The 1,153,433-nt window shown below is 34.8% G+C and overlaps 29 protein-coding genes, 4 long non-coding RNA genes and 1 pseudogene across 66 annotated transcripts in view; 17 read left to right on the top strand and 17 right to left on the bottom strand.

The window, feature by feature from the left end:
- Positions 1-106,745, top strand: part of LOC126856976 (uncharacterized) — a 111,343-nt gene extending 4,598 nt beyond the window's left edge. The window contains exons 2-6 of one of the 4 annotated variants that reach the window (XM_050606027.1): positions 25,820-25,867; positions 104,892-105,262; positions 105,739-105,915; positions 106,073-106,187; positions 106,269-106,745. In XM_050606027.1, coding sequence (XP_050461984.1) covers positions 105,196-105,262; positions 105,739-105,915; positions 106,073-106,187; positions 106,269-106,383 — 474 coding nt within the window. In that variant the 5' untranslated portion in view covers positions 25,820-25,867; positions 104,892-105,195 and the 3' untranslated portion in view covers positions 106,384-106,745. Of the gene's footprint in view, positions 1-25,819; positions 25,868-101,604; positions 101,616-103,646; positions 103,705-104,891; positions 105,263-105,738; positions 105,916-106,072; positions 106,188-106,268 lie in introns of those variants that run through there. The other 3 variants (XM_050606029.1, XM_050606030.1, XM_050606031.1) reach the window with 3 other exon arrangements.
- Positions 45,221-47,440, top strand: LOC126856956 (ras suppressor protein 1). The gene is made up of 8 exons (XM_050605999.1): positions 45,221-45,445; positions 45,849-45,899; positions 45,973-46,093; positions 46,176-46,294; positions 46,365-46,447; positions 46,558-46,672; positions 46,745-46,877; positions 47,096-47,440. Exons 1-8 carry the CDS (start codon positions 45,298-45,300, stop codon positions 47,178-47,180), a joined length of 855 nt encoding a protein of 284 aa, XP_050461956.1. The 5' UTR covers positions 45,221-45,297; the 3' UTR covers positions 47,181-47,440.
- On the top strand, positions 48,270-51,332 carry LOC126856938 (tubulin alpha-2/alpha-4 chain-like). Of its 2 annotated transcripts, XM_050605961.1 has the most exons (4): positions 48,271-48,499; positions 48,572-49,401; positions 49,610-49,773; positions 49,858-51,332. In XM_050605961.1, exons 1-4 carry the CDS (start codon positions 48,322-48,324, stop codon positions 49,985-49,987), a joined length of 1,302 nt encoding a protein of 433 aa, XP_050461918.1. In that variant the 5' UTR covers positions 48,271-48,321; the 3' UTR covers positions 49,988-51,332. The 2 variants fall into 2 exon arrangements, with proteins under 2 accessions (XP_050461917.1, XP_050461918.1); XM_050605960.1 differs by having other exon boundaries at positions 48,270-49,401.
- Positions 50,287-108,364, bottom strand: LOC126856913 (protein neuralized). Of its 5 annotated transcripts, none has more exons than XM_050605923.1 (4): positions 108,212-108,364; positions 56,001-56,167; positions 54,783-55,351; positions 50,287-54,360 (listed from the first exon to the last, which is right to left on the bottom strand). In XM_050605923.1, the coding sequence occupies exons 1-4, from the start codon at positions 108,324-108,326 to the stop codon at positions 53,247-53,249; spliced, it is 1,965 nt and encodes a 654-aa protein (XP_050461880.1). In that variant the 5' UTR covers positions 108,327-108,364; the 3' UTR covers positions 50,287-53,246. The 5 variants fall into 5 exon arrangements, with proteins under 5 accessions (XP_050461880.1, XP_050461883.1, XP_050461879.1 ...); XM_050605926.1 differs by lacking the exon at positions 108,212-108,364 and adding an exon at positions 103,167-103,538; XM_050605922.1 differs by lacking the exon at positions 108,212-108,364 and adding an exon at positions 77,377-78,203.
- LOC126856985 (uncharacterized) lies at positions 106,956-107,582 on the top strand. Its single transcript, XM_050606043.1, has 2 exons — positions 106,956-107,117; positions 107,332-107,582. The coding sequence occupies exons 1-2, from the start codon at positions 106,956-106,958 to the stop codon at positions 107,536-107,538; spliced, it is 369 nt and encodes a 122-aa protein (XP_050462000.1). The 3' UTR covers positions 107,539-107,582.
- Positions 108,365-109,172: 808 nt separating the features above from the next.
- LOC126857182 (suppressor of fused homolog) lies at positions 109,173-112,420 on the bottom strand. The gene is made up of 7 exons (XM_050606375.1): positions 112,254-112,420; positions 111,570-111,662; positions 110,352-110,658; positions 109,958-110,193; positions 109,646-109,867; positions 109,358-109,565; positions 109,173-109,238 (listed from the first exon to the last, which is right to left on the bottom strand). The coding sequence occupies exons 1-7, from the start codon at positions 112,418-112,420 to the stop codon at positions 109,173-109,175; spliced, it is 1,299 nt and encodes a 432-aa protein (XP_050462332.1).
- A 2,718-nt stretch (positions 112,421-115,138) lies between these two features.
- On the bottom strand, positions 115,139-123,749 carry LOC126856940 (tubulin beta-1 chain). The gene is made up of 2 exons (XM_050605963.1): positions 123,557-123,749; positions 115,139-116,771 (listed from the first exon to the last, which is right to left on the bottom strand). Exons 1-2 carry the CDS (start codon positions 123,611-123,613, stop codon positions 115,485-115,487), a joined length of 1,344 nt encoding a protein of 447 aa, XP_050461920.1. The 5' UTR covers positions 123,614-123,749; the 3' UTR covers positions 115,139-115,484.
- Positions 123,750-123,880: 131 nt separating this feature from the next.
- On the top strand, positions 123,881-133,372 carry LOC126856994 (uncharacterized). Of its 3 annotated transcripts, XR_007688428.1 has the most exons (5): positions 123,881-124,167; positions 130,286-130,586; positions 131,027-131,888; positions 131,970-132,115; positions 132,863-133,371. It is a non-coding gene; the product is annotated as an uncharacterized LOC126856994 (long non-coding RNA). The 3 variants fall into 3 exon arrangements; XR_007688430.1 differs by lacking the exon at positions 131,970-132,115 and having other exon boundaries at positions 132,863-133,372; XR_007688429.1 differs by lacking the exon at positions 132,863-133,371 and having other exon boundaries at positions 131,970-132,374.
- Positions 133,373-134,461: 1,089 nt separating this feature from the next.
- Positions 134,462-188,439, top strand: LOC126856907 (protein CBFA2T2). 4 transcript variants are annotated; one of them, XM_050605908.1, is made up of 8 exons: positions 134,462-135,088; positions 165,835-166,204; positions 175,741-176,159; positions 177,289-177,435; positions 182,431-182,699; positions 184,494-185,134; positions 185,416-185,714; positions 186,145-188,439. In XM_050605908.1, exons 2-8 carry the CDS (start codon positions 165,856-165,858, stop codon positions 186,391-186,393), a joined length of 2,373 nt encoding a protein of 790 aa, XP_050461865.1. In that variant the 5' UTR covers positions 134,462-135,088; positions 165,835-165,855; the 3' UTR covers positions 186,394-188,439. The 4 variants fall into 4 exon arrangements, with proteins under 4 accessions (XP_050461865.1, XP_050461864.1, XP_050461866.1 ...); XM_050605907.1 differs by lacking the exon at positions 134,462-135,088 and adding an exon at positions 141,331-141,447; XM_050605909.1 differs by lacking the exon at positions 134,462-135,088 and adding an exon at positions 152,656-153,218.
- Positions 135,487-137,618, bottom strand: LOC126856955 (valacyclovir hydrolase). The gene is made up of 5 exons (XM_050605998.1): positions 137,371-137,618; positions 137,149-137,239; positions 136,399-136,719; positions 135,828-136,083; positions 135,487-135,744 (listed from the first exon to the last, which is right to left on the bottom strand). The coding sequence occupies exons 1-5, from the start codon at positions 137,485-137,487 to the stop codon at positions 135,642-135,644; spliced, it is 888 nt and encodes a 295-aa protein (XP_050461955.1). The 5' UTR covers positions 137,488-137,618; the 3' UTR covers positions 135,487-135,641.
- LOC126856967 (ubiquitin-conjugating enzyme E2 C) lies at positions 138,768-140,168 on the bottom strand. Its single transcript, XM_050606017.1, has 4 exons — positions 139,928-140,168; positions 139,452-139,566; positions 139,141-139,345; positions 138,768-139,061 (listed from the first exon to the last, which is right to left on the bottom strand). Exons 1-4 carry the CDS (start codon positions 140,029-140,031, stop codon positions 138,913-138,915), a joined length of 573 nt encoding a protein of 190 aa, XP_050461974.1. The 5' UTR covers positions 140,032-140,168; the 3' UTR covers positions 138,768-138,912.
- LOC126856974 (kxDL motif-containing protein CG10681) lies at positions 140,198-142,788 on the top strand. The gene is made up of 3 exons (XM_050606024.1): positions 140,198-140,948; positions 141,026-141,225; positions 141,316-142,788. Exons 1-3 carry the CDS (start codon positions 140,800-140,802, stop codon positions 141,489-141,491), a joined length of 525 nt encoding a protein of 174 aa, XP_050461981.1. The 5' UTR covers positions 140,198-140,799; the 3' UTR covers positions 141,492-142,788.
- Positions 188,440-188,565: 126 nt separating the features above from the next.
- LOC126856922 (nucleolar protein 9) lies at positions 188,566-190,826 on the bottom strand. Its single transcript, XM_050605939.1, has 2 exons — positions 190,707-190,826; positions 188,566-190,489 (listed from the first exon to the last, which is right to left on the bottom strand). The coding sequence occupies exon 2, from the start codon at positions 190,461-190,463 to the stop codon at positions 188,649-188,651; it is 1,815 nt and encodes a 604-aa protein (XP_050461896.1). The 5' UTR covers positions 190,464-190,489; positions 190,707-190,826; the 3' UTR covers positions 188,566-188,648.
- A 1,702-nt stretch (positions 190,827-192,528) lies between these two features.
- On the bottom strand, positions 192,529-193,792 carry LOC126856981 (uncharacterized). The gene is made up of 2 exons (XM_050606037.1): positions 193,744-193,792; positions 192,529-192,975 (listed from the first exon to the last, which is right to left on the bottom strand). Exons 1-2 carry the CDS (start codon positions 193,753-193,755, stop codon positions 192,568-192,570), a joined length of 420 nt encoding a protein of 139 aa, XP_050461994.1. The 5' UTR covers positions 193,756-193,792; the 3' UTR covers positions 192,529-192,567.
- Positions 193,793-196,646: 2,854 nt separating this feature from the next.
- Positions 196,647-200,143, bottom strand: LOC126856933 (feline leukemia virus subgroup C receptor-related protein 2-like). Its single transcript, XM_050605955.1, has 7 exons — positions 199,579-200,143; positions 199,268-199,499; positions 198,847-199,084; positions 198,013-198,224; positions 197,762-197,865; positions 197,533-197,643; positions 196,647-197,136 (listed from the first exon to the last, which is right to left on the bottom strand). The coding sequence occupies exons 1-7, from the start codon at positions 199,779-199,781 to the stop codon at positions 196,803-196,805; spliced, it is 1,434 nt and encodes a 477-aa protein (XP_050461912.1). The 5' UTR covers positions 199,782-200,143; the 3' UTR covers positions 196,647-196,802.
- Positions 200,144-206,718: 6,575 nt separating this feature from the next.
- On the bottom strand, positions 206,719-372,219 carry LOC126856888 (hemicentin-1). Of its 3 annotated transcripts, XM_050605864.1 has the most exons (22): positions 371,331-372,219; positions 273,255-273,444; positions 268,336-268,490; positions 256,793-256,963; positions 255,595-255,756; positions 247,724-247,908; positions 242,728-242,878; positions 240,057-240,168; positions 239,673-239,851; positions 238,937-239,287; positions 237,979-238,245; positions 237,260-237,616; positions 236,566-236,829; positions 235,936-236,193; positions 234,535-234,675; positions 231,995-232,031; positions 225,995-226,425; positions 224,338-224,448; positions 223,263-223,384; positions 214,187-214,783; positions 210,072-210,973; positions 206,719-206,870 (listed from the first exon to the last, which is right to left on the bottom strand). In XM_050605864.1, the coding sequence occupies exons 1-21, from the start codon at positions 371,434-371,436 to the stop codon at positions 210,074-210,076; spliced, it is 5,247 nt and encodes a 1,748-aa protein (XP_050461821.1). In that variant the 5' UTR covers positions 371,437-372,219; the 3' UTR covers positions 206,719-206,870; positions 210,072-210,073. The 3 variants fall into 3 exon arrangements, with proteins under 3 accessions (XP_050461821.1, XP_050461819.1, XP_050461820.1); XM_050605862.1 differs by lacking the exons at positions 224,338-224,448; positions 225,995-226,425; positions 231,995-232,031; XM_050605863.1 differs by lacking the exons at positions 214,187-214,783; positions 224,338-224,448; positions 225,995-226,425; positions 231,995-232,031.
- Positions 361,228-362,825, top strand: LOC126856998 (uncharacterized). Its single transcript, XR_007688435.1, has 3 exons — positions 361,228-361,952; positions 362,329-362,407; positions 362,693-362,825. It is a non-coding gene; the product is annotated as an uncharacterized LOC126856998 (long non-coding RNA).
- A 9,108-nt stretch (positions 372,220-381,327) lies between the features above and the next one.
- Positions 381,328-424,576, bottom strand: LOC126856935 (neuropeptide CCHamide-1 receptor-like). Of its 2 annotated transcripts, none has more exons than XM_050605958.1 (7): positions 424,408-424,576; positions 386,425-386,893; positions 384,190-384,382; positions 383,832-383,965; positions 383,486-383,659; positions 382,994-383,244; positions 381,328-382,698 (listed from the first exon to the last, which is right to left on the bottom strand). In XM_050605958.1, the coding sequence occupies exons 2-7, from the start codon at positions 386,767-386,769 to the stop codon at positions 382,389-382,391; spliced, it is 1,407 nt and encodes a 468-aa protein (XP_050461915.1). In that variant the 5' UTR covers positions 386,770-386,893; positions 424,408-424,576; the 3' UTR covers positions 381,328-382,388. The 2 variants fall into 2 exon arrangements, with proteins under 2 accessions (XP_050461915.1, XP_050461914.1); XM_050605957.1 differs by lacking the exon at positions 424,408-424,576 and adding an exon at positions 410,634-410,872.
- LOC126856941 (neuropeptide CCHamide-2 receptor-like) lies at positions 404,894-465,056 on the top strand. 7 transcript variants are annotated; one of them, XM_050605968.1, is made up of 9 exons: positions 455,853-456,035; positions 456,153-456,260; positions 460,024-460,266; positions 460,745-460,893; positions 461,393-461,592; positions 461,955-462,130; positions 462,279-462,493; positions 463,201-463,455; positions 463,879-465,056. In XM_050605968.1, exons 3-9 carry the CDS (start codon positions 460,024-460,026, stop codon positions 463,892-463,894), a joined length of 1,254 nt encoding a protein of 417 aa, XP_050461925.1. In that variant the 5' UTR covers positions 455,853-456,035; positions 456,153-456,260; the 3' UTR covers positions 463,895-465,056. The 7 variants fall into 7 exon arrangements, with proteins under 7 accessions (XP_050461927.1, XP_050461922.1, XP_050461926.1 ...); XM_050605966.1 differs by having other exon boundaries at positions 456,153-456,267; XM_050605970.1 differs by lacking the exons at positions 455,853-456,035; positions 456,153-456,260 and adding an exon at positions 404,894-405,020.
- A 494-nt stretch (positions 465,057-465,550) lies between these two features.
- LOC126856965 (uncharacterized) lies at positions 465,551-471,701 on the top strand. The gene is made up of 5 exons (XM_050606014.1): positions 465,551-465,874; positions 466,580-466,622; positions 466,892-466,954; positions 467,953-468,067; positions 468,874-471,701. Exons 2-5 carry the CDS (start codon positions 466,605-466,607, stop codon positions 469,308-469,310), a joined length of 633 nt encoding a protein of 210 aa, XP_050461971.1. The 5' UTR covers positions 465,551-465,874; positions 466,580-466,604; the 3' UTR covers positions 469,311-471,701.
- Positions 470,113-480,512, bottom strand: LOC126856929 (6-phosphofructo-2-kinase/fructose-2,6-bisphosphatase-like). Of its 2 annotated transcripts, none has more exons than XM_050605949.1 (6): positions 479,312-480,512; positions 474,486-474,650; positions 474,142-474,302; positions 473,565-473,948; positions 473,119-473,388; positions 470,113-472,902 (listed from the first exon to the last, which is right to left on the bottom strand). In XM_050605949.1, exons 1-6 carry the CDS (start codon positions 479,508-479,510, stop codon positions 472,474-472,476), a joined length of 1,608 nt encoding a protein of 535 aa, XP_050461906.1. In that variant the 5' UTR covers positions 479,511-480,512; the 3' UTR covers positions 470,113-472,473. The 2 variants fall into 2 exon arrangements, with proteins under 2 accessions (XP_050461906.1, XP_050461907.1); XM_050605950.1 differs by lacking the exon at positions 479,312-480,512 and adding an exon at positions 476,024-476,188.
- Positions 480,513-483,503: 2,991 nt separating this feature from the next.
- On the bottom strand, positions 483,504-619,054 carry LOC126856962 (transmembrane protein 147). Of its 2 annotated transcripts, XM_050606009.1 has the most exons (5): positions 619,044-619,054; positions 485,102-485,194; positions 484,880-485,018; positions 484,467-484,688; positions 483,504-483,890 (listed from the first exon to the last, which is right to left on the bottom strand). In XM_050606009.1, exons 2-5 carry the CDS (start codon positions 485,176-485,178, stop codon positions 483,639-483,641), a joined length of 690 nt encoding a protein of 229 aa, XP_050461966.1. In that variant the 5' UTR covers positions 485,179-485,194; positions 619,044-619,054; the 3' UTR covers positions 483,504-483,638. The 2 variants fall into 2 exon arrangements, with proteins under 2 accessions (XP_050461966.1, XP_050461965.1); XM_050606008.1 differs by lacking the exon at positions 619,044-619,054 and having other exon boundaries at positions 485,102-485,333.
- On the bottom strand, positions 488,780-501,474 carry LOC126856987 (mitochondrial pyruvate carrier 1-like). Of its 4 annotated transcripts, XM_050606047.1 has the most exons (4): positions 501,232-501,462; positions 500,718-500,818; positions 499,938-500,108; positions 498,803-499,430 (listed from the first exon to the last, which is right to left on the bottom strand). In XM_050606047.1, the coding sequence occupies exons 1-3, from the start codon at positions 501,288-501,290 to the stop codon at positions 499,939-499,941; spliced, it is 330 nt and encodes a 109-aa protein (XP_050462004.1). In that variant the 5' UTR covers positions 501,291-501,462; the 3' UTR covers positions 498,803-499,430; position 499,938. The 4 variants fall into 4 exon arrangements, with proteins under 4 accessions (XP_050462002.1, XP_050462005.1, XP_050462004.1 ...); XM_050606045.1 differs by lacking the exons at positions 498,803-499,430; positions 499,938-500,108 and adding an exon at positions 488,780-490,588 and having other exon boundaries at positions 501,232-501,474; XM_050606048.1 differs by lacking the exons at positions 498,803-499,430; positions 499,938-500,108 and adding an exon at positions 493,422-493,535 and having other exon boundaries at positions 501,232-501,471.
- On the top strand, positions 525,327-528,581 carry LOC126857181 (uncharacterized; annotated as a pseudogene).
- LOC126856995 (uncharacterized) lies at positions 531,347-537,676 on the top strand. Its single transcript, XR_007688431.1, has 3 exons — positions 531,347-531,685; positions 533,590-533,767; positions 534,221-537,676. It is a non-coding gene; the product is annotated as an uncharacterized LOC126856995 (long non-coding RNA).
- On the top strand, positions 547,429-550,477 carry LOC126857180 (gastrula zinc finger protein XlCGF46.1-like). Its single transcript, XM_050606373.1, has 5 exons — positions 547,429-547,542; positions 547,934-548,289; positions 548,584-548,665; positions 548,999-549,377; positions 550,212-550,477. The coding sequence occupies exons 1-5, from the start codon at positions 547,429-547,431 to the stop codon at positions 550,475-550,477; spliced, it is 1,197 nt and encodes a 398-aa protein (XP_050462330.1).
- On the top strand, positions 616,927-634,537 carry LOC126856997 (uncharacterized). 2 transcript variants are annotated; one of them, XR_007688434.1, is made up of 3 exons: positions 616,927-617,347; positions 633,472-633,595; positions 634,259-634,537. It is a non-coding gene; the product is annotated as an uncharacterized LOC126856997 (long non-coding RNA). The 2 variants fall into 2 exon arrangements; XR_007688433.1 differs by having other exon boundaries at positions 633,469-633,595.
- Positions 634,538-635,008: 471 nt separating this feature from the next.
- On the top strand, positions 635,009-757,408 carry LOC126856910 (POU domain protein 2-like). Of its 3 annotated transcripts, none has more exons than XM_050605916.1 (9): positions 635,009-636,911; positions 660,689-660,721; positions 697,065-697,280; positions 727,392-727,451; positions 746,839-746,975; positions 748,657-749,004; positions 751,948-752,258; positions 752,553-752,849; positions 753,002-757,408. In XM_050605916.1, the coding sequence occupies exons 1-9, from the start codon at positions 636,203-636,205 to the stop codon at positions 753,249-753,251; spliced, it is 2,361 nt and encodes a 786-aa protein (XP_050461873.1). In that variant the 5' UTR covers positions 635,009-636,202; the 3' UTR covers positions 753,252-757,408. The 3 variants fall into 3 exon arrangements, with proteins under 3 accessions (XP_050461873.1, XP_050461872.1, XP_050461874.1); XM_050605915.1 differs by having other exon boundaries at positions 752,999-757,408; XM_050605917.1 differs by lacking the exon at positions 727,392-727,451 and having other exon boundaries at positions 752,999-757,408.
- A 6,484-nt stretch (positions 757,409-763,892) lies between these two features.
- Positions 763,893-766,088, top strand: LOC126856952 (KRR1 small subunit processome component homolog). The gene has a single exon (XM_050605993.1). The coding sequence runs from the start codon at positions 764,027-764,029 to the stop codon at positions 764,945-764,947; it is 921 nt and encodes a 306-aa protein (XP_050461950.1). The 5' UTR covers positions 763,893-764,026; the 3' UTR covers positions 764,948-766,088.
- Positions 766,089-766,197: 109 nt separating this feature from the next.
- Positions 766,198-955,447, bottom strand: LOC126856924 (polypeptide N-acetylgalactosaminyltransferase 2). Of its 2 annotated transcripts, none has more exons than XM_050605943.1 (10): positions 955,196-955,447; positions 810,906-811,081; positions 810,186-810,305; positions 775,652-775,750; positions 773,192-773,259; positions 772,311-772,562; positions 771,931-772,146; positions 770,505-770,724; positions 770,018-770,228; positions 766,198-769,930 (listed from the first exon to the last, which is right to left on the bottom strand). In XM_050605943.1, exons 1-10 carry the CDS (start codon positions 955,283-955,285, stop codon positions 769,661-769,663), a joined length of 1,722 nt encoding a protein of 573 aa, XP_050461900.1. In that variant the 5' UTR covers positions 955,286-955,447; the 3' UTR covers positions 766,198-769,660. The 2 variants fall into 2 exon arrangements, with proteins under 2 accessions (XP_050461900.1, XP_050461901.1); XM_050605944.1 differs by having other exon boundaries at positions 810,906-811,078.
- A 1,210-nt stretch (positions 955,448-956,657) lies between these two features.
- On the top strand, positions 956,658-976,931 carry LOC126856878 (cubilin-like). The gene is made up of 53 exons (XM_050605796.1): positions 956,658-956,799; positions 957,098-957,227; positions 957,299-957,487; positions 957,746-957,802; positions 957,896-958,036; positions 958,104-958,207; positions 958,499-958,649; positions 958,770-959,012; positions 959,117-959,432; positions 959,792-960,114; positions 960,484-960,834; positions 960,979-961,132; positions 961,244-961,434; positions 961,507-962,026; positions 962,159-962,384; positions 962,584-962,901; positions 962,974-963,134; positions 963,499-963,834; positions 964,057-964,544; positions 964,644-965,036; positions 965,385-965,655; positions 965,761-966,027; positions 966,122-966,633; positions 966,928-967,123; positions 967,227-967,598; positions 967,692-967,888; positions 968,096-968,247; positions 968,408-968,596; positions 968,692-968,873; positions 969,028-969,246; positions 969,332-969,478; positions 969,593-969,668; positions 969,912-970,023; positions 970,109-970,268; positions 970,442-970,681; positions 970,897-970,970; positions 971,107-971,336; positions 971,402-971,614; positions 971,685-971,820; positions 972,044-972,377; positions 972,587-972,781; positions 972,971-973,127; positions 973,209-973,386; positions 973,551-973,802; positions 973,994-974,156; positions 974,422-974,636; positions 974,852-974,926; positions 975,059-975,123; positions 975,204-975,444; positions 975,590-975,752; positions 976,015-976,256; positions 976,490-976,601; positions 976,756-976,931. Exons 1-53 carry the CDS (start codon positions 956,732-956,734, stop codon positions 976,785-976,787), a joined length of 11,229 nt encoding a protein of 3,742 aa, XP_050461753.1. The 5' UTR covers positions 956,658-956,731; the 3' UTR covers positions 976,788-976,931.
- On the bottom strand, positions 976,713-978,954 carry LOC126856950 (transcriptional regulator ATRX homolog). Of its 2 annotated transcripts, XM_050605990.1 has the most exons (4): positions 978,654-978,954; positions 978,176-978,310; positions 977,095-977,936; positions 976,713-976,803 (listed from the first exon to the last, which is right to left on the bottom strand). In XM_050605990.1, the coding sequence occupies exons 1-4, from the start codon at positions 978,656-978,658 to the stop codon at positions 976,796-976,798; spliced, it is 990 nt and encodes a 329-aa protein (XP_050461947.1). In that variant the 5' UTR covers positions 978,659-978,954; the 3' UTR covers positions 976,713-976,795. The 2 variants fall into 2 exon arrangements, with proteins under 2 accessions (XP_050461947.1, XP_050461946.1); XM_050605989.1 differs by lacking the exon at positions 976,713-976,803 and having other exon boundaries at positions 976,997-977,936.
- A 4,807-nt stretch (positions 978,955-983,761) lies between these two features.
- LOC126856930 (sialin) lies at positions 983,762-995,568 on the bottom strand. Of its 2 annotated transcripts, none has more exons than XM_050605951.1 (12): positions 995,339-995,568; positions 990,242-990,334; positions 989,384-989,442; positions 989,013-989,218; positions 987,564-987,800; positions 987,248-987,332; positions 985,728-985,951; positions 985,494-985,643; positions 985,275-985,407; positions 985,035-985,190; positions 984,875-984,960; positions 983,762-984,761 (listed from the first exon to the last, which is right to left on the bottom strand). In XM_050605951.1, the coding sequence occupies exons 2-12, from the start codon at positions 990,256-990,258 to the stop codon at positions 984,543-984,545; spliced, it is 1,572 nt and encodes a 523-aa protein (XP_050461908.1). In that variant the 5' UTR covers positions 990,259-990,334; positions 995,339-995,568; the 3' UTR covers positions 983,762-984,542. The 2 variants fall into 2 exon arrangements, with proteins under 2 accessions (XP_050461908.1, XP_050461909.1); XM_050605952.1 differs by lacking the exon at positions 995,339-995,568 and adding an exon at positions 992,446-992,603.
- A 12,296-nt stretch (positions 995,569-1,007,864) lies between these two features.
- Positions 1,007,865-1,137,473, bottom strand: LOC126856895 (glutamate receptor ionotropic, kainate 2). Its single transcript, XM_050605876.1, has 19 exons — positions 1,136,688-1,137,473; positions 1,128,572-1,128,869; positions 1,064,073-1,064,234; positions 1,056,166-1,056,417; positions 1,051,252-1,051,427; positions 1,042,696-1,042,749; positions 1,039,823-1,039,990; positions 1,038,261-1,038,413; positions 1,030,766-1,030,969; positions 1,029,810-1,030,013; positions 1,026,498-1,026,602; positions 1,025,725-1,025,982; positions 1,018,462-1,018,659; positions 1,017,385-1,017,610; positions 1,016,693-1,016,857; positions 1,013,232-1,013,332; positions 1,012,402-1,012,591; positions 1,008,480-1,008,783; positions 1,007,865-1,007,940 (listed from the first exon to the last, which is right to left on the bottom strand). Exons 2-19 carry the CDS (start codon positions 1,128,642-1,128,644, stop codon positions 1,007,934-1,007,936), a joined length of 3,000 nt encoding a protein of 999 aa, XP_050461833.1. The 5' UTR covers positions 1,128,645-1,128,869; positions 1,136,688-1,137,473; the 3' UTR covers positions 1,007,865-1,007,933.
- Between the last annotated feature and the right edge of the window lie 15,960 nt (positions 1,137,474-1,153,433).

The following is a 1,153,433-nucleotide window of genomic DNA, read 5'->3' as shown; positions in this document are numbered from 1 at the left end:
TATTCAACTTTGTGTGGACCAAGAGCAGAGAGATAATATTTTAAATGATTTTCGTAAATCTTGTAGGTAGAATCTTTTGAGACCAGGTTACAGATTTATATTTCTCTATCGTGTGCAAGTCTCGGGCTTATTTATCGGAGAAGACTTGTGCGTTTCGAGGTTCGTTACGCACGTAGTTCCCACGCGGCGGTATCGGTAATGAATCTGACTGGCGCACGCTCGCTCCCTCGGTCGCTTTTATCGTTCGATTTAATTTAGCGTTGAAATACGGAGCTGGAAAAAGACCGCCGTACATCGAGCCCGCAACGAGCGGAGAATGCCAATTAGAGTTTCGCGTATATTTTCGATACCGAGCTACGTTTTCGCGAGCGGTTTAAGGATTCTTCGAAGCCTCGCGTAGACTCGTCGGTGCCGATCATTAAACGACGTTAGATTCTGCGACAGTGAATTAATCGTTATTAAAAATTCTCAAATTTGCGCGATCACATCTTTTGTTATTTAAGAAAAATTCTTTCATCCGTCAAAAATTCGTAATTTAGAGTTTTCCTTAAAGGGGACATACCCGTTTGAACTCTCGAAAAATGAAAAACATTTTGCAGATTTTTTTTTAAGCTGAAAATTTTTATTTAAATACTTAATAATATTGTAAAAGAATAAAAAATTTTTGTCGAATCATTGCGCTGCAAAAAAAAATCTAGAAAATGTATTCATTTTTCGAGCATTTTTTAAATCTCTCTTAAATCAATTTTTTTTTATCTTGCATTCTTATTTAAACATTTTTAATATTACTTGGATCATGGATTCCTCTTTGGTCACATCCGAGACTTAAACAGTAACGCTAGACGTGTATCAATTTAAAGCCAGTTCGTTCCCAATCGACGCTTCGCACTTTAATTAATAATGAAATACGAGTGGAAGGTGTCGTCGAGTCCGCGAGAGGGAAAGAGAAGATGTTATCGCGGTCTCCCTCTTCGCGACGTTACCCCAAGTGCACCCCAGGTGCCATCCTGGAGCCTTGAAAGAGCTGGTTCTATCGCGATCTACATAGTTGCATAACTTGAGGCCGAGCATCGATACTCTCGCGAGCGAGATGGCTTATACGGGAGGCCCGAGAGGATGAGGACCAAAGCATGATGAGGGCGGTGCACCCAGGCCCGATGTCCGATAACGAACCGGGGTCTCTACTACTGTGTACTCCGAAGAGACAATCTCTTCGCTCTTTCTCTTCCTCCTTCGTTCGTATTCGAATTCGGGTCTTACGTCACGGGGGCCCGGCAGACCAGACTCTCACGTACGTCAAGTGTACTTCGTTAGCTCGATCGGAAGTTAATTGAAAATCTGCATTTTTCGACGAGACGGCGCGATTAATTTCACGTATAATTGGATTCTGACGCGCGACCGTGGAAAGTTCTGCGAAGATGAATTATGGCACGGCATCTCCTTCTCCTTTTCTTTCTCCTTTCCTCTCTCGTTTCTCGATCAGAGGGCGATGATTTGCTGCCGCGGCTTTTAATTGGGCCCCGTATCACGTGCATACGCTCCTTTTCACGTGCATACGCTTTGCCTACTGGCCACTCTCGCTTTCGCGCGCTGTCACGAGGATCCTCGCTTTCTGCAGTAGGATGTAGAAAATGTTGGGTTCAACCTTCCACAAAACGACTTCCGCGTTGGCCGCATCGTAAAGGGTTATGCACACTCGTTCCTAAAATTACACGGAATTTTTGATATTTTATTATAATATTTTAATAAAAGTAAAAATAAATTATATTATATTAAATTAAATTATATCAAATTATATAATTTAATTAATATTAATATTAATATTATATTATATTATATTAATATTATAAATTATAATATTTTAATAAAAGTAAAAATAAAAATTCACATTAAATCTCTTAAACAAAAATACTCTATTATTTATGAGTAGCAAGCATATTTTAATTTAAAAGCGACTCACAAGAAATAAATTACATTCGTATGCAATTATATAAAAAATATAAAATAAAATAATTGATTAATTGTCGCTATAAACGACATACCCTGTGCATTACTGCTTCGCAGATTAGATCTAATCGTAGATCGCTCACCTCTTGTACAGAGGCCTTTAATACGTTTGATAGGAGGGACGTGGGCGCTATTTTCTTTGCAGTCATCGATTTTAATAAGGAACGACGACGACGACGACGACGACGGTGACGATGAGGAGACGCACAGTTATGACGACTCGAAGGTGATGCTGTAAAAGCGCGTGATAAAGATAGTGAGCGTCGCTCACTCCCGCGTCCCTACGTTCACGGTGAGGCTATCTACCGTAGAGATTGTTATTAAGTGTCGTAAAGTTTATTGCGGCGACTTTGCACCGGCCTGGCGGGTGTGGGTCGCGCGGATGAATTCATTGTAAAGTTGTCGGCCGCGGTCTACACGGCTTATGTTGCGCCTTCGTAATCCGGCCTGATTTTTCCGAGCACGCGGTGAAAGCTTGATCCCGGCCCTTCGCCAACCACCGTTAGCTTTTATTAGACGCGGAAAGGATTTTCAAGAGGAATATATTTTCTCGATACCGTACGAGCTTCGATAAAAGCCGCACAATTGGAGGATGATTCGGTAGATTTTACGAATAATAAATTTAGAAAGTTAAAAGATTAAATTATATAATTTAGATTCAATTTAAATTTCAAAATTATTCTTGTCTTATGTTAATTACGTAAGATTAAATGTCACGAGAAAAATAGATGGAGTATATTTACTTTAGAAAAACAAAAACAACTTTGTCAGGGAAGTGTTTGATATCGCTGCAGGCTTCGGGTCGATCATTTATTCTCGTTGGGGGGGCTTCTGTTCGAGAAAGTATCATTGATAATTATGCGCGTTGCCCGTTAACCCTGATTGGCACGTTGTTCCGTTGTAATGATGCGGCTGAACCGATCGATCATCGGCTACTGCAGCCGCAGACAGCGTCATCGCGTCCAGTCCATGGCCTGCTTCTTCGTAAAAACTTTTGGGTGGTCTAACATGCTTCCGAGTACATTAAAGAGCACACGCGTGTATTTATATAATCTCAATATTTTTTTATTTAAAATAGAAAAGTAAAAATACGTAGAAAAATTTGACGCGAGAATTTGAGAAAAGTCTAAAGGAGTCTGAAAGACGAAATACTTTAGAAAGCCTACAAGAGAGCCTAATGTCGCGGCCATATCGACGGATGGGGATTGTTTCAGGCAATCAAGGACTCTCTTGTGATCGCGCGTGCGAGTGACGTTACTGAAGATTTTTCCACGGAACGGCCGACGTTAAACGTTCTTTGTTGACCGGCAGAGCGTGCCACGTAAGGGACATTGATTAATGCTCAACGTCGGCTCACTTTGCCGCCATTAGTCTTGGCTCTCATCTTCATTATAATGTCACGGCACTAATCCCGGCGTCCATTCATGCGATCCACAAAGTTTCGTCGCGCGAGCGCCTTCTCGACAAAGATCCCTTCTTCTCGCACAGAGACGTGCACCTTTGCCTCCGAGTCGTCGCGCCCCTTAAACAGTCATTACAAACATCGTATTAATCTTAAGGATCATTTTTTATCTGGATGGTCACGCTTATATGAAAGCGTCCTTCTAATGGCTTCTATTATTATATAATTTTTTTTTAACGCTATTTTCTGGAATTTAAAAAATATGAATGTAATTTTTTTTTCTTTATATTTTATTACATTAATATAATATGAAAATGTTGATACTGTTTATTATTGTTTGTGAAAAATTAGATCGGCTCTTTAGATTTTCATCTGTCATAAGAAGAGATGTAAATTTTTTTTTCATTTATTTAAAAGATTTTTCTAATCGCTTATATTTTTAAATAATTATATATCAAGTTTTCTACATTTTTATATTATTAATTATTACGTTTCTTAATAAGAAAAATGATATAAATTATAATATGTTGCGTTATATATATATCCTTGTATTAGGCCCGAGGTAACGATCTTTGGATATGTATAAATTTAATTATATCCTCACGCCGGGTTGTATCCTACCTGACGTCTTTAAGGCGTCCTGCTCTCCTTGCAATATAGTTTGAAATAAGTCCTCGCGGATCGTGAAGCTGTTGTCAGTACCTGCTGACATTTCCAGCGCGAGACAAATTGTAAAGATCCTATCGTGCCGTGAGAAACGTGAGTTTCTGCGTTAGGTAGGCAGCAACTCGCGCGCCAGGAGTCCTCCATACGCAAAGATTGTATTTTATTTTGCAAAGTAAGACTGTTTATTATTCGCGAATCCGATACCGGTTGCCATTTGCAAGTGATACCGTTATACACTTATACGATTGCGTGCACTTTGAAATACCTTAGGCAAATTGAATACGATTATTATGAGCATTAACAAAGAGGATCACTAAGAAAAAATCAGTTTTAAAAAATAATTTTCAATAATTTTTAGATTATCAAATGTTCTTCAAATAGATAAATGTTTCACTTGTAGAAAGGAAACAATGAGAGTCCTTTGTATTTAAAGTGAGCTTAAAATTAAAGATACTCTCGCGGCCTCTAATCTCTCATCACGATGCTATGCATCTTGTCAGATATATATTTATACACAATGCGTATCGAAGCTTATCTCGGGGGATATTTTTATCGGTCGCGCAAGAGGCGGCTTTTGATCATCGAAAATAATATTTAAGCGCGGCGTGCAGAGATCGCATCGTGAGTTCGCCCTCTTCCCTCCCTCCCCGATGAGGATTCTCCTTTAATGTTCATGATTATCCTACCACTCGAGTATTATATCCCGTGGAATTATAAGGTCGACGAAATGAATCCTCACATCATGCTCGGCCGGGGTGTTGTACGAAATAAAACGTCAGGATACCCCGAGATTTTTCAACGCCTCTTTTTTGCTGCTCACAAAAATTTTCTCGTGTCGTCAATCTCATTTTTTTTTTTTTTCAGATAGATATAATTAATCGCGATAACGTAATAAGTATATGTCCCTCTTGTTCTTGATAAATTTGTAGCGTATATATTTATTTAATAACTCTCTTACTCTCACTTAAAGCTACGCAATGAAATTTTTTATGATATTACGTAAAGAGCTTTCTTACTGTTTGCCGTTTGCTAAAATCAAATTTTGTGGTGGATGATTTTTAGTCGATTAACATATTACATTGAAACAAGGATACGAAGTATAATACATATATAAATCACGGTACACAGCACTTCACTTAGCGAAACAAATATGTGAATAGTGGCTGATGAATCGAGTTCAGTGTCCTCGCGCTTCTTGCGCGTGTGTTTCTCGGCTTCGCGGTGAAAACTTGGTCCAAGGTCACTCGGTTGCTGATGGATGACAAGTAGATCTTGCCGACGGCAAACCCGAAGTACGCAAATATTGAATCAGTGCGAAGGGGAACACAAATTGCACAGTCAGAAAATATAATCTTCCATGAGTACATCGAGAAATGCGTTGGAAACTAAGTACAGTTGAAAAACGAATATGTGCTTGAAAGATTTACAAAGAAAAATTAATTATTAAGAATGACAAGTTTCAGGTTTCAATTAAGGGAGTATGTTTGTTCGAAAAATGAGTACATCTTCTAGATTTCTTGCAGCGCAATGATTTGATAAAAACTTTTGTTCTTTTAATTATATTAATATAATATTATTAAGTACAAAAGTTTTTAGCTTTAAAGAAAAATTTTTTTTCTAATTTTTCTTATGCAAATATTTGCAGATTTGTTTTTTCAAGGTGCGCATAAAAATGTTTGTTTATTATATATGATATTAAAAATACAATTTTTTTTATTAAATATATTAATAGTTATCCGAGTGTTTTCTCAAAATTTTAAAAAATAAAAAAATTGCGACGTTGAAAAAGTTTCGTTTAAAAAAAAATTCATTTTTTTTTTTGTTTATAACGTGCATGAAAACATAAATCTACAAATATTTGCATAACTTTCCAAAAAGAATTTTTTTTTAAGCTGAAAATTTATTCAAATACTTAATAATATTGTAAAAAAAATAAAGTTTAAATGGGCATAATTAAATAAGAAAAGAATTAAATATCTTACAGTCTAAAAATAATACTTGAGATAAAGATGTAAGAAATTTCGAACAATTAATATACATTTGACCGAATAAATGTTATGATCGCGAAGATCGCAGAATTGAAAACTTGGAAAAACTGTCGTCGGTCCTTAATAACACTCAGTTTCAAGAGCACGTGATTCCAGAATATCGCGGAAATCGTGCGAACAACGTGCGGCGGCGGCAAAAACTCTTTGGCGCCACGAATGCAAAGTCGTGCGCTGTCCTACGGCAAATATTGAATTTTGCGGTGACAGGACCGCGTTTAAAGCGTCCTCTCGAATCCGGGAGGCGGCCCCTCGCGCCGATTCGAAGAAGTATCCTCTCTGTAATTTGTCGGAATAACATCGCGGCTTCACGCGCGAGCAATTCGTAATGGTCCTTGGCCGTAACCGCGAAAAATATAACTTCGCGAACGAGCGAGATGCTCTCAAGGGTGTAAGAACGCGAGATTACAATAATTTAAGAAGGTAATCATCCGCGTGGACGTGCACGAGCGAGGATGCAATCGTTTACGATTTGGCAACAAGTCATTAAAGTATATAACAATAAATTCAATGATATACAGGGTAGGCTCAAACGTTTGGGCTCAGACTTTGAGATTTTGCAGAGAGATTTTTCAAGCTCGTCTGTGCAAGAAACCTTTTGTTCAGAATTAAATTTTTTATAAAATCTCAAAGCTGGAAAATCTCTGGCTGGAACGTTTAGGCCCACCTTATATACTTAGAAAACATGATAAAATTGAGAGATGTATTGAAAATATATTTGTATTATATAATTTTTGATAAAATGCAATAAAAAAATTGAACGATTAAAAAATGCATTCTCTTGGGAAAAGAAACGAAACGAGAAGGTAATTGCTTGGAAAAATCTTGGCTTTTCACCGTTTCATAAGCGATGAAATTATGATACAACTCGCGTTGTATTCACTTTTGCGGAAAGGAAAACGCGACGGACGAGGATCAATTTTCCAATTTTCAAGTCTACACGTTGATCGACGGTGTCGTGTCAATACGTGGCTACCGACAGGACAAGAATTGCACAAAACCAGTCCCCTGCAAAGTCTTATGACATTAGCTGCTTTCCTTGCGTTTCTCATTTCGCGTGTTTTATGCAGTCTAATGTGTTTCCAGCACTATTTAATTGAGGAAGTAATAAACTAATAAGGTAAACTTGAATTTCAGCTGATTCTTTTCACTACATGTCCGTATCTCCATCTTTCTTTTTCTTTTTTTTTCTTTTTTTATTATCCTTCAGCTTATCACCATTTAAATTAAGGCATTTGTGCGGGCGCCTTACAGACAGAAAACAAGCGATTAAATTTTAAGAAATTGAAATATAAATATTTCTTTTAAAACAAAAGACTCCCTTTTATACGTTTCAGTTATTATGCATTTCTCATACGAAGTCTCTTTATCGTGAATTTTGATTTTTAAATATGGAAATTATACCGGGGACGATATCATCTAATAGAAAATGCTATGTGTAAAAATAATTTGTACACACTCGACACACCATTGATAGGCGCGAACGGAATTACTTTCACGGTGCCGCTAAAATGCAATAGTCGGTAGGAATAGGCGCGGCCGGAAACGTCAATTTCGAGCCGAGCTAATCCTCGTCGAGGTATAGACGGGATCCTTTCTCACATTCGCAGACGAATTCAATTTAAACGCCGCGTTAATCGTCGACCGCGTAAATGGACGTACCGTTCAATGAATTGTAATTGTATTACGAATGCAATTTCCTCTGTATTCTCCAGGTGTTCCAGGCCCTAAGGACCTGACGCGCGATATCTGACACGCGAGGGATTTAAATGTTCGAGAGCCCGACAACACGCGTTTAAAAACCTGAGAGCACGAGAATCTAAGAGTCTAACAATATGAGATTCTAAGGATATATACAGGGTGGGCCACAAACGTTCCCGGGCCAGACTTTGAGATTTTATAGAAAATTTAATTCCGAAAATTTTCCTATAAATGTGGATCGAAAAATGCTTTTTTAAAAAGTTAGTGCCCAAAAAGCTCTGAATTCATAATTATTTTATACATTTTTATAAGTATTAAGGAAAGTATGCGTTTTTTTAACAAAAAGTACTGAAATAAAAATGATAGAGAATTAAGTTATCAAATGAGACCAAGTTTTTATTAAGTCATAAAAATAATTATCTTTAAACTAAAGTAGCAGAGAATATTTTCAAAATGAAGAGTACTTTTAAAAAGCTCTATCGTTGATAGACGAGACTTTTTGCGTTAATTTTTTAAGAAAACATTTTTTCACCCATGTTTATAGAAAACATTTTGTACAGAATTAAATTTTCTAGAAAATCTCAAAATCTGACCGGGATGTTTAGGCCCACTCTGTAGATCCAATCAACATATTCCTTAATCAAATATATTTACATATTTTTTATAATAAAAATACTGTTTAAACAACAGTATTTGAAACGTCAAGAAGATTATTTTTTAATATTCTTCAAAAAAAAAAAAAAGATTTCTAAAAATTATCGTCGTCTCGAAATATGTATATATTTTACCGCGTTAATTTTTTATTCACTCCGTTCTGCGCTATGAATTCTTCTTCATTCGCGAACGAACGTCCGGAGCCGGTGGAATTGTGTGGCACGGTATGGTAATCGAAGAAAGGCCGAAGGATACGTGAATCGGAATGGGGCCAGCGCCGCCCTTCGACCTCGCACACCCGCCGTCGCGATGCGATGCGATGCGATGCGTGGCCGTGGAGTGTGTTTGGTCGATCGCGCGCCAATCGATTTCGCATGAATCTCGATCGCACCATGACCTCGGTGCGGCGATGTGCAGTTTCGCGATGGTCCCCAATTATAACGGCTCACGCGAAAATGCAGTTTAAATTGCAGGTTCACATCATGCGCCTCGGTCGGAAGGCGAGGGAAACGATTTCGGCCGGCGCGGCCGCTCGGTTTCGAATGATCCAATCAAACGTATATACGCGCGGCGGCTGGCTTCTGCTCCGGCCGCGGTTCGGTAAATGCCAGACCGAGACACACACCGTTATATTTCATCACGAAGGAGCCTCTACACGAATCAGCGAACGCGGAAACACGCGCGTGCGTGTATCCCCGTAGCCGGTGAAAAGGAGAACGCGACATTATGCAAGCGATAATGCGTCGTCGACGCATTCTGGTAAAAGGAGAGAAAAAAAAAAAAAAAGAGAGAAATTTGCATCTCGCGTTGTGGAAAATCCGCGCCTCCATGTCTACGGTGAACCCTTCAATTTTAATCGAAGTCACGCCTATCGTCTCCGAGTGACAGATGGCCGGCCGAAAAGTCCATACGTTAATTCCGTGCTTTATATACGGTGGAAGAAAAGAAAGTTCAAGAGTTATGTTTACTCGCGCTCGTAACGCGTCGTTGAAATCTCCAGCGACGTCGACGTGTGCAAAGGCGGTAAGTTTGCGGGCGATTAACATTGATGAAAATTAAACTGCGTCCTCTCACATTGAAAAGTATTATAAAATCAGATGTGAGACATTACCTAATGAAATTTATTTCATTCACGCGATGTGAAAATGAAATTCGTGGAACGGTACCTCGAGGCGGGATCTCGAGGAACAGATTAGGTGCATCTCTTTCTTAATTTTAATATCAATAATTGTTTATTAAAAATATGGTATGTTTGAGTGTATAGTCGCTAAATCGTCGCGGGATAAAATTTCCAACAGTAGTTCTCGGTCGCAAACGACACGATTTTCCGCAGGTGGCACTTTAATCGTGTCTCTCCCATGGACGCGAGAGACAGAGATCGCAAGATCGGCGGTCCAGGACGGTTTCCCGCCATAAACCTCACCGTCGTCGTCGATCTATTGTTCGCTATACGCGGACGAGCGAGAGCGCCCATAAGTCATTACACGTCGAGGGCTTGATTATGATCTCCATTGTGGCGACCGCGTCGTGGGCATTGTTCGTCGTGCCACCTGTAACCAACAACTCTCTCTCTCTCTCTCTTTCTCTTTCTTTTTATCTTCCTTCTCCCTCTTACACACGTCCCTTTTCACGAGAGAATTGTAGTGTACCTTTTCTATCGAAAAATAAAAGATTATTTTTCATTATGTATTTATTAATTTTGCTATAAAATTGATCATAACATCGGTTATTCTGAAACTTTATTAAGGGAGCATATCCGTTTGAAATCTCGAAAAAGGAGTACATTTTCTAGCTTTTTTCGCAAACGTAACTAACTTGATAAAATTTTTTTTACGATTTTAATACAATATTATTAACCAATTAAATAAAAACTTTGTTCAAAAAGAATATTTTTTTATATTATGCAAATATTTGGAGAGCGCCTCCAATTTTATGTGCATGAAAACATTCGATTATCATATCTGAAATGAAAAATTCAAGTTTTCTTTTTATATTAAAAGTATTAATATCTGCTCTCCAAGCGTTTTTCTAAAATTTAAATAATAGAAAAATGGGCGCGTGTCGAAAACGAGTATTTTTGTTAAAGCTCTTTTTTTGCTTATAACAAAAAAAGTACATGAAAATATAAATCTACAAATATTTGCTTAGAAAAAAAATTTTTTTAAGTTGAAAATTTTTATTTAAAAACTTAATAATATTATATTATAATATTCTAAAAAAAATAAAAGTTTTTATCAAGCCATCACGATGCAAAAAGATCCAGAAAACATACTTATTTTTCGAGAATTTAAACGGGTTAAGTGCTTCCTTAAATGTCATGCAACTTTATTAAAGAAGCTAAATTAAATTTAATTTGCGTAAAAATCGAAGTTACTATAATCTTTTCTTGTTTGAAAAAATTAATTTCTACGATGGAATTATATTAGTAGAGTGTTTTTCTGGCCCGATCGTTCGCGAGTTAACAAGCGCTTTGGCGGATATCGCGCGCGACCGCAAAAGTCGCCGCTACTCATAAATTGTCACGATGCGAAAGACTTTCTTCCGAAAGTCCCACGAGGTATCCGGGCAGGAAGGGAAGGACCGTTAATCTTGTCGGATTCGAGAAGGCATTGTAACGCGCGCGAGGCTACATCGCTCGTTCGTAAACGAAGGAAAGCGCGCGCCTCCTTCCTTAATTTTTATTTGACGCGAAAGGAAATTTCACGCCGTCCTTTCAGCAACCGAGGCCATCCATTTGTATCTAACACTATCGATATTCTCCAAATGTATTTGACCATTAATTATGTAGGAAACACGAGTCGCAAACGCGACTGAAATCTTTTCAGTTTGACGAGAAATACAAACATCGTCGATTTTAATGTCGATTTCACCGCCTTCTCCCGTTTCCTTTTTAGCGAGTCGTCAAAAATTTTGGAATCGTCAATCACGTATATGTTAATCGAAAATGTTAAGAGAGAAAGTGCGCGATATGTCCGACGATAGCACATATATGTACATAGTAGAAGAAATTTGACCGGAATTAATGACGAAAATAATTATTTCCTTCTCGAGTCGTTTATTTTATTCATCATTTATTTCTCGCGAGTGAAACGAGTTGACCGGAAATTCGGGGAGGTGTCACCGAATGGGTAGCCAAATGGGCGTTTTTGATTTGGAGGTTTATCGACACCCCTCCCTTAAATTTTTGAGGTCGCAATTTATATATTTCAACGTGGTTTAGCTGTACCGGCCTAACCCGGAGAGATATCGCCATCTCTTTCCGGATCGGCCTCGCACTTAACTTATCCGCCTACCTATAGTAGTAGGATAAGAACAAAACGGAGACGGAGAATTTCTCCATCCATGGCCTGGCGACAAAACGTATTTCAAGTAGGCTGTCAAACTTTGTTTTTTTTACGTGTAAGACAACGACATATCGAAATGGCTCGTATAAAATAATATGCTTTTTATAGGATAACTGAAAAAGATGAAACATGTATAATATGGATTTTTTTCCAGTTTTTTTAAGGCTTCTTCAATTCTTGCATACGCAATTGTGAATAAGAAAAGCATTTTGCACAGATAAAAGAAATTAGATTAATATCGATAAACACTAATAAATAACACAAATTATTTTCTTCCATTTTTTACTCATTTAAATTAAAAAATATTTAAAAAAAAGAGCTGGAAAAATTCTTAATTATTCATACACGATATTCCACAGCTGTAGCTCAACCTTTATCGCAAACTCGAGCGGGGCACATCGTGTCGAGATACGGCAAACTCGTCGAGGGTTACAAAAATAATTGCGACGTGCGTCTCGCGGCGTTTTTCTTGGAAGCGGCGAGAAGAAATTTCAGCTTCTCTTTTTTTCTGTCCCTTGCTTTCTTTTTCTCTCTCTCTCTCTCTCTCTCTCTCTCTTTTGCGGCGCGATGAGTAACGAGCGGACGCTTCCGAGGAGGCGCGCGGCGGCGTCCGTCGTGAGTTATACGCGCGAGGGTGCGAAGAAGTGGTCAGACCAGTGTCAAATCTCGGCTTTCACTGCGTCTGTGTGTGACCCACAAAGGCGGCCGCGTGTGCGAACGCCCCGGCGCAAAAGCTCGTACGTAAAGGCTGACCGTGAATTATCTACCTACCTACACGCATACAGGCTCGCAGAAATGAGCCCCTCACTGAGCGCTACCGAATGCTCATTATCCGATAGCCGACCCGTTGCCAGGCTATATCGCTTTGTAACGAGCAAAAAATGGGAATAACCAAGCCCCGACTCTTTGTCAGGAGGGGAGGATTCTCGACCCGTCGTACTTCGTCCTGAAAAATCGTGCATGCCAATCGGACACACGGAGATTCTCGTGTGACTCTCTCGCGGATAGGATCGTATTGTTGTGTGAAAGAATGAAGAAAAAAAATCCGCGGATTTTACACATCGCTTTTACGCAAGTCCGTTAAGAGCCACTATTTTTCCATTAGTAAAGGTACAAAGGTGCGAGTATGGCGTAACCTCGTGAAGAGACGACGAGGCAGGATCGTAATCGAGAGAGAGAGAGAGAGAGAGAGGGATACGAGAAGGAGGGAGGAGAGGGAATCGTGCATGATCGATGGTATAAATTTCCTGTTGTCGGTTGCTGGGAAAACGGATTCTCCCTCATTTGGCATTCAGCGCGACGTACCTGCGTTCGTGCCCACGGTTTAGCGCCAATCTACCGCTAATCATCGTGCATCTGGAGGCATGGCATGCGGTAGAACCCGGAAGTAATCGCCGACACGGCGATATAAAATGGTCGGTCCGCCGTATGTAACATCTCGCCGTAATCCATCTCCGAGATATTTCCGCGACGATGGACACTCTCATTTCCATTCTCGAGTATCGCGTCAAATATAATTTTGTTACTCTCGAGTGTATTAAATTTTTAATTAATTTTTTATTTTACTTTATTATATTTTTAACGTAATTATTAATATTAAATAATTAAATAAATTAACATAATGCACGTACATATATCTTTTTATTAAAATTAAGAAAGATATTAATAACAATATATGTGTGCGCTTATAAAAAAAAAAAAATACGCTTAAAATTTTATATTTAACACTCGACCGATTTGGGATCTCTCCTTTCGTTCCGTTATGCGTGAATGAAAAATTCTCGCGGGCTTGACGCGAGAATAAAAGCCCCCGGCCGATGCGTTCTCCCGTCTCGTCGATGGACGATGCAACGTCCGGGCCCCGCATCTGCAATGAGCCCGGGTTAAGGGACGACACACGCGAGAACGCTCACGAATCGGCGCACGCGGATACGACGAGAGAGCCGCTAAAAATAGCCGCAGGACCTCTCTTTGTTCGCTCGTCCGAGCCAGGCATCTCGGCGCGCTTTGTTCGCGCTGCTCCGACCTCGGCAATTGCATTTAATTGTCACGAAACGAAATGACACTTAACCGGACGCGCGAGCACGTGGCCTTGATCGAGGACCGACGATCTTCGTCGGATTATGAGGAGAGGGGAATCCGGCGCTACGCATTTTTCCGGCCGCTTAGTGTCCTGTCAACCTTGCCTGCTTTAATCCTGTGGCGCCCAGCACTTTAGATAAATTGATCGAAAAGAGAAAGCTTAATTTTTCTGCAATTTTTTTTTTTTTTTTTGACACAAACGTACATAACTCGAAAGAAAAATCTCAATATTTTGATAAATTAATACGGGGAAAAAAGTATAATTTGATAATGTAATCAATCAGAGGAATATCTTCTCGTTATTAAAGGCGAGAGAATAATCATTGAACCCGCGTCGTTACGCGCATTGCCCGGAAAAGACCGTGAAATCAATCGGATCCGAGACTCCTACGAGAAGAGAGCGCGTCGTGTGCCGGAAGAAATCAATTAAGAGGCGAATCCGAAATAGCGAAAGGAGCAGGACGTAGCGAAAGGCAGATACGAACTCGCCGCACGCGAATCCGCTTCATCGGCGCAATTACTTCCGCGCTTCGAATCTCGAGGACCATCGGATCATTAAACATTCGAAACGCCGCGCCAGTTTCTCTTAACCTCGGTCGGAAAGCATAAATTAATCATCTCTCTCTCTTCACTTCTCTATAAATATATCTCTATAAAAACTACGTTTGAAAAATAAATTTTCCTTACCTACCAAATATATACTAGGTTAAAAAAATTAAAGGGCGATTTTCTTCCTTCTTGAAAAGACAATTTTGGAAGTAGCTGCAACTTCGTCGCATATAATATAAAAAATTAAATTTAATTTAAATTTAACTTTTGATAATCATTGTGTAATAATTTTTTTATTAAGTTTTGAACGCTCAAAGTCAATAGATCGATTTTACTTTAGTGAAATAACTCGGTGAAAAAAAATCGTGACATTTATAAAAAAGCAAATTAAAGATAAGAAAAAATGCTCTTTAAAATCCAGTTAAACGAAACTGTGCTACATTTTTTTTTTTTAACATTCTTTGGCAACTTTTTGAAAAATTTGGTCAATCGAGAGACGTCGCTTTTTTATAATGTAATTTTGTTAACAAATAAAAAGAATTAGACTTGATTAAAAGATTCTGAAACTAGAAACTTCAAGCTTTGTAACGCTTTTTTATTAATCTTAATCCGATTATGTGCAACGAAGTTGCAGTCACTTAATTTTTTTTCTTTTTTTTTTTTTGTAGAAGCAAGAAAGTGGCCTTTTAATTTTTTTTGTGTACTATACATATAATGTACGGGAAAGAATATAATAATATAGACATGACAAGTAGGTATCTGGTTTTCGGCATGGACGGCGTCTCATAAATCAAGACTTACAAATAAGCCGTAAATCAAGAAAATGAATCAAAGTCTACGAATTGTAAATGTGTAAATCTAAAATTGTGGGTCATACGTCAAAAGAGCTTGGAGATACTCTACGTTTCGCCACGTCTGATTAACGTTCGCGCAACATTGGATTTGCCGATTTTGTTGCGCGCTGCCAAGCCTCTTTGGAAAGTCGAGAGGTCGCGGTGGGACTTTGCGGAAACCACATACATATACGCGTATATGCAGGAGCGAGGGGCGCCCGGTCGCCCCATCGATCTCATTGGGATCGATGAATAGGATGATTAACGTGCACGTTGGAATTCCGCCGACCTTCCTCCTACGCGTCTCACGCAAGACGTACGAGCCTCAGTCGTGAACAATTAATTAACCGCCGCGACTCGGACAGGTTTCGTGGGAGAGTAATAGAGCGACGCGATAAAACGCGATAAAACTGTCGCGCATCCGCTCGCCGGTGAAATATTCCGACGCGACACGTACGCGGTGAAATTGAATTCCCAAGTTAGATGCATTTAACGTTACGCCCGCGTAGGAGGCGAACACCTGGATCGTAAAAGCGCGAATCGGCCGGGCACGTTTGACGTTTAATATGACGAGTGTCTCCCCGCATGCGACCGTGCATTGTCTTTCCTTTCGACGTGAGGATCACACGCCGGCGGCGAGAGGCAAGTGGGACGACGTGATGTCCCAATTTCTAAATTGGACTCGAGCATTAGACACCGCGGCGCGTTTATTTTCGCGTCGATTATGCGTGGAAATCGTTTGACTTTCCAAGTGAAAACGCGCCGCGGTGTCATCGTCGCCGGTGAAAACGCGAATAAAATGGATTTACATAATTTAACATGGCCACTTCCATGATAATGCAAGTTCGTGTATATCTCTCGCGAACGATGCACGTGCCCGCAAATCAGCTGATCGACTGACATCGCGTCGCGCTTCTAAAGCCGGCGACTTTAAAAAACGCGGCTCACTCGCCAATCTCGTATCCCTAATTAGCGCTTGCCAAATATGTAAATTACGAGCCGACGACTGCGCCGACGTCGAAACTCGGTCGAGCTCGCAGGCAAGGTAATTGCCTTTAAATTGCATCCGTCGTCGTTTGGTTTTAATTTTTTAAGAAGCCCGTTTCCAGAGAACCGATACGCGCGTTATCGATGTAGCACGATAATAATATTACGATATTATTGACACATCCGAGTTGCCAATTAGCGGAGTTTATAAATAACGTAAATAATTAAGATGTAGGATTATCGAAATTTTTATACGGGAAAATGTTTGGATATATGTTCGTGAGATGACAGATGGATGACAGATGGAAGGAAAGGGTAGAGATGAATAAATAGAAAAAAACAAGTCTTGTTTTTTTCTAGATTTTTTTTTAGATATTTAATATTTTTATATTTTGATTATTGCAAATTGATTTTTCATTATTTTTAATTTTTTCAAGTTTGATGTAATTTGCCGCAGAAGCCTCGTTAATTCATTAAAATTACTTTCTAAAAAAATTAATAAAAAATGTAAAAACTTTGATTTTTTTTATTATATTAACAAAACAAAATATAAAGAAATATAATATTATATTTTAAAAAATAATGGAAAAAAAATCAAATTTCTTTTCAATGAAAAACATCTTTTTTAATTATTTTTTTCTATTCTAGAAAAAAGCCGGTCTTTTTATATCACGACGGATAGGGGACCGGGGGGGGGAGGAGATTGTGAGAAAGCGAAGGACCAAAAGATCCGCGATAAATCGACGTTTCATTGTAACTGGCGCGTGTTTTCACTCGCGTAATAAGATTCGAGCGCGCGCTTTTCTTCCCACGAAGGCGCGCATATATGCTACCACGCCGTGTCCGTAATGAAACACGTAATCCTTTCGTCCCGCCACCGCACGTCCCGACGCTAAGATAATTGCGCGGGAAGAGCGACGTGTTACCGCGAAAAGTAATTAGGCGTTGCACAATTTTGCGCGCGGCCAAATAATTGAAAAAGCGAGATTCCTAAGCGGTTTTGCATCCCGGCCAGTTCGTTCTGCGCGGCTCAATTTCAGCCTCAAGCCGAAGCCTAATCTACGAAAATGCAATCACGAATCTTTGCGAAAGGAGGAACTTCCATCGTCCAGGTGTCCAAGTTGAGTCAATTAAGAGAGGGAGAGAGAAGGGGAATTAAATTTTATTCCCGGAGAAACGCCAGAATGGAAAATGACTGTAGACATTAGGCAAGTGTCGATCGGGGAGAGTACTTGGTTGGCGGTAATCATAAATTAGAGAGTACTCTTTTCGCGAACGCGCATGATCATTTGTGAAAATGATGGTTTTCCCTCAGCATTTTTTTTTATTTGAGAAACAACTTTGTAAATATCTCTGTGGAACAAAGTTGTCTCTCAAAAATTAAAATTATCCGGAAGTCATTTTCTTTTAAAATATCGAGGCTAAATAATGACTATCATTGGGAAGTCTTGCTCTTTTTTTTTATTACTTCTCTCTCGTACGTGCCAATTACGTAATCTGGCTGACATGACGGCGGCGCAAGCCGATGGCGATATCAGTGCGGAGACACGGCACTTTATTCATGTGCGTACTCGGCGAAAAAGAATCTACTTACAGGACGTTCTAGGAACGTCCGGATTCGTCCTTATGCGATCACTGTGGCGTACCAGGAAGTCGAAAGTCGATTACGATAAGGTGGTGGCGCCGTGGCCGATCGCTGTCGCGTCGCTCGTGTTCGGCTCGAATCCATTTCGAAACTAATAAGAGCATCGTGTCGCAAAAATAAATCCGAGTTCACCAAGTAATCTTTTTCACAGCATCCGGCAATGAGATAAAACGCGTCACTCTATAAAATCGTGTCATAAAATTATTATCGTTATCATTAGCATTGTTTTACGTAAAAGAATGACTGTGAAGAAAGTATTCGAATAAATTAATTTGTTATAGATGTATTTATTTCTTTTTTGCGTAAATTTATGTATAGATTATATAAAATAAAGTTATTTATAAATTTAAAAATTATATTTTGAAAGGAGGAAGAAAAAGAGAGAAAAAAGAGAGAGAAATTAATTTGTAATAAATATATTTATTGTTTTTTGCGTAAGTTTATATATATAGATTATATAGAATAAAATTATTTATAAATTAAAAAATTATAGTTTGAGAAGAGAAGGAGAGAGAGAAAGAGAGAAATCGCACGCTAAAATAATATTTTTATTTAGCTCCCCTATTAATTTAAATTACACTATATACACACGAGCAATTCAATTTAACTCTCGTCAATTAATTTAAACTTCTGTTAACGCAATGTCAATAAAACGTCATATTTCATGATGATCGGCAAGGATGTATTTTTAATCGTTGATGTAACAGCGCCAGAGACCTCGCTGTCAGTCGCGAGAGTCATCGATCATCGATGCTCTTATATGGCAGCTTGCGATCGCGTGGATTTAAAAGACTGATAAGACCAAAGATATGTAAGTGTGTAAATCAGATTAACAGCCGATATTGGCGGGCTAGTTTTCAGCGGCAATGGCAAAGGAACTTCCGTCAGTCTCGTCCCGCGACCTCAACCCTCGTCACTTTAATGATTCAATCGTTATTATTGAAATGTCAATCAGTACAAAAAAAAAATTATTATTAATACAACGTAATATATATAGAATAGAAATAATATGAAAAGATAATTTCTCTTCACTCTCTTCTATTAAGTTAAACCATCGTCGAGAAATTGGAGAACCTTGGAGAGCATGATTTAAAAATTGAGAAGTTTGCAGTGTATTCATAAATGTTTTTTTGCACACTCGAGTCGCAGACGCTCATACCTCGTGTCTCATGCGAGCGCGTATCGAGGTCTCGAGAAAGTTTCCCTTGTCTATCGATTGCCGTAAATGCAATATCGGAATGACGCAAGCGCCGATCGGGATGTGAGTGCGTCTCAAGATGTCAGCCGCGAGGCAAGACGAGAGTGCGCTTCGATGTCATGTCAGTAGTGGAGAGACGTCGCGCCGCGAAATTTCCATCTGACGACGACGACGACGACGACGATGACGTTAGACGAAACGCGACGTTGTTTCACGCCACCCGGTTTTTAATAACTTTCACCCACGCGAGACCAGCCTGGCTTCCTTATCTTTACGAAGACCCGTAAGATGCGAAATGTATAACGGGCACGTGTCCACTCAAGGTGAAATTGAAATCGCGCGCCTCGAAGAATGCATTTATGTTTACGCGTCGCGCTTTCAACTTAAAGCCGCCTGTACGTTATTTATCGGGGGCGTATTGTTAGGTATCACCCGGAACCACGGCGTCGTCTCGCATTTTTACGAACGCCGGATATATAACACCGGATGCCTCGGGATATTCGTGGCTGTGCGTGTGAACCTCCGGGGCGGGAGAAGTGATTTTCTGTGGGACCCCGTGGCGCTCGCGGAGTCCTGTGTACGTTAGATATCGCATTAATCCTGCGGGTACCTGTCTTACCACATGTCGCGCGTCAATTCGCAGTGTTCCGCGATGTTAAGTAACGATATGAATATTGAACGTAAGATGTGGTGCGTAGATTTCCGCGGCTAGAAAATCGTTGTCTTAAAGAGGCATGCCTGTTGGAAATCTTCGAAGAAAGAGTACATTTTCTAGATTTTTTTGCAGTACCATAATTTGATAAAAATTTTTTATTTTTTTATAATTTTATTAACAACTCCAATAATAATTTTCAGCTTAAAAAGAATTTTTTCTTTTAGATTGTGCGAATATTTGCAGAAATATTCCTCCAATTTTACATTGTGCATGAAAACATTTGTTTATTATATTTGAAATAAAAAATACAAGTTTTTTTTCATTAGACATATTAATAATTATTTACTTCAAGTATTTTTTTTTTAAATATAATTTAAAAATTTTTTTAAATATAACAATGGCGGTAGGTTGAAAAAAGTTCATTTTTTTGTAACAAAAAAAATAGAGAATTGGATTTAAAAAAGGCTTCATTAGTAGATGCGGAATCTTATTAGGAACTTGCATGCAAAATTTGAAGTCAAACGGAGTTTTCATGCATCGAGCAATCTGTAAATATTCATTTAAAAAAAAATTTCAGACTGAAAATTTTTATTTAAATACTTAATAATATTGCAAATTAGTTTTATAAAGAAATATAAAATTTTTATCAAGTCATTGCGCTGCAAAATAATTCAGAAAATGTACCTACTCATTTTTCAAGAGTTCAAACGGATATGCCTCCTGAACAGCTGGACTTGTCAAACGAAATGATTCTCGACGAGATGTATTACTGGCCGGGAAATGATCTTGTAAGGACGTATCAGTCGTGTCGAAGCAGCGTCTCGGAAAAAGTCGTTTTGTTTCATTCTATCGACCGCGTTACGTCAGAAATGAATTACGTATTTTACGACGACGTTTTATCGGCGCGTGGACAATTTCGCTCCGTCTTTATCCTGGAAAGTACGGGGCCAGCACCTCTTCCGTGCGTGGCGATTCTTAAAATCCGGCTCGCTTTCCACTTTTGTCTCGCTGCTCGCTACCGCTTTGCATAAAAGAGGTAATAAGGTCGCTAAAAGCGCACAAGTCGCCGCGAATAACGTAGAATCAATAACGAAAAGTATGCCGAGACTGATGAAAATATCGCGAAAAAAAAAAAAAAACTATAAAATCTCTTCAATCGGGATACCTCTCGCCACTCTTGCTTCTCGCGATTGAAAATTTCGCGTATTAAACATCCTGTCAGCCGCGCGTTCGGCCACTAATTTTAGAGCCGGTCTTTCCCCAATGACGGACAAACATTCGACAAGGAAAAAAAAGTTCGGCTTCTCTGGACGACGACGCGACGCCACGTCGCGCGTGATTTGCATACGTTATTCGGAACCGAGGCAGCCTTCTAGAGAGCCGAGAGCTGACGTAGGAAATTCGTCACGGCGAATTGCTCGCGGCTGGACGTTATATCCGCCGTTAAGATCACCGCGAAGTCCGGTTCTCTCTCGGGCTGCTCGCTCCTATCGTTGGCTGTTATGACAAGTGGGCTATTAATTTCGCTCTCGACTTAGCTCGAGCCTCGCGGGATCCGCGCTGCTCTCTTCTGTTAGATGCACTTCAGGAGAGACTTCTTTCCTCCCCTACCCCTCCCCTTCCCTCTCCCTCCCCTCGCCCGTCTTCCTCGGGGAAAAGAAACGTCGCTCGATTTCTGAGTGACGACTATATTTAAATCGTGCTTATAGAAAATGTATTTCGTGCATAGCGTTCTTAAAATACGATAATTGTAATTGTTATTAATATCGATGTTAATTATTAAGGATATTAATGTCATTTAGATCTCATACGATAATTGTAATTAATTGTTATTAATATTGATATTACTTGTTATAGGGTCATTGGATCTCATATAGACTGTAGTTTTGTTTATACAAATTAGGTTCTGTAAAATATTTTCCATAAATTATCTCTAGTCTTTTAAGGGAAAGAGAAAATTATCATTAAAATTCTCAAGTTTATCAAAATCTACGTAAGATTTTTGTATCTCGAAAAAATGCAGATACTGATATGACTTTACAAACAGCTGATTCGATTTACCCTCTCTCTCTCTCTCTCTCTCTCTCTCTCTCTCTCTCGCGTTTGACTAATCCCCGACGCGTACTCTCGGCGCGAGATCTAATTTACATTTCAATCCACGAAAATCAGAAGCACACGAGCAGCGAACACGCTCGTGGCGATCGGCGAAGCGATGATCGATCGCTCGCGCGAACAACGTAATTTGTAACGCCGCATATCCGGTCGGCGCGTGTCGTTTTCCAAGCGGATAATAAAGCACCGAAAGTCGGCCGTCAACCTATCGTTGCGCGGCAATCGGTCGATTCTTTCGATCGATCGCACTTTCGCTCGCGTGGGAAAAATACAGCAACTTACGTAGATCGGCGAGTGACGGCTCGGAGATGATTGGACACGGCGGAAGAATTTCAGTTTCACACCTCGATTTCAACTCTCGTTCGTAACTTGACGTAGCGTTCATTACGATTCTACGATGTTGAAATGTTCGATATTATCGCTGTCATATATATATAGATATATCTCTAGAGAGTTACCATTAGTAATGGGCATTTTAATTACATCTCTTGCAAATTTTCAATCAATTAAGTCATTGCTCTCTGATTCGAAGTTATACAATCTTGAAAGTCTCTGTAGGTCTTGAAAGAGAGTGATGCATCATTTCGATTTCTTATGTACCAACAGGTATTGATAAAAATTTTATTTTTAATAATTTAATAATTAATTTATTAATTTATTAAATCAATTAATTATTAATTATTGGAAATAAAATAATTAATGAATTATTGATTAATAAATTAATTATTAATAAAAATTAAATAATTATAATAATTTATTAATTTATTAAATTAATTTATTAATTAATAAATAATTTTTGTTTAAGCAAAATTTAATATTAATATGTCATATTTATTTGTTCAAAAAAATATTCTCCAATACTTTTTTTATATTCTCTTTCTCTCTCTTTCTTTCTCTCTCTCTCTCTCTCTCTCTCTCTCTCTAAAATTTATTAAAACATTCAAGACTTTTCAAGACTGAAAATTTTCAAGATTGATTATATAAATTCAAATAATATTCAAGAATTAATTAGAATATTTCATGAATTAATTCTATGCATCTCGAGTTCCATTTCCATTTACAATACTCGATATTTTTAACGCACTACACTTTTATAAATAAAAAAAAAACAATAATTGACTGTGTGCTTGAAAAAAAAAAAAAGCCTAGAATACAAACACACAGTAATACGATGTATGTATACGCAGGATAATAATTTATTCTTGCGAATAATTCACAGTTCGCGCACGGCAATTTATCGTCTCTCGAATACAATCGTCGTGCGTGAAATATACTCATTATCCGCGCTTTGTCATAATTACCGGCGGAAAGCGTCTGTCACGAATCCAGCAAGGAGCTCGCGCGAATGCTGATTTACGCGGTGCCGGTCGGGGGGAAAAATCGCGTCGAACGAAGGAGATCGATACCACGAGAGGGGGGGAGCGGCGACGATTTATTTATCGCTTTTCCGCCGATGCGATATCCTCGTTTGTCATCCGGCCGTGCCGGCGAGCAGGTGCGAGCAGGAAATGGCGCCGGTACGGTTCGTTCTCTCTGTACTTGGGTGTCGCTCACGCCATAGATCCAAGGTCAACGCCGATGTTATGCCGGCATCGGGAGTTGCATCGGGGAGAGGTCGTCGTGCTCGATCCTGATTAATGGCCTTCGAGATCGCGTCTGCGCTCCGCGAACTGTGCACTGCCGCGTCCAGGCCGTCCAGGTGCATTGACATCGTTGCGTTAAACGAGAGCCGAAATAAACATCAGTTGAAATTCAGGTTTCGTAATTGCGAACGTCGTCCCGAACGTTCGCGGCGAATCTGACGATTGAAAACATTATGTTGAGACAAATCTGATTTGCAAAATTTATTTATTAATTTTTTTTATAATATATAGATCATATCGTGTGATAAAATACCCGAGTATCGATCTTTGCAAGTCTATAAACTAATTAATGGAACTTAATGATATTAACTTTACATTGTATATGTTAAGCAAAATACATCACATAATTTTCAAAATCGCGTATATTTTTAGTTAAGTATATTTTTATTATTTCCTTTGGGGGGGTTGATATCTGGATTTATCCGAAAATTAAATGTTCGATAAGGAGACAGGTTGTCTAGTATGCGACGAAAATAGATTTAAAAAAAATTGTGCCCGTACAAGCGACGAGATTACAAACGTTAATGCGAATATGGCACTCTCTGGCCATGGACGACGAGAGGAGTAGCTTAAGAGAGGTCGTCACTCGATCCTGATTAATGGCCCTTGGTATCGCGCGGGGCTGTAAACAGTATTAATCAGGATCGAGTTTGCGGTGCGCGGACGCGTCACGAATCGCATTAATCAGGATCGCGGCCTGGCATGAAATGCTCGTGTCCACGTTACGTTACGTATGCATTGATTTACTCCGGATTTTCCGAATATCCCGCCGCCGTACTTCTTCTTACATGGGGATCCTTAATCCGATATATTCAATTTTTATCCATCTTTTGCGAGCAAAAGATAACCAGTGAGATATCAGAGATCTTTTTCTATAACAAATTTAATAAAATCTCTCTTAAACAAGTTATCGATAAGAGCAATTTGTAGGCTTGCACGAGATATCAATATTAGTTTTGATATTGCCTTGTCTTATCTCAAAATTCGAGACAATATCGAAATAAAATTTTTAATTAGTTATTAAAATAATACTAAGATTAAGATTGTCAAGATTATTGATTTAAAAAAAAAAAAACTAAAATATACATATATATGGTGTGTGTGTAAATTAGATGAGAAAAAATCACTATATTATACAAACTTAAAAAAAATGTTATTTAATAAATAAAAATATTTATGTATATTAATAAATTTAGAGATAATTAATACAATAATAAAATAAACAAAAAATATTCCACGATTATTTAGTTATATATATATATACAATAATATATATAATGTGTTTTGGGAAGTAAATGAATGACATAAATAGTAATAATTATCTTAAATTATTATATATTATTATATATTATATATATTAAAGATTATGACAAATATTATTTTAAACAATTGTTCAGTATTAGATAAAAATTATTAATAAAATCGAGACAAGACAATACAAGACGAGATATTTACTATCAAAATTCATACAAGATTTAAGTTTCCGAAATTTTCTATACAATATTTTTACAAATATTGTCTTGTCTTGAGTCTTGTGCAACTCTAGCAATTTGTAATCACTATTAAAAATGAGATAATGGTGTAAAGCTTCATGACCAAGTGGATTTATATATCCGCGGAAATTTAAAAACTAATTATCGAGCACAAACAACGGTATTTGTTAAGAGCAATATTATCATAGGTCGGAAATCACGGTCACATTTAAGCGTTAAACACGAGATACGATCTTGATCTTTCCATATTGCTCCATCGCGCCATGTGTCATGATATATCGCATATGTCATTATATGGCAAAGCGGAACTGGCGGGACATATTTGTGCCTATTCCAATATCAATTTTACAGCTGTCTGGCCGAAAGGACGAGCCTCTCGAGGCTATCGGCCTTGTTGTCGTTTCACACGTCCGTGACGAATGGATTTAGCAACGGGCGTGCCAGAAAATCCAACATTGTATATAGTTTACGGCTTACTGTCAAGATCAGTTTAGCGGCTGTCAAGGGGATTCAAAAATTCATTCGAATTGGCTTGGTCGCAGGACCGGCCAACAATTACGTTACGAATCGTAATTATCGCATTGGAAATTAAAAATGTCGATATTTTATGAATCGATATGTCAAATATGATCGACATTTTTTAAATTTCTTTTTGTGGATTCTTTATCGAGATGGATTTGACAGTTAATTTGATATAAAATCACAACTAAAATTAAAATAAAAAGTATATATATATTTTACGATCTGTTTCCGATTCTAAAAAGTGGCTGTCATTATAAATATTTTTCTCATTTACGTTTCAGAATTTACAGCGGGTAGAAGCAGTCATGGAGAACCTGTTCCTCCACTGGGTGAGTAAAACATTGATTCTCGATGCTTTGGCGAAAAGGACTGTTTAAGTAGAAACGGCGAGAACTGTTCGATCGGAACAGTTGCAACGTTTCCTTGACATCGTACGAGCGAGTCGCGTCGCTCGGCTCGAACGATCAAAAAATTTCGCGCAGCGGGATACCAGCAGACTCTTTCGATAATCCTCCGGCGCGAGCCTTCGATCGCGAGCACGCTTTCAAAGGCGGATTTTCCACTTCCGTCATTACACGCGGACGCCATGCGCGCGGAAACAATGGCTCAGTGGATTATTGTATCGTACGTACCTCCCCCTCGAATCGATCGATCGATCGATCGGCTTTCACTGATACTTCGATTCCCCTGCATTTTATAAGCCGTATTATTACGGGAGCACCGTAGCTTTTCCCGCTCACGGCCGCGGCAGCGAGTTCGGGCCTGCGGTGTGCTTAGCTCGTTTAGGTACTATCTCATTACCATATCACTTATGTTGTCTCGTAATTCACCGGCGTCATTTCTTTATTATTATGTCCCGGTACACCGGTCGTTTCCTCTCGCAGCCTCTCTTCCTGCATATACTAGGATATTCTTATCGCGCGCGCTTTAACCAGAGTGTCTATTCCCTGGAAAATTTCAATTTGGAATTCTCAGAGAATTTTTTTGCACATGGAGAAATCGCGGAATTCTCATGAAATTTTATTGGGATTAAGGGGAATTTGTAAAAAAAATTCTCTCTGATAATTTTGCTCTTGTAATTCTACTGCAAGTAGGAGGTAGTCTGTCAAAGCCATATGAATTATGTGTTTAAAATATATTATAAACATATTTTATATTTATTTTATATTTTATTATTTTATATTTATTTTATATTTATTTTATATTTATATTTATTTTATGTATATTTTATATTTACACTTTATTTATGTATTAAATGTTTTACCAAAATATTTAATATATAATTTATATATTCTTTATTTTAATTTTTAATAGGAAAAAATGAAAATGTTTTGCAAGTTGAAAATTTTATGTTAACTATTTAGTTTTTTTTTTTTTTTTAATTTGTAAATCTAGTACTTGAAAGTGGCTTTATATTTTTCCTTTATATGAAAAGCATTAAAAATCGCGTGCAATGAAAAATCTTATTTTTGGAAATTGCATTGAAAATTCTTTGAAATATTCTTTTTATCTAGAATTTTGAACGAAATTATTTGGAAAATCAGGGAATTTTTTTACAAAATTTTAGTAGACTCTGTTTGCATTTACCGCGAAAAGAAATAGCTTCGAATCAAATCTCTGTGTCTCCAAGTAAATATGATGCATTTCCTAGAAAAGACGATAATTCCTCGCGTCGCCTCTTCTTGGGATCTTGAAGTATATATCGAATATATTCAAGTGGATTTTATTAGAAGCGCAGCTTCTCACGTCTCATAAAAACTTCGAAAGTGAGAGCATGAGAATACAAGTACGAAATTGAATTTATAGCAATCGGATTACTACACCGGTACTTTTATCCTTTCGCGCGTACAGACAATTTACGCTCGCCCGGTATATCCTCGAGCACAAGAGCCACGGGTTTCAGGATCCGCGGGAGTCGTGGGGCGGAGGGGGAGGGTGGGATTCTTGTTGCATTGCAAAAAGCGAGACGCAAACGAGATCCGAAGACCCCGCGCCTACATCGTCCTCCTCCTCGGCGAGTCTTTGAGAGGGTGGCGGTTTAATTTGCGCGAAGGCTGTAAAAGCCCAGGCCAAACCGTCGCCGCTTCTCCGAAACCCCCGGTGCTCGTATATATATTCTCGGCGCGAAAGCAGTGTCGGGGGGAGGGGAGAAGGGGGCAGCCAGCGATGCTGGCTCGTCTAACTGCCGTAGATCAGAGCGACGGCGACGGTGGTGGTTAATCGGCGCGCTCGAAAGTGGCATTTCCATTTCGGTCCGCAAGCAGTAAAACACCTCCTCGCGCGAGGAGGGTTGATGCGATGTCCGTCCGGGGCCAACCCGATCATGACTTCTCGCCGTGCGCGCGATAATCGGCCGCGGCTGCCGCCGCCAAGAGGAGAGGTGGCAACTGGTTTTAATAACTCAGTGACCTTCGTTTGCGGTTTTCGAATCGTCCTCGTGAAAGAAAAAGGACAGAGCGGAGAACGCGATCACGCGATATCTAAGTAATGAGACTGATATACACGCATCATTGTACTTTAGGATTGATTTTTTTTTTTTTGTGGTAATGTAATATTTTGATTTTGTTTAAAGGGGCATATCTATATTTGAATTCTCGAAAAATAGGTATATTTTCTAGATTTTTTTGCAGCGCAACGACTTGATAACAGATTTATGTTTCCGTACACGATTTGCATGAAAACTCGAGCTGCGTTCGACGGATTGACTTCAAATTTTGCATGCGAGTTCCTAGTAAGATTTTTTACCCTTTTTAATCCGATTCCCCATTTCTTTGTTATAAACAAAAAAATGCACTTTTTTTTAAAAGAATGGAATTTTATTAATACATTTTCACGCCATTTTTTCTTTTTTAAAATTTTGAAAACATGTGTGGATAGCAGATAGTTATTAATATGTTCAATAAGAAAAAAAATTGTATTTTTTATTATAAATATGAAAATTTTATTATAAATGAATGTTTCATACCGTAAAATTGGAGAAACTCTGAAAATATTGGCCTAACATTCAAAAAAAATTTTTTCTAAGCTGAAAATTTTTATTTAAGTAGTCAACAATATTATATTAATATTGTGAAAAAGTTAAAAATTGTTATCGAGTCGTTGCGCTGTAAAAAAAAATCTAGAAAATGTCTCATTTGTTTTAAACTATATATATCTCCTTAATTAAATTTTGTATGTGTCTTAATATCTTGATCCGATGCAAAGCTGAAATAATCTCTCATCACACACAATATATTTCATTATACATTTGGATAAATTAAAATTTTACTTGTATATTCATTATTCATAGATTTTTTCGCGTACTCTAAATATTCTATTCATTAAGAATTAAAAAATTAAACTTTAAAACAATACAAATTTTAATATCAAGATTAAATCCTTGATTAGTACCATATGTTTAGGCGGTAATATATTTAATTATTCGCATTACACTTAACCGTAATTCCATTTTCCGGCATGTCGGAAAAATAATCGAGATAGACCAGCGGCTATGAATTCCGCGAGAATGGCCGACCATTGGCTTGGGAAAAATGCGGAAAGACGTCACGGTAGGCGATCGTTCTTCGAGTCCCCTCTCATAACAATGGGGACCATTGTACGCTAATGTCGCGTAATTACGCCCGCGATATCGCGATGGTGAACACGTGGGTGAAAATCGTGTCATTAGTCGGTGGCTGGCTGGCTGGCCGTTAGTTACGGTCCGTTAATTACGCCCGAGCGGTCACTCTTCAGTTGATATCGTCCTCGCCGCCGGAAATCTAACGTCTCGAGAAACATCGGACCAAACTCGTGTATGGTGTAGGTTTCGGCGAATAATCGAGCCCATCGAGTACACGAGAGCGAGATGAAGAAACATTGGCGCACGAGTCTCGCGAGAGATTTACAGAGACTTTTAGCTTGACATTAGTATCCGTATTTTCTCGACAGTCAAAGGCCATCGTAAAGTCGTTACGAAGCTCGAAAACTCCGCTTCGCTTGATATTTTATCATGAACGGTTTCTCTCGAGATCGAAGGTTAAGCAAACTGCTCGTTCGCGCGATGCAGTTTTCGACATCATCGCATTCCCCCCGTGGAAGTAACCCGACCGGGTTTACATACCATCACGCGCCGATGCGCCGCCACGTTAGCGTACTTATTATTATTGTTATTAGACCGCCAACTGCGGTATCATATTCGGTACGGGAAGCGGAAGGAAAGGGGAAAGAGGGGGAGGATGGAGAAGGGCAGACACACGCTACATACATCGTGTAGGTGTATGGGATGCCGTCCGATTGCGCTCGCTCGATCTGCATGCATGAAGAAAAACGGGGGCGGTCGGGCAATTTGCGGACGAATGTAGGCCACAAACGTGCGCACCGTGTCGAGATTAGGATAATAAATATATGGCCGAGGTGAAATCATCCACCGCGTGTCTTCTACGGCTGACCTTACCATAGGCCGTTTCCATACCGCGAGGAGGAAGAAGGTGAATGAGATGAAGGGAGAGAAAGAGAGAGAGACGGCACTCTACATCGGCTCCTCTCATCATATAGGCACCCTCGCCGAGCGTTTTACGTATAACCTACATTTTACCTACTCGTCTTTCGACGAGAAAGTCGACAGACGAGCGTCTTTCCTCTCTCGCTACAGATGTTCGGAATATTTTTATATTATATAACTCTATTATTATATTTCTTTTTTTTATAATATATATTTTTATATATCTTTTCATATAAATTCTATATAAATTTCTATTATTTTATACATTAATTTTTATTATTTTTATTATTTTTTTATATATAATATATTTTTTTTATATACATACATATATATTTTCTAAACTTGATTTATTCCTTTAGCATAAATGCTTTTTTTCACGATAGAAGATTAATTTTATTATTTTTATACATTTTGTTATATGATTACTTTGTGTATTAATTAAAAAAAAAAAAATTACAAAAATAAAATTTAATTTTTAAATTGATTGCAATAGTAAATCTCTCGATTGTCCGAGTCATAATGATCTTTGTGACGCTCCTTCCTTTGTTCTTCGCGAGAAATAAAGAAGAAAAAAGGAAGAGAGAGCGCGCGCTTATCCCGATAAAGAAAAATGCAAGAGGATAAATCACGCGGGCGCCTCCCGTGTTAATCTGAAAAAAAAAAAAAATATATCCCGGAGCAAAATCGACGGGAGGCGGAGTGCGAGAGCTGGACCAAAAAGGGACAGCAAATGCCGGCGCTCTCGCGCCGTCGTTGCGGCATCATGTCATTGTTTATTGCTGCGAATCGCGCGAGATAGTATCAATTGAATGGTCCGGAGAACGAGATTGATGCAGTCCCAGCGGGCAACGCGCCGGAACATCATCGAGGAGTTGTTCTCTATCGCACGCTCTCTCTCTCTCTCTCTCTCTCTCTCTCTCTCTGTGCTTCCTTCTTCGTCCTCGCTCCTTGTCGCCCGCAGCGTTAATTGTTTTCCTAATTCGGACACACCGGATAGGCATTATGTACATTTCCAATTACAGTGATACATTGGCAACACGCGACGCTCGACGCCTCCGCAAATACGCCGACTTTATTAACGTATCCCGCCTGTATCCTCCTCATTTTTATTAGTTTATTTTGCATGTTAATTTGTGGAGCCATTCCCTTCAAGGACCTCATCGGAATTCTCGACCCCTGCGGAGATAATGTTGCCCAGAATTATTGCAATTACACGCGCCTGATTTTCTTCCACGATTTCATGGATAAAAATAATTCTAATTTATGAATAATTGAAGATAATTTTCAAGAAAAGACGAGACGCACGTTATATATGCCGGTAATCTCAATTTAAGCTCTTGAAAAATCAGGAACGATCGTTAAAAAGGTTCAATCGTATTCTCCGCTCATTGATTTCACCTTAATCGCGAATCGATAACAAAACTTTTCCGTCGCATTCGTTTAATTAGAGGAGAATTTAATTTATCGATTGAAAAGCTGCTTCGATCGTTGCCTTTAATTACTTTTAAACGCCACTCTCGTGCGCTCGCGACCATCGCGATTAAAGGAAGATCCGAGTTTGAAGATAAGTTTTATTATATACAGGGTGTTTCTAAATAAGTGCAAAAAATTTTAGGAGATGATTCTTTGTCAAAAATCAAAGTCTTTTATATAAACATACATTTCTACATTTTTCCCTGAAAAATTACACTCCTCCAAAGAGGAAGGTGAAAATTAAATTTCTATTTTTTTTTTTTTTTTTTTTAGTTTTGAACAAGTTAGTAAAATGGAATTTAGTAAACACATTTTCCACTAGTAGAAGAGATACTTATTAATATTTTTTTAATCTTGTCATATTGTTATAAGGAGCTGAAACTGACAATCTATTCAATTTTTTATTAGAACTTTTTAAGATCGGAATGTGATCATCTAAAATGCATTAAAAAGCTTAAGTTCTTTAGAAGCTTTTTTAATTTTCTTATTTTTTCATAAAATCAAGTTCTCAAAAAAAAAAAAAAAAAATATTGGCCTATACAGCACTGTGCTAATAGGCTTTGATAAGTTAATTTTAGAATAAAAAATGCAAGCAAGACAAAATTATATTAAATGGAAAAAAAATGAAACGAAAACAACACAAAATTATAACTAAAAAAAAAAATCTGATTTTCACCTCTTCCTTTGAAGGAACTCCTCAGGGAGGAATATAGAAGTATATATTTATATGAAAGACCACTCTTAATTGTTTAATAAAGAATCGTGTCCTAAAATTTTTTGCACTTATTTAGAAACAGCCTGTATAAATCGATCGCTAACTCGCAAGACTCGTCCGATTGGATGTGCGCGTGCGAGAAATAATTTTTGCGATGCATCGTAATTGAGCTATAAAAAGCGCCGTCGACTAAAAGCGACGGATAGACAAGCCTGGAGAACGGCTCTATTGTTTCCTTACGTCAATCCTCGCGTGATCGATCAATCGTCGAACGCAATGATGCGGTACTTTTTTCCTCATCGCTCCGTCGACCTTTGAACTTCATCAAGATTCCCAAGCTGGTATAACACGAGAATCGGAGCAGCAATGAGTTAGCCAATCTTGTCAGAAAGAAATGCCGACTGAAAAGCAATCTAGCGGGATGTAGACTCGCTTCGGTTTCTCTTACAATAGATAACAATGTAATGCTGCGATGTCGGAATAATATTTCGAAAGTACAAGATTTAGATACGAGAAAAGAGAGGAGGACACATTTTAAAATACAATTAAGAATTTTTCCTCGGATTATTATATAAAATTATTATATATATATATATATATATATATATATATATATATATATATATACTCAAAATACTCTGAATTTTCCCTAAATTTAATTAATTTAAATTAAATTATCGACTTTAACACAAAATCAATTTTAATTCTTTTACATTTAATTCTTTCTTTAAATATTTCGCGCGAATCTAATTTTCACATTTTTCGCGCGCGTTTTGCGAAGCAGGTGTCACGAGCGACGCGGAAAGACAAGAATCGGAAAGAGGAAACGCGGGTGAAAGTGGTGCGATGCGCTACGATACTGTACCGAAAGATTAACCGTGTAAGATGACCGGCTAATCGAGGAACCGGAGGCTTCGTTATTACCTCACGAACGTCTAATGGGACACGCCTTTGCTCGGCGCAACAGCTACCATTAGCGCGCAATCTTTCTAACAGCGGATCGTTACAAAAATTATTATCATCATGTATCCGCGTGATTCTGATCTTATAGCTCTTTTTATTTTCTTTTATCCCCAATCGTATCATTAAAATAGACATTACTCTTTTTAATTGAATCCAATTGATTTGAAGTGTTTATTATGTTTTAGAAAATTCATCTTTTTTGAGAAATTAAAATAACGTAAAAGTACCATATCTAATATGTATTATTATAATAGCACAAATTGTGTTATATAACAAATTAAGAATATATATATATATATATATATATATATATATATATATATATATGATATTTATAAAGTAATAGTGATGAATATGAATTAATATGATATATGTATATGAAAAAAATATATAATCTCTTCTCTTTTTATTTAATTTATATTTTACTTAATTTATATTTTAATAATTTATATATAATACAATTTATATTTAATATACATATATTATATATATATATATATATATATATATATATATATATATACATATATATTTAAAATGTATATAATATTTTATATACAAATTAAATATAAATATATCTATAATATATTTATATTTAATTTACATATAAATTATATTTAATATATTTTTACAATGCAATATATTGGTCACGAAAAATGCAAGGAATTTCTAACGAAATGATAACCGCGGGACAAACACACACACACACACACATCGAAATGGGACAGATTATAGACACAGCTGTCTGACCAGAGCGAGCGCGCTCGTGACCGTAACTACTTCGCTCTCGCTGCGATTTTTGTTCTCCACTCGTACATTTTCGTACGCCTTTTCACCTTCGGCCCTATCGCGTCCGCTTCCGCCTACGTCCTGCCGTTCGGAGCGATCGGCCAAGCGTGTATCGCACGCATGCACGCGTATATAAAGCGAACGGCGTGGCGCCGGGGGGCGCCTTTTCACGGACTGACGCAGCCAGGCCGCGTGCAAAGCGAGCAATAAGGTAATGGGGCGTAACCGAAGCGGCTTTGCCTCGCGGTGAAAGTTAGCGCCGTGACGTTAATTGAGGAGCGCCTTATAGCGCTAAGGAATTAGGAATTATCCGGGGAGACCCCGCGCCGCGGCGCCTCTCTTGTAGGCGCCGCCGCTGATCGGATCGGCCTCAAACGCTTCGAATCGCGAGACTTATCTATCGCTAGATCACCTCGATGATAGGTATCTAAAGAACCGGTCATTCGACACCGACTGGATTTTTTTAGATTTGGAAGATATGTGACATTTAACTTATAGATTTTTTATATAGCCTTTGCGCGTATAACTTTCCGACGAAAAAAGTACGCTGAAATCTTTATCGATTTAATTATAATAATATCTTTAGAGTTGAATATACTTCTTTCGAAATGTATCTTAATTATTTGTCTTTCTCGAGAGAGAGAAAAAGAGTGGAAGATGAAAATTTTGTATTTTTTTTTTTTATTTTTTAAATAATTTTAAAGAGAGATAATTTATTTTCTTCGCTTGTTGTTTATTTGTTAAGGGGAGAAAAGCTTTTGAGCATTGTAGAAAATTATAAGTATACAAGGTGGGCCCAAACATTTTGGTCAGACTTTGAGATTTTATAGGAAATTTAATTCTGAACAAAAAGTTTCTTATAAATATGGATCAAAAAATGCTTCCTTAAAATTTTATTTTCATTGATTTTTTTTCAAGATATTTATTAAGTTTTATTTTATTTTTATTTCATTTTCTTTTCACCTTTTATATTCTTCCTTTCATTCTTCTATGGTGATTGATTTAAGCAATGCGGAAAAGTAAAATTTTTTAGTGAAATAACCAACAAGCAAAATAAATATTAAAAATTAGCTAAGGCCATAATATCATAAATAAAGAGCATTTTTAAGAAGCTCTACCGTCGATAATTGAAAAAACACTTTTTTGCTAGTTGAAACTAGTTGCAACTAGTTATCTCAAAATTGATGAAACATACTACAATTATTTCAATCTCATTTGAAAAATGATTTAATTTTCTACAGATACCTTTTGTTAAACAACGGAATTATTTTAAGGAATTAAGGAATTATTTTTCTCATGTTTTTCACAATCAAATTTCCTATAAAATCTCAAAGTCTGATCGAAACATTTAGGCCCACCCTGTATAGAGTTTAATGAGAAGAGCAGTCTCCAAAATATTATGTATACATATATCATGATTTATTTTAAAGCAACTGATATTTCGGCCCACCCGTAAATTCGCACTTTCACGACAAACCGAAAGAGAGGATTAGCGTTAATCCTGCGGTCGGAATTTCATCGACGAAAGTCGATTCTTCGCCTTCGCTTATTCTGGGTCACGGAAGCAGCTGGGGCGCTCATTAGAATAATGATGTGACAATTGCGTCATACAAGCGGGGAAACCTTTCCGTACGAAATCGACGTATCGATGCATTTTAATGTCATATCGTCGCAGTTGCGATTTGAAGATTTCTAAAATCGAAAATTCCCACAAATGAGACTTGTAAATTGAATGTGTAAATGCAAATGTAGATCGGGATAAGCGTCAAGTTACATTGTCTCTCTTTTTTTCCCAACGTTTAGTCTGGCGGAAAAATCACGACGATATCTAACGATATCTCTTAGATATCGATACTTTCTAACGGTTCTTCGTGGCATCGAATGTCCGCTCGCTTAAAGGAACCAATGTCGTTTTTTTTTCTTCCTTTTTTTTTCAACTTTCGACAATCACTCTCATCCGGGGAGATATATATCTACATACATAGAATTATACTAAATTCCAGTGTACGCGGCAATTTGGTCGGGAAACTCGCGCGTGTTTTTCCGCAATATCGGATAACGATTGCGAGAGACGAGCGTAATCGAGCATCTTATTTTGAATGCGTATTCCGCCGGCAAGAAAGGTCACACATAGCGCGAGTATCGCAACGTTGCGGATTCATTAATAATTGCATCGGCGGGCCGTTACTTCATACTTCAGGAGAGGGTACGCGTATCGATGGGAAAAAGAAAGAGAAGGAGAGAGAGAGGGAGATGCATTCAGTACACCCTCGTTACGGCAGGGCACTTGAAGACTTTCACATTCTGCCAACGGCGCGCACGATACCCATAAATCCTTATTAGCGATTAGGCCATCCGAAATGTAATATCGATTCACCGTGAGCGCCACCGGATTGTATCATTAGCCGATGATAGATGACGCGTTGCGCAATTAACAATTACCGGCACACGTTGAATGCCGGAACGCGCGGCGATAAGGCTGACCCCGCAGCCGCTCGCTATTGAAATAGCGAGTGTCTTGGCATTTCAATGAAAAGCGACGTTCCTACGATGAGATGCGCTTTTAATCGCATCTCATGAATTTATGAACAATATTACAACGGTTATCATAATGTATTATACGTGTGTATTGCACATACATGCACGTCGTACAGCGATGTTCCGATTAGAAAGTTGAATGAAGGAGACCATCGATCTCGCGGGTTTCTTAAATTTCCGATTAATGCTTCCTCATAAAGGAAGCTTTGTCTTTGTGAAAAAAAATTTTTTTTTTTTCAAATTTTGATGCCAATGTGTTTTAAAACGTCGAAAAAATATATTTTTGCAAAATGCCCGTATATATGTATGCGTGTATGTGCACAAAAAGGACGTGGTTGCTCTAAGTGCCATAAATTTTGAGATAACGGGCTAAATTTTTTTTATATGAATAGAGTATCGTTAAAGATTGGATCGGTGAAGGGAATTTTTGAATTTTTCCAAAAAAGGGTATTGTTGCTCTAATTTCCGCAAATTTTGAGATATCGGGCTAAATATTTTTACATAAATAAAATATCGTTAAAGAATGATTAGTATTGAATTTGATGAGAATTTGAGTTTATTTTTGAAATTTTTAATTTTTCTAAAAAAAAGATTATTGATATTATAAAGGAAAGGGAATAAAACTATGAAGAAGCAATGTGCAAGTTTCTAATTTGCACAATTTTTTACTTGTTTTTTTTGCTCGGATTATAGCACTGTAGGATATAAAAACTCGAAACTCGAGCCGCCTTCGATCGATTTGGCGATCATCGATCACTTCCGCTTGATTAAATCGCCGCCTGGTTCCGAAAGTCGAGACTCTCGGAGCCGGAAGGAGAGAAGCCGGGCACAATGTGCGAGAAATAATATCCTTTTCCTTTTTCCCCATTTGTAGGAACGCTGCAATTTATAATCCTCCGCTCTGTACTTTCGCCGTTAAATATATAATTCCGTATCGAATGTATATATAATACAATCTCTCTTTCCTACATGACGAAATGGCGCTCTCGTTGTTTGAAAATCCTAGAATGAGAATTAGACTGATGGACGGTGAAAATGGCGCGTGAAACTCCCGTTGGCATTTTCGAGAGACAATAATTATCGGCGCACGCGCGACAGGAAATATAATTTAATGAACCGTAAACCGCGCGGCGCCGACACTTGCTCGCACTTCGAAATTTCGTTTCTGCTTTCGTGCGCCATAAAATTCTCCTCGGTACGCTTCTTGTTTCTTTAATTGATCGAGACCGTAAATCTACCCTCGTCCCAGTTCACGCAAATTTAATAAGGTGCGAATTAAATAAATATGGGACGATCGGCGCGAAATAAGTGCTCGCTTTTATCTCGTATGTCGAAATTTATATTATGTCATATTTATAATTGCGCTAATGTACATGCATTATATTAAACGATAACGAGATAAAAAGCTACATATACTGAGAGATTCGTTCATCTTCATTATATTAAAAATGTATTATAATAATTAATTCATATTTTAAATTTTGCGATATTAGCTATGCATGAGCAAGCCAATTTTATGCTGAATATTTTCTCGTCATCTTTAAAAATCACACATAAAAATTAAATCTTATTAAAAAAAAATATTTTAACAGGTTTTTACAACGTATTAGTTAAGGGGATATATTCGTTTAAAACCTCGAAAAATTAGTGCATTTTTTAGATTTTTTGCAGCGCAACAATTTGATAAAAATTTCTAATTTTTTTATAATACTAATATAATATTGTTCACTACTTAAATAAAAATTTTTAGCTTAAAAAATATTTTTTTGAAAGTTATGCGAATATTTGCAAAGCTCCTCCTATTTTACGGTGCATGAAAACGTATGTTGTATCTGAAATAAAAAAATCCAAATTTTTTTATTAAACATATTAATAGCTATCTGCTATACGTTTTCTCAAAATTTTGAAAAATAAAAAAATGGCGGTGTATTGAAACAAAGTTTCATTTTTTTTACAGTCCATTTTTTTTGTTTATAATTAAAAAATGGGGAATGGGATTAAAAAAAAGACTTCGTTAGCAGATGGAGAATCTTATTAGGAACTCGCTTGCAAAATTTAAAGTCAATCCATCGAATGTAACCCGAGTTTCTATGCACACCGTGCATGAAAATATAAATCTGCAAATATTTGCATAACTTAAAAAAAGAAAAGTGTTTTAAGCTGAAAATTTTTATTTAAGTACTTAATAATATTGTAAAAAAATAAAAAAATTTTATCACGTCGTTGTGCTGCAAAAAATGTAGAAAATACTTATTTTTCGAGAGTTCAAACGAAATATGCCCCCTTAAATTCCCCTAAAAGTAAGTCTAGGTGCCACTTTAATACACGCTCTCTAACGTTTGGTGAAAGCAGAACATCCTTCAGATATCTGTGATTTTATGTAGTCGGGTTTAGCATGCGGAACGCAATAAGTTATTACATTATTTCGACCTTATTAATCCGATAGCTTTGGTGATAAATCTCAGCTGTTCGCTTCCTGAAACGAGCCCGGCAAACTGTTAAATTATCGAATTGTAATTGAAGTTGTTGCTCTACTCCCGATTTCACTGAATATCGTTGCATTTCTCCGATACCTTGTCGTGCAACCAATCAACTCGGGCAATCGAATCTCTCGGCGCAAAAAGTGACAACAATATTTCGCCTGCGGCGCAACACATCATTTTTCTGTCGCTGTTCGCATAGATCACCGTTAATCTTTACGACGCTTTTTTACTCCCGTGTCGGGAGTAAAAAAAGAAGGCTATTAGATTCGCTTGTATACGCTTGTTTGATGGAGAACTGCAAGGCGTGTTACGTAAGTCGCCGACTAGAATCTTAATCGCGATTAGCCGCGATTTAAGGATCATTAACGCTGGATATACGAGCGATTGAGTCGATGACGTTTCATTTCTCCAGCCTGCATCGTGGAATCTCGCGGCTAATTTATCACACTTGTCGATTGGACAGTCGTTGGTAATTCGTGAATGAGATTTTAACGATGTTTTGTATAAACAAAGCACTACCAACAATCCCAACGAATGAGAATGTACTTTCTCCGTTAATCCAACAACCGAGTCGCGCTGTCATCATCGCCGTACCTCGTAAGTCGCTATTGAGTGTCAAATTGAGTGTTTAAAAAAAAAAAAGGAAGATGGAAGAAAGCGCGCTCGCAAGTAGGTTAACTAGCGAAATCTCGTAGATTTGCGCCTCTTTGGATATTAAACGAGCGGAGCACTTTTCTTCGAATCCTCAAACATCTTTAATTAAAGAAGAATCGTAGGCAAAATTTAAGATACAATTCGCCGAGAAATTGGTCTTTAAAGTGACGCATTACTTATCCCATCATTGAACAGAAGGATTCCCGAGGCAAAAGGATTAAGAGGTTTTGTAAATTTGTCATTTATAATTTTTTGCTAATAATACAAAATCGATGATAAAAAATGTAATAATGACAGATGAATTTTATTGAGATATATATATATATATATTTTTTTTTTACATGTGTTACGTGCATCGATCAGGACACTTTACGCGTGTACTCTTACGCATATCCGTGTGGTTAGAGTCACGAATGAATTTATGCGTGGCGATAATTCATCCTAGACACGCAACGTTTTAATAATAAGCGCCACGATGATTAATTGGCAGAACTGCGGTTGGAGAAATTTGCGTAATAAATAAAGAGCGAATAAATAAATCCGTATTCGTGCGACAGGACGTTGTTGTTGTGAAACTATCGGACAATTTTTCCCAGGCTCGACGATACATGCAATCGATGTCGCGAATTAATAACTAATCAATGCCGAGGAAAAGAGGAGAGAGACGATGAAACGTTCGCTTAAATGTATCGCGGATAAATGTCAACGTTACTCGACAGACTTTTGTCGTTATATGAACTGTCGTAATCTTCGACAATTATCTGTTTTATTTAAAAATTATATATAATATAATATAGCTTCTAAAACAATTAAAAGTTGCTTTGAAAATATTTATTGTTTTTAAATAATTTTTTTTTTTTTTAAGAGATCTTTTTGACAAGAGATATTTTATTTACAGAAGATTTTTACTCTCTCTCTCTCTATTCTTTATTAAGCAATTAAAGGTGGCTTTAAAAATATTTGTTAAACTTTTTAAATGAAAAAAAATTTTTTTTTGTTAAAAAAGCAGTATCTTTTTGACAAAAAAGATTTTTATTCTCTCTATTCTTTATTAATGCAATTTTATGAAAAATGTGTTTTTTGAGAAAATAATATTTAATAAGGAATATTAAACATTTTAGCGAGTCCTCTGCATATCGATTAATAATACTGTGTTGTTTCAACACGAAGCAAGTCCTGACTTCTAAGAGCTCGAGTACACTTAGTTATCATAATACGTAACATTAAGAGAGACCTTTTATTCGTGCAGTCGGCAAGGTTACACCGCCTCTCGCCTTCTTTGCACTAGGTGCATGTTAGAAAATGCACGTGCACACGTACACGAGCGCAAGGGGAATCCAGTTTGCCGCGAGTTTTTGCAAAACTAGTGTGCTAGTGTGCGCGTCCAGGGCAGTGATTCCCGGACAACGTGACGCAATTATGCAACGAACTGGTCACCTCCCCTCCCCCTCCCCCTCTTCTCCGCCCCCTAGCCGTCTCCTCCGTCTGCCTCTTCGTTGCCCTCGAGCATACCCGCGATTATTATCGCTGACCTTGAAGCCCTTGAAGAGATCACACTCGCGGCCTTGTTGCAGCCTCCGCCGAGCCTGCCGTGCACGGATCACGTTCGGAACGCGAGCCCGCGGGTTGCTTACATTGTTGCGCCGCCAAGATAACTCAGTTCCCCTCAGCCTTAAAGAAGATGTTATCCCTGCGAAGGGGATTCCTTTTTGTGAAACGTATACACTGGCAAATTCGAGAATGCGTTACTCGGATGCCAGGAGAATCTTTCTCGTATACCTTTGGTTGCGAATGTCAGGATTGCATCGAGACAAAATCAAGATTTTTAATTAATTGTCAAGGCAATACCAAGACTATGAGTGTCAAGATTATTGATTTTTAAAAAAAGCTAAAATATTTGTATGCATATTAAATGAGAAAAAATCATCATATTATAGAGACTTGAAAAATTTTATTTAATATGTTATATTATATTATATCAAAATTCTAATTTATATTTAATATATTATATTAATATTAATATAGATAGTATAAATATAATAAAATCAGAAACTACGCAAAAATAAATATTATAAAAGAAAATATGTATATTATTAAATATTCTTTTAAACGATTGTTCAGTATTAGATAAAAATTATTAATAAAATCGAAGACAATACGAGATTTGTGCTATCAAGATTCATTCAAAATCAAGATAAGTTTGAATTTCCAAAAATTTTCAATACAACATTTCTACGATATATATAATATTGTCTTTGTCTTGAGTCTTGTGAAACCTTAGCGGATACGAGTGTCTTGGCGAGAATTGAAGAACGATAAAGACATTAAAGTGGGCTTTTTTGCCGGCATCAATGGAAATCAATACGTAACATAAAAAAAAAGGAAAGGAAGAGATGGAGCGCGCGACCTCGCTTCACATGTAACACCTGCCACTGGATGTCGTAACTCGTCCGACATCCTCATTGCCGAAAAACAGAAGCCGCCTTGTATCGGTCAGTTGCTTGCACCGGTATCTCATAACGGCTCGCGCCGCCAAAATTGCGTCTTAAATTGCACGGTTACATCGGCGCCTTATTAACGTCGGGACGCGTCGGGCGGGGAAGTTTCTGGGAAGTGGCACAGGAAGCATAGATTCGTGAGGATGTCCTCGGGCGTCTCTCGCTTCCAGCATCGTGGCACAATCATCGCCGTCTCGTCGTCATCTTCGCGCCATTAATATCGGTCATCATCGATCTTCGTAAGCGAAAATTCCGTCTTTATTATACGGCGTGGCGCGGGAAAGAGCAATCGATGTCGACAAATCTCATCAGTGATGATAAAGGAATGCTAGATTTTACACTTGAAATATGATTCGTCATTCTAAAAAGATTGCGTCGAAAATAAATCTCCATCATCAACGGTAATATCTGAATACTTTTTTTTTTTTACATGTACGAAAGCCTAGCTAACGTCGACACTAACAGCTTATCATTTCTTCGAGCGTTAATAATTATTATGACCAGTGTTGTGCAAAGATAATATTGAAATTATCTAGACAAAGATAAAATGATATATTTCGTGTTTATGTAGATAATAGAAATTATGAAGCTTTTTAGATGGTATTAAAATTGTTTTATAAAAAAATTATTAAGTTTATTATTAAATTATGTTTTATAAAAAATTATTAATTATTAAAAAATGTAACAACTAAAATAATATAAAACTTCAGTTAAGATGTAGATAATATATGTAAATAATCCTATTATTATTTAGATAAAGATGATATATAATGCAGTTGCCTCATCCAAATGATTATCTAGATAACTTCGTCTAGATAACGGCAAATATTGATTGCGGCACGAATTATTTGATCTTTAAAATACTAATTCCAATTCTTTCTTTTTTTTTTCCAAGCGCGATACATGAGGTACAGATGAGTTTTTCGTTCCCGCACACTATCGACCGCGTATGAAAGGAGACGGAGTGTACTCTTAGAATCTCTGCGGTCTGCTACGTCTATTTATAGCGCTCACCATACACACACGCGCGCAATGCACGCGCGTGTTGTGCCAAGCACATTGGTCGCCGTGCATAACGGGCTTTTATATACGTTGCACTGAATATTCCTCTCGCGGACGCCAGTCGCGAGTGTTACTTCTTTCTTCCTCTTTCCTACATATCGTCATCACATCCACCCTCTCGCTCCGCTCTCTCGTGCACGCGTACGGAACGCACGTGCGCTCGCGCACACGCGCGCCACACGTGTTCCCGTCCTTCCTTCGTCGTGTTAGACGTCGTTGTCTTAGGACGAGTCGGGGCGATTTCTCGAAGAGATTTTACTGCGAAATCTTTTTTAATGCGATTTCTTTCTTTCTTTTTTTTTTTTTTAACTAGACTAACGGCTTGTTTCGTCTCTTTAAAAAAAATCAGATTGTTTCGATTGTTTTTTTTTGCCAGACTCGAAAATGTAGAATTTATAGATTACACGATCTCTCTCTCTTTTTCTCTCCTTCTTCCATTCTAATTAGATCCACAAATTTATCGCGAAAGAGAGCAACGAGAGCAGAGAGTCTACAAAGTCTGCGCTCGCTCGTTATAAGGGACCACTGTGCGGAGGACAGCGGACTCGTTGTCCGCCGTTCGCGAGCGTCGCGTTTCGAAAGGCGATTGGCTTCTCCTCTCTCGTTGCGGTAACGAGATTTGCTTTTTCCGCGCCGTCCTGGCGCGGCGAGACCGGTCACGGCGTCAGTAAATTGACCGATAATGTTGCTTGGCACTGATTACCGGATAGCAATGATGGATACTCGAAGAAGGTGGGCGCCCTTCCCTCCCATCGTCGTCTCATCCCCCCCCTCGCGCGTCCCCCTCCACCCCCTCCTCCTCCTCCTCCCCCTACCCGCCCTCCCCTCTCGTCCTGTCCTTTGCCTTTACGTGCACGCCAAGGTCGCTAACCTTACGAGCCCTCGGGTGCTGTTTGGCGCCACACACTCCTCTCTCCGTACTTTTAGCCGCCGATAACGGAGTGAACGAAAGCGGGCACGTGGAGGAAACGGGCCGGCCCCGGATCATCGCACCGTCGAGATATTTATAGTTTTCGGAAATGCTACTGAGATTCCCCGTAAGGGCGTTTCTCTGCTAATTAAGCGACATTATATTTAAATTTGAATTTTTAAACGGCAAAAAATGCGAAATGAGAGATCTCTTAATGGAATACGGAAAGTGATAAGAAATCGAGGGATAGTCGACGGTATTAAATCTTTCCGAGTCTTGATCAATTTGAGGCAAGTGCAAAATTTATTTTCAATCGTGGAAACAGATCTGAGAAAATCCTAAATGTATCATCTGTTATCGATAATATATTGCGTAAGGCACGGTTGAGTGTTGCTACTTTATAAATATTGACGAATCGAGGAATGCACTATCCCCGATAATCTTCGATCCGCGGGTCAAATTATCTCAGCGCTTCAGATTCTTATCCCGGGTGAATTTCCTTTCCTGTTATCTTTAATGTCGCTGCTGATCTCGCATCGGCCGTCGTCGCGGAATGCGCGCCGCTCCGGTTTCAACCGCAACGAGCGGCAGAAAAATAAACAAAAAAAAAGAAAAAAAATGTTCAACGTTATTAAAACCAGTTTATTAAAACCGTGCCGCCATCTCTCGCGCGATTCTTTCTCGCGATCCCGTCCGTAATTACGCGCGATTTATTAACGCGACGCCGATCGGGCGCGGATCAGTTTCATCTCGCATTTTTCGGGGAGGCTTCAAACGAATCAGTTTTAACTAAACATTTTTTTGTTTTTTTATTAATTCGCATTTTAATTTTATAGAATTATACGTCTGTTCTTCGAGTAGAAAGAAATTATTAAAATTAAATAAATAATTTTTTTAATTGCGCTGCAAGAACAAAAAATGCATAAGGAAGTTTAAATTATTATTAAAATAAAAAAAAATTTATATACAACAATGAGAAAATAAAATTCCAAGTATTCTTATTAAAGGAGCGTGTCAGATAAGGTACAAGAACTGCCATCTGACGAGCAGAGAGAGGCCGTCTCCGTCGATCGGGACGACTTAAACAGAGTGCGCCGGAGTTAGTGCGCACGGGCGTGTGTTCACGCGCGCGCTCGCGACTCCGCGGCACTTCCTTTCGACTAAAACGTGTATCGTACGGCGATTGCGCGCGCAATGAATCAGACCGCGCCAGTGTCGTGTATTCCTGCAGGGAAGATGTCAAAGGCGAAGAAGGTGCTGGACGAGGCACGGGAGATCCAGAATCCCGAGCTGGATCTCGCGGACAAGGGTATCGCGACGTTCGAGGAGATGCCGGGATTGCGTGAGTCTCATCCTACAATGTGTCGCGCTCGCGCGCGTATCGCGCCAAATTAGGCAACTTGTCGTGGCTGGTTTCGTCGACCCGCAACCCGCACAGCGCGGCCATCCGTCAGCGCGTCCTCGACCACGTGGGCGTGACAGCGCGCGCGCGCACTCGCGCTGTCCTTTTAAATTTGACACTTGGTGCTTAACGTAGAATAATGTAAACGATAAGCGATGTATAAATTATATTCGCGATATCCAGAGTGTTTTAAGTTTCAAGTTGAAGCCAAGCTTTGTCAGTTGTATGAGTAGAAATATAATAATAAATAAAATTAATATCAAATAATCAACATTGCCAGAATTATAAATACCAAGCAATGGTAAATTTTTATTAAAATTACAGAGACTTTTTTATGTTCCAGTGAATATGATTAATGTAACGAGGCTGACATTAAGTCATAATAAAATTCAAGGTAATACAGCTTAATTGTACGCAACGTATATAATTCAATTGATTCATCAGATCGATAATTATTTTCGATATAGCGGTTCCACCAGGTCTCGCCAATCTAGTCAATCTAGAAATACTGAATCTCTTCAACAATTGCATCACCGAGCTGCCTATATCTCTGTCGCAAATGCCAAAGTTGAGAATCTTAAACGTAGGGTCAGTATAATTTGTAGGACACGCTAAGCTTTAATTGTGAATCACGTGATAGAGATTTACCAGAACGTTTAACTTTCGGCAGGATGAACCGATTAGATGTGCTTCCTCGAGGTTTCGGCGCATTTCCGGTTCTCGAGGTGCTAGACTTGACGTACAACAATCTCAGCGAAAAGAATTTACCCGGAAATTTCTTCATGATGGGTCAGTCGTAGTTTTTAAATTGCTCAACGCGTTTTTCCATAAATTGTACATTAATTTTTCTCTTCTCTAGAAACCCTAAGAGCGCTCTATTTAGCTGACAACGATTTTGAATATCTGCCGCCTGAAATCGGCCAGTTGAAAAATCTGCAAATTGTAAGAATTCTCGAATACTTTCGCAATTTTACGAAATTGGCTTTCATATTTGGGCCCACCCTGTAGATCTGTTGATTTTCGATGAAATTATCGAGATTAAAACGTTTTAGCTCGTACTGAGGGAGAACGATCTGGTCGAATTACCGAAAGAAATCGGTGAGCTGATTCGTCTTAGAGAGTTGCATATTCAAGGAAATCGTTTGACAGTATTGCCTCCTGAGATAGGTATGAATAGAAAAAATGCGGTAAAATGAATTTATCATTCTAGAAAGAGCGCTACATAAATTTACCTTACAGGCAACTTGGATCTAGTGAGTAACAAAGCGGTATTTCGAATGGAGTTCAATCCTTGGGTTACTCCGATTGGCGATCAGCTGCAAGTCGGCATATCTCACGTCATGGATTATATTCGCTCGGAAACGTATCGATAGTAGGTGTTTCTATCGCCATTAGAAACTGTCTTGCAGTTGCATTTCAGGAATTAAAATTTGAAATTAAAATTTGAATTAAGAATTAAAAATTCAAAAAAAAAAAAAAAATTTAGAAGCTTCAACTTCACGCAAATTTTTTACATTTAACATTATAATACAAAACTACTAACGTAGTTACTGATCGAGGAGTCTGGCCGATAATTGTCACTTTTTACAGCGTTTACAATCGTCACCAAAGCGCCAAAGGCCCGCCACCTCCCATCGAGACCGATAAGAGCAAGAAGATCTCACGTGCTCGTTAACGTGTGTTCGCATAATTTTGACTAAATAGTACTATCTCTGACTAATCTTGTTTTGGAGATTATTTTTATAAGCCATATGTACTGCCAATTAATCGTCCATTTGCATTAATTAATTCGAAAATTAAATGGTGCCTTTTAGAAATAGAAGTAATAACAAGAGCTAAGAGATGTACTACGCATTTTAATAATATTGTTATATTTTTTTAATTGTTTATTTAATATATGTATACGCACATATAAATATATTATACATATATTATATATATATATATATATATATATATATATATATATACATATTATTTTAAAAGAAATTATATATATTAAAAAGTTTTTCAACAATCTGTTTTGCGTTTTTTATTAAGAATATTATTAATAATCATAAAAGAGATATTATAATCGATGAGAGTAGAATAAAAAATTTAGGTATGCAAAGCAGATTGGATTCTACTGTTTAAAAATGCACTCAGCATTTTTATATAATTTAGAATTACAGTTTATTGTGAAATTTATGATATAAATCATTTATTTTAGTTGCAAATAATTGTAAAAAGATGCATTCTTTATATTATTTTTAAGAGATGATTTTTTTATTTGAATTCTTTTGCAATGCAGAATATAAACGATACGATTCTTTAAAACGATACAAAAAAAAAAAAAAAGTGTGTTTGAAAATCAAAGTTTATTAGATTTTTGCATCGCTGGTTTCTCTGGGCAACGGGAACAAAATTGCAAAACAAATCGTCTCGCCGTCAGTTTGCATCAAACCTTTTTGGTGTCAACATTGTTTGTTTATCCCGCCTTTCCGCTGCAAGCTAACGCATCTTCAAAATGGTGAATATCGAAAAAAATACAATTTAATTATCTGCAGACTTAGCGCAATTCGAAATTACACATTTTTTTCCGCATAATTAGATGTTGAGTCATTCAAGATAAGCTTTATCAACATCGAAAAAATTCCATGTTTGAATTGAAAAATTATAGATAAAAATATGGATTAATAAACAGGATTCATATAATTCCTGTTTATTACGAAAATATTTACATAACAAGAGATAGCGATTGGCGATAAGATAAGTTAATTAATCGGATTGAATAGCGCGAGGTACTTTCGGTTCACATTGGCCAAGGCGGTGTGCAGATGGGCAACGCCTGCTGGGAGCTTTATTGCTTGGAGCACGGTATACAACCGGACGGTATGTTGCCACCGCAGACCTGTAGTAACACCGACGAAGGTTTCCAGACCTTCTTCAGCGAGACGGGCGGCGGGAAATACGTGCCTAGAGCCGTTTTCCTCGATCTCGAACCGACGGTAATAGGTAAGGCTAAACCGGAGAAAGATACGAGTCGAAACGATAACGAGATATGCCAACATTCCTACCCTTACTTAGACGAGGTGCGTACGGGAACGTATCACCAGCTGTTCCATCCCGAGCAGCTGATCTCCGGTAAGGAGGACGCCGCCAACAATTACGCGCGCGGTTTCTACACCCTCGGCAAGGAGCTCATCGACCTCGTGTTAGATAGAATCCGCAAGATAGCCGACATGTGCGGCGGCCTGCAAGGTTTCCTCATCTTTCACGCTTTCGGCGGGGGCACCGGGTCTGGCTTCGCCAGTCTATTGATGGAGCGTCTGTCCATGGATTATGGCAAGAAATCCAAGCTCGAATTCGCCATATATCCGTCGCCGCAGATCTCCACGGCGGTCGTGGAACCGTACAACGCGATCCTAACGACTCACAACACCATAGACAACTCGGATTGCGCGTTTCTCGTTGACAACGAGGCGATTTATGACATTTGCCGACGTAATCTGGACATCGAACGGCCGACCTACACGAATCTGAATCGTCTCATCGGTCAGATCGTCTCCTCGATCACGGCGTCTCTGAGGTTTGACGGCGCTCTAAACATCGACCTCACCGAGTTCCAGACGAATCTCGTACCCTATCCCAGGATACACTTCCCTCTCGTCACCTACGCGCCAATTGTATCCAGCGAGAAGGCCTATCACGAGCAGCTCACCGTGATGGAGCTCACCACGGCCTGCTTCGAGCCGGCTATGCAGATGGTCAAGTGTGATCCGCGAAGAGGAAAGTACATGGCCTGCTGTCTACTATACAGAGGCGACGTGGTGCCGAAAGATGTCAACGCCTCGATCGCGATCATCAAGACCAAGAGGTCGATACAGTTCGTCGACTGGTGTCCGACGGGTTTCAAGGTTAATCGTTTGCTCTTTTCAGGAATATTCTTTATGATTCGAGAATTCATCAAAGGTTAATTCACGCACTGTAAACGTAAAACAGGACGAGAAAATTTTTAATCTAATATTTGGGCCTAGAAAATACCCTCTCTTCTTCAAAAAAATTTAAATATTATACTCTAATATATTAAATGGTATTTTATTAATTTCATTCGGGAATAAATAGGTAGGAATAAATTATCAACCGCCGACTGTGGTACCGGGCGGTGATCTGGCAAAGGTACAAAGAGCCATGGCCATGTTGGCGAATACCACAGCAATCGCCGAAGCGTGGGGGAGACTGAACAGAAAATTCGATCTCATGTTTAGCAAACGAGCCTTCGTCCATTGGTAATCTTTTATTTCGTAAAATTAAAATTAAACTCCTGAACTCCCGGTTTTCATTCACAGAATTTTATATAAACGCGCCATCAGGTACGTCGCCGAAAACATGGACGAGAGCGAATTTAACGAAGCCAGGGAAGATCTGGCGGCGTTAGAGAAAGATTACCAGGAAGTCGCAACGGATTCTGTGGATATCGGCGAAGGTGGCGAAGAATTTTAATCGCTGCCGAAAGAACTTGCACGCATTTTGGTGGGATAAATGAACCTTTTTTTTTTTTTTTACTCGATTGTACCGTTTTTATAGGATTTTTACATTGATTTTCTGTGCTGTCTTATATATTTTATGCATCGTTTTTATTTTAGATTAAAGTTTATGCGCGTCTTTGTGATAATAAAATGTTAGATCATTCACACTCTGTGGTATGATAATTCTTAATCAGAAACTTGGATCGTTAAAGGGGAATTTCTCGGGGGAGAAATTGGGGGGAAAGGAATTTAAGAAAGACGTAAGAGCGTACGTAGATATTATAGGCTTTTTATTGTATAGAACAGCACGCGGCTGCGCGAATTATATTACATATGTATAAATTTCCGTCGGCATCTTTACATTACGGTCGGAGAAACTCTCGCATCGCGCACGTAAAACTTTTTTGTTCTTTCCTCGAGTGTGTTAAGTGTGGTGGTAAAAATCGTGAACATTTCGTATTTGTGCATGTTACGCTGATACGTGAGAAACTTAAAATAGATATTGCAAAAAAAAGACGAAAGGAAAGAAACGCGTACTATCTCGCGGATGTATTAAACTTTGCGGAATATAAATGTCGAATTAAATAATCGTTAGTCGTATATAATTACGATGATAATAAGGGCGATAGTGTTGCGCAAATGATCGAGGCGTGGCCAAGCTGACGACAGAATAACATACGACAATTAATCACGCTGATCACAACGATAACGATGATAGGTTAATTATAAACATTCGTCGTAATTATTATCAAGCATCTCTCTTACTCTCTCTCTCTCTCTCTCTCTCTCCTTCTCGCTCTATCGTTTTTTTGGACTGGTTCTTATCGTTCATATCATATCAATAGAATAATAATAATAATCTATTGTTATATTTTTTTAATAGAATCTCGGACACGCCGTTGCAGGCAGACGCGCGTGATATAATTTGCATCTTCCTCCTCGTATCTATAAAATTTCTCCGTCTCCATCTCTCCCTGTATTCTACCTATCTCCCTCTTCCGTTTACTTAAAAGGAAAAAGGGGGAAACGCTTTTCTTTTTATCATACTTTTTGGATTGGCAGACTGAGCCTGCCGCTCGCTGGACTAGAGATTTTCACTACCGCTTTATTGCGCATCCGTTATTATAAGAGGAGAGCATTGCTCCTTCGCTTCTCGTTAAAAATTAATTCTTTAAAGGGCCAGACACTTCGCCCCCCTCTCTCTCTCTCTCTCTCTCTCTCTCTTTCTCCCTCCTTCTCTCTTAGCTCGAAAATCATTTCTTCCATTTTCTCTCGATTGTAGAAAATTCGTCGTCTTCCTCTCTCTCGGGCGAGACGAATCGCAAAATAATTTTTTACGATACTTGTCGTGGTCAACTTCGTTTCGTTTATAACGAACCAGAAGATGCCGTGCGAGTTTACGAAGATTTTTAGAGGCGAATTTTGCTTATAACAATGTCTTTTCGAGATGAAATTTTTTGCAAACACACAGTTAACAAAACACTGGAGGCACGAAGCATTACCTCGAAAATTAAGCAGAATTTTTCATCCGAAGGCTCAACACGAGTTGCGAAAAATAAAAATACAAAAGTAACGTGTTTGTCGGCGGAATTCGAAGCAAATTTAAGATTTTGATCGCTCCAAGCTCCGTCGAATAGTGTCCAAAACGAGATTTCACTATAAAAATTCGCAACGATTATGTCAGCTTTCAGATACAAACTGCTTTTGTAAAAAAATTGCGCTTACAGAGTCTGATTGTCAGATATAATTAATCAAACGCGTCAAACGCGAATATTTGTGCCACGATCTGTCTAACGTTTTAGCGTTTTGCAGCAAAACGGATGTCGTTCAATTAGATTTAAGCGAACTGTCATTCTCGGGGCTGCCCGCACACGAATTAAGTATCGCGAAGGGCGATAGGAGAAACAGACGCTTAGGATCTTTGGTAAAATCCCGCCTGAAATTGGGCGGCGATCATAAACGTTCAAGCGTTATCGTTGAAGGCGAAAATGACCGAAAGAACTAAAAACAGTTTTGTATCCCGGAGCCCATCACTTTCTCGTGACTAAGACATCAGGACGACAGACAAGAGCTTTTCGATCGTCCTAAAGGACGGCGGAATGCGCGAATAAGCTTTCCAAATGCCCTAGGCGTCGTAGATTCGGTAAAGTTCGCACTTAAATCACACCATTAAATAATAATCATGCTACGAGATAATGACTATGTTAATTCACCAATCATACCATAATCGGCAAATCATAAAAATAATAGCAATTGTGGCAAACAAAGCTGCTCGCGAGTAATTAAAGACAATTATAATGGTCGAATAACTAATAATATAATCGATAGTAACGATAGTATTAATATTAATAATAAAAATATAATAGTAATATAATGATAATGAATAATAAAATAATAATATTAAAGATTGGAAGAGTAGTATGATGAGTAATAGTAATAGTAATAGTGATAGCAGTAGTAATAGTTCAGAGCGGTACTAGTAATCGTAATAATTGTAGTGACAATTATGTCGCTTGTGAAAATATCTAGGATCGATCTGTCTCTTTTTGTCGATGACGTAATCGCACTCATTCACGCGTTTCTCACTCGCAGACTGACAGCATATCGATATACAAGCAAACTCAATCAACTACAGCGATTTGTCACTCATTCTCTCTCTCTCTCTCTCTCTCTTATTCGTTCGAATCCGCGGCGATTCATCTCCGTGTTCTCGCCCGATCACGGCGGCAGTGATCGTGATTTTGAAAGCACCGCTGCTTTCTTTTTTGTGCACGATGCGATGGTCCACCTATTGACATGTTAATTGACAGCGACGCGGTATCATTGGCACGTCGGGAACTGCTTAATTTTAATCCGTATAATCCTCGGATCGGCGCAATAGTGGGATCGCGATCCTGAAAAAGTTTGACGCGAGGCGTCTCGTTAACAAATAATTATGTTACTTTCTTCTATGTTTTACGCGCCTCGCGTTTCATTAGAAAAACAAGATATAGTGGCAGTGTGAAAACGGTGGGAAATCCGCTTCGATTCTACGTTCGTTTATTCGTTCCGCTAGTCGCGAGGGGACACAGGCGAGAAGGGCGACGGGGATGAAGCGCGGTGGATTCGACGCGGAAGGAAACCAAGACGACGGAAGCACAGATGACGGCCGCGGCGGCGGTGGAAACCGGGTATAAGCACATCCGCGACCTCTCTCTCCCTCTCCTTCTCACGTTCTCTCAATTCGGAAGCGTTCAAGAGCGGTAGATGCGGATAACGTCGCGGATCGGTGCCCGGCAGAGCGGACAGTGGCCGCCGCCCTTGCCACGCCATTGCTGAATCGCGCAGGTGTAACACATACACATGTGACCGCACATGTAGAGTACGCTGTCGATGCTGCGCTCGTAGCAGATCGAGCACTCGCTCGGCTGGCCGGCGAGGGTTGGCTGCAAGCCTTCGCTCCACTGCTGCAGGTGGGACGACGTTGCGTGCGTCGCGTGCGTCAAGGTGCCCTCCAGGCTCTGATAGGTGACCGGGTCGACGTACGTGGATGAGCCGGTGCTGGCCATGGTGCCGGTCAACGGCGGCGAGGACTGTCTCGAGGAACCAGGATGCGGTACCGGTGCGGGTGCGGCCGCGGAAAGATGCACCGGCTGCGGCGGCGGATTCCTGTGCGTCGCGGACGCATAGATCGGCTGCGGCGTGGGCGGTGGTGGCGTCGGGTAACCGGCCTGCGGTGGCAAGTTCACGACGAGTACGGTGCCGCCGCCCACGGCCGGCTTAAACTGCACCATTTCGGAGAATCTCGATAGTTCCGTGGCGGCGTTGCTGTGATTCGAATGTTGCTGTTGTTGCTGTTGAACGATGTTGGCAGGCGATGGGTTGCTCTGACGCTGTCGAGGCGGCGAGGTCGGCCTGCTGGCTAGCATTCTCACGCGTTGAGTACTTCCGTAAGCGTCTACAAATGCCCATAGCTGAAGACTCTGATCGACGTGCATGACGACGTTGGGCGGGCCACCGTTTTTGCTCATCTGCACCTCGCCATAGTGCGTGACCGTGAAGGCGATCTCGTCACCGGGCTGCGGACTCGATGCCACATCCTTGGAGACTACCCAGTACTCGGGGCGATCTAGCAGCAGGTCGCTGTCGTCCGGCAGATCCTCCGCCGTGAGTCGCGCCGGGTCGCACGAAGTCAAGCCTAGAGCTAAAGCGCCCACGTACATCGGCTCCGTCGAGAGAATCTGCACGACCAGTCGCTCACCCAGTAGCAACGGTCGACCCGTGAACGCGTAGCCGTGACAGAATTCCGTGTCGGTGCGCGTCGCCACGCACTGTTGGTTGCTGAAACGGATGTTTCTGCCCCGAGTGCTACGGAAAAACAAAACCAGGAAATAGTTAGTCTTGGGAAACCGTGAAAAGCGGATGGCGAATTAGTTCTATGTGGCTGAACGACGGTACAAAGAATCGTTCGTAGTTCCTGACTTAATGCCTTCTATTGTAGACCAATTGACTTTCAACTATTACGTCTTATCAATTATCATTTACGCGAGCTTCTTTGCAGAAAATCGCGTAAGGCGTTATTAATCCAACCAGACTTTAATCAGAAAACTTAATCGCGTAAATAGCAAATTCAAAGCGGACAAGTTACTTTGAGATAATTTTTTCTCCATTGTATGATTCAAGGCTGAACTAAAACTAGCGAGTGCCAGAATCCTTTCCACGACGCGTCGCGTTGATTAGACCTAGCTCATGGAGATAAGAAACGCGAACCTAGCGCGATCGATACTCACGAGTGGAAGGGCAAAGGAGTGAAGATGACGCCGGGAGGTTGAAACCTGAGTCCTGGTAGCTCGACGTCTGGCTCGTGATGGATCGACATGCTCTGCATAGACGGCACGATTATCCTCTCGACGTCTCGGCCGGCGTTGCTGGCGTCGTCCATGGCCGAGTGTCTGCTGTGCTGCGCATTGTCCTCGTTGCTGTGCTCGGCGCCCCTGCGGATGTTGTTGAAGTGCTGGCGATTCGGGTCGACGAACTCGATCGCCGTGCTGTTGCCGTAAACGTCGATGATCGCCCATAGGGGGCCACGGGTCTCGACGCCGCTGAAGAAGAGGCCCTTCTCCTCGCCATTGACGCCAAAATGAACGTCGCCGGCCGACGTGACGTAATAGAAGAGCACCGTGTCCCTTTCGGCGAATCGCTCGGCGAGCGCCTTAGCCCAGTAGCCGGGCTTGTTCGTCAAATCAGGACACGCGTATCTCGGCAGGCCGCTCCGTAAGTTGATGGGATCGTTGCTGGTGAAGCCGAAGCGAATCACGCCGCTCCAATTGTCGGAAATCTCCAGAAACTTGACGCAGACCTGCGTTGTTGCACAAAAAAAAAAAAAAGCAAACATGTAGCTCAGTCGTGTATTAATTTCTCAGTTGCGAGGGGAAAGGAGAAGGAAATGACATTACGAAATTACGGAGACGAGCAATCGAGCGATCCTAAAATGGAGTTTTATCCGAGGCATCCTCGCGAATTGTGTCAGAACACATCCCACGTGATAATAATTTTACCAGCGCGATTAGTTTCAATCCGTCGTAAAGAAACCGAAAATACGCCCACCCGCTCTATTAGCGATCGGTCATCGTACATTTCCATGAAGGTCTTGGAAGACTAGCTAACATCGTCGGGAATCGTTCAGTTTAAACCATCGTTTAGCGCGATTATACCAATCACACTCGTGTTATCTAACACTGCGAACAACAAGATATACAAGATAAACTCACGCGAATACCTCGTAATTCTAACACGGAACGATATGCAAAACAACGACTCGCGTGATAAAAAGCCCCCCCTCATCCCTCCCTTCCTCCCCATTTGCGGTTGCTGTTAATTCAGGTCCGTTCTAATATTCGAGAAATGCAATCGGCGAAGGTCTCTCGAGCGGAACGATAGTCGCCGGTTTCCCACAATTATAGCGGGATTAGATTAAAAGTTGCGGTCGCAAAGAAAAACCTCCTCACCTTCTCGCCCACTCGCACGGGTCTGGCGCTGAAGGTGACACCCTTGCAAAAGCTCTCGTGCCTCCGGGCGATCGTGCCGCCATTGCACAGCCTGATGTTGTCACCGTGGACGTGGTGGAACGTCAACGGCGGCAGGTTGTTGGTACCCGCGCTCGACGATCTGGGCGCTGCAACAGAAAGCGTCGATCATTAAATAGAGATACTTAATATTCGCGCGATATCCATGCAATTGTATATATTATCTTAGCGGATTGATCTATGCGAGTTTATACCCAGTTTCAATTTACTCGTTTCGCAAAAGTGCGTCGCTTCGTAATTTATGTACTAATCGCTGGAATGTGTGCATAATATGCATATATGTAATGTTTATTTTTACTCAAGGTCGTGGTGCGTGATTATGAGGAGCTCGAGAAAAATATTAACATCGACTTCCTCTTCCCCGGGATTTACTCGTAAACTTTAGAAACTTACGAAGGTGTTATATATTTTCGGGCGCTCCATATAAGACTTACAGATCCAATTCTAGCAGTAAACTAATGATTTTTAGGAATTTTTTTTTTTAATGTTAAAGGTCGATCTTTTTGACGTTTCACAGGTTTTTTATTGATGCTTAAAGACGCGTGATAAAAACAAAAACAAATATCCAAGATTTAAAAATACTGACGTACCGTTTAAACGTCAATAAAAATATATATAAAATGTCAAAAAAAGATCAACTCGTGACTGACAATCATTAATCTTTAATCTAAACATTGAAAAAAAAAATCGTTTCGATCGATCGCGCTACGTAGGCGTATCTACTTGATCTCTCTTTTTTTTTTCAAAGAAAGGAACCAAAGTAGCATTGCCGCAAGAAATAGGCCATCGACCATGTTGCAGCGAATTTCTCGGGAAATTCACTCGAGACGGATAACCACTTCGCGAATGAGGAACAAAGGTGTTCTGCTCCGACAGCGCAGGAAAAATAGGGAGAGGGATTTTCTTGCGGAAAACTCTCGGATACAAAAGCACACCTCTCATCGGGGCACGTCGAGCGTTTCCATTCCGGTATTTCATAATGCCGGCTCGTCGATCCGGAATGCGGAGATATTCCCGTAATATCTTGAGGCCAAAACGGTCGTATCAGTTGGTGCATCAACGTGAAGGGAGAATCTTTGTAGAATCGCGTCGATAGATCAGCTGATTTTTGACATTAAATAACAATCCGAGATTCTTTAAATATTAGACACCATCATCTGTCAAACACGCTTACTTTGATTTATCATTCGCAGGCACATAGATAATAATATTTATTAATAAATTGATAATTATATAAATATATAAATTTTGCAGGAGTGTGTATGAATACTTTGTAAGTCTTTGTGTCGTCGATTTGAAAGTAAACCGGGAGTGCCGCGTCGATTCGACCGACGCTCGTGAGAGCTTCGTTCTTACTGACTATCGATATGCCGAGGCGCGTAGCCGATATTGTATGCTCGCCGGAAACCGCACGTTTCGTACCGGAAGCGACCCGCGCGCGGATGCCAAGTATCGAAGTACGCGATCCGCTTTCTCCGCAAAACGGATGCGGCCCGAAAAACCACCGTTATGACAATGTACAAGCAAAGAGGAAGCTGTCGATTTACACCTTGATGACTTTGGTCGTCAACTTGCCGTGCTTCCCCTGTATTCGTACAAGTGAAAGGGAAACGCTTCAACATATCCGTGAATTAGTAACAATAAAATACTCGCGATATGTTGAAGAAATATTGTATCATGTCGGGAATCTTAATCGAATCTTAATAAAGGAGAATTATAAACAAATTTATATAAATTTATATTTAAATTCAATAGTCATATAAAATTTGTAATTAAAATTCTACTAACATTAATTAAATTAATTGCAACTCATTAAGACCTTAATTATTCTACGTTTTACGTTCTACGTTTTAGTTGGAATATAATTTAATTTAATTTTTTAATTTTCTTTTAATATAATTTTTCAACAATAATATGTAAAAAAATATTTTAATTAAGTAACCCCTCTCGTGGATTATTAAATTAATTAACAAGTTAATTATAATATTATAAAATATCGCCAAATTTTTTATCTTTAATGTTTCTACATTTATTATTTAAATTAAACTATTTTCCCCATAATAGGGTATCTAATTTTTAATAAAATTTATTTAAATTTATTCATATTTTAAATAAGTTTTCTTAATTTTATTATATTTCACTATAAATAAAAATTTTAAATTTATATAATCTTAAGTTTAACCGCAATTGCTGGCATTTTTATTTATTAACAATTGAATTGCAATTTCTATTAAAAATTGTCGTCCAAATATTTATTTCAAATATTAAATTTTAATTTTTAAAAATTAATTTACTAAGATTTATTATTTAAAAATTTATTTTAAATTAAAAAATAACTTTTAAAAAAAATTATCTAAAATTTTCTCTTTTTATTCATATAAAAATAATAAATTTTTCTCTTAAATAAAAACATTGAAGAGGATAGAGAATCTCAATAAAAGATGGTTAATATTCTGCGAGGAATTAATAGATAGTTGAAAATTGATCGTCTTACAAGTCTATTATGAGAATTGTTCGTTCATAAAGTGTGTTAGCAAAATATACATTTACATAAACAGTCTATTCGCGAGAGCTGTCAGGCATAATTAAACGATTCGAGGAAGTGTACACGATAACAAGTCAACACACGGCGGATAATCCCTAACGAGATCAATCCGCTAATCGAACGGAGTACCGTCGGCATCGACGGGATGATAATCGCGACAGGTAAAATCGATAAAAATCGCGAACCGCGCGTTCGATTTCTCACGCTCCCGGTAAGAAGGTGCGCGTATTAGGAAACGCACTAATTGTAATTTCTAATTCCTCTCGTCGAGAACGCGGTCGCGCTTTTTTTTTCCCTCCCTTTCCTCGCACGCGGAACCGTTACGGTGCGGTGTAAGAAGCGTAAAGCGCGGATTTCCAGGATTTTACGAGGACTACAAGTGTCGTTTCGACGCGAGGTCACGATGGCATGCCACGCAAACGTCGTAGTCCGATTCTTGTTTGACTCGAATTTCTCGCACAGTTTTCGACCAGTCACCTGAAAGTATCTCTCGACCAGGTAACATTGCGAAATCATATGAAGTCACCTAGGCTAGAGTTTTTTCCTGGAATTCGCGTATTAATCACGTAAACTAAATAAATCGGCCACAGATACATTTTATTACGCCATTACGGAGACTAATAAAGAAACCGGAATAAATCCAAGGATATTGTGAATGTGTTATTCAGAAATATTTGTCGCGAGAGGACACACGTTTCTAATTAATATTTTTTTTTTTTTAATATTACCCTTCGCATAAAAATGAATTGTGACATCTCCAGAATTGTAATCGCACAGAAAAAAAAATTGAAAATAAAAAATTCGAACAAAATTGAATAACGACGGTTTCAAAGTCGCGACCGTGCTAAAACAAGACCGTGATTTTCAAACTACATGGGAACGGGATAGAGCAAACGAAGCGAATCGCGCCGAAAGTATTATACAATCCCGCGGATTGTACGCGTCGTTGTTTAGCGACGATTAGTCACGCAAGACGTGATTCTCGAGACGCATCTCGGTCGGAAGAGACGCCCGGCCGTGGGAATGTTATGATGTATACCGTTGCATCTCTCGTCGGCGTTGGAGCAAACCATGACTCCATTTACCCCTCGCAATCGGCCACTTATTCGCCACTGCCGTACTTGAACGCGCTTGAAGGCGAGGAACGCTTAGCCGAGACAGATAAACTTGGCCAGTGCACACCTTCGCGAAATGCACTTTGATGTTTTTCGACAACAATTTTAAAATTCTCGGACGCAAGACTCGGACTTCTTGGCATTTGATTTAAATTTTTTTTTTATAATATTCCCGGCACCTTCGACATCGAATTTTTTCTTTCATCTAAATAATTGTTAGAAAAATCTTTGACAGCTATCAATTAAATTTATCAGCAATTCATCACATTTTTTGCTTTGGTTTTTCTCTTTACGAATTATTATCGGAAGGTCACGCAACCAAGGACTTAACGTGGACACTGAGAGTCGAGGATTAAATCGACCGCGATATGACGTATTGCCTGAACAGTTATGCGAACATCGGTAATCCGCTGAATAATCGCCGGCTCTGACGCCGATTCATCGTCGGTGAGCGTCATTAAACGCGTCACATGGCGGGCTCTTTTCCAGGGCGACCGATCTCTCTCTTCACGCAAATCGCGCGAGTCAACGAGAAATCTCCTTGGTCATAGTAATTGGTCTATGCCCGCGCCTATGCCGCCATTCGCCGGTACATCTCTCGTGGGAAACCCGTGACACACATTTGCGCGGAAGTGCACCTCCGTAGACTGCAACGCGGTGAATCTCTCGGCGCGTCCGATGAGCCGCCGCGATGCTGCGTCGCGTCAGGGATCGGGACCGTGTTTAATTAAAATCTCATTTCCAACTATGACTATGTCTTAGCCGGGAGCGAAATAACAGATGTTGCAAGTAGCGCGAGAAAATTGGAAATAAAACGATAGCCACATGGGTGCCTTGTAGGTCGAGTGTCTTTGCTTGTCATAGCTTAGGAAGAGACGCTTTATAGACATCTCATTGAATTTGGTCGATCTATTTATTTTCACTTTCGCGTCCCTTTACTTTACTCTTGCCACAGCGAGCGCACAACGTGCGTCATTTCTATTTTTATCGCTGCCTTTTATAATATTTTTCTTTAGTTATAATAAAATATAAAAATAAACACTTTATTTTATTCGAATAAAATCTCTGTGACATTTAAAAAATTATTTAACGCGCTCGCCACGTTATTGAAATAATCCTAATTGATTCGCGACTATTATTGTCGAGGTGAAAGTAATCCGTGCTGGGACCTTTGCGGGAAATCAGACTCCTTTACTATAACATCATGCATCATCGGTCGTCTGGACGATGTGAACGCGATGCACTTTGCATGATGTAAATAAACGAAGCCTTGACCAAGCTTCGTCCTCCCCCAGCTCATTGACTACAATCAAATCTGTTTCTGCATTAGCTACTATCAGCCTTGTAGAAAAAAGATGGACGTGCCGTGTAGTCTGATAAGTCGCCATAATCGACGCATCCTGGCGTGCTTTGGCTTCGTTCAAGTTCGACGAGCCGTGACGTAGAATAACTCGGTACTTTAATCGAATGAGTAGAAAATAAATAAGAGAAGCGATTTAAAAAAAATTTAATTTAAAAAAAAAATTCTTGACTCCAACACGAATAATAAGAAAATATAATTAATAATCCCGTTAGCTAATTGTTAAGTTACTTTATCTAACAGCCTGTTGCGAATTAATGATATCGAGGTCACGTTCAGGCCAGATCTCTCTGGCACGCGACCTTAGGCGAATCGACGTGAAAAAAAAAAAGGAAGAAGAAGGCGGAGAAGGTGAGACGCAGCAACAGGCTGCGGAGTCGCGTGCGCCTACGTAAGAACGACTTTGAACGAGGGGTTTAGGGACCGCACCGATAAGGCACTCGAGGTACTGTTAAGCAGCAAGCCGAGGAAGTCGGTGGTAATTTTCTCTGAGCGCGCGCGCTCTCACTCGCTCTACACAAGGCAAGGCTAGGCCTCGTAGCAGGAGGGGCCTTGTTCCCACGCCCGATGCCGTGATCTTTGCTTGAGCTACCTAGAGTCTTAGGAGAGGCGAGATCTCTCCCTCTCTCTCTTTCTCTACAAAGGAGAGCCCTGCTCCTCGTCCTTTCTCCTAGATAACTCCTGCCGGAGTTCCCCCCTCCTCCTCCCTCTCTCTCTCTCGTTCTTTCTCTTTTGCCTCCCAACATTATGCGCGTTACGTAAGGTGGCAATGTGCGAGTCTCTCGTCATGCTGAAATAATAATAACGCGTACACAGCTCAAGGCGAGAACGAGCGAGAGAAAGAAAGCGGGATGGATGAGAGAGAGAGAGAGAGAGAAAAGGGGAGAAGAAGCGAGACAGAAAGAGAAGGTCTACAGAAGGTGGCTTTGAGGCGCGCGTTAACATAATTATGGAAAGCATCTCGCGTGCACTTGATCGCATCGCTCGAGACATGCGGTAAACAATCGTATTAAGCTACTATCCACACGCGATTCGGAACGATGATTAGAAGCGGATAAGTAACGGGGAGCGAGATAAGGGTCGTCGAACTCTCCCGAGCGAGTCCTAATCGTCTCGATTCCGACGATAAGGATTGAGATTGCGATGACGTTACACTTGCTTCGATTCGATTAAGGAGAGTCACTTCGAGTCGTGTTAAGGAATCAGCGTAATGGCTAATTTTATAAGATTCTTTCATAATTATATACGAGAGGAGTCCTTTGGTGCCGCTGTCGTAAAAAAATACTAAAGAAAGAATATACGTATCGCGTTGCTCATAAACGACCATCTCGAGTTAGACTCGTGCTACGGATGGAATAAAGATCGGAGGAAGAAACGTAGTACACAGGTATGCGACGTATGTTGGGTACACGCTTGATGGAGGTACGAGATCTTTATCCGAGATTCTTTCTCCGTCTCCCTCTCGGGCGCGTAGCCTTTGTTGACCCTCTTTTTGACGACTTACGGAGGATTCACGCTCGGCGACCTCTCTTCTCGCTACGATTAATTTTCGACTATTTGGATACTAATGGCGACACAACAAAGCGTGATTCATACATGCTTTGGTTCGCCCGTGTCGTTAACGAATTTTCTGAAAGGACGATCGGAGACATTCAAGGGATTCGCGATCGAGATGAGAGAGACAAAGGCGCGGATAGCGATTTCGGCAGAAACGCAACGCGCCTCGCTGGAATATACTTAAGCTCCTTAAGCTACAAGTTTTTGAGGGGGCCCCCGCGAAACCCCACGACGACAAGTGTATATTCCCATCGCGATGCTTTTAACGCGACCACCACGGTTGAGGAACAATCGGATTAACGAAGTTAAACGAGAGGGTGGCCGCAGAAATCCCGCTCCCTTCGTTACGTTCGACTCGTACCCCAAAATTGGGGGGCGGAGGATGTGTCGCATCTGCCACGTTTCGCATCATATAGGATCGTCACGACGATTGCGGGGGTGTAGAAAACAGAGGAGACCAGTCCCTCGTTCTTTCGTGTTGCGTACCCCCGTGAACACGGGATTAATGGTTTTCAGACACACTCGGCTTGTTTTGCCCGAGGAATCGCGGGGGAGAGGGAGGGAGGGTAGGGGAGGGGAGGGGGACCCACCACTTATTGATCTTTCGATCCGTAAATAATGGAAGCCTACGACTTTTTTCTGTATTAAAATGCTCTCTTTATAATTGAAACAAAAAAAGGTATCAAATAATACACATATTACAATAATCTCTCTAAATTAAATGTGAAGGAGCTGAAGAGAATAAATTATTAATATTCGAATATATTAAATAATTAACTGCAGGGATTAATTAAAAAGAAAGATTCAATTTGAATGTGAATATGAATCTAGTATGGCACGGCAACTCGGGCTAATAAGCTAAGTATAGTCGAGCGATCGGAGTGCGCGCGGGATAACGTTGGTAATCCCGATGGACGATGAGAGTAAAGAAACAAGTACATTGGATAATTCAGGGTTGCGTTGGCCGCTACGTAGCATGCTCGCGTTTAATTAGATACGGAAAGTCCGTAGGAAAATATGGTATCTCGCGCGAGGTGCAATTGCGCTTAACGGTTTTCGCTGTTCGATCGGACGTGAAGACGCGCGGTGGTTGTTGAGGTACGGATATTTTACGCGAAACTGAAATCAAGTTTCCCTAATAAACAACGAGAAGGAGACAAATATGTACGTACATGGCGTCGCGATGACTCACGTGGAGTCGCGCTAATGAAATTCCGCTTCCTTCTGCGACAAAGAAACGCATGTTACGCGCTCGTCGTTAAGCGGAGTTCGTGCCCCGTGACGCTAATTCCGAGCACAAACCGGCTAAGGAAGCGTCCGTTCAAGTGGAATAATAGACTGGAAACACAACGGTTAGATAGCTGGTGACGTAAGCCTTTCAATAATTTCGAGAGCTCGTAAGCGACTAATCGCGATGGTTACTCGCGTCTGTATCAATATTTCAATAATTACAGTAGATTATAAATATTAATTAATATTCCTTCAATTTTTTCATAATTAATTTTCTGAATTTCGATATTAATTGTTATTTAATTGTGAATATTATTCTATTGTAAGAAATTAATTTCAACTTTAATATACTTGACATAAATTTAAAAAAAAATCTATTCTTGTTAAATTTAATTAGCGTAATTAATTTATCACATATGTAAATACAGAAATGGAGATTCTTCTTAAAATATGATATTGTATTTCGGTAGCGCGGAAACAGCAGCTGATTCTTAGCGGGGGAGTTTAGAGAGGGAGACTATGGTTAATGGAGGGGAAGATGCGAAGGAGAACGAATGCGTTTTTGTACTCACCGACAACGTGCGCCGACAGACGTAATCGTGCCACTCTCGTGGCCCTATTGACTGTCAATGGTCGTCTTGCCCGTTGGCAAGACAAAGACATCTCGATCTTATTGTTAGAGCAAGACAAAGACATCTTCCAATCTTGGAATATGATGATTGGAAATCGTAAAACACTTAGCACTTTTAGTAAAAAAAACGTAATTTTCTTCACGCGAAAACAGATCGCGAGAAAAATGTGAACTTTTCGATAAAGAAATCTTGGAAATCGATTACAAAATTTTTAAGGATATATCGGAGTGGGAGAAGATCTGATAAATTAATTGTCGAAGATAGCTCTTATTCTTTATGAAATCTCAAGAAAGCTAAATATGCAAAAGACGCGATAAATATTAAAGAAATGAAATTATATATGTCAAACACATTTTTTTTTTCTTTCATAATAAATTATTTATTCGATGATTCAAATAAGAGAAGTGGTAATAAAAAAAAAAGAATGGAATTTATTTAAACACAAGCTCGAGACAAAGAATTGATTCGACGAGTACTCACTAGCTAGACGATCGATCGATCCTCATCACTTAGGGCTCTTCAACACTATTCCAGATCTGGCGAAGGGAGGAGGGTGAAGGAAAGATGGTGGTGAAGGGTGGAAAGATGGCACGCGCGCGGTCACATTGTCTTCCGGACAATTCACCCTCCCGATTTTCCGGATCGGAAGAAAAACGACGTGTAGGAAAAAGAGAAAGACGATGGGGAAGAGAAAAGCGAGCGGTTTTAGAAACGGGAGTTGTCGGGAAAAGGCGGGCAGCTTGAACCACGCCGCTACAACGACTGGCTTGCAGAAGCAAACTCCCCATCTGCTATGTTGCTTGCTGCCCCGACCAACTCCCTGCTGTCATTATGTGTGTTTGTGTGCCGGTCTGTCGGTACACGCACACACAAGCATTGCTTCGGCCAAGCTGTGCATGGCAGCCGAGCATTCGAACCTCTCGAACGGAAAGACGGATATATCTGGAGGATCTCACCTTGCGGATACCGCGATAAGGCGTGGCCTTATCTGTCGATATTAACGAAAGACGAAACGGGCGATGATAAGAAGTTTCTCATGTTGAGACCGATACCGCATTACCAAATTGCATAATTGCTGAAGTTATGAAATTTATTCTCCAATTCTTGAATTGAAAATTAAATTAGAAATTATTTTCAACTCGCATCTCATTCTTTTACGCAATTAAAAATATTAATCAATTATCAAGTAATGATGATAAAGCTTGACACAACAGCTGATCGATTAAAAATAAACTCCTCGACGTTGAAAGTTATTAAGCACACTCGATACGCATCTCTCCGACAACGAAAATAATGAACACATATTTCTCAAGTATTAAAACGAAAGTTGTCGCGCGCGACCCTTAGCTAAGGAGGAGGGACACGCAACGCAATACGCGCGCGCGCGCGTTCGAATACGCGTCGCTGTTTATGTCACAGCTTGCAGCTGCTCGCAGAAGCGGAACACACGGCTTTGGGGATGGCGATGCATGCCGTAGCAACGGTTGCGCACCACCTGGCCCGACCAAGCCAGCCAGCATCGGCATTGGCGTAGGCCCTCTCGTCGACCAAAAGAACGAGCCTAAAAAAGGACTAGGACGGAGGGGAGGACACAAAAGGACCCTAACTTTTTGAATTCCGGCACCCTCCCTCGTCGATCCCGCTCGAGTCCTGAAAACCGATCGATGATCCTGAGGAAGCCGTATCTGCTCTACGCTTGGATATATATATATATATATATATTTGTTGACAGCATGGAAGAAGAACGAGCGATTTGAATTCGATTTTGTAAGAGACGCCAGGCGAATTTTTGATGGGAAAAGATGAATGAACGAAAGCGTCCCGAATGCGAAGTTTTATGCTCCGGCAATTTTCACGGGACATTAGCATACTTGATCGCCTACGTAGGTAGTTTTCACTCGATTAGGGGTAGCTCAAACAGCGTATCCAATATTACAGGGTTACACGTCGCTCCGCAACATTAATCATCGAATTAGAATTCTGATCGTATATTTGTCGACGTGTTGCTAAATAATTTAGCAGACTAAATTAAATTTAATATAAGTAATGAAAATAATTAGAATAAAAATAAAATTAATAAAGACGCGCATCGATAAAGGAATGCGAAGTTGCGAAGAGCGAAATCGTTAGTCGTTTGGCATGAATCAGCGGGCTTGAACGGTTGCTACGCGCGCGTTTTTTATTTATATATATATATATATATATATATATATATATATATATATATAGAATTTCCATAAGAGCGAGGGGGTGGCTCTCTGCGACGCGGGACTCCCCCACCATCGTGGCTGCTGTCGCCACCATATCCGCCTATGGGGTTTGCGCGTTGATATCGCAATAGAAGCTCTATCGATCCCGTCGCCAGACTGGCTGTTGTCAGGGGGGGTTGATAGCGATATGCAAGCTCTCTGCACGCACTATATACGCAGCTGCGCTAAAAGCTTCGAGCGATTTTAAGCTGAAAACGGCGAGCTGAAAATCAACCGAATCTCTCGACGGTGTTTGCTCGATTAATTTTCATTTCCCGCGCAAATTTTTCGATTAAATAAAATAATTAAACAAATGTGATGAATATATCGCGATGCTTTTATAAAAAAAAAAAATGGCTCGACAAGAACCAAGCCCTTAATCGCGTAACGCTCTTAGTATACGATAAGCTTCACGGTCCATCTGCTCCTAATATCCCGAAGGGAAGCCACCGGTTGCACCACCTTCGGCTTCCCCTCGTTGCGATCCCCGCGTTACCTTCCTTCCTGTTTCCTTCCTTTCCAGGGGAAATCGATCCTCCCCTTCGACAAAAAAAAAATATCCCGTCACAAGACTCCGCCAAAGTCTGTGGGAATTCACATGCAAATTCCCACACTATAAAAGAGCAATAATTAATACACCTATTCTAAGGTGTCTTTGTCTCGCTTTCGCGACGAGTCCTGGCGGGTCATGACGAATTACGCCAAGTCGCGCGGAGAAAGACGTAATTGGCCGAGAAAACGATTAAAGGCAATGACCTCAACGTCTTTAATTCATCCGCTCCGCTTGCTCTCGTTGACACGTCCATCGCCGTCATCGTCGGCGTGCTTGCCGAGTTTACACGAGAGGTCGACGATGCATCGTGATGGCTCTCAACCGTGACAGATGAAGCGGAAAATCTTACTCGTTCTACCGTTCTCCTCCCGACGGAACAATTCTTCCTTTTGTGCGCCGCGAGATATCATGTTGCTCGCGAGTTGAATTCGATTAGAACGCGAAGGATACCTCGATTCGAATATTACAGCTCGGTTTTGCATATTGAAAAACTGTTTATTATGGTGAAATCTCGGCTAATCGTGAGTTCGTACACACACGCGGAGGAGAAAATGGACGATTTTCTCTCGCTGAAATTGAGACAATGTCTGGGAGGCAGGAATGTCGCGTGGGAGAAGCTCGTTAAAGTGCGATCATCAGTATCGCCTCGGGATGCCGTCGATGTTAAATTAGACGCAAATTAGCGTTGGATGAGAGGAGCTTCGATAAGAAACGGCCTCCGCTTCCTCGCGGTAATTGCTACTTTAGAATCCGCTGCTGATTGTTTTCACAAATTCGAAAGAAAGAAAGCGGAACACACGCGTTTCAAGCATCTTTCGGAAACAACAATTTTTATTTATTTTATTAATATTTATTTTTTTATTATTATTTATTTTTAGATCTATTTTTTTTTAAATTCCGCGCAAGCAAATCTTTCGTCAATTTATTTGAAATCTCCATTCTTTTCCTTCCCCTTCACTAAAATACTGTAAAGTTACAAACTGGCTGAAACTCAGACAGACTCACGATGACCTCATTAGTTACCGCGCTCGAATAAACGCCTTGGGAAGATATCTGATGCGAATTTAACGATATACGATGCGATGATTTCGATTCCAGCCGTCGAGTGTATTGCGAAATTTTCGGCGATGCTGTGAAAACTGCGACGGTGAATCCGCGCCGTCGTAAATCACGACGAGAAAAGGGATTAAAAGTCGCTGAGAATTTAGCCATGTGTCGATAAACGCCGGTCGTTTACATACAGTGTGGTTTACAACGCCGGCGGTTTAGTTTATCGCGTAAAACCGGTACCTTTGCGATTCATCGACGCGCCATGTGGGTGGTTTCGAAGAAGCTGATTGCAGATAAATCTACCCGGCGTTCAACAAGATTGCGATGCAAAACCGATATCGCAAGTATTATTGCAAGTATCAATTATCTCGCGATTGCTTCGAATTAATCCGATTATAATTGTATAATTATGCCCAATTTTCGCGTTTGAATCCCGCTCGTTTGCCTTAATCGCAGCGATTATTCTATGAGAAATCGCGCTATCGTAATATACAGGGTGAGCCTAATTGTTCCAGGGTGAGACTTTGAAATTTTATAGGAAATTTAATTCTGAACAAAGAGTTTCCTATAAACATGGATCGAAAAATGCTTTCTTAAAAAGACTCAAAAATCACGATTATTTTATATATTTTTACAAATATCAGGAAAAGTATTTCAACAAAAAATATTTATTAGTTTTTTAACAAAAAAGAAATTTATTAGTTTTAAAAACACTTTTATATATTTTAAAAATTATCTCAAAATCTATGAAACGTACCACAATCATTTTAATTTTCTACAATTTTTATTTCGATATTTTTTTAACAAAAAAATACCGAAACAAAAGTTGTAGAAAATTAAATTATCTTTCAAATGAGATCAAAATGAATGTAGTACGTTCCATAGATTTTGATTAATTTTTAAAATATATAAAAGTGTTTTTTCGGGCTCTATCAAAGGCAAATCTTTTTAAAAGTACTCTTCATTTTAAAAATACTCTGCAGTGCTATTTTAGTTTTTGCTTAAAAAGCAGAATTATTTTATTTTTATGAAAGGAAAAGATTTTTATCTTTTATTTTTATTGATTTTTTTCCATGAAATTAATTTAATTTTTTTTTTAATTTCATTTTCTCTTCACTTTCTGCTCTTCCTTTCACTCTCCCATGGTGATTGATTTAAAATAATGCAGAAAAATAAAATTTTTTTCGGAATAATAAGCAAGATGAATATTAAAAATTAGCCAAAGCGATAATAGGATGAATGAAAAATGTTTTTAAAAAATTTTACATTTCTTCGTCGATAGCCAAAAAAATACTTTTTTGCACATTTGAAACCAGTTGCCTCAAAACCTATGAAACTATAATTATTTTAATCTCATTTCACTGATATTTATAAAAACGTGTAAAATAACCGTGTCAGAGTGTTTTGGGCGCTAAATTTTTAAGGAAGCAATTATCGACTCATGTTTATAGGAAACTTCTTGTTCAGAATTAAATTTCCTATAAAAATTTCAAAGTCTGGCCGGAATATTTGAGCCCACCTTGTACATCCTTACGAATCGGTCGAGCAATTAAATATGACAAGTTTTCGCGAACGTGTCGTCGCGCTAATTGAATTCAATCGCGGGGGTCAGTCGCGAACTTCCTGTGATTAGGACGCGTGGGTGGACCCGACGTAGAGAGGATGAGAGGCACTGATCAGACGACGACAGTCGACGAGGGATGAACTCTGACACTCGACAATTAAATCATTTCGTCATTCATTCATTTATTGAGTCGATCGTTGTGGCGCCACGTCGTGGCGCGAATTGCGCGTGGGTCGATCGCGTTGGACTTTTCTCCGCGATACATGGTTATTCTTTTCTCTCTCTCTCGTTTTTTTTTTTTTATACGATCATCTCCGCGATGCATCTCATCCGTGGGCGGTGAGGTTGCCTCTATCACAATCAGCGAGGAATTGCGAGGATCAGGCGACTTCCGGCGATTAGAGAGCCGGAGGGCAACAAACGCACGCGACGAGAGCTAACAAACGAGCGAGAATCGCTTTATTACGCGCATTCCGGATAATTTATTCGTATGCGAATGATTGAGTAATCGATATGCTCGACTGTTAAATAATGGTACGTTTCCAGGAATAAATTTTTATTTTCAATAAAAAATTCTGTTTCGAATTTAATTAATCGTATCTCTCGCCGAGAAAATTTCTAAATTAAATTATTAATTGTAGTTCGAGTTATTATAGAGACTTGATCGAAAAGCACTCGCAAAACCATCCATTTACCGAAGTTGCAACGGTGTTGAAGTCCTCAGAATAAATCGAAAGAAGGGTGTGGTTTCGCAACATTTGTTCCATTAAAGTCTAGAGGCGGCTCTCGACTCCCAGGAGTAATATGTGTACCGCAAGTGAAGGGCTCTAGGGGACTCCTTCCATCTCTCCCTCTCTCTTGTCCCTGGAAAAAGTCAGTCTCGAGCCAAGGGAATCATCGCATTGGATGTAACTAAGCCTACAATTTCGATTGGAAAAATGAATCATCGCGCATTACGATCGGTACATGTTGAAAATAAAGAAAGATAAAATAAATACGCGTAAACATTCGAGGCGTGCCTTATAGGTCGAGAGGTATTTCTTGGTTTTCCGAAAATAGTTTATTCCTTTGTTCTTCATTTATGCGGCTTTTGTCCTGATTTTCCAAAATTCTTAGCTGTCGTTGTGGTTTTATTTTTAACGCTACTCGAGGGGGCAACCGTACTTAGCTCGCTACTCCTAGTTCCGGAACTTTAGTTCCAGTTTCTACAGCAATTAACGAGTATCGGGTACGTGCCAAGAGCGAGGAAATGATTCGACGAGGGCTCTTTGAGTAAAGGAGCTACGCGACGCAGAGCGAGAAGCCCGGGAGAAGCTGCCGAACAAATGTTCGCGAATTAATAAACGTTCGGCTTCGCGCCGAAGGTGTCCCTCCGTCCTATTAAAAGTATGGCGAATGCACTTGAGTGCAGCAGAGCACATCCGTGGAGAAAGAGGAAGCCTTAAAAAGGCAGCTCCCCGATGAATCTCGACGAGGGGGCTGCCCCTCCGTAGCTCCGTGGCGTATTTAAAATTACACGCGGAGGAAAACGCATCGTTAGGACGTCTCGCCGCGTAATTAGAAGATTTATGCATAGAACGTACGCGTGAACATCGTACCGACAACTCTTCTCCACACGGCTTTGCTCCTCTTTTAACTCGAGCAAGTAATATCGAGTAAATCTCAAGTATACGATTTCCATAGAAGGTTTAATTTCTCTTAGAATTAGTTTTACACAGTAATATTCCTTCGATTTATTTCGCGAATTTATTAATAAAAAATATCGCTCTTGAAAAAAAAAAAGATCGAATTATGCGTTTAAAAATTAACTTGTGATTCGAATCGGCGTTTTCGCGTCTGCTTCTCGAAAAACTCGAGATATTTTTTTAATCGATGCTAGTTTATAAAAGACCGATCTTTCACTCGAGCATCCATTACGTAGAAGCAATGGCGGCGGCTAGCGAATGAGCTCCTCGAAAGCTCTCCTCACTCGTATCCTGGATCTTCTGGAAACACTTGACTTGACGACAGATGTTCGGCAGTTACTCCGATTTTTTTTCGACTCGACCGTGGAGATATATCGCGTATAGGAGTAACTTGCAACGGAGAATGTCTATTCATAACCACGAATACCAACGCGGATCAAAGAAGGTCGTTCTAACGCGAGCGCTAGCCTAAACAAGTAAAAAAAATACGTGCCTAAATTAGAGATGCATAAAATAGAAAAAAATCAACAAGCCTCTTTTTTTTTTAATTAATATATTTTTTTTTAATATTTAATATCTTTATATTTTGCAAATTATTTATTATAAATATATTTTGCAATACATTTATTGCAGATTAATTTTTTATTATTCCTAACTATTTTAGATAATAGATTTGAATTAAATATTATTTTTAATGTAGCTCGCATTATAATTGGCTATACCTATATAATTATGTAACTACTTCTAATTAATAACAATTTTTGTTATGCATCTAATTATAAATTATCCGAATCATGTCAAGTTTGATGTAATTTGCCGCAAAAGTCTCATTAATCCATTAAAATTACTTAAAAAAAAAATAAATTAAAAATATAAGAACTTTAGTTTTTTTACTATGTTAACAAAAAAATATAAAGAAAAATGTTATATTTAAAAAAATAATGAGAAACAATAAAATTTGTTTTTTTCTATTAGAAAAAAAAAAACCAATACATCTTTAGCCTAAATCCTCGTCGTGATTAATTCACATGCAGAGAAAGAGAGAGAGAGAGAGAGAGACGAGCTTGATGACACGTCGTTATATTTGTCGGGCGCAAAATTGAACGTTTAGAAAATTTTTTTTCAATCGCGTCACGGCAAGCTAGCTTTACGAATGCTTCACGCAACCGAGCACGTGGCGATGGACGCGCGAGTCTGCTTACGAGGCCGCGCTATTAAGACCACGGTAGTTACTTCCGGTCGCTGCGAACGGGGTGCTCACGCACCTTGCTTCCGTGAAGTTTCCACTTTCGTATCGCGAGATATGATCCCTTCGAGACGAAAATAGGAAAATAGCGGCTCTCGTTCGGCTTGTTAACGTGCACGATTGTTGTCGAAGACAAGGACGAGAGACAGACAGACATACACAAATATACGATGTGTAAACGTTGACGATATACAGAATATCCGTTATACGATGCCATTGTTGTGGACATTTTTATGTCGAAGGATAACTCGATCCAGGAGAGCATGATTCTCGAGTATTGTGTCGTCGACTGAAGACTTCCGTTTCCGAATCCGCACGCTTCCGCCATGCGGAAGTTACGGGCGATACCTGGCGAAATTAATAATCTTTCCGGAGAACGTCACGAACCGGTCAGGGGGAGTAGAACAAGCATGATTGCACGGGAAGAAAGTCATCGAAGATAATGGTAGGACGATGATGTCTATGTCGTTAGAACCTAAATAAACATATTATCTGTCGAGCGATTCTCGCCTGGCATACGCAAATGAGCGACATTCAGAAAATCAACTCCGTTCTCGATCGACACGAGTTGGAAACCTCGGCTCGTCCTGCGCGGTATTTATATCTATTTACGCGGAAATCCTGTCGAGATAAGGCGCGATAACCTTACTCAATGTAAAGACAGATTTCGACGCGCTTTAACACACACATCGGCGATAAATATCGTTATAATTCACGAACGTTATTCTCTGAGTATCATATAAGAAGGAATGCATGTGTGTGAAGGAAAAGGACTGTTTGGAGGCACTGTCCTGAGGATGATCGTCGAATCCTTAAAATAGGCGGAGAATTTCTCAATTAAACGGTCCGACCAGCTGACCGGGAATACTACGCGGAACAAGCAAACCGGTTCGCGAAACGCTTGTGGGAACAAAGACGGGTTTCGTCCGCGGCTCTCTCTGACGTCACACGCGAAGCGGAAAGTGGGTGGATGGGTGTGTGAGATTGCCGAGTCAGTGAGGACGGTCAGTGATCAGCCCTCGGTAGTTTAAATCTTCTTCTACAAGACGCGAACGACTCGCGGGAGACATGCGAAGACCGCAAGAAATTTCATTTCCAAGTACATGATTAGCGAAATGCCAGAGGAGATACACGAGATTGAGATTAATTGCTTTAATAAAATTCCATCAGCTTTCTACAAATTTAATATAATTCTTAAATTATTTTAATTTAATTTTTAATTTAATATTTAATTTAATGATTCTTAAATTAATTAAATTCATTATTTAATTTAATATAATTCTTTAAATTAATTTAATTTAATTCTTAAATATAATTCTTAATTGCTAAATTATTTATATACGATGAAAGAATTATTATTAATTTAATTAAAAGGAATTTAATTGTTTGCATCTTGAAAGCAATATAAATTAAATGATGTTTCGACCAATATTTGATTATCAAGTCTTACATACAATAACAATACAAATCGATAAGAATTAATTTTTTAAAATTTATTTGTATATTAAAAAATAAATTAATAACTAAATTCGCAAGTTCAATAAGAGAGCGATAAAGTAAAACGCAAGACTTAAACGTTGAATCACAACTGGCACAGATAGCGCATTGTTTGTATTAATCGAGCACAACATTATGCAATTTACATTGCAATAACATTTCGTCACGGTCAGCAGTTTAATGCGTCATCGATCTCTTTCAATGACTCAGATCGGTCGCGAGAGGAAGAAAGAGATCTTTCCTCAAACCATTAAATCAACTTTGGTCCAGTCATGACATCTGCAATTTTCGGAAATTGTTCTCGGACGAAATTTTCGGAAATGTTTTCTCGTATTTTATCGACACTCAATATATCCCGATTACAGGCAAAATAGAAAAATAAGATGAGAAAAATTGGTGACAAACGATGCGGAAAGAGAAAGAAGTGCAATATTTCAGCTGCGGCCGTAAAGAGAGAGAAAAAAAAAAGAGTGCGCGATGAGGATGAGAAAGTAAAGAGGCTGAGAATCTCTGCAACCGAGAAGTGAATGATTCACCAAGCCGCAAAAAGATGAAAAAAAAAAAAAAGAGAGGAGAAGCAGAGGAAGAGGAGCAAAGAGTGGTATCCCAGAAGCATCACGACAAGTTACTTTCTTCGTTTCGCTTATTCCGCGGCGCTAATCGCGACGAGAAAAACATACGAAATACTCAATCTTGTATTGGAAATATTTCCTCTATTTCTTTTTCCTTTCGATGCGTCAAAGTCCCGTATTCCGTGATGCGATGTGATGTACATGAAAAATGCAACACTTGCTATACTTTTAAATATTCCTGTCAGCTGAACCGGAGGTTTGCACGCGAGACAGGAAACGAAATAATTCCAAAAGACGGCAGCGTCAGCTGTTGACTCTAATTCGCTGCGATCGAAGAAAAAAGAGAAAGAAAGAGACGTGAAAGATATTTTCTTGAGTTCAAATTTGTCTGCAGAACATCATAACACATTACATTGTTTATTTATTTAATTAATATTATTGCTTAATAAAAAACTGCAACTTAATAAATTCTCTTGCAAACTCTTCTTTTTAATTAATTATTAAAGACATTAAATAAATGAATTAAATAAAGATAAAAAAGATATTATCAATAAATTAATTATTTTTATGTAAAATTTTATTATAATTAATAATAGAAGTATTATTTCGCTTTATAGCCTCTAACATAAAATATCTTAGCAACACGTATCCTTTCACAAATCTTTAACGGTTCAAAGCCCTCCCACAAAGGGTTCGCATTGCGTTGGTCTCTTGGAACCTCCCGGTGGAGAAAAATCATTAACGCGTAAAATTCATCGCGCAAGGAAAAGCCTTTAACCTCCATTTCCATCGGCAACAACTGACGCTTTGTCTTCTAGTAAAGAACTGAATGCTAGAAATCTTCTCGTTTATACGACCATTGGGAAATAGCCCTTAAGGAACTCGGTCATCAGATTACAGTGGAATGTAGATCAATGAGAACATAAATTTAAACGAAAAACCTCTTCGTAGAATCATATTGCGTAGAAAAATATCACGCATGCTTCTCCAAAATATATTAATATTATATATTATATAATCATGTATTAATATTAGACTGTATATAATTATGTATATCGTTTCGCTTAATTTTTTTTTTTTCATAAACTTTTATCGGAAATATTTTCCACGGCGAAATATTTTCCACGGCTTTCTCTTCGCGAAACTCATCGTGATAAGAATTCGCGAAAGATGGATATCAAGGATAAAAATCTCGCAAGCAAAAAGGCTGAGGGGGACTTTCCACTTACTTTGCGAGGACATTGTCGTCGACAATGCCAGGATTCGCAGAAGAGAGGATCATCGAAGGATATCCGATGAAAATGCCGCGAGGAGGCGGCCAGGAGGAGCAGGCCAATGAGAAACGATATCCTCTTGTTCCCGACTGCCTCGCGAAAGCCAACGGATTAACCATTGAAGGAAAAGTCGGTCAGCGATACATAGACCAGGTTCCCCGCGAAATGAGCTTTTACCAAATGGCAATGGAAATGAGCGCGATAATATACGACTCTGAAATCGGGACAGCCGGGAGGAAATGACGCTCCTTTGTGAAGCCAGTGCTTTTCAACCCATTTCTGTCGCATCGCATGTATCGATCCCAGATTATAGATTTATGATTATCCCCATGGGAAGTGATATTTATATCATTTTTTTTATCAGAAATATTTTTTTCTTTCGTAAAAAATATTTTAATCTGCTTATCGAGATGAACAGTTTCCTATCGCATATATGACATATTTTTTTTTGCAAAATTTTTATTTAATTTTGCAAATTTCAATTTAATTTAATTCAAACGGATATGGGAAAAAAATTCTATTGAGAACTACTCGCTCTACGAGTATTTTTAAAATATTGCTAGAAAATTGATAGTTCAACTTTTTTTCGAAATATAGCGAAAAGTTAAAGATAGTGGATGCGTCGTCAATTATTGGACTTGTGGTGCGATAAACCGCCGATGGACCGCAGGAAATAAAAGCCAAAATTGTTTCTCGCTCGTTCTAGAGTTTATAGATTCGTTCCTCGATGATGAGAGTTCGTTGCTCCACAATATTCATCGGAGCGATCGATAAATTCAATTTTACAACATCGATTTGAATGTAGATCACTTTGGCGAGGGTTTGCGCGATATACAGGGTGATGTATTGTACTAGTATATTAACATTCCACATTCGATGGACTTGTGGAAATCAATATTTTCTCAAATAAAGTCTCAAAATTAAAAAGAGCGAAAGATATGTAAAATACAAAAATATCAAAATTAATATCCATGTGCAACTGGCACAATATATTTCCTGTTCTGTCAATGTCAAAGGAGATCTTCCCGAATGTCATTGACCGATAAAATGGGACGAGATTCGCGTGACATCGCCTGTGATCGATCGATCGATCGATCGCATGGTCAGCTGTGCGATGACTGGAAAACAAGATCAAAGACAATGAGGGAAGAGATGGAGGTGTGGCTCACCTAGACCCATCTTGCGCTTGAGCTTCTTGAGCACTTTCATCTTGCTGCGCAAAGGTGCCAGGATGTTGTTGTCGCCGCTGTTGTTGTGCTGCGGCGACGCGCTCCCCGGTGCGTGCTTGCCGTGATGGTGATGATGATGGTGATGATGGTGGTGCTGATGATGATGTTGATGGTACGGCTCGCCGCTGGTTTGTTGCACGCTCGCGCCGGAACTGCCGACGTGGCTGCAGCAGTGACAGGGGTGGCTGCTTTTGCTGCCCTTGACCACGCACTCTCCGGACACCCCCATAAATGTGGTCGTGCTGCTGCCCGAGAGAGTCAGGCGCGAGAAATCCGCGGCGAGGTGTATGGAGAGATGGAGTGTCAGAAAGAGAAAGAGACAGAGAGAGAGAGAGAGAGAGAGAGAGAGAAACAGGAGGGCGATGAAGTTAAAGTATGACGTGACTCACTGACGATCGCACTTTCGTACACTGATCGTGAAGACGAAATTATTCCTTCCGTTTCCTTCACACCACTGTGCTCGACTATCGTGAAAAAAGCTACGTAAGGTTTCAGAGCGCGGGGAGATTCCCCGATGACAGGAGAACGACAGGATAAACGAGACGTCAGAAATTAAACGTGACTTGATTGATTCCCCTCTCGTCCTCTTCGAGATTAACGTCTGAACGGTTTGTTGTCCGGATCACTGTATATATTAACCTTTAAATCCGACAAGATAGAGAGGAGAGACTGCGTCGTGGAGGACCGCGTGTCACGGCGACGAGAGTGGCGCGTGAATCGCGACTCGCCTTGCATCTCCCGTCGAGCGCCCTGGGACGACTGACTGTTTTCCGTCGCGGTGCGCGATAGTATTGCCGCAACGCGCGCGAGCCGCCGTCCAATGATAACGCGCCGATCCCCACGCCGATCTCAAGGTGGTGGAAACACACATGGAGGGGTGAGCTGGCACCTGGTGGACAGCTGCCCCTTTTACCTGGCCGCGATGCACCCGGCCACCCCGTCGCGCCAGACCAGCACACACATCGGTCGCCTGGGGTTAAGATATATACGAGGTTATCGTCGATTGGACGAGAGAAACTTGGACTCATCTCCCCGTTAATTTCTCCGACCTTCAGGATCGGGTTCGCATACGATTCTTTTCCTCGTAATTTTACACAATTCTGTCCCGTCGGTCGAAGTTAATGAGCAAAAGAAACTAATTATATGGCAATTAAAAATGCATTTTAAGAGCGAGTCATCTGATCAGAAACTTAAACTAGTGAAACTGCATTGTCGTGTTTTAATTTTGCTAATGATATTTATCTTAGATTATTTTTAAAATATTATTAAAAATACTTTTTTTAATTATCTTTATAATTGTTTACAGAAGTAAATAACAGTAGCAAGTCAATGAAAGAGAGATCGCCGCAATAATCATTTGGTCTCGGAGCATATCCAGAGAAAGATCGTATTTCCATGAGACTCGAGATGCGTCTCTTATCCCATGACGGTACAAACCGTCGCGAACTACAAATTATGTAATAAAAAAAAAGGGGCAAAATGATATTCGTGGCGAAAGAAAATTTTATACAGGTACCCATATATTCCATTGTACTTTAAACTCGTTCAAAATTGCGTGCCTGGCGTCTCGTTTGATTTCCATACGGGCTCCTTTAGGGATGACGTAGAAACGATTTATATTAATACGATAATATAAAGAAAATATTTTTTTAACAGCGACCAAGTTAACGACGTTACAGCAGAGAATGTACGGCAGGTCCTTAGAGAGACCGTTGCGTCACTGTATTTTCTCCTGCAGGACGAAATTCAATTCGCGCGAAGAAGACACCGAATCGACTTACGCGCGAAAAGAAACGTCGTTATGGCCGGAGGCAATTGGATCTGTATCGAGTTGACGAGGTGAAATCGAAGTCCCGACGATCGATACAAGAATGTATACTCGCGAGAATCTCGATAGTTTTTATTTCTTATCCCCCTGATATCCCGCGGACGATAAAAAAATTAATAATTAATTAAGTGACATAAAATTGAGTTAATTGTTGATTCTGATTCTGATAAGAAGGAGCTATAAAGGGAAAATAATAATTATGACGCAGCTAAATATAGGTATAAAGTGCGAGGAAAGCGTAACCCTTCATATCGATGACCTCGTTCATACTTCTCGCCCCATTTCGCTTTGTGCCGTTAAATGACTTGTATTCTGCGCGACCCCATCATCGGTAACTCGAATTTCGCGTGGAAGAACCAACAGGTTGCGGTATCAGCGCAAGGTGCGCACGATATATTATGCACCCTTGCAAAGTACAAGCGCAATGGCCGTTATAAGAGATCAGATAACAACTATCGCCACTTATTGTTTTTCTTCGTCATTATTTATGGGAAAAAAAAATTTCGTAAACCGATCGATATTTTACGCGTGCTCGTAAAATAAATGCGTGCAAAAATATTAAGCAAGAGAGAGAGAGAGAGAGAGAGAGAGAGAGAGGGAAAAGTCGCAGGAAGAAAATTACCTGCATAGAATAAGACAATAGTCTGAACAGTAACACAGTAACGCCGCTTTATCAGCATCATTCATTGTTCTCGCGATGATAACGAGAAGAAACGTCAAACGCCACGGGACGTCAAGTGGAAATCAATGGGATTCTCCTTCTTTATACTTTGCGGGACATGAAATACGTGCTCGGCGCGGTATCTAGCGTCGAGAGTAAATAGGCGGGCGCGCATAAGAGTTCAGATCAAACAGACCAGACGTACCTAATACGGCACCTACGCGAGGTACGCGATTACCTCGGCGAAAAGAGGGCTTGTCACGCCGCGCGCTTTCCACGCACGATTCTCCGCTGCTTCGGCGCGCGTGCGCGTGTCACGCGGACATTTTATTCACTCTTGCATCCGCGTGATATTATATTCGTGCGGGAGTAGGAATAAGAAGAGAGAGAATAAGCCACGCATCCTCTCTCTTTCTCTTTCGTAAGATGGGAAATATGCCCACGGCACCGTGGCTGCCGCTTCCTTTCTCGCACATCCTTTTCGGTCGACAACGGCGTACCTATTGCGATTACACGCGTAGTAACGGGCGCCGTTTGTTCGTCTCGGATTCATTCATCAAACGAACAATCGATTCGAAAAGACTTAAAGCCGTCTTAAGTTTCGAAAACATTGTTTAAAACGCATGGAGATAATTTTACTTAAATGTAATAATAAAATGTAATATGTAAAAATAAGATAATATATATATATATATATAAATATATTGCATAAATATATTTAAACATGTGGAGACAATTTGGAGTTAATAAAATTTAATAAAAATATAATCAAATATAATAAAAATAAGATAATGTATGTATGTGACCTTGGTTAGTATCTGCGATTATCCGTTTCGATAGATACAAAATGTTTCATATTTATACGAAATCTATCATTCGGCTAATTCGTAAGTGTCGAACGATTAAACATCTAATTACGACGCAGTAGGAGAAAATAATTATGAGACGCCCAGAAAGAACTTTTTACGACGCTCCTTCAATTAATTCCACACTCGTATCTCATTATATCCCCCGCTATACGTGGGCACGCCATGTGAAAAGCGTGGATATTGTTCTCTGCACGTGAACGACTCAGTACACGCGTACGCACTGGATGGCCCGTATGCGGTTATTTATATGCACGCGTTCTCTTTGCACGTCGGTGTATGCGATGATGATAATGCATCTCGTTGACCGCGCACGCATAGACGCGTGAATTTCAGGATGTGAAAAGCAGAGCTGAGAGCAATATTATAAAAAAGAAAAATAGTTTGAAAGATATCTCCCGTCGTTCGCATAAAAAATCAATATGCAGAGTGTTCCAAGTCAGACTAATGAAAAGCTTCAGGATAAACTGATGAGATGAAGCTTCTTATAGAAAATTGAATTTGAAACAAAAAAAATTTTTATAAACATAGGTCCGGGGAATAGTTTCGTTCAAAAGTAGCTAATAAATTCTCTGTAAGTAATTTGTTATGATCAAAATTTAATAAGAATATTTTTATGTTTACACTACGAACATAATAAACACGAAGAAATATGTTTTTTTCAAGTTTCTGTTATTTTCGTTGTTTGATTTTTCTTTATTTTCCTTGGAACGCCTTATCAGAATTAAATGGAATTGGTGTAATTTAATTTGTTATTTAATTAAAACTCATCAGATTTATTTTCAAATGAATGATTTTGAAGTTATTTTTAAAAAAAACATGATTTTTCAAAGCTATACTTTTTAACGAAGCGTTTCCGGATCTATATTTATCGAAACTGTTTTGTTCCATACTCAATTTTCTATCAGAAGTTTCATTAACTATACCCTGTATATATATTGTCAATATATCGTACATTTAATATATAAATGAATTTAAATTTTATGATGATATATATATATATATATATATATATATATATATATATGCACAAGTGATTATAAAATTAAATAAGCAAACGAACACAATTTTGCATCTCTGTATATTTGATTTAACATTTCTTATATAAAACAAAATATAATAAAGTTATAATATCTTTTGCGTTAAGAATTTTTCGACGTCGACAAGTGAATGTTAATGTAACGTCTCGTTTACCCTTTATTCCCGATTTCGCGGGGGTACATGTAAGACCTCGCAAATCCGGCCACAGCCTCGAGGAAACGGAGACACGCCTCGGTAGCTCACTCGCCACGTTCACGGAACTTAAAATCCGACCGGCGATACGTTTTGGAGAACGCTCGAAGAAATACGTAACATATAATTTACTCGACGTTCTCGCAAAAGTGCTTGAATTCAGTATGAAAGTTTGATTCATAATATCTGCGAAATTTATTCTCTCATTTTATACGAGATAAAAAAGTTCTTCTAAAAGAGAGAAAATAATTAGTTTTGTGCGTCTCTTCTCGCAATTGCATTTATAAGGATGTGTATGTCATATGTCAAAACATTGACAAGAGCATGAAAATTTCATAGATTATTCTACTATTTCTTTTGAGTATCTGTGCAAAACCTGAGCACAATTTTCTTTAACGATTTGGAAATTAATTAAATTTAAAGTATTAATTTTTCTCGACAAACTTGACAAGAAAAAAATATATATTTCCAGTAGAATAAAAATTTTCACATGTATTAGAATAGAACTCTGATAAATACAAAACTTGATTCATTCATTCAAAAATTATTTACTAAAAATCGTAATAAAATGCTTATAATAATCCAAAATCTTCCTGTAAATTCCTCGTTTTTTTATTTCTTGCTGTTAATTTCAGGGAGTATTCACGACCAAAAAAAATGTCGTAAAGCGAAAAATGTCGTATAGCAAAAAATATTTAAAATTTAAATCTATTTTCTTTTACGAAGACATTAAAAATCATATTATAATCTTTTGTGATACTTTAATTCTTTCTTAAATCCAAATTTATTTATTTAATTTACTAAATAATCTAAAATAGAAATAAATGAGAAATAAATTTTTTTTTTAATTTCGATAATTTTGCACAGCCAAAAAAATCCTTAATTTCCCGATCACCCATTTTCAGTAAACAATCGAATGACAGCGAACTCGCTGCAAGGGGCCCGAGTGTCTTTTCGCAGAATATAAGGGGTTGCTCGGTCCGGCATCTGTCTGCCACGTCGTCTCGACATTCGCGCGACGTGCCCCTCAACGTGCAAGCAACGGCGGCGAAATCGCTCGGATCGCGGCGCAGATGCGTTTCCTTATAGGGATTCCCAGCGGCGAGGATGTCAGCGGCAGGGGCGGCGCGGCGACCCGTATGTATATAACGTAATGTGAAATAGCGGAAGCAAGGCGGATGGCAGGAAGTCGGAGAGACCGGCGCGTGCGCCGCGTCGCTCTCCCTCGCCCTCGTGAAAATATAGAAGGCGGAGGGAGCGGCGGAGGGGAGGGGGAGGGAGTAGAGAGGAGGTAGAGGGAGGGGAGATTTTAGAAGTGTATTGTCGGCTCGGATTACTATATACATATATATATATATATATATATATATATATATATATATATATATATATATATATCATACACGGCATCCCCGAAGAAGGGAGATGGATCCTCCAACGGTTGCTAACCTCCCCCGTGGCTCTCGATTTTCTCCGCGTCGCAGCTGATCCCGCGACCGCAATATTTCGATCGACCAATCTCATATTTCCAACGTAAATATATATATCTTTCGCGATCTTTCTCTCTGTCTTTCTCTACTTCGTCGAGTGAGTTGCGATGAATTCGTCACCGTATAATTATTATTTGAAGCTGTTTCGCAATGAAAAGACGACACGCGAATTTTATCGGGAATTATCGAATAAATTATAATGAATGAATTTGACGTAACGAGATTCTGAGACTTCGCGATCTCTCGCATTCCCTTTTAGCTAGCTTGGTGTCAAATAATGAGGCACAATGGTCGGCAAGGAGGCCTGGAATCTCCTCGTTGCTTCGAGCGAGGAAGCGGAGATACGCTTGGCAACACTTAGGTAGAATTGACTCTCGCGTCGAACCGGCAATGCGTCTGAAGAGCAATCCGTTCGAGTACGATAAGTTTGGGCACTATTATGCACAATCTCTCGTAAAAAGTATAGTGCAGTCTTCTTGGCAATGTTACGGTCCCATTCATAATTCTGCGTGTCTTTCGAAAGTTACGTTCCCGGAGAAGAAGCTACGCGAGCTCTCATTCAAGTTTTAAAATAATGGAAGAAGGCGCAAACGTGTTTTAGAGAATATAATATTAAATTTAGAAATTAATATTACAATCCACGAAACGAGAAAAGTGATTATTGCACGATGCTGAAATTAAATAGGCGTAAAAAAAAAATTACGCCTATTAAATATTTATATATTTTGACGTACATTCTTTTTTTCTCTTCGCTTTTATAACGCATACACATGCGACAATATTACAGATATTAAAGCACAATGTGTGCTTTGACATGCTGTGCGCTTTAAGAGGTACGGCACTGAAGACACGGGTCTCTAGATCAAGTTGACCTCATTGTACCACAATCATCCTATTATCACTCAATTTGTCGGTGTAGTACACGTGTACGTGATATTATAAAGAAAGTATCTTGTACTTAATATCATTGAAAATGTTGTTAGGAAAGTAAGAATAATTGCCTTATATAAGTAACTTGCATCTTATTTATATCATTAATTCTATCGATAAGACAACTTATTAAAGGTTATTATATATTTTATTATAGCATTTTTCAATCCATATATATAGGAAATTTTTTATTCAGAATTAAATTTTCTAAAATCTCAAAATCTGACCGGGCGTTTGAGTCCATCCTGTATATATATATATAATAATGAAAATTATTTTTTCGCAAAAATCAATTTGTGTTGCGAAGATAAATTTAATACTTAAATTATTATTCTTGTATGAAAATAAATTATATATCATATATTAGCGATTGAGATTAAATACCGATTGTTTTCAAGACACGCGTAGATATCTCTGCGAAACGCAAGCAATCTCTAGAAACGGCGTTTTAATTTTATTCGCGGTACAATTAAACACATGTGCCGGCAGCTGCATACGGGCGTTATCCTCTGTGTGTCGCGTAATGATCCTTCAGCTGTCACCATATCATTCGAGACGACGAAATGCCCGGTCTCTCATTGCCACGGACAATACCTAAGTGCACCTGTCCGGTGATGCCAGGAAACTCCCGACGCTATGTAATACTCTCTAGCGTCAATACATGAGGAAGGAGAGAGACTCTTTTTTCTCCTTCATGCGGGTCACGACTTTATCGGTCATTCGCTGATAAAATTCGAATGAATGAACCGACCGAATCGGCGAATTCAAATTCGAAGTGCGTCGTGAAACGAGGACTGTTATGTTGCGCATGAGACGTTGCTGATAAGGGCGGCTCGAGACTAAAGATTTAGGAACACATACAGCGCATAAATAAGGCGATGCTAAATAAACACGCAGAGATAGAGCGGCGACGCAAGAAGAGCAGCCCGAAAACACTAACATACGAAAATGTACGAGGGACGGTTTGTCGAGCGAGTTTAAAAGGCTTTCGCAAATGGGATTAAGTAAGGCGCGAGAAAAGCGCGCGAGAGATACGGACGACTATTAAGGAACAATCACGTAAGGCGTAATCGGCTTTTTGGTAGCGACAAAGGAGACTATTATCTCGTTGTTCAAATAAACCGCTTATCGCCGTCCATTATATAGACCAAAGGATAGGCTGACTCAAAAGTAATCTACAGAACGTCCAGCGTAATGATTTTTTTATCTGTTTCTCTAATCTGTTTCTAATCTTGCCTACTTATCGATATTTTAATAACACTTTCCATTTGACAAGCACGAATTTTTTTTCCAGTCGTCCAAATTCTAAGTCAAAGAGAAAGTGCATTACAAATATCTCTAGTTCAAAAGCAAAGAATTGTAGAAAATTATGTCGCTCTTCCAAAGATGATTCTTTTATGTACAAAAAAGGAGGATTTTATTTCAATAATAACTCTTCATAAAAATTTAAAATTTTTAATATCATTTACTTTGCAAAGATGTACTATAGGTATCGCGATATTTGAAGGTAACGGATATATATATATATATATATATATATATATATATATATATATATATAAATAATCAAAATTCACTTGAGCTTTGTCTCGTTTCCCGTGAATAATTCAGATGATCATGTTCGAGGCAATTCATTCAGGCTAAACGGTATTCAGGAAACATCGTCGAAAGGAGTAACATGGCCATGCCGTCCGCCAGGAAGTTCGAGCGCAGATCGCGTGATTATCGGTATATAACGTCTGCTAATAAAATGTAACATTCCAATAACCGCACGGAAAAGCAAGCACGTGCCCCGCAATAGTTACGCCACAAGTGAACGGCATATGTAGCTTCGTTGTTGTTGAGCGACTACTGATCCATTGCACCTGGCACGCGCGCCGCCAACAACGAAGAAAGTTTAACTGTTTTTTTTTTTCACGCGCCATCGATTAAGACACGAGCAACATTTTTTTTTTTTTTTTCAAGTCGTATATTAATGTAAATAAGGAAGTTCTCCTTATCGCTGATTTTCGTTCCATGTGTGTCAAGCGAATCTCATTTAGGTGTGTTAAAGGGACAGGAAATGAAGGGACGAATTAGAATTCCGAATTCTTTTTGGGAAATAATTTTTTTGAACGCCGATCACAGAAGGTGGATTTCATTCACTATGCGCGTTCTGGCGTAGTTACGCAAAGCAGATGTTCGAGATCTTAAAAGATGAAGACGGACTTCCCACCTTGAAAAAATGCTGGGACGATGAACAGGTGCTCGTAAAAAAATCTTTAGAAGCTCAGAATCGATCTTTGTGCGAGAAAGCCTAATTTTATTTTAACTCTGTCCCGTATATTTGTAAGTTTAATCGATGATTATTTTCAAATTATTAAACAGACAGTTCTAATTAAAAATGCGCAGAACTTTCGATGTGTCAGGTGCGCCCGCCTGACGTTAGGTTGCATCAATTTTCTTCTCGCACAGCTGGTCGCCTCTCGGCTTTTGTCATTCTTAAAGAAGAACGAAAAAAACTTGGTAGTCGCTGGTGGACCAACAAATCGTCCATTCAATAATAGCTTTTTAAATCGCTTCGTATAGTCGAAAATCTTTTATCTACGGACTTCTACCAAAAATCACAGGGCGTGAAGACGCAAGAACAAGATTGGTCTTTGCTAGAAACGCAGATGGATGCAGGTAGTTGCATTCGTCGAGCTATTATTCAAAAATCGTCTTCAGAAACCTTGGCACGTGCGTGAAAAATTACATTATTATATAAAATAATTTGGAAGCAAAGCAAGACGAAAAATAAAATTTCTTTTTTCACGCATTTCTTTTTCTTTCTTCCTTTTTTCGAGAAATTCATCGTGATTCGTCATATTACCTAAAATAGATGATCAAATAGGCGGGGAATCGATATTTATGATTAAGAAATATTGAAATCGTGCGGAATGCCAATGTATGAAAAAATATTAATTAAATTTCTCGATATTAAGTTTCGTAAGACGATAAGACATACGATACGCATCCCTTTTAAACGGCGGCTTTTTTTATACCTGCAAAGATGACGGAATATTTTTCAGGGCACGATGCAATATCTGTCCTCGACTTTAAATCACCGAAGCAGGTAAAAAGACCCGAGAAATCACTCCTCCAGCTCAGCTGAGTTTCCTATCAAAACAAAACTTTCTAGACATTTAACTGTGAACCGCTATTTTCTTTATTCATACGTAAATAATTTTTATAATCATTGCGCATAATTATCACGCAACGATTAATTATCAATAATTATCAATTATCAAAAATTAACGTTATTATCACGGTCATTATTAAAAAAAAAAAATTAACATTATTACCGTTATTCTTATTCCCTCGTGTTCACTGACCATACAATATGTACAAGCTTTCACACATAAAACTTTCTAATTAATAAAGCGCTCTTTTCTCGATTCCACGCCACACATTTTTCCAAACATTCATTGCTTCCTCAATTATAAATAAACTCTTAATCGCCCTGGATCGCGTTTCCACCACTCTTTAATCCCTCTCGGCTATTTCGCGTGGCGCGGTAGAACTTTCTTCCCGTGGCAAAAGTATGCTCCTTCGAGAAGCGGCTCGACAAAGGCTGCGTCAAAAAGGATGCGTGGCAGGTGCGTGCGCGTGCCCGTCGTCCAATAGTATTTGACCGTCGCGCACCACGCGCGTGTGCGTGTACATTACATTTTACGAGGAAGCACGCACATGGGACGACGAGAAGGAGGAGGAGGGGGGAGGGGGAGAAGGGGGGACGGCGGGAGGAGGACCGCGATGCACCTTGCACCGGCCTCAATTCCATTGACAGAATTGCCCCGCTTGAGTTTCCTTGTACGTAACGAAAAGGAAAAAGAGAAGGAGATTCCTTCGCGCAATTAATTGCACGCTCGGTGCAGATCGTCGCCGAAGATAAGCGACGGCGACATCGAGAATTCGCTTTCTTCGTGCAAGATGGAGAGCCGTTTCTTTTTTTCCATACTTCGATGTCCTTCGGGAGAAGATCTCGTCTAAAGACGCGTAGTTAGAGTAGCACATTTTGTTTGTTTACAAGCAAGAAGTTTGGATAAAAATTTTGACAACATTAATTATTCATGATTTCTGCAAATTATCGAAAATTCTTCTTAAAATTCTTTAAATTATCGAAGAAATATTTCACGGATAATTTCATCATATTTATGAATTATAATTGTCCACAGGTGACGTTACATCTACATTACATCTGTTATTAATAATGTACTGACATCACGTACTAATGTAAGCTCGATCGAAAAAATTGAAAACCTGAGATATTCAAACACATGTGTCGTCAGAGAAGCTATTATAATCTCTTGTAAGAATCCTTAAAATATGATTTATTTATAATTTTTATTCCTTGTCATTTTCTTGATAAATTAAGTGTAAATAAACTACGTGCTCGTTCAAGTTGCTCGTCTCCCTGCTAAATGATACCAAGGCCGCGATGTAAACATTAACACGCTATTGTTTACAATAGTCGCGAAGGCCATATACCGCGTATAATATTTGATAATTTGGAGATACTGGAACTCATTGGTTTTCTTTTTTTTCTACGATTCGGGAATTCGTGCCGAAACCGACCATACCTTAATGGGAATTGAGTCCGCGGACGAATCCGACAGGTGATTAAGAAAGCGATTAACGCTGAAACGGGAATGTTTATGCTATCCAGTTATCGTCCATCCGATATAGGATAGCGATCTCGTTGCAGGCTCTGTTTACAGACCGCTAAATAGCAAGCAGGCGTTTGATTGCATTGTATGATGGAATTTATGCGTGTAAAAAGGCGATCATCTTACGCCTTAGTTTGAGCTTGAAGAGAGAGCTGTTATTTATTTTTTTCGTATGGATAAAACGCTGAATTGACAAGGAACAGTATTATTTAATTTTAACGAATTTTTACGATATTAATTTTAACGATATTTAATTGAGAAAAAGGCTTGCAATTCTATTTTTGTTTTCTTGCACTATTTTCTTTATTTTCATATCACAATAAAAGTGTGGAGAATTTTTGTCGATCCCATGATTCATTATTATTGTCGCTAAATCTATATGTAAGTTACATAATGTAACATAAATATATTAAGCCTTGTAAATTTTTAAAATAATACAAAATTAAATGGAGAAAATATAATTATTCCTGTTATTTAATTATAAACCGAAGCTTGCAATTTTTAATCAGACAAAAAATGTCAATGTCACGAGATTAAATTGTCGTTAAATTGAAAACGCATAGGAATTCTAGATCATTGATTCAGTCATAGCGTGTATATCACGAGGGAAAAGCGCGGACGAGCATGAGGAGTCGGCACGTGCTATGCGAGCGTTCGTGCGGAGTTTATCAAGCGGTCGTTTAAACAAAGTTCATTACCTCAGGATCGCACAAAGAGCGCGGTTGAGTCACGTCGAGTATTTCGTCCGTCTCTCCTCGAATCCTCTTCATTCCGTAAGAAAGAACATCTCTCATTGCGTATTCACGAAGCAAAATCGTCGCGTCGTGCGCGGGATCGTAGACATTAAATCCCGGCGAGGCGACACGCGCGGTAGAAACTTTAACGCGATCCAAAAGTTATAGTAACTCTTGCCTAGCGAAAGAGCAGAACTGAATTTAACTTCGCGCTTAAAATTTCTCTCTATTGTAATGAGAATAAATGAATTCCGTATGTGTCGGCGATTTTCGCAGAAGAGATTTCTGTACAGATGTCTTCTCGCTCTTTTATATTTTCTAGATAGCAGCATAACGACTTGATAAGAACTTTTTATTCTTTTTTTTACGATATTATATATAATAATATTAAGTGTTCAAATAAAAATTTTCAGCTTAAAAAAATTTTTTTTTAGAACTGCGAATATTTGCAGATTTATATTTTCACACACAGTGTCCATGCGAGTTCCTAATAAGATTCTACATCTGTTAACGAAGCCTTTTTTAAATTCAATACTCCATTTTTGTTATAAACAAGAAAAAAGATGATTTTTTTTAAAGAAAGCTTTTTCTCAACATTTTCTTATTTTTTTAAATTAAAAAAAAAACGCTTGGATAGCAGACTATTAATAAAAAAAACTTGTATTTCTTATTTCAAATATAAACTTATTCACTGTACTTATGTACTGTGTATGAAAATATAAATTTGCAAATATTCGCAGTCAAAAAAAAAAAAAATTGTAGAGCTAAAAATTTTAATTTAAGTATTTAATAATATTGTATTAATATCATAAAAAAAAAAGTTTTTATCAAATCGTTGCGCTGCGAAAATATCTAGAAAATGTACTCATTTTTCGAAGATTCAAACTGGTATGCCCCCTTAATAAATTCTTGATAACGTATTCACGTTACATAATCAAAAGTATTAAACGGTGAATCCATGGAAACTCGCAGCGTGTTGAAAAGAAGCGCTCAGCTGGTTTTATTGGATTGCAGGGTTGACTGTGGAATTGAAAAGGGAACGCACGCTGCATAGCGTATGTACCACCTTTGGTTTATTCAAATATATTCGTACCCCTCTTTCCTCCCCTTCGACATTCCGATATAGTTCATCAAACGGGGAGCCATTCTGGCGCCAGATGTTCCCCGCCTTTTAACCCTCCGACCAGGCCTTTTGCCTGTTGCGCGTAGAAATTTTCATTATTCGCATGTCCATCGAGAAATTAATAAATTTAGCAGGATATTTTAATTGTAGTATCATTTTGATATTTTGAATATTCGCCGCGAAAATATAGCGTGTGTTTTTTGTAAATAATTGCTTGGCAATTAAAATAAATTTGTCATTACTATAAATTATATTTAACTTCCTAAATAAAGTATTTTTTACAAAACTACATATAATTCAAAAATTAATAATTCAATATGTATTTGTCAATCTTGAATAGAGAGAGCGATATGACGATATTTATTTAAATTATAGCAAAATAATAATTTTTTTTACAAATTTATCTGCATTATCTATATTTATTTAATTTATTTATCTATTATTTTAAATCTTTTGCATAAATATAGACGATAAAGAATGTTATTTTCCCGCGTATATAATTCCGAGAGACAAACAGTCCCTTGCGCGCCGTGAAATGCAAAATCGATAAAAGAAAATCGCGTGTCGGAGCGATTGAAAATGAAAAGCGGGATTCGGCATATGTTTACCAGGTGTCAATTGTAGGTAGCAGGACGCGCGAATAGAATCGAGATAGCCCCAGATGCCTAAAATTGTCCGCTGAAGGTGCTTTCAATAGATTCCGACGCGTTCATTGCACGCTGCTCATGCAAAAGCGATACAGCTGCGCGCAAGAAGACGAATTAGCAATGGATAAAGCGATCCTGTGACGTAGTAAGTTGTGCGATAAATAAAACTCGACGAGAGAGAAATTTATAAAATTATCTCAAGACAATACAAATGCAAACAATTGACTTTTCATCGTGCTAAGAAAAAAGCAAAAAGACGCATCAGGTTCCGGATCGTTAGGCACGCGATAGAACATTATAATAGAGGAACTCGAGAGATCCTCGAAGAAACATCTTCAATCCGAAGGCCAGCCACTGGCTGTTTGCGTACGTAATTATGTAGACGATATTATAAAAGAATGAGAAGTCTCGCTGCCCATGAACAGAGCATCATTATGGTCACAAAACTGACAGCAGCTTTACAGCTGTTTTACTGGATATATAATTAATAAATTAAGAGAATATCCGATTAATAAGATATAAAATACATAATTATAATCATTTATATAATCTGTATGCAAAACCCATCTAAACCTTCGAATAATCTTATGACGTTGAACAAGAAGTTTATTTAAATTATATACAAACATGGTTTCCAATATTTTTTTTTTACATTTGCATAATGCAATGATTTTTATCTGCGTATTTCAGAAATTTTTTAAAATTATAAAAATGTCTGCTTTCTTGCCTCTCTTTTTTTCTTTTATTTTTTTTTATATAAAACTATAAAAATATCCTTTTATTTTTTGTATAAAAATTTTTTAAATCTTTCGTCAATGAGTTATAGTAAACGTGAATTTTTTTTGTAAAGGACTTTTCGAATTCTACATTCTTGAGATATTCTTTTTTGTACGATTTATCTTGATATCGCATCGATAAAAATTTATTACTCGCCCCTTACCGCGGACGGAGCTAATGCTTCTTCGTCGCGGTCAGAGAATGTCAGCTGCCTCCTGGGGTACCCTCAGCGACGTACAAGCCAGACGCCATTGTTCGATTAACAATACTCAGCCGAACCGCTCACAACATATCCTATTCACATCATCCACCCACTTTATATTGCCCCCGTGCGCCTTCTTCTTTCGCTGCGCGCGACTGGCGGAAAAGTGGAACCGGAACTAGAGCTAACATTAAGTCCATTTGGTCTGCGGAAGAAGCTGTCACTCTTTCTGAGCCAGACACCCCGTCCTTTGAAAATATCTCTCCGTACTTTCTAATTTGCCGATTTATTCTTCGATGAGAAACAAGTATTTAATTAGTATTTTTTTTTTTAATATATTAGATGTGTATTATATAAATAATATATAAATTCCGATTAAAGTTATAAATATCTCACCGCGTGATTTGGGGGCAATGGTCGGAATCGTTAGGATCCGATTGTCCCGATTGTCCGATTGATCGTCTGGTCGTTTACGAGTTTGAGACAAATTGACGCATTGTCCGCGGGGCAGTCAGCGGTCAGTCAATAGATAGTGTGATTCTATCTTGAGCGTGGATCTTATTGTACCTACGTACACCGTGTAATGCGCTACGTAAATCGATACCCGTGGATCTCGCGCAAGGATCGCAAGGAGGAGGCAAAAAACTTCTTCAGGATACCTGTCTCAATATCATGATAGTCTCGTTAACGAAGCATGCGAAGAGACGAAAGTCGTTTCTCATAAAAGAGTGAGCGGCACGCGCCACCAGGTTGTCAGCTGGTGAAGAATGCCGATCGTTGCCCATACGCTTTCGATTTTGTTGCAGCAGGTTTTTATCTCGGCGCAATATCTCCCGTTCTCCGTCCAACAACTCGCTACCGACATGACGAAATAGACGATGATCCCTTTAAGAATTTTTCTTTGTGATCTTTTTTCTTTTTTTTTTTTGATTACATTTTTTATATTACAATTATTTCGATCACGTAGAAGTGAAAGAACGCAAACTAGAAGAGATGAAACTATTCCGAGTACCTTGAAAGCGATGTAATCGGAAACCTAGAAAAAGGTTCAACGCCCTTCGAGTTTTTCGGAGCCCGAGATCGCTGTCTGTCTCTCTCTCCCAGCATCTCCCTGCGCCATCATCATCATCTTAAGTATCTCCTACACCCTATATTTATCCCCACCATGGTGCCCATGCTGCCACGCGCCACCATGCTCCATTATTTTCTCACCAACGTCTCGTCTCTTTCTTTCCTTCTCTCCCAGCCATCCTTGCCACTCCCATCCCTTTCTTCCTTCTTTCACTCGTAGCCCGACAGAGGCCTGGCTCTTGAGGTCGAAATTCTCAACATCTGTCGAGCCTTCTACCACTGCCGTTAATACGTTCACTTGGTAACAGCACCGTCCCGACAACCCTCGCTTCCTGTAATCCCCCGAAGTTCTCTCTTCGGATGGGAGTCGGAACAAGAAGCTTCCGAGCTGTCTCGTCTGTACGAGGATCAGCTTGACTTCCAGAAGAGTTATTTAGTTTCTACACGCCCGAATGCTTCTAGATGTGAATGCACAAGAAACGCGAATCAAGTATAAGCGTAAAAAAGAGAGAATTTCTCCTTTATTGCTACTCAAAATTGATCGCGATCAGATTTTTAAATAAAAATCGATGTACTTCCAAGTTATTAGGAACTATAAGAGATTTCCAACTGATCGTGTTGCTTTGGCGGAGCAATCGTATAGGAATAAAGTTCCATTCCTCGCATGAATATCGATGTTGTTTACACGGCCGAGTTTATTTTCCGACCAGTTCAGCAGCTCCTCGCGATCGGGAGGAGGCGATTCGAGAACGTCGGTCAAGCCGGACCCGCTAACATCTGCCGGCTCGTCTCGTGGCAGGTGGCGACTTATCCTCTTTTCTCTTCTCTCGTAAACGCGCTCCCGCACTCGTACTTTCCTCGTCGTGCGCGATTCCCGTCGCGATCTCTCGTCCTCGTTGCTCTCGTGATCGTTCCGAGTTTCTTTCAGTACGGGACGACGAGCCACGCGACAACGGCACGGCAGGCACGTGTCGGCATCGTCACCATGGAGGGGGAAGAATGGCGCACAACCGTCTTAAGGGAGGCTGCTTGTACTGCCTGTTTGTCATTTTTATGCGCGACACCAATTCTCATTGCCATCGTCAAATTCATGTACGATTCTTACCTCGAAGCTTCATTGCGTAAAAAAAAAAGGAAAATAAGAAACAGACAAAAGACTCGTATTAGTTTGTCGATGGATCTGATATAAATCTTTCATGATACAAATTAACGGATCGCGAATCGTGAAATATATATTTCTCCTCTCGAATTCTTGAAACTCTATTCTATTCTCTTTCCTTGTTCCTTCGAGTTACAAAGTTAATTTTACCAAGTTTGCGAGAGTTTACGAGAAAACAACCTGGTTCCTTGAAATTTCGAGAGATGTTCGTTATCCAATTTACGGGCGAGAGATATTCTGCATATGTATGCGCGCAATATGACAGGTTCGCCAAACAGGTGGTTGGGAAAAAAACATTTCTCTTCGAGTCACTCGGTACACGATCGCCGCTTGAAGAGAGACAGAGAAAGATAGAGAACGTGCAATGTATGTGTCTCTTACAACCAGCCAACTGGTAATTAATTAAAATGTCAAACGGTAATGCTCGTATACGTGCGATGAAATGAGGCATTTGACTCAAATAAATTATTATTATTATTATTATTATTATTATTATCATTATCGTTCCGTTCCAACGTTCTATACGTTATACGAGATAAAATGTCGCGATCTTAGATACAAAATAAAAAGAAATGTATAATTAGGACAGTCGACAAGCGTGACGCTCAATATCTGCAGAACCGTAATCGTAAAAAAGATCGAAGAAACGTATTAAAGTATTTGTCATTGTTCATGTATCCGCACGTGGAGGAAATTATGTCAAGGAACAGTTGCTTGCCAAGGGATCGTCGATGCAATTACGACACGCGGTGCGAATAGAAAGTGCAGTGTCCAAGAGTTTTTTTAAGTGATCTTAAATTTAAACGAGATCACGTCGCATTCTAAATTTAGTCTCGTTCATATCGATTATTGCTCGCGCAAGAATTCCGAAAATTCATTCATTAATTTCCGTCTTACTCTTACGGCTTTTTCCAAGGAATTCCAAATAATTAGGCTCGCGAGGAGATGTTCCTACCAAAATTGGACGCAAAAATTATAAAATTCCGGTCTTTGCTCACAATTAGTACTGACGGAGCATTGGCGATGCTGCAAAGACACGATACAAAGGGTTAAGCTGAGAAGGGAGCGAAAAGGGATACACTGGACAGGGCTAATACGTCTCAGAACAGCGAACCGTGAATTTCCGAAGGGAGGATGAACGTGTACTTGAATGACGAAGGGGTTAATTCCGTGGTCATTAGCACTCGCTTGCTACGTGGACAATTGCGGTTGTTCCCACTGTTTGTTCCTGCAACCCCCGCTGACTCGATGAGTTATGACGTTTCGAATCTGTGCGTGCCACGCTTCGCGTCCTCCCTTTCGACGTTCTTCGAAAAAAAAATCGCAAAAAAATTGTGGGCCCACGTTTGCACGCAGATCGATACAACGTTCTGAGTCTTATTTGAGAGATACAATTTATACAAGGTGCTTTTAAATAAGTAGAAACAATTTTAGGAGATGCTTCTTCGTTGAAAAAGAAATCTTTCATGTAAACATATACTCCTATATTCCTCCCTGAGGAGTTACATTCTTCCAAAGGAGAAAATTAATTTTTTTTTTTTTTTTCAAATTTTGGATAAGTTAAAAAGGAAAGAAAGGTGGAAAAATACAAGAGTATATATTTATATAAAAAAACCCTCCCTTAATTTACAATACAAAGAATCATCTCCTAAAATTTTTCACACTTATTTAAAAACATTCTATATATATGCATGACAAATTATTTAATCGTTATCTATTTTTCAGAAGAAACGTTGACTTTATTTCTAAAATACCCATGCAAAAAAAATTAATATCGTGTATAGAAAATATTTTATATCTAATATAATTTAAATAAATTAAATATTACTAGCAAAATTTCGTACGTAAAATTTAAATGCGATTCTCGAGATCGCGATGTTGAAAAAAATTTCTGTCTCATGCTCGCCGCGAAAAAGGCATTGATCATCCTTGCCTTCGTATTTGTTTCTTTTCCTCAACCAAGCAGAAACTCTGTCTCGCGACCCCATCGAATTCGCAGAAGGGTGGTTTCTATAATTGCGAGGGTTTCGAGCGGCATGATATAACGAACGATAAAAGCCCTCCGCTTCTCAAGTTTTTTTTTTTTCTTTTTTCTATTCCATCCCCCTCGATCGATCCCGCCCGCGTACGTCGACCCTGACATTCACCCATACACGTGGAAACGTGCGCGTGCTTTAATTACGACGAGCGAGTAAGCTCGCATAATTAATCGCGAGGCAGGCAGAATAAAAGCTCACGTTTCGTCTGGCGGCTGGTTCACGCCAGATCCGACATCGATCTCAATGCACTTGATCCGAACGAAGAGAGGGAAAGTGATTACCTCGTTACTTTCATCTCGCGACGAACGAGCCTTGAATAAGCGAACTTTTCGAAAACTAATCGCATCGCCTCGTTTTGAAAAACACGGCGTTTCATTCAATCGTCGTCGCGAAAGCGAGAACAAGAAAGAGAAAACGGGAAGTGCGACAACAGTATAGTTCCCAAATCGTCGTTCCCTCTTAAAATTAATCCACTAGGGTGTTGCAAATAGCCGGTGCGTTTGACCTGCGGCCAATTGCGTCGCTCGCAAATCCCGCGGATGCCATCGCCACGCACTTTCGCCGCTTCTAACGAGCGATGAGCAGCGGCACGTCTACGAGAGGGATGATGAAGGGGGGGGGGAGGGCGCGAAAGGGGGGATGGGCGAGAAGAAAAGCCCCGTGGCTTTTGGCTTTCGCGACGAGAGACAGAGAGAGAGAGAGAGAGAGAGAGAGAGGGAATCGCGCCCCGTGGCACGACAGGAACCTTTTCCAATTGACGTCATAGGCATGCTCTTTTGCCCTTTTTTTCATCCCGCCCCCTCGCCCTACCGGACGGGTTAAGAATAACAGCGACGCGGCGGGATCGCACTATGTGTTGCAACGCACTGGGAATAGACGGCGGCCGACTACCGGCCACCGCGGCTCTGAGTCGTCTCTGTCGAGCGTGTTGCTGCTCGGATTACATAAAGTATCTCTTGCCGATAGAGATGTAAATAGAAAAAAAACAAAACTTTTTTTTTCTTTTTTTATTTCATAAAAAAATGGTTAAAATAAATTGATTTTTCATTATTTTTTAGATGATAGATTTGAATTAGCCATTATTGTTTTAAATGTAGCTCGCATTCTAATTAGTTGTATAGTTATGCGATTACTATTTTTAATTATTAAAAATGTTTGTTATGCATCTAATTGAAAATTATCCGAATCATGTCGAGTTTGATGCAATTTGATGTAAAAATCTCATTAATCCATTAAAATTACTAAAAAAAAAAAATAAAAATAATATAAGAACTTTAGTTTTTTTATTTATTATTGTTGAAAAATATGAAGAAAAATAATATTATAAAAATATTTAAAAAATATAATAAAATAATATTTAAAAAAATAATGAAAAAGAAACTTGTTTTTCATTATTTTTTTATGAAAAAAAGACGTACTTCTCAACTATTTTTATTTTATTATTAAAAAAAAACGGTTTTTTTTAAATCTCTATTTGAAAGATACATAATTTCGATGATGAATTTGAAGTCGATTTTTCCTTAATAAAGAGAGATATCGAGGCATCGATAGTTTCCAAATAATAAGCAAAGAGGGGAATTTTTTCGCGAATTAAGCTTTGAAAGCATAAGATCGTATTCTTTAAATAATTTCTGCTTAAATAAGCTTTTATATTTCAACATTTAATTAAATAAATTCTGATATTTCTCTCGTAATTAATTTGAATAGCCTTTACTCCATAATAGAATTTTAATTCAAAATTTAATTACATAAATTAAGATCTCTCTCGACATTCTTGCCGAGAAAAAATTTTCAATTTAAATTATCATGAGCCATTGAGTCTTACAGATACTGCACAATAAAATAAAAGTAAAGGTCCCGCAAAAAAGTCGCGTGTATATTATATCCATTTTCGATCAAGCTATATGTCTTCTGTATGAGATTTATGTTCTCGAGATATAGCAATGCAAGCGAACTCTCTCTTCCACACTATCGTTATGTGAAAAGAAGAGCCTCGGAATAGAAGAATGAAGGGGCGGATGCAACAACCGCGACCCGTGTGTACATCTAACGTCAAAAATAGTCGTCGCCTTTAAGGTACGGCACGCTTCATTACGCGTTCATACATGGACAAGATGCACATATGCAAGCCGCGTGCCGCTGAACTACGTATATACATACAGCGTCCATTTATTTCCGTATTCTCGAGGGAGTCGTTTCTTTAACCACGTATCGTCGGCTCCTTATCGATCGTAATTTGAAGAACGGTTACTTCAACTTTTACCGAGGGTTCACGGACGAACTTTACGTTCGTCAGGAAATAATGTGAAAACCGTAACAAATTTCGCCCAGTTTCGGTTTATCGAGATTGCACTTGCTTCAAATCATCAAGGGGATAAAAATAGCGAGAGGATTTTTCTTCCCCGAGCATCATCCGTAATGACCCATAATGCCGCGATATTCGGAGCGCCGGCAGTTTATTGACAGATCACCGTACGAAAATGGACGACGCATTTCGATTTAATGCAGCGTATGAGATGCGAGCGAATTTACACGTGGGTGAAAATCCGAAAATAAAATCTGCTTGCCGTCTGTATCTCATCGACGCGTACGGCTATTCCGTAATTTGGCATAGATATTTCCGTCGTATTTCTTTATTTTTCGACTGGATCGCTGCTATAAGTATTTTCCTCGTCGTTTCATTCGTCCTTGCAACCTTGAATACGGAGACTCTTGGCGAGGGAAAAACTTGGAAGAGGCTTCTCTCTCTCTCTCTACTTGTCGGTCTTTTCTCCACGGTGGAAGTTTCACGTGGATAGTAGTAGTCGTCGAGCTTTGCTCCAGCATTGCGTGTACCTGAGCTACCTGACCTAGTCGTACAATGGACCTGCTGCCTCTCGGTCAGGTTGAAAAACACAATTCTCTCGACTTGCGTCGTCGAGCTTTGCCACAATACGTTTTAGGTCTCTTTATATCGGTTCAAGGTATCAGTGATGCTTTTCCGAATTTCCCGTATATGCCGTTTTGCACAAAGAAGACTTTGGAAAAATCCAATCTTTAATAACGAGTTATTGTGCAACCTGGACCGAGATCAGCTGGACCGAGATCAGCTGCGCAAAGTCGCGTGAGAGAATCTTCCGATTAAGATTTATAGATCCCGTTTCGTCTTTCTCAGCATTGTCCCTTACAACTATCGGCCGAGTATTTGCAATTTGCGATCGTATGTGTATATGTGTGTAAATCTATATTAATTAAATATACAGATGGACCCAAACGTTCCGGCCAGATTTTGAGATTTTATAGGAAATTTGATTTAATTTAATTTAATTTAATTCTGAACAAAAAGTTTCCAATAAACATGTGGAAAAATGCTTCCTTAAAAAGCGCCCAAAAAATTCTGAAATTATTTTACATATTGTTAAAAATATCAGGAAAAGTTGCGTTTTTTAACAAAAAAGTACCGAAACAAAAGTTCTATAGAATTAAATTATTTTTCAAATGAGATATTTTTGGGGCGCTAACGTTTTAAGAAAGTATTTTTCTACTCATGTTTATCAGAAACTTTTCATTCAGAATTAAATTTCTTATAAAATCACAAAGTTTGACCGGAACGTTAGATCCATCCTGTATAAAAAAATTCCTATAAATTTAATAATTATTCATTAAATTTAATGAAATATTCTTGAGACAAGCGCGTAACTCCGTGAATTTTGCAGTCACGTGTCTCATAGACTCTGATTGATCTTCTGAGGTAACGAAATTATTTCAAAGTGCAGCTACACGACGGTATTCTGAGTTGCAACCGGAATTGAGTTTCCAGAGTCATTAGACTCGGAGTGCGTCCTGTGACGCACGGAGACGTCGCTTTTTTTTCCTTTCTCTCTCTCTCTCTTTCTCTTTCTACCATCATATTATCTCTCTTTCTCTCTTTAAGTCTCCAAAATGGCCACGCGCAACCGGCGTAGCGTCTTCTTGGTATAAATACATATGAGAATTGGGTCGCTGCCCTGAACCCCGGCCATCACGCACCGTCTACGATTCTCCTTCTTCGTTAATCCCCTTCCCCGGAAGTGTCGTCTACGAATTCCGAACGCGCGCGTACATCGCCATTTTTCTCGGGGGAGTTTAATGAGGGTTTCCGATATTTGATTATGCTATAGCATTTCCGAAGATTACGGCTAAGTAATAATTTAAGCGCGAAGATCGTTTCTCCTCTCTAATAACATAAAATCGATACATTTTTATTCTCACAAAAAAAAAAAATATTCTTGCATCGTCAACTCATATTTCGCTCTCTTTCCTTCTTTTATTTCGCATGTCAACTTTCCAGTTTCTATTCCTCTAATTTCAATTTCCAAGAGACGATATTTAACGAGCGTGATCTGTCATACTTGTCATTTACGCACTCGAAATGAATTCAGTCGGCACGCGTCGCGCATAATAAATGGTAATAAAAAAAAAAAGAAAAATATGTATACATGTCGCTCGACCAAACCGCTCGCGTGACGTCGATTAGATAATTGGGACGGTGAATCCGCGTCGAGTCTGTCGTGGATTTGTGCGGATGTACAATCGCGGTTTTACCGCCTCCGGAGGCTCGGCCCTGTGTGTCTGCCATATGACAATACCATCTGTGCGACCGAGCAACGCGGAGATACGGGGATCCTGGCGATAGGTAGACCTACGACGGGGGTGCGGGAGAGAGCATCTTGCAAGCCTCGAAACCCAACCATTACGAAACGGAATCGAAAGGTGCGGCGGACACGCGGAGAAACGCGCCCCGAAAAATGCAGCTGGCAAAATATATCGCATCTGAATGATCCGGATAGATCGACACGTTGGATGTTTCTATGCTTGATAAACAAATCTATAAAGTTCGAATAAATTTTATTTCCGTACGAAAAAAGGCGTAATTATAATAAATTAAAAGTAGATACAAGTGCCCATTAATCGTCGACAGTTTACGTCACAAAATTTGACAATCTCTCAGTCTTTTAACGAAGTATTATTTTAGATTGATTTGACTGAATTATATAAAGACGCAATTTTAATTAAATACACTTGCATGTTTATGCGTAAATAAAATTTTAATTAGTTGCAATAAAAAAAATTTCAATTATTTGAAATTAATTAAGTTTTTACATTGATTCGATTGAATTATATAAAGCAAATTTTAATTTTAATTTTATAAATGCAATTTTAATTGAAATTTGCATATTTCGTAAATAAAATTTTAATCAGTTGCAATACAAAAACTTCATTCTGATTTAGATTAATTATTGAGATTTTACATAGACTGAATTATATAAAGATGCAATTTCAATTGAAAACACTTGCATGTTTCGTAAATAAAATTTTTAAGTGATTGCAATAAAAAAACTTCAATTAATTGAGATTATGCTTAATTAATTATATTTCTAAAGAGAAGTCACACTTCATTCTATTACCAATAGAGCAGGATGGAGATCAAAGCAGATGTCGCTCAAAGACGGTGCTAGTAAAGGACAGGTCGATAACATTATGTGAATATTTATTTAAAAAAAAAATATGCACTCTTTTTATCATCCGTTCTTTGGATATATTAAATATTTAATATAAGAAGGATTAAAATAAAAAAGATTCAGTCAAGAATATATATTAACACCATATCTCCGCATTTATCTCATTCTTTCTATCTAATAACTATAATTTGTTTATTATTTAAATATTTTATAATTTTCTTTTTAATATGTATTTACCACACTTTCCATATGTGCTTTCACAATCGTTAACCAAGCAACGACTGACATTATTAATTGATTCTCAAGAGAGCATTTAAACTGGCCACGTGCAATTTTACGATCGACGTCTAAGCTTAGAAAAGTGTATCGCAAAAAACAACATGCTTTTGATAAGCTTTTCTTCTCGATAAGCTAGAGATTTAAAAAAGGCAATAACGATCCTCGTGGATGGTCCAAGTTATCGCGATCAATTATCCATTATCATTATCAGCTGGAATCGATCCGGCTCTCGAGAGGCAAATTCCCAAGAGAAATTTCATCTCGTTCTTCATTGACACGCCAAGAACTGACAGGAGATGAATTAAATCCTATCATGGATCTAACCTAACCTAACCTCCCTGGAGGAGATTCCTCGCAAAAGGTTCAGGTGCCTCGTCGTCGCCGCGATGTCGCCGAACTCTCGGCAACGATCATCGGCATCGCGGTTGACACATGTCAAAAGGGCACGCGCGCGCGCTCCCGCCGAGTAAAAAAACGAACGAGCCGGCGAGAACACCGATAATAAAATACGAAGGGGACTCACCGCTGTGTCCGGTGTTGCTCGACGATTGACCCATCGTCGTCGTTGTCGGCCCGGCAACGGCGGCGGCGGTGGCAGTGATAGGTAATGGTGTCGGGTGTTTGTAGTACGGCGTCGCGAGACGTACACGGCGGGCTCACGTGAAAAACCGGACGCATGGGAGCGCGTGAAACGAGCACATTTTTCGCAATAGCAGTCGACGACGGCGGATCACCGTCAGTCATGCAGACAGTGCATCTTGCATCCGCAGTGTCGCTGGGATGCCGACGGGGGGGACACACGGGAACGGACGACGACCGCACACCGCACAAGCTCCGCCGCGCCGCGATCAGCGCGAGCGGCGCGCGAGCTGATTGGCCCGGCGGCGAAGGCGCCGATTTTGCGCGTCGCTTTGAACGTGACGCAGCGCGGAAATTGATTCTCTCTCATATGATGCAGGTGTTGCCGCGGATGCTGGCCGCGTTTTCCCGCGTCTCGCGTCAGCGAGACAGCCAAGCGAGAAGAGGTTTCATGCTTAAAGTCTATTCAAGCAGAATAAAAAGTATATAATTTTTAAGATTTTTTTTGAAGAATATTAGAAATCGGTCTGTTTGACATTTCATACATGCTTAAGGGAATAGAAAAAATTTTTGTAAGCAGAACAAAATTTATTTTAAGCTGACAATTTTTATTTTAGTATTTAATAGTATTGTATTAATTGTTAATAATTAATTAATATTAATATTTAAAAAATTAAAGTTTTTTATCATTTCTCGAAAGTTCAAATAAGTATGCCCAGCTTGTTTTAAATAAAAAAAAAGCTACTTGCCCAAGATTTAAAAATATGTAAATAAATATTATATATGTTTAAATATTAATAAAAACATATGTAAAAATCCTAAATGTCATCAATCGTTCATACTGCTAGAGAGTCTAAATTAGAAAATTATCTTAAATCGATTTTTTCATTAAAAATGCAAATTGCTTGAAGCAATTATTAATGAAATATTTAATGAAAAAATCAAAAGATCATTCATTCAAATGCAAACAAAATACTATTTAACAGATAAACGCATATAATTTCTTTAATAGATATCTTGAGTTTTAAATATCTCATTTAGTATCTAATCTATATATGTTCAATATAAATATTTTATTAATTTAATTTTCTTATAAACAAAATATTTAATTCCATTTACAAAATCCTTTCTATTTTTTAACGTCCTATCCAACGTTCAATCATATGTAAATTAGCAGTATGTTTTATAATATTTAATTATAATAAGAAATTTTCCGCATTCTTATCATAGATCTAATTCCATTATTGATGTTGCCTTACCGAGGGGAGTGGAAACACTCGATGCCACTTGCGGGCCCGAATTCTCCGAACATCTTGGATAAAGGGCACCAGAAAAAAAAAGATATCACAACATGCTATAATCATGTGAAGAATGACGAAATTATTATAGGAATCGAATGTATGCAGACGAGCAGGTTTTCGAGAATCTCGCACTCGTTATAAATTCCAACTACACCCATTATTCGCGTGTCCGCACGTGCGTGTCCCGAGACGGGATGACGCGATTATAGCGTTCATAGAGTAGTCGCGTATAAAGATCGCGTGGAAGCCGGTTTCGCGGCGTCTTTCCTCTCTCGCTTGGACGGCAGAGGATGAAAAACTTATCGATTCCTCGCCACACCGGGGGCGCTCGTCCAAAGTCATCGATCATCCCTTAAATTTTTGCGTAGGCAAGAGATTGGAGGCTGTACACGGTCGTCGAGCCGCGGATCACCTTGGTAACCGGCCGTCAAAACACTACGTCGACGAGCGTCGTCGGGAAAGCTGGCTTCGCCAGACGATCATCGACGTCGTCTTATGGATCATCTTACCCTGCGACAATGATCGCGACGCTCGATCGGGATCGGAGAACGTCGTGTGCGCGACTGAGATGATCGTCGACGCGGTATCCGTTCGGTATCATCCGGAATGTAAAAGCTGACGACGAGGACGAAAGTGCGATTCTATTCGGGAATAAGCGCCTTAAATCGAAGCATGAACGGGGGGAATCCTTGGATCGTTTGCCTCGTGCTGCTGACCATCTTCGCCTTCTTCCAAAGAGGTAGATTAATTATATTTCGTTCCCCCTCCCACAATAATGACAATCTCTCTTTCTCTCTTTCTTTCTTTTGAGATTTATTTTAGATTATCAGATATAGATTATCGAAAATCGAGGAAACTATGTGTATCTAAGATAATCTAAGAGTAAGATCAATAACTGCTGAGCTTCGAGAACGCCACGTGTATAGTTTGTGCGTTTTTGTATAAAAATAGCCCATCTGGCGCCGCTCGAGTTCTCAAACACTTTGTCGATCGCTACGAGATCTTTTTTGCCACGCCGAGAGATGACGTAAACATCCTTGACGTTCTTACATCTTTGTTATTGGCGAATAAATTTTTATATCTGACATAATCAAATCATAGACAAAGTGAAAAATGTCCGCCCGGAAAATTTTAGAAAATATTTTATCTATCGCGTTCTCTGTCTCATCTCATGATTGCACGATAAACAGCGAGCGCAATCTCTCTCATCCGCAGGGTGGGCCATCGACTGTTTCAAGTGCGTCTCGATCGATGGCGATAACAAACCATGCGATGACCCATTTCACAACAATGGTAGCCTCGCTTTCTTAGAATCGCCCTGCCTTGGAGGTCGAAAAGGCCGGGACGGCCTCTTTCCGGCGACAGCCTGCATCAAGATTGCCGGGGTATACGGTAAAGTATAACTAGGGCAATCAAAATATTAACATCTTATATTTCTGAATAGTTTTCTTTTTTTTTTTGTACATTATTATAATCAATCAAAACCCAACCACGTGTCCAGAAATGTATCAAATCTTATATCTTAATCGATTATGTCTGATTATGTCAGATGAATCCGGGGTATCTCTCATGGTGAGGAGCTGCGCGTTAGACAGCGGAACTTTGACGACGGACTCTGAGATTATCAGAATGTCCCACTGCGGTGGTTTTTACTTTGACAACAAGTAAGACTTATAGCAGCACGATACGAATTAACAATTAAAAAAACGAATCAAAAGTGAATTTATATTGTTGTTTTTTTATAGGTACGTTCGCGGATGCGTGCAATCTTGCAGCGACGCGGACGCGTGCAATGTGTCGTCGAGGACTTTCACGCCATTGATTGCCTTAATATTGCCGATCCTCACGGGGTTCGCGTAATTTACGTCACGCGAAAATAGGAAAATTCGCGGATACGACGAAGTCATCACTCGAAGAACGAAGCAGTCTGGATATTAAAAAAATGTGGAGGGATTTTCTGATTACGGGATATAGCGGCAAACGTTGTAGTGATTATATCAATGTACAACCATAATTAATACGATGATCTTTCATTCGATTTCATTAAGTCTTTTACGATACTTAAAACAGACTATATAGTGAATACTGCCAGATTTTACGATTAAGCTCTACATTGTTATCATTAAAAAGTAGTTCACACGTCATTTATTCTGGCTATCAGTAGCTTTGCGTACGATACGTTAATTCCAGCTTGATATCAATAAAGCATATCTTGTCTTAAATTGTTAAACCTACACACACGCATTCTTTCTCCACTTTTCCTTGTCGCAAACATAGATAGTGCACGGACAATTTCAGGTAATCTCTCGTCGTTTTTTGTTTTGTCGAAATTAATCGATTCATTTCTTCAATTTTGTATAATCGACAGCTTTATATTCTGTTGATGAAATTTTTCTACGACGAAGTGTAAATTTTAACGGTAAGGATCGACCATGAAAAACTGCATGACCAGTGTCTCCGATCAATTTGTGAACTCCTTCTGGCGAGTCTTCTGTTGGCTATGGGAAACCTTCGAACTCGTCCTCATCATCATACTCGACTGCTTGGCGAGGCTAATTGAGCTAATACTCGTGACGATAAATCTAATATTTCAGGTGACGGATTTTCATTTCGAATATATCGCAATAATAATAAATAATAATGAATAAAATCTCCGAAGGAAGCGGGAGTTGTCGAATTTTTTGATTAAAAACGCATTTTTTAACTCATTTCGATTTTAATTATGAAATGATACGAGATATAAACTTTTCGAAGAAGGAATTCGCGAAAAACGACCATTAGCAGTAAGAAGTAATCGGATTTTTTTAGGTGATCTGCTTCCTCAGGGATTTATGCATCGACGCAATGCAGACATTTGCCAATATTTTCCGTGGAATCGTTAACATCATTAGCAATATCAATCGCGACGATGTCGAGGACTTTGCCTCTGCCTGCATCGTCGTCGTCTTATGCACCGGAGCTGTCAAAATGCTCATGGACTTTTTAAAGCAGGTATACATCACATGTATCGCGTGATAACCATTATGTCAATAATAGATAGACGGCGGCACGCCGATAATCGAGCGATTAACCGTCGCTTATGAATTAGTAAACAATTGTGCTTATCAGCCTTGAATTTTAAAAAGTATATAAAAAAAAGTCATTCGAAATGATCATTCTCGAGAATAAATATTTTATATACGAATTAGAATCAAAACAGAACATTTGCATTTCCAAAAAAAAAAAAAAGAAAAAAACGGTTTTATTTCTCATTTATATATATAATAATCCTCTATGTTTTCTAAATGTAAATAGAATCTTGCGTAGATATCCCGTCTTGGCAAACTATTTTCTACTATTTTTGTACGATACGTTTTGCAAATGTGATACTACTTTTTAGAACCGTCGGACACGACGAAGCGCAGGAACTTTAAGCCGTTCGTGCGCGTGTCTCGCGAGGAATATCACTGCCACGTGACGTGGAAGGTTGCGGTGCAAAAACCAGGTAAACTATTTTCTAAACTATTGTCTTGATTTTTATATGAGTTAAATCCTCTTGAAATTCATGTAGTCGCACATGTCTGTGTCTTTATCTGGTTTTTGATCCGACGAGAGTCGCGTTCAATTACATTTGTTTAAACGTTCAATGTCGCAAACGGTTTTAACGTTCTTGTTGATTACTTAAATTATGTATAAATGCAAAACTCACTTGATGATGAAAATAATTCGTCATGAAGATCGCCAGAGTATATAAAGAGTAATTGTGTCGTCGTAGCCATTCTATTATATGTAAAATAATATGTACACTCTCTGATTTCATACATCGAGATGATGATTCTTCGTACTTAACGTCTCGCGACTCGAACGTTGACATATATGACCGATCTCAATGTCATATCGATATTTCAGAATCCCCACACGAAGCTGTTCAATGTGTTTGGGCAAAGCGTGACTCAGATCGGTAATAATAATAATCCGACGATAAGGAGTCATGGGCAGAATGCATGTCCTTCTGAAAGGAAAACAGGCAGAAGGATAAGGCGAAATAATAGACGATCGGTCAGTACCAGAAAAGGATAATTAAGATTTTTTTTTAAGTATGTTTTGACGTATTTTTGCGAGGTATTTACATAAACATTTATTGTCCGTAACAACGTGTAAGACATGTATATCAAATATAACTTTACTGTAAAATATAGCATATAATTTATATTTTATCATATATACATTTTTAAATACGTGCGTGCAAAAAAATTTCACAACACTTAGTTAAATATTGTTTCTATAGTGATATTATCAAATTTAAATAACTTGAAAAGTGTTGCAGAAATTTTTTGACATGTATGTAAGCATCAATTTGTAAAAGAGAGACATTGAAATCTTTGTAGAAAAATATAAGATTCTGTACTATAAAAATTATATCTGGAAACACGCGCGCGCAAATCTCTGCTTTTACACATTGATGAATAATAATCGATTCTCTTAAACACGTAAAAAAGGATATAAATTACAAAATCTTACGCTATGTAGTCATGGAAAACATCGCCGTTATAAATAGAAAATTCGTTCTGCAACAAGATTCGATAATACTTTTATTGCATTGTCTTTAACTTAAATATATGCGAAACGATATGAAGAACGATTTTTGTAGATTATGCTGACGCACAGCTTTAATCGTTGATGATGGTGATGGCTAAATTATGTTCCGGCCAAGAAAACGTCTTTGGCAATTGAATCTGTAATGGAATATATCTATACATGTTGATGTTGAAATTAGAATTGAAAGATATTTTGACATCGACGTTCCGATTACGATAAGATACGCTGTATACCACCACTATTTCACACATATTACCTTATCCGATGCGTTCAAAATTTGAAATTCTTCGGCCATTCTTTCGGATAACTCTTCTGAGAGAAGCACTTGCAGCCATGGACCTTGAACAACGTACGGTCTGTCCTTAGACACGAAAGTACCTGTGACCGATGGCGCAACTATCGTGATAGCCGTATGGGACAATATGGATTTGAATGTGAAATGCCTCCCGTGCATCACACGGCCTCTGCAACGATAATTATTACATTATTCATCGGACGTCGTTGTCGAGCCGCTTGCAAAAATTCTACTTTTGTCATGACTAACTTTAATGCTAACGGCAGTAATGAGCCGGCTTCGAGGTTGAACGTTAGGTGTAATCCGGATAGAACTCTAATACAATTTTCATCAGAAACTGTGTCCTTCTGCTCGCACGGCGAAAGCCTTTCCGTTTTTACGATCGGTTTCACATTCTCCTCCTCATCGTCGGAATCGTTTCTTCTCTCCCTATATCTCTCCGCGCTCTTATCGTTCGTTATTTGCACCCACCTGCATAAATATACATTTTAAAATTAATTTCAAATTAATCAAATTGAGATTCTCTAATAATTTTTCAATTTTTTCAGTTCTTAAACTCACCAACATTTAGCGGATACACCACTTGTGTTTGATCCATCTCTCTCGATACCGCATTGTATCTTCTCCGCTATAGAAGGATCGTCTTCCATGGCGGAATGCATTCTTCTCATGTTCGTGAGTAACCACGGACCGCAATCTCGTGCGCTTTTTAATAAATTCACGACACCTGGACCGTTCCAATGTTGAGCCGCCTGCAGTTCCTCGGAAGTGACGCCGACAATTTGAACAAATGAAACCTAATAAGAGAATTATCTCATTTTTGATACTTGAACCGCACATTCGATCTATGCGATTTAGCCATTTAGTCAGAGATTACGGATTTTGTTTCTCGGATACGCGAGGAGCCTATTCTCAAGAGTCTGAAAATCTATGCGAGCTTGAGTCTTATACGTACGTCGCCGTGAGGCGTTGAAATCGTCGGCAGTTGCGGATCCTGTCCCATCAAGATCTGGGTGATACGACCGTTTCCGTTGTCCAACGGAGCGTGCCAAGAAACGTGGTCACCCGGCATCAACGTATTCCCGGAATTGAAAACATATTTGGCCAATTGCTGCATCACATTCGCCGGCCATGTGGGCGGCGTCATCTCGCCCCTTTCGCGAACGAGCCGGAAAGTTAACTCGAATCCGAATCCGCTGGGACGACCTGGACCAGGTTTAGGATGTAACCGACCGTCGCCGTGTAGATCGGACAATCCTAAACTGTAAATAAATAGATAGATTAAATAAATAGAAAAATATCAAGCGTGAGAATATAACAAAAAAGTAAATATCCTATATATTATATATGACTTCCCTTTGAGAAAGGAAAGTCATATATAATATAATCTCTGAATTCGATTGAAAAAGAGAGACGGATTGAGTTGGATAGTATTGAGCTAAGTACTGATTTCAGTAGTAATACGGGTGGCACGGAAGAAAAAGCAAGAGCGACCCTCAGCTGTATCCCGCAAAAAGTACGTAGACATTCGGTCAATGGCGATGTATAATTAGACGGCGCAGACGAAAAAGGGAAAGTCCGGCGCTTCTATTTCCGACTCCCCGCGCTTTAAACGACTTTGTTTTTCCTGCGCCCTACACGCTCTTTCCCTCTTTTCTCTCTTCCTCTCCCTCTTGGAGAAAGGAAGATGAAATGAGAGACATAGAAAGACGCGGAGCGGTATTGGGACAGCTGTTTGAAACTGAAGAAGCAAAGATCGTCCCGGCGCAGAGAAGGGAAAAAAAGAGCCGGCACCCTTTTGGCGAAAGGTCATTCGTCATTCGGTACACAGATTCCAATAAAATGTCCGAGAGAAATATATCCTCTTAGTAGCTCCATATGTCGTATCTGCCATAGTTTGCATTCCAATTAAATTTAAAACGAAATAAAATTTAAACGAATGCACGCGGTTCTTAAGCTTTATTTAACTTATAAACATATCTTAGATAATGTATTTGATTTTGTGTACAAAGATAAAAAACGCGATTTCTTCTTTGAATAACAGAGTAATAAATAAATAAATCGCATCGATTTTTCGAGACGAATTTTTAAGACAAATTTAATGTTTTTTTTTGTTTTCTTTAAAGATACTTTATATAAATGTTACATTTGACACAGATGTAATGATTCTCACCTGACATAGTGCCAATGTGGAGGTACTCCGAGCTCGGGACATCCTGGATTAGCGTACATGCTAATGTAGTCGAGGGCATCAGGCCCTCCTAGCCTAAATGAGAAAAATACGAAGAAAATTCGAATCAGCTGACACAGGACATCCGGTATGTAAAAGAGGGGGCTAAATATAGTTCACGTAATCGATGTTTCTCGCGAGGGAGGAATGGAAAAAAAACGAGTTTCTACGAATACTTTGTAAAGAAGTACACCTCATATTAACTGCAACATTAGCTTCATAAAATAATTAAATAAAATTCGATAAACATGAATATGAATATCACCTAGCAATCGGAAAAATAATATCGATGTGCATACATAATAACAAAGCCAAAAAAAATATGTATAAAAATTAAATAAAACGAGATTAATAAATTAATCAAAAATAATTTTGCAAAATATAATTTAAAATTGAAAAAAATTGAGAGAAATTAGATACAATTTAATTAAGTATTTATTAAAAAAAGAGCTTTGACGAGGCACGTGTGCGTAAAAAAAATCAATCATTATTAACGACTACCTGGCAAGGACACCAGTTGCTCCAAGTATTTTGGAGCGATTTAAAAAAATAATAAATAATTTTCCAGTATTTTAACGGCAAGAGCGACGCCACTTTTCGCGTGGCGTTGTTACCTTGCGTGCTTACCAATATTTCACGATTGCCGTGACCGTTAAGGGATTGATCTGTTCCGGATAGATCTGCCGACATAGGTTGTACAGAGCGTCGAGACCCGGGGCTCGTGGCGGCGGCAGCGGGGCCTGGACCGGCTGACCTGGCGGAAAACTCCTCGTAAACTCTTCGCATTCGCGCATGATGTTCGTGTTGTACATCAATCCGGTGGGATACACGCGCCTGCTATGCGCTTTGTTTACTCGGAACGGGTACACACGAAACGTTCACTGACATCAGCCACACTACTGACAAGACAAAAGCGCGATCGCCTCTCCAGCGAGGATTATACAAGCGCGAGATGGGAGGGCGAACGTAGAGGCACGGACGCATCCGCAGGCGGTGAAAGTTACTAGCCGATCGATTTCCGTGATTGGCTCCGCCATAATTAGTCAGACTCGTGAATATTTTCAAAAAGGATTCGATTTGAATGATTGATTGTGAAGTGATTAGAGCAGAATTCGATAAAATTAATATACAAATAAATATGTCAAATGTCAGATTGTCAAATGTCAAATGTCAAATGTCAAAAACCGAGCAGAATTTGTGGTTTTTAACCATTCGATTTAAATGGATTTAAAGAGTCTTGATTCTAACATTAAAATTTGTTTTTATAATTTTTTTTTTGTATTATGTAATTCTACCTAGGATGACGGAAAATGAATTCAATTAGTGCTACTATTTCAATTAGAAAAACTGTCTCACGAAAAACTGCAAGAAACAACATAAACATAAATATCATATGATTAGTTGTCAAATATAAAAATTTTAAGATTTTTAAAAATTCTCTATTTAAAAGCCAATGCATGTGTCGATTTATTTTCTTGCTAGAAAATTCCCAATGTTTATTGACCATTTAAAAATAAAGCCCTTTGATTGGTCGATTCTGCTAGTTACCCTAAACATCGATCGATATGACTGGTTGTGTCCAATCACACTGTGTGTCCGAATGTTCATACATATCTCTTCCAACGTTAGCAAGTCTGAAAAAATCTCGTAAACACAGATTAGTAGATAGCCAAAGGCCCGGATGAGGGCGAGACCAGTATTTTTCATTGGTTTCAGCGCCATACAGTAGTGGCCAAACCAGTAATTATGTTCCCAAGATAAAATCGCGTCGTTAACACGATAGTAATGCTTTCCATTTAAACAAAAACATTAAAAATTATTTATATTAAAATTTCTGTCTTTCTTCAATATCCACGTGTAAATGGAAAGCAACAAGGGATATGAGTATTATGTTTTAGAAAAATTTGGAAAACTGCTTTTTTAATAATTAATTATTTTATTTATAATTTCATAATAAACGAATAAAATATAATTATGCAATATAATTATGCAGAAATATATATATATATATATATATATATATATATATATATATGTATGTATGTATGTGCGTGAGTGTGTGTGTGTAATTTCTTTTATATGTGTCAATATATCACTTAAAAATAATAAAATTTTATTAATAATAAATTAATAATAAATTTTTATTGTTTAATAATATATTTATCTCTCTTTTACAAATTGTCCTCTCATCGCCCACTTGTCGGTAACAAGCTTGTAGCGAACGAGATGAGCATTGAGAATAAGCAAGATGAATGTATGAATGCGAGTAAGACAACATAGGAATGAGACAATCATAGAAGCAAACAAGAAGAAAATGGCAACGTCCAAAGAAGATACGAAGATCGTGCCTTTGCCGTCCTTTTTTAACTCGCTCTTATTATTGCCTCGTTCGCTTCTGATAATAAGACAATAAGAGTGAGCGAGACAATCACAGGAGTGAGCGAAAGAGGAATATTCATAAAAGCTCGATCTTGATCCTCGAATTTTCTTTGCACGTTGCTATTTTCCTCTCGCTCACTTTTGTCATTGTCTCGCTCATTCTTATCATTGTCTCAGGAACGAGCGAGACAATAAGAGGCAAGTCTTTCTCACAATACATTGGTCTCATGATGAATTAGCCTGGACTCGCACCAGGGGCAAAGTCTATTGATAAAATCAAAGGAATTTAGCCTGGACTCAAACTAGGGCAAAGTCTTTTGTTAAAATCAACAGAATTTAGCTCAAACTCAAATCAGGGGCAAAGTGTGTTGCACGGAAATGCCGGTCGCGCCTTCATGCGGGCCTTTGGCTATCTGTCTATTAATCTGTGACAATACTATTGTTTCTGACATTAGGTACGATGTCCAGAGGTTGAGACCGAGAAACATACTCTTTTTTTCTGCCAGATATATATATTGCGCATATCAGTTTAACACATGACAAGTATGCTTATGACATATGTACATGCGAATATGTCATTTATGTAGATGTACTGAATAGATAACATCTCCAACACCTAAACCTTCTATAAACTTATTTCTATACTTTTTGTAAATAAAAAAAAAAAAAAAATAAATGCGATTATATACTTCTGTATATCTATGTTAATTTAAATAGATCTTGATAAATATATATCTTTGTAAATATAAATAATAAATTATATTGATTTATAGAAAATAAATGTTCAAGACAAGAAAATATCTCATTTTAATTAAATTTTCAAGTAAATTAATATCATTTCAATGTGTAATAATTGCAATGTATTTAACATGAATATTGTTTAAGCAATAAATATCATTTGTAATTTCATATTTTAGCTTCTTTTACATGTATCAGATAATTAATTTGTCTAATTAATACTCTCATCTCGTACATTTCATGAATTTTTATTCACATCTATTTATCATAAGTATAAAATTGCATATTTGACAGACAAATATAAATATATATGAAGTCTCCGAAAATACAAAACTTAATAGCATTAAAGATCTAGAGGTCTGTGTAATAATCAAGAAATAGTGCGTGACGACGAATTCATATGATAATAATTTATTCAAATATGATAGAGCGGTCGCGCTCTCAGCACAATTATACACTTGGATGATAAGGGCGCGCGTATAAATTAATCGAAAATGAACAGAAATACATTCAAAAATAAAAAACTCTGAATTGTTGCACTAAGTGCGATAAAGGTAATTGAAAATGCGCGCACTTCGCGAAAGTTCGAAATAGAAATCTATAAAAAAAAGATACAAAAGAGAAATAACGAGGTAAGAAGCGAGAGGGTGAAGGACTGTGTTGCGTTATCGCTCGGTCGATTGAGAAGAGAGATTAGGGAGAGGGCGAAAGAGTGTCGCTGCGAGATAACGTCATCTTCTCTTAGTTCTCATCAACCTCGGCTTCCTGCTCTTCATCGAACTCGGCGTCCTCGTCCGCGGTAGCCTCTTGGTACTGCTGGTACTCGGATACCAAATCATTCATGTTCGATTCGGCTTCGGTGAATTCCATCTCGTCCATGCCCTCGCCAGTGTACCAATGAAGGAAAGCCTTTCTTCTAAACATAGCGGTAAACTGTTCGGAGATGCGCTTGAACAGTTCTTGAATGGCGGTGGAGTTGCCAATAAATGTGGCAGACATCTTGAGACCGCGTGGTGGGATGTCACAGACAGCGGTCTTGACGTTGTTCGGAATCCATTCGACAAAGTATGAGCTGTTCTTGTTCTGGATGTTGAGCATCTGCTCATCAACCTCCTTCATCGACATCCTACCACGGAAAATGGCGGCGACTGTGAGATATCTGCCATGTCTAGGGTCGCACGCGGCCATCATATTCTTTGCATCGAACATCTGTTGAGTGAGTTCCGGTACGGAGAGTGCTCTGTACTGTTGGCTACCGCGAGACGTGAGGGGCGCGAAGCCGGGCATGAAGAAATGAAGACGAGGGAAGGGTACCATGTTTACGGCGAGTTTTCTAAGATCAGCGTTCAATTGACCGGGGAACCTCAGACAGGTCGTGACGCCAGACATCGTGAGGGAGACAAGATGGTTCAAATCGCCGTATGTGGGCGTTGACAGTTTCAGAGTACGGAAACAGATATCGTAAAGGGCCTCGTTATCGATACAATAGGTTTCGTCGGTATTCTCAACAAGTTGGTGTACGGAAAGAGTGGCGTTGTATGGTTCGACGACAGTGTCAGATACCTTGGGTGACGGCACGACGGAATACGTATTCATAATTCTATCTGGATACTCCTCGCGGATCTTGGAGATAAGCAAGGTACCCATACCGGAGCCAGTACCACCGCCCAAGGAATGCGTAAGCTGGAATCCTTGCAAACAATCGCAACTCTCGGCTTCTTTCCTTACAACATCGAGAACAGAGTCGACCAATTCAGCGCCCTCGGTATAATGACCCTTTGCCCAGTTGTTACCCGCGCCGCTTTGACCAAACACGAAGTTGTCCGGTCTGAAGATCTGACCGAACGGTCCCGAGCGTACAGAGTCCATGGTGCCGGGTTCCAAATCGACGAGGATGGCACGGGGCACGTATTTGCCGCCCGATGCCTCATTGTAATATACGTTGATTCTTTCCAGTTGAAGGTCGGAATCACCGTGATAGGTGCCAGTCGGGTCAATGCCATGCTCGTCGCTGATAATTTCCCAAAACTGCAATGTAAAAAGAAGTTGTTTAGAATAAGAATAAGAATATTTTTATTAATATAGCATTATGACATCTCGACAAATATTATTATCGTAATGTGAACTCTAATATATTAAAAAAAAATTCAAAAAATATATCTGCTACTATGTTAATTCTACTCAATTGTTATTTTAATATATATCTTAATATTAAGACATATTCCTGTTTTTAAATTTCGTTTATTATAATATCCAAGTTTCAAAAATTAAAAAAAATCAATCGCGAGATGTTCGGTTAAGGAAATACGCGCATCGCATATTCTCTCGTTTAGCAAGTGTTTTATCCCTGCCGGAACGAATCATCGCTCAAAAATTAGATACGCGTTCCGACTCTCGCATCATTCGCGCGCATGTGCACGAGAGAAGGAAGTTTTGCGCACCGCAATGCTTTCTCTCCGCAATTATCCTCGCATCCGTTTCCAGCCTTCCATTGTATCGAAGCGTTAACGGAGTCGGTTCAACGACCTCGAAGCACGGCGAATAGCTCGCGTGTAATTAATCGTAATACGTCCGAGAAGCTTGCACATCGAATTATATGTTTCTTCTTTTTTTCTTTTTCAAAGCAAGAGCTCTTGCCTCTCGATCGAATTGCCCGAGCGATAATAGAGACTAATTAGTCAGCCCGGTAATAACCGTGAACACAGTTTCGTTTGCATCTATCGGAGCCGGTTGATCGTCGAAGCTCATCGTGATGCGACGATCACTTGCCACGTAATCTCGCGGAAGTCCTTGTTTCGCCACGGTAATCGCTCATAATCATTCGTTTTCATGCTGAAATGTCAATCGTTCGTAAGTGCCTCAATTTGTAATAAAGCGTTGCAACAACAAAGATTTCATAATTTATTAAACTGAATATTCAAACCTTTACGATAACTTTATTATATACTTTATTATAACGTTATTACTTTATTTCTTCCTGATTTAACTTGAAAATAAAGCAATTTTTGGAAATTTTTTTAAAGAAAAATATAGAACATATTAATTAATTCTAAACTTTGCACGTTTATTAAATAACATTTCAAGTATATTTTGAATTTTTTTCAATCAAAAATATTTGTTTCGGAGTTATAGTAATCCAAGCAGACTACCTAAAAAAAAATTGTTCATAGTAAATATGTTTCTAGCCGTTATAGTCATTTGAAATAAAAAAATCGAAGAGATTTACATTGTATGAGTGCAACTATCGCGTGGACTAGTAAAAAAAAAAAATATTAAAAAATTTAAAAAATGACAGCATCTTAAAGAAAAAAAATTCATTTTTTATCAAAAAAATTATTGCGAAATGTTTTTTAATAAACATGCAAAGTTTAGAATTAATATGTTTTACTGTTCTTTAAAAAAATTCTCAGAAATCACCTTCATTTTCAAAGCGTCAAATTAGGACGACTCCTTAATCATGGTATGATTGATATTATGCCTATAAAAGGCATCTCTCAAATAATTCAGAGCATCATCAAAGAAATAATCTGCTAATAAACAATTGTTTAAGTGTGCAAAGAGAGATATATAGATAGTTAATAGTGATAAAGAATTGATTATTAATCTCAAATTGAAAACTAAATGTAAGAGAACGTTTACAAGTATTTCCATTAGCGAGAGAGAAGATATTGGGCGTATCTGATTGTAATTTTGCAAACAAAAGAGAACGCTAATTATGAAATCGCCGCGTGCGGTCCCCGTTGCATCTCTCTATTCCCATCCCGGTAACATGGTTCAAAGACCCCATGGTATATTTCTGGAAATCAACGTGCGAAAGAGGCACGCGTGTATCTCCAAGTACAAAAGCGTGTAAATAACGGATAGCTAGACTAGCGTAATTATATCGCCTTAACAAGTCAGGTATAATGTAATCTTATCGTAGGTCCGGGAATATATACATCATCGCGCGACTTTATAACGGAGACTATGACAAGATACTAAATTATACGTTACTTGAATTCTCTCTCACAATAGAGATGCTCTTCGACGGAAATTGGCCGTTTCTATCAATTTATCCGTGTCCAATTATAAAACCGTACACACGCATGCGATGAGACGGAAGAGATTATTATTTCATTCTTGATTTGCAATTTTAATTAAACGTGCACTTTGTAAAAATACATCTCATTGTTAAATGAGCTACCTTGCTTAAAAAAACACATATTTCCCGCTAATCACTATCGTGCGTTTAAAAAATAAAATATATCTTCATTTAGTTTGTACATATATTTATATTTCTTTAATACTTTCTTAAAAAGAATATATCTCATGATAGCGATCGGATAAATATTAAATATGTAAATAATCACCGATGAAAAATTTTATCGCTGTTACGTTGGTGAGACTTTCATTCCGCGTCAAACTATTCCCCTTCTTTTTCGCGAGAAGATATCGAATAATCTCGAGGTCCGTATACAACTTGCGTGAAAGTCACTGCAAAAGCAACCAAGTCCGCCTACCGTTCGATATTACATCCCACGTGAAAACGATGGGTGTATTAAGAGGTGACCATATATGAGCATCGTCGACGAAAGCTAAGATCGCCCAACCCTATCTCTTCTCCCTCCCGCCCCTCCCTTCTCCCCGTTCCCTCTTACTCAGTCTGGCTGCAATATACGTGTATACATGTTAGAGATATACGTATATGAGTCACCAATGTCACTGCTATATATAGAGATGATGACCGTAAAACCAAGATACGGTCATGTAATTAACATAAGCCGCAATCGCACGGTTATGCACCGCGACAATTCGTTTGCCCTCATTTTAAAACCCTCGTCTCCTCTCGCTCACTGATTTCTCTCCCGATTTCAAAGTCAGTCTTGCCGAAATTTTCGCATTTATCTCTTTTTCTCTCCCTTTTTTTTCAGGCGGCAGATATTGTCGGCGTTTGCTATATCGGATACAGAGCGAAAAGTCGAAACCGTTATTCTAAATGTATTGTATGTGCCGTGTGTTGTACTTAAATATTGCATAATTATAGAGCGGACACAGATTGATAGACAAGCGGTCCTGAGGGTTCCGAGGATCCCGTTGATTTTTAATGAAGCCCATTTATGACAGAAGACGTTCAGCTAGAAAAGCTCAAATGCCTAAATTGTCTAAAATAAAAAAAAATTAATTAGGCAATCTCAAAAAATTATTACGTGCAAAAATTAAATAAACTTTTTAGGAAAAAGAGAAAAAGATTGTGCCTTTCAAATGTTATTTACGAATTTTAAAAACAGCAATATTCTATTTATATCTTCTAAGGAAAAAAAAACGCATCTTTAATGAATTCAAGTGCAATTGAATGCGCTTATAGATTATATATATCGCAAGGCTGATATCAGCCTTCAAATGTGATAAAACAATCTGACTTCTAATAGGAGATGAGAACTGTTATGGCCACTGTTATAAAATGCTCGCATCATAGCAATTGATTGTAACGCAATGTATTATTATTAAAGATATTATGTGAACATTTTTAACAAAATTTTAAACATAAAAAATAGATGCTATCTCAAAAATGTATTCGCATAAATATATTTTATTACTCTAGTAAATGAAAATAATGACTATAATTAAATATCCTGTTTAAATTAAATTTTGGGAATATCTTTCTTAAATTAATTAAGATAAGTAATTAAGGTGATATACAGATCATAAAGCTTCAAAAAATGAAGATTACAAACTGACCACACTGTCTAGAAAATAAATCTTGTTCACAAAATGCCTTCTGTTAACGAACTAGATCTTGAAATAGCGATATTGAATAGCATAAAAAGCAGTTAAAACTCATAACATTAAATTCATTATACTTTACAATCAGTAAAAATCAATGAAAAATTAATGAAGTTTGCTCACATTTACACCTAACAAGTCAAAAATCATTATATCTGCGATAAAAAATATTTTTAAATAAATTTATAATTCATGAATACATCCATCCGCGCGTAAATATCAGAATTAAAATAGAGATCAAAATTAAAGTCACAAAATAATAATCATTAAATCGCAACAGCAAACGAAATTCAGTCTTCTATACCAAGCGCGATCAATACACCTGGCTATATCCAGAGAGAGGGTCGGCAACGAGCAAAACGGTTGGAAACGGGCCGAGGTGATGCGAAGGAAAATGGCGAGAGGATATCACCTGGCTTCCTTTATTTGGGAACGTTGCCGCACTACGCGAGACTCGATGTCCTTGGACTCGAAGGCGTCCGCTGAATGAGCATTCGATTACACAACGACTTCGTCTAGTAAAATGTATTTACTGCTAGCATTACAGCTTTTTATTACATATACCTTTAAAAAGTGTATATTTTATTATTTGAAATATTTTTTTAATACTTTTAACATGCACACGAAGTTTTTCCAAGATATGTATATTTTAATCAATGATAGCTTTATTTGTTAATGTACTTTGATGATAAAATAATTTCTTTAAATTTCCGATAAAACATAAAATAATGAAACTTCAAATATATATATTTTAATATATAAAATATATATTTAAAATGTATTTAAAATTTTGGCATAAATGCGTTATTTAAAATGTCATTTATTTCTTATCAGATTAATCTTTCTTAGCGATAATTCAGTTATCAATGTTGCAAACAACTTTTCAGATAAAATGAAAATACAAAAGTACATTGCATAAAATTAATTAATAACAGAGCAGAGAAGTTACGTTTGTTTGTAAAAAAAAAAACTCTTATCAATACTTATTATAATAATTAAAAAACAACTTTTAATTATTATAACAAATTTGCTATAAAATGGTAGAAAATAATTTTTCATGTTATATTAGCATGACGCTAGATTGGTTGAGATAGACGATAGACAGTTTGAGAAACGGGCATTGACTTGATGTAGCAGCCTTAAAAATTACAAGAGCATGACGATGAACGTTGATCAGTTTCTCCTCGCACGATCTTTACCATTCTCATCATAATATTGTAAATTATTTAAATAGATTACTCGAGCACATCCTATTATAAGAAAAAAATCTTTCAAGTTAGATTACTCTATAAAAAATAAAAGCAGAATGCGATTAATAATTATATACGTATAATTAATATTTTCACACACATATACATATATATACATATATATATATATATATATAAATTTTAAACATTTTGTTGCTAAAATTTCTCTTCTCGTTAAATATATACATAATAACAAGTTGTTTTTTTAATTATATACACAATAACGTGAAGAATAATTTTTTTGAAGAATAATTATTAATACAAATCTTATATTTCAAATATATTTTTCTAATCACTCATACATAACGATAATAGCGATCGTGCATGTCGAGAAATTAACGTAGAATATAATGGAAAAAAAAAGGAATTGAGTCGTGCACGTAGAATGGAAATGGAGAACGTCGGATCCGCACGATTAACGAGAAACCGAGCGTCCGAGCGTATCGACTCGCGATAACGTAGTCCGCGTCCGTTAACGGACGTTGCTTGAAAATTTTAAAACACAGCCATCATGCGACGAACGCGTCGCACGCAGTTGGCGCGATCGTGACGCCGCACGGCCAACGGACGCAGGAATTCCATCTGCTTTAAGGGGCGCGCACACCGACGCATTTGGCGCGTTCCCATCCTGATCGCTTCCCGGTGCGATTAATCAAATATTCGAGAAAATTCCATCGACGTTAATCGCGAAATAGTCTTTTGTTCGACTAAAATTATGCAAGATGAGCGTTAATGTATTTAACGTAATAAAGCGCAGTCGTAATTCTTTTTCGTTCGGTGTGCATTCACCTTTAGCGCATGCAAGCGTGACGCGAAGACGAAGAGGGAAGAATGTTGAAGGGAGATAGCGAGATACGATGAGCCTCGTTATTTGTAATATCGAACGCAAATACAATATGAGTCAGAATGTGTGAAATGTCTATTAAATTCTCTTATCGCACTTTACAAATAAATAAATCGTCGCGCGCGCGATATTAACAAATCGACGTTTGAGAGAATTACAATAGGGACGAACAATAAGAGTGACAAAGGGCACCGGTCGGGACGAGAGAGAAAGAGATGCGCGCGCAGCCGGTCGATACCACCGCATAAAACCGATGATCTCTCGTCGCCGAGAGAGAGAGATATGCCACACCCAAGTCTCGGATTCCGAGTTTCCGCGAATGACAGATAATTTCGGCGATTCTCGTCGACTCATCTCCGTCGTCCGATTACTCGAATTTTCCGTCACGTATTTTTCGGTCACGACACGATCGGCTCAAGTAGGATGGAATGTTACACACACACATATACATGCAGAGAGAAGATGGCGGACAGGAACGCGGTGGTACGGCGAAAGAAAAGGATAGCGGGGAAAAAAAACCGTTACAGCCTCTGCCTGCATGCCGGCCGGCGAGCCTTGTCGCCATGACAGGTCTTCGACCGCCGCGCGGGCGAGGCTCGACCGTTGTTACATCCTCGCTTATTATTTCGAGTCGATGGTGTGTTTCAGATGCATCCTCGTTCCTCCCCCTTGGCGCCGCGAACCGACAAGGAACTCGGATTCCGCGTACTTATCTCTTTCTTTTCGCGAAGTAGAACGCTCTCGGGGATTATCTCCGCGTCGATCTCGCGAGATCTTTATACAAGTAGACGGAGAAAGGGAATCTTGAAAATGGAATCGTGATAGCTCGTGATTCTCGCGATCGGATCGACTAAACAATACTATCCTGAGAACAAAGGAAAAATATGCGCGCGCGCGCGCGGAGGACGCGTCTCGGTTCTACTATTAGATTCTCCTTTTTTTTTTTTTCCATTTACCTTTGCTCCAATTTGGTTACCGCACTGGCCGGCTTGGATGTGGACGATTTCCCTCATGTTGCTTGTACGGGCTTTACTGACGACCTCTCGATATAAGAAACCCTCTCTGGGTACGTAATGCGACGGGCGATTACGATCGAACTGACTTGGACGATTACAGACAAATGCGTCGCGAGAGCTCAGAGACGAGTGTGCGGCGGTTGCGATGTCCGTTACAGATTTTCAAGCCTCCCGAACGGCGGGGAGAGGGGCCGGTGGGATGAGGCGATGCGGGGTGTAGGGTGAAGGGGAGAGAGAGTTGCCCTCGTCTGATTGGCGGAGCCGCCACTGCGTTGCCAACTGCGCGTACTGCCGACACGTCGATTCCTGCCCGCTGCGCGGATCCCGCACGCTGCGCCGCCGCCGAGACGCCTTCGGTTCGGCTTCGATTCGACGAAATTCAAGAGGAACCACTACGACGCCTGGCCGCCAGGTTCGACCTAATATCGTCCGGAGCCCCAGGTGACGATTTTTTCGGGCGTGCCCTATATTGAGATATCTCTCTGATTGCTAACAATGGGAGTTTTTCTCGTTAATGAGATGAACATTGAAGACGTGTCTTGGATAAAATTGTATGTACTTTTACACTTTTTAATCTTTCTTCTTATTAATTAATGTCGGATTTGTTTAATGTAATGTTGCGTTATTGATTAGTCACTCTTGATAAATGTTAAATGGTAGAACATTTGTTCACTAATGTGTCTAATGATTGAATAATGAGTAAGGGTTGTTCTACCGATTTACTATGGCTCTACACAATAGAGTCTTTTATTAGTCATGGCTTTGAACAAATTTGCTTTAAATCTCCATTTACTCATACATGCAGTTTTCATTAAATTAAACCATCAAATTGACTTTTCAAATGTAGCATCACATTTAAATCGATTTTTTTTTATATCGTCAGCTAGAATAGAATGAAAAAAATTTGAATAAATTTTTTAATAAATTTATATATTCGAAGATTCTGTTTTAATAAAAAAAAAAACAACAATCATAAAAAGAGATAACTGAAAAATTATGCGAAAACAGTTTAATCACTACATGTAATCTATATAAAATTTTTAATATTAAAATTTTTATGTAAAATTTAGTCCTCAAATATTTATATAATTTATATTACGTGTGCTTGCAAATTTACAATACTGTAACTTATTTTTAAATCTCATATAATTAATATAATCTAAAATATCTCAAATCAAGCAAAATTTCCAAAAAATTGCAACAAGATAATCTACATATAACGCCACACTATTAACATAATACTGTATTTTGACCGTTAATTTTTAAATTCTGAAGCCCTTCAGATATCTGGAAAGGGCACCGATCCAGACATAATTGTGAGTGAAGCTAGGTTTCTCTACCCAAAGAGAGAGAGAGAGAGAGAGAGAGAGGCACAAGAAGGAGGGATCGTTCGATCGGTTACGGATGCGGATATTAATGCGCGAGTGATCTTCGATACAAGACGTCCATTATTTTGCCTCGGCGCAAGAAAGCAAATGTTCTAGATATGCCGCTGATGCTGATTTCGTTCCGAGATTTTCCGGACGTATATCTCGTGCAAGATACGCGCGCTTGCAGCGTGTATCGATTCGCAGGCGTGGCCGCTAAGAATGCAGATACTCTCCGCAAACAACCGCCTTGATTGGCGACGCTGATTTTGCCGACTTTTTCCCAAGAGAAACGATATTCATTAGAGACTGTTTCAATTAAAACTTTAAATCATGATTTAATTATCTCCAAAACATCTATCTCTAGATTCTTTCAAAGAACAAGAACATAAATACATATGATTAAAAAGCTATGAGATATCCAAGACATATTAATCTTTTAAATATTGAACAATTCTTTGGTTTTTACAAAATGATTTTAGCGCGTTTCATGAATGTTTTATAGAAAATATATAAATTTATAAAAAAATGTATATATATGAGAAAGAGAGAGAGTGGGAGAATTATATGCGAGTATAATAAGAATTATCAAATTTTTATTTATGTTTCTATCGCTACATTATTATATTTTTATAACGTTCAGTTACATCGTACGGATGAGACACAAGAAATTTACAGTTAAAATATTTCGAAGAATCTTCGCGACTGCGGAGATGCAGATTCATTGCAATATTGTATTCGTCCACGGTTTCATTCACGCGATATTACATTATCTTAACGGCAATCTCCTGACTTTTTTCTACGTAAAATCCGTTGGGTGGCCATATGTAACGCCTCCTCAAAAACGCGTCAAGTATAAATCCTGTTAAGAGACATTACATTATGCGTATGTAAGTGTGTACGATGTGAGCATTTATTATTCATACGCGTGATTACGTAAATAGCATGAACACGATAGAATATAGAATTTTGTGACTATCATAATTATTGATAATTACGAAATACAAGGTTTATAAAAAAAGAGAATATCTGTCACAATTTAGATTAAATTTTAAAAAATTTTCAAGTACTACTACATCTCTCTCTCTCTCTCTCTCTCTCTCTCTCTCTCTCTCTTTTCCTGTAAGATGTAAAATTTTAATTATTTTCAGTTTTTAATAATTGTTTAAGTTGTATTTTAAAGTTTTTTATTATATTTTATATTATATAAATATATAAGTGTGACAACTTTGCTAGTATAAAAACTTTTGGTACATCTCATCTAAGCTTTTATATTCAAGAAACTTACATTTAAATGGCTTTTTTTATTTTTAATTAAAATACATAAGCCTGTTATAAAAAATAGAAAATTGCAAAGGCTTTTAATGCAGATAGAAACAAGCCATTTGAGAAATAAGACGGATAAGTGTCGCTTGTTAAGACAGAGAGTTTACTGGAGTAGCACGATGCAGGTGGTTATCTTCAATGGCCTATTCCACCCTTACCCTAGTAGTTGCCTTAGATCTATCTTAAGTACCCTAATTCTGTTGTAGGAGAAAGTCGATAAGTGACTCACGAATACGTCCGCCGCAATCCAGCAAGCTTAATTAATGAACATTAATGGCCTACTCTGTGTATGAAACTACATCCATTCGTAATCTAATTAATTACATTACATTACATGATTATCTGCTTCTTCAGAAATATCTTGCGCATGAATCTATTCCAAAACAATCTCTCTGTAATATTTATAAGTACATCATGTAATATTCATGATCATGATATTATTTTATATAATATAATTATATTTTTTGTGAGATATTCTATTTAAAATGTTGATTCTAAAATAATATAGAACACACATATATAAGAATCTGAAACTATAACGCGTCTACATCATACGAAACAACTAACTATATAAATTCTATATATGTGAAATTGAAGGATTGATACATTTTACAATGATAACACATCTTATTACATCGACAGCACAGTATACAAACTTCTTCGTACTGTCACTTTATGACAACGAGGAATAGAATAGATTACATCATGGGCGGGTCAAACGCCCTTGCACAATGTTTAATATTACGTTATTCCTCGTTGTCGCGCACGCACACAATCTCTATATAATACGCACACGCACGCGATCAAGCGAGAAAGAGAAGGCGCGATCGACGACGATGATGACGGCAGGGTGTAGTCGGTCTCCTGCCTTGGTCGTTACCTTGTATGGATCAACCTCGCGCGCAGCTTCGCCAGAGACAGCCAGAGAGAATAAGAAAAAAAAAAGAAAGAAAAAGATCCCACATACGCGCGATCACGCGTGGTTTTTCGCGTGATAAACGATACGCGGTGCATGTAACGGGGCCGCCGCATTAGTATCACAGTCGATGATACAGTATATCCGCGGTTATCATAATTATATTATTATGGCTGGCACGATTTCCTTTCTCGCGTGGTGCGATGTAAGCGGTTGCATTCGACGTATAAGTGCATCGACCATTTCACGATGCTTCCGCGGATCTTTATACATTCTCTAGTGTGATACTCTGTCCATTAAACGATTTCGGTATACATTGCGAAAGTATAATGATAGGAAGAAAACAGAAACAGAGAGATAAGAGTAATACTTAGGAGATTGTGCTTAGTGCACGAAAAAGAATATAAAAAAATAATATAAAAAATTAAATTATTTTGATATAAATTATTTGTAATGTTTACTTATTATTATTTATTATGCTTAATAAATATTATATACACACACACACATATATATATATTATTAATAAATTATATATAATATAATAATTATGTATATAATTATTATACATATAATATGTATTATATATATATATAAAGTGATTACATCAGAGACTTTTGACGTAAATTGAAAAGATTTTCATCAATCTTATTGCAGATAATTGCATAATGCCTGACAAAAGAACAATCCACGTGGAAACGCTCAGCTTAATGTCCATTGTCCTTCGTTGGATGTGCTATTAAGCAGCGAGTTTGCGAGTATAAACGTCGGGTGACATCATGTCCAGTTTAGAACCACATATACATATATCCGAGCACGTTTCTGTGCGAGGAAAAAAAGAAGTATAACGTTGGCGTCATTACATGGCTATGTCGCGATAATTAGCAATCAATCTGTATTAATCGAGTATTATTTAATGCCACTTTTATATCACAATGCGAGCGCTGATAACGAGCTAAAATGCTCGTAACACAAGAGAAGTACGCGATAATATATTTCCGACACCATCGCATATATTTAGCGTTAAATCTGACTTACAAATCAGAATCAAAGCTGACCGCGACTTTCTTAATAAACTCTTATTGACTATCGATAATTCCATTAATATGTGTATGTGTGTGTATGTGTATTTATACTCTTTTTTTTTAAGAAATTTAAAACGATGATAATAAACTTCCTAAATAAAAGAAAATTATGATAAAATAAAATTTTTATTAATATTATAGCAAAAATATTCGTTAAAAATTTTTATCGCTTTTAGTGTAGAATGTAAATTATTTTTCTGTTGAATAGAGATTTGTTGAGAATGATGTATTACAATTACATAATGCAATCCATAATAATCTACAATATATTAGCAAATATTTTAATGATATATATAATTACATAAAACTTTTATTTATTACATGCGTAAAAATATTTTAGATTGAAAAATTATTTATTTACTATTTTGACTGCATTTTTATCAAATTAACAGATACATTATATTAATTTATGTGAAAGTTCGAAGTAGGAATTAGCTAGCGAAATAAAATTACGTTAATGGCATTTCCAATTCAGACGATTCTGATCGATGTGAATGCAATTAAATTCATTAATTTTCAGATTTTATTCGCAGAATATTTTTATTTAAATAGATATTTAAATACGTTCCTAATTAAAGACATGCTCTTAGCTTTAATTGAGCTCGATTCTATCGAGATTATATTTATCAAGCAAATATATTAAATCTAGATCATATAGCATAATTTATTAACTACGTCAACCCAAGTTTAATATTCCTATAATCAATCTTCTAATGTCAAAACTTGATCAATTGCGCGTCGACGCACATTGTGGATGTTGCTGGATTCGTACCTGGTAACAGGCGAACCTATGATATTTTGTACGCATGTCACACCAAGGGAGGTTCAACATGAGTCACGGTTATCGACCTCGGGGTGGATGGGCGTTCTTTTGCCTTGTAAATGCATTCCCACCCTCTCGTACGGACTATGCAGAATTTCCGCGAACCACACGCGAAATTTACCTCGATGAAACAAATGATCGCGATGAGGGGTTTGTCGTATAAAACTACCTTGATTCAGAAACAGCGAGCATTGAGTCATCGTACACGATCGATATCGTCTATATATATATAATATGCCGCAGGGTGAGTCGCGTGCGATTTCCATTTCTGAGGACTAGCCGACCAGCCGGTTAATGGCAATTTCATGTCTGACTTTCATATGTTGCGTATATAAAAGTAATTGAGCCGAGAATAAATTTTTCAAGGAAATGTAAAAAATTATATAATTTTGATAATTGATAAGCAAATCAACGTAAAATTTTAAAATCCATATTTAGATATTAAAATTATAAAAATTATAAAAATGAGGGCACATTGACGTTTGTCACGTGGTCAAGTTATTTTAATAAAAATATATGTATACAGATAAGATATTGTGTACACAATTGATGGCTAAAAAGAGGAGGGACCCAGACTAGACCTTGCCTCGCCTGGTACTTTATTGATCCTAAGAAGGTGAACGGCAACAGATACGCTTAAATGCTTCCGCAGGCCTGTTTATTTGTCTCATTACTGACGTAATCGATTAAATTGGGTGGTACCACATTACATTCCAAAATCTATTAGATCTCCAAAAGATTTCTTTTTAAATCATATCAAACAGATACATATATGTTCGATTAATTTTTTATTTATTAACAATCTTCAATTAATCTTTAGATTGCAAATTTAATTTTATATACATATAGTTTCTCTTAAATACGATCCATCATACATTAGCTTTATACAAAGATAATTAATACAAATATTATATAGTGACATTTTAATGCAAAAGTATTAAGTATTATTGCTAAAAATCCTGTAAAAATGCAAAATTACAGAATACAGTAGAAAACAAGAAAACAATTTTTATTAAAATGTGAAATATAACAGAACATATAAACTTATAATACACACATTCTCAAAGTCTCTTGACTGGAAACTTAAGGATTGAAAAAAATAATACAATCGACATTTGACACGATAGATTTATTGCTGTTTTTTTTTTTCAGAAAAATGAGATAAGTAGAACGGAATTACATTTTATCCAAGCCAACATTCGCAAAAAGCATAATTCACGGCGAAATCGTGTGACTCGACATTTCTGGAGACATCGCTGTTCGAGGGAGGATCTCTTTCATATATCCAGGCTAAAAGTTTTGAGATACGACCACTTTCTTATGGGATCGAACGATACGTGAGCTCGAAAACAGATGACAACGTATGTGTGTTTGCCGTAAATGGCTTTCCGTTGCGGAGGTCGCCAACGACGTGTATGCATTGCGACTCTTTTCTCGGCATTTAATTCTGGAGGTAGGATTACATCCGTTGCCTTGAAAAGAAAGAAATTGCATTCGCACGTTCTCGATTTTTAACAGAAGCAAAAATAGCAAAAAATTCGAGATTGTCATGTACACAAATTTACTTATTGTTAGAGAAATTAATCACGTTTTTATACTGTATAAAAAAGATAGAAATATATTTGACTGATATATATATATATAGAATATATAGCAATATGTAATTATATTTTCAATATGTAAAAATATTTTCAATTTATAACACTTATCAATATTTTATTGTATTATGCACAAGTAATATATATTGAAGTTACAATTTCACTTAATATAATGTTGTTTTAACTAATTAAATATTATTAATTTTTTCGTTTTACTTTGTATGTTTTTTATAGCACGCAAAATGATATGCCGATAATAACTATTATGATATTCATTTTTTTATTTGATTGCTAGATATTACGTGATGTGTCATATTGGTGGCATCGATGCCATTTAAAGGCAATAAAGGATCTCCCACTTAATCAAGAAGGAATCAAGAGTCAGAAGTTCTACGTTGGGTGGACCGTACAAGGCGATCTCGTTAGTCGTTTTTGTACTGTTACATCGGCAAAATACGTGGGGCAATACAAATTCAGAATGATCCATTATGGTATTCGATTATTCAAAGGAAGAGAGAGGAAGAGAGCTAAGAATTAAATCAGAAGTTAAATTAAATCACAAGAATATAATTCTTCGAACGCGTTCATAATTGATAACAAAAAATTATAATGATTATAGTTTATCATAAATTATTATTATATATATCGCATATTTTTTAAATTATATTTAATGTTTAATATTGTGTATTATTATAGCACTTTAAAGTTTATACTTACGCGATTTCTTTAAAAAGAATATCCCAAAAGCATAATTTCAACATTTTTGAAATCTACGAAATAGAACTGAATATTTCATTGTTACATGCCCGCAGTGTAATAACTTTCGTTAGTTTTCTCGTATGGTATTCGAGGGGACGACAATGTGTTTTAGCGTTATGGGATTCTCGAGATTAAAAACGAAAGGAAGGGAAGAAAATATGTAAGACGCATTCGCGCGAATCCTGATGCTTTTTTTAGGTATTCTTATTTCGTGTCGTTTCACGAAAGGTGAAAAAAAGTAAGTGAGATAGTATGCAAGGAAAAAAAAGAGGCAGAGGTTTACTTGATCGACGCGAGGAACCACTTGCCCATATTTGGCTACACCCGCTGCAATCTACATTCCGCCTTTTTTATTGCTTTTTCTTTCGATCGGCCGCATCTTCTCTGCTCTGCATCAGGTGAGAGTGTCTCTGATTTATATAATCTTTTAGTTTTTTATTGCGTCGATAACTTTATTAAATCTAACTTTTTTTTTCAAGATTACTGATAATCTATAATACATGCAAAATGTAAATCATAATCTGTGAAGGAAATGTGGACATTTATTTCGAATAATTTATAATCGAATAGATATTGATTCATAAGAAGAAGAGATTGAAGTTGAGACAGATCGTTGAATTAACAAGTAAATTTTTATTTTATTTTATTAGAAATACAAATTTAGCTTAGATTCGCGATAAAATTTAATTGATGGAGAAGACTCTAGAATATTCGAAAATACATGATATTCGGATTTGCACACATATCACACAGGCATATCTAATACGAAGAATTGAAACGCACGCTACCCACGTTTCGGGGAGCATGATTCTATGTTATCTCAGCGGAAATGTAAATGTCGATATAAAAAATAAAAAATTGTTTGCTCTTGTGTATAAGTGAAATACTGACCGCGACAATATAGTTATATATCCTGTTGTTTGACTTCTCTTATATTCACAAATTTTGAAAATATTTATCTTTAAATCTTTAACATTATAATCCACATTTTTTAATAATATATAGTTGTCAGATACAAGAGTGAAGCAAATCGATAATTTGTAAAGTTTATTCTAAATTTCATATGTGAATAACTTAAAACAGTTACAGCAAATTATAGATTTATGTCAATTCAAATACGTAACTTTCTATTAAAAATACATTTTTACAAATCATATTTTTATCATTTATTTATTATATATTTATCATTATTGTTGGGAAAAACGGCACGTTTCAAAATCATTTTGCTTCTAATCTATTTCTAATCTATTTTTGAAATAGGCTAAACTAGAGAAATTAAGCCTTGGGTTATCTCTTGATCGAAATAGGCTAGCCTTAAAAGTTCATGAACCACACCTTCGATTTAGATAATGGCGCATTATCTCTATTTCAGTATTGGCTTAGGAACCCCTACAGAGCGCTATTTAGGGTCGTAGATCGCCGTTTAATCGTCAGATAGAATGGAACAAAAACAGCGCTGGCCCTCTTTTGGATCTAAAGGCATTTGTACAATAAGTAGCACAAGACCGCTTTCTATCCATATGTGAAGGATTTCTCGGTATATATCTCGAATGCGACACGTTGAGCACATCGACAGGAATCTGCCGTAGGTCGACTGCGATCTTTGATTTTGTGTCTGGAGTCGCACATAAGATTCAATTTTTTAAATCATTTTTAGATTATTATAAAAATGTATTATTAGCTATTTTCTTGAAACATTCCAAATAGCATTTCGATTAATTATTTCAAAATTATATCCTAAAATATCAGAATATTATAAATATTTATAATTATGATATTCATAGTTATAGAACAGAATTAAATTGAAATAAAATATCAGGACATTCTTTTTATGCGTAAATAATTACATGTTAGAATAATTATATAGATGAAATTATATGTATTTGGTATACATATAATAAATTAAAATGAAAATGAAATATATATATAGCATAATTACACATTTATACAAATTAGTATAAGCAATTGAAATATTAAAATGATATGATGATTTCAATTGATATATACATATTTTCTTAAAGCAACATGTACAAATATCAAGAAAAAATTCTCAAAAACATTGTATTGATGATGTCATCGATATATTTAGTTAAAACAAAGTGCGAATACATATCGATATGAATAATAACTTAAAAACATTATTATCAATTATATTGCTATTAAAATAAAGATTTATCTCAACTTTTTTAAGACAAATTTTGATTGTTTTTTTTTTCACAATTTTAAACAAATAGAAGTGTTATCATGGTATTATACCGATTCAAAAAGTATATGATTAGTGGTATAAGTAATATCACATTTGCAGTAAAAAAATTGACCAATTTATTTATTCATTGTCATTTCAAATATGTATAATTGCATTTGTGCTGATCGATCGATATGCTAAAACGATTGCTTGTCAATTCGGCACTTCCGATATTTATTTGCACAGGACATTTAATTTAATCCTTCCAAAAAGCCTTTTAATATAATAACCAAGATACAATGATAGGGAGTTTTTTCATGTCATCGATTATCATTTCAATATTTCGAAGTTTTGCATTCTATTTATAACATTCACGATACGGAATCGCTCTATTATATTGAATAATTTTCCCAAAGGAAAGAAGGGGGAAGAAAAAAGCTATTGAGGGTATATATATATTTTGAAAATATTTGATTCTTTCAAGGTTAAAGGTACAATAGTCTCAGATGCCTTTTTACGCGATTATTTCAATATGTCGGATATTTAGACTCTCCCTACATTATTTTGTATACAGTTAATGTGACGTGATATTCAAAAAGTGAGCGAGTTGTTGCGATTGGCTCGCTGCGTCGATCTGTTTCGATTATCGCAAGCGTGTATCGAACTATCCACCTATGGTTGACTCGCTGCGACGAACCGAGCGCTGCGATTGGCCCGCTACATCGAGGGCATCGTCGCTTCGATAATCGCAAGCAGACTTCGATACATGGAGTAACGGAGCGGCTCGTGACGCGGCAGGTCGGATTCGAAAAGTGCTCCGTGTGTTTTTCGCGATTTCGTCTCGCCGAAAGTGAGTTTCGCGCGCGAACTATTGTCGGGAGTGCCGAGTGATGTGTCACGCGTTTGTCGTTACGTCAAATATACGCGGGTCGACATCGTAAATAAATCGGTTATGATTGATGTTAGGGCGGTATATTCTGTGTACTTATGGGCGATTCGAAATCGCAGTTAAATTCGTATCTCTTGTATTTTCATTCCGAAGAAATGGATTTCGCGCATAATTCGTCATCGTCGCGAGTGAAATATATAACACAGTGCAAAACGAGCAGCCTAGTAAAGTATCTACAGCAAAAGTGCATTAGTGTATACAGCGAGCTTTATTGTACGTGATATGTATTCAATTAGTGTGGACGAATTAATCGGAATCGCTCTGCATTTTGCTGAAATCATCACTTCGAATTCGTTGAAAGTGTAATAAGTGTTATCGATAGCCGATGGCAACGTTATTGGATGCTGTGGGATTCATGAGACTACTTGCATATTCCTGGAAGAAAATGTGGTGGAGGGGGAAGATACTGCTGTTAGTAGCAATTCCAAGAATTGCCGGGCATCGATGCAGTGGCGTCGCGAACGGTGAGTACTATTTACTTATCTCACTGTCGATAAAATCGTGCTTTTACTTTACCGTTTATGATGAATTTGAATGAGACATTTTTAATGGTCTGAATCATTATGAAATAATTATCTGCTAAATAATTTTTCTATATACAAAAATATTTGCTTATTTATCTAAATTTATAGATACATATAATGGCACCATTGAATTATTATAGCTCTATTTTATTCTATTAAATTATTATATAGTATTTTATTAAATTATTCTATTTTCATTTTCAACCAAATAAATGATATAGGTATATGTATGAGATAATCTTTTTAAATTAATATGCTAAATATGCCAAGTAAATCACTTAAACTGAAAATGTTAAAAGAAAATTTTGGATGAGACTTTTAAAATTAGAACAAGAAAAAATATTGCATTTATTATTATTACATTATTATAAAATATTCAGTATACAATAACATAATATAATAAACTCTGTCTTTGATAAAAATTATATAAATCTCCATCACCATCATCTATATATAATACATAAATTCATCATATAATGTCACAACAAATTTATTATATTTTTGATTGATCTAGCAAGAACTCCGTCACCAACTTATTAAACTCTTCAAAGTATTTCAAATGAAGATTATGTCCGCCTTTTTCGAAAATATGCAGGCTGTAATACAAGAAAAATTATATGTAGTAAACAAATTTCGTAGATCAATCTTAATTTTTTCAAATTTAAAAAGTGATACAAACTTTGAGTTGACGATGTTTTGCTTTAGATATTCCGGATGTTCCGGTAAGACTATCGGATCTTTGCCTCCGTGAATAATCAACGTCGGACACTTTATTTTTGACAGAACCTGTTTGCACAAATTACCATTTTGCTTTTCGTACAATCTTTGCACAGCGTCTACCCAACCTGACCAGGTTTTTTTAAAATAATCCTCGCCGTAAATTTCTATGTTAGATCTCCTCATTCTTTCTGACCAGTTGTTGATGTCTCTGAGATCTAATAAGAAGATTTTATGAAGATTTACTCGAACAAAAAAGAAATGAAATATTTAAAGTAATTAAAACTTATTTTGATAAAGCGAAATCTCTCATTTTTTTATAAATTTTAGGTAGTTAAAAAAATGATATTTCTTGAAATTTTAACAGTTTTTGTGATTCTTGGCAAATTTAGCAATTTTCTCAAATATTACTTAGTAAATTTTGACATTTTGTAAGAATATAATTCTTCTTAATATAATTCTATTAAATTAAATTACTATTAAAAAATAAGAGATAAGAAAATTTAGATATTGCAAATGTGATAAAATCGTACTTTCATAAATTTTTATCTCGTCCGGGTGTATGTATGCGTTCGCACCAAAAACCACCATCTTATAAATATTCTCGGGATATGTTGAGGCAAGTAGGAGCGATGTGATGCCGCCATCGCTCCAGCCGATCAGAGAAAATTTCGAGTAGCCGAGAATCTTCATCAGATTGTTAGCCAATCTTGCGTCGCGCTGAAAGAAATCGTCCGGGAAAGTCCTATCGGGTGGTCGCGACTTTCCATAACCGGGTGGGTCCCATGCCACTATGGTCAACTTGTCCGCATTTAGATTTTCGATCTGCGGTTTAAAATCAGTCCATATTGTTCCTGAAACATTTTAACAGTTTAATAAATAATAAATTTCTACAATCACTCTATATATATATATATATATACACACAAACAAATATATATTTTTTTTTATCATTTGTATTTTGTTAATTGTCAATTATCTATAATAATCCAAGAAACGCAGGTTTATTATAAATAATTAATAGCAACATAAATGATAACGAGAAAAATAGTAATAAAATGATAAAAATGATAAAACAAGATGGTTAAAATTATTATTTGGCGGGAAAATAATTTTGTCCTCGAACAGTTCAAACATTATACCGCAGGAATATTCACACCCGGTAGATGGCAGCAAATATCAAGAAAAGCATACGTTTGCTTCGAAATAATCTCTATTTCTCAGCATGTACAAAATTATATATTATATATTATATATTAGGTGTATATATGCACGTAACTTACCTAGTGCGCCAGGTAACAATAACACCGGATGATCGCCGCTGCCGATTCTGGCGTAATTTATTTCCGTGCCATTCACTTTGACTTTTCGTTCCTTTTAAACAATGCTTCTCTTGATAAAATTGACAGTATACATAAAAGTATAAAATGGCAGATCAACAGCAAAACGATAATAACGCGATCTGCCATTTTATATTTATATTCATAATATTTCTTTACACGTACCTCAATCTCACGAGTTCTAGTCGCCATTGCTGAAACTTGTCGAATCGACAGACTTCTGCTGGACTCTGCCGTTCTGCATAATGTACTCGCGAAACGAACACATGTGCTTGACCACATTGCACAGTTTACAAGCTATTCGCAGCTCTGAACCGCGGTATGTCGCTGAAAATAATGGTGCCTTCAGCAGAACAAACAAATCGCTTATAATTAGTAGCAATGAAATGTGACTGTAATATATTTATTGGTTCTTATTTTGAATGAAACAAATATGTATATATATATATATATATATATATATATATATATATATATATATATCGAATGTTGACAAAATGATAAGATGTTTTTAAATGAAGCAGATTTAATGACTCTGAGATTAATGACGTCATAAAGTCTGTCTTGGATTACTTGTATTATTAGATATATTAATGAGAAAATCAAAAATCATTTTCGAACATATAATATATGTTCGTGGCAAATTGGGTTTAATTGCTCTCAAAACGATTAAGTATGCTCCATTTAAAAACGTTATCACTGTCAGCAGTTGTTCTGCTGAACGCGGTCAATCAAGGCTTACATCAATTTTATCATTTTATGTTAACCATCATATAATGATATACTTAAAGTTTGAATATAAAAATTATATTTATAGCATCTCACATTTAAATATTTGACATAAATTATAAATATTAATATAAATTATCAATATTTTCGACATGTAAAAGCAAGAGATAAAAAGAATCGAATTATCTTGAGAATATTTAGTGATTAAATGGAATAAATATACAAGCTTATATAAAAGTTATTGGTGGGAAATTCGCGTATTAATCGCAACGTTTATATAAATAATTAACACATAAAAACATTTATATCTTTCTATTGATATAGATACACTCTTTCTTTTTTTTGTTATAAATATTATTTATTTATTTTCCATATAATACTAATTATATGTATATATGGTTGTATACATACATTTGTCGCATTGAAAAAATAGTACATAGAATTGTATCAAATATAGAATTAATGTTAAATTATAATTATGTTTCAAAGGGAATTGCGAATTGAACGACTGTACGGTCATTAAAATATTTATTTTTGAGAACTATTCACAGTAATGGTAGAAATGGAAACACACAAATATCAAGTGTAAATATTATATGTATAAAACATGAGCAATGACGGTAATGATAAAAAAAACCAATACATATGTTTCTAAACAATAAAAATAAATAAATGCAAATTCTTGTGCAATTGTCTTAATATCAGTGATTATATGAATTTATATATACGCTCTTAGAAAAGTTTTTAAAAATCTTGCAAAATATAAATTAAATGCTAAACATCAATTCATGAAGAATTTTGTTCATGTCCCAAAAGAAGAAAATTTAATTAAAAAATTTAACAGTACTTAATGATTCTTAAGAGAAGTACAGAAAATACAGAAAATTCTACTTAATCTTACATTCAATCCTATCATTGATAGGAATAATAATATTAAATGTGATTCACATAATATAGATTACAATACGTTATGGCTCATCATGAATCTTGATGGTTACGATTGCTCTGTGCTCGATCAAATGATATTCTTCCTCTATGATACTCTTCCATCAGATACTTTTTATATTTTGTCTGATTGTTCCATAGCTCTGCTGCTTCAAGATTAAGTGGACTCTCATTATTAGGCTCTATATAACAAAAGAGTGATTTAACTCAATATCAGTATTTATCACACAGCATTGATCTATTGCTTTATTTATTACTTACCACCAAGAAGGGACTGTATAGAAAGTAAAATAGTACGCACATCGTACAATGCGCTCCACTTATCTTTTAATATATCCAAACAGATGTTACCACCGGTATCTACATTTGGATGAAAGCAAGGCGTAGCAAAACGTACTATAGGAGCGCTATATGGATAACTATGTGGGAACTCTAAAGTTAATTTGTAGGTGAGACCAGCATATACCTGTAATGTATAAAACTTGCATTAGATCTTTTTTTGCTGTCATACTGTAACATTAATAACATTTAAAATTTCGTGATTTAGAATAGTTTATTAAACAATCTCTTACTGTGTCCCTTGGTCCTGTGATAGTTCCAATCCATTTAAATAAATTTTCTCCCTCTGGGAAGGCAGATACTCCTTGCTCAGTGCTCATCATAAGTACCATGAGCTCTTTTTGCAACCTAAACAATTAACAGTGAGATGATAAATTTCAACAGTAACATTTCCATGGGATAATAAAGTATGTATATACATTGCACAAGCTAGCCACAGTGAAGGAAAGAGAAAAAATTCTCAAAGCGAATCCCGCAAAATATTCCCGACGAACAATACTCGATTAGCGTCGTTTCAACAACATATAACAATCCGTTAATTATATAATTTACATCGAAAAAGGAACGCGATATTAATTATGCTACGATTTTCTAGTCAATCCATAATAATTTTTTTTGGTCGTTTGACGGTCGATTTTATTCATCCAATAAAAGACAAAACAGTCAACTTGCGTTTAAGGTGTCCTGTCAATGGATCCGATAAACATACCGTTTGCTGACCGCGTGATTATCCTTCGGTAAGCTCTGCTTTTCCTCGGTTGCTTTCGTCGGCGTATTTTGCGTCGAGCTGAAAGGGTTCACGTTCTGTGCCATCCCGAGCAGACTTTCAGTGAGAATCGAATAAAAGGTATCCTTCTCGCGAAGCTTCTCGACTCGTTGACGGTCGACACAACAGCACGACGGAAATTTGAATGCTACACGCGCTCTACTGTCCGACCTGAAAACATCCAGCGGCAAAACAGCTGTTGCGCTGACGAGCGACAACGGCGGCGCGTCGTGTGCGGACTTTTGTCTCTCTCAGTCGATCTCGCGTGTGTTGATCTCTTCGCGGATGTTAAGTCACATTATTCGTCTGGTATCACGCGCGTATAAAAAGCCGTATTCCTCTTTCGCGCCATCAATGATACTGCAGGAAGAGATTAATGTCATATCAAACGTTATTTAGTAAAATCAATAACTTCGCCGTCGTTGGGTTAGACGGTCTCTAACGAAATATTGTCCTTGGATGTTTCTTGCTCAAGATACGTTTGGAAAAAAATGCCAGAGCATTGAAGTGATAACGAAGCAAAAAAGGTCGATACAATAGACGTGCCATCGTAAATATCGATCGGTCATAATTTTTCTCTTAATATGACGTATTGGAAGAGATATGTGGGCAGGTGCAATCTGGATTTTTCAATATGTAGTACTCATCATATGTCATCCATGAGTCATCCAAAATAGATGTATCAACAGAAATTTTGTACGAACAAGCGATTTTATGATAGTTCTTATGCCGACCAGATGAGGCACAACTGCGTGATGGAATTATTTGATAATGAAAATAAATTTGAAGCCTGATAGTTTTGATATAATAAAACTATGGCAGCGGCGCAAGACACACCGGAATCGGATACCGGGAGTTTCGAATGTTTTAGAAATTACACAGCACCAGAAGTATTCATACAAGGCCTAGCTGGCATTGTTGATCAGCAGGATGTAGAATCTATGATACGTGCTCAAAAACAAATGTAAGTTTCATCTGATGTTTTAATTTTTTCCTTTATGTACTTGTATATATATTTATAATTTATAATTTATTACAAAGGTTGCAGAGGTTTGAAAAAACTAACGAGATGTTGACCAATTGTAATCAATTGTCAGTACATAGACTTAAAACAGCTGGCACAGAATTCAAAAAGCACATCGCTCTTTTAATCGAGATGAAGAGAGATCTGGATTATATTTTCAAAAGAATTCGTTTGGTGAAGAATAAATTGAGTCAACAGTATCCACAGGCATTCAATGGTAATTAATTATATGCATAAATTATATAATAGTTTTAATGAGAAACTATAAAGAAAGAGATATGTAATTTGCTCTATGATAAATATGCAGAGGCGGTAAGAAGTAGTTTGGCGGAGGAAGTCATTGTAGAGGATGTCGATTGCCCGGTAAAACCTCTCGAACCAGAAATTGTGCCATTGCCATCCGTTCACGGTGCTGCCGATCGAGATCCCGACTCAGATGGTAATGAAACCTCTACTAAAAATTGCCATATCGCTAAAGAGTAAATCTGATTTTTCGATGAATGTTCAAATATAAATTACTTAAAATTACCTACGGAACAAACGGGCAATTAATTCAGGTAACACATCACATTTCTAATCTGTACATTGGCGGAGATGAATCAAGTGTGTCTCTATGTTTTGTTGTAAGAGACTGAAAAGGGACACCTGTTTAGTCTGAATTGTTTAAATAGTCAGATGATTTTATCGTTGTGAAATGTAATATGTAAGTACATTACCTCTATATGAGAATGCACATAAAGAATATTTTGAAGAGAGTATTTCTATATTAGAGATCGATGTTAAACAAGAAGCGACGTATCTCGTTTCTCAAGATTGCGCTTTACCTGACAATTTGTGCACTTTCTCTCTCGTGGAAAACGTTAGTACAAAACCATTGTAGAAAGAATATCAACTGCAACGACGTTCCGATATTTTCCGATTATTTCCACAAATTTTGATTACTACTTGCATGTAAAATTCGATTGTCATATTACTGATGCAAGTTTGCAATACAAATGGTACAAAGAATAAATATTCATATTTATATATACCAGTTGATTTACGGAAATTAATGACAGAAAATATTAACGCGAATGGTATAAATAATTTTTTTATCTTTTAATTACGAATGAGTGAGAAATGCGTCATGTTGAATATTTGAAATATTATGTACACGTTAGAGACATGATGATGGCGCATTAAATACGGAAATTTATTACTTTAAATGTTTTCTCTTGATTACGTATTCACCGACTCGCGTAAGTATGTACATATCGAGTAACAACAACATGCTTTCAGTGTACGATGGCCGATCTATTGCTTCTCGCAGCGCATAGCAAAGAAAGCTTGTTTATGTGTTATATAGTGCATTATTGTAAATAAAGATCGTTCGTTGTCTACCTCGTCGCAGAGTTTCAATCTACTTCTTATAGGTACGTCTATAACGATTTATAGTTTGATCGAGAAACAATCCCGCGCACACAACCCATAATGCGACAAAACTTAATATATAGGAACGCGTAGCTCAGTTAATTAAAAGATTAAATTAAGTCGATGCACGTCGCGGTTTCGGATGCGAGAACGCGCGAAATGAAGCCGTTGGGTCGAATCTGTGATCGTTTCAGACTCGTTAACATTTTAGATAGTCTAGACGGTGCGCGATAATTCTGCATCTCGCAAATAAATCCATTACATGCGCATTCTTACTGTAAGACGATGCGATCTACATTGTAAAGATCGTTTCGGTCGGCCGAGAGAGAAAGAGAGAAATATATAAATGTTCTTTGTTCTCGTTCTCCTACACACGTTGCGATTTGACTTACCCCGATCAAGTTTTTTTATTCCTGTCCTATCTATATATATATATATATATATATAAAAGAAAAAAAAGCGAAATTGCAAACAGCGATAATTAGCCAGAAGACTAATGACATGACTTCCATTGTTGGTGTACAGTGCCGGTCGAGGAGTTTCAGTTCGCGAAGCTGCGCAAACGGCGAATAAAGAGTAACGACAGCTCGTCAACGGAGAGCAACAACGATCACAGTAACGCCGACACGTCATCCTGTACGTCCGACACCGGCTAAAAAAAAAGCCGAGCAGTATAAATGAGAGAAAGAGAGAGAGAGAGAGAGAGCGAATGAAAATGTTCATTATAATAATGTTGTTCCCCTCCCCTTCTCGTTATCTCCAAAATCTTATCATACTCCTTGCTTGAGAACTAATCAAACGATCAATCAATCAATCGATCGGAGAGAATCGGATGGCGCGATATTGAGATCGAGGCTATATATACATCATATCTCGATATCATTGTGTAAATTGCGGGCTTGTGAATACTGTCAATGTGAGCAAAATAAATTCTTTGTACACACGGTACAGCGATGTTGATCAATTCCATTCTAGTGAGAGTGTGCGAGCGGTAACGCAATGAGAGAGAGAGAGAGAGCGAGAAGGAAGAGAGCGTTCTTACTATCGGATAGCCGGGAGCTTTAATTCGCGAATCGAGTCGAGATTCGCCATCGGCCCATCAGCCACCTGGGGCATTTCATTAGCGTGGACGCAGCCGTCGCCGTCGTGAAATATTTCGTTTGTCCGGCTGGTAAAGGTGGCGCCGAGATTAATGCGAATGCTTTTCACGGGCTGCACCCGCGCAGGATCGCTATACTTAGTCGGCGTGACGTCTGGAAAAGATTCACGTGACTTCTTTCGGCGCGTTAATTTAGGAAAAAGACATTCGAAATGTCCACTGCACGTGTTCGGCGCTACGAGGTGTACAGTGAGCGACGTCGACGTATGTGAAACCGTGGTTTTAAAGGATGTACCAGAAATCACGCGCTTTCTTCCTTCGTTACTATTAAAGGATGATATAATTTCTTTTTTTTTTTAATGTAAAAACTTTATTTATGGATTTATATCCATATTTTTTTAATACGACAACCGATGTTGTATCGCGAAATTTGGAAATTCTCTTTATTTCAAAGTCGAAATCACATTCCACGAATCATGATTTTTTTCTTCGAAGTAGCTTTTGCAAAGGTTTAAAAGTAGCTTCGCTGAAGTTAGATTTTTTTTTTAAGTTTATTCGCGCATGTTCTTGCCTCGATTTCAAATATTTGTTCTACGATCTTCACTTCTCCCGGATTCTTCAACGAAGCGGCGTAATCTCCCGTGCTGTAACCAGGACACGTAGCGATCTTAAGATCGTAATTATTTACAGATTAACGGAATCTCCGAAAGTTGTTAGAGGGGCGGATCACCAGTTGCGAATGTTAATTTTTCTTCTCGTGGTTTGTTATCATGCCGCGTAAAATATTGTTGGGAATTGATTCTCTCTCTTTCTCTCTCTCTCTCTCTCTCTCTCTCTCTCTCTCTCTGGCTCTGCTTTCTACCATCGATGGTTTGTGCTATACACAGACGTCGCGTATACGTCGTACATACGCACGTGCAAAGAGTGCGACGCACCCTGCGTGCGCGCAAAGGAGATGCCAGCCGTCGCGATGCCAGAAACCAGCTGCGCTTCAGCTGTTTTCTATCCATTCTGTCTCGCTTCCTTTCTCCCGACGACACATCGCGAGATAAAATCCTAGAGAGACGCGACGTATTTGCGTTACGCGGAACATTCATTTTGACGATTTACGCGTAATTAAACTTGATACGCCATGTCATGTGCGCGATGCATCATAGACGCTAATTTCATAGATACGGTCATAGGATATTTGCGGAAGTTTTTTTTAATGCAATTAATACGTTTTAGAATTATGAAAAATTTTTCTAACGTGTGGTTCATTAAATTAATGCAATAAATTCGACTTTAGTCACTTTCATTTTACATTGATAGTTTTGTTTTTTTAATTATATTTAAATTTATTGCAATTACATTTATACGAAATTATATATATTATAATAAATATATTTATATTATATATTTATTTTATTGTTTAAATTATATATTTATTATAATTATATTTATCATATTTAATAGAATGGTAATAGAATGAAAGCTGTACTAGCTTTGTGGAAAAATAAAAAAAAATATTATTTATTTATATATAGCTTTTAAAATTATCTAATAAATAGTTTTATTTGTTTCAACTTTTTTGTTTTATCTTTTCCATATCACGATATACATACAAATGCAAAAAAAGTAATAAAAAAATGTGAAAACGTGTAATGGAATGAGATACGAAATATTTCGTGTATAGTGTTTATCGCACGCTTTTTAATGAGAACTATTTTCTCTCTTAAAGGTCGCGTCCCAACTGCTTGCGCAATTCATTTGCGACTATTGCACGTGCGTGCTAACGCGCCCGAGAAAGAATGCATTTCGAGAAAGAGAGGGATAAGGGGTGGGGAGGGGGGCGGGGGAGAGATGGAACGGGAGAGTCGATCGTGGCGGTTAACTGCACTCCCGATAAAATGCGGAAACAGCTGTTTAATCTTATCCGGTCCACCTGCGCCGCACGCTCGATATTTACTTTCATTCTTCCAGCGCGTCGCACGCGCATGCAGCACACGCCTCTGGGAGGAACACGCGTCCTTTGTTGACACAAGCATAACAAGACTTGTTTTCCATCGGTCGTGGAACACGTGTGACCATCACCGAAATAGTTTTCGGCTGAGCGCAAATTTGATAAGGACGCAACATATCTATTATCTTCTCTCATTCTCTTTCTTTCTCCCTCCCTTCCTCTCTCTCTCTCTCTCTCTCTCTCTCTCTTTCTCGATAGCTTGTAAAGAAATCTTTAAAATTGTCATTAAATCTATATGTGCGCGTGGTACGCAGTATCTACAGTATAACTTAAAGTTAAGTAAATGCACATATAAAATATATATTCCTATGTCTTTTGACTTTCTGAATCTGTTAAAATTCCGTAACTTTCTCAGATTTAATAATACAATACTTGAGAAATGTATAGAATTTTGCTTCTCTCTTTCTCTTTCTCCTTTTGGCGATACAAAGGAGAATGTATCGAGCGAGATGCTGCGGAGAACTCAATAAGAGCGGAAAACATAGGAGAACGCTAAAGCCTTTGAAAAGCCGAATGGTGTTTTTGAAGGCCCGGCGATATTCTCGTTTCCTTTTACGGGCGCAGACTTTAAGTCTAGTTGACGCGGGCACAACGGCGACCGATGCAAAGTAATACAAAAGCGTGCTTGGAGCACGCCCGCTAACTCGTCGCAGAGTGTCACCGGCAGCACTTCGGATTGAACTTTTCCAAGAGCCTCGGACAGGCTAAAGAAAACGCGCGGCAAGAGAAGAGCGCGGTAACCGGAAGAGGAGCGGCATGCTCGCGGGAGAGCAAAGCTCCCGGGACCGATTAAAATCTCGCCCTCCGGCGAGTTATCATGAGATACGAGAAGATATATAAGATTTCTATTTTTCTCTCCACCTCTTTTATAAACATGACTGGTGGAATATGGTTTAGTATCTTAGTAGCGTATACATTTAGCGCTAAATGCCATTTGATTCTCAGTCCAATACAATATTTTCTGAAATTTAAAATTTGCTGAGACGTGAGAAAATTTTATTCTTCGACATTATTACTAAAATATGTACGTACGTCTTTTTAAATGCTTCGTTCTTTGTACGGTTTTTTAACACTTGCTTTGTAAGCTGATTAAACTTTCTAAGCAACTAATGTAATTATCTTGTGATTTAAGATAATCATTATTTTTCGATTTTCCTCCGCGTTTATTTTTTTTTTTTTTATTTTTACTAGTTCTGTTATATAGGAATTTTCTTTTTAATCTAAAGTCGAAATCTAAGATGAAAGTTTTCTACAACAGTCAAGGAGATCTTGATCTCAGATTTCGAGTCCAGATGTTTGGCATACGGATATCGAAGTACCTGTTTTCCTGAATTCTAATTCTGGCTTCCACATGCGAAATGTCTGTTTTTTTTTAATCATAGTTCTGGCATTCAGGTGTGAAATGTTTGCTTCCGTTAATCAAAGGGGGATATTTAAAAATACACGTTTAGTGCTATGTGGACTAGATTTAAAGAATTTTTTTTTTTCAGATTATAATGATTTTTCACATGCAGGCACATTTAAATATTCTTTATATATACATAAAATAACTTTTATTACTAATATGACATATATTTCTCTCTCTCTCTCTCTCTCTCTCTCTCGCTCTCCTTTCTGTGTTTTCCGTGTGTCCATATATAATCTTTCGATATAATAAAATCTCGTCTCCCGAAGATGAAGGACTCCTCCGTCGCTCTTTCTTTCTCGACTAACGCTTTTTTTCCTCCAGCGCGTACGGGCGACAGAGCGGCGAGGGCTTTGTAAAATCGGCGGATCCGCGGCCTCTCCCTCGCCGGAGGAGTGACTTCGTGCTATTGACATCCGCTTCTCATGGTATCGACATCCCGGTACATGCCCGCCCGCGCCGGGAGCACGATCCGCGTCACTTCCAGAGAGCGAGAGCGCGAGAGAGAAACAGAGCGCTGAGAGAGAGAGAGAGAGAGAGAGGGAGAGGGAGAGCGTGGGATGCGAGAGAGGGTGCACTAGCCCGTTGGGACGATCACCGGCTCTGCGTCGGTGTAATTTTGCACGAGTGCGAAAATTACACCGCGCCGCGGCGCCGATAAGTCGTAAATTACGGGCACGTAGGTGGACGATCGCGTGTAAAACGCGGCCGTGGTCGGTCCTGCGATTGACGCCATCACCGCGCTCAAACTTACGGCCGTACGTCGAATAAATCGGAATTAGCGTTTAATCACGTACGTCCGCTCGATACGCGCCGCCGGAGAGTTGGTAATTGGGTCTCGGAAATTTCCGAGTTTGGTAAAATCGCGAATGGCTCGTCTTCGACTCGATTGCTATTGACGTTGTATTATTTTATTATGTTATACGAAGTTATTTTATTATGTTCATATATCGTTTTATGTTTCCCTCCTCCAACTATTTTTTTTTCATAGAATATAAAAATTATTTTCCTTTTTTTTCCTTATTTCTCTTAAATTTTTCATAGTTTTTGTTCTGTTTGTATCGTTTAGACATTTGCAACTTAGGAATGGCTCGAATTGTTCCACGCGATGAATTTCGAGTTGCGTTTAACGATACTTTCGTATGCGAAACATGTAGACTGTATATAATAATGTATCAAAATTAATTGATGTTACCATAATTTATAGACGAATTTATGGTACGTACCTTGCATTGTTGCAATGTTTATCTCACATAGAGAGTTGGCAAATATGAGGTAAAGAACATTTGTCACACATAACATATAATAATGTTGTTAAAAAATGACATAATAATCAAGGTAAAAATCGGTAACTTAGGACTCTGATCTTATTATAAAATAACTATTATATATATATATATATATATATATATATATATATATATATATATATAATTATATAAGTAGAAAATATTATTCAAATTATTTAATATCTCACATCTGTTCTATAAATTATAGAAAAATAATTACGTGTATATAAAATTTCACGTTAAAACAATTATAAATTGTTATAATATTCTTTTTAAACTATTTGCAAAATTCAATTTTAATAATAAATTTAAATTAGCTTTGACTTGTTTCAATAATGAATCAAACCGATTATAATTTATTTGGTGGGATTTTAATATCAATCCTTTCCTAACGCACGTTATTTTGCTAGAAAATATTGAATTGTAATTAAATGAGTTTTGAAAACTTCATCTACGGAGTTTGAGAAAGCGTCCATTCACGTCAGCGCCACTTGACATAAGATTTCTTCTACTTGCTAATGTCTCTCTTGCAGTCAGTTCTGGAATTGAAATCAATCAAATTTATCACAAAGTGCTCGGAATTTTCGGGAATTAATCGCGTGCTTCTATTATTAATTTAATTAAATCAAATTATTTTAATTAGTCTAATTAAATCATTATGTCATCGTTTGCAAAGATGTGAAGAAAAATAGAATTTAATAAAATTCTTTTTAAACAAAAATTTTTTAGTTTATCCGCAAGCTTACAAAAAATATTATAAAATTTATTATAATATATAATATTTATTTTCTCTATATGAAATAATTAAAATAATTTAATGTTTCTTTATTAATAGAAAAACTTTACGATTCAATAGAAAGAAAGTCATCACTCATTTTTCGAGCAAGTGAATCTCGAACTTTATTTGAGTATCTGGTGTAACAGTATTCAAGCCGAAAATTATTCATTCTTATTCTCTGTCCCTCATTCTTATTCTCGTCTCATTCTCGCTTTCGATGATCCGCTAGAAAGATTTATGGGATAATATTTGAACGATCCGCAGCTTTATTAACAAAAAAAAAAATCAATTTCGAATATTTTTCTGCTATTGAGAAAATATTATACTTATAAAGGATTTTTTTTTAATTACAGTTCTTAATTCATTATTCAGAAAGTAACTCTCTAATGTAAAAACTATTCAATTTTTTTTATATTATTAAGAAATAATAATTACATCCTATCGCTCTTTCTTTCTCTCTTCCTCTTTTCGTACATTTTAAATTATCAATCATAGACAGAAAGCAAAGAATTATCTTTGAAGGTTTCATGATGTCAAACGGACTTTTCGAAGTCTTCGCAAAAATCGTTCGAATTCCACGCAGCTTTGATTTACCAAAGCTGCGCAGACCTGATGATCACGCGTGCAGAATTACTGCTACGGCGAAGACTCGGCGGGGGAGGATCGTACGTAATGTCTGTATCAGGTCGAATGATTTGCTATTCGCGCGGCAGCGCGGTTCCGCCGAGGGAAACTTAGATTGCTTCGCCGACTAATTCCTATCCGAGCGCCCACGCTAATTCGACGTCGAAACTCGGAGCGCGTCATACCTGAAGCGGCTCGATAAATTACTCGCCGTCCATCCAATTACCGGCGACGACGTGCCTGCAGCCCCGCTTCGTCATTCCCGGTGACTGCGGCGGCAAGCTCGTTCGATTCTTGTTCATCACCCGGTTTTGTCGCTTCGGCGACGTACGTAATAGCGACGCACACTCTTACGGGGAGGGGGGAGGAAGGGACAATCCAGTTTCGGCTTAGAAGGTGGCCCACTCGGATATCCTCCGAGATATTCATTTTTATTTTATTTTTTATTATTACAAAATCCTTATCTCGCGCGTCCGGTCAACGCTTAATGAAGTCGAAGTTCAAGGAAAGCTCGATGTGGCACCTGGATTCGCGTGCAGACGGGACTTCGGAATCTCGCGTCAGCGCGCGTATGCACGAGTGTGTACGTGGCGATGACAGGGTGGCGTGACGGAGTGCTAATAATACGTATAATAGGTCGGCGACGTGGTGCGCGCGCGCGAATTTGTGCCGATAAACGCGCACGTCCATATACCGCCTGTAATCTCCGCTTCTACACACACACACACACATACATACGTGTCATTCTAAGCAACGAGGCACGCACGTGTCCGTGCATTCGGAAATGTTAAATCAGCGCTGCGAGAGAGAGAGAGAGAGAGAGTGAGAGAGGGTTTAGATTGGAAACAAATTCAATGTTGGATATTCGAATAATTTTTTCTATTAATTATATATTAATATGTTTTATATCGCACTGTCTTTAGATTTTTCGAATTTTTTTCAAATTCTTAATAAAATTTTACATTAAAATTCTATTTAAATAATATACACTCTTGAAATTAATTGTAGAATAAGGATTTTTTATATATAGGATGAGTCCAAAGGTTTTTCGGCATTAACTTTTTAAGGAAGCATTTTTCGATGCATGTTTATAGAAAACTTTTTGTTCGGAATTAAATTTTCTAAAAAATCTCAAACTCTAGCCGGAACATTTGGGCCCATCCTGTATGTAAATTAATTTGTGACAGATCGTTCACACACATGTTCAGTCGTTTATGATTCGGGAAGAAAGTTTGAACTTTTGTTAGCTTTGAATTATCCATAGAATTTCAAGATTTGTAATACAAGTCTCTTCCAGCACATTTATCATAAATATTTAAATTCTGCTACCTCATTTCATACAAATCGCGGATTAACTCGAAGCGACGCGACGAATGCAACGTGACGGATGGATGAGACGAATCTCGAGGATTCTCGCGTATAAACCGATCAATGCCGAACGTCGAAGCGGGTTGGATGGCACATCTTCCGTGTCCTCCACGAAGACAGCTGGCACGATTGTGGGTCGACGAGTATTCCTCGTCAGCGGCCGAGTTCGAAAATCGGTCACGGGTCAGTGCTCTCATGCTGATTCGCTCAAATTCGGGATGGACTTGCTCGATAAAAGAATGTCGATTCGGGTTTTCTTTTCCACGATATGGATACGGAAAAAATTGATTAAGTAATCTAAAAAGATCCCTTTTTTGAGTATCTTGATTTTCAATCTTGTGAATTTTGCTCCCAACAAATCTCGCAAGGTTTCGATCGTAATTTCTCGTGTCTAATTCGACAATTGAAATTCACGCGTGCAGATTCTCGAATCTTTCTCGATCGCGCTGAGATTCCACGGTGATCGATGTCGCGCCTCGTCTAAGAGCGTTAAAGGAGCGACGCAGAATTCAAAGTGCCGAGGTGAGGTGAGGCTGCATACCTCGGTGTCGAGGAAGGGGAGGCGAGGTACGGGAGGCCAAGCTATTTCTCAGCTTCAGCGGCAGAGCCTTTCTTCGCGGGAATATATCGACACGTCAGGAGCACACTGGCCCGTTTACAATATCGCGTATAGGAACGTGCGCGCGCCTACATTTCGGCCGTCTCGCACCTCGTCGGCGAGAGAAACATCGCTCCACGAATGATTTCGCATCGATCTCGCGCGGTTCTCTCGATCGAAAAGTAAAATCTGCGAGAAGCATTCAGGAAAATCAGTTCTTTTTTTCTCAATATTAAAACAGCTAAATTTATATTAGTTCATTAAAAGTTTTTTTTTTTAAATATTTATATTTATTATTTCATTTAAAGTTTCATTTAATATTTATATTTATTATTTCATTTAAAGTTTTATTTAATATTTATATTTATTATTTTATTTAAAGTTTTTAATATTTATATTTATTTTTTCATTTAAAGTTTTATTTAATATCTATATTTATTATTTTATTTAAAATTGTATTTAATATATTTATTATTTCATTTAATATTTTAATAATTTAAAAGAAAGTTATATAATACCACAAAATGTGTACACAAAATATCGGATATTATTGTTAGTCTGCAAATATTTATTTAAAAAAAGCGTGTAAAATGATATTTACTAAAAAATTAACTTTAAAATGCCTAATGACATAAGCTGTTCGGAAAATATGCTACTTTTCAGGAAAGATAGGTATAATAAAGACGTATAGCTAAAACGCGTTATGAAATCATTCTACCAAACATAAATTTCCGGCACTTGGAACTCTTTATTCTCGTATACGTCATCTCAGGACCGACCTGCTGGATCGTTTCAATTCGTGAAATCCGTGGGGCGCATGCCGACCTGAAATAACTCCGCCAGGTGCCTCGCGGAATTGTTTTCGTCGACGCGCAATTCCGGGGGATCTTCGCCGTACGCGTCTGCAGGATGAGGGTATAGGTTAAGGCCGGCCGGAGGTTGCGTGGTGGAGATTAGCAAACCACACGACCGCCTCTTCCTCTTTGCCTCCTCCGCCACCGGCTGGTTGGCCGCCCGCCTGGCGTCGTCCTTTCGGTTCTCCAGCGAGACTCTCAGTTGGCCGTCGACCGCCGTTCGTGCGTTGCGCTCGTTCGCGCCGCTCGAAGCACACTCTTCGTTCCTCGCTATCGTTCCAGTACCAACCCTTCGCGACCCTTCGCGTTTATTTAATGAACTTAATTTTTCCTCGCATCCTCTCGATCTTGTCACGAGATTTTTTTTGTCTATCATTCGCGTATCTTTCGTCGTTCAGGTTTGAAAATTTCGCCCTCCATGTGTTTTGAAAATTCTTTTTCGTACTCGCGCGTCTCGGAATTTCCTCTTGCATCTTCGCGTCGAGAGTCGTCGGGTTGGTTTTTTTAGAACGCGTTCGATCTACGACGTGTGGGACGCGCGCGCTTATCTCTCGAGACCGAAAGGCCCGCGAGAAGCGTGGCACGAGAAGCGTGCATCTTGGTATGATGAAGCGCAACGTCGACGCATCTCGCTCGCGAGAGCACCTACGGCGCTCGTGAAAATCCGCGATCATTGTGCGAAAATTGTGACTGATCGACAGGCCGCTGCCTTTCCTGGATTTTTTTGCGATTTAATCTGACACGCTGCGCGAGCATCGATCAAGAATAAAAAACAGGCAGAAGGTGAGAATCTGCTACAGTTATCTGTCACTTGAATTTTCTCGGGTAGTCTTTCTTTTCCGTGATAATTATTGTGCAGCGAAGATTTTTATAAAGCGATAAAAAAATTAAGATTGTGCAACACCTTTGACAATTTAAAATCAGTTTTTTAATTCAAAGATGAATAAATAAAATATTTGAATTTATTTCTAAGCATTCTCTCTCTCTCTCTCTCTCTCTCTCTCTCTCTCTCTTTTAGAAGAAAATATTTCTCTTAATTATGACATTACGATAATTGTGAATTGTAAATAATTTTCTTATTTTATATATATTATTCTTATACAAAAAAGATATTACATAATTTTATAGATAAGAAAAAGAGAGAGGATTATATTTATGATATTAGTAACTTTATGTTTATAAAATGAGTTAGATAAATTTTATACATACATAAAATAATATTATAAATTACTAGCATGACGATATGTGTATTGACATATTAATATGCATGATTTATACAAGAAATTATAATAATGAATTAATTATAATAATAATTATGAAATTATAATAATTAAATAATTATTTGGCAGAACGTCTTTTCTTTGTGACAAACGACGTGTAATTCCTCGAAATGTAGACTTGAATATTGAAGTAATGAAAATGACAGGTATAACCACACGTGTGCGACCACATAAAGCTCGCGTTACAAAGCTATGGGGCCTCGCACCGTGGGGAGAATGTGATAACTAGGAAATCGCGTGCCGCACAATACTCTCTACTGTCATTTCAGCCGTCATTGTAACGACTATGTTGCAACTTTTACCAAAAGAGCTCTACTGCTGCCATTATATCGATCAATCCTGCTATTAATTCAAAATATCGTATCTTGACCTTTTCAGTCGTTATTCAATCAATTTTTCATTGATTCGATACGTGAAACTACACGCAAACTACGTTATCGTTTAACACACACACACGCTATGCGTAAAAATAGAAAATCGCAAAAATTTGTTAATCCTTTTCATATCTGGATTAAAATGTAGATCGTGTTTTGTTTGTAATATATAGATATGTAGCTTTTGCGTGCACTCAAAAATATTGTCAAAAATTCCTAAACTGCCTGTATGATATGATGCTGCATAAAGTATCGGTAAAAAAAAATATTGCTCTTCAAAACTTTCGTTCCGAGAGAAAGACTTGTCAAATAGTTTTACTCCAGAATTACTCCAACTAAAGAACATCTTTCAAGTATTTCCTTGTTACAGAAAGATTTTTTGCTTCAATTAATAGAAAGAAAATTATCTCGCCTTCCCTCCCCCTCTTCCTACCCTTTTTTTTTTGCACGAGCGAGTGTCCGGACCTCACCTGAACATCTGGTCGACATCTGGCAGCGTTCTAGCTTTGATGCCGAAAAATATTCGCTCTTATTCTCTCTCACTCGCTCTTATTCTCTTCTTCCATTCGCGCTCTCGCTCTCGACGAGGCGCCGAGAGGATTTATGGGATAGATAGTTTGGAAGATAAGCTTCATTAAAACGATCGACACCTTTCGGCTAATGAGGAAATATTGTATTATCTTAATATATACTATATTTTCACGAAAAAAATTAAACCGTTTCATCGATCGGATTGTAATCGAGTCCTGAGAAATAATCGCTCGCGATATCAACGCCAAGCTGTCGTGAATATATCGTCGAGAGAATTCACCGTGTCGAACACACCGGAGAATCGAGCCATCGAAGCGCAAAGAGTACGTATATAATCCCCCGGCGAGGAAGGGGGGAGCTGGGTTGGCGAAGGACATAGGGGAGGGGAGGGGAGGGGGACTGAAAGTGGATGAATCGCCGCGGGGCCAAGACTACCGTAGGGAACTTGGAGTTTTCTTCGACGCGGCGGGGAGCGGCGGAGATAAGGACCGAACAAGCGCGCGACGAAAACTCCCTCCCCTCTGTCAGGTGCATCCTTTCGCACGGTGTTTGCCAATAATCGGTTCCACAGGCGCACGATTAACCGTGCGGCGGAAGCACGCGGCGGGTACGAATTCGCAGCGTGCTTTCCGCAATGTTGGCGCGAGCCGCGCTTGTGATCTTCGCGCTCTTCATCCCCCGCGCGTATATCGCGCGGCATGTCCCCTAATTTCCCCCCCTCCTCCTGCTCCCCTTTACTCTCCCGATATCTCATTTACATTGTACAAACAGCGCAATTGTTCCATCCCAAGCCCCAACTTATATACTTCATCACACACATAGGAATTTTATATATACATATATATATATATAATAAATAAAAGTATATAAGTTTTATTGTCAGTAGGAATTCTAAACTATACATATATAAATAATCTATACGTATATTGCTAATAATTTTCATCTCATATATATTCTCTTCTCTTTTATTCGCTATTATTTTAATTAGATTACTTTCCTCGTTAACAGAAAGACTTGTCGCTTTATTAACGAAAAGAAGATTTTCTTAGTTTTACGCGAGCGAGTTCCGAGTCTTATCTGATTGTGAGTATGACTGGCCGTCATCTGGCAGCGCCCTAGTTTTGTTTAATGCCGACAAAAATTGTTTGCTCTTATTCTTTTTCTTATTCTCTCATTCTTGCTCAACGCACGCTGCTCGAACCAAGACATCCACCGAGGTGTGTACATTATATATTTTAAACATTTTTCTGCCAAGCTAAATTTCAACGATTTTATTTGATAGATATTCTTATGCATGTTAGAAACTATAATAAAATCAGTTGTATTTGTTATGCAAAAAAAAAAAAAAGAAAAAATCGAGCCAGTAAATATCGTTGTACGTTTAATTAAAGATTATTATCCGAACGGGGTACATGTTTGATGCTATGTTAATAAAAAAAAACCTCAGCAATTTATTAAAATTATTTTCACATAAAGAGCACAAATCTAATTATTTAATATTTTATGTTATTTAATAAGTTATTTGTGAATGATTGCCAGCTGTTAAATGTCACATGTTTAAGTAAGACTCGAGACCTGCTCACTCGAGAGGCGAGGATGGGGCGGCGCAGGAGGGAGGAGGGGATGATTTTCTTTCTGTTAATGAAGCGAAAAGTTTCTTTCTTTTAACGAGGAAATACTGTATATCGATTAACTGTTGGCAACAGAAGAGAGGCGGAGGAAAGCTTGTCAGGGGCTGCGGCGTGGCTTTGGCTTTCCTATATTATTAATCTTTCTCTTTCTGCCTCCCTTTAGCTTTCTCGCGCACTCGCTTTCTCTCTCTCTCTCTCTCTCGCTCGCTCTCTCGCAGCCCACGCTTGGTGGTGGTTGCCTTCCGCTTTTGCCCGTCGTCTCTTCGCCCCTCACCTACCCCCGGTGAGCTCTGTCTGCCGCTGCTGCTCCGCTCGACCTGCCATATACGCGTCCGTCGAGTCAGTCAGGTGTTGCGGGCAGCTTCCGCGCTTCAAAGAGAATCAAGAGTTACGGCCGGGGAGAGACCCGGACCACCGCTCGTTCTCCCTCTGTACCTTCCGCAGTCTCTTTCGCCGGTACCTTTGGTTACATTGCGATGCGCACCGTACCATCCGTGAATTGCTCTTTCCGGATATAACATGTAATTAAGTGCGTGCATACAGTGGCACGCAAGTTATGCGAGACGATGACGTCTCCGTCGAGAGAGAGAGAAATTCCGGATCGCTCCGCGAATAAAACTCGTTCTCTAAGAGATTATAAAATGCTAAAACAGAGAAAAATTACATGGTAATTACAGTATGATTATTAAATCCAATAAATACTTTCGGAAATGAGATAATGTCTGTAAAGAGACAGGACCAACGTGAAATATGATCGCAGGAAATTGAGTAATTTTTTTTTCCCCCGATTTTATAACCCGCGGATAATTGAATCGCTGCATGTGCCGTCGAGATCGGGTTGCACAATTCGCAATGGCGAAATAGATTCATACCTCACTGGTCTATAGAAATGCCGGCAATTGTATCGTTATACTGTTTGCTACCTATTCTCGCACACCTAAACGTTTAACAACTCCCGCGTAGTTAACCACGTGTCCGACAATTTTCACTGACACTGACGAACCGGCCCGCACATTGGCGCACCTGTGAACGTCATCCGATATTTTCATAGATATATTAAGTATCGATCGATCGATTGTTGCGTCATTTACATGGATGAACAGATTAGAAAAAGCGAAACGCGCGATATAAATTATTATAAAATATATATTAGCGAATATAATTTTTATCTTTTTATATATTTTTTAAATTTTAGAGTAAGAGTTGTACACACGAATTAATTCTTTTTAAATATAATTTCTTTTTTCCTCCCTTCTTCCTCTTTCTATTATGAACGTGAAAATTATGAATATACATATTTAAATTTATTTAAAAATATAATAATTACAAGTCTTATAAAAAGTAATAGTAATTATAATTTATTCTTTTCTGAAATTAATAACTTTTCAAATTAGGGATATATAAAAGGATAGATAATACAATTTATTACTGTTTAAATTTCTCTTATATTATAAAATGTACAATAAATGTAAGTAAAACCATCATGAAGCCACGAATTCGTATTTATGATATGGCTATGACAGCTACGAAACCGAAATTGCCCGAAATTTGGGCTTAATTATCAGCGAGAAATGACGTACAATTACATGCGTCCTGCAATTTGTTGACTGTTATTGTTAGCATTGGATGATATGGTCTCTTTGACAAATTTAATAATGTTTTGTTCGAAAATAATTCAATATCTTTATTATGAATTAATTTCTGAGAGAAATATTTTTATGTATTAATATTTTTATGTAAAAATACATTAATTGTGTAATAGAAATCAATTTTTACATGTGTATATATACATATATATATTCAATTTTTTTTATTTAAAACAAAATTTTTTCACAATTTTTTAAAACAAGATGTAAATGATTAATCGTGGCATGCTTTTATGTAATCATAAATAATCATATAATATTACATGTAACCGAGTCTGAAAACAATTAGTCGTAGATCTCAGATTAGTGTATCTCTTATCCGCGAGATAGCTCGTTAAGATAAAGCAGATACAGAGCGAGACGGCGTGAAACGTTGATGGACCGGAGGCGCGATAGTAATTAATTATCTATACACGCGACGACGTCCTCGATTATCTTCTCGTTAATTCTAAGAAAAAAAAAAAGTTCATCCACTTAACACCTTTGTGCCCGGTTAACCCGATATATCTCATAAATGGGAGAAATTGTTTCGTTAATTGAAAGCGCAGATTTTTTGTTCGCGCCGAAGAATTAGGTGTGCGCGATGTGTCGAGTTTCCTTGGAAAAGTTACCGGCATTTTCGAGTACCATGGAAATTATTATCGGTTCGCGGGCGATTGTGCCGGGTATACATTGTACGTCGCGCGAGCGCGAATAAAAGGGTTAATTGCGAATATCGGAACAATATTCGGCGTCGCGAAATTCGTTTCCGTTTTAGCATTTCATAATTTCCCCGGCGTAGCCCCGGCCGTTCCGGTTTAACGCCAAGTGTGTATACAACGCAAGCGGGACGTCAAAAGCGGGTATAACTGCGACGTACCTGCGCATGACATCTTTGTAATGAAACCAAGCAGAACCTTCGCCAAGTAAAGCTTCGATACCATTAACGATGTAACGGTTTCAAACGTCGGCTCCAAAGAGCGAAGTATTTACCGTTTCGTTCATTTCTCTCTCTCTCTCTCTCTCTCTCTCTTTCTTTTTGTTTATCGCAAACTTTTTAATTCGCGAGGCCGATCGGCCGTTTGCAGTCTGTCACGGGAACAAAAATAGAAATCGAACATTGCGAAAGTACCCAAGTTGTAGCAGCTTCCTGTGCTCAACGACGTTAACAATTTATTCTAATTGTTATTGAAATTAAATTGCCAAATATCGCATCGATATTCCGACTTGTTAATGATTGGACATAAATAAGATAAAAAGCCAATCGGAAATCAATGCAATCTTTTAGTCGCTATTATCTTGATCTTAAAAATCCCACTCTTCGATCATGTTTCATTTATCGAATCTCGGTTGATTAGAGATTAGTCAGCCGCAGTCTTAAGATCGAGTCATCCGCGTCGCGAGGACGATGACAGGAAGGGAAGAGGAGAGAGAGAGAGAGAGAGATGCGAGTGAGGGAACGCATCGTCGAGAGAGGTCGACGACGGCGCGACGCGGCTCTGTGCGTGACATTTTTGTAATGAAACCATGCTAAACGCACGTCGCGCGCCCGCGCTCTCGACAGTCAGTACGGGTAGACATCTGGCCTGCCTCTCGCGCTTGGCCGTTCTAATATTGGAAATTTCAGAGAGAGACAGAGAGTACGTCTATCTCTCTCTCCACCCCCTCGCTCCTCCTATTCGGGGGGAGGGGGAGGGGAGCACCGTACCATGTGCGCGACATATGTATAAACATAAGCCCGAGTCTCGGCCGCGAGAGACGCCAAAGTCGTTTCCTTCAAAAGCGCGGGCCGCGATCGATCCACGATTATTCGTCTGTGCTCAGACTTTTTCTCTTCTGTTTTTTGCATCTCTCTTTCTCCTTTGCGTGGATGTTTTTATAAATTGAAATAGAGTATTCTCTCTCTCTCTCTCTCTCTCTTTCTTCCCCTGTATTGTTTGATTTACTTATTATTATATTAGCTTTATGGTATTGTTTGCGAATTAATTTTTTATACGATTTCCATGTGATCTGAAAATCGTACACGTGATATGAATGAAAATAATAGCGAATCTTTTAAATATTTAAATCGCTTCTAAAAATCCGATAGAATAAAGCAAAAGAGAGGACAATCGATATAGATCATCTCAGTAAACGATTCCTCTCTTTGATAGTCCTTTTTCTCTCTTGACTAAAACAGACTAAATCTATCTATCTCTATATTTATATCTCTCTCTCTCTCAGTCTCTCTTTCATCAATGCAGCTTTTTATCCACCGGCTGCGCTGTTCGGTATATAACGTTTTTCTTCTTTCTTGCGCCGCCGTTGAAAGTGGAGCGAATTTGGCGAAACGTTTGATAGAGTCATCCTTCAGTGAATCTTCCACTTTATTTCGAAAATCGCGAAACGATTCGGAGAATTGTGGAAAATATCTGTAGGGATGAGAAGAAGGGGGGAGTGCTCCCTCGCTTGTTGCCGTTGCAATTATAATAATAAATATAATCAATTAAATTCGGCCCACCATCAGGTTGTTAGGTAATATTATTCGCGACAATAAACGCCGTTTATAATTACATCAATTGCAAGTATAATTAATAAAATTAATTTGGTGCGCCGACATTATACATATATTTGCGATTCACCTCCTCCCCTCCCCTTTCATCGACATGACGGCAACAAGAAACGGAAAAAAGGTCGGCGAGAGTCGGGCATCGTCGATCCTCGACGAGGATCGCGCCCTAATGCAACAATTCGCGAGTATCGCGCGAGAGGGGAAGCTTTTAGATCCGCGCGTGTAACCACAGCTGCGCGCAATTACGTGCGGGAGAGCCGCGGATTTTCTGCCGCGGCACGTATATCACTTCGCGTAGCGGCACCGTTCTTGTTTGCTTAACTAAGCGTCTTAACGAATTGCCGGAGAGAGACAGAGAGAGAGAGAGAGAGAGAGAGACGCGCATCTCCGGCAAGTCGGGGGCCAAAGCTCACCTTAACGACGCGACGGGGATGAAGAGAGGTAGAGGGAGGAGGAGGAGGAGGAGGACAGGCTCTCCTCTCACGATGGTGACGATCGATCGCAGGTGACATCCGAGTTAATAGCGTTCTCTCTCAACATCGCGCCACGCGAAAACTGACTGCATCTGCGAAAATACTCGCGGCGTGGATGCGCGCTTGAATCGTGAGCCTGCTGCTTTAACGTCAAACGATCTCGTTGTGATTTATTTTCAAATGAATCAAGAATCCAATCACCGAAGGAGATTTAATCATTTTTTTATATAAAAAATATTTAAACGTTAATATTGAAAAATATTGTTTTATAAGTACAATCGATTGAATCCGCGCGTGGGTCAGCATTATATTGCGATGTAAACTTTGTAATAACCGACTTTCAATTACATTTCGCATCTAACTGCATCTTGTGTAACAGACAGCTGCATGACGGCGATATAAATGAAGGAAAAATAAATACCCTTTTACACAAACAAATGGCAAAAATCAAATTATTTGCAGCGTTGAACCAGGCAATTAAGCGAGCGATGCATCTGCGCGTTAAAGGTAGCTTTTATGTTTTATGTTTCAAAGCGCACGGCTTTGGAAAATCTCGCAATCGAATTAATCGCGCGATCTTTTAAGATTTGTATTAATTTTTTTTCATTGCTTGATCGTGCAACAAATGTTTCTCATTTGCTCCGAGTTTTAACAAATTCAATTATTTTATAAAATTTTTTTCCTTTTTTTTTTGAAAACATGCAAAATTATATTTTAACATCATTTTTTTTATTGCGTTACATCACCAATTACATGCATAATATATAACAGATCAATTTTAAACAAGATTATATAATATATAATAATCCTTATTATTAATTTAGTGTGTTCACATGACGTCATAATTAAAATATCTAGGCTACTGTTAAGTAGGGTTAATTCTCTTAATTAATTAAGAGGGAGGCGGATTCTATTCGTCAAGATTATAGCGCGTCTCTTATGGGAGAGTAACGGGAGATCGCAAATACTGCAAACACTCGCGCATGTGTGGCGAAACGGTTTCGCGGACAACTGTACAAACAAGAAGAAAGCGGCAATTAAAATTATTGCGACCATCTGTCACAATAAAGATCGACACGTTCGCGACCGCAGATTGTGTCGTGCGTAAATTCGCCGAAACTGCGTAGCGCAACCTTTTTCCATCGTTCGCACGAAATACAGGAGGGTGGTTTGATTGATGAACGACCGTAGAAGAATCGGAGAGCGTTGTTACGTGACCAGAATATGGGCTGTTGACGCTTTTATTACCCTGACGGTAATCAGAGCAGGACATTTCCAATGATTTCTCCGCAAATAGTTTAGTAATTAACGATGATGATTCGTTGATCGTTTTAAGTCGCGTTATAATTGCGTGCTAAATAAAAAAAAAAAAATTTTAATTTAGAGATTTTCCTTATAATAAGAATCATTTTATGAAAGATCGCCTCGAGGCTTGATAAAATCCATCATTACATAGATATTTTTTAATAACAACTATTGAATGATTCGATTAATTATTCTCTCTCTCTCTCTGTCGACATAAAAATTATGAGCTCATCTTAATTAATCGTGCTATGAGCGAGTAAGTTCGTTCTGGCTCATCTTAATTAAACGGAATGCGATAGGAATAATTATTACCAGCGTAGACCCTATCGTTCGGCGATTCGCCGGAAATCGAACGAAGACTCGCGTCGAATTTGCAGGTGCAATTACGAGCACGTTAAAACTCGATGGCATTTGGCGACGGCAATTTCGCGCGAAAAATTATAGCGAGTCATCCGAGCGGCCGTTTCTTGGACGCAGCGAAGGGCTCGTTTGCATTTCACGTTAATAACGGGACCATGTGGCACCGAAGGCAGCCTGCTGCCACAGCTGTGTATATATGTGTGTGTGTGTGTGTGTGTGTGCGCGCGCGTCAATAAAATAAAATTCCATCCGGTAGGAACGGCGCGGTGTGGTGCGCCACGTGGATCTTAAAGATTACTCGCGTTTCCGCATTCGTGCCATTTAATTTTCCCCAACGTGTAATTTTGCCCGCGTCGAATCGAAAATATCGCAGAGCTCATGCAAATCGGCCCCAAATCGGATTCGTACAAACGCGATTACAAATCTCGCTCGATCGAAGATCTTCTATATCTCTCTAACTTTTTTTTTTTCATAAATTAGAGACACAATTGCATGAATCTAGTCGATTCTATATTTTTTTGCCAGTTTACTTTCATCGATTAAATATATCGAGAGATTGGATATTATATAAATAATTTTCCTTTTTTCTAATTTTTTTAGTTTATTTAAAATCTATCGATTAAGCAGTGAAAGGTCTTCTCTATTCATAAATGTTTTTTTCTGGCAAAAAATAAACCGATTTTTGTGTATGTACGCGGAGTGAGCCGCGTGTAAGAGACAAAAATCGATTACTATAATCAAGTATAGAGTCAGCAAAAATGGTGCTGTCCGGTGAAGGAGAATTGTTCGTTATGATTATTTCCTTCAATGGGCATCAATTTCGTTACATGCTGTTTCCGCTGACATGTTTTTGTCTTCGGTCACCAAATGGCACAATGCAGTAGAAGCGATGCATGTGACTTTGCTGAGAATAATAATTGCATTTGGTGTATAATATTATTATGCGCGTAAGAAATACATTAGCCTTATTTAAGATTCACGTGCAGAATTTAATCTGTGCGAAATTAATGAACTGCCTTTTGTATGCAATATTAAATAAGTAAAATCTTAAAGAGATAACTATATGCTATAACTATTTCGGATTTAATTTAAGATTAATACTTAGTATATAAAAATGAAATAAAAATATTAAAGTCATATTTTCGCGTATCAGGAGATTCTCTCATTAATAAAAAATCCATCTCGTATGCAAAGTACACAACAATAATTTAGCAAGATGTAAAATTACGATAATTCGCGGGATAATTTATTTATACATTACATTTATTTCTGCGGAATTGTGAAAAAAAAAAAAAAATCACGAGCATGTTCGGTTACTTTTAATGCCGGACATAGCTGTTGGCGCTCTCGTAAAAGTCTCGGCGATGCGATTATCGTAATAAATATGAAACGAGATCTTGCAGCGTAAGCACGCGATAAAGAAGAGGAAGCGCGAGAGCGTAGAAAGGCCGAGAAAGGAAGTTAAATACGCGCGTTGTTGCGTACAAAACGCAAGACGTTTACGCGACGCATTTTGCAATGCGAATACCACCTGTTAGGCCGATGTGTAAATCTTCATAATGTTTACGACGCTGTTTGCAACTTGTTCCGGTGGTAAGAAAGATTGCTCTAGACATACGAAGAGCAGCATTTGGATGTAAAATAAAGCTCGGAATATCCGGGTACTCGATACATACGGGTTCGCGGGTACCCGTACATTACGTTGTTTTTGAAAATCAATTATTAGACTATTGATTTGAAAAGAAAATATTTTGATGACAAACGTCAGCTTTTTTAATGCCTTGTATTTTAACAGAATATCAATCTTTTTACTATAATTACTGATATTAATTATTTGCTTTGCGAAATTAATGTTTATTCGTGTCAAAAAAATCGATTAGACATTTATGCATTTATTTCATTCGGTTCTTAAAAAGTATTATTGTATATTTAATCTTCTGTTTATTTAATATTTTTGTGCGTTACAAAAATTTCAATAATTTTCATAAATATAAAGAATGTAACATATATTTGTAAAACTGAGATAAAATTAATTTGAGATTTTTCTCTGCAATTTTAATAAAATTATTACATTATTATACAGAAGATTTAGATATTACGTATCTACTTTAAATTGGTTTTCTCTCATTAATGGAATTTTGATTTAACTTTAAATTTCAAACTTTAAAAAAAAAGAAATGTCAAACGTCAAATGTCAATGTTAAAGCCAAATGATAAAAATGTCGGTTAATCAAATGTTTATACAAAAAATTAATTGCGCTTAATAAATTTATAAATGAAAAATTATTTGTATATATTAGTTGCATTCCGAGAGGAAAACACTTTGTGGAGATGATATGGTCGATGATATTTGTCGACCATACAGGTCGAGTGCGCCGAGCGCGGCGCGAAAATGATCGGCGGCGTGATTAGTTATGGATGGCAGCGTTCGCGGTTGCCCCAATAATTCCCGCGCTCGCTCCGATGACGGATCTTTGTTGGTTTGTAAAACATCCGTTTGCACATTCCATTAAAACGACCATCGGTATGCGCGGCGACGATCCCGTCTCGCCGGGCACGTAGACGAAACATGCGGCCGGCGCGACGCTCTCATGAAATGGAATCAATCAAATATGAATCGTGCGCGCGATGACGTGCATATGGGTGTCCCGGGGTCTCTCGTTGCTCGTTTTTCCCCGCGTCGTGTCGGGCCTGACGTGGTTGATAGCAGGTGCACGTTCTCGCGGAGACATCCCGCAGTAGGTAGAAGAAAAATGTTAATATTCAATTTTAATATTTTGGTGATGCGTGCGAAGATTCTTGTGTATTTCCTTCTTAAAGAGAAGAAATAAAGGGAAAGAGAGAAAGGGGATGAGAAAAGCATTCAATTATAGGACATTATTCATTTTCTTTTTTCTTCTTCTTAAATCTCAGTCATTTGAACTGTTTAAATCTTAGATATTTGATTTTTTATGTAAACTAATTAATTAAAATGTAGGCCTGTGTAAGTTTATCTTTATTTCGTATTTCATTGTATTGTAAATTTTCTTTTTTTCTTTCTTCTCACTATTCTTCTTTGCGTGATTATTATTTGTACATTCTCATATATGATTTTAATTTTGCTTAAAAGGGATCCTAGATCACGTTCAATAAAATGTGCATCTATCTATCTCTTTTTACTTTTTTCAAATTTTTCGGACGAGCTATTTATCATCATTACTGAGATAGTTATTACAGAGTTTTCTCATGGAAATCATTTAAGAGAATTTAATCAATATCATCGCCCGCAGGTGAGAAAACGGCCGGCGAGCATGAAAGTGGAGGGCGGAGCGGCAACAACGACGACGACGACGACGACGGCGGTCCTCCACAAGGTCAAGGTTAAGGAAGAGACAAAGGAATGCTGCGGCTACCAGCAATCCTCGCCGTCGTCAACGGCCGTCGCGACGCCCACCGTCTCGGCCGCGACGGCGATCACCACGACCGTCACCAACACCAACGGCATCACTACCGCGAATTCACCGTCGACGGTTACTACAGTCGTTACCGCCGCCATCCCCGCCCCGCAATCTTCCGGTATTATCTGTCATCCGCCGACGACCGTCCCCAATACCGTCGATTCTTTTCCGGTCGACCTCGATCTCAAGGCGAAGAATAAGGGTGAGTATATATTTCTTCTCTTATATGTGTCTCGCTGAAAAAAAAAATTATCGATCGCGTGATGCGGAGAAACAATGATGAATTAATCGAAACAAATGTATTTTCCATACGCATCTTTGAAAAGATATCATTGATCTGATTACAATTAATAATATTATTGATTATATTATATATATTTATACATTATATATATATATATATATATATATATATATATATGTTGATTTTTTTTAAATATAATATTAAGAATAATTTTTTTTCTGCTTTGTGGAACGATTCATGTTTTTTTAGAAACTTGTAGTCGAAGCTATCGAGATTTTTCTTAGAAGAATATTTCTAACTTTCTTGGGGAATGTTCGATCGAGCATGTTAGTCTGTTTGCCAAAAGTGTAAATATCAATTTGTATTGATCTATTGATTTCTCTGCGCGGTCTAGCCTCATAGTCTGTAATGTCATGCTTTGCAAAATGTACGTGGAAATATCGGCAGACTCTTGACATGGCGTTGCAAAATTAAGTATAGGGACTCACGAGGCACGTAGATGCATCAGAAAAGTTGTTATTGTCGCGGATAGATGTTATTGCAGAAAATTCTCTTCGTCGCATTAAAAAGCGCAAAAATATGGAAATCGCAATAGAAATTTTAACGGCCGCTATCAACGCGAGCGATGGTTGTTATTGCATCATGTTTAATTATAATTCGACCTAATCAATTATTCGAAGTATCTCGTTGCAACGAATATGTGACGTTCAGAGTTGTTAATACCTCCTTCACTTCCATCCCAGTCGGCAATATGTTGTAATAACTCGTCGGGGTGGAGTGACACGTGTCGTTTAAAAATTTACAACGTGATCACACTCTAGTCTATCTGATCTATCGCATGCCCGTAAAAAGAAAAACAAAAAAAAAACACAAACAAACAAAACACTCGGTAGAGCCCAGCTGAATAGCACGGGACGCTATTCTGTTAATTCGAGATATATATCGACGATTCTCGCTCGAGAGCACGTCGATAACGTATAGGCGCACAGGTGCGGTAAGTGCAGTTTATCTAATTTCAGATTCGCGTCTCTCTCTCACACGGGACATTATACATGTACGCTTTTTCTGTTAACTTAATGCGGATTTCACCGTTTAGCGCGCAGCTGTCAGCTGTCAAGCTGTCGCTTACAATCTGTCACTTGCCACAGTCAAGATTATGCCATGTGACAACCAATCTTTTAGAATTTACTAACGAAAATTAAGTTTTTAATTAAAATTCATACACAAGTAACAAAAAAAAGAATAATAAACGTTAATGAAGTTTTAATTAAAATATATAAAACTGCGTATAAACGCTTTACAGACTGGATTGACGTAAATCATGTTCAGCACGAACGCACGCATGCCAACTTTATAATCATTTTTCTTCAGCAATTTGCTATTCTCTGGTTTAAAAAAAATTGTATAATATAAGACCCTCTCCTGCACACGCAGATTAAAAATTATTTAAAAAAAAAAATACTTTTAATACGTCTGTGATTCTGATTCGCCCTTTCGGTGCGGCGTCGAAAGTTGACCCCGATCCTCGAAACTGAAAATTAAAAGGAACGAGCTCGCCTCGATGTCCGCGCGAGAGCCCACGCTGTGGGCGCGTCGTACATTAGTTCGGAATATTGCATGACGGTACCCGTATATCGAGTCCACGCGCGCTCGCTCTTCGCACTCGAATCGTACATTCAGCTCGAGCCGGTTATCTAGACGGGCGGCGAGCCCGCAGCTAACTTGAGAACCGAGGCTCGGGAAAAAAGCCCCTTCCGCACATCAAAGCCCCGTCATTTCGTCCGAGCGCGGGCTCTCTCTCTCTCTCTCTCTCTTCCTCTCTTTCTCTCTTTCCTTCTCTCTCTATTTATCCTAGAATCGATCAATTTTTGTTGATGCAACCCTGCTGAAAATTATTACCGAAGTGACTGATGAAATTTTTTTCTATAAATGCAAGGAGAAAGCTTCTAATGTATCATAATAATTTTTTGGACAAAAAAATCAATTTTATGTTAATCGAAAAATTTACGCGGTTGATGACTCGTTAATTAATGTTCTGCACGTATCGCAGAATTCTACACGCTTCATAGATGCAACAAACACACGCGTACAATGCGATCGCGATCGCGAGAGAGAGAGAGAGAGAGAGAGAGAGAGAGAGAGAGAGAGGGGGGGAGGGGCGGATGCTCCGTGGGGGATGATGGCGAAACTCCTGCGAGCAGTCAGTCAACTTGGTTGGCTGGCCCGGTGTGTGTCGGTTAGGTTCGTGCGCCGCCTGACTGCCTGGTCCAGACGCGATAAGGCACGTCCAACACTTCCACCGGGATTCTGCTCGGGGCTGATATCATATCCGCCGCGCCGTACCGGGGCATCCCCGGCGCGGCGCTTCGCTTCGAGGTGTATTTCGCGATAGTCGGCCCGCACACCGCGTGTACCGACCTATCTACGTATACCTACCGGATACGGCTTACGATCTGGTGCCCGTCCCCGGCGTATGCGCGATTTCCTCCTCCTCTTTCCTTCTCCTCCTCTTCTCTCCTTCTTCTCCGCGCGACTTTCATAAAACTGGAGGACCCGTAATACTAGACGGGGAATATATTACCGCGACACTGCCGGTTCGAAATATCGTTAGAGTAAATATATTAACGAATAGCTGGTTAATCCCCTCTCTCTGTTGAGACGATATTCCGCTAATTATGCTTGACACGTTCTTTTGGAATAATAATGAAAATATAATTTGGCCCGCAGAGTCATTTCTCTACAAACACAATTAGTTTGAATTAACTAGAACGTTTAACAAGGTTCTCTTTATGACTGCGATTCCCATAAAGGATAAAATTAAAATTAATCAAGCTTTGCTTAATCTTGTATCTCTTTATACATATAATTTTGTATTTAGGGGAGTCGTGTGATTAGTGTTAACATTTATGGGAAAGCGAAATCACAGAAAAAGATTCGAATTTATAAGAGAATTTTAGTTATTTTTCGTTCATTTGACTTTAAGAAAAAAAAAAAAAAAAAAAAAAACGTGTCAACTGTCAAGCGTGCAAGCAATCAGATTAGAACAAAATCGGAATAAAATCTTGATTTTCTTAGTTTGCGAGATGAAATCGAACACATGGAGTCGCGTGACGTCGGATCGAATCAATGAGGAGGAAATTCGCGGGAGGAAGGATGCGAGAAAAACGGCGGAAGAAAGAGGAGATCGCGGTACAGAGTGCGAAAGAGAGAGAGAGAAAGGAGGTGAGAGAACGGGTGGAGAGTGGGAAAATGGGGAGGGGGGGGGAGGGTAGGGATTGCGATCAAAGCCATCTGTTGCATTGTCCCGGCAATTAGGAGGCGACAGCTGAGTCCCACCGTACTTACTTCCAGCCAGGGACTCTCAGCCGCCGTGGAGCACGTGTGCTTTATCGATCTCGCTCCTCTTCGCGCGCTCCCGTCGAACGTCGCCCGCGGAGACCACCTTGCCCCTACGCGAAAACTTGCTTACTCGGCCTCGGGTGCGTAAATCCGGGATGCTAATTTCGATTGTACTTTCGAAGGAGCTGCGATTAGTGGTCGCGCGTAATTTTTTTTTGTCGGCGATCTCTCCGAATAAAATAATTGTCAAACTGACATTTGGGTGAAGACGTGACATTTAAACGCGAATTGATATTAATAATAAATTATAGCTTTTGACATCATCTTGCACGGATTATTTGATAAAAAAATGTCATGGACAGACATGAAAGTTTAAGGTTTCTTTATAAAATTTGCAATTTACATGTTTTCAGAATTTTGACTAATTTTTTTTTTTTTTGATTTTTGGTTTTTTGATACATTTCATAAAGAATCTTGTAAAAATCTTACAGCTCTATGAAATGATAAAAATTTTACTAAATAATATGACTCGCCGCTAATATGTATTACGGCTAATTGCGCGGATACTTAGGTCAGTAACAGTGTGCCGAAAGTAATTCGGGGAAGGAGCGGTTGATTGACGTAATAGTTTGCGGCGAACTTCTTCGTGGCTTGCGGGATATCTGGCCGTGAAATGTACCGCGTGAAACGAGGAGTTTCTGTAAGAAACAATTCGACGCGTGAGAGAGAAATTTGATGTATTAAGGGCGATTGTAAATATATATTCCATATAACTCAAATTTAATGTTTTCTGTAATGTTGAATGCGAATTTGATATCTGTCAGACAAAAATAAAAATGAGACCATTAGCGTTAAAAGCGCCGCATAAAGAAGACAGGAAAAATTTTGATGATAACCGACAGGCATCGATCTTATTACAAGTTCTAATAATTTTCTGATACACAGATTTATAGATACACTTATATATTGCCCAAATATGTAGACGATATCGAGGATATCTTTGTGAATAGAACATTCAAAGAAAGTTCGCTCGCGGCATCGGAGGACTGCGACGTGGCATCGAGTTGTGCACATATGTGTGTGTGCACGCGCATATGGTCCGCAAGGCCAACCCATATGGGTAAACTTTGATTTTCTGCCGTCACGAAGACAAACGGGTCTCCGCAGAAAAATAGCGAGCGCGATTATCTGAAATTTTTTACACACGCTCCTTCCCTCCTGAAATTCTACGGCATAATCTAACGATCATCGTATTTTTATCATATTGATTTCGAGAACGATAGAAATGAATTTTGCATTAGGCGAATTTTTACAAAATCGATACGTGGTGTAAAGATTCTAATTCCCGATGTTTCATATATTTTTTTCGCAACTTTATCCGCGCTCTCTAATCGCTATATTTTCTCCGGATCGTCGGCTTTTAACTTGAACCCCCTCTTCGTCCTCTATTATTACAATAAAGAATGGCAGACAGTATCCAGCAATATCGGACGCGGCGCGGATGCTCGTCACGATCAAACGAAATCGCCAAAGGAGAGTAGCGCCGCGTTCCGTTTCTTCTGATAAGCCTTTGGGACGACGGGCGCGAGAGAGAAGGACGGAGAACCGCTGTAGGAAGTAACAGCTGGCCGAAGGGATAGCAACATCAGCAACAGCAGCGACGGCGGCGGCAGTACCATTACCATCATCCGAGCTAGATATCTCCTCTCCGGGATTCTTGTACACACGAGTAAACGTATGCGCGCACATATGTGTGTCTGTATATGTATGCGCGATACCAGCGAAAGACGTATGTACAATGTTGCATCGTACATACGTCACGGAACTCGGCGGCAAGATCGCGGCAGAGTTGAGTGACAGTCGCGTGCAATCACAGCTCGACGCTGATTAAACATTCGCGCATATGCGCACGTTGACGGTCTTTAACCTTGGATATAAAAAATGTTGACAATATTTGTCTGCATTTGCACCTGCGTGTACCTGTGAGATCTGCGCGTATATCTAAGCTGTCTATCTAAGCCGTACATCTGATTCTGACATTTTGTCGATCTTTTTTTTTTTTTTAAGCATTTTTAATTATTAGAAGATTCTAACATATGATAATCACATCGCAGACACATGATACTACAGTTATTTTCATCGCCACAATAATGGAATAATATGGCGGTATGACAATAATCACGTTTGTTAATTACTTCATTATAATCTATTTACATATGCATTGTTTATGTATTATTTGCATGCGATTTGCGCCTTTTGCATAATTGTAATAATTTTATTTGGGATATGCTGTCGATACAAAATTTGCGAACTGGGGAAGGCTCTGAGAGGATAGAGAGAGAGAGAAAGAGAAAGGAAGGGGAGAAAGAGATAAAATCGAATTTTCTCGTACCGAGAATAATTAATCTCTGTTTCATCGCATTGTACGCCCACTTAATCGCCATTGCATTGAGACATCACGATTCAAAAATGGATGGATGCTTGCACCCGCATTCGTGCCATCATAATACCGCGGAGATGCATGGCAACGATTTCGTATCGTAAAGTCATTAGAGAGACAACCGCGCGTTCTATCAGCTCACTCGATTGTATTTAATCTCTCTGAATCGAAACCGGGACAAATTATATCGAAATGAAATTTGCCAAAACCCGTTTCGGATATGTAACATTAAAAAAAAGGAAACGTTTGAAGTAACTAATTAAATTTATAAGTAATTAATTAAATTTGTGTCTGGTGTGTTTTACTTTGACTTCCAATTGTCACGCGTGGAAAACAACGTATCAACGTTAATAAATCGATAATGTATAAACAGCAGCGGGGAGAACGGGCAACATTTATCACGCATTTATGGCGTATTACAATCGAATAATATTATTACAAATGTTACGATGTGAATTTACAAATCGTAATTAAACACTGTCCTATCTGCTCGCTTATCAACCAGCAAATTAATTCGTCGGGATAGATAACAGAAAGAAGCGCGTGACAAATTATTATTAAACCCACGGTGAGAATGATTTATATTCCTCGCGTACAATTTCGAGAAACGAGCGAGAGAAAGATAGTTGGTAAAAGGGCGAAATTGCTGATTCTTATCAATATCTTCACGGTTATATCTTTCTATTTTTTGATTTTTCAAATGCTATTATATGTACTGGGTGGGCCCAAACGTTCCGGTCAAGCTTTAAGATTTTATAGAAAATTTAATTCTGAATAAAGTTTCCTATAAACATGGATCGAAAAATACTTCCTTAAAAAGTTAGCGCCCAAAAACGTCTGAAATCACGGCTATTTTATACATTTTTACAAATATCAGGGAAAGTATACGTTTTTTAACAAAAAGTACCGTTTAAAAAAAAAACTCATTTTAAAAATACTTTATAATGCTATTTGAGCAAAAAAAAAAAAATATTTTAATTTTATGGAAGAAAAAGATTTTTATTTTTTATTTTTATTGATTTTTTCCATGATATTTATTAAGTTTAATTTTCTTTTTATTTCATTTTTTTCCATTTTCTGATTTTCATTTTCATGCTTCCTATTGGTTTAAACAATGCAGAAAAACAAAATATTTTTAGTGAAATATTCAACAAACAAGATAAACATTAAAAATTAGCTAAGCTAATCATAACTATAAAATAACCGTGATTTCAGAGATTTTTAGGTGCTAATTAAGGGAAACTTTTTATTCAGAATTTCTATAAAATCAAAGTCTAGCCAGAACATTTGAGCCCATCCCGTATACGTATAATCGCCATTCGCGATCTTCCTGCCGGCAGTTACTAGAAGCCATCGGAGGAGATTTTTCACGTGGGATATCACGACAACGCCCTGTGTAACCACGACCTCGCCCTTTATATGCAGGCGGCGGAAGGCGTCTGTGTATACTCAGGCTCCCCATCATATCGCGTAAGCCGAGGCAGCTTAGTTTGTCGAGAGTTCAGGTACAGGTAATTACCTACTGGCTACCGGCGTCAGGTGGTAGTGACACGGTAGCGTCGACCTCCTCCTCCTCCTTCTCTCGCTATTTGCCGCGCTATCTCTCTCTTTCTCTCTCTCTCTCTCTCTCTCTCTCTTTCCTTAGACACACCTCTACTTTATGTATTTACACGCACCTACGCAAAAATGCCTTGTGGCGATCACTTCCATTAGCTTAATGAGACCGTCTCTTCTACCTTTCCGCCAACAGATTGACCGTCTTATCTGACGGTTCTCTTGTGCGTTATTCTAGCGGAAAGTTCGAGTTTCGCATTAATTTGGCATCTCATTACACGTTGTTTAATCTGAGGATTAATTATTTTAACGATAGTTGTGAGAGATATGCAGTTCTTGATCTAATAATAAGATAATAATTGATTACAAGAAGTGTTATAATTTATGAAGAGCCTTAATAAGAATTTTGTATACCATTTAAAATATTTCGTATAAATCGATTATAACACCGATATGTGTGCGCATTAATGTATCAGTATTTCGACGTATTAGCCTCGCAATGTGCGTTTTAATGTACATTTATAGGATACCTGCGGCAGTTTTTTAATTATAAACGAGCCACGGCGCACGTGTATAGGTATATAGCGGTCAGAAAGTCAGAAATTCTTCGACATGCAAATTATGATGATAGTCATACTCTTCTCTTTGATTACAATTTTAGTGTTGCGATTGCATCATATTGGCATATTTTTAAAAATTTGACGAATCGTAATTGTTTCCAAACAGCATAGAAATTTTTACTAATTGTAGTTTGACAAATTTTTATTTTTTGAATACAACAACTTTGTTCATATTGTTTCCAATATTTTCAATATTTCTATAACTTTTTGATATGCGTATATATTACATATTTTAATATTTTTATATAAAATATTCTCTTGGATAAAAAAAATCATTTGAACATATATAAGAAATATATAAGGCTAAATATATTAAATATAAATAAATATTAAATATATAAATAAATAAATTAAACGCATGATGTATTTAATCAATTTAATGAATGGACAGAAAAGGATAAAGAAATCTTCGACAAATTAGAATTTAGGATTCTTTCTGTTTTGTGAAAGAAGGTTCTCTTTTACTCGAGCATAAATATTCATATAAGTTGTCAACAATCTATCGATCGATCGATCGATCGCGATAGTCGGGTGCGACGAAGGAGCTCGTCAGCGAGTGGCAGAATATCTCGTTACTGTTAATCGACGTTACACGAAATGCGCCACGGGGGTTTACTGTCTGTAACATTTCGTTATCGGCATACTCGGCATGCCCTCGTCGTTTTCGCCACGCATGCCGCGGGCGTTTCACGGCAGATAACGCGCTACGCGCGCGCACAGCGGAACAAGACAACGCGGATGACACGGCCCGTAATTGCATGTTATCCGTTGCATCCACGCGCGGGCGTACGCACGCACGCACGTACGCACGCGGGTATGCGACGTGCGCACAGTGTGCGTACGCGCGTATTTCCGCGGAAGAGTGCGTGCACGGTGCGGCCGGCTGCCCGTTCCACGTGCACCGCGCTCGACGTTCCCGGATATGAGACGTAAAGTGCGACGTTTGCCGCGCCTTCCCGAGCCCTTGTACGATTCCGCTTCGAGATGTGCGTGTATGTGTGCCAAGTGTAAATAATATTTCTGCGCTCCTCGCGAATTCGTCTGCGACTTTATCGAGCCTATCGTTAGTGTCATGGATCTCGAACCGCGCGATGAAATAGTTTTATCTTTGGTATCGATTAAAATATTATCCAATGACGATTTTTAATATAATGTAGATCTATATTGATAGACTTTTAAAGATTTTATCGGGAATATTTCGTATCAGAAATCTAAGCAGTTATATATTTATATTTTATTTTATTTTTATTATGTATTTTTTTTTATCTGAACAGATAAAGTTTGTATGCTCTTTTTTATATATATATCTCTCTCTCTCTTTATTATATATATATATTGTTTAGAAAATTTCTCATGATAAAAAAAAATTAATATACATACTTTATTCATATTTTATGTTAAACTGACAAGTGTCTAAAGAATATAAAGAATTAAACGCAATAATTTAAAGATAAATATATTTTTTTCTCACATAGAGAGCTAATTGAATTTATCTCTGAATAAAAGATATACTTGAATGTAAAACCTGATTCTTGTTGCAGCATCCTCTGTTTCACGGGAGAAATCCTCGCGGGAGGAAGTGGTTCAACCAGAGACGCACTCGCCCTCGTCTCAGCAACACCAAAGGCTCGGCCAGCAGAAACAAACAAACGGTTCTCGGTCGGAGTACAAAGGCGGTTGCTCTAGATCTTCTGACAACGACAGCCCTTTGCCTTCGCAATCAGTCAAGTCCGAGCTCGAGGAAGGGTCCGGTTCTGCCAATGCTGGGCCCAGGACGGACGATCAGAGCGATGGCCCCGCGCTGGCGAACGGTACCGGCAGTGCTGCATCCAGATGCGTCAGCAGCATCTTCGCCGGACACGGCAAGCTCAAGAGGCTGCTGGGCACTCTGGTACAATTCGCCACCGATATCTCGACGGACACAGGCGACACGGTGCGTGCGCTGGTGCTCGCGCTTCTGGTAGGTGAATAATGCTTCTATTTGCCCAGTACAATTGAAATATAAAAAAGAAAAACATTTGCAGTTATTTGAAATTTTAATTTTGCTACAATGTGTAATCAGAGAATGTCTCAAACCAGTAGATGCTCTTTTAATAACAGATTCTTCGATCAATTTGAAGATAATTTCCTCAGCGAAAATGTCGACTTTTTTTTTTAGTAATTTAATTAATTTTTTATTAATTTTTCAATAAATTTTATTAAGATACGCACTCTATGAAGTTATGTGATGCGAACCGTTAGCTCATATTCTGCAGATGCAATCTCGGTTGGCTTATCGCGCATGGCATCTGGTATTTGGTCAACTATCCTCTCAGGTGTACACGAGATTTTACCGAAGTTACAAACTCTTTCAGTACCAATAAGTAACGTACGCGTACCAGCTGACGGAATTTTCTGTGCTGAAACTGCAGAATTTGCGATACGCATCAACATATTTTGTGCAGATGCATTTATAGAATGTGTTGCAGTTATGTTGCCGGCTCTCTCTGCAATGGACATAATTTTGTTATTAAAAAATGAAAATAAGATTTTTCTTTATAAAACAATGATAAAAATGTAATAATATGTGATTTATTATTCATAAATGAAGAATTGATTGGAATAAATTTTGAAATCGATAATTTCTTAATTGTGGAAGGACACATTTGAATTACATAATTTCATATTCTGACAATGATAAAAATAAGATGATAAAAAATGATAAGATAATGAAAAATTTAGATCCAACTGCAACTAACAAGCATCAGATAACGATTTGGCGATCTGTACGCGGCTCGAGATGAGAAAAAAAGCATAGTTGATCGATGCCGACTGTCGTTAAACAGCTCGTAAATATTCAAAATACGTACATAATGCATAATGTCGTCGTGTGTACCGAGCGTGCATACGTCGCGGAAACGTGACATCTGGTGACTGTGCTTAACTGTAAAACGATCGCGGCACGTGACAAACGCAAAACCAAATCCGACCGAAGCCACGCGCGCAACTCGTTCCGGAAACGCGTTCCGGTTTCGCTCCACCGATCTTTTTGTCGACGATTCAATTACACGAAGCGGCGACTAAACGTTCATCGTCCCGTTAATTTTCAGAGCGGCAGCATGACCGCCGAGGAGTTTCACTCGGCGTTGCAGGAGGCGACCAACTTCCCGCTCAGAAGTTTCGTCTTGCCGTACCTTAAGCACACTTTACCTTCTCTACAGAGGGATCTGAGCAACGCGGCCCGAGCGAATAACCAGGTAAAATAAATTTTTGCATGTTTATTTTGAAATGAATCCATGCTGTAATATGATATATCGAGTCTTCTTTGCAAATATAATAATATTTTTATCATTTTTTCCAATTTATCTTGTAGTACATCGAGTTTTGTCTTGAGGGTTTATTTCGAAAGAGTCCACGCCTTTATAAAGTTTTGATTAATATTGGTGTATTGCAAGTCGTAAGAGAAAAGAATATTTTTTTTTTTAAATCGGCTCGGTGAGAATGTCATTGATTAAAGCAATGACAAGATTTCAATACTCACTGACTTTTAGTGACAACACTCATACACTTTGCTTCTTTGTCTTACTTCTATATTTTACTGATTATGACAGTAAGATCAAAAAATTAGCCAAGCACTAACTGATTCTTTTCATTCATCAGTCATATTTTACAGTGTTTTACTTATAATTGAAACAACTGCTATCAATATTGTTATCAATTCATTTTATTTATCTGGACAAGTTTTTTCCTACATTCGGCAAAATGTCACAAGAGTGTAATGAGAGAAACAGAGACGCCTGATCTTTGAGCAACCTGACGCTTTATTGGAACCATTACAACGATCATAAATCACTGCACTTGTGTGCATCGCGGTGCAGCGCGTAACGATGCATGAAGACGTGCATTCTCTGCACCGCAAAAATTCCTATCTATCTTGCGACCAGAGTCTGTCACAGTCAGAATAAATCGTTTATGTACAAATCAGAACAAAATTACATATTTTAATTCTTTTATAACCGTCATCAAATAATTAAAATTAACAAATGTTTTTGACATATAATTACACATGTAAATACTTTTCACATATATATCTCGCACAATTTATCTCTATCATTGTTTAAATAAATACTTTTGTGACATTTTAGGATTTTTTTCTGTTAAAAAAAAATCGAATAATTTGCTAGCGGTTGCATTTACAATTAGTACAAAAAAATTTATTATTTATTTATAACTATTGCATGCACTTTGCAGAACACGCGGCAATTTTGTTTTGCAATCACGCGTTTAATTAAGGATAGTGTTTTTAGCAGTGTTAGCAGTGTTTTTATTGCGCTCTCTGATGAATATCACGACAAAAAAGGGAGACGAATCCCGCGGGACATTATGCGGGACGGAATGCCGCTGTTGACAGATCGATGACATTGCACACGTGGCCGATTCTCTAGAGATCCGCCGCGGAATGCACGGGGGAATCTCGAAGAGAAGATCACTGTACGAGCAGTGTTTGTTATGCAGGGACTGGTCCACGTTCTCCCGAAGATGCCGCGCGTGTCTGATCTCTCTCTCTCTCTCTCTCTCTCTCTTTTACTTGGGTCGCGCGTCGGCCCATAAATTTGTATGCACTACTGCGCTTGGGCGAATGCAGGCGCAATCCCGAATCCTTTCACGTGTTTGCTTCACTATGACATTGTTGCTTGTATGCGGGAACACACAAAGTATGCCGTTCAAGATAATGGACGAGTTGTCATTATATGTTATTTCGCATAGCAGTGCGCTTTTATTTTCCTCCCTTCCAAATGTTCGAAGAAAAGTAAAAAGTCTTTTTATTTCATTAATAGTTTGGAAAGTAGAAATTATTCTTAATAAATAATAAATATATTGTGTAACCAAAATAATAATATAAATAATATAAAATGTAGTAACATAAAAAATAATATAAATAATATAAATTATAATAAAAGTGGAATAAATTTGTATCCAAGTCTTTGTAGACTTTGATTATTAACGCCATTATTTGTTAAATGAATGTTTTCATTTCTATTGTTACATGAAAACAATATATTTTTTAAATGTCACTGTAGCATAATGCTTGGATTTGCATCTTGTACGGAAAAGCATTGGTTAATTATTCATTAGTTAAATTTTAAACCGAGCTCTAAGCGGCTAGCACATCAGATGCCAGTTTCCCAGATTATAAAATTCATTTTCCAAACCAGCGACTGTGCCAGTGTATTCGCCACTTTATTTCTTTGTGATTTTGCAATTTTTTACTAACGCGACCGTGATGCGGTTAGGCAACAATGTTACAGAATTATACGAGATATTATTATAATATATAAATTCGAATATTGTTTAAGAGTAACGATTCTTTTTCAATTTTCCTCAATTCAAAGAATTTAATGTTGAATAACGCAGCAATTACAAGTGACTGTATTTCATTGTAGATCATTAAGGGAGAAACTAATTTTCAATAGGCCATGGAATCTGCGTGAGAAATTGCGTATTAGATCCAGGCTACTCTCCGTATAACGAGCGTGACGCAGAAACGCGGGAGGACCCGCGTAAAATCAACAGAGGCAAGGTTGGCCGGCTGGCGGGTTGTTTTATTTTCCCAGGCTACTTTCCGATCGTCGGTGGGAGCACGCCAGTCTGTTCCAAGATGGATGAACGGTTCGGAACGAGTCGAGCGACTCGGGAAAAAGCTCTATGATTTTTGCCTCCTGAATCTCTCGCAGTAGAAGATACATTACAATACATGCACACGAGATACAGAATTTGATAGACGCGATATTATGTATGATCCTGTATTAAGCAAACTGTATTTAATTTTTTGCTAATAGCGGGAAGAAATGCATATATATATATATATATATATATATATATATATATATATATATATATAGTTTTATTGATTCTTCGTTTATCAAATATTTTCTACGCGTTAAGTAAAAAGATTGCGAAAAGTTACGTGATTATAAATCCACTCTTTTTTAATGAAATAATTTAGGCTTTGGTGGAAAGAATTGCTCGGGGAAGAACCGATTAAATAACGCTGCATTTCAGAGAATTATACCGGAGAGCTCGGAACTGTTCGTCTGTAATGTATATAATCTCTCCTTAAAATTATCCCTTGCATGCAATTTTCCTCGTTAAATCCGTGGATGTACGATTTAATCCGGTCTACTTTGGCCATCCATGTACGCATCGGCTGGTTTGAATATCCGGTATATCTCGTAATTATTAATCTGCGTGAAAAAAAAAAATGAAAAGCAAAGACATGCAACACGTATTTTATATCGGGCGGTAACTTTTATGCGAATTCACGGGGAATTAACGTTAAAAGAAATGTGCGTTAGCGCTTCTTTATGCGTTTTCTACGGATATACACATACATACATTTCTATGGAATATTAAAACTAAGAGTATTTGCGAAACGAAATTTTTGGGACTTCACATACGCAGCGCATAAAATCAGGAAAGAGGGAGATATGGAATATTTTTGTATTATGAGAGATACACAAAAGAATAAAGATAACAAAGAAAATATTTTAGAAATATACAAAAGTAAAACAATTTAAAAGAAATGAAATAATCGAATGACAAGTAATGATGATTAATCTTTAAGGCGTAGAATTCTGAAAAAATTCTCTGCTAATATATTGGAATTATTAAAACTGAACGGCTTCGCGAATTCCGATATAAAGGAGTAAGCTCGTTATTATTTTCGCTAAATTGATACCGCATCGCATTGCGACTTTAATTTCTGCGACACCGCGAAATTCGGGCTGGAGGGAGTAATAGGATCCTTCCGCTAACGTTACTGTCCGCAGCTGTTGCCCGTCTCGAAGGCGAGTGAAACGGAAAGAGTGAGACGCGCCGGGCGACAGAGAGCTCTCGGTGAAGTATAACGAATTGCAAATTAATAGCGAGCATTTACATTTCTGCTGGCGCGATGAAGGTGCGCGTGAAGATCGGAAATCGCAAGGCGGAGCACGACGACTTGGTTTTCCGGTTTTCCCGGATCGTGAAACTTGCGTTATATAAATCCTAGAAATTTTTTTGCGACATGTGTATTTCTTAAAAATCAACGCGAGAGAAGTAAGAGTTTATATTAGCATGTTTTTGATGAGTTGATATTTTCAACGAAGAACTGACATATCACGTAATAAATGTATATTATCGAGATTTTTACGTTATCAGGTAACAAATTTTTAATCGGTTTTATTATTAAAATATCAGTGAGTAATATATAAAATATCAGCATAAAAAATAGAAGGATCAGAATATATTTTATATTAGTTACTGACGTATACATATATTTAGAAAAGATCTGACTTATTTAATTGTTTTATTCGCGCATAAAAGTGTCTCTCTTTCAAGGATCTCGTCAGTTTTCAAGTGGGAACGTTTAGGATCGGCCAAGTGCTGTTCGCGAATATTTTCACACACGCTGCACAAGTGGTCATCGTACGCGTGTACCTGGACCCCCGATCGATGATCGTTAATTGCAAGTCGTGAAAACGAAAGAGCTTGAAAGGAAGGGAACAAGAGATGGCGAGGGGAGTACGGGAGGCGGTACAGAAGGTACCGATATTGAATTAGAAGCGATAAATCCCACCCTGCCATGCCGACTTCTGAGTATTGGGGGCAAGAGAGGGTACGGCGGAATAAGGGGCTCGACGAGAAACTTCGACTAGATGTGCGCGAGTGGCGGGAACGGCGATAAAGAAAGCAGTGAAACGAATATTAAAAGTCGAAACCGATGCAATCAGACGAACCAATCAGTTTCAGGACTGAAAAGAATCTAACATACCTCTCAGCATTCTCTATAATGTATTGCAACTTTTTGCTAGTTCACAGATTACAATCTTATAAAAAAAAAATTGATGTAAAATTATAAAGTTATAATATATAATATTATAATTCGCGTGTGCATGGATATGTATGTGTGTGTGTGTATATGTGATATTCTTTCATGATAGAAAAACATTTATAATAGCATTTTTAATGACGGATTTAATAATTTTTTAAATATTATATGTGATATATATATATCAATTATTATAATCAAACATTCTAACAATTTATTATCATTCCCCTTTCTAGAAAAGAATTTTGACACTCTGAGAGATATATCATTGATAATAAGTAAATCTAAACATTTTCATCCCTTTGCATATTACAGAATAAATGCAGCGATTTGAAATGATGATAGCGAAAGGATTAACGCGATCCTTTTTTTACATTCGCAGAGCTGCGTGCAATTCCTTCGATCCAACGAGTCCGCCGTTTTGGAGACCGTGGGACTGGTCCCGTCCGGCGAGTCCGTCGAGGTGTTCGGCGAGCACGGGGGTGCGAACGGAATCGGCGGCGGTAATCAGTGCTCCGCTCATTACGCCATGCGCTCGAATTCTAATCCCGGCGTCGGTGCCATTCAGCACGCGGTCGGCAGCAACGCCACGGGCGCGTTGCATCATTATTCCGGCGCTCACACGACCAAGCGCCGCGCCTCCGACACCCCGTAAGTGTGAACACGCGTTATTTTTTGTGCATCCCTATCGATTCTCAAACGTGGATCGCGATCGTCAAGGATCTCAAGGAGACTGGAACGTCGCGACGATAGATTTTTGAATGGGTCGATCAAACTTTGTCTCTTTCCAATTCATTACGAGAGAGTTGATTGATAAAAAACCGTATTAAATGAAGTTCAGGCCAAGAAAAATTGGAGAACACTGATTCGAAAAGCAATTTTAACGATTTAGTATATATGTGTATATTGTTCATGATTTTATAATATTAGAGTATTTAAATTGAGAGATATTTGTCTCATTGTCAGGTATAAAATTCAAGTTATGTTTTTAATTATGTTTATCAAAATAAATTTATGTTTCATATATATATATATATACATACCATAAAAATAAAATTGGAATATATAAAGATCTTATATATTCTTCTTGATCGATGCAAGTAATTCAGCTATTAAAATGTAAAGGTATAATATTAATTATAATATCTGCGGATTGATTGTTGAAAGCGCAAACATAATAATTCTTTCCCTCTCTCTCTCTCTCCACGCACGATCGACGGAGAGAAAGAGACACAACGAGGGTGCGTATATTATCGCACAAATTGCATCTCGCGCGGCATGAATCGTGGAATCTTTGTCGGCTCATAGCGATAATTCACGCGATAACGAACACCACACATCTGCGCGTACACGCGCGCATACTACGTTTGCCAAGCCGCAAATGGTGCCGGTCGTTTCGGAAAAATCTTGGCTGCTGGCCTGCATTTCTTGCCGATATTTATCGCGATCAGGCACCAATTAATGCGAAATTGCCTCCTGTTCAACATTTCGTTGATATTGATGCCTCGCGCAAAAATGTTCCAACACGCATAATCAAGAAATCTCAGCGATCTCAAGCGACCGAAAACTCGCGATTCAAGAAAAATATATATTTTAAATAAATCTAAACAAACTTAAGCAAACTGTCTGGAAAAATTCAAATCGAGTTTTTCTTAATAGTCATTAACAGACGTCAATAGTCAAATTTTCGAATTATAAGCGATTGATAATGGATGTGAAAGAAAAAGAAATTATTATTTCGATCACCTTAACGCATAAATTCCACGTGTCATCTTCACCGCGCATCCGAGGTGTTGATGAAATCAGCACCGGCCAGGATTTCCGCTCTGGGTGATATGCACATGGATGGGAGGGAGAGGGAGACAACATGAAGCGAATACGAAGGCGACAAAACGCGGTGTGCGCCCTGGCAATGCCACCCTGGCCTCCTCTCAATATGTCTGCGAGTGACGTTTCCATATATCATCGGGGCACCACCTTTCCCGAACATCATCCTATCGCGTTCTTCCCCCCTTTCTCCCCACAGTTACCCCTTCGTCCACGAGTACCGGCGAACTTGCCTCGAGTGCTTATCGGCATCCTGCTAATACACATCGCATCGGCATGTCGGCACTCGTGGGTGTAGGCGTGTACACATAGACAGTCATCTTTGATTCGCAGGCACCCTCCACGCGATACTGAATGCCTAAACAATCCATCGTGTAAGAATAGAGGCGTTCTAAAACGAACAATACGGGAATCTGGCGAGTTGTTGAATACATGTTCGTGCCGATGATTAAGAAATGCATATTAAGTGTGTACATTGTCCTTTAATTTTTTCAATATTATTGTGATATTATAGATAATAATTAGAGATTAATCATATCGGACTCAAAACTGAGTTTTGTTTCATACTAACAGCATCGACTCCTATTTTCTTTTATTAATATTAACAAATTTTAACAGATATTATGAGAACGGTGTTCTTTTGGACGACATGCCAGTGTATGGCAAGAGATCTACCAACCCATGGAGCCATCATCATCAGCAACAGCAACAGCAGCAGCAGCCACCGACGGACCCATCCTACTGCTGGTACCATCCGTTGCACTCTGCGGGAGGATCGATTCAAGGTCACGCACACGGCCACGGTCCAAGCCCGGTACCGCCTAGCCTCGTGCAGATTAATCAGATAAACGCGTTCTCCACGCCGCATCATCTGACCCAGCAGTCGCAGCAATCAATGGGCCATGGTTTACAAACGCAGAACGGCGGTAGTCTTGATGATGAGTGGAAAAATATCCACGTGATGCTCAACTGCATCCTTGGCATGGTTGAGAAAACGAAAAGAGCATTGGCGATCCTGCAGCGACGGGGATGTTCCAGTCCAGCAGCCGCGGCGCCACCGCCAGGTGTGGTGGTCGCGGCACAGAACGGCACCAACGGCAATAACGGCAATGGCAACAATCCCTCGTCGACCAACGGCGCGCAAGTTGAATCGTCCACTGGTGATCGGGATGGCAATTTAAAGCGATTGTCCGGCGAGATTGTCGCGCAGACAATCAGAGCGACCGAAGACAGAGTGGCTGAGGTCAAACGAAGAGCCGGTATTTTCATAATAAATTTCACAAATCTTTGATTATATTAGAAAGTGCATGATACAAATTCTTCGAATTTTTACTAAACTTTTAGATGACGTTAAATATATATATATATATATATATATATATATATATATATATATATATATATATATATGCATGTGTGTTTATAAAAATATTACTTGAAATGAAATTGAAATAATTAAATAAAATGGAATTGAAATAGTTAAATAAGACGATAATATAAATAATATAGGAACGTTAATCAATTTTATTGGAATGTCCAGAGGAAGCTGTATTAGAAGTGAAAAGAGCTGCAGTGGCGGAAGTGCAGCGCGCCGTGGCAGTTGCAGTTGCGGAATCAAGGGCAAACGAACGTTTGAGGGTTCATCGGTTACTGGACCTTCCTCTATCCCAAAGAAATCACGGTAGTCTCCGTCAGGGTCCCTTTCTGAGAGTTCATGGGAGCTCGAGTACGGTGGAGACTAGTGCCAGGAATGTAACGACACCGACAACAACAACGAATTCGGCACCATCGACCACCGAAGATGAAAAAGATATCCATCTGACTAGCATAATGGGATCCGTAAGTTTAATCGCATAATTAGTCTTTTGGAAAAAATGTTACACGTACCAAAAATGTGAATGTACCTACATATATATATATATATATATATATATATATATATATATATATATATATATATATATATAGACATTTATGATACATCTATATTAATTAATTAAACAATCGATGTATGAAAATTCATTTTTATATTAATTTCAGATCAGTCATAATTACAATTAACACAATATAATTATTTCTCTTAGGTTTTTAATTAATTTTTTTATGCGATATGAAATTTATTTAATTTATCTAAATATTTTATTTTTTCCAGATTTTTATTTTTAAATTTTTATGTTGTTCAAAAATTAAATATTAAATAACTTAAATAGAAATACAGAGAATCTCATTGGTAGAGTTCCAATTAGGAAATTTTCCGTGCTCTTTCCAGAGTTGTTGGAATTGTGGTAGGCCTGCTCTGGAGACCTGCGGCGGTTGTGGAATCGCTCGGTACTGCGGTTCGTTTTGCCAACATCGCGATTGGGAGGCCGGTCATCACACGACTTGTAACAACTTGCCGCCGCGTGAGCCACGGAGATCAGCTTCGCGCAGTCCACCGCGGGTCGTTGCCGCGAATCTCTCCACGAGTGTCAACGAAGTCGACGCCACGCCAATGGCGTCCGTCTCGAAGGGAAAGTGACGTCGCGGTACTAAAAACAACCGATCGATTAAATCGATCGACTTCGAGTCGCGTTAATCGCAAATCCCACGAGGAGTCTTCTGTAAAAAATGGATGAATTGAAACGAATGGGAATTCATCCTGAAAATCTGAATATCTGATTCGAATCAATCTGTTAGATTTCGTTTTTCTTTTCATTTCCTAATTGAGAGAATGAAGATTAAGAGGAAAGAGGATAATAGAAAGAAATGTAACAATCCTATAAAGACAAATATTAATTTTTAGAAATATTAGGTATTTCAAAATGAATTCCTTCCGCTTCAATTCTCTTTAATTCGTCCATCTTCTGCAGATCCTTCACCGATCATACATCTTCTGCGTACTCTCATCGTTGTCCTTTTCTTTCTACGAAACTGAGATTTCTTTTGTAATATATCTGAAAATGTGGATGAGTCTGAACAAGAATCTAGTTCATTATAACTATGAGCAAATTGATTATTCGCTTGTGACAGAGAAAGAGAGCATTGAAAAAGTGCTAATTTGATATACGATCAATTATCCTTTGGATAGATACTCTCTAGTCCCGGCGTTTCAATAGGCGATAATGTATGATAGCAAATGATTATTTAATCGATTAGAAAAATACGAATCTTCATATGTGATCGATCAGCTTTGATATCTCTTTTTGAATTATAATATATAATAACATTACGATGATTCAAAAGATATTTAAAAGATATTATTGAAGCACATCTTCTGAAAATTTCTGAAAAATTCATTTTTTCAGGTAAAATACGATTTTTGCACATTTTGAGTGGAATATCAGTATGATAAAAATATTTGTTTTTAGAATTTATCAACTAATCACGCAAAATGAGCAACGATGATCATATCAAATAATGTAACTGATTACATAGATATTTGCATTTTTTCGGATAGATAACGCCGACGAAATATGCATTGTCATAAATGTACACATTTATCAGCATCATGTGCCAGCCGTTCCGCTTTTTATCATCTATCGAATCGTAAATTTTCGCAATCCATTTATTATCTAGGATTAAAGCAAACAATAGAAATAATGTGTGTCTTAAATGTTTTCTGCAATTGAAAGAATAATAGATAACAGAATGAATCTCTATATCTTCGATCAATGAATCGCAGCATTTCATATTGCTCCGAATTGACATTAGCAGTAAATGTAGTATTACGAAAATAATTCTTCCCGTTAGCGTAGACGTTTTCTTCGTTTCGCCATTAGCAATTTGAATTCTTCATATAAAAGCAAAATCCAATTGGCAAACTTTGTTTGGATGCAATTTAGAAAATGCTTTCTTTTGCTTACTTCTTTATAAGAATCTGACAAAGCACGAAATGTTCTTCACCTTCAATATTGGATTGAATCTATGATGCATGAAATTATGATTGAAGAATAGTTTCTATTCTTGTAAAATGAATGACTGTTATTTCACATGTGAATATATCTCAATATTACACAGCAGAATATTGTTATGAAAATAACATAAATGTATTGTGCAAGATAAAATTGATATGTACGTAACACATAAAGTTACACCACACAAAAAGTGATTTGATTTTATTGCGTACCTACGCTGCTCTCGATGTTTCATACACGAAAAAATGAATCACATCGACTTTCCTAGTCAATTGATAGATTTAATGATTGTAACGAGATTAATGTAACTTAGACTCTCGAATCTTTTACTTTACGCGCGCACACCTCAGGATATAATTATCATCTATATTTAAGTCTAGTCACACACAAGAAAATGAAGTGGATTTATCATACGCATTAGGAAACTTTGCTCAAATCTAGATTATGAATTATTGTAATTTTGCCTAGGCATATTGCGTTGCGGGGATGTATGATATGGATATTATAAAATGTATTTGTAAACTAACGAAATATATAATGATTATTCTATGTCAGAACGTAAACGAAATAATATCACAGATCTTTTCATTGTACCTACGACTTATTTAGCTAAAAATGGGATAAATTTAATTCTATAAGTCTGATTTTTTTCAATTAAACATTTTGCGCTCTTAATTTTAAATAATCATAAACATACATTATATTTTCCGCGAAAATAAGGAGATAACAAGGTATTATACTCGATTTTATTTACCCTTTGTGGAGAATTATATATAATTGATACCAAACAAACAATATACAAATATTTTACGATTTATTTAATAAATATATACAAGAAGTTGTTATATATTCTGACGTGCAATATTATATTTCCCAATTTTTATTTCCTAAGACTTTCCGGTGTCTTTCCGATAATACCTGCAAATAACGTTTTAGTTTTCTCCTCTTTACCTTGCGACTCCGACCAATTCTTTTTATTTCTTGCGAATAATGGAACATTTAATTTTGCAGAGATAATCTTGCCCGATTTTGTGGATTCTAAAGATTTGCCAGCCGCCGCTAGCTCCTCCATAATGAGGAGTTTTTGATTCATACGTGCCCATATCCACATTTTGTCAACACACCTAGATCCGTGCGTGCTTTTCGCTAATTCTGCCCAAATACCTTGCAATTTTTTACATAATTTCTCTCTGCTCTTTTCGCCAATGTATTTGCTGTCCATGAAAGCATCCAGGATTCGACTGCCCTTTGGATCGCTGAATAATTGCAATAATTCTTCATTGTTCATTTCCAATAAGGAATTCGCAATTTTGATGGGTTTGTTGAAATTCAGTATAGCTTGTATTATTAAACTTCCATGTAAATTGAGTGGTCGTGAATTATTTGGCATAGCTTTTAGTTGATCTGGATTTTTCAAAGTTACTAAGCACCATACGAGTTGTGTCTGCACCTCTGTAGATGTATCGCATTTCAGCAGCTTGATCATTGCGTTGACAAATGCACCTTGTTTTGTTTGCAATCTTAAACATGCATTTCCAGTACTGACTAATATCCCAGTGAAACCCTGTTTAAGGATTTCTGGAAAGTATTCTGACACTTTGTCAAATATTTCTTCAAAGAGTTCCTTAGTAATGCAATAATCTAATAATCTTTGCACACTAAAATTGGTATTCTGTGACAAACACAAATGTTTCAAATGTGCAGCAAAATATATATTATATAGTTTACTGAAAGTTTTCGGCTGTGCTACCATTAGACAAGCTTCCAATATTCTGCTAGAGGACTCTGTGTTAAATATATTTGGTAGTTTCTCGTTTTCTTCTGTTTTAAAACATTCTTGTATAATTTTGTTGATAATGGCTTTTGTTAAATTTTGGTCAATGTCTTTCAAGGAATACAAGATACATTGTACTAAACCAGAAGTAATTTCTTGCTGCCCAAATTGATGGAATTGTGGCCATTTTTGCAACCGATCACAACTTTGTATCAACAGATCTTTATAATCTTGTATCACAGGACGCCTATCTGCGAGAGATGGCACAGTAGATTTCTTATTATTTTCACAGTCCTCAATTAATCCTCCTAGACATTTGATAACTGTCCGTAACACATGATTTGCATAAGTATCAAACACAAACTCCTCTATATTATTAAGAAAATATTTGCTCAACTTCAGAACAATATTGTTGTAAGAGTCTACTTCAGATGGCTTAACTTCAACGACAGCGTCAATAGTTTTTCCAAATTCTGTCTTATTCGTTGCAACTTTATTTGACATAGAGACTTGATTGCCTCTATCAGCACAGACCATTATTATTTTTTGCAAAACATGACTAGCGGATTTGTCACTGCTCAATTGCCTCAGAGAGGATTCAAATGCCTGTATCAATTTCTGAACTGCTTCCAAGCTAGCGTATTTCAAAAGAGAGTCCATGACGTAAGATCCGATTTGATTTCGTGCACAATCAATTTCGCGACCTATCATCTCCTCATAAACGTTCTGTGCGAATATCAGTTTTTCCTCAGATGAAGAGAAATCTTTGCGCATCAACTCGACAATGCGAATCATGTATTGATAAGTATCCTGATCCAAATTGTTGCCAGAGTTTCTTTGACGAGCAAATTTTTTCACCATTTGCGTATGAGAACGTTTCTTCTTTCGTTTCATCCCGCGGCCCTCTTGTACTCCCGTCATATTCTTTGATTTCACAATCAATATACCTGATTTAGAAGAAAAATAGCTATATTTAGAGATATTAAATCAATATATATGTGATACGTCTCTTTTCTTTTACAAACTCTTTAATGTTGTATATTACTATTCAGATAAATGAAAATAAATTAATAAAAAAATACGTGCTTATATTATATATATATATATATATATATATATATATATATATATATATATATATATATATATATTGTGTATATTTACCTATAGATATATTTTCAAATATATTTATATATTCAAATATATTATACTATCTACGCGAAACAACATGTGCCTTCTACATGTGCACTTAACCTATTTTCGAAAACAAGTTAAACATGTGATATATCCGTTTAGTATAGTTCCATATAATTCCGTTTGATGCTGTAAAAGTTTCTAATCGTTTAATTGGCCAATCAGAACGAAAGTAGCTAAAACATTTTGGGCCAATCAGAGTACGCTTAACACGAACATCCTGTGGCGCTGCTATTTCGCGCCTAAAAAAATATTTCCCGCCGTGACGTCATCTCCGAGACGCGTATAACGTACATTTCGTCTTGTTCCGCGAGTGTGAGTTTAAAAAAGTCCGTAAAAAATGTGAACAAGTAAATATCTTTTGGGCTTCTGCATTGTTTTCATCTTTAGAAAACCACGAAGCTTTCTAAGATAATATTTTGTTGACTTTTTTCTTAATTGTTTCAGGAAAAGCAGCATATATATCGCAGCCTTTTGGGAAAGCGTTTAAAAATGTTCCTCTTCAGCGGCTTCTTCGACGATGCAACAAGTCTGTGAGTAAAGAAATGCAAATTATATAATTATTTGTATAATTATATATAATTATTTGTCAGTTCTTACATATTACACAGTATGTATTGCTGAATCTCATTTTCTTTTCTAAGACAATCTTGTTTATTAAACATGCTGACGCAAATGTATATATGATAAAATTTTATAATTGATTAAGCGATAAATGTTTTCTCTTGAAAAAAATTAATATTTGAAAAATAAATAAAGTTATTTTTTTTTATAATTTCTTCGTAGCTGATTGATATTTATAGTGATAATAAAATTACATACATAAAATAATATAATTATATAAAAATTATATATACATATATATAATAATTCGATTTTTGGAAGTGATTTTAATATTTATTTCTTGTTTGCATATCTTATTTCTATATATATTATTATTCTTATAATCGTGAATGTTGGTAATTACTTGAAAAATCCAATTACAACAAAAAATCAATTTTTTGTTATAACTAATCTCACATTAGTACTATCTGATTTTTCTTAAATTCATTGAATATGGATATTTACTTACATTTTTTGTCAGTTTTAAGAACATTTTATATATATATATATATATATATATATATATATATATATATATATAATAAATGATATTTGTGTCGAAATAACGCATGCAGAATATCTTTTGATATATCATTTCATTTGGTACATCATATTATTTTTGCTGCTTTATCTGCAGCAGTAATATTATCGACAATAATTTTCGATTAGATTTCCATCAAAGATAAATTTTTATACACGTTTTCTATGTTTATTATGAGTTTTAACTTTAGATATAATTTATTTTATGTCTTCAATTTACTAAGAATGAGAATTTTGTGTTTATTTTTTGAATACAAAATTTTATTTATATATTATATACATATTTTTTTATATTATACATTTCATTGTATATATATATATATATATATATATATATATATATATATATATATATAATTATATATTCTATTAAACATATATTTATCAAAAAAGATTGAGAATAAAAAATAAAAAATAGAAATAATTACAACAATAGAAATAACACAATCAAGGTAAGATATTTAATCATTTTTATGTTAGTTTTAAATAGTATGCCTTTAGAGAAAGTTGAGTAGAAAATTTTATCTTATAAATTTGTTTATGATAAAAACTATGTTTTTAATATATAATGATTAATGACACGCTAAGTAAATTTGATATTTCGAATCTGCAAAATTTCAAGAAGCAATTTTTCTCAATGATCAAAGAGATGCGTATTTTTATTATTCATTCTAGTTTTCATCTCGCGTCACTGCGTGATAATTTGAGCCGATAGAAATGGAAAAGTATTGTAAATATACACAGGTCGATTAAATGCGAAAGAATTCGCGATCGCGAGAGCGGGATTCGTATCGAAATCTTGCTCGGGTTGCTCGTTCACCGTCGTCGTTGGCTTTCTACGAGGCGTCGTCGTGGTTTTTACGGTGGTGGTGGTCCGTGGTCGCGGCGTCGTCGTTGTGGTGAAAAACGGATAGCGATAGCTGGCGGTGGTGTGGTCCGGAGGTTCGTAGCTTTGTAATCTCGGGGCACCATAATACGTATGCAATCGATTGTTATTGGGATTAAAGCGTCGGCCGTTAGGACGCCAACCTCTGGGTTCGTACCCCGATAAATCTGATGTCGCCGCCAGTCCGATATATAAGAGGATGAGAATAAACTGAAAAAGAAAACAGAAACGAAATTAATTTAAATAAGCCAAGAACGGTGTACGTTCGAATAAATCGAGTTATTATCCTCGCTTTATTGAGTATTCAAGAATGTTTATAGAAAGATATGGAAAAATGGCTTTTTTATTCGCGATGCTCTTTATTAGTCTAGAATGCATTTGTACACAAAAAAAAAATAAAAATAAACTTAATTATATATATATATATATATATGTATATATATAAAATACACTTTAAATAATATTATTAATATTAATTTAATTATTTAACTAAATAAATATTTTATTTTTATTTAAATGTTACTTTTGCATGTTATGTTTTTTTAAATTTTGGTTAACACGAGAGATTTTTTTTGTTATATATATATATATATATATATATATATATATATATATATATATATATAACAAAACATGCAAATGTTACATTTTTAAATTAATTGATTAGAGAGAAATATTTTTCTCTCTTCTTAAAATTTCTTTTATTCTTTTATAAAAATTTCTTTTATTATAAATTTTTTTTCAAGCACAAATTAAGATTTTATAAATAACACTTTAATTTATAAACGTTTTTGTGTAAAGCAATTATTTATTTTGACAACCAACAGCGAACTATCATTCTTGCAAATAACACTTTTGCACTACTATCATTATTATCATTTGATGATCGCGTAATATTTCTTGAAGCGCTTGTTAGCAAGACCGAGCGAAATACACGTATTTAACATCCTTCTCTATTCGAATGGAATATTATTTTACCGTCTTCCTCATTTTTATCGATGTTAAATACCGCTGTTGAGCGCGCACCGAAAATTTTTCGACTGCTCTTCGTTGAACCGCCAATTCCGTCTTTATATGCGAAGCGATGAGATTGGAGAGTCTAGGCTACGTGAATACGAAACAAGGTGAAGACGAAAACGATTTCGTTCTTCGTTTCGCTGCCGTTTCGTAATACGCTGTTACCCATATTACGTGTTGAGAATGTTCGTTGTGGCAAAAAAAATTTTTGTTGCCCGCCATTAGATTATTATTTAATCTATTTTTCACATACGTCAGTTTTATATCAAATCTACGTGCGGTTCAACTGATTTCATTTTGCTCGACGGAACGGACGATATAAAAATTGTATTTTATGATACGAGTCAGATATAATCGTATTATAAAATACATTTTTGAAACACGTTCTCGGCACGTCAATATATGTTCTTCGTAATTGTCAAAATTTCTACAATGCTTGATCCGCAAATAGACGGTGATAACACGGGATGTGATGTTATCTCAATAATGGAATACATTTCTACGGTTTCTCGCTGCATAGCAAATAAATAATTCAGGAAAATTGATAAACACGCTGCGCTTAAAATTTATAGCAGCGGCAGCAGCGAATTTTCAAAGAAAGCTAAAATATTTGAATTTGTACAAATAAATTATCGTTTTTCTTTTGAGTATCTGTTTAAGATAATGTTTAAGATTGTTAAAGTTTTGTTTAAGATCGTTTCAAATTTAAAATAAAAAGAGCATCCATTGCTTTAAAAATAGGACGTTAATCGAGTCATAAAATAAAAAAGTAAAATAAAAAAAAATCGATTAAAATAAAAAATTAATTTAACGTATCAATGAAACACGCACATACATATTTTTCGGACGCATATCGGATCAGTGTTTTTCACCAATGGGTGTTTTAAACTTGGAAGCGAGAACACGTCCATTGTAGTAACGGATGTTGTAATAGCTTATGTGAATTAAGAACGTGTCTGGAATTTAAGATCGCACGCACGACCGTAATGCATACTCTACGAATTCGCAAGATCGATGGACGTTGCTTGCGTTTGCCTGTATAAATTCGCTCGGGGCGATCCAGAAACGTGGCGGGCTAACTAATCGCCGGATTGACAGTTGAAGTTGAGCTGAGTGACGTTAATTGAGATTCCAAGTCTGTGTTCTACGCTTAGAACTTGTGCCGACAGTCATCGATCGCGCATAACAATATCCGCGATATTAACTCTTTATTCGTCAAAATTTCTTTATTGTTTGCATTTATTAGCTATATTTTTTTGAAAAATATTTTTTACTTACAAGTATTTTTTTTGAGAAACATTACTGAATATATATTTTATTTCTATAGAGAGAAATAAATTTTTAATGATAAATTCTTGAACACAAATTAGATTATTTCTTCTTTCATTTTTTCTTGAAAGAGAAAATCACATTAGCTTTCTTTACTCTGTAAAAATGTCTGTGCGTAAGATTTTTGCGAGCACGGGACCGTGAGTATTTACCGTAAATAGAAGGAAGCGATTCTATCTGTGAAAAAGTTCTGGTCGCCCGACTTGCGCGTTTGCGCGCGCGACGAGAAAGATAAATAGAAAAGACGGGCGTTATCACGCCACGCGAGTCACGCGAAATCGAGATAACAACGCTGTCGCAGGCAGACGGCACGAGTGTCGGGTTGATCGAAAGCATGCGATATAATAGCTCGCGCGTCGAGAGAACTTTTGTTCTCTGATTGAGTATATCAAGTATTCCGGTCGAGTAACAAGTGGTAGACGCGTTCGTCATGTCACGCGTCAAATGCAGCGTATTATGCGGCGTTCATTTCCATAGTTTTGTGTATAACTAAAAAGAGGATTCTGAGGTGTTCTCCTTCTCTCCCTCCCTCCCACCCCCTCCTCTTTCTCCTTCTCGATTAAAGATCCGCGCCGAAATGGTTGCTTCTGTTCGTCGATACGCGCGTGATCAATATGGTGAAATTTTCGCGTCCTTGCCTTATTTTTGGCTGGCCTGTTTGACAGCAATAATCGAGATGGAAATTTTTCAGAATTTGAAAAATTAAAAACTATACATATAATTTAGAAAAATCTTTTTTCGCAGAAAAATAGAGAGAGCAATATTTTTTATTAATTAATAGATATATTTATATATATATTTTCAGGACTACAATAAGCTTCAAGTTCTGAAATGTTTGCGTAAAATATTGGAATTAATGCAATGTATTCTGCGATTGTTGATTTATCTACATTTGAATGTAAAAATTTATTCATATTTAGATACCAATTAGTTAAAAATGCATATTAAAATCTCGTTGAGGTACATTTGTTCTACCACAATTTATATCCGTATTATTCTCATATTTTTCATTTTTCAATACAATATAGTTTGTTATTTTTTAAGCATATTGTTTATATAAAGAAAAAACAATCGAGCGATTTACGATATAATATCAAAGTTGAAATGCATGTTATGATATAAGATTCTTCGCTACCTAGAATTAATTAAACTCTTATTACATATAACAAGATAAAGCCAGAATATTATAAAAATATATTAAATATAAATAAGTAATAACTAAATATTAAATAAGAATATATTAAAAGTTAAATTTTTTTTTTAATTTATAATTTTCAAGAAAAAATCAGGTTTTAATTTCAATATGTACAAGCCCTTTGCTTATTCATTACTTTTTTAAATATTAGATAGTAAAGTTTTTCTCTCATAAAATTAATCTTATTAAAAAGCAATCTCATTACATTTTATTTGATAGAGATAATAGCAAAGTACGTTATATTACTTGTTGGCAAAAATTTATTTAGTTATTAAGAGAAAATTTAAAATACATGTTTCTATATATTTGCATAAAAAAAAGTACAATTTTTATTCGCCTGTGTGCAAAATATGAAATTATTTCTTATTTTCCTATTTATATTAACTGTAAATGTATATTTTGCTTAGAAGATGCAAAAGCATCGATCAAAAACCAGCATGAAATCACAATAGTTTGAAAATTTATATATACAACATGAACAATTTGTTTACATCTGTTAATTGTTATTATAAGTTAGTTGCTCGGTTTCTGGAACATTATCGAGCTTCGCAGTTCCTTCATGCTGAGCCTTTTTCCTTGCATCCTGTCGTCTTTGCTCGTCTTTCGTCAAAACAGTTAAGATGAAACCGAGCAACAAAGTCGAGCATAAGGCAATGTGCACCGGAATATCGCCGTACGCTTTCAATAATATTCCCAATATTATAATGAGTATTATGCCGTAAATGCTGTTTGTTATATTGAGGATTCCGGCGGATATATTCTCCGATTCCGGATATGTATATTCGGTGCACAATTCATATCCCATTGCAAAGTATCCCGACATGAAAAATCTATAATAAATATATAATATCAAGAAAGTAATTTATTATTTTTAGGAGTAACATAATAGCAGAAATGAGATAAGGAAAATTTTTAAATAAATTATACGTTTAAAATAAATTAAATTATACTTATAATAAAATAAATTATACGAAATAAAGTATAATCTGATAAAATAAAATAAAATAAAATCTGAAAATTTTTTTTGTATCATCATTTAGTTGCAAAATATCGTTATAGAAAAGTTACAATTATATTTTACTAAAAAATTTAATGAACTTTGGTTAACGATATACTTTGGCCAATAAATTATTTTAATTATTTAATTTATAATTTTTTAATATATTAATTCGTAAAATATTTGTAAAAAGAAAAGAGATGTTTTATTATATAAATTGATACGTTACCCTAAAAACATCGCCGATACATATACCATCCATTTAATGCCGACATAAATAAATACCGCGAATAGTATTTGACCGCACAATGTGAGAAAGTATACAGTCACGGCAGTCTCTCTGAAAATGTAAATTATTAATCGGCAAGGATGTATGATTTGTGACAACTAATAGCTTATGATTATCAGAGTAAATTAAAGTTGCATTTTCGAGAAAATTGTAAATATGTTTCTCTTACTTGAATTTATGTGTTTTATCAAGGATGATACCGAAACTGACGGCTCCGGCCATACCGCTGATAATCATAACTAATCCAATTCTGCCCGCATCTTCCTCTCCATTCTAGAACATGTCTTGACTTTAGATACATGTATGTAATGTAAAGGCGAAAATATTTTTAAATGCTGTTAGGATATAAAAATATTTGCTTGAATTTCTTTCTCCCTCTTTTCGAACTGCTACATTGAAATTGGAAATTCATTGGCTCACCTCAAAGTGCATGAGGAATATTTGATTGAGTAATGTACCCACAGCATTCAGCACACCGATGCTCAAACCGTGAGAATTACAGAGTAGAATAAAGCTTTTGTTTTTACAGAGTCTTTTAATCGGCACGAGGAATGCCTCCTCTTTCTTCATTCGATCCAGTTTTTGTAACGCTCGCGTCTCGCTTGGTGGCAGTTTCGGTTCTTCCTGAAATACTGATGCGAAAGCACTTTGAGAGAAGTAAAAATAATATAATATGTTTCCTGAAGCGCGCGAGTCATCTAATTAATTAGTTCGTATCTTCTGGCAATCGGCTAATGTAAATAAAAATAAATCCGGATGAAAGTTGGAATTAAAGTGAGTTATCGGTTATCGAAATATCTGGCCACATTGAACATTGAAAAATATTACATTGGAAAAAAGAGATATTGATAGATATTATCGAATTTTTCATTACAAATTTCCTTGAATGTATATTAATAAAATCATACCTCGATGTACATATGAAACTTTTGAATATACGAAATATGCATTGAAAGATTTTTTAATTTGTAAAAGATTATGTTATAATATTAAACTCTCAATTATTATAATTAAATATATAGAATATTGCATAAATAAATTTTATATTAATAAATTAATATTCAGAATGACTGTATGGGAATAAAAAATTGTATTTTTTACTTACATTAGATTAGAAAATGGTTATGAGAAACTATATAGAAATTAAAATATTATTTACATTAAACTCAGATCTATTTCAATTATAACAGATGAAAATTAAACAATCATAAAAGATGGACAAGCGTGTCTCGTTTACAATAGATTTTAACTTACATATGAGTACTAGACTAAATCCAATCGTGGTAACGATTGCAACGGTCCAGCATAAACGTGATAGATCGTTGCCAATGTCATCTAGATTTTCGTGATTCTTTACTATTATAGGCGTCAAGAGGAAACCCAATGCTACTCCAAATTGATTACCAAAAATACCCAAACTCGTGGCGGTTGAAAGTTCATTAGAAGGAAACCATTGTGCGGCTAAGCGTCCTGGTATCGGTAGGATCAGAGTCTGATAGAGTACAATGTAATTGTTATTAAGAGAAAATGTGATAAAAAGATAGAGAATATATATATATATATATATATATATATATATATATATACACACACAAGTATAGTAACATAAAAAAAGCCGAGAAAAAAAATACAACACAAGTATTAAAATCTTTTTAAATGAAATTAATAAAATAACCTGGGTAAATCCGACTACAGACTGCCCAATGAAAGTGACGTAGAATCTATCGGGGTGAACGGAAAAAGTTTTTATCCATGCACCCAAGCAGCTCAAACCGCTGCCTAAAATAGCCATCCATCGTAGACCGCAATTGTTTGACAATCGTTGCACTGGGAATACGAATACCGCGTAAAGCAGCATGAACACCATCGAAGTCCAATCGACCATTAACGAAGACACTCCGTAATATCTGAATAATATACAAGGGAAGACACCGATCCTCTTACATTTCACTTGACTGTTTAAATTTTAAGAAAAATGTGTGATACCTAGTGATTATGTTAGCTATAATCGAGTATTCTATCCATTGACAAGCGCTTACTCCGTTATAGATCATGTAGATGATCAGCATTATCCATCTTTTCTTATACGTTTTCAATTTTAACGGCTCGATGTCAGGCTGCTCGCCTAGCCGCGCAATCTTTGCCGAATTTTTTATAGTAAGCACTTCGTTTAAATTTGTATCTTCCATTTTTGTTCTCTCGCAAAATACGTTTTGCAGGAATTTTTGATATATTTGCTTATGCTACGGAGATTACAATCTCACAAATCTACAGTTAAAGATAGAAGATAATTTTCTCGATATATTTGTTTAATAAATTTTTTTAAGATGTTCACTCCCGACATTTGTAATATTACTCAAATAGAAAATATTATAACGTATTAGAGTTACACTTTTTAAAATTTCCTCATCAAATCTGGAATGATAAATTAGAGCGCGATTTTCGCACGTTTCGCAATTGTATATTTCGCGATTCAAACTTTTCCATTCCGCGAATTTAAGAATGAGAAAGCGACGCTCTCAAAATTGACGTTGATTGCCGTTGATAAAGTGCAACTGAGCTCCAGTAATTCTGAAATTCGTTACGAAGCCAGAACTTAACGTTAATAGCTGGTAATAAAATAATTTACCTTATCTATGTTCAAGATTAAATAGAATTATATTATTAGCTCAAAGATGCATAAGAAACCGTGGCAATCTGTATTTAATCTTATCACAATTTTTATCAGATTTATCTGCCGTACCTTGTTAGCACAGTTCTAAATGAAGCTGTACGACAGCATTCATCTTATATTTCTAAAATTCTGGAGCAATCAATTTTACAAATCGAGCAATTTATACCTGTATTTATATCATAATATGCTTTTCATCGCGATACGGAACGTTTTATAATTGCTTTTCTATACGAATATAATTTTGACATAAATCATATATGAGAAGACCAGCTAGATCCTATCGGATTCTACAGAGAGCGAAATGGGCGTCTGAATTACGTGACAACGGTATTCTGAGTGAATATCGCACTGACAATAAGATAAGATTCGCAGATTCGTGTAATTTTAGTGAGTTTCAGGATATATGTACCAATTGTAGGAGAAAAAGAGAGAGAGAGCGAGAGAGAAATGCATGACTAGTATTCTGTTATCGAGATCCAAAGTTCGAACATTCTTGCAGACATTATTGGTCGTAATCTACATTCTAAATCAAGAAGACTACTTCACATTTCCAGAATATTGTATGCGAGTAAGATTTTTATTAGAATTTTATTAAAATCTCCATTTTTTTGCAAAAATAATTAATCGTTAATTAATGATTATTATTATAATCAATGAACATGTGTTATGTTGAATTAAAATCATATAAAAACAATTTTATATCTGCAGAGTAAAATATGTTCTACGTTTCAACATATGAAATATACGTAATCATGTCAATGCAGGTAGAAATAGTTCCGTGGGGAGTTCATTAACGTCGGAACTACGGTATTATATACGATTGCTATGAAGTACGGCTTATTGTACGCTTAATTGTAAACACAATACGTATTTCACTTGGGAATTTGTTACCGCAAGAGAGAGGAAGGGGGAGAAGGAGAGAGAACGAAAATACCGCAATATTTACTTTTTGTTATTGCGGACAAAACATATGTTGTTCTATAGGAAAAAAATCTACGGAATATATTTTATTTCATGCATGAGAGACGAGCTACTAAATTTTATGCATTGTACAAAAGAAGGAGGAAAAGGAAAGTCTACCCCGACATCGTTTCTGCGTCTCATGGGTTCAGAAGGAGTGCACGTACGTAACACGTAATACATTTTCCATTAATGTGAAAATTTTTCCAGGTTGAAATTTTCTGGCATTGGAAAACTTATACAGCACATTTAATGCGATGATTTGGATATGAAACTGCGAACATCATTCACATTCGATTAATGACGAAAGAGATAAAACAATTCATGGCGTATCTTTCACGTTTAAATTTAGATTTTTTTCTTGTATCATTGAAATAAATATTTCAACAACCTTTTAAAAAGTGTAATCAAGCTCAAGACGATTTTATGACGTAAATTATGTACATATGATTTACGTAAAATGAATAATGAAATAATAATTATTCAAGTCAATTGAAAAAAAATGTAACATTCTTATATTAAATTAAAATTCGATTTTTTTTTCCAAGACATACGTTATTAGAATATTTGTATATTCAATTTATTATATAATTTATAATGTGATTACAAATGATTGAATAACCTTTTCTCTTCACTTCTTTATTTGAAATTATGGATAATTTAATACAAAAAAAAAAAACAATAGTCAGGTCTTCTAAGAACAATAAAGTATATCATTAACATGGCCAGATGAGTTGATCAGATTGAAAAAGTGAGAGAAACATTCGACTCGATATACGATAGTATATTATAGTAAGTATGTAGCTCTTAGGCGTGAGTTAGAATTCTGGAGAGATTCGTACAACGAGCTAGACTAATATTTCTCACTTCTGTCATCATTGTCAAAAGCATTTGGAATAATCAGGAGAAATAATACTTGAGCTCGGGATTTTCCGAAAACACACTCTCGGGCTCGACCTTGCTTTTTGTATCAATTTTTTCCTTTGCCATCTTCAACTATTATCTCTTTCTTCTCTCAATCTCTCTCTCTCTTTTATCATCTCGCTCATTATATATTTATTATTGGGAAAAAAGTGTATAATTATTATCTAATATTATAAAATATTTATTTATAAATTGTTATAAAATAATTACTTTTTTTTAGTAACTCGTTGGTCATCTGGGATATTGAGAAATGAATGTAATGCGTTGTATACAACAGAATTTTATTGGACGTTACACGTTAACAATAAAGGCGACGCAAATGTAATCCTCTTAATATTACATAAATCTAGAGTTTATTACAAAATTAAACATCTCTAATGTGTTATCCTTTTCTGCATTAATCCTTCCAAATCTTTTAAATGCAATGTTTTATTACTTTAGCATCATTGTGCATACAATGGTGTGTATCAAAAAGAAATGGCTGAAATCCGAAAAAAATCCTTATATTTTCAATGTAAAAATATGTAATTCGTGCTTCTTGCTTCCTGCGTATATAACGTGGTATATTATGTACGTCTAATACATTTTTTCGAAGAATTTTTATATTGTTAGTTATAATTTTTACTTTTTGCACACTTCTCCAATTACATAGTTCAAGGAAAAATAACTTTTTTTATGAAATACAAGAACAAGACTAGCCACTTTGCATAATTTTTTTTAATACTGTTCTGATTTAAAGTATTAAATTATTTCATTACCTCAATTTTGAGAAATTTGCAAGTTAAAGTTGCAAAATTTTTTCATAAATATTTTCATAAACTTACGCAAAAATCGAAAAATTTTAATTTGCAATCTTTCTGTAATATTTAACCATGAATATATTATGAATAATTGTCAAATTTCTCTTGAAAATAAATGGTCTGATGACATTCTTTTGATTGCAATAAAACTTTTTCAATATGTCACATATCTATCAGTCATAAAATATAGTCTTTTAACTGCAAATTTTTCAAAATTATAACATGATCGAGCAATTTGGAAAGCGAAATATTCAGCATGTCGAAAAAAAGCTGCGGAATGTGACTAGTATTATTCTAGGGTTTCTTTTTTTTTTTCTGTTAAACAGTATTATTTCTTATTTGTCTTCGACGGGGATCTGTGTAAATATGTTACAAATGATCGACCACTATTATTGTGGAATTTAGGAAAATGATCATGTGGAACTTCATAAATGTTCCATTAAATCTATACACATACTCTAACGCTTATTCGACTCTTATTATATGCGGTTTTACAATTCTTGAACGCTTGGGATCACGATTCGCGATACTAATCGGTATGAACGTATGTATACAATGCGCGTTACAAACTATTCAATTCACCGAGCAACAGTTCATAGAGTGATGTCTCGAATATAAAAAGTGGTGAAAAATCGCTTTACACTCTCCTAGCATAAGTTATACACATATACGTCCATGCAAGTTTAATTGCATTAGATGGCTAGTTTCGAACAGGTGTGTAGGTATGTCGTCGTCGATCACACGCGTTTCACGACTCTTAAATTAATTTCAAACACTTTCTTTATACTCTCTTAAAGAGGGGACTATTTTTATACATTTTACATTAACAAGACTGTAGAGTATCTCGTGGAATTTATGAAAGCGTAGGATATATTAATTGACCAACGATTAATAATAATTCTGACCACAAAACCAATAAATAATTGTAAATATTGGATAATTTAAATAATCATATTAGCCGCAAAATTCCGGCAGGCAAATGTGTTTCGATAAAGGAGATTAAATCGATATAGTGATTACGAGAGCGGCTTTTTATAAGATTGGCAGTGTTAAATGTACCAATATATATATAATGAGTTAAATTAAATTTTTATTTTTCATAAATTGTGTAACCGTCGCATAATATTTACATATTTGCAATGACAATAATAAACCATTGTAAACAATTAAATGCCGAATGAATATTTCGTGCGATAATTAATTATCGATGAAAGAAATATCCTCATGTTCCATCACTTCATTTAAATAATTTTCATACAACTTTAAAAAGCTTAATTGTTTTCAATGCAGTTACGTTTCGTTCCATTCATCTCATATTGCTGCAAAATACACATTCATCTCATATTTTAAAATTAAATTTGATATTTTCAATATAAGAACTTTCAAGAGCAATAAAATATTGGAAAAGTATGTCTTTTTGTCAGATGGAACTGTAGGATGGCAAACATATTTTTATATCTATAAAAAGAAAATGATTATTTTTTTCAGCATCTGTTCGAAAAAATTAAAAGCCATTCGATTTTTCACATACATGTTCGCATACAAATTCTTTGATAAATTTAAAATTAACTTTTTTCACAACAAAAGTTTGATAGATACTCACCTTTTACACATCATTGCAAATTTGATGGTAAAAAAAAAAATTTAAATTTCAATATGTTGTTAAGATTGCTTAATTTCAACTGGATGGTATTTCGTCAGAATTATAATCTGAAGCAAAGTTTGATGTTGAATATCGAAAAGTTGTAAAAGAGGGATGGCGCTAAATTGAATTTCCGCGATAAAATCGATTTTAAATTGGTCAAAGAATTCGTAAATGAAAAAAGGTACTGCGAGGCTCCTAGAGATATCTGCGGCACCCGGTATGTATATCAATGAACGGCGAATCTCGGAGACGAAGCTCCACGATTGAATCGTACGCGGAATACTCGCGTGCGATAAAAAAAGCACAATTTAATAGAGAAAATGCTGAAACGAATGAAAAAAATATGATGAGCAAGTCACATTCGGAAGTTCGAGGTTCGCTGCGTTTAATCTAACGTGCTTACGATATATAAACGATAACAAATAATGATTAATTGCAACGGTGGGCGTTATCGAATCTCGTTACAACATGTAATTTTATTACAGTACATCATCGAGAGAACATACGCATTATTTCCGTATAACTTACGCGTGTGTAAAATACTCGAACATTTCACAAATGATCGGCGATCGATTGGTTTCTCAAACCAACGCGGGGAAAGATATTATCATAACTAATCGCCTACGATCGATGAAAATGTTGATGGTATTAATTAACGGTTGTAAAGATATATTATTTACAAGATCATGATTTTTCATCACTTGAATTATGTCCGCGATCAGATGATGGCGTTCGATTTATAATCGATCATCGTGCACAAAACAACACATAGCTTATTCTTGTAAATTACAAATTTACAAACGCATGTAGGAAGATATCTGAGAGTATTATATCAACAAAATTATATACTCTAACGCTTATTAATAATTATATGTGTAACAATAATGTAATAATATGGAACGGAGATAGATGGGGATTTTAATCATATTTGGCTGCGATATGTTTCATTTTTTCTTTTTTTTCCATTTTTCTTAATTCATTATTTAACAAGATTTTATTTATCGCCATGGCTCGCGCGTTATTCCAATAATTTGATCCCAGAACACATGTCGATAGTTTATATAAATATATATCGTATCAATAATATTTTGTATAAAGATATTTATAAATTTACAATTATATCGCCCTTCTTGCATTTATCTCTTTTCTGTTTTTAAATTTTTGCTGCATATTTTAGCGAGTTTGTAAGTGGCTGTATGGTACGAGAAAGAATGAGGAGGAATAATTTACCGATCTTTGCTTCAAATGTTCGAACGTGTGCAAACAAAGTGAGCTAATTCCATCCGAGAGTCTTCAATTTTGCAATACAGATGTGATATGTGAAATGATAAAAAGCAACGTAACATAAATAATATCGGATTTCGTGCACGTATAAAGGGAATATATTAAGTGTACATTTATCTTGTACAGACTGTTCTGGACGTTCCTGTGGCACCAACGGGACATTGTGTAAACGTACTATTACAGATATGCGGCTATTGTGCATCTCAATTACCCGTAATACGAGAGATTTATGGCTCTTTGGATGCGAAATAAACCCTGTTCCATTTGTCTCAACGATATGCAGGGACTTTTAATGGGGCCATCTATTTCGCGAATGGCAAAGTTCAGATTTCGTTAAATAAGATACGAATAAAATGCGAGCATTACTTTTTTTTTTATTTCGCGCAATTTTATCCACGAAATTTTCGAGAGAGAAATTATATTATTCCTGGAATAAATGTTATGTTTCGACTTTTTGGATTTTCAATATTGTAAGCGCACATTCAATGAACAATTATGTGTTTCGATCGAAAAAAATTTTTTTTTATATGTATGCGCAGCAATCATGTTCGTGTGAACAAACACATTTACGCGGCGCAGGGTCGTAATTATAACTCGTAAAATTCTCCCTTCATGAGAATATATCGCAATCCTATAAATTTATTATGGCAACGCACCTCATAAAAATCGAATTTAGCGAGTAACTATCGAGATATATCTCGCTTACAAAACATATCTTATCATTGCATCTCCCCGAGAAGGCTAGAATAGGCTGGATTATTATTAAATCAACGAAGAAGGGAAAGGATTAAAGCAGTTCCTCGTTATCGTCCGAAGCACCATACATTTGCGGTCTCCTACTCAAAAGTCGCTGCTGCTGTTGAGCTTGCTGTTGCTGCTGCTGCTGCTGCTTCTGGAGGAGAGCGATACTGGCGGCTTTATAGTTAATCGGCCCGTATGATTTGTAATCCACGTCCGCATAATCGAGATCCGAGAATTCCGGCTTGAAGGGCTGCATAAAACAAAAATACGTGACGAATATCTCGGGACAAAAGTAATCTCCTTTTTCCAGACAATACAAATTTCTGGAGGACGTGTTCTGGCATCTCAAATTTCTTTTCTTATACATTTCGATTTATCTATTATCAGAAGAGTGATAGAATTTTTTGTGTATAAAATAAATAAAATTAAACACATTTTTTATTTGCAAGTAATTTTTCTTCTACATTGTATTACGTTTGTTTCATTATATTTTCAATCGTATAAAAAAGATCTTTTATATCCAATTATTTTAGAAAGACATTTTATAAAATTTCCATAAAATTAGGAATTTAGATGTCTCTTTAATCTTTGTATTGTTTGGATTCCAATCGTGCTGCGCGGACGATTACGCACACAATAGTTTCTACTAGTGGACTGTTGGCAAAGTTTTGTAACAGACCTGCTGTGCAAGCGTTCGACAAATGATCTGGTGTACCATTTCGGGTGTTAAAGCTTTCTCGTTCGTGATCGATGTCTGTCAATTAGACAACGACGTGCCTAGGGTGAGTTCGACAGAGGGTCTCATTGAAGGGCTGAGAGATTTACACAAACAGAGACGATTGACCATTAAACCTATCTAATCGATAATCCGTTTACGATCCCTCAGCTCGTCAATTGTTAAGATTAAATATAGCCTTGATGAATATTATCATGCTGCATGCTGGACACTCCACAAATATTAAACTAATATGCGTGATTCAGGATTAAGAGGATTATTATGCCGTTTTAATTATTACATTCTAATTGATTCGAAACTTTTACTGTTGCACGCAGCAAGAGCGACGATTATAATAAATTTGTAATCAATTGTGGATTCACATCATATGCGTAAAATATGAATATTGATGAAAAATGAACGGTCATTGTTTTTGGATTAACGTAAAATTTTGCGAATTATGCAACATAGAAGCCGTTATTCCGATATTTCAAAATTATTTCAACAGATATCCTCGTAATTTTCTCTCTCTCTCTCTCTCTATAGATAATAAAATACAAATTGTGTACACGCTTCTACAATGGAAGAGAAGAAATTTTATAACGTCTAAGGCTGCATGCAAGCGAGAATGGAAAAAAGTTTGCTGGACAACAGCGACAATGAATGAACAATTGTAATTCCGTAAGAAATTGAATCGTCGCAAGTCCGTGAACGAGCGAAGCGAGTTCGAGTTCTGTATCCCTCGCGAATGGACGACATCCCGTATTTATGGTGGTGCACACTCGATTTACGTTATGCGTGTAAGCGGCGTGATATACTCCGCACAATGTCCTACAGGACGCTTGTCGGACGCCAAATTGTCCTAGTAAATGTACGTATCGCTCTTTGTCAGCTGACCCTCCTACAAACAAACATTCAGAGATATACAAAATTGATATGGTGGACGCATGCAGCAATTCCTTCGGATCGTTCGTTGCGTCTCTTGTCAGTACGCTAGGCATGAGATACGCTCGCGAGAGATACGGAGGAGACATGCAAGATGCTACATATATATGTATACACAGCGACCGAGAGTTGCATTGACAATTTAATTCGGTTCAATCGCGATCGAAAGCAGCGCAAAATTACTTGGCAATTTGTTCGAGGAAATCAGAGAAACGTAAATAATTTTTTCACGAAAAGCCAAGATGGTATTAACGATTACAAATGATCTCACGATCAGTATTGTTCTGTATTCCATAAATTTTTCAAGACTTCAACATGATGGATAATCTCTATTGTATTTCTTTTCGTGTGTACGCCATTTTTTGTTGCAAAAAATTTATGGCGATCCGACAGTATTTATAAAAGTTTACAGAGATGGATTTTATATGTGAAAATAAAAGCAAGGAAATAAATCGTGTTAATATACACTAAACATGTACTGATGTTGTTTATTATACATATGATGTTTCAAAATTTGACAGTTCAAACCCGATAAATGCCAGCTTGTTATTATTGATCTAGTTTCTCGAGATATCCCGTTATATTCTATATTGGTTAACTATAGATGTTAAGTTGGATAATTCACTTTACGTAAACTACATATACGTGGTCGTGTATCTATTATGATGTTTACACAGTAGTTTGTTTTATGAATTTTGCGTGGTAGGGATGTTTAAACAGGTAACATTGACTTTTTTTGTTTGTCATATCTATTCGTTATTTTTTTTTTATTCGTCCTACGGAATACTTTACAGATGCGCACACAAAACTGTTTTCTTTCGGCGGATTGAATATTTTTGGATTGAATTTTAAATATTGAAAATATATCCCCGTGCTTGTCGTCTCTCGATTGGTTATAGGATGAGTGGTCTGTCTGCGTGTCGCGTGCAGTAATGTTTGATATCGCTCGGCATTACCAATTTTTTTTTTTTTTAAACATAAAGGTTTATTGCAATATTGATTTACAGCATGCGGTTTATCAAAGAGTAATCGCGGAGATAGTACCAGAGAGAGAATTCAAAAATGATATCGAATAAAAATTTATATGTAATATTGTGTCGACGATTTCGTTTCGAAACATTGAATCACGTTGCGCGTATCATCGAATGTAATAACGTATTTTTTTTTTCTCGAAAAAAGTGTTCAGAGCTGGTAATATTTTAATATTGATGTTATATGATTATTAGCTAGCTATCAATGAGAGAGAAATTAAAATATAAAATTACATGGAAGAAAATATGCAATTTTTCCATGGTATCAGAATTATTTTCTTACAACCTTGTGGAAGCTCGATCAAAATAGATATGCCACCATAATTAATATTGTTAATTAAAAAATGCAAGAAGAGAAAATATCTGTACAATCATTCTTGAAAATCGAACAAACGCAAATAAACATAAGCAACGGTAAAGCTGAAGACTATACAAGGCGAAAAGATAGCAATTAGAAAGATTTAAAGATTAGCATTAGAAAGACACACAGAGTAAGCAGAAGAAAAAAAAAAGAGAGAATTAATTTGCCCTACCTTTGAAAATGACGTACGTAGAGAACATCTTAAAGAATGTGTTTCATACGCATGGGTGCGTTACCTCTAAAGACGTAGCAGTGCCTGGGAGTCTTAAAACACACAAATTGCCACGGCAAATTCTCCTCGGAAAAAAATGCGTATCACCCGCGCCGTGCGTTCCCCGCAGATAGATAGGGAGGGAAGTTGCTGCGTCGCAGCAGCTGGATTGCCGCGGGGTCACTAACCTTTAGACATCGATCTCCTGACCGACATCCCGGAAGTGAAGCTCGGCGTACTGCATTATCGTGGGCGCGGAGGGTGCACGAACGTCGCCGAGGTTGCCCGTCGACAGCCTCGTCTTCGACATTTTGCTGCGATTTTTCGCGTCGTCCGCTGGAAATTGCGACGTATTATTGGCGACGCAACGATTCGATTGGCGATCCCACGACGGTGGCTGTTGCTGCTGCTGCTGACGCGTCACCGCCGAATTGGGTCGGTGATAATCGGTGGAACACTCCGCGTCCATGTCGTCCTCGTAATAATGCGGATACGAGATCTTGTACATGGTGGTCTCGGACGCGTCCAGATCCGGGATCTGGTGGAAGCTGGTCTCGCAATCGGGGGGCGAGACACCGTTGAAGGTAGCGTCGTTACGTCGCGGCGGAGGGTCTCCTCTCTGTCGGCTCTGCTTCGACTTGTTCCGATCGCCCGACGGTCGCTCGTGCTTCCGGTACTTCCGATTACGCTCGTTTCGCCGATTCGTCGACGCGTGCCGACGCGACGACGACTGTCTCGCGTTGTGATTGCCGTAATTTTGCTGCTGCTGCTGTTGCTGCTGCTGCTGCTGCTGCTGCTGCTGCTGCTGCTGCTGCTGCTGCTGCTGCTGTTCCTCATCCCGATGCACCGCGGGCAAGTGATTGCCGGTCGTGGCGGCGGTCTCGTGATGCACCAGGGTGGACGGCCGGCTGTTGTTAGTGTGGACGAGGGAGGTTTGCAAGGGACTAACTATCGAGGGATGATAGAGGTTGCGCGTTAGTGGCAGTGTTAGTTGATTCGAACTGTTGCTCGGTAAGGGGTAGCTGTACTGCTGCATCTCCTGCCGATGCTGTTGCTGGTAATGTTCTTTGTAGTTGTATAGGCTGTCGGTCTGCAACAGGCATGGTTAGTAGTTGGGACCAGGCGAAACGGGGATGCGAGCGATGTTAACGCGATGTAGATTCGAGAGAAAAAAAGTGTGCGTGAACAAATTGGACGGCTGAGACATTATGTCGGTTATGCAATTTTAGGAAGAGGGTGCATTTATGAATATATATAATGATCACATTTTTTATGAGATACGTAGACTTTTTGGATATTGCTTTCAATATAAATATATATGTACAAATTTATATAATTATAATTATATACATTTATAATCATAATTTAAGTATATTTATGATTATAATATCTTATTGATTTTTTTTAAATTGAAAAGAAAGAGCTTGAAATCAGTAAGTGTATGGGATTTCACAATTTGATGTGCAAACACTCGCCATTGATTCACATACAATTCTTATTGTGTTATTGGAACGATAAATAGTGAAAAGGAGCACGTATAGCTTCATCGCACTCTATATAATTCTGTAAAATCTCTTATTGATCTGAGATATTATTAGGTTATTTAGGTTGTTGCTATTCTCTTAAATTGAATTAATAAAAATACTGATTAAAGCGGTAACACAAAATTTCATTGACGATCAGTGAATATTTCATTGATCTTCAATAAAAACACACTTACACTTTGTCTTTCTGTCTTGTATTTCACTCATTATGTCTTGTAAGATTTTATTGAAAAATGAATAATAAATCATATATTTGCAAACTTTTAAAGCTTTTTCTCTTTAATTTAGATTAATTTTTGGAAGAAGCTTTTATATATTTGGGATGAAACACATATAACTAGTATTCAAATTCAAAATTATATATTTACAACCTTCTATATATATTATCGTTTCTGTTTTTCATTTTAAGATGTGATAAACTCACAAAAAATGAACAAAACTTTTGGTTAAAAGAACTTACATACATATTTCTTTAATAAAATATATTATTATAAATTCATACATATATGTTATATATGTCATACATATATAACATTATAATATATTATACATAAAATTTTAAAATATTACTGATTGAAATAGCTACTACCACTAGATTTTTTTTGTGAGATTTTATAATCATTTTATAATCAATAGATTTGCAACGCTATTTTTATTATTGAGATCATTAATATGGCTATTTACTGCTTTTCAAATATTCTGATTCCGTTTAAAAGAGTATAACATATTAAGTATATTTTGAAATGTAAAAACAAATTTTTATATTTTAACAACATTTATATTTCAAGACACACAAAGGATTTACATCAATTTTCTTTTACAATCCTCCGTTTAAAGTGTTCATTGGCCTATATCTGATATAGCGACATCACATAAAATGTGCAATAAATGTAGTTTATGTTATTGATCGATAAATGAGGAAAGATATTTTCGTCGTGATGAAACGAACAAATATACGCTGGAGAAAAGAGTTGCGACTGCAAGAAAAAAAAAATCTTCGAGATAATATCTCAGGCACGTCCGTGTTTCGAAACAATAAAGAGCTCGAGTCATTGGTTAAGCGTGTGTGACAGTGAAAACTTACTTGACACGCGGCCAACATGCACAAGGGCGGTCGCTACATAGATGCCCGGATCCAGCTTAGCAGGGAAAATATGATTTCCGATTATAACTCGGCTTCCAGCAACTCTACCTCCTACTTGCTCGAGAAGCTGCTGTTTTATATCTATTACGGACACGTAAATCGTACACATGCAGTAGGCGCGAGACGCTAATGTTACTCGGTGCTTATAGGGGAAACGGAGATTGACCTCTCGCTGGACATTGTCGCTTGTAATAACTTTCGTGATTACATACAGTTTGATTAAGAAAATTACAAAAGTCTCCGGTTTCAAGAATCGATTTAATGACGCGATGATGTTAGCGTGATAGATGATCTATAGCGCGTTCTACGAGAAAATTGCTATATAGATACGATGATGAATGCCATTAAGGAACTTTTAGATCTAACGATAAGTGACATCGAGGGAGCCATTTGAGGCACCAACATGTTTATTACTGTTATTACTACTACGATAATGCAAATACATCTATTCCAAGGAATGCTTTCTATCACAGACTAGCTCGATTACTATTATAGCAAATTAAAATCTGTAATGCAACAAATGGTTATATTATATAATACAAAATGCCTACAAGTTTCTTTTTAATAACACAAAATTGTTTTGTCGAATAAAATTATTTATCAAGATTATTAAAGTCATAATATATATACGTAAAAAACAGAAAAAATTGTATTTAAAATTTTACTAAAAAATGAGTGAGTTTCAATAAACTAATATCCTTTTAAAGAAAACTAATTATGCTAATTATATATGATTGATTATGGATGCCTTTTGTATCCAATTGTTCCACGTAGTTAACGTGGTCTTTAGTTGAATTTCATCGTGTTCTGTTTATAATTAATGCAAGTCATTATTCATTATAATGAAATGTTTTGTTTCACATTGTTTCAATTTGTATATTAATGACAAATATTTGGTAAAATAGTGATTAAACTAGGAGAAGTTATGGTCTACATGCCATTAATAACAACTCGATAATTACTCGATCAATTTATATGACAAAGACTAGAAAGTATAAATTAAATCAAAATTTTAATATACCTTGGGACACAAAATAATTTACATTTTAGACAAAACGGATTTTAATAATAATTTCTAATTTAATCACAAATACATATTCTTTTTAATTATTTTACTCTTTAAATAAATTCTAATATAAAGTCGTTATTTTGTGATTTCGAGAAGCATTGAAATATTTGATAAAAGAACAGCATTCTCTGAAAGAGTCTTGTATATATATATATATATAAACAACTAAAAAGTTTCCGGAAATATTAAATCCAATACACACACCCTCACGTATATATGTATACGTGTGTATTTCTTCTCAATTCTATCAAATACATGCCGGTACAAATATTCTTGGCTGTAAAAACGTAAATCGCGAAAAAATATTTATTTAACAATATTTAAGATTTTGTAAATTTTATAGTTGAAAAATACATTTTAAAATTGTAACATAAAAATCATCGTAATGATCACGATATCGACATTTTTACATCCGTGAATAGTCATTCGACAATACGAGTCGATCGTGACAGGATTGATGGAGAAAAGCTGACTCGCGACAATGTCCGCGAGTAACGTCATCAAATGCGGGGATTTCTTATCGTAGATTATGAATAATTGACAAACCTTAAGCTTAGGCAACGAAGCGTTTCTCGGCGGAAAAACGGGGAGAGGGAGATTTTGATAGGTGTGTTTGGACGGATCGATCTTCCTGGACGTCCTCGGCGCTGGTATTGGCGGCGTCGTCGGTGACGGTGGTATCGGCGTCGACGGCGCCGATCGGCTCATCAGGTTGATCGATCCCTGACTCAATGTCAGGGACGGTGTGTCCTCCATCGATCGGACAATCGTCGCGATCGTGGCTGTGCTGTCGCTTCTGTGCGGACACGTCCTATAGATCGGTATCGCGTACAACTCGTATTTCTTGCGGATGTTCTCGTGCCGGCGGCACAATCGTAGAGAATAAAATTGCTGCGAGTGCTTCTGCTTGCGTCTTCGCGGCTTCAGGGTGTTATACTTGAGCACCGGCGAACCGTTGCCCCTGGGCACGTTGTAAACATTGTAGTGAGGTCCCAGGTGGCTCATGGTCGATTCGTAGCCGGAACTACCGTCGCAGAGGCTGACAGCTCGGCTGGGTGGCCGCGAGGAGCACGGCGAGGTCGTGAAGGAATGATGCAACGTGCCATGCAAAGCCGAAACTCGGGCAAACTTAGGAGTAACCAACTAAAACAAAACGCAGCCAGCGGCCATTCGCATATACATCCTTCGGCTCGATATCTCGGTTCGGTTTGCTGATTAACGCTCGATTATCCGATAACGTCCGATGACGGGGGATTCGAGGCTAATGACGTTTCGCGATGACTTGATTAGCGACGCGAAGTCTCAGCTTCGTAGATTGGCCGAAACGGCATTCCTCGCCGTAGGACATAAGTAGGCAATCTATATCAATCTCTGAGTTGCTATTGGCATTTTGAACGACTACCACTGATATAATTATGTCGCTTCTATCCTTGTGATGATTACGGTCAATTTAACGTTATGCGCTTGATAACGACGTTTCCAGGATGTAACGTTAGCGGTGTAACAATATTATATGGTATATGATAGATATACCGATTGACATAGACATTTCAAACTATTAGAAATAAATAAAATAAAATTATATTAGAGATAATTATTATATATAATAATTTTATAAAATAAAACTAGAATACTATAAACGCGCCATTTATTTTATGTGCATGTGTATATAATTATTTATATATTAATTCTATTTTCGATTTTTTCAAAATAAATTAAATAAAAATTACACATCCACTTAATATTTAAACTATTAAATGTGTCGCTCAGTTATGACAAGCTTTTATTGATATAAAATAATGTTCAGTGCATCGTCGAGATAACCAATCACGAAAAAGAGATAACAATATTGCCAGTATCGATTTAATATGCTTTTTTTAAAAATAGATATTTCAATGAGGGCTGCACATTATTAGAATATTATACGCGTGTGTAAATGTGTGTGTGTGTTATATAAAATATTACAAAATTTAGTTTTTATAAATAATAATAGACAAAAATAATAAAAATATCACAGTATCTTTTGCAATATTCATTTAGTGGAGCATAAAAATGTTAAAAGTTTCTTTTATATCGTGGTGTGCTATCCAGATCGCTAAACGCGATCGCGACAAGGATCATAAAATAATTTGATATAATTAATAATTAATTATATCTCTCTCTATATCTATCTATCTATCTATCTATCTATCTCCTCCCTCCTCTCTTTTTCTCCTCGTCCCTCTGTTTCTTTCTCTCTAAATAACAGTTATTTCTTTAAAAATATTTAAAATTAAATATATTTTGTCCGATGCTTTATCGTTCGACTTTTCGATGATTTAAACATAATTCGAATTGAGAACACGCAATAAAATAGTGAAAACATAGATCCGAATAATTAATGATACGCTCCCTGATATATTAATCATTAATAATTTATCTATAATTTAAAATTCTTATAATTTATTATTCCGTTTAATTCCTTAACATCTTCCTATCTTCTTCTTTCCCTCCTCCCTCTTTCCCTTCTGTCTTTTTCTCTAATTGTAAGTAACAATTATTTCTTTAAAAATATTTAAAATTGAATATAGTTTATCCAATGCTTTATCGTTTAACTTTTCGATGGTTTAAATATGATTCGGATCGCGCAATAAAATAGTTGAATCGCAGGTCTGAATAATTAATGATAAACTCCGTAATATATTAATTGTTAATTTAATAATTGATAATTAAAAATACATGTATAATTTAATATTCCGTTTGTATATGCGTCATAGTGCGGAAAATATTTCGGCAAATTCGAATTTATCAAAGCATAACATAATGGTATACGGCCTTGGTGACGTCAACATTAGCGCGCTATTGTTAACGTGTTATGGCTTACGGCTTTATTATTCTCACCGCGACACTCGAACAGTAAGGAAGCAGAACGCGAGACACTGCATCAAATTTTTGTACTCAACGCGATCGCGTCAAATATCGGGAAATAATTTGATAAATAATTAATTATCTATCACACACTTTAAATTTTGAATAATACGTAATTATATCATAAAGAATAAATTTCGACGCGCGTATTTTGCGTAATGTTTTAATCAAGAATCAAAGTGATTAGAATGAAAATTGTAAATTATTGTTCTATCGCGATCTTTCTCTCTCTCTCTCTCTCTTTCTCTCTTTATAAACAATAATTATTTCTTTAAAAATATTTGATGTTTAATTATATTTCATTCGATAATTAATCGTTTGATTTTTCGACAATTTAAATATGATTCGGACGCGTAAAATAGTCAAATCGCAGATTTAAATAATGATTAACATAATAATAAGTTCCGTTTATTAAATAATTAATCTATAATTTAAAATACTTATATTATTTAATATTCGACACCGTATATACGCAACATATTTTCGGCTGCGAAAGTAATAACATTGTATTCGGCCTTGGCGATGTAAACATTAGCGCGCTGTTGTTGACGCTTTATAGCCTTGTTATCATTCGTACAGCAACGCTCGAGCAATAAAGTCGTGGTGCGACACGTTCCGTCGAATTTCTTTTCTAAATGCGATAGCGACAAATATTAAAATATAATTTGTCACGATTATTACAATTAACAACTAATTAACTTTTGAAAATAAAAAATAAAACAAAATAATTCAGCAATAGAGATAGCATTGCTATAACGAATGGGACATGATTTTGGCGTCGTGTAAATGTCGAACAAATAATATTTTTCGAGTTTTTCTCTTACGATATAATGAATTGTGTGGCTCGTATGATTGTCCCGCGATTGGGAGTGCCGATGCAAAGTATGCCGCGATCGTCGTATATTCGATTAATCGTAATTAAACTGTTTTTTTTTTCGAGTGAATGTGAATTTTTAAGAGAAAACGACAAGAGATGAATAAGAGAAGAAAAAGAGGTTCTAAAAAATATCCGACGATGGATGGACCAGAGATATGTGTGGTAAATAATTTATTTCTATTTGCCATCTATATTAATTTCAAAATATATACATTGTTCGTTCTTTTTTTGTTTCTTCAATAATGTAGACAGATCCAATCTAAATTATCGTATAATGTAACGTGTATATCATTTGTTTTTTCAAAACATATCTACATCGTATCTCTTTTAATCGAGAGGAAAGTGGGATTCAATATAGATAATTTATTCTCAAATTTAATTTTACCTTATACGTATATAATTTTGTAACGGGATTCGATCGTGCCAAAATTCGAAAGTGCGGGAGTGTCGTTCAAAGTATCGCGCGTACAAGTGCGGAAGTATTTTTTAATAAAAATGCGGGAGTGCCGTTTAAAGTAATCGCGCGTGTGAATCAATCTGAGAGGAGGAGGAGGCCTAGGAGAGGCATCCTGCACCGGCGGAGCAACCCAAGGGTGAGTATTATTATTTTTATATAAATTATTATAAATCCTGTACATGCATTAATTTGATTCGATCATTATTTGAATAATTTAAAATTCATACTATAGAAGTTTTTATTAAAAAAAATAGTTTTCTTTTTTAGAATTTATAAAATTATTTCATATTTATGTACCTTTTTATTATTATACGCATCGGATATGAAAATCGATGCGTACAATAATAATTTTTTTGAAATATTAATTATTTTAAGCGTTGCTATAATTTGAGTTTTATATTTGTGTGTTGCAGACAACGTAGCCTCAAGACCAAATCTCCGCTGTTGCGCATCAGTGCCGGTGAGTGATAAATTTTATTTTATTTTGAAGTGACGGATTCGTAGAAAATGTGGATGCAAATGTAGATAAATCCGTTGCCTCAAAATGGATGGGCTAGAATATATGGATTAAATTAAATAATTTTTTGAGTAGACTTTTTGAACATGCATTAAAACGTATTAGAAATATAATTTAAAATATAAATTAAAAATTTTAAAGAAATATAAAATATTTTTTTCAATTTTATTTAAATAATTATTTTCACGTTGCGCCAATTTTGTCACATTTTTCATAGCCCATCCATCTCTAATTAATCTAATGCCAAGTTAATAAAATTTAAAAATTATATAAAATAAATCAAACACATTTTTTTCTGTGCCGTGTGGATAATTTGGCGATAATATAGGATACGCGTAGCGTATCATAATAAAATTGCACCGGCAATAATAATTAGCCGGCAACGAAAGGAATTTTTTTCCTTCACTGATCTTCGATAGAGATCTCTGGTTAGATGTAACCAGAATGAATATGGCCAGAATCAACGAAAGGTAGGTTCATCTGGCCCAACGGAAGCAACGTCCTGTATTCTATTAGGGCACGCGAATAAGGCTCGCGAATAAGACACGCGGATAAGACACACGCGGTTAGGGCACACGGTTAGGGCACGCGGTTAGTCCTATAGTTTTATAATCTTTTATTTATACAGAGTTTTAATCATTAGCAGCATTAAATAATTCTTTCATGTCAATATAATGGCTTGTAGATCAGATTTTTGCAAAATATTATATGAAAAATCGAGATATGTTTTGCAATATTGGTTGAAGCGTAAAAATTAATAGTAAAAATTAAAATTTTTTTTTTATATTTTGTGGTGTGCTACACAAGATTTTAATTGAAGACTTTTAATTATAAAGCCGGAAATATAAAAAATCTACTTATCCTTCTTTATTCATACTTATCTAATGCGTGGATATATATATATATATTTATACGACATACGAAAAATTATGATGTCCAAAACGCGGAAATCTATTCTATTATATTTATTTTATTTTTCTATAGTTTCAACCTTGTGTTTAAATATAATATAATATAAAATTTATTTCATGATAATTTCTCTAATAGTTTAGATGCCTACGTCAATCGGTATCTATTATACCACGTAATATTGTTACATCGCGAACGTTACATCCTCGAAACGTTGTTACGAAGCGCATAACGCTAGATTAATTTGATCGTAATTATCACAAGGATACAAGCGATATAACTGTATATATCAGTGGAAGTCGTCCAAAGTGAAAATTATTCCTAAAAATAATTTTCTCTAATTTTTACTATTCATATAATAATTACACCTAAAAATAATTTCCTCTGATCCCTATTATGTGAGAAATAACTACAATGAATTATCACGAATTATTAAATCGTGATCGAACAAAAAAGTAGAACAATATAATTGTATTTTGTTAAAGTTTATCTATTCGATAAAAATTTTAAATTTAAATAACGCTTTGTCGGTAAAAAAAGATCAATGACTAAAATTTCTTCGATAACAATTTTTCGAAATAATTATAGCTAATTGGAATACAACGCGCCAATGCCAGAAAAATAGTGCGCGTATCGCAGCTATTGTCGACATGTTAGGGCCATCATCCATTGGGTATCGGCTCTAATTATCGAATGCCTCGTACCGGCAACATGGTGTGCTTATTGCCTCTCATCGAATTATTACCTTGATTGATTCAGATTGCGCTGGGATTGTGAATACTAGCGAATTAGGTAAACCGATTCGGCTAATCTCGCTTGGCTAACTTGCCGAAATGAGCTTTGTCTACCTGGATTTTGCGATGTCAAGGATGCTTTCCGTTAAACAATTCATGTTAATTGCAATCAAGAAATTACTACAAAAGCTAATTAATTAAGCACGTAATTACATCAATACAGAAATCTAGCGTCTTTTATCGAGAGTTTCAAACATTTATGGGATTTGTGATATCTTATGCATAGCTTATTATAAGCTGCTTCATTAATTATATATCTAAATAAATTTATTATATTTCTAGGTAATTACTTTTATAGATGCCATTTATATACAATGGAGATGTATTAAACTGAATTTTTTTTAGCTGAAATTTTAATTGATTTAAACAAATATTCTATACGTCAATCTGTACAAATTCTCACACACTAATTTAACTAAATAAATTCTATTATTCATTAAAATGGTAAAGTAAAAATCTACAGCAATTTTATTTATCCGTAAATAAAATTGCGATAAAACGCAGAGAATTTCATTTTTAAATTTATTTTAAAATTTAGAATATAGATAACGTTATTTTCTGTTTGCTGTTATTTAGTTGTTATAACATGAGACAAACGGATAAACCATTCGACCGTTAATCAGCACAAAATCAAATATATCGATTTCAATAAGAATAAAGCCGTTTCGTTTTAAGACACATGAATTATTGGAAACTCATTGCAACAATCGGTCCTTCTAAAAAACGTTAAAGTTCGAGCACAGTTAAGTTAGAAAAAAAAAGAAGGAAAGCGAGCAGTGAATTTATTTTCGCCAGAGTAGCAATGCTCGTTACACTCGCACAGCACTGAATTACCTGTCCACTACGATGTTCTTTTTTTCCACTACATTGATTGGGCTACGAGATTTCCTATCAAAAGTATTACCTAACAAAAGTATTCGACAATTTGCAAAAAATGTGTGTTGTGAAGAATTAACAGCACAATCACTTGTTACAAACTAATACAATTGCGTTTACTTTTTTGCAAATAATATCTTCACGATTTCATCAAACTCTGTTAAATTCTGTTAAAATATCGGTATTACAATTATCTGGAAGACAATCGATAGAACGTTATCGCTAGTATATAAATATTACACGAGAGAGATTACGTAACAAGCAGTATATAAAAGCAGCCATTTGTGAAGTGTATAAATATTTGAGTAATTAATTTAAAAAAAGATTCGAAAGTTGGAGAGAAAAATCATATAAAATTTGTGAAATTTGCTCGCGTCAATGTGACATATTTTTCAGGAGGAAGCGTGTGTATAAATTTTGATGAAAATTATTATCTGCTTTTAATCCTCAGTTATTGTTCGCTGCATGCAGAGTATCACGTCTCACCGAATAAAACACTTTGACGTCGTACTAAATAAATGAACGTTTCACTAGACATGCATTTTAGCAGCATGATTATCGCTAAAAACGACGCGATTACGAATCTCAACTCTGCAACCAACAATAATATCATTGACAAACAACAATATTTATTTAATCGCGAGATATAACGATAGCAAATTGTCAGTCGCTATTATTAATTGCTTTTATTTCTTTCCATCAATATTTTGATATTTAAATATTTCGATTTAATGTAATTTATGTTTAAATAGAAATAGAAAATTAGAAATTTTGTAAGTAAAATATAAGTACACAATATTATTATATATCGTAAAGAATTGTTTTCTATCAAGATATCGAATCAATCGCATTACTATCAAAATAAATCCTGATTCAAAGAGAGTTCTGTACCGTTTCTTCAATCGAACCGACGCTCTACAAAGTAGAATATCTTTTGTAAAATATTCGACGACTCAAGGGAGACCGAATATATTTATTCGCTTGAGAAACGCGACATGGTAGAATCGATTGAGAGACGGCAGAATTTACATCGTAAAGATCGACGTGATCGAACGCGTTTCTAAAGCAAAGGAGACTTAGATCATAATACCTCATGTATTATTGCGATACCTTATAACATTCTTCTTTCTAACGCGTTGTACATGATATTCTTTTCCGTTTAAGCGTACAAGGTAGCTAGAAATTTGTATCTATCTATGCTTTACTGAAATTTCTTTATGTATAACACTTAATATTCATCATAGTTACAAGTTCCGTTATCTCAAAAGATTTCACGATTCTTCAAGTATGTAATAAATTCACTTGAAAGACCTTTTTCGATGCTAATTATTCAAATTCAAACAGAAGCGCGAGTCGTTTGTGAAATGGCGGAATTAATTATTTTAATGTTTGCTTGAGGCAAATCAATTAACTGTAATAATTCGCGTTTAACGCAACGGGTGGATGATAAAAATGGACGAGGAGTGGGGAAGCGGGGGAGACGACGCGAACGCATTCGCGCGATGATTCGATAAAGCGAATGAGTACCATCAGCCTAGAACTGGTCTCTTAATTACGAAACAGCGATTTGGAAAGTCAGTGCGAAGTAACATTATAGCCTTACGAAGGGTCGAAAGAGGTTTCGGTGTAACCGAGCTCGGTAGGTAGATAGCTCTTACAAAGTAAAGCACGAGCAATACCGTAAGAGGAACCGTATGTCGAAGTGGTGAGGCACTTCAAAGTGCTTGCGGGCCTTCGAAGAGGGTTGAGCGACGCGAAGGGTCGTACTAATATCTACCCTCTTGGCCTTTCACCGCATTTCACTTCCTATCACCTCTCGAACATATTTGGCCAGAAGGAGGCAACGTTAATCGACGAACTATTCACGAAACTTGGCGGCTAACTGACAGAGATGTTCACGAGGGTATCGATGTATCAACTTAGATCGATCTTGTATGAATTTTCATCTAACATTATGTCGCTTTTTCGCTAAAATTCAAGTCGAAAATCAAAAAATTCTAAATACCATTTAAGTAGATGCATATCTCTCGCCATAGTTATTCAATTTTTTTTATGATAAATATTTTTTTTATTTTCTGTGATATTATTTTTTACTCTTAACGCTTCAACATTTGATCATTGCAAATTGATTCTTTGCGATCCTGATACATTTGCCATCGTTAGCTCCCTTTTTCTTTGACAATCACGCTAATGTGCATGTTGCAAGTCGAATGCTAGCTCTCATGCTGTCCGACAAAAAACTTTTCGCTTTTCTTTTTCTTCTGTACAATGATCATTATACTAACCTTGTTAGGAGGCGCTTGAATCCCGTGGAAAGGTAAATTTTCGTAGAACGTCTTCGTCCCCGAGTCGGGAAGAACTTCCGACACGCTGTTCACATGATTGTTATTCGCGGCTTGATTGGGATCTGCAATTGCAAAAAGAAAATGCTATTGCATAAATTGTCGCGACATAAATTGTCGGCGATGGCAATAGACTCGACGTTCCACGATCGACCAACACATTTTAACTTAATCCAATATAAAGACCAACTTTTATTATTGCACAGAATAAAGAATATAAAACATAACAAGAAAAAAAAGGCTGAAACAGATTGCAATTTCGAATTGGATTTCAGGATGTAACCGTGGGATAAAAAAATTCTAAGCAATCAATCGCGTAATCAATGCAATTTCTTTCTTGTGGAAGATTTCCATATTTTTTTCAATCCCGCGATTCGAGCCTATTTTTCAATTTATATTTCTATTTTTTATCTAATTTGTATTTTATAATTTAAATTATGATTACAGTCTTTTCTCGAAACATTAACACATAATAAAATAATGTCGTGTCATCATTGATAATTGTCATTATAACTTGTCTATTTATAACTTTACAAAATAATAAAATCTCTTTTAAGAGATTGTAATATACGCGATAAGAAATTTTATATGATTTTAATAAAAAAAAAAAAAATGATATCGCGAAAGAAATGCGTAAAATTATATGTATAGTTTCGAGTATAAATTAGACAATATTATTAATTTATCGTGATAAGTGAAATTTATGTGGTCCATCGCTGTGTGTATTTTCTGTTAATGCAAAACTATGAATTCTTGCGTGCGGCGTGTGTATGGATCGCTAAATTATAGCTAAATAATCCTCTATTTCGCATTAATGATTGCGGCATTCACACTGTGTATCTGTGTGCTCACATTAACATGTGTATTCCTTCCGTTCGACGATGTGTATTGGCGAAATAACATATAAATTGGGAAAGGAAATCCGTCCAAATTTTGGACAAGGATTCTAAGTCAAATTATACGAGCAAGAATCAAATCGCAGACATGCGTGTTGTTACGAGGAATATTTTGTACGTACCTGCCCCAGGCTTTTTTCGCTTACGAGAGGTATTGCCACGATGCGGCTCGCGAGATGGCTCCATGGTGTGCAAAATCCGCTGCCGTGGCACGATTCTTTTGTAAGTCACAGCTAAGAAACATACAACCAACAACGAGCGATGTCACAAACACATAAAGCCTCTCTCATGCGATAGCTCGATCAAACGTAATCGGATATTAAATAAATACAGGATATAGGTGTTTCATCTCCAATTTTAAGATAACGTATTATTACAAAAAAATATTTTATGTGTGGGGAACAAATCATATAACATTATCTCGAAATTAACTTGTTTTTATATTTTTCTTACAATTTGAGATGTAACACTTTATGAATTGTAAAAAATACAGAAATTTTTATTCTTACGACTTCTTTACTTTTTATCTTATAATTAAATTACACGTCTCTCAAATTAAATTATACATTTCCTATTTTAAAAAAGTATAAAATATCATTAGAAGTAGTATTATTACCAATTGTGCTAATTGAGAAAATAATAATGGGTTATCTTAATATAAAATTCTATAAAAGGCGAAATTTAATTTCTTCGTCAATTGCAATGAATTTAATTTTATGAATATAATTTAATTAATTTTAATGCATTGGATATTGATCTTTCTGGTTTCCAATATTGTCATTTTTTTAAAAATTTGCGTACTGTGTAACAATAAAACTCTGAAGTAAACATCGTTCTGGGGATAACAAGATTGAACACTTTCCTAGAATACGGAGTTTCTGCCGGCATGGAAAAGTTAGATGTTTAATTACGCGTCGTATATATTAGCTATGTGTTTAATGAGATTTCAAACTCGTCTACGAGATACGCACAGAACTCGTACTTCACATATCACATACTATCTAATAACACGACAACGTTTTCATTTCACTACATGAAAGCGCGTAAAAAGTTACAAAAGAGAAGTCACAGTTAATGGAAGATAACACGATAAAGTCTATTATTACTTGTGACGACAATCGAAAAAAAAAAACTGGAGAAAGAGTAATGCGAAACGAGTTGCCAAGAATGGAACCATAAAATCAATAACGTGAGATATTGGCAAGATAACTGGCTAGTATTACGGATTATATATTTATACGTATATATATATATATATATATATTGTATATGTGTGGATATACATATAAAGTATTCCATATTGAAAGATATCGACGAAATACGTGGTACTATGTATCCGTAAAGCTGATAATGCTCTCCGAGATTCAATGCGCGTCATTATTTTTTTACAGAAAAAAAAATAAACTAATAATATATGTACTGGCTCTGTATGTATAATATGCATATATCTTGCGGATGCAGGAGAGATCAAGAGGATATATTTGGTTTATTTTCGGTACGGAACAGCTATTTGTTTAAACCATTTGCATTTACAAATATTTGCCTCACAGCCGTGCGCAGCCGTGTATCTAGCTTATGTCGCTGTAAACGCGTCGGATAATTTTTTGTGTGAAATTAGAAATATAATATTGAAATATATTCTGCCTTAAGAAGCCTCAAGTTAAAAAATTGTGCGAAAAGTCGACGTCTTACAGATATAGAGATGCAAGGGATTGCGAAGAACAAGCGGTCGCGAATGTAAACGGATTAACGTTGGATCGCAGTTTGCGACTTCCTTACCTGTCTTCTCTCGAGATATACCGGGCAGGGTGGTCTGTTCCTTGAGCTGTACGCCAAACATGGCTTTTATTTTGTTAGCCCGGGCGAGCATACCGTCCTCGTGAAGACTGGTCATGCTGGTCGTCCTCTGAACGGCCTGATCTTTCCTACCGCGACGAAATACCGCGCGTGTCGGATTACAGCTGATCGGTGACAGCGGCGTCTCGTCTAGAAATCGCTGCCTGAACGGTTCGTCGCTCTGTTTGCCCAACTCGTTACGCAGATTAGATTCGTTCGCGCGAACGCTCAGGCCGCCGGATCGTAGGCTGTGAGTTCGATTGATGTGCACCAACACGCCTGGCTTCAAGGGCCATCTCGGTGCCGGCGTCGGCTGCGCCGGGCTTTGCACCGAGTGCGAGGATACCGTAGGACTGGGTGGCCCACCGTCTGGACTGTTATAACGATCGAGGTCATACGGGATAATTGAGCCAAATGAACGAGATGAATGGGACGCGACGCAGTGAGTCTCGGTGATAAAATTAGAGAAAACTTATCGAAATAATCGTTTTAGATTATTTAATAATGAATTAAATAAAGAAGGAATTTTTTATGCATTGCAATGATTTTAATTCAAGTTGTACTAAGTATATATATATATATATATATATTAAAAGTTATATATGTTTTTGGAAATGGACCAGCTTTAACATGAATAAATAAGTGAAACATGAATTAATATTTAATATTTAATATTTATTTATAAGAGAATGACATCTAATAAATTTAGAAACTTGATTGGAAACTCATTGCGTTGTTCAATTTATCCCAAGGATCTCAATTACCCCATTGACCCGAATTGTTGCGCGAGCGAGAAAGATGAGAAATCAAACGTGCGAGAGAACAGAAGAGACAGGAAGATGATTGCAGGAGTTCTCCTCAAGAATCAAGCTTACTGTATTTGACAAGATAAGAAATGTTTTTTTCTTATTTTTGAGACAAGAATACCGTTCCATATTTAAAATAAAATGTCACGCGAATTTTAATAAATCAAGTATATGTTTTGCGGAATGGAAAAATAATTCATTCGTGAAGTAAAATTTTCTGCAAGCTTCTTGACAATATGTTTTTGCGTTATCATATCATCCCGAATTGCATTATCTAAATGAGGAACGTTGCGTGGCATTGTCGTGTTTTTGGTAGGATCAGAGGACCTTTAAAGACAGAAATAAATTTCAGTGCAGAAAATCCGCCGGCTCAAGCACGTTTGTCTTTCTTCTCAGCTCGCGAAATAACGAAATTTTAGTACTGTAAAAATAGAAAGCTTGATCGATACTGAATCCCGAGAATAAATTAATATCTCCTTTATTGAGTATGTTCTCATGATTAAGTTTACTTACATAAGTTCGCGAAAAATAAAAATATAAATTTAATAAATATATAATAAATAATAATTATAAATTTAGTGTCTTATATATTTTCCGTTTTATGTGTACACACAGTTTAGACATTTTACTATAATGACATTTTATTATAATGAGTAAAGATCATAATTAAAAGTATAATTATTCTCTAAGCAAGTTATTGTACAAGAAGCGTAGTAGATAGAACGACATGCGTTTTAATTTAATTATAAATTTTCTTTCTTGAATAAGACAGAATAATCTTGGAAGTAAATTTTGAATGACGCTAAAAAATTGATTAATATTAAACTAAGGAAAAAAAAAAAAAACAGAATTGAGAAAACGAGAATAACATATTCTTATAAATAATAACAATTACATATTAACAAAAAGATATTTTTCTGGAATATCCTTACACAAAAAGATTATAATTAATCCTCGTCATCTTTATACGAAGTGTTTTCAATAAAATAATACGGTTCAATAAAATAATACGGTTTCCCTAAAATAATAAAATCATACGATTTTATATACCAGATTTCGGCTATCGTTCTGTATATGCAAACTTTTAGTTGACGCGAAATTTTCAAGGTCCGTGGAAGGAAGCTTAAGGAAAAGGCGGAAAAATATCGTCGAGAATAGAGGTCGTCGGGAAAGCGTTGTCAAGTATTGCCGTCAAGCGTACGTACGGTATAAAAGATTGCATTGCTAGAAACTGCGATTTCTCCAGCACGATTCACGCTGCGACGTTTTCCATTCGGTATATTTCCCGTCGCAGTGACGTAGCCAATGTTTGCGGATCCTTCCGGCATCACACATACACAGAGACAGATGAACTGCGGGGTTTCTTTGCCCTTCATTTCAGACAACATTGATCTTTGTCATCATCTTTCTATCTTTTTTATACTTTTTTCTTCCTTTTTCTTTATATTTCTTGCGTCATTTTATCGTTCATTCCTTATATTACTTGTTTTCCTTTTCCTCTTCTCTCTTGGTTTTTTTACTCTTCTTTTCTCTTCTTATCCCCTAGTTTCTTTTTTTCTTTGTGTTGAGTCCTTCGTTACACCATTGCTCGATGTTTTGAAGCTTTTCCAGCACTTTGCAGTTTTATTGCACGCTTCGTTTAAAGTCTCGTCGCAGAGCCTCCGTTACATCGCTCATGGATCGAACGGACGGCAATTATCGACGCGCGCGCGTGTATGTGTCGGGGCTAATTTAATGACTCGTGTCCGCTAAATCGGGCAGCACCTTTAAGCCCGTTTGAAATAAAATAATTCGTCAAATGCGAGCGGCATGCGATGACAAACGCACCTTTCCAGATGCCGCGCACGTGCGAATGCACTCGTGAGTGCGGCGACTATCCATCAAGACAGACTTATCGCGATGTCATACGTGAGCGTATTTCTCATTCGATCATGAATCGTTAATAAATAAGCGGCTCGAAAAGAAATTAACGACGAGATTTCATGAATCTGTGAAATTGCGCATTTCCAGAGAGCTCTATTAATAGAAGCGTACACGGTAAACCGTGAAATTGCGCGCGAGCTAATTTAGAAAATGAAACAATTATCGCCCGTTCGTTATACGAAATTAGAGTACGCGTGCCGCGGTTTAATGTTTGTTGCGTTCACGTAGCCAATTAATCTGGCATGTACAACGGGCGTCAATAATCCCTTTATATCCGAATATGCGACATTCCCGCATTATGTCTAGATATTCGCGCATAATGACGCTGTCGATTTTGATAAGAATCGATAATATTATAATCGAGTAGGAGATAAAAAAATATTATATTCGGGAATTCTCTTAAATGGAATCTGTGTATTATCTCCGAAAAGCAGTGAATAGTCTCTGACGGTTTCTTTTGTAAGTATAGCATTTGAGTGAGATTTTGCAGATCTGAAATCTCATTGAAAGATTTTATTATAAATTTAAAATCAGTAAAAAAAGTTATTAATTTTTTGCATAAATCAATCTATTTTATTTCTTCGTATTTATAATTTATTTAGATAAATTTCGAGAAAAATTCACGTAATGATATAAATTAAAAATTTTATGATCACAATAAATGTCAAAGTAAATTATAAAATATATATTTAAAATTATTAAATTTTTACTGAGTTTATTAAAATATGTGAATATGTTTATGACTAAAATAAATAAGTAAATGCATATTTAGAAAAGACATAATATTTTCTGTTTAAAGATGTCAATGCTTCTGGCTGCATCAATCGGTGATTTTTATCTTATTATTTTTATTTTTCGTTATATTTTTAAACTTTTAAATATTTACTACATACTCTTCGGGATTCAGTATCCTCTAACCTTATTTTTTATTGCGCTATAATACTTTGCTAATCAGAAAAGATATATCTATACACATGATAGTGTACTATTGTTAGTCTAATTTCAATTTGCAGTGAATAGATTCCTTAAATTTCATGCAAAAAATAAGTGAATCGTTCTACCATCATCCCGCTTTAAAATGCACGGGGAAACAATTTGCACAATGCAATCCCTTCTCTATCGTCATAAGTCACGCGACATTTCTTCGTCACGCGAAGGATATGATTGTGATGTGCCACATTCAACAACAAAAAACCTCGCGAGACCGCGAAGGCAGGATAAACACGTGTGTTTTGTTATTCTTTCCCCGAACAATTCCCCATGTAGGCGTTATTTTTTTTTCCAGCGAACCGACTTCTCGTCTCCGCGAATTGAGGGTGCGAGGTGCTATGTATTGTGGAACCGGTGTGTGCATTCGTGTTATATAAGCGATTGTTTGTAAGCTTTCTCGGAAATAGCAGGAGAGATATCCACGGGGGAGAACCAACACCGATAAGAGAAAGGACTAAATTAAATGTAAACTCGGCCGTGCAGTTTGTAGATTTATAGGAAGCGCGTTGCCGGTATCGTCCCTTGCATCAAAAAGATTGCGCGTGCGATGGACTAACATGACATTCTATGACGAAAATGTATGCGGATGCATTCTTTAAAAATATCGCGGTAAAGAGAGGCCTTGAGCGTTAGCGTTTAAAAATATTTTCCAGCGTTGTTCCTTTGTAGCAACGTAACTTGTAACGTTACCTTGCAAAAAGCCTGATAATGCGCTCGTGTGTTTTTCCACTGACAAAAGGTTACACTTCTAGAATATCAGCTGTAGAAAAGTAGGATAAATTTAATCTTCGTAAAATAATAGGAAAATTTTTTTCCACCACCGTGCTTTAATTATAATCCGCGCTTTCCGTACGCACAAAGGAGGATTAAAATATAAAAATCGAATCAAGACTTTACGTCGCGCATCTCGCGATGCAAAATTAATAATTTGAGCGTGCAGCTGATGGCACTTTGAAAATTTTTATCATAGATTTTTATTCTCCATCGAGATGGATAGGCCCAGAGAAATGTGTACTCTAATCCGTGCAAATCCCTCCACCTACCTTGTAATTCCGAAGATATTCTCCCAGCGACTTTGCATGGCCATTAACAAAGCCCGTATTAACGATTACAAGCGATCTTTGTTGAATTATGCAAGAAGTTACACACGCGATAACTGCAGTACGTGAAAGAGAGCCATGTAGAACACCTCGTTCGCTCTCCCGCGAACAATTATAACTACCTACCTCGCTTGTGTCAAGTTGACAATAACTACTGTAGACCGGAAGCGGTAGTTAAATTATGCAATAGGATATGTATTCAGGTGTTGTAGAGAGAGGATCATTTCCTGCGAGATTTCAGGTCGGAGCCAAACTTGCATGCTATCGTGGACGAGCGCGCCGATAGAACCGGCTATCCTTTATGCGCTTATCGATTATCAAGTGCATGATATTACGTTCGTTAGTGTTGGTGCAGGTGAGGTTGAGATAGATTATAAACAGTATACATATTTCTGAATAACTATAGTTAATAAAATAAAGTAAAGTAAACGATTAATTCGACAAATTATATTCCTACCGAAGAGGTTTGCCTAAGACCTAAGATAATACACGTAGTTAATAGTATATATATGTATATTTGAGTTTGTATTGCTAATTCATTAATATGGATTTTTCTCTATCTGTAAATATTTTAAATTCATAATAATAATAATAATATAAAATATATAATGTATATTTTTTAATCTTCAATACTGTCAATTAAAATGATATAAATCTTTAAAATTGTTTATTATTGTAAATGTAGTTCTAATTTAATTTTAATAATGATGAATTTTTTATTCAAAAATAAAATTATTAATATGTATTTTTTACCGGTTGCATTAAATTAAAATTATTATTATTATTATTATTATTATTATTATAATTCATAATAATAATCTATTATATGAATAATAATTTACAAGAACTACGTACATCGATAAAGATTATATAAAGCATAATTAGAATCAATAATATTCTATCTCTTCTACAATTGTGTATACAGAAAGCGTGTTTTATAAAGCGATAAATGCGTTTTATATTTTTAGCAAACTGACAACGTTCTTTTGCACCGTATTGCCTCTATCGAGCAAACCTAAATAAAGCTGACCAAATGCTGGCAAATGAATTGTACTGGCAAGAGCAATTGTTTAACTAAAATAACATGAACAAAAAAAACGTAATGTGCTGCGGTTTGTACTTACTGTTCGCGTTCCTCCAGCTCGACCACCCGGTTACTGTCTGTGTTTTGTTTAGCAAGTCCAAATTAAAAAGTAGAGCAGAAACGAATCAGTTTTGTGTTAGTGAAAAACTACTAAACAAACGCATGCACGCTGCCATAACGTGTTAATTATCATTAATTATGAACAAGGCTCGTGTGTTTTTTTTTAAAAATGCAACTTGTAAGGCAACATTATTTTGTAGTAATCTTTTTATATACTATAAAAATTTACTACACACAAATGAAAATAATTTTTTAAGCAAGAATATTGCATGGCATTTTTTTTTATTGTGCTGAAAATTTCGCAAAAACGATCATAATAGCATATATTAAAAATATTCTTTTATCAAATATTCTTTGAAATTAATTCATAAAAGAGCATAAACATTGTCCAAATTTATTTATTATTTTTCAAAATTATTTATTATTATCCAAATTATACCCAATTCTATTATCCCCTTTTATTTTTGCCGAACATTCACGTTTATTTAAAAAAAAATTACACATTGTTACAATTATATGCACACCATTAATTAAAGCAATTAATTTAATTGCGGAAGAATTGGAGAAAAAGGCGAAGGAAAAATTACTGACTTTAATTAATACGAACATATCCTTTGTCGCAATTATTACGGAACGGCAATTTTATGTTGCAGCGGTACTGAAAGTAGATTCTGAGCCGTCCTCCTTAACTAGTGCCATTAGACTTATTACAATTGGGAAATTGTAAATTTAATTTACGGAGTTGTATCCGATAAAGAATATTGTTCCATATACAAATGAGCTTATTTTGCATGTACATCGATCGTTGTTTATTGATGTCATCGTATTTTTATGCGCGCGCGCATTGACATTTAGAATCATACTTAAATCTTGTTAAAGTAAAAATCTTGTTAAAGGAGCTTAGACAATCTGTGTCACTAACCAAGTATCAAACATCTGTTGTTGTTATGTAATCTTATTTGTAACACGGCGAAAGAAAATGGCAATCATCTTTAATCAATATCAGTAACTATATATATCTGAAGCCTCGTATCGTTTTCTTTAATAGATTTATAGTATTAATCTAGGATAAATCCGGTTAAAGCAGGTTCTTTCAAGAAAAGTTTTTTAGTTTAACTAATTTCTTTAGACAAATTAACATTTATTTTGAAATAACTTTAACTTTAATCTTCACAAAAACAGATTGTGCCAAAAATAATAATACAATATTTATATTTTTAATTAACATATTTTTAAAACATTGTTGAGAATTATTTTAATTATTCTTATTCATATCTCATAAAATATTGCATTCTTGTAATTTACATCGTGAATTATATTTATAATAAAAAAAAGGATATTGAACATTATTACAATCGAATTAATCCGAATCGACATTATAGCAGCCGTAGCACGCGTTTGTCCGTAATAATAATTTATACATATGTATCTCCATCTAAATGGAAATCTCACGTTGTTTAGCTACTTTATACAAAAATATATCAAATAATGAGCATGCTTTTATTCTACTTGGCATAAACTAAAGATATATAATATAATTTTTTATACAATGTGTAATAATATATATCTACGTTTGTCTTTGCACGGACTGGGTTAACAGATGTTTTTTTTTGTCAAAAAATAGAAATTACTTTCTGGAACAAAATCTACTCTTTCAGCAAGTATATGTAAATATCAGATAGACAGACGAAACAGTTTAATGGATGTTTTACGGACTCATGTGGTAAGATAACTTTGATATACTTACGATTACGCGCGTTTCAAGCCATTATTTGTTACGAGAAGTAACCAGATTTGTTATCAGTCAAATTGAATTACGTTCACAAAGAAAGCACAAAAATTAACACAAGTAATTAATTAATAATTTTAAAAATACAAAACAATAAATTTGCATGTTTAGATCTTTCTTCGTACGTATCAACTTTTCAGGAAGATATTTTTTATATTAACGGAGGTATATATTGAGGACATAAACACAAAGACGATAACACAGTTTATTAGTGTGATTAAAAAATAATGTTAATATATATGAAACAAATATTAATGTCAATTGTATTCTTTTTCTGTGTTTAATTATAGCAATTATAGATTGCTTGTCAAATTATAGAAAAAATAGTTAAATAATTATTAAATATAATATAATAATATTTATTGATTAATTTATATATATATATATATATATATATATATATATATATATATATATAAATATATATACGTGTATATTTTTGAAGTTTTCTCAAAAATGTATTTTGATTGCAAATAATTCAAGTTTAATATTTAACGCGCAAAGTAAAATTTGTTAAATTTTTTTAATTTGTCAAAGATACTACAAAATAGAAGTGATTTCCGTGATGAAGTTTGGAAAAAAGAATTGATTTCTCGTATTCAAATATATATAATATACATTATCGATCCGATATAAGGAGGATCGAAGATATTTCGCTTTACGATCTAGTATGCCATGCAAGTCACCGATTATGTGATATATCAAATAGATGTTATATGAGGATAACTTACATTTCATCTGACTGCGTTTACGTCGGCACACGATGTAGATGGCCACGCAGATTAGTATTAGGACTAGTATCAGGACCACCACTACGATGATAATAATTAGCAGCAGATTACCCTCCATTTGATGCCACCAAGGTATGTGACCTGGAACGCGATAATTTGTATAATAATCGATAATGACAATCGATACAAATAGTGCTTTACGAAGAGAATAATGCACGCGCAAAGCACTTTCATTATTCATATCAAAATGTGGCAATATCACAATAACGTTACAACAAACAGAAAGGTAATAGCTTTGTTTCATGGTGCGATTAATCCATATAGCGACTTTTGTTGTAGAAATAGATGTATCGAGTATCATCAAAATTATAAAAAAAAAGTTTGAAAATATGCACTGAACTAGGGAGATGATAGAAAAAAAATCACAAATAATTGGAAAGAATAAAGTATATTGTGTTTCAAATTTATAAAATTGATCCATAGCTTACACAAGTATAATAGCATAAAGTTTAAAAAAAAATTTTGTTTTAATTTTATCTGTCACTTTATGCAGTTTGAACGTAACGCAATTTATTTTGATTAAAATCGCAGATAAATTATTATTGAAAGTTTTATATCGTGATACACAATTTAAATGCTAAATATGCTAATTACATGTACAAATAGTAATTACATTTAAAGTACATATTAAACGCAAGACCTGGATATAAACTTACTTTTCTGTCCATGGTGGGCTGTAAAATAACAAAATTTTTTTAATATTTATGAACGACGGATTTAAACCTCATCACTTTGCGATTATAAATTAAAAATGAATTGAAACCCATTACTTTAATGCAATTATGCAATGATATAAGTAATTTTGGGCAAACATGTTCCAAATCTTTAACACAAAAATATCACATATAATTATTGAACATAATATAGGATAAAAATATAGTAATATTACAAAATGGATTCTAGTTTTGTCAACATTTATATATGTATATATATTTATATATCAAATTATTTATATGTATCAATTTAGTATAAATTTTTTAAAATTTAGATTATATTTCTAATGTTATTGAAGATTATGTGATTTTATTATATCTTGGAAAATTCACTTGCAACAAACATACAATGAGAAACATCTTATCTTTTGTTCGTAACTTTTCATTTATGTCTATAAACTGACAAACTTTCTATACAACTGCTATAAAGAAACTTTTATATTATAATAATATATCTTTTTTATGTATATTTTTTTTTTTCGCGAATATGGAAAAAATTGTGTCCATAATATTTTTTAATCTAAAGTCCGTGTGTTAAAAACTTCTTGGTAAACACTTCTATTTCCTTCGTAAGAAAATATAAGCTCGGCGCTATTAGCGAACCGATGAAAAGTTTTGCTATACCAACCTGGTATGTCGCGCTCGCACGCTACGGAGTGTCCGATTGTGTTATTCGCCACACACACGTACGTCCGGAAGTTAGTGATTGAGGTATCGAGGAGCATGTAACTTCGCCCATTTCGCATTTCCGCAGTTTGCTCCAACGTGTCGTTTTCGTTCTTCAAAGACCAACTAAAGTCCGTCTCCTTCGGATTTGCGATGGCTGAGCAAACTACGTAATCCTGGCCATCGAATCGTTCCTTCTCTATGTGACATTCCGGTTTAACTATATATGGAAAATATAGTTTAGTTATATCGAAAACAATATAAAAATTGTGGGATTTTGATCTTAGCATACGATTAATAGCGTTATTTTTAAATAATTTAAAACGTTATCTTTTTAAACATTTAAAACATTACTTTTTATTTATTTATTTATTTTTTTTTAATAGATGATGGAATTATAATTAATAAGCGGAATTATAATCTGAAAAATTTCTCTTCAAATAAATTTAAACGATTAAAAAAAAATGAAAAAAAATGTACGATTAGTATTAATTATATTTGATATTCGCCTTTTTAAATGACTCTATTCAATAATTGAAGAATCTTCTTGAAATTGTTTGCTCATTCACTTGAAAATGCAGTGGAAGCTTACATTGCACATTCATAACCATCGAGATATTCAAAGAACCGTGACGATTCGATGCCTCGCAGTAGTAAGTGCCATTGCTACGTTTGGGTACCGGCATTTTCAAGTCGAGCACATGTCCCTCCGTAATAGTGTCGGCGGGCGAACCTTCACGGAACCACCGGAAGTTCGGTTTTGGTCGTGCTTTCGCGTCGCACTCGACGATTTCCGCGATCGTGTCCACTGTCACATTGATCATCTTCTTCGAGATTGTGATATCTTCCGGAGGGACTTTATAGGAAAAAAAAAAAGAAAATCGGATTTTTAATAATCTTTGGAAACAAGTCCCTTTTTAATTATAATATTTTCCCTTTTCTCAAATTTATAGAAATATTTTCTGTGCTTTAAACGATCTTAAATTACTGAAATTTATATTTTAATCAATTTCGTCAATGTATATCGAAAATTGAAATATATTAAATCAGCCATCTCTTACATCTGTACAAGTAGAAAAAAATATTTTCCAAATATCAGAAATATTTTTGTCTTTTTTATTACATAAAAAAAGACCAAAATACTTCTGATACTTGGAGAAAATTTTTTCTACTATCAGAAAACATTTCTCATGTTTGGCTTATAAAATGAATCTTTATACGATCGATTTATACAAGCGAGCAAGGATACGCATTCGCGCAAAAAAACAACTTTGAACGATACGTACACTCGACGTGAAAATGAGTGCTGCTCTCCACGCCCGGGCCAATCCCGTTGCTGCTGCTCTTGCAGGTGAATTTGACGTTATCCTCGTCACGGTCGAGCTGGCCGTTCGGCCAGACGGTCAGATTCCATACGAGGGTCGATTGGATGCTCTCGAAGTCGTTGGTCCTCGGGTCAGGCGGATGATAAACGTTCAACACGTAGTATCGATTCGTTTTCGAGAAGTCCATAGGAATATCATCCCTCAGCCAGGAAATATTGCAGATTGGAGCGCACTCGATCCAACACATGATGCTCACGTTAGGCGAGTTGTAGACGTAACCGCGATATGAGTGCAGCTTCTTGATGAATGTCGGAGCCGCTGATGAAAAGCGATAACTCTTGGTTAAGCATCTGTCATTATGAGAAACATCGGACAAAATCTATTTTATCGCGTACGTAGGGGAAACGGAAGGGCCATACGTTTAATATAAAACGTCAAATTAATAACACGGCAAAGCGACATATGTCGCATCGAATGTTATGCGAATTTTCCGTATTCCAGAATATCCGAGTTTAATTTCGATTATTCATACATAACGGACAAAGAGGGGGAGGGGAGAGGGGGGGGGAGGGTGGAAACAACTAAATTGTTTAAAGCCTTAAACGCCACTGTTGATCTGGTTTTGAAATGTCAATACGCAACTCGTTAAATTACTGGGCGCATTGACATGTGTCGCTCACCGGATACGTCGATAAACGTTGTGGCCGGGTCGCCGTCGCCGGCATCGTTGTAAGCCAGGCACGTGAAATTCGTCTCAGTTTCCAAATTAACCGACTCGATGAAGAGCGTAGCGTCGTTTTCGTCTGGAAGACGGTGCCAGCCGCGCAGCCACTTGAAGCCCGACACCTTCGGTCGTCCGGGATCCAAAACGAAGCAAGTAATGGATAACGGATGCTTCTTCACTACTTGCCGAGGTTCATACGTTATTGATGCCGGGCCGGGCTTATCTGTGGAAATATTTTAAGAATATACAGGAAAAAACTAGAGAGAGAGAGAGAGAGAGAGAGAGAGAGAGAGAGGGAATGAGAAAAGAAATGAGAGATGGACGCTCGCGCTAAATATAATCTGATTAATAAAACACGATATTGTTGGTATAACAACGCGACATAAAGATAATACGATAATCGATAATTTATTGATATCATTCTTATAATTAGCATCAAATATAAACGAACGCTTTTATAACGTTATTTGATATTGATGATAAAATTTTATATAAAAGCTTGCTATGTAATTTATATAAAATTTATTTTAAATCATCTATAATTCGTGAGAAATTTTGAAATAATATTTTATTTATACTTTTATATCATATGATGTAGGGGAATATTTGGAATATATTTAAAGCAAAATATGAGAGACATACAAAATGGCGAATAGCAGATTATAGATCGTCTAAATTGAACTTGATACCACGTTTTTTTCTCCCCTAAAAGATTCGTTAAAAAATAATATGAAAAAAAATTGCGTATATGTGCGAGAAGATACCTATTTATATCGAAATGCGCATGTGAAGTTGGAAACGCGAATAATGGACGTAACGAATTAGAGAATTCGGAACGCGTAATGGATATCTCGCCGACTTCTCTTCTATCATCGCATAACACGAATGATTGACGCGTGACAGAGAGGACTTACAATAAACTATGACAGGCGTGCTCGGTGAGATTGGTCCCCAGCCGGCCTCGTTCCTCCCCTCGCAGGAGTAGTTGCCATGGAAGGTACGGCCGACAGATTCCAGCAGCAGCTTGCTGGGGTCGATGTCGCAGAATCCCGTCGACGATTCCTCGGTTGTCGTTGTCGTGGCAGTGCTGTTCCTTGTCGGGCAGTCCGGAAGTTCTTTCAATAGATCACCGTCCAAATACCAACGGACGGCTGTCAGCATCGCCGGATTACCGGCATCGACCTCACACGTTAACGAAACGTTCTGACGATCCGCCTCGTTCACAGGTGTTTCCGGATCCATTATCACCTCCACCACCGGCTTGTCTACATACGGTATATGTGCGTATGTGTGTGATAAAAATTGCAATACACATCCGCGAGTATAAAAGGGAATAAAAAAATATACGTCGCGTGTCAAACTCTCTCTTCAACTTTATTCCCCATGTAAACGCGTAGCTTCCGATATAAAACCGTTGTGTTCTAGCAGAAGAATATTATCTAGTTGAAAATAATGTCGCGAGAAATGAGAGAGGATAAAGTATTTCTCCTATGAGACATCCTTCCGAGATTTAAATTTATCTAGAGTTATTATCTAGGGCTTTATTAATCGCGATTTAAAATTGTATCAATTTTTGAATTTCGCGATCAATTGCTCTGCATTAGATACATTCAGGAATTAAATGTCGCCGTTATCCATCTTAATACTTACAAAAGACCGAGACCTGCACGTCGTCGTCGGAAACGGATGAGCCGGCGTTGTTCTCCAGAATGCATTTGTAAGAACCCATGTCGCTGGGAGTTGCGTTTTTCACTGTGAGCGCCGTTTGTTCCGTGATACCGCCGTCGTAATGTTCTTCGTTTAATACTAATTCTTCGTCGTCTCGTAACCTACATCACCCGATTAGGAGAAATAAAACGAAGCTAGGGGCAATTTATTTTTTAGTAAGATATATAGAAATGGCGAAAATGTGCTAATTTCTGTTACTAATTTAATTCTAATAGAACGAGCATATATATCTAATTTTCGCAAAAAGATAATCGTTGTCCGAAAGGATTAATTCACGTTAATATTTTTGCATAAAAAACCACTCACCACGTCACCTTTATTAGCGTAGCCGGATTCGCCTCGTAGTCGCAGAATATTAAAAAGTCGTCTGTCTCATTAACCGTTATATTGTTTGGCTTCATTTTGATTATCGGCGGATCTGTGACAGGTAAAATGGTGACGTCATTACTAGCGATGAAAATATCCGTACAAAACTTTCAATCGCAGGGAAAACTCGCGAATGTAAAGAGAAAAGGAAGATATAAAAGATTAAATAATTCAAACTGGATAATGACATCTCTTTTTCAAAATTATTAATAAAATCACGGTTGCGAGAACATTTTACATTTTATACATTTTACGCTACTAATTATAATTGATGACTCGTTAAGCAGTTCGAGCTTTCTCGAAATCTTATTATCTTTCAACGGTACTACTTTTCTAATTAGTTTTCATTATTTTTTTTCTTTTGTATAATAAAAGCTTCTTTTCTTTCATTATTTTCATGTTTAAAAATGTACGGATTATTTTATCTTACATTTAAGATGTATAACGCGAGATTTAAATTGAATGTTAAATTTAGATTCGTCTGGATCACATAACACTATGCACTTAACGTGTAGCAGAATGAAGGATATAAAACAAAATTCCCGTAAGAGAGTAGGTTGTCACAGTGCTAGCCGGAACGTTGGAAACGTGCCAAACTCAATGTCTGGAGTTTCTCGTTTCCAATCCATATGGGTAGTCCTCGTTCCGGCTGCAAAACGAAAGTTTCTCCGCCATTTCGCACTGTAACTGGAAGCATCAGGGAAATACGCAACCGTCCATCTTCTCTTTTTGTTCTCGTTTCGCGCTCGCGCAATCAAGATATCGCGTTTTCCAGGAGAAAAAGACGCAACTGCACTGACTTGCGATCTGATTTCGGAATCAAGTCGTAAGTCTGCAATGATCGAAATATTGATTGGGCAAGTTATTTAAATATAATATATTATTGCAAAACGCTGGAGCAAGATAATGTTTTGATTAATTTGCGAAATTTAGTAACTAATTAATTTTTCTTTCTTCAATTGCGATTTTCAAATAGTTACTTTTTAATGGCTGTAAATATATTCACATTTTCGGATATTGTAATATAAAAAGTTATAAAATCTTTTGTTTCCTAACATATATATTTGAGACATTACGGAAATAAGAAAATTTCAAAAAATCGTTATTTTATCACGAGAAAATATAAAAGCATCCACGTAAGCAAGGTTTGTCCATCTTCAATATATCGTGCATCAAGTTTTCAAAGTACGCAATTGGAAAATAGTATAAACGTAGCACAACTTGTATGATCCACTCTTTTAAAAGAGCAAGCAGTAGTAAATATTTATGAAACGAGAAATATTCAATCCAACATTTTCGATTGCTTCTTTTGGCTTTTGCTTCAATTTCTTCAACATAAATTGAAGTTTGGACGATCTCCAATTATATATCCATACATTTATTTTCTTATTAAAGTCACGATTTATTTTTAAAACTTACTTTACTTTGAAAGTCGCCTATTTTGAATAAAAATTTAAATATTCGAAAGTTTATTGCAAAGGAATGATATCAAGAATAAATTTCCAATTTTATTACAATTTCTATTTTTATCTGACTCCTAAAGGTTATATTTTTAAATTGACTGTTTTTATCTAGACTGTGTATAAAATTTATTATTTTCTTAAAGGAAAAGACATAAATATTTGAATTCAATGGCAGCGTAAAGTTCTTCCGATTGCTCTCGCTGCAAAGTTAAATTAATTTACATAGTATTATGCTGATGAATGACGCGCACATGGATGTGTAGAGTTATTTATTTAAAGGATTTCGTTTATAAAAGCTAAGTGCATGCAAATGTTAATAATCGTCCTTGTGTGCTCGCAGTTTCGTGTCGACGTAGACTATATCCGATACAGTATGCAAATGCGTGAGTTTGATTACAACGCAATCTTGTTGCAGAGTTTCAATGCTATTAAACATAATTGTAAGTATAAAATATTACGGAATATAGTTTGTATAGTTTAAAATGTTATTACTTATGAAAGAGATGGAACATTATTTTACACATAATCTAATTGTGCCTGCAATGCTATTAAATATGTGTTCAAAACAGAGCACGTTTCATTTTTCTTGAAGCGAAATTTTTATTTTATTCAACATTATTTATTAAATATAATTTATATATATATATATATATATATATATATATATATATATATATATTTAGAAAAAATTTAAAATATATTTGAACATTTAAAATATATTTGAACAGAAAAAAATACAGAAAAAAATGTATTTATATAACACACTTTATATATAAAATATGTATATATAATTTTACATACATACATACATGTATATATAAAAATAATTTATTATTAATTTATTTATATATAGGATGATTGAGATAACTTTCTAAATAAATTTCTGTGAATAAAAAATACATAATTGCAAGATATTAAAAGAGTAACACTAATATTATATAATTATATAAAATTTATATTTATTTATCATATTAAAATTATAAATAAAATAATTATAAATAAAATTATAAGTAAAATAAAATAAAATAAAATTATATAGTAAAATAATTATATAAATAAGAAAAATCAACCAAAAAATTCATATAAAGAAAGAATTGCCGGTGGCAATAATGACTATCTCGTTTGTCATTTTGACTCGTAATACTTACATAACACTTCAATCGTTGTCGTTTCCTTCATCGGCTTCAAATCCTCGATACGGGTAACAGAATTCTCCGCATAACAATTGAATGTTCTGCCATTGTCGTATACCGATGCCGTAAAAGCGAGATAACTTACTGTGTCCGATGTACCGTCCGCCTGCAAACGTAAAAGTTGTTTGTTTTGAGCCGATAAAAATATAATGTCAAACTTCTATTATTTCATCAGTTTTATATCTTAAGTGTTTCAATTAAAATTATATCTGCTTACGAAAATTAATGGCTACTACTATCATGGCAGAATTATTTTCCGAGTAAGTCTCGTCGCGGATGTAATTTGGATCATTTTAAATCATCAATTTTATTACGATTAAGTTGTCGATGAATGAATATGTATTGAATATGTGTATTATAGGTTTTTTTTTTTTATAAAATTAGTCTTTTTATTAAAGTATCGAATTTTTATAGAATGACATGGAAAATTTAGAATATTCGTATACACACATACACGTATTATATTATTTTTATAAAATTTTACAAACATTTGCCGTTTGTAAATTTTATAAAAGAATCTGCAACACACATTTCCAATATATGATGTTACGAGTTAATAAATAAAAATTTAATAATATAAAAATGGAATGACAAGATTTCCGATATACTACGTAATTAATTCTGTTAAATCTCTCAAAACAGTTCGAGACTAATAGGATTACTAATTGGATAAATTAAGCGTGTATATTTACATATATAATTAATTATAAAATAATTAACGATAAAAGAGTTGAATTTTTATAAAGAATCATGTTTTATAAAAGTTAAGTTTTTTTATAAAATTAAATTTATAAAAAGATTGCAATATACATATACACACGTACATACACATATACAAATTATGTGGATCTGCGGTTTTCAGACAGCCAGAAGCAATCCAATTAATTTTGAATTATTTTAACAGATTTAAGAGTATTATATTGATTTATTTCATATATTGGGGATAATCATGTTATATTATTCATGTGTTATACAGATTTTTTTCATCAAATGTTTTTGATAAAAAAATTCTGGAATTTTGTCAGTTCCCAATTTGTGAAACATGAAAAAAACACATGCGACATTCAACATTTCGCATAATTTTAACGATTCCGTAATTCGTATAGTTGAAAATGTATTAATACATTAACACATGTAACGACAAAGTACAATTTGTTATTGTAATCGCGATAAAATTAATCAAGTTTTACGTCTATTTTCTTCTTTTGTGAAATGGTATGTTTCATTATTATTTATTTAATACATTATAAGTGATTGCAAGAGAAACAAGATTATATTGTCTCCAATAGAAATGATTATTTTAATGAAAGTAACTTTAATGAAATTTATATGTATAGCAATAAAAATTAAATTTCTAGAAGATATATTAATAAATCTCTAGTATATACCCAATAATCTTAATTTTGTTGTATGTATCTCAAGTTCACGAATCTGCAAAAATAATGTCATTTTAATTTCCAAAAGATTTTAGTTGTCGTTTGTTGTTTATTAAAAAGTTATTAAAAAATGAATATTTATGTAAATCAAGGTTTGAATATATATTTACAATAAAAAATTTAATATTGGACCCAATTTATATAAATATTATTATCCATACTACACACATTCACTCAAATAAATGTATTTAGATATTTTAATTATTTCAGATATTTTAAAAAATTGAGAAATGAATGTATAGGCGAGAAATAATTTCTATAACAGTTTGCAATTTTCCACGCAAAGCGCAATTCATCCTATATCGCCCGGTGCTTTCAGTTTAATGAAATATAATTATATATTTATAATATAATTATAATCATATAATTATATAATATTATAATTATATAATTATAATTACGTAAGTTTGTAATTTTATGCGTATATTAAAAATTTATATTCGTTTTTATTTTTGAACCTTGTTTTGCATTAAATGTTGCAAACTTATAATATGAATATTTAACTGTATAATCACATATTTTGTCGCATTAAAAATATTGGGATGGATTTTGCTTTGCGTAAAAAATTGCAAACCCATATGAAGCCCGTTCCATCTACATCTAATTTTCAATTTTTAATATTTTTGAATATTATATATATAGTTTTGTATGTTTGCTGATATGTATGAGCGTATATGTATATGTGCATATATATAAAGTACAAATAGTAATACCCATAAATCGTGTCTAATATTGACTTTTTTATGGTCAATCTACAGTCAAAGCTTGATTTGCCAAACTTTTATTAATTAACAATGAATGGACATAAAAAATGTTTTAAAAATAACTCAGACAACTTTTAATAATGAACGGACATAAAAAATGTTTTAAAAATAACTCAGACAACATTTGTCAAGAGATCAAGGTTAGTGGGAGTATATTAATGTAGAAATTTATTGATGTTTTTTATTATAACATTTTTTATTAACTATTTTCTAGAAAGATTTAATGTTAGAATCAAATGTTAAAATTTGATTTAATATGATTTTAACAAATATGACTTTAATATGAATTAAATTAAATTAATAAATCCTAAATAAAACAGACAACTGATTAGATAGAGATAGACGTAGCAGAAGAGCATGAGAAAAAATGTAACAATATATTTAATAAAATTAGAATTACCCAAAAATAAAATCAATATATTATATATTTTTTTATAGCGTTAATGATTAATGATGAATAGATTTCATATCGCATGCTCATTTTATCCTTTTTTTTCAAACATAATCTTTTTTCTCTTATAAATCTATTAAGTAACTGATTCTAGCAAAGCTGTTCTATTTATTTTCCAACTATGGTGCCAATCGAAAATTTGCAATTTATTAAAGCACATTAGAAAGAAAAATATGGAACAATATTTGCTGAAAAATCACTGTAAAATTTGAACGTGTAATATCCAGCTGTGCGCGACAAAAAGTAATCGACTTTAAAAATGTGATCCGTTTAATCCTGTTATGACGCAATGCTCATGTCGGTAGGAATTTGTGACATGTAATTGCTTGCCACTATGCAAATATCGTCTGCTATCATATGAAACGTCGCGAACGGGTTTAGTCGCGCGTCGCCGCTTCGTTCCGTAATCAGGCACTCAGTAAACAATGTTAATTATGATATCGCGATCAGGAATTGGAAATGATAGAAATACAAATTGTAATGAAGCAAACTATAATCAAAAAACGATTCGGTAATTTCACCGACGCGAGATGGTTTTTCTTCAAACAATGCTAATTGGCAGCGTAATATAAATTAATTTTGTACATTACATTTCGAATATTTATTTTTATGTTGACATTATCAAATAAATAAGTTTCTTTATTTGCAAACATATTATAAGGCAATATTTGATTTGCGCGCAAAATAACAAAAGCTCAGTTGTTCATATATAAATTATTACGTTTGATAAAATTGTGATCTTTTTTTAATTCAATCAATTATGTTTAATGGATTAATGACATTTTTAATTTAACGATATATTTTTGTATAATATTGATTGAATAGCTGCGCCGATACAAGGAGAGCAAGGTATAAACGATGAACATGGACGTTTCTGTTCGAGGCGAGACAGCATTTTTTGTGCATAAAGAATTTTTTGTTATCGAGAAATCACGCCGTTCCATCTACCTTATGATCTTTAATTACGGTGATATTTTTTTTCTTTTTTTTTTTTTACACTAATTGCATCGCGTAGGTGCGAGTGGTTCCGTATGCAGTCATTTTGCGTGCATGCCACTTTATAGTCTCAGATATTTCCGTAATGGATTTATGATAGCTGCGTGACGCCTACGACTTCTATATGCATTTACGTATACACGCGATAGCGCAGCGATATGTAGAAGGGCCTAATGATTTTTCGATGCCGCCACCGTCGCCGTGCAGCTACTTGTTCGAGCACAAAATTGATTTTTTTTTTTTTTTTACAAACCGAGAGTAAAACGGCGCTATGTGATTTGGAAGTAAATGACGATTCCTTGCGACGCGCTCTTTTTCTAAACTATACTTGCATTTCATTTTATTTTCTATCATCTAATCTTTGAAAGTTAATTTAAAATGGAAATTCTATTCTTAATGGAATCGGAAGACTTTAATTCCGTTTGATTTTTTCCGAAATTTCTACAAGCATTTCCTTATTAATCGCGTGCGCAAAAAACTTTTTTACGAAATAATGTGTTGAAAGAAATTGTTCAATTATTCCACTCAGACGAAATTCTTTCTTTTCCATAAAAGGATAAATCATTGATAAATACTTGTACACGAAAAAGAACGATCTCAAATAAATCTAGATTGCACCTAATAAAGACTACATATAACGTGAAGAGAGAAACTTCAAGAGGTAAATTGCATGGATCGCTTATAAATTGTCGAAGTTACCGCATTTTAAATTTGTTTATTCCACCGTGTTTCTCGAAATGAGCACAGTGAAAATTTGCTGCACCGCAAAAATATTCAATATGAATTAAAATGTACGTCAGATACCGTCCCGATTGTTTTTCCGGAACGGTAATTTTGCGAAGTTGTCGCGTGAGTCTGTCCATGCTCTCTCGCCGAAGTAAGTAAACGAATGAAAACTTTGGAAGCGCTATTCATTGCCACGTGCCATCAAATATTCTTTCTTTGAAACATTTATTTTGATGCAAATAGCGAGGTAGAATCGACAAGAAATTTAAGCGTCTTAAGAATTTACTTTAGGAATTCTACAAAGTATTAGTTGCATTTAGTAATGAGTATGGAAAAATCTTTCTTTTAAAAGCTAAAATTATCTTTTTTTTTATAAAAATGTAAAATGCTTTAAATCAATTTTGCGCCAAGATATTCTTGTAATTAATTGACTGAAAATTGAGTTATTTATTTGAATTGATATAAAACGATAAATAAATTAAATTATAGAGATTCTCTTTTAATAACGATCGGAAATTATTTTAATTAGAGCAGGTACTCATATTGGTTGTAACTTCAATATCACGATATTTACTCACATTTTCATTTATTTTCGTCTCAAACATCTCGAATCTCTCATTGCTCTCGCTTATATATTGCGTTCCGTTTTGCCAGGTCACATTGGCGGCGGGTCGCGCTCCTTGTACCTTACACTGTAATAAAATCTTCGTTCCCTGCACGACATGACCAACCACTCCTTCCAAATCCATCCTTAACGGGCGCACTGTAAAGATAATAGCAGTGTTAAAAAATCGGAACTGTTACTTGCTAACTGCGATGTCATTAAAACACGACTAATGCCTCTGTATCTCTATAACACTATTTGCTTAACAAGAGTATAGACACAACAGATTTGTCTTAAATTGAAGAAAAGAAAGTAGAAATATGATATACATTCAATTACATGTTTTATGCAATTTTGTATTTCAATGATAAAAAGATACATTATATATGTATAAATTGGCATTTATTATATTTTTCTATCTTTCTCTCCCTTTATTCTTCATATCAAATTTTTAATTCTTTTTATTAAATTTTTCCATTATTTTATATTTTCATCTTGATAGCAATATTGCAAAAAAGAAAGAAAATATATTTTTACATCGACGTGAGCTTAAAAGTTAATTTTTTTTTACGCAAAATTATACTTTAAAATGAGTTTCTATGGGCAATTTTTTATTATAATAAAATAAAACACAATTATTAATATCCAAAAAAGATTTTGAAACTGAACATTGCGTTGAATAGAATATATTACTCTTTTTTCGATTTCTCACCTTTTTCTCTTTCTCTCTTTATTATTATTAATTTAAATAAAAAAATAAATAATTTACTTTGATCATATTTGCTTGATTGACAAATATTTAAACATATTTCGCTTAATATGCGCGGTAAATAAAATTACAAAAATCGATTTATATTTAAATTTAATATTACAATATAATTTTCATCTTCGTTTTTCCTTTATAAATTAATCAGAATAAACTAAGAACGTATTCTTGCCAAGCGAGAATAATATATTAATAAACAAAGAAATATCAAGTGATATTATCCATTACTCTGTCCTTCTTTTTATTTACTTTTTTTCATTTCGTCTAGTATTGCAACTGAATTACAAACGCTTCTTTGCGGCTTAAACGTTCGTGATTTTTGAACACTGGAAGTTGTATCACGGAACGTTTGACATTTGACAGTCTTTTGTACTATGATAAAATTTCGCCAGGCCCGTGTTTGGCATAGCTGACTGTTCAATATTAAACGCACTGCCATCTCTATATACTATATGGTTATCGGACATACATACATAGAATACAGTCACTGGCAATCGGTTATAGATGTCATGCAATGATGATTGTGCGATATCTGACCTCCGCGTAGCACTAGGGCTAGCGACATTAGGGTTGGTGTGTATATAATCGAGACATGATCGGACGCACGTGCCAATCTCGATAATTTTGTATCCTTTCTGACGTCTTTTGAACAATAAAATTATTTCCGTGTAATTGATTTAGAAATGTGAAAATAATGATACATATATGGGAACAGTTTTTCGATGCATGATTCTTTTCGAAAATCATGTAGTAAAATAATTGTTAGTACTTTTAAACAGTGAAAAAATAATCAACAATAAAACGTAATTCAAATTTTTCGAAAAATTATTATAAATAATTTATAAATAAATATTTATAAATTGTTGTTAAAAATTGGAAGTCTCAAGATAAATATCTCGCGTTGTGACAAGAATCGTAATGATGTAATATATACTCGGATATATGAATTGTTTATCTAGTGGTCGAAATATCTGTATATCAATACAGCAGCATGTCGATAAGATGGATGACTTTTCAATGCTTATAGCGTCGTGTTTGCTTTGAAAATTCACATTAATGGAATATTTGAAAACTGTCGTTTCGGTATCGTTAAATCGATCCGGAAGTTCCTCTACGGGAATACATATTCTACGATAAAAATAGCTTATAGAAGCGCGTTAATCGTTGACGGTGCATGTGTATCCGTTGTTACATATATATATACATCCATTAACATCGATAGATATATTCTAACCGTCCCGTGCATCATAGCATGAGATTCGATCGAATTTTCCTCGAATTATTATCTGTACGTATATCTGTATTTTTATACTAGCGTTATCATAAATTTACCGGAGCTTTTGTACACAAAATACCTTGCAATAATTTATATATTACCTTAAATTAATTTATTGTACACGTATTAGATTGTCGAATATATCGTTGTTTTTTAATGAGTTATTTATAAACATTATTAGCAAAGAATATTTGATAAAATTTCCATAAAAGAAGAGTTTATTTTTTTTATTACTTTTAATAATGTTTTTAAAAATATTCTTTTTTAAAGTTAATATAGATATTTCCTTCAGAGAAAGATCGAATTTTTTGAAATAAATTTCTTTTAATCATATGTAAATAAAGCGTTAGTATGTACGTTATCGATTGTTTTCGTAAAGTCATGGAGGAAGCTTCGACCGATAATTCAGCGGCAAAACTCGATGAACGGTATTCAATACAAGAAGAATACGAAAAGAAAAGATGCAGGTACCGAACTGAGAGCGAATGGCGAGAATCTAATATCGGGAATTGCATTTGACTTCAATTGCACTCCCCCTACCTGATGGCACGGTGACAGAGATGGGGAAAAAAGATAAAAGTCACTTCTTCTTTGCGCAAATACTTTTTTTTTTTTTGTTGGAAAATGCGCTGACGCGCTTTTGATCCTGGGGCAAATCTGCCCGTCGACGTTTACTGTGAATCCATACGAATGATACCAGCATTATCGAATGTACTTTATCGTATCTACGAGAGGATGACGTGAATACATTAGGCATAAAGATATAAACTCAGTTTGTCGAAAATTTACAAGAGAATCGAGTTTTCATTTATCCTCTTACCGAAATATAATTATTTCTTTGAACAGAAAAGTTTTTATAATATCCAGACTTAATTTAACTGTTGAAGCAATTCAAGTTGCGTATCTGAATGTACTTATGCAAGTATTATATATTTATATAGCAACAGATGATAAGTAATAGAGAACAAATAAGCTCTGTATATATATATGTGAATTTTATGAGCATCTGTAGGCTTCAACAGTTTTTAAAAGCTAATTTCTATTTGAATAAAATTTTCATCTTAAAGCACATGTATAGAGTGTAATAAAACTCTTTTAATTTAAATATCGATTTTCTATAAAATATAATAATAATAATATAAAGAGAAATAAGTTTTACAAAAAACGCAAATTGTTCTTCTGCAGGCTGGCTTCAAAATTTATAAGATACTCTTTAATTCGCGCAGCCATTTTGAAAATATTGCGTTTAATACGAGGATAAGATTATCTTCCCTTGCTCATGAAGACTCGTCATTAAATTGATTTTCTCTTCGTCCGAAAAATTTCGAAGAGTTCGCAACTTGATAAGCCGACCGCGAGACTTTTTAAGTCTGTTGCCGATGGCAATGCGATTTCCTAGTTTTGTTTTCCTATAAGAAGCACGCTTGCTTGAATGCTCCGCCAGGTGCCCGTTCGCGAGTTCTCGTCACTCTCGGAAGCTTGCTTCCGCGACTTTCAACGAGCAGCTGCGGAATCGTGAGATTTTCCGCAGATATCCCGCGGGCATTCGTGACATTTCCACTTTAAATTCACCGCAGGTTGTTAGGAGCCGCTCGGTGGGAGTTTATATTTATATTTTCTATATATAAAAATATATTTCGAACTGGAACCCGCTCTGAAGAATTTCAAATCGCGCTTTACGTTGAATTTTGTCGGTATCGCTGTTATCTCTTTTCACCTTCTTAGAATTTTCGACGTTGTTCTATTTATACCTGCCTAGATTCTTGTCGTGCTGGCAGGCAATTTTTCACGATATGAGATCGAAACGAATCATGTCGACGTGATAGCAAAAGCGTTGGATGGTATGTTCTATGATCTTGTGTATTAATTACATCTTTATAGCATAAAAGTGATTGCGATAAAAAATGAGAAAGCAAAAATGTCATAAATTGCGAAGATACGCAAGCGGAAAGATATCAGGGATATATTATTGGAAAATATCTGTCTTTTGAAGCTTTTTAAAATTTAATGAAATAAAATGATTATCAGATATTGCATGCAGCACATGATTACAATTAATCCACATAAGCGAAGCGTTTTATAATAGGAATTTTTTTATATATTAATACATTTCTATAATTAAATAATATATATTATTATAATTTTTTTTAACTTTATTTTTATCTCTCTTTAATTATGTTTTTATTAGAAAAATCCACTCTCGTCTTTTGCTATTTATTTTAATATATAATAATTTCATGTTCTTTCTGTTATGTAAAGATTCTTTATATATGAATATATTCGATTATTGAGAATTAAATTTATCATTGCTTTTCAACTTAATAACTTGTAGCATTATTTTGTCAAATTGATTTATCTTTATTATAATAATTACATTGCATAAATCTAATCATAATCTCTCTTTTTGACAATATTAACTAATGATTAATATTGGGAAAGATTATGATTAAATTTATGCAATTATTAATTATTATGAGAGATTGTTTTATATACAACATATATAATTATAAACACGTACAATATAAATATTAAAAGCTCGTTTTACAAGATATTGATTCTCCGATATAATGTCATATCATTTAAATATGATAATTGCGCTAGTTTCAATAAATATGTGATATCATGATAAGAGATTAACGCGATAATTTAACAATTTTATTAACCAATGCATTTTCACACGATAGCAAGAAAATAAATCCCGATTTCAAAGTTAATAACGCATTTATTGATATGCCGACAATTATGCGGATTTGCGTATAATAATATGCGGATATGATATAATGAGATAATATTACATGTGTAAAATTTGATTATTGTTAATAAATTTCTAATCGCGATAAGACCGCAGCCTGTAAATATAAGGTATTATATAATTAATAATTTAATAAATTTATCTCTGTGTGTGGAAGTTTTGTCGCGTGAAAATGATAAACGTTTAATTACAATATGCAAAATTTGTACACATGAGCGGATCCGCAATCGTATATTAAAATAATAGATACTTGACAGCCCTCAGCGAATCATAATCGCAAGTATTGCCACAGTAATACACATACTTTGAATTATTATATTTGTGCATGACGATACATCTGTTATAAAAATAAATGTTAAAAAATTAACTAAATTAAATTTCTAAATTTTTTATCATTTTTATCTTAATAACGTTAAAAAATGAAGAAAAAATTATGTTTTTCTTGCTTATTATTTTATGTGTTCTTATTACATTGTCAAAATCATAGGAATATTTTGTCAGATTGTATGTACGTTTATCAAAAACATCGTTTAGTAATCTTGAGTAATTTATGATTACTTGCCATAATTGTAAATGTGTAATGGATCATTAAAAAGCTGCTCCAAATTTATATGAGAATGGTATTTTGATATACGAAGAAACAGAATACTCTTTTTTACTTAAATTTTATACTGGAGGATGTAATTAAAATAAGAAGATCCCATTAAGATCGTATCCTGATTTCGATCTTGGAATACGCGCATAATATATTACAATTTATACAATTAAATTAGATGCAATTTTTTCGTTGAGTAGTTAATAATACCAGCAGTCACACATAAAGCTTCACGCTTAAAGTAGTTTGATTCAATGACTTTTCCGTATTTTTGTATATTTTGATATACATTTTTTTTTCCAATACACAAAAGTTTAAGAAGTTATACACTGAATGATATATTATTTCTCATTTTTATATTATTTTAACCGGATTAACGATGTATAAAAAAAAATACATTACGAAAAAAACTCTCTCATCGCGATAGTAAACATGAAACAAGATTACATGACCATGATTACGTGAAATTAGTTTTTTATCTGATATATAAAAGATATACCCTGGAATGTAGAATTTCATGGAAAAATACATTACTTACTATTAATAAAAATTTAGTTTATAACTGATAATATGCATAGTGTTTTCGATCGCATAGAAATTCAAATTCAAGATGCAAAAATCACTTTTCTGTGCATTGAATTGAATTTCGTGGATATTCTCGCTTTAAACGAAGCACTGGCATATCTCTTTACGCGGATTTCGAAGATTTAAGCGCGAGGCCATCTCTCTCAAAGTGTCTAATAGATCGTCTGAATTGCGTTATTCGGTGATATAAAATATGAGAGGCATGTGTCACACGGTCGTTTTTTTCTCATCGATTTGCTTTTTACGGTTAATCCGGATGGCGGTAGTAGTGGTCAGCGAGTGCTTGGGAAATTCTGTAATAATTCTAACTCGGACAATATATTGTGCTGAATCTATGTGAGTATCGTCGAGACGCGCGAAATCTTCTCTTTAACTATGCTATTATATTGTGCGAGAAATTAAACAGATGAGATACTTGACATTACTGAATATCATGTTCCCAGACTATTTAATAGCACGTATATGTTTACATTTACAATATAGAGAAAGAGAAAGAAGAGAATAATATATTCTACTCAATTTAAAGTATCTATGCGTAACATTAACTTGATATGTTTTTGGATCAAATTATTATTAAAAATATTTTATTGCATACTTTGAATAAAATAAAACATGTGATATGCATGTATACTCTTACATATTATATAAGATTCAAAGTATTGTTAAATATAATATAATTTTATGTAAATACAATAAAAATGGCTTGGCGATTCTAATTTTCATCACATAAAATAAATTTAAATTATTTAATCAATATTTAAAATTGTACCATCATCACATATTGCAATGTGCGGCAAAACATTTATTTATAGAATTAATCCCGATTACGACTTATAATTAAAATATGATATCCAATATCTGCATGAAAGTGTTATTCAAAAATATCCGTTTAAAAACCAATATTAATATATTAATTTTCTTTAATTTTTAATATTTTCACGAATATCTTAAATTATCTTGATTAGTTGATTAAAACACAAAATGCAATTAAAAAATTTTGAAACAAGATTTTGTTTTCCATTAACAGAGAAGCACGATTCGCCGAAATCTTTTTTAATATTACATCAACCAAATTTGCTTGAGACTTTATTAGGTAATGCTAATTGACATCGAAACTTAAGCCAGTTTATATTCTGCAACGAATACATTTGACGTAAAAATTTTCCCTTGCTCGACCACATTGATATAGTGCTCTTTGGTTCTAGCACTATTCATATTCATATCTCGCGCATGCGAGTTCACCCCTTGCATCCATGTTTTTGATTTAATGAATAAATGATACCTGGCGGAATTATTGCAAATTTAGATCGAAGTATCCACTATTCATTTATTCTATTATTATGTTCATATTGAGTTTGTATCGACGATTATCAAATTATATACGTATACTGCATGCAAAATATATCGCGCGATCGAAATTGTACATTATTCTGGTCTATCTCCTCTTCTCTCTCTCTCTCTCTCTCTCTCTCTTTCTCTCCTCTCTCTCTTTCTCTCCTCTCTCTATCGAATATATAATCGATGCGAACGATGTTAAAATACGATAATCGATGCGTAGTCGGTACTTTAAATGGAAGTAGTAATTAAAGAACGTTTTTTTATTGACATAGATTGAAAGCTTGCATTATTGATACTACCTGGAACTTTATTATTAAAGTAAACAAATATTAGCTAAGAAAAATTATCAGATTAAATTAAAAATATAGTACGGAGAGGGAAGTTCTTTCGCGCTTGTCGTGTACAAGTTAGTAAAAATGACAAATAAATATATATATATATGAATAAAGGCGCAGTTTATAGAGACATTTTTTCCTCCAGCGTGCAGGAAGATCCTGCTACGTTAGCTTTGAGTTAGGTATATGCGTACTTACCGTGTACATCTGGTTTAATATCAACTGCGAGTGGCTCCACGAGGGCAATATTGTTGACTTTACACGTGAACGTTACGCCCAACTCTTCCCGTGTAATTTGCATCTCCAGCAAACTACTGCCAGTGCCTGACCCGGTATCAGTGATGGTGGACGATCTCGTCGCTGAAATAGAACAGTTCGTATTTCTTGACAAGCACGTCTCAAGAAAGATATGGATACCAGTTATATATTTTAAAAAGTCGCGCTAGTTTAGATTGAAATATATTTCGACATTTATTTTTACTTAAAAAACGCATATAAAATTAATAATTAAATAAAATTAGAGAGGAATGAATCTTTGATAATATTATCGTCATTATCGATAAACTGATTAATAAAGAATTAATAAATGCTAAAGTTTCCTTTGTCCTCCAATGTCCGCGTTTGAATAATTCAATGATAACGATACATTTTAATTCATATAAAATTTCACTGGAAGCAAAATTATAATTATATTATTTTAGTTTTCTTCACACACATACATATTTTAATTAGTATAGTAATATTATATGTTAGGTAAAGTTGCACTCGGTTTAGTTACGTTACATATCGAATAACTAGAAATATTAAGATATCAAGTCGCTATCATAAGTTTGCAAGTACACGAGTGAATTTATTATTATTGTATAATTTTATATATAAAATTATATAATATTATATAATATTATAAGTAAGAATTTATTATTATATAATCAATTTCTGATACAAATAGAATTAAAAATTTGCCAATTATATGATTGCAATTATATACTATAATTTCCCGACTATACTCTATATTAATTTAATTGATTAATTTGATAATACCTATTTTGTCAATGTAAATAAAATTATTAACTTTTTATTGTTTAATACATAAAAAAAGGTTCCTTAAATTAGGAACAATACGAATTATATAGTTAGAAATTTTGCTGTAAGCAATTCCACCAATTGAATTAATCACTGATTAAGTTAATCAGAATTTAGTCGAATTAAGTTAATATTAAATAAGGATTATAGTATTAAGGGGGATATATCTCTCTTATTAATTGAAAAAAATAAATTATGTGTGTTCTGTTTTATTATGTTTTCTTAGCTTGAATTTTTTCAGAAATACGCATAAATTTATAAACAGATTTATCCGTGTGGGGAGAGAAGATATAAGTTGCACTGTAAATCTTACCTTCAAGTGGTTGGTCATCTTTAAACCACTCCACTGTAGGTACAGGTTTGCCTTTGCCGCTCTCGCAATATAGAGCTATTGTCGATCCCTCATTTATAGGTCCTAAAGTAGCACCGGTACTCAGAGTATTCTTCGTATTTTCGTCGATGACACGTACATACTTTGGTTGCACTGAAACAAACACAAACGCATTTATATCGAAACTGCTTTATTCTACGAACTGTTACCGCTTATTTTTGCCTTATTTTTTAAGTTTAAGAATTTTATTGTAGCAAACACAATTAATTATAATATTTTTCTTTTCTTGACATTAAAAATATGTCTACGCGATAAAACAGTACATTAGTTTTCTCCTTCTCGTCCAAATAAATGCATTTTTTAAATAAGAGTCTTTTGATAAAATAAAATTTATTTTACAAAATTTCTTGACAAATTATTATTTTGCTTTAAATAACTGTTTTGCGAAAAACTATTTGTTTTGCTTTGATATTGAAGAAAATAACACGAATGCTCGAAAAAAATACTATAGTTTGATATATATATATATAAGTAAACAATTTATGGATATTAAACTTTTGCTCTTTTTTTTTCTCTTCTGCCTAAAGTTATATGCGAATTGATGGTTTTAAAAAATATCAACACGAAAATTTAATCTGTTGTTTTGCGTTTGTGTCCTATAAATAACGATATCCCGAGTGCAGTGTGGAAATTAATAAATGTACATTGTATCGGCATTTTTGAACGTTTCGTCTCGTGTAAATCGATACGATTTATATATATTTGCCTCTGGCTTAGAAAATAGATACAAATTCTATCATATCTTACATCTGTCGCGCAAATGTCATTTCCTTATTGTATCCGACAATATCCAGAATTTACTCTTTTTATAGAATATTAATTTTATGCAACACGTTGCAATTAATTTATTAAGATCTGATTATTATATAGTATATTAATTTACTGCAAAATGATAATTTTATCGATTCGAGAAACTTTTTTTTTTACGATATATATATTCTTACACAATAAGCGTATTTAGTTACGATAATTAGAAAAGTGTTAGGCAATCCAATTCATCTTGTCTACTAATTCAACACGTTCGATGTGACAGATCCTTTTCGCGCGACGGAAGTAAAGTGACAAGTATTGCATGCGGTGAAATTTTAAACCCGCTATATCGATTTTCTCGGCGCGCGAAGAGTGCCCTAACTTTCTACAATTCCTACGGGAATAAAGTGACTGCCACTTATCGAACAGGTGCCGTGTTCTTAGGACATTATAAATCAAATCCTGGGGAACACCCACTGAAAATGCACTCAGATCACAGCATTCTAGTATCCTGGCTGTCGATGTTACATTTACGAATGTACATACAAATGTACACAAACGCGATTTGCATGCTGCGTGCAAATACATCCGAGGTAGCACCACAGGAGTTTATATAAGCACGAATAATATTTTTAAGGACAATTATAGTGAAAAGTGAAATATGAAGAGTTATAATGGAAAGTACATTCATTAATATAATATAGCCACGTGCATTTGCATATAAATAATTTATAGACTAAGCTTTCGTTATATTTGCCATATTGATGCGAGAAATTATTCATCTGCTAAAAATATAATGAAGACGTCAGGAAATTTATATAGACACGATGTATAATACCATTCATGCATCTTTTAGTTTTCTCAGTATTATCGTTATATATGATGTGTGTCACACAAGAACTAAATTTATTTTGGTAGTGATTCTATTTTATATTGAAACATCGTGCCGTTTTAATAATTTACTATTTTAATTCAAACAAATTATTTTTGTTTCCTTACTAACAAACTTATACATAAATATTAAATTATTATAGCTGATATGGTAATTCCATATAAGTAAACAAATAAAATTCAAATATAGAATCTAGAAATACGCGATAAAAATCGTCTTGTATTTTTTTCTAAATCATTGTGTTATAGAAATTTCAATTTAGCGCGATAGTAAGCTATAGATGAAATTTTTAAAAAGTGATTGAAAGAACGATATAAGATATATTAGACCGTCAATTGTTTGATTTTTAAAATGTTAACAACAAACTTCCATATTATACCTAGACTGTTAACAATGATGTAACAATATAACTTTTATATTAAATATATGCGAAACTTTTATATTAACATTGCAGCTTTCTCTTCAAAAATAAGTATCGATTGACAGCCTGGTTATATTCTGCCCAATTATAAATGCTTGCCCTAGCTTCACTTATCACATTGCTGTTAGCAGTTTAATATATATAAAAGTTTTTGGTTAACAATAACTAACTAACTAAATAAATAAATTTAATATATTTCGTTCAAGTATATGTTATGAGCGTTCTAAATTTATGTTTATTATCGTTTCAGGAAAAGTTTGCAAATATATATTTTATATTATCACTATGATAATAAAATAGCACAGGAAATTTTTAATAATTAAAATTTTATTCCTGCATTTTCTAATTTAAATGCGGTTTCATAAATATTGTGCTTTAACATATATGCACATAGTAATAATAATTACGCTTTTTAAGCTTAAATAATTTTTAATAATTTCACGTTGTGTTTGTCGAATTCATCCCGACAGCAATTTTATATTAATACATGTATATGTAGATAAATATAAAAGTACACATATACAAATTTTTTTGTTTAGTAAATGGATTTTAAACAATTTCAGAGTTACTGAAGGATCTAAAGTACCAAGATATACTTTATTTCGCAAGAATAAATGTTGCATATTGTAATACATATTTTAATATATAATACTTTAGTCATCGTGGCAATATATTCGATAATATAAAATAAGGTCATCATTTTCAAGCTGAATATGCATTATCAATTGTTCAAATTTTAAAATCAATTCTCTCGAAAATGATGAGCTTGATACGAAAAGATTTTATTCAACATTTTCGATTTATTTTTACGCGAGAGTAATCACTTCTTTCTTGTATTATATTTTCTATCTGCATATATATGTGTGTGTGGTGCATTTTGTAATATCAAAATAACTCTTTTCAGCGAAACTCATCTCGCGAATTCGCGGGCGACGCTCTTGGCGAAATTGTAAATTTTTACGTTCGCGTTCACGTCATCGCGATGTAATTTTAATTTGCCTTGGTGAGTCGAGGAAATTACGTCAATGCGCCGCTGATACATGACAGAATGAAACAAAAGTTACTTCCCTTTGCTTTCCTGCAATATCGGAAAAAATTGCGTTTCCTTATCGAAATATGATATCAATAAGTTGGTACGGTTCAATATTTTTATATAATGATAAGCTGTAAAGATGAGACTTTTTGCAAAGATATCATATTTTGCAGAGCAAAAGAGAGATTTATTATAAAATGAACTAACGAGTTTCAAATTGTCAATCGATATATATGATGAAACGCGACACGCGCGGTTCGTTAAGTTCGTTAATTCGTTAACGAATTGCTACATAAACCTTTTATTTTTGCAGAACAATATTTTTTCCTTTTATTCAAATTTAGAATACAATAAATTAAATTAAATAACCTCCATACTCTATATCGTTAGAGGCTAATGCCTTGACGTTAAACATTTGAATTTATTCCAGTAGATTAGAAGTCTTCGAGAACGATTTTGCGTTAATTATACAACTCGCTATTCGAAATAACTCTTGACGCGTGCTTTAATAAAATGCAAATCACATTAAATCACAATGAGTTGTAGTTAATAGGCTATAACGGGTGCTCATCCAATCAGAAGCTCGCTGGCTAACTTTATGCTCCATATTCTCGAAGGCTACAATTTGCAGCTGTGGAGAAGGTTTAATTGGGTCGGTCGCGAGACAAGTGGTACTTCATAAGATTTGAATTGAGTCGAGTGGCTCTTCTAACCGATCGCAACTATTCGTATTCACCTTTACTTAATAAATGATTCAGCTAAATTGCAAACTAAATCATTGCTCGCGCGACACATTGAAAATACTTAGGCATGTCGTTGTAATAATTGATGATATCTTGTTAAATTTTTGCCATATTTTATATCCGAATTTTCAAAACCTGAAATTTTAAAATAACCTTTGTCTTTAATCTTTTAAATATTTTATGATTCCAAGCTATTACAGAAAATTAATCCATTAGGTGATGTTTAAATCATATAAAAATATATATTTTTGTAAGTAATTTTATGACAGTTATGTGTATGTAAAAAATATGCTGTTTTTTTTTTTTAATAATAGCTTTTAATTACAATATTTTTCTGCTATAAGCGTAAAAATTCAGAGAATAAAGATGTTATTTAAATAAGATATTTTATTCTAATTTTTAATGATATTTTTATCTCTTGCTGCCTTTAATTATGTTAAATTATTATACATCATACGAAAACATTGAAAAATATGTTTATTTCTTCGTGAATAATAAAAGCTTTCGCGGTTACAGGATTTTAAATTTATATATTTTAGCTGCATTAAAATATTAAAATATTAATATCTGATTTCAGGTTTATTTTTTAAACTCCCTTGAAAATTCTTTTATATATGTATATACATAAAAATTTTCTATAATGTTATTTTATTTAATATACAATACTTAATATACAATATACTTTTTTTTTTTAAATAAATAGTATTATCAAATAAAAGAGTGGAAGATTACAATAACTTTTTTTATAATAAATTTATATAATGAAACAAATTTTCTTTATATAATTATAATTAAAATTATTCAGCTGAAATAAGTTTTGATAAATCTGTTTCTCTCTTCTTTTTATTAATATTTTAAAAAATATGCTAAGTAAATTTGAGAAAATTATGGAAAAGTAGGTGATTTCTGTAAATTTAACAGCTCGTTTTTCTGAACATAATAGAGATACGTATTTCGTAAGTAGAGATACGATACAAATTTCTACAAAGATTAAATCGTAAAACATTACCTTTGTTAAATTAAATGAGATAAAGTTCGCTTGGCAAATGCCAAATAATGTAAATCTACCTGCGACCGTGAGAACTGTAGTTCGTCAAGCGGATTGTTCCCTCCAGGTGTATAATTCTGTAATACCGGGAAAAAAACGCTACTCTGCTATTGTAGATTAAAAATCTACTTAGTTAATGCGAGAACCGAGAATGTACGGCAGCTGGTGCGCATAGTTGCAAAAACGAGAAACTTTTGCATCTTAAATATACATATACACAATGTCAGCAGAAATGGAAGCAACATTTTTTTCTAAGTAAAATGATTTTATATTATTAATGTTAAAATTCGCAAAAATATCTTTTTTAATTATTAAAATCGATCGTTCGCTGAAAAATTGTCGCCCTATTATTACAAGACGAGAGAAGTCGCTCTCTCGACGGCATTAATTCTTGACCAGTAATTCGAATGGTCATTCGGTCGATTGTTTTCGCGCGATTGTGAATAGTTCGAAGTGGCGGTCACCGCAGTGGCCTGCTATAATGGATATTGGAAAACGCGCTCGCGTTTTCCGATTGTTTCTTGCATTACGGAAAATGAATGCGACTCGCTACGAATTAAGTAAATTCACTTTTGTCCGCCATCGCGGACAGTTTGTAATTATTATTTCGTTGTGGGCGACAAACCTCGGATGCGAAATATCGACAACTATCGTTGACATAGAGACAGCTGTGCGTTCGATGACAGCTGCAACGAAATCCCTGGTTCTTTTTAATTGCAAAAAGAAAGAAAGGAATTTCGAGATTTAGGTCGAAAATCTCTCTTCTCGCGCATCGCCGGATCCATAGCAGATTTGTCATTGCCACGTTCTGCCATTCTCAGAAAATTATGATAAAAGATGATTCGGTTCAAGCACTCCATCGGCGATAAAGTTTATGAATAATATACTTGAAAATGGCTTTTAAAGTCGCCTCAACGATCCACAGCTACAACGGCAACTTTGCACTACTGTAAAAAGAGATTACTTTGAGAATGGGGAAAGAGCAGGAGAGACGTCATTAGATCGCAAGTAGCTTCCACGATATTTGTTATAAGATGGTTTCTGTAGTATCTCGGGTATTTCTTACTCGGAATGAGAAAAGCGAGTTCAAAAGAAGCGATTATTTTGCGATCTTTTATCGTATGTCTTTATCAGGCAGTTAAAAATGATATTTCCTTAATTAACAATAGCAAAAGAGAGCGCAAAATTATTCTTTCTTCAACATCTATCCAATAGCACTGGATGAAATTCATTGATATTATAATTCACGATATCGCTTATAAGAGTACGAACTATACATAGCAATTCTGACAATAGTTTTGCTTAATATTCAGATACATATATTGTCTGATCTTTCACGAAAAGGCGAAGTGTATATAGAAATATATTCTATTGTTCTGTTAAAGGTTTATGTGTCTGAATTTCATCTCACCCTTTGGTTCCTTTTATATACAGTTTATCATTCCTTAATTATAATTTAAATGAATGGAAAATTGTATTACATAAAAATTTTAACTCTATATTAGTATTACAAAAATGTCGATCTTTCTCATTAACTTTTACAATTGATCAGAAATTTTCTTTGATATGACTTTTCCTATTCTTAGCGATAGCACATTGCGTAAAAATGCAGAATAACTACAGCAGTCTTTTCGATCTTGCTATAATAGATGCCGATGCAAACGGAAAAGAGAATCGATTTAAGAGAAATTTTTTTAATTCAACGAAACGAGAAACCGGACGTTTTACATTTCGGAATTCGCGAAGGTAACTTTAATATGACTTTCGTCGACGTTGAATTCACGACGTTCGGGTTCGACGATGTTTCAAAGGAAAATATCGCAATCATTCGTATCTTTTCGGACAAAAGAAGAAATAGCATTCTAGGGTCTAGTATATATTGTATTTCTCTCTCTTGTAAAATTTTCCATTTTATTGTAATAAAATAATTTAATTTTTCATAAAATTCGTATTGACGATATTAAAAAAAAAAAAAAAGATGGAATCTGAAAATCGTTATCTTTGTTCTAGTCCTACTAACATGCGTGTTCCTTACATTATCTATTTGACGATAAATCTGCTGAGTAATGTTTCTATTTGAAATGAGGTGTCGGGATAATTCCCGACGCGTGAATACACGCACGGATGTAATACGCGATATCGTTTCGTGCGCGCAGCTTCGTCCTGTGCTCCTCTATGTAGATTAATGTCGACGCCTGTCGCAGGAAAGCTCGCAAGCTACTTTTACATCGTCGCTCTACCTCGTTGCGTTATAATGGCTACGACGTATATCCCGTATTTTATCAAAATTGGCGCTATTTAGTCGCTCGTAAATATCAATTTTCGAAAATTAAGATGGATTGAGACTCCACCGTGGATCATATTAATTTTTTTTTTTTTGTAAACACTTTTACTTTTATCATCACTTTCGAATTTGAGACATCTTTCACGTTGATATATAAATACACAAATTATTATAATATTATATTGATTATATATCATATGTTATGCATACATACATATATTCAAGCTTCTTATATTTTTTTAAAATAAAACTATTTATCATTTTTAACTTTTTTTTTAAACAAAGAAATGTAACAACATGCTAGTTTTTATTTATGAAATTTTTATGAAAAATGCATGTCCATTTATTTCACATTTTATTTATTTTGTAGTTGGATATTTAAGCCAATAAATTGTGTATTTTTACTGCCATTAATTAAAATACATGGTTCTTTTTCTGTGCAGTTTTATCTCTATTTTGAACAAGATATAGTTATGGCTGTTAGAAATTGCGTTTAAAGAAAAATAATGTTACGTATTTTTCTTATTTTAACTTTTCTTTTTCTCTTTTCTACTACGCGACCGTGGTCATAATGCAAAACAATTGCCCTGCGCGCGAAGAAAACTAAGTAAAGCTTATTGAAATTATTCATCAATTTTGAACTGCTGATTTGACAATCATACCCAATTAAGTAAACGAGAATTTATGAGCAGCTTAACCAAACAACCTTTAGATAAATTTACGATTTCTTCTTTTAATGAGAACTTATTTAGACGTTGTTTGTTTTCTCAACTTATTATTTCATCTTTAAATATTAATCGAGTGTTTTATTAAAATAAAGTAACCTTGAGAAAGAAAGATAACAAGGTAAAAAGAACATTCAAAATGTAATATTCTTAAGATTAATTTTGCTTGAAAAATATCTTCATTCTTTTTAGCTTGCAATGTTTATTGAAAGTGATAACGCATATCTCTTGTACGTAATATCCGAGATATTGGAGCGCTTTATTTTGTCCTAAAATATCCGAAAACGCAGCAATGTTACATTCCGTGACAGAATTCAACACACGTCTTTACAGGAGAGCAGCTCGATATAAACTCGCAAGGCAGCGGTTTAAGTTCGAGAAATTGAGGTCGCGATCACTTATGCATCAAGAGCAACTTTTCCCAAGTTCTTTCGTGTTTCAATTGACTGTGCAATCAAAACGATAAAAAGTTTGGAGAAAATCTCCGGACATGACCGTACGAAAGAAACGTTCTTATTTAAAAATTTTCGTGATGAGAATTGATGATGAAGCTGTCCTTGTTCCTTTCTTCGAACAAATCTGCCATCTATTTCTCCTATTCATATATTTTTGCAAATTTGTGTAAGTAATAATGTAATAATGACAACAATAAATAATGAAAAATATAAAAGGACAATTGAATCATGTGAGTTTAAAACAACTCATGTCTACTCATCTAAATTTTTTAGTAAAAAGAAAACAATTTTTCAAGAAAAATACTAACGTCATATTTTGCAGAAAATTTATAGTATTTATCTTGACATTTTTAAACACATTTCAAAATGTAAAATCATGATTATATATAAAATAAAAATACATTTTATTAAAAAAAATTATCAACATATATTATTTTAACATTACATGATTTAATTGACAAATAAGATCCTTATTTTGTTTAATTTCCATTGCGTAAATTGAGAAATTTTAGGAAAAGTGCAGGAATTTATATTTTTAAGTAGATTCATATAAAAATTAATGGTGCTGCCTAGACACTCTTATGTGTGAAACTTGGGGAAGAATAGCATCTTTCATAATGGGGAATGAAAGTTCCTGAATAAAGCTTATGCGCGCGTGTGTATATAAGTACTATGTCGCGATTATACTTGAAAACTTCTCCGCCTTACTCGTTTAACTTGCCATGATATCGCGAGGCATGGCGCACGACAGCGAAGAAGACAGATCAGTAGCCGGAATCTCGGACATATATTGTACAATAGGTGATACACATGCTATTCACGTCGCGATGACGGCTCGCTGAAAATCGTTACATTTATTGAATAAACCGCGCCAGAGGAATTGTCTCGTTCTTCATAAACTTGCAAAGAGGGAGAGAGAGATAACTCGAGATAATATATAGAATAACTAAATGCAATAACTATATACAAAAACATTTAAACAGAGAATATCCCGGAAAAGCTCGTGGTTGGTAGAAGGAAGATTTTCTCTGATGAATTTAGGAAGGAATCTTTCCTTATCAAAAATTTAAATGGAAGTCTTATTACGGAGTTACTTAATAGCGCAATTAACCCTATAACTCCCGCAGGATAATTAGGAACCACTAATGCTCTTTCCGACGCTAATGTCTTTTCTGGCGCTTACGGGAGAGGAAGCTTGAATAATATTCGAAAAATAATATTTTTCATATTTATATATTTTTTTTTATTAATTTTTTATTAATTTGTTTTTAATAAAGTACATTTGTTAAAAATGTTATTCTCATAACAGCTTTTATTTGTTTTATCTCTGGTAAAAATATGTAAAATGTACACCTTACTTACCTTTTATATTTTCTCTATACTTTACTCGTCTCTATACTTTCAAATTAATATTTAAATTTTAATAAACATTTTCATGGAAAATTGCGCTCGCATAAAAGGCATACATATTGTATGCATATTAAATATTTAAACGTTTCGTAATTGCGCGTTTTGCCAAAATTCCTCTGACCCATCCCTTAATTCCCAAGAATTTCACTTTCATACAGATTTAATATGAGATTAGTTAGCAGAGAGGTAAACCGCGACCATAGTGATTACGACGCATTAACCTAAATTAAATAGTATTGCGCGTAAGTGATGCCTATCCGTCAAACGGATTTGTAAGGTAATGCGTTTATAACATTAATATAAACGTTAAATCAAGAATGTTGAAGCAAATGATTCCACTTATCCCGAGATACGTGAGATTATACGCCGACGAGAGAGTGTAACTTTGTTCCCAAAACTTGTCGATATTAACTCTTCGTTGAGTTAGAAAGTCATCGGGTCTAACTTGAGCTATCGATGTATAATTTAATGTGGGTTTAACCCAGATCGCCAACCATGGTTACAGCTTCCGTGAAAATTAACTACTTGGCGCGCTCGACTTGGTGTATGCTCTTTTATACTTTTCGATCTCGCGTGTTACAAACTGACTTAGCGCGGATAATCGTAGAAAAACATTTGGGACTAGGAGAAACTCTTGAGTCGAAGAAAAATCACACCGTAGATAAGTAAGTATTTCAAAGTTTGTAAAATATTTCAGGCACCGTCTGCGCATTTGATTATTTGTCTTTTAATATTATAAGAGCATTTTGTTTTACCTCGAATAATTGTTGTTTATACAATGAAAAAGAAAAAAAAAAACTTGATTCGCGAGAGTTATTGGTTGACGGCAAAGTGATCGCAAAATGTAAATGACATTTCTATCTTGGAAATACGAAAGTGTGCTGAGACGAAACACATCGTTGCTTGGCAATCCCGTAAAAGGTCCATCCGTAACGAGTTGTCCATCGTGTTCGAAGGTATCGTGTAAAATTGAAATATTGGCGAGAACGATCGCGTTTAACCGTTAGTGTGAAATAAACATTGCCTGATTTATTGAACGCGAAACCTTGCGCAATGTTCCGATTTGCACATGCTGTTTTCACCCTGTACTGCAGTACAGTGTAAATATATTTCCATGTACCATATGATACGCTAGAGGCGTGAATGGATTGTAATCTGTCACACGATATTATTTTCGAGAAATATCGCATCAAATTTACCGGATAATAACACGAGGAGGAGAGCAATGTAGTGTAATAAAAATAAAGTAGACAGATTTCCGAATATAAAAGGAGCGCGATATAAAAGGAGTTTTCTACAGCCTTATCGACAATGTAAGCCACTTGCAATCGCGTTGCACTGACTATGTCATAGTATTGTCAATGTATTAAAGAGATTACATAATAAACGGATCACGGTTTAGAAATATCAGCACTGATTTAAGACAACATCGCGCGAAAAGTTTTCTTGAAATGGCTTCAGAGTAAATCTTTCGGTATTACTCTCTTTCTATGAATTATCCGTAAAATCTTTCTATACTCCGTATAAAATGCCGGGGTGGGGGGAGGGGGAGGGGGGGTTCATGCTATCGCATATCTCCGTATCTTCTACATATTTGTGAGAGTACAAATTTCAATATTAATCATGTTCAATTTGATAAAAATGTAAATTTACTTCCGAAAATGTTAATCCGGTAGCGTTGTAGCACAATGTAATGCAGCTTACCCGTGATGTTAAGGATAATGTGCTGCACGTTGTTGCACTCGCGGTTGACCGCGAGATACGTGGCTTCGCACTTGTAGAGACCCTCGTCTTCTAGCCGGACCTTAGGTATTATCAGATGCGTTTTCGACGAATTCGCCGAATATTCTATGTCAGCCCTGAAACATTCATAACGGAATTTGTGAAGAATGATTTAGAAAATTGAAAAGAGAAACGTGCGCAAATGACTTGAAAATAAAATCAATAATTGCTTAAATTAACTTTTTATCGATGAGAAACTTTAATAACATTTGAAAGATTTGAAAGATTTTATACAATGTAACGCAGGTTGAATAATTCTGCAATTTTGTATCAAAAGAAAAAAATGATAATAAAATATGATGAAAACGTGATTTGGTTAACGAACTTTTAATTATAAACAAACACATTTTGCAAGTAATAAAGGTGTAAATAAATTTTACAATAAATCTCCCCCGGTACGGTATATCGATTAAAATTTTTGTGTAATTAGTATTGCTAATTATAATATTATATAATTTTCACATGAATACATTGAAGGTTCGTGCGTTTTATTAATGACGATAGATATTAGGCCGGGATACATGATTAATGCCGATGCAAGTATAATAACTTTACATAATGCCAATCTCAAATTGCGATTAACACCGGATAATAAATCGGGTAATCAATGAAATTAATCTGCTCGTTATCCCAACTGAGCAGTGTAATCCATTCACGACGATAAGGTGGCGATGTTATCGTCATATGACGCGCACTATTCCGTTCGATTCTATTTACATATTATCTGTACATGTTATATGTTCGATGTATCTACATGTGTGTGCATACATGTATGTGTGCGAGTATTATATTTTGAAAATATTAATGAGATACAATATAATTGGATGCATAAATAATTTGCATCTTTAATACAGTGCTGTGGAAATTTTTTGAATGCCCTCAATCAAACATAATGGCATTTTTGTAAATTAATATATGACAAGAAATAAATCTCAGCCGAAGGTCTCGTCATTTATGTGGCGTAAATGACGGTCAGACGAACAGTCAATGTATATATATAGGTCACGCTCGATATTCCGTCAATAGAATATGTCCCATAGACGCATATAAGTACAATAGTCGATACATTCAGCGTCTCTATTGAACTCGCCGTAGTTCGATTCAGTTTACATCTCCATCAAGTTGATTGCTCACAACCGCGCCGTCATGCAAAGACGTAAGTAAAGTTCGCAAGAACGCGCATTTTGCGGAGAAATAGCTTATATAAATTGCTTTTCTCTCTTTTTTTCATAAACATACGGGAGCACTTATTCAAAGTAACAATGGACATAGCCATTTTTACACGTTATATACATATATGACAATACATATATATTCTCTCTTTAATCGGATTAAAGTGATTTCCAAGTGCAGCCCGCGCTGCTTTCATTTCTCGTTTTTCAGATAAAGCGCATCGCGTGTGACGAATCATTGTTTTTGCAGGCCACGAATTCTGGTATGAAATGCAGGCGATCGTTAATTAACCGACATTTCGGCGTGTTGTTTGACCGACGGACCGTTTACGACGTCATTAGCGCATTGTTGGTACGACAATGTGTCGGATCGCTAATCATGCCGCATGAAACTGTATTCCCCTTGCGCGTCGAGCTTAATTCGATTATCGACGTTATTGAAGTAAGTATTTAAATAAGTTAATTTAAATATAAATAAGTATTTTAGAAATGATATCTCTTGATTATATATATATATATATATATTTTTTTTTAAATATACCTCGCATGTGTACAATTTAAAACAATTTTTTATATATTTATTATATATTTATATTTTTATATTTACGCAACATATCTTTTGGACACATGGAAATTTCCCTTTGAAGAAAATGCACGCAACATTAATAGTGATTTCGTATGAATAAGTGTGAATAACCGTGTTTTTCAAAAATATCATTCACATTTGTTTTTAATAATATTGTTAAAAAAAATATGTAATTAAATATTTTTTGTGATGTATAATATAATAACAATGCGACGATACGACATACATAAGTCAAGGTCCAAATCCAGATTCCATCTGGATAATAGTGCACCGTATTATAAAATATTTCACAAAAAAGAACACATATTTTGCATTTACATTGTAAGAGCGTAATATTTGCGTATTTTAACTAACATGATTTGCGATATTACAACTCATATCGTATCGACAAAATTTATTTCCTCTTGGACATGTGCCAAAATTTTTGTGTATTTTGATTTTATCTTGAATTGCAGGCATGTTATGTATAAATCGAATGATGAAAGACACGTACTTTACGCTTTACTAAACTGGAATATTCACTAAATTGTGGGGTATTGCAATTAAAAGGAAATTTTTACGCATCGTGTCCACCAAACTATATTGCGTTTCGATGGAACAAATGCAATGTGAATGCATTTAATTCACGAATACAATTACTGGTTATAAAGCTTCGCTGTAGCACGCGCGCGAATGATGTGCAGGGATAAATTTTGCCTGTAATTGCCTTTAATCCATATGACAGGGAAAATAAATTTACGCGGATAAAAAGGAAGGCATGACTGTTCCGCTATAATACCTGCAAAGTTTTAAATAAGTTTCATCTATAATATCCATCTTTTAATTTTTTTAAAAATAATAATTAATTATCAAGTTGCAATTTTATTGATAGTATTTACATCAATAAGTGCTTACAATTAAAGAGAGTTTTTATAATAAAAAGTCGAGATTGTATTAAACCGTGAAATTTATAATTAATTAATATTCTCTACCTGATATAATTAATATATTAATATTTTAAATGAAATATAATATGTTAAAATTTAATATAAAATACATAAAAAATTAAAATTTAACATTAATATATTAATTTAGAATATTACACAATGAATAGATAAAGCTTACAATATTATTTATTTATTATTTATGTAATACGGCAGTTTAATCAAATATCAATTCAATTATGCAAAATGCACTACAATGCAAATATCGCGTTTGACAATATCACTGCTGTTATAACATTTCATTAAAGGCTTTGACAGACCTATGGAATATATTGCAAAAGGAATTTAGTGTTCGTCACAAAGAATATTGTCTCTATCAAAGATCTTTGCCGCAAAATGTATCAAAGAGCTAAATACTAGCAAATAAAGAAGCAAGTCTTTTGTGAAATTACTATATTAGATCGTAATTGAAATTGATTCGAATATAATAGCATAAAATAAAATACCATCGAAGTATAAGACAATTTATCTTGTAATAAAAGAATTATATATATACTCATTATTATATATACATTAAAGAAGGTAAATCTCTCAGAAAAAAGTAAATACAAATTTGCAAGCAAAAACTTCATTATACTTCATGTACTGTATTATTAAAAAAAAAAAAATTAAAGGACATAGAAAGATTTCCATGAATTATCTTTCATCAACCGTTTATCCTTTGTGATCGTATCACTGCACATGATCTCTCGTCGTTATTTTTTGATGGATCTGCAGCGAGTATACGTTATGCTGAACAAATGACAGATACAGTGTATTCCGATTTTCTCATGTATGTGGAAATTCTTTATTCTCTTTCTCTGGGATTTAAACTATTGTTGCTAATATTTTTGTTCTCACAAAAAAGCGCAGTCGCGCGTATATTCGTAACTATGCGTATATATGTAACAATAATTTTTTATCGTATACTATAGGAATTTTTTTATTTTCTCTCTCGTGTAAAAACTGTTTTTGCTGATAACACTTGTGTTCCTACAAAAAAGCAAAGTGTACAGATCCAAATCCGACTATTCATGCGAAGTGAAGAGAAAGAATAGGATGATTGTTGAAAGGTGCTAATTGAATTAAATGAAAGCTTCCGTTTATTAACGGCTAATCTGACTGCGTTTTTCTATTAATTATATTAATCGTGTTACTTTAAATCGAATAGTTTGCCTGTTATAGGCATGGAAACCGCTTTAGTTACGCGAATAAGTATTCAAATTTTCCTATTTTTTCCAACAATAAATTTTATAATCATATTATAAATATTTGACAATGATTTTGTGTGCAAAATAGTATCGAGTCAACTGTCGGGATGTTATTCAAACAATTAAAGTTTGTGATAATTATCAATCGGGAAAGTTTTTTACGCTCTAAATACCTAAGTGTATACATATTTGTTTAACAAACATCACACATTGAAGCTAAAAGACTCAGTTGAGTTTTTCAAATATAGTCTGTGAACCACAAAATGCAATTACAGAGTAATGAATCTGGGCATAATCGTGATAGTAACAATTTCGTAGAAACCATAAAAAAGTACCAAAACCGTAGAGAGTTTAAAAATACGCGACTTTAAATGGTGTACATAGTACCTTTAACATCGTTTGGCGAAGCGATAGAAATTCTAGGAATGTTAACGAGAACAATAATATCTTGAGAAATTTTATAGACTTTGATAAAATTACATTCTGAGTACACCTGCATTACAATGAAAAATAAAAATTGTACGTGTTTTGAAATTTATCCAAACGTCTGTAAATATTAAAAACACATATTAGAAAGAAATTATATTTCTTTAATATAATAACATTTTGAAAATCCAAGAAGACACTTTTTTATTTGCTTTTCATCAGACATTACGATATTGGTAATAAAATCTGTACTGCAAGTATATTAAATTTATATCTTTTAGTGTATTTTTTACCGCAGTGTGCGATAAAAAAGTAAATATCGAGCAGCATTGAAAGTCTCTTCTTTCTTTAAAATATGCAACAGAATCATCTCTCTCTCTCTCTCTCTCTCTCTCTCTCTCTCTCTCTCTCTAATTAATTTAAGTCGCAAGCGCAGAAAATTCGTTTGCATTATGCATTTACGTCAATGTAATACTTTAATTACCTGGCAGCGATGTCGTTATTGCCGCGTATAATTCCAGCATCCTCGCTGAAAATGAAAATCCTCGTGGGTCCGCGGTACCACTTAATGCTGTGCAGACCCTCGCATTGCGGTGATTTCAGTACGCATGGTAGCTGAGCCTCCTCATCAAGTTCGACGTACTTTTCGCTTTTCAGCCACGGTTCGCCGCTACCTGGAAACATACACGGGCGGATTTAATGGTAAAATCTTTCGCGAAATTCAGTTGGCAATCTCTAAATATCGATATTGCTCTCGACGAAAACGTAATCAGGAAATAAATTGCTTTATCGCGCGATACACATGATCGTATTGAAGAGCTTTTATAATCATGTTTCATGTACCATAAGCTTTAAAATTCTATGAATTATTTTATATATATATATATATATTAGTTTTTTTATAATTTATTATATTTTTCCCCTCCCCTTTCTCTGTCAAGCGTTTATCTTTTTTAAAACTGCTGAAAGTCTTGCAAAAAGAAAGATGATCAAGAAATTATTTGATAATTAATATCCTAAAGAGGAAATAAAACTGATTTTTGTGGACACGAGATATACCCGATAAATCGCTTCGAGTAAGAATTGGATACTGAAACTATATAGTGTAGCACTGTGTAAATATTACGTCTAATGTAAGTGGGGAGTAATGGAGAACGTCGAGAAGAATCGCATTACGCTTTCTTCTTCGTTTCTCTTCTCGCATGTGTGTGAAGTTTGTTTAACCGCTCTCAGCTCGGGTATTACAGGATGACTCTTCATTCGCTTATCCCGCCTTGAAATGTTTCTTCGAAAGAGAAAATTCATCTCCGCACTTTGCACAAAAGTTTATAAAAAAAAAACACGGATTGTGCTTTTTCTTTTTTTCTCGAAATACATTTCCGATATTAACCATGATTTTTGCAAGAGCAGTTGCTGTTAACGTTGTCGACATACCGGATTGAATTGTAAAAACGTTGCGAGAGAAAAATCGTCGCGTTTTATATTAGCGATATTACGCTACGTAGTCTCGGGCTCTGAGGCTAACACTTTTGTAATATGAGAAAGTAATCATAATGACATAAAGAAAATGAGGTTCATTTTTTCCTCTTTAATCCTCTAAAGGCAAGTTATCGATCTAGAATATAATTTATTTTTTATAAGAAATTTTATACATTATTCATTATTTTTTATCAATATATACTTGTTACTCTTTCTCTCACTTTCTTTCTTTTATAAAACTATTTTCATGGATCTAGCATAGTATGATTAAAATGGTAAAATATAAATTGAAAAAAAAAAAAAAATGTATCCGAAAATAAATATATCCAAGGAAAGGTGAAAAAATAAAGATAGAAATATTCTTTTTTTTTCTATTTTTTTTTTTTATTTCTTTGTCTATCAAATTGTTTTTGTTATTGCACGAGAAAAATATCTATGTATGAATGTGTAAATAAAAATTTAATTTAAAATACTATCGCGCATGTGACTGGAGTTAAGATCGTTCTGATTCGTTTTTGATGATTGAAAATGAATACGCACAAAATAAATACACATCCGATTAATTAACAAACATTGGAAAAGTTTTTCGTGAGGAGGACTAATGGACACTAAGAGACGATACACGCCAAGTGTATATCCATTTTAAATATTAGCTCATATTGTTTTGGAAAAATGTATACGGGATTTTGGGAGAGATACATTCTGCAAAAATATAAACTTGATTGTTATGAAAAGAAAAATATGTATAATGTAAACAACGTACTACAACAATTAAATTCAACGATAGGAGCGAGTTTTAAAGCAAGGAACTATTGCAGTTTAACATCTTAAGTAAGAACAAAAATAACTCGGCAAACTTCTCGGCATTTTTTTTCTCGTCGTATAGACTTAATAAATTTCCCTTGTTTACCGAGCTGTCAAATCGTTTGTTTGTTTACTATTAATTCTGTCGATATCTGCAATTATGAAATCGCCACTACTCATCTTTCGTAGTTTTATTTTCCACTATGTTTTCTTTTTTTCAAATTATTGTGTCCGTCGAAAACGAATAAAGAAAAAAACATTTTCGTTATCTTACAATAGGTAGCGAGGAAGAGATACGGGATAACACATTCATAATAACTTTTCGTAACAGCCGATGCTCACGAGATCGAGAGAACGTATGCCATATCCCAGCATGGAAGAATTACGATTTATGGGCTCTGCACGAATATCTACAAACAGTGATTTATCGGTCGGACACGGATATGTCCATCACTGTCGATTGAATTTCTGCGGCCTTAGTATAGTTTAAGTGATTTTGGCTTTATGTATTCAGCTGCCGGGATTCATTGAAAAATCGACCGGAAATTTGCACCAGGTTAATCGCACGTATCTGCATCATTTATATTCTATTTTTATCTCGCTATAGAGATTCCAGCGAAACTTTTTTTGCATTAAGGTACGCGAAACGGCTGAGCAAATTTATGAATATTACATAGAATGATTGACTGAACTTCTCTTCGCGATACTATTCGTGATATTGATTAGAAAAAAAAAAATGAATAAATGAAACAGGGAAATTAAAAGAACGTAGTTATAGGCTCGTTTTGGACAATCTATAATTCGCAATAAAATTCAGGAATTTTATTTATAATTTTATATATTGCATATTTTAATATATATATATATATGTGTAACCTTGAGTATATTTTGTATATGTATATGTGAATTTCGTTACTAAAATTTTTTTCTGTATTTGTGAGAGGACAGATTCGTGCATGCTGTTAATAATAAATATTTTATCTCGATTTTTATCACTTTTTTGAATATTTTATAATTTGATTGTTCTAAAAATAGCTTCTCATTTATTTAAAATTGAATGCTGCAAATAAATATTAAAAGAATCAATTTGTCGGAAATATTGTATTGCTCTAAAATAATATTTCTAAATCTTTATCAAAGTACGGCAATATTTATATGCTAAAAAAGCATTTTGCTGTCGAGAAAACAGTCGGTTGAAAAGCTTGTCGAGCTTTAGTCGTATTTGACGCTACTGATAATTAGTAGCACGCTCGTAGTTAAATTCTGCCACGTATGCATAAAGTTTTTACGCTCACAGAAACGGGCTGTAACAATGGTAATTATTACACTTGATAGTACTCGCAGTTTCCCCTCGGTTTTCGTCGGCCGAAACTTCTTGCATGAAGGAAACCACGCAAATACGACATTGCAAAATATTACACGTGTATTTCGTCGTCTTTGTTAAGTGTAACGATTTGCTAAATACAGTGAGAGTTGTTAATGTACACTCCTTTATTAATAGCACATTTAATAGAATCTTTAATCTTAATTTTGGTAAAAAATTTAAAAAAAAGAAGTGATTATGTTTGAAGTAAAAGGTAAATGTATTTTTACTGTATCGTGGTTCTGTTGAAGCTTAAAAAAATTATAAAGAAAATAGCGAAAATTATGTTAAGTGTTATATATTGATACGTCAAATTATACAAATAAGATATAAATTTCTTTCCAAAATTTATTTTATCATATCCTGTAACGAGTAAAGGCCGGAGAGCTTATTTTTTCCAAGTTTTTACTTTATTTTAGATATTTTTCCACGATGAAAAATATCATGTTTGTTCTAAGAGCACGATTCGCCAGATATAAATTCCGCGCGTTAGAGAGAAATTTTTTCATTTCCGATATCATATATAGAATGATCCGAGGTGTATATCGATCATTTTCTATTTCGGATAACTATTGGAAGGAATGAACGATAACTGCGAATCAGTTTGTATATAATTACATCAATTATCGTGGCATCGTAACGCTTCAGTAGCCGCGCTTAATGCCGTTTACGCTATGTTTCATGATTGAAGTCATCAGCATTGAAATTCATCCGATTGGAATTGGTATCCTATTGTTGAACCGCGCATGCGATTATGGAAGATTATACGTCAAAGCCGAGTTTGCAACTATTCCGATTGTCTATAAAAAAAAAAAGTCGATAGAGAGAAGTGTATGGATATTCGCCGGGAGACTTGGCTCGACGTACGGTTACTCGTACGTCGGCGGGTTTACAATGGAAAGGTCCATGAAATTGGTGGCGTTTCGAGATGTCGACGTGGCTCCGGAGACATTAAAATGTAAAGTGAGTACTTGGGAATGAGCGTCGTTGCGGAAGAGCACGTGCAGATAACGACATTCTATCGCGGAGGAAAAAGTTATCGACCTCGGATGCTCCGACGCGTGCTTAACCCATTTCGAAATTATACAAATTGCAGCATGCATTAGCATGGAGGAGACTGGAGTAGGCCGAGACGGGAATTAATCTCCGAGATGCGGAGATTTAGCATCGCAGCAAACAAGATGCGCGTATAAATATCGGAATCGGATAGATTTATGACGCACATTGTACGAGCGTCGTTGCGTTTGAATAAGACACCCGAAACGTGGATCCGATTGACGAATATCCGATATGCAGACGCAGCGAATCTTGGTTTCATGGAAAAATGTAATTAGAAAATGTCGATAATAATGTATTTTGATATCCGCAGTAAAATACATAAAAAGGATAAAGAAATGTTTGCTTCAATTAAATTAATTACAAATAGCGATGCATATAATGCAATATCATCTGGCTAAATACCCCTTTTTTTTTTTTCGCAACGAATCGCGCTTTTCTCTCCCGCATCCTACATTCCACGTCGGTTTGCCGAATTCTTTATACCAGGTTCGCGCATTACTCCAGGAACGTGTGAAACGTGATGTGTTGACAGAGAGATGTTAAATAACAGTATTAAGCCAAAACAGAGAGAGATATGCGTAATGTTGAATCATCGCTTGGAATTGCTTGGAATAAAGAAATCATATTTCCTCGTAATTTTTGACATTAATAATAATTTATAATATTCAAAAAGTGATTAAGAGAGAGATTGTTTCTACAATTAAATCATCTTGTTTGCGCGACGCATTAATCTGTTTAACTTTTCCGCTATAATCCACCGATATCATATTGACGAATAATTTTCAAATCGACAAATAACGAAGGAAAATTGTTTATACATATATAGTGTACACGGAACATTTTGGAACTATGTCATAAATAATTGTGATTACAAGTAACAATTATAATTTTTTTTAGATTGCGATTTTACATCTCTTTTATCATTTTGTTTCGTTTATATCGTTTCTTCAAAAATCATAAAAATCGTAATTTTGCATTTAGCTGGAAATAGTTCCGTGGAAAAGATAAAAGTGTTTGCTTGAGATAAAAGCGTACATTAATTGTGCATTGTTACAAGGAATCTTACACAAATACGGATATACATATATATATATATATATATGCAGTTGCATTCGTTCATACTTGTGGTGCAAACTGTTATTATAATAGCTTGGAAGATTACTGAAATTAATATTCAGAAAGTCTTGCAGAATACTATAGTTTGTGAAAAGATTACGGAAGTTCTCCGATTTGAAATCTGATGGCTGTGATTTTTTCTTGCGAGATATCGGTGAAACTCAAAATGTGATAAGAAGAATTGGAAACCCATCATTTTTTGAATAAAAAGTTTCAAGTTTATATAAAAAACTTTTTTATCGATATTTATGCTACTTGATTTTATATGCATGTTGTTTCCAAGATCGATTCATCGCTCGCTTATTAATATCCAGATTTTCTATTTAATGCTTTTTTATTATTGATTATCATTCATGGTCAAGGACTTGAGAATGACTTTATATCACATCCGTACGTGCTACGCTTTGCACGATATGACCTTTTTTCTATAAAAATATTACGCGATAATATTAATATTATCCTTTGATAGTACGTCGCAGGCATTTTCCTTTGACTTTAATCATTGAACTTTTGTAGAGGCACGTAAGGGTTTATTATTGTGTTAGAGCTGTCGCACAGGACGTGTGCGTGTCCATCCGATCGAAGTGCTGCCAGAAATTAAGTGGCTACGCGTACTTTTGCAAAAAGAGCTCATTGCTGTCATAATGGAAATTAATAGTAAAATTGCTGTTCAAAGGTGATATATTATGGTCTACTTCTGGATTAATTGGCTTATACGGTCTATGAAAGGCCGCACCGTAAAAGCTTTATTAATGTATATTTCTACGTAGAGGCGAGATAAAATCGGGAAACCTCTGCACTGGAAAATCGTGAAGAGAAAAAAAAAAAACATAAATCGAAATTTGCATGTTGTTTACAATCAATTTATGTTTTACCAGAGCAAAAATACTGAAAAAAAGTATTTCTAAATATGCATCCATCATTTATATGTAAATTTCTAATTTTTTTTTTTTAACATTAAAATTTGCATCGTCAACGTAACCGTATTTTTTTATGCTCTTCGCATTTCTTTTTCTCCATATAAGTTAAGTGACTCTGGAGGGAAAATATTTTTGTTCTATTGAAAAAGCATTAGATTCGAACGAGTTAAAACAAGAAGGTTTCGAGATAAATCCGAGTCGGGCGATTTAACGAAATACGATGGAGCGTGAACGCGTGATGGCGAATTTATGTTTCGCCGTTATAATGTATCACTGATTTTTAAATAAATTGGACCGCTTGCGATGGGATTAACATCCCCAATCATATGTAATAGAGTTAAAATTTTGCTAACACGATCAATTCGATAAAATTGAATTGATGGCAGTAAAGCGAGACAGCTATTAAATAGCGTTTTGCATTTACATGAACATTACTCTCTGATAGATAATATGTATATGATAAAATTAATATATAGATGTGCAGTAAATTAACATTTATTAATGGTTACAGTTTTCTTGAAAATTTTTTATTAAAATATAATAAAAATTAAAAATTTTTTATCTATTATTGCAATATATTATCTTTTTTTATTATTTTTTAAATTTTTTATTTTATTTTTTTTTTAATTTTTGAAACATCATAAAAAATTAATTTTAACGCTACAAAAAAAGCATGTCATAGTTTCGTATAGTACACTATACTTTCAACCATTTCATTATTTTTACAACTGTTGGTGATGACGTGGCAAAAGTTGTGGAAGAAATACGGAAGTGCACGCGGAAACGTTTGAAAGTTCCTGTTTATTGCACACTGTAATTGAGACCACTTAATAAAATGTCACAATTACAGTTTGACCTACTATGCTGTTTTTTAGCAGCCGTTTCGCGGCAGGCAAGGTAATCTGAATCTCATATCAATTATCGTGTTTGTATCATTTATTATTATTTCGTTATCTCAGTGCTCTGCATTATATAAGATAATTAAAAATATTAATTTTACATGTTTTATATGCTTTTTATGCAAATATATGTTTTTTTAGCTTCTTGAATAAATTTCCGAATACTTAGAACTCTCATCTTTCTTTTCATTTTATTGTCTTTTCTTTAAAAGCTTCTCTCACATTGTTCTTTACATTCTCGCAGAGTTTATTGTTCCCAAAAGACCGTCGTGTGCTGGTACGAAAAGTTGTAGCACCAAGTTCGATTATTGATTTGTGTGAGGACATCAATTTTCCACCATTTTAAAAGCAAAGGCTTAACGTACACCGGCAAACATCTCAAACAATGGCGCGTATACATATATGCTCGTACCGAAAGTCCCATAAGCTTGGACTTAAGCTGCGGCGAAAAACTGCTTCTCAGAGATCCGATCGGTGGCTTAGACGGTGCTCCTTTCTTTATCAAAAGGGGTTAGACATGACAAAGGAGATAAGATTCAAGCGCGATATTTTTTAAAAATAGTCTTTAGGTCTCTTAATTTTAGGGACGGCAATTGTTCGCCCCCTCACGTTTTCCTTTCTCTCATTAAATATATAGATTATACTATTTTTTAAATATATGCAAAATAGAAGGAAATACATTAGCAAGTAGCAAGAAAATACATGTTGAATGCAGTGAATGTAAATTGCAATGACAGTAGCGTACCATGTTTCTTTAAAATACACCGTGCGCGATGATTTCCGCAAAATATAAATAAAATTCCACATAAATAAAATAAAATTCAACGATCCAGTTTTGGATCGCGAATATCAGTTTATTTTACGCCTAATTTGCATTTCTCATACCTGGGTGATACCCAGTTTGCAGTGAGCGCAGCGTTCCGTAAAACATTTTGCTTTTACATATTTTTCGCAATGATATTGCAAAGTCGTGTCAATTTTTCGAAGTCGTTTCATATAATGTGCACAAACTTTATGTCGCAACGCCTTGCACCTAAATCGATCGATTCCCCCGCGCACATGTCGGTTGATGAATTCGTAATTTTTTCCCGTGCAACTTTTATAAGAGCGATACTACCATTTCTAAAAGTCTAAAGTTTCTGAAAAAAGAAAACAAAAAGTTTAATGAGAGTTTCTGCAAGCAATCCACGTGAAAATTTATGTATTATAATTTCTGTGTTACATAATATAGTATATATATATATATATATATATATATATATATATATATATATATATTTATGTTATAATTTATGTATTTTCCAATTTTAAAATTTTTGAAAGAAGATTATAATATGTTAATTTTATTGTGCAACACACGGAAACTTATACAAAATTTACGCGTTTTAATTTTCGGAAAATTTATATATATTAATAACATGTCAACTAATTATTTTACTCTGAAGAAACGGCAATCATTTATTTATGCGTATTTTATCAGACGAATACAATTGGAAATATTAATCAAATTGCAAACCAAAATAATATATATTTTTTAGCGTACTGTAATTAGCATTATCAGCGAGCGTGAGGGAGAGAGAGAGAGAGAGAGAGAGAGAGAGAGAGAGAGAGAGAGAGAAGTTCTCCGAAATATTACAAATGTCAAAATGTTTCATCACAAAGTTTGACGCGTGTTTTCCGCATGTGCAATGCGATACATTTGCGTGATATGCACGATGCAATTAATTCGATGTTTATATACGCGCTATTATATATCAGTACAATTTTGTGTATACATAATCGTTGATAAATATGGCTGTTAAAATCTATTCGATTCATCGCCTTTCGAACGGTGGAACAATCTGCTATGTGTCACGCAAATAAGCTTTTGAAAATAGCGTTCATAATGAATCAACGGTATTCCTCAGCCGAGAATTTGCACCGGCTCTATCTAATTGGTAATCTAATTAGTAATCCGTAATTTCTCGTGTACAATATCGAACTCGCTTATATCGCTGGTATTCGAGAGCGAGGTATTCCCGCGGCGCTCATGGCATTAGGACGAGACTTTAGCAATCTTGGCGCGGCGTCGTTGCCGGGAATTTGAAAAGAAATACGATGCGTATTCCTTAAGAACACGCTTCGCCTTCCACAAGCTTCGCCTCTCGGCTGTACGTATTTTCGAAAGTTTACGGCACAGAGTTGTACGGAGAAGATCGACCATTCTCGAGAACGTGCGTGTGAACAACATGTTACGTAGCGGACGAAGTCTGAGGAGAACTTTTGCCGGTGCAAAAATTGCAGATTGTGTGCTCTTGGAATTAATTAAGATTTGGAGATAGACGGCATGTATGAGATTTCTTTGCTCGGAAAATTTACAAACACAGGGTTTGAACGGTTTTCGAAAAACTATCGAGAACCTCACTTTCATTTAGACTGATAAGCGAGATTTCGTCGGGCTAAAGAGTGCGGCATCTTTCAAGAGCGAATATATATATATATATATATATATATATATATATATATATATATATATAAGACAACTGTCATATATTATTAATAACATAGTATATAATTAATTAAATCCCTCTAAAAAGGGAATTGTAAGAAAACAAGAAAACAACATTAAGACTTATTATTTGGATTATTTATAAAATGTCTTCTTTCGATATAATTAGCCAAACAGTTTCATATATAATTTGGCTTTCTTGTTTGGCTAATTATATCGAAAGATAACATTTTATAAATAATCCAAATAATGAGTCTTAATGTCGTTTTCTTGTTTTCCTACGATTCCCTTTTTAGGGGGATTTGATTAATGATATACTATTATTAATAATATATGACAGTTGTTTTTTTTAAATGCATAACTTTATAAAACCCTATAAAAATAATTCGAATATTTTTGAATAAAATATTTGTATTATTTGAGAATTTAGCTCTTTTTTGAAATATAAATACATGTTTTTCACAATCATATAGACCTATTTTCAATACCTATGAAATTATCCATGTCATTAAATATTTATGTAATTTAATTTGCCGCGAAATGCTTGTTTAAATTTGCTTGTTTTTCGTGCTAATGCATTTACGCGATATCTTGAGTTGAATTAATGCTGCTTTAAATGCGAAAGTACATCTTGAAGGACAAAAAAGATATCAAAACTAAATTTAAAAGGACGTAAAATTTGTGTTTTTAAACGAAATTACACTTTTCATGATATTAAATCTAGCAAATTTATTAAAATTACTTTTTTCAAGATTAATAGCATATATACGATAATGAGAAAGAGAGAGAGAGAGAGAGAGAAAAAAAGAGAAATTATTTTTATCAATTATTTTTATTAATTATAAATATCAGAAATTAAACAAAAGGTATTATGTAAAAAGCGATATTTAATAAATACATCTCGGGCGCATATTTTTTATAAAAGCCTTTTAATAAAAAACAATCCTTAATGGACAGGTAGTAATAATAAACTGCATATCATATCTATCTGTAATGATGATTGTCAACTGACGATAAGATTGATCCTTTTTATTCTGTATATCCACTTTTTTTTTATAATATTTCCCTATGCTGGCGGACGTGCGTGAGCTGCATTCGCATCTAGGCTTGAAAAGATTTAACTTTGAGGTCTATGGCGATGACTTAGGGAGATGTAGACGAGTATATGAGGTAGATATTTTAGCGTCTTCGAGCTTCCAAGACGAAACCTCTCGCGTTACGACTTTCAAGCATCCGATACCACACGGCTTACTCGTTTTCGTAGTCGAGCCATGAGCGAAGGCATAGCTTACTCCAGTATGATCGGATTAGCTTGCAATGGGATACAGTTTCTAAAGCGCACCGCATAAAAGCGCACGTGGAGAATAACGTAAAATTACAAGTGAAAAAATCACGTCTTACATAAAGAAAAGTCAAAAAATTTTTATTTCTCGGTGTATATTGTGCGCATACTTTAAATGAATCTAATATTTAAATAAATATTATAAAACCGTGTATGCATTATTTAATGCATTCTAGTTAAAAAAATAAGAGTAAAACAAAAGGAAAAAAATATTATGTAAACTTTGCTGCCTAAAATTCTTCGTAAATCCGTTCTTCCGCATCGCAGGGTGGATTGCGTGTCATTTTCATCGCGTAGACTGCAATTTCGTCATTCCAATTCTGCTAAAAGTCATTCGATTATGTAGATGAAAGGTATTCGAATATGTTAAGAGCGCGAGACGAGCCGCAACCACGAATGCGCTAAAGCATTCTCTATAGTTGGCATCTGATACCGCGATTTTCACACTTGAGAGAGGAATCACTTTCTTCACTATTACGGTTGCCGGGAGGTACAGCGGTACAGCTGCTGAGCTTTTGTACTTTCTCGCGACGCGTTTTCGACTTTCAAATGCGCGTTCGCTAGCGTACCTATCCTCTCAAGCTGGCGGAGCGGCTTTTCATCCCTGAAATAGCCGCGAGGAAGCAAATCCATGTTTGACGCCCCCGCGATCGAACCGCACTCTCGTCTCGGAATTCCATTTGTGTTGCGCGTAACGAGAGAATATTCCACGAATATTCGTTGCTTTTGCATGTTTTTTCATTCACCGTGATCGTGTGTTTTTACATGTGTCAAACTCTTGCTCCGCGAGTTTGCACTTTATCGTTTAATTTTACGCGCGTCCAAGCACGTGTTCACATACAATTGGAAATTTAATAAAAGGAGAAGGAAGTTTTGTTTAGCTCAAAAATCTTCTCTTCTTTTATCGCCAATATTATATCGATGTTTCGTCGCCGTTTAATTTAATTTTCTTCCATGAAAAAAAAAAAAAAAATATTTTCTCTCAATATTTATAATTAAATGTTTGCTCTGTTTTACACTAATTATAAATAAATAAATTTGCGATGAAATAACGGGCCACACGATCTGTCTCGCGTAAACTGTGAGCGATATTAATTTCACGAGGGCGACTTGCGCGTAAAATATACATACGTGCGTACGTTTCGGAAAATACGGGGCGCTATATTAAGTTTGCCGTATTAAATGCTGTCTTCAGTGGCTTTCGCACTTCGTCCTTTGTTCGAACGCGTACCTTTGTCGATGTTAATGCGGAATTTCTTATTCAGGACGTGGAAGCGCCTCGGCGCAGTGCACGACCCTACCTTTCACGGAATATATCGCGTACCTGAATCTGCAAGGATCTCGAGAAACAAAAGCGCACTGCAGCTTCTAATGAAGGCCATCGTCTATCTGTTGAAAGGGAATTAAAGGTGTAATATAATACGTCGTGCATCGTTAACGATAATTTTCCGTTGTTGTTTCGATTGACGTCGCTTAGGCTTACATTACGACATTATTTACTGAATTCATTATCGCAATTCTATGCTCAAAATTTGATCTGCAAATGTATAAGCCTGTAATTTCAACGTGCAAAGCGTCAAATGAATGCACATTCGTCAATACACGCGCGTCATTAAAAAGAATTCCGAGTAAAGATGAACCAGCCTTTAATTATTCGCCTCTGTTATTTTTTAATGCCGCTTTTATCTATTCAGGCCTGGAGTCTAATGGTTTGTATAAATGCGAGATAAATCATTTCCAAAGAGATTAAATGTATGCTCGTGAGAGCGCGAGACTTTCTATTTTAATGAATAAGCAATTAAACTTTTCTTTCTTTAATTATTTGCATAATCGACGCGTAAAATGGATTTTAAAGCTATGATTTAATTGACTTGATGGTTGATATGTATGCAGATTTATTATACTCTTAGAAGTACAATATTTCATACAATTATATATTGTTTGGCCAATGAATATTATACGTGTCATAAATGATGACATGCCTATGTTACCCATGCTAAATTGTCGACATTGCTGACACATTCCTGTCATAGCGATGTACTGATTTCGTGCATATTCAATAAATAGCTCCTCCAGAAACGTTACTGTCGAGTTTTACTATAAATCATTGTTACTTAGTAAAGAAATATTTCAATAGTTTCAACAATTATATATATATATATATATATATATATATATATATATATATATATAACATAACACGAGATATAATATGAGATATTATTTTATACTAATCCAAATAAATTCTTAAAATTTGTTTGTTTTCGGATTCCGGATTTCCGGATTCTAGTTTTTACGGTTTTTCAATAAGCAATGATATTTCCGAGAAAAAAATTCCCCACGGAAAAAAAAAATCAAGTTTATATGATATTAGATTTAATTCGTACAAAGCAGGTTTTAAATATGTGGCCATAGAAGCTTATATATATATATATATATATATATATATATATATATATATATATAAAACAACTAAAATAATATTACTTTATTGATATTGCATCTGATTTGCAGTTATTGTTTATATATATAATATCCAAAATTATTAAAATATCAAATATTGAAAAAATATTAAATAATTATCTTTTTTGCAATTTTTTTTATCTTACATTTCTCGTGATTATTCTATTATGATGATGGCGTGTAATGAACAAGAATGCGCATCGCCTGTTTTTTTGATTTCTTACGGAACTGTATTTGGATAGGAGCCAATGCGACGATCAATCGTATTTTAGCATGCAACAAAATACTCGAGAAAATTTGTCCGGGCAACACGCCAGAATCCAGCAAAACATGATGTAAGCATGAAAAAAGGATTCCTAAGTAAGATTTATTTTATATAACTCCATTTAACTGGTTGGAAAATTCTTTCTTCCCAATTTGTTTTATATTTTTCTTATTTTATAATAAAGTTGTAAGTTTTTAGAACGCAATTTATATTTAAATTGCGCGATGCTAAAATATTTTATGATAATAATTATTATTACGTAAGTTTCGAGAGCAATAATTGGGGAAATTAATAGATGATATGAATGCAGTTCTAATATATGAAGAAAAGAAGTAAGTTTTATCTTTTATCACATTCGCCATAATTTCAGCGTTTCTTTACAGAAGTATATGTAAGTGCATGTAAGTGCATTGAAATTGCTAGTGATTCTTTCATATGTGGTGAACATATCGATGGTTGAGAGCGGAATCTTTTGAAGGCTTCCAATCGCATGGTATTCGAGCTCGCTACAATCCAATTTCGCTCTCGAATGAGAGAGCCGGACACGAAAGATTCCCAAGCCGTGTGCGTTCTCTGCTTGTAACTAAAATAAAATCCATGATGTGATTCGATTGATGAAACTCGAATAGTCGGGTATAACCGACGCGGCTATACTGCAGAGCCAATGACAGATGTGCCAGTCGTCCGGAACGTCGACTCTTCTCGAGCTAAGTCAATCATTTTAATTAAAATATAGTTGGTCTTTTGCGCGCCGAACGAGAGAGAGTCTAGAGAGATCAGTCTCGGCTTGTTTAATCTCTCGTTTTCTTTTTCCCGAGATTACGAGAGATCTTCGATGTAATCTCCGTCTTTTCACCGAAAACATCGGAGGAGTTTTAAAAGCTAGCTCCTTTCTCTCTTTTGCGCTCTTTAAAAAAAAATATTATAAAACTTTTATCTTACTGTTTTATAATCTTTTGATACAAGAGTGATATGAATATCGGTAGAGGATTAATTCATTGTCGAAATGTCAATTCTCTTCCGACATTTTCTTGCACGCACATTTCATGAAACATATCTCGATGTTTTGCTGAGAAAAATTTTTGGTGCGTTTGAGATTTTTTATTATTGCTGGACAACGAATACAATCCGGTCGCATAGGGGCATGTGTCTACATATCTATATATGTACATAGAATATATATATATATCCCGGTGTATCAAAAGATTCGACTGGGCTTTCCGGCACAAACATCCCGTTGGTCTGCGAGCGGGTAATAAGCTTTCTGAAAGTTTTGATCCTGTCTGTTATTCGCGGGGAAGGAGAAACGTATCGACGCGGCTAATTTCAAAGACAAGCAATTTTATGGAAAATTAATCCTCGCATCAATCTATTTATTCTATTCCACGTTGGATGAAAAATGTTCGCGATTCGTAATAATTTACGGATATTCATGGTTCGTCAATGTGGATCTCCCACATTATTCGCGAATCGTAATTCGTCATTGTCATTGATAATTCATCGTGATATTTGGGCAAGCATTTGCGCAGACGCATCAGATTAATTTTGCTAATTTATGGATGATCATGTTTCCATTTTATTTTTTTTTTTGTATTTTCCTAACATGAGCCAAAAAGATATACTAGCAATCACAAATCTGCACGTATAGTATAGCGCTGCATGAATCAATAGTTGAATGAGTTGATTTGCGTTCTTTGATATCGTTGAAAAACCGCTCCGCTGGCGAATCAGAGCGAATAACAAATCATGAATGCGAATTTGACGAATTTTTTCTGTATTCTATTCGCGAACTATTCACGAATCGCGAATCACGAATAGGCGGCAGCTTAAGAGAAAAAAGCGAATGAGTAACTGAGTGAGCGGATATGTGTATGTGAGAAAGAGAGAAAACATTAAATTTTTTATAAAATTAATTTTATACAGTTAAAATATTTGTGAGATTGTTTCATATCAATAAAATAACTTATAATTTTTCTAAGCTTTTAAATGAGTATAAAAACGGACAAATGAGAGCCATGCGCTGAAAATAGACGCTAAGTGTCAAATTCCATCTCCACAACGCAGGAATTATATTTAACGTTAAAAAGAAAATAAAATAAAATAAATAAAAATAAATAAAAATAATCGAGTAGGGTAAGAAATCTTTCAAGTCCGAAGTAGTTGCAACCAAAGGTGTTGTATTCGCATTTATGATTTGTCTTTAAACGAGACGTACTTGTCAACAATAATATAAATGATCTTTAATAAATAAATATGTCAGAGAAGAAGATGACGTTTAGCATTGATGGCAAGGTTGACATTTGGCATGTTTCGTTCCTTTCAACGACTGTCATATGGGAGCTTCTTTAAAGTAGAAATTCGCGATTGATTTCTCATATACTATTATTATTGATATCGTTTGCATAATTATTTCTTTTTATTTATTATTAGTAAATTATAGTGCTAATTAAATTATAAGTACTCAAGTTTTTTTTTATATTATGTTTTTATTTATTTTTGTATTTTTTGTATTCAGAATGGCCCGATGTGGGACCGAAACGTTTAGTTAATAAATGTAATTATATTTATGAAGAATCACATAATTTTGGCGCCTTTTTTTCAGCGCTCTTACTTGCCCGTTTTTATATTTATTAATATTTATTATTTAAAGTTTTATATATGTTATTTTTTAAATGAGATTGAAATTTGATCATATAAAAAAATTAGAACCGAAATTTCGCGAGATTTATTTATTATAACCGTTTTATCTTCCTCGGTAATAAATTATAATTACTTGCAAAATAATGAAGCCTTTTCTAATATTAAATAGATACGAATATCATTCTTAATATCGCGGTGACAGTCGCTGTGACGTTATAGCGTGACTAAACACGCTCAGTTTCGTGCTGAAAAAGGCAGAGTTGCCTTGTAACGGCTCAGTGCGGTTAATTAACACGCTATGTATTAGACTGAATTAATTCCATTAATTCCATTATTAGATGCCTTTTCATGTTACTAAAATAAAATTTACATTTTTTATATCTGAAATCCAATAATATCAATAATACCAGTAGTCTTGCTCGAAAACTTCGCTAGAGAATATATTTACGTGTGACTTTATTGTCCAATTTTTGCGCATTAAAGATTGTTCCTTTTAGAAGGGACCTAATAATGTTTTTTTTTTACTCGTGCGCAATGTACGATAGCGGTTTCTTTTTTTTTGTTAAATATTCACTTGAGTCACCGCGTCTTTCATACGAAGAATTGAAAGAACTGCAGGAGGCGCGAATCGATTTTGTATTTCTGAAATGGTGCGAAATCGAAGCAATTTCTCACGTCAGACAAGCTATCCTCTCCATCCTGTTTTGATTAACCGTTGAATAGGAGCGCGATGCAATTTTCGCGACATTCTGATTGGCGCGTCCGATAATGGTTGCGGATGTGCAATTATCCACATTGTTTGCTTCACTGCGATAGACTAAATGCCGATGATGGAAGAAAGGTATTTCAATGAATAACAAACGGATGCGTTATTCTTAGTATCTTTCTGTCAAACGACACGGGCACGCTTGGCGCGTAAAAAGAATTGGACAAAAAGGGCGCTCGAAATGAGGAACGGTCGTTGCCGCTTAGGAGGATTAAGGATAAAAACTGCCAAGTAGAACAGATTTGCTTTAAATTTTCAACGTCACGTTGAGCCTCGATCGGGTTTAGCATTGCGGACGGAACACGGGCGTGTCGTAATAAATTTCTCTTCTTGGAGAAACATCGCTTGCACCGTGTAATCCGCACCTCGATCTTCACGTCCCAGATTGCCACAATACTAGTCTAGATTATAGTAGACACCACTCGCAAATTCGTCGATAAATCTGGATCGCGTGTTCTCTTTTCAGTATTTTCTTCCCTCTTTAATATTGCGAAGAATAGATTTAATTAACTCTTAGCGTCTACAAGCGTTGCGTTAATGTTCTAACAGATGCACAAAAAATGTCCACTTATTGTTATGCGAATAAATAATTTTTGACGCATCGTATACTGAAATTGCTCCCTGCTTGATCTTCGTTGAAATGTGTGACACTCGGATTCTTCAATTCAATGCAAAATAATTTCACTTAGCAATGACAGTGACAATAGTCTACGTAAAGTTTACATGCTATTGAAAGTTCGAGGAAAATAGCGCCACAGCTAGACAATATTTCAGAACATCGACGGTTATTTCCGAGGGAATTCATTGCTTCGATTTCGAGACATAGCGTCTCTGAGAGAAATATTGCTTTTATATAGTAAATCTGACGTTATTCCTCTCTCCTTCTCGCAAATATGCAACGGCTTACAGTATAAATCACAAAGCACGATTTAAATTACTTTCTACATGTTTCGCGGTCGATCTTTTTATCCGTCTGTTCTTTCCTCTATTTGCGCCTGTTGCTTTGCATTTTCAATACGTATGATGGGTATGCCGTGTTTTTTTTTGACAAACCAAAATTTTCAGGTTTATATAAAAATACGTAAAATTGTTTTCAATTTATATTAACAATTTTTCTCGATACTTTCCTCATTGCATGGCAATAATACGATATGCGTTTTTAAAATTACACATAATTATGTACTAAGGACTACAGAGTTAAAGATATTAATCGGATATTACTTTAGATACTTTACGTGTAGAGTGATTTATATCGAAACGTGGATTTCATGAGATAATCCTATAATCGGATCGTTCGTCCGATTTTTTTACGATATAAAACTTTTAAAGCCGCAAGCGTCATTTAGCGACTTTGGAGACTGTTATTACTGCTAAACTTATCATACATTAAGCTTGTCGATTAAACGTGATAAAATTAGAAGATATTGAATTTATTATTTTCACGTATATAAATATATTACGCAGATGTAAGAAATTAAAAAAAGAAATTAATTAATTACGTTTTGAATACATTGGTGCAGAATTATAAATTGCATAATAAAAGATTACACACACGCACACAATTTATTTGATTTGACACAAGGTAATTAATTTTTTTTTTAAATTTTTGTAGAACTTTTTATAATCTATACAGGGTGTTCGGGTGTACAGAAACACATGTTTATAGGAATTTTTTTTTTTTTAAATAAGTCAATGAATACAGTTTGTGTGCTAACTTAGGAAATACCTTATATATGATGAGACGTCTGGTATATAAATATTTGATACTCGGCTTCTTTGGATAATAAAGTTATTTCACCTCACGATGCGCATCGCGCGCGCGCGCGTCTTTCACAATCGTGAAAAGTAATTTCAAACTTCTCGCTCAAGTAAAATAAGAACGCGTATTTTCTTATATTACTCGAGAAAATAATATTTTATTACACGAGCTCTGCAATCTTGGCAATATAGCAACAACTTTTTTCTCTACTACTTTCGCTTTAAGAAGAAATAACAATCATTATATGCACCTTCATAATTCTAATTTAAATCTTTCTCCAACAAATGTGTATAATTAAGAATGACAAATATTACACCAGAGCTTTTGTCACGTAGACTACACTCGGCTGCGCAAAATATCCACGATAGTGCATCGTCGGAAATACTAATTGAACTAATTCCACGGAGTGGGACGCTTGCACGAAAATTGCGCTCTCTCATATCGATTGGAAATCAAGATTAAATGAGAACAGGACGCGTTCATTACAACTCGATTCGAGCTGTTTCGTATTATATCACGTCGGCGTGGCGTGTAATGAGCGAAACTCATCGAGAGTAAAAGAGTAAGAGATCGTTATATGCACCTGCGCACGGTAAAATTGTTTTCGAGATAAGAAATCTTTGTACACGGGATACTTCGTAGCACGATTTCGAGTGCCTATAAACTATCGAGGATTCAAAAATTCCGCGTCTTTCCCGCCTCTCTTTACGATGCGTTTTGTTACATAAAAAATCCGGTAAAAAATGTTGACTTTATTTTAAAAAGCTACGCGACGGTCTACTCTCTGCGACATAAAATTTGCCATTCGACTAATTAATCTTATAGATTAGGTCTTTGAAATGTACTAGACGTTGAAAGGGCATATTAAATTTCCATTTCATTTATACTCTCCCTTCTATTCACTGATTGCTCACTCAGAGATGGTTTTGAAATGCTCGTGTATTCATCTCGCGCGAAATTGCTCGGCAAAATATCCTCGCGTAGGTTCATTCTCGCCATTGTGGCGCCGCGGGAAGGAGGATCGGAGGAACGGTGATACACGATCTGCTCACGAGCATCCGGAAAGGTGCGCCAAGATGCAAGGAAGCGGATTCGGACAGATATCGGGGGTGCAGATAGAAGCTGTAGCGAGTTGAAATTCTTCGTTCCACGCGAGCGTGCACATTTCCTCGACGCTCCCCGTGGCGCCGCGTTTTTCTATCAGCTGATACAACAGCTAGAGCCCGCGGTAGTATATCGTCGTTCTTACGGCCGTTCTTGAAAAGTTCAAGATTGCTGATTCCGGGAAAAAGGGCATTTTTATATAAATGCAAATCGCGCGCTTAACTAGATGTTGGCGCGATTAACTCCGTTTGCTCCCAATTTCGATCGCGGCGAAACGACGCTTTAAAACGTTGTACGCGTGACAGAGAATGAATTATTAATGCGACGAATGATTATCTCCAGCTTATACCAAAATACTATTATTGGCATTAATTAACATAAGTTGTATTGTTACGCGAAAGCGTATTAGTGAAGCGCAATTTAACCGGCGATCAGAGACTATATATTTGTTAAATGAATAAATTGTATAGTAATTTTGTAGCGCCAATTTTTTTATCAAAATATTTTATAATCGAATACTAGAGATTTGGCTGTAACTTTAAATGCCATGACACTACTATTTTCTCTCTCTCTCTTTTTTTAAATATATCGCTTTTAAAACGAAGCAGATGATCTGGAAAGAAAAACACATACAAAACATAAACATATTACATGAAATGAATTAATATGAGAATATAATTAAAAAGCAATGGGCGATGCTGCACTAGATATGTACTAAGATTAGATAAATCTCGCTCGGCCAATTTGTTTCACGCAGAACTTATGGCCAGAATCCGTATTAATTTTCACCTATATCCGATCGCATATACGTTCGAGTATAATCCAATTAAGTGTTACACTGAGTATCCTATAATAGACGAACTGCATTTTCGACAAAAGTTAGCAGAGGGAGTAATGCTAATGGGACTCTCTCGAGGCACGTGAGATCGAAGCAAGCTCCCGTACTTTTGCTCTCACGACGGTAAAAGAGATCAAATTTCACTTTCAAGTCCTTCGAAAGTTGTCCGAGTCCTTACGGAGTCTTACGGAGAGAGTGAGTGTTTCTTTCCTTCGTTACAATATTTTACCAAGCTCGATGATCCGTATAACATTTTATTCAACGTGTTTGATTTGTATGAATGTGCTTCAATGTCGCATTTGTATTTCAATATATATATATATATAATCTATTTATTTCACATAAAGTGCGCGCATTTTAGAGAATTATTTTACATAGATTAAATATCTCTGCTATAAATATATTTCGTTACACGCTATTAATAAATATCGAGTTTAAAAATCGTGAAACAAAATTTGATATTTTTCTTTATAGTTTTATATATATATATTGTTGTGCACGCTTATTGGTTCGTTACATTAATTTTCGTTACATAAATTTTGTTATATTGAAAAATTCAAAGGGAGCCTGGAATCCTCTAACTGCAGGCGCTCACGTGCTATCTTTCTACTTAATGGTATGCGATAAAGCAATTAACGCAGTCTATATACACAACTTTATTAATCCCATAAGGGGAAGTAATTATCAGAGGAGGAACATAATCTAACAAGTTCTACCACTTTGCAAGATCAGGGAATAAAGGATAATATTGAATTACTATGCATATATATATATATATATATATATAATATAATGCACGCTTTTGCGTTCCTTTCTTTTGCAACATTGTTGCACTTTGAATAAGCATTGCTTATTCAAAGTGCGTAGCTTGATTGCATTTCGATAATTAATTAATGTTCTATAATGCGATCGCGCGCATTGATTACCATAGCTACCATGTGACGCATGTACATATAGAATTGCGCGGAATGCATGGAATAATTATATAGCAAAGTTAGATATATAGGGTTGCCTTTTAAACCGTGTTATTCGATATAAAGTTACATTAAAATACGAGTTGGTGAAATTTTGGTGGGAACATTCTCCTTTGCCGACGATATAAATTTTGGATTTTTATTTTGATATAAAATAGCGTACGTGTTACTGTAATTGAACGCAATTCAACAAGGCAAATAAATATATATTATACTTTCCAATTTTGTTTAATCGTGGAAAATAAATTAATATCGCATTGCAATAGCTTTCGATTCCTTTTTGTATATAAAGTATGATTTCCAATAACGAATTCAATGCAAATATTTTAAAAGATTAAAAAAAAATGTTTTGTCAAAAACAGAGCTTATTGCAAAAAACAAGTGGGATTATTTTCGTAACAAAGGCAAAATCGGCTGAAAAGGAAAATACATCGAGAACTTATGCAAAACGCGCATACACATATGTATTGTAAAAATTTTTTTGCAATAACCTTTTATATACTTTTTTCTTTAAACACAATTGAACAATCAGCAGATTATATCGCAGCGTATCTCACTTCTTTTAATTCGAAATTATTATTGGATTGACTATCCCCGCAGTCAGCTGTTTGCAATCTTTCTTCTGGATTATGGCAAGTGTCGACTCAATTTTTTTTATTCACATACAGAAAATATATTTTAGCTTAATCCGATAGTCAGGGGTGGATTTCGATACATCGAGTGTCCCAAGTGTACGGGATGCACTCGATCTAGCGCGAGGAAACTCTCGGATCCGCCGGCATCGGTGCGAATTACATTTTATACGATACATACCGAGCGCGCGTTAGATTTCGGATACGTTTTATTTCAACGTCAGCGTTTCGCGAATGAGGTTTCGCATCATAGCGGCGCTTTATGGAGGCGAAATTTCGCATCGTAGCGAAATATTAGCGCAAAATAATATTGCACGTCGCCGAGTCGATGCACTTTTGGCACAAATGCGCGCGGTATTCTTATATGGAGGATCGTTATACACGTATATATGTATAGCACATATGTACACACATACGCACATATGTGTGTGTATATATATATATAGGCGAAGAGAGAAACCGACGAGACTGACAATGAGTAAGTGCGCAGCAGCGTCTGGCGACGCTGCAACGTTTGCCGTACATTTGTCGTGAGGGCGACATCGACACCGTCTTACGTTGGCAATCTCAATGAAACGGCTAAACGAGCTGCGCTTTATCTCTGCTGCAAGAATCCTCATTTCGACGAGATCGTTTAATCCTTCGCCGTTATTCATCCGCGATCGCGTCGCATTTCGTCGGACGGAGAATATAATAAAAATTTTTTTTATTAAGCGAATATGATCGTGTGCACGTTTCTTTTTTTTTTTTTGTTTTCAGATTGCAATTGAAAGAATCGAAAATCATGGTTCGATAGTTTGTCCTGGATACACGCAGCATGCATTACCGCTGGATACAAATGACAGAATAAATATTGTTGTATCCGCTTAAAAGCAAACATCGACTTTATTCTGCAACGTTTCGAACGATACAGGTTATCGTCGCCGATGCGAACGAGAATTCCATCGATCTCCGTGGAATGGCAGTTTTCCGACGAGCTATTCCATCATCGAGCTCACGTGTAGTCGCCCGAAGCAAGTATTAACGCGAAAGAATGCCAAACAAAACTCGTCGAGGCTGCATTTCCGTCGGCGTGAACGGGATATATATCGCCCTGGCCTTCCGTTATGTTTCGTTGCTCCGTGCGATTATTATTCTTCAAATATTACACTTTAAGTCTCCAGCATCTCGACTTTGACAAATGAATTTTGAATGATCTCCGAAATGCTTTTTCGTTCGAGCGAAGGTCTGTCGGATTGGTGACCTATATTCCGGACTTGCAACGAAATGCGTACTAAAATAGACGAAACGCTCTCTTGCCCGCGTTTCGAAATAAATATTTTAAAATGTAATAAAACAACAATTTCAAGTACAAAGAGACAAAGAGACGGACGTGTTTGCTTGCAAGGGAGTGACATGCACATTTTTCTATGAAATTTCTAAAGTGCGATGCAAGCCGCTTCTTTATTCATCGCTTGCATCGTAATACATCGTAATACATACATAATATCGAGTGCATGAATTTTGTAAAATCTTATCTTAGAATCACCGGATATATCGCGTCAAAAGTTACACATTTTCTCTCGTCTGGTTAAAAATTCTTTGTTAAAATATAATTGGCTGCTTCGGAGAGAAGGAACTATTCAGTTGATCGTGAGATAAAAAATTTTTTTACGCAATCAATAAAGGAGCGATATCAAAGTAATCATTGTCTCTTATAATTTGCTTTGATCGATAAGAGACACAGCATCTGCTCTGTTGATAGTATTATATATTGTTCCCTGTACATGCGCCTCGATGGTTTCATTTCCATCATACTTCTCATTTAAATGGAATCGTTTTGATCAATTGGCTCGTTTCGAGCACTCAATATTATTGTACAAGCGTCGCCTCAATTTCTCTAAAGATTGATTGTTAAGATTACCGGTGAGCTCTTTGTGCTAATTGCATTATTAATTTCGACGCAAATGGCATTTTCATTAATGATCGAAGTAATCTTGGAAAAGCATATTTCTTTAAATTGCTGGGTATTGCACACAAGAGTCAATAAATTTTGGAATAAAATTTGTAAATTAAATATATGAAATAATGTACGAGAGAATATTCTTCGTACTTTTTCTATAATAATCTTCCAAAAAAATTAAACTTATATTTATACAAATTCCAGCATTATTATTATAACTGCATATTGGTACAAGTATATATCAGAAATTTTGTTTTATCGAGTAACAACCGAGTAGCAAAGTCGATAATCCTGTGTTCTTCGTTAATTAATTAATATCGGATTATCGTCGGTTCACCGCAGAAGCGCTGTGCGAATTTTTGCTAAAAGTAGACAATAAGTGAATGATGATAACGTAAAAACTGTAATTTTTTTTTTCCCTCCGCCATCACATGCAGACTATCCATAATTGCAAAACATTTCTCGGATTCACGGATGCAACGGAGATTTCATGTTGGCGTATAATATTTCGCGTGTGTGTAAACGCCGCTCGTATATCGCTACGGATATCCATTGTTCCAAAAGAACCCGCGATGCACCAAAGCCCGCCATTGCGGCCCGATTGGAGAGCACCCAGAACCCCATGCACAACCTATTTTTATGCGACATGATCGCGACAGCAAAATGATTCATTTTCGAAATTTGAAAAGAGCTTGCCGTTGTAAAACCGATAATTTCTTTTGAATTGTGTTATGTTAAACAATGAAAAACATTTCAATGATCATGGAATTGTTCTTTCGCAACGCGATGATTTTTCTTTCTATATAATTATTTTGGCCTCTTATAAAAGATCTGTCAAACTTGGATGAGAATTTTTATTAACAGAACGACATATACTCTTTACTCGTGTGTAGTTAATTAAATGGCACTTTTCGCCATTTTTGGTTGGGTCGTTATAAGCAGTCGTAACTTGAAGGAAAATCAAAAAATTCACACGCATATTTTTCCATCCTCGATCTATTTGTCCTACTGCGCGAATACATCGCTGACCATTCATGATGAACTGTGTGGCGAGTTCTATCATGCCATTTACATCCCATCGTTGAATATATTCTTGTAAAGTTCAGTATTATTTCAACATTTGTTCGTGATCGCGAACTTCTATGCGAATGCGCTTCATCGCGATTACATTCCGCGTAAATGACTTTAATCAATCGGCTCTGCACAAGAACGGCGCGATAAATGATTGAAGTCATTCTAAAATTTTTCGATAAAAATAATATCCCTTTTTTAATCATTCGCAGAAAATTTCAGAGTCTTGTGATTTTCTGCTAAATACTTTTCATCAAAAATCTTCATTTTCTGAATTGAGAATAATTTCATATAAACAATTGAGACACTTTACTAATCTCTGACGTATAAATCTTTTCCGTCATTCCTCCATCATGCTTGTATCGACTATTTTTTATTCAACGAAAATTTAATTTTTGTCACAAAACCTCTCTTAATTTCACTCGATACTGTCGACAGCCGATCATATCCACTTTAAAAAAAAAAAAAACTTGTCGTAAAAGCATCGACGACTTGCTCAGAGACATGATACCGATAGACACTCGACTTTCTAGTCTGCTCTCGTACAAGTCTATCGGGTAGCCGAGAAAAATGCCCGTACTCATCGATCATCGTTGAATAACGGCGTTTGCATCAAGTACGTCTGTTCGCGTTACCAGGAGGAACCAGCAGGGTTTAGCAGTCACTCTCTTCTGTAACCCGACAAGCCATCGAGTTACACTGTACTTTCGTAACTTTCGTGAGCGAGAAAAATAGAAATTTATCTTGGGGAAGAGAGACAGAGAGAGATAACGATAGGGTATTCGTAGCGAGTTGCGAGTTGTTAGGACGCGTCTGAAATCTGCAATAACCCTTCGGCACCGAAACATCCACGACAGGGGAAACTTTTCCACTCTAAGTTGCCGGTTAAGCGACACTTGAGCAACAACATTGAGCAAATACGACGAACGTCGTCAAGTTATTGCGAGCTTTCCCGTAACAGTGTAAACTAGCTGCGCAAAATTTCTTCCTCGGCGCGAAATTCTCTCTCAATTAACTAACTTATCGGATGCAAACGAGGATGACAGTTGTGATCGATAACACGATTTTACAAATACGTATAATAATATTGTGAAAAAACATTAAGTTTTTACGAGAAGCCAAAACTTTTTTCGTGTACCTGGTGTTTTGGATTGATCGGTTAATGAAGTCGCGACTCAAACAAAATATTCTGCACGTTAGAATAATTTCAATATTTATTGGCGTTTTTACAGCCGATTTAAGCGCGAATAAAAGCGTCCAAGAGATGATAATTATTGCATTATATCGTCGTGTTTTAATTTCTTTGCGTATCGATGTACTTTGCTGTAATAATAAATAATAAATGAAATTATCACGGTTACGTTAATTTATAATTACATTTGCACTGTGCAAATATATATTTTTTTTTTCAAACATCTTAATAAATATATTGACAGATATTTAAAAGAATAATTTCCAGTTCTAATACAATTATATTAATTGCAAAAAGAAATTCAAGCTTTGTAGCTTCGTAATTATACACTTAGTGGCTAAAACAACCATTCTAGCTGTTTTAATGCTTGAAGCTTCTCTCGTGAGAAAACCGCAAATTCAACCAAAGTTTGGTACACCGCGTGTATTCCTCGCGAACGTATGTCCGCATAGGAAACGGGCAATTAAATTTGATTAAACTTTACAACATAAGCTGTTTTGCAACAGCCAGCGCTCTCGCGTGCGGGGATACACTTATATACCCACATTCCTAACTCGAAAAATATACGAATGATTTATCAATTTTTTTTTCTAGATTTGCGCGACAGTTACAGTGATATATGTCACTGTTCGACAATTTTTTTTTTTTTTGCGGTTGGCAGTCACTTCTCGATATCAGTTATTTATTTTATATACCAGAGACTTTATCTATATAACAGGAGAGGCGAGAATTTGCGATTACATGAATGGCGACGAGGAATATATTTGATTTCATATATTTTCCATGTATAAATATTATGCAAATATAATAAATAGAGTAGATACATAATATGTCAATAAATAGTTAAATTTTAAAGTGACATAATATTATATATATTAATAATTTTTTGATGGTAAGAGAGCACAATAAGACTTGAAAATATTTTACCACGCTTGCTTTCTTCTACTCTTTTCATTATAAAAAGTCTCCTTCCTACTTCATTACGAAATGCATAATGGTCGCGCAACTAGAAATTCAATGAATAATAAATAATAATTTAGTCTCGCGCTTTTTCCGTTTTTTCGCAAATTATAATACAATGAAATTGAGTACGACTACTCTGATTGTCAGTGCAAGAAAATGGAGTCATGTATGCAGAAATAACGTAATTTTCTAAATTATATCAAATTATATATTGTTATCACATTATCCAAAGAATTACATTATAATAAATCCACCATCGAGGACTCGACGATTCGAAATTGCGATATAATTAAAAAACACATTCTTAAGAGACCGCTACTCTGATCTAATTTTTGTTTACGATTAAGTGACATTATGGAGCATATTTGTTGTCTGCATCATTATGATGAAGAGCAGCAGGATTTTTCTTCCATTTCCGCGTGCAACGGCGTGCATTAAAGAGCAGCTGCTAGAAAAGTGAGAACCGTGGAAAGAGTTTCAACGTTGAGTAGAAGCTATCTCACGCTGGTTACCCCATCCGTTCTTTTAATCCCAGATACACTTATCTTCCACCAAGAATCCGCATCCATGCTATCTTTATAGAATATCTTTATCCAACATATTTAATGCATCAGACATATTCTAAGTGAAAAAACTCACTTTATCTAAAAATAAAATGAGAAATTAGTTTTAATCGATATTCGATTACTCAATTATCAATTATTAATTAATCCAATAAGTTTTAATAATTAAAGCTCTTTTTTTAGAGCCAGGTAAAAAAGATGCATATCTTTATCTTAAATTACATATAAATTGCAAATAATAATATTTTATATGTAAAATATAATAATAATAATAATAATAATAATAATAATAATAATAATAGTAATGATAATATTAATAACTTATTTGAATATGAAATAGTCACAAAGGAAGTAGATAAAGATAGTGCACACAAAGAATGGTACATTCACATCAAAATTATAGCAGAGAGAAGTACAAAAAAAAAAATAAAAAAAATACAAAATTTACCGAGAGATTAGTAATTGTTTTCTCATATTCTACAGTTATCGCTGAGAGAAACGCATTCCTAAAATAAAACATCTATTGTTACATTAATGCGGCGACGGTAGATTTATCCGATGTACATATATTTCGAGACTCCGCAGAGATTATACTTTTGATGGAATGGAAAAAAAAATCGCGTCGTATTTTGTTCCATTCATGCAAGGCTTTTTAAAAATTAGAGCAAAAGAGGCTACCCTGAATCGTGACAATTTATCGACGAAGTGGACGGAAAAATGAATTCGTTTCGAGATTACCAACAGAAGTGGATCTTTACATGACGCTTCTTTTTAATCGAATACCGCAAAAGTAAGGCGCCACGATTCGCAATCAAGCTTCTAGTATTCATAAAAGTGCTCCTTTCAATGTGCATCGCGTCGGCTTTCATCAAAAATGCTATTAACAGAAGAAAATCAAACTTTTGATTTTCGAACTCTCTATTCAGTACAGTTTGCGCGAAATCCCTTAAAAAATGAGAAGATATCGAAGTCAGTAACATATCACAGTCAAAGAGAATGTGTTAGGAAATAAATTATAACGACAATTGTTACAAAAGCGATATCAGTTGTATCGTATATTTACAGGAAGCCGCTAATCTAATATACGCTCCTTGATTCTGCTAAACTCTAATCAAGGTATCTAACATAATATAATGTAATTTAACAGAGGCCTTAGGAATAATACATATTTTTGAGATATTAGGACGTTTATATTCTACGGTGTTTACAATGTAAATGTAAACAATCTGTCAGCAGGTTCTTCTATATTAAGATCTACGCACACTATTCAACGTCAAATGTCTTCTCGTGTAATGCTAATTATCGATCGTCCTTATCATTTTAATTTTAATTTCGATTTTAATCTCCTGTTGAATGAGATTCTTGATTTTAATATTGAAACATTTCAGAGATAAAATTAAAATGAAGCAACTGTAGTGATTTTGGATGAAAATTAATCAATTAAATGATAAGCTATTAAATTATCCATTAAACATCACAAGAGATTTGACTTTGATGATGACGATGACAGTTGAGACAATACGTATGCATATATGGGACGATATGAAACAAAACGAAACATAACATATTTTTGTCGAGAATGTTTGACATTGAGCATCGGCAGTTTGTTCCTATGACAGTCAGTGTATTGCTCCATTTGAGATCCATATATTTGACGTTACGCATAACATGCATAGACCTTTACGTTTCAGCTGAGAGGATTTTCTATATCGGCTATTATTTTCTCGTTACAGAAAGCAAATTTAATTAATAAGTTAAATATTATGCAGCAGTATTATGCTATATATTCTCAATAAATATTATGACTAGATTGCAATAATATATATTATTGCTTCTACGTGTGTAAGCGAGTAAACTGCGCTTCGTATAATCCACGTATACATAAGATTACGTTTAACGATACTTTATCGCACTGTGAATAGGAAAATTTCTCTGATATTATAGTTTCTCTTTATTACACCGCAAATGATTATACATCTACTATTACATAATTATTTATATATCATGTATTAGAAATTTATATAACGTCACTTACTCAGATTGACGCAATGCGTCTTGACATTTTTCATCCCATTATCATTTTTTTTTTTCTTTTATTCGCAAAAGCATGATTCTATTTCTCGCAATATTCATATCATTATTAAAATATTAAAATAACTCGCTCGTTTATTTTTGAATAAAGATTCTCTGTGCTTTCCAACCTATTTTAGTTAAGGCATATCTGGGTCAGATAATACAATCCTTTGTGTTCAATAATGGAGTAAAAATACATTTTGCGTCGCGCGGAAAAACCGTCACGAATTATTCGCCGAAATTTTAGATTAAAAAGATTGGACTACCAGATATTGAGCTCTGACAGATACGCGCTTAGATTCGTATATAATAAATCATAGTTGCCAATATAAATCGCATTGAAGATACCGACAATATATTTCTTTCGTATATTAGTTATTAATGACCAAAATATTGTTCTTTCCATTGTTTAATGTATGGTACAATAATACTATTAAGAATTTAGAAAATAGAATCTATATTTTCGGATTTATAAGATATATGCAAATATATATTGTTTCATCAAAATATATGTGTGCGATATTTATTTTTTATTTCTCAAGTTTTTGTTAGCATAAAATCCCGCAATGTCTTTATGCTCTACAACGGGAAAATATTTTTGATTTGTTGGTAATTTTTTGAACAGAATTTTTTTGACGATAATCAAGCATATTAATTACAATGCATCATTGTACTTGGTTAAATGTAATAATTATGCAGGTGCACAGAAAGCGAATAATTTCGGCGCAATGCAAACAAGCGGAAATTGCATTATTCTTGAAAAGTCAATTGCAAACATTAATTGCTCGAACTTCCCTTGATTTTGTTTTGTAAACCGTTGTAAGTTTAACGGAATTTATAAATAATCGATTCACAATACGAGGTAGCTCTCGTTAAATACTCTTCGCAGCTTGATTTTCAGTTGGTGATTTCCAACTTTGACAATTAGCTGATAATCTTACGGGATTATTGCATTTGCTTTACACGCGAGGAAAGCAAGACGATAATAAAATTTTATGCTTCAATTTAACAGCAAATAAAAGTTAGCGTATAGCGCGAAACAATAATTAAGATTCTTCGAAAGTTATAATAATGGTATAAAGTTTTTTGCAAATTTCACAATTAGAGAAATTGTATTTTGCATTTAATGTCAAGTATCAGAATTATAATCGTAAACTTCTATTTTAACCGTAAAATATGCAAAGTTTAAATTTGCTTTGGAAAATAAACCTTGCATTTTTTCTCTTCTATATCATTGAAATAATTTTGCCGATCTACTTTGATATATATATATAAATACAATATATATTAAAATCTCATTGCTATTTTAATTTACAAATAATTATTGATCAATTAAATAAAAATAATCAATGTCGAGATATTTTGACAAAGGAATATTCAATTCTAAAATCAGACGAATTGAGTTAAAGGCCATAACGTGACAGTGTTTATATATAACGTGGCATTGTTTATTTATAATGCTACACTCGTGATGGAAGAACTAAGGTATGGTGATCGGAGGAAAAATATACACGTGGAAAAAAAGAGAGTTATGTCAGAAAAGCGCGTCGTCGCAGCTTGGTTGGCCGCCGCGATATATCAAATTTCTTTCGCGGATCAGCCGCATACATGATGCGTGAAGCCGTAACGGTGCGTACATATTATATGACGCAAAAAAAAACAGAGAGAAAGAAGGAGAGAGGGAGATGGTGGATACGCTCGACAACGTAGTTTACTCGTGGGAACAACGTGTGAGCCAAATGCCATTTGCCGAATGGCAGAGAAGTCCTTTTATTTCGGAGTCAATCGGCAGATATTGCACCGCCGGTTACCGTCCATGAACCGCCATTAAAGAGCAAAACGATTTTTCGAACCCCCCATGGCCAATATATCCTTGTTTCAGTATTCTAAATTGTACTATGTTTCTCGATCGTTGTCGTTCAGCAGGACCTATCCATTTTACGAGGCTATTTAAAAGAGCGCTGATATTGATGTGAATCTAATAAAGTTACTCTGAATTTAAATGATACTGTGTTTCTTCGAAAACAGGAATGCTGGAATGGAATAATATCTTTAATCAGGAAAGCGAAGAAAAAGGCATGTACATAGACTCGTCAAATTAATGAATTTTAAAATAACAATGCAAAATTTATATGTTTTAAATAATGATGAAAGATTCTCACAAATAATTGCAAGTGTTTTAATACGGACTCGTGATGGCTGTTCAAATAATTTAAAAATATTTGAAAGTATTAACTATAAAATAAAATACATATAATCAACTATAAAATAAAATATTTAAAACATTTATGCGCAAAAACATGCAAGATTATATTTTTCTTCAAATTCTGTCTTTTATAGTTGATAGTACTCGCTTAATTATTCGAATGTATCTAGAAAAACCAGCATGCGTATCATTATATAATATATATGTATTTAATAAAATATAATTTATATACTCTTATATAATAATCCGTGGTATAATAGAGATATAAAGATTTAAAAAAACTTATTAATTTAAAATACGTAATATATAGCTCGGGTAAAGACGTATTCCGTGTTAGAGCTCTCTTTGATGTTACAAACGACAGGTAACAGTGGGGACCCGGTTGACGTAAAGTAAAAGGATACGCGACGGAAATTATACGGTAACGCCAAGTCTTGAAGTAGCGTCAAACCGCAGCACCAAAAGAAGAACCATACATTAATCATCGTATTTGTAAAAATAATATAATGAAAGAGATGTTTTTCAAATATAAATCGGGTGAGACACATTTCGCAAGGAGCTTAACTTTTTATCAAATAATGTTTAAAGTGATTAGTATAATTTTTAACTTATAATATAAATATATTTTTTCTTTATTCTGCTTCTCGTGTACTTCAAGCTTCGTGTTGAACTTGTAAAATATTCCTCGACATAAAAGATTTCTCGAGTATTTATCGACGCTTATTTAAATCACAATAATATTTTAAATTATTTATTATTATTTATAATATTTTAAATTATTGATCATAATATATCAACGAGTTTATTGACGTATTTAATATATATATATATATATATATATATATATATATATATATATAAATACGATATTTAATATATATTATATATTTAATATATATTTAAATATTGTTCGAAATATTACTATGATTTAAATATATATATATATATATATATATATATATATATATATATATATATATAATTTAAATCATAGTAATATTTCGAACAATTTCAAACAAATATTTCGACGCTCATAATATCAACGAGTATTTCTTGACACTTATTTAAATCACAGTAATATTTCAAATACTTGATCATAAATTACTTATGTAAATTCTCGTTATAAGTTATGCTCTTCTATGATTATATAAACTTTTGCAATTAATTTTTGACTCAGATAAATGTCGACTTTCGCAGAATTATTGTCAAAGTCTTGACGCGGATACAATTCGATTAATCTCAATAGAACGGGTAGTAATCTCAAGTTCTCAATTGTGTTTCACAGCGAGAGGACATTGGAACTGACCGGAATTCGATAGAGGATATTACAGAGAAAATTATGCACGTGTAACAGCACGTGACTCGAATAGTTTAGAATAGCGCGTTCGATTTTTCCACGACGTTATTACGAAACTTTTATGTGATGCTCCTACGAACACTGCGATATCGTTTTTAATGTTCCTCTGCGCGTATGTGATCCAACATACTTTGTAGAAACTTGCATAATTTTATAAGTAGTAAAAAAAAAAAGGAAAATACTAGAGCGTGAGAGCGCGTCTCCCCACAAATATGGTCCGCTAACCCGAACGGAAGCTGTACTACTCCGGACCAGAGATACATTGAAACGATCGGAGAAATATGTGTATCTTTGGTTTCTTACATTCGCTCAATTCATGCGTATCTAATGTCTTGGAAAGTCGCAATCTATGCCATCGTTTCGTCCCTCATTGCAGTATTTCTTTCCATCTAGCGGTTTCCGGATTCTAAATGCGGTGGTTCCAACTCGTGGTATACTCGAGAGAAGTTGTTGCCAAGTCGCGATTATATCAATTCATCGGTGGCTGCGGGCTTTCCGGTATCAGAAAACCGAGATGCGCTCGCGTTAATATTTCAGATAAATCGAATAAAGTTGCAGTAGAATTCGATATGTCGAGGATGTGTACCGTAGCGTGGCTACGGTGCAGTTATATCGCGATCGATGGAAAGCGAGTTTTATTTAAAAGCAACATCTCAAAGCGAGAGAAGAAGTTTTTTGCGAAAACGTTAAATTGAATCGCAATCGTCAGTCGCCGGATGCAAATTCTTCTTTTAGCGTGCAAATTTTATCAGCGCACGGATATCTAGAGGAATGACACGTGCAAACACGCACCGAAAAGGTGTGTTGTCTGCATCGAATTAAGGACTAAGTAAGTTAGCGCATCGCACGGTCCTTTGCGTGACAATTTGCTTACGTCACTCTCGCGTCTGGTCATGAAATAATTAACGTTTTAATGAGTTTCCTGCAAATCTAACTGGTACATCGGCTCGGTCGGCAACCTATTTATTCTCACAATATGACCATTCCAACACGTTCGTTATTAAAATACCGCGTATATTTTTATTACCATAACGCAATGTCTTTTGTCTTGCGATGACCAGTTGAATTACCGAAAGCTCACGCATTTCTTTAATTAACTTTCTTAAATTGCCGAATATATATAATAAAACAAAATATATTATCAGTTCTTAAATTATTAAATATTAAATATTAAATTTTAATATTCCTAAATAATTTTTTTGCAACGTTAAACCATTTTTGTATTTTTTTACCAATAACAAAGAAATAATTCCGCAAAATTGCGGTAAAAATAAAACAATAAGATCACATCATGACGTTTAATTAAATTACTGACTTTTCTGATTTGCGCGAAATATAGATATCTAAAGAGAAAATATTAATTTATTGTGAATGTTTTTTGACAACGTGTAGATCTTTGAGAAAGATTTTTTAATTTTCCAATTATTTAAACAAAGTTGCTTTACTTTGATAAATTTTCTATAGATTGCGGAAAACTTTATCAATGTTATATCGCCAAATATTGAGCGCAAATATTTTATTAAACCATTTATGACCTCTCGTTATAATATATCGCGTTGAATGCATGTGGAATAATTAAGTAACCTGAATAATTTGACAAGTGATGGTGCGGAATAAATTTTTAAAGGGTATATAAATTTTACTGACTTTTCCGTCATACAATTCATTATGCCTAGCGTGTTATTATAATGTGTAATTAAAACTATGAAACTGAGATATATGAGCAGTAGTCATGCCGACCTGTAGGAAAAACTTTCTTTAGGTCGAGTCACGTATTATTATAAGAATAATATACGTTTATTCTTTGAATGTATAAGATCTTTTCTTTCTCTTTCTCTCTCTCTTTCTCTCTCTTTTTAAATCAATATAAAAAAGAAAAATATTAATATTTTTTTTTATTTATTATCTATTCAGATAAGAAGACATGTGACAAAATACAATAGAATACACGTGGAATATCACACACAGTGGCAATATCAATAAGACACTGATAAAGATTTTATGCACTCAAATTCGCAAAAAGCTCGAATATTTTTCCAACTATGTGAGATATCAAAAAGCTTTTTCGGATTATCATGATTCAAATAAGAATCTAAAATCTTATGTATGTGATTGCAAAATAAATGTACGAGATTATTGATCTTGATTCTTTTTTGTTTTAATTTGCAATTAATATATTTCTATTTATTAGTAAAAAAACAAATTCTTAAATAAATTATAAATAAAAAATTGATGGATGTTTGGATGGATATGTGATTTCGTTTCCGGATGAGAAAAACGTTGTGCGAATCGCGTAGCTTCGAGCGTCAAGCATAGATAAAAATTAGAGAGGCTGTGCTATTTTCGCGTCCACAAAATGCAGATGCAGCATCACGCAGATTGGCCCGCGTCCAAATCGCGCGCTCGGTCCCTCGATCGGCCGTGTGCATTCGCGAAGTTGGAATTCCGAGTGCTTTCATTGCTTCGAGAAGTTGAACAAGGAAAGGAGATCTATGCTCTGCCGCTGGCAGAAGGAAAGCTAATCAAGTTATATGGTCGCGATCGTTGCAATTGCGATTATTCGCTCGAGCACCTGCATCAAATCTTGATTAAAATTATTCCTCCCTATTAAGGAATGGGAGGAATAATATCAAGATTTGAGAAAATGCTTGATTTTTTAATGTGTTAGAAAAATAGTCAAATAATGTACATTTATCGCGTCAGTTAAATTATTAAAAATGGTTGAATGTATTATGGTGAGGGAGATTTAAAGTTTATTGTTTTGATTTATCTTTGCACGCACGAGAGTTCTCATTTAAAAAAAAAGAAAAAATTAAATAAAATTATTATTTGACTGTTAATGTACATTAAATATGTTATCACAATTTATTGATAATGTGAACATCTAGATTTTTATTAAAATGTCTCATTCAGAGATATATATTCATATCGCAAATACATGTATGTTAAATATTTTTTTCATTAAATATTTATCATTACCAACAGATTTTCTGAGAAAACAAAATTTTTCGATTATTATTTAATTGCGATGAAGACTTGTAAAGTCTTTTATAATAATAAAATTTGCAAAGATAATGCTACGCGTATATTGAATTACTTACATAATTACTTAGACTACTAAAATTAATGTTTGATAGCGTTCGATAATATTAGCTCCGTTATATTATTGATATTAAACGTGATTGCATTTAAATTAGTTAATTATAGTTAATTATATTCGCGGACGCAATGCGAGATAATACAAGCTTTAGTAAGCAAAATATTTCATAGGATAATAAGTGCTTCGATATATGTAAATATGATAATGTATATTACTACATATTTCGCAGATGAGTATTAAACTATTAAAATTTATACTAAAATTGCTACAAGTTGAAAACTAAGTTGAAATATGTAACTTAATTGTAGGATCTTACATATTGAAAAAAATCGTAGGATCTTATATATTGAAAAAAACAAAGTTTATATGTTTATTAGAAATAAAAATAAAAATTTAATCTGTAATGCATAATTATACTGATAAATTATTTATATTAATGACTATTGTGTATAATTAAAACGTTAAATAATTTTTTATAAATTTTATATGTAACAAATAGGATATAAAAATAGAAATCACAGTCATTAATTATAATTAAAAAAAACATTTTTGGAAAGTGTTTTATATAAAATTGCATGAAGAACATCTAACAATAAGAATGAATATAATGCTGAAAAATTAGCATTATTATCGTGGTTCCCTTATTTCTGTACTTCTATCAATTTTCTGGAAAGTATATTTGCACAATTTTTTCTTCAATGTTTTAATTTTCTATTATCTCACGGCTAATATGGATAAAGCGGATGCTAAATGAAAAATGAAATAAGCTATTATATAAAAATTTTTCGCGATATTTTAAAATTATATCGAAGCTAATTTTAATTCACTATGGAAATTTTTGATTTAAAATAAATTATAATATTTATATTTATATTTATATTTATATTTAATAAAATTTATAATATTTAAATTTTATTATATATATATATATATATAAATTGAAATTATGGATAATTCAAGTATGATATTTGGGTTGTTATTTATTTATATGAATAACGCAAATGTAAACTTTTGCATTAATGATATGTGATGTTATGCACACATCAACGGAATGTGTGTGTTTGTGATTATGAACCACCATGGACAGTTACAAATTTGCTGCTCTTTGATAAAAAAAAAAAACACTTTTCTCATGTACGTTACATTTATCAATGCTTATGGACATTATTGACGACACAGATAACGCCACACGCGAATTACCTTCATGATAATCCTCACGCGATTTCGCTATTCGAGGCAACGAGCTTAAAATTGTGGCGCAGAGCAAAGGCAACGCCTTTACCTCCAATGAAAAAATCATTAATGAACACAACTGAAGAATATATGTGTCTTGGATAAACACACGATGCTGCAACAGTATACATTTAGAAAGATCAAATTCAGAAATCAATCTTGTTGAAACACTCGCGTTACTTGAATTGCGTATGAAACCTGCTGTGTAAATTTATATGATCGATACGAGTAAAATATCGAGGTTTGGAAGAATACGAAAATTGTTTCGAATGAAATTTGCTCAAAAGAAACAGTGTTTGCCGTAGTCGGTTCTTTATTGGCTTTCATGAAAAACTGATAAAGTCTTCTTCAATAAAGTATTGAAAGATCCTTGTATATCCTGTTACCTATCACGTCAGATAAAAGGATAAACGAGAGTTGAATTAAATCGGTAGAAAATATATATGTAATTAAAATGTAATTTTCTTCATCTGCGAGATTGTCATAAAATCACGTTTCTTTAATAAAAGTAATTTGTCGCAGTTTCTTGGCAAGAATAATAACAATTTAAATATTCAGAAAATTGCTGGAAGAAATTGTGAGAATTATTGATTACACTGGCGGATTGATTTAAATTATTATCGAGTTGAAATCAAAGTTGCAAATCCTCAAGCATCTCACTTCTTCGTGATAAAAAAATCGATCCAAATGTAACATATGCATTAGCTTACATCGGTTGCGGTGGAATTATCTATGAGTCACGGTCACCGCTTCTCCAACGAACGCATAAAACGAATCCTTCAGAGTGGAGGCCAAGTAAATCTCTCTCTTCTGGTTTGCAGGATTTGCCGACCTGAAAGCGGAAGAGACCGGGCGAGCAAGAGTATCGATCCCCCGGCAGAGCCCCCGAAAAATGTTTTTACGCAAAAAGATTTCTTGTTGAAATCTACGCGAGAAAATGAGAGCGAGAGAGCCGTTAAAGCGATCGTACAAAATAGAATATACGCACGCATCCTCACGCGACATGTTCTCGTATAAAATCGCGCGACAAATATATTTCTGACACAACGGCGCGCCATCAGAGACACATGATGTAATCGACGTAATCGGCGACGGATGACAGCCACGGCGGTTTTGTCGAGCGATCGGGAGGTTTGTGGCGGCATGCCAATTTTTTCCTATACGAAAATAGATGGAGGTCGCGGACCAAAGGATGCAGAAAGAGAAGGAGCGACGATGATATATATGTAGAGAGAGAATAGTGTGTGTATGAAAGAGAAAAAGATGGAAATGATTCCACGTATCGGAGAACGTCGCATGCACGGCAGACCGCTATGAGACCGCATAAATGAACGATCGATATGCTTCTCTATAATCTGCGTATGTTTGATACCCTTTACATCTCCTTTAGTCAACAAATGCAGCGATCTGCTGCAGAATTGGATGCATTCGCGCGGATATTTCCTACAGGCGTGATGATATCTACATGAAAATCTCTCGTGTATCGCGTTGCAGTGCTTCAAAACTCAAAACTACATTTGCTTTTGAACAATATTTTTTTAAATTGAACAATTTTTTAAAACTATTAATCACATCTGTTTAAATATTAAAATTACATATAATTCTGTAACAAAATTATATAATTTATTTATTAAAAAAAAAAAAAAAGAAAAAATCTTTAAAATGTTCTTACTGATATGGCAGAATATGATATAAATATATATATATATATATATATATATATATATATATATATATATATATAATGGCAAGAGATAATAATACTTTATTATTTAAAATTGAATTTAACTGCATATAACATTGTTGAATTTAGAATATGATACAAGAATTACATCCGCGATCCAGAAAGATCAATATTGTATTAAAAATTTAATATTTGAGATCTGAAGATAAATACCAATATTACTTTTCGCCATTACAAGATTTCAACCTATTACTAATAATTCAACTGCGATAAAATTTTTAATAAAAATATTAAACAGACACAATTTTACACATTTAATATAATTCTGCACTTCCACATTATTTGATGATGTAATCAACACAAAGAAATCGATAGAGTCACGTTACCAAGATATTTTGCATAAAAAGAGAACAATTAATCTAGCTTAAGTAAGAACCAGTTAATAATCAGTCTGCTTAAGCAGTTTTTAATTCACAAAGCATCATCATAGTACTATAAAGAAATTTTAAAATGAAAAGGAAAAGAGAAAAAAGAAAAAAACTCTTTTTAATCTGCTTAACGTATATATTTTAAATTATGCAATGTGTTGGGCAACGTTAAAAACTAGTGATGTAAAATAAATTTATTTCTAATATTTCAATGTAGTTGGCAATTTTTTTCTCTATTACCAAAGTTTTCGAAAGTTAATATAAATGGAGTATTGGAAATATGCGCATGTTTCGATCAAAATAACCGCGAACTTTCTAAATGAAATACATTCAATGATATCGAGGGTTTATATTAAAAAGCAAACATGTCGAAGCTTATCTTTGCGCTTTATATATAGGTAAATTTATTACAAACCGGTTATTTTAAATCATTATAAAAAACGTTTTGTAAATATCTTACTATTATTTTACTGATGTTGAAAACTTTTTATTGCTGTTTAATAAATAGTCTCGCTAAATTTAATAATTTAATCAAAATAATCTTATTCTTTTTATACTTTTGAATAACAAGATTCTCATTTTATTATAAATTGAATGTCCTTCTATTAAAAGAAAATGTCAATTGGATATTCTTATCGAATATTTTTACAAAAAAAGATATTAGTCCTACAGAATTATTTTATAAAGCACGCGACAGTAATTTTGTAGAATCACAAAATAGCTACGGCCAGTTACATTTACATCTAATTACATTTAGATGACTTAATTACATGTAAATAAAGCTCTCTCTGCCGTGCAGATGGTGAGCACAGTTATACTATATCTACTTTGATGTGGATACACTGTGATGTGTCTTACTTGATATGCATGAAACCTGCTTTATAATTAGATAAATATATTAAATATGGCTGCTTCTATTGCGTAATAAGATAGTCATATGATAGATGTTATAAAAATTTTTAACGGAGATGCTTTTTCACACCCAAAAAAGACTCTTTTAAATCAATATAATTGATTAGTATAAATATATATACTCTCCCCCCTCTCCCCCCGATCCTCCTTGTTTTATAAATCATTTGCGGCTCAAATAATTCATACTATGACGAAATTGTTTCACGATATATACTAAAATGGAAACTGACACGTATGTTATAACCGGCTACTGTAGAACTCGTTACATACATTGGTATTATTATTGAAATGCAAAATCGATTATAGTGTTAAAGAATTCACTGAAACTTCTTCGGCAGAGGAGAACCGAAAAAAGATTTTTTTTATGTTTTTGAAAAATGTAATAAAATGTTGATTTTTTTATAAAGAGTTAATTTTGTATATTATAAAAAGATCTTGTCTGCTCTGTATTGAAATTTATAGAATTATGTAATTTACATTAAATATATAATAATTAGAGAGAGAGAGAGAGAGAGAGAAGAAGGGAAAGAGAATAGGGAAAGGAAAAGGCGGAGAAAGAGAGAGATAGAGAGAGAGAGAGAGAGAAAGAAATTTTGTGATATATGTATTTATGATGCATTCATTTATATTTACTTATATAATGTATTTGCATATTGTATTTACATGTACAATATTTAGATGAAAATTATTCCTCGAAAATGTACTCGGTTAATTTTACATGCTTGATTCATCACATTGAAATATGTATCATATGAAATATCAATATAGTATTATATCAATATAGTATACATCGTGTATGATTCAAATTTCATCTATGTACGTGATATTTATGCAAAACGTATCTCATATAAATGAATATAAATATTGTTCCAATTTTTTTCATACACACGGCTCTGTCCAGGCCGCAGAATTTCATTTATCTGAAATAGTCGGATGATATATTAATTTCCCAATAATCGGAAAATTCTCAGGGAATTCGTTCGACTGCCTTCTTCGCGAGTACTTAATTCCAATAATATAAATTCTTTCTACGACCATTACCGTTAATGGTCGTTTATAACCCACAGTGAACATTACTGTTATTATCCCAAAGATTATCCTGTCCTCAAAAAAAAAAAAAAAAAATTATGAATTGCCACTTGAGTAAGAGAGTATAGATATATTTTAAAAATTAAACAAAATGTATCATATTTTATTCGAGAAGTGATTCTTTCTTGCAAATATATCAAAATGTCTAATTGTCAAAAAACAATATTTTATTATTGTACATAAATTTTTCATAAATTGTTCAAAATATTTCATAAATTGTTAAATAAATTTTAAATTACTTGACACATGGTTGCTTTGCCGTGGCCCGATGCCTTCCTGGATCTCTTCTTTCTCTCTTGTTCTTATTGTTACTTCATGGCACACTCATTCGCAAAAATATAGTTAATTATGATCGCATGTGTACTAAAATAATTAATAGAATACGATTATCCTTTACATGGCACTTTTGTATTAATTGCATTTTATAATATTTTCGGAAGAGCACTTTGAAAAAATATAATTCGCTCAGCATTATATAATTAATAACGATTATATTAAATAAATAAACGCAAAGATTTAAGCATAATTTGTATTACTTCGTGTTTTCAATTTGCAAGACGTAAGCAGATTATATTTAAAAATCGAAAGTATTTAATTACATATTTTTAAAACAAAAAGTTTAAACAGTTCAATAATGCCAGATGTATTTGAAATGGATTAAATACATAATTAACATTAAATTCGGAATAAAATAGTAATTGTAATCACGTATTGAAGAATGGGAATTAACAATCACGTGAATTGATATAATCTGTACTTGTATTAATTTTAAAATTTATTCCACTTGACATCTTCTAGTAGTACTTATATATATATAAACACAATAACACGCTACGTCGAAGATGTTTATACATGTTATTGATATGCTTATGGAATGTGTATTGTTTATGTTAGACGCGCGAGATTCGGCATAAGCGTAACCTTGTCATTAGCGCGGTGAGTCTCGGGCAGGAAAGTAGTGGATCGAGTCGCTCCGTATGTTATAATAGTTTAATATCTCTCTAAATAATACGATTGCGCGATAAGTACTAGAAGATGATGTTCAGCGCGATAGTTGTTTAAAATTAATATAAAGCGATTATCAATTCGTGTGATTAATAAATTTTCACTTGTAAATGCATTGATAGAGAATTTGATTGGTTATCGCTACGAGAAATATTTACCGGAAAATAAATTTGTAGAAAATATTCTATTCTTTCATATGAATTACTAATTAACAGTGATGTAATTAGAACTTTTCATTACTTGATTTATTTGATTGGTCTATTATTGTACGCTCTCAATCCGAAAATGCCAAATGATATGTTTAAATTGGTGAACAGAACTCTGATAAATAGCGATTATTATGATATTAATACAAGTCTTTCATTGTAAAAGTTAATTAATCATACGAATTAATAATTATAATTATTAATTATATAATAAAATAATTGCGTTCTTGAAAGTATAATGCGACGAAGTGATGGAGAATCATAAATATTATATTATTATGATATTTTCGGGCAATAATTATTTCCTTAAATATGCTTAAAGAGAGTGAGAAGATTCAAACATATTTTGTGTTTTGGAATTTTAAATTTATTTCATTTACATTTGAATTATTATTTGTTTACGCTTATTATTTGTAATATACAATTAAGAACGTATAATAATATACAAATTGCAAAATTGAGTAATAAATAATAAGCGGCATCCTATACATTAATACTGATACATCAATTCTTGATTAATCATTAAAATTAATATTGAAAAAATAGAATATACTGCATAAATTCATTTTGTAGTGTGTTAAACATTTCGTTGTAATACCAAATTAATTTCCGCGGCATATATCACATGAATTTGATCGTGCGTTTTAGGCAGCCGTCGTTTTTTTTTCCATCATAACATAATAAAATATGCGATTTATAATTCGGAATATCGTGCAAAATATCGCGCGCAAATTAACCGTGATTTCGTGAGTGAATATTGTGCAAGTGCTATAACAACAAGGATGAGAATAGAAGGAGAAGGAGAAGCAACTTGTAAGGCACGAATAAGGTAAGCAATTTATAATTTATTTAATTAATTTGCGAGTTTAATTTAATTTATTTTCTTTCAATACATATATGGGATGTTTAACAAATTATTAAATGTAGAAATCATTTGGAATCATGGAGTTTTTTTAAATATATATAATGTGAAACTTGATTTTATACCATAAAAGAAAAAATAAAAGAATATAAGATCTAATCAATATTTTGTAGCAGAAAACAAAATATTGATTAAATTTCATGTTCTTTTATTTTTTTCTTGATAATATGTTCCTTGATAAAATCAAGTTTCACATTATCGATTATCAATAAATAGACAGACTAAAAAATATAAAATAAAAATTGGCGCATTATACAATAGATTACATAATAAATGATAGATACAATAGAAGACAATTATTAATCATGGAAACATTTTTTTATTAGATATATTAATTGAATTATGTTATACATCTTTTTATCTATAATTTATTATTTTTTCATTTATGATATATGAATATTAAATCTTTGACAATTTGTGTTGTTTTTTACTTGTTAATTTATATACCATTTAAATTTAGAAAGAAAGAGATAGGGAGAGCCTTGATTATAAAATAATAAATAATTTAATACTCACCGGTATGAATAATGAAGTAGTACATAATATTGATCTGTAAAAGACAAATATATATAAATTAAAGCAGTGGCCGAAATAATCAACATTCTGAAAAATAATTTTATTGCGTATAATTGAATCTTTTAAATAGATCATTTAAATAAATATTTAATAAAAAATAATGTAATTTACAAAAAAAGATTTTTTAATTATAAATTTATATAAAATATAATAAATAGAAATCTAATTTTTTACATAAATAATTTAAATTATTACAAATTTCTCTCTTAATCTTAAAAAATGTTGAAATTGTATTTTATATGCATTTCTGTACAAAAATATTCAATATATATTTAATTATTTTAAACGTTTTCTTTTTTTCAAAATAAACTCTATATATTTATACATGTTATACATAAAATGGATTACTATTGCTGAAATAAAAGAATAATATTTTAGTTTTAATAGCAATATTTTAGTTTTACAAATAATAAATAATAAATAACTCACTCCACGCTTTTGCTCTTCTATTTCCTGACGCTTCCCCGGGCTTTCTTCTTCTTAGTTGTTCATCTTTTGCTGCTCCCTCATGGCACTCACTCACGAAAACACGGTTAATTACAATCGCGTGTTCTAATCAATAGAACATGATAATCACGCAACAATTTGCACGCGGCACTCTCGACATTAATTACACGTGACGTGCACTTTATTATATTTATTATTTGATAATTAATGCACGCGCTAATAATTGTGTGTTTTCATGAGTGAATGTCTATGAAGAAGTGGCAAAAGATGAACGAGCAAACAAAGATGAAGTCCAGGAAGACGTCAAACAATTGCGAAGTAATTATGGGATGTGAGTTATTTATTTTTAATTTATTTATTATTTGTAAAATTAAAATATTTGTCAGTAACTAGAATATTATTCTCCAAAAATAGTAATCAATTTTATATATCAATGTTTAATATAATATATATAAAGTATTCTAGAGTTTATTTTGGAAAATGCTTAAAACATTTAAAATAATTATTTTTGTATAAAAAATGCATATAAAATACAATTCCAACGTTGAATTTAAGAAATTTATAATTATTTAGATTATTTATATAAAAATTAGAATTGTTATGTTTATTATATTTTATAAAAATTCATCTAAAAAATCGTTTTATAAATTATATATATATAATTTTTTATTAAATATTTCTGTTTAAAGAATAAATAAAAAATTCAATTATGTGCATTACAATTATTTTTTGGAATACTAATTATTTTGGGCACTGCTTTAATTTGTATATGTTGTCTTTTGCAAATCAACATTGTGTATTGCAACTCTGCTGTCTCATATCAGTGAGTTATTCCATTTTGAAATTGCAAAATAATATGGATTTGAGAAAAATATACGTATACATACACACACATATTCATAAACCAGTTATATAATAATTATTAACAAACAGCATAAAATACAATAGAATAAATATCTTCTCTCGTGCAAAATTAAAAATGAAATAATTTATAAGATAGAATGTAAACGTAAAGATATATGGTTAGCTATATAAATTTTTACATTTTCGATATGATACAAAATAAAATTCTTTTACAAATATTTTTACCTAAAATGTAAAGAGGACAGTATTGAATTTTTAACGACGCGCGAATATTTCGCTCTAAATGGAGTCTTTTTGAATCCTGACTTTTAACAAATTATATTTTGTCATGAGGGAAGATTTTATTATAAAAAACGCCACGATATAGTAACCAGGAATTTTTAAAACATATACGAAAAAAAATGCATAAAGAGAATATTAAACTGAACGAAACTTTTCTTTGTGTGTTTTGTTAAAGCTACTTTCTTTTATCTATTCTAAAGAAATCAATAGTAATTTTTGCTTTTTGTACAATGTTGATTTTTTTTTCATAATTTTATCGCTTTATATATAAGTAATGATTTCTTTTCTTATTATTAGAGCAAATATAAAATTTTCGTTCCAAAAATGCTTCACATTTTGAGATTTTAGATCTTCGTTATTAGATTATGTGTAATTCTAAAGTATTTCTCTCCTTTCTTTAAATTTATCAAGAGAAAAGTTTGTAGCGATATTAAATATAATTTAAGCCGACAGTGAAATTCTCATGGGCATGTTCATAGAATGGAGACGCTATATTCGCTCAAAGGCGGAAACGAAATTACCACGTTGCTATATATAGGCACTAATCAGTACTGACGTGAGAGGCTTTTGTGCAAGAAGAAACTTCTATTAATAGTCTTTCATTTAAATGTAATTATCCAGTATGTAATTATCAGATTGCAAAGGTCTGCGCAGTGTCAAAAATAAGAAGATAAATATTTCACAAACAAAAATGCGATTTTGCAAACTATCTGATGCATTATCTTATAAAAATTTAAATACATATATATATATTTAAATTTTTAAAAAATTTTTTTTCGTCTAAAATAATTGAATTTGCAAAGAGTCTGTGTATAATATACAGCAAATGACAAAATTTTTTTTCGGAAATAGGTTTTCTGCAAATCTATTGTGCGACATGATTCTACACTTGGTGAGAAACGCGCTTTAGTTGCTAGAGGCAAAACATGTTAGTTAAAATATATCGAATTTGAGATAGTTTTTCGATGATTCGTTTTTGATCTCAATTTGCCGTTGCGGTCGATATTCGAAAATTAATCGACGAGCGTTTTTATTGATTTTACAAACGCATCAGTGCATAAATTGTTTTACTTCTCTCAAATTGGTTTTTTTTTTTCATTAAATAAACAAGTGACATATCATCGTACGTGATCGTGCATTATACTGTTGCCTCATATCTATGAAAAATTTTCAGCAAATTTTATTCAATGTGTGTTCAATTATATCCGTAGATTCTATCATTTCATTCGTCAGAACTGAGACAATATTTTTTTTTTATAACTATAATTTTTATAAGCATTATTTCTAATTTATTCTCGAATATATCGTTTTATCGATGATTGTATTCTCCAACAAAAACATTGTTATTTATTTAATTTTTATTTAATTAATTCTATGCATTGTCTCAAAAAGCGTGGACGGAATGATATAATATCGAAACGTAATCACTGAATCTCGAAAATGATTATATTTTCATATAAGTATGTATAATGCATTCATCTGTCGGAGATACACAAAGTGACTCCCAGTACGAATATTTGTTATAATTCTTTTTTTGACACTTTTTTTTCTATTCAACGTCTTTGAACAAAATATTATTCTTCTTATAAAAATTTAATTATAATTTTTCTAAAAGCATTTCTCTCCAGAATTATTAAAGACACAAGTCACTCGAAATCCCCTCGCAAAAAAACCGTTAATCAACGGAATTAATTTAAAATTACATTTAATGTTAAAGAAAAAGAATGCACTTAAAAGTTCTAATTTTCTCGGTTAATTTCGAAAATATGTGCCTCACGTTTTTCTTTTTCTTTTTTTTTTTTTTGCAAAAGTGATCGTGAGTCAGACTGGTACTTAACACCGTGCGATGGCCAGTCTGACAGTCTCATTACGATGCGAATTGGACGAGATGTAGTCGCGAAACTTTCCGAAGAAACTTCCTAAGAAAGTACCACGGGAGTATTACCGGGTGTGGCCAAACTCATTTTCTTCGGACATAAAATATCCTTTCGTGGCGAGGAAATATCCGAAAATGTTCGCATATCTAGACGTTTGCATTAAATCATTTTAAGTTTCTTTTGATATATTTATTATCTATATTGGCCTTGTTCCAATCTTAATACGTTGACATCAATCTCTTACGCAATTTGCAACGTCATTGTGTTCATTACTTCATCCTTATATATACGTATATCATCATTATTGTTCTGGAAATAAATGGACCGTTACTCTTAGGTCTTTACGATCGAAGTGAGGTATACGCGATGGTAACAAATTGCACTTCGCACGTTCCCGATTTGAATTAAATTCTAAGCTACATCCTGCTGTGTAGCTGCAATATCGTGAGAAAATCAGCGCCATTGTTTCTCTTGTGCGGAAATTATGCCGGGATCAGCATTGAATACGTTTTTCGATTCAGATTGCTCGTCCTGCGGCGCGATGTTCAATAGGAACGAAACATTTCCATTATGCCTATCTGTCACTTTATCAATCATTAATGCAGTAGATAAATGTCATAAATGATGAATTTGTTGTCTTCATAAAATACTTTGTCGTTGAGGATTTTTGCGCGAATAAGTCTAACGAATTAATTAAAAATATCTAATTTATATCGACTTAGACACGGACTAAAAATATTACTTTAAAACTAATTAATTCAAAGTTACGTCGGTATGCGTGTTATCTTGATCTTGTTGTGAAGCACGGCTGCATAGAGAATTATGACGGAGCTATTAATGCCCTATGTGTGACTAGAATCTCCCCTCAAATTAGAAAACTTTCCGCCGTGTTGCGATGAAACGACATTCTGCATAGCTTGCAGCAAGAACAGTCTTTGTTCCGTGTCGGATGGATTCATCTCTCGGATGGAAACTGTTGCAGTATTGTTTTATTACCCCGAAGTAACGCAACTGTGATTGCGATTTCGCGGCGTGGATATCGACAGAGGTGTTAATCAAAATCCTTGGCAGTTTTAATAAGACATCCGGCGCGCTTCGCCCAAGTTTCTCTCCTAGTTTTCCAAGACTTATGCTTCCTAAATAACAAATCGTTCGGTGGTCTCACTGGAAGGACAGAATTTTAGTTAATTTTGAAGATATTATTTTGCTAGAGCGAATATGATCTTTCTCTCTCTCTCTCTGTTTTTTATCTACAGACAAGTTTCCTTTGTTCGCGACAAATTCATTTGGAACAAAAGGATATCTTAATTATAACGGCAAATTGATATCTCTCGTCAACGTTTTATTACTGCCTTGTCATCGCCAACTCGGGAACTTATTTTAATTGGCGATATTTCACTTTATCCGCGACACTATTTTCTGAAATACAGCGTACGGCGTCTATCACAGATTTTCTATATCCCGATTTGCATAAATTTCTTACGTAATTAAGGTTGTATAAATTTCCCACGAACGTTCCACGAATAATTTAGGTAGGTCCGTTCTTCCTACCCTTTTCACGCCTCGGCGCGGTTCGACTCTCGAAAAGAGCAAGAAACGAAGGAACGAGGCTATTAGTGACATGGGAGCAAATGGATAGGAACGGAACGTAGAAAGTTTGAGACAATTGGGACTATCTTCTCTAATGATATAATAGTCGCTTCCCGCCGCATTAGCCTTAAATTCTTAGCGATATTTATATGAGAATCTCTCTTTCTCTCTCTCTCTCTCTCTCTCTCTCCCTTTTTCTATTTTTTTGTATTTTTAAAAAAAATTATTAAAAATTAATATTTTCTTAATTCTTAGAGCATCGCGAACGTAATTTATTTGAAAAACTTTGTCATTATTATTATAGTTTGTCGCTTTGCCCTGATATTTTTACTTCTGTAGACTGTTCTTTTATTAATTTAATAATTTGTTTTTATTAAATTCTCGTTCATTTATTTTCTGTTTCTTATTGTTCCTAAGAACATTTGATTATTACAATAGAATAGAATCTTCTAACTCTCTTATTTTTTATTTTATCTTCTCTCAAAGAACTTTAAGTTTATAATACTTCACAACAACGCAGAAATTATCTTTATTACATTATATATACATGCATATATTCATTCTTATATTTAATTAAAGCCAACGTTTTATAATCTGTTTTCGAAGAGAATTTTCAGATTAATCTCAAAGTAAATATATTCAGTTATCTATTCAATTTATTCTCTTATTTCCATTTAAGCGTCTGGGTATGATCGAGATATACGGGTCGCGTATATGACTCGCGATCGGAATCTCACGTGTCGAACTCCGGTTTAATATTTCAGCGCGGACGTTGAAGGCTGTCAGAAGTTTCTTACGCATGGTCGTAGCACGTGGAAGGTATGTCGATGGGAACCGAGTCGAAGGAATCACGCTCGAGGGAGCACCGGTCTGACCCCTAGACGCGCGACTTTACGTGTCGTTGACTGCGCCCGAATATATACAGGAAGCTTATACGTGGGAACATCGTCTTCGCGGGTCGCCTTCCCTCAAGGAGGAGACCCCATCGCATCGGAACAATTACCGCTCCCATCGCTTCGTATGGTATCGCACATCGCGCGGGTAATAAAGTCATAAAAGCGAGTAGCCTAAGTCGAAGTAGAAGAAAAATAGAAAAAGTTAAAATTTTTCATTTTCCGACTTGGTCGATCTATCGTCTGTAGATTTTAGTTTTAATTAATTAATTTTTTTATGATTAATTAATATAACTTTTTTACTTTTATCTCGATTGATAGTATGAGGGATTATTACTTTTTGCGCGTGCAAAGAATAAGATGATAAATAAGAATAAAGAATAAGATGATAATAAAAATGGGAGAGAATTCATCAAAAAACGCGAGTTGTATTCGCGCAAATGTTTTTTAATTAAAAAAAAAAAACTATTCTATCGAGGAGCAATGAATCTTGAGTAAAAACTTTGATATTCAGTGGCTATCTTATAAATATGAACGCGCGCCCTTTTACTTCGATATAAGATTTAAGAAACTCGCGAGAGAGCAGTGAGTTTTTTCGTGTTCCCTAATGAAGCATTTATTGGGTCGTTAAGTGCGTCTGTCGAGCATCAGAAGGAAACTTTCCGGTTCGCACGGGAAGAAATGCAGGGAAGCCCGCAAGTGCTGTATCCGTCAAATTAAGCGCAACAAATTGCGCGCGATTCATAAACCCTGTACCTGCTTTACCTGCATAACCGCGAACATTAAAAGATAACGTTAATTTAATATGCAGTTGCAAATGTATATTACCTCGCCAAAATTATTATTTACGAGTGCTAGCTCTTTTAAAAATGTACATTTTGCACGGTAACATCCCTTGTTTTTTTGAACTAGTACAATACAATAATCTCTTGTATTTTTGAAATAATGTAGCATGATTTTTTGAAGATTAATTTTGTAATTGTTTGTGTTTTACAAACAATTAACTATAAGAACGTAGAACAAATTTGCTCTGGAAAACAATCAAAAGCTGCTAAATTATATAAATAATTGGTATTATCTTTTTATAAATATAATTGGATTTTTATAAATTTAATTTATATTAGCTTTTTGTAAATATAATAAATTATATTTATATTTATAAGAGAAATTTTTATATATAAAAAAAATATAAAAAATACATAAATTATTATATTATTTATTACATTAAATATTTATGCAGCAAAATTATAATATCCCATCGATAAAAAATATATTACATGATCACAATTTAATTCAACTAATTTGCGAAAACTCATTGTGGTTCCTTAAAAATACTGGCTTAGATGAAATTCGGAAGGACTAACTTACTTGATGAATGTTTAATGTTGTATGTCTCGCATTGACTTGGTAATTTAGGGTTAATGAGATGTCGTATTCTTCCCGAGAAGTTTCCAGTTCGCGTTTCTACTATTCTCAACTCGTAAATTAAAGTGAAGTAAGACTTTCGCACGGCTTTCCCTTACGTGGTTTAGCAGCGCGTTACTGCCTCAAGGCTTATGGAATATATCTGTACATCGCGAAGAGAGATGACCTTACAGAATTTCATGGATGTACGTTGAGTTTATAATTTATGTGTGACCAACGAATTTTAACATGTTGTGTTTATGCATATAAATATTATAATATTATAATATTATATTAATTTATTATTAATAATATAATATATATAATAAATATATTTATATATATATATATATATATATATATAATATATATATATATATATATTATTATATTAATTTATAATTATTATAATATTATAATATTATATTAAATATAATTTAATTATTTCTATCTAATACAAAATAAATATTTAATTCTAGAAACCATATTTTTGCACGACGTATATACGTTGTGAAATGTATTCGGTTTTCTAAGCAATTTTAATAATTGTTTATCATAACAATATGATAATCATGAAATAATGTTTTTCTTTAGCGACGATGAAGACAAAACTTGATTTGTCGTCGCTAAAGAAAAACATTATTTCATGATTATCATATCATAGAGGTATATTATATATAAAGAGGTTTCTTGATGAATATTTTCTACTAACAATAAGATGTAAATATAAAATTTTCTGTCACGGATATTTAATCAAAATTTTCATTATTATTTATAGATAAAATATAATATATGTTCTTAAATTGAAACGAGTTAAATCGCAGTAATTAATTGCATTTTATATGCATAATAATTCATTAAAAGTTTTTTGGCAGCGTTATAAAATATTTCAGCTAAAGGGCAAAATAAAATTAACTTCGTAATTATTACATTTCATATTCTATTCATCTCATTAGTTTAGTATTTAAATTATGTTTGCTTGCTACAGATTAAATACTTTGTAATATCTATCTGTATCGCGAAATTTGCAGTTAAAATTCCCTTTATCGAAATGACGAAATTATCGACGATCCGTGGCGCTGCAAATGGAAAGCAGTTGCCGAATTATTTCATCTATTCGCGCAATTTCTTCCGCGTGCTTTCGACGAATATTCGACTCTCAATGCTGTATAGCAGATTAATTTCATGCACGAGACTTCTCTCTCTCTCTCTCTCTCTCTACATATCTACCCCCAAATCGATCCGTTAGTTAGGAGCGTTTACCTCAGAGACGACACTTAAGTAAGTAAAGTATCTTACGGAAGAGTCAGAGAATAGGAGTCTGTTGCACACCCCGCGATACAAATCTTCTCGAAAATAGGAAATAGCTGAGAGAAAGAGAGCAAGAGAAAAAGAGAAAGCATGAGGGTATCCCTCAACAAGCACGCAAGACGTCACAGAGTGTTTTCCTGCACGAAGTTTCGCAAACAGCACCGAAACAAGTTTCCGCAGAAGACAGAGGCAAAAGAAACGAAAGATTGATTTAAGATGTCACTGTTTCCTGACGACCATCGCGCGAAGATCTTGCGCGAATTTTGCATCGCGTGTATATGATTATACGGCTGTTTGTTTTAGAATAGTTGAAAGCGTACGCAAAAATTTTTAATGAAATATTGACGGCTAAAAAGAGAGAAAGAAAGAGAGAGAGAACATTTATTTATTTATTTATTTATTTGTATTCTGACATTATTCCCTTAAGAGTATTAAGCAGCAATATACAGTATAAATTGTCGAATAGATCATTTAACGCGTAGAATAAGTATCACAATTTACAGTTTCATAATTTTACATATGGAATATCGCATAATTATAGTAAAAATTATTAATTTTTAATTATCGTAAAAAGTAGAGAACAAATGAATTAACCAGAAAACAAAATTAAATTAAATTAAATTAAAGAAAATTAAATTAAACATATTGAAACAATTTAAATTAAAATAATAAGTAAATTGCGAGAGACAAAGAGATAGAGAGAAAAAGAGAGGAGAAAATTCTAGCTAATATTTTATTATATTATTTATACTTTATTTCGCTTCGTTGGCAATATTTGGGGATAATTTATCGAATTTGACGAAACAGAGCGAACGCACACGATCAACATTACATATATGAATCAATGGAGATAAAATGCTGTTTGGAATTTAAGGATGTGGCGGTTCGGAGCGAGAACAATGCTGGTGGTAACGCAGATAATGCCGGCAACGACACGGCTAGAGGATTTATTGAAACATTTTGGGACACGTTACCGTGTAGTCCAATCGCAGAACTTGCACAGTCTCGCTGTGTGCCTGACTGATGAATTATTCATCAAGATAGAGCACAATCGTCCTCCGGAGGCTGCAACAAATCACGGTGCAGCGCGACACAATCCCGCAGACACATAAGGCGTGCTTTTATCCCTCCTCCCTCCAAATCCTTTCTTGTTTCGATTCTTTTGCCTTTCTTTGGGATCCCATCGATTGTCGCCTGCAGTATCGCGTGCTAAAACATGAATAAGGCTCGGAGCATCATTTCTAAGGGCGGCTGATGTAGCGAACGGAGAAACATTAATTTGACGCAAGGCGTAGTTGTAGAATCCAAAAACATGTTATCGATAAAAATCTAAAGTCGCTCATGTTTCCTGAATTCGACTTTACATTATCTGTAGATGAAAGGACACCAGGCATTGTATGTCAAAAAATTCTGTATTTTGAAGAGAATCCTTGCAGCCTCAGCAATCACGTAGAGCTCGTACATAAAGTGTGTCGGGCGCAAACCTGGCGGCATCAAAAATGTTACGTTACCCATAGAGGCGAGGATTTACGCGCATAAATTTGAAAATATCCTGAAAGTTATTGCCTGCGGTTCGTTTCGCGCGATGCGTTTAAATAAATAAACAATGATAATAGAGCGCAGATATATAAACAATAGTGGAAATGGCGTGATGTTGGCCTCGATCATTTAGCCTTATCGATGTAAAGGCGATCGGATGGTGTTACACATGCATTTGTTTCTTAATCGCATCACAACGCTGCCTAAATCGAGCTGGCTTAAACAACCGTTACGCTCTGAATCATTCAACTTGAGAGCATACAAGTGTCACCGTCCAAATTTATGCGATGCATTATTGGCTTGCACACACAGTTAGGGGTTGATACCTAAGGCTATGTAATTCATGTACTATATTAATGTGTTTCGTGTGTAAACATTTAATATAATATTCATTATTACATTGTAACGCGCGCGCTTAAAGGGACATAACCGTTTGAAACCTCGAAAAATAAGTACATTTTTTAGATCCAATGATGCAGTCCAATGACTTGATAAAAATTTTTGATTTTTTACGATATTATTAACTACTTAAATAAAAATTCTCAGTTCGATAAAAAAATTTTTTTTAATTTTTCTTCAAGTTGCGGCGCTGCAAAAAAATCTAGAAAATGTACGTATTTTTCGAGAGTTCAAATGGATATGCCCCTTTAATACATTCAGCATGTTCTAATATTAGAAAGAAAAATTTTACACACATCTATAATATATATATTCCTGATCAATTAATTTTATTAATTATATTGTATAATCAAGCGATGATTTTACTCGAGTCCAGTAGCATCAGCAAAGTCATCCAAATGTTCCAAATGTTGATGAAAATTTCGCGACACTCTCCTACTGTTTTGATATTCATAATCATAAATTTTCGCGCACACACAAAATGAATTCATCACGAAGCCATTTCTTTGATGCAATATGGCGGGAAAGTTTTTTTCCTCGGTTTGCGTTTAAGGGGTTGAAACTTTGCCAGACAGAGCGGCGCCAAACGGACTGTGCACTCAGGAAATCTACCTCGAGAGATCCGCCTTTTCTGCTCTTGCAATAACAAATGGCTTCAGGCTGAATCTCATAAGAACGTAATTGAATTAGTAAAAACCGTCGGCTAATCGCGCGAGATATTGCCTCGATTTGTTTGAGACTGCACGATCGTTCAGATTACAAGTAACGATCGCGGAACGAAAATCAAACGTTAACTCTTTAGAAAACGGATTCTTTGCTCTTTTTTTTTTTACATCAAAGTATACATTGAATTAGGGTGCGTAAGCGAAGAATAAAATTAATAATTGACAATAATCAAGAGCGTGGAATAAAATAAATCCGAGGTTATTAATATTGTTTATGTCAAATATAAAGTATATGAATGATATTAGACGTTTGAAGTACGAGGGAATCTCTTTGAATGAAGATAATTTTAGAGATGTTCTAAACGAGCAACTATTAATTTCTTCCGAGTAACGGACGATATGTCGTGCCAATATTATTTTAGCAAAATATTTGAATTTTCTAGCACAAGGTTTCATAATATTTTAGTACAAGGTTTTGGCTAAATCATATTTCATCAAAATAATTTTGAAAAGAAATTAATATTTTTTATCCACATACACACGTGTATAAATATGTAATATATATATATATATATATATATATATATATATATATATAATTATGATAATTTCTGAATTTAAAAATATTTATTATTACTTTAATTATATATATATGTGTATGTACGTTTATCTAAATTATTATTTGTATTCTCCAAAAATAATCTGACAATTAATAGTAATTAATTTTCGTAGTAATTACATGTGGAACAATGTGCAGGTAAACTGTCTCGTATTCTAAATTGGATAAAATAATTATTTTCGTCGTAAAACGAGCTTATCATTACAATTTATCTGTAATTTAAATTAATGAAATAAGGAACGGGAAAACAATCGTGATGGTTTTAAATAATCGATAATACGATTGCTAAATATATATATATATAAATATTACGTGCAATTATAATAACGCCTAAATATTTTCATAATTCTTATGATTGAATTTTGTTTTATTGTAACTATGTGCGTGAATGCGTGCCTTTGAATTATTTTTGAAAGAAGATACAGTAATATAGATGAGTATTTGCATATTTTTGTACTGTGTTGAGAAAGGAAAAATGTTCGTATGTTTGCGTTATTCTTCTTTAAACGTATAAATATAAAAATAATAATGCTGAAAAAAATTAATCTCCAATGGGTTGAGTATTGGAAGCAGAGAGATATAAAAATACAAAATCTTTGTTGAATTGTTCAATATTCTAGACAACAATTCTCTCAATTGTGCAACAAAGAAATCTGGCTTAATCCAATTTCACGTTGAGGTGCCAAATCGACAGAGAGCGATCATTGACCCACACACGCACGCGCTCCGATACATGCAACGTAATGCGAGGGAACTTCCAAAATTGATCCCCCTCTTCCCCGTCCCAATCTCGTGGGTTCACTGCAGGTGTACTGCAGTGAGCCGATATGTCACAATTCCTTCCTTTCGAGACACTGACCTCGCACAATTGACCCGACATTTCCGATCGTACGGAGGACAAAACAGATATATTTTCCTTTTTCCATTAAAAAAAAAGAAAAAATCTACAGTTGTGAGAAGTTAGTTTTAATAAAAATTGTTTGCTAAAACAATTCCGTAAAGAGTTGTGATTTTTATCTTACATAGATTTATATTGGACGATGTAATATATGTTTTTGTTTTCATTTTCGCAATAAAAAAAATGTAATAATAGTCGCGACTCTTTCTCTCGAGATCTGTAATAACGGCGGCTGCACCGACTTATATTAATCTAAAAAAATGTGTGTAATTTCGCCCATTCGACAAAGTAAGATTTACCGCTGACAGGGTGATATTTCAGGCGCTAAGTTGTTTTTAGGATTTCTGGTTGGTACGGCAATAAATCAGTACGTCAAACAAGATTCCTCCATTGGAATTTTTTTCGAGAAGCATTAACTTCTTTATAATTGACCTGTTTCTTTAATCTCTGCAAACTCATATCACATTTATTGCCGCCGAAGAATTGCTTTCCAATTACACGGCGATGTGTTTTGAACGTAATCGAAGAGTATCGTCTCGATGACTTATCTCGAGTGTGCAAAAACTATATTTAGTGCCTCTGATATCGTGATAAAATATCGCAATCATATCGCACTGCATCTTTAAATAATCTAAATAATCACAATCGAAGCATTATGGAGGAAAGATCGTCATTTATAGAAGATTAATACGATTGTTCTCAAATCCAATTTCTACTTTCTATTTCCTCGTGATTTTACGTGAAGACATGATTGCATTTTGACACACATCCAATGTCCGCGGTGTCGCCGAATAAATTCCACATGAAATTCGAATTGGATTGAAATTACTGGAGGCGAAAAAGAAAAATTTGGTTTTCGATCATACACGTTTGTCGGGTACATACGTGGCGTCTCGAAAATATAACGCGCATAGTTATGAAATTGCATTAAACGGATCTGAATTACGCTGAGCAACGAACGTGACTTTCACCGTGAGCTTGACCATACACTTTTAATTTTATTAACGGAATGAAACTATGAAAATTGTCATAAGTTGCAAATAAGCTCAGCACGTATATGAAGCTCCATGTATTTATATCTGTGTGTAATACGTGCTGGCGCGATCGCGGGGATGCAGATTCGCGCCTCGAGAATTCTGCAACGACAATTGCGAATAATATTCGCAGCTCGTGGCGCGAGTGTTTCTGTGTGTTCTGAGATGCAATAGGATCATAGCCAAAAATTATTCAAAAGAATGAAGATTTTTTAAACGTAATTAATATGTAATAATAAATATATAATATATAATATAATAATATAATATAATAATACAGACAAGGTGAACAAAGTGACAATTAAAAAAATTATTAAAATTATTTGGCTGTTATTTAAGAATATAAATGTAGAATCAAAAAAATCAAAACTGTTTTAAGTACAAGAAACCTGTCAATATTTTATTAGCATATAATACAAAAATTATATAAAATAATTTGATATATATAAATAAATTTTACATTCATAAAGAAACTAAATAATGATAATAAAAAATGATAGGTAAATTTGTATAAATTAACAATAAATTGGATAAATTAGATTTATGCTAAATTTCTATATATACTATGATGCACTATATTTGTCTTTCGCTCTTTATTTATGTGTTACATCAACAATGCAGCGTAAAGCTACACAAATGATTCGGGAGCGTTCTTGCATCTTGGCTACGCCCGCATGCGAGGGATTGTTTTACTGCAGTTAAAATCATCTCTTGCAGGTTCTATGCTTGACGACGTATTATGCAACGATGTCGTATATCCGTTTATCATCGACAAATGTGCTGTCAAATTTAGTTAAGGTTTAATCGTAATTTTGTTAGTGTCGCACATTTTTCAAAGAGCATATCCCTTTTACGTATCCTTTAAATTGAAATAGCATTCGCGTACACGTCTCGATGTGCATGCACACGCGAGTAGGAATTTAAATACATCCTTGTCGTCTATCTAAACGGAGAGCCAAAGTTGCTTTTACCGTAAACTGTCTGGAACTGACCGTCTTTGGAATTTCATTCGATTGTAATTTGAAATCGCGCAGAGAGAGAAGTAAATTTGCATTTTCAGCGCCAAACACCGCATTCAACAATCTCTTCGCCGGATGACTTTACCTTGTATATACAAGAGTTTCGCGTCCTTCGGGAATCGCGTTGGATAATTAAGGCGGCTTTGCTTTCAGGATGTTAAGTCGATGGCGTCGAATCGTGAAAGCCGATTAGTTCGTGCCATGAACGTATTCTTTTTTTTGCCACGGATTTCTATCAATCTTATTAAACGCGATGTCATGTTATATCGGAAAATAAAATTGCATTCATTAAATATAATAACTTGATGCGTAAATCGGGACGGGAATTACGCCAAGAATGTTTGCATTGTATTTTCATATTACTCAAGTTGCATGTTTGTTATGCATTATTTCGACTGCGTGTTGGGCTTTGTAAAGTATATTTCGCTAGTTGAATTTTACATTCAGAGTTCCTATATATTCCCTCGTTACGCGGCTTCGTCCTTGTTTGGCTTATTCATCAAAAGTTTTTATAAAAGATAATTTTTATAACTTGATTAATTTAGAACCGCAGAGATTTTTCCGTACAATGGCTACACGAATCTCTGCATAGACTTCTGTTATATACGCTTCTGTTCAGTTTAAACTGAATAATTTTTACTTTAGGATGTTTCCCGAGATATCAAGGGATACAGATTAATATACAATTTCAGCGAGATATTATTTTCGCTCTTACAATATCGCGGAGAATTTAGAATTTATTATGAATTTACACAAGTATTTGTGGAATTACCTGATCTTCGTTCTCGAAACTTTGCGTTTACATATCGATCGGGAAGGAACTCTTGCGCTTCGATCACTATGATCAACGCAACGAAATTCCGTCATACTTGATGCGTACGTCAGGGTCGAGAAGCATAGGTCAGTCTCATTATTCATAATTGGATGCGGCGAGATCCGACTCTCGTAACTCTAAATCAGACGCTCGTTAACGTGTGCTAATTTTCCAATTCCCGGTTTCAGGGTGTCTACACGTATGACTTAGCCGGCTCGATAACTCGGCAACCGTTGTATATACGCGTTGGATATCAGCGAGCGAGGGATATTAGTCTTGCACGCTCGTATCATCAATAACGCGCTCTCGCGTCGATTTCGAATGGGCGGAGACAAATCGCGACGACGACTTTTCGACGCGACGCGATAAATGACCGCGCGCGCGCGGAGACGCGCGCGGAAAAAAATGTATAACGGCGTGTAATAAAGTCGGGAAAAAATTTTTCATCGATCGGCCGGTTATATATATATAGGTCGACCGATTAAAGTTATACGGAATTATAACGAGACGGCAGCACGGGATGGTCGGTCCGAGCAAAGTTTCGCGTCTCCTCTCTTTCTCGATTAATTCGCGGTCCGGGGGGCTTGTTCGAGATAATTGAATGGAAAACGTTTCTCGCTCGCCATTTCGCACATTCACGCTCCCTTCGTTTCGAAAGAACATCAGAATGGATCGCGCGCGACCGGGAAAGAGAGCGATTTATTTTTTCGAGAAAGAGACAAATTATTTTTCCACCGCGATATTTCCAGCAGACATCTGTGTACACAACCAAAATTGGTTAATGCGTGCGATTAAATATTTTACGATTACACATTGCGTTTCATTTTATTTATATTTCCGGGAAATTTGTGATATATAAATATATGTATTATTATATATATATATATATATATGTATTTATATATTTTTTTTTTGTATAAAAAAATAGAGATCAATCGAGTAATGGCACAAGTAATAATAGAAAATAATTAATTAAATAATCATATTTGCAATAATATTTAAATAATTATATATTGCAATACGAAGTAAATCTCTGATCCTATGATTTAAGGTCTTACAACATCGGCTAATTGATATATCGCAAACAATTGAGCGGTTCTCTGTACACCGATAGAGAGTCATTAGCATGGATTAACTATTGATTGATCTTTCGGTCGAAACTGTTTAGCTGTTTAACTATTTACTTGGATGACATGCGGTGGATAAAGCACATCGTGGAAGGTATACGAAATCGTGGCGTGTTCCGTGAATGAGAACCGACACACGCGTATTAGACGTTCTACACATTTCTCTTTGACATTTTACTACGTGAGTATACGTGCTCGCTGCTATTGGCACTGCGAGCAAATTTAGGTTCGCAGGCTTGCGAATTAGTACGCATTCTGATCGAAAGAGTGTAACGTTAATGACGATAAAATGAGCGTTAATAAATTTCTCGCAAATATATGTCGACAAATAAACGACGATGAAAGATAGTAATTATTCATATCTGGCACGTAGACTATGACGGAACAAAATCTGGTTTAACTACTCAAGGAACATGTAATGAAGATCGTCTAATTTTGTTCGCGTTTCTGGATTAAGACGGATACACGTTGATAGGAATCCAGGAGGCCATTGGTAGAGAATTCACGACCGCAAGGACATTTTGTGTGCGCGAGAAATGTTGAATGCACGAAACGTGAGAATCCACTCTATGTATGCTGCGGTCTTACTATACTTTAGTATAATCTACGACATAATACGTAGTTACATAAATCTCCTTATTTTATTCGTTGGCATTCACTCTCCGTTATACATTTTTTATTTGCCTTGCAGTAGAATTTTTCCCTTGTTTTAATCATTTTTTCACACTGCATTTATTTATTTCACGCTTCTATTAATTTAGGTTCTAATTTCGCGACGGTTTTAATTTTTCGCGTTTAACACAACTAAAAATAGTATTAAATTTAAAAGTTCCTCTACTATAGGATAAAAAAATAAAATTGTACATTGCATTCAGAGCTCTTCTTTTTAAATAGTAACACTCGAGCGAGATCAATCTCGCATTCTTTACATCTCGTGGAACTTGCTCAGCGTATTTTTCATCTCTTTCTCATTGTTTTTCTTTATTGCTAGAATAAGTTTTTAAATATTGATTTGAAATATATATATATATATATATATATATATATATATATATACATATATTCAATCAAAATTTGCAATATTTATAAAATTATTTATTTAACAAAAATCGAAACCAATGCAATGAAATGCATTTGCGTCAAGACTGTCTGTCTGAAAAATTTTCGCCGTGTTCTATTTTCGCAAATTTACCTTCTCCATTCGAATCGCTTATGGAGTTTTCTCGTTAGTGATTTCTTGGATGCTTACGAAAGTAGAATATACCGCTCTTCTCTCCGAGCGCGAATGTGCTTTGCCGGCGTTGCGGTAGCTTTAGATCCTCGAACGGTCGACCGAAGATACAAGGGCGGTATACACGCGAATGCACTTTGACGCAGCTGCATCATCGTCTTTGAATAAACTAAAACGGTGAAGGTGAGCGCGCGTGCGGAGTCTGCACAATACGACTTTGCGGTAATGAATCGCGCTCATCTGTTTTTGATCTTTTCGTGATGCTGCATTTCCGTAATATTTCTCTGAGGGCGATGTGTATTGTTTTCGAGTTAAGGATGTTTTGCTTGTACAATAGTAGTAAAAAATAAAAAAAAAAAATAAACATATTTCTCACGTTTATATTATTTGAAAAATGAAATAAATAAATCCGAATCATGAAAAGAATTTAAGTATCACAAAATAATTTAGATTTTGACAGATCTTCGTAAAAGACAACAATTGTAATTAATATTTTTCTTAATTTATGGCAAAACTTTTGATCGTGAATATTCTTTGAAGTCAACTGCAAGAAACAATGAGAAACAAGTATTTGCGGAAAGAGAGAAATAGACAGATAATATTTTTCGTAAATACGCTACAATTTTTAGTAAATAAGTTTTAAACGATTAAGTGGATCTAAATCAGAAGAAATAGTAGAACAGTCTATAAAATTTTCATATTTTTAAAATATTTTTTATTAATATATATATGACACATACAGCCTTAATTCGCTGAAATTAAAATCCTCATAACTTTGCTTCAGCGAATCGATTCAGGATTTTTTTATAAGTTTCTGAACATATTTGGTCAAGTTCCTAATATTTCAAAAATAGATACAAAACATCCTTAATAATGTAGAAAAAATATATTGCAAAACGTTAGATTTCCGAAATCCCGTATTTCTTTCGCGAATGTCATTGCGTATATTATCGACGAAAGGAATTTTGAGAGAACTCATCTGCATGAGGCATATTGAAAAGTTGAAGGGCGAAAAGGCAGGCATCCTCTGATAAAAATATCGCTCGCTGAGGTATGCACAAGATGCACTCGCTCGAAAGGACGACGAGACAGTGAAAAATATGCAGTTTGTGCGAGAACTGTGCTCCGAACCATTTGTTTGATCCACGCGGATGCCATTGTCTACCAAACATTTTAGCGTTCACAAAACGTTATATACACGTTCGTAGAATATGTATTTTTGCAGCAAAACATAATAAATGAACACGCTATTCGGATTAAACAACATTTCATTGAACAGGCGCAGACTGGAATATTCCATTTGCCGTTATTTAACATTCGAAACAATTTTCGCAGCTTGTCTCATTCGTCGTTATAGTTTCATATTGCGCGAATCACCGCGCGTTTCATATTGGCGTATAAAATTTTTATCTCGCGATATATCCATTTCCGAGCGTTTCGACACACGAGTTTCTCGTGTATTACGACATGCAAATATCGGAGAGCAATTACACTCGCAATCAAAAGCGGCACAATCTCCGGCTTGATAAAAATTGCGTCGAGTTGATTCTTAATTAAATCGAGTCTCGTAGCATCGTCGATGGATTTTCCGATCACGCGTTCTCGGAGAAGACATTTTGACGGAAGATAAATAAGTAGAAACTGATAATAGCATAATTGCATGAGTGATTAAAATTCTGTGCGGTTATTAGCTCGTGACAACTTATGAAAGCTTTGATTCTTATCAACGCTTTCTCCTCTCTTTTCTCGTTTTTTCTATTCCGTGGATACTTTCATCTGTCATTATTTTGACGTTTCGTGATTACAGATAAATAAATCTCGCAAATGGCGCGGTTAAAATGAGCGTTTATACAGGGTGGGCTTAAACATTCCGACCAGACTTGGAAATTTTATATAGGAAATTTAATTCTGAACAAAAAGCATTTATCTTTTTGCTCAAAATTAAATTTTCTATAAAATGTCAAAGTCTAGCCAGAACGCTTGGGTGCACTCTGTATATCACGATAAGATATATTTAACATAGATCGCATGGCAGCATAATTAGAAATTTTCGCATCGTATCTCATCCCATAACGGCATGCAAAGACGATCTCTTTAATTGTAAGACATACACCCTTGCGGCGTTTGAATAATGATCCGCTATAATTTGAACCACGGCATTTAGAGCGGAGTCCGTATGGTGGAATTCAATTTTCGCGTAGCTGCCGGCTACGCACGTACAAGCAACCGGCATGATACAGCAATCGCTATCTGTTGCCATTTATGAATTCCGTTTTGACCATAAATAGCGAGAGCAAGAAAATTCATCTTGAACAATGTAACATCATAAATGTAAAATATCGTAACAATATGTGTTGCCGTAAATATTCCGTGTAATCTTATCGCAAGTTAAATATCTCGTTAGTGCTTTTCATTTTTGCATTGTATTCTTGCGCTCCAATTTGAGGATATAATCAGGATTAATGTTATATGGCATTACTGAGAGATGTGTTTTGCACCGAATGAAAATCGCGATCCGCTGGAGAAATACGTGTTTCTCCACCGGATCAACCACAATGTAGTCCATTTCCTACCATTTCCTTCCGGAAGTAGCAAGAGCAAATCGTGCACTTACTGACCGAATCAGCGAATAAATTTTATACCTCCATCTATTGCTTTAATAAGGTTCCGTTCGCGTTATATTTTCTCTGATCGTAATTGCATTAATATCTATTTAGTCAAATAGTTAAATAATCTCATATTGGGAAACTATAAAATATCGAAATTCCTAAATAAATTGAAAATAAAATACTGTTTACATTTTGTTAGATAAAAATCATGAATCGAAATTACAGTCACGAAAATTATCAACAAATGGAAATGGCGAAGTTATTTTCATACTCCGCTGCATATTGTTGCTGGAGTTGATTTATATTCGAGATGAATTCATACGTCATAGAATAATGTATGATATAGTGTAACTGTATCTGCGTGTGATACAGAGAGGGAGATCTCAGAAGAAAAATACATAAATCGAATACTAATGTAACTCGTTTGGCAGGAAATGTAGGAAGCTAATATAAGCAATTTATCTGATAGAAACAACATCTCTCCATCGTGTCGTGAATATTCAGACTGTTACACAAAGTCTCTGGTGTAAATATAACGATGAATACATTAAAATATACCTTTCTATCTAGTTCATCGCAGGCAAAGTAAAAAAATTTAATTTTTTTCTCCATAGATTTATGTATATTACATCCTAAAATGTATATTTATTTTTCTTTAACATTTAATATTAAAATATTAAAAAATTATATATATATAATAATATTATAACATAATATTATTATATAATAATATTAAAATATAAAGAAAAGAAATTTAGATTAAGAGAATTAATACTTTTTAAGAGAATTAATTAACTTTATAATTGTTGGAATAATTTTCAAAATTTTTTTTTAAATTTGAGAAGATTCATGAGCAAACAAATTATAATTTTTATTTATTGCCAAAATCAAAGTTTTTCATTTAAAATCCCATTGTGTATTTTTAACTTTTTGCTAAAAAATTCGCAATGTTTTTCTGAGATTTACGCTCGTCTCATGTTTTTAGTCACTCCATGCAATCTTCTTAAATATTGAATGAATTAATCGCAAAAATTTGATAGAATACGTTCGCATCGTTTGCAGATGGCAGATGCATTGCTTTTCAAAAATTGAAAATAGATTTAGAATAATATTGTGTTTTTTACATGTACGCTAAAATATTCGTGTGACCAACAGACGTGGCAACTTGATAACGTGCCGTTTCTAGTTTCGTGCGTTGCTGAATCTTTTATTAAATCACGTTGCACGAGTGCGCGGAATCATGGACTCGAAAAATTCTCTCGTCGCTTTTGAAAAGCGTACGATAAGTACCGGTAATTTTTGCATCGAGAGCAGACGTACATGAAATGATATTGCGAACAAGAATTACGCTGCTTTTGCATTAAAATTTATATACCGTTTTTTATGCCTGCAGAGTTAATTACTTTGATGAAAAAATGCATGAGAAAATTGTATGGAAAAAATATGTGCAAGCATACACGGTGTAAAATGAGAAAGTTCCGTGATAAATACCTTTCGTTTTCTGAATTTTTCTGAATAATATAGTGATAAAATGTTGAATTATTAACATTGTAATATAACTTTGATATTGTGTTCGAAGAGAGAGTGCGCGATGTGAATAAATATCTTTGCAATGTCACAATACTGTGCTTGAGAAAACGATAAAATCCTCCGGATATATGTAAATGAGTTTGCAAAAAAAAAAAAACAATAGGATATAATAAAAAGCATGATAAAAAAAGTATGATTATATATCAGAAATCAAAAAATATATAGCTATATAGATTTATTATCCGGTTCTTCTTTTTTTTTCTTTCGACATGAAATATTGAATCAATACCTAATATATCTCGATCATTTTAAAACAGCACTCGCAAACTTGTTTCATTATCAGTGTTAATAATTCAATTCGATTCTCCGCGCATTAAATAATTCATTAAAAAATATACAGATTGACTTTAAACACTTTTTAATGTTTCAGAATTTTACAACTACTTTTTTAAAATTATCTTTTTTAATTTCATTCAATTTAAATCTTTTAATTTAATCTGTGAGTGCAATAATAATTTATTAATTTTAGATTAAATCACATAATAGAGAATTCCGGGCATATAAATTTATTTTCGCGCAAAAATATAGATTTTAAAGCATTTTGAATTAAAAATAGATTTTCTCAACTTTTATATATATTTTTATTCTCCGGAAAAGTTTTCGTCGAAACCCGACATATGCTCCGTGCAGATTGCAGAATAATAGAGGAGAGAACACGATTTTGGCGCATCGCGTAAAAATACAGGCACGTGCATATACATCGGGCTCTTATCCGAGAAATATATGCGAGCACTTGCTCGTTACGTACTTGCTAATGAGGACGACGAAGCACTCCATTAAGTCAACTATGATGCGGCAAGTACGGCAGCAATGGAGAAAAGCCAGCATCAAAGAGGGGATATATTCTGTCACGATGGTCTTCAACCTGCGCGTTTCGCAGTGGTAATCAGTAACGCGTTTTTCTAGCTACTTTCCGCCCTTGTAATTAGATGGGAACCAGAACATCGCGACTGAAACGGGCGTGTGGAATTTAAAGGAAAAGTCCGCGATGTGCGCGATGTATTTGCTTTGCCCGCGAAACTTTCAGGGATTAATCATTACGCATCGAGAGATTTTAATGAAAGCGTTTTCCTAGAGATACGTTGACATAAATATCTGTTATTTTTTTAGAAAGAAATATTCGACAATAAATTTGAAAATCATTTAATGTTATTCGATTTATAATCAGAAATTTATTTTTATATCGGGATTTTATGTCGGGATTTCGCGATAGATGAGAAGAGTTAATAATGATAGCCGTATGTGGAAACATTTCTCAATCGCTTTTCACACCAAATTGTATATCGATGAATAAATGGATTCGTATCGTTGATATTTCACACAACGACAGTCCCTCGTATTTCTCCTACCTCTTCCCTAGATTTTTTACGCAGATTGATCCGTGCGATGTGGCAACGAATAGCACTTTTGTCAATCGCCGTCCAGACACTCGAGCAAATGCGATTATGTTTCGTGATAGCCTAGTTCGGGAGTGGCCGGTTAAAATTCCATTGCGTGCAAACTGCGAAATTTGCTCTTTCCATTGCGCCTACCGGATTACAACGGCGCGAACAATGACTCGCAACTTCATTCGATGAATCCAGACAGAAATGCGAATAATTTTATGAAACGTGTAAAAAAAAAAAAAAATTCAACTCTCCGTGAACGCCTGATTATATAATCTAATGACCTCGGCTTGTATATTTTTTCGCTGTATAACTGTCTGTTTTTGAATTTTATTTATTTCTGACATTTGCACTCATTGTCAGCGTTGCGATGTGAGAAATACGCGGTCACACAGCACGTAGCACTGGAAGTGAAATGTGGATACGGGCCTTTGTCAAGCCATGCGTGCGGAACTGTCGTGAGGTATTATAATGAACATTACCTTAGTTGCGTTCCACCTGTGATCAGTCAGAATGTAATAAATTTGCTTTAATTGGAGATGGTTTGCTAGCAATTACAATCTTTAATTAATTTAAATTATCTAAGGAAATTAAAATAACAATACACTATTGATATTAAATTGTAGAATTGTAAAGGCTTTTAATTAATTAACTTTCGTTACAGGAAAAAGTCTTATTCCACTCTAACATAATAATTAATTCATTCCGATTATTTATAATTACTTTGGCATTAAGTTTTAACGTTGCTTTTCACTTATTTGTATCTTTCACCTGATATTATCTACGGATATATAAATTTATTGCAGATATTTCTAAGTGGTATTAAAGTTCTACATCTTCATTCAGTTTCATTAGAAAGTTTTCTCAAGATGGAAATCATTTTCATAATTATAGTGACATAAAGCTATAGCTAACCTTTTATATTTACATGCTCCTTTTTACAAGATTGAATAAGATTTTTATCAATGTTTTTTACGGATTTACTGCTTCCAGATATACAGATATATAGATTCCGAAACGACAAGGCAAATAATCATAATAATTTTTAAAGGATTAAGTGATTAATATATATTTAGTATTTTAAAATATTAATAGCAGATAAATTATTAATAAAAATTACATGTATATATATATATACACACACATTTTTTTCATAGAGCTAATGGAATAGTTAAAGACTTATATTTATGTCTGTGATTCTTATAATTATGAAATATCTATGAAATATAGATCAAACATGTCTTGTATATATGCCAAATAATAAAAGTAAAAAGTCATGTTTTTCGATGTCACGCTTTATCGTTGTTTAAAAAAAAATAGAAATAGAAACCATATGTTTTCGCTAAAATCTATATACATATTTATATGCGGCATATCTGTCCACGCTATTATAAAGGATGAGTTTTTTTGACAAGTGTTGCATTGCTCCTAGCAAAATTAAAAAAAAAAAAGAAAAGAATTAAACTACACGAGAGCGAGTTAACGTGGCGTAGAATATTATAGTGAATATGATACAAAGTATCTACCAAAAGTATCTATCAATTTTTGTAATTGCTTGTAAGTGAAATTTTTTTTTCAATTTTATAAGAAATTGTAAAACAAATTGTTCATTGTTATATATAGGATATATCTCTAACTGTATTTAAAAAATTTTTATTTTTGTAATACAACACACATATACATACACGCACAAACACGTTTAAATACATACATACTTCTATCAATTCTAATTATAAAAGCTGATATATTATATCTTGTCTACATATATCAATAATTATGTTCAATCGGACGCAACGCACTATAATTTCATTAATAATTTCATCGGTTCACAATTAGCGGACATTTATCTGCATATGACAAGTTTAGAGATCGATGATTACGTGATATACAATTATTTGTAATAAATATTTTACACATGATTACTTCTCTACAGCGTGTTTCTTTCTATGCTGTAGTTAGTTTTGATACTAACTAAAGGTTAAATTATTTAGTTTAATATTTTTAAAATATTGATTATAATATCTTTCTCTCCCACCCACTCTCTCTCTCTCTCTCTCTCTCTCTCTCTCTCTCTCTCTCTCTTTCTATTTTATTATAAATCGGCGTGTCGTGCTGTTACTCGAGGTGTACATTCTCATGATGATACGCGAGATTCGAATTATTCTGTGTGTTTATTTGTATGCGATTCCTTCAAATGCATGCAAAATTATTCTCTACAAACAATTAGCGATTATCAGCTCGTATACAATTAATTAACCTCACGGTTCTCAACTTAAAAATAAACAAGATTCAGACCGTACTTATCAAAAATATTTTACGCAATTTATTTATTTAAAGTAAGCGAAGATAATGAGAATTTTAAATTACCGTCTTGTCACGATATTTTTTTACAAGTGATAATTATTTTTTTTGTATGATTTGTATTTTTCTAATTTTATTCTAATATATTTTACAGCGCGATTAATAATCGATTAACAATCGACCGAAATTAGTTACTAATTAAGTGATTAATAATTAATTTCTAATGCATTAAACAAAATATTGACACATGATTATTATTTAATCTATGATTACTAATCATTTGATTAATAATTAATTTCTTTAATATATAATTTTATTATATTAATTTTATAATTAAAAAAGCATATTTTATATAACGGTAAGGCTAATTGATCAGTTCGGTGCTCATTTTTTCGAACATATTTATATTAAATGCAATGCATCTCCTTTGTGCCAAGGAAACCGCAAACAATAGCGGTAAATAAAGTGCGATGAGAGAGAAAAATATTTATTCCCGATGCTAACAATCTAGACAATCTAGGAAATGGGTGCTCAATCTGTCATGTGAAAATCGTGCTAAGTTATCCTAGTCAACTCGTCAACATGATACACGTTACACCTACATTTACGTCATCAGAATATAGAGATACATTCAGCTACACCATCAGCAATATCATTTGGGAGCATGTTCTATTTTGATAAGCGGTTCGAATCGGTCGATTGCTTGATGAAGTTGGGATCGTCGTTTGGGTCCCTTCTCTTGTCTTGTCTAGTAACCATATGATCTTGTTGATGACATGTAGTTAATTCTATCCTTATATCTCGATGGTCTATAATAGTCTATATATATTGCGAGTCAATTAGAATAACTTAGATTGATTTTTGCACATGATGAGAGGTTGATAATTATTTAATTTTTAAGTTGTTTAAATTGTTAGCATTTGATAAATGAGTACTCTTCTTTTTTTCTTGTGGCTATCTATGTTATGATATTATGAGAGATAGTTGAATGCCCTAACTTTTATTTATTATATGTATTAGGGTGTATGTGTAATTCGAATACTTTATTATGTACTTAGTGTATACTTATATGCACTTAGTGTGTATGCTTTTTTATTATTAATTAAAACAGTTTTTTTTTATTATAAATTAATTTATATATTTGATAAAAAGGAAAATAATTCGAAAAGAGGAAAATAAATTAATGGAAGATATACTAAATAATGTTAATGCAATGAATAAAATTAATGTAGTTTCCACGTGGATGTGATACTATTTCAAGCCTCATGAGCATATATTAATAGATAATAGAGCTTTTTTGCCACCTTATCATCAAATTTTCACATTAAATTAAAATAACTTCATTAACTTTATTATATGCTTTTACAATGCAGATAAAAATAGATTTACATAATAAATTAAATAAGAATATATAAAGCGATAATTTCGGAATATATTTAGTATAAATTCCCGATATTATTATGACGATATTTTTACAAATTTTTATTTCGTCTGATCGACTAGGAAACTTTGAACTTTCCAGACACGTTGATGTGTTATTGCCTCAAACTGCGATTAACAAATTTACGACAGCTAGGAATTCGAAAGTTGAGTGAAAAGAAGCAGAAAATTAGATAAAGAGGAAATTAGATGACCAGAGTTCACTTTTGTTAAAGTTGTTTCCGAAGCTTTGGCTTCCGAGTACAATTGGGAATGGCAAACGAGGTCATGCGACATTCCCATCACGGTACACAGAGAAGTCATAGAATAATTCCGAACCACTTTCGGAAGTGATGCGAAGAGTGCTTCAATGGGAGATGTATTTGTTTAAGGAAATGAGTAATTTAGTCCTAGCAAAGAGAGAGAATATCTGCCTATTTGCAGCATAAAATTCCGCCTGTTGGCAGAGTAGCATATCCCAAACATTTACGCATATAACAAACACATGATTAATATCCGTGCTTGAAGTTGCGCGGAGTCTGCGAGATCGGAAATGCTGTTAGATGTTATAAAATTATGATGAAATTTCGCCGAGGCGGATCAACGGAACAATTAAGTAAAATAAAGGCAACTAAAAAAGAATTTAAAACGTGTTGTAAAATAAGTTGATGAGTGCGCGAAGCAAACATTAACGGCACGAAAAGCACTTTTTTATTATTTATGCTTCGCGCAAGGCTTGAGAGAGAGAGAGAGAGAGAGAGAGAGAAAGAATTCGAGCCTCGTTAAAAGTGTAATGTGAGAGAGGACTAAAAGATTCGTATAAATGCTTGTTGCGAATTTATTTTTAGATTAATATTTATTAATGCCAATAATCGGTATTCTAGTAATAAAGTATATAATAGTACTATCATAATAAATCAATATATATAAATCAATAATGCTACATTCGTGCATAATTGAACTGCCGCAAATCAAATAGAAACGATTATTAAATGTAAATAGAGCAATATCTATTTTAAACACTCCATAAATCACATATGGCACGCATATATTAGTATCGCTTTTCATAATACAATTTCTGGCATATCAGAAATATCAAAAGTGTAGAAAAATTCTATTAAATTATATATATGCACACATTCATTAAGAACTTTTTTAATATTTTTTTCCAACAGAAAGATATCATGTAGTGTTTTACTTTTAATAATCACATTTAATAACCATATTTCTAATAAATCTTAAAATGTCGAATCTCAATAATTGAATAAATGGAATTTCCATAATCGTATATTCAAATGTTTCAATCTCAATTCCACTGTGATTTTCTTTATTTATAGCACATGGATAGTTTATTGTAATGAATTGAAAATATTTTTATTATTCGCATTATTTATGGGATATTTATCAATTATCGGAACAATTAATGCACACGAACGTAATATATATTTGTATATTAGCAAGAAATAATAATAATTATATATAATATATTAGAAAAAAATTACATTATAAAATCCCAATATATATACCATTATATATTCATTACAATTTATTATATATATATATATATATTTAATGTTTGTATATAGTTGCATTTTTTGAGACGGATTTTTTCCAATCTCTCGCAACTTCATATATCTTACTAACATAAAGATCCATCATGAAAAGTATTCGAAGCAGCTGCCATTCTTCTGACATTCTCAACGCGGCAAAAAGAGCAGTTCTTGATTTTCGCATAGTGAGATAAATTCCGGGCATAAGTTTAGTATTTGGAGCATTTGAATTCTCTCTCTCTCGATCTCATAAAAGGAACAAAATATAAGGTAAAAGTGCTCGCGTTGTTTTGACGCAACTTTTAGAAATCTTTTTTTCGATAGATAGTAGAGGAGAGAGGAAAATTTATCCCTAATTATTTTATATCGCAATATTATGCATGTTTGCTTAAGAAATAGATTATGTCGATTTTTCAAACGAAATATGAATATGACGTTTTTCTGCATAAAGCGAATTACTTTGGCGCGCGGAAAACATACGCGAGCCATTGTCATAACTTCATGCGAATATCTGCTGACATTCACGAGATGTGTAACGGATATTACATTTCCGGTACGTCAGATTGATATTCAAGAACGCTGATTTCGGCCCTTTCAGATAGGGACATTTCGCGAAAGCCAACGGATCGAGCAGATGAAGCTGGCAAGGAACTTTCATCATATTCGTGCACATAACGACCGATATGTCGGAGAAACTAACTCTATTTTCGGCGCTAAGCTTGCGCTTGTAACGAAACATGTTTTCGCTAACTGGCTAACGGAATGCGCAATGGAATGTAGAAGTTCGCTTTTACGTATCGCATCACTTCGCGTGCATTTTTTTAGTACGTTAAATAAGTGGATGTATAAAATAAATGAAGTAGGCGCGTCGAAAAATGTTGATACTGTTCGCTTATGTTTGTTTCTATGAACGGTATTGTTTGAAAATTGAATTTATTTAAGAGAGGGCCATACATACATATACATTTTATGAAAAAAATGGGAAAAGCATTCGAATCTAAAAAAACAGGCGCAAATTGTAAAAGGCAAAGTAAAAGGCTCTAAATTAAATCATAAATGATGAAAAACGTGTGTTCATCCGTCGCTTATAATGAAAAAAATTATTTTTGTACTAAACTGCTTCGTTTATCGTTTAAATATTACAACGATGTACATATCTTATGTCAGCGTAACTTTGTGTTCCAAAGATATTAATTATGCTTGGAACTCTGTTACTGCCGATTTAAATCATCACTTTTTATTTATTATTTGTCTTCATTATCAATTTAGTCACGTTATTCATCAAAAAAAGGAGGATAATAATCTTTTATGTTCATCGTTAAAACATTTTAAAGTTTATTATTTAACGTGGAAAGTTTAATGCAGAATTAGAAAAAATTATCGTTGAAAGAGAGAGAGAGAGAGAAAGAAAATCCTAATGGAAATTCATTGGAGAAAACTTTCTGACTATAAATTATTGGAGGAAAATAAAATATTACTTCTTAATAGAAAGTCAACTGGGTCACGAGCGAATTAAAAACTGATCTACGATTATGGGTATTTAAAAAAAACCGTTTGAGTAATTATCTTTCAAATAATTAAATTTATGTTAAATATAATAATTATTGGATAACATGTTATGTTAGATATTCGTAAACTTTGTTAGTAAAACTTTGTTAAATTAAAAACTTTTGTAAAAAATGCGAACAATTTTATTTTCACGCGTCATAAAATAACATTCAAGAAATACGTCAATTACACGCGTACTTTTTTTGTTTTTTCAATATGTAATAAAATTTAAATTAAAAAATGCAAAATGTGCCTACAAGGCACGCATGTATATGCGTGCACGTGGAAAGTCGACGCGACGTATAAACGGGTTATAGTTCCCGTTTTGTTTTTACGAGGAACCATTCATCAGTCGACTTATGTACGGCGCGAATTCACGCGAGGAAAAAAAAAAAACGTGTGGGAGGAAACGCGTAAAAAATTTGCGATCGATTTATCGCGTCCGTGCGATCGGTTGAAGTTATACGCTCCGCGGGGGGCATTTTAATCCAGCGCGATTCTCGATTAGAGAATTTACTTGCGTCGGGATAAACGTCTCTGCGTTTATCTGGCGAATAACTAACACAGAGTTAAGCCGCAGAGAATGTATCTGTAGCTAGCACTGAGCCTAAAGTCCCCACTTTCTCACGGATAAAACTATTTAATTTCTAGAAACTTTGTTTCTTTTTGTCAAGAATAAACGGTTGCTCGTTATTGGCTGAATTTTCTGAGCAAGCACCTAAGTACGACATTCGGTTTCAAGTAACACAAGTGCAAGTTACACCTTATACTCGTTATCCTGTTGCGGAGCTAGTTTGAGCTAGGACAAATCCCTTTTGTTACGCCAACTTGCTGTTGGTATATTGTAAGATCAAGAGGAAAGAAGTAAAAGTAAACAAAATCTTATTTTGAGAAAAAGCAATTTAAATTTAAATAAAATCAATTTAAATAAAAATAAATTTAAATTTATTTTTCACTTAAACACTTAGCACTTTTCATTATCCTGCCATATTTTATAAAATTCATTTAGCATAATTGAAGATATGACATATGGCAAATAAATTCTCACTTTAAACATCACAAAATTTCAAGTGCGCTTTTTAAGCCTTTTTAAAAAATTAGTCGCATGCGAGGAGAAAAAGCACGTGCAAACTGATTCGTCATATTTATATACTGCCGGGCAGATGTGAGGATTTTGCGCGCAATCTTGATTTATTCATGCGCCATGATGCAGTTTACGTGCACGTACACTCGCATGTTCTAAATTGTGACCGAATGCTGCTGAATCGATCGCGATGAAGTCCAAATGAAATGTTACATATCACCGTACGTCGAGTGCGAAGATTAACTCATTAACAAGTGTTTTTCCTTTTTCTTTTTTCAAATTGAATTTTAGAATTTTGGCAAATTTACTCTTTTGCTATATAGACGTTGAAAAATGTTTCCTTTTTCGTTAAATAAATGAGCGAGAGTAATAGTCAAATTTAATTCAAAATTAAATAAGCACTAAATATATACCAAGTCTAGCATTGACATTTTTGTTTTTCATTTAAATGCTATGTTAATTTTCGTGATATTTCGGACATTTTTTTTATTACGAATAAAGATGTATTTTTTTCAGTTTCTGAAAAAGCTACATTTATTCTCAATATATTATTAATGATATGCGTCATCCCTTATAGTACAAACTATTTTCTCGAAAGAGCAAAACTGAAAATTTATATTGATTATTTTTTATCTATCATCAACTATTATATCTGTCTATACGTATAGAAAATAATAAAGAAAAAGATATGTTAGAATTGTAACAACCAACGAACTAACTTAATGATGTAGCAACGTTCTTCTACTCTACGCGAACCTAATTTTAACCGCGATAAACCTCTACTATAGTCGACGGACATACATGGTGTTCTAGAATTCTCGTCACGTATTATATGTATTTTTTAAATATTCTGAGACAAATTTTTAGTAGAAATAATTTTAACGCTACATCATTTCGTAATTTTTTAAATTTAATGTTTTAAGTTTATTTTAATCTCATTTTTACTTCATGTAAAGTTGCTGCGAAATCTGTAAAAATTAGTGAGAGAGATGGATATCTATACTTTCTCATACCATACAACTTAACATATGTTATAAAATCCTTTGTCTTCTGTTTATAATTCGGAAATTTTGATATCTTTTTCTCACGAAAAGACGTGAAAAATTTAATTTCTAGCTTTGTTGAGGAATACATAATGAAAACAATGGCAAAACTTTTAAGACACTCCGTACAGAGTTGGGTGAAGTCGACGCGATTGAGTGCGGCCCTTGTTCCTAAGTGGGTGGAGTACTCGCGGCGATTCAGAATTGAGTTCGTGTCTTGAGTTTCAACCGACTGAGAATTCAGCTATTCGTCGGCCGATAGCTTTTGGCTACGAGGTGGTAAGATTACACGTGAAGGGTTACATTCATTACGCTCGCGGTTGCCTACATCAATGCTCTGATGCGAAACATTTAGATTTCTGATGCTGCAGGAAGCATATTGTATAACTGGGCGAAGGATAAATATTTGTTTTAGACGAAGATAAGCACTCGGGATTTCTCATTATCGTGGCCTGATGCGTCGTTATTGCCTAAGTTCCAAATTACCGCAAATAAGGGTGCATTCGTGTGGGTGAGTGTCCAATGTCATTAAGACATCTTTAGGAAAGCAAGAAATTATGGAGGATGAAGTAGTGGCAGAAATACGCCGGGTAGCTTAAGACATTCACTCCCAGTCGTTATTTTGCAATTTGACTTTGCACTTCTAGCATTGCGAATATCTTATTCCCTGCTTTTGTTAAGATAAAACGTCGCTGAGGATAATAATGGAAACATTTGACGGGTGTTTTCGTAATCTGATATAATTTTAATTACTTTTTGCAATTTTATAAGTAAATTTATTGTCGCAGTTGTTTTATACATTCTAATTTATTTACGTAAATGACAAATATTTAGAGTCTTGATGGTTTATTCTGAATTTTCCGCGCTGCATCGCACAATAAATGACATTGGACGAGAGAGAGAGAGGAGCACCGAGCACTCCCCGGATTTCATTAAAGCGTCGCACGATAGCACGATTTACGTTTAGATTGTGTTGCAGATTCAACCGCCTCATATTTACGTATTCCCGTTCAGATAATATTGCCGCAGAGTAGAGAAAAATGACCGAAATTGTACATTACAATGTCATACATTGTCGTTTATGCATTTTTATATTGAAAGCGAAATATGTATTATTTACGCGCTCTCTCTCGTTCAAAACTATTATCGCTTTTACATACATAATAATTTGTAATTTTTATTGTAATTTTTATTTGAATTTAAGATTGCAAAATTTTCTTCCAATAATATATTTACAATTTTATATTTTTATAGATTTTTGATTCTATTTTTTATGCGTTACAAAAAAATTGAATTGCTGAGAAAAAAATAATTATTGAAGCAACTGAGGCTTTTTTATGAACAGTTTATATACATGTGCATATGAATAATGGAAGATTTAATATTAACAAGCTCGACGATTTATTGATAAAAAATAATACATTTTATCGGTTATTAAAAGCAAAATTCAACATTAATGACATATATTCGATTTATTGTAAAGAAAAAGTTATAAATTGAAAAAGTTATAAAAGAATATCTCTTTTTGTGTATTTATTTCTTGTTAATCGCATATTGCATATAATTAAAATTTGTGAAATATATAATTTTATATTTAAATTTATGACAATTATTAATTAAAGTTTTAAAATACAACAAAAACGACCGAAGTACTAATATTATGATTAAATACGTGTGATAAATCTACTTCTTACGCTTGGTTTTGTCACGAATGTATAATGAATAATTTATGCTCCACATTTAGTTGTTAAAATTGATGTTTTCTGTTTCGTCACTGAGAATAATAAATAAATCACTGGAAATTTAACCGACAAATTTCGATATATAAGCATGATATCTGACACGCATGTTATATAGTGTGAAAATAACGAGCACTTCGTAAAATTGATGCTATAGCAAAAAACAATTTAATTCGAGATGTAACACATTTCAAAATTCATTTAAAATTTCGTTTCTTTGTTTTGACGCGATTTCAAATTAAGTCTTAATAAGATTTGTAATGTTGAAGATGAAGATATTTGCACGGATCGTTAATCCAAATGAATCAGGACAATTTTGAACAGCGACTTGTTGAGAAGTCAAGACTTGATTAAATTTTCATTGAGAAATTAGAATTTATTCAAAATTTAAAAAAAATTATATATATATTGCTATACAAATAAAATAAAATTATTGAATTTTATTAAAATTTGTTCTCGCAGAAATCGAATTATTATTCAAATATAGAATTTTGAATAAACATATAGTCATAAAAGTCTTTTCTCAAATAGAATCGCGATGACCAAAAAACGAGCTCTTCCATCTACTACGCATACAATATCGAGAATTTATCCACGAAAGAGAGGTCAGTAGAATTACACATGTCAAAGTGCTTAACTAGGAAGCCCTAGTGCTTTCCTTGCGCGGGTTAGCGGATCGTTGCACTGAGAACTTGGGTCTTTCATTACATGTAGATTCGCCATTCAAAATTCATCATTTTCTCAATATCTCAACATCCCTATCTTCCGCAAGTCAGCGTGCGCAAGTAACCAGTTGAATACGTCGAGCTCAAATGGAATATATCTAGTAGTCATCATTTCAAAATTCCGCGTTAATTGTCTGCACTCTCGATAATGCGCAAATCATATTTTATTATTTTATGTGTAGCATATAAAATTAAATTTTACTATTTATTTAGACTAATAAAATTATAAGATAATAAAATTATTTTAAATTAAAATAATAAAATTGTTTTTGCATTTTTAAATCATATATATGTCATTAAAAGATGTAGCAAGAATAAATCGGAATTTTTGTTTGAAAAGATTTGCATCAATATTTGGTTATTAAAAATATACATATAATGCAAAAAAATATATGAAAACAATAAAGCATAAATAAAATAATAAGCATAAATAAATAATACAAGTAGAAAAGATAAAACATTTTACTAATGGAATAATGGATTTCAAATTTGTGTTTCGAAATATGTTTGTAGTATTTCAACCGATATCCTGCATGCTCGTTGCATCGAATGGTTAAAATTGGATCGTTAAATCTTCCTGTATACATTGTAGTATTTTCTCGTAACGTGAATCGATGAAAATCAAAATTCTGAATCGGGGTTAGCGAATGGCGCGATATCTGATGTGCCCAGCGCATTATTGTACTTATGAATCGATATAATCGCATCGATTTACGAACTTTCCCTAATGTTCTAATGGGGTTCCTCGTCGTTTCGCAATCTCCCTGCATCGAGCGTAGGCAAACTTCGCATAACAAAGTTCCAGGCTGGATTTAAACTAGCGTAAATTGTGACCTCATATCGGTCATTATAGGAAACTCGGTTAGCCCTTCAATTTTCTGGTGCAGTCTCACTAACTTACATAGAAAATAAATTGTTTTAATATGATTCTTATTCTTAGTTGAATTGCACCAAATATTTCTTTCTTGTATCAGTACGTATAGAGTTTAAAAATAATTACCATTATTGTTAAAAAGACAATAATGGTGATAATGTTATACATCTCGTTTGTAACAAGATAAATAATTTTCATACATTTTTATAGTAACAAATTTAACAATTATTTCTATTATGATCTTTAAATTAGTCATCAAATCAATTTTTAATGAAAATTAAAAAAAAAATGAAAAAGAATATTTTTAAGAATGTATATATATCGATGTTTAATATACTTCATTTATTATAGCGCATCTGTCTATTATGCCAAGCGTTATATCGCTTTGCAAAATGTCGCATCGATGTAATGAATGTGGAGAGAAACATTGATCAATGTACTAATCTCCCGAAAGCGACGATGCCGTTGTTAGCAATCGTATAATTGTACATCATACATATACATACAATGAAAATGTGTACTTATTATGTTCCAGCAGTTCCTGTCTCCTTTATTATTGAAGGACTATATTAGGAACATTTCGTATTATTTCACCAAATTTTCTGACCCCTACGCAGACCATATTAATTGGACTGTTTTCTGTAGAATTACCGCTTTCAGCTGTTGATTTTAGGATGTCGAGAAATGAAGTAAGTTGCAGCGCAAATTAGAAGAAAAAAGAGAAAGAGAAAAAGAGAGAATAAAAGGGAAAAGAAAGACACGAAGAATGAATAAATGAAGGAATTTATTTTACCCAGAGGAAGAAATTCACTTGTGAGATATATTGAGAGAAAACGCTCACATAAGTATAAAGTATAAAATTTTTAAATTTTTAAAAAGTAGAAAGAAATTGTGTAGCACGACATTAAAATAAAAATTAAAATTAGAAAAGAAGTTAAATAAAGAAATTAAGTTTTATGAATTATAAAATATTGTTAAATAGATCTAAAAATTAAAGGAAGAAAGTTTTAATAATTATACAAAGCTAAAGCTTCGTCAAAAGTTGATACGATAAAGGATTTGTTATATTTGTTGTATTAGTTTCCTAATTTTCATATATGTAGTTTTCAAACTGTTATCATTAATTAATCTCTGCTTTTACAAGCCAATCAAAATTAATGAGACAAGAAAATGTTTGCAAGATGACTATGTGATAAAGTTTCTTGGCTCTGACAATGAGTCTATTCAAAGAAACTTTATACAAATATTTCCTTATTGTGTCTATGCTGAATAAAATCGATATCTGATTTGCAGCTACGTACTTGTAATCTTGTCTCTTCTTTCTCTTGTACAAAGTTGCTGATAATAAAATTTTTCTAGAGCTCTACTTGTGCACGCGGTAATGTGAAAATATTTCTTTCAAAAATACATCCATTAAATCCGTTAAATCACCCAGCCGGTATTGAAAACAAGAAAATTTATTCACGAGTTTATGGTTAATGTTAGATTATACATTAAATGTATCCAATATTGCGTGGGTGGAAAAGGAAGAAATATAGGTGTTCAGAAAGAGACGCACGTGTTTTTATTCATAATCTAATTTAATTCTAAACCGTAAGCTTATAATATAAGAGAGTTTCTTAGTTCAAAAGTCGATGATTTTTTTTCTTATCCTCTTACAGGCAATGCATAGCAACAGTTCGATGCGAGATCATCGATTATGTAATAAATGAATTTGCTCATACTTTGCATGATTAATTCGCACGATCCATTAATATAATCATTAAGCAGGCTGTTCAGCACACTTGACAGTGCCGCTAGCTCGCAATTAACAGCATACATGAGACGAACGGGGCCACGGTTGACACGCTTACAAATTAACGTGTCAGCCGGGCGCCGAGAAATTCAACCCGACAGAAGCAAAATGGGATCGCGTGCATGGCACGTGACACACAAAAATTTTCAGCGTTAGGGAACGTCAAGTTGTTGCTGGATATTGTGGAAATTTTAAGGCACACGGGAGAATACAACGGACATATATTCGCCGACATTCACACATTTTTATATATATATATATATACGTATATAAAACGCGTGTGTGTGTACGTAATACGACGCTGAAGAAATAAAACGCATCGATTAGGAATCGTTGCGGTTGCAGTTTTCGGAAGTTTTCGCGGTATCATGGCATGTCCGATTGAATAACGCGCGTGTATAGATATTTTGATAGATTTTTGACGTCGATAATATCGATGAAAGCTTTAAAATTCCTGGATTGAGACAATTTCGTTCGGCGCGCGACGATAATACGAACAAATAGGACGATGAAAGCGCACTTCGTCAGAGATGAACGTGCTTTTTTGATAGCGTATAAAGTCTCCCATTAATACCTTCTTTCCCATCGATTTTGTCATTTTTTTCCTTTTATCTCTTCATGAACTCTCCATTATGACTCTCTCTCTCTCTCTTGTACAAAACGAATTTAATATACATATATTTCTGCTTTGTATTCCGAAAAATTTATGCAAACTTTGTATTTGTTGCGTTGCTGAAGTTTTCTTTCCTTTCATAAGTAATTATATGATTTTTTTAAAAGCAATATTGTTTTTCCTTTATTAAAAAAAAAAAAACACTATATTTGGTAGTATTTTGCAGAAATACATATGTATTAATTAAACACACATTGTTTTGATAAAATCTACATGAGGTTTGGATTTACGTGAATCGTGTACGATACAATAGACTTGCAATTAGCCGTATTGAAAAATATCATGCGAATAGTGCCGATAAAAATTGAATAGACGGGACACTTTAACAAATACTTCATTATTCTGGCAAAAAGAACAATGTCATTATATGCATTGGCATGTAACAATATTTGGGTAACTCGATTAAAAGCCGGCGGATATAAACCTTCGACGTGGCGTAATAGGATTTACGTTATACTATCTATCCCAGCTATCTTGTCCTAGCCTTTTAATTCGATATTTCTTGTGCATTATAAAATTAAAAATTAAAATATCTCTCTTAATTTTTTGTTTCTTATTCGGTAGATAAGAAAAATCTGGAAAATATAATCGTATCTTTTAGAAATAATAAAAATCTGTCATCGTCGACGAAAGTAGCGCAACTGAGCAAATCTCGAAGATAACTTTGAACATCCGAACTAAATCTTGACAAGGATAACGGATCTTGATAAAGCGAATTCCATAAGAACTGTGCAAAGAAGAACAGAAAGTTATGTTCTACAATTTCTCGAAAGTAATAGCGGGATTATTACTTTGCGTGGGGATCATCCCGCACTTTCCAGGTTTGTATTTTTACTTTCTCACGCAGAGCGCATTGCAAGAGGAATTTCAAAAGATATTATTACGACATCTAAAGCTTCGCTCGTGCATTTAAAATTAATCCATAAGTGCCGAAAGAGAGAAATATTAAATTATATGCGTCCATATGCAAATTTCTTGTTCGCGCGATTACTGTATTATAATAAATGAGAGACGGTGACGACAGAAAAGTCTGTAACAATTTTAATTCAAATAAATGCAATTTGCATTTATTCAAATTAAAATTGACAGTATATTTCAGAATAAATTGGTGCAGAAGTGATACATTTCATCACATTAATATGATCGTTATCTGCTCGTGTAAAATATAATCGAGCTATATATACATATATATATATATATTTTTTGAATCGATTAATAAAACCAATATTTCAATATAATATAATGAGACTGAGTCAACACACATGAAAATAAAAGAATAATTGTTATCTATTTTTTAACATATATAATTTATTTAAATATGTCTCTTAGAAAAAAAATTTATAACAATCCGTTATGGCCGTATGTAATGTTTCTCTTTTCGTCAGTAACATTCTTTCTTCCACCTGACATGAAATGTCAGGATACTTATAATCATTTATCTTCGGTATCACGATGACAAACACGCGATACAGTGAATGTGAAGTGTGAACATGCTTTATCAATTATCATGCTTTTATTAACTCATCAATCATTTACAGCGAGCGATTTGAACAATTACTTTTGCAAATTGAGAATACATATAGAATCAAATTATTAACGCGTATAAAAAAAAATTAATGTGTAGAAATATGCTAAGTTATTATATGATTAATTTCAAACCAACAATTTTCTTTAATATTTAATATCCGTGATAATATAAAATTGTCATAAAATAAATCATAAAATAGGGAGAAAAATTATGCATTTAAATTATCTTGATTTATTACGAATAAATTTACTAGTTCAATGACGTAGATTCGTTACACTTCATCGTACGATAACGCGAGAATGTCTGCGGCAATTATTCGATGTAAAGATGAGGATACCGGCGTCTGTAATCAACGCCTTCATTGTCACAAAACACGATCGGTATGCATTCGCGCGTGATAATAATATACGATGCACATATTGCAATCTGAACGTCTAATTCGTGGTTACGCGTCAACGCGACGCTGATAAGTATTATGATTCATCATATCAAGTTTGAACATGGAGCACAATAATTTCTGTATGTAGGAACGCGTGTTCTCGCTTTTACGTTAATTTTTCCTGAATATTTCAGTGGCATATTTGAGCGACGTAGCGCGCAAAAGTTTCGTTATTTATTTAAACGTATATTATTTTGTTCTGCGAGACTACTTATGATGTAGAGAGATTAAAAAAATTATTGTAATTTAATTAAATTTTAATAAAACTCTTATATATTCATATTTTAAATGGCCTTATAACAATGATGTATGATATGATTTGTGGAATATTTAATTTAGTATTATTAAAGAGATTAAAGAGATTAAAGAGTGGTGAATATTTAAAATTTTCTCTTACAGTTATAAGGACATATGTATTAAACATATATATATATATATATATATATATATATATATATATATATTCGGCAACGTAAACATTCGCTATTGTTTACGTATCACGGTTTTGTTATTCATACGGCGACACTTGAATAGAATTGTAGTGGGGTGAGACGCTCGAATTTCTTTGCTACGTATTATCATTCGCATGACAACATTCAAACAGTAAAGTAGCAGTGCGAGACGCTCCGTTAAATTCATTTTCCAAACGCGATCGCGACAAGTATCGTGACATAATTTAATAAGATTAATAATAAGTTATCTTTTGCTTATGTTAAATAATAATTATAATTTAATATTAACTAAACATAATTATATTGCTACGATAGGTCCTTTAACGCGTATTTCGAGTGATGTATACACATTTAATCAAGATCGGAATCAAAATTACGAATTATTGTTTTGTTGCGATCCTTATAAGCAATAATTATTTTTTCAAAAATATTTAAAGTTAAATATATTTCGTCCAATGCTTTATCGATCGCATGGTTCAGATTAAGATTATCGCGCAATTAAACAATCAAATTGTAAAATTGAGTAATTAACATAATGAAAGGCTTCGTGATACATCAATTGTTCAATTAATAATTAACCATAATTTCAAATATATTTTATACACTTTAATACTCCGCGTATACATATAATATGATAGCACGTAAAATATTTCGGCAACAACTTTTCAATAACATAGTGTTTGGGTTTTGCGGCCCTATTGTTTACGTTTACATATATGGTCTTATCATTCGTACGGCGCCATTCGAACAGTAACGAAGTGGTACGAAACGGTGCGCATATTCTTAAATATTTTTCCTAAATGATCGCGATTAATATTAAAATAAAAATCACTATTATGATTATTATAATTAATGATTTGTTTTTCTTTTAATAAAAGACACAAAACTGTAATGTCGATATAAGTAATTGTAAATATAAATCTCTTTCAAATTCTCAATTGCGATCATCCATTATTGTGAATAAAAATAATCGAATTAACAGAAAAATTGTATATTTTATTACGATCTTTTGATCATCGATCCTTACGGATAATAATTATTCATTTAATTAATTCTTATAGTCAAATATATTTCGTCAGATAATTATCTCTAAAATGCGAGCATAAAATAATTATTAATTAAAAGATTGTTATATTATTTTTGCAACGATACACTTGATTTTGGTCTTGTGTAAATGTTAAGCGGGAATTGTATCTTCTGAATTACTCTCCTGTGATATAATAAAATGTATATCTCATGTAATTGTTTCTCTATCGGGAGTGCCGTGCAAAGTATTGTACGATCGTTGTATATACGATTAACCATAATTAATTGTGTTTTCACGAGTGACTGTGAGTGTTATGATTAAACAGCAAAGAATGAACAAAAGAGGAAAAAAAGTCCGAGAAAAGTATCGAGCGATGTACGGAGCAACAGTATACAGTGAGTAATTTATTATATATTCTCTTTTATTTACATCATTTTTAAATATAATCTCACGTTATACGTATATAATTTTGTAATATGATATATATCATATTACAAAATTATATACGTATAATACCCTCCCAGGGTGTAACCTTGGCGTGGTGGGAGGGCATAGTACCCGGATGGTACCTTAAGGGCCTTAAAGGCCTCCTGAGGTTACTGAGAAGGGGAAACCAAGCACCCAACGCCGTCGTTGCTGTCAACGTGCCGCGGACGGCTCGTCGTATCGTTAATGCTGTCATCGTGCCGCGGACGGCTTATCGCGGCGTCGGTTCCGTCAACGTGTCGCGGACGGTTTCGCGTCGCGGCGCCGGTCCCGTGTCCCGTCATCGTGCCGCGGACGGTTTTCGCGTCGGTCGCGTCGCGTGTCCATACTGCATTGCCACGAGTCGTACAATGACTCATATGTGGTACGCACATCTGTGGAGGACTTAGTGCGTTGCCTTGTTGCTCGTCATCGGAGCGTACGAGCAACGAGAGAGTCGCGTAACCGCATAACCGCGTTTTCGCGTCGTCGCGTCTTCGCGTCGGACTTCTATCCCGTTTTCACGATTCGAGGATCGTACTTTGTTGCCGACTAACTGGGATATCTCTCAGCGTTGCTATCGGTAATATATTAATACTCTATTAATATAATTAATTTTATATGATATTAGGTAACGTTAATACAATATTAATGTTATATATATTATATAAATATTTATGTATTAATAAATTTAATATATTAATGGAGACGCAACGTTAAAACGCCTCAGTATCGCGGCTGAGGTGAATGCCGGCCGCGTAGCAACGTATGATCGTGCATAGTATAGATGCGATGATCGCGCGGTTAATCTTGAACTTCGGTTCGAGAATTGGCTGTTGGGGGCACGCTCTGCTTCGACGAACGGTTCGGCCCGAATCGGTTAGAATTCGATCGATTTTTGAATCGTCGTTCTCTCATCTTGTTCCGTCTATCAGCTGTACTGTATCGCATTGAGGACAGTTGGCTGTGTTTTATTAGGTTCGATTTTCGCTCGCTAGAGAAGCTGATTTCTCATCTTCTAAGTGATCTAAATTGTGAACACTTAGGACTTGGGTATCTTCATTCTCGACCCGTCTCTCAGCCTTATGATAAGCGTAAGTTTCAGTCTGTATGATAGAAACTTGGTGGTTCTCTGTGATCGTTCCTAATAAAGTTCAAGTCGGCCCTCGGTGAGAACAAGCACGGGCAAGAATTGAGCGTCGATTCCATCAATCGATTTCGTCTTCTTCCTTTGCTCGCTTAACCCTAGCTCGGAGTAATCGTGAATTCCCGACTTGTCGACTCGCAGTATGATTCTCGTGTGAAACGGGGTTCGATCGTGCCGAAATTCGAAAGTGCGGGAGTGTTGTTGAAAGTATCGCGCGTAAAAGTGCGGAAGTATTTTTTAATAAAAGTGCGGGAGTGCCGTTTAAAGTATCGCGCGTGTGAATCTACCTGAGAGGAGGAGGAGGCCTAGGAGAGGCATCGGGCATCGGTGGAGCAACTCTGTGGTAAGTAATTTTTTATTTTTATATTAATTATCTATTAATTGTATTTAATTATTAATTGCAAACGTGCAATTTAAATTGAGCAATTAATCGCGTAATTTAATTTTTTCTTTATATAATTTAAATAAGAGAAAATTAGAGAAAAAGATATTTATATATAAAAGCTATAATTTTGTAAAAGTTTCTACTTTTAGCTAATAGCTTTTGTATGAAATTATTACAGTTATTAGTAGATTTTTTCAAAATTTATAAAAGTATTTTATTAATCTGCTTATTATTACATGCATCAAATATAAAATTCAATGCATACAATAAATTTTTGGAAATATTAATTATTTTGAGCATTACTACAATTTGCATCTCCTATTTGTATGTTCAGATCAACGTAGCGACCCTGACATCCTGAGAGGAGGAGGAGGCCTAGGAGAGGCATCCTGCACCGGCGGAGCAACCCAAGGGTGAGTATTATTATTTTTATATTAATTATTATAAAACCCGTACATGCATTAATTCGATTTGATCATTGTTTGAATATTTTAAACAAGGGAGACTCATACTATAAAAGTTTTTATTTAAAAAAAATAGTTTTATTTTTTAGAATTTATAAAATTGTTCCATATTTATATACCTTTTTATTATTATACGCATCGAATATGAAAATCGATGCGTACAATAATAATTTTTTGAAATATTAATTATTTTAAGCATTGCTATAATTTGGATTTTATATTTGTGTGTTGCAGACAACGTAGCCTCAAGACCAAATCTCCGCTGTTGCGCATCAGTGCCGGTGAGTGATAAATTTTATTTTATTTTGAGGTGACGAATCCGTAGATATTGTAGATGTAGATTGCAAATGTAGATTGTAGATAGATTCGTTGCCTCAAAATGGATGGGCTAGAATATATAGATTGAATGAAATAACTTTCAATAGACTTTTTAAATATGCATTAAGACGTATTAGAAATATAACTTAAAACATAAAATTTAAAAGAAATATAAAATATTCTTCTCAATTTTATTTAAATAATTATTTTTTTGCTGCGTCAATTTTGTCACAATTTTTCATAGCCCATCCATCTCTAATTAATCTTAATGCCAAGTTAATAAAATAAAATAAATCAAACACATTTCTGCCGTGTGGATAATTTGGCGATAATATTTATAATAATAATAATTAATAATAATAATTAATAATAAATAATAATATAAGATTTAATATTTGTAATAATAATATAGGATCAAGTTTGATTTATTTTATGTAATTTTTAAATTTTATTTAATTTTATTTTATTGAGATTAAATATTATTATATTATTATAGTATTATTATGTAAATATTATTATATTATTATTACAAATATTAAATCTTATATTATTATATATTATTAATTATTATCATTAATTATTATTATTATAAATATTATCGCCAAATTATCCACACAGCACAGAAATGTGTTTTATTAATTTTATTTTATGTAATTTTTGATAAATTAGCATTAGATTGATTAAAGTTATATTAAAACGATGCATGACAAACATGCCATTAACGAGCATAAAATTATGCTCATATACCGGCGACAGTAATTAGCCGGCAACGTAAAGAATTTTTTTCCTTCATCGATCTCCGACAGAGGTCGAAGCTACATCTCTGGCTAAATGTAGCCAGAATAAATATGGCCAGGATCAACGAAAGGTAGGTTCAACTGGCCCAACGGAAGCCTACGGTGCACTTTATTAGGGCATTTTATTAGGGCACGCGAGTAAGACACGCAAGTAGGGCACGCGGTTAGGAATACGTTCTTCAAATCGCGGATTTCAGTCTTTTTTAAGAGTGGATCTTCACCGCCTATAATAACGTAGAATCAAACAACGTTTCATGTGTGTTTTATTCAACGTAATAACGTGAAATATTTTGATATTTTAAATATTTACGATATAATTTGTAATGATATAGTGATAAACGATATTTTGTCATATACACATAAACACTGTTTAACTTTTATTTTTGATTATGTCATAAATTCAACGCTGTCAAGAGACTTTTCATAATCGTTAATCATTTTTATCTGAGTCTTACGATTTTCACTTGATATTTTAATACACGTATTAAAAGTTGTAAAGTTTGTAAAGTATTTGCGAAAGATAAAATTTTATTATTTTTTTTGAAAAAATTAGATTATTTTGAAAAAATTAGATTATTTTGATATGTTACGCTTTAATGGCCGTGCGACTAATCATTAGCCCTTGAAACTATTTGCATAAACAAACATAATTACAAGCAAGTTTATGATACGGCTCTTTAGTGATTAACTGTTGATGTTTAATTAATTTCTTCGTTATCTCTTCAAAGCAACTTTGTTTTGCATTACGCCAGGTGTTGTACTAGAATAGTTCACGTTGTTAAAATGCGAAAAGTTGCTTGTAACGCGAGAATTACTTAACCGAGTGAGGTAAAATAAACGAGTTTAGTCTGTCCTGCATTCTCCTGCATTCTCAGAAAATAAATGTTCAGGTGCGACTGAAGTTGTTCTATAACAATATGTAGTGTCTTTCGGAAAATAGTGCCAGTAAAAGCTCGGAAACGTTAAAAGTTTTATTATCAACGTTTTTTTTTTTTCGCGATAAGAATTGCAGAATAATTTGTTTTAAATTTGTTATACTTTGTAAACATCTGATATATTATAAAATTGCATTCGATACTTCATCGTCTGTTCTCAAAGACTACAAATCATGGATTTGAATCTTAAACCTTCTTATGTCCGGGTGCATCTCACGCAGCCGTGATTTTCCGACTTGCAATATCCGTGACAACAGTTAACCGCGTTCAGATTATTAATTAAATTATTTCTCGCCGGTTATTAACCGCGAGCTTAAACTAAATTATTCCTCGCTAGTTATTAACTTTGTTTGAAACAACTATGTTTCTCATCACCTCCCAATATTACGGACTAAATCATACTTTTTTTACACGTTCCGGAATTTAATCACGACTGCTGTTGAAGGCGCATATGTTACAGATAGTGTACGATACTGAAAATTCAATGAAAATTCCGTATTTGATATGGCCTTTCGTAAGAAAAATTCTTTTCACGCGAATATATATGTGCGTACACATAATACCATCCTAAATTCGGGAGCAATGTTTTGCGAACCATTAACTTTCCATTCTTGTGAAGAATCGCGCGTATCTGTCTCTTCCAAATCGCAGCGGTATAAATTTATACACAGTTCCGCTTTAATCACGTTAATTCTTGCATAAGGCTAAACTTTAGTATCGTAAAAATTATGCAAACCATATGACAGCATAAATTATTATTGCATAAATTATTATAGCTTGATATATTCATTATATTTTATATTACTCATATATACATGTATAAAGAAAATATTTTCTCTTTTTAAATCACAATAATGATATTTTAAAAAATACACCAAATAATACTAGATAAATATAAATTTCTAAAAAAAAAAAAATAAAATTACAAATATTTTTGCGATTACTGCACAGAATTTTTCGTTATACTAAATTTAAATTTTTACGTGTGTCTTCCTCAACAGGAAATAATTTATAAATCAATAAATTTTTGTGCACTTTAATTTGGAAACTCGTTATTTTATAGTAACATATAATGCGCATGCGGGCTAAAGTGTACAGTTATGTCGATATAATCTGATTCTAGAATAGACACACATATCGTGAGACCGATTTATCGAATCTGCAAGTTAACTCGCTTTGCTCAGAATTTGCATCGACCGGAATCGATATCGTTCGATACGTTCTCGATAGGTTTTCCTTAAATGTAAATTTGTACACGGAAAACCGCGAAAGATCCCGTGTACCGTAAGTAGCACCACTCTAAACGAAGGTATTTGCTACGAAATTGCACGACTCGCGAAATCGGTGACATGCCCTCTTTACGTATCTCACGGTTTACTTTTTAAACTCTTGCACTGAATAACGAGAAGAGTTGTAATCGGTGCTTTGCGATCGCGTCCTTGTTATCAGCTGACACCCGGTAGATAGATAGAAACGCCGCGTTCTTCACGTTGCTATCGGACGCAAAAAGCGCACATGCCTAATTATTATTATCGTGTGAACCTACGGCGAGAGTAATTATTTCCGTCGGCAGTAACACACTTTCCGTGAAATGAGCCGGCACCGGCGTCGGCGCCGCCACGGGGATGACATTAAAGTTTTGTCAGGCGCATACATATGTGTATGCATATACATATACATACATATATATATCCAAAAACTTATTTCATTTAAACTTTTCAAGTTAACGGGATTGATAAGCGTGAAATGAAGTCATGATGTTTTTGCGTATTTCTGTTATGTAAGTGTGTGAGCGAACAGGGAAACTTGAGATCACCACCGACTGAAATATAATTATCTCATTCGAGTGTTCTCACGGTCAGATTGATAAGCGTACAGATCTGTTATACTTTAAATGCAGTTAAAAACTTTTTATTTTGCGCAGACACATAGATTTAAACATTTGGAATCGACAACAGTAAACAATAAAATCTTGTTCTTTAATTATTTTTTCAAACAAACTAAATTTTTGTGACGTTTCATTTCAAACATTAGTCGCAATAATTAAATTATTTTAATTATGACTTTTATCGAATTTCAAGCAGAAGAAAAAAATATGTAAATTGTATTCTCGCAAGCATCTGCGAGACTGAAAAGTTACTCGATACAGTTTAGAACACTACGTATAGAGGAATCCCTATTTCCAGACCCCGTTTATTCACGGTTCGTTAATTCGCGTAGTTATTTCGATCGCTCTGCTACTTTCTTAAGGGTGGACAGCATTTCTGTTAAGTACCTTATTAATGTACGTAAAAAAAGAAAAATACAGAGAAATATTATCGAGGGAATTCGTATTTGTACTTACCTTTATCAGCAAAAGTTTCGATGAGAAGAAAGTATATAGAGATTCATACTTCCTTTCACGGCGTGACTATTATTAATATCCCCCGACAGTATCCTTTTGAATGTAAATTGATAAAACTTTGCATAAGTTAACAGAACTTTTGATTGCCGCGAAACAAAGTCTGGAACAAAATTTGTGACAAACCATTTCTGACAAAAGCACGTATTATATATTACTTGTATATCGCGCGTAATAAACGAGGTAATATTTATTCTGATATTATATTCACACAATAGTCGCGAAAATGATTCCGCCATTTTTGCAATTAGAAACAAAGTTCGAGAATACGAAGCATCGGATAAATATAATATTAATGTGACGATAATGTTCAAGCTTTTCCTAATTAATTAAGCATGCATTTTTGCGAAAATGTTTGTTCGAAAAATAAGTTTTAATTCAATTAAAAAAATGAGCGGTTTTTATATTGATTCAAAAATTTACATTAACGCACTATTTAAAAATAATCACGTTTTATTCCAATTAAAAAATTGCGTCCGTTTGAACACATAATTTTTATTTTTATAATTTTTAATTGTACTTCGAGATCAATTGAATATTTCATGTTCCTCATTACCGTGTACTTGTTAACGAGTATAAGCGAAATAATATAACTAGTTACATTTTCATATTTTTCGACATTTTTATTGCCACATTTTTATCAAACTGGAAAGTTGGATCCTGAAAAAAGTATATCAGTTACACTCATGGATGTCACTAAGCTTGCCAGTTTCGGTGATGGTACACCGTGTAAATATGAGTAGAGAAAATATCAGGAAACTCCCATGCATAAAAAATATGAAAAATATATAGAAAAAGTAATAACAACTTTTATATATATATATTTTATAGTTGCAGAAATATACGTGAAAAATATTGATCGCAAATATGGAAATAATACAACAACAATAAATCTATATTTGCAAAATCAAATTGCAAAATTTTAAATAATAAATTCTATCGACTGTGTAATACATGCATATATCCATGATTTAATGAAATTGTTGATTGATTTAATAAAATTCAGCTCTTTTATTAAAATGTCTCTTTGAAGTATCTTGTTGCGCTTTATTTAAAAAAAAAATGTTTAATCAAATTTTGTAGAAATATATTGTGTGTATTGTATAACATAACAAGATAGCTTGAACAATTTTTAGATAATTAAATTAAACACATTTATATTCATATATTATCTTAGTAAATTCTATAAAAATTGACACTCTATTTTTACAATTTCTATATAATTGATAAGATTCTATAGCTCTTTTTTTTTCGTCAAAAAGTTTTTTTTTTTAAACGAATGATAAGAATTAAATTGGAGTATAAATAACGAACCAAAGATATGTTCAAATAAAATTTTTATATTTGTAAAAATCATATTTAACTTTCTCTAAAAAAATGTAATCTGCGATTAGGCAAACTAAACAATTATTTTTTAATGCTTATAAAAAATGCTTATAACATTTTTTTTTATATTAAACTGTATATTTTTGTCGGATTCGGCGGATTTCGACTTTTAATTTGCCACGCTGAGAAACGATAAGCGGTATAACTCTCGTAATTTGCATTGTTCCATAATATGTTTGCGTATTATCACAATGCGGACAATGTGCAACATATCGCGTTCCAAGCGGTCAGCGCCGGTTTTAGAAAGCTTCTGTTGCATTTGCCTCCCTTGTACTGGCCACATTAACGCGCTTCATGGCCTATCGTATGTTTGTTGGTTTTCGAGCAAGCGGTCATACGGATTTAGAACTTGCTTGGGACTTAGCCAAGCACGTGACGTGTTTCTAGATTACTAAAATTTGAAGTATTCCCGTAATTGCGCGCACACGGCATGCAAGTGCAGTGACATCACGTTATCTCATATAACGCATTTAAAATTTTATTGTACTATTGAGATAAACAGCGTCGTGAAGTAATTTTTTTTTTTTCAAAATGTAAGCTAAATATGTTAAGTGTACAATATTAAAGGTGAACTTAGAGTATCTCTCACAGTTTGATTATTAAATATATATTATTAATATATTATATATTATTTATTACGTAATATTTTTATATTAAAAAGAAAGAGATATTTTAATTGTAAATAATTAAAAAATTACTCATCAAAATATTTTTTAATTATATTATAAATTTCTTGTGATTAACGATTTTGTTATATCACAAATTATCGCATTCTTAATTTTAATCGTACCTTAATACGTATTTTGAATATAGGACAACACTTTCCTAAATGCAATTTACAAAAATATATTACACGCGCACGGTTCCGAATTGTTTCGTGCAACAAAAGTTAAGGAACATTAAAGTCGCATGATGGCCGTTAAATGATTTTCAGGGTGTCGTTTATATGCAAAGATAGATATCGGCAACAAAGGCAAATCTCGATAATTTATACATTTTTTTCTGCACAAGATAACATCGATGTATGCATCGTATAATAACGTAGATAAGGTCACAGCATAAATTTATTCTCGACGGGTATATTTAAAGAGTGCCCGTACATCGCAATATATATCGATGCGGCAGATGCGTGTATCGTTATTTTTAAATTTCGATTCTCTCTGAGATTCTTTCACGACGTATATTAAAAAAAAAAAAACAAACATATGCGACTTCAAATAAATACGTACGGTGTAAATAGTAGCGAAATGTCACGAGCGAAATCACGCTCGCGTGAAGGGGTAGCTCGTATATATTTGCGAAAACTGTGCTGCTAAATCCACGCCTTTAGCCGCGGCACAACCGGCACACGCATTTACATAGGAATTCTGGGATGCGAAAATATTTTTCGCTTTTCCATCCTCGCGATATCTGGGATGTTTGCGGTCGAAGCGCGATCAGGGACAGTCTTTCTTTTTTTTTTCACTCGATACGGCAAGGTTCGATTACTCACATTGGCTAGCAAGAGATGCGTGCGCGTTTATATTAATGTCGGGGTGTGCGCGGACGAAAATACGTAAGGCTTGAATTTTTTTCGCAACCTCTCAAGACGTGTGCGGATACTCGGGACGTTCGTTTTTTTTTTCCCTTTCATCTGATTTTCAATGGCCGTGCACATATCCGGGGGCTGTGGCTATTATTCCGCGGCCTTGAACACGCGAGGTCCCCGTTCTCGTGCACATTTACATCAAGTTTCTTTACATAGCTGCATACACAAAATGCACACATATACACACATAGGGAAAGAGAGAGAGAGAGAGAGAGAGAGAGAGAGAGAGAATATTAGACGAAGGAGAGCGTGCGTTTGCCATTCGTGCAACATTAAAATCTCGTTTCGCTGAATCGCAGCAGCAGGTGGGACAACGAGCGTTGCTTTATCACGGGGGAAATTATACCTGCGTTTAAAAAAGTGTTCCTCCCTGAATTTCTGCTCGCTGAGCATTATTGTTTTCCCAGCATGTCCGCCCGTTTCTTTCCCATGAGCTTCGCAACTCTTCAGGGAGACATTAAGGAGCCCAATCCACTGTATGCTTGTTAGTCCGTTGTACTGTATTTTTTACTTCGATTTTATAGATCATTTTCGCGAAGTTTTGCTCGTTGTATCATATATATATATATATATATAAAGATTTTTTATTTAATTTTTTTAAAATTATCTTTATATCATACTTCTTGAACACGCTTATTTGTATTTGTAATGCAAAGAAGTATATAAAAATATATTGTTGAATAATTTATAAAATTTATTAAAATGATCGAACATCTCGTCAAGAAAAATTTAAAAAAAATATAAATCAATAATATCAGGAAAATCAATAGTATCAGGAAGATTGACATTCAAAGTAACTTATATTTTAATATTTTTAATATAACACTATGTAATTTTGTTTTCGTTTTTTCTTTTTTGGCGCCGTTCGTCGTTAAATATTATAATACATATATTAAAGTATTAGTAAATGTGCGTATAATGGCAGCTTGTAGGCTTCAGAAATCGAAACCGTGTCGCAGAGAGTGACTAACAGTTACTAAGAAAGCTCCGCAAACAGCGTCATAAGCGTCTATTTATGGATGATAAAACGACTTTTATAAACGGCGGGTTAAGTACATTTCATGGCACAGTTTATTTCTGTATTGCAGCAGCTGCCTTTTGTTTTTACATCAGAAAAGTCGACGATAATTATTTTGTCGATGATTTTTAAAAAGGGCGCGATCTTCACTTTGGCGCCATAAAAACGGGACAAGAACAGAATCTCGAGAAAGTTTCGCCTTGAATTTTCTCTTTCATGTACTTTTTACTTTACTCCGTCATATCAGATCGAATTTATGCTCGCAAACTCCGTGCTCTTCAGCTACGTGCATATCTGTTTAGAGTTGTCGGCGTCTGTCAGATGCACGTGATGCATTATACACATGACGTCGACAGGTTACACAGAAATCTTAACGATAATCCCGGATTTATTCGCGTACCGGGCGGGAAATTTAGAACGGTGACTCACCCTCAGCTTCGCCTAGAAGAATGGATCCGCCAAGGAACAGGAAGATGATTGTCGCGATCGCTCGCATTCCCATAGCCCTGCGGAGGAGATACTGTCCCCGGTGCATGATTAAGAGAGAGAGAGAGAGAGATCCACCTGGGATCCGTTGACGGTATCTAAACTTTCCTAGCGCACCACAATCATCAAGGGAGCACCGTACACCGTGGCGTTCACCAAAATAGGCACCAGTAATTTCCACACAAAATCACGATCGGATTAGCGTAATCTCACTGTTTTATAAAGCTCGATATTGCTTGTTCTGTGCACCAGCACTTCGGTTTTAGGTTCAGTGTGATTTAAAAAATTCGTGCATCGCGAAATCGACGATCGGGGTGAGAGGACGGAGAACCGATCAAGGAGAAGAATGTGAGAAACACCACTTCTTCTTTTGGTAAAAAAACTGTATTTATCGGCGAAGGAGATTCTTCGCAAAAAGGAAGACTGACAGGAAGAGAAGAAACAAGGAAAAAATAGAGGAAGAAAACACGTGCGCGCTCGATAAAGGGTTCTCCGGGGCGTTGACAGCCAGTAGAATCCAAAATGATCGTTTTGGCGCAAGGGAAGATTATCGCGATTTACACGATCATCGACGAACGGATCGATGATGGAACGATCTCTTCCGATCTCTGGCGGCTTCGCGGCAGAGTGAGAATTCGAATTGGTTCACGACGACGACGAGGCCGGCGAGGGGTACAACCGAGCCGGAGACAGAGTCGCGAGCGACTGGCGTTCCCGAGGTGAGGTGGAGGCGAATCGTGCGCTTACCCGAAACTAAGCGATTCGCGGCCGTCCTCGGCGCAACGCGCACCTGTCGTTCCGCGGCTCGATGCGCATGTCCCTGTCCGAGAGAAGCCGACAACCGACTGCCGGAGAGAAGACTGTCCGTCCCTGAAGGGGATACGAACTGCTGGCGGCAGGTGGGAGAAATGCGAGGGACAAGTAAACGGGGTTGGCTTCCAAGAGCAGATGAAAAGGGACGGGGCGACTAGCGTAGCGGATTCCACGGGGTGATGAAAAGAGACAGGGTGACCAGCGCGGGATCCGCGGGGACCAAACATGCCGGTGTGTATTCGTGTGGATGCCAAATTAAGATTTTCCGTGCGATCCAGCTCTACTCAAGAGTGCGCGATTTCTCTCTCTTTCTCTCTTTCTCCGCCTTCCCCTCTGCGAGACTTTCGAACGATTCAAGTCACAAGCCGACTTTGGGGTAGGTCGCGACTCGCGAATGGGGATTATCGAACTGCGCAAGCTGAGATCAGCGAGATTGTGTTGCATTTAACGCACTACGTGATTATGTTGCTTTTATATATGTAACAAGGTGGTAAGATTTAGGTTTATGGATTTGCAATTTGCTATCAAATGAATGACGATGAAACATACTAATGAGCGTTTTAAAAATGTAATTAAAATTTAACAATGTAATTAAATATTTAATTTAATATTAAATACAAAAGAATATTTTTAGGAAAACTTTCTGTTATAATAAATATTTTAAACTTCAAATACTCTTTAATGGCATCGGGCATTGCGGAAGAGGTAAATATTTGAAAAGATTTAAACTTTCCTTTTAAACTTTAAACAGTATTTAATATCCTTAAAATGTGTATTAAAAAAAATTTTATATTTCGCTATAACTTTTGAATAATGGACAATGATATCGCAAGAAATTCTAATTTAAATGGAAGAGCTAGACGAGACAAAAACGTCATGAAAAGATCGTGAAAAACGTAAAGATGACAGAAAATGTAAAAAGAAATATATCAGCGCGTAATAAACAATATATTATAACAATATTAAATTTATTGTTAGGTTTTTGTGATCGAGTATCTGCTATAGATACTCGTTTGCGATTATCTTGCACTCGAGGACTGTCATCGTATTTGAAAGAATTGTTTTTCTACCGAAGACGGAACGTGAATATAATATTATGCTTTGTCAGACAGCCTCGAAATACATAAGAAATATAGTGAAAGACACGGCCATTAAATAGAAATTTTAATGGAGTATCTAAAATCCATTTTAAAAATATGGAATCTGAAATTTGAGACTTATCTTCAAAAACCAGACTTTTACATTTATTTATTTATGATAAAAGACACAGATTGAATAGAAAATGCAAGAAATTAAGCTGCTAATGCTGTAAATACAGCCGTAAATGCTGTTAATTAAATTGTTTATTTTTTTTTAACTCTGATTTATATTTAGCCAATTATATTTTGCATTATTATATTTACATATTCTATTAGTGTATTAAAAATTATTATCAAGGAAAGAGCCATAATCGAAAAAGCTTACGATATGAAAAATAGATTTACGCGGATTGACAACTGGACTTTTATCTCTTTTATCTATTTTTGCGAAGCTCAGCTGGGATTTAATAATAGCACAATCGATCATCGACTTAATTAGCACTGGGATAATGGAAAGCCAAGATAATAAATGTTTGCATAGCTGCGCTTTTACTTTAGCTTTGGACTGTATGTATATCTAAAATAAAGTTAAATAAATTAAGTATATAGAACATTCTCGGATTATCCACAAGAAAAAATAATATTTTTTGAACCTCGCGAGGCTTCCTAAAATAATCTTGCAGCATTATATTACAAACAGACGGCTTGAAATCGACGTTTTACTTAAGTAAAAAAATTTTAGTTATATATGAAGTATTGTTAAGAAATATTTTTATCGATCATAATTAATACTTAATATGCATTAAATCAGATTTAATTTAATTGCATTTTTAAATTATTTACTAGAATTATAATTTAATAAAAATAAATCTGTTGTTGATCTTAAAAATTTAGGATTATTGCACATACATATTTTTTAATCTTTCATTTATTTTACTTAATACAAAAAAAAATTGATAGGAAAAAATAATATTTTACAGATTAATAATACACCAAAAATTTGAATTAAATACTTTTTATAATGATTGCTTCACAGTTGATTCTTAAAGTATATATATCTGCATTGGCGGAATTCTACATGTAATGACTATATACAATGTGACATTATAATATTATACATTATTATTAAGAATATTGTTTAAATAAGTTTTAAGCTTCTTTGCAAAACTTAAATAATAGTGAGTACTAAGTACTGCGTGAAAATGTGTATCACGGCCTGAATACAATAGTATACGCGCTTCGCGTGACACGCTTTGTGACACTGAAAAATATTGTTAAAGCAAAAGAAAATCGGGCATCAGAGCCACATATAAAAGTGCATCCAGCCGTGGATACTCGCTTTCTGGACTGTTGCGCAAAATAGCGTCTACGTTCTTACGACACTAACTGCTCTCTGTATTTCAAATGCTTTCACAGCGGTATATATACTGCTGAGGTACTGTTGGAAGCGTTGAAAGTCCAACATGAAGATGCTTTTGTATCGCACTTGATGTAGAATAAAGCATATACACAAGATCTTTTTTCTAAAAATGTACAACTTTTGTTATGACTTACATGTAAATTTTTGATATAAATATTCTAATTTACAATTTAAATACAGACAGCAAATAATAGAGCTTATTTCAAATTTATTTAAAATATTTATTATGTCAAATTGCCAATAAATAGTGATAATAAAACAATTATTCTTTCCGAATCAAAAGTTTTTTTTCTATTTTTGTGCTCTCGCTGTAACATCTATTTCGATATTTTAAGCAGTCAGAGCATTCTATTTTAAAACTATTTAACGTAGAGTTCTTTTTGAAAGCTTCTTTTTTAAACCTATAATTATAAATGAAAAAACTGTTCGTTTACTGCTTATTTGAGGTATAAAATAGGAGAGAAGAGGACAATACAATTTCTATATAAATAAAACATCAAAATCATCCAGAATCCATAGATAATTTGAACATGGAAGAGTTTATCGCATCCGCGCGTCAATGTAACTATATTAAAATACATTATTAACAATAGATGCCGTGCGCATCAAGTCTATTTATTATTTACGTTTTGAAATGCATTTTGTATTCCGTGCATGTTTAAGTGGATGACACGTTTGATGATAAATTGAATATACAAAAAGTTTCATTTTTACATTACATTAATTCTTCGTTTATTATGCAAACAAGGAGAATATAAAAAATAATTATTTATTTTAATTTATTTTAAAATGTATGACGTAGAGAGAGAGAGGCTGACTAAAAGTGATTTTATTCACGCAAAAATACTAATATCGTCATAAAAATTAATATAGATATTCTCGCGCTCACATTGACAGAAAAATCATAGCGTGAGATATTGTTGGCGCTTAGAAAAGATATAAGAAGAATTAGGCCAATCATGATAAACACATGCCAGACGTAGCGACTTCGAACCCGGCAATTTTATCGTTTCTTTTTACCGTTCCATCTTCCACTTCTTTCGCGATTCTATATAAAGAGTTTTACGAACGTGCGCTGCACAACTTGTGTGTCACTGTGAGTGAGAGGTCGAACTATTTCACCATAATTCTAGTGTGAACATGCAGGATGTCCGGCAATTGTGTTCAGATAGTTTGCGGACAAACTTTGAATAGTCTAGCTACGACCTGGCTTATCCAACTTACACGAATAAGTTTGTATATGCAGATTTTCAAGAACAAAGAATCTCTTTTCAGTTTTTAATAAATTATATTTAATTTGTTGCCATCACGTATTAATTATGTATTAATTACATTGTTTATTACTTTGCTGATATATTTATTTGCAATGAAAGAGCCAGTATAAATGTCTTGTCCTACGTTTTTGTCTTCTCTTGTGTCATTATTTAAACGTAGAACGAAAAAGCATCGAAACCATGTTTCTGAAATAGTTTGGCCCGGTCTGTTGGCAATGTCGAGGGTGTTTCCGCCTGTTCGCCTTCGGTTAAAAACGGCAACATTCATGGTCGAATGACAGAATTCTTAGGAAGAGAATGGCGTGAAACACATTTTCTTCGCGACGTGTAATATAAGAATTTTATATCCCTAGTTTGTGTACCGTGTCAGAATCGCGTGTCAGTTTAAAATATGTATTATGCATGTGTGTGACATATTTGACAAGTGCCATTCGATGCAACAACATCCTATAGATATTTTATAGATTTTTCGGATATTGTATTTTTTTCCTTTAAATGCTTCTCAAGTCAGGATATTTTAAGAGACACCCTCGTTACCGTTAGCTAAAAGGTAGATTTTTCTTTTTTACATTATGAAACACGCGAGTGGCAAATGAAACTTCTCACATCTGTATGTTTCGAGATAATTTTCAACGCATTACATAAGACATTGGGAATGATAATCTTATCAGGATTATTTTTTTAATAATTAATCAAGACTCTGTTCAAATGAACAGAGTATATATTACGGTGCCTCCTTCTTGGATCGGATGCAATCTTATCGGGTTTCCCGTTTTTCACCACGTAGAGAAAGATTCTATCGAAATACTGCAGTCGGAGATGTCGACCGTAATCTTTCGAACCTTGGGGTGATCCTTAGGGATCCGGGCAAAGTGGTATTGGTGCAATTGTCGTGGCCGTAACGGAGAAATTCTCCTGAAAATGTTCCAATATTCTGATGTTCCCACCTCCGGCAATCGCAGCCGCTGATAAAAAGTTCCAGTCCAAGCTGTTCGTTCGGATGATTCGAATTACCAATAGCATAATGCAGCTTACGCGCGTAATTTACATCCATTCATTGAGCATTATTCATTGGGAGTATCCTGTATGTGCCTCGCTTATGTAATATTTGGTGAAGCAATTATTGGAGAAAATTAGAATGTACGATATGTTTGGTTAAAATTTCGGCAATTAGCTACTTTTGTTATTTTGAGGCAATTTTTTTTGCTACAAATATTTATATATTTAATAATTATTAATTTAATAATAAGAACTTATCTAATAATAAAAATTAGGATTTTTATTGGTTTTAATAAATGCTTTCTAAAATAAATGCACGTACAATGATATTATCGGGCAGGCAACTTTGATAAAAACACTTATGTTGTCTTTTAATGATATCTTCTAGTCTTGAACGACGATAATAGTATAGCGTGATGCACTTTCGTGACTTGCTCCTTAATGCTATCTTACTCTCTGCGCCGCACGTTTGCGTGACATTGTCGCGTAATCTATTACATATTATACGGAAGTAGGATGCAAATAATTTGCTCTAAACGCTTGTGATAATCTCCAGTGAAAATATTCACTTCGAAAAAGCTTAAGAAAGCTCTTTCGCTATCGCTTCTAAAGACTGATTTACACTCTTTCTCACGCATTTATTACTATAAGCATTATAAGCTCGCAAACATTTTGTGCTTTTAAAATATTATTTTATTTTATTATGAAAAAATTAAATCTTTCTTTATAAAAGAAAGGATCTGAAGTAATCCGGATTTACAATGCACTAGTTAATTAGTTCATTTCGAATATATTTCGTTAAACCAGAATTTCATTTATCCGAGCTAGTCACAGGCTAATGGATCCTAGCAATTTGCAGGATAAAAGATAGAAGGTGAAATGATTCTTCATCCTCGATGAACGAACCTAAAGCCGCGAAGGGAAGGCGTTGGACAATAAGAGCTGGATTCCAATTGTATCTATTCTAGATGCTATCCCTAAAACCGTCAGCTTTTGTCCACTCAAATCAATCGGCTAACAAGTTTCTACCCTCTTAACCATTCACACGATCGATTCGATGAAGCTGCGAAAAAAAGCTTCGATATCAGCCTTTTTCGGACGTAGCTGTGCACTTTTGTACGAATCGTACTTCACCATTTTCTTGAAGCGCGGAATGTTTTCATTGCGAAACTTGCGATACGATGTGAAATTTTTACTTGAATCTTACGGCGCAATTCCCTCGTGCAAAAGTGCGCTCCGACGAAAAACCTGTAGATATTATTGAAATTGTAAGCACGCTTTGGTCATGATATCGCTGATACGCCGCAACGGAATGAAAAATGAAATGCAAAATGCAAATGAAACATGTCACGCTATTATTTGATCCGGATGCTTATAGGAAGTTTCATTTTCAGCAGGAGTGTTTGGAGCTCTTGGGATAGTGGGAGAATTTAATATCACGCGTCCTAGTTCGCTAAAGCCGAAGCGAATACTCTTTACGTAAAGATAATTTAGTTATATTACATATAATATAACTTGCGTTGCGCGGCTAAGTCGTATTATTCGGATTTAATATTAATAAATTTTATGAAAGAAGTTTTAATACGTATTATAATATATTAAAGCGGCATGGTAGCTGTGATTAAACATCAAAGGCTTTATTCGTACAATTTTTTTTAAGCTAGAAATACAATATGCGGAATATGCAATCGAGATTTTTCGTTTTTAAGATTATCGATTTCTTCTTAAAAGTCTTGTAAGTGTTCTTGATGAGAAACATTGTGATCTCTTTACATATGCACATACAGAATAATTAATTGTATAAATATATGAAGGAAAACGCATTTCTGTCGATGTGTTCGTGACTTGTAATTTTAGAGCAATTCAAATGACATTTTCCAAGTCTATTGTCAAGTGCAGAATCAACAAGAACGTCACGATGGTTCTCTCGAAAATTTTTCGAAAGACAACAATGAAGCATCTGATGTGCTGTGATGCTTTTGAAAATGCGAAAATACGATTGACGATGAAAAACTTGTAAATTTTATACTGTAATTGTCTATATGTATATTTTCCTATATATTTATTGTAATATTATTTTTGATCTTTTATTTAGATTAAAATTGTTAATTATTTTTTTCAATTACCTTGTGATTGAAAATTACAATATATATATAAGATTATTCTCACCTCATTTGAATTTGCTCATCTTTCGATAAGTAATGTTTAATGAATCATAAAAATAATAATCATTTATTCCAAATTGCTATTTATTTTTATATTTTATGCAATTTTGTTGCAAAAGTAACTTACTTATTTTTGCTATATTATAAGATTATTATAATTTTTAAACTGCAAAATTTACAGATATGCATTTGATGTGGAAAAATACAACTGACAATTACCATAGCGTTGCCATCTGTTGTAGACTCTACGTATTTACAATATATATTATAATTTGTGAACAATATTACTTATAACTACAGTCTTTAAAATATTTTAATATATCTTTACATTTGTTAAGAAAGTATTTTTTAGTTTAAGAAAGTATTTCTTTTGGTTTATCTCGTCGCGATTTTTATGCAATCTCTAATCAAAGCTAGAGAAGCAACTATAATTGAAATCCGCTATACCTACAAAAGCTATCAAAAGCTATTGCCAAAAAAGCTCCATATAAAAGCTTTATAACACTTATACTTTGAAAGTGTAATTCTACCAACAGAGCTTATCTCGCACTGTACAGGAAGGGACCTGTTTGAAATATAAAGAAAATGCATAAAAATGCAATTAGCCAGTTGCTGCTAAACACTACATTATATGCAGCTACTGCAGATATTGACTGCATTAACAGTTAATAATTTTTGAAATAATTTCCTATGATAATTATTATGTATCCATAGCGTGATAATATCAAGCATTTCAATTCTGAATGATAACGTGCAACAGCTGTATTAATTGCATCTTTTCACGATTAAAATTACCATTAATATGTAAAGAAAACACAGAAATTATTTTATCAATTTGAGTTAATTGTTAATTTTATTTTATCGAAAGCGATATCGATTATTCATTTGTCGTAAAGCTATGCACAGTCTACGCTATGAAGAAATAATGAAAAATCTAACATATGTATTATAAATATTGTTTGTTATATGATTTATGTTCATTAGAGTAGCACTATTATTTAATGGAGAAGCAATATTTGACGCTTTACGAGTTATATTACGGAAATATGGAAATAAGAATTTGCATAGAAATGTAACATATTTGCAATTTTCTTAAATATTAAATTAAATTATGTAATAAACATCATTTCTTGGATATATGCAAATTTCTATTCTTAAAACAATACAGTTATGTAATGAATATATTCATGAGATGCAATTTTGTTGGAATTGCATAGAAATTTTCTATGCAAATATACAGCTGACAATTATAATCTTATAAATATACAAAGAAATTATTCAGAAAACTCTTTTGACTATACGTATATATTTTCTTTATAGAAACTTATATTTAAAAATTTTACATAATAAAATTTATTTTACATCAAAGAGATTTTACATTAATTGTGAATTAATAACATTCGTAAATATCGATTGTATTTTCTCTGTATTATTTTTAAAGCATACATTTAGTCTAATAATAATTAATAATATAAAAGATTAAAAAGATTTTACATTAATTGTAAATTAATAATATTCATAAATATTGTGTTTTCTCTATATTATTTTTGATACATATATTTAGTCTAAATAATTAATAATACAATAATAATAATGATATAATATAAAAGCTTAAGCAAACAAAGCATTATTTAATTTTTTAAATATTAATTATTTTAAAAAAATAAGAAATTTTATTACACATAAAATAATAATAATTTTATTGAATATTATATAATTATACAGCAAGAATAAAAGTTTATGATGAAAAGATTGTAATATTTCTCTTCGATTACATATACATATATAAATGTTGTATATTTTTCATGTGTACATTATTAATTTTTATTTCATCGCGTAAAAAAGAGAATTTATTTTATTTTATATTTAAAGTCTGCTCATTTTTATAAATTTTAAATAAGAAAATTATAATAATAAATAATAAATAACTTTTTTATTTACTTTTCTCACGATTGCAAACAAAGTAAAATTCTATATGGAAACTAAAATAATAAATTGAATTTTTTATTAAAAAATTTAAAAAATGATGTAACTCGTAGTTTATTCTTTATTTTAATATAAAAATTCAATTTCTCTCTCTCTCTCTCTCTCTCTCTCTCTCTCTCTCTCTCTCTCTCTCTCTCTCTCTCTCTCTCTCTTGTATATATAAAAAGTATATACAATAAAATATTTGAAAGCAAATGTATATAATTCCGGTTTACAATACTGTTTATTTAATTCGTATTCATATATATTTTAACATTTGTACTTTTTATTCCTAATTCTCGAATATCCCCTGTTTTTGTACAATTATAAAGTATAAAGTAACACATAATAAATATGTGCTAAGTATACATATATAATTATGTAGATACACATCATAAAAATATATAACTCGGTTGCCGAGTCGGAATCTCGGATTTTATCCAATTGAGATCAAGATTTGCAGACTTAAATAATTCTTTATTTACTTATTATACTATCTTTACAGTAATTATATAAGAATCGTTTGATAATACAATTTTGGCTTTTAACGCTTCTATTTACTTTCCTATACAAATAGTAGTATACATTAGCAGTTGCTTTTGCCTTAAAATCTTATTTTGTTTTACTTTTGTCTAAGCTATAAATTCTAATAGCATAATTTATTCGGCGGAATGTAGTATTTATTGGTCGGACAATACATTGAAATTCTTCAAAAAAGCATACGAAATCAGTTCTGTTTACTTTGCTTATCGTTAATTATCGCTGACACTATTATCAACACCTTATCATTAAATATGTCTCTTTATATATGTGAGAAACGCAAATATGTTTAAACAGAAACTTACGCGCGTGCGACATTATCTCGAATTGTGTTAAGGAACAATATGCCACCCTAATACTGTAACAGAGTAACTCAAATATCGTCGATTTTAACTTTCTACTTTAAGTAGCCGCGACTAGATAAATTATGGTTCGGGAATTAGTGAAAAGATATTAATTAAAATATAAATTCGATCAATATATTAAATGACACACACTGAGAAAAAAAAATTAATAATTTGACTAAATATGTTCAACTGATTATTATTTTTTTAATTGAAATATTTAAGTATTTAAGTCAAATACGTCATGTTAAATTTAATATGTCGTATCTAACTTAAATATTTAAATATTTCAATTAAAGAAATAATAATCAGTTGAACAGATTTAGTCAAATCAACAACTTTTTTTTCTCAGTGTAGAAATTATTTTACACTCACTTATGCAATGTCGTTCAGTTATTTTCTCTACGTGGGAACTAATCGATCTCGTACGTTTGGTTCTGTCAAAATTCGTTGACTTTTTAACGATTCGTCGACGCCGTTCGGATATGCTGACAGAGTGATAGTAGTTTCTTGCTCCTTGATCGGCATATTCGATCGCACGTCACCCGCCAGGATAGAGAGACGCATGACACTTCGTTGCTCCCGACGAGAATCGCCCAGATACTTTCTCGAACTGACAAGTGAGAAACTTTGCCCTCGTACGCGAGAACTTAGATCCGAATACCGTCGATTCCGCCTTCGCATCCTCTTCGTGGTGCAACACAATAGATATCTGACGCAAATTACAAAGTTGTTTGCACATGATTAATCAATGTGGCGGATGCATTTGTCCGAGGAGGAAGTTTTGTAAAAATTTTGAAAACATTTCAATTGAATTATTCAAAAATAAGCAATGATTTGTTTTACTTTTTAATACAAAGAAACTCGACAAATATGTGCGAAAATATTTAACAAATTTTGTAAAAAATTATTTCCCCGGCGAGTATAATAATACATTATTACAAAGTTATTATAAAAAATTCTCTTTGCTATTGTATAATGGTTTCTACATTTTTTTTTGAGCTTACCTGTCAAAATACTTTCTGAAAGTACCACTCACGCAGTAGAGAGCGATGGGATTAATACAGCTGTTGGTGAAAGCGAGGCAGAAACCCAAAATACGGAAATAATGCCAAAAGGCATTGTAATCCATTGGCGCAGTCGGATGAATGTAAAACCATAGCTTGAATACGTGCTGCGGTAAAAAACATACGGCGAACACAATGACGAAGGCCATCACCATCTTCGCTACTTTTTTACGGGCTTGTACTTGCTTCACCTGAAATATTAGCGCATGCATCGGCTTGTGCGCATATAAAAGTGCGTAATGTGTTTACTGGATAAACTAACTGAACGCTATAATAATCTCTCCATAAATCCTGACGTAATCTAAAATCGTTTGCAAGTGATAAGAGAGAATTTCGAGAACGTTCGAAAAAGGGAAGAAATTGAAAATTGAATTTGGACAATTGGATTTTTTTTCTACATTATAATTATAAGCACGTGCAGTGAAATTTTACCTGGCCCTGCATCTCGCCGATTATATTTTTCGTACTGCGCATTAAATGCCTGGCCATCAACATGTAGAAAACGGCGATGATGCTGAGGGGTATCACGTAGTAGATGAAGAAGCGGCATATCGCTAAAACCTTTGGATAATTTGGCCCAAACTCCTCCGGATACGGATAGCACGCCTTCAATTTGCACGAACATACATCGAAATTGTTAGGGGGATATTTGCTTGGCGTTTCATAGAGTAGGGTGAAACGGTCGTTCGCTCTTTAGTACTGTATATAGCGGTTTATGACTTTACACACAAGCTTGATCTAAAACGGGACTCGTTATGAACCCGACGATCCGACTTACGCAGAAGCTCACATTCCGGTTGACCTTGAAGACTCTGATATACGAGAAGGAAGCCGGGATCGCGCATACTATAGCCAAAATCCAAATCAGCACCGCAACCACCACGGTGAAGCGCGTCGCGCGTCTTCCGCTACCTTAAACGAATAATCGAGTCATTTAATAGCTTGTTCTTATTCCTCGCTCTTGAAGATGCAAGATATAAATTTTACCCGGTCCATCAAATTATTGATTGTTAATTCGAGAACGTTGCATATTTGTCAAAGAAAATTCTCATTTACGAATAATTTTCTCCGATATATTTTTTTCAATTCATGTTATTCGTAAACGAACGATCTCTCACGAAAGTATGATTATATACCTGTGACGTGTAATTTTCGCATAGGATCCACGATGGCGAAGAATCTGTCCGCTGAGAGAGCAGTCAGCGTGAAAACGGAAACGCCGATGGAGATGTCCTTGGCGCATTCGGAAAGTTTGCATAGTAATAGTCCGAAAGGCCAGGAATCCAAAATGTAGACGGTAAAGGTGAACGGAACACACGTTACTATGACCTATAGAATAAAATGAAGAATTGCTCGATACACATCGATCGAGAGGGAAATTGAATAAGAAAGATGTCCAACATCTGTCAAACTTTAATAATGTCTGGGAAAGTTCTCGACCGAGATTGGTTTAATTCAATTTTCATTGATTCGTTAAAAATCTTAAATCAATTTTTCGTTTCGAACAATTTATATTAAGATTGACTCGGCACCGTCGAGATTCTACTTAAAAGGTGACAAATAAATTCCTGTTAAATTTTAATAATAAATGTGTATTAAAAATGTACACGACCGTTTGTTTGGTCCATCTAAAAATATATAAAGATTACATTAGAATTTTAAAACTTGACACACATAATATTGTCAAATTCTGAATTAAAATTGATAATCAGAAAGGAAGACTGGAATCCGCATAGTGTCTATATAAAATAGTGGACAAACGTCATCGCCGCACATATATCCGTCAACAAAAATAATAATTTACACTACAATACACAATATATACTTGCCAATTTTCCCCACTTAATATAGAAAATAAGTTTGGGATTAATCGTGCAAAAATACGCTTGTTACATCTAAAAGCTGTTGCTGACATATCAGAAATGATGTCGTACAACTTGGTTAATATTACGGGCCGAAAATTCTGCCGGTATTTGGTATGCATGGTTGCGTGAGAAGAACATCCGCATTACATAAAATTGGCTTTGAAGTGACGATGCGAGAATCGACAATCTCGACTCATAGTAGCTCATCGATATTGCATGTATCGACGTCACAGCGAAGCCGATCGATATTGCTCTTTCATCCGATCTAACGATATGCACAAAGTTAATAACAAAATACTAATAGTTTCCTCGAAACACGCTGTGTTCATCACACACAGATACACAAATGCAACATTATATGTATACATACATGCATGCATGTATTATATGTATCAAATAAGTTTTTAAATTAACAACAAAATTAAATTTCAATTCTATTAATGCAGATGTTTGACAGATGAGGCGGACGAATCGATTGTCTTCCTAATCTTGTTGAATGTGTATGTGAGCAAAAGAGTTTAAAAGCGATTTACTTTCAAACGCGTTTATTTTGAAGAAACTGCATTGCAGTTTAAAGCTTCTGAAAGAATAAAGCTAAAGCTGTAGACAATAAGCTATCCGTTAAAAGTTCAATGTGACGTTATGTCAATACTTTATAACGCTTTACTTTTGTCGATGATAAATGGGCTGATCATGATCGATGCAATGTCATTTATTATAAATATGTTTTACGACGATAAATAACATCTATCTGAAAAACATTAAGATTTCTTTTTATTTACTCTATATCATATCGAGCAGATATTTGCATGTGTAAGAATATGCGTTTGCACATGTCAGGAATTTAATAATATTTATCTGTCAAAGTAAATTATCAAATTCTTGAGTTTACCCGAGTTTTAATGTTTCGTCAAATGATAGCAGCTTCTGATATATACATACACATTTAATTCCATTTATTACTATTAATAACATAGAAGGAGGCAAAGAGAATAATAATAATTTTAACGCAAAAATATGCAAAAAATATAACCGAGCGATATATATATATATATAAAGCATTTATGACACTTTATTAATATATAAATATTGACACAGGATGTAATAATAGAGAAAAATGTATGTAGATGTAATAGGAATGACATTTATAAAAATAAATATTTCTCCTCGTTTTATACACATGTTTCCATCCCATCTACGTACATTTTTTATTTTATTACTGTTTTATTTACAAATATTTCCGTTTGAATACGAGTTTGAAAAACTTATAAGTACAAATGTAAATTTATAAAATTTATAGAAATTCAAAAAAGCTTCCTTTGATAGATATTCACAGCTGCACAAATACTCGTTAGCATCTCAAATATTGATAAGCTCGCTTAAATCGATAGTCAGCGGATATACATACATGTATGCATACGTGCGAGCAGAGTGGCGCGCATTTTTGCATGTTGCGTCGCATATGCGGGAGATTTTCTAATCAAAAGAAATCAAAACGTTACGTGCCAGTAAATCGCCGAGCGCCAGCGACAGCACGTATGTGTTGGGTACGTTTCTCATATTCGTGTGACGTAGGATCGTGAGGGCTAGCACGCCATTTCCGGTGAGGCCGATCAGCAGGATCAGGAGGAAGATGATGGGTACGATGTACGTCTCAGGTCGATCGCTATACGGCATGTATTCCTCCTCCTCGTCGTCCACCTCCTTCGTCATATCGTCGTCGTGAACGATTCCGTTGGCCTTGGTATAATTCGACGTTAGTGCCAACGGTATTCGCGTTGTAAGCGTCAACATTATGAACGACGGAGATAGAGTAGAGCTCGTTGTGTATGGCCAGGAGGACATGGCCATTCCAATTCAAAGCGACAAATATTTTTCTTCTCCGTTAACGAGAATACAATCCCTTTTGCATTTTGCTCCTCCTCCTCTTCTCTGACCGAGCTATAAAACCTCCGGCGTCGGCAACATGCACCGACTGTAAAATAAAAAAAAGGATCGATGAAGAGCACTTTAATACGGATCTTATTGGAGCTTGAAATCAGTTCGTTTATTATCGGCTTGTATCTTTCGACGTGAAAAAGTACCATTTTTACATGTGATAAGAACAACCAAAGATAAATGATGCTCAAAATATGTTCAAAGCACATAGATAGTAGATATGTTTAAAGCGCAATAATAGCGATAATGTAATTTGATCTAAATATTAAATGTTTGATATTTAGGAAGTTTATTGTGTGTGTGACCGTGAGTCTAGTTTATCTCTTATGATATACATATTATAATTAACACGCTTTAATGTGATGTTAATTTATTACTATCATGTATTTGAGTTAATGCATAAAATGATAGTACAATATACGCAAGCTAAACATAAATGTATATGCAAGCTAAACATAAATATTTATATCTAAACGTCAATGGAAATAATTGGAGCACAAGACAGTTAGGCATTTTATGTCCATAATAATTGTGAAAGCTTTTAGAAAAAGGAATATTCAATTGAAAAATTCGAGATTACTATTTAACAGAAATATGGAAGAAACCAATTCATATTGCATTGTCGCATCGGGGCAGAGTCGTCGTCTGACGTTGGACAAATTAATCGCATATGCATGAGAAAAGAATTTAAAAATACACATACTTATTTATTAACGTGCCTATTCTTATATATGTATTAAATGATTATAGTTTGTCTTTTTAATTCAATATTTTATTTCAGAATCAAAACTTTCTTTTTATTTTCAACTTTAATTTTTTTATGTTTTATGTATATAATTAAAATATGAATATGAATATATAATTAAGATAAAAATTAAGCTCTCGCTTACTTTGTATCTCAAGTAGTAAACAGTTTTAGAGATTTAAGAAAGAAATTTTCGACAAAACTATAGATTAAATAGTTTTAAAAACTAAGAGCACTTTGAAGTTGCTTAATTTTTTGTTTCTTGAAAAACTTTTTCGATCATTACAGCTATCTAAATAGAATCAATTTCTTCTTTTAAAGATGGAGATTTTATTTTATTTTTTTGCATAATTTTCAATCATTTTTTTGGATTATTGATCATTGAATATAAAAAAATAAATTGTTTTTTTTTTTAATTTTCTAAAATGTAAACAAATGAACAATTTCAATGATTGTACATGGCATATAAAATTATATGCATATCAACATTATAAATAAGTTTACAAAAGAATTTACTTATTTATTGTAAAATATATTTAAGAATGCAACTAATCATTATACAAATTAGCTCAGATGAAACAAATAAACTAGATTTTGTGATTTGCTTTATTTTACCGCTTCTTGAAAGTAATTAAAATAAAAAAAAAAAAAAACTATTCAAAGCGATGTGACAACTTATCTTTATAATTAGTTCCTGCTCTAATTATCTCTAAATTTCTCATCAGTAGAAATTATGTTTGGAATTTTTAGAGCAAAAGGCTCAACAAAGTTTGTTTGCAAGTGCACTTATAATCAATAACGCTCTTTTGAAATCCTGTAAGAGACCGTCTCTAGAGATCTTTACATACAACTTATACATATATAGTTTCAAATGTAAATGCCATGAATCTCTCCTGCGTGTCAAAGCCCGTGTGGGAATAATCTTTCCATAGATGTATCGTTAGTCGTTAATCGTAATACGTTTCACACAATTCGCTTCAGGAGAGACATTGGCCGTTGGCTATATACAGGGACATCAGTCAGACAATGATAAATCAAGTCTCGTTCGATACTGATTGACAAATTGCGAAGTAAATTCTTCGTACTTTCGATATATCACGACTTCTCTTGAAAAAAAAAAAAGAAATTTGACAATAGAAAAAGCGCATTGGAAAATCTAATTAATAAATCCTGATGAAGATGAACAAAATAATTGATTTTTGGCTGATTGGGATTAACAAATTACATTCTGCAAAAATTTTAATCTTTAACAAAAGTCTCTAACGTTGGACATCAATCAGATATATTTCATTTTTGAAATCCTTAATTATATTTGAGGTATTTATATTTAATTGAATCATTTAAAATTAATATTTATATTTAACGGTAATATTTTGTGAGTTTTGTTGTGAAAACAATATGTCATTATTTAATGCTTAAAACATTCGAAATATATGACGATATTCATAGTCCGATCTTATACTTAGAGCGTCTTCAGTGTAGTTTTTGGTCGTCTTAAGATCCCATTCACTCAATGAAATGGCCGCACAACTTCTTAAGACGATCTTGAATATAAGAACGACCTATGAATGCCAATCTTAATCTAGATGCACTTAGAATGCAATGTACGTATTTTATTCTGTCGAGTAGCACGTGCGTACGCTAACGGAATCTACTTGCCTGTCGCGTATAAATCCGATTCAAACTTAGAAGCTGCAAACAAGACACAGATAAAATAGAATTAGAATATACAATAGGTAAATATATCGTTTAACAGATACGTTGATGTATATATTAACATCATCCCTACTTTTTCATTGATAACGTCTTAACAAATTAAATCAGTGAGAGATACGATCGGATATACAAAACGTCGTATTTTTGAAAGGCTAACAAGCTAGAATTAGATTAAAGAAATATTGAAACACTGTATAAATAAAAGATCTTTTTTTAAATGTGTTTGATATTTTATGGATAAAATTTAGGATAAATATTTTAGAATATATATTTTTGCCTAAACTTGCGAATAGTGCGAGAATTAATGATGCAGATAAATGGTGAACAGATTCTATTTCAGTTGTTTATGTGATTTGTGATTTAGCAGCATTCTAGGGTTGTATTACCAATTCTCATGTATAACTGATGAACGGATTAAAGGGAGAGAACAAGAGCGGCAGATAGTACACGTGATAAAATCGAATAGAATAGGGAATGGTTAATTCCTATGTTCAGCACATCGCGGAAATCCATGAAAGCGGTGCGATATATCTGCAGCTGAACTAGCTAGCTAGACAGTACTATTGTAGTAATATTGCATCTCTATTTGCCTTCAAATTTCTATAATTAATATAATTCTCACGATTTCTATTAATAATCTCTATTCACAACATCCTTGCAATTAGTGACTTGCATATAAATGCGCATATAAATGTATTTCTAGGTTTTTATATTATTTGCCGCAAATACTACTCTTTGAAAGAAATTACTCTCTGTCTTTCATCTGTCTAAAACGTCTGAAATGATTGCAATCACGTCGCGAAATTGAGTGAAAAACTCGGCTATTGGAAAAAAATGTGCAATTCAAGTAAAATTGCGTTTTGTGACGTTTACAAAAAAAAAATGATCTAAGAGCGCACCTACGATAATCTCAGGAGATAAGTTGTAGGTAGTTGTATTTAAATTGTGTATTAATGCGGGAGATTTGCAAAAAAACGTGGAAGCTTCGTGTAAGATTTAGAGTTGCTGAGCTTATATTATAAATAACCTACAGTTTTTACGCCTTTTACGTCAAGCATCGGGAAAATATCACGTGTAGATGTGGATATTTCTATCAAAATGTAAATATTTTCTGTGTTTATTTTTGTGCTTAATTAAACATTCTACATATGTACGTTACTTGTCACTTTGTAATCTTCGCTTCATGTCGACATTAATAATTCTTTTTTTTTTTTTGGAATAAAATAATTGGTTGCAAATGTTGCTTTTAATTTATTATTCTTATCGTGTGTTGCATTGCAATTGTATCTTAAAAATATTTTGTGTATTAACATTATAATATATTAATTTGAAAGGAAATATAATAGGAATATTTATATTATAGTAGAGGCCATCTATCGATGATGTGAACCATATGTGAACGTATGCAAGTGCATTTCATTGATCATATTATGATGGCACAGAATTATATGTCAGGAGATCCTGACACAATCTATAATAGAATATTTCAGATACAGCTGCAGAGACTCATGAATGCAAATGTTAGATTCAGATGAGATTTCTTTGAAATACAAAAAAAAAAAATTTAGAAAAGAAAAAATATTTTCTTCCAATAACACTGAAGAGTTTATATATACATTCGAGTCTCTTATTCGGGGCATTCTATTTTATATAAAATAGTGTCCTTCTATACGAAACCTCGATATTTCTTTAGAGCCAGCTGTGGAATACAAATTCTCAAAGGACAATCATTACGAATATTTCGTGAACGAAACTTCAATACAAAGCCTGAATCTTTCTACGAACAAAATCACTTCTCCTCGCAATCGCGGAATTCTGTTGTTGCCGCATTTCTTTGCAAGAACGTGGAATGCTCCCACGTGTAAAATGCGAAATCTCGGCTGGAGTCGTAAACATTTTAACGACCTATGACGAGAATCGTTTTAATCGTTTTCCTCTCGGGAAATGTATCAAATAGCGGCCGTTAATTGGATCGAGAAAATAATCAGATCCCGGGCACATGGCCCATGACGAATTTGCGCGGTTGTGATTGAATCATTCTACATTGTAACTATACATCAATAATTTATCAAATGTTACATTTTTGTTCTGGCTTACGCTTTAATTTACAAATCCAATGTGCGCATTTTGTTATCAGAATTCAGAAATATTATTGCAATCTGCATCCAGATATTGAATTAATATTTACGAGTCTCGCTTTTTTACGCTCTGATTATGTTTTGGTATAAATTATTCACATATTTTGATATATTTTGGAATTTCTTCTTCTTTTTACGACGAGACATTAGTGATTCGGCAAAATATAATCGCATATTCTATATTTATTCAACTTACACTATATTATTTCTTGCCCTTCTCTCTCTCTCTCTCTCTCTCTCTCTCTCTCTCTTTCTCTGCGATGTGTATTTTATCGTATTTACGTAAAAAGAACGCAGTAGAGCAATTGCTTTGAAAACATATTGACATTTATTAGATTATTTTCGTAGTTATCGAATCGTACCATTGAAAATGCGCGTGCTGCAAAGACATTAAGCAAATTTTCTTACATAGAATTATTCGCTTTTCGTACTCGATCGATACGACCGCTAAAAGAATTTTTTTTCATTAATACTCCAGGTTATTTTCTTTCGTTTACGATCTACCTGACCTCGTAATAACTCAACTACTATATCCATCGCAAATGGCGAGATTGACGTATTGACATCTCCAGTAACTTTCGTCAGTGAAAAAGTTAATGTTTTTATTGAAATTTAATTAATTCCCCAATTAAGGAGCATTTATGACGCGGATATAATTTCGATCATCGAATGAGTGTGTCAATCAAAAATTTTTCGTAAATATATAAAAAATGTAAACGATATATTTCTCTGATAAATTCAAGATATGTCTTAATATAGAAATATGGTGAAGGATATTTCCTGACAAATTTTCAATTTTTCTTAATAATTTACTTGAATGTATAGTGTGTAGGATGGAAAAATAATATGTGCGTATTCTATTTCTTTTTAGGATAATTTTACGCTGAAAAGAAATACGCGCTTTGTATCTTTTCAATGTATTTTAATACAAACGAGAACAATATATATTTTGATGAAAATGTTTTACAATAATATTTTTCCGTTTTGCATATATGCTATATAAAATTCTGTCAAGGTAGAATGCACAAATACGTTTCTCTTTATTCACTTTATAATTGCGTAGTTATTGAATATTAAAGCCGAACTAAACCTCAAAAATACAAATGTAAATAAATAACGCCATCTTATATTTTTTTCTAATACACCGCTTTTCAGCGCTTTCATTCAATTTCAACCGCTTAATCAGCAATTATAATTTTGTTCAAAGAACACCTTCATTCTGAGCAGTGCAATCTCTAAATCAATTTCCGCAACATTGATTATGTAAACTATGAAAGAGGAATTTATTATACACAACATGCCACACTGAAAAACTATAGCCGACAGCATTAAAGGAAAGCGCTGAGAGAATAGCAAAAGTATTCGAGAGAAAGAGAGATAGTGAGGAGGAAAGAGAGAGACGAATTAATCTTGCAAAACTTCGAAATTCTGATAGAATTTTCACAGTTACTATCGCGGAACAAGAGCGATTATTCGCATGCACGACGAGATATGCATACTTGATTCGCATATTTCAAATATGATAATTGCCTTAAAGTGGCCCTCGCTTCCGTTTCTTGAAATAGCATCTCGCGCAGATATACCTTTTTAGCACGAAAGTAATAGAGAACAGGGAGCTTATCGCCTAACACGCATGAGAAAATGAGAATAATTCGGCTCGATACAATTCTCTCTGCACAGACAATATTATTTTCAATTGACTTTTACGTCAGCGTGTCAATTTCTATCCTCTCATTATCGGCGATGGCAGGACCAATTTGATTTGTAAATAGATCATACATTGATAAAATTGCTAAATGCGTTACACGCGCGTCATATATAATCGATAAATGTAGCTTAATTAATGATATTACCGATTAACATTGGCATAAATATTCCAGCCGAATGCCGGCAGTGGCGGGAAATAGCTGTAGGATGTGTATCGGTAAATGTGTATGCATTTCCAGAATGCACATTTATTAGTCCATATATGTGGATATGCATGAGATACGTAAATCACGCTGATGCAAGTGACTATATATATATATATATATATATTCGGCACACGGCGACATTTACGAATGCACGAATGAACTTCATCTCGAGTGGATCTTGAGATATATTAGGTGCGTGCGTATCACGGGCAATATATGTCTGCTTCTCTCGATATATTTGGCGACGCCATGCACGACATGCAGAATGCCAGGGACTATCTTAAACAGCGTTATACGTTATACGAGAGAGAGAGAGAGAGAGAGAGAGAGAGAGAGAGAGAGAGGAATTCGAGGAACGTTATCGCCTTCCCGGGATATCATCGCTGCTTGTGAACGATTGAGTTTCTGCCTTATTGATCGAAAGCATAAGCCGGATCGTTCCAACAAATCCTGAAACATATGCTTTTCCGCAAAAATCCAGATAGAAGATATTTCAAAAGAGATTATTTCCAAAATAATCCCCGATACACACGTCATTTTATTTGCGTATGTGAGTATTTTGTTTATAATAACAATTATCTTTTATTGGAAAATTTTCGCCTGAGTTATATCTTCTTTTCTATGCAACAGTTTAGTTGAAGAAGAGATTTATACGATTTAATATCAGATGGCGGGACCGTTTGACGCATATTACGCATGACGGGATGTAAAAAATTGTTAAATTATTCAGTCTGATCTGAGACTCTCTTGTTCGACGGACCGTACTTTTCCAAAAGACATAAGACACATTCCAGTCTTATAATTACGTATATATTATAAATTATTATTTATATCGGTTTGTAAAATAGAAACAATTTTTGAAAATTGCATCTCCTCCGGAAGTATTAACAGTATAATCTCGCATTTTTTTTTTTCGATCGGTAGAATATTATTTGTAAACACTTTTGATTTGTTTAGGCTCTGAAATATAATATTATTTAAAATATATTATGCTTGGATTCGCTGAATAATCACTCGAGCGCGTGTCAACTTTACACAATGCCGCGACTGTAAAATGCCGATAGGTCATGCGCTCGCAGGAAGTTCGATATAATATAATAGCTTGTTGTTCTCCCATAGAACATGTGAACAAAAGTCTCGTGAAAACCATAATTATATGCAACTATAATCAACAATGTAATATCAAATAATATATAATTATTTTTATTTAAAACACAATTTATTCAATAAAGCAAATTGCAAGAAAGGAATATCAAACTCAATTGTACATATATCATATTGCGCTCATTTCACGTACACATACACAAAATCATTATTTCAATAAATAATTTAAAAAGCTTTTGGGTGGAGAAAGGATGACAACAATTAAATAAATAATTCATTGTTTCGAGACAAAGAAACAGAGAGAGAGAGAGAGAGAGGGAAAGAAAGAAAATTAAAATTTATAATACTAACTGAAAAAAAAAAAATTAATATGCAGAACGGCTTAGAGTGAATCATATCAAGCGTTAATTGATTATTCTCGATGATGTTGAAACAAAGGTAAAAAGGTTTATGAAAAGATAATTTATTTTTATAAATGTATATATCATGCCTAGAAAAATTCATTTCAGATATTTGATTGTTGTCTTCCTCTTTCTATTCAGAAACTCTTTCGATTATTTATTAGAATGATAATTAATAGATATGAATGCGTCATGATATATAATGGAGCTCTCGATATTCCTTCTTTGCAGCAACAAATATTTTTAAACGCCTTATTTTTTTAATATTGTGTGCATAGAGAGTTTGAATATATCTCTCTTCATATTCTTAAAAGTACAAAAATAATATTTTTTATAAAGAGAGAATTGTTTTTCTCTTATTTATATATAGTCTTTGACAGCGTTAATTGTATTTCTAGTGCTTTTAATATATAAAAATTAAATTTATGTATTAATATATAAAAATTTATTTTTATTTGCTATTTTGTGTTCTATTTTTGCATTTTATAAAAGATTTTATTTTATAGATTTTATATTCTTTAAATTAGTGAAACAGCAAATTCCCTTGTTTTAAAGATGAAGCGAGTGATACGAACCAAGGCGAAAGGAAACTTTGCATAAAATGTGACACATTTCAACTACGTGGCAAAACATGATAGAAATGTTATATGGAAAATCAAATATTGGCACAAAGAAATGTTCGCGTCTTTATAATCGGATCATATTTCGGCTTCTTGTATATCTTTAGTAGTAGCTTTTTCAAGCCGCTTACTAGAAATGTCGCTGCTCGTTTATTGATCAATGCTTTTGCGATAAATGATGGCATTAACGGGGCCGTTATATAACGAGAGCTTATATAATAAGGGCTTAAACATGAGATACGAACGAGAGATAAAAACGTCTATGTCAATTTTGCCGGTGTCTCCTTTAAAATAAAATTAAAGACCTATTATGTTTCGCGACTTATTTGTTCCGCAAAAACTCTTACTATGAGATGACTGCAAGCGCAACAAGTTTACGTAAGTGCAAAAGTACATTTGCAAAATGCATTAAGCATGTGAACACGGTTTTTAACTTTTTTTTTTTATATATGAGTATGTAGCGTTTTTTCCTTAAATCTTACTTCAAAAAAATAATTTTACTTACAACAGATAAGAAGAAAAAAGAATGTTATATTTATGTGTCTGCATATTATATTAAAAGTAGATATTAAGAATATTAAAAATAGATATTTATTATAACTACATTTTTTCTTTCCGACATAAAAATAATGATTCCACTGAAAAATTATATTAATTATTATATATATTATTTATATTAATGATATAAAATTATGTGCTGCAACGCCATGATTAAACATTAAATACTAACATAGAAATATAAAACTATTCAATGTAAAAATTAGGAGATTGTTAATGTGAGAATTATATGTATTTTAACGAAAAATTCATAAAGAAAGACTTGTTTTATATTCTTTTATGTCACAAAACTGTTTTATGTTTCAATTCAATCAAGTTCTTTTCTAGCACCAAAGAAAATCATCACTTTCCCATTCTTTCTTTTCTATCCATCCTATATACGCAATTATAACAGCGTGAATAAAAGTAAAGGCAAGAAATAAAGATTTAAAAATATATATAAATATATATAAAATATGTACACACACATAAATATGATGCTTTTATGCAATCAAAAAATCAAAAATCTTTGTGATATGTTTGCAATATTTTTATATAAAAATTAAAAGGTTAAAGACAACAATTTTTAAATATATTTTTAAAGATTGATACGTTTGTCCTTCATTTGCATTTCAATTTAAATATATACCTTGATATAATTAAGATAAATGCGAGAACTGTGCATCGCCATTAAAACTGACTCATAATAAACAAATTAATTAGAAGCGAAACGTGTTTTTGCCTGATGTAAAAGCATATGCGGCTAAGTTCTAGCAATGGAGAAAATAGAACCTTGCCACATTGGCACAACGATGGTTTTTATAATTGCCCTCTAGTGGTGAATCATCTCGATGATGTTAATGTATTCGCCTTGTAACTAAGAGCAAGTCGGATTATGAAACGCACTGAACGCGGTTCCTCTCTCGAGGGGGCTGACATAAAACCATCGTCGCCATTTGCTCCCGCGGGGCTGCCATAAAATTGCAAAAGCACCTGCTTCTGTTGGTCGTTTTACCTTACGTTATCCTTTCAACCATCCTTTAGATACATCCGTCTGCTTATCGCATTTCTACATCGCGAGTGATAAAAAGTTTCACGTTCTCTTCGGCACGTGTTCGAGCTATAATTAATTGATTAAAAGAGTTGTTTTTAAAATGGAACACAACAATGTCTAGTATAGTTTCAATTTTGATAAGTTTGTAGTTATGTTGAGTGACTTTTAAAACGAAGAACTTGCATATATACGTTTCATTTGGATTTAGAAATTAGGGAACGATTATTAAAACTATCGGAATGTACATGATTCTTATCATATGACGCCGGAGAATCTCATAAAATATATGTAAAAGAAAATTAGAATAAATATTTTATGATATTAAAAACATCTTACAACAATACAGATCTTACGAACGAATTTTTGTTCAAAATTCAGAACTAATTATACATATCTTCTTTTTTATTTTTTTCTCTTTCTCTTTCCTATTCTCCTTTTTTTTATCTCCTCTTCTTTCTCCATCATTCTTTCTCTTTTTTCCCTCGTTTTTCTTCTTTCCTCTTTTCTTTTTTTTTCTCTTTCTTTTCTTTCCCTTTTATTTTCTCATTTTTCATTTTTTGCTAAAAAATATAATCTAATCCGCACATAATATTTGCACATCTTTTACCAATTAAAGGTACACTTTAAAACAATATTAATACATTTTTTCTAAACATTGCGATGGCTAAACTTTAAAAATAATATTTATACGTGTCAAGTTAAAAAAAAAAAACAATTTATTGTTGAAGAAGTTTTACGTTGAGCAAATAAATCTTTCTTTATCCTTCGTTTGGAGTGTATTGCTGAGTTTTTATTATTTATTGAAAGTTGAAATAAGATAAGACTTTAATCTTATCATAGAAATTTCATATTATTGTCAAGGAAGTTTCTTAAATCTTTATTCCTGAGCAACTTTTTATTCTTATGCAACTTCTGGTATAACTTCTTAATAATAAATTATTAATACAAACACAAAGCGAACGTCAAACTATAAAAAAAGATTAAAGATACAAGCTGTAATAAGAAAAATATTTAAACACATATAATCTCCGTTGAAGAAGCATTTAAGAATATTTTTATATAGACTATAATTTGAAACTACGCGAGTTTTTATTTTATATGAACTGTCGCAAAATATTTTGACGAAAAAATGATCAACTCATCGAGAAATATACAATATCCTTCTCAAATTTTTTTCAATTTAAATATCACACGTATTGGTCACTTTGATCCGAATTTTTTTTTTTTGATACTGTAAAAATTTGTTTTCGCAATTTTTTTTACTCTTTTTTTTCTATATGGCAACTGATGTAACAGCAGTAACGGTGATTTATCTGAACATATACATGACGCGATACGTGATATATGTGTGATGCGGGGGAGTCGCAAAGTAGACTTGACGTTTGTTATATTTTTATGAATCCGTGTTTGTAAAGGCGCGCATTTTATGTGCATTGTCCATTGATATCGCTTTCTCGTCTTCAATCTTATTTGCTATTACTATCTATTATTATCTTTCTATTATTATTTTCTATCACATATCTATATGTATATATATTTGATAACAAGTATATGTATATCACATGTCGAATCTAAGATCAAAAAATTGTTTTACATAAAAGCGAAAAATTTGTGCATTGCAAACTTACTCATATTTATCTATCTCTTTTTATATCTCACTAATTATATACATGTTACAAATTATTCATCTTCTCAACAATAAATTATTCTATGTATAACTGTGATTCTCACATGGTTTAGCATTATTGTATAACTAAATACTCGAACCAATTTAATTAACATTTATTTGACATGCAGGTGTCACGATAAAACTGTATGATTGAAACAGTTATGTGCAAAGTTGTTTAAAATAAACTTTCAAAGCTATAAACTTTAATTGTTTACGACACAATAATAGTAGATAGATATCAAATATGGACGAGTAGTCCAATGTATTTTTAGTTTGTTTATTCAGCGCTATTTTAGCATTTTTTTGACATTTTTTCTTTTTTTTAAATAAACGAACTGCTGTATCGTGAATTAATTGCTAAAATTGATAAAACACATTTACAGCAGAGTTTAGAAATATAAAGCTATATATCGTAGAACGCTTTTAGCCGAATCTATGCACGCATGGCTATTATCGATCCTTCTGGACAAGATCAAGTAAATCAAGTGTGAGCACAAAGAAAATCTTTTTTTTTTTTCTATCTCTTTGATACATTGGCAAAGCACGCTGTAATGCAAATTAAAGCGGATAAAAAGAGATAAATATGTTATATGTTATATGTATTATATGTGTTTGCCTTATGTCGATAGATACACATATGATACGAACGCGAAATCATTTACATTTCTTCTGTTTATATGCCACGTCAAATATTTCAATACCGGAAAACCAACACAGAACCTACTATCCGCTTATCCTAAATAGCAAGTCACACGTAATGGACATTTCGAGAGATTGAAGCTTTGAGCTTCGACGAATTTGATGCGTAAATTAAATTCTGTGGGATATCAGAGTTTGTATCATGAAGCAAAAAGAATTCGCAAAAGCTCTGAGGATTGATTAAATGCAGATTTTAATTCAAGTGTCATAATGCAACAAAATTCGAATTATTTTTTATATAATTTTGGGTACTACTTTTTCTACAGATTTTTGAAGCAGATTATATTTGTACGCACGTATTTTTAATTTTCTTCCAATGTCAAAAGAAAACTTCCAATTCATATACAATTATCGAAACTCACTCGCATATTCAGATCAGAATATTACATAACTGCAGAATGCAGGATTTAAACTAGCCTATTGAAATATATATCATGCATAAGCTATAGATTTGCATTGGATTTGAAGCTTTTATGGAGAACTATCACCCACTCGAATTTAGGCAGAATATGCGCGCGTAATGAAATGTGATCATATGTGATTAAGCGTTGGTCGTACAAAATCTCTTTTTAAAAAGTAAGAAACTCGCAGCGAAACAAATGATACGGAAACTTAACTTTTGAAATCAATTTTAAATTGGAGAATTATTGTACGAGAAATATGTCGTTATTTGTTTCACATCAGCAACGATCGGCAAACATTATTTTCTCAATAATACGCGTATGTGGATATGGTCGGAAATGATAACTTTCGCCTCATCGGTTCAAATCGATCGTAATAGCGAATAGTGTATTATTGCAAACATGTCGAGAGACAAGCGAAGCTCTACGTTATTGATTTTGTACGCTAGAGATTCATGCTATATGATCGCGCCGATTCTTTTTCGTATTTATAATCAATTCGAATCTAGAAGAAGAATTCGCAAACATAAATTAATGCAAAATAACGTGTAGCCGTAAAATCGAGATAAGCTACTGTTTACCGATTAAATTGCATAGATATCAATCAGAAATATCGGTTACAAATAAAATCGCGAGGAAAAATACTGAATATACATTCGACTGCAAGCATCGATGTACGATTGCATTTAGCAATCAGAAGAAAATATATATTGCAACTCCATTACGTAATGAACCAAGAACTCTACAAATATATTTACATATGTACATACCACATAAATGTTTAAATAATGTTTAATAATTTTAAGAACGGAATTGCTATATTATTGCTCTTCCAATAATCAAAATAATTAAATTTTTATAGAAAGTCACTTTTACGTCCGATTTATGGAAATATTATTTTTTATAAATGAACATTTGATAATACCTTTGTCGGCATGATTTTTTCGTTATAAAATGCATAATCTATAATATAATAGATTAATAATATTTCTATACTATATTATTGGCATATGATGTATTTCCGATATTGGATTATAGAAAATAATATCGGAGCAAAAACATTTCTCTTATCATTCTCTTATGATGCATTTCATTGGTTTCCGTCGACGTGTTTCACTTAACGTTGCTGGAAAGCGGCATATAAATACAAGAAAGCCTCTACTGACAGGAATGACTATTAATTTTCTCAATGCTTAATCACGAATTTTATGTCTTTGTAGAATCTACAAGTCGAACAACTTAACGTCGTTAAATTCCGGGGAATTATACGTTTGAGGATCAAAAATATTAAAATTCATAATTAAAATAGAGTGTTCCTTCATCGCATTATGAATGTCGCGGCGATTAAAAGCTAAATTATGACGATGCATAATTACCATGAAATTGGACGTGGGTGTAATTAAGGAATCAAGAAAAAAATCGAGCTAATAATATACTCATTATATTTAGCAGTAATGCAAATATGTGGATCGTATAAACATGAATGCTTCAATAAACTTGGAGGACAACTTTTTTGTACAGAATAGCAAACAAGAATACTTCAATATTTAATTATAACGATTCTTATGTAGCATATGATACGCTCTTATGCAAGATAATGAATAAAACTTTAATATAACAAAAAAATTAATACAAAAATAAAAAGTCGCGAATAAAAAAAAAGAGTAAAATCCGGTTTCAGACAGTTTTATTATGATTTCTAAAGTTTGCTAGAGTCAATCTCTTATCTCGATTTTTAATATTTTTTATCTTATTCCGTTGCGTTTTAATCTTTATTTCTTAGGCGTAAGATCTATGTCGACAATAAACCGCTAATTTTATGAGAAACTTGATACCATTCTTCGATGCCTTTATTAGGTTTCAGATCGATATATTCTAAAGCTTCATCATTATGATCCTTATTATATCACCATAAATTCCCATAATATCAACATCATTTTTCTGACTACTATGATTTATGTCTTTTCGTTTAGTGAAACATTGTTTAAGTTATATTGCCTTTTGATAGGAACCGGTCAATTTATAATGAAAAGCAGATCCAGATTGAAAAATGTTGACGTACAGATTAAAGATAAAAAAGTAAAATAAGTAAATAAAATTGCATATATATTAGTAATATATATATATATAAAATTATGATATATATTTTTTAAATATATTTTATATTTTTCATTAACTCCCTTCTTCTCCGACTTTTGACAAACGTTTCAATGTCTCACTTATATCTCATTTGCTTCCGTTAAATTTCGATGATTTTCCGCAACTGTTGTGTACAAATTGATAACGAAAGGATAACAAAATTGACGGATAACGCAAAAATAGAACATACCATTTTAACCTTCGAACTTTCTACTCGGGATCAATTCGTTGCCCGAGAGCCATAGTTATGTCTATAAATAGAGGATAGGATTAAAGTTTTATCACACACTCCCCGCGTTGGCAGCTAAAAACATGCCGCTAAACTTTCGGATAAGGTGTGCGAACGCCGAGGCACACGCCCGGAGGCTGCGGTTTGAATGTAACACGTACGTGAAAGTTTTCGCGTTAAATTGGAACCGCGCCCCACGCGATTTACGTGCAAATTTGTCGGACGCGTTCCTACAATCTTTGTGAAATATTTGGGGAACACAAATGCGCGTCATTGTCTTTGCGAGAAGTGCGCATCGCGCCGGAATATTAATGAACGAAAAAGGAATTTCAAAGCATTACTTCCAGATTTATTATCAGAATCGCTTTGATATTTGACAGTTCAATCTTAATAGTATGCCAAAAATCCTGGAAACATTGTTGACGCTTTGTCGAAGCAGATTAATTTCCATTACGTGTCATTGAACATTCTTTAATTATTTATTTTTGCAAATAAACAATCGTTTTATTTTATCATTATGAACAAGAATCTCCCTAATGTATCCAAATATACTTGACTTTTTAATTAATTATATAATCGTATTTCATATATTCGATATATGCTTCCTGTCCGTTAATTTGTTACGATCCGCCGATAAATATTTTAAATTGCTTCACGTGTGGGGATATATATTAAAATACATAAATATGTGTATACGCAGTATATTCTCGTTTTGATATGATTTTTACGAATTCGCTTTCACAATCACACGTTATGCGATTTCCCCTACATTTAAACTGATGAGTCTACATATGAGATATAAATAAATAAATAAATAAATAAAAATATATATATATATATATATTTAATAAAATAATGATATTCTTGAAAATACATACACCGAATGTCACATTTTTCCACAATTTGAATGAAGTGGTTGGAGCGACAAAGCATTCAAACGGATTCTGAAGAGTATTGCATAACAAAAAAAAATATTGCACAAAAAGAAATCACGTCGACAAAGGAGTTGTTATAGTAACGCCTTGAGGAAACATCTATACGTACAAAATAATGTTCACGATTTGGAATCAATTTTATTTCAAAACTTATTCGCCGCAAACTTTAACAGACCGACAATTGCCATCTCAGTTTAAGTATAAAACTCGTTAAAAGGAATGAAAGTTTTGTATTTTATGCGCAGAATATTCCGGATGTTTACATACATTTCCTGCAAGTTATTTAATTATACGTAAGACGCGCTTGGTACGTGTGTGCGGAACGCTTTGCTTTATCTTTTGAGAAAATTGATAGTATTTGCATGCACTAGTTGGCGGATACATACAGAAAACAATAGAGTTGATTGCACTGGTTGGTGCGTCCGGCGAATTCAGGGAGCTCGAACGTGATCTCAGTTTGTGTAAAAATACAGGAATCGTCGCATTTTTATTCTATAGATCTTACATTGAATATGTATTTCAATATGTATTTCAATTTCACGAAGATTTATGTTATAAAAACATTGGTTGAAATTAAATCAATGAAGCTTTTGCATTAATACATTGTCTATTTCCTCGTCATTTTAATATAAAAGAAAAAAATAGAAAATAAAAATTCTTATAAAATTTTAATTTAATATAATTGACATATAATTTCACATATATATATATATATATATATATATATATATATATATATATATATAATATTGCCCATTTTGTCTTTTATTATTTTTATTTTACAAATTTTAAGAAGATCCGATTAAGAAGATTTTACAGCATATTAGAAGCAAATTCTACTAGGATTTATTATGCCTAAAGTATAATGAGATCAGAAATAAGATTTTTTTCACTTAAAGGTGCTAATAAAGAATAGAAAGAATATAATGGATAACACAATTTTCAACAAAGTAAATTTTTGCACAAAGTCTTGTAAAGTATCTTGTAATGTTGTAAAGTAAAAATTATATTAAAATGTCATTAAGTATGTAATTGCGTTTCAAATTAATTCTATCACTCCGCAACTAGGTTAAAGTCATTATAGCACTGCTTTGACTTGTGAAATGTCTAAGTTTTGCTATTAGAAATAAAATCTCTTTAATTATGCTGCATATGAAAGAAAGATAAAACTAATTAAATTACTTATATAATCGTTATATTGTATACATTGTGTTTCATTAAAAATAACCATTCTCTTTTATCTTTTAAATTAAAAGAGAGATAGACTATAATAAATATATATATATATATATATATATATATATATATATATATAAATTAAATCGTTCAAACTGAACTCTATTGTGAGCAGAGAGTTGCTTACAAAAGCTATCTGTGTTAACAAACGGAGAGATATGCTGTAACAGTATGATATATTCCTCAATATCGATGTGAACCGATCCGATAGAAATTCCCGCGAATGTAATTGGGAAAATTGATAAGATTATTGCAAATCAAACTATTGTAAAACAAACAGAGAGCATATAGTCTCGGTTGAAATAATTTAATAAGAAATTTATAGTTTAAACACATTCGACAATTGATCGAGATAATTGAGAAGGCGAGGTGTAACAGCGGGGTATAACAATGAGATGTTAGAACGAGGAGGGGACATCGAAATCTCCTACTATTGGCATATACATGCAATGAGTTGTCTGCAAAATCGCCACTCTGTGAAAGACAGTTCTATGTGAGACAGTTCACGGGTTTACTGAGAAGTTCTGGAGTTGTTCCCCCAAAGAAATCGCCACTATTAACCAGATTTTATAGTCAAGGTTGTTGAGAAGAATTATAAAATTGCGGAACTCGAAGTCGATTTATCAATGTATGTAAGTCATCATTATTAAAATTTATGATTTTGTTTAAGATAACCTTTTTATTCTACAGAATTTTTTGATTTCTTCATTTCGTTAGAATTTATTTCTAGAATTCTTCTAATTTCTCATCTTTGAGCTTCTTCCAATAACTATTATATTATTAATATTTATTAATTTTTCATAATTTAATTAGCGCTCATGTTTATTATTTCAGTTAACCATTGTGAGTTCTAACGGACGCGGCCGTTAGGTGGGCTATTTTTTATTATTTCAATAAAATTTAAATTAGTGAAATTATAATAAATGAAAAAGTACAGTCTGTCACAATGCATAATTTCTTTATAACAATGTAGATATTTTGATATAATAAAAATTGTAGCGCTATTCAAAACAAGTACAACAATGTATGATTTAATGTAAATTTCATCTAAATTTCATTTAATGTAAATTTTATTTAATGTGAATTTAATGTAAATTTCATATATTATACGAGCTTTATAAACTTAAAATATCGCAAGCGTCTATCTTTTCATTTTCGACCCTGCGATATGGCCAACTTCTTATTCGTGCTTTAGAGATCGACATACATCATGGATTTATGGACGGTATTCATAGTCTATATTTAAGATGGTTTTAAGTGTAATCTTGGGTCCTCTTAAAACTCTATTTAATCAGTGGAATGATCGCATCTTAAGACCTTACTTAAGACAATCTCTGATCTGTTTAAAAACGGACTATGAATGCTGTCCTATGATGTCATGTCATCATTTGATCATAGAATTAAATAATCACAAATCAGAATTTGGCCACATTGCAAAGCCGAAATTGAAAAGATATATGTGGCCTGTGATTGTTTTAAACCGATAAAATTCATATAATATGTAAGATATTTACATTAAAGCATACATCGTTGCATTCGTTTTAAATAGCACTAAAATTTTTATTTTACCAAAGTATCATATTGTTATAAAAAAATTATGCATACCTTTTTGTTCCTCCAAAACACAGATGGCTTTTGTAAGTAACTGTTATACTCACAATAAAATTCATTTTGAATTATTTAATTTAATATATATTTGTTATTAGTCTCTCTTAATTTTATATCTTTTAGTTTAAAAAATAAAAGAATGGCCACTCTTTTGATAAGGCACTCTATTATATACATTTTCTGCTGAATTTATTATATTTGTATATAATATATAAAATCAAATAATAATTTTTATCTTATAAGATAAAAATATATTTTTTTTTTATGAATTATGTAGAAAGATAATTAGCTGAAAGCATAGAAAACGGGTAGAAACATGAGATGACTAAAATAATGAGAATAGTGTCTTTATCAGATGTATCAACTTACTTTGTCCCCATTATAATCTTCAATTAACCGTAGATTGCTTTTCTCTGAGACCTTGACCCAGTTTATCATTCGAAGTGTTTGTTCGATAGATTGCGTCTATTGCGATTTCCCTTTTAAACAAAGGTAAGGGCACGAAAATTGGTAAAGGGATAGTAATTCAAATAGAAAATACAAGTATTTTAGTTATTTCTCCCAATTAAACTATAAATTTGAAAATTAATATAAAATAATTATTTGTATATTAATTAAAATTTTTGTAAACATCCATAAAATATTACACCTTTAGTATTATTTTGATTTTTGCATATATTATAATTTTATGTGACATACAATTTGAATCATATGGCGGATACTTTTGCTTTCTGAAATATGTATATCATTTTAAAATATTGCGCTTTTATTTGCAATTATATTTGACTTTTTCTACTGTTAATTGTGTTGCTTCTCTTTGTTTGACATTTTTCTATGTTTACGTACACTCCTCGCTCTTATGTCTTATTTTAAATACGGCTATATTATTGTCAATAAATGTAATTAAAAAAAAATAAAAATTAATAAACGAGATTTATAATTGTACGGTTACACACGGATTTGTAATTATTCGCGCAAAGCTGCAAGCTCACCCGTATCACTCGATGCTTTCAGTGCAAAAAAAAAAAAATCTATAATTATACTATTCCGTACCGATTCAATTTTCCGTGTTCCATCATTCGGTGCTTGAAAGCCATCCCTCTTTTTATTGTCTACCTTTGAATGCAAATGGTTTATCTCACTTTGTCTCGAAAAGTTATAAACCCATATGAAACTTTTTATAGATATTGTTTTGTATAACAAAAGTACCAACTGAAATCCGATGGAAAGTTGTAAATCCATGCGGTGCCTGCTCACATATTTACTTAAAAATTTTTGATACTTTAGAATACTATATATCAAGGTCAAGGTCATTGAAGTTAGCTCTGATAATCGAAATATTTATTTAAATTAGATTTAAAAAACTTATAATCAAAACTAAATGAGATTTCAATTAACTATGAAAAAATTACTTGCAAATTATAAAGTTAAAATTGCAATAGAAAAAAAATGCCAATATCGGTGATACATGCAATTGCATGAATAAAATTATAATATTGTAACAAATATTCTATATTTCTAATTAAATTTATCACAATCATCGTGTCCATTTGATCGGCAAACAAATTGGACAAATTAAAATATAATCTTGCCATTTAGCGACAGAATTCACAAACTGCTAAAATTTGAATTTGATGTTAAACGACAATACAAAATAAAATTTGCGAAAGTTGCGATAACGCTTTACTGTCGATATGGCTCGTGCGATTATATATTTAGGCGCGAATCTCTGTAACAGACGCTTTGACACGCGGAATACGTTTAATCGCAGCAAACGTAAACTTAACGAGCCCACATCCGACCTAAATGTACGAAAACGAAATTTAAGTATCTTAATTAAAAAAATTTATCGAACTTATTCGTATATACAGTATCACTCTGCCTGATGTAAAAAAATCCTGTGTTTATCATGAACGGCAACAAGACAAAGTTACGAGACCAACAAAAAAATTTAGAAATAAACTATATAGAAACAACTTTTTTCTGTCAAAATGATATATGTCTTCTTAAGCCTTGTGTTCGCGATTAAAACTCGGTCCGAGATCTTGGTCCGAGAAACGTGAAACCAATAAAATTTTTCCACTTTTCCGTAAAAGCTGCAAGTTGATTGGCTACACATTTCTCAACTCGCACCGAATTCTTGCATCGTAGGTACAAGGCTTTAATGAGAAATTATTACTTCGATAAATCTCTTTTAATATTTCCGATGCTGGCAAGGCATATAACGTAATAGACAAATATTTAGCAAAGTATCGAGAAGACGGCAATGACAATTACATTGAGATTCTAATCTCTTATAGCAGTGCAATCACATTTTCCTTCTTTTTTCGCAAAATATTAGAAGATTTAAAATAAAAGAGAGAGAGAGAGAGAGAGAGCAATGTGTATATTTATTTATATTTACATAAAAAGATAAAAAAATTTTAATTAAAAAGATTTATAAATTTAACAATAATTTTTTACCTTATATAATACACATTATTATTTTTTTATTTATCGTTTAATTTATAAATAATTATTACATAATTATGATGTAACAATATTCTGATTAAAAATAACTACATCTATTGAAATCCGCGACAGGAAATATTTTCTCGGAGTTATAAGTATATCTTCGTTCTTACATAAGATTTTTTCTTCAAACGATTCTATCCATATTTTCTATTTCACATTTTATTGAAACGCGCACACTCCTCCCTCTCTAACAAAGAGCACAAACATCATAGTATGAAACTGTCATTCCGATTATAATAAAATAGGATAGAAACAGAATTTTTCTTGTGAAAATAGCTTGCTTCTCTTTACATATTACGTGCATGAAAAACACGTTAAGAATTTTTAACGATGTTTCAATCGTTCAATCAACATTTTTAACAATAACATGTTAGGATTGTGCTTGCACAGAAGATCAAGAACAACATCTGATAAAGCATCAAGTGCAAAACGATGCGATTATTTTTATTCACGTTTAAAATGTGAAGTATAAATACACGTATGTTATGTATTATGACTATATGTATTTATGTGTATTTATTTATAATATATATTTATACATAAAACACATGTACATACATACACACGTACATATATATTTACATGCACATAAATCTCATATTAATTAAAGAATCTTCTATAATTTATATATACATATATAAGATTAAATTTTCTGTGTATGTATATGTGTGCGTGTATATGTATCATACATGTCATTAAAAAATGTTTTATTTAATATAATTTTATTTATTAAATACTTAGACTCTTTTACTGTATTGTATTTTTAAACACGAGATCCTCTTTGCCAAGTAATCTGTTACGTTTAATAATTAAAGGCAAAAAACAAGTATAATCTAGTTGTATATTTATTACACGAGCATAAAGTATACCGCTCTCTGCTGTGATCATCTATGCACGAATAATATAAAATTAATCTTTCCGCATATACTTATGTATGTACATATACAGTGTTTAGGTTGCGTCGCATCTCCTTTAATAAAAGATAGATAATTAAAAGATAGATAAATTAAATGGTTAATCCTTATTTTTCTTATTCTAATACTCTAATAGTGCGTATGCTTAATTGTATCATAATAATTAAGAATTAATTACAATTTATTGAATACGGAAAAGGTATGTAAAAGATTAATCAAGCTAAATTTGACTAAAAACGAAAATCGATTCTTTGAACTGATCAAATTATTCATGAATGAGAAGAAATACCGATAATATTGTTGATTATCCTGTATATATATCTACTTTAAATATGTTGTCCTGTATATATTCGACATATATATATAAACACATTGAATCATTTATATCTATGGCTGAATGGATATAATGAATAGCGTAGATATGCCGCACAAAAATCTATGACGTGAATAATAAATGTGCATAAATTTATCAAGATGCATAATGATGTAAGTTTATATTATTAAATATTCTATCAGAAAAATTTTCGAAAATCACGATATACATATTGAAAAGCGATGAGATATGCATAATTAAATATGCATTTTATAAATATATTAAAGCTTTTTTCTTTTATGCATAAATCAATACAGCAAAAATATTTTTTATTTAATGATTAAAAATGCGAAAAGCTAAATTTGTATTTACACATGTCTACCCAATTGTTGCATCTTTAATGCAATTTAATTTTAACTTCACTTTTTTAGATATTCTAACTTTAGACCTAAGACACTCGAACAAATAATACTTGTCAATTGCATTTTCTTTCTCACAACTTTTTTAGTCACCACTTGAACCGATTGAGTTATCATCCTTACGAATTTCATCGAATCAACGCGTAAACAAAAATTTCGATTCGTTGAAACGAATTTCTGTGAAAATAAAGGTCTCAAACCTGATAGAATTTCCGATGAGTTCAGATGTCAGATGTCAGATCTTTTGACATGTGAAAAATCTCTATATGATTTTTACATGGTAAAATGCGATGATTTTCACATATTTTTCCGTATTTCTCTCTCTCTCTCTCTCTCTCTCTCTCTCTCTCTATTTTTTTTTCTTTCGGCAATTTCTCAAGAGGAATTACCAAGGAAAAAAAAAACATATAGATACATATCACATATTAAACTTTTCTAAAACTTTTCTTTAATATTATCCAGCGTGTACTTACGAGATTGATGCTCACGGTCGGAGCAAAATTTGAAAATAGAACAAAAGCGGGGTTTGCAATGAGATCGGAAGGAGAGAAACCGCGCCGGCCCGGCACCGCGACGCTACTGGCAACGGCGTCGGCTTTATCGCGAGAACGAACGCATCGTCCGCCCTATGCGATCCACCTCCACTTACCTTCCCGTAACATATAGAATCAACCCTTTGTCGCTATTCTCTCTTTCTTTTCTCTCTCTCTTTCTCTTTCTTTCTCTCTTTTCCTACGCAAAGTACAAAGCGAAATCCTTTATCTAAACTACAATATCCTATCGACTATAACTTTATACTCATTGTAGAGCGACGCACGATTCCTCACAATCAGTACGGTTCGATGCTGGCATGGATCGATATTGGTTCACATAAGCGAAAGATCGTTTATTATCGTAATGGTTTAGATTTAAAAAAACTCATTTGAAAGGCTAGACTTGGAATTTATTTGAAAAGCTAAGCAACGAGATCGATCAATTTAAGTTCTTGCGTTTTTGCCTTCTTGTAGCTCTCTACAAGCGATTTTTATACGAGAAACGTATTTAACAATATAAATTTTATTTATGTATGCGTGTATGTACATCTATCTTATGTACGTGTATATGTAACTACTTTAATACTTACGTAAATTAAGTTTTAGATGTAGAACTTTTTGTTCTATACTCTCTCTATTGTAATTGCTCGTTTAACTTTAATAAGGGTCATAGGAAGATAATTATTAATTAAAAGCATATATTTATAAATATATATAATATTACAAGTTTTAATGCAGTAATGATAACGTTCTTATAACAAATTAAATAAATTTCCATGACCTTCCGCTTGATAAAAGAATTATTAAGTGTAGAATACATTTTTTATTTTTCTTTAAATTTTTTTTTTTTTTTGAATGCTTGATTAATTTTCTGGATGCTTTAATTAACAAATAATTAGCTTGATATCAACAAGTTATAATATATCAACAAGTTACAAGTTATAATATGTTAATCAATTCAAAGCAAAAACTAAATTAATGCTATGACTGAAAACGTGACGTTCAATAATGATATTCAAATAATCTTTCAGCAAAAAGCGTCGTTATTATGCGCGTCAACAAAATGCTATAATGAATATTACATTTATGGTGCTCAATGAAAGGATTATAATACTCGACCATAGGGGCAAGTTGATCAAAGAACATTAATAAATGTACATTAATAAATCTACTTGATTAATTATTAGCTTCAATTAAACCTATTAAATAAATAATTTTTACAATTTATATAATTATATTAATTTGTTAATAATTACTATATTCATATAACAATAAATTGATTGAGATTATTTATTGATAATTATGAAAGTTGAAAATATTATAAGATGTGTACAGATAATATGTACTGTCGTTTCAAATTTTTTTGACACAAATAAACACGCTTATAAATTTTATTTTTTTTTTTTATACTATTGGTATAATATAATAGTTTAGTTTTTAATACCGTAACAAAAATTTCAATAATATTATCTTCCTATATGTATAATACACTGTCTAAGAGATTATAACAGCGTCCTAATAATGCATCTATTCTAAGATCTACTATGATCAAGTTGCCATAATAATCTGTTCTGCATTCTCGATTAATTTACGATCAATATTATTGCCATAATAAATTAATTAACCTAGCATGCTTAGAGACATTGCACTTAATTGAAAATCCATTGTTGACTAAAGCCGCTTAAGTAGAATTTCCAGAGAGTTAATATTTGAGTGTTATTAACGTAACACAACATGCATATTTATGTCACTTATAAAGAGAAGGACAAAATGTTATAATAAAGTTTTGTGTGTGCGCAAGTCCTTTTATAAAGATACATACGTAACTCGAAAGTGTGAAATTAATGCAGAAATGAAATATAAAGAGTGAAAAGCTATTTTCTTATAATACAATAATTTAATTTTGCGACACACCGAGTTTACTTAAATTAACAATCTTTTTTTAATTACTATGATTTGTAAGAAAACACGTGTTTCTCGCAGCAATGCATTTTAATTATCGTCTTAATATATTAGAGAAAGATAAATCATGTTTTGCGTAAATAGTTGAAAAAAGAAGAATTATATTTCAGTGTTGTTACATTTTCCTTCTATATAAAAATGTGTTTTCATTTTGTAAAATTTTTCTGCGCTTTTATATTCATTATTACAGATATGGTGCAAAGTAAGTTATTTACGCTGAGATTTTTCGACGACAATGTCTCGAGTCGTTACGCAATGTTGTATGTGGAGAACCATGTCCGAAAAATTGTAGTTTACTATGCAGATCGAAATATTTTAAATAAAAATTAATTTGTTGCTTTTTTTTCATCCACTTATTGCGCGTTAAACATTTACATTTGCGAAGAATAGTTAAAGTATAAGTTAAGATTGCTGTAATTTTCATTTTTCTTATACATTACATTTTCACAACAATGTGAGATAGAATGCAAATGAAATTTTGAGATAGAATATAATTGGAATATGTAATAATATTTGTATGCGGAATATTTCTCATTTATATATAAGGTGTTAAATTTGTAAGGTAGTAAATTTGGTTTTAATGGTGAATTTATTTATCTTTCCTTAAACACATTATACGTTCTTATTTATGCTTATTAAAGCCTTTATCATGTTTGTAGCCTTCAAAAACTTGCTATTGTAATATTTTAAAATACGAGATATATATTTTGCAAAGGTTAAAATTAAAATAACTCCTAAACTAACAATTTTGAAGCATGATTTTATAATAATTTTTTGCAGAAGAGAAAAAACTCAATTAGCGTATTTATATAAAATATGGAATTTCACTCTTTCGAGAAATGTAATTGCATTTTATAACGGTACTCGTGCACAAAATAGCGTGAAATTAACACAGGAATATGAAGCATTTAAAATCATTTTTACTTACAGCATTTTTTCTATTTTCGATCATTTTAAAAATATAATTCCGCTTACAATAGTTGCTTGAAATACCCTGTGTATATATAAATTTAGAAACTCGTGCAATTTGATTTTAACTTTACGATATAATATAGCAAATAAATATTTAATTTATTCACGCATGCAAAACAATATTCTCAAAATCCTAGTTATTTGAGATTATATATGTTTAATATAATAATAATTTTATGTGCACATTGTTATTTAGTAATCATACGAAAATTATTTAATTGCAAAAGCATTTCTTATTAAAGGCAAAACGTTTTTTAGCATTTTCTATTAATTAATTAATTCTTATGTTATGAAACAAATAAACAGCCTTTTCATATTTCTTGGCTATTATAACGCGGAGAAAAAATGTAGATTTACTGTCAGTGATTTATTCAGTTTCTTTTCTTGAGAGAAAAGACGTTTGAAACTTTTTTTAAAAACTTTGTCATTAAATAGTACTGAATATTTGCTTTTGAAATTTTATCATACTTCTGCGATTATGCTTTTTACTTTCGGAAATTCTCAGTTAAATATTCAACATGGATAAAGAGAAATTTCCTCTGTAAACTCCTTATTAAAAATATCCGTGCATATAAATAAATATAGTATTGATTTACCACTTTGAGAAGTTGTTTATTTGATCTCGTTAATTATTATATTTGCAATTATTATTTGAATATTATATAATCACATTTTATTAATCAGTTTTTTTAACTTTACATTTGATGTTTTAATAAACTTTTAATTAATTTTATATTCGTAAATTTTATACTTGTATCATAATATTGTTATTATATAACATCATAACTATAAAGTTATAATGCAATATAATAATAATGTTACAAGAACATATTACATTATTTTACGCAGAATATTTATTCTGCATTTAAAAGTTTAAAAAATTTAAAAAAAAAGTTTAAGATGATTAATAAATGCTATATATAATCAAATTGATCTATATGTTTATAAATATTTTTGTGTTTCATCTTTAATCTTGATTTTATTAAAATCTAATTTTTGAAACTTTTTACAGCGCATATAATATCTGAAGTGAAAAATAATGAATGTCAATTAAATGATTGCAAGGGAAAATCTGTCTTAAAGTCGTCATGCAATCCTAAAGAGCTGTCACTTTTAGAAAACACGATATATTACAAATTGCGTCTGATATTTTATAATGTTTAGTTTTCTCTGTCCCTATACATCGATATAGCATAAGAAACAGCCCTCAATATAGTAGTATATATAATTTTTTTTTATATTAAAATGAATTATCTCCTTCTCAGTATTATAAAAAATTATACATTAATCTCCTTTCTTTACATTTTTATTGTTAAAAAAATCTCATTGGAATTGCCTCTAAGAGAATCACATGACAAATTACTTCACTTTATCCCTGTTTCTCTTGCCAGTCTCGACAGAGTATAACCCCATACACTAAATCCATAAAATACAGCGTTAGATGGAAAAAAGAGCGGGAAATGAGAAGATATGTACAATGTTGGGAAATGAGACATTGTATCTAATTAAAAGCGTAGTATATTAAGGACGTGCATACGAGGGTTATTTAAACGCCCGCCGAGGGTTATTTAGAGCGTTTTACGTCCGACTTACATATATATATAAAAAAAAATATATTAACTATGCAATTTATTTACTTACATTTTTTTTTCTTTTTCGTTGAATAAATAAATGAAGAAAAATTTTTTGCAAAAATTTGTTCTTCAGAATAAACTGTCAGATAAGATAACGAAGAACACACGACAGACTAACAAACTTAAATTTTTATGAAATATGAATTATTTGAACTAAAGGTACAAAGTTGACATTTTCATTTAAAATCACGATTTAAATACTAAGAGATTCTATAGGATATTTATTCATCTTTGAAATTATCCGCACGCAATGTACTTATTTAAAGACTTAAAATTAAATGCTTCGCGATAGAAGTCATTCAAAATATATATGTTACATATTTCATTGTCTATTATATTCTTTATAAGTCAATAATACGGTTTTATGACCCAAAAATCTTAGGCACGTTCGTGCCACTATATAAGTTTAATCAGCGATAATGATATTAGCTATCATAAATGGAAGCCGAATTATCGCCTGCTACTTTTGGTCATAGTAATTTTGATAGTAAGATATTTGATATGAAAAATTTAAGAGCCACAAAATTAACGTCTAACTAAATATTTACCAAGAACAAATTAAATCGATACAAAAAAGATGGACTTGTTTTTTTTTATAATTTTCCTTTTTTAGATCATCTATTTTTCTTCGGAAGCGAAAAAATAGTGTCTCTCTCTCTACCTTAACACTTGTATATCTTCATTCAGTTCTTTTTCGCACTATTTATATCCGAGCTTGTATATATTTCTGAAGATTCAATCGGGAAAAAACTCGCTTGCGTCTCAATTAGGTTTTATATTGCGTTATGTTCACTTTATTCACTCGCTCTTTCATTACAAGCGTATTTATGTACGCCCATACGTTATTAAAATATATTCTCTTTAATCACGGTAAACGGAGAAGCACCGCGTACACCACGTCGATTAAGTATTCAGATAAAACTGCGCTCATTATCCTCGGACGCTCTTATCTAAAAGCAAATGTACACGTGGATTCGCTACTGCACATAATCCATCGTGTTAATTGTTCTATTTCGAGATTAATGAATATTTAAGAAAACGAAAAAAGATGTATAAAGGTATTAAAGAAATGATTCAATGATTAAAATAGATATGACATTTAATAAAGATTTTTAGTATGAGTGTATTCAGGTTTATTCAGAATAAGAATTTAATCATAAACCATAAATATTTACTCGTTTGATAAGTAAAAATAAAGAAAATCTATTTCTTCATTTCTCTTAATGAAAAATTTTGTCGAAGAATTAATTTAATCTTATTATTTGTCCTGTATTTTTGAATAGTTATTTATTTAAAATAATAGTTTAAATTTGTTTTTTGATATTAGCTAAAACATGTGTAGATTATAATAGGAATATATATATATATATATCCAGATTGATTTAATGTTAAAAAAGAAAATAAAAAGAAGAAATACATTAGTACATTATATTATATTTTCAATTTCGTGCTTTATTTCGAATATCTCTTATTTTAACATTTTTATTGTTTATATTTCTGATACATCAGCTATTACATTATTATGATTTACGGCGAGTGATATAGTATAAATATAAAATATATTTTAAATATAATTAAATATAAAAATATAACTAAATATAATTAAACATAATAAAAATATTATGTTAAATATTTGTTATTTGATACACAATGTATTGCTATTTAAAAAATAATCAGAAATTTTTTAAATATATTAAGTAAAAAATCACAAAGATGTTTATAGAAAATGTTTTTTGTTTGCGGATTTTATTGTAATATTTGATAAAATAACGTCGAAGGAAGATTATGACATCATTACTAATAATGTCTTATTAATGTTGATGTTAAAGTACCAATTACATTTAAATTTTTCACGTCAGTTTTATGCATGTACGATAGCAGTATTAACGAAATGACACGTACCATATATACAAGATGTCTCACAACCTTTATATAATAGTAATTATTACTATTACAATAGTAATTATTAATAGTATATTGAAATAGAACCAAAAATCCTAATACAAAAATATAAGCTACAATTTTTGAATTATAATTAAAAATTTGCCAATCAAAAGCATGCATGCATGCATGTATATAGACATTCATATCTATATTTATACATATGTACTAGTACATACATGTATATATACATATATTTGAAAGATTTTAATATAATAAAAAAATAAAAGATAAAATGTTTATCAAATTTTGTATCAATCGTGTACCATAAGTAGAGCAAGAAACATTTGAGTTTATCGAAAGATATTCTGTACAAGCTCTTCCAAGCCGGCTGCGTTCCAATCATCGATCGTTCTTCCAATTATTTTAACAGTAGATAAGGTAGTTATAAATTACTAACAAAAATCTTCCATTGGTACTTTAACATCAACATTAATAAGACATTATTAATAATGAAGATATAATCTTCCTTCGACGTTATTTTATCAAATATTATAATAAAATCCGCAAACAAAAAACATTTTCTATAAACATCTCTGTGATTTTTTAGTTAATATATTTAAAAAATTTCTGATTATTTTTTAAATAGCAATACATTGTGTATTAAATAACAAATATTTAACATAATATTTTTATTATGTTTAATTATATTTAGTTATATTTTTTATATTTAATTATATTTAGTTTTTTATTATTTAATTCTACCAATTATTAGAAGCAGAGTTTATTTTTTATTTCTTTCTCTCAGTTTAAAGAATATTCTATAGATGGCCACATTGTAAAGCAAGTTTTTAAAAATTCATTATAACAATAATCGCAGTTTCTTCATTTTTATTTTTTGCAACACAAATGTTGTATGTGTAAAACATGCATAATAGATTTAATTTCAATTTATCAGAAGATGAAGAAAATTGACGCAATTCCAGGATATCAAATTTACATATTTAATGTATGATATCCTACTCATCATCGAATATTCGCATATAGTAGCAATATTAGTCTAATTATCCACTCAATATTAAAAAACTGTCATAATACATGCTTTATTTTTTTTTTAATTAAAATCAGTAAACAAATTTTCGCATCTATATACTCTTTTTATATTGAATTTTATTATAGAAGTATGTGTATGTAGCTATTACGTAATAGCTATTACATATAATAAAATTAAATTATTTTAAAATTGTTTTAAGATTATTTAAAAATTCTATAATAAAATTATTTTAATTAATTTCTTAACTTCCAAAAAGAATTAAATATCACACTTTCCAAGAGTTTCGTTATCCTCTTGCAAAAACGTATTGACACTTGCCTGGCATTCAATTACGCGAATACGCGAATGAGATACTAAAGAGACAGTTAAATAAAAAATAGTGGTAGTTTCGCTGCATTCACATATACTTTTATGAGTGTCGTTCGTAACTTAAGTAGTCCGGTGAATATATCACGTTTATGTAAACACTTCATCACGTCGTTCCGTTGAGTGAAATGCGAAATAATAAATTTTACCAGAGCAAATTATACGTGACACATATACACACACACACACAATTTTTATTTATTTATATAAATTTTATCAACAATCATTAGAGATTAAATATGATTCTACATGTGATGTACATTCTAAAAACACGAATTTTAATTTAACACTATTAATTAAACTATTATTATTGTGTATCGCTAATGTGACAATAAACGATAATTTTTTTTGAAAATCTAGTATGCGACGTAGTAATATGTTGTGCAAACTCCTTATATACAATACGTTTATATAAAACTCGATAAACTGTCCTCGTGGCGTTCTGGATCATAAATCGAAGATGGAAGGATCAGAAAAAAATGAGTTTTATAATGAAACGATATTATATATCGGAGGATTTATATACATATATATATAAAGAGAGAGAAATAGAGAGAGAGAGAGAAAGATATTATTTATTATTAAAATAATACGAAAAAGATAGAATGCAAAAAATATAAGTAAGATATATTATATTTAATTTATTTCAATTTATTTCTCTCTATGAATTACATATAATATTATATATTTTTTTCTGTATCTTATATAGTCTTTTATTTTCCGTACGCCGGGAATATCATCAAAGAAGAACACAATCAATAATCGAAAATGTTCGTCGAATTGTAATGCATCCAAGTATTTAAGCGATCTGATTGCTGACTCGAAAGAACTGCAAACTGCCGGAACTGAATGTCAAGTCAAGTGCACGATCCTTTGATTATGTACCGTGTAAAATTGCGCGCATTGAAACGATGTCTATTTATTTGAAGCCTTTACCATTTTCGCGATCTTTCGCGCAACTACTTCCTTTTGATGCCTCTGAGAATATGCGTCCATTTTATTTGTTCTCGAGGCACTTTTTTGGCCGCGCGTTACCTACCCATTTCGCTTATTTAAAGGTTTCGAAAACTAAGATAGCAAAATAAATTCATTCTTCGCGCCGCAACATGACTACTTTATTTTTTATTATTATTATTACAAATGACATTATAAGTCATAATATGACAGTTACATTATTATCTACATTTTTATTGACAATTTTTATTCAAAAAGCATTGCGCGGTTCTTTAAAAAGAGTCGATTAGATATTTAATGCGATTTTTCTTGTAGATTGACTCTTAATGAAGTTCTATAGAAATAAAATGCGGATTAAGCTGAATTGGTAAATCATGATTTTTTTATTTTGTTTCTTTTAAATTACAAATACCATGACGTCCAAAGCGCGAGAGAAAACACTTTTCTACTAATCTTTTCACCATTATAAAACTTTCTTGCTCTCTCTCCCTGAAACCAGTTTTAAAATATACATGCATTTGTTGTTGCTAATTATAGATTTATTATTGTTATTTTACAAGCTTGTATGCAGCTGTTTGACAGAAAAAGAGAAATAAAGAAAAGAAAGAGAAACAGCAAAAGAGAAAGAAAGAAATAAAAGAGAAAAAACAAGAAAGAGAGAGAGAAAGAACGTGCATCGTAATTGTTATTCAATATTAAAATAATACAAATCGCATAATTAAATTAAATACATTGTCAATATTGATTCCTTTCAATTAAAAAACGCATTCAAAAATTTGTCTTGGAAATTGTTTGCCGTTGTTATTTGAATAGTTAACAACATCGATACTACTGAAACTTTAAAGGTTTCTATAAATTTCATTTCGCGGACGAGCATGATTCAATCAAGCCTTTGTCAAAAAGAAACGATACCTGAAATTTTTTTCAATCACCCGACAAAATATTAGTGATAATATTTTCTTAGCGAAAAGTCATTATTACCATATTTCTTAAAATATTGCAATTAAAATTTATACAATTATATGATGTATTTCTTAGGTAATGACAAAGAACAATAAATAAATAAGAATAAATTAGAAAATAATTTTGAAAAAATTGAATTTGTTTGAATGACGTAACATTTTTTTTCATGAACTGCAATTGTATTATATGTATATATAATAAAATGTATAATCTGAGAAAAAATGTACATAATATATGTTTATATATTCTATTACAGAATGCGCTGTGCATGTTTTTTTTTCATTCAATATTTCATTCAGAATTTAATTTAATTCTAGAAAAAATTCTCGATAAAAATTCTCAATAGAAACCATTGAGAGAATTAAATTTTCAATCCACTTGACAATCTTATTATTGAAAACGATAAGAGAGATTCTAAGTAGATATGTACAATTTTATGACTAACAAGAAGTTGGAATCAGTTTTTATTTTTTGTGAAAATATTGATTGCACGTGAATCATTTAACACAAACATTTTAATCTCTTTTTTCAACATTAAAAATCTGTTATTGATTAAATCTACATATAGATTTTAGTTAATATATTTTCTAATTAAAAATTAATTAAATTGAGAAAGTAATTAAAGTGAGAAATTTAATCAAATCTTAATTTAACTAAATATTTTAATTTTTACTAATATTAAAAGGACATAAAAAACTTGTTTATGCTTTTATTTTAAATTTTTATCGAGAAAAATACAATACCATCTTTTCTTGAAGATATTATACTTGAAAAAAAAAATACACATATAGCAATGATCAAATAAAGTTTAAAAATGTCTGTCCAAATAAAAAACTTGAAAATTTAACGCGCAATATCTAATTGTCAGTTTCAAGTGATACATTTATTCATCAAATTTATTAACCATCTATTTAAGGGACAAATTAAAATATTGATCGCGCGTAATTATTAATTTTTCAAAATCAATTATTTTGGACACTTTTTTTTTATACAAAATAAATAAATTAAAGTATACTTTTGATTGTATTTGCATTTGTGATTGGCCTTCGTGTTTGTAATGGGCAATAAAGGAATTCAAGATTGTAATTTAATACGAACTATTTCTCTCTCCGTCTCTCTTTTAAAAAAGAATTTTGTTTTAACTTTTTATTTAATAATCAAGACATATAAATAAACATAAATAGATATTACATCAAGAAAGAAATTTATTAACTTAACTAAATGCATTTACATCATTACCATTTAGTCTTTTTACAATCAAATTTCAAAATCGAATAGTTAACATAATGAAAAGCCTTGTGACACTGTCAATCATATAATAAATAATTAATCTATAAATTAAAATATTTTTAGAATTTAATATTTGGCATGTATATGTTACGTAAAGTATTTCATGCGCGGCAACTATCAATAACAAGATATTCAAGCTTAGCAGCGTAAACAATACAGCGCTATTGTTTACGAGTTATGGTCTTGTTATTATTCACACAGCGTAACACTCAAGCAGTAAAATTGTAGTACAAAACGCTTTGGAAATTATTAAATAGTTTTTCAAAACGCGATTGTGACTAGTACCAAAACAAAATTAGCTATAATTATTACAATTAACAATTAATTAACTTTTGACATAAAAACTTGACAGATAAACGTAAAACTGTATCGCAACGATAAATCTTTATCAAAGCGCGATCATTCAATATTCAATACCAAAGCTATCATATACTGTGGCGAACTTTAATCTAAGTTATTATGATTGCATGTAAACATTGCTTGTATAAAACTTTTTAAATTGAAATAAAAAATTTAATTAAAATTTAAAATAAATTATTTTTAACTTTTAAGAAAATGGAAGAAAAACATATATTTTTTAAGCAGAATAAAAGAGGCTTTTCAGAAAAAATTTTTGAGCAAAAGAATTCGAGGATCCTGTAGATCAATGGTTTGCAGAAAAAGCAAAATCAAGCATAAGCTAAATATTCAATAAGCTGTGTAGCATGAAAAAGCGTGTATGTACATAGCAAATATTTTAACTCGCATTTTCACATGTAAAGGAGATTATACAAACGATTGAGTATAATACATACCATGCCAGTTTATCCCGCATAATCTCATTGTTAACATAGCTGACTGGGGAATTTAAAAGAGGAAGATATATAAAGAAATTCTCTATAATAAAATGCTTATTTGACTGTATTACGATCCCATGTTTAATGCGCGCGATTTATTCCGGGTTTCATAATTTTGTCAAAGCATTTACACAAAAAAAAAAAAAATACCTAGCAAAAATGTAGAAAATTCATGAGAGTACTTTGCCTAACATTATATATGCAGTACACAAATTCGATAATTTTCTTTTAATCCTTTTCGCATTTTTCCGCTACATGAGTAATTAAATGTTGTCATCATACATACAGAAGGCCATCGTGCATTGTACTATGTTTATTGATAAATTTATTTTTTAAGATGAATTTTAAATGTTTTATGGAAAATGTGTTTTTTATTAATGCAATGTATTGTAATTTTTAAATTATTTATTGAATAATAAAAGTTTTTAAATAGATAGATGTACATATTAATTTGCCGTTTACGTATTATGATATCTTTCTTTGTAAATAAGTTTGATGAGTCTAGAATAATTGAAGCTAGAAAAAATTTAACAGCGCATTTAATTACAAATTGAAAAAAAATTTAATAGCGCTACTTTATTTACTAATCTCAAAATTAAAGCGGATTACGTTGCACACACGCACATACAAATCGATAACAACGTGTAATTTTTTAGCCAATTTTTGAACAAACATTATCCATTTAGATGCAGAAGAGAGTATCGCGATTCGGATCGCCTTTATCGAAAAATTTAAATTTATTGCCTTTTAACTTTTTGCACGTAATAAATCTGAAGTGAAATAGTACAGTTAACGCATACTGCGTTCTCCATCCTTTCGCGGCGTTTTACTTGCTTTGACTGCAAGGTCTCGCAAGTTGAGTAAACAGTACATTATTTCACGTTTGTGCGACACATACTAGCGTTTGCGTGTTCTCGCTAAATAACAGCTCTTCAAGAAAATATAACGTGTTGCCTGTAAAATGTGCATATTACTTTTTCGATATAAATTATTTATGAAAATTGTATGAAAAAATTCTTCCCCCACCTTTCCTGCAATATACTCGATTAGATGGTTCAATTAATTGATTTAAATAAATATACGAAAGTTATATTTGTTGCAAATTTTCTATTATGCGGATAAATTTGCTTGTATCAAAAAGAAAAAAATTCATTATAGAACTTTTCTTTTGTTATAATTGTTCTATTAATTTTTCTGATATCGAATATGTGCCAGTAGCATATTTTTGAAAATTCTTATAAGCTATATGTTGTTACTAAAACGTCACAAAGAATACGCATATAATGACTCGTATATTATATCGCTCATACCATGACTAAAATGTTCTGTTTGTCTTATGCTCGATCAAACAGGTCTAATGATCCGCAAATAACCCATCGAAATTCTATTATTTCTTATCCCAAATACTTCTATCGCATTGTTTCTCAAACAAAAATTGTCGCAACCAGATTTTTTTATATCCATCGATTTCGGAAGAAAGTAAGAAATAATCAAATTTTTATGCTCTTAAATTACGCTTGATAAAAAACACACATATCATCATTTTCAATGAAATTACGATAATTCAATTTACCAAGACGTCCATGTAAAGTTTCAAATCTGAATCCGATATTAACAAAAGTACATCTGCATTTTTAATTATTATTTTTTACAAAAAGTCATTTTACGAAAAATCATTTATTAAAACCCCATCATTGTTCAATTTGACGTATCAAAATTCAAAATTCTTTTCTAAAAAGAAATCAATACGGACAAAAATCAAATATAAGAGGACTATAGAAAAAAGGTTCTTAAAAACTCACCCACGCATCGTTTATCTTCCTTTGCCTGGCCTTTTCCGCTTCTGTTTATTTCCACTAGTACTTCAACATATAATCAATCAAGGAAATACAATCTAGAGTATGTCGAATTGAATTCGTGAAAATCGAAACGTTCGCGATAAAACACTGACACACAAGAGCTCTTCGTAAAATAAAGGAACGAGGAAGATGATGCGCTTTGACACTCCGTACTCGAAATTGGGACCGAAAGAAGAAGATAAACGACGATTCTGGAAAAGTGTAAGCGCATACGCGGACTCGATGTACAGACACGTATCCTGGCTTGTTAGCTGTTTCACTTATCGTGAATATTCTAATTGCAATGCAAGTAGATTCACAAACGGAACGCCAAATGACCGAGAGTATTTAGTTTAGTGATCGTTTCTAGAATATCTCCTTTAAAGTCCTTCGATAGGAAGGATACCCGGAGGAAATTATAAGACGACACCGAGAGATCGCACAGAAATCGAAATCGCGCGAATAATTTATTATCGATGACGCACATAATTCATTCGGCAAACTCAATGATATATATATAAAAGGACGCTTTTCATGAAGCGCATAAAATTTATTCCTTCCTTTATAGATTAATAAAATGCAAGTGATGCATTAATTAATAATACAAATATTATATCTGTTATCAAAAAACTGTTTTAAAGAACTTTTCTCTATTGTCTTAATTCTGAAAAATTTTGAGATATTTAATAAATTATTTTAACTATATTTTATATCTACATGTGTGATTCAAATGTACGTGGTCAAATATAAATCAGACTTTTTCAAATCATTTTATTTAATCAATATATTTTTAGCGTACATGCAAGTCATTATTCTACATAGTTTTCACTAAAATATAAGCCTTTTTGCTACCGGTTTGATTTTTTTATTCTCCTGTTATAAAAAGTAGTGGCATCTAAAGCTAATCGTGCCCGGAAGAATTCGTGCGCAATCGGCTTTGGACACGTCCCACTATTTTTTATGACACGAAGATAAAAAAACTGCCAATCCGGTGACAAAAAAGCTTAGATTTTGGAAATTATATAGAAAAATGGCTTGAGTTTTCGCTAAAAATATTTTGATCGAATAAAATGTTTTGGAAAAAGTCTAATTTATATTTAACTTACCTGCATATTTAAAATAAAGCTTAAATATCATGGATTGTTTCTTATTTAAGAATCAGTACATAATTGTATACTATTTTATTTATATATTTATAGAATTTTATTTATATATTTATAGAATATTATTTATATAATTATAGAACATTCTGTTCTCTTAAAATATTATTTGTAAAAATGTCATTAATTAAAGTAATGTCTTTATGAAATATCAGTGATTACTTCACTGATTTTCAGTGAAAATGCTCACATTTTGCTCCACCATCTTATGTTTCATTTATTATGACAGTAATATTTTATTGGCAAATCAATAATTAGCATTAATAAATTTTCTCAATGAGGTTTCATTGTTTGCAATGTTATACTTATAACTGAAACCATTGTTGACCAGTAATAATAATGAAATGATAATAAATACTTTAAGAGGATGCAATGGTCAAGATATGATCGATAAATACATATGATAATATGTGTTCACGCATTTACTGCCAGTTTGAATAGGCAAATTTAATGTATATTTGACAAGCACGGATCAAACAACAGATTGCAAACGCAAAATTACAAATGCGAAATCTCGAAATCAAATCAAAATTTCCGTGTAACATTGCAATCCTTTTATGTATGTACCAAAGAAATATTAATTGAAAAATTAAAATTGTATTAATACTAATATTTAATATTAAATATTAATAAATAATATTAATAAAATATTTTAATAATATTTCTAAGTCAATAAAATGTGTCACATGTAAATGTTTCGTATGTACCAATAAAATATTAATCAAGAAATTAAAATTGTATTTAAATGTATTAATATTTAATGTAATAAATATTAATATTGATATAATTTTTTAATAAAATTGCCAGGCAAATAAAGTATAAATTAATAATTATTTATAGTAACAGACATATGTACACTTTCAATAATTTTAATCTTGATAAATATTTGAAGATACTGATTAATAGCTTATGTCTTAGTTTTATAGATAGTTTTGTATAATTTTTGAGATGTTTATATAAAAATTTTTATATTAAAAATATGTAAAAGGCTCTCTTATAATCAGTATCCTTATCTCTACAACATACGTCAAGGTCGAAATCTATCGGAGATGTATTCGTTAATGCAAATAATTACCAAAAATTAAAAATTTTTTTTACTATTAAATAAATAAAAAGATATAAAATTAATTTAAATAAAAATATGTTTGCAAAATATTTTATATAAAATTTTTTCAACCTTTTCTCTCTCATGTTTATTTATATACGTTTTTTTAATCTTATTAAAAAAAAAAAAATTTTTTTAAATCGGTTGGTATATGAAAGTAATCGCAGTAATAACGCGCTTATCTATCTATATAAATCCGCTTTTACTTAACATCTTATTCTTATACATGATTCAACTGAAATCGCGCTAATCAAAAGGCTGACAGTATTGCGATTGTGCAGTTTAACAATTGCTTTGCGCTCGGCAAACATTTTTCCCTCATTATTTTTCCCGTAAAGTGTGATTCTGTGCACCTCGAAAAATGATGGAACAAGGCAAAATGAGAAGTATGAGATAAAGGGAGAAAGATGGGAGCACTTGGCTGCAGTGTTTTGCGGCTGCGTCGAACGGACGTGGATCCTTCGTGAATCCGAGATTCCCTTCAGTTTATACTGCGCACCCGATCTGCCAAATTGGTACCCTGTTACTGTATATTATAAAGAATCCATAATATATAAAGACAATTCGTAATATATACCCTCCTTTGTAGAGTGTTCAAAATTTAATAATATAGTGTGTATTATTAATATAATTCATCGGTAGTTTTGATATTGATTGAAATGTTCCTTCCAGATAAATATAAAATTTCCGATTTCTGAAAATCGAAATTAACATATCGGTCGAACGTGCGAAATTTCTCCTGGAAGAATCGATTGCTGAGGTATTATTAAATATTATGATATAAATTGACATTTTATCACAATTTATGGTGGTTTTATTATTTATGTTAAGCATTCTTTTTATTCTTTATATCATTGATATTATAATGGCTCTTATATATTTCTGAATTTATTTTTATCTCTCTATTTTACTAATTATATTTATAATTGTGAAATCTTGATAACAAACGAGTGAGATAGCCTTATACAACAATTATAACAATTTAGCTTTATTTCAAGAAAACGCGCCAATTTTGTAAAACAGAGAGGAGAGAGTGCTTGTCAGGTAAGCGCTTTTAGAAAATTATTTTTTTAAATCTTTCTCAAAAATCTGGGTCAACAATAAGATTGAAAAATAAATTGGACAAGAGAAACAAAAATTTTTGAATACAAAATTTTGATTTTTAATAAAATTTTAAATGTGTGTATGTGTATATATTTAGACTTATTTTTATATAAAAAAGATCGCACATTCAACAGTTGTGGAATTACACTCTTTCTCTCTCTCTTTCTCTCTCTTTCTTTATATTACAAGTTACATGCAATAATCGATAATTATTTTTTCACACTAAAATGATTTTTATAAAATTATAATAAAATTTTATAAAAATTTTTTAGGTAATAATTAATTTGGAAGAAATTTAAGTAAAGTAGGAAAAATTATTTGAGTGTGTAATTTTAATAAACATTCTCTTAGGTTTTACACAACGCATCGATTCTAATCGCAGCTTGACAAATCTCTATTTCATTCGAGATCACATGCGCGTAAAAATGTATTATATTTAAGTTTCTTTTGATAACTCATTAAGAATGTAAGCATGTTAATTTGTTTCTGGATTTTAGCTTTTGCACTAACATGTGAAACATGAAAGACTTATAAAATGCCAGTATCTATAAATTATAAATAGCACCTTTTCGATATCGATAACTAGATAGCGTTAAGTAATTTCGAGAAATGAGATACTTTCAAGCTTGTTGTCTGAGCACTATTTGGCGCCTGTCATCTATATCGAACAGAAAGTTTCAAAAAGCCAGAGACATTGATATCCCAATGAATAGTTGCTATCGCTATTTGATACGTCGCAACTTTTTTGCAACATTTATTACGCAAGTTTTAATTTTTCCTTTTTGAATTGCAATGACACATTCATTTATAATAATTGCAAATTAATTATGCAAATAAATAAAAAATAAATTTGTTTTTAGAAAACTGCATGTTTATCCCCGAAAAAAAGACATATTGATATTATCGTTATTATTGTTAATTTCTTCACAATAATCGTAATAATAATAGAGATGTAATTTCTTAGCATCACAAGAAACATAGATAACACGGACTGCAGATTTTCATAGATAGATTTTATGAATATAATATCATTTATATGAAAGAAATTATTTATTATTTCTGTTTACACAATTATAATATATACTTATCAAAATTATGTAATTACTGTGACAAAATTACAAATACTATTTTTATGTGTCATATCTACACATAAGAAATGGCGTTCATTATTATTATTTAGATTGAGTATGCAGTCTTGTAAATAGAAATAATAAATGTAACTTTGTTATGTAAATGTGATACATCATAGTCAGTGGTAAATAGATGCAGTCACCCATTTGGCATCTAGATTCTATTATTGGATTTGATATCTCTATGTCACATATATTTAGCATAAATCTCCTTAATCAGAGCTATGAATATATATGGAATAATTAGTCGGAATCAAATTCAAGATCATTACCAGCCTTGCTTTTATCACGTTTCATTTTGTGAAGTGACATCGAGCATAATTGGATCTGGATCTATCGTTTATCAAACAAGAATTCTATCTACCAAGCAACTTATTATTAACCAGCCAAATATTATAATATTCTCTTAGGTTCTAAAACACATGTACACAAGACAGAGAGGAAAAGAAAATTTGAAACAATAATAATAGAAATAAATTTAAAGTAATAATGATACTAAATAATAAGTGAAAAAATTAAGACTGAGTACGCGGTAATTAAAGCACAAACTCTTTTATTATATTACAAAATATTCAATTTCTTTAACAAATTACATTAATTTATATATTTAATGTATATTGATTAATGAAATTGAATATTTTGCAATATAAGAAAAAAATTTGCGCTCTCTATAATCATCGCTGTTACGACTCTTATTTGTCAATTTTTTCCAGTTTGAAACAATTTCTACTTTGAAACGTTGATTAATCGCAAGTTGACATATTTTCATTTTATTTAGAGTAATATTTAAAAATACACACACACACACACACACACACACACACATACGAAAGTAGCGGTGTTTTGATTTGAAATTTATATAAGAATTTAAGCTAATTTGTTTCTGGATCCGCGCTAATACAAGTGGGACGGAAGGGGCTTATTAGAGGCAATGCCTCTAGGCATAGTATCAGTAACTAGGTTAATGTTAAGCAACTTTAGGTAACGCTGGGAGAAAGTAGAGATGCTTTCAAGCTTGTTGTAACGAGCACTATTTGGCGTCTGTTATCTATGTCAACCAGAAAGTTTTGACAGACTAGTAGATATTGATATTTGAACGAATAGTTGCTATCATTGTTTGCGATATCTATAATTTTCTTGCAGTCGTTATCAATTTCCATTGTTCTATCCCTTTGATAGAATCCCGTAAATTTCAGCGCAAGAATTGCATATTGCAGAGACATTTGTAATCCTCTCACTACAAAATTTTTATTGCTGTATTAAATACTATTCGAATTAATCTATAAACACATTTAATATTCTTGTCTAGTCTTACTTTACAAAGTGAATTTGAAGATATAAGAATAAAACGTAGAAAGGAGCAAAAAACAAAAAAGAATTACGTTAGGCGACTTGGGATCTCGCTGGTGACCCCATTAGAGGAGTAAAATGCAAACGTGACATGCAAAATAAATTTGTAATCTTCAAGGTTTGATAGTGAACATATTGAAATTTGTAGAACTATATCAAAGTTTATTATCTTGTTTAACTACAAGCATGTTAATAATGATAAAATATCCTATTGCAATCTGTTCCCAAATTTTCAGTTATAATGATATTAACTGGCTAATAATAATTATATTATTTATAGTCATAATTATATTATTTGTAGCCTATTATTATTTTAATAATAATAACGAGATATTGGTATCGCTATTACTTTACGTAAACGCAAAATTAAACATGTGCTTCAATTATGACATTTCTTATCTTCGAAAAGATTAATAACTTGTGATTTTTATTATTTGAATTATAAATAAAAAAACTGTGGTAATGTATAATAAATATCAATTTTTGAAAATACACGATATTTAATTCTACATTTGCAGATTTAATCTGTCTCATTTCTCAGTGCAATTATTTTTTTTTGTATAGAATTCTAATATTGCTTAGTAAAAACGGTCAAACTATTTTTATTATATATTATAATGAAATAAAGAAACGTTAATAAAAAATATTAAATTAAATAATTAAAAAATAATAGAATTATAGTTACAAAATACAAATGTGTGAAAATAATTATTTATCTAGCTTTTAAAACGAGAGTTGAACTAAAAATGCATCTTTGATTGTACAATCTATCTATAAAATTTTGAAGAATTATTTTGCATTTTGAAGAATTATTTTGCGTATTTACACATATAAGAAAATTTATTAAAAAAGAGGATTTAAGAGATTTAAGAATTTAAAAAATTTTCAAGAAGAAATGCAGAGCAAGTGGCATTTAGAAATCTCGAAAATGAGGTCGCAGGATTTATGCAAGATGTTTGCAGTTGAAAGTTTGATCCGGCTTTGTATTATAAAAATTCTACATTAGATTTTTCTCAGCGTCATTATTTTCTGCGAAATTTCAATTGTAGAATCTAAAAGCTGAGATCTTGCATGTAAGAGAATGTAATTTAAAAAAAAAAAATGTAGTTTTATATACATAGGATAGCACATTTTAAACATATATAAGATAATTTCTATCATTTTTACATATGTGCCATGAAAACGTTACCGCAACTTTTGATTTATAGCTCTTATTAAAAATTTGCTTTCCATACATATTTGAAAATATTTTCTTAATTATAATAAAATAGCATTTTTTTATCATCTCTTGATGTCACAATATTTTATAAGCTTTTTCATTGTAATATTACATATTTCTACATTTTGTAACATAATATTGTATATTGTTTGTATCACATAATTCTTTTTTATTTTGTCTCCAATATATGACACAGGTTACTAAATATGATTGTCAGAAAGAATATAAAAAATACAGCATAATTATACGATATAAGTTTCACATATTGTTTGAAACAAAGTCAATATAATATTATCGGTTTGCACATTTTGCTTTGACACCAAATTATGAAAACCGCAACTCGTTACTTCTTTTATAAAAGCGCGCAATTGTGTATTATTTTCAGTACAGCTGTCACGTATATCGGCATGTGTAAAATATCTCGTGTTTAAAAATATGAACAGCAGAACTCTCTTTTCATAATCTATACTTTATAATTTAATCAAGAAAATTGTTGTTGCATGAATATACTTTTTAATAGGATGAAATATTCTATAAAATAAAGCTTATTATTTATTTTAAATTAGATAATATGGGAAATTTGCCGATGAGGCTAGTAGCCAGTGGAAAATAATTAATGAAAATAATTAATAAGTTTTACGGATCATATAAATTAACTCTGCATGTTAAAACATGCACACGTCATCAAGAAGATAATTTTTTATATCATTGCTATACAATATTCGCTTACAAGAGTTTAACAATTTTATTTATATTTATACGATATAGATGTACACGAACGGTATAGTACAATTCATGAAATCTGTTTTTACACTTCCATTAGAATAACTTTTTACAAAATTTTATTATTACTATTTTTTTCTTTTTTTTTGTTATTTTATATGTCGATAATATTTTCAATATATTTGCGATATCGCGTTATCTACATCATTTCTAATAACGATATAAAACATTTGTACAAATTTAAAGAAGAGAGAGAGAGAGAGAGAGAGAGAGAGAGAGAGAGAGAAAAGAGAGAACAAAAGGGATAAGATATACGTGTATGTATTCTTTGGTATCAAGAGGCTTGACATGTGACGAGATGTGTCAATGTTCGGTTCGATTGTCAATGCTGGATAAGCATCACGTTACTACCATCAGGAGTGTGTGACAGCGCGGTATTGGCAAACAATATGAAATAACATCTCGATATCACGTTGATCAGCGTGTGCTTTAGCTGAAATTGCCACCGCGCTACGGTGTAGTTTGTTCTATGTACAGCTTCATCGAAACCATCCGGACCGCGACATTACCTTTGATTTGACCGCACTTCATATCGCAGTAAACCGAACAAAGAGATCCCCAAAGAGAAAGAGAGAGAGAGAGAGAGAGAGAGAGAGAGAGAGAGAACCAAGTTCTTATTTGTTTTCGAACAGATTATTATTATTAAAGCCACATCCAATAGAAAAGAGAAATATGTATATTGACAATGAGAAAGATCACGATACGCTTTTTTGTCGAGAAAAAAATCGATTGTCAATTAATCCAAAAATTCGTATGTGAAAAAAGAGAGTTTTTTTATCAGTCCAATAATAACCTCTTGTATCTCTTCCATTAGAGTAGCATTTGCAATTTGCTATTTTTCCAGAAAAAAAGATATTCATTGCTCAAATATTCGTTTAGATTTATTTCTCTCTTTTTATATACATCACGCGTAGATATATTTATATGTGTATGTTGTAACTAATAACTGCATTTTGATTTTTATGGCAAAATACTGTTGTTGTTTATTTGCATTCTTTATATATACAGAAACTATTAAATAGAGTCCTATATTAAATTTTCGTTATATCGCCTGAAATTGTTGCAGTTTACGTATTTACTAAAGAGCGATACACTCATAGATAACATTGACGTTTATAATAGTTAGAGTGTTATTGAACATAGTTCGAGATAGGTTTTCCATCAATTCTGTCTTGATAGACATAAACCAATTTTGGCATCAAAGTAGCTTTGATAATTTAGTTGAGTTATCATTGTAATGCACAAATCAAGACAATGGCATTAAGCTGCATTTCCAGAAACCTTCAATGAGCGAATCGAATTACGAACAATTCGTACATGCATATATTTAATCTATTGTCTAGCAAACAATACAAACAGATTATTATAATCGCCGTTTCCGATTCGTTTATGCAATTTGTATTACAAATGCAAAGATATAATTCTATTCATTAAATTTTGACTTAGTAACTATAATTATTAATTTTATTACCTACAATTTCTAACTTCCTATTATTCTTTAATGAGAGAACTTTATTAAAAAATGACATTATTACATTTTAATGTAATAACAAATTTTTGTCTTTTCTTCATTTATTTTTTAAATAAAAATATTTGAAAACTTTGCTATGCTAATAGATATAATGAATGTTGCTTTCAACACAGTCTATCTAATGTAATTATCGCCTCTCTAATGTAATTTTTATAATAATATTATTAAACTGACAATTCGAGAAATATTTTATAATTTTATAATTACAATTTTATTGTTTTATTAAGCACTTATATTTCTGCAAAACATAAATATTTTTTATTCATTAATGCCTGATTCTATTTATAAAAGCGTAATGTTTATTGATAGTTTACATTATCAAAATCTGGTAAAATTTCTGTTAAATAAAATTTTCATCAGCGATTATAACATGAAAAGAAATTCATGTTGACCCGAATCTTTCAATATTACTTTATCAGTCAAATAGGAAGGAAGAAGCTTATGAATCATGATTTTATTATCCCAAACTACTTGCTATACAAATCAGACTTGACTGCATCAAGTCAGATTGATCGTCGCTCGCTTTATATTCGATACTTAAAGTAGAGGATTGAAAACATTAAACGGAAAAAGCCTCTTTAATGAAATCACAGCTTAAATCAATCACAGCTTGAAAAATAATTTTCTTGATTACAGGTGCATTATTCATGGGAATAAATACCACATACAGACACATTACTAACATTTCGATATCCATTGTTTCCATTATAGAGAAGATTTTAATTAATTAAAACCGATTCAATTAGCTGATCTTTCATTTTCGCTAAAACGCTTTCGGAGTATAAATGAGAAAGGGTTTAAAAAGACATCATCCCTAACAAAAGCCAGAAACGACAAGAGTATCAAGAGAATTTACATTTTTTATGATCTTTTGGACTTAAACTGCCGACATGCATTATAGTGATAAAAAAAAAAAAATGAAATTCTATCATTATATCTTTTCTGTGCAAGTATAAAACGACAAGAATTTTTTATTTTTTAAAAAGTGCAAAATATATACTATTTATTATAAATATCTTTGAATATATATCGTTCAATATCACTTCTCTACGATAAGCAGGCTATTACAACTTATTGTTTATCACCTTTAATGCGATTATATAATTTAAAAAATTTTTTCAAAAATCAAAAAGATAGTTCCGAAGCTCTATTATTTATTGTACAACAACGTTAAACTGAAACCAGTGGTCACATCACTAAATCACTCTTTTATCCGACATACATCGTGTCGTAAATCATTTTGAGGATTGAGTCAGCAACGTTCGACGAACCACATATTCACAGATATTTGCATCTCTGCAAATGTACATTTCACGACAGCAAATATTTCGTGGACAGGTCTCGTACTAGTCTCATAGAACCGTATTACTTACGTCACAAATAATTAATATGATAAATGTCAATGCGCAATTAATTAATCATCAAAATTGCGTCTTTATGTACGTCTTAGGTGGTTAATATTGATTAGAGTGGAATTAATTGATTAAGCTACGAGATATCTTGTTTTAATAAATTCAGTGACACACGCACACGTGGTTTAGAAAAATAATTTAATTTAAAAGAGTTAAAAAAGTCCGAGTAAATGAAGTATAGAACTTTGAAAATGAAGTATAGAATCTATAAGTTTTTGGACGAAGTGCATTGCTTATTTCCAGAGTTTAGATTAATTCGTAATCGGCGTGTAGCTAGAATGTAACGGACTTATCGCTGGACTGTGGCTAAGGTGGATGTCTAATGAGAGCTCGCGTGCATGACATGGAAATCAAAGTTGCGAAGTAGCGAAGTTCTTTGGTGAATGATGTACGACTGTACGCGAAAGTTTCTCAGAAATACTTGAGAAGATATGTTAAACAACAAGTGCAACGGCTGAGAAAGATGACTTTTTTCAATTTTTACTCTTTGATAGCTACTTCTATTGGCGAGTGCTTCTCTCACGAGCAAGCGATTCTCGCGACGGGAGTTCGTTCGAAAGCTTTCGAAAATATTTTGCAATAAAATCTTAAATCCCTTCTAGTCCAAACTCTGGATTAATGAATATATTAATGAATAGATTATGAATATGCTAAACGAATGAATTGAGAGATTCGACGGCAATTTGGCGATGTAGGGTGGAGCGCGGGGGTAGGAGGGAGGGCGGGGAGTGAATGCTTTGGATGTTTAATTGAGCAATGTAGACTGTCAATCAAGATCATGCTTTCCGCCGCGCGTCGTTACACGTTAAACGCATGTGTGAAGACTAACGTAACTCTGACAGAATAAATATGTCAGAAGACAATGAAAATTTATGCAGGAACAGCTGTTGCGTTAAATGTATCGCTGAATGATTACGTGAATACGTACTTTTAGCACTTTATCGACGACGAGATTGTTTACGAGGTGAAATTTTAATAGATATATTGATACAATTTCAATAAATATGTTTATAATAAGATTATACTGCATATAGGATAACAGATCTGCAACATATGGAAAGCATATTAATGTATACAAGCTTGCGCATATATTGCTATGAAATCATATATTTTAAAAGCATATATTTTAAAAAGTGAACGTTACGTTAGAAATATATGCGCGACCTATAGACGTAAAATAGATACTTCTGACATTAAAGGATTTTTAGTATCGATTTAACGTCAGCTTACAGAAGCGTCAAGTAACATCGCGGATAAAGAGGAATATTTGAGCGATTACCGCTTAAGAGACAACCTAGTAAGGACAGGATTCTTCGCGACATCCAGTTTTTCTGATAATTTTTAAGTAATAAAAAAACAATAATCAATCATACTCGCGCGACATTGTATTATGAAAAATATTGCGGCGGAAATACATTAAAATACAAAAGAAGAATATCAATATTAATTTTATCGCATTGAAAACTATGATTATACAGTTATCTTTGTCATACGTTTTATTTTTTACACTTAAAATATTCTATATACATTAAATTTTTTTGAAAAAATTATGAAATAAAAGAATAATATAGAAATATATAAAAGAATAATATAGAAATATATAAAAATATTATTTATTTTGATACATAATAGCTTTGATACCATAGCTTTCAAAAAACGCACAGCTGATCCAAGTTTCAACAAGTATGACATATCTGTCAGATATAATTTGTCAATGTACCACATGTTACAAACCAGAAAGTACCCAGCTACGACAACGAATGCGGGTCAATATTTTTCCAAGTTCCTCGCTGAAACCTCTCGAAATCGCGTAAATTGTCGAAAGCGGTTTTCGTCAAGACGAGACGAGACGACCATGACCGGGTTATTTTTATCCGGCGGGTTACTGTTTACCAATCGACAGCTTCCAATTCCGCGGAATTCTGGAAAATGTTAGCTCGAGGCTGTGCGAGGGGGATGGATGCAAGGAAATTAGACTTGATGCAATAGCGAGGAGATAAGAAGAGAAATACGACGCGATCATATATAAAGAGGCGGATATATCTTTGATTAGAAAACATCTGAAGATTCTTGAGTTACATTTATTCGCCATTTTCGCGACATATTATACTCTTTGAGTAACTACTTATGTGCATCTCATATTTATCGTTCGTCTTTTTGCAGATTAATATCTTTTTGCAAGCGCTTTTGTTTAGTCTCTCGTATATAAGGCTAGAAATTTATATTGGAGACGCGCTCGTAAAGCAGTCGGTTATGTGTGTGTGTCAAGTTTAACGTAACATTTTTCCGAGAATATGAAGCAAAAAAGAAATACAAAATTATGAATCGCCTAAAGTATAATAATAATTGCGATCTAATATTCAACGTAATCATCTGTTTAAATATTTTTATATATTTATATATAAAAAAGTATATAAAAAAAAATATATATAAATTTTTTTATCTCTCGACGATATTTATATTTGTTTCAATTTTTTTACGCTTATCACTGAGCCTTTACGATGCACATCATCCTCGAATTCAGTTGTCTGCGAATTTTTGAGTTGCGAAAGTAATAACACTCTACTGCAATAGCGTTCTTCACGTACGATTGACTTCACTTACTCGCACTTGTCTCGGTTTTGTTCGATTTAAGTGTTCTATTATATACGTATTGCGTTGAGACAAATTTAATAGAAGCTTTATAATAAACTATTATTTTGAGATTATTATATTGAAGTATAAGTTTCTCGAAAATATGTCGACATTAATAATTTATTTATTTCTTTTTGCACACAATATTCTGAAATAATTTTGCCTTCTTTTTTATGAAATCTTTTGCATATCATTTTGCAAAATGAGATGACATTAATGCCTCTTTGCGAATTTTAATAAGAACACCAGAATGACATGGAAAAAAGCAAGAATGGCTGCATTATGAGAGAAGAAGCATCAAAATATCATCTCTTTTTGAATAGACTTTTGAAAAGGTTTAAAGCGATCTTTTTCTACTTATTTGCTCGTCCACACATTTTCTAAGAAATTAGGTTACGTCACTTGATTATCAAGAGGCAATAATGTTACGTTATTATTATGCACACTACTTTTATCGCAGGTAAATTTAGTGGATGTTTATAGAGAGTGTGCGTAACATTGTTACCCACATTTGTTATAATCCGCTGTAACGACTTAATGCAATATACATAAAATATAATATTACATGGGATATTGAAATATTTATTGCATTTTCTCTAAACTTTTCTCTCTCTGTATTACGTTCTTTGCTCGTGAGATTAAATCACAATACTAGATATAAACAATTAAATAACATAAAATAATTGAACAAATTGATAATTAAATATGTGAGAATTATTTTCAGATTTCTTTTAACTTCAATTATACATGTAGAGGGTGTCCTGTAAAGACCAACACTTGGTTTTTATGAGACCGGATCAACGTTTAAAAATAAATTTTTAAGATCATTTTAAGATGATCTTTTCTCAGCAAAAATACTGAGGTAAGTCATTATTTTTTCTAATTTTTTTCATTATATATCTTTACTAACGTAACTAAGCCTTAAATTAAAATTCTCTCTCTCTCTCTCTCTCTCTCTCTCTCTCTATTAGCGTAAATTCTATCTAAAATGAACTAAAGAATGTAGCTTTAACTCTCTATAAAGTTTAATTTGCAAAAAGCCCTTTTTTTTAAGCACTTATAACACGGAAATTATTAATGTCTCGATATTTTTGCTGAGAAAAAATCATCCTAAAATGATCTCAAGAATTTATCCAAGTGTTGGTCTAGTTTTTATAAAATATGTATTTTGTTATATTTTTCATACCTATTTTTCATAAGAAAATATATAAAAAAAGTAATTTTAAGAATATGTTTTTTTTAATTTTAGAAACGAAGCTGGACGCGAAATTATATCCTTAACGCTTAAAAGAACAAATGGTAATACCTTCAATTTGCAACGTTCTATTTACATTTTGTGCTTAAAGAGAGATTTTATTATATTCTTCGGCGAGATGGCATTGTTAGTGATTTTTGCATATGATGAATTTTAATAACGCTGTATGTAAAAACCGCAAGGATTGAAATCCGGAGATCAAGTAGGATAAAATAACTACGAAACCACCAACATGCACAAGATATTACGAAACAGTGTCAGCAAAGCGTTCACATGTTTATTTTGTATTACGAAGGAAGAGAACGTTTTAATCATATATGTACATACATACATATATTATAAATTCATGCATAATTTTTTGCATTATTTCTGGCTAAATTAATTCTGGATTTATTTAATTGAATATACATATTATCGATATCTTTATAGGACGTGCGAAATGTTCATTATTAAATAATGTAGTTATCAAAATAATATTAAAAATAATCTTTTATTAAATTTATCATTATTAAAAACGATGCGCGATACATTTAATTCTTAGATTTATATATATATATATATTTAACAATGCTTAACGAAATAAAATATTCAAGATAGAAAGATTTTATTGTACAATTTTTCTTTATGTTTAAAAACTATTCTTCAATGTTAAAAAAGCTGCCAGTTTTTAAACATACGAAGAAAAATTGTATAATAAAATCTATCTATCTTGAATATTTTATTCCGTTAGGCTTGTTAAAAAAATAAAGGTTTTAGAAACTCAGTCGCAATTTTATATTGTTCGAATATATTCGTCTTTAATCCTTAAATATTTTTTTGTTTTTATAATAATAAAAAAGATCTTTACAAATAAAGGCTTCTTGAATCATATTGTGTAAAATTAGACGCATTTAAAAAAAAAGAATCTTTTCTCGTAATCTTTGCCATATAAAGATATTTGTACACGATCGCGTCAAAGTAATTCTATCGATTACGTCGAATATTTTTATGTGACCTGCTTATACAGATTCGTTGAAATTTATGTAATGCATGAATGAGAGAGTGCACGAAGCGAGCTTACATCTGGTATTCAAAGAAGTTGCATAAAAAAAAAACGCATTTTTTTTTATTGATTTTCGCTCGCATTTAGATTTAAATAATGCAACATTCGCTCTAGAAGGTGATTTTGTTGAAATATATCGCGAGCAAACAGCATCTTGTGTTCATTCTCAAAAGAAATTCGGCGAAACGAAAGGGGTTAAGAGGTTTACGCCACGACAATTCGACACCGTTTCCAGTATTCTTTTACATTTCCTTAGAAAATCCGACGCGACTTATTCAACTTTGAACTCGGCATCGTGCACATATTGCGCCTGCAGCGATTAAATAAGGTGCAGGCGCGGGAAGAAGAAAATCCTTTACGCGAAATCCCTTGTCCTACTCTAAGCTCTTTCATTCTCCCACAGAAGATCCGAAATTAAAAAACTCTATTGAAATTATGCGCGCAATTCCTGTATTATTAACGTGGATTCGCGTGTTATTCTACTTACTGTGAATACGAGATGTCATATAATATTCGACCAGTTTTGGCGCATTTAAATTACACGAGGTATCGTAGGTAATAAATATTAATGTGTGTTACGTTATAATAGCATAGCGAGTTATGTTTACTCAAGAACGTAAATTTCATTCCATTCTCTTGAGTATATTACACACGTATGTGTACACGAGGGTATCCTCTAATAGCATCCTATATATGTAAGTTAATATAGCCCACGATCTACGATATGCATTGCGTATATGCATATCGAGACGAAATAACGTGAAATAAAATCGCTCCGCGATTGTTGTTTTGCGGTGGAGAGATAAGCCATATCTCGTTGATTCTTCGCGAAACGTTTTCATAAAAGCAATCTTACGATTAAACAGCTTTATTTCATTTCTTCTTTCTCTTCTCTTAACAGTTCACTGCCACGTAGTTTCTGAAGTAAAGTAATCTATTCATTTGGCAGTCTGCTCTGCCTTACTTAACTCTTACACGTGCGTATTTTATGTATGTATATATTCTTTTAAACAAAATTTATCATCTAAAGTGAGTTGTGTCTCTTTCTCTCTCTCTCTCTCTTTTTCTCTCCCTCTCTCTCCCCCTCTTTCTCTCGTCTTTTATTATATTATTTTATATATATATCGCAAATTTTCATTTCCTTCACTGTAAAAAAAACTATTTTGCCATAATAAAATCGAAAGATTTCTCTCACACGCAGAACAATTTATATCCAATAGAATTATCAATAGTGCGCATGTATTGATATTTCTATTGATTTTGTATGAACTCAGCAAGAATTTTCTTTTGCTGGATACGCTTCGGTTATGCTTCTATCTTACAGGTTTCCTTTGAAATTTTTATTGTTCTATTTTCTTTCTCGTGCTATTTTCTTTGCAGCAATGATCGTATAGCAAACGGGCGTTTCTAAAAAAACGAAGATCTTCGTCATCACATTCTGCAGGTTGTTGTAAGAAAAAGGCATGGAATTTGAATAATTCTATATCGCAAACGTTTTTTGTTTTAAGAAATTTAATTTTCTCTTTACTTAAAATCTTTTATTAAATTGTGAAAAAATTATTACATAAAGGCAATGAAGTTAAATCTATCAAAGACGATATTATCATTTTCGGATTCATTTCGACAATTGGGGATTAGAGTAAAAAACTTACTTTCATAATATAACCCAATTTAATGATTAATATCCGAACGTTTTTAATTAACAGTTTGATCGCCTTGAGAAAAATAGAAAGCAGTGTAAAGAATAATTTAATATTCCGTACACACAGTTAATCACGGAATAATTGATAAATGAAAGCGGCTTACAATGAAATATTGAATTTGAGATCCTTTCACTTTGAATATTCGTAGTCCTGGATTAGTAGAACGTGACATCATTGGAAATATCTGTATTATTTGAAATAAAATTATAATGTAGCTATATATGTATATCAACTTATCCATAGATTATATGCAATATGTCGATTTTATATTCGCCGATACTTATATTTTCTTCGGAGAATAAGTTACGTTTGTTATTTTCTCTAATTTTATTCTAATTTTATTCTTGTAGCTTTACTATATACTTATAATAGAAAAAACATTGCTATGTTAATTGTCAATTTTTAGAAGAATTAATAAAAAAATATTGTTTACTTGAGAAAAAAAATATAAAATTACGTCGAGCTACACTTTATTAAAAAATAGAGAGATCTCTTTTTTATTATGAACAAATATATTATATTTGATGGTGATACAGGAGGCAAATGGGGTACAGATGGTCCAGTTTATGTGTTGGTTATTGAACGACTATTCTATGCGAAACATCTCAAAATTTCATTTTGAATTGACATTGGCCCCGGGCCGTTTTTTTTACTTTTAGCGTGCTCAATGTGCATGCAGTTTTTGTAACAAATAAAAAGTAGAAAATACGTTATCAAATATTGTCAGTTACACATCTAGTGTAAAGTTCCAAATTAAATTCTATATCGTGAAAGTACTCCACGTGGTTTATCGACGTTGATGTCGATTTTATCAATGATAAAAATCTCCGTTGATGAAATTTGAATCATAGATAAGTGTGATTGAATGTACTTCACGGATATAATACAAAAGATAATTTTTCTCTCATAGATGTCAAAATCAGAAACGTATATAAATTTCACATCGACGGCGCGACACACACATACACACATATTTCGTGATTATCGATCAAATTTAAAAAGCGATGTCATCAGGCGATATCATTATATTACTTCGATTTATCTATCTTTCTATTGCGTCGTTTATTTTTTAATTATCTACCATCCATCGCGTATCTTCCCGAATATTTTTGCCAAATTTTTCTCGCTTCTGTATTCACTAGAACGATCAAATCATGCGAATTTCTCTTTCAGATACGCAAAATAATATATAAGCTGTATTTTTTTTGAGTTGCCATTTTGCATAAAGCTATGAAAAATTCCTCGCGATACAGGCAACTTGCATAGAAAGGAGGAATGTTTGTATATAGCAAACGTGCTAAAAGTAATACAATTCTCAGAAACGTCTAGTCATCTCCGTGCAACGGGTGCATAAATTCTTAGTGATATACACGATGACAAGCAATAAGTTAGCAAGATACTGGCAACCCGTGCGATTCTGAGATGCTTATTATAGCTCCAGTGAAAAGCTCTACGATATAAAGGTGATGACATTAGACGCTAAGAACTGTTGCAGTTTGTCGTACTTCAAAATCTCGAAAGTTTTACATCATATGCTTCAGATCAAATTCTTGATCTTTCAAGCGCAATTATTTCGCGCTAACCAAATGTACGCGCGAAACTTTCAAGTACATTATTATTATGTAGTAATTACCGTTAAATACTTCGTCAATATTTAAAATTATCCGACTACCGTCGATGCTTTAATAGCGATTTATAAAGCCAATATATTGATATAAAATATTGACATTAATAGAAATCGTTGATCAAAAATAGTAAAATAAAATAAATAAGATGTATTAAACAAATAAAATAATTAATTTTTATTTGGTTGAGTTGAAAAAAAAAACACTTGAAAATTTCTATATATCGACTTCTATTTCCAAAGTGGTATTGTAGGATATCAACGCTTGATTGATTAAATAGTTCTATACTTAAACGCGAATGCTATCGATTTGGCCAAGGAAGAGCGTAATAGACAATCGAGGCAGTTTAATGATGTGAGTAATATATTAAATAAAATATCATAAAATAATAAAAATAGCTAAAAGTGATACACATTATACACATACACAATTTAATCGCATTTAATGTCATAAAAAAAAATAAGCGGTTTAACTTTTCATTAAAAGGTTTAAGAAACATCTCGGGATCTTACGTTAGATAGAAGTGACGATCCATGATAAACCTGTGAAAGGTTTATAGAACTTCCAATGGCGTGACTCACACACATACACACACGCACACACACACACACACATATACTTCGTGAGAAAAATTTTGCTTTACATTTCATATTTCTCGTATATAAGCTTCTATATACATATATTGTACAAATCATACAAATGTAAATTTTTTGCAATATGAACAATACACTTGCATTCGCAGAAGATTGCCTAGCTCATCGTTATGCAAGAAAAAAAAAGTTATTGTTGCGAAATTGCATTGAATATCGATTTTACGAACATTTCAAAACAAATATTAATTTTGAGATAATAATCGTTGCTTTAGAAACAAATGTAATCGTTATTTAATGCAAAAAAAAAAAGTAACATTTTATAAATTACGGATATGGTAAAATTGTGTATGAAAGATTCATGCGTGTGAATTTTTTAAAATAGCAGTCAGAAGCAAAACATATAAAAAAAACCATGTAAAACATGTAAAAAATATTTATATTCACGTTATAAATATTTCTCCGATATTGATGCGTCGACATAAAATTAAAAAGCCATGAAAAAGAAATTATTAATCACTTATACACTTATACAATTAGAACTATACAGATTATTTTTAATTTAAAATTTATTTTATCGATACCGATTGATTAATTGATTTTCAAATTAAATTAGATTAGATAGATTTTCAAATACTTCTATTTAATAAATACATATCTAGAGAGATGAGCCTATTAAAAACTGTGCGATTGGTCAATTATTAAAATTATGCAACCCATCTACAACTTTAAACGCGATATACAACTGCATTATTCATAAAATTCCAACTTTGAGTAGCAGGCTTTGATAAGCGTGAAGTAGTTGACACAAGCTTGCGGCTGAACGCAATTAGACGGATATCGATCGTGTCGTAACGATAAATTAAGGTCTTTTGTCATTCGCTAATGTACCAATAAGTTAGTTACGTCATTAAAATAACGCGCACAATTTAATTGTAACCTGGTCCATGTTATATCGCGATCGATTTTTTATTTGCCCCACACGAGAGCATATTCATCTCACGATGCATCCGTGGATAAATTTCCTTTAAAAATGGCACAGATATCAAATATTGAATTCTTTTCTAAAGCGGATACGTGACGTCTTTTATACTTGGATCTAACTTAAATTTATCGTCATTCAAAATTTATTAACGTAAGAACGAACAGTTTATTTCGAATTCCCTGTTAGCTTGACACTTTAATTGATCGTAAAAATAATTTTAATAATAGAGATGCAGGAACAAATACATAGTCTAACCTTTTATGTATCCGCAATAAACTACAGTGGTATAAAATCTTTACATTTTTCACGCTGAATGCTTTTTAAAGGTTACTAAAAATTGTAACACATGAACTTTATATCGTGTGACAAATTCACAATCATTTTACAGGTATCAATTTACAATTGCTGTTAAAATTTCATACGCGTTTTAGATTCTTGCATAGTACGCGCGACGGCAGTGCAATCACAATATAGGATAAATACGATGTTAAATCGGAATGAAAGTTAAAGTTTGTGCACGAAGCGCATTCCTTCCGAAGCAAAATCACTGAAAATTGGGTTTGATTCAAAATTACTGCGGAAATTGAAAGTTGTCGAGAATGTGCCAAGGATATCGAACACTACCAAAGGAATTGAATTAATTTTTAAAAGCGACAAATCGTTAAATCGTGCCACTCTCGTGATATTGCGTTTAATTTTGGTCGAGACTAAGAAAAATTTTATACATGCAGACACCAGTTTGACAAGCGATTTTCTATCATAAATCTTACAAATTTGTAATAATCATTTTAAAACGTGCGATATCCATAACAAATCCATTTACAAAACTATTCTCAAATCAAATATATAATTATTTTATGATAAAAGAATAAAATCAAAGTTGAAAAATTTTTCGAGCAGAAAATGAATCCACTCTTAAAGAAGACACGTTAAATTGATACTTGCAAGTATTGTTGTTTCTTTTCCACAATGTTGATTGATTAACTCAATACTACGCTGCATTATTACTTCATATCAATAAAAGCCTGTCATGGCTGCGTATTTGACAATTCAAATATTAAGTATATGTGTGTAATTTTGATTTAATTGATTTTGAAAAAATAGAATAATTAGAGTTATACATATTATATATAACTAATTTTATAAATAGGTGTGTGTGTGTGAAAAATTAATTAACGCTATTAATGATTAAAATGGATTTGGTTAAAACTAACACAAGGTTGGAAATATAAAAAAATAATTATAATAGAATAGCTTTCCGCGTTTTGGACATTATAATTTTTCGTATGTCGTATAAAGATACATCCAAGCATTAGATAAGTATGGATAATGGAAGGATAAGTAGATTCTTTTATATTCCGGCTTTATAATTAAAAGTCTTCAATTAAAATCTTGTGTAGCACACCACAAAATATAAAAAAAAAATTATTAATTTTTACGCTTCAACCAATATTGTAAAAGATATCTCGATTTTTCATATAATATTTTGCAAAAATCTGACAGTATATCTGACCTATTATCGAGCAATTATGTTGACATGAAAAAATTATTTAATGTTGCTAATGATTAAAACTCTATAAAAATAAAAGATTACGAAACTATAGGACTAATAGTGTGTCCTAATCGCGTGCCTTACTCGCGTGCCTTAATAGAATACAGGACGTTGCTTCCGTTGGGCCAGATGAACCTACCTTTCGTTGATCCTGGCCATATTCATTCTGATTACATCTAACCAGAGATCTCTATCGGAGATCAGTGAAGGAAAAAAATTCCTTCCGTTACCGGCTAATTATTATTGCCGGTGCAATTTTACGCTCGTTTGTAGTCGTAAGATATTACGACGTTTGTGCATTGTTTTATTGTAATTTTACTTTAATTAATATAATGCCAAGTTATCAATTAAAATTAATTGATTGAGAAATTCTTATAATAATATAATATTATTTATATAATAGAACATAACTTATATTAAAATAAAATTAATAAAATATATTTATATTTTATATAACTTAATAGATCGATAATTTGGCTTTACATCAATTAAATCTATCTAATAATATAGATGAATGGGCTATACAAAATTAGAATAAAATTAGCGCAACATAGGAAAAAAATTTTACTATTTCATATAATTAATACGACAAACTGTCAAAGCTTCCATTGGATAAATGGGTTATGGAAAATTATAAATATTTTATATTTCTTTCAAATTTTTTATTTTAATTTATATTTTAAATTATATTTCTAATACGTTTTAATGTACATTAAAAAAAGTCTATTTAAAAAATGATTTGACTTAATCTATATATTCTAGCCCATCCATTTTGAGGCAACGAATCTATCTACAATCTACATCTACAATATCTACGGATTTTTCACCTCAAAATAAAATAAAATTTATCACTCACCGGCACTGATGCGCAACAGCGGAGATTTGGTCTTGAGGCTACGTTGTCTGCAACACACAAATATAAAATCCAAATTATAGCAATGCTTAAAATAATTAATATTTCAAAAAATTATTATTGTACGCATAGATTTTCATATCCGATGCGTATAATAATAAAAAGGTATATAAATAGGGAACAATTTTATAAATTCTAAAAAAGAAAACTATTTTTTTTTAATAAAAACTTTTATAGTATGAGTCTCCCTTGTTTAAAATGTTCAAACAATGATCAAATTGAATTAATGCATGTACGGGTTTTATAATAATTAATATAAAAATAATAATACTCACCCTTGGGTTGCTCCGCCGGTGCAGGATGCCTCTCCTAGGCCTCCTCCTCCTCTCAGGATGTCAGGGTCGCTACGTTGATCTGAACATACAAATAGGAGATGCAAATTGTAGTAATGCTCAAAATAATTAATATTTCCAAAAATTTATAATATGCATTGAATTTTATATTTGATGCATGTAATAATAGGCAGATTAATAAAATACTTTTATAAATTTTGAAAAAATCTACTAATAACTGTAATAATTTCATACAAAAGCTATTAGCTAAAAGTAGAAACTTTTACAAGATTATAGCTTTTATATATAAATATCTTTTTCTCTAATTTTCTCTTATTTAAATTATATAAAGAAAAAATTAAATTACGCGATTAATTGCTCAATTTAAATTGCACGTTTGCAATTAATAATTAAATACAATTAATAGATAATTAATATAAAAATAAAAATTACTTACCACAGAGTTGCTCCACCGATGCCCGATGCCTCTCCTAGGCCTCCTCCTCCTCTCAGGTAGATTCACACGCGCGATACTTTAAACGGCACTCCCGCACTTTTATTAAAAAATACTTCCGCACTTTTACGCGCGATACTTTCAACAACACTCCCGCACTTTCGAATTTCGGCACGATCGAACCCCGTTTCACACGAGAATCATACTGCGAGTCGACAAGTCGGGAATTCACGATTACTCCGAGCTAGGGTTAAGCGAGCAAAGGAAGAAGACGAAATCGATTGATGGAATCGACGCTCAATTCTTGCCCGTGCTTGTTCTCACCGAGGGCCGACTTGAACTTTATTAGGAACGATCACAGAGAACCACCAAGTTTCTATCATACAGACTGAAACTTACGCTTATCATAAGGCTGAGAGACGGGTCGAGAATGAAGATACCCAAGTCCTAAGTGTTCACAATTTAGATCACTTAGAAGATGAGAAATCAGCTTCTCTAGCGAGCGAAAATCGAACCTAATAAAGCACAGCCAACTGTCCTCAATGCGATACAGTACAGCTGATAGACGGTACAAGATGAGAGAACGACGATTCAAAAATCGATCGAATTCTAACCGATTCGGGCCGAACCGTTCGTCGAAGCAGAGCGTGCCCCAACAGCCAATTCTCGAACCGAAGTTCAAGATTAACCGCGCGATCATCGCATCTATACTATGCACGATCATACGTTGCTACGCGGCCGGCATTCACCTCAGCCGCGATACTGAGGCGTTTTAACGTTGCGTCTCCATTAATATATTAAATTTATTAATACATAAATATTTATATAATATATATAACATTAATATTGTATTAACGTTACCTAATATCATATAAAATTAATTATATTAATAGAGTATTAATATATTACCGATAGCAACGCTGAGAGATATCCCAGTTAGTCGGCAACAAAGTACGATCCTCGAATCGTGAAAACGGGATAGAAGTCCGACGCGAAGACGCGACGACGCGAAAACGCGGTTATGCGATTACGCGACTCTCTCGTTGCTCGTACGCTCCGATGACGAGCAACAAGACAACGCACTAAGTCCTCCACAGATGTGCGTGCCACATATGAGTCATTGTACGACTCGTGGCAATGCAGTATGGACACGCGACGCGACCGACGCGAAAACCGTCCGCGGCACGATGACGGGACACGGGACCGGCGCCGCGACGCGAAAACCGTCCGCGACACGTTGACGGAACCGACGCCGCGATAAGCCGTCCGCGGCACGATGACAGCATTAACGATACGACGAGCCGTCCGCGGCACGTTGACAGCAACGACGGCGTTGGGTGCTTGGTTTCCCCTTCTCAGTAACCTCAGGAGGCCTTTAAGGCCCTTAAGGTACCATCCGGGTACTATGCCCTCCCACCACGCCAAGGTTACACCCTGGGAGGGTATTATACGTATATAATTTTGTAATATGATATATATCATATTACAAAATTATATACGTATAACGTGAGATTATATTTGAAAATGATGTAAATAAAAGAGAATATATAATAAATTACTCACTGTATACTGTTGCTCCGTACATCGCTCGATACTTTTCTAGGCCTTTTTTTCCTCTTTTGTTCATTCTTTGCTGTTTAATCATAACACTCACAGTCACTCGTGAAAACACAATTAATTATGATTAATCGTATATACAACGATCGTACAATACTTTGCACGGCACTCCCGATAGAGAAACAATTACATGAGATATACATTTTATTATATCACAGGAGAGTAATTCAGAAGATACAATTCCCGCTTAACATTTACACAAGACCAAAATCATGTGTATCGTTGCAAAAATAATATAACAATCTTTTAATTAATAATTATTTTATGCTCGCATTTTAGAGATAATTATCTGACGAAATATATTTGACTATAAGAATTAATTAAATGAATAATTATTATCCGTAAGGATCGATGATCAAAAGATCGTAATAAAATTTACAATTTTTCTGTTAATTCGATTATTTTTATTCACAATAATGGATGATCGCAATTGAGAATTTGAAAGAGATTTATATTTACAATTACTTATATCGACAATACAGTTTTGTGTCTTTTATTAAAAGAAAAACAAATCATTAATTATAATAATCATAATAGTGATTTTTATTTTAATATTAATCGCGATCATTTAGGAAAAATATTTAAGAATATGCGCACCGTTTTGTACCACTTCGTTACTGTTCGAATGACGCCGTACGAATGATAAGACCATATATGTAAACGTAAACAATAGAGCCGCAAAACCCAAACACTATGTTATTGAAAAGTTGTTGCCGAAATATTTTACCTGCTATCATATTATATGTATACGCGGAGTATTAAAATGTATAAAATATATTTGAAATTATGGTTAATTATTAATTGAACAATTGATGTATCACGAAGCCTTTCGTTATGTTAATTACTCAATTTTACAATTTGATTGTTTAATTGCGCGATAATCTTAATCCGAACCATGCGATCGATAAAGCATTGGACGAAATATATTTAACTTTAAATATTTTTGAAAAAATAATTATTGCTTATAAGGATCGCAACAAAACAATAATTCGTAATTTTGATTCCGGTCTTGATTAAATTTGTATACATCACTCGAAATACGCGTTAAAAGACCTATCGTAGCAATATAATTACGTTTAGTTAATATTAAATTATAATTATTATTTAACATAAGCAAAAGATAACTTATTATTAATCTTATTAAATTATGTCACGATACTTGTCGCGATCGCGTTTGGAAAATGAATTTAACGGAGCGTCTCGCACTGCTACTTTACTGTTTGAATGTTGTCATGCGAATGATAATACGTAGCAAAGAAATTCGAGCGTCTCACCCCACTACAATTCTATTCAAGTGTCGCCGTATGAATAATAACAAAGCACGTAAACAATAGCAAATGTTTATGGTGCCAAGGCCGAATATCACGTTATTATTAATTCGCAGCCGAAAATATTTTGCGTACTATGACGTATATACAAGTGGAATATTAAATTATATATTTTAAATTATAGATAAATTATTTAATAAACAATTATATAATATATTACAGAATTTATCATTATGTTAATCATTATTCGAATCTGCGATTTGACTATTTTGTTACGCGTCCTTAATCCGTCAAAAAATCGAAGAATAAAGTATCGGATAAAATATAATATATTAAACATCAAATATTTGAAAAAAAAAATATTATTGTTTATAAAAAGAAAAAGAGAGAGAGAGAGAGACAGATCGCGACAAAACAATAATTCACAATTTTAATCATTTAAATTCTTTATTAAATGTATATGTCACACAAAATACGCGCTTTGAAATTTATTCTTTATGATATAATTACGTATTATTCAAAATTTAAAATATGTGAAAGATAATTATTTATCACATCAAATTATTTCCCGGTACTTGTCGCGATCGCGTTGAGTAGAAAAATTTGATGGAGTGTCTCGCGTTTTACTTCCTTACTGTTCGAGTGTCGCCGTGAGAATAATAAAGTCATAAGTCACAACACGTTAACAATAGCGCGCTAATGTTTACATCGTCAAGGCCGTATACCATATACAATATTATTGATAATTCGTTTGCTGAAATATTTTCCGTTCTATCACGTATATACAAACGAAATATTAAATTATACATGTATTTTAAATTATAAATCAATTACTAAATTAACAATTAATATACCGCGAAGTTTTTTTAATTACTCGGACCTGCGAGTCAGTTATTTTATTGCGCGATCATATTTAAACCGTCAAAAAATCAAACGATAAAGCATTGAATGAAATATATTTAATTTTAAATATTTTTAAAGAAATAATTGTTACTTAGAGAGAAAGACAAAGGGGGGGGGAGAGGAAGGAAGAGAGGAAGGTAGGGAGATCGCAGAGAGAATTAATTATTTCAAATTATCTCCTTGTCGCGATCGCGACAATATATAAAATTAAGATAAATTAAATTAATATATAAAATTAATCGGTTGAAATCAATTTAAAAATTGATTTCAGCAAACGAATTATCAATAATATTGTATATGGTATACGGACTTGACGATGACATTAGCGCGCTATTGTTAACGTGTTGTGACTTATGACTTTATTATTCTCACGGCGACACTCGAACAGTAAGGAAGTAAAACGCGAGACACTCCATCAAATTTTTCTACTCAACGCGATCGCGACAAGTACCAGGAAATAATTTGATGTGATAAATAATTATTAATTTAGAAAAAGAATTTGACGGAGTGTCTCGAACTAACTATATCACTGTTCAAGTGTCGTCGTGCAAATGATAAGTGGGAAAGGAATTCAAAGAAACGTTTCTCCCATTATTACAATACTATTCAAGTGTCACCATATGAATAATAGCAAAGCTATAAAACGTAAACAATAGCGAATGTTATTGTTAATTCGCTGCCGAAATATTTTCCATATTGTGACGTATATACAAACGGAATATTAAATTATACAAAAATTTTAAATTATAGATCAATTATTAAATTAATGATTAATATATCAGAGAGGGTATCATTAATTATTCGGATCTGCGTTTTGACTATTTTATTGCGCATTCTCAATTCGAATTATATTTAAATCATCGAAAAGTCAAACGATAAAGCATCGGACAAAATATATTTAATTTTAAATATTTTTAAAGAAATAACTGTTATTTAGAGAAAACGACAGAGGGGAAGGAGAAGAGAGAGAGATAGGGAAGGAGATAGATAGATAGATACATAGATAGATAAATAGATAGATAGATAGATAGATAAAGAGAGAGAATTAATTATTAATTATATCAAATTATTTTTTTATACAAAATAATATTTGCAAGCAAGAGTTAAGTAACAAAATATATTAGTTTGTGTCGATTCCTCTCAACCTTTCACTTCCATTTAGCTACTCGCATGAATTGAACAAGATAAGCGTGAAATTTCTTCTTCACGATATCATCAATTGGAAAAGTTATCTCATTCTGTCGAAGTCTCGATAAAATTTCTTATTGGGTTTTTATCTTCGTCTCAAACATACTTTTTCGATAATTCTTCATCGTAAAATTAACTTTTGGCAATATCTAAATGCGTAACATGAAAGAAAAGCACGAATAAGAGATACGCTTATGAGAAATATGAATATAAATAAGCAATGACAATTGTAAATTATTCTAAGAATTATATACTATTACTTTTTTAATATAAATTGATTCGATTTCTTCACTGCTTATCTGATTTACTGACTATGATCGATTAAGATTAAATCATAAGCATTTCCAACTGACATAGATCTATTGAAGTGAAATACCGTTTCTATAGTATAATTTGCTTTGTCGATCACCGAACCGTTTATGTGGAGGCGCGATATCGATCTATTATTGCTTTGCAAAGGTGTGGAAAGACGTAGAGCTTTATAAGATTTAGATTTGAATCAGGGATATGTTATAAGTTACAAGTTGTTATTGTATTGCAGCGATTAATAAGATTTTAATAAATTTGCAGTTACCTTTAACAAACGGAAACATTTAAACAGTAAATATATAAAATTAAGATAAAAATCTAAGTTCAAAATTGAATTGATATAAAATATCAATCTATGTAAAAAAGCCCTTGTAAATAAAATAACGCGTTTGAATTGACGTTAGATTAATGACGTTTGATTAATGTTAGTGGAAAATATTGCAATTCTTTTTTTAATTGTATTAATTTTTTTCGATTGTATAGCATTTAACTCTGAATATTTCATTAATATTTGATTTGATCGAGCCTTTCGATATAGAAATATTTATTTCTGTTTCATTTTTTGTAACAATTCCCTTTTTTTAAAGTGCAATAATAAAATTTTATAATTTTTTTTATAATTAAAAAATAATAGAAAGATGAAATTACATTTTCTTTTTAATTTTGAATATTAAAATTTTTCAAAATCTTTTACGTTATTTGATTAATAATTAGCGACAAAACTTTTTACAGCGTATTTACTTAGCTATTAAGTTTACGACATCCTATGAAATAATAATAAAAGAAAGATAAATAGTTGCTCTCTCTGGTAAACTGGTAAGAAGAAAGGAGCAACCTAACAACGTAGAGTATAATGCATTATTCTAATTAATTGATGTTTACGAGATATTGTCAATCAAGGTGAGACGTAAATATTACTGCGTGATAAAAGCGCTAACCGGAGATTAAACTAACAGAGGCTGCATTGTGCGACAGATGCGTTTTCTAAGCCGGCGCAATTTGAGAAAGATGCATCTTTTTTTCTATTAATAGAAAATAAGCTTGCTGAAAATCCGTAAAATTAACCCGTGTCTCGGGTAATTTTACCGAATTCCCTTTAATTGACAGTACAGGTTGACGTACCGCGTTAAGTACACAAACCGCAACTGCGTGCACGTTGAACGCAGTTGCTGCTAAAATTAATAAACACGAAAATAATTATGATCCCGGGGGTGTGTTTATCATTACATAGCGCGCCACGCTAACGAATGAATGAAAATGAAATTTGCAACGGGTTTTAATCCCCCGTTAACAGTAATATACATATCCTCACGTTCCTAACACATCCTAACAAATCCTCACGTTCAATTACGCCGTTAATTACTGCTGGCAGAGAATATTGATCAATCAATACATCGTGCCGAGGTACATTGCACGACACGATAAATTGTACGAATTGTACGTAATATTCTTGTGCGTTTTGCATTTGCATTTTTTCATATATTTTTCTGCGAATTAATTTGCTTGTCAACTATTATAATGGCAAATGATTCCTGATTAAACCGCTTAATTATATAATTAATGTTTTGCCCGCTGTTTATTATATTCAATAATGATATATACAACTTAATATGCGCATATTTAAATAGCGCATTAATTCTATTTAAAAGATCATCAAAAACAAAATAATTATTATTTAAAAAGTTGCTCAAAAAAATCAAATTTTATTACAGAATTTTTGTATAATAAAAAATATATTATATAGAGGTCAAAATTTTTTTACATAATTCTAATATATTAAATTCTTAAGATAATAATAATAATAATAATAATTATTATTATTATTATTATTATTATAACATGGGAAAATAATTCTTAAGAAAGTTTCGCCTGCTGCACCAAGACAAAATCTTACCTCTCAAATTCTTAAGATTTTGTTTGTGGTTATCAGATATTTCCTGAAACATTAACAGCATGCGTTCAGATTCTATTTATAATCGTACGTTAAACAGTTTTGCGAAGAGCCAGGAAGGAGGCTCTTGCAAAATTGATCGTAAATCTTAGTATCGACAGATGCTTTCATACAGTTTGTGTGCCAGGTGCATATTTATAACGATTTGAATGTCTCTCTCGTTGAACTCCAGTGGAGTCTTGTGTCGTTTGAACATGACACAAATAGCAAGTAACAAATATGTGTGTGTATATGTGTGTATGTGTGTTCAGCATAATAAGTAAGGAGAGAATCAAAGGCTTGCTCTCGGGGCTGAAGTCCATTTGACTCTGTGAAAGATCGCTCCTCGGGGAGCTGAATAAATAGATGGTATGCAACATCGCTTGGTCGTTTTAGTAAGCTTCTCATCGCGCGCGCATATCAGAGTTTATTAATAGCCGCATACACGAATAACAGATTGATCAAGATCTTTTTGTAAATGCGAATCGTCTACGGTTTTACGAGGTGAAGAGTTCAGCGAAAGAGACGAATAAGGGATAACGAGAGACAAGCGCGCACGTGACTAAATTTATTATAAATCTAAGTTTTATTAGAAGTTTATTAGAAGCTAAACAATATTCTGATATACAATTTTCTTTCTGGAACAACTTTACATCTTGCTTCGCTGATTTTCAGATAATATATACAACACTTTATTGAATCAATATTGAATCAACTTCGATCTCGTCGTCGAGTATAAACTTTATACTTTTGAAACTTTTGACGTAGAACTTCACACACGAGGTAAATGGTATGGCAAAATTTTGAGAAAATATTTTACCTTTGATACAAGAAAGCGTAAAATTACATCGTGCAAGAGATTAATCTTACAAAATATTAGAAAAGACATTTTGTTGTAATATTATAATAAATAATTAATTATGAATTTGTGTGAATTATAAACAAAATAAAGGTATTTGATTTAGTAAGAAAGATTTATCATAATGAATATATACTATGTTTTAATTACTGGTATATTCTTATCAAAGAAGATATTGATGCAATTTTGATGTCTGGTATGTTTGTTATTACATTATTGTATCGGAAATTAATAAACACAAATATCAAGCAATGTTTAATGAAAACTAATATATGTGTGAGTGTATAAATAATTATTATTATTGGTTGCATTTGGCAATAATAAATTTCCAATATAGTATAACAGACAATTATATTCATAATCAGTAAATTTATATTAATTTCAACGATATTCTTATATTGAGCAAAGTATAGCAATTTACTATATTTCTCCTGAAAAAAACAGAAAAATTCTACACTCTCTAATAATCGGTCGGCTTTAAGATTGCCAACGATGCATCACATCGAAACGCTTTGGAAAATGTAATTTTCCTCGGGATGGAAATGTCGGCGATCAAAAAATGATTTGCCAACTAGTCATCAGTAATTTTATAGAAAATGAATATTTTATTAATAATTAAACATTCACACAACATAGTAAGTTACACTTCTGATAATGTTTAATTAATACAAAACGTCTTTAATATTAGCACTTGAGCAAAATATTATATTACAGTATGCAATTTATGTGTTATGTTATTAGTCAGCCATTTCTGTTTCATTTATTAAATTTATTCAACAGAGATTAAATTATATTTATCTAAAAACAAAAGTTTATTTTATATTTATTCCATTTATTCCATTCAAATTTAATTTTATACAATTTATATTCCATTGTGTGTGAGAAAGAAGATGGTATTACATAAAAAATACAAATAACTAGAAATAAATTAATAATCTTGATACATACTAACCACAAAAGAATGTTATTATTACAATTTTCAAAATATTTTTCTCTCTTTAGTCTCAAACATTAGTAAATTTCGATAGGAAATTATTCAAACACAGAAATTAAAGTTACATTCTCGTACGCCCCGTTCGATCGCATGAGTACTTATTGGATCATTATTAATATTTCCAATTAATATATTTTAATTTATTTTAAAAGATAAATCACATTTTTCATTTATTTTGATATAAACATGATTTTTAATGCATACTAAAAGCTATTATAAATAAAATATGTGCAAGGCCATTTTTTATTTTATGTGACCAGAGGTATATTTATGTTCTTCAGAATAAATTAAATATTAAATTAAATAAATTTTTATATCTATTTTTATTAATCTCAACTTGATCAGTGATGCAAATGCAATATCTGTGTTCATATTTTGAGACATGCGTGAATATTATAATAAAATCCATAAAGGATATCGAAGCGAATCAACAGAATATGTAATAAATAATCGAACTATTCGACCATACTTTGATCGAGATTTTCCATTTAAATTGCTTCGCAAATTGCAGACTTTGAAATTTTAGAACTTTGAAATACGATGATGGAATAATTTCAAACGTGTTGCGCTATATGTCGACGCTTAGATTGAGACGATCGAACGATCGTCTTTTAAGGATCTCGTTACTTGATGGTAAACTTATATAATGATGGCGAGAAGCATGTCGAAGACGTGCAAAGACAGAAGCAAATTGAATTTATACTTTCATCGATTTTAGATTAAAAAGCAATACTTATCGAAAAAATTGTTGTAAATGATCTTCTTATTTGAGAATATATTTTCTTCTTCAGTTATTAATTATTTATATCCAGCAAGAGAGAGATTGAATTTTTCTACAATTGCTCTTTTTATTTTCTCTTAAAGATAAGAACAATACATCACTACAATGATAACTAGTTGTAATTGTTGCAATGATATCACGATAATTTTTATTAGTCTTCAGACGACCATTTTAAAATGATGGGTACTCTATTAAAAAAAAAAACCGGTCTATTTTATCTCATAGAATGAATCCATTTTACCTCATAAGTGAATAAAACTAATTAAAATCAAGTTTAGCAAAAAGTGTAATAAATTTCAAATTTTTGTCTATTTTCAAAAATTTGGTATTTTATTTCGTATAATGAATATTTTGAAATATTTTATTTATATTTTTATATAAAAGTCATTTTTTTCTAATTTTACTATAGCAACTATTTGATTTAAAAAGTCTGTCTTATCTTACTTTTTCCTACATATAACTATTAAAAAACATAATATTATTATAAAACATAATTTCTCAATTATATTTCTTAATTTTTATGTTTTAATTTGTACAATGGTATATTACTTTATGTAATACTTATGTATTACTTATTCTTTTATATGCTACAATTTCTATATTGTTTCAAGCGAGGTATTATTTTTTTTTATTGTTGCTCTAAATAATTCAAAAACAATGAAACTAACTTAACAATGCACAAAACTAATTATTAAATAATTAATACTTTTGCTAGCGATAAATCTACTTTATATTTGCCAAATAATCTGCAATAAGAAAATTGACAGATAAATAAGTCGGATTGCGCAAACATATGATGTTATTGAATATCTCTCTCTCTCTCTCTCTCTCTCTCTCTCTCTCTCTCTCTCTCTCTCTCTCTCTCTCTCTCTCTCTCTCTCTCTCTCTCTCTCTCTCTCTCTCTCTCTCTCTCTTTCTCTCTCTGTCCGCTTGACAATATCAATAAGCAATGTGAAAAAGCAAAATCGAAGCCCTTATTAGCTTACTATGTATGCATTTAGATTCTTTTTTAAAATAATTGAATAAACTGTACAAGGAGTTTTTCTTATATTAGATTTATTATAAATAAATTAATTTTTTTGTACAACTAAATATGACCATTTTTCGACTTGTTTGTTTTTTTAAAGATCAATGTTATTTATAGTAAAATAAAATAAATTATATTAAAAGCATTTTTAAATTTTAAAATTTTAAGTAACTAATAAAATAAAAAATATACATGAATTCTTTTCAAAAGAACTAAAATGGCGATATAATGCGGCTTTATAATATCATTTTTAATTATCCCTGACATTTTACCTTTGATTACTACATATGCGATTTCATCTGTGATAGAAATATTACGAGAAAAGGTATAAATTATATGTATAATGATAAAAAATTTTCATTTTGCTTTGTCACATTTTGAAGGCAAAAAACTGCATATGTTCTCTAACAATAAGAGATCGCGAAACATTCATCAGATTTATCATTATTATTTTTAATCCAGTATATTGTGTTATATTAAACGATCGTATCACATAGTCTGTATTTTGCATTACATTCATTGTATATAGAACGAAATAAGTTATATATTTATATAGCATAGCTATTAATTAAGAACATCATATCTTAACTCGCACAAATTATTTTATGACTATTTGCAAGGAAAGTAGGTTACGACAATATATTAATTTTTTCATTTACGATATTTTTGATGTTTAACTGCAATTAAATTCTGTTAATCAATGCTGTGAAGAAAAGGAGAAATTAAACATTATTTGCGTCACTAGCTTGTTTTTTATTAATTTTCGTCAACTATGTAATATATAATATAGTTTTCGTTTTGTTGTTTGATCGTTCTGACTTTTTCCATTTTATGTCGAACATTGAGAAATAAATATTGGTGATAAGAATATTTTCTCTTTTACAGATGATGGTTATAACAAGTGACGTTTTCAATATAAACATAAGCTCCGAAACAAAGGAATACGATTTAGATTACATACCGTATGATCAACGACCCGAAACTTACATTGTGCCAGCAGTATTTTCATTAATTCTGATTGTGGGTGTAACGGGAAATGGTATCTTGGTTCTTATCCTGTTATGCCACGCCAATATGAGAAATATACCAAACACTTATGTGCTATCTTTAGCTCTGGGCGATCTGTTGGTGAGCCTCTCGCCCCTCATTACTGTTTCCTTATTTATTGATATTCTTTCTAAAACAAGTAAATCTTTTGAAACGAATAATTCTTTATCATAATAAAATAACACTTTTCCTTCAAAAAAAGTACATGAATAAGAGAACAATCAAAATGCTTCTTTCCGTGATAATAAATTTCTGTAAAAAAATTTATTTATGTTCTCTATAATCAGAAAGAAAATATGTCACAATGCTTTATATTCTGCATGAAAATTTATAGTCTACAACTAATTTTTAATAAACAAGTGTTTATACGACGAATTTTTAATTATATAAAAATGAGAAATCAAAATACAGAGAAAATGCCATATTTGTCGATTATATTTTTACAATTTTTCTTCTTCTCTTACGTTTAGATAACTTATCATATACATATGTAAATATATTTTATAATATCATTTAGCTGCACTAAATCTAAAGCAACCAGGACAATTCTTTGTTATAGGTGATTGTGACTTGTGTACCTTTCACGTCTATTCTTTACACAATAGAGTCGTGGCCATGGGGGTTAACTATCTGCAAACTATCCGAATGCGCTAAGGATATTTCAATCGGTGTGTCGGTATTTACTCTAGCGGCTTTGTCAGCCGAAAGGTAAACATCTTATTTCGCCACGCAAATTAAATCAAGAAGTTAGATACAGTTGATGGGATCGCATAATGAATATCCGCAAGTTTGATTTAACTCATTTAATCGGACAACTAAATGAAATTTTAATATAATACATTTGAGCATAAAATACCTCTTAAAACTAACGCGTACCATGTAACTCATATCAATGGATAGAGGAAAATGTAACATCATCAGATTGTTTCATATAAAATTAATTGTTCTAAATTAATTTTTGATGACATTTACATTATGTTTAATCAAAATAATTTTAATTACATTTTTTTGACATTTTTCTAATTTTATAATATTATTTTGATCTTAAACTCAACATTAATTTAGATAATAACAACAATGTGCAACAATTTGACATATAATACAAAAGTTAATCAATTGTTTGTATATCTTAAGTAATTTATTTTCAAATTAAGTAAATTTATAAAATCTAATGTACTCTCGCATCTTCTCTCGATTCTTTCCGCAGATATTGCGCCATAGTGAATCCCATCCGTCGCCACATAGCAGGTTTAAGCGCAAAACCACTAACGATTTTAACGGCATGCCTTATCTGGCTCCTAGCGATTGTCTTAGCTATGCCCGCCGCGCTCTTCTCCAACGTTCCGGCTATACCGTTGCAAGGAAATCGCAGCATATTAATCTGCAGCCCTTTTCCCGAGGAGTTTGGTAAGACATAGTACGCCTATCTTGAAAGCAATCACAAATGTCGCTAACTGTAATTAGAAATGCGACAATTTTATATTGTTAAATCATTCATATAATAATGTTATTTTTTATCTGTCGAAAAAGATTATCCCTGATATTTTAAATATTGTTGGAAATTTTTTTTTTATATCATTTATTAATGACAAATTGTTAGCCAATAATTTTTGTATTTTTAGCATTGAATAATCATTTAGAGTCTCAGTTTATATCTGAAATTATTGTTAACACTGTATATGCAAGAAGACATATGTATATCTCAAGACATAAGATAAGACATAACGCAACGAGTAGGCACCGTGTTACGTATTATTTGTATTACACAGGTGAATACTATCAAAAAGGCTTAGTAATGTTCAAATTTTTGGTGTATTACGCGATACCGCTGTGCGTGATAGCCGGTTTCTATCTGGGCATGGCACGGCATTTAGCATTGTCCACTAGGAATATGCTAGGTGAATTCCCCGATCATCGCTTTGAACAGATAAAGGCGCGCAGGAGGGTATATGAAAATATAATTTCTTACAACCAAAGCGTTAAGAGCATGCCCTGCACGATTAAACAATATTTAATATTTTAATTTTTTTTGAAACGTCGATTATATTTATATTCATGATCCTATTTCTTTTCTTTTTTTGCTGCAATGACAGGTGAGCAGAATGGTGATGTGTTTCATAATTGTTTTCGTGATTTGTTTCCTACCGTATCACGTGTTTATGCTGTGGTTTCACTTCTCCCCCACGTCGCGGGATGACTATGATAATTTCTGGCACACCTTTAGGATAATCGGTTTCTGCCTCAGTTTCAGCAACAGCTGCGTTAATCCCATAGCCCTATACTTAATTAGCCGCACGTTTCGTCAAAGGTAAGCGCGTATAATTCTCGTATGTTATTTCTTGATCATAAAACTAGAAAAACTCATCAAAGTTATAATTGAATATTGCAAAAGTTTTAACTTATTCCATAGTTATTAATAAATATATATTATTAGATTTTTTTTATATAGACAAGTAAAAATATTGAGAAAAATCAATGGTGTACATCGCGCAAAACTTATTCTAGCAATCAAAATTTTTGCTGCTTACAATTCCAAAGTAATCTTATTAGCCGAACTTATTTGCGCTAACAAAAAAAATAGTAAATTTTTATTAATTATATATATTAGTAATTACGCGACAATTATGCATATTAGGGATGACTTCATAAATTTCAATAGCCTTGATATATTATCAAGGCTCTTATTATATCATTTAATATCAACTGTTATTGTCTGACTCTTTAAAATCTCATTGAAAGCGTATGCAAATTCTCTGCAGTTTTTTCTATGGAAAAACCGTTGATACATTTTCTTCCACAAGTAGCTTTTCTCATAAGCTGCTCGTTAAATATCGACTTATACTTCAATGCATGAAAATATTGTCAGATTTTTTTCAACTGCCATCATTTGTAATAATATTATCTGAACAAGATCGTAGACCTATATTAGACGAACTAAACGTATGAAAAAAAACTTGCCATTTAGAAACAATGCGACGATGTGCTTAATAATTTGCTGTTTTCTGTTTGATATAGATTTAATAAATATCTATGCTTCTGTCTACCGGGTGGCTCCCCCCTTTGCGGTGGAGGTCGAATAGAAAGAGGCAGAATTCGTGACAATGGTGGCTTTTCCCAAAAATATCGGGGTGATATGCGGGGCACGTTTTGCGAGACCAGTTTCCGTTCCACCTTCCGAAGACGTACACAAGAATTTAACTCGACCGGCGTGTTCGAGATGGGCAGCATAGAAACGACTAAACCTACTCCCAACGATCGAAAGTTGCTTTCGTAAGTAATCTGCTAATATTTTAAAGAAACACGAATGCTGATAAAAATTGCAGAGTGAGTGCAGTTGATAATGAATAATTAAAATAGACACGGCTTCCTCAAAACGGTTGCCTATTATACATCAGGCTTTATGTGAAAAAAATACAATGACAGATCTCAAAGACTCTATTCAGATAATTCATATTTTGACAATAGTTTCGAAAGTCATGATCGCTCGCTTGTAACTTTTTCGCGTTTAAAAAAAAAGAGATTAATTTAGAATTACACGCGAATATATGTACATCGCAATTTATTCTAAAATCTTTTCTTTTTATTTCTTTTATATATAATGTATTTATGAATTTAAATTGCAATTCGCTTTTCCGAAGAAAGACTTCTTTTAAAGCAGATTTTGTGGTAATCTATATTATACTTTCTTTTTAGGAGTGGGGGAGAATAATTGATAATGTACTGAATAATTGAAAGAATGATTTAGATTGTAAGACTCATTTAAATTCGCATTTTCTATTTCTGCAAAATGAATATTAATATTTATCTAATTTTAATAAAAGAAAATTTGAAAGAATTTTATTTTTTTAATAATTGTGCAAAAAAAATAAATCATATAAAAAAAGAATTTATTTTTTCTACTATTAAAATATGAAATATATAAAGCAGTACTTTTAAAAAACTTATTATACGTGTGCGATGTATATCCTACTCAATCAAGTTGTTATTAATTAGCAATTCTTATTTTTTTCATACGTTTCTCGTATTTAAAAAAATCAAAAATTTATCTTTTATAAAAAAATGGTAATAATTATTTCCTTTGTATAATTATTAATATCAAAAACAACGAAAGCTAACTTTGTTTATCAATGCAATAAATAAGCGATTAGCCATTAAAAAAAGACAAAACAGTAAGAAGTACAACGAGATACGTAGATATCCCTATCTACTTCTTATACGATTTTCTTTGTTATACTTCTTACAAGAGGACTGACTCACAGAATTAAATTAAATCTTACTCTCTATAAGATTATCATATGAGCGAAAAAAAGCGTACAAGTACGAAACAAATGTAAGACAAAACTCATGTCAAATCTTGATACTTTAATTGTAAATAGTTTTAATCTTATTTTATATTTTTTAATTATATAGAATTATATCTAAATATGAATTTGTTGAATAAAAATGAGTTCTCTATTCTATCGTTCGAAAATTTAAAGTGGTATAAACGTATTGGTGAGATTATATGTGATTATATGCAAGATTACATGCAATTTGAAGCTATAATTGATCTATCCATTAATCGATACAATTATATTTAGCAAATTCCTTCTCGTAGGATTATTTATATCTAAATTAGATTTGTATGATGTACGTTTCAGTCATTGATCTAATAGTACTTTAAAAGCGATCCAAATAATAAAAAGATCTCATTAATGTCTGCACTAAATACTAGATACTCTATGTCACTCTTTATGTACGGGATGTCTCAAAACTTTAAAATTATTATATTTTTTACTCAAGTAAAAATTGATCGAGAAGATTTAATGAACTGGTGATGGACTGGTTTTGAAACATCCCGCGTACGTACGTCGCTTATGCGTTGTACATTTCACAAGAAATAATTTTAAGGTATTTTGTACATTTTCCACATGTGCTTTATGTGGCTTGTGAACTTTAGTAATAAAGATAACTATATATATATATATATATATATATATATATATATATATATATATATATATATAATAAATAATTTAACATACAAACAATGTTGTCTCCTTGTTGTTGTGCAAATAAAAATTTTATTATTAAAACGTACACAAGCGTAAAAACATCACTGTACGTCAAACGTCATTTTCCAAGTCGAATAAAAATAATCGATGTAGAAGTTTTCGCTCGCACGTGCCACTCGTCCATTCTTTTCAACAGGGCACGCGCAGGGGGTAGAGCGCGATAAAGGGAACAAACGGGGAGAGGGGGGTCTTGCATCTGCCGTTCTGTCGGACCCTTACATGACGGTTAAACAGAAGGGTACCAATGGGTAAAAATGGACGAACTCCCTCGCGCACATGGGCCCCCCTCCCTCGTTTCTCAGACAACGGTTAGGAAAGTGAGGGGGTTGATAGACCATCGACGTTGGTCAACGGTTATTTTCATTGACAGTTCTTTGCGCGTCGTACGACGAGAGCGCACAAAAAAAAGTGCAGTTTCGCGAAAATAAAGCGGAAGAAAAGCGCTTCTTTTTCACGAGAAAGAATTTATCGAAGAAATTTTGCGCGCGGCAAAGGAATCATTAGTGCGCCTGTGTGAGAGAAAATCTCTGGAAAACATTCCGGCAGCGTCTGACGAAGCGTGATAAAACGGACAACCGATCCCGGAATTAAGAGACGAAGTTTGCAAACACGTTTCTATACGGAGGCGAAGACGTGTGAGTATCACATTACTTTTAGATGACGAAGCTGTAAGACAACCACCCGCACATATGCCAACTTTATAGCTCCTATATCGTTGAATCTATCCGTTCGCACAATTCTCGTCAATTTTATTGCAAGAATTACAATGTATTTAAGCATGCCGTTGAAACATAAAAGTTATTACGCGAAAATTTAATTAAAAGATTAATTAAATTGTACTCATCTCCTCTCCTTGTAGAGGAGAGCTACTAGATATTCTGAAATAATATTTTGGAACAATAAAACATTTGTAGATTCTTAGAAATATTTGACGTAAAAGATATCGAAGTTGGAAACAGATCCAATTAACTGAATTTCAATACATTAAAACAATTACATTGAAATAGAACGGATATTATACGGAGACGTACAATAGGTATTATTTCAAGTATAATTAATAATGTATTATCAACGTTCAATATAACATATTATGCTATTATTGTACATACTATTATTATATGTTATTTAAATAGTTGAGACAGTATGAATAATATTACACAAAATTGAAAATTGAAAAAAATAGACAAGTAGATTTTTTTTTATTTTGTAAGTAGACAGAATAAAACAGATTTTATTGAAATAATATTCTTGTGATTTTTTCAACAAAAATATATTTATTGCAAAAGAGAGGATGCGATTTTTCTAAAATATAAAATATTCTTATATTCACTGAATTACAGGTGGACAAGTGTTATATCAATCATAATGAAGAGATGTTCATCGGTAAGATGTTTATAATAACAATGAATATAAATATAAATGAATATAAAAATTTTGTTAAATAATGTATGGATTTTTATTATAATAGTAAGATGTTTATTATAATAATTGTATTGAATGTATAGAATAGAATGTTTTACTTACATATATGTCTATAATATAAGATGTATACATAAACTTTTTTTCAATATTGTAAGACAGAAGAAAGTAGATAATTATTTAAAAATACATAACTTAATAAAAATTTTTCATACCTTGTTCAACATGTATAGGCACCTTGTTTAGAAGACGTTGGCAGTGACACTAAAAGAACAAAAGGAATTACACAACATACGGTAAGATAAATTTAATTATCTCATTACCAATAAGACATAATAGCAAGCACACAGGTGACAATTTGAATTAAAAGTTAACAGTAAAAGTTGTTAGAATAACCAACAAAGTTGTTATTATCTGTTAGTATTTATCGGAATGTTTAATAAAGTTCAACAATGCTTATATAATCACTCTTTGTCCGTAATTATTATAATTGTTTTTACTTAAAAAGCGGTGTAACATCGCATTTAACTAAGAGTTGCTCGATCGTGTTATAAAGCGAAAATTGAATTCAGTTTCAACTTCTTGTGCAAATTTGCGAAGACAATTCAGAAAACAATTCACTAGAAGCAAACAGCCCAAGCGTTACCTCTCGAACTAGACTTTTGCGGTTGATGTGGTAAAAATACTTTTTTCGATATAAATTTTTTTATTTTGTATATATATATATATATATATATATATATATATATATATGTTATGCATTCGATATATTTAAAATTTTAATAGTTTTATATAATGAAAAGTTTATCATTTTAGATTTAATTATTAATTAAATATTTGCAAAAATTTAAAAATATTTTACTTGATTTTAAACTTATATAGAAACCTATATAAAAAATCACAATACAATTGCATTTGATAGTTTATTTTTTGTCGTACAAATTGTTGTAGCAAGTTTAACCACAATATGGTTTGATCGTGACAGAAGCCAAACATATCACCAACATGCATGCTATCTTTTAGACTTTTACATGAAATGTATACATTAAAATAAATTCTTTCATACTTTAAATGATTTTTTTTTAAAGTTTTATTGAAAATAAAGAGATAGAGTTTATATTCCATCTATTTTATAAATTATTAAATTGTCATATTAATAATAACTAGAACTTATATTATATATCTAGTATTTTGAAAGCAAAATAGTCTATATTGTAAAAAATTTATTTAACGTCGCTATTATTGATCAAACTTTGCTTCATATAATGTCCGGATATACATTTCATTTCCACAGAATCCAAATACAAAGGAATACCTCCAATTGGCTTTATCCAGAGTCCTAGAATTACAACGAAAGATCAATGAAGGCACATACATTGCAGAAATCGATAATGGTGGAAGTGATCTCGGTAATGAAAACTTTTCTTTACTTTACCTTTCTCTAGACATTACGTATCTTATACGTTTGACATCACCGGAAAAAAAAAACTTTTCCAATGTCCCAAGGAGAAAAGTTGCAATCACTAGCTTTTTCGTAAAGTTTTCCGTAAAGAACAAAGTTTGCTTTTGGTCAATACTTCACGTTAAATTTTTCAGTGCCACAAATAATTTATTCGAGCAATTTGTTATCGTATAAAATATTTGTATAAAAGAGACAAGACTCTTTTTTTATTTCTATATTATTTTATTTCATTAAAATAAAATAAAGAATTAAAAGATCACACGACTTATATTATTTGTTACAAATATCTTGAAAAAGATTCTGTGCAAAATCAAATTTTGGATAATATAACAATTACATTGCGAAACAATGTCAAATCCATACGCGGGCGTTAGGCGAAAACTGATTTTTGCAACATATCTTGGCAATCTCGTGATTCTTGATGCAATACAACGTCAATATCGTTCGCCATATCGTTCATGTGATATGTAGAGCGGAAAAAAATTACTTTATCGTCTAGGAAGATGCTAACTTTTTGCATATATGATAAATTTATATATTTCAGGAATAATAAATTTTTCTTATAAGCAGCAATTATAAATTTAAAAAACAATTTAACAATTTTGAAATACAATTTACAATATAAGTATTTAAATATTGTAAAAAAAAAATATTTTATACATTTGTTTTGATTAATATTTTTTTTATTTTCACATTTTAAAGATAGTCTTTATAATTGGCGATCCAATTAGCCTCGGTTGAAATATTTTACAGATGCATCAGGCAGCGAGGAAGATTTAATGAAGGAAATTTTTGCCAAAGTTTTTCAAGATCTACCCGGAACGCCAAGTTCGATCGCTAAAATAATAGACGGAGAAACGCATTGGAGGAATCCTCGTACGGATGCGATACATAGTAAGAGAATACAATTATTAGGTTTCGATACTTGTCGGAGAATGGCTCTTGAATTCATGAAAACCATTGTGCGAGAATCGCGAAACAGATCTCCCTCATTAGGTACGGCCAAGGCCGATGATTTGGCATTCCAACAAAACGAATCGTTGTATTCGAGAGATGAGATTCTGGCGAATGATTTGTGCAAACGAGAGTCGAACGCGGAAACCCGAGCAAGAATGTTGAGAAGTCTGGATTTGCATCTAGCCGCTAAACAAAGAGATTATACGGCTAAGTTAATGAATTCGGGTATATAGTACTCTTAGATGGAGATAAATCGGAAGCGGAAAATCTCTAAATTATATTCCAGCAGGATATATCATATTTTCGGTATTAATGCAATGAAAATTCAGAGCATATATTCGCAAGAATATCTTTATTCTGTTGGCATCTTCTCCCTGCGTAATCGCCTATAACAGATGAGTCCGTTTTTTAAAAAGCTTCTTAAAGACATCTTTGTCACATTTTAATATTTAAGATTACACATATAGAACTTTTAAGTCCACGCTTGATTTTTAGTAATCTCAGCTCTTACAGTATTTATGAAAACTTATCTAGTCATACACAAAACGTACTAGTCACAATTATTTGCATAATTATTTTGCAATGTTATTTATTTTAGATATCGTATATATATATTGTGTAAAGGATGTCCATGAAATGTCCTTTTAATAAAGATTCTTTGGTCAATTTGAGAATAATTTTTCCTCAAATAAAAATGTCGAGACATCAACAATTTTCGAATTTTTGAAATAACGAATTATAAATAATTTAAGGAAAGGGTGTTTTGCAAATTAAATTTTATGGACTTGAAAAATTACATTCTTCAATTAATTTCAATTAATTTCAAGCAGAATTAACTTTAATAGAAAGAAAAAATTTTAATTTAAAGTTTAATTACAAAAATGTATGATAACAAAAAAATGGAAACTTGCAAAAAATGGCAATCTCCGTCATATTTTTATTGAGGAAAAATCATCTCCAAATTGGTCAGAGAAACTTTCCTAATATTTTTATTTGATAAATGCATGAAACAAAGAAATGCGAAGAACAAGACTGTTTTATAAAAAAAAAAATATTTATTCACAGAGTGTACAAATAAAAAATCTCAAACTTCCAAACTATGAATAATATGTCTTAATCATAAAATGTACATATTACAAATTATAATTCATGATTTTGTGACTTTCGAATAAAGTCACAAAATGTTCAGCAGTCGAAACATCGGAAGATCGACTAGATCGACTTTTTATTTGAAAAGAAGACATACATAGATAAGGGATGGTAATTTCCAATAGAGTGCGAATAAAAATTATCGAACTAATTCTAGGAATCGCAAATCATTCTCTTTCAGATTTCACAGCTTGGAATCGCATTGAATCTTGGAGAACCTCGCGTTCATGTCTAATCAAATATTATGCGCGTTTATGCAATAAACTATCCTATACAACGAAGAGTAAAACACAATAAAATATCGATATAAATCAATAGTTTATAAGAATTGGCTTATCTATCATATTCCACAAAATTTTGCTTGTTTATCCAGAACAATATCTTATTGTTAGTTAAATGGAAATCATAACTAACTCGTGCACACAAAATACACACAAAAATCTACATAATCTTTAAAATCTACTTCGTCAATTTTAACACAACTATGATTGATTTGCTTAAAATGCACATATTATTAAATGTCCATCTTTCCCTCTCTGCGCATTACTATATTGCATTTATGCTAAAAATACACATTCTAACAAGTTTAAGACGATATATTGAATTAAACAGATCTAATTCACAAATATGTGCGACAAAAAAATTTCTTTATATAAAACAATTTAATAGTAATAAAGATAAAATTATCAATGTTTTCCAATTGTTATACATTTGAATCATTTTATGCGATAACTGCAATACTTATTTTATAAAAAGATTATTGAGATAATAAGCCCTCATTTTTATTAGGTTTTAGCCATTAATAAACTAGGAGCAATAAAACATCTATTTCTATGATAAAGATAATAAGCTATTTTAGTGTATTAATAATAACATTCTTTTTCTATTATTCGTTTCGTTGCAAAGAATTTCCTTTTATAACTTATCTATCAAAATAATATAATTAATATAATTTCATATTTATAAATTGCAGGAACAATTATAAATATATTGCATTGTTGTTTAAAATGTAAAACGAATTAATAGCTATGAAAGAAGCGGCTATAATTATATCTAATATCTATCCTTTATAAAAATATAAGATCTTAAAGTATCCAGAGATAAATTTTCTGCCGATTCTAATCATTGTTAGAGTAATTAATGTGTGCATTATGTTTCAAAATCTCAAGTGCTACATATAATAACTCTTACATATACCTAAACATTTCCGTAATCTTTCACCTCCCCTTCGTTAAGACAATTGTAAATTCGATGACACTTGAACAATAAAATATGACAAAAGAGATCATACATTTAATAAAAAATGATCACAGCACGGAATAAAAGTTTTGTAAGATATTTTAAGAGAAAACTTAAGAAAAAATGCTGACATTCGAAAAAAAATGATTCAGTTGCATAGCGACTTTTGTATTTCTATGTATTATTATCACAAACTGTTTTTGACATTAAATTTTCCCATCCATTCTATATACAAATCTATACGTATATGTATTTAGCACGTCAGGTAATTTAATCACCGAGCAATTCTATAATTTTTTGACAAAACTATCATCTTTCGCTACACATAGAGGGCTTTGGGCCAGGGGATTTCCAATTGTTGTTTATTATAAAGGCGTAGTCGATACCGTATCGTAGACCTATCGTTGAAGTCGATCCGAGACATTCGATAAACATTCGCAAAACTTCGCCGACGATCAGTGTCAAAGATATCCTGTTCGAAAATTTGTGCGTAATCTCCATTACATAAAAGAACTCTCAAAATCAGAGAAACAAACAATTTTTAGCGTGTCCGCATATTGATTACTGTCAAGAAATAGACGCTTCTGTCAGCTATCGTGCGTATAAAAAAAAAATTAATTTACTCATTTTAATTGCCACTGCGAGAATTTTAATAAAGGTAGTGATCTATTTCTTTTATAATAGCGTGAATATTTATACCCAGAATTAAAAACAAATAAATAAATAATTTCAATAGTGCCAATAATTGAATAAGCCATTTGTTTAAAACATAACGTAAATCGATCTTTCAATATCTCATTAATCCTTCATTTATATCAACTGATACTGATAATGAGCAATGTTATCTTATATTTGATATTTTTTTCCATACACTGATCGTAAAATATTTTGATATCATATTTTTATGCCAAATTGTATCTGATATCATTATCTCATACTAAAATTCTTCGATTCATCGTGATTCAAAACTCGATTTATGTCGCTTTTCAAGCGGCGGGTTGATTTTTTTTAATGCTGTTGCACGAGAGTAGGCCCATTGCCGGGGTTTCTCCAAGGATCCGGTATATCGAAATGATCGGGGACCGTGATTAATGCGTCGGCAGCGGTACGATCTCCGCTACAATTTTTGGGCTTGACGCGAGTAGTGTTGACGCATTCGATCGGCAGCTTAAAGAACTCGAGCTTGTAATTGTAGCCCTGGCTGGCGACGCGGATTATCGTGTGTAATGGCACCTCCATGTAGGGCAGCTCTTCGGGTTTCTTATCGAGGAAGAATCCGATGATGCAGCGCAGCACCGCTTGATGAGACACCACGAGGACGTTATTGGAGCGCTGTAACTCGGCCATTACCGGCTCGACACGTTGCATCGCGTCGATGTAACTCTCGCCCCATGGATAACGATAACGCAGCTTATCTTGATCACGCCAGGCGAACTCCTATCGTAAAATTACGTGGACGATGAGAAATATAGTCTTGTCACATTATATTCACTTTATATCATCCAATATTTTTAACTCTCTGATAAGAATTAATATCACCCACACAAATAACCATCTAATCTATGTCTTTATACGCGAATATTTTTTAATTGGCGATCAATATCTCGAGCGAATTACTTGAGTTTATCGGACGATCTCGATCAATATAATTACCTGCGGGTAATGCTCCTGCATTTCCTCGTAGGAGAGACCCTCGCACACTCCCGCATGAAGCTCGTTCAAAGCCGCTACGTGCTCCTGAGGGGCTTCGATACCACGCGCCGTTGCGATTGTTCTGCGAAGACGACTGGTGAGAACCCGAAGATCGGGAATACGCATGGCATTAAACTTGGTTGATAAAGCTTGAGCGTAACGCTCGCCCCTGGCACTTAATACCGCGTCACCGCCAACTTTACCGAGCACATTGTACTCGCTTTCACCGTGCTGTATATAACGCAATATAAAAATATGAATTAGAAAATGTAAAATCATGACTGCATATACAATATCTGAAAATTTACACAAACAAATCCGAAAGGCAATAATTCTCGAAAATACTATATTTTTTTTTTATACAATTCATTTATGTTATATAATGCAAAATAATGTTAATTGCTCACCCTCGAGAAATAAAGAGTGTGAGGTTTAAGACTGATGTCTCCGAGGTATCCAAGCACGGTAGTTTCAATGTGACCGGACACCTTGCAGGTCTCCATGTCCATAGTAGCAGTGTCGATTCTGATCCTAGGATAGATTCTGTCATCCATCGGCTCATACGATCGGGCATAAAAAGCGATCTTCGAGCGCAGATCTTCCGCGGCCACGATGGCGTCTACACCTGCATAGTCGGCGCTATGTTTCACAATCTCCTGTTGATTGTGCTCCAGAATTTCCGGATCGTCGCAGACGCATTCGATGAATAGAACGCGATAGCCGAGCTGACCGGAGAAGTGATCGTAGACCTCCGTGCGCTGCGCTCGCGTGATCAGCATAGCGTCCAAGAGCTTGAAACGGGGAAAGCTCAAGATAATAACATTGCGATTAATCGTAATTTTTTAAGGATATTATTGATAGGCAGAGTCGAGTAAGTCGAGATCTTAACGGAAAGGCGATGTTATGCGATGAAAATAATATTGCGATCTCTCTACGTAATCACATAAAAAAAAACTGTCATAAATATGTTCCATGAATACTTACCGCTACGGAATTTCCGGATGCGAGCCACGCCGAGCAATCTAGCATGGCATCTCTCTGTGCGAGAGCCATTAATGCATTGTTTGCCGCATTATCTGATCGGAGAAGTTCACGCGATATATGAGGTTCGACTCGTTTTCTTCGATAGTCACTCACGCGAAAAACTGAAACAAGATTTATGATGCATTGTAATTCACGAAACATTTTTCTAATACATGTGTTTAAATAAGAATAAAAATCAAACACGATATAAATGAGTGCAACAAATCTTTGCAAAGTCATGTAACGGATGTACGGTATTAGACAAGATAGTATCTAAAAAGATATATCATTAAATATGCATTTACCTTTTGTGGTTACGCCATTCCAATTAAGTCTGCGAGCAAGACTCTGGCTGATTTGGCTTTTCCCACGAGCTGGTAAACCACAAATGGCTATAACAACCCCAACAAATTTGCGCGCTGACTTCGCTACTGCCGGCATTCTTGCTGCGACCTTTTCCTTGCCGGGATCTAAATAGAAAATGGACAAACTTTAAAAAGTATATATTTATTGATTATGCAACTTGTGCAGATACTGATTTAGCATATTAGTGATGAAAGATTATTTTGTGCCTAACTAGATTTATATTTAAATATTAAAAAATAATTTATTAAGAGTGTATTAAAATGTACAATAAATATTTGTCTTAGAAATATCAAAATTTCTGTAACATTACACATAAATCGACAACGTGTTAAAATCGTATTTCGCATTTGATTAATTTAATTTTTTGATAAATGAAGAATATATCGAAAAATAACGATATAATATGTATCTGGCAAAATATATTTTCCTCGAAACTTTGCTCCGAAACGTCATCAAAATTTTTCAAAATTACAGAACAAAAGTTAAATATAATATTATTAGTCAGAATCATTTCGTTAAATGAGCTTGCTATAGTAGCGAATATATTTTGGCAATATGTCTGATTTTGTAGTTACAAATATATAAGTAGAGTAACATGAGAATGATTAGGTATATGTAATTCACAGTACATGACAATGTGACTTTGGACCTGCAAAAACGTAACTCGTTTTTCTTCGAAATAACGTTGAACGTGAAATGTATATACGACGGGTAAGCGCGTCAAGAATTGTGGAAGTAAATGAAATCATTTAAAAATATTGTTTATTGTTAGCTTCAATTTTGTGTTTGTTCAATGTTTACGTTGCGTCACGCACTTGCAACAACATCTAATTACGAATACGAAGCAGGCATAAACATGACGTTACGAGACATCATATTTTTTTCTGTGCGCAGAAAAACAATTCACATCATAGCAATAGTTAATTTCTTGTTGAAGGCTAAACATATTTATACATATTTGTAAAAAAAGATACAATTATTCCAATAATCTTGAGTCGGAAAACTCGTAGAATGTTTTCTAGACAAAACGAAAAACAAAGTTTTTTTTATCATAAATAAAGAACAATGATTAAATAGATTAGTCAGTCAGAATGGCAAGTATTTAATCTAAATTCTCGAGCGCTTAATGCCAACAGTTTACAAAGAAGCTTACTGAGTATTAAAAAACGACAAAAAAAGATAGAGAATTTATATATATATATATATATATATATATATATATATATATATATATATGTATGTATGTATGTATATAATTTTATTAATTAAAATGTAAGCTATTAAAAAAAAAAAGATTTTAGGAATCAATTCAAAACATTTAAAATAAAACATTAAAATCTCGTTATATCTCTTTCATGCTATATTTTTTAACAGTTTGATAATAGTTTTAACATTAAGATAAACGGATAAATAACATAAATATTTATTTTATATACTTATTTTGTGTTTATATAAAGCTGCGTGCAAATTATCTTACCTAACATACACATATTTCCGTAAAAATATAAAGATTAAAGATTACTCTATGCGACTCTCGAACAGCTGACAAGAATGTCAGAGTTAAATGACAGACGATGAAAGAATCAAAACTTGATTGTCCTGCACTCGTTCTACGTTCGATATGTAAATCTCACCAATACTAAGACGACAAATAAGTGGGCAATCAAATATGTATGATGCCTCGTGTCACCATTTGTGTTCCCACACCAGGAACGAACTTTATATTTAGAATTACGAATGCTCGTGCACATTAGTTTGGCTTTTCCGTGCGTCATCAAAACCAATAGTAAACCACCTTTCAAAGATGGCAAAAATCGTACAACAAAAAAATAAGATAATTATCGTAGTTTCTTTAAATTTTCCGAATGTGAAGTATGTTCTATTACTATTAAAAATTGTTTAAGTGCTGAGACATTATATTAATTAAAGCTGTACGTGCGCGCGAACTAAATTGATAATTTTTTAATCATTGTTGATTATTGGATAATTATTATGGTTATATCGCAAATAAAACGGAATGACTCAAGAAAAAATATTATTTGTTAAGATACAATAAGCGCTCTTATCTTTTTCTTTCTATATATTAAAATTTAAAATGAAAAGTACTTTAAATTCGTGCTATCTAATCAATATTATCACAAAATAAATACAATATACTATATTTACTATTTAATAACAAAAATGACAAATATTTAACAGATCAAGAATAATATAAAATTATTTTTAACATTGAGATTAATAAGTTTAAAAATGTTTTAATTTAAGTGTTTAGTCTATGAATAAATTTAATAATAATTATTAAAAAGTTATGATTTATAACATCATTCCATATCTTTGCTTCATGATTTCTTCAACAACTTTTTTATATTCGCGGAAATATTAAAAAAATTACGAAAGAAATCATATTAATTTTAAATTTTTTTTGTATTTGCATAATTTACTTATGAGATAAGGTACGAATATGTTTGGTTTTTTAGACGACATAATGATAAGTTATCGATTTCTCAATGCCACTCTGGAATGATAAATTGAAATACGTTTCGATATGTACGGATTTATCGTCACAGATAGATAATATTTAACGACATATAATGTTTGGTTTTCAGATTAAAAAAAAAAAATTTTTAATGTGTGAAATATATGTAAAATACTTTTTTCTTCTCTCCCTCTCACATACACATATACACATACGCGCATGCAATTTCATGTAAAAATATATTATTTAATATTTAAAATTTTGAAATTTTATTTATTTAAAAATGTATGATCGCACAACGTTACATATATATCTATGTAATTACAATTAACATATATATATATATATATATATATATATATATATATATAATATTTTATATTATACAGTGATATATGTATTATATATAATACTATTATATATCACAAAATGTTCTAGCATCGTTTTTATATTATTTGAAGATTCTTTTATAAATTTTTTATAATTTTCGTAACAAAGCATATATTCTCACAATTATCTTTTGATTTGATATGGTTAATTATTTCAACTAACAATAAGTGTTGCTGCATATGTGAGAAAATTGCATATTTTAATGAAAAATATTATGTTATGAAACAGGACATGATATTTATGTATCATAAACAGAAATTATAGGTGCAATATTTAAGTTCGTATGAGTAATTCATTAATCTTCAATAATACTTTTTAATTTTATATTTTCCCCTCTTTCTCTCTCTCTCTCTCTCTCTCTCTCTCTCTCTCTCTCCCTCTCTTGAAGACACGGTATTGATTCTTTGATTACATTCATAAGATTATATTCCAAGTATTAGCATTGTAAGAATGTTATGTGAAACAATGTCGTTTGTAACATGAGAATATTGTCGCGAATAAAAGTACGGATGTTGTAATAAAAGTGAAACATATATTGATGAGAATTAATAATTATGTCTACATTCTCGAGTTCACATAACGTGTATGAGAAAAATCTAAATTAAAAGTGTAAAATAGAACATTATTTTTTTTTTATGTATTGATGATTTGTTTCAAAAGCGCTACGTATATGAGAAATAAAATTAGAAAATTAAGTTTAATATTTTACGAAAAAATTGCATTTATATTTATTTATATTCTTTATAATTTTAACCTCTCAAAGCATATTAAAAACAATGACAGTACAATATAAACTTGTACATTTTTTTTTCATCTTAAACATGCAAAATTTGCTTTTGTTAATTAAACACAAGAAATGGCAAATAAAATATAAATATAATGTAAGCAGAATAGTGCTGGTTACTACAGACGACGACCTCAATATGCAAGGCGTTATTTTCCTTTCACTTTTCATTATTTCTTCGAATTTCATTATAAACCGGCTTCTAACGTAAAAGATTCACCAATGTTCTTTACGTTATTTATGCGATGTATGCGTTCTATATATATGTACATCTTTCATAGAGAAATTCAGCATTCAAATATAAGAGAATAAAAAGCATAAATGGTTTTTGCCTACTTTCAGTTGGTGTTTATTGTGACATAACGAGTGAAATAATATAAATGCATGTATAGATATATTGGTAGTCTTATAGGAAACAATTATATTACTTGACTGAAATTATATTACTTGACTGAATGAAACTATTCAAACAATCATGTGTATATTGCGTACAATAGATAATTCAATAAGAAAATTATACTAGCATTTATGAGAGAAAAAATATAATAACTCTTAAAAATTTTACTGATATATTTATTTTTTTAATTTAATTTAGTAATATAATAAGTAAGACAATTTAAATATATATATGTAATTATTTTTTGTGATTACATTTCTGGTTTAATTAAGAATTTAAAATATATTTCAAAAGCTTTTTTTTTAATTTCTTTATTTATAATATGTAAATTTTAAATATTCTGTAGCGTGAATCTAAAAAAAGTTATGCAACAACAATATTTTGTTGTAATTAAGACTTTGATCTGTTACAATTTTTTATCTTAATTAGTTCTCTCGATTTTTTTTCGAGAATTATATAATAAGATGTTCTCATACAACCGAAAGCTTAATGTTTATCTGATGACTTATGTGTTCCTTTATCATATGTTCTTTTATCAGTTTTTCTACATTTTTAAATTAGTTTCATCGACTGTGTCGATGTAAATTTAATTGTATTTAGATAAGTCATTTTATCTCTGTAGAAATAAATACTTAGAGAACATGCGATGCTGTAGAAAAAAATATGACTTATATAAGCAGACGTCACAACATTCCGTTGACATCAAGCGTAAATTTACCTTGACGCTCCTCTGTGTTAGGAACCATTGTAGCTGCGTCAGCGTACGAGGATGTTCCCGTGTTAGACGTCTGTTTCCCGACAAGATCGTTTCTTCTCTCCTGCAGAATGCCGGCTTGTAGAGCTAGTTTTCTGATCGCTAGACAATAACCCAGTAACGGAGCCGCTAGCAGGTCAAAACATGCGGCGACCCAGGGCATAACCGGGAAACCCCGTATGACGGAGAACAATCGGTCGTTCGAATATACGGTTCTCCTCCTTCTCTTTTGATGACAATTATTAGTTGACTAAGGGATAATCGCGAGGATCCTTGGAACAAAAGGAAGCCCGACACGGCGAGCCGTTCCAAAAGGCCAACGAGCAAGAGCCACCTCTACTCTATCGTGCGAATATCTCTCTATTCGCGAGTTATAGCGCCAGTCTGGCCTGCTTCTACTTCCTGATCAAGCTCCCGGCTAAAGCTCTTCCGAGAAGTGGTCGCTGCTCGTGTGCCGTATTATAGATAGCAGGTCCTCCCTCATTCCAATTTGCTTGATCCTCACCTCTGGAGCCAGTTTGCGGGCTTCCTTGAAATCGGTCAGATAAAGGTCCTGGTTTCTAGATCGCGGCGTGCCGCCTAATTTTTCACGCTTCCTCACGTCCGTTCCTCCCGCTGCTGTTTTCGATGATGATGTTGTCGTTGCTGAAGTCGGTGCTCGTTGACGACAGTGCGCGCGCGCAGCCAAATATACCTGCTGATAATTTACATAGTAACAGCGACACCTCGCTCCAATCTCATCGATGGCTTCACGATTCTCGAGCCTTCGTGATTTTGGGTTTTGAGTCGAGATCACCGTATAGTTAATTGCTTCGACACTCTCTGTGCTTTACGCCCCAATTTTCTTCCCCTTCCTTCTCTCTTCCTCTTCGGCTTCCTCCTACAAACGACGCGCTATCGTTATGTAGATATTCGGCCAGCTGGTACTAGAGAGATATTTCAGCTGCTGCTTCTCGGGACTTATTGTAGATGCAACGATTTTTCAGCTTTGATTCCTCTGCTTCTGTTTCAGAAAATACACTCTCTATCGCAACGCAGAGCGCAAGTGTGCTTATTCGGATAAAAATAAATTTCACTTATTGGAACGGTCGATACTGTACTTGTCTGCTCTCCGTCGACTAGTAGTTCTGGTTCCGTCGCGGCTTTTAGCAACATCGACCAGAATCGCAGGCGAGCTCTTCTGCCAATGGAAGACTGGCTGGCCCCTCTACCACGATATCAGACAAACTTGCGCGCCATGAACAAACATTCGTTTTTCCTTACGACCATAATTCGATGTGCCTGTTTGTCACGAAAATCATGAACAATGAAAATTCATCAGTTTCTACTTTCCATAAAATCATGTACAATGACATAACGTCTTTTTTTTACATTTGCAATGTTAGCTTCGCTTACTTTATCACAGTTGAATCGACTCTACCTCTCTTTTCGACGAAAATTTTCAAAGATTTAGAAAGACTATTCTTGTGTTCTTAGTCTTGTTTGGATCCAGGGCACGATGATCTGGACAATTTATACCAATTTGACGACATCGTCATACACATCTGATTAGAATCATAAATTACATGTGTTACGCTTGATGAAACCAGCTCGCATTTTTCTTGGCGGATCGCATGTTCAAAGTCCACAGTTGTTTTCTCTATTTTCATGTAATCGTTTGGCAAACGATCATGCAGGCGCATATGTATATGTTCGCCGTCATTGGCGGAGTTAAACGAAGAGTCGCGCCCAGATCATTAATGTCCTGACCTGTCGGGTTAGATGACATGTACGCCAATGTGGAGCAACTTCTTCTTATAGACAAAATGTGAACTTTGGAACTTGCTTCGATGTCAAAATAATTTAGAAAATAACAAGAAAATTTTGTATATCGTCAATTAATATTAGAACACTAAACTACTAATGGATATCTATATACATGTGCACGCATAGAGATACGTCTCGTTTTCGTGATAAGCTTGCGAAATAATCGATCAAAAGTTGTTATGGTAGCTTTTAGCTATGTATGCGTTTTTTGCAAAATAATTCCAAAAGTGTTAAGAAAGAGAATTCAAAAAATATTAAGCGAATGATTTAAAATAAAGGAAAAGGATCTTCTTTCTAATAATAATAATTTAGTTTAAATAACTTTTAATTACAGTAAATTTCTTAAGTTTTTAATAATTATTAGTTATAAATTCATATAATTAGATATAAAAATTATAAACATTTTATTACATACATACATATATATATATATATATATATATATATATATATATATATATGTATGCAATAAATGTATATACTTTCAACATAAAAATGTTTTCCCCAAATTTTTACAAAAAAGCCAGCATGCATAGCTCTTCTGGAAATTTTCACAAAACCTAATAATTTTCATAAAAACAACAGATAAAGATTATCTATATATTATGTTTACAATAATAAGACAATCATACACACGTAATTACGCCACAAGAAATGAGATTTTTTTTATTATTATATCTACGTAAGTAAATGTCAGAAGCTTAAGTTATTCGATGATAGAAGGAAAAAATATTATATATTAAACATGTGTATCTCTCATTACACGTGATAAATGCGATGCGTGATAGAGGTCACGAATGATATTGTAACAAAATGATATTGACTGCAATCGTGATTAATTTTAATAAATTTGTAAGCGCACACTATTCGTTAACAGATCCGCGTAAACTAGTAAAATTTGATCTCTTATGCGCAAAAATAATTTTTAATTGAAGAAAGAAATGATTTCTGATTTGCCATTAATATACTTTCTAAAGAAAAAGACGATAAGGTGACGCGATCATTGAGACAATTGAGATGCAAAATGAATATCGCAGATAAAATCGCAATCTTATTTGCATATATGAATAGCCTCGTCAATGTTCACAAGAGTTTATTGATATGATTGTGCGTTATTAGATAATGGTCCATTTCAATTCTAACATTCAATGGAGCTCTATCGAGTTAACTGGAAAGATAAAAGCCAGGTTCGTATACAGATCTGTCTTGCTTGAGTTGATTTTTGAATTATATTTAAGTAAAATTTCCTCCTTTTCTGAAGCATTCTTATCATTAGATGCTGTTATTGAAACAATTATATTACACATTTTCATCGTATCTACGGTGAATTTTACAATTAATGTTTTCCACGAAATGATAATTCACTATATTATTACAATGATATTTCACTATATTAATTTCACTATATAATTTATTTATATGATTAATCAGTATTATATAAACTAAAGCAATTTCTGTTTCTACGATTTTTAAGTTTATATAATTTCATAAGACTAATAAAATAAGTAATAAAATAAAATTAATGAATCTTTCAAAATTTTAACTTACAATTAGTCCTAGATTTAAAAAAAGAAGATATTTTTAAAAAACTATTAAAAAGTCACAAAAATTATTGCTTTTTATATCTCCATGCTTTTTGTTTTATTAATTTATATTATGTTTGTTTATTTATAACACAAATTCGATGTACAATATTTAGATATTAAAAACTAATTTAAAAAATGATATAGTCTTTCATAAAGACATTTACAGGACACAAGGAGATGAAAAGTAACTTGCTGCTTTTAGTTTTGGCACAGCTTCGAATTCAAAGCAACTAAGGCGAGTTCTATTTTAAAACGATTGTTACCATGAATATCCACGTACAGGCTTGCGGTCACTGCCGTCTATTAACCACAAAAGAGAGAGAATCGTATCTCTAGAATAAAGGATAAAGTGAGATGATAGAGATCGTTCGGCCATTGTTCTCCGAAAGAATTTTCGAGAATATAAGTAAATAAAATTGCATAAATAATAATGAAACGCTATATTAATAAAGATAGTAATGTAAAAAATAATCAAAAGTAATTCAGCAATTTATGTTTTCGATTGAAAAAGAGTTGGGGTATATATATATATATATATATATATATATATATATATATATATGTATATAAGTGCATCCTTTATGTAATGCAGTCTGAACATCAAGAAAATTGAATCATAGATTGAAATTCATACTTGACACAGGATGCACTGTCTTCATCTATTTCACTTAAATTAATCTTTATAGTATATATTCTCACTTTATATATAGTATACATTCCTTAATCAAATTTGTGTACAATAAAATAAAATAATAAAAATAATATAACATATGTACATAAAAGCATTTATTATATAATATACAATATTATATTTTTTTTATCGAAAAATGTGGAATGGAAAACATTATGTTCAATGTAACTGTAGATGCAGTAAGTATGCATATAAATATATATATTGTTCAGAAAATTCCAATCGAATGCGCGAGACCTGCATAAATATGTAATGTTGTTGCGCCCATGAAAAAAGTGGTGACAGCTTTAATAATTAATGTCGACCATGGGCCAGCTAATAAAAGTGATGTAAGAAAGTCTAATACAAGCGGCCTGTACACTGTAAGCACGAGCATACCAATCACTATAGGAACTAAACCACGCCGTAAATCATGCCTCGACCACAACCAAACCAATGTTGCAGTCGTTATATGTTGTACCTGTTAAAAACACATTATATAAGTTTAAAAATTTTTTTATATTCTTTTATGATTAAAAAAGGTGGAAAAAGCATGTTTAATATTAACCCTTAATGTGCATACTTCAGCAGAATTACATAACGGTCACACTGGAGTTGTTTCAGCCCCCATTCTTAAATGCTTACTGCAATGAAGCTATTTGAATTTTTTGCTTGAAAAAATTACATAATAACTTTGAAACATCCTTCTATACAACGGAATTGTGTTTTTACATAAAATTTGATTTTGAATATGAAAAAAAATTCCCCAAAATTCCACCAAAAAACAACGTGAAAAATGACTTTTTTTACTCAAAAAATCAGAACTCACACTATTTTTGATATTTTAAGCTAAAAATTTAACGTGTTACTCTCAAGATGTGACACTTTAAGAAAAAAATTAGTGCAATAGAGCGCATTCTAAAAAGAGATTTATTTTGAGAATTGAAATGAGGAATCAGAGTAAATTGATGTTGAATTTGTCAATCTGACCCCACAGTGCATGTTAAGGGTTAAATAGATATTTCAATTTCTCATTAAACAAACAATAAGTTTTTACCAAATTGATGTTTGATTCAAGACTCTTTTGAATATATTTCCAATCAAATTCAGCACCACGAGCTCCAACCCAAAGTAACAAGAATCTTGTGAGCAGCACTTCCGCTCCTGCCCATCCTATGCCAGCAGTTAACACTTTAGCATGACCTTTACCAGGAATACCATTCAGTACCAACAATATTCCTGCCAAGTCCGCTAGATCAATAGATGATTTTAAAAATTCCTAAAAACATATTTCTATAATTAATTAAAAAATGTAAAATCTTAAGCTAATGTAGAAAAAGATATCAAATTTAAACCTAAAGAAATATAGGTACTATATATTTTTTTACAATATGAAGTAATAATGCAATAGATTTGAGGGTTTGAGTGCAAAGGGACAAAATTTGTTGAAAGAAAACTAATAATGCGTACTCCAAAAACATCAAAACCTTCTTCTCCAATATTGTCAGCGGTTGGGAAAAATGTGGCAAGTGCCAGCATTTTTACGAGTTGCGTGAAGATGTAAATACCACCTGCTTGGATGCATTTCCAGAAAGCACCGTATTCAGATCTAAAAATATTTTTCTTTACTACTTGTATCTTTTATTATAAATCTAGGTTAAGAAATCTCAAAAATCTTTCTCGGATACTTACAAGCCGGAATATTTGTACGTTAAGTAGTATGGCACGTATACTAATGCCAAACAATTTCCAAAGTGATATAATGTCATTTTTCAGTGATGTTCAATTAACATTATTTTTAAAAAAATGAAAAATTTATAATAGAATAATGAATGAGAACATCGTAATCAGTGACATGAGATTGTAGAATTTTCTGACACGCATGCGCGCTCTTTAGCAGCTGATCACCTGACTGCTTTGACAGACACGGAGACACGTGCTTCGATGAAACGCAAAGTGCTTCTTGGTACTTTTAAAAATCTTTTATTTTCTTTTTATTACTGACAATGAGATGCAAATAATTTTAATTATCTGAGCTTATAATGTATGTTATGATATATGAAGTATATAAAATTGTACTATTTATAGATTATAAGAGAAAAAAATATAAAAAGTAACAAAAGAGTTAATCAATGATGTTATTATTTAATTGATAAAGAGATCTTTAAATCTTTTTTCTTTTGCTTTGGGATTATTTTATTAATGTAACATCACTGTGTCGCTAACTATGTTGGATTGCTGGAATTCGTATTCACAAGTCTCTTCTAAACTCTGTAGGTAAGATTCGAAGATTCTAATCAATTCTAACCTGCAAGTGTTTGATAAAAATGTCTCTTTTCTCATCTGTGATGAATAACATATCGAACACATTTTGTTATGAAAAAATACAAATTACATTTCTTAAAAGTAAGAATATCCCATTATTTGATTATTTTGTATGATACTTTCTAAAAAGAAAACCAGTTATTCTGTTAGGTTAAAAAACGCGACATATAAACAATACATAAATCTCTCTTTATAATTATAATAATTTAAATAATCACAATTAAATGCGCATTGTTAATTACATGTTAATTTGTCATGACGTAGATCTTTGTATTTTAAAAGAAACTATATTTTCTAATACTAAAATGTAGTAAATGTGGTTTCATGAAACTTGGAAATAAACAAATGTGTCACAATTTTGCAATTATAAGAAAGAACTCGGTCAGAATGTGGTACATTCTGACTGCCTTTTTCAGTTTGCCATTTAGCCCCTTGTTGTAGCAAGAGATTTTTCTGATGCCACACACAGTCCCCTCTTTTATATTTTAACCCCTTTGAAAGGGGTATAGTCACCCCTTTCCCCATAAAAAAGGGTAGCTGCTAAAAAAGGGGTGTTGCAGCAGCAAAAGTATTGACTATGATTCTTAAGCAGTTTGTGACATATGTACATAAAAATCTTTGTATTTTCTATTTAAATATGTTATAAACACAATATATATAAGTATTTTTTAAGTTAAACAAGTTAAAATTAGTATTTTTTATGTTAAACAAGTTAAAATTCATCAGTAATATTAATAAATTAAGTATTGATAGAACATCTATTGATCTTTACTGCACAAGTATTAAACTGGTCAATTTTTTCTCCTGTTTTCAGTCAAAATTGATAGGGTACTACGCATGGGTCATGGGATTTAGACTGCTCCGTCAGAGCATGCTCCGTGTTCCAAAGACTGCCGCTTGCTATCCCTCTCCAACGTTTCTTGCGGAGGATAAACTCCTGGGGGTTGGTTGAGAGCTGCCTGTGATTGGACAGGATTGTATTGGATCTACCCTGCAAACTACTCTGCATGGAAAGAGTAGCTCAGTTTGCCACAGGCTGTCGTTGAATTTGCTTGGCAATGTGCTTCTTATCAAACAGTAATCAGAGTGTCAGAATTATTGCAAGTAATGATGGTTTTGAATGTGCGTATTCCAAATGTACTATATTAAAAGTAGTGTTGATATATGATTATTTTATAAAGTGCTGTGAAAAAGCAATATTTTGATGCATTTTACTTTTACACATACTTATATGTTAATGTCTTTATAAATTATTTTTAATTGTTTGAAAAGGGGCATTAAATATTAAAAATATTGAAAAATTCTATGATGTTCACATCATAATCTTTATCTATATAAATAAATATTTAATAAAAAATACATACATGCTTTGCAAATAAAAATTTCTACTTTTATCATTTGGATATATTTAGATATATTTTGACAAATATTAAATAATTTATTGCTTTATCTATTAAAATTGCAATATAAATATATAATGAAAGTATTGATTGCTCTCTTTGTTGAGGTAATATTGGAATAAGCACAATAACATATCCTAATCATTTGAAAAGAAATTTTATCCCTTTCTATCCTTTCAATCTTTTACCCCTTTCCATTCTCTAAAAAAAAAGTACTCACCCTTTTCATTGATCAACTGCCAAAAAAATGTGTATTGGAGTTTTAATGTTCTGTAGAGAACTGTAGAGAAATGTTATTAAATAGATTATATTTTTAAAAAGAGCATTTTATATAAATACTTTTTTATAGAAATAAGAAATATCCAGATTTTTATTGGTATATAATACAGATAAATAATTAAGACATATGGAATATATATATAATTCAAACAATATAATGGAAAGACAAAACTTTTCTACCATATGAATATTTTTGTAATGAATTTAAATTCGATATAATATATACATATAATCTAAAATCTTTTTTTGTGGGAGTGAGAAATGGGTGGAGCTTACATTCCCTATTGCTTTCCATACAAGACTCAGGAAAAAGGGTAGTCAGTTTTATGGTGAAACTCAAGAGTGAAAGAATGTGTACTCTGTGTCTAGTCTTTCAATCATTAAACAAATGTTTTTCAATATGTATAGTGTTTTTAGTTGATTTAAAATATAAGTATTGTAATTTTATTTTACTTTAATTGATTTTACAATATAAATTGTATAGTATAATTTAAATATTTTTGGAATATATTATTTTTATTTATATACTTTACATTAAAGTGTATACCACGACCAGAAGGTGAGTTAATTTATTTTAAACTGCTGTTTTTTTTAAATATATATATTCGTGAAAAAATAAATTTTTTATAAATATATTAATATATATGACAGAAAGAAAACTATCATCGTCAAATTTATTTTACAATACACTGACAAATATGCTGTTTTGTGTTTTTATTTAAAAATTTTGTTAAAAAAATATATATATAACAATGTTTTTTTGCAGTTTTTATATTTTATAATTGTATAGTTATATTTTATAGTTGTAATGCGTTTAATTATATAATTGATCTTATTTAACAAATTCCCCTAAAAATATTTTAATATAAAATCACTTTAAAATTTTATTACTAAAATATATATTTATATGATAAAAATAAGTATGATATATTTTTCTATTTCATTTTTGCCTCATTTTTAAACAAATCGATTTTTAAAATACGTGTAATGAAGAGGTATTCGTGATTCGAATGATGTTCGTATGATGGCGCTAGAATTGATTTCCTACAACACATTCATCTTAGTAGATGTATAATTATAGTATATCACAACAGATGACGCGATTAGTCGCCTTATAATACAAAACATAATTTTAAATATTTAGTGTCTGTTAATGTCTAAAGAAAGAATCCTAACGTCGCTAATTTATAGTAACAGGTAAGCTTTGTAAAGTGAATATATGACATATTTATGTATTTAAAGTAATTAGATCATTATAATACGTATTTTATATGTAATTTTATGTCTCAGATTTTAAAATATTTTTTTATGAATGATGGTTTCAAATATCTTAATCTTATTACCCAGAATTTAACGTACACATCTTTCATTACACAAAATAACGAAAAAATTTAATGAAATAATAATTAATAATGTAATAACATTAGATAACAAATGCTATTGTTTTTAATACTGTTATTATACATATATTTGTTTTATTATACATATATATTCTTATTTATTTATTTGTATTTAATATCGTAATGTAGAACTATATTGAAAGCGTCATTAATTCTTTAAATCAAATCTTGTGTGATATTTTATATAACTAATTCTTTTCTCCCGATCTTAAAGAAACTATTTTTCCCCACACTTTACCAATCGTGTACAAACGGTACGTTTGTCGGAACTTAAAGCTCCTGATGCTTCTCTTGGATTTATTTTGGATTTAGATGCGAATGCCCAGATCCTGAGAGAGTGACGACATGAATGTCTCTCTTTATCTCTCTCTCTCTCTTTCTTTCTCAGCTCCAGAATTCTGCGCCTTTGTCATCTCCCTTTTCCTTGATGGACCACACATTCGACGAGGGCGTGTTTGCATTTCCCTCCCTGGGGATGCTTACGGGACGGCGCGCAATTTCGGAAAGCCGATTTCAATTCCGCTTTCCTTTTTACAGGGAGAAACGCGAGCTCGAGTGCGGGCCGCGCGGGATTACGGGAATCGCACAGACAGGCCTGTGAACACGTGCGAAAATGCTCGTGCCTCGACGTTTGCACCCTCGGCATCGATCGTCCTCTCGCTTAGCGCACTTCTCGTCGTCGGAAAAATCCGATCTCTTCAGTCCTCCCCACATCCCTCCGGTAAGTAACACACTTAACTTGCAAGAAGAGTGCATGCTAAGATAGATTAGCGGCGATATTTTTTTATAGATCTGTCAGAAATTTGAATAAGAAAGTAATAAATCACAAAACATCCAATTTCCTTTTACATCCAATCATGTATCGTTTTATACAAGATTGATTATATATTAAACTTTAAAACAAATCTTTTTCTCTTCAATGTTTTTTTGTTATGTAAAACTAGAGATGTTAAATAAATGCAAATTATATTTCATTAGAAAAATTGTCACGTAAGCTGCGTTGTTCGTACATTGAATAAGTGATGGTCGGTCCTTCAATCAGACACTTCTCCCATTGATGTCAGGATAGTGTATAACGATGAGCTTCATTTCCGGTTCCGCTCTTCATGATTTTCGCACCGTCAACTCCATTCTTCCTCCGGTACTCCACCTTCGTATATTAGCTCTCTTTTCTCCCTCGCACATGTCGAAAATTTCCACTTTTCTTTATGTCGATTCTTAAATCTCGATCTTTTAAGGATCGCTCGATTTCTTGCACGAGAAGCTTTTCATCCTTCATTTACATGTGTATTTTTACATGGCATAAGAGAAAGAGATTTTAGAGAGACACATTAAAATAAATATATCTCGTAATGAGAAGAGAAATAATATAATATACAATAGAAAAAATAATAATTTTTTTTTAACGATTCGAAGAAAATAGAAAATTCAAAATAGCTTTCTATCTTTTATCTTTATCTCTGTCTACTTTTTTTCTTTTTCTGTTTTACAGACGTTGGTATATTCTTATCAACGTTTTATCAACGTCACTGGACATGGAAAAATGTTTAAAACTGTGTTTCTTATCTCCGTATGCAACGCATAAACACATTTTTATACAACAGAGAGGTTGATGTATCTTTTCCACTCGAAGGAAGCAGTATACAGGAAAGAATAACGTTCTTTGTTCAGGATTCTCGGCGATGTTGTTGATATTCCATCGGCGCCTTCGTCCTTCTGGGACACAACCCCTCCTATCATTTGACTCACCTCTTCTTTCACTGTGTTTTTCGGTTCTGCAATACTAAAAGAGTATTAATACGAGGAATCCTCGATTACGTTGTAGGAGTTTAATAAGACGTCGAATCAGAAACATTTAAGCGATTTTCTTCGCAGACTCCCGAGCAATGAGGAAAAGATATTCAAAGTATATCTGAAGAATGCCTATGTGGGAAGTTACAACATCTATTAGGTACATTTCTGGATTTTTTGTGTCCTTCGATTTTTTATTTTAATAAAACGTTTAAGAAATTTGCACTAAGATCAATTCGCTGTATTTGCCTCCAAAGATAAAATCTAGATTTACAAAAATTACAAACGTATATATTAACTTTTTCATTTTTTTAAATTCAAATATTTATATATATCTGTAATATTCTATTGTGATAAGATATCGTGTCGAAATATGATACGAGGATCGCATAATTACAATCGCTAGATACACCGGCATTCTATCAAGCGGCATATCGGGATTGCACAAGAGAATTGTGATGTCTATTTAACAGTAATGAAGTCGGGGGATGGAGAGAGAGAGAGAGAGGACGGTTTCAGAGCTGTAAAGACGCTTAATGAAGTAGACATCGGAGAGCGCGGCGCAATTTCCAACCGAGCTCTCTGATTGGCCATTAAGTCGCGATTTGCATATTTGAAGCGGGAAAGGAAAAACGGCCAGTCATGCGGGTGAAAAAATTTTTAACGAGCATCCCTTTATCATTTAATGTTTGAAACGATGTTGCACGGAAGTGACTCTAATTGAAGAGGTATAATTGGCGGATGTACAAAGGTGAATAAGGCTCCACGAGCAATCGCGCCGTCATCGATATTCCTGCGCGGCCAATTAATCATTAATCTTCGCGCGGTATTGATACTTTCTTCGCGTTTTAATAGAGGAAACGATTTCATCAATTCCACGCGAGAAATGTTTCGTTATACAATCTATTTGATGTTAGACTTTATACAAATAGAGTATGCATTTGCTATAAACAAAATTAAACCTCACGCAAATTCTTACAATATAAACTTAATCGTGTATACGCTCTTAAATTTAATTATGTGTGCGTTCTAAGGTAATTGCATATAAGATAATTAAATATCAGGAAAAAAATGTTAAAGTGCACTCGATATAAATTTTTGTTGTCATATATAAACTATGTTTGGAGCAAAATTATTTATATCACTGGTACATTATACAGTTCTATATATATATAACGACGGATGGAGAATGTTGATTTTTTAATATTACTTTTCTTTTAAATGCAAGATCTAAAATAAAATTTTATCAACGATAAAGTTATTCTTCATATTATTATTTGATCACTTTAGTCCTTCAGCGACGTAAATATTATTGAAGAATGCTTTTAACATTTCAGATATCGCTAAGTTGTTTGAGTTTCGGTTATCGGCCCTAAGGACTGTCCTTAAAAATGTGCCATAAACGGGCCCGAATGAAATAGGAAAAGGAGACGGGATTCGAAAGAGCGAGTCGTCTCTAACTTTGTAAGGGTGCTTCGCGCTTTACCGGCTCGACCAGCGGCCAATAAAAACTTTACAGCCCCGTAATGAATGCAAGAAATAATTATCTCATGAATACATTAGTTTTAGTATCTCCCGGACACGCGAACACACCATGGCCCGTAAAAGCGCCATTAGATATCTTGACCTACGATTTCCAGTGCGTGTCCACTTCACTATAATCCTTAATCGCTCTTTTTCTCTTCCCTGCCGGCTGCCCTTTCTTCCTCTTTCCTTCCTTCCTTCCTTTCTTTCTTCTTTCTTTCTTCCATTCACGGCCGCTGATATCTTGCCGAAGAGAAAATATGTATGAAAATATCATACATTTTCGACGCAGGATTTTGATAAAAATAATTAACACATCGTTTGCGATAAAAGGTAAAAATTTGTCTTTTGATAAAGTATAATTTTTATATTTATAATATATTTTAATAGCCGTAAAAATATTGATGTAATAATAGCGGGTATTTTCGCAAACACTCAAGCAATGATAAACCACGCGCGAATAATGTAGACAGATCGCATGGAAGATGCATTTAATTGAAGAAGAGGCCGACCGTATCGTTTCGGCTGTATCGGTGAAAACCCTTTACGTGAATATCCTGACCCGGGTGGTGAAGTGGGCGGCGGGGGTTGTGGGGAGGGGGAATGTGGAAGGGCGATGTCAGTTGGATGGAAAGGGAGGTGCTGTGGCACGGAGTGATTGATCGTCACCTCGCGACACCCTCGTGTTCTCGTAGAGTGGATAAAGGGGTGGATAAAGGGGTGGAAAAAGGAGTGGAAACCCTTTCACGCTTTCACGGATTAGTCACAGGATCACGTTCTCCGTGCCATCCCTTCGCCTCTTGGTGTACACGGTACATGCATCACCCTGCCATTCGCTTCTACTTCCCCGACTCGTGCGTTTGCTTGTGTCGATGTCGCGAAGATCAAATCTGCAAACTTTGCGCGAAAGAACCGCTCCCCTAGTCGTGTGGTTTATCGATCCCGCGGTTTTGTCGATGATATTAATTTTTACAGATTTTTATATTCGCGGTAAAAATATATTGATAAAATAAAACGAGAATATAATTCAATAATTTGTATACAAGAAATGTGAAAAGTTAGTCGATGTTCCTTTCGCAAAATTAAATCTTTGATAATTTAATGAAGGAAATTTTTATTTTCGCGACGCATCTCTGTCGAGTTTATCATGTTTTCGAAGGAACGACGCGGAGAGAGTGTCACTATCATTTACAGGACGCATGCTTCATCGGAAGCGAATGGGTAGATGACGGTGGCTCATACATCAGACACCTAATTCCTCCTTTCGCTCGAGTGTTAACTCTTATATCTTACCCATTTAGAAGTTCCATTTGGCGGTGTCCGCGCGACCGACCGCCTTGTCATTTCCAAATTGACGAGCCACTATGTGTCGCTGATGTCCGCAATTTTCTAGCACACTGGAATTATCTGTTGGCGAAACCAGTAACTTACCAAAGTGTTTTTCGCGCGTGCACCTCGTCTTAACTTTCTTGATTATGTTGACGGGTTTTGATTGAAAGGATGAAAGAGAAAATTTATTATATTAAGGATTCTTAAAAATTATCTTTGATTCACGTGTGAGTCTTAAATACGACTATCTAATTTTTCTTAATATTTAAAAGTTTCTAATTATTTAGATATACATATATATTATATTATTGCTATTTATATTTTTTTTAATAAAAAAAAGATATTGTAAAGAGTAAACTCGCTCCATCGATCGTAGTGAGATTAACTTAATATCATTGTACAATGTTTTATTATATGAGACTTTTTTAGCTTTCTAATTAAAGATGTACCTCGCGATCGATCGAAAATGGCTTTTAGTCGAACGGCAGCCTCGGCAAATCAACTATGAGGAATTGTAGCGATACAGAAGGCGAAATTGGATATTGCTGTTAAATATTTGAAAAGCCTCCGATCCGTAGAATTTCCTTGATATCCCATGAGACGAGCTGCGTCTCGCAAGATCCCCGGGAATCTCCCCGCGTCCTTTGGTTTTGAGCGACCAATTAGTAAAAGAGCTTTTTTTGAACACCGTTTTATCGTGCGACCGCGTGGGAAAGACGCTGAGCTCTGCTTTAAATCGAGGCATATTTTTTTTCCATTTTATTTCATGATTTTCTGAGCTTTTTATTACACGATCTAAAATCTTAGCTAATGAAAATACAATTATTTCTATGATATTATCGTTTTTGTTTAAAATATGCGACTAAGATGTGCAGTTAGTAATTATTTGACATGCTTATTAGCAGATAAAACATAAATAAAATATAATTTATGTATAAATTTATTACTGCTCAAACTGTAATAACTAGGTAAAAGAGATACTACTACACGTATGCATTAAAGTTTGTCAGAGATCAAAACTGTCCAGCTTCCGCACTTCAACCGAATTACTTTACGATGGCTCGTTCATCTTGATCGGAAGGGACGAGAGCGTAGACCCGGCTCGGGGAGAATTTTAAAATTGAAGATCCTAGCCAAGAGACGTAGGTGGAAGTACGATTCCCCTAGTTCGATCCTAGCTTGGATCGGGAGAATGTGTTTTTCCGCGCCCTCAAACACGTCACATGAATAAAAAATATCCTTCAAAGTTGCCAACCCCAGCGTCTAGCAGAACGTATCGAAATCCCTTGTAGTGCCCAGTCGGAGAGTAGAATATCCAAGTACTACATATCGAGGAAAATGGAAATCGAAGGGAAAAAATCGCGCGTTATCGCGATTCTTGTCAGCTGTTTGCAATTCTAGTTATCAGCAACGAATCTTGAAGAATTCGCACTCTTTAAAATCATGATTATAAAAAATTAACTAATGTTTATATTACATCTTTCTTTATAAAAAAAAATTATTATATTTTATATAAAATATATCATATATAAAAGTTATAATATTATATTAAATAATATACATATATATTTATTTAATTATTTTTAATTATTTTTTTACATGTTAAATATATTAGATATTAAGCAACCTGATTTTTGTAGGATCATAAATGTTTCTTCAGTACCAGTGTATAAAATATCTCGCATTTCATTTGGAGAACGCGATCATTGTTTGCGATATGCATATTTTTTCACTGTTAATTTTTCCATCGATTATTGGAATCCAAATCATGGAGCGATTTTGGAACGAATCCGAAAATTCGACGGATAGAAATGGCATAGACGACGATTCGGCGTCGATAGCTTCTTCCCGCCGAAGCTAACCCTAATATATTGGATCGAGTTTACAGGGGGATGGAGTCACGTTGCTTGGAAGATCGGCGAGGGAAGGTAAGGGGCTCGAAGGGGTAGAAAGGTTACGGGTCATAAACCATCCTCATAGTCGCTGAAATCGTTCTATATGCGAGCTTGTAGGTGTATCCGCGTGTGTACGTGCACGCAAGTCCATCTACTTCCGGATCTTCCGCGCGGTAACACGCGTGATTCTCGCCCAGTGTGAAGCAAAAGTTGTTTACTGCTCTCTGCGAAACTTTTAAGGTAACGCGATCCAAGAGCATGCTATACGACATCCATCGATTCAATGCCACAGCCGATGCGACATTTATTAATCTCCTGAGATATCGATTTGGAATGTATCAGTTGATACTAATGGAGAAACTGCAAGGAACGCACTTTACTTTCAGAATGAGAATATATAAAATGGAAATCCTCGCGCGCAAAATTTCACACCAAAATACAATTTTTTCAATGAGCTCTTAAGGAATAAATATTTTTTTTATTATTAAAGTAATACAATTAATTTTCTTTTGACATTTTTTTAGGAGCAAAATGTAAAATAATTGTATTCACTATTATTGATATCCAGATAATTTGTATCTGTCAGCTTTGGGATATCCGCGAGCTCTGAAAACACATTGCAGGACAATTCAGGTTGAGAACCACGACGGGTGTGTAATATGAAGATAAGATGTCCCCCATGTTCCCATGTGCCAGGCTCCTCGATCGGGGATTATGTTGCCATCTACGTTGGCCCATTCCCTCCCCCTCGAACAAAAACATTTCGCCGTAGTGCGCCGACCAGTCAGCCCAAACCCCATAACCTTTCGCACTCTTACGTTCGTCGTGAATCTTAGTCTCTTATTCGTCGTGAGCACATTCGCGGGAAATGGACAACCATTCGTTCCTATTTTCCGAAATTACTTTTGAAATTTTCCTGCCTGAGTTTTTCGAATTAAGTTCAACTTGACGAATTATGATGCCTTTTGGGAAAGAAAATTATCGAATTTATGTAATTTCAGAGGGGGATGAGATGAGCAAGATGTGGTAGCCTCATGATTTTTTAACGCAGCGCGCTCTCACGCTCTTATGGCGCGCTTATGGTCGCGCCCCGCGACTCTCCTGTTATTTTTTACAGGGGTAGCTAAAGTACATTTTTATGAATCCACCAGGAATTTGTACGTCTCGTCATTGGTGCAGAATGTTTCCCAGTCATCTTTTTTATAGCCGTGTTCGATGGATCTCGAAGTACATTTTTTCGTTATTTTGATAGTGAGTGGTATATAATAACATTTCGCTTGACTTAGGTTTAGACGAGTCGATAGTTTTAGAAGAATCGTAAATTCCATCAAGTTTAAGGAAAAGTTTTCTTTAAATTTATGAAATATAATTCATACCTTTAGAAAATATATTATTGTTATATTTAGAAAAAATCGAAAATATTGAAACTTAACGATTATTATTGGCATCATACAAAAAAAAAAAGAAAAAAAAAACCCTTTCCGCTCGTATCCACGAAATATTTCCCCAATTTTCTAGAGACATACTCTTATTCCTTTTCGTCCCCTGACATAAGAAATCGTCAGCATTCCGAATGGTAAGTCCGGTGTCAGCCTAATGTATGTCCTGCATGGTGAGGGTGGGCTTGATTCATTTCACCCTCGGGGTCCCCGCCGGCAACGCGCATTCGCTACGCATTTCAGAAGTCCTTCCTCTCGACTAGTGCACGCGAATCGAAAATCCACCCTGCAAGATTTTACATGGGCGTCATAAGCTGACGCACTTAATTTAAAGATCGTCCCGAAGAGAAAGCGTCGAAAAGTCTCGGAGAGACGAGGGTCGTTCCCCTCGGTTTTCTCTCTTTCTCTCTCTCTCTCTCTTTTCCTCTTTTTTTTTCCGTCGATCGCAGTTCATGCAGCTTCACGGAGACGACTCTACAATCCGAGCATTCCGCTTTACAGTTCATTTCGCTTGCGGCAGTGCTCTTTTCCTCTTCATCGAATTATTTTGAACCGAAAGCGGGCGGAAACGTTCCTCAATTGTGCCCGACGCTTCCGAAGCGCCGTCTTTCGCGCGATTTCGATCGAATTAGTGATGCTCCGTTTGTCTTTTCAATACGTCTCTCTACTCGCCATTATTAATATATATAATTCAATAATTCGTTTATTTAATTAGTTGCATCGAATGTCCATAAACGATCAATAAAATTATTTACAAATTATCACTTTATCGATATTTTTTATAATAATCCGTTGATTCCGACATTGTGCGATTCCGTCTAATTCGATCATCGCAAGATTCGAGATGTCAGTGACGAAAGAGCGAGATGGAGAGAAAGAGAAAGAGAGAGGGTCGCAGCTGCGTAGGCATGTGGCAAATTGCCGAGCTGCCTGCTCGGAAGGGAACCGATCACGGAGGTGGAGGCGCCTCCGCGAAGGACGAAGTGGCGAGATGACCAGCGGGAAGGACGAAACGGAGGAGAGAACGGCCGTACGAAAGGTACGATGCGACGCGAAGCGAGATGGAAGGCAGAGGCGGCCGGTAATCTGTGATTCAAAGAGAACGATCCATCTTGCAACATGCCAGGATTCAATCGGCGGCATTTGTTTGTGAAATCAGTCCCGCAGGACTCTCCCTGTCGCTCCTCGTCTCCTCCACGTCCCTTTCTACGTTACGATTCTGCGATTGTTTCCGCGCGGGCTTGACAAAACCCGCAGGACCGAATGGAAAACGTCAGATTTATCTTATCGTGAGCGACTGCGTAAGATGCCGATACGTGTGATTAGCGAAAATTAAAATATTTTAGGATTACGTAAATTTTATACGAAACACACATTCATAAATATTTCAAATATAATTTTATCAATTTTTTTAAAGACTATGAACTATCGATAGAAATTAATATTTTACTTGAGACTATAACGAGTTGTAAAGAAAATGTCGCATGACGTCACCCGAAACATTTTCATCATGCAAGCGGCAAAGAAGCGTCGGCAGGGCGTGCCGCTTCATCGACGCCAAGCAGGGCTAATAAGGCCATATATATTTATTCAGCTAGTCGGGGGTGGATTTTATATCCCCGAACAGGACTAGAGATACGAAAAGAGAAAGAGAGAGAGAGAGAGGGGAAAGGAAAACATATCGGAAAGAGAAAGACGACGCGGCTTAGCATTCGGAAAAACCGGAATATACCGGAGGATAGATTCGTGCGTCTGATCCGTGCCAGATCCCATAAAATCACCCCCAGCACGATCGAGAGCTGTACCGTGCCCCGCGTCCCTGTAGTAGAAAGAGAACGAGAGAAAGTGAGAGAGGCCACCCCAGAAAATTATTGCTCTCCTTATACATTCGTTGATACTGCCGAATTTAGGGCCGAATAAGTCATGCCCTTCGAATACGATCGGAAAAGCAACGATAGACAAAGGAAAAGAAAGAAAACTTGAAGAAAAAAAAAAGAAGCATGATCCTTTTGTTTTTTTTAGAAAATTCAATAAAATCATCTGTTCGAAAGAAATAAGAGAAAATTTATATGATTATAAAATAAAGGAAATAAATATTTAAAAAATTCAAAACAATGTGAAAAGCGTGCCAAGTTTTTATCGAAATTGCATTAATTCCAAATTTATTAAAGATGCTACGAATGGATGGAATGTGCGATATGAACGATATATAAAAGACCGACGTCGTCTACGGTATTTAAACGGCGATCAAAAATATCAAGTATCTCAGTCTCAGAAAAACTGCGCGGAATCTTATCATTCCAGTTACGATCGAGGAAAGATAATTTTACAAAGAGCAAGAGACGTTACACATATCTTTGGAGCGTACTTGAATCTCGTCTCCTTGTAGCACGCAATCGCTGAATCGTAAACACTGCGTTAGCTATAATTAGCACAAGAATAATAACGGAATAACTTAATAAGCGGAATGTATGCAACAGTGTTAACATTGCGCCAGAATACATTACGCCAGGCCCTCGAGCGAACTGGTTTTCTACAATGTATTAGCAATTATTACAATATATTACACGCTTATGTTTTAATAATTGCGACGGTTAAATCTAATACAGCACTGCCATTGTTTGCATTAATCTAAATTGCTGAAATAAAAAAAAAACTGTTGAGTAACGATGAGATTTTTGCCACGAGTACTAGAGCATTACTAGTTGATAAGATATATATATATATATATATCTTATATATATATCTTCTATATATATATATATATATATATATATATATATATATATATATATATAGAATAGAATTTATATATACATAATATATTTTATTATACAATATAATTGCGCATATAATTTATACACATGATAATGTAAATGAGAAAAAATGGAGAGAGTTTTTTATGATTGTATTAAATTTTTTTATATTCGTGTTCTAAATTCACGTATAATTTTTTTTACTCCATTCTCGAATAAATATGTTGCGATGCCTCTCTATCGGCGTCATATTATTGTCATTTTACTATATACATATACATATTTAATTATGATTATTTTAAAGCCTATAAACTATAAAAAAACAAATTTTTTATTAATTTTGACGTTTTGTAATCGCGCAGTTTTTTGCAGGTCTACCTGATTACTTACGTCACTTCTTCTGATCGTATTCTTCTCGTTGAAGATAATGGTAGTTGATAAATCTGTAACCTTGCGCAATTTGGGCCCCAGCGTTAGTTATGTGACACGCGAACAGTAATAAATTTCGCGGTTGTACTTTCCAAGCGAATCGCATGAATACTAAGGAATACAAGGATAAGGCTGAAAATTAAAAAAAAAAAGTTGAATCAAATAAGGAACATGCGTTCGATCAATATGAAAATTCATATTTATCATTTCTCATAAGATAAGGCTAAAAAAAGTTATATGTAAATCAAATCAAATATATATAATACGTGTATAATTTATTATTTAATATTATTTAATTTTTATATTAAAGGAGAATAAAAGGAATTTAAAGTGGCTTTTTGTTTCTACAATATAAGTGTTTTGAAACACGTTTACGAGGCTCACAATCAGAGAAAATTCTTTAGCGAGCAGATCAAGTATTACATTTAAATGATTAAAAATATATATGGTTTATAACAATTCGCTATTCGGCAATTTATTTGCAAACTTGCTTTAGATCGATATGCATTTAAAATATTTGCGGCGTGTCGCTCATTAGGAAATAAACGGATATTTGCTGCGCTCAAGCAGCAATTATTTTATGGGCCCTTCTTGGGCCCTCTCGTCATCACTCCCTTGCCCCTTGTCCCTTCTCTCACTGTTTGCCGCGTATTCTCTCGCTCTGTCGCGATATATGATTATTATGTGAGATGGAGAACGAATTCTTCGAAAGGTTCACCAATAGAGTTAGGTCGAACTCACCCACAGTCATTTTGCCGCTAATGATTTTCGGATGCTTTCGCGTGTCGGATATAGTCGCTATGGGTATCATCCAGTTGAATACCGGGCCCCAGAAATGAGTGCTGAAAAAGTAGTTTATTTTCCATAAATTGCACTTTTATGTTAGTCTAAAGTAGCAAGTGCAATCATCCCAAGAAGAGATAGAGACAGAGACAAGGAGATACAAATGTATAATTCAGCCACGATTAACAAAATAATTTTATTTTTTATCTTAGTTTTATAACAATTTGTAAATAATATGAATAAAATTTAAAATTATATTTACACACAGTATTAAAAAAGAAAAAAATTTTCCAAACAACGTTGGCAGACAATAAATCTCGGTATCTATATTGAAAAGAAATTTATTTTAACTTACCGAAAAATTGCTAGTAAAATTAAATTGTTCGTAAAAATGAAACACACTACATGTTATAATATCGTATATGATGCTTTTAAGTCAACACACTATATGTATATTGAATGTAAACATTACCTCATTAAATGATCCCTGTTTTCTTTGGTTAACAGAGATTTCGTTATTCGATTAAACATGATGATAAACAAATAATTTTCTTCCGTAACAAAAACAATTCTTAATTACATTCACCACGAAAACATATGTAACCAAAATGATTCCAACATTGACAGTTCTAATTGAAAGACGTCGAGATCAAGCGATGGTAAAGCCGATACTTGGAAACATAGTTGACTTCCGAGCAATTACGCTGTTTCCGTTATCGCTGCGATAACAGAATGCGATAAAATTAAAATAGATTTTTGTGCGAACACACTATTTCGCAACCATTGTGACTGACGCATGATAAACAAAATGACGTTATTACGATAAGAGACAAGATTGTAAATTATTTTAAAGCAACGTGTCTGTACTTTTGCATTTTTATTTCAAGTTGCTCTGACGTAAACTATTACTTAACACGTTTTTTTTTTATGATTTGCATGGCCAAGATAAGCGTGATTTTTTTCAATCGCCGGATATTAACTGACATTTGGATCGTGAGAGAATTATAATTTCAAGATTTTTCGCGTTGCTATTTACATTGTTTACAAACATTGTTGCTAGATGTATAATAATAATGTATATTATTGTGAAAAATAGATAATTTCTCGATTAATTGAATACAAAATATTCTTTATTTATACGCTTTGCTTAGCTAATTTTCTCACTGATCGATCACTGGACAAATTGCACACACCGATCCATCTTTTCTCACGACCCTTCAGCATTCGTCGATCGATTTGCATAACAGTTTACACGCATATTTATCATGATCTGAGCGCATTCCCTTTTTTTTATATCGGTCTCTTTGCAAGGAACGTCGGCCCCCTCATAATAAATGCACAAGTTATTATTTCGCGCGTATAATATTGATGGCGCTATGAATGTTGCATGGGGTACGTAGCGTCGTGAACGCGGCTCAACGGGGGTGGAAACCAGCTCGCGTATGGGGGTTGTAAAGAGAAATACTGCGGAGCGCATGCGTCGCCGCGGGAATGGTATTATTGATCTAGGAAGGGGATGGACTATGGGACCCTCGAGAAGACCAGCACAGTGTGTCGAGGCGATCCCGGCACCCTCGCCTTGACGATATTTCAAGTTCGATAAGCAACCATGATTGTTCCAGTCTTGGAGCAGTCTTCCTTTTTTTCTTATGATAAGATTAGACTATTTTAGATTGATGTCCTATTCTATGTAGAAGCATAATTTTTTTATATTATAATAATTTGTTTATAAAAAAATGTCTGCATTTCTGTAATAATTAATAAGTTTTATTTTTAACATTTTGCAGAATAAATGAAATAAAGAAATTTTTTTTTGTATGTAAATAGTTAACATTTTAATATATATTGTTAAAACATTTAATACAATTTTGCTTCCTCTCGTTATATAATTTTTGAAATATATGTATCTCTAATACAGATATTTTACATTTGATATTTGTGTTGCGTTTTATTATCTGCTTAAGAATATTCAATATTTAAATATTATTACATTAAAAATATATTAACATGCGTAAAAGAATTTCTAGATTTAAAAAAACAAAATTCTTTTATTTGCTGCATGTAATATATGTAAGAAGAAAATGTCTCTTTTTCTCATTCGTTGTATTCAATTTTCAAGAACATCTCGCTTACATATCGAGCGCCCCGACAAGCACCCGGTTTTCATGCGCCTAGAACCGGCTATGTTCCCTGCATATGCATTCTTGTATGTAGCATTCGCACGAGTATCTCTCTTTCCCCCTTTTTGCGAAAGCAAATCCTTATCCCGTAGTTCCTGGGTCCCCCAAGGCCACCATCCGAAGCACTCAAGAGTATTGCCGCTATTTTCCGTCTCACGTATATTACAAGCCGCGCTGCATCTCGCGATCCTCTTGGAATGTCATTTACACGCGACGTTCCCTTTGACATGTATCAATATTTATTCTGATTTTCCAGCTGCTTCGAGAATCCTTCGAGATCGTTACATTTATAACATTTGATTTTTTTCATATTTCAAGGATGTAAAATTTAGAGAATAGAGAGAAAGAGAGAGGGAGAGAGAGGGAGAGAGAATCTAGAATATTTATAATATTATCTATCTATAATATATCTATCTATAACATTATCTATAATATCTATAATAATATTGTCCAAAAATGAACGATAATGAAAGGAAACTTAAATATTTTTGTCGATGCATATTAATCCACAATGTAAAAAATTTTAATTAATCGGCTTGAAAATGATATATTGACATATATTTGATACATGAAAATTGCGGATAAGAAATGCAATCTTATACCGTAATGATGAATTGAGAGGCACGAGACTTACATCAAGATGAGGCAATTATTTGAGGCACGACGAGTTCATTAATTATTTGCGCTGTACGCAGAACGCAAACGCTTTGACGAAACGAAGTTTTCTCTTTCACGCATTGATCCCTGCGAAGTACAAAGCGACAATGCGCGATACATTCGCACGTATTTCATTTGTATTCGACCGGAGGAAATGGTGGGGCCTGTCTGATGTCTCTTGCTGACACGCTCCGAGAAACCTTTTCTACTTCTCCCGTCGTCGTTCCCGTCCGGTGGATTTCTCCTCTTTTTCGATCTGCCGGCAGACTGATCTGAATGCGTCCTACGTATTTGCCAACACCCCCGCTCTACTCTCTTTTCAGAGAAAACCGTCGACGAGCACTCGCCGCACGACATGACTTTCATCCCCTTGCGAATAAAAAGTCGCGTATCCGCGTGAGTTTCGAGACGAAAGAAAGTATGTACATGTGTATGTATACTGCCGTCAAATCGTCTTACGTGTGATTGTAAATTTATATTGTAATAAATACATTAATAAATTTGCATTTCTATTTGATGGAGAGAGGTCAAATCTTCTTCTTTCTATTTAAGTGAATAATATAAAATACAATAGATAAAAAATAGTAGCATGATAGATTAAACTTTCAAAGTTATATATTTATATTATATAATATATTATATATATATATATATATATATATATATATATATAAAATATAATGATTATATTATATAATTATTATTATATATTATGTAATTTAGTAAGAGCTTATTGTCCAATAATTACAAATTGCTAATTACACTTTGACGATTTTCTCTTATAATTTTGTCACGCTTGTTGCACGTCACGATTATTGCATTCCTGAATGTGAGTCGGGATTCATTAAGATTTCACTCGCGATTTGTAATTACCGATTGTACCTAAACACGAAACGAAAGCGTCTTTTCTCTCGACGAATCCTGAACCCTTTTAGTCCGTGTATTTCGCTCTGACAATGCTTTTAATTACCCACCGCAAAGAACTCGACGTACGGATCGAATTATAGGCTGCGGTTCCTGTCGACGTATGAAACGGCCACTACTACGATTGACGCTGAGCTAATTAGTGCGCAATTAAAGAAGGAATGATTGCCAGATTCCCGAACGGCTGACGGGGAATGTCCGTTAAAAAATCTTACAATTTATATTTCATCAATCTTATCTTATATGCCATTATGAGTAGATCGAGAGTTTGTAAAATTACAAATATTTAATATAACAAAATCTCCCTCTCTCTCTCTCTCTCTCTCTCTCTTCCTTTTTTTAAAAAAATTATTAATCGTACGATCGCAAAAATTTACGCTCTTTGTATTATAATCTTGCGCTTAACTTAATAATTCATACTTCTTAATTACAGAATCGCGCTATCCGATTAGGGGTGTTGGTTTCTGTGCTTTTCGCGGGGAATAAAGGAATCTGACATTTCTGCAGGCGTTCTCTCGGTTACGCTCGTACATCAACGTCACTTAAAGTCAGAAAAATTTCTCTTAACAATTTTTCTCGCCGCGGGCCCAGGCGTAAAAGAAATTGTCTGCAGGTATGTATCTTTCGGCGCAATAGCCGGATAAAATATGTCATATGACTTATACGGCACATAAGTCAATGTATTATCGATATTAATTTAGAAAGACTATTTAAACAGTTTAAATAAAGGATAAGTAACTTTTGATTTAGTTTTACATTAATTTATGTGTTTATAGATGCGCATCTATTTTACAAAAATTCAGGATTTTACAAAAAATTCCCGTAAAAGAAATCGATATTCTAATTAAATAACTTTATGAGCAAATTATTGTTGCGTGATTAAGCAATACATGATTGTGGGTCTGAAGTGATTCTATTAGAAATTATATTCTAGAAAAATAGACGTTTGCTAAAAATCTGAAATCGAATATTTAATTAGAATATATACTTGTTTACATTTCAATTTGACATTTCTTATGTTACAAATTTGCCAATAAAAAAAATACTAATTTGTCAATAAAATTCCTAGATTATACTACAATATATTTTGAATATAAAATATAAAATAATATTCACTATAATATTCCGAATTTAAGTAAATATCAGAAAATTCGCTACTGCATAGACAGAATAGTGTGTTATGGGCGAAGTATTGATTTTCCGCATTTGTCAGAACGCCGATATAGCGAAGCTGTCACGTTCGATTCCTGACCATTCAACCTACCCTCCTTTCCCGATGCATTGCCGTAGCGATACGGCATTTATGCGACGCAAAACGATGCAAAGAGGATGCGTGGGCGGTTCGGACACGTGCAATCTCCGAAAAGTGCAAGCATCGGGCGAGGAGACTTACGAGGGGTTACACGTGAATACGGACCATTATTCCGCGCGATAAAGCAATTTCCTCGCACTCACGGAATTATGTTTCTGCTATTTAGCATCGGCCCGGATATCGAGATCGGGGTTGAAAAGAGAAAATGCGCGCGCCGCGAAAATAGAATAAAGAGAGAGAGAGAGAGAGAGAGAGAGAGGGAAGGAAAAGAAAAACGCGCGAGTGTAGGGAAAGCTCGGCGAACTAGCGCGAGAACGAGAGCGGGAGAGCAAACGGAAATGGAAACTTCATCGATAAGATCGTTGTTGCTGTACGTACGAAACGATTCGTTATCGTCACCGATCGATCACCGCGCGCGCGAGTCCGCTTTTTAGAGTCTACTTTAATCTCGCTCTTCAGTTGGAGCGACTATTCATTCTCGAAACTCTCGTCTCGCTGAAGATCAAAGATCACGCACAAGCGATTTTGTTTGATAAAAAATGCGTTTCTTTCATGCCAATTGAAACATCTCTACATATTTTCTATAAATTGTGAAATTGTTTTTTTTTTCTTTCCATTTTTTTTTTTGTTTTGCACCTACATATATAGTCATGTCTGTAAAAGTAGTACATGCGTTTTCGTTGTGCCGTTCTATGATAAATAAATGTGCGCGTACATGCGCTTCCTCTCCTCTTGCCGCAGAAGTAATCACAATATGTATGAGAGGCGAGAAGACAGAAATCCGTCGAGATACGAAGCTCACATAGCACTCAGTTTTCTCATTGGAATTGCAACTAGTTCGCTTCTATGGCGAACTACATACATTATTCCACGCCCAGCCCCGGTATAATTTTAGGCAAAAAATCAGGCTTGTACCTGCACCAGAAAGTTTCTTACGTTTTACAACTTTTTTTTTTTAAGTATTAAGTATTTTTACTTCAGATAAATATAATCTTTTGAAAACTGTCGATTAAACTAAAAAGTGTTACAACTCAATTAAATTAAAATATAACTTATTATTCGGTTATATTCATTGAACTTATATTTATTTAATCAATCACGCTTGAAGCGTAGTTTCGTCAAAATTTTTTTCGTACACTTCAAACATCTATCGTATAGATTGATTTCGTAATTCCCCGAATACAATCCCTCTGCGATCTCGTAGGTTTATAGTAAAAATAACCACAAGCGTGTTTTAAAAGCGATAAAACGTACGTACGGAAATGCGAGGATCCATCGTTCCGCACAAACTACCCTCGCGTTCACATAAATATGGAGTCCTGGTCGAGGGGCGGACTAGGTGGGACGAATAATATCCGTCGTGTTTTCCTTAGCTTCGTTGAATTATTATACGATTCATGTTTCGAATTGACTTACAAAATACAAAAGCGGAAAGAGCGGGATGTTATTGTACGGTGGGGGATCGCGAGCGATGGGAATATAGGCGGCGGGGTGATATACCTCCGAGGTAAAACCGTGTATTTTTACAGAATTGCGTCCGCGCGTCCGATGCCTTCGTGAATGAACATCGCGGAAATGTGTATCGCGAATGAAGTTTTCCCGTATCTTCTCTCGGTGTTTTCTTCCCGAAGAGATTCGGATTCGATCTTGAAAGATACACGCACACACGGTTCTAAAACCGTGCGATTATTTATTCGCAATATTTAATGCAGCCTCTTGCTGCAATGGTAGATATATAAATATATCATTATATTAGAGTTTTTTGAACGGAATTATAAACTCTCAAGAAAACAAACTGTTCTTCAATCTACGTTCGAAGCACTACTACTAAAGTCACGAGGATTCGATTATTTTAATTGTGAAATTTTAACGCAACAATCGTCCTAAAAATTTTCCTTTATCTTTGTCGCCGAGGAAGGGAATGTAGGCACCTATGAGATCAGATTCGACGATCCTTCTGTCCGACTGATCGGCTTCCCGAGTTTCAAGGAGAGCCAAAGCTGGAACCAATAAAAATGCCCGGCATTCTCCGGATCTTACGATCTCCTCCGCCGCTCCGTTCGTGGACCGCGCCTCCATCCTCTTTCCTTTCGGATCTCCTTCTCCCCCTTTCCATTCCCCCCTTACCTTTTCCTTCTCCTTGCCGGGTTCCTCCGCTGTGCTCTGCTGGTACTTTCCTTGTCCTTTCTCGAAGCCCATCAAAGACTAACCAAATATTTGGCGAGGTCCTCGCCCAACCCTCTCGGAGAAGGAGGTGGCTACCCGGCGCTTTAAACGTTACTGTTTCATCCCACGTGAAAAACGGGAAAAGCACCAAGAAGATTTAAGATGGAAACTCCTTTGTATCAATTCCCGACTGTCGCCACGAGATCGACCGTATTGGTTTCCTTTTTTTTCGATAGCATGTTTCTTTGCATTCTTTTGCAAGCAGGAATGAAATATCAAAAATTGTATCAATTCATAGGTAATTTTATATATTCACAATTAAAAGTAGTTTTGTTTTTCTTTTCTTTCTCTCAATCGAATAAAAGCTTTGGAAATATAATGATTGTTATTGAGTTTTTATTAATTAAAATATCGACGGTAAGCAATAAAACATATAACACATCGAAATATAGAACTTTATGATATCTGCGCCTCCTTTTTTCATTTGAAATATTTTGCATAAGATGCAATAAATACTTATTGGATAAGAAGAGAAAGAAAAAAAATAATGAGACGGACAGTGAAATTAAAAGAGAAATTTCGATAAGGAATCGAATACGATCTTTCTTTTTGTCTTTGTGATAGCAAAGAGAAAAGGCCATTTCATTCATCGTGATCGCACCAGCAAGAAGAATGGTGTTTGCGGTGTCGAAAACTTGTCTACAAGATCGCTGAAGAAATTTACCTCGTCGGATAGAGATTTAAAATTGTGTGAAATTGAGGCTGAAAAACTGTAGCAAAATTTAATACGTTTGAAAAATTTGTCGTCAACAGTCACGTCATTGAAGGAAACTTAAATGTCAACTAATTATTTAATTAATATTTAATAATTAATTTGTGCGTTATTAACTGATTGCATCAAAATTACAATCAACACAAAAAAAAAATACAATCGCTAAGATTAATTAGTCCCAGTTTGCCTCTTTCTGAAGTAACTTAAAATATCGCGAGCGATATTTTTTACGGTGATTCGCTTCGTTTCTCGAAAACGTAATTCGTGTTGCTGGAAAGCCGAACGTATTGCTTCTCCTCGCAGAAGTTGTAACGAGGGACCCGTCCTTCTTTTTCGTCCTTTTCTCCTTCCCATCTTTATCCGCTGCCTGGATTCAGCTTCCCTTCTCCTTATTCTTCTCAGCATCCTTCTCGTCTGTCAGCGCAGTCTTCGTATTGGTAGAAGCGCGCTGAATTCGCGACAGAGGGTTCGTTAATGAGCAAATATAGGGTGTCCATTAAGTTAGCGACAATCGATGCATTGTACAGTTTTTCCGTAAATCCCACGGTATTTACCGTGTAGATTCGTTCAAATTATCAATCAATGGCAAACAGATGCTGTTAGCCAAAAAAAAACAATTTTATATTCAAAATTCCAGGCGTAAATTTTCAAATTTTTCATTTTTCTTGTCCCATGATTAGAGATGTTACCGTTATTGTGCTGCAATCCAAACGTCAATTCAAACGTCAATCGGAAATCTCGTCATGAAACGAGATCATTTTAGACATTACTGAGAGATTCATCCGAGAAACAGTGTCGCGACGGCAACTACGAACGTGCGGTGTTTTGAGCGACGGCCACGGCAATGGCCGGAGTTCTTTTTAAGGCAGAAGGGAACTCTCTTTGACTTTCTACGCGGCGCATTCAATTCGCTAACGAGCGGTCGTGATTAGCCGACCACTGTCCAAGGGCTGGGGCCTATCCCACCCTATTCGTTCTCTCATTACCCGCGAGTCCCGGTAATTTCACGGGACAGTCGGTCTAAATTAGCCGGCTGGTTTATACGGCCGGGACGTTCGGGGCATTCCTAGTGAACCTGAAAAGCTGTCAGCGCCGAGCCGCACGCCAGGCCGAGATGTGGTCCGATTTCTTTGTCGATCGGCCGTATTATACCACTCTGGCAAGATTCGCTGCGGCTGGAACTAATTACATACTCGTCGCGAAACTAGCTTAAGACGATGCACAACGATGCGGATCTTGTTAAGGTCGCTTTAAACGACTTACAAAATAAAATTCTACTTGTAATTTTATATGCCTTTTAATACAGAAAATCTTGAAAACAAATCAAAATACATATTTATATTAAATATATATATACGTATATGTCATAGAATGTGTGTGTACGAAATACAACACGATAAATAGAATTCTATTTTGACTCTTGTCGAATTTTGCGAATTAAAGATCATAATTTTGCTTTTATTTTGTACCTCTAGGCAGTAAACGAATAGTTTTATTTTAATACTTAGATATTTAAAAGAGGAACTTTTGGTAAATTAATAGATTAATTTATTTCAAAACAGAATAATCAGACCGTTTAAAATAACAAATGTTAGATTGAGATCAAAAGAAAGAGGAATATTTCGACTCGCCTAAAATCAACCTGAGCAGCTTTTTTGCAATAATTTAATATAAATTAAATCCATAATATCAAAATTAAATATACTAGATATTAATGTTTGTTCAAATATTGTATCTTTTTAAATTTCTGAGAAAATAAATATAAATAAATATTATGATACGTAAAATTCTTATTTACAATTAAGGACATTCTAGTTTAATTTTATTTAAAAAAATATAATCAATGATGTATCAACTGTGTCTCGTATAAAAATACACATCTTTGAAAAAAATCGCTTACCAACGACAGTCAATTTCGACGAATAGTAACGAACGTAAGCGATGCTCTCGCTCCGGAATTAGCCCTGGACGTTAAGCCCGGGGCGAAAACGGGAGAGAAGATAAAGGGGAACGGGCAAGGGGAAGGGACAAACGGAAAACGAAAGGAAAAAGGAGCAAAGAGGAAAGTGTTCGGTAGATTGCTTCTGATAGATAATAAAGAGGGCATTTCTCCGAGGGATTGCTGCAACGCAATGGTAAAGGCGCCATCGACCGTATCTGTCCGCTGACAGATATTATAAGTAATTTGCGATAGAGAGAGAGAGAGAGAGAGAGAGAGAGAGAGAGAACAAAAAGGTACAAAGGTGCGGCGAGACGGTGCTCAGGATTATGAGCGTGCAACATGACACCAGCTTCGTAACTTTGTCCTCATCTATATCGTCGTGCTTGATCCCTTTTATTTCCGCCCAGAAACGTGAGTCACGGCTTCGCTCATGCCTGATTTAATAGATGGCTAAAGATATTCTAATCAAGTGTGCATAAAATATAAAATTATGAAACTGTATCACACTTTCTGAATTTTAAGTGCGCGAAATCTAAGAATTTTTATAAATTCGAGATATGTAATTTTCATTATATACATTCCATGACAATAGATTATTTGAAATCCAATATAAAACGTCACAATGAAAGATCGTAAGCGATTTGTTTTTTTTAAAGTCCTTATAACCATCTTCTTCAGCTATTTCAAGCATATTACGATATTGCGTTACAACTTGGCAATAGAAAGTGTCATCGTTAACAGCGCGAGAGTGAGTTTTAACAAAGTCGGAGTCGGATCTACTGTCAGAGGAGGGGTGGAAACTGCTCGGATCGCTGGTGGGCACTGATAACGCGTGCCTGCCGGTTGTTATGTCTCTCGAGAATCCCGTTTTTGCCGGAAAAGGCGGGATAACTAGGTGGAAGAAGGTGGGGGCAGTTTAATTAAAAGAAACCTCCTCGTTCGAAGGGGCGCGAAGCGAGATCGCGCCAACTCCAGTTACGATAGGGCTGCTGTGGGCCTCTTTATGACGTAACTGCACACCATTTGGCCCGTGTACATGTGCGCCCGCGAGATAGGTCTAAAAACGTCGAAAAATGTCTCCGTATTATTAGTAGAAAATTACTCAACCAGCCTGTTTCGTCGATAGAATGTATGCAGGTTTACTCATAATTTCTTGATTCGTCATAAAATACGCAATTAAAAATAAATAATAATTAAAGTTATATCACGATTTATGTGTGCGTGTGTTATATATCGCGTATTTAGTTTTATCATAAAAATTATTTATGCTAACAATAAGGTAAGATGGATTAACGATATTTTTCTGTAAGAAACGTAATAACCGAAATGTTTCGCGCATTTGTTCGAAAAGCTGTCGATAAAATGCAAAAACGTTGTCGAAATAAAAAGCTAATAAGCGCGAGCAAAGAAGCACCGCCCATCCTGTGCTCCCGGGACAAGAGAAATTGCAGCTTCTTCTCAATGCTCGCAAATCATTTCTAAATCGAGAAAGTTAGCGGGCGTAAGTTCGAGATATATTTTTGCAGCCCATGCGCGCACGTACACACATTCGCACACACGGCTAGTTAAACACACCGATATGTATGTATACACTGGTCACCTAGCATATACCCGCACAAGCGCTCATCATGTGTCCGGAATAAACGGCGGGCTCTCGACACGCTCCGGTATGAAACTACGGGGGAAAGATTGCGGAACTCTGGAACTGCAAAACTCTCGTGAACATAATTTTTCTATTGTTTGCAGCGGGGATCGGCTATTATGGATTCCGCAAGAAGCACACGAGCCGGTATATACCGGAAGTATAACTGTAATAACCGAAATTACGGCCGAATATCATGGAAGAAAATTTTTCGTAAAGTCACTACGTCTTCCCAACTCATAGTAAAGTTAATCATAGTTCGCCGTCAAATTTATTACGTAATATGAGAGATGATATAAATTTAAAGAATATATATTTAGAATAATAATTGCATCTTTTTTAAAAAATCCCATTATCTTAATAAATATATATAGGATGTGTTAAAATCTTTAAATTATTTTTTAAGGATTTTCTGATTAATTTAAAAACGATTTTTCTCAGCAGAAATTTGTTAAGGCATCAATAATTTTCGAGTTATAAGCAATTAAAAAAAGGGCTTTTTGCAAACTAAAATTTATGGACAATTAAAAAATTAACACAATTGCATTCTTTAATTAATTTTAAATGAAATTTACTTTAATAAAATTTAAGGCTTAATGACAAAGATATATCAAAAATGACACAAATTGAAAGCTTGGAAAAATTGATGATACCCTTCGACATTTTTGCAGAAAAAAAATCGTCTGCAAATTGGCCAGAGAATGTGAGAATTTGAAAGTTTTGGGAGACTCTATATATATATATGAGATCAGACATTAAATATGTATAAATTTAAATACATAATGTTTCAAAAATATATACGAAATACGCTAAAGCTGCGCGATAATTACGTGTTGTATCGTAATATAATATTACGTGTAAATAAAAAACATTTAATGATAATATAGAGGAACTAATGGAAAGGAGAATTGACGGTATTTTTCGATTATATAGCGATCGTTTTCGAGCGCAAGTGGTATTCTAAACGCGCATGTTCCGCGGCTCATTAAGCAAATGGCCTTTAAAATGCGCGATAAAAATCACCCCGGCGTAACATCCACCTCGGCGCTATTAGCATAAAGGGTTAGCTGATGCGCCCCTTATGCATTACAATGAGTTTCACGCGTGTTAGCTCGAGTAACAGGTAGGCCGACAGGTGATTCTTCCGCGTAACATAATAATGGATCTGGTATATCTGAACAAGAGATACCTCTCGTATCTCTACGAGAAAGATTTAGAGCCTCCTACGATAAATACGCAATGTTCGTTGCAATGACCAGACACTACTTTACGGCACCATGTTAGAACGCAACTAAACTATTTTTATCTTATTTAATTAGTGTTTCTTAAATATGTATTCAAGTTTCAGTCATGCTTTTTGCCGTTCTAACATTTTCTCCGTCTTTCACCTCGGTCTCTTTTCCTTCCGCGTCTGATGATTGTACCGAATTACCAATTGCTAACAACTGCACTCAATCGCTTGGAATAACGACGGCCAGGGCAGTCGGAGGGAGAAGCCGATATATAAGAATCATTTGTTACAACGCGTTTCTACATATCTGACGAAAATCATTTCATTCCGAAAATGCTTCGATTTATGTGGCAAATTAAAGGAACCTTCGCGATGAGATAAAAAATATATCTAAGCTGCGAAGAAAATCATTCTTGGAGGGATACAATTGCAATGTCTCTATAATGGGTGTCTCATATTTCTACCTTACTCTCTAAACGGCTCCGTCTTTATTTTTAATCGCGACGCATGCGCCCCTCTCAAAGTTGACGCCGCAGGATACTCCGACTGCGAAACATCAGTTCTCCGATTTCATTCCCGTAATCCATTCTTAAGCAGCGTCCTCCCTCTTTTTTTTACGAGCCTCTAGCCTTCGTTCACGCTAGCCGGTCAAGATAACGCCAGCTTTATTATAGATTGACCCCGGGCACTCGACCCCTACCTTCTTCTCCCGTCGTCTCCCTCTCCCTCTTTGTGTCTCCCCGATGTCCCTGCCGGCAACCCCAGGGACACTCTCGTCCATCTCGAGTCCACACCCTTTGGACCATTTATCTCGATCGTTTGCATCGAACGAGAGCAAGGCCAGGCTCGCCCATCGTCATAAAGCTACCTCCCTCACCTCCTTATTTCGCGCGATATTAAAACCACCTGGCTAAAATCCGTTTTAGCCTTTCAACAGTTATCCTTATCATATTATAATGATGGGATATACTTGACGGACATATCTCTGTCTTTATACTGATAACTTGTAAAGAGACAGGTTTATTCGAAAATAAAAGCAACGAGAGTGGCGAAGAGAGGAGAAAATAAGACAGATAAGATGTTTAGAGACATTAATTATTCTTATCGCGATATGAAGAGCTTCGATCGAGAAGCGTGGAAATCAGCATTTTTGTCGTGTTTCTCGGAGAGGTAGCCGAGAAAACTAGAGCTGCCGCGAGATCGAAGAAGACGCGGAAAGAAGGATGGAGGAGCGCCGTTCCTTAGGAGGAGAGCCTAAGCGGAAGAGAGCCGGGAAGGGAGAAGCCGGGGAGGGTGAGATCTCTCACCTCCCCTCTCGCTCACCCTCGGTCTCTCGCACACAGAAACGGCGGGGGATTGCCGTGTGGCAATCAATGCCGTTGAATTAACGCCTGGCTGCCCGTTTGCGGGAAAAGTAAGATTAAAAGAAAGAAGAAATGGACGCCAACTACCCCGCAGCGAGAGAGCGCGAGGGGATGGAGAGACGCGCGAGCATGTCTATAACTGCCGGCCTCGCAGTCGCCTCTATTTTGCTGCTCGCTTTGCCTTCCGTTTGGCGTCGCGCAGACCTTCGCGTCGTGCTCGTCGTCTCGTGGACATTAACGACGTTTTTATTTCTGTACAAGTCTGATAATGGGAATTTCTTACCGTGTATCGAAATAATTTTTTTTCTTCATGTATAATCCCCTTGTATAGAAATTATTCCTTCCTCAAAATTATAAATTCTTATTTACATGTTGTTTTTATTTTTTATTTAATTTAAATATTATTAATTAATATTTTTATTAATTATATACATATATAAATTTATATATAATTAATATTTCTAATTAATTGAAATATAAATTGAAATGTTTTATATAATTATTTCTTATTATAAAGAAACTGGAAACAAAAAGATTGGAAAATGTGTGTGTGTAATGATTAGATAAAAAGTAAACGTAGATTTCTAAATGTATTCTCGCTTCTTTAGTAAAATGTTGTTATATTTCGGAAACGTTAGGAGGATTTTTTGAAAGGTCTATTTCAAAACAGAGCTTTTAAGCTTTCTAGATAAAAGACTGCCTTGATCCTCGAGCTTAAACTCTTCAGTAACCGCGAGATATCGGCTTATTGACTGTTTCGACAAAACATATACGCAGAAACCGCACTGTTTATTCAACCATCCTCTCGACATAAGACAGCGTATAAACAAGATTTTTAATACAATAATTTAATTATTCTTAATTTTAATTGTTAAACAAAAAAAATTTTAGAACAGTATTTTTATCGAGACATTGTTAAGAGAAATATTCATAGAAATATGTAAAGTTTGAAAATATTTTGGCGGGGGATGCTGGGACGAGCGAAAATCTTGTTTTCGCGAACGCGTGGAGAGAGCACGCAGTATCGACTGTGCGCGCGATAATATTTCTCGGGCTGATATATGGTCGTGCTTTATGGCTAACACTTTTCTCTCCCCGCGGATCCGCACCGAGTAGATCGTTTTCCAGGCGTGCTGGAAGCTCGTCTCAATCAGAGAGGGACTCGCCACCACCCGTTGCGTGATTGGTGGTAGCGATGGATCATTTTTTAAGTCCCACTGCCTGGCTCCCTCCTGATAAGGGCGAACCTTTAGGATCGGCTTTATTCCAGAGTGGTCGCGACGACCACGAGGGACGGACTGGAATTAACTTTAAAGCCACGTCATTGGTCGTTTCACCCCTATTCTATCCGTTTTGCATGCATGCGTGCCGCGCATGTGCGTATGCAACCCTTTGCCGAAGGATTGCGGTCCTCAACCTTCGTCGGTGAAATTCCAGAAGTGATACTTATCCCTTTGATTGGCCGATGAATTTACAGCTGTTCATATGATGCGATTAAACATGAACAAGTTTTAAAAGTCAAAAATTAATAGTTACTTTTTATTTTTATCATTTTCTTTCTAAATATTTTTTCGAGGAAATTATCAGAAATGTCAAAACGCAGTTTCGCACCATTTTTTTATCTGAAAAACTTTGAATCTTTTTTTTATACTTGATTAATTAATTTACATTATCTAAATTTTAAATGTGTAATTAATTGAGGATAATAAATATTGGTTGATGCAGGTGACATAATTGAAAGATAAGTCAAAGGTTTCCCATTGGTGAGTTAAAATGGCTCTATTTAAAGTGCGCACGAGCATACGCAGCCCTTTACATTTTCAAGCGAGCTTATTGGCCGACAGAAACCCTCTACTTTGCATTTATCACGCGCATGTGCACAAACAACCCTTTCGAAGGGTGAGTCGTACCCTTGCTCTTTTGTATTTTCATGAAGGGAGTTTCTTCCGAGGAACTCGATTGATTGATATTTGCACTCTCAAAATGAATACTTTAAATTCTGAATATATTTAAAAATATATAAGCATTGATAATGAAACAAACAAATATTAAAAATTAGAGAATCTAATTTCTTGTAAAATATATTGATAATTTTTCTTGTAAAAGTATTGATAATTATGCATATATAAATATATAATTAAATTCTAATTTCTTGTAAAATATATTTGTTGTTGCTGGCATCTTTTTGTATATTCACGTAGTTTGCAAAACTCACTTATTAATACAAATTAAAATATATTTACTAAGTTCGATCACATGCTTTTCAGAACGCGACGTCTTCTCGCGCTAGTACTAATTCCGTCTGCCTTTGCTATTGTTGCCATAGTTACGACGTGAAAGGACATCGTGCTTGCTTCGTCGGAGAAAACTGTGGGGGTTGCAGTAGGGATGGGTCTACGGGTGGTTAATGAAGCCAAATCCGTTTAGGTTGAATACTGTGGGAGCGGAACGAATTCAATGGTTCGTTAGATGGTTTGCATTGAAACGATAACGCGCGTGCATTCTCACCTTCTACGACAACGTTTATTTAAACCCTTTAACAAAAAGTCGTTATAAAAAATATGTTTGAGGAATAAACTTTAATGGAACAGAAAATTCGATAACATATATAATTATTTTCTAGTGAAATAAAAATTTTTTATTATTGTATACGTTTTTAATTTATATTTAATTTATATTATATTTATACATTTATTATTACATCGTATAAGCTACAATATTTTGTTAAATCAAAAATATTAAACATCTAAACAATAAAATATTTATTTTTGGATAATAATTTAATTAATGATTCCAACTATTCTAATTAGAAGAAATGTTTGATATCTTTTCTTTTTGATTTATTACAAAGATATTTGTCATCTGCAGCAAACAAATTTTCGATAAAGATTCAAATATTTACATTCGATGAGAAGATACATACAATCTTTCTCACTTCTCAAGATCGTATCTCGAAGAATTTATTAGATTCATTATTATTAGCGAGGAAACGCGAGAATCTCAACGCGAAAGCAGGTAAATTTCTTGTTCCCTGTCAGAAAAACAGAGGCTGCATAAACATTAATTAAATATCGCTGGCGCGGTTTAATGTTATATTTAACGCAGGCATAATCAAGATCGTCTATCTTTATCGCATTTCCTTTTAATTTTCCGCCAACGTGCGCCTACATTCTTCTATAATGCGCTAAATGAGAGATCGTGGTTCGATCATTGATAAGACACAAGATTTCGATGAAATTATCACGGCTACTTGCACTAACAATATGGCTTGTACTTTGTCCGGCCATAAATAAACATGAATATACAGCCGTCGTACAATATTTCTTTTTTTCTCCGTTTGCATATTACGGTATCCTTATCGCCATCGGATTGCATTCTCTTCGAGCAAGAGCGAGGGTCGGTTACACCTGCATAAAAATGCATCGGCATGGATACATATTATTATGTGCGTAAGCTTACATTGCATTCTTTTTTTTCCGATGCTAATACGCGGAAGCCCTCTTTATCTGCATTCGCGCCTCTTTAATTTTTCGCCAAGAGAATGTTATTCTCTACGTGTAATTAACATCAGCGATCACTAACCAAATCGTCGGCGATAATAAGATTACAGAGTACGTTATAAATAGAATTAAATTTTTTATATATATATATATAAAACTCACAATAATTGCAATTTCTTAATTATTTTATTTTACATGTTTCAGATATATATAATATAATATATGTATATATTGTATATTCTTTATATAAATTTAAATTTAAATTAATCTATGTTTGAGTAAATTATTTTTTTAACATTGATAGAAAGATTGGCTTTAGAAGAGAATTACTAAAAATAAGTATTAACTTTTTTGGGTCCTAACATCCAGTTATTTTAATTTCTGTAAATTTTCGTGATATAATACATATATATGTACAGGCACAATAAAATTACAGTAACTTGTTTCTTCAATATATGTTGTTTTGCATATTTCTTATGAATATGCATGAGTATAACTACTTGTTTTACGATGCAACATGTTTTCTAGAAAAATCTAGATACCCGACAATGTAAGGAAATATATTTATTACAAGAGGAAGAACTTTTAATGATTAATATTAATAAAGATTTTTTAACATATTTTCTACTTATTTATAATCATAATATATATATATATATATATATATATATATATATATTCGCGTACGTATAAACTGTTTTAACATGTTTTGCTTATGCTAATTATTTTTTCTCGAATATCATTAAACGATGTGAACATGCAAGACTGAAATTTCATATTACAAATATAATAAGCGTTATGTTTGTTAACTTTACATCAATTTTATTTCAATAAAAACGGATAAAATTTAAGCCGTAATTTGGTTCAAAATTTTGGAAATAGTATTTCGAATCAAATTTTTTATATAAGAGAAAATCTTTTCCAAGTCTGTTAAAGAATATACTTTTTAAAATTTTACATAATCGCCAAAGAGCGATACTTGCAGCAATCTTTACGCTGTATTACGTACTCACATATATATATATATATATATGCGCGATAATGGCACGGTAATACTTATAATAAACGCAGCGAATGGCCTATTTAGCGGTCTTTAATAATTACTATGGCAATTATTTAGCATTTTACGCTGATACACTCGGCCGCTCGAATTTTCCTCTAATTATCCGCGAACATACGGCTTATCCGGTTTGTCTAATGTGCATCTCGAGATTCGATAAAAATCGCTTCTTCTTTCTCCGCTTAAGCGTATGCACTTTTACCATATAACGCATCTTTTAGCCACGTTGCTAGCCGATCCGATTCTCATGCGGATGTGAGTAATACGTCATAGTGCCGATTATGTATGAGAATGTATCTGCTAAACACTATCGCGATTCGTCCATTAAGGCGAACTTTTATACGGAACGTGCGTCCTGCGGGGGTACTCTTCGGCTTGCTAATTAAAGTAGCCGCATCGTCGGGTGCTAATGAGCAGACGCAGCCATAAGTTAACTCGGCAATTACCGCTGCTTTATTGCGCTTCTCAATGTCGACGTTATCAATAAATGCAGATCTGTGTCCGGGAATCGGAAACGCACGCGCGATCGATGATTGTCCTTTTTTTTTTTGCATAATTTAATTGTTTTAATTCCGCTTTTTAAAACGCGCGATGGAATGAAAAGCCGAGTCAAATAAGCTTGTTTAAATAACGTCGCCATGTGTTTCACGAATAAAATTGTATTTCTTGAGAGTTCTCTGATCCAATTTTCTTATAACATCTCTGAAAAGGGAACAAATGCTCTTAAATATTTCCAACAACACTAGAAAATAATTATTTGTAATTAATATTATAAGAATATTTAGAAAAATATCTTTTATATTTCATAAATATTGTGTTACATTGATAAATATTTTTAAATGTAATAATTTTATAACTAAATATTATTAAGAATAATAGAGAAATTCATCGTCGAATATTAATATAGAATATGTATTTAGAACGCGTCCGCATTAAAGATCCGTGAAAACGGTGACGTAAGCTAAGAGGAGCCGATCGTAAACCTAAAAGCTACCCAGGAAGTAGCCGTGAAAAGCGGACGGCGTGCAAGATGGTGGCTCACACGTGTTCATTAATAGCATACGTCGGTTCCCGCCGATGGCGGTGTTCCGGGTGCTCTCTCGCGCGCGAGAGAGAGAGAGAGAGAGAGAGAGAGAGAGCCATTCCCCTTTCTCGCTCGCGGAAAAGTTGCCGGCAAGTAAAAGCCGACGAACATCGTCGCCTCGCCCGCAATTCCCGAGTAACTTCCCTCGCCGGTCGTCGCCGTCGCGCTTCTCGCCGCTCGCGGAAAATGTATCTATCCGTAAACTTGCTTTCCGGGGGGAGGGGGGTGGAGGGTGGAGGTGGAGACGTGTACACGGTGTGTATGTGGCGCAGCTACATGTATGGTAGGTACTTCGCAACGCGGCGAGACGTGGATGGTCGAGATTCGGTGCGGAAAAAGTTCGGCGAACGAGGAAATCTCGAAACTGCGACGCGGAACTTTCTCTAACGACGATATCCAACGGCAGTATCATCGCCAGCTTAAACGCGATTATTACGAGTCTCGCGCGCGCGCTAATCGCCATTTTCATCGTGGACAATTTTTCGCGGGGAACAACAAACATTCTGGAATAATTTTAAATTTCTAGTGCATTTTATTTCATGCGACAGATCCATTTCTCTCTTATATCGTTTCTGAAAATTTTTTAATACTTGCAGCTTATCTATTCAGATTTAATGATATTTAATTAAAACGCCGTCACGTCTCTCGCATATTGACATGACGCGACGAGATCCTGAAACTTCTCCCAGCCAAATAAGAGAGCGGCACGCTATTACGACGAAAGGAAAAGGATAACCGTAACTCATCCCTGCCACGGAGAACGTTTTTAGGTCGCGTAGTAAGACGGGGAGAAGGGGGGGGGGGGGGAGGGGTGTCTGGATGCTGCCGCATCGATCCGATACATCACGGGGGCATTTACATCCCCCCACTCACAACCCCACGTCTTACGCTGCCTCCCTCTCTCTCCCTCTTTCTCCATCCCTCCTGGAGCTCCGTCTCGATCACACAGCCGCCACCGCCAGGGTGGTTTCTCTCCGCGCGGCCGCTTATGCCGCCACTTTCCTGGGAGCGCTTGCGCGGGAAATTCCTCCCTTCCTCTTCCCGCCACCATTCCGTCTTTGCAACTACCAGGACTCCCCTCTCGCAACCCTCCTCGTTCTCGCCGCTCGACGATGCAACGGCCATTGTCTACGCGTCAAATCTTTCCACCCGCAAACGATAGTCCGTCCGATCGCAATGAGCAGCGGTCGTTTACACGATTTTTCTAACTTTCGATCGTATACGTTCGATTGAGAGCTTCTGCTACGGCAATGTACTCGAGGAAAATCTCGTATCTATCGGAATAGCAACGCGTAAGAGCAACGCGATTGAGAGAAGATTCGTTCGTTCCCGATTTAAGACTTTTTCCCCGAAGCATTTGCGTTTATCCGAACGAGATCTTTTGTTTAATTTATCTAATAAAGATATTAAAAAGTATTTTTTATTTTAACGCTGTTGTTACGTCATATTCAAATACTGTTGCAATATTTCCGCTAATTTAATAACGTTCAAAAAATCCTCATACGTTTGCTCTAATTGCATCTTACATTATGTTTTTGAATAAATTAAATCGACGTTTCATTAGGCCGCCATCTTTCCGCAAATTTATAAAGTCGAAACAATGTAAGCTTGTTGATGCAATTACATGTATGTATAATCAATTTTTTTTTTCTACGCAGCAATTTTCATTCGCCTCATTCGCAACATCCGGGAAATCGCGGCGAAATTGTAATAAATAAATGTGTAATGACGACACGCGCCAGATACCGCACGGAAAACGTCGATCTGGTAGATTTTTACGGATGCGCGCATGACCCATCAACCGGCCACAAACTCACGTTGAAATATCAAACAGACCGGGAGGTTTTCATTCTGATTGTTGCACGCCGCGCAATTACGAGATAGTATCTAGTATATATATAATATGCGTGCGTTTTCCAGCTGGGAAAATGATGATGTGCGAGTTTTCCTGTGGTGTCGACCTCGCCAGAGTATCGTCGTAAAAAATTATTTCCAATTTCTTCATTTTTTTTTTTTACATAAAATTATAGTTTTATATTTTATAGTTAATATAGTTTATATAAGTAAAAGGACACATGATAAAGATAATAAACGTTCGCATTATTACTAGGACAACTTTTTAACGAAATCTACGTTTCTTCCTTAGCTTAAAAATCATTTTTTTTTTCTCGAAAACATCGAGTTTTACGAATCGTTTTGTTTCATGAAATGGTTTAGAATTTTGCGGACAAATTATTGGAACGTGATCCGCGAAGACCACGCCCAAGACGATTCCTTAAGCGAGCCGGTATCAGGAAGCACAAAAAGTCCTCGGGTATACGAACCAGTGATAGAGATGACGAAGAGAGCCAAAGGTTGGAAAGAAGAGGAGCCGAGGTGGGGGGGGGTAGTTCTTTGTCTCGGGGGTTCGGATTCTGAAGATAGAGGCTAATTCCTGGCAGTCACCCCTCGAGGAATGTCGACCTCTCCACCCAGCACAAACTCTCCTCTCCGTCCACCTTTTCGCCCTTTCTCGTCCTTTTCCTTCGTCTTCCTAGGTACTTTGATGTTCCTAATTTGATTGAAGGAATCCGCCGTACGGATCCTCTAACTTCGTCTTTATTGATTGCTGTTTTGTTCGACAACGTCCGTTGTATCGGAGGGTCGCGTCGCAAGAGATGCAAGCGGTATCCAATCCGAAATCCTTTCGACGTGACGTTTAAATTCCGCCGATCACCCATCTGCCATTGTCCGCCGCGTAGACGAAGCGTTACGATTCGCTTGGTTGAACGCTCCGACGTGAAAGGATCGATTCGTCCCCGCAATTTGATTGCGCGATAGTTAATTTTCGCAAGGAATAATAATTGAAAAAAATGTAAGAGAATGAGCCTAATCCGAAAGTAAAGGAGACTAGCTATCCGTTATACATCTAACGTCATCAAGGACCGATTTTTCCGATATTTTCTCAATTTTTCTCCACCAGTCTCGCAAGTCTGACGCTCGGGGTAACTTATGCCAGAGACAGTTATTACGTCGTAACTATCAAGAGAATCGTCGAAAATTCGTTTTGATTATATCGGAGTCGCTGCTGTCGTCCGGCTTCTAATCTGATTCGAGCCGCTTATACGGAACCAAATGTCGATATCCACTCCGGCGTGGACTTCGACTTCCTTTTTTCCCTGGTACATTCCACTTCCCGCTAGCCTCCGCCGCCCGTCGCCGTAAGGAAAAAAGGAATGCTATCAGGAAACCCGATAAAGAGGAGGGAGGAAGGGGGGGGGGGAGAAAGAGGGGGTCCGCGAATTTTCTGCAAAAACCGGAGAGATCTTCGGCCGGAGCTTGCGCGTCCCGTATCTTATCGTGAAGCAGACGTCCACGGCAGAGAATCCCGGGCGTCCCATATAGATACGTACCTATATTATATCTGCGTCGTTCACATATCTGGATAGAGGAGCGCATCATATTCCCCCGTATACCTTCTCTCTACCTACCTACGTATCTACCTACCGTACACTGTATATAGATATACATACATACATATATATATATATATATATATATATATATATATATATATATATCGATACCGTACGTACGTATATATGAGAATATCGCCCACGTATCTATATTATATCCCGCGAAATATCGAATGGACGTCGTATCTTCTTGTCATCTCGAGCGGAGATGATGCTATGCTATAGCATGCCTAGAATGTTCTCCGGATTACCAATGCAGCAATATTATTTATACAAAATTCTGATTGCACAATAATTTGACGACTTGAACGATGATTCACAATATAAAATGGCGAAGCCTGCGTGTTAATACGGGAATTTCCTCTCTTAATTTTGTAAATTAGAATATGAAAGTGTATAATTATGAATAATAAGTAGGCATTATTATGATTGGTAAAGTATTTCTTATTATGTATGTCGAATTGTAAAATTGAAATACATTTTTAGTTTTATTAAATACGTTTTTAAGTACCGGATGAACACGGTCGATTTTTTTTCTTTTTTTTTTTTTGCTCTTATTGGGTAACGGACGGCCCGTATCTCTTTCATAATAGATATACACATGTATTTGTGCGCGAAATACACACCTATATATCGGCAAAGTACCCATTACCAGTACTCGAGCGGTATTAATCTGCTGCGGGCTAATTGCATGTCGATTACAGTGATCGTAACGAGTGCCGATAAATACTGGAATCAAAGTGAAAAGTTTCCGCTCGAAACGTTTTAGGCCATGCGTGCGATATACTAGATGTTCCATGAAGGCTACTTTGATCGATACGAAATATCGTTGGATCATTTGCAAAATATTATTCTATTTTATGACGTGTAATGTTCCTCACCAATTTAAAAATTAAATTATCTATTCCTTCGTATTTATTACGTCATTACTTTCATAATAATTAAACTAACAGATCTGTAAAACAAATATTTATTTTATATTCATATTCAATAAATATCATGAGTTTATATAATCATCCATGTATTTCAGCTTGTAAAAACTGCTTTCAAATTGGTTTAAAATATTAAACGCAAATAATTATTTATATCGAAATATGGGATTTGTAAAATGTATGGCCGTGCCATACCTTTACATTAGTGTTAATTTTTATATTTATTTTAAACACAATTATGCGGAAAATAGCTTTTCACATTTACAAGATACAATCAAAAATGATCGAACGATCCATCTCTCTTTCGTCTTTCACCGCTCGAGTTTTGCAAAAATGGCCGTCGGGCATGTCGGACCATGGTTGTCTCCGGGAAAACGAGAACGGTTTGGAGGATGGAGGGCAGCACAATGGCATTACTAATGATTTTAGTTCGGCGACCCTCAGGGCCGTCATATCGATACGCGATAGGATACCGCGATACGCGGGTAGAAACGCCGGTCGGATAAACCAGGAACCGCCGGACCCCTCCGCTTCCATTTCTACTGACGACGATGAACGGAAGGGAGAGAGAAAAAGAGAGATAGAGAGAGGAAGAGAGAGAAAGACAGAAAGGAAGAAAGTGTTCCGAAGCGAGTTCAGGGGTTACGTCTACTTGATCGACCCCGACGACTATCGATGATTTCGTTTACCTCGAAATGGAAAAGAGCGAATAAAACCACGACAGTGGTATATCTTACAGTCCAATTTCGAGTCTTGAGAAACCAATGTCTTCGATTAGACCGATTTTACGAGATAATTTTATTTCTAATTTTTTTTTTAAATATTTTTACCGTTTTATTTAATTATATATTACACTATTTTATTTATGTTTATTAATTTTGTTAATATATAATAGATTTATTATATTCACGTCGCGTAGTAAAGATACTAAAAATCAATGCAATTAATTTACTTTTTCTTTATTATTGCTCTATATGTAATATATTAATACTCTTTTTTGTTATACTATATATAATTAAATGAAAATGATTATCTAATTGTTGTTTTTTTTTAAAAAAAAAAAGCAACAATTTTTGACGCTATAATATAATATAATTATTTGACGTAGAAAGAATCGGATGTGCACATTGACGTGCAAAAGTATCGAAAAGAGGAAAGGAAGGGCTATATATTCGGCAGCTTCGTTCCGGGAGTTGCTACGTTCCCGAGGTTGCACGAGGGTGCCTTACCCTCTCCGTACAGTTAAATGTCTATGTTCTTTCCATCATTCTCCGTCCTTCAAACTTGGCGTTGTTCACTCACTCACTCACTCACTCCGCCAGAAAATCCCTCGCGGCCTTCACTCAATCATACGCTATTTGTGTCGCGGCGACCACACAATCGGCGCAAGAAAAAGGTGTCCATCGGGCAAGAAGGAAAGCCGCCCTGCCCGGTCCTGGCGTCATTCAACTCTCAACCCCGCATCTCTTCACCTCCCTAATCGCAATTTTGCCGCGGATTGATCGTTAATTCGTTTTGTTAGAAATATCGATTAGAATTATTTTAGCGTATTTATTAAATCATCCGTGCATTTATTAGAATATGTATTTTGATGTATTAATTAATATGCGGTCTCTAAATATCGTTTCGAATTTTTCGATGTATGAACATTCATGAATATCGAATTTTATCCCGCGGATTATTATGCAATGCATATATCGGAGTTACTTCACACTTACAGCATCATATTAAGATTGCCAAGATATTCTCGCTCGTAATTTGGTTTCTTTTGCGATTAACAATCATCGTCTTCCATGTCTGCTTATTATATACAATGTGGGATGGCAATTTCCTGCAGCATAAAAAATATTATTTATTTTGCCGTAATTCAACGCGCTGGCGCGTAGGAAGCGGAACGCGTTTTGCTGGCTTAAATCTCGTCGAGTCACTACCGTTAAGTACGATTAATTATTTTAAGCTTTCCACTCGACGAGCATCGCTCGGTAGCAAGCGCTGCTTTCCACAATCTGCGTAAATCTCGCATGCCATTTGCATTTCGCAAGTTTTTTCTTGATATACCTCAATATGCGCTCGCTCTATATATTCGTCGGCTGCAATTAAAATTGATTCCGCAACGCCCGATGCATAACGCCGATGCCAGATATGCGGTGCAATAACTCAACGATCATTTGACGTCCACACACACTGTAAGATTTCCGATTACAAAGTAAAGAGGATCTTGGAGAACGGTTTCTAATAAAATATTTTTTTTTATATGGAGATATAACGATAATAAAAATATTTTTATTTAATTTTTTCAAGGAACATTTTTTTCACACACACCCCACAAAATTTTGTGGGGTGTAATAATACTTTTAGTATATCTCTCTCGCACAGAAATATCCATCATATTTACACACTCAAAAAAAATTGTATATATAACAATAATAAGTTTTTTATTTATTGCAAAAAAAAAAACGAGAATAATGAATTAACGAGATGTCACGTTTTAAAATTATATCTTGTGCGCTAACCGCGATTTATCATAAACTAGCCACCCTCTATCTCACTCCCCTATAAAAGTATCCTCCAGTAACTCCCTGCGACGAACAATGTCTCTGTTTTCCGCTTCTCCCCCGCCGCGGCAACCATTTTTATTCGCCGCAGTATGCGCTTCATAATCTTTGTCGACTCCTCGAATGTCAGACTTCTTCTTGCCGTGCCCGCACACATCCTCCTCCCTTACCCTTCATACCCGCAACCTCCCCTAGCCGAATGTTGCCTCGTTTTCTTGCCAGAGTTTCTCCTCAGGATAGAGATCGCCTTTGTGCTTCCATCGACTCCGGCTGACAGGTGGAAATGGACGATTAAACGATCGACAAACCCGCCAAGAATTGTCTGGAAGCGTTGGCCACTACTACCGCAAAAAGCAGTCGCATTCAAAACGAGTGCTTTTTGTAACTCACCATTTATGTCTAGAAGGTTGAAAGAATAGTGCAAAGGAGGGAGAGAGAAAAGGAAACGAGCAACATTTTTTTTAAGCAAGAGCAAATGTTTCTTTCTCTATTACACAAAAAGCACATATAATTTTTCTGGAAATTTTAGAAAAGAGAACAGATTTCATTTACGCTGGTTTTTGCAATATAATATATAAAAAATATTGATATTCGTGCAATAAAATTTCTTGGCTTCTTTGAATGTTAAATGATATATAATTTTAATCGCAAGTTAAATCTTGTAAGATTATACCATTGAAATGCATATCATTCATATATTGAGAAATAAGAATAAATTATAAAAGAAATTTTTATATCCCGATTTTTTATATTTTAAGAAACTTGTACAGAATTGAATATATACGCATCGGGTCAAGAAAGAAAAATAAGCGAGAAGGCGACGAAAGGAAAAAGGGAGGGAGGGTTGAGACGAAAAGGAGAGCAAAGAGATTTAGGCTAAAAGAGGAGGACGATTATTTATGGGACGGTTGGATAGTGGTGCGTCCGTGCCATGCATAGACAGTACCTCGTTCCGGCCGGCAAACGAATGGCTCATTTTCCGTCCGCAAATGTACGGAAATGCCGCTCGAGAACGGCATTTCTTAATATTCGCCGATATCGGATGATAAACTGGGGTAAGCCACGTTTCCATAGAAACGCTGTATTCAGCGATATTACCGTGATCTGTCGCTGTATGTAATAGTCATTCTGCAGAAATACGCTAATTTACATCTTTCCAACTCAACACTTTAAAATTGCGAATCTATATTATTTTTAAAAGACAAGAGAGAGAGAGATTAAAAAAAAAGAAAAAAATATTTTATAAAATATAAAAATTTTGCCATTTTTCTTCTTTGAAACGCGCATTTATATACGTCATTGGCAATCATAAAATAGGAGAGATTAAATAAACTTCGCGATGAATATGAGAACAATTTACCAAAATGACGCGCAGGCAAATGTTCCTCGCGCCATTACGTTAAATCGCGCACAATCGAGTACTAAATTTTTGTGGTCAACGGCGACGTTGAAAGAGCGCGATAACCACGTCGTCATTGGAATGGCGAAGGCCAGGTTTTCGACGGAACCGTCGCGAAGAAAGGAGAAAGAAGAAGGAAACGGGAGAAGGAACGGTGGCAGGACGGATGCAGCTTTTCAGAAGAGCTTTTACGAGTCGCATATGTGACCGCCATCTCCTTTATCCCCCCGCTTTATATTCCTGGCACCGTGTTACATCCCTCCTATCCTCCGGCCAGCGGTCCCTTGCCGCCGTACAACCCCATCTCCTCAATCCCCCGATCACTCCTCCGTAGAGGCAAGAGGTATCGGCAGGAGTGCCGACACACCGCACCTCCACCCTTGAGAAGCCGACCCTCGAAAATTTCGCGAGAAATTTCTTTTTCATATTCACTGGGGAGTGATAGTCCGACGTGTAACCTAACAAATTTCTAACCTTCCCCCTCCCCTGTATCTACGAGAGATACACCCCTCGTAGATCTCGTTCGTCCGAACGCGCATTTAAATCCTCGAGGAATCTCGCCCCCCGCTCGAACGAGAACCGCTTTCTCGCTCTCCATCCAGTTCTTCCGCCCCCGTTCCCAGCCATTCCACCTCCGGCCACCCCAACCGAAAAGCATGGTCGACCACCACGACCGCCCAGGGACCGATTCTTCCCACGCACAATTTACAGTTTCACATTTTATTCCCATCGCGCGTTCGACAGCGGGGGATTGAGAAACGAGGGAGGTGGGGGATCCCTCCACCCGGATAAACTCGTTTCTCTCTTTCGGTCGCCAATCATCTTTCCTGCAGGGTCTCTGTGGTTTCTTACGGAAAACGGGGATCCGTCCGGAAGTCCGCGAAATTATTATTTATGATATAGGAATTATATTGGCGGAAACGACTGGCTTCTCTTCATTGAGCCTTGAAATCATTCTAACGTAATATAGACAATTATGAGCTCTAAAAATTATTTCATTGTCATTTTTATAAGCAAGTTAGAGATGTATGGCTAAACAGGAATTACTCGTTTTACAAAATAACTTTTATTTCTTTAGATTTGTATTTATATGTTTCGATTGAGATGTCATATTTAATCATGGATATCAATCTAAAGGCTATCAGGATATCAATAAAAACTTTCGATTGAGTTATAAATTTATATGTATAAGTATTGCTTGCTAGCTTGCTTATACATATAATCATATTAACAAGCTATTACTTAATGCGTGTTTTATCGTGTACGTGAACCCAATTGAGCGTAACGGAATATTTTTCCGTAATTGAATAATTAGCGCTTAATCCAATGTTAATCAAACTGAGATAACTATCGGACAGGCCATTTATCGTGGTAAACCGAGCGAGTGCGACTGTAATTATTTATGCAGTCATCTGAATAATTGCCAGAGAAAAATTAATGAAAGATAAAAGACTGCGGAATATTAAGCGTGTCCGGTCATAAGCATCTGTGGGAAGTAATTAAATCAACGATAAGCTCGCGATGCATTCATATACTGAGAATATGTTTCATTAATTTTTGTAAAGTCATCTCTAATTGAAAAGAACCTAATATTAATTACTGTGCCTGAAAAGAGTATTAACATTTAATATTTTAAACATTTTATTGTACATTTTTATACATAATATTTATTTAATCCTCGATTTTATATAAAAACTGAAAATATAATAATAATAAACCAAAATAAATAAATTTATTGCTTCGATTATTAATCTATTATCCTTATATCATTCCTATATCATCTTTATATCCCTATATCTTTATCACATGTGATGACTTTTATAAAAAATTATGATATTAATTAAAGAGAACACGAATTAGCAGAAGTAGTTTAGAAGTTGCGTCGTATTTATAATCCGTTCGACTACGTGGGCGGTCACTGATCTACGATCTACGTGACTAATCGATCGCTAGACGCGATTATAAAATACGTTGTAATTTAATTTTTAACGATCGGCGACCCGGATCGAGAAGCAACTTGCTTTTCACGCTCAATCGTGTTTTTTCCTAAATATCTGATTATCCTTTTTATGCATACCTATTATACTATAGTTTGATGCAATAGTTCAATGTGCTTATAATTATTTTTTTCCGATTTTATCTTAGCACACTTTAAGAAAGAGATAACAAAAAAGATTTTTATGATACATTTTTGTGATACATTTTTTTAAATATATCTATAAATATTTCTGATAAATCAAATTATATTGCATTCAAAAATATCGAAGATATATCGCGATGCAAATCGTTAATAATTGACTGTGTCTTACTATTCCTCTCAAATAATTTATGTAATTGTGGATTGCTTAATGTATTTTAACGCAACATTTGGTTTTATCTACAGCACGTGCGAACTACGGGAACGATGATCGTTCAGCGAGGCGATAAATTATAGAGAACGAAACGATGGTTGAATCATCATTTGCGCGAGACATTAAAATGTCGGCGCAAAAATCCAAATGGGAGGTACCCTGATGAATGCATTTTGCGTCGCGGTCACGCAAATCTGCCGTCGATCGGCACGAGTTACAGCGTCGCGAAACGGTTGGCCGCGGACACGTCCGGAAGTCGATGACGGAACGGCGTAGGAAAGAAGCGGAGCCATTAAATGATCTGGCGAACAAAGAAGAAACGAGAATTCGTCGATGTTGATCATCGTGTTACGGTCTACGGATCTGCGATGGTGGGACTCGGCAAAGTATATATTCTCTAGTAAGTATTGTAACACTTGTATCTATTACTATAGTCATCCTAGCCGTGCAATCAAATTTATGCAAAGAGATTAAATGGGCAAAGAATTCTATCTTCAAATGAGAGAAAACTTGAAATCCGCCTCTGATGGAAATACGCGCGCAACGCGAAACATTCCGATTGTTTCAACCGTATCATTCGTATAATTTTTAGCATTTGTATAATTTTACGGTGGCATTATGAATCAGCACGCGGAAAAAAAGAGAGAGAGAGAAAAGTACGCAATACAGTTAGACACATTCAGATCATGTAAGAGAGACATTATAATCAGAGTTATACTTATTTTTCTAATCTCTCGTATTATTTTTCTAATCTATCTTCACAACTCGCTGTAAACTAGCAAAAATATCGCATCCTGCCCGTCTATAATAAATATAAAATTATTACGTACATGACAACGAGATAATATCCAAGTAATTTAATCATCCATTTAACACCCTGTCTCGCATAGTTTTCAGAATAAAGCTGCTCGTGTAATGAACCCAGCACGATTGGCAAAGCAACAGAAACAGGTTCGATACGTTGTGTAGACAATAATAATTAACAAGTCCTCGCTCCTTTTCCCTGGAAATCGGGGAAACATACGCTCGAGGGAACGTTGCACGCGATTAAATCTCTCCTTAATGTAGGAGCAATTTATGCCCGATGCACACGTGCTTGACCAATTATATTTATGTTTTTCATGTATATATGCCTGATTTATAACGCTCCCAGCGCGAATGATAAATTAATTAGCGCCGATGTAACTGCGCCTCTGATTAATCGGAACATATCATATCCGTGGAAATTGAATGATACGATAAGCGTAACAAAGATACGGCACAGTTGAATGGCAACACAAACGATTTGCCGGATAATTATATTACTTTATTGCGTTCGATAGTTTGGACTAAAGTAAGTTAATTATTATAATTGCGATTTTTTATTATAAACGTCAATCGACCGCGCCGATCAGCTGATCGGTTTATTCGCCTCGTCGTTCTTCGCGTTTTTCAATAATTGCTATAATATTATTGTTATATCCATTTATACAGACATGTATATCTATAGATGTCTTGTATTCTTTTGAATTTAGCGCATCTAAGTTTACAATTAAAAAAAATAGACGCACATTATATAAATATATAATAAAACTCAAAGAGAAAGAGATGTCTAATTTATATGTCTGAAAATTATATTCTGTTAGAAAGAGTTTCTCGTGAGAGAAATTTTGGCTTTTAGTGACGATCAGAAATATCTTGCTGACCGCGAAGCTTTAGAGAACTTTCTTAACGATTCTCTTGCCGGTTTACTTGCTGTCTACATCCGATACTCCTGCAAACAATATTACATTAGCGACCTGGCCAAACACCTACTGACGTTTCGGCGATGATGACAAGCTGACGTGCGTTCCGGTTCTTGTTGCCTTTATCCGCCCTACTATTTTCGCTGTTGTTTATCCATATTATCCCGACTTGTCGTGTACTTTTCTCTGACGCTGTTAGTTGATTAGCGTCCAAAGAAAATTGTCTCTCGCAGTTTGTCGATAATCAACGCGATACATTATATTTCGCTTAATAATACGAATAAATTAGACAATTGGTAGTAATAAAATGAATGTAAATAAAACAAGGATAGGTCATTAAAAATTATTCAAGCTTAAAAGAAGCGTCAATATGTTATCAATCGTATTTTCTTAAATCGTTTTTCTTAAAAATAAAATGCAAAAAAATTTATTCTATATTTTTACACGAGGAATTATCTCCTTCCTTGTATTAAAAATCATCATTTGTGCTGCAAAAAATGACAAAAATTGATTACATTATATGATCGTTACACATATATAACATGCTATGTTCATTATATATCTTTCGTATATATTTCAGCCAGAACGGCCGTTGATGACTCACGAAAATATCTGCGGCGACTCTGGTATTATCAGAAAACACGGACATATAGAGCGAATTAATTTTCTCGGCCACGAACGGCTCGATCGCGCGACAGCGTGGGCGAAATTAGATGTTCTCCATTAGAGCGGTCCGGCCCGTTTACATTCACCGACCAGTAAGTAGCAATAAATATTTGTTGGACGACTGTCGAACACAATTATTAGGTAACACATGGCCTCCGTCGCCCGCCTTAAGTGTCCGCATGCACGTTATACCGCCATTCCGATAGGTTTGTTTCTGCATTATTGATTCATTGCCATCGGGCATTACACGACCGGTCTTGTTATATATCCGACTGCTTGATCGAAAAGATATGTGGGACGAGATGCATTTTCTATACAATCTCTTCTCTATATATTCCATAGTTAATTAAATGTGACTCATTGATCTTTGTACCACACTTTGTATCACGGTACAAAGTACCTCAGCGTGCGTGCTCGATGAAGTCAGAACACGATGAGAGTGCAAAATCATATCATACTATTCATTTATCTCTGTACATTCAATATTTAGAGATATTGTGACATTTAAATCGTTTAATTAAATAATGTATTTTTCCTTATTACAGGAAAAATATGAGAAGATACGCATCGACAATAGAAAGACGATTTTCGATTTTCGCTGACGAGCCTCTTGTGTGTCATTATTACATTTCCGTGAGGACTCGCATGCAACGAGAAGCCGGGAAGCCGCGGTGGTCAGCCGTCATTGATCTCCTGTTAGAATCGGATCACTTCGATGTAACAAGATAAATAGTCAGCGGGACACCGTCGGTGGTCGAGGGTGCGGATCGCGAAGTCATGCTGACTATGTATCTGATCAAGAGAGAGCCGGGTACGCGCTCGTTCCGCGCGATCTGTCCAGGCTACATTTAACGTGTACACCCCGGTGACTTCGATCGTCTCGAACAAACTGACGAAACACTTTCACGATTTACTTACACGCGGTTGACGAAAGAAAGTTGCCAACTATCATTCCTGCGTAAATGAAGAATTAAATATATCACTGATAATAGTCTTTAGCTCTCTTCATATCAATATTGTTTCACGTAGACAAACTATAGCGAGAGAGAATTACAATCGATTCACGCCACGAAGGCGAGAAGAATCGCTAAATAATTGACTAAGAATTATCAAAGGCAAGAACTATGTCGGACTGCGCGTCGTTCAACCGCAAATCTCACGATCTAACGATGAGTTCTCGCTTTAATGTCTCTCCATAGCGCGCTCGATGACGGAGAACCTCCCCCTTCTCCCCCAGGTTTCAGGAACAGCGCGAGCCCGATCGGCTTTTTATTCCGGTCCGGTTTTTTGTACGATCGTCGGGGATCTTTCGTCACAGCAACACCCGGGCACGTGACGTCGCGAACACGGTGTTACAGGTGTTCGCGTTCATCCATAGCCACGACAACACTAGCGGTGACATCCTTTCGAATCGATTCGTCGGACTTTCCTTCGTAATCCGGATTTTTACCGCAACGTCTCCGCCACCCACGAGTGTGAAATGGTAACGTTCTGGGAAAACGTCAACCGACCGCGCGGGATCAGCTGATCGATTTATTCGTCTCGTCGTTCTTCGCGTTTTTCAACGATATCCCGGCGGCCGGCTGAAGGCGGCCAATAACTTCGTTAACTGTTTTTATTTAGAATCGGGCGGTTTCCGGAAGTGGTCTGAAAGTCACAGAACATTTAAGCCGGTTTCTTCTTTCCTGCGGTCTCTCGAGAGCGCCATTACTGGAGCCTATCGCGATTGCAATGCAATGATTTTAATTGCCCGAGACCGTTTCTCGGTATGTTAAATTACAATAAGAAATAAATGTTTGCAAGTTCGAGAAACATTGAAATAAAATAATGATAAATCGAATCGATAAATCGAAAACGCGATAAGAATATATGGCAATTTTTTTAGAAAATAGACATAAGAAAGAAACGATTGACATTTAGACAAAAACATTGAGATTAGGAATTTTTTACGAGAGAAGACACTCTCTCCATTCGTTACAAACGCGGCCCCGATTATAAGTGACCAGGACAGCAAAAAATATGTAGTAAAACAAGCGAAGTGTGATCGTTTACGTGCGAGAGGACGGGCATAAACGATGAAAGGGGTGGTCCGGCAGGTATCGGGCGAGAAACTCGTCTGCTCGGTGAACCGTGGATTAAGATAAACCCTTCATCGGTTTCTTGTCGAACGATTTCTCTCGTCCTTTTGTTGGCGCGACCCGCAGATAGCTTAAAGTACTTTCCGTCTCCGCGTGGAAATTATTTAACGCCGTTATCTACCCGCGAACGCGCGCGCGGAGAATCTTTCAGTGCGATAGAAACTAATAGAAAGCGTGCAAAAGAAGAACACGGACGCAAGAGAGGGAAAGATAAAAAGAGAGAGAGAGAGAGAGAGAAGCGAGTTAAAAATTTACATTATACCCGCGGGAAATAAAAATTACGCACGCGTGAAAGCAATCGGTACGGAAAAGCGGAAAATTTGCAGTTTCTATTCATAGAAATCTGATATCCCGCGGCACAATTCATATGCCAGTAATTGCCGATTCAATGAATATGAAGCAATTCCATAAGTGACCGAGTAAGGAAAACTAAATTAGAAAACTAAAACTAGATTTCGAAAAATATTTCTTTTCTTTTATTCTATTATTAATTATCTTATCTCAAACGAGCTTTTTCTTTACCGAGTAGAAATTTTTTTTCTTCTTAATTTTTTCGATCTTAATTTTTAATCTAACATTTCTATATAAATTAAATCCAGTGAAATCCACGGGAATCCATTAATGTAAGAAAATTGCGGTTGAAAATAATAGGAAAATTTCTATTCGGAATGTTTAATGAATTCTTACTTATGTAAGGTGATAAAAAGCATGGATGAAGCATAACTCTCATAACAAAATATTTCAACACAGAGATCATCGATGATACGTTGCCGCGTGATACTTATTCTTTGCCGCCATATTTCTCCTTTAATTTCACGCCAGTAGTTACGGCCGCGATAGGTGGATTTACAGCTCGTTTCGTGGCATTTTTTTTTCCTCGTCTTCGCCGCGATGCGTAATGCAGTGAGTATGCGGATTGGCTTCACGTTGTCGGACAGCTTATTCGGTCGCGGATTCGATCGCTCGTATGAATTTAGATACAGGCGTTCATTAGAACCACCATAAATATGTAAGATGATACATGAGAAAACGATTTCACAGAATGCGTGTCTGCTCTATTTTTTGTACATAAATATGATAGTATCCGTGTCCGAATTAACGCGAATGCGTAATATGTTTCCTATAAAATGTAAAAAGCAATTGTGCCAGTTTCTTTCTGGCTAAAGCATAAACAGATAAAGATAGATAAAAGATCCGATCTGTAAACTATAAAAGGTATAAATAAGATGATCATGTAGAAGCTAAAAGTTCTGAATATTTTTTGCTAGTATACATGACATTCGTTGTCATATATTCTTATCACGATAATAAAATTAATATTGCGACATGGCTGTAATATTTTTTGACAAATATCTTATCTCCATAATGAGATAACTTTGTGTTTGACATTAATCGGCTGTATAAACGCATAAAACCGATGAATATACTTATCGACAATTTTTTATTTAGAATGATTAGATTGATTGCATTCGTTAAGATAATAAAATTAATCTTAATAAAGCCTTTTCTCTTTTTGCTTCTCTCTTTCTCTCTCTTCTCTGTCTCTCTCTCTCTCTCCTCTCTCTCTCTCTCTCTCTCTCTCTTCTCTCTCTCTCTCTCTCTCTCTCAAATATTAAATAAACACTTCTCTTCTAATCTAAACATTTTTCAAAACTTATTTGCTTGCAGGTTTCATTTCTCGGCAACAGAAATATTCCATAAAATTATATTGCGGCGATTGAAGCATCACTGTCACAATTATCAATAATGATAACAGCACACAATATTATAATTATAATTGTTATTAATTACAAGAACAAGACAAAACATTATTTTTGTCATAATTATTATAACAATTGTAGAATTAATATCTCAATGTGACAATAATCGCGACAATAATTATATCCTCTAATTCAGTGAAAAATAAAAATAGCCTTTTATCTTAATTATCTAAATAATATCCTTCGATCTTCATTTTTCTTCAAATAATATTATTACGCTCCAGAAGTAATTTACGTTGTATACATCCCAAAATTCGCTGGGGTGCCGTTGAAAAGTTTACCGATCCAGAAATGCGTCGGTGCCAGCGACAGAACGAACTTCCTCCGTCGGTGAACTTTCAACGGGATTTGATATTCCTCCACAGATCATTCTTACATATACTCATACGGAATTATCAGCACTTCTTTAATTGGACGCTGTCTCTTTATATAGTCCTCAATCGTCAACATTAATTAAGTTAGTTACTATATACATTTCTTTAAGAATTGGAGTGATAAAAACCTTATTTTTATTATTTATTTTTCATAACTTTAAAAATATTAATCGCTAAAATCATTTTTGTGGATCAGGAATTCATAGCTAAAGAAATCATCGTTTTAATTTGACTTCAAACGGATTATGGGATCTCTTAGTAATAATTTCATAGCACCCCGCGCTTCTACCAAGCGGCCGTTGCTCCCCAGGATTTATATTTTACCGTTTCGTTTTGTTCTTCGAGGGAGGCAGTAGGTGGTCAAAGGGGTTTCGGTCCGAATGTTATTATACGCGTTTGGCGGCAGAAACAACGGTATGATGGCGTTTAACTCGTCCCACCGAGACGCGACCCGTTTCCTCCTCTCGGTGGAACTTCAACCCCGCCGACCCGAATAGGGGCTGTTGGGACATGCCGGTATTATAGACGAGATCGGCTCGGTTCTCCGCTCGCTCCAAGAAACCCGACGTATTCGCCGGTCGTCGAAGGGCGCCTACAACCTGTCGGACGAGATGCTGCCGCGTACAACATCGACAACACGACGCAATTGCCGGACGCACGGGGATGGGGGAAAAACTCATCGCCGATCGATGGGTCCGTCAAACGAATTTCGATGTCGAGATTATTTATGGGATAGGTGTCGGCCGGGGCGACGTCACCATCGCCACCTCGATGGTATTTCTCAACTCGTATCGCGATGTACCGTTCGGCAGAAAAATACACGGAAGGATGATTCTCTGATCCTAGGATGCAATTCTTACGCAAATAATGTCTCTTCAAAATTGACAATGTAGACTCGCAATTTTTCTTCTATGTCAATTTTCATGTCAATTTTCAATTTAATATTTATTTTTTATAGTTTTTGCCAAAAGTTTCTTTTTTAAAACTCTAAATAAGAGTATACAAAAGAAATCAATTTTTATATAAATTAAATCTATCGAAATTCTGTGAAATCTATAAACACGAGAAAATGGAGGTTGAAAATAAAATCAAAATTTCGCCTCTCGATCTTTCATTTTGAAATCGATAAAGCTTTGAAATTCTCTCAAACTTCTTCTCAGGCGGTCGTAGAAAATATTTAGAATTTTCCGGCTTAAAAGAATGATTTATGCTCTAGATTTCTTTAACAGCTGCATAGCCGGATCGTATCGCAGAAGGTATAAAAATAGAAGTCAGCTACGATCATAATTACCTCGTAATCGCGATTTATCTTTCTCGAGAATATCCGGGATGATGAAAACGCAGGCAGATTCCAAGCGCGAAAGAAACTGGCGTTTTCCACGGATCGATCGATCAATATTCAACGTGCATGTTTAATGCTCCATCTAGTGTATCCTTGCATACGTGACGTGCCGGGTAGGTCGCTTTTTCCATAGGTTTTGTAATAGCCGGTCGCGCGTCCCCGATGGACCCGTTCTCATTCGTATGCGGCGCGCGTGGTCGCGAAGGAGCTTTCTAAGTAACGCAGTAGTAATGACATACCCTGTCGTGGCGTGGAACAGTTTTCTCATTGTGTCGTCAACCGCGAATCGCGCATAAGCTGATTTATCGATGGCATCGAGGGAAATTCCTCATCCGATTTTTCTTTTTTCACGCATATCTGCGTATAAACGTTCAAGATAATCGTTCAAATACTTGAAAGATATGTTGCTCTTTTTATCCCAAGCGGTACTGCATTTCAACGAATATATTTTTAATTCTTTCAAGGGCAAGTCTCTCTTTTAAAATATAGAATTTTAAAAGAATCTAATTTTTTGAATATAAAATTATAAGGATTGTAATTCATGCATTAATTTTTTGCATTCTACGTAACTCTGCGTTACGTAGCGTTAATTAACCATTCGTTCTTAATGGATTAATAATGTTAGATAAATTCCATATTTTTTATATTTATATTTAAAAAAAAACATTGTACCTGTATATTATAATACTCTAATATACAGAGTACACTTAGTGTACTCTGTATATTATAATATAAATAAAAATTAAATTATTAAAACTTTGAAAATTATTCAATAACACATGGAATGCAAAGAATTAATAATAGCGCGTTCTGATCAGATATTTATACAATTGAATAGAATTACATAATTCTTCAATCAAATTAAAACATTTCTCTTTTGTCACATTTTCCTTTTTTTAACATTAAATATTCACAATTTGTTTTATTTAAAAACACATACCTATGTGATAATAAACGAATGATATATTGCAGCTACGTGCATAAGTTAAGACGGGATTTTATTGCGACGTGATAAAATTATCTAGGTTTATCGATAATGCCGATAGTGTAGTCATTCAATAAACTCATAAGGAATAAAAATATTAAAAAGTTTTTAAACCAGGTTTTATCCACGTGTATTTACGTATGATGTACATGTGTAAGAATTTACTCTTAATTTGTCCCATTGGTCGCGTTGTTTATTCAATTTCAGTGTAATCGGATAAGAAGTACGATAGCGTTTCATTCTTTCCTATTTCTTTTTCATGTGCTATCATCAGTCGCGATATAAATGCCTTCAAGAAATAATATCGCAGATAAGATAATATTAGTATAAAGTGAATTATCTTACCTCTGCATTTATATGATATTTAATACATTATATACATTTTTAATATTCTTCCATATGTTTATCGTCTTTATTTTATCCTTGCACATATTTAAATAAGTAATGAAAGATAAAGTTCGAAAATCCAACGCTTGTTAAACGCGTATGTTTCCAATCACCATGATTACAATCAATTATATTGCTCTTATTACATTGTTCTTATTCAACTTATTTATGGATGAATATGTAAAACGCTTTAAGGAACTAATATAGGTACTTGAATATATTATTTTGTAATATATATGATACACAATGATGCACGCCTTTTGAAAAAGAAACGTTCGATAATGGAAATACCGAGAAACTAAGAGGATGAAGATTTATCGGCAACAGTTTTCTCAACTTACGTAATCCGGTGACTGCAATTCGGCACCGTTGTGCCGAAAAAGGTCAATGGACTCGCAATACGGAGGGACTCGGACTCTGGTTGTCGATGACGCTCGCGAATGCCGGACAGGTATTGGCGTTAGCGACAAAATGAGCCGCGAGAAAAACGAGATCCGGGTGATAAATCAGGGATATGGCATTCCCAAGATAGCGCACGCTATACCTAAAAGTCATTACGATGGCAAAGTAATTCCCAACTAAGTAAAGCGATAAATACATAATGCATCCGACGAGTTTCCCACACGCGCCCGCTCGCTCGTGCGCTCTCGTCCATCTTTCTCTTTCTCTATTTCTCTATCTCACTCTTGACGTCGTGGCGAATGCAGTTGCCTCGCCGCAGTTCCATGAAATAATGCATCACCGTGAGCAAAAGCGCATCATGCATCGTCGCGGATTTATTTGTACGATAGACGGAGACCGTTCTCAGGAGAAGCATCTCGACGCTTTTTGCGACGCGTGCGCGACGTCGCTGTCATCGGGCAAGGCACGTGGAAAGATGCAAAGTCGATGTCGAGGAATTAAACGGCAGGAAATCGCCGTGGGAAAACGGCGGAAAAGCAGACCGCTTTAATAATGCAATGAATGCGATTCATTCATGCGGCGAAGAGAATGTTTACGAAATGAATTGTTCGTATGATATGACGGAAGTCATTCATCAAAAAGATTATATTGTAAAAAATATTATAAAGAAATATCTGACTTCTATGAGAATGACAGCAAAATCGGGAAAAAAAATAATCGTAGACGAAAGTCAAAGCAGCTATGTAAGAATGCAGTTTTGTTCTTGACACTCGGTAGTGTAGCGAGACCTATTGATTACCAATTGATTATCTAAGTCTAGATTTTTACTTAGGCTTTATCTCATTTATCATACGCTTGATAAACAAAAAATGTAGAATTATTGATTATTAAATCATCTAATTCAATATCAATAAATCGTTACATTTTTTCTCAATAATTCTAAAATTGCGCTTTCTTATATTTTTATAAATCGCTTTTTTATTTTTTGTTATTATAAACGGAATGAAAATATGGAAGAATATCTTTTTTAATTATTTCTCAAAAATATAATATAATTATTATTTCGCCAATTAATATGCACCGACGATGATATGTATAATGGCGATAAATTTAAAATAATCGCAATTATGAACATTTACATAAAAAAATACTCTATCAGACTTTTTCATTGTAAATCTAATTGGTTTTAGTCGTAGATAAAAAAAAGGACGCTTATAAGCAGAGTAGGCGGAGGGATCATAAATAAGTCACTTCCTATGCTCGCAAGATTATCAGATCAAGAATTATTTATAGCGCGATATTTCCTTTTTTTTCGAATAAACAGAATACACGTAATTCGTTTCTTTTAATTTCATTCAATTACACTATCTTATGCAAACGAACATAGCTCAGCCAGCAATAGGCCGCTAATTACGTTGTATAAAACTCGGAATAGTCGATGCTTCGTACATTTATATGAGCATAGAATCATAATTAAGAGTATTCAACTGCGATTCCGTAACAATTCCGTACCAAATTTTAATATTCTAATATATTTACTTCTCTTCCGGTTACTTATTTCTTCCAGTTAGATTTTTAATTAGCATTCCACGGGTTAGCATTCCACGAATATCAAAATAATCACTTATATGTACGGCTTCGCGCGGACTGTCGATAATCCGGCGATATTTAATTTAATATGCGATAAATGTATCTTTGCATCTTTTCCGGCTATTCGTTAAGTCAAAAGCAGCAACCCTCGTGATTATCTCATTGGGCGCTTATACATATTTACTTTGATACATGCAATATAACGTACCCTTCCTTGCAATTACACTCACACGATAATAAAACATCATGCCAGATTCTCTTTAACAACTCTTGCAATTAATCCGTGTGTGAGGACATAGTTAACATAGTTACATCTGGAAGGAAAAAAATAGAAGTAACTTTATGGCGTACTGATTTCATAATTGGATCCTTGCGCGCGTAATTGGACTAATAATTCACATAAATTAATGCCGAAACCGGCCAATTAGTATAAAGTGATAAACTCGCCGCCGCAGTACACTTCCTCTCGTCTCGCCATTTTTTAACCTTGCGAATATTTCGGCATATTCGTATGTGCGCCGACGCAATTATCAAGGCTGAGTTCAACAACATTACTTTAGAATAAGGTGGAAGTTATAACTTTATTAGTGGAATATTCATAATAAAAAGAATAGATATATGTAATAAACTTTTAAATTCACATTTTTATCAGATATGCACTGAATAAGAAATTAATTAAATATATTATTTTTATCATTATTAAAATATCTGGAATTAGAGAGAATTCTCACAATAATTTTTCTCACAAAAAAAATATATGTATATATATATATATATATATATATATATATATATATATATCTGTACTTGAAATGTAATATAAAATAATTATTATATCCACTCTTAAAAAAGACATGTTAAATCGATACTCGCAAGTATTGTTGCTTCTTTTCCTTAATGTTAATTGGTTATTTCAATATTACGCTGTACATTATTTCATATTGATAAAAATCTGTCATGGCTGCGTATTTGACAATTTAAATATTATATATATATATATATAATTTTGATTTAATTGATTTTAAAAAAACAGATAATACATATTAGTTATATATATTATTATATAACATATAACTAATTTTATAATTTTATTTGTATTTTACAATAGATGCGTGCCCTAACCGCGTGCCCTTATAGAATGCCCTAATATAATGTAGGTGCTACTTCCGTTGGGCCAGTTGGACTTACCTATCGTTGATCCTGGCCATATTAATTCTGGCTACGTCTAACCAGAGATGTAGCTTCGACCCCCTATCAGAGGTCAATGAAGGAAAAAAATTCCTTCCGTTGCCGGCTAATTATTGTCACCGGGCATAATTTTACACGAGCATAATTTTATGCTCATTTATGACATGACAGTTTGTCATGCATCGTTTCAATAAATTGCAAAATTTGATATATGAATAATTTGACTAAAAGTCAAATTATCAATCAAATTTAATAATTGATTGTGAAGTAATAATATTTAATTGTAATAAAATAAAATTAAAATAAATTAATAAAACATTTGTCATATAATTTGAATAATTTGACTGAAAGTCAAATTATCAATCAAATTTAATAATTGATGGTGAAGTAATAATATTTAATTGTAATAAAATAAAATTAAATAAAATTATAAAAATATATAAAATAAAATTAATAAATGATGTAGGATTTATAAAGGTAATTCATATTAAAATGAAATGAATAAAACATTTATGCGTCATATAATTTGAATAATTTGACTGAAAGTCAAATTATCAATTAAATTTAATAACTGATTGTGAAGTAATAATATTTAATCGTAATAAAATAAAATAAAATAAAATTAATAAATAATATAGGATATATATAGGTAATTTATATTAAAATAAAATAAATAAAACGTTTGTTGTGCCACATGGATAATTTGTCGATTTAATTGATCGAAGTAACAATGTTTAATTTAATAAAATAATGTTATTATTATGTAAATATTATTATATTATTATATTATGTTATATTATATTATCCTATATTATTTATTAATTTTATTTTATATATTTTTATAATTTTATTTAATTTTATTTTATTAAATTAAACATTGTTACTTCAATCAATTAAATCGACAAATTATCCATGTGGCACAACAAACGTTTTATTTATTTTATTTTAATATAAATTACATTATTTATTAATTTTGTTTTATATATTTTTATAATTTTATTTTATTTAATTTTATATATTTATTTCTATTTTTATATATTTTATTTTTATATTTTTATATGTTTTATTAATTTTTATATATTTTATTTTATATATTTTTATAATTTTATTTTATTTTATTTTATTACGATTAAATATTATTTTTCTTCACAATTAATTATTAAATTTGATTGATAATTTGACTTTCAGTCAAATTATTCAAATTATACGACACATAAATGTTTTATTAATTTATTTTAATATAAATTACATATTATAAATATTATATATTATTATAAGATTATTACTTCAAACAATGATTAAATTTGATTGATAACTTGGCATTAGATTGACTAAAGTAAAATTATATTAAAACGATGCGTGACAAACTGTCTAGCTTTCATTGCTATGATAATAAAGATGGATGGGCTATGAAAAATGGCTTATGACAAAATTTGCGCAACATCACAATAATTATCAATATTTTATATAAGAAATAAAGTTATTAGCGTCTTTTACATAAAATAAATTAAATAAAATTTCTATTGAAAAAAATATTTTATATTTTTTTGTTTTAATTTATATTTTAAATTATATTTCTAATGTGTTTTAATATATATTTGAAAAGTCTATTAAAAATTATTTAATTGCATTTATTCTAGCCCATCCATTTTGAGGCAACGGATTTATTTACAATCTACAATCTACATTTGCATCTACAATATCTACGGATCCGTCACTTCAAAATAAAATAAAATTTATCACTCACCGGCACTGATGCGCAACAGCGGAGATTTGGTCTTGAGGCTACGTTGTCTGCAATACATAAATATATAATCCAAATTATAGCAAGTCTTTAAATAATTAATATTTCCAAAAATTATTATTGTACGCATCGATGTTCATATTCGATGCGTATAATGATAAAGGTATATAAATATGGAATAATTTTATAAATTCTGAAAAAGAAAACTATTTTTTTAAATAAAAACTTTTATAGTATGAGTCTCCCTTGTTTAAAACATTCAAACAATGATCTATTCGAATTAATGCATGTACGGGTTTTATAATGATTAATATAAAAATAATAATACTCACCCTTGGGTTGCTCCGCCGGTGCAGGATGCCTCTCCTAGGCCTCTTCCTCCTCTCAGGTTGATTCACACGCGCTATATTTTAACGGCACTCCCGCACTTTTATTAAAAAATACTTCCGCACTTATACGCGCGATACTTTGAACGACACTCCCGCACTTTCAAACTTCAGCACGATCGAATCCCGTGAATCGAATTTCACATGTGAATTATACTGCGAGTCGACAACTTTATTGCTCGAGCGTTGCTGTATGACTGATAACAAGGCTATAAGTCGTACGACGTTAGCATAGCGCGCTAATGTTTACATCGCCAAGGCCGAATACAATGTTATTGTTTTCGCGGCCGAAAATATGTTGCGTACTATGACGTATATACAGTGTCGAATATTAAATAATACAAGTATTTGAAATTATAGATTAATTATTTAATTTAAACGATTAATATATCATGGAGCTTATTATTATATTAATCATTATTCGAACCTGCGATTTGACTATTTTATTACGCGTTCTCAAGCCGAATCATATTTAAATTATCAAAAAATCGAATAATAAAATGTGAATGATAAAATATGAAATATAATTAAAAATCAAGTATTTTTAAAGAAATAATTATTGTTTTATAAAGAGAAAGAGAGAAAAAGATCGCGATAAAACAATAATTTACAATTTTGATTCTAATTCATTTCGATTCTTGATTTAAACGTCACGCAAAATACGCACTTCGGAATTTATCCATTATGATATAATTACGTATTATTCAAAATTTAAAATGTGTGAAAGATAATTAATTATTTATGATATTAAATTATTTCCCGATACTTGTCGCGATCGCGTTGAGTAGAGAAATTTGATGGAGTGTCTCGTATTTTACTTCCTTATGTTCAAGTCGTCGTGAAAATAATAAAATTGTAAGCCATAACACGTAAACAATAGCGCGCTAACGTTTACGCCATATACCATGTTATGTTTTGATTATTCGTTGCCGAAATATTTTCCGTCCTATGACGTATATACAAACGAAATATTAAATTATACATGTATTTTAAATTATAAATCAATTATTAAATTCTCAATTAATATATTACGGAGTTTATTAAATCGATACTTGCAATATTGTTACCTCTTTTGCGCGATGCTAATTGGTTATCTCGACGATGTACTTTATATCAATAAAAGCTTGTCATAACTGAGCGACACATTTGATAGTTTAAATATTAAGTGGGTGTGTTTTTTTATTTAATTTATTTTGAAAAAGTGGAAAACTAGAATTAATAAGTAAGTAATTATATATATATATATATATATATATATATATATATATATATATACACATAAAATAAATGGCGCGCGTTTATAGTATTCTAGTTATATAAAAAAATATGCAATCTCCAAATGGACATATTCGCTTCTCGATTGTTTCTCGTTGGCTTTATGTCTCTCTACTGTGTACTTTCCTTCGACATCTTACAATCTTCCCAGCGAGATAGGATGCATATGCTCCGCGAGAATCATGGAGGGTAAGAGTTTCGCTATCAACAATCGTTCTCAGCAGTACCAAGCCGTTTCCGACACGAAGGATCTGGAGATCATCGGTAGTAACAAGCCTTGCAAAACATGTCGCGAAGTATGTCTTTCCTCGTGTATTTATTTAGGTTATAAGGGCTATGACACTTTGGTCCATCTCTTCTTACTCTTCTATTTAACACTTTATCTAACGTCATATATAATCATCTAACATTTATAAGCTTCATGTGAAATATAATTATCACGTTTAATCTTGATAATAAATTTTAATAATTAAACATATTAAAAGATTAAATTTTTTTATTGCTATAATAATAAATTAAATACGCGGTGAAAAAAATTTGAACTTAATAGATAGAGATAAAAATATTTTATGCTCTATTTTAGTACACAAAAAATATGTGACAAGAGATTATTCTTTTATTATTATTACTTGATATGCAAATTGCTATTGTGCGATAATCCATTCATTTTTCTTTCTTTTCTTTAAGATTAAAATAAAGACCGAGATTCTGGATGAGATTGAGAATTTTTCGGCCAACGATGAGCTGGATATCGAACAGCATGTCAGGAACGTACCATCGGAAAATGTATCGTGCCATGAAAATTCCGAACGTATCCCAGAATCGGACTGTCAAAGAAATGCAAGCGTTTCACTTTGCCGGAGACAAACGGACGAGTACACTGACTTAAAGGAATACATCGTGGCACTGACAGGAGGAAGGCTTTTAATGTGCAGCGTCTGCAGGATCGAATTTCCGAACGAGATCGAATTCAGGACTCACATGATTGGACATAGCCATGAGAAACTTTTCCAGTGCGGATTTTGCAGGAAGCAATTCTCACGGTATGAACCAGCCCCAAACGATAGAAAATCTTATTTAAGCGTTGCTTATCACGATGATTAGAGGAAACAGTTTTGTTTATAAAAAACGGATAAATCTGATTAAAATTCTTGCCTCCTCGTAATGTTCTTTTATGTACACAATTTTGATACATTACGTATTCAAAACATAGAACATTATAATGGTCCTTTGAAACATATACTCTGATATTATTATTTTTTCACTGGCCTGAAACGGCCTTCATCGTTGCACACTCACAGTATATTACTAATAATGCAATTATATTTTCTATCAAGATCGTCAACCTTAAGGGATCACCTGCATATGCATTTTATTCCGAAGTCTTTCGCGTGCAGACAATGCGAACTCCAATTTCAGGTAGCCACTAATAATCACATTCGTAGATAATAATCCTGATATCAGATCTCTTCAAACTCTTTACTGCACAAACTGCCGTACGTTATTTCGTATCCATTTTAATGAATGCTCAGTGAAATATCAAAGTTGCATACACAATTACAATCAATCTTATCTGTCGAACTATCTATCAAGAAACAAATCGAGAAACATAAAGATCCAAATAATGTTTTAAAAGATATGTAAAAAATTAATTAACTAATTTATGCTTCTCGCGTGTCGTTTAACATCTATTTATCCTGAGATAGTTTTGTACATAATTTTATAATTCATATTTTTAATATTTTATCGCAGAGAAAACGTGCGTTGAAAAAACACCAGGCCGAAGCGCACTCAAGAGGAAGAACGTTCGAGTGTTCTATTTGCAAGAAAAAATTGCTGCACCATCGATCGCTGCGCGATCACAAGCTGACGCACGCTAACGCGAAGCTCCACGAATGTACGATATGCGGCAAGGGCTTTCCGAGGTCCAGCAGCCTCCGGACTCACATGATCGTTCATACCGCGGACTCGCCGTTCGTGTGCGATCTCTGCCCGGCAAGGTTCAAGAGATCGTCGGTGCTGAAGACGCACAAGCTGACGCACACGGGCGTGAGAAGATTCGAGTGCGACATATGCAAGCATCGTTTCCACCTAAAAGGCGCGCTCAAGCATCACATATTGGCGCATTACGGTGCGTAAGAGCTCTCGTGAATATTCTCACAACTTCTCTGACCCGGTATGAAGAAGCTGAACGCCTCTGACGATCAGAGATCGCGCTATTCATATGTATCTCTGTTTTAGTTTTATTTTGTTTCTTTTTGTTCGTGAAAGCTCCGAGATATCGCCGAGAGAGAGCCAACTTCTCATATAAATCCAACGAAGCATTTAGTCTGTGAAACGATCGTCCCGGACAAAAGAGAGTACCGAGATAATCGGTAGCGCTCAGTTCGCAACGCGTACAAATGATCATGCATAAACGCATTTTTCAACTTAAATACATTCGCGCTTCTCTGTATTCGCGACCTCGGGCGTTCCACGGGCGGAAATGTATTCCGGACTTTTAATTAACCTCTGTCTAACCGAGGTGAATGTATGGAAGCGCCAACTTCGCTCTTCGCCGCGAATCTTCGACCTGTTACTTGAAAAATCCGTCCTTTCGCGATTCTTTAATAATATTACGGTTATTAATATTGTCTGTGATTTATGCTTTACATACTGGGATAATTATTGGTTAGTGGATGATTTGTATATATCCTTATGAACGCTGTTATATAGGAATATATATTTTTTTTTACAATGTCGAAATATTAAAGGCGATTAAAAAAAAAACAAGATAGAATTCGATATAAAATTCGAGGACAAAATATTGTCATTTTAAAATTGATTCTAATCTTTCAATCAAATTTTTGCATTATTGTAAGATTTGAAATATTTTGCGCTTTATGTGAATAATTTTGAGATTTCTTATTAAAATATAAAAATATAAAAGAGAAAATTATGAACATAAAACTATCTCAATTTGCAGGTATCAGGCCCTACAAATGCGAAGATTGCGGCAAGAGCTACAGAAGATCCTGGGGTCTCAAAGTACACAGATACCGACATACCGGTATAAAGCAATTCGAGTGCGACTTCTGCAAGCTGCGCTTCAGCGTGAAGACGAAACTCGCGAATCACATTTACACGCATACCGGCGAGAAACCGTACAAGTGTGACATTTGCGGCCGTCAGTACTGCGAGAGATATCAGTTGAAAGCGCATAGGAGTACACGACATTATTCGGCCAGTTGAAACTGAACATCATCTAAATCTTTTTTTCTTTTTGCTAAAAAAAGTATTAGAAAGTCTTATTGAAAAGCTACATGCATTATTAAGGATATAATAATGAAGATAAAGAAAGATAAAAATAAAAAAGAATGTCAAAAGAATAAAAAAGAATGTCAAGAATTATTATGAAAATTTGTTTGCAAATTTTGTCTTTTCTATCTATTATATCGAAAAACGCATTGAAATAGAATTAAATTATATAAATATCAAACTTGCAAAAATCACTCGATAACATTTTTACATTCACGTATCTCATGGTGCACTAATTCCGAAACGTAGATATCACCGGCGCGATTAATTTAATTATTGTCGGTCGCGAGTGCTTATAATAAGACCCGCCGTGATACAATAGCCGGCCGCCATTTCATCCGTGTGATCGAATCTATCCTCACGGATACCGTCCGCGTTTGCATGCCCGTGAAGCTTAATAAGGCACGGCCTTAATAAGTACTTCGCCGCAGAACAAAACACCGATTAATCCTCGGACCGGACCGGCTCCGATACGGATTGGTTTCGAGCTGCCTGCCGACTCCGCGCGCGCAGGATAAGTCGGCTCTTAGATTCGCGTCATCAACATCGTATCGTACATAATCACAGTCTTTATTCGATATTGCTCGAACGTGATCCCACCGGGATCATCGAACGGCGCTGCGAAATTAATGCAACTTCCAAGACGTAACAGTCCTTTGAAAGTAATTATTTACTTTCCAAAGTATACACACTCATACATGTTTCGTTGTAACGGCATAAAGTACGTCATACTTAACCATATATACAATTGTTGTTTACGTAATTTACATTCCTCGTCGTGGAGAGAAATCAGATTTCGCAATACAGATAAGCTCGCGTAGTCTTCCTACCACGACAACATCTAAAAAATTAATTATTTCTTCCTTGATTTCGTAAAAACTTGCAACCATATGAAAGAAATAAAATAAAAATCGCGCGGCGACTCTCACTTCGTTTCTACTGATCTCGCAGATAGATGCCTTTGGCAGTAATTGTAAAGATGAAACTTGATTACTATGTTTCAAAAAATAATATTTTTCCTTTGGTTGCTATCAATTGCAATCGCTCAAACTTGGAATGTTATTTAGGAATTAGAGGAAGAGCAAATAAGATTTGGCGAAAATATAGAATACGCAATTATCCACGAATATTAATGTAACGATATTAATGTAACGTCTTTAGCAGCCGCTTCGAGAGAATCCCGAGCACGTGGGCCTCGCTTATGTCGCCGCACGTGAGAATGGTACTTTAAGGTGCGTGGACACAGCGGGGGCTGGTCCACGCGGTAATCTGAGATGCTCCGCTTCTTATCAGATCACATCACTGATTCGCGTGCCTTGCGGCTAAACTCTTTGACAGTGCCGACACGTATCTTCTTTTTGACCCCGTTCTTCTATTTAGGCACAGCAAGAAGCAAAGAAAAAAAAAATATTTTTGCGATTTATATTTTGTACGTATATTAAACGATACAGGATTTTCAAATATAATATAAGTAAGTGCGAAAAAAAAAATAATGCAAAATTATATCAAATTTATTTTCGAATCTATACACGTGCCCCATTGCGGTATCATTGAAATATATATAAATTGGCAAATATATATTTATTAAATGCAAAATAAAATATGCATTCTAAGAAATCTTTTTAAGGATTGATGAATGATTTAAAATATAGATAAATCGCAGTTTTATTGTTCAAATGATTCTCTTAGTACTTGTAAATTTGAATAATTGACTATGCAAATTAAAAAAAATAGATTTGCAACAGAGCTATTATACAAAGTGCGACTAAACGTTCCGGACTTTGAGATTTCGTAGAAAATTTAATTTTCCCTGTATATACTAATTTAGGCCTCCCTGCATATACTAAAAAATGCATGGATCCTCTGCTTTGAAATACATAGTTCATATATTTCGTTATCTTGATACGGAGTTTAATTACAAGTTACCGTACATCTAAATCGAGGTTCGAAATAACAATATGCACAATAATACGTACTTCTTGCGCTTATGCGTTATACAACGAAACAAATTGCGATTAAATATACCAGTCAGAAAAAAAATTTGCTCTCTCGAGCACGGGAGAAGTTTCATTTAATGATTTTTTATAATACCGATAGTATACAGCCGGAGTTTATGAAATATTCATAAATCAATTATGCAATCCTCGAAAGCGTACTAAGCAGACCGTCACGATTTCGTCTGACTCACTGACAACTTCGAAAAAAAGTAAATATTTTAATAATTTGCTTTCATTTTCATATACACGATTTCTCATTTCCATCATATTATCTATTATATCTTGTGCATACAATACAACTATAATTTAGGAAAATATATAATTAAAGAGAAAGTTATATATATATATATATATATATATATATATATATATATATATATATTCATCAGCTGTGTACATCTCTAAATGTCACGTTCATCAAGAACAAATCGTGGATGATTTAATTTCCAATCCTAAATAAAAAGATATGATTCTAAGATCGAAAGATAGTTACAGATATCACTTTCAACAGATCGCGTAACAGTTTGTTTTGCGTATAATCAGACGAGACTCGTTCTACCTGTGTACGTGACTTTAACACATGGTTTTCTCGCAACAATATGATTTAAATACGCGGATTTTATGTTCGTATCTGTTATCTAATTATACCCGCGCTTCACGAAATCTACCATCTGACAGTCTACGTTATACACAGCAGAGAGTCACGCAGAGAGTCACGCCAAGTCCTAATTATTTAGATAACGATCATAGTGGTTTTAATTATTATTCCCTCCTCCTTCTATCGCTGCTCCGTTCGCCGGTATGCTAATGACACTTAATGCAGATAGCAACACCGATATTAATTTTTCTTGCCTTACCACTTGCTAACTGCGAACGTGCAGCTGCGAGCGCGCGTCCAACAAAAATGATGATAGATTTGAAAATGGAAAGGACAAACAATCATCAGCCCTATTATGCGTGTCTGTTACGTAATACGTCTGTTTTTCCGGCTAGCCGATATAAAGTACGACGGGAGATGCTTATTTATGTAAATTTATTAAATATAATGATACTGTAAAGATTGATATTGTAGATTACGAGTCAAAACAACATAACAAAGAGAAATAAAACTTGCTTATTTATTCTGTCCGAAATACATACGTTACGTATACCGTATGTTGGGTAATCTCTCGCTGCTATAATAACTTATTTATAACAATGAATACGAATTATATAATTTTCGATCAATCTATATGTTTCATTAACGGATAAGTTGGATCGTTCCCAAGGGCTGTTGAAAAAGATGAAGGAAAGAAACAGCAACGGTTGGCTCCATGAGGATCCATAAAAGAAAAATGGGACGAAGCATATTAAATAACGACGATGTCGATTAGTATTGACAAGGGCGATTAAAGAGCCCGAATTGCCAGTCGGTAATGACCGAGCAGGCTGCGCGAGCAGTGAGCACTGTAATTTCATTGATAATATTTAAATACGGGCTTTTGATAGCTGTCTTCTCTCGGCTGGCATTAGCGGGCCCGAAGGCTTCCTCTTCCCTTCGCTCCTCTGCCCGAATCATCCGCCCCTAAAAGAGAGAGACGGGTAGAGAGGCGTACTATTTATCGACCTGGTACCATCATTATTTCATCGAACTCTTTCATCGCCTTGCCTCGTTAATCGATGGCTCTCAAAGACGAAACTCGATCGCCAGAGACTCGAATCGGCTTACCGATCATTTGAATTGCAACGAAAAATTGTTTTTCAATCTTGATACTACATGATAATTAATTTATTTGTATAATCCCGTGAAAGCTTCACGCTCGTTTCCGGTTTTGATTCCGATCAATCGCGCTACCGATTTTTTACGAGTAAACATGCACTAAAGAGAAGCCGGAGAGAGAAAATGAGATAAAGAGAAAGAAAACGGGCGGTGAGAGATCGGCGGTTTAATTATAATGCAAACGAGATGCGATGGTTATTTGCTTAAATATACACGCGAATTGTTTAGCGCACGACCGCGCACCTTTAATTAGCGTGATCGTAATCGCGGGCCACGCAATTCTAGGGTTAATGTGCATTTAATTCACAATACGGGGAGAAACAACGCGGCTGGCATGACCGACGTATTCCTCAGACTCTTTCGTCGGCCAACACACGCTCGTATAATTCAAATACCGACAAAGTGCAATCGCTTCCCAAGAAAATTCTGATGTGTAACGCACGCAAAAAAATGATAATATTTTTTACCCATATAAAATGAGTAATTGTATACTCCCTCTCAATAATTACGAAAAATATAAAATTCTATAAATCACATGTTGCAATTATATTCATTTCAAAAAAGAAAAACGTTCTTCCATACAAAATGCAAAAATCAAGAATAATTATAATATAATTTTATGTATTTAATATTTATATATTTTTATAGAGGCAGTAGAGTGCAAAGATAATACTTTTTGAATTTTAACAAGATGCAAATTATCTCCTAGCATCATATTTTTGAATACGCACACTCGAAAAGATAGGAAACAGAAAGCAAATAAATGAGATTTTTGCACACAAATACAATCTGATACAATCTAATTGGATATGAAATTAAGTCAACAAAACTCCGGCAAAAATAACAGTGCGGCGAGGTGAAATTTAAAATTTATATCTTCTGTCTGCGCGAGCGGGCATACATTTCGCATACGCTGATGCATCCGTCATCTTTTTCTGCAGAGTAAGAGTCTCCTGAGTGCATAATTGCACTACTGTATACAACCTCCTCGAACGAGCATTGAACGATCACTGAGAAACTCCTTCGTTTTGTTAAAAAAAAAAAAAAAAAAATTAATCAAAGCAGTATTTCTTTGAGCGCAAAGAAATTGAATCTACCGTCGTATTGAAAGTATACAAACGAATGGCATGAAATTTTATATATAAGAAATAGATAATAATGTTTGTTTAATTAATGAAAATATAAAAATTATAATTAAATAATAATAAACTATAATTAGAAAAAAATCGAGCTAATTTTTACGACATGGAATTTTCTAATCCACGACACATAACTTCGATCATTTCACGATCCTCGGGATCGTACTATGTCAACCCGATTGATTCTTGCGATTTTAACGGTTCACGGTCACGAGAAGGCGGAGATGTCGCGTGCTCGATCGCCGCACCCAACATCTATCGTTGACGTGAATGACGGTAGGTTTTCGTCGATTCATCTCGATCTGGCTCTGTTCCAGTCTGGTCAAGCGACTTTCTGTACCAGTATTGGCATAAGAATATCTCTGTCTAAAGTAGATCTTACTTCTAAGGTCAATGCGAAGTAATTCAAGCTTGCAATCACACTATTGCCAGATAATTAAATGTCGGACTTATATATCTTATTAAACGTAGCTTTTTGCAACAAGTTTGATAGCGACAAGAAAAAAAAAACGGAGAGAGATTTTACAGCGTTTTCATTCTTCTCGCGGAAACAAATCGTTTCGTAACGATGCCCGATCGTTTGATTCTCGCTCGTTTCGCGAGATGCCCCCGTGTTTTAGGCGATGAAGACGAGGAAAGAACGACAGAGAGAGAGAGAAAGAAAGAGCGCGGCGCTTCTTCTTGCCGGTCGGTTCTTCGTTTCGATGTAGGTAATCATGCGCCGCATTCCCCGAGTGCCGCGGAGATTTTCGGTTTCATTGTATGCGAGGGGTTGAGACCGAACCGAGAGGAGTCCTCCCGAGCTCGATGGCAGGAAAAAGAGAAGCCGCGAGACGCAGGGCGAGGAAGACGTCGCGCGGAAAGAAGGAGAGAAAGAGGATCACGCTGATGAAGAAGGGGAAAGATGAAGAAGAAGAAGGAGAAGAAGAGAGGGAGGAAAACGGGGAGAGGCTGCCCGCAGCAGATTCATCGTCCGTCTCCGTGGAAGCAAACGACGCAAAAACTGGCGTGCATTGTCCCCAACTGAGAGCTCGGGGACGGGAGGTGAGCGGAGAGGGAAAGAGAGAGAGAGAAGGATTATCTGGCAGGGAGAGAAACGAAGAGAATCTGTGTTTCTCTCATCGGTAGAGCCACGCATACCGACTCTCTACGTTCTACCGAGAAAAGAGCAAGGGTAACGAGAAGTAAAGGGAGGAGGGGCGGGGTTGATTTGATTTTTAAATGCAAACAAATCTACATCCCGTGGCAAAAGCGCCGCCGATCGACGTTATTCTGCGCCAACGCGGTGAAAGAAGGGCTGAAGCGTCATCTTCAAAAACCTGCCGAATATTTTTTTCAATCATCGAAGACCGCCACGAAGAGAATCCCGATTCTTATTTTTCTGTTTCTCGCTCGTTTCGTCGTTCCTCTTCACGCGAGACAATCCGGTCGACTACTCCTACGGTATTATAATTGTCAGAATCACAATTAAAGACAAACACAATTGCGCTTAATTTCAAGATGATGAAGAAGCAGTATTAAACCAAAGAAACTTATAAATTCAATTAAAATTGTGATCATAGAATTAATAGTTGTATTTTAGTCAAGATCGTCTCTCATTCCCCCTATTTAGAAAATTAATCAATTTTTTAAATATCTAAAATTTATTTTTTAAGATACGATATCAGAGAAAGTTTCACGATCAGGCAAGAATTTGATCTCGCGAATCGTTCGCAATATCGATAAGAGCCACTCCGAAAAATTCATCAGCGATTTGTAACTTCGCTTTGCCTCGATTTCTTTCCGGTCTCGGCGCAGTAGCAATCGCAGGAAAGAAAGGAGCAATCGGGCGAGTCTTCTTTGGTTCCAAGTAAGGGTGTAATTGCCGCTTCCGACGCTTGTCCCAGCATTGCTGCATGCGCGCGTCGACATTCATAAGTTAAGGAACCGGCGGATAACGTTCTCCCGCGCCCGCACGGAGGTTTCTCGACCGCGGAAGGAAGAAGCAGGATGAGCGAGGTCGGTCCAAGAACTCTGGGAGCGAACATGCGGCCGATCGAAATGGCTGAAGGGCACAGAGAAGAGGGAGGGATTGGGGGAAGCGAGTAGAGGGAGCATAATTGCCGGTGGATTAATGAGACGGCATAATTGCACGATAATCGACAATCGTTTTATTAGGCGACCGGATCTTCTCTTCTCCCGCCTCTTCCCCCTTTCTCTCCTCCACCCGCCTGGAACTCCGGACCGCGATGAACACACAGAGGACACCGCTCATTCGCGATCGCATATTATTATGACGAGAATGAAGACTGTGCGCCGAGGGGTACGTCAGGTAGATAGGTATGTCAGGCTGGTCAGAAATGACAATTACCAAAGACGCGATTAAACGCCGTCCCCTGTCGTCTCCCTCGGTTGTCGATTCCAGGGCACGCGGAATGCAATGTCATTGATGTTTAAGAGCCAGTATTATTCTTACGAAGCGGAGTCGAGTCTTCTCGGCGATATCAAAAAACGACACTTAAAGATAATGTCTAGAAGAAAGATGAAAATGTTTTCTAAATGTTTTGAACGTCCATTTAAATGCGTACATCTATTTAATAGGAGATAACCGTTGTGACGTACGCGCGTATAAACGCTCGCGACATGTCACTTTACTCTGCGAGTGTAGTCCGCGAGACACGGAGAATCTCGAAGAGAACTAGTCTTGTGCCGGTGTCTGTTTCATACCAGCTCAATCTCTAAGCTATTCTCGTATCCCTAGACGGTCGTCGAGGGCCGTTGGCTTCTCGGAGATGAGGGACTAAAAACCCGCGGACGCGCATCGCAGAAAGACATTTAAATGATGTCGCCGCTGCTCGACTTGAGAAAGAGAGGGAGAGAAAGAGTCACAAACATCAGGAGTAGGAATAACTCAGAGAGCGGTGCGCTTTCCTCTCGTCCCACTCGTTTCCCGCTCGTTTCTCGTCCTCTACCACCGAAGGAGAGGGTTAGAGATGAGCTAGACGGACGGACGAACAGACGCGGCTCAGTCAAGACGCGGTCCAGAGTGACATTGCGGAGACTCCTCTGCATTCTCTCTTCTCTCTCTCTCTCTCTCTCTCCTGATATCCACCGCCGTTCTTTCCTACGGTGTTCCACGGTGACGAAAGGTGAAGTGGAGCGAGGTGGAGAGCGCGGCGGAAGGAGGATGCTAATCAGATGCCGACAGCGGCGGCGACATCAAAAGGCGGGTAGCGTCAGAGTCTTGTCACCAGCTTTCTTTCTTTCTTTCTCTCTCTCTCATTCTCGGAGAGCGCACCGGCCTCGCCTTTATTTGAATGCGCTATCGTCGGAATATGCGACGATGACGAGCGCGCTTTTTTGGGATCCCCCGGGGATCGACGGGAGACGGCGTATGATAGGAATTGTTTCAGGAATCTTGACGGGCAGTATCGGCATCAATTGCGAGCCGTTACTTTGAAAAGGTACAGTAGCGAAGCGCCAAAGATTAGAAAAATAAACGCGAAAAAACTTTCTCGCGCTAACGAATGTTCAGCCACTATTCTTCTTCATAAGATTATAAATTAAATATTATAAATAATTATAATTTAAAAAATTGGCTGAAATTAGATAGATGAATAGATTTTTGAGCGGATGAATATTAAAATCATTAGCAAGTGTTGCCGACGAACGTGACCGATATACGTAATATGAGAGGAGGAAGCTCACCACACATTATTGATAACCCGTTTATGCCTACAGGGTGGGAATCTATTATGTAGTCGCACGCGCGCCTCGAGGCAATGATCGGATCTCAACTAAAATCAGCCAGGATAATTATTGCGTAGTTGCCGACTGGCTGTTTAACAAACGTCGTGTTACGGAATAATTACACGGAGTCATTAGCGCCGCGGCGCTGATGTTTATAGGGTTGTTTGTCTATGTCTGCGATCTAACACAAACCGGTAAATATTTCTGGTAATTATTTCCGTACATTTTTATATACAGCACCGTGTTCTAATATACATTCTCCGATTTACTGAAACGGAAGCGCTTATCGCGTCTATATTATTTCGTATTAAACTAGAAAACAGAGCGCTAACATAATAGAAATTAAAATGGATGTTGTATTTACATGTTGTAATTGGATCGTAAATAAAGCAGGCCTCCAGAAAAAAACTATGAAGTTGATATTAAGCTAATATAGTATTGGAAGCGTTTTACAGAATATTTGTACAACATTAATGTACATAATTAAATTATGCAAATTAAGAAATTTAAAGAACATAAATTTTTTGCTGAATTTCGATTAAATGCAAATTTGTCATCTAAAATATTAATCGAGTTTTAATCGTTCAAATAATCATCTATCATATTAGTGGCAAATGCAATATATTATTATATTTTAATACAACTAAAAAGAGACATCTAGTTTCAATTATTGTTTTCACAATGTCCCTGCCATTCAATTAGATTCTTCGATCAAAAATCGAAACAAAAAGAGCGTTGCGGATAATGCATTAAATAACGCAAGTGTGATGCCGCGATATTGCGTATATACATCGAGGAATATTATCGCACGAAGGAGAGCGCGCTGGTTAAAGTTAAGAGCGGGGCATAAAGATGTTGTTTGAGGCGTCGGACACCTGTGCCCCGGCCTCTGCCTAAGCTCTGCATACACTCTCTCTTCCTCGTTCCGAGATTCCTCCCTCCTCCATCTCTCGCGAGATATTCTTCCCTCCCTCCTTTATCCCGCGAAACGCCGCTCGTGTGGAAGCACACGCACGTAACGTACCGCTGAACGTAAAACGTATCCTGCATTAAGATGCAGACGATGATAAGGACGGCTTTACGATCTCACGCTCCGACGATTCATAGCCCGACCGATGTATGAACGGTCGTCGTTCACCGCTCTTCTCGCGCGAGTTGCATTTACTGAGCCGACTCTTGTTTTCGCGGAGCAAGAAGGAGCCTTTTGGTGAGAACGCTCATCCTGGATTGATTACAGATTACGAAATGAGCGATTGAATCGTGATAAAAAAAAAAAAAAATGCATCCGATTCCTTCTTTCCGCTGCTTTCAACGTCGATCCATTCGCGTGATATGTTTACTCGTGTATTTAATTAGAGTGTTAGTTTATTAGAGTATTGATATGATAACCGAGACACATTTTTAATTATTGTTATATCTAATAAATTATACATTAATTTTGTGAAATTTTTGCAAACTTACAAAAGGTGTGAATTTAAAAATACGAGTATATAAATGCATGCAAATATATCCAAATTTTTAAATCAAAAAGATTTAATATTTCAATATTAAAAGTATTTTAAGAGAGAAAGAATACACTTGATACTCGATTGTTAATTTCTGTCTCGACGCATCTCCATCACTTTCTAAAGAAATATACATCCAAATTCTGGCGAGATGGATTCGTTATATAACATAACAAGAGAGAGGAGCAGGAAGAAGGGCCATCATTGACAAGCGTGCAGGCGCGCACGAACGAACGGCGAGCTTGATGACGCCTGCTGGATGCGTTCGAGTGGTCCCGGCGCATCCTGTTGCATATTTCACCTGGAGAACCCTTTTAGCCGGCGTTTCAGCGCGGCTACGAGGCACACGAGCGTGTAAATCAAACGCGTTGCCCGCCTGTAAATCTCCGGGTAAATACATACCGCCGAGATAATTTACGCAGCCGCCGAGCGTTCTCTCTCTCTCTCTGTTGCCCGTTCTCTGCCCTCCCGCGCGAATCCCCCTCTGTCTTTTTCTCTCCTCGTCTCTTCCTCGTATCTTTCGGACCACGCCGGATCCGGGTCCCGGAAAGCGAGGCACCGTCAGGACGCCTCGTTATACCGCACTGATCGTTACGCTATAAGAACGTCGATACACTGATAATTTGTGACGTCAGAGGACGCACCGAATTATTTTCGTTGTATCGTGTATGTTATTCGTCGTGCGATCGGTGCTGTAATATTTGGTATTCAAGTGTACATGTGTATACGGTATATATATTTCCTTTTTAAATTCTATTTGTTTTATTATATTCATTAAATTATTTAATTTTATTATATTTTTTATTATATTGTATTATATTTTTATATTAAATTCTTTAAATTATATATATGAAAAAATTTTTGAAAAACCTGTATTTCTTCTGGATAACTACTATGGGAAAACTTGAGAAATTAGTAAGAAAATTTTTATTCCGTGAAAAAATCAAGAAACTTTCAGATAACTTTATCAAGACTTTGAAAAAGCTCCTGTCAAAATTATTTCTTCTCTCCAAGATTTCATTTTTATTTCACCAATGGGCGTGTAAATAACGTAGCAAAACTTTTTATATATAAAATCTAATATTTGAAGCGTTTAAAATTCTTAATGTTTTTTTCATAAATAAGAGAAAAAAGAATTAAAAAAGCTCGAAGATAATAATTAAAATTATTTTTAAAATGCTTTAGTTTTTGACTTAAAAATTTGAGTAAAAAGATCAACGAATTTTTTTCCCAAAATTTACATAAATAATCCTATTTCCTATCAACACACCTATTGCATCTTATTCTCTGAAAGAACTTTGCACGAAATATGCACTTATTACGATCGTATAATTACGGGCGACGTATGCGAAGCCATAAATTCTTCCTACAAGCGACGTAGTCCGATGAAAAATATCGCGAATCTTATCAGACACGGTGCAAGCTGAGATCATCCGTTAAATCGCTGGCTCGTATTTTATCGCATCGCGCGCGCCGTAACTGCGGCGTACAATTCGCGAGTATGTATCTAATGCACGTGCTGCGCACCAACCAGATGCATCGAGATGCACGGTCTGTCGATTTAATGGAGGCAGCAAGGTGACGACAGGTGGGCCAGTTCCTTGATAAATGAGCTGAGAACTTGCGGCTACTTCCATCCACCAATGCATCAAATCTGTCCACGCCGGTGGATCGCTTGTATAAAAAGCAGCAGCTACATATCCACGAGAGATCCGGCTTATTCCTCTAATCTTTCTCTCGCCCGCTGATGAGACAGAGATGTTTCACACGACGGCTGATAACAGTGATAACGATACGGAATCAATGTGTGCTTTCTTACATGGACTCAAATATATACTCGCGCTCCTTTTTTACGTGGAATCATTGAAATCGGATTTACATTGATATTTTCATAGAAATCTTTTCTGTCCATGATATTACATTGTAGAAACTCTAGCTTTCGCCGAACGAATGCAAATTTTATTACAATGTCGGATGGCGCAGATGTGCGGGCGTAGCGAGCTTTCAATTAAACGCCGATTAAAGGCGATTACTACGTCGCACTTCGCTTAACGCATTGTCCGAGTCGCGTCTCTATTCCGGTTATACCGGACACCGTGAAAATATCGTCTACCGGACGTCCTGCTGGGCGTAGGATCTAGCACCGAGTGCACTCGTAGCTGCATCCTCGCATAACTCGCGCTCTACTTTCGCAAGCGAGAGGCGCGTTTACGCACACTCGCTCGCATATATATATATATATATATATATATATATATATATATATATATATATATATGTAGAGCCGCTCTTTCGCGTTATTTATCACTTCGACTTACCGATACGCGCGCGTTTTTCGAGCTATGCTTGCAGAAATCATATCCCGGATCGTCTTTTCTTCAAGGTCAGAAGATCAGTCGTCGACATCCTGCTCGCACGATCCTTTCTGCGCGCGAACCGGCGTTGTATCGATATTTCTCTCGAGAGCATTTGAATCGATACGATGCGAGAATCATGCCTACTGCATTTCACCGCGATAAAATGCATAGAAAGACCGGGTTTTGCGGTGTAAATGCGTGTGAGAATTGTAACTCAATATATGTATATTTCGTGATTTTCTTTCGTTCTATTTAAATTTACGCTAACAAATTGGCGACAACACGAACATTCTTCTGTATAAAATTTGTTAAAAATAAATTACGGGAAAATTTTAATCTCTTATTATTAGTTATAAATTATAAAATTGATCGATTATCGTTTCTAATGAAATATTCGATCACATTCTTCTCGCGTAAGATTCAGATAAATTATATTACATAATCATCTTGCACCGCGTGCTGTGTGAATGCCGATCTTTATTTACGCGCTTCCATCTACATCTTCGGCCAATCTTGCGCACCTGTCGATCGACCGGTCGTGAATTACCATCGTGCAAACCTCGGATTGGTCGTGCGTCGATGAATGTACGTAAGGTCTCGGTTTCATTTTCGCCGGCGGCGCCGGCGAGAAACCCTTTCCTGTGCACCCCGTGCACAGCCACCCCGATGGCAAAGTATAAGGCTCGTAACACCCTTCACGATCGGCTGCGCGCTAACGACTTTTAGATCATTAGTTACTGAAACTACCAATACAATTATCGGGCCTGGATATTTATTCCCTTAATCTCGGCCCCGGCACTCCGACCAAGATTGCCGACCGCGAGAGCAATTCGGTGAGGCCATTCCCGTTGTTTAGACCTATCAACGTGCCCCGTGACTGCCTTTTATATCAGGACGCGTTATACCGTAAGGTCTTAATTAAGCCGCTGATTATCATGATAATCCGCGGCGCATAAGCCGCCCCACGCCTCTCCCTCCCCGACCGCTCGCTCTCTTTCTTGATTCGGATGATTGATTGCACCGTCGCTATTTCCAACTTTTCGAGGATCCCGCGAAAATTATACAGATCATCCATGAAATCCTCGTGCATCAACCGCAGGATATCGGTGGGAAGATTTTTTTTTTGCATCTGAAAAACGATTAGCGAACGATCAGACAAATTACCTGCCAAATTTTTAAGTATTTTTAAGAATTATAATATAACGGGCATTTAATATTTTAATATTTTATCTTATCGTAAAATTAAAACAAAATATTTGTTCTTTAAACAATTATTATAATAAGCAATAAGTATATCTTTTGTGATAAAAAAAAGATATACTTTGCGTTACAGTTAATCTGATTTTTAATTATTAATACAGAATTAAAAAATTAATACTTGATACTATCATATGATGTTTAAAGAACAAACGCACATAACAATTAACTGATTTTTCGGCCTCAGCTGATGACACCGGGAAAAAGAAAGAGAATCAAGAAAATCTCCCGCTCTCGTTCGCGCTACATCTGTGCAGCTGATTTACTGTCATGGGTGTGTGTGCCTTTCATTGAACGGAGTGTGAGGAAACGGAAGACTTGCCTGATGCGGGAGGGACACAAGAATTCATTCGACGGCGTTTGCAGAGCAAAGAAGTCATTATATTTTCTCGAAGCGTCGCGAGGAGCTTAATCAAGGTGGCAGCCGAGCGGAATCAGCAAGGACCCCATCAGTTTTACGTTTCGTCCTTTTTTCTCCGCGAACTCCTGGCTCCTTTATCGTACTGGGGACGACTCAGACTCCGGGGACTCATTGTCCAACCTAATAACCGCAACTTTTAATTGAATCTGCGACCAAGACAAGTCAACTTTCGGCTCCTTCGGCCCATTCTGATTGGCGATCATTCTTGTCAATTCTTGGTCGGCAGCCTCCAAATTTTCTCCGGCTCTTTTTGTTACACTCATATCATTTAAAGAATATAATACTAAAATCTTTCTATTGTTTTATCTTCATTCACTGCTTCATGTAATTCTTCTATCATCTGTTAAAACATTGTAAATATAATTATTAGAGCTATCATATCTTTATCCAATTTACGGCTTTAATTAATCATATGAACTACATGACGTATGTAGGTATTATTATAAAAGAATAAAACAGAGAAAGAGAGTCAAAATGAGAAAGATAAAACAAGATCGAGAAAATATGACCGACGTGTTTAAGCTCGCCAATTAAACGTACGTGATTGTCCTCACGGAGAATTCGAATCGACACTGTCAATCGATGCGAAACGAAAAAAAAAACGAACGTTGTCTTATTTGTTTTAATTGGCATGTCGAATGCCGCGAAACGAACGTGGACTATTGCGCATCGACTGACGGCGACAACGGCTGATGGATTATTGTTGTGATTATGTTGTTGTCGCTGGAATTATAACCGATGATGCAGCAGCATCGCAGTAAATAACATTAACTTGAACGCTGCGTCTCAAACGGATATTGAAATTCACCAAAAACAATATAATTTTGATAAGACAGAAAGAGAAAGAGATAAAGAGAATTCAATTTTCATCTTATATCTCTTTAATTTTTAACATTATTAGCAAAAATAAATAGCAAAAATATTTAAAATAGAGCTAGAAATAAATAAATAACATATATAATATATTTGCATTTTTTATAGATATTATCCACCAGTTTATTCATATTATTATTATATATAATTTTATATATTATTAAAATATTATTAAAGAATTAATTACCATTGTAAAAATTATTCTTTTTATGTCAATCCAAACAAGACATCTTCAAAATATGCTTGTTTTTAATCGAGATCTTTCTCTCTTTTGTTTCTCTCTCTCGTTTATTTTTAATTGATTATTAATTATATTCGCTTATTAATTCGCGCGATATTTACGGTAACAGCTGACTCGCATCGCTCGCGAACGAGATAGAAGAGCTATGTAACGGGAGAAGAAGAAGAAGAAGAAGAAGAAGAGGAGAGCGGATTATGTCCACTTGTGACTGTACGCGTCTGCACGCACCTGACGAGAAGCATCAGTGGCTAAAAGAAGAGAATGGCCGTTAATTACAATATATGATTCGCTTAATTGCATTCTTTATGCAGCCGCTTAGCTGGAACGATTTCTTTCGCGACATAGTAGTAATAGTAGTAGTAGTAATCGTTACGAACATATCGCGAAGAAGTTGCACGGTCAGTATCATCTCAGCTCAACAGCTCTATCATTTTGCAAATCATCGATAGAATTATTTTTATTAATGTTATGTATGATATATAATTTTAATGTATTTAATAAGTTTTTAAAGTTGCTTCTTTTAATTGTTCTCTTATTTCTAAGATTTAGTTCCACGGAATATCTTTTACAGATATATCGCGAGTATTTCGCTTACATTTTATGTTTATAATTGTGATTGGATAAATATTTTAGGGAACGCATAATTACATGCAACGGCACGTTATTCGGCCGAGTTCATTGATTTTTAGATGCTGTGGAATTCAAGCAGTTGGATTGTCTCCCTCAAGATGGCAGAATCAGCTCTTTATTTTATGTATCTAAATCTTTCATATACAGTATATGATATTGATGAATATAATATATATGTATAAAACATTTATTGAGGCATATACATTTAATACCACACGCACAGAGAAACATTTGCTATGTATAATGCATGATAGAATTCTCGTTTTATAACACTCGGCATTAATGCATTGCTTTTTTGATAATTTTTGTAACTATATAGAAAAATAAGTCAATCAATTACTTTATTAAATTAAAAATAAAATCTCTAGACATACATATTTAACATCAATCAATTTAATTATCCAGAATAAACCCATTGATCATTATCTGGTCCGTTTTGTCGGAACGCACATTCCGATGGTCGATGCGTTCCTCGCGACAATCTGTGATGTCATTTTCTTAGCGAAGCGTGACACTGTGCTATCATCGACATAGGCGGTCATTGTCAAAAGTCGTATGACAGAGATCATACTGGCTATTAGCTCGCGTGTAAGATATTCCGAAAGAGAAGATAAATCAGCATGTATATAAAATTATAAAGATCGAGTTTAATCATCAATATTTCATGTAAATATTTATTAAAAATTTATTTTTAATAGATGATCATCTATCTGTATTCCTGTTTTTTATATCATCTCCTGTATATAATTTTAGAATTCAAATAGTCCTTTATGTTCTAAAACTAGCATTGTACATGACACGTATGTCATGAGAGTAACGATTATCGGACAGAATCGTGGTACACAAGAGCTAGGATTGCGTAAGTCGCAGAATTCTTTGGTTCGCGACAAAAAGTCGACAATTAGCAGAGCGAATTTATTATCGACTACTTTCTAGAAAATCGCCATTTAACTTTAATTGCGCGCCGCGGGATCGTTTCGCGGAGAGAGAATCTCGGTGAAATTGTCAAGGTGATCGAGGAGGGGAAGACGAGGCGAGGCGAACTTCCCGAGTTGAATCCCGTTGTCGGGAATGCGTTGGAGGAGATGGACAGACGCTCGCCCTCTTCCTCTCACGATCACCGGTCGATCGCAATTAAAATCGAAGGGTCGCATCTCCGAGATACGTGTGCATGTGCATCTCTCGATGTACGCGGCAGCTATGTGTCCTTGTCTTCGTTTTCTACTAACAGTACCATGATCTCTTGCTTCTTTTAACATACGAATAAAAGCGCATTTATCAGTGTTAATTATGAAGCCCGAAATAAGCTTATTAGCTGATTCTGCTTTACAATGATATCTGTACGATTACGCATTAAAAAAAGTTAAGTTTAATAAAATTAACAATAAGTGTGATGCACACTCAATGATAAAAATATTTTCTACTTTTCTCAAAATTTTTACATATGTATTTTTTTTCTCGAAAACCACTGATACAATTATTATTATTTTTTTTCATTCTGTTAAAAATAAATAAGCTATAGTTTGATTGGACTTAAAAAAATTATAATTTTATTAAAAGTTACAAATAATAAAAGTCACCAAAAAATTGACTTAATTGAAATCATAATAAAAAATATTCATAAAGAGCTTATATTCAATAAAAGACATACAATCAAAAAGTAGCCAAATATATAAGAAGGAAAATTAAAAAAAAAATTATTCAGATATATTAATTCAGCAAAAGAAGAGTGAAAACAGAAAATAATTTTGCCATCTAATTTAGCAACTGCATTCTCCCCTTTAAGACTACAATAAAAAAAAAAACAATATTCCGTGCGCGAACAAAATTATTATATTAAAATATATTTTTGCTATTCTATGACCTCGAGAACGACGTATGAAAAGAAATAAATATTTCCAAAGAATTCACATCGAGATCTCATCCCACTTGAATATTAATTAACTGTATTGATACGATGGCGATCGCGGAAACATGCCTTGTCAGATTCACCAGCACCGTAGATAGCTCTTTAAAGTCGGCACTCGAGTAAAGAAGCATGATTCCCTTGCCAATTGCCAGACTCCTTGTTCCCCGCTATTAGATGCCGGTGTCAGGTCATGTTTTGTTGACTAACACGGAAAAATGTTCTTCGAACGCGCACGCTCGTCCGACGTTCGTTTATATGTGTTGCGCCGCGAACCGAGGATAGCGTTACACGCATCGGTATAATTGTCTGGTAATTATTCATTACGTTTATGTACTATGTTATTCAATAATCCCAGGCCCTGTAATTTACTTACGATTGAGCATTTCACGCTTCGCAATGGCTTACTCTTGCCGCGCGGTCGCGCTCGAGCGTGGTACGTTCGCCATTAGCGAAGCTGCATATGCAGCGCGCATATGCGCGCAGTAATCTTGCATTGTTATGCATTTATGGTCACTTGGATCATGCAAAATCTGTGATCGTACGAGAGAGTGCGCGAGCAAATAATATTTATCGGGAAATATTTATAGTAATTTTTATAAACGTGTAAAGAACGTACGCTGCAACAATGCAAGCTCTGTAATTAGCATAAATATATTTTTATTAATATTATCAAAATTATTATTAAAATGTAATTATGCCAATAATATTATTTCAAGAGCCAATTCATTATAAAATAAAAATTTCTAAATAAATAATTTTTTAAATAAATGATTTCAATGTGATTTTTAATGTAATTATTTATATCCCAAATTAACTTTGGTATGCAATTATATTTCAATTTAATATCATTGTAATGATAAATAAAGTTTTATTGTAATTCAATCTCTTACATTGTGCGCATTCTCGTGTGTGCGAAGGAATTAATTGAAATCCATAAGCGTATCTAATTTGAATCTGGAATATCTAATAGATTGTGACGCTTTAATTTTATGATTCTAATGTATATGCAAATATGTTATCTTACAATTAAAGAAATTAGAATTGGCTTTCTTATTTCAATATTTATATTGTACGTTTATTATATGTCTTGTTACATCTACTTTCATTAATTATAATCTAATCAAAATAAAAGATAACGATCCAAAAATTTATATTTTTCAATAAATAGTGTGTCGAGAATTTTTTTATCGAAATTTTTATTATCAAAATATATCGGCTAGTATAGAAGGATGAATTTGTCAAAGAATATCTTTCGAAAGATTTCATAAGGAAATGACTATATATCCCTAGCTACGTAGTAACGTAGTAACGTTCTCATGAGTCCGATAATGTGACTTTAAATCGAACTTAATTGGTCACAATGCTGACATGACTCTCCCACATTAATGTAAGACAGTTAATGCAATGACGGCTGTCATTTTCACGCTTGTGAAATGTATCACGTTGACGATAATCGAGGAATATTTATTGTATGCATTTCGTTAACATGTCATCTACATCGACATCGTCATTCTATATCTCTCAGTACAAGCTACAACACAATACACAAAAAAATTTTATTTTCATAATTATATATACTTATTTAATCGGATGCGCAAATCTGAAATTTTTTTTTGCATTTACATACGTCATTCGCAATCAGCGTTCAGCAATCTCAATTAGTCGCCAGTTCCTGAAGCAACGTTCTCGCGTCGTCTCATGTGTGCGACACTCGGTATAGACCGCGGCCATTTATGGCGATTTTAACTATTATATTACGATGCCTGTGGCATAATGAAGGTGAGTTTTTCTCGCGGTTAGCCTAGCCGAGAGTGAGCTTCTCGACCCGTTGTCGCCGTGGCGCATAAGCAGTTCCAATTCTCACGGTGTCCTTTATGGAACGGTCACCACGGGACTCCCACCATCGACACGCAAGATCACTCGAGTTTCTTTTCGCTTTTTTGCGAACCGCGTTTTCCCCGCCATCGAAGAGTAATCGTCGCAAAGAATCACTATCGCGACGAGTGTTTCAGTTACCGAAGAGTATGATGAACTCGTGAAATACTTTTATACGGTTTTTAAAAATTTTGGCAGACATGCATATATGCAATAGCTTATTGGCAAGAATTAACGTATTTATCAGCACGTATTTATCAATTCGATCAACGTTATCGACATGATTTTACTTTTCCATTTGGACATTCCCCTATTTTTAGTATCTATAACGTCCGCGATGTATCTCATGTTCGGTCTTTCTTTCCGCGATGTCCTTATCCTTATTATTCCATCGGACATGTTCGAGTGAAATCCGGTGAAAGGTATAGCGGACCAGTGGTAAGAGGACATTACATTCTTCGTACTTAGTCGTTCCTTCATCCTCCCCCTCGTCACCCCTTATCCTCAGCCGTACGTCGTTCGCTTCCACCCGATTTCACTCCTCCTATTCTCGCGTTGAGTGAAAAGTTTTACTCGGGATATTACGCCTCAGCCTCCCGTGACGTCGAAGGATTCCGCGCCCTCCTCGTCCTGGCGATCGTCCTGGCTGCCCCTACGCGGTCTCCCCTTCAACCCCTCTTCCGACCACTTCCTTCCTCCTCGCGTTCTCGTCGCAGCTGGTCCTCTTTCTCTCATCTCTCCTACCTCCTTTCTCCTCTTGTCCACCGCGGCTTCCTTTCGCCGGGAGAAAAGCGCGCGGCGCAAACATAATATCATTACTATTTCGAAGTCCCGTTTTCTTATGAGTTCGAGAGAACATAATGTACCTAGCCTGAGGTCTTTTGTTTGCCATTCTCGTTGTTTCTCGGAGCAAGTGTAGTCCAGTCTCCTTTCCTTCCCTCTTCTACCCATTCTATGCTCGGATGAGAGAGACTAACCGGAAAACTTTTCGTTGCTCGCCCTCCCATCCTCCGTTCGAGCGTGTATTCGCGATCGCTGCGTAGATTGTGAATGATTAAAGATTTACGCTGAAGGGGATTACAGCTATTTATACTTTCGAGAGCTTGAATTTGAACGATTTATATACGATTTATACAACGATATTCTTTCGTTGGTTGCATAAGATAAGATGAAATAATTGTCAGAAGCAAAAAATAAATTAGTGATATAGTTGATATAGTAGAGTAAAAGAAGTAAAACTATCTCAGATTTGGGCCTTGAGTGCATTAAAGCACTTGCGATAACTTCATTGGCAACTGGAAACTACAACGAAATACGTACTTGGCTTGGCAGATGTGATAGCTGTCGGAATCCGGTCGTTTATCTTTCAAAGAAGGTTTAAATTGAAATTGTTAAATCATCCGTATTATATAACGTACGAAACTTTATACATCTTATACCAGCAGTTTTAATTTATGAGATAACGTACTTTATATCCGAGTGTATTTCGACACTTTTAGCTATTACTATTTTTTAATTGACGAAAAAATAGCATCACCATCGATTAAAAATTAAATGATAACGTTCAAATCCGGTCATTTATTTATACAAACAATATTGTTTGAAATATTAAAAATGCAGCAATTTATAGTAAAATCTCTCTTTACCCTTATTAACTCAACTCCAACATAGCGTGATTCGCCATTTTTTAGAAAACGTGAAGAAGATGATGTAAAGAGATCCACCCTCGAGGATGCTCGCGTAAGCGAAGACGAAGGGCGATAGGCTACGACAACGAGAAGGGTTTCTCATGGAGGGATGAAACCGACATTTGGTGGGGTTCGCCGAGGATCTGCATACGATCGCGCATACGCATACGACGCGCGTAAATTTGCGCCCGTGTGCGTGACAAGCAGGCCGCGGGGAAGGGAAAGCGAGGGGGTGCAGGGAGCTTTCACGGAGAGAATCGTCGCGTTGCTATCGACCAATCGTTGGCAGACCTGCGTACATCAGCGTGCCGCCTATAGGCCACCCTTGCCTGCCACCACCCCCTCCCCCCCCCGGCCATATTGTAAAATATGGATCGCGGAGGTGTACAACACCCCACCGCCTCGAGAACAACCCCCGACCTCCGCTCGATCCCCGCGGCTGCTTTCTAACATTGCCTCGCGCCAAGCACTGTACTTGTACTTGTGTCAGAAAAGAGGTCTCGTCGGAAAAGAAGGTAGCGGAATATGCTCATTTTTTTTCTACTTAATACGATAATTTGTTTTAAATAAGAAGAGAGAAATTTATTTTATTCGAAGATGTAGAGATATAAGAAAAAAATTAATAAAAATTCTGAGTAACGACTCTTTAAAGGCTATAAGAATCGGTATTCAGTTGATATAATTTTAATGCCAAATTTTATTTAAAAAAAAAAAATTTCAATATCTTGAAAAAATCTTACATTATTGAGAAGGTATAGCGGATATTGTTGAACGAGGAAACATTCGTATCGATGTAGCACGGCGCAAGCCATGTCTTTTTGAGACTTTGTCACTTTTCGCTCGTCCGCCTGTAATTGTTACTCTTTACGACGGAGAAGAATCGTTGTTAGCCGCTGGAGAGGAATTCCAGCGACTTTCGCATTTTGCAGGATAAAAGAGGAGCCACTGAGGCGTGTATAAAGACAAGTCAACCATGCGCAGCTATGCCTTAGTTATAGTTTCGTAAAATGGATATCACGAGATCAGCGATGAAAAAGTGCATTTTACTCGCTTTCATGGCTATTAGTGCAACAATAAAGTATAATTTGCGTTGACATGTATATATCATATGGTTTAAAATCATTCACAGTCCTTTTTTTTCATGCTACTCGCTCGCCGAACATTTTAAATAGATTTAAGCGCAAATATTTTTCATGAAATATGTTGTTTTTTTAATCGTGAAATAATTTTATAAAAAAAAAAAAAAAAATTTGGGACTAAATAGAAACGTAAAATTATTATATGTATAACGTAAAAATATATATCAATAATTATTCTAATTTCATGAGTGTATTTATGCATCCAAATTGACATATGTCTAGTTCACCGTTATTGTATTTCTTGGCAGACAGCTTGTCAACGAAACGTTAAACGAACGAAGACGCGGGTAAAGGGTGTAGAGAATTTACGCCATTTTTCTCGCTTCGAGAAATTTACGGCGCCTGGCGTTGCTCCAGACTCGTAATTCCGCCTTTGAAATAAACATCCGGATGAGATATCGCGATCTTATCGGATTGAAGTTATCGGGCTGACATTGTTGTACGTAATAGAGTTATTTACGTGGTTACGCACGCATGGTCCTAATAAATTCATGTGTACATATTTATGTTTCAAAATAACGCAAAGTAACATAAACAATATTTAAGTGTTCGTGGTTTTGCATTTTGTGTGATTTGTTTTTTTAATATTAAAATTTATATTTATAATATGCAATATCTTTCCTTAAATCTTTTTAATAATCTCTATAAATCAATATCTGAATTCACAACAACAATTTTAAACAATAAATATCTAAAAACTTTATTATCTTTCAAAATTAAAATTATCTGTTTATTATAAAAAAAAAAAGAGAAAGTTGCTACCCCATCAAAAAATATTAGCTGAACGTATAATTTAGCAAATTATTATCTCAACTTTAAAACTATAATATCTTGCTTCTGAAAAAAAAAATCGATTAAACCTCACTTATCGTTAATTTCAAATAACATTTACGAGAAATGTGGTCCATATTTAAGAATCATAACAAACATCGATATCGTACATTAATTCGCATTAAAGCCTTGCAAATTCCGGAGCCGTGTTTGTGTTCCTTCGACTAAGAATCACGTCCGCGAGCGCATCATCAGGTCGTAGCGGCGGCAAGGATCAAAGGACGCCCCCACGCACTCGCGGTCTCGTCGTAGAAATGCCACCGTCTCGCTTTATCGTCCGCCGGAGGTCTATCCGTTCATCTCCATGCACGCACGCACGCACGTCACAGGCGACAGTTGCCGTATTATGCATTTGTCGGCGCGTTATATTGCGGCGAGTCATTAATGCGGCAAGCGCTGAGAACGGTTCGCACCTGTATCGAAAACGGCACGTCGCGCATCGCCCGTCGCTCGAAGAGGCATCGGGAAGTGAGAATATCTTCGAAATACCTTTTTGAGATTCGCGATATCTTTCGCTTCTTACTCATTAATGCCTACATGAACGCGTTTGCCTCGCGAGATACGCATTATTTTGTGCAAACCTATAATAAAAATTGAAAGAAAGAAGAGAAAGAGTCGTGAATTTAACATTTTAAATAAAAAATGTACATCTGTAAATATTAAAAATTTACGAAATAAATTAAATGATGAAAATTGAGAAAGTGAAAAAAAAAGAGAAAGGAAGGTAATTGAAAAATTAGCATTTTACCAAATTTTTAATAAAAAGAAAAATTGATAAGATCGCTGATAGAAACCGTAGATGAAAACGTCTGTGGAATTCAGCATATTTATATACCGTTAGATCATGTCGCGATTTAAATCTCGCGCACGTCGGCTTAAACAATTAGATATCGCTTACCGAGATAAATCTGGATTTTCTGTACTAAAGTGACAGCGATGACCATTAATCTACTCGATCGGCGGAATCACGACACCGATCTCTTCCGAGCTTCTAACTAGCGGGCATTATGCCAGCCTTTGCCTGCGAGGATTTCTTCGATCTTTTCGCTCTCATTTTATCTCAAAGACATGCGACTTTGACTTTTTGACTTGGAGCACAGATATTGTTACATTCATATGCAAGTCTTTCTATGTGTGCAGATATATGGAAATAAATCCTATGAGATATTAGATCATATATAAAAATATGAAGTTTGCCTTTTCAAATTGTTGTTTAAAAAAATAAACATAATTCATAAAAACTTAATCGTGATACAATCTCAGATATTTAAAATATATTTTTAGATCTTCCTTGTTTTTATTAAATCCTATATATAATTATCTAATTTCTTTTCTCTTCTCTTTCTCTCTTTCTTAAATATTTTAAATTTTTCTATTTAAAATATTTTGAATATCTTCTATTTAAAAATTATATACTCGAATATTTCTTATCTCAGCTGTAACTTGCTATAACTGCGAGTTTTATTCGATCACAAGTAACGCTCGTATTTTGTACATTATCCGCACGTATTACGATTATATGCGTGCGCGCACACTCATACGTTCGTCGATATATGTGTACGTCGCACACGGCAAAGTGAAGAGAAAAGGAGGGTGGTTGATATCTGCGAGAAGGCTGGTGACCAGCCACCCCCGCAGTCCGTATAACACCGATAATGGGCGACCGACCACTATAAACTCTCGGTCTTTCACTCTTGAAAATATCCCTCTTCTTCCCACGCGTATTTCCTGCCTAGTTTTAAAATTTCTTATAAAAATATTGTTGATCGCGTCTCGTCTTTTTTTATTGGACGTGGTCATTATTTATTCAAGTTTGTTTGCAAACTTTATGTTTCAGATTCAATGATAAAGATTTAATTTATGAAGAAGATTTATAAGAATGAGAAAGTTGCACATCACTTTTTAAATGTTTTTCACTTATGACAGCACGCTAAAATTTTTTTTTTTTATATACGAGAGAGTAATCATTTTCTGTAGTTTTTTAAATACGATTGTGTCAAATTCAAAATATACATAAAGTTTTACATGTACATATAAATTATTGCAAAAATTTGAGCATTTTTATTTTTATATCCGTCATATTAATTCCATTTTAAGTTTGTCTTTTTTTTTTTTTTATTGAACCATAAAGTGCAAGCGCGTTATTCTCCTGTAATATTTAAAGTTTTTTATTATTATATTAAATAACGTCAAAAAGCGCAACTTTTGCTCTGTTATATGGACGAAATAAAAGTGTCCGCCGTACGAATCGCTAAACTTGAATCTAACAGTTACCGTGACGTATAACGATCAACCGCGTGGATGTGCTTCCCACATTAACGTTAGTTTACCGTGGTCTCTTTTTTTACGATTGCGCTCTGCGCACATCGATAGCGGAATCCTGTGCCTCGTGGAAAAAAAAAATGCCCAGCTCCCCCGGAGACTTTACGATCAACAGCACGACAACGCGTCGCGGAAATGGTTTAAGAGAGCGTAGCGTGTATTCGTGCGCGCACAACCGGGTGTGCAGCTGAGTAATTATTACTTGGACGATATATGACATCGGGAGAGTAACGCTTCGATTTTTTAAGACAGGATTACAGGATTGTTTTTACAGCCAGCCCCCGCTGCGGTGTGTGGTATAATATCGCGGATCTTACTTCCGTTCGCGCTCCCAAACGACCTCCGCCGTTTCCGGAAGGGACGCGAATCGTCACGCAAAGATCGAACGACGTCGCTTCTGCGGTTTTAATAGCGGACCGCCGCGGGTCAATAATGGATTTTCAACCCGTCCTTACCTTTCCGAGACCCTTTATACGAGACCACCGCGCCTACCTGCTGTATATATACATGCGGGATAAGGCGAGCATGCGCGCGGATCGATATATGATTCGAAACGACTTTATGCCGGTTTTTGTCATTAAGTTTTCCTAAATGCGTGTTCCGGTTGGACGCTCGCAGCAATCTGGGTGGTAGCGATGGATATGTAGTACGAACGAGATATATCGATCGCGTATATACCTTGGATTTTTTTTATTAGATCTGACCTTTTTAATCCTTTTCCCTTTCCATAAACAATTTCAATAACATATTAATTGTGTTTGTATAAAAAAAAAACAATAATGTACATTTAAAACAAAAAATAAAAATAAAAAATATAAGAAGTATTTCTATCTATACAGTTTGCATTCGTAAATACAATAAAATCTTTTTTGCTGCAATATTTAAATGCATTAAAATGATATAAATAAATGTTATCGAAATCGGTTGTCAAATGTAATCCACATTACATATAATCATCATTTCGATACAATTTTAAAATTCGAAAGAATCTTGCTTACTATAAAGTTGCGAGGGATTTCGCGAGCTTTTGCAAGTCGAGACTAGACCGTATAGCAAGCACAATCGTGTACATATACACATGTGTGTACGTGTATGTACCAGAGAATAAAAATCTGTGTCCTACTACTCGTCCCGATGGGCGGAGCGCATAGCAAAGACTTTGCATACTTGATGAGCACTCGAGATGGAGGCGGTGATGCAGTTTGCATACGGTTACGGTGGCGCAGCCTCTTCATTGGTCCAGAAACATCTCGCTGCATCTCCCTACTGCTGCCGGCGCGCTGTTTTTCTCTCCCACTACATATTTCGCCCCTTCTCCCGCTCATCTCATCGTCTTGGTCCAGCGCGTTGCGGCCCCGGCGCGCACGTAGCGATGGATTGGATCACGTCACGTGATGCAACTCGTGACTGCAATAATGAACTATATCGCCATGTGATTTTGTTACGAGCTGCGACGGGTCAATCGCATCAATTTCTTATCCGATGTGTTAAATACTTCCTCGCGAATTTTCACATCATAAATCATATATTTTATATAACTTTGTATATATTTTTATAGCATAATTGCCACAAATTTTTATATATCTCAGAATTTTTATATATCATATAAAAAATTTTATAAATAAATTTTGATTAATTTTAATTATTTTCTTCTAGACATAAGTTTTTCCATTCTAAAATAATCTTCACTAAATTAATTAGCTCTATGTATAATCTGATATACAAATAGAATTGAGATTTATACGTAGTGCATCGGATGAAGGATGTTTCAGTCCGCGATGCGTTCGCGACTATCACTGCGAAACGGCGGATAACATGTCATCGAAACGAGCCGGCTGGAGAAGAAGGCGGGATACCAGGATAAATACGAAATCGATGATAAACTGACCGGTCCGTAGGCGGTTTCGTGGTAGGGGTAGAACGACACCTCCTTAGAGTCGGAATAGCTCCGTATATACAACGACCTATCGGGGTATCGTGGCTCGTACGGGTTCTCAAGAGCTACTTTTTGCTTCCCACGGTTCTGGATCCCGTCGCGGCTTCTACATTCCATGGGACAAGTGCGTGCAACTACGTAGTTGCACGATCTGAGCAAGCGGCATGGGCTCGAGTCTCCCGAAATATCGCGCATCTTCTCTTCAAGATACATAGATAAACGCTAGATGATAAATGAACTAGATTTTTCAGCATAACGCCAATTTTTAAGAGATTATAATATTTTAACTATCTGAAACGTACGTTACTTTAAATATAGTTGTTAATCATATTACAATTATCTGAAGTCAGTTTTAATCTTTTAAAAGATATCACATCTGATGATTAAATTAATATATCGATGAAATATTAAAATGCAATAAATAGATCTATATTTCTATTAAAACAATTTAACGGGCGCATAAGTTGATCATAATGAAGATAAACGACAGGATGCCGTCAAAATTACGTTAATTTATCAATTAGAGTCGGCGGAGCTGTTCGCGTTAGCGTTTGTGGAAACGATTGACAGCTAATTACTCGTATGGCTCCCCGATGATTGCCCAACCTATCTCAATTGCTTTAACCAACTCAAGCGATTGCGTGACTTCTATAAGTACCTTTTAAGCAACTCAGCGAGAAGGGAGAATCTAGGTAGATCATAAATCACTCTATCCTCTAGGCTTCAATCTAACCGATGGTCACATCTCCGATTCGCGTCACTTTATTCAAAACCTTGAATAATAATAATTCGATCGATTCGACGGACATTGGACAAAAAATACTTTTTATGAATTATATCGTTGCTCTTATCAAAATCGCATTTGCATCTATCTTCGGTATCATTCCTTTAGTACGATCGATAACTATCTCGCGTATCCGGTTGCAAGTTAAATTACTCGTGTATCGCTTCGATCGAGGCATTATCTCGGAGGTCAACGACATTCATTCTTTCTCTCTCTCTCTCTCTCTCTCTCTCTCTCTCTCCCTCTCTCTTTCTCTCTCTCTCTCGGACATCGTAATTCATTAAGACCAAAACAACTAAATGAAAACACAATAAGAAAGAGAGAGAGAGAGAAGAAAAAGACAACAAACACAAGATAAAGAAAAGGATAGATTTACGCAAACAGGCTCTTGATGCGGCGGGGTCCACTAGGCGAAAAAACGACGCGATACTCTTCGCTTTACAATTAAAAAGATCCACGAGCTGCATCATCCCGTCCCCTTTCTCCCTCCTCCGGCACGCACGCAAGCTACAGGAGATATTAAATAATTTATAATTGTTTTGTCCGGCTCGATGATACACGTCGGCGAGTCGTTTACACAGCGAGATACAACGCGACTTTTTTGCCAGAAGCGCACTGACAATGATAGATAGTTTGATCCGCGATTATGAAGTCGCGATACCTTGTGGTGGACCTCGTGTTATCATACATTGATTCGTTTCGAACGAAAGCATTTCCCGGCATCGTATGTCTGGTAATTTGTATCAAGCAACTGTAGCGTTTTAATCAATCGCGCGCGACGCGATGAATAATTATTGAGTTTGTCATAATAGCATCTTAAATTATGAAGCGTGTTCAAATTTACAACAATTAAATCAGTATTAAATTAATCGTTTATTTCTCTTTATCTTTCTAGCTATTTATCTATCTCTTTTTACATTAATATAAATATTCGCGCAATCACGAGGATGGAGGACAGTTCGTTAAATGCACTTCTGTCAACAATATGACGTAACTGCTGTCACATTTGACACAATGTGTTTATTTTTAGTAAAATCAATTGCTGCCGATGATTACGTGAGAACTTAACAAAACATTTGAATGAAGAGAAATATTTTATCCGAATGATGTATACTAAATACAAGCCAAAAATCATACACATGACAAAGTAGCGTATGATGTATTGAGTTTTCTAAAGTAGCAATCTACTTCGTATCCAGGTGTTTCGAAAATGGGTAGCGCATAAATTTTTGATCAACGATTACTTGTTGGAGGAACATCCGCCGAAAGGATTTCTTGCTGGCCACGCGCGGATGGTACAAAGGATCTCGAGATCGAACGCCGTACAAATTCAGAGTACTCCTGTGATGCATCTCTCTTTCTCTTTCTTTCTCTCTCTCTCTTTTTTTTCACATCACGACATCGATCTATTTATTTGCCCGTCGTGTACGGGATACATGTCGGTAGGTGAGAGACCAACTAAAATTCCAGCAGCGTGTCGGTCCATACATATCGATGAGAGACGAACGTTGTTTAAGTAGCGATCGAAGCGTCGCGCCGATGTCGCTCGTACAAGTTAAAGGACGTGTCCGGGGAGAATAGCGGGGGCAAGAAGGACCGATCGTTCTCCTCGCGCAAGAAGGACGACGGGGATCGCAGGAGCGGCATCCTGTGTCAAGGATGACGTATGGCCCGACTATCAGCCGCACCTCTTCCTACACTTATTTTGATCAAACACAATCGATATCATCTTTAATTTTACTGCATAATCCAGGAATTCCACGTCAAGATTAATAGCAAAATTTCAAATATTTTAGATATTCAAATTCATTAATCAAAAATATAAGAGACAATAAGAAAATGTTAAATCAATTTTTTGAAATATTTATATACAAATATCATATGTTTTATAATTGTTTAAAAAATGTTATCTAATATGATATATACAATATACATATATCTTTTTAAAAATTTTAAAAATATTTTCCAAATTTTTTTAAACATTGACCTAAAGTTTATACGCAATAATGTTAAGAACTAATTATTTAAAATTAGAATTTTAAGCTTACAATAATAAAGTAATAATTTAATGTACATTCCGATAAGTTGTATTATAACACAATACTTCGTGACCAATGCATGTCATATATTTTGTTCAAGAGATCATTCAAGTTGTGACACGCGTACGCTCGCATACAGACACAATATTTCCAATAGAATAAGCGGTCCTTGATAGCGGATCGTAAAATTATGCAGCAGCCTCCGTTGGCGGATAGAGGGGACACTTGACAACCCGCGTTTAACCTCATGGTCGTCTCTTGTTTCTGATAAAAAGAGGACGAACCCAATAGAGTATGGCGCGTGTTCGCGAATTATTAAAGATAGCGATTACGCGTACTCGCCGCTGTGTTTTTTACAACGGACAACGTCCACCATATCTGAATGCATCTCGCGCGCTCCTGCAATTAATTGCTCCCTATTACAGAGAAATAGCCAAAGAAAAAAAAAGGAAATTAAATCAAACGACGATATGAGCTGCTAAATGCCTACAATCAGGACCGCGCGAATATTTTTGCGGCGCGTCATTCTTATCGTTTGACGACTGGCATATCAACTTGGATGTCTAACGTCATCCAGCGAACAAGATACTCGAGTCTGAGAGAGAAAGAGAGAGAGAGGACGAAAGCGAAACGGACAGAAGAGAGGAGGGTGGCATCCGGTTGCCGTCGTGCTTGGCGTGCCTGCTGACGTCTCGTCGACTTGAAACGCATGCACGTCCGACGTCCGATGTATATAATTTATGAAGTATCTGCATTCCCCGCGCAAGGATAAATCAAGTCGCCACCCCGGCAGGATTCTCAGGCGGCCGACGACGTTTCGGTAACGAACATCACGAATGTCGCTTGTGAAAAGGCGATATGTAGTATATTTTTCCATAAAATGATGATCCATAAGACCGACTGATTAAATCGCTGCCGAATCGTCATTTGTTCAAAATACAACTATTCACACCTCTCAGATATGGTTTCTGAATTTTCTGATAAGAATCTCGTTTCCTTATGTATTCACAAGCTATGTGACGATCATGACAAGTTCGAAATGATTCTCCGTCGAGATTCGTCAAAGCTGACGACGCTCCTGTCTCGATCTCAAGCATCAAATGACGACTACGGCGCAATGACGATCGCTATAATTGAGCTACAAATTCCGTGGTGATCAACCGGTTGCGCCGCGTCTCATACGAAATCAGTCTGTTTCAGGTCGATGGCGGTCGATAACAATCGCAACGGGCTGCTTGCCATCAAGATACCCAGGATGATTCAAACGAACCGCCGTCCCGGCATTCTCGAGGGGCAAAAACACAGCCCGTGCGTGCCCGTCACGTATGGGCGTGCAACGCCGTGCACCTGATACGTATTCATACTCTCGATGCCGTTCGAGAATTCCATGATGGGGGAGAATCAAGAGCGAGACACTCAATCGTACGTCAACTTCTCGCGATGATTTCGCATAAGAATATGGTCACATTTAATATATGTTAAAATAATATATGTTAATTAAATAACAAACATTTTGCTTTTGCATAAAGAATAAATTATAAAAATTTATGTGGTTAATAAATTTTATGGAATCTTCCTACCTTCGTCCAATAGAAAGTCTAATCATATTGCATCAATTCAGAATTGTCAAATGTCAATAATTGTCTTTACCGCTCCTGGTTTCTTTATCGTGACGTCCAGATTGCAGTTTTACGAGCGGCAAATCGCAAATGACCTCCGTCATGCACCAGTTAATCGTCCCGCGCGACGAATCGTCGAGAAACAAGCGGGATCAGCCAGCGGCGGGTGAAAATTAGCTCAGCGTTTCAGCGCTGGTGGAGGGGGGAGGAAAGGGGGGGGGGAGGAAAGGAGAGGCCTTTGACAGCGCGCCGACTTGATAGAGCGGAAAGGTAACGTCCGCGAGGATCGCAAAACGCACGCGCTGCGTCCCGATACGGCCATTTCTGGCCGCGACTGAATCGAGGAGCCTCGCTGGAAAATACCGGGCATAGCGACGAATCTGACGACGACGACGACGACGACGACGACGACGACAACGACGACAACGACGACAACGACGACAACAACAAAGTCTGCTTATAACTGCCGCTGTGCCTCGCCGCGTCTCGTGATGTAAGCGGCTCGTTGCAGCCGCACTCCCTCGACTGGCCAGCATCAACCTGGACCGACCGGCCAACCATGAGTGAGTTGAGTTGATACGATTGTTTTTACGGGCGCGCCCAATGCGCAAGAAACTGTCCTTCGACAGTGACGCTCACTGTAGCTTTCGCCATTTGAATTTGCTGGCACGACGAATCGCTTTGCGAATTCTTTCTTATTTAAGATATAAGTTGTATAATGAGAGAGAAATTTAAAATTCCATTCGATTTCTGTACATTTTAATGACGTTTAATATATTCGCTAATTTTTATTTCTCTTTACAAAGATCATAAAAAGATTATTAAAATTTCTCCAACTTTTCTTTTCATCAATGATTATTATTACATTACAAATATAAAGTGAAAAAAGAAAGTAATCCATTTTATCAAATAATGTGAAAAGTTTCTTTGAAAATACATTTTGCAATAATTGTCTATTTGTCTGTGACTGAACAAGTAATAAAAATATTTTTGTGTTTGTAATACGGAATTTTTTGCGTAAGCAAAATATATTTTAAATAAAATATATTTGCGCATTATTTAAAAAAAATTTTCTTTTTTCGCTTTATGACTGCAATTAAATAATATAAATATTGGTGAAAAGAAAGGTTGAGACCTTAATAATCTGTACGATCTTTAGAAATAATAGAAATAAAAATTAACAAATATCTTGCCTCGTACAAAAATAATGTGGATAGCACAAAGAGAAAATAATTCTTGAAACTCTTTTTCTTCCCTCTGCAAAGACGATTATGCGAACCACTGGGGGCGAGTTGGCAGGAACGCAGCTGCTGCTCCGCCGGTGGACGTCTTTGAGTGCTTCGTTGCCTCCTTGAATTGCATTCACATATTTATGCGCGCTATGCAACGTTCCCATACTCTCTTTTTCTCTTTTGAAACATCGCCTTTAATGCAGTTAATTTAAAATGCATTTGTTGTCCGCAAAAATATTAAAAGTTTTTGAATCTTCGATGCGTTTACAAATATCGGATTTTTTAATATTCTGACTTCTCTGTAACTGATTTTTTTAGTACATATGTTTCAATCTTTTCTTTATTTAATAAGTATAACGCAAAATATCTTGTTTGCAAGATTTTTCGTAATCGTAACTGCATCGATTGCATCGAACTGCATTCGTCGTATCAACATTGCATACATCGTTGTTCATCAAATCATGCATGATCTTCATCTTCTATCTTTGTTTTACGAAAGCGCATCGATCTCTTTTATGGAGATTTATAGAATACTCCGAATCACACATAATTTTCATGATTGATCGATTCGCGATTCACGCCTAACTACACGCGCGTTCGAGCGGGGTGGAAAGAAAAGGCTCTTCTCGCGAATCCAGGCGGTGTTCTTCGGCTCGCAGAAGAAGCAACGTGCCCAGGAACCCAAGTGCGAACGGAATGCAGTCCAATCCATTCGCGGAATCCGATCTTGCTTTAGTAAATCGCAACCGCGGAAAAAGCGCGCGGAATAATGCAGCCCCGTGCGATCGGCGAAATTGTCGCACGAACAATTCGCCGGTTTTCGAAGGAGTCTCGGCGACTCGATCTCAGATCGCTCGTCACCTCGAACGAATCAGAAAGCAAACAGCCCGAGAGGCAACGCACCGACAATGTGCTTTTGAATAACGCAACCTGCAGTCGCGAACTGCAGTCTCGTATAAGACTTTTTTGTCTTCTTGCTTGGAAAAAATTTGCAAGATTTATAATTATAAATTTAGGTGGATGTGGAATTCATCTAAATTACCATCCATCAGAATGAAATCCGATTTCTTCCGGTGTAGAGTAACTCTAGAAAGTTTCCGCGACGTGCGCATAATTTTCGCGCAATCGCCACTCACGTTAGAGAGAGTTTCATAACACGCTTTTAAAATTTCTTCCCAGAAATATCAGTTAGAATCAACTTGGAGTGGGAGGAAAAGTACAAGCTGATCGACTAGCGATTTCCCCTCGTTTATCATGAGCATATTTCGTTCCACGTGCTTCGGCCCGTCGAGTTGAAAGCCGCGACAATGACGATACGACGGGGTGAACTGCATACCTACAAGGCGAACAATTTGTAGCCAAACGAGATAAAAAGCGACCAATTAAGAGAAACTCTCGTGAGCGGAACGGTCCTTCGCTCAGTTGTCAATGTTTGAGTGCGTGTGTATATCTCCGTGTGCGCGAACACATGGAGGATGGGCCCGCGGTTCACAGACTCTCCCGGTTCTCTCCGAGATTTTTAATGAGACTCCGCCTGACGTTTAGACCGCGAAGTATTCTGTCACGGCGCGTTAACGTCGCCTATTTTCTTCACCGCATCAGTTACGACCCGCTAATAGGCCGTGTGCTGTGTGCTACGCCTGACTTCGTTAAATTCACGATTATAAAAATGACGTCTTCATGTCGAGCCGCTACTACTGGTCGTGCTGGTTACAGGAAACGTGGCGGACGCGATTACGCTAGGACGCGACGCACGACGGAATCGCATGGTATTATGTAACACAATCAGTTAACCCATTTATTTTCATGAAACAAACTAAGCTGCGAAATCGCTTCGTCTTGAGCTGTTCACGAGGAAAAATAATTGAAGTCTCATACTACTTGTGCTACTCTTTAATTGAACTACTCATTTTTCACTCAATGTGTTAGCTTTGATAATATTTAATAAAACATTGAAGATATCAGATAGATGAATAAAAATTGTTTTATCTTCAAGAACTTATTTATATTTAATATTGAATTCACATTGCAGAATTAGTGTTTTGTGTGCTCATAGAAAATTTATTTCGCACGAAACAAAACTTATAAAGAAGCATCCAAAATATATTAATGACCCGAGTCAAAATTTTGAATTTAAAAAAATATTTTTAATAAATTTAATTTATTGTATAAATTGAGTCTCTATTTTTTATCTCAAATAAACAGTTTTTAACATTCAGAGATTTAAAAGAACTTTTTGTAAAATTATTAATTAAACAATTTTAAAAGAGAATAAACAAAACTGCTTCAAGTCAAATCAACATAAATCTTAAATTAAAAATTGAGATTAAAAATTTCGAATCAGTGAGGCTCATGCGTACGAATTTATATACTTTCCTCTTATAATTTCAATTTCCACGTTATGTTGCGTTCATCGCGCGATAAATTCTTCTTTCTCCCGCGGTTGGCACGTTGTTCCGAGGTGGCCCGTGTGCGGATTCCCTTACGGTGCTTTATTTTTATCCCGCTGTGCCGGCAGACGCGCGCATTTGCATGGTGGTGCAATATCGTACGTTCTTAGGCGGCCAATTACGCGAGTCGATTCTGGGTGCGATAGGAAGCCGGGTCCCATCGAACCAGACGCCACACGGGTATTCCCCCGACGTGGCCGCGCCGCCATCCTCCCCCTTTTTCATGATGCATCGCGATCTCGCACGCTAACCCGGCGATGCTCCATATGTTGCCCGCGAGTTTCTGCGGACCTCTACGATCGAGGTGAAACGATGAGGCCCAAAGCGGGAAGACTGAGGGAACCGAGGGGAAATGCATTCTACGCCATCATTAGCATAAGCAGGATGCGTTGCAATTTTCGTGGCGCACGCGAGTCCGTCCCGCAAGCTTCATATGTCATATCCTGTATAATTATCATCTGACAACTTTGCTCTAAAACTACTTAATTCATTGAGAATGCTTTTGATATATACATATGCGTGTTATATATATTGTAATTGCAGGTTATTATATGTATATTATCTTGTATATATATATATATATATATATATATATATATATATATATATATATATATATATCTGAAACACTGATAAAAATGTTGATTACTAGACTTTGTTCTGATATAATTTATTCCTATGCGATAAACTACAAAACTTTTGCTAAAAATGCTTTGAATAAGTTTCCGATAACAAATTTGGCACCTCTATTTATATTATACGATCGCCCTAAATGTCATAAAATTTAACATAGAATGTGCTCTTTTTGATTGAGAAGAAAACAAGATCTTGCAAAAATATCGTCCAGGAAAAAAAAAAACAGATAATCCCGTGAGATGATCAGCATTGACAGGAAGCACGAGTATCACATACAAGCATGCTTTTTGTTTTCGTAATATTGTAAACCTAAGTAGCGCGAAAGCAGCCTAATCGGCCCGATATATAATTACAAGTGATACATGGAAATTTATCTTTATATCTTCATTCACTGCAATGTTATCGGCACGGAGAATGCACAAAGTAAATACAAGACGCGGAAGTATTCCACGCGTAATTATTTTATTCCGACAACTAAGCGTATAATTGTTATACACGCAGCGACATAAATATTTACAACGCATTTAGAACAGACTACAATCGCAAACATGATGTTTACGAACCAGTTCGTTGCAAAGAAAAATAATTTTGTTATTGCAGATATATACATATATAAAAGATAGAGAAAGAGAGACATAGAGACCTCGTCGTATCGTTAATTTGTTCGCAAAACCGTGAACACGCTGATTTTAATTAAAAATGGAGCCCGTAATTGTAAGCTCTAGCATAAGAATATTTCTATTTAAATATCTAATTGACAACGAGTGTTTGTTACTTTTATTATATCGTGTCTTCTAACATTCTTCTTAAAACAGAATATATCATTATCACAAAAGTGTAATGGCTTATGTATAATCTAGCCGATAAAATTAAAATCGAGGATCGTATTATATACTCCGCATTCGGGAAATAAATCGAACGATCGCGCATGGGAAGGTCACGCTCGAGCGGATCTAAAATCGCTATTACAGTCAACGAGGTGCTTACCGTTTCACGGCGGGAATAAACGGTCGTCCGGCTCCGCACGCACACGTAAAACGGCTAACGTAACGTAACGCGTGACGCGTAGATAAGATCCTCGTGACGGTGTATAAAGCGGAGAGAGGAGGATATCGTGACGATGGGGCGAAACGTATGCAGGAACACGTAAAGGCTCGACGTTAACTCGAGCGCGCCGAACACAGGCCGCTCTCGGCCAGCTAGATCTCTCCGCGAGCTGGCGGGTGTAATTGGCCTCTGGGGTCTCGAGAGATCCTATCGGGGCACCGGATCGAGATCCTCGCACCCGCGACTTACGGACACGCCGCGATCGCACGACCGGTACGCGCGCACCTTCGATCGGGTTCAAGAGAAATGGGATTGTAATACCTCTTGTCGATCCAATCCGCGCCAAGATTTTTTCGATATAATTTCTGCGGTTGTAATTTTCCATCTTATTTCCTCGTTAACAGAAAAGCTTCTTGTTTCTTTAATATAAAGAGAATAAAAGATTATTCCTTTTCTTTCTTTTTTTCTCAAATGGATCGTATCTGGAGCAGCGTTCTAGTTTTGAAAATTATTCGTGTTTTTCTTGTCTCGACAGAGTCTCACCGGAGAGATTTATGAATAATTTTTGAAAGGTAAATGAGTTTGCTGTATCGTTTACAAAAAAACGGTTTTCTAGATATATCTCCTTCTGGAAATATTGTTGAAAAATTATGTTCTGAAACTACATTTAATTTTGTAAAAAAAAGAAATTTCAATTCTTTTTTTTTTTTTTGAGAAATACGATACGGTTTTAAAAGAAGATTTACTGTTAAATATGACTTTGAACGTTATTTTATTAAAACGGAAAATGTATAATATACGCGCGTGAAGCAGCATAAACTGCTATCTAGAGCAAATGTTCTTTTTGCTGCAAAATAGGGCGCGGTCCTGATATCGGACGCGATAGATGTACAAGCTAGGAAAACCATAACCATCTCAGATTCTTGTACCACCCAGCGAGTAAACTGGTTTTACGCCACACAATAGCAGTATCGCGTGTGCGCGACGGACGGGTCAATGAGGTGCTTGTTATGGCAAACACGAAATACTTTGCATACACCGTAGATGTTGATCGGCCAGCGGGCGTGCGCGAGTCGCGATCGGATGAGAAAAAAATCGGGAAACGCGCGGGTTTATAAGTGGAAACGGGATCGACGTGTTGTACTTGACACTTAAATAGCATAGCGCTCTGATCGTCGGTAATTGGGAATATTTTCATCTTCAGATACTCAAGATATATTCAGGTATATTTCAAACAGATTCATGTAACGTGTTATATTTTATCGAGCGGCAATTTTATATGATTAATGATTAATATTAATTTCCTATTCCTAGTAATTCCCGAGATCTTTCGTAATATTTATGATATACAAATCCGTAGATTACTTAATTATGTAGATTTCCGCGCTATAAATAGTACATTAAAAGAAGAATATATAGCATATATTTCTGTATATATTAAAAAAATTATAAATTAATTGTATATATTAAAAAAATTTTAATATTACATTTTTAATATTAAATTTTAATATTGAAAATATAATATTCAAATTTAATATTAAAAATGTAATATTAAAATTTTTTTAATATATACTTAGAAATGTCAAAAGTGGAGACGCTATGTATTTCACTTTCAACTATCGAGGACGATCTTAAATCTTGAGTCGGGGGCGAATTGGGTCGCGAGTCTATGCGAGGAAAAATTTCGCACACAGCCGCATCGAGAATCTACAGAATCTGACTTCCTCTTCGTCTGTACCGCCGTATCGCGAGCAAACACAGCCGTGAGTTCGTGCGAATCCCACCGCATAGTTACTGGCAATCCCGTATTACGAATGTTTGTCGATGAGCGATAAACACACGCATCGTAATTATGCGCGTAATTCACTTAATTTGACGTTTCTCCTTCGTTATACGGGGCGTGCGTGTTCCCGGAGGTAACGAACTTTATTGGTAAGAGCGATTTATCGTTCCCTCCGATCTCTCGCACAATTTCTGTCCGCTTCTGCGAGGAGAAGCGGCTATTTATACGTGGATATGGCAGGAGAGAAATGCGAATTCAGCGACTTGCAAAATGTATATTTGATTAAAGAAACAACGAGCCGGTACATAAGACCTTGATTTCTTAATTAATAAATGGCAAGATTATTAAAATCACATCTAGATCTGCTTATCTTATTTTCGTACGGGAGAGGGATATGGCGCATTCAATTTCAAAAGGCTTACTTACATTTCCCGCGCTTGTACGACCTGCGAGTGTTAATAATCTCTGACGAGATTATGCGAAGCCTGGCCGCGTACGGCTTATCGGGCATCAGGATGAGAGCCAATAGCATTGCAATTGTAATGCACTTTATTCCTTCAACTCGGCGAGACTGCATATCGCGCGAGGCGATTATTTATATGCACGCTGCGTCCGATAATACAGCACGCAAATAATGCACTGAGACTCCATTCATGTATCTATTGGCGACGGTTTTATCACACGATATCCCTCCCTCCCCCTCATACACACAGCGTACACATATACGTGCAAACGTTCTACCGCCAAGAAACAATCAATCGTTTAGTTGGCAATGACTGCCGATATAAGAATTATAATAAGAGCACTCGAAAAAGGAAAATGCCAATCATGAATTAAATTTCCAATCCGATAACCGCGTTATCATTTTTAAGATGATAATCCCAAAGAGAGGAAGAACGTCTTTGACCCGTGTTACGCAAGAATTTAAAATCAATCTTAAATAATTAAATCCTTCCATTTCGTTTCACGTTTAACTCTCCGAAGCATGTCGCGAACTCCACAGGCTCCGAAAAAGAATTCTCGCCGCGTTCGGTCAAGCGATAATCACGCGTGTCCATGCGTATGCGTGCAAGAGTGCACGCGTGTACGCCTACTCGCCTGCCTGCCCGGGCACCCGGGCACTGACAGCCCATTCCCGCGGGCAAAGTTCAATGTTAGGAGCTCCTTGTTGTTTTATGTACCGGATTACGCCTCGCCTACCTCGGAAGTCGCGTTTCCCTCAGGGCCTGTCGGCGAAGGAGATGCGCTTACCGTGATCGAGACGCGGCCCTTCTACCACACGGATCCTCTCCGAGCCGATGGAATCTTAATATTCTCTACTTACTTACTTACTTTACTTTAGATCAATTGATTCTCCGCGTTAAAAAAATACATATGATGCATTTATATTAATTGTGTATGTATTATATTAAAAAATTATTGAGAAAAGAGAGAGAATATTTCGACGTGTGGAAAATCTCTTTTATAATTTAACAACATAATAAAAACTAAGATCTCCAAAACGCTAATAATATATAATTAATATACAGTGTTTTTATTATAAAGATTAAATGACAAAAATTGTCTCAAATGACAGTTCTCATATGATATAATTTTAAAAAGAGAGCAATTTATTTTTGTAAATATCAAAACAATTTTCTCTCTTACATTTATTTTGTGTAATATTCACTTTTTTATATAGAAAGTAAAAATTATGGTATCTATCTCAGTTTACAAACCATTAAAACATTAACCGGTAGCACAAATCTTTTCAACTCGCAGCATCATAAATTTATTTAATATCAATGCTTCGCGGTTGCGGAGATATTTTGGAAGAACAAAATTAGACAAAGACACCTTCATCGGCGGTCTAGCCGTTTATCTTGAGAAGGCCGAATGAGCGTACCTCATCCACGCGTCGAAACGTAGAATTGGATTGCGAATTTATTCGCAATCATCAGCGTCTCTCGCGAGCGACCGCCTGATCTCCGCAAGTGTTAACGTAGCGGGAGACGTCGTAGTAAGGAGGATCGAATGGATTACACGTGCGCGTAATGACACCGCTCTGTCGAGGTCCCCCTCGGTAGCGACCGGTAGCCGCACGCCAGGATTGAACCCTATCAGCCTTCCTGTGAACCCCGCGGACGAGCCGCGAACGAGATGGCTTGCGACACGGGGTTAATAGAGATCGCGTCAGTCTACCTCTCTCTTCTCCGTCCATCTTCATATATATAATATTCTATAGAGTTAACCGATGGATCTCTCGTCGCTGTTGGGATTCTTTGACTGACTGCAAGATGCGCTTATTCTCCTCAGCGAGCAAAACCGCTACGTTAAGATGATGAAAATAATTACACGCAATATTGTTATAATACATTTCGATTCTATTTTTCAAAAAATAATTATAGAATTATAAAAGATCAATCTCATTTTACAATGCAGTTCGAAAATTTATGAGCAAAACGAATTAAGACTGTGAGGAAAAATTGCATCGAGAGCTATTATTCGTTGTTCTTTATTTGAGAAGATTATATTCTATATATCTCTATAATAATTGTACTGCCCGCCAAAAGATATATCAGCGAATTGTGCTGAACGGATCAAATCGATGATCTATGATTTACCTGGCTAGGATGAACCACATAGACAATAATGATATTTCCAACATTGTTTGCGGCCTCTACTCACCTGCAAATATTCTTATTAAACGGTTTAGTGCGAGGCAAAGATAATATGAGTACAACGAACCACACTACAATTCGAAGGACTTCAAACTAAATTGCGCTTTCTTCCTCATCTTTTTCTTGGATCGTTAGGCAGTATATTATCCATTAATCTAATCGAATCGCAATCGCGTAACAAGCTTTAATGCGAAATCGAATTTACGGGCGATTGGTAACGATAACGAAATTATCCTGTCCACGCCGATGATTGCTAATTGATCCTTCTAGGTACGCGTTTTCTCGGTTGCATCTCGCGAGTCATCCTTAACGATTATTGAGAATCTTCCTGAAGCCGAGTTACGATTTCTTTTTATTAAACACGCGGAGAAATTTATTTAATAAAATATCCCGCATATTCGAGAAGATTAAAGATTTAGAAATTTTATTGCAGATAAATATACATTTATTTAATATTTGACAGATGAATAAATTATTATACTTGCGATTGATTTCGAAAGTCTGTCATCGGAAAATACAGTATCGATGCAAACTCTGTAAGTTCTTTAATTAGCTGTAAACTTGCTGATGCTTACAATTTATTCTCACGCAGACTGATCTTCTCTCACCTCTCCATTATTTTTCTTCGACTCCATTCGAATCTGCTCGTTTCCTAGCTAGCTTATTATCATTATTTTGTAATAAAGATACGAAATGATCCAGACGTTCTACTATACTTATCATCTCAGGGGAAGAAAGAGATGAGGAAAGAGGAAGACGGAAATATATATCTAAGTGCTAAGTATGATATTGATGCCGATATCTAATAGATTGAGATCCAATCGAATATCATAGCTAACGAGCTGTCACGCCTGCCTGAACACGCTCTCTCGAAATCATCATCTTTCTCGTGAACGAGATCCTTCACCTTCCCTTCTTACTTGCTTGATGCACAATTTGTTAAGTACAGTTGAGACTGTTGCTTATGACAGACGCTTTCAATGAGTTCCGGATATTTTTTTGTATAAAATTAATTTCATTATATATATATAATTATATCATATTTTATTTGCACGCAAATAAAACATGTGTTTTGTTTTGTAATAGAACAAACATTTGCAAAAAAGCTTTTTTGCATCGTTATACTTTTCAGGAGCTGAGTATTATAAACACGCAGTGTTAAATATTGACTCACGCAAATTTTTAATATTGATATCTATAAATTTCATGATAGTCATCAAGAGCTGAAAGAATAAACAAGCTCCAATAATTCTTTAGTGTGAAACGGATACCGGTGCAAAAATCGCTGCAAAAAAATAGCGGTAGTATGCGGTCTTAGACGTGATGCAAAAACGCTTTTGTCAACTTCGCTGTTAAAGATCGTCAACGAAGGTGGAATGATCAGGTTGGTTAACAACGTGGGAACAATCCTGAGCATCACCTTCAACCAGTCTGAGTAACGAGATCTTCGCGAAACCTTTTCGTTTCTTCCTCCGTTCTCATTCCAGCAAAGTGATATCATTGCATCGCTTATTCGCGCGAGATTCCATCGTCGGTTTTACTGAACTTTATTCTTTCGTCCAGTTCGGTTTGATTGGACTGGATGCTCTCGCGCACTCGTGAATGTGTCGTTTCTTAGAAAAGGTTACTAAAGGTAAATGATGAGAAACATTATAGAAGCAAACCATTAAAACGCATTAATTGCTCGTGACATACACTTGTCCGACAGAAGAAGATAAATAACTTGAATAATCCCTGATTTGGGACGAATATCTCTTAATAAAAAAGTAGAGTCTTCTGGCTTTTACGGTTCGATTAAAGTTTGATAAAACTTAAAGATTCTTAATTAATAGAAAATATTCAACATATTCAACATTATTAGATTCATAATATATTGAATAAAGTCGCGCGTAAATTCTCAACAACTCGATAAATATTGTATTTAATAATTCGATTTGCAGCTGTATAAAATCAACGTAGGTTACTTCCAAAAAATAACGATGTATATGTAGACACATTCTTTGAGGTGAATGATTTCGCGGAAAGCCAAAGATCTGCGCTAATCCTAGGACGGGTGACGGTGTTTCTTGTCGAGGGCCGTACTTGATACCGTAAAAGCAGGCAAGGAAGCTGTGCAGCGTCGTAACGATAGTACCGTTTATATACAACAGACGGTGAGGGCCTCTCTCGTGTCGGCGTCGCGGTCGGGTCACCGTATACGGCGGAATATTACCGTCATTAATCAACGACAGACCGGCGTGGAGGTGACGACAGTCTGACAGTTCTCTCCCGCGGCGCGCGCCTCTTTGCGCCCGCACTTTGCAGGGAATTCCGCGTGTTTTCCGCGGAAAGAGGCGGATTCTTTGACCAAAGAGAAAAAAAAAAAAAAAAAGAAAAAATAGACGAAAAAGAGAAGCAATTGCACTACTGGAAGAGAAACCGGCATTGTGTGCGGCTACACGATACCGCATAGGACGAACAAAACGCGGAGGTGAAACTGCGTTCGTCCACGACGCGAGAGAGATTGGTGTCTCCCCGATGAAAAACGAGATTTACAAATTGCCGCGCTTTTATACGGTGATTTCGTTTGACGCGTCAGTGCACAGAAAGTATCGTAATTACGGTCGCAATGATTTTCCATGGGGACGAAAAGATAGATCTTTGATAAACTAATAAAGTGTCATTAACTTTCCGCTTGATCTTCAGTTCAATTTAAATTGTGATTGTTTAAAAGAAAAAAAAAACACGATTTTTATGTGTCACAGTTTGTTCTTTCACATACAATGGACAAATCATAAATTTATTATTAAATTTAATATATTAATTTAAAAACTATATATATATATATATATATATATATATATATATATTTTAGCTTCAAAAAATAATATAAAGTTTATACAAAAATAATCAAATGCGTACTTGGGAAGAAAATGATACGTAATAAATTTTTTAAATAATAATAAATTTAATAAATAAAATATAATAAATTTAATAAATTTAATAAATTTTTAGTTGCGACATTATTTTGTCGCGGGTTTATATCATTTATACGTCTCGGCGTTTTTCGAGTAAAATTATAAGTCGCAGCTATGAATCTTATAAATGACCAGCGTGCCTTTATCTCACGACGACCGTGACTCGGAGGGCTGGCGGAGGGCATCTTCGAAAAACAGTTCACCGACGCGGAAGATCGGAGACAATGCCCGCCGCAATAACTCGCCGTAGCTTGCGAGATGTGTTTTTAATTCCGCATAAGTCTGCCCAGCCTGGTCGATAGTGGGGGTTGCTTTTCCCCGGGGAAAAGACGTTATTAGCGGGGGCATTAATCAGAGCACGCCTAGTCGGTCTGGTCTAGAGGTAAAAGAGAGAGAGAGAGAGAGAGAGAGGGAGAAAAAGAGAAAAAGGAGCCGATGAAAGGGGAGAGTGAGTTGAGATATGAAACGAAGGAAAACTTAGCGAAGCCACGTTTCCTTGCCCCTCTGGTCTTTACCTTAGACCGGCTTCCTCTTCTTCCGCCGTTTTTTTTTTGCCGTCTCTCCTTCTCCCCGTTCTCTTTCTCCTTCTCCTCCCTTGTATGTGTGTCTCCCTTTTCCTCTCTTCATCGTCGAAGGATCCAGAGAAGGGTAGCGCCTCGACGCGGCTCACAGATGAACCGTTTTAATGAAAAGATGGCGTCGCGAAGGGAATGGGAGGAAAAAGGAAAGGGCGGCTCGTGGAGGGAGGGAGATGAAGGGTCGGCGGCAGAGAAAGAGGGTTGCTTTAGTTCGCTCATCAGAAACCACTGCATGAGTCGAGGCTCAAATGAAATTGCCGCTATAAAAATGATGCCTGTGTATATGCCCCGGGTATTAGGTAACCGGGGAAGCTGCGGGTATAAAGCCTCTTCGGAATTCGTTCGAAGCGGCGCACGATACACGATACATCGCACCGCATAATATTCTTCAGGATCTTTTTTAATTAAGCCAGTTTATTGCCCATCGCGAATGAAAATGAAGAATATAATAAGAATAATATGCATGGATAAATAATAATGCATTTTTTACACTACACTTTACAAATAAGATACAATTATATACAATCTTATATCTAGAAGATATATGTGTTTAAAAATATGCAAAAATATATTTAAATTTTTCTAAATAGCTTTCTTACGCATTTATAAAGTTGACGATACTATTTCACTTGCGTTCGTAATTGAATTCCATTTTATAAGATCGCGTTGATTTCCGAGATCAGTCGCTGATCCAAGGGGGCAGTGACACGCGATATCAGAGACGAGGAAGGATTTCTGGTACACCCAGTGGTGACGACGCCACCTGCGGCACCCATTCCCTTCTCCCTCCTCGCCATAGGAGAAGAAAGAGCGCGCTTTCATTTTTCTTTTACATTCGCGAGCGCGGAAAGAAAAATCACCGGTTCTCATTACGCTCGACACGTAGGCAGCTTTATGAGTCTCTCCCCTGGTCCCTCGACCTTCGCCATATCTCCTCTGACGTTCTCCGCACGACCCCATCCCCGCGCTCTCCTTCGTCTTCTACCCGCTCCCGACTCTTTCCCTCCCCCTCTATCCCCCCCGGCAAGCGGCGCGAAGAAGAAGATATTATTTATTTCGTAAATTAACTCCCGGCCGTAGTGAACGTGACTGGAAAATTCTTCGTAGTTTCACACCGAGCTTCTCTGCTTTTATTAATCGGCGCCATTCGCCTGGCTAAGAAACGAAGGAAAGAAGCACTCGCTCCCCTTCACGCCATTCTGAAATCATCTCTCGCCGTGACGTTATATAATTAAGGGCACGAATCGCGTCTATGCTCGACAGTTGCCAAATTGATGCCAAAATGGTCAACAATTTTGAATAAATTCCCAAATGCAATCTATTCTGTGAAATCGTTATATAATTCTATTGCATAAATTATTAATTTAATCTTCTGGAAGAGTATAATTGAATGCTGAAGAGGACAGAGATTTCCACCCTCGTCTTAGCTCGAGTCACGGCACGACCAGGCAAACGTATCCGATCCTCCCTCCACGATATCCCTGCGTGATTAAGCTCTCTTTCTCACCTACCTATCCCCACACCCACCCCTTGTCGTGATTCGGCGTGGCACATTGCGTGCGTGACGTGCGAGCCAAAGATCAGTCCGCCATTCTTCATTTATATTTCGCTGATTGCCGTTATTCCTTCCGATTCATTAACTTGGACCGCGTTCGCCTACGTGAGCTTATCGCCCGCCCGAGACGGAAACGGAGAAAAATCGGGGCGGAAACGAATAACCGCCGCGAAGAGACGATGTACGTAACTTAATTATATCGATATCGAGGCGAGGAAGAATGAAGGGAACAAATGACGGCGGAGGAGATCCAGCCGCGATTCGTGGAGCGAGGAGCCGCGAGGTATTAATGTGAGAACAATAATTGCGCGCATAGCGTTGTAATTAAAAACGATAATAATCGACGGAACGAGCATCGCACAGCGAGTTCGCCTCTCACGTTAATCGTAGACGCATTAGTTACGAGTATTCCATTCCAAAACGCATCCGAGTTCTGGCGGAACGTTTAATCCTTATCGTTCATTATCGTGAACTATATCAGACGCTTGTGTAATATACGCGTAGCGTTGCATACACACTCCATGTTTTTGCTTTAACTTATCAGTTGATACGATACGCATCGTTTCGACCCACTATTTTTCTATTTGTTTTAGCAATAGACGTATGATTAGGCGTGAATTTTTTTATTCCTCGTGGAAACGTGTGTGAGACGCGTTTTAAAATTACATTTATTAAATGTACAATGAATTGTTAAAATATTGAAAACTATTAAAAAATTAAAATTGAAAAATAAAGAGAAAATGATTTTCAATTCGTCAGCATAATGTAATATTATTTTTGTTTAATTTATTAAAAATAATATTCATTTTGTTTAAATTTATTAAAAATAATATATTCATATTTTTTTCTAAGAAAGAAAAAAATAACACCATAATGTTCAAATTGATAGTGTTTCGGTACAAAAGATGCGATAACAGTAGTATACGCGGAAAAGGAAGATACAGCCGAGCGTCCTGTATCATCGTGATAAAAATCATGGCTAGTAGTTTACGATCGGCCTTTATATTGTCGATATCTAACCGTTCGTAAGAGAGAAAAGTTCCGGGAGGGGAAGAGGGAAGAGGACACGAGGTGAGGTAGCGACGTTTTATATATGCGATGCTTATCTACGGGACACAGAATGTAACGCGTTCGCTGTCATCGGCCATATCGTTGGCCTTTTGTTTCACTTATTTTTTTATCATGATATAAGCGCGCGAATAGGTACACACGCGCAATGGAAACATTTTCCAGTTGTTTTTATAGTTTCATGTATATTTTCTCCCATTTAATATACAATATATTACTGATATATTTGCGAGAGAGTGATCGCGCCCGATAAAAAGAATAATTGGAATTTAGGCGGCAATTTCTTCGAAGGAAGATCATAGATCCTTTAGAGAACGGTGCGGATTAATACGCGATTCCAAAGAATGAATTAATATACTTTACCGTGGACTGAAAGAACCGCGGTAGGGGCGATATAATCACAATGGTTCGCCATTGGGATCGGCGCTGTTATTACTGTCCGAGCCGTGAAAAATGGTTTCCCCAAACAAATTTCTGGGAGGAAAGGCCGGCCCGGATTAGGTTTAGCTCCTACATCGTTGTCTCGTCATAATTATCGTGTTATCTTAAACGCGGCGTCCGGCAATTATGACGAGCCGGCCGGCCGGCCGGCAATGGTCGCCCTTAGAAACGGGGCATCCTGCGAGGGTATCCGGCATCCTAAAAGTTTCTACACGCGTATCCTCCGTAGATATTTGGGAAATTGTTGAGCCTGCGGTGCTGTCCTGTACAAATCATTCCTCGGTCTATACTTATATAGATACGAGAGTCGCTACGAGCGCGCTCCCGCGACGTATACAAATCATTCTCTCGGCCTGTATTTTTTAAGACAGCCGTCGAGAGAGAACGATAAAAGTCGGCGGCACAGAAGGGGAGCGCCCCGAGGTACTCCGGTGCCCTTAAAGACGCTTGTGGGGGAGAACTGGTTATTAAGTTAAGACGTGCATTGGCAAACTACGACAACGCGCCGAGTAATTCTTGGAACACTTGGTGTCAAGAATGAGTATTCTTACGCCGCGACCTGCCATCAAATTGATAATTACCGCGAATTAAAGCAACGGATAAATTTCGCGGAATTCAATTTTTGCGATAACATCGATAAACATAGCATCGTTATACAATGCAAAGAAGAAACTAAGAATAAATATAAAATATAAATATAATTCAAATTTCATATAAAATGCATTGAATATTTGATAAGTATCAAAAAGTCTGAATTATTTTATAATAGTACTTTATAATAGTATTTATCGACTTTATCGACTTTGATTTACTTGAAAATCAAATATTGAGTTGAAATGCGCACAACATGTTTTCGAGACTACAAACATCACGCAGGAGAAGTGAAAGTAGCTCAAGTACACGTCTAATTCACCGAATAACGGAATGGCCAATTTCCGCTGATGATCGCCAATCGACGATCGTCGATATGTTCGTCGTTACTATCTTTTTTGATAGGATCTTCTTCCGTCTATGTTCTTTTCTACTTAACTTCGCGGAAGAATTTTCACCTGTTACTTAATTAATGCCATCGGTATAGGCAGCGTACCGTAAAATTTTTTATTTATGTCGTGATGTTCATGAAATTTATGTAAATATTTCATTGCAACAATCATGTGTGTGCTATGATGAAGTAGCTGTAAATTATAGATTCAAAAATAATTTCACAAGACAATATTAATAATCTTATGCTTTTTTTAGGGATAGAAAATTAATAAAGAAAATTATTCTGAGCCGTAACTTTCCCCATGTATATCGCGTAAAACGTATTATTTAAAAAAAAGTAATGTTAAATACAATACTTAAAGTAAATTAAAGTCTTTTCAAAGTTCCTTTCTGTTAGCAACTGTTGTAACTAGACGTGATATTTTAGCAACGTAAAAAGCATAAAATTGACGGATGCTGTGTTTCCTAGTCACGTCATATTGTAAGGTGCTGCTATTACCCTGGGCATTATTAATGTTAGTTGGAATTTTACAACGAGCGAACGCGAGGTAAGAACATGCAATCGCGGCGGCGGTGCATTGAATTGCAGATATGATAATTTAATAACGTTAACGGTCCTGCTTACCGACCCGATGCTCGTGGGGGTAAAAGGGGAAACGACGGTCATGCTCTTATTATTTCTTCAACTCTGAAAACACGCGCCTCTTCCGAGACTCGAGATTTATAGTTCAGGATCACGATCGACGGATCGACCTAACGATCGATTCTAACGATCGAGATAATTCCGATTTATTTATTGTACGAGAGAGTTGCGAACTGTTTCTGCATTATTATCGATGCCAGTGTGTTTTAGATCGAATAGTGATTCGTTTGCTGATGTAATATTTCAAGTCCTGATAAATAGATTGCTCTGTTCTTTTTCTTAATAAGACTGTGGAAAAGACGTGACTTTAGATATTAGAACCTATATTTCTGAAGAATTATGTAAAGTAAAGTATTAATTTAAAAGTATGCTTATTTTTTTTAAGTGAGAAAAGTCATAATAAAGAAATATATTAAGAAATTTATTTATATAAATTTAAAAAGTTTTAATTTAATTTTAAAATGTTTTATGTATACCGGAGTTTATTAAATTTTTATTAAAAAATTAATTTCTAGATAAATACAATATATTAATTTAAAGTTATTAAAATTGTAATAATATTTGAAAAATAAAATAAATCTTTTCAAAATATTGAAAAATTACATATTTAAAAAAAGTTATGCAAATAATAATTTAATTATTTTGAAAAATTTTAATGTGTTTCTTTTATATGTATATATCAAAATATATAAAATTTTTAATTAAAAAAAATGTACCAACGAATTGCTATCCGTCTACCTTGTTCGCAACACGTACAATTAAATAAATAGTACCAACATATAAATATATAAATCATAGCGAGTCCCATGAATTATATATTCGTGCATCGAGAACCAATAATTCGATCTTCGAGAGAGCATTTCACCGAGAAGAAAAGACGCAACGGTAACGACCCCGTGAGATGCCGAGGTGAGCCCCGGCTGCCGCGGTGGTGATTCAGGACGATCCTGCTTATTAAGTGGAGGCGAGTCCAGGGACGCGGAGGCCCCGGTGTATTATGATCCCGACCGAGAGAGAGTGGCGGCGGATGGGTAGATGGAGATAGGTGGGTATAGTATATGTAACCCCCGTCTCTCACCCGGACGCTCCACACACAAACTGCTATTATTTATATTAAGTTTAATGCAACTACGTGACTGAATCCTTCTCACCGGGCCGCCCCGCGCGGACTGCCTTCCCCTCCTGCCTCCCCCGTATCATTAGTATACGCCTATTATTGCATTACTCGGCGGTCGAGCCGAGTATTACTACGAGATGTGCGCACAACCGGGTGGACGATGACCGCGAAACATCAGACCCTCTTGTGTAGCATCACAACCTGGAGGAACGATCGCGCGATTCTATCGATGCTAAGATTCGCCGCGCTCGTATTTTCGCGCGAAATATTCTTCAAAGTATGCTAATGATATAAAATAATCTTATCTTCTCCGTCTTACATCTTTTCAACGCGACGACAACGCTAAATATTATTTTTATCTATCTGATTCCTGAATTCAAAATTCATGCTGATTACATTGAACATGTATATTCGGAGTTTACATATATTTTAAATATTCGCGATAAATCCAAGATAAACTCTCTACGAATACACAACAGGGTGCGAATTATCTGTTTCAAATTATAGGTGTGTATGGTTTACGCCTGCTTCCTATGTTCTCAGTATCGCGAATTAGCCTCGTCTAAAGCATATAAGATAATTATAGAGAATTTGTATACACTTGTGGTAAAATTTAAATTGACTTCTACTTGTTGCAGATATAGATCGATTTTATTAAATGCAGATTGCGCAATTCGACCACAGACTCACTTCGAGTACTTGAAACTTTTTAATACTATAAATTATATTTTGTGAAAGATACCGTCCAAGATATAAGTAGCATTTACATAGAGTGGAAATTATAAAGCAAATTAAACAGTCAACAATTCGCGATTGACGAAGATTATTAAAATTATTAAAATTATTTTTGCCGATAATTATTGCTATTTTATTATCGTTATTTAATGAGAGAAATAAACATTCATATAAAAAGATAAGCATTTTTTTATATACTAAAATTAATGCAAATAAATCTCGACTGCAATGATCTTTTTGCATATCGTGCATGTAACTTATGTTTTTCTCGCGTAAACATAACTGTCACCAAGTTGTGGACGATGCGTTAACTTGACACAAAAAGCGCAATTTTAATCAGTTTTCGCAGATCGATAATAACCAGTGTATCTCGTACGGATGCTGGATTCACGGTATTATGTTCTGCTGGACAAGATCGCAATAAGATCGGTCATCATTGCGGCTGAGATCATCTCGCACGCTTTACTTCGCAAACAATAGCTCGTTCCCCGTACGATCGAGCAAGAATTTTTCTGAAAATCGCGTCAGAATTGTCGATTCTACGAAATTGTAAAACGCATCATTATTTCATTTCTCCTTTTAATTATTATTAACAGTTTTTGTTTGGAAATGTGCATGTAGTGCTCAAAACGATTATGTTTATGTTTTAAAAAATGTATGTGTCAAAATCAAAAAGCTTGGACAATAAGAGACGCCAAGTTTTTAAAAAAGAAAAAATCATATACAAATTTTATCTTTTATAATTTTTCCTGGAACAATATTAAACGAAATTAAAGATAGATTATAAGTAGTATGGGAAATAACTAGAATTTAATATATTTTTATATAAAATTATCGAAAAATTATTTTGTTTAAGGACTTTACACTTTATCGCGGATCGTATCATTCTCGTTCATTTCGTCGAATCTGGTTTCCATCAGTCGGATTTCACCTGGATATCGTTAACATTCAAGATATTGTATTTCGTCGTTTTGAACGATGTTTACGTGACTAGAGCGGTTTTCATTGTGAGCAGTTACATCTCGCTCGCAAAACCTAGAAAACATCCCTTACCTTGTCCAGATGTTGCTAGAACTACCAGCAGCTTTTACGAGTCGCGTAAGTCATCGTGGTACGATCGTTTCCTTAGAGGATCAGCGTACGACTTCGCGGCATTTATGGAATGTTTTTGACGTATTTTCACATAAAATACATACTTTTCATTATCCTATGTTTAAGGTGCAGTTGCGAAAATTCCAAATCTTTAAATGAATGAAAATCGTGTGCGCGATGAACAGAAAAAACTAATATAAAACTTTACATAATATTATATTAGGCTATACACAAATATGTAAGCTATAAATAAAAAAATGTTATAAAATAATGCTATGTATAAATGTTAATTTTTTGAAGACGCTTTACAATGTCTCGATTTTACAGATTTGTAGACAATAAGACCACCCATATGACGTGGATCTAAGGCCATTTTTAGAATCTCTTTTGTCTTGAAATGAGTGAAGCTTGGCAGGGATTCGTGAGAAGACGCGGCTCTTTCGACCGGATGGGTAATTTGGCGTGCGTATACTGACGAATTTATGAATGGCGAGAAACATTTGAATGTTGCCAGGAGGGACGGCTCGCGTCTAGCCGCTTTCGTCTCACCGCAGATATTTAGGCTGAGAGAGTTAGAACTAGACTAGAGGCCGACTACTCGCCAAGATGTAAATCATCCCAAGATCTCTAGCGCCACCCCTATAATCACTCGGTCTTGGTTATGCTTCCTCGACTGGCAACTCTCTCGACAAATTTGCGCCGACTTGCTCGTCGAAAGTCTTTTGGTATCGCTTTTGTATGGACCGTTCAAGATTGCATCAATATTTATGAATCGCACGTGTATTACCGCTCGATCAAATATAATATCTTTTTTTAAACTTTTTTTCTTCAAATATTTCAATCGATTCGAGAACTATTAAGTATAATAATCGTTCTTTTTTTTTCTTATCAAAGATTATAAGAAATGTTTATTAAATTTAAATTTATTTTTCGATTGCAGTATAGACTTTGTAAAAATAATTTTGTAACGCAATGCTTTTTATATACTTTATTTCAGTCACACAGTTTGCCGTTGATTATGTATGCTTTTGAATCATCAATAATTTTACATAACAATTCGACTAAATTTACCGCTTTACTCGCGGGGTGCGAAGGCCACTGGTAAAATAAGCAAAAAAAAGAACTTCAAACCGGGTTAGCCAAATTACAGCTTCCACGTCAGGTGAGGTGATTGATGCTCCGCTGCCCCCAGAAACCACCGTGGCGTTTTCCAGGAAATTAAATAGAGCCGAAAGAGAGAGAGAGAGAGAGAGAGAGAGAGAGAGATCAGGAGGCTGCCGGAAAGAAGGCCAGAAAAGAATTAAGCGAGATGTTTGCGGTATCTTAAAAGATTCAGTCCGGATATATTTTAACGCGTCCTTAACACAAAATAATTATCGCTAAGCCTTATTAGATATGCGTAAATAGAGCGTTAATAGCGATGTGACACGCCCTACTGTATGTAAGATACAGAATATATCTTAGCATCGATGAGATTTTTTACGGCGCTCGGCAGACTGCATAAAGCAGCAACGGGTCTATTCTTACTACAGCCTTTGTTTCGCCTTTCACACACTAGTCCGGCAATCTATTTCATCGTCGAGCCAATTAAATATGAAAAGTTTATATTGTTACTAACATAAAATGTCAGACATTTTCAGAAACAAAGCGATAAATTTTCATCCGCATTTATGCTCGCAACTATATTTTCCACGAATATTATCAAACGCGATACGAAAATTCATAGCACGGACAGGATAACGGTTCATTCGAATCGCGGAGGGCACTGACAATGTAAATCGTGTATCGTGAATAATATTCAGGTCGCTCGTGATGGACGGTGTGCCCGGCTGGACTCCCTCTCCCTCTTCCCCTCCGCCCCGTCCGAGATTCACGAGCGCTTCTGAAAGTTCTGAAAGTGCAGCGCGCCGGGCCCCCGATCGCCGCGGTCCCGCCGTGAATCGTGATGCAATAAAATAGCGCCACCCACCGGGCCGTCGCTATCTGCCGAGGATCTTCGTAATGCCTCACTTCGGGCCCCACAGCCACCACGGTGCCCTGAAAAGATGCGGCGCTCTCGGCCCGCGGAGGGCACGGATGCATAATGAACTTGTTAATTAACTATCAGGAAGCTGGATCGAATCTGATAAGGATCCCTGCCACACGACGCGCCTTTCTCTATCCCTGTCGGAGCACCAAACGCACGTTTCGATCTCTCGCCGATTCACTACTCCCGCCAGATATTGGAAATTTAATTTAACATTCTTCCCATAATTTCGTGTGTGTGTGTGTGTGTGTTATCTCTTTCTATATAATTTTTCATTTGCTAATATATTAAAAATAATTTTTATTAATTATAATATTAATTATTATTATTTATATAAATAATCCAGTCTAACCCAATGTAAGTTTTATGTATTTCTGGCAAAGCCTCTTTATCGCAATAACATTTATTTTACACGTTTTATACATTTTATCTTTTATATGTTTGTATATCTGGTGTGTTACAACATTATTGCATTTACGCTCGCGGCATTTAACGCGGCGTTGCGTTCTTGCATTAATATTTAGTAATACTCAACGATTTATGCGCATTTTTAACTCGTGATTCGCACGTGATCCTAGCTGTGCCGACTATAATTATTTCCACGATAACGCATCTGTATCGTGTCGAACACTCCATCATGTGCATCGTATCAACTGGTTGAAGATGCAGATAGCATAGAAGAGAAAAATCGAAAAATCAATTTGCCTTATATCGCGAACTATATTTATGTAGAAATTTTCGTCTACTATTTACAAATGTACAAGATATTGTACAAGATATGTACAATTCATACGAAACATAAGTTATGGAAAATTAAGTTAGTTAATTATGAAAACGCCCCATATGTAAGATTCTCGATGAATAGCGTATTCCGGTGCCGAGAAATTGCTTTAAACAAAAACCGAGTGGTGACGTGGATGCCTAGAAAAACGTAATTAGCGCCCGCACTTAATTGTCACATTACTCATGCAAACGATTGCGCGCGGAGCGAGTTAACTACGACGCGGCCGATTTTCGTGACAAGATCTACGTGCGAGATATCGCGAATAGCCGAATGTCATTTGGCGAGAGAATGATTTAATTCTCGATCCATGAGCAATTAACGAGCAATCAATGAATTTTCTTATTACAAAGCAGCGAAAAAATTTTTGAAAAATTTAATCAAGAACTCGATCGCACTCGCGCATCTTCGATCGTCACTTCGAAAGTGTTTGCTCTTAATATCCGCGAATTAATGGGACGACTTCGATATCCAAGGTCGCGCCGTCTGGAATCGCTCGAAATCGGAGGAAGCGGTCAATAAATCAAGCCGGGTGTATTTAAAAGCGCATCAAAGCGTCCACCTCTCCTCCCCCCTCTCCCAGCTGATTGATATGCGTTTAATAACAGAGATCCAGTGCCGCGAAAGGGCGCTCTCGTCTAGGAAGTTTATGGGTGCTTCGGGAATAGAGATCCGAAGAGAGAGAAGAGCGAAGAGGCAAAAAGAGAGACAGAGAGAGATCTGGGTCTCGATTAATCGGAGTCTCTGGAAGCCGGTTGCGGGTGGCACCCCGTTCTCTAGTACACACACACACACTCACAGTCTGGTCTAATAATATGGTTTTATTCGCGAAGGCTTCCGACGCCGATATCGCGACGCCTCTAGCTATCCCGGACGCCTTTCATATCCTCCTCTTCATCCGCTTCGTATCTCTACCTTGGCATCGAGGGACCATGTAAATTACGCGATGTATGCAAACGCAATTGTTTCATATCGTTCAATAAAAATAAAATAAAATAAAATAAAAATAGTATATATTATGAAATTATATTGAGGTGCACAATTCGATGTAAAATTCGTATCTATGATAATATAATAACGTGAGAATGCTGATCACATCAAGTGATTCACATGTTACATTTCTTGCATACTATTTCGTAAAATGTTTCGAGGAGGACCTTGAAAAAGAAAAGTAGGCCCGGTGAACCTTGTGGTAGCCTAATTGCCGCTACATCATTTGCATAGTTATGTAAATTGTAGGCGAGACAGTGAAGCGCGCGTTTCCCCCGCCACCTTTCGCCTATTTACTTTGCGAGCCGGAACATTATAGCAAGTATTGTCAGGCAACGAAATTGGCGAAATGAAAGCTCGCGCTATTAGCATATCGCACAATAGGAATATACGATATGAATAAAAAGAAGATTACATTTGTCGCACGTTTGTACCATTTGTCTTAACCATGTTCGTAGTTAAATGTTGCAATAAAAAAGTATCGTAAAAAGAGGGATTTAAAAATCTTATTTTATGACACAAATTAAAAAAAAAAAACACTGTATGTCTTTCTAAAAAAAAAATATTTAATTATCCGCGAAGATTGCATTGCGAAATGACAAGGATCGCGAAGAGTGAGACGTGTTTCAGCCATCGTCGAAACCAAACGTTGTGCATGCAAATCCGCCTAAATGTCGTCGTGGCGTCTGAATGGAAATGAGCTCTCTCGGCTGCGTGCCGAGCGCGAATATATATTATTATGCATTCAAGGCGTAATTCGTTGAAAGCCGCAGTGATCATCACCTGCTGGGCGCGATCGATGGCCGAGCGATCGATCATGCATTCGTTCGGTGCAATCGACCTCTCGCTAAGGTAATCCATCGTATTTATAGCGTTAACAAGAAACGCCGGGAAATACCGACTTCCTCGTGTCGATTTATATTATAGGAAAAAAATGTCGCACTCTCTCGGTCTATACAATGTACGTCAGGAAATAACTAACGTAAGATAAAGCGAAAGATAAAGCGCGTTAACAACAAGGCTGCAAGTACGAACAATTAAATATATTACATGTTAATTACGTCAAAAGTAGCCAGCCATTACCCTATTATTTTCCGTGCAAGAAAATTCTGCTAATTATAAGAATGAATCTATCTCCAACACACATATATATTTAATTGCGATATTGTTGCACATTCCATTAAATAGAATATATATTATTAATAGCGTGTGTGCATGACGAGTTAAAACTGCATGAATTAGATATAAATCAAGTAAAATATGCCTAGAATATAAGAAGAAGGAACAGAAGATCGGTGAGACTTTCCCAAGCAGAGAAAGCCCCAGTAAAGGAAAAACGAGAGTGTGCTCCGCGCGACCGACAGGTCGTTTCTTCCCTCGTTCTTCGCAACGGAATCTATTCATAAACGTGAGCCGGAATAAATAAATAAATTGGCTTTTATTTATACGTGCGCTATTGACGTGCGAAAGCCCGGCTTGAGTTTCTTCTTAGATTACGTGCACATTTCGATGCACACGCTCGTAAATCTCAGCCGAAACGGATTCTTTCTCAGTTCTTTAAGCTATACGATTTTCAAGTCAATAATAATTGCAAATAGAATAACATAAGTAATCCGTACTATCATACGAATCTCATTTATTTATATTCATTTCGTTTCTAATTTTTTGTTTTAATTTTATTTCAGTGCCAATATATATTTTATATTTAAATATATCGTAAAAAAATTAAAAACGGTAGACAGTAATTTTAAATCGTCTATATGCAATGTTAATCTAATTTTTCTTTTATAAAGATGTCAGTTCTCAGCATATTTATAATTTCTTTCTAATTGACGAATTCATTAGTTTTCATAGCTTTGATATGGAAATATCTGTCTCTCTCTATGCGATCTTGTGGCATATGATATTCTGACATACCCGTTTCATCTAAGAATAAATAATTGCGATGCTTGTTTCCGCATGTAAGGTTGCGGGGCCTGCCGGTTAATTTTCATGCGAATAATGACGGTGTGAAAAAAATTAATAATTGCTATAATTGTAATAATCAGCATAATTGTGTATAGCTATCTATGTGGTGCTTTGGTTCCGATTCCCTAGTCTACTTTATTCCTTAGTAGTGATTTATATTCAGACATTCAATACCTCCACATCTCATAAATCACATAAATTTTATGATGGGTTGTTTTCCTCTGAGTTATATATGTCATATAATATTAAGAAAGTCGAACGCTGTAATTTGAGTTTTTTTACTTTTATGATATTTTGAAATATTTCAACTTTAATATTTTATAATAAAATCAGAAAAGAGAATTTAATCGTGTATATTTCTGCATCTGTTCTCATGATTTCTTTATGAGCTTTACAATCGTTTTACTTTCCCTAAATTACTTTCTCTCCTTTCTCGATATTTAATAAATCTTTTATTAATGTTGTAAAACTCTGCATATAGAAAGAAAGAATTTAATTAAAAGATTAGAATTTAATTTAATTTAAAGAAATTTTATATAACATTTTTTATGTAAAACATTAAAAATAAAATATTGTGATAAAAATTCTAAAAAAAAAAAAAAAAATTACATTGATATTTCGTTTAAAAATTGATGTATATATTTTTCTCTGTGTTCAAGACTAATATATAAATATTAATTAATTCATATTGTCACAATTGCAACAATCACGATTAGGCTAATGCGCAACATATTGCATGTCGCTCCTTGCTTAGGAGAAATACATTGCCGATCGCCATTCGATATGTCCGTGCTTGGAATGTTGCGCGGACGCAGTTAGGAAACGACTTTCAGTTTTTATTTGCATCACAGGCATACTGGGTGGCATTTTTGTATCGGCCACGAAACTTATTACGCATATTAATGATGATCGCCTTCAGGAGACATTTACCAGCGCATGCAGTGCGTTCAGGGCACGTATTCGACCACATGTAGACCAATCGAAACATTAATACATCGCAATGTGTTTGCACGCGAACGCGAAATGAAATTGCATTGCTCCTGAGAACTTTCATGCGAATGTGAAACGTCGCGTAATAAAGAAAAATTTACCAATATGATAAAATTAATTCAAATTAAATATTCAATTAAATAGATTCATAATTAGATCAATTTTAGAATCCAGAATGCTCTTTAGCTGCTTGAATTGTGATAATCTCCTTTGAGGAAAATAAAAAAAAAACTGCAGCAAAGAATACTACGATTCGAGAGCCGACTTTCAATAATTTGTGCGAAACTGCGAACTGAGCGAGTATCCTGATGTTGCTTCTTCTAATAAGAATAATTCTTAGCTCCTCAAGTGTAGTTTCTTTACTTCACGTTTGCGCGGATGTACGTGCGTTATAATTGAGAAAATTCGAAAGAAGGGAAGAATGGTTTCCAAGAAAACGTTCTTGCTATCGGTAGGATCATGAGCGATGTTAATAAGCTGCACGCGGCATGGTGAGTACACAAAGAGTTACCCGCTTGGAATTGCGTGTTACCATTTCGTCCCTCGTCCGGCATACGTGTATTTAAATCATTAAGCACAAATTTTGCATTCTATGTAATATAAACGGTAATGAGATTCAGGTACGAATCGTAGCTTCTTGTACATACGTCATTGAACATACATGATTTCCAAATAAACTTTTCATAATAATCATTGCTTACAATAATTTATGACAAGTCAATTAATTGCACATTAAAGTTTGAAACATCTATATTTTTATTTAAAAAATTAAAATGTGTATTTTTTTATAAAAATATATATAAAAAAAATTGTATTTTAATTATTTTTTTTAGATTAAAATTGATATATTAATTATTATATGTTTAAAATGAGTAGTAAATTCAAAAGAAAAAAAGTGTGGAATTTTATGCATCGTCGAAACATTCTGTATGCGCGTCATATCATCCATCTTGCTCCCGTAAATAGTGAGGTCAGTTCTTTTGATTAAGTGGTATTATAAGACACAAGAGAAAAGAGAGAATGATTGCGTTTGCATGCGAGCGAGTATTCTGAGAAATTCTCGCTTCGCGCTCGCGCATATATACACATTTACAATAGGTATGTATGACGTGAACGCGTATGCATATATTGTATATCGCCCAGCGAAATCAGTTGGCAGCTTCCTACGAAAGACAAGTAAACACGCGCGTAGGTAGGTGGATAGATAGGTATAACACGCAGTATATTCACCTGGCCGCATGGCGCATTATCTGACAGTTACGTACGTAGATAATCATACTGGGCAGTTATACAAATCTATTATTCCTTTTTTATATTAATGCTCACCCATTTTTTCTGTCACGCGATTTAATTATTTCGTTGACGTTTCCATGACTTAATCCTTCTCTAATCTCAAATTTGACAAAAATAAGAAAACTTCAAAATTGCACTTTATAATAAGAACAGAAAATAGGAACCGTAATTCATCAGTATAATAAAAAGATTATTTTGAAATGTATATAAATAAATGATTAGAATAATTTCAGAATTAAATAACATCTAACAGGACAATTAATATTTTGCCGATACATATTGCGTAAAACAATAATTATCACAATAAATTAAAAGATATGCATATATTATGTTGCAGTAAGCTTTGAAAATCTATCTAGAATTGTGCAAATTATAAATCTTACACAATCTATGTATAATTCGCAATAAAATTCAAGATAAAATTTTATTTATAATTTCATGTACCGTAAATCCTAATGCAAGTATATATCCTAACATATATAAATATATAGTTTATACACATACGTGTTTATATTACTTATTTAAATTTTTTCTCCATTACATGGTACACATAAAATTATAGAATTCTGTCTCGAATTTTATCGCAAATTATAGATTGTCTAAAACGGGCAGAAATTTTAGAAACACGTTTCCAGTTGTCGCACACGTTCCCAAACGACGCGATGCAGCGAGTTCTTTACGGAATCAGAGAGAGTGTAGGCAGACAGTTCCTGACAGGATAGGGTAATTTGGGGTTGGTACGTTCGCCGAATGTGGAACGAAGGCGGTCATCGCGTCTTCCTTGAACGTCGAGTTAAATCGCGTCTCTTTGCCTTTGCGAATTCCATACGCCCAATTTCATCATCGGCAAAGAACCGGCACAGTACCACGCGTCTGCGTTTTTACATCAAAGTGGTAGTACATCTGAAGCATTCGCTATTCACGTACTATATTCTCGTATATATTGTATGTCAATTTTCGAGCAACGTGTATATCGTTATAAAAAAAAAATTGCAATTTCAAACATTTTACGTAGACATGTTGAAGTTTTTTTTTATGAAAAAATTTTAGAAATTTTTAGAAATTATATTCATAACGTTATGAGACATTTGTGATTTCAAAAAATATGTAGATATATTAAAATATTTTTTTAAACAAATATATGTTTTTAGAGATTAAAGTTTCTTCCGTAGATAGCATTACACGCGTTTGTGTGTATGCAGCCGCATCATACGAACGCGTATCAGGCTACGCGTTTAATGGCAGTCGCAGCGATGAATATATGGCCGCGGCCCACACAGGGCGCGAGAGAGGAGCGGACACACTTGCCGCAATTTTATCGTCGGGAAAGAAGACCGTACATAAACGATCAGCCGCTGCCGCGCATCGGCGTTGGCCTCGTACACACCTGGCTGGAAACGTGTGCACGACGGTCACCGTATTCCTTCCTAAAGAAACCGTCAAGCGGAAGAGGGTGACTAATGCCTGGCCGTGAAGCGAGCGGAGATCGGATTCATTTGCAATTTCCAATTGAATTTCAGCGGCGAAGTAAGCGGCTCTCCCGGAAATGTTGATCGATGCGTCGGCATGTTTTATGTATCCTCAATTTTATGTTGCCGCAATAGTGATCACTCATAGAAAGCGATGCAAATCAAAGAAACATACGGCATTTCTTTTTTTATTTTATGAATATTATTGTTTTTTAATAATTAAATCTAATTAATGCGATTACAATTTTAATTTCTAATAATATTATATATCGATATTATTTATTGTTGTTGTAAATCGTAATTATACATATATCGTGCATAACTATATACCACACAATCGTAATAAAATTGTAATTATACATAAACAAGATTCAATTAATAATCAATTAATAAAGAAAAATAATGATATTCATGAAATAGAAGAAAATACTATATAAAATCTGAATTGCTCTTTATGAATGATTATCATTATAAAAACAGGGATATATAAAACATATATACTTGCATTATATCTTCATTAAAAAAAAAAAAGATAAAATTGCTTCTAATATTTTGATACCCCCGCTCTTTCATTTAATCCATCATAGATATGAAAAGAATATGCATTCTACACACAATTGTACCATAATATGATGGAAAATATGGAAAGAAGGAATAATATTTTTGTAATTTCTTTAATAATCAACTAAAAAAAATTTACTTAGAGGATATAAAATAGCTCATAATTAAAAAATTCATAGTTGCATTACAAATATCTTTTGAATTTAAGGAATAAACACATTATTATTTAAAAACTTATAAAAAAAAACAAATACGTATGATTTTAATAATGCAAACAATGAAGAAAAATTTCATCAATTATTGCAAGAAAAACGTTAAATTTTTAAACTATTTACATCTAAGTATGCGTAAATATTTCGATCTAAATATTTAAATAGCTCTTCTATAAGCCCTGAAATGTGCCAATTATTAAAATTATATATAAAGTTGTTTTTTTTAGAAATTCTAGAAAAGTGCCACATATTTGCATTTTATGATAAAAAATAAAACATATATTTATCTTACTATTAAGCGTTTCTTATTGCGTGCTCTAAACTTTATATTGATAGTAAAAATCTCATAAAAATAAGATTAAAGCTCATTTTTTATATATACATGTATAGTATCTTATGTCTAAAATAATATTCCCAACTTTCCATATTATTTCAAAATTGTATAAAATAATTTAGTACTTATGATACGATGTCTAATAGTTGTAGTATAATATACATCATGTAAAAGATATATATATATATATATATATATATATGTATATAAATTAAAACAATGTCCAAATTTAATTATTCATATTTTGAAATAGTTATATTGAACGTCATTAATTTTATTTAGCCTAACCAAATATTTCATAAAAATATTACATATAAATTACTAATTAAAAATGTTTTTCTGCAAACATAAATTTATGTCTAATATTCTAATATTTGCAAATTATTTATATAAATATAAAAATATTTAAAAAATTTCTAAATATTTTTTTAGATAATATATCTATATATACATCAATAATATATTGAGCCCATCTTTAATACACTGACTTTCAAGAAAACATTCTTTATTACACGTTATACTCGCGTATGTGAATAACTAAAATATATGAAATAAATTTGTGTGTGTGTGTAAGTAACTAAATTGAGACATAAATTACTCGTACACGATAAGAAAGTCGATGAGAGATAAACATAAACAAACATATTATTCCACATTTTCAGTGTGATGTGCGACGTCTAAATGGTTAAAAGTTGTGAAAAAAGTATCGGTAGATTTTGTTTTTGTTTTTATCTGCGTACCGAGTTCGGGGAATCGAGGAAGCCGCCGAGCGCTGCTCGCTCGAGCGTGCCTTTTTAGGAATTAGAGATAAGATAACGCGAGAAGGATGCGAGAAGAAAGTACGGAACGCCATATGTTTCGCGAGAATCGTCGAGTCTCAAAATTTCCGAAATTCGTCTCGAGTCAGTTTTCAAAAATAAAACAATAAATATAATGATGCTTTTAGACAGTTATAAATAATACTTTTGTTTAAGAACGTAAAAATATACTTGCAAAAAATAATTGGAAAAAGAAAGAGAACACCGACTTTATTACAGCGCGAACAAATCTCAGTCAAATTTCCCAAAGTATAAAAGAAATTAAAAAATTTTTATTATACATGTATATGTATATATGCACATTTATTAATTATTATAGATATTTAATATTTTAAGTATTTTTGAAAATAGAATAATACATTTTATATGCGTTTATATTTTATGTTGTTTATAATGACGTAAAGAAATGGAAATCAGTAAACAATTAATTTATAAATTAAATAAATTATACATGTCTTTTACCTCAATTGCAGTGTTGTTGCCCGACGTTTTCTGAGTTTTTTCCTCCTCTTTTATAGATTTTTTGTTGCTCCTCCAGACTCCATTGGCACTCACATAATATTCCCGAAAATACGATTAATTACGATCGCGCGACACTTTGCACGACACTCCCAATCTTAATTACATGTATGCGACACGTATTTTAATATATTGCAGGAAAACTATGAACGGTAATTCCCATTCTCGTCCGCTTCGATTTCTGCCGAATAAAATAAAGCGCGTGAAAATAATTCAATCTAACTTAACCTCATCTGCTTCGGCTAAACGGTCGTCGCTTTCTTACGTTTACAAGTCGTTAATTGCGAAAAATAATTAATCACGCGGACTAATATAATCGCTATTTATAATAATTATACAAAACACTCAACACTTTTCCGACATCTCCGGATCGCATTTCGAAGCGTAATACGACGACACGTAAAAGGTGACTTACGCCGACGAATTTCCCCGCGCGAATGACGAAAAGGAACAAGGTGATCGCGCGTAAACAACAGTGAGTAATAAAAAAAAAAAAAACACCGCATACCACGCGATAGTTACTACGCTTCATTGATATTTAACACACACGCTACAAAATAATATATGCCGAATACTCTGTTCCCTGATTTTCAAATCAATTATATTATAATGTAATAAACGGTTAATATATCTCGCGATCTCTCTCGCTCTCTCTTCCTCTACTACATTCACGATTCGTGTATCACTACGCCTTTTTAACCGACAATTTGAGTGACTAATTATTATGTCTTTAAATTGACGAACAATTCAAAGCGATACCAGATATATTAATAAACATTTAATGTATTATATCTTTTCGTTATTTAGATCATTCGGCGGCGATCATAATTATAACCGTATTTTCGCGAATGAGTGTATCGTAAATTGTTTTATTACGATCTTTACAGGCGATAATTGCTCACATTCGCATATCGCATATCGCTCTTTAAGCTTTTCGAGACAAATGTTATTAGCCAATCACCGTTGAGATCGCGTAGTAATACATGAGATTGAGGTAAAGGAGGAGAGACAGAGAGCGAGAGAGAGAGAAAGAGGTAAGAAAAAATAGCACGATATATTAACCATTCGTAATTAATTCAAGAAAGAACAATGATTTCAGCATATATTATTTTATATAGCGCGTTAAATGTTTCGTGACGGCAACAAAACAATTGTAAAGTGTTGTGTTAATGTTTTTAAGGCGCTTGTTTACGCGTCTTGTTTTGTTGGTAACATCGTCTTCTCGTCACTTACGCGGCGAGACTCGTCGTAGCAAGTCGTGGTTTGCGCGTATCTCGTATTACGCATGGAAATTCGCGATCGTACGAGGATGCCAGGATCACGTAAGATGTGATGATTATTGTATATAATTATTATAAATAGCGATTATTAGAGCCCGCGTGACTAATTATTTCTCGCGATTAACGACAAGTAAACGTACAAGTACTACGAGTAAACGAGGCGACGACCGTTTTTCGCGATGAGTGAAGTTAGGGTTAGATTGAGTTATTTCGCGCGCTTCATCTTATTTCAAGTAGGAGTCGTAGAGGATGGGGACGATGGGGAATTATAGAATCATCGTACGATCATAGTTTTTGCTTTGTTCCCTCGCAATATAATAACGTGCGTGTCGCGTACAATTAATATCGGGAGTGCCGTGCAAAGTGTCGCGCGATCGTCGTATTCTCTCGATTAGTGCACGAGATGATTATAATTAATCGTATTTCCGGGAGTGTTGTGAGAGTACCAGTGCTACAAAAAAACAGGAATGATGAAGGAGAGGAGAGGAGAAAGAAAACCGAGACATCGGGCGACAGTGGAGTCTCTCCCTCTGAGGTTAGAAATTTATAATTTATATTTAATTTATTAATATATTATGATGTAAATATGATTATATATATGGTATATTATGATATAAGTATGATGTATATGTGGAACAGGCGCTATAAAGATATAAATTTAAATAATAAAATGAGATTTAAATTATTCCTTGAATAATTAATTATCTTATTTTCACGTGATAATGGTCTTTATTTTGCATCATTGTACAATATATGTATAATGCATATAATATTATATTTTGTTTTACCGTATATATAATTGCAAGAGAAACTATTTGCTGCACGGATTTTTCCACGTCCTAATTATTAAATTATTTTTTTTGTTTATCGCAAAATATCTAAAGAAATACAATTGTGATTTCTGCTTTTGGCATATAACGCTCACTTTTCATAGAATTTTAATGTTTTATTTTTTTATTATTTACTTATATCATAAATATTATAATTTTCATAATCATTTTATGTATACAAGATGGGCCTAAACGATCTGGCCACACTTTGAAATTTTATAGAAAATTTAATTCCGAACAAAAAGTTTCTTATATAAACATGAATTAAAAAATTCTTAAAAAGTTAAGGCCCAAAAACCTCTAAAATCACGATTATTTTATACATTTTTACAAATATCAGAGAAAGTTTTTTTAATAAAAAATATCAAAACAAAAGTTGTAGAAAATTAAATTACTTTTCAAACGAGATCAAATTGATTGTAGTACGTTCCATAGATTTTAAGATAACTAGTTTCAAATGTACGAAAAAAATGTTTTTTTAGCTATCGACGATAAAGCTTTTCAAATCATTTTTATATGATGATTGATTTAAACAATGCAAAAAAGTAAAATTTTTTAGTGGGATAACCAACAAGATAATCAAAAATTAGCTAAGGTCATAACACCATAAGAATATTTTTAAAAAGTAAACGCATATTTTCTCTCATATTTATAAAAATGTATAAAATAACCATGATTTCAGAGATTTTTGGCCCTTAACTTTTTAAGGAAACATTTTACAATCCATGTTTATAGGAAACTTTGTTCATTAAATTTCCAATAAAATCTCAAAGCCTGGCCGGAACGTTTGAGTCCACCGTGTACATATAAGCATGTCTCTGGTCTTAAAAAATTTTAAATTTTTGCTTTAAAAGACATTTCAAATTTCAATGAGGTTCGACGACACATAGTAATATAATATGTATGTATATGTATATCTACGGTTGTGTGAGGCATACATCATAACGCGTCTTCGCATAATCACGCATAGTACGAGTGGCGTTTCGCAAGTTCTCATAATTTATATGAATAAGTCGAATGAAAGCGGTCTTCACAAGGAGACGTAAGGCAACACAACGTGTTACACCGCGTGTGTTGCTTTTCATTCTTATTTTCCAAAGACTTCACCGGACCCCAAAGAATCGCTCCGGGCACGTGCGCGACTATGACGCAATCGGACAATGACGAGAGAGAAGACTAGGGAGTTAACGATGCTCCAATCGCGTGAAACGTGTGTTACGACAAATTCGCTCGAATATCAATCGCGTGATCGTCTTCTTTTGTGTCGACCCGGAGACAGGACGGAATAGAATAAAATATAAACTATAAATATAAAATATAAACGTGAAAATGTTACCATGCGAAAAAAATAGTAAATATCTAGAAAAAAAAGTTGTAAAAAAATTTAATAATTTTATATCCGTCAATTAACAATTTTTAATTATTCTTATCTATTAAAATACTAAATGCCGAATATATTGGCTCTCAATCATAGATATGAACACATATTGCATTAATATATATAAACGTATCTTGTTGAAATTTGGATAATAATTATTTTATATTTCGCTCCAAATAGAATTTTAATGTTTTATTAAATCATAAATCATATCGTGATTTTTGAAAAATACAATATATACTAATTTACAAGGAAAAAAAAAACAATTTGGCAATGATTGTACGGGCGAATTTCAAGAATGCGTGCTTCGATTGTCAAATTTATAACTGCTATTCGATGCACTTTTAACGGCCATATAATCTGCAGGTAGGAAAGATTACTGACGGTGCGGCACGGTAATGTCACAAAACCGGTGGCTTTACGATTCATTAAAATACCATTTCTTATGCAGCGCACTTAATTACTCGGCTGAAAAAATATCATAGCAACACCCTTTCATTCCCCTCACTTTTTCTCCCGTCCGTTCTTGACATGTCCTTCTCTTGATCGTTCTCTTGCTCGTCGTGCGAAACGCATCGGCCAGCTGGTTCATCGTAATGGTTCATATTATGGTAATGCGAGGCATTTGAATCCCGCACGGCCAACCGTAAAGCCGTAAACGAGTCTCATACCGCCTACGAATAATGCGGAAAGCCCGGCTACGTGTTTGAAGAACAATACCGACATATCATTATAAATCATGTCGGCGGCTTTTCACGAAAATTTTTCTCATCTCTTTACTGTCGCCGCCGCCGCCGACGCGTTAATTCGTCTTTGTTATTAAGATGATATCTTCAATTTGTCCCTTACATACGCATACGTTTATTGAACGAATATGATGGAATTACAACGTAAAAAATAAATTTTAATCTCGCGTCGCTATCATGACGACGAGAGAGAGAGAATGAGTCTATTTTCGCGGGCGACCCCATAAGATCGCATTATTTCCAAGGTACCTGCAATTAATTCCGGAATGAGAAACGGTGGCGAAGTCGTTTCACACCGGCCCCGATCGGCTTCCAAATACCGATACCCGATCCGCGTTAGCTTCTTTCGTCACGCTCGCGAACAAAAAAGCGCAGCCGGTCCCGAGAGGGAGACAGAGAAGGAGATATCATAAGGCCGCAACGCGCGCGTATCCGCCAGATGAATTTTCGAGGTGCTCGCTTGCAATTACAGCCAGCAGCGCATCGCGAGTAATAAAGAACAACGGCTAACTCGTTGCACGATCGACTACCGAGTATCGTGTTAGTCCCTTTTAGTCACGGTCCGTAGAGAAAAGTCGGCGGCGTGCCGCCGCGCTAATAAAAACTCACCCGGTGCATAACTTGCAAATTCGTGGTGTTAGTCGAAGATAAACGAGTCGTTTGCTTGACGCGCCCAATGTTCGTATTTACGATCCCCTTACTCTCGTCACCACAGCCTTTTTTTTTTTTCAAATGACGATAAAAGAAATATATTATGAAAACAAAATTTTTAAGTAATCTTTTTCTTTAAATAATAGTTACAAATTCTGAGATAACATCATACGTATTTCCGAAATAATATAATTCTGTTATGCCGTATCTAATATTATAGAAACACGTATGTAAATTATTTTATTTCGTTCTTATAAATATATTATACTATAATTATAAACGCATATCGCGTGACGAGTAAAATATAAATACAAAGTATTTTATTCGGTTTCGTAAATACGCTTCTGGTTTCCTCTCTCCGTGCTATATGGACCTCGTACAGCTCATTTTATATCTACCTATAAAGACGGAAAAAGAAAAAGAGAAAGAAAGAGAGAGAGAGAGAGAAGGAGAGGCAAGACGAAGCGAGAATAAGTGAACGAATGAATGGCGAGAAAGAAATCCGAGGACGAACGAAGAAGACGAGAAGCGACTGCTCGTCGAACTCGATGCGTGGCAGATTTGGTTCTCCAATCTTCGAACCCGAACACTTTCAGGCTCACCCCCTTCGGCCTCTTCAGACGCGGCCGCCGCCGCGCATCGAACTGTCCGTGCAAATTTCAATTTTAACTGCTAATCTGCCAGCTAATAGCCCCCTGCTCCTCTCTTCCGCATCTTTTCTCCATCGGCAACTTCCATCTTAATGCCAATTCTTTCCAGTGCTGCAAGTGTTCCCCCGCCACTTTAGGTTTTAGCACCTCGTCTCTATCGTTAGAAAGAAATATTCATCTAAACTTTATTTTGAAAATAATTTATTATTACGCGTATTGTGTGTGTGTGTGTGTGTGCGTGTGCGTGTGCGTGTGCGTGTGCGTGTGCGTGTGCGTGTGCGTGTGCGTGTGTGTGTGTGTGTGTGTGTGTGTATAATTCTCTTCGCTCGTCTTTCTTCCCTTGATTCTCCATATTCTTGCTCACTCTTTATTTTGACTTTATTTATTTTAATTATTATTTATAATTTTTTTTTTCAAAGTGTAATACATTAATTTTCTGTCCCCTTTCCATCTTCTGTTCAGTTTTTCATTTACGCGAAAATCGATTAGATACCAATTGAAGGAGCATACATGAATTTTAACCGCTGATCCAATCGTTGAACGGTTAGCGTTCATCTCATCTTTGCTCTTATTTTCGCGTTATATTCCATTGAGCAATAAATATATATTCGCGTCTATTTCCTCTAGAAACTTATAATTCTCGAGAAAAATCTAGTCATTCACGGAATGTAGGGGACTCAAGTATGCCACTGGGATAATTATATATCTCGGAAAAATCGAACAAACATCGTTCTCACGACAATGCGTTATTCAAAAAAATCGAAAACCGTTAAACTAAATTTTAACGGATAAATGATATCAAAGTCAAAAGCGCGTGAAATATATATTTCTTGAATACATTAAATATATTATATATTTTTAATGTCAATGTACGATAATGTTAAAATTGAACAAAAACATCATAATATAGGGAATAAACGAGAGAAAAACATAAATAAACGATACATTCAGTTAATACACAGTATACACTTATCTCCATTTTCTCGAGTAACGACATATTTTTGAGATAGACCTTTTCAAAACGGAATAAACATCTCGATGCGTCTGCATAAACGTTTCATCATTTCTCATCTTGTTAATAACGCAATGATTAATATTACTCTTTATGAAGAATGTCGACACTCATACAATCATCAGTCTCCTAACTTAATGTGGATCGCAAGATTTTCGTTTATTCTCTTTTTTCCTCGCTCTCTTTTTCTAACTCTTCTCTTCCATCGTCTCTCTTACCTTATTCGTAGCTGCAACGATGATTTATTGCAATATTTTGACGTGAAATATATATATATATAGGAAAGATGAATTGACAGACGACTCTTTATGACCAAAAGTTTGCCACCCTCCTCGCCAACAACCCCTCTAGACGCAACCGCCAGTTACCCTCACTGTCGTCGATGGAATCAGCAAATGCTACGGGCGATTAGCTATTTTTTTCTAATTTGGATATTAATCATGCTACGCGGACGAGGGTCGTAAAGTTATTGAAAAAGATGGGAATCGTAGGCATCTCTCCTAAAAATAATTTAATCGTTTTTGTATATAGGACAAATATAATATTATTAAATATTGTAACGTTATTGTGCTTGTTATTATAATTTTATTTAAAAACAAATCGCTAATTAAACATTTAAATCATATTACTAGTCAGAGTCTCAACTGTTTCATTTGTCTCAATGAATATTGCAGAAATATTTCATTATTTTATTATAATTGAGGAAACTATAATTGAGAAGATTAAAAAAAGTGCGATCTTAAGGGTTTAAATGCTCTCGGAGTGATATTCGCGTTCATCGATCCTTCGCGTCACGTTGCCATTATGCGTCTTACGCGAAGCACGCCCACGCATCTCATGGCGTCTAATCATCTAATAAAATAACATTGAGCCTGCGGTGTAACGCGTCGGTGCGCGTGTTGGCGCGCATACCATTGGACCGTTCGAGGGAGGTTCGTTGCGCAGAGGTCGCGGAGTCGCGATGCCATTATTATAGGAATGCATTACACCCGGGCGATGCATTGTATTCAGATGGTCCGCACGAGAGCGCAAGACCGGGCAACACGCCGCTACCTAGATACAGCACTGGCCGCAAACCAGCGACGCGTACCCTCATTTGCCATTCATAGGAGTGCAGGAATGTGATCGTGCCTGCGCATTATATCCACGATAGGCATGCACATTTACTGTTTAAGAGTGAGCTATTATTATACTGGCATCGCGAAAACTTACATAAATCGTCATATTTTTTTTCCAATTATTTTAAACAATAATTATCCATATATATTCACTTAATCACTATATTTAGAAATTATAATACATTTACATATATTTGCGTTTAATGATTGATGCGGCAAATATTTTTACGAGAATTAGCATGTATATATATATATATATATATATATATATACATATTTTTAACACTGTATATAAGTATAAATAATCAACAAATGTATAAATATATACATAATCATTAATTTGAAATTATTTGCCGCATCAATCATTAAATGTAATTATTAATCATATTTTCTAAATATGGTGGTCAAATGTGAAACATGTTTTTCATACGCGACTCATCTTTTTTCGATTTTTTCTTTGATCTATAGCATCTCACGCTAAGAGACAAAAACTATGCTATTACAATGTTTTCCTCTTTGCAATTACTCCCCGATTTTATAGTGTCTATAAGAAGTATCGGAGAGAGAAAAATCACATTCCGAAGTTCCGTCTGTGTGAAGTATCCGTATCAGCTGGTGCGTTTCCGATGAAAGTTGAAAAACCAAGACGGGATACTCGATAAGGCACCGAGTAATTACATTTGTCACGTCCTTACGTTTTAATCAAGCGAAATCGATGAGAAGCGAATGGATGAAAGAACAGGGCCAATACTGTCTTCGTGGCGCACAATCGTGATAAGGGAAAAAAGACGATAAGACAGAAAAAGTAGAGCGAAATGGGCGTGCAGCCCTACGCAACTTTGATTTCGTGAGATCGGGGGGACTCGAGAACGCTCGTCCGATGCATTATCTTATTCGACATTTTGGAAATTACAGGCCAAATGTGCTCAACCAACTGTCAGCTAGGTAAAGTCAGAGAGAGAGAAAGAACGGGTAAACGGACAGAGCGAGCGAGAGAGATGGTTAGAGAAAGGGAGCGCGTGTAGGGGACGACAGAAAAGAAAAAAAAAAAGCACGGAATGACCGTCAACCAGTCACGCTTTGTGATCAATATGTAGATGCGACGAATAAAGTGTGTCCATTATAGCGCTTTTTTTCGGCTTTTGTCAGAGAAATCAATATTTGCATAAAATCACGATCGGCTTGAGAATCCATGACAAATAAACGGGGCATATTTTCGTTTGCATCTCACGATTTTTTTTTTGGGCGAACGATACAGACGCGTGCGAAACGATCACAATTTTCACGGTATATTTAATAGATACGGAGATTTATTAATAGGGTACATTTTTTGCTTCACAGAAATGTGCATTGCACAGTTCATTGAACAAGCAATTTTTTGGATGTGAGCTATATATTTTTTATTAAGTGATTTTTTTATTAATGTTTTTTTCTATCATAAGTATGTAATATTTATATAGACACATATTGATTTCATTTAATTATTAATTTCATAAAAAAACATGTATTAATTTTGATTTAAATTAATATAAATTTTTCACATTTTATCTATATATTTATATATATTTTGTGTATTTTTTGACTCTGATGAAAAATGATTATTCCGTAGTATCGCGGCATGTGGTCGGATTATTTCGAGCAGACGACGTCAATGTAACTTCACTGGCGCCATTTCTGGCAAGCTTAAAAAAATCTGATTATTATTTTACTCAGAACGTTAGCGATCGCCGGGAATCGTTCATATCTCGACAAGCGCGCTTTATATCTTCCACTTAATGCGAGCGCGGCACGCGAGGTTTAAGGACCATCCATATGCTTGCTTTGTTTCATATCAGTTTTCATTTCCCAGAACAGTCCATTGACTAGTGACCTTCTTGATCAGAGATAAGGGATCGATGTAATTATCTATCAATTTTTTTATATTTATAATTATTGTTTTGAAGCATGTAATAATATCCTTTCTTCTATATATTTCTTCCTACTATTCTTAAACTACAGAATATGTATATGTATGTATACGTGCAGTTGCATATTGTTTTTAAAATATTGAATCATCATTTTATCTCTATATTTTTTATTCGTATATTTCTTAATTCAATATATGTGAGCTAAGAAAAAATAAATAAAAGATGCTTTTTTAAAACATAAAGTGACATTAAAGAGAGAACACGTATTTAATAGTTAAATTTAACTCTTATATCTTATTTTTTACGGTACGTTATAATTTAATAATATGATAATCTGTTGCAATATAAAGCTCTTAACTGCAGATAGGGTTATACCAGAAAACGATAATTTTACTTAAGCGATTCTTATCCGCGTGCAGCGGGCTCGTAAAATGAAATTCATAAGAAATCGGTCCCTTTACAACATTTCGTAAACATCGATCGCGTTATGTTATCATACGAGAGAAAGAGAAAGAGCGAGTCTCTCTTTCGCGCGTTGAATGTCCTCCGCGAAGATGCGTGGTTCTCTTCCTCCTCCTCCTCCTCCTCCTCGTCCTCCTCACCGGCCGCGCTTTTGCCTCGCTAATGTGGAAACTCGAGGACGTTAAGTGGCTCAACTAGATGACTTCTCTTTGATGTTCACCGCATGCCGTGGTGCGTATACACTCGTGCCACGCAACTGCGTAACACTCTGCGTATGATTCCTTCGCCGATCATGATTATCAGTGTCAGTGATGGGTTTAGGGCATCGAGGACCCTTAGGCAAAAAGATGTTTTTATGGGTTTTTGTAATGTCTAAGAAATTTTTAATTCTAACTAATATTTACAAACTCTCCAGGAACTAGCTATTGTAAATAAGCGGGGCAATTTATGAATCTTTTAGCGATCTCAGAGCTTCAAATAATCTCTTCGTCCAATCTCTTAGCGAATCCGTTACTGGCCAGTATTATCGCAAAATTCTCGCGCGTACAATTAGAAAGTTTTTCCTCTCTTCTTACAAACAAGTCGCATAAGCACGCGACCGTGTGCCAACGTCATTTACCATCTTTTTTCCACCAATCTCATTACTATGATCGGGGAGAATGCCCGGTGATGGGCATGATGGGTTACTTTAATAACCTTCCCGTTGATTAATTAACATCACTTTGTTGTCAATTGCGAGACGCGTATCCAGCGAAATAATATATGCCTCTTTAATTGTACAGAAGTGCATCTGCTGTCAATATTATTATTAATTGCAAATTTGACATTTTTTTTTATGAATCTCGTAACGTCGTCAATAAATTAATAATTTTTATAAAATACTATTATTGCAAAACATTTTATTTTTCCCAAAAATATTTTATTTTCTTATTCAAGCAAAGAGAACTTCATTCTTCGGTTATCTTACAAGTGTTAAATCAAGATAATATAATATCTATTATTTTATGCTCGACATCGTAGAGAATATAATATTTCGTATTTGTGAATAAATTTCTCAGCAAGGAAAAGGAGTTTTTTCGACGTGTACTCGATGCTTTTCGCCGGCACCTGAATCTCGATAACGATCGCGGAACGCGCTTTGACGTAGAAATTAATCCTTCCGGCCATTAAAATGTAACTCGTTAACTGTGACAGTGGCTGGCAGCTGGATTGAATTGAGGCGCGTGCTATATTACGCTTGATATCGCTGTGAAACTCAACACCGCCGGCTTAGACCTCGACCTCTTAGGTCGTCATTGTCGCTTTAGATCTATTACCCCTCTAACGAAACAGTATATTCCATCGTTAAATACCGATATTTCATCTATCAGCTGACTCTGATTTACTTCTGATGTGTTATAAAATATTTTATATTATTTTTTATGTAAATATTATATGTATATATACATATCTTTTTTTTGTTCAATTCATACAAGATTCATTGTTTAATATTACTTTGCGATTATATACGCAATTGTATACGCAATATTATGAAATCCATATGCATATATTTTCAGCTGATTTTTTATTAAAATTTTTTTGCGAACATACACAACACGTGACGCTTTTTTTAAGATTTAGCGATATAATTCTTTCGAAATGTGTGAATATTAATTTCACTTTGCGATTGATATATATCCCCAAAGTTATTGTTTGCACAATTGGATCTGCCTCGTGTCATGACAAATTAAATTTTTTTGCTTGTCAATAATGCATTTGCGCCGCGTATATTTTATTTTTTATTTTTTTTTACTGCAACAGAATGCAGAGTGAAGTAGCGATTAATAATGACACTGCATTCGCGCGTTCTTCGCTTCATCAGGGCAAAATTGAGAGATTATGTAAGAACAGTGTTCTCGGCGTGTCGTCTCCGATCGCTCTCACGCCTTTACGCGCGCGCCGAGCGTAAAACGCGCGGTCGCACCCACGCAAGTACTTGCCCGCGCGCGCGCGTCCACAATTACCTTAATCCGGTGAATATTCCGACAGATAAAAGGGCCGCATGAGCCGCGGAGAGGACTGAAGGGAGAGAGGAAAGGAACGTTGGACAATTGGCAAATCGCGAGACCGAGGCAGAGGTCACTTCGCGCTCGCATTCGCGAAACATTACGAATGTCAAGAATGCGCCCCTGCTCATTATACAGTCCTCGGGATAGAACTTGTTTTTCGCCGGCGATAACGAGGTATATCCGAGATAGCGGTATTACGCGTCGCTGAAAATTATATAAATTTTAGAAATGTATATTGAGTTGCGACAAACACTCCAGTATTTTATTGCCTTAAAAAGATTGCATATAAAAAATAATTACAAATGGAAAATATGAAATAAAATTGATTTATTAATTAAAATATTTTTTTAGTCATAGAACAGAAATTATGTCAGATACATTTCTTTATTTGTATCATATAGTTTTGCTCTCGCTTTAAATTAAACATGTACAAGAGTATTTATTTCAGGAAGAGCTAATTTACAAGTCAAACTTATTGTTAGATCCTGTCGATCTCGTGCCACGTTTGCGCGCCCCGCGAGCAGCGCATATATTCCGAGAGCGCGATAATTTCTATAATCATAAAATGGCAAGTAGATCATCGCGTGCCGCGCTTATAGCTTCTGAACTCACGGCGGCGTTCTTCTTATTGTTAGGATTTTACGTTCGCGCGGCGCGATGGTAAACGAGCGTGTCGAAGCTTTCGTGCCAGCGGCAGCGATTACGCCATCGCTCCTTCGGTCCATTTTGCGCGCTGATATAAAAAATATCGTACGAGCGCGCGCGCGCGCGCGCTCGCTATATTTCGGGAAGATGCAGCCACATACACGCGTCACATATTCATCCGAATTTAGCGTCCCGAGGCCGGCCTCGATCCGCTAATTATCGCGAGAGAACCCGCTTATTTTGTAATCGCACTCCCTCGCACATGCGTAATATACGCCCCGAGAAAATTACCGCTCTCTCGCCGCGCTCATTCGCCTTCCTCAAGTCTTCGTGTCATCGTGTGCTCGGTATCGCGCGAGTTGCACGACCGACCGCGCCGAGAATTGAGAGTTCCGTTTCCTTTAATGCGAAACTTCCGCAAAACCGAAAATAATCCGTCGCTCTCTGAACCAGTTTGGCGCTGAATGATGAATCGTATACTTTGCGCCAAAATGCCTGCAAAAACGCAGATAAATATTTAAATCGCTATTTTTTCATGATAAAAATTTGCTATTTTCATCTATATATTTTTATCTCGATATATGTAAAAATATATATACAAAACTTATCGATTTTTATATTGCATAATTTGAGCTTATTGATATTAATAATGTAACAGATTTTGTAAAAAAAAAAAAATGTGTGTAATATAAAGAATTCGTATAATTTTGATTTTATATATATGTGCGTATACGATATATTACAAATTCTGAAAACGCATAATGAATTTCACGTGCTTTTAATTTTAATCTTAATCTTTATTCTAATTTATTGTAACATTGTAAAGCGTAATTTTTATAAATCACTTCTGAGTCGAAAACGCTCGTAGAAATATCTTTCGGGATTAAACGAAGATAAAAGAGGAAAGGTAAATAAAGAAGGCCTCATTTCATCGCAATTGATGGAACGATCGCGTTTATCCTTCCTTCATACAAACCATGTTATATGTTAAGCGCCGAGTGTTTTGACATATTTTCCAGCATATGGAAAGATCGACCATGTGTTTCGTAGGAACGGAGAAGAAATGAATTATTTGGAAAATAGAGAAATCGCAGGTGTCCGAAAGAGGCCTTAATAAAATTGCGAGAGACGATTTGGGAGAGGCGAGTCGGCCACGGATCGCGGCTTCCTTTGATCCCTATTCATGTATATACCAGCGTTTCGAAAGATCTCATTATATTTCCCGCGGGTTGAAAACACGTACCTGACATATCCCGACCGCGGCGTTCCCGATTTCACGCTCGTGGCGCCGTACACATTTTAATCGTTTCTCGCCCACAGACTTTTCCCCGCGTATACGGCGGGAATGAGCGCGACTGAATGTTTTCCACTTAAGAATATGACTGGTGACTCTGCAAAATCATGCTCAAAATTTCTTTATTCTTAGAGAGATCCTTTTGGAGAATGAGACTTTTCTTAAAATAACTAAAAAAAAAAAAAACTGAATATTGTTTAAACAAGCAAACAGATTTAGTTTCGCTATGATAAAATGTGCATAACTTTTAGTGTCATATAATAAATCTTAATTTTATATACTTATATACGGTGTCCATATAACAATCTACAACAATTTTAAATTATAATTTTTTTAGATTACTGCAAGTATAATATTTCTAAAATCATGCAAACGATTACATACTTTGTATCTGGAAGATTAATTATGGAATTTATTGATATTATTAGATGTAATTATCAATTTTTATTTTTTTTCTGGTATATACAGGAATTTAATTTTGTTTTTTTTTTTATTATGCTTTTTATGATGCTACGACAAAACACAATGCTAACAAAACATAGATTTATTATAAAAGTCGTAATGTGTGTGTCAAGGTCGTACTGTGAAAGTTTTAAAAAAATTGTCGAGAAAAGTGAAAGCCATTCTATTCAGTCTATTGTACAAAATATCGAACCGTAGCTAAAAATTTGCCATTTACATTAACAAATACATGAACACGGAAATACATGTAAAAAAGATAATAAGAAAATCAAGTATCTCTCATAGCACGTTGTTATGAATTTTCCAAAAGTCAAAGATATAAAAGTAACTTATGAGGAAGCGTATCAAATGTGTGTAATAAATAATTGGCATGCTGCATAAAGTCAATAAAACAGGTATAAGAAAGTCAATCATCAAATAATAAAATTGCTTCACTAACATTGTATTTTTTTCTAATTTCGCCAGCTTTTTAAATTTCTTTGTAAATTTCGTGTTTCTAAATCCTTGTATCCATCCGTGGGCAAAGGGAAAGAGAAAGATAAAAAACGATACGTTTGATTCGACGAAAATAGCAAACCGGTAAAGTTCGGCCCAGCTCTCAGAAACTTCTCCATGCGAGAAGTGCCGAGAACAATCACACCAGAGAGAGTTCGCCCTGAGTTTTCATGAGCACGTGAAGAATTTAAAAAGTACGCGCACACACAAAATAAAATTAGCTCGTCGGAAAATGGAGAGGATTCATTGAATTTGAGACGGTGCTCGTGACACGGCACGATGCTTAGAAGTGTTTCTCTTTTTTTTTTATGTATTAGGCATTATAGATTTAACGATTTCGCGCGAAATAGAATCTTACATCGCGAAAGGCTTGACCTGCGTGACATAAGTTTATTATGCGTCTATCGTGCATTGGTGAAAAAATTTGTTTGGCACACCTGGCCTTTCAAAGGCTCTCGCTGTGCGCGCTAAGGGGTGTTTATGTTTCGTGGATAAAAAAAGGAATTTTTTTCGTTTTCTAGTGTGCGAACACTCGATTGGGATCAAACCCTCTAATTTTGGTTGTAATAGCTCGTCTTTATTGCTACTGGAGGGTGGACCCTTGCCGAAGAATTTGAGGAAACTCACAGGAAGTTATGGAAGGGTCTCTCGCGCGGCGTTTTAGATAAATGGATGCCGGTTGTGTTTTCTTTTTTCGAAATTTTTAAGAGTCGACATCGCTGTAACGGTGTAAACGAAGCATTGGGGTGCATTTCAACCAAGAAATGTTGTCGTTCGTCTTATGCTATTGAATGGATTGTGTTTAGACTACTTATATCCGAAATAAAAAAAAAATATATATATATATATATATATATATATATATACATATACGTATAGTAGTTATAAATATATTAATGTATATATTTATATACATTTTTTAATATTTTCTAAATACATATACACACACTCATACATACACTTCGATTATAAAGCATATTTATTATACTAAAATTAATTAATTGCATTAATTCTGAAATACAAATCTAATAAAACTTGTAAGAAATGATTTGAGACTCTAATACTATTTATTCTAAAATATCACTTGTGAATGATCAGGTAGATCGCATGCTCACCTGTGTCGGTGACGAATCAGCGGCGAAGATCAACCCTTCCTCGAAATGCACATTATCAAACAGGTACCTATCTATTTCCATATAGACTCGCTCGCTCTATTGAATATGGAGAAGGGGAAACTCGGCACCTGTCATCGGTAGTCATGCAAATACTTGCACGCGATGAATAAAAAAAGAGGGTTCTCCTAAAGCGAGGGGAAAGGGTTCTCGCCACTTTATTCAGATTAAGGGCCCGCCTGTGGCATTTAAATGCGACCCTTCAGTAGCGCCACTTGATCCTTTTGATTTTACACGGCAAGTGTATTTTCACCCTTCATCACTAGACGGAACTCTACCCAGGGAGAGAGATCTTACATACCGTTCCGGAACGGATCGCATGTTTCTACTACTCTGTCCTATCCTTCCCCTCTCGCTCCGATGATTTGATAATTCATGTTAACGATGAAAGGCTATCGACATCGCGAGATAAATATGTTGTTGGCACGACATTACGGACATTTCTTGAGAACGATTCAACCAAACCTCATCCATTATAATTTCAAAATATTTTGAGATATTATGTATTCATAAATCTCTCTCCCTCGAAGAACTTTCTTTTTTTCTGCGCGCATTTATAATATAGCTGGTTATTGCAATCAGAGCGCGTACATATTATTCGCGCCTCTCTCGTGACTTCGTGTCGGTAGGGGCGTCATTAAAATCAATACCGGCTCGCTCTTTCCTCTCCGCTTCCTTCTCTTTTCTTTCCCTCGCTATCTTCGTCCTCGTTCCCATATCATATCCATCCTCGTCGCGCCACGGGCGCGAGGGTGGCGGAACCGAAGTAGGGATTGCCCCTTCCTATGTATCCGGTCTGGCATGCGAGTCGAAGGACGAAGAAAATGTTAGTGGGGACCAGGACGAAGGAACGAGAAAGTCGGTAAGAGAGAACAAGCACGAGGAAGACGAAACCTTGATGGGGGTGTAAGGGTGAGCGAGGGAGTAAGGATGGCACGATAAGAGGAAGGCTGCGTTTGTGATGTGAGGTACGCGGTACACGCGATAAGGAGTGGGGGATAGCGTTCCCATGGCCAATAAGAACCTCTTTAAAGCGCCCTTTTTGCGCACGGAACTGCGCATGCCGGATTCAAATCTGGGCGAGCTAGGTATCGAGTGGAAAAGTAGGGGTGGAAGCGAAGGCGACGATGGTGGTGGCGGCGGAGACGGCGGTGGTAGTGGTGGTGATAGCGCGTTGGTCGTGGTGGTGGTGGATGTCGGCTGTATGGAAATATGATAGCGCGATAAGAAAAAGAAGAAAGGCACTCTGACGCTTATGTGTGTGCAACGCGAAGGGGGATAGGCATGAGTGGGGAGAGCGCTACGGTTCTCGCGACCAATAAAAGGGCTAGTTTAAAGCGTCTTATTTTTTTTGCACCGATACTGCGCATGCTGAATTCAAATCTTGGGAGTGGTGAGGCTGGATGGATTTGTATGGAAATATGATAGGTGAGAGGTACACGGGTCGGAGGCATGGCGGCCGATAGGAGGGTTTATGGACGTTCGACCACCCTCGTCGATATTTTCACGATACATTTTTATATCGCATCTATAACGTTGCTATCGGTACTTGGAACAACTGGAAAGTTGCCTTGAATCCATTAGAAAAATTAATATTCTATTCATTTATGACAAAATATTATAAATATGAACATAAAAGAATAATAAATTATGTCTCATTAGGCTGTCACACATATCTTTCCTTATTCTTAAACCTCCTAACAAGGGAAATAACAATAAATACTTTGTATTACAACATATGGTTTGTAATGCATTAATTGAGTACAATGTCTTGTATTTCTGTTAGCAGGAACATAGGTCAGCACAATAATCACATTGTTTGGCAGATCGCCCTTTCGAACGATCTCAACCTGTAACTATACCCACCTGCTGCCATATCTCATCGAACTGTAACACAAGCTCTCAATCCCCAGGTAGGTATATCAATCCTAGAAATCTCTAGAGAAAAAATTTCAATGCATTTATCATGATCTCATGATGAACGAATTGACATACATTCTTAATATCTTCTTAAATATGAAGTGATTAGAAAAGTTATAATTGATACTTTTTCATTTTAAATTTTAAAAATGTGTGAAATGATAAATATCCAGAGATATGAGAAAGAGAGAGAGAGAGAGAGAAATTTTACGAGATTAATCTTCTGTTCATTTATAGTAGAATGAAAAAAAATAATAGATTGATAAAGAAATTGATTCTGAGACATTAAAATGCACTTTGAAATATATATATAATTTCACGATTGAAATCGAATATGCAAATGCCCTATGATTTCCAACTAATTTCGGTAGTCAATTATGTGGCCATAATTTGCGTGAGTGGTCTAGCGTGAGAGAATTCTTACGGTCATTCCTCCGTAACTATAATTTTATCTCCATCTCTTTCTTATGTTCACCGCGTTATCTTACATTATCTGATACCATAGTTATATGTCGTATGATATGTGCGCATTCACGTGATATTTCAAAATATTTAAATACAACGGGCATACACGATTTCATGCGTTTTCCCGTCAAACTATTCAACGCATTTTGATTATTTTGTAGGCAGTGAACTCTTATCGATTTCTGTTTCAGAAGCAATGAGGCTCCACGATAATTGCGAAGTTGACGTTTGTCACAGCCGCATGAAAGAACACATGCGAAGACAAGTATGCGAATTGAACCGGTTCGACGCATCTCGCAGCGGATTGGACGGCTGCGGAATCAAGCCAAGTTTAATTCTTAAGCATTGGTCACGGAACGGGTCCTTAAGTATCAAGGTCTAATCGTCGTCATTTTCGCAAGAGTGGGGAAGGTAGCGCGACGATTGGAGGCGAGCATTGCATATGCAAATCTGCTTTGCCCGCTCTCTCGTCTTCTCCTTCTCTCCTTTGACTTCGCCGACAGCAGTCGGCCGAGATGCACGCGAGATGAAAAAGGCACGCTCTCGCTGGCGCGAGTTCCGGCGACCGGAGAACTCGCCTTTGCCTCCGCCGGGCGGAGTCGCGTTTCCCTGCGATTGGAGGCGTCGTTCCCCACCGACGCGTCGGCTGCTCCCCACTTGCGACAATCGTGCAGGCTCTGTGTGTCGGTGGTGCTCGTACCGCCAAAGCTTCTGGCATCACGCGCGACTCTCCTTGTCCCGTTTACGCCGCTTCGCAGTGGACGCGTCGATGCTTTCTCCTTGTCTCGCTCCCGCGCGGCCTTTCCTCTTCCTTCCCGGAGACCTAACGACTCCCCCACCTCGGCTTACCCGATCCGTGGACGCGGCCGCGCTCGCCGTGGCCGGTAGGCGGCCAGGCGGGAGTACGTGAGTCCTCTAGTGTAGCTGCACACATGCACGCGACAGCATCTGACCGCCGTGCCACCAGCCGCCGCCGTCGCCGCCGTAACTATCAGAGCCGTCGTATAATCTCTCGCTCGAGTGTGCCACGCCACGCGAGTAACAGATCAACGTCGGACAGATCGATCCGACTCGTTCGTTGACATTAATCGCAAGCAGCCACCGTGTATTTCCAAACCGGCGCCGCTATTTCGTGCTGTATCGTGGCGAATCTACGCTGATCATAACACATGATGCAACTATTTGACAAGAAGGACAGGACGATGCAAAGTGGTGAATCGGTGTAGTGACCTGACTCGGAATCGCGATTATTGATATTGGCGAGATAGTGTTCGTTGATGATTTCAACGGCGAGCATTCTTATATCCGGTGTTTCGATGACAGTTGCGAATGACACTGGTGTAAAAACTTGTACGAGTGTTTGCAGCGAGTGCACATTGTCGTGTAAAGACAGCTTGAAGCAGAACGATTGATGGTGTTGACTACAGCGCCAGTGTTTCGTGTACATCACGGCTGATGGTCATTTGACAGAAACGGTGCTAAGATTAAGAAACAGAGTTTGCAATGATGCGTTTGTGATAAAGGTGAAGATAGATCCTTCTCACGCAAATAACGACAATCAGGTGTTTTATACAGAGGTGGACAAGTCGTGTATTGAATAATTGAAACTGGAGTACGCGTATCACCATACGATTGTGACTGTGAGACTCAACGGGTGCAGTGCGTTTTTAGTATCATGTGTCATCAAGAAATCGAAAACATTGACTAAATTTCGTGAAAGAATCATGTTGACGCAGTAAAATAGAAGGTGTCGTGTTAAAATTATTGGGAACCTGATACGTCTCCGATTGAGATATCTTGAAGCGTTCTACGAACGATGATAGTCGACTATTGAGTTATCAGCATACGACCTTCCGTTGCGTGGACCGGTGGTGCGATCCTTCCTCGACAGCGAAATCCAGCAGGTCATCACGTTGGATCTCGCGGCGTTGGCTGCTTACGGGGCCGTTTCGGGACCCAAGGTCGCGGTGGCGGGCACCGGGGTCCTTGCGCTGCCCGGCTTGATACCCGACAAGGGTCTATCATCGCCCGGAGGCCAGTCGAAGCCAAAGTCCGCAGGGCTGGCGGGTCTTGACAGCGAGGCGGTGCGCCGGTGGGTCGCGGAGGCCACGCGGACCGTCCGCGTTCCGCCTCCGATGGCTGTGCCTACCAGTTCTCCGCAACAACAACAACAACATCATCGTCAACCGCAGCATCACCAGCAGCATCATCATTCCACTCACAGGCAGCCGGAGGCTAGCCCACCGTCGGTGGGAATCTCTCCCTTCGTTTTGCCAGCCTCGATGACGCAGACTCCCAGTATGCATCTGCTGGAGAATAACAACTTGGTCGAGGTCGCTATGGCCCAGCAGCAGCAACAGCAGCAATCTCAGCAACAGTTGATACAGAAGCAAAAGCAAACAAGTCCCACGAACAATAACACCATAGAGGCTTGGAGATCGATTCAAGGCGGGCATCAATGGTGGAGTTCGTCCGCTAGCGTTCATCAAGAACAGCAGCAACAACCGTCGATTGCTCAGGTTTCTCAATCGCCGAGTCTGGTGGTTGGATCGGTGTGTGGCCAGATGCAGAGGCCGCAAGTGCAATCGGAGATTGATCAGCCGCTCGATTTCTCTGTTGGCTCCCTACAGCAGCAGAGGCTGCATTCGCGCGTGAGGACTATACACGAGAGACATCAAGGTAGAATGCATGACAACAACAATGGTACGGTAAGCAATCCGAAGATCACCAGAGGAGACGTTAGCAGACGAAGCTACAGTCCCAGTGAAGCTAGCACCAGTAGCAGCGAAGATGAAGCTGTCTCTACTAGTGGCAGCCCTTCGGGACCTCTTCGGGGCGCTTCGGGTGAGTCTTAATCGAATCAAACACAATTCATTAAAATATGAAATATGTTCAGGGTCACTATTGTTAATATTATTATGAAGCTTAAGAGAAACAGAAGGGAGGGTAGAGAATTGCTCGATGTATTTATCAATATTGAATTTATTTAAAATATTTTTATGAATCATAATTAATTTTCGCAAATAACGTAGATTCAAAAATTTTTACAGCCCAATATAAATACTGTTAAATTTAAATTAAATTAATCTGAGTGGCGTTGTTTTAATTCAAGTACATATAGATTAGATCTCATTATCATTTATCTCGAGCAATCGTTTCGTTATTAAAAGCAGTATGCACGACAGTAAATACGGTGACGAATAAAAGCAAATATCTGTCTTTTATCGCAGTTTCTCGTTTCGCTCAATAAACGGAAAATATAGCGCGACAGGTAAACAGTTTCCCATTATCAGCGTTGAATTGCGTGAAACAATTAAAATTATCTGATTAAATATAGAGTGAAATATATAAGCAGTGCTTGAAGCAACGGGAAGAAATTCAGTATTTTATGGAAAACGTTACGTTCGTCAGCTGTCAGTGCAGTCTGTCTTCTGCCTCCGTCCCTTCTTCCCTCGTCCCCTGCTCTTGACGCCCCCGCACTGCATTGTTACTTTCCACAGATGCATTGTGCATCAAGGCATTGTATGGATCGTGCGACCCCCAATCGCGAGAAAACCGATTTATCTGAAACGGTCGGATTTTGCATTCACGCATTTCGCTCATGCATTCTGCTTGCAGAACGCGTGCCAATTGTAAGTTTGGGATGAATTTACGTTTAGGATAAATTTATTTAAAAAAAAAAGATAGAGGGAGCCGACATTTTCTCACATATATTTTGCGCATAAGACTAGATATTTTTTTCAATACTGCTGTATATAATTTTAAATATGATTTCAATATTTATTGCCTTAATATATATCTTCAAAGCCAAAAACAATAATTTTATATATACATGTATATATATATATATATATATATATATATATATATATATATACATATATATATACATACTATTTGATATATTGAATATCAAATTATTGTAGATTATATATGCAAAATAATAATTTGATTTATAAAATATTAGATTATTACAGGTAGAATATATATACGAAGATATTATGACTCTTTCTCACGCTGATGACTAATCGATCCGCTATATCATGTCAACGCGCATTCGAGTATTTGTAAAATTAGTCCGAGTGCTATCTACATTAAGGTTTAGCTTGAGGATCGATATCACACGCGCATTAACGGATCAGCTGACTCATCGTCGATCGCTTTGACGGTAATTTCCATGCTAAGACACATCGATCGTATAATTTCGATCGATTTCGCTCGTGTCGATTACCCGCTTATGATATTTCCTATCCGGCTGCGTTCCCTATCTTTGAACGCTATTAATTAGGTGCAAAATTGCAAGTTTATTAATAGCCGCGACGCGCACGCGTTTCTGTTTCCGGTTTAGAATTATTAGTTTCTAATGAACTTAGATTTCACAGCTGCTGTGCGAGTCGTTTGCATCTTCTCCATTCGTATTCGGTAATGTATAAATCAATAATATAGGTGAATATCATGTTTCATCATTTTGTCATAAAAAATTGATTGGAAAAGAATGTTAAAAAAATATATATAGTCAAGAAATACGGGCACTTTTGATCGTTTACATTTACATTATTATTATATATATTCTTATATTGATATTATTTATATAGTACATTATCACTCTTCTAATAAAAAAAAATTTATTAGAAAATATTTATTAGAACGTAATGATAAAAAAGAGAGAGAAAAATATTGATTAAGATGGATTGCGTTCAAATCCGCCAAGAGAACGTAATATAATTTTTACACAAAGTGTCTCTATTAATTGCGATATGCGACGTGATAAATTGAAAATTAATAATGTGGATGATATTGTTAATGTACGTTGATCAGCTGCGATAAGCATTAAATCCGAGAAATAGGCAGAAAAATTGTCAACCATTTGATTTACTATCGATAAAAATACGATATCGCTTTAGTTAATCCGATGTTGATTTTTAGCAATTACGCGACATCTATGTATCTCTTGTATTCGAGTATCTGTTATCGAGTATTATCCGCATGATAAGTTCTTCGACATATATAGTTACACTAATATTACAAAAAAATTAATAAAAGTGCAAATACGCATGCGCTGCGTATGCACGAACGGGAAGGAAAAAAACCTTATCGTATCTGTCGATAACGTCTCAGCTCTAATATTTGTTTGAATAAATATTCCACGTAGACTCGCGTGATTGCGTGGTTATTTTCGGCGTACGCTGAAATCGTGACGAAAAATTACGCTTTCGATGTATTTTTATCAACAAAATATCCATCTCGTCTCACGAATGATCATTGCATCGTAAGATATCAACAATTATGCATTTAAAAATTATTGAAAATTGAAAAAAATTAATCAGAGCTATATTGAGTGTCAACAGTACGTGAGAATTTATATCTGGCTATCTATAAGAGAGAAGAAATGTATATTCCAAAAGATTAACATTTAATATGGTTCACGGATATATAAATTATCTTGATTATATCTACTCCCTTTTTTTATGTTATTCATAATCAACGATGATGATCCCACCTCTCGTCCTTGATGAAAATGCGCATAAGGCATAGAATACGGGCAGTTTCAGGTATCCGTTTCACGGGGTCCAAGGACCTGTTCCTTGCTCGAGCCTGGGTGTATTACGATGTAACCTGATACGATGTTTGATTCTATATTATTTACGAGCAGGTGAATCGGCGCGCAACAATGTTTATCGGCGTAATTAGATTCTATACCTCGCGCAATCTTTATCACACGTCGATGAGTCGAGCCGCGGCAAAAATCATGCTTTCAGAGATACGCCGCTGTACGATAATAATAGTTTTCTCGAACGCGGGCTCTACATTGATTTCTTAGTCCTTGCACGCCTTCTTTTCCGCCTATTGATTTACGATCGAAAAATTATTGTAAGCTAATTCGTATATTCGACTGTTTTCTCAAATATTTGCATATAAAAAAAATAATTAAATATGTATTCTTATATAAAAAGAATTTGATTATTTTAGATGAAATTCCTATAATTAAAATATTTATTATATTAAAATATTAGAATATTTATTAGAATTTTATTTATTATAATATTTATTAGAATTTGATTTATTATTAAAATATTATGAGATTTCTACAATTAAAATATTTATTAATGAGACACATGAATATTAAAACGAAATAAATTAAAATTATTTTTAATTATTCTGTCGCGATGGATCAACATGAATAAAGCTTACTTCTCTTATTCCGTTAATATTATTATGATAACGTACATTTGAAATAATCATGTATCATTATTAAGTAATTTAAAATGTTTTGAGGGAAATATCTTTACGCGATTAACCATTCGCGCGCATTTCCGCTTATTTGTGTTTAAATTAACTGAAGGTACACACGCGAATCCCTTTGATGTAGAGCCCTCAGCGTTAGAATCATTCTTATCGGGATCATCTTTTTCATCATAATCGCTTCCATTAACTATCGCCAGGAGCCGTCCCCGAGTTTCTTCCTTCATTAGCGTTTTCTGTGATCCGTCCGAACGCGAGCTCGAGTCCCGTCGGATCACTCGCGTGCGGAAAATTAAACGGCCTTCTGATTCGTGAGAGTACTCACGCGGGATACACGCCGCGATCCCTCTCGCGTTTCTCGCTTCAGTGATCTTCGAGCTTCGAATGTGACGATCGAAATTACACGAAATCCGTTCTCGATTGATACCCGAGCCCCCGAAGGATCTCGCTATTTAAATAGCCATTTTTTTCCCGATACGTCTGTGAGTTTCTTATCTTTCGATGCCTATGCTCTCTTATCTCCCGGGATTATGTTTTGTAAAGATTGCGGAAATTTCCGAAATCAGACGCGAATAGTAGTGTGAGAAATTTCGAAAATTCAATCCGTTCTTATACACAAGTGTCATTCCTGACATTAATTTCTATGCAAATAAATATCGTCAAAGGATATTTTATTATCAATATTGAAACATATTTATGACAGTTACGATCATAATTTGATATTAATTAATCCTACTGTGACTCTAATATTAATTAGATTATATATTACTTTATTAGATATTAATTACTTTATTATAAATAATTATATTATTTATGATTAGCTATATAACGTTAAAGTGGGTTGATAAAAAAATGATAAAATTGATAAAAAAATGCATATCGATATACATAGCTGGTGCATCGGTGATGCGTTTCGTCGCGATCCGCGCATTGGTAGATTATTCATCGATGACGGATAAGATCGCATTTATTGACTTGCGCCGGATTAATCGCGCGTCCGAATAATATATTTATCTTTTTATATATACGGCCCGGCCCGAGTCTCCTCGTAGCCGAGACGTACGAGTGAGAAACGGCCTTTATCGATCGACGATCTTTCGCTCGCGTCACTCGAGAAACGAAGGCTTGGCTCGAAGATAAAAAGCCGGCGCGCTAAAGAAGCGGCCGGAAGCGCGTTACCTCGCACGGCTAATACGCACAATGACTATGAATACATAATGACGCGCTATCAAATGGGATTTGTTCAACAGATGACGCGATCGGTGAAAAAGTAATATATATCGTAAAAAAATTAATATTCCCAACAAAAACATCTTATAAACTTGAGACTATTATATTTCTTTTGTCTTTCTATCAATTTTTTAGAAATTAAAATAATTTAATGCAGCAAAATATGTTTTGCAATAAATTTATGCAAATAAAAGTGTAATAATAACTTTTTAGCTACAAATAAATCGGTAAAATTGTTTTCAAATAGAATCTTAAAATATCACAGTGACTTTTGAGTTTTTTAAAGATATTATATATATTATATATGTACATAAAATCTTACGACGTGTTATATAAATAGACATAAGTAGTCCACCGACGTGAATTTGTAAATAATTACACAGAACTATATCCTCTGTCATATTGTTTAATCGTAAACCGGATTTCTGGGAAACATGAAGTAACGGCGGATATGACTGATCATATCGAAAAATATTCGCATCACTTGAATTTCTTTCGCAATAGATATCCCGAGAATTTATAAGCAACGAATTTAATTAATCTATGCAAAGGAATATAGCCGCGGCAAGGTACGCAGCAGTCGATTCCAAATAATTGCAAAATAAAACCACACACATAAACACACCGTTTGCGGCCTATTTCTCTGTCTGTCGTGCGGTTAAAGTTGGAACATTTTCTCTCTAATTTAAAAATTCGATGTATAAAATCATCGCCCTCTCATTAAGACTGTTTAGAACAGTTATCGATGTGCGTGAGCACATAATCGCCACGGTTGAATATGTGATGATACGATTTTAATGAAAAAGCCGCTATTTCTCGGAGAAGCCGGAAGTAGCCGAACCGCTTGCGTTGCGTCACCGGCAGCACGGTATAATGCCTCCTTATTTGCATTGTATCCGCCGGCTTTCCGATTATACCCTATGCGCGGCCCTCGAATTAAGGCCCCGGCCGTAACCTGCCCGAAACGCTTCGGGCTAGCACACCGAATCTCGATTATTACGTTGGGACGTAATACACTTGCGACGCGCCTTCCGAGGACGATCGCCGACACGTGACTCGCTCGAGGACCCGTCATTTGAGAGAACCCGTGGAAAAGTAACGTCGCGGTTCTTAAGACACCGACTTTACGCTACCTGCGTTTATAACTTATGACTTATGATATATGGAGAGAAAGAGTTCGACGGTTAATTTTATTAATGTCCGTTAATTTTGACCGTAATTTAATTGATTTTTTATGTAAATCTTTCCAGATTTAAATAAAAATATCACTTGAATCAAAATGAAAGTTATTTCAAACAAAGTCGTGCCAATTGAGTACATTATTGTTCAAATTAAAAGTATAGGTATAATTTACGGATTAAATTGATCCTTTAAATTGACAGATATACATCTTTAATAGTGGTTTCACGTGACCGTTGCTCTGAAAATCTCACCTGTTACTTTGGCAGACACGAACTCGTCGCGCGGAAAAGCTTGAGATACGTGTGACCTGTACGAGTGGGAGGACCGGATGGGTGGTGGACGAGTTCCCGGGAATGGGAAATAGCAATGCGGGGATTCCTGGTAGATAGGCAGAGGCAATGTAAGGAAGGTACCTATACAGCTCGTGGCAGGTAAAGCCGACGGATAAATCTCACCTTGGATAGGTCAGGTTAGGGGCCGGGAGGATTCCGTCGAGGTACGGTGGACCGTGCAGGGGTCATGTGGCGATTCTCCGTCCTCTTCTCTCGCATATCGTGTCTTTTTTTTCTCTCTTCCCCTATCGCTCGCGTGTGTTCGGCGCTCCTTTTCTAGGATACGCGAAACCCGCGCGCAGGATAGAAAATCAGGTAGGTCTCTCCTCTCTAACCCTTTCCGAGGATGCGTTTCGGTCCTGACGCGACACGCGTGCGGCGCGACGCGTGCACGTGTGCGAGAACAGCCGGCGACAAATCATTATTGCAACGTGACACGCGTCCGACTTTCTCGCGCCTTTTTTTAACCCTGGAGAAATCAAGATATATTTTCTATAAGATATCCTAAACCTATTTTTACTACTTGTTATACAATGATGGGCCCAAATATTCCGGCCAGACTTTGAAATTTTATTCTGAACAAAAAGTTTCCTTGTTGTATATGAATTCTTTGACGAGTCTAGATTTTTTTTTAACGGATACATTAAGAAACCAATAAAATTTCAAGATAAAGTTTTAGTTTTCACTAGTTCAATTAATATAAATAGCATTGCATTCTCATGCATAATTATCACAATATATAATAAAAATTAATGAAAATATATGATTAATAAAATAACACTCTATTTTAATTGAGACCAACACAACTCAAGTAGATTAAAGAATTTATAATAATAATAATGAAATATTTCATTTCAACACTTTTCCGTGTTTACTCAGTCCGTGTCGATCCAGACAAAATAAAAAAATAATATTACACGCGTGCACATTCATAAAGGATATGCTAATATGCAACGAAGACTGATACATCTCGCGCTCGATACGATCGTAATCATCGCTAATCTCTGTTCCGCTCGCGTGGAAGTTTTATCGACATCGTGCCATAACTCTTCGTTACAACAACACAGTATTGCTGCGCGCTACATGCAAATTACGACTTGCATCGTTAGTTCGTTCCACGGGGCGATCGATACGATCTCTCTCGCGTCGATGACGGATGCGGCCGCTCGTGTCGGGAGGTGTGCACGGGACGACCTTGCCTTGCCGACTTGCATGGAAAAAGGAAATGCATCTCTCTCATAATGAAATCTATCGTCGCACATACGTCGCATAGCGAAATAATGCACCGAGAATGCTGTAACGATACGTAGGGACTCCGTGAGACTTTACACGTACTCGTGCTCGCAGATTGATTACTTATGTAGCCGGAGACTGTGAAACACATACATAGTCTCTTTTATGGGAAATTTATATTTAGAAATCATACACACATATATTTGATGACGGAACATAAGAATTTTTCTCCGAGCTTATTTTATCAGATTAGACAACTAAATAATTTTATATTTAATAATTCTCTTTTAAATAATTGATCATCATTCGCAAAATTGATATATATTTCTCGGAGGTATTAATATTTTTTTATTGAGCCATCCGCGAATCAGCTTTATTATAGTATTAGAACGAATAAAAATAATGAATCGATAATATTCCGATGTTCGGTGATCGGTATCTTTTACTTGAATTCCGAGAACACATCCCGCTTCACGAATCAATTTCAATACCATTTCTCAATGTTGCGAGATCGTGACGCATATACACGCAGCATGTCTTGCTCCAAGGACCGCGGTAGATGCGTTTGCACTTTTAACCGAGTCGGATAAATTATGGAAATTACTATATTCATTGCATTTATCGGTATATCACCGTCATCGAGTCCGTATTTGGCGATATCGTATGCTAATTCGTCGTCTCGCGGACGATTGGCAGCCTAGGTTGAAACGATGGCTTCGTACACGAGCTAAAAAGACAAGCTGCATAATCCGGCAATCTCGTAGAATTTTTTTCCCCGAGTGAATTATATCTCTGACAAAACTCGCGCGATTGTGCTGAAAAAAACATGCGATAAAATATCCGCCTTGAAACATTAGAAACGTTAACGAGAAGCGGTGAACCATAGTTAGAACCCATGCGCAACCTTGGTCGGTAGGATAATTGCGACAAAAGAAATGAAATAACGACGTCGCTCACTTCAACATATGCGCAAGATTGGAAAATGATCTTTCTCACGATTATATTGATGATTTGCACGGCATCGCGTAGATGGTAGACGCGTGAATGAAGAATAATGCGCGAGCAGATTGCGCCAGCTTCTGTGATTTTTACCCCCAAGTCGTATATATCGTTCTGGATCATCGACAAGGAATGTAAGGACGATGCGCGAGACGGAACGTCGATTGCCGGATTCCGATAGGATTGTGAAAGTACTACTCGGTCTCACGTCACATTATGGATTCTTAGCAACTCTTACGAAAATTCGAAGGTCAATTCATCGTTTTTCTCGCTTGCGAAACTTTTATCGCAATTGTAATAATGAAGGCTTCATTTATCTTAGAATTTTTTAAATCTAACTGAATAATTGAGCTGACTCTGCTTTCAGGAAATAGAAATAAAATTATGTATTGAAAAAAGGAGGATTACATACACAAATAATCTAAGTGTATAAATGATATTTCTTTATACTTAGTGATAATGTTTCTTTTTATTATTTATTACACCTTTTTATTTGCTTGTTATGTTGATTCGCAAAATTTGTTCTTTCTAAATTTACATCGTGCAAATAATCGACTTGAGCAGGATGATTTACCCTTCGAAACATTGTGATTACTAAAGATCATTATTTTCGAACATTTACAAAGTTTATAAAGCGATCGATTATAGGGGCGTGCTTTTGAGAAGGCAGATGACAAGAGTGTACCATGCCGGTAAGCTGGTTTAAAATCGACATTCATCTGCTTGCTTAAACCGTCAGTCTCGCGTCAGTCATTGCGGTTCCCGCATCTTGCCGCAAATTTTCGACCTGCATTCTCAAAATTTCGTACGGTTCGCATGCCATATGTTCGTATGCAAATTGCATCTATTATATCCATCGGTAAGTTTTAGCATGTACGATCGTAACATTATTGACAATTGGATCAGCTGACGCAAAAATGCTGATCAAAAAAATGTCACATTTATACTTTTACAGTTGCATAAAAGAATTAAGTCGCGCGTATTATCCAGAGAATAAATATAAAATTACAATGCAAGTCCCGATTGTTGTAATACAATAAGATTTTTGTTCGCTTTTATTTTGATTCGCGATTTTCTGTATCCGGAAGTTTTCCGACATTTCTCGCGATAATTCGTGAGCAGCAACATTGTGTAAGAACTCAGGTGCAAATTAATTGATGCCTGAAGAATCCGGCACGCATCAACGGCATTTTAATTGCGTCATTGTCTCGTGAGACGGTTCTGCAATTAACGCGATTAGTATATAATTTAAATAATTTAAATGAGATTTGCATGCAATAGAGAGATGAGCGGAAGATTTATCGGTGCATATTTATAGCGTCGAATCATGATTTAGGGATTAAGGAAATCTTTTTATGCAGGTATAATTTTATCCGCACGACGTTGCACTCTATTGCACGCACGTGACTTCATTATAAGTGCATATTCAGCGAATAATTTGCATTCTGTTAATAATTTGCATATTGTTATCAGCCGGATATTTTTTATTATCCTTACGATTGCATTGTTGTTTCTAACCGTTAACTAATTCAGTAAAACAATCTTGATGTTGATATAAGCAATTTATGTATGTAAAATATAAGAAACACATACGTGTAACATGTGAAACATGTAAAGAATGTGAAATTCGAAAAAAAATTGCATATATCCTATATTTTCCTAACAAATAATTTTGAGAATTGTCGCATTCTCGCGAAGTGAGATTAAGAAAACCGATGCTGATCTAATGACATTTGGAAGGATACGCGCGGGAGGTCGTTTCAGATTTCGCGCCATTATATGAGTCAGCAGCAGGGTGATGGTAGTAGTCGGAGACCGGGGGTCGTTTTAAGTAAAGATAATGACAGTGTACACAGAAACATGCGTGGCTAATGCCGACACACGTCTCCGTGGTTCGCTCGCCGCTTCCTGCCTCATGTATTCAAATTAAACCACGTAACACCGTCATGGAGCCGAGTATAATGGTAATGATGATAATGGTAAACGAGACCCATGGACGCCTTCGTTCATCGTCGCGAGATCTCGGGAAAGCATCGTGATTTCACGAGCCGCATGACGATGCATACTTTCGATCGTCGCGATAATTTACACGATACCGCATTCACGGTTATAATTAATTCCGGAAATTAAATATATTCTTGCCTCTAATCAATTAATCTAAATCTCTCGACATATAATCGCATTATATTACTTATTTAATTTAAAAAAAAAAGAATGGCAGAAATTACGGCGATTTCAAAAATAGGAACACAGGGAACGATGATTAATTACACGATGCGAAGCAGCAGTGGTTCATAAAACGTATTCGGTCGGTTAACAACGATACGAGGAGAAGAGATCATTGCCCGGCGCGAAGAAACTAATCTGTCGTCGGGATCATTTCGTGATTCCTTCGGATCTGCTTCCTTCGTCTCGTTTTATTTTTCTCTCCGCGTCGAGCCTCTAATAACCTCTTCCGGACCTACGTTCCGAGGACGTCGTTCCGCGAGCGACATAATTAAGCACGACGCTTAATGTAATTTTAATAACTGGATAAATAAACATAAGCGTGGGCAAGGTGGCGTAATTTGAATCCGGATGTGCCGACGATGAGCGGCTTCGATAAAGCACAAATGTTAATGCCTCGCCATAGAGAGAAACTGCACGCACCTCTCTCTCTCTCTCTCTCTCTCTCTCTTCGTCGCCCGAATCGACGTTCTTGTCTCGCTCATCGCGCCGTTGCGTGTGATTCGTGCGTGCGTGCGTGCGTGCGTGCGTGGTGATGTTATTTCGTAGTTTATGCAACGTATGCTAATCCGACGCGCATCGGCCATTCTTCAAATAATGAATAATCAAAATCGCGAATTGCGTTTTTAAAAATTTCACAATTTGTATATTACGCGCATATTCTCTCTCCCACTTGGTGCGAATAATTTATTGAAAGTTGGATTATTATCATAAAATTTTTTTGGGAAAAATTTCTTTGAGACTGAAACATTATAAATATGCACAAAAAAGCATGACGTGCTACATTATTTGTAACACACATTGCATGTATTATATAATATTTTTAGTCCATCGAGTTTACAATTACACTTTTAAGCTTGCGAGTTTTCGAGGATTTCTTGTTAATAACAGCGTAACTTATTAGATCTGTTTCAACTGGAACGCCGATTTCTTCCTCGAGCACGCGTGCAATGACTTTATCATTAATTCTTAGTTCTGTAGAAGGAATACGAGAGAGAGAGAGAGAGAGAGGAGATAATCAGTTTTTTTCATGCCTTCTTCTTTTTTCATTATTCCATTTCGTATGCCTTGACTAATGTGCAAACGATTAGATATTCAGATCGTGCGTCTCTTTTACGAGCTCTTATGGTATTCTGCCGCTCTCTCGGCTTCGGCTGAAATTAACGATGAGATTCGCCGTATTTAATTATATCGAAGTACTTTTAATGGTTATGCACGATGTTTTGCTTTTTATGGAAGCAGGTGTTGAAAAATGACAAAGTAAAAGCCATCTTTCTTTCATCTGACGATCTAAGAGAATAGAGGTGGGTAGGAGAATTCTTATGTATATTTTGATAATAATATTTTTTCTTCGATATAGGTATGTTTAATTGTCATGCCCGCTTCAAATCTATCAGATTCTCCAGCTCGCAATATTTTAATGTATCGCTGCTTTTGCTTTTCCAAAAAGAAGAGATCATCATGAATTTTCGTTGCTTGTTTTGCTTTCCCGAAAAGAAAGGAACGTCATGAATTTTCATGGCGCTCCTGCGCTCAAGGTTTTTAAACCGTTTTCGCTGTAGTTAATAAATCGCCTGTCGTCATGCAACGCGTACAAATTTGCAGCGAAGTTGCGCGAGCAGAGATATCGTCGCGTTAACTCTCGCGTAGCCGCTACGAAGATTGATGGAACGCGAGTCGCGGCCCACGATCGCGGCCACGAGAACGATCTTTACACCCTTGTCAGCGTTATCTAGATAGAGATTCAAATTCGCCATTCAGTTAGACGCGCGCGTCGCTATTAATTAATCATAGGGTGCTCTAATTTAAAACGAGGTAAATCGCGATCGGCAAATATCCTACGAATAACCGACGATTTATCGATCGTAATAATGCCAGGATCCCTGGACTCATGCCAATCTATTTGCAATATAAGCGCAATTATCTCATCTAACAAAATGAATAATCAATTAGCCGCATTGTATGGATCAATGCATCCGATCATTGTCACGATTCGAAGCCTCCACGTTCTTCACCCACCATACGCAATTTACATTTAAAAAAAAACCTTTACTCTTCTTACATCTTTTTTCTGATGGTTAATTATTATTCTGACAATATATTTATAGTTAATAAATTTTTAGATTATATATAATTCAATATATATTTTGAAAAGAGAAAAAAACATCTTAAACGAAAAAAACTAAATGTTATAAATAATATAAATATTATATTTTATTTAATATAAAGCGCGCCAAATATATTATATATACATTTCTTTTTTTATTGAATATGCTCGAGATATTTTCATACAGTTACAATTTCATATGCGCCATGCAGTATATTCTACAATGGATGCACTGTAGATGTATTGATATTATCCAACGTCATCGCGGGGTGATAATAGCAGTGCACGCATGTCGACACCCTTGTCAGACGTTCTTATGATGAGAATGCAAATTTGTTAATCGACAAAATGATCGCTTATTAATTGGCAATATGCCCGCGTCATGCATAACGATTTAATTTTTCATGGATCTTCAATTAAGCCTCGGAGCTTTTGCGGAGACGTCATGCATGTATTTAAATATGGTTAATATTAGCGCTATATTATTTGTGTGTATGTGTGCGTGTACGTATCTGAAATGCACTCATTCATACATGGGCATAACTGTAACAATTTAGATTTCGCTGATTAGTCGTGTTGTTCCTGAGTTACGTTAATATGGCGTGCATGTCAAGCGCAGAAAAAAAGAAAAAGAGAAAGAGAGAGAGAGAATCTATCTGTGTACAGTTTACATAGGGTATTTCAGAATTTGAGTACATTAATACGAATATAGATTCTTTCTGTACAAGAATAAAATTGGACATAATTTATAATTGTGGTTTTAAGTTTTGAATTTTAAATTATGAAACACATTTGAAAAATCAATTGATAGATAAGATTTTATTTAGAAGAGAGATGAGTTTGTCTCTCTGAAATTTTTAATCTACTAATCTATATATTACATCATTAATGCGTTAACAAAGAAACGAACATCATTCTTGATATTACGTATTGATTCAGAAAAAGAGGCGTCAATTCTAAAACACCCGATATATGCATACGCTCACGTGTAAAGATACTTGCACGTGTTTCAGATTTTCCGACGCGCCGAAAGAGCAAGCCTTCGCGAGTCGGCCATTGTTTACGGCGGTTTAATTAGCCTGTTAATGTGACCAGGATAAAACCACGAGTCCCTTATCTGATACGTTTCCGGCGAATCATGGGAATTATTTCCGTACATGCAAATACTAGCGAAAAGGCGAATCGAGCTGTGTTTCCGGAACGATCTTACCATGTGATAAGAACAACGCGTGACTAAGGACAGATTTCCATACACCATGCCTATGATTTCTACATGCAAATTACTCGAAATAATTCCACGAAGTGTGTCACGGATCTGTCTTTAAAATATTTCTCAAATAATTTCTCAAAAAATTTCTTAAATAATATTAAAAAGAAAAAAAAAAATTATATAAAAATCGAAATATTATTTTCACATTTTTTTTTTTTTTTTCTTTGATATTTGCAAAATTAAATTTACATACGCACTTAAATCTTGCATTAGGCCACATGTTTAAGTCATTATTTTTAAGCATTATCTTTTACGATTATCTCGTTTTATCAGGATATCTCGAGTCGACCATTTATAAGCGATCTACTCGTAAATGATACGGATCGACGTTCTAAAATCTCGGTCGCATTATACATAACTTCAATCGCGGATAAGTAAAACGTGGGCGAGCTATTAAGAGTGCTTACGTTTTTTTTTTTCTTTACTCAGAATACGAATTGCCTAATTACACGTTTACACATATCCGCGTGCGGATATAAGCGTATCCGAGGCTCACACCCGAGACGAGTAGCGATCCAATCACGACTAACGATCGCTAACGGCCCATAGTCGTCACGAGAAATCGAATGTTAATTATATTTTAAGAGAACGGACTCCGGTAATTAGGATGCGGCGAGAACACACGAAAGACGCGCGCGCAAGGACGTACCTTTGGGCGATGCGCGATCACACTTAAGGATAAATATCTCTCGTACGTGGTATATAGTGGTACATATTAGGCGACTCTTGACGAGTCAAGCGTGCTTAACGGCGCGTTGAGCAGTTCCTTGGGATTAACTGGCCGTGCCTAAACGCGTTAATGCATTATTGTACCGGGCGTGTAGAGAAAGACAGAAGTAATTAACCCCCGTACCTCGTAAGCAGCGATATTTTAAGGTCCACTTGCACATGTCTTCCCGGTGACTTCTTAATCGACCGTATGGCTTCATCATGCCGTTGATTTCATTCTCTTGCTCTTTCTTTTTTTGTTATCGCTCCGGGCATATATGAAGTCGTTAGCTCATCGAGGGCAAGGGTCGAATCGCGGCGCATTTTTAATTTTCCATTTTTTTTAACGCTATTCGAGTTTAATAATATATTATAATTCAATCGTTTATTTATTAGAAAGACATACTGTTAATGGAACGCGCCAACTGGATAAACATTCTTATTTTGCGATATACGGAATCATCCTTCACCCATTCGAAGGTACTTCAAATTTCGTTTCCCGTGAGGCCTTATGGTGATGTTTACATCCGTCCGTTCGTTTCGATGGTATAAGTCGTTCCATGCGGGTGATTCATCGACTAACTGCATGCGTACGCTGCGCGTGAGAATAATACAGGGTAGCCGGGCATTCCAGCTCACGGAACGTCGTTGCACCGGGACGGCGCTTTATGCAGAATTTCCACGGAAAGGGGTCACATGTGCGGGATGATGGAAAATAACGAAAGGGTATTTATAATGCTTGCTCGTGACTCGTTACATTAATCTTTAACATACACACTTTGTTTATTCATAAGCCTATTCATATAATTATATCTTTTATGTATAGCAAAGGTATAAAAACGATACTCTCTCTCTCTCTCTCTTTGATTAATTGATATGTGTGGTAAATTTATATACAAAAAATATAATTCTACACGTTTTTCTTTACTGTAGTATTATAGGACCTGTATTTGATATCATGCATGACTTTATCGTCGAATTAATACGAACAAATGACTTGACCGCGTAATTAAATTAATTTAATTAACTTGAAAAATTAGAAATTCATAACTGGATTCGCAGACTGAGCATCAAGCGCTAACAAAAAAACTTTGGATATTCGGTATATGTATCGAAATAATCGAACGAATTCTCGGCCGGTTTCTTTTTTCTCGATCGTCAATCGTAGCTATCGTCAACAAGGGAGGATCTGTTGGATTCTAATATCGATCGCTTCCGCGAAGTCTCATAAACTTCTTCTTCCTTCCCTCGTTAAGTCGTAGTTAAGACTACCATTGATTTGCGCGATGCAGGAAAACCCAAGTGTACATCCTTCTTTTCACGTTTGTTCTCATTGTACAGCGGCTTGTCGCGCGCAACACAGAGAGGAAATTAATCCTGAGAACGCGTCTTTTTTGTCGACGTGAACACCCAAGTGGCCGCGGCGAGCGCGTGTCTTGAACGCGCAAAGGTCGGCTGAAGCAATTTGCGTCACTTTGGGTGCGTTAATATCCTGCTCGTCAATCTACACCGTAGGAGCTCGCATCTTTATATATACGGCGAAGTGAATTTTAATAAACTTATAGCGTTATAAAAAAAAAAAAAAATGGAATAATCAGATCTCCGTTAAATTCGATGTCTTTAAATAGTGTAACGGCTCTATATCCAGTTTCACAATATCATTCATCATTATGAAACGTGTGAGGTAATACATCCTTTCAATAACAATAGTTTCTTTTTTGTATATTTGTGATTCAACTATAGATGAAGATTTATTGTTTTTCCTTTATCTGAGATAAATTCTCGATTGAATCTGAATGACCGAGTTCGGCGTGCCTCTGCCCCCGCAAGAATGAGGGATCCAACCGGAATAAGAATGCCACGCACGCGCGTGCAAGATCCCGGGGATTCGGTTTATGAGTCGCGGGTTGCGCGAACGATCGTAAAAGTTTACCATTTTGCGCGCACAAGCCGTCGCGATAATGATTACTACTTCCGTGCTTCTCCCCTCTCCGTCTTCGCCGAGAGGAAGTCGTCGGCGTCTCGCGGATCTCGCCGTATCTCACGATCGACCGTCGTTCGAGGCTTTTGTTCGTGTCCCGATGGGCGGGCGGTCCATTGTCCAACTCTCTCTTTCGACGATCTTTCTTTCTCCGTCTCTCTCTTGAAACGGTCGCTACCTAAACTCTCTCTCCCGGCTCGAAAATGCGTGCCCACCACCGCGGTCGCTTACTTTTTTGCCCACGTAACTCTCATTTTGATCAATTTGAGTTTTTTGCCGGGGCGGCAACCGTTGACTTTACTACCGAGACCTCATCTCTTCTCTCGCCTCTCTCTCTCTCTTCTTTCCTCTCTTTCTCCTCACTCTCGCTCGTTGATTACCTTTCTCAGCGATCTCGTCTCTCTCGTATTATGCGCGCATACGTTAAATCTCGCATCTTCCATCCCACGTGCTCCTTCCGTCGGCATAGTGATTCACCATTCGCTTACTCGCTCGCTCGTGTTGCGCTTCCGTGATGTGTCCGGGCTTCGCCGCTGAACGGAGAAGGAAGGGTACAGTGACGGATTGTTAGCCGGGGGCGGGGTCTGATAGTTGGCACTCTTCTGTCTTTAGGATCGCGGCGGAAGTGCCTCGTAACTCGCGGCGAATTTTATGCATCTATAAGCGCACGAAACGCAATGTAATTTCATTCTTCCGCCCGAATTGCTCGTCGCGATTAGTTTATATCGCGATCATAAAAATGTCACTTTTTCAAGACTGATTGATTTATAAGAGGCAAACACTTGCTGCGTGTCTAATCTAAAGAAATTTATTTCATTTTATCTCGTGAAAATATAATCGTGCAAAGTAACATTATTTGCAGAGGCACCTGTATTATATTTCTTATCGATTAACGTCTTATGAATTATACATATACGACGGAGGATAACGAACGCGAAACGCGTTGTCACTTGCTCTTTCGTGTTTAACTGTTCGATAAACTGGTCGAATAAAATCTCTCGTGGAGCTTGTCTAGCTAATCGTAGAATCGTACGTGACCGATCGTCCGCTCTTGTCGATTCGTGCTGTTGTAAAGCGTACCGTGAACGGAATCGTGAAGTGTCGAAGACCGCCGCGCAGTTGGACATTCTCTATTCGTTACGGTCAGATACATGGAAACGCGTGTTTGTATGCGTGTATACTCCGCCACCATCGCGTTCTACTAAAATCAATAGTCGACAGATTTTCCCAAACATGAGTATCTGAGTTAAAGAATATAATTTTATGAAACTCATATTTTTTTTTATGCCCTTAGGACAATTTATTGAGACAAATAAAATTTTTATACAACGGCGATAAAAAGTATCGCATATATTTCCGTCGAAACTGATGTGATGATCGTGATGATTGATAGTCGCGCGACGTGTTTGCTCATCGGAAGAAAACACAAAATCGCCGAGAACGAGACTTTCCCATTATCGAGTGGGAGAATCGAGACTGGCCTCGGTGTAACCGCAATAAGTCACAGAAAAGAGTAGTCGATGCTCCCGGAAGTGGAGAGTCGGCGGCGAATAAGCTAACGGATGGACAACGCGGACTATTATTTAACTTTAATTGATGATAGCTCGCAAACTGTTCCACATTGATGGTCATCGATAATCGCTAATGATTCCGATCTCTAGCGCACTGCTGAGGGGCAGTTACCGCGCGAAACAATTCTCTTGGTACTCTCTCTCTCTCTCTCTTTCTCTCTCGAGCGCGTGAGCATCTCCAAGTATACGCAAGCCTGCGATGATCGATATTTCGTATCGATACTCCGACACATGGATACTTCTCTGTTGTTTTAACGGTACCGAATTTGGGCTCTCACGCCTTTCACGGCCTAGTTTAGCGAGAAACGTGAGTTCATTATAATTTAGAATAGAAATCAACTGTTATTTTCATTCGTCCCATGTTTATATCATCTCGCCTATCCTTTTTACCATTTTCATTTTGTAATTTAATATAAATTGTATAATAGAAATCTTTAATTTCTCGTTTATGCGCGGACAAATCTTTTGCTAATATTAATATTAATTAACAAAAAATATAAATAATTCAGAGATACTTCTTAACATTTTTTTGATAAATATTAAAGTACTTTTTTTATTTAAAATAATTCACACATAGCGGATCTATGTGTTTTCGAGAGACTATCTTGTTGTAACTCGCTACTCATCGAATAATGCAAGTAATCGGTTAATCGGTCGATGGACGCATGATACGTCATGAGAAGCGGAATTCGCGTCGGACGAACGAGATCGTTTCATTGTTTCAGATATTTCGTGTGCGGGCGGGAGGGAGAGGAAAGGAGAGAGTCGAATGACGTGTTACAAAGGTAGTTAGTGGAAGAGGTCCTCAGGGTTACATACATATTATATACATTTAAAATTATTGGTATTTCTCTCTCTCTCTCTCTCTCTCACTCTCTCACGATGGGAAGAAAAAAAGGACAGACGTCGGTGGTACAAACGCACCCGCGGTGATGATTAACAGCCGAGTCCGGCGCATATCTCCGGGGCCCGACCGGCGAGGGTAATCGATTAATACGCGATATCGAGCCCGCGCGTCTCTCTTTTTCGCGGCCATTGTTTGTTGTTAATTACGCTGATACATCTAATCGACTAGCGAGAATCGGGCACGGTTATGATTCGGCGATTTGATCGGTCGCGGGATGATATGGACCCCGCTGTCGAGATGTAAATGTTTCTTTAATGCAGATATCTTCGGCGCTGTACCGATCGACGTCTAGAGAGATACGGCGGCATTGTTTGGTAACATTGTAATGTTGCACCGCTCTGTTTATCTGCGGCGGGCATCTCTCGGGGATCCGGCATTCTAATTAATACAAGTCGACGCGTCACGGCGACCGGTTTCATTACGAGCGTGGTATGAACTGAGAATCGACGTTATGACATACGCGAGAGCATATACTTTGCGCCGATGTAACGCGCGCGAATTTAATCAGACAGTCTGTCAAATCTCTTAAATTAATTCGCAAGATTGTAATTGCCTTTGAAGTTTTCGATTGAATTGTATTTGCGCGAGTGTGAATGTTCTACAGATTACAAATACATTACTGAAAAAAAATCTCCGATGATATGTAGGGTGGATATAGGCGAAAAAAGACTTTTTTGTACATTTTAAACTGATTATCTCAAAATCTATGGAACTACAATCATTTTGATCTCGTTTGAAAAATAATTTAATTTTTTACAACTTTTGTTTTGGTTAAAAACTTTTTGTTAAAAAACGCATACTTTCTCTCGCATATTTATTAAAATAACTATGATGTCAGGAGACTAACTTTTTAAGGATTTTTCCATCTATGTTTATAAAAAATTTTTTTAATAAAATTTCAAAATCTGGCGGAAACATTTGGACCCACCCTGTATGTCGATACAACAAAAATTTTAACCAACATATTTTTTAACAAGAGAACAAATTTTCAAATTGTTTTCTTACGATTTCATTTAAAGAAAAATTATGCGGAATGAAAAATCAATCTCATAAAAATAACAAATTTATTTCGCATCTAACTATATGTATATGTTCGTGTATGTTGTGTGTATGAGTGTATCAAAATAATATTTATATTAATTGAATGAAAATATTTGACGAAAACATACACACAGAAGTCAGTCAATGTGTATAGATATCAATGAGTGTTTATGTTTATATGTATACAAATACGCCGCGTGTACTGTCGATAAAACTCGGTCTTAGTCAGTATTGCTGAAATAGTCTTGGTGAAAACATTGTCAAAATGGCAGAATATATTCTTACATTTATATTTCGTGGTAAGTAAATTTAGTCATTGTGTCTGCATATGCATACGCGCGATATATCGTTCACCTGATTATTAATTAAATTAAATAAATCATCGATGATTTATAATGATTTATGGAAACGTTTTTATTACGCGTACTAAAGCGCAGAATAATCTACAATTAAAAATTTTTATTTACATTATCACGGTAATATAACGCTGTGCTCTACAAACAAATATCGTATGTAATATTTTATAGAATGCTAAAAAAGAATATTTTGCTTTTGATAATATTTTTATAAAGTACGATGAATTGTGTTTCGTCGCGAACATCCGCTTTACCTCCCACCTATTAGGCCGAGGTTAACTGTTAAATCGGCACTTAATTGCACTCGCTCGCAAGAACAGAGCCGTGTTCCCCGTCGATGGTGCGTGGCTGAGGCCCCGAGTGTCGCGTTAATTACCAAGCGTTAGGCAGGCTCCTCCCTCCCGGCGTATAGGTAGATGGATGGATTACTCAACACTTGTCACGCCTCGCTAATTAACATTCAGTCATCTCCCTCTCGGAAGTGTTGCCCCTGCCCCGTCGTCGACGACGATGACGACGCGACAGGTGGAAAGTCGTTTAATATTTATCGACCATCGCTCCCGACCCCGTTGGCATCTTCGGGGCCCGCACGCACCGGCAGGCAACCGGTCTCCGGATCGTCGCTCAATCAGAATTCATGTTGGCGCGCGATGCTTCACGGAAAATATTAGAATACGAGACGTCGCGCGGTCGCCGATTAGTGACGGATAAACGGACGGGTATTCTTTTCTTTTTTTTTTTTCGTTTATCCGCGACTGTCAACGTGTCTCGCGGGATATCGGATGGGCCTCGCCGGAATTCCAGATGCAGGACGCTTCGTCCGATCGAATGTAATCTGCGCGTTCGATCGCATGAGCGGGTGTCGTCGAACATATTGTCGAACGCAGGCAGGCGTTCATATGGTAACTAATATAACTTAACACGTTCACTGCGCCGTGACATCGCTCAGCTAATTCTCATTGACAAAGATTCCTGGAAAAGTGTCGCGAAAAATGTTTACTGCTGCTTATCGAGATGAGAGACCCGCCACCTTTTGATGCAAATGAGATGAATAATAAATCGCGCGTTATTTTGATGCAGGTTTGTGTAATTGAAATATTGTCGTATAATTGTCAAGGACGTCGATTAGAGTGAAAATAATAATCGCCAGCGCTCACTTCGCAACAATCTGTCCGTTTGACCGACAAGTCCTTTTAATTATACTTTTAATTCGTCATTTCATTTTCAAGAATAATAATTTTTTTAGAAAAAAAATTTAAAACATTATAATAATATATAATAATATTTTACATTTATGATATCATGATAATATGATAATTTAGAATTCTTGTAATATACGAAATCATGCAAAGCGATACATACAAATATATATGAATGAGTCACATATATTCGTAGAATAATGATAGTGCTGTCAAAATGGTCACACATTACTGAATTCACTGGTGGCCGGAGTTGAGGAGTTAATTAACAAACTTAAGCAACATTTGATACGGTCAATGCTTGAATAGTTGACAGCCTGGGAAGACCGTGTCCCATTGGCGCTAATGCCGAGGCTAATGACTGTAAAAGTCGATGTCATAATTGAGAGAAAAAAAAAAAGATAATGCTGGTATCCTGTTTGAAGAACGCGATGTCAGAAGAAACGGTTATGACATAATTACGCAAATACGTCGTCTCATTTCACGCTTTATTCATTCAGCTTATGTTTTGCTTCGGCCTGAAAAAAAAAGAGAATTAATGATATCATATCATTTATAATTTTCTAATCAAATAAATTTAATCACGATAGAGAATCAGCTGATCCGATACATCGTTTACTAATAATGATAATAAAAAAAAAGAAATTTGTATGTGACAAAACTAAAAAAGCCGAGTCGCTTGAAATGTCAGTTGTCTTTGCACAATAATTATGGGTTCTCGCGTCATCGATGGTCGTTTGATCGCAGTATATACGTTACTGCGCTGCGACATCTAATGAGGCTATTAACACGCTCCGCGCCGCCGAGGAAACTTGGACGGTCGAGCGTTTATGACAGCCGATGACCTACCTACCTCTACCTATCTACCTACCCGCTTCCATTAGAGCCGCGTACGAGCGCGGTTGAGTGAGACATTTGCCGGCTCCCGCCGAGCCGATCTTTCTCTCTCTTTAGCGCAGGTGCCGTCGAAGAAGAAGGTACCATTTAAAACTTCCTCGCTTTTACGCTGTACCGCGCGCAACGACGCGTGCCTTCGGGCCCGATCCTGAGACGCGACGATGCTATTAGCCGGCTCGGCGACATTAGCGAGGATCTCCGGCGTTATGTAAGGTTCTCCGTTGCTGCGACCGCCGATTACAAACGAGACTCGCTCTCTCGCGGTCGGTTAAAAACCACTTACGGCGATCGGCACCTTTATCGCGACGCGACGCACGGGATCTGCGGTCGAATAAATTATCGCGGGAAAATTTTCCTGAACATATGCAAATTACAGCAATCTGGGATGGGAGAGGGAGGGAGAGAAAAAAAGCAATGTGCCGTTGCGCGATTGCATCGTATAAAATTGCGTTGATTATATCGCGTATGTCTTATGTGAATCACAGTCGCGCTGTGCAATCGTCGCGGATGAACGCGCATATCGATGTGCGTAACATCAACCTGTGTCATTGCAAATGCGAATTAAAAATCAACTGCAAAATTATCCGCCGGTGACTTCCTCTACGCGACATGACACGTGTAATTTAATACACATTGTTTCCTCCGATATGAATTCACTCGTGTAACTCTCGATAACCTTGCCGGTTTATTCTCTCGAAATGAGATAGAGTTAGTTATTACTATCGCTGGTAATTGTTTGAAGTTATGTCGACAATTGGAAATCATAACGATGATTCCGCGTGTATCATAATAGATCATCGAGTTTACGTCTATCACGCAACGATTACTACTGTAGAACAAAACGGAAAATATATTTTTTTACGTCATTTGGGGTTTTATTTAAACGTTTTATTTTGGAAAATATTTTTTTTTTTTTATAATAGCGCATAAATCTTGTGTGTTACGATATTATCATTTATAAAATTTTTAATTAATAATCGCGAAACCCTTGCTTTCTTTCTTTATGAGAATACTATGTGATGTTCCATCTAAATCGCAGCGAGAGATCCAAAAGATCCAGCTCTAATATCGCATACGAATAATTAATCGTCCCGCTTATAGTCACAGTGTTGATCGAATATGAATGTTTTCTGTTGCAGACTCGTGCGAACCCGTTGCGGAGCGACCTTACGGTGAGTGACTCACGATCTCAATTTCCTAGATATTACGAGACCGTACTTACGCTATTGTAAAAATCGTCGCGGAACCTTCTATTCAGTATCATTCGTGAAAAAAATTACCCTCTCCTATTACGCAGTCTTATGTGCTTCTCGAATCGCGTTGACTCGACTCGCCGTCCACCACTCGTGCAATTCCCTTCCATTCAGGTGCCTCATTCGCCGTTAATTTCATACGGCATTGCGAAACGCGATGTAACGCCGTTGGGTGCCCGTTTTCTCTCTCTTTCTTTCTCTTTCTCTCTCTCTCTCTCTGTTTCTTTTATAGTGTGCACCGGCTCGATCGCGCGTCTATGCAAACGCGTAAATTAGATTGAATTCTCGGAACAATTACTTCAAGCAGAAAGTCGCCGACTAGTTTTATATCGCAAGCATATTTTCGGACAAAAAGCGGCACGAATGTTTTTAATTGTATTAATAGGCTACGAATCCGTATTTCACGAATATCGGTTGATTTTTCTTTCATTTATATAACTTAATTGCGTGTAACGTACAAGTTTTTTTTTTTTCTTAATATAAGAGTAATTTCTTTTTTATAACGTCATTTTCATTAGCGGATGATTTTTTTTTTTTTACCATTTTTGCGACGGTTTAATTTTTGGTTCTGTCGAAGACTCGCTTCATTCTTTTCTCTCTCTCCTTTGGTATCTTTGTTCGTCGACACTTATTCGAGTGATGACGGCGAATCCGACAAGCGAATCTGAGAATGGCTGAAGAGACATTTCGAAAAGCCGTCCATCTCTGGGCGTGATATCAAGTCAGAGGGGGCTGTTAGAAGGACATAAAAAGTCGCGTTGCATCCGGTCGCGTCTCCTCTATGCCAGAAGTCATAAAATTCAGCGTTATGCGATTCGGGGTCTGTGTTTTGTCCCCCTTTCAAGATTATGATTATCCCAGCAGTGGCGGCAGCCACCGTGGCTAATATCACGCAATAAGCACGCCGGAGCCCAAGACAGCAACGGTCTATCTTTCTCTCTATCTGTTTATCTCTCTCTCTCTCTCTCTCTCTCTTTCTCTCTTTGTCGCACTGTCTCGGTCTCTGCCTTTGGCTCATCTTCGTCCTTCGTAACCTTCTCTTCTTCTTTGCTTTCCTCCTTTGGTATATAATATGTGCTACCAAACCTGATGATGTAAACGGCCATCCAGTGAAAACACGTGGATGGTCCAGGACGAAGGAAGAGAAGGCCATCAAACGAACCGCGCAGCCCCGCGGAGGGCATTCTAACTTTCCTGAAGCGACTCCATCTTCACGGTCTATCGTACGTTTGAAAACACCAAGTCGCAGTAGTCGACTAGGTGTTGCGTTGCTAATGGTACCGGAATGCCCTCACAGGTCTCTTTGATTCGTTTATCCCAGCCAGACAGAATATTTTACGATAGCAAAAAAAAAAATTTTTTTCTTTATGTATTTTTTTTTGCAACATATTTTTTAAATAACAGAGATTTTATTTTAGTCTAGAATTAAAACTCACTCGTGTCAGTAGAGCACTTTTGTGCAAGCATGCGCTTTGAAAGAAACTCGTAGCATGCGTTTCGACGGATTGAGTCGAGGTGGTCGTGATTTTCGGGGGGGATTGTCGAATCAACAGGTCCCGGTTATGAGAGTGTAAAGCGTTTTGAATCTGACCCCTCGTGAGAGGGGCATGAATCCTCGGGCGCGAATCTCGATGTATGTAGGAGGAAAAAAAAAGGGCGAATCTCGTCCGTGGGGGGTCGTGTCAGGCAGCTTCCTCTCCTGATCGGTGAAATCGCGCGCGTGTGCTACGCGCGCAAGTATGTATTAAACGTTGCGGGGGTGGTCCGGGGCTACCCCAGGGCTACGGGGATGGCTGACAGCCGATTAGGGCAAGGCGGGAGGGAGGCCCCCACGGAAAACTTAAAATAACATCGCTCGATCATCCGGGTGTCTTCACAGACAGCCGACGACGCCGTGCTCCGTCATTCAAACGCTTACCATCCCATCACCTTGTTGCTATTCCACCCTAGTCCTGGTGATTGTCAGCGAGTATTCTATGTCGCGAATAAAATCCTCATAAACATATTAGTTGATTAATCCGTACGTTTATATATATATAAAGCATATATTATACATTAATTGTTATATTGAAACGCGTTTTTCATTAAAAAAGATAATATGTATAAAAAGAAATTAAGTCATATCTACGATCGTTTTAAAGCGGTGTGTAGAATATTATTCATAAATGTTATAATAAATTATACTATTTATTTTGCGCGACTTTTATTAATAAAATTAAACAAACATATATATTTGGAAAATTTTATAAAAATATTATCTTATATATTTTTTTTGCATTTTTAAAAAAGTATATATAAAGTTACTTTTTTTTAAATTATTTACAGGTAATAGATTTTAATATTGTTTACAAAGAATAAAATATTAAAACAAAAATTAAAATTATTTTAAAAAACACTTAGATTGCGAGAAAAAGAGATATCGTTAAAAGATTCTAGAATTATTTTTGATGTCAGGCAGGAAAATTTATCAACAAGTCAGAGGTTGAGCACCTCTTCGATGCTCATTACAGAGCGTCCCGCCCCCGGCGGCGGATAATCAGGGTGTGCGGGGGAGTGAGGGGGGCGGGGGCGGTGGGTGACCTCGCCCGGGGCCTTTACTCTCCTCTTCTTCGCCCTGCCACTTCCATGTCTCTTTTCTCCTTTCCTCCTATCTCTCGACGAAGTATGCCCTTCTCGTTTCTCTCGCCTCTCTATATACTCTCGTCTCCCTTTCTCCTCTTGGTATCCGCGAGTCTTTTTCTCTCGACGCTTTCGTCTACCAACTACCTGCGAAGGTGACGGAGCAGCAGCTTCGAGTTCGCTTTACGAATCGCGACCTCGCCGGTATTTTGCATTCGGTGTGCATTGCTATCATCCTATCCGTTTGTCTTTGAAATTAGAAGTTCCATATATAAATAGCAATGTCATTTTATGCAATGTCTTGCATCAGTATTTTTCTAGTATCTTGAATAAAGTAATGGAAATATTTATATAAGTTTCATATTTAATATTTATATGATATTTATATTTATATTTATATAACATTTCACTAATATAATACATATTTATTATTTTTTTAAAAATCTTTCAAAAAATATTGTATTAAAAATATTATTTTATATTATGTGCTTATATTTTTATAATTTGAACATCGAGATTTGCCATTAGGGGGAATAATTTTTTAAATATTATATTTTTATCGCGCGTCAGAACAGCCGCTATGTTGAGTGCCTCAATATTTTTGAGATAAGAAGATTAATCTATAACGTGAGAAAAAGAAAAAGGAAACGCCATCGGCTATTTGGCTGCGAATAATAATAATTACAGACAGATTATGGATCTCGAGTAGAAAATGGCGTTGTTGAATATTGGTGAGGATGGAAAAATGAAGTTTTTTTTATTCGCTATGCGAACCGTGCAGTTGCCTCGCTTCCTTTTTCATGGTTCATTATCTATGCAGAATTTGGTAAGGAGAATGCAGAGCAGATGTGGGGTAAAAAGCGGGGAAGGTCCGGGGTCAGGATTCACGGAGAATTGAGAGAGTTTCAGGACACCGTTGAATAATTGGAATACAAACAGGGGAATCGGCGCGTGGATTCTCAACCTGTGGATCCACAGTGGATCCTCGGAGAGAGAATTTAAAGATCGAGAGACCGATAATTCGACGCTTGTAAAAACTAGCATCGAACGGCGGAAGTCTTTCGAGCTCGATCTAATTTGCAAAGAGCGCGCGCGGATCTTTTACGCGGAGAATCCGTTATACGGTTCTCGTATATGTATAAGAATCAAAGAAAGCTCTTCCGCGAACAGTAAATCCACGCATGGAGCACCGGTAGAGCCACTCGCCTTTCTCAAAAACTGTATGCACGTTTCACGGAGAGCGTTTCCGAGAAATTTTACATAACCGCCCGTTGTTGCCTATTCACAGTACAGTCTAGGACGAGAGATATACACTCTTTTCGCCGTTACGTATCGGAATGCGACACTGCACTAGGATGATGCTCGATCGCCCGTTTATCCCGTTACGAGATTCTTTCCTCCGCGAACGCATACCGGTCTATCGTTCGATGGGCAAGAAAACGTTGATGTCACTCTAGATAGGCTTAGAAGCCCTCTGCGCGTCCTTTTTCCCTCTCTAAGATGGTCAAGAAAGTTCAACGAGTCGGAGAGCTAACGTGTGTAATCGAATCGATCCCGTTTCAGGATTGACAAGATTCATCGCGAGTACAGATTTTAATGTTTGAAGCGAAGATATGGCTTTAGTTGTTAATTAATATGTCATATTTTATTCGAAAAGTATGGCCAAAGAAATAAAATTCAGTCGACTTTATTGCATTTTATGCTCTCGCACAGATACGTAAAATTGAAAGCCGTGCAGCAAAACATACTTCAAAACGAGAGCTCGTTGGTAATTCCCGTAATTATCCCCTCTCTTATTCGTGCGAATTTGCATACGTGACCGCAGCCAGACACGCGACTCATCGCGTTATTCAATCTCGTAGCGGCTGAGGAATGTGAGAGTTTCCGGAATCTGTTAACGAGCGAATATGAGAAACGGCGTGGCCGTTTTATCCGGACTATCTCTGCCATGGTCGATGTCCATTCACCTTCGTCACCTCACGTCAGGAAACGCATCGTGACGTAGTACGGGGGCTGCACCCGGCACCTGCGGATGATGTTGGGTCCGTCGTCACTTTGCCGCGAAAACGGTGGCGCCATTCAGGCACTCTCCGGGCCCCCATTAAAGAGTCCAGACGGTACCCGTGTCCCTTCTGAAAAAAAAAAAGACAGAAGGGACACGAGAAGAGGATGATTCGACAGCCGCGGTAGTTCCCGCCACAATAATTTTCTGTTCTACGCAAATTTGTAGATTGCCGTACCTTTCCGTACCTCAGGAAAAAGACTTGAGAACACAGGTAAACGCGCATTTACGTCGGTTATTTTCCTGTCGAGAGACAGAAGATAGGGAAGATCATTTATTTCTTTCGAGTACTGCCGGTGAAATGGCATCTCGTTTCATTCGAACGATTCGTGAACAAGCATGTCGTTCGATAAGCGAAGCTTTATCGCGTGAGGATAAAATTTCAGTTGGAGCAATCATAAATTGATCGCGCTACATATTTCGCCGAATATGCGAAAATCTAAACCTTGCAAAGAATATATTTTTCTCCCTTTTTATTTAAATTATTAATACTTGATTTAAATAATAGCTACATCTCTTTTTAACACCAGATTATTTAGAGCATTCTTATTGTTATCTTTTCCGGTTATTATCAGCCATCTCTCTCTCGTTCATCAACGAGATTGTGCTGCGTTGGAAAGAAGGCGATTAAGCAGTGAATTTAATTCGGTTCCGCGCGAGATCGATCTAGCCCGTGACTATATCGAGGAATTCTCAATCCATTATTCTTCTCGTTCAATTCTCGATCGCGTCCATCCGTGGCTACATCTCGTCGCTCCCAAGGCATACCGAATCTCGGGATTCATGAATGAACTATAGGAACGATGGTCCGACGGAAGCACTATTATTTAGCATAGCCACTTTTTCTCGGGTCGTCGTTCCTTTCCCTCGCGGCGGCTGCGGCGGCGGTGTTGTATCTCTTTGTATCGAGGCGAGCGATGACGCTGCAAAGAGCAAGCCGCGTTCCGACTCTCAGTGGATCTGGAGCAGGTTCGTTTCTTCTCTCCGAGAACCCTCGAACGTAACTAATGGACGCCACTTTCGCCTCGCTAGGACACTTTATTACCGTAATTCGACTTCTATTAGCGCGCCGACTGAAATCGTTCGACGTTCGTGTCGACGGGACTTTGCTCATCCAGTATATACATATGTTTTGAAATGTGCTCGACACTGTATTAAATTTGCGCTTTGATTTATGCATTACGTTATTTGCGTAGTCATAAAAAGCGATGTCGCGTGTGAAATTTCTCTTGCGCAGAAATATTTAAATCACGTTTAATTAAAAAAAAAAAAATTAGGCCTTTTTTAATAAAATGATTAAATTTACAAAAAGTCCGCGATACATAACGTTAATCTTTCTTCTCAATAATCTTATATTTTGTATGGAAAATATTTTAGGAGAATTTTGAGTTCTCTTTTCTTTGTTTTTTGTATTCGAAGTACATTTTCACGGTACAGGTGCCTCGAAAGCGAGCCACAAGAGAATCGCTCTCACTCGTAGCTCTTGTGCGCGGCGAGTCTAATCGCGGCCCGATAAAAGGCTAAGTCGCATAAGCGAGCGTCGTAGAGCTGCCCAGAAGCAATCAAGCGAACAATGACACCGACACTGGAGGTAACTTCACGCGTCGCGTCGACTCGCAACGCGATGGACATTGTGCGTAGGATTAGCTTCCGGCCCGCGCTCCGTAGCTCCTCTCTCTCTCTCTCTCTCTTTCTCTCCTCTCTCTTTGTGGGACCAGGTGGGTCCGGCGCGAGTCGAGAGCCGCGAAACATGGGGAAATTGACAAGGGATCTCGCGCAAGTCGTTACGAACCTCTTCAATGCACGGCGGCGAACAGCGTTGCATCGGAAAGTCTCGCGATGCAAGGCTGTGTGTTTCGCCGCGTTAACGCGTCGGATGACCGTATTTACGACTTGCTGGAAACAACGTAAAAAAAAGAAAGCGCGGCTTAGCGGCGACGAGCCCTCCACTCACGTGAGAACACTCGTAAGGGTCTCGTAATGACTCCCTCCATCTCCCCGTTCTTATCCGCACCCTCTCTCCGTCCGATCCTTTTCCTTTTTGCGCGCTCGTCACACCCGACGCCTTATTAAATCCGCGACAAAAAGCTCGACGCACACCACCACTGAACCGAGAATGGGCCCCTTAACTGATTCTCTTCGTTGAGCTCCTCCGCGCGACCTCCTTTCTCGCCGCTTCTCGACCTCCTTCAGCCCTCTCGTACGTTTCTTTTGCCCGATGTCTTCGCTCGTTCTTCCCTTGGCTATGGCGATTTTTTGTCACAATCATACGACGACGCGTCTTTCTGTGGCCAAGCACGAACGATTAAGCTCGCTCGCAAATTTCCGTTAATCGACTTCTTTCATGACTTACGAATGCAAAGTATCTAGATGTACTTTGTATACATATTTCATTCTCGGCGAATGTAAAAAGAATGAGTCATTTCGCGATATTCGCGATACACTTGAACGGAGGGGCATATTATCCTCATCGAGCTATATTATTCGCAGTTAGCGCAAGGTGGAGTTCATGAACATAAATTACGATGCGAACGGGGCTTTTAAAGCGGTTGGTCGGCACCGTCGCGGCATCGCCGACGTGTTGCGGTTTTCGGGCGATCCGTTCCCGAACCGCAGAACGGTCGATTACCGGGCTCGGTCATCCGGCAAACGACTATTAATGATATTTCGTGTCGGATCTGCATGCTCCGACCTCGGCAAAGGGAGCCGACCGTGCCCGAACTTTCCGTGCATTACCGGTGAGATTTTTACGCGTGTTCCGCGTGTCCGAGCAGGAATGGCGGGAAAGGAGGAAGGGAAGGAGAACGAAAGGGGGGGCCCCGGCAGTTCGCGAGGGATCCACGTTTCAATATAATGCGATAATAACGCAATAGAGAGGAGAGGATCGAATCGAGATACCGCGCGCGGGACCTCCTCGTTTTCCTCTTCTCGCGCGGGGGGTGGATGGGGGGACGAGAGGGGGTGCGCGTATTCTCTCCTTCCGCAGAAGGTATATCGGCTCCGCGCGAAGATGCAGAACATCCACCGATCTGCCCGCTATTTATCGAGCCAGAGATTCTCAATATTATTCGAGGGAACATTGCTCCTTGTTCCAATTTATTAATATGTATAGATCGCATATTTGCAAACTAATTATATTTGTAGTATTAATTTTTTTTTAATTGAAAAATGAAACGAATCTACGATATCTTTGTTATAGTTTTAAAAAATTATTTTCATATGCAAGAATAAAAATTACGCGAACCGCGTTTTTATATAATTAATTAGAAAAGAATTATTATTAAATTATTAAATCATAATTAAATAACTCTACAATAATGCGATTTTGCGTTACCGATTAAAGGAGTTAATTGATTCGCGATGTTACGTAGAACAAATTTTTCCGCACGTTCGTCGTCAGTACTTTCTCACGGTGCAAGAGCGAGCACTTTAGGTGTTTTTTTTTTTTCTCGTAGCTTTCTTCTTGATGATTCTTTTTACTTGCTTGCCGATTAATTCGAGTATTCGGGACGCGCGCAATAAAGCTACGCGGCAACGAGGTGGGTGGATTGCGTAATGCAGTTTTAAATAATGATCGGACTGGCGATTCTTTTCGGCATGTTTGCGCGCGCGCAGGATCAGGAGACTCGGCACAGGATTAAGAATGCTCGGCTTTAACGGCGGATCGCACGAAGGCAGATACACAAATCAGGCCATAAAGCCGATCAATTAAACGGCAGGCCGCCGATCTGCCGCGCATTATAACCGGTAATTATCCGTAATTAAATATTGGCCGCGGCTGCTCGGGCCGGTTCGACCGAGCGTTTTAAGGGGTGTGTTCGTTAGACCCTTTGCTCATATTCGCCTTCGTCCCGATGTTCCTACTTTGTCTCTCTCTGCCTGCGATTGCCGCTTCTTTCTTCTCTTCCCTCGCCCCCTCCTTTCTTTTCCGCAAAGGAGCACCTTGCGTCGCGACGCGAGTCTGTTTCGGGTGAGAAAGATCAGGTCGCCTTCCCCTTTATGATTGAAGTAAGTTATGTATATTTTTTTTATAATCCAAATTAACATACTTTCTCCTCACGTTAAGAAATGAAGGTTACATATTAATTAACGTTTTTCTTTCTATTAATGAATATGAAACATTTGACAAGAGAAAATATTATTATTGCATTTGTGTTAAGTGCTGTGAGATGGCACAGAAAGCAATTTTTCAAACGATCCTTCTCTCCCGAGATAATTTTAATAATTATTTTTGTAGGAAATAAATATTTTTAATTACGTACATCTCTCTTTGATGGTAACAAACCGTATTGGAAGACAGTGCATTAAATCCTGAGAATCGTATATTGTTACGACGTATCTATGTCAATTATATTTGATCATACGCTCGTCTCTCTTATGAGAATAATTTGTGGTTTCTGTTTCGTGCGGGGATAGTCAGAGAGATGTATAAATAAAAGATGGCCTTCACAAGGAAACGCCGCGTGCACTAGCGCCGGAAAGCAAGTGATGCTCGCGTTTCCTTAATTGCGAGACTTCTACGAACTTGTTAAAATTACGGCGACGCTTCTCGTCAGCGGAGGAAACATAATGATAGTGCCGAATGGCGTGTCTGAAATTTATGTGGACGCAAGAAGGTGGGTGGTTGCAGCCACCACCGGTAGGTAGAGATGGGTAGGTAGGTAGGTAGGTAGGTAGGCAGACCAGTATTTTCGTTCGTTCTTCTCGAGGGGACTTCTGCGCCCGAGCACGAAACTATGTTCATTGATTTATTTCCCAAAGCTCTGCCGAATAGGAAATGGTTTAGCCTCTAATTAAAGGAACGCGAGAAAAGCGCTCACACAAATGATGTTACAGGTTTCTCCTTCCTTTGCAAAATGATCATCATTCCCTTAATCAATTAGGGAATATCGGCAAAATATACAAGCTAAATTACAAAGATGCGCGTGCATCTTCGATGTTAAGAACGGTTAATTACGATCGCTTTTTCGCGTCGGTAGGAAAAATATTCTCTCGCAAGAAGGTAGAGATATAGCCAGAACGCATCCCGTCGGCATTCCATTTCGGAGCCGAACGAAGTCTCCGTTTAGGCATCGCATGACGTTCGTCTATTTATCAAGCAGTATCATCATTCGCCTTTCCTCTACCGCGATGCCGCCCCCTACGGCGATTTAATCTAATTTGTATCGCCCTTTGTTAATCGCGGCCGCGCCGTTAATTCGTTCGGGCTCGCAAACCGGGGCCCCATCTCGCTCACCGCCCAAATAAACTACCGTACGTCCACGCTCCGTCCGGAGTCGTCATAATAAACGTAAAGGGGACAAAGGGGACACGTATCGTTCTTTTTTTTTCTCTCTCTCTCTCTTTCCGAAGAAGCCCGGAACGCGCGCGGCGTGATCCGAAAGGATAATGCACCGGATACCGGAGGTCACATCGAGCAAGGATCGAGACGGGAGAGAATCGTCAGACGAACGATCATTAAGCTGTCGCGATCGCTTCAAGCACTGAAGCATCGCATAAATATGATATTTTTGTAGACTTTTTTAATACATGCATTTGATTAACAGCGAGGGAAAAATCTAGGAAAAAATCATTTTAAAAAATTTATAGTTTTCAGTCTATTTATTACGATACGGTCTGAGCGCATCTGTGCTGAAAACTAACGTGTTATGAGAGATGTACGTACAATTCGAGACACATACTAAGCAGGATTATTTATTGGCTCGGCGTACGAGCTCTTGATTTGATTTAACAAACAGCGTTCGGTAACAAATTGATAAGCAGTTGCGGTCGGCGAAGATCAGAGGCCCGGTGCTAGTGAGAGAGAAAGGGGCCGAGGGGGGATTGTATTTCATGAAGGTTCGGGTCAGGGCCGAACGAACGTACCGCGCGGATATAGATAGTGTGTATCTTTATCCCTCTCTCTCTCTCTCTTTTTCTCTCTCGCTTTCCTTTTCTTCCCTCTAGTCTTCGTGAGAGGGCACCATTAGCATAGGGGGACCCCCCACGGCGTGTTCAGAGCCCGCTGGGCCCTTCTTACCAATACACATTACATAGCGAATGAAGGAGTTGGGGCGGGAGATCTGATATATAAACCGACTTCATTGATTTATGAATCAAACGATTCCTTTAATTATAATACGATATTTATTCAGATGAAGAGCCGCGCGGCCGCTTTCGGAGTCACGCTGCTATGATAATACGCGCTCTGCTTGCCGAGTTCTTACCTCCCACCCCCATTGATTCATTTTTTCTGATCCGCTCATCTCGACCTTCCCTCTTGTGAGTCGTCCCCGCCTGTCCTTTGCTCTGTATTGCTGATAGTGCGATAACTCTATAGAATAGCTATACTAGCTGAATATATGTAAAAGCGCGGTTAGATCTGCGAAATAATGCTTATAATTAAAAGTAGCTAAAATATAACAAGGTGAACTTACATTTTAACATCAGATGTATTAATGTTAAAACTTTTCGATATCTCACGTGCGAAAATTTTGTTACTGACGAAATATCGATGAAGAAATATGATGGCATCTCGTGAAGTCTTAACATAGATTGAAGATGCGCTTTGCAATTCTGAATAAGGTATATACATACATTTGAGTATCGCTTGAGTGTGTGTATGTGTGCGTGCATGCAAAGTTGCGATTACAATGGGTTTGTTCCTATTGTATCGGGTCACGATTAAGCCCCCCCTGTTGTTTTTTAGCGCCTACGTAACACTCGGAAGAAAGAATTTTTTTTTTTTTATGTCAAATGCATAAGAATTAAAAAGCATTTTTTTCTCTCTCTTCTTCTCGGACTATAAATGTATATAAATTGATGGAATATATAGGGAAACAAAAAGAAAAATTCGAAGCGGACAAAGTAAACGACGATATAGAGCAAAAATGGTAGAGGAGTAAGAAATGTAGAGGCGAGGATGAATCCCAATCGTGTTCCCACACATGGAAGCCGAGCGAGCATACGATCGGTTCAACTCGGTAAAACACGTGTAGATAATTACCGGCATGCGATATGAGCTCGCGATATTAATCACGATTAAGTTGATTCCGAGGCGTTTGGTGCACGCTACACTGGATCCACTTTTGCGAGGTTTTATCCTTCTTGCCTCACGGTTTCTTCTTCGTTCATGCAGTGCCGATTTTTATTTTTATCTTTATCTGTTTTCCCCTGAATTGTCATCATGACATTTAGGATGAAAATTTGCATATTGCTATACAATAATTCACATCAAGATAGAAACAAATACTCGATATTAACGCTAATTAGTTACGTCATTACTTTTAAAGTGGCAGTATTGACAAATAAAAATTTGATCAAATTGCATCAAAATTTTTATCATAATTTTTATCTTGTAATATTGCTTAAAGTATTATAAATTGCATGTTATTATTAATTTTATATTGGTATATTGTTATTAATATACATATTGTCTCAGCTATACATATAAATATAACATATATAGAGATTGTGAAAAGTCTCGATGCTTTAGAAATCATCTCTTTGCCTTTATATCATGTTTCTTATTACTCTACTCTGACTTGTCCGGATCTCTCGCATTCTATCTTGACATATTTAAGATTTGCGCTGCCATACTTCTGTTCATATCTCGTCCTTGCCGCGTTTTTTTTCTTCCGCATCTCCGCGTACACGCACGCGTGCATACGAAGAGTTCGCGCTCGGTATAAATCAAACGCAGTCCCGTGCATTCCCTCCGCAACTGAGGATCGATAGGCATCCCGGCGTCGCGATACGAGGATGACAATGGCAGACATTTTAATCGTACAAGAAATATATCGCGTTCTATAGTTTTCCATTTCGCAGTTTTGATCTCGACAATATTCAACGAAGAATTATTTATTGAATTATATAAAAATTCAGAGTTGTATATAATAATTTTATTATAAAAGAGAAAATCTTTTCCGACAATTATTAATTCTAGTTCAGCCGCGCTAAACGCATGTCCCGACGATGAGTAGACCAAGGACCAAGAGGGATGGGCAGATACTTATTACGTGTATAGTCACGTGTGTGCATAATTAGAGGCAAACCGATAACGGCTCGCAACGCTTGTCAAGCAGTTAAGTGTTACCCGAGGCCGCGCAGCCAGGTGGACTAATGATCTCCTGGGGCATCCTCGACGCATCTTTATCTCCCCCTCTCTCCCTCTTTCACTCTCTTTCATTCTCTCCTTCCTCCCTCTTCTCTCCATCTCGTCCTCTCTCCACTTTGTCTTCTTCGTTCATTCACGAAGACGCGGGACGCATTATCATTGCGCTCATTGTTACCACTACCCGCGATACGACTTCATCTCCCTGCCACGCTGCTACCACTCAAGCGCCTGTCAGTACCGCCTGATTACCGTGATAATCTGCAGGAACGGCAACGGCTTTCGGCCGCGGATATGAAATCATTACTGCACCGTGCAGCGCGAGATACACTCGCTCGGCACTCGCTGGCAATCTCGATTTCGTTGGTAATTGAACCGTGGAAATTATCCAGGAGCGCTCTATACAAATGATTGCGAATCATTTCCATGCATCTCTTTGGGGAGGGAAAGGGGGTGGGAAGGGAGGGGCAACTGCTTGTGTCCGACTTTGTAAATTAGATTACCATCAACTGTTAACTGTCTACCGGTGTTATTTACGATCGTTGGAGAGCAAGAGGAATGCTCGAAAATATACATCAACGGATTACTGCAAATTATCCTTAATTCCGCGCAACTACGGATTTTTGCGAAGGAAGTCGACTCCAACATGTTGAAGTCGGTTAACATTTCCTTGTGCACGAAACGAGCAGAATTAGAAATCTCGCGAACGATCTTTTCTATTTCATTCTTAATATTCCTCAGTTGTTTATTAATTTTTATTGATGTGCACGCTTTTTTCTTTGAGTGTCATGTTGCAATTAAGCGTCAAGCAATTTGTGTTCTTTTTTCATCATTATATACCTAAATAAATATTTTGCTCAATCGTATCTAAAATTTATATATTTCTTTTTTTTTCTTAGTTTAATTCGCTTTGTCTTCTCACATTCGTTCCTCGTTTTTTTTTTATAATTGTCGCCTCATCTTTTATCGTGTCGTGATTTTTAATTAATTATTTATTTTGTTTATATTATTATTATTATTATTTTCAACAGTATACATTATATATATTTTATCGTTTTATTTCTGTCATATTTTTCTATAAGTATAATAATATTATTAAATTGATAAAGAAAAAATTAAAAAATGCAACATTTGCTAATTAATCTGCGGTTTTTTGTTAATATTTCTAGTTTCTACGTCACATGATTATTATTTTTACGTCCTTCGGGGAATTAACCGGACGCACGCGATACCGGTGTAGTGTGCCGCGGTATCATAATCCGCGTTTTGCAGCGCGTTGCAGAATCGCCGACGCAGCGTTGCGTGCGTCTCGCTTCGCTCGCCGGCTAATTTTTCTTTCTTCTTCGTCACTCGCTCGCGAACCGCGTCGTGCACTTTTCGCCACTAACGCGAATGCTCTAACAAGGATTCATGGCGGAGATACAATGTGAGATAGTTTCTTCGTCAAGTGAAATGCCTTTTGGCTTTGACGTCTCTTAGAAGTCGTTGTTGTGTCAAATCGCACAAAGTCCTCGCGAATCGTCTCCGTTCAATTAACTTTTTTCTTTCCATTTTTCATTTACCTTAGTCGTTCCGAATTGCCATCACGTAGTGTATCGACGAGTTTATTGTGAAGGAAAAAAAGTGAATATTAAAAGGTATCCACTCATTTTTGTATTATTTATTATTCTAGTGAGGATATTAATTAAGCATGAAAAGTTTGCAATTATAATTTTTCCGTCTTGTATTTGTAAATAAAGAGATGCGATAAGCAGACATTTAATACCGAGATTTTGTTCGTTCGACGATAAATATTGAAAAGATATTAACGAGAATGGCTGTGGGATTCTTTGGCAACGCATATAACTCGCTGATTGATATGTTTGCGGGGCGGTTACCACGCGGTGGTTGTACGGTGAAGCCACCACACATCCACTCTTGCCTGATGATTTAAGGGCCATATATTACGGGCTCTTGGCATCACTTGGAGTACTACTCGCGCGCTTCGGTACATGTATTATTATTGAGACGTCCTCGTGCGTAGGGAAAGAGACAAAAGGGAAGAAACAACGATAGTATAATCTCTCTCACACTCATTTTGAACATCGGTACAATTTTGCCCTACTTTGTAGTATTCTTATCGGATAAAATCGCTTTAAACACATTTAAATGTTTAAAATTATGATAATCTATTCAAAATAAGCTTATAGAATATTTTTTTTATCTTGAAAATGATTATCACAGTCTATATTTTTATGAGTTTTTTTTTTGCAAAATTATGAAAATGTAGGCCAATTAAGCTTACGATAAATTACTAAACTCACTAAATTGCTCGCGTACATTTCAAATTGTATAAAGTCACCATTTTTATTTACATGCGGAATAAAAATAATAATTATTTTTGTCTAAAATTATTCATCAAAAGAGATTACAGTATTAGTGAGAAATAAAGTTAGTAATTTATATATAATATAAATATAATGCAAAAATTTTAATTAACATGTTAAAATTTATTATAAACATTGCTATGTGTATGTGAGAGAGAGTGAAAATAAAGATTAATGATTGCAAAGTTTTTTACACGAGGAAGCAGTCGTGACTTTTACGATACCGAAAGCGAGAGAAAGAGAGCGCATACGGCGCTTTGCAATGGTGCGTGCAACATAAACGTAAAGCGCTACGTAAAGGCCTCGTATTTCCTGTCGGGTAGCGATTTAAGTGCATTGTTAAAAAGCGGGAGCGATTTATTTGACGAAAATGAGGTCGCGTGACCGGCATTCGAAAACATTATCGCGACCATCACGTAGTCCAATTAAGAAGGTGCTGACTCGTTTCGCGGAAACGAATAAACAGGTAATAAAGCAGCATCATCAAATTACCTCGGCAAATAAACACGGCTCGCGAGTACGCGAGCCGGCATGCAAAGTCGTCGGAGAGTCGTCGAACCCCGCTTGTTTACCGCGGAACACCGGAAAACAATAAAACCCAGACACCTTGTGTGTGTGTTGTTACAAGCAACAGCTACACTATCGACATCTTGTAATTATCGACCTTACGTATAATTATTTGATTCATCGAGGCCTTAAAATGTAACTAACAGCGGTGCAGACTCGTGCAGCGGAAATTATAATAAAATATTATTGAAACTTTCACATTTTATATTACAGATCGAATTCTTGAACAAGTTTCATTTGTAATCGAAGATATCATTAGAAATAATTTACGTAAATATGTATACATAATTATATAAATGATATTAAGTATATAATAATTATTTCTCTCTTAGACTTTTCTTAAAATAAAAAATCTAGACTTAAGACTAAAATTTTTTAAAGACTAAATTTTCGCCCCCCTTTTTAATACTTCCCATTAAATTATTAGTCAATTATAACAAAAAAAAAAAAATTATATCGATCAAATTAAATTTACTAATTAAGCAGAAAACGATCACTTTTGATATCTTTGCAAAGATCGATAAACGAGACTACTTGAATGGAGTTTCCTTTACTTTTTAAAAATCATATATTTAATGCCTTGATTTTATATAACATCGTTCTTCTGCAAAGCGTGCAATCGTTGATCTGGAAAATAAATTAGAAAGGAAAAAGGATCACTCTCCAAACGCGTCACGAAGCCGACAAGGATAATAACCCAAGTAGCCATACAATCCCAAAGGTGGTAACGATCTCGAGATCAAATCGTATTCCCGACAAATCATAAGATACATCGGCGGGGTATCGATGAAGGGAGCCGCCGACGCCGCGAGGCTATTCCGAACACACAGGTACCCCTGCAAAGGCATCGACGTAAGGTCGTGACGCTCGGGAAGGTTATGACACATTCGTAGGAGGACAGACGAGGTCGGGAACAGCGAGGTAGGTTCGCTCCCGGAGGTTGATGGATGGTCTCGGACGTCGGAGATATGAGGCGCGGCGATTGGCAGACCGTAAAGCAAGACGCGGGAAAAGCATCCGTACGGATCGTTCTTCGCGTCTTCACCCGCGATCGCATACTCCGTCCACCTTCGCGGAACTCCCCCCGATCAGCCTTTATCGTTCATCCCTCCTTCGATCAATACGATACAAGTCGATCTTCCGGCAGTCGGCGATTTTGTTGCGCGCGATTCGATCGTAAAAATAATTCTTGCGCGCAGTCATGTGTGAGAAACGATATTATCGTCATTTATGCTCGTTTACGATCAATTTTACTAAACTTTTATCAAGCTTATTAGTAGGATTTTACTTTCAAACGGACACGCAAATTTGCTCGTGTTCACGAGATTTACGTAGCTTGGCATACGCTAATTAATTAATCGTCGGCCTTTGTGTTAATTTTGATGTATTCGCGATCTGGATGCACGATTACGCGCGATTTGCGAATCATATAGTTATCTCCGCTTTCGAGGAGATGCGACTCCCCTGCACTCTTGTAATTACGATGGATTGATGCAAAGTGCAAGTAAATTCGATCATCTTGTTAACTTGTTATCGCATTATCTTTCTCATATTCATGTAATTATGCGGGTTCGAGGATTTTGCTTTTATGGCTTCGGATAAATAATTGTTACTTGGGTGGTCAAAATCATTCCCGTGCAATCATCGATAATTTTATAATAAATTCGATCGTATGTTTTTCTCTATCATTTACCGCTACATTGCATTAGTGCGATTTCGAACGGTAAATATCATTTTTGAAGCAATGAGAGCAAAGTGCCAGTTAGATGTGAATCATCACATCTTAATGATGTATATATATATATATAATGCTATTAAAATATACATCATTAAATTAATTATACAGTCTGATGGTAATTTTTGTTTAAGTTCTCTTTTTTTTTTTTACGACGTTTAATTATGAAAACTGATTTGAGCGATATATGATAAGCGAATTAAGAAATTAGTATAATAATTATATAATCCGTATTTTTTGATAGGACACTGCAAGATTCACTATTAATTGTGTGTAGCGTAATTAAAATACGGTATTACGTACAAAACGTAATTACGACAGAATGTGAAGTTATAATAACGCAATTTCTAGGAATAACTTGTGTTATTCTTACACAATATTTTGATGTTCATTATTCAGCGTCGTGTGTAGCAATTATTAGCCTGCTAATTGTATTACGAATCCAGGCAGCATGCGCAGATTCAATACATGCACGTTAATTGCAAGTAACACGTCGTGTCATTGCGATAAGAGAAAAGATACGAAATTCCATGAGAGGTTGAGCGATGCACTACAATATCTTGAGCAAAAAGTACACTTGTAAAGTCACCGGTTAGACATCGCCTGTGGATAATTAACGCTTTGACGGTTATGTGACGTTTGCGCGAGCGAGATGCACAAAATCGTTGCATAATATCGTTACGTTGCAACGCCAGTTTTATTTGCCGCATGCTAATTAGAACGGGCAGCGCTCATTATATAGAAAATCGTTCGCGGTGATTATATGAGAGGAAAATCTCCCCTTCCTCTCTCTCTCTCTCTCTCTCTCTCTCCTTCTCTTCCACGCTGGTAAAAGTCGGGGAAGTTTCGCAAATATGCACAAAACGCAATATTTCACGCTAAGCTTACTCAATTAATTAACGCATTTGCATAATTAATTAATCAAAAATCTCTCTCTACCCGACACGCATTACACTTTCCGGTAATGAACGTACTTCATATAATAGTCATTGATTTCATTACGATGCGTTACAAAACACCGAGCGATATCAACGTGCGATAAACAGATTACCAAATCCTGGGCAACACACTATTAACTTTCCCATATTCGCTTAAAATAATGTTGATTAGAAATATCACGGATTGCGAAAAATAACTTTTTATAAGCTTGACTTTCGCGTCTCGCATCGCGTTCATCATATCGCATTATGCGATAAACGATTTTTTTTTTTTTTCAAGCCGAAACCTAACGTCAAATCGAAGACTCGGCAAGTTAAACGAACGGAAGTTTGCGAGGTGTTCCCGTTTCTCGGGCGTGTGATAAAATAACTAGAATAAATAGCGGACGCACGAGACGGAAGGAGGAATAGGACGTAGGACGAAAGGCCGGAAAAGACGTCACGTGCGGGACTGTTGGCAGTCACTTTCTCTGTGATCGCCTTTCCGTTTTTTTCCTCCCTCGCGCTCAGCTCGTGATCTTCCTTCTCTGTCGCTGCGCACAAAGTTCAGCAAACAACTTCGGAATTCGCTGTCTGATGAAGAAGTCTCGTTTGTTTAGTCCCTGCCTTCCGCCGTTCCTCTCGTTCGATTACAGGCCGTTCTTACGATATTTCCATCCGTAACATTCGACATACTGCTTAACAAAGCCGCTTATAAAAATCTAGGAACGCTCATTCATCTTTTCCCGCTATTCCTGAAAAAGATTTTTACTTTTGCATTTATGCTTTTAATACACGCGAGGATTTTGATTCATTAATTTGGTCGACTTGAACAGGAAAATAGGAATATTATTATATTAACAAGTTAGATTAGAAATCTATAGATATACGTTCCTCTCGATGATATGTCAGATTTTGCATGTTCGTTTTTTCATATAAGGTATGACGTGACAAATTATATAATAATATATTGTGGACAAAGAGATATTCAGAAGATATAGGAAGAAAACATGTTTTGCTCGCTCAAATTCAAGATCGGTGAATTCCGACGCGATTCGATTCCATCCTGTGTGCGCTCGGCTTTCAGAACACGCCGAAACTTCGAGCGGAAATGAGAGAGGCGAGGGGGGGGGGGAAACGTAGGAGAGAGGAGAAACGCTCCGCCAGGCTCCCGGGAGACCTGCCACGAGCAAAAGGTCACGTTATTTTCCATCTGAGCTGCTATCCGCGAGGCGAGCTCCTTCGAATAATTCCGCGGGAGAGAAGCCGGCCCGAATAAACGGAAATTTTCCCTTTAAAATGCGGAATGGCCGAGCGGAGCGCCGGCGGTCGATATAGCGGGAGGGCGCGGCCGCCCATCGTCTCACCCCCCCCCCTTTCGAGGACCCTCTTCCATTGAGTCTCGCAAATAGCTCTCGTTCCTTGAAAAAGACCTCTTTGCCTTTCCTTCCTCATGCTTGTATCTGCGCACGTACACGTCGCGTCTGTTTCCATCTCGCGAGAATTTGTTTCGCATGACGGCGTCCGCCTTGTTACCGTAAGTTGCGCTAATTTTGACATAACTATCGCGTAAATAATATCAATGAAAGCAGCGAGAAATTTAGGAGCGCAGGAAGCGACATTTTGTGAAACAAATATCTCGAAACATTATAATATTGCATCTTCAAGTCGCATTTATGTCATCGTAGGAGTTTGTCGTTAATGAATTAAATATATATTGTGAAATAATCATCCGTAAAATTTGCGTAATTTTAATCGTCGTCAGATTTCTCTTTAATAAATATATTTTTCTCTCTTCTCTTGTCGGAAAATTTCCGCGTGTATCCAGAATTGTATCGAAGAAGAAGGAAAGCGGAAGGCGCGCCGTGTATTTGCTTGGAATAAGCCAGAACCCAATTCAATTACACGTCGTGGCCGCACTCGAGGGGGTTGGTGGCAGTCTGGCGTAGAAAGAGGTTCCGCAGTTTTCTGACAACTCCTGCAGCGGACGAGCTCAGTCTCGTGCAACACGTTCGAAACGATGTCCGAATAGCCACCAGAATCAGATACCCGAAAGAGGCATTTTTTGAAAATGCTACACGTGTGACATTCAGTCGGAGAACTCTGAAAAAAATTACAGTACATGTAAAATATGTATGTCCATATTTTTTTTGCAAAAGAAAAATTTTATAATTAAGAAACAAATGAGAGAAATCTTGGATGTCATTTTTTTTTTTTAATATATTAATTTTTTATTTTTGTAATGTCACATTGTCGCGTTTTTTTGAATGCATCTTTCTTTCGTAATTAAAATTTTTTAAGCTTACCGTAGGAAGAAAAATCGAAATGACTTATATCGGAGCTTGTTTGAGCAATTTAAAAAATTTTTAATATTTTACGTGTGTGATGACATTACAAATATTTTTATGCGAGTTAAAATTTGGTTAAACTTAACTCGAAATTCTATTACTAGAGAAAAGAGCGATTATTGTCTAAGCTCTGTTACTTACATCTAAACGATATCGTCTGTTCTGTTGTTTTTAAAAAGAAGAAAGCTCGCGTGCAGAAAGTTAAGCGAGAAAATCTCTCGCCTCTTATCGTCATCTCGTTGCGTCGACGGCAAGATCTAGTAGTCTCGCGCGAATATAAGGGCGGTCGAGAAATTGCCCATTTGCAGCCGGCCATCGAAATCTTTTGAGGTAATATTTACCTTCAAATCATCTACGATGGAAATACCGGGAGAAAAGAGAATGGAACTAAAAGGAATGCACGTCCACGGAGCGTTGGGGAAGGGACGCGAAAAGTGGAGACAACCCCTTTATTAGATTATCGGACGAGTGTCGCAGCATGGGCACTCTTTGAGTTCCCGACGACGACCCTCCGGGCTTATTGTCTCGTTTCCACGAACCTCACCCTCGGCCCTCATCCGTGGGCTACGCCCACGTCCGAATCTATTTATTTACGCACTTTTAAGGCGTCACTCCCCTTGCACTCAAAGACTCCGTAAATTGGCTGGAAATTGATTTCACCGACCTCGCTTTGCTTCCTCGTTTCGGAAAGAATAAGAAAAGTCGGACTTTCATCGACATAATCGAATGACTTTAATTGTCTGATTTAACTTTTGTAGAAACATTTAGAACAGAGAGTGATATGTATATTACCAAGGGAGAAAACTATTCTACGCTTTTACTACGATAGTTTGTTGTGCAGTTTCCGGCTTGCAAGAGTTACGGTGACGAGGAGGCCGGTAATGATGGGACAGCTGCATGGAGCGGTCCATTGTTCGTCGCTGAATTCACCCTAACTGAATTTTGAAAAGTCACATTTACGTTTGTCAATCGCTAGCACGTGCTATGTTGATTGCGATTTTTTAAGGACACGCGATTTATCGTGCGATTTATCATCGCACACGCGGTATAAAATTTTTTTCCATCTTCCTTTCTCCCTCTCATTTCTCTTTTATAATATTTCCCATTTACAATTTTATTTAATTCACGCTAATCAAAATTTTTGAAATTTATCCGACACGCTATTTTTTTTTTCTCGTTAAATAAATATCTTGTTTATGCAAGTTTTTTTTTGACAAAAACTTGTCAATATCTACAAAGATTTCCTTTAAAAAATCTCGATAAATTTTCGATCCCTTTACAAATGTGACTGACATTTTATGAGTATTCTATAAATATCAATTGTTATCCATTGCTTCGCAGTTTATAATCCACCTCAGAATACTTGTTCAAGTTGTTGCACACGACATGCATCGCGTTGCATCGTAAGCGGTCTGTGGAACGAATCCTCGGCGAGGATTCCTCGATTTCAAATCCCGCGTCTTTAATCTCTACGAGCCTTAAACGCAACAGTTTCGTATAAAGAAAACGGCGCGGGGAGGATAAACGGGGGCATTCGTCTTGATCCTGGCTTAGACACGCCAAGGGAGGAAAAACGTGAATTAGGGGTGGTTTATTTTTTTATTTTTTTTTTTGTGAGGCAAGAGAACCGCTCGCGGCCGCGTATGCGTGCATATATGTATACATATACATATATAGCCGCGCAATAGAAAAGGCGGGGGATGACGAGTGAATGACAGGACAATGAGCCCGGTCTGATGCACGCGAATGCTTTATGACGATTCAATATGTACGCTCGGGGAGAGAGAGAGAGAGAGAGATCAGTTGCATTTTCAATGCATCTACGGAATCTAGAGGGGTGAAGAGAGGAAGGCTCGAATTTCTTTTTCCACAAGGAAAGATTCCTGCGCGTCGGCGCGGTTTGATATAGCGATCGAGGAAATGATATTTACATTCGGCATGATATATAATCGATGATTTCAGACGACGCGATTGCTCGCTCCGGAAGCGCGATCTCGATTACGCTTCCTATCTCGGTTTTGATCCATAAACCTCTTGAGGCGTTCGTCACGCTCGATACGCTTCTAATTGATGTCATTATATCTTCGCACATGAGAAAATATATCATCAATGATTATTATTCACTTGCAAAGATTGTTATTTGTAGTATATTAGTTATATACAATGTTTGAAAATTGACGTACTGAAAGTATCCAAAATAAAATTTTCGCGAAATGCACTTAAATCTTTTGACACGTTCATATTTTTGCGGATGGCAAGCAATATTATTATCGAGGATGGCAATTATGGGGTTCTATAAAATAATTGCGAATTTCTCTGCGCATTGTGTCTTTGGAATAATTACGGCGAACTTATCCCAGGCACGATCTCGCTGCTCGCGTAGTTTCCGTATTTGCTGTCATGGTAATCATGGTAATAATCTCACGGCGTAATTAACTGACACCGCGCCAAATGTGCGTCTAATTATAATACAGGTATATAATATAGCACCTCGCCGGGGACAATTTTGAATTCACAATACGTAGTTCCTCATCGCGCACAATGTGTCGATCGCTATCATCATGCCCGGATTGCACGCGAATGAATACATGAATATGTAGTTTACATAGTTAGCGGATTCAAATCGGTTGTTTGCAAGATTGTTCGCCGCGCATTGATGTTGTTCCGCGCAATACAATCGCGTGCAAGAAATCCTCAGATACATTTCCATTTATGTATAAATTTCTTCTTCCTCAGATCAGACATTTGATATTTTTCAAATATTTTGTGATCATAATTTTTGATATATTACTCTTTTCTGTACGTAGATTCCGAGACTATTGTCACGTCGAAGAACATTCACTGGTAGAAAAAAAAACTACAAAAAATGCAAAGAATCTATTAAACGAGATGTACTCGAAATTCCGCGTACGTACGGACGCTTTTAGATACGCAATGTTTCACCGCCGTGCGAAACTTTCTTCGAGAGATTCGATATTCCGCGCGCAATCGCCACGAATCTACTGCTCTACTTTTAGAAATTTCCACTTTCCGAGGAAGGAACCCTTTTTGGGATACGGGCCGCGCATTAATCGATCGAGCGAGCACAGGTGGGGTGATCGCGCAACGATGAAGAAGATTCTGAAAACGGCGATGGGGATGGAAGCAGAGCGGGGAGAGAGGAGCGAAGATGTTAAAAAGGAGAAAGAAAAAAAAAATCAGTTTCCAAGATCGGGGCAACGCGATGCATTGATCGCGATACCTTCCCATGACCCAGAAATCGGGAATTCTAAAGGATCGTCGGATTTGCGTTCAAAAAACAGACGGTTTTACCCGTTGCGGACCCTTCTTAACCTCCCCCTTTTCAACTTTTTAGGGTGAATGGCTTCTTCTCCCGGTTTTTTTTTTCTTTCCACGGTACCCTGCGATTTACAAAAATCCGGTGAATATGCAGGATATACGCAGATCCCTACCTCTCGGATTCGCTCCTCCATCATATGTGCGTATGTGTACGCGATGATCTTCCAGAATCACGAGAAAATTATTTACCTGCACCCCGCCATGCTTTTGCGACGACCCTGTAGCTTCGCGCCTCTTTTTTTCAAATAGGGGTTTGCTGTTCGCGAGAAGAAAAAAAAAAACGACCGCGCAGCGTCGGATTTCACCCCGAAATAACGCTTTTTCACACAGTTTTTGCGCGTTTGCCCCGGCGGGGGGTTCGAGCGTCGGAAAAAAAGGGGGTCGCGCTCCTTTAAAAACGCCGCGATGTCACGAGATAGCAGTTTTTGAATGTAACGAAAATTCTCATATTGGACGACTCATCCTCCAAAATTCAGATATCGAATAAATTAGGGGATTTGGAGGATTATTTTTAATATTTTTATTCTTAGAAATGCAATTTTAAACGAAGCAATACATCTTTGAAATCTTATCGACAAGAAAGTATTTTAATAGCATCTTTTTACAATTTTTTTATTACTACCGTAAAGTATTGGATTTCTCCGATTCTTGTCCCCATGATCGATTTTTTTTTTTATCAGGGATTGATTTTAAATTAATACTATAATCGTAAGAAGATTCAATCAAATAGAAAAATATCGCTCGCAATGAAAGATTGGGGCGATCATGTACCAATACCCCTGAGATGTCTCCACTTTTTTGCGCTTTTGTTCCGCTATGGCCACACATTGCGGTCGCTAAATAAAACTTTTGTTCGCATAACTCACCCTTCGATTAACCGATGTATCAGCCAGTGATACGAGAAGAACGATGCGCGAAAGTAATAAAAAAAAAACGACGCAACGATACTCGTTTAAAATCGAGCAGGGAAAAATGTAGGGACGCGCTGGGGCAACTTTTCAGTATCGATTGATATCGCGTTCAATTCTGGCATGCTAACGATTTAATCGCAGCGGTTGATCACTGACAGAGATAACACGCAATGGAGATTGGAAATGAGATTAGTAGATTATAAATCATACGCATTTATAAAATTCCGGAAATGGATATCCGAAGATGATAATGGTATTCGACAATCCAAATTAAACGATGCTTACACGTGAATTTATGACAACGTAAGTAAAGCTCACGTATGTTTATTCGCCAGCTTATCGTTATCAATTCTGCGCATAGTTATTTAGTCGTATTGCATTTTAGTATTTTATTTTACGCAAGATATTTGAGAGAGAGAGAGAGAGACAAAGAGGAAACAGTAGGATATCGTGTATATTTTGCTTGATATCAAATAAAGAGGAATAGTTTTTTAAATCTTGAGGTGACAATAATTATTTATTTATCTGCAATTAAAGTTAATATGTTTTGTAGGATAAGAGATTTTTAACACCGAGAATTCCTGAAGTGTTTCCCCCGATCATCGAGGTTATCGATGAACGCGCAAGTTTGCTCGCGCAGCGGTGTTTGATTTAGTCGGTGTCGTTCAGAGCGATAATCTTATTGAAGTCAAACATGTAAACATGTAAAACCGAGGCGCACCTTTAACGTCGCGTCGTTATCTCGCCCGAGAACCGTCACATGATAATTCGACGCTAAAGTAACTGACGCAACGCGTGAATATGCGAGACAGAGATTTCTCGATTCATTGTCAGATCATCGTAGTTTACCGAGCTTTCCATTAATTCTATGACGAAATTCTATCGACGACGCTTCTTGAGACACATGCAATGGCAGGGGGAATTTTCGTATCAATATTATTCATATGTATTCTGGATATCTTGTCTACGCTTGCGACACACACATATATTGTGACATCGAAATGAGACTTTGCTCGAGTATCATATTCGAAATCTCGTCTGCGTAAATGGATAAATAACGCGGAGCGTTTCACGAATCTTTTATCTTTCGTGATATAACGTCGACGTCACGCTAATTACCTCTCGGGATGGAAGAGCATGCAGGGAATATGGACGAAATAATTTTAATAATTAACGTTATGATATAATTCTATATTAATCGTCTATAAAATTGAATTCAATATTGGACCGATATTTTTTGGACGTAAAAAGTATTTCTAGTCGTTAATTGATTCAAATACATGAAAATTACATACGAGAGTTATTGAGAAAAGCAGATTTGGATTTATAGTTTATGCATTATTAACAGAACATTCTAGTGCCTCGCGCACAAAGAGAAAGTGCTTCGGGAAAAGCGAATAATTTCCAGGAAATGGCGAGATTCCTTATTACTTTTTATGTGTTGCAACGGAAATTATGCAGCTGATCAGATCTCTATGCGTATACAAATATATTCTACATTATTATTAAAACCTAATTCAAAGTCTACCACGAATCTTATCTGAGGTAGCAAAGTACAAAGGAATTAACGATGCGGGAAACTTTCAATTTGACATACGTACCGTCTCTTCAAGATCACCTGAAAAGAGGACTCGCTCCCAAGCATCTCAAGAAAACGTCTTTCTTCCATCCGATCGTTTCTTCGTCTCCTTCATTCTGTCAGAACCGCGCGCGCCGTGAGAAAAATCCTTCGTATTCCCTCGATCGCGACATCGGGTAGTCCTTCATCTCCCCCTTTCCCTCCTCATTCAACCTCACCCCCTCTGTTGTAGAAGTGCAACAGGATCGAGAGGAGTCGTCGTAGCGGGAGGGAGGAGAGAGAGAGAGAGAGAACGGACCCGCAATGGCAATGCGGGCGACCGGTGGTCGGCTACCAGTTTTTGCGATGGTCCCGCGGGGACCGCATACACACGTGCGTGCACGCACGATACGCACCCACATCGACGTGCATCTACCGATGACATTACGCATGCACGCCGTCGTTGCGTTTTGCGCGAAGACGCATCGCGGACATCGCGCTCTCGCTTTCGCGTGCACACGCACGCATGCACGCACGCACGCACGCACATATGAGTGAATCGAGATGCAATGTGTGCAGCGAATGCATTCGCGGAGAGAGCGCGGTTGCATTGGCGGCGCGGCCAGCCAATCGGGTTATCGGGCGACGAATTCACCCCTCCAGACCGTCATGCCGAGCTTCTTCGAGACGAACAGTTTGCTTCTAGAGATCTCTTCGCGTTGGTTTCTTTTTTTTTTTTTTTTTTCTTTTCTTTTTTCGCCTTTCTTCTTTCTCTTCTTCTCGTCCCTCGGCTTCCCTTCGCGTTCGACCGTCCGTCAGCCTCATCCGTTCGCGTTTCCTCGCTCTCCTCTTTCTACGAGTTGCAGTGTCTGGCTCCGGGAGACGCAGCTGCTCTCGCCGGAGAGATCGAAACGGGATCGGAAAGTAGCGAAGGGAGTGCTAACAGGGGTTGAGGAGCCAAGAATTATTATCGCAATTTTTGTCTCGAAACAAACATCGTTTGATTCTGTAGGAGATATAAAACGCGAATAGTATATTTTCTGAAAAGGTGAATTTTGATTGAGCTATCTCTCCGTGTGATGGAATGAGAAAAAAAAGGAAACGCATCGTTATCGCATTTCCTTCCTCTTCACTGTAATTTTTCAAATCTGCGTAAATCATGAATAAATCAGATACATCGTGTGGATAACAAATTGTCCGTGCAATCTTATCGCGTCGCGTGTATCACGGTAGCCAAGTCGAACGTATCTCGCGTGATGTTCACTGAGCGTCGATCGGAGAATATTACAAAGTATGTATCCCATATTTGACTTACAAATGATGCCCGATTATCAGCGATGTGCTCGCTCGCCTCTGACGTCGCGTCCTCGGCGGGAAGGAAGAGCGTTTATCACCGCTTTCGCGTCTCTCGCTTCTCGAGAACGATCATCTCGCGCGATCTTACCGCGAGCCGATCGATTCTCTCCCCCCTCCCCCCTTCTCAATGCCACTGATTAATATGCCGCGCGAACGCGATCGTGACTGGAAAAGTGCGCGGCGAAACGATGCATCGACGGCGAGAGAGATTAATTAGCCACCGAACGTAAAAGAAAAGAACGAAGAGGGCCCTCTAGATGATTACCGGCGATTGGCCGAACCAAGAGGAATTTAATAGAACCCCCGCGCATTCCCGCGCTGTCGACGATTCCCACGTGCACCCCCTTTGCGTTATTCACAGCGGATGCGTAATAAATGCGTATCGTAAATACGCGTATACACGTTGTTCGTCCGCAGACACGATTTCATCTTGGACGCACGCATACCCGGTGCTTGGGTGCAATTCAGGATAGAGCCTTTCTCCGCTGAGGTGGAGAGAGGGACTTACTCGGCGCGCGCGTCTCGATTGAAACAGAATATCCGTATTATCATAGTTAATCACCGGGGTTCTCATTAAACGGTCGTTTCGCGATGCATCGTACGCAGGCAAGCGACGCCGCTGCCAATTAGAACGATAGCGATTTTCCTGGAACATACTTATACAGTTTGTTTACTGCGAAGAGAAAAATGGGAAAAACATCGCAAAAATAACCCTTGATTAACATTCAAGTAATTTATTATAGCCTAGTTTTAATTCGTGTTCTGTATTCCACAGACATGGAAATCTTATCTTGGGATAATATGTAAGTTTGCTTCGATAAATGAATTTAGAGAGCACACAGAAAGCATTTTAGAAAAAAAATATGTGATTAAAATAGAATTTAAGATTGGTATCATTATTTTAAAAAAAAATCTTAATGCGCATAGTGCGTTATATATTGTGTCGATTAATTAGCAACGATCAAGGAAAGACTTTCCAAGGGTGAAAGTATTGCAACTAATAACTGGATCAATCATATTAGTCTTTGATAATATATTATATTTCTGTCATATCGCCATTAATAAATTCCAATTTCTCAGCAGGAAGTTTTATTACAATTATCAAGATTGAAATTCCAAATATCCATTGAATTATCATAGTTAATCACTCGCCTGTAATGATTGCAATTCTCATTACTCGTTAATAGTTGTTTCGATCTGCACTGTCGGATATACATAGTTACCAATTAGACTAATGAATGTTAAATATTCCTGACTTTCGAGAAACACAACACATACTTTTCTTTTTTTTTAAATGTGTAAAATTTTAATGTATTTGTATAAATATAGCACATATATATATATATATATATATATATATATATATATATATATCTTTGGGCGTTAAGTTGAAATTTTCAAGGCGGTTACGCAAACACAGGAAAGAGAGCTATCAAACAATCGAAAGCCAAACAGATACAATCTCCAGCATCAATCGCTTATTTCGATACTCAAAAATCACCCGCAACGAGGGGTAACTTTGCCTTGCCAATTCGGTGTAATGTCACACAAGAGAAAGAGAGAGAAATATTGGTAACGGTAGACTAGCATAAGCGGGGATCGTAGCCTTTTTGGACGCGAACTTGCTCGGCATCGTTACAACGCGGCAGCAGAGGGGGGTCGGAAAAAAGTTTAGACTGTTTGAGGAAGGGGTGGCCCAATCGGGCTCCCCTCCTCACCGCGGGCGCGTCACGAAAGGTGCAGGGGTTGTATTCCTTCGGAAACGCGTGCTACGTCCGTGCCACGCACGCATGTGTGCGGCACTCACGCACGCGCTCGACAGAGGCCTTTAGGGCTCGTGTCTCCCGCGCAGGCAGCCGAGATCGGAGCGTTTAGGCGCGCGGCAAACGCAGATGCAACGACAGGAGCGACGATGCCAGCCGGTGGCTCACGGGAGGGACGGCGGGGATGAAAACGGATGGATAAACGCTGGCGACGTGTGTGTCTGCCATTGTAATTTTAAAATCGCTACCCCGACCACCATCCGCCCCTATCCCTCGTTAAAGCTCCACCTATGTTTCGGGAACTTCGAGGTTTTCACCCCTTGGTCGTGCCAATGATGACGACGAGTCTGCTTCGAGCGAGTCGAGGATCGGTACAATCATTAAAATCATGTTTTATTGCGTAGTATGTCCTGTAACGGGCGATTGTGTTGAGCAATTTAATGATTTGTTAATTAGTCTTTAATTAATTAATTTTTTTAGAAATAAAATAATCTTCTTAAGTATTTAAATTCTTAATTTTATGGATTAAAAAGACACTGCAAAGAGAGAGAAAGAGAAAATATTAATATATAGAAAAAAATATTAATATAAGAAAAGGAAGGAAAAGAGGAAAACTTTCTCTTTTTATTTGTATGAAGAAGGTTTCAAAAAACTTTATTAAGCTTGTTTGAACGGTTTTGTGTTATGAGGAAAGATATCCGACACGCAGCATCGTTTTCGATCCATGGCGTTCAGCTGTGCTTATAAAGTTCCATACCATATTTTTCTTTACGAAAAATTCAACAGCACAGAATGATGGGACCTTGCTTTTTTAAGTAACAGTTCGATTTAAAATCTGACCAATAATATAGAAGATTTTGTTTTTTGCAATTTTATAATAAAATCTTAATTCCTCTCGTCCTTTTATCTCTATTTACGATATATCGAAGCAAAGAGTTGCGCAGTTCCATCCCTTGGATTGTAAATCTCGCTCAAAATGGCGGCTCGTCCCGCGAGTTACATGCAGATTGGCTGGGTGGAATGGAGTTATGCCAACGGGTGGTATCCAACATCCCTCGTTCGCGGGGCGGTTTCGCGCTTGCGCTCACAACCCTTGCCGCGTTTCTTCAGCCCCTTCTGCTTCGGCGGATGAGCCTCTTTATTATTCACGTTTTTTATTGGGCGAGGCGAGACCAAGTATCTCACATAACATAATGGCGATCAGTAAAGTGGAATGAATATCAAATATATTGAAATCTTATTTTTCATATAATTCCAAGAAAATTTTACTTAAACGGGCAATTATAATATTTAATAGTTATTTAGTTGTCACGAATTGATTATTGAATTATAAAGAAGATTGAGAAGAAAAATGACGTACGCTCAATTACGTATTATTAAGAAAAGATATTGATCTTAACTTAAGTCAATATAAAAATCTCACTACATTAAATATGGGTACGAATTCTGGGACACCCTAAACTTACGAGGGTGTTAAGGTACTCAGAGTTCGTGGGGACATAGGGGGTCGGTATTATCGATCGTCATCCCGACAAGGGCAACCAGCAAGAAATAGGGAAACTCTCGACGAATGCTGATCCTTTGTCTTTTTCCCTCACAGGCATTGAGTTTCCGTCAGGAAAACGAGCAAGGAGTTGAAAGAATAATTCCGTCGCGAGTAAAAGAAATAATAAAAGAAAAAAAGAGAGGTAATTGTGCGCGAATTGTTGCGGAGATATATTAATATCGTACTTGAATACCGTGTATTATTTGCTTCAATAATTATCTCGGCAACAGTTTATAGAAATTATAGTCACGCGCACGTGTAACGCCACTAGTGATATTGATTAAGCCTAACTTAATGTTAGCATTGGACTTTGCTTCGAGACATAACTTTATCATGACTACGTGTTAGATCAAGAAAAAGAAATTGACACATACGTATTACAGTTCACGATAATATATTAAAACGATTAATTTCCAAGTATATACTTTTCATAATCATTCAAAAATAAGACACTTGAATCATATGTATGAGGAAATAATGCGATATTATCGAATTATTTATATAGATAAAAACATTTTATTAATGAGAACAAATAGCATAAATTCTCCTCACTTTCGTAATGTCATATAAACATGTACATCAACAGATGAACTGTTATATCTTACGATTTTATTTTTCTAAATAAAAGAAAAATAGAAAAAAATCAAATAATTAGAGATAAAAATATAAAATATGTTATTTGTAAATATTTTATTATTGATTAAATATATTTGTAACGTAGAGACTGTAACTCTTCCCCTTACTTTTAAAAAAGAATTTGTTATACATATATACACGTATATTTTCCTGACATGCTATGTACATGTATGTACATATAGTATTATTGCTTTATTGTGTCTTTTCCAATGACTTAGCTGTGTTGATGATAGATTATTAGTATTATTTACTAACATTTCGAAAGAAGAACTCAAGTCGGCAGCGGAGAAAGATGTCACAATGTTTAGATACTTGATATTGTCATTTCCGATCCGATTTCAAGAAAGCAGTGATTGATTATAGATTATTCATTACTTGATGTGCAATATATTTTTTTTATGAATCAAAAAACATTGACATTCTAAACATTTACATAAATGAATCATTGGCTATTTTTTATTCTTTTAATACTTTATATTAATTAATTTATATTTAGTAACTAAAGAGAGAAATTATATAAAATAAGTAAATTTTTTGTCTTTTATCATTCGCGTGTATAATGTAATTCGATACTTTGCAAAATAAAACTAATAATATTTATTAATAGATTTAGTAATAGGTAATATCATTATATTCATATCTAAAATTTTATGAGAAATTAAAAACTAAATGAAAAGTTAAAAATGCAAGAATTTAATGTTTTACTTATAATTCTCTTTATATACTTTGTACTCTTTTATTTTTAAAGTGAGAAAGCTTGTATAATAATATACGTATGAAATCCCGATGTACGTATGTGTGCGTGTGTGTGTATGTGTATATATATAAAATCACAGTGTGATATTTATATTTCGGCTGCTTTCAAGAAGACAAAATTGGGAAGAAATACAGAAACAAGATAATCGCGCAATTACTTTCGACGTTCGTCGCTACAAATCGGCCGGTCAATTTTAATCCGTACGTTCGAGCTGAAAATCGGAGACCCACAGACGGCCGGCGATTTATTTATTGGAGAAAGGGCTCCGGGGCTGGCATCCCTCTCTTTCTTTTCGTCGGCGCTTCTTCTATCCTAAGCAGGATTCAATTTGGCCACTGCCCACGGTTTTACCTTCAAAGAGGAATCACCATTGCCGTCGTATATGGCTGAACGGCCCTCGACATGCGCGGGACTGGTCAGCGGCCTCTAGCATTAATCTTATATCGAACGCTTTATCTCCGCGTTCGCTTCCTCGTCCCGCTTCTTCGTCCCTTCTTCTTTTTGCCTCTCCTTCCTAGCCATCACCCTCTCCATTCTCGACCTTCTCAACCCTTAGACGAGCAGGAATTTTCAATTCTTTCAAGTACCACGAGCAGTTTGCTTGGGGCGTGTTGTTCTTCCATGCTACTGACTGGTATCCGGAAGCTGGAATCAGCAAGGTGTCTTAGTCGTTAAAAGAGAGGTAGGAATACGTGATTAGACAGAAAAATGATAGATATCAAAACATGACATTTTTCGATAAAATTTTGAATATTTTCTGATGTATGTAATTTAAATTTATATTAGCATGCGCATAAATTTCAAAATTAATAACGAATTTATATATAAGCGTTTAATTTTTCGTTTGATTGTGAATGACCACTCTCTATTACGGCATCTCCATTTCGTTATCCTTGTTTCCACGACGTGCGATTAATCGCGCGCGTGAATGGAAGGACGTGGAAAACGAGCGACTTCTCTCGCCAGGAACGGAGCGAGCCACTAGCAGGACATTGGCCAGGACGAATAAGTAATGTAGAGGTCCATTATGCCGAAACGGTGAAGGGTCTCCGGTCGGGGTCAGCCAATCCCCTGGAGGGCCGTTAAAGTGAAATACTCCCGAATGCAAGGTGGCTGCCCGTCTCGCTCGCCTTCTTCAGCGTCCCTGTCATGGGGTTTACTCCGTCTCTCCTCTCTCTATCAGCCCCATTTCCAGACGCGCCCTTCCACCCGCTCGGAGCCCCAACCCGCAGAAGTTTGCGTGTAGGTAAATCGTTGTTATCTGGACAGTGATAAACCCGTGAATGGAGTTCGCGCCGGATTCGGACGAAAGACGAGGGGAAATGCGAAGGGAAATGCGAGGTTTATACGGCTGCGTGGAAAGGGACGAGTCCGCGCAATGGATGGCTCTGTTTATGCAGACTGGTTTCTACTCGGACGTAGCCGCGCGACCCTCATTGGGCGAGAAAGCGAGAAATGATGCTGGGGACGCGTAGATGAGGCCGATGAACGCCATGGAGTCTGTGGACGGATAAGAGAGACTGGTTGTGTCTCTTTATCTCCAAATGATATTTCGTTAAGAAATGATGTAAAAGATTGGTTTTATATTTATTCGGCAATTTATTTTGTCCACAAAATAATAATAATTTACAGCTTTCCTTGTTTTAGATACAGATTCGCATAATTAAATTTTTTGAAAGCAACTTACGTTGAGTTTATCGCTTCTTGCGCTACTGTCATTTGTCTCCATGGGGTTGAACGAAATCAGGCGGCCATGCAAACACTACGAGATTAAAGAAGGGCTTTGTGGTTCATGTTTTTCGTAGCCCCGGGCAAGCCATTCTTGTGGAAATGACATTGAAGTGATTTTTAATATTCTCCTAAAAGTTTCAACACGAGATTGATAAGCCATTTAATTAGAATTTTACATTATTTTAAAACATATAATGTTATCTAATTTTTCACAATTATTAATCAAAGAGATCTCAAGGTAATATTTAGCAATGTTTTATTAATAATAATTTGCAGTACGTCTTATTTTTACACGTATATTTTTTTACTAAGAATAATTAAAATAAATGATATGTTAATTTTATTTTTTTATTGCGACACATGGCCGCGTATGTATTCTTATTTTGAAATTAAGTTTTCTAAGCTCGCGGCAGAGAAAAAGGAAAATCGAAATACGCTTTCGTATACGCGCTCGGAGCTTGTTGGAGGCGCGGAATACCGGACAATGGTCGATCTAGCGGGGTAGATGGAGGTCAGCGGCCATTCTCTGATGATATTGATTAGCCGACGCCCTTAGTTAGCGCGCCGGCTACACTTTCTTCAGCCCCACCGTTCTTCTCCCGCCTCCCTTTTTCCTCTCGATGGGAAAAACGTTCTCTCTTCCTTTCGCGTAACCACACAGACTCCGGTTACTACCCTCGTTCTATCCTTGTCCCTCTCATGCATACTGCTGTGAACCTCTTATTTTCTCCTCCACTCATCTCTATTCTCTTTCCGTTTTCTGGTTACTGTACTTCTGTCTCTGGAAAAACGCGCGTTTCACTTGGTCGTCGTTAGCAGGCAGATAGAAGAATCAGGAGAGAATATTGCCCTAGGGGGTGCGAGAAAGTAGAAAGAGAGAGAGGTAGGGGGAGGGAGCTATGGGGAGAAGCTAGCTAAGTATCTCGGGCTAAATCATTCGTCAAGCAAATAATACGGAGTCTGAGTCACGTCTCACGCATGCGGGGGCGATACGGTATTCGCGTGTTCCATAAATCCGAGATCCCGCCACCTACGGGGTGCTCGAAAAGACACGACATGGACATCCGGGATTTCGCACGCGACAGAACATTGGTGAGAGATACAATTTATTTGCAAATGATGTCGACATGTAGATCTATATATTTAAATTTGATAAAAGTCTTAAAGCGATTAGTAATACTTATAAATCACTTATAATCAGTAACATATTAAATAATTTAAAGATAATTTTCATAACATATTAAATATAAAGATAATTTTTAAACAATCTTAATGATTGCTAAATTTTTTGTTGAATGAGACATATTATTGATATGTAAATTGATAAAAGTTTCTATAACATAACGTATAGCTTTACCTTAACTTTACTTTCCGATTGCGTTCGTAAATATTTCATGACGCATTTACAAACTTTAGCGCACCCTATACATTGCCCTTACAAATTTGAGAAGAAGAGGAAGAGCTCGGTATGCCCCCGTGTAATTAGACACTGCAGCCTGGAACAACATCCAGAGCCGGGCATTGTTCCCAGAAATTAAGGGAAACGGGGGAAAACCGGGAAAAGCTGGCAAGGATAGGGGATTTGGAGGGTCGCTAATTACGACGAGTCCGTTTGGGGGAGAGAAGCCATTTTCTGCACACGTATAGTCGCGTTTGTGTATGCGTTATATTAATATACGCGCGGGGCATAGAATTTGTCTCGAAAGCCTCTCTCTTTTGCAATTTGATCTTCCATTCTTGATATAAAATGAGATGGCGTATATTTTTCTCTCGCGTTTATGAAAAATAGTATTTACTCTATTATATTTTTAATTTTATACACATATAATTACTGTATATTTATACGAAAATAAAATATATTTAAGCAATATAATTATTATATTATATATTATTTTTGATAATTTTGTGTGACCGGTTATATACGTGTATATCTAATTTCTGTCCGATTCATTTGTGCAGGTAAAGTCTGGATTGGCGACAATGAGGTCGCGTGGCGGACGGACCAGTCTTTCAAGAGGACATCACCCTTAAATCCTTGTGCCACGACTACCACGACGACGACAGGTGGCGGGCTACTGACGCATCCCCACCTGTCGCCACCCGTAGCAGCCCCTATTACCACCCCCGATCATAGAAGTCCCAGTAGCATGCACGCGAAGCTCGGCATCTCACCCGGTGAGTAAAAAAAATCTTGAGGAAAGACAAATCTCTAATATACTATAATTTTGCGAGAAAATATTTTGTCCAATATAAACAATTTGCATTACGCTAGAATTTTTAAGGAAACATTTAACGTGGAAAAGTTGTATATCATTTCGGCGTTTTTTTTTACCTTTTTTATTCGACGTCACATCTTGAAGAAATAACGAATTTGCACCCTCGCGGTTCATCCGTGAGAAACCTAGTTTGTGCTGTCCTCGACGGCGTTCTCACAATCGAGGGTCACTGGCTTAAAGCAATCCTAAAGCGAAGTTCTTTAAATAATACAATAAACTTGATGTCATTTACCGGACACAATCAGGGGAGGAGGGAAAGAGAATTATTTTTACTCTCGAAAAGGCTCTCTCTAGTGAAATTGCATCTTGCATCAGATGCGTATTTCCGACCCTCGATAAGCTTCGCCAATCACGACACAAAGATTCGCGATGGTTGTCTTCCTGCGTCTTTCGCAACTGGTCGATGATATAATGATTAGAAAAGCGATTTATAATTTTACGTGTTAAGACAAAATTACAAAAAATTTGGAATTGAATTCGATATCATAAAATTACATAAAGCAGCTTCACACAATATATTTATATTTAAAACTACTTGAATTATAGCATTATATTTTTCTGTTTATTTATGACGAAATGCCGAGTAATTGTTTGTCGATTAGTTTTAAAATTATTTTTTTTTTTTTTCTTGGCACTCAATAAAATAGGAAATTTAAATTAGTTAATTATATCAATATAATAGTAATATATATCTTATATTACAGCAATTCTTTATGATTGATCTTTTTAATAATTTTTGGGAAGCATGGGAGATAAGAAGAGAATGTGGTCGAAGGGCAATATCTTCTTATCGTTCTCAAAAGCAAATAGAAATAGCATCTACCGTCGCCGACGTTCTTGCATCACGATGTCTATCGATTAGCTCCGGAAGTTGCTTCTGAAAGTGATGGTCGAGATGTAACGGAACGACGGTTCCTTTCGTTTGCCTAAATAAATACAGCTCGGACAACGCGAGGGGAATCGCGGGGCCCGAAGCCGGCATCGGTTATATGATCGGGTCCCGGACCTCGGAGAGAAGCGCTTTTCGTCTTTTCGAGACAAGCAGGGGAATTGCAATCTCGCGGGAGGGGGAAGGAAGCACTCGGCGCGCGGCATGTTTAATGCATCGCTCAACATTTCCATGTCAAACATCGCTTTGACTCGCGGAATTTAAAACCGCTTGCTGCACGATCGGGATCGTATGTACGCGTGTGTGCGAGAAGAGCGATGACGGGGAAACTACTCATCTTTATTTACTGGATAACCGCCGCGCTCGACGAGATGCGTTAAGTCCACGACGCGGTCGATAAGGGTCGAAACTTAAAAGCCACGAGGGTGAAACCGGAGACTGAATGAGATTCCAGAAGCGATTTTAGGAGGTAAATGACGTTCGACGGCGTGTCGGTTTTGACTGAGAACATTTTGCAGCGTGAACGAACATTAACGTCTATCTAGAACCATTTTTAAATGTATTGTGTAGATAAAAAAATCAGAATTCACTCGTTGATAAAGATAAATTAAATGCTATCAGTTATCAATAATTTTACAATAAGTTTGTAATTAATATAACTATATTTACAGAAATATTTAAAATATTTAAAAATATTTTACTTTTTACTATTTTGAATGAAAATAATTCATCAAGAAAAAATCAGTTTACTTTTTCTTCAAACATTTTGAAGGGAGACTTAACTTTTGTCGCAAACGTTGTTATCAGCATTGAGCATAGAGTCAATTTTAAGGAAGGAAAGATATTTCCCCGGACATAGGGTCCTGCCGAAGCTATTTGCCTCGCAAAGCCGTCCTGGCCTAGCTGCCAAGTGTGTTTATTCGGTATATCAATAAGGACGAAGTGGGCGAGAGCAAGGACGCGGTCCCCCGAGGACCTCGTCCTTACGTGGTGGCGATCGGCTCTTTCTGGACAGCTTGATAACATTATGTCGCCTGCGCCGACATATGCACCGGCTAGTTTTTAAAGGACGAGGGCCGGGAGGACTCTCCCTAAAATATTACGGGCTTGTGAACACACTCTCGTAAAGACACGTGTTACAACGACGTATCTTTTCCGAAAAAATGACGGCAGTTCTTAAATATAAGTTCAACACACAATATACTTAGGAGAACAGTAGATAGATAAAATAAAAATCACTTGTTCGGGTGACACAAGCCGATATAACCGTGTTTGTCGATGATTATTATTCTTTGCTTAGTTTCAAATAAACTTATCAGAATTTTAATCGGGAGATATAATTCATTACACAGATATTTCTGATTTTTGAAAATTGAGTTAGTGGAAAATGATAACACTCGATACAATTATTATATATTGAGAAATTTGTAAAAATAATTTACGGACGAATGAAATATTTGTAAAAAAATGTCAACTTTAACGATAAAAATTGAATATTGTATTAAAAGGGGATGAACACACACGCGCAAGTATTTCAAAAAATAATTTTTGAAATTATTGTGTTGGCGTGACCGCATTCTATTCTTGCGTCGATTACAAAAGAATTCTTTTTGTCGGATAGCACGAAAGAAATCGTATTTCTCCCTTGGGACTATCACTTTTCTGCGTCAGATCGTTCTCTTTTCTTCGAAGTATGTAAATTCTGTTATTTGATTGACCCACTGGAATTATTTCACGTATCTGAATATCACTTGGAGCATAAGAAACTCACTGATGCTCATAAATGCGAGAAATTAATTTATCTTATATTGCAAAATTAAACGAAAATTGTGAATGCGTGTCTCGGATAATGTTTTCTCATTTACTTTATTATTTTTTCGCGAACAGAGTTTTTCACTCTGTATTCCTCTAATAAATATTTGTCATGTTAAAAAATGTAAAAGCTTTATCCTAAATTCAAAAATTGTCTCGCGTTACGCACATGGCACAGAAATTAATGGCGCTTTTTTGAAACATGCCGGCTGCGAGATTGCATTTATATTTTCATTTCGCTGGAATATGAAATATCGAACGGTGTCCATATGCGGACCAATAACTAAGAGGCTACGTGTCGCTGGTGTACGAACGCCGCGTCGTCCACGTGAGGGTTGGGGACGAGAAAGGGTGGCTTGAAATATTGGCTACATAGATTTCTACCATTATTGTCGCGTGTAAAACACGGCGACATTTGGCGTTAAATCGATCAGGGCGCACTGTGGCGCGTCGCGCGCGAACGTTGTTTCTCTACGCCGGGCGAATGAATACGCCGGCCGATTGTATAATAAAGAAAATGCGGCATAAACGTCGTAAATATGTTCAACGAGAGACGGTCCGAACGTCGTTTTATTGCGCGCAATCGATACCTTTGCATTTGCGCAGTTGTTTGAATAAGCTTGAATTTATTTCAGAAATTTTTCTGGATGTTATTAAATTCTAATGTCTTTACGTTTATATTTGTTTAATCTTTTATAATTGCCAAATCTTATAAAAAAAATATTTTTTATGTAATATATCTTTTATATAAGATTAATTTTTTTTACTTAAGTTTAAATGCTTTCATATTTTTTGACGTAGCTGGTTTATTCTTTCAATATATATATATATACCAATTATAGTGAAATACTATACTGATCTAATCGCTCATCCGCGATAAAGGCGTGCCTTTGATCGTAACTGAGAAAGAACGAGCAAGCCTACGTTTAAGCAGTGTGGAGTAATTGCAGCGATAACCGAACGGAGAACATTCGCGCGCCCTCACCGCATTCGCCAAAAAGCAGGTGTACCGCAAATTAGCATCGAGCTATAAACGCTTCATTCACGGACGATTCACCGTTCCGGCGGCTTGGGTGCGATAATTGAAGAGCTAATTATCTCGCATTTAAAGTCAACCGCTCCGATCAAAATCCATTCGTAGGTTGAGTGCGCGCGCGTCGAAAATGCTCATTTGTCATCGTGTTCAGGTGTTCATGTCCTCCGAAATTCATCGCGGTGAAATACATTATGGCTCGTCAACCTGCTTTAAAGAATTCATTAAATTGTGTGTACGTCAAGTATAAAAAAAAAAAAAAAACAAGATTAAGTGCGATAGATTAGTGCGTTGTTAGAAAGTTTGAAAGAGAATTTTTTAATAATATTTAATTATTTTATTTTTTTTACAATATTATTTTAATTTTAATATTTATTTTATTATAGATTATTTTATATATTTTTTTATTACACGCAACTTTTATATAGAAGAGTGGCGATAAATAAATCCATTCGGAAGATACATAATGAGCGGCGCTTCGATTTAAAAATAAAAGCTAAAGAAATAGCTTGCCGTGGCCAAAAAAGGTACCAATTAGCCGCGAAATTTATAATAATACGCAATTTGTTATAATTAATCGGTTGTGCGCGAGCACTCGACCTTTCGCATGCAACACACGTATATATATGTATATATATGTATGTATATGTATGATACATACACACGCGCGCGCGCGAACGGTCGGGCACTTTTTCAGATCATAATTTTAGATAGGCCGTTTTCTTTCTCTCTCGCCGTTCTCGCTGAGGCAAATGGCGGCGTGTAGGCAAATTGAGGTGAGATTGGAGGTCAGGATTGCACCAGCCGTTACCGCATCGCCGCTATTCACGTTGCCGGGACAGTTACAAAAACGGTTTGCAAAGCTAGCAGCTTGCTATCCGCGCGCGATCTATGTCTAGGAAGGGCGCGATGCGTGAAAACGAGAATTAAGAGGATCTTCTCGATTGCACATACACACACACACACACATATATATATATATATATACATACGTGCGAACGGCAAAACTGGCATCGCTGACTTGTTGTGAAAAACGACCACAGAGTCGAGACGCGATTTCTTCCAAAGGGGTAGCTGGTGGATTAGATCCAATCTTAGAGCGCCAACGCTGATAAAAATAACGATTTTGTGCACGCTGTCGACATGTGTCGATTTTTACAGAGATTGCATTGTAATATCTCTTTAATTTAATAGATTAATTTAATAATAGATCTCGCTACATAGATTTGGTATTTTTAAACGCGCTACTTATATTATTTTCGTTTTTCGTAAAGACAAAAGTAGTTACATGCTCAATATATTGTCAGCATGGTATTTGCTTGATCAATTGCGTGAAAGTTACAGCGGGAAAGAGATGGGAGCACGAGTCTCTTATATACGGATCCTAGTATCCAGTTGTTAACTATGTACTTAACGAGCAGCTACTTTGTAATTACTGTCTATTGTAATTACGAAAATGCCATTAGGAAATCATTATGAGAAATCGTGATCTTGCTTTCCATGCGAAAACACTGACGTCAGCATGAGAGTAATCTTGTGAAAACTCAGAACCTACTATCGTCTAATCTATTTAGAGAAACACGTCTAGATTGAATTTCTAATTAAAGGCATGTGTCCGGAATGTTTTCCGAACATATTCAGAACGATTAGTCTGCTTCGACAGTAGATAATTTTTCTCGTTTGATAATAAACGATTCGGGATGCTACAATTTACGGAGTGCGCGAGAGGTAATGGCCTTGTCATCCATCAATGTCATTGACACCAGGATCAGGGAAATATTAATAACGCGTGCAGGCGCAAAAGCAACGCGGAGAAGATGGAGGCAGGCCGCATATCTCTCGCGATATCTTTTTCTCGATCTCTTATTTTATTTCTGAGAGACAGAAGGAAAGAGAGAGAGAAATCGCCGTTATCTCTCGGCGGCTGCACGTGAATACGTAACGACTTGCGCGCCTCGCTCTCACGTGCTTCCTCATCTTCCACGGGCTCGCGGGCACCGAGAGGAGTCGAGGGAACGATTAAGATAAACCGAACCGCTAATTAAGGGGGAGAGGCCAGGTAAGAGCAGCACGCCGTGTTCTAGGCCACGCATCTCATACGCTCGAGCGTGTAACAGCTTCTTCTCGTGCAGTCAGCCAGCCTGCTCGCCCAAATGTCAACTGACGTCTCTCTTGCATATACGGTCGGTCGGTTCGCATCTCCCCGAGCCAGATCACGATCTGTACACACGCTGTACGATAAGTACGATAAATAAAAAATATTTACGATTAGTGCGCAACCGATACACTCTGCGTATAAGAAATTGCACAGCTGCGTCATACACTTGAGATCGGAATGCGAACAGATTTGATGCGTATATGTACGGCGCAAATTAGCAGACTTTAACTTTTGAAATATTGTGAGCAGCATTATTTCTCGAGAGGAAAATATTTGATCTAATATTAGCGCATTGCAATGTCAAAATTAACATTTGAGAAACATTGAACAAACAATAAAAAATATTTTGGATTTTAATTTTAATCTAAGTTGTGTTGGGAAAGAATGCTCGGCATCACCCGGTATGTGAATTTGCGCGAGGCACCGCGTAATACCAAGGGATCACGGTGGACCGGCTAACGTGATTATTATAAAGTCAATACGTTGCTAACTCATCAGTTGGCTCCGCCCTCTAACAGCCCGGTAATATGCACCGGCCAAGAAGTCAGTTACGCTCTATCAAAGAGTGTTCGCTTTCTCTCTCTCTCTCTCTCTCTCTCTCTCTCGCCTTCAACCTTTTATCGCGTCCCTCGCGCTTCTCCTCCCTTCTTGAGCCTCCCTCAAGCACGAGTGTGTCTATCTATCTACGTGGATAGGTAAGTACCTACCTACGCGTGTAACCTACCGACACATACATGCGAAACTTCTTCCATCTCGCTTCATCGCGCGTCTTTATCGCTGTCTCTCTCCGCAAGGTCGGTTTCTCTTCACCGCGTGCTCTCCACTACCTGCACACGTGCAATACACGCTTCGCCGTACGGTCCGCGGTATCTACCGGCATCAGAACGAGCTGCACGAAATCGCTATGTGTGTGCCTGCAATTATCCCTGAGAAATATATTACTTAAAGGAGCGGTGTGTGTGCGCGCGCGCGCGGAAACGAGCCGGCGCAACTATTTTTCGTGGTCGCGCGATCTCTCGACTCCCTTACGTACGGTACGCGTCGAACATTATCGGGATTCATTTCGCCGATTTTTGAGGAAACCGCCGCTGGATCGCACCGTGCTCAAGTAGCGAGGAAACTGCGCGGACCGCAATTTACTCCCCCGGCGAATGTGCTATTTCGGGATGAGATTCGTTACGAAGGCGATCATAATGGAAGTTTTGCGCTCGTAATAAAAGACGATTTTGCTTTTATTACGGGAGGGATTGCATTGTCGGGGATCTTGCTTCGACATTCTTTACATATTTGCTTTAATCGAGTATAATCCATCCGTTGCGTATAAAGTCGACACGCGGAAGTTCACCTCTTGTTTACCATTACTTTCTCATTTAATTCATTATATCAATTTAGAATTTAAAATCTTGGGGTCTTAATTTAAAAAGATTTCGGGTTCTTTTATCGCGATATTGCATTTTCATCGTGGATCATTATCTCGATTCTCGCGAGCGTGTTCCTATTAACTTTCGCGCGGTAGGCGAGAAGCCCAGCGTGTAATTTCTAAGAGCGTGCTCATTACTTTGGGATAGTTCGTTACGAGTGAATTATGAAAGCGACGTAGATCACAGTTACCTTTGAACAGTAAAAATCATAACTACATTCCAATTATTTTCATCAAGGCTTCGCTTGATTTATCAGACATATGTGTTGAAAAAAAGAATTTTACCACAGTCAGATTTTTAATGGATTCTATTATGATGTTGGGCATGATTCTTTTTTTTTTTTCGCATGATAGAAACGATATCTTTAATCGAAAAGATTGTTTGTTAAATAGAAAAATTTACGGACCGTGAAAAATCGCTTGGATTAAAGTAGCGTCGATCGTGTTAACGGTCGGTAATTCTCGAGAGAAGAACAACATTATGGAATTATCTGTGTTTTCTCTGTCTCTCTCTTTCTTTTTACAAAACATCGTGTGCATCAGTGATCTATGAAAATTATCGATACTTATCGCGCCGCGGTTGCGCGCACGTGATAAATGCACGCACTAACGCACGCGTGTAAGAGGAAGAGAAATAGAACCGCGAGCCCGGGTAGTGTAACCGATAACGTAATACGGGAAAAAGGGAAAAGCAAGAGACGCGCACCACCTCGCCGAGGAGAGTATCTGTTACATGCCTTATGGATAGCGCGGGGAACGCGCTTATTACAGTCAGAGGGAGGGGGCGGTACGGGAGAAATCGCGCCTTTTTTTCCCCTCGACGAAGAGTGGGTTCAAGGTCAGGGTTGGGCCCGGGTCGTTTCATTCATTCGTGTGAAAAGTATGCGTGTAGAGTGAGCCGGACTGTGCAACACGCCGCACGTACGCAGGTAGATCTTAATAATCCAGCGTCTCGATCTCCCGAACACGCTCGCGGAGCTGCAGATACGTGATTGCTTTTAGATCGAATGTGTGCATAACGAGAGAAAGAAAGAGAGGGAGGGAGAGAGAGAGAGAGAGAGAGGTGCGCTATCCGCTACATATCTGATGAGTATAATTCACGATACTATATTAAGTATAATATGTATTCAAGTATCTTCTTGAAGAAGTACATTCAACGCGATATAGAATCACATCTTAAATTACTTGCAAATCTTGCGTAAATCACGATAGGTGCGCCTTACCGATCTTGCGTTTCCATATGCGGATAGATGAGATTTACTGTGACCGGCATCGTCGAATCGGCGACGAGCCCCGTACGTAATGATGTCGTTACGCTGACAGCAAATGTAGGTGCTCGAGAGAACGCGTCCCGAGGTGAAGTCGTTAAGTCCCACGGGGCATCCGGACTTCTCGCTCCAAAGGGTGTGTTCGCGCGTCTCGACAGGTTTTCGTGGCTAATTTCGTGAAGGGAAGCGCGACGATCGGTTTCTTCGCCGCGGCACGTGAGGATGCCCTTCGCCTTATGTGTGTGCGTATACGCGCGCGCGCGTCTCGTGGGTTCGGAGTCAGAGGTTAAGCGGCGTGATTGAGTCTTGCTTACAAGGAGCCGCCCTTCGTTGCTCCTCTCGGGCCCTACCTCTTGGGGAAGGAAACCATAATGCAATTTAAGCCATAATACTTGACTTTAAATTGAAAAGATTGCCCGAGGGATGCGAGGGAGCCGGGGCGGTGCTTGTCGTCGTGTCCTGCTGGTGGTGGTAGTAGTCGCTGGTCTCGTGGAGGATGAGGCGGAGAGATTGACCAAGAGAGATCGGCCAGAAAGATCGTCGCACATTTGCGCCAATAGAACATCGCGCATCGTGTCGAGCGACACGTAATCTTGCACGGGATGTACTTATTAGATAAATGATCACGACGCCGCCGAGATATCGCGCCTACAATGGCATCCGGTTAAGCACCCGGTCGTACGATCTTTGAACCATCTTCCTGCATCTATGCCCATCTATCCCTCGATATCGCTTCTGACAACGATTAGTAAGACTCTTTCCATCAACTTCCTTGCCTCGCTTGTTCGAGAAAATCGCGCGATTATATGTCGTGTGTCGTGTAATGAAAATATATATAATTCGATGAAACTTCAGTCTCGAATACGCGTAATAACTCTAATCACGTGTTGGAATAATAGATAATCGAGTATGTATTACAGACCTGATGATGTACGCAGCGAAGTAATAAGAAAATCTTGTCCTATGCTCGCGCGCGCGAGATGTTGAAAATTTTCGACATTAACGTTTATCTAAACCGTACGCGAAGCTAATTTCATAGCAGCGGAGAGAGCGCACATAAAAATAACTCGCGGTGTAAAGAGAGTTAGAACGTGACCGGCACCTTAGACAGGTGTTAAGTTAAGGCTGCAATCAGCGGAGACGGCCGGAGTACATAAGGTGGCGAGTCTCGGCGTGGCTCAAACGGAAAGCAGTTTTCCCAATTGGCGAGTTTCTCCACGCTGACCGTCGTACTGACCAGCGGCCATCTGTCGGTCCGTACCAGCGCTGATGTCCTGTTTTCCACCCGCCTCTGCCCTTGTCGTCCCAACATCCTCTTCCCTTCTTCGCTTCGAAGCCGTTCTACGATCTCTCTCTCTCTCGCTCTCTTTCTCTGCACGCTCTCTCGACTTACATTTCCAATCAATAACCGATTGAACAAACCCGACCCCATCCCACCCCCATCTGCCTTCCCCATAGCATTCCAGTGAACTAACAGCCAACCGATTTCGCGTTTCGCAATACAGATGCGAAGTTTATCATTATTTACAGTCATACAGTTTTCGAGAAAATAAAATTTAAATTTTGAGAAATTATCAGGAACAATAATATTTTCATTTGTATTCGTGTAATGTGATTAATTTAGATATGAGCCATCGATATTAAGAGAACTTTGCAGAGAACAAAGCATGTAATAAAATTGGCGAAATATTTAAAGTCGAGTATTATTGTATCTGCGTTTGGCAAAAAAGTTAAGTAAAAAAAATGTTAAGACATAACAAAAACAAGTACTCGCTCGAAGGCTTTTGCAACTCCGAGTACGTAGGCGAATTTCTCTCACCAAAAGAGATTCAATTAACTGATACTTTAATCTGCCCACGAAAATCGTATTTTTCCTGCTTTTTGTTTCGCGCGCGGCGTTCGAGTGCCAGGAGAGCCTCCACGATGACCTGGCGCACAATAATTACTGATGAGAAGTTTCTTTCCCTCTCTCTCTCTCTCTCTCTCTCTCTCTCTTTTTCTGCGGCCAGTTTCCCTAAGAAAAGGAACGCGCACGGCGGCGAACAGGGTGTTCCTGCGGGGCAGTCGAAAGAGAGCCCTCCTCTTCGTCGGCAACGCGAGATGATAAATCAGATAGGTGGCGGCAGCTGGTCCCCGGGAAATTGCCTCCCCATTGTACGAGGGACGTGTTATTTTGGAAAATCATCTCTCGGCTCTTTGCCTGCTAATTTCGCCGGGCCCTACGTTCGAAATTACTACCTACTTCCTGGGTCGCGGACCCGCAGTCGCCTTCGGTAAACGCGAAGTCGACCTGGGCATATGGAATGCGGTTTATATGGCTCGACCTATCGGCATCTTTTCGTCGTCAAACTCGTTTCGGTATTAATCGGAAGCGCGTGTGCATTTTCATCATCGATTTCATTTTCGATTATGTCCGTCCGAGAATACTCGACTTTATAAATTTTGTGGTTGACGTTAAGAACGGAAATGTTTCCATATTACTGTTCTGTTAGTATTTTTATTACAGATGTAATTTTAATATTTCTATATTTTACCTATATATATATATATATATATTTTTTTTATTGAATATGAAAAAAATTGTAATTTTCTTTATTATTTCTAATCTTTACGTATAAAATATTACTTTGAAATATACATATAATAGTGCATATATAATAGTGCATGTATAATAGCGTAATATGACGATGATATATTTTTGTTATTAAAATAATTAAATTAAATAAAATTAATAATGACCACTTAAATAAAACTGACTATTGGATTATAATACAGAAAACCATTTTGTAAATTTATAATAATATTAAAAAATATATTTATAATAACATTAAAAAGAAAAGATGCTTTATGTATCTTTGGAGTACCGAAATTATTTTTACATATTTTACTATAAGATTGTATGTGAAAATACACAAAGTATATTAAGATTTTGTTATATCAAGATAAAAGTGCAATTTGTTTAAATAATTTTGCACGCACGAGTTATATTACATAATGGCTTTTTTGAAGTCGTAGAAATTCTTTCAAAAGTGTAAAACATGCCGACAATTTAATAAAGATGTAAAGATACTGCAACTACCTGAAGTTTTTGTTACTTGAATGTTAAATCACATAAGGCTGGTGTAAATGTGCTTTCCATAGAATCAGTAAAGCGATTGATGATTTTGCTCCATTTGCGAGTTGGAGAATTTCGGAAATACAAATCTGTCAGAAACGTGAGGCTGAATATTAAAAGGTTCCTTTTCTTGGAAAAGAAGAACCTTTTCTTTAAGGACTTACAGCTGTTTAATACATGTGCATTAGCATGTCGAAAATTTATAGCTACGAAACCGACAGACCGCTACATTCTATATAAAAAATAATGGTTTTACCTTTGACTTCTCTTCAGGTAGTTCTACGATTTGATTTGAAAAAATTTGAAATGAGCAAAAACTTTTCTTATATATTTCCTTCGTATTACTGCTGAAGAAGATAAACATAGATTGCGATAAAAATTTGAACAATTGACAAAGCAAAAGAATTAATTCAATATAAGATAGAAAATTATATAATTTAACAATTACACGTTACAGTAGATAAAATTATATTTACAAATACTGGTTCGCGTTGCGATTTTCTTTCTTTACCTCCTGCGGTTCGCTTTTAAGTTTATCATAATGAGGCGTATAAACTGCCCCCAAAACGAATCATCGAATAGGCGACCTCTGATCCGGATGACCTCTGACAATCGCAACACACGCGACATACGAGCAATATCATTATATAACATACAATGACGCAGTCCACTGCACCCTAGACCGATCTAGCTTGACCCTCGATCTTTCGCTTTGTCGCTGGACAACATACGGTTTCTCCCTTGAAAAATACATTCGTACCAATAACATAACACGCGTGGCTAGGATTATCCATTATTATCACAAGACTTATAAAAATATATTAAATAATAAATAATAAATATATAAAATTCTTTTTATATATTTATATAGTCTGTTACATATGTAACGTTAAAAAATATATAAATTTTCGATGTATACTTCTTTTGAATAAATTTTTATTATAATTTCTTTATAATAATTCAAAATAAAATTATTGCCAATATCGCATATTTTACTGTGAGCTGTAATAATTAATTTACGTCGCATCGATTGATAGTTCTTTGTATATCGCAAGATATATTTCTGCTTTCAATGGAGGCGATACTCTCGGTATCCGACATTACGGTATACGGCATTAACGCGACTTCCTGAAAACATTCAATCGATTTTAATTGGCGGATGTGTGTTCGGGTCGCGCGTGGCGACTGTCACGTCAGTCGAATCCCCCAGCTAAGTCCGTAGAATCGCGGAACGTTTCCCGCCCGGAAATTTGTCCACTCTGCCTATTACCGTGCGCACAATTAAAGCCAATAATTCACCCCTCCCCCCCCCCGCCTCGGCAGAGGCCGAGGGGTCGCACAGAGGCCGATCTGGCGCAGGCCGGATAAAAGGACAAAGTGTCCGCGCTCCACATTTTCGAGTGTGTCCATTTTCCCAACGTCGATTACGAGCGGTGATGGCGAGCCGACGTGGGCCCTCACATACGTAGGTAACAATAATGGCCACTGACCATCTCGGCCATGAATATTTCACCCTGTGTCCCGATGATTCAATCTGACAATGGGCCATTCCTCCGGACAATGGTCTGGTCAAATGCACTGCTGTTGACGAGAAGGGGTGGTTGCAAAATAGGGACGCTCGGAGGCGACCTCTGACTCTAAAAAAGCGTGGGTGAGACGCGCGGACCGCTTTTCAGTCGAGGTGTGACGGTTTTCATGCGGGTGCCTTTTCCCGAACTCCTCATGACAAAGCGATTCTCGATGAGGAGTAAAATAATATTATCGCGAAATATATGCATATATAATATAATTATTATCAATACAATTATTATTATTAATATTAATTTATATTACTATTAATTAAAGTTATTTTAAGGATGATATAATTTCTGTTCGATGTGTATATAAATTTATATAAGAAGGTACATGTATATAATTAACATACATTTATAAGAGTTTATTCTCAACTATAATTTTGCCATTATAATTAAATAACGATGAGATCGAACATGCAGAGTTTCTTGAAAAAAAAATTTGCTTAATACGATTTACCCATTAGTCACACGTTGATCAGACGATATGGAGAGAATAAAATGTAGAAACACGCATTGCGATATCCGCTGATACACATTGCGCGCCAGTAAACGTGATAAGCCGTCTTATTCGAGTAATTACTGTTTTTGTATACTCTTTTGCAGATTTACCGCGCATACGTTAAAATGAATAGCACGAACGCTCGCTCTCAGAGCTTGATGCACGAGTCTGCCATTACACGCACTCAGGCGTATGAATAATGAGGGATGGGCGTTTAATTATTATACTCATCGTAACGTATAATATACGGTGCATTGGAGCGATATCTTTTACCCTCTGTACGCGATATACGCAGATATATTTTCTCGGATCAATTATTTTCCACGCGCTCGCCGTTATATGTATATGTACATATATGTCCGATTATCCCGTAACTCTTTTGATTGTTTTTATATTCACGCAAGGAAACTCGGATGTGTCGCCTATCTCTTTCGAAATTTTGTGTTTACATTTTCATAAGAATTTTCTTTTGTTGATAAGATACTCAACGATGTTTATTTACTATTTTGAAACGGAGCAAGGATTTGCAAGTCGTGCGCGTCAACAAGAACGATCCATCATTGACCGAAGGTTTCACGTTTGGAGCAGATTGTAGGCTCCATCGGGACCGGCTGCATCTGTTTCCCTGTTTATACAATTCTCCCTCGTTCTGCATCTCTTTTCTCTTTCTCCCATCCTCCGCAGAATCTATGTACATACATTCTCCTCGCTACTTCCCTCGTACTATTTTTCCCGTTGTACCTATAATAATGTACTCTGTTACATATTTCAAAACTCGTTTGAGAAAGATCTCAAACTATTGAATTTATATCGTAATATATCTTAAACAATATTCGTTTTAACAATCACTTTAAGTCAGATCGAGAAATAATTAATTCTTAATTATCGCAATATATAATTTTATTTAACTAGACAGAGGAAATTAATTAAAATATATGACACGTATATAATATATTATTACGTAAATATTCATAAAATAGATGTAAAATACTGTTATATATATATATATATACTATTTTAATTCTTCTAATTATATAACATGGGTCGGAAAATTTTCTGTTCGCATGATGTATGTCTCGGGAAAACAGGAGAGAAATTAATAACGATCAGACCCGCAGAAGAAACCATTCGACTAATCAATAACAAACTCGATTATATTCAGGCGGCGCATCGATGAAGGCAGGCGCCTCTGCGTATTCGTATTACCAAACCCGAGAGGCATTAATTAAGACAATTGATTAATTAACCGAATTAGATAATCTGCAGATCGATCCGGGTATAAAAGTAATTGAGCGCCGACGTTTCGTTTCTTTTGCAGGCAGGCTTTTTATTTATATTGTAAGCCGCGATCAAGCCAATTCCATCGCAATTGCCCATCGACATTCGCAATTATTATTACGAGCATGCAAGTTGGAGGGAACTTATTTTAGGTGTTTGATGTGTTATGCTTGATTCGAAACAAACAATTATAGCAATATAAAGTCATTGTCATATACGTCTTATAATGTCATATGAGCAGTTAATGTAATAAATTTTATGCTACACAACATAAGGTAACAATATGTTCTTGAGAGAAGAATATATGTATGTCTAAAGAAAAACCCTACTGTATTGTTTCTGAAACTATTATACTCAGGAACAAAATGTTTCTTTTTCGTTTTTCTTTTTTTCTTATCTTCTTTTACTTTTTTTACATTAGAAATTTTACAGAATATATAAAAAAGAGTAGTCACATTAAAATACGCGTATTATATGAACATTATTTAAAATTGAAAAGTATGTTATTACGATGAGATTAAAGTAATTATGAATTATGTGAAATATTCTATTTAAAATAAGTAATTGAATAAAATGATTACAATTGAGAAATGCAACTATCTTAATTTTTTCAGCTTACAATTTATTGAACAAACAAGCAGAAGAATTTTCAGTAGGAAAACAGAAAAAATTACGTTATAAAAATATAAAATAATTTTTTAATATAATATATGTGAAAAATATTAATCTAATTGTTGTGCTTCACACAAAGAAATGTTTTCCAAATAATTTTGCAAATTGCTGGTCAGTGAAATTAAAAGCTCGCGTCTGTCGATGTACGCCATCAAAGGAGAGAGATAGGGGGGGAGACGTTTCTATAATTCAGTGAGGTATCTCTCGAAACGTTGGTTGAGCGAGATCGGGGATCAAGGGGTGGATAATGTATGTACCCTTGGCTGCACGAGTAGGAAGAAGGCGAGAGTTTGGGAAGCACGTAGGGGATCCATGTCTCTCTATCTTCTTCTCGCATTTTCTCACTCTCTTTCTCCTCTTTCTCTCTTTTTCGCACTATTGAGGATCTACGGGGGTGGACTCTGCAGACCAGATGAGAGGAGGGGCAGTGCTGACCGATCGGGCTACTCTTGGTATACCCCAGTAGTAAAGTTGCCTCCGGCAAGTTAACTTGAGGCTTCCTTATTTAAAAACAAAAGAAAGTAATACTTTTCTGCTGTAGCAAATTTGTGTTTAACGAATATTAATTAAAAAGTACACAAATATTCCAGGATTAATTCCTAGAATCAATTAATCTTCTAAAAATATTGCTCAGTTTTAAGTGTCATTAAACAAATAAGGTGTTAATGTACGCAAAATATTTTTTTCTCATTTTTTTTTTAATCTGATAACCAAGTAAAGAATTTCTTGAATAATCGATATTATTATTTGATGTTAACAAACCCGATTATTCGATCGGGAATGTGCAGTATTAATTAGCTGTATATAATTAGCAGCATTAATGTCGTCCAGTGCGCTCGTAATTATAAAGATACTTCATAATATGAGACTCAACGATTCTTTTTATTTCTTTTATTTCTTCATAAAATAATTAAGCCATTCTACGTAATCTGTACTAAATAACATTACGTGAAAAAGTTTATTTTTCAATGATTATAAAGAAATTTGATCATTGAGTGTGTAAGCGAATGGTATGATCTTGATTGCACTTGATAAACAAGTGACGGATAAGCGACAGGGCAAGTGTTGTTGCAAATTCCAAAAAGGGAAACTTGAAAGACTTTCTATTGACAGCGGAGAAGAGGTTTTACCGTTTTGGATTTTGATTAAAGAAGAGAATGTACAACGAAGGAAAATCATTCTTGAGGATAAGTAGTAAGGATATTTTTTAATTATAAATAAATATATTTATATCTCTAAAAAAAATTTAAATATATCACATTTAAAAAATTTATCTGATTACTCTGTCGGCATGTTTTTACATTCAGTTAAAGTAGAATTTATTTAAATTGAAATTTAAGTAAGTTTTAGTATTAAAATTATCTCTCTCTTAAACTTATTAATAAGCGTTTTGTTTCATAAAATGTTTCATACAATTATTTCTAAATTCTGTATAAAATTTTGTGTTTTTTTTAAGCTTCTAAAAATCTTTGGACATAAATACAATTGAAAATTATCAGTTTATGTTAGTTTCTCAAGTCAATTAATTTCTATGTCGATTATACCGAGCAATGCTACCAGCATAATTCCAACTGTCTCGCTGCTTTCGATGAATTTTAACGAAAAAAATTGCCTCTCCCGCATGTGTCGTTTTAAATTAGCCACGAGATCACCTCTTCTCACATAAAATTCTAACATAACTATAAAAAAATTTGTGGAATTCAACCCCGATGCCCACATTATGGCATGCTTCGAATCGTAACTGCCATCATTCCTTCCCTTGTTCTCGCCATGCGACATCGGTTTCGCATGTATCCCCAGTGTCAGCGTATATTATACAAGTTTCATCCTTATTGGTCCCTCGACTCGACAAAATTTTGTCATTACGTTTATAATCTAATATACATATATTTACGATAATACGCTTTATTTAAAAAAATAACAATACGCACGCGATTTAACTTAAAACTATACTACAAATAATTTCAATACTCTTTCAGATTGAGATATTAAGAGCTTAATCCTGTGATAGGTATCGCTATATGGTCAATAGTTGCGCGAGCACGATTTAAAATGCAAAACCAACCCCCTTTCTGTGATTAGAGCGGCGTGCGGCAATTGGGGTTGCTTTTAGGCTTGTGGAGGGACGACCTCGCTATTTTAAACGTATGGCTTCCCTACGTTTTCTATTGCTCCGAACCCCGGTCGTCCCCCATTCGCTCTCGGATAATCTGTAGATGCACTTGAATTATTCGAGTTCTCGTCACTCTCGTCGACGAGATCGGCTCTTGCGATAGTGCCTTTCAAAAATATTCTTCGTTTCATCGTCCTCCATTGTATCACGTACACTTACTTGATTTAATTTCGAGCTTTGCGTAACAGAGGAAAAATATAGATGTAGGTCACTTTATTAAGGAATTGAATTTGCTGTCGTAAGAAATTTAAAGTTTACTCGAGTTTTCGAATACGAGCGTAAAAGTAATAAATTTAAATATTAAAATGTTAAGAGAAAAGACTTTAGAGAAAAGACGTTGAGCACTTGCGGTGATTCCAGAGTAGGCTTAGAAATTTAATAGGATTATGTCGGGATAGACGAAGAAAGCGAAAGGTCGAATGTCAATCATGCTTTATATTATCAGCAGATTTTTTTTCGTTTATCGATTCCTAAGCATAGAGAGATTATAAAATTAAAAATCGGAGTGTGGCTTGAAAAAGTTTTGGGAATTCTATGTATTCTACATATTTTCTATTTTAATATGAATGTAATTGTATTGTATATTTTTTCTTTTATTGAAAATTTTTGATGTATAGATAGTATGAATTATTTTGTAATTGGAAAAGCTTATTTAATTGAGATGCTTTATTTTTATTTTGACCAATATATTATTCTTTGCAATTTATTTTTCTAGTATTGATAAGTTTATCTGTATATTATATATATGCAAACATTTTTACGAATACTTTTTATTATTTATTCAAAAATGTTTATATTATTGCATGAAAACTTTTTTAATAAAGTCAAAGTTAATTTGACTCTAGAACTTATTCGTAACATGGTGCGAAGTTTGCGTCTTTCCCTTTATGGCGCACGTAGTCCGCTGGCGATCTTGGGAGGGCGGTTTATCAGATCGTTATCAGGGGATCTGAACGCGTTCCTGCCCCTGGGCCGGTCACGATCGGGGCCCGATTGCCTCCGGCTCTCCTCTCGCTTCTCCGGTTCTCGTTCTTACTTTGTAGAGCACCTTAATTAAGCGTTATGAGTTGAACTCCTCGTTAACGAAAGACTATATTCTCTGTATGCTTCGGACAGGTAGTTAGTTACAAAGGTAGTACACACGTGCACACACAAAATAAGAATAAGCTTTTCCATGCACCGCGTTCTAAGACATTGAATGAGTTTTATTGACATGTTGTTGCCATGCATATAAGGATTAAGAAAATAAAGCACATATCGAGAATCTAATGTCATCGTCGCAGAAAGAATGAATTATGGCGAGCAATTTTCTGCAAAGATACGGATTAAGAGGTACCTGGAACCGCTTAATTTTCTGCTGCCCGCCTTTCCGCTCCGCCAAGCGTCCCGTACTCTGAAAATAATATTTCTCCGTTCGGCCGTCAGTAGCAAGATGGCGTTCTCGAATTAATTAATTACATCCCCGCCGGCGTGCTAGTACCTAACTCGATTTCGCGCAATTGAGTTGTTCCTTTCCAGGCGCGGAGAGCCCAGCCCATCGCATCTTACCCTCCTCCCGTTTTCTTCTTTCACGTCGGGTTATTATCGATATTTGCACGCTACGATAATTATCGACCAATTCCATTCGCGGCTCTATCCCTCTTCCCATTCCTCTACTCCCACAAACCTCTATTTCGTCCTTCCGTTTTTTGAGCGATATTTCCTCAGCATTAGCGCGAGATATTATATTCCGATGTGTTATGCTGTCGACTCATGGAAATTAATACGATGATCGTTTTTTCACATACAGGTACTTTCTTTTAAAAGGTTCTTACAATAATTTATACATTCTAATTTTTTTCTTTTTTCTTGAAATATAGGAAAACATTTAAAATATTTATGAAATATTTTAATTGTTGATATTAAACGATAAATTTCTACTTGAAATATATATATATATATATATATATGTATGTATGTATATTTGTAACTAAATTAATTAATATTTTATAAAGCAAACATTATACATAACATTATTAAAGCCATCGTTGATTCTGATGATAAATTCAATGAGATATTTCGATTGAATTGCAATTCTTGGCAAACGAATCGTTTAATCGGCGCAAAGATGATAAGAAAATTGTCTCACACGATGTCTAAATAAAAGTTCCGATGAAAAAATCAGTTTTTATTGTCACTGTAATAAGGAACAAGTGTCTCACACTGCACATACGCGCACACCTCATTACATATCACTATGTGCGGTCATAGGATGTCGATGTCATTTGGGAGAAATGCATGATAAGAACCGCACGATATCGTTTCCGGCTGTGATGGAATCCAACGATGGACCATCCCTTACGTCTCTCTTTTCACTGTGGGGCTCGGCGTCGCTTTACACCCCGCGGTGTCGCAAACCACGCTACAGTTGTAGTATTCGCACCGTAATTTGTCATGGTGTAGGTAACACGTGGCTTTTTTGGAATTACAGTTTTCCAAACTGCCCGTTTTGCCAGACTCTTCTTAATTATACTCGTTATTCTTTCCCGCGCGGATATTGTAGCAAAACCTTAATTTCGCTTTAATTTCGAAGACAATACAGAAGGTACCACAATCTTTTTTTACGCGATACACACATCACAGAATTCCGTTTTTCGCTACAGAATCGTACACGCCATACAGCTTCCGGTTGGCGCCAGAAACAGAAAACTCTCGGCGGCTGTAATGTATGGTGCGGATTAGCGCGAGTCTTTCTTATTGTTTTCCGCTCTTGCGAAGAGAGCGAAACCCTCTCTCCAATCCAGGTTTCCGGCCATCCCCGAGAAGGAACCATCTCGTCGTGCTACGCCCACGCTCGCCCTTAGTTATAACTTAATTACAAGAAAAGCTGCTCGTGAAGAGAACGCCGGCGGAACCGCCGGCTCTCGAAGCGATATATATTAGATTTTCCGTCATTAGAAACTTCTTGCCCCGGGAAATTATATCTCGGTCGGGAAATGGGGAGGGATGGGGTGAGAAATAGACGCGGGTGGAAAAGGGAGAGACAGGCGAGAGAAACGACAGCGGGGATATTCGATTTCTTTTGTTGCCGCACGCGCGCGCGCGGGACGAAGCGGGGGAGGGAAAGGGGCGGCGAGCTTCCACGCGCGCGGATTTCCGGTCGATGGAACAATTAACGACCGAGACATAAGGCTCTTCTGGATCGGAAACTTCGAGATATCCCCCTGCCTATGTGCCTCGAGCGAGAAAAGGAGGTGAACGATCGAGTTACGGGCTTTGATAATCAATGATGTACGCGAACAGCTTTTGATTGTGAGATAGCTAAACGTCATTTATTTATAGTTATATGCTCTAATTAAATTAAAGATATATTACCCAATATTTTTATTATTCTAAATTTTATATGAAAGAGAGATTCAATACTCATTATTCTAAAATAAGACATGGCAGAATAAAAAAAAGTTGCTTGGGAAATATATTTTTATTTAAATAAATACACAGTTTTGATGATGATAATAATAAGCCAAGAATAGAGTTAAAAGCTAAATTAATTATGACACATTAATCATAACAGTGTGAATTATTTCTGTAACTGCGCTGTACAAAGTAGACTCGAAAGAATCTGCCTTGATACGAGATCTACAGAAGAGGCAGAGAGGGTTAAAAACCTTTGTCCTCGGGAGAAGCGACGCCAGAGCGAGTATCCGGCAGATCAAAGGGAAACGGCGGCGATACCGGCCGATATCGCGCGGCGACGCGATGATATTCAAGATGTTAATTGCCGACAAACCTCTCTAATTACCGCGTAATTATAAGCAGCAGCAGCAGCAGCGGTCGCAGTCGCGCGAACGCGAGATGGGCTTGTATACGCACACAGGATCTCCCGCATGTCACGCTTAATTGTCAGGATTGTATATACGGGAGCTTACCCCTCGCGCCGCGCCGACGCGGGTTGGCTATTGTGCCAATTAAGGCAAATTTCCGTCGCTATTATTTTTTTTTTTTTCGTCGCTTATACACGCGTCATGTGTTTTGCATTCGATGAATATTTCATCCGCGCGGATCATCCATTTAATCGACACGTTCATTAATTAAAATCGTTCGAACACGAATCGGTCGACCTATCTGATTGTGAAATAAACGCAACATCGTCGATCAGCAAAAGTCGATGAAACGCAGAATACTTGACGATGACGGAGACATCGTTTTATCGCTCGGCATTTTGGTTTATTTTGAAGTTTATCGCAATTGACTTTTCACTTCTATTTTGGATGTTTAATTAATTTTCTTTAATTATTATAATTTTATTCTACGTATTTGACAAGTATGTTGATGATTATGTTAAAATCGACGTTATATATAAATAATATGTAAATATTTGCCACCATTTTATTGAATAGACTTTTTCGAATGAGACGAACATTCCTTAAAGAAGACAGAGTGCAGACACACCGGCACGTTAGTACAGACGCGGCATCGCACTTTCGATATTAGCGTACTATCGTATACCGCGAGTTCTGATTTAAAACTCATTAATCACAATCTGCCACAATTTACGGCATTTTTCAGCTGCTATCAGAATACCGTGACGTCGAATCGTCTTGAGTTTGCATGACAGACGGAAATTAGTAGTATGGTGTGTATAATGTCAAAAGACTTGAATTAGCGTATTAAATATAATATACTTGTTTTCTTCTCATTTATTTAAACAACCATTAAAGAAGGAAATCAAAATTTTTGACGTTTATAAGGGGAATAAAAAAAAGAATATTATGAAAAATCATCACAATAATGACTGAACAAAATTTTTCATCTTGCTAATAAATCAATCGCGGTATCGATTTTTTGCTCGGACGATCTTCTTTTGCCACTCTTGATGCTTCGAATATTTTGAAGCCGTCCTTGTCGTTAAATAACTCGACTGTTCCTAGCCGAGGAGTTTCTCTCGGAGGAATAGGTCGGCTCCATTACTTCGTCGCGTGAAGTACTTTCCCTCTTCCTTTCTCTGCGCGAAATACAGTCCCCCTTCAGGTCCATGGAAAACCACCCCCATGGGCGACATGTTAGTATACGCGTCTCTGTTAATGGCCCCTCGTTCTCCAACGTACGTGCAATGAAACCGATGTTGCCTCGTGGACGTGTCTGCGTACTATCACAGTAATTTGAACGAAAAGACGGTAAAAGAGTAAGGTACGTATGAAATAAAGCGTCGCACGCGAATCGATTATTGTTGCCGTCGCAATTTTTCGCGGAAAATTTTCGAAGTGATGCAACTTTTTTCAATTTTGACCAACGGTAGATGGTCATCAAATTCGAGTTGAGACAAAAATTGTCAATTGTCAAATTTAACGATTTAATTTCTTGATTTTTTTTTATGGATCTATTCTAATCTACGAATATGTGCATCATTCTGGTGCGCCATCATGCGCGACAAAACGACGCGCATAGAGGGGCGGCTCGGGGGTTAAAACGCGATAAAAAGGGGTCGTGGGGTCCTTTATGCACATTCGAGGTGTGGCACGCGACCCCCAACTCTTCCAAGTCGCGACGGACTCATCAATTTCAAATCGTTCTTCTGTCCCGCATGCGCGACCATCCATCCTCTTCTCTACCTCCTTCGCTTATACGCGCCTCGTTTACTTGCGACACCCCGTATGCATCACCGTCCATCATCTGCCTAAAGCGCAATTGCATCGCCCTTTTGCTAACTCCCTTCTTACTGGCGGTTATTTCGAAATCTATCAGTTCCTTTCACGAGATTAAGTGCATTTGATTATCGCGCGGCTCGATTTAATTTATCGGGTATTTATTATAATATGTAGGGTGAGGCAATTTGGATAGCGGGGCATTTTTTTGCATAATTTTTATTAAGACTTATCGCATGCATTATTAACTGCAATGTTATATTGTTTGCTTGATGCGATAAAAAGAGATTTTTGAATGTTTATGCTTTGTAATGCTTAGAGTTAACGATTGAACAATGTAAGAAAGAAAATTGAAAATTAGTGTCGACTTATCCAAATGGCCCCGCTCTAATTAAAGTATTTTAATCCTAGGCAAAATGCATTCGATGCACACGATGTCCGCATTCAAGACGTTCAAATATCGGAGACTGCATCGGAGGCTGATTCCCGGAAATGCCTCGAAAGAAAGTGTAATTATTTTATGCGAAAATATTCTCGTGCATGAAATAATGTTCGTGGATAATAATTGAAAAAGAAAGAGGGGAGAGAAAAAGGCTGTTGTAAGCTTCACGAGAATGTGATCGGCAGGTGAAATATACATATCTTACTCTTTGATTATACATCGGTACTTGTTAAAGCTATTTATTTCTTGCAATACTCGCACACAATAGATATTAAAATTATATTACATATTATCATATTATATAATACGTGCGATAAATAATAAATGTACTTGGTATCTCTCTTGTTAGGTTCTATTACAATCTCTTATTGTACACTGTAAGTTGAATTACGCGATCAAAAAGTATATTTCTTTATTCAAGTATTTAGTCTCCCATCAGAGAAAAATCACTTTGATGTATCTAAAATTTTATATTTCTAGAATTCTTTTAATGCTGACAATGAGTGCAAACTGCGAATAAAGGACATCAGCGTTTAAGGATCTTACATAACATTGTTCGTTTTTAACGCCTCCTGCTTTCGACTTATCGAGTTATCATTAAATGTGCGTTCTGAAAGTGCTCGGGCGCTGAAGGGGGCCAAAAAGAGGTGAGAGAAAGAGAGCGCGGCATCCCAACCCTTCCCCGCCCGGGTGGAGCAACTCTCATAATAAGAGAGAAGGCTCGCAACCACCATCACCACTACCACCACCGTCACTACTACCATCGCGACTGCCACCCCCGCCGATCCGAGTCGGCGGGGGTTCGTTGGACAAGGCGGTCGCTATGGAAACGGAAGATCAAGTGGGTTACCAGCGTGGCTCGCCTGGCGGGGTGAGACGGGGGTGGCTGCGCGCCGTGGTGGGTTGATTTCTTCATAACGGCCGCCATTATCGCGCCCTCCGACCGTGCCTCCCGCTTCCTCATTATGTCCCGGGGCGGAGAGGAATATTCTTGTTTCAAAAATAATCGCCGCCGACCAGTTCGCGAATGGCGCCGTTTGTAATTGGAAAAAGTCTCGGCTCGCGAACTTTCTTCTCGTTTTTTTTTTCTCTTTCTCTCTCTCTTTTTCTCCCTTTTCTGCGACGTTCCCAACCAGTTTCTTTCCTTTTCCGCTTGAAAAGTTTCGAATTTTAAGTCCCCATCTAACCTGTGGATTTTTTTTAGAACGCGCGTAAAAACTATTCTCGCGATTGAATGTTATGGAAATTGTGTAATTGCTGCAAGGTCTCCTTAAACAATGAAAAAATTGTCTTCCCTCCAGTAAATACTCGAGTATTCGCAAACGTCGATTTTCCAAAAATCGATGTTCCCAATCATTCGTGCATTTCCGCGCCGATGCATCTAACTTCGTGTTAAGAATATTCGTTGTCCAATCTCTCTCTCTCTCTCTCTCTCTCTTTCTCGGAATAACGCCGCTGAATCGATGATCTCAGGATCACGTGCGGGCATCGTGTGATCATCCAATCGACTTTCGGCGTGAGTACTTGGCCGCGATTTCTCATCACTATTCACACGCGTTGCAGGACGGCGTATGATTTTCCGTGTGGTGGCCGGCCGTTGGTTTGCGTCGGTCGACCGAAACGTGGTTTCCATATCGGTTATCGGCGTCGGGGTGGCGGTGCATACATATCGTCCGTGTGCGGGTTCTCAAAAATTGATGAGAGGGCCGGAATGCCGCCACGCGCGAAAACCTAGATGTATCCAGGTGCCGCATCTCGTATTCATGGTCGCTCGCGCGCGGTGGGAAGGGATAGGGAGAGCAGTGGACCGAGGAGTAAAAAAAGATGGAAAAATCAAGTATTGCACGGGTGGGGAAGAATCCGCATTGCGCGAATACAATGCGTCACGCACACCACCATTCGCAGATGAATCATTCTTCGCGATCCTTTCTCGTCACTTCATGTCATAAGACTCGCGAATGTACGATTCGAAGAAAACGTCAGGCGAGCAGATTGCATGTCAAACATTACACTCGTTCGATGTATTTTTACCAGACAAAATTTTGCACTCGAGAAATTGTTCCTGCATTTTGTAGCACATATATTATATCATATGTTATCATATATTATTCAAAAAAATTGAATTTACTCTGCGATATCCATCGTTATTATAATCGGAAATAATTGTAGACGTTATACAAGATTTAGATATTTTTGATAAATAATTTATTCTAAACACGGAATGTGCGTTTAATTAAAAAATAAATTCTAATTAATTTTATTTTATTTTGAAGATTAATCGTTACAACATTGTATATAGATATATAAATATAAAACTAGACATGATTGGCAAAGTCATGCGCACAGCGTCCCTGTCGGAAAGCCGCATCCATTAAAGCGAGGGGCCGGAGTGCGGTTAAACTACCGCAAAGCACTGAAATGTCAGCATTAATATTGCAACCATCTCTTGCAACCGCCGGCCAGCGGTCGCTCTTCTATGCTTATTATACTTATTGTATCGTGCCGCGGACTTAAATATTAAAATCTCGTTTCCGTCCACGGCAACATATACGGCCACGCGCCGGATTGATCGAGTTTTATTAATCGACTCACTCGAGAATACTCGACGATACTATATCGTCGAATCTCTTAAATTATCTGATAAATCGATTCGAAAGGCTTTGAAATTTCATTCAAGCAACTTGTCAAAAATTTTCTCAACAGACATGTTTGTAAATTCTGTTCACAATAAGTGAGCTTATTTATTTTATCACACATATTTCATGGATGTTATTCGGCAATATACACGCCGGCTAATCGGTCGCGCCGAAGGGAAGGAAAAAGATCCATCCGATCGATAATCGGCGAAACGAGATCGTAATCGCGGGATAATAACGGGCTCGACACGCTTCCGTCTTCGCGGCCTCTCATCGAACGAGCACCTGTCCGCGATATTCGAGTTATCGGTTACAGGTGTCACGTGTGTATATCGCGCTGAATGGGATCGCTCTTGATGGGTGTGTGCGCGCACGAAAAGCACCGCGCTTGTACGACGCTTGTATATAAGGCTGTCAGTGCCCTTTATGAATACCGAGGTGCAGGGAATATTCGGGACACGGTAGCCGCAGACACGCGATTCCTCGGCCTCCGGCGCGGACGTGTCGAATTAATAAGTGAAAAAGTGAGCGCCGACAATGCCGTGACGTACTTCAGAATTGATGCCCGGCCACGGGAATCTCAGCCGACGACGCATTGGCCGCGTGGAGTGGCATTGATCTCGCTCGAGTAATCGGGGAGAAAGGGGAAAGAGATGTATTTTATTTGTTTCCCGGAGCGAATTTTCTGAGAGCGAATAAGATGTAAAGTTTTTGAAAAATTTAATTTTGTAGCCACAATATGGATTGAAAATATATTGAAGTGTTAATTGAAATATGACAAAATAGATTAGAATGGATAGAAATTATCCGTGATTAATAAATGAATACTAGATGTAATTTACATCTTTCGACATGAAGTGAAATAGAGAAGAAAGAAGAAAGCGCGAGTATATAGGACTACACTCGTTCGCGTGACACGTGCAATGAGATAAAAAAAAAGTGCATGTGCGAACCGTAACTTCTTTATGGTCCTCCGGAGAGTCGCCGAACGAGGCGAAGGTGCATCGTACTTATCCCCGTTCATTCCTATTTAAAGGCGGCGGGCGGCTCTTCGACAGTCGGTATTTCATTTTGATAAATTGTCGTACCTGCTGACGTTTAACGAAAATTTTGAGCGAGACTTTCGTATCGTTATGAAAGAATCGCGCGAGTTGATCTCGACACATTGAGATATGTTAAAAGAAAATTGTATTTTTTTTATTGTACATGGACAAAGTTTACACACACGCATTAAGGTATAATTCTGATGTTGAAAGAATAAAAACGGGCGTCGTGTCGCTGTGATAGGATCATATCATCGATCTTCTTTAATATCAAATCAACAATCGATCGATCGATCGCTATATTGATGAATTATGCATCGCGTGTTACTCTTTTCCCGTGATACTTTTTTATGAAACTACAAGAAAGATTGCCCGGGGCATTATTGCATGAGGAAAAGAGGAGCCTCGACACGAGACAAACTCTAACTGGATATTTGCGCGAGGTCGCTCTTCATATTTAATGTAAGCGCGTACTACTTTCCAGAAACAGTCCTTCGCTCGATAATGAATTGGTCTTGTCAAGGAACTCGTATTGTTTAATTTTGCATCGACCTGGATATCTAGAATTGCATGTGAGTTGCCAGCAAGTGACAGATATACACGGTGTCTCAAAATCACCAAATAATCTTTAATAATAAATACTTTATATATCGATTAAAAAAATATTAACTTTTTTTTTTTAATATTGATGGAAATTATTATTTATTATGCAGCTTTGCTATTCTTGGTATTATATATCTTTGTATAATTAAATCTTAAATTAAAATTTTATTAAATCGAAACATAGGTTTTTTATTCATCTAGTTTCCTCTGGTATACTACAAGTTCTTTTTTATTTAATTACTTATAACTCGAAAATTGATGTCTTGATATTTTTAAGACAAGGAAAAATTGAGATATCTTGTATATAAACAATTTATTTATATGCGAGGACACATTTTTTTCTCATTGTCAGATAATTAAATGCTGTGCGCAGTCCTTAAAGAATAAAGAAAAGAATATATATGTATATGTACATTATATATATATATATATATATATATATATATATATATATATATATATATAAAGTAGATTTATTGTACAAATAAAACTCACTAATCTTTCAATACGTACGTTGGTCCGAATACAAAAGTCACGACTCTGAAATCCTTATCATTCCTTTTACTTGGGAACTATCTATGTGCTACGTGGTCGTTACTCCGGCTACTATTTTCCACACAGTGGACACGTATATCCGCCCATATTTGTGGCGGGTTATCCGGCAAGAGTATGTATTGAAATGTCGTCGTGCCGGGCACAAATACGACGGAAAGGAAAGGAAAGAGGAAAGGTGGGATTATCTGAATACAGTCGTTTCAGGGGTGAGTTGCGACCCCCCAGGGGGCAGTAGGTGGTCGCCCCTGGAGTCTGCCGGACTCCCACAAACTTGTCCCTCTCGCCAAGTGACGTATGGCGGTCATCCTCGCGCCGAATTACCACCATCATCCCTTTTTCTCGTCTCCTCTTTCGAAGAAGGGTCCGTCAAATAGATTATTTGAATATCGATCGATCGCGCACTCGCGACGAAATGAGGGCGCGCCGTCGCCCTATTTTCGGCAAATTGCGATTGCTACGTATTTCACCATGCGTCACGATGATCGTCCGCGTTTTAGCATAATTCGACCCGCAGAGCCTTGATTGATAAATGCGTATGCCGATGCTATCTCGACCGTCCGGTACGGTTGATCCCCCTCCCCACCTTCCCCCTCGGTTTTAATCAGGACAGATGTGGGTTTTCGCCGAATGGAAGTGTGCGATATTCGTAATACGACCATCAGAGACATTAAGAAAGACAATGTTTAACTCGGCAAAAATAAATTTCACATATGTGTACGCGCAATTTGAGCGATAAACCAGAGATTCGCAGAGTTCGACATTATTGAAATGATAATGAATACAGTAAGAAATACATTATTCGCGGCCTGTATCCGATTATCTTGGATCGAGATTCTCTTTTGACGATCGTTCCTTGTGCTTGTACGCGCTTCTTGCTATATTCTTTTATAATCGTAATAAAATCAATGAAGAGACGAGAAAAAGTATTAAATCTTGCGCAAAAGTATTAAATCAATGTCTTCGTTATCGTCGTTTTTTCAACGATCGCGCATCCTCTTTTATTCTCGGAAAAAGGGGAAAGCGCTTGAACACAAGAAATCCTAATGTAATTAAGATAAAACTATATAATGTGTATACGCGCGCGCTTGGCAATTCAATCGAAACAAGAAGCATTTGGTATCGCGCGCATCATTCTTACGAGAAACGAAGGATTTTCCCCGATCGGTTTATAGTATCGGCGTCACTAACGAGGGCCTCGTTGCGCTTTTTGTTCCAGGCAGCGACGCGCTCGGTCGAATCGATAAGGAGGAGCCAGCCTCGCCAGAATCCATACAAGGTGAGTTTGCAGAGTTTCATCGCTCGCTGTCCTACGTTTCTCTCGATACGATTAACGTATCGATGCGTTTAACCTTCGCCTTTACACGCCGAACATAAATCCCGCGCGGAGATAATGCGGCAATGAAACGGTCTCTCTTTATCGCCGCGATGATGAATCCGGCACACAGAGTCATTTTTTAAACGTTCTTTTCTCGGAAATACTCTTATCGCGCTTCTCGTAACGACAGCGCAATTTTCAGAGCCATCAATTTTTATATCGGATTTTGTTTTAAATTATTTTACGTGATATTAATTTGTATAATAAAATACAAAATTTTTATAGTTGGATTTTATACTTTTGAAAGTTACAGAAATAGTTTTAAATCGCGTAAGAACGGAACGTCTCTCAATTATGGAGCTCATATCATTGGAGTATCTCTCGGGTTTTTTATATGCCCCCCTCCAGTTTTCTTGAAGTTGTCGGTTAATTTTTTCCACGTAAAATATGTCATAAAACCAATTACGTTTGGCAAACGCCGCCTACTCGACGCCATAGCGGTTTGTCATTTACCTCCAAGTGTTTCGCATGATCGGGCCTTTTTATCTCCGAGGCATTATCTGCCAGCGATGTGCATCCGCCACAAGATAGATTTTTTTGTCAAAATCGTAAAAAGAATTATCAAGAGGTGTGTCCAAATCTTTTGCAAATGTCGTCCAATCTTCGACAATTTAAAAAAAAAAAAAAATCAATCTTTTTTCGAACCTTTACGGTTTTTACGAAGCGGAACGAAAACGAATTCGAGGCACTAAAATTGCAAATGACTAACTTGGCTCTCACGCGACACCTATTAAACATAGCAAAAAATACTACAAATTTCTAGTGTTATATCGTGGGAAAATTTTGGTTGCTGCTTCGTGACTATTATAGCAAACGGAAATTTGAGGAAACCAATCGGGCATATTATATATCCTATAATTTGTCTACAAATTCCATTTATGTATAAAACGAAAGTTTATACATAATATCTTGTTAATTTTATCAATATTTTTAACTAAAATATATTACAATCATGTGTCTCCATTAATAATGTTATATTTTAATCTAAAGATTATTGTTAATTGACATTGTTGAATAGATGTAAAAGTTTCGTCGGTAAGAGCTTATTAAAGTCAACCGTTTTATCACAAAATATACGTCTCGTAGATGTTAACATAATGCATACGCCATGCTACCATTTAAAATATATCCAGTCGTTTAGATTCTTGCGTGTTTGGCAAAACAAACTTTTGTATAATAAACCTAATGAGGAGAATCGTTAGTTCCATGAACGTGCGTTTCGAGAATGACGGGACCAACTCGAAGAGGGTGTCACGCGTCACGAGATCTGACGTAGCGTGTATCGTTGTTCGCAGAAAACGCGCGATAATGAGGAAGATGACAGAATATAACGAATGCCGCCAAAATAGCTGCATCTGCAAAACTGAGAAACTTGCTCGATGTTGGAACTGTAGTGCGTAATTTTGTAAATAGAATGTCATTATCAGAATTGTCATTATCAGTGTGTGATGACAAGGCTTCTTTTGACTATCGATATTAATCTATCATTAAAATTATACTTGAACGCAATATTGTCGAAATTATATTCAAAATTATTTTTAACATTGACACTATATTGTATTACATATATATGTGATCGGAATAATTAGATGATTATTATTTAATAATAAGAAAAATGAAGTATATATTAACAACAAAAGTTTCAGTCTCGAATCCATTGATGAAACAATAGACTTAATTACGATTCTCGCGAATAGATCTGTGAATCAGAAAAAAATGAGCGAGCTGGCGGAAACTAATAAAGATGAAAAGAGAGCTGACAAAAAATCCGCGATTAGACCGGGCTCTCGGAAAGAAGCCGAACCGGTCGTAAACAGGGAGCGCGCGCCCCTCCGTTTCTCATCGAAGTATCTATCTACGACGAAAAGAGCGAACAAATCGAATGAAGAAGGAAAAGAAACGATCGGTAAATAGAAGGGACGAGAGATTCGATGGGGAAGGCAGAACGGAAGAGGATATGCGATGAACATCTCGGCCTATGTTTTACTTTATAGCATTTAGCCCGCTGTTTGTCTTGTATTGCTATTAGCCTCCGCCAATTAGTAATTGCATTTTTAATACCGATTCCATGAATCGGGTCCACCGACCGGACCAGGGGCCCAATCTTGATAGTTCGCGAATCGGGCCCGACGACTTGGTGAGGAGAGAAACCACGTTTCCCCCTCATGGTCGGTCGACAGGCACCGGTTGTTGCCGCCGGGGGAAGGGGGCATGTCATTAGGAGTCATTAACATCGCGGACCTTTGTAATTTGACATACTTCCGATCGCCTAGCGCCACTACCACCACCGTCACCCGCTCCATTTTTCTCCTCTACCTTCGCGTCTCCTGAACCACTGGTCGTGTGACTACCGTAGAGTCTTTCTTTCTGTCTTCCTTTTTGCGCTTCCTTGCGAATTAAGAACGGTCAGAAACTGTCGACGAAACGTCGGCATAATATTCGTGTCATTTCGAGTGGTAATCAGTGATTCTCGCGAAAAAAAATAATCACGGCTTCGGCTTTTGTCAAGTGCCAAAAGGACATTGCGTGAAAATAAATTATGGATGTAAAAGTTAGTTCTTCAAAATTAATTCGAGATGTCTCAATCTGATCGCATACGTGAAATGATAAGATATATTTGATGTTTCATATATACAGAGAGGTCTCTTATATATCATCCAAAACTATATTTATATTTTACAAAGCAAACAAATAAATAATTAATATAAAAATAAAAAATACGCTCTAATATTCATTAAGAAGATAATTTTTCATTATTCATTGCGTGCTCGATAATTGATTCTAGATTGTTTGTACACATTATATTGCGTACTATGTGCGCCATTATTTCTTTTTAAAGCGTCAGGCGAAGACGTAATGCTCGAAGCCGATACGTGTTCGATTACGAAATCGTGCGCGAGCGGATGCATTGGCAATATATATATATATATATATGTAGCGGCGATTAATATGATCCGCGGATGCTAATCGTTTATTCCCGCATCGTACCCGCACACCTGTTCGACCGATATGGTCAGACGAGGGATTCTTTTAACGCAGTCTTCTCCCGCGAAGATCATTCGAGCGGTCACGTTACTCATCATACTTTCTAATGTGTCGGCGCGAGCTTTTTATTTTCATAACGAAACGATGCCAGCTGCCATTAACTGTGAATCAAAGGAGTCGCTAACGTCGCTTTGATCTGTCAAGCGAAAGACTGAAAGAAGAAATACAAGCGTATAGCACGCTTAATGTTATACAGTTTATTGTATGAGCGCTTAAGAATGTCGTTTCTTAAAAATAGTAATAGAAATGACGAATTAATTTTTCTAAATATATTTTTCTAAATATTCTTTTTTATTCTGAAATAATTTGTTTCGAGAACGAGATATTGCTTTATAAGTGAATTCTTATAAAAAATATATATGCATATATAATATAATTATTAATGAGCGTATTTAATAGAACATCATTTACAAAAACGATCATTATTCTCGAATAATTCAATATTACAATAATTTTTTCTTCATATTTTATAAAAGTAAACGGTTTTTGAAGAATCATCTTCGTGCTAGCATCCCGAATCAAAGTAAACGACGGTGGTCGGTAGAAATTCTGAAGGACCGGATCGATTTCGCTTGGCATGCAAATATTCTCGCGATAAACTCGCCTGAAGACTAGCTCGCTCATGCGGACACGAACGATAGTATGTCTTCTTGGTGACTTTGTTATTCAAATCGTTCGCTGGGCCGAAGGCCGACCATGGAAAACCGCTTTTGAATGTCAAAACGCCCTTCCGACTTTCCCACAGGAAGTTCTATTCACACCTCGCAGTCCGAAACGTCCGGTCTTTCACGCATTGACTCGTGAAAATCTGATTTTAATTTCCCATAATTTCCCTCGTGCATTTTATTTTCGAGTTTTGCATTAGTCAGGATTTTATTTATAAGCCATTAATGCTTGTGTTTTCAAAAGAATTAAAAATAGCTATTATCATTTGATGTGATTTGTTATTGGACTTTCTGTATTTTTCGTCCTTAAGATAAAATTAAATTTATACTCCGAAGCTTAAATGTATCTATATTTTTAATTTATTGATAATAACGCATTAGAATATAATTCATGAATTATAAATAATAATTGCTAAAAGTTTACATCTCCATTTAAAGAAAATCGTGCTTGATAAACCATGTCAATCATTAAAATGTATTCTGATCGAACTAGTTCACTTTGTTATTCTGATCGAAGGAGTAAAACGAAGTGATCCTCCTTCGAATATAGAGAAGCCCTTTCCTTTGAGCTTTTCGGGATTCATGCGTCAAGATCGCAGCGCAAGACGAAGCAAATTCAAATTCCGCGAAGGGATTTCTCGGGGATTTTCAGATTTTTATCGCTGGCGTCCACCGTCAAATGTCCCGTAAACGGAATATGCTAATTCTGCCGGAATGCTGACTGCGGTGTTGACTTCTTTCGGTTTGCCACACATTGTCTTTCTCGGCATACATTCTACGCAGAAATTCATGCATACTAACGATTAAACGTTCTTATTTTCACTAAGCGAAAAATTTATTTATAGAGGCTTTTATTATAAATTTTCTGCTTTTTATTTAGTGAAAGTCTCAGTTTTAATTTCTATTTTTACTACTACGCGATTTAAAAAAGTTGATTTCGAGTTTTTATCTGTTTTTATTACAGATCCTTTGCTTATTATAGAGATACGCAATTTTAATTAATTCAACAAGTATAGTGAGACTTTCTAAGAATTGTGTATGGACCGAAGATGAACGTTTTCACGGACGAAAAATCACGCAATGGATTGGCGAAGCGCAAATAGCTTGACGTGATCTCCTTCGACCGGTGTATATTTCTCACGATCCGAGGACTTCCGTTCTCCGTTCTTGTTCTCTGTCGGAGAGCGGGCGAACAGCCCCCGATTCGATCGCGGGGAGATTAATTCATTCGCCCACGCGCTACGAAAATTGAGGGGGCGTCGCGGAGAAACCCGTCGTGAGAAATTGTACGGTCGATGAGAAGAGACAAGAGAGGCGTTATTTATGAAAATGGCGTTGATCGACGGGTGGGTGTCGGCGTCATTGTCGGTATACGCGCGACGTTAGGAGGGAGTTAAAGAAAGAGGCTAGCAATTAGCAATTTAACCAATAACTCTGCAATTGATGATTCCATTAATGGGACATCTCCGTTCCCACAGAGAACGGAGAGCGTTTTTCGCTGTTTTTCTGATGAAGCCGCATCAATTGCCTCGTGAACTATAATTATGGCATTAAGGCGAACACCCCCTTCCCCCATCGCGGTTATCGATAATTCTCACTTCGCGTCTCGTTTTTAATCCCGAATCGGTGAATCGGGATATCGCGTCGGAGCTTGTTCTCGCTTTTCTTCGATCGAACGCATCTATAGTTTCGCGTTTTCTCTCGAGTCGACGTTGTTAACGTTTCTCGCGACGTTGCAGAAATGAAACTCGTTAATCCGAGAACTACGATCGAACAAGTCTTCGCAAGGAAAAGTTCCGAAAAGCGGCGAGACTTTTTAAAACACGTAAACTCGTCTCGCGTCGTATATATAGTTGCGCACGCAATGAATTCCCGTGAAAGGAGGAAGACATTGCTTGCCTGTAACTTTGTTTCCATGAAACAGCCCATTTCTAAATTTTTTTTCGAATTTTTTTTTTCCTTTCTCGATTTGACACTGTATAAATTTTGCAGAAATGTGTCAGCAAAGGGATGCAAAGATTTACAATAACGAAGTGAAAGTAAGAGATATATGACACTTTGACATTTGTAAAGATCTCACATTTTTTTATGTATTCTTTACTGTGAGACTTTGCCTTGGTACGAAATAAGGCTTAATAGAGAAACTGTGGGGCAGCGTAACACGGAAGAATTCTGAAAAAAAAAAACCTTAAGGTGTCTATTGTTCACCATTTGTAGCGGACGGTTAATTAAGAGTCAAAAGTTGCCTGCGTGACCGCAGAAAATAGATCGTTAATAAATTCATGTTGTGCCAGTGGATGAACCAATCAGTTGCCGATAACGCACGAATCCATATTCCACGGTTATACGTTAATTAAACAATATAATATTTATTAAACTCATTATTGGACGCGATCGCGCGAGCCTGGGAATTAATTCGAATGCGCATTTGTATATTGAGGTCGAACATATTTCGCTTAAATGGTCGATAGCATATTGTTCATAACGATGCAATAAATATGGACGTGGCCAAATGAAGACGATAAATTACCGAACGCCCCCGCTGTCAACACCGAGTATTCCTCTCGTATCTCTTTTAGCCTTTCTATTGAGCTGTCTCAATTACCTTTTATTGTACCTTTCGTTACTTTTGTAAATGTACAATGTTTTGTAAAGTTAAATTTAACCATAGCTATAAATTTTAGACGTTGAAATATATAACATAATTTTCATTTTCCAAGAGAGAAAAAAGGAAAGAGACAGACAGACAGAGAGAGAGAGAGAGAGAGAGAGAGGGAGAAATATTATATTATACAATTGTATAAAATATTTTAAGCATGATTTATTAGGTGCCACTACTTTTTTTTTAAATAAATTTACGAGACATAGAATTAATTTACAAGACATAAATATGATTCTTTTCCTTTAAGGCACAAAATAATATTAATTGTTTTATAATATATTCACGTTTCAACAATCATTTAACAATCTTATTACATGTTTACAAAAATTATTAACTTATGAAAAAAAATAAATTTTCTAAGAGCGATGATGCAGTGAGATTGAGACTGCTTGCACAATACCGGAAGTAACGATTAACTACTGGGTGAATTTTTAAATGAAACGAATGCGGCTTCAACCCCACGATAGAATCTACGATTCGACCCCAGTCTCGCTTCCGCCTTTCCTTCCTCGCCGCTTATTATAATCAATTAGCGCCACGTTATCTACCAGCACGCGATTGTACAGATTGTCGATACGTATACACGTCGCCGTCGAGGGGTGCAACCCTCGCAGTTTTTTTATATACATCGCGCGTTCGTGGGGGTGGGCCTGCAACAGGCTGATGAGTAGCGATCTTTTTACGATCCTTTCCTTTACTTGCCCTTTTTTGTGAACTCTCTCTGTGTGATGTATGTCAGCAAAACTTATTAGATATAAAAATTTCTTTGAATTATATATTAATCATTATTAAAACTAAATCCACCATTATTTAGATAATAATGGATTATTTTTAAAAGCAAATGATCGTGCGATTACTTGAAAAGTCTTAAAACTTTGCATGAAGAAAGAATAGCATTATTATTTCAAATACAAATTATACTTGATTTAATTTTATAAATAAATTATTTTTAACATTCAATATTAAATAATCTTGTACGGTCAATCAATTATTAAAAAAACTAAAAAGAGTTATTGAAACATATATTTAACGATTTACGGAATTATGTTTTATGTATTTCTTGAAAGCGCACGAATTTTTCGAATATTTCTGTAATCATATAATCAAAATTGTTCCTCCATCAATGCGGTTATTAAAATCAAATATTTTTCAAGGGAGACCATTCTTCCTTTTTTCTCCTGAAGATAACGCACGACGGTCGGATTAAATTGCGCGAGAAATACGAGACAGTACGCATTTATCTTAAGCACGGAATTGTATGAGTCAACTGACGCACGGCAACTGGCTTCTACAACTTACGGTATGTACTGACCATCGTCGTAGGTCTCGTTTACCCGCGGTAAGAATGTATCCACTGGCGAACGAGAAAGAGTGCGTATAAGGGAGCAGGCGAGATAGAGAGAGAGAGAGAGAGAGAAAACGAGTGACGAAGATAGCATCTATCGCGCCTTTCCTCGAAGATCTTTTACGCTTCTGCAGAAACCCGATAGCTCCGTCAGCCATTAAGCCAGAGGAGCCGTTTCTGGTGAAAGGTTGGTAGGGTGGTTGAAGGGCGAGAGCAGAGCGCCGGTAACAATTGAGAAGGGAGGGAGAGGGAAAAAGAGAGAGAGAGAGAAGTTCGCTCTTTGCTGGCGCATGGAGGAAAGAGGGTGGTGAAGTGAAAGAGGGGCTCCGAAAAAGGGAGAAAAAACCTCAATGTGTGCGGCTGCCTTCTCGAATCTCGCGATCATCTCGCGAGTGCGTTAACATCGACGCAGGTATTGCCGTGAATATCCGTTAAAAGATGGATGCGATTTTCCCTCCCGGATACCATCGGACGACGATCCTCGCGCTATCGTAGAGCCGCAATCTTTATTCATGTTTTGAATATTTTTTCGAAATATATTATGTGAAAGAGAGTGTTGTTTTTTTTATTTTATATATATAAGTGTCGAGAATTTGTGTGGGAAATACAAAAATCGAACACAAAAAGCCTATTATGTCGACACAATGTCTAGATTTCGACATTTGTATAATATTGCTAGAACGGACGAAGGGCAATTTGTATGGCAATAATTTCCTCTCTAAGGTTGTAAAAACAGTATTCTGTCACATTTATGAGAAGGTGAGTGTGCGGGGGGAAACGAGGTTCAAACGACTGGAACATTGTGGCGTTTAACTGAAAGAAACGACCGATGAGACGATTCTATTGCCACGTAATTGTCATTTTGTGGAGGAACAGCAGCCACGTCTAGACACCGCTGTAATTGTTGTAAAAAGGACAAAGAACGACGCAGGTAAACGTCACTGTTGTCCTTATCAAGACGACCGTCTCTGCGTCGTCATCGTCGTTGAAGTAGCGAACTGTCGGAATAATGAAATCTATACGGCCGTCAATTTTGCTTGTCGCAAAAAGCTATGAAACTCATAATTGATTTAATTGTTTGACCAAGCGAATTTTGCTAATAAACAAAGAAAAAGATGTATATTCGTGGAAGAAAACATTCTCTTATTAATCATTTATTAAATGTTACACAAGGACATCGAAGTGCCTTGTTATCTAGATCTCTGCCTCGGGAAATATGGATTTATACATCACGAATGTAGGTTAATGTAAATGGATTAATGGACATTAATCTCATAGATGATATCATTTTCTCCGTTTTAATTTTTATTCCCAACGTTTCGGAGCGGAACTGTTTTAACAATGGCCATAATTACGCGATGAACACCTTGGTATTCTTCGGCAGCAGATTGTAACACATGAAGATACACTTTTCAAGAAATATAATCTGGAGCCAGTTCATTATAAAGCATTTTCCAAGCGATACTATCGCGTCCCTGCAATGTGTCATCGCTTTTAATAATTAAAAAAATTTGAGCTTTGCCATCATATTTATTATTACGAGCATTGATCGTATTTTTAAATCGCAAAATTGTGTCTGCTTTTGTCTCGCAAAAAATCGGATCAAGTTCGATCAACCGCGAGCGATTTTGAGAAACGATTGGCTTTCAGTTTTGCGACAGTGTTTTACGTAAAGAGTGCGGGGTCACGTCGACGCGAGCAACGCGCGATCCGTACGAGATTAACTAGAGAGAAACTTCTGCGGGAGCCCGATAAGCCACGGGGTATTTCACACTCGGACAGCCTTTGTATCGCGCGGGGCGCTAATGTAGCGTTATTTAACTCGGTTATAGAAGTGCTCTCCCCTTGACTGGACGATCGTCCGCTTCGCGGGGAACCCCTGAAAGAATCCCGGGGTGCTCGCCGTCCCGTGAAAACACCGCGCGAGGGCGGTGACACGCATAAAATAGCCGGCTATTTCGCCTGTAACGCGTCAGGTGGTGAACGATCACGCTGAAAGTTGCTCTTCGTCAATCGTCCATTTAAATTTAGGTAGGGCTTGAAATCGCTATATATAATTTCGATGAATTCAGATATCGATAACATACTCGACAGGCATAGAATTTTTATAGAAATGTAATTTTTTATTATTAATAATTATTATAATTATTATATATATATATATATTTAATGTTAAACACGAAATCGCTTTTTTTGATCTTACAAAAATCAGTTTTTTCATGAATATAGTTGCAAAAAAATGCAATGCTTCTCCAACGAATAGCTGGCTATTCGGCGCGATCGGTGCTACTTTAAGAACGCCGATAAATTTTCATTCTCACGGAGGATGAATATCGATTGGGTAGGTAGCACGTGCCAAAAGGCAATATCTGGCGAATATGTTAAGGAAGTCGCATACATCGGGGTCAGTACAGCGTGAAAATAGAATGTAAAGTGCTCGCAGGCCTCCCCGACTTGATGCTGACCGGCCGCGGGGCTGCCTTAGACGCAATAGGGTGGTTTCCATGGGGGGTTGGTTTGACGTGTATGACGTGCCGGCCACGTGACCAGCCTGCCAAGTCGACAATCACTGCTCCGCACTACGCGGGGCGAATCTTAAATACGGGATATTCAAATAATCTCGACGTTGCTCTCGGGAAACTGACGAAGATTTTTACGCGAGATTTTGACGATAATGCTAGCTCCGCCTTAAATAAAATTTAACACAAGACTGTGAAAATAAAGCAACATAAGATAATCATATTCTTTTTCGAGACAGAGAAAACCGCAATTTTCTGCGCGCTTAATAGCATCTGTCACCTCATCTTAGCGATTTAAAATTCTATTGTCTGGCTCCTTTGCCCTCGAAAAAAGATCTAAAAATCAAATTTTGTCCAATCCGCGAGAAAAAGTTGTAAGAGATTGGGAGTGGTCAGCATGGGGGTTTACCGCATCATACATCACTGCCAGTCGAGCGGCAAAGGGTGCCGATGCGAAATGATGTCGAGGTATCGTCGTGAAACTTCCCCTAAACTTCGCTCTCTTTTATATGCATAGTTTCATTTCCTCATCGGAAATTTACGGCGAAAGCGAAATTTCCTATATTACACTGCAATTTTTAGTCATTGATTTGTTTGATATATTTGCAGTTGATATTTAAATGACACTTTATTTATATTAGACTTTATCACAGATAAATTAATTAAAAAATCTGCTTTTAAAATTACAACACCAATTTCTTTTTTTGGGATATGCTATTTTGAAAAAAAAAAATTCAGAATCATAAAAAAAACTGTAGAATTATACTAGGACTCTTGAAACTTTTAGGGCGATTACCAAACATCCAACCTATCTCTGAATCCAAGTAACGGCTGCGTTTGATCGAGGAGCACGTGCCGCGAAGGGCCCGCACATTTGCCTTCGTTCTAACGGTATACAGCCGCGTTGATGATGACGAGCGATGACGGCGACCTAACTGTTATCCGGCCGACTGTTTACCGATCCCCTGCATCTGCCGCGCGATCGACTATTCCGTTTTCATCGCGCTGCAACCGCGGCTAATGGCGCCGCATGCGTCCGAGCGTCTCTCGCTGCTTACCTGGATCCTTAATTTGGGGTTTCGCCGATACGAGCTCCGAACAACAATGATCATCGAATTTCGTCGATCAATAGCTCCGGGCCCGTCGCGACTCCGAAATGAACGGAATAAATTAAGTTCCATCCGCCGGAGGAATCCGTAATACCCATTTAGAGATCCATTGCTTATACAGTGTTGAGGAATTTCTTAGATAAGATGTAGCTAATTAAGAATGAATTTATTACGATAAAAGAATCAGTTGAAAGATTATTTTTTACTCGAGATCACTATCTTTGAATGTTTTATGTTCATTTCGTAAAAAAATTCGAACGACGACAAAAATCGAAGAAATAAAATTGCAAAAATTATATAAAAATTCTATAAAAAATATAAAGATAATTGTGACGTATGTAAGAATATAATTACAACAAATATATATTGGTAATATAAAACTCTAGTTTTCTGCGTTTAATCTCAGTTCGCGTAAGGATCCTTTCGAGTGCGTCTTGTCGCGCGTCGTTCCGGACACGTATGTGCGCGTGCGTAAAAAAAAAAAAAAGACACGGACGAAAAGGGGAGGATGGAGGATGGCCACGTGCCTCCAGTAGCACGCGACCAACCTAACGGTTTTAGACTCACCCCACACACGCTGCGCTCGAAAAACCAGTCCACCCCTTCTCTCGTCGTCACCCTTTGCCGAGCCGCCGGGCAATGCCGGTTTAAAACATGCCAGACGAAACACTGTTATTCTATTGGCTCTGCTATCTACCCCCTCTGGTACCCTCCCCTTTTGTTACGCTTCTCCCGTCGTCTACAGTCTCATCGCGGTAACTGCCGCGATTCTCGACACCAGCATCCGGACAATACTTATGCGGCTCATAGTCTCTCTCTCTAGGAAGCCTGGCATGTCCTCAAGTATGGTTCTTATAGATCTAGTATGATTCTATAGATCAAGTTTGTTTGAAAGTACAATGAGGAGAGATTGTTTTTTATTCTTTTTATAATCTACGAAATTTTATAATAAATCGAGAAGATATTATTTCGTACATTGTTTGATATATTTCCTGTTTCTTTCTAAAGAATCTCTAAATTATAATACATTACAGTTTAGTCATATTTTTACATGAAATTAATCATAAATCATAAATCTTGTATTGTATAGTTAACATAACGACGTAGAATCCGATCGAATCCGATCGGTTATTATGTCGGACGTTTCCTTACGGTAGTCTCGGGTCTCTCACTCTGAATGAAAATCGGGGCCCGGCCAAGCATAATCGAATGACGTAAGGCCCTAATAAAATCGTAAGTCGGTTGACAGGCGGTGCATATACCTCGAGAATAATAGCCGGGGAATTCCTCCCCCGTAACCCGGACCGGGTTGCATTGTCGTCGCCTTACGTAAGAATGGCGACGAAGAAACGACGCGTAGGGCAGATGCTGCTTAGACATTCGGTCGCGTTGCTACACGAACGAGAAAGAAGAACGGCCGATAGAAGAGGAACCCGGCTCTAATGCGATCTGCCATCTTAGAGGGGTGCGTCTTGCTGAGACGCGAGTAAATCGGGGAGAAGGGACTCTATATAACGATGTGAGAAACATCTACTCGCCGTCGTTGTTGTCTCATCATCGAATGAGAACATGCGCAAGCAATTGAAACATTCGCAGCATGTGGAGGAGAGAAAAATTAAATCATCAAAAATTACATAACGTCAAATCATATTGAGATAGATAATAGATTTTAAATTATATATTAAACGAAGAAGCGTTACAATAATAAAATATCTCATAATTAAATTTAGAATTTGATTTGTTTGTTAATTCCGATATTTATTTATTTTTAAACGCATCAATTCAATTCTTTAATTGAGGAAATAGATTTCAAGATTTTTTTATCGATCGAAAGAAATCGAAGTGTAATAAATGATGCGATAAACTCGGCGACATATGTAAGAATTTACGCCAGACGGTCCCAGCAGCAACGCAGTCTGCGGCTCGTGATCCGAATATGAGGTAAATTAATTTCTGAGAAATAGAAATATAATTACTCGCCGTCACGAACATTGAAACAATCGATCGTAGAGAAGACTTTCCAGATTCGGGAAAATAATGGATCTTAATAATACGATACATATGCGAAAAATTTATATTATATTTAATGATGCCAAGCGTCGTCTTCACCGAATATAATTTTGTGCTCGATTAAAATAATGGATTGCTATAAAAAAATAACACTGTAATTATCGAATTTGCCTATCATTTTATATCAGTTTGTTACGAAAAAGTGAAAGAATTGCGAAGAAAATCGATCGATTATAGGACCACCAAGGAGCAAAGAGAAACAATGCAAGGAGGCGAAGGAAGAAAAAGCGAATCGTCGACAAGAGTGAGGTTCGATCGACGGAGATCGCGAACTCGCGATGGATCGACTACGTGCAAGGGAGAGCGAGGGAGATGAAACACGCGGGAGGGAGGGAGGGGAGGGTGAGAAAATACGGGACGCAACCGCGAAATCGGACCGAGCCGTGAAAATAACGATTTCTTCTTTGTGATGCGCTCCGCGTACGTTAAAGTGAGAAGGGCCGGTTTCAGTAGGAGGGATTCATCATCGGGCCCGCGTGACTCGTCGATATATTTTTCTCGGGACGCGCCTCGAAAATCGATATTTTATGTAGATCGCGCGGAAAGAGCAGCACGCCCTCGTCGCCGGTGGCTATTCTCGCCTTGGCGAACAAAAACATCCTGAAACGGAGAACGAGCGGAAGAACGAGAGCGAAGGAATAGGGGAAAAAGAGACGAGATGAATCTCCGAGAGGAACGATGAACAGAGAGAGACCGCCATTTAGGCAAGGGATTCTGGTTGCACGGTGCCTGTAGCCAGAATTCATCCAGAAAATGGAACTTTTTCATAGCGATTCCTCGGTCGCGAGCGGAGAAAGCAGTCTGTCGCTATTCATCCGCTAGGTCCGTCAATTTAGATGGGAATGTGTACGCTACTGTTCGGTAAAATCGTAACATCATGATGGAATATGTTATAATGTTATTAAATTTACGAGAGTAATTCTAATATTTAATATAAGAGAGTGACGGTTTTGTTTCAAACTCATTGATTAAATAGCTTTTGGAAAATGCATACAGTCTCTGTGAAAGAAGAAATTGATATAATTCGTAAAGATAAAATATTTAATTTTAAATGTAATTTTAATTTTAAGATTTTTTTTTTTGCGAAACGTATTGACATAAGAATTAATAGCAAATTCTAAAATTTGCATTAATAATCAATAATAAAATTGGTTATTACAAAACTATAGGCGGTTAATCTTTCATTAAGAACCACATTAACTAAATTCTGAATTTATAAAAACAGCCTGATTTCACCAAACATTATTTATGCGACTGTTTTTGATAGATTATAGTTGTGGGAACTTTTCTGCTTATGATGTGAATGCAATATTTATGAGAGGCGATGCATAATTCAGACGGTTTTTATGGATATTGGAGAACACTGCTGTGCTACTTTGAATTATTTCTCGTACTGTAATTTGAACGACTTAAGAAATATTGCATTAGGATTTAATAATGCGAAAGAGACAGGTTCTAGTAGAAATTATCTTCATTAGAGTATATTCGCAGTGATTTAATAAACAGATGCAATGTTTCTATTTCTCTTAATTAAAATTCGGTTAAAATATATTCTTTCTCTTGTGATACCTATTCCCTTTTTTATTTTTTATTATCCAATTACAATGTGTGTATGTGTACTCGATTAATATATGCGTTACATTTAAATCCTTAATAAATTTCTCGATCTGGTAAACCACGATCAATCTCCTTCTCTCTTTCTATCAGATTTAATCGCAACAGCAGGTTTTGCCAAAAAGCGCGTAATCCTCGCTTGCGGCGGCCCTTCAGGTGCGCCATTGTGCCATTTTATCACCTGACGGACGTGACTCACTCTCCTAATCCTGAAAGTTGCCCGTGCTCGGGTCATCGGCCACGTAGTCTTCGCCGTGGGTCACGCGAAGCGGAGGATCGTACTTTTGAGAGAGAGAAGGCGAAGGTCGTCGCCGCGGCCTCGCATCCTCGACCTCTCGCTCGTAGATGCAGGCACGTACAACAACACACGGGGGCTGCGTCTCTTCCAGCTGCAGCCTCCCCCCCCCTCTTATCGACGCCCTCGTAGGCGCATCATCGCACGCATTCGTTGCGACTCTCGACGACGGTGTTTTCTCTTCACGTGTCGCGATCGCGCGAGTGTGCGTGGGTGATGGATAGACGGTTTACCGTGTCACTCGTGCGAAGCGCTAAACGGACTTGAATGGCCCGAAATTGCACGGGCGACTGCATTGTGTCCAGCGTCCGCGCACAATGGCCGCTTGCGCGAGTATGCGTGCGATGATATGTGTGTCTGTATGCAGATGCGAGACACAAAGGGACGGAGGATCCATCGGGAGATAACGATCTTCCAGATGATCGACATTCTTTCGTACGGCTCGATATCGAATCGGTCCGAGATCGACGGACGGGTCGAGCGCTTTCAACGCGCGCGCTTCTTTCATTCGATTGTGAAGATCGTAGTAGCGAATACGCCGGTATTTTAAAAGTAATAAATAATAAAATTAGTAATTTATCTTTTATTCCTAGAAAGAAATAGAATTGTACACTCCTACGAGAGAGATGGAATTTTTATTCGAGATTAAAATGTCTTCTTAAATCTTTTTATACAAAATGCATTTTTTTATCTGAAGGAAATTTTTTATTCTTTTCCGGCGTAACCGATTGGATAACTTTACAGAGATACGTTAAAAATCCGTTGATGTTCATCCATGTTTCACCCTCGTCCGTCTTTTTCTATCTCTCGGTCTCGGTAACGTGTGTCGTCTACGTTAAAAAAAAAAGTCTATCACAACGATATTCGTTGGCTTGTTTTTAAACCATCACCTCTGATTCGCCGAGAGCAAGGCGTCGGTTACTCGCAAACTTGCTGGAAAAAAAAAACGGAGAAAAACCATCGCTTCTCTATGTCTCTGTTGCATCCGTGTTAGTGTACGATTCCGCACATATGCGCGCGTTACAAGAAAATAAAAATCAATCGACGGTAGTTTCACTCGCTTCTTTTCCGTTATCAAAAATGTCACACCTGGTTTAATACCTAACGCCATCTTTAATGTGCTGCTTTACGGTAACAAAGGAGAGCAAGGGTAAAATCGAAAACTGGTAAAAATCGCCCCAAAAATCTTGGATCCCTTCTTCCATCTCCCCACCTCCAGCGCTGTCTTTCCCGTTCGCGGAGGGGCCCGCAGATTCTCACGGAAAAAAGCGTAATTTTCGATGAAAAAAGGGAGGGACGATGCAAATTCGTGGATGAAAAGGGAAAGCCGCGTGTGAGCCGCGTATGTACCTGCCGCAATATCCTGCGCGCTGTGGAAAGAACGAAGGAAGAAGGGTCCAGGATACGCGCCCTCGGGAGAGGTAAAGGACGGGCGTCGAGCGGAGCGAAATTTTATAGGGATTCCATACCAATACCAGTGCGCCCGTCAGTTTCCCGGAGATATCCTACCTGACCTGTTGCATCTTTTTTTCGCCTTTTTTTTTACGATTTCGGGGGAATCCTCCCGTCAGGTAACCGTCAGATGGAGAGACGAAAATCGGGTCGAGACCCCCGAAAAGCGGCGTGGCGCGCTCGCAGGATTCACAGGATTTTGAATTCCTTCGTTCTTCTCTCCTCAGCAAAGCTCCTGGCACCACCAATAACGATCGTTCCCGGCATCCCCCCGGTAACACCGCGTCGGAAAACGAAGGATCGTCCCCACCTGCGTCCGCGGTAGTGCGTTTTTATGAAGCTTTCGCGAGCGTTTATCTCCATTTTCGGTTTCTCTTCTCGGCTTTTATCCTGGAATCGAGAGTCGATGGGAAAGCGCCACGAGAGAAAAGCGGCTCCAAATGGCTAAGCGACTTCCACTTTTTGGCATCGCTGACCCTCGTCCTCTTCCTCCCCTCCCAACGACTTGGCCCTTTCGCGGTTTTCGACTTTCCCACAAGAATGAAGAAACAGCTTCTTCTTGTGTCTTTAGTCGCGGTTGATTGCTCACTTTAGTTTACGTATTCTTTCGTTTACTTTGTACTATTACGAAGGGTATTTAAAAGATTTTAATTAAGCAATTATGTGTGTATGTGTAAATGATATTTTTTGACATAAAAACTGAATTTTTACTTGTATAAAAGATATATATATATATATATATATATATATATATATATATATATATACACATATAGCGATACTATCGAGGCAAGTTTATTATTTAATGTTTTCAATTTTATATTGTATGTATATCTTTGTAACTCAAACTTTTCAAAAATCAAAATTCTATTAAAATAAACTTTATTTGCACTTAACTAAAAAATATAATTTTATAACTTTTCACAATCAGTTATAATTTAAATATTATTGATGCTTCGAGTTTTGCTAAAATTAATTCCAAATTGACAAATAATTTATCATTAAAAAGATCTCTGATTCGAAACATCTTGCATATATTCATATTTAATATACGTTATATAAAATTAGAAATCTCTTTAAAGAATTCTTAATCTGTAATAACACAATGTATATGAGAATTCTTATCACTGTATACATATATATACATAATATATGCTACAATTGGATTGATTATATATTACAAATTATACAAATCTTTCTGTGATCAGTTAACTAACATGTGCAAGAAATATGTTTGTACGGAAAAGAATCCCAAGCTTTAGTGATCTCGAACGTAAGAGGAGTTTCGTCGCTTCGTCAACGGACGCAAGCATGCGCGACGTATGACGTTGGGCATCATAAATCCCTTCAAAATAGCGTATCGAAATATTTATTAAAAATCTCGCACATGGACCAATCGCATAAGCCAGTTTTCTGCGTATCGGTTCCGTGCCATTATCCCGGCAACCCCGGCGCGAGCGAGACGAAGGAGACTCTCGGTAAAGGGGTGGCGAGGGAGAGAGCAGTCATAAGATACGATGATGGATGCTCGCGAAGGGTTGTCACGATCGAGTAAAGGAAGAGAGGGCACGCTGAAAAGGCAAAAGGGTTTGCTACGACCAATCGGTTCGACGTAACCGATGCATTCGGCCAATCCTGGGGCCCGGTCGGGCCACGTGGTGGTGGGGAGGGTTGATGCGCCCTTAGCGGCGAGGTTTCGTTGCGTCATTCTGACATTCGCTTCATATCGGTCTGTCGGCGAAGACTGGCGCTGTCCGGCGGTGACCTTCGAAATTTCACGATTTTTTCTTACTCTTTTCGATAGATCGTGAAATCGTATAAATATTAATGAGGTGTTAAACGAGCGATAATTTTAACGCGTCTGATCCAAGTCTCGTGAATTTAATTAATACGCAATTATATCGTGTTCGGGATCGTCAGTCAATCGTGCGTTAACAAAAGTGGAAAATTGTCGCGTTTTTCTTTGGACCGAAGTGCGCAGTCTCTTTTTCGTCCGGATGTCTTCCGAAGCGGGATGAGATCGCGCCGATCGATAGATCAACCTGGGATCGCCGGGCGCGATCTTTTACGCTTTCGCGCGAGGTATCGACCGTCGTGTTGGACCTCGAGAGACGTCCCGATGTAGGGACGACGAACGGACGAGACGAAACTATGATGGTGTTCCTGGAGGAGCCCAGAATGATCCTGGCGGACATGCGTCTTCATGCTACCAGCACACCGACCACTACCCCTACACATTACCACCATCGGAAGTATAGAGCGCAGAATAACAACAATTGTATGGCGACAGCGACTTTTTTTTCTAAAAAATTCGATACAAAGTTTTCGAAAACTTGATACAAAATTTGAGAGAAGACGCTTTTGACATATCTTAAATTTATATCTAAGAATCGTCTAACGAGATTAATGTGTAAAAATTTAAAGATACCTATTAAACATGAAAGAAATAAATTGAAACGTATATATATATCTAGATCATTTTTTCACGAAACTTTTTCTGTGCTTGTTACAGATGCAGACTTACACGGCGATGTTGACGGCCCAGAACTCAGCGGCGATGACAGAAGTATCGCGAGTGACATCCATGATGCCACCGAAGCGCATTTTGATAATGATTCTATGGATTCTGACAAGGAGGCTCTTAATTTGGTAAATTATTTAATTTTATATATATATATATATATATATATATATATGTTCTATTTTATTCTATCGAATTTGAATCAATCTTATTTTCTAAGAATTTTAAGATTGTAAATTTTTATCTGATATGATCAATATCTTTTTATCAATAATTTATAAATTTGCAATTTCTATTAGAAGACAGAGATAAAGACATTCTGTCATGCAGTCACATATGAATGATTATCAAAAAAAGGAAGGAGAAAAAAGAGCTGAAAAAAGAGCAAAATGTATACGAGTATAATTCATTTTGCATGCGCGAAGTTACAACTGTTTAGATAATATGTGCGAAATTAATTGCGCTTCTTGATCTCAGGGCTTGTGTCACAACAGTTCTATTAATATCGATGTTCGATATGATATACGCTCTCAAAATTAATAGAAAATATTTACGATCAAATGAATAATCATCGTGAATAATCGTCGCTATAAAATATAGAAAAAAAATATTCTAATAATACAACGGATAGTTTTGCATTGCAACAATATCTCATTTTAGTCTTTTATACTCAAACATAAAAACGCTAAATTTTTTAGATGTAAATTTTTTTAAAAGCAAATGTTAAAGATAAATAATATATATAATGTTTAATACAATTTTTGCATAGAAACAAGAAAAACATTTTTACTAACAATTTTTCAAATAAATTATATTTATGTACTTCCATTTTTGTTTGGCAAATTGTATCTATAATAATTTTTTATACTAATTTTGTTTGATTTTAATCAATCCATTTTATCTATTTAGTTATTGCTAAAAAAAAAATGTTTTCTCATATTTAATTCGCGTATAACATTTATAAAAAATTATTTTCTTCAATGATAAATTTAACACTTTAATGATATTTTCTCTACTTATTTCAATGAAAGCTTGCTTTGTCATATGACATATTATCATATACGTCGCCTGTGTGCGTTGTTTAAACGTATCAACAATGGTACCAATCCCATTTGCAAACGTAATATCCGGCATGCTTTCTTTCGAGAGGAACGTCCCGGTCGTGTCTTCGATTTTTTTCTTACGGAACGCTCTTTTTCTCTTTCTCTTGACGGGCGCGTAAAAAGCGCTCGCGATCAATATTTGACAAATAAATAAAGGAAGCCACTAGCGAGATGAACGACAAGAAGGGACGACGACACGTAGGGAGAGTAGGTTTTATAAAACACAAAAGAGCGCAGGATGGACCGTAGTGACCAATATCCTGACCTGGCCGAGTGTAAACACAGCTTTGTTCGACGGCGAATTTACTCTGTAATATTAGGGAGGGTGGCCCTCTTCGCGTGCCTCTCGGTTGATTCTTCGTGTTCTCGGTCCCACATTACAGTGTGAAATGCGTTGTAACCCGCATTTCGAGAGAGGGAGTCGGAGACTGTCACTTGATAATCTCGAGCGATAAACCATTCAATCGTAGAATGCCAAGAGTCGTCGACATATCATTTGACTGATCGTAGAGACTTGTGATCTTGACTTTTAACATTGAAAGATGTGCTTTTCCGGAATTGCAGATGTGTTAAAAACACCCTCTGCAACGACCGTAATAAAGATCTTGAAATACTAAAACATACTTATATAAATTTCACATGTGAATTCAATATGCAATTATTGATTGGCAAAAATTGTAAGGCAAATTCAACGACGTTATTTCAGGTCACGGATGTCTCGCAACGGAATAGTAGTAGCGGTACAAGCGGCAGCGTGTCTCCACCGAGTTCCGTAGTCAGTAACCAGCTTACGGGCAACCATCAGCAACAACAACAACACGCATCTACCCAGCAGAACAACAGTAATTCCCAGGCAACATTGGCCGCTCAATTGGTCGGCCAACAATTGCTTATGCATGGCTCTCTCGGGACATTGAGATCGTCACAAGAGATTCAAGCATTCGCCTCGACGCTGCAACAGCAACAGTCGTTGCTGCAGCAACTCGCCATGTTTCAAGCCAATCCGGCGGCGGGACAGCTTCCGGCACAGGCGCAGTTCTTCCTGCAAAATCAGGTGAATTTATGAAACTCGCTTTTTGATACAGGCTAAAATGAGAGAAAGAGAGAGAGAGAGAATTTCGGAGATTGTATTTTTGATCTCCATATCATATTGTTGACATGGATATAACACTAGTATCGAATTATCTTATCCATTTAAATCGTATATTACAATTCGTGCCGTTGCAATTTTGTCGGTCGAATCGCAGCCGATCGGTTCGGATCATCGAAGAAGCGACAATTCGGTCGCAATCCGGTCGTGCTATCTGATCGGTGCAGATCCGACGAGAGCGAACGTCTTATTCTTTCGCGGACGGCAATCTCGCGATTCAACGTCGAGATAGCCGGCTTGGCGATGGCACAAAGAAGACTGGGGTGCTGCCTCTTCGTTTAGGCTCGCGCTCGCATACCCGATGCAAAAGCGCCAATTTACAACCACATCGAGACTGTACTTTGCGCTCCATTACGCCGCATTAAAGTCTCTTCGAGATAGTCCCGGCGGCCTTTTGACTGCGAGCTTCTTTGCCTGATATTTAGTCAGATTGTATTGTATTTTTATTGTTTCACGTGGAAAATAAAAAAAAAAAGTATAATTTATCGCAAAAATACTAGTCGAAAAAATCTTAATCGTAAGTTGGATACGAAAGGATGAAAAAGAGATTAAAACAATTTTAATTTTAAAAATACTTAAATTTTTAATATATTATCGGAGCTATAATGATACAAGCGATACAAAAAAACTTAGAAAACGGATAATAATTGAAGACATCTCCGGAAAAAGCGTACAAAGAGATTTCCTGATGTTCCTCGATAAATATCACATTTCGAGCATGCCTTAAAACGCGCTTGACGATCGCCGAAAAAGAAGCGACATATTTATCAGTCGTCTCGCAGCACGCATTTCTCGGATGAAAAGAGCGTTTCACGATTTTCTCACTATTTGTTCGTCGGATCTTTCGAATCGACAGAAGAAGGAGGAGGAATCGATCCACGATATCCGGGGATACGTTGAAAAACGATCCTGCTTCCTGGATGCGTTCGTTTTTTCTCTCTCTCTCTCTCTCCCTCTCTCTTTCCATCCTCCCTTGTCCCCTCTTTATCCGTGCGGCCCTTCTCGCGAACGATTTGAATGGATCAGGCTCTGCATTTACGAAAAAAAAAAAAATGCCTATAGAAAATCCGTCACGACGTGCGCGTGCAACTATATAGTCTCCGGGAAAAATCAACAAAACGACTTCGAGCTTTAGCACACTTAATGGGCAGCCGCGTTCTTCATGTATTATACATTTATTGTGTGCGCACATGTACACGCATATTTGCGCGTAGGGCCCGCTGGGCCCCTAGATCTTCCCCCCGTCTCTTTCTCCCTCCCTCTCTCTCCTTTGGAAGATACCGCACGGTGCCACAAGGTGGGCCCAGAGCCCTTCGGCACCTTGCCACGGGGTGCCTTTTGTTACCTCACACGTGGCCAGGATGTTTCCTTTTTCTCCGCTTCTTCTTCTCCTAAGCTTATGGGAGGATTCTCTCTCCGCGTGTTCCTCTTTTTTTTATTCACGCGTAGCCTTAAGAAGGGGCACACGACCTTCTTCACTCGGGGAAGCGTTTCGCCGAGTACAACCTGCCTCTTCCAACCCCTTCGCGGGCGGTTACGTGTGCGCGCCACGTGAGGGCCTTTGTGGCTTATCTGCCGCAACAGACATTTAATTTCTTCATTCGGAGATCACCTTTTCGGGTCCTTTGATCGTCATGCCTAACAGAGGATTTCATAGTATCGTTTAATAAAATGTGAATTAATTTACTGTTCTTTTTTTAAATACGAATAATTATGGAATAATTTTGAAAATTATTATACGTAACATAATAAATATTATTATAATATTTAATGGAATCTCAGGGATAAATTAAAATCGAAAAACAGAAATATTATATATTTAGTATGTATTGTTTTTGTTTATTCGCTCTTTTTAGTTAAATTTTATAAAAACTCATACACATTCTTTTTATCAATCATTATTTTTATAGTCACGTGCAAAAATAATTTACACAATATTTAATATTTCTGCAATTAAATATTTATAAAATATCGGAAGATTAGTCTTGTTTAAAAGTAGACAGATGCCTTGGGATTTTAGACGATAACCTGTCGCGGTTGATCCCGCACGTGGCTCAATTTGAGACGTTTCCGTAGGGTGTCTTCGCGGCTACAATGCACGCATAAACTAGCTGCTCGTATGCCGGCGACACGCGACCAACCCCGAACCCTTTCCGATTCGTACCCGCGACGCGAGCCCCTCATTCTCATAATCGAGCATCATGTCCCTAAGGAAAGGGTGAAGATAATCGATCGGACAGATTCGACCCTTGGAATTATTATATATATCCTTTTTTGTACCTGTACACACGAACTAGACACGTGCCACGCGTTTCAACATGAAAACACTGAGACACATTTATCTTCATTCGAGGCTGACGGGCGCAAAATTGAATGTAAGCCTAAATGTAGCTTTGAATCACGAGATTCGTAAAAGAATCAAAAATTCTCATTACGAGTAAAAATGGAACATAGATGACCATTATGTTGATTTTCACCAATGGTCGTCAATGTCTTGCACACAGGGGCTGTTGCAGAGCGGTGGCTATCCAACAAGACCGAGTCATCCGCACTCACAGTCCATGCAGGTACGGTTTAAGGCAGAATCGTGTCCGAGCATTGTTGACTCTGTGATTTCGCGAATGAAAACACGCAGATTATTCACTCTATACTTGAATAAAAAATTTCTTTAGAAGTGATAAGAAGATTTAAAAAATTCAAGAGAGTCGCGATACAACTCTAATTCGCATGTATATAAATTTTCATTTAATTGCGAGCGATTCTAGTCATTTTATATAATTAACTTGAGTGTCCCGTTTGAACATATTTTAATTTATAATTCTAAGAAAAGAATTAAAATATTATCAGGTGCAGCAAGCGGTAGCTCAGGCAGCCCAGCAGTTACAGGCTCTGCAGAAACAGCAGGCTCTTCAAAACAGCGGCAGTTTGGTCGGACGAAGTTTAGCGCAAAGATCACCACCTCCGCCGAGCACACCGCCAGCAGTAAAACCGGTAAAGTTAGAACCCTCTCCGGAAGAGACAACGGATCTCGAGGAACTAGAACAATTTGCCAAAACGTTCAAACAGAGGCGGATCAAGCTCGGTTTCACCCAAGGAGACGTAGGACTTGCAATGGGCAAACTCTACGGCAATGACTTTTCGCAAACTACCATCTCTAGGTAGATATATATATTCTCAATTTAAACTATAAAATGAGAATAATTTTTTTAGATAATGCAAATTTTTTAAATAATGCACGTTATAAAAACGTATAAAATAATGTCTGAATTTTTCCGATTTTTTTCAATTGAGACAACTATTTGCGTATATTGTTTGAATTATATATACACAAAATATGTATATAATAAAAAAATAAAAAAAGTAGAAAGAAAAATAAATTACATTAATTTTAATTTAATTGAATAACGTTATTGTACTTTAAATTAGATAAAATCGACGCTTCTGCATTTCAGGTTCGAAGCGTTAAATCTTTCTTTCAAAAATATGTGCAAGCTGAAACCATTACTACAAAAATGGCTGGAGGATGCCGATAATTCCTTGAACAATCCCAATTCCCTATCGAATCCACTTACGACACCGGAAGCGATCGGCAGACGGCGGAAGAAAAGGACGTCGATAGAGACTAGCGTGAGAGTGGCTCTAGAAAAGGCTTTTATCCAAAACCCGAAACCCACATCTGAGGAGATAACTATATTAGCGGATAGTCTCGCGATGGAGAAAGAAGTTGTTCGCGTGTGGTTCTGTAACAGGTAAATACTGAAATTGTTAAAATAATTACGGCATAATTTTTCTTTTTTTTTTAAATTTACGCTAATTAGATTTCATAGATTCTCTTGATTTCGTATTATTGATTTTCATTCTCTTCACGGAAGCAATTTACGTGTAATTTATGTTTCAGAAGACAAAAAGAAAAGAGGATCAACCCTCCAACGGCAGCGATGGGCAGTCCAACGATGACGTCGCCTGCACCCTCGGTATTCGCTTCTATTGCCAGTTCTATATCCGGCAGTCCTTTGGCTCTTACGACGCATTCTTCTGGCATGGGGCATTCGCATCCACACCCGGCATCTTTGAATTCATCCTTGCCTCTGGCTTTGGTTGCTTCAGCAGGCGGTAATTACCATCCACTAAACAGCAAATCTCATGAGTGACACCAACAAGCGACCCATCAAGGGGACGCTCTTTATCATCAGCATCATCATCAACAACATCCGCAGCAGCAGCAGCAGCAGCATCACCATCAACAACAACAACGACGCTTGTGCAATCTATCGGAATTCTATCATTAACCAATAATCTGATTTTGTTAAATTAATAAGGGAAATAATACTTACGAAAAATTGGATAATTCAAGTTGAAATTCAAACTATAATTAGACTTTCTTATTCTTTTTCGACATTGAGTAAAAAAATCGTTTGTTTATTCTTGATTATCTTTCTTCAGATTTTATGGATTGAGCTCTGGAACTGGAATGGAATGACTCATATTTTAATGGACTGAAAAATCAAGAATAGACAAATTAATTCGATTTTTGAGCAAAGAATATGAAAGGTTGATTGTATTCCAAATCGACAAGGTCACAGTCATTGATGAGAATCACTGATAATCACGATTTTAGTAATATCAATTAAAATTCGATGGTAACACAAAAATTAAGAGTCTACGAAGAAACCATAAAAAGAATTCAAAATAGTAATAAGTTTTACAGAAAGCTAATAAGAAGCGACTGAATGTATAAGTGAGAATGTTAGTGAGAATGTAAGTGTGCGAAAATGAGAGTTAAACGAAATAATATAAGTGAGAGAATGCATAAATCCATGTTGGTCATTAAATAATTCGGAATTGTTGTAAGTATGTAATGAAAAGTATACGAAGACACGCTGCGTTTTGAATGAAGCACGACAATTGATAAGATGGTTTTTAATATAAGTGTGCAGCGAATTTTTGCGAGTGTACTAGTACACATTGATGCATATTAAAGGTTGTCGTAAAGAAGTTATATGAAGACGTAATTAACGTTGGATGTAATATGAAGACATATGACATATAAGTGACCGATTCCTTGCTAGATGCTTAGCATATCTTATTAATATATGTTAAACATTTAATTGGAAAGACGCTTATATTACTTCTTTATACAAGTAGTGTACAACCGATTTTAAGATGCGTCAATGCGCATTGGATCCAATTGCGCACATAAGTTTGCCAAAAGAGGGCAGTTATAAGAGATTGATTATCATTTCTTTGATAACTTCGACAGATATTCTCAAACAGAATAGTTGTAATTCTGTTATTTAAAGTTATTTAATAATATATGATAAACAGAAATTACATTCGAACTTTTGTGAATGAAATGTTCTGATGTTAATAATATCGTAAAGTAGCAATAATAAAAAAGGTTTAACAACTTTTATATTTTTATCTTCTAATTACAACGGTGTTTGTAAAATTATGTCAAATTATGTGCTACATGAATATCATTTCATAAACACAAATTTATATAATTTTTATAAAATTATTCTCTCATATATTTGAGCTATGTAAAGATGAGATTAAGTTTGTACTGATAACGTTTGCAGCATATTTGAATCTATTATAAGAATATGGAAACATAATAACATCAAAATGTAATTAAATGTGTGCTGCAATCGAATCTAGTACAAGTATTGCAAAATATAATATCATAATGTAATCGAAACTTTCTTAAATTCGAATCTTTTATACAAATACTAAAAAGTTGCTGCATCTGAGTGGAATCAAAATTCTATAATGTATACATATACAGGATGATTATATAATTCACTCATTCACTATAATTTGTTATTTAAAATTTTAAATCTATTTAGATTGCGTTTTAAAGTATCTATAAAAGATTCGAATATTTATAAACTTTTTTTTCTAAATTTTCGATTACACTTTGATACTATTATAATTTGCTGCATACATTATTTGATACTTAAATGTATGAAATTTTTACAATGATGTTAAATGCATATATTTATGATTTTTATAAGACATGCTCGATTCTAATGAAGTAATATCTGATGATACTGAATTGAATTGATTTTAACATTCATAAACATGTATTGAACTTGATCCTATCTGTACAATTATCTCTTTTATCACGCTGGATGATGCAGATAATATCACATTAGTCATTTTCTTTTTTTATATCAAATAATTTTAAAAATAATTTTATTTGACGACACATTGCTGGCAAGCAGGGTTACAGTGCATCTCAACGGCAAAATGCGGCGAGGTCCGACAATACAGTTGTATATATATATATATATATATATATATATATATATATATATATATATATATATACACGCACACGTAGGCGTGTCTGTCATCCATCGTATCGTACATATCTGTGTCACAGGGCTGTATATACTACGTGAATTCAAGACTATCGAGTGTTGTATCGAGAATTGCGATGTCCACGCGCGGTGCCGAGCTCCAAGATCGAATCACGATCGATATACGTGAAACGTTATAATTCATGCCAAAGTATATTGCCTGTACAATAAGTATTATAATGTGTGATCTATAAATGTGTACATTCGCAAGAACGGGAGAATTTCGTAAAAAATTCGGGGGCGACGTGACGCGCGTGGGAATATTTGTATGTTGACGAGAAATACATATTTCGTGCGAGCGATAGTTAATAATATTTAATATAGTAGATAACACGGTACCTAAGTAATACGTAATGTATATACAATTACTTACACTATACATATGCGAATTATATGACATATGTACATCCGTAAATCGCAGATTGGCGCAATAGAGAGAGAAGATTCGGGTCTTTCCGATATTTTATGCTAAGAAAGAGAAAGTGACAGAAAGAGAGGGAATCCCTTTTTTTATGAAAATACAATAAGATATGTAATGTATTTTAAAATATGTTTTTTAATGTATTTTAATGTATTTTAATATATTTTTTTATGTATAAAAACGTTTCTTCTGTGAGCTAGATAGAACTGTCGATTTTCGCGCTTAAGATTAATACAATTTCCGGTGGATTCTCGGTGATTAATTAAGGGCTATGATTTTAGATTAGATTATAGATCACACAGAAAACGAACGTGATAATATTGATCATATACTTATTCTTAAAATCCATGTGTATATAGATTTCATTATCAACGTGCAGAATTTGCGTAATGTATACATATAACGATTATAATGTCACAGTATATCGGTTGTATCATCGTACATAAACTTGTGCATGCATCGGCGTATGCATATACATATATACATAAATGTATAAACGGACGTTGTACATATATAGTAGAATAAGATAGGAAATCCGTTACATCGGATCGTTAAGAAATGACAGCATGTATTATTCTCATCGTCATGTCATCATCATTATCATCATCTGTGTTGATTGAGATTACTATGTAATCACGCGATACGTGCTACTGTTGTTAATGTCGCTTGTCGTGTTGAAATTGACTTTTTACGTATCTGCGAACAATGCTATACTTTCTGCATATCTGTACGTAATTCCAAAATGAGAGAATAACTGTCAATCCAACAATTTGCACGTCACTGTTTCAGTATATTGTTGCGCATACAAAATAGCTCCTAACGTAACAGTAATATTTTCATATATACGTGATTATTAATTATATATTTTTCTTTTAACTTGTTATTTTAACGAATCCGGTTAACGCCCTAAGAGAATTTCTTCGCAAAGAGAATTTGTGCAAATTGTTAGGTCATATAGGAGCATTACAACTCCCTTTCGATTCATTTCATCTCTCATCTCATTTCTAAATTCCCTAAACTCCTAGAGTCGTGGACCAAACTAGCGAAAATGTCGACAAAAACACGCGCGCAAACAGAGAGTCGAACTACAACAAGACAAAAGGAGAGAAAGGCGAATAAAAAGAGTTCCTAAAACCGTACATTTGTTAGTAGATGCGCGGACGACGATGAGTAAAAAGAGGACAAGAAGGCAATCGGGAAGAGGAGACAGTTGAACCAAGAGAGGGAGGGGAAGAAGTTTTTCCACTTTTGTTTGTCAGGAGTTTGTAGATAATTAACAGGATAATAATGTAGAGAGATACGGACGCCCATTCCCCTCTTCTCGGCATCATTGTCGATCGATTACTCGCTCGATATTTTAAAATGCGTTCGATATGCGATAATGCGCAGGTGAATAGGCTTTACTGATGATTCGTATTAGTTACATTCATTAATATAATTATTATTAATTATTATTATTATTATTATTTCATTATATTTTAACTTTTATTATTTGAGAATAAAAATGCTAGAGAGCTTTCAGTTATATCATTTTTTTATCATTTTTAATTTTCTTTATAGTCCTGCTCCTTCAGTCCCTTTGCAGTTCCACATTTTAGTTTGTATTTTTGATATAGAGAAGTAATAAAAAAGATATAGAGAAGTAGATTAATATTCATAGGATACTTTTATTTAATTTCGACGATCACTGCGCGTTCTTTATCGTTGCGACTGTGGTGTCGTGATAAAAATGTTTTTCTCTTACCGTCCCATCATCTTCTCATCTATGTAAATATTATCTGTATATATACAACTTGTGTAATAATTGATAAATAATACTCGATACGCCATATACATGCATAAGAACCAATTTACAATCGGACGGGGTAAGAAGCAGAATCAGAGATACATCGATGAAACAATTTTTAATTCTGAATTAATATTTAAACCTTTCTAGAGCAATATCAATATTTAATTGTCTCTCAGTATCAATAATTAGTTATAAATTTATTTTCATGACAGTTTGAATACTTATATAAGCAACATATTTTGTTGCTTTCGTAAAAAGTATCTCTTATGAAGTAAACATTGAATTTAGAAGCAGGTTAAATAAACAAAAAAATTATACAATTATCTGCTTTTTATTTCTATCCACACAGTAATTGGCTTAAGATGATCCTAGATGTTCAGTAATTAGGAGAAAACGAAGCTACAATGCTCCGAGTATACCAATTAGTCGAAGAACTCATAGAAGAGTTTATATTCTCGACGTAAGACACCATTGGATACTTTAAAATGATAATATTAAATGTTAATTGAAGAAAAAACTCAGCCAAAAATATAATTTTATAAAAAAATATACAGATATATCTAATCTCTTTTAATAATAAATATAAAACTCTGTCTCTCTTTTTATACAATAAAATATCTAGAAAAAGCTGACATATAATTATAAATTGTTATAAATTTTTTTCATTCTTTTAGAGAGAAAGAGAGTGAGAGAGAGAGAGAAATAATTTTGTTTAGTACATTGCGTGATTATATACACAATTATAAATTTCTTCAATTTTTCACATATTATTTATCTTCGCGTTTAGAGTATCCATCTTCTTGACGTCTTCGTGGAGGATTATAGGATTATTATAGGTTTTATATATATATATATATATATATATATATATATATATATATATATATATATATATATACTAACGTTCGATGTGTGTAACACGTTATCACGAGGCACATAACATAATCGTCTAAGGGTAATATACATGAAAGAGCACGGTATGACAGTTCTTAAAATGTCGAGACGATTGCAGAATCCCGTTCAAACGAGAACGAGAAATCGTTTGACTATTTTGTACTAAGAATTATCGACTATATACGTCTAACGAGAGTGATTATGAACGACGATGTCGCAATTTGCGAACTTTTCCGTCGACGGACTGTAATAATTAGACAAATTTCTTGCTATAATGCATGTCTGTGCAGCTATCGTTTTTCATCTTTTGATGAAAGAATGATCTTTATGGAAGAGAAAGAGAGACGGAGCAAATGAGAAAAAGAGAGAAAGAGTGAGAATGTTGAATGGTGTATAAATAAAATCATATCAATCGTAAATAGTTCGTGTTATCTAGATATACTACGATTATTACGATTATTATTTATCACAGTATGAATTAGCGAAGAATATTGTAATTGTATAATAAACTGGGTCATAGATCATCCGTGCTGTCCTAATACCTTTTGATGATTTTAATTTTTGTATGAAAAAAATTTGAAATTATTTTTTCTAATTCTATATTAATTTTATTAAAGGAACTACGATTTTTTATTTATACAAATTACAGACATATTTTTTTAACATTGCTTAAAGAAAATATTAAGGTAAGTGATAATATACATTGTACATGTCAGTATTAGAAGTAAAAACAAATAAAATAATGGACACGTTAATTAACAAATTTAAATTATTTTACACGCTCATTATAAATTGAAGAGTTTTGATAAATTAAGTGTTTAAAAAGGATAAGATTATATTTATTAATTGTTGTCTTCTCTCACATAACATAACAATCTTTATATTTAATAAAACATAATTTATTGGCAATAACTACATACGAGTAATTGGCATTAGGAAAGACTTCGTAATACATCAATGGTTTAATAAAATATTTAATCTACAATTTAAAATATACTTTTATACATTAATATTCACGTATATATATGTGATAATACATAAAATATTACGGCAATAAATTATCAAAAATATGGTATGCGCTCTTGCCAGTCTTATGATAAACTTAATAAAAATGGGGTATAACTATTTTTATCAAATTCAGATGTTAAAGGTATAAAAATCATTACTTGAACAATAAAAATTATGTTTTATAATGTTCCAAAACCGTATTTTTATTAAATTTGGGGAAGAGCTACTTTTGAGATTTAATGAAACATAAAAGTTTTGTATTTTGGTGTGCCGAATTCATCCCTTTAGTTTGGATATGCAGATCTGAAACACCTTGTATATAATATATTGTCGTATAATATTTTATATCGTCATAGTACGTAAAATAGTTTGGCTGTCAATTATAAATAACATGGTATTCGATCTTGGTGGGGATACATAATAGCGCGCTAATGTTTACGTCCTTCAGCTTTGTTATTATTCGTGTGACGACGCTTGAGCAGGAAGGTAGTGTTTCGAGACGCTCCGTCAAATTTCGTTTTTAATCGCAATCGCGAAAGGTATCGAGAAATAATTCGTTACGATTAATGATTAATACGATTGATGATTAATTACCTTGTATATGTATAAGTTAAATAATACGTTATATTCCGACGGTATTTAGAATTAAAAAATTTTGTTCAATATTTTATCGTATAACTTTTCAATCATTTAAATATAATTCAATTTGAAAACGCGCAATCCAATCATAGAATCAAGTAGTTAATATAATGAAAGCTTTCCGAAATATATCAATCGTTTAATAAATAATTAGTTAATGATTTAAACTTATATAAACTACTTCTATAATATAATATTTCGCGATACGTAAAATATTTCGGCTGCCAATTATAAATAACATGGTATTCGATCTTGGTATGGGTACACTATAGCGCGCTAATGTTTACGTCCTTCGGATTTGTTATTATTCGTGTGACGACGCTTGAGCAGGAAGGTATTGTTACGAAACGCTCCGTCAAATTCCGTTTTTAATCGCAATCGCAAAACGTATCGAGAAATAATTCGTTACGATTAATGATTAATACGATTGATGATTAATTACCTTGTATATGTATAAGTTAAATAATACGTAATTATATTCCGACGGTATTTAGAGTTAAAAAAGTTTTGTTGGATATTTTATCGTATAATTTTTCAATCATTTAAATATAATTTAAAGTGAGGACGCGCAATATGTCGGTATGTAAAATATTTCGACAGTAAATTATAAATAACATAATACTTGGTGGCGTAAACAATAGCGCGCTAATGTTTATGTGTTACGGTTTCGTTCGTACGACAACATTTGAATATACTGTAATAATGGGAGATACTTCGTCAAATTTCTTTCCTATATCAGTTATCATTCGCATGCCAACTCACAATCAAGTTGAAAAGTAGTGATGCGCTCTATCAAATTCTTCTTATAAACGCGATCGCAACAAGTATTGGAAAGTAATTCGATATGATTATAATAATTAATTATTTTTTATATATGTTAAATAATATTCAATTATATAAATTTGAAGCGCATATTTTGCGTGATAATTACACATTTAATAAAAAATTGAAGTAACAGAGAAATTATAAATTATTATTTTGTTGGAATCTCTCTCTTTCTCTTTCTTTATCTATCCACCCATCTTTCCTCCTCCTCATTCTCTCACTTTTTATAAGAAATAATTATTTCTTTAAAAATATTTAAAATTAAATTATATTTTGTGTTTGATGTTTCATCGTTTGATTTGTCAACGATTTAAATATGATTGAAAACGCGCAATAAAATAGTCGAATCGCAGATCTGAATAATTAACATAACGATAAGCTCCGTATATTAATCGTTTATTAAATAAATAATCTATTATAAAACTTCAAATACTTGTATCGCGCGTACGAGTGCAGAAGTATGTATTAACAAAAGTGCGGGAGTGCCGTTTAAAGTATCGCGCGTGTGAAACAATCTGAGAGGAGGAGGAGGCCTAGGAAAGGCATCCTGCACCGGCGGAGCAACCCAAGGGTGAGTATTATTATTTTTATATTAATTATTATAAATCCCGTACATTCATTAATTTGATTTGATCATTATTTGAAACAAGAGAGACTCATACTAATTTAATAAAAGTTTTTATTAAAAAAAAATAATTTTCTTTTTTAGAATTTATAAAATTGTTATCCTATACACCTTTTTATTATTATATGCATCGGATATGAAAATCGATGCGTACAATAATAATTTTTTGAAATATTAATTATTTAAAGAGTTGCTATAATTTGGATTTTATATTTGTGTGTTGCAGACAACGTAGCCTTAAGACCAAATCTCCGCTGTTGCGCATCAGTGCCGGTGAGTGATAAATTTTATTTTACTTTGAGGTGACGTATCTGTAGATATTGTAAATGTAGATTGCAACTGTAGATTGTAGATACATTCGTTGCCTCAAAATGGATGGGCTAGAATATATATAGATTGAATGAAATAACTTTCAATAGACTTTTTAAATATGCATATTAGAAACATATTAGAAATATAATTTAGAACATAAATTAAAACAAAAAATTTAAAAGAAATATAAAATATTTTTCTCAATTTTATTTAAATAATTATTTTTATGCTACGTCAATTTTGTCACAATTTTTCATAGCCCATCCATCTCTAATTTATCTTAATGCCAAGTTATTAAAATAAAATAAATCCAACACATTTCTGTGTCGTATGAATAATTTGGCGATAATATTTATAATAATAATAATTAGTAATAATAATTAATAATATATAATAATGTAATAATATTTACATATAATATATAATATAATATAGGATACGTAATCAATTATTAAATTTGATTAATGATTTGACTTTCCGTCAAATTATTCATATATTAAATTGTATGACTCATAAATGTTTTATTTTTTTTATTTTAATATAAATTACATATTATTATAAATATTATACATTATTATAAGATTAAATAAGATTATTACTTTAAACAATGATTAAATTTGATTGATAACTTGGCATTAAATTGATTAAAGTAAAGTTATTTAAAGATGCATGACAAACTGTCATGTTATAAACGAGCATAAAATTATGCTCATGTACCGGCGATAATAATTAGCCGGCAACGAAAGGAATTTTTTTCCTTCATCGACTTCTGATAGGAGTCGAAGCTACACCTCTGGCTACATGTAGCCAGAATGTATATGGCCAGGATTAACGAAAGGTAGGTTCAACTGGCCCAACGGAAGCCTACGGTGCACTTTATTAGGGCATTTTATTAGGGCACGCGAATAAGGGACACGCGTAGTATACGCGAGTAGGGTACGCGATTAGGGCATGCGATTAGGATACTTTTCCTGAAAATCTCGTAATCCCACATTCCCGCTGGCTTAGCCAACAAAAGTAGAGTTATTAGGACTATTAGAACTTAATTTAAAATCATTTTTAATTCTTTAACATTCTTAAAAAATTAAATTGGGAATTTAAAAAAATACTAAAGCTATTAAATCATTGCAGAAATGAACAAATCAATTAAGATAGAAATTATAAATAAAAATTAAAAATTTAATTTTGAAAAATGTAAAAATGTTTTAAATGTATATTCAAGTCTGGAGAGAGAGAAATTTTTTCGCAATTCTGACTTGTTGTATGTAAAGTAAAGTTTTGGATATCACCTCGCGAGATATAAAAGATACGCTTATTATTTTTATTATAAAATTAATATTGTAAAAGATATCATCAATTTTCATGACTCCTAGGAAAAACATGACAGTGTATCTATCACCGGGCAATCATAAATGGTAAAAAAATTAAGTATTAACGAAAAACTGCGGTGTGCCTTTTTCAGGTCTCTTTATGTTGATAGAAAAATATTTTATCATTTGTTGATGGAAAAATATTTTATCATCTGTTGATCAATTAATTATAATCTTAATTCTTTCGCATATTCTACTATAGATGGCTTAGACATATTCTACTACATGTTTGGATACATGACACGTGACTTGTCAGACTCGTATTTCTTAAAGTGTTTGTTGGGGCCCATATAAATTATTAATTTTTTCCGTTATTATTTATATCAACAGTATGTAAAATTTATTAATAATTAATTAATTAATTAATTAATTAATATTATATATATATATATATATATTATATTAAGAATAAATATATAAATATCACATATACATACCTTTTCATTATTTTTTTGTGAGGGATTTGATAATCCTTCTTTGCAACGAAATTATATACGTGACTGAGACGTAACAGCGTCTGCTAGCATTCTATTAGCGCCATTACACATGCGCGAAATTTGTCCATCAACACACGACATAAAACTGGAACTTGCAATCTCGTGGCACGTGTGTTAATCTCATCTTCTAGAGACGGAAATCCATAAAAAAAGAATAAAAAGAACTGGATTAAATTTTTTCAAAATGGATTCTAAGAAGACTGGACCGATCGACAATGCGTGGTCATTGAAAATTCCACAGTTTAAAGAGAAGGATAACCCCCATCGTCTCCTCGAGGAGAGTTCATTCGCAACTATGTTTCCAAAATATCGGGAACAATATTTGAAAGAACATTGGTCGTTGGTTCAGAAAGTGCTAGCCGAGCATCATATCAAGGCTGAACTCGATCTCATTGAAGGTAGCATGACAGTGAAAACCACAAGAAAAACGTGGGACCCGTATATTATTATCAAAGCACGCGACATGCTCAAACTCATGGCTCGTTCCGTTCCCTTCGAGCAAGCAATGAGAGTTCTCCAGGATGACATTGCTGCAGACGTCATAAAGATATCCTCGCTTGTCAGGAACAAGGATAAATTCGTCAAAAGGAGACAAAGGCTGATCGGGCCAAACGGATGCAATCTCAAATCTATTGAACTGCTCACCAATTGTTATGTGGTAGTCCAGGGTCAAACTGTGTCGGCACTGGGACCTTATAAGGGTTTACAGCAAGTGAGAAAAGTAGTAGAAGATACAATGAAGAATATTCATCCAGTTTATAGCCTTAAAGCATTGATGCTCAAAAGAGAACTTGCCAAGAATCCAAAATTGAAGAATGAGAATTGGGAGCGTTATCTTCCCAAATACAACAGTAAGAATATAAGCAAGCGCAAAGAACCGAAGAAGAAGAAGGTAAAGAAACCATATACTCCATTCCCACCGCCTCAGCCAGAAAGCAAACTTGATAAGGAGATGGCATCTGGTGAGTACTTTTTGAAGGAGGAACAGAAGAGGGCAAAGAAAAGGAAGGAACAGGAAGCGAGACATGAGGAGGCAACTAAGAGAAGGCAGGAACGCAGAGCACAAGCATTTGTACCACCAGAAGAAAAGCCTGTTCAAAAGTGAAACTGCTAAAAAACTGTGATATTAACATTATACAAATGAAGAAGAAAGTTTAATAAGAACTCTGAAGAAGTGCAAGATAGAATAATATCATAATGCAAGTTATAACAGGCTACCTTTCATGATAACAATAATACGATAAGTACATAGTATGTAAAGTAAATGAAAAGGTATGAAAAATTGAATTTTGTTACACAAATATAAATTTACGGAAATATCCCGTTATTTTATTAAAAAAACTTGTTTTTATAATTAATGTAATATATCGCATTCTTAACATATATTTATATATATATAATTTTTTTTACATTCTTGTAAAATATGGAGCAGAGGAAATTTCGGTATTTAGCATTTTGAAAACTAATATACTTAGAATGTATTATATATACATTTTTTTTCAATAATATATATATATTTTTATTTATTAAATTTTACAGAATATTTTGAATGTTTCAAAAAAACAATCTTGATAAAATAAAATTCTGCACATATTTTTACAGACATTATATTGTAAAAATATAATGTTATTAATCATATTTTTTCTCTGTTTGACTTATTACTTTTGATTCTGCTTTTTTGAAGCATATTTTATTCTAAGTAATATATAAAGTCTTCAATATACTAATACCTTGCGTGATTCGATACAGTCACCATTTCAAATCTCGCCACAAAATTATCGTAATAAAGTAGCGGATGCTAAATTAGCCCTGAATCATTTTCCAATATCCAAAATTGCTCTTATCAGACAAAATATTGGACTAATATATCGTATTCGTCGTATGACAAGGGTGTAAATGCTCGTTCAATATAATACAGCGCTCTTATTCTATCTGCACCACAATTTCGCTTCTTGAGTACAAATTTTCATATTACTGAATACATCTATATTAACATTGACTGGTTATCCGCTATCTTAATATTAGGCTCGAGTCGCCTATTATCTTATTTTACTGATTTTGGAAGTACAACATTTCGTTAACTTATATCTATACTTCTTCTCTTTTATGTCGTGGATATATTTATTTACAGATATATGAGTATATGTATATGTATATGAATATGAATATGATTATGGCAATCCCGCTTACATGAGAAATGCACGGAACCGAGTAATAAATACGTATACACGCTGATTGCAAAACAAGCTTTTGGAATTATTAGGACGGGAGGGGAGTGATCAATATTTATATATATATATATATATATATATATATATATATATATATATGAGAGAGAGAGAGAGAGAGAGAATATGTATAGTTATTTACAAAGCAGCGATTTTCACGTCGCGTGAGATATAGTTTCAGGGTATTTTGCGCATGTTTCCGTTTGTGCGTGCGTATTCACTATCGCATATTTTTCGTACTTTCTCTTGATTTAGTTAATCAAAAATCGGATTAAATTGTTCCTTTTTATAATATGATGCTCGATCAATTATGGAAAAAATTAGTGTATAGCAAAATATTTAGTTTATTTGATAATATCGAAAAAATTATTTGCACAACTCTAATCTCTTATAATTACTAGATTTAATTCTCAAATAATTTCTTATTAAAAGTTAAGCATACCGTTAATTAAGCTTCGCACTGAATTATTTGTCTATAAAACTTTAAATTATTTGAAAACAAAGTTCCAAGTTATTTAGCTTGTGAAACTTGGACGGCAAAATCCTTTAATTCCAACATTGACTGACTGTAATTAGACTTTTCTCTTTCAATCTCTGGATAAAAGTTAGTCGAAATCCTTCAAAGCAACTGTAACTGAAAGAAAGCGCGATAATACGAGGATATCATTTGCGTATATATCATCGCTAACCGATTCTCCGATTAAAGGAAAATGTTTTAAAGGATCGATGGTTTTTCTCGCGCGACGATATAATAAAAATCTGAAATTTTTTAGACATTTTGATTTTCAGAAGTGATTTATTTTCATAATATGCGATCGTCTTCGTTTAATAGAGACATGGACGAAATCGATCGCGTAATATATCTATATTGAAATTATCAGCCTACATATAGAGAGAATATCGATATCAAAAGAACTTTTTGCCATATGCTTAGTGCAGCAGCTAGCTGGATTAATATATTGATGCTCGTGTATTATACAAAATTTTTATTAAGATGTTATTCATCTTGCTTCGCGATGTTTATAATCCCAGCACGAAGCAACGGCAGTAAGATATTATCTTCGGAAAGTATAAGTGTACAAAAGATCACGTTTTCTGCTAGTACGTATTGCTATGTTAGTCGTGTCAACTGCCATTTTGATTCACTTAACATGTTGTAGATGAGTAATGAAATCGACAAGATGACAAATGCACTTAAGAGAATTTTCACATTTTTATGTAATTCATTTTTTAAATTGGATTTTTTAGAATTGATGATTACTATAATAAGAATTACTTTTCTAATTAAAAATTAAAAAAAGAATTAATATTTTACTTCTAAGAATTAAAAATGTATAGAATCAAATTCTATTTCATCTTCTTCCACATATTTTTGGAATATTATATTACCGAGCTACAATATGTTAAGTATGCTTATACGCTTCAGTCACGCCGCGCTTTTTGCACAACCAAGTAAGTATACAATTAGTTACAAAAATAAATCTCTTTCCTGCGAATCTCATATACGCATATTTTTGACGAAAAAGCATTTTGTTCGTCACGATTTGTTATTTGATTACGGAGATAGGTATCGGCGGATTTAAAAATGCGCCCCGTATACACATTAAGGTAAAAATAACATACATTTTGTACGGACATTGCGTGATTGCGAGACCGATCAAAATAACAATATTAATCGCTAAGAAGTTTCTTGCGTTGTACACTCTCAGTGTTGCATATGTAAATCAAAATTAAAATATAAAAAATATAAAATTTGTGGATTTTTGGATTGTGCAAATAACGTATTTGGCATTGGCATTTTTTAAGACATCCTAAAAAAATGGAATTTTTTATCTTGTTAAAAATTTAGATGTCTAATTTATTGTAATGTAGAACGAGAACAATTGTGTAATAATTGGTTCTTTTTTTTAGTGTAAATATAGCAAAAATCTTCTTTGCGTTTATTTGTTTAAAAGCGTAATCTCAAAACGGTATTTGTGATAAATCTATCGATTATCTAGAATATGAAGTAATGCCAAAGTTTTGGCTATCTTCGTATAAAAAAAAATTACGTACAAGTAAATATAAAAAAAGATGAATGGCTCATTACTTGGACACTCAAATACATAATATAAAGTATCGGCCTACTCTAAATCTGAGCTTATGATAAGTAAATATAAATATCATGAAATTAGTTGTCTTTTATGTATAATTATATTCTGATTTAAATATACATATATATATCTTTCGTATATATATCATCAACTATGATTATACATAAAACAGAAAAAGATAATTTTATTTTTAATCTTTACTTTTTTTTAAATTGATTTCTAAACCGGTAACCTTTTTTTATTAATTATATTTCATTAATAGAGTTGTCATCTTATAGACCGATTTCACTTAACTCTTCAATTGGCGATGTCAATCTAAATTTACAATTGCATAATACATAAATTTTTTATATTAATGAGAGTTCTTTAAAAAAAGAAACTATAAAATATTTATATATTAAATTAATTTTTTTGAGATTTTATCAATGACACATCTTGCAAAAAGTTACGAGCTGATCGCATCCACGCAATACTTTATAAGTCAATTTTTATTCAAGTAATATATTTCTCAAACAAATTCTTCGAGTCTAATAATCATAAGCCAAAACTGTGCATGAGTATTCTGCGTATACAATTCAATTATTTCTTAATTAATATACACATGTAGCTCTCTTTATAACACTTTAACCCGCGAATATAAGGAATTTCTTTGCTCTATTAATTATCTTCGAGGTTAAAAGTGTTAAAAATGACTTTTTCAATAATGTGATGTTCCTTCATTTAAAACCAGTGCACGTTTGAAGTATATACCGTAATTCGTGCATTTGAGATTTAAGATGCAGTCACTACCAACGTGCTTCGGGTCGCAACATCGAAACGGTATATGCAACTTTCGCATTGTCACGATTCATACACACATTCCTTCACATTTTTTACATTATTTTACTATAAATAATATTACGCTTATCACACATCGATTGCGAGACGTTACTCTATTAATAAGATTAATCTTTTGTCGTTATAAAAGAAGTATTGTGATAATTTCTAACGTTTTTTTAGTATCTAAGAAACGATCAGAAGCGGTAGAATTTCGAATAGATATTAAAACTGAAGCTTATTGATTAGTATCATATACACCAAGCAGTCTTAAAACTTTTTTTACTCTTCTGCGAAATTATCCCGTCTCACGTAATACCACTTTTTCATTATTTAGGATATCCGAATCCAAATACACTCTCATCTAACTTTATGAAACAAGCTGCATTGAGAAATCGCGAACTTGTAAATCAGCGCGGTACAAGATATAGGTTCTTCCTCGGATCATATGAAAGACCAGAAGAAGAGCCACGATTATTGCACAAAGATACGCTGATATACGATAAAAAATTTGCCCGAGTTGATCGATCTATTCGCGCGCGGACAGCCAGTTTCTAATTAAGTAACGACGCCTCCGACGCGATCGGTTTCGGTTAGAGTGACTTTGATCACGTCGCGGCGCGTGACGATAATAAGTAAAAGTCTTGCGGGTGAATGGCGTGTTCACCGCAGCCATATCAGCTAGTGATTGTGGTTGTAGAGATGCCACCTTTGCGTCTCCGCATTCGAATCGCACTTCTCCGCCGTGATGCCGCGCTGCGCGTGATACCGCGAGTCTATGCACACGGGTATTCTAGTGTGGCGAATCAAGCCGCCTTCCAAGTGCCGCCACTTTTGATTCTCGCTGCCGTCGCAGATTTGCATCAATAACGTTGTACCCTTGGCGTACACCGGTAGAGTCAGACAGAGATCGTGATGCTTGATCAAGCCGTCTTTCGTGAGGCCCCACTCCTGCGAAATATATATCGATGTTTATCTATCGAATATATTTTGATCTTTATTGAATTTAAATTATTTTTTTGCTCCCGGCATACTTACCTGGTTGCCGCCGGTGTTGTGACAAGGATAGAGACCCACGTTTCCATCGAGAAGATGGCCCATGCTATCTAAACAGGCGGTGCCTTGTTTTAAAGAGCCTCCTGGACCACCCTCGCTCGTAGGTATTACCAATTCGGGATAGACGTTTTTCAGATACCAACTAAACGGCTTGCAATGCAGCTTTCGCTTTAATTCCATCCTGTCTTGGATACTGAAACGCGTATAATTATTCATGTCAATGATAACACAATCGAACTTTGCATTTTTTTTAATCAAATTTTCTGTCTTTGTGTATTTAATAATATCAAGATATATATATTGATACGAATGAGGAGAGTCCAATTTTAAACAATAGATTTTTATATATGTTTCGTGTATTCAAATATGTAGCGTACTTTGATGTGGCGTTAAACGACATGATGAAACGCAGTGAAATTAGAGCTCTGCCTCTCGTGAGTTTAATTGAAATGTCGGCAACTAGACTTACTTTCCGTAAGGGATGTTTCGTGCCAACGGCACGGCGTTATAGTAGAACTGCTTGTAGTCGTCCATCCATACTTCGGCGGCGCGTCTCGTGTTTCGCGCAAACACGTTTCCACTGCCTCCGGGGAACGAGTAAGGATGACGTTTGCGAAATACATGGCCCACACGTGAGCACGGGATAATCTCTAAGCTGCCACCGCATTGCCACACGCGAAAGGATATTTCTGAAAAAGAAAGTTACAAGTGTGCAATGTAAGCGATATAAACGCAAACGTTAAATGTGAGAAAGAGAGTAGCCAAGAGTGTAATGAAACAAAAGAGAATGCATAAACTTCCGGATCTAATTTTTGCTTATATCATTATTCTTGTATTTCTGGAATGCTTTTTGTTGCACACAACATTATAAGGAAAGATTAAAAATCTCACTCTATCTCGACAAGTTTTAAAAAGCATCTTATGCTATCTAATATCTTGGAATATATAACATACATATTCGCAAAATTATGTTAGTAAATAGAAAAATGCTGTTTTAATGCACAAATCTCTTAAATTGTGCTAAACTGAAATAATATTAACATTATTCTAAGGAACTCGACAATTTTTCTTCTCCATTCGAAATGAGGTCGAAGTTATTTCGCACTTCTGACATATATTGGTTTTCTCGTTATGTTTTCCACGAAGTTCTTACAAACTGTGTACAAGATGGTAGTTTCTGTCGAATAGTTTGTTTTCTTTCATGTTTGAAACCTGTAATGACAGACACAGCATCTTTGCTGACACTTGGAGAATAATTGCTTTAAACGTAAACAGGCAACGTGACATTTTACGCGATATCGATTAAGTATGAATCTTATTAAAGATTGAAGAGTCGCTTCATGAATTTTAATTCATTTAATTGAATTATTTTTATGACAATAAATAGATAATCGCGATATTTTACAAACTTTAGAAAACCGAAATGTTTTCAATTTTATTTATTATGCAATTGTCAGATATAGTAACAAATAAGCTAATATTTGCGCCAATATTTGATATTTCTTAATATAATAGAAAATGTTTAAAAGTTGTTAAGAAATTATAACTCTCGGCCATATTGATCTAATAAAAAGTTTACTCTGTTACAAATACTCGTTTTGAGTTGCGCGTGCTTCGCATGAAAGTTTTTGTAACGAAGTACATTGGCCACGTGCAATATCTCTCGCGGCATTTGCAATTTTCTTAAAGCGAAATATCTCTTTAGACGTTCGTTTTAGAAAATAAATAACAAATTAATATAAATTAAAAAAAGCTTCTATAAAATATATTTTAATCTTTTATAAAAAAAAGAGCAACATGATTAAAACTATTTAAAAATAGTAACGTATGTCGAAACTTTGTTAATTTTTCCCTAACACATTTTATACTCTGTACACGAAACTATATAATTATACCGAGATTCTCGCCGCCCCAAACGTCCATCTGAGTATCGTATTTGCCGAGTTTCTCAAAGTACGCTTTGTTGATGACAAACAGTCCGCCAGCAATCATAGGGGTCCTAATGGCCTGCGTCGGGTCCTTTTGTCTCGCCTGTCGTTCCGCTTGGCTGAGATACTCCCATTTAAAGACCAAACTCCAATCAAAACCACCTCTGAGGTCGGCGGAAGCTCCTAAGAACAAGATAAAATCATTTAATTCGCTTAGGAAGGAGTATTATTTATTTAGAGATTTTTTGATATCTGAAAAAAGAGAACCGAATTTTATCTTTTTATTTCTCAGATAATCGATAGGAACTAGATAATCGTGTGAAACCGCGTCTTTATAATACACTCACCGATGTATTGGAAAGTGTCCATACTAATTACATCGATCACAGGACAAACCACCCTGGTTGGGTCTTCGGCTACCCTTTCCAGAAGTGGTTCAAGCCAGTCGGCGTTGCATTCGCAGTGCGAATCCAGAAATGTCAGCACACTCGCGGTAGCTGCATCTGCGCCGCGAACACGCGATCTCATCAATCCCTCTCTTTTTTCGTTTCTGATCACACGAACTTTATGAATTCGCGATAGCTCTTCGCCGTCCTCAGCTGCAAAGAAATTAATCTCCTTTATTTCATATTTTAATTTTAATTTTTTCATATTTTCATTTTATTTTTTCATATTTTCATTTTATTTTTACAGTAATTGAACGTGTTTCGTTATGTAATTATTATTTTTTATTTTTATTATTATATTTGCAGCCTATTATCTCTCTTCATCTAATCAAAATATATAATTTCCTGTTAAGAAAATATAAACTTCAAACTGTTAATATCGCGTATATATGCACAAATTTCGAGATCATAATTTAATGGTACACTGTTTAGGGCGATAAATAGTATCATAAATGATGGATTAGCCACGATTCACCAACCCTTTAATGGTATTAAATGTAGTATTAAATATGCAATATTAAACACGATTTTCCGTAATTGAATATACATATTATTTACATTTTAATTACGGTAAATTATATTAAATATTATATACGCAATATTCTCTTCGTAATGAGTTTATCCGCGAATATAATTTGTCGCTTTTGTTTATGTATGATATTAAATTTTATATTTTATTTTAAATTATCGTATTTTACAATTTAAAACATCTAAAACTTAAGCTTGATGAATAAATAAAATTATTCTTTTTTTTTAAGAATAAAATATAGTAAATTACTTACGATGATCGCTGAAATCGTCTACTAAAATGATTTCCTTAATCAGATGTTCCGGACTTCTGTTCAGTACACTAAAAACAAAAGAGAGCAAAGATATGTATTTGCAAACTTAGTTAAATGTAAAAACTTTCATATTTAATAACTGTTATTAATATTATTTTTAATAATCATTATTACTTTGTTGCTTAAAAAATTTCGGAGATTATGACTCAAACGTGATAAATATGCATAATAATTGCACATTATTGAATTGTTACGTGTATATCGTACTGTTAATCTCAGTTAAGACTTTATAAATATTAACATTAATAATATTGTCATAAGATCCTTCTTCGTTTCAGTTATTTAATTTAAAGATTTCGATATGTCATCTCTTTTCTATCTATAATTACTTATAATTCAATTCTATATAAACATTTCCAGTCGATTAACATCAAATAAAGTGAGGTACCGGATTAAGAGAAGAACAGAAGCTTCAGATTATCCCATTGAATCTTTTATCAAAGTTTCAAGGATTCTGCCTGACCATTTGCCTCTTGTTTGAACGTTCGTGTTGTCTCGTCCCATTCTATTCACGAGTTTAATATAAGAAGATTATTGTAAATACTAAGAAATTGAAATAGAAGAGAATTATTATAAATAATTAGGGCGCTTTTTAAAATCACTCTTTCGTGAAAAAATTTTTTAAATCTATGATTATTTTTCAAATTAATTTTTAACAATCTCAATAGATTTATTATAAATATATTGATGAAATAACGAAAGATTATTACTTCTCAATTTCTTCAATCGTATTAAGTAAATTCTCAACTTTCGTAGAAAACTTTGATAAGACGTGAAATTGATCATGAAAAATTTCGCGCGTCGCATCAAGATGGTGGTGAGATGTGGTTTCGTCGTGGTAATTAAGACTTCCTTTTAATTTCATCGACCGAGGTGATAGAGCCGATATATCTCCCTCTGACGCCGCCACGCGTTACAGACTTAAATAAATTTTCCGACTCTTGCCTGCTTCCTTCTTTCGGTTCGACGATGAGAAACTTCGAGCAACTTTTGCGTGGAGACTACCTCTGGCGAGAAATGTGGCTCGTACTTTCCTTCATTCAGGGTGGGACATCCCGTAGTGAAAAACGTTTCAATTAATATGAGAGCACTTATGACACTTATAAGAAATAGTAATGATTTATATCTCTGAATTAAATGTTTCTAGATAGAGAAGACATGACAAAAATGTTGAAACTCTTCAGAAAATATCAAATACAAACAATATTTTACTTTAATCGGCGATAAAATTTAAAAAAAATCTAAAGTACAATTTAGAGGAAACTAAAAAAGCCAATTATCGGTAAAATAATTTAGTGTCCCTCTTTACAATTTTTTACTATAAATGTAAAATATTGTTTTTAAACGAATATGTTATATAAATAATGTAAAGAACGCTCCATCAAACGTGGCGTTGTTTCATTACAAAACTATTGCTAAATCCAATTAAATTATTCATCATCAATCGAGCAATTTATACGTTTGATGAAAGAATGAAAAGAAACTAATTTTTATATTTTCTTTATATATTTGACAAAGATCTGTCGAATTCTTCGGTTTATCGTATTTATATATATATATATATATATATATATATATATATATATATAATTACATCATATATAAGTGCATAATAAATGCGATGGAAATAAAGCGATGGAACGACGATTAAAAAATTCCATTGCATGCCATCACTCAATTCCGACTGGAATTGAGAATCTTCGCGCGTTTCTCCCACAACTCGTTGATCGCATCGAGAATTGAAGATTGCCGTGCCCTACGTATTTATACTATCTACGATCGCGTAAGGCATAAGAATTTGTCGATTCAACAATTATTATTTTGCGTTTAAGATTTTAATCGCGTAAAAATACTCACATATTAAATCCATTTTATATATTTTATTCATGTTACGGAATCTACGAGCGCTTCAGTTTCTGTATTATTTTGCATTTTTAATGCCTTAATTTCTTAATACAATTTGGAATTTAGCGGACTATTAAGAGCGGATAGTAATGCATTAATTTCACAAAAAATTAATTTTTCTCTGAAACTAATTAATGCGCAAGAATTTTTCTTGCCTCCTGTACCAAGTATAAATAAATCTCATTTCGAGATTCTAATAAATCTCTCTATTTACCTCTTTGAAGAAGCGTAGACTAAAGAGAAAAATATGTATTTTCATATATAAAATCGTATTTAATTTTTGATATAATGGTTAATTTTTTAAATATTTTAAAAATATTATATATTTTAAAAATAAAATAATTAAATGTGCTAATCTTTGACTAACAATAAGTTTATGTACAAAGTATAATTGTAATATATAAAATATGAAGGAAGAAATAAGAAGATCCGTATTTAAATTTGAAGTGTAACTGCATTTGCATTTTATGTAAAGCAAAATTGTTTCAAACTTACCTGACGACAGTTCTGAGTAGCGTAGACCGTGCTTCATTGTGGAAAGTAATTATAACGGAAGTCGGTGGCAAATCCTGTCTCCATTGTTTCATTCTACACCTGTAGCGAGAAAATAGCATAATTATGAAGTTGCCAAGAAATCTGAAACGTGTTAGAGGTTTCAATGAAAATCAAGGTTAGCAGGCAAAATATTCTAGTGATGCCTTTCTTTTCACTCTGTTCTGCATTTGTACCGTCATACAAATCTCTAATATTATGCCTTGTTAGATAATCCTTAATTACGTAAAAATAGAAACGACAAATCTCTTTTTTTAAGATAGAATTTAAATGAATTTAAATAAAATGGTAAACTACAATCTCTATGAGATATTTTTTGAAGTAATCGAAAGCTAAACAGAATCAGAAATCATGATATTGCGGCAAATGGTAAATTATTCAATGCATTATTTGATTTAGTATTCTTTATTTTAATTGCTTCAATACATTTATTGTTTATTATTTATCAATATTTCGATTTTTATTAATTACAATTTTTTATGAATTGCAATTTTCTGGTTTAGTTATTACGATAAATAAATAATACAGAAATACATTCCAAAATTCTGATGTGGATTTTCTACAGATTTCACTTTTTTTTTATTGCAATTTTAAGATTTGCATGACGTTTGCCGAGAGATATTTAACAATCTTTGATGATACTTTTCGTGTTTCTCAACATAAATATGCTCGCAAATGAGAAACAAAATGCATTAAAACTGTCGCATAAATTCGACTCGACCATCCACGTAACGGCGTGAATTTTTACGCCATGTTCATAAATTCGTGCTACCGCTTCACTAAAGACACGCTTGAAAATTGTATTAGCCATCGTTTCGTAGATATAGATGCAAATTTCCGGTAGCCGTCGTGGACGTCGATATAAATTCAAAATCCCTCTCGTATTTCGCAATTCACTTTCTGTTAACTCATTTCTAAATTTTTCTTTTTAGAATACATCTTATTTTAAACAGAAAGTTTGATAAAAGAAAGAACAAGAAAAGTTTACGACGACAGTGTTCGTTAATTTATGCAGAGTGGTGGAAAAATTTTCTCTCTCTCTCTCTCTCTCTCTCTCTTTCTTCTACGAGATTGTTTTAATTTTAATCTAATTATTGAGAAACTTCATTTATTTTTTAATGTAAAAAAACAACATGTCATAAAACACATTTACGTAACATTGCTTAATTAAAACTATTTTTTAATAATGTATGCATGCAATTATTAAAAGAAAATTAAGATAATTTTACATTTTACGCTCGCTTCGGATTTTCAATATTTTTCCTTTTATGATCTCAGAGTAAGAGGAAAAAGAGAGAAAAGTCGGAAATAATCATATTCCTTTGATGCGTTGCGTTTTCAAATGCTTGACGCGAGCAGAGAAAATAGCGGAAGTGGCCTAACCGCGCCAGAAGTGGTGCTTAAGAATCAGGAACGGGAAGAGAGAAGATCGCGCGTTTATACGGGAGGCCACCGAGTCGGCGCATAAGAGAGGGCACATAAATGCGACCAGACGATCCCAATATGTCAGCCCCTCTTTGCCAAGATAAACTCGCGGAACGTGCGCTGAATACGGTTTACCATAGGTTTATAGATGGGCGAATGCACTTTTTCGCGACGACGCGCGTCAAACGTGATCACGAAACTTTGGCATCGCCACTGCTGGAAGCTATCGCGCCTCGTATGCGAGTCGCCGAATAGGGGGATGAACTCCTAGAAACGCGTGATTGCAATTTATTTAACTCGAAGTTCTGCATCTTTTCAAACATCTACAATGACAGTCTGTGATCAATGACTGTCTTTGTATACTTTGTTCACTTTGCGTAGACATTTATATACGTATATATAAATATCTTCTTCACTCGTGAATTTCATGTTAATCTTACAGTGTCACGAGAATAATTTTCTCGTTAGTTAATTAATATTATTAATTGGTTAATATCCAACGTGTATTTATGTGACATTAGGTATCGTCTCAAATATGTATAATCAAAAGTTAAAGTCTGATTTATTATTACATTTTTATCGGCGTGTAATTAAGTAACTTGAGCGACGGCGAACGAAGTTTGATAATGAGTAATTTAGATGCTCATTACCACGCTTCTAGACGCTTCCTCCGCGCCTCGTTGCCCCCCGCACGCGCGCCGCGGAGGAATCGACAAATTAATTCCGGGGGACCATAATTCCGCATTAAAGCCGACTAGTCTTTACGACGACATGTTTGTCGACAACGAAATTGCGCGCGCGAGCTTTAAAGCGACTCCGGCAGATGAGACGGATCATCCGAGCGATTTAATTCGAAACTTCAATTTAGGATCCGCTTCGAACCGCTATATCCGCTAAAGTGGATAATGCGCGGCCAGCCCGCATGATTCCATTGGACGCTCGATCGCAATGTACAATTGTGTTTCACGAGTGCACATGTATGTGCATACTCGCGCGGATTGATCATTGCCAGAGAATGCATCCTGCGGTAGAGAAAGAGAGGGAGAGAGAAAGATTGGAGTGCAGCTATGAAAGCAGCCCGATGCAATTAAAACAAATCAATTTATAATCAAACAAACCATTATTGTCCCTTAATATTGATCAAAATTTTTAGTAATACATCTAATTTATATATCATAAAATTTTAAATATGAATATATGAGAATTCCAAGACGATTTTTTGACTAATTCGACATTATTTTCATTGAAAACTTGAGTTTGGTGCGATTCCTAAAATAGAAAAACTCGTAAGCAATAAAAACTTTTTCATTGCGAATTATTTTCGAAGAAAGATCTCTTATTGCAGGTCATATTTATTATGATGCAAATGTAAATGAAAATATAATAACATTAGCGACATCATTCATATTTAATAATATTAATTGTGACATAAATATCTTCGACTCACGTTCTAGCATTCGAAAATCTGTTAAAGTGTTTATAGAAGGAGCGATTTCGATTGCCTTTCAAAAAAAGGCAATTAGAAAAGAAATTAGAACATAATGCTCAGCGCCCTGTGCAAAAATAAAATTTCTTTTCCCGCGAGAAATTCCCGCACGTTCGTCTCTCGTGGCATAAATTCGCGAAACAGGATATGAAATTTTTAATCCGTCACCGGACTACGTAAAGTCGAGAATGAGAACGAGCATTCTCGGATACAAGAAAATCAATAATGCTCGAAAGGCGACAATCGAATTGGATTTTCGATTCCGCATTATTATTTAGAATATAAATCATTTCCGTCATAGTGCTCTTCTTTCTGGAAATAAAGAATATATTACATAGACATTTAATAATATGACACAGAGAAAGAGAATAAGATATAGATTGATTAGAAAATATAACGCAATATGTTATTTATATAAAACATTATAGTATTATTATTTTTTATTAGTTGGTAGGTGTAGTTTCATAAAAGTTAATGTCTCGGAGCAAATATCACAACTCGATGAAAAGACTATAACGATGCAAATGTTTTTCAGTGATATCGTCTGTGATATCGATATACAATTCCTAGATAGACACGACTGTTAAATTCGTAATCTAATTTTATGGCGCTCGTCTGGTATAAACACGATCGAATCGAGTACCATAGACGATAGACATTTATTATTGAAAGATTAAATCATATATATCGAACGAAATATAAAACGTTACATGATGGAATGGTAATTGATGCGAATAAACTCCTAAATAAAAGTCATGAACATTGATAAAACATCGAATCGAAATTTTTCTCCCAATTCAAATTTCGCTTTTATTTTCAACCTCTATTTTTTTTACATTTATGGTTTCTGGAGGATTTTGATAGGTTTCATTTATATATGGATTGTATTATATTGAACTCTTAATAGTTTGTACCTCAAATAGGCAGTAAACGAACAGTTTTCCACTCAAGTTTAAAAGAAGAGTTATTTCTGTCAAAAACTCTTCTTTTAAACCTGAATAGGAAACTTATTTCAAAATAGAATAATCTAATTAATTAAAATATCCAAATATGTTTAGATTACATATTGAAAGTAAAACAAAAATTTTAATTCGGAATTTTCGATCTCAATTTTCAATTTACTTCGATACTTTAAGCAATCAAATAACGCTCTTTTAAAATTATTTAACTTATAATTTTGATGAAAGCTCCTCTTTTAAACCTCCAAATGTAAAAACTGTTCGTTTACTGTCTATTTGAGATACAAAGTAGGAGCTCAATTCGCGTATAAATTAAACCTGTTGAGAAATCTCCTTTAGAATTCATAAATGTGAAAAAAATTGAAGTTGGAAACGAGAGTAAAATTTCGACTCGGGTGTCACATTTTTCCGGAAAAAAATTTTTTTTTATTTCCCTGCCTCATCGTATTCCCGTAAATAAAAAACTTCGCTAAATCCTCGCTGGTTGCACCGTTAATACGGCGCGCTTACATTTGCAGGCACATTTTTTTTTAATATGTAAATATGGAAATTTAATGAGGACAACGCGTTAATCGCGCATGATTTTGCACCGCATTGTGAAGCTACATCGGCCGGTTTCGCAAACGCACACAAATCACGCGGACGCCAAAAATCATGTTGCTCTTGGACATTCATCCTCCTTCTTCCTCCCGGGATCATGTTTTGTTCGCGCGTGCAGGGCGTTAATTTCGGGAAATGCAAAAAGCATTCCCATGCTCGCGCGTTGCAAAAGCGCGTCGCTCTCGCGCGGGCGGGAGATTGCTTTCTATAAAATCAGAGTGTATCCGCGTCCCGGTTTACAGAACTGTTTGCCGCGAAATACGAGGAGGTAGAAGTGGAAGAGGAAGAGGATATCGGCCGCACCAAGTTTTAGACGATACATTGTTGTTGGTTGTAGTTTGAACGCCTCCTAATGGATTACATATGTCTTACGCGAGATAAAATGACAAACATTTTATAAAGCATTCGCAAGAACGCTCAGTGCTCCTTTTTCCGCCTGCACTTTACACAATCAGTTTCCAAAGTGAATGGAAATAATTTAGGGACGCAGATTTTGGATCACTAGTGGGAGATCTTTTAATAATTTAGCAATATTGTGAAAATTAGAGTTTCAAAAATGTCGAAATTTTTATTGTAAAAGCGTGTTTATTATGATAATAATGGACAAAAGTGGATGCAATATTGTGAAGAATGTAAAAAATTGTTCCATGATGTACGAGAAGTATCTGATGGATGTAGAAAAATTGAGTTTTATAAGCGAAAATTATATTTAAATATAATTTGTTTATTTTATTTATTCGTATAATACAAATTTTATATCTATTTCAAGAATTTTTAAAGAAATATTTTTATATCATTTCAATATTTCACAGAATTACACAATCAATATTATACATGCAATATTACACAATATTGCACAATATTACACAATATTATTCAAATCTGTTTGAATGAGGATGTCTAAATTTTCCTTAATATATTTTTAAAGCATCACTTTTTTCATCAAATATATCAAGCAAATATTTATTTTGAAATATTTAATTTTCACTTTTTTCTGTATACATATAAAATAAAAATTTTTTAAATGCAATGTTATTTTTTGAAAGACTAAAACTGATCAATTTAAAATTATTATTTTTTATTAGCATCGATATATTTTTAAACCATGAATAAAATTCAGGCGAAAGCGAGATAACTACTTTGTTAACACCATCAACGTTTCCAGTTCACTTCGCTGTGACAATGATGCCATGGCAAAAAAGCACATAATATAGGCCTCCTCTATTTCCCCATATTATCCCCATAAGTCTCCGATTCCCCTGACGTACTGAAGACATCGCTGATTGCTTTTCCATTTGCGGGCGACAGGTTCGAAACGCGCAGCATAACTCCCGACAGGCGCGAAACGCCCGTAGCTAACGAGCTGCTCGCCGTCGTTCATTGTCATGGGAGACCTTTCTCGCATTGTACGACACGCTCGAACGGATTGCGCCGGTACGCAAATATTATTTTAACGAAGTTGCAGGGCTACCGAACCCATTGGCGGTCCGGTCACGCGAGTGTTAGTATCGATTTTCTCTTACGTTTGTATGAATATCGGTACAATGGCTATTTCGCTTTTAAAACAAAGCCCACTTACATTTAAAATATTCGGTGCCCTTCTTTCTTTCTCTCTCTTCGCTTTTGATGGGCTTTGGATGCAGTGAAATAACATATTTTTGTTTAGATATATTTTATTGAAATTTTATGGGTTGAAAAAACCCTCGATGTCAACACATGTACGTGATACAAATGAAAAAAGTGTTGCGGAAGCTTTTATATATATATTTTTGTAAAAAGCCAACAATTTTTTTTTGTTTTAGAAAAGTTTTTTTGTAACATGTATATGGCGTATGCATTATAATATTTCAAGCCAAAACTCAAGATTGAGAACAGAAAAATATAACAATGAAACAAATCGTGTATGAATACATAGTATCGTAAATTTGCCATTTGCCAAACGATATCACAATTTTATGAAACATATTAAACTGACCTCATATAAAGACAAATTGATAATACAAAATAAAACGATGTATAATATTGAATTTGGCGCTTAATCAGGATTCAGCGATGGGCATATATCATTTAATTGAGCGTGATAGCGTCGATACGTGTCAATTCCACAGCAATGTCGTTAACGGCAATCGAAATAATAATACGAACAAAAAGGATTAATTTGCAGCGTCCAACCAGTCGTTTGAATTCATGTACCAGATTACGAGTTTAAGACTTCAAATTGCATGCGTATCGCGCAAAAACAAGTAATCATTGGTAATTGAATATTTAATCACGCTGTTAAATGCGTGTACTCACTTTCGTTCAGACACCACAATAATCGATTTCGCTGGTAATTACGAAGGATTGCACATGCACCCCGCTAAAGTAAATAACGACGTAATTTAAAAGAGTGAGGCCCAGTTGTGGGACCGTAAAAATATGAATAGTCATCGCTGGCAATTAACTTCGCAAATGAATATGGTGAATCATGATTACGTAGTAAGCGTATAATAGTATTGTACAGCTCGCTCTCTTTATACATTCACCCTGTTAATCGCGCATTCAGCCAATTACGTTGGAATCAACGAGTCACGCTTGCAACGCACGCATGGTAATCGTATTTAGCAACAGACTGTATTTGTAATTGCTTTTTAAGTAATTAAGTTACCTATGACCTATCGCTTTCAATTTTTGCGATATACGATGACGTTGGGTCGAAAAATAAATTGCTCTTGACATAAAATGGTTACTATCGCAATTCAATGTTAGCTTTTGTTCAAAAGTTGGATTTACATTAAAAGTTTGTTTTTTTTTTGCGGAGCATTTAATATAACATATTTATTATTTGTTTGTTTTATTTTACACAAGACTACGTTAAAATTTATCGTTACGCGATCATTACGGTTTTTATTTTATAAAAGGGATGTTTATTATACGCTCATCTTGTACGCATTAGTTATTATAATGCAGTATTAGAGCGTGCAATTTAGCATTGGTGGAGTGTTATAAATTACATCGATTTTATCGAAGAAAAATTTAGAGACACTATATAAAACCTCGTCGAACGCAGATGTGTGCATATATGCGGATATACCGTCACGGTGAGTTTAATACCACACGTTAATCTGTCTGCGATATTCGCGAGACACTTGAATACGAAAATAATTCTAGAATTTTAAGTTCTGCATAAATTATTTACAGGACAATATCATGCGACTGTCAATCAAATTTAGTTTTTTTTTTTAATATACAAATTGTCAATATATAGGATAGACCCAAATGTACCGGCGGCTAGACTTCGATATTTTATAGGAAATTTAATTGACAAATAAATAATTTCATGAACAAAAAATTTCCTATAAATATGGATCGAAGAATGCTTTATTAAAAAATTAGCGTCCAAAATTTTTGAACGCTATCGACGCGTTAGAGCTTTTTAAAAATACTTTTATTTATCATGTAATATATATGCGCGATTTAAGATCCCTCGTAAGTAAGTACTGTCGTTTCCAACATGAGCAATAACATGATCGTAAAAATCCAATTCACTTTAGTTTAGATGAAGAATTCATTAGAGCATCGATTTTTCTCATAACTTGGTGGCTGATAGAGTCAGCTTGTAAACATAAACGCAACCAAGAATTTTACACGATACTATGTTAATACTATATCATTTCGCAAAGGAGATAATGTTATCAAATCGGATATTTCACGTTCACGTCGTAAGCGCAAATGATTAATTAACGACGGAATTGAACGAGACAGATTCGAGAAATCGCTTAATGAAGTTGCGGTGAAGCATCGCAGCGTTCTCGGTTCGCCGAATTGGCTGGTAAAGCGACGCGAGCCGTCCCTAAACCTGTCCATCCGAACGCACCGGTATCATTATTCACGTGCTCCCCGGCAAGGCTCTCTTTGGGTACCGTGAGAAGAAGAGAAAGGTGAGCGTGCAGCTGGTGGATGTGAGACAGAACGAGGAACGGAGTTGCTGCTCCTTTCTGTGGACCATCCACTGCTGCAGTTTCACCAACGAACTCGAAACTTCCCTCGTTTCTGGTCGTCGTGAAGCTACCTACTTAAGGTAACGGGAGTTCCGGCGGACGATCTTCGAAGGATCAACATGATCCAACTTTCCGTCTGGTAGAATGTACCGTGCATTATAGAGAATGTGCCGCGTGCTTCATGAATAATCGCACTTTTTGGCGCCGAGTAAGATTATCTCAATTAGAGATAGATGCTATGAACGCTATCAAAATATAATTAACGTACAACAATAAATTCCATCGCACGAGAAAAGAAAAGAAACTGAATATTTCTTGAACGGTAAGATTAAACGCCATGTAACATGATTAGACGATAAAGATTATCTCATTGAAAAATGTAAATTATAACAAGCAAGAAACTGTTAATCTCCAGATAAATCATAAATGAGGTTGATAAACAATAATAATAGATACCGTTTTTTTTTATTCCAAATTTTTACTAGTCTTGTAAGAATAATTTATCTCAAAAATCTGCCTCTGGCGATGCTCTTACTTACAATTAGTGAAAAAAAGTAGCTGATCTTTGCGCGGTAACCGAGCGATCTCGGGTTATTAAGGTTACACATGCGATAAATTATACGTCGATCGCTACATTTCTCATCTCTAGTCTTTCGCTTCCGGCTAGGCACATTTGGCCCGCGGGAAAAATAAAATGATTGCGTTAAAACCGGTCGGATAAAAAAAAAAAAAAATAAACGAACCGGTGAATGCTGAGAGCGATACGCAGATGCTCCCTTTCCTCCACAAGCGCATCCTTTCTCTTGCAAGCTGGGGAAATTGACGCCGCATTTTCTCCTTCGGGACATGGAGGAAAGCAGGTAGATGCATCGGCGTTTTAGCGAGCGGACAAATCAATGGATTAAAGTCGGTCTCTAGGCGGCGATCGGTGCATTAGAAACCTTAGAGTTTCGCTCTACCTTTCGCATCATCCATCTCTCTCCTCTCGCGCCTCCTTCCTTCGCTCTCCTGCTGTCCCTGTTTCTTTCTAATTACGCACGAGATCTCACGACGAGGCGCAGTGGCCTACTACGGGTAACTGAATCACGAACGGGTTATTGATGACCCATCAATTATGCTTTCAATTAGAAGATAATTGCTTTTAAACCTGTTTCGTTCGTGGCACTAAATTTTTTACTATAAAGAGAATTCCGGTATATTCCCCATAAGATTTTAAGAAAAATACGCAGAATTATTTCGCGAATATATAATACTTTTTTTTTTTTTAATAAATTAAACTTACAAAAAAATTTTCATATTATTCGTATTTGATATAATATATAAAATTGTCGCATGATAAACTTATAAACTCCAAAACGAAAGAGGAAAAGATGGGAACGTGAGAAATGTTTAATTCGAAACATAATTCAACGATAGCCGAATGCAAAATAATTCGTCCATTAACGCGACGGGGTCAACAGATAAAAACTCCGCGGCGAAGAGGAATTGACGTTGTCGCGCTATCGAGCGTCAAAGTCACGCGGAGGCAACGTCTCGAAAATCGGAAAGCGCGGCTTTCCATCATTCACCCATCCGGCCAGCCCCGCGACACGCATTTATCTCGCGCCGTCGTTGTAAAGTATCATCCGCGAGAGTGGCAAAATAACCGGCCCGGGGATCGAGAGAGAGAGAGAGAGAGAGTGCACCGGGGCAGTCCATTGTTATTCACGGATATCCGCGGCAGATAAAAGAAGAGCGGAAACTAGCGGGCGTGTGTCGCCTATCTCCGCGTCTGGCACCATATTCCACTGCCACGTACGGCGATTCCCTCGATGGATTATAAATTGCCGGCCGAACGGGAATTATGGCCGGTCCGAGAGCACGGCCGTCGACTTTTCGCGCGGCCGCGCGATTTACGATGCCATTTTCGCGCGGTAACGTTTTTAGGTGCTCTCCGAACTGCCAAGAAGAGCGTTTGCACCCCCTTTGGGACGAGAGTGACAGAGAGAGAGAGAGAAAGAGAGAGAGAGAGAGAGGAAGAGAAGGAAGGACGTTCAATTAAAAAGCATTGTTTTATTAATCTCCGGAGAGAGAAGGTCAACAAGCCGTCTCTCGTCAAGAAGATCGATCTGTATTTGAAGAACGCAACTTTACAATTATCAGTGTTGATCCTATCGGACAGAGACAAACCGCTCTTGCAGACATTCGAACTTGCGACTCTCTCGTACGGCGAACCACGCGACTGTAGAGATTTCGTAACTTCTTGCAATTTCGATGCACGATTGAAACTTGGTCTCCGCGAGCACGGGGCAAACTTTTCTTTCAGTTCGCGAATGGCTCGTCCGCATCGCGACACGTGTACCGGAGTCTGGACGGCCCTGTCCACGCGAGTAACACACACGAATATCGATTTTAGCGGGCTTCCTGCATATATCCAGGAACTTGCGCGACCGGTAAGTGCTCTATCCAGCAGCCGTTAAATTGAATTAGGTATTCGCTTGTTCGCGTAAGGAGAGTGCTAGCCGATTAACTTGGACAGTACATCGTGTAAGTATTCTTTTGTACGAGTATCTCGGAGAAAACAAATAATCAATGTACACGTACTTTGGTTGAGCTCGTTACAAAATCGAAAGCTATTGTTTGTTCATGACGCGTGAATTTAGAATCGTACATCACCGCGATATGGTATCCGACTGTCATCTTTAAAAACCTCGCTATCTATATTTACACATGAATATTTTTCGATGGAATATTTCGCTGGAATAATATTTCGCGATAATGGCATTTCGAAACAATGCATCTCTCTCTTTTATTATTATTTTTTTTTTAATACGATCCTCTGTATGTGTGCTCGGCACAAACAATACAAATAATGCAGTCGCGAATATTAGAGGAAATTATTTTATCATCGATGTTGATACGCTACGAGGTTGATGCGTAACTATTTTATCGTATTATTACTTAGCGATAAGTAGGACAGGGGGAAGTTATCACAGATTATCCTTTATATATTCCCACGATGTTATGCAAATTATCGAACCCTCTCGGCAAAACTCCCAAGCGCTAACTTAAAGGCTTCCGCTTGCCTTCCATTCGCGCGCACTCAACTTGTAACCACATACATCATCGCGTACATTCGTTCCCGCTTATACAACTGTCGTCTCTCGAGCTCCTTTATTTTATGTAACTTTCGCGTTCTCTCTTTCACGAGTCTCTCTCTCTCTCTCTCTCTCTCTCTCTCTCTCAATGTGCTGCTGCCAAATATATTTTACACCGTCATTGTTTACTAATCGTAATAGAAGTGTAGATAAGCCTACGAGTTAATGGAATCATCATTCCTCATTTATATACACCTGATGTAAAACAATGTACGCACGGTTTAACTAATGATTGAGAGAGTAATGTCACCTGAACGTAACGATATAAATCTAGCATAATCGGGCTGTTGCACGCCGGTGGTTATATGCTAATGCAGCTGACTGTAATTTTGCAAAATCCTGAGACTATACGCGATTTCCATCCAGCATGCCGAATGGAATTCTACCGGAAGATTCCTTTCGCGACAGTTCGAGATCACCGCACCGCAGAAAATACCCGAGACTTCGCTTTATTATTCTTTATCCCGTCGGAAAATACATACCCGGGGCTTCTATCTTCGCGTGGCGGCATCGCGGCGAACAGCCCCGTAAAGCCCGGAAATGCCCTTGCGAGGGAGACGGCAATGCGAAACTATTCCATTACCATTTTTTTTTTTTTCGGTAATATTGCTGGAATAATCAGGAGAGCTCTCGCTTTAGATTTGTGGAATTGGCGGAATAAGAAAAAGGGAAGGCAAAGACGAGATCCATTCTTTCGATTTTCCGTTGACATGTTGTCGCATTGTCAATTTTTTTTAAGCTTGCTTGCATTTATTATTATTAAAATTATTGATATGCAATTTATTGAGTTTATTTATTATTATTGAATTGCAATGTTATTTATTCAGGCTACAATCGATAATCCAAAGAGCAAAAGAGACAAAAAAAAAGTAGACAATAGATTATTTTGTGAGAATTTTCACAACGCTCTTCTTGCGAGAAATGTTTCTTACGGCACTGAGTGCAAAGCTATGGAAACGTGGGAGGATTGGTCGAAAGCTCCAGTGTCGTTGCGCATAAACAAAAGAATAGAGCACGCGTCGGAGCGTTCTGGAAATATATTTGCTTAAAGAAAGAAGACCGGAGCGCGTCGTCTGTGAACGTACATGAGAGAGAAAGAGAGAGAGCGAGAGGAGAAAGGGACGCCTCTCTCCATGGGACTCTAGTGTGGCGAAAGTAATGTGGCTATAACTTACAACGTCTCCCTCTTGGTTTTCGCATTCATGACGTGGCCTTGGCTACGAGCGAAACAGGCTTCCTTTCGCTCGCCCTCATCTCGTCACTCTTCGTTTCCGCAGATTTGTTTGCCCAATCCCGCCCCCCCCCTCCCCCCGAATTTGCCGATATATAACGCGATTTTCTCCGCGTCTCGCGCGAAGTTCACGACGAGATTTATTAAAACAATATCTTCCTTTTTGAACATTCACGAGGCGCGTCACGAGACTGCAAGCTCCTTAAAACTTTGCAGCAGCGGTTTCAACGGCACAGCCGTTTAATGCTAATCCGGATTGGCTAAATCTTTTTCTCTCCGACTCTATATAGGAATATATGCATATAAACGAGCTTCAAAAAAAAAGAATATATATATATATATATATAGAGATGCGTGTGTAGAAAGTTCCGCTGCAAATTTTTATTCATCCTTAAAGATTTTCATGAAAGTGCGAGATCATTATGTTAAGAGTAAAGAATGCGGATGAGAAAATGCAAAGCAGTTAGCCGAAAGATCGAGTGTGCAATTTTCGATAAGAGATACATTAATTTAAGCATGATTTGACGAGTCTTCGATAAACGACCTTGTCAGGAATGCGGTGGGACCACTTCGTCAAAGTCAACGTGACGTTCGAGAACAGCCAACTGACCCGCGCAATTCGACATAGCCGTATTAACTGCATGATTTAACGCCACTGTCAGATTGCCATCAGAATTTGCTAACTTAAATCTGATATATTTGCAAAAGTGAAATCGTGGATACGAAATAGAGACAATCGTATATTTTATATACACTGGGATATTGATAAATAATCCATTTTCTTAAAAAACACAATGGTAATATATGCGCATAATTGCCACACAAATGATGCATTAGATGCCTGATTATACGCTTTCTCTCCACTTTTACTATACATATGTTTTAGATTAGATGTACATTATAATACGTGACTGCCATTTGCTATGCTGAAATGGGTAATAAAAATGCCGACTGCAGTCGGCATAAATTTTCCTCGAATCAGCTATGCATCGAAGTGGGTATATTAATATTACGAATATATAATCTCGGTTTCTGGTTATAATGCTCTGATTTTATATCGATTTTATATTTCACATATATCGCGCGCTTTTCGCAAATTTCTCGTAAATTTACAATTTTATAATGGGATTTAATCAGCTTTGTGTTGTCGCTTTTGCGAGTAATAATTATTAAATGATATTTTATCAAATTTATATTTTTCAATGATATCATCGGTCATTTCGATTATCCGATCAAATCGTGATACGTTATTTCTTATTATTTAAAACAAAGACTACTGCATAGTTCTACATGTTTGCACTTGCGGAATTATTAATCTAAAGGTTAATTAGTTCAGAAACTGAATTTTGCCTTCTCAGCAGCGAGTTCGATTGTTAGCTCACGACGTGATCGAAAGCAGTGGATCAAGAACAACCGCTAGTTATGGATATATAGGAGCAGATCAACATTTGACTTGGCAAAGTTAAGCTGCCGTTGTAACAGGTCGGAGACTTTTGTGTTAACAAGAGTAAGATATTTTGATTGCTTTTCTGCCAACGATATTTACGAATGAAAGATATTTCCGTGGAATTCTCTTCGACATTTATTTCTCCGTGAAATATAGTTCCAATGTAGCCGTATAAATAATAAAGTGTACGGCAAGAACTTTCGTGTTATTTCAAATTAACTTCATTCAGTCAAATATTTAGATGGAAGATAATGATAATAAATAATAACTGTTAATAAATAATAACAGCTAATAATAAACAAAAAGTGTAAACGATTCTGCATTTCATTAAAAACTTCAATTAACATATCCAATAATTGTTGTGTCATTCATTCGTGATAAAAGAAGCAGAAATGTCCTATATGATATATCGCTTATTAGTCTCAGTTTTTTATTAGATAGATCTATATACTTGCATTAGTAATTATATTGTTGCAATGACTATTCATTTGGAATTTGAGCTCTGATTATGATTAATTTCTCACTATTATTATATATCCAAAGAAAAGTGGCCTGTTACGTGAATATTAACGTTAAAAGAGAAAGAAAAAATATTTTGATAAACAGTCGTTTATATAATCGTAATCGGGATATAATAAATAATAATTCTTCATCATTATTAGCGTTATCGAAAAAAATAGTATTTTTTAATCACAATTTTTTTGAATACAGGATATCAATCAATCGATTTCATCAATTAGTCAAAATTACATAGCGATTTTATTTTTAAGAAATTTGCATTCCCAGTTTTATACACATTTCGGGAATTTCATTATTTGATAAATGCAGACGATGCGGTCTTGGCAATATTACAAAATACCGCCAATTCATAATATGTATGTTGGAAAATTGCATCACACGTTCGTGACAATGTGATAGGTATAATTTCGCGTCAATATGGATTGTTCGGATTTCTCCCAGCGGAAATTTCGTATCGACGTACCACACGGGAGATGATTTAGCCTTTTAACGAAGGTTCGCGTGTATTGGGAATGCCAGACAATTATTTTCTGATAAAAAATACATTCGTGATGTCAATTTAAAATGTGCACTCTAAATAAATGTTACGGAAAATATTTTTGTCTTTATTTGATTTAATCAGAAATGTATAATTATAATGGTTAAGAATTGATTCTTATATAAATCAAAATCCATGAAAATCCATAAATGAGAAATGGATGTCAAATTCAAGATTTTATTTATTAGTCATTATATGTCTCATTAATATGTTATATCCGAGATAAGAATAATTTCTAGTCGGAACATCATATCTAAATATCCATAGCATCATAATTCAGAGTTATATATAACAGTTTGATCATTTTGAGCGCTTTTGATAAATTTTTTATATAGAATATTAAATAGAAAAAAAAATTTCTTTGAATATATTTAAACCAATTTCAAGTTCATTTATCAATTCGTTCGTTACGCTTTGATTATTCGTCATTGCACATGATTACGCAAACACAGAATCAATGAAGTCATTCGAGAGAGAGAGATATACATATATATATATATATATTTCTCTAAATTTTTGCTCGAATACGTAAAGTACCGACGCTATCAATATTTTATCCAGTCGTTATAAATTGTCTTTATCGATCAATTTCGGAAAGAATCGCTAAATGTATTCTCGCATGCTTTTAATGTTTTTCAATAGTCTAATCTCTCGTTCGTTAAACTCAGTCTTCTGAGTCTTCTGAAGTGTGTATCTGCGAGTTATTTTTCCGTGACTTGGTTCCGCGAAGCGTCGAGAGATAGTGAGATAGCCAAGAAGCTATATACATATAAAAGAGAATGTAAAGAAAGCCGAGTGGTCGCAACGGAGACGGCGACTTTTTTCTTTTCCATCCCTTTCCCGTGCTTGCAATTCAGCCTGCGAAAGGATTGTATCCGCAATTTGAGATAGTGTGAAAAGCGAAAGATAGAGAGAAGAGGATAGAGTAAGGAACGGTTGTCACCCTAGGCAAGGAAATTGAAAATCTAATTTCGTATAAGTTTTGAGAGAGGCGTTTATCCAACTCCCAAAATGGGCGTTCTTTAAGCTCGTAATTTCCGCGAAACTGCCACAATTGCGTTCTTCCGGCCACGCTCGCTTTTCCTATTTCGCAGTCTCATTCTCGTCTTACGTATTTCACCTCGTTCACCCGTTACCACGATACCGTCTGGATTTAAACCATAAAGAACCGCCGCGAGCACATTACATTAATTACACGAACGAATCGCGGCGGGGAATATATATATATATATATAGTACGACTTTTATTGCATCGTCGAGAACGCTTGTATATCCGAAGAAAAGAAGACACAAGCATCTAGCTGTGGGCTATGTACAGAGAATGGTAACATCTCGTATAAATTCTAAATTTCTTTCCCAACAATTTTTCGTCCATTGCCTCTTGAATCAACCTATATACTTGTCTCTTGTACCGTGCAATGTATATATTTTCAGCATGCAATGTATATCGATATTGAGGTGCAAAACTTTACTTTCAGTTTTTTACGCTAAAAAAAATCGAATCGATTGATCACTTTCAGTGATAGAATTAAAAGTATGAGCTGCGATCCATCAGATCCATTTTCAGAATCAAAAGTTGACAATGTACACGAAAGTTTCACGTTGATGCTAATATCGTGAGAAAAAAAATGGATAAAAAATCCACCCATATATTTCCCACCATTATATTTTTCATATATAATAATCTCTTCAAATGATATATGTCATCCATAATGAATTAATCTTCATGCATCTTATAAATGAGTGTGATATATGAAGTATGCCGTGCGATATCTGATGCTTCCACGTGAATCGATGAGCTATATGAAAATCGATTAATGCAAAAAGATTCATTTCACACTGATTAATGTCACTGTAATTATATCCACCGTGCAATCTGCAGTGGAATTATCCTCCGACATTATAGAGCCATCATTCAAATATATCATACATATTTTCTTCATATCGTAATCTAGGAGCGCTTTCTAGAGAAACTTTTTACGAGTGCGCACCTTTACTCGATGAAGCTTTGCGTCACGTTGAAACGAGAAAATAAAGTGAAAGGATCCAGGGATCGATCAAGTAGAATCGTGATCGGGGGTGGACAGAGCAGGCCAACGGAATAAGACGAAACGCGGGTCTTTTACGGGATCTCACCGAAGATTCTTACAAGAGAGAAGATTGAGTCACGTTGCGAATGCGGAGCAAGACCGAAATAAATGAGAATCTCGCTCGAGAGATCAGCGCGTTAACAAGAGGACACGGGATACATAAGCGAAATGTGAGACAACTTTCTCTCGATTCAGCTAAAAAAAAAATAGCGCGCACAGAACATATAATTCCAAGAAAAAAAAAACAAAATATTTAAATAGAATAAGAAAATATTAATAGATATAAAATAATCAAAAAAGAAGATTGAAAATCTGCATACAATAAAAAATTATTTTTCATACATGAGAGATAACAGAGGTCAGAAGTAGGTGTGAAGGGAAGGAAATCGTGTTATAATCTCATAAAGGCTACAAGGATTATAACTCTTACAAAATGTACGTTATCTAGTGTTATCTCTCGCCTCACTTCCGATAAAAGTTCACGTCGACTCTGCTTCTAGCGTGGGAACGGAAAGTGGCATGTGTTCTCGATTAATCGCAAGAAGACTCCTGAACTTTATATATGATAATCGCGTACGATTATATCGTGCATCGAAAGTTCAAGATCTTTCTCGCGCTAAATTAAAGAGTACCTATGTCGGCGGAAGAGAGAAACGGCGTTCTTATCACGAGGAAAATGTCGGATTCGCAAGGTTTAACAACCGCCGTGACGTATACAAATCGTCCGCGTTGAACGTAGATGAACGGCAATCGACGATCTCGCGTGTGAGAAGTGCATTGAGAACGAATACAACAGTTTGTTCGATCTAATTTTATGAAAACTTTCACCGATCGGCGGCCTCATCTCCGAACGCGGCACGCGAGATACATCTTATTTGAAGCACTATTTAAATACATTTTAATAGAAAAATAACACCCGCACTCATTGATAAAGTTAATTAATAATTATTAATAGCAATAATTTTAATATGCATAGCAATCTTTATACATTTATAATAAACTGTCAAAAAAAAATGGATTTAAAAACGTGGTGATGTGTGCATCACATATCTCGTTTTTAGTACAAAAGATCTCTACTTAATAGTGTGCAAGATAAGCAACGTGGAGGAGGGTTAAACCACGAGAACAGAATAGATATTCACGATAAGCAAGAAGGTTGTCTTATCGCGAATATCGTACGATGAGAAAAGAGGTTTATGTCACGACTGGCATATAAATTTCTGACCGATAATATAAAAGGCGATTGCGCGTCTACGCTTAAATTACATTAATCTTGTAAGCCAAAAACTTTTCTCAATTATAACTTCGTCAACGTAAAGAACCGCCGCGACTTATGGTGCGGTTGCTGAATCAGTATTTCGTGTTGCGACGCCGGGCCATGAAATTTATTCAAAGCGGCCGACAAGAAGCGCGTTTAGCGATTCTTAATGCGAAACAAAGTACCCAGTGCACTAGAAATTGTCCGTTTTCCGAGTGAGCTCCGACTCGACCGGATCTAAGGATTACCATGCGGGAAGACGAGGGAATAATTGAGCCGCGTAATCTTTTCTTTGTTATCTTGTAGGTTTTTTACGATGTAGCGCAATGGCCTCTCCCCGGAGAAAATTAAAGTCAAAGAGGGAGAAAAGGTAGATAGTATATTAGAGAGAAAGAATAAACATATACTTATAAGATTATATACGTTGTATATTTAAAAAATATAATATTTAACATATTAATATTTGTATTATTGGTAAACCATAGATCGATGTATCCGAATTTTAAACAATATGTCTTAATTTTTAATAATCTAGATAAACTGTATATGCAGAAAAAAATATTAGGAAATATAAAAAGCTTAATATTCAAAATATGATAAATAAAATTTTTCCAAATCACACGAAAAATCACGAAAAATATTCTTTGTTCAAATAAATTTGAACAAAAAAATTATTTTTAATCGATTCTCTCCGATTGCAAAGACTTGTTATTCACAATCGGCAAATAATTTTTTTGTTTTTTTAATATTCATGATTCTTTTCTCAGTAAAAAAAACTTGGTATCAAAATTCTGCAACTCTCAAGCGAATGGCGAAAACGGCGGGTTAATTATTAATATCGACAAAGTAATTATCGCGGACGAAAAGTCTGAACTATCGGTGGGAAAGTAATTTCTTGCATAATTAAGAGGAGGGGGGGGGGATATTAATTGGACCGCATAATCGTTTTTCGTCACTTTCACTCTAGTGTCATGCGCTTTCGCGTCACGAGAGAAGGAACGTCGGTAGGAACAAAAGGGAGATCGGTGTCATCCCTCTCTTTCTCTTTATTTTGCCGAGATAAAAGAAAAAGAAGTGGAAAATGGGGGAGGGAAAGGGTGGTGAGCTTCGAAAAAAAGGCGGTCGTTATAACATGAAGTAGCAGCTGCGGGCGTTTAAGTATTCACATGACCGGCTCCCATCGGCGCGAGTGAAAAAAAAAGAAGGCCGGAAAAACGACGGTCAACTTTTTGATTTTAAAAGCGGTTTATGTATTATTCAGCAGAAACCAAACTGTAGCGTCGAGCGATCCAGCTCGATCCAGAAAGAGGGGCGGCTGTTTTATGGGACGGAGGAGAGGAAAAAAAGCGATTAAAGCACCGCCGCGTCCTAGAAAGTCGTCGCGCACGAGCGATTAATTAGCGCTAATTGAGTATGCCGAATTTGAGTCAAGGGCTTTTTTTGCACGGAATCGGTAACCCTGAATAAAGAAGATCGCGCCATCATGGCTTCGATAATTATCGCGGCGAAAGTGCGATTTAAAGTTCCTCTACTGCGATTTCATTGGAAATTACCGATTCACCGAGGTCTGCACTTTAATCTTTCGAGTTGTAAGTTTAACGACACAAATCGAGGAATTCCTATCTACGACCATTAGCGAGAAAGTGGCGAAAAGAACGTTTCAATACCTCTTTAACAGTTTTATAAGATGGTTTTATAATCAATTTTTTTGGAATTTTATTATATCTTAAATTTGCAATAATTTATAAGTTAAATAAATCGCCAACTTATTAATAACTTTTTAATAAGATGTCAATTTTCCTATTAATTTTCATTTTAACGGAAGATTTTTATTTTTATTTTTTTTTTTTTTTATATTTAAAATGAAAATTGGAATAATAGATTTAGAATAATGATTTAGATTATATAAATCCGAGATAAACACAAGCTGTGAGGATAATTTTCGAAAATCACAATCTCCAATCGACAATCTCAAACCAAAAAGAAACATTATGAGAAAACATAACGCTCGATAATGTATCGTAATAAAACCGTGTATGATACAAAGAAATAAAAATTAGAAGAACGCAGATAAAACGCAACGAACAGAAAGAGTTAACATATTCTATATTCTGTCTTACTCGACATTTTCACTTAAGAAAAAAAATGAATGCAGAATCTGCATTCATATTAGAATCTAGTCTTAAAATATATCGCCGGAATATGAATAGCACGTTCTGAAAAATTCCATAATATCTTATACATACATAAATCCCACGAGAGTCATGAAGCGGAAGATGAAGTTAGTTCTAATCTATTCCCATCACGCGAAAAACACACGCGGCAGCTTCGTCGAATCAACGAAGAAAGATCGCGTTATTTGCATCATCAATAAGATGAACGAGCCCGTCTTCGCGCGTCCCACGTTATTTTAGATTACCTCTCGTAGATCAAATCGTGAAACTTCCCCGTCGGCTTTAATGGCCCGCGCGGGATTCCGGATCGAGAAAGAGGAAAAGAGAGAGGAGACATTCTTCCGTGTCTCCATAGACGGTGGTTAACGGGAGAGAAACACAAGAGAGCGATTCGCGCGTTCAGGCAGGTGAGCTTCTTTCACCTGGACGCCTTAAAAAGTTGGATCGCGCACTTTCCCCGCGAGAATACGATCTCTATCGCGTTACGCGTTTTTCCTGTATATCTGTGGGAACGCATCCTCTCGCGGGAAAATGCCGTCTCGATCGCGCGTGGTCCAGAATTGAGAGACGATCGATCATAATGATTGAAGAGGGGAAGGGACAGAAAGGGAGATGTACCGTTAATTGCCGTATATACGCTCGTTAAGATTCATGCCTGTACAACTGGAATAATTGTCACGTATATTACAAACCCGTTAAATGCATTGTTATATATACCTATTGCATATTCGTAAATGCACATGTATGTACGTCTCATTAAGCTTATATACAAAGAATAAATAAATTATAAATTAATAAATAAATTTACATAACATATTTTTTCATCTACTAATCTCTGAAATACTTTCTTTTTGTGCTGCTACTTTAATATGTATAGAAATAATCTGACATATTCTGTACGACATATTACAATAGTTTTAAATTATATATAATACGTATTGTTCTAAAAATATGTTAAAAAGTATGAGTATAAATGTACTCTTTTCGCGTTTAATTCTATCCCTTCTAAATTCTTCAGACGTAAGAGAGAAAGAACTTTCGCTGTGGATTCTTTTGAAATTTACAGTAGACGAGAATCTATCGTTTCTCTTTACTTCGATCTCATTTAATTCCCTCCCTCTATTCTTTTGTCCCTATCTTATTCGATTCTCGTTCTATCAAAGTCTTGTCTCGATGTAGTTCTTGCACATTTACCACAGCGTCATCAGTATTGAAATCATTCATGTTAATGATATGATATGATATCTGATGTAGCAGGAAAATAATTGGAAGAACATGAAATTCCCAAAATAATCTCTCTTGCGTTTGATAATAAAATTAATGTATCAAAATAGGAAATAGGATATATGATTTAATTCGGCAATTAAGAGCTTTTGAGTATCGTATGAAGATACTACGTCGTGAAAGACGAGAGAAGTAACGAGGGAGGAAGGTAGGAGAGTAAGATGGAGAGACTGGCGGTTTGATAGCGAGCTGAATCCGAAGACAAGTTAGTCTAAAAGAGGGTCTAGGATGCAAACAGATGTGCAAACAACTTAAATGGAAGGCAAACACAATTATCCAGCAGCAGTAACCGGAGATTAGTTTTCCAGGTGCAAACCAACGTATCCACGCACGTACGTAGCGTGCGCGCACATTTATTTTCGCCTGTAAACTAAGTAAGCGGGCTGTAAGGCGTCGGGACGCGAGGAGCAAGAGACGCGGCATTACAAATGCGTCTGGTTGGATCTCTCGTGATGAGAGCGCATAATGTCGTTGTTCCTGTCGAGGAACTTCCTGCGAGGTGCGAGATAAACCTTCTAACGCGTTGGCAATAGAAGACCTATTTCGTCCTATAACACGTGAGATTTAAAAAATAAAAAACGAGAAATTAAGAATGACTTCTTTGTGGAAATAAATATGAAGAGAAACCTCAAGTGTCTCGATAAAATTAACTTTACGGTAAAAAAAAACTACATCGTTCGTCAAGGGGATAACGTTGACATCGATAGAAAATGAAAGCCTGCTTCTCTTTCATCTCTTTCGATTCGGTTTCCGTTCCTCAGCTCTCGAGAGAACTGGAGATAGGTGCCACGTCGGAATCCTTTCTCCCGAAGGAAGGATATAACTATTTCCGCGCCGCGCCGGCGAGGTCAATATAACAGATTTCCGGAGTTAAGCGGGCCACTAATTCCCTTTCTTTCTCCTTTCTTTTCTCTCGACGCGGTGTACCCTCCCTCATTCCGGCTCGTAAGTTCCGGCTGGCACGCCGTCTATTTACGAGCGGCTTCCTAATTACCCGCAGTTTCCAACGTTAACAGCGAGTCCCGCGTAATGACTGGTTCCTTTATGCCGCGGTGAAGTTTTCTGGTTTACCCCAATAAAGTAGTAGACGGCGGTGAGGAACGGGGTGGCGAGAATATTTCCATCGCGGTGAAGAAAAAATGCCACTCATTTATGTTTGATTGCATGATTCGTTGATAATAAAAAGACGATATACTTTCGAAAATATATCGAACTTATCATCTCATATAGTCGAATAAAAATTCACGTATTATGTAAAGAGAGAAACATATCTTGCAAAAAATAATATTTTATAACATATATTATCCGCGTATGTGTGTGACTACTATATTAATTTTAAAAATTATACTTTTAAATACTTTATCTCTCTCTCTCTCTCTCTCTCTCTCTCTCTCTCTTTCTTATATAAATGCTAAATAAAATAGAAGCCACACTATAAACATCATTCGATAAGTGTCGTTGGATGAAATGTCGGAACAAGAAGATTTAGTAAGGGTCACGTATCTGTATACATATATTTACACGCCTCGGAGGTAGAAATTTCCATATTACGTGTAACGCAAAGATATATGACATAAAGAGGAATGCTAGGATATCGCCGCGCATTTTTCATACAAAATATCACGCTACACACGGAATCGTAGACATTATGAAATGAGATTTTGAAAGTATTCCGGAGACTGAAAAAGATGGTTACTTTTTCTTATGTTCATATCAAATAAAGAAATATTTCTTTCGTTCTTTCTGACATTTTTCCTTCTCAAAGAAGCTACGCTTAAATTCACTTTGGAGATAAGACTGGTAAAAAAAATTCCCCAATAGAAAATATTTATATTTTATAAGATGTATAAAACGTTAATTTATTAGAAAAAAAAACTGTCCGTTTAAACAAGACAAGTATTATATTAAACAGATAATACTATACATATATGTGTGTGTACATACATATATATATTGTTCTTTATTAATTCAATCCCCATTCCGCATAAATTAATAAATATTTAATGCGCGAATACGTTTTTATTTCATATACCTTATGAAATGATTTTATATGCTAATAATTTTTTTTTCCTATATCGGTATTCCCAGTTAACTGTAACTGACTCGATTAAAATATAACAATCGGAAATTTCCTTTTATAGGAAAATTAAAAACTAAATTATATAAATTAATTCATTGATTTTAATTAAAAGACATCTACTGCAAACTATATCAAGATACGCGAGATAAAAGAGAATTATATGTATAACGTAGAAATTATATGTAATTATAGTGAACAAGTTATCATATTAACCTGAAACGAATAACATTCATTAATTATATTAATGGATGTGTCGTGAACTCGGGAATGTTACGAGATAAAATCAGAATTCCCCAATGAAGGGCGCGGTTATTGTTTCAATATAAGAAAACTTTTACGGTTCTGTAATTATAACGACGTTATTGTAAAGATGAATTTATACACGATTTATACAGGAAACTGTCAGGAGTATAAGGACATCTTTGAAATATTTTCAGTCACAGCGATAGAATTAAATCTTGGGCATGACGGAGAATATTTATTAGAAATTAAGTTTTATTAAATTAAATCATACTTATTCTTAAGTAAAAAGTTTGCATAAAAAAAGGAACGATCTTTTTATAAATCAATTACCGCAAATTAATTTCAACATTTATTTCCAGCATTATTAATTATTTTAGATTAAAAATATAAAAACTTTCTTCAAAATTAGAATACAAAAAATAAATATAAAATAAATGAAATTATATTAATTTGAGCGCACGATTTTAAGTCAGTTTTAAATTGTGGCACAAAAAATAATTTAATTAATTTGTGATCGATAAAGTAATTAAATCAAAGAGTAAGAATTTTCATCGTGTTAAAATTTTTCCTCTTTCTCTAGGTACTAAAAAATGATATTTAAATATAAATTTAAAAGTGCATGCGATATTCAGGCAATATCATTCACAATGGTAGCGGAGAATCGTAGCGTTATCTCCGTAATTGTCACAATAATTTTGGTGCAGATAAAAACATATATATATATAAAAGTTCAATAATGAATCCGGATTCCTGATCGTATTCACGAAAGTATTTTTAATACTCTTCGTCGAATTCTTCAACGCTATCGCGTCGGTCGCTGCCGATCTCCGATATGACTCGATTTTACCACGCGGAAGCAATTTCGTGCAAGAGATCATAAATAATTTTTACCGGCACATTCGTCGGAGATTTATCGTGACAAAAATCACTGACATAATCGGACAATGATATTTTATCGGCGATGCTTATTCCAGAATATAGATACCTATAATAATTTTCAGCGAGCGCGGTTCGTAAAAAAGATTCATTCGGAGAGAACGAGATAGTCGGCTGTTTATTGCCGCGATGAAATTAAGCAGCGACGGTGCTTAACTTTTAAGAAGAGAACTATCATGAGAGTTTCTCCTCCCTCTACCGAAGGGATATAACTCGGCGTCAGCAGGTGTAACGATAAAAAGAGACCGCGAAGAGAATCGTCCCCGAGTGTACTAAGGGATCTGTTTTTACCGGTAATAAAGTTTACGTTTGTTTTAGTTGAGAGAATTGAATCTATTATTCGAGTCTCCGGGAAACTAATTTCTTTCTTGATCATTTTTATTAACAGTTCGTCTAGCATTCGTCACTTGCGCGATTATCTGAGAGACAAGATTAGTCTTTATCAATTTCTCTTGATTTGTTACGTTGTTAGATTTGTTCCTAAAATATTTTTAAAAAATTTATAAGTAATATTCATATTTATTATATAAAATGATTTATAATTAGTATTAAAATATTATAAGATATTAAAAATATTATAAAATATCTAAATATATATAGTAATATACAATAAGAATGACTATAAAAGATGACACATCGTTTAAGTCAATTCAATTTTTAACTGCGATTTTATAATTTCAAGTATCAAATTATTTCATAAAAATGAGATACGGAATAATAAATTTTCGTATAGTTTATATTACACTGCATGGAAGTAGCAAGGATCGGAATAGACCGACGGTCTGTTTTGGCATATTCTGTCAACTGTATAAAATTAGTAAATGACATCGGAAAAGGGACATTGCGGCGTCCGCGCCCTGCGACATCGTCCGATAAAAACTCTATCGAATTTATCGTCTGAGCGTGACAGTCACTGTATCGGACAGTTGTAGCAGTCGTTGCGGAAGTCGTGTGTCGGACTTCCACATTGTGAAAGGCGAATCAGCGCTGGAGAGTTTCCATGCCACGCCAATACCGTCACCGTACACCAAAGTGGTTATAGAATTTTTCAGCTGAAAAATCCGTTTATCCCGGACTCCGCCTTATCTGAAAATAGCGTCGTATAAGGCGATGTTCGCTACAATGGACTTCTGAACTCGCGGAAAACAGGCAGACTTGGAATAGCGACTCATAGATGTCCGATGTTCACGTATATGTCTATATATATATATATATATATATATATATATAAGTACGTATATATTTGTTTTATTAAAATCATTTTGCTTTAGCTTAATACAATTTTATGAGAATAATAAAAAATATGTAAAATTATATGCAGACATTGTAGATACATATGTCTTTTCTACGATAAATAATGGCGATAGTAAAAAAGTGTGACATAAGAATTTATCTGATTTTTGTTCATCTCGCGCGCAAACAATTGTGTAAAAATCAACACGGTGAAACGCGATCCGGAAATAACATTGAAGTTTATGAAGCCAGAATCGCGACGCAGCGGAAACTTGGAGCGAGCATTGTTCGGGAGTCGTTCGGGATCGTCATCGGAATTGTTTCTATCAGTGTCGATATCGCGGAACGAGAGCACTCTTCCGCGAACTCGGAATGACAACAAAATTTTTCGACTGAGAAATCAGTTTGTTCGCGATACCGCCTTATCGCGAAGGGAAACGGAGAGAATTCGTTTCGCTAACTCCGCTTCCTACGAAAACACGATGTTCTCTCGCACTCTCGCGAATGCGACAGACAAATGCTCGTTCCTGGATGAACGGAGTCTCGGCATCGCTTCTCCGTATACCGTGTCGTACCCTACATTTACCGGGCGACGCGCTTATGTAAGTGCTGACGCAGACGGCGACGGTTTCGCACGGCTAGATAAGGACGAAACTTCATTGTGTCAGCCAAGTGCATCGAACAAGATGGCATCTTTTGTCGCGGCTTTGAGAATCTCTACCTGCCATGATTCGCCTTTCCTCACTATAGGGAGTGTGTCTCTTTTAGCATATGAAAATTTCGCGAAACTTGTTTCGCGAAATAGCGCGTTGCAATTTGTCGGGATAACACCTTCAGTTCGCAAATGTTGCAAAGATGTTAAAGTCGACTATACTATTCGCAGTGATAAATGATCAAATTCTTGCCATCGTTGTACGTAATTTAAGAAAAAAAAAAAAAAAAGAATGATAGTTATATTAAAAAGTCAAACGTTCCACGAATCTGATCCGTAAAAAAAGAAATCGAGATTATTTCCCAGAAAATATGAACAAATTTTTATCTACGTAAAATTAATTAAAGCGAGCAATTTCGTTGATACGGGGGGATAACGGAGAAAATGAGATTCACATTGAGAAATGCGCTCGGACACGGTCAACTATTGTGCTATTCGGATGGATTAGGCAAGATGACATCCTTTGTTATGCCATCGACAATATCACGGTAACTCGATTCCGCTCGCTTCTTTCGAATAAAGCTTCCTGAGATTTTGCTAGATTTACTCGTATAACTTCAAATATACGGGCTTCATTCATGCGCAGTTACATAACCGATTATTCCACAATGTTCTCGTTACGGACATTTTTCAATTCATCATTTCTATAAATTTTTAGAAATTTCCTGAAACGTTGAATACACCGCGGTAAAATAAAATGTTTTATTTAGCAGATTATTTTTTATTTCATTTACAAATATTTTCTAAAATATATTTTTACATAAATATAAAATAAAAATATTTCTCAATATAAATGATAATATGTCATGACAAACGAATAAACATTCCCTATTTTAAAGTCTCAATAGAAAGAGTCTTTTGGAAAAACGCTAGAACTGTTATATAATGTACACATATCACTGCGATCCACCCAGCTGAGAATGTCGCAAACAGAGGAATTAAATATTTCTATGTCTGCAACGGACGAGACGAGGGATGGGATCGATAATGCAAGAGACATAAAACAGTCGGTGCGCAAAATGAGGACCGGAGAAACAGCAGACCGGCGCCATACATCAAACGACAATGCATATATCCCATACATCAAACGACAACGCATATCTAGTCCTAGAAGATCTCATAATAGAGTATAAAGGTACCCTTATTATAATTCATGAGAGCGTGTACCTTGGTATCCCAGGGTTTTGACCGTATTATTAATCCATAAGAATAGGAGGAAACATGACATACATGACGCAACGCTAGATTCTGCAGGAATACGTAACCAACGATCCATCTCGCGTATTTCATAATTTATCGAATTTGAGTAGAAACAGAAATGTAAATATCTTCTATCTTCTATCAAAGTAAATTGCACGAACGCAAAATTTCTGCTGAATTGATTGTCATGTTCTGTTAGATTTTACATCTTTTAACATACATACAGAGGCTTATTCGATTTAATGAGTCGAATTATAAATTAAACAGGATAATTGAAACAAAAATGAGTGATACGTAAAACATATAATTGGAAAAATCATTGAAATTCTACTTAATTTTTTTTTTTTTTTTTTAATGAGAGAAATAAAACATGATTTATTTAAAATCTGAATTTTAAATCTGAATTTTGAATCTTTTCTTTTTATTTAATTTTATTTTATAAATAAATTAATAATGTAATTAATTATAATTATTTATAAAATCAATGCTTGCCAATTACAATTAATAATAAATTAAATTGTGTAGTTCATTTTGTAAGTACTTTATATGAAACATTGAATGTAATACAGAGAGATTATACAGTAGCATTATAATATTACAAGTATTGTAAATTATATATCGAGATGTCGACATATGTGTAATCTAAAATTTTTGTGGAACGATTTTTATATTTTTAGGAAAATGTGCACGTAGTATGCTAATTATATTTTAATTATATGTAAAAAAAATATGTCACTTTAGAATTTTAACAAAATCAGTAAAGGGATTTCTCTTGCGGTTTTCAGAATAAATATACAAAGTTTTGAATATTATTAAAACAGAATCATTTTGATAATAATCTCTAAAACTGTCAATAAATCGATTTTTTTTCCGTGTCGAATATAATAGATCGCGCGTTTATTGAGTCAAGAAGTAGTAACCGCAAGTGCATAGTCAGACGGCGTGAGTAGCGAAATCTTGTTACGTCAGACAGGGGAGATAGACAAGCAAATAGATAGTTCTATCGCGCTGCGAAACGGGTGCGCAACCTCTCGTAACTATTTTTCTTCTATTATTTTTCTCCTGACACTTGTTATAAAGGTTGGTATCTTTGGCGTGATCATAATTCTTCACGTGACGGCAACCCACACGTCCAAATAAAAACTCCTAAAATCTTTTGAAATATTGTGTCGTTTCGTGAAAAATACCTGCAATTGTTTTTGCGCAACACGATACTCTTTTTTAATTTAAGCTTGTATGAACTAACCATTGATTTATATTGACGGTAATGCCATTTTTTATTCAGCGCGTATTTTTTTAAATCGATTCTTATACCTACAATTTTCTTAGAGATTCTTCAAAGTTTAGTCACACAATAGTGGATTTATAACTATGCGTCAGAAATCTCTCCCAAGATTTTATCTCGACAATGCAAAGCCCATTGATATGTTTAATCGACCGGTATATTGAGTTTCACGTCTATAACGTGCAATTAATGCAAACTTTGTATGATGGAAATTGTAACAAAAAGTAATCCAGCCTCTCGATAACGAATAGCATATTTGCGAAACACTGGAATGTCTTTGTAATTCCGTACGCACTCAACAATTCAATGTTTTAACGTTGCTCAAATAGCCAAATATCATGCAATTCGTAGTAAAGAGCGCCGTGATTGAATAGGACCGCGAGGAACCTTTTATAGTCGGGCATATACCTCTAATGGAAATTTTCAATGTTTTAATAAACGATTTTTTTTTTTTGCAAAAAACGATGAAGTGCCCATCGAAACAATCTATTCGCTGCAATCTCAAGAGAAATTGCAGCGAATATAACATTTACATATTGTTTCTAGCTCGTATATAATGCTTTGCAAATTTTATTATTTAATATATTATATAAATATATTTATTTATTTATTCATATTTTCTTTTATGTGCACAAAGAGAAAGAATAAAATTATTTGTTTCCAATTCTAGGCTAACATTTGTAAAATTCACGATTACACTCTCATCTGTTACCGTTCACGCAATTCCAGATTCTTTTCGCTGTAATTCATGAGACCGCAACTAAAAGAATTTTTGCGTTGCTCCGTCAGAAATCAAGATAATATTTTGCGCTCGCAATAATGTACGGAGAAAATAATAAAACTTACATCACATCATACCCGATGTCTCACGCGAATCCAAGTTCGTTTCGAGAGCGCGTTATACAAAATTAATCAAACGGACGTAAACTGACACGAATCTCCTTTCGTCTTGAAGCGAAATTAATATCGTCTTACGCGATATCGCGTACGTAATCGAGAAGCGCGCGAGAGCGAATATATATCAATAGTAAATCACGTTTATTCGCGCGTGACTGACAGGTTTCGCCAACACTATCGCGGATCATGTTTGTCCCCGCGTGTCACGGTTGTAGGCGAAAGATGGTAGCGAAACGCAGGAAATTAGATCATCTTGAATTGATTGGTAAAGCAATCTAATCGTTTCAGTGCCGAACAATCAAAGAAAGAGCGAAACTGCACTATAAATTCGCCATCAAGCTCTTCAATATAAATGATCGTTTGATATCAAAGGCCATGAGAAAAATATCTATTTCTCGCAATTTTGTATTAACCTTCAGACGCACAAGTTATGCCTTTTCTAATTTATACATTGAGAGAGGCAATGATATATCATACATTTTTATAAATTTGAAAATTTATTGTATATATATATAATAGTTATGAGGAAACAAATATTTTCATGTTAACATTACAAAGTAATTGATGTGAATAAAATTTGACTATCCACATTTATATAGAATAATCGTAATGAGTATTAATAACATTAATTATGTATCTATTTATACATAATATTATATAAAATAATAATAATATAAAATGTATTATTGTACTATATATTCAATATTGGCTGTGTCAATAACGGTTTAATTAATTATAGAATTACTCTCTAATCGAAATATGTCGGATCCATATAATATAATATTTAAACATATAATTATTCTTAATGCGATTATTTCTGTCTGTCTGTCTGTCTGTCTGTCTGTCTGTCTGTCTCTCTCTCTCTCTCTCTCTCTCTCTCTCTCTCTCTCTCTCTCAAAAAGGTACAACTGTCATAAAATATCATTCCAAGGTTTTGTTCAAACAAAGATATATTTCCTGTACGATAAAAAATTATTTCCGAACAATCCTATTATCTCCGGATCGAGCTGATTCCACACAATTGCTGCCAAGTTTTTCTACGTTATACCATCGGACATGCACGAACTAAAATTTCGAGCGAACGATACTCCCGATACGTTCGCCGAAAGCAAAAGAGAGTACATTAAAGCAGCCCACGTTTTTATTAGCGATATATTGGACGCGTAGGGCAACAAGAGCGGGCAATACCATTAAGCACAGAAGCCCTGAACTTCGCAAACTCAATCCTATTGCTTCCCCAATTTCCGTCGTTCTGCAGCAGCCCTTCGCTTCTTCAGAATCGAGTCGGAAAACTCTTCCACGACCTTCGTTCATGGAAGAGCGAAAAGTACCGTTTTTTTTTGTTGCCCGAAATCGCGCGAAACTTTGTCCGACTTTGAATTCCTGAATCGCTTTTGCGTCCGTCCGTCCGCGCGAGCGAGGATAGACGTGTACAAGAATTCACCACGCGAAGAACGCATCGAGGCACGTTTCCGGCGTCGATTTTTCCTCAAGTGGGATTTATAGCGCGATCCGCAATATTTCTCCATCCATTCGCAGAGACATTTTTCAACGTGTTTTTCTTCCTTCAAACAAATATATACAGAACCAATCTTGCTCAAAGAAAAATGCCGATTTGTGACGAAATGGATTTTCTATATTTTAGAATTTTTGAATCAAGTCGTGAACGATACGAGAAAATATGATGCCAGTCTTCGTGAAAATTGTAATAATTGTGTAACGTTTCCATCAGTTAAACTAATTATTAATTAAAAATAATAAATTAAAATAGAAAATATATAACACAGTATATATTATGTATATCTCCATTAATTATATATCAATCTCGATACTTATTTTGTACTTTATAGAATACTTCATTACAAAATGTAAAAAAAACCGCGTATGAATTATATTATAATATCAATTAGATCTAATTAATGACATTTTAATAAAGCACATGCGGTAATGTGAAAATTAATGCATCCATCGAGGCGTGAAATAATATAATAAAATAATAAATAACATTATGATGTTAATTATCGATATATCTTGACAGCGCATATATCACGGAGAGAGATGACCGATTAATATTTATCCGAATAACAAACGGTAGATTCTCGCGTAATTTCCAGCGCAAGAGATAACAACAGGTATCTTGAAACGATTATAAATTATATTAATTACAAACATCATATACAGAGACGTTATATTATAAACGTGGGAAAGCGTAAAACTTCTTAGAGACGTTTGACAACTAACACGCTTGACGTGTAACAACGCTGTCAATGATCTATGTGTATCGATAAGAATTTATGAGACCGCGGCGCTTTTCTTGGAAGCAACTCGAATTCCTCAACGGTCTGAACGTATTGGAACTTTATGCCGCCTTTGAATCTTTCATGATGTAAAAAGGCGTTGTCGGACAGCGTACGAGGATAGATTGCGCCTAGGTAGGTCAAGTGGATTTCGCTAGGTATAGGTTTATCTCGTGATTCCGCGACGTGAAGAAATTGCCAATTACAATTTTATTAATTTTTTTTTTAAAATCGCATTATTTATATACCTTCATATTATTTATTTGTGACTGAAAAAATTTTTTTTAATTTTTAAAAATCACAAATTAAAGATTTCAAATATGATCAAATAAACTTGATCAAATTACGAGTGTTCGATATTTCGCGGTACATTCACAGCGTATCATTATCTTTTTTTAATGAAGCTAAGACGGTAACTGACAGGTGGAACGGATTGAGGTTGGATGAGTTTTCGCAAGAAATTACTGAAGATATCCGGCGACGGAAATGGATTCCTTCTATCTTACTTTGATCGTGTACACGTTAACAAGAAAACGTATGAGGTGTGTTCTCCCCTCGGCACATCTTTTAAGAATTACGATCATAATAAAATAGATATGTTCAGATATATCGAGAAATCCTGTACGGTAATCAATCTTCTTTCGTTCGTCGGGTAAATTGGATAAGAGTTCCTTTCTATAGATGATTATATACGACCATCTTATTTTATTTTTTTTATATAGGCAAGAAAAAATATATATTGCTACACGCGCGGTATTCGCGAGATCTCGTCGTGCTTCCTCGGTGAACTAACTATCATTTGGCGGCCTGAATGTAACGTGGCTTATCATGATAAGCATGAATTTCCAATGACACGGCCCCGCGATCTCGACGATCGTTTCCAAGGAATAATATCCGAGCCGAGAGAATCACGTAGCTGCCAATAGTAATGTACAGACGAATTGACAGGCCGATTTCTACGTGTCCCCTTTCTTCTCTCGTCTTCTCACTTATCTTCCCGGAGTACTTGTCTCGCGAGAGGATTGGCTGACGGTAAATCGTGTTTAATAATTGTACGGGCCGATATATTATTTAAAGACGCTTCGAGAGAAACTTGTCTGGACGTCTACTTGTTCTGGATGCGCCGAGAATTTATTTCACGGGACAAATTTGCGATCGAGATGTCTTTCCGCGACTTTCTCCATCGACGAAGAGAGTCGGATAAATATTGCAGAACGGAATTGTTGAAGAGACAAGCGACATACTTTCATTCTTTTAAGCTCATTTTAAATATTATTACGTTATGCATATTAATCTAGATTTGTACGTATGTTTTTATTTTTAGATATATGTCTCTAATTTAATCAATTTAATAAATATGATAATGTGCCGTTAAAGAAATCTCTTTACAATATTATTGCGACAACGCATGTGTACGTGAAAAGAAACATAATATATTGACAAACGTTGTGTAACAAGCTACTTACATGGCGCTGCGAGTATCGGGTATGTCCCGATTGCTCGGAAGACCGTCGGAGGCTTCCTGATTGAATTTATTCCTCGCGTATGGGTCCTCGCCTGCACGCAGACCGCCTCTCGAGACGTACCTGTTGCGCAAAGAAAATTATCGCTATACTATATCTTCTCGTTATTTCTTCGCGCGTTTCAAATCTCGATGTCAACCTGGAATATACGAGTTGACGTAAGTGTATTGGTGCCGGGAAAAAAGAACAGACGCAACACGTCTATCATAACGTATCCTTATAACGGCACACACGCTCGACGCCGCTATAATTGCGGAGATAACGGCCGACGAATAATACAAGGGGAATGAAACATTCCAACGTGTAATGTAGTGAGCAATAATGCACGGAGATGCCCCGGTAGAGGGAGAAACTGCGCGATGCGATGCAATTTCTAGCCGGTAGAAAGTTAATACAAGGACGGGGAGCTCTCGAAGATAATAGGTTCTTGTGCTGAACCGCGCGAAATAATTAATACCACCGAGAGATGTGCCGACTCTCCGAACTCAAGTCAAAAGTCGAGTCGCGCCGCGCGCCGTCTGGATTAATATTCCATTCGCGAGAGAGCTTTGAGATGCTTATGAGACGCTGCAACAGCAACGGGAAAATATGCCCGCGAAGTGGATGAAGTTCGAAATGTATCCGCTAAGCTGATTATCGCGAGGGAGGATCACTGTGACTCACCCCTGCTCGTCGAAGTAATTCCACGTCACTCTCGGATCCGGGGTCGGTGCTGGTAGAAGCTCGGATGACATTACAATGGCCGTGCCGTCCGGATCCACATAGCTGCCGGAATTGCCGCCGGCGGAAAGTGCCAGGGACGCGGGTTCTTTCAGCCGTAAAGCTCTGTTTTCATTCTGCTAACAGAGAGGTTTTCGATTAGAATTAGATCACATCTCAATTAAACTAGACATTGTAACAATCGAAAGCGTACACTTGTTTCTTTTTTTGAATTTCATGATTTTAAAAGTTCTCGATAAGAGAGAATCGTAATTGCTTGATCAAATGATGCATCTCCCAATTTATATTAGACAATAATAAATATTTGTTGTCGTTCAATGAATTAATTTCCATTAATTTGGGAGCTCTTGAGACCTATTACTATGTAGATACCATAGGTATAGTATACGTTCGAGTAACGAAATATCTTATCGCGCGCGATATAACGCAGTTACTGTGTATCTCCATTCCCCGTTCAACACCACCTTGCGATCCAAGCAATTCCCCGGGATCGACAGGATGGTCTTGGTCCTTTGTAACTCGACTCCTGCCTCCCCCGACCACTTGGCTTCGGCGCTCGAGTCAATTGTAAGGCAAAGACGGTCCGCTCTCTGTATTGACACATTATCGATATACGCCGTATCGATTTCGAATCGCTAGCGAAGGTTCCCTTCGTATCAATGCCGCTTCATTGTGCCTTTATCGGCGGATACATTGTACCGTCAATATGTAGGTCATCGAATCATGCTCATTAGATTTTCCCCAGTCCTCGCGCGTCCGTTCTTCGCGATCTGTCTCCGGAGATGAAAGCGGATCTTTTAGCGGGCACATGATTCTAGTGCGATTCGCCGGTTTATGGTGATCAAATTTTAAATCGCCCTTATTTGCGCGAGAAAAAAATATAAATATAGCGATCGGCAACGCGTAAGAACGTAAGAATCAGTTGGATTACTTTCATCGGACTTAACGATGAATCAATGTCTGCAGAATATTTCAAGTTTATTGATTTTTATCAATATAATTAATTTCGGGATAATTAAAACTGTAGTTTGATGAAAGGGCTTTAATAAAAATCAATAAAGAATAGAAGAGTTCGAGGAGCAAAAATAATTGCTGTCAGTATAATATTGAACTCAAAGTTAAAAAAAAAAAAAAACAAAAAAAAAACCGATAATTTTAATGTGAATAATGAATTTTGATTTTTGATAGTATACTTTTGAAGTGATTCAATAATATTAAAAAATTTAGTTTAATGTATTATTTTTGTGATCTTTAATTTATTTAAATTGTCGTGTGTTTTGTTTTTAATTTAATATTGTACTTCCATTGACATCCACATTATTTTTACCGATCGAATTCTTCTTTATTAATTAATTTAAAAAACCCTTCTTTATTAATTAATAAAAAGAACTCTTTTTTATAAATCATTCTTTATTATTCTTTATTAATAATATAGTAGCGCACGGAAATTAAAAATATTAATATAATATTAATATAAATTAAAGATATTAATATAATATTCTCCTTCTCTTTGAGCTCATACGCAAGATATGGCTTTAAATGAGACTCTCTGACTTAAGTATATCGATAACGATCTGTGCAATTATATGCGATATTGTGAAAAATAGAATCGCGAGATGGACGATGTAGAATTTAGCCAACCAGAATTATTCTACTTCTGGAGTATCAAACAGCGGCAGAGGCAGCGGCAATCGATTGTCGATGGGAAAAAAACGGTAGTAAGCGGTCTAAAACCCATGCAAAGAGTAAATGGCGATAAGTGCATCTGCACCAGAGCCATTAATGCGTCGCATTTCACGTCGAAGCGGGCAGCAAGCGATCGTTAGTTTCAACCGCAAATTCTTCTCCGTCCCGAATCACAACCCCCCCCGACTACGATTCGAATGGCAGTATTTTCCACGCGGAAAGCACGGATCGTTAACCTTATAGCGTCGATCTCACGCGCGAGAACGTCCGATAAAAGAACGTGAATTGAACGGAGCAGTATAAAATAGAGCGCGGGAGAGGACGAGGGGAGAGGCGCAAAAGGGGCGCGAGGAAGGAAATGCGCGGATCAAAAAGGGCGACGAGAGAGAGAGAGAGAGCGGAGGGCATGAAGAAAGCGTGCAACAATCGTTGATGAAATATTAATTCACGGGTTACAGATCAAACTGAACCGGAAGCGCAGCTCGGACGGGTCAGTCCGCGGCAAGCTGTTGCATCCGGTTTTCGCCGGCGGCGATGTCGCCGCGTGATGCCCCCGAACGTCCGCGTTGACGCATAAAACTCGATGAAGTGCCCTCGATACGATCACAGTCAGCGAAGGGTCGTCGAAAGTAAAAGTACGTGGCGTGAATCAATATTTTTATTGTTTTAATCCGCACTTCTCTCTTCCTCCATCCTTTCGTCATGTGCTATCTATATATCGTCAATCACACGTGTACGTGCAAAATTTATAAAAACGATTAAAAAAGGACTCGTAACATCGTAATATTAACATCGAATTTTATTGATAGGGTGTAATTACGAGATTATACCGTGTCTCAGATCGGAATTGACAATTTCACGCCCGTGACATATTGGCAATATTAGCGCGCTAACAGTAATATCGGTTTCCGGTTTCTCGTATCGGATTCCGGTGAAGGCTATCTAATAATGTCGTGTTACAGGTTTAACTGTGCGTGTAACTGCGATACTGTTGAACCCAAGACGTCGTATAGAGGGTTCACGATTTAACGTCTTCGGTTCGAAAACTCTTATCCAGCAATCAGAGAAGCCGCGATGTGGAATGTATCCCTTTTATCACACGCAAGTGCATATATATACGCAACTTGTATAAAAGAGCAACACATAAACCGTAACTCTATAATCCTATGTAATTACATATTTTAGTATGTGCAAAATTAAATTAATTAAATTCATTAATTAATATTCATAATTTATTTAAATAATTATAAAATCAAGATCGTAAAAAGTTAATGATATCCTCAGAGCTTCTCATTAAGTAAAAAAAAAAAAAAAAGACAATGCGACGATTATTCTCACGATATTTCTTATACTAAGTTTATATCATATATAACGGTCGACACCGTTTGATATATCGAGAACAAATATCTATTACATCAATCGTGAACTAAATCGACCGCAAATTGAGAAAAAGTATACCGTAATCTTTCACCGAGACTGTTTTATTGTGTATAATATATTCCCGGGACAAAAATTTCTTCCGTTGGATTATAACGAGCATAACGCCGTACGCGTCACGGAAACATTATTTCTTTTTGCGCGACGAAAGCGAGACACGTGATTCCCATAAAATTCATTGCGTATGCGTCGATGGAATAATACGCAAAGCCGGAAGTGCCTTCTGACGAATACATAGCATGCATGCTCGGACAATGGTCGCGCATAGAGAGATCACACGTTTGTTTGCAACGAACTCGCGGCGGAAGTATGGAAAGAGACATTGAAATGAATAATAAAAAAGATAAAGAGAGAGACAGAGAAACAGAGCATATCGGATCGACAGGATTCGCGGATCGCTGATGCGCAGCGAACATGATGCAGCTTCGAATAATGATTAGACTTGATTTATGCCACTTAACAGCATCACGTAATTGTAGTATCTATCTATCGTCAGAATTGCATATAATTTAACGGTTTCTTGTTCTCCTTCGTACATTTTCTTTCCGCGAAGCAGGCTTGGCGCGCGCGTGCACTTAATAAGTTTCATTTTATTCGGTGAGAAAAGAAAACTCTCCGGAGAGATTAAGAAGAATTTAAAAGCTCTCGGAGGGGGAACAAAAAGACAGACATGCCTCTTCGTCGGCGTTAAAAAAGCCAAGTTAAAACTTAGCCTGTTAGCATCCAATAATGCTGTTTACGGCGCGTAATCGCCGAACCTCGCGGACTCCGGAGTTGTTGATCGACTTGCACCACGTCTATTTGTGCGCGCGTGCTTTAACTTTTCGCACGAGATTAAGTATGCATTCGCCGCAGAGTACCTTGCTTCGCATTAATTTGTCATTGTCGCGAGACACTTTCCTGACTTCATCGCGATGCGCTTGGACGTAGTTCGCCGAAGTTATATTATTTCCGAGTTAGTGATTAACGTCGATTCATCATGAAACGACACGTTGGCGCGTTTCTATCAGTTAATGATTATCGATTGCTTAAGTTTAAATTTGGAAAATCTCGAAGAATTATTTTCACTGTGATTTTATGATCAACGACGAATGACAGAGATAGCTATAATTATTGAAAGATCTGTCTCCCCTCCTCTTTCTTGTTATTATTCATTGTCATTCTGCGTGAATGTAGATAACCAAACTCAATCGCAATATCATCAAGGTATGTGATTTCGATCATCGATGAAAATCGCATTATTAATGCGGTTATTGCCGCGAGCATATGGATGTATATGATGTTACAATGTAAGCGAGTTAATCTTTGACGTATGTATTATTATTAGGATGTTCTGATATGGATACATATATTGATGAAAACGTCATTACGTCACGAATGATGACTGTTGCGTCAAACACGAAGATGTAGTTTATTATTTACTTATGACTGTTCAATTAATTGCGAAATGTGTATAATATTCCAATTTATATATATATATATATATATATATATATATATATATATATACATAGGGTGAACCCAAACGTTTTGGCTAGACTTTAAGATTTTATAGATAAATTTAATTAAAAATTATATACATTATAAAATAAATTATAAAAATTATAAATTTAATTCTGAACAAAAAGTTTCTTATAAACATGGATTGAAAAATGCTTCTTTAAAAAATTAGCGTCCAAAAACCTTTGAAATCACAATAGTTATTTTATAAATTTTTACAAATATCAGAGAAATATATACACATATAAAAATTTGTCACGTCTCGAAGTTATTTCAATTTGTACACGCAGCTTTTCAGATAGTAAATATAAAAAATATAAATTGCGAAGAAAGTGCAGTTGTAATAAACACAAGGGCGGAGTCGGTGTCATAATGTGTCAGATAGCATGACGTCCGATTGCATTTCTAATTGCAACGTGCCACTCTTTTATATCTGCCGGTCGCGCATTACATTTCCACTGTATGTATAATATGTTAATTTTCTCCGCTCCTTACCATCTATTCATATCGAAAAGCCAAAGTGCCTCAAGACGGTCTTTAGAAGCAGTCTATCGAAGATCAAGCAAAAGAAGATATTCCGTGACGCATCTTTGCGATCATTTTGCATTTGCAAGGAACGAGTCTATTATTCACGAGACAGCTTGTCAGATTCGCTTGTCCGACACGTTTTACTTTCAGAAAACATCTTAACTGATGCCGCCTCTTTTGTGTAAGTCCTTATGAGCACGACTTACTATTAATATGTAGGAGATAGGACGTTTTCTAAAATTGTAAATAACGTAACGAGCCATTCCATGTTATTAAATATAAAAAAATTATATATATACATATATATATATATATATATATATATACACGTATATACATATATAAAATATCTCAATTTTTGTTCATTATTATTTCCAAATTATTTTTCAAAATTGGGAAAATATCTCAAACCACTTTTGACAGATGGAACAGATTTGCCTATTTTTTGCGCGAGAAAAATAAGACCAATAAATAAAAATTCAAAGAAAAAATGAGAAACCTGTCTACATGTCATCAACATAAAAATATGAACTGCTAGAAATACCACGGCGACTGTTTCATCTTTCTTATATCCGGCATACGTCCTGTCGTAATCATATAGGAGGGGGGAGGGGTGGAATTTTCTACGATTTCCATCTCCATCTTCGGCAGGAATTTCGAGTCGACGGAGTGCGAAGAGAAGGACAGGAAGGACGGGAGGGGAATGATAGAGGAAACGGGAATACACGCGGCTGGGAACACCGGACCTGTCCGATATGTTTTCGCTGAGTTATGAGTAGATTTGCATATAGAAACTGTCTGTGTGGAGCTGCGGAAACGGCTTTGCCCGAAAGCAGACAAAGTGGGAGGGACGACACTTGGACATGACGTCGGTATTAAATTTGCGGTGCCGGCCGATCTGATTTTGGGATTAAATATTGTCAGGACAAGAAGGAGACACAATTTCTGCACGAGTGACGATAGTTCGCCAAGTTTTCGGAATGAACGAAGAAGTCGGTTAGAAAATTGTGCACAAGACAAAACAATTTATTTTCGTCAACGTCTTTTGAATGTCTCTTAATTGAAATACATGGCAGCTGGATAAAAGACCAAAAATTAAAAGTTAAATTTCATCAGTATAGCGACAGATATTTGTCGAATACAAGTATCTTTTCAATCAATTTTTATCATGATAACGTTAAAATTAGAAATTTATAACGCGATATCACACACAAACACACAGGATAACGATATGCAATTTTTTCGCGCGCATAAAAACCGCGTTCGGTTTTCAGTGAGAATCACGTCGTGCAATTAAATAGAGTGCACTAGTACGCGTTGCGATTACAAGAGGTTAATTTCGCAGCAAATTTGAGTTCGGGAAATCTAATTAGCCGATGGCTCGCTTCAATCTTTCATGAAACGACCGTCGTATATGTATACTGTGGAACTCTTTGTTAATGGTCGGCTCGTCCCACGTCACCCCGGCGGTTTCGGACAATTGCAAACCGGACCGCGAGCTTTTGGGTAATTTAATGTTTCCGCGGCAATCCACTTAACATCGTAACATAAGTCCCTGACTTAACTGAATCTAAGATATATATGTATATTTCGCTCCCGTTTTATCTCTATTTCGCTGCGAGAAGAATTAAAAATGCTATAAAGAGAGAACAGACAGACATCAAATATGCATTTCCTTTTTAATTTTTTATTTTTTTTTGCAGGAATTTTCTTTTCCTTCTCTTTTTCCATCTTGAGTGTATATATATATATTATTTATTTCACTTAATCATGTAAAGACCAAAATTATTGTACAAAATTGATAAAAAGTTTTAATCTCATTTAACTTTTAAATTTTGCCGCACACACAAACGTCATTTAATTAACATAATTCTTAATGCCGCAATTATTAATATTTAATCTGTGAAAATTACAACTATGAAAATTATAATAGTTACATATTCATATTAATGTTTTACTGATGGCTGATCGCTACAACGTAAACACGTCGAGAATATATGCAGATTTCATTAATCATTTCACACATCGTTGAAATTATAGATATTAAATTACGTGGAAATTAGGGCGTTTAAACCACAGAGATTGTCCATTCATAATGTATGTACCATAATCCTACGTTAATTTTAAAATTGCTTCGTATATTGTGTGTATGCGTGTGTGTTGTACATAGCGGAAATTTATTTATAATTACTAAGTATGCTAGTTTATTTTCGATACATCCAACTAAATGCTGTACGAACTTTGTAATCAAATTCTTCATTAAAACTCAAAGTTCGAGAGTGTTTACGCATATATTATAAATATTTATTTCTCGTTAAAGAAAACTAATGTGTAAATTTGTAAAAAAATACCTAGATATATTCATCGAACAATTAGCAGAGTTTGATCGCCTATTGGAATGGAAAAATTGATGTTATCATGTATTTAACAAAATTTATATAGTCGCTTATTTTAACTAATCGAATTATGTATGCATATTTTCTTATAATATTCTCTATATACTCGAAAAGTCATATCAAAACTATTAATATTAGTACGAAAAAAAGCAATAAAATATTAAACTTCTTATTTTCGTGCAAGGAATTTTTTCGCGCGTGGAATCTAATCGTACGAGTTTTCTCCATTTCGGAGAGATGCGCGAATCTAGAGTGCCTCAATTCTGGAGCACAATATCTCGATCGTGCCCGGCTACAAGACGAATGAAGAGACGGTGGGACAGGAAAATGGGATAGAGACGTAAGACGCAAGAAGCTCTAAAGCAAGACGAGAGGAACTGCTTAATCTTTCATCAATTTCCTTAATTAACCGACAACAATAGCAGCTGCTTCGTCGATCCTCTCTACAAAAGCAGGGCCGACATCCCACGGGAAGGTCAAATTCGATGTATAAAAGACTATTTGTTGGCGCAGGAGAGACTTATTTCTTATATTATACGAAATAAAAGAAATCCTATGAATCATTACTTTTGCGCACAAAAAACTACCGAGATATATTATTTTTATAAATTTTTTAGAAAAAAGATTTTTATATGTTTCGCATGATTAATTTTAGTTTGTAATTTTATTACACAGGAAATTTCATAAAAAGCAACGTGAGATAATATATGTAATAATTATTTTCATCTTTCATTTTTCTTCCTGAAAAATTGACAGCGAGGGGAGGTGCACTATTATATGCGCGCTCTTATCCACGACCGTGCAAGGCGAATCAACTGCCTCGACGGAAAATCCTCTCGAAACAAAACCCATTGTACGCGAGACAAAGACGAAGAATCTAACGCGAGTAGCGCGCGCATTAGTGTGTCCTCGATACCGAATCGATGCCAGCGAAAGGGTTGAGTAAACCAGGTCCCAATAGATACGGAAACAATGTGTAAGAACCCAGGGATGACTGTCGTTTCTATCTCTCTTCCCCTCTCCCCGCCCTGGTCCTGTCAAACAGCCGCCGCCAAAAGGCTGAAGCGACCTCAACACTTAACGAAACGGCGTTTCTTATCGATCTTTCTGCTCGCTTGAACGATTGCATCACGGTGAATGCGATGCGTCAGAGAGATAATACAATTCGCCCCGTTGTTTTCTCCTCTTTTTCCATCTCTTTCGATCTCTCTCTTTCTCCTTCCACCTTCTTTTCATATCGCACATAATAATATCGCGAAATCACGTATGCTAACTCGCGCGTTCCGCGACCCTTGACAAAACAGTGCTCTTTTTTTTTTTAAACAGAACCAGGTCAGCGTGAGATAACTCACGAAGTTTGATCATTTTTTTCACCCGCGCCGCGGCAGCGTAAAATGAACTTTCTCCATGGAGGATGGCGAGAGACTGGAGGCTCGAATCCCAACCGCCACGCTGCAATTTAATAAAGTTGGGCATTTAATTAACGCTTTTTTATGGCTTTGGATGTTTCGAGTTAGTTCACTTAAAAAATGAAATATCGGAATTGCTCAAGTATTCCCGTGATGCTGTAAATCAAAAGATCGCGTCTGTTCTTTTTCTTATATTTGTGGATATAAACGCGCGCTTTAAAGTTACTATTTGATTAAAGTTCTCTACGTTTTCATAAAGTTTCTACAGAGTAATTGATGAGTAAAATAATTAATCTACATTAGCGCGAATTACGCCATAATAACCGTAATTCGTTAAGTAATTCGTTAGAATACAAGAAACTTTCCCGACTCTTGCGATTAACGTTTATAAATTTATTATTGATCACGCATAAAGCTGCATTTCCGCAAGACCTGCGTGCGCACCGTAGGTTACTATAGGTTTTTATCTTTAATACGAAATGTGTCAGCTTACAGGTAAAGTGTGCCACTCGTGTAATCCACGTGGTTGCAGTTGTGTTTAGCGTGACCTGTATGCTAAGCCCCACGTCTGCAGAACCGCATGCATCAGGCTGATATAGGAGACATTAACGTCACGTCGTACGAACCGCACACGTGCCACCCTCCGCGTTTGAAACCGCGCGCTGCCGTCAACCTCGGATTCTTCATCTTTATCTCCGGCAGAGTTTCATTTATTTCCGTTACCATGCAGTTTTGCGCTTGGGAAACATTTCACGGCGCCGGCCGCTATCTTATTATTTATCGAATTCTCCATGCACCGACCGGAAATATATCTGCGATCTTATATGTCACGGTAAATTACGTTATCTCTCATTAATTTCGGAACTACGTTCTTATCGCAAAGCATGACGATATGACACTCGCTCTGTTTGCATCAACGCGTCTCTCATCCCTTATCCATAAATAAAGTTTGCAATTAGATGGTAATATATCTATACTTAAAGTAAAAAAAAAAAAAAGAGTTATTTGGTTAAATGTGTAGTAAGAATATTTCTTTCTGATTTTAATAAAATTCGTCTTTTGGCATAGTCTTAAAGGGTCCGTAATCGTGAGAATCATTTCTGTATAAATAATGTGCGAATGTAAAAAAAAAAAAAAATAGTTATTGCGCGAAGAAGATATAAAATACGCATCGTCGACTTATAACAAGAAACTGCACAGTCGATACCAGACCGAGAGGCGCGAGAAGCTCAAAACCAAAAGAGCTTTCCCGTGTCTTCGGCAGTCCTCTCTAATGTAAATTTACTGTCGGGCCGTTACTCTTAGCAGTTTCTTTCTTGCGGGATGCACTTTTGCATCGCGCTCCTTAACCTGGCGCGCTATAGAGGGATAAGTGTATTTATGAGGCCGAGAAAATCGGAAACGAGATCAGCCACACGAGGTTGCCAGAACATATTGATTTTTTTTTTTTTTAGCTGTGAGAAAGTTCCTCTTCTCTATCGAACGTTCGCTTATCATCGGAATCCTGATAGGATCATGCTTCCGTCGTTGAGGAGCACACACACTGAATTGAAATAGGGTACGAACCTTGCTGCAAGCAACGATACTTCGTACATACAAATAAAGTGTATCTCAATAATATATATATATATATATATATATATATATATATATATATATATATATGAGTGCAGGTTTTACATATTTATTCAATAAAAATATAAAAAGAAATAAAGAAAATATAAAATAATCTTTACGTGTTAAAATAGCTAAAAGACAATTAATTTTAAAACAAATAATTTTAAAATTAATTAAAAAAATGTCAAGCATGAAAATTGTATGTTTCATAAATGATTCAAGTCTTTATTGAAACAAAAAATTATTCCAAAGATCTTGATTCGATATATTTTCTCAGAAAAAACTGCAATAAATAAATATTCCGAGAATAAAACAAACAAGCAACTCGAAATTGCTTGATGCTTGATTCGCTTAAACCGATATTTTTTTAGCTACTAGATTGATATCTCAAACGTTTTCGATTAAACGCACGCACATTAAAAGAATTGTTAAGCGATAAATTTGAACGTCACAGATTACGGGTAGGAAGCAATGCGTTTGAATGGAAATTGATTTTTACGCCAGACGAATGTAACGCATTATTTCTCGCGTGTTCACGCGTGGACCGATAACAATGTAATTTATCAATAGATAGTAGAGAATCGTCAAGTGATCGACATATGTTTCATATTCGATGACCGAGATAGCGGCGAGCGTATCACGTATTGGCAGCAGCTTTTATGGCAATACACAAATATTCAACGGATGCGGAATTCAGAAAAAATCAAATAATTCTATAAAAATGTGCTTACAACATAGCTTTCGGCGAAACGCACTATGTTCTCTCGAATTTATTGCTAAAGTTTGAAATTATGTGTTGCGATTGTATCCTTTGTTTCCTTCGGTTACTCGCGCGAAATAAATTTCATGTCACTTCTACTTTTGACATTCGGTAAAAGGCAAAAGCTAATTAACATAAACGAAAAAAACGTACATTTTAGAGAAATTAGAGCTATATTTCTGTTTTTACTTACTTTGCACATTGAGAAGTCAAGTATAAACGACATGGCGATGAATACTGACGCAATAAACATTCTAAAACAAAATATTGCTAGACTTAATGAACCCTTTTACAAAAAAATACTTTTCTAGTACTCGGTAAAGAGAAATATGTGTACACCAATTTACTCTAAAATTGCGACATGTACAAACTTGGAAATATTTTTCTGCTGTGAAAACAGAAATGAGGCACAAAAATTTTCCCTCGTTTAACTATAATTGTCGGTCTTGCAATTTACGCATACGTCGCGACGTGTATGTATGTATGTATGTATGTATACAGGTTTGCAAACATTTTTTTACGACCAACCTACGATCTGTATGGGTGGAATAAACTTTGAGAAGAATCTCACACGTTCGCGCGTAGAGAGTCACGCGCGTGTCGCACAATGTTTTCGAGATACAAGGAAAGGGTTGGGCAAAAGCGATGGTCGCAGGGAAATGCGACGAGGGACATGCAAAGATTAAGAGCACTCGAGGGACGAATAAAATGGAGGGTAGAAAAGGAACGGGACAGTTGATGGCGAGAAGAACATTTCGTCGCGCGTCTCGCTTACGTAATATTTTTCGTCGACTATTTTGGAGTTTGGTTCAGGAAGAGAAACATGTCTCTCGAATAGACGCGATGTAGTGGATTCACTGCAAGAATAATGGAGTGTGATGGATTTACAAGCGCGCCTCTTTCGCCCTCTTTCGCGATGCAATTAATGAAGCATCTCATCGTTCATAGCGATCTATGAATATAATTTATCGTATGTTTATATAAATTATTATTAAATAATTATCATGAATATAAGTTATTTGTGAAAAATCTACTGTCGCTTCTTTCAATCGCGTATTCTCGCATTGCTTAAAATATAGCGCTATATTTGATAAAGAAATATAAAATAATTTTCATGATATAAAAGAAATTATATAAGAAGTTATAAATATTAGTTCATATTAATTAATGCTTCCGCATAAAATATTGCGGCGTGATGTTTACGCAATTGGCGCGTTTTATTTACATATAAAAATATAAAAGTGTAAAAACCTCTTCAATTTTCGTCTTATTTTTCCCTTGCGCTATTTGAGCATCTTTTACTATCGGATAGGGATTAAACTTATCTCTTAAGTGAGTTTGCATAGGTTGAGAAGATTTTCCTGTGATTTCCCACTCGGCACAAGAGTTATTTTTAACCCCTTCCGCCCGACGTCGCGCGAGTTTCTTTAATTCCAGATCGAGATTGAATTAATCGAACGGCGGGATTGTCGGAAGTAATAGCTGCGTCGCCGTGAAGGCCACCATCGCATCGGCTCTATTCGAAATTCACGAACCAAGGATTTCCACGACGGCGTTTCCAGTGGAAGTGAATAGAGGATTCCTGAACGAAAGACGATGCACTTTATTGATGCGCGACAGAAAAGTGCCGGATTAAGCTTTATAGAGCACTTCTTTTTAAAAAGTTCTTTATCCTTTAATCTTAACAAGATTTAATCTATATTATTCAAAAGTAGAAATATTAAAATATATTGCAAAAATTAAAATGTTCTAAAAATTACGTAATACAAAGACATATACATTTGCTGCTTATATCTCAAACATTTACATTTCTTCATTTTCTTCAGCGTGCGATACTAACAGATTTCTCAAATTAAAATCTTCGAAAAGGTAGATAATAACTGGAAAAAAATCTTTTCGCAAATAGATTCAATATTATAATAGAAATCTTAAATGAAACTTCTAAATGTAGTTAAAGTGTTACGCGCGACTTACATCTACTATCAAATTAAAAATTAACATCAAATTAAAAAACGTGTTAATTGATCAGTTGCCTAAGAGACAATAACACATTATAATTAAATTACTCATTGAGTGTGAAAATTCATAGTCGCAATTAGAAATTTAAGTTGTTGTTAGCTAAAAATTAATAAGAATGCAACAAACGTATTAATTACCTACGTTTTGAAAACAATTATGAAATCCGTATTGGTATGTATTCTTCTGCATAAGAGAAATCTGTTTTTTGATATACTAGCAATGTATACGTATAATTAAAAATTTAATATCAATCAAAAAAGAAGTACATACGCGCAAAAAAGTGCTGAAATAGCATTTGTATCTGTGTGCACGAACAGTTTTGTATTTCATTTCGATTAAAAGTAAACAGAAAAAAATGTTTTGTCTTGTTAGTAAAAAAGAGAACATTTGATACATGAAATTAAAAAATATAAAAAATAATATAAAGTAAATGATTATGTATGATTATAATTAATACGGTTTTTGTGGGTAAAAGTGCTTTCTTACATTATTAGTCAGTGTTATAAAAGAGCTCCGTTCTTTCCAATCAAACTCTATCAGAAATGAGATCGGGCCGATGTGTATAATGGATGTTTTTTTCAACTCGGAAACAATTTTTTTGCCGTGAAATTTTTACGAGATACTCGCGCGGAGTCTCCGCACACATTTCGCGAAAAAATGATTCTCGTAACGCGCCTGGGAATCGGACATAGGGTAGGTATTGTTGGTCGCCGGGGCGTGCCAGCCACCGTATAACGTACCTTTTTTTCCAATTTACAATTTCATCCCCTCAGTTTTACGATAGCGTAAAGCGTCCATAAATTTTGCGGGACGTATCCGTCTACCGTTATGGCTGCCGACGCGATTTTTCCTTCGCGATAAACAACTTCGGTATGAAACGCCGGGCAGGTAATTAATGACAGGAAACACCATAAGCCGCAAGAACGTTGATCTAATTTTAACCTGTCATAGTTGTCGTGTTATCGTACCACATAATTTGTTTCAAAAGTTGTAGAAATATGGGTCGTCCTAATAAAAAAAGTATTCGCTGTTAAAAAACTTTTATGACAGCGCTGAGAACAATGTTTTACGATATATATATATATATATATATATATATATATATATATATATATATTAATTCAATACAAAACAGTTATAGGTGGAAAAAAAAATTATCGTATTTGCTTGTATAAATTTTACTTTCAAAAGTGAGATAAAAAAATTAAGAGAAAGAAGATTGATTAATAATAATAAAAAAAGTAAGAATATGAGAATGATTATTCTTCATGCTTTTGAAAAAAAAATTAATATTTGTAATAATTTGCGATTAATTCGAAATATTTGGCGAAATGGTAAAAAAATAAGAGAAAACGCTATTATGTTGGCTGCATGACGGTGCCATACGATAGGATGCCATATGATTCGAGCATTTGTGCGCTGAAATACCTGTCATTAGAACGATAATGGCAGCGGAGCGAGGCGATTTTGTGTGATATTAGCATTCTGCGCTGGCCGAGATTGCCGATCGGTCTAGATGCAAAATGACACTCTGGATTCACCGCGAAGACCGCATCGATTGACTCGACGCTCCTCTAAAGATCAATTTCCGATCAATTCATAACGGAAATTATGCGTCGACGTGGATATTACGGTAAAATCGCGCCGATGTCATCGGAGACCACGTTGTCGTAGCGTGAACGAATTTTTAAAGAGGATTTACTCCTTCGATTGGAAAAGTGTGCATTTTACGGCTCAGATGCATTTCGCTTGGAAATATTATTCTGGAAAGTATTAGGAAATAAAAAAATTTTTTAAATTCTTCGAAGAGAATATAAGAAAAGAAACAGAGATAAAAGCGGAGACGCAAGATATTCCATAGATTAATTTCAATTTTAAATTATTTTATATTTAGATTATTTTTTATTTTTTCCATTAACATATTTTCTCTCATGACTTTCATGAAGACTAGTATCATTCGCTAATTAAAAATTTATAGTATATGTCCTGAGTAGATGATTCTCCGGATCAGCGTTCCAAGCGATCAAGTCAGTTTATACGTAACACATCTGTCGCGGCGGATCAGACATTAAGATATTAATTAATTTCCAATAACAATTAAGTGCCCGCATGCGAGGTATTAGTCACTGTTAAATAGGCGATTACTTATTTAAAGTGAAATATTATCCCCGACGGCGTTCTTGTTATTGGCGTAGGTCAGCTTTAAGCTCGACATATACGCAGATAGGTGCGCTTTCCGGGCTAACCGAAGATCACGCGGGAAGTGTAAGACGATTAATTCCGGCGGAATTGAATCGCTGGTACTAATTCTCGCAAGATCTCTCGAAAGTACGAACAAGGACTCCGAGAGAGACGTCATCGGCGAGAATTGTACTCGCCTGGGCTTTCGCGTGTCGTGTCGAAAGTTTGTATGGATTTAATTTCGGTCGGCCAAATGTCGACTTAATTCCCTGAACACCAGACAACTGACTCATAAAATTGAAATTAGTCTTCGGATAATTTTAATTTAGCGACTTTCGCGAAAAGCGTCAAAAGTAAGAATTACCTCTCTTATCTTTCGTTCTGTTACTTTATTACTTTTCGCATATCTCCGAGTGTCAGTATTTAATTTTAAAGTATAATTTCTTTGTCTCTTTAAAATATGTCTTAAAAATATATAATATACATATATTTTACTTTCGTTCTATGTAACATACAATAATACTATAATGCGAGGAAATAATTAAACATTCGTTAATGAATTTGCGCACTCTCATTTCATTAACATTGTCACGCGTTTTCTCTCTCTATTCAAACACGCGTATATCTTTCATGTAGAATAGTCGAGCTTAATTAAAATAATAGTCATTGATTAAACATTCGATGATTCCACTATAACGAAACAGCTCGCGGATACGCCGAAACGAATAAAGATAAATGTCGCGTGTATTTACTCAAGATACGTAACGAGATTACACAGACACTATCTTCCTAGTAGTTTTACAAAAAATATTTATAATACAAAAAATTATTTTTAAAAAATGGCAGTTTGCAGGCTCGACATCAAATAAGCTTCCAATCAAAAATTGACAAGATTGTGAAAAGAATAACATGTATTAAGTAGGCGGTTTATAAATTCATCGATAATCAAAATATAGAGTAGCCTACTCAATTCGCCTTGTACCAACAAGGGCCGTTGGGGCTCGCCTTGATTGGCTTTCAATCCGGCGTCTTGGCATGTTACGATATCTCCCAGTTGCAGCTTTCAAACGGACATCCACATACCGGGATTCACGTTTAGCCTCCGAATCCACTCGCACGATCACGATCGATAGACAGACGTCGAACATCCCTCTGTATACGTCTGCGGACAGAGAGAGAGAGAGAGGGGAGGGGGAGGGAGGAGGGGAGAGAGAGACTGTCGATTGCTTGAAACTTGGAATTGGGACAGCATACCGATATCTGCTGACAGGCAAGCCGCACACCCACGTGCATAAGCCGACTAGACTAGATCGGTGGATCCGGCGCGCGCTGCAAGGAGCCGGTGAGGTATATACGCAGTGTCCCGGAAGAAGAGATCGATCCTTCAAAGTAATAGTACCACTAAACTGTTTGTGCAAAGATTCCTACAAACGTGCATCGTATACTGTATTAAAAACGGGATATTTAGAAAAATCAATGTAAATCCTAAATGCGCGTATGCGTTTCTTCTATTTTTTTTTTACTCCAATTACTTATAATAGTTTTATACATTTTTGCGAAAAATGCAGAGATTATTACATCTTCGATTCTATTCAAAATTGGATACATTGAAGAAATATTTGACGCGAGAGGAGTCTTTGTACTCGCACAGCAATATTATCATGATACTGTCTCGTCTTCCGAAGGATCAAGGACCCTTCTCGCCGAGACACTCCGTATATGACATGGCGCAAAGAGGCAATCGGTCGGTAGATCCCAGGTGTAAGCGACTGTGTATTGCCAAATTGATCGTGCATATAGACGTGCGTACATTCGAGATCCTCGTCGACGACGTCATTACCCGCCGATGTGCGGACCATGTCATTCGCAAAGTGATACCTCGCGTCACGGCCTGTCTTGTCGACGCCTCGTGAGATCGGAAGCAATGCCAGAACGCGATATCCCGAGGTGTCGAGATACCATAATGCGGAAGGGCTATTTCGACATTATAGATATATCTGATGCCTCGGTATTTACTTAGATAAGCATAGCGGTATTCGACAATTTTTTTCGAATAAAGCATTTTACATGAGAATTTTGCGTAAGAAGTGATACAACGTGATACAAAGTAAGGTAAATTTGAAATGCTTAAAGAGGAAAGTACACGTCAAACATTCAGTAAAATATTCAGTGAACTAACAAGATCCGATTTAATTTTAATGAATTTCTGAGAGAGGTCCAGAGTAAACTTATTTAATTTTACATTCAGTTGCAACGAGAGACATTATCATTGAAATCGAAATTTTCTGAACATTTTCTTTTGAACCGAGAGTTGATTCAAACATCTAATACAATGTGTCCATTCATATAACAATGAATAATAATATATTTATAATCAATAATAATTTATATACGTTTTAGTTATTTTAATGAATTTTGGAAATTTTTACTAATTCAAAAATATATAGGCAATCTTCGATAAGCGCGAATTTATCGGAAATAACATCACACGCGTCGCAAACTGTAAACTATAGACAATCACAATCGTTAATTAGAAAATAATTAAGTAGCGTGATTTTCCTTTAATTAGATGAATACTTAATTATACAAGAGTAGAAAGAAGAAGAACCATAAAAGACAGTCTTCTCTCTCTTTCTTTCTCTTTTTCTTTCGCTTATTTTTTTCTTCGCTCTAATGTTTTAGAAATTGCAATCGGATTATTGAAATTAGAAGCAGATGAAGGGGAGGGGGGAGTCAACGAACGGAAGCGGATTGGAAAGATAAAACTATATTTGAGATAAGTTAAGAACAGCGGCTCGAGATTCATAATTTTTCATCAGATTTAAAGTTGTCGATACTTGGATTGAATTATCAAAAAGAACACACATGTTTGCGTGTATCATATCGCTTGTCTGCTAATCAATCAAACGAGAACGCTGATATAATCGGCTTAGTCGCCGACAATCGATGATTTTAATAAATCCATCGAGATTGCAATCGATTTCGTGGGATTACTAGATTCTCTTCATCATCGAAACATAACGCCGGAAGAATCAAATTGTGTACTAAATACCAAGTATTATTCATTATCCTAGTTAATACGTTGATGTATTAATGTGTAGTCACAACGCAAGTAATGCATACATTCATGTATTTCAATCAAATAAGAAATTTTTGATAGGATTCAAAATGTCAAACGCGATCGTAATTAACAGTATCTGTTCTTACACGATAAACTTTAAAAAAATCTTTGAAATCTGTCATGTCAAACCGATATAAATTGAAGTCGACTAACGCTACAAAAAAAGGAAATCTCATGATGAAAATTTACGCGACGAGCTCCATTGAATTATCGTTGTCGCTACAAATTCTTCGGCGTGTCTCAAACGACGGAAGAATCCATTGCGACATAATACTTTAAAAATCAGTTCAAGCTTTTATCAACCAATGAGATTGATGTGACACGATGAGAAAATCAGCTGTTTTCAAATGTAACAGAAAAGAATACTTCTCCGATTCGAGTTCAAATAAGATAGATCGATAAGAAAAGTTTTATTATTATCGCAACACATAAAAATTACAAAAATTGAACGGTTACACGATTTCACGGTATGCTATTTTCAACTAAATTGAAATTTTAAATATATGTACTTTATTATGTATTTATATTTTAATATATGGTAAATGACATCGGTGTGATTCCTGGATCAAAGTAAATTATGGAAATCCTTTCAAGGGGGTTTTTTATATAAATTCTATATATTATAAATAAGTTATGTAATACGAAACTTGATTACGAAAAATCAATTAAATCGATCGATTAGCCATATGTCTCGAATTCAATTCCGAATCGTCCCCATAAAATATCTTGTGAGGTTTCGCTCGGTGGAGCTTTCGGTCGCTCCGGTACCGAGCCCATCCGTTGGCGAGACGCTAAACTTCTTACAGCAATACTTTATCGCGTCATCGATAAATTCTAAACATCCACGTAAAAGAATTCGGAAGTTGCAGGCGCCAACAAGCCCTTCGATCGAAGGGTGGGCGCGGAAGGGGGCGAAACTTCGCAACGAGTTTTTCGCGAGCGCGAGGCGCGCGTTTCGGGACGAAAGTTGCGAAAAGAGTATCGGCAAATTCCCGGAGAAGCGCGAATCCCTCGCCTCGCCATCGAATTGCTTCCGAATGTCCGCCATTTTTCGTACTGCTCTGCCGTTTCGAGCGAGTAGGCGCCGTCACTACTGCTTAACGAAGAATTAACGGCCGTCCCTCTCTTCCCCATTTTATCGATTCCGTCGCGTTACTACAAGACGCGGTAAATTATACTTTGGCTACGGCTGAATGCTCAATTAACGATAATGCGCGGCTAAATTAGCTCAAGTCGTCTCCTGTAATGTGTCCGTGATACGAACATTTTGAAGTTAACTCTCGGAACTTGTGCACCTCGAGATAAGAGATTAACACATCTTAAACTCTCTTAACTTAAATATTTTATTAATCGACACTTATTCTTTGATGTAATTTTTTTTCAAAAAATAGATATTTAAATCTTATAAAAATATATTAAAATATTTCGATCACAGGAAAGTATTTCAAAATTCGTTTTATTTATTAAAGTATACACTAGGAAAAAAATTGTTTCAAAAATATAGTCAAGATTACGGGCGCGTTTAATGGAATGTAAGCAAATCTATTCAATTTCAGAGTTCATCGATTTAATTTAAAGCATCTTATTGCATAAACCTCAGTACTACTCCAATTTTAAACGCACGAGTCGAGTGGCACTCGATGATGAATGGGTGCTCAGAAACAACCAACTAAGATGAGAGAGCGATGAGGAGTGGCAGAGAAATTAATAGAGAATTATAGAGGATGCATCCTCTGCCATGCTGTTCGTATCTGTTATCGAACTTTCAAAAAACATTTCGCTTCCATTCCTTTTTCTTTCGATATTATTCTGATCGTAGCGTACTGTGATGTTTTAGAACAGTTGTTTTACATAAGTTTTTATTTAATTATTTAATCATATGTAAATGTTTATTATGTTCTATAAATGGCTATTATTTAAATTTTAATTACCTGGATCTCGATGTAGATCTATGTAAAATCTGACGTATACTTAAATATATTTTTGTAAAATAATTATTTATTAATAAATATATATTTCTATTTTTGTAAAATAATTATATTTCTTCGAGAATATTTTCACGTAATTATAATTTATTCTCTCGAAAAAAAATATCGATTGTGTGTATTGCAAAATTAATTTCAGTATAAAAAAAATTAAAATTGCAAAGATAATTAAAGCGATTTGCATACTCCATAATTTTTTGTTGACTTTAATGCGCTTCGGGTTTTCGAGTAACGAGAGACGATATTAGTTTTGCGGAAGAGAACGAAGCGAGATGATAAAGTATGACTCGATTATCGGGACGTTCGCTTTCTCGTGAAGATGAACATCGGCGATTGCCCGATTGAAGCGGAAATATTCATGAATTAGTAGATTAATTATGCGCTTCGTCATCACGCGGTCTGAGTGATGGCTCAATACGTTCGCGATAAGCAGTACCGAGGAGTGGAAAGTCGTCGATCGATAAAAGATTCGTAAGGGGACTCGATATTTTATCTTACTAGCCAGTATAAATTATCACGATGAGATGATTGTTACGTCCTGGCACTTAATTTTACGATGTTATAACGAGTGGCGCGGTACATTTTTTATCTTTTTAAAAGGACGTCGAGATGATGAAAAATTTAAGATTTTATGCCTGCCCTAGCGTAACGAATTCTAGTGTCCTGGTTTTCATCACGCTTTTTCATGCTTGCTACTTTTTGACTTAATAAATAATTTTCGGTTATGTGTGTGTGCGTGCGTGCGTGCGTGCGTGTGACAGAATGGACAGCCAAATCAAATAATTGTCAAAGAAAAAATTAAACTTGCTTGAATATTTTGGACATATCAATGTAAGACATAAGTTAATAAAGTGTTGATGGTCGGATATATCGATACGCTATTATCTTTCAATAATGTAGAAAAATCTCTAATCTTGAAAATTAAAAATAGCGAAAAAAATATTCGATTTTTCTTATAAAAAATCAAACGCGCACAAATTGAATGAAGAATTCGATATAAATATAGTGTAAAAACTTTTAATACGAGTTTGACACCGGCATGCTCTCTGAATATTGACGAAGAAATCAATAATATTTAACATTCTATGAAAGAGAGCGATAAATGGTACTCGACGCGGACGATCAGTCTCCGATAAACGTTTGCAATTCGTTCCCTACCGCGATTTACAATGTGTCGTACTCTTTTCGAGTGCACGTCCAGACATCGCTTGCATGCAAATGTATACGCAGCCGCGTATTACAAAAGCCCGCTGCAGATAGCATTGACACGTATCCACCTGTATGCACTGATATAGAGTGCAATTTCGTCATTCGGGACGTTATCAAATATATTCAATCCAACGTACATGCATGGAGTATTCATTGCACATGTAATCGTCATGATTATTTAATCACTTTTGGGAATTTAATAAAAGATATATTAAATATAAAAAATTTCTTACTTTTTAATTATCGATAAACTGTAATAAAAAGATACATAAATCATTTCGTGTTATTAAAATGTTAAAGATAGCTTCTACTAAAAAAAGATTTTTTTAATATTTTAATTGAAATAAAAAATGTCAAAATATAATCACTGATGTGTTACAAGCATTGTTATTTATGACAATGATTAATTTATTTAGATTAATTTTGCGGTAAATGCGCTTCTCTTTTATTCAGAGATATAACAAATTGACGATCTCTTAAGTCTCCTTCTTTATAACACAGTTTGATCCTCGTTGAACACCTTCAACAGTGTCGGTGGCAGTCTGAAAGCCAGGCTTTGTCGGTAACGAAGGTACAAAGCGTGACAGGAAGTCAAAAGGAAGTTGACTCTCCGAGACTTGATACACATTCGTAGAAGACATTTGTAACATTTGTCCCCCGGCAAAATTAAGCTCATCTTGAAACGGATATTCTTCATTTTATACATTTTACACATTATCATGGAAATAATCTATGTAAAAAAAATATTAATAATAATTTTATTTCTCTCAATAAAAAAGTCAGACACACGAATACATATTACAAAAAACTTTTCCCATTAGATTTAGACAGATTTTATAGAATATTCTTATTACATACATACATCATTATAATATAATGTGATTATTTTATGTGTATGATAAAAAAATTCGACAGCAAATAAATCTCCTTAAAATTTGTAAAGTTACTTAATTCGAAAAATAAATAACATTATTTTTTTTTTTATTTTGATACTAAAAGAATTTATTTTAATAAAGTGAAGTGCATATATTGTGCATGTTGTCTAATTCGTAATATAAGTCAATCGGATCAAGAATAGGAACAACATCTTCAAACGAAAATTTTCGTAACAGGATTCTGCAACGCTAGAAAGTCAATGTAAATTCGAGTACCTACAAAGAGAGATGCCTTTTCAGACTTCTCGTTGCGAGCACCTGGTATGCACATTGGTGCGTGTCAAGGATGCTTGCAGCTTAAGTGTCGCATTCGTGACGGCTTATTTGCACGTGGGAATGAATTTATCCTCAGTCTTGTACAGAACAACCATGGATCTATTCCGAAAGCAACGCATTTATGTCTTGTACTTGAAAGATCGTCATAGTTATATCACACACCTAAGTTTATTTTCTCACTGAGCCTCTATTAATTCCTGTGTTTAATTAACGGCTGTTATGTCATTTTATGATTCTTTTCATGTATATCTCGAGTAATTCGTGATGCTTATAGCTTTTCATATTTTAAAATAACTGTTTTGTAGGTTTTTGTAGGTTTACGTTCATATCATTAATTTCGTGTTATTGAATTGCGTAAGTTATATTAAAATGTATGTGTATATAAACCTCTTTCCTGTTTCCCTTTTTCCACCAGACGCGATATTATTTCGCACATAGATCACAGTCCCCGGATTACTCCTCCTCTTGATTCCCTCGGCAAGCCTGCGTGCGTGCGCGCGCGCGCGCGAGAGAGAGAGAGAGAGAGAGAGAGAGAGAAAAGGGCAAAAAAAAATTCTTTATTATTTCAAGCGGCTTACGTCTGTCCAATTTATGATCGAGCAGACGTAATACAGAGCTACACGAACAAGAACAATAACATTTATGAAATTTGCAGACTTTTTCGAACTCGATATAAAACTCCATCATCTCATTATATTAAACTTACACACACATTCGTGTCTTTTTCTCTTATTGACAAAGGAGATTTAATGCTCGATTCAATTTGAAAGAATCCGCGAAGTTATCTCTTAATTTTTCAATTAGCTTTAATATATACAAAACTTCATATAAAATCTAAACTCTACTTCTCAAGCATCCATGAGTATCGAGTATCTTCTGCGCAATTTTCTTACCTGCAATAAATTACTCTACCATTTCTATTCGCTGGATCCCCCGATATTGCTCCATAAAAATAATTTTCGCCACAGTACGTCCATTTCCGAGCAACGAATCAAATAGCCACTCGACCGGCCACAAAACAAACTGTCGGCCGCGAGATTCTCGAGTGTCTTACTCGCAACGACGGGGACGATATATTTCACCGGGAGTTCTTTTTCTCTCACGCGCGAGATGGCCACTTATTCTCATACTTACTCTCTTCGCTTTTTCGCATCGCATTGTGCAATACGAAAGGTTATTAACTCGCCTATACTATATTAAAGTCCGCTTTTCTATCCTCGGACATATTTCCGCCTCGTTTCCTGACATATAGTTTTCTGAAAAGTCGCGCGGAATTACGGGGGGATACACGCGGGCGGTGGCTGTTAAGAGGGAGGATAGCAGGTAGCGGGAAGGGAAGACGTGGGTGGGAAGAACGGAGAGGGGATGCCTTTTCTAATTTTCTCGAGAAAGATAAATTCGGTGGCGCGAAACGCGCATAAACGTGCACACTTTGATAGTCGTGTATACTAGCGACGCGCGCGCGTGTTGCAAACTCGGTGTGACTTACTACAAATGTAGCCGAAGAAACGAGAACCTGGATTCGATTCATGGCCCGCACGCCCTGGCATTTTCTTAATACACAGGCGACGCGTGACGTATTCTGACACGAAAATAATTGAAACTCTCGACTTATTGTTAGCCGCCTCAGGTCCTTCCTCCCCTCGCCGCTTTCCCAAAGCCCGATTGTAAATGTGGTACCGAGGAAGGAAAACTCGGCAAATGGTAAATCCAGCGGGTGTGCTCGACTTCGATGCTTTCACATTCGTCGTTTTCCAATTTCTCGCCCGTCTTCTTCAAGCAAGAAATTTTCCTGCGCATTTCGAACTGTCATATCTGCCGAAATGTGCGAGATGCAGGGCAAAAGGACGAAGCATCGAGCCATATTAAAATTGTTCAAATAAAATAATTATAAATTTGTAAAAATTATTTTAATCAGGAAATTATACAAAAAAATTCAAAAATTTATGACAAAGTTGTTATCTCATAAAGAATGTGACGTCCGGCTTGTTTCGAATTTACGATATTTAAAATATAGCTGCTGACTATATAAGTATGCAATAGATGGGAGTCTGTCATCGGAAATAATCAAACGGATGTAAGAAATCGCGGGAAAAAAGGTCAGCAGAGATATGAGAGAATAAGTGAACGAACGAATACAGAACGACGATGTATTTCGGTCAGTGATGACAGTTCGATTACTTCTCGCGCTTCGTGGCTCGCATGCACGAAACTACGTGCTCGTATTTTAAGCGATTCATTATCATCGGATAGTTAATGCTCGACCATTTGGCATCGTACATTAGAATGGTAATAATAAGCTCCTCGCGTGCGGCGTATTACTCGGCATATATTATTGTTAAAGATTAGCTTCAGTGGTTGTTGATGCATCTAATAACATCGCTCAAGAATATACTGGTGATTATAATTGTAAGAAATTTAAATATTTCAATTTCGATATATATTGAAAAAAAAATTAATATCTCTTATCATATAAAAAAGTTTAAATTCTCTCACTTAAAAATAAAAATAAATTTTAAATATCAGTTTACCAACTTGTTTAACAATTTTGTCATAAAATTTGTTCCGAGATACTTCATATAAGGGATAATAAAGTCGGGCGTATTAAACTGTTAATTCTGTTCAAAGCGTACATTGTTGAATGAGCCCAGTTTAACGAGTTTATTTTCCCCTGACATATAATATTCCCATGTATGTATGCAGCGATATATCAAAGTTTCCTAATTAAACACAACTTTTAGTAATTACACGCCGTTCTATGTGTAGCGAGGTAACGATAAAATATTTGAAACTTGATGTTTCTCGTATTCCCTTCAACGTTTCCGGCTTCGTTATTTTGTATGAATAATATTAAATTAAAGACCCTCCCTCTAATGCAATGCATTTTGACTTGCAAAAATGACTTTAAACAGATCAAACAGTACGACCGGGTATAATCTCGGGAAACCATTACCGCATACACGATTTGCGATACGAGGACACGTCGATTCATTCCAATTGAATTAGAAGCAATTAGTGTACATTAGCCCAAAGCTAAAATGGGAAGATTATCGGCGACGCATAATTGATAGGCGACGCATTAATTGATAGGCGCATGATTTCGCAACCATTCACAACCATCCGAATTTCGTTTGCGGTAAACCAACTATTGTTTCACTTGCTTAAATCCTCTAACGAACAGGGTTGTCTACATATCGTTCAAACTTACTCCAAACGGAAGTCGTTATCGGTATTCAGCGTTTAATTTCTCGCAGACAAAACGAGATTATTTTTAGATAACAGCATCATACAAACTTAGCAGCTTATGTTAACATGTCATGTTCTCAATAAAAAAAAACACCATTAAAATTCGCCGCTCCATTCGAAAGATAAGAAAGGCTAAAAATTTAATTTTAAACATTAATTGTAAGATCAATTTTATGAAAAAAAAAAAAAGAAAAAAAGCAGAAAGAAAAGAAGTATATCTTTTCCGCAAATTTTTTTATCTCTCTCCTCTGTTTGCGAATAAAAATAGGAATATAGTCCAGTTTTTAAGAGAAGTTTTATTCTTTCATAATAAATTCAAGCAGCAAAAATAGAGCGTGTTGTTTGTTAAGAAACTCTCGACATATTTTTAAAGTTTCGGTCTTTCGTGTTGAGGCCCGTAAGCTGAATTAAAATGATCTACTATCCTGGCGAGACAAAACGATTAACAAATCTCAGTAATCTGCAAACAGTGCAAGATACCAGAGTTATGTAGTAGTTGCAGTTTATCGTAACGAGTAGGTTGTTTGGTCTGAATTATTTCGAGGCAAACTACGTTGTTCACGGCTACGCGCGCGCGATTTCGTGGTCTCGATATGGTCCTCCCAATGTTGCATTCTCAATGTGATGATATCGGATGCAATTGCTCCAATTTAACTATGTATTAGATATCACAGCACTTTCAACATACACATCACATATATTATAAATAATTATTCGATTCAACTCGATTATCATTGTTATTCAATAAATCGTGTGTAAAACGGATATACATTTTTACAAAAAATAGCAATTATTAAATTTTCAAGTCTCTTTCCATGAAGTATAAAAACGACTAATTGATCTGTCAAAATTGACTCTATATAATTATTTTAATTATTTTTTATCATCTGCACATGTAATGATTATTTATTACTGGCAATCCGATATAACATGCATAATTATTTAATGAACTGTCACATATTTCAGTGACGCTTAATTTCGTCTCACCAAAAGGAGTAAAAAACAAGAGCGACTCGTCAACATTTGCTAAGCATCACTTTTCATATAGTTGCAGAATGTTGCATACGTGATTCAACACTCTCGCGCGTAATGAGAATTACGCGATTACGTTCTGTAACCCTTTTCTTTAGAAATTCTGCGCTTGACAGTCACAATTTACTACGAAATATTCGCGGAGGAAGAACGCGGAGAAATAAGGGACGGGATAAAGAGCAATGCTTTAAAAGCTGGTAAACGTGACGCTTTCAAGTTGTACGCGTGCCCGTCAAGGTTTATTTGTTGTTTTCGCTGTACGCGTTTTCGTATAAAGTCGACATCGTGAAACAATAAAATCTCTGAAACATCATGAATATGTCCATATGGACATATGCACGATTTGCCATTTCTGTGCCAATCTATAATAAAGTATCATATAAAAAATAAATATAAAAAATAATATAACACTTATTTTTTTATCATACATTCAAATATATCCCATATTTCATAATATCAAAACATTTGCTCCTTTAAAATATTTATTACAAAGCATATATGTGCGTTATTATTAAGTTTGAATCGTGTTTTTCTCGCTTTCGTACGAACAAAGCAGTAAAAGCTAAAGAGATAAAAAAGCTGTTGGGCTTTGCCGTTATACCGATTCACTGATCCCCGGTTTCACGCCACGGTGTAGAAAATGGCGTGATGGCTGTGTGAAAACGACGAGGTGGGTGTGGAGGTTGCGCGATCAACTGACAAATGTCTGCGAACCGCAAACAACGGTGCTGCAGGGTCAGATGTTAGGGACGTTCTAACTTTTCTTTACCCCCGACGTTTTTCCCTCGGCGAAAAAAAAAAAGGTATATTCTTCGCGCGATGCTGCAAGCGACGAATGCACCGGTAAAATTTTATGGCTGTACGAATGGTGTTTACGGTTCGTTCGCCGGTACGTGCGACTTAAAATCAGTCATTTAAGCAACGACTGTGTTGTAAATTATTCATGACGTAAAAGCGCTACGTTTAATTTACGACAGATCGAGCCGCGGGACAAGGTGAAATTGTAAACGGCAAATGCCGTGACGACTACGTGCCTTGCATCGGATATCGCGCATAATCTCCGTGTTTTGAATCCGATGATTAGAGCAGCTTAGTTACGTGGTAAAATTAAATTATCCCGGATTTTAATATATTGCATTAATATACTTCATGTTGTTGCTTGAAATTATCTACTTTAAGAAATTTTCGTTTTACTTATAATCTTCTTATTCTCAAAGAGCGATAAGAATTTCGTATATTATATTTCTTTTTAATATAATGCACACAGATGTGGTGAAAAAATGTATATAAAATTTTATATGTCTCTGAAAAATTATAATCTATAGATTTTTAAACATATTTTTAAGAAATATTATTTAAAAAATAATTGCTTTATAATTATATTCTGTGGTTGTCAATTTAGCGTGAAAAATGGAGGTAAACGTTATTATCATTTTAATACGTAGACTGTCATGCAGACGGTGTGCATTCTATACACATATTGGCGAGAGAATTCTCACGGTACGCCTCCTACAACACAAAAGCGATTTCGATTTCCAGCGAAGTTCGAAGGCAAAGTCGCGGATATCAGGGAGCAAAAGGAAGGGAAATATTCCGATCGTCGATGGAGGTTGCGGGTGGTAGATTCAGAGGATAGAAAACGTCCACCCCACGGAATGTTCCGGAATAAATTCTCGCATTCCAGCGTTGGCCGACGTGTTAGCGGCGGAGGGTCGAGAGGTGGTCGTCCAATCGAAAGGACCGCCGCTCGCCATCCTCTGGCCTTTTACTCTCCCCCCTAAACTCGACCGATGCCGAAGGGCGGTTGCAATAAGGGATGACATTCTCTTACGTTTGGAACAAAGGATGAGCGCGCCGTGCCGTCCAAATGTCAGGAAGTTCCATTTTATGCCTGTCCAGAAACCTCGTCTACTGAGGCGGATATCGCGCGGCATCGGAATCGTGAACGATTATGCAATCGCGCGTATCACGGTATTCGGAGAATTTTCATTTCAATATAAAACTAAAACATTGGATTTAAAGAAAAAAATAAATATTACATTATGTATAATGCTTTGCTCAATCATCGAATTTCATTTTTCGATTTAAATCTGATGCGAGTTGTATATTTCGCACGATCCACCATACGTCCGCAATTATTCATCATCAAGAGAAATATTGGGAAATTTATTGAATATTTATTTTGAATTAAACAATCAAGCGGAATTTCAAATATCGACGATATTTTACGAGCGAAAAAGTTTTATAATTTATCATTTAATGAATATCTGGCACAGACAGCCCAAAAAATTGTATCGCACTGAAATTTGATTGTGCCTCAACAAACAGATTATAAAATTTTATATCTTTCTTTTATATTATGCCTTATATTATCACATTTTCTATCTTGTTCATTGTACGTAATTAAAAATTATAAGAACGATAACTCTGACTTCTGTATGCTAAGTAAAAGCAACGTTACTACTCTCAGGCGCGAATCGCATGTTGTGAATGGTAGAAAAAAATTACCGCAATATTTAAGATATATTCTCAGCGCCACCAATTGCAAGAAAATCTCGCGAGAAATTATGCGCGTAAGGCGAAGATGAGTAAAAGTTGTTTTTAGCTATGTCTGGACCGACACTTACGAGGCTTTCGAGTAACGGTTGTTAACGGTAGTCCAACAGAAAGTGTTCAATTAATCATTAATACTGCCGACGCGGCGGTTAGTAGCCACGGATACTGGCGCCTCTGTTAAGTAATGACATAATTTGCAGCTGCATAAACAAGGCTTACCGTGATTTACATGCGCGCGGTTTTGCAAGCGAAATACGTTCTCGCTGCGAAAATGCGGCACGCTGTATGGAAAAGCGCGGAAATTATATATAATTTCATTGTAAATTGATTTGAATATTTTGAAAAATGTATTTTTTTTATAACGTTATTTTGTTTAACAATATTTATCAACTCATTTATTTTATTTGTGGTTTTTTTTAATCTTTTATTACGCGATAATTTTTTATCAAAATAAAAATATTTTCCAATATTTTTGATTAATTTCGATCCTGAAACACTCATAAGACTTCTCTGAACAAATTATTGCTCTTTTAGTCTTTTTTTTTATATTTTTTAAAATCCAGAACTTACGAAAATACAGATAGTAAATGTTTCTTCTTTAGTATAATTTCTTTTTCTTTAATAATCTTCCCGTTTTCTTATAAACAATATTATGCGAAAGATTATATTGCAAGATGGATATGCGAATTCAATCATCATTCTATATGCGCTCCTTCATCGCGTCGTCACTTTTCGAGCAAAGAAATCTCGTAAAAGACTTTTCCATCCGCAAACATGTAGATCAGTTCGATCGACGAATAAAAAACGGGGGAGGGAGAGAGATTTGACTTACGGTCGGAAACCGCGCGGAACGCGATCGGGGGTGGCCCGAGCAAAGGAATAGAAAAAAAAAGAAAAAGAAAAGAAAAACAAAAAACACATTCGTTCCTTCGAAACTTCCGTTTCCCGCGAATTCGACAATCCGTTTCCCAGACTCTAACGAGCGCCAATATTTGTATCCGTAAATCACGTCCCAATATTTGCCTTTGCGCCAGTAGTAACTTTCGCCTTCGGAGAATTTTCCGCATCTACTGCGCCTCTTTCTTTCTCCTGTCTGTAATAATTCCAGAGAAATGCCGATATATTTAAATCCAAACTGTTATTTTACCTTTACTTAATATTTTTGTATTTTCTTGTATCCACCTTTATTCTCGTAGAACAATTTTATTAACTTTTTATACACATGTCTCACCGCGCTAACTTCTTCTGTAAATTAATCTTTTACGTCTTTTTATTATAACAAGGTTTAGCCCAGAATAACTGGATTATCTTCTTTCCTGTTTCAATATCGCTCCCTCTCAATCATCACACGCTGTTTATAGCCAATTGGCTATCTATTTATTTTAAATCAAAGTCGCATGCCGCAATATTCGTATAAATAAAAAATTTAAAGAATTTTCCATGCGAAATGTTGAGCATAAAAAAGTTCCTATGAAATGGAAGCAAAAGAGATAAAATTCCATCGTGATCAAAGATTCTGAGAACTCAAAGAGAAAGAGGGAGAGAGAGAGAGAAAGAGAGAAAGGGAGTGGGAGACGTATTATTAATTATTCTTGGCGTAGTTTGGACTTCGGAAGATGAAACAAGGGGATCGTCTCTAGATTATCACCCCTCCTGTCGGAGAGAGTTCTATCCTACAATCTTCTTTTTGCCATTCTCGGGCTTAATTAACTTCGAATCGCGATTCTGAGGAATGAGAAAGCGAGAAAGGAGACGGAGATGCGAGGTGGAGTTATGAAATTTCGATGACGTCGCGTCTCCTGAGACGATTTCACGAAATTCGAGGAACGGGGCAACTTCATCTACCGCTACGAGATAGGTTTTAATGCTCGATTGAACGTAGAATGGCTGATTATATTAGGGATGGCAATTACAGATCGAAAATTTCCGAGGGCGCGCGCCTTATCTGCGAACCGATGAGAAAAGCGGGAGTCGCCTTTGTCCGCCTTGCCGCTATTGAAATCTTTTAATTACGTACTTAAGATCGGCGATGATCGCGACGGCTAATCACGAACGTCTTCAATAATGTGTCTTACCTGCAACAGAAAAAAAATTATTTTTGTTAGAATAGAAATTAATGTAAAATGTTATATCTTTGAAAATGGAAAATTTAAGAAAATATTTGACACAATCTAAATACGCGCTTCGTTAAATTTTGAAAGCATCGAAAAAAATCACAGCGTTTTGGGTGCTAACTTTTTAAAACGTTCCAGCCAAACTTTGAGATTTTATAGAAAATTTAATTCTCAACAAAAAGTTTCCTATAAAAGGTTCCTATATATATATACGTGTTAAGTATGTGTGCGTGTATACGTAAAATGTTTCAACAACAAATATATAATAACATGGTATTCGGCCTTGGCGATGTAAACATTGGCGCGTCATTGCTAAGGTATTACTTATAGTTTATCATTCGCGTGGCGACCCTCGAACAGTAAAGTAGTAGAGCGCGAGACATTCCGTCAAATTCTATTTCGAAACGCGATCGCGACAAATATCGGGAAATAATTTAATATGATAAATAATTAATTAATTATCTTTTAACTTAAATAATATCGTAATAATATCGCAATCATAAATCTCGAGGCATGTATTTCACGTGTGATATATACATATAATCAAGAATTAAAATGACAGAAATCAAAATTGTAAATTATTAGTTTGTCGCGATTTTTCTCTCTCTCTTTATCAGCAATAATTATTTCTTTAAAAATATTTAAAGTCCAATTATATTTCGTCAAATGCTTTATCGTTTCTTTTTCGGCAATTTAAATATGATTCAAATTGAGCGCAATAAAATAGTCGCAAATCCAAGTAATTAACATAATAGTAAGCTCCGTGATATTAATCATTTATTAAATAAGTGATCTATAAATACTTACAATTTTAAAATATTTGTGTAATATAATATTCCGCTTGTACCTATACGTCATAATACGCAAAATAATTTCGGTTGCGAATTAACAATAACGTGGTATGCGGCCTTGGCAGCGTAAACATTAGCGCGCTATTGTTTACGTGTTACAGTTTTGTTATCATTCTCACGGCGACTTGACTAATATTGTAGGAGACGTTACGTCACCAATTCCTTTCTTATAATACTTAATTATTATCATTCACGCGACGACACTGGGACAGAAAAGTTTATACGAGACACTCTGTTAAATTTCTTTTTCAAACATGATTGCGTCAATTATCGGAGAATAATTTGATAGTGATTAATATGATTAATAATTAATTATCCTTTATATATGTGATATCATACGTTAATTATATCGCATGATTAATTCAAAACGTGCATAATTTATATCGTATAATTTATTTTTTCAATTTTAATTAAATTTTATTTTATTTAAATAAGAAAAATATAATAATAGAAATCCAAAATATAAAATTATCGTTTTGTTGCTACCTCTCTTTGAGCATTTTGAATTAATTCTTTAATAATATTTATTTAAATGCAATTTAAATTAAATATTATAAAGCTAAATTATTATTTTTTATTGTTCGAATCTTCGACGATCTAAATATAATTCACTTTGGAAACGCGTAATTAAATAATCGAATCTCAAGATCGAGTAATTAACATAACGAAAGGTTTCGTAATACACATCTATCTATTAATAAATAATTAATCTATAATTCAAAATACTTATATAATTTAACATTTCGTATCTCGTATAAATATAGCACGTGAAATATTTCAGTAATGTATTATTAATAACAAAGTGTTCAGCTTTGGTGCCGTGTAGTCTGCTACTGTTTACATATTATGGTTTTGTTATCATTCGCACAGCGACACTCGAGCATAGAAGGAAGTGGTCTAAAACGCTTCGAATAGTATTGAATTCTTCCTCTAAACGCGATCGTGATTAATATTGAAGCATAATTCGTTATGATTATTACAAAATTAACGCTCAACAATTAATTTTTGGTAAACAACACAAAATTGTGATAATAAATCGTGATAATAAATCTTTATCGAAGTACATACGATTATTCCGCGGTTGAATCGTGCAAAGTGTCCCGCGATCATCATGTATTCAACTAATTAACATGTTTTCGCAAGCAAGTGTAAGTGCTACGTGGATACAGTAAAGGAACGAAAGAGAAAAAAGACTTTGGAAAAGCATCCGACGAAGTAAAGGTATGTGCGGTAAATAATTTATTTCTGTTTACCACCAATTTCAAAATATACACATTGCTTGTTCCTTTTTTATTTCTTCAATAACGAATATATTGTTTGTTTTTTAAAAACATATCTACATTTCCTTCTGTTCATCTCTCTATCTTCCCTCTTAAGTTATAATACAGAATTATATATAATATAACTCTTACGTTATATGTATATAATTTTGTAATATGATATATATATATATATCATATTACAAAATTATATACGTATAATACCCTCCCAGGGTGTAACCTTGGCGTGGTGGGAGGGCATAGTACCCGGATGGTACCTTAAGGGCCTTAAAGGCCTCCTGAGGTTACTGAGAAGGGGAAACCAAGCACCCAACGCCGTCGTCGCTGTCATCGTGCCGCGGACGGCTCGTCGTATCGTTAGTGCTGTCATCGTGCCGCGGACGGCTTATCGCGGCGTCGGTTCCGTCAACGTGCCGCGGACGGTTTCGCGTCGCGACGCCGCTCCCGTGTCCCGTCATCGTGCCGCGGACGGTTTTCGCGTCGTCGCGTGTCCATACTGCATTGCCACGAGTCGTACAATGACTCTTATGTGGCACGCACATCTGTGGAGGACTTAGTGCGTTGCCTTGTTGCCCGTCATCGGAGCGTACGAGCAACGAGAGAGTCGCGTAACCGTATAACCGCGTTTATAATTCGCGTCGTCGCGTCTTCGCGTCGGACTTCTATCCCGTTTTCACGATTCGAGGATCGTACTTTGTTGCCGACTAACTGGGATATCTCTCAGCGTTGCTATCGGTAATATATTAATACCCTATTAATATAATTAATTTTATATGATATTAGGTAACGTTAATACAATATTAATGTTATATATATTATATAAATATTTATGTATTAATAAATTTAATATATTAATGGAGACGCAACGTTAAAACGCCTCAGTATCGCGGCTGAGGTGAATGCCGGCCGCGTAGCAACGTATGATCATGCATAGTATAGATGCGATGATCGCGCGGTTAATCAAGAACTTCGGTTCGAGAATTGGCTGTTGGGGGCACGCTCTGCTTCGACGAACGGTTCGGCCTGAATCGGTAAGAATTCGATCGATTTTTGAATCGTCGTTCCCTCATCTTGTACCGTCTATCAGCTATACTGTATCGCATTGAGGACAGTTGGCTGTGTTTTATTAGGTTCGATCTTCGCTCGCTAGAGAAGCTGATTTCTCATCTTCTAAGTGATCTAAATTGTGAACACTTAGGACTTGGGTATCTTCATTCTCGACCCGTCTCTCAGCCTTATGATAAGCGTAAGTTTCAGTCTGTATGATAGAAACTTGGTGGTTCTCTGTGATCGTTCCTAATAAAGTTCGAGTCGGCCCTCGGTGAGAACAAGCGCGGGCAAGAATTGAGCGTCGATTCCATCAATCGATTTCGTCTTCTTCCTTTGCTCGCTTAACCCTAGCTCGGAGTAATCGTGAATTCCCGACTTGTCGACTCGCAGTATGATTCTCGAGTGAAACGGGATTCGATCGTGCCGAAATTCGAAAGTGCGGGAGTTTCGTTTAAAGTATCGCGCGTAAAAGTGCGGAAGTATTTTTAATAAAAGTGCGGGTGTGCCGTTTAAAGTATCGCGCGTGTGAATCTACCTGAGAGGAGGAGGAGGCCTAGGAGAGGCATCGGGCATCGGTGGAGCAACTCTGTGGTAAGTAATTTTTATTTTTATATTAATTATCTATTAAATATCTATTAATTGTATTTAATTATTAATTGCAAACGTGCAATTTAAATTAAGCAATTAATCGCGTAATTTTATTTTTTTCGTTATATAATTTAAATAAGAGAAAATTAGAGAAAAAGATATTTATATATAAAAGCTATAATCTTGTAAAAGTTTCTACTTTTAGCTAATAGCTTTTGTATGAAATTATTACAGTTATTAGTAGATTTTTCAAAATTTATAAAAGTATTTTATTAATCTGCTTATTATTACATGCATCAAATATAAAATTCAATGCATATAATAAATTTTTGGAAATATTAATTATTTTGAGCATTACTACAATTTGCATCTCCTATTTGTATGTTCAGATCAACGTAGCGACCCTGACATCCTGAGAGGAGGAGGAGGCCTAGGAGAGGCATCCTGCACCGGCGGAGCAACCCAAGGGTGAGTATTATTATTTGTATATTAATTATTTATAAATCCCATAAATGCATTAATTCGATTCGATCATTATTTTAATAGTTTAAACAAGAGAGAGACTCTTACTATAAAAGTTTTTAATTAAAAAATAGTTTTCTTTTTAGAGTTTATAAAAGTATTTCATATTTATATACCATATTATTATACGCATATTTATATACCTTATTATTATACGCATCGGATATAAAATTCGATGTATACAATAATAATTTTTGAAATATTAATTATTTTAATTGTTGCTATAATTTGAATTTTATATCTTTGTGTTGCAGACAACGTAGCCTCAAGACCAAATCTCCGCTGTTGCGCATCAGTGCCGGTGAGTGATGAACTTTTATTTAATTTTAAAGTAACGGATTCATAGAGATTGTAGATGTAGATTATAGATTATAGATTGTAATAAATCCGTTACTTTTAAATGGATGAGCTTAAACAGATTCAGTTGAATAACTTTGAATAAGTTTTTTAAATATGTATTGCATCTATTGCAAAAATACATTATATAAAAATAAATTAAAGTCTATGTTGCAGAAGGAAGATTATAGAAAACATTTTTTTCCAATTCGTAGATTTTATCTAATTTACTGAATAAAGAACGATAGTAATTTTATCAATTATACGTGTCATGGTAATTCATTCTTATAACGCACGGCGATTTTATCCTAATTTCTTATAGCTCATCCAGTTGTAGAATTTGTTTGTAGACTTTGTTTTTAAACTTTAGTTTAACTGAGAGACCAAAAATTAATCAATTAATTATAATATGATAACAAATAGCATAAATATTGTGTAGATTAATATTATTTTATTATAATTATATATTATAATATATATTTTATTATAAATATATATTATTATATAAATTAATATTATATATCATTATATATATGGATTATTATATTATTAAATAAATTATATATTAATATTCAAATTTTAATCAAATTTATATATTTATCATATTTTTTTCATAAATTTTAATCAAAATTTTGAATAATAATTTGGCTTTGTCTCAGTTAAAATAAAGTTATATTAAAATGAATATTCAACGATCGTAAAATTGTACGATCGTCAATGAGCGTAAAATATTTGCGCTCATCTGCTGGCGACAATAATTAGCCGCCAAAAAAAGGAGTTTATCTCCTTACGAGCGCAAGAAAAATCTTGCGGCTATTCGCCGGCTAATAAATAGCATCAACGATAAAAGGAATGTATTTCCTTTTTCGATCTCTTGTTCGAGATCAATTCAGCAAGTGGCCAGGAGCAACGAAAGGTAGGTCCAACTGGCCTGAAGAATGGATATTGGTCTACAAAATAAGCAGCTTATACTGATCAAAATGCTTAGCGAGAGGTACATGTAAGTTTAGGGCACGCGGTTAGGGCACGCGGTTAGGGACATTCTTTAAATCTCAAATTTCTGCTGGTTCAGCCAGCAAATAAGGACTGTTAGGGCTATAGGGATTGTTAGGACATTAAAGAGAAAACTAGAAATAAAATAACAATACATAATAATAATATTCAACTTAAATTCATTCCCAGAAAAATTTTAAAAAATAAATTACAATAACATTAAATGTTATGATAAAATATTTTAATATGTTGTAATATATATTTTATGTCAAAAATGTTATAAAATTATAGTGTAACTAATAATATAAATATGTCTGATATATGTATAATTGTAAAAAATCTATATAATTGAAAAAAATATGTATAAAATATGTATAATGGTATTATATTATAATTATGTGTAAATTGAAATAGTAATATGAAATATGCGTTTTTTGTAAATTACACGAAAAATTCCCAAAAGGATATGTATAATGACAATATGTAAAAAATTCAATTAACATATACGATATATTTGTTTCAAAAGTATGTATTGCAAAAATATTCTCATACACATAAATTTAACGCGTGTATTTTATACTAAAGAGTCATTAATAAAAAATCGGGAAATTTTATATATATATAGTTCAATATATATATTTTATAAATTTTACAAATACATAATTCTTTAATATAAAATTAAAAAAATATCAAATAAGAACATGATTCGATGTTAAATTAACGGTTAAATATCAGCTTGTCATTCACGAAATTTAACGATTGCAGAATCGCGAGTAATTTAGTATATATTTTTTACATATGATTTATTTTTAATTAGAGATTGATGTATTTACGAATTCCGTATCGCAATTAAATATTTATAAAATAAATTAATAAATTACAATACGAGAACATATTTTTCCGCGTTCTTTCCATTCTTTCTGTTCTTAAACGCGATTGCTGTCCCTCTCGTCAGGTGAACGTTATTAAAATTGTCTGGTTCGTAGCGGCAAGTAGTCGAAACGATCTTTATTGTAGAGAATTATTTCTCATTAGTTTTTGCAAGATCCATCCGCGACGTCTAGTTTGGTGGTCTATTAAAAATTATGGATTTTCGCTGCAGGAATGGAATTAATTCTCGGTTTTCCTGACGATTCCTGAAAATAATGATTTCGGTAGTAATACAACGATGAATGCCACACACGCCTTTTTAAAGTCGAATTAAAAATTAATTTAAACGGTATACATTTTTTAGAGGAAAAATATATATTTTTTTCTTTATTAAAAACTGTTTTTCTATCATTATTAATATTATTAATAATTTATTATTATTTTTATTATTTTTATATTAAAAGAAAGACTTAACAGTAGATTAAACATGGATATAGCTATTGTATACATTTATATGTTTTAATAATTTCAAATTGCTATCTATCGTTTTTGTTGACTTTATTGAAAAAAATTATGGTTACGAACGAATATATTTTAATAATTATTAATTAATATAATATTTAGTTTCTTTTAAGAAACTATTTCTAGGCACTTGGAATATTAACATCAGTTTTTTTTTTGGTTTCTTTTAAGAAACTATTTACAGATGTTGGACATTCTGCTTTCATTCTCTAGGACATCAGTCCTGGATTAGTATATATGTATTATTTTATATATATAATAAAATACATGCGCAAAACAACATATCATCCTAAAGAATTTTATATTTTTTGAATATTATATTATATACAAAATTATATATGAATATATATATGTATATGAATATAATGTAAAATGTGCGGATATTTAAAAACTTCGAGACAAATCGAATGGGTACCCTGATATCAGTAAAAAATCGACAAATTAATTTATTTTAACAGGAAAATAGCTTAGAATTAATTACTTGAAATTATATCGATTTATCTTGCAAAGTATTTGAATTGAAATATTTTAAATTTTGCTGTTATCGGGTTCGATTCGTCTCGAACAGTTGGTACCCGAGAATTATTTATACTCGCATCTTTAACATTAGCTACAATAAAGATGCATGTATTTTATTATCCATAAATATAGTCGTTCGTAACCACATTTTCATAAAAAATTGTTATATCCATCTATTTTCCAATAAAGTAATATAATTCTAAATAATAGAAGAACATGTTCTCTCGCGCAATTTTCAATCGCGTGAATTGAAGATAAATGGTAACTATCGTTGATTCATTACCGAAATTATTGTTATCGGGAGCAGTCCGGCAGATCCGGAATTTTGCTCCTTCCTGCAGCGGTTCTAACGTTCAATGGATCACTTAACTTTTCTTTGCGAATTGATTTTGCAAAAATTGATAAAGAAACAAGACAAGTTGGTCGTTCTCCACTTTTAGGATCGTTCTTCTCTTTGTCGAATATTAACCAGCGTGTCACTCGGCGGAGGGAAGGTCTTGTTAAAATTGTTGAGTCTATTATTCTCTATAAAACGTGGCAATTTTTTATAACAATATTTAAGGGCTTTAAAGAGCCATTTTATTTTGTTAAAATAGTCATCCGCGAGATAGAATCTATATCTTATTGTTGATCGCGACATTCGTATAAAATCGCGTATTGGAAAATAAATCGGGCGGTGGATGCTATATCTCGAATGTCTGCCGAAATATCTTTGCATAAAATGATAGCAATTATATCGCGCGCGTGCGTGTATTGTAAGCTTTAATTATTATAAAAATTACGCGTGTCACTATATGAATATTACGAATATCATCGGTTCATTTATTTCGTCGCGTTTGTTCGGAAATTTTAAATCGCGATTTATTTTATAATTTAATCGTTGACGCACATCGAAACTTTGTCTATCTTTTTACGTTTTAAATTTTTTCTTTGAAAGTTTGCGCAAAATAGTGCACAAGTACTTTCTTCTACAATTAAAGATGATTGATAATTTTATTAATGACTCTTTTGATCGCTTTACATTATATAAATTTATTAAGCTTTATAATTGTATATCAATCATTAATAATAAATATCGCGTAATTAATCGTTGCTAAAAAGCCTTGTCTAGTCTAAAAATTTCTATGTTTTTTATTATACGCATATTTTGGACATTTTCGTGTAATTCCCTGTAATAAATTATTTTAATTATTAAATTTCAATTTTATAAAAGGCGAAAGATTTATGTGATTTGAAGGGAAACCAGAGTAGATTATATTTTGTATTATATTTTATTAAATTTATTTTTGTATATCATACTTATTATTTTGTTTATATTAGAATAAAAATAAAAACAAAATAAATATCTCATTCTGAGGAAGAGGCAAAAGCCTATCCTCACATATTTTTCCTCCTCTACCGTATCTCCACCTTAACGAAGGCATTTGCCGGGTGAGGAGGTTTGTGTACTTTAATGAACCTGAGAGCTATGCCGGCGGTAACATATAGCGTTTTCGAGTGAAGTAAGTTTGATCGCTCTGAGACCGATTAATAAATAAAATTCATAAACTCTATCTTGGATTCTAGGGATTCTTAGGTTATTAGATTAAATAGAAATATGAGAAACATTTTATTTTTTAAGCCTTTTTTTGCCTGATTGATTAATCAGAGTAAAAAAATCTTGTGTTTTGAATATAAGCGAGATATACTTTATATTATTAATTATATATATATATTAATCAGATTCTCTTAAAACTTATATTTGGTCAAACATATATTTATAGCAAATTGGATTTAATCGCTCTCAACGTGATCAAACTTGCTTTACTCGAAAACGTTAATAGTTATCGGTAGGGTCACCCATGCCGGACAGGTCGAAGGGGAAAAGTCAGACTAAGAGAGATACAGGAATTATTATTTATTTATTGTATTAATATTTTTAAATAAAATAGAAGCAAAAAGAGAAGAAATCTAAAATTTTAATCTAAAGAGAGGAATATTTTTTTTAGATACATTATTAAATATACGAGACAAAATGATGTGACAAATGGACATTGACCACACATTAATATTATATATGTGGCATTATATATGGCGACAGTAATTAGCCGACAATGTAAAGAATTGTTTTCCTTCATCGACCTCCGTCAGAGGTCGAAGCTACATCTCTGGCTAGATGTAACCAGAATAAATATGGCCAGGATCAATGAAAGGTAGGTTCAACTGGCCCCCAACGGAAGCCTACGGTGCACTTTATTAGGGCATTTTATTAGGGCACGCGAGTAAGACACGCGAGTAGGGCACGCGATTTGGACACGCCCCACAAAATTTTGATGATCCAGGACTCTCGCTTGCTTAGTCAGCAAAAATAGAGTTCTTGTGTGGGGACTATTATTAGAATTATCTTAAAATAGTTATTGAATTTCATAAGAATTTAATTCCTTAAAATTCTTGCGAATATTAAAACTATTAAAATATTAGACGGATTAGCAAAAAAATAAAACATAAATAATATTAAGTATATATTTATTTTTATATCAGACAAATTTTAAAAATAAAATTGAAGTTACTTTTAGGGATAATAAAATAAAATTTATCTTTAAGAAAACTAAAAGAGTGAGAATTAATAATAAAAAAAATGTAAAAAATGGCATGTATACCTCTTTTAATAAATCAAAAATTGCATATATATTTTATATAAATTTAAACTTGTGTATATTGTATTTATTAAACTATATTTATTATATTGTTATTCACATTTATGTAATATTAAGCTTAAAATAAATGCTGTCAGTATCAAATTATCTGTATCAGTATCTGCATCAATGGATACATCAGATATATGATACTGATAGCATTAATTGTAAATTTTATTCTCTTGTTATAATTGTACAATATTTAATTGTAATTATAATTGTTATAATTGTAATTTATATAATTATTGTATACATATTATAATTGTATATATAATATAATATAATATAAATGTATTTATAATTATATTAATAATATTATATAAATTATAATTTTCTCCTTTTTGGAAATTATATGAAAATTTATCGAAAGAACATGTATATAATTAAAATTTTTAATTAAATTTTTAAATTAATATATTTGTTAAATATTAGTTTCAATATTATTTATTTTAATAATATTTATAAACATAAGAGCTTTGTGTTTTTATACCAAACAATTGTTAATCAATTTGGGAAATTATATTTTATCAAATTTATATTTATATTATATCAAATTTTATAAATATCACGAATATCGCTGATTCTTCTAATATTTAATAGAAAAATTATTGAATAAAAGTAAAGATTCAATGTTAAACTAACGATTAAATATTAGTTTTTCGTTCACAAAATTTGACGATTATTTTCGACAGTGTAGAATCGCGAGTAAATTATTCCGAATTTCATGATATAATTTTGACTTGATTGATATTTATGAATTTCGTGTCGGAATTAAATATTTGCTAAATTAATTAATTAGCTACGTTGCAAAAACATCGCGTTCTTTCCTTATTAAAAACATTAATGTATAAAAGGTAGTGCGCAAGAAACAGTGCACTCTGAGTATTATATATAATTGGAATATAAATAAAATTTATGTGTGCATGAGAGAAAAAAACTTCTTTCTCATCAACCTATCCTATGTTACCGCGCAAACGTAGTATAAAGAATGCCAGTGTAAAGAATGCCAGCCTGTATAATTAATTATGATAAATTGTATTGAGAATAATTAATTGCATTGCACATAATTATATATACAGTAACACATGAATGATGATGACTATTTTCTAATCTAGTCAAATTTGATTCTCGAATTAAATTTTAATCCCACACTAACCTGTCGCAAATTCTCTATTAATCGTAAACTTAAAGCATCACGACATACATAATGCATGTACATAATACTATCTGTCTTTAATTAATCCCGGATTACTCATCGCTTGGTTCTCTTAATGAATCACTGCGAAATAATTACTTCAAGGAGATATTAAATAAATAATAAATATATATTACAAAAATTTCGTGATTTCAAAAAATAATTTATATTTTTGACAAATTAAATGTGTAATTAATTGACGGAATTAACGGAATTGATTCTAGTATAAAATTATCAATATTAGAAATAATTTATAAGTTAATTTTTATTTGATAATATGCACAAATATATAAGTAATTAATTAATATAAAGGTATACACAACCACACACACACAACACACACACACATATATATATATATATATATATATATATATATATATATGTACAATTACTAATATAAAGAAATAAATAGATTACTATGCTTAAGCGTATGTTCATGAATTTTAATCAATAGTGCATAATTATCATTATCTCTTTGCAATATATTCACGGCACAGTGATTTCAATCTTTCGAATCGTAATCGAGAAGATCTGAAATCTCGCAGTGCTCTCTTGTCTCATAATCCATATCAAAGCGCGGAGCTTATGACGATGGGTAAGAAAAAAAAATGGGAGAACGGGCAAGAATAATACCCGACTAGTGCAATCAATAGTGAATCCCTGCGTTCTACATTCGCAAAGAGCGGTTAATTTGAAAATGGTAGATTCGGAATGGCAGATAGCTTTGAAGTCTTAACGAATCGAGAAGATTTTCACGAGCCATCGAAGTCGAGTTAATCTGGCTTTGCGAGGCACAGATCCGAGCTAAAAAAGAGGGACGGAGAGAGAACTGAGAGAAAAGTACATAATGCTTTGGATGTAACTAGATGGCTTGCCGATTCTTGAAGGTACTTCCGGTCTCTTTAAGTCCATATCTATCTCTCATTGTAAGAGAAACGCTAAGAAAGTACCGACTACGCGCGCGCGACTATCATCTTGCCGCGATTCCTTCAAGGAGACCGAATCGCTTCGTAAGCGTTTTCTCCATCGTAATGTGTTTCGTCGTCACGATGTCCGCCCGACATTTCCGCTATTGGTCACGTAAAATTCCGCGATGCGACACAGCTCGGTAGAAGTGCATCGCCATTTGCGAGATTGATGCTCTGTAGAAATCGAGTGTCGCATAAAGCAAGAGTCACTCTCTCTAAGAGTCAATGTTTCTATGTAATAAATACTCGCACAACAGACAATTGTTTTGAGTTTAATTTCATTTATGCCAACCTGGATTCAAAAGTGTGACCTTTCCGCGTTAATTACGTAAATTAAAGCTACCGTATACAGTTCCGCAGACAGTAATATTAGATGTGACCAACTTAGCGAAAAGCGCGATGTGTCTGAGCAAATTTTCATATTGTCGTTCAAAACAATTTTTCACATAGAGACATAGACACATAAGAAATAAAATTAGATGTTAAGAAGAAATAAGGAATAATATTTTATATATATATTATTAATGAATATAAAATCAACATATACAACTCGCGTGTATATTTTTCCAAAATTATTTTTTTATTATATAATTACTACATAAGAGATATATTTATAGTGTGATAAAAAAAAACCTATAATTACTATCGAATTATTACGACAATCGTCTTATTTTCTTTTATGTTACAAACCTCTCTGGGATTTTGGGAACACGTTTTGACGTTTTCAGATTACTATAAACGTTGCCGCCATTGGTCGCTTATTCTCTCCATTCAGTTAATTTAATCGTTCTCGCAGAAGATTCCGGGCTATTCCCACGTAATAACTTAGTTCCCGTAGAAACGGCCGTTCCGAAAAGAAATACGACGTCAGTCGTGAGAAACGTCTTTCCATTTTACGAGCGGCGAACCTTCGGGAAACCGATTCGGGAGACCTTTGGTCGCACCTCTTAGACTCCGATAACTTTGTATTCGGTCCTCGTGTTCAAGTCGCCACGACACAAATGCACTCATTTTTAATTAAAAAATTAGAGTAGAAAAATCTATTTTCTATACGATGCGAAATGCACTGTCTCAGCAACTATTTTCAGGCAACACAAACAATTGGAAATTGAATATTTTCAACATTGAGATGCGTTTACATGCCTTGAAAACCCAAGACAATATATCGAAAGCCAAAGTATTCTGTAAGCTTCTTTTAGTTTCAAATCGAAGAACTATTTCCACATAGCTTTGTTCAGGTCTTTAGTTACCGACGTTCTATATCGAGACTCGCATCCGTCTGTTGAGAATCCAAGCGTATTGTTACGACTTGAGACAAAATCCAGATAAGTCAGATTAATTCCAGACAATACTTCATCAAAGAATCTCATCTTATAAGAGTTCGACAGATCTTTCGAGAGAACTACGCGTGGAGGTTTCGAGTGATAAAATCAATATTATGTAGTTGTAAAATATCGCAAATGCCTAGATCAAATAAATAATTTTATTAAGTGACAGTCTGAATTAAATTCACTTGTGTGACAGTTCAGAATCAAATTTTTGAAGCTGATTATATATATATATATATAGATTTTAATTTAATCTGTCATTTTATAATTAACTTTAAATTAGTTAAGAATGCACTATTAAAATTAACTTTCTTCTACCATCTTTTCACTGAAGTAAAGACATAGGCTATCTACGAAGACCGTCGCTATTTGATCTTGAAGTACCAGCTGCTCGAGTAAAGTCAAACTGAGCTTAGACCGCCTTGCGGGTGGCAAACTTCAGCAAGAGGGAACTTCCACTTAGTAAGCATGCTAAAAGAACCTCGTCACGAACGCCGAAGTTTTTCTTCCAAAGTGGAAGCCAAAAGGTCGGAAAATTTCTTGGCTATGAGTTTTACAAGTACGATTTTTTCTAAGCATTAATGCATTTTCCTAAATCTCCTTAAAATTTCCAAGATATTTTTATTTTAGAACTTTATTAATTTTATTTATTTATTATTGATTAAGATTAATATTATTTATTATTGATTTTAGCTCAAATATCAACATTTCATAATTTTCGTTTCTTTTAGCATACTTTAAAATTGATAGTAGTATTTCAAATTTTAAATATTTATTGCAAAAATATAATTATATAAATATGACAAATATAATAATATGAGCTGTAATAGTGCGCACTTAATTTTAGAAGTAATAATTTTCTCTTGGGAAATTAAAAATTTGTGAAATATATCATTGCCACAAAGCATAAAGCAAAAACGAAGGAAGAATTGAGACGCCGTCTGTTACTACTTTTTATCTTGACTAGAAAGATTTGGTTTATCTGTGCAATGCAATTAACGGAGACGGCAAGGAGAGTATCTCTCTCGGAATTAAAACTTCGGAGAAGATATTTTCATGGATATTTCGTAATCTTTGTCAACAGAAGGGATTTCGTTTAATAGAATACTTTAATTCTTTAGCTTTTAAATTGCATTTAGCTAGTCATCTGTAGATAAAATTTGTAATTTTAATTTCATTAATATTAAAATGTATATAAAATTACAATAAAGAAATAAAACTATTATAAAATTAACTAGAGCAAAAACTATCTTTGAAATATCATATGATACGAGAAATATTATATTTTATGAAGGAAAATAAATTAATTAAAGGTATAAGAATACCGAATAAAAAGTATATTATAGCAGCATTTGCATTCAATGGCGTAAGCCACAATCGCGAAAGCAGTGTGAAAAAAAGATTTGAAAGGGAATTGCGAGATTTATCGGGAGTTAATTTTCTCCCTCGACTCTCATCCTACTTTTCGTGGATAATTACTGGAATGCGCGCGATTTACAGAGCGAGAGTGTGCGAGAAAAACATCCTCGTTTCTTGCGGTCGACGTCTCTCTCTCTCTCTCTCTCTCTCTCTTTGCGCTCGTTGATATAAAGCCACCCCCTTTAATCTTCGCCGTCGCGCAAAGTCAGAGATATATGTTCTTTGGCGTTTATTGCCAGAAATGTGACGCGCGACTTCTACCAAAAGCTCGTAATTCCCTTGTCGGAGATCTGTAATACGCTTACGCACGCGTAAGTTTGCGTCACAAATTTCCCCACGATAAGTCGGTGGCCGTTTACGCAAAAGATCCCCATAGGGGTAAGCCGGGAACTCTTTGTCCGCAGCTGCGGCAGAATTGCAAAGTTTCGCGAAAGTGTAGAAAGTAGCAGACACAAAAAGGAACGAACGAATGAATACTAAAAAGAAGATTGCGCTTTGGATGGTTTCAATATCGGTCCTCATGTTTTTGATATTCTTATCGAGCCAAGTCAAGAGAGAGAAAAGTAAACTATATAAATATATTAGAAAACTAATGCAATATTTTTCAATTACAAAAACAAATGCTATATTTGTGATTGAGTTTATCTAATATACATAACATGAAAATGACCAGTATCTCACGATACGTTATTATAATCTCTCTTCCACAATTTACATAATTTGCGATACGCTGTGCATTCATATCGCCAACAGATATATTAGCTAGATTATCATCTATTTACACGTGGATATCAATAATCGATTTTTGATACGTAATTAATGATCAAGAGCGATCTATATATGTGAATATAATTTTATGCACAGTTTGAGCGTATAATTAATGCAGAAAGCGCGATTAGAGAAATGCATATCCCCTGCAGTAAAATTTCAGGCGCACACACAGATGCACAGACTTGCGGCGTAATTTAATCATGCATGGTAGTTGCGTTATAAAAACAACGCCATACGACACATGGGGCCACAATCGCAAAAGTACGATTTCATATGCGCAGTGCTATTAACCCTTTCGAAAATAAACTTTATGCGCGAAGTTTTATTCGGCAAACAAACAATTGCAAAACTACTGTAAAAAAATGTTGTATTGTAAATTTTTTTATGGACTGAATATATAGAAAATATATTGAAAAATCTCTCCCGGAGGAGAAAAGAGAATTTTTTTCTTAAATTAACTGAATAATTTCTACGCGATACTTCGCATACTTGAGAAATCCTTTGTAGTAAAAGAATTAATTGAAGAATCTTACTTCTTGCGAGACGATCGATATTTACGAAGATTGGCAGCAATGCCTCTTGGAAGAATTTTTTTCCAGGTATTCACAATGTAATTGTGCAATTAATTTTCGTAGAAAATATTTGCAATATCGGAGGAACGTGATTACCATAAGTCTCTTGGTACGTTTGAAGAATTCGAAAAATTTGGAACGTTTGCCTTTTTTAAAATTCAGCCACGAATCATGCGCTGGGCGAAGAGATCGTTCTAAGGATTAACGAGATGGGCGGAGGATCTCGAGGAAAATTTTATCACATGCCGAGATAGTAATATGTCTCATTTCGTTGAAGGGCACGATGTTCTCGCGTGCCAGACAATCGCTTATTAAATATTTATTTAAAATCTATCAGTTTTATTAATATTTATGAAGCCGGAGATATACTAGTGTATGTTGATGAAACCAGAGTGCCCTGATAAGATATTACGTAATAAATACTAGAGTTAATATAAAGCTAGTATCGCGACATGGTATATAAATATTAGTATAATATATTCCATATATCAGGTTAAAAAACACAGAGAAAACTTTAATTAACTTTAACTTAAACTTTATCGAGCTGCTATATGTAAGATTGGTAGAATATATCAAATAGAATTTGTTTGAAATTTTAAAATATATATTAGTAGAATATATAATATATATATATATATATATATATATATATATATATATATATATATATATATATTCTACTAATATATTCTGGAGCGTTAAATTTGATCGCGGGGATATAATTTAATAACGCAAAATGAGGGTGAAGGTGAGAGAAAGAGAGAGAGAAACTATAGTAGGGCGCATTCTCCCTTGCGACCGATTTACCTCGCGTTCGCGTTACAGATCGACGCGCATCGTCGAACGGCACGATTCCTGCGGGACGCTGTCGCAGGAATAGTAGTGGCGAACGAGTCGAAATTTTTCACGGTCAACGGACGCCTTTTATCGGCGAGTGCGGCAAATGGCACGCTAACGACCGCGGATAGAATCGGAATCCGGGGATGCGGACAGCTTTGTCATTTAGCGGGGGAGTGGAATGGGAAGGTGAGCGGTGAGCTTTGGAAACGGTCCGCGCAAAGTAATCCATTGTTCCGAGATAAACAGAGACAATGCTGCCTGTGCAGGAAACGCCTGCACAGTGCCTCAATTTTTGGAAATTCGACTAGAGTCAAAAGATGCGCGACTGAAGTGTTTGTTTCCGATTGTTTGAACTTTGTGTCCCTTTGTAAAATTATCGTCTTTCTTCAATTTGATCAAGATTAAATAATTCGCCGTATTAGATTGTATTGCACATTAATATAGTAAATCTCAAAATATTTTAGATATATTCTCCCTGACCCGGTCTGATTATAAACTTGCTTTATCTACTTATTTCTTCGAATAAAATTTTAAATTTCTAATGTAATATTTTTTTTCTTTTTTCTTCGAATATGCAAGTTCATAAACAAATTTATTTTTTATTATACGTAAGCAAATTATAAAATTATATATCTGCAAACAAAATTAGATCAATCTTAATTTTAATCAATTTACATTTTTCCTGATATATGATATTTTGTCATTTTTCGATATATATAAACCGGAGAGTTATATTTTATCTACAAAAAAGCTGTTAGAGGCATCATCGTGTATACGCGAGAAAAGAGGCGAACGAGGGCGAAATCGAATGTACAACAGAAAGCAAAGAGCTCTGTAAAAGAAAAGAGATTTGACGGGGATGGAGAGTTGTACGTGATAACAATGTCCCTTTTATTCGTCAGAACGGTTCCGTGCAAAAGCTGCAATATCCGGATAATCCACGGGATGCGCGTACAGCCAGTCGAAGCGCGGGGAACTATGGGAAAAACGACATCGAGGGTCGAAGGTTCGCGCGAATACGCGTGTTCTCCCCCCTGCGAAAGCAGACACAACTATGCGGTCGAAATAGGGGTTGCGAGTCGGGTTGCGTAAGCGAGGGATGAGGAGGAGGGAGAAGGGGACGATCGACCGACTTTAGCGTAGGCATCGCGGAATTTCAATGGACACGTCGGCCCAGAAAAACCGATTGCAGTCCATCTCCCCTATTTCGCATTTTCTTTTTTTTTCTCTCTGTTTTAAAAATCTCGAAAGAGCAGGTTTTTTAGCTTGTCAACAACATAAACACGTTGTTGCTGAAATCAGCCCTCCGCGAAACGAGTTTAGCGCTTTGATAATGACACGATAGTGGATAAAGAGCATCATATGATTTTCGAGCACAAAATTGCATTAGAGAAAACTCGTGCGTTTTTTATATACGCACGATGATAAAGATCAAACAACGCTTGGGAAAGATCCAATAATTTCTATAACAGCTGATCGGCGCGCATCATTATTCATCGTCGTAAAGATGCCACGTAGCATTTGAAGCTGATTATTAACTAGACAAGAAATCGATAATCGTATGGATATCATCTCGCTTGTCAGTACTTATTCCGTTGAGACGTCATTGCATCGGTGCCACTTACGCGATTATTATGCATCGTTGCATCACCATATCCAGACACTTCTGGATATGCTTGACAGGATAAGAGAGATTTCGTGTCCCTACGTGCTCGATCACTCAAAATGATGCGGGTCGTTTCGTCAAACTGTCACTTTCGTACATGTACGATACGCCTAGTACGTAGATGTGTTTGCGACATGTCAACGACTTATCTGCTTACTGACATCCTCAAGTGGCTCTGACAAACATGCACGCCCAGTCCAATGCACGGAAATTTACTCGGCGCCTCGCAAAGATTTGCGAAGCAAAGGTCGACAGAGGTGGAGTCGCCTACATATATTCGCCTTCAATGTCGTGAACGGAATTCTTCGGTGAAAATATTATTATGCAAATAACGCACAAAATACGCAAATATGTACTTGAGAAAAGAAAATATTATATTCGATGTTTGAAAAAAATATCTCAAAAATATGATGATAATAATAAAGAAAAATTATATATATTAAACATGACAAATGTTTTTTATATAACTTCTAGCTTTTATAATGTTTCGTTAAAAGTAGTTTTACATTTAATTATTTTTCTCAAACATGGAAAAATAATTTCAGGATGTTAATTATTTTGTGTGATATTACAAATTGCTCAATTCATAGTCTAACGAACGCAATTCAATAATGCATACGGTGAGATCTGTACTGTAATAAGCGTGAAACATATTTCGCAGAATAACCAACACGTAGTTGCGTTACTTCATCGAGAAACCTCGGGACGATTGCAGCTAAATTAGTAAGCCTAATTAATCTTGCTTCTTTGCTCGTCCCTTTTTAACGAGCACTTTAGATTTGATAATGTTGCAAATTTTACTGGCAAAATTTTGCAAGCAAGAAATCGCAGAATAATTTTCTATAAAACGATTCTACGACGGAATGTTTCGTAAGTGAAAATTTACGAAACACAGAATACAACTCTTGTCGCTTCAATGTTCGATTCGCTGTTGAAATTGCTATAATCATATGCAATTCTGAATTGTTGATAATGTCAAGAGCAGCAGGTTACGATTACGCGATGCACCGCGATGACATGCCTTCCTATCTCCGAAATTGATAGCGATGACTGTCAATTGAGACAAACCTTTACCTCCTAAATCGAGTACGATAGTCGAGTACGAGGCGCCATCAGTCAACATTGACAATGGACATAATCGAAGCATGGAGAGCGACTCTCATCTGCCAGATCGACAATCCGAACACAAGCAGGCTAACATTAATATGCGTCAATCAAACAATGCTCGCGTACAGCATAATATCAATCAATAATAAAATAAAACGGACCAAAAATCTAAAAAAAAATGTAGCTTCTTTTAAATATCAAAATCAATCTAGTCGACTTCTTCGAATATATTTAATAAATTCTATAAAAGCAATCATTCTTTTCTAAAAAAAAAAATATTGTGTATATAGAGGTAGTAAATAATTTAACCGTGAAGGCTACTATTTGTCAAACTTAACAGCGGGGAAACTATTAAAACAAGCTGTGACCGCATAGAATGAGAGGGAGTAGACTGGTAAAACCGAATGTGCAAAGACCGCAGACTACGGTGGACAGCTGTAAAAATTTGCCGGTTACCGCAGGCCGACCCGAGACGTTACCGCCTGTCAAAACTGACCGCGACCGCAGGCGGTGAAAGACGTTACAATTTGTCAAAGATGATCGTGACCGCGAATGGCGCACGGGACACCACCATTCGTCAAAACCGACTGTTGCGATGAAATATATTACCGTAGCGAAGCGCTATCACACCGTGATACCCCTTTGACGCTATGACGCAATTTTATGGATTATCGGATTGTGAAAATCGGATCGCGCTCTTAAAGATGATTAAAAGAAATAATTTTCATTTTCTACACGAATTTATATGCGTACGTTTACTCACATCTTCGCTATCCGAATAAGATTGATGATCGTACGAAATTGACGAAAGTTTCTACAAATGACTCGCCGAATCTTATTTGCTCTCTACCAATGTAATAGGCAGTTATGCGGAATATTAATGATCATCACTGGGAAATATATGGGTTGTGACTTCAACAACATCGCGAGCTCTAACTAAAATGATAAATCGTTACAAGTTTAGAATTATTAATTTTTGACGGTGTTGTTACCTTTCACAGTTATGGAACTTTTATATAGTTTTTTTTTCACACAAATATATTTTACGGAGAGTACACTTCGTTTGTTACATTGTCGATTGGACGCAAACGTATTGTTAAAAAAAAAACAAAAAAAAAAACGAAACATGGTCGCGATGACGCATTGTTTACAAATCGAATCGTCCGAATGCTTTAAATTAGAATCGCACATACAGACACAATCGCCAAATTAAATCCTTGCGTTCTTCCACAAGAAGTAATTTCGGCGATTGCCAAAACGTTCCTTTTTTTCTCTCGAACTGGAATCGACGCGGTGGTGGTCGTTTTTTTTAGTAGCATGAATGCGACCATTGTGCGGCTCGGGCGAAATACGCAAAAGAGAAGGGAAGATAAAAAGAACGGGCTACGTTAACGGGATAAAGGCTCAGCGAGCGTAAAGGAGGGGAGGGGGGGGAGGGGAGGCAGTGAGCGAAAGGATGCAAATGCCGCGGATATTTCACAAGAGAGGAATAACTTTGTTAAAACTAGTTGACACTACCCTCCTACACTCGCCTCTATTAACGCCCATGGTGACTCTTTCAAAGCCGATCAAAGTGCAAACTTGGCATGAAATCCAGGATGATGAGTCCGATTAAATCGATCGAATGACGCACGCGTGTATTATTTGAAGCAAATCGAAGCAATTTTCCTATTTTTGTTCGTCCCGCAATATTATTCAAATTATTCTTCATTAAGGTCTTTTCATCAATTACAATGCTTAAAAAGTACGAAAAAATTTTTATTTTTTACTTTTTTAAATTTATAATAAAATTGAGGATACTTCTCAGAGGATTTTTATGATATTAAATGTAGACTGACATTATACAGAAATTTAATTTTTTAAACTTTTGTCTCTATTTGTATCATTGACGTTACATTAATTTAACTTTGGGCTTATCATTTTATTTACATATTTGATTCTTTCATAATAATTTGTTGTTCAAAGTTTTCGCCAAAAACGAGCACGTATCGATAACATATGATTGCGAGTTACCTGACGAACATTTCGTGGAACATTTTGGAGATGCATCGGTGAACCACGACAATCCATCAATGTCCAAGGCAAAAGATAAAGTGAAACCAGTTTTCGATACGTACATTTATCAAAAATGCCCCAACGTCTTGCTGCGAAAATATTTTGCTATTAATATTAATGCACTTTACTCTTACTGTGCAAAATCTATAACGTGCGCAAATTTCTAAAAGAAAACGCATTAAACAAAACAAAAAGAAATATGCAAAAGCATATAATATGAGCGCTTAGAATAATTGCTTAAAAAAATCATTATATCTTTATCGTAAAATATAACCAAGATATAAAATTAAAATCCAGACAAAAAGCAATAAAACAGAGATGAGATTCTTCATTGTATAAATATTAATCCATAAAGATCGTAAATTTCAAAGAAATAAAAATGCTTCTGAGCGGAACCGAACACGTTTCCCGCAAAAAGATCGCGCATTATTAAACAAAACTCGTATAAATCATAGATTTTTCACTCGATAGCGTAGCAAAGCATCCGGCATGAAAATTCCGAATCCAATTAATTACATTCCAATTTACATAACAACGCGCTCGGAGACGTTTAGATTATTCTCTTACGTTACATTTATCATGCCGTAAAAAGTTAAAAAAATTATATTGCTACATAAATTTCATATAGGATAAATGTATGTATAATTAATGACAGATGCGTGCAAAAATAAACCTCCCACCATCCACCAAAGAAGAATGAAGACAAAAAATATTTTTCCTCGCAAAATTTGCAAGCATTTTGCAAATTGCATTGCCTAGAATAATAATAGTACAAAATCGAATTTCACATTTTCCATTATTTCCATATTTCAACAAACCGTCGTTCGAATTTTGCGCAAAACGAATGATAGAATTGGAACAACGTGTAAAATAAATATTGCATCGCGGTTAAACGCGGCAGTTTATTATGCGACAAATATTAAATAATGATATTTGCGCGTGTAGGAGTGCGTAGCGCGAATAAAATGTACTTAATCGGACTTTTGCGTGCGTGTGCGCGCCTACGTCACTTTGTATATATATTTCAAAACAAATTTAACGCTATATTTAATTATCCGATTACAGAGAGCAATGCCTGTCTCCACCCTATAATTTTATCGTCCACGGCATCGTATAATCATCGTATAACTCGCGGCGAATCATGACCATTCGAAATATCCCTGTGCCTTCTTTTTTCTTGTTTAATATTCAAATATACGGAGAAGGCAAGGGGAAATTTTTGAACATAGGTATGTCTAAAGGCATTTAATTATAAAAAATAGAATGTATAAATTATAAAAACGTCACAGTAAGCTAGTGATTTTAAAAACTCGGTAATTTTAGGTACGCCTAACGTTGTTATAATTGTTATAATGCTAATTTGTGTCGCGGGATTTCCAAGGAATTTTCAGAATTTAGAAATGTCATCGACGGGAGATGAGGTGTGGAGGGAGGGGGAGAGAGGGGGAGGGGGAGGGGGGAGAGACGAGGATAGGGACGCGGGGAACGTGTCAGCCCGTGGAGCTCGGCAGGAATTCTGTTAATTGAACGCCTGGCGGATCCCAGACGCGATTGCAAGCGGTCGCATTCGACGCTCGGATAACTGCCGGATCTAACTTTAATCAAATTACATCCGTGACTCGCTGTTTTCGCTATGCTAGAACCATCACCGATCGCAGCTTTACTTCTCTCTATCTCTCTCCCTCTCCCTTTGCCTACGACCGATGAGTTGCAATGAGCGTGGATGACGTAGAAATAGAGAGGACGAAGTTCTCTTTTAATTAAAAATTCACTCCAACAAGCGCTCCCTCGTTGATAAATCATTCGTTGATCGCGCCGATTCGGCCAATTGTTCGATTTCATGATAGTATGTAATAATGAATATTAAAATTTATTGCATTTGTATCAAAATTGTATATAGGTAATATTTGCTTTTTAACGTTGTACTCGTCTTAATAAAATTAATGTGTATCGCGTCCGTTTTGATGTACAAAATAAAAAAAAATTTTTTTCAGAAAAAGTTTCAGTACCATTCGCTACTATATCCAGTGCTAAAAATTTATTCATTTCTATCCATTCAAACATATTGATTACAATCTCGTGTAAGCATTTCGCATCGCGTAACATTCAGGAATCAGAAAGAGTACTTTACTTTAATAATGCAAATAATCACTCTAAATACTTTTCGTTAAGTGATTGTAAAACGTGCTTAAAATCTCGATGAATAAAAATCTTTACACGCTTGCTTATGCCTGAGGCAAAAGAAAAGCACAAGATAAACAAGCAGCCTTATGCAAGAGAGTGTCAAATTTGAAGAGGTGCTCGCTAAGACGGAAATCTTATTGAAGAATCTCGTAAGAAGGGGGTCTCTCTTGGGGATCTCCGGTAACGTGACACTATTCCGATTACATCTCGTCGAGGTATCCTTTGTCAAAGGGACAAATTGCGGGATAAAGTCGACTATCCGCTGACTTGTAGAACGTGTCAATGAGTGGAAGCGAGCACTCGGCGAAGAGTTCGTATTTTTATCCCAATCGAAATGCGCGCGGCGTATTTCGCTCTCGCGAAAAACACGATGCCTCGGAACAATCGACATTGTAACTCTGCCAGTTTGTACCGCGGCCGCAATTTATGAAGTCAGACTAATCCACGGGAGCAGCTTTTCCCAGCATTAATAACGCGGCCGCGATTTTTCTCCGCCCACAATAGCCTCGTTCGGCCATTGTCCACACCTCCTCAATAACGAATATTCATCGACGCTTCCATTCGCGATCTATTCATTCAAAATATTCCTTTTGTTCTACCTCTAGCTCGCGATGATTGCATAATGAACGAGTAGAATCAATATAAAAAGCCTGATAGGTATTTTTATATCAATAATATATTGTATCTATGTTAATTTAAAATGCATTGAATTAAAATGCATTGCTTATCTAGAAAATTATGCAAACTACATAACACATGATAATTACATAATAACAAGTAAGACGTAGATTGAATCTTCGTTCAATGAATAAAATTTGCACACATATTTATCGAGTCGCCCATACTTATGTAATTTGCATCTTACATACTGATTGCATCTTAATCATCGCGATGACTGAACGAAGGCGATAAAGAGCGATAAAAAGGCAAATGGGTTAATTGCAATTAGTTACGTTGCGTGGTTGAATACGTGGTACGGAATGATAGAAGGATGAAGGAGGGATGAGATGGTAACTTCGTTAATTGCATTCCACCTAATTGGCAGGAGCCAAAGTGAGTGGGTGAGGATGAAGTGGGAAAGAGAAAGCAAGACGATAGTTTCTAACTTTGCCGTTATCAATGACGGATCGAAACAATGTCATCGTATCGATCATCGTCTTCCTTAACAATCATTAAGAAATCGTAATAATCGCACGCTTCCAATCAAGATATCATCATTTATTTCTAATACTAGTAGAAGTTGCTACGAAAATTGCATAGTTTCTGAAAATGATGTAAAAAAGGATGAGAATACTAGCGTCTTAGTTAGAATTTAGATTAAACGTGCACCGCATTAGCATATTCGCATTAATATAGAAAGTCACACACACACACACACACACACACAAACTCTGAGCATGTATAATCAAACGAAAATATTGTTTTCCACAAGTACGACTATAATATTGATGTTTATACAGTTTGGAACAATGTTTACAAAGAGACCATGCACAGTTTCATGCGGCCTGATATCCTCAATTTTCTCGAATTTCAGTCCAACATAAAAAATGAAATTCAGAGATAAAATATACAATATAGTGTGTAATATAATATGTGTGTAATGTAATATGATACTATTCTATATCATTGCAATATTATTTTAATTTGTATCTTCCTAATAAATTAACAGAAAATAAAAATATATCTAAAAATTTTGTGGATCAATAAAAAACCTTTTTGATTATATTTTTTAAAAAATAAAATTAATAAGTCTCTCATTGTTATAATCAACACGAGTGCATTATAAACTCGAAATTTATCACTACGATTAATCGGGAATAATTTAATAACGTTCGCGAAATGATCACTTCAGCAAATAATAATGATTACGCATACTTTAGGCTGAGCGGCAAACATTTATCGATAACTAATGATCAATCCCGTATTTACCGTTTCCCATTTTGGTTTGTATATCTGGGCAACCACGAAACGCACGGCGTATCTCGCACATCCTCACAATAGGGTGGGGCCGAATCGAAACGAAACATTGTTTAGATAGTTTGGTGCGTTCGCCGGGGTGACAAGTCTCGCGCCTCAACGAATAGTTTAGTACTTGTAGCAGTTATATGTTCGTTATGCCATTAAGCATTTTCAGTCGTCGAAAACCAAGAAGCAAATGCGAGTTATTTCGAAACAATGCTTGACGTTTTCATAAAACGCGCAAATACTTGAATTAGTTTTGATCGATAAAATGACATAAAAAGTAAATTTGTTTTTCTCATTTCAGCGTCAAGCTTTGTGTCTCGTTTGTAACTTTGTATAATTAATTGAATCGGATCGAGAGATGCTGTTCCGTAATTATTTAAAACTTTGAAAAAGATGATATAATATTACGTAATATTAATAATGATATAATACCATACGTATAATATATACGCAAACTTAAAAGAGATTAAACAGATTGCCTTGAACTTTCATCATCATATCTGTCATGAGATGCGCGGGAGTTTAACTTTCTTTAAGAGCATTTTCCGAGAAAAATAACTTGTGGTATAGCTCTATTCTTATTATATAGAGCTGCGTCGTGCGCGCATGATAAAATGTTACTTTCTACGGAAGTATGTGAGACGACACTCTCGTGAACGTAAATTGTGTCACGTGCCGCGGTACTCGCGCAACGAACTGCTTATTCGTTTACGTCTTCACCGTTGCCATTAAGGAAGCAATATTACAAATCAGAATCAGGAAACGTATCGTATCTTGTGTGTGTCGCTTTCGAAGTTAAAGTTTTTAATTAAATATTTCAGAAAGTCTGAGGCACGCGATTCTCTCCTCGATATTTATATTCTTTTAAAGTAAAGTTAAATAATGAATTTATCTTAAGGAGAAAAATTTTAAGTAAAGTTAAATAATTAATTTGTCTTAAGAAGAAAATTTTACTGCGCTTCCTCTCTTTAAAAATTTCTTATATTAAAGTACTAGTAGCCATATTTAGTTGCCTAGTCTTCGGGCTATGCAAGGATTCGTTAGCGAAATTCCACGCGGAAATTCTAAATGAGCCGACGATGTTGCGTCGGCGACAAGTCGTGACTGATTTATGTAGCTCTCGCACACAATCGAGATAGTCACCGTAATTTATATTCTACATAAATGTGTGCATTCTCTTCGCTTGAAATCGAACGCGAATGAAGCTTTCTTAGCTTCCGACGAACGAGAACGGGACATTTTCCGAGCTCCCGACAAGTTCGACCAAGGTAATCACAACTTAGATAAACCGCAATTTCTGAATGCATATTTCTGTGTACCGTTTCTTGCGCAGTGCAATTTGCAATTCTACAGATACTTTTCTATTATGTAGCATAATGTTGTTTAAAGACGGAGACTTTTGGTAAATAGATCGATGTCATATAGTGTATTCCTTTCTTCGAATCACTTTATTCTTCATGTTCGTGAATTCTTCATTATACATTTGATCATATATTTCTTATAGAATTTTAGATTTTCGATTAATTTAGATTACAGTATAGGATCGTAACTTTTTTTTAAATTTAGATGAGAATCTCCATTTAAAAACACACGATCTTACTTTTATAATAAATTGAATATTGATATCACGCATGGTCCAAGTGAAGTATTATTGCCTACAGTATATATATATACAACTGTCATGTCAAATATATATATGATGATGCTTTCGAAAAGGAATTTAAGATTGCCATTCTCTTCAGATTTGTATCGCTGAAAAACAAACAAAAAATCGCGTTGCGAAAGTGGCGATGTAAACGAGTTCGGTGATCAGCTCATGTCAATCAGGAGAAGACGAGAGCTTCTGCGGCCCTGAATCGCCCGTAACATCCTTTCACTCGCGTTTAACCTCATCCGACACACAGGAGAGCAAGCATGCGCAATTACGGAATGAACCAGTTCTCGGTTTTAAAATAGCGTAATATTTTTTTTTCAATCGTCCCCTTTCACTACGCGCTTCCACCGCGAGAATCATCAACAAATTCCACCATAAATCTTCGGATATGTCAATCTTATCTAACGGCTATCTACCCATATATCTAGCCGCCAAGTCGGTATTTCGTCTCCCGAGGATAAATCGGAATACATTAGTCGACCCGTATGATTAAATGACCTAATTTAATGCAGCACATCCAGAATATGAGACGATCTGCAATCGCATGATTTAAGCTGTAATTGAAATTATGAATTGATCTTGTTGTTTGATATTGTAAAATATATAAAATAAAGTAATATTTTATATACACGTTAACGTGTGATCGATTGCTCATTAAGAAAGCAATAAATTAAAATTGCATTAAAATATTAATAATAAAATCCAATCGAGTGGTAAGAAAATTTTATAATTGATGTAATAAAAAAATTATTATTATTATTATACATTAAATAAGAAATAATATAAAAGAATTTAATGTGAAGACTGTCAAGAATCTTAGAGCAGCAATATTCTTGATATTAACAGTTTCGATCGCAAGGAGAAAGGATTCGTCTCTCTCGTACGATGTCTAGCATCGTCACGATGACGAGCAGAATCATTATGTATGTTACAAATTTATAAATAGAATAAGATAAAATTAGATTAGAGATATAAAAGTCAATCATTTTATACAAAATTCAGTAATATAGCTTTTGGCGCACCAATTATATTCAAATGAACGAAAGAAGAATTCTTTGTAGGAATAGCCTGTAAAACGTTTGAACGAGAATGTGCTTGGATTTTCGATTCGCAAATGCCGTCGTATTCCTCAGAATCGAGAGAAATATTTTTATACGGGGAAAACATGTGTGAGGGATATTGCCGGCGCATATGCGTGCGCGCGCCTGCATTTGTCGTGACTTTCCTGACGATTTTTCAAACTGATTTGTCGACGGCGATGGCGCAAATGCATGTAGCGCCGTATGTTTCTCTCTGCCGATGTCTGTTTCTATTGCGAGTCGCGCTGACAGATAGAATGGTATTGTCACTGCACAATTTTCGAATTCTTATGAAAATTCACGTAGCGTACTCAATCCACACAATCTATAAAACGACTCGCGCGATCGACGTACGCTTTTTTGAACTTTCATATTACCAAGCAGAAAGCAGAATTTATTATAAAACATCAAACTTTTATTATAATTAAAACTCTCTTTGTAGTTCGTGCTAAAATTCTATTTATAATTTTATGTGCCTTGTTATAAAAAAAAATTATTTGAAGACTTAAAATATATATATATCGATATAATAGAATATTGTAGAGTACTTTTAATGGGGACTCTTGATATCCTCTCCCTCTATCTTTCTATCTCTCGTCGATATAAAATGGCCAATCTACCGTTACAGTGTGATAATGTCTTAGTGTAATGTAGTACATCAAATTATATTAAGCGCTTTTATTACGCTTACTTATCTCGATGATAGCCGCGCTGTCACACAGCTGAATTCTAATTCCTACTTTATCCTCATAGTATTATTCGCGCATAACATATACGAAGTCGTATGCTCGCTTTGCAAATATATGCGCGGAGGAAAATCTACGACTGTTCGCGACAAGATGGAAATATCAAAATACGAGGAGCCCGAGCTGCGCGTTGAATAATACGCGCCTTCTAGTAATCTCTCCGAGCAAAGCTCGGGGTAAATGTGCGTTTGGTAGCTCGTGAGGAAAAACACGACGAGGCAGATAAAAAGATCGCATAATAGAGGGGGCTCCTCCCTAGCGCTCTTTATGCCGCATGAAAATTTCATTCAAGCGCAAGCCGCAATACAACGCGCCATAAAACTGCATCTCTCTTCCTGACGTCTTTCGGCGAGATACCGATGACAAAAAGCGAGGGCGAGAGGAAAAGATAATCGGGCAAACGCCTTACTTCGTTTATGACTTTTAATGTCAGAAAGGACGCAAAAAAAAAATGAACTATTCGTAAAATATTTCCATTTCTCTGAAAGCTAATTTGAAATGCATTGAAACCGTTTAGAAAATGCACGCGGCACTTTTATCATAGATATTTCATACTAAAGTGCTAAAATAAACTACGAAAAAAAAAACCGCGCAAGAGTTTTATGTTTTATAAATATCCTCCGCGGAGAATACGTCGGTTGTGTTAATGGCTCCTTATGTTTCCCCTGCGAATAGAGCAATTTGACTTTCGCGGTGTTTAATTGGCAATATAACGGTAGAAAAGAAAATAATAGCGCTGCGGCGTTTTCCGACGTGACCGTATCTCGGCAAAACGTATCGCGAAGATCTCGAGAAGTGGACTAATCAAAAGAAGGAAAGGGAGAAAAGGAGGGGGGGGGGATTTAAGCCACGTGATATCGCCTCTGGCTATTAAATTTGCGCCGCGAGCGTTTATACGATCGGTACGACCAGCAGCTTCCATTAATCCCCAACAGGTCTGTTCGCGGGAAGAGATGCATCTCGGGCGATGTATAACTTAACTTCGCACGAGCACCAAGCGGTCGTCTTTTAAGTACTTAGAGAATTGCGTTGCGTTGCAATTAAAACCGAGCGAAGATTAGCTGCGTCTCCGGCTGCGGTTAATAAAAAATCGTCGCAAATTTAAATACAGAAGCGTGGGACATATTTGTTTGTTTCTTTTTTCGGAGAATTAATTTTGATATTATTTCAAAATCTTTGTATGCGAGACAATAAATCAACTGATAAGATAACTTAATCTCATTTTAATGAGAATACGATCAATATTGATACGTTTCGACATTGCTGCAATTATTCAGACTGTACATTACGAAATTTGTATCATCCTGGCGAAACATTTCACTTGTAAATAGCTTGTAAGTAGCAGCAAACCGCGGCAGTCGGTCTAATAAGCTCGGTAGCATCAAGCGACTCCGCAAATCGCAAAGTATGATTATAAATGTTGATTGAGCAACTTTTGACTCGTTAAGTAACGACACCGAAGAACGAACGTAATCACAAATATGCCCACCTTTCACGGATCACCAGTCGCGCTTTCTTTAGCGCGAACAAGCGACGCACATATAAATGCTACGAAACGCATAAAATAAATTAGCTAGAAATGAGTTAACATCTTTTAAATCTCAAACTGATTCACTTACCTTATAAGCGAAAAAGCTTTCTAAAATCGATAAAATCCTTCAATGTATATTTATATTCAGATGTATATACATCAGATTAAATGTTTCTTCAACCTTTCTACTTTAATCTTTCAAACAGTGACGAGCAGACTCGAGTGAGTCATTTGTGTTTGTGTGCTCGATAAGTACTCATCTAAGCATTAATAAAGATTTTATTCACTTGACATTTCATCATTAATAACGTGGATCTCCGACAAAGTTCATTTTATCTCTATACATACACCCGTGAAATATTGTTTTTTAAATGACCATAAAATACAATCTCAAAGCTTGCTATATATGTTGAAAAGATTGAAAAACTGTCATTATACGCTTCTTTTGCATTACCAAATTGTTTGGAATTCAGGAGATATACGAGAAATCAAAAAAATATTGAATTTTATTTCTATTTGAAAAACGTAGATATTTTAATTAAATTGCATAACATTTATTATGCAATTAAATAAATTTATAATCGACTTATTTGTTTTAGAAATATTACAAGTCCAATCTCGGAAATCTGATAAATTCGGTAACTTACAGAGAATGCTTTATTACATTACATGCTATAATATTCTATTGTATATAATAGTATACTATTTTTTTTTAAATTCAATGAAAAATGCTTGTAATAAATAACAGATAATCGCGTATCCATATGTAATCATTTACATATCACATTTGACACTTGATGTGATTTATCCAAAGTACTTTACGCCGAGCTGTGAAGCTACAAACTCGGTTACACGATGCCACGATTCATGCCCGAACGAGCGAGAACATCTTGCCGGTCTGAACGACCCGATTTAATCTCGCGCAGGGCGATGTATCACGGATCACTAGTGAGAAATCAGTGTCGAGTCCTAAAAGCGTAGTTTCTCCCCCTAGTCCTGTCACCCTCACCTACCCCCCATGCCGCGTAATCTGCTAAAAGCAACATATCAAGGGAGAAACGCGCTTTATGAACGTTTCGCAGCGTTAGAAGATCCCACCCTCTCTGGCACTTGTCGAAAGACGGAATCAAATTTGCCGACGTTAGTCGGGATCGATGGTACGTATAATTGAACATGTCGTTTCTCGACGGCTGCCTGATTGTGCAAACTGTGCAGAAAATAATTGCGTACTATCACAAAAAAGAAACGGTTATAAATTGAAATTGATTATAAACCGAGATAAAAACTATCAATAAAACTCTTGTTGATAAAATCGATTTTAGCCTCAGACATGCACAAAAGCATATAAATTTTCCGGAAACGCTGTAAAAAGTAAGGACAAGAAACAAATAATGCGTTGCATTGTGTAACCGGTGTAACGTATAGTCGATGCAGCTTCTTTAAACGTCGTGAGAGGTCTGGCAGTGAAAGGATCGTCCTCAAAACGCAGCGGCGAGTGGTTCGCCTACGGTGAGCTTGATTATATTGTACTTAAATGATTCCAGTGAAAGGTAATCCAAACTAAGAGTGTGGGACTTTGAAATTTATTTTCACTCGAGGCAGATTACGCGTTTGCGGCCGTCAGCGAAACAGCTGTTGGTCGTGTTACCTTTTCATTAAAGGCCAGATCGATTAAAGCGATCGCAGCCGCATTGTATTTGTCGTAACGAAAATATCTAGGTGGAATAAATCAGAAATATACGCGCAATTAATTGTTATATAAAAAATAGAATTCTTTTCTTAATTTTGCTAAAATATTATTATCTATAATTTTCAGATGTATTAGAAAAATTATTTTATAAAAAATGTTGTGTATTTTATAAAAAATTTTGTCTGCACTTCTTCAATTTAATTATAAATATTATTTTTATACGGCATTAAAAAAATCATCTCAGTCAATCATAAGACAGTGTTTTGTTCCGAAGCAAATTTTTGCCAGGAAAAATCAGACTTGCTTCTGCCGTTTCTTATATTTGATAATCAATCACTTGAAGCAATTTCGTGCAAGCACGCTCGTATAATAATGTATCGCTCTGACTTTGTAGGCACAAGGAGATTAAACCGCTAAGTACGTAACAAACAATTGTTCGCGGCTCGCCAGTGTCGAGGGAGCTTGTTTTTCTCATCTCAAAGCCACACCGGAAACGCAATGTCGCCGTGAGGGCACATCGAGTGTTAAATTATGCTAGCGCCGCGGAACGCAGTTTATTACGTAATATAATCGCGCATAAGTCAGTTGTCTCGCGCAATGAGAGGATAGGAAGATGCAAAAAAGAACGGGGAAATCGGCGGAAAAGCGCGGAAAAAAAAGGACGCGAGCGAGAACTCGTTTCGCGCGCATCGATTAAAAGGATAGCGCGAAGCGAAGTATTTCTTTAATAATCTCGCGGGAAAAGGGACGGGTTCCGATACTCACCTCCTCTTCCCCGGCTCCCCCCTCAGTCCCGACGATGCAGATGGTGCTGCGAAATTGATTTTTAAACGAGATACCGAGGCCGATGTCCGAGGAGAGCACGGAGTGCGTTATAAATTGCATCGGAAAGCTGTACGCGCACTTGGAGACCAACGAAGGAAGAGACGATGCGATTAACTTCCATCGGGATATTTATCGTCGCGTAATTCTCCTCGGGCTCGTCCGTCGCGAAGACAGGTTACCGGTTCCAACGAAATATCGCGATAGGTACTCCCAAGTGACTTCCCGTCGCGAAGGTTGGATCATCTGGTGATCGAAACTGTTTAATTGCCGTCCTTTGCGCGCTCGCAAATTATCGGAAAATACAGCGTCGTTTCTTCCTTTATTGGTCTTCGTTTCCTTTTCTCATCATGTACTTACATGATTTGTAACAGATCGTAATTAAATCGTACGTTCATAACTTTGATCAAAAAATCGGAATAGCAAGCAGTCCACTTATTAAATAAGAAAAAAAAAAACAGTTTACGCGAACGATTTCATAGAATCAGCCTGCTCTTGAAAGAGATTGAAGGAAAAAAAAAAGACTGAGAAAGACATAAATATTCTCTCGACTGTGGCGGTGTGATAGAACGTATCTAGTCTCATGGTGGATATTCAGATTTGACGATATATCCTTCCGCGCCCGGATAGAAGAAGCTATTGTGCATCACACAATCGATGACGTTGCTTATTCAAGTTCGCACATTCTCACGCCATCGGCCAAGGGAAAAGAAAAGGCGAAAAAACGCGTGACAAGATAGAGTCCGATGAGAAAAAAGAAACAGAGTTAGGGACCGTGCGATAAAATAGCTGTCGCGATAAGCGATATTAATCATCTCGTGACAACAAATATTCATTCTTCATAAATAAATAATGCGTAAAGTCTCTTAAAAACAATACCTTTCTCTTCGTAACATGACGATTCGCGTCATATAATATATAATATGTCATATTATGTATCTTTATCTGTGTGCAAATATTTCATTCTTAATAAAAGAGAAACGGAATGTAATGCGAAATCTTTTCCGTAAATTTTCCGCAAAATCTCGCGTAGTATATCGGAAACTCGGCTCATGATATTGAAATCGAATATTAAATCCATCTAATTGTGCAGACTGCGAACCGTTAATGATAGATATTTCCAATTAGAGTGCACATCATTATTGTAGCCGGCGCACGCACCGATTATAGAATATAAATGGAATTACAGAATATGAATTCGTCCGCGCGCGTGCTTCGCGAATACAGTGAACGATTACGAGATTTAAGCGCGGCCGACGAAATCGCGCAATTTCTGCGTATAACCCGCCGTGGTCGCGGAATTCCACGTGTGGCAGCTGCGTGACCCGCATACCTCGTGTTGCGCGTGTGTGTCACACGCGCGATTGAAATTTAATTAAAATATACGCGTGAGAGAGGCAGAGGGGAAGAGAGAAAGAAAGAAAGAGAGAAAGAGTATCTCCGTTAATTGAAAGCCAGCTTGATTAATCTCAATTAAAATAGCTTGGTAGCACGCGGACTCGCTACAATCTCACCCCCGTAAGAATGATAAGATCGTAAGAAAGTCACATAAAACTTTATTACTTCACTTTACGATATTTGAACTCTCGTAAACAAAGTATATACCGAAGTCATGGCACTACATTTGGCGCGATAAAAATGAGAGATCAGATTATTATTATCGATGTTATTCCGTAATTTTTCGCGTGAGAGGTCTTTTTCGAACGTCTCGGCTGATTTTTCGCGTCTGCATGAATAGACAAAAAACTTTCACATTTTCTTGCCCCGTCGCGGTTTTGCCGGAGTTGAATTTATAAGAAGATCCTCCTCTCGTTCTTCGCTATTCTTATACCTATACGAGGGGAATATCCCGCGTGACGCGAAATCGATGAGAAGTATGATTATTGAATTACGGGAGTAGCTCCAATTTCACGAGCTTATGGCTGTAAGGCCGATTGCGCGGCGTCTATGATGGAGTGAAAGAAGATGGGATTTTCTCTCTCGCGTTCCTTCTTATGTGCGCTAACAACTCGTATCGGACAACTGAAGGTAAGGTGATCGTATTCTCTACAACTATCTATTCTCCACCTTCTTTCGCGGGAACCGCGCGGCACGTGATGTGAAACCGATAAAGGACACACGAGGCTGGAATTAATGATAATGTCTATCATATCTCTGTAATCGATACTCCATCCAAGATGAGGCTTGGAAAATATATTTTCTGTAACATAAAATTGTATCTCTGTACTTTTTCTTGAACATTCTCTCCGTTTTTTTTTTAAGATACTTGAATAATATATTTTATTTTAACATCGTCCTAATTTTTTATTTAAATATCGTCGTAATTTTACGGTAAAATATATCATGAAAGAAGTAAAAATTAGCGTATCATGTACAAAGTATCGTTAACGTGAATCCTATATAAAAAGAAGATTAGAACGGATCGATGTAGATTAAGAAAGTACCGTGACTCGTCAAGAAATGAAATTCAAACGCGATTCTTCAGCTCTCGCGAGAAATAATTTCGAAGGAGCGAGTTAAGTCGCCCGCGTCCTTAATTCCGCCGTAATAGCCTTCGAGCAGCTCTTGTCGGATACCATCTCCGCGAAGCGATTACGTAAGTATCGAGAGGAGCACAACGGGAACATTGAATTCTCTCCGCGTCGCTTTACAAGGAAGCCTCCAGACGAGAGAGGAGAGACGAATAGCTGGAAAGAGCACGCCGAGCATTTTTCTCTTCTCTCGCCAAGAATTTAGTAGGGGTTTACGGATGTTGGCGGGGCGTGACGGGTGTGTTTACTCGGCTGGATGTTAATAGCCGTCAAGATTACGAGACACGCGTGGCCTTGTTCGGAACCCGTCGTCCTTGACGCATTCGCGGTCTTGCATTCCCGTGCACGCCCGTTGCACCGAGGCGGATGCTGGATGACTATTACTTTCGCGACGAAAGGCGAATGACAAGGGCGTGAAGATACTATTACGCAATTGATTATAGACGCGGCGTAACGATTGCAACGTGTTCAGTCGCATCTGCCAACCGATCGATTACATCGTCGCGATTTCATAAGATATTCGAGCGCGGATATTCGCGTTCCTCTTGAAATGTTCCCTTGTCGATTTGTTCGGGGATGATTAATGATAATCGATCACAAGTGTAAATCACGAAAAGTGTGATGTAAATATCCATGCATAGTAACATACTCGTTTGTCATTGCGGCACCTCGATTTTTCATGAATGTTTAGTGTACGCTTTGGCGATTCTATCGATATTCGTACAAGAAGAGAAGAAGATATTTTTTGCTCTAAGGGAAAAAAAAAGGATAGCGGTTGTATTTCATCTTTTCAATATTATTACGGTCGTAAAGTCTCGTTTCTAATGATCGACGTTCACTTTGCCTTTCTCATCTGCCACGAATATATTTGTTCATAACACCGACCTATTATCAGCTCGAAACTTTCGCGTCCGATCACCGTCGTCGGCTTCGTAAATGCTTTTAAGCGCTCTCTCTCTCTCTCTCCCTTTCTCTCAACAATTATTAATTACGGTAGCTTAAGCAATTAACCAGACAAACTAATTGCAATCGTAAATCCTTCCGGACGGTGCCGGTATTTTCCAAGAGCGTCACCGTATCTCGCATAATTATTACGGCCTGTTGCAGCGCGCGTGCGGTATGCACGCATCGAGGGGATGCGCATCCGATGCCACATTTTGGGATGGGTTTTTGCAACGTTTCAGGGTCGCTAATGATCCGCGCGTATATATGCTGCCTGCGCTCGCGAGCGAGACCATTAATCAAAAGCCGAGAAAATATCTTGCGCTTAAAGTGCGCACCGCACGCCCCCGTCGACGCTGATATGCACGAAGCTACATAAGTAATGCGCATAAATATCCACCTCCGAGACAGAAAGGGGGGAGGGGGGAGAGGAGGGGTAAAAGCTCGGGTTATATTCGTTCGAATGCGTACATACTTATGTAAAACGGTATGATGAGAAAGAGGACACTTTAAGCATGCATCTGTTTAGTCAAAATTAAATTCAAGATACATTGAAAAAAAAAATTTCTACCTCTCAGCACATTAATATACGGTTTTAATATATATCTTCTAACATACTTTAACATACTTTACTTAATACAGTATTTATAATGCTTGTCTCTCGACAATATGATTTTTTTTCTCGTACATTATTAATTAAAATATTAATCAATTTTTTCTTCTCTCACAAGCTTAGCTTATCTCATTTAAAAAAGAACGAACAATCGTTAATAATATGTATAATAAAAAAAGGTATAATAAAAAACCTGCAACTAGACATTGTGCTTGTGCGTGTCTATTAGTATGTACGAGTATTGTTGAACAACCTGAATTCGAGAAAAAGAATTTTATTAGCATCTAAAGGTTATGGCGCTGTTGCACGTTATGCGTTATTTATTGCGGTCAATCTCAGATCTTTGTAATGGTCAGGGACAAGGAGAGATTGCTAGTCGCTAGTTGGGAGAGCATTCAGGGCCTCGAACAATGTGCGCGATGATTAATCAAAGTACACGGTTATTTGCACAAAACGGTACATAATCGAGGCATATTGGAATTATTCCAGGGTAGCTGATAGCTCGCAGATAAGTATCTGGGTCATAATGCTTTCATATTTCGACGATTATATGTAAATTATTCAAATTGGTGGTTGCGCGACCCTTACACTTTGGAGAAAGATGTGCGTGTGCCGATGTACGCGCATAATGTATGCGTTTCTTATCATGCGAGCGGATAAAGTCCATCCATTAGGGAAGAAATCCCGGTAAAGGTTGATCAAAAATTCGAGAAAATAAATTTTTATTGTAATCGTCAAACTATACGCCATTTGTAATAAATTACTTTGCGAGATTGGAGCGCTTTAATTCAAGGTAATCAAACATACATACGTACCCAGATGCTTATTAAAGTTTTAGTCGGCAATAAAAATTTGCACTAATAAAAATGTTTTGTAATCGCCCTGTGATATTTCCGTTAAACACCATCGTTGCGGATACCACGTGCAGCGTGATAAAATTAAGCAGCGATAAGCCCGGGCGCTTGCAGAGAAGCACGGTATGCAACATGCAAATTTTTACATCGAGCGAAAGCGAAAAGCGCGATTACCTCCCTTCTCCACCCCTCACCTTTTTCCTGTCACGAATAATCGGAATGTGTTGTGCCGCGACACGAACGTACGCACGGCAAGAGGAAGTTCAACATTCGCCTACCATTATTTCCGAGAGTTTACATTCTTGCGTACATTCGCGAGACCCTTGGCGATTGCGCGATTAGACGCGATAAGCGATAATTTATTATTGTACGTATATGCAATACGCGTGCCCTTTCAAGACACGTGTTAACGTCGTTCGCCCCGACGGAATCGCTGCAGTGCGGTTGCCGCATTGACCGGTTGAAGCTTGAATGTCACTCTCAGCCGAGCAATCAGCTGATCTTTTATTTAACCTTTTACGATTTTATCGTTTCGGCATTACCGAGCGTCTCTTGCCACATTACATTTGCTCTTTATTATTTCGATATATGAAAATCACGTTCGATAATAAAAATATCAATCAGCAGAAGGCTGAATGTGATTTTATAAATAAAAAATATGTGTATAAATATAACATTAGGGAGATCTTTTATACATATATAATTCGCGCTTTTTCAATCAAATTTTAAATCAAAAATCGATTGCGCTTGAAAATTTCGATTTATCAAACAAGTTCTCTCTTCCCTGCAAAAAGAGGTAAACATTGAGAAAGTGACGGCAAAGATAGTTATTTGGAGCATTTCAAAGCATTAACCAATTTGAATTTCCTCGCCACGTTAATACCGGATTATTTCTATTACACGGTTTACACGGCTTCCCGAACAAATGGTCGGGCTCTAATTAGCACCATAAGGATATAACCTGGAAATACAACGGTTTCTTACTTTTACTTTCTCTCTGTCTCTTCCCGCGTTTGTTTTCTCCTGTATAAATAAGCATCGCTCGGAACTAAACCGCACGAAATGCTCGCGAGAGAACAAACACGAAAAGCACTAAACACAAACAGGTATATAGAGCATTCTGCGATATTAAGGAGTTGGCTTTAGGCGAATTGACTATGATGAGCATCGTTGGAGAACGATACGAGAGATGTTTCATTTTACTTTCATGCTCATTTACTTTTTCACTCGCTCCCTTTCCATCCTTTATATCTTATTCCTATTTTCTTATCTATTAGAAAGAGGAGAAATTGCGACTTTTTTTTTTTTTTTTCCAAAGAATGCGAGATTAAAAAGAAACTGAAAAATATTCCATATACAATAGTTTTAATCAATCTTTCGCATTAAAGTGCACATTTTCTCCTCATTTTTCCTTATCTATTAAATACCGAAGCACGCGGAAAAAGAGGATAAAAACTTTTGCACAGTGAAAGAATCTCGTGCGGTAGAAAAAGTGACAATTAATTACATTTTCATTTGTCATGTCGAGAATGGTTCATGAACGTACTCGGCGTAACGTACAGAGATATAAACGCATCGCAAGGCATGAATGTGACTTCGAGCAGCGGGGAAATTAATGACCTCTCAGGTCAATCTGCGGTGATGCATGACCATTTTCCTCGTTAGAGGAGGCATCACGAAGGTAGATAAGTTTTAGCCGGATGAAGGTCGGCCTCCAATTATCGCCGTTAAGTAGATGAAGGATACAATCTAGACAAATCTCGTGTCTTATGAGTTCTATTTTCCTCTCTCCCCCTTCCTCACCCCTCACCGCGCGTTCCCTTTCTATCTTATATCTCTCAGTAATCTCAATTTAATTGCCTCTGTCCCGAAACCGCGAATAAAATAAAAAGATAATAACAGATTAAAAGGTAAAATTCGTGATAATATTACTGTCGTTATTGCATTTCAGGGCTTGATTAAACCAGCTCTTAACGCGAGACATTGTCTGTCGGTCTGTCTGCGCGAAAATACTATTTTTAAGCGGACAATGAGAATATAATTATGATTGCGAGGGAAAATGTACTAAAACCGTAATTTTTTACTTTAACTGCAACTTCCTGCTCTTTCCCTTGATTCACATTACGACAATGCTCGAAGTATTGATCGAACGTCAAAATAAATTTGCGGCCGATATAAAAGTAATTTAATGAGCGCATCGGCCCTTTAAAATGATTCATTTGAATGCGGAGGCAGTAATATAAATCATAATGAAAATGCGATCAAAATTACAGCTTAAATAATGCTATTTACAAATTTTAACAATTTTAATTAAGCCGCTGAATTATGATTCACTTTTCTTCCGTTAGTATTTACAAGTCATATGATTGCATCTATAATTGTATAACAGAGAACGCCTGCTCATTATTTTTATTTTAAGCCGATCGTTTTTCGAAGCGTATTTGTTTTAATTCAATTGTGCAATTAACGTTCGTTAATAATTACGAAGCGCAGGAATAACAAACGCTTTGCATTTAAATTTGCATTTGTACACGTTGTAACTTCCTTCAGTGGACAACAACAGAGATACATTGTATATTATTATAATATATTTTTCTCTTCTTTTATTTTTATCCCATTTTTTCCGTTTGTTTATCGCAACATTTAACGTTTCGATTCTAAGATCTAAGCGTTACCTCGGTTACATATTAATGTTCAACCTTTATGGCTACACTTTCTCTAATTATAGCATTTCATTTGTAACATCCCGTTGGACAATGGTCGCAAATACAACGCTGAAAACGTGATAATTACGTTGATAATGATAATTGCTGCTCGTAATCGCTCTAATGATAGTTTCAATGAGAAAAACATACGTTTCCGTATATCTTTTTTCTAGAACAATCAATAAACGTAATAAAAATAATAATAAATATAGTCATCTTTCCCGCTTACACAATTCAGAATTTTATTTCAAAATTTTCGTCTATTTGCACGATTTCACTTCATGTAGAATGTAATAGAGTATAATATGAGATGGAAGATTAGATAAAATTAATGGAAGAGAGCAATTAGCAAAACGAGATATTGCTTTTGAAATACAGCGACACGCTCTCAAATTTCTCTTCTCTAAAAACTTAAATTCTTCCTCAATTTATGTCTTGCAATATTCATCAAATATATATATATATATATATATATATATATATATATATATATATATATGCAGACGCGAATTTATTATTCGCTGATAATTAGCGTAACTTACGCTTAAGGTGGACTATATTTCGGAATCAGAGAAGGCGAAAGATAAAGAGATAAGTCTGCGGCGACAATTGATGGTACTACTTCGAACACGTACGCGAGCACGTTCCTTTCACGGTGCGAATTAACACTCCAGATTAGTCCGCGCCGAATAATAAAACAGGACAGCCAAAGTTACATAGTCCTTGGGGAGTAATATAGAGCAGGATAATCTCCGAGCGAGACTGTAACGAGTTTGTAGCGCGCATTTAATCAGCAATGTTAGTTATAGATATAGCACGGTAATTACGATAGGCACAATTTACGTAACTATTGATTAGAGGATTAACTAGTAAATGGTTTCAATATAAACATGATTTATATGAAATATATAAGTGATAGAATATTGAATAATAGAAATATAATATAAATGACATTGCCCGTTTTGGGAAAAAAGCGTATATTGCACATTTATAAAGTATTAATTAAAGTATTAATTTAAAAATTTTGAATCTTTTCAAAAAGTGTGTAAATCTTTCTTATCTAATTTTCTTCTTACGTACAAACTAAAAGTTTTTCTAAATTAACTGCATGATTAGATTATAATTATGATAACAATTTATAATCTCCAAAAAATATTACAAGTGCATAAGCAGTGTTTAAAAAATTAATATAGTGAAGAAAATTGATAACATTTACACAGGTAATTAATTAAAGTAATTAAGTAATTAAATTAATTCGTATGCATGGACGATATTACCGTCTTTCTAATAAGTAAACACTTGAATCTGTCTGTCCTGAATACTACCGGAGATCGATCAACCAACAGCAATCTAGAATTGCATATGAATATACACACGTATATGCTTCTCTGATTCTATTAATGCAGTTTGGAGTATTGGACTAACTAAATCAACTATCCTAATTAATCGAGTCAACTGAATTAATTCCATCTTACTCAAGGGGACCAAGTACAATTCAAATTATCACATTACATTATTTCAAGAAAAATTCTTGTATAACCATAAGATTGCGGTTATATATTTTCCTATATATACATAGAATTATTTAAAAAACCCGCTATAATATGAAAAATTTCTTATAAAAAAAAAAAATAAAATAAATCTATAAACAATAAAATACATATGTATACATAAAAATTTGTCTTTGAAAGACAATTTAAGAAATTTAAAAATTTAAATTTAAATTAAAAAATTTTAAAAATTAGTTTAGTACATGTACATGTAACTAATTATTTCTTGTCAGTTAATTTCAAATTACCAGATTTTATTTTAATAAAATTACAATTTGAAACTTAATTATCGAGATATTTAGTATAGAGTATTCAACAGTGTAATTGAATTTGCACCGAGGAAAAGTCGTCACGGAGTATACACATTCCTGCAGCTCGACGTAATTCTTACGAAACGACTGTGTATCACTTATACGACACACTTGTAACGTTTTATATCGCGACAAAGGCGTTAAGCGCGGTTGGTGAGGTTTTCACTTTGAAAGAACAATGAGAAGACGTGGAAAGAACTATTCTTTCCACGTGCGTATTACGCAAGAAAGCTCTTCCTCTTCCGTTCTGAATCATAATATTGCGAGCATTTTAGTGCGAGATCGTCGGGATCAGGCCGCGCCAAATTACTTTCGAGGAACGAAGATACATCGCGCCTCCGCGATTTCTCGCGAGATATCCTCGCGGCTCGTTAATCTCGGACGTATCCGGTGAAATTTGGCGGATCTCGATGTATTCAACGCCATTCGCTCGACGTTGTAACTGTTGTCGAGTTTCGTTGCGATTCATCATCATAAATCACGCTCTACCCGGACTAGACAAGATCGGGCACAGCAATTAATACCGCGTAGTATATGTATAACGCGTGTAGATGCTTTCTTGAAATTCTCGAGGAGCGTACCGTGAAATTTCATCCAAACATTATGATCTGGTACGTCAAATGAATAATGGCGTCGCGATAATGTACCTCTTTGTTGAAAATTGTAGCATCTACATCTCTCTCCACCATATATTTCTATCCGTGATATTGAAACCCACTACGGTAGCGCGAGTATTAAAAGCGTTTGCTCATCGTGCTTTTAAATGGTATCCTCTGCAATTCGATAGTCGCTCGCGTTAAATCGTTAAAGATAGTAAAATCGATTTTCTATGTCTAGAGAACTTTCTTCGAAAGTAACACGCATCTTGCTCCGTTATTTTTTTTTTTTTTATAAATTTCTTTGTTTCCGTTTCTTTCTTTCATTCGCTTTTTTGCTCTAATTCCACTCTTTCCCCATCTGTATTTCTTCGCTATTCTTCCTGAGCTAATCCTGATTCTTTACTTAAGAACGCGAGTCTAACTTGCGCGAGATGCGAAAGCAGCGTGGGATTTTCGCGAGACTATTGGTTCGACGAATTCAACAAGAATTTTTGTTCACGTATTACGATTGGCCGCGCTTTCTCTCTTATATTTGCCGAATTTATTCGATCACGCAAATGTGTGAGATCCAATCTGCCATTATAATGGTATCCGCCATTTAGCGGCATACATACAATGGATCGCGCACGTTAATCATTTTTGGACAGTTAACGAAAGATCGCGGATCCGTCTATGTTCATATCTCACATCTAGACAAGGTACTCTTTTTACCGCAAAATAATATTCTCAGGTCACGCAGCGACGATGAACGCGAAAGCGAATGCTAATCGCAATTTATGAGAGATGATCGTTGAAACGTTGGATTTATGTAGAGCGAGGAGACGCAAATCTCCGGACTTTCGCAAGAATACGAAACGCATTCGTGATGCGTCACGCGGATTTAATTTACGTAACTGTATATACTATATATACATTAAAAGCAAATACAATCTCTATTACCGCCTGTCATTTTTCGAGCTGTCGTAAGGCTATCTCCTACGTGAATGCGACGCATACGGAACTTCTGGTTCGTCCGGAATAAAAACGGAACGTGCAGATGAAAAATCTGCGAAAAATTGAAAAACTAGCACATCCTCGATTCACAGTACGATGCATTCTCTCCATATAGCTGCGATTTATCGTAACTTTGCTTCGATGCACTGCTGGCAATCAATATTTTTCGCTATAAAATATAATAATATGTGTATCCTTGCTTTAATATATTTAATATCTATAAAATCAGTATAAATTATTTTATAACATTATAACAAAATAACAAAATGAAATATTGATTTTTTCCATTTTCAATCTTTTCGTATAATTGGCAATTAATAAACAATGCTCTCAATTGTTAAAATCATGTAAAAATATTCGATATTTCAACATTTTATCAATTTACAACATAATTGTAGAGATAGAATACAAATGAGATTATATATTTTTTGGCTTTTTTCTGTCGCAACCGACGACAAGTTAGCATTTCCAACTGTGCAATTTTCATTTTATATTGTTTCACTTTTTAATATTTGTAAACGAGCATGTAAAGCGCGTAAGAAAAAAAAAGCGGCAAATGCATTTTAACATGAAAATTTTTTCACTGTCTATTTCCTTTTGCGTTGGCGGTTCACCCGAGCGACAATGCACCCACTCGCGAAGTTAATTATTTTTCAATTTGTTTGCGGAGTTATTCTCCATATTAAAAAGCGCAGATTAAAAGAGCGAGCGAGTTAGGCCGAAACAAAATTTCGCGGATAATTTAATATCTCGCCCGCAACAGAAATGACGTATTTTCTATTGCGCGAAAGTCGGACGTGCGACACAAAGGTCGTGAAAAGGCTCGCGTAATTGCGTCACGTAATAAAGCTGATAACGGAAAAATTGGCGCATTCCCAACTTTGATGTATACGGCGGCGCCGTATAATATCTACGATATTTCTGTGACAAGACGCGAAAACCGGCGCACCTCTCGCGTGCACGTAATTATGCTAGAAAATCGACGAATGCTGTCTGTAGAAAGGCGACGCTTGTTTGTTTGCTGTCCCAGATGGCTTCTTTGCGAATACTTGCGGCAAATTGGATTATTATCGCAGTCCGTGGGGTTTTCATTGGACAGGCAAATTCAATCGAAGTGCAAATTGAATCAAATGAAAGGATAGATGTAATTACCGCGCGAGCTTACCTTATCGGAAACTTTTAAATATAATACGGAATATAACTTACAAAAATGTCAAGCTGAAGCTCTCAAAACGATCGGTGAAGATAGAAGTCAGCTGTTATTGACTCACCTGCAAATATAAATGAAATTAATTATTATCATAATTCTTTCTTACTGTGAGTATATTATTCCTACGTTTTTATCTCTATCTCGAATATTTTTCTTCTGAAATATATCCGAGAATTATTCATGTAAAAAATGCAATTTATCTCATTCAGGTTAAATTGCTTTTCTATTGATGAAGATAATTAAATGCCATAACGCGTATCCATCTCCAAGCTGCACGCAATGGATTGGCGAATGAAACGATGTAAAAAAAAAATAAGAGGCTCGAGGAAACGAGCCTTGTCGAATCGAGCGGGAAAATTCAATTCCCCCGGCGCAGTGGGTTGATAGGCATTCTCGATTAATCGTCGCTTCCGTGTGAACGGGCCTTCAGGAGCAACGCGTTACGTGAATCCCTCTTGATGCGTCTGCGATTGAGACGTCTCCTCCCTTTTTGAATCCCTCGTTAAACCAACTTAATCCACCCTTCTCACAATATGCGCGCCGGTATCATCCGCTCGAAGTCTTCGGAGATTCGCTTTCGTTCGCGTTCGTCGATTCTACGCGTGCGCTCCTACATATTATCCACATATATATTTTACTATATATAATTCAATTTATAAATAGTTTGGAGCGTGTCGATGTAACGTAGCATTATTTCTTATGAAATTCAAAATCGATTTTTGTCAGAAAAATTGTTAAGATCTTAATATCTTTTTTATACTTTAAATTATCTAAAATTATTTAAATTGCTTAAAGAAATTTTTGCGCGAATTAAGTTTCAAGGGCCTTAAGAAACAATAAAATAATAATGAAATCAAATAAATAATTAAAAGAATTAATAATCATAAATATTAATGTAATTAATAATCATAGTAGGAACGAAATTTTTTTTCTCCTTTGACTATATCACTGATAATTTGAAATTGCTCTACTTGACAACAATACCGTAAAGCTTATGTCACCTCTGACGGACTATCTCTTGATGGAACCTTCGTGCATGAAACAAGGTAAGACAGGGTGACGAACACGGGTCTCAAAGACTAGCGAGGTTGATTGACGTATCCCGTTACAACGGCAAATGGGATTCGTGTCTCGTCCGAACGGTATTAAGGTGCCTGAGAGCTACCGGAGGATCAAACTAATTTCGCCTACTTTCGGAATACGAAAGTTTAATTCGAGTAAGAGAAAGAGAAAGAAAAAGAGAGAGAGAGAGAGAGAGAGAGAGAGAGCTGGGGCGCCTGTTTAATTTAACGTCGCAGAGTTTCTTAACACTTAGCACACCGAAATTTTCTGAACATTCGGTAATATTCGCTGTAATGTAGGTGCTCGATCGCAAAATCGAAACTTTTCGTGATGGAGAAATCGAACGAGGGGAGCAAGTTTCACCACCATATCCAATTTCGCCTCCCTGGGGTGTCCTTTAATCGATCAGGCAGACGGGTGGAACGAACTTAGAATGTACAGCAAACACACTCCCTTCGCGAAAGGATAGTGTGTGAGCAAAGTATATTGCGGATATATTTAATAGCAATATAAACAAATGTACTTTGATCCATTTATATTTAATCATTTCTGATAAATTACTTTAATTAAAACTTTAAAACAAAAAAAAAGAAAAACGATGCCCCATTTCTTTTTAATATTTATATATAAGCAATAATCTACATATAAATATTTTCTATATATAAATATATAAAAAATTCGTTTAAATTTTTACTCGCAGATTAAACAGAGTTTCGCGTTAAATGTAGTCGTCGTTCTTATTTTCGTCAGAAATTTACAAACTATGATTCGATAATAATGCTATCAGTGCATACGCAGTACTGTGGCGCTTTCGGCTATTCAAAAAATTTTGAAACTTGCAACTTTCATGCAGCGAGAGAGTATATCATCAAATTGTATCTCGCTGCGCGCGCGCGTATACGGCGAATAAAACGTTTGATCCTTGAAACTGAACGATATTATTTCCGAAACATAAATTCCGCCGGAGGCTCAATCCATCCAGAAGTAACTTGAATTCTTTCGAAAGCGGCCGCCTCTCTCCGTTCCCTTCGGCCTCGCGATTACTTCGCCTCGCGTATACATACTCGACGTGAGAGAAGAAACGGGCGACTTCTTTGCGATTTCGCGTCTCTCGCATGTGCGGACGAGTAGTAAAGAGAGGAAACACCGAACCACCACCATCACCACCATCACCGCCACTATCACCGCACGGCGGTTAAGCCTCGGAAAATTGAGTGCGCGCCTCGAAAGAGATGCCGCCCGGGTGGCTTGCGAAACTCTCCTTCTTCGCACCCGTGACCCTATCGTCCTTTCGGAGGGGGAGCGCACATTCTTCTTTCGCCTCCCTCATCGAGAGAGACGAAAAGTCTCTCTCTCTCCTCCTCAAAGTTTCGGTACAGTTACGCCCGACGAACTTTGTCGAACCTCTAAACCTTTGGCCTGACGCCTTCGGGATTATGCTCCCTCGTTACTCTTCATGGGCACTTTCTCTACCGTTCGTTTATTTTACAGGACGGTGTTCAAGATTCATCAAAATGCCGTAAATGGACAGTTAACCCACTAACCTTAAGATGAATTATCGCCACTGGTAATTGATATTTACATAATTTATTCCTTGATTAACGTCATCGATAATATCATCGATAAAAACGCGCAAATAATGCATCTTTATTGAGAAATTATTCGCGTTATGAACAAAATTTTAACTAGATTTGATAAAGAGAAGCAAAATTTAATTACTGCATTCGCAGAGTCGCGTTCCCTTGGGTAAGTTTCGTAAATTGCGCGAAGAGGCACTAATAAAATAATAAAAAACATGAAAGATAAATAAAAGACAATCATACTTTCAGATATCGAATACATAATTCATAATCTTCGATCGCTTATCATCGTAAATAAAAATTAAAAATCAAATTTAACGAGCATAAAGAATAAATACAAATTATTCGCGATAAAAAATAAAAAATAGAGAAAATAGAGAAAATATAAAAAGAAAATATTAGAAATATATAGAAGATATATATTATGTATATTCAATGTGTTTAAAAGTCCTTACTTGTATCGTTGTTGCATGTCGACCTTCATTCACATTAAGAAAGTGTCGGAAAAACCAATAGCGAGACCGTGAGATAAAGAGCAGTGGTTACGGCAATGCTTCGCACTACCGGATATGGCGTTTATTTTAGATGCATACTAATGTATTCTCCGCGGGACGTCTGCTAATTATGCGCTATGTAACAGGTCTCGGCTCGTTTCATAACGAGCGCAAAAGTTCATGTCTGCGTTCTATTTAAAAAAAGGGTGCACGACAAGACACCTAAGAATATAGTCGCTCTATTTCCCTTTCAAGATTGTAACAGACTCTAAATCCGTCCTAAATGAACATATTTTGCATGCCATTATGTTTCCAACACATGGATAAATTTATAGAAACTTACGAAAAATTGAGAGAAAAAAAAATATATATATATATCGTATGTAGGTTACGCCTTAAACGTTTTTTTTTTTTAATGATTTTCCTCCAACAAAGAGATTGGTACAGAAAGGGACATACTCTCGTAAGAAATTGAATGTATTTCTCTCCCTCTCTGCGCTCTCGGGAAACATCGCGCAGTCGTTTTAATGAATACTTGAAGCGGTTCCGCGAAATTAGTTTCTGCCGGTAGATCCGTTCCCCGCTGACTGAAACCGTAGTCGGGGACGACTATCCCGCAGCGCGACATAACGTTGTAAAGGGATCCTAAGAGAGCTCGTGTTTTACGGAGGCAAATACACGCAACCGAGCTCCGGCTGCATATAAATATTCAAGCTACGAGGACGCGATCGCAATTACTGTGCGACGAAGCAATTTTCAAGATGGCGTTGTATTTTGGGTCGCGCGAATTCCCGACGGGGGCATATCGGCCTGTCGCACCGATGATGATGATATAAAGTAGCCGTTCCGTAAACAAGCTTTTTTGCTCCCGCCCACATGATATTTTACGACCAGTGTTTTGAGGGGATGCACGCACTTCATGTAAATTCAAGTATCCAATATAATATCGCAAAATTAATTCGCGTTTTCATTTGAAATATAATTATACGATATGAAAAAATAAAAAATAATTGTTTGACAATTTTATAAAAAAGATTTCGCTTAAAGGAGGGAATTAGTTTTCAAGTATAATCTAAACTCTATAACAGTATATTAAATATCAAGTATTTCTTTCAATAACAATTTCGATTCCTATCACTTAATTATGCTTCTCTAGAATAAAGTTTGCATAAAATTAATAAAAAATGCAATTCGGTCTTAATTTATTATATTAATCTTTTTAATACTTGATATATCAACGCCTTTTAATATTTTTTATTATGTATTTATATAAATTCATTAGATCATGTATTTCGCTGGAAAAGAAAAAAAGAGATAAATTTTTCAAAAGATAACTATTCTGCTCGTTTATATCTTTTCGTTAAATCCCCTTGCAACTACGTATTTAAAATGATTGGCAGACAGAAACGCGCTTTTCTAGTGTGCGCGCCATTATTTTCAGTAAAACTCGAAACCTCAAAAGTTATGTTTCAATGGCAAGCACAGTCCCCGCCGGCCATAAATTAACTTCGCCTTTTAACAAGATAACTACTAATATAAGTGACTACGAGCAATGTTGGAAGTCCGCGACCGGAAGAGGGAAAGAGAGAAACAGCGAGACAGAGAGAGAGAGAAAGGAAGGGAGAGAGAAAGCCACCGGGAATGCGCGTAAATCTATGGGGCACAAAGCACTCTACTTAGGGAGCCATGCTATTCGTCCTGATCCTCCACGGAGAACGAGTGTTCCTTTGACGACAGACGAGGCTTTGAGGTGTTACGACGGAAGTTGTTTTACTACGACCCTGAGCGAACGAAACTTCCGGTACTCATCAGCCAGACCTCCGCGGTGGATTCGACTTTCGGGACAATCGCCGTGATCCAGAGTTCGCTCTCACGGCGAAAGTCTCTCCAAAGCCCGTTCGGCAGAGAAATTGCCCTGATTGCGTACAGTCGAAACCGCAACGCAGCAACGAAACATGCACGTTGCACGATTTTCATGATTCACGGCTTTATGTATTTACTCGCGGTACCACGGCGCTGCATCCTCGTAACCGCATCTGTTCCTTGCATTTAACAATCTTGGTAAGTACAGAGAGCATTATCGGAATAGTGGAGAGATATTAACCTTACCCCTATAAATTATCACGTGAAAATTATTACGTGATAATACAATGACAAATGTATCTTTCGCGATATTATTATGCATCACGTCGAATTACATCGTCGCGGTCATTTATATTTTTCTTGGCGCGCATTCATTTTTAAACCAACATTGCAACTCGAATAAAGAACGCATAAGCGTAATATTCGCAGCATCGCACAAGATTCCACTAAAAATTTTCCAAAGCCCGAGAATGAGACAGAGAAAAAAAATGCGTCCCTCAGCTGATTAACACGCATCGTCTAATGAATCATAATCGATCGGGACACCGCATTCTCGCGTTATTATCGCGCCTAAGGGGCCATAAAAGAGACACTGATCGCCGAGCAATTTTTGATAGAAAGTTGCACATCTCGCTGCAGATCGCGCGCACCATTAAGGTCGCATGCGTACGCGAATCACCCACTTTCAAGCATGTTTGCGGATGCTCTGGCGGCGAAAGAGAAATCGATACAACGCACCGCGAGGTATGCGCGACGTACGAGCCGCGTGTGAGGTAAACTCCGAAGAGTGGCTGGCTATGTGGAATGGCCGGTGTGTATAAAGTTCTTCTCATAGGTGTACCTCTATCGAAAGTTAGATTACTTTCGTGTAACTTATGGGCAATGCCGACCGCGGCGGTTATCTCTATCTCTGATATCAAGTTCGAGCTTCGCGACAATGCTTAAGAACGAAGGAACGGAGAGCGAGTAGAAAACGAAATCGACGATCAGTCGCGGACAGGTGCGAATTATGGCGCGGATATATAAGATAATGTGTGTAATTTAAAACAAATTCTGCGGCAGGATTTGCGTTAAACTTCAAAAATAGAATTTTGAAATAATCTTCGTTTAATTAAATAAGATGTCATTTTCTCTCGTAACTCTTAATCCTCATAATCCTCCTTTTCATTTTCTCAATCTCGAATGTTAAAAAAGACTTTTCAATTTTAATTTCACGTAATAATAGGGATTTATATAATTGCATATATATATATATATATCTCTCTCTCTCTCTCTTCTCTCTTTCTCTAAAGCTTTTCAACGAAATATTAGAATAATATTTAAAAATTATTTTCTTATAAAAAAATTAAACGAAATATTTAGCGAAATATTCAACGAAATATTTAAGAATAATATTTAAAAATTATTTTCTTATAAAAAAAGTTAAAACAATATCAATATCTTTTATGCGTTTTTACTCTCATAAAATATTGTTTAGTATTTATAGCAATATTTTTTTTAGAAGAGTAGGAAAAAAATGTAACGAGATCATGCAAAACATTAAATCATCGCTACGCAAATATAGACTTAATTCAGCGAAATTTCGCTCTCGCCAGAGTTGCTCGCCGGAGGATTTTGAGCCCGGCAATTTCGAGGCAATTATAGAAATTGTGGTAAACTTTTCTCATCAGCCGCTTAGATCACATTCTGTCTCGGCGACTAATTGACGCCAATTTCCCGGCTTGTCCTTCTATTTACGGTAATTGCGCGATTTTTGCCGGGCGTCGCCGCAGACGAGCGGGGTAAACTTTGAGAAATATGGATTTCTAAGGATATCGTTCGCCGACCCCTTTCATTCTCGCGGAAATAATCTCTCGGTATCCACCAGACGGCGGATTAAGAATAAACTCGTCCTCGACCCCGGATAAGAGAAAACGGATATCGTTCGCCGGAGGATAAGCATCTGAAAATGGGAGTACGAGGGACCGATTAAGCGAAAACTGTTCCTTGCTCCGGGTCTCCTACAAACGAACGAACCAATTAGAATCGTGCAATATTGAAGCGCTCGATCTAGATTGTCATTTACGTGTCATTTTCCACGTACTTTGAGCATTTAATTGTAGACACCTATTCGAATGAAAAGTAAATAATAGAATCCGTGTCTAATTTCTGCTAATAATAAATTTAAAATATATAAAATAATGAAAGAAATGCAAAGATTTTTTTTCATCCATATATTTCTCGTTTTCGCAAAAATTATGCAATGTATAATACATTTGCATATATTATATATTAAGTTTCTTGCATTTCTATTTAAATAACTGAAATTAAAGGCATTTCTCGACCATTTCGTACAAAATTATCGCAGTCTAGATGATCATTACATCTACTAGTTTTCACGAACATCAAATCTGCTTTCGTGCATAATAATCGCCGTTTGATGATAACGTTTATCGTAATTGCCTATACCATCTATCACACATACGTACATACGTATTTGAAGTCACCGCTAATAATTTCTGTTATGCAGTCAGATCTTCAGTATAGATAAGCAAAATAAAATCCCATTGAGAAATCGACGTTATAAAAATAAATGATGAGACAATACAGTTTATATATATAAAATATATTGTTTCCACTATCGCGCGTATGCCAACTTTTTCTCGATCAAGCGACCTCGCGTTTCTCTCGATCGAGAGAGGTTCTCCCATCCGTGAAGGAAGCATCGCATTGAGCTTCCCATCGATAAACCTGGCGTCGGTCAGATCGGGCAAATACCGTGAAGCACAATGGCTAGCGAGCCCGGCGAGCCGGACGTCCGCTTGGCGAGTTCCTAGAATGGTCACCGTTTTTGCGGAGAAGCAAGGGCGCGGTAAGTGCCTTATGTGCCGCGGGAAATCCCCCCGGTTTTAACGACACCGGCCAAAAGATTGCCGGGGACTGTAATTGGACAAGCGCGACCGCCATTTCCGGTCCAATAACTACCACGGTTATGACGAGAAGAGGCTGCAGAGAACTTCCAGACGAAGCCAAAGATAAGAAGAACCGGAAATATATATATATATATATTCCACAGTTATGCGACCAACGGCGTCTCTTCTACATCGTTAGTGCGAACAATGTAAGCGTACGTAAGCTAACGATACGTAGACGCACCTGCGTTTGGAAATATCTCCGCGAAGTATCGGACGTTTTTCTCATAACAAGTGTTTATTGTAATGAATATTACGTATTTCGATGCGCATACGATTCGCAAGCTCTCAGTGTGCGCGTTGCATCTCGGAGTTGAGATAATAGAACCTGCCATCCGTGACCGGAATTACGTTTTCTGCTCAAATAAGGGAGAAACTTGGAGAAATATAGACTCTCGCGTTTTTTTTTTCCAGGCACAATCGGATAAGACAAAGTTTAATGTCCGCATCGTGGTGAGATTGCACGATCCGCGCTCGCTCTCGTGTATTTTCAATCAGACCGGCAGCTCTGTGGAAGGTATACGAGCGAGAAGATACAAGGGAAACTCTCGTCTCGGTTCCGGTCGAGAAAGCGGCGCGCTGAATCCCATTACTCCGCCGTGATTTTCCCGGTCGGCGGAGATTCGCGGCACGACTGATTACGGTGAAACCAATCCAGTTTCTCCATCAGGGCGTCTCAAGATATAATAGCAATCAATAACGATCAGTCGAAACGAGTATTGTCGAAACCGATCGGCTCGATCATTCGTGGTCGAAATGATAGTATCACGCGCTATATAAGAATAATATATATATACGGGGTAATAAGTGATGCGTCTTCCGATATAAATAGAAGAAAAAAATGTCCTCTAGATTCTACAAACTTTATCATAGACTCCATTCCACTAACTTTTTTTTATGCAAAACAAATTTTTTTGCACACACATCCGTATAAAACGCATAATTTTTATTTTACTGGAGCTATGCTCTTCTGGATTAATCAAGGTTTCAAATAAAGAACCGGACTACCAAAATTATAAATACCACGCTGGGTACAATTCTTGTATTGTTGCTTGCGCGACATGCCGGAAAATTGCTCCTCCGACAATGGAATTTTTATATCGATGATAATTGCGAACTTTTTTTTGATCATGTACAATTCCACCATTAATTCGTTTGTCATCACGTACAAGATTTTTTTTTTATTATTTCTACAGTGCTCTCATATAAATACTTCACATATCGGTGAAAATCGTCACTGAAAATCATTTATACTATTGCACAGAAGTTCAAAAATTCAATTGTTATATAATAACAAATTTTTAATTTTTTCACTAAATAAAATATATCATACAATAACTTTTAGTAAATTAATTTTTGAAAAATTATTAAGAATATTAAAAAAAAGAACAAGATTCGTAAAATTATATTTCAGAACTTCGAAATTAAATAAAATATTTCTATAAAAGATAAAATATTTTGAATTAAAATATATCACACATATTAATAAAATTTATCAATTTCTTAAAAATAAAATAGTAATAATTTGTATACAAATATAAGTTTCCGCTGGTTAAATATCGATTAATATAATAAATATTATTTAGCAAGCATTTGCATAACGTGTTATTTGCGAAATCTTAAATTTAATTGATTTGTGAAGAGATTACACTTTCTCTATTTATAAATAGTTTCACAATTGCGTAAATGAAACATTCAAATTGCCAAAATAAATTTACTGATATTATCGAGTCCTCGGTGAGACTATTGTAACAGTGAGATGATAGCAAATTACTGATATGAGTCGTCTTACCATTACCCGACGATTATCTCGATTCAACGAAGAATCGAAAACGATAGAGTCTATCGCACGAGATATTCTCGCAATGGCTGAAACGAGAGATATATAATGGTGAAACTTCGCCCATCAAATTTGGCTAACTCTCGCAGGAATTCGCCGGATAATGTTCTGGAACAACGTGACAGATTGCTACCGAAATACTCCCAGACAGAGATAAATTGTTTATCTATTAGCTTCGAGAAATACTTGCTTAGGCACAAACAATTATTACGAGTAGAGTTTCAACAACTTGAGTGAAATTTAATTGGATGATAAAATATAAATTAATAGAAATCATAGAAATAAAAAATATAAAATCCGATACTAAATTCAGTGAATTTATATTAAATTTAAATGTTTCCCTTGTAAAGTTAGTAAAAAACTTTCCGCGGTTTCCGCTTTATATTTCGCTCGAAACTTTTTATTCGCGTATTAAGCAAACGAAAGAAATCAATTCGGAAAATCGTTAGGATAGTACTGCATAGCTTGGGTGAAAACAGATTTCAACTTTTCAACTTCAACTGTTCGCCAAGATAAGACTGTAAATACTTTATCGGTCACATAGATTTAAACGAGCTAGCCTCTCGTATCGATGAAACACTAAAAGAGAGGTCGAGAACCTTCTCCCTTTCTCGACCATCGACGAGGGATCCTGCGGAAGTTCGTATACCATCAACGAGATTCCAGACACTCAAACTTCACTCGTGTCGAGGATCTATTATTGGATTCTCATTCTGTCTGTCCTGAACGCCTTGGTCTTACTGGAACTTTGGAGCTACTCAAAGCAGTGATTGTAAATCGGATTCTCCTTGTGACATTGCATCCTCGAAGAAAACGCTTTGACAGAATTCGTAACCCACGGCTATGTTACGGATTATGTAACAGTCACCGGATTATATAACAGTCAACTATATAATATGCTATATATAACTATCACAGTGACGTTTCCCGCACAGTTAAACGGACGAAAGCTGACGTACTCCTTGAGTTTCTGTCTAGCAAGCTTGGCTCGATTGTGGTAGAGATTAAATTTTAACATTTAATTATCGTTCTTTAATTTTAATTATACAAATCTTTTGAAAAAAAAAAGTTGAAAAGAATCATAACTATTAAATATTTAAAAAATTGATTATATTTGAATTTTATTTTTTTAGCCGTCTATGTCAATTTTTTAGATAAAATATCGATATGAAATGTATTCTATCTTATGCTTAACTAAACATTAAATACTTATCATCCTGCAATTTATATCATAAAAAGCGTGAATTCAATGATCGATCGCAGGATTAAAGATGCATTAGCCGGGCGTAAAATCTTGAATCTTCCATCTACTTAACTAGGACAAGCAGTAGACGTTGACATGCTCTCGATGGGTGCATTAAAATCGCCACGTTAAAAGATAAAATTTCCCGGAATCTATTAAAGACGCGCGTTCTACCGATAAGAGGTAAACTTCATCGACGGACGGCGATAGGAGTTCCTTGACGGGGTTACTATCCTCGTCGTCGGCGGGAAAGATTCCCGCCGAGCTATTCTACGTCGGCGTCCTCGTTCTTTGACGAGGTCGAAACACGTCGTTATCGTTAAGTCGCGCCGTTCTCGCGGCAATCTCACGCCTAAATGGCAACTGCGAACGAGAACGTGATCGCCTTACAGAAGAATCGTTTCCGTGCTGGGTTTATTAGAATGCTGATTACGGAAAAAAGCCGGAGCTTCTTTCTTTCAAGGAATGCGTTCCGGAAACTTTGTGCTCGTGATACTTTTACTCGAATTCTTGAGTAAGATATCTCGAAGACGCTATATTTATCAACGGGCAATTGACAAATTTGTATTAAATTTAATATAAATGTTAAATAATAGCAATATTGTATTAAATTAACATATAACATATGTGTTAAATATTTAACACAAAAATTTTAATCGACATATTTTTAAAAGAAAATAAATTTTTCAATTTTTTTCCGTTTTTATATTTCATACATTCTATTATTCTCATTCATTTCTTGTTTAAAAAAAAATATATTTTTTTTTTCAATCACGTGCTAATTTTTATAAAAAAAAAATAAAATTATATTTTAAAAATATATTTCTTTCATTTAAAGTATAGAAAAATTTATCCAAAGTTGACAGAGATGTATGCGATACTGAAAAAAACTATAAAAAACACGAATACCGAGATAAAATACGAAATAATCTCCACCGTCTAGAGGGAAAGAAATACAAAAGCATACAAGCGTGGAAATTAATTAATCTTCATCTAAAGTGCTCTCGGAGCGTATGAAATTCTTTCAGTACTTAATCTCTCGAGATCTCTCCCATGCTCTTCTCCTCTCGCGCATTATCATTCGTGACATTCGACAAGGAGCCACAGCACTCGCAATATTCTCGACAATGCTGCACTTTTCACATCGCGCGCGAATGTGAGGTACGAATGGGAAAAGAGTGAAGGGAGATCGTACGGTCTCCCGTCTCGTTGCGGCGCTTTCGAAATTATTAATGCCAATTCTGGTCTCTCTACGGGCAAACCACAAATTTTTTACAGCAACCATACAAACGTGCTTTCTATCCTCCACCTGTGCAAAATATTCGCAATCGTTTGCAGGGAAATCTTCAACGAACGCCGCACTCGTTCCTTCTCGTCGGAACGGACGTAAAAATTCAAAGCCCGAACCCCTCTTGAAAGAATTCACGTTTCCAACGTGACGCTCGTGTGCATTAGCGGAAATTATATGTATTTCCCATATCTGGAATCGCGCCCCGATCGCGAAAACACTGTAAAATTCAGCAAATCGACCGTGACATCGCGCTGCTTTTGTACTCCGATCCCCTTATCGTTCGAAATCTTATCCGGAATGCGTTTTACATCGCAGTCACGATCGAAAAGACGCCGCGGGACTAAAAGTTTAGACGTTTCGAGGTCGATAGACCGAAGCGAGGGTCACGTTCGCAACGACACATCGTGCTTGCGCCATCGGATTTTCGGACGAAATTTTCACAGATCGATGCCGGGAGAATCAGCGAGACGAGATGATAAATCTCGGTCGAGTTTCGTTAATAGTTCGCTCGAAATACGAGTTACACGTGATCGTCTCGCGTGACGCGTATATCGAATGTATAATTCGCCACGTGCGAAGCGAAACGCGACATGCCGTTAACTGTCATAAGCAGCTTCTCGTAGTGAGACGGATCAAGGAATCGTATTTCTTTCGGTCATCAGAATCGATTAACTTCAAAAAATAAATTCCGATAACAACCGTCGTTTCGCGAATGAAAAGTGAATATTTTGACAAAACATTATCTTTACTTTTAATATATTCAATATTTAAAAATTAAAAAATTCTCTCGCAGAAACATAATATTCGTAATTTCGATCGGCGAATTTATATCACGTTGCAATAAAAGGTTTTGCATTCTTTGCGTTTCAATCAATATGTATTTTACAAAGAGTCGGCGTAAACGCAATAATTTATCGTTTATGGAGAATGGAAATATTTGCCATTTTTTTTCTTCATTCGCAAATTGCGCGCCTCGCATACTTAAATTAAATTGCGCAAATTTTAACACTTTGATATCGAAGATACTCGTTCGTTCATTGATTGTAGATAACAATATGTATTTAAATCCATTAACACGTACGTGTGCCGAAACGCATGCACTCATTTGCAATGCCAGCTGTTATCGCGAAGGATTCAATTCCCTCGCGTTCTCGTCGTGTCACGATCAAGTCCTTGGAAAGTTTCGAGGCAATAGCATCCTCGAGATTATATTCCTCTACCAGTATAGTTTTACGCAACATCTTGCGCGTTGTAACTCTCATATCGAATTCATAAGGAATTCCGATCTCATTTCAAAGGCCCGACGTTCTACGAAATGCGGCAGAAACGAAAATGACATGGTAAACTTAAAAGGAAATGCGGAACTGCGGCACGCGGCCTCGCAGTGAGTTGATCGATAAATGTATACAGATACTGCATATGAGATCATCTTTCGAAGAAAAGATTCGTGCACACATGACACGCGGATGCAATCTGAATTTTATCCGAATAGCAAACACGATATTGCAGCAGCAATTTATACTTTGCATATATTAAATAAATATAAGTTGTAAAGCCCAGTCTCTCTCTTGCGTTAAACGATTGTAATACATATCGTCTTCCGATAAAATCTTGATCTGTTACAGTACAATATAATAATTTTATATAAATTCAACTATCTCTCTCATTGAGTTAGTAATAATTTATCATAAATAGATAAATTTGAAAAAAAAAAACTCGCAAATTCGTTTATAATCACATATCAATGTATTTCATTCAATTATTTTAATTAGTTCGTTAAAACATTGTACAATTTACACGCGTTACATACTGCATTTTTAATGCTTCAGGTTCTCCTGTGTATGGCATAACGAATATAAAGGAATTTTAATTGCGTGAGACGCGTATGTGTTCACGAACGAATGCGAATGAGAGAAAGTCGGAACGACAGCCAGAAAAAGATAGAAGTGATAAATTATTCATTAATCTCGAACTCCCCGTGCAGTTAGCAAATCGCGTTTAATTATTAACCGACTTCTGGATTGACAGCAAACAACATAATTCTCTTAAATGTAAAATATCCGATTTTCCAGTCAGTCGATTGCTCGTTCAAATCAGCTTATTTAGTTATCAGATTCTTCATTTATTTATCAAAGCTTTGTTTATTTATTAAATAATATCCCTCTTGTAAATTCTGCTATAAACGTACATTTAAAGAAAGAATCAATATTTCGTTCAATCGATCAATTATTTTAATTTGTGATGTGTTTGTCGAATCAGAGAATCATTAGAACAATATAATTATTCGTAAAAGTCTAAGATAATGCTTAAGAAAAATCTCTTTCGCAGATCACAATTTCCAAAACAGTTTGTAATAAGAAACCTATTATAGACATATCCTTGAATATAGTGAGAAAATTATGTTTAACATGCAAGCTAGAAAGAAAAATTCCTTCTTGAAAGTGATGAAAACGATTTCCACAAAGTTCAATTTCAAATTATTGAGTATAGAACATATAATTTAGAAAGAAACAACGCGAAAACGAGAGGTAGCTACATAATACATGTTATTTAAACGTGAAATTTTTGACGCATTTAAAAATAGGAAAAATAAATTGTTGTTATTCGAGATTTCATTATTGCAAATGTAGTAAACAGCTTGAAAGCGATAATTGCATAAAATGAAATTTTGACACTTCATCGTAATGCTATTTTTTAGAAACTTGTATGTTTTTACGTCAACGCGTAGATATTAAAGGAAAGATAGGCAAATTTAAATGAACGATCGCTATATATCGAAATATCGCTAGATAGTACACAATCCGTGATCCGACAAATTTATCGCTAATTAATTTCGATTCGATTGAGAGTCCCACACGTTCAAAATTTCCATACTGGAATCCACGTCAACGCAGAGCATGCTGTAACCGCGTGTCCGAAAAATGAATTACTCTCGACATCGATGCGTCATATTGTCGTTTATTTGAAAAAAATAAAGCGCAGCTCGACGTGATGGGGAATGGCGATAACTATCGGTCGACAGCTCGTAAAACCGATTATTAATATTTTATTTCCAAACCGCGTGTCCCTCTCGTCACTTTTGCAAACGCGCGCATTGAAAAAAAAGTATCAAATACATCTATCTAACTGCATATCTATAATAATCTAATTGTATCTATAAACTTTCTATAGATTATATCATCTTATCCGCATCTATGCAAGCCAGGCATAATGTATAATAATGCATAAAATGAAAAATTCAAAATGCAATAAAATCATAGTTATTATAAAATTACAGTTCTATCGTATACGCATTTATCTCATGTGTAATCTTATTTATTAAATAAACGAGAAAAGATCCATGCAAACATTATACATAGATAGAGTACGCAGAGAAATCATGTCAATATAATTTTCTACAGAATTTTGTGTTTACGTAGGTACGTATATGTGAACGTAACTGATAATGTGAGTGTAGGTATACATGTATCACAAAACTGAATTTCCTATGTGATGTGTGTAAAAATAGATCATTGCACATGGTTATTTATTGCATAAATAATCAAAGTTGGAAAGTGATGCATTCACGTATATTTATAACTATTCATCATTCGACGCGAATAATATATATTCTGGTAAAAAAAAAACCTATTAAATATTAATTGAGAAATTCTTAAATTCCAATACAAAAGAATGAATTATTATTGTTTTTAATTTAGAATATTAATCGATTGTGAGTTACAAGAGCAAATTAAATCTTATTGTATAAAATAGGCTACGAATAAAAATATTAGAATTCTAAATCATGGGTTGATGTAATAAATTTTTTATAATAGATCTAAAACCTCAATTATTTTTCAGTAATTCTCTTGCTATCTTTAATAAAGTTTTTTTAATATTTTAGAAATATAAATAATATTTTTTTTCATTTTATAGATTTGCCAAATAAAATATTAAACATAATATATATATTATATTTCAATTAATGTTGAAATATAATCTCCAATTTGTCTGGAATCGACTCATAAGTTACGAAGAAATATTATACATTCTTTTTAAATAGCACTACTTTCTATTAAATTAGCACAATGAGAGAGATGCAGTAACGGTACAATTGTTCCAGTTAAGATGTGCGAGACTAAATGTATGCTAATGTTACTTCAAACTTACAGAGAGCTCGATAGAAAGTTGATAATGAAAACATGATGGAAGTTTCAAACTAACTCGTTAACTTGCTCAATAAAATTATATCGAGATGTCAAGATGACAAAAAAATGTTCTTTACGCATTATGATTAGTACGATTCGCGCGATTAAAAAAAAACTAATTTTCAATGGCGCATATTTCTCCTCCATCAACGTTACTTTATAGTTGCTATGAATTAAACGCCTCCGCTTGTCCTTTCTTCGACACTGCATCCGCCAAAACTAGCGAAAACTATGTGATTTAAATGTCATATTTATTATACGAATTTATCGAATATCATAATTTATATTCTCTCTCGATTTTCACGCTCCACTCCATGAAAATAAGATTTCTTTTTTAACGTCTCGATCATGCGTTTAGCACCATGGTATTTTAGGAGAAACGCGTATCGGACCAATGGCACGCATCCATCGAATGTCATAATAATTTTTACGAGAGAACCTTTTTCCCTTCGTATTTTCGCCACTAAAATTAAAAATGTCCGGTCTTGACGCGTGCGCGAAAAAATGCGGCACATTTACGGCTTCAGTGCCTTCAGTTTAGGAAGAAGGCGAAGCGAAGCGGGCTTGATTGAATTACAGATTTCAAGAAGACGGCGCGACGACAGTAGAGGGATAGAGCGCAGTTTACTACAAACTCACTTTGCCGCCTTTCATCACAGTAGCAGCTGCTTCTTTTATTCGCGACTCCAATTTCTTCGGGGAGGTCGACGACGTCGCCGCTGACAATAAAACACATCCTGACGATCGTCGTTACCCGATGCCCTGGCAGCGATAATAAATTTCCCCGTCGCAGCCGAACGAGGCTGCATTGGCGGCGCGTTGCGAAATGCAAAATGCGTTGCCAGTTACACAACGATAAAACCATTGTAAACGCGCGACATATCCGACGGGATATCTTTCGTCGTTGCGCAATTCGTTGCATGAACGAAAGCGAGAGAATAGAAATTCGATCGTAAAGCGTGGTGGCACTTGTACAAATGCAGCAATAATTTACCACACAAAATCGTTAACGAATGATATTAAAAAATAGAAAACACTTCATTCACCCATTACTTAAACAATACCTATCTTTCTTCTTTTAATTTCTTTTTAAAAATTTCTAAAAAAAATTCTATATTAATTGTAAATATTTATTTTTAAAAAATTAAGAAAAAGTCAATTGAAAAGAAAGATTACAATTATTCTAGAATTAAATTAACAATAATTTTTATGAGTAAATAAAAAATGTAAAAAAGAAAAAGAGAAAGGATAAGAGTTAGAATGGATTTATAGTTTTCAAAAGATTAAAAAAATTATGGTTTACCGCTTGCTTAATTTTTCATAAAGAATAGATTGTAACAAATTCAATGGGGAACACTTTCGTAATATTTAATCCATAAATAACTCTTTCCAAGACGCTTAAAGCACTTCTGAGGAAACTTCCGTCGTGTTCCTTTCGAAAAGTTTTTCCCTCATCAAGTTTTCGTAAGAGAAAATAAACTCTTGTGCGCAAGATGACCGACCCTTCGCGATATTTTGAGTTTCTTACAAGTTCCGAGCGTGATAAAGAACGTAGACGAGTTTAAAGATTTCCGCAGAATGCTCGAAAGGGGAAACAGAAACCGCTCGTTAGGGTGAACCATTCAAAGAGCTTTAAACATCATTATCGACTCCTCGTTCGACTGGTTCGGTAAGGGAGGAACGGCGCAGGGACGTAGAAGCGAGGAAACTTTTCGCGTCGGGCTTCTTTTACGAGAGAAACTTTACGCGGACTCTCGCGGTCGGCGATTGCGAGTCATTCATTCCGGTCTGTTCTCACGTTCGTGAGGGGTCTAACAAATTTTAACTTCTATAACGAGAAATAATGGTCCTATCGGTTCAAGTGGAACCGGTTGAATCCAATTTACATAGTGATGTATAACTTGAACACCCGCCACAGTAAATCCATTTTTAACACTTTCCCTAGAATGCGTATACTTCCACGAAGAAGCTCACCCTGTAAAAGATATTATAAACCGTCAGGATTTTATTATCCTTATTTTGCATACCCCATATCTCTCTGAAGCTTTTGCTCTAATAGCCATCCACGTTTAACGGCATTTAACTTGTCGGAGAGTTTATCTACGATCAATATATTTCGTTGATATACGAAATATATTAACGAGCCTTTTATACACGCAAATTGCGTAATGCATAGACTATTATAAATATGAATATTAAATTCTTACGCGAAACTTTCCGCACTTCACGTGAGTATTAAATCGATTCCGGCGTATCTTATGCATAAAGATGATAACCTCGTACATACCCGCTATCCCTCTAAGTATGCAAAATAATTCAGGGAAATTTTAACCTCGTCTTAAGGAATTGGACAGGTCGAAATTTTAGAGAAATCAAATGCTTTAAGAGAATAGAGAAGTGAAAGTATCTTATGGAAGCGCGAGGAAAAATATGAGAATTCAGATAAATTAGAGAGAACATGATTCTTCTCTCGTGAAATTCGAGATAAAATTATTTATGCTATTTGAATAGCGATAGCTTTTTAAGTGACTAAGGTGTTTTGGTTATTTTTTAAATGCTTTCAGCGTCGCAAAATAAAATTAAGCACATCATATTACAGTCCTTAATGTACTTATTTCTACATTAACGCAATCTCTCTTTCTCTCATTCTCTCTCTTTCACTGCGTACAAAATGCACATTTCAATCACGAAAATACTTGTCGACAAATGGCGGCGACGGCGGACCAAAGTACAAACAGGCGTGAATGTTTGCAATTAGCAAACATCAGCTATCGGAGCGGAAAGTTAGTTGACGATTCGCATAACATCCGGTGATTGCTGCCGGAAGTCGGAACTTACTTCTGCAAAGCCTTGAGGGGAATGGAAGCCTGGCCTCGACAGTCCCCGTTGCGTTCTAGCCGCGCAGTCAGTATTACTTCCGAAACAATTGCGGATCTTCCACAAAGTTACGATAAACACGGGCAAACGCACGATACTAATCCGCTGCAGAAATTGCAAGCTATGTGATCTCCTATCGAAATCCGGACGAGAACTAAATTTCGACAATTAAAGAACGTCACGTTCCATTCGCGATTGTTATGGCAATTAAAGTAATTAGCTTTCAATAACCTAATCGAGAGAAATCAAATCAGCTGAAGAATCCGCGAATTAAAAGCATTGTTGAAATAATATCCCTGAGATTTTTCATATCCATATAATTATCTAATAACATCGTATTAATAAATTGTAAAATTCAGTGGATATTTTTAGTAGAAATCTAACAAACGGGAACGGAGTAATATAATAACAGAAAATTGATTCACCTATATCCCGCATAAACTGAATAATTTTGACGATAGGCTTAATAGAGAAATTCGTATAAATATGCAAAAATAGCGGCGAAAGGGAGACGTGGCACTTTGACGCGCTGGGCCTCTGGTAATAATTCAAGTACGTTGCACGCGCTGCCAAAGCGAGCCGTAGTAATTACGACAAACTCGAGGGTCATTTTGCCTACGAGAGCTCATAGCGCTTCGTTAACGTTATGATCAAAAGCATTGCGTTGCTCAATTAATAATTCACAATGCGCTCAGATAGCATGTAATACAATAATACATCTGTCCCGCGTTACGTTATGCACGATATTAGCTGCGACGGGAATGAAAAACGAGATACGACAATATCGGCAATTGAATCGGCGCCGTTTCATTAAATATCAATAGTTTGAAATTATATTTTGTCACGTCAAAGAGCGGTTGGTTAATGCGGCGATATATACACGCTCGGCGATCATTCAGGCACACCAGGCACCCTATTGGAGTTTCGCTAGATTCACGGGCTGAAAGCCCCGTTTGTTTGTCAGTTTGCGATGTATATGTAGTATTGAGCAGCGCGTCCGTTAAGCACTTCGCGTAAAATTCTAACGTTAATCACACCGCACGCGTTACATTGTGCCGTGCGTTTTGTACAGCATATTTGTCGCCAATGTTGAATTACTCGGCTAAACGACAAAACGTTTGTGCAATTAAAATTTATTACGATCTTAAACATCCGTAGCTCTTTCTTTGATATTTTAATCAAAATTAACGACGATTTAATTAAACGATATCGCGAGCGCGATAAATATTTCAGCGAGATATCGAATTAATCAAATTTTAATTTTCAATTTGACTCAACGGGAGTCGCGATTGAGCAGCAGCAGCATTTCAAAGACCGTAACAATAAGCGAAACGAGTCCGGCATACAAAGCAGAGATCAAAATTCGTCATGCGCCATCTGGACATAGCTTTTCGCCGACGAGCAAGCGTATATTTGTTCCGCTGCAATAAAACTTGATTCGACTGAACGAACGACACGGTGACTAATGGGCGGTAGCTACAGGAGTTACCTCTATCTCGTGAATGAGCTGTATATCGAATGTGTCGCTTTGATACGCGATTCATCTTTTCCTCTTGACCTCTTAATCAAAAATGCAAAGTACCGCTTTCACGATAGCTTCTACTATGTTGTGTCAATTTTACTGAATAATCGTATGTAATTTTCAATGTAAAAAAAGATATTGCGAAGCTTCACGAGTAAATAGAAGCAAACAGATTTTTCACTTGATTTAAGAGACTATTATTTTATAATAGACTATAATTATTAATAATTTATTAGATTATTATTAATATTTCATTATAGAAATATAATTGATACGTGATAAAGATTTGGAAAATCCAAATAAGAAATATAAAACATGCAAATTGCTTTGAAATCTTATTAATTGTGTTATAATTATGACGTTAGAAGTGTATGTCAAGTGCAGAAGACTGAAATTTCTGTCTCTCCCTCTGCCTTAGTAACTTCGACTGCATACTGATGAAACTTGTCCCGGTCTGTAACCGATAACCAGGAACTTGTATGTAACACGTGTTCTTACCTGCAGGCATTTAGTTAACGGATGAATTCATGCTTGCAAATATAGAATGCCTTTTGAATATATCGCGTTGCTTATTAATCGCGCTACTTAATCGCGGGATATGCGATTCGTGATGATAGTGTATAGCTATTACCCGGTAATATAATTACTATTTGTAATCTCCGAGTATTAGCAATAAATCTCAATTTCTTAGATTGCCAGAGAAATACGTTTCTGACGATAATAAATTAAACTTTACAAGAAAGAAAGAAACAAATAGAAAAAGAGAGAAAGCGCTAATAAATAATAAATAATACTATAATTAACAAGAAATATCGCAAAAAAATAATAAAATAAAAAATGGAATACATTAATGATTATTGATTGTGTTATCAACATAATTTATCTATCATCGCTTTGCGATAAGAGATGATTTAATCAATCAATAATACTTTCATCATCCCTCTTCGCATGTTCGCTTTTATTTTAATATTTTTCAATCAGATCGGAAAAGTTAAATGGCAGCGTCGGAAGTGCATGTCAGCTACAAGAACCGCGGAAATATCGAAGTTACTTCAGCTCCATTACTGCACACAGCTCCGACGCGAAGCCCTTGCTGGTAACCGAGAAGTATACATACATAATATACGTATACTACCTGTCTACACTCGAGTAGCTTGAAAATGAGTTTCGAAGCGTTAACCCGCGATCTTGACCGCGGCACGAGAGCGCGATATTGTATTACGATACTGCGGCTAGCAGACGACAATGGCCAGATAACATACCGAATTAACAAAACTCCAACTCTACATGTGTTCTGTCAATTTTGTTTTATTTTATTTCTACCAAAAACAGAACAAAGTAACGTGCAAATAATACTAAATAATCATATTCTTAATTAAAAAGAAATTAATGTTATTATTAAATTTTTTCAAACATGATATATATTTATGTATAAGTTTTTATGTTAAATATAAATAAAAGAGGAAATCTAGCAATTGAAAATCTCTCTGTGAGAGCAAAATTGTCTTGCGCATTTAATGTGTGATTTAAATAATTTTGCGTTTATATTAAATATTCATCATAAAAATATTGTTTTACAAGAAAATTTTTGCCGCATGTGCATTCCTCTTGAATCTATTATCCGTTCAATGATTTGTAAATTTGCACAAACCATTTGACCGAGATTATCTTTTATACTGATTTATCAATGTAACGGCCTCGCTATTCTATATTTAAAGAGCACATACAATTAAGATTCCTTTGAATTTATATTTAACGGAATATTTCATGCATATATCTTCCTACATATATGTAACATAGTTACATATTATGCATACAAATCACAACGTTAAGCAAAAATTGTGGTATCTGTGAGTAAACCTGAATCATGTTGGAGATATAGCGTATGCAATCTGTCAAAAAAAAAAAGAATAGTGCACATAACTATTTCGCTTTATATCAGTTAATTTATATCATTCAATATTAAACGTATTAAAATTGTCGAGATAAACAAGCGTTTATCGTTGTAAAAAATTATTCCACGAAATTTGTTCATGTCATGAATGGAGCGATAAATTTTCGAGCGCGATAACGGATCGATGAACGCGATACCGTATTTTAGAATGTTACAAATTCGTGTGGGATATTTATGTCCCCTGATTCGTTAATTCTATTGATGGAGAGCATTGCACTGCATCTCTTTGCAAGCTGCAATCAGATAATAGAGACTATGATCATTTATTATGAAAACTATTTTGAAAATATTTAATTAATTTGAGCGTAAAACTAAAAAATAGTTGCTTTTCTACAAATACAGAGGAAGCTGAATGTTTGGCATACATGCAATCTAAAATATTATTTTTTCTGTTTTCCCATTTTATGTCAGTTAAACAAATAGTTTATATTTATATTGTAGAACTGTTTCATATGCACCGTTATGACAATAACGGTTAGGAATGATCGCAGCAGGGACCAAAATAACATATACGTGATCATGGAACAACTGTATTTGCTGTTGTACCTGCCAGTCAACTTCCTTGGTAGAATACTAACCCGGCATAATGGCTACTTCAATAATAATGGCGGAAATGAGGACAGATCTCATAACAACCGTAATAGATATATAAGCATCATATAAAGCCTAGCAAAACATTGTTAAAGACTAGATATATTGCTGCGTATCTTATATCGTTACATATATAAAGGTGCCTCAATATAATCAATTTTCTAGTAATCAAAATATATATCTGATCTGATAATTTAAAATTTCCTTGGAATTATATTTCCATAATATAATTCGGCTATCATTCTCTGCATCATGTGCATAATACATTCCTAAATATTTTGCGCGTTATTATAAAAATATAATCATTTTTCATATCATAAATTTTATCGCTGAAAGTATTTTTAAATATTTGATAAAATATAATATGTGCGCATTATTTTTTATACTAGAATATTAAACATAAATATTAATAACAAATTGCAGTGTCTATAAATTATTTTTTTTCAACTAAAATATGTACGAACAAGATATACAAAATCAAAATGCTAAAATAAAATTTATATGTATCCTATTTTATTATACATACACATATAAAAAAATATTTCTTACAATTCTATATGAAAAATAAAATTATTTCATGTTATTTTTGTTCTCCCTCAACTATTTTATTATTCATAAATGTTTATTTTCAAATTTTGCAAATTTTCACATTTTGAATAATCTGTAAAAGATAGAAATTTGTATTTTCGCTTATTTCCATCTGTAACACGTTCTCTCTCATCGCGGATCAGAATCCAACGCTGCAGCGTGCGTTACAATACGGTATCAGTGATATCTCGTCCATTTGCAGTTCGATCTAATCGTATTTCAATTTCTTCCATCGGATCGGCGCAGAATGCCCGGCGCAAGTTAGTGCAAAATGCAACTCGTAGCTGCCATAAACTATGAGAAGAGCAGAAAACCGAACGGCTATTCAGCTGATCGAATATCGCTCGTCGAATAATGCCGTACGGACATTTTGCACGTAGCCGCGATATACGTTCCCCTCTTTATACAAAATCGCATTACAATATACATATTATTATATATTATTATATAATTAATCGACGCGTCTAATCATTGATGCATAGACTGATTTATTTAAAATGAGAATCGATTATGAATATTATTAGCAATATCTGTGAAATATAATATAACAAAAAATATTTAAAAAATATGCATTATTAGATGCCTTTTTAATATCATGTCGCATTATGATTCATAATTTGATACAATCAATTAAAAAAACATTTCTGCCTTTCTCACAAAATTGGTATGAACGGAATAGGCTTTACTTTTTGAATTTTTACTTCTGTTTGATCTTACGATTTCTTCAAATACAACTATCTTGTATATACATATTAGCGCGTGTCAGTTCGCCAGCCAGAATAATAAACAACCATTACCGAGTAACTCGCTCTCAATATTGAACCGGTGAGCTACCGTTGGATCGATTATGTGGCGCATAGGACGCAACAGCATATTCGTTTCTAATAATGCGCACCTAAATTACCATCCAAAATTCGCTTCTGTGCACCTGCATCTTGCACCGATATGCGAATCCAGTGCTGCGGTGATACGATAGGATCAATGCAGCATTTGGGAGTTGTATCGGGGATGAACGAGGTTCTTAACATAAGCCCAGAGAAATCATGGTATTACGCGTTCCAAGCGCCCAGCTTATTCAAGTTTAACCTAGTCGCCAGCATGAGCGAGAAATTTTTAGTTGCGAACGAAGATAACAGCTGACCAATTATCATATTTAGAAAAAAGATATTATATAAAACTGTGTGAAATTTGTTTTTTTTATACGCAATATTTTTCGCATATTTATACCACGATGCATCAGCGATTTTTTTCATTATCGCAAATAATATTTCTTCTTTTTTCACAAAACGCATCGTAATATAATTGAGAAAATTATTGGAAAATAAAAAAAAAATATATTTAAAACTTTTATATGCTAATAAAACTTTAATAATTAGCAACCTTTATCTTCGATATGTATAAAAAGTTACTATATAAAAAGATATTATATATACCTTATATTTTTTTACAGCAGTTATATATATATATATCACATTATCACATTTTTAATTTGTATATATTTATAAAATATAATTATTAATATAATATTTTCCTATTTCGTTTGAATAAATATTTTATCGGCACTCTATTTTAAAGAGATTGTCGCTGATGCTATATTTTTTAATGAAAATAGAAATTGTGTAGTTGCAATTATGTTTTTCTATGTGTACAATGTGTGTAATCGTTAACGATCTTGCGGCAATTAGGTTTTTCCGCAACTTCATGAATAATTCATGAATACCATGTTGTATCGAACGGTTGTTGTTTTATAGCATTACACTCGACGTTATATATAGGGAATATGCTTAAATTAGTTACGATAATGCAAACTGCGATTACGGTAAGCTTTTGAAAGCTCGACTAAATATAGCAGAGCGATACGAGCTTGAATATGAAAATCATAAAGTTAGATCGAAGCTATTCAATTATCGCGGCGTTAATGCAATAAATTAAGCAATCATTATAACAATACATTGTGATTAAAGCGCCTTTCGTACATGTAGTTATATCGAGCTGCTAAATCATAGTTTAAGTCCCTGCTTTTTGATTTAATACGATTTTTCACTCGTAAAAGATTTGCCTGTGTGCGATGATTTCTATCTACTACTCAATTTTTCGAAAAAACAAAAAAGTCATTTTATAAAATAAGAATACGCAAAGGTGAGGGTAAACAGAATTATGAAACTTCTGTACTTTGAAAACGCTGTTGTAAACATGTAGATATGTATAAAATGACAAGTTTCTAATTTGAAAAAGAAAGAAAAAAGAAAGCGAGAAACATTGATACTCAACTTGTTTAAGCAATATGCGTCTACGAATGGAATTTAGATCGAGTCTGCCTTTAATCACAAAAAAGTTCACGATTTTGCAACATTCATGGCGAGAGTAATCCTCTTTATAAAACACTTTCGTGCAACAAGATATTATTTTAAAAATAAATCTCATAGAGTGAGAGAGAGAGAGAGAGAACAACATATCATAATATTTTGTTCAAGTTTAAACATACATATATATATTATCATATACATACATATATATATTATCAGTATTCTATTTTTATAAAAAGATTGTCTGTAATATAATATTTAATATTTTATAAGAAAAAATTACTATATATATAAAGAGAAAAAGAGAGAAAGAGAAAAATTTAATATAATATTTTTGAAAATAATAACTATATAGTATCTCAAATATCAAAGAACTTATTAATAATCTCTTAGTAAATGTTTTTTTTTTTTTTTAATTAAACAACAGTATTGCTCGCTAATATTAAAGAAATAATATTATTCTCGGCATTACAATTCTAAAAGAATGAATACTTGCTGCACTGCTTTGTGTAACCGTGCTTGCTTTACAAAACCTACTAAATTCTATAAAAAAAAAAGACTAAAAAAACTCTGCGCGCGGAAAACATAATATTAAAATACCCGGCACGAAGAATCGACGAGAAAAAGAAAACTATGCACAAAGGGGGGATTAAACTCGGCACTGGCGCGCTCAACGTGCGATTTTTATTTCACATCGGAGTGCGCCGCGGTTTTATTCTGTAGCGTGCTCGCCTCTCGCAACAGAACATGTCTTGTACATCTCGGGCATATCGACCAACGGTAGTTTATCACGAGTCAATCGCTCGTATCCGGAGCGTAAAATGAATTTCCACTCGCTATCGTTAAATCCCTTCAGGATCACTGCGCGCGTAGAGTTTGCTGTTCTTGTCTGGAATTTTCCGGATTCTGACAGCTACCAACATGCACAAACAACGCGAACATCCCCCTCCCCCGATATATATATATATATATATATATATATATATATATATATATTTTATATTTATATAAAACATATGATATTTTTAAGCAAGTGCATGTCTTTTGAAACACCCAGTGCATACGAAAGGATTTAGTTGTATCCTTTCGTCTCTTTGTTTATGTTCAATTATGTTGGGGATGATAGGTATAATTAGCTGCAACGCCGATGGCTCGAATTGGCGGATACGTAAGCCCCGGTACGATTTGGATGAGCGCGTATGTGCGTATTGTATGTGACCAGCGTATACACATTGTCGTATAGGCTACGACGAACATAGATGTGCATGTACGCATAAGTGGGCAGCGGACAAACAGGTTCGTTATAGCTATATCTGTACAGTTAAAGTGCCTGCGACTGGTGCACACTCCGCCGGGGAATTAAACAAGGCACCGATCGTGATTGCACATCGCCGGAAAGTAATATATCCGGACGTAATTAGAGAATACGAGTGAAAACATATTGAAGGATCAAAACGTTTTGTCAGCGAGAAAAGAACGATAAATAAACTCCTTTAGAAATCGTAAATATTTCAATCAAAACTATCCATTTACATATTAATCATCTTGAATTAATAGCTATTTAATTATTTTATATTTAAATAAACAAGAATTTTTACTATCACGGTGTCTATATATTTATATAGCTATTCTTTATTAGTACAATTTAATTCATAATAGATTCACATAATTAAGAAAAAAAAAAAAAAAATTGACGAATTGCATATAATAAAACTTTCTGATACTTTATCATGTAATTTTTTTAAAAAATTGTTTGCTTCTAACGCCGCTTGTCTCTCAATCGAGAAAATCATCTCATTTCTCTGATTGAAAATCATCGGGGCTACGATAAAATCCGCACGGATGATGACGGAAGAAATTTAATTCCCGTGCGTAGAAAATATTTCGAGATCGCGAATAATTTGCATTCTCGAATAATAAGGTTCGAGGTTTCTCATTACCAGAAAGTATGAGGTTTCTCGCACCGAGTCTCTCGTTAAAGCTTTTAAAAAAGAACGGAATGGCAGAAAACTTGGGAGATCTCGTGGAGGGTTAAGTCTGCTGTCTGCCACCCACTCCACTTTCCTCCCCGCTCCCCCTTCACTCTGACTCGCGGCACCTCGTTATGGTATTATGAGGAGAATGCAGCTGAGCGTAAAGCGAGCGACGAAAAGAACGGAAAGAAGAAAAGAAACGGAGGGAAAAGAGCCCTTAACCGGGGGCGTCGCACGATTTAAGTGTCGCGGCTATACAGAAAGCACGAAATAAAGATTTTTATCGCACCCTATCCCCCTCGCGAACAGACGTCGAACTTTAAAAAAGATCTGTAATTTCCGCGAGATTTTCCGACAATTTTTGCGCGCCTCTCATGCAACCTGCTGCTCGTATTGTCTTTATTAATTCCTTTCTTGCCGCATCGAGATATCCATTAGTGATTCTGTGAGACGATGCAGTTCACTCTCTTTTCTACCTGACAAGCCTTTGAGATTCACCTTCTCGTTTATCGCTTCTATGCTATTAAAGCGATCATCGAAAGATAATAACTTGCTTTAACGTTAATTATATAAGGTGCATCAGATTTGCACGCTGCTAGTTTATAGAATAAAATATGATATTTTTTCCTCTCATTTTCAATAAAAAAATAGATAATAAGATCATCAGTCTAAGAAAATGCTAGGTAGCAGTTTTGCGACAGACTATGAAAAATTGTGTTGATCGAAGCTCTGTTTGCTTTTTGCTCGTACATCTTGTATGTAGATAGTTCAAACATTCAAAGTGTCGTGGAATATTTGAATTTGAAATTAGTTCTTGCCCGGACAACTTGGAAAGCTCCTGGTATGTACTCGGCAGTATTATCCAGATATACTAGAAAAATCCCATACACTGCTTTAAGAGTAGAAAGAAGATTTAGTCTCGATACACATATGATGCAAAAATAATCAAATCATCAAGTTTTTTGTTTCAAGTTATTTTCCAAAAAGATTAGAGAAGCTTATCATACTATAAGTTTTACGCACGATGCGTATTTTGCAGCTTGTAATTAAAACCAGAAAAATTTATAAATATTCATTCAAGGTACAAACTCTATTAAAAATACGTTGTCAAAAGTCCAGGAAAGTCTAAATCCATTAATTCCGGTCGAGTTGTCGGTTTTCCACGAGAGAAAATCCGCTACTCCAAGACCTCGGCGACTTTGAGCTGCAACGATTTCCTCTAATTACCCTTCTTAGAATAACATTAGATACGATTAATTAAACGTTAGATACAATCTCGAAATAGATTAATTAAAAAACATTAGAAGAGATTATTATTACGAGAAATAAATATTTTTTAGCAAATTTTCAATGCGAGAACGTTATAGTAGACGTATAATAAACGTTAACAACAGATGATTATAAATTGTTTTATTAAACATCCACTATATAAAAATAGTGGCAAATATGCAATCGAATAGATTCGAGCAAGAACTAATTGGATCAATACACGAGACACGAATGCATAAGTCTCTCAGAATAATCTAATACTAAAAAAGAAGCTAACGAGATATCGCAAAACCTACAATATTTCATAAGTAAATAAACTCGCGCATGATTCGAATTTCGATACAACTGCACGGAGAGCACATCCACTATTCCCGATTGCGAGTCCTAATGAGAGAATGTAGATTAAACATCGCAGACGATCTCGCGCATCTTGAAAGGATAACACGTTCGCGCAGTTTCGGCTAAACAGCAAAAAGGAAACGCTCTCATGCTCGAACTGTGGAGTAGAGCGCTTCCGTTTACGTTTACCGGAAGTAAATGCCCACGGCAAAGGATGTACCTAATTTGCACGCACAGTTTCTCGCCAAGTGCACTTGGCAAAGCGCCTCCAAGGCCCTCGCACTATCCTAAGGTACGTGTAAGCTTGTACACACCTGAGAACGGAGCGCATGCCCGAAGTCTTCGAAGCAAAGCAAATAATTATACGGACCGGTCAGGCATGACAGATCGTTAAAAAATAACGAGAATATTATATGTGTCAACGCGGCTACCAGTAGTAAAAAAAATAAACAATAGTGAGCCCAGTGAATCATTAAAACGCGAGAGTTTGGATCTTGTTATTTGATTTTACAACATCTACTACATATAATCGTTTGTTATCAATTCACAATTTTGATTTTAAATAGAATAAAAATCGATAAAACTTTTCGTCATCACAGATTTCGATGGCGGAAAGAATGTCGATCAAACATAACGATCCTATTCGCGTAGCATAGAAATGTAAATTCACGAAGATCATAGCGGTTTTAAATACCCCATTAACTGTAATAGTTCAATAGGAAAGTTTCAGTTTTATTATTGTTATGAAAGTTTCTTCAGAAAACTTTCCTTTAGTAGATTTAACCGAATAACGCCTTAGATGTAAGAGACGAGAATTTGCAACTACTACTAATTGCTCTTGATGATTTCGTTTATTTGTTTTCTCGACGACAATTATCGGTGGTTATTAACCTCATATCTGCTCTCTACATTCGCGCATAATTCAGGCATGCAGGTTGAATGATACGCAAACAGAGAAACAGGTTCGCGGTTGTAGTTTTATTCTCGGTAAACGATGAATCATCATCTGTTTACCATCAATCTAAAATAAACTAGTGGCATATACAAGTACAGTCAAACTTTTAGTATCTGTATATTTTTCATTCTCACTGCATTCACGTACTTTTCACTCCAATTTCCACGACATCGATAAAAGATCAGAATCTGTCGCACATGATGTATGCCCTCACAATATTGTTAATATCTTCATATCTCTCTCGCGCAAAATATGTCAAGTCCCAGAGAAGCGTTCAAGCGTATATTGGTAAATGACGCGTCTCCACGGTTCCAGCAGCCGATCTGCTTCTCGCACTCCCGAAGGCATACAACGAAAGTGACAAACGAAGCTATTGGAAGCACTCGTCATGTCTCGTCGTGTTTAAATATATTCAGCATTTCGCGCATTCCCCTTCGGTCGGGAAGAAGCGAAGTAGCGGCTCCGTGCAAGTGTATCGGTTCGATTCACATCTCGAGCAGCTTGAGTAGCATATGAACAGTAAAAATGATGACAGAATTACGATATCTAGAGATATAATAAATGATATCGCGCTTCTTGCGAAATTAATCGGTATCTAAATCTATTCGGTCAAAAATAAATTCATTATCGAATAAAAAAAAAAAAACAGTCCTGCGTATATGTGTATTATGCATATAGTACTGTTGAATATATTACAAGTACAAAATCTATACTGCCATATATTTTGAAGGTAATCTCTTTAATAAATTTCGAATCTAAATAATAAATATTATAATAACGTATGTCATGTTTTTGTTAAATCTTTTTAATTTTTATTATAAAAGAAGATTCGGAAACATTCAATTTTTTTCATTTAGTGCAAAGTGTCGTGATTCATATTTAATGTTAGCAGACAGTAAAAATAAATGGGATTTATATCTTTTGATTTTCTGCACGATAGTCGAAGAAGCTATAAAAGCGTGATATGCGAATAGTCGTTGAAAAGATCGTAAAAATAACACTGCATTATAATAATCTGCATGACGATATCATATCTTTTCTCCTTATTATAACAGTCTCTCAAACTACAATAACATAGTGAAACACGAGTAAAAATATACTCACTGGCAGGTCAGATTTAAATTTTTGATCATAAAAAAAACTTCATCAACAATGAGATCTCTGTCACTTAATAATAAATACTTGAATAAAAAAATTAAATTATAAAAACTTTTTTAAATTAAATATAAATCATTAAAAATCTTGTAGTGTTTCTTAAATTATTTACATTTTAATTGGCTTCTAAGATGTTCAATATTCTGTGTCTTATTTTTCAACATTTAATCTAAAGACAATTAATATATGTCGAATGCAATTTGAAATGATGTTAATGGGGGTATTCTCATTCGATACTATTTACTCGTCCGTTTCATGCGCAATTCAACTCGTGTGCAAGTAAACACGTTTCACAGACCTCTAACGAAGAACACGAGTCGCGGGCTGTGTACTTAACTGATTAACAGAGTCGAGCTTGTAAAGTGCGCTTAAAGCCGAACACACGTCTTTCATCCTGTAGGGTGCAAAGCCGCCCTCGTTCCTTACTACTATCACCACTATTCTACTACAATCGCTATATCACTATTTCTCCTTTTCGCAGCCTTTACGATTGCTAGTAATTTAACTAATGTTGTCATTAGCATAATTTTAATTATGATATCCTAACTCTTGAAGGGGTTCCTACTATGCTAAATATATTACGTTTAACATGATATTTAGAAATAGGAGTAGACACGCTATCCTTATCTCACATTGTGTGTGTTAGCAGACATATATTACCGTGTATTAATAAAATTACAAATAGTAACTAATCTTTCTAATCTTCGGTAATTACAACGTTTACATTTACATTCAATATAAATGCAATTGTTAATTGTTATATTACAATATTACTGTCAACGTTCTCGTTCGCGTTGCTATCTCTATAGTGTTGCTTTTATAGACGAATGTCATGCGCACGTAAAGTATCCCGTTAAACGTGTAACAGTCACGCAACGCTATAATCTTACACAAGATATTATCAGAGAATTATATAATGGCACTCTGTCCGTGATAAAATAATATCCGGACATCATCGAGGTAAATCGAAAAGTAGAAGCGTCGATACTTACTGCCCTCAATAAGATAATGTACTTTCAATTAAAAATTAATACACAAAATAATTTTATAAAAATATAAATAATATAAAAAGACAGTGTATATGTGTGAGTATGTAAATACTGAATGTACCTCATTTATCAAATGCATAAATAATAAATGTATTAAAAATAATAATAAATAAATGTATTGTTTATCACTTTACAAACTATTTTTACTTTATGATAAAAGTAAAATATCGCGAAAGATTTAAGTAGAGTGAACTATAATTTGATTATAGCATGCAATAATGATGACGTTGTATTCTCAAGTTAGAGTAGGTACATGGGATTGACGTTATACTCGAAAGCATCATTAATATGTCAAATATGTATACATATATACGTGAAACTACGGGGAGAGAAACTATTACGCCTGTCATAATCAATGCTCGACAAGAAGATAACGACCGCCCGCGTATGAGTTAACTCAATATAAGTTAAGTCAATTATATATTTTATAACAAGCCGGGAATTATGACAATGCGGTAACAATCATTAATTCATTTGTATCCGAAAACTGCTAATATTATTATGCCTCGAGACTCAACATGCGCAGAGAATCACGAACTGGCAACTCAGTTAAGGTAAAGCAGTTCAACGTGTCAAATTAGTTTACACAATTATTCCCTTCCCGATCCAAGTATAGATATACTATTATGATGCTTGATTTCGATAATGGAATACTCAATAAAACCGTAAAAAATAAACGTAAATACTTTTACGTTTTATTTATTAAATCGACAATTTCATAAATGCATTAAATGGAAAATCTCGTTTTAATTTTATACGAATTTTTGTTCTTTTCTGTTATTATATTTTTTGTGCCTAAAAAAAAATGAGAATAAAAGCAAATTATGAATTTTAATTATTTTATTATAATAAAAAGTTATATTATAAATTCATAAATAAAAAATAATTATATTTTTATATGAATAAAATTGCTCAAATCTGTATAATAATGGATCATGAATGAATCATAAAATGAAAAAAATATTTTTATTTTTATATTCTGCAAATCATAAAATGAAAAGAATATTTTTATTTTTATATTCTGCACTTGCTGCTTTAGCTTGATTCACATTATTCATTCATTGATCATGATCTGAAAAAGAAGAGATTGCACAAAAGAATGCTTAATTCCCTCCCTTCTGTCAATTCTGGTCGCTGTCACGCGACATTTATACGACTGATCTCGTTAAAAACTTAAAGTCGAACGGCCCCGCGCGAGCGAAATCTCATATCGGTTCTTCGCCGGTCTAGCGAATAGTGAGCGCGATAAATTTTTCATGTCTGCGAAGGAACATGAAAATGAGCCATATTCGCAGTAGCGCAATAATAAAGACGCGAAGGTTACCTCGAAACTTTAACAAGCACTGAAATCAGAGATACTCTGCGTGCTCTGAATTTCCATCGCAAAAGTTCTTTGCGTCGCGCGCGATGAGCGCCCTCGCGAAATTAAGTGTGTAAAGATATATCTTTCATAAAAGAGAAGTAAAAAAGTTTCACAAGATGTGCACGGCGGAATGAACGTTATAACGTTTTATCGTTCTATGCGCAGTATATTATAATATTAATTAGTTAGTCCAATCTTGTCGAAACGATACATATATCGTTCTACTTTTATAATGCATGATTGGAAATGTAAGAAAATTGTTTAATCTTTACTTATCTAAAAATGGAAAGACAGTGATAACAAAAATAACTTGTACATATTGTATTATTTATTTTCATATTTTTTGTATCTACTTGTCTCTGTCCTTTCCTAATAAAAATTTTTATAAGCTTTTATGATACGAAACTCGCACGTTGAAAATGTTACTATTTGATCTTTGATGATGGTAAGATCAACACTGTAAAAATATCTTGGAATTTTTATTATCCCTTCCTCACTATTTCGAGACTTTAGTTATGATCGATTTAATTATGATCGTCTTCGCTCGATCGAGCACACGAGAACTCACACGTCGATGAGCATCGTAACGGAGAGCGATACATAACGAGGAAGACGTGCATCATTGACAAGACCGGCGTAAAGATAACGGGGACAGACGAACGGACAGATAAGGAGAGCAAAGAAAGATGAGGCGCTCACGTAATACCGTCAATGCTCGACATGATCAATCGCCCCCTCCCCTCCCCCTTCCTTCCGACGAGTACCGAGTGGAAAACGTGATCCAGGAACAATATTGCGGCAATGTTCCTACTTCAACCTCGCAATTTCCACTCCTCATCGCCTGTTCTGGTTCCAGACCTCCCAGAAGAATTCCGTTCCGTTCCAAGATGAAATCCTTATGAAAAATCACCGGGAAAACTAATGCCTTTCCCTCTTCCTCTCCTCCGCATCTTTTCTATAAACTCGGGAAACTCGAGAAAGATAACTTTAAATCGTGGAACTTTAAATCCTGGTTTCTAATGGCATGAACTTGCCATCTTTGACGAAGAGAAAAGCTACAAGGAGAGAAAGGAAGAGAGAAAACTATAATACGATATAATACTGGTAATTATATCGGTATAATTATAAACGATACAATTATTATCATGTAATGATACGATTGCTTAGTGCATAATAAATTGTGAAAAACGTAAAGAGAGTCACATAATTATGATTAATATAATGTACATCTCTATTATATAATAAGTAATTTTTCACATTGAGATACTAAAATTACTAGAGTGTTTACAATAACTTTATAATGGCTTTTTCGACAACGAATTGCTAACGAACATGGTGCGCGTTTATTTGGCATAGCGAATGCACATAATCACTTCACGCAGGGCTTCCGATAAAATTGCATTTCAAATTCCATCACAATTCGCTTGGCTCCTGCTCCTGGTTTTCAACCGACACGACGGTTGAATACTCCGTTAGCAAACGGGCATTTTTCCTATCTTTTTTTTCCTTTGCTTTCATGATAAAACGAGCTTTAATTTTCGCGTTGCCTGACTTTACGCTTCCCGTCACTCTTTCATTCTCGTTACATCGTCGGCCTTCATCGATCTCTCGTCTCATTCAACGATTTATCGATATTGTTACTCAATTATGCATTCAGTATGTCGTCATCGACAGTGAAATTTGACAACGTGTTCTATATCTATCGTATGCATGATGGCAGTTATCAATTGGACGCATAATCATTTGTAAACTAATATAGGTGAGATAGAGATCATATACATATGTGGACCGCGTGTTACCGGCCACGGTAATTTGAATACTCCTGCTGCATTAAAACACGATTTATATGCTCGTGTTCAATAAAGATTGAATTAATTCGTGGGAAAGCTCCAATGGAAATATTCGTAAAGTTCGTTATGCATTATTTCTTTTGTATCGAAATATAAAGTAAACAGATGGACAAATGCTTTCTGCAGCATCTTCGTCCGAACTGACACTTCGAAGTGAAGACGAGTTGAGCGAAGAGAAGCTTTCGCTTCAGATCTATTCAGGAATAAAAGGGAAACGGGTGTAAGATAGTCGAGGCATGACGAGTTTTAAATTTCCCTCGTCGTTCCACGGTCGGGTATCAGCTGGAGGGTCGTAATGTCGGCAAAAATCCAATATCGCATTCAATAAGCCGCGCCACGCGGAAGAGATTCAACCGCCTCCGACCATCCCGGGACTCTGGCTGCCACATGACGAAACCACGAGAGAGTATCTCGCCCCCCTCCCCCCTTTATCCCTTGATGACTATCCCCTAGTACGGGAAGATTTTTCCCTGTCTTTCTGGTGGATTGGCCGGGTTATTTCGCCGGTGGAATGGCTCATCGAACACCAAGAGCCACGAACTCCGTTGTCGCGCGATGGGCGATTTTATTTCGCCGGAAACGAACTCGACGGGACGGATACGCGTAGTGGAAATAACGCGGAAACCGCAAACAATGGCGGAGGAAAATTGAGAAGGGAATTGAAGGGACTATCGTCGTTCATAGCTCGGTATTTCTGGAAGCGATTTATCGGGAACAGGTTTTTTTTTCTACGCAAAACTCGAGTACCCACGTAGTGGGTATCAACAGTTGAAATGGAATTCGCCATAAATACTCGATCGCAACGCGAAAACTCTTTTTTTCTGTAAAATCGGAAATCTCAATAAATCTTCGATCTTCCTGTCACAATAACTTTTTTTCGGAAAGAATTTTATTTTATTACTCTCTCTTTCTTGTCTCCTATTTTTTTTTTCTAAAATATCATTTTATTACGAGTTAATTAAAATGTAATTTTGTTTTGGTAAATGCAGAGAATATAACGTTTATAAATTTAAATTACTCTAAAATGTAACATAGACACTGAAAATACATGAATGTGTCGCGACGCGTATCGAACGTACTATATAAATTTATAGCCAGGTAAAACTGGTCGTAAACTGACTGCACACGCATGTCGTTTGCACGTTAGTTAACATCCATTTAGGAAGTTTAAAGGCCCCGTTCCCGATAACAGCGTAGTAATAGGGCAGCGAAACCAGAATCGAGTATTGCACGGTGTTTGGTGGTTAACCACGTCAGATTAGTCATTAGTAAATCACCAATGATCGTGATCAAGGCATATAGTTATTGTATGGTTGCTATACTAATCTCAAAAAATTAAATTTCTATGTTTTGTGCTATTGTGCGAAGAATGAATTTATTGTATCATTATTACGTGCATAATTATTGCAGAAACATTTATATCTCTCTTTGGCACACAGCTATTTAAAATATGAGATAAAATTTAAAATATGATATAATAAAATAAAAGATATATATAACAAAAGTATTTAATTGTGTTAAATAACAAATTTTTTAAACTTGTTTCTGTTAACTATTTTTCGAATATTCAATTATAAGTAAAGAAAGTTTTTTAATTCCAACGTGCAATAATAAAAATGTAAATAAATAAATGTCTTTAAATTAAAATGTCATTACTTCTATCGAATAACGCAGAGACAATTCTCAACAAGAGAAAATCATCGTTTTAGCCATGTTATAATATAAAGTCATTTAAGAATTGGAATTACGTTCGAATCTCCGGACTCGGGACGGGTTCTCTCTCTCTCTCTTTTTCTCGATGGTTGTTATCTTATATAAGAGGAGTACGTCTTACTCTTGGCTATCGATCGAGAAACCATTACTCATCTACGGGGTAGGCGAAAAAAGAGCTGGGAAAAAAACGAGAGCGAAGGATATAACCCGGGGCTCCGTTCGTGGAGAGGCAAGTAGAAACAGCGCACGTTCTATTCCATTGTATCGTATCGTAGGTACACTACCGCGCCGAGTATTGTGTCTCGTCAATGAAATCGATTCGATTTGATTTTCCCGTGCAACAGCAGCAGCACGGCAGCTCCTCCTGCTTCATCGGCCATGAATGGAGGAGGCGTCTCGCGCGCTCGTTCGCTCGTGCTTTGTCATATTTTACGCGCCCGTGACTTCACTTCACCGAGAAGCCCCCGGATGCCAAGAATACAAGAAGCAAAAAAAATCAAAATGAAATTTCAACACGCCCGAGCGAGCTGTACAAAGGGTTCATTGCACGCGTCATACGCGTGCCCCGTTGCACTGCATGCGCATCGGTGCGGAAACTGTGTTAAGGGATAAAAAGTTATCTTCGTGACTTGAGAAAGCGACGGCGGCAGATTTCAAGTATCGATTGCGCGTGCTGTCTTTCGGCCAAGTCCTTTGTTTAAAACATTGACTGCGATCGCGCTCAGATATATCCGCGCTCGGTGATATTTTCTTCGATCTCTGCCACTGGCTATATGGGAATCATGTTATTTTTATATAGAATATCAAAACTAATGTAATATAAGGATTTATCTTAAAATACGTGCAAGTGTGTTTAACTTTTTCTCTGATTATATATTATTTTTATTTTTAAAAAGAAATAGAGTATTTATCTTTTAATATAAAAATAATTTATATCAATTTAAGTTTCTTCTCTCTCTCTCTTTCTCAATCTTAATATATGTATTATATAATATACAGAATATTATTTGTATAATCACGATTCTGTCATACAGGCAAAAATGTTTATCTTCAAGAACTAATAAAAGTAAATCAAAAAAATATCTTTAAACTCAAATATACATATATATACACATGCATATGTTTGACATCAACAATAACATGTTAACAATGCACACTATGATAATGTCTTATAATATAGTACAATGCATATGGCATATAGCGTGAGAACGCATCTTTCATAAATAACAAATAGTTGATTTCTGCCAAAATGCCTGAAGCGAATACGTTCCCATAAAATCGCGTATTAGAACGCGGACGTTTTTCCCGCCATATGGCGTCGTTCGATGTCTGCGTTTCTACCGAGTTTCAGAAATTTCCTTCTGCTGCTCCCCTTTTATTTTTACCGTTGCGCGGGATGTGGGGTTACACGAGACATAACGGAAGGTGAAAGAGGGAGTAGAATCATGGCGAAATAAGGCGATCACTATGCGTTCGACGCTCGGCAACCGCGACTGTGTTCGGCTAAACGAGGGGCGTCGAAAAAAGGGAATAGTCTCGGTGATACTAAGGTACTTTATTTCATCAGTCACAGTGTCCCTGTTTCAAACAACATATTTTAAATAGCACGTTTCTTTGGCGTAAAATAAAATTAACGGTATCTAAAAATTTAAATCTCGATAGATGATTAAAGACAAGGAAAATACGCGATAGAATATGATAATTTTAAATAGGAAAAATTTCCATCAACTAACTATTTTAATTAGCCAATTATCTGTTTGCATTTATCTTGTATTTCTTGAATCAAACATATTTTTCTTATCGCCTGTATAAATCAAAGATCGATCGCTCGCAATGCGGAATATTAATGCGACAGCACGTACGAGACGTATGCAGCGCTGGCCTGTACGTAGCAATAAATGGTCGCCGGATGCTTCCGGCATTTCTCTTTATTTCAACATCACAACGACCAGCCGATGCTGAGCATCGTGAAGAATCGGAGGTAGAACGGCGCTTGCAGATGCGGAAGCTCGTTTAGAGAAAGAAGTGATGTTTCGTTCCACGACTCCGCTACAGAATCGCAAGAAACAAACGGTTTCCGGTGATATTCGTCTCTTAATGTGCTCGGAGTATGGGTACGGTTAAACCGTTATGTAAGAACGATCACCGCTGGAAAACTGCTGTTGCCGACGGAATTTTTTAATAAAAAATTCTTCTACCGAAAAAAAAAAACCGAAGGATGTCAATCGATTGGTCGTGCGACTGTTGTGCGGACGGCATTTCTAATATTTGAGGGACGAGGGAAATATATCATGTCCGACGAAGAGTTTCGGGTTATAACATGCTAATTCTCCATAGAGCATAAATTTGACAGTCGAGCAATTGAGGAAAATCAGAAAATTTGCAACCTTTCGAAGGTATTTGATATGCACAATTTTCTATGTAAATATAATTCTAATTAAGATTCTTATTTGCGATTCTCCATTATAAATTTAAGAGGAGCTACCGAGTTGATAATATAGTAAGACAATGAGAAATAATAATTTAGTTATAGACAATTTAACTTTATAATTGAATGTAATATACTTGCTTCATTCCGTAGCGCGCCTTCATTTACGTTCTCGATAGAACAAACTTTTCCATGTTTTCCTTTGACAAAGAATAACGAACAGCGAGATAAATGGAAGCGACCCGCGTATTTTATACGAAGAGACGTGATCGTACTATGTAATTGAAACGCTAGTCAAAATACAGAAATATATGCAGTAGGTTGGGCATTATGGAGAGGAAAATGAAAAAATATTTATATTATTATATAAAGTCGCGATCGTTACTATATAAAGTTCAATTAGTCGACTGTGAGAACGAGTCAGTCAATTGTGAAAACATCAAGTTTAATTCGGCAGATCCATTCTAGACATTCGTTTATTATTGCAATACATGTCGCAAAAAAATCATTTCATATTAAATAAATAAATAAATAAAAACAAACATCTGTCTAAAAAATTTTGGAAGATCGGACGCTACAAGATTATTTAATTAATCTAATTGAACATAAAAACTGCTTTTTCCTCCATCTAAATTAACAAGAATTGAAATCAATTAAAGTTCTCTTATATGACTTTCTCTGAGAAAGATTTATTATTATTTTTTAATATTAAAAAAAAAACTAATATCTCCGAAGATTGTTATTATGTCGACAGGTAACACTTTCCGGATGTATCGCGACATTATCATTGAAATTTATCACGTGTTAAAAAAATGTATCATGAGACCCTGTAAAAATCACTCTCGCCCTTTTTCCGTCACGGTTCTCACGACCGTGACACCGCAACTCGAGCGCACAATAATTATCGCGGTGACCATTCGCGTTCTCGCGCTCGCGCGACACGTCGAGGGAAATCAATTAACGGGTATGGGCGGCGGCCGAGTATCGGGCGGGTCGATAGGACAGGCCGGCGAGATCGATTGTATCGCGTGTCGTGATCGAGTAATTAATGACTCACGGCAACGCGATTAAAGCTCTCGCGTCCGCGGTCGCCGTAAATTACGGACGTACGGCCGCGACTTCCCGTACGGAAAATGCAGGATGGATGAAACTTGTTAGGGCGACACGCGCGCGCCAAATCATTGCGAATGAAATTTGTGAACGAAATTGGGTCACAAAATTCGGTCATCCTAGTCATTACAAAGTGTTTGGAAATTGCAACAGCATGTGTTCAAACATTGTAAATATGAGAAAAATATAGACATTAAATATATTAATAAAAAAATGTTATATATATATACAATATACTATTTTATAAATTTAATATGAATAAATATTTCAGTAACTTTAAGAAAAAAATTACTTTTATTAATTAGCAACAAAATATAATATATCCTGCAATGTTTATTTATTATGAGAATTAATTATATTATTTTAAATACAATTAATTTTTTGTAAGTTGAACAAGAAAGAAAATGTTTAATTACATGCTAAAAAATTTAATATTTCCATTTGGTGTGACATAACTGCTGTAATTCGCAAATAAGACTTTAAAAAAGCTGCGTAATCTCAGCTATATATCTTGAATGAAAGAAATGCGTCCCGATGGCATTTAAGGTGAGTAAGATACCGTCATCCCTTCATGATGTCTATCAGAAACGAGCACGGTTGGCTTACCGCTCTTTTCGTATTACAGCTCTTACACATAAAAGTAGTCAACTTCCATCTCGCATTCTTCCTCATTTTATCTCGGAGGCAGTTCTCGCCGAAATACTGACAGTTTCGCGCGATTTCGCAAAATGTCTCGCAATGAGAAATGCTCGTCATTTTTATGAAAATAATCTTTTCCTTTTGCGCGTCTTCCATTTGCCTTCAATTTAAATTCTATTATTCGGTGATCTATGCGTAAAAATAAAATTGCTAAGCTTGCGAGAGAAAATTTCTTTTATTTTCTATATTTAAATGTAACGTGACATAGAATAGACCTGAAAAATCTATTTCAAACATTAAATTTTTATTGTTATTTCAAAAAGTTCTTGGTAATTCTCTTTTTAACAAGAATTATCATATTATGCAATAACTTTATAAACGCATATAAAATAAAAATATTTTTTTTTCATAACTTTATAATAAGCTGATGATTCTACATCAAAAAGAAAAAAATAATTCGTTAGCAAAGTAATTCATACCAACCGCTAATCATAGATCTCGCCGTATTAAAAGTCGACGAGAAATGTCGCGAAACAACCGCCGCTAATTCCTTCATTTTCTATCAACGATATTAAGGTCGCAAACTGCGGATTAATAATGTTACAACGGAGGTAAAACTAACTTCAGTTTACATGCTATTCACGGGAGAAAGAAGTGCATGTATGCGGAACTCGTTAATGAAAGTGAGGGCTTGTCGTTGTAATTCGCCATTTATATTCTCCTGCTACTGCAATTATGAGATGTCTTACTATTAACTCATTATTACAGGTTCGTTTGCGGTCAATTATATATATTTTCACATTGCAACAATTTAATTCAACGGTAGGAAATTATCGACAATGAAATGTACGCCTTCCTCACGCTTCGCGTCATCATCACTGGGGAATTGTACACAATTTATTATGTCCCATGGCATAATATTTTACAAGTAGATTCTGATTACATTCATCGGCAAATATCGCCGAATGAAACAATAGAAAATATAGAATTACGCCAAATTTGTCTGGATTCATTCGCTGGACGTTTTATATTTGATTTTGGAAATAATACTCTTGAAATGCTTTTCACGCAGTAAAGTGCTTCATCGGTATAGTTATTTACGTAATTGTTACTGCAGCAACTGCGCGCGTCTCAGTAGTATATTTTTATTCAAACTACCCAATCGGAAAAATCATTGAAGCTCGCGTCGTCCTTTATGCTTTTCCATTCAAAGGACACCGGGGGTGCCTTTTTTATTCCGCGCAATCTTACGGGTTCACTTGGCAAGTGGAACAAGCTGTCTTCAATTTCTTGAAAATCAGAAATCTCAAACAAATGCGAGCATACCGTAGAGAATTCTAAATAAACATGGCACAGGCTTTACATCGGACCATCGTATCGCGTTAGAAATCGAGAAATAGCGCTAGCTCTTTTCTCGCAAAAAGATACTATCAAAAGGCAGACTCCTATCTATGAGATCAAAGAAAAATATCAAAGATGGATTTAAACTTCACGTCTTGGATAAGCAAGCGTATAAAGAGATCCAATCTTATAAGCTCTTTATATATTTTATTATATTTGCTACTTTAAAAGGATTTTAGAAAGATTAGCTTGATACATGCAAATCTTTATTTTATTTTATATTTATCAAATTATGCGCGCTGTATAAATTTAGTTCTCTTCATAGTAAAATGTTTCCGCATTTCTCTCTTTCATGATAAGATAAAAATTGGATTTCGCATTAAAAGATTAAATCATTCGATTACGATAAATCCATTGCTTGTGTCATGGTCTAAATGTATACATCCTATATAAATCCATCGCAAATCTCATAACATTTTGAGAAGTGAAAAATCAATTTCTTCATTTCTTTTAATTTTGCAATAACGTTAATAGAAATCCGCGGTGGATACGAGACGATCGCTCACTCTTTCTCATTCGCGAAGAAGTTAATACAGTAATGAGATAAATTTTCTTTACTTTCTATCAGTGTTTATTGAGGACACTCCTATTTCGACATTCAAGTATCGACAAGAGTGTAACACGCTACCGATCGCGCGTTCTCCTTCTGCCTCAATTGCTCTCAATTAAATTTCACGCACAAATCATCGGCCCGCTGACCAGAACTGTCATGGCACGAGTGCGTGTACATGTGTGTGCATAATAAGCGGCGCACACCGTCGTGACCCTGAAGTGGGTCGTCCGCGACCCTGAACCGGAACCGAGAACGAAAGTGATGGTCCCGTCGACTCCGAGCCTTAAGCCCATTTCATGTCTCCATACCGCGCTGCCGCAGTCGTCGGTGTCGCAGTTGCGCAATCGCGACCGCGAAAGTACGCGGATGGAATATTCATAAAGCTAGTCCCGCGTAGGAGAGATAGAGAGAAAGTGAACCGCAACACCGGGTTTGAAAAGCTGAACTGGGTTGACACCAGACGAAATTCTTTTTTTTGTTTTAGATATTTTAGCTATATCGGGTTATCTCTATATAACGATCGGGAGAGAAACATGAGAAATCGTCTACGGTGTCTTACACAATTACATTTTGGATGTTGAATGCTCACATTATGATAAATAGAAACATTTTTTTTGTATAAAAGAATTCACTTATAATTTAATGAAAATTTAGTAAGATTTTACCGTTATGATGACTAGATATTCTGTCGACAAAAAAAAAAGTCGCCGTTACAAAATTCGTATTTTTAATAATAAATTTAACCGATATACTAAAATAAATTAATAAAATGATGAGTTTATTATACGTAATCCGTGCACTATTCGACCATAAAAACTATTTCATAAAATCATAAAAAAATCTCAAAATTTAATATTAAGAATACGACTAGCTTTTATGACTTCAGATTTGTGATGATGACTCAGATTTGTAGAGCCATGACATATATATTCAGAAATTTTTTTCGCAACATTAAATGATCATCAGTGACCATTTCGATCACTAATGACTAATTCAAGAGAAATAATTAGTCTTAAAATTGAGTAATTTTATATCAATCGTTTCTTACGCATCAGAATTGAAGAAAGTATCGTAAATATGTTAGAAAGAGAGTAGAAATCATACAAGCATAATCACTTGCCTCATTATAATATATTTTCAGGCAATCATTCTCATATACAATAGCTCTAAAAGAAGAGGGGGAAAAGAAGAGACACTTTCCGCAAAAACGAGTCATCGTGGCGTGAAACACGAAACTCAGCGACTCTTATGCTTCATCGTGACGAATTTCACAGTAAATAAAGTACCACCGAGCAGAGGCACAAGCCGCATAGAATAAAGAATAAGGAAAAAGTTCTTACACAAAAAGAAGAGAGAGAGAATGTAAAATGTCAAAATAATGCAACGTAGAATTTATAAAAGGATCGTTTTAACAATAACAGCGCTTCCGCTTCAGTTAATAAAAATAAAAATTTAGCCAACAATATATATATATATATACATCTCGCAAATTTAAATACTAATTGTAAGATTGGCCTGAAGCATTGTCTTAATGCACATTTTATCGTAATTTGTATGCTAAAATATTATTATTTGCTTCATTAATTCATGTGAAGTTATTATCTATTAAAATTATTCAAAAGTGATCGCTATGTTTTATTTCATTTGTTATCCATTTGTATAAACTGCCAATTATTAATTAAATGATTGTAATGACATCTCTATAAATTACATCTCAATCTTCCTCGGATAATAAATAAGCATAGTCTATTAAAAATTATTGAGATGACAGTGATATACGTCACAATAGCAGCTACTCAACGCGGGAAAAAGACAGATGGATGAAACGTCTGTTATGATTACGGTAAAATCCTACTTAAGCGAACGCACTGACGCGTATAATTAAGACCACCCACACTGTCTCTTCGAAAATGTGCATCTCAGCGTACCTTCGCTTTCTGACATACCAGCTCCCGGAGAAATCGCTCGAAAAAAAGATGGCGGGTAAAGGGGGAAAAAAAAAAAAATAAGATCTGACAGAGATTGGCTGCTTGTGCTCGGAGCTCATACATCTTGCTCGTAGCGAAATTCCGCCTCCTTTTCCGGCGCCGCTAACTCGGGAAGAAGAAATGGGAAGTTGTACATATATCTTTCCCCTCCCTATCTCGCCAAAAATTAATTGCATGTTGCGCGGAACGTAATTAGTAATTTTGTTCTAATTAGGGGAAATTATACTCTCGGGAGTGCACAAAGAGAGAGAGAGAGAGAGAGAGAGAGAGAGAGAGAAAGAGAAAAGTAGCTCTCGCACGTTATTTATACACGACAAGCCGCGAATCGTACGAGTGCAAATGAAGAATTCGCTATAATTAGATCTCCATGTGAGAATTGAGCTTCAAAGAAAGATTATATGAAGACGATAAAATTATTATGATTATTATATACGATAAATAGTCGGCAACTGTGAATTATTGGTTAATAATCGTCACAATAAAAAAAAAAAAAAAAACAAAAAAAATATTGTAACAAACAAACGTAGTATATGTATATATAAAATATATTGTCACATATGCTTTCAAGAGTAAGAAATTTCGTTATACAGATAAGTCGATTAATCCAAGAAATTAAAAATCTCTCGTAAATTATGACGAATATATATGAAATTTGACATGACGTTTGATTTTTCTTACTTTGAACAAAGAAAGTGTCAGATTTGACACAATTTTTCTGCATATTTATGAGGGAACCTAATGTTTGCAGCGCGACCTCGGATAAAAAGATACCCCACCGCGAGTAACTATGATTTATAGGACGTGGATGACGCTTGTAAAGCGGCCATTGTTCGGTACTTTTTGCAACGACAGCCTCCCCGCGCAATTGTTCCAGTACGAAGGGTGCATACTATTTTGAGCGTAGCCTGTCAACGACCGAAAATCGGTGAGAAGAGCGGAAAGGGGTGCTGATAAATGACCGGTATAAATGCGTGCGGCACATTCGCGGCTATATAAAGCCACATTACTTCTCGATCTATGCCGCTAATTAAAGATAATTGCTTGCACACGAGCGGTGATGTGTAAAAAATAGGTGAATGATAATTGTATGACGCGTCCCTAAGTCTATATAATTTACATAAAAATGAAAATAAACTATAATTATTCTTGTGAATATTAAATAGAGATATTAAAATTAAAATAGAATGAGTTGGAAAAAAAGATTCGAAAATTGAACATTATTGAGGATTTACAAGTACAATAAATTACGTTATGTTTATCGCGCGTATAATTTTTTTTATATTAAATCTCTCTCTCTATCTCTCTGTAAACGCATAATGTATATTTTATAGAATCCAGTACTCATATACCAAATTTTCCTATATATAAAACGAGGAACCGTGTTCATTTAAGAAAGTAATAATGTATAACATCATCTGCATAATATAATACCATGCAAGTAACCTGCTGATATTCAAATTACGAAAGGCAAACAAAGTGAATCCGACAGGAGAAAGAAAAAAAGTATAGCGCATATGTACACTGCAGAGCTTCATCGCATAGCATTGCTTTAATTAAACAGAATGCACCGGTAACATATACTTGGCTCTGACCGTTGTTTTTTAATCCGCGCGTATGAATCTCTCGAGTGCTGCATCCCATTCCGTGATAAACACATACTAAAGCGGATCCGTACATGAGCATCGCGTACGGAAAACGCGTATAAAAGCACAATCGTCCTACGATCTGCAGGCGAAACGAAAGAATCGGAGGACGCACTTGGGAGAAACGACCGGCGACGGTCACGTTGAATTTTAATCAAGTCTCTAACAGAAATAGCATTCAGTTCGGTGGCCAATTCAAACTTCCGTATATTTTACGCGGGACACCGTCGACAATCGGACGAAATACTTCAGGAGGAACATTGCTGTGTCGAGTGCAGGAAAAATGGACGACGATAGAAGATAGAAAAATTGAATCGCGACAATCATATAACCTCCCGGCGCGCATAGCAGGAAGAAATATTATTCCACGATAGCAAAAATATCGATCATTCAATATCCGATGATATCGTTGCGATGCAGACAAAAATTTTTTTTTCTTTTTCTTTTCCAAACATTTGCGCACATTTTGTATCGATGTACGTTTGCGCGAAAATTTATATACAGAGCGTAATAGTTGCGTACAGATGGCATATACAGAGCAACGCATATACAGATATATATGTATGTATATAGAGAACGTTGGCTTTAACAAAGGCCGGCGCGATAAATCTCTTGGTTACGAGGGGGAGTTAAAAATTAACCCGCTTGATGCTACCCGGCACCGCCCACCGCGTCTCGGCTATTTGTCATGATCTACGGTTTATTGTCCGAAAGGAATTTCCCAGCAAGGAAACTACGCGGAGAACTACAGAGCGTGCATAAACCCGCGCGAGCGACCGACGGTTCCGTCGCGGAATTTTCAGAATTCCTTTTGCGAGTGACAATAATGACACGCGGATCCGGGGCAAAAATTCAGGATGTCTTCTCTCACGAAACTCGAGAGTGCAATATCATTTCAAATGCAACAATATATTTCTTACATTATCATAACTGCGATTCTACAGGACATGCACGTCTCTCGAGCAGCGTCTGCGAGGAAATTTTTGATAGGCCCGTTCTTATGGCTTTTTATTTTTTTAAAGTTTTTTTTTCGTAAGATTCCCAAACAGGTATATATATCCTACGTATATTTTCCCTTTAAAAATTTGTGCATTCTTATTTATCTTAAAAATATTGCGCCTCTTGTGGGATTTGCACTTTACCACTTTCGAGACAAGCGAGCCGTATATCAAAACCACCATCCTCAGCATCACTGGTTTTCTGACGTTCTTTTTCATTTCGCCGCACAAGCACCGTGAAAAGCTGTGCGTTAAAAATAATAAACGAGAATCTACCGTACAAACACATAGAACGGTGCATCGCGCCGTCTGCGGCATTCTATATCTCGAGATCTCTCTAAACCGGAAACACTCGAAAACTCTCCATTTTTTTTTATATTTTATTTTTAGTAAGAAGGACTCTCTCGGTAGCAGCAAATTGCTCGGAAGCGGCTGATAAAATTTTGAATTCTTTTTTTTCTAATTCGATGGGAGAGAGAATGCTATTTAATCGTGATTAACGCGCGCGGCAGAGGCTGGAGACGAAATAAAATTAAAACGGATAAATACTGCGCACTGCGGTAATTCGGCGCGTTTTCAAAGAATAGTCGCATATATATACACACACACATACATGTATACGCACACCGAAGCCGCACTAAGCGAGCGTATCTCCCTTTCCCAACCACTCCGAACTTTATCCTGCACTATCTTTCTCGCTTTACTTCGTAGCATCCTTTTCCTCGATCTCGCCACTATCAGTTTCTCCTGTTACACCCTAGAACCACAACGATAGAAAACTCACGGTGAGCATTCACAAGAAGGGTACAGTCGCGGTCGCGTAGATCTTTTGATCCAACATTTCACTCGGTGAAATATTTTTTCGAGGAAATCACGTTAACTGTATACGAGTACCGAATTGTAAAACTGGGATAAAAGCAGAAGCCATTACGCATTCGTGTGGTTAAAAGAGAAAAAAAAAAACACGTGCGTCATTCGTGTCATGCAGTGGTTGCAGAGTGCACTTGTCAAATTGTAGTAAAGGTCAAATACTCACATAAAAGCTTACAAATTTTTGAAAAATTGTGATTCTTATATATATGAACGTGATAATTTCAATTCATCTTTTCTATTTAACTCTTTTCTTTTATCTTTATAATTTAATAAGTTATTCCAATCGATTATACATATAATTATCAATCCATTCTATTAAAAAAAAAATTATTTTAGCAATAATTTTAGCAAATTATTTAGCAATCTAGTTTAAATTTCACGCATTTCTTTTAAATTAAGACATCTTTTGTACGACCCGACTGTCGTTTTTGATTTCGCGTTCGTGATGAAAGCATTGATAAATAAAAAATACAAATGGATGACGCAGTGTAAAACTTGCCTTATATCCAAGTATCGCCTTACGGCTATATCTCGTGACAGGAATACACCAGATATTCGTATGACAAAAGCAAAAACTATTTTTCGCGGTGGAAAATCGTGCTAAAACGCGAGAAGTTTCTTCCTTTCAAAACGCATATACGTAAAATCCTGGCATATAATATTTTTGACAAAAAACAACAAATCCATTGCACCAATAATCCTATAAAAATTGAGACTGACAATGAGTGCGATAAAAATCATAAACTCTAATTTTCCGATTATAAACTTGATTCCTCTAATCAATGTAATCTCCGTAACTTTGATTTGAATTTTTATCAATCAATATCATTTGATTAAAAATTAATAATGGAGTAATAAAAAATAAATTACATAAAAAGTAAAACAGAAACACATTATAAATGTATCAATGTCTGATATTAGTTTCTATTTATCAATTCTACTCATGTATCAATCATTTTAATTTACTTATCCCTCGATTTTTCATTACGTTCTACAAATAAATGATAAAATAAAAACATGCAAACCGACTACAATTCGGCGTAAATAAATCAAACGGCTAATTCGTCTTCGCAGCGTGAATCGCGCGGAAAAAGAAGGAAAGTGGCAATGCTGTTCGTGTCTGCGAATGCAGCCGGCTCATTACGCCGCATGTTTACGAGTGTGCACTAATGTTTTAACACTATAATATAATCGCCGGGCAATGAATCCCACCGGTGGGGGAGGGGAGGGGAGGAGAAGGAGATGTGAGAAAACACTGCGGGGGTGAATCTCGTTCGTGCGGCCGGACCAATTAAGCTGAAACGTTGCTACACAATGCTACGCTACGAGAAATGCACACCCACGGACATCATGCCCGGAATTATGGCAGGTATTAAGAGCATTAGGAAGCTATTGTCGCGCGTGGATGTGTAATGTGCCGTACCAAATATCCGTGTAATTGTTCACCGTCGGATGATCAGGGATCGTCGAAGCTGAACCCTGAAACTTAACCAACGTACGTGCGCAGGTGTACATTTCAGGCCGCAATATATGCATTCAATTCTGCCAAAAGATGTATCTATACGAGCGAGACATTCACATTAGTGAATAAAATGCGACATACAAAGTATAAATAAATATTAAGCAGATACATGTCAAAATTATGTAATTGAAATTGTAGTAAATTTTATTGTTATTTACGATTTGAAGGAAAATTAAAGTGCTTAAATTCTGCATTATTATTATTGTTTCATATAAATGTTGAATGTAACCATTTTACAGTCGCGCATACTAATTAGCACAATGAAGAATAAATTCTATACCAGATAATCAACTATATTTCGTGTTCTCGTTATTAAAGCCGGATAAACAGTGATGGAGGGAAATATTAAACTCTTAATTCTAGTATCCTTTAAGAAAATATTAACACATGACTGTACTTTCAAAGTTGGATCGTAATTTAATTCGCTGCCGAGCTCGTTGCCACGTTCCTTGTGTCGAGCTTTTTCTTAAATTTCTCATTTAATTATGAGTCTTACATCAGAAACGATGCGACCGATATTAAGCCGATCATCGTAATGATGTCGGAGAAGGTACTTTGACGATAAAAAGATAGCAAGAGCTGATAAAAGTCTGGAACAGTATTTTCTCTTCTCCCTGTATATATCGGTCGCAGTTCTTTGAAAATTTCATTTAGGTAGCAATCATAACGAATCGGCTTTAGGTTCATGCTTGAAGAGACGGTAATATATCCCAGTACTATCGATATCTGCGCGAATGGAAAGCCTCGTTCTTTACAACATATTTTCAAGGTAATAAATCGTTTAACTGGACGGTGCGATATATTGGAATATCTGCAAAACGTTCTATATAATATTATCCGATAAATTGAGACAAAAATAAAGAATAAATATAGAGATAAAAATTAAAGAATAGAAAAATTGAATTAATTGCGAAAAGTGAACAATTTTAACAATTTTTCGTAAAATTCGTGTTTTGGAATAAATATCGGTTAAGAAAAATAATATCCTCTCATCAATCACATAATTTCTTTGCAACATGCCGATTTATAACTGTAGCAGACTGCGTAAACGCGAGACGGAAATCTCCTTTAAGAACACGTGCTGTGTTATAAATGGAGAACGGGGGAAAGGGGAAGGGCGTTTGCACTGAATAAAATAGTTTAGTTATGCGAAGGAGAGCACCGTGCAGAGGAAGAATCGAGAAAAAATGTATTTGCCTTAGCGAGAACTCGCGCGGCAACACAGAATTCTGAAGAGCAGCAAAGAAACGGTTCGTAGTAGAGCAGACGAGTTACTTAACGAAGGTTCAAAACTTTTCGAGAGCCATGGAAAGGGAATATTCGGAAGGGGAAAATTAATGCAGGCCGTTGCCAACATCATTGCAGCAGCATTTTTTTTCAAAAGCTAAAGCTTGGCTCAGAAACAGATCTGCACTCGTGCAATTATAAATAGACAGATAGATAGAGAAAGAGAAAGAGAAGAAAGAGAGAAAGAGATCTCATTATATATTCAGAACCCAACCGATTTTTTTTTGTTCAAGTTGGAATAAGATGGTACAATTTCTGTAAACTTAGAAGTATGTATACAATTAATGTTGAAAATATTAATGTATATATAATATCTGCATTAAAAAATTCATAATTATTCAAATCGACTCATTTTATATTATGTTTCATTCATCATATATTATTTTTCATTAATTATGCAAAGCATTAAAATTCAATCTGCTTTTTATCAAATCACGAGCAAAGTCAATCGGTTTCAAGTAAAGAATAGCAATTATTCATCAAGTGCAAAAAAGCAAATAAAGTTTTCCAAGATATCACCATTGTCAGCACAAAAATGTCAAAATGCAGAATTAACGAAATGCCGACTCATATGTATTCCCTAAAGAATCTGCGCTATTAATACGGGACCGACTACGCGCCGGCAAGCAAATGTACGGCAGCTGGTAGAAAGAAGAAAAGTACAATTAAACCATACGTCGCCAGTGTGCACGTTTTGCTTTAATTAGTCCAGATTTCTCTTAGCTTCACGAAGAATACTAAAACAGCTTCAACCTCTTTGTCTAGCGATCTAATAAAGCTCTCGGCACGTTCATCTACGGCAAAAATTTCTTCCGCCTGAAAATCAGCCATTATCTCACGTTTCCTCGCGCTGATACAGATTATATCTAAGGGAAATCTACCAAAGATACGACAGAGAAATATTAAAGAAACGAAGAGAGAACAAGCGGAACGAGTTAACGAGTAATGAGAAACAGCTTTTTTTCCAATTTAAGTAATACAATATTTTTAATTCAAAATATAATAATTTGTAAAGAACCTTTCCTATGTAATAATTTTTATAATATAATAATAGTGAGTTTATCATACAAATAATAGACTATCGCTTCAAACTATTCGTATATTTATTGTTCATTTATAAATTTTTTTTATATGTCATTATGCCACTATTTCTTCTGACAGCAAAACGGATGCTTATACATGTTTTCTGAAAATGCAATTTAAATAGAAGTTTAATATCTTTTCGATATAATATCCTCTATATATCAGTGGCTATTTCTATTGTAACAAAATGTATAAAAATAATATTTGATATAGGGAGAAAATGTCATTCATTTGAGTCATCTAATGGCTCAAATTATTGAGATTTCTAGACTCAATATACAACTCAAAAAATAGAAAGAGAAATGTTGTGCATAGAAGGATGCAGGATTGACTATTTAATCAAGTTTATTAAAGAATTATTTAAGCATAAAATAAATGCGTGGTAAAAAACGCTGTATAAAGCTGTTTACTCAGAAGAAAATTTCTGTCATAAAGTTTGCCAGCACTTAATTGCACAATGAGAAAAGCAAGTAAACTTTGCAACGCTTTCTTTAGCTTTACTTGTCCCCCATGGCATCTTTATTTGTTGAAGAAAAAGAGAGAATCGGGGTAAAGATATATAGACATCGAGGTCTTCACCCTCATTTCCGGGGTCTTCATTCTCGTTTCCGCGATATCATTTACAGACGAAAGTAGATCGATTACAATTGATGCTGACTTTGGTTATTGTTAAAATGTTTTTAGGATCAATCACAATTCCATTTTTGTAATCATAAATACATGTAATCTTTTTTGATCAAACAGTTTTTTTCAATATGCACATCACATCTATACATATAATTTTCTCTCTCATTCTCTTATATGTATTTTAATGTACTTAACAAAGACTCTCATCTATTTCCGAGTTGTTTTTATACTTCAAATAACAGTCTAAAAAAATGCAGAAATAATATCCTCAAAATGCACGTACGATAATTATAAAATATATATATATATATATATATTAAATAATATCTATATATTTTTAAATATTTTTTCTACCAAAATAAATTATTTATTAATTAATACTGCTTTATGTGTCCTTACGAATTACCACAATAATAACGTAGGCATGGGTTACAAAAGATAATTTAGTGATAACGTCGTGTTTAATACGAGAACTACTCGAACAGTATATCGCGATGCAGTCTATTTTATAGGCTAACGCGATAGGCAAGGATGATGGCACACCGAAACGCATCAAGGATGGAGTGACATTCCGGAAATTAACGATTTCTAGTTGCTGACAAAGCCGGATTTATGGACTGAGCTCGTACGCGTAGCTGCTTTGGGTATCGAAATCGGCCGCTTTAATGAACCCCCGGACAATCCTCCATCTAACCCTCGTGTCGCATGCAATATACATACGTTCCACCCGCAAACTCAGTTCCGCAACGATGCCGATTCCTGACGAACAGAACATCGCGCACGTGTAATTTCGACCCGAGTGCGTATTCACACGTCACGGCAAAGATGAACTGACGGATTAAAAGTTGAATATGCTTGCAGATATAAAATATTTTTTGTTAAAATTTGCTTAACGTTGTTTCTTTTAATATATATATATAAAAAAATCAGCGTATTTATACATAACAATCAAACATGCATATACATATAAAAAAATACATATATATAAAGTTAAAATAATATATGTATAATAATAAGTTTAATGTCGCGTGAAATACTGATGTATATAACTATTGTAATAAATTTTTTTTAAACGAAAGATTTCGGTTAATTTTTTTTTTTTTTTCGAAAAAATACTTCTGCTCCTAACAGGTGATATAATATTTTTACAATAAAGACAGTAATCCAATGTTTAAAAGCAATAACAACTGTGAAGAAATCTCCACACATATTTTATTATTTCTTGTTAAAATATATATAGTTAAAATGATTCTTCTGTTATATTTATTTAAAAAGCAACTATCCGAGATAAAAAAAATGTGAATGAAAAAATAGCCAGGAATAAAATCGGAAAAATAATGGTTTGTTATTGATAAGAATAATGATGAAAATCAACTTTATGTACACATAATTGAACACTAAATATTTCATCAATTGTATTACACACATCACACTTTTATTCAAATATATTTCATAACGCAATATTTTATAAATTTCATTATATTAGATTTCCTTGAAATTTCCTCCGCTACTTATATATGCAGAAACCTCTTTCTGATGTCCGCGATGTCGTATAAAATAAAGATTCGTGCAATTTCCGAATACTTAACTAGACCGTATGTTTCTGCGATAGAACGCGGAGGGAAAAGGATCGCGTGAACGGACGAATAAATTCACGTACAATATCTTTATACGTATGCCACCGCTTTTATAAAACGGTGGTCCACAGCTTGATACGAGAAAGCGAATCGAGTCAAATCAAACAAGACGACCGGTGCACACAGATTTGCGTCAAAGGCCGTCTTGTTATCACCGACCGACCGACCGAACGTACCGGTGCAAAAGCTGAGAATTCACCGCATGCCGGTTATAGACATTAACTAAATATTTGCACGGACAGGGAACCGCACGCGAGAACGTCTGGGATTAACCTCCGGCGATGGTACGTTAACGCGATGTGGAAGATAGAAGATTACCTGTAGTGCAGTAGTGTAACGAGAGATGGACGACGGACGGCGAGGGAGTCAACCGAAAAAATGACAAACCGATCGGAAAAGCAGAGATTCCGATTCAAAATTCAACAGCGTGACATGTTAAGAATATGAAATAGCATAGTATCATTTTTTTCTTTTTTAAACTTTTTCTTTTAGAAAATTATAAAAATAAGTATAACGATATTTTTTTCTCTCTGTGTATATATGATATTACTTGAGTGCGCAAATAAGAACATCAACATCTTGTATTTTTTAGAATTTTCTTCTGGCACCTCTGATCTTTCCAATAATATACGGTATCCAATACAATACATCTTTAATAGTTTTCAATACTGTAGATATAGATCTATGTATAGCAATTTACAGACGATACTACGGATAATTAAAATAATAAAGTGAACTAAATATATGAAATCAGTTTCTAATAACTGGGATCATATTGACAAATTTAATAACTCTATTAAATAATAAACTTGTTTATTAAAATATTGCCGAGCTCTGGTTATATCAACGTCAAACTTGTTATCAATCATGGACACGATCGTGATGAATCAATCGAATGTCCCCATTAAACGTGGAAGCAAATTTAAATCAAATGTTATCGTTTAACTAAATAACATTGTACAAATAGCAATAGAGTTGTCAGAATCGAATTTATGTACAAATACACATGTACGTATACACGCGTAGAATAACTCGGCACATCGCATTGCTGTTACGATGAATATGATGAAATATGATTGTGTAATAAATAAATAAATAAATAAATATTTCTTTTCTATCAATAATAATTTTATCGAATAATTCCGTATTTTTCCAGATTGAAAAAAGAAGATTATCCGGGAGGTTATATATATATATATATATATATAAAAAACTTTTAACAACCGACTACATAGACATCCGGACAGAATATTTCGCATGCCTGATATCACAACGGTATGTGATTCAAATGCACGTGTGTGCCGTAAGATACACGTGTACACGGGACCGGCAGCGCGCATACGAACTTTGCAAGAATTGGGTCATCAGAATGGCACTTATTTCAAACCGGTCCTCGCGAGCAGATCATCCCTATTTCACGGACACTTGTGTGCACGCATACGTGACACGCACACACAATCGCAAAGTATCGACGTGTTGAGAAGGGACCAGGATATCTCAAATTTACCATTAATTATCGATCGTACGATTCGTATCCGAATAATTTTAGGCAGTATCACATACATACGACGAATCTCGAATTATGAGCCGGTGGAACAAATCGTCGCCTAAATGCTCGTTACATCCGGCGAATATATACGTCGCATTTTTCTTTTTTATTAGAATCTTAATTTATTTTAAAAAGATTAAACTTGTTCATTTTATTGCTGCACGATTATATAAATAATCCAAAGAGAGTGATTATGAATTTTTGATCGAAAAATTAAAAGCCCAAAAATTTTTCATCGAGCTAAATTTATCTTTAATCTTTTCGAAATTCTCCGGATTACATTTATAACATCGGTTCGGATTTTCGAATGACGGAAATCAAGCGGGTGGTGTCGATATTCGCACCGTCGAGCATTACGTCGCGCCAGTATACAAGTGACATTGCATTTCGCCGACGCGTTTTGCTCATTGCAAGCCTCGAAATCTGTAACATGTATGTACGTGAAATAACAAATGCTGTTTGCTACATGTGTTTGTGAGTTACACGCGAGACACGCACGTTTTTGTCTCGTAAATAAGGCACACTCTTGCTGAAAAGCAACGTTGATAATCCCTGTGCTTTTATATTTTAAGAGAACGCCCATTGCTATGATAAAAGATACATACGCAATGCACAATATATAATTTGCCTTCATAATTATTTTAAAATACCCAATGGCTCTTTTTCCGATTTTACGGTTTTGTGAATCAATGCGCCACGAGATTTTTTATTTCTATGAATTGACTTGCTTTTTTTGTAAAAAGGTACAAAAATTTTCATTGTATAGAGAAGACGTTGGGTATATATATGCATTGTGTGAAACAAATCGCTAAATTCAGCAAATAAATTACTATGTTCTAATTATAAAATTGAGCATTCCGAGAGAAAGAGAGAAAGAGAGAGAGAGAGAGAGAGATTTTCGATATTCCAGTAAAAATTTATTTACTAACATAACAATAGAAAATTATTATCGATTAGATAATATAAATTTATTAGTGAGAAAATAAAACAGAAGGATCTGCGTTTTGCTCTCAATTAAATAAGTGGAGCAAATCATGTATTGTATATATATATATAATTTGCAGATATTCAATATCGAAAGCCAATTACTGAATATCAATTTGTTGGACGATAAATGATATAGCTGAAAAACCAGATTACTATTTCATATCGTAAATAAATAGCACGAATAAATACCAATTAACTGAAATCTGTACGAAACGATGATAAAACCAATAAATGAGCTCGCCTGATTAGTTAAGGTAAAATTTGTCAATGCTGTTTAATCTGACATGAGTAATGCACTTTGATACATATATTTCATAGTAGAAAAAAATTCAAAATATTATACACACATACGATAAAATAAGGAAACATGCTATTAATATCTGAAAAATTAATTAAATTTAAAGTAACGTTCGAAAGTGAAATCACAAAAAATCTAAAAATTGCATGACAAAATTTTCCTTAAACAAAAATAAGATAAAATCGTAAACCGAGAGAAGAGGAGTCATTATATCAAACTTATCTCTACACATAACAAATCAGAATATTATGCACCGGCGTAACGTTGATAATTACAAAAGTTGTATTACTCGCCTGCTCTACATTTACTCATCGTGATACATAATTAACATCTCCCGTCGGTTGTAATGTAATATGGCGGATGTAGCATGCAACCCGAACAAAGCGTGAGAACGTGTATGGAGTATGTCTTCCTGACTTACAAACCAAGAAGAATTGCGATGGTAATAGTCATTTACCACGCGCTATTTCGTCAGTATTAATTTCCCTCATTTGTGTACCATATGTTTCTTTAATGAATAATTGATCTAGTTGTTATTATTATTATTATTATTTTATATACAATAACAGTTTTATATGCAAATTTTCCGACTCGATCAATAATAGAAAAAACGATGTTCCATATCCTTCTATTTTTATTCGCAATGCAAAGTAAAAGGAACTATTTGCATATAATAAGTTCGAGAAGAGGGAGAAAAGAGCCGCGTTATGAGGAACTTATATGAAAATGTGCCATTTCATTGAAATATCGCAATGCGTTTCGTTTAAGTAGCACGACCATGATGATTCGATCGTTCTTTTATGTCGCGCTTTAAATATTAAACAATACCAAATGTATCTGTGGTGGAAGCCATTTTGTTTAATGCATCAAACTTATTATTTCCAGGAAAATGGAATAAAAACGTGAAATATGTTAAATTGAAGAGATTGCATTTTTTAAATAATTAAATTACATTTTCACATGTCGCAATAAATCTAAAGTAGCGTAACTGCAATGTAACGTACAACAATATCAATTTAGAATAAAATACAAATGACGATAAAAAATCGAAATGTCTTAAAATCATGCGTGCGACAAGAAAATATATTCAGCATACACGATCAAGTATTCAACTGTCTCTCGTGTCATGCAATAAAAAACGGACGTCGCATCGTAATCTGATTTGAAATGTACACGATTGTGCATTAAAGCACGGAATCCATTGATTTAATTGTGTAAAACTAGCATTTCGGTAAGGCAACCCTTGAGCGTGCGTCTCTCGGCGTACGAGCAGCTACGCGTGATACTCCAAACAACTGATGATTTAATCAAACTCGGCTACGAAAGCAACACTCGACGGCGCTTCGATTGCGGCCGCCGTGCTTAACGACCGAATCGTTTCCTGCAGGTTAACGCGATTAGTCCGCACCATTAGCGCGTTCGCGTTTAAACGCCGCGTCGCATCGGCGATTACAGAGACGAGCCGGGTCAGTCACCGAACGCGGACGCTTCTCTCATCTCTCTCTCTCTCTCTCTCTCTCTCTCTCTCTCTCTCTCTCTCTCTCTCTCTCTTTCTTTCCATAAAATCACTCGATTTTAACTATCAGCTGAGAAAAAAATATTTCCACCCGAGAGAGATGAGAAAGACTTGCCCAATGAATTTTACTGCACCTCGCGATAAGTGCACGGAGACACGGATCCCACCGTCGTCGGTTTCCGCGGTAAATGGCGGCGGTGAAATTTATAGCGTTCAAGAATATTCCCTTTAAACGTTTAAACGAGATTTCGGCGAGTTTCCGCAGTTTCGCGCCAACCGACGGGAGATTGTATGAATATAAAATATTGCCCGTTATTAATACTATATATTTGAGTTCAGTAATATTATTCTTAGTTATTGTTTATGACTCAACGGCTACTGAAATAAAATCTATGAATGAAAATCGATTAAGATATGTTATCCGATCGGGGATTCTTAAGATCGATTCGTGTTGAATACTCGATTACATTGATTACGTTTAATCATCATGAACGAGTAGCGACGATTAATAGATATCAGAGGTTGGAAGGATCTATGATTTCCGTCATTCGGGAAATGTGATTCGCTGATGTAAAGTCGTTTGCGAAATCGATAGTAACATCGATCGCTGGTTGACAAATGTCTTTCTTTTAACATGCTGCGTATATAACGCCAAGTAAAATCACAATTTCATCGATACAACATCATACTCGATGCATTTATTTAAACGAACTTGTTAGATCATGCATTGATCAAAGACTGCGATTAATGCGAATGCGTTAATATATGCCATGTAATGTTGCAGTCCCAATGATAACGCTTAGCGAGAAGGTTAACAAGTTCATCAAATATCGAGAATCCTCTCTATGATTGTATTTGCTATTCGATTTAATTAAAACATTAATTGCTGCAGAAATACAATTATTCAAAGATATATATAATAACAAATACTCGTTTGTTTTTTCTCATTTATAAATTTAATAATTTTTCAATCATTAAAAAAATTATTATATTCTTTTTATTTAAGATAACAAAAAATAGGATAGTATAAAAAAATATTTTTTTTTTTTATATTATGTAATTATGTGATAAAAGTTATAAATAAAAAATATATCAAGAAGCTTTATCTTTTACAAAGTTATCAAACAAATTATTCTGACGATAAAATGATTTATTGAACATAAATAAAATTGCTACAATAAATTCGATTATACCAAGTCAATCAAGTCAAATCAAGTGAAATCTAAAAAGTTTGATGCGCTTATTTCTCAACTAAAAGCGATAAGCATAGGGAATATAACCACAATTGCATAAACATTGCAGGGAATAACAAAAACATAAACAAGAAAAATTAAATTGACGATGCACAATTGTGAGATATTATTCAGTAAATAATAGTATTGTGCAGTGAAGCGACCTGGAATAAAAGAAAATGTGGAGCAATCCTTACAAAAAGTAGAGAATCTAAATGAGAGTTGCAATGCCTTGATCGATCTTCCGTGGCTCTTTAACAGCAAACATAGGCTTTAGAAAGCCGGTGCTGCATTATTCGTTCGTATTATCCGCGTTATTTCTTTTAACCATCTTGCTTTTTTTGCGCATCTTAGATAAATTGATATAGCCCGCAAAAAAAGGCCGCGTCAATTTTCCACGAAAGCAAACAATTCGCAAAATTTATTTGACGAAAAGCAATAATATTGTAAGCGTAATATTATTTGTTGCAAAACTCGAATCCGCTTTCCATTATATTGCATACATATTTGAAACATTACAAATGACAACTACAAAGTAACTGCACGTAGCTTGCTTTTAGTTTATTCATCACGAATTGAAAATATCAACGTGTTGCAAGTTGCAATGTCCTCAAAATGGATTGATATTCACGTGTCATGAATGAAACAATACATATATGCGTTTCGAAGAATTATTTGATTTACCGATTAAATTCAACAAATTATTTCGATATTATTTCGATATAATATACAACAAGACCAATCTCTTTTCATTGTAGCATTCGTGCTTGCAAATATTATAATTTAGGAGAAAAATATTTTAAGGCAAAAGAGTTGAAATTAAGTTTTCAAAAATATCTAATAGTTATATCTATAAAAAAATAGATTGTCAATCAATTGACATCCCATAAAGAACTGCTCGTATGTCCAAACTCTATACTTTATTTAATACTTGCAGTTAAAACAAATCGAAAATTGCACATGTGTACAAGTGCGGGACGTTCAAGTCCATTGAGAAACCAATGTATATGTCAATTTGTGAATCGTGTTCGCGGCATAATTAGTTTTGCATGTCAATGCGATTTTGTCACACGAATACACGCTCTTGCATCTACGATAGAAAATTTCGATTCTCGAAGTGATCGACCGCGCGGTTTTGGCTGATGTACAAATAAAGTATCACAGTCCAGAAAGTGGCTAAATTTTCCATAATGTGTGCCAAATTTTAATGAACACACTCGAAATAACTCCTTTAATAAAATTGATTTAAAATAGATTTAAAATTATCCTCCTAAAAGGTATTCGCATGCGTATCTTATCGCTTGATAAGTCACTTATGTCATAGTTCTTTTCCCTTTTCTAATTTCATAGCGAGATATTATAATTTGAAATATATATGTATAAACATAAAATCAATGTAATTACTTCTTATATATCTTCGAAATGTAGATGGGACCTGAAGCGACAACGCGCGTTCTCTCTCATGGATTAAATAATTTGGAGCAACTTCTCATAATTACGTAACTCGCTGGTGCAAATTAAGGCATAACTTCGCATACTTAATTATAACTCTAATAGATTCTATAATCTAATCTAAGATGCTGCCGAGCGATTTGGCGTTACGGACAAGAGAGTGGCTTGCAAATTAACGGATATAAATTTCATTATATGCGCGGCACATTACTAATTATTCGCGCACGACATTTCTAGTTTTAGTTGACAAATTGCGCCCCAAATTTCGCACAAGTATAACAACTGCGATTTATCATCTTTTCCTTCTCTCTAATCATAATATGTGCAAAAATATATCTAATATTCCAAAAAACAGATATACTCGTGTGCATGTTAATATTGTAGTAGAAGAAAAAAATTTTACACCGTTATAATAAACGGTGTACACATTTAATAATAATATCGATTAAATATAAAGGCATTATCTAATTATGGACGTGGTATTAATGTGCCGGAATTTCGGTCGAATCGGGTTAACCGTCGATAATTTATATGTGCATAATGCATATATGGATACATACATACATATTGGTCTTTTTATCAAAATTCGACGAGCTGTAAATTGCGCCAGAAAATCGCAGTAACCCGAGTTTGTCCGATGAAGCGTCCACATTTTACGGTAGCACGGATGTACGTGTCGCACGCGATCACGCGAGAGTAGTCAATCGAAACAGGTGCAACGACAGAGGCCGTCGCACTCTGTCATTATTCACGTCACATTAAGCATTTATTATGTTTAACGTTACATTTACCTCGAGTTTTGTTCGTTTCCAGAATTGGACGTAGCATGCGAAAACGCGTTACTTGGATCACATTGGATACCATAGCGGCGAGACGCGTATTTAAATAAAGTTTTGTCGCCATGAACTTCCAAACGCGTCATTAATTCTCTCACTTTAATATAATAATATTTTCTTTTCATCTATTTTACTTGCTACTTATTTAATATACATATGTATATTACATATATATTTTTGAATACATGTATATTTTTTACAAATAAATTGAACAAATTTGGCAGATTTTCCAATATTTTGATTGGATTTGCAAAAACAAACAAAACAAAAAAAAGTACCTGCACTTGAAAAGTTGATGAACATATATATGTACTACATACTATATGTATGCTACAAAATATACATATTATTCCACTAAATTTATATTATATTATAGCGCTGCAATAAATTAACTTTCAAGAAGTAATGTTCAATACCTAAACAAACTGAAAGTACTGAAAAAAACGTTATATTTTCTTTCAGTTTTTGTTTGTGTATTTCTCTCTCTCTCTCTCCCTTTCTTGTTCTCGAGTTCGCGGAATCGAGGAAGCCGAGCGATCCTCGCTCGAGCGTGCCTCTTTAGGAATTAGAGATAAGATAACGCGAGAAGGATGCAAAAAGAAAGTCAAGAACGCCAATAAGACGATGTTTTCGTTGACGAAATTCAAGTTTTCTATTTATTTCTATTTATTAGAATCGCACGACTATAATTATTGGCTATCGATCGAGTTCGCGTTAATTATTTAGCTTAGTAATCCGCGTAAATTATTTAGTTCGGGAAAATTAAGACGCCGAGATAATAAGTGTTTATGGAATATAATAAATCTCTTAAGATCCAATTTTTTATTAGACTTGCGAATAAAGCAGTAATTATTAGAATTTATTTAAAATTTAATATATATATAATATAACAATATATATATACCATAAAAAATATACTATTCAACTTACTTTTTTTAAAACAAAATAAAAAAATAGGAAATTTTAATAAAACTATTTATGATATTTTTTTAAGGATTTATTAATATGAAATTATTGAATAGTAATTCCCAGCATGTTTAATATATTAAATTGCGCGTACCGATTTCGATATATTATTAAATTGTAACTATTCAAATAATCAGAATTAAATATAATTATAATGTCAAGGATTAAATTTTATCTATATTAAACTTCCGATTATAATAATTTTAAAGAATTTTATGATTTACAGATTAATATATTTATCAAATATATATTATGCGATCAAATCTCTAAAAATATCAAAGAAACAAAAAGCAAAATCAAATTCGCGGATTGCGATTTATAATTTGATTATGGCAGATAAAGATATCGAGATCCGAGACAATTGATCTTTTTTCCCCCCACGATTATCGGGCTAGATATTTCGTGATATTCCGTGGAATGCGGATGTTGATCACGTAATAGGGTCAACATGCCGCTTGGGATTTTAAATGTCAAATACTACTTATTTTCATATAAATAAAAAAATACACGGAATGTTTCCAAAATATTTTTCGGAAATAAACATTATTTTAACTTAATAGAATCTGTCTTTGTGTTTTTTTATTCGAAAAGCTTATTAAGATAATGTATCAGAAAACTAACACACGCAAGTACTGTAGAAATTATTTTGTAATTTGCAAAAAATATAATATATGAAAACTGACAAGCTGCAACAAATTTACGCAACTATGCTCGCTCAGCACGTGTGATATCTTTAAATATATGTTAAAATTATCTGGGAATGCAAATTCTAAAAGCGTAAATATAGAATACTTTAAAAAATTATATGCAAACCACAGCAAAAAATTTAGTGGAAAAATATGTATGTTTTATGGTATACGTATATACATGTTCATCAACTTTTCAAGTGCGCATATTCTTTTTTGTTTGTTTTTGCATATCCAATCAAAATATTTGTGCAAAATTAAACATCGAATTTAATTTATTTGTAAAAAATACATACATACATACATACATATATATATATATATATATATATATATATATATATATATATGTATGTATATTTGAAAATATATAATACGTATCAAATATATAAATGTATATATGTTATATTAAACAGTGTCAGGAATGTAAATAACGTATCTTGGCGCTATTTTAAAATTCAAACTTAAGAATGTTTCGCTTTACTTTATCGTTTCATTAAAATCTCGATTTTTGACGGAAAATTTTTAAAGAAAATTAAATTCTCATATCATTTAAATATTATAAATTTCATATTATGAAATATATGATTTTCATTAATAATGTTATAAAAAATTGACGAGCACAACAACTAAACGAACAGCAGATAACTTCAACAAAGTATAAACAATATATCTCATGCTTGTACAAAAAGTAAAACTCTCTTTCGTATGTTGTGAATATGGCCTCACTTGATACGTTATTATTTTAATATCTAAATACTACGGTCAACAGACTGAACGATGCATTTTACCTTGCTATCCCTAGACGTGTGATAGTAGTAAACAAAAGCGAACATCCACGCGCATGACAAGAGCAACGCGATCTTGACATTCCGCCGCATGACTGATCCGAATGTCGCGTATCAGGGCTCCCGTTTGCCCAGCTGATCTTCTCGATAGGTCTCTTCACTGCAAACCTTCGTTCTTTTCTTTCACGAAACAGAAAACGTTCACGCACGAACACGTACAACACCACGAAAAACTACCAACGGTCGTACCGGCAGCCGAAGCCATACTGCCGAGAACTCGCGAGAGCGGCGACTGTGATACTCCTCTCTTATCCGGCGCCATCTGCTGGCGGCACGCCACAATTTCGATTTCAGTCGCGCGCCGAAGGGCGCCAGATTTCAGACGAGAATAATTGGAAAAATTACATAAAACACCGACAAAATACTGTTAAAGGCTGCCAGCCATGGGCAAATTTTCGCTTACAAATATTTGATTCTAGTAAATCTTCTGGCCAGATTAAATGTACCGAAGAAAATGGTATTACAAACATTTTCGTCGTTAAAAATTATATATTAAAATATTTTTAAATATTATATTATTATTTATCGCTTATATTTAACAGTAAATTGATCTTTAATATTTGCATCAATATTTTTTTAAGTAAAAAGAAATTTAATTCATGATGCATATAAGTGACAAATAAATCACAAATAGATTTGATTAAACATTATAAAACGTGATTCTTATCATTTGAATAATGAGTTTTATGTCTTTAATATTTGAATTTGATAAAAATAGTAATATCCCGTTTTTATTAAATTTTGATTTAAGGAAGCGCTATTTTTGATATTTGACCAAAATGTCAAATAGAAAATGCAAATTTGGGACATTCTGTTTATACGATATTATATTATATCGTAAAATATTATATTATATTATACAAAAAAAGAGAGTATATTTTACAGCTTAGATTAATTATTTATTAAATGATAGATGTGTCACGAAACCAGATTTTATAAAAATTTGACGAGAAATAACTTTGAGATAAAAATTATTTTAACTTTTTACCGATACAAATCACGCACATTTGGTAACATCTAGCAACAAAGTAAAAGCGTGAAAAAAAAAAGAGTATTTGTAGAATTATTTATTAAGTCTCTTAGTGAGTAGTTAATTTCAATGATATTTTATTATATTTATTGTATTGTTTTATAATTGTTATTATAATATATGTATGCACAAATATGTATATGCATAGACAATAAATATTTTGATAACTTCTAGAATATCGTTCTTTACATGCAATGATTTTTCAATGGCTTTTTACAGTAAATCTATCTTGCTCAGCATGTATAATTTATAGATAGCAATCGTAAACCGATATTGGGTGGATTCCGATAAATCTTTCAAATACGCCCACTCAGGAGATACAGACGCGTGCGATGTCGGCTTCACGGATCAATCTATTACAAGCTGTCTTTTCGACAGGAGTTCCGCGAGAGTGCAACAAGGTATGACTGGATAATATTTAGTTTACCGAGTTTCAAACCGCCACCGGCATGGCTTTTACATCGAGATGGTTCTTGTTATTACACTTGAGTTTCTGCGCAGCATGGATGGACGAGAGGTATGTTCCGTGATAAGAAAATATATTGTTCTCGTCTTATATCGTCTCTCATTTGCATTTGTATAACGTTCATCATATGTCGAGCCAAGTAAAAAAAATTACCATGGATTTGCTTATAATCGATACGATTAATAAAAATAGCGATTTGAATATATGTATCAACGGAACGATACATAAAATGTTTGACACAAAATTTATATAAAATATGTACAACCGTATAAATGTACTTTATGTTTGATTTTATTATTCTTAAACTTCATTTTTTACGATTTTACATAAATATATAAAATCTTTACAGACCTGTTCTGGAGGCTCAAGATGGACATCTAGTAATCTCCAGCGCAAAGGATAGAAACATCACGCTGAAGATAATAGGGGGCGGTTATGTGAATGTCAATGAGATCAATTTACTTCACGTTGCATCAGCGGTAATGAACATATATCTAACAGCGTAATCGAGATACAATCAATTAACGCGTAAGTCTCCATGCCCTTTTAGGCGCAAAATGCGACGCGGGTCATTGACAGGTGGCGGATGGGATACTTAGCCGAGATAGAGAGCTCTCTTCACCATTTAACGTCTATAGTGACAGGCTCCACAGGTTTACAGAGAAGAGTCGCTCTGCTCGAGAGGAACATTGCTATGAACAGTACGATTCGCTCAGAAAACAGATCACGTGAATATCCGGTAAGAATATATAATGAGCGATATTAAATTAACGGCTTGCTGTGGCATATTTTGCTACAATACACTTTCGCATCAAAGTGCGCTAACAAAAACATTATTTCACGTATGAAAATATTTAAAAAATCATTACTTATCTTACTACCTAAATTTTCTGCGTTTTTATACTTTTAGTAAAAATTATTGTTAAATATTGAAATGAAAAAAATAAATTACATATTTACTGTGTCAGATTATTTTTACAAAATGATATTTTTTTAGAGTTTAATTCCATTGCCGCCTAGATTTAGAAGCACCATTCGTCGTGTCAACATTCGAGTATGTATACTGCAAATTTATTGTAAATAATATACAAACAATGGACTTATATATAATTAAATTAAAAATGTGCAAATCTATATCTATTTTTAGCTTAAATCATTAGAAGATTCACTGAGAATTATGCAAATACTGCTCCGAGAAAATGAATGCCAAAGTAATCCATGTCAAAACGGCGGTACATGCGAGGATCTCTATGATGCCTATCAATGTCATTGTCCATCAAATTGGGAGGTATGCAAACTTGCTGTGTGATAAGAGCGCGTTAACATTTTATGAGAATAATTCACGATAATTTTAGGGCCCGAATTGTATGACGGACGTCAATGAATGTGCAAGATTTCTTGGTACAGAACTTGGATGTCAAAATGGGGCAACGTGTCGTAATTTACCTGGATCTTATCGGTGTGCAACATTAATAATTATATTTGCCATTACAGTAATTAATCTCAAATCTCGGAAGTCATACCTTGAACATTTTTGTTTAACTATAGAGTTTTTAACAAATTTATAATAAGTGTTTTTCGCAAAAAAATTATATTAAAAATAATATACTTTGTAAATAATTTAAATAATTTAAAATCTTCTATTTTCTTTAATTCTATTACTTTAAATAATTTTACTGAGTCTGGCATCAGTATGTGGTTCTTAGATATATTGAAATGCGCATGTATATAATATCATATTTGATACTAGGTGCGACTGCTTGCCGGGATGGTTCGGCCTTCATTGCACGCAGAAAACATCGATTTGCAATACGGAAAATTCCGAGGCGCTTTGCGGCGAGTATGGTGTGTGTGTCGCCAAAAGCAGTTCTCCGTTGGGCTACACATGCATTTGTGATCAAGTACGCTTTTCTATTTTTCATCTTAAACGTTGATTTCAATCAACCTATATATCTCGCTCAAAACTCGTGCATAAACCGCTATCTGCGTAACAGACGTGCGCTTTTATTTATCGTTCTTAGGGATGGGAGAGCGATGGTACGAGCCCAGCTTGCACCAAGGATGTAGATGAATGCGCGGCGTACCATCCACCCTGTTCCGTAAATCCACCGGTATCGTGTCACAATACGCGCGGTTCATTTGCCTGCGGCCCGTGCCCGCACGGTTACAGCGGAAATGGCTATTATTGCACCGACATTGATGAGTGTCTGATTAACAACGGCGGTTGCAGTACCTCACCTCACGTACAATGCATGAACACAATGGTAAATGCTGCGACTAGACTATATTACATCATGCATAATATAAAATTATTATCATTCTATTGTACCAATCTATATTTCATTACGACGTTTTTAATTAATTGCAGGGTTCTAGGGTGTGCGGGCCCTGTCCTCCAGGATATCGCGGTGACGGTGTCAATTGCATTTTTGTCGGCGGTTGTGCCATCAACAACGGCGGCTGCCATCCGTTAGCTACATGTAGGGAAAATCCGTCACTTACAAGTTCTTATGTGCTATGCCGTTGTCCAACGGGTTACGTAGGTAACGGAATGGGACCGAACGGCTGTCAATTATCTGATGTGTCAGTTAATACAGCGTGCTCCAGCAACCCCTGTGTTTATGGCACATGTGCGCCAAACGGTGCAAATGGCTTTACTTGCACATGCAATCCGGGATATTCAGGTACGTATTAGGGAAGAGAGAGACGGAGCGAGGGGAAAGAGAAATAGGTCCATAAACTTACTCGTAAACTATAACGCTCTGTTTCCTACATCTCTTCAAATAGATAAGATATGAGATTGATTCATGTTTGGCGAATACACACTGCAAAATATATATTTTAAATATTAAATATAAAGTATACGAGGTCGAAAAAAAATTTTAAAAATTATGTTGCGGAAAAAAATTACATCATCTTGCTCTAGAAGTTTTATCTTATTTAAGATGACTATTTTATCTTATTTTAATGAATAAAATGTAAAATATTGAACGTTTATGCATACTAATATATCGTATTATTTTCATCTTTTGTAAATATTTAGGAATTACATGTAATATACCGGCCGATCCATGCTCGCCGAATCCGTGTCGAAACAATGGTATTTGCATCGTTTTAAATGGACAAGCAACGTGTCAATGTACATCTAGCTTTACGGGAAATAGGTGCGAGACACCACGACAAACATGCGGCGGTGTGTCACGAAATCCTATAGGAACACTTCAATTCCCTATGGGAGGTAGCACCTACCAGCACGGATTGAGCTGCGCATGGGTATTAATTACCGATTCTTCTAAAGTTCTGAACGTCACCTTCACGGCTTTCAATCTCGAACAGTCCACGGATTGCAAGTTCGATTTCTTACAGGTGTGATATGTGCTAACATCGCATTCGACAGTTTTAAAAGTTTTGTCAACTTCTTATTTCTATTTTCGTAGTAAAGTTATAAGTTTTGTAAAGTCTAGAAACTATATCTTACACGGTATATATATTTGCGTTCTGATGCGACAAAAAGTAAAATATTTGTTTCAGTTGTTGATTTGATACTCGTTCTACAAAATTGTTACTATTTGTAAATTTTTATAATATACTGTTTAATCTCAATTTTTAACCGTACTAGATAAAAAATTGAAGTATGAAAATCTATAAGATAAAAAAATATTGAAAAAAAATATAAAGTATAAAGAAGAAAAATATAAAGTAATATTTTCTTCAAACGTACGTACACATTTTTAGATTCACGATGGTAGGAATGCTGGTAGCCAAATGATTAATAGATTTTGCGGTCACGCATTGCCTAATGGAGATGGAAATATAATCTCGTCCCATAATACTCTCTACTTATGGTTCCATTCGGACAGCAGTATATCTCACGATGGATTCACTTTACATTGGAATAGCATCGATCCTGTTTGTGGAGGCACTTTAGAGGATGATTACGGTACTATCACGTCTCCAGGCTCGCCAGGAAGATATCCTCCAAATAGGGACTGCTTTTGGAGAATTTCCGTTGAACCATCGAAAAGAATCCAATTCCATTTTGGTCAGATGATGCTCGACGAACATTGTGATGCCGACTATGTAGAGGTAAATTTTTCGTTCTACTCTATAGATTGACCGGCATATAATACTATATGAGTAACTTGCTAGATTATTTTTTTTTTTTTTCATGTACATGACTTGAAAGATTCTTATGTAATTTTGTTTTTTTTTTTGTTTGGTACTAAATAGATTTTAGGTTTAGAAGAAGAACGCTTAGGGCTTTTCTGCAATCACACTCGTCCACCGCCTCTAATCACACCTACTTTTGAAGCGACTGTTCATTTTCATTCTGATGCTGTTGGTCAAGACGCTGGCTTTCAAATTCATTATTCGGCGATTGAAGGTATTTAATGAAGCGATTATTTGTTAATTAATAATGTTTTAGAATAATTAATAATGATTTCATCATTTGAAAGAATTTAGAAAAATTTAGAAAAATAATTTATAATATCAGGTACTCCTGGTTGCGGTGGAATTTATACAAGTGCAACTGGAACAATCAGCTCGCCCGGCCATTCATCATCTTATCAACCAAATTTGGAATGTGAATGGAAAATACAACTGCCAGTAGGCGAACGAATCAGAGCATCATGGTTGCGATTTGATCTTGAACAATCTTCCAATTGTCAATTTGACTTTGTCGAGGTAATCTTTCAGTTTTCATTTTTCTATTATACACGAAAAAGAACGTAATTAATCTCATTTATACTCTTGCAGATTTACGACGGACCTAACAAATTTTCTCAGTTACTTGGTAGATATTGTGGATCGGATATACCGCCAGCGATCAAGTCGAGCTCAAACAATTTAGTTGTGATCTTTAAATCTGATTGGTCTTACCAATTGGAAGGTTTCACATTGTCCTACGAAACTTTATGCGGCGGCGAATTTCACGAAGAAACCGGAATTCTCAAGTCGCCTTTCTATCCAAACACTTATCGTAGCTCGAGAACGTGTATTTACGAGATTATACAACCGTCGAATAAAGGAATTGTATTAACCATAGAAGACATGGACATAGAAGGTAGAGATCCACCGAATTGTTTCTACGATTATATCGAGATTTATGACGGTGGTGATGAAAATGCAAACAAGCTCGCTACATTATGCGGCAACCAAGAACACATTCCAGACACCCCATTCTATTCTACACATAATTTTATGTACATAAAATTCACAACCGACAACAGTATCGAGGGTCGCGGCTTTAAAGCAAATTACACAACCATCGATCGCAGTAAGTATATTGTAATTTGAAATAATAATTTTGGATATTATACATTTATCATATGTATAAAAATGTAATAATTAAATCTTCTTATGTAAAAATGAGTCTTCGCAAATAGTTAATATTATTATTCTTGTTAAGGATGTGGTGCATTGCTAAAAGAATCAACCGGAGTGATTCAATCTCCCGTTGAAGAAGGAGCTTATTTCGATAATGAAGAATGTATTTGGACCATTCAAGCACCTCCAGGATACGTAATACATCTCACATGGTTGTCATTTAATGTGGAATATCATTCTAATTGTATCCATGATTACGTCAACATTTATGAAAATTATACCTCACCTAATGAAAATATAATAGCCACGTATGTCAGAATAGTATCTATGATTCTTTTATTTTTAATTATAAATAGAAAAATTATATTACTGCTGTTATCTGAAAAAGTTAGCAATCTTATTACTATCATACGTATTACCTACGTTTATTTTTTTTTTTAAACTTTACTTTAATGCATAAAAAGCTTCTTTTTTATATATAATATATGTGATAATTATATATTTTAGATATTGTGGTAGTACTAAACCGCCCGACGTAATGACACAGGAACGTACACTTACTATACTCTTCCACACTGATTCGAGTATTTCGTTGGAAGGATTTACCGCCACATACGTTTTCATAGACGTTACAAAGGTCTGTGGCGGTCGTTATTCGAAACCGAACGGCGTTATTAGATCGCCAAATTATCCTGAATATTATCCGAATCACAAGGATTGCGTTTGGATTATTCAAGCGCAAAACAGACACAGAATTACGCTTACAATTAATCACTTTGAATTGGAGAAACATATGAATTGTGCATTTGATTATTTAGAAATTAGGTAATTAATTTAAAATTATTCCGTTGCTTTTTTATATGTGCAAATAGTTATCTTATATTTTTTATATTTCAGGAATGGTGGATATGATTCCGCACCGCTAATCGGTAAATTTTGTGGCACAGAAATACCCACTGAAATATTAAGTCAAACCAATCAAATGTACATTAGATTTGTCTCGGATTTCTCGAGATCAATGCAAGGTTTCGAGATTCAATGGGATAGCACCACAGAAGGTAGCAGCTAGAGATAAATATTTAAATATTTCTTTTAAAAATTTTCAAGCAATTTAATCATATAAAAAACTTAAATTTCTTTAAATATTATTGAAAATTAACAATTCTTTAACAATCTTGAAAATTTTGAATGATCTTAAGCTCTCTTGTATGTAAATTGATTTAGAGAATTTCCTTACTTATTTAAAAATTTTCAATATTTTTAAAAATTTCTTGATCCAGAATAATAATCTGAATGATTCAAAATTTCTGTTATAAATTCGAAATGATTAAAATATTTTTTTTTGTTATAATAAGAGCGTATAAAGATTCTGATAAAATTCTATGGTGTCTTAAATCTAAATTTATATGCTTTTTTCTTTAGGATGTGGTGGTACGATGACAACGGTCACTGGCGATATTATGTCTCCAAATTATCCCGAGCCTTATTCATCGAATGCAGATTGTTACTGGAAGATAGCCGTGGCGATGGGTAGTTTGGTCCAAGTCGTAATAATCGATCTCGATCTGGAGGAACATGAAAAGTGTCGATATGACTTTATCGAAATATTTGACGGTATTACTCCTCGTACAAATGGAAGACGTTATTGCGGTACCACGTATCCAAAAATTATTCAATCTAAATCCAATCAAATGACCATTCGATTTCGCAGCGACTATAGTCTTCCTGCCCGGGGTTTCCATCTGAAGTACGAAACGCGTAAGTATGCATTACACACGTTGATGCTACATAATTATTCAGCAATATTTAAAAAAATATCTCTTGCGCTGTGCTAAAAAGATTTTTGATTATAATTTTACATTGTCAATTTTAGAGTATAACATTTTAATTAATTATATAAAATTTAAATCAATTTTTTATTACTGTTTATTTTATCTATAATTATATTACTTATAATAAAATATTATTTTTACAATATAGAATGTCACAATAAACTACATGGCTACTACGGTGTGATAGAATCACCGAATTTTCCCAATGCATATGAGCATTCAATAAACTGTAGTTGGACAATCGAGGCTCCACTTGGCAATACGATTAATTTAACTTTTTCGCACTTTGATCTTGAAAGAGGCACAATAGAAACTTGCGCATTTGATTATCTGCTAATTATGGAAGGCGATGATGACAATCCCAATACCGAGTTGGGTCGATTCTGTGGGACAGAGCTTCCATCGAAAATTAATTCGACACAACATCAAGTGTTTATAACATTTATCACAGATTCCTTTATTGCTTTTAATGGATTTCGACTCGAATGGGCGGTGCACGGGTGCGGCGGATATTTTAATAAACCGTACGATACATTCACATCACCTGGATACCCATCTGCTTATCCGACAAATATTGTTTGCGAATGGATAATTGAAGTGGATTATATGCACAGCGTCGAACTCACTCTTTACGAAGTAAATATATCTGAAAACATATCAATTTTGCAAATAGAAAGAAATGGTGCTAAGCTAAATAAATAAATTTTGAAAATTAAATTTTTTTTTTTTTTACAGGTGAGCACTGAAAAACGGAAAGGCTGTTACTTCGATAAAGTTCAAATTTACGGTGGAAACAATGCGGATGCGCCGAAATTGGCCGAGCTTTGTTATTCAGAAAAACCAGTGATTTATACTAGTCCTGGAAATAAAATGTTTGTAAAATTTCAGTCGGATGTTTCTTACGCTGGTCGAGGATTCAACGCTAGCTATAGAGTCGTTCCTATCGAGTGTGGCGGTAAATTTACAACAGACTCGGGTATTATTCATTCGGCTAATTATCCGCAGAATTATCCGCATGGTCAGAATTGCGAGTGGTTGTTGGAAGTCGATAGCAATCACGTTGTAAATCTCACATTCCTAGACTTTGATATGGAGCACAGTAGAAATTGCACTGATGATTACGTTAAGGTATGTGTTATAATTAAAATAAATGTGTGATATGTGTTATATTTAAAAAATAAATTATACAAATGCATTGTAAAGTTCCGAATGTGTTCTCATTTAGAGCTTTTAAATCTAATAATAAGAATTTGAAAGAGCAAACAAAGCAATTAACGAGTGTTAGTAACATATAAATTGACAAAATCTGAATTATAAAAATTACAAATGAAATTAAAATAATAAAATAAAAAATGCAAACATTTCAATCTTCGATTGGACTCTCTTTAGTATTAGAAAAAATAATAATAATAATAGCAAGCAAAAGCTATTATATTCTAATAATAATAAACGTTCTTGTATCTTGTATTTTCTTAGATTTTCGATGGACCAACGAAAGATGATTTCTTATTGGGAACTCATTGTAACAATCAATTGCCACCGTCCTACATTTCGTCTGGTAATCAGATGTTAGTAGTTATGCGAAGCGATAGTATGATTTCAGCAAAAGGTTTCAAAGCTCAGTATGTTAGAGCCTGCGGTGCTCGCATAATCGTGAAAGATCACGGTTTTCTTACACCCTCGAGTGGATACACCAACGTACACGACAACACTAATTGTACATGGACGTTGATAGCTGAAAATCCAGGTAAATATAATTCAATTTTTGTCTTAATTTACATATTCGTATGGGAATATGGATTTCTTCTTAAATTTTAACCAATTATTTTCTAAATATCATTTTTTGTTGCAGCCGATCACGTGACTATTACGTTCACACATATGGAGATCGATCCGACGGGATCATTCATCGATTTAGAATCCTCTCTAGGTCCCTGTTTTTGGGAGTATATCCAGGTATTCGAAGGTGAGAGCACAGATGGGCCGTCTTTAGGAAAATGGTGCAACAATGTTTCGCCTCCGCCGATTACGAGCACCGGAAACTCGCTCACTCTTCACTTATTTGTACGTTACGAATTCGCTGGCCACTTTGTCGCCAGCTATTCCGTCTTAAATACAGGTATGTTAATAATATAGTATATAATAATGTGGTATATAAAAGATCCACAAAAACGACGTTGAACAATTTTTATAATCTCGTTTATATCTTTCAGCATGTGGTGGAAATTATACTTCTGAGCAAGGCATGATTACCTCGCCGGGTTATCCGAATAGCTATCCATTGAACGCAGAATGCGTTTGGATGCTGAATACATCTCCCGGCAACAAGATCACTCTCTCATTCTCCGAGTTTGATATCGAATCGAGCGAAAATTGCGATATGGATTACCTCGAGATACGGGAGGACAGCGGAATTGGAAAGCTCATTGGCATTTTCTGCGGAAAAGATGTCTCGGCAATTACATCCTCCAGCAGATTATGGATTAAATTTAAGAGTGACGATTTAGGCACCGCCAAAGGTTTTGTAGGCGAGTATAATTTTATCGGAGGGAACGAACTCGAGGGACCTACGGGACGCGTTACCTCGCCATTGTATCCGATGCCTTATAGGCGTCCAGCTACGTTTTCATGGCGTGTCACAGTCGAAATGAATTCGATCATACGCATTGAATTCACAGATTTACAAATAGAAAATATTGGCCAATTATGCTTCTCTAACGTTAAAGTAAGTATCATCATGGAACGTGATAAAACTTAAAATAGAAAGCATATATTGTGAAAAATAAATGTAAATATATTTAATATATAAATAAATATTTTATACAATATTTAATTAATTTAATATATATATATATATATATATATATATATATATATGTAAATATATATTTTTATATTGTATATTATTAATATATTAATGTTATCTTCTAATTTCTTGATTTTTTACGATTAATGAAATTGGAAAGTTTATTGTGTAATTTAAATTATATATTAAACAGTTTTATTTATTTCTGGTTAGATATATGATGGGTATAATGACGAAGCAGTAAGCTTATTAGAAGTATGCGGCTATACTTTACCAGATCCAGTACAGTCATCAAGTAATGTGGTTTACATCACAATGAAAACTGATTTTGTTAGACAAGGAAATTGGTTCGATCTCACATGGCTTCAAATACCAAGAGATATTTCTTCAGATAACAAAGAGATCAAATGTAAGTTTGCTGTATATTTATATAACTATTTTTGTCATAAATAAATATATAACATAATTATATTATTATTTTTTCGCTAACAATTAATTTTATTTCTTCGCAGTGTCAGAATGTAACAAAGAAATTGCTCTAATGGGTGAACGCAACAACACGTATGCCTTCAGCTCTCCTGGCTGGCCAACAGGCTATGCTGCCAATCTGCATTGCAGCTGGGTTTTTACATCGCCACCCGGGACACATTTGATGTTGAGAATAATTACCATGAATTTAGAAGAAAGTAGCGATTGCGTAGCGGATTCGGTTTCCGTTTATTCGGGATACGCATTGACATCGACGAGCAATGCTAATCTGCTAAATAGATTATGCTTAGCAAACTCTACCTGGGTTCAAATCAAAGGGACCAATGTAATGACTGTGAAATTCGAATCAGATGCGTTTATTAATAAGACCGGCTTCAGCGCATATGTATATCGAGGTCTCAAATATTTTATTTTTATCTTTTAACAAGATTAATTTTTCATTGCAATAAAATACTTATATAAAAAAATGTTCTCACATTAATGTTTAGATTGCGGAGGTAACTTGACTGGTCCGAATGGCGTGATTGAGTATGACAACTCCACTTCTACGAGAGCAATTCGCACATGGCGTTTCACTTGCGAATGGCAAGTGACGGTGAAACCCGGTAGAACAATTAAAGTTCAGATTACCGATATATCGATACAAGAAACACCTGATCATTCGTGCGGTGATAATTATTTACTAGTTAGTAAATATATTATATTTTTTATTCATTTTATTTCCATTTTTAGTGTCAATAAAATTACAAACAAAATATTAAAGTTTCATGTATAATACTTTGCAAAATTATTAATTAATATATATTTGCAAACCAAAATCAATTTATATGGAAGCAAATTTAATGTTTAAAAATAATCTATATTCTTTAGCTATATAATCTATATTCTTTAGCTGAAAAATGGAGATGGAATGCTTTCGCCTCTGTTAGGCAATGGAAAATATTGTGGCAATGTAGCACCACCGGAATTAGAAACCACTGGAAATCGTCTTTATGTTAAAGTTACTGGCACAGGTTATCAATATCGCTTCAAACTCACTTACAGGTAATTTTTACATGTTTCTCTAGATTGATAATACATATATATTATATATACGCACATATATAATTATACGTGTATGTCTCTCTATAAAATACATATCTGTAACGTATGAAACGTTTATTTTAATCTTATATTAATATCATTTTATCTTTCTATATTTTAGAGAAGTAAGTATGAACTGTGGCGGTGAGTTTGTTTTCACGGACAAACAGAAAGAATGGCAAATATCATCTCCCAATTATCCAAACATCCCTCCAACCTATGCAGAATGTACTTGGACAGCTGTTGCTCCAGCTGGTGAAAGGCTTTCTATTCACTTCTTGGAGAGATTTGATTTAAGTTATTCCGAAAAGTAAGATATGAGATTATATTGAAAAATAAAATGAATTTCTTAATTAAAGATCTTTACTGTAAAGATGATGTTTTCATCATATTAATATTTTTTAGCTGTGAGAGAGAATATGTTGAAATAAGGGATGGCGGAACTGATGGTTCAAAGTTCATGGGAAGATTTTGCAAGGACGTAGCACCCAGTAGTATGACTACCACCGGCAACATGATATATGTTTACTTTTATACCGACTTGCCAGAACCCAAAAATGGCTTTAAAGCTAAAATTACATCAGGAGGTAAATGCGCTTTAATGCTTTTAAAGCAATGCACTTATTAAATTTTTAAAATAATCAAGTCAAAACACAATAGCTTTTAGAAAGAATCTTCCATGGAATTAAGCATATATTTATGCTAAATCGGATAATATATGTACGTAAATTTTTTGTGTAGAAGTCTGTGGTGGAATTTTGCGCAGTACCAGTGGCATTATCACATCTCCGAATTATCCAAATTCCTATCCTTTAAATCAGACTTGCAACTGGTTGATAATAGGACCGACGGATCATACCTTGAAATTAGAATTCCGCGACATACAGCTTCCTGGTTTTCGTCGATGCCTTTCGACCGATCACGTGAAAATTAAAGAAAAACTTGCAGAAAATAATACGAGTAAGTAATTAATTGTACAATAAATTAGAATTACTTCTATCAATTATCGTGATGATGATTGGCTTAAGACAATATTTCTTCGCAGTCTCAGAAATTGGAACTTATTGCGGTCTTCAAAAACCGGGTGTGATTGAAACATCGACAAACGAAGCATACGTGTACTTCCACAGCGATAATAGAGAGTACATAAGTTACAAAGGGTTCAGTCTAAACTTTACCGCTAGTCAAGAAAGTTAGTAACCGTAAAATAAACTTTATTAAGCAATTCTCAATTGCACAATTACAAACTTTATTCGATATGTTATCCGTACAATCTCGAATTTTATGTCATATTATTTGCTTGTAGCGTGCGGTGGTTTATTAACCGCAATGAGTGGAATAATTAAATCAGCCGGATATCCTAATCCGCGCACACGAACAAGGTAAATTATTGAAAAAACACGAATCTAAATTCATCAAATTATCAAAATATTTTTCATGTCAAATGTCTGTTCAATAAAAAATTAAAAATGTATTTTTTATACAAATAGTTATAAAATCATATTAATAAGTAAAATAAAATTATAAACATTTATTGCAATAAATTACAAAAATTAGTGATTAGTCAAAAATTAAAACATTATTCGTACAAGTTTTGCTTACACAAAATATTGATGATATTGCAGACATTGTAATTGGCGAATTAAATTACCAGTGGGTTATCAAGTAGTGGTAAATATTTTGGATGTAGACATCGTTGACGATCCTGGAGCTGTACAAGTTGGTTATGCACTTTCGGTAAATAATGTAACATATGGCAATAAAATATAAGAGAAATTATTTCAAGGAAAAGAATATATATCATAATTTTTTCTCTTTGCAGTTCTATAACGATTTCAACTTCAGATCAAAGATAAAAACGTTAGGACAAAGCGCTAGTACAGAAGAGATTAGGAGCTCCAGTAATATTATGATTATCAACTATTGGTCCTCCGCCGGGCACCGAGGTTTCAAACTTCGCTACACAGCTCAAGCTCCAGCTCGTAAGTTTCAAAAGCAATTATTGACAATAATTTAATCCATCAAGCATTACAATAACGCAATGTAAACTGAAATATATTTTCCAATTATATTTGATTTTCGTATAACTATTATAAAAAATATAAGTAGAAACATATAATTTATTAATTTTTTTTTGATAACGCATTATCCGTAGCTTGTGGTGGAAATCTAAGACAACTTGAAGGAAATATAACGGGTCCTACAAGTCTGCCGTTTAATCAAACCTCGTATGTCTGCTACTGGACATTGGAACCACCTGAAAATATGATCGGTTCTATTTATGACAATCGCACGACACTGACAATAAAAGTCACTGGCTATTTAGGCAGATCTGAAAATCATGCAAATATTGTTAGAAGAAATTGCATCTATAATCAATTCATCGAACTTCAGGGTAAAACAAGAGATACTATTCAATTTTTCAATCTTACTCAGTTTTTTTTCTCTCTTTTTCTTTTTCTCTCTCTCTCTCTCTCTCTCTCTCTCTATCTGTATTTTTTAACAGTAATTAACAAAAGTAAATAAAAGTCAACCAATTATAAATGTGCATTATATGTACAAAATGTACAAAAATACAAATTTACAAAATGTAATCACTAAATATTATAGATGTTGGAATGTTATGTGGAAATCTAACGAAACCAAAATATTTAAGAAGCCCGAAAATGGTCAATATGTTAACGGTAATATGTCATTAATATATATTTTATCGCTTATAAATAAAAATCTTAAACGTTTTTAAACGTAAACTGAGATTATTCATGTTTAATATTAAGAAAAGATGCAGAAAAATGAATTTTAATATCTATTAACCTTTAGATAATGAACGGCACTTATGGAGAACGTACAAATTTTAATCTGCAATATCAATGGCAAGCTTGTGGTGGTATTTTGGGTGGTCCAACTCACACTATCAGACCACCAAAGAATATTTCTTATCCGATAAACTGTGTTTGGCATATAAATTATCCAGATGGTGAAACAGTCAAACTCACTTTTACTAAACTTGAACTTGAAAACAATTGTGACAAAAACTACCTCATTATCAAGTACGCTATTTTATCAAATTTTTTATTTTCGATTAATTCTTGATTTAATCTACATTCATTTATAGGAATGGCGGAGCGATGGCACCGCAAGTCGCAAAGCACTGCTTGCACGCTGCGAGCCAACTTCAGAAATATAATATAAATAGTATATCGAATCAATTGTGGATAGAATATTACGCGTCGGAGAATCAAAGTGATTTCGAGATTAATGTGGAGTCTGTCAACATAGGCTGTGGCGGATCATTACGCGGTCGCAATCGCGAAATTGCATCGCCCGAGTAATTACTTATGATAACAAAACACAATTAAAAAAAAAAGATTGCTTAATAATATTTTTAAATATTGTAGATTTCCCAAACAATATCCAAACAACGGCGAGTGTACGTGGGAAATAATTGGTGACAATGGATATTCCATAGGTTTAACTTTCATCGATCGTTTCAGTCTGGAGACTAGTCCTAATTGCGAAAAAGATTATGTACAGGTCTAATTATTATATTAAACTCTCTATTATATCTTCATTATTATATTATTTTACACAATTGTCATATTTTTATCATATTTTTATATTACATATGTATGATAAATGTTAAATATTTATTATCATTATTCTATTTATAATCTCGCTGTTAAAATAATATTTTCGTAATAATGTATTAGAAACTTTGTGTATTAAAGATTATTGACGATAATATTATGTTATGCAGATATTTGATTGGATCATGGCAGACGAAAATAACAATAATGGCGAATGGAAAAGTCTTGGCAAAGTTTGTGGCAGAAATCCACCTACACCCTTTAACTCGACGTCGAACCGTATGAAGGTGATCTTTCATTCAAACGAGGCAGTACAATCGGATGGTTTTCGTGCTGTCTGGAACGAGAATTGCGGCGGTATTTTCAAAGCTACCGAGAGAATTAACATCATTCAATCGCCCTCATATCCAAACTTCTATCCACCAAACGCGTTCTGCAATTACACCATCGTCGCTCCAGACGAGGACATTATCGTTCAGTTCACTGACTTTCAACTCGAGCGCGGTGAGTAAATCCCTCCTCCTCTCAGCCTGTGATGAAACTCTGTGCATTATGTGCTACTGCAAGCATAATGTAGCGCCTATGTAAAAAGCCTTTTATTAAAGCTACGATAATGTTTGAGATATGAATAAAGTGAAGAGGAACAAGAAAGATTGCAAAATAAAAATAAAATAAAATTATAATATAAATCATAATAAAATTAATTTTGACAGGTCACGGTGATTGTCGCTTTGACAATGTCACGATCATAACGGAAAATCCGTTTATGATAGATATGGAAAGTGTGGATAGTTATTGCGGCAAGAAAAAACCGCCACTTATGAAATCTGTCTCATCTATACAGATTATCTTCATGACGGATAAATATTCGCAGCGAAGTGGTTTCCAATTTAAATATTTCCTCAACAGTAAGTTTTTCACGAATTTTCATATAGATTATGAAAATACATGATTTCTTAGAATATATTCTAAACAATAATTTATAATTGCTAGAAAATACAATAAATGCGGTTAACATATAACATATTTTCGATAAGAGAGTTAATAAGATAATTACAAGAAGATTAAAGAAATAACAAAATCAATGTAATTAACAGAATGCGGTGGTATAATTAGACACCCAACCGAACTCAAGCCTTTGATGCACGGAGAAGAATATTTTGGACGTATGAATTGCACTTGGATCATTAACGCACCGCAAGAAAAGAGCGTACTTATACGATTCGAAAAGTTCATCCTCGAGTTCAGTACAAGGTAAGCTTTCATATTTGTCATCCATATTTATTTATATATTATTCAATTTTATCAATCAAATTTTATCGCGATTTTTTACAGCTGCTACTATGACAACGTCGCGATTTACGAAGGTGCTTTGGTTAAATCTGATAAACGGATAGCTCTGATTTGCGGAAACTTGACCGAACATTTACCAACATTTAAATCCGAATCCAATTCTATGGTCGTCAATTTTAACGCTGACAGCACGAGGCATTTCGCGGGTTTCTCGGCCAAAGTACTGTCTATCTTACTTAATGTTACTTGATTATATTATTACAAAATTTCTATCAAAATTGATAATAACAAGTACCGCATTTTTTATTACAATCATTGTTTGACTTTCTCGCTATCTATTTTGCTAATATTATAAATGTGTAAATAACAATAAACAATTTTTAGGTGCTGTTTACAACAAGTCCAGCCGAGGGTTGCGGAGGATTTATTAATATGACTTCGATTCAATCTAAATCGTTTAAAACTCAACAGGCGACAACTTATCAATCATTTGAAGAGTGTCATTGGACTGTGGTTACATCGCCAGGCAAAAATATTAGATTTACTATCAATAGTATGGATATAAAAAATTCAACTAATTTTAGTAACCTTACTTTCATCAATCAAACTGATAAATGCAACGGTGATTATCTTGAGGTAAGTTTGCACTCGTATCTGATAAGTATTTCTGTAAGAAATAAACTGATAACATTGCATTGCAGCAGTGTATATAATGCAATATCGCATGGTAGATAGCAAAATAATATAAAACAATTGAAATAAACAGTTTCTTGTTTGGCTTAATTTATTATACTACGGAAAAATATCGTTCATCTTATTATTTTCAGGTTCGAGATGGCGGTGGACTGTATGCCAGACTTTTAGGCCAATTTTGTGGGAATGTATCACCACTTCCTATAATATCTACTTCAAATATGCTGTGGATTAGATTTTATAGCGATGGCACTACTGAAGGTGCAGGTGCAACGGCTACCTTAGATGTAGTTGATTGTAAGAAATTTTACTATTTTGAGAATTCATTATTACACACATTATTGTATATAACAACATTAATTTTAATATGTAATTTGTTTCATGATAAATTTAATACCTCGAAATATCTTCATTACTTTTTTTCTATCAGAGTCTTTGTTATTTCTATTAACTTTCTTTAAAACATGTTGCAACTAACTAAAAATTCCTATATTCATTATATTCTCGATTATAAATTTGCTTTTTTCTTTCATTAGCGTTTAATGATATTTTTTTTTTACAGCATTGTGTGGCCTAAATAATCGGGTAGTAAACGAAACAGCGCAAATACTCACTTCTCCGAATTATCCAAATATGCATACAAGTGGAACACAATGTCACTGGATCCTACGGTATCCTGATAAGTATAGTGATAGACTGCGAATTCGATTTATAGATTTCGATATGGCAGACTCTAACAAGTGCGAGAACGAGTATTTAGAAATTAGTGAACAGAGAGTAAGTACTTAATAAAGAATAAGCACTTTTAATGATTCGCTGATAATATTTATTTTAAAGAGAAAAATATGATTTCTCTTTTAATAATAGATATTTAATAATAGAATATTTAATAATAATTTAAAACTTTTCTATAATTTATATATATATATATATATATATATATATATATATATATATAAATATAAGGTTGTTATGTTTTTTTTAATTATTAGAAATACATAAACGAAGGCTTCGGGACAAATTTCATTTATAGTGGCGTAAAGCAACATCCGATAACCGTCGAAATGGTAAGATCTTTCCCTTATCAAAAGTGTATTTTATTTTACTAAAGAAATTCATTTACATTTTATGTACAAGTATACTTTATTTTATTTTATATTTTATTTAAACTTTATACTTATACTTATTTTATGTTTTAGGGCAGCCATATGCCTGTCTCCTCGTACAAATATTGCGGCAGCGTATTGCCACACGATTATTACAGGTATTTCAATTTATTCTATTAAATGATTATATGGTTAAGATTAGAACATTATTCTAAATATATCGATTTTCCTCCCATAGTTACGGCGACAGCATCCAAGTAACTTATAAATCGATGTCGAATAATCATAAAGGTTTTAAGCTGGAATATAGTACAGCGAATTGTGATCGAAATTACACGAGTGAACAAGGACGTATCTTTCATCGTGGATTTACAAACTGCTGGATCACGATTACCGCTCCGGAAAATCACACCATTTCTTTGTATTTTAACCAATTTAGCGTTTACGATGCAGAGCATTGTACGCGGAATGCAGTGCAGGTATATACGTCTTCTTACTGCTTGACTAAGTACATAAAAAATCAAAGATTATATACACGGTGTTTATTTACTTTTTAACAAAAAAATCCAAAATTTATTCTTACGATGCATGAGTATTTTTCAAGTAAATTTCTGTGTCTCATAGGTTCATGATGGTAACTCCAGCGGACCGCTTATATCAACGTTATGTAGCACAACAACACCAAGTCCAATTTTCAGCACCGGCAATAAACTCACTCTGCACTCCTGGACCGAGGGCACCAGTTTTTATCAAAGTTATGACATCATTTACACGACTACGAATGCAGGTATGATGCACATAGAAAGGGACAAATCTCTCTGTCTCCCATTCTCTCTTTCTCTCCCCCATCGTATCCGATTAATACGTGCTACCAGATGCGGAGAAATTACAATGCGATGATTTACGAGGTTGCAGCAGCATCGAGATACGCGCTCGTGAAATGTTGCGGTTTATTTTCGCGCGAGAGAATCCGATTATACGATGTCATTTCAAACGTCGCATGCATGAAAACAATGTATATATGATGTCTCAAAAACGAAATTACGCAGGTCGAGGTTGCGGCGGTCGCATATTCAATTACGGCGGCAGATTTACCTCGCCGTTATATCCCAATATATATCGCAACAATACCGTATGCACTTGGGATGTAAGCGTGCCGCGAGGCTCCAGGATCATTCTTCAGTTCCTCGTCTTTGACATCGGCACGAAGCAAAATTGCGGCAACAATAATGTCAAAATTTACGATGTTGTTCCTAGCGGAGAAATTTTACGCAGCACTTTTTGCGGTGGAGTAAGTTGTTTCATAAAATAATATATATTTGTGAACTGCATTGACCAATTATGCAATTGATAAAACTGATTATCTAAAGAAACGCGAGTAAAAAATTTTCTGTAAAAAAATTTTAAACTTCTAATTTTTTTTTTAGATCATATATTTTGGAATTTTCGAAATCTTTTTTGTAACATACATACACACACACACACACAATTCAGAATATGTAAATAATGTTATTTTTTGCATAGGATGATCCAGCGAGATTGGAAATCGATACTGATCGAATTCTTGTTAAATATTCTTCGACAGTGAATAATATTGGAACGGGATGGGTTATTACATTTATGGCACAATCTATTGGTAAGTAAAGATTGATCTTTGCACGATTATATAGTGAATTTTTCTACTTATGATTTATAAATCATGCAAGCGTACGATTGAAATATATATATATATATATATATATATATATATATATATATATATATATAAAACTGTGAAATAATATTTTCAGTTCATCCCATTGATATAATTGATAGCTGGTAAGAGGAGCATCAACAGTCTGTAAAAAGTAATGTTTATAAATTAAAAATTTAACGGCAGAAAGATGTTTTTTTTCTTTATGTATAATTATGTATAATTTATGTATAATTAATTGTAAATAATCAAAATAAATAGTATCGCTTGATATAGCGCGCGACATCATTTGAGAGGATAAAATTAATATGACACGATAAAAATAATATAGATTAACATAAAGTTATACACAGTTTATGTCTTTTCTTCTTTCGATATTATAATGTTTTTAAATGTTATATCAAAATATTACAATATTATTGTTTAAATACTGTACATTTTTTGTCTTGTTCATCTTGAACTGGACAATTTTCTTCGTTTTCTGTCTCGCTTTGTTTTATCGTTTCCTTTTCTTTTAAATTTTCTATTTTATTTACAGTTTCATCTTCTTCGATGGGATTTGCTGCTTGTTCCTCTTCGGTTTCCTTTTTCTCTTCCACTGTCTTTCGTTTTTTCTTACTTTCCTTCGATATTTTCTGAGCCTTTTGTTTCTCCTTCTTGTGTATATTTTTTTCTTGTTCGGAATCCTCAGATAAATCAGTTTCGACTAATTCTTCCTCAGTTATTTCGGACTCCGTCTTTCTAGGTACTTCTTGTTTCTTTTTTCTATCATACTTTGTATTTTTATTTTGTTTATCAACAACATCCTGAGCGTTTTCAGAATGTTCTGATTTGGAACGCTTTACTCTTTTGTTTTGAACCTCACCTTCTTTGATGTTTTTTACTTTTTCAATATTTTTCGATTTTTTCTTGTTCTTTCCTTCTTTCAAGTTTTTCTCCAATTTTTGGCGAATCTCAGAATTCTGAGAAATTTCAAAATGCTTCTTAGATTCTTTCGATTGTTCTTTGACGTTCTTATCTTTCTTATTTTGTTTATTTATTTCCGTTTTTGTCTTATCTTTCGCATGTTTCGGTTTATCTTCGGAATTTATTCCTTTGCTTATCACTTTAATATTTTCCTCACGTTTGTTTCGTTTGTTTTTTGATTTCTGCTCTGATTCATTAGAATTTTTTGCTTCTGAATATTTTTCGGAAGGAGTTTCAACATTTCGTTCCAAGCTACTCTTTTTCTGTTTTTGTTCTTTATCATGTTTGTCTTTTCTTTTCGATTGTTTATTTCTAAAAAAAAGAGTCAATGATAAATAATAGGATCAATCAATGAATAATATTAATAAAAAATATGTTACAGCTTTGAAGATAATAATTTTTATTTTTATTTATTAATTTAAATCTAATATTATATATTTCTTCAATTTTAAGTTTCTTTAGTCTGACGCAATACGACATAAAATAAAGAGATTAAATGCAAAAATATAAATAGATATATTTTTTGCCTTCTGTTTATCAAGTTCACTCACCTTGTGTTATATTCTACATTAACTTGTCGTTTGTCATTATCGGCTTTAGATTCCACATCTTTGTTTGATTGTTTCGCAAAAGCTTCTGACGCAAATATTGCGACTAATAAAAGCGCAGATAATAATATCCACAATCTACAAAGATCGAATTTCATTTTTTTAAATTTTTTCATATCTTAGAAACAAAGTCGATATTAAAATGTAAAATGCACTACATTATGATAAAATTTTTTTTGATGGATCGATATTGGATCAGTACAATAAGTGATTATTATATACAATGCATGAATTATGCAAATCAATATTTAAATAAAATATTTACACCAAAAATTTTTTAATTCAAACGTATGTTTCCATCATTTATCATAATATATATAAATCTCATGTCAACGTAAGAAATATGACTTTTTTCTTCAAAAATCAAATTTCTCTGTTTTATATATAAATTTAAATTCTTCAAATAAAATATTTCTCTTACCGCATTGTGTATATGATAATTTGCGAATTTCACTTAAATCACACTTTTATTTTCTTTGCAAAAATAATCACGGGGCCAGTCTGGCGTAACACTATCTCTGTTCAGATATTACTTGCCCCTTATATCTCTGTACGTTGTCATTAATGTCAATAATATCTCGATAACATGTGTATTCCACCAGTGCCGTTAGAATGTCGATATCGCGAGTGCTATCTAAACCAGATCTGTACAGAAATTATAATTATAAGCGTGACGTGCGCAAAATGCGAGGTTCAAGCGTCAATACAGATTTTCCGACTGACTTTACATGATCATAGATGTGACCTAAAATGTCTTGGAACGTGATAAGATAATAAACATTTCCCACTCTCCTCGTCTTTATCTCTCTTTTTATGTTTCAAATATTTACATTATTTAAATATTTATGTTATTTAAACATTATGTATATATATAAAACTCTCTCTCTCTCTCTGTCTCACGTTTCTTATATCTCAATTAATTTTTATTTTCTATAATAGTAAACTAATATATTTAAATGGTGGATATATCTTACTAAGGATATCTAATCTAATATCAATAGAGATTGGCTGACATTTTAAGCCTGTTCTTATCTTAGTTAATAAGCTTAGTTATCAAACTATAGTATATGTATAAGTGGAGTGTAATAAACAATCGCAATTACGTGGATATTCCAAGTATCTTTGAAAAGGCTTAATTAAAAAAAAACTTAACAAAAAAGAACTTAAAAAAATATTTTTTCTGTCTATGATATCTATCTATGATTGAATTAAATAATAAATGATAAATTTAGGTGATATTTGCATAATATCATGGTAAAAAAGATTTCATTAAAGAGTACACATAGCCAGGAGAGGGAGAGAAGAGAAAGGGCTATATAATCCTGTTTTTCTAATTTTAAAAATAGTATAAATTTAATATTATAATAGTCCTAAAATCTATTCTTTCTCTTTCTCGTGAAAACTGTTCTTTTATTAATTAAATTCACATAATTGCTTTATTAAAATTATATTAAATTATAAGTATTATACAACTGTCTATAATCTTAATAAATAAATTACTTTCATATACATCAAACAAATCACAACATCAAAATATATTTATTAAAGTAAAATTCAAGTAAGAACATTTCAAAACGCTTTCAATCAAGCAGTTATCATTATATTAGAGAACATTAACAGATCCACAAAATATAGCGTAAAATACGCAATACTAACCATTTATTAAAATTTATTTAAAACGCAAGAAATAAAATATTCAGCATTAACATCTCCTGAAATGCTATTATTTCGTATGAACAATTAATTGATTATCAGCTCGCGCAATTAATTGACTTCCATAATTAACGATTTGCAAGTGTATCGAAGCAACGGCTATACATTAAGTAGATAATTTCGCATGATTTATTCGAAGTAGAAATCGAAGCGACAGGAGATAAGAATTATAAATTATTGTTTCACGATATTTACAAGAGATAAAGTATTTTTTTAAATATTATTTTTAAATTGAAATATACTTTAAATCGTGTTTTAATTTTCTCATTAATTTAAATGCATAATTTGATCAACTAATTCAAGTAACAAAAAGTTAATATTAATATTTAAAATTTTTTTTCCATTAAAATAAACAAACATTGTTTGTGCATATTATTACTTGTAATGCAAAATCGCATTATGCGATGCTGATGAAAATAAATGGTTATTAATGCAAATGAAGAATAAATAAAAATAATAAAAAATAACCAATTTTATACTCACTTTATACGCTGTTTTGAAACGGCAGAGTAAATTCGAAAATTGCGCGATTAACTTTGCTGCGTCACCTGCTGCGGTCAACTTTACGCGACCTTTACCTATGGTTGTACCTACATTCTCACATATCGTGATACATCGGCTGTTTATATACACGTACATACATTTTGTGTGGTTCGAATTGTTTGCTCGTACGTATCAAGTTTTAATCATTTTGTACACAGTGTTTATTGTAATTTTTATATATATATATATAGATATAATTAAAATTATTAATTACATCATGTCGCACGGTATCAAAGTGAAAATACCGATGTTCCATTCGTATTGTTTGGTCACTAACAAAAAATCGCATACAAAAATTATATAATCTATTTCCGAGAAGCGTCTCTACGCATTTAGTATAAATAATATTATTACAATAGTAATTAATTCCATATTTGAAAATTTAATTGAGTCGTATATAGCATAGAAATTTGTCGTTTGCATCAATAATTGACGAAGACATCACTTATTTCACAAGAAACTTATTCGATCAAAATCAATTATAAATACAGCAACAATCATATTTTGATATATTGTAATTTGCATAATTATCTGTAATTTTAATTTATATATTCATTCATTTATATTATAATACGAAGTATGTAATTGCTTTGAAATAAGAATGCGTAAGCGTATATTATTGTGACGAAGATAGAAACAGATATGTAGCGTCGTCGCGGCAGATGACGTATGATGTGCGTGAAGTTAGGCGCGCAATTTTCATATTTCCTCTATCGTTTACGAGACGCGGAGAGTAACGGCATTGTAGTTCCGCGCGTTAGTGTTTTTGTCGTATTATTCCTTCCTCGCAATATGTAACAAAGTACGTGTCGTGTTTGATTATCTTCGGGAGTGCCGTATAAGCGCTGCGAAATCGTATTCCAGTAATTTACATGCGCGATCGTAAAAAACAGCAACAGAGAAATAAAGAGATTTGGAAGACATCGGGCAACGGTGAAGCAACCGTGGGGTGAGTGCAAAATTTGCATATTAATCACTTATTTTTTCAAAATTCTCATATCGCATTCTTTTTACGTTATTATGTATAATATATGTATTGCGCATATTTAATATTTTACCTATTATGAGAAATAAATATGTACTTGTATGAAATATTATTTTTTGAAAAAATATTTATATTATTTATGTATATTTGTTTTTTTATAGATAAAGTGTCGCAATTCCACCGCTACGCATCGTGTGTTGGTGAGTGTTACATTATTTTTTATTTTAATTTATAGGTAAGGTATCTGTGGAAAGATATAACAATATATATGATATAATGTAGATAAATATGTTTCATGATTCGTTATCTTAAAATGGTAGCATAATTCAAAATTTTATTCGCAAATAGAAAGATATATTAAAACATATTGCTATGAAAAATTATTTCTTAAAATTTGTAATGTCAAAAGAAGGAATAAAGCAATTTGTTAATTAATATAATTATTTTTATAAAATTCTAACTTTTTAAAAATTTATTCAAATATTTCTTGTACAAAAATAATGCATTTACTACTAGTATGCATCAATCATAAATTCTTTGAAATTCAATATAAATATTTTGTAATATATTTCAAGTAATTTAAATAATATAGTATGCAATCTTTTTTTTGATTTCATTTATATCAAGTTAAATTTGTTCTTACCACATATGGCAAATCATTGCATCATTTACTTTTTAAATTAAGAATTGCTTTTGAAATTTGTAACATTTTAAGTTTAAAAAATATATCAAACATATTATAATATGCCTAGCTTAGTATTTTGGGAAAAAGGGAAGAATTATATATATACACACACACATACACAAATATACATACATATGATAAAAAATGCTGCGATTATTAAAACTATATGTGCTTATATATTTTGAATTAAATTGTCTCTTATAGTAACATTTCGCATAATACCGTTTCTACTCTTAGCGCTCCTGGTCCTCAATTTTATAAAAATGGTAACATAAGATGTCATGAATTTTGTGCGCTAATAATAATAATAATAAGCTAATACAAAGATGTCCAAAGAGAGAAAAATTGATTATATATATAAAACATGATACATAAATATTTTATTTAAATATTTATAAGAAATTACATATTTTCATGTGATTATAAATGTGCAGTAAGAAGTGAAATAAATTGCAACTAATAATGATAAAAATTGAAATTAATATTAAAAAACATAAAATTTTAATTTTATCTCTATTAAAATCTATTTATTTAATAAAAAAATTACAATTTTTTTGAGGTGTTTAAACAAATTTGTTTTTAATAAATTTCATATGAAAAATATTACTATTATTTTGTATTATATATTACCACAGAAATATTATATAACAGCACAATCATTAATATATAAATCTTATATATTTACACAAATATTTATGTATGATATATATTTTATCAATGTATACATGTAAAGTGCAAATAATACAATAAAGTTAAAAAGAAAGTTATAATTTCTATTCATATTCTATTCACTCAATGGAAGCTATTAAAGGATTAAAAGATTAAAATTTATAATATTCTCATATAATTTATTTAAAAAATGTGCATATATGTTATTAATATAATCATTGCAATATATATTTATAAAAACATAAATTCTAAAACAGATATAATAAACAACAACATTTTCTCTCTTATGACATTTATATAAATGAATATATTTGTTACTATATAATTTCTTTAAATATGTGCACAAATCCTTCTATAAATCTATTTGTACAACACGGGTTCTATATGATGCTATATATAATAAATATTTTTTTCATTTTGATAATGGCAGGTTAATAGGTAGTGTTAATTTACAATTGTGAACATTTTATCTGGTATTACTTATATCTAAATTTCTATATTATAATTTATAAGAATTAATGAATTATGAAAAATATCAAAGAGTTCTGTTAGAGCTTTGTTATCAACTTGAAGATCTATGTGCATCACAAGGCACTGATTGTAAAATATAAATACTAATAAAGTCTTCCAATTCTATATAATTTTACTTAATTTTTTCTATTTAATGCATGATGATTACAATCATATTCTATTTAAAGAACTGGATAAAAAAAACTATTTGTAGTAGAATCATTTTTCAAATATCTCTAAACTTATAACAAGTTTCTATTCTTAAGACAAGAATATATTTTCGAACATATATATATATATATATATATATATATATATATATATATATATGCATTTAAATATGCAAAACATTATATATTTTTATATATGTATATGTAAAATCTTTGTTGTGCTTTCTAGAATTCGTGCAAATAAGACAAAATAATAATGGTTTCATATCTTTATGAGATCCACATTTTATAAATCAGTTATCTTATATATGTATATCATCTTATGAATAAACTATTATACAATACACTTTATAATAAAGAATGCATGTAAACAAAGTTGGACATTATTGCATAGATTACTTATCAATAGAGTGCAGTGTTTGCGAGATGTTGAATTTATCCTATTGAGATAAAAAATTTTAAATGCTTTGTTTCCTTAAAAACAATAATAATAAAATGAAAAATTTTGTTTAAATTTAAACGATAGATGCGACAATAATTTACATGAATCATACATGTATTTCAATATCGCCTGCTTAGATATATTAATAATGAAATCAAAGAAACAGCAGATCTCGGACTATCCAAATAAGATGTCTTATCATCATATCTCACAATTTCCTTTACTTATAACCAATTATTTTTTCAAACATTTGTGCATTTACATAATCAGAGAATTGAAACATTTCAACATATCTGAGGTATTCTTCATAAAAATATAATCTTCACGCTATATATATTATCTTAATATCTATATCATTTCTTCATAAGTATTAACAATCAGGTCTATTTATAGAAATATAATAGTATTGAAAAAATAAGTATTATATATACTATATATAATATAATATAATTGCTTTTTTATAAAAAAAAAACTGAGAGAGAACTTTAATAAGAAATCAGATTAATAGCAGAAAAATATAAAATCAATTAAAAAGCAAAAACAAATTTTAAATTAATTTGATATTTATAAAGCGAAATAAAGATAACTTACGTTTATTTCGATAAACTTGATTGACTTGAAATAATTATGCTCTTTTTGTGAGATAAATCATTTAATGGCTGAGAATCTTCTTGAATAGGTTGAGGATATTTTTGATCGGGATAGTTCCATGCTTGTATGTCCGCTGTACCAAACATTTGATAAGCAATATATGTACTGCAGGATACACCTGCAGTGACTGCAAATACTTTTCTCCATGCATCGAGAGATTGCTATTGAAAACATTATACTTTTTGTTTTACATTATATTACTTTTACATTACATAATATCGCTTTTAATCCTAATGGACAATAGAGAAAAATTAAAAAAAAATATGATACTTACGCTTTCTTGTGTAAGCAGGCCAGCTGCTATAGGAGATAGGAAACTAGCGGTCATATGAATTGTCTGTGCGAACGCCAATACCGGCCCTAAAAAAATATATCAATTTATAAATATTGGAATCCTTGCTAAATAATTGTATTCATAAATTGCGCATACTCACCGGCAAAATTGGGTGCGATATCGACGATATTAGCCATTGCACCCGCGTAACCAGCTGTTATGAGAGTAACAGCTATAAACCATACAATTAAAACGAGGATAATATCACAACCTAAGTACCCAATTAAAACTACGAGAATTCCAGGAACCACTTGAGCTGTAAGGACAAAAATATCGATTATTTGTAATTCACAGACAGAGTCTCTAAGTATTAAATAAAAAAATTAGCAAACGGACTTACATAGCGCAGTAAATATCTTTCGCACAGTAATTAAAGTCATGATTTGCCGTGTAACTAGGAGATCTGCGACGTAGCAAAATACAACAGAACTTAAGTAACTACAGATAAAAGGGGCACCTGACAGGATACCATTCTAAAAAAATAAATGTTATTTTCCCTCTCTAACAAATATTATATCGATAAAATAAAAACAAAGATTTTTTGATAATGAATGCATACTGCCTGTATACTGAATCCTAATACCGTCTTCATGTACATTGGACCGGGAATAATAAACACATAATGTACCCATATTCTTCCAAAAGTCGTGATACCGATAGCCCATGCTGGCCAAGACGTGAGTATAGATTTCCAAGGAACAGGCAGATCCTTAATATACATATTAAATAATATATTAGCACGTTTATTCGCATAAAAAAGACATCATCGGATTACAGATATATATTGCTTTACCTCGTTTGCTCCAATAACTTGATTTCTAACACGTTCCTGAATGTAACGGAGTTCCAGCTTAGATATTCTGGGATGTAAAGCGGGAGTATCGAAAGCGCAGCAATACCAAAAGATGCACCAAATGAGGCCGATGGTACCAGTCGTGTAGAATACGGCTCTCCATCCGAATTGGGCGATGATAAATGCGCACAACGGGTAGGTCAATCCAATGCCGATGCTGAACCCTGAATATAGATAATCTAGATGTTAGGTGTAGCTCACCCTACGAGCCAGAGGAAAGTTGAAACATGATGCTTGTCGAATGCTGGCCTTCGGTCTTGATTTGTTACCACACTCATGCATGGTGATGATTGCTCTTCAGTCACGATGTATGTATTTGATCCTGTAAAGCGATTCAAGTAAAACTTATTACGCGGGGACGAGGATGAACATGATGAAGCTGTTAATGGTGGGACAATGAAACTTCTATATCTGCAAATAATAAGAGCATAAACTCGTTCTACCTGCTAGATGAGTGTCACTCTTCTTACATAGAGAGCGGTATTAAAAAGAGTATAATATAAATAAATGAAAAATTAATGATTTGAAATAATGTGCATATGCGTATAAATTGAAGAAAGCAAGTTTTTATTTTCAAAAACATTCTAGCTATATTAAATAAAATAGAGAGGATATAGCACACGTTACAGTAATTTGTCGTTAATATAAGAATACTTTTAATAATATGGTATCCCTTACATCGTGCATTTAATTAATAATAAATAATCTTTATTCAATGGAGATTTATTCAATACGAGTCTCAAAATATACATATTATTTTAGAGTATCTGTTGCGTGTTAATAATAATAAAGTTTAACAATCAGTTTTGATATTTGGATTAGTAAGCAAGCACAGAAAGATAAACGCGTTGTAGTCCGTCTCTGAGAAAATTTAAGTGAGAAAAATGATTAGATTAGCTCGTCCTGCAAATTGGACATAGCCAAAAGATAGAAGTGATATATATATATATATAAAAGAGACAAATATATATATATACAATAATATGTTTGACGAGCCCGGCTGATTCTACCAGCTGGAAGTATACTCGGCCTTTCTCATGCTGTTGAGCGGTCGCTGTTGAGTATACCCCTCGGTCCGGCGAATGCAACCTCGTAGAGATGAACTATTCGGGATCATTAATGAGCGATCAATTCGCGCAGATCAATGCGCGCATTGTTTATATAGAAAAACATTCTCATTTAATAACAAATTATATTCTTGGTCCGGAATTTTGACTGAAACAATAATGTAGTATAGAATAATTGCTTCTCATTCTGTATTCCATTCTGAAAGAAGCGTGCATTAGTATTCACGGAAACACAATTAAAAAGAAGTATGCGACTTTCATTTCACGATATTATAATTGCGACATAATATGACGGAACGCATAACTTTAGCTTAATTTTGCCATATCGAACGTATTGAAGTTTCACTGTAACACATGAAAATTTCTGTTAGCGGCTGACATTTGATAACGTACCTTGAAAGGAAGACATGAAGCGTGAACGTTCTACAGGTGGAATCCAGTGCCCAATTACGGCATACATTGCGGGCCACGTGAGTCCCTTTTTTAATGGGAAAAATAAATACAAATTATCAAAGTTTATCCCAAATATAAATATAATAATATACAAATAATATAAATATATAAATTCAAGCAATATTCAAAAGACAATTCAAAGATGTCTAAAAAAGTTGCGATATCTTTTAGCTGTATATATTTTAGATATTTACATTATCTCTGAATATAATTGTAAAATTTTTTGCGGTTTTATCCAATGATTATAAAGACTTACACTTGCGATGCCTTGTATACTGCGTAACGCTATCATTGCCCCGTAATGAATTTCCGCGGCAGTCGGCATAAGAAGACTGCATATCGCAGTAACGACTTGAGATCCGCCGAATATAGTTTTAGTGCCGAAATATTGAGTAAGAACACCACCAAGCATTTGCGATAGTATATAACACCAGTAAAAAGAGCTAAGAATGGCTGATTGAATAGCTGGGCTCCACTCGAATTCGCCATCCTCCTGTTCATAAAAACGGTATAACTTTATATTGCTTACGCGCATTTTATTGATTACAAGTTTGCATTAAATGAAGTAACTTTTCGGTGATTAGATTTCTTTAATATTTAAAGAAAAATTCAATGGTCTAAATTTTCACGAGATCTCTATTGTGTGCATAAAAAAATACTGCAAATATTAAGTTTTATAATTTTTCAGAAAAAAATAGCGTTATTTTTAAATTAAGATCTTCCGTTTGCTGATTTTTTCGCTAACATATTGTATAATTGCAAGAATTTCTTAAAATCATTACAAAAATTTATTAAAATTTAATTTGATTTTATTACTCGCTTGAATTGTTTTCCAACGTTGATAAAATTGGAAATATCATTAATTTTACACGTCATTATTCCCGGATGACAAATAGAATAAATGTTATGATCATTTATTTCATCTTGCCAAATTTAAAATAAAAGACTCATTGCGAATACATCTCTTATAATTAATCATATATTTCCTTCTTGTATACTATAATAATAAAACATGCATAACAAGCTTGCTAATCCTTGACATTTAAATATATACAAATTATATTCGAACTTCAGCACAAAGTCTGAAGTCGAGTCTCTCTCTTTTTTCTCTCATCACATATAGATTATATTTATTGGTTCATATGTTTGTAGACTTATTAATTTTTCAATAATTATTTAAATATTCAATAATTTCCAATATTTCAAATATAACAATTTTTTAAATAATTTAAAGTATTTATTTTTACGTTATTGAAACTTTTCATTTTCTTTATATTACTCTATTTACATATATATGGAACTGCACAAAACTGCACGCCTTAAAAAAATTTTGCATGCTTTTGATCATACGTGTGGAATATATTTACATTATTATGATGATATGGACAATGATACCTGTATCGTATTCATCGTACTCAAACAGATTATCGTGACGTTAATCGTGCAAATCATTATGCGACGTATCCCGACCTGACTGAATAAACATTACGTGCGCATGTTTTCTCATTTAAATATAACAAACTTAGCAAAAACAACTTAATAGAAAAAGCTTGACAAAAAAAGAATGATTTCGTTATTGCAGATCAGCTGGAAATGAATCATTATTTTTTTCAAATATTGTACGCAACAATGCGCACGCGATAGCAAAAAAATTATGCTCTTACAATTAGTTTATTTCATTATTGCAATACTTATATAAGCATACCTCCGATCTGATTACACTGGTATTTTCCATATGTGACACATTCGACATTGTGTAACAATGGGACGTTACCGCAATGGTTTCATTCGATGTTGACGGTATTTTCGCCATAGCCACCATAGCGATGTTGATGTCCGTCCTCATCATGAAAGATACGAGGAATCCGGAAAACGATAGCATATACAGTACGACCCGTGCTGGTATCATATCTGCGATCAAAAAAATCTGCGTGTGATTATCAGGAACAACGACATACTGTTCGTATTAATGAATTAGCATTAGAAAACGAATTTATAATAGCATCAATCGTCATATTTCATTTTTTTAAGGAAAAAAAGTTCCTCTCTAAATCATGTTATTATAAAAAACATTACCTCCTAATCTTCGTAAACTGCAAGATGGGCGTTCTTTATACATATCAGATTCCTCATACCTGTAAGATAAAATTAATATAGGATAAGATAGGATCCATAGCACAAATAGACAATCAATCATAAGTCGCGTTTTAAGATAAATAACATTTAAATATACTTGGTAGTCAATTTGCTTAATTTGCTGTAATCTATATAAGAAAAGAGGCGATAATGGAAAATACGATAAAATAATCGTAACACACATTTCGTAAAATATATGATGAGATTAAGACTTTACTATCAAGAAGTATTTGTGTAAATAAAACAAAAAGATTATATAGGTCGTCCTAAAAACAACAGATTTCTTTCCATAGCAGATTCTTTGGCCAATTTGAAATCGATTTTTTTCTTAAAAGAAATGTCGAGATAGATTATCATTTTTTTTTCATGTTTTCAATTTTTGCATTATACATGTATATTTATATATTTCTGTATATATAACTAAGCTTCAAGTTAAAATTTTATTAAATTTTACTAAATTTAAAAATACAAATATTATGCAAAAATTTAAATTTTACTAAATTTCACATGAAATTAAAAATATAGAAATGAAAAATATAGTTTTGTTGACGTGTTGAATCTCCACAAAATTTAGTGAAAAACTTTTCTTTTTCAATTCAAAAACCGTTAAATGTCTGGACATTTTCGCTACAAAAATTGTTTCAAATTAGATAGAGAATCTGTTAAAAAAAAATCTGGAAATTTTATCTTATTAACTACATAAAGATACGTAAAAATAGTGGTAAAATAATTAATAGTATAGAATGTGTTTGTGTGTGTGTGTATATATAGATAAAGATAGGAAATATGTTTCTTCACCTTTGAGATTCTTCCATTTTTTGTGCGAACACAATTGTTTGAATAAAACCGAATCTTTTGTGCAAAATGAAAGCACAAAGATCACCTCGGATTCTGCAAAACAGAGAGAATTCGTTTAATTAATTAATCATTATTTTGTAGAAGAACATCGTGCGTGGCATCTAGTTTTTTTATACGAACTTTCGCCTTGGTCAACGTATAATATGGCGTCAATAAATTTGTAAGGTATTCCAAGTATTGCGAGGTCATGACTTAGAGAATAAAATGAAATTCCTACGCGGAATTTATTTCAACATTCTTGAAGCTCTTCGTGTATGGAAGTCTTCACAAAAATTTATTTATGAATATCATATTCATTAAAAACACGAAAGAGAAAAATTAATTTTATGGAAAAAAATTGCATACCTAGCTTTTTATCCACGACATTGTGGATAAATGGTTGTGTTTAATTATCATGCATGCCACTAATTATACTTTTGCGCAAATATCAACAAAAATTTCTACAGTAACATGAAGCAATTATTTAAAGTTTATTTTATTATATTCTATTTTTGAAATTTGTATATTAATTTCGAATATATTATTTTCATTGTTGCATAAAGTTCTTTTTGCACGATCATCGTATATCTTCTGCTCAATAAATGTCTAGCTGTATGAAATATTGTTTAAAGATCTTTATTTTATTTTGTTATGCACATAAAATTTTTATAGGCTATATATTTTATAGAATTATCAGCATAATTATCTATATCATATTATTTATTTACTAAATCGATTTTAATTATTTTTTATTTGTAAACTGTAGGATAATTCAATATCGATTATACATTTATATAATTAATTAATGTGATATTAATTAATTATATGTAATATATGTAAAAATTATCAAATTATCATACATTTTCTTCTTCTAATCAAATTTGTAAAAATATTTATTAAAGAAAACTTGTGATTATTTCTGAAACACTTTTCATAAGCACATTGTAGTAGACAGAAAAGAATCGAATGCGTTAAATTATAGTCAGCAAACTTTTGATCTATGTCGGCGATATATTCGAATGAAACATTTAGCTGATCTCTGTACACAGCATAGGCATTAGGATTGCACGTAGGATTACGTATTATATTTCCGCAAAAAATTATTGCCAAGAAATGAGAAATGTATGCATGACTTGTGCAAAATTAATTCATGATAAGGCTAGATATTGAAGATATTCGATGACCATTCAAAAAGAACTTTATCCATTCCGGAATATTTTTTATCTAAATGTGGTTCCATATTTTATGTCTCATCATGGTATTATATAAGCTTATTAAATTATAGTAGACAGAATCAAACACTGTGATTATGTTTACTCATGTATTAGCAAAAAACTCAGCCTTACACACACACACACACACACACACATAACTTCAGGTACAATTATGATGTCCTTCATTTCATATGCATATCTCAAGGTAAAACGCTACACTACAAAACTTTGTGAATATCGTAATAACCATAATAAAAAAATAAAAAATGCATGGTTGAAAGAAGCGACTCTTTTATGCAAAAACTTTGAATCTACTTAATTTAAAAAGTTGAACTTTTAGTTTGTGTAGAAAATTACAAAAAATGCAATATTAATGTTACTTTCATTTTTTAATGTCAAAGATAAAACAATTCTAAGATAAAAACAACAAAACACTTTCTAAAATTTGATATATAATACATTGATATATGTGATATTGATAGTTTATAAAAATTAATATGATACACTTGTTTAGCCTCTCCATAAAAGATTCATATTTTAAAGACTATATCCTTTTAAAAATATATTGCAATTATTATTATACATATTTCCTTCTTCTTTTGATTGCGAAAAATCAATGACAAATCAAAATGTGATCAATGGTATTAGCATAATTCATTACCTACATTTTTAACGAATCATGTTGAAGATGGAGTAAGAGCTCAATGCAAAAATTTTATTATCATTCCGTTTGTATTAAATGTAATCTGCTAGCAGTTGTGAACAGAAAATTTTGCAACATCAACATTTTCTTCGCTTTCCGAGTCATATAATATCGAAATATAAAATGACCTTGATGTGTATATAGATAATAGATAATGAAATTTAACAAGTCACAAATTCGCTTGTACGTCACAAAAAGCTTCTAATGAAAAAGATGATAATGTCAACATTATCCGAAGTGTCACTTACATCAAAAATGAAGTTTGGAAACACGTGAAAAAACGAGATTATAATTTCACAAGATACGATAAATGCGACTCAAAACGTGCGGTGAACGGAAGAAATCGCAATACAATCGACATGATTGCAGACGGAACGAAATGCCGGCACTGAAAGGCACAACCGGACCACGAGGCGTTGACTATCTTTATTACCCCACCATTGCCTCGGTTTTCGATCGTGCTCTTAGTATAGTGTGAGACAGGAATATTATACCTATTATGAGTAAAACGTAATATAGTATAAAACGTCGGACTTGTTATGGTTAATTATAAATAATAGTTAATTACAAAACTAATACTCGTATCTATGTCTCAAAATTCTTATATATAAGAAAAAAAATAAAACGTATATGTAATAAACCAAAAATTAGCTACAAGTATATATATTTACATATAAAAATTAAATTTGCGTAGTTTTTTAGTTTTCATTAAATTATATTAAAATAAGTTTAATTATCAAGTAATAAAAGCACAAAAACATGATTGATTTTAATTTTTCAAATAGATAGTTTTTATTTGGTATAATAAACAAGTGATGGGAGATAGTGAAGTAAATAATTATTACGTCACATAACTAATAATTAATTGCTCAAAACTCTGGATCATTATATTTCAATTTATTTTTAAGTCATTAATATTGATAGAGTCTATAAAAAATAATAACTACAAAATAATTAGTACTTACCTAAGAGAATGACATTGAAATGATCATTTTACATAAGAATAAATTGAAGTGACGTATGTGAACTCAGGAGTGTGTTACATCAGTAACACGGTTAATTGAACTTATGTAGTAGCAATAGATAAAGCTCAAAAAAATAACTTAGAGAGAAAAATCTATTGTGATTTGCAAGAATGATATTTAATTAGGAAATATTATTCACTAATATTACGAATTATTAAATATTTTCGTGCGAATTATTAAAATTTAAATTATTTAAATTATTTATCTAAGTTATACACACAACATGTACATGCAGTTGTCGATACAAAGTATATTACACATACTCGCTATAAATTATTTCTTGACATTCTTAAATGTATTCTGCAGTAAGACATAGAGACCACGTTTCTTAATCGATCAATTCGTTCAGTTCGTGTCGTATTATAACTAAGCAAATGATGACTCTTAACGCGTGCTTTGATTGACCTTATAAGTCTTAAGGATATCTTTTAACATATAAGTTAGTCTTTCCAATAATATATAACGAAGAAATAGTAAAATATATATTAATATAATTAATATAGTCAATATATATATATATATATATATATATATATTAATATAATTTTATAAGTCAGTCGATCCAGCTGAATGATTTCGAAAAATTACCGCTTTTCTTATCTACACAAAGAAATTTTCTCACCCGTAATATTGAGCTTAATCATCTCATGATTGACCTTATCAAGTTTATAATCGAGACAAGTCACGCAATTCGACGAAGTCAGCATGAAAGCATACGCATCACAATGACCATTCATATAGCACATTCATTATATAGTTTCGTTTCTAAGAAGGAAAACACAGGTGAAATTATTATTACATAGTTTTTTCAAAAAACGATAATAAGGTAAACAAACAATGAATATAAACTTCAAAATATTTATTAAAAAAAAAGAATCAATTATAGCACGAGGAAAATAGTACAGTGAATTAGCGGAGTATTGCATTTTAATATTGCATGATAATATGCAACAGGTATCACTGACTCTTAATTTTGCTTAATAATTTTCTAATTGCGTAACATAATTAACATTGTGAAGGAAATTGTCTCTAACTACGAGGATAAATTACAAGGAAATTTACAAGGAAATTACAAGGAATTTATGAGGAGTACAAGGAAATTATGAAATTTATGTTCGATTAATTATAAATAATGGACACATACAAATATTTTATGTTTTATGCGTTTAAGCGATCTATGTGGCTAACTTTCAGTTATAATTATTAGTGATTACGTTTTGGTGGTATGTAAAAAATAATTAATTTTAAAAGACTTTTTATAGAGAGAACGTAAAGATTAAATTTATATATATATATATTTTTGTTTAATCTTATTATTTTTTATAATAATATGACGATATAAAATAATAAAATTAGAACGTGTAAAATTAGTTCATACATTTCGTCTCTATAAAAAGTCTTTTAAAAATTGATTATTGTGATAATAATTCACGTTTAAATGATTGACTTCTATTGATTTTTTCTTTTTTTATAGTTAAGCTGGAATACATTATTTTGAATAATTTCTTCGATAATGAATGTGAAGTCAAAGAGAGACAAGATTATATTTTTTATATGATAATTAAAATTCTTAGAGAGAAATTGTATACAATTCTTATATATGTTAATGTCACCATCAATTTATCTTTAATTCTTTATTTCCAAAGTGGGAGGATCAAACAAGTTCTCAATTTTTTTACATAAAGATACAGAGAGAGTGAGCAACAATAGAAAGTCCTATAACTCTGCAGAAAATTATTTCTAAGCATTATCGAAGGAAAAACTGTTCTGTCAGCTACAACAATTAGTGGCACCAAATGATAGAGCACATCAAGGCTTCAATGAATGTCTAGGTAAAAATCTTGAAATACCGTAAATGTTACATATCGACATTCTACTTTAATTATGACGTTCTTAGGATAAGTCGTGAAATGATAGGAAGTTAATTTGATACCGATGCCCGACAAAGAATACGTCATTGATACGAACTGCTCATTTTGAGGTTAACTCAAGTTACGTGTATCGACTTCCTCAATTTCTGCGAAACATCATGTAGTCAGCGATCAGCTGTTTTCGAGAGCGGCGGAGCTCGCGTAACCGCTCGGATAAATTGAAGGACAATAAATCGAGGACTCACCTTCGTGCCGTTCCTGCGTCCAGTGAATATCTCGTGAAGCGTGAACGTTCTCTTGCGAGGCATTTTCATCCTCGCGAGATGAGACACACGCGATAATTATTCGATGCCGCGCTATTGGCGCTTTGTTCACCCACGTCAACGTCAACGGAAAAAACGCGTTGCGCGCAATAAAATCGAATGCAGCAGTAGACAGTAGACGGCACGCCGCAGATGCACGACCACCGGCGCGATATAACACCGCTTGTTACGTCGGTCTCTTTGATGACGCGATGACGCCGCCGTTCACGTGATCCGAATACAAGCGATACTCTGCGATCGATTAAGAGTCACTGCGCCGACGCGCAGTGCTGTAACACACGGTGAGTGTGTTGGATGCGTGATTCATCAAAGAGATGATATCATTGATGAATTTAAAGATTGATTCTTAAATTCTTTCGCTCTCTATCTTTTTATTTTAACAAATTTTGAAATATTTATGTTTATAGCATTCTTACTTACAAATATATTTTATGAGATATTATCTTTTTCATAATTTTGAGGAAATAGTTTCGAAACTAAAACACTTGCTTTTAATCACAAATAAATAATGCAGCTATTATTAAATATTATTATTAAATATTTTTTTTCAAAAAGACATTTAAATAAAAAAATATTTAAAATATATTTTGAGGATACAAATACACACTCATATGAAAAATTAATGTCATTTTACATTTCAAAGAGTCTGCCCCCAAAAATATATTATTTTAAAAAACTATTTCTCTCTTTTTTAATAAAATATTTAAGTATCTTTAAATTGCATGTAAAGAATTTAAATATATTGCTTTATTAAGCTGTTTCCATAAACATTTATTAAATATAATTAATTTATTAAATATAATAAATATATTTATGTAATATAATATATAATTAAGTTTTAATTTATTTTTATTTGGTTTCTATTTCTGTCGAAAAAAACTAATCATTTATTTATATAGAGTAAGACAATAAAAAATAAAATGAACCCTATCACTAACTTCCTTGATTTGTATCGAGCAACTTTAAAATTTTCAAGAGTAATTTTACACGTAAAATCTATTGTGTAATAATTAAAATTATTTACGTTTCTATTGTAAATTTATAAATTACAATGTAAATAATATAATAGTTTTATTTCTTAAATTTTATGTGTTCTGAATATGTATCATTACTTGTGATTTTAGATCGAATCGATCCAATAGAAGGTCCTGACCTTACTTTCACTGTGCCTTTCAAGGTGCGATTAGAATATCAAACTCTTTGTATAATTAGAACGAGGTCTTTTGCAAACTCTGTTCATAATAAGTTATTACCGCACGGAATAAAGTGTGCAACATTTTAAATTACACTACATCGAATATTTCATTGATTGGAAGTTGCAATTAGAAAAATATTATAAAATATAAAAATATAAAAAGTGAATATTATTAAAATACAAGCTTATTATCGCGTACCTTCTATTTCGTAATTCTTGAAACGAATACTGGTGAATAAACATATGAAAAATGAAAGTTGTAAACGAAAACTTTTTTTTTGCTCTCTTACATGCTATAAATTATCATTATGTACCTCCCTTACATTGAATCTATTTAAATCGACTTTTCTTACGTCGCATATTGTAAATACAACTTCGGACGAATAACTAATTTTTGGCGACGTAAGAAAATTTATGTAAATGTTGTCGAATTCGTTAATTAACGCTATCATTCAAAACATGAGCCAGGGAAATTCCTCAATTAATTCGAGAAAGAAATTTTCAAGAAATTCTTTGTTCTTGTCACGCGACAGCAATTGCAAGTAGGTTATATTAGGATGTGTCATATTTATACAACAATGAAAAATGTGCACTTTATTGCCAATTATCAACATATTGCTCGTTAAGATAAAATAATGTAGCATTTTACTAGATTGAAGATATTGCCTTCGTCAACATCCATATCAAACAGCACAACAGGAGATTTTCAAGTTCTGAAAACAGATTCATCAGAAGACAATAAAATCGTTCTCGATTATAGTAAATCTTCGAATCGAATCAATAGAACGGTAACTGTGCAATATATTATATATATATATATATATATATATATATATATATACATAATACTAGAAAATATATGAGACAAATTTTACATGTTCGCTGCTAGGTTTCCAATGCAAATTTTTCCGCGAGAAAATTGTGGAATAATGCTTCCAAGATGACTAGGAAATCCATCCCTATAAATAGCGTAATCGAAGAAGGTTTAAAAAATTTTATAATAATATATGCAGAGCATACATTGAGAAAAGTTAATGTTTAGTAACAAACATATATGTATAACGAAAATTTGTTAACCTTTTAAACAAAGTTTTGTGTATTACGCATGGAATTAGATAAATCTTTGTAATTTTTGTTTTATTTGGAATTATATCACTGCTATCGCATTGATTTCAGAAAGTGAGCTCATTAGTATGTTAACGAAACAAATGCATATGGCTGAGACACAAATGCGAAAGATGCAAACCGTTTTGACAAAAGCCGAGGAAGGATTGCGAACCAAAGATCAGGAAATCGGTCGCTTAAAGCGGAAGGTTCTCTGTACGCTTTTCTTAATCTAGGAATATAATTCAAAAATTTATAGAAATTCTTATTAGAAAGCTAATCTTTTTTATATTCAATTATATTCGCGTGGATTTTTTTGATTTGTTAAATTTACTTATAAGATAATAGGAACATATTGTTTTATTCATGTATTTTTTTTAATTTTTTTTTTTCTTTCTCTTTTTTTTTAATTATCTTATAATTATATAAAATTACTCCATAATTTTTCTTTTTTTGAAAAAGATATTCTTTAATTTATTCTCATATTTTTTAATTTAATTTTTTATTAATTTAATCTCGTTTCTTTAGATGATATATGATATTATTTTGGTATAGATCAAAGAATGGGAAACTAAATACAAAAATCAGGAGCTCTTGCGAAAAAAAGAGCAACGAACTCAGACTAACAATTCCGAATATTTTTATCAACGATGTCTGTCATTAGAACACAAGATCATCGAAATGGAGGTTTAAATTTACATTTTAGATATGTTCATTTTTGGTAGCAATAATTAGCAATTATAATTTTAATATTGTAGAAGTTTTTGGCTGATTATGGACTGACGTGGGTGGGTGATACGAAAAACGCGATGAACTTAGACAGCGATAGCAAGTAATTAGAATATACATTACTAATTCGAAGTGGAAATAATCGATTTAATAATTAGTAATTCTGTTATAGTAATTATCTCGACGCCTGTTATGATCAGTTAGTTGCAAATATCGATCAGTTGAATTTAGCCGCGGGAAAGGGCGAAGTTCATATTTACCACAACGAAAAAGGAGGAGGAGCAACTTTTAAAGTATTTTCCTAATTTGTAAGGCGTTCTTTTACATCGCGTATACATTACAGAAATAACGTAAAATATCACGCGTTTAATTACGCGACATTTTCAATAAGATACTTTAAATGGAGAATATTAAATGATTTTTTAATCATTCAGCAATTGAAATGTAATAATTTATTTATATTTTGGTAATGGCCAATCAACACTTTTCTTATGCATTTTGCGATTGAAGACTCCTTCCTGCATAAAGTTGAAATTTTACAAGAACGGTATGATCGTGAAAGAAGGACCATTGCGATCTTACAATGATCCGACTGCAAGCTCGTTCATTCGTGATATTTTGGATGGATATTTTCCTTCTGAATTGCAACAAGGATATCCTGATGGAGTACCTTTCACAGTAAATTATTAGTCAAATAAGATTCTAGAGACGATATATTGTATACATATATACATATATACATATATATATATATATATATATATATATATATATATATATATGTACAGGTTTTTATGATTTATTCTTTGCACCTTTTTTTATTATGAATTCTTTAGCTAATAAAAATTTAATTTAATTGTTTCTATTTTCTCTTGAAGATAGAAGATCGTAGAACGGAATTATATGCAGGCGACACTGTTAGCTTTCCTGGTCAAGGATATCGGTTGGGAAAACAATCTGCAGTAGATAGCTTGTTATCGACTAATTCACAAAGGTCAAATATTATTTTGCAAAAATCTGGTCGTATCAGTCCTTTATCAAAAGATAACGCTTCCGAGAATATTCCGCTTTTATCTCTTCAAACAAATCGGTACTCTATTGCAGTGAATAAATAAATATTTATTAATTTGTCATTAATACATCTTTAAATGCAAGAAATAATTTATCTCTATTGTTTTTTATAATGATATATAAGAAAATATTTTCTAAATTGTTAACCAAGTTCTAATCCATTTTTACTTACCTTTTATTAGTTTATTGAAATCTAGAATCTCTTTGGAAACAGCCGATTTATTTTCTTTGAGATCGCAAATTTTGGCTTCACATAATAATGTTTGCTCAAGTTCTCATGTTCAGTCTCATATTAATGCAGAGTTAGCACGAAGCAGTCGACGAGAAAAAGTAAAGTTATTGAAGCAACTCTTTATATTTGTTAAACTTCTTAAATTCTAAAATATTACAAAACGCATTATTCTGAAAAAAGAGAGAATTGGCTACGAAGAATATGGAATTTGATATGTCGACGAATGAGCAATCATTCTTGTCAAAGGATGCTTTGAAAGCTCAACGCAACAAGAGCTATCACTGTTCTTCCGACAGATCGTCATCCAGGTTTTCTTTCAGATCAGATATATAGAAAATAAAGTTGGCATTTATTACGTCTAGTCTGACATAAATACATAGTTTTATTTATTTTCGAGTAAGTTTTTCTTTAATTAAATTTTGTTAGTCGGCCGGAGACAGCTGCAAGTCGTCTTCGGCCACGTTCAAAATCTGCTAGTTTATCTGGAGGACGATTGAATACCAGCACACAATCGATATTACGATCAAAGGCATCAAGCACAGCAGAAATCAATGATGTTGACGATCTTAAACTCGCCAATGTTTCTGGATCGTCTACGACGAATCATCCTCGCGTTTCAAAATCAGCTACTTATGCAAGAAAGAGTACGGTGAGAATTGTATTTGCCAACAATAAAATATGAGAGAAATCATATTTTGTTAAAAACGAAATGTATTTGAATATAATCTCTTTGAAAATTTGAATGTTATTGGTTTAGCCTCCGTTATTGCATCAGATTAACGAGGCAACTGGAAAATCTGGCGAGTTGCGATTAAAAGTTAGATCATTGACTGGTAGTACTGTATATTTGGTGCATGTGTTTGCTGACGAATCAGTGGCAAAATTATACGAATTACTTGATAAAGCTATGCAAACATCCGGACATAGAGGATATAAAGTAGTTTTGAGCGGGTAAGAAAATATCTGATTTTTTTATTGATTCACATTTGATATTAATAATATCATTAATTTGTTATTAATTTGTGGAGTGCTTTAAATTTTTATCTAGTTGCATTTTTGACTTTTTAACTGTAATTGCTTAAAGATATTCACCGAAGAGATTGGAACGTATAAACATATCTTTAAAAGAAAGCGGTATCAGCAGAGATTGCGTCCTTCATCTTGTGAATGATTGAATGTTTATCAATTCGTGGAAATAGAGTTTCCTATATATCATTTTTAAAAAAGTATGTAAACAAAAATATTATAAATTTGAAGTCTTTGATATGTAATTTTGCAAATATAGCAAATATGTGTACAAATTACTGCACACATTTAAAAATGTTTTTGAGATTTATTACTAAAAACTTTTAGTTAATCTACTTTATAGAAAATTAATACAATATATATATATATATATATATATATATATATATATATATATATCGTAATTAATACTTTCATTTACAATGGTACAATGGTTAAAATTATAGCGGAACAATACCTTCGTTATAATTAACCCTAAAGATCATTGCTCTCTGACTTAGGGTTCTAATTAGAGAAGGAATTGATTTATGTGACGCACTTACTAATTATATACCGGCATGCGAATACTTGAAAATAATATTACCATTAATAATACTTTTCTTTAAAGAAGACCTCTAATATATGTTATTTAAAATTTTTTCATTGAGCTATTTTGCATGCAACAATAAATATAAGAGACTTTAAATGCATAATCATATATTCTTTCAATAAAAATTTATTAAATTGCTATTTTATTAAATATCAATAATATTGAGCCATTTTTATTAATAAAATATTGTATTATATTTAATTATGTTATTTAATTATGTATTATATTATATGTAATTAATATATTTATATTTTTCTTTTGAATAATAAATTTATATTTTTCTTTTTGTTATTTATATTGTGTGATATTAACTTATTATTGCATTTTTTTCTGTTATTACAATTTATTAATATTATAATAATGTGTTAATGTGTTATAATTTATTGTGAGTTTATCGTGAGATATATAATTATATATAATTATATACATTTACAATTGAGAGAATTGGACTATATAAATTTTTTAAGAAACAATATTTTATATACAAAAAGATTCCACATTTTGTTATTTTTTTTTACTATATTGATAAAAAATAAAAACGTAATTAAGATAACCCATGAAAATATTACATTTACGTTGTAACAGTTTTTATCATTCAACAATATATGATGTCAGATAGAATTTTAATTATTATTATTATAGATTTATCAAAACGATATTTAGATCTATTTACAAATTCATAGAATATAGAATGGATTAAATAATACAATTAGTATAATATATATTTGCGTGAAAACCGGTATTAGAAAATTTATGGCATTTTCTATCATCATCGCGACAGACTACGTCACAATAGCCTCGAGCTTTATCAATCAACGGGATAGGACTAGCGCAGATTTATCTATGGGCCCCTACCGACAGATCTGTCAACGGAAGCTTTTCGATCAGATATCAGGGTGGAACGGTTAATAAGAGGTCCTGTTTGTCAATCGATATCCAAACTAGTCGACACTCTCTCGGGAAATTCCTGGCGTAGTGGATCGTAAATTTTGCGAGTACCGAGCGAGCCAGGCTTCGCTTAACAGCTCGATTATTGAAAATAAAGGAACGCAATCAACTTGATTGAGCGCCCATACCGTTGTAAAATCTAAAATAAGAGCGGAGAACCAAAAAGAACCGCCTATCGAGATTCGCATTTTTTTATTAATTAAAAACTGAACAAATTTTCCAGATTATGCAACGAATAAGCATGCGATGTGTTTTTTAATGAGCTTGATGAGGCAAAACTATAGTGTTATGAACAGCAATTATCTTGGCAAATGACTTGTTGATGAAACAAGAAAAATATTTTATGCAATAATATTTAATGAAGATTACGTAACGGGTCATATCAATATTAATAGTTAATAATCTATCATTAAGTTTATCTGTAGTACAATTATTTCAAATTATACAATTATCTTGGCAAACTAAAAAAACAAGTAAATTTTATGCAACAATATTTAATAAAGACTTACGTAACCGATTATTTTACATTTTTATATTTAATTTAATATTAACAATTGATAGACCGATTATTAAGTTTATTTATGCAATTATTTGAAAAAGTTTATAAATATATATTTCAATGTTAAATTTATTTTAAACTAAAATAACTTTAAAAAAAAATAGAATTTTGTTCAAGGATGATTGCGTTTCATGTAATTTCCCCTCATTTTTCTTCTGATCTCAAATGTCAGAGAATGACCTAAATTTTAACGTACTCTCTTTGAAGCGACGCAAATTAAACGAATGCAATTTTCAATATAGCGTAGCTGTGCCCATTTCGACAATGATTTAACCATTTTTCAACAGTTTAAACGCTTTCGTTTCGATAATACGAAATATATACGAAAAAAAATGATATGACATTGTATTCCGTAACAATATTTGAGAAAACAGTTGAATTTGCAAACAAAAACTTTCACATTGTTTCTCGAGCTGCCTTTTCGTTGAATGCATACCAAGTCTTTGAATCAATTAGAAAATCTGAGAGCTGCGCAATGTCCAATCATGCATATTTCACCGAATGCTTTATCTGCTTTGTTCTATGGATATCGGATTATATATATGAATATAGATTTGCACTGAAACAATTTCCTCGAAATCCGTCGAACATAGTTACTATCTATAGAGCGGATTGTTGAAATCGATTGTACGCGACATGGAGAGATATTTTTGTGGCAGATTTGTCGGAAATGCATATATGTACGAGATTGGCGCAAACACTGTAACCGTCAATGGTCGTAAATGGTCAAAAAGGTAGGGATATTCCAAATATTTTACTGAAGAGTTAGTTGTGATTGATGGAATATCATATTAACTAGTCATGTTGTCCACAAAATGCTGCGCTGGTAGAATTATTTGCAATGGAAAAATGCAATTGCAGAGTTTTGCATGTGTTCGTCAAAAGCGTTCATTGAACATTCTTCCATGAGAAATTGATTGATTGCTTCACCTCGCAGTTATAAAACAGTTAAGAAAGTCAGATAATCATAATGGTGCTCGATAACTAGTCCAATAGATTGAATAAGTGCTTCAGAAAGATGAAAGAAATAAAATATAAATAATTGAATAAACAAAAAAAATGGGGTATGAAAAATATAGAACTTGCATTGTAAGTTTCTTTTTCATTTTCTAATTTCTAATTCTATTTTGAAACAGAAGAAAAGAATAATATATTTAAAATTGTAGAGTTTTCTTATAAAAGTATTTATATACTTATATATATAAATTCCTTCTTTTCGTTTTCATAAAAATATCGCTATTATTTTGATCTTCTTTTTATGATTAATTCCTCAACTATAAATTTATTTTCAAGAATTTTTCTACTTTCTTACATGTAAATCATAAGTGTTCCACTATTATGTAGCAGTAATATTGTGAAAAATATGTTAATTATACAGGTTACGAAATTTTTTTATGAGCGTCAAAAATGTTTATTTTTTGCATTATTAAATATTGTACAACTCATGCTTATACCTTTTATTTTGATGTAGGGAAAGTATTCAAATATCTGCTGTTCTCGTTGCTAATAAATATTCTTTTTTTAAAACATTCTTCTTAACTAATTTTTCATTATTATGCGCTAATAAACCATCATTGTTAGGTTTGAATTTGAGTTTTACATCATTTGTTTCTTCTTCGATAAAGAAGAAACATAAAACTTTATTTTGCCGTAAAATATTGTAACGTATCGTAATATAATTATTTTTTAAAATATCGAAAGAACTCTCACAAAAAAGTACATAGAAATATTTTTTTTGCAATTGCAAATAACGCATCGCAATGTTACATACATAGAGAGTTACCAATATCGAATTTTTAAATAAAAATCTTTTTTGCGCAGACTTACATACGTGGAATCATCGCGCGCGCTAATAAATTAATTTTTGCTTTTTGTAATATTTTACGTTTCATACAATGTCGTTATATAGCCGCATAAATGTGTTGAAAACGTATCGTGAATTGCTTGTCAGATGTGGCAGTACGGATTGCTCGTTTTTTTTCTTTTTTGCGCACGTTTCCTCAACTCTCTTTCTTTCCTTTTCTCATAACGAAACTTTTTTGTTAAGGAGGAATGGGACGAATTAGTTACATCAAAAGTTAATAAATCTAATACATTTCGAGATTCATTTGACATTGCGCAAAAATACTTTTTTGGTCTTTTAAAATATAAAATTAATAATTAATTTGTGAGTTAAAGTAAATAATATTTACCCTGTCGAATTTTAAAATCTTTATTTTCATGAATGTTTTCAGTCATTATAAAATTTTTGTGGTGTCGCTATAAAAGGTTAGTCCGATATAAAATAATATATTTATTTTAAGATTAAATTATATTCTACAGAATAAAGCTTTACTTTAATTCATAAATTAATAATTAATTTTATATTTTAAAAGGCTAAAAATGTACTTTGCGTAATGTCAAATTCATGAATTTTGAAATATATTAGATTTATTAATTTTTGACATAGCTGATCCGTCCAGTTTCTTCTTAAGTGTTCGCATATATACACTTACACATTCACTTCCAACATTGTCCAACGGCTAGTGTAACATATTAATAAATTCACCGCACACGATGTAATCTCCTCAACAAACAGCGATATAATAATATATTCACAATATATGAAACTTTGCGTATATAGCTAAAAACAGTTAATCGGCTTATCTATTTTTTCTATTTTCTCGTGAAAAATGCTCGCTGTACATACGTCAGTGATAATAACCTATTCGATTGTGTCAAAATATGACTAGGTCTTTCGCGCGCTCAGATTGTTTTCACCTACCACAAGCGCACGCAATATGTTCGTATTTATATACACACACGTCGACGTATACATATACATATACATATTTATACATATACATTACGTTATAAGTGCATTTATAAATCACACACATGTATATATATTTATACAAAAGATTTATAAATCACTTTTCAACAATTAGTGTACTATCATGCTTATACATAATACAACGAGATCTCACTGAGTGATCGTGTACTTTTCTTTCATCATTTCTATTATCTTACGACTCAATTTTTGATTATTTTTTTTTAAATATAAATTATATAATTGTGCCAATGTATATGTGTGTGTGTTTTTTTTTAAATACCAAATTTTTTACTCTTATTTATACATATTGATCACGCGGACGTAGCATGGTATTAACATTGCAAAAGAGATTTTTTAAAATATGTATGAAATGCACGTCATTATCAGGATATATTTGTTGTAACTCTTTTGTGACTCGAACTTTGAGTTGTTTGTTCCTCTAATTAAATGGTTCAAAGGGATTTCCGATAACAAACTGTTAAAAATGTGAACTTTTTAAAATTAAATTTTGATTTTATTTTTTGCTAATTATATTTTATAGAATAATGTAATAATATAATTTAGAAAATTTAGAAATCTACAATTAATATAAATTCTTTGTAATAAGAAGCTTTCATTTGTCGTATTAATTTATCGCAATTTAATTTTTATATTCGCCGATCTTTGCTCAAAATTATTAAATATCTATTTGCTTTAACACTTGTTTAGGCTAAATTTGGCAGTGATTACTCATTTGAATTTGGTCCGAGTCATATGATACAGTCCTCGATGTTTATTGCACTATATTTTTCATCGCATGTGAAAATCTTATTTAGCTGTTTAATAATCGATTATTCATGCATCTATTTCTTTCGGTTCGCATTTTTGATGGAGATCGAGGACTCATGAAAAAGAAAGTACGCGCGAGTATTATGGTTGCAAAATTACAGTCCGAAATTATTGTCATTGGAATTTGCATTCCAATAGACATTGGCATCGCGTTAGTGTGTCAATGATCTCGCAATCGACTTGATGCTCGCGTTCACAAAAATCGCAAAATCCGGCATGATGATCATAAAGTAATTGCATACTGTTAAGAGGCAATCGCGGATATTTTCTTAGCTATTTTGTATATAATGGATGATTCTTTGGTTTCCGCGAGAAATTTCTAGCTTATAAATTGCAATATAACTTCGAAATACAATTGTGTACGCGAAAACCAGCCTTCAACGAACTTTATCGGCTTTCTACATCCGTTTCGATATGTGTAATTTGAAATTCGGCTCTTGAAATCTGCTCGCGTTCCGCCGACGCACATGCCACGGCATCGCGGTCGGTTCCGGTCAGTCTGGTTGGACACACTTCGGATAAACGTTCGGCTCTTTTCATTCGATGATTTTGCTGTTGCGTCGGGAAATTTCGAAACACGAGCAATTCCTGGTCAACTGGCATTGCGCGTGGCATTTCATTTTCCATGCAGTCCCTATTATTCCTATTATCACGATTGATCTATGACACTCATGCACTGGCACTTTTCGATTTGATCCCGACTCGATTTGTTGGTCAGATGTATGCTTTTATCAGCTATACCGTGGGGTCTCTCTCATTTGAATAGCATTCCGTCGTTTTCATAGATCTGCTTTGATCCCAATATTTTCGGGAACCACTCGTTCATTGAGATTTTGACCTCTATTAACGAACGCAAAACTACATAGCTTCCATTATCCTGATTACGTTTTTGTAACACTGCCACGCGATTTCGCTGATTTTTTATCGATTCTAATATCGAGATAATCATAACATACACATTTGTTTACTGTCGGGGCACAATAGTCGGTACTACACGATACCACGTTCGAGAACGTATTTCTCATTTAAAACGAAAATAAATAAACAAAACACTTTAGTTCTCTCGTCCTATTGATCGATCGTTCAACCTCAGTTTCTCATCATTACACTTTCAATCAATGATGATCCAATCGTCGTCGGCGCGGAATGGCCCTCGTTGCGGTTTACCGATCCGCCCCGGCGACTATAAGTGCTATAAGCACGTCTCCTTCTGATCGATTACGTTGATGACTACCGAAGCCTGCGTGGACAGCTCCTTTTGAGCAGGTACACCTGTCGGCACCTCCTCGAGTATTGGTCAAAGAGTCGTGGTCCTCGAGACCGTCGCGGAGGGTGGCGGTGGGGGCGGGGGCGGCGGGGAAATCACTACATCCGGTTCACCCGCTAGATCGCAATCGAATCTCCAGAGAATATTTTCAGGATGGTCACCTCCTAATGCGTAGCATATTGGTTAGTCATTTTCATTAAAATCATATTGATATAAGTTTTATATCATTTGATTTCAATATCTTAATACAATCGATTCTTTAAACTTGTATAAGCGTACTTTTTAATTAAAATTTAATTGAATATGCACAGGCACAAAATATTTTTTTAAATATATCTTAGATTTAAATAAACAGTTATTATATTTTTACAGATAACTAATATATACATAAGATGTACGTAAAACTTTTGGAGCAGTAATTTAAATAAATATGACAATATATGACAAGAGGAAAAAGAAATTTTTAGAAAGATTAAATAAAAAGAATATTAAAAAAAAATTCTTTGACATTTCAATAAATATATATAAAGAAAAAAATATTATTTCTGCTTAAACTAAAATGACATTTTTTTCTTTTTGATTGAGTTTACAATCTACGATGTTTCAAATTAATTCATGCAAATTTAAAGATCAACATGCCGCTTGACGTAGCGAATATAATAAGCTGGAATAATCGATATTCATGGTCGATAGACAATCATACCTTGACCCAAGATGATGCCCGAAGAGCCCCGTCTCTGTCTCGGCGGAAGTGCTTGGTGTTTGTGCGCATGGTGACTGTGTAGGTGTGAATGTGAGTGGCAGTGTGTGTGACGCATGTGCGTGGGAGTGGCTTTGCACGGTTGCTGTTGTTGAGATTGCTGCTGAAGTTGCTGCTGCTGTTGTTGTTGCTGTTGTTGACGATGAAGATGAGGATGAGGCCTGTGCTAGGTGTTTCCGCCATGGGACACCTGATCGAAGCTCAATGATTTCTTCATCTCCGTCATCGACAACGCACCACCCTCCTGCTGAGAAACAAGTAAGCGCAAGTGTTAGCTGTATCAAACCGACTAGCAAAGAATCAACTTTCACAACGATGCAAGTTATTAGACACGGAAAAGTTATTAAAAGTTGTGCGATATTGTTAAAAGTTATTAAAAAGGTAGAGAAACAAGAGAGGAGCAGGTTATCATTAAGCCGCGCGCGATAGCGATGATAACTATGTCTTTAGAGCTGTCTGTTTGAAACGAGGAGCACGTGCTCCGCGAAATAATTTTTTGCCAGGAATTCTGAAATACAGTGGTATCGATATGGCTTTCGGATCACGTTTTTAGAATGGAACGAAGCGCGTGCGATACACGCAGATATATTGCGGGTTAAAAGACAATTATATGAAGGCAGAGAGGTTCATTAAAATAAATAATAGTCGCCCTGTGCGAATATAATCTAGACATCAATCTTATGTTGGTAATTACGAAATAAAAGCTAATAGCAGATTAATGATGTGACTAATCACTTAATAAGTTCTAACATTAATGACAAGATCATTAAATATGAGAATCTTAATTTAAGAAGTACTATTAAGAACTTTTAAGAATATCTTTAAAAATTATGTTACAAATTTCTACGCAATTTTGCAGAAAATTGAGAAACGTGAAATCTAATTAACATGTGAAAAACAGATTTTCAGATTTGAATTAAATCAGAGTATAAAAAGCAAAACAAAGCATTAATAATTGTATTTGTATAGTTATTCTTTTATATTAGTTAAATTATAGAGATATTTAGTAAATTTAAAATTATATAAATATAAATTATTTTAATATCAATTTTAATTAAATATATAAATAAATTATATATTATATAATTATTATTATTTTTATCTAAAATAAAATCTTTTTATTTTTAATCATATTTTATATTATATTTATAATAACGCGGAAGTTGACTAAAAAAATACTGTGATAATGTGATAGATAATGAACAAAGGGTATTTCAAAACCAATGGAGAGACAGAATAATGCGGTTGATACGCTTTATTTTGAATTCAAAATGTGCATTATTCTCGCTTAAATACAATTGCATTTTCTCGACAATGCAAATGTCGCTATTTACTGTGTATTATCAAATGGTATATTATGTATTAGTACATATGTATTAGCTAATTACTGTCAAATAGTTGAATCACGTTTGTACCACCATATAATACATTGATTTGTGAACAATTCGCTGTTTCTCGACTGTATACGCGAAAATATGCACCGCGCATCAAATAAAATATTATTTATTACAAAAATTATTTTTTTTTTATATTTTTCATGAAAGGATAGAAAAAATAAATAATTGAAAAGTTTGAATGGTTCATGGAATCGATTTTTAGTTGATCAATCATTGTAACAATATTTTGCAAGTAACGGCCGGAAAGATACGTCATTTATTTTTGAGAGAAATTAGTCGTTAGAATTCGGAGTAACAGTTACATATAGTTTTGAAGGAATTCATTGATTGACTTGCTAATTCAACTTTGGCATGATGGTAATTAAACTTTAAAGTGAGGAAGTCTGTATGATGACAGGAAGAGACAAGATGTCAAAGCGGGAAGATGTGAAGGGAGAGACGGAGAGAGCAATATATTATCGCTCTTGTCGTGCGGAAATTTGCTTCGAAGCGTATCAACACTTCGCAAAATTTCCGCTATATAATAAAAAGATATCACCCATCTTAATATTTGCAATTTAAACGCATAAGATGGAAAGATTAAGTATTTAGTCGCAAAAAAATACGCAAATTGTTTTAAAATTTTCTATGATAATTTGCTAAAATAAAGTATTATTAATAAAAGTAAATAAACATAAGTAAAGAATGGAAAAAGAGAAAAAATATTTTTTAATTTTTTTTTTTTTTAAGAATAACAAAATTATAAAATAATTTTTTTTGTGTTAACGAGTTCTATATAAAATAAATGATACATTATTGCAAAGCAAAATTGCGATAAATTTTTTTCTTTCTTCACAATTTTTTATTTGTTGATTTTATACTTTGAAAATGAAAGAAAAAGGATAATCTTTAAACTAGTTCGAAAAAAATTGTAGCGCAAGATTTTTTTACAAAACTTTAAGACATTTGCGCTTTTGAGTATTAAGACATTTTACTTTGTCTTTCTAAGAAACTATTTCATTTTTGAGGATATAATGTTTGCGCAAAGTATACTCTTGCAAGTTTTCGTATGAGGTATCCCTGATAGGTTTGCATAGACGAGGATAACTTTCTATCAGAATGTAATACAAGTTTTCAAGATTAAACATCACCGACTTTTGAGTATTAAGACATTTTACTTTGTCTTTCTAAGAAACTATTTCATTTTTGAGGATATAATGTTTGCGCAAAGTATACTCTTGCAAGTTTTCGTATGAGGTATCCCTGATAGGTTTGCATAGACGAGGATAACTTTCTATCAGAATGTAATACAAGTTTTCAAGATTAAACATCACCGACTTACATCGTTCAACGAAAAGAAATAAACATGAAAGATATGTCAGACATCAATCTCTCATCCATATGTCACATATATTTGCATCAAAGCTAAATCATTCCCGTCAGAAATTCTACTAAATACGTTTGAAGATATAACGCGCGATAGAACGCGCGTTACTATTGTTAGAAATTTATGCATGCAATTAGATGTGTGTATACTGCAATTGTAAGCATGTGCAATATATGTAATTCTTGCGATGACAGACAAATGCTAAAGATTGCGTGAGATACGAACGTGCGATAATAAAAAAAAAACACATTTTAATAATATATATATATAGACATTTTTTTGTAATGCACGCGCGTAAAGGATTCTCGGATATATAAAATCAATTCAACGATTATATATATATATATACTCAAAAACATATTTGTCAAAACACTTTACAAAAAGACGTAGAAATGCGAAATTCGTAGAATATTTTAATGTTTATAATTGTACTCCCTTGTCGAGATATGTATTATATGCTTGTATTCCTAGATTATCCATAATTTTCTTTGATTTCGAGCTATAATATAAAAAGGAAAAATGTTTGGGCTCCCTGGAAGCTATACTTTTAACACGGTAACGCTAATTACCACGCGATATTGGATTTCCAACTATAATATACGCATGCAGTTCTCATGAAGATGCTTTATTCGCTAATACAAAAGACGAGAAAAATTTCGAGCTCGGAATTGGCTTTGTTCGGTGAAATTGAATTACCGTGGAATGAGTATCGCTCTCCGCGACTAGCAATCGGCTCTCCTCGGAAAGCTATAATCCGCTGCCGCGTTTGTATCTCTCCTGATTGTTACGTCACTTTTCTTCGCGAATATATATATATATATATATATATATATATATATATATATCAATGACAATTTGTTCATTTAATCCGTTGCGAATTACTGAATAGAATCTATAATTGCGTGAATTGTGTACGAGCCGTTGTTACTTTCTTTTGAAAATCAAATGAAGAATAAAAAGAAGCAGATTACGCAATTTACGGTATGAATAGTGAGAGATAATAGAGCAATGCATGATCAAAACGCGTGAAATTTAGCATTATCCTCAGAGAGGCCGATTGAGATTAATCGCGCGAGCCCGTCATGCGGGACAAGACTTACACCATTTAATCGCGGGAACTCGATGCTCGGTAAGTAGGTGGTCTCCTCGTGTTCCGGAGTGGAAGAGAGACGCGTTCTTCTTCTGTAGGATGATCCAGCGGCCGCGGAATTGCGCGATTTCGCGGCGGGTCTTTGGCGGGAGCCGCAGCGGACGGCGAATCGCAATTCCGAGGCCATTTCGGCGCAGAGGGACTGTTGCGAGCGATTAAACGTGGTCGAGATGGGCAGAAGGTGCACGCGGATGTGTTTACCGTCCAAGGGGTGATCGCCGACGATGCAAGCAGACGCCGATACGACAGGTACAACATACACCAAGAGACACAATACACACGAGACGATCGTACGAGACCGAACGCATGCAAGAGGCTGATTTCTCCGTCGAGCGAGGCGGTTTATTGCACGTTATTTACGATGTCGTTCCTTTGATCACGGATACGACTTATTATATTAATATCTAGTCGCATTTCACTCATGTTGTAAAGTGTACGTAAAATCAATATATTTGTTAGAGGGCAAATATCGTCAGAATACGAAAAGACAAATACTTGACCTGAAAACGCGAGAATGAAGAGAATGGAGAGACATCAAATTGACTAATTATATACACCGTTAAGTCTAGGGTATATAAGTAATATTCTAATAAAAACGCGCCAAAAACATAATAAGTACTAATTTGGAAGCAGAAGTAATCGTATCAAGATTTTGAGAAATACTAGAATTTTAATTCAAAATTCAAACAACCTCACCCAATTAAGAGAAAGTACAACTCATGCAACACGTTCACGCGAAGCAAAATTCTGTACCGTCCTGTCGGCATTTTGCTTTAACTTACCCTGTCCGATTGGGTATTCTTCTTTGAATTCCAGCAAAACTCGAGAATCGCCACTAAGATCGCGAGCGCCAGGCCGCAGAGCAACACAACAAAGACACCGCCTGGAATGACAAAACCGGAAGCTCATTATTTTAATGCCGGCGGGCTCATTCCTTTGCCCTTCTATAATTTTACCGAGCGGGACGTTGTTGGCAGTCAAGAAATACGGATGTGTTTATTCTCCAGCTCCTCCTATCTTCTCTTTTTTCGTTAGTTGGTCGGAGAGCGAAGAGAAGAAGAAGAAATAGGAAAAAAGGGAAGTAAAAAAGTGATTGGCCGCGGAAAATCGTGCGCGCAATATCTAAGCGAAGCGTGTGCAGATAAATCGTCTTTTCGTCATTTCGTGGGTAAATTACGTGATGGCGTATTTACGAATAGGTGGAAATATATATAATGATACAAGCAGATATTTATATTTATCGCGATGTGAGAGTCACATGCAAAAACGATAAACCTCGAGAGGAGTATTTAAGGGCTCTTGCCGCGTAATTGAAGTTTAATTTACGCTCGGCGAAAGAGGAGGGGAAGTATGCGAAAGTTCAAGAACGCATTCGTAATTAACGACTGTTTCGCAAAGTTATTTATAAGATTAGAACTATTTGCTTGTATCTTAGTGAATTTACGCAATGCGTATTGCTGTGTTTTTCCATTCCCTTATTTTTTCAAGCAGCATTACACTCGATATTTCAAACTCATTGTCGAGATAATGACTGTGATAAAATTTGCAAAAATTAAAAGATGTCGAATATCTTAAAATCCGTATTTTATTTCAGCATTGCTAAAATTGCGTAAAAGGACATGTAAAAAATATGTGATCGGATATAAAATTTTGAACAAACTGTCTGCAATGAGGTTGAAGTAAACACTTTAACTTTAAGACGGAAGTTGTCAATATTCCTCTTCATATGATCAAAGATAAGTTTTTACTTTGCTGGTCGAAAATACGCCAAGTTCTCTTCAAGGCAGTCAACAAGTTTGCGTTAGAAGAATTTTTCAATTTTTCTTATATACACGATTTCCGATGAGAAATTAAATCCTGCATTAATCGATTTTTTTAGCTATTGTTTATAATATTATAGTTTAGTGTTAAAAAATCTTTCCATATATATTTAGGTTTCTAAGATGTTATATTACTTCTGATTAATTATTATCTAAAATGGAATTTTTAAAGTTATAGGCTATAATTTATTCTTTCTTAATTTATTTCCTTTTATTATATAATTTATTGTTTTTCTAATTCATACAAAATAAAACATTATACAAAATTAAATATAAAATCAAAGTAAAATAAAATTCGCTGATATACATTCACTTATGTCGGCAAATATTCTTTATATTCCCGCGGGAAACTTTTGACTATATATTTCGAGCCAGAAGAAAGAATGGGATACAAAGTACATGGGACGGAGGAATTTTTGAGCAGGCTAAAAAGTGTCCACTTATCGTTGACGGCAAGACAACTGAGCCAGGATTCCTCGGGGGATGCAGGGTAGATTTGCATAACTACACCGTCATGATTTATGACGACAGTCCGGACTTACTGTCGCCGGAAGAAGGAAAGTTTCTCGCTCGAGTGCCGTGATACGGCACTACGGCTTCGCGCCTATTTCGCGAAACGATATCAAGAGAGCCGCGGACCGGAGAAAGGTCGCGCGACATTGTGCGCCTACAGGCCAATTCAAGTTTCGCGGTAGAAAGTTCTGCTTGTCGAGAGATATACGCTCAAGTTTCCTTCTAATAGGACGACGGTAAGTTTCTCGCGAAACACTTGGCAATTATCCGTAACTCATCGTTCCCGAAGAGACTCTTGTTAATCCGGAAATTCGCAGAGTTGGCGATGCTCAAAGATAAATGAAGCAAATTGAATGCAAGGTCGCGCGAGGTAGACACTAATTAAATTCGAGCAAGATTCCGATATTGTTATTTTTATTTTGCAATGTATTATCGATCACATTTTATGAATTAATGTGCAGGATAAATATATTATATATATATATATATATATATTATATAATTTAGAATCGGTTGATCTTAAGTATACTTCATTTGGTATGTTTTGTGTGCGTGTGTGTTTATTTTTTCTCTTCAATACTTCTTATTTTTAAAGCAATAAAATAAAAACATTCACAGTTTAAACGGTCTTGTGTTTACTTGTTCACTCTTTTCAGTTCTAACTTTAGAAAAACAAAATGTAAACTAAAGTTAAAGTAACTAACATTGATAAAACTTGGTAATAGTTTTATATTTCACATATATATATTTAGTTTCTTCTTTTATTTCTTTCTTTATTTAAAAAAATTGTCTTTTATAAAATAATATTAAATTTCTGTAAAGCTTTTATAAATAATTTATATAAATAATTTTCACTTTTTTTAAATAATCGGCACAATAATTACAAGATAGTTTGTGCTCTAAGAAGAGATTCTTTTTGATGCTATTAAAGCTTCAGAAAGGAGAAAAAGCCAATTTATATTTTATATTTCTCAATCACTTTTTAAGATTATGAAAATGAAGAGCTTTCTTTTCCAGACAGTAGACTGCTTACTTTTATAAAATAGCGCGAAATAAAGGTCAGCCTGCGACGATCATTCATTTTCTACGGCAAATAATCGAGACATTGAAAAGAACTGGGGATTAGCAATTCAACTGTAATTTCGCGAGATTTTCGCACCGCGACGCGACGCTGAGACGATTCGTTCTTCTTTCTGTCTCGTCGAGTACATTTATACCATCAGCAAAGTGGGTACTTATCCAAGTTACAGACTACGATAGAAAGAAAGAGAAAGAGAGAAAGAGAGAGGAAAAGAAGGCAAAGTAGGTGGAGAGTTCCCGCGAATGAGAAAAAAAAGGAAAACTCGAGCCAAAGGGGGAAGAGAAAAAAGGAACTTGTTGTGACTTCCATAAAAATCCGGAAGCGGTTTCCGAAGAGTTCTAAGAAAAATTTGTCCGCGAACTTTGCGCAAGATTCCGCTGTGCTTGAAAGCCTCCTTTTTCCTTCGTTTCAGACTTTGTCTCCATCGCGTTAGACCGGCAGGGATGTCATTGTTCTTTACTTTATATATAGTAATAAATTAATCGTCCCAACCCCAATAAAAAAAACTTTGTTCGCGTATGAAATATTTCCGTAGAAATATTATCAAGAAATTTATTTTGATATTTGTATAACTCCTTAATCGAAAGATTAACGGACAAAACAAAGACATTAAATCCAAAAACGTTGCTCAAATATAAACGAGAAAATAATTAATTTTTTTCTTAATACTCCATGTAAAAAACTTACCACATTATAATTTATGTAAATTATATTTTCTTACAAATTATGTAGTTTGTTAGCTATTATAATTTTTTCTAATATACATATATATCTATCCATAATAAAAACTGTACAATTTTAATCCACATAAGATTCGTTAATAACTCACCGATATTTTCGACACCGAGAGCGTTAGCCTTGCTCTCTTTATTTTTGTCATCTCTGTTACACACATCGCCGGTGTTCTTCCACCATTTATCGTACAGGATCTGTATTACACCTTTTTCCTGCAGCTCCAGAATAGCTAGAGATATTTTATCTCTCCAGGGCGAACCTGCATATAAAAAGCCTTCGTTAGGCTGGTCAAGGGTTTCGCAATTTCTGCCTAGACATAATTCCGAGCGTAACTTCACTGTTAGATTGTAAATTAAATATATGATCAATATATAAGATCAAAAATATATATGACGTAATAAAATATATAACTAAATAAATATATTTTAAATATACGATGTTTTGTTAAAAATATTTTTCGAATTTTTCCTGCTTCGTAAGAAATAGAATGATTTTGGTATAGTTAGTTAACTTGTTAACTTGAAGTTAGTTAACTGTAGCTACTTTATACAATGGCAAAATATATTTTTCTTGAACTTGAATGTATTCTGTGTCGGTTAATGAAGCTGATTTTTCTTTTGCATAGATTTAATTAGCTGTTTCAGAAAAATTTCTCAACTTTTATTATTAAATACAGTAGATAACTACAGTAGGTAGTATAAAGTAGGTAACTATTTTTTAAATTAAACATTTGTTTACAAGAAAAATAACAAGAGAAATTATATTATTATCCTTGTTCATATTTACCTTTTGGAGTAGCAATACCGTATCCTTTGCTATCCAATAGACCCCCTATTTGCGTCAGATTGCAATCGCGTTGAACTGCATAATCGAGCATAGTCGATTCCATCAAAAATGCATAGTCGCCTTCCAGGACCCTCTTTATGCCTTCTTCATAAGTTTGAACGAACACACTTGGAGTCTTCGATTCCATAAACCTCCACATTTTCTGATAGATCCCAATTTTCGAGTCCTGTTAAATTATACAATTCCAATTCTAATTTTATAATGTTTTATTTCCAATTTTTTCATTATAAGGTTTGATTAAAAAATTTTAATTAAAAATTCATTTTTAACATGCATTAAAAAAAATGAGAAAAATGATACTATATTAACGGAAATCGTTGACATTTTTGGACGTATTGGGTCTATAAAACAGGTGCTTTTATTCAACAAAAGTGGTAGTTCTTTGATGTTATCTATTATAAAGTTAAATTCAGAAATTTTTTGCTTTTTATCGTACTTGCTAATTTCCTCGTGTATGCATAAGAAGAGTAGCTTAGAAAAAGAGCGAGGTTTATGAAAGTGGTATTTTTGTTCAACGAATATAATATGCAGTTTCCCGATAAAACATTATACAGGAAGAGTGTTAATATAATGATAACATAATACTAAAAATTTATCCCAAATTATATTGTAGATTATATATTGTAGCATTTTTAGATATATATATTTTTTTTATCTTGGTGCAAATATATCAGACATATAATTTGTTACATTTTATACTTTTATGCATATATGCATAATTTTATTATATCTTTTTCAAATTTTCGCAATACAACAAACTATAATATTTATTAACGCAATGTTTCTATTATCAAAATTTATTTTATTCATATATGTAATTCATATATATTGTTTAATTATTGTATAATAAAAAGAAAATTTAAACACGAAAATTATTATGCGTTCGATAAAAAATGCGATGGAAAGTGATTTCAAGGGAAAAAATTCTAAATAAAATAACTATGCATTATTGATTAAGAAGAATACCATTTCGGGAAATATTAATTTTAATTTCTTTCTTCATGATTTTGTACTTACTCTGAAAAATGTTTTCGTACTTCCACCCTCCAAAGTACCATAAGGTATCTCTGTTTGTTCCGCAAGATCGGCGGCGTTCTCGATCGGCGTTATCATTCTTTCAACTGTCAGAAAGGCCGCCAGATTCGCAGTATAAGAGGAGATGATAATCAGCGTGAAGAACCACCATATGCCGCCTACTATTCTCGTGCTAGTTGCCTGATAACGAGGATTAATTTTCCATCTTCATCTCTCGAATAAACTTAATGAAATAATATCGCATTTTTCACTCAACAATTATACGAATATTTTAATTCGACAATTGAATCATCTGGTAATTGATTAACAAGTCAAATTTTGCTTCGCGAATATTATTAATTTAATCATATCTATTACTTGTTCATATAAATTTTATTAACAAAATATTAATTTATTAATTATTTATTAATTTTCATAACGAATGAATCAATTTTATATCAATTGCATGCGTTGTCAAACAATCTGGCATCAGTTAGTATTTGTCAGACATAATGGAGACCATTTAATCTGTATATCAAACAATGCCGAAATTGAATAGTTGTAAACACTTGAGAGAAACATCCGTCGTAAAATTCTAGTGAAAAGGATCTTTCACGTGTTTTGCAATGCAACTTCACTACGGATACTTCTCAATATTGTCGCGAGGAGCTGTGAGGAAATTCAAAGATCGATCGAAAATGCATCAGGGTGAGTGACGAAGTCGATTTAAGGAGCTAGATCCCGGCGGGGTATACCGCGCAGTAGTGCGAAGGAATGCAATACGGGAATCTCGTTTAAAATTCGCCGCCGGGATATTTCAATGCATTAACGGCGAAACCGACGATCGCGGAAGCGATTGTCGAATATGAAATGCTCGTGAATGGCTCTCTCATTCCCGTTCGGCAGATGTGCAAATGATTTTAATTTTCTACCGCGCGGTAATATCCCGTAAAAAAGTAATAATGAAAGTATTTAATTTTCGTACGCCAAATGTATGATATCCGTGTTTTACGCTCGTGTGGAAGAGAAATTTTTGGAAACTTTTGGAAATGAAAACTCTTGAAAAACAACTCGTTCGCTTATTATTATCCCGATACCGATGGAAAAAAAATTTGCGCGAGCGTATATAAAGAGAGATAAAATAAAGAGAGTACGTAATTATATTTGCAATATTACAATCCTTCTTATAACAGCTCAACAGCGATTGTTGATAACCAGATGCGTCTGGTTTGACGTGAAATACCATTTGCTGACACTCGAGACAGTATCGCGACAACAACCCCGCATGTACACACGTGCCACCAGAGTCAATTAGTATCATATGTATGCAGATGCCATAAATATTTATGGTTCCACATGAGATATTTTTCTCTAGCTACTTTTGATTTCTTTTCCTAAAACATTTCTATTAAACAAAAATTAAAAATGCAATGTTTTATATTTGTACTCGTCCAGTATATCGAGCAAGATGATTATTTTTGGATATATTTACAAGCATATAATATGTGCACTCATATACAATGAGGAATTGATATAGCAAGAAATCAGCGAAATAGAATTTTCAGTTATATACGTTTAGCATAATTCCTTTATATATTTCTTTTGTATAAATATTAACAATATTATTTTATTTATATTTTTTTTATTTAAAATCATAAAATATTTGTACATAATTATTAGCATGAAAAGAAAAAACAAAAGCATTGTGTTCCAGAAAAACGATGCATACACATCTCGTGATTAATAAATGAATTTAAATAAATTAATTTCATGTATCGATGATTTAGTGACATCATAAATAAATATGTTCGCTATAATGTTAAAATCGTTCGCAACATAATCCTTATTATTTCGCCATATATATTTTATTTATATTATGTTTCCATATTTATTATATTCTAATGCAATTAATTAATTTATTCAAAAATATAGTTTATCTTTAAATTAAACAATTATTTTGTATTAAATTAAATAAATGACAACTGCGATAAATAAATAACATAGAAAATTAATTGACTCGAGTAATTATTTTGTTTTTATTAAATTCTGCTATTTATCTAAATTTTAGAAACAGATAGAAGGTAAATTCGCGAGTTTTGTCAGACAGGAAGTGTACTCAGGATTTAAGAATTATTTTCTTATGCTTAGATTAATCAAGGCCTTTATTTAACTCTACCTATTAGTATTGTTTAGCTAATAATCGGCATTTTAAATCATTCGTGTAGCACGGCTTATCGTAAAATTACACGAAGTTCTATGAATGATTGAATAAGCGTGTGATCTGCTGCGTTTTCGGGGCGTTTTCAAAGGCAATAATTAGCATTCAGTGTGGTTCAATATCAAGTGCAATATAGTGCCTCCTTTCTATAATATTTAATATACAAAAAGAATTAATAAGAATTAATAATTATATTTTTTTTATATAATTAATAAAATATGAATCAGAGCATATGAATATTCATAAATAAATATAATTTTTTTTTTATCTTTTTTTACTCTTTTAAATATCAAATACTTTATTATACTTTATGTAACGTAATACAAATATTACGACAAGAATTATAAAATATTTGAAGTATTTTTTCTATTAGTTCTATTTTTTAGCAACATTTGTTTCATTCTTGTGCGAAATAAAATATGGAGCAAGTTGTTTGAGAAACATTGTTCGATATACTATAGTTCGTGGAAAGAACATCCCTAGCAGCCGTTCGCGTAAAAGCGGAGGAATCGAGCGTCGAGAGTTTACTACCGTGCAAAGTTATTTTCACACTGCGCTTCTTGCATACAAAGTTCATTGTCCATTAATCCATTGTAGCATCAACTAAAAAGAAAAATCTGATGAAAAGGATTGATGGATTATTTTAAAATTATGTATATTGATATTAAAAATAATAAAAGTTGCTATCCCGAATGCATATCGTACCCTTTTATTGCATATACATAAACTGGTAAAATAATATCATTTATAACGTTTATAATAAAATATGCTGGGAGAAAATATGATAATAATATAAAAACCTATAAAAAATATGAGTCCACCACATGATATTTTATATAATTATTAAAATCAATAAAACATTGCTGTAATGATGCCTATAATAATAAGAAATAAGAAATAAGAAATATATTATAAAATGGTTGACTTACATGCGCATGCAGGGTTGATATGTATTTTATCAGCGTTCTCGGATGACAAAAATAAATTTGATTAAATTTTATTTATTCATTTATTATTCTATGAAATGAATAAAAATTATTCTGTCACAAATTATTTAATTATTATATAGCTCGGCAAGCAAAATCTTTATTTATATCTTAATATAACCGTGTATAATATAATCAAAATGTATCACGGATGAAGTAAAATGAGATTTCGAAAATAAAGCATTACATATAATATGTAAGCTCTATTTCTTTTTTTAATTTTCGTAAGTATAGTGCAGAGGAAAAAAGATATGGCGCGAATAATAGGGGAAGCTCTTTTCATTCCGAATACCTCTATTGTCCACAGTAGCAATGTTATTGCAATCCCAGTTTATACTCCTCACGGATACTTCTTTTGCGAGATTGACGAAAGTCTATACAATATTGCACGTATTATTCGACACCTGAAAGCCAATTGCGTACTATTCTTCACCATCGACGTTTTCTTCGTCTTATTCCATCTGTCGTATTACGAGACGCTTGTATAAATAAAAATCGATTCGAATGTCAGAGGAATAATAATTTTGCAGAATAAGCAGTAAGAGCGAAAAACTATCCACTAGATTTTTTTTCTATTTAAAATAAAATTACAACCCACGATTTTATTTATCATTATGAAGAGTATTATATTTTTTCTTTTGTTAAAATATTTTTCAAGTCTTAAATATTATATTTTAAATGCTATATTTTAATTTGAAATATTTATACAGTTAATATCCCCTTTTATATTTTACGTATATTCAAAGATATTTTTAAATTTTATTTACGATATTATTTATCCATCTCTTTATAATGATTATTAAATGTACTTATAGATGCTTTTGTGCTATTATTTTACATTTATCTATCGTCTCAAAATATAAAATTTGTTGAATTTTGCGTTGCAAGCACGTAAAATTTGAAAATTGCATATGTAGCTGAGATTTGAATATTTTACATGTGGTCAGTAAAATAAAAATGCAGCAGTACAATTATGTTACAAACATAAATTTGTTTTGTATTATCTTTGTACACTTAAAGCTTTCTTTAAAAGAATAATGTTTTTCAGAAGCAAAAGTAAAACTTTTTTTTTACAATAAAATTTATATGGATAAAACTTTGTCCTCTACACGTTCTCCTTACACAACATTGCTAAATTAAAGAGGGATATATTCAAAATCAATGTGATAATTTTATCATAGAGAAATACATTTATTTATAGAAGTATTAAAAGACCCATATTTTTATTAAATTCTTTGATAAATATTAAGATAAATTTTTATTGACCGTCGTATCTTTTATTTTCCGCAAAGTATAATAGCCCGAGATATTGTGGTTAATAAAGTTCTTTCTCCTACTTTTTTTCTCTTATTGCTTTTCACACATGGTTGGACAGAGAGCGAGTAATTTCTAAAGCACATATATATATATATATATATATATATATATATATATACATACATATATATTCACTCGCTATTAAAAAGAAAGAATGGAAAATTGTTTCGCTCAGAAATGGTCTTGCGCAGCGTGAATGTAGACGCGGAAAAAAGAAACAGACCGCTAATATAAAGAAAGGATTTTGTTGCGTCGTAATTATTTCTCGAGTAAATCTGGGGATCAGTTTCTCTTTGACGCCATTGGAAATGAATTTAAGAAAGGGAAAGAAAGAAAGTTATTAGACGAATTACGCGGACAATCATCATTCACTGTTTCTTAGAGCGTTTAAATTGTCGAATTATTATCGAATGCCAAAAATTTCATACAAGTTCGTAATTTTATATTCTTTTTATTTTTATTATGTAAATTATTATATTTTTAATAGATTTTGTCTATTATCCCGTCAAACATTTATAGCGAATAATGAAGTCAAACGAACAATTTATACGCTCTCATAAAAAGAAAATTTTCGAGATGCTGTAAAAACTGAAGGATCGACATTTTAATGCGTGTAGGTATAAGGAGAACTACAGGATTATGCCGCACGGAAATGGCTCGTTTCATTTTACGCTTTGATCAAAATTTGATTGAGCCTTGCGGTAAAGTGATTCGCTATTCTCCGGTCTCGTTAATACGTTGCTTAAACGAGCATTTTGCCGCCGTGAAACTTTCTTTAAGGGAGAAGCCAAAATCTTATATCTGAACATAAATTACGCAACCTTTCCTTTAATCATCACCGTAAAATATCTATGAAGTTGATATTTAACAAGAGTATACTTGTTCATCGCGCGTTTTTAGAGATAAATTTCCGATAAATTTCCTCGAAAATGCGCGCAACCGTGTGTGCGTGTTTGTTAATAAATTAATTAAATTAAAAACATAATTTCGCAGACCTTTTTTGACTCTCTCTCTTTCTCTTTCTTTCTCTCGCTTTTTCTCTTTTTTTTTTTGTGGTGGCACGTTTACCTTAGGGTTGAGGTCGCTGCCCTGTTGCATAAGAGTGCCGATCGTAAACCAAAAGCTGTTGGCCAGGCTGAATTCGTTGACAGTTCTCAGTAGCGGAATGTCGTCACTATCCGGATCCAAGGCGCTCACGTAACTACCCTGATGACAGTGTAATAATGATCCCCGCCAAGTGGTATAGAGTAAAGAGATTATTTTGTTTAACTTACTACGTGTGTAGCTTTTTATTATATTTTGTATTATTCTATAGAATTGCAAAAGTTTGATTACGAAAAATAAAAAAGCAGCAAAACATTATTTTTTATATGATTATTCCGTTTTTTATTCCTCAGATAATTATATCTGTTATTTATCTGACACGTAATTTATCTATTATGTTAATGCGAGAATAAACATTATAGAGTCATTAAAGAAATGACTTCTAAATTTAAATTATTTTGGAAAATATTATAGCTGTATTTTATCACATCAGCTATTGAAGAATTTATTCAAAAATCTGATTGCATAATCAGGATTTTTTAGGAGATTTTGTACCACTCGGCGGGCGCCTACCTGCAAAGGACATTTGCAGCTTGGGCAGGGCGACGGTTCCACCCATTCGTAGGGTGAGAATCTTGCTACTATCCATATCGTCAGGGAAACCATCACGTAAGCGCCCAGCAGGGACAACCAGATCTCCACAGCGAGGGGATTCATAAACGAGAAGAGGCGCGATGGCGTGCGTTTGGTTACCTGAAGCAATGACATTTGTTTCGACGTTAACACGTGGAGAATTGGTCTGATTGACCTGATTTGTAGATAGGATTACGATGAAACATCTCGTGTTCCCTGCTGAAAAATAATTCGGAAGCGCGAATCGTTTATAATAACTCTCTCGCCGCTTTCTTCCGCAATATCCAGTCTCGCGAATGGCCCGAAAAGCGATTCTTTATTTCGATGGAATTATAGGAGCGTATTATTTTCCGATGTGTCGAACGAAACACAATGGTGCACTCCAAACGCAATCGCGGTACGTGATGCTTTATTTTTAAATGAGAGTTCGTTAAAGTGAGAGAAGTAATCAAGATTTAATTTTAAAATGCAACAATCTATTGTATGACAATGCAGACAATAAGGGACTCAAAGTGATCTAATTTGAAATAGTGCTTTATAGAAATTCAATAATTGATGCGTTTATAATCTATTCATAAAAAAAATAACTTCTCCGCAATGGTCGATACGAATAACTCATTAACGAGTTTCTAGTTAAAAAAAAATACCATATTTTTTATAAAAAAATTATTTGCGAATAATATATTTATAAAAATATTATAATGTTATATTATTGATCGGTCTGATCATCTTTCTCATAGCTCTAATTCTCTGTAATATTGCAAATACATGTTCCATAATAAAAGTAGATTTAAACAAATTGACAAGCGTAAATAACACATACATATGCTATTTATAATGTATAGCATATACATGTACTATTTACATTTTCGGTAAGATGATGGATTTATGTACGCGCGTTGCCTCGTGAATAAAATTCATAACAATGCCCATTATGTTCGAACGCGTGAGAAGAACGAACAAGCGTAATGTCAGATGAGGCAAGTCTCGACGGTGCAGTCTCTCGGTTTACGCGCGACGGTAAAAAGTAGTACGTAGTCCAATGGCGGAGCACCTCGTTGAGTGTACCTTAGGGTTGAGCCCGCTGCCCTGCCTTAGGAAGGTGCCGGTGATGAACCAGAAACTGTTGCTGACGCTAAACTGGTTCTCGACCACGTCGCTCTCGGCCAGACACGGATGCGGATTGTTCCACTCGTACGGGCTGAAGCGCGCCATCACAAACAGGGTGAAGCTCACGAGCATGTAGGCGGCGAGCACGTAGAGCCAGATCTCGATCGCGAGCGGATTCATGAAGGAGAAGAGCCGCGTCGGTTGACTGGACGGCACCTAAATTATGTCACGCTACGATTTTAATTAAAACGGATCCCGTCTCGTGGCGCGACGCAGCGGGACACGACGCGGCACGAAACGATCAACTTTCGCAGAGCGATGATTCAATGATTCTCTTTCACGAGTGTTTGACGATGCGACAAGATAGAGAATTCAGAGATTACGAGACTACGAGATGCGGATTATTATTATTTGACGAATTAGTTTTTTTTTTTTTCTCACGTTTAATTATATACAGATACACCTTGCATCTATATTTCGACAATCGTGAAATAATTAAGACACTTGTTTATGTTTCATATTATTCAATCCGCTCTGTGTTGTTTAATATGCGATAATGGCTTGCTCATATGGACATCGCTTTCATAAACTAAATAATAAATGTATAAACTGAAATGTGTAATGAGGAAATTGGAGGTAAGCATCTGTATTTTTATAAATGGATGAAAAAATTATATTGTATGTAGATATAATCGTAAAAGAAATTTAACAAATAAAATATTAAAACTCACCTTAAATAAGATTCCAATTCCAAGATTCATAAACGGCTTTGTGAAGTCTATTACGCTTTCCCTGGCATAATTAATCGTCATGGAAGCCACCGCTAGATCCGCTCTCTGGAAAAAGGTGTAGTATCCAGGCAAGTTAAAGAAATTCAATTTTCTTGACGAAATTGAAACCCGTATAAAAATACGAACGCTTATAACATAAAGAGAAGCGGTAAAAATTAATATTGAACAGAGTATTGCTTTCGCTAAAAAGAAAATGTAAGTCGTTCATAGAATTCTCTCTCCTAAGAGAAGCAAATAAGATGAAGAAGCAGATCTTGACTTCATTAAATAATGAAAATAATCAAAATACTTTGTGCCATGTAAATGCGCCAAGTAAATGTATTTTATAACTCGTATTGAAACGTGAAACGAAAGTTTCACAAAATTACTGATAAATTTCTCGTTCCGCGGGAGAGTTTACCTTGCGAGATAGTAGATGCATTCTTTATGAACGAATGAGCGTCACGGGTTATGAAGCACTGTTCGCGTCATCCTACGTTTTGAAATATCCGCCTACGGTTTCGTAGGTTTCCAAGTTAAGGCGTCATCTCTTTTCACAAGGAGCAGATTGCTTTGCATGTTTTATAAACCGCTGATCTTCGGTATTCAGCGAATACGCCGAAAAGAGACGAGCCGCGAATTTTGCAAAGTGCATGCTTTTTTTTAGTCGTTTCATTTTTTATGTTTCCGAATTAATGTCAGTTGCGCACATGGATCTTCTTTTATACCTCGCATATATGAACATTTCTACAAAAAATTCTACACTAAGATAATCAGCTGTTATATATCAATCAACAAAAAGTGTTATTTCCACAACATATAATCTTTTATATTATCTTTTGCAAACATTAAAAATATATTAAATTGCTAACTTATTGACTATACGATGTTATACGTTTACAATTATTATATAATTATAAAATATTATTATGTATGTAAATATTTAAAAAATTTTTGACTGCAAAATATGTTAAAATATATTTTATTACTGTATATACAATGTCGTGGATAATAAAATATTGCACTTGTAAAATATTATAGTTTAATAGAAAAGACGAGTGATTTATATATCACAAACAATATAATTGATGATGAGCTTTCAATGGTCAAGAGTTTTTAACACTTCTATAAATGTATACGCGATATAATATATCAATATCGTCAGTTTGATAAAAAATGCCTGAATTTTTTATCGAGTGTGAACGGAAACTCTATCATGGACAGAGAGATACGTGTCAGATCAATTCAAGCATATACGCATAAAGTCACATATGCAACATATGTATGTGACATAATTACACATAAAACGTACAAAAAGAATATGGTTCCAGAAGCAATAAAACATTTGGATCATTGCCTACATCCATTCGTTCTGCGTCAATGATTAAAATGTTATTGTAGATATCAATTTTTCAACTGACCATTAATGGAGTCTCTTTTTAATTCAATATTGCATTGTGTGTCAATGTACTGACGCGTGAATCGTCAGAGAAAGTCTCTCGTCAGTATATTTTCAATTTTACAAAGCCCTATATTTCTCTCTTTCCGTATTCCATTTTGGATAAGTGTAGTATTTTTACGTCGCGATATTGAACTGTGCGCGATTTCATCGCGAGTACAATATGGTTTTTGCACGTGCGTATGTCCGTTGTTTGGCCTGTGTATGGCGCTCCTGCGTTTTCATCGATAATTCAACGATTGATACCAGAAATCTAATAAGAATCTATTCCCTTTTTTGTAGTTTCCTTTTCTCGGCGCATTAACGTTCGGCGCAGTAACGTTTCCATTTTTCGTTGGAAATGTGCGTACGTATCTTCCCTCTTTGCTAGTAACGACCGCGTGGAATACGATCGCAAGAAAACACAATGCGAATAGAGAACTTCTCTCCTGGTAACGGAAAGACAACATTTACCTTCCTCTGGATACAATCGTGAAAAAGTTAGAGCTACAATAAAAACTTGAAAAAGAATTTTTGATGGTGAAAAAACTAAGATTTTTTTCCAAATTTTCTTTGATTTTGATTATTTTGTTTGGTCGCTTATGCTTATACAATTGTAATGTAAAATTTATTTAATAGAACAAAATATTGCTTTGAATTGATATTTTAGTTGCGACATCATTGATGTTTTCGTCTCATTATCTCAATGAAATGTTTCGTCATGAGAGCCCTCAAACTTTGAATGCGTGTGAATTTGATTATATAAAATATTTTTGTTGATTTTGTTTTAAATACTCTCTTAAATTTCCAATAATTAAAAATAAAATGTACAGCTGCTGAAATTTTGATTCATTATTATATATAGTTTTATTATAAATATCGTGTTTTAATACGTAATTCTTGCAATGATTGCAGCCGTAGTTTCAACTTGTAGAAATTATGCAAACATCGCGTGCACATCTACTCGATCATGCAGACAATAATGGATCGGCGACGCAAATTAAATCTGAAAGACGCTCGGATGCGCATACATCAAACTTTGATTTTAATAACTGCACGGTTTTACAATTCAAATAACGGTAAGGGAAGAGGTAACATCTGTGGTTTGATCTATGAATTGAAATATCGGATACCCTCATTCTATCATGAGAGGAACAGTTAATCTAGGTAATTCTTGTATCCGACTACAGACGTAATGAAATTCCTAGCGGGATGGATTTATTGCGAAACGCCCACGAACGCCCGCGAACGCTCGCGGAAATTTACTTTACTTCACACGTAAAATCGAACCTTGGGGTCGCCGCATTTTCTTACCCTCTTCCTTCCTGATATGTTTCTCCCAATATACTATGTCGTTGTAATTCCCCTTTTATAGTATAACAGTATTAACTCCTTGCGGTATAAATTAATTTCGACAATGAGACCGATGTTACAAATATGCTGTCTTCATTTTCACATTTTCTGTGTTCACTAATCATAATCCTATTTCTGTCATATTTTATAAAAATTTTATATAAATTTGAAAAATTCTATTTAGCTACGATTATTAACTGTTTTCAGTTTGAAAAAACGTGAAAAATTGCATAAGCTATTCCATCAAGTTACCTCGACGTAGTAGGGTAATTAGTCGTGTATATCTTAATTTTTATCTCATACTGCATTCGTCGAGACTTTCCGATTTTCATAATAATTTGTTAATATTATAGCAGATGAAAATTCTGTTCCAATTCGGCGTATTAATTCATATCTCGGCTTATTTTATTTCATCTCTCGCGATATTGAATTATCTCGAATTGTCACAGAGAAGGAAACAGAAATTACGTATACTATCTTACCTTCTCCATAAGCTCGCGCACGATACCATTCCACTCTTTCGTCTCAGGATCGTACACCCCGTACATGTGATCTGGCACCAATTTGATCGCGTATTGGAAGCCCACCTGACCGGCAATCCACTTGAGTAGATCGATACAGAAGCCCTCGAACCTCGCGTTGCCAGTCAAATTCTTGTCTTCTTTTACCATGACGTAGGGTTTTTCCTGCGGAAGATTGGATCGTATTGATAGATCGTAGAATCGTGTTCATTCGTGACAGAGGCGGTGCAGGGGCAATCTTTAAAAGCCCTTATTTCCGCGCAAGAAAGCCATATCAAAGGTGCGGCAAAAGCCGTCGTTCAATGCGAATATATGGTATTCTGATCTTGTCCCTCAAACATTTCTTTTTTCCAATGCCAACCATGAATTTTTCATTTCTCTGAGAATACACGATGATCGTAAAAGGTTCCCTTCAATAACTAAGGTCCTTCCTTGATATGACAGAGATTCCATGATATTTTTGTAAACGTCTTAATATACTTAAATCGCCCTTAAATTATTTGATTCTTAAAAAAATACTAAATTAATATCAAATTTTTATATTATTAAATCACTCATTCATTTATCACAATCGAATAATAAGAATTAAAATTTTTAGTATCTATTATTTAATTATATTTAATGTATGCAATATTATTTTTTGTAATTAATATTTAATATCATCCAAAACAATTATCGAAATAATTTAATATTTTTGCGAATCTACGAATTACCTTGAAATACGTGCTCAAGCTGTTGCTATCTGACTTAAATGTAAATATTTCATCTCAGCGTGGCATAACAAATTTACCCCAGCCCGTTTAGAGCGGCTTTCATATCAGCGCGTAATCAATGTTCGTGCAGTATCCTGCCTAATGATTAATTTGACGCGCACGAGGGTCACAAACGCGGCTAATTTGGGTACAAGGTGTCATTACCTCTCTCGTCATCACTACGAGCGTAATGTTGGTCGCTGTGGTCTCGTAAAAGGCGTCCATATCCGTAACATTAATGCCGGACCCAGGTTTCCATTCGCCGACTTTAACGAGCTCCTCCTTCTTCAGCTTCAAAAGATCCAGTTTGAAATTGGTTCTCTTTCCTTCATTGAATTCGATATGTCCGGTTAATCCGTGTAAGCCTGCCTGCAACAGAAACACTCGCATAAGCCTAAATCGTTGCTCTTTCATGCGCGCGATATCATATATGTGAATAATGAATAAACATAAAATAACAGTATTTTTAGTTTTGCCTACCATATATCTCGCACATTATAAATCTTTTAATTATTGATATACGAGTAAATTTAAGCTTTTCTAGATAAAGAGCAAAGCTCAAATCAACTTTGTTCTTTCATGAAAATGCATGCAGCTTAGCTGTATAATTTTTTTCAAACTTTTATATCTCTACTATTTAAATGTAGATAGGATGTGAATGTGTTGAAAATTGCATTTTTATGCAAATAATGGTCTTTCATAATAACGATATCTTGAAGTCATGAAACAAAATGTCGCGCAATATTGTCCCATCCAAGCCGATGCTGGAATGAAACGCAAAGATCGAAAAAAGAAAAATTAATAAAATTATCATATGATTTTGCGCAACATTGCGTTCGTACTTGTTTAATGACGAATGCGGTCGGATTTGCCGTTCGTTAAATCACATGCGTCTGATGCCCGTTAAATTTATTTTTCCTCCGTGTCTAGTAACTCACGCATACACGCGCACACGATTCATTGCTGACGGCCTACATTTCCGACCTGCATGCAAGCGGCGAAATTTTTCGCATTAATTACCGTTTGCGGTCTACCGGCGGTCGCCGCACAGTTTATTTGATTTACATCTCTTTTTTAGTGTACATCCGTCGTCGAGATCCGTTGGCGGAATATTCCATCCGAAATGAAGCTCCTTTCTCTAAATTCGAATATTTAATCTGTATCAGAATAGGATAAATCCCGTGTAAGTACTCTCTCACGTAAATATTCTTCAAAATTGTTTAACTACTTTGTTACCAAAAAAGTTTATTACCGTAGTTAAGTTTATTATCGTAGTTAATGATCGAATAATTAACATTCTCTGTGTGCTTTGTGATTTTATGCAACAAAATGTTTGCTTGTATTTTATCGTTGAATAACGTGCGACAGATTCTTTAAATACTATGGCTGGGCTGATAAATGTATGGTTGTATCACTTTAAATATGCCTCATATTTTATTTTCGTAATCTGGATCATTCGAGGATGATAATGATACTGTGAGAACGTGTGGGTTTACTACACAAGATTTGTATGACAATTGATATTGCATTTACATTGAGAATTTGAATCAATTCGGCCGGATTTTTACGTGGTCATTCCGTTCACATATTGCTTAATCCATTGCAATGAAAATAGAGATAAATATGAAGAGAAATATTTCAATTGTCACTTGCACGTTTTTATATATTTCTGACTAATGCTCATACAAATAAAAAATTATTATTAAAAATAATATTTAGAAAAGAGTGCACGCGCACGTTTTTTTATACACAAATATAAAAGATTATTATTACAAATAATATTATTTATTTATGTTTTTGCATATCTTTAATTGTCTAAAACATACCAGTGGCAATTTGAAAAAATCGGTTCGGTTTTGAAAAGTTACTACATCGCTTGAGATTATATTTTGGTTGTAACAAAAAATGCGGATCGAGCTATGAATTTTTTTCGAATTTATAGATTGGCGTATCTGTTAACATGATTTAGCGGACGCCAGCGCACAAAATTGCGACCTTTTTCGCTCGTCTGTGCTACATGCAGATGAGTTATTTCGATAACGTATATTTACAAAATTCTATGAAGTGTATCAAATTATATCACATAGTCACATAGCATCTTTCATAAATCCAGACAGCTGGCGAGAATTTCAGCAGTGATTTTAGCGAATCTGAATTTTTTTTTTAGTCTATCAGGGACGTTATTGCGATCGTGCCGATCACGTGAATCGATCGAACCTCCATTGTACTATCTCGTCAGTGTCGACGTCGACGACCATCAGTTCTCGCGCCAGTCAAAAATATGCCAATGTTCGCGAAACAAATGGCAGCAAAGCGCACCGGAAGTGACCGGTCGGTGGTGCATGGTATCGAGTGTATCTACGATAGTCGACGTACTCTCGCCTGACATATACGCACGTTAATTGCATCTATGTGTGACTCGATACATAACGCGTACAACATCGCTACATACGCATGCGTTTTACGCAACAAAAATACGCAACTCGGGATATTTTGCAGAAACGTGCTGCTACAGGGATTTAGTTTCAAAAAGAAGAGAAAAGAAGATTAAAACCACACCAAACTGTGTATGGCGTTTATAAAGAATTAATTTGTTCACTGCAAGATTTTCTTCAGTTTGTTATCAGTCATAAAATATTATTCAGTTATTTTTTGAGATTGATATAATAGAGAAAAAGAAAAAAAGGAAATTAATATTCTCCTCAATGAGAGAAAAATGTATTAAAATTGTATATATAAATTTAAGTAATTTTGAATAGGTTATTAGAAAATATACGTTATTATAAATTTTGATATATTTATATATAATTTGATGTATGTATAAATGCGCTATTTATAAATTTATTTATCTAAAGCTTCATAGCATAGCATAGCATAGCAAAACATCGTGGCTAGTGGCTACCGCTATTATGTTAAGATAAGGAAAGAAACTTTTCAGTTTTATGTTACATGTATATTAAACACACAGACTGTGGATTTAATTTTTGATTATAACCAAAATTGTCGTTTTATTTCATTAGCAGAATATTGAATCGATAAATTATTCAGATCAATAGAATAAATGCCTTTTCCCCAAAAGAGTAAACTTTACATAATTCATAAAGCTAAAAATTAATTTGATATTTTCATAAATATTTCAAATTAAAAATTTGCGCAAAATTAAATCAATCTCAATAAAAATAAAGTTAAAAAATTTTACTATATATTATATATATTAATTGAAATAAATTTTATATATATATATATATATATATATATATATATATATATATATATTATATCAAGCAATATTTAAATTTTATTTATCAACATATATAAATTGATAATTGTTATTTAATGCATTCAAAAATTATGCTTTATAAAGTATAAATTATTTTGGGTAGAAATAATATATTCGGAATAAAAAGAAAATATGTATTAGAAATACGATTTAATCTTGTATTAAAAGCAATATTTATGTAGATGCATAGTCATATTTTACAAGTTAAATAGATTTTATATATATTTTATATATTTTACAATGACTGATTAATCATTTCATATTTCGAGTTGGTTGGTCGTTTCTTATTCACGCGCATTTGTTTCTCTGTGTATGTCTCACACGTACATCTCCCTCGCCTTTAGAGTACTGAAGTGTACCTGGATAGACAAAAGCCGCAAAAACCGCCTAATACTTGGCGGGGTGCATTAATCTTGCCGCTTTTACAACGAGTTTTAGCTTTCAACGCTCAGCTCGGATTGCTTAAGCGGTGTAAGATTTGCGGTTTTTCAAGCGTAAACTGTAAAACTTGTAAAAATTATAATGTAATTAATATTCCATATATATTGATAAAATATTCTACAAAAAAATTGGTATTTTAAACGATTCATCAGTTAATTTATTCATTTAATTTATTCATATTGATGTACATTATGTAAGAAAGAATTGCTAAATAGTAAAGAATTTATACATCAACGATATATAAGTTAATTCCTTTTTATTACAAACATAATTTTATAACAATAACGGTGATAATAACACTGTCAGCTGTTTCTTGCTTAATTTAAATGCTAGAATAGTAATACGGGGATTTAAAATATTAAGGTGCTCATTATCCGTCTTATCAAGAACAACATAATATGACATTGATAATTTACCGGATGATTTATTTATTTATGTCATTTTGGTTTACAGATGACGCGGACATGATTAGCCCATTAATAGAATACATTCATGTCAAAAACTGTCAATTTCTCGTCACGCGGAATTTAAATACGTATACAGAACGTAGAGCTGCGATAGTTAACTCGCGCACGGTACACATACATATATATCTTTCTTTTTGCGGTGCGTTATTTATTTCGGATTTAAAATGAAAGAAATGCCAATAACCGATAGATACACTGAGTGCAGTGACGCTTCGAAAAGTATCACGAGACGAGAAAGAGCGTTGATATTTACGAACGAGTGGATGCTACGTGAAAGGAATGGAGCAAGCAGACTTATCGGGAACTTTTATAATTTCTGTGGCAAACTTCTTCTCTTGCGTTCTTTTTCCCTGCCTTTTTCTTTTACTTCACTTGAAGCTACAGACATTTCTCTACTGCCTGATAACGTTCCGCGATTTAAACGGGATGCAGCGCGTTCGGATAATAAAAAGATTGTGTCCCACGAGACAAAACGACGCCCGAGAATGCGACAATTTTTATATATCACATATTACATCTCCGTCGTATAACGGTGATCAACGACGATATACTTAAAAAACCGTGTGACGAGCAAGTTCAAAAAATTGTCACGACTCACCGTCTTCTTCTCTTTCCCTTTCCGTTTTTCCTTCTTTCTTTTCTTCGCGACATCTTCGATTATTCCGGCGAGCCGACCCGAACTTTTCTACGCGCTCTCAATTTTCTTTGCCCTCGAGAAAAAAGAAAAAAAACTTTATAATGCCACGTGGTAGGGAACGTTGCAGGAATAATTCGCAGGAAGTTGTCATTGTGTCAACTTATCAGTTTCTGTAAGATCTACAACGCACGTCGTTGCATTTCCATTCTTCGACGTTTCTAATTTCTTTTTTTGCGATAAAACTTTCAATGCTGAGTTTAATGTATTGTGAGACGCTTTCGAAAAATAACAATGCATTAAAAAAGAAAATTTGATAATATGAATGAATAAAATTAGCATGATATTAGTTGGTTTAATTACTTTGTGTGACAAAATTGAATGAGTCTGATAATAATCACTAATGAAAATGTTTTCGGAGTTTATTGCATCCACTCGTCAAAATGTCATTGTATGGTGTGTACTCTGCACTCTAGTTAATGCTGTTTGCATGAAACACATTATTACGTGGGCAGATATTGCGGTAGCAAACATTTGGCAATAATTCTTCAATATAGTAAATATTGACATTATTAATTATATAAGTCTCCCCCCACTTTTCCACGCATCGAAAAAATTTTTAATTTCTATAGCTCGATGGTTTTTGATATGATTGAAATTTTAGTATCTTTAATCAGATTTTAATATTGAGTTATATGATTATGAAATCTATCTCTTTTCTCGATGAAAAGAATAATCCGATACACATACACACACATTACACGTTGGAAAATATCATTTACATTGGTATAATTTGATACAAATGCGCTATAGTTTTTGTTAAATAAACAATGTGAAAATAGAGAGAAAGGAAAAAAAAATAGCGTTTTAACTTCTCTGTATTTTATAACTTAGCAAATAATCTTTATCAAAAAAATCCTTATAATTAAAAAAACTTGCGTCTTTTATAATAACATCAAAATTAAAAAAAAAATCTGCAAATAAAATAGAAAATTATTTATAATCAATAAATCCCGAAAAATCCGAGGTTTCCTCGGTTACTAGGCAAAGCAGCGTTTAATTCGTCATCGTCATAATGATTAATAGGAAGGTCCAATTTCAGTTGCACCCGAGTAATAAAGCTGCTGGGATCTATTCATGAACGACACGTACGAGTGAGTTTACGTACGTGTCTCTCGTATGACGATGCGGTCGTGCATTCGAGATGGTCTCCGCCGGAAAACGCGACTACTACGACCAAAGGAGGAGAAGACCACCTCCTCTTCCTCCAACTCCTGAGAGGAGAGTGGTTCTCGACGCGCTGTAGCTATTTGCTAAATACGTTGTTCAATTATTCATGTGTCAACGTTGCTTTCCTTCCGTTGCTATACAGCTGCGGCTTATCGTCGAACGACTACCAATCTGTGCGAAGCAACGAAGAGCGAGCTTGACTCGCTCGCCAAGATGATCGCGATTTTTTACTGTCTTCCCCTACGCTCTCAGAATTTTAACTTCCTCTGACGTCAGATGTGGGATCCCTCGAATATTTTTGTCATTTAGATACGCGTAAACAAAACAAGAGACATTTAATTTTGTAAATTTAAAAAAATTATAAAAAATACTGGAAGAGATGAGTTAATAATCTCTATATTAAATCTCAACATTACTCTCAAGTACTTATTTTCAATCGATCAATTTAAAAGTGATGGGAGAAGGAATGTTTAATGAAGTTCTTAAAAGATAAATATGGTATAATATTAAAATACCTTGTAATATCGTTTCCTTATACCGTTAATTATAAATGTACAGGCCAATAAAATTTTATAGAAGAATATTAATAAATTACAATTATAATGAATATTAAACTATATATAAATATTTTTTATCTATTTGTAAATTTGATAATTGTTTGTCTTTTTATTCTATTTTAATATTCTTGTGATATATTGTTAATGAAAATTGTTACTGGATCAAATGATTTATTTTATCATTTTCTCTATATTTTGAAAAAGATAAATATCTTTCCCTTACATAAGATAATATAGTGTGTTTGAAATCTGTAAGATATATTTTCGTTTAATTATTTTAAACAATCATGCAATAAATTAACATATTAGCTGACTTAACTATAATAAAAACTCTATAATAAAATTAAATTTTTCTTTGATAGTATAAATTTTGGTATTACGATTACCAATATTTTAAAAAAAAAAACCTTAATGTCTTTTTACAAACAATAGTATTATTTAGTATTTTTAGATTAAAATTGAATAGTGAATACGATATTATACATATATTCGGAATTTATCTTTTGAAAAACACATGAAAGCTATATACATATATTGATCAAAGTTTATTCATGGATTATTTGCTTTATTCGCGGATTAATAACACTAAAAATATATATTTTAAAATTTGTATCTGGTGAATATCATAATCTTATAAAGTTCATACTACGCAGTTGAAATTTTTAACGTAGGATTTAAAAAAGAAATTGACATAAAATTCAATAAAATATATTATATTCCTATTCTTTTACATGTATAAAATAAAGATTTTAATAGTCAATTCAATAAAAAAGGAATATTTCATCATCGAGCAAAACATAATAAAAATTATTTTCTTTATATTTTGAAAAATATAAAAAAATTTTATAAATGTATTTAAAATAGGATTCTCACACACACACACACACACATAATTTTATTTCAATACAGCTTTTCATGTTTTTTTTAAAGAAGAGAAGCTGACATGCCATTCCGAAATATACATAATCGCATCGCGAGCAGAGCTTGCATTATTGCCAATTTGTATTATTCCGTCCAACAGCTCGCTTAAAAATTCACAGAACGTACGTACGGCATTAATGTAGTTGTAGAGCGATAAACCGTCGTCCCAAGGCTCCTCTTTCTCGCAGGACAGATTTGCTGGCCTTAAATCGTGACTGCGGTCCAGAGCTGCCAAACCATGCGCGAATACTTGCACGCTATCATACACCAAAGCTGGTTCTGCCTGAAACATACGTTTCCTTTTGACAAGAGTTCGTGCTTTATGCATTTGCGCGCGAGACTTTGGCTTCAAAAGAACTATTATATTGACAAGATTTTCGCTACTGCAAGATACAAATAGGTCGAGTTTGGTTACGATTAAATTTTAACGAGACTTATTTTCAATTCTGTTCGCAGTTTAACGATTCTCTCTAATATAATTATTATTCATACTTGTTACCAGCTGTGCGGCAACAATTTCTTGTTTCAATTTACTGTCAAAAATATTTTTTAAAATGCAATATTAAACGGATTTATCACATTGAGAACATTGATCTCACTTACAAAGATTCAATTACACAAATTTGTTTTTTGAAATTTTAAATTGTAAATTGATACATTTTTAATTTAATAATTCTTGAAGTTAAAATCATTCTCTGTCTTTTTTTCTTATTAAATATTTTTTTGAATTTAAAATATGATAGGATTTTAAAGTAGTTTTATAGAGAGTAAGAGAGAAATTTAGAGAAGAAAAAAAATCACACGTATAAGTTTAAATATATTAATTTTTTTATCTTAATATTTTGACGAATTCCAATAAATTAAAAGAGTCCATTTAGCGTTTTCAGCAGATGGCGACTATCTTCGAAGTCTTTGCGAGAAAGCCGTGCTTGGTGTGCTCAATTGATCCGAGTTAATGACGTTGCGGCGCTAGCCGCGAGCGAAACTCACTTAATTACTGAAGGGCTGACAAAGCTCGAACTGGACACATAGACTCTGCTGACCGGTTCGCTCCCTCTCCAACTTTTCAGCCCTTCTGCTTTTAGTCTCTCGTCTACATTTGCTCGTAGCTTTTACCATCATTGGAATTCGAAGCAATACCATTTTTGTAATTGTGTGAAATTTATGATATTACAGAATTTAAAAATATAAAATATTGTGATAACAAACAATGTTATATATATAGCACTGACATATTGTATTTGTTATTTTGTATGATTTGTAATTAGTAGAAAATTTCTTGATTGATTTATTTAAAATTCTCTTCATCAAAATAGAAATCAACAGATATGGAATTTGGTATCACAAATTTTTGATAAGTAAATATTATCTTAAAAATTATAAAAGGACCGGAAAGAAATTTTTCTTGATGAAAAAACTTTCTAAAATATTTTATACATATAAAGTTTACGTGAATGGCATTATAACTTTTTAAATACGATTTTCTATCTGTTCTACTGCGCACACACGCTTAAAGGCAATCGTGTTCTTAGAATTAGACTTGTCTGACGTTCAATATGGTCCGTAGAGCTCGCAGAGTGAATTTTATCTCTAAAATCTTAGTCTCTGCAGTGCTACATTTGTTATCAGGTAAAAGAGAAAAGAATTTAATCTCTTTTGTTGCATTGAACATAACTCGAAATTTCCACCAACCTGAATGACTCCCGTTTTGTTCAAGATGGCATGACCAATAGCTGGCTGGAAACGTTCCATCTGCTTGAGTACTTCGGCAACCTTGGGTTCTTCGAGATCCACCAAGCGAAATGCCGTCATGTTCACGCTGTTATATTTGAAGTCTTCTAGATCAAACGTTTCTATGTCCTAAAAAAACAAACAGAAAAAAGATTCGTTTATATCATTTCAGTTTCAATTTATATTCGCAATTTACCAAAGTTTTTAATATTTCAAAGTTTGATCTTTTTTGTGTTTTCTGAATAAACTGTTATCTCATAACAACGTGACGTCAAAGTTTTTGACATATACATACATATTAATATTAAAAATATATATCTCTTATATTAATATATTTTACAAAGATAATGGAAAATAAGTACATCTATTCGATTTAGATTGTTTTTTTGGTAAACAGATAAAGTTCTGGATTTATTGAACACTTCCAAAAATGATAAGAAATTTGACAAGAACATTTAAGAAAATGTTGTCGTGCTAAATTTTTTTTTCTTGTTCGTAGCATAGTTGCAGAAAGGCGATTAAATTGAAGAAATATTAAATGGTTTCAGAAATTGCGCGGTCGTTATCGTAATTGCAATCATTATAACATAACCAATGCCAACCGTCTTTTTAGGTTCTCTGGCTGGAGAAGCTTGAGAGAGAATATGATTTATAATTATACGGTGATGCATTGCGCGCTCGCGACGCAGATCGTTAAAGTAAATAACGCGGCTTTTCCGCCGCGAGGTCCTTCACCGACAACCGCACAGCTGCATAGTAAAGTTGACCATGAAATAAATAAAATCTCGCGCGCATTCCTAAGCGATTTCTTCTTTTGCTGCCACTTTTACACAGCTTTCCTAAGTTCGTTTTAAATCCGCTATCTACTCTTTCAAATCGTGCTGTAACTGCGCCGGAAGAAAATTACATCCTTTGTAAAAATGATTTATTCAGAAATGCTTGAATGTATTTCTTAGGCGAAACATCTCTAAGCAGATTCGCATCAAAAGAGAACATTAAATTTTTTTTTAACATTACATGTATGTATCAGCAGAGATTTTTTTGAATCAACATTAAAATGTAATAATATGGCTTCATTAAAAAAATTAAAATTACAAAAGATTATTTTATTAAAACTAACTTGCTTGCAAATTATAATCTTGAATCGTTATCAGCGTAAAATTGCGCGTTTATGAGAAATTTTTATTAAATAATTTACTTTAAATTTAATAATATCAAAGATGCATGAAATTTATAATTTATTAAATTTTTGATAATATAAATTAATATAAATTAATATAAGACATAATCTGTTAATCAATAATCGATCGAATCTGTAACTATATTGCTTCGGGCTGTCTTGTAGAGTGTATGTATTATGTCTCTACTATTGTTGAACTAATAAAGGAATATAATACAGTCAATATTTGATAAACGCGCGATACGGATCTCCGTACTATAATTACGACATGGGACCTTTGGTCCCATGTACGTTAATCTTGATCACATAATGTAACAATCGAACAGGAATTATATAGGAAATATATTGTTAATTCAAATTATCCGCTCGTTTTCTAAAATTACAGAATTTAAAACTAAATCCGCCGGAAATCATTTCAAGACGCTACACAGCCCGAGGAGTTAATATCTACCGTCAATTAATCTGAATATATTTGTGCAGGAACGAACGCATGTCGCGATTCGATTGCTGGCGAGTTTGTCGCCGCAAAATTCGAAGGGGAGATATGTCGCGTGCGCGCTCGTGTACGGTCACGTAGGTCACACATGTACGGCACGCATACGTATGTATGCACTGCACAAGAACGAACGCACGGCTGAACACTATCCCTCAACCATACATACTATTTGTAGGTAGGTGCAGCGCGTTTGAGCATTATAACTTCGGCTAGAACCGCTGGGTTTTTACGCGCCGTTAGTTTCACTTAAAACAGAAATTTCGGACTGGGATCGGCAAATTGGAATTCCAATCGCGCAAAGAAGAGCGATATATCGGACGAGAATGAGTGGTAACGCGAGCGAACTTTGGACGCACATATAAAGATATATTCTCGATATGCGTTGCTCGAAGATGTCTAATTTCTATCACCGTTCATTCTACAAGACCCCAAAGCGGGATAATGTACATAATAAGCCACATATAGTGTACAAAGAGACCTGGAGTTGCCAGGAATGCAAAGTATGTCAGTTATGAAGATGATGAATGGTATATTGAACACGTAGAGTAGTTTCATCTTCAGGAATTCCCATCCGTTTGAAAGGGAGGCACCCTCCCTCATTTCTAAAATGATATTACGCGTGCCCAGTGAATGTTAGATGAAACGAATCTTTGTCTATGTTTATTACAATGGTCTATTCACGTTTAATAGATCGTTAATGATCATATATAATACGCTTAATTACAGAAATGTTCCATTACATCCGGTAAATATTACAGATTTTCATTAGTATTTATAGTCCGTTATAATACATTAATTAAATATTCAAATATTGATTGGATTAAGTTTTGAACCGAGAAATATGTTCATCTATCAATTAACTAAATGAGTTAATAATATATATATATATATATATATATATATATATATATATATATATATGCCATATATATTTTACATTTCTGTTATTGAAAATCAGAATTTCAATGAGTAAAAATGATGAAATTTTTATATCGCGGCGCAAAAAATAAAAATATACATCTTAACACTCGTAGAAAAATTAAGTTGGCAAAGAATATTACAAGCTTAATCCGAATATTTTTAATATTTTAAAACCTCAAATATTTGTTTGTTGCTTTTAATTAAAAAGCTAAATATGAAAAAAATATTTATACTTACGAAGCTTGTGAACATGTAATGATATCTGTAATCGTTCATTTGTAGCTGCAATATCTGTAACACAAAAAGAGAAAAGAAGATTATATATCAAAGATATCTTAGGATTTTAACTCTTTTATCGAACGATCAATATGTTCTACATATTTTGCGATACCATTAAAATGATTTTCTAACGTATTTTACTACAAATATCATATCCATATGTCAATATGCAGTTTTATGATGGTTTTCATTTCAAATATATAGATGTATGCACGTGCTTTGTGCGGATTTCCCGCTGTTCTGCAAAATGGATGTTTACAAGATTATGGTGAAATATTATACCGTGTATCATTATTTCGCTACCAGAGATATTTATATTGCGTCCTTTGTAGTCCGTATAATTCGTCGTTTTTCATTTTCCGCGGTAAGGCCATATGGACATATGGATCGATCGCGGCTGCATCTTCTTCAGATGAAAGGGTCTTCCCTCCGTGGCGCGGATCTTTGGAAAAACCTCTTAAAGACGGGATGTGGGTGAGACGGGCGTGCGAGGTTAAAAGGATATAGGAGAATCGTTGCATGAAAGGATAGACGTTTTTTGATTACTCGACCGGCCGAGCGTTATCCTTGGAAATCCACTAGGAACGCAACATGCAAATAACAGGCTTACTTCAACCGCGTCTAAAGCAAGATTGCTTCCCGGAGTGCCGCCAACAAAACGGGAAACGCGGACAAAATCTAATCCCTCTTGCTTCCGATGTATTTACGGTCTTAATCCTTAAGATTGTGAACGAAGTTTCCCACGTCTCTTCGAAACTTGATTACTTCTCTGTAATGTACAATTGTTTTACTTTCGTCTACAATTGCGCTCTGACTCTTACTTTGAGGTCCTTTGTTTAGCAGTGTAATTTTATATCGAAGAACCTTTCTCGTAATTTGCTTGTAATTGCATGAATTAATTAATTTATCACTGCATAAATTTAATTCGTTTCTAACAATTTGTCCTCTCACGTCAAGAATGTTTACAGGAAAGCCACGTATAATTGTATTACATAAATTATGCCCAACTAACATAGTCGTAAATTTATTTCGTATTTATGTTGTACATTTTGTTATAAATTAAATACTGAATTATTTATGCGTTACCGTGCTTATATTTGTTACGTACATAAATTGCGACAGGTCTTGGTTTCTCATGATGTTGAGGCCATATCCTACATCATATGAATAAATTTCACGTTTTAAGCGACATTGTGGATAAAACTGAAAAACGCGTTGATAACGCGTGTTTCAATACTTGATAATCGAGGCGTGCATTTCCGGCGCGTTGGTCACACGTTCGATTATGTAAATTTTTCTATTCGTCGGCCGTGCATGCAACAATGTTCGGGAAAGTGTTGGGAATTGCAAAAAACATTAGGAGCCTTTATCATTTCGCGTGAGCGCAATTGCGATTTGCATGAACTATTTTCAACATTTGTTTCGTTATCACTGACAATTCTCATGATTTCATTTCACGATTTGCGTCATGGCTTATGCGCTAATAGATATTAAATATTTTGAAGCCATTATCTTTCTCATGATTACAATAATTTATAATTCAAAGTTATAATATAATATCGTTTATAATAAATGAATAATTATATATATGCGCCATTTATTTTGTGTGTGTGTGTGTGTGTATATAATTACTTATGTATTCTATTTTTCCACTTTTCAAAATAAATTAAATAAAAATTGATACCCACTTAATATTTAAACTATCACATGTGTCGCTCAGTTATGACAAGCTTTTATCGATATAAAGTAATGTTCAGTGCATCATCGAAATAATTAATCAACATCGCAGAAAAGAGGTAACAATATTGCCAGTATCGATTTAATATGCCTTTTTAAAAATAAATATTTTAATGAGGACTGCACAGCACATTATTAGAATGTTATATAAAATGTGGGTGTTATATAAAATATTACAAAATTTAGTTTTTATAAATAATAATAGACAAAAATAATAAAAAAATTGCGATATCTTTTGCAATATTGGTTTGAGAATAAAAATGAATTTTCTAATTTGCGCGATTCTCTTATAGGAAAGGAGTTCATATATTAGTAATGTTTCATTCATGCATTACGTAATATATTAATTATTAATTTAATATAATTGATCTATAATATAAAACTCCTGTGTAATTTAATATAATTCCGTTTGTATATACGTCACAGTATGGAAAATATTTCGAACGAATAATAACATGATATTCGGCCTTGGCAACATAAACATTTGCTATTGTTTATGTATCACGACTTTGTTATTATTCATACGGCGACACTTGAACAGAATTGTAGTGGGGTGAGACGCTCGAATTCCTTTCCTACGTATTATCATTCGCACGACAACATTCAAACAGTAAAGTAGCAGTGCGAGACGCTCCGTTAAATTTATTTCCTAACGCGATCGCGACAAGTATCGTGACATAATTTGATAAGATTAATAATTAATTATCTTTTGTTTATCTTAAATAATAATTATAATTTAATATTAACTAAACGTAATTATATTGCGATGGATCTTTTAGTGCGTATTTCGAGTGATGTGTATACACATTCAATCAAGACCGGAATCAAAATTATGAATTATTGTTTTGTTGCGATTCTTATAAGCAATTTAGCAAGTTAAATATATTTTGTTCAATGCTTTATTCTTTGACGGCATGGTTTGGATTAAAATTTTTTTGCGGATTTTTATTGCGCAATTAAACAATCAAATCGTAAAATTGTGCAATTAATATAACGAAAGACTTTGTGATACATCAATCGGTCAATTAATCATAATTAATCATAATTTCAAATATATTTTATACATTTTAATATTCTGCGTATACATATAATATGATAGCGCGCAAGTTATTTCGGTAACTTTTCAATAACATAGTGTTAGGGCTTTGTGGCCCTATTGTTTACGTTTACATATATGGTCTTGTCATTCGTACGGCGACACTCAGACAGTAACGTAGTGGTACGAAACGCTGCGCGTATTCTTAAATACTTTTCCTAAATGATCGCGATTGCAATCGCGATTAGTATTACAATAAAAATCACTATAATTATTACAATTAATGATTAATTTACTTTTAATAAAAGACACAAAACTGTATTGCGGATATAAATAATTGTAAATATAAATCTTTTTCAAATTCTAAATTGCGATCATCCATTATTGTAAAAATTGAATTAACAGAGATAAAAATTGTAAAATTTGTTACGATCTTTTGATCATCGATCCTTACGGATAATAATTATTTATTTAATTAATTCTTATAGTCAAATATATTTCGTACGATAATTTTTTCTAAAATACAAGCATAAAATAATTAATTAAAAGATTGCTATATTATTTTTGTGCACATGGTCTTATGTAAATGTCAAGCGGGAATCGTATCTTCTGTATTACTCTCTTGTGATATAATAAAATGTATATCTCGTGCAATCGTTTCTCGATCGGGAGTGCCGTGCAAAGTATTGTACGATCGTTGTATATACGATTAACCATAATTAATTGTGTTTTTGCGAGTGACTAAGTGTTATGATTAAACAGCAAAGGATGAACAAAAGAGAAAAAAGAGCTTAGAAAAGTATCGAGCGATGTACGGAGCAACAGTATACAGTGAGTAATTTATTATTTATTCTCTTTTATTTACATCATTCTCAAATACAATCTCACGTTATACGTATATAATTTTGTAATATGATATATATCATATTACAAAATTATATACGTATAATACCCTCCCAGGGTGTAACCTTGGCGTGGTGGGAGGGCATAGTACCCGGATGGTACCTTAAGGGCCTTAAAGGCCTCCTGAGGTTACTGAGAAGGGGAAACCAAGCACCCAACGCCGTCGTTGCTGTCAACGTGCCGCGGACGGCTCGTCGTATCGTTAATGCTGTCATCGTGCCGCGGACGACTTATCGCGGCGTCGGTTCCGTCAACGTGCCGCGGACGGTTTTCGCGTCGGTCGCGTCGCGTGTCCATACTGCATTGCCACGAGTCGTACAATGACTCTTATGTGGCACGCACATCTGTGGAGGACTTAGTGCGTTGCCTTGTTGCCCGTCATCGGAGCGTACGAGCAACGAGAGAGTCGCGTAACCGTATAACCGCGTTTTCGCGTCGTCGCGTCTTCGCGTCGGACTTCTATCCCGTTTTCACGATTCGAGGATCGTACTTTGTTGCCGACTAACTGGGATATCTCTCAGCGTTGCTATCGGTAATATATTAATACCCTATTAATATAATTAATTTTATATGATATTGGTAACGTTAATACAATATTAATGTTATATATATTATATAAATATTTATGTATTAATAAATTTAATATATTAATGGAGACGCAACGTTAAAACGCCTCAGTATCGCGGCTGAGGTGAATGCCGGCCGCGTAGCAACGTATGATCGTGCATAGTATAGATGCGACGATCGCGCGGTTAATCAAGAACTTCGGTTCGAGAATTGGCTGTTGGGGCACGCTCTGCTTCGACGAACGGTTCGGCCCGAATCGGTTAGAATTCGATCGATTTTTGAATCGTCGTTCCCTCATCTTGTACCGTCTATCAGCTGTATTGTATCGCATTGAGGATAGTTGGCTGTGTTTCATTAGGTTCGATTTTCGCTCGCTAGAGAAGCTGATTTCTCATCTTCTAAGTGATCTAAATTGTGACACTTAGGACTTGGGTATCTTCATTCTCGACCCGTCTCTCAGCCTTATGATAAGCGTAAGTTTCAGTCTGTATGATAGAAACTTGGTGGTTCTCTGTGATCGTTCCTAATGAAGTTCGAGTCGGCCCTCGGTGAGAACAAGCGCGGGCAAGAATTGAGCGTCGATTCCATCAATCGATTTCGTCTTCTTCCTTTGCTCGCTTAACCCTAGCTCGGAGTAATCGTGAATTCCCGACTTGTCGACTCGCAGTATGATTCTCGAGTGAAACGGGGTTCGATCGTGCCGAAATTCGAAAGTGCGGGAGTTTCGTTTAAAGTATCGCGCGTAAAAGTGCGGAAGTATTTTTTAATAAAAGTGCGGGTGTGCCGTTTAAAGAATCGCGCGTGTGAATCTACCTGAGAGGAGGAGGAGGCCTAGGAGAGGCATCGGGCACCGCTGGAGCAACTCTGTGGTAAGTAAATTGTTATTTGTATATTAATTACATACAATTTAAATTGACTACCTAATTACATAATTTGATTTTTTTTATATGATTGAAACGAGAGAGAATTAGAAACGGAAAAGATTTTTATATAAAAGCACAATCTTGTAAAAGTTTCCATTTTTAAATTATAGTCTTTATATGAAATTATTAGTGTCTTTTTTCAAAATTTATAAAATTGTTTTATTAATCTGTTTAATATTATATGCATTGAATATAAAATTCAATACTTACAATAAATTTTTTGACATATTAATTATCTTAATTTTTAATTAATAATTTTACTACAATTTGCATCTCCTATTTATATGTTACAGATCAACGCAGCGATCCTAACAACCTGAGAGGAGGAGGAGGCCTAGGAGAGGCATCCTGCACCGGCGGAGCAACCCAAGGGTGAGTATTATTATTTTTATATAAATTATTAGAAATTCTGTACATGCATTAATTCCATTCGATCATTATTTGAATAGTTTAAAACTCAAACTATAAAAGTTTTTATTAAAAAAAAAATAGTTTTCTTTTTTAGAATTTATAAAATTATTCCATATTTATATACCTTTTTATTATTATACGCATCGGATATGAAAATCGATGAGTACAATAATAATTTTTTGAAATATTAATTATTTAAAGAGTTGCTATAATTTGGATTTTATATTTGTGCGTTGCAGACAACGTAGCCTCAAGACCAAATCTCCGCTGTTGCGCATCAGTGCCGGTGAGTGATAAATTTTATTTTATTTTGAGGTGACGTATCTGTAGATATTGTAGATGTAGATTGCAAATGTAGATTGTAGATAGATTCGTTGCCTCAAAATGGATGGGCTAGAATATATAGATTGAATGAAATAACTTTCAATAGACTTTTTAAATATGCATTAAAACGTATTAGAAATATAATTTAAACTATAAATTAAAAATTTAAAAGAAATATAAAATATTTGTCTCAATTTTATTTAAATAATTATTTTTATGCTGCGTTAATTTTGTCACAATTTTTCATAGCCCATCCATCTCTAATTAATCTTAATACTAATCTTATTAAAATAATCTTAATAAAATAAAATAAATCAAACACATAATTAGAGATGGATGGGTTATGATAAATTGTGACAAAATTGACGCAGCATAAAAATAATTATATAATCTTATTAATTATATGAAATAGTAAAAATTTATTCTTATGTTGCACTAATTTTATTCTAATTTTGTATAGCCCATTCATCTATATTATCAGATAGATTTAATTGATGTAAAGCCAAATTATCGATTTATTAAATTATATAAAATATAAATATATTTTATTAATTTTATTTTAATATAAATTATATGCTATTATACAAATAATATTATATTATTATAAGAATTTTTCAATCAATTAATTTTAATTGATAACTTGGCATTATATAAATTAAAGTAGAGTTACATTAAAACAATGCAAACGTCGTAATATCTTACGACTACAAACGAGCGTAAAATTGCACCGGCAATAATAATTAGCCGGCAACGGAAGGAATTTTTTTCCTTCACTGATCTCCGATAAAGATCGATGCTACATCTCTGGTTAGATGTAACCAGAATGAATATGGCCAGGATCAACGAAAGGTAGGTTCATCTGGCCCAACGGAAGCAACGTCCTGTATTCTATTAGGGCACGCGGTAAGGGCACGCGGTTAGGTGTACGTTCTTCAAATCTCGGATGACGGCTGGTTCAGTCAGCAGGTAGGATTGTTAGGGCTATAGGGATTGTTAGGCATTAAAGAAAAAATTAAAAATAAAATTAATAAATTACAATATATAATATTAATATCTAACTTAAATTTATTCTCAGGAAAATTAAAAAAAATAAATTTAAAAGTGGATTAATATTCTCTATTTTTATTTATTATTATCATGTGATTGTAAGTATTGTATTTACTATTAATATTTATGTTTAAAAGATTTTTAAAAGTGAGTAGCCACTGACAGAATAATCCAACGGATAATTGAATTATCGCGGATTCTCGAGATTCAAATCTGTTTTTCTTTACGTGCTGGTTACACTGTAAAAAAACTTTATGATCCGAGATACAATTTTTTTCTTTGTGCAATGTCGGTCCCATTCCTTCTCTTTTTAAACCAGGAACTTGTCCCATGCTAGAAGGCAAAACAAGCGTCGGAAGAAAAAACTGCAACGCAGTCGCCATTAATCCTAATTGTAACAGCCCTTTAATCTCCGCGCGCTCCGAGTACCCGTACATGATTCTGAAAAGTTATTTACGAGCCGCGATGTGTCCCGCGTGCAGATCTCTTTGCTTCTGTGTTACTCCTTTATTTCCTTTTTTCATTTTACATCCGGTAAACAACTTGTTGTTTCATCTTTGTGCTCGGTTCGCATGGAATTGTCAGGAACTACGGCTTTACCTAAGCGCGTCACTTTCGATGCGATTTAAGATACCTTCGATAACTATTAAGATTACATGTCTCGCGGCTGATAAAGGACGATCATTTATATAATTCACGAATGCGTCAAAACTTTGCGTCGCATCGCGTTCGCTAGTTGCATCGATCGGTAGTTTCCCGCGCGCGTTTTCTCCGATTTTCCGAATAAGTGTCAGCGGTTCGTGAAAGAACATTGGAAAAATTTTCATCGGTAATATTCTAATATTTTCCCTTTTACAAAGCAAATTTGAAATGACGTTTTATTGACACACATTATATCCATTTGTCTCTGGCAATTTTCGTATTTGTGAATAAAACAGATATACGTTCAAATTTTGCAAGAAGAAGAAGGAAAAAAGAATATAGAAAGTGCCAACATCAAGAGTAGAATACTTATAAAACTAGCATTTTTCAGCTATAATAGCAGAATCTATTGATAGATAGTAGAAATCTAAAATTTATTAGCTAATATTTATTTCAACACGAATGATCAATATTAGCTAATAAATATCAAATCAAATCTTTGAATAATGGCGTCAGTAAATTTCAATGATTTATATTGCGCAATATTTTTCTCTCTTTCTCTCTCTCTCTCTCTCTCTCTCTCTCTCTCTCTCTCTCTCTGTGCTATTCTTTTATAATGTCTCGTTTTATTGAAAAAATGTGTATTCATCTGGATAAAACAACTTGTCAGATTTATTATGCGAGAGATTAAGCGGTGTGGAAAAATAAGAGATATATGTATTTTATCCTTGCTCTGCTTTTCGAAGTAACAGTATTTTTAACATGATGGAAGAGGATCATGATGGATATGTATGAAAAGTAAAAAATAGACATTATAGAGAAATCTTTTTTTCTGACTCGTGAAAGATAAAATGTTTTGAAGTAAAGATTCAGAATGCTCAAATCTATAGTACGATGTCGAATATCAAATCGTTTAGGACTTACTGCTCGAAAAAATTGCTGCATGTGTGCCGGATCCGTGTCGATGATCAGCTTGAAGATCTCTTTGTGTCTGACCTCCCGCAGAACTTGCCGGTAGGATCTAGGACCCGCTTGACGAATGTACATTTCAGTCCTCACGGACGGCGGGGATTTCACGAGATCTTGCAGTTTGAACAGTCCTGTAAAACATAGAAGAGAGAAGGAGAGATATTTCTTTACAGCAACGCGACGCCGGGCTTCATTGCGCGTTTTTATCTGTATTTTTCTTTAATCATTTTTGCTCTAAAGAACGTATTTTACAAAATATGATTAATGTGCTTCTCGAATCTCTCGCTGAATATTTACCTTAAACTATGAATTCGCGGTTCGTCAGGTTTTTTAATATTTTTCAAACATTTTCACGGGTTTTATATTAATTTTTTATCTTTTTATTTCGAGAAATTATTTTAATATCATCTTTTAAACAATATGAAAATGTTTTACTAGCTTTAGATTAATAAAATGTTTTATTCATTTTTAAAAAATATTTTTTCGTGATTTTAGTTAATTGTTATAATTATAATAAAAATGATAAATTGTTATTCTTAAATATTAAATGAATATATTGTTAGCAAAAAATAAATTGAGCAAAATACAAGTTAATAAGAGTAATTATTCGAAAAAATATTTTCTGCAAGATGCAATAAATGATCGATTTTCTGGAAAGAAAAAGCTGTTATCGTATATCATAATTTGATCAATATTTATTATGTAGAAATGAATTATCTTTATATATGAGTTATTTGAACATAAAATTAACAAATATATTTCTGTACATACGAGCTCGATATTTGCGGGTTGAAAAGAGGCATGGGAGAGAGAAGATTGTTAAAATTTAATTTATAAATAATTCGAGTACGACATAAGTTCTGTAGTTTTGTTCACGGAGGACTTTTCATAACTAGTTTTATAGCATTAACAAAATTCGCGAAGAAATGTCGCTAAAAAGACATCGTGACTTTAACAATTCACTTCCAGTCGATTGTTCCTGGACTACTTCCTAAGTTGCACTGTCGACTAGAGTTTTCCGCCGCGTGCACAGAATTCGTTACATGCGGTTACATTTGCTCCGTTCATTCCTCTGACTTCATCAACATTGGTTAACTTTAATCGTAGTCTGACTGATTTCCTCTCTCTCTTTCTCTCTCTCTCTCTCTCTTTCTCTTCTCGTTTTAATTCCGGAAAGTGATGCAGAATTATTCAATTACAAATGTGACAGTTGAATAATTTAACGCCCCATCGGCATAAAATATGTACTTTTATCGATAAAATAGGGCTTTATGAAAGATATATAGAAACGAAGAAGAGAAAGAAATATTACCATCTAAATGCATTCGGCAGATTACATTTCGGAAATTTCCAAGCTGCGGATCTTCTCTCTTGATTTCACTAAGAGACACAAATCTTTGACAAAGTTGCTAGATTCTCGGCGTAATCCTACTTTTCCGCATTGCTGAAAGAGACTTCTTGGACATACTCAGATAGGTGCTGCCAACTTTGAGCTCGCTAATTACTCCTCCGTAACTATCGTGACGAATAGAGCGGTGGTAAGAAGAGGATCGATAAACAGCTAAAGGACGATGAAAGGGAGGCAGAAGATAAATCTCCCGGCGCGTTAACGAGCGTAGCCTGCACGAGAAGGCTGGCACTCTACAAAACGTAAAATGAAAAAATGGTAAACTTCACTTGCGGAACAAATCGAGTAATTACAGCTACCTGCATACATATTTCTTCTTCGCGTTTGTTTACATGACACTTTAAAATCCAAGATCTTAATATCGATGATGCTTTTTTTGATTAACGTTCTCCGGTGCAGGTATAGCAGACAAATATTACGAGCGATTAAAAACAAAAGAAAATTTCATATAATATTATTAAGGTTTCATTAATATCATAAAATTATTAAAAGACGTAGTTAAATGACAAAAATGTTTTATTATTTATCTTTTCGTGATTTAGATTTATAATATATCAAATTGAAAAAATTAATATATATTTAATTAATATTATATAATTAAATTAAAATAATTATATAAACAGAGTCTGGAATAAAGGAGCGTAAAAGATATCTCGGATAATAAAAAATTATAATGAACGTCATAGGATACCTTGTACGTAAAAACATACATTTAGAGTACCATGTCCAAGAAATGTGTGAAATGGAAAGTAGGAAGATTGCGCAGAGTAGTCCAGTTTACAAAATTAACTCTGTAGATAACAGTAACTACATGCAATGCTATATTTGAAAATTTATGGCATCGCGTAACGATACGTAGAGTACATAAAGTGAGAAAAAATTCTGGAAAAATAAAACAGTTTGTTCTACCTACAATTGTAACGATAATGTTTATACGCGAGATTTCTTGACCTCGTTGCAGTCATGAACGCAATGCAAATGTAGATAGTGTTCGCGAATTTTCAAATATCATTGAAAGAATAGTTTTGCCACAGGTGTTTTTATTATCAAAAAATTCAAGATTAATATTTTCTTAAAATTGTTTACAGAAAAAAATTGCGAACCCGAGAATCTCTTATTTACAATCAACACATTTATAAAATCTAGGGATATAATTTATTTAAAAAGTTTCATAATATTATTCAAACATTTAATAGATTTATAAGCAATATTTCTCTTATTTTTATTAAAATGAATGATTTAATTCAACAAATATCAAACTTTTATTAGAAAGTAGCAAATGTGTGAGTCTAATTGTATTATAAGAAAATATCGCAACTGTTACTTAAATATCACTTGAACGATAAAGTGCTAAACTATATTTTTGAACACTATATAAAATATGTTTCTCTTAAAAATTTAATTGATGAAAATTAAAAGTGATTTCAACAAGTTTCATGTGTCGCGTTATCGTATTTATGTCTCGAATTTATTTCCATTGGCATAAGCTTTTAACCATCCATTATAATTTTATGGTACCGAAAAACAAAAACTTTTTGCAGCCGATAAAGTTTTAACGAACTGCAAAACTAGACAGTTATGAATAACTAAATGACAGTGGGCACGAGGCAGAGCAACTCTCCAAATCTGCAAAGCGTTCAAGAGGTTTATTCAAAATTTTGCAGCGGGTCTCGTCATATTTAAAATTCGTTGATTAAACATATTAATCCATCAAAAATTTTGCAAATTATTACAAACATTGAAATTGTAAATTGTGTCGTTTTCCGATTGACGTTGAGATCGTTTAATATTTAACGGCGTTTAAGTGACTGACTATCTTCGCACGTTGAAGTTTTAACGAGCTTGTGAAAGGCGGATTTACCCGACTGATGAATATTTAGGCGGTACTGGGATGCGGGAATGTTACGTTTCTCTGGGTTGAGTCAAGGCACTTTCGAAGCAGACGCTTTCACGGACGAGGAATTTTGAAACATCTTACCACGTCTTCCCCCTTCGTCGTGGATTTATGGCGAGCTATAGACATCCGGGGGGACCAGTGCAAAAAAAGACGCGCTCTTTCCGTTTCCTCTTGTTTTATCGCTAACAGCAACGTCCTACTTCGTGCTTTTGTTATACGCCACGTTACATCGTCCAATCAAGAGCGGCAATTTAGGGAAGATAAGGTCGGAGACTTTCTATTTTCTTCCTCGCTGAAACGGCGAAGGGAAGGATTCGTTTCGCAAATGTATATGGTGGATCCGCGCGCGTGATATCCATTATTAATCCTTAAAATGTCAAGAATGTGATATAAAATACTCACATTAACTTGATATGAATGATGAAATTAATTTTTTTTTTATTTTTAAAAAGTCGCAAAAATTTCTAGTATTTTCTCAAAAATCTACTCAATAAAATTCCACTTTGAATTTCTAGATTTACTATGACAATATAACTGTTTCTCTTAGATAGACAAATCGATGCAAATACGTCTTTCCGGATATAGACGAGAATAGCGTGAGAAAATTCATACATTTTCTCGGGATGGCGATTGTTAAAATATACTAATGCGATTCGGAAAGAATGGAAATGGCCGATGACTGCGGCGTAGATATACGTCAACGACGCGTCGCGGAATTTCGATGTGCCATCGCGTATGGTGCTAGATCGTCGCGGGATGAAAATGGGCGCCAAGGGGACATCGGGGGTTAAGTTGGCGGCAAAATGCGGGCGGGGGAGCAATCTCGTTTTAGAACGGGGCGAGATCGCGAGTTTACATCATCGTATGTAAACGCGGTTACTTCCGCGTGCGTATGACAGGCCGACATTCCGGCGGCGGGTGCGGCGTCCACTTCCGGCGCCTGATTCCGACGTTCTATTTGCATGGGGATGCATCATTCCGACTCTGCGGAAGAAAAAAAAAAAAAAAGAAAAAAGAGAACGTTTGCGTAATAAACGCGTCGACGGCGCGTTACCGCAGCGCTAACGAGAAAAAAAGAGAACCGCCTTTTCCGCAAATATCTATGGAGTAGTATATCCGTGTTGTATTGCCGTTTTGGACACGAAGCGTTGGTTGCGAAACGAGTTGGTTTTCGTGCTCGGAAAATCTTTTAGCTTTAGCCACTGATGTTGTTAGTATTGTCCGCATGTTCGCGCTTGCGGTCTGACGCATTTACCACCCTCGTTTTGCCAAAACCATTCTTATCGCGCTCTCGGAGAGACACACAATAGATTAAATCTACAAATATATCCGAGTTATCCGAAATCGATCACGCCAGCGCGATGTACAGGTAATATATTTTTTTTTATTATTAAATGTAAAATAAAACGCGCGGATTTAAAAAAAACGCAGATATAAAGAGAAAATTGAATCGAATACTCTTGTGTTAAGATCGTCGAACATATGTATATCTGAGTTTGCTCGAATTCAAAGAATTTCCGCAGCATTTTCTTCTCGAATGTACACGTTATTGTTCTCCACTTACCGTAATCCTCTTCATAGATAATGGCCACTCTGGTCCAGTTTAGGAAGGACATGAGGTCCTTGAATGCTTTGTTAAGGTGATCTGGAGCGGGATATAGGTTAATGCTGAACTCCTTAAAAGTGGGCTCGAAATCGACCCGCGCTTCGAGATGAGGGACGTCCAATGCTTCACATATGCTTTGTATGTGAGCACCTAAAAGTGGGTCGGACGGTCCGAAGATGCCTTGTACCGATTTAGATAGCTGCTTGCAGGCTGCAATCACAAAATTATAAACGCTCTAAAATATTTAATATTTATTAGGATGTTAAAAGGATGTTGCTGTACATATTTAAACATCCAACAGATATATAATATCTTTTGCAAATTAATTTATGTTTGGATCTTGCTAAAAGAAAAGCTTAAATTAAAAATTTAAGTTAATAAATATTTTAATTTTTTTTTTTTTGCTAAATTCTTCTTAAATATTATATATCTTAATATAGATTATAGATAATAAACGCATTTTTAGTCAATTTAGTATATCTTCTTTGAAGGTATTAGGCTATTAAGAATAAATATATATACATATATAGACGAATATGGCAATGATACCGATGAGATAGGCGAGGAAGATGTCAATGGGAGCATAGGGGCGTGCTAAAACGGAGATTGGAGAACGACTGCCTCTGACACATCGATTTCATATTTCTAGATGAAGCGCACTTAGAAGTTCTGTATCAGCGAAAGCTTTTGGTAAATCGACGATAGACATTTTTGCGAGGGGTCCTCGCCACTATTCTCCCATATAATATTGCATAATATTATCGCTGTTTAAATTTGAAAATAAAAACGGCATAAAAATTTTAAGAGTTTGTATAAATGTACATTAGAGATTATGAATAATGCAAAATACATAATAAAAAGCGTATGATGAATTTAAAAAACTTTTTTTTAGTAAGCATTAATTTTTCGAACAATCTAATATAATATAAAAAGAATAAGTATAATATAATAAGAATATATTTTTCTTCTTGTTGTTTATTGATTATTAATTTTCCACTTTTAGATCCGATCATTAAATCTATTTGTAAACTGTAATTTGAATCGGAGTTTAATCAACTCAGTCAATTTCAATCAAATGCAATAAGCAGTTTGCTGTAATCAGTAACATACAAATACAGAAAACCGATATCAACGTTCGATTATTTATGTTGTATATTTATCCATTATGAAAATTAAAATATGGCCTACATGCTAAAAATGAAGCAAATGTAAATGCTGATTGCAGAAACATGATCAAATAATATGTCTGGAATAGAATACAACGTGATCAACGTGCAACGAATAATTTTTATCAGAGAAAGATCAACGTATGATTTATGAGCTTTCGATCTATGCATTCCACGGTGAATAGACGGTGAATTGATACATTCCTTTAACGTCTCAACTTTCATATCCATTAGACTAAGAAAGGGCGAGCTCTCTGAACAGCATCATTATTCTCCCTTATATCGCAAATTATTCCTGGCACGCTTATAAGAGCGAGCAGAATTGAAGAATAGATAAGTTGGATTTTGTTAGTACTATTTCTGCGTCCAAGAAATCGCTGGTTGGGTTTTATCGGGATATCCTGAATTATTCACGAGCATTTTTTTGTTTTCTTCGAATCATGGCTCACAGATTCACTAAATTCTGCGCACATCGTGATATATCAACGTATATGCAACGTATATTTTTACGGAATTAACTTTCTAATTTTATCGCATTTTTTTTTGTTTATAAAAAGTTTACAAAATGATTACTAATTTAATTAATATATGATTTTATTAAAAGACTTACACAGAAATAGATGAGTTACAAAAATAATTATTATATACATAATATTATATATATTTATTTTATTTGTTTTTTAATAAAATAATTTATTATTAAACAAAATTATTTTGCCATTTCTTATAATAGCTAATCATTAATATAAGAAGATGTTTACGAAATGAAACAACTATCGTGGCAATAGCGCTGGATTGCACAGATAAAGTAGATTAAAGTAGATTCGTGTTTTCCTTTATACCCAGAGAAATAGATCCAATAAGTTTTAATGGAACAGGAATTTTTTTGAAAGACTGCCAATGAAAGAAAAAAAACGATTAAATGCATTTGATCTCTCTTTCTCTTATTTTTTTTATATAAGATTTTTACTATACTATATTACTATTTAGAGATAGTTGTAATAATAATTTTTTTTTTTACTGTTTCATTCTAATCCGTTTTATTGCCGCATAGTGAGATATAAACCATTCCAAACAGGTGTCGCAAATTTCGCGCGATTCACATGTATATAGAAGTTAGATCCGAGGCGTTCTCTCTCATCTCGATAATAAAGGATATTATTGAGAGCTGCGCGCTCGCTTAGCTCTTGAGAAAACCGCTATTTCGCGCGGAAACGCTTGTTCTCATGGATACGTCTGATTAAATTGTCGGCATTAAATGGTTTGTCAAAAAGACGCCGACAAATACGTCACCGAACGCGCTATTTCGTCGAATGCGCGGTAGCGAAATTTCCCGTCGCGCTGCTCTTGATTAAGTCGAATACTTCGCTCGACGAGAGTAAATAAGAATCGTTGCCTCGTTACGATATCGCAGTTTTGTTTAACGAACCGGCGCTTATCCATTTTGTGGTAATGAGCGTGGCAGTTTCCGCACAAAGAACCGCACCGGAGCTTCGTCATGACTTTTATGAGCTCGATATAATGCACAGCGCGATCATCCCCCACAAATTTCGTGAATTATCGTAATTAAGAAAGCGATCTGTATGGCGGTCTTGAAAATATTCTCTCTTTGTATTTTAATTGTTCCAGACGTCCCGTTAAATCAATAATCACTTTGAACGATTAACTTTATTTAAGAATTATATTCTATCAATTATTTACAATAAAGAATACAAACGTTTTTAATTAAAGATTTGGTCATTTGATTTTAATATTTCCATATCTAATTGTCAGAACGAAAATAGTGTATTTTATTCTGCATTAATTTAAATAAATAATTTGATAAAGATTTAATTCATAAACTATATCCCTCGTAAATTTCTCTTGTCGACGAAAAATTTAATCTGATTTGATACAAGTTTGCAACATGCGTTTGCGTAAGTTAGCTTTTCGGGGAACAAAAAATTAATTAATACAAAGGCCACAAAATTCCGCGGTTTCCTTGCGATCATCGTAATACGGATGAAGGATCCGGTAAACATTCTATCTCGTTAGTTTCGTCATTAAAAGTTACGTAAGCAGCTTTGTGCACTCGTATGCCCGCGAAACTTTCGCGTACGTGGTAGTTTGAGTTACCAATAAATTAAGCTAACTGACAATGGCGGTTGTAAATCTTTTTAAAAAGTCGTCGCAAAGTCGTTAAGGGAGCGACCGAGAGAGAGGAAGGGCTGAGATGAGGTTGTCTATTAGAATTACAAGTGCAATGCGCATGCGAACGGAGCTTTTCTGCGTGAACGCTGAAAAATAAAATCCGGCAAAATAATCGTCATTTGGTTAGCTGCACGGCATTTCTAGTAAACGGAATCTTCCATTAAAGTGTTCCGCCTCGTTGACTCGGGGCTGCCGCTCCTTAAAGTTATCCAATCAATTTCCCTGGTTTAGGTCCCTTCCGATTTTTATCTTCCTTTGTTTTCTACTTTCGCGGTGACCCGAACGAAATTATACCTACGACGCAACTTGAAACGGAATTTGCGCAAAGTCTCGTCTCTACAACGTTCATAAGAGTCGACAATATTTTTTTCACATGAAGAAAAATTAATAAAAAACCCGTCCCTATCTGCACTTTCTATCGCAAAAGTAACTTTCATTTCTCCTTACAACGCGAGAAGTTGAAACGAAATTTGTGCCGTGCATCCGACGATACTAGGGGGATGAAAATTTTTCTTGGCATAGTGAAAGGTACGAACTTCTATTTTAAAATTTTTTGTTATTAGTTTTCGATGTTGCGTCGAAATGTCATGTTTTTATTATTAATTTTTCTATTAATAATTTATAGGATTTTTACACACTATCGTGCTTTACAAAATTAAATACTGCTTAAATCTTTGATTGATTTTTTCAAGTAAAATTCTAATTCTCTTAAAACTAAGCAAACATAAAAATTCATTTCAACTGAAATAAGAGTAGTAATAAAATATATCTATGGTGGTGTGTTAAAATTATTGTGTCTTATATAAATTCATGCTCGGAAGACAATGATCAGCTTGCTTTCATCTGTATTGCTTCATTCGATATTGTGCTGAGCAAGTAGTTGCTTTGACAATCGATTATCCCACGCGCTTCACTCGGCCATCCAGTAATACGTCACAATACCTCGTAATCCTTACCAGATGTACTCAGAAATGCATAGAGGATTTTCTCAAGTCGAGTATTTCGCAGCGAATTCAATTTCCCTCCGAGTCTGTTTCTTACCGACACAACAGACTATGGAGAAAATAAAGTCTACGTATAAGTAACAATTTTCTCATGGATAAATTTTGCAGGACGTGTCTAAAAGCTTCTCTAAGATGCAGTTCTTTTATATTTAAAGACTCTTTGGCTCAATATAAGACCGGAATGTACGAAAACATCGTATTCATTTATTTCGAAGATTCTAATCTGCAAGAAATTGCAGTAGAGTTAAAAGCGAAATAAAACAAACAACTAAGAGTACGAACTAGAGAATTTCTGAATATAATGCAATTTTTTGATGTACGAAGATATATTTATTTTAACCATCAAAAAAATATCAAGAACGTTTTAATTCTTTCATTCAGAAATCCCTAGGATATGCAAATATTCCTAATCGTCTATCTCAGCGGAATAAGTATTTTGGAGTCTCATCCATTTGACAATTTCCGCACGAGAAAATTCAAATCGTGGACACATTAGGGCGAGGATAACGTAACGACGCGAGCTGCGATTACTTTTAGGCAGAATGCATCGCGGCCTATTAGTCGGCGAGTTCGCGCGCACACAACATTAAACTCGTGCAATGCCCGCGGGATGGGAAAATGTGTACAGGCATCTTCCTGACCTCTCTTGGATGGGAGATTTATCGTGGGGTGAGCGCTAAAGAAAAGTTGGAAAAGTTGTGCGCGGTTCGACACGGCTCAGCCCCGTTCGCGAAAGAGGAAACGCAGTGGCCCGAGTGGAAGGAAGCTGAGCAATCTTTTCAGCCGCGCCTCATGTCGTTTCAAACATGCCGTGGAGGAAAAAAGTGCGTCGGTTCGCGTTACGCACAATGGGATTCCATAGGTATATTTATGGAATATTTCCCTCTTAGGGAAAGGCCTAAGAGGGTGTAAATGGTCGCACGATTCTCCAGCTAGTGAAATAGCGAGATATAAATATAGCTTTCATTTATTTTTATTTTTTTTTTTGTCACATTTATGCATTATGTAATATGTATTTTGATATATTCAATTATTATTTACAGAGAAATAAAACATTCTTCTTATTTCTTTTAATTCTAAAAAATTTTACTTATATAACTTTATTCAAATTTTATTATTATAGTTATTTGTATTATGTCATCCTCTTTAAAAAAAAAAAAAAAAGATAAAAAGATTCTCGAGAGACATTTCAGTGAACTTGAAAATCGCGACATAAACACGGCTTCATCGTGATCTTTTTTATCTTGCTGGTTTAGTGGATTAAGGATCTTTTGCCGTGCTTCGGGAAGAAAATTTTATGCGCTCCCTGGATAGTTACATGATTTAATGCTCGAGTGTGTAATCGTTGCATCATATTCACGAGCTCTACGTGCAATCAGTGGTTCTCCAGCTGTGCTCCTTCCAAATTTATGGAATCTTTTCCGTGTTATTATAAATCTTATCTCACCGAACGCTGATTGTACGCATTCCCATCAATTATTCTACAACATTTATTAAATTACATATGGCCACACATTTATTTCTTCCGGACAAGAAAATAGCGTTTTTATCGTAAGCTCGCGAAGCGCTTGAGAGCCGTTTGATACAAATCAAACATTTGGAATCTTCGCGCGATCCGATGTAGAATTTTCTAAGAAAACACATTCCGAAGAGACATGGCTCCCGTGGCGAATTCATAACCCTCCAGTCGAGTTGCCGGTCGCGCGAGAGATTTGTCTTTTGCGTTCGCGATCGCGCGAGAGACACTGTTATGGTTTCGGCTCTCTCATAGTCGATTCGGTTTCATGTTATTTTACATAAATCTGAAGCTACACCATGTCGCGTGCGACATCCTCGCGCTGTAATTCACGCTATAGCCGCGCTAACTGAATTGCTTTCGCCAGGCTTCCTGCCAACTTTTAAGCTCGCGCGTGTCAAAGGCACAGGCACCGGCATGAGATTCACGTCCGACCGCCAGTCTTTTGATCACATTAATATGAAGATTAAATTAATTAATTAGTTGGTTCTAGATACAGTATTACGTTACTCCCGACCGCCAACTGACGTGTGCGAGTAAAGCTAATTTATGTTCTTTGCATCGCGTAAATTATAATTGCGTGAACTAAATATATGTTGATTTATATTTTCGCATCTGGCATCACATGTGAAATATAAATTTATGTCATATTCTAAACTGGCCTTAAACGCGATGATTTGCTGTGACCATTGAATACAGATAGGGATTATTAGAAAGCGCGATTAAAAAATTTATTGCGCTAATCAATAAGAGGCTGATATATTTTCAAATCTATATTACTCTTTACGGAACTTAATAATTTTAATTCGTATGTTTATTTAATTTTGTGTCGTAATATAAACTAATATTTGTTCTAGAGAACGAAAGCATACGCTTTGTTAACAATATATGTAGCATCGTATCTTTGCAATAGCGATTCATTTTATATAAGTGTTAATGTCAATGTAGCGTAGGCAATGCAGTGTAATTACTAGCAACAGATATTGTGTTACCGTGACGAGTGGTGTGTAAATTTGATCGCGCAACTTTCGAGCGTTGGACGGATTGTAGCTTTGTGTGACCGCAGTTTCCACATTATTCTCACTTGCAATATACAGAAGAAGTTTTACGTCATGTATGAATATTGCTGGGAGTGTTGTAAAAGGTGCCGCGTGGCTGTCATAGTTTAATTAACGCGATAATAATAATTAACCGTGTTTTTGTGCTTGCGCCACAAAAGAGCAGCCAAGAAGAAACATACAAGAGAAGAGAAGAAAAAAAATATCCGGCGATAAAGCCGCTCCCCGGAGCAAGCAATTTATAATTTATTATTTAATTTATTATTTGTTTCTATATTCAAAAGGCATATCGTTTTATCTTTAATTACATTATTCAGAATAAAAGTAAAGCGATAAAAAGATTTTAATATTACGCACCTGTTACATGCTTGGAAAATAAATGACACTGCAATTATCCACTATATTAAGTTGGCTGCGTTATCAATTACTGTCACTGGTTTCTAAACCATATCATAAGTCAATGTTGTATTTGTTATTTGTAAACGCGAGTTTATAAATAACAATTAATTAAAAATTATTGCTCTAACAAATTAAATTTTATTATCTTGTACATAATTATTATCTTTTTGTTCTTTAATAACTGACACACAATTTTGACAATATTTTTTATTAACTTGTAATTCCGAATATGTTGTAAAATTGTGATAGCTAAGCGATGATATCAATGAAAGGAAGTATATTACAAGTAGGGTCGGTCTCTTGTCGCCTATTCTATCAGTTTCTATTAGACAATGAAGTCATGCCTTATCATCATTCCGTAACGATTATCGATATGTTCTCATATAGGGAATTGCACTCGAGTTCTATTGACATAAACTCACGAGGGAGATATAATAGATAATTGCTCTCGTGTAAATTTAAAATAACCCTTATAAGATAATATTTTTCATCATTTCTATTTCTATCTTCTATTAGTTTATTATTTTCCTACCTTTTTTGGATGTGCGGAACGAGTCATCTTTAGGAACATATTGTATATCATAAACCAATGTCGTGTTTGCCAGGAGAGTTTTATCTTTGTTGATCTTGTAAATAGCGTACTTGAACGCCAACTCCGATGGGCTATCCTTTTGATCCTCGGTAAAAATTGCTCCTGCAACAATTTAAATACATATCTTCTTTAAACGCGCTGATCTTTTATCCCATATCTAGGATCCTATAATATTATACACAGTAGCCACATGAATTATTAATATTATATATATATATATATATATATATATATATGTTATTTAAATAATTGCGTTGTGTGTGGTAAGACATTATTTTTAAAAACGTAATAACGATATGTAATATATCATTATTACGTTTTTGAATATCGATTTCTCTTTATTTAAAAAGTATCAAATCAAATATCAATTATCAAAATATGTATTGAGTATTTAATTAACTACACATATAATTTATTAATTTTATTTAATTAAAATCCATTACCGTAAAAAATGACACTGAAAGGAATCAAAATTGATCAAAGCGATCCTGTTCGTGAATGTAATTTTCTTACAAAGAGGCATTTATCTCGCGACTCTTAATAAGCGAATAGCAAATTTCAGCACGTTCGTTAATTGCACGTTCATTTTGTCGGTGATAGGAAGTACGGAATTTTATTTCGGAATTACATTATATATCTCTTGAATTGCGAGTGAAGTTTTCCCCGGGGGGACACGCGTCCACGCCAGAAGCAAGATAGAGTTAGTAACACGACGAATCTGAAAAGAAAATTTCAGCTTTGCTAAAAGAAACTGAATTCATTGAAAGTTGTAAGTTATAACCGAGTTCGTGAACTTGCAATAACGACTTTGTCTGTATCTGTCATACATATCTACATACATATACAATGTTAAGGTACCGCGCGATTCTCCCCTAAATTTAATTAATGACTTCACCACGGGCGCAGCTCACTTCGAACGCGAGTTTTAATTAAATTCGAATAATTACCGCGACTAAAACCGCGCTTACGATATCAGAAAGTACTTTGGCGAAAACTACTTCTCGTAAATTAAACGTCGAATTCGCGTCAAAAATAATCAACATTAAGAATTACATTTTATGTCACATAATTAATAAAATTCACTTTATCATTCACAATTAGTGTAAAATTATTTCATGTTCACTTAATAAAAATTGATCGATATAATTGATAATTAAATTAATCTTGAGGGAATAATAAGATAATTGATAAAATTATTCTGTTAATTAATTCGCCAAATGAAATCTACCTTGTAAATGTTACATTTTCTCTCAACTCTAATCTTTCAAGGCAAGATTGAAGAAACATCGGTTGCGGTTTACGGTGAATGTAATTTGATTAACGAAATAATAATTAATTCACATGTTTTATTGATGCTAAAAATATACACTTTTATAAAAATACGTAAAAAAAGAACATGTGCGCGGAATAATTAGACAACTCTGTAATTTTTATCGTCCTTCATTATTGCTCATTAAGATATGTCAACGACGCAAATTTCTGCTTATTCAAAGGTAGCTTAAGCGAAGACATTTTGCCGCTCGATAATTGCTTAACGCGTCATATCGAGTTGCTATTCTTTACATCGCGGCCGTTTTTATAATTGCAGTAATCAACTTTATACTTTCAAGCCTTCTTTTTTGTCTTTCTCATTCGAATTGGTCGAATAAAATGCTTTTCAAAAAAAAAAAATGATATATTTTTCTACATTAGCTTTATAGCGACTAATCTATCTCGAAGTAATCCGACCGTTAATCCCCCGAAGCGCTCTTCACTAGGTAACTTCAATTTCCTGGCTTTATCTTGCAGCACGTGACTGCTGCAGCGTTTGAGTTTTTATACAAGTGGTCATTTCTTCTTCCATAAAAAGAGCCGGGCTTTTTTTTATAAAAGGAACTAGACACATAATTATTTTGGGATAGAATATTTCTAATATACTATACTCATGTGTACCTTCCATATACTAAAGGTATTACACACAAATATCGCTTATAATAATCTAGATTGCAGTAAATTTTTATCAAAATCTATATAAAATTTACTTACAAAATTTTGCATTCTTAACATAGGTTTTAATTATAAATTACACATAGTTGTTGTTTAATAAATTTTCTGCTCTCTCTCTCTCTCTCTCTCTCTCTCTCTCTCTCTCTCTCCATTTTATATTAAGCGTTTAATTAGACAGTTGTGCTGATATTACTTTAATAATATTTGGCAGAAGCTTATATTGTACTTAGCACGTAGCTATACGACGGATATTAACGTGGCCATATCTGAGTTCAACCGCATTACAGCAATTGTGCATGCTCTACAACAGAGTTGCATTGTTCTCTCGAGTGCCGTGAAATGCAGGGATAGGTGTTTTGATGACAGTGCCATTACAGTTAAAAACGATCAGCATGAATGACTCTTTTAAGCATCGTTTTTTTTTTGTATCAAATAGACATTTTTCATTCATATGTCATGCCAATCATTGCTCAAATTTGCATCAGGATTATAATGAAACAGGAATGGCAGTGAAGTACTGAATATAATAAGATTTCTACAAAATTCATTCATTGATTTAATTTTGGTAAAAGCTTATTAGAGTACACGGATTTTAGAAGTTTAATGTTGAAAGAAATCATATTTTTTTCAATCAAAAATATTTTTTATTTACTTTTCATTTACTTTCACTCACTTTTTTATTTTATTTATAGATATCTTTATTGTTGCGAGAAATCACTTGTGATATTATATGCTTTGTAAAGTCTTCTGTATTCGCGCACTTTGCTGTTATCGGCTCACAGTGAAGCCTCTTTTCAAAGAAGCATAAACGTCAGCTTTTTATAAAATGGAACGCGTTTTATTAAAATGGAACGCGTTTTTAACTTGAGAAAAATCGGAGATAGCTTGAATATATATTCGTAATTTGTTCGATGCCCATTGAGAGAAAAATAAGTCTTCGGAAACCGTAGATGTTAATAAAATAATAGGCTCTATGCTTTCCACAAGTGAAAAATAGTTAGAGGCAAAGTAATAAAAGCGAAAAATATTCAGAGAATTGTAATATTTTTTTAGATAAAAGTTTTTAATTGTTTTATATCATTACAATACATATTTTCATAGTAAACATATAATTGCAATGAGTCTGTAGAGACAATAAAAGGCGCCTACTTATTGATTAACCAACTGACCTATGCGTTAGCAAGGCTTCGAGAACAAAGCTATAGATTACGGTTCTATTAAATAATCTTAGTAGTATTCTTTATTATTTTCATCGCAAGAAAAGAATCTTATCTGGCAAGAACTAATTTTTTTTGAAGTACTAATCTTACAAATAAAGTAATGCATAAAGTAATTCACAACAATAGTTTTTAAAATTTTATATGTTGATAAATCTTTTAAAGAAGTTTTATATTATATAGAATACAACACAAACACAGAAAAATATCAAATAGCGTATTATAAAAAGCGTAAAATATAGTTTTATATTGCCGCGTATCAGCCGACATTGTTTACAGGTTTCTGATAAAATAGATTATTTTAACGGATTTTCCCACAGTTATTTATGTAACTGTGGTATTTTGAATAGATCCTACGTGTATCTGCTAATAAATTTTCGCGCAATATTTTACGAAAGTGCGGCACGCTGAATAAATTACTGGAAAAATCGAATGTAAACGAAGAGCATAGTTGTATTTTCAATACTATACAAAATGTTCATTAACATTCGTGTTTTGAACGATATTATCAATATGTTGATTATTCTTGTCAGTTAATATCAGAGAAACTCTGCGTATGATCATACGTTATCATTAATAATTATTTCGTTTAATATATACAGCTAAATTACAGTACATTGAACAAATGCCTCGCTCATGATTAAGATTTTAACAAACTCTTTATTAAATTTGATGGTATTGAATATTCATTACACGCGCTACTGATATGAATAAAACACGTATTACTTTTGCAGATTGAATATAGATAAAATGATCGAAATAATTGTATAAAAAAAAAATCAAGTTAACGGAAATTTCACTTATATATTCTACGCTTTAATAGTGAAATATGAAATTGGAAGTGAATAAAATTTTAATGAAGTAATAATTTTGATAGAGTGTAAAAATTAATAATTATTTATTAATTATTAATTTTATAGATAAAATATATAAACATAAATTTCGTTGAACATTAATTATAGAAAAAAATATTTTTTAAATTTTTTCTTATAAAGTAGAAAAGTAGAAGAAATATATTAAAACTTGCAAAGCCTATTTTTCACACGCGGTCGATAATAGATGTGATAAGATAGGAGTTAACATAACCGCGTGAATTGTTGTGGACGTGCTCGAAGACCCGCTCGATGAATTTGGACAGGGCTGCAGTTGATGCATGTAATTAGTCGCGCAAGTTGTCGCGAACATTCTGGAAATTTCTATAAACATTGAGCCAAGATTAACATAACAATTTTATATTAATGACGTTCGCATTAACAACAACTCTATGACTAACGAGCCTTGCTATGAGCGATTTATTTCGTTCATGTTAGTTTAACAGACATAATTATATCTATATGGAGCAATATAGATAAAAAAATTTAGTTTGTGATTTTTTAAAATGTTCTTCAGTTACTATTTTGAAATAATAAAAAAAAAACTAAAGTTCAAATTAAAAAAATTTTTTTTTTAGTTTTAATTTTAATAGATTAATAAAATTTTTATGAATAAATGATTCCAAATACGACATAATTTGGATGAATTTCAATTAGATATGAATTTCAATTAGATATAATTGTTAGCCATCTAACATAAATTATCTGAATTATATCGTGTTTTATATGTATAATTTATCGCAAAAGTTAATTCATTAAAATAATTTTCGAAAAAAAGTCAATAAAAAATATAAAAAATCTTTATACTTTTTTTATGATATTAACAAAAAAATATGAAGAAAAATAATATTATATTTCAAAAAATAATGAAAAAAACAAATTTGTTTTTTTTTTAATAGAAAAAACATGTTTCTTTCAACGTTTACTTTTTATTAGAAAAAAAAACCAATTTTTTGACATCTCTAGTGCTTCCATTGCTCTCTACGTACACGCGAATATTTTTTAATAGAAATTTCAATGCTTTTTGTTAAAATAGCTCACTTCTGTGAAATTTATTCATCTTAATTGCTGCAATAAACAAATTAAATAAATTCTAATCTGGAGAAGTTGGGGGCATCTTTTTACACTCACTTCGTTAAAGAGCCATTCTCTTTTCCATTTAATTATTATAAGTTGATAAGATTCTCGCTCTTTCCAATGAAGCTTCTTGGAAGTTGACGTTGCAGATTCACTCGTCGGCAGTTTCGCCTCTGCTATTATCTTTCGTTATCGCTGTTCATTGATCCGGCACGGCAAACTTTGTAAACTTCGGACAACTGTCTACACCCACGTCGATCAGGCAAATCGGCACTCAGAGGAGGTGACTTCGTCCTTTCACCCGCTTCCGATAACGGGTTGATTCTAGCTGGTGAGGGTGATACGCGCTTCTCGGTAACATAGTCGGGTACTTGATTAAATTTGTTTGCTCAACATCTCTCTTAGCGTGCATTCCGTTCGTGGGCGGAACGCATGTCGAGACCGGGTATTAAAACAGATTCGCCGATTTCGCAGCAACAATGGATACGCGTTTGATTACTTGCATGTTCTTGACTAGTCTTGATGATTTTATATATAGGAATAAATATATAATGTAATTTATAGAAAATGTGTAAGAAATAAGAATATAATTAATATTTTTAATTTTAAGAATAATTTATAATATACTAAAAATATTAATAAAATTATTAAATTAAAAATACATATATTCTATTTATGTTGACAAGCTATGGTATAAATTTATTATTTTACACTGTTTTTATTAAAAATAAATAATATTTAATTTTTTTCTATAAATATTCTAATTTTTTCTATTTTTAAATAATATAACGCTATTTTTAAAAAATTTCTTTAAAATAATAAAAATAGTCAAATATAGGTAATGTTACAATGCTCCTTTAATCTAATTGATAGCGTAAATGAAATTAAATGGAACATTCATGTATTTTAACTACTATTTATTATTTTCAATTTATTTGCAATTTATTTATTGAGGCTATTCGTACTCGAAGTTTCACGCGCATAAGCACGAAATTTCTTTTACTCGAATTTCTCCTTTCATTCCCGTAATTTTCCTCCAGATAGCAAGAAATCTCGAAGGCGTCTATAACATCTATAGATTCATCTTTAAAAGTAAATAAGTAAATAAGATTTTTCCAATAGCATTGAAATTTGAACATGGAGGAAAGAAATTTTTTGCAACTCTTTTATTCTTCAGATAAATTATATTTGTTTTTATAAAAATAAAATGTTAAGCTTTTCTATTAAACTGAAAATATTAAAAAATAAAAAAATACGATACAAGTTAAATTTGTATCTATATTAGATAATTATTCTTGAAAATAATGTTAAATGGTTACTTGCAATGTTGAGTTGATAAATTTACCGATCTCTCGGTTTTATTTATTTTTCCATTAACGTGGATCCTAGTCTTGCTTCTAACGTAATATAATAATATTTAGCCTTTAGTAAAGATGTGCTTCTTCATTAAGCTGATTATACGCTTGATCTCTCTGAATAAGTCGAGTCAATACTAAATATACAGGAGCGACGGAATAGTTAACGATGTATCAGCATGAAAGATATATTTAAAAATTCTGCCTTCTCAGACGTAACACAAACAATTTTTATTAAAAAAGTTGGAATATTTTTAACATATAAGAAAAATAAATTTAAAAAAAAATTTTTTTTTAAATTAAAACTGGTCCTTATAATAATAAATTTTTTTATTTCATTTCATTTTTTATTTTTGTATACGTTTTATTTTATGAAAAATTTTTTAATTAATATATAATATATATTAAAATTTTTTTTATTTAAAAAAATGCATTATAAGAGAAGATTGTACAATTACTAATTTGTAATCTTGCAAGTTGAAAGAATATGAAACGTCTTTGGCGATCCGTCACTGCTTAGAACGGGTACGAGATGCATTTATCAACGTTTTGTTGCCGGAGATGAAGCTCGGAAAAGATTTCCTTCTTGCAAGTTCCGGCAGCCATATGCTCTTGGCCGAACACATAATCACAATTGACTTTGAGCGATTTTGAGCCTGAAACGCGCGGATTTATCGTTAAAGTCCATTTTTAACAGAAAAATTGCTGATCAAACAAGACGTTAATCTATGGAAACTAAATTCATAATTTTATTATTTCTCCTAGTTTAAGCAATATTATATGTATTATCGAACAAGGTAAAAAGAATAGAATTACATATTTGACAAAAGATCAATCATTGTATTTTATATTCCAACTTTGTATAAGAAAATCTTTACGTTTTTATATTTTTTTAGTCTAAAATGTTAAATAATGATGCGCGCAAAAATAATCTCCAATTCCCGAAAGACGCATTAAATAAATAGCGGCTTTATTTGTTCTCAATTATTTAGTTTGGCACAATACAGAGCGTTCCGGATTAAATATCGACTGTTCAAGCGAGACAATGCCTTGAGCATCGAAAATGGCCCACGGTGTATCCATGAAAATAATTCTCCGGAAGAGAAGAGAGAAAGAGAGAGAGAGAGAGAGAGAACCTTGTATACCGGGACTTGAATTATCGCAGTCCCGACGTAACGCCCAGGGGAAATACGGGACACAACCGGAACCGATAATGCACGTCCGGTATAAACGCCAGCAGATACCTGCAACGGTACGTATCGATACGACGCTCGTATGCGTACGCAGATTTATCGGTGGATCGACGAGTTATTGTTCGATGGATTAACAACTTATTACGTCACCACGTTGTGCGGTGCGATGCGAGCGACCGGATCTGCTATCGGTTATCGTTAATACAATTTAAGTTTGCTTTAAATGATACGTTAAAATCGAAAAATCGAAACGGTTCTCGCGTATAATATCGACGTTCTGAATTAAAATCCAAATTTGATCACTGCATGTTATATGAAACAGACTTTTCGATACTTTTCACACATTGTACGGGATAGAAATATGCAGTCGTCGCAGTCGCGATCGAAGGAGGCATCGGGTAACATGGGGAAACTTGACGATAATCGCGGGAAATCGCGCGCTAATTAGCGCTCGCGATTACTAACGCGCGCCGGAAAATTGTCAGATCTCGCGTGACTAATGAGCGACTAAGTAGCTCAAGATGATCTCGCGAATGCGAAACTAAACTCGGGGAACGCGCAAGGATAGAAGGAAGCGCAACCGGCACTAGCGATAAGAAGTTCTCCTCTGCGTTAAACTTGTTAGCCTCCGTTTTCTCGGCGAGCGAGACGCAATCGCGATTCCCGCCCGTTGCACACGATTATCTACATCACGGCGAAACTGCTTACGAGGTTAATTATTCGCATTTATGACGGTTTATTAACACTTCCGCGCGATAAAATTCTATTGGGTCGGCCAACTCAACATACAAGGAGAAGAACTAAAAAGACGTATATATATATATCAAAATATATCAAAGATGTAAAGTGAAAAATTAAAAATAACTTTTTGAGAAATAATTGTAATTATTTGTAATTATACACAGCACATATGACGGCAAATTGTGGAAGATTAATTCAATTAATTGCAAAGCATATGATCGAATCGACGGGATAAATTTGACCGCGTTTGATTTACAAGAATTGCGCGATTCGAATTTAAAGATAATTTATATCTCAGAATTTAATTCAAATTTAATTCGGAATCTTTATTAGCGACACGTGCGAAGTGATTAGATCTCATCCTTAGGTCGTTACGCTTATAAAAAGATAACGTGGGCAATCCTCTGCGATTAGCATGCGCTTAGTAAGAATGTAAGAACATTATTTTCAACTGCAATTAACGGCCCGCGAGTTTGCGGAAACGGTCCGTGAGCACGAACGCTGACAAATTAATACATTCTCCTAAGTTTTCAATGGCGCTTCTCGCAGGATCGAGGTGAAAAAAGTCCCGGGAACTCTCCGTGTCATCTTTGTTCCCGGAACGCCAAGCTCTTCGGAGAGGCAACTTCAATAATTGCGATGCTAACTTATCGTTGTCTTTAATTTGACTGTCTTCCTCCTCGACTTGCTCGACGATCTGCAGGCGAGATTCCGTTCGCGAAACTTTCTCGTTCCTTGATTACGCGCTTCCTTTCTCTCTCTCTCTCTCTCTCTCTCTCTCTCTCTCTCTTCTCTGTGTTTTTGCTCGCGTTCAGCTCGCGTGGCAGAAGCAAAATGTCTCCAAATAGAATATAACGCCTGTTCGCGGGGATATAATTATTTGTTTGTCCGCAGAATCACGTTGATGTTACATCTCTGCGACTGTTACTGTACCACACCAGCAAAGTTATATTACACTTCGCGGATTTCGTTAATCTCTTGCGCCTACGACGCGGAGTAGCTTCCGTAGAATCGTAATTAAAACTTCTCCGGTCGCATTCGAAGTAACATCCTTTCTGAAATTATTTTCAGGCGTTCAATTAGTACGGTGCATATATATATATATATATATATATATATATATATATATATATATATATATATATATATATGTACGTTACTCCGACCGACGTTTTAATGACTTATGCTTAGTACGGGCGTATCGCTTATTTCACCGCAAAATAAAATATCTACAAAGTAAAATGGCCATCGTAAGTCTTTATCCCGGCGTGATCTACGATATGTTTGTCGCTCGTTCGATTTGGCATTCGCGTCTGGGCGATGACCGATAAAAATGTCCATTCGAAACGCTCGCGAGAGCGTTTCGTCCGACATTTGCGTCGAATAAGAATCGCTAGGTGATGCATGCCCCGCTTAAAGCAGTCGTACGTATCGGCTTCACGTACATCGGAGGATGCGAGATCTCGCGTCTACCACATGCATATACCGCAACGGCGAAAGTGCCGGCGCCGCAATATTGGCGGGCGCCGGGTGAGGAGAGGAGGAGAAGGAGGAGGAGGAGGGGAGGGGGGGGGTGACGGTCAGCCTCCGCATCCGCCGAGATTTATTCGCGAAATTGTGAATCTGGTTCCGCGAGGATGCTCCCGCGTATAATGGCATGCATATGTATATCACGCGTATGCGCGGCTCCGCTGAAACTTTTACGGCCCGAAAGCCGTTCATCTTTTATAGCGGTATCTTCATATCCCCCTTGGTTGCGTGTTCCTATTTCATGGCGCGCGATTTCAATCGCGTGCCGCGCGGTAATCTAACGCGATCTCCACAAATATTCTCGGCGGCTATCCCGCCGGAATCCGCGGCTCGGCTATTGCGTATAAAATTAATTCATCGCTCCCGCGCGCAAATTTACTCAACCGTTAATCCCGTGTCGAGAATGAAATTGAGTAGCTTTCGTTGTATCGAAATTCCATGTTCGATTCAATTCGCTATATTCGAGAACAAAGCGCAAACGTTAACATATAATACAGCTGGAATAAGCATGTATTTCAACGAAAGAGAACGAGAGAAAGAGAGGGAGGGAGGGAGAGAGATGGAGAGAACAGTCCAGTTTTCCAGAGATCCAATAATAATAATGATCATTTTTCGCCATCGTATTGCCGCAAAGTGATTATCGCCACAAAGTTATATTTGCACGAGGCACATTAGCTCGTCAAGTACACTAGTGCAGCTTTATTAGCTATGTGCATCGGGCTTTTAGTTACATTCCTATCTCCCGCGTCGTACACACAGGGTTTATTTCTACTCTTAAACGCGTCGTTATGAAAACGCTGGTCGTTTCGACTCGCCGTTGCTGCTCGCTCTCCCATATATTTATTCTGTTACAAAGATTCTCTCCCAGTTAGATGCACTTTTCTCTCTTCCTTTGTTGCAAAAAAATATTCATACTTTTGTTCGTAGATAGTAACTTGATTATTGTTATAACTCCGATTCCCTGTCCGCTTTTATGACGGAAAAATGTTAGAAATGATTGGTTGATTTTAACTATTTTTTTAAACATTTTGTTTATTTATTGCATTAAATTTCTATACAGCATTAAATCAGTTAATGCGTAATATAAAATTTTTATATTCTTTCTTCTACGATATTTTATAAATATGCGGCGCACATGCTCTTCATTAATCGATGGGGTCGATGAACTTATGCTCTTTCCTTTTTCGTCCGACGTAACGCTACAAAAAGATCGACAAAAAATGGATAAAAGGATATTCTTTTCATCGATAATCGAGAATTAATGTTCAGGAACCGGGTATACACAGGTTCCCGTGTATACCCGGTGTTACTATTCACTTTCCTTTAACTTAATGTGTTTAAAATAGATAGTATCATAATCGATTGTGTCTTGTGTCACGAGACATATTTTTATCCTATATTTCATTTCAGTGATGTATTTTTATCGAGAGTTAGAAGGGTGAAGAATAATTCAGAGCTATAAAATGCAGGATAAGGTCGACGCAAAATGTTATAAGCTGTTTTTCCAGAAAATGTTGGGGATAGAGAATTCTTTTTTAATATCTTAAAGTTTGTTGAGGATGAAGGGGGTGGGCCATTTACGAGAGAAATGGGATACCGCTGTCAAAACCTGCAGGTGAAGAACGGAGACTTTTCTCCATTTTTTTTGAACATTCAATATGTGTGTATAAACATACGTACAATGCATAAAGTGCGTAAAGCATTATGGGTGACAATGTATTATGCATTATAATGCATTATGGCCTTTCGCATATTGATACGCAAACGTGTATCTGCACGGTGAGTTTTCCTTCGCCCGCAAGTCTTTGTGCATTTTTGCATACTTTGATTTTTGCCGTTAGCCTCCGATGTTCAGTATCGATACCCATTGATATGGATCGATCGTCGTGCCGTAAAATGTTATCAAGCAACGGCAGACGAGATAAAGAGACGTATCGGTGCATACGACACACTTATACATACACATGCATACACACATACACTCTAGCGACGCGGTACAAGACGCGGAATAAGACAAAGGTGGAGAGAAGCCGCAGCTGTGTACGTACATAAAATACATTTTATCGGCTTTCATCGTCTCCCCTTCTCTCCTCTTTTGAAATTCATACTGCATTCCCCCGTCGGATTTCCTCGGTGTTTCCTTCCTTCCGCATCCATGACGTCAAGAAACTCAAATTTCCGTTTACCTTCTCTTGCCACGCTTCGGATCCTTTGCGTTTGAGGAATCTTTCTCGTTGCACCACGCGCGCGTGCATCTCATATCTGACATGTGGCACGTGAAGGAGCCACGTATTTTTCGACGCGCCTCTTATCGTCGGGATCAGATTATTGCAAAAGTTTAACCAGACAAATTTGTGAACTCGAAAATTTTTAGAATACGAGGATGAATTGTATTTAACTAATTATTTTTAATATTTTGTTTTTAATTATCAAAATAATCAACCGAAAATGATTTAATAATATAAAATAACTAAACAATACGTGAGAATTTTTATAAAAGACAACAACAGTATACACACTCTCTTTTTCGTTCACATCATGTGTGTACATATTTCATATAAATATTCTTTCCCTCTGTTTCCGTCAAGAACAAGCGAAATTTTATGGCACCATACCGAGATTTTCAATGAAAAACGTACAATACGAATCCGCCAGCGAGAGTCGAAATATTTACGGAGCACATTTTCGGTAGAGATATAACATGTTGCAAGTTGCGCGCGCATATGCTGCGAGAGATCACTGAAATTTCGTAAATGATGAAATGCTTTGTTTTTAGAAAGTCACAAAACAGAATTTTCGCACGACTGTTTCAGTCAAAATAGCTCTACTTCTTTTATATGTAGGACACATGGATGCATTTTGTGGATAGATTAAAGAATAAACTAATTGAAAAATAAGATTAGAAATATTGTGACTTATAAATTGATTAATTTGAATTTCTATTTCATTATATTAATTTTTATTAATGAATAATTTTTATTGCACATACGAAAAATGAAAAAATTTTGGCTAACACGAATGTGAAAATTATTATAAAATTGTTTTTTTGTAGGAAATATATAATATGTTTATTTCCATATTTAACAATATTTTTGTTTGTATAAAGAAAAGATTGATGTCAGAATCAATATTCATGATAATTTGCTGTATAAAATATGCCATTAATTATACTCGAGAATAGCGCGTTCAATAATCGTGAGAGCAATTCAGCTGCGCGCATTCGGTGTAACATACATGTTTCCGATGTTAACTGACAATTATGCATAATTGTGGTGCATATTAATTTGCGTTATAATGTAGAGAGTAATAAGTAACATCTGTCCATTAAAAGTTCGGTTTGATTTTCTACACGTGAACCAGCGCGAACATGAGTTTCATTACGCATCAAAATTTCGCATTTCGAATGAGGAGAACTCTTGCCTTTGATCAAGCAAGCTTTAAGGGAAGCTCTTTGTACATAACTAATACTCTAACACTCTCTTGTACATATCTAAACTCTTTGTACAAAGCTAATAGTCACTTGTAAAAGTATACGAATAAAATGCATAATGTTCGATAACAATATATAAAAAACGTATCTATTTACAAGCATCTGCTATTATATGCGCTCGTTTGCTTTTTATTTTTAATTTTTTCTAAATGATTTCAAAAATAATTTGATCAATACAAACAATGGAACTCTAGTACTTTTACATTAAATTCAAATAAAATATAGAAGCATACACAGTTTTGAAAATCAATTAAATTACGTGAAAATGGTTTAAAAATTGATCACTATTTGAAGTACTCTTAGATTTTTCTATATACATTTAGGAAATATATAAGTGATACAATAAAAATATTTCATATATATTCCATAGATAACCAAAATTATTACTGATTACATTTCATTACTTATAACGATCCATTAATTTTTTTCCATGATTCGTGACAATTAATAATATTTTTGATTCCTTTAAAAACAAAGATAAAATTTCTCGTGAAACATTTATTGTAGTAAAACTATATATAAAATAAAAAAACAAAAATAAATTTTTACTGTAAAACTAGTTGTTTGTAGAATAAAAGGAAGCAGTATTCGAAGCATGAAATTTCATTGTTGCAATATTTTTGTACGAAAATTCCAATTGAAATCAAACGTAAATATTTAATGGATAAATTCTCATCGAGAATAGATTTAAACTATTTCTCATTCACAGATAGTAATACATATTTTCGAGTAAAAAATAAGGGCGAGAAAAGAAAAAAAAGAAACAATATAAGATTTAAAGCTATCTTTCGTACATGTACGTGTCAAGGAGGTCGGATGCGAAGGAAGTTACGATAACCGGATGTTTTACGCAGCTTCGATATATCGACCGGAGATGAGCCGTGTAAGACGTCGATAGGAAGTGGGAAATCCGCCGAATCTTCCCCACGGACGACGAACAACGAGATCGGAGTAACTCTCAATCGGAATAAGTTAGAACGTCGCATTTCAGCAGTCTTGGGAGAGTGCTCGCCGGTGATGCAGAGAAGCGTCAGGCGAATCGTAAGGATCGTTCCCCTTTCGCACGCGTGTGATTTTAAAAGGACGTGGAGAAATACGGATGACTCTCGAGAATCCCCTGGCTTAGCATAAGCGCGAAAATGGGCCACTATGTTCGCGCAATATTTCTTTTTTTCCCTCTTTCTCTTTATATCCTTCTCTCTCTTTATCTCGTGGACTAACTTCGCTACGATTTGACCTGACACGCATGGCGCGTCTTTTATTCCGGAAATTTAGAATTACATAGGCGACGACGACGACGACGACACACGTATGGCTCGTATAGCTCGCTCGTGCGGTCGAGGGTGAAAGACGCAGTCGCTTCAGAAGGATTCCCTAATGTTTTAGCCAATGTGAAATACGTGAGTGGCATACGCGGTCTCCATTTATGAGATCGACTTCTCGACCAATGGTCTTCGAGAAGTTTTGGTACCGAGTTTTTCTCAAATTTATTACATTGGCCACATGTCACCGACGTGTTTATAATTTGTATTCAAGTGCAGTTACAAATATTTTATTTGTCCCTTTGATCTATCCGTTTAAGATCCGGAGTAAGTCGATGTTGTTTTTTGATAAAAATAAGTTAAATTTTGAAAAAAATTCCGCGTTATTTGCGTTAATGGAAATTAAATTTTGTAATAACATGGCACGCGTGCCATAAAATCATTAAACATAAAATATTGCTCGATCAACGTGCGCCTGCAGTTTTATTATTTGATTAAGTTATGCATTTTCAATGTCATTCTGTGGAAGCGCTTCGATACATGATTTAATCCAATCGATAGAAGCCGTACAAATCTTCATAAAAGAGGTATTTGCAGTACGGAATGATAAATTCCAGGAAGTAAAACGCATGCAGTACTTTCAGCAATATTCTCAATAATTGAACGCAATCATCCAGTTGGATATAAAAAAAAAATACGTTTTATTTTCTTAAATATTGTAGAATGATAAAAGAGAATATATCAGATGCCTCTTATATTTTTATTTTTGGCTACGCGATTATTATTGTCATCAATAAAAAGGCGATTATTTTATAATTGACCTATTGATCGTGCTATTTCACCTTGAATCAATTATCTGTCACAATTACGTCAAGCAATTGCGTAGCGCAACGCATGTTCGGCGCAACAAAAATTCTTCCCGTTAATGAAACGTTCGAATAAGAAGCTTTAATTACGCTCATTTACCTTCTTTAATGGCATGCCCGGACAGCTCGGATATTCCCGGATTAAACCCGCGGTCGAGCGTTAATAAATATTATCATGCCCACACGTTCGGAATTCCATGCAACTCCTGGCACAGCACAAACCAACCGGTAGGATCAGCGAAGCCGGGGAAGCCTTTCATCGGCGCGATTAGTTAAGTCGACGTCCACCTACATACATAAACTGCCGTGCCACGGCAGGGTCGATGCTTTCAAGAGTGCGACTCGTATTTCCTCTCGGCGCAATGTGAGCGATTCGCTATTTTTTGTGACGAAATATTGCAACATCAATAGCACGATACACCGACTATCGTGTTACCGTTGTCAATTTGATATTTTTCTTCTACTCGCGTAAGGTCAACAAAATTAATATAATCTACGAAAAATTAATATAATCTACGTAGGAGTTAATGTATAAGGATCATATTATAATTAATTCTGGTATTAATCGTATGCAGTTAAAATAATCTAAATTAATAGAAAGATGCTATGCGCAATTAAAATTTGTGTCTAATGATTTCGATAATAGATTCGATAATATTTCGATAACAAATACAATGATATTGATAGAGCGGTTGATTATATTAGTATCATCATGGAACATTATCTGTATTTTCTTTTAAATTATCATTGCATGAGATGCTTTATTTGTGAACTAAAAAAAGCTTAAATAGCTGTCTCAGTTATAAATTGATATAACTATTTTTTCGTCAACTACATTAATCATATCTTTTTCATGTACTTGACATATGTATTTAACATTTTCTTAGAATCTGCTTTTCTGCACATATGGCTTCTCTTTTGTAGCAATAAATTTAAGCCGAGAGGAACGAGGAATGGCACGCAACGTAGTAGGAAAAAGCGAAATAGGTCGTTATCGTGTCCAGAGATTCGCTCCACCAAGCGAATAGCGCATAGAATAATGCATGAGGTGGAAACAAACGATCGAAGTCTGAACACGCGTTACGGAAGAGTATTCGCACAAGTGATCAAGTAGTCCATCAAACGTTTCAGCATACAGTTAATCACGTGGATGTGTGCACTATATTATATTGTTACTTGCGCTCGTTTTCCACTTAGCAGCTTACACACACATATTTAACAATGATGATAAATGGAGCCATGAGAGAGAAGAGAAATTTTAATATTTGTTTACTTACGTATTTTCATATATAATTTGTTTGCGGACAATTTAAGATTTTAATTCTCTAATATCAGAAAAAAAGAGAATTATATATTATAGTTACTAAAGTAGAGCGCAGACTCATACATAAAGGAATCTTTAGAATCAGACATCTCAGATGTCGATATTTTCCCAAACGACCTGGCTTCGTAATCGCGCGCGCACGTACCACGGTCCATTCGCCCGCAAAGCCGTACAAGATGCGCGGAGTTACTCGGAGTAAGTCGCGTTACGAAATCGCATTCTCTCAAGAATACTCTCCCCCTCTCGAAAATTCGGCCGGCTTTAGACTCGGTAACAGTAACGTACGAACTATCCCCCTGTATCCTTGTATGCGTCTTAGAAGCTTAAGCCGACGGAAACAGCGACGGCGGAGGACCCTGCAACACGAGCACCTGTCAGTTGCAGTTCCGGCCGAATAGTACTTGAAGTGCATTCGAATTCCGGCTGCAGCTGCGAAGACACTGAGTGGTAGGATCGAATCGCCGAGGTGGCCCCCTCGCCAATTTGCGTTCTCGAGGACGTTTTCGTGCTTGTTGAATGGCGTTGTCGGGACTCGAGTCCACTTGGTCGCGTAAATGGATACAGGAGGTGAGAATGGACGCCAGGCGGATCAAATCGATTATGCGACCGCGTTCCGAGACTGATTTCTGTCTCTTTGTGTGGCGCCTACCATAAATCCGTTCCTCTTTTCCTAGCGACCTTGTTGAGATTGCTATCTCATTTATTAACTGCGACAATGATCTTAATTTTTCATCTGTACGTTTAGCTCTTATCTCTCTTAATCAATTAGGCTTATCTTTTTACACGGACAATCTACGGTACCTTTGTTGCGATTAATCTGATTTTTTGTGAGAGACATTCGTTTGATCGGACGCAAGTAAATTTATGTAAACGCTGATGTAGCTTGTAATCGCAATAATGTGATAATTATTCTAAAAGAATTGTTTATTGGTAACAATTATATTATACAAATGTAACACAATTGATTTTACTGAAGAATCGATTTAAATTCAGTTAAACATGCAAATTGGAAATTGTTTTTTGCAGAACTAAAAAAAATTTTTTTATTGTGATTGTACCGAATTTTATGTGCGTCTTTTTTCAATTTATTATTGTCTTTTGGAAATACGTTTTGCTTTTCACTGGTATTTTATTTGTTCGTTCCAGTCGACTATATCATACTTGTTCGATTTATTAGAGAATCCCAAAGGGCGACCGAAAACACCGGCCCGATAAACGCAATTGAATTCACTATTTCCGCTAGCTAGCGCATTGGCAACTCTACGAATTGGTATCACAGTCGTTATTCTGTAAAGGCACAAAATGCAAACAAAAAGTCCGGCAAATTGAATACGCATTCACTCACATATACTCTTTGAATTTGATAGGCAGAATTTTCGATAAAATACCTGAAAGTCAAATAATAGTACAAAAAAAAAAAAAAATAAAAAAGTATAGTAACTCTTTTTTAATCCCGACAATATATATTTCAGAAGATAATTCAAAGTATCATGATTTTGAAAAAAATACAAAATTCAATTAAAAATTATATTACTCGTTATACGGATTAAAAAGATTAAGCGTCTCTGATTCGGTTGTATAAAGCTTCCTATTATTATTACGTAGCGAGCGAAGGGCAACTGGATCCGAAATGCGATCTTTTCCACGATGGATAGTCCCCCGACGAAGAATTATATTATCGCGTTGCACTTTCAGCGTCCATGCCTGAGAGCTTATTTCGGAGATGGGTTTTCGGACACGTTCGTGGTTCGAGGAAGCTTCAATGCAATTTCGTCCCACCGCGATTGCGAGCTAGCTCGTTTCGTGGCTAAACGTTCTGCGTTTTAGCTGCTTTGCTCGTAATGTTAAGTGACGTTTATGTAAATTACGCTCGCGGCCATATTTCAAGGATGTTTTATGAATGTACGTACCTTTAAAAAGAATGCATTTGCTCTGCATATCATAGATCAACTATCAGCTATCTAGAAATTTAATTTATTACTTATTTGATTGGAAATATTATATGTTTGCACATTACAAATGTTCTGTTAATAACATCACGGCGCTTTGACGTATCTTTAAGCGAAAAAATTAGCTCTTGATGAAAAAGCCAATGAAAAAAATTATAATTATTAATTATATATATATGTGTGTGTGTGTGTGTGTGTGTACGCATTTATTGCTATTATTACAATCACAATTAAACACATTTTGCATTTATTTTGAAAACATTATTTTAAACTGTAGCAAAACAACATGACAGAAGCCATAACGTTGCATAATTAATTAAATGCTTCCTTTTAATACATTATATCGTCGCGCAAGGGATATTTCACGCTTGACGTATATGCGACATAAAATTGCGACACAATGTTCCAAAGTCCAATGTTTCATCGAGGCTGCTCAAATTTTGCGCACGGACAAGCAAATCGCGTGTATCGCGCTAACGGAAGTTGCGCGCGGAAATCCACGCCGGGATCTTCCGGATTTACTTTTCACCACGGATCCATCCGCTAGCGGGAGAAAACAGAACATATAAGTCGGAATTAAATTGCGGCTCGTATCCGCGATTACGCGCGCCGGAAGTCGCCAGTGGTTACGCGCGAGCTCCGTATTTTCGACATCAGTTGACCTCCTCGAAGGATCGAGCGCGAGCATGCTGTGAACCGAAAGCAGAATCGCGGCTAAAAATGCCACGTAGTTAGTATCAGTCATGATCGCTGAATAATGCATGCGACGATGGGAAAGCGGAAGTAGAGCGAGTTACCCGGACAAGTTCGACGAATCTCGCGATCGTTTCCGATAGTTTGGCTGTACCGTGTAAGATTACATAAAACGTGCCGCGAAGACGCGACTGAATCGTCTAGCCGGACGTCACCCTCGCACGGGAAGGTTCTTTACACGAGATGGTCTCGGACTTAGTAGCCATGAATATTCGCTATTGTGGTTGCGGAACTTCATCGGGAAGATTCTCGAGTCCGTTGCCGGAAGAGCCGAGAGAACACGCCGCCGGAAACTTTGAAGACACTCCGGAGGAATATGTATAACGCACATATGCGATTAAGCAAGCTAAAAAGATACTGTATTATTCATAAAATTTTCGTAACAGTGGCAGTCGATCAGATATATAATATAAATAATATTGCGATAATTTTCTGTTTTCATTTAACGTTAATTTGTATCGCGTTACAAATTACATTTGTGATTTAATTCATCATTAATATTTGGAGCATTATACTAACGTTTCGACTAATGAAGCAAAAAATTATATATTAATATATATTTTCATTAATTTGACTTTATTTAATTTAATCTACTGTGATTGTAATAACTGTAGATAAAATTAATTCTCTCAATCTTTAAAAATTTCCAAAAGCAATAATAACAATAACAAAAAGAATAATAAATAATACCTAATTTATAATTATTAATATTATTATACATGATATTTTATATTATACCTTAATAATAATTAATAAAATATAATAATTAATAATAATTAATAATATATAATTACACTTTACCCATAATTTATTATACAATTTATATCTATATTATTTTATCATTTATTTACCGTTTTATTATAAAACGTACTATGTGATATAAAACTTCCTCTGGTCTCTTCTTTGTATATATTGTAATTTTTATTATTTTACGCTTATGTGTATATGTATTCACAAGTAATCCTACCCATTTCAACAGTAAATATTTGATTGCTTAGAGAGTTTGTGTTGTTGCTTTCCAATGTTTGTAGGACGGATTTTCTGAAGTTTTGGAAATTTCATAAATTAATGGGTAATATAAAAATCATTTAAATACGTTTAACTAAAATAAATACTAAGACTCTTTTACGGGACAATGAGCATAAGTCACATTTCATGTAGTAATTGAACGTGTCATATAATAAAATGTAAATATTCAGATAAACTGCAAATATATATTTCTTTTATTGTTTAGCTTTCTGTTGAAAATACTCATATACGGCAAAATTGAAAATTTGCATTTTATTTGCAAACATGATTTAATTCTAAATTAAATTTAAACTCTAATTGAATAACCGTGTGTAATTTTATACTGGCTACTTTGTAATCTACAGCAAAAATAAAATTAAGTTAAAATTTATAAAAATAAGTTACAAGTTAATTTAATAAATTAAATATGCTTAAAAGTACTATTATGATAACGCAGGTTTTTTACTAATATGATTTTTTATAAGATAAAAACACCGTCTATTTTATTTTTTGTACATATTTTGTAGCTTAATCAGAAAATTATCTACATTTAAAAAAATTATAAAGATATCAGAAAAAATTTAATATATCATAAAAAAATATAAACTTATCATAAATCGCATTTTTTTCCATACTTTAAAAAATATTCAAAAAGTGTCAAATTTAGATCATAATTATTAAGGATGCAAAAAAAGCATGTTAGGATATTAAAAGCACTAATATATTATCACATTTTTAAATGCTATTATTTATAGTGCCCATATCTCTTTTGTTAAATTTGATTGACTCCAGTTAATTTTTCATTCAGATAATAATCTGCAAATTAATGCCTTTACTCCTCTTGGTACAGTTTTAATCATATGAATATTAGACAATATATCAATTATTGCAATATGTTCCTTCACTTAGCTATCAGAAATATATAATATAAATGACGAAGAATTGTGTGCACCGGTAATATCAAGAATACCGTGAAACAACAGTCTGATATGTGTAAAAGATATATATTTTTTAATTCGCGTTTTAAAACGGTTGCACTTTACGCTTTTAAGCCAGACGTAATTTTATAAAATGTATGTTCTTGATTTTGCATAGAGATATTTCCGAGAATCTTGCGTTGAAGGGCAGAAACTGCTTCGTCAGAGAGTGTTTTATCGATCGCGGACTTCCGGCGGAGTGCCGACGTGCGATGAGATACGACACTTGGAAAGTCTGCGCCCGGTGGCCTATCGATACAATTTAATTAACGGAATGGCATCGACACGGCGAGGGGTTAATTCGAATCCGCGAGTACGCTTTGAACCCGTTACTATAGTTTGCCGTTTTGGCTGTCCGGCCAATTAAGCACGTGATCTGCATTTTCTTCGTGTCTGCACGGATGTATCTATCGCCCCTCCGCCTGCGCGAATGTCCCGAGAGTCCAATAATGAAATAAACATGGGCGCTGTACGATGAATAATTTAATTCTACATGTGTTTGACCACGTGTAGATTCGCACCGACAACTAATGCCGATAAATTGACTATAAAGCGTATGGTGTATGGCGAAGTAAAGTGATGTCATCCGGTTCCGCTTTCGACGCGTAAATTGAAACGCGGTCACATGCAACCACGCGATTAGAATAACGCAACGTTTATACGTAACTATGTATTATCGGTGTATGATTGCGCGTTTGTGTTTAAACTATTGATCTTCCCTCGAGCAAAGTCTATCGAACTTAAGTCCAACAAAGCTGCTTGCATATGATATTACAGCTTTAAGTATGAACATTTGGAGACAATTTGAATATTTAATCCCGTATTTGCCGAGATACAAAAGTGCAATCGTTTTTAAATTTAATTTTTTACAAAAGTACTCCGAAGTGTGATTGTATCGTTAATAAATATTTCACTTTCCTCAAATATAAATATATATTAGATTAATTATAACAATTATATTTTATCTTTCTGAAAATTATCAGTTTTTAATTTGACGTGCGTCTTCACTGATACCGCAAAAAAAAATTTTGCTGCGGAGAAATATCTTTCGTAAAACAAAACGTCAGAAATTCACACATGCTGTACGATTACTAGACATGAGCCGCGGCTGACGTTGCATATATAATAGTATAAAGGCTGTCGTGTAACTTTTAAACGCTTACATAGCACCTGACAAGCGACACCGATATCATTAACCTTTTGGTAATCCTTGTGACTGTAATCTGATAACTTTTGACATATTTCATTAGCAGTGAGATCGATGCAATTTATGAGTTTTCACTGACGTTGCACAAACGCTAATAAATATAATTTTACATCCTGTCAAAAATGTCTAAGTTAGAAGAATGTTACAAATGCATAATTCTTTTACAGGTATTTTGCAAAAATAGCGATATTCTTTCGCAAGCATTCTTTTACGGAAAAATCCGCAAAGCTGAGATTATAAAAGAATGCGCGCCATGCGCGCGATAATCTTTTATTCGTGAAAGTATCTTTTGTCTCTTTACCTTTTATTTCTCGTACGCGGAGATGGTTGCTTAATATCGAATAACGGCACCACACGGACGACGAGCACGGGTTCGTATACGCTCGGTATTCATATGCAGTGATCCATGTACACTTATCTAACGTAACAGTGCATAGCCCATTGGTGACGCTGATCAATGCAATCACGCTGCGGCGCTGGCTGTGTTTGCGAAACGCTCCACCTCTATATAATCGCGTCTATACTTATCTGCGTATCCAGGTTACCCGTCTGTGCCTCTCTTGTACAATGTAAATCTATTTACGTGTGTGTCACGATTGGGAGAAACGTGAGATCCACGACGATCCACGGTTCTCATGACACTACGGAAATTCTCGCTTAACGATAAGTAATCCGTTCGATGTCTCAAAGGGACTGTTAATTCATGACTTGGATTGCATTTGTTCCAGAAGATCTGTCCGGTACAAGTGTAATTCAAAGCAAGAAAGCTTAGTATTATAATTTCAGCTCTATTATTAATTAATCTCATTTAATTATATAAAAAGTATGAAAATTTTGGCTGAAGTTTTTCAATTAATGCAAATTAATATTGATCAATTGATACAATATTTTAATTTCCAATTTCAAAGAAACATTTCAGCAAAATAATATATATTATATACATATATATATATATATATATATATATATATATATATATATATATATAATAATATATGTATATCTTTATTTGACAAGTTGAAACAAATGGTACGAGCTGAAAATTGTAGATATTTTCCAAAGTACCATTTAAAAAAATTAAAAAAGAAAATGATAAATTACATATCTTCGCATTTATCTGAAAACATTTCAGTGAGGCTCGTCACCTGTCAAAGTTAGCTTCTGAAATATCCCAAGAGATATGCGAGAGAAATAGACCGAAATGTGTATGCTATTTCTCCGTAAAATGATTATTGTTTAAAAAAAATTTTGTTGGGTCTGCCAATTCGTCAAATCGCTTATATAGACTCAATTGTGCTTACACATTAATATCTTTATCCGTGCATTCGCGTTGTTTCGGCGCTATTTACGTAATACGCGAATAAAGATTCTATTGCAACAATTGCAACAAACAAAAATATATGGACGGTGCGCAAATTAAACTGTAACCGAATTAACCGCAAACCGACGTTAAGATACTCAACTGAAATGTTGAGACACGTGGGGACTACAATGACCACGGCGCGAGAGCGAGCAATTAATTCCGCTCGCAACAGAAGCGGCCGTCGCAGAAACAATTAATCCCGCTCTCTCGGACCGCAAGGCCCATTTGTGTGAAAAGAGAGACGTCCGAGGTATCAATAGAGCTATTAGAGAGAGCCGGAAAGTCAGAGAAGAAAAAGAGTGTCGCGCGTTCCTCTGTCGACGGACAGAAACAATTTCAACCATTTATCTACCGTTGGCCGCTGCGGCCGTTCCACGTGCAATTCGCGATTCTTTCGTTCCATTATGTGTGTGTGTGTGTGTATGCTCATATATGCACGGGAAATCTCGCTTTTCTTTATTTCTACATTTTAACAAAATTGGCAGCGTACCAACTGAATGGCGCGTAACCGCGCTTAGAAACGCGCCGATTATCGGCCAGACATGACTTACGATCGTGGTCACGAGCGCAAAAGTAAATTTGCTCGCGGATATCCGCAATGCGTGAATGGCGATATGTTGCGAACCGATGACTCTCTCTTTCTCTGAGGTTTCCTCGTAATCTTCTTCGCGATATGCTATACAAACGTTCACTATTCCATGTAAATTGCCAGACAAATTCGCTCGTACTCGATAGTCGCGTTTATTCTACATCGATAATTTAACAGCACGTATCTCCGTATGCTATTTATTTTATATCATAGTAATTAAAGGACGCACAGCTTACATTTACGATAAAATAATATAAATATGCGATAGCGCACGCATTGAAACGTGTTTATATTTTAACATTTAAGTGGAAAAAGCGTAATTAAAATATAAAATTTCTTCCTGGTTTTAATTATTATGCTCGATATATATATATAATAGGCACGATACAGGCAAATGTCGACGTATGAGAAGAGTAATTAATACAGCGCAAAGCCATGTGACAGATAACATACGTGCGTAATGGATAGCGGTATGCGTATGTTACTATGGTTTATTATTCCATCTGGCTTTATGTTGTCTCGATACATACGTTGTCAGGAGAAAATCCGGTGAATGTAACGTTCCATTATAGCAGCGAAGTAATGCTTCCCGTAATGAGGCAGCTGTAATACTTAGTGGGAATATCAATTTAATCAAATCCTATGCTCGCGCGTATGCGAAGAATCCAAACATTTCGATTTAAACATGCCTCCTTCATACTTTTCGATGTGTGAGCAATCTCTTTTTCGATTTATTCTGTAATTAGTTCTTTCGCGTATTGCCCGATATCGAAAATATCGAAGTAATAGCGAGACATAGAAAGCACGTAGATTGTAAAATACATCATTCTGATTAACAATCGATAGAGAGTTTCCACATACTGTATTTTCTGAACATTAATCACGGCAAAGCTTTGTACGTGAAACGAACAGCATCGTCATATTATAGACCGATTTTTATATAAAGAGAATTTTATATCAAAACTGAATAATGTATGCTTTTAAAATCTTTTTATTACAAAAATGAAAATGACAATACCTCTTACATCTTTCGCGAGAATATATTTATCTCCTTTAAATCAAGTTGCACTTTTTCATTTTCAATATAAAAATCGTTTTTAACTTGTAATACTCAATTGTATGGCGCGTACAGAGAATGATGATACAGCGTGGATTGGCGTTACCGTATTTTTCGTCATTCGCCATCAGCGATCGCGAACGTCAAAAGCGTAAAGGTCGCAATGAATCACGCGGTTTGGAAATAACTGACCGATTAATTGAGCACAGTTGATTCCGGCGTAAATTCGGCGCCAGCCGTTTCGGTGGGTTCGCGTGACCTACACTTGTCTCGTGGTTTTATCGCGCGCGATATATGGATCGGCTGGGTCGTCGAGCCGCGAGATCGCTGCTTGTCGGGGAGCAACGTCGATAAAGCGGAATTGTCGGCCTGCCCCGGAATGGGAAAGGGCGGCTCGATCGTTTCGAGAAAAAAAAAGAAAGAAAAAAAAAAAAGAAAAAAATGGCCCATTACTCCGTACGATCCGTGGCAGTGGATTCGTGCTTCTCGATCTTTTACGAGCCGCCAACTCTCTCTTACAACTAGGTATACGTACGAACCTACACGACTTATTGCTAGTTTTTCAGATAGTGCTGTAGTTTCGACATGCCTCGATATCACCAAAGCTTTTCCGTGATTTTTGTATTTTTCTCAAGTATGTATTTTTTTTTATTTATTTATTACATTTTTATTTATTTTTTACATAATTAAATATTACTTGGGTAAAGTTTTATCATCTCTTTTTAAGAAAATTTAAACGGTTATTGAGCGAAATGAAGAGTCATCATATTTTTATATTATATTTTAAATATATTTATATTTTATATATTTTTATATTATATTTTTATAATATATTTTAAAGAATATAACGCTTTATTATTTTAGTGCGTTACATTGTGAATTTTGGAAATTATTTTTTTTTTATAAATATAAAAAGTAACATAATAAAAGCAGCATGCTTTTTTAAAATTTAATATAAGGATCTCAAACTCAAAGACCATTGTCATTTCGCTACGCTGTTGCTTATAAAGTACGGCCTAACAAGCGACAAGCATTTAGAACTCTTTAACGGCTCACATATGATGATGTCAACCCTGAAAAAGGCCTATGGAGTAAGTCAACCGTAGAGAATGGATTTCTGATAGCGACGTTGATGGATGGATTTGGAGTTGATGGTGTGTATTACACGATGGTTTCAGTTACACGATGGACATGAGGTTACGAGTATATGTGTATCTACCATATGGGGGATTATCCCATTCCACGCTTGTCTAATCACGAGAAATGTTGGCCCAATGTCATTATATACGTATTGTAACTTAAATATCAGTTATAAAGCGAAGTAGCTTTTAATTGAATTATCAGCGAGGTAGCTCTGCTGCAAATAGATCTCTATGTGTATTTTATAATATCTGATTATAATGACTTTTTTATTTAACAACGTTTCTAATTTTGCTTTTTACAAACGAAGGGATCTACTATGATATAAAGCAGATAAATTTTTTAAATCAAGATAGAAATTTTCTTTCGTTTTCCACAGTGAATAATGTATCATTGTGCAGTCCAATCCGATTTGGACGTTTCTTCACCGATCTTTCTCTTCACCGAGATTTCCGTTAATCACATCTACCTTCAATTCAATAACCACGGTCCCGACTTTACTTTGACAGATTTTTTTATTAGCTCGGGCGATCGATATCTGAAACACACCCACCATTACCGGATACAATTGGAAAAATAACATTCGTCCGCTGCAACGTTTCGTCGCTCCCGCGACTTCGCTCTCGTTTTATTTAACGAAGTTTAGCCGGAAAACGTGACACCGACGCGCCGCGTCGCGCATGCTACCCTTCTCGTTTGTCCTGAATTCGCAAGCCCCTACGGCGATCTCTTATTTCATCGGGAAACGGGACGGGAAAACGTGGCGAGATCTCCCGATTTAGAGTAGGCGAGATTTAATCAGTCGGACGTATTCGCGTCTGTCTCTCCGATCTCCTTGGACGGAGATGTATAAGGAGCCGGGAATTGGTTTACACTACTTGGCGCGTACGAACGCCGAATGAATTCGGCGGGAAAAAAGCCGCGGGCTATTCAGGTAGAAGGGAGAGGAAATCTCGCTGCTGCCTCCTTAAAATTCGCGAAGCGCGAAGAAGGAGAGAACTCCCCCTCTTCTTCTTTATTCACCTTTTCTTGGCTTTTCGCGAGGGCGTGGCTGCAAAAAGAATTGCATTGACGCTGGAAAATCGTATTCGAGGCAGGCACCTCGTGGGAACAATAGCCGAGATGCGCTTCCGATTACATTCAATTACTTAACATCCGGCATCTTCTTACAGGATGCAATTCCTTTTCGTGCATCGTTCGCATTAGCGCTTTGATGTCACCTCGCCTCGCTTCGTTTCGTTGGTTTCAAAAATGTCACTTGAAATTAAACAATTGTATGTATAGGAAAGCATATAATATATAACTTTACTAATAGCATTTGATAGCCAACAAAAATATGTACTCTAAATTAATTATTGTATAAAAGAGAATAATATCAATATGATAATCATCAAGCAATTTATAGTATAAAAATAATTGTGATAATAATAATACTTAAAATATCTCCTTAATTAAATGACGTATATAAAAAATGATATATATTAATTAATATAGTAATAATATATTTTGATACATAAACCCAGATGAAATAATAAACTATAGTAGCACGCATATCGCTATCTATTACGCACATATGTTATCTATCACATGGCTTTGCGATGTATTAATTACGATAATATCTTATATTTAATAATAATATATTATTAAATATATTAGTAAATATGATATTTTTATCATTGCATTCACCCCGCTTTTTATCTTATAAAATAGCTAATGTTCATGAATAATGCAGAGAAGCAGGGAAGATAGTCTGCGCGCTGCTAATGCGAAACGGAACGATTTTCCGTTCGCATTCTATATGTTTGATTCGTAAAATTATAGCAGGAAACTTGGCGGAATTAGAATCGAATCAATCGTGCCGACAGCTCGACGGAATGTCTATAAGATGATGACCAGGTCAGGCTCTCTGTCTCTAAGTCGGCTAAGTCTTTTTTCATGAGACTTTCAAGAGGCGAGGGCGCATTCTTTCATACCACGTCAAAGTAAGTCGCGTAGTGAGAAAAGAGGAGAAGGAGAAGCTCCTTTATATCCTTGTGATAAAAGGAATTCGTGCCAGCACGAGCTAAGACATCCTTCTCTAGATGCTTTTGCCGACGAGATAACTTTTCTTTGCATAGTATCTTAGTCTCTTTTGTAACTGGCAGATGATCCATCTCACTTGATTGGTCGTCCGTGCCTCAAATAAACAATACGCCTTTTCGAGAAATTATAATTTTTTATTTACGTGTAGAGATTTTGGTACTTTGTGATTTCGACAATTTACAGATTGACGAAACGTAAGATATATATTTTCTGTTATTAATATGTTATTTTTTAATTATCTTTTTTTTCAAACTGATATCCTTCATTTGAGAGAAAGAAAAAAAAAATATTAGATTAATTTTATTTTATAGATTAAAATACACATATACATAATAATGTATTATATTTTTATTATAGATGATTAATAAGAGATTTGTGTAAAATTCTGCTAACCTAATTAATAAAACTTAATTGAGGTTAATTATAAAACTTTTAAGATGAGCTAATTCTTTTTTAATTTTAAGCGATTTAATCGCTTCGCAAAAATATTTTTCTCTATTTTAAAAATATTTTTTATATAATTATATTTTACATAACTATTTTTACATTTTAATAATTAATGAACAATTTAAAAAATAGTATTATATAAGTGTGATATAAATTTAATTTTGCTATAATTAATCGTATTTTTGTAATTTATGCTTCTTACGATATCTAATTTCGATGCTATTAGTGAGTAATTAAAAAGTCAAAATGCAAGCGATTCTCTCATCTTATGCAAATTTATGCTGAGGGAGATCGAAAGCGTGAATTCTTTGAATTCGAGAGATCGCGCCTGCGGGAAATAAAGCATGGTTTGATATTCAGTCTGGAGGGCATAGAGTCCTTGAGATTTCATAAGCAATCTTAGCATACCTCTTTGCAATATCTTTCAATATCCTGCGGGATTCTCTTTATTGGTTCTAGCGATACTAATGAAATTTGTGTACGAAGAGACAAAGAGCGCATCTTTGATATCTTTGAGGTTGATACTTATCACTGTGTTCATGATCTATATGTCCAATGTAATATCGGATATTGTATCTATGAAAAGATCACAAAATTTGCGAAAATAAAAAGTATCGTAAAAAATTTATAGAAATATAAAAAATTAAAGATAAATGGAATAAGCAATTACATATGTGTAATAAAAAATTTTTATTGAATCAGAAAATTACAAAAGAAACAATAATCTGTTATTCGAAAATAAGTAAAGATTAAAAAAAATATCTTATATTCAATTGTATTCTTTTTAATTAAATATAAATAATCGAAGTTTTGTTCAATTATACATTATGATATTCAATTGTTATTCCAATGTAAAGAAAAACAGCTGTTACATTTAATTCAATATTGTGTGGAAATGTAAACCGGTTGCATTGCGTATGTATGCAGTATGTATGAAGTGGCCTGAATTAGGATAGCTGAAACTTCTAGAAGTGAGCGAATCGCTTTGGGCAGTTGGTGTACTGTTTGTCAATGCTCAAGTGGAGCATTCGATTTACCACACGGATCGGCAGTATTCACGGTACGTTAAGCTAACTGCAGAAACCACATGCGATTCCGTAGAGAGTCAGCGAGAGAGCTAATTAAAGCTGAGTCGCATCTCGAACCACGATTTACACCTTGTTTCAACGTAGTGTTTCGTGTGCATATGTGTCACCGACTCGTGTGACCCCAATGAGAACGAAGAACATTGTTGTATAGCTACGCTTTACTTCACTTAATCATGAACGAATTAATTTCACATTTATATCGCGAGATAAATTGACGATAGCACGCTGTAACTCTGTTACAGTTTTGCAAAATCGTTTAAGTAGAGATTTTACGTAATGACATAAATGTATCAATTATATTGTATGTTATGTATGGATGTTTTTTTATCACAACACAAAATATTGACAAATATTTGCAGGATGGTATAAACTGACATATGCAAATTGATATATCTCTTTGACATTTTAAAAAATAACGTATGATGGTACCACCGCGGAACAAAAAAAAAAAAAAAATCATGTATACATAAATGTAATAAATTTTCACATACTACTGATATACTAATATATACGAGTCCGTAAATCCTCGACTGTAACAATTCAGACTTTATTCAGCGCTATAATGTTATATGTATATATACTATAATAATTTCTAACTCCACAAGTTAAAATTATCGTAAATTACTGTAGACGTCCGGACTGTTTGCGTTCTTGTTGTCCTGTAATTATTGTTGTTACAGACACTGATATATTGCGGCCGACGTGATTACTAGTACCGTTTCGATGGTTCTTATCGCACTTGCCGAGGTATGTTTCTACGAGTATAAGTTTTTTCGAGAGAGACCGCTCGTTACGTTGAAGAAAAAAATCGCAATTCTTCTTTTCCGTCCATTACGGTCGCTTTCTAAGCATCTCTAGACAATTCTATTCAAGGCAAATAGAAATGCAGCGCAAAATTCATTACTCTTCTCGTTAAGTGTGCTCTTCCTTGGTATTCGCGGCGAAGACAATATATTATTTCGACTGTTGTGCTCTGCTTTTGTGTACAATGGAGTAATCTAAGGTGCTCGTTAGTTGCCCGTGACGACAATTCGACGGAACACGATTGCACAATTTAGAATGAATATCTTTACGACTACGTAAAATTATATAAACGTGTAACTGGTTTAATGCATAAATGAAAGCAGTTTCAACTTTTAAGAGAATACATAACGCGATATCTTATTTTAGTTTACATATACATTTGTATTAATATTAAATGCAAACATTAATTAATTTTTTTCTTGTATTTTTAATCATTATTATTCTTATAATTTGTCTTCATAATCGATCTGTGCCCTAATTCTAGGTGTAAATTCATGATAAATTCGTTAAACGACATTCCTGCAAAGTGACGAGTTTCGGCGAGATGTAACGCCGTGTTCTCATACGTCAGGAAAATATGAGATTTATGTCACACGCATTTCACTTAAGTGGCTACTAATTGATTAAATTACGCATGCCGTAAATTCCTTAAAACTATGCGGATAATCCGCGGTTTAGCAGAAACTTGGTCTCGCGCTTTACCGCAACTTCGTTCGGGAAGTTGCTTCCTCACGATACGCGCTCGCGCGCGGATGATCCTCCAACCTTCGTACTCTGGAAAATCGAATGCTCTGCGGCGATGTATTTATGTGGGTCGAGGTGTTGAAGGCGGCTACGATGTAATGGAAAAGTGCCAAGATGAATGTTGGTGATTGTTAGATTCGAAAAGTTTAATAAATTTAAACAAAATGTTTAACACTCTCTGGATTAATTAAAACGTATCGCGAATTTATTTTATACAAAATTTAAACGATATATGCAAATTGTTAAATGGTATATAACAAAATTATTATTACATTATGCCAAAGATCGTAATAAAAACCGCGCTTACAGCAGTTTTGTTTTTTTTTTTTTTTAAACTTATATATTGATTTTATCTCCCGGTATTCCATCATCACGGCCGCTGTCTCGTGACAAAATGTATTCTCGATCGACTTAAATAATAAATGCGACCGAGTATTCTTGAGAATGTGAGGTCGACGCACACTTACAATAGCTTGTGCTGGCGCACAATTGCAGCGTTGCATCAACGGCCAAGAATATGAAATCCTGGACCCTTCGCGTGAAATACGATGCATCGTACCGTAGCGACGTCTCAACAAAATGGGGCGCAAGCAAGGATTTTCAAGACTTCCGCTGCAGTGGATACGCATTGTGAATACATATACCGAGTTGGAACATTATAAATTTTAGCGATGTTTATATAAAAATAAATATTTATTGCGTTCTGTTGTCTTGTTAATTTATCTTGACAAAATAATTGTGGATATTAAGATGCAAGCAGTTATTAAGATATTTAATGGACATTGTTATCTCTTGACCTAATTTTGAAATCTATCTCACGATCGCGTTTGTTTAGAGGGTGCTCACATAAATTCGTCATTGTTCTCATTCCATGCAGACACGAATAGGATTAATTTTCCCATTACAGCCACTATTGAATCATTTGTGTATTCCGGTTCTCGCGCTGTATTACCAGAGAATGTTTTAGGGTATAAGCAATCAGTATCGCGCGCGATAACTCGAATCTCGAGTACACACCGGCATTGTGTGTACCGAGAAGAGCGTAGCGCAGCTTCGCTCGCGAGGATGCATTACCGGAGATTATGGCGCCGCGGATAGTAAATCTCTCGAAGGCTCAAACCGCTCGCTAACGAGAATCGTGATTTACGCGACGCTGACAGTTTTCGTCTCCTTCCTCTTCCTCCTCTTCCATCTTACGTTCGTTCTCTGGCCGCAACGTTATCCGACTGTCGCGACAACACACGAACAAGATTCGAGCAAGTGCATTCCCAGCCGAAAGAAAAGACAACAAAAGTCATCCTGCCGTTACCGAAAAGCTCAGCGTGCCAGCCAAAACGTGTCGCGAATTCGAGAGGGCGAGAGAAAAACGGCGGAAATTTCGCGGACGCAGGCGAGAGAAAGAAAGAGAGAGAAAGAGACAGCAATGAAGTTAAAAAGTCACGTCAATCGCCCCGGGAAATTGTAGGATTTGTCGGACCAGAGGTCCGACTGCGACTCCGTGCGCGAGTCGAGCGAACGGACAATTGGTAGAGATTGGAGACAATTTCGAAGTTCCGGAGAGATGAAGCTTACAGCGTCGTTGCCTTTCCTCGGTCAATCCCTGAGTTACCGCGAGTCCTTGGGGAACACACGACGATTACACGGACCATCTTGCTCCGACAATCAACACTTTCGTTACCTCTCGCAGTGCGTCCTCGACGATGCGAGACATCGGAATATGCATACGGAATTTGTATTACTCTTTCTATAACAGTAATTAATTATTTAAAAAAAATGTGAAAATGTTTTCAAAGAGAATATATATATATATATATATATATGTATATATATATATATATATATATATATATATATATATATATATATTCTCTTTGAAAACATTTTCACATTTTTTTAAAATAATTAATTATTGTTATAGAAAGAGTAATACAAATTCGTAAAATTCATCTCTGGCAGGAGAATAAATCAGAAAACCAAAGACACTCGAAGCGAATAATCCTATTGTAACACGCGATAAACTTGCCAAAACTATGACATTTACGAGAAGCTATGCGTCATGGTCACGTTTTAACAACAAACTGATGATAACAGTGCGAATTTCGGTATTCAGTGAAACAACAGTTTAACGAGTTATGAGTGCAGTTTGCTCTGGCTAATCAACTAATCATTTCGCAAAATGTACCCTGTCGGTTAATTAACGGACGGACGAAGGTAACCGGAGCGGGGAGTAACAAGAACCCCGTGAGGGATGTACCATTAACCCGCGCTAACTCTCAGACCGACCTAAATCAGGTCGATGTATACTCGCTGCTGACCTATCTTTACATAGGGCGCGGCTGTAAGCCGGCGGAATGTCTAATAATTTCTCCCGTAATTATATCACGGATTTAGGACAAAATTCCTACAGGCTTAATTCCTCTTTGGCGAAGGGCCTAATGAACGCTTGCGTTAAACCGAACATTTTTCACGCTGTTAAACGCTGTCGTTAGGTATCATTTTCGAAGAGACGCCGTAGAACGAGCGCTCATCTCTTTTTGTTCACATTCTGCGGAGAATCTGATGCCACCGCTTTGACGCGCGTGGCACTATGATACGAACCCGTCTTACGGTATTTTTATGCGCGCGCGGTACCGTTGCAATTTAATACCCGTCATGAACGCTGCACGAAGCCTGGAAAGGTTTTAATTACGAGATAAATTACAACAACGAAACCTTGTGTTCCCTCATGGCGATACGCTTTTACATTGCTTCCTTTTGAAAGCTGCTATTCGCAGACGCTCGGATATTTTATTCCGTGAATCGTAATTAATTTCAGCTCGCTTTCTTTCAGACATCTTTAGGCATTAGGTTACTTTTATATATTGACAGCCGTGTTTGAGAATATATCTTTATACATAAAATATATTTTTATAACGCAATATTGAATGAAAAACTGATAGAGATGAGAAAAGCACTTCAAAGAAAAAATTATTGAAATTATCGCCATTTTTTTGCATATATTTACATAAATGTTTCAACTTTTTTAAATTAAATTTTGTCTCTTTTTTTAAAACCTTATTATATAATATATCCAAATAACTTTTTTATAACTAATGGTGTAAATAAATTTATATAATCAATAAAAAAAATAATCATCAAAGCCGTATAAGTATTTCTCAGGATATTTGATGATTAAATGAAATTATTAAATGTTATTTACCAATCAAAATTTAATCGAATCATTATATTTAAACTCCCAAAATTCAATCAAAAATATAATTTCGCAGCTAATATATATTTTACGCTTATAACGAATACGTTATTCATCAATTTCATCAATTATTCATCAATAAACGGAAAGTGTACGGTATTTGAATAAAGTCATAAGTGAAATCGGAATCGAAACATTCTCCTCTAATGTACCTGATAAGCTTGGAGCAATTGATTGATGACTTTTGCGACAAAGTTTCCGAAATAATAAGCCTTTACACACGCGCGAAGTCGCGTTCCTGGCGGGCCCCAGCTACATCGTGACTACTTATGTTAGTACTACTGCCGGCGGACTACCGGAGGATTAGCGTGCAACCGTGAACCTGAATCTCGTAATGGGCTAATATCAGCTTGTACGGACTATGCAAATGAAATATCGGCGTAGGGAGCCGGCCGACAGCTCGAGGAAATTTCCTGCCACGCACCACACGAGAGGAGGCTATACGAGAGAGTATACGGGGAAGCCGGTGAAGAGCGAGCCGAACGGAAAGGGATTAACATTGCGGCCATCTTTGGGACCGATCCAATGACCCGGCAGAACCGCCGTTGGGATTAATCGGGATTGATTTAGACAGGGTGAGTGCAATCCAAGAGAGAGAGGGGTGCGATAATTCATACCGTACGCCCGAAGAAGCCTGATCGTACATGGAATATTAATTCTCTTGCACCGCGTCGGTCGGCTTCGATTTTCTGTCTCGCTATCCACCCGCCAGCGCCCGTTGATTTGTGCTTCGCGAACAATATCTTCTCGATGTCCGATAGTCTCTCTTCTTTGTTATGCTTTTGCTAACTCAGACACATGTAGGAAACTTTTCTGAGAAATGTAAGGAAAACTAGAGGATGCAACTTTCGAAGAAATATCGTGGTTTGGTGTTGAAAAATGTCAGCTACTTTTCCGCACAAATGTCAAATTATCATTCGCAAATTTTTTACGGAATTTATGGAGGAAAAATTTATATATTAATGAATTTATATTTATATACAATACATTATATTATATTTGTTATATTATATTACGACATATTTATTTTGTGATAAAAGAGGGTAGATTGAAACTGCAAGTTAAATTTAACATAAAAACTTGTAAACAAGAAAAGAAAGTACATCGAATATTCTTTGCATCTTTAAAAATGATATATTGTGACGTTAAGTATGAATCTCTCTGAGATTCTTGTTTTATGAAACGATCTTTCATATTAGGCAAGTGAAATTTAAAATCAGTCAGTCGTATTTAATGCCAATTGCACGCTAAGAGCATTACTCTTTGTCTCCATAAATGCGTGTTCCGTGCCTCATAGGGTTCAGACGAATCGCCGCGGCGCGGAATCGTTTCGGTCATCGATCGGCAATAATTTCCTGCAGATACGGGGCGTTAATTCGAAATCACTGTCCGCAAGACGAGGATTTCCGTGATCCGATTTCTGTTATCTCTCCTCGAAGTTTCCTCCACGGAATTTAGCGTACCGGCTAACTTTCGATTGTCCCTCGATTTATGATAATGACCCGCGTGCTGGATGATGATCATTCGTTATCGCGTAACGTCGAATATACATACGTTATTCATTGCATATCGGCGTTAAACTTACGTTACGTCTATGGGTAAGCGTAAGTTATATAACAAGAAATATAATGAGAATTATATAATGAGAGAAATATAATGAGAGTTATATAATGAGAAATATTATAAATATGATATATATACATATACACTTTTTCATGCAAAACACAAGAATAAATTTTACATTAATCGAGCGTCGGATGTTTCAAGAAAAAGAATGTCAAGAAGTCTTGGATTCTGTCTGTATATTGCTTTTTGCAGAATTTAATTTTCTCTATTAAATAATTAAATGAGAAACATCAAAATTTAATTTATGAAGAAATAATAACACACACTTATAAATTATTCGAATTTGATGCACAGTTTGAAATTTCCTTTATAGTAATATACGTATAAATATGAGAGAGATATATTATTATTAATAATTATGATTCAAAGCGCATAAAATAATTAGTAAAGAACTTGCAGTTACTCAATGTGAGATGCAATGATAATTTTCTAGGTATTTTTCTCATTCATCGTATAACGAAAGAGTCAAAATTTTTTATAGTTGTGGCCATAATAACTTATTATTATCTACTTTAGCAAGTTCTATCGGGCCGTAACCGGATTTGGACTTCTTGCGCAAGCACAGGAGAATCGTTTTGCAAGCAACAGAGAGAGAGAGAGAAAGCTTTTCATGCGTTGCGAAACTTGCGCGAGTCGTAATTCTAAACTTTTCGCACCACTAGAGACGGCGAGAAACGCAGCGGAAACAGATATCTCGGCTAGTAACTTACGCCGCAACGTTTTCGCTCGGTGGCACTTACAGTGTTAATCAATCGCTGATAACGGCGCTTTTGCATCACACAGAGAAAGAAAAAAAAAGAAAAAAACCACAGAGAACGACAAAGATGAAAGTGAGAATGCAAATCAGCACGAGCGCGATTTAAGGATATATTTAGACAATTTTATATAATTTGTTGATAATTCTCGCTTTTTTAAATACATTTTGTCAAATTTTACAATTTCGCTTTTGTATCATTTTATATAACAAAAATTTTTTGCTTTGCACATTTTTACCGTATGCTACGAAGCTCGTGCATAAATAGAGTATATATGATAAAGTATGTGCAACCACTTTCCGCTTGTCCCCGACCTTGTCGTCATTGGAACATAAACGTTATTACGATCGACTTACATTATGCGATACATAAGTCGATTCTGATACTTTATCGAGATACATGCACTGTTGCGGATTCATACAAAATTTTTTGTAATATGCCTTAATTTTAATAATAGTTTCTTTGATCAGAGTCATAAGCTTTTAAATTGAACTACACTACTAGTTCACGAATGCAGGCGAATAGAGTCATATAAAAAAAATTATTCATAAAGTTAAATGACAATCATAACTGTCACTCTATTCTTTTTCTTAATATGAATTTTTTAATTTATACAAATTTTCCAAAAATTATGATATCCAAAGCAATATTAATTTTAATCAGTTTAGAATAAAGTCAAACGTGGAACTGTTTTATATTCTATAAGGATAGAATGGAAAGTCAGAAAATATTGTGTCTGGTATTGTTGGCAATTTTTCTCACGAGCTCTGATGGAAGGCGCTGGGATTAAAACGAAATTTTTAATCAAACTGACAGTCTCTTCATAGACGGAACATTCATCTCGCGGATCGATCCTGCAAAAACTCGCTCGCCGTCTGCCTAGAACAATTTGGACGGCAGCGGCGACAATTTTCTCGAATCTTTGCCGCAGCTTAATGACTTATAAATGATCCATTTAACTGACCATTAAATTAATGGTTAATCGTTATTTTCATCCCTACACTGTTCCTCTTCTACTCTTTCTTTTTTTTTTTCGTCGAGACCTGATCCTGCAAATCGTATGATTTCTTATTACTTTACATTTTTTTTTTTTTTTACGGAATAAGAGACACGAAGTGAAGATAGTTTGTGAGAAAATGTAGGCAATCTAGCGATATATGTAGCTTTTAATATATTATTTAATATTTTATATTTTGCAATTTGCTTTGTCCATTGATTATTTTTATATACTAATAAAGTATTAATGTTATGCTTTGTATAATTATAAAACAAATATTTCATTATTGAAAAATACCAATTTATAATATTTGTTTTAAAAACAGACGATCTATATGAGTTTTCATTGAATACGAATTTCAGCTTTGTGATAACGCTAGTGTTTTATAAAATTATTATACGCCTCGATTACAATTTCCTCTCGGTTCTGTAAAATGTTTATGTTTAATTAACGGAATATAATGGAATTGGCTTATAGTAAGGGTGAGTGCATACCATCTGTGCCGGTCTGCGCCTTCCTGCGTTGCATTAACTCGCAAAAGTTCGTAATTAACATTTCTATGCAATGGCCCGGCAATCGAAGAGTATTCCTACGATTTCTGGCTCGTTCGATTCATTCGCTCGAAGTTCAAAGCAAGGCCTCCGGCGACGATCAACCGATCGATTGGATCGAGTCGTATCAGGTGAAAACGATTAAACTTTTACTGCTAATTAATCGGAGCAGCCTGGTACGCAATTCTCTGCGAATAGACCTCGGCGCCGCGAACCGTAAATAACTTTCGCGAGGAGAGGAAACGTACGATGGGATGCGAGAATTCTATATCGTCACGGCCGCTCTTTTTGCACGCGGCTGCCTTTTTTTATGCTTTCTTTGCGGCTCTTTTTTATTCCCGTCGTCGTTCGAGGACGATGATGCTCTCCGCGAACTCGGGCGTCTTCTTTCGTTCACCTTGTGCGAAAAAGAGAAAAAGGATTCCCTTGTGATCTCGGTCGACTATTCAGCACCTCGGTGCGATGATGATGACGGTCCGGTGCCAAGAACTTCGGCGCTCGAGCTTGTGAAAATTCTGTCTCGGACGATTTGTATGTGTCGTTTGCTTCGATTGTGTTGCTGGCGAAAAGCGCAATGTGGGGGAGCGTGGCTCAAATAATTCATATATAAGACACAGTCTTGCTTGCGCTCTTATTCCCGGAACGCGAATGCCACAAATGCCAAAAAATTTGTCAATGTGTTGGCATTCTATTATTCGTGTATATATTGTAATATGTTTGTACTTTTTCACATTTTGAACGTAGAAAAAGATCAATCAAATTGTTAATTATATATATTTTATAAAATTGATTATTATCTCTGAAGAGAGAGCTCCCGAAATAATACGTTTCGTAAAATGTATAGTAACTGATAAACAGCAATTTTATTAATTTCACAAAGTTCTAGAAAGAGGACAGATTTTATTACATATATATGTTGTATTCTGCTACATATAATATTACATTAATAATTCGGTGTGATGCGTATCAATGATGGAAATTAAGGGAAAATTACATACCAACGTACGTATATCTGTTTATAGTGTTGAATGAACAATGTATAATTATTTAATATATAATATTATGTAGTGTTGGTTTTATTTATTTTTGATCGAAGATTGAACGCAACATCAACTTTCCATTACTTTAGTAACAACAGGATGTAAAGATGAAAGGGAGAAATGTTATATCAGGAAAAGAAAAATAATTTTTTAAGATATTTTTTCAGACATTTTTATCGTAATAATGACGAAGTGCTTGGTTGTTGAGTTACAATTTTGCGACAATCCTGTAGAACTCGCGCGATTGAGATAGATGGGTGGAAATTTTTCCCTCGCAACACAAGAACCTTATAATGTCCCAAGAAATGATTTACGATTTTCTCTCTCGTGTTTGCTTAGATTTCCAATTTCTCCACCTACGGTCGCATTCCATTTTCCCTCGCACAGCTCGCGCATCTACAACTTGCATTTTATGCGCGTCTCTGCGACGCGGATTCGCTGATCTATAAATCCTTAAACGACATAGTCGGATACACGCACGGCGATACCTTCCGTTTTCTCTGAGATTCGCTGCAACCGATAAATTTCTTGCGACAGTTGACTTGCGTTGAATTTCGAAAGAAAGTTTATAGGGAAAATATTTCGGATATTTCCATTCTTTCTTTTAGTTTATGAAACTTTATACGACCCTAGATGCTCTTTTTAACTCTTTAATTCTGTTTGTGTCGCATCACTCTGCGTTGCATTATATCTACGCATATACCTATTCTTTTTAAGATATTTACGCTTTATATATAATTTTATCTCATTTTGCTTGACGGCTACAATCTCTTATCATATATTTAAATTGTGAATTTTAAATCACAGATATTAATGTATTGAACGCCGTCAGCATTCCATTTACACACGCCATCCGCAATGCAATGCATTTGTAATACTTGAGCGGACGAGCAATCGATGCCGGGATGAAAATATGTTGAAACTGTTGCCTGTTGGCATTTTGTAGCAAAACTGTTTACGTTTGCTGCTTGTTTAGATAGGGGCGTTGTGCACAAGCTCGATCGACCGTTGAAAACGAAAAATACGATTTTACGCGCAAGCAGCAACCAACCAGACACGTAACATTGCTCGTTTCTATCAGATACTTGTCGATACGTTAAAATGAGGGAAAGTTTCTTTCTTCTATTATATATATATATATATATATATATATATATATATATATATAAATGAGTGTGTGTACGCGCGTGTATATACATAATATATTTATGCATATATCTTCTTTTTTGGTTGCAAGCACGCTCCACGCTTTATCGCCCATGGGTGCGGTAAAACAATTTTATGAACCGACGAGGGTTCGCACCATCCCCCAAAAAGAGCATACGACGGATAATAGCGATAAAGTGTAAATTATGAAGTTATCTCTAATGCCGATAAATGCTTGATCGAATGGCATTTTTGCTCCGCGGAAAAATGCGCAAAATGTGGCGATATAACCGCGCTCGCGATGAACATACGCATGGGTAAGCTACATCACGTAAATCGTGATACATTGCAAATAATTGCGGTAAATTTTCTGCTTTAATCTGATAAAATTGATTAATAATTTATTGATAAATAAATTATTTTAGATAACTCATATATATTTATATATATATTTAGATGACTCGTATATACAATAAAGAGAAAATCTTGCGTAATCTGTCATGTAATTATATATATATATATATATATATATATATATATATAATCTTTATATTTTTTATTTACGACGCAATACTCTTTAGCAACTAAAGTAAATTCCAATCCGTTCTAAATAAATTGCTATTATAAATTTAGAGATCGATCTACGCACACATGCCATAATGCTCTTCGTTATCCGCTTTACACCGTGTAATATCACATGCGCCGAATATCGATTAAGAGATATCAAAATATGTTATTTTCGAGAATTTTTTCAAGCAACATCGAAATTCACTTTGGGCGGATGTTTATTTTGAGAACGGCGACGCCGTCGTGAGAGAACAGACATTCGATGAGAACAAACTTCCCGAAGTCCTTCCGAGTGTCTGCCTCCTATGTTATTGGGCCATTATAAATCCACTCGGAATGTAGCCACTTCTTGAAGGAGATTTCATCTTCCTGTTAGAGCTTTGGAAGTGGAACTCTATTTCTTTATCACTCGACGAATGCGCATTGGATCCTTATATAGTTATTCAGATGTACTCGTTTTGTTGCATTTTCATAGTTTTACGAAGATGACACAATCATTTTATGATAGAGCTTATAGTAGCTATATATATAAAATATTTATAATAAAAAATGTTATGTTCTTGATTTGTATAGTTAAGATATTTATTACAGTTTTATATTTAATTTAATTACACACACACACACACATATGCCTTGTAATCATTATATATTCATATAATTATCTTTTAAGTGAATCATATGTTATTTAAACGATAATTTGGAGCGTAAATATAAATTTACAATCATTCAAATTTATAATTGTAATTGCCACTTTGGTCGTTATTTGCGATGTAGTTCTACATTATCAAATAAAAAACAGAAATGGAGAAACGCGTTCGCATCATCGATAATCTCGTTTGGGCTATTGATTCGTTAATCTCTTCTTCAGAACGTGACCTTTAATCTATAGAGTACTTAAGAGAGGTTAATAGCGAGGATGTAAATTTAATATAATTTCAGTTTTATCTAAACGGCTTTGGCTGCTGCTATCTGCTACCAAATGGCCAGAAATCGAATAGCCGAACGACACTCGATGGACTAAACTACGAAGGTGCGCTCAATTCTATCTCTGCCAACGATTACTAAAGAAAATTCTTTTTTTTCAGACCTTGAAAGGATAAAATGACTCACAAGTGTGTAATAAGACTGAGTCCTGCATAATTTTCAGTAAATCGTGACATTTTTCATATTTTTCTAAAATAATTATTTTAAAGTTTTTACTTAAATTAATTTAAAATATATATATATTTTTATATATCTTTATTAATTTTATATATATATTTTTATCATAATTCAAGCGTAAATAATATCTTTTTTTAAATTAATAATTATTGTATTAATATATATTCTCCAAGATAAACTAAAATTAATTATAAAAAAATATATATACAAAATTATTGTGGCCAATATACAAAAATATATAAAGTGCACATTAAAGATAATTTTGTATTATATATTCACATATGCAAGTATTTGAAGGCTAGAAAAAGTACTCGGATGACCAAAAAAGATTTTACTTGGATTCGGTGGATTTATAAAAGGTGCAGACTGAGAAAGAAGGGATAGATTCTTAAATACGTTCACAATCTACGAACCTCGCTATCTCTGCTACCGATTATGTACCCCGGGGGTTGAGATTCTTTTATCCTTAAGCTGTAAGAAGAATGCACTCCCTTCTTTCCCATGAAGACTGATCACGAAGACTCAGAGATCTCACAGCCGATCTTGGTTTTTAAGTACAAAACTTTTCGCACGACGTTAGCGTGGAATAAAAATAAAAATGAAAGCAGATTGAGTTTCAACAGGATGATGGAAATTATCGTTCTTTTCTTATTCGTTCAAGTTTCAGCGCAATCGTTTTACGGTTTACTGGCTCTGGAGCGTCTAAGAAATTATTGTTCGAATATGAAACTCCGTCGATGATATAAGCCGAGAAATCTATGCATGTATGTATGTAGGTAAATATAACGGAGTGTATATATACAGCACAGATTGTATAATGAGAGTAAATATTTATGTTCGAGCAATGCAAATTACATGAACGGATTTTATTTGCAATTATAATTGAGATATTTCTTAAGGGCACTCAAATAATTCTTTCATATTTCATAGTATATTATAAATTACGAAGTGACTTTGATATCAATACAATACATGCAATTATTAATCTTGAATTACAATGGCGTGATATTCTATATGGAAAACTTTATTATTTAATGAGATCAAATTGTAATCTTGCAAACGCGACACGCATTACATGTATTATCTTTGGTTCAAAAATTATTTGGATATGTTGAAAAAGGTTGAAAAAGGAATAAAGATTTGCCACATGATTTCACAACTATACCCTCATCTTTAAGTATAGTATACTAGAAAATGTAGTGATAAAGCCAAAATATATGAGAGAAATACGATAGTATAACTCGAGATTAAATTTCTCAATATGATGACAACACGAAGTTTTTTCCCCATTGAGACAAAAAAAAAGGATGACGAAGCAGAAAGATGTGTTTGGCGTGACAAACACGATCCTTTTTCTTACTTTGCTTCCTGAAAGGTGTTACCGCCAACTCAGAAGGACCTTTTATTGAGTCTGAGATTACCTCAGGTGGTTTTTCCATCTCACTCTTCTCTTTTTCACACTTTGTTTTCCATTAGACGATCGATTTCAATTAAAACTATTAAAACGTCCGCACTTTAAAAAAGGATTTAATTTTATAATTTAACTTTTAAACTTTTACTTTTTATTTTTTATTTGCGATGAAAGTACTTAATATATTACACTTAATATATTACACATTGTGTAATTTGATTATATATGTATCTTTTTACTTATTTATGCAAGTAGAAAAAATTTTATCATGTACGTAAATAATACTCCAAACATATGTTCAACATGTAAATCAAAAAGATTGTTTTATACATTGATTTTTTCTGTAAAAAGTGCAACAAGCATTTTATATACATTTTTAAGTCTCTCTGTATTATTTAATTTTTATAATTATTTTTATCAGAAATTATTTTCTAGAATTGCATTTTACTATTACGTTTAAAGACTTCAAGCTTTAATTACACCGCTAAATTACATAATTCCTAATTAGACTACAAGAGCGAGTAGAGAACAAAGCTCGGAATTCAACGGATATGTATATCTTCAACGTCTTCATTAACAGAGACGACTATTTTTCTTAAAACACGCGCGCAAAAGAGCGTTATATATTATTACACAATAAAAATTCTTCATCGACTACCTGCATATAAAACTATATACATATCTATTGACAACTATATAAGAAATAAAATTTGAATGAGCAATTTGAATATAATCTGCAAACATAAAAGTGGAATTAGCAATATGTGAGTATTCATGTTGCACTTAAAATTATCTTTTAATTTTTAATAAACATATTTATGTTTACAAAAATTATTCAAAGAGCTGCAGTCTGAATTATTGAAAAGTGAAAATTTATTATAAATGCTGGACGGTTTTTAAACCTTGAATGTTTAAAAGGGAATTTTTACATCATTCTGTAATTTTGCTGCAAAGCAGTTATAAATAGTTACGACAAAGCAATTATGAGAAAAATATTTTTTTAACTAATTTTGTTAAGAATTATGAATTTCAATTAAATTATATTATATTTTTTATATACAAAATATATTTATATTATATAAAAATTGCATTTTATGTAAAACATTTTCTTATGTTATTTATTATTCTTGACATGCATGCTTTGATTTCCTTATTTACATAGAAGCAAGTTCTCGGAAAGAACCTTCTTACTTAAAGTCGGTAGATTTAAGTCTGAGGTAACATGACGCAGGTAATGATGATGTGTCGTTCTAACGTCAATTTTGCATTACGAACCAGCAATACTAACAAGAAATGAAAATATAACACGACAGCTCATCGTGCACTGTCGATATCATGCATATTCGTTCAATTGAAAAGTTTGCCAATAGCAGGCGCGTTTCAAGCATAATTCTTGATACAGAGAAGTACATCGCTGGTGATTCTTATTGTACGCAATTTCGTTGTAAATGTAGATATTATATAAAGAAAAAGATTATAAAGAGAAGACTAAAATTTTGATTCTGCACATAGAGACTTCATTAAATAAAATACAAAATACTTTGTGGAATCTCCAAGAATTTTATGCGATTTAATTTTTATGTGCATTATCTTTACGTTTTCAATTTATAATTTTTTTTTTTACATTGCTTTTATTCTGTTTTGCAATTTACGCGCGCTAGAGATGTGTGATAAAACATAGTAAATGATTTTAAAAAAAGATTAAATTTTATTGTAATATAAATTTTATCTATTTAAGCGTTCACATGCTGTAGGTTTTAATGCATATACGTATCATATTCTGGTTTTTATGAAATTCGATATAGGCGATGTAACAGGCTGCAACGTTACGTGAAATATTTGATTTTTTTGCACAACCGTACACATGTATTCACGTTACGCAATACACGTGCTTTAAAATATTCAACAAATCTTTGTTTAGCTCGCATTTCTCTTTACTAATATTTTGCTAGTGGAAAATTTCGATCGTTACATGCATGCCGCAAACAATGCAGAAGCATCAATCTGCAAGTTCGATACAAAAATATCAGTAATTCTTCAAAATCATAGAAAGCAATTTTTATTTTACATTTAATAATCCTTGAAATATTTATTAATATATAAAAAGTTTTTTAGATGCTTGCAGTTAAATCCAATTAGATTTTAATAGAAATTTTCAATTTTTATCTTCACTGTTAATGTATTGGATGTTGAAAATTTCAGAGTTGTTATAAATAAAAATCTATTGTTCAAGTAATACTTAAAAAAAAGTAAATATCCAACAAATCAATAAATAATCTCAATTCTCAATTTATCAAAAAATTTATATTTCGAAAAATAATATAAAGTCCCTTCTTTTTTAATGTTTACATGTCTTTACATAATTCGCTTGATAATCTTCAAAACGCGAAAACAGGAAATGTAGCAGCTTACACACACATATTATTATCATCCCCGACGACGTAATAAATGGAGCGGAATTTTTCATGTACGTTGTTCTCGAGCTGTTTTCTCGCCGTCGACGTCTCTCCGATGACGACGAGGAAGTTCAAGGTTTTACGGCGTCGCGAGTTGCCGACAGGCTGGCACCGCGATCATGGCTAGAAGAACCGCATTAGAGAGAAAAGAGGGATGCGAAAAATAAAAAAAAAAAAAAGAAAAAGAAAACGCCGGCACGAATCTGATGGTCGAAAACGAGGGGAAATCATTGATACCCGCGGGAATTCGGTTGCCAATCGCGCACGCGCGCGAACGTGAAGGGACTCTGTGTCTCGAAGGCGATTTGTAAGATTAAAGCTTTTGATTGAACTACCCGATCGTTGTTTCTTAGTATAACTAAAAAAAGAGAAATGTTGCATTTATGCTACGCCATATAAAAACATAGTGACGTAAGACAGCATTTATAATTGGAAATAATAGTGAATTATTCTGATCTCTGATTGAAAGAGTAATTAAGAAAACATTCATGCAATATTTTCGATCTTTAACTCAAAATATAATTAAAAAAAATAATTGCGTATTGCTTTCAATTGCTGATTATAAAAGCGTTACGTAATATTATTATCCATACATTCTTATTAAATCGTGCTTTCCTTGAATATAATATTATATAAATAATCTCTCTCTATATATTTTATATACTCTTTTCTCTATATAATTTTATATAACTCGAAATTGGACACCTTTTAATTTGAATGCATGGTATGGATCTTTAACAAATATAAATTGTTTTTTAAATATTCGCCTTTAATATTTGCCTTTGATTTCATATTTTTTGTGCCATTTATTGTTACAAAGCATATTGCATTGAGAGATACAATACATTCCATTAAAAAATTCTAATACATTTTATCAAAAATATTTAATTAAAAATGATTATTATATACATATATGTATATGCGTTTATTTTATTTATCTGTTTTATTTATGTAAAGCAAACGTCAATTTCATTTCAAACTTTTCTTGCAAATTTAATTTTGCAATCCAAAATTCTGCAAGTTAATTTGTAAAATCATATTTTTGATTGTTACATTAATTCCCGGTATTGCAATTTGAAAGCATAATTAATTTCTTTCTTTTTGTAGCCGTAGTTTAAGAGAAACAAGATATTTCTCGCATAGATTATAATTTGTTACTTTATGGATCCATAGCGTTTTCCATTTATCGAAACATTACTCGTTTAATTGAACAAGGTTATTTATTTGCACACATCGAAATGTAATCATTCATGATTTTTATTAAACAGACGTAACTCGCTGTCAATTAATAACTGATATTAACGATTATTGTTATACGCATCGTGATGTCGCGATGTTGAAATATGAGAAAGCGAAAAGACTCTCGAACGATTTCATGTTTGTAAATAAAAGTTTATTTGGTGCGTGTTTATGTCACGATGACATATTTAGCGCGCATTTTATTATACACAATTTTATTTAACATAAATGTGTGTGTAATTATTGATGTATGACAAATATTCCGCATAGGTTTAATTCAGTCCTATCCGCTCATGGTCGATGCTATTGAGTATTGTTAATATCGCGTAACAAAACCGATAGAGGGAGTTTTCAATATCCAGTTCGCAGATGAAATTGTAGATAACATTGTAAAAATCATCGGCTCCATTTCCGACGGTATATAAAATATTTCTGCGGTTCTTTTTTCGATATTGTCAAACAGTGTTCATTGCGTATATATCTAGCATTGTCGTATAATTTGAACAATCATTTATACGGAATCATTTATCAAAATGTAAAAAAGAGTACATTGTGCGTAATATAATTTTAATAAATCTTTTTCGACATTGAAAATAAAATACGTATATTGTAATTAGTCGCACATTGTTTCCTGGTAACCGCACAAAAAAAAGTACTGTGCATTTACATACTTGCTTTAATGATGATTAATTGATTATCTACGAGCTCATAAACGAGTGTACGAATTCAAAGCACGGGACAATAAATTAGCGCTAGATCCTTAGTCTCACTTGGAAAGCTACCAATCGACCGAAACTAATTAATTATAGCGGTGGAGATGCGAGACGCAATAAATCGATTGTCGCACAGTTCCGCACTTTCATTATTGCCTCGGTACTTTACTTTGCATCTAAAACTACCGTTACATCAATTTCGGGTGCTTAACTGGCGACGGCGTTTGTAATTAAAAAGTATCGGAATGCAACGGAACGCAACTATACGAATGAGTTACCGATATGAACTCCAGAAAAAAATTGCAAACCGCGAGACAAATAGGAGCAACAGCGAGCATTGGCATAGAAATATTAGCTCATGAAGGGAAAATCAGTCCTTAGTAGCATCGTTTTCCATTAAAGCTCCCTGTTCCACCATTATTTCCCTTAAGAGGAACATTTTTTATGCAAAGCATATATTTTTCTAATGAAAATAAAATAAAAAATATGGAGGAATTTGTTTTCTTTTTAATTTAACATTTGCAAACAATAATATGTAATACAGAAAATAATAAATTGCAACAATTGATAAATTTTTTTTTTTATTATTTTTGTGCGTGAAGAAAAAATAATTCATAAATCTTATTACTTATAGTTACAAACTTTTTTGAGTGCGAATAAGCTTTTAATCCACCGTTATAAATGTTGATATATATATGATCTGGCATTCAGATAAATGATATCGCTCGTGCAACGAAGCTGAATCGCGCACGCTGAGATAACGCGAATTTGCTGCTCATCCCTATTAGACTTTCTCTCTATTTAACCGATTCTGTAGATGTAGAAGAAAATGACCAAGAAACATGAAACGCCAACTCAGATGTGGAAGAGTCCGCGAGGAAACTGAGTTAATTACTTGTAGAAACAGTTTGCACTTTTCATGAACAAAAAGTACTTCAGGATTATTTTATTAAAATTGACGAGCAATAATTGCGAAATTATAGAATAAATTTTATTCTAACAGGATATATTTACTACATACATATATATAGCACAAAACATTTGTTTAATAAATTTATAATTTGTAACGTTATATGTATTTCAACTTTAACATTTCTCTTTCTCTCTTCTGCAGTAAATAGAGAAGATTTATAATATGTATAATAAATGTCTGTTATTTATAATTTTACGGCTGTTTATTACAGTCTTATTTGTGTCGCACAGAGCTTAGGTTTGTAAAAAGATTTCTTATATGATCACGAAATACACTTCTATTTTAATATGAAAGAATTCAAAATGAACATCGAAGATTTATTGAAGGATTCTGTAATGACAACCGCACAAGAAGGAAGCAAGAAAATCTTCGATGCAGCACGTCGCCGGAAATTTAAATGCGAGCATCCGATAGGGTATTAGGATAGAGATATAGAACGTTAAAGAGAGAGAGAGAGAGAGAGAGAGAAAAACAGAGGAAAAGGAGATCGAACTTGGTCGCCGAGTCGAAATTAAAACGTTTCTTTGTAAATGTAAAGCGTATAATTTAACTTTCTGAACGGTGGATCTCAAAGCGATAGTCGCGCGCCGAGCGTCTAATTATGGATTATACAGAAGACAGAAGACAATGGGAACAGGTGTTCACTGTGTGTAATCTCAAAAGCGAACGGTTTCTTCGATCGTCTTACCTCTCAATACCGGAAAAATCTTCGAGCGGAATAATATTCCGATAATCCGGCCAATCAACTTGAAGGAAAGCACCATGCAAGATATAACTTAATAACCAGTATCTCAGAAATTTTTCAAGCTCTTATTCACGTTTTATAAAAGTGCGCGAATTTTTATTAAATCATTCTAGCCGAGCTAATAAAAGGAGCTGCAATAAAAAGATGCTCTGAATGAAAATAGAAGCGGAGATATATTATATTCGCACGTCTGTTACAAGTTATTTATTTTAGAGAAAAATAAGATCATTTATTGTATAAAAGTACAATACTTTTATTTTGTAACGTGAAAATAAGCTGAAATGCGTTAATGAAAATTTTTTAAATAGGATAAAAAAATTAATTAGATTATAGATGGCAAGAAGAATTTTTGAATATTTTTCATTAATTTCTTCAGCAAGAATCAAAGATTATATAAATATGTATCGTGTATGGATTTTTGTCAAATAAAAATGCAAAAACGTTTCATTGGGATAAAAGAACTTTGAATTATCATCCTCTTGCGGCGAGAAAGATCCAGCAGTGAATCTCTCCACGAAAGTTGTTGGTAGTTGGTCAACTTGTTAAACGAAGTGAAGAAATGACTGCCATCGCGTAGAACGCACTCAAGCGACTTGGGTAAATAAAACATGGCGCAGGGTTCGACAGGCTGATCTCATCGCCGAAATGACTACTTCTTCCACACCCCGCCCGACAATATCAGCCTGCTAACCCTGTCCGTTCTGATGAAAATTCCGCTCTCGGATTCGCAGGTGCACGTGTTCTTATCCTTATTATCTTGTTAATATTTATGTCATACAATACAAGTCGAGTGTAAGTATCTTCGCGTAAATGAAATTGCACGGAGTCAAAATGATGACTCGTTCGTATAAATACTCGCAAGGGTTGCACGAGAGAAGAGTTAAATAGATGGCACAATATTTTCTCTTTTTCTTTTTGCTTGTGAAAATCGAAACAGATCTTCCAAAATGCATTTGATAAGTTTGATATTTATAGAACCGTTCCCGTAATGTTTTAATGGAGTTACGGAAAAATAAAATCGCGCTTTCCATACATAACATTTTGTCATAACTTCCCGGCAAATTTATGTCCGCTGCTGTCCAATCTCTGGCAAGTCTGATCCTCTTGGAATTCCAGCTCGCGTCTCTCAATTGTTTCCAGATGATAAATTGCAATAGATGCTTTGAAATATAATTATATTACTTATTGTCCGTTTTAGATGCGGAATCGTTTAGCCACGTACAATTCGATCTATTGGTATTCGCGTTCTGTCTCTCGTGAAGCACTCTTGGGCACAAACGATCCACTCGGAAAATAGGGCGAAACTTGGTCATCTGGAGCACTTCCTCGTCGGTCGAGCACTATAGTTTGATGCATGCGACAGTCTGTTATAATTACTAGAATTTCAGACGTACAATGCGGAATGGTGACCTGTGCTTTACACGGATAACCGACCTCTTTAGCAATTTAATCCAAAGTTCTGCACATTTGGTTTGTGTACGTAACATTAATTGCATCTGTCTGACTCTCATCTTGTATTAACAGGCATGCATTATTAATCAATATTAGTTTATTTTAAGCAACATTATGTTTGGCAAAATAAAAGTTAGAATGAGATTTAAGGAAGTCGTAAAGTAAGAGAAAAATGTAAACCGCTTACTTTTATTAAAATATATATAAAAATACTAATTTATAATTGTTTTGTTTTTTATTTGCGATAAATAGAGGTAAGATTCTCCAAAATTGGTCTAATGATAAATATTCATAATTTTAATGGAAAAGAAAATAATTTAATTCTAATTTATTAATATTTATTATAACAATATCTGTATTTAAAATTTGACAAATATAAGTTAAGGCGAATAAGTGTACGTTGTTGGAAATGCAACAATTTCACGTCTTGTTACAAATGTTACAGACGCGACTTTATTCTTCTTTGTAACGTCGAAAACACTCGGGTCAGGCAGGCAGCCAGAAACTTACAGAAGAAAAATAGATAGTTTTGAGAAGTCGGTGGCATTTTCTGTTCCCTTTTTACAATGTAGTCTTTGCCCTGAGCGTAACATTCTCTTTTATTATTTATTGAAAAAACTATCGTACACGGAAAATTATTATATATCCGCTAGTTTTTTTTTTCCGTTTAAAAAAGTGACAGAAAATATATCTTGACAACTTCCTTTAAATCGTAAATAATAAATTTTATATTTTATATTTTTTAAATTTCTTATTCTGTTTTACAGAAAAAGATTGAGGGAAAAAAGAAAAAAGTCTTACAAGGAGAAAGTACATAAAATTGATTATTCTACTGACTTATTTAATTCGAGAAAGATTCAAGATCTTTTATTCACATTTAAGATATGCCAATAAAGATTTGTACAATTGTAATAAATCTGTGAGCGCGTTTCGCAAGGATTTACAAATCTGACAAGAGGATTCTCCAAGGAGGAGGATTACGCCCGCCCGCATCTGCTTATCGAGTTAGACCGAATTCGTGATGCTCTTTCCTTTTTTCGCATCGATATTTTATCTCGATATTTAGCCGCGTTTTTATCATTTCTCAAGTTCTAATGATTCCCCCATGGCAATCCGATCAACATATTTATATATAGACGCATGAGATTATGACCATAGACTATTCACGTACACACGCGTGTATATTGTGTGCACGTCCGTGACCGATGGCATTTCACAAATGTTCTCCACATAAAAGTCAATTTTATCGGATTTGTCGCGGGACAGAAGTCGCGGAAAAATTTTTGACGTATTTCGCCATATAAGATTTATAGTTCCCAACGGATAGGATGCGACTGAACGACATGTATTCGCCGAAAAGACGACGGCAGAGAAAAAGTATTTGCACAAATAATGGTAATCTAAACGAAATCAAGTTTAGCACTTGAATTTTAAATTATTAATGATTTCTTTCGCTATATTTTGCAGCAAGAAATAATGCAATTCTCTGTAAGCAAAATTTGCACTTCACTACTTTATCAGAGTACGGGCCATTTGCTGTAATATTGCCGTTGATTATCGCGATAAGCAAAAAAAAAAAAAGCTTGAATCACGACAAACGATTCGAAGGCGAGCCATGGAAGTCCGGCGCCATCGTAGATTTTGGCCTAGATACTGCGACCCTTAATGCTACGAAGTAAAAGTCGAAGTATCTGCATTGGCGCAAGATACAATGTAACGCAGTACGCCGCATGCCGTATATTAGGAGACACTTTTTGAATATCGTCGTAGAAAATACAAGAGACAAGTGGAAGTCGTTATCGATGAAAAATCATACTTTTTAAGCAAAAAAGAATTCGAGAGATGTCTCTTGACAAAAGCATTTTACTGAAATATATGACATGATTTACGTTTATATGCATAAAATAAATTTCTCCTTTTATTTTGTGTATTTTGCTCTTTCTTTATATTTCTTGCTATTATTTGTAAAAGGAGCAACATTAAAAACGACTCTTACGTTGATAAAACTTTGAAGTTCTATTCAGTGATGTACGCTTTATTATTTTAAAAGTAAGTTTCCGTTCTTTAACATATTAGAGAAATTTAGATCCCTAGCAACGTCCTTGGATAATTAGCGTCTGGAAATGTTAAACTTTATACATTTATTTAGGATAATAGCATTTAGGATAATAGCATAAGGTAAAACATATTTTGTTTTCCGTCTACATATTTAATATACTTGAAAAGTAAATTAAATTAACTTTTTCGTAACAAAATAATAAATCTTAAATGTGTAGATAATAACTATATTTTTAATTTGAGATTAATAATTGTTTTTTTAATATATATTATTTTTTTAATATACTAACTACATTTAACAATATTTAATTAAATTTTTAATTTGCGACTAATTAATTCATTAGCATTATTATTAATATTTTATCTTTGCCCTTTTAATTTAATTTGCTCTTTTAATTTTAAAATACACACGATTTACTCTATTATACTTAATTAAAATTTTAATTTATTTTAATATACATCCCTGGAAAACTATCTTGTAATTTGTATATATAATCTCTTTGTCTTAGAGATTGTCTTTATCATTGTCTTCAACAAAGCGTTATACGACAATACGCATTTCGTTGAGAGTCGCCCGTCCGCGTCCTTATTGAATACAGCTACGAAAAAAAAAATGCTTTTCTTGCATCACAAACTAAAACGGATTTCTCAACAAGACGAACTAGCTTTGTACAAGATCAGCAGACTGAACTCTTAACCAGAACAGAGAAAATATTATACTTTCGTCGCGTTTGAGATCAGAAAAAAAATTAAAATACATCATAAGTTAAACGTATTAAGGAAATTATTTGGGAGACTATAATTATAAATAAAATACATAGTTATTTAAATATATTGTTAATCAAATAAAATATATAAAAATATATTTTAGAATTTAATATACATATACATTATATTTAAGTAATTCTCAAAGGCTCAACTTCCTTTCTCTCTCTCTCTCTCTCTCTCTCTCTCTCTCTCTCTCTCTCTTTCCTCTCTTGTGTCCGAGAATTTCTATAAAACGCATTGAAAAAAATCGTTCTCCTCATTCTTCTCATCGTTGTGAATTATCCGCTGGCGATGTTTACGAGCAATTGATTATCGACGAACTCGCTCGTTAAAACGACGCGATGACGGTGCGTTGCAATGCGATGCAATCAAGCGCGTTGCAGGATATGGATCACAAGGCCCGGTATGCCGATACTTATCCAGTAGACATTCTGATATTGCAATTCAGCGTTTTGCACCGACTTCGTATATCCGACTCTATTCCGCCTTTTCCGCGTTTATCCGCACACGTATATTCGCATTCCTATATACATTTTGTGTTAGCGTACATGTACTTTCGCCTCCGTGCATTACCGAGAGAAAGCAAGATATCGTAGGAAGATATCGCTATGAGATTTGATAAACTGCCGACGACTCTGGCAAATAAACGTACGCTATACCAGAGACACGTTATATTTGCATGAAAATTGTTGGGTGTTCGATTATTGACATTCTGGGTCAAAATCTGAATTATGCATCGCGCCGCTCTCTATTTAATTATGCATGCATCCAGGAAAAAATTTATTTTTTCTAGCTTATAAATATTACTTTAAACGCATTAATTGCGCTTTTACGTTAGTTTTTACGCTTATCATCCTACGTATCATGCGCTACATGTCGTATAATTATACTTCATACCGAGATATCAATAATTGTCGTTACCCATGTTTATTTGAAAGATAAATCAATATTATTGCATTTCTATTAATTTCATATTCTCTTTGAAAACGATCAGTGTTTAATCTGCGAACACGCATCACAATTCAATATAAATATATGATATCAAATTCTTTATCATAGTTGATCAATAACTTATATTGTGTTCGATTTGTAAGTCATCTTGCATAACAGCGCTTACATTATAATAAAGTTATTTTAATGCGCGTATAATTGAAATAGATTTTGTAATAGAACATGAAAAAAATATCATGTATTATTAAAAATCTGTTGTTATAAATTGTTTATGCAAAATGTCATCAACGAGAAAGAAATTTTAATATTTAGATTAATTACAATATGACAACAAGCGTTTTAATAGCCGTTTTAATAGCCGCGTTCTATTTACATTCGTTCGCGTAAAAATGTTGAAAAATTATCTGTTTTGTCTTTCACAAATTTGCTTCTTTCTACAGTTATAACCGAATATATATGACAATATATTCTATACAAATAATTTTTGATGTAACATAACGCCGAAAAAAAATCGAGAAAATATTTGTCTTTTCTCTGAAAAAGGTTCATTGCCCAAAATTCTGCAGAAGCGTAATTATACAGTGGCATTTTATATATCACAATATAATGTCCAAATTTCAAAAATCTAATTAAGCATAAAAATTCTTTATCTGCATATTAAAGACCCTTTATAAATTTAATAGAATGTTTTTCTTAACAAATATAAGAACAAAAAACACATATGAAAAATCCCGAACAATTATATGTATAATATATATTCTTATATGTAAATTTCAAGTTTTTATAATACATGTGTGATAGAAATAATAATCAATTATATAATTCTTTAAATATTTATAAGTTTCTTTAAATCTTAGTATATTCTTTCTCTCTTTTTCTGAATTTTAGAATCTTTAAGTCTTTAAATATTAAAAAAATTTGTTAAACTACAAATTTTATTTTTATTTGCAAAAATTTCTCGGTCAATTGTATCGCCACAGTAGCATAGAGAGTGTGAATCACACATAGCGCGTCGTTGTAAAAGACAGCAGATATACGGCAAACGAGCGCGCGAAACTCTCGACTCTTCCTTACCGCCTTCGTTTATCGTTCCCTGTGTCATGTCAGCTCCTATTGCAACTCATCTCGCGGTCATGATAAATATGTGAATAAAACGCGTATGAAGTTACATCATATATGTTTTACGTAAGCGCCGTAACGGCCGGTAAGAAATTCTGCGGGCGTCTTACGATCAAGTACGATCTCTATACTTCTACGCGAGAAATTGCAGTCACGGTCGTCAAGGGGAATATCATCCTCGGTGCATGCGCACCAAAGTATTTCAGATGCATGTGTGTGTATAAACACGCCACCGATCTTGCCACGTGATGAGTTATCTCGTTTTTCCGGCAGTCTGCGCGTGAAAATCTTATTGTGTTGCGAACACTCGAGCCAAATGGAAAAATCAATGCTCGAGATATTGGAGAAAATAAGTCAAAAAGAATAAATAGGTACGTGAAAATAAAATCTTAATAAAATAAAAAAAACTTAATAAAACCCGATAACGAACCTGTCACATTATCAGATGAATAGAATTTATCTTTTGCGATTGTCCTTGAAAAAATAAATATCAAGAAATATCATTGAGCAAAAAGGCAGGAAGTTTTCAATTTTATGATAGTCCTTGATATAACAATGATTATTTTTATTTATTTTTATGTCTTTGGAGAATAAATACTTCTCGAAGCTGTCCAAACATCGCATGAGGAATAAATAAAAGTCACGTTTACACAGTCCGCAAATAATGTTTCTATATTTTGCATTCCAAAGATCTCGCTCAAAAAGTCAAAACTTTTCGTTCGATGAAGAACGATGATGAGAAACGAGAACGAGTCAAAGCTACTTCTCTGAAAGATCTGTTTTAAAATTGATTATTTTACTACGTCTAGCAATATTTGCAAGAATATATATATTTTTGCGAACGCAGCATCGAAGAAATATTTTCTTTAAAGTATTCGCTACAAGCTCTCTTGTATAATTGTCAGCGTGCATTTGTATTGACTATTAATACATCAAAGTAATATATAAATACATAACAGTGCACAGTGTGTATATATATAACGCCTTCGTTATTATATTTACAACACCCAGAGCGCCAATCAACGTTTAAAATATATTTTTATCGCCTTATACAGAGCACATTCGATTAATATATCGGGCCAACTTGTTATCTCGACAAAAGGCAAAATCTCTTTGTCACTTTCCGCTTTACTTTTTACTACTTGGTTGAAATCATCGTGTTAATTATTTATTTCTTTTAGTCGCGCTGATGTGCCAACCCTCGCGGCACAAAAATGACGCACAAGCAGGAAAGAGAATTAAATGCGAATAAAATTATTGGTCGTGTGTTTTCATGCTGAGACACGCGAGTCGCAGCACTATCGCACTCCAGGGAAATTGCTATGCGATGGTCGCTTGTTCGCCGAGAAAATAGGGTACAGTTAGAAAACTCGTTACACACGACGAGGAGAAACGGAAATGTCGAATGTAAATCGTGAATTTGGTCGGTATTAAAGTGAGAATGACAATCGAATCCTCATTTAACACGTATTGTTTTTCGCAACAACAAAATTGCAGATAGGATAAATAAAAAAATAATAAAATCTAGATAAATATCTTTGAATGCCATTTAGCTATGAATCAATATAAACAAAAAATATAGATTAAAGGAGAAATTAATAAAATTTGAATGCGTGGTAATATTCCATTCAATTCTGCTTGAGATTATACGCGTGAACCGAGCAAAAGTAGTTGTGCATGTGTGCATGCAAAGCTTTTCAGCTATGGAAACGCGTACGCAAGCGTATTTCACATCGAGCGAATGATATTACAACGCGATCTTATCATCATTTTATAACGCTTATTAACTAGAAATGTATCGCGTTGTATAGAATATATGCATTAACGCTCCCAAATTACCTTTCCCAATTATTCCATTTCATGCTTAATGAATAATATTTCCCGATTTATGTTTGCGACTAATTTTATTTCTCCCATCCTCACGTTCCTCTAATTTCCAATTGCATCCTCTGAAAAGAATTTTTTATTTTCTTTTAATGTATAACGAGATACACACACACACACACATATATGCACCTACGTATTCAGGATTGTGAAATTCAAATGCGAATTGAAAAGTTGGAAACTCACTTGATAAAATAAAGAACTGCTTGACGCAAACGGTCTCGTCGAAAAAAAAAAAAAAAAATTACGCGATCAAAACTTTCCCAATGATCCTGATGATCCTTCAAGCGTTCCTCGCGATTTTTTGACCGACTGTTCTTTTCGTAAATGGCGAAATCGAGCGTGGCAACGCGCGAGCCGGAGACGACGAGCCGGAAGCAGTTACGTTCGTCGAAACGAGGATTCATCGACTGCCTCCTCGTCGATTCCTCGAGCTCGATTATCGACGAGCGTATGTTCAAGGAACGGAGAATTCGAGGGAAAGAGCATCTCGAAACGCGCAAAACGAGCGAGCGAGAATTTTCCGGTTCTTTATGGAAACTACTTAGACAAACGATAGGATCTAGTAGAAGTCGCTTCAAGTAATTTTCACCCGGCTTTAATGGAAGAACTCGGTGCTGGTAGACGATAAGGATGCCTTATCGATCTGTCCGCCGAAGCCCGATGACTTCATCGGCACGCTGTCGTCGATCCCTTTTAGCTCGTGCGCAAAAATTATGTCCCTTCTCTTCGCGCGGATCTCTTTTATATCTCTCTTTACAGTATTACATCGACTGTTGTAATTAATACTATGATATTATAATCAAACAGTATTAATATTATAATTGCGCGCCATATAATATATTACGTTTGAAGGAAATTCAGAAGCGTGAGCTTTCACGAAAAAGTAATAACTTGCACGTACGCCATTATCTCTTCACATTTCAACGTTGACGTGACGTACAATTTCTGTAAATTCTCAGCGACACAGACTTCAGTTCCAGTTTTATATTTTCAGCATGATAAAGAGAAATATGTATTATTATTATTACTATTATTATTACTATTATTACATATAAATGTACATGGAAAAAAATTAAATAAATATTTTTTCTATTATTTATAATATCCGAAAAAATGCAACTTTACAAAATCAATGTAATTATGAAAAATTATATTAAAATCATTATTCAGTTATTAATACAGAATATTTTCGCAATAATTGAACTCTTATTTGTGAAACGAGCATTCTTTAAACTGCATACTTTTTAACTAAACTTTCGAGCACATTATAATTCTTTGCTGCGCGCGGACAAGTTATAAATCCTTAATACTGTCAACGCACGACGGCGATTTACTTTCTGAATAGGGAAGTTTATTAAGCTCGTCTCTATATTCGCCTCTGTACAAGCGGAAGTTTTTTTTTCTACCGCCGCTAACTTGTAGGCGTTTACTTGGTGCTTTGCATGTGTACATTTTTCGCGGAGTTAAAAATTTTTTAGCTTGCTGAGCGAGAGATTATAGACTTGTGATACCTTCAAAGTGCGATGTATCGGCGAATGACTGCGACGATAATTTTCGTACATGAATGTAACATTGATTTATCACAGAACAATTTCTAAAATTTAAATGGACTCTAGTCAAATTTCTCATAAAAAATCATAAGTTTCAATTTTCTTCTATAAATCGAAAAAAAGTAGATTATAATATCATGTTTTAAAAACGCGATTTCAAGAGAAATTAAATGATAAAAAATGATAGAAAAAAATTTAAACATATAATTAAAACAAAATAATAATAATAATTAAAATAAAAGTATAAGAAATTTTAAGACTTATATGATGGTCATAAATTGTGCAAATATAAACTTTATTAAGGAGAATGCATTATCTAAAAAAAAAAAAACAATAAAATATAAATTTTTATTGAAACTGCGAATTATTCATCGTATTAAAGGGAATACGTCATATTCGCGACTAAAGCACTTGTCATAAATCTTTCACGACAGTTGATTTAGCATTGCATACGCAAATCGTATCGGTCCCACTTCACGGAAAAATACGAGAGCGACTGCATTTACAGTCCTATCCTAGCGCGGTGTTTGCTGAAGATATCTTGATCGTTATCGAGCATTCGCGCTCCCGTGACCTTTTTCTTTTTCACCATTTCCGCTCTGCGATGTCATTCGGGATTACGTTAATCTGCTCGCCTCGCGCGCGCGCGTGCATCCCGTGCATGGGTTATAAAATCACAAACAAAAAAAAATTCTTTGCGGAAACGTTACACAGTGATATGAGCATCGCATTGATATCGCTCTGTATACCTGCATCTATATACCATAATTTACTGCGTGTAATGTTGGCGCTGCAAGGGTGCTCCTTATTTCGTTTTGATTTCGCGAAGAGAGCCCTTAATGATATTCTCTTAGAGCATAGATGATCGAAGATTTGCATGCGAGATGCGGGCGTACAAATAATAAAATTTATGATCGTGTCTGCCATTGATGGTTCTCAGCGCAACATTAAGTGACTTGCATTTTGATCGAATGCGACACTCGATGGGCGCATATCGATGGCTCAATAATTTCCTCAGTAAGTTATATTTTCAACAGATATAATAATAACCGGTTTTTTTCCTAGAGCTCGCAAATGTCTGTTTTTCGAGAGGATTATCGATAACTTGCGGTTATTCCGGAATAATATTATTACGTGAAACTGCATCGTATACGAGAAAATTAAATAGTTTAATGTTAATGAAATCATGAAAATTTAAAAAATTAAAACACTTTTGAAAATATGAGTTTATCCTGGAAACTGTTTTATTAACATTTGAAGATAGAATAAATAAAGTTAAAAAAGAATTAATAAATATGTCAAAAAATATGTAAAAAAAATTTTTGAACATTTATGATATATATGAATAAACATATCAAGTTTGAAAAAAAATTTTAACCCATATCCATATTTGAAATGATTTGTTGAGCTATACGTAAAATGATTGCAATTTTACTAAATTTTGTATAGAGTTGAGATCGTTAACAGCACATTGGCCATAAATGTATTAATAACATTCCGATTTTGTTTTATTAATTATACGAGTAAATACTTTTAAAAAACAACAATTTTATTTAACGAGTTGTGGAAAATATGAAAAATGTAACAAAAATGCCTGACAATAAATAATAAAATACGCTGGAATATAAATAATAAATTAACAAATAAAATTATTATATGGACATTATATGTACATGTACATTTTGTTATATATTTATAAATTCTTAATAATTAATATTTTTCTTAAGTTATTTTTTTATTTAGTTCTATCATTATTCCATAAATTTTTACACATTTGCATTTAGATTCAAAGAGACAATACATTTTATATATATTATCAATAAATACAATTAATTATATAATCTGCTTTATATTTTATAAATATTAAATGCAAATATATTGTGCATATTAAATAAATCTTGTATTACTTATTAATTCATATTACAGAAATTTTAAGATTAATGAGCCAAAGGAATTTTAAATTAATCCATTTCTCTTTTTTTCGCAGTTATCTATAAAAGTCTTGAAAAAACTATTCTATCTTTTTTATTACTGAAAGATGCAGAGCGAGTTTTTTACTTTGCATAACGACCCGTACACGTATCTATTATTCGAGAAAGAGTCATGTAACTTCTATCTCCGAGATTACTGCATATGATATGTGTGTTTGCACTATTATAATTCAAAATTTTTTTCATTTTCTCTCTCTCTCTTTCTTTTTTCTTTTGTAATATGTATAAAAGAAAAGAATTAATTTTTCCCTTGGCACCACATGGCCGGCTCTGATTTATTTAGCATAGTCCTTATATTTACGTTCGCGTTACACGTTCGCAACTTTCCGACGCGTATATTAGGTGAGTAATTGATATTTCAATTACATTTCCCAATGCGAGAAAGATTATGGTAGCGGGCATGAATACATAATATCCCTCGTATTTTCTTTGCGGTCTCGCGATCTCTCAGAGATGCGCGGCGCGTCGAGATGCCGCGAAGAGGATTCCTGGTCCCTCCGGGGACACCTTATTTTCTTTCGGGTTTCCCATTCGTCTCACATAAGACGCGCGCGCTCCGTCTGACAAGTCTTGGCTCGCTTTATCGTCCTCTCTTCATTCTCACAACGACATCATAGGAAATTGCGGACAAGTTTCCCTCGAGGTGGTTGCCCCGCAGAAATTCAACCAATTAGATCGACGGAAAACTTTCCTTCGCCGTCAGACTTAACTGGCGAGCAACGACAGCAGCCTCGAGCTCTGCTCTCGGATCGCGTCGCGTTACGTATGTGTGCTTGTGTATGTCTATATAAATGAATACCGTGACGCACACACGTCAGAGTCAAAGCTCAGCATCCCACGCACGGACACGTTTGCCCTACACCCACGCGAACGCCTTCGGAATACTAATGAGGCTCCCATACTGATAAAGTCGCGAGTGGGGGCGGTAACAGGTGAAGATTCGATCCCGGCGCTCGCGTTGTACTTAGCAGCTCGGTACTCTGTAATTCCGAACCGCGGTGCATCTACCTGTCGCACTGGAACGTAATCACTCGGCGGAAAGTTTCGGTTAAGTTCGCGGCCTATGACGCGGAAAAAGTTTACAGGTAGAGAAACTCGAAGTCTGAGACTGATTTGCGACTGACTGACTTGCAAGACTGTGGCAAGTTCGCAGAGACTTGGACACGCGAGAAAACTTGTGTCTTCTACTAGACGTTTCAACGCGAGAACATTTAAATGATAATTTTAAGAATTCGTCCATTATCTTTAATATATTCTACATCAAAGATAATAATTAAATAAATATGTATCGCATATAATTAATAATGATAACATTTTTTTTATTTTCCTGACAATGTCATCTTTTCTCAGACATTTAATTCATATCACATCCACTTTATTTCTCGTTATCGCAGACTCGCTCATTTGCTATTGTATTTGCGCAAAAATCATATATATAGTACAACGTAAATCCTACCGTACAATTGTTCGTAGAAATCTTTTTTGCGGGCATATAACAAAAGACTGGATAATTTTACGTAGATGCCAAACTAATTGACAATCCAAGAGCGCAGTTCGTTTTTTGTACTTTGACAGCTTGTGATATGCGCGAAAATCATAAGTCACAAGGAAGTCATAAGTCAATAGAAATAAAAAACACTGCTTGTTAACTTGCAAAAATATTTTCGCAGAGCATAAAAACGTATAGTTTTAACAAGAAAGAGTAGAATGACAAATTTTTTATCCTAAAATTTTATATAATGTTTTGTGAACAATTTTTAGTAAATTAATAATTATTAATTATTTTAATAAATACTGTTTATTAAGTAATTAAGTTAGAAGGTGAATTATATAACGGAACTATTATAAATCATAGCACTCGAATCTTGTTCACCTGAATAAGCTAGAAACTAATATATAAATTGATACTCACCGATTCTAATGACCGGCGGCAGCGACATGGCAGTGGTGATCGAAATAACGATTATGGCGAACAACAATGCCATCGTGTTCGACGTGAAGACAGTTCGCACTTGGACGGCTATGACATCGTTCGTGCGGATTTCCCGTAAGATAAAGCGCAATAAAGGAAAGAAAAAGAAGAAATCATAGATATATGCGAGGTTTCTCCGCTCTCACCGACACTTTAACACCGAACTGCACATTCTCAAAGACTCGTCGCACGTCGGAGAGGATTCTTAGATGACCATCATCTTCCGTGCGGGCACAATCTGAAAATGGAAAACGGAAACTTGAAATATAATACGAAAGCGAAAAGCGTTCAAATAAATCGCAAGATCGATGTAAGATGATATCCATTTTAATAGATAAAAAAATGAAAAGAGATTGAAAGAGCGACAGATTGATTTTAATAAAAAGCTGTCATAACTTGCAGATATGCACGTAGATAACTAAAATTTTTACAATATTTTTCGCTCTCTTGTGTACGCTTATAAATATATTGAAATATCACTAGTATTTATTCATTAATATACCATATTCTGGTATATTAGTTCTGGTATATTAATTCGCTTAATAAGCATTTACTGAAGAAAATAATGCAAGCGTAACATAATCTAATATCAGGACCTAACTAGTCCAGTGATATGCAGTCAGCCATAGGCTATAACTTCTCGCTGGAAAGTTAATTGCTAAATGGTTATCACGATTCTGTGCGATTTTCGAAAATAACATCCAGTAGATTACTGTATTTATAATTTCCAATCAAAACGAAAAATATACGATTAAAAATGCAATTTATTAAATGTAATTTTAGAAAATTTAAATATGTTCGATTATTGGTAGAAGCAACTTTAAACTTTTGTTTTTTGTATTTTTAATTTTTATTTAAAATAAATACGTTTATTTGTATATGTATACATATATACATATGTACATGCACACCTACACGCACGCACACGAACACAAAGAGAAAGAGAGAGAAAGAGAAAGTAGTGTATAAATAGTACATATTAAAAAAAATAAACTAATTTCATTAAACTAATTTAACCTTTATATATACATATATATATGGGGAATATGTTTTAATTTAAGTGAATAAAATTAAGAAAAAAAGAAAGAGTTTTTCCTTTTCTTAAGATAATTTGCAATAATGTTACCTATATATATATATATATAGCACACGATATCTCTACACTCCAAAGCTTGCAATTTAGACAAGGTTGGGAAACATTGATCTACATTTTTTAACATAGTCACTATGGTAGTGCGTCAACATTGTTAGAATCAGGGTCCAGTTTACTTTTATTTGTGCCTCGAAGAAGGCGAGAAAAAGGGCGACGGTATGGTCTCCGGAGTGAAATCGCACCGTAGGTTTCTACTCTCGGAGGTGCATTTTCCATAGGGGAGATGGGAAAAAAAGGAAGCCCGGCTTTTAACCTACCCGGTAGATACGACCCTCTGCCGTTACGTCGAAGATACCAAAAGGGAGAAGAGAGAAAGGGAGAAAGAGAGAATCTCTTTCTTTATTTCGGAAGCGCGATTCGGGAGGAGTTTTTCGGTCCTGCTACGATAATATCACCCCGTGTCGCGACTCTATCTCGACGTACACATACGTACGTACTTCGTTGTGTCGCGCGACAATGACTTTGATCGCTCTAACGCGACAGAGTTCGTACGTATTTAAAACTGCGTTACGAGAGAAAAAATATAGTTGAATCAGATGGAATTTTCTCAACGTGCGGGAGAATTTTCTTCTACCTCAATGACATTTTGCGAGAGCAAATTACGAGAAATGCCGCGGAGAACGCCGAGAGATACAACGGCCTAATAATTTCCTTCGTGAAATAGCTGACATTGGAGTTTGCGAGCGGCTCGAAAATTTCGATTCCACACTACGTCTCTGATCACATTCATTATTTTCTCAGTCCACAATTAACATTGTTACCGTTTAATATATACTGGCGCACAATCTGCGCTTTTTTTATCTCTGCTAATATGTATTAGCTGTTTAAATATTTCATTAACAATCTGCTAATACCATCGTTATCTCGCTGATAAATGTTTTAATGTGCATAGAATTATTTATTATTCATGCAATTATCTAGTTTGCCAGTAATATCGATATATTTACTTGATTATATACTGGCACAAGTTATAGGCCGTGATTATTGATCATTGATTATTAAACATATGGATACGAATTCAATTACATACGTTGTTATCTACCAGATGCAACCATGTCGTTGCATTATGCGAATTCAAATAATGTGAAATTCGATCGCATGGTCCACCCACAAATTGACGAAGCTAATTGACTTTGCTCAATAAATTGTTATAGATATCAATTGATTGTCATTAATTGAAAGTCTTGATATCGTATCACGTGTGCTCGCATTGATTTCTCACCGTAGATTACGGTGTACAATTTGTGGTGCACGTATCGTATGATGCGCAAAATAAATCGAATCGAAATGTGAACCGGGAAGGCAAGCGCTCGGTGCCAATATTTGACGATTGAAAAACTGGCCGAACGAATAAACACACGCTGCTCTATTCATTGAATAGAGGCACCCTCCTCACGGGAGCGATGGTTCTCGGCCGCTGTTTTGGTGTCGATGCCGTATGCAGCTCACGCTTTTGCCATTAGAGTTAGCGTAAATGGATTTCAACTAACCCAATTTAGCCTGCGGGGGTAACTTTACTTCTCTCTCTTTCTCTCTTTGTGTGTTTGTTGCGAGGTTTTAAGCGAGCCGTTCAATTATATAGGTGTGTCTGTTGAAAACGGCTTTTTTTAATTTATCCTTGGCCTCATGCTGATCATCCATACGGCATTTGCTTTTCTTTCCTTCTTTACAGTCCTCTTTTGATTCAAAGATTTTAGCAAAACCGCGCTTTACACACACATCGTCGCTTTGTTAAAAATTTAATCAACACACGGCGAAAATATATTTTAAAATTATGCGCATTTTTTTGCAAACATTACAACGCTAAAACATGCACAATGAAGGGACATTATGACGAATTATAAGCAGCGCGAGAGATATTTTATTTTATGAATTATTTTTAAAATTTGAAGCGCAGATATATTCTTTAATGTATACTTTTTAAAATATAATTATTATATTATCTAGAGAAAATAATTTTACTTTGCCAATTAAAATTGCTTATATAATAGATAAATAAAATTAATAAAACAATAAAATAAAATTAACTAATTAATTAATTAATAACAACAATAATAATAGAGATTTTAATAAATGTTGATTTTTTTACATACGATTACAAAAATATACGTAGATTATCCGTTGACGGACGCTTATTTATTGCAGTGACAGTTAAGAAATTTTTAAAATTGAATGTTTTTTAGAGATAAAACAATATCCACTTTTCTTTGCAGTGGATAAAATTCCGCGTAAATGCTTTTTATTGTCAATAAAAACCGCATCACTTCCGCTTTTTATAGGTTTTATGATCGAAAAAAATTCACCGGTAGAGAGGATAATATTTTAGATCGTAAATAACTGATAATTATATGATTTATATATATATATATATATATATATATATATATATATATATATATGTAGAAATTATTTTTTTGCAATCATTTAGTTTTACAGTTTTATATGTCCATTGCACTATCGTGCAAGAAGTAACTTTAAGTATATGTTATCTGGTGATAAAATAATTGAAAAATATATGTCATTGTTTTCTTAAATATTTTACGGGTTCCAACTTTAATATGTTCGAAATAAACAATTTTAACTATAATATTTATTATCGCAACATTAATTTTCGTTAAAATTAGATGACAAGTGTCAACAGTATAGAAATGATTAAATGATGTTTTAAATCATTGCTTCATCAGAACTAATTTTGCTTATTATATGAAATATGCAAATTTATTCTTCTTTTAATATGCTTAAAATATTTGCATAATATACAAATATATGAGATTTTTTTGCTGCAATGAAAAATGTAAATATACTATAATTTCGCGATATCATTAGATTGATAATCGTTCGTTTCACTAATTACGCACAATGTACAACGGACACTATTAAATTAATATTATATTATATAATATTTGTCGTAATATGTTTTAAATATTCTCTCTAGTGATATATTTAATATTAAAGTAACTTTAAATGTGTTTTATTTTTTATTTGATCATAAAATAATTACTTGACGGTAAAATAAAAAGAGATATATATCATTGTTCCTAAACACTTTACAGATTGCAGTTCCACCGCGCGAGGACTTAAATAAATAAATTTTATTACGAAACGGAGTCACAAGAGAGAAACAGACTACATTTACACGTCACTTTCTTAATCGAGTTTAATAATATCCGTAGTTCTTAAACTGGCTAATCACAAAGCTATTTTTTTATTTTAATAAAATGTGTGATTAGCCTGCCTTAGAGGATTACGGATGTTATTAAATCCAATTAAGAGTGAGCGTAGTCATAGATAAGCAAATTACTGTCAGCAAATTAATGTCATGCTAATAGCGACGTCAAAAATTTCAGAGGTAAAAATTGAAGCGTATTGTAAAGAAACTATCAATCAGTCAGATTTAACGATTGTTCACAGAACGCACACGATATTCCACAGACTTTAACTTCCGTTCTCTTCTTGTTTCATTTTTTTTCTCGCTTCGCGAACGAGATCGCGATAAATTTCTAAAAATTATCGAAGCGTAAGGGTAGCGTGTAATCTATGTCGCGTCAACGATACATTGCCTTATGAATGAATGCGCGGTGGGCGGTTGCGCGATTAATAATGCGTGCGACGGTGTCAGCGAGAATTTCATAACTTCCACATTTGAGGAGATTCAGGAGGAAGGTGCGCACCATCATAGCTGCGATTTAACGGTTGCATAACGAAGAAACTGGTAAATGTTTAATCGATAATTTTACCATCGCGCGTTCATGACGTTCTCAACTCTAATAAATGAAATTTTTCAAGCAGTTTGCAATAATATTTGATTTTTCAGATCGAAAAAAAGATGATAGATTTTAAGATACAATTGTTGTGAATAATTTTTATATTTAAGAAAAATTTTTTTACTTTTATGTTTTTAATTACCATATACATTTTATATGTCTTAAATCCATCGTGATGATTGCAGTAAAGAGAGACATGGAATATCAACAGCTGCGTGAAAATTTTAAAAGCGAATGCAGATTAGAAAATTATGAATTTTCAACACGTAGCGTCGCTTTCAGGAAACATGCGCCTCGGAAACGTCATTTATGTCATGTCGCGAGACGGAAAAATATAGAGAAAGAGGGAAGAAATGTCGTTTGCCAGCGCATCTTGTTTGTCGCGATTATTTTAGAAAGGTGTACAACGCGCGCGAGGTGCGCGATTCAGAAGGTCGAGGAAAGGCGCGAAGGATACTTAAGGTAGAAGAGTTGAAGAGACGCGTCGTTACATTACACACTGTGGGACTTTATCGTGTTATACAATTCACACGCGCGCGAAACCCACCCTTCTCACGTGGAAGCCCGACGACGCTCTTCGGGGAGCTTCTCTTTGCGAATAGGAAGTAAGCGCGCGACAAAAGGGACCGGCGCTCGGCATAACGTATTCGTTTTCAACTAAAAATGTGTAAAACGCAGCATTAAAAGTGCTCGTGACTTTTTCCGAATTAAAACAGCAATTTGGAATAAAGCGATTCCGAGCAGTTTCATTAACCTGCAAATTTTATTCGAGTTTATGTTTTGAAATAGCATAAATAACGAAAAAAATTGAATACAGTATCGATTTATAATAATCTAGCAGCAAAATGAAAACGTAAATAATTAATATGCTAATAATTATTATGCAAATTTTATGTATATCGCAAACAATATAAAAGGCTTTTTTAATGTATGGCGCACAATACATTTTCCAGTCCTCATCATTTAATTGTATATCCTTACATATTTTACTTGTTTGTTCGAAAATGTCGATCGAAAAATATTTATCCAAACGATATATTTTCTTCATTAATTTTTTATTATATTACCGTTTTGCTTCTATTATATTATTCAATATATATATACAATGTAAAAATAAACCTTCTATATTGTCTGCATAAATTTACATAGTTTATGTGAACGAAATAAATTCTCATTAGTATTAATCAAAATTATTCATCATACTCACTGACAACTTATTAAATGCGAGGTCTATGCATATGAAATATGCTTATGAATTATAATATATACATTCCAAATACTATATATATAAGTGCCATAAATGTATCATTTAACTTGTAATTGAATAATGTATTCATGCATAGTGGATGTATTTAATATTTAAATTAAGGATAAGAACACACACAGACACATTTGTAATTTATTCCTTAAATCGATTTAAATGTATTAAATGATAAAACGCTCAAAATTTTATATGTACATTAAATTTTGTTTTTACTTCCTGTTATTATATCGAATGAAATAATTATCATAAATGTTATTAAAAAATTATTCACAACATTTTAATGTATATGAGATTTGTATGAGTGCAAGAGGTATTCTGATCAAATAAAAAATGATATTTGTAACATCGAAACAAAAGTAACATAACATTTATAAGATTACTCCCCCCCCCCTCACCTCTCATTGCATAAAAAAGAAATAAGAAAATGATAATAATGTTAATATTTTATTGCAAATAAATGATAATTATTTGATTTCAATTTGAAATTTAATTTGATTAACTTGATTACATAACATGTTTAGAAAATATGTTTTGAAAATCAAAATATGATGCTTACAATCCTTTTATAAGATTTCGAAAAAAAAAAAATTACAGATAAAAACAATAAAAATAAAAGAGTAGATCAAACAACGTGTAAAAAATGGTTTTGAAATTTCAAAACATGTGAGAGAGTTCTGTTGATATTAAATTGAAACAGAGTTATATAATGCAATAACGTATGACAAAATGGCAAATATACAGAAAAAGTAAAGACAAATAAAAATTTTAATTAAATTATTAAAATATGAGATTAAAATTATTGATAATTTAATTAAGTGCGATGAGCAGATATGACTTAGCGAATATAATTAAAGTTTACGTAGCTTCATCCGACAACGCATACAGAGTGCATACAGAATGAAAGAAGAGAAAAGAAAATGAGAGTGAGAAACAGGATAGGAGAACGAAGAGTATTTCAGCCGTCGTAAATTGTTCATTAATTGTCATATGATCGGAAATTGCATGGCATTTGCGGATATCATTACATTTCGAATTGAATCGTATTGTAACCATGAACAATGTTAACACACTTAATCGTATCAATGGAACGTTGTGATAATGATTATGATTAATGACTGCGCCTCGACGTCTATTATTCTAGGCCACATGGATTAGCAACGATTTCATTATCAAGCAAATGGTTTGTAAACGTCAACGGGAACTAAATCAAACATATTTACTCGAAAGGCCATTCTAAAAAGTCCATCATTATTTATTCTTCATATATTTGAAACTTGAATACGTATCCTCTCTCAAAAATTTTATAATATACTAAAATCTTGTATTTATGAACTTGCCATATTTTGAAAAATTTGCTCATTAGCAAAGCCGATAGCCACGAATTGTGTGTGATACTGTACTATATATTATTCTCATTCTTTTTATTGCATCATCACTTTCACGTATGCATTGTGTATTTGAAAATATTTCGAGATAAAACTTTTACTTAATTTTAAAACTCGTTATGAGGTAGAAAAAGCTGTATGATTTTCAATGATATAAGCATTTTAATTGTATAAAAAAATAATGAACATTTTTTCGTTTCTGATTTAGATTTTAAAAACATTGAATTTCTTTCAGCTTGTGAATATATAAGTTCAAATTATATATAAATAACACTAAAAGCAATAAAAGCAAAATCTGTTTTTTTTTCTAAGATGATAGAATTATTGTTGTTAATTGTAGCCGATAAAAACTACTTTATGTCATTTTTCACTTAAAATTATAAAAGCATCAAAGACTTTATATTTCCTCTCGAAACACCCTACGCATGAATTTTTCCACTACTATCCAATTTTCTCGATATAATAACTGGTAACTCGAGATAACACTCACGCGCGTCTATGCGACGTAGAAGGTGTCAATACACCTCACGAGACTCGTCCTGCACAGCATGATTGCCATCGACGATCCTCACGTTGAAAAGGCGAGACGCTTCGCTCATTCGCTCGAGTCGATTGAGGATCGCCCGACGATGCCCTTAACATTCCAATGCGTCTCCTTTAATCTTCGACGTGCTCCAACAACTCTGCACTTTGCTCATAGAGTTACCTCGATCTTTCTCACATACTCAGACGATCGAATCTTATCGCGCTTTTCCCGATTTTTATATCGCTCGTTCATTCCTCACTGCTATGAGTATAAAAATCCACGTCATCTTAGTCGCCTTATCAATATATTCGCGTCAAAGCGCTCTTAAAAAAGATATATTGAAGAATCTGCGCTTGTTCAATGACAGAATCTCTATCGTTGAGATTTAAAACGTATATGTGATCGATCGATCTTTTCTTTCAGAAGATCACAAAACTCGAGCAATCCGACTTGCGAGATCGGAGCACGGTTTTTTCGAGATTAAAGTCTCCTTTCAATCGAGACGCAACATCATTCATCCGTACGATGACAATTCTTGCCAAGTTCCACGCACGTCGCAATCACTCTCCGAAGAATCTCGAGATCGCGAGAATCGATCGTTGAATATCCGATCGTTGAACGATTCGAAGCATCCCGGCTTCGGACGCTTCGTCGCGGCTTTCCTCGGAGGAACGTCGAACTTATTTGCAGTCACACACTAGGTCATGCGAGTCTTCCCGACCGGCTTGCGAGAACATCCACGCGCGCGACGATGACAAGAATCACCCCGTTTTACGTACGCGCGGTCCGACGATCGCGAGAGACGCGCGGGCACTGGCTGCGCGAGAACTTACCGCCACCCCCGGACGAGTGCGCGGACAGCCAGTGCGGGGTAGTGGGTGGCTTTCGAGGGTGGCTTGAAAGGGGTGGTTGTATGATGGAAAGAGAGAGAGAGAGAGAAAGAGTGAGAAAGAGCGATGAGGAAAATGAGGAAGAGAGACGGAGACGAAGTAAGATACAGATACACTCACACATAAACCATGTAAGAGAAAAGGATGACATGTACGAAATACACGGAATCCTTCTTCGACATTCTACGCGAATGCTGAAGACAATCCCGCGAAAAAGGGGGCCTATCTCTGTTTATCTGGGTTAGCGGATTCGCGCAACCCTGACCAGCATCACGATGATATTGTGACTTTATCAGTCGAAGGTGTATAAAGTACGATTAAAAGTACAATCCTCTCTGATTTTTTTGAAACTTAATTTGCAGAAAGTTTATTCCCAGTTATTTGTAATTAAAAAACTTGGTGCTTCAAGAATAGATTTATCGCAAACTAGAAACTTTAAAACATAAAATTTTAGCAAAGAATGATATCAAACTAATATATAAACCAGAGAGACTCGCCGATATCGTCTCTTGTTGAAAGCTTGCTGCGAGAAATCTAATTGCATCTTATTATCGGATTACCGAGTTTCCCCAACACTGACCATACTTTTCAATAAGGATACCTCCAATCCAATCTCGCGGTATTTCGAAGTGCTATGTAGGCTTTGAAGACATGGTGTAAAAATTGCCGAGGATACCATCGTCGCACCTTGGGAAAGAAGAGATGAAATAAAAAGGGGTAGAAAGAAGCGAATGCAGGCTGCTCGCTTTCGCTGCAAATAGCATCAAGCGCTGAGGGCCACTTTCTTTTCGTTGTAAATACATAAGGCAGTCGGATGAAGAAGCAAAATTGCTTCCCACCTGGATTACAATGCCCGCCCGAGTCTGACCACGCTCTTGAATTAAGCTCGTATATTTCATAATGTTTGCGTCGTACGTTTTGCGAGAAGGAATTAAAGCTTCATCGCGCGGGATTTACGCCGGTGGAGAAGAACCTCGCGCTAGGAAGGAATCGCGGATTGTGGATTCGCACATGTGGTTCGTTAATGTTCGCTCGAGATAAATTTGTAATTATATATCACTAGTCCAAGAGAGAGAACTGTGTATATCCTGAGCATTTGTATTTTTCAACGGAAGATAACGCGAATATATGAAACGGCGTTACTGAAACTATAAAACTTAGGAGAAAATCGCAAATGGAGCATACAAAGGTTTAAGGGTAGGATAAGCGAAGCAGCGCATATATCGACTACGAAATGGCTCCGAGGGTTCTCGGCGTTGCGGTGCCAAGCAAAAAGCGGAAAGAATGGAAGTAAAGGGTGGTAGTGAGAGAAGGAGGAGAGGGAGCGCGAGAGGGTAAAAAAGGGAAAGAGTATCTAAGTTGATTCTATACTTTCTCTGGAAGAGTGCAGAGATAGGGGAACGGCGAGGAAAACGAAGTCGTTTTATCCGCGTTAGTGGACAACGAGCCTGACCACTTCCTATGCAAAGAGGATTGAGATAAAGTTCGCATTCATCAACGATGATGTCCGCCTAAACTCTGTCGCCCTCTCCTAACTGTCATCCGTTACTCGTGAAATCTCTCATTCTTAAAGCCTTACAGATTTTCAAAAGGAATATACTTTCCCGTCCGCTCGTCTTTTCCCGAGATAAGAGAAATCATTCCAATGAGTCTTACGCAGCAGAGATTCATTCGCGAATACGATTCGATTAATTTTCACCGAACAAATGGTATTCGTTCTATTGGACGTTCTATTCTACGGCGAGCACGTAGTCTTTCTAAATCTTTTACAGAGAATTTGTAATCTTGTAATTTTCAACTTTAGGTAAAAAGTACTTTAGTATAAATCTTTACTATATCTATTAAATATAAATGAACTTTGACGTAAATATATACTATGAAGTCTGTAAAACTTGTAATAAAAACAATGATAATTTATTTAAGGCACTATCTTTTTTATCAATAATTTATTTCATTTTCCATTCATATTTCAGCTCATTGATGTCTTTATCTTAAATTATTTTTTATAGCAAAATATAAAACCTAACATTTTAAAAAAAGACATTAAATGTAAATATAAAAAACGTGACTTCTGACATTTTAAGCTATACTTGAAGTTATGGCCTTTGTCACGGTGTACATAGTATTCTCAACTTTAGTAATAAGAATTATGAGACGTTATAAGACGATAATATATTATATCCTGAATCTTTATAATGGCAATGGCTTTTCAAGACGCCACTATCAGCTAACAAAACCCTTCTTGATATCCTTCATCGCAATTTATGTTTTTCTTTACGTTATCAAAGAATTTTTTATTATTGCTTGCAAGAAATTAATATAATCTGCTATTTCGGAATTTCGATAAAATAAAAAGCCTTCATTTATCAAGATATAGCTGGTAATTATTGGTAAAAATGTTCTTTTTATCATGGCAAACATACGAAGATTATATTACTTTTTTTTTTAAATCTGATTTATTCATTTTGATATATTTCCTCATTGATTACGATCTGATTAAACTCTCTGAAAAGAAGATAAAATGCAAGAACAAAGAATTCTGTTTTCTACGCGCATTAAAAATTGAATCGAAATGTCACGGTTCGCTAAAAGCTAATGAGCAGTTTATTTCATTTGCTCGCCCTTCGATCAACGAAGTAAAAAAAAAAATTTCTCACAAACTTTTCCGTCGCTGAGAGAAAATCCCTGTCAATTTTTATCTTCTCGATCTATTCTTCATTCCATGATATCGGAAAAAACGATAAAATTAAAAAATGTCTGTCATAACGATCATATATCTAACGTCAATACTTTTTTATTTTAAAACATATTTATATGCAATATAATTCTTTCATCGATGTTTTCAATTATCATCAAGCGTTAACCCTCCACGTTTTTTTTTTTTTTTAATAACAGTAACATTCTGGCAGAACTCCAAGAAAACTGCTGACAAAATTTTCGTGAAAGCATATAACTCGACGCGCATGATATCCTCTCTCTTAATGGGATAATAAACTGTGATGACAGTTGCATATAAAAAGCAAACTTCTTACCTACGACTGATGAGCGTGGCACCATCAGCGGTATCACACGACTAATATTATAATAAACTTTTTTATTTGAATAATTAACGATCTACTTTTAATGTGAAAAATTTACACATAAATGATAAATCGTTTTTCTCGGCCAGCACATAAAATCTAAATGCGCCAATGAACATTTTCATGATAGTTTCCTTTTCAGTAAACTGATGAAATCTCGAGCGTACGTATAATTTCATGTCTTTTATTTACCGTACGCGAGGGAATAGTATTTTTTAATTTTATATTGAGCAATATACGCGGTACGTGATATTATCCGAATGAGCGGATAAAAGCATAAAAAGAAATATGATGATGGTTTGTACAATAGTGAGCGTTATAACGTTATTTTTCACGAATTTCGTATTGAAATATATATTTGTAACTTTTATCTGTTGACAGTAATCAAATATAAACAATATTGTAATTTTGGCCACTCGAAATATGAATATATTATATACTGAAACATTGATTAAACATTGATTAAAAATTTGAAACATCTAGAGAATAATTTTAGTCAATAAATTCGTAATAAAATTCTTGTTTTCAATTATCAAAGTCTCTAATAAATAAAAAACACAACGGAAATGCTTTTAAATAAACCATACTAAAAGTTGAATGAAAAAAACAAACTTTATTCTTTTAATAAAATTCTGTAATTTTTAATGGCTTGTGATGTAAGTATTACATGAATGTTTCAACTTGAAAAATGATTCCCATATTTTTCTGAATTTTAATGCTTATGTATCTTTGATTAAAATATCGAGTAGTACGCACTTTGTACAGATCTTTCCTTAGCTTCAATTGTATAAAACAATTTTAAAATCTCTCACGTTTTGAGTGACTTGTCCGAGCATGCTGCGGGTTAAATTCTGACGTAAAAGCAACTCGTTCGCATAGATGCACAACGAATGCATCACGTATACGGATATTGTAGGTACGCAAAAGTTGTTTTTTATTCTTGCGAGAGGAAACTGCACGGACGCATTTGTATGCGTATACGATAGATAAATCAAGCGCGGTGCACCAACGACACGACAAAATCTGTTTCTTTTATTTTTGCCGATCGTTATCTTGTCTCGCGTTTTTTCAAGACGGCTCTCTGCGCGATCAAAGTTAATCGATTGCCGTGCGCGACAAATATATCAGATAGTAATCTTCGTAGAGCATTGTTCCTTCCTTCTATTGGCTTTTTTTTTCCTTGCAATCGGACTATTTAAATTGCGACGAGCGTGGGAGAGCTTTGCAACCTTCTTCTGTTGTGTCCCAAGTATTCTGTTTTGCGTGGAATTCGAATTTTTCGACGCTGCTGTTTCGCTCGACTACATCTCCATTTCTTTTTACGAGCCAAATTAATTATTTGCTTTGTCCTTTTTGTATTTAATTAATTCGACAAAACTATGCTTGTACATGAATGTAATCGAGAGATCTATGTATTCCTGTATTGTAAACTATCAAATTATCCGAAATTCTCTATCGAAAATTTCTTTTTTAGATGGCATTCCAAATAATTTATCTGACGAATTGAGGGACATAAATCTATGATAAAATAAAAAGTTCATTTAAAATTTAAGATTATTTTGTATTATTGAATACATTGCGATATTGTATTCCGTATGATTGCCGATTGGCATTAAGTTATAATAGAAGCTTTTATGCGTCTCGAACACTTTGATTTTGGAATTGTGCGCGTTACAGTATGCTATTGTACGATTTTCTGCCTATTCAATGATATTTTCACTCGGTGTAAACCATTTTACCTCAATTGATATAATTATTCTTACAGAATTTGATTATATGATTTAGTCTGACGCATCACTATGCTAAAAATTTAGCCGTTTCAGAATTAAATCACCTCTTTTGTAAAGCAACGCATGGCCGTACTACGTATGCACAATGAATGACTAACTATTCTTTTTTTCTAGCGCATACAAGATTCATCGAATTGAACATTTAAAATATTGTTAGTAAAATTGCAAATTAAAATATCAAATAAAAATGAAATAGCAGATATATACAGCTTTTATTTTACGCAGTTTTTAAAAACTTAGTTAAACAGCACAGATTTTAATTTAATAATAAATACATAATTTTAATTTTTATCTCTGTTTTGTCTTATTATCATCTGATATTTGTCTTCGTTATTTTAAATGTTCTTAAAAAAAATTCGCACTAAAAAGAGGTGTAAAAGCTCAAAGAATAATTAAAGGATATTCCTATCATAAATTTTCTATCATTTTTTTCTCCTAGATGATCATTTTGTAGCGTTCTAGAAGCAAGTGATCTGCATTGAGCTCGCTTGAGTTGAAATTGTGATACCTTGTTTATTTGCGATAATACTCGGGGCCCATTGTTCATAAACTGGTGCGCTTATATCGATTGCCGGTTTCTTGGATTCTCGCCAGATCGTTTGGTACTCAACGAGCCAGCCGCCCACTACGACAACGACTTTCATCCTTGACTCTTTCTCCTCTCCGTATTCCCTACTGTTTACCTTCTCATCCCCTTACGATGGTCATTCGATTACCAATATATACGCACCGATATATACGCATCATTGTTTATTTTTAATCTGTGGAATTTAGAAGTTGCTCAATCTTTGCACTCCGATAAGGTATAAAAGAATAATATATGATTATTATTTTATATATCAATTTTTAATAAATATATTAGAATTTAACGAATTACACACATGTTACGCGTTTTATTTATATAATAATTATAACATAGTTTAAAATATATATATATATATATATATATATATATATATATATATATATAGTATAATTTATATTATACTGAAAAGCGAGATAAAGTGTACATATATTTTGTCATGTGATATAATGATAATATTTAATGTCATCTATTTCAAAATGTCAAAAAATTATAACTTTAAACCTGAGATCTCTGTAAAACTTTATTTTCATATTATCAATAAACATTTAGCGCGAATCTGCTCGAGGCAGAAAGTTTCCAGCGTGCAAACTTTACGGTAGTAGAAGTTAAGCGCAGTGTGAAATTCGATGTAAACAATTTAATAAAAGCGGACTTTCTTTGAATTGTACAAAGAAAATTTGTTGTACAATAAAATTACTCTTTGATAAATTGTCTCTTTGGTCCTTTGCTTGAATATTAAAATAAAAATGTCCGAGACACGACTTGACCGCGAATGCTCGTAATAAAATTACAAATCTGCAAGCACGATTTACGGACTATATGTAATAAGAAACAATAATTATTGATTATTGTCAACGAGATCTAATAAAAGCTATAAATGTTACAAACAACTATGTTTAAACCTTTAATTGCCAACCTTTAACCTTTAACCTTTAATCTTTTAAGCATCAAGAGAAAAGTAATAAAAATTTACAAAAATTATAAATTCAGTTTTTTTATTATATTTTTCGCGTTTTTTCTTTTTCTTTCTTCTCTCAAAAGTTTTCATATTAAATATTAAAGATGCAAGAAAGTGCAACAAAAAATTTTATATGTGAAGATCGCAAAATAGATGCAAAATAAAAGTACATAATGTTACACATTTGTTGTAATTGACAATTGTGTATTGAAAAAGATTTAATTGAAGTTAGAAGCAATGCGAATATTTTATGCTATACGTAATATTTTGTAACCGTTTGTATTCGATTTTCGTGGTTTTTCACAACGACTGGACAAAGATTTATAAATGTGCAGGACGAGATTTCACGATAGAGACGTTTAAAAAGCGCGTACACCTCCTTCCTATTCAGCCATTAGCAAAACCGTTAATTAAAGTGGCTAAAAACAGCGCCTGGTAAAGGAGTAATGAAAAAATGAACATTAAAGGTGGAGAACGTGTGGAAAAGCCAGTTCACGGCACAATGATCATCTCTATCGTCGCTTTCTCTCTTTCTCTTTTTCTCTTCTTTTCTTTCTGTCTCTCTGTTTCCCTGCTAACCAACCTTTTTCCTTCATCCTCGCGTCACTGTAGCATATCTCTGCTCCTCTCCATCTTCCCTTTCTGCTTCCTGACGATAGAAAGGTCCACTTATCATGCCAAAAATAAATCCAGCATGGTCTGACCAGAGATAAATTCGGGGAAACGCATTGGAGCGCAAAGTGACTAACGATGACTATCACTCACTCCGAGTTTTCTTTTAAGGACGAGCTAAGCGCAAGCCGGGAGCACCTTCAAGGCGAAGCGAATCCGCCCTTAAGACGCCGAGCCGGTTCGAAATTAATTAAACAACGCTTATGCAGCTCCGCAGTTTATCCTTCTCTCCAAGCGCCAGGCACTCGGGAACGTACCGGTCGCGTTGCACCGAAATCCACTTGACGGAAACCAACTTCTTCACGAGTATTTTGGGAACGATTATAATTAATGTTTAACAGACCGGTAAATTTTACTTTCATCTCGAAATTTCTTTACAAACGAAAGTCAGACGAAAGAAGTGAGATTATTTATAACGAGATTTTATGTATTTGCTTGGCTAAATGTTCCTTCAAAATTTTCTATGTTATTTCATTTGGAAATTCTGTACCCAATTTAAAGTTAGTTAAGACAATATAGTTCCGTAATTTCATCAGTCACAATTATTTTTTCACGATTTTTTAATATTCAATGTTGTATTTTCGCAAATTATATAAAATTTAATTTTGTCTTAAAGAGCAGTTTATAATTGCAAATAATCTATGAATGCAAAGTCTTTTATAGCGTTGATCTCAACGGTAAGCTGATAAATGTTATCCATAAAAGATGAGATTTTTTTTGGAAAATCTTTGCGCGAATGATATCGTAGCAATATTGTTTTTATTTCGCCACTTTCCCCTAAATAATCGCTTATCAGGGATGATTCTATCAGCTTATTCGCTCTCTGCAATTTTTAATCTACTTTGTCTAAAAACTGTTTAATTAAAAAAGATACAAATTTAGTATTATCTATCTTAGGGGATTTTGTAAAAAATGTTAGTAATTAGTACATTTTACGCACACAACAGACACATCTAATTAATGTCTTCCAATCTTGTACTTTTCATTTTCGAGAGTTATTTTCTTTGCTTGTTAATTTACTTTTCAAAAATCTTAATACACAAATAATAATAAAGATACAAGAAATGAAAAATTTTGTTTACAATATTATTACAAAGTTAATTATATTGCAATATTAATTATACAAATGATTAAATTGTTTGAATTTTTTAATAATAAAAGCTTTCTTACAATTAATGTTGAGAAATTTAATTAGTACAGTATTAAGTTTGCAAGTTCTCGCAGGAGGGAAGACCGGGATTACGCAAAAGTGAGCTTACCGCTTTAAACGCTAGTAACACATCACGGTGAGCACCATAATGGCAACTCGATCCTCCAATGCCGTAGGAATTGTTCGGGCGTGTCGGGCAACTACGCCTTCGCTGCAAGATTATGTATGAGCCGCAACAAGCTGGAATCGTACGATGGAAAAGCATCGTAGGTGGAAATCGATATCCCGCGAGCTGCAGAGCGGCACTCGGTCTTGAATTTTGCGGGCGAAAGGCGAGTTGGATTTTGTCCAGTTACCAAGTCAGGCGAGACATTTCGTTCCATTTTCGAGACGCAAGGCCGAGACGCGATGAAAGAACAAGATTAACGCGCGCGAAATAATATGTTAATTAACGCCTGCAACTTTCTAAAACTCGGAAAGCCAAGTTTAATACATTTACTTTCGATGTTTCGATGAAAAATTTTATCGTCCCTCGTCACGAGATATGATTATCAAAACGCTAATTCCGGACGAAATTATTCCGTTTGAGGGAAAAGCAGGTACTATTACGACATATTTTACGGTACGTTGGGTTCAATAAATTTCACAGTTTATTTCTTGCACTTGGAATATGGAACGCGCTCTTTATCTTTATTCATTTTAAATCGCCACTTTTTACTGCGTTAATTAAAATTCACGATTACTGACATTTACCCAAAAAATAGATCGACAATATTTTCAATAGATTTTTACCATTAAATGTAATGATGTATTACTGATGTCGAGTGATAAAAGAATACAATGTTTGGAAAGCAATATCCTAATCGATCATGTTACGTTAGCGTATTGTTACTCCATGAGAACAGAATGCAATTTAGAAACAATTTATCGTTTATGAAAATCGATGCAAAGCTATTGTTCTATTTTCTCTTTGATAATCCATCGTCTTAATCGGAAAAACAAGTACTTTGCGATCGAATTGCGCTTTCATTAAATCAACGAAAGTTCTCGCACTTTATTATCTTTTATTAATTTGTTAATTGACGATGGTCGCGGTTATAGTAAAATTAATAAAGAAAATATTTTAATCAAAAGCTCTCAACTTTTTACCCGATCAAAAGTGACTTCAAACAAATTTTCATCAATACGATTTTTGTGGTTTGTTAACGATTGCAATGAGAGTTGTGCCAAAATATTTTAAGTGTGCTAGCTTTTAAAAGTCAAAAATTCGAAAATTTTCAACATTTCATATAACTAATTTCCCGTAATAAAAAGCTTTTGCAATTCTTTTCTGCCTTTTTCTGTTAATATTTATATATCTATTTGTAAAAGTTATAAAGAATTTATTGCTCTACAATAAATATTTATAATCATGGAATATGTATGGGTGCGTGTTTTCAAGTCTAAAAAATTTTGTCTTATTTATTATTATTTATTATATTCTGCTTTTAAAGAAACATAAGCTTTACTTAACACTATAATTTGGAAAATAGCTATGAGATTAAAAAAGAAATATATGAAAAGGAATTATAGCAAATTAGTATAAAATTGTACAAGCTATATAAAAAATAGAATTTTTGAACAATGAGAAAATATTGCTCACAATAGAAAAGTTTTATTGCTATATTTCGATATATGATATGTTTTATTCGCCTCTGATTACAAATACGCGCATTATTTTAATTGTCCAATAATTATTTCATTAAATCGTCGACATACAAGAATGGACTTTTGTTGAGTTAAATTAACTGACATGGGTTTCAAAAGGGTACGCGGCTAACATAATCATTACGTTCGTAATTATGTTGAGATCGTTCATTAAAGTATTTACAGTGCTTTCTGCCGCTACCATGATGTAACATCTCCGTGGGTCGGATATATTTTAATCCATACCACTGTCGCATACTTTTTCTCGCTTTAATATTTTTATGTTTTTTATCGTATAACTGTATATTCAATCAACAGGTTTCTCGTCTCTAGTATGTATCATAATATCTTTTTATTTTCTGTTGTATGTATGTATATATAATATATAAATACATACAAACGTTAATTACAATTAAAAATTAATAAAGAATTATATAATGCAAAAATTACTAATTAATATTTAATTACTTAGATAATTAATATTTAGATATTATTAGGAATAATTTTTACAATATGATTTTAAAATGAAAATTGAAAAAGAATCATCGATTCAACATGTCTCGTAAATTTTCCTGCTACGTATATAAGTAGTCGATCGCTTTAGACGGACTTAAAGTTAAAAGGCAGTGAAAGTATTCCTTTGGAGCATGACGAGAGTAATGACACTTACACTAATGCAGCTGCACCTAGATATTTCCAGTTTGACATGTGTGCGGATCTGTTCGAACTATCAACGTATGCCATTTCTCCCCACCTAGTTGTCACCATCTCTGTTCTTCTCAATGATATAAGAAAAAATAACGATTTATGTAACGCGTATATATTGAGAGAAAGAGAGAGTGAGAGAAAGAACTCTCTCGTAACATCTATAATAATTATAGCTCACTTTTTTTTGTACTATTCGCATTATTACGGATAATTCTAAACTCATTTTATCTGTGTAATAACATCTATAATTGTTTTATTAGCTTTTGTAGGCGGAAATAAAAGAATTGAAAATTACAATCTGCCGATTATAATTTATATGTGGAAATGCAATGAGCGTGACAAAATCTAAATTCATCGATCGTTATTTTTATCCGTCATCATAATTAATTCCGGGATCTCCTAATTAATAATGAATTGTGTCTATTTTTGCAAAATAATCAACTTCCCCATGTATCTATCCAGAGAGCCGTTTCCGCTTTAAATTTCAAAGCCATTTAGAAAATCGATCGAGCCGTTGGGTTTTTCATTGGTAGAGCTTGATCTGATTAGTAGCGGTGCGGTAACGCTTCCTACGAAGATCAAAACGAGAGCAGGCTGCAGAATGGGAAAAGGCGTAGACATGAAGTCCGGTTTATTACGAGAACTTAATGCAACACACGATTGCGCGCACGTATGAGGTGGACGCGTACACACACACGAGCGGCGTATATATGTGCGTTTACGTGCAGCGATGCACGTAACGATCGCGTGTACACGCCACGTGATTATCATTTGATGCAGAGAGTAACATAGATAACTTTCGTATTTCATGTGACATTAACTTACATGCAATAAGCGATTTATATATATATATATATAACTTAAAAACTTGGAATTATTTTTAAATGGCATTAAAGTACGCTATTATGTTTCTTATAAATTATTGATTAAATAATAGCATAAAAAAATAGTTTACAATTATTTTTAAAAACAAATTATATGTATAAATTTCTTTTTATAATCTTTTATGTTCATATGCATCATGGTATGGAAAAAGGATTCGAGAATGACCTGGTTTAGCGATATGAAAAGTGTCAAGCATAAATGGAAGAAAGAAAAGGAGATATGTGAGAGAGAGAGAGAGAGAGGGGGGGTTTATAACAGGCGAATTACTCGGACAGAAGATACGACATGGACCAGCTGTTGCTTATTGCTGGTATGCGCACACATGGTGCCGACTCGTTACGGTACGTTTGTTGTAGAGCAAAACTCATCTTAAAACATGCATGAGCAATGAAAACAAGCGTGAACTAACGAGCGATAGAATTCGGGAAATGGTCCGAAAAATCCTTTTTAGTCCTTTGTTGAAATGTGCAAGAAATTTTTCATAAATATACGCGACGGAGAAATGCTTCTTCAGCCTTAAATGTAATCAAATATTTGCAGAATTTTATTTTTTTTTTCTCGAAACATAAATGCCATTACAACAAAAGCTATTGTAATAAAATTAATTTATTTTGCAAATTGCCATTGTTTTTGTTAATTTCATATAACAAGATACGATTTTCATGTTCTTCTAATGTTATATGCAAAACACGTAAATTATATAAAAATTAAATAAAAATTATGTTAGAAGCAAGAAGATTTTAAATAAAACGGCTGCATTTTTATCTGTATAATGCGCGAAATATAAATTTTTAACAAATTATTATTTTTGTGAGAAACGTTGGCTTTCTCTTGATTAAAATTTTTATATTTCTTTTCTCTTCATTTGCGATTGTAACAATAGTACACTACTACAAGCATTAAACGAGAAAGTACTACGCGAGAAAGGATTTCGCGCGCTACTATCTCATCAAATAAGCTTTTATTTTTGACTGATAAAAGAGTAAATGTGACGATATTTTAAAATAGCGCCTTCTTTTAAACAATGTCATCAAGTATAAAGAGATACAATAAATAATTATCTCTAAATAATTATCTTGAGTAAAAAAAATGAAATTTATTCGTCCAACATTTCAGATTATTTTCTAAATTGCCTACCGGAATTTAACAATTTAGACAGTCTTTCTTTGTGCGACTTTCTTGTCTCAGGGATTCGTGAACATCCTTTATATTAGCCATATATCATATCGTCTCTTTTCTTCTTCTTTCTTCTCCATTACTTTTCTACTCAGCTTTCTTCCCTTCTACCTCCTGTTCATATTTCAGAGTTGTCTTTTAAAATAGCCGAGTCTTCTTATCCCTTTACAAACTTTCTCGCATTGTCGCGACTTGTCTGTTCCTTTTTCATATTTCTCGGCTCGTTTCTTCTTTTTTTTTTTTCTTTTGACCTAATCGATCCCTTACATTTACATATTTCAAAAATCTATAAAATTGCAAAAACTTGCATCGATACAAAATTGCAATCTTTATACGTTTTGGATAAGAAGATATTAAGAATACAGGCATATTCCTAAATTTGCAAAATTAATTTCGGAATATAATATTGTAACTTGTAAATATTGAAATTAGAGATATGCCCCTCTGTTCTGAAACCCTCGATGTATTGTACAATTTATTTCAATAGTTATTTTGTAATTTATTTTTATGAAATAAGAGAATATCTTTTTTTTATAAGCATTAGAGCTTTGCGATAAATGTATTTTTAAGTTCAATTACCACAGTAAATATTTTTTTAGCCATTCAATAATTAAAAATTTCTATCAACGAATTGTCCATATGTCCCTTTTTTCCAATTAATCTTCTGTCGTCTGCAGAATCAATCTGATATAATCTATATGCGACAAAAATATTATATTCTAACCGTATATTGTTGCAAAAAAAATTATACGTACATAAATTTATTTTACTTCTTTTTTCCTTTCTTTCTTTCTTGATATAATTAAAAAATAAATTAATATTCATATTGCCGGAATATCATTCCTCATTCCTCATACTCATTCTTTAACTCGTTTTTCATATTCTTCGCAAATTGCATCGAAATTGTCAGAGAAGAGAGAAAGGGGGATGGAAAATACTAGCAAAAAGACGAAAGAGCGATAATTCGATGCGAACTTCATTGTTGAAAACATATTGGATATCGGACTAGCGATATATTATTTCGTTGCATATTCACAGGGGATGCCGCGCCGCATTTGCCGCATTTCATCTTTTCTCTCTCTCTCTCTCTCTCTCTCTCTCTCTCTCTTCCTTTCTCTCTCTTTCTGCCCCGAATTTCTGCCCCAAAATCCGAAAGCTGGAAACGGAAGACTAGAAACGTCGTTTCACCCGGTTGGCTCTTCACGGAATGGCCTAGAAAGGCAATTTCACCACGTCAGAATTGAATTACGCGAACGTTGGTTATGTATTGCGTATTATCACTGCCGCTATGTGGCATCGCGAGTGACAATATTATAATATAGAGCTTCGTAGTTTTATTTTTCTTTTTTATATATAGTATTTAACGATTAGACCCATAAAGAATTTATATGCATCGAGAATAAAATGATACATTCTGAGAAAATAATTTATTAAATTAGACGAGGGACGCAGTAGTTTGATTTTTCATAAAATTTTACATATTTTAGTGTTACCTTTTGTTACTGTTACATTTAGGAGAAATGTAAATATCGTAAAAGGCTTTGAAACTAGATCTATCAAATTTATATCTTTTTTCAGTTACACGTTTTTACCTTTCCATATTAAAATATGAAAATTTTATTATGTTTCTCACACGCAATTTTCGCATAATACTTTTCTTTTTCATTTTGTATTAATTTGTTTTAATTTTCTATTAGAATTGCCGAAACTTGTTGAAAGCTGTTGCTTTCATGATTGCAGACACAAAATTAATCCTGTATCGCTTAATAAATTGTAAGACAATGCTTTTAGAATGCCTCATTTTTTTATTCTCGATTCTAGCATTAGAAAAAAAAGTCTATCGCGAAGAGTGTATAATAATATACATGATAGTGTAATGCTCTTGGATATTGAAACATCATACTTTATATATAGCCACCATGTGAAACTACTTATCATAAAAATGCGCATCGCAATTTCAATGAAAGGTATAATGTATTACTTGTAGCGAAAAATTCTGTTTTGTTCTGTTAAAAAAAAATCTTTACATCGCTCATTTAAATAAAATAAAATAATATTTATTTTCTTTATATAGGCTTCTAAAACTTTCTGTCAAATTTAAAAGAAAAGCAAAATAACAAGTATACTATATAATAATTATATCTTAATGATATATGCACACAATTACAATATTTTTTTATTTAGTATTCTTGATCTTTCTTTCTTTCTTGTATTTCAACTTTATTCTTATGGATTTGTTCTATTTCCATAGCAATCACGTGAACTGATATCGGAAATTTTACGATCACATAAATCATTTTATGATCAGAAATTTACCTACCTACATTTCTAAACTCAAAACTATCTATTTATTTATGACATTCAAAATTTTGCGTGAGCATATTAGACAAAAAGCATTATAAAGTTTTAAAATTTTCGATATTTATATGAATCAAAAAATAAAAAGAAAGATATAACTATCATATATTCCCTCGTGCCATTTAAATTTTATATTAATAAGAATGAAGAGTACAAAAAAAAAGTATAAATACTGTACTTGTCATTTAAAAAAATTGTAATTTGTTTGTTAAATAATTTTAGGAATATTTCGTGAATATGAAACTCATTTATCATACTTTGGAAAGTTAATCATTTTGTAAATCTCGTATCATATATTTTCAAGTCGATATCTATTCTAGCCACAATTCGCCAGCTACGTAAGTAAAGCTAAAAGGTAAGATTCATAGAGGAACCGCTGAATGCATGAATCAAGCATGATGGCCGCAGTTTACCGAAGGAGCAAGGACGGTTTTCCTTGACGAACGTCTTAGCGTGTTGTTACAGTAAGCAAACTGGCGGAGAGGAGCCCGCCGTTTACACTTGGTGCAGACCGTGCCCCGACATGTATGGGCACGAAAATTTCATGGATCAACCGATACGATCTATCTCGAGTACTTTACTAACATGGTAAACGAGAGCAAGTCTTTAGCTTTACCAGCTCCAAGTCGTTTTGCGCGGCATTTCAAGTTCGCTTTGACGCGATATCCGTTTCCACTCGCGAGTTCCTTGAATATTTTATGACGTCTAACTTTGCACATGTATGTGTGCCGTAACTTTATTTGGATTTCATTTTCTCCAAAACCGAGATAG

The sequence above is a fragment of the Cataglyphis hispanica genome, chromosome 20 (genome assembly GCF_021464435.1).
Source record: "Cataglyphis hispanica isolate Lineage 1 chromosome 20, ULB_Chis1_1.0, whole genome shotgun sequence".
NCBI classification, from domain to species: domain Eukaryota; kingdom Metazoa; phylum Arthropoda; class Insecta; order Hymenoptera; family Formicidae; genus Cataglyphis; species Cataglyphis hispanica.
Note: the sequence above shows the minus strand (reverse complement) of the source record. Positions and strands in the feature narration are given on the sequence as shown.

What these genes read in the sequence shown, in the direction of transcription:
- LOC126856967 (XM_050606017.1), bottom strand. Translation starts at nt 140,031, where the DNA reads ATGGCACAGAACGTGAACCCTTTCAGCTCGACGCAAAATACGCCGACG. An exon ending in TCACAGGACCAAGGGACACA is followed by an intron (nt 139,346 to 139,451) that starts GTAAGAGATTGT and finishes TATACATTACAG; the next exon opens with GTATATGCTGGTCTCACCTA. An exon ending in TATACAGTCCCTTCTTGGTG is followed by an intron (nt 139,062 to 139,140) that starts GTAAGTAATAAA and finishes TTTGTTATATAG; the next exon opens with AGCCTAATAATGAGAGTCCA.
- LOC126856956 (XM_050605999.1), top strand. Translation starts at nt 45,298, where the DNA reads ATGAATCAGACCGCGCCAGTGTCGTGTATTCCTGCAGGGAAGATGTCA. An exon ending in CGAGGAGATGCCGGGATTGC is followed by an intron (nt 45,446 to 45,848) that starts GTGAGTCTCATC and finishes TTTATGTTCCAG; the next exon opens with TGAATATGATTAATGTAACG. An exon ending in CGGAAATTTCTTCATGATGG is followed by an intron (nt 46,295 to 46,364) that starts GTCAGTCGTAGT and finishes TCTCTTCTCTAG; the next exon opens with AAACCCTAAGAGCGCTCTAT.
- LOC126856924 (XM_050605943.1), bottom strand. Translation starts at nt 955,285, where the DNA reads ATGCGGCGGAATGTCAAGATCGCGTTGCTCTTGTCATGCGCGTGGATG. An exon ending in AATTACTTCGACGAGCAGGG is followed by an intron (nt 810,306 to 810,905) that starts GTGAGTCACAGT and finishes TTTGCGCAACAG; the next exon opens with GTACGTCTCGAGAGGCGGTC. An exon ending in CTACTCAGAACTGTCGTCAG is followed by an intron (nt 773,260 to 775,651) that starts GTAAGTTTGAAA and finishes TTTTGTTTTTAG; the next exon opens with TGTACTGAACAGAAGTCCGG.
- LOC126856952 (XM_050605993.1), top strand. Translation starts at nt 764,027, where the DNA reads ATGGATTCTAAGAAGACTGGACCGATCGACAATGCGTGGTCATTGAAA.
- LOC126856974 (XM_050606024.1), top strand. Translation starts at nt 140,800, where the DNA reads ATGGCAGCGGCGCAAGACACACCGGAATCGGATACCGGGAGTTTCGAA. An exon ending in ATACGTGCTCAAAAACAAAT is followed by an intron (nt 140,949 to 141,025) that starts GTAAGTTTCATC and finishes TTTATTACAAAG; the next exon opens with GTTGCAGAGGTTTGAAAAAA. An exon ending in GTATCCACAGGCATTCAATG is followed by an intron (nt 141,226 to 141,315) that starts GTAATTAATTAT and finishes ATAAATATGCAG; the next exon opens with AGGCGGTAAGAAGTAGTTTG.
- LOC126856962 (XM_050606009.1), bottom strand. Translation starts at nt 485,178, where the DNA reads ATGACATTATATCACTTTGGAAATTGTTTGGCATTAGTATACGTGCCA. An exon ending in ACGTACAAATATTCCGGCTT is followed by an intron (nt 485,019 to 485,101) that starts GTAAGTATCCGA and finishes AAATATTTTTAG; the next exon opens with ATCTGAATACGGTGCTTTCT. An exon ending in AAGGTTTTGATGTTTTTGGA is followed by an intron (nt 484,689 to 484,879) that starts GTACGCATTATT and finishes ATATGTTTTTAG; the next exon opens with GAATTTTTAAAATCATCTAT.
- LOC126856940 (XM_050605963.1), bottom strand. Translation starts at nt 123,613, where the DNA reads ATGAGGGAAATCGTCCACATCCAAGCCGGCCAGTGCGGTAACCAAATT. An exon ending in GTAACCAAATTGGAGCAAAG is followed by an intron (nt 116,772 to 123,556) that starts GTAAATGGAAAA and finishes TTTACATTGCAG; the next exon opens with TTTTGGGAAATTATCAGCGA.
- LOC126856895 (XM_050605876.1), bottom strand. Translation starts at nt 1,128,644, where the DNA reads ATGGCATTGTTGTTCGCCATAATCGTTATTTCGATCACCACTGCCATG. An exon ending in GCAGCGGGCTCAACCCTAAG is followed by an intron (nt 1,018,660 to 1,025,724) that starts GTACACTCAACG and finishes CCTCGTTATCAG; the next exon opens with GCAACTAGCACGAGAATAGT. An exon ending in CGGTATTGCTACTCCAAAAG is followed by an intron (nt 1,016,858 to 1,017,384) that starts GTAAATATGAAC and finishes TTTTATATGCAG; the next exon opens with GTTCGCCCTGGAGAGATAAA.
- LOC126856878 (XM_050605796.1), top strand. Translation starts at nt 956,732, where the DNA reads ATGGCTTTTACATCGAGATGGTTCTTGTTATTACACTTGAGTTTCTGC. An exon ending in GCAGCATGGATGGACGAGAG is followed by an intron (nt 956,800 to 957,097) that starts GTATGTTCCGTG and finishes AAATCTTTACAG; the next exon opens with ACCTGTTCTGGAGGCTCAAG. An exon ending in AAATGGTCAATATGTTAACG is followed by an intron (nt 970,971 to 971,106) that starts GTAATATGTCAT and finishes ATTAACCTTTAG; the next exon opens with ATAATGAACGGCACTTATGG.
- LOC126856907 (XM_050605907.1), top strand. An exon ending in CGGCCCGAGCGAATAACCAG is followed by an intron (nt 177,436 to 182,430) that starts GTAAAATAAATT and finishes TTACATTCGCAG; the next exon opens with AGCTGCGTGCAATTCCTTCG. An exon ending in CGCCGCGCCTCCGACACCCC is followed by an intron (nt 182,700 to 184,493) that starts GTAAGTGTGAAC and finishes AAATTTTAACAG; the next exon opens with ATATTATGAGAACGGTGTTC.
- LOC126856888 (XM_050605864.1), bottom strand. Translation starts at nt 371,436, where the DNA reads ATGCACCGGGGACAGTATCTCCTCCGCAGGGCTATGGGAATGCGAGCG. An exon ending in GTGCGAGCGCGACATACCAG is followed by an intron (nt 234,676 to 235,935) that starts GTTGGTATAGCA and finishes ATCGCGTTCCAG; the next exon opens with GTCACATACCTTGGTGGCAT. An exon ending in GAGCTGGAGGAACGCGAACA is followed by an intron (nt 226,426 to 231,994) that starts GTAAGTACAAAC and finishes TCGTTATAACAG; the next exon opens with TCCAGACGGTGGGCCACCCA.
- LOC126856987 (XM_050606045.1), bottom strand. Translation starts at nt 501,290, where the DNA reads ATGTTTAATCGAATAACGAAATCTCTGTTAACCAAAGAAAACAGGGAT. An exon ending in AACAGGGATCATTTAATGAG is followed by an intron (nt 500,819 to 501,231) that starts GTAATGTTTACA and finishes CTACTTTTTCAG; the next exon opens with CACTCATTTCTGGGGCCCGG. An exon ending in TAGCGGCAAAATGACTGTGG is followed by an intron (nt 490,589 to 500,717) that starts GTGAGTTCGACC and finishes TTAGTATTGCAG; the next exon opens with AACCGAAAAACACAGTGAAA.
- LOC126856938 (XM_050605960.1), top strand. Translation starts at nt 48,322, where the DNA reads ATGGGCAACGCCTGCTGGGAGCTTTATTGCTTGGAGCACGGTATACAA. An exon ending in GGTGTCCGACGGGTTTCAAG is followed by an intron (nt 49,402 to 49,609) that starts GTTAATCGTTTG and finishes GGGAATAAATAG; the next exon opens with GTAGGAATAAATTATCAACC. An exon ending in AAACGAGCCTTCGTCCATTG is followed by an intron (nt 49,774 to 49,857) that starts GTAATCTTTTAT and finishes ACGCGCCATCAG; the next exon opens with GTACGTCGCCGAAAACATGG.
- LOC126856933 (XM_050605955.1), bottom strand. Translation starts at nt 199,781, where the DNA reads ATGGAAGATACAAATTTAAACGAAGTGCTTACTATAAAAAATTCGGCA. An exon ending in TATTCCTCATGCACTTTGAG is followed by an intron (nt 197,866 to 198,012) that starts GTGAGCCAATGA and finishes GACATGTTCTAG; the next exon opens with AATGGAGAGGAAGATGCGGG. An exon ending in GTATCGGCGATGTTTTTAGG is followed by an intron (nt 197,137 to 197,532) that starts GTAACGTATCAA and finishes TATTTATTATAG; the next exon opens with ATTTTTCATGTCGGGATACT.
- LOC126856929 (XM_050605949.1), bottom strand. Translation starts at nt 479,510, where the DNA reads ATGCCCTGGGTCGCCGCATGTTTTGACCTGCTAGCGGCTCCGTTACTG. An exon ending in TAACACAGAGGAGCGTCAAG is followed by an intron (nt 474,651 to 479,311) that starts GTAAATTTACGC and finishes TTTTCTATTTAG; the next exon opens with ATCCCGGCAAGGAAAAGGTC. An exon ending in ACACTCTTTATTTCTCGAGG is followed by an intron (nt 473,389 to 473,564) that starts GTGAGCAATTAA and finishes CGTTATATACAG; the next exon opens with CACGGTGAAAGCGAGTACAA.
- LOC126856930 (XM_050605951.1), bottom strand. An exon ending in AAGTTATTGGAGCAAACGAG is followed by an intron (nt 985,644 to 985,727) that starts GTAAAGCAATAT and finishes ATGTATATTAAG; the next exon opens with GATCTGCCTGTTCCTTGGAA. An exon ending in TATCGCACCCAATTTTGCCG is followed by an intron (nt 984,961 to 985,034) that starts GTGAGTATGCGC and finishes ATATTTTTTTAG; the next exon opens with GGCCGGTATTGGCGTTCGCA.
- LOC126857180 (XM_050606373.1), top strand. Translation starts at nt 547,429, where the DNA reads ATGGAGGGTAAGAGTTTCGCTATCAACAATCGTTCTCAGCAGTACCAA. An exon ending in CTTGCAAAACATGTCGCGAA is followed by an intron (nt 547,543 to 547,933) that starts GTATGTCTTTCC and finishes CTTTTCTTTAAG; the next exon opens with ATTAAAATAAAGACCGAGAT. An exon ending in AATGCGAACTCCAATTTCAG is followed by an intron (nt 548,666 to 548,998) that starts GTAGCCACTAAT and finishes ATTTTATCGCAG; the next exon opens with AGAAAACGTGCGTTGAAAAA.
- LOC126857182 (XM_050606375.1), bottom strand. Translation starts at nt 112,420, where the DNA reads ATGCGCGAATGCGAAGAGTTTACGAGGAGTTTTCCGCCAGGTCAGCCG. An exon ending in ACGGCAATCGTGAAATATTG is followed by an intron (nt 111,663 to 112,253) that starts GTAAGCACGCAA and finishes TTTCTCATTTAG; the next exon opens with GCTAGGAGGGCCTGATGCCC. An exon ending in TTACTGCCGTTAGCATTAAA is followed by an intron (nt 109,566 to 109,645) that starts GTTAGTCATGAC and finishes TTATCGTTGCAG; the next exon opens with AGGCCGTGTGATGCACGGGA.
- LOC126856955 (XM_050605998.1), bottom strand. Translation starts at nt 137,487, where the DNA reads ATGTGGTCAAGCACATGTGTTCGTTTCGCGAGTACATTATGCAGAACG. An exon ending in ATTGTTACCTGGCGCACTAG is followed by an intron (nt 136,720 to 137,148) that starts GTAAGTTACGTG and finishes AAAATGTTTCAG; the next exon opens with GAACAATATGGACTGATTTT. An exon ending in CGAGATAAAAATTTATGAAA is followed by an intron (nt 136,084 to 136,398) that starts GTACGATTTTAT and finishes TCTTCTTATTAG; the next exon opens with ATCTCAGAGACATCAACAAC.
- LOC126856910 (XM_050605915.1), top strand. Translation starts at nt 636,203, where the DNA reads ATGGCTGTGCCTACCAGTTCTCCGCAACAACAACAACAACATCATCGT. An exon ending in ACCTCTTCGGGGCGCTTCGG is followed by an intron (nt 636,912 to 660,688) that starts GTGAGTCTTAAT and finishes TTTCTGTTGCAG; the next exon opens with ACTCGTGCGAACCCGTTGCG. An exon ending in CGCGTGTGGTTCTGTAACAG is followed by an intron (nt 752,850 to 752,998) that starts GTAAATACTGAA and finishes TTTATGTTTCAG; the next exon opens with AAGACAAAAAGAAAAGAGGA.
- LOC126856922 (XM_050605939.1), bottom strand. Translation starts at nt 190,463, where the DNA reads ATGACGGGAGTACAAGAGGGCCGCGGGATGAAACGAAAGAAGAAACGT.
- LOC126856941 (XM_050605965.1), top strand. An exon ending in GCGGCTTTGTCAGCCGAAAG is followed by an intron (nt 460,894 to 461,392) that starts GTAAACATCTTA and finishes TTCTTTCCGCAG; the next exon opens with ATATTGCGCCATAGTGAATC. An exon ending in AGATAAAGGCGCGCAGGAGG is followed by an intron (nt 462,131 to 462,278) that starts GTATATGAAAAT and finishes CTGCAATGACAG; the next exon opens with GTGAGCAGAATGGTGATGTG.
- LOC126856950 (XM_050605989.1), bottom strand. An exon ending in AATGTAGAATATAACACAAG is followed by an intron (nt 977,937 to 978,175) that starts GTGAGTGAACTT and finishes TCTTTTTTTTAG; the next exon opens with AAATAAACAATCGAAAAGAA.
- LOC126856913 (XM_050605922.1), bottom strand. Translation starts at nt 77,665, where the DNA reads ATGGGGGTGTCCGGAGAGTGCGTGGTCAAGGGCAGCAAAAGCAGCCAC. An exon ending in CAAGCGCAAGATGGGTCTAG is followed by an intron (nt 56,168 to 77,376) that starts GTGAGCCACACC and finishes TTTCTGTTGCAG; the next exon opens with CGCCCAGATCGTCGAGCGCG. An exon ending in CCGTGCGAGTGGGCGAGAAG is followed by an intron (nt 55,352 to 56,000) that starts GTGAGGAGGTTT and finishes GCAACAACGCAG; the next exon opens with GTCTGCGTCAAGTTTCTGGA.
- LOC126856965 (XM_050606014.1), top strand. An exon ending in AAGGAATTACACAACATACG is followed by an intron (nt 466,955 to 467,952) that starts GTAAGATAAATT and finishes TCATTTCCACAG; the next exon opens with AATCCAAATACAAAGGAATA. An exon ending in TAATGGTGGAAGTGATCTCG is followed by an intron (nt 468,068 to 468,873) that starts GTAATGAAAACT and finishes AATATTTTACAG; the next exon opens with ATGCATCAGGCAGCGAGGAA.
- LOC126856985 (XM_050606043.1), top strand. Translation starts at nt 106,956, where the DNA reads ATGAAAAACTGCATGACCAGTGTCTCCGATCAATTTGTGAACTCCTTC. An exon ending in CGATAAATCTAATATTTCAG is followed by an intron (nt 107,118 to 107,331) that starts GTGACGGATTTT and finishes GGATTTTTTTAG; the next exon opens with GTGATCTGCTTCCTCAGGGA.
- LOC126856935 (XM_050605958.1), bottom strand. Translation starts at nt 386,769, where the DNA reads ATGGCCATGTCCTCCTGGCCATACACAACGAGCTCTACTCTATCTCCG. An exon ending in TGGCGCTCGGCGATTTACTG is followed by an intron (nt 384,383 to 386,424) that starts GCACGTAACGTT and finishes TTTATTCTATAG; the next exon opens with GTCATAGTAACGTGTGTTCC. An exon ending in ACCGGAATGTGAGCTTCTGC is followed by an intron (nt 383,660 to 383,831) that starts GTAAGTCGGATC and finishes TGCAAATTGAAG; the next exon opens with GCGTGCTATCCGTATCCGGA.